We start from the raw sequence: 1099163 nt of genomic DNA, 5'->3' as shown, positions 1-1099163 counted from the left end.
TAAGAGGTGATTGGCAAATAGAAACAGGCGCACAACTGAGTAGACAGACGGCTGGCGGGTAAAGCCGCACTTACAAGCGGTCACACACACAGAGCTTATATATATATATACATGCATATGCATATACATATGTATGTATGTTACAAAGGGACTCATCGCCGCATCAGTTGATGGTACTAAACGAATGAAGATATACTTATTTATTTGTAGATGTGTTCGTGCTTGGTGATTGTGATGCGCTGATCTGTTGCACTGACGTTGCGATGGATGCGCAAACTCACTTTCACACGCGAATGCAAGCCACAAATGGCTACAACAAAAACAAAAAAACGTGTGGGATGGCGAGGGCAGTTGCGATTTAATAATCAACAGTATATACATACATACATACATTACTTGTATGTGTGTCTATTAGTAAGTGTATGTATCCACTATTCACATGGATATATTTTTGGTGTGTTTTGTTTATAATTCACTTACCCCACTGACACAAATCGCAGTACAAAGTAATCCAAAAATAATAACAACCATTGAAATTGCAATGGTTTGCAGCTGAAACGGTGTTGTTCCCAAATGAAGATGCAACCGATGTGAATAATTCGAATTTTGTTTTTGTTGATGTTGATGTTGCTGTTGTTGATCTTCTTCTTCTTGTTTACATTGCTGTTTTTGAGTCATCTTTGTTGCCATTGTTGGTTTTGTTTTTATAGCCATTGGTAGTGGGTATGTGGTAATATGTATGTGTGTTCGTGTGTATCCCAGCTACGGAGCGTGGAGCGTATACGTAATTTATTTTGAATGGTATTCACTTATCTACAACGACCAGAACAAGGAAAATGAGAAAAATAGTAAAGAAGTAAAACAAAAACATCTTATTTATGCATGCAAATTACAAATATGCTTCAATAAATAATTCCAATTGAGTTTTGAAAAAGCGTGAAACATTGTCTTAAAAATAGTAGGAGTTTAAAATTTGTCATATCATAGCAGAATCATTATATAGAATTATATATAATATTTTACAAATATAAAAACGAATTTTAATTAATTTTTAATTTTCTCTTTCATATGTAACATTATATTAGTAATTTTTAATATTCACCAATCAATGACTGTCCATATAAAATACTCTAGAAAATTATTCAAAAAAATTATTTTATTTTAGTTATTTTGTATATAAAATAAGTAAAGTAAAATAAGGAAGACCCTTGCAACTTGCAAGCATCAAAGCCGGCTAAATAGTTACCTTCAGGTGTCGGCAAAACTTCGTATTGAAAAATGTAGCGAAAGAATTCAATTCGAAGAAATCGTGAATGAATTCCAATTAAAGTTGGTATTTTATTAAATTTTATTATAGATCGTATACTTAATTAGTTTTATAACTAAATTTTAGTTTCCGTCAGCGAAACTTCTGTTGAAATCCACTTCAAATCTGACATAAACTTAGCTAAAGAAGCTAAATTTAATATATTCAGTTGATATGTCAACCGCAAATCAGAAGATTGCAATTGTTTATATTAGGGATATTAGATTATGACCAAGGTTTAGGCCAAGTCCAATCATGTTCAGCAGTACAACATTATTATAATAAAGTCTTTTAGAATAATAGAAAATATTGTATGGCATAACATCTAAAGTATATCCAATATTATACCTTCAATTAATTCTGATTATTCTGCTATCTTACATATTGACCGATACAAGTATGTACTGCATAAGGCCAACGGAAGTTTTAAAAGCTTTTTATTGAGTATATAGAATATGGTTATTGTATTGATCCGATTTATTCTTCTTTTGGCACTACTACATATTATAAACGCAATCAAATGCTCTCTAAGTTTCAACCATATATGTATTTATAAGGAATAAGGTCAATCGGAGATTTTAAAATTCTGATATTGCTTATATGTTGCTAGGACAAGCTTCCAGCAGCAAATAACGCCATATTTTGCCCGTTATTTTGGCATTTCTCTTCAGTAAGGCTTGCCATTTTATCATGAAAACACATACAATCCAACAAAGAGTCGAAATTATTAGCATTTACTACCGAAATTTGGAGTCAGTGGCCTCTACTTTATCGTCAGATGTTCGTGAATTGGGCCGAACAACAACTTGAAAATAATCCGAATTTGCATCGAAAAATCATCTTCAGAGATGCGGCTCATGTCTGGCCGAACGGCTTTGTCAATAAGCAAAATTGGCATTATTGGTCAGGCAGCAATCCACACTTACTCCATGAGTCACCATTGCATCCCGAAAAAATTACGATTTAGTGCGGTTTATAGGCCGGCGGCGTCATTGGGCCGTACTTCTCCCATGATGATCAAAACCGGCACGTTACTGTGAACGGTAATCGCTACCGCTCAATGATAACCAAATATTTTTGGGCTGAATTCAATGATATAGACTTGGACAATATGTGATTCCAACAGGGTGCCGCCACAAGCCATACAGCGAATGTCACAGTGTATTTATTGAAAACCAAGTTTAGTGAACGTGTTATCTCACGAAATGGCCCAATTAACTGATCGCCTCGCATACGATTTGACACCGTTAGACTATTTCCTGTGGGGTTAATTCAAGTCTATGGTCCATGTCAAGAAACCAGTGACGATTGATGAACTTCGTACGAATATCGAACATGAAATTACTGCAGTATCCGCTGATTTATGCTTGAAAACCGTCGAAAATTGGGTTCAGTGTCTTGACTTCTGTAAGCGTAGCTGAGGTGGCCATTGAAAAGAAATCAAGTTCCATACCTCATGGCATCGAATTTACTTTCACAGCAAATAAATATTTTCATTGATATCCCAACTTTTTTGTAGTGTTTTATTGAAAAACTTAAAGTACTTCCACCTACATACAATTTTGTTTGATTATCTTAGGTTTGCGTACTTTTCGGTAGTTGGCAACTCTATTTCTAATGTACCTTTAAGTTAAACAAGTAATAATTTTGTGAAAAGCTTTCTAAATTGCCTTGCAATTCAATAATACTTTGGCCAGTTTTATTTTTCAACGATTTCGTTAACGTTTTATATTTACTTGCAGTTTTATATACTTTTTTGCTTGCTCTTGTTAGATAATTTTAGACTCCCATACATACTTATTTCTCTTCTTAGAACTTGAAGTAAATAGATATCAGACAAACACTTTTTCCTGCTTATACATATAATATGATTGCATGTGTATATCGTCAACTAAAATGCAAAATAACTTAACATCACTTTTCATATGTTTTCAAGTGAAATAAAAACAATATACGTAATAGAAAGTTTATGATCCATATATGTTATATGATCTAGTTAGTCGTAAGCAATACAAAACTCAATTTCGAATTTTTTGATGATATGTTGTAACGATATAGAATATATCAAATTTTTCTTATCACTTCAGTATATGAATTAATGGAAAGTACCACACTTTTAAATCCACAGCCTTCTAAACAAATGAAATGCAACAAAGGGGAACAGAAAAAAATTGAAGTTGTACTAAGTTTTAATTAAAATATTTATAGAGATATAAAAAATATATTTCCATTACTCGTAGAACTAAAAATAAAATTTAATTGTTCTTCAAAAAAATTGTCTTTTACTTTTTTGCTATTAAAAAATCAACGATTTCTCAACAACTGTGCTCCTCAAACACGTTCTAATCAACCGGAATTAATATTAGATAAGCAACAGCCGTTAGTGAGCAACTATATAGCAAGGTACTATATTTATTAAAATTCTTAACACAGTTTTGATTGTTCTTGATGCTTTTTTGTTTCAATATTAATTAAGAATATTGTTTATGTTTAATAATTTAACACAAATTAATTGTAAACAGAAATGTTAAATATTTCACACTTTTTCTTTAATTTATAAGAAATCGGTATTTTTTATATTATTTTGAATACTTTTTACATTCTTAAAATCACTTAAATGCAAAAAAAAAGTTTTATCTTTACGCACTTTCCAATTAACACGCCTACACTTGATATTAACGCGACTATGTCAAAAGGGGGAGAATATGCGAATGCGCGTTTACACGTGCGACTCTGCCGCTAGTCGAGATGCGAAAGTTAAAAAAATCGTGCAAACAATTTTATTTTATACCTCGACCAAGTGTTCAAGCATTGCCGCGCCAAATGTACGTACAGCACCGAAGCGATGCGCTTTGAGCGATGAGTGCGCAAAATCCAAAATCCAAAAGGCATCATCGTCATCATCATCAACAGCAGCAGCAACAAGCTCAACAACAAACACAAAAGCACAGCAACAGCTGAAGCGCAACTAACAAGAGCCACAAAAGCAGAAGCTGCAAAATCAAAATCAAATTCAAATATAATAAAAAAAAAACACACAAAAAAAACTCCATTCAAAGCCAAAACCAAACGTGCTTAAAGAAGCATTCGCTAAAATCCGCTTTACGTTGCGGCCGCTGCGAATACTCTGCAACACAGTAGCAAGTATCACAGTGTCCATACACACACACACGCACTCACACTCAACAATAGCAGAGTAAACAAATGAAAAGCCACGAGCAATAACAAAAACATATGCAACTCATTTGAAATTAGCTCAGAATCCGCAATAGCCGCGCTCACTCACGTGGGACCTCAAACGGTGGCACTCACCCAATGCAGCGCATTCAATAGGCGCTAAAGTGCCTTGATGGCCCTATTTCGCTTGAGCACTTCGATGCGAATAATTTAATAGGATTTCAAATTTTGATGAGATCCATTATTGGAGGTTTTAGGAATTTTGCAATAAAATTGACAATAATGTTTAATTGTAATGAAATTTAAAAATTTTTGTTTAGATAATTGTATGGCTTGGGCGAAACGAAAGACTTAAGCAGCGAACTAGTTCAATGGGGAACACCAGATTTTTACAACCATACAAAGTTAGGCAATCATTAGTGCATATACAAGTGTTAAGTTAAGTTGAGCAATAATATAGTAACAATTAAAGATTTTGCATATAGACAAATCTTATTTTATCCAATACAAAATATTCAACCTAATACATATATGTAGATATATATTTACTTGTATATAAAACCAAACTTGTATCACAGCGACTTTTTTGACTAAAAGTGGTTTATAAAAATAAAAAAGAAATGCCCCAAGCAATTTATTCTGTTGTGTCTACTGTTGACGAAAAAAATTAAAAGTACGTGCGCTAAGAACAAACTCTTTAGCCGGTTAGCTCAATACTTGGTAACTCGTAAACCCGTTAATAATGAAACGCCCTTTCTACTTAAAACATTATTATAATAGATAATATTAATTTTTTATTTAAATTAAATAATCTTGTTTGTCTGAAAATATGTGTTATTGGTGAGAAAGCAACCCACACGTACTTCATGAGTCACCATTGCATCCTGAAAAAATTACGGTTTGGTAGGCCGGCGGCGCCATTGGGTCGTATTTTTTCTGTGATGATCAAGGCCGGCACGTTACTGTGAATGGGAATCGCTACATCTCAATGATAACCGAATATTTTTGGCCTGAATTGGATGATTTGGGCAACATATTGTTCCAACAGGACGGCGCCATAAGCCACACAGCGATTTTTTGAAAACCCAGTTTTGTGAACGTGTTATTTCACAAAATGACCCAGTCAATTGGCAGCCTCGGTTGGTTAGACGCCGTTAGATTTTTTCCTGTGGGGCTACGTCAAGTCTATATTGAAACCCATTATCTTAAGGTACAATTTCCAAGTCATTGTGAATGCCAGGCATTTCTCGGCAATCGCTCACTTTCAGTTGTAGTAGGCACCTTTCTCTAGGAATGGTATCGTCCGGTTTTAGAAGCTCACATTACAGGATGCTCTGCTGACCCTACCCAATACAGTGCCTTACATTGGAGTCATGGATAATCGGCTTTGCAAATTATTTGGTTGGTTCCCCAGATTTCTCATTTGATTTTTATGAATTAAGGGTTGTCATAATGGATCCATTTTTCAGCACCAGTCACGGTCTGATGCAAGAACGGCTTCTTTGTATTGCGTTCTTTCAGCATTTTTTACATGCAAACCGTCTTTCAACGTCTCTTGGCTTCAATTCATATGGCACCCGATATCCTTGCTTTGGAATGTATTGGATACATTAAAGATTTAAGAGACTCCCATAGCTTATGAAAAAGACGCAAAACGACAGTAGCTTTCCAACACATTTTCAGAATATTGGAAGAATGGAATAATAATAAACATTTTGGCAATGAATGATACGTGAATAAATTTATAGTGTCAATAGAAAAGATAGAAGTAAGCAACCACAGCTAACTTAAGTGTATTTGTTGTAAACCAACGTCTCATCATTCTTCGCGCATGGTCTGTACTCTGCCGAATCCACATTTCCCATTTTTAAAGGTGGGATCTTAATGATACGTGAACTATGTTAACCTCTACAATGTTACTTAGCTCTTTTTTGCCTAGAAGTAGAAGTTTTCTGGTCTCTCCACCATCAACACCACCCCATAGAAACTTTTTGATATATCTTGTGCTGTTTGTGTTCCAATACCTGGGGTGTTCCTCTAGGGTCCATTGAAGGAGCAGAATAGCTTCAAGCAGCTGTTAGATAAGAAGAAATAATGTTCTCTGCGATAAATTTTAACCCACCCCGATTTCTCAAAAATATTTTTTTTAGAATTTTTTTTTAATATAGAATCTATAAATGACACTACTTTAATTTTATTTAAAAATATTTATTTAAAGAAAGAAAGATCAGAATAAAATTTTTAAATATAAATATATAAAATTGTAAGAGGAAATTATTGGATGACATTGTAGACCTAAAAAAGATTTTTTGAAATTTGAAACTTGTCTTCAATCATCATAAATCATGAAAAATTTTTTAATCGTTATACACACTTTTATTGCATTTAGCAACTTCTCCAACGCACACTGACTAATTAAGAATGCGATATTAACAACCGGAAAACTGCAAGCATGCATCCATGCATCCAAGCGACTATTTTAATGCAGTAAAAATCACACAATTACAACACTTCTGAAATACTCTCTCAGCTGTAATATTGCAGTATTACAACGCAGCACGCAATCACGCTCAATTCTAGTTCACCTTCGAAGAGTTTTTCCATTCATATGCGCAGACGCTGAGAATCGCCATAAAATTACCGGAGTGCACAGCGCAGTTGCTGTGAGAAAATCCCTAAAATAGGAGTTTGCACAGAAATCGAATTAATTTCCACACGAATGCTGGTAAATACAAAATTCGGTGTAATACCAAGCTGTAATTCTGTCTGGTTAAGTGAGCATCGTCTAAAGTTGCGCTGATCACACGTACATACATACGAAGCCATGGGTTGTTGTTTACAATTTGAAAACTCGCGAAAAAAAGAACAAATGAAAGAAGATCATAAAAGTTTGATTTTCAGCAAAAGAAAAGATAAAAGGGTAAAGAAGTAAATAACAGTGAAATATTATACACACGTTCATATACTTTCATTCAATGTATGCGACTTACTAATTGCTAGCAGATAAACAACGCGAAATATTTGCCGGTATATGTGGTTAATATTGCTCTTAAAGAGAATAGAGCGTTATAAATTATTGTTTAATAATGGTTGATATTTGAAATTTTTTAAGCAATTTGAGATGGTATTAGATGACGGATAACCTTTCGGAGCTAAGCTCTCTCATCACTCAGTTTCGCTTAATTATAATAAAATCATACGGCCTTTTTATTAGTTTACGTATACTATTTAAGTCAATTTAGGCCCCCAAATCCCACCTAACTTTGTTAATTTATTCTGGTGTAATAAAAAATAAACCTAATGAACAAACTTTTTTGTTCATTGGCTATTCTAAAACGCGAACAAGGCAAAAGGTTTGAATGTATTTCGCATCGATCTTAAATTATTTTGAACTTGGGGAATCGGTAATAGTAAATTACGCGATTTTTTATGATTGAATGGAACGCGCAAACTATAGAGTAGTCTAAAAATATTTCTAATCAAGACTTTAACTTATTTTTTTTTATATTTATAATGAACTTTAATGAACTAAATATGTACCATTTTGGTCAACCACTTTTCGCCATTTTTTCGCTAGAGACATTGTTCTGTCAGGGTAAAACTTTTTTGGTTTCTCGGCGAAAAACTGCGACAAGTAATTTTCACAGGCTTCTCTTGAAGCCAACTTTACTCTATTAAGGGAGTTCTGCATTGACCAAAACAAATGGTAGTCCGATGGTGTAAGGTCACAGCTATATGGTGGATGCATCAAAACTTCCCAGCCAAGCTCACCCAGTTTTTGCCGAGTCATCAAAGATGTATATAGTCTAACATTGTCCTGAAGGATGATGAAGCTCTTTCTGTTGATCAGTTCTGGCCGTTTTTCTTTCGATTTGTTGCTTCAATCTCATCAGTTATTGACAGTAAAATGTATATAGAATCGATCGTTCGAACAGGCTGGAGCAGTTCATAGTGAATGATTCCTTTCCAATCCCGCCAAATACACAACATAACCTTTCGAGGTGTCAATCCTGGCTTTGCGACCATTTGTTGGGCTTCACCACGCTTGGACCGTAATCTTTTTTGCACATTATTGTCGTATTTGATCCACTTTTCGCATCCTGTTACCATTTGCTTCAGCGAAGAATAGCAGATGTAAATTCGGTCCATGAAATTTTTTACAGCCTTTTTTAAATGGTTCAAACCCGTTTGATGATGAATGTTAAGTTCTTTAGCGATGTCATAGCTGCTTATGTGACGGTCCTGGTCAATCTTTTCCATAATTTCATCGACTTTTTCAACAATAGGTTGACCAAAGCGAGGTGCATCTTTCACATCGAAATTTCCAGAATGGAAGCAAGCGGACCATCGTTGTGCTACGCGAACTGATACAGCATCGTCTTCACAATTATACAAAAATTTCAAAACATAGCGAATTTCTTCATAATTTTCAGTCATTTTCGAACACTTTTTTCAACTTCCCTGTAAGAAAATGGGAATAAATGAGTAAAAATATTAACTTACGCTTCTCGGTATTCGAAATCGTGAACAAAAATTCGCAAATGTGAACTACCTTACTTTTAATTAGCCTGCGCTGTTATAAGATAATTTTAATGCGAGGTCACAGTTAAAATTAAATATACGTAGCTTCAAAATACCTTTAAAAAATTGCAATTTCGATAAAAATCGTATAAAGCTTTAACTGCTGAGTTGTCTTACCCGCACTCTTCAATATTATAGCTGATGGAAAAGGGAACATTTTTTTACAATCCTAACAATTTAGTACCGTAAAATGTACATTAAGTAAAAAATAGATTTTTTGAAAAACGCCGACCGTTTAAATGTTGAACAGATTATTATCTTTTTATTTTTATTATAATTTGAAGAAATTGCGATGGTATTCAAAAGACTTAAGACACAAACTTTCTTTCTAATTTTATGTGAAGAAGTATTAAGGTTTGGCTGAGAGGAATACACTCTGAAATCGGAAGAATACAGACAGGTTTAATAGTTTAAGAGGTATATGTGATGGCATCAATAGTTACTGAGGCATGCACATTAATCTAGCAAAAAACCGATGTTACGCACACTATTCCCTTATGTGACCATCCGCTCAGGGATTACGGAAATTTTGAATGTATTAGGATAAATAATAATGGTAGACCAGCACTTAAAATCAGATTTAAAAAATTAAATGGAAATATAATTGATTTGAAATATTTCTTTATTATCATGTTCATACATACCTTATAGCATATAAATTATTTGTATGTCTAACCCACCTAAAATAAGAAACAACATTTAATTCCAAGCAAATTTCAGTAGGAAATAAGAAATTATAAGAAAATTAATAAGTTTTAAAGTCTTATTAACCACTTCCGCTTCACAACAAGTAAGCAGAAATTTTAATTACATTTAAACTAGCATTACATTATATTACAAAAATATGTACGAAGTTAGATATGGCACACATATATTTGCAAACAAATAAATATTATATTTTCCAGCACAAATTAGTTGTTCATATACTTGTAATGAAGTAATAAGGAGTTAATATGAAGTAATTAACAATTTAATTAAAACGGTTTTTTGCCAATTAAACAGTAAACAATAAAACGCTACCATTTATGGCAACACCATATTTGCAGCTACATTAATTCGCAGTACATAAAAGGTACGGTGTAAACTCTCACATTACAACACAACAACAATTCACGCCAGCACTGCTGACTACGCATGTTCAAGCCACTGTGCAGTAACAACAACGCAAGTTGTTACAACCATTAGATTAGTTCAAATAGCACGAAGCGTTGAGGTTATGTACACCAAAGCATACATTTAATTACATTCATCAAGGGCGTTTTGTCAAAACTTTAGAGCGGTTTATTTGACTTGCATTATCATTATTATTTATGGCTGTCTAAGGAGTTGCAAATTGCCAAAATGCGTGAAGTGTCTTTGGAAAATGCTCATCACTCAAAATGTTGATCATTCATTCTCTTGTTATTTATTATGGCGCACGTTTACACCCTCACACACAAGCATACCAAATTGGATTGTGGTTTGATGGTTAGTTGATGCCGTGAGAATTTCGTTAATGATTGTGAACATTGGCAGCGGCATATTTGGTTAACCCTTTGAAAGAATCTTACATTTTTAAGTGGAAATATAATGGTTTTCAACTTATTATGCACAAAACAGTAATGAATTTTTTAATAATCATATTTTCCTATAAACGGGGTGTGATTTTTGTAAATTAGATAAATAAATTATTAAGAATTGGGTCCATCAAATTAAATATTTTTCGAGTTATACGCGATCTCCTAAAGCGCTCCACTACTGCACTGTTTCCAGCACTCTCCTTGGATAGAACCTAAAAACGAAAATTCCCGACTGGAAAATGTTGTCCGTATAATGACATAGAGTCAAAAAAATTACAAAAGGCCTAATTTTTGAGAAAAGTTAAAATTTACTTAAAAATTTTAGTCGTTTTTGTCACACACAAACAAAATTCGATTTTTGATCAGATCCAGAAACTGGTAGATTCTATAGAGAACTATATATAGAATTTTCCGAAAAAATTTGATAGTGCTGAGATCATCGCAAAGAGGTCAGAACATGTCTTTTTCGAAAAAAAAAACGCTTGAATATAAACTGTTGTTGTTTTTGGAGGTATAGACTATGGATATATGCAAGGATAAAAAAATCGAATTTTTTGAAATTTCACACTAGGCATATCCCTTAAAAAAATACATCACACAAGAGATCATAATACAGTAAAAAGCGAGCGACCCATTGTTATGCTACACGAACTGATTCAGCATCGTCTCCGTGAACTTCACAAATTTCATTGCTGGTTTGTGTGGTATTCTTCCCTTTTTTATACAAAAATTTCAAAATATAGCGAATTTCTTAATTATTTTCATTCATTTTTGAACAGCTGTAATTTTTTGTCAACTTCACCGAATTTTATTTTTTGGTTAAATGAAGCTTAAAATTTCATCTTTCCAACACTATTTAGTTAACACAATGTGAAAGGTAGCAATGGAGATATACGACTGCAACTACATCCACTGACAAAATACGAAAAGACTTTTTCGACTATCCAATATAATCAAATTGCCAAATTTTATACGCAAAGATTCCATTTCTCCCAATATTTATTTAAAGGGTGATTTTTTTAAGAGCTTGATAACTTTTTTTTAAAAAAAAACGCATAAAATTTGCAAAATCTCATCGGTTCTTTATTTGAAACGTTAGATTGGTTCATGACATTTACTTTAATTTCATTTAAATGTTGACCGCGGCTGCGTCTTAGGTGGTCCATTCGGAAAGTCCAATTTTGGGCAACTTTTTCGAGCATTTCGGCCGGAATAGCCCGAATTTCTTCGGAAATGTTGTCTTCCAAAGCTGGAATAGTTGCTGGCTTATTTCTGTAGACTTTAGACTTGACGTAGCCCCACAAAAAATAGTCTAAAGGCGTTAAATCGCATGATCTTGGTGGCCAACTTACGGGTCCATTTCTTTGAGATGAATTGTTGTCCGAAGTTTTCCCTCAAAATGGCCATAGAATCGCGAGCTGTGTGGCATGTAGCGCCATCTTGTTGAAACCACATGTCAACCAAGTTCAGTTCTTCCATTTTTGGCAACAAAAAGTTTGTTAGCATCGAACGATAGCGATCGCCATTCACCGTAACGTTGCGTCCAACAGCATCTTTGAAAAAATACGGTCCAATGATTCCACCAGCGTACAAACCACACCAAACAGTGCATTTTTCGGGATGCATGGGCAGTTCTTGAACGGCTTCTGGTTGCTCTTCACCCCAAATGCGGCAATTTTGCTTATTTACGTAGCCATTCAACCAGAAATGAGCCTCATCGCTGAACAAAATTTGTCGATAAAAACACATTTCGAACCGAACACTGATTTTGGTAATAAAATTCAATGATTTGCAAGCGTTGCTCGTTAGTAAGTCTATTCATGATGAAATGTCAAAGCATACTGAGCATCTTTCTCTTTGACACCATGTCTGAAATCCACGTGATCTGTCCAAATACTAATGCATGAAAATCCTAACCTCAAAAAAATCCACCCGTTATATAGACAATAATACATATTATGCACGCATGTTCAAAACAGTAATTAAAGGTCAAGAAAAGGGTTAGTGTAGTAATTTTGCAAGTAAAAAATATATTAACAGATATTTACTGTTTTGAACATTCATTTTAGAAGATTATAGTTAATTAGCATCATCATAGTATTATCGAACAGTCATTGTAAGGGTTAAGCGGTCAAAAATTATTCAATAATTTTATAAAAATAAATTATATTTCTTTTTACAATGTAACCAATGCAAATATTATACGTTATCATCCCCAAGCTAGTACTTCTCTCTCTCTCTAGGTGTCATTATTAATTGTGCCGCGTGTGAAGGTCATTTGCATGTGATCATTCAAAAAAGGTGTTGAGTTGCTATAAAAAATGTAGAGATTTTTATCTATATTTTCTTTTTTAGTATTTACCACCTACGGTACGAGTAATTAATAAACTAAATTACGAATTCATTCTTCTACAAAAACACTATTCAATTGCTTATTATTCTTCTTGCGCCGCTTAGAATTTGATTACTACCGTGTGGCATTGTTTTATAATTTTTTTGTTGTGTAGTAAAACTATTAAAGCGCCATTAGCACTATAACAAGAAGTTCAAGTTAAATTAAAGACAAAAATTACGGCTAATGATGTTCAGATAGCAAGAAGAAGCAATTTATTATTATATATGTAGTTGAAGATGCGCGTGGTATTTCATTCATTAAATGCGCTTCTTAGAATGAAAACTTAAATTGTAGTATGTATGAGAACAGAAGAACAATTTGGTATAATATGAGTGTATGCGGAGGGCTATTATAATATTATTAAATATAATAAATTATATTAATTGTCAAAAATTAAGTCGGAATAAATTGTGAAGTAGTAAATATATTATTTTTAAATACATATTTTACTTTTTCTTCATAATCCGAGAATAAAAGTGTCTAAAATTTCAGTACATCCAAAAAATACACAAAAATTAATTAAAATAAATGCAAAAATAACTTCTAAGCAAAATAATAAAAACACTTAAAATTAGGTCTGCTTTTGAAGGTGAAACGGTTGAATTGAAGTCGTTGTACGCAAACTAACGTCAAATAACTGCAAAAATTATATATTGCTGGCCTTTCGTCAGTCAGCAATTGCAAATCAGCGCGGATGTACTTTGCTACAGCATAAATTTGTACCACTTGGATCCGCCATTGCAAGTCCATCTTCAGCTAAATTCTTATTTCTTGGTGCTTACACACACATATGTGCCACCACATACATGCTGGACTGTGTAAGGTTCTCCCTTCGTGTGAGCAACCATGCAAGAAACGGATGCAGCGCCTTCCACCCAGCGTCGCATAAGAGTTGCATTGCGCTTGCACAACGTCGGTGTGTGGCGGCGGTGGCAAACGGCACCATAGCTGCGACAAGTGGCGGATATACGCTTATATACATTCATTAATTTACATCAGTGTCTGCTGTAATTGTGGTAACTGCAGCAATTGTCGCCAGCGCCAAGCATATTGCCAATAAATTTTCGCATTACAATGATAGCAAGACTTCGGCGCGCACACATACACACGTACTCATACATTGTAATGTTTATGTAAATACTGCCACGCTGTGTCGTTGTTAATGAAAAATGCAGCAATCGTAGTTGTGGTAAGAAGAGCTTTAACAGCAACATTTCGCATTGCTACTGCTTAGCATATTCTGATCGCTGTTCAGTGATAAATAATTCAGAACTTACATGCATACGAGTACATATGTTTCTTTAACTCTTGCAGTGCCACACAAGCAGAAAGCGCTACTTTAAAGTGGCACTTATATTAAATACATATATATAATAGTGGGTGCCACTTTAGGATTTTCCATTCGAAATATGTAAAAGAAATAAAAAATTTTGTTTCAAAATTCCAAAAACAATCAAAGATTGGTTCAACCTTTTTTACATTCGTGTGAAGCTTAATCTCCTTATGTCAATTAGTGTAAGTTGGGCAGCCGTTTCTTTACAGCAGGAAGGGTTTGTCTGCCAATTTTCGTATAAAGAAATTTAACAACGCGTTTTCTTAAATGTTTGTGCTTTCGCCGGAATTACTATTACGAAACAGTTTCAGAAATGTTTTGGGAAGTCTAAAATATCGTGAACACAAATTTTTTTAGTTCCATCAAGCATTCAGTAAAGCTCGCGAAGTCATCAAAAATTGTCCTTATGCAAACATCCATCCACCTCTGTTAAAAATCTCTTCGGGATCGCCTCATCACAATTTTGTTAATGATTTGGTTATAAAGCGGAGCAATGCTAGACTCATGAAAATCTATCTTTTTTCTAAGTCCTGATCAAATTTGATCAGATGTAAGCATACAACTTTTTGATACATTGTCAAATGTGAAAGTTTTTCATACAAGAATTGATTCCGATCGTTCAGTTTGTATGGCAGCTATATGAAAATTCCATCTTTTCTAGCAGGGGTACATTTTAGTTTCCGACAAATTTGAGCAGGTTCTTGAAGAGAAAATTACGTTTGCAAAATTTCAAAACGATATCTGAATAATACCTAAAATATTTTTAAATGGCTAAAAGTCTTGCTTTTTTGTTATGACCCTTGACAGACAGGCGAACATTTCTAAATCGATAGGTATATATAGAAGAGGTAAATACATTTATATACATACTTTATAGGGTCACCGACGTTTCCTTATGGGTGTTACAAACTCCGTGGCAAACTTAATATACCCTGTTCAGGGTATAAATATATTTATGCCCTAAAAAAATTGTGAAAATTAATAAGAAGTGCTCTCTTAATCCTATTCCCCACCTTAAACAAGCCAGTCAAACCAATGAGCTATCAAAAAATGCCACTAAATTTTGGACTGCGATCTTCACGAAAAACCCCTTATACTCATATGCAATGTAACCAAGTAGCTGTGTTTCTGAGTAGCTATTATTACCACAAGCCAAATAATCTTTCGCATAAATAAAGTAGTGTCCAAGCAAAAGATTTCAATATCAAAACACTATGATTTAAAATTTTACTTCAAATATTTCTGTTAAAAATATTCATATTCGATACAAAATTATTTAATAAGTGACCGTCGTATTACATTTTATACATATTTAACTACATTTCTCGATTGCTTAATAAGTATGTGTAGAATCGTTAGAAATTATATAGTAGTCATTATTGTTGCCATTGCACTTGTTACTGTGACTGCTCAGGCATTCTTTAATTCACACAGTCTTAGAGTGGCATATTAATGGCTATAAGTGTTAGGGTGCACTTTATTTTTAATATTCAAATTCGGAAACATTATGTTATTTTTAATATTATATTAGGGCGTTATTATTTAATTTTTGCACCTTACTTATTGATATAGATATATGTTAACAAAATAGATATTTTTAATTATTAATAGTAAACTCTTATTTATATCAGCCAATAGCTCTATTGGCCTATAACGCTCTCGCTATGGCTTAGTTGGGCTCCGTGATAATAAAAATGCATTTTTTAATAATAATGAAATCGTCATACCAGGAGCAGGAAAAATACAGGTTTTGGTTATATATTAGCAAAATCCATTATCCAAGAATATTTTTACAAGTATTAAGGAGGTCATTATATTTGAGGAAATCCACGAGAAGTTGTAAGAAAACCCTTATGCTATGTATTTATCAAAGACTTTCAATTTTTTAGGGTTTCAATCAGCTATGGAGGTTGATTTTACGAATAGATATTGGGTAGTCGAAAAAATCGTTTCGTATTTAGTCAAGAGATGTCGTTGCAGTCGTATACCTCCAGTGCTACCAATCACCTTATGTCAAATTTGTTTATTTATTTATCAGTATAAATATAAAAAAAATAAATTGAATTTTGATTAGAAATACGAAAAGACTTTTTCGACTAGCCAATATTTAAAAATTGTTACTCTTACAGCGCGTGTTTTTGATGCTGCTAAAGATATATGTGCTTCTAATTCTATTATTTGTTTAATTTAAATTTAATAAAAACTATTTTCATTAGAACACCCCTATTGCAACTACATGTATGTATGTTCTATTTCGTTAGTTACAGCTCCATTTAATGCAAATTTGCACAATTAGCATGCAGCGCAAGAACAATGCATTAATGTACTTTAATAATTTGGTATTGAAAATTATTCCGAAAATTTGCACAACTTCCCTCTGACTTCGCTCCGTGTCAAATTGGCGTTGCGCTCTGTTAAATTTTCAACATCAACAACGCAGTCAAACAAAAAGTGAGAAAGAATTCAACATGATGATTGCATAGTTGCTCTTGTAAATGCAAAAATTTTAGTTTTTGTTTGTGCCTGAAGCACACACATTTGACATGATTCCATTAAATAAACATGTGAATTTGATTAGTTTTGACTTAGTTAAAGTGTGGCCAATATTGATGAGCATTTGCCTAATTATTTACATAATTCATATAATTTATCATTAAAAATTTTGCAAAGACTTTATAGTGTACTAAAAAGTTTTATTGCCTAATATTTTTGAGCATACTGTATCTTGGTGACATTATAAAATTGTTGTGACAAAATTTTGCTTTTGCTTTGTTCCTACTTTATGTGTTGTAACTTTAGATGTAATAGAATTAATTGCTTAATGGTTAGTAAAAAAAAACATATTTGTTAAATTTGAGGGCAGGAAAAAAATTTTAGTTTTTTTATGAATTAATTTGATATATTTAAACAAATACTTTCCAAAGCTTCATTTGAATTTTTTATTTTTTTTTTAATTTCTTAATATTAAATATTATATTAAAAGTTTTAAATTTGGATAAATAAAAATTATCTCTAAAGTATAAAAAAAAAATATCGGCAAACAACACTGATCTACAAATCTTTTGTATGTAGTAGCCGTATGACACGAAAAGGAGCTGCCTTTTTGCCGCTATGTCTGAATTTGATATCCCCGCACAACTAATACGACTGTGTAAATTGACGTTGAGCAATCCCAAAAGCTTCGTCAGTGTTGGGAAAGACCTCTCCGAGCCGTTCGATACCAAACGAGGTTTCAGACAAGGCGAACTGCGATTTCTTCAATCTATTGCTGGAGAAAATAATTCGAGCTGCGAAGCTGAATAGAGAAGGTTCAATCTTTATGAGGTCTTGTCATGTCAGTCTTTTGATGTCATTGGGATCTACAAGTTAGTTAGTTAGTTCTGCTTTCTCCAGACTGGATAAGTCAGCGAAGCAAATAAGTCTGGTATCGAACGAAATCAAGACGAAATATCTCCTGTCATCAAATAAACAGTCGTTGCACTCGCGACTTGGCTCGTAGATAATTTCGTCTATCTTGGAACCAGTATTAACACCAACAATAACGTAAGCCTCAAAATCCAACGCTTAATAACTCTTGTCAACAGGTGCTACTTCGGACTGAGTAGGCAAGTGAGAAGTAAATGCCAATTCACTCATCATCCCCATTTTGCTTTATGGCGCAGAGGCATAGACGATGACAACATCTGATGAGTTGGCGTTACGAGTTTTCAACAGAAAAGTTCTACGTAAGATTTGTGGTTCTTTGCGCATTAGCAACGGCGAAAATCGCCGTCGATGAAACGATGAGCTGGACGAAATATTCCGCTATCTAGGTCATGTCGTCCGAATGGATGAAAATACTCCAGTTCTGAGAGTATTCGACGCAGTGACCGCCGGGGAAAACAGTGGAAGAGGAAGACTATATAAAGTCAGGTTGTAAAAGAAAGGTAGTTGAGTTTTTACGGTTAAAAAATGCTTTATCTCGATTTCAAAAATCCTACAATCCCTATAGAAAAATTTAAATGGCACGGTACGGTAAGTACAAAGAAATCTGCAATTTTTGTATTAGCACCCTTTTCACATAACCTCAAAAATTCTGTAAAGAATGCCAATAACCGAGTTTTTGGTATATTATTATTTTACAAAAAATTATTTTCCTTAACAAAGTAGATGTAAACTTGTATTTTTATATCCCAAACTCGCTAAAATTGTTTCGATTAAAGTATTAATTTTTTCCTTAATTTGACCTAATATCCAGAAAGCACCCTAATATTCAATCTTCACTTCAAAATATCTTTTTTTAAGTCGATAGTCTCTTTATTTGATGAAATCTTTACTTTCTGACGGAATCAAAAAATATTCATTACCATAGTAAGTTTTCTCAGAAAATACAAAAAATATCCTAAACAGGATATATACAGATTAAGTTTGCCACCGAATACAAACTGAATAATCTACAACAAGTCCTTGTGTGGAACCTACTCCATTCTATCTTCGATGCAAACCGAAGTTACTTTTTTCTTGTTCTTCCTTTCATTTTAGTTGCCTTTACCAATCTAGATTCATTCTGCTATTATATTGGTTTGAAAAATTATCCAGCCAGGTCTATATGTAATTTGAATACAAATGCCTACTTCAATTACAATAAGTAAAATCTTTTTGCTAGAATCTCAAAGCCGATTCCATTCTAGCAGCAGTTATTTAAATTCATATGCAGCGCCATGTAACTTTAAAGTCAACCGCTGCCGCAACCAAAACCTCAATGAACTGCAATTGAGTTTTATCGTTATTTAAAAAATGCAACTATGACATCTGCGACAAACACACAATACACACACAAGCACATATATTTACACAACTCAAAGTAATCAAGTGCAGCGTATATAAAGAAACCACTTCGGAATCACAAAATCAGAGCACGCTAACAAAATGATAGTGTCCACAGCGGCGATAGTTGTCGTCAATTTTTATTGTTGTAAATTTGCAACTCTTCAACAGCTCTTGTCTGCAGCTATTTTGTTTTGCCGCGTGTTGTTGTTGTGTTTGCACTTGACAATTTGATGCAATTGAGCGGCAAGTTTGCGCGCATGCCACTCACTCGTTGCCATCGGCTAGTCGCGCCGATGACGTTGCACGCGTTATTGCACCACACTACATGCCAACAACCACAACAACAACGCTATCGACACTTGATAGGAATGCAGTAGTCATGTGCAGCTTGTTGCAACAGTGATTACTTCAGTCACCAGCAGATGCATCGCGTCGCATGCTGATCTGGTATAAATAAATATTTACATATAGTGTAGTGTACTGAATGCGGCTCGCCAGTTGACCCTGTGATTTAGTTCAGTTTTTCGCGCTTCGTTGCAAAAATTTCGATATGTAAATATGTATTTTTTCAATTTTATATTGTATCTTCCACCTGTCTTTCGGCAAGTTCCGACTTCTGCCAAACAGCGTGGCATTATATGTTATTCTATGTCCACAAATGATAAAATTTTAGCAGTATTTTTCGTTGGATGCAAAATGCTAGTTTGTTTCTTATAACCAACTTGACCTTAGGTAAAGTCGATTGTGTAAAATATTATAGATTTTTAGAGATATTTTTTCGATGAACTGCAAAATTCCCAAATCTCAATTAATGAAATTAATTTTAATTCAGACACACTTTGAAAAAGTCTATGCAGAAAATGTTTTAAAAATAGTTTTACTTTTCACAGTTTTTTATGTCCTATAGGTAGTTATAATGCTATTAAATAATCGAGATATATATTCATATCTTTTCAGTTAATTCATGTCAGATTTTACATTGTTGTTGTTTTTGTATAAAGAGAAAATATTCCCTAAATAATATTGAGGAATGTTATCTATTTCACAGAGCTTGGACAGGTCCAAATCGGCGTCAGGATTGATGACTTTGACTGTTTTTAGAGAGGATTCCGGTCTTTTGGTACGTGGCATTGATACGCTTCATACCAGAAACATTATCCAAAATATTTTGAGTTGATCCATAAGAGATGTTGAAATTCTCTACAATCGCCCTTATGCCGAAACGATGATTTTTCAATACTGTTTCTTTAATTTTTTAACAGAGGTGGATCGATGACTCTCAGGAGGCAAGTTTGCAATAACTTCACGATCTTCACTGAATGCTTTGTGCTCATCAAATAATTGTTTCGTGATAAACTACACTACCCAATACGTTACTGTAAGATTTTCATCGATTTTGTAGCCAAGATTCTATTGGAAATACAAAATTTCAAGCAAACATGTTGTATATTTTTTTCGTGGCAAACATCGTCTGACTAACTTTTCGCGTCGTTTACAATACATACATATATAAAAAAAATTATAAAAGGTGATCTATTTCGAGGTTTCGTACTTATTTAAAGAAAAAACACAAAAACTTCAGATTTAATGGGCAGTGTTTATATCATTCGAAAGCACATTCTTTGGCATTTATTTTTTGAAGATTATCTCCTTCAAATATTGGCCGCGACTAAGCTCAGGTGGCCCATCCGTTGAGTCGAATTTTCAAGGACTGGTTCGAGCATTTCGACTGGGAACTGGCGAATGACACAAGTGACATTTTGTTTCAAGACCCGAATCGAAGCGGCATTGTCCACCAGACTTTAAACTTTACATATCCCCACAGGAAAAACTCTAATATCACACGATTTTGGTGGCCAATCGACCGACCCAAAACGTGAAATTACCTTCACACCGAAGTGTTCTCTCAATAAATCCATTGACTGATGTGATGTGTGGGAAGTGAGACGGCCTTGTTGAAACCAAATGTTGTCAAGATCACGAGCTTCAATTTCAGTCATCAAATAGTCGGTCGTTATGATGCGTTAACGGTCAACGACCGATGATTCCACCGGCCCATAAATCACACCAAAACTTTGTGTTTTCTGGGGGAAATGGCAGCTCTTGATAATCTTCAGGGTGCTCTTCGTCTCATATGCGGCAATTTTACTTGTTTACTCATTGAACCAGAAAACGCTGAACAAAATTTTGATGGAAAACGTCGGATCTTCTTTGAACTTTTCAAGAACCCACAAAGCAAAACGATGTCGCTTTGAAACATCGAGCGACTTCAGTTCTTGCACAAGCTGTATTTTGTACGCTTTCAATTTAAGATCTCGACGTAAAATGCGCCAAAGCTCCTACGTTCGACACTCAACGGTCTTCGTTTTTTTATTTTAGTCTATGATATACATAATTATTTTATAGTATAACTTGTCTATACACATGCCCATATAATTTCATCAAAACTTCTAATTATATACTGTAACATATATCCATATACCATACATTAAAGTAATTTAAATACCTTGTGCAACAACCAACGTTTCGGAATAAAAATAAATGTCTCTCAAATGTCTTCACTATTTCTGAAGTAGATGTCAACATTTTTACTTAAATGATTGCAAGATTGACTTTATGACTCATGCGCTTCAACTACTTGCCGGCTACAATGTAAACATAATTCAAGTTTGAAGATGACACCGACATGAAGCGCAGCACAGTGTCTTGTTTTACGAATTCCAGGAAAAAAATTAGGTTTATGTTATGCATGATTTCGGAAAGTAAACTAATGTAAATGAATAGAAAGATTTGTGGTATAATAAATACATATTACACAAACATATGTTAAATAGAGTATAAGAGGTATATATATAATTATATTAAATTATAAGGTCCAAACTACCTTTTTGAAATCGAGTTTTAAATACTCAAGGGCTATCGTACTTACTTATCCAATTGAAATACATATATTTGTCTCTTCACAGTAACATTAACGGGAAAATCACATAAGCAAATTTGATGTAAGGCTAAAAGCACATAAATTTTACTAGTCAGTCTTATATATAGTATGTATATAGCTATCCCTTTTTGTTTTATTTCTGATAGCATGAATTTCAAAACCAAAATATGCATGAAAATACCCAACTGATAAAATATTATTATTTTTTTTAATTCCCAAAAATCGTGTTTTTTAAGATATAAGTGTGTCCCCTAACTCTAGACAGGCTTAAGCCTTTTTTCCATGCGAAAGTGTTCTTGTGTATCATATATATAAACAGCAATATACAGACATGGCTATATTGGCATAGCCCCTAAAAAAATTGTTTATAGTACTAACAAGAAAGGTACCATTGTGTGTAATTTCGGTGCAAAATCCAGATTTTAAGACTGTCTCCCTCGGAAGACAACTACAAAGCAACCAATACTATCACACTTGACATACACCATGTCTCAAGTTACCATTTATATTTATTTTACGCTTCCTTCACTGCTTTAATTTTTCATTATACATTTGGTTTGTCTATTATACTATTTGGACGTCTTTGCATGCAGTGTTTATTGCAGCACAATTGTTTCTTTTGTTTTTGTTGCTTTTTTTTTGCTTACAAACTGAGCTCTGAAGGAACTATGATGAATTGTTTTTTAATTAAAAAAAATCGTGGGAATTCGATAATTAATTGTTTACTTCTTTCAAAACAGTAAAAATGTATCTGTAAATATATAAGAAACCCATTAACAGATATGGCTGAATAAACACCATTCTTATAATATTAGGAAATTGGAACCCTTACTACAATTAAGGACAATTTTATATAAATGTACAGTATATAATATGTGTATATATGTACATATGTACATATATACATAAATATACTTTATATAATTGATTTTATTTTTTTTTAATTTATATATAAAATTTATTATGTTTTATTTACATTAACTAAGGATCTCACACTATCAAAATCCAGTAAGCAGTTTCCCAAAACCCCAAAAAATACCTCGGTTTTCTAATAGAAAAAATTAGTATTATCCACTCATTATTGTTCACTCATAGGCATTTTGAATTTGCCATTAATTAATAGCTATTTCATTATTTAACAATAACTTTCTTAATGAATTTATAAGTTGTATATAAAAGGATAGGCACATGCACACACATCTACATGCATACATATTGAATGTCCATGTTTACATATGTATTAGTTAATTCGAACATTTATCTAATGTCCAATAACATTTAAAATTCACATAATACCGAAATTTCGAACAAATAACACGAAGAAAAAATATTTTATTGACCACCCTGTGAATTTAACAGGGCGCTTACTATTCAAAGCACAAATATTTCCTAAGCGGCGACTAGCGGTTGAACAGACCACGTGAGCTCTATATGTGAATTTGTTCAGTTAAGCCAGCTAACAGTCGCTAGGTGACGCTGTATCGTCAAATAGTGCAACTATTTGCTACACTTAAAATATACGGTAAATTTGAATTTTAAATAGTTAAAAAGTATTTATCCAATTTTTATTTCAACAAATGGTGAAACATTCAAATATTTGTAAAATTTAAAAAAATATGAATATATATACACATTTCTAGTTTTCAAAGCTGGTTATTTTTTATATTCTTGCAACATGTTGCTACGGAGCACAATAGTTTTTTTCACCTAACGGCTATTTGTATCACCTCAAAATTATCGAGTTAGATAAAAGATGTTTTATTTATAAATGATCAGAGTGAAGAGATGAGTTAAAATCCGGTTGACGGTCTGTGTATGTGAGAACTTCGGTAAAAATTAAGATATCTTATTGAAACTTGGTACAAGTATTTCTTGGCAAAAAGCGTGGACGAGTTCGTAAATGGATGCAATCTTATCAAGTTGTCACCCAATTTTAAACAAAAAACGGAAAATTGCCTCTTTGTCTCGGGAGCATACTAAAGATGCATGACTCGTCACTTGTGATTACGAAATTAAAAAATTGAGGGTCACTTTCACACATTTTCTTTGCACACTTCCACTCACCGCAATTTCTGATCATCAGTGAGCACTTTTGGGACCATCTTGGCGCACACCTTGCGTATGTTCAAGTACTCCGTCACAATGTCTTGAACCACAGGTCTTGATAAATTTAACATCTGGGCAATTAAACGAATACTTAGTCGACGGTCTGGGTTTAAAACTTTGCGCACACGAGTCGCATTGTCGGTATTTGTCGAAGTCGCAGGTCTTCCTGCACGGTTTTCATCAGCGACCTCTTCTCGGCCCTCTAAAAAAACCTTGTACCACCGAAACACACCAATCCAGTCGGTGCGCGCACGCTCAGAAGTGCAGTCACGGCGGGACCGAATATGTGGACTCCAGTTGACTTTTGACAGAAAATATCCATCAATGTATAGGGTAGACAACTGAATTTCAGAGATAATCCTTTTTTGACAATAGTACTTCTGTGTATCAAAAATAGGTTGAATCGGGTCCATACTTCCCTGAGCCCCAATTTATTTAATACAAGTATATATGTTAGATTTTCGAATTTCCGGGTGACTTCATACCAAATATATCGATCAATATGTGGGTTATCTCAATGAAAATGGAGAGCGTGTGTTACACATAACAGTGTATCCTAAAATAAATAAAATTGGGCGAAAACTTGACCTAGTGCCCATTTAACAAATATCATGATAACGTCCGGATGACTTTACTCTACAAGATTGGCGATTGTATGTGAGGTACCCTATGTAGCATGTTAATAGTATGTCTTATTGGCAAAAAGTTGGGTCGATACTATCCCAACTTCCATATACTAAGAATAATAAAGTACCGTATGCCGAATATTTCGGTAAATGTATGGGTTATATAGAGTATATGTGTATACAAAATTGCTTGGATTGAGATTCTCTGGATGACATTTAACACTTTAGGGTATTTTCCTGGCTTTGGTTCTTGTGAGTTGCAAGAGTATAAAATGTTCGGTTGCACCTTCTCCTTAATTAATTTGTGTTAAACCCGCCAAACTATCCAAAAAATATTAAAGTCTTTCGCCATTGTGCGAGCAATACGGAAATTGGTTGCGCTTAACAATTTCGGTGCAGTTGATCGTTTCCCATCATACCAGAAGTGGTTTCCGTTTTCTCCGTTTTAAATCTCACTGCTGTTGGATCTTAGCAACTAGTTGGTATTTATGTAAGGAAGCGTTTAGCTATTGCTTTTTATTCTCTTATAAATTTAAAAAAGTTGATAACAGCAATTTCTTCCAGCAATAGAATAATTCTTTTATTATAAAAACTTCATGAACATTTATGAATGTTTCACTTGCCACAATATTTCAATTGCATGCCACAAAATTTCACTCTTTATTAAATGTTTTTTACATATTTCGTACTCTCTTACTAAACGACACTCTTAAACACGCTGTACACACATTTCTCCAGTATGCGTTATATTTAGTGCTGGTGCTGCTGTTGTTGTAGTTGTAGATAGGTATGCTGTTACCTCTGAACCATGACCCTTACCAACATAAATTGTATTGTTGCAATAAAGTTGTTGCATTGTTTTTATGTGACAATTATTTTGAAGGCTTCCTTGCAATATAACGGTAATAACAATAATAGAAGTGCAATGTCATACAACAAAATGTCAACGACTTATTGAATTAGTTTATTGGAAAGGCAAAGGTGTTAGAGGCGGGCGGGTTCTCTGAAGGGTAAGTAGTCAAAAAAGCATAATAGTTCTGATGACAGCAATAACAACAAAAAAGCAGCTGGCACCTAACTATTTATGCACGTATGTATGTATATCTGCATATCTGTTGTGAAGTTATCTTGGCGAAAGTGTTTGCTCAAATTTGACTTTTATTTATGACACTCTTATTTGAATTGTTTGTCAACAATGTGGAGATTTATCGCAGTGAAAGTAGATCAAAGCCTATATCTATGAGCCGATTCGCTTGCACTTTGGATTCATATATTATTTCAAGTGCACATACATATGTATGCATATATGAGTATTTATGGTGTCTCATAGGAAATTGTCAATGGAGTGAAGGATTAAATACCAATGGAAAAAATGTGGTTACATGGATATCCTCGGTTAAAAACTAACTTTTTTCAAAACTTTTTTTTTCTTCTATAAAAAATGAAATATTTTATTAGAATTTATTGTTGTTACGAACATACACTATTAACAAAGATATTCTGAAATTTTTGAACAAAAAATATTTTAAGCTCCGCCATTGCGACGCCATTTCCGGTGATCCCGGAAAAAAGATGCGCCTCAACCAATGATACTTTGGTACCAACCTTGAGATATTTGAAGAGACTTTCGGTTGAAACAGTTTTGGAACAGAGCTTTCTCTTTCTTCTTCTTTCTAAGGAAATGTACTATAATCTGCTAAAACATAAAAACATTCATCAAATATACGTCTGTGCAAGGTAAACAAGGTAAGTAGAAAACAGTCACATGTTGTTTCCACTAACTGGCAAGGCGGTTTGAACCTAGGACGCATAACGACATTTGACATTGTCACAAAGTTCAACGACTCAAAACACATAGCTACATACTTTTAAGATTATTTTAAATGACATTGTCTGATTATTATAATATTATTATTCCAATATATAGTTACATATAGATATATAAGGACATGTACATGTCCCTCCATCATTCTTGTTTCCGTTGTCTACGTGATATTTATAATTGCGGCTTTTCATTGTTTTGTAATTTCATTTTTAAAACATAAACAAACAACAGCAAAAAGAACGCTAAAAGTGGTCACAAAGAAACATATGTGTGAATGTAGATACTCCCACCACAGAAGCATATATGGTAAACTCGCGAGCATGCATTTATTTTCACCCACCCACACAATTGCTCGAGGAAACTGATTTAAATAATACGCGGCTGCGGTCAACTAGTCAAAACGAAAACCAACGAAAGAAAAATCATTACAAAGTGCAGAGTAGCGATTGTTCAGAGTGGTTGAAGCGGATTTCACAAGCAGCACTCTTCACTTTGTGTCTTCGCTGACACTCGAAATGAAGATTTGAAGTATCCATATTCTTCATGAACTCCGAGAGTGTCTGAATGTCAACAGCCAAAAATTGCATGGTCGCCTCCACAGCCGAAAGTAAGTATGTGTTTAGTAGTTAAAATTAGACTTGCCAAACTGATGGTATAAAGGTTGAACCTATATGGTAAGTATACTGGTTTTGAACTAGTACTTGAGCATAATGTTCGGAGATTCTAGCAATGCCTTTGAAAAAAAATATATGGTAAATTTCGTGAAGATATCTTGACAAATAAAAAAGATTTTAATACAAGAACTTTTGATCAGTCAGTTTGTATGACAACTATAAGCTATAGTTATCTGATATGGTTGGTTCTGAAAAAAGGACACGTGCAAGATTTCAGATCGATTTCTCAAAAACTGAAAAACTAGCTTGTGTATATATGGTACAGACGGAGAGATGGACAGATGAAAGACAGACAGATTAATTTTACATACTTTAAAATACTTAAAATCAAGGTTTAATTAAAGATCGACTTTTAATCTCATACCTCTTACTTATTTACTTTACAATTATAATATATTTTTTTTTATATTTTTATATTTTATTTATATATAATATATATTTTCGATTTTTAATATTTCTTACTAGCGTCACTTAGACCTTCAGAAACAATAATTTTTCGATTCAGAAGTAGCACATTTCACTACTGGGTCTTTATTCTACAAAAACTACCAGCTATTATATACATATACATACATATATGTATGAGCGCTAGCCATGTAATTTGTGAAACAAACCGCAAGCATTTAAATCAAAATGATAAAGCTGCCTACTTAAGCAAAGTTATTCACAGCAGCCGCAAAACGAAAAACAACTATGATAAGTGACACTGATGAAAGCGTCAAAAACAAAAGTTCAGGAAAACAAATTAATTCGAAGTCACCACATTTCAATTTTAAATTAAATGCATGAAAAGGATAATTTTTAATTTAATGTAGTATTAGTAACGTATCTAACAAAAAATCGTTTACTAAAATATATTTTTAATTATACAGATTGGTACACATCCTTAAAGGCAAGTTTTATAGGAAAACATAAAAATGTTTACTTTATTATTTTTTTAGGGGGTTACATAGGTTTACGGGTTTCAAAAATCGGTTTTTTTATTATCTTATTAAATTCTACAACACCTCTAGAACATTGTCCGATCAAGTTGATTGTCAAGTTGATTCGAGTAATACTTTCGGAGATATAGCCTTGAGAACTAGTGGGCTCGAGGATAGCTAGGCGAAGTGTGCCGTCTTTAAACACATTTTTCTCGCAACGAAGTTGGTTGGTAAGATTTCTCGAGAACTATTAAACCGATCTTCATGAAATTTTACACAGATCTTGGATATACAATTCTTAAAGGCTTGGACGAAGGATTTTTATTACAACTATTTGAAAATAAATATCGGCAAATTTTCACTGAAATTTTAATTTGTTGGTAAAAATGTCTGAAAAAACAAACTTTCAGTTTCTTTTTACCTTTGGCCAAGTTCTAACTTAAGGTTTTAACCAAAACTCGTACTTTTTCACTATAGATGATATTGTAAGGAGTTAACCTACCAACCCGGCCGCAATTTTTTTCCGAGGGCCACCGGAAATGATGTCGCAATGGCGGAGTTAAAATCTTTTTTTTCTCTTCTAATAAATTCTAATAAAATATTTTATTTTTTATATGAGAAAAAAATTTGAAAAAAACAGAAAAATCTTCCCCGCAGCTGGATAACTTTTTTCGGAAAAAAATTAAACACCGATTGTTGTAGGAGATTAAATTTGTAAATGTACCTTATTTGTATTTAATTTTGAAATGAAATGTCTTTTAAAAAACACAATCAACCCATTTTTTAAAACCCGCAAGTGTATATGACGCTATGACAAATTTCCACGATTATATTTTCACAAATATAAATTAAAAAAAAAACATTTTCAAAGTTTACAAAGCAAAAATTATATTAAATTAGTTTTCCAATTAGATCATACATGGCGTATGAGCAACTTTTAATTTCCTACTCAAAGCATAGCGGCCTAAGTTATACACTTAGCTTATATATTTATGATATGTGCACCGTTATCTATGGACACAAAAAACAACAGGCGAAAAAATTAATTTAAAAAGTCTAAACCACTTCGTTTCGAACGAGTTTTTTGTTCTTGCTGCTGCTTTCCACAGGCATATGCTTACCTGCAACTGAACATGTTGTGGTTGTTTATATGCTTTTACTTTGTCGCTGTTGTCTACCTCAATAATATGCATTATATGCACTGTTTTTATATATGCACTACGTTATAAACTTTGCTCAAAGCAAACTAAATATGGCGAAAACATCTACAATAGCGAAACACCCAAAACACAGCGCAATAATCACTTTAGCTCAAAATAACAAGAAGCGATAATAAACAACTAAATTACATACATAAATAGACACACAAGTATACATTAACGCAAATTAACTTTGCAGTTTTTAGAGTTTTACTCTTTCTTCTTTCTTATTGACGTAGACACCGCTTATGCGGTTATAGCCGAGTCTACAACAGCGTGCCAGTCGTTCTTCCTTTTCGCAGAGTTTTACTCCACCACTTAAAAATGCTGGGCTACTTTATCGACAATATTTAGAGGAAATTACGAGCTTGCAAAGCTTTTTTAATCTTCAAAAATATAGAGACATAGCCAATATTTAAAAAAAAATTTCAATCTCAATGAATTAGGAAAAAATTGACAATTTCCTTCAAAGTAAACTTTAAAAACAAAGGGAGGAAAGTCGGAGGAAAAATTATTATTTTTTCTTAACTATAGAATTTTGTACTTAAAAAGACATATTTTTCTCTTGTCACCTCAACTTTAATGACACCGCACACAGGACAAAAAACAACCATCGTTGCAAACTTAAGGGGTTACATGGGTTTCCTCGAGTAAAAAACTGACTTTTTTCAACAAAAAAACAAAAATATTTTAAACTCGGCCAATGCGATGCCATTTCCGATAACCCCTCGAAAAAGGATGCGCCCTTATTGGTGGGATAACTTCTTACAGTATCATCTAAGGTGAAAATATACGTTTTTTAGTTAAAACCTTAACTCAGAACTTGGACGAAGGAAAAAAAACTGAAAATTGGACTTTTGGCAGACATTTTTACAAAAAAATTAAAATTTCAGTGAAAATTTCGCGACATTCTTTTTTCAAATAGTTGAAATCGAAAAAAGTCCTTAGGCCAAGTCTTTAAGAACCGAATCTCAAAGAATTATGTAAAATTTCATGAAGATCGGTTGAGTACTTCTCGAGAAATCTTGCCATACGACTTCAAAAGCACAGTTTCCAGAAAAACGCTTTAAAGATGGCACACTTAGCCTAGCTAGCCTCGAACGCACAAGTTCGCAAGCTGTATCTCCGAAACTATTACTCGAATCAACTTCAAAATTTAGGAAAATTTTCTAGAGGTGAAAAAGAAACAAGAAGACATTTCTATGTAGGAACTTACAAAATAAATAAAAAACTTTTCTATGCAAACAACTGTATTTGGTTCCATCAGTTTTAATGTCACTTGTTATCTATAGTGGTCCGGTATTGACGATTCCGACAAATAAACAGTTTGTTAGAGAGAAAAAGATGTATGCAAATTTTCATATCGATATCAGACAGGCAGACTAATGTATGTCTGAGATCCCTAGCGTTTCCTTCTCGGTATTACAAGCTTAGTGGTAAACTTAATATACATTGTTCAGAGTAAAATAAAAAGTGTGGAATATGAGTTAATGCGCAGGAGTTCTAAAGGAATTTTGTTTCATGTCTAATGTGTTCAAGTGAAATCCATGAAAAGTCGTAAATAATGTAGTAAATTCAGTTAGAACGCACATGTGTGATTAACCATTCCTAATCTACCTACATTATTTGATAAGTCAGGCTCATTTATAAGTTATGCTCATTCTGTACTGCTTTGCAACAGTACAAATTTAATGCTTTTGAGAGTGTAGTAATCGTCTTATATCCATTTCTAAGGTTCGGTTATAGCTATAACATCTTCCAATCTAAGTTTATATACATTATCAAACGTGATAAGTAAACTTTACATTCAGCATCCCAAACAGAGGGCAGCAATTCCGATACAACTAATTCTGCCTGAAATACACTACATAGTTGGGCTCAACTTTAACATCGTTCTTTAAAATAGATTTTTCCAAGGAACAACTTTCTCTTATGAAACCAAGACCAAGATTTTGCTTACTCATTTGTAATTTATATTTACTTTTGCCCGCAATTGCTGCAGCACACACTCTCCATTCGAGTGATATACGGTGAACATAAATATGAGTTATTGCATTCAAGTTTATTAGTTCTGGAAAGCCAACGGCCGTGGCAACAATTGCACTGCGATAAATAAAATGCATTTCAAGTTAAATTAACAAAAGGCAAAGCTGCAATTAATTCTCTGCGCAGTATCCGAGTGCTGAATGCGACCACGAATAATTCTTAAAGAACGTGAGTTTTACGCGTATGTTAATGAGATGATTAAATACAAATTATGAAATTGGAACAGTAGGTAAGTTGGATTTACGATTTCACATATGTAAGCCGCATTCTTCTTTTTAATTTTATGTGTATTCATAATTTTTATGCATTCCCATATATCACGCTTATTTGACATGCACTATTTTTTGGTAAAATAACTTAATGCAATTTTTGGCATTTAAAGTTGCCTATATTCTTATATATTGTACATATGTATAAATATATACATATGTATATATATGTGTGTGCGCAGTATGTCAGTAAAGTCAAAAACCCGCACAGTTGACAACAAAACTCGCTAAGTTAACGACAACGTTAGGAAAGAGTAACATAAAAATCCCGCAACAACAATAGGACTAGACTAGTGCAGAATTATGACAGCAGCGCCTGTGGCAACATAATTTTCCAAGTGAAAAATAACTCTTGACAGAATTTATGAAAAAAGTATGCACCACATAATGAGAACAGGTGGCACTCACCGGGATGCTGCTACTGGTGAAAAATAGTCTAAACAAAAGCTGCATGCAAGATTTGATACTTAATATGGGTAATTAAAGTGTCTTTAATTCTCTTAGACAAATTTAAGTACGGATATGAAAATTTTGGTTTAGATTTGACTTATTAAAAAAGCATAAAAATTTTCAAAATACAGCTACTCTTCAAAAAAGTAGAAAAGAAACAAATTAGTATGGCATTAGAATTTGTTATTGGCAGAGTATTATTGGATATCAATTATATACTGGTTTTAGTATCAAATTATTCTTTCCTGTAATCAACATTCAAAATATTTTATTTCAAGTAGAGCATATATGGTATATGTACATATGTATGTGGCATATGCGGTGTAAAACTTTGCGGTTTTGGAGAGTCCAATTGTCAATTTTTATACTCTTGCAACATGTTGCTACAGATTTCTTCTATTTTCTTGGACTTGTTGAAACGGATTTCTACTTAAAGAAGACCCCCGGCAAGATTAAAGACATTGGAAGCACTTATTTCTATAATTTTAAATTTATAATACAGAAACAAATTACATTTTATGGAACTTAGATATCCCAGAAAATTTAAATATACGTCTTCCATCTTGAAATATCTGGTGTATTGAACCACAATATTAATAGTTTTATTACATTTTGCATTTCTTGTCCAAAGAAAATAAGTCGCGAATACATCGTTGACAGCCTTTTGGCCGCTTTTCTTTGTCGTGTCTTGAGTGTACGCTAGTTGGCAATAATAACTACTATCAACATCTGTGGACGAATATCGCAAACACCTATAAAAAAGTTAAGAACTCTGAAAGTTATAATACATGTAAAGTAAGTCTCACAGTTTGGAACCCTAAACAACAGAGTGCAAGTATCTTGAAATTTTGCCAATGTGCCAACGACAACACATGCAAATGAAGTATATTGGATTTACAACAAAATCGTAAAGAAAAACTGTCATTGTATCTTTATGTATATATTTTCATTAATAATTTCATATTTTGCTTTTGTCATTGCGAAATTTCTCATTCAAATAAGCGTTAAGCAACAGCTGAAGAGCTACCATTTTTGCTAAAATGGTTTATAATAATATTAATAACAATTTTTATATATCTTACGTGCAGACTTCAAATATTATACGACTCTTAGCTAGGCATGCACCGTATAATTGCATTCGGAAGGTCAGTCACGCATTTTTTTATTTAAGCGATGCCTGAATATACGCAAGTCGCCGAAGACTCAAGTTTAACTTAAAACAAAAAAAAAAACTTCGGTGCATTTTTTATTCAACAACATATGCATTGTGACAAAAAAATACCCGGAAATTTTTAATAAAACACAAAGTGTTTAATTATTCATCGATATTTATTTTGCTGCCTTCAAAGTACAAGTGATCCCCACCAGATGTAATACACTTATGCCAACGATTTTTCCAGTCCTAGAAATACTTTTCCTAAGCACTTTTTAGGATGACCTTCAGCTTCTTCAGCGAATTTTATCTCTTCAAACGACTGAAAACGGGTTCCATGGAGCGGCAATTTCAGTTTAAGAAAAGATCATACGGAGCCAATTCTGGGGGATATGGTGGTTGATCGTTGGTATTGATTGCGTTTTTGGACCAAAGAAACCTGTTTATGGTACTCTTTTTTTTTTTAATTCTATTTTTTCGGGACGAGTTGAGCAAGAATGCGTTTCGAACCGAAAATATCTATCAAAATCATTTCAACGGACTGCCGAGAGATGTCAAGCTCTTTTGGCATCTCTGAAACATTTGCCTGACGATTTTCAAACACTATATTTTAATATTTTCATAAGTTGAAAAGGTCGAAGGTCGTTCAGAACGAGGCATGTCTTCAAAGATCTTTCGACCGTCTTTGAAGGCTTTGATTGGAATGGCAGAGTAGTCTTAATATCATCTTGTTTCCAACTAAAAAATTTGAAGCATTTCATCAATTAATAAAACTAAACAGTTTTATTCGTACATACATAGTTAATACTTTATAGGAAAAATCGGCAGTTTACACAAAAATTTTAATTTTCAAAAATAGCCTTATGAAAATATTATAATTATAGCACATACACTGTTTTATAAGCTTTAACTTCAAGAAGATTAAGAAAAAACACAAACACAAATTATGAAGATTATAGAGAAAAAGAATACACGAACACAGCAAGATAATCAAAAATGCACTGCATTGTTTTCGGTTAATTGGTAATCAGATAAAGTTTAATTAGTTGCAGAAATATTTTTTTTTTGGTTTTTTATGTGGAGTAGTGAAACCTGTCATTGAGACCGAAGGAGCCTTAAATGGCTCTGAGAAATAAGCTTAATTACACCACCATAAAATTCAAAACGGGTTTCTTGGTTTTTCAAGTTGCTTCAATTACATGTAATGAATCACAAATGAGTGTGTACATACAAATATACTATGTGTGGTACGCACTCTTACATATTTGTTGCCCAGCGCTGACTGAGTAGTACATACATTAGACTCGCTCAAAGACTATTAGTAGAGCGGCATTTTATTTATAACACTTTGACAGTTTTGAAATAGGAAGTGTTTCATAAAACTAATAATTACGGGCTGGCGATTTGAGAAGGTAAATTGTGGATTCCATCCCCAAAGAACTACACGGGCTCGGCGGCCCAAAATTATTCTCATGAGGGCATTTTGCATGGACCCGAACAAATGATTGTCTGAAAAGGCAAGGTCTGGACTGTAAGTTGAGTGAGGCTTCCCAGCCCCAGTTTTCCAAATAATAATGGAAAATTATTACCTTGCGCCTAGTCACAAATTTCAGGCGCTTTTCGGCAATCGCTCGTCGCAATTTGATGAAATGTTTTCGAATCTCATAATACAACATTTGGTGATCTCACCAAATACAGAATATTACCTTATCGTCAAAGATATTTGACGTTTCGATTGATTAAATTTGTTGGCCAGGTTTCTCAGATGATTTTTAGTGTTCCGGCATATCATAATGGCTAAAGATTTTTGAACCAAGTAGTAGACCTACAACCCTTTATATAATATGAATTGTAGATAATCAGTTCATATTGCATAAAATAATACTGGGTTTCTCACTATATGGAAGTAAATTGCTGCCCTGGTGGGCCCTTTTGAGCATGTCAATAAGTTTGAAATGTTCAGTAAATATGTAAGGCGTTTAAAAATATTATATGTGCGAATATTGACCTTCATTTTGGCCATTGATTACTTTTTTCGCTTAACTTGAGCATTTCAGGCCGCACAACAATTACACAGCTTCCACACGTGCATGCGAAAACAATGCATTCAATACGCAAACGACTATACGAGTATGTCCTACAGATGCATACTAATAAAAATTTTGCAAGACAAAAACTCGTTTGCCCTTCAAGCGCAGAGTAGCACCACCGTCCATCTCGCAATAAAAGCTGTTGTAGGCATAAATCGAAACAGCTTTTTGTGATGTAAAGCAGACGTATGAAATGGTTTGTTCACACGCCAACGAAAAAACCTCATCGGTCAGTTCGACAAGTCGCCGCAGCGTGGACTTTATACATAAATATCAGCGCTTATACACATATAAATTGCACATATTGATGCCACTCGCTTAAGCATAAATACATATGCATAAATGTCTGAGTGGAGCATAAGTGATGCATACAAATATGCCGGTAGTTGAAGTGTGTTTTATTGACTGCCATTGATGCGAGCTGCATAAGAAATATATATTTATTTACCTACATATATTCATACATGTGTATATGTCATCCCACGATCAAAGGTTGCGGCAGATACGGTGCTCCTTTTAATGCAGCAAAGAGGTGCGTCATTGGACAGCAAGGTCATTGATTCAATTACACCTTTGAATTTTAATCTTTTTTGTTTTTAGTAAACTTTATATAATGTACATGTTTATTTTGACAATTTTTATTGCCAAATAATTGGGAGAAGTAAATAGTAAATACGAGTGCCTAAGAGAACCTACCGCACTGAAAGTATACAGTGTTAAAATGTTAAGTCACTTAATATTCCTGAATTAAGATACGAGATTGGTACCGGAAATAGTTGGCTTGGCATAAAAATAACAAGAAAGAAAGATGAAAACAAGTAAAAAGGAGATAAGTTAGGGCGCTGATAAACTTTGTCATTGTAATACGCAAAGCGAAACGAAAGAGACCATATGAAGTACGTGCAGTTGAACTTCCCTAACTCAAATCACCGTAATGCGCGAAAAAACTTCGACTGAAAGAGACTTCGAGTTATGGAAGAAAATTTATAGGAAATTTGACTTTTATTGCCAGTTAAAGAGTTCGAGTTATGGAAAACTTCGAGTTATAGAAGTTCGAGTTACGGAAGTTCAATTGTATATAAATGATTAGCGGGACGAGCTGAGTCGATTTAGCAAAGAAGTCTGTATAAAGTTTTGCACAATCCTTTTCTTCCCAAGAAACTGCTCATTTGTCCGAACCACCGATATCAGATCACTATAGGATATAGCTGTCATACAAACTGATAGATCCAAATCCAGTTTTTATATGGAAAACGTTTTTATTTGACAACATATATTCATGAAATTCGTCATAGATTATTTTCCAAGCCAAGACTAAAATCTCAGAACAAATTGTTTGGATAGGACTACTATAACATATAGCAGCCAGTCAAACTTACTAATCGAAATCCTATTCTTGTATTGAAAAATTTGTAGTTGACAAGATATCTCATCGAAATTTGGCAGCATAGTTTATTGCACAAGCCAACACTACAAATTCTGAACACATTGATCCGATCGGATCAAACTGACCGATTAGAAATGAAGATAAATGTCTTTTTATACAATTTTACGCTATAAGAATAGAATCTGCAAAGGTTATTACAGCTTCGGTGAAACCGAAGATAATGTTTTTTCAAGTTTTTTACTATCATATTATTATTTAAGTAAAACAAAAATATTTATATTATGGTCGATCGAACTTACGAAAATCAGTAAATTTTTCATATGGGGTTTCTAAATATCTCTATTAATCCCTTATATTCTTGGTACCATATCATAATAAAAAAAACTTTCTATTTTTGTTCCTAACCCAATTTTGCCAGCTTTTTGATTAAATATTCTCCACTAAGTTATTCTACGGTGGTAGGTGCAGACTTTTTCCATTTTCAAACTGTACTAAGAAGCCGAAATGCGACATGCCCCAAAGGTCGTTCGATATGGTCAATTATTTTCTGAGTCATGAAATATTAAACAATGAATTGTCCAAAATCTATTAAAAGCCTTTTTATATATCACTCTTTAGGACTAATTATGGGTGCCTCTGATGAAGGAAAATACAATTTTACAACTTACGCTCATGCAATACTTCTCAACTTGTACGAAGCATTTGATATATTAATATAACCCTTTATCTATGTCTCAAGAGTCTATCAACTGAGCCAAATTTTTGCATGTCAAACTCAGAAACCGCTGTCTTATCGGCATTATAAGGCTATCCATGAATGTGGGATTGAAATGTCATCTACCAACAAGTCAAGCAAGACGCGTTTCTTGTCCAAAATATCCACAAACATTATTCGAATGGACTCGCGAAAGTTGGCGGGCTCTTTTGCCATCTCTCTAACACTTGCCTGACGATTTTCAAGTACCAAACCCTTCACTTTCTTAATATTTTGAATCAGTTGAAGAGCTCGAAAGTCATCCAAAACGTGGTATATTTTCAATAATCTCTCGACCGTCTTTGAAGATTTTGTACCACTCGTAGGCATGTGTTTCTGAGCCTTAAACATTTTTCAACATATTACAAATACAAAAATTCAGACAAATTCTTAGTTTAATACATATTTTTATCCATTGTTAAAATTAATTAATTACTTAGGTGTACCGACTTAAGCAAAAAAAAATTGCTCTGAAGCCGTGAAACCCATGTAACCACTAAAAAATGTATAAAAACAAGTGTTTATTTAGACAGGAAGTTATTCAAAGATTTACATTTAGTGTTAAACTCTTCTGTATATTCTTTAAACGTTTGTTAAGTACAAGGTCTATTAAATTATCAACAAACTTTCCGTCTTTAAAAACCTAATATACATATGTACTTTATGTGCATATTAAGGTGGCAAATGTTTTGATTACTAATATGGACATTCCTGTGATAGGAGTAAAATCACAACAACCGAAAAAAAAAACAGAAAGAGTTATAAAATTGGTAATAAAATATAGCCAAACAGTATTTCATAAATTAGCTGGAAAAAACAAGTTGCGGTAAATTCCCACATAAACTTGAGTATACGAAGTGTTTGCATAAATTATGCTGTCGAAGTTCGAGAAAATTCGAAACGAGAAAGATTTCGGTTTTTTATACATAAACAAAGACCACATTATATATATATATATATGTATATAGAGGTCATAGACTTCTGTATAGGCTAAATCATTTACGAGATGAATATGTACATACATTTACACGTCTTTACCGGCCCATATAGACAAATCGTTTTTATATATGTATATACTATACTACACCTCATTGTGTGTATTCTTTTTAGCGGTCATCGATGACATTGCTCAAAGTCTAGCGGCACATCAATGTATAACACACTAATGCAGTTGTCAATCTCGACCACTCTAGTTCAAGGTCAGTTTTGGCTATTTTATGGCTATTGTCAGACATAGTGGCGACACGAATTGCCGACGAAAAAGGCATTTACTCATAAGATGAAAGACCAGCACATTCTCATATATACATATGTAAATGCAAGCTCAAACGCATAACATAATATTTACATACATATAAGTACATATATGCAGACGTGCTTACTAAGTTAGGGTGTAACCATTTCGCGTGCGCCTTTGTTGCTTCTTTTGTTACCTGTAATTGTCGACTACAAAGCGCAAGTTCGGCAATTAGACACCAACTGCACCTGATCGTTAACAGATGACGTGTTCATATGCATTACAACAATTACTCAGTTTGCCAGTTTGCGGCAGCACGATCTACGCATCCATCATAAGCCCCTATTTTGCTAATAGATTTGTCTGTACAAAGGCAACGATTGGTTTCGTTTATGCATACCCACGCGTTTCTGCGATCAGATAAAATACAACACTTGTCATTACATGTAATCAATTACCGAATACCCAGAAATAGCGACAGATGATAGGCAAGGATAAAGCTTAGCAATTAGTTTGCCATTGTTGTATAAGTTACGTACTTTGATGTATATATATATGTATACAAGTAGATAAATTCTTAAGTACCACTGTTTACTAGCCATCTGATAAAATTTGGGCCTGAAAGCGACAAATAAAGAAAAAAGTTGCAAGGAGCCAAATGTGGCGAATATCGTTTCGTCCGTCACAATCAAGCTAGAACGCGATGGCGTATAATCGTCGTAAAAAGTGAATGAATTTTATGTCTACAATTCCCGTCGCTTATTGCGAATTGCTTCACACAGACGCCTTAAAACTACCAAGTAGTACATATACCTTACTGACTATTTGACTCTGACTCTCGGAACGAATTCATGGTGAACCACATCTCAAGAAAACAATGAATATCATTTCGATTCTTGACCGATTTTTTTGATCTCGACTCATTTTTTGGACATCATTCGCTCGCTTCATCATTCGTTCCCTTAAAAGTTCCGACTTCATATACATGAGTCCACGTTTTGTCACCAGTATTGAATCGTTTGATGTAGCATAGCTTTTGCGATCTATACTCGACGTCGCTTTAACAAAAGATTCTAGTCTTCTAATTCGAGTCTAACATTGACATGCTTCACATCCAAAATTGTTGGGCGATCGATGTTTAGATCCGCTGCCAACTCTCTCATATTTTTCAATTTCCTCCACGTTATAGCCGACTCGCACGAGACAAGATTTTGATGACTTCACGACCTTCACTAAATAATTTGTTCTACTGAAATGCTTATGTTCGATTCCGTTGCCGTATTTCCGTTGGAAACACAAAATTTCAAGCAAACTATTTGATAAATTTTTTCCATGATATGAACTTTTTACGTCATTAACAGGTTACTTGGGTTTACGGGGTTCAAAAAACCGTTTTTTTTTATTAAATTCTACAACACCTCAGGAATATTGTCTTATATTTTCAAGTTAGTCCGAGTAATAGTTTCGGAGCTACAGCCTTTAGAACTTGTGCGCTCGAGGCAAGCTAGGCTAAGTGCGCCGTTTTTAAACACGTTTTTCTCGAAACTGTGTTTTTGAAGTCGGTTTGCAAGATTTGTCGAGAACTACTCAACCAATTTTCAAGAAATTCCACACAGGTCTTTGAGATACAATTCTTAAAGACTTTGAAGAATTATTTTTTTCCATTACAACTACGAGTATTTGGAAAAAAATTTCGTGAAATTTTCATTTTTTTTTGTAAAAATGTCAGCCAAAAATCCAATTTTCATTTTTTTCCTTCGTCCAAGTTCTGAGTTAAGCTTTTAACTAAAACATGTATTTTTTCACTTTAGATGACAACGCGGGCGTATCTTTTTTCCAAGGGGTCACAGGAAATGGCGTCGCAGAGGCAGAGTTTGAAATATTTTTTTCAAAAATTTCAGAATTTCTTTGTTAATAGTGTATGTTTGTAACAATAAACAATTCTAATAAAATATCTTACTTTTTATATGAAATTTATATAATTGTTGAAAAGTTTTTTACCGAGGAAACCCATGTAACCCTTAACAAAAGATTGTACCAAATTTAGAAAAAAACTGTGCCGATTTGTCGCGCGCAATTTAAATGGATCAGTCCGGATCAAATATATATAAAATATACAAGTAAGACTGTAGTTTTTTCATAAAGAATTACCAACAAAAATCACACTACAATCATCAAATAAATATGGATATCCACTTGGTGCTGATTTTGAGTCAAACTATTTTATTAAAAATTCAATGCTCTAATTATTCCATTACTTATGATGCCTACAACATCACCGTCCATGATTCCAATTTACAATATTTTGTTAAAAACAACGTGCACCTCGGTCGGTCGTAATTAACCGTGGTTAAGTAGGTGCGTCTCGAATTCGTAATAAATTGCCAATTCAAATGGTAGCAAGTGACAATAACCAGTGTCAAGCACGTGTCTACACTGATTATTCAACTGAACTTGGGCAAAATATATCCGCCTCAATATAATACTATTCAAGTTAAAAAATAAAGTGTAAACAACTGCGAAACCTTTTTACAGACACATGCATGCATTTTAATTAAACTTATGTTTACGAAAAAAATTCCAAAGGAAATTCGTAAAAACTCTATAGTTGAAATATGTAAATAAACAAAATATTTGTAAAGAAAATGATGACGAAATAATAATGACCACACCACTGTCAGGGGCTTGTAATAAATTGATTATTGTTACTTAATTCTAAATTCTAAGCTCCTCAGCTTGTAAGTTCAATAAACCAAGCCACGAAACTATGCATTAGGGTATGCTGATTTTTTATGATTCTTTGCTTAGCAACAACTTTGGTTTTATTTAATAGCTCTTATGTTCAAATTCTCATAATTTAGAGGAGATTCTCAGTTTTGGCATACATAAATGCAAGAATCCAAAATTAAGGTGCAGAATTGATCACAAACTGTAAAACAAATAAAAACCATGATTTTGACATCCGAGGGTGGTTCGTCAACGACTATAGACGATTCACATACAATTATCCGAGCTTTGCATGACAATTCATACGTTAACAACGGTGCGCGAAAAGATAATGACCGCTGTCTTACCGTGCTTCTTTCTAACAATAATGGTAATCTTTGATTGAAAAAGCGAAAAAAGAGATTCTTCCAATATTTTGCTTTGCATTGCCTCTATGTGAACGATGTCATACAAAAGCATACATCGAACTTATCTATCAAACCAAATTTCTGATGCAAAGCGAATCACAAGTTGTATATGAATCATTCCTTAACCTTATCACCTCACAACACTACTCGTATAGTATATGGCTGTAAACGACTACTGTAGATATTTCAGACGAATTGGGTGCGTAGTTGTGTTTTGACTACCTTTGGAAGAGGTCGTGTGGCAGTTTTAAAAAAATTGGAAAAAAACAATATCAGTCGGTGAGTCAATTCTAAAAATCGCTGGATGTGTATGGTGACTCCGCTCCTAATCTAAGTTGATGAATGATGCTTCTACACAAATTTACTTATAAAGTTGCTAATTTTTTAACCCTAAGTTGATGAATGATATTTGTTAACCTTTCCCTTCAGAGAAAAATCATATATTAGCAACTTTACGAGCAAATGGAATTTAATTTAGACCTACTGTTGCAGTTTAAGTTCAGTACATTGGATTTATGTCCGAGTTTTTTTTTCCTTTAGAAAATCATAAAAGTACTAATATATTCAATTTCAAAATACAGATAAAAATACTTGTATATAAAAATACATATATATGTACATATATTGTAAATATACTGTCATCAAATTGAAAGGTGAATTTTGTCCATTTTATTTCCTTTAAAATAATCTCCACTCGCTGCAATATACTTATGCCAACGAATTTTCCAGTCGTCATAGTACTTGGAAAAGTTCCGTCGTGACGACGTTCAGAGCCTTTTTCGATTCAGCTTTTATATTCTCAATTGCTTCAAAACGGTCCTCGGAGTGGTCATATGAATTTGCTGAATAGCCAGAAGTTACACGAGGGTAGATCAGACCACCCCATTCGACACGATATTAGTTAAAAATGTGGCGAAATGATCACGAATAACCAATGCAGTATGAGATGGTGCATTATCGCACTTCTTTGTTCAATAAATTCAGACATAGTAAAAATCGAAGAATTCACTTTTAGAGCCTCACAAAACGACGCGTATCTCAAATACTAATGAATATTTTGACGTGAAATTTAGCATAGATGTCACTAACAGTACTACCAACTTACAGAAAAAAATTCGAAAAACACGCGGAGTATAAATTAAAAACCTTTCAATTTAATCACAGGTATATATTTTAATGCCATTTGTGCATTAGTTTATATAAATACTTTTGTTCTATAATGTGGTTATATGCAATTTTTGGTTTCGCCTCTCAACTCTCTCCGTATTTTGAATAAGTTTTTTTAGTTCGGATATTAAGCGCCACCCTAATGTAAGTACCTGTTCACCTTAGAAATTTGCCTCGTCATTTTCTATAATTCTCTCCTTGAAATTGAAGAATTTTTCCGCTTAACCGCTTAAATTTATTATCACGTCTTTAGCACAGCCATAAACACACAGCGCTTAAGAATCAATATTTATTTAAAAGATTTTGTGTTGGAGGTGATGGAAATGCCGTTGCTTTAAGGTAAGCATAGCACTTTATTATGAATGAAAATGTTTGTTTAATAAAAAACTGGTTTTAAAAAAATATTAAAATGTTAAGCTCACATTCATTTTGCACACATATTAATTTGTGCTTTTTATGCATAAGATGTTTCAAATGAAATGATGGGGGGTTATCTAAGAAGTTATGTTATCTATTGATTATTTAAATTTTCTGCACAATAACGGTGTATAAGATAAAAATATTGCACTACATATTAAAATTAATATATTTTGATTATAATGAATATGTTGAAGTTTGTGTCTGAAACAGTAATTAATTTAATATGAAGAGGACTTCAGCCGAAAGTCATCGAATTTTGCTGGAAATGTATAGTTGGCTAGGCTTGGAAAACGAACAACGTTCTGGGCGACCAAAAAAGTGTAAAGATGAGGAACTGAAAGCAATATTCGATGAAGTAGAAGAGCTCGCAAAATATTTGGCCATTTCAACCCAGACCAGGCCAGACGAATATATATGTACATAAGCAAGAAAATTGGGTGTCATCTGAATTAAAGACTAGAAACGTTGAAAGACGATTTTGCTTTTCAGAAATGCTGCTGGAACCCAAAAAAAATAAGTTCTTTTTGTATCGAATTGAGACGTCTTCTTCCTTACTGGGGAAGACACCGCTTACGCGGTTATAGCCGAGTTTACAGCAGCGCGCCATTAGTTCTTCGCCATTTGGTGCCATTTGGAGATTCCAAGTGTAGCCAGGTCCTTCTTCACCTGGTCTCTCCATCGAAACGGAGGTCTTCCTCTTCCATTGCTCCCCCGCGGATACTGTGTCGAATACCCTCAGAGCTGGAGTATTTTTATCCATTTGAACGACAAAACCTAGCCAACGTAGCTGCTGCCTCTTAATTCGCTTAACTATTTCAATGTCATTATATAACTAGTACAGGTCATTCTTCCATCGAATGCGGTATTCACTCGAACGTCGACTCATCAGATTGTAATCATCCATACGCCGCACCATAGTACGACGTGGATGATGAATGACTTATAGAGTTTGGTCTTTATTCGTCGAGAGAAGGCTTTACTGCTCAGTTGTCTACTCAGTTCGAAGTAGCACCTATTCGTAAGAGTTATTATACGTTGGATTTCGAGTCTGACATTGTTGTTGGTGTTAATTCTGGTTCCAAGATAGACGAAATTATCTACGACTTCGAAATTATGACTGTCAACAGTCCCGTGGAACCCAAGTCGCGTGTGCGACGACTGATTGTTCGATAACAGGAGATATTTCATCTTGCTCTCGTTCACTTCCAGACCATTGTGAAGCCTGGCCGATTAACCAAATCAACGAAAAGCCGAATATCCATCAAGGTAATGCATCTGTATTTGGTGGGATCAGTGCAGAGTGCTGTGTTATGAACATCTATAATTAGAGGAAAATATTTATGGAGAGTGTTATCGACAACCACTCATCAAATTAAAGCGAGCGGTTGCGATTCCTGAAAACCGCGTTCCCACGACAGTCGAATCTGGTCAAGGACTGTGAACTCTGCGGAATTCTGCTGCTATAACAACAACAACAATAAGAACAACATTGCTGAACCGGCCGGTATTTGCGACCTGGTATGAGACAATAATTTTCCATCAATGACAACACTCAACTTTATGTTGAAAGACCGATTAAAAACTATGAAAACAGCAGCTGGGAAGTTTTTCTATACCTGCCTTACAGCCCAGACCTTGCACCCTCAGACTACAATTTATTCCGATGGATACAAAAGGATCTCAATGGAATGCGGTGCTCCTTATATCATGGTATCAAAAATTGACTCGATTCATTCTTAGCCGCCGAGACGGCACAGTTCTATTATATTTGAATGAAATACACAAATTGTCAAAATTATGGGAAAATGTTATAGTAATGGCCAATACTTTGCATAATACTATTATAGATGTTTTTCTTAATTAAACGTTCAAATTTTGACGAATAAAAACAGGAATATAGATATAGCATATTCACCAATATTTTTAATTTAACATAGGTATGAATATATAAGTTTGTATAATTTATTTAACATTACAATACCCATACATTTACACATGTACATGTATAAATCACCATCAATAAAATTCTTTGGAAACGGGTCTTCCCAATTTTAACTTTCTATCTCTTTTCTTTAACCATCTACGATTTCACAATTAGCATAATATAAGAATATGTATGAATATAAACGTAAAACTCTTTTATCCACAATTTCTTTGCTTTAACCAACTAACGACTGAAGATCTTCATTGCTTACATTTATCAAAATGTATATACATACATATGTACATATATTACACTGTCTGTATATAAGTGGCTCTACAAAATTCTTAGACTCTTCATTATCTTTATGAAATATGCATACAAATTTGCCATATCATTTGATGTTACCTGTTGCAAGGATTTCAGATTGTAGTCGTGAGCATTTGTAAAAATCGAGAATATATTTAAATCACTTCCAGACTCTTCTGGCTCGTAGCGACATTTCGCTTTCACATTTATTAATTTAGTCACCTCGCCAAATAGCTGTACCAGCTCGACTTGTACCCAATAGATGCCACGATTAAAATATAGCGGTATCGTTTCCATTCTAACCGTACCGTTCTCCACATAGTAAAAGCCGCGTGTAAACGGACACGAATTGATGAAGGTACTCTGCAGTATCGTTTCGTTCTTATACTCCTCCTTAGTGAAATTATGCATCATTTCCATGATTTTGCAAAAGTCCAAGTTTTTGTGTTTGAATATGTTCACCGATTTCTCACCCACATTTGTGCCGATTTTTCGTATGAATGTGTTGAAAAGTATTTTCCCCGGGAATGATTGTAGCGCTGTGATATTATAATAGACGCCGATATTATTTTCCACACGATATGAAACTTGCAGAGCGTTCGGCACAAACGAATGCGAATAGAACTCTTCAAATTGTAGAAAAGTCTAAAAAATTGTCTACAAGTCTTAACTGTGGTTATATATATTTATTGATTGCGTAACTGCTTACAGAAGTGACACCAAAACTTTTGCCAGTCCATGAGTTAGCTGTGAAAAGCGTCATCAAAGTAAATTCCCACAAATATTGCATTTTACTGGTCAATAATATCACATCTTTTTTGCTATTCAGAAAAGTCCACATATTGATTGTTTTAGTATTTTTTAACTCATTATACCTCGATTTTATGTTATAATCTATCTGATCTAGCAATTAATGGGTATACATACAATATACACTCGCTTTCGCGAACAAACATAAAAATATTTCAAAATATTTTGGACAATTAATTATCTTATTAATGTCTTCGACACCTCTGGAATATTGCCCTAAATTTTCAAGTTGATTCGAGTAATAGTTTCGGAAATACAGTCTTGAGAACTTGTGCGCACGAGGCTAGCTAGGCTTTCTCGAAACTGTGTTTTCGAAGTCTTTTTTCACATATCACGCCGCCTTTAAACCCGTTTTTCTCGAAACTGTGTTTTTGAAGTCTTTTTTTACATATCACGAGGTATATCGTGGAGTGTATAAACAAATTTTTTCGGAATTTTTCGATGACATCTGTCGGAGAAATGTCTGGGTGATTGAGATGCGGTTTTTCACTGGCGGACACGATTTCTCATGTTTAGATCATCTGAAACACAAAAACCCAAGTGTTCTTTGAGAAAAACGCGTTTAAAGAGCGTTCCGAACGTCGAGCAGTATTTTTTTGGATGTTTTCCGAAACCTTCCAATGGTAACTGTCGCCAAATTTTCACTGAAAATTTAATTTTTTTGTAAAAATGTCTGGCAAAAATCCAATTTTCAGTTTTTTTTTTTCCTTCGTCCAATTTCAAAGTTAAGATTTAAATAAGACAGGATTTTTTTACCCGAGGAAACCCATGTAATCCCTTAATGGGTGTAGAAAAAAATTTCTGGAGATCAGTTCCGCACGGCAAGAAGCATGTTCATGTTTGGAAACAAAAGGAAATTGGAGAGGTCCAAAGAATATATGTGATGGAACGGTCAGCAATTCGTAGCCTAATTCGGCCACGTTATCTTCCATAGAATCCGTTTCGATGCTCCTGGTTGTGGCGGATCAAATACCGTTGCCACATTTTGAAACTCGTTAAACAATTTTTTGACAATCGAAAAACGAAAATTGAGACATTAATCTATATTGAAAGAGAAAAGTCACCGAAAATAATACTAAAAACGAATTTTGGACCACTGCCCTATATTGAAAGATAAATATCGCCGAATATAATATAGTATAAAAACGAAAACTGGATCAATGTCCCATATTGATTTTTTATTTTTCTAAAATCCGCACTGCTAATACTAAACTACGAGTTAGATTCGAAGTAAACTTTGATAGTAATCATGAAAGTAAATTTGCAATGAAACAGACCTATACTTATTGGAACAAATATGGAAGAACATTACAACAAAATATAGTGTTTTAAAAGTAATATTTTGACTGATCCCATAAAACTATCATGAAGCGGAATAAAAACGAAATCATTTAACTGGAGATCAATAAATGGCAAAGAGTTTTGGGTCCTACAAGTTCAACTTTATGAGGTCCAAAATTACTTTGAAAATGTCATGACAGAAATTATAAAATTTATATAGTCATAAATAATATTATATAATAAAACAAATAGAAATATATTTAGAAATATAGGACAGAATGCAAGAAATAGAAATAGAAATTAAGAAGTTTTCTGGTTTGAAATATTTTTTATATCTCAACATGTTGATATTTTCGTTTTATTAAACATATGTTGCATAAGAAATGATTTAAATATTTTACTGCAACAATATAGTTTTGATATATAATAAATATCGATTCCATATATCTGGCATATACTGTGAATATATATTTGCATATGTAAACGATGCTTATTTCTATCATTTATTATATACATACTATGTTTTTCTACAGTATGCTCGTATTCAAAACTGAGAGTAAAATTTAGGTATCACACTTTCGCTTTTTTTAATTATTTTACATTCGTGTTGTTAAATGAGATGTTTAAGCCATGATAGTAATTAACTAAAGTCTAATTGCACGCTAGTCAAAATAATTTTATGACTACATTATTATGTTTATAATAACTAATAATTTAACTACTTATTGTCCAGTTGTAACTGTGGAGTATTTGGAAATAAAACAAAAACAACATTCATAAATATGAACGGTGTAATCTCCGCTACTATTGATCAAATTTTGATTTTTTTTTACTATTATAGGCTTATTTTGAGAAAAATTAATTTCCAATAATTAATCACACGAATTGTAATCCCAGTTGGCAAATATTCTTACATTTAGTGTGTGCTACCCAAATGATTTGAAATCTGTAGTAATATGATTATATTACAAAGAGTTAATGATTATGAGTTAAAATGTTTAAGAATCAATTTTATAATATTTCACATAAAAAAAATATAATTGTAACCGGTAATAACCGATTTGAAGCACACAAAATTATGTATTTTTTTTTATAAATTTCGAAAATTCCCATTTTTTTAATTCACATAACTACAAACAGCTTTTAAGCTTCAAGCTCATCTTCATGGAGCGAGAAGGTTAATGACCGAAAATGAATAAAATACATATACGTGTATAACTTATCGTAAACAAAGGAAACTATTTATAAACATACCCAACTTAAGTCAAAAACGTCTAACTATAGTATATAAAATATAGCTTTTAAAGAAAAAAATTAATTGTTAAAAGTTGTAGATTTCAGATCTAGTAAAATATATATTAAAATAAAATAAATATTTTTCCCAAAAAATTAAAAATCTTACGGGAATTTCGAAATCCAATGACGATCAATCAAGAGTAATGTAAAACCAGTAAATACCATATCACCACTTTGTATCTGCTGGCAGTATTGAAAGTAAACACACATCGATTTCACTAGAAACGTAATAGGATCATATGTTTATCTACATACTTACATATATTCACTTAACAGTACCAGGCAAGTGTTATCAGAAATCATTAAGAAATTATTTAACCTACTCTATACAGCCATCGACATCGATTATTTTTTCATGCAAATTGATAGGAGCAAACAATAGGGCACAAATAAAATCTGCATCGTCAAGTGGTGACTCAAGTTGCCTTGCACGTCCATTAGCTAATCTTGAGGTAAGAATCGCATGATTGCACTGTGACAACAAAATCAATCATATAAAAAACCAAATAGGCATTGATACTCAATAAATGTACACCAACAATATATGTATGTATACAGACGTGATTATACAAACATATGACTACAGAAGACAGCAAACTTTTGTTTACTAAAGTAATTCATGGCACTCTTAATCAAACTCATAAAGCTAACACCTTGAAATCCATGAACAATTTTAATTAAATGAGACAAAGCAAGGCATGCAAACTGAGCAATTCATTCAAATATAGAGTTGTAGATTTAATATTAATTTCATACACATTTAATATAGAAACTCATAAACAAACATATTAGCAGTACTAATTAGCTTTTCTTTAATTAAACTTAATATTTCTGTTGATCAATATTTTTTTTTTTTGTATATTCAGCAAAAATCAGGTATATATTGGGTAGTCGAAAAAGTCTTTTCGTATTTTGTCAATAGATGTCGTTGCAGTCATATATCTCAGGTGCTACCAATCACATTGTGTCATATACATATGTATATATGTGTATATGTATATTTATAAACTATAATAATATATATAGTTAAGAACTCATATTGGTGAATAGATATGAGCTCTTAACCTAAACAAATTTACCAAATCCATTAAAATCAAGCGAAAATATAAATATTTTTAACTTTTTTAGAGCGTTTGTTCTGTCAACAAAAATGCATATAAAATTTTATCCGACACTAATAAAACAAGTAAGGAAGGGCTAAGTTCAGGTGCAACCGAACATTTTATACTCTTCCAACTTCCAAGAATCAAAGCCAGAGAAATATTTAAGGTGTAAAGCGTCAACCAGAGGATCGAAATCTAAACAATTTTATATACTATATACACTAACTGACCCCGCAAGCGTTGTCCTGCGTGATATTATGTGTTTTGAGATGAAAAGAAAGATTAATTTATATTGCGTTGAAAATCATTTATTTGCGATTTTTCTACATTTTTTTTCTGTTGCGGTGCGTAAATCTGCAGAGAAGATGGTTTTCCAACTCGTGAACGCGCCACGTATATTGGCCGTGTGAAAAACATAGCATTTCCAGATTTATGCCACACACTTCTAGCGACTATTCTTGTGTCCTCTTGATTGTCATCGCAAATGCAATTTTCCTTGGAAACTGAATACGTTTGAACTGAAATGTCAAATCGTTGGAATTCAAAGAATATCGTAGAATCAAGTATTCTGCCCTTTTGTATTATATAGCTACGTCACAATCAGTCGGGTTCCCTTACACGATTTCGGCACATGAAGGTGACATTGTATTTATTTTGAAAATTATTTATTTATTCTTCCAAATCAATTGCATCCCTTCAAAGTAATCCCCTCCCGATGCAATGCACTTATGTATGCCAACGGATTTTCCAATCTTCGAAACACTGGTTGTAGTCACTTTCCGGGATGCCCTTCAGTTCCGACTTCGCTGCGGCTTGAATCTCCTCTACCGTATAAAAACGGTGTCCCCGGAGCGGTCTTTTGAGCTTGGTGAACAGCCAGAAGTCGCACGGCACCAGATCAGGTGAATACGTTGGTTGCGGAACGATATAGGTTGAGTTTTTCGCGAAATGATCACGAATTACAAGGGGAGGGGATGGGATGATGCATTATCGTGGTGTAAAAACCAAGAATTGTCTTTCCACAATTCCGGCCATTTTAGGCGGATAGCGTTACGCAAACGAATCGAAGAAAACAATCAACATGACCTTGATTTTTGAGCGACTTTGGCGCTTTTTTTTTGGTCTCGGCTCTCTTTTGGCACGATATTCGCTCGATTGATCGGCTCTTTCGGGGTCGTAAGCATAGATCCAAGTCTCATCGCCAGTTATAATGCATTTTATGACACCCTGGTAGTCGGAAAGCATCATTTCACACACTTCAACGCGACGCCTTTTTTCCAAAAAATTCAATGTTTTCGGTACCAGTCGAGATTTGACGCGACATCCTTCAAAATGGTATTGGCTGAGCCTTTTGATATGCCAACTTCATCAGCAAGGTCTCTAATTGTTAATCGACGGTTTTTCAACACCAAATCTTTGATTTGTTGAACGTGAGCTTCGTCGGTTGAGGTTGATGGTCGCCCTGGACGCTCTTCGTCTTCGACACGTTCACGGCAGACTTGAAACTCACTATACCACTTGTAAACATTTTTTTTAGACATAGCTTTATCACCAAAGGCTTTCTGCACTATCCTCAACGTATCCGCAGCAGAAAATTGATTCCGTAAACAAAATTTAATGCAAATTCTTTGCTCCTTATTGGCACACATTGCAGACACAAGGATTAACATGCCACATACTAAAAATCTAATCATATAGAATAAATTCATCCGGATGTTCGAGAATCCTGACATTAGTTATATAAGGGCTAGGTCAAGTTTTTGCACAAAAACACACTGCTATGAGTAAAACACTCTCTCTAATTTTTATTAAAATAACTCATATATTGGCCGATATATCCATGGGTTTATAATCCAGAAGTTCGAAAATCGTTTTGCTATTGTCAGATTGTTAGAGGGTGAGGCCAAGCCCACTTTTTCAAAAAATTTCCCACAGGTGCCACTTGCTACTGCGATGCTCTGTACGAATTTACAGCTTTATATCTTAATTTAGTGCTTAGAAATGGTCCGTATATGTTTTCGGTTAATGGCACTTTGTGGGCGTGACAGTGGTCCGATTGCGTTCATCTGCGAACTCGTAAATTTTTTGTACTAAGGAACCCACATACCAAGTTTCAACGAGATATCTCAATTTTTACTCAAGTTACAGCTTGCACGGATGGACGGACAGACAGTCAAACGGAATTCAACTTTTTTGGCCATCCTGATACTTTTTATATATAATATATAAACCTATATCTAAAAAACAAAACTATTACACTCTGTAGCAACAGGTTGCAAGAATATAAAAAAGTAAAAGTTGTTGAAAAATATCCTTTTTTCTGAGTAAAAAGTGAGGAATTTAATTTCTCTCTACAGCAGTCAGGAGGTTAAAAAATGATATATGTATAATCATGTTCCCGTTCGGTTTCAATTGGAAATCGGTGAATTGATCTAACTTAAGAGATTTCTTACTCGTTTCTTAAGTAATCATTAATAAAGATTTCATCTTCCTCCTTTCACTTTTCCTAATAATAAAAGGGACAGCGCATTGCACGTTTTTAAATGTTTCGAATAAAATTGTACAATAAGTTATTTTAGTTGTAAAAATTTAAATTGTGGCCCGGGAAATGGCAAGACATTGTGTAGAAATTGTATGCTGGTTGAATTACATTTTCTATAAAAATATGTTGTATACGAGTTATAGCTCATATTGTGAGTTTTTGCACATTGGAGTTTTATTTTTACCCTTTTCCTATTAATGTTTATATTTTTTGGTCGAAAATAGAGATTTATTTATTTTAATTTGGGTGCGCCATAACTTGCGGATATTACTTTGTAATCGAGCTAATCCACTTTAAAAAAAGTCCAGTGAAATTGTTTCGCAGACATGAACAAAGGGCGCGGTATGTCAACTTATGAGCTTAGCCGTACATCAGTACTCACTTCCATGCACATATGTATACATAATTTTATTTGCGTATGTATATGTATATAATGATGTATGCATGTTGCTGACCGACTGACCAAAATTCATTGAGCCTCTTCAACGATCACCGCAATATTATACGACACACATACAAAGGACTACTTAAAAACTTGTACTTGCTGCCAAATATCGCGTACATTACTGTATTTAACTGTAATTACATACATATATATGTATGTGTATGTATGTATGTATATGTGCAACATCTCAAACACCTGCATTTATATGCGTAAAATCTACTACTGATCTGGCCAATACATATTTACATATGTTTATATATCCGTTTAAAAGTATACATACGTGCATATATGTAATGTCCATTATAATGGGTCTGGTTTTGCATTTCTTGTTGACTCTTCTTCTTCTGCTGTCTACAATACTGATTTAACAGTAAAATGCAGTTAACAATTTATTTTAATATGTATGTACATACATACATTGTGAATGTGGATATACTTCTTCAGCATTTGCTTATAAACTTGGGTGTAGTGCAATTTGTTTATAGTTTTTATTTATATTGTTGGATTTACATTTGTTTATTTTATCAGCAGTTTGGTACTAAACGACTGTGCCTTTTTCACTTTTGCTTTTCATATGTCATTTGAGGCATAACGACAATTTAAATTTTGTTTTTTCGGCCGAAAATCCATCGCACCATCAATATCGTCCATCGAAATGTCCGAAACGTTCGATGGTGTAATTTATAGGTAGATACGTGTATATTATTTGGTTATACCAAGTAGTTGGCGGTCATTAACGATACCCTTTCTGTAATATCTGCGCATATAAAAGCCTGATAGCCACTGCAGTCGGCACACAGTCAGTTGTGAATTGAACCACTGAGGCAACCAAAAATTGCAGTTCAACGGATTTAACCACATTTGAAGAAGAAGAAGTGAATCACAAGTGCTTAAAATGAAATTCCTCGCTTTGGTATGTTACAATCAGTGATAGAGAGTTGAGTAAAAAAAATTAAAAAAGTGAAGAAAAATAAGAAAAGTGTAAATTTTTTAAACTTTTTGAGTGAAAATATCAAATGCTTATTTACGCGAGTAAAATAATGTTGAATCTTGAATTTAGCAGCATGTGCAAAAAAAGACTCTAGTTGTTAGTATTAAATTGTATAAGAAGAAAGGCTGAAAGGCACAGATTAAACGAATTTTGAGCCGAACTGGAGAATTCCAAGTTAGAGTTTTTATCACACTTTATTTTAATATTGAAGAAAAATAATTTTGAATAATTTGGATAATTTTTAACATCACATATAAATAACAGATACAGCCGTACAACTTAACCTTACCTAAATAATAGATACTTGTAATCAGTCAGTGTTATTAATTTTTGTGACAAGAAATTAACTAATATCCGGGAAGGCTGAAAGGAACTGATATAATTAAGTAATAGAAATATTCTTTGCTTTAATCTTTTTTTTTTCAAATATGGGAGAATAGCATTTTATATGTTGGAAAATACGGAAAATATATTCAAGCTTAAGAGGTTACATGGGTTTCCTCGTGTAAAAAACACCAAACATTTTTTGTCATATAAAAAATGAAATATTTTATTAGAATTTTTTATGCTTACAAACATACACTATTAATGAAGAAGTTCTGAAATTTTTGGAAAAAAATATATTTTAAACACGGCCATTGTATACGTGTTCTAGTTAAAAAACCGAAAATTGGATTTTTGGCAGACATTTTTACCAGATTTCAAATAGTTTTAATCGAAAAAATCCTTCATCCCCGTCTTTAATAATTGAATTTCAAAGTCCTTTGAAAAATTTCATAAAGATCGGTTGAATAGTTCTCATGAAATCTAACCAACCGACTTCAAAAACACAGTTTCGAGAAAAACACGTTTAAAGACGGCGCACTTAGCCTAGCTAGCCTCGAGCGCACAAGTTCTCAAGGCTGTATCTCCGAAACTATTACTCAGATCAACTTGAAAATTTAGGACAATATTCTAGATGTGTTATAGAATTTAATAAAATAATATAAATAATTCGATTTTTTGAAATTTGTAAACCCCTGTAACCCCCTAACCACTTTTCAAACACAAAACTCTGTCGTCATTACAGTTTTAACGAAATTTATTTTAATTATTTGCTCAGATAAGCCAAACGACTTTCAGGTTTTTAAGAACTAATATTTAATTGGTATTTAATTACATACATAATTGTTGCGATTTTTAGTCGAAAACTGATACTTTTCTGAAATTTAATTATTGTTCAATGCATAAAATCATAAATGAGAATAATAATTCTTTTTTTTTTTTTGAATTCATATCGTTATAACTCCGCACCAAAGCAAGAACTGTTCCAAGATTTACTTTTTCGGCATTGCTTCCGAATTGATATTTCTATAGATACGATGTAATTGTATAAAATATTACTCTTTATAGACCGGTGAAGGCGGGGCACTTGAAATCTCGCCATCTCGTGGGTCTTTTCAAATCCACCACAAAAGTTTTTCCAGGATTCTCGCCTTGTCCTGTGCACCAATATCTTGTAGTCCCTTAAGAGATCTGTATATTCGTTTCAACTGTTCTGGCTTTCTGCTAGCTTGACCTAGTTGAAGCAGTCTCGTATTTTGCGTCTGCAAGACCCAAGCTCCTTGTTCCACCTCGGTGGCTTCGTTTTGTTCTCTTTATGTGAGTTGTATACGCAAGATCTAAGTCTCTTGCTTAATAGTAACTGCCTAAAGAGATCCCACCTTTTATTCCTGGGATTTCTCTTAAGCTCGTTCCTGATACTTGTTTCCGAACTAATGGAGAAGAAGATGTATCTATGGTCAGAGCACGACGGTGTGCCTAGCACCAATGCATTTCTACTTGGGTATAATGTTATGGAAGTGGGTCCTATGTAGGTAAATTGAGTTGAATAGAGACTCACCTCGATGACTGATGTCGGGGTTGTCCCAACCGTATGATGGGCGTTAGCATCGGCGCCCACCTCCAACGCCAACATCTTTCTGCTGGATGTAGCGACCAGCTTTGGAGCTCTGCCGTTGGCACCGCGGAGCCATGTAGCATATAGCAGGATGCAAGGAGTAGAGACTCATCCTTGGTACCCGCCACTGCCACAACCGTCAGATCATCTGTGAAAGACTGAAGTCAATATGGAGAAATAGACTTTTATTCACCAGTATCGCTGATCATACCTTGCTAATCATATTCGGGGTATATATCGCTTAATTTTGTGGCTTCGGTCCAGCGACCTCGTTACCCGTAATCTATGGTTCTTGGGCTAAAACCACGTCGTAGCCGCCCTTCTCTAAATTGAAAAGAAGCTCAGCAGAAGCGATCTTACTCTTGTGAAAATTCACTTCGAGTATCTTCAGCTTTTGGTTTTGAATCATCAGGCTGCTGACTGGGTTCTTTCTCCACCTCCACCTCCTATAGGACAAGTGAAGTAGGCATGATCTCTTTTAAGCACCATCTCCAGCGTATTTCTATTGCCGTCCACACATTTGGATTTCGCATTTTTCTAATTATTAATTTTTCTGATTAAATTTAATTTTTCCGAAACAACTAAGGATTTTTGAAGGGTATTTTGAGAAAGTTTAAATAATTTTCGTTAGTTTATTCCTTATTTTAGCAATAGAAGTATTTCAATAATTCTGGAGATGTTAAATTAATTTTTAAATGATCAGAAAATGTTAAATAAATTAATTTGGAACAATAGTGCAAATCTTTAAAAACAAATTTTAATAATAAATTAAAAATTTTATTTTTTATTACAATTTTATTGTTGGTAAGTTTTTAATGCTAACCAAAAAAAAATTTCTTTTTTTATGAATTTTAGACATTGTTCGTGTGCTTGCTGATGGTTGCGCTGGTAGCAGCCGCACCCGCCGAAGAATCCCTACCAGGTGATATTTACGAGCAGGATGAGCAAGGGCGGCAAAACTTCTTCAAACTGAAGAAGATCAAGAAGCTGCTTTTGGGTTAACCAAAAAACATTTACATACATACATATATGCAGATATATGTGGCATGTGCTTAAATTCTTATATTAGTTTTTATCACTCGAATGTGTTCATAGTTATTTTTACAATTGGTTTTTTTTTTTATTATAATTTGTTGAATTTGTTTAGCAACTAATTTTCATACTCAGACGCTGTTAAAGACCGCATAAGCTCATCTTTTTATTTGTACAACATAAGGAAATTATTTTTGTAAATATCCCACACACATACAACTATAGTTCTGTAAATATTGATTTTCAATAAATATAACAAAAATGGAAAAAAAACAAATTTTGACAAACAATTAAAGTGAAGGTGTTAAATTCAAGTCAAAAAGCGCTTAAGCGGATATTTGGATATTCGTGCGAAACAGGTTTGTTAAGAATAAAACTTTTCGATTTTAATGGGTTTACATAAAATTTGTTGGGCGTACGAATTTTGGTGGGAAAAAATTTACATAAATTTTATTTTTACTTTTTGTGTTTACAAAAATATTTATGTAAATGGATTGTTTGTAAAATTCGTTTATAACAGAGTTTAAGCAGTTTAACAGTAAAATTTTGGTAAAGAATGCCACATAGAATATTTTTATAAACCAGTTTTAAGTTTACTTTGATAATAGTGAAGGGAAGATTTGCAGAATGCTAGAAGCGAATGGGCAAACATTTACATTTCTCTTCGAATTTTAATTAATGGGTTTCTGCATAAATTTCACCGCGCTTTAACCTTTTGTTTGGTACATTAATAGCTTTCTTATTCTAAATTCTATCGGTTATTCCAGAATATCACCTTCTATGGCTACGCGTGCGCGTTTGAAAATAAAATTTTAATAAATTATATTTTTTTTAGTTTTTATTTTGTAATAAAATTTGGAATTTTATATCAAGTAAAGGTCAGCAGGCAAGGTCAAGCAAGCGCTTGAGTACCTTTTTGAATTTTTTTATTTGAGACAAAAGAACTGCTTTCCGTTGATTTGGTTAAAAGCTTGAAGTTCTAACTCAGAAATAAGATTAAAAAAAGAATAAAAGACATGTACATACATACATATTATACGAGTATATGTAAATACAGCAATACATTGTTGTGGTGTAGACTATTTTCGAACCAAATGGATTTGGTTTGCAAGTAAATATGCCCGGCTACATGGTATACCAACAGTTTGTCTTTGGTGATAGAAATTTATAAAGTTAGCAAAAAATCTATGTAAGTACATGAAGCACATAGTACATACATACACATGCACATAATTAAATATATTATATATAGTTAATGGAAACGCATTTAAATATTTACACTTTAGTAATAAAAGTAATTTATTAACATATTTTTTTCATCTTAAACATATTATTAGAGTATTGGAAGTTATGAGTTGATATTTTCTTATATACTTTCTTGCTTAGTGTTAACATAAATTTTAAAATAAACGACGTGAAAATACGTCGCTTATGGGTTTAGTATGGCGGAAGTTTTCTGAATAACGGTAATGTGATGATGCGGCATGTCGCTGGAATTAACCCAAGAACAACAATTTCTTAAGCAATTTCAACTTCAGTAGAATGCTCTTATCATCAGTGGCTTCGATAGTGTCGTGAGCACCCTCAATACCTTCGGGAATGGCTTCCTCTACGGGCACGGCGCTAACAGCCATGAAGAGCGCGCAACAAACAAAGATAGCCTAAATGTGTTGGAGTACAAGCGAAAAAATATTTATTAGAAATCGTCAAAATTTGTAGATACTTATTTTTCCTTGTATTTTTTTTTGTATTTTTTAAAGACTATTTTTTATATCCAAAATTTTTTTTTTTAATGTTTTTGTATCAATTTTTTTTTTATTGTTTTTAATATCTAAAATTATTGTAATTTTTTTATGTTTTTTACATCTATTTTTTTTTAATTAAATTTTTTTTTTTTAATAAAATCATATTTTCATCATAACACGTAAATTTAACTTGTACTTTAATTTTTACAATATCATTAATTTTGCACGCACCAAAAGCAGGAATTTCATCTTGTAATAGTTTTTTATCGAATGTCTTTAACTCGAAACCGCGTAGGTCCAATGGTAAACTTTAACTGATATTCAGTTTAAACTTAGTACTACTATTTATACCTAGTCTAGTTGAGTACGCTGCCGGCGTTGACTGCTGACAGCGACGCTGCTGCGGCTGACACAGCGAGCAGCGCAAAAATCTGCGGCACCCACCCTAGCAATGAATGTGCGGTATACACAAACATATGCATGTTTATATGTACAAAAATCCATTTATGTACATGTGTATGTAAGCAAATGATGCGCGTACTATTTTCATTGATTTAAATCATATTGGGGGTGCCATTAGTTTTTTAACACATTTTTGAGCATTTTGTTGCGACTTTTTCACCTGTTCTTTTAACTCTTCCGCTGTCTTGGTTGACGCTTTCCGTTTAACAAATGTTTATTTAAGTGACAGTTAGTACTCGGCAGCGACGATTCCAATACATCTTTGTATTTGATTATTGTCTCTAGTCTAAACATTTTTTTACACAACGAACTAATTCTTTTGTGTTTTATTTCACGGTTAAGTCACGTATGCACACGCGCTACATATATTTTCATATACATACATACATACAAATATATGCATGTAAACTTATCGCCAAAAAAATATCAAAATTTAATTTATTTGCATATTAGCATCTTGGCAGAGATATTTAACTTTGAAATTTATGAACATAAATAAAGCCATCAAATTCATTTTGAAAAATCATTCTTTACCTCTACACACCATAATTCGCTCACATTTTGAGGACATTTTTTTAAGTGTTATCAAACTTATTAGTTAAAAAAGACAACAATATTCTAAGCAGAAGTAGAAGTCAAAGATGATTTAAGAATATTTTTAAGGCACAATAACTTACGGGATAAAGAAACGGGTTATTTCTTAGCGTTGTCATAAATTCTTTTATAAAGTTTATAATGCATGCAAGGAGGACAAATTCGCAGACAAAATGCCAGGTGATGAGAGAAAAAGAAGCGTTCGTCACATCGAGCCATAAAAACTGTTCGTGAACACATTCGCGGAAATTCTCTGAGAAAACAGAAAACTATGTCAAGCGATATACTAACCAGACCAATGTTAAGACATTTTTGAGATAAACTCCACATGAAAAGCTACTGATGGACAACTGGTCACCTTCTGACACCACGCTTGAAGCAAATTGGGCTCAACAGATGCAAGCAGCAGAGAAGCAGCGAAGGTCAGCGTCCATGAAAGTAAAGTGAAAGGCAAGTTAGGTTAGTTTAAGTTAAGTGAGGTTAAAAAATCGGATCTCACATGGAGAGCTTAGAACGCCGGTTCGTTTTGATACCAAAAACTCCTAAACAATTCATCAAAAGATCCTCATAAATCGAAAAAAGCGCTTAAATCCTATCAACTAATGTCTAATGTCAGTTTCGGCTATGTCTAATAGTTCGCCGAATTTATGACTACAGAGATTTCTCACCCACAGTCTTAAAAAAGCTGGACAGTGAAGTCTAGATGTTTCCACCTCACCGTCTGAAATATAACTTTGACAACTTGCGACAAACAAGTTTTTTAGCCTTGCCGCATGAAAACCTTTGAGGCAATGTTCTGTAGGACCTCCTACGATTGCCGTAAGATGCACTTTGGTAAGACCATGTAGTTCAGTAGATCTCCTGCATTCTGCTCTAGGTCAAAAGGATCTCGCAATCACACAGAAGCTGGTCGCCGACCAACGCCTGCGATGTTCATTCGTTCAGTACTAGAACCGCAGATGAAAATGTACATCTAACTCTTTACCACTATGATGTGACCCGGGCAAGGGTGATCTGTCTTGCTAGTTCAACAACTTTGCAGTTACCATCCACCAGTTACCAGTCTGATGACAAAGTGCATTGATGCTATTTCATATGAGGACAGACACTCTTTGACTAACTTTGAGCGCACAGTTAGAGAACCCAGCGCTAGTATTGCCAACTGCTGTCGAAGTGAATGCTTACCTCCCTGAAAGAGACTGCACTTGGGAACAGTATGTTTACGACTACCTTAATTGGAATCGTTTTTACATGCAAAACACTACTGTGGTCCGGTAGTCTAAGCTACTTTGAGCTCCTTACAGAAAACTACCCCTCTAACCAACGGTTTCTCATATTTGCATTTTTTCTTCAAAAACTAAAGAAATATTTCTAATATTCATAGTTGATTTCAATATATTATACATACATATGTACATATGTAAGTATGAGATAAAAGACCAAAAAATTCACATATCAATCAATTTTCAAACTTCTTCATAAATTCATAGGTGTAATGTAAATGCGAAATTTACATAATTACATAAAAAAAAATTAAGTATTCCAACTGAAAAGGCACTGATCTCAAGCAGGTAACTGTGTGCATACATATCTAACACATTCCACACATAATTATGTCACTTGATTTCACTCTTCAAGCTTATTTGGTTATGTAACGTAGGTATGCCCCTATATACTTAAAATGTACTCTATATGTATACCTGTACATATAATAAAATGAATCGAAAGAGAATTATACCTTGGTTATTGAAATAAATATAAACAATTTCCGCACAGCAGTACGAGTAATTAGTAAGATCAGCGATGACATTGTTGATAATATTTCAGTTGCCATAGTATTTGCAGTCGACGGCGCTTCAGATTGTGAATTAAGTAATGGGCATTTATGTATTTAGTTCGCGAAACAATTCAAAAGGAAGCACGAAAAGCAATAAGAATGATCATTCACGCATTTTTGTATATGCTTACAAATCTTACTTCAACACACAAACCGATTCATCGATATAAACCACTATTAAAGTTAAAAAATAAAATGATAAGCATAATAAAACCGACAGGAAGCGATAGCCAGATTCACAGTACAGCTTTAAAAATTAAATGTATTTTCACGTAGCCACTATTTTAATACGAACTACATATGTATATCCATCTATTTACCATATACATTTGACGATCGTATAAAAATTAATGCATTAGGAGCTACTCTTTACCATTACTAGTACTTATCCATATATAAATATTGCACGCAAATATGCCAAGTCATTGTAGAAAATAAAAAAATACAATTACTTACCAAAACGGTGGAATGTAAGTAAATGTTAATTGATTGTGTGAAGAACATAGACACAGAGTTTGTAAGTAACAAAATCACACTTTTAAATCTAATATTATAGAATATATGCCGTTTTTTATCCAAATTCTTTCAAAAACACAATGCCATGGGAAATTCTTATTGAAGCTTATTTAAATCATTAACATATGATTTGACGACCATTTCCTGTCAAACAATCGATTTCCGAGTATTACATTGAATGTACCACACAGTACCACATACTGTTATAATGTTTACATATTATATATTTGATATAAAAGATAACTACAATGATATTACAAATACTGATTTGAAATATACCAGATCTTCCCTATAAAATGACAACTTCCAAATAAAATATATAAATAAATATTTTAATAAATATAACACTTTTCATTACCTTGAACGCTCTATTATAACTCTCCACATATTTAGATTCTTGACAATTCTTCAGTGTTTTTCAATGTGGAATGGCAACACTAGTGTAGTCCAGAGGAGAAAAGTAAAATCAGCATAAATCCAGAAAATTTTCTTTATTTTTCCAATTACAACAAAATTACCTCATTGCTAAATACTAAACGTTAAGCTGAAAAACTTAAAAAATTCTAAATAACCGTGTAAAAATGACTGGCTCGTTTAGTGTTAAAATAAAATCGAAGAACGGCCAATTCATTGTGAAGGACTTGACTGCTAAAACAACGATTGGGGAATTGAAAGCAAAAGTTTCACAATTAACTGAAGTGAAGGAACCACAATTGCACATACTCGCTGGTTTTCCACCTCGTCCATTAGATTTATCGCAAAATGCACATTCTATATCGACGATAGGAGTTAGCAGTGGTGAAACATTAATTGTCGAAGAGAAACCAGCAAATACAGCCGCTTATTGCTTAGAAGATGATGAAGCCCTTGCGCGTAGATTGCAAGCCGAAGAAGAGGAAGAGCAACTACGTCAAGTAGTTGCTGAAGCTACAAGGACAGAAGGTGCCAATGGTCCACAAGCACCCGTTGAACTACCTAGTGGTTCCAGCGGAAATTTTAATGGAATTTTACTCAAAAAGGTTGTACCGGCAGATAATTCTTGCCTTTTTACGAGCATACGTTTTGTGTTAAATGGCAAAATCGACAATGAAGGCAGTGAAATGATGCGACATATTATTGCTCAAGTTGTATCTGCTGACCCACAAGAATTTAATGACGCTGTTTTGGGCAAGTCAAATTCTGAATATTGCACATGGATACAAAAACCTGACTCGTGGGGAGGTGCAATTGAAGTTTCAATACTCTCCAACTATTATGGCATAGAGATCGACGTTGTAGATATACAAAATGCTATTATTAATCGTTTTGGTGAGGATAAAAATTATGGACTACGAGTCTTTCTACTTTTCGACGGTATACATTACGATCCCTTATACATGGAAACAGTAGGTGTAAGTAGTAAACTTTATACCGATCGACACATTTTATTTATTTAATATTTCATTAATTTAATTTCAGGGCGGTGCACCTGCTACAATATTTCCAATCGAAGAACTGGGAGTATATCATCAAGCGGAGCAGTTAGCCAACGAAGCAAAATCATCAAGACAATTTACCAATGTTGATAAATTTTCTCTGCGTTGCTTGCAGTGCGATGTAATGCTGGTTGGTCAAGTGCAGGCACAGCAACATGCTAAGTCGACCGGCCATACTAATTTTGGGGAAATTTAATACGCCGTAATATTTAGTTCGCTCTATTTCTTCGCTTTCTTCGTATTCGCCTATTACGTACTCACATCCTAAGACTTGCGATTCACAGATTGAATAAAATTATATAAGGGAGACCAGAGGCAAACGAAGGGTCGTCTGGTTTTCTTATCATTTTCACAAAATTGTCATCATAGCTGCGTTAGAACTTCACATCTCATGACATTACTTATTTTTTTTAAGAAATTTTTAATTTCTGGATATTTGTTAACCCAGTTTAAATCTGCAAAAAAATAATAATATTTTGAACGTTTTATATAACGTTCTATAGTAGCTTAGCTAATCCAAAAAGTAGCATAAATTGCTTCAAGCCAGAATTTTAAGTATATTTAAGATGTTTAAAAATAGTTTGAAATTAATAACAAATTACTCTGGTTTGCAAATATGTAATACCCAAATGTATTTATGCTTTATTTAACTAAAAATCGTTATTCTCCGCAGCATCAAATGGTTTTATCTTTTCATGATAATTCTTATTCATATATAGAGGTAGTGAGCTTAAAAAAAGGAATGCTATTCTGCCCAACTTCGCTATGGAGCAGGTGCCCATGGGGGAGTCATCGGTGCAGGATTTTGTAAATATGACATCACTACGGCGCTAACGGATAACATAAAAGACGAGAGCACCTGGACAAAGAAAGACAGACACTAGAAGCACAATCCTGCTGATTTAACCTTATATTTTATTACCTGTTTTGCGTCATCACTGACCCTTGAACTAGCAAAGCTAATACAAGAACAATATAGAGCGAACCAAGCACACCATTTAAGCTTCATCATCAGTCCACACATCGAGAATATCATGCCTAAAAAATAGAAACTTTGTTGCAATTGCCTATATGGTATATAAATACTGAAAGTAATACCCAATATATTCATATAATCAGGCATAAGATCTTCGCTGGAACTTCCCGCTTGACCTTGATTTTGTGGGGCCTTGTAGCGGTTGACCTTATCTTTACGGCGCGGATCCACTTGCATGCTCATTTTATCTTATTTATTAAAATTACTTCTTATTTTGTTACAAATAGGTTCATCAGTCGTACGTAAAGTGGTTGTCAAATAAAAGTCATAACTGAAGTGTCAGCAAAGACACAAACCGATTATTTAGGAGCAATGTAACAAATAGCTTACAATTAAAAAAAATTTGAAATTAAAAAATAACTATATAAATACGACTGAACTATTGAAAAGTGAACACAATCAAACATTTGTTGAGTTATTATATATATTAAATATATAATTATTAGTGTAACAATTTTTTTTTTGGAAAATTAACTTTATAAATTTTATTAACAAACGCAAGGCTGGTAGCCCTAGCAAATTGTGATTAAACAGCTGATTGTCTTATTTATAAATATATTTTTGCACCGGTTTCCACAAATATTTTAAATTAATTTGTGTATTTTTGACTTGATAAATTGATAATGGAGATTTTAAAGCAAGGCGCAGAAGGTCGTCTTTACCTTGGTGTATTTAAAGGGGAAAAGTGTTTAGTCAAAGAACGTTTCATTAAACATTACCGACATCCAGAATTGGACACACAGATTACAAGACAACGAATCAAAGCAGAGACAAAAGCGGCTAGTCGATGTCAAAACGCTGGAATATTAGCACCACGTATTTTGCATACTGATCTAAATGAACGAAAAATTTATATGGAATATTTTGGAGAAGCCATCACAGCCAAAGAATTAATTCAACGTGTTGTAGCTGATCATTCAGTGGAGACAGCGGAAATAGTTTTGAAAAATCTTTGCACACAAGTCGGTACAATAATTGGAAAATTACACGCAAATAATATAATACATGGCGACCTAACAACTTCGAATATACTTATCAATCCGAAAAGTGAAAATAAGGATTTTAAAGAGTACGACATTGTTTTTATTGATTTCGGATTAAGTCATTACAACCAAGGAGCGGAAGACAAAGGTGTCGATTTATATGTATTGGAAAGAGCGCTTCTGAGCACACACAGTGAGCAACCATATCTATTTGATTACATGCTCGAAGCTTACCGCAAAAAATGTGGCAAGGATGAAGGAACTATTGTTGCTAAATTCGAAGAAGTAAGGGCGCGCGGACGGAAACGTACTATGATTGGCTAACCAGATGTCTGAAAAGATTCATTTCATTTTTATTTTATTAATGATAAGCTTAATTGTGACTAGATCCTATTTTACACAACAAAATACAAAACATGGAGGATATTCGACTATTCTATCCGCTGTTGTCCGTTTTTTCCGTTGGGTAAAGAATTCTGTAAGTCATCGCGTAAGTTTTCAACTTTAATCTTTTTTATATACTTTCGAACTTTTTGTTGTTTTGAAAGCTTCTGATTTTTTATTGGCTCAACGCCTTCAGAGTCATCGTCCTTATACTGTTGATATGGATGTTCACGAATTTTTTTGATTGCATCCTCTATTTTCAAGCCAGCAATTCCCTGTTCTTCATAGTATAGGCGCAATTTAGCACAAAATTTGTCGTGTCCCCTTCTAAATGACTTCGTTTTCGTTGAAGGGTACTAGAGAATATTGAAAATTAAAATCAAATTTAAAAAATATAAATATAATTAAATTTACTCTTGCATCAATCGACCGCGCACATCTATCGTAAAAATTGTGAAGATGTTTGAGAAAAACCTCGTTTGGTTTGATATTTTCATCCAAACTAATTTGTAAAATTTCAATAACATATGGGAAGTTTCTGTTACCAGTTCCTTGACGCAGCATTGCACCCAAAATTTGTATGTTCATGCTGTAAGGTTATAAATGCAATATAAATGTTTATATCTCGATATTACTATAATTGCCTTACCGTATGCCGTTTTCTTTCATTTGTTGCAATAATTCTCGGGATTCCACTTCCGTTTGACATCCTAACGCTAACACACCATAGGTAATAATATCGGGCTCTAAACCGGCTGTCCGGATCATTGATATCACTTCTTTCGCTCCTTCGTAGTCGAAACGCATAGAACGTTTTTTTATTAGAATATTAAAAAAGTCAATGTCTGCTTTTAGACCAATTTTTCGCACGTACGTTAACAACTGCTTTTCGGCTGCATACGTTGGCGGTATGACCTCCAATAATGTTGTAAAAGTTTCAATATCAGGCGTAATTTTACATTCTTTCATAAGATTCAAAAAGCCCGACAAGCCACCCAAGAGTAAAAAACGTTCATGAGGACGGGAAACTTCCGCTAACGAAACCAGGCTGCCGAGATGAGGTCGTGCTGCCAACAGGTTAGGCATTTCTAACTGTTCTGCATTATTTTTAATTTCTATAACTTGGGATTGTTTATTCACATCTAGAGCGTTAGATGATGGTACTTCTTTAGGCAGTGATGTCTCTTTTTTTATAGATGTAGTCGTAGCTAGAAATTCTTCACGTTCTGCACATATTTGATGTAATACTTTTTCCATAGTATTCAAGTCACCGAATCCACAATCTCTCGCACAACGTAGAACAGTGTTGAAAGTGTAATAGTCGGGTTTAAGTTCATACTGCATCATTTTGTGCCAAGTAAGAAGACAATGACTATCGAAAAAGCAATTTCACAAATTGAAAAAATATATACAATCCTGTTTATAAAATGAGTTCTTACCGGAATCCATATTCTACATCGCTTGCGCAGGCTTGCAACAAGAAATTAAATGTTTCAACATTCAAAGGCAATTGTTTCTCCATTAACTCATCCGCAAGCAAATATGCCGTCTTTACGTCACCACATCGTCCAAAAGCTTTAATCATTGCATTATAATTTTTTACATTTGGTTCATAACCCTTCTCTATCATTATTTCACGTAATCTATTAGCCTGTTCAATACCGTAGACCGTAGATGGAGCATTCGCACAAGCATTAAAAAGTGACGTATACGTACCGCCTTTCACTTTTAATCCCCTTTGACGCATTTTAGTAAATAAATTAAATGCTTTACGCGTGTAACCAGCCTTTGCACATCCGCTTATTAGTAAATTATATATATATGCATCAGGTTTGGCGCGATCTTGCTTTAACATTTGTACCTCGAGTACCGCAATTGCATCTTTTAGCCGTTTCTCGGCGAGATGGGATTTTATAAGCCGTGCGTAATCAATTGTTCGCAATGTTCTGCTTTTAGGATTATTTGTATATTCATCTTCCATAACATCTCCAGCATCTTCTTTGATCTCAGTTGTTTGATTGTTACCAAATATATCAGCATCGTTCAACTTTTCCACAAAATGGTCTATATGTCTATTTAGATTATCTTCTTTCGACGAATTCTCATTTCGAAATGGCTCATGATCTGGAAGAGTCTGTTGTTCCTTGTTAGCTTGTCGTTGTTCTTCCAAACCGGCATCTTTATCATATGTTTTAATATGCAGTTTACGGACACACTTTGACTCTTCAAACAAACTGTAAATACTGTATTTTAATTTAAGGCACTCATTGTGACGAAATTCCTGCGACACCTTATTGCTCGTATACCATAAATGACGCAAAGCTCCAACCCGGAGCAAACGAATGGCCATTTTATTTATTTCAAAGTATCTGTGTTATATTTATATAAACTCTTTCAAATTGCATGCTGTTTTATTCATTACTGATTAGAGTGGCCATGTTACTTCTAAAATTAGTTGCTCAAGCTATTCGATCTTATTATCAATAAAAAAAAACATTTAAAATATGTTTAGAACTTTACTATCATCATTGATGCACTCGATTTAATGTATTCCTGAATTCAATATTTTATTAATTTTTTCACAAAACTTTAAATTTTTCCCAACAAGGCGCATAAAATTTTTTTGAAATGCGCCATGAATTGATAACGTCAGAGTTGCCAATCCTATATGTATCTCAGCTGTACTGTATCAACTGTTTTCTGTTTGTTTTCATTGTCAATTCCGCATTAATTGTTTTTATTTGTGAATGTCGTTTGGTGACTCACACATGTAATAATTTTCAACCAGAAGTTTGATTAACTTAAATATGTTTAACAATTTATTTGGCAAAAAACCAACTGTTAAAGAACAGCAAAGGGAAAATGACAAAAACCTACGAAAGGCCAATCGGGACATAGAGCGTGAGCGCCGAAAACTAGAAGAGGAGGAACGTAAACTGCAGCAAGAAATAAAAAAGGCTGCGGCACAAGGCAATAATGATGTATGCCGCATATTGGCGAAACAACTTGTGGAAATAAGGAAACAAAAGGCTCGAACATTTGCAGCTACCAGTAAAATTACATCAATTGGTTATCAAAATAAAAATATAGGAACAAATATAGTACTAGCTGATGCAATGGGAACCACTGCCAAAACAATGGGTGATATGAACAAAGTGATGCGGCCGGAAAGTATTGCTGCAAACATTCGAGATTTCCAAAAAGCAAATATGCATATGGAAATGACAGATGAGATGATAAACGATACGTTAGATGATATGCTGAACGAGTCGGGTGACGAAGAAGAAAGTGATGCCATTGTTAATAAGGTTTTGGATGAAATTGGTATTGAAATATCAGGTAAAATGGCGAACATTCCGTCCACCGGCTCTGGAGATTTGGAAAAAAGTGCACGTAGCGAAAAGGATATTGAAGCTCAATTGGCTAAATTGCGCTCCACTTAGTTGTCTCTGTAACACTATACAATAAGTTAGTTTTTATAAATGTAACCCTTATGATCATGTGAATTTTAAATAAAATGCTATTACTTAAGATATACATATTTTACATATAACACAATCGAGTAACAATATTTAAATTTCACATAAATGCATTAACTTTATAGTCTAGCCGACATACCACCGGCAGCGACAATCGATTCGCCTGTAATATAAGAAGCGTCATCAGAAACTAAAAATGATACTATTCCACCCATTTCTTCTGGGGTACCCAGACGTCCCATCGGTATATTTGAGATTGCTGCGTTATTAGCCGATTCAGTTTCGTGCAGCTAATGAGAAAAATATTTATGTTACTTCTTTTTACACTTACTTTACATTCCTCATACATACCGCACTTGAGAATTTGGTTTTAATAATTCCTGGTGCCAAGCAATTTACTCGAATTCCTTCAGAAGCCAACTCTTTGGATGCAGCTTTAGTTAAACCAATTAAAGCTGTCTTACTAACGGAGTAAGCACCTAGCAACTATAAAAAATTCTTATTTCATATCTTAATTATTAGAAACAAATAAAACATATATATTTATGTACATACATTGAAAGCATCGTAGCCCGCTATGGAAGACACAAAAACTATATTGGAACCTTGTTCCTTTCGTAAATAAGGCAATGCCTCTTTTGCAAGTAAATAAGAAGATTTAACATTGACGTCGAATATTTTATCCCAGACGCTTTCCTCGCATTCCAACACACCACCCACCACTGGATTTGTAGCGGCATTAGATACCAAAATATTTAATTTTCCGTAAGTACGTATTGTTTCCTCAAATAGTCGTTTCCTATCTTGTGTTTCTCCCACATGACATTTTAAACCAGTAACTTTAAGATTTAGCTTTCGTAAACGGTCAACCGCATTTTCAACATTTCGCTCCTTACGGCTACTGATTACCACAGCCGCACCATCCTCGGCCAACCGTTTAGCAATTGCAAATCCAATTCTAGTAAAGGTAATATTGTAGACAGTTTTGCCTAGTAACAAAGGCATTATTTATCATCAACTTACCCATCCGTAGAAGCTGTAACAATTGCTACCTTTCCTTCTAAACGTTTCATATTTTTCTCTGTTGCTGTATGAATTCCACTACTTGATAAGCGTTTATGACAAATATTTAAAGTTACACCAGGTACATTAGCTAGTTGAAAAATATTTGCATTTAACCTTTAATCAATGAGATTGAACTTTAAACATTATGCACATTCACTTACCTCCGGCGTAAACACTTTTTGCTTTTGTTACAAGTTGTCGTCTGATATGGAACATTTTTTTAGATTCGGATATCCTTTAAACAGAACCTCACAGGCGATAAAAGTTAGAGCGGATTAAGCTCCTTATTAAATCACGACCCGTGAAATGTTGAATTAATAAATAATACACATACATGTATTTTGATTTCCAGAAGAATTAACACCGGTTTCTTAACCCTTAAAAGTTAATACTTCCGAATTCATTCATTTCATATTATTCATTAGGCAAATTTCGTTATTATAGGCCTTTGTTGAAACCAATACAGCATTTATTATTTAAAAATTAAATAATCAACTCAGCTAAGTGTTGTTTATCTAAATACACCTAATATATTTATTAAATGCTTGCTAATCTTTTAATTCAACTAAAAGATAAACAAAATCCAAATAAGGACTAGCGTTGACGTAACAAAGTAATCGTTGTGATAAGATTTTTTGTATTCGATAAAAGAAACACATATCTATCAACCGGCATCGCAACAAACTACAAAATAAATTTAATCCACAGATTTGTGTTTCGTCCAAATATTGCTCAATTTAAGTGCAAATATATCAAAAAGCATAAGTCAGCTACATTTTTATTTATATTTTCTTAATCTTGAGAACTTCGTCTATCCCTACATACCCATTCGAAATCTAAGCCATTATTTAGATATGTATAAGAGTGCAAGAATCATCTCAGCTAAATATTGTTTATATGATCGATCGAAACTGGATTAAATAACTAATATAAGACTAATAAGAATCCTCAATTTACAAAAGCAAAAGCCCTTTCCGTTATTAGTACATTTGAACTACTTTAATAAAAATGTAAATATATCTTTAATAATATTTTCTTATATCAAGTTCCCGCCAAAAATTTGAAGTGATTGATTTGAATTTAAACTAACTAATCTAGACTGCCCTTGTTTATTTAAAAAGCAGTTGTTTTTACATTAAAAAAATCACATCGTTTAATATTTATTAAAAGAGAACATTGTGATGTCGTACTTTGTTATAAAAGTTGTATTTTTTTTTATAAATATTCTCCATTCCATGGAAATAATGGTGGAGATTTTTGATTTTGAGCGCCTAGCAACGAGACGTTTGCTGCTTGCCCATACAATGCTCAAAATAGCTAGTCAATATGGAGCGAATTCAACAAGGTCTATTTGGATGAAGGCATGTACATAAATATTGGTATTATATGTATTACAATGTCGTTCGTTTAATTAAAATACGTATATTTTAGGCTCGTAGGCAAATGTTTTGGGAAGTCGATTGCCAGGTGAATTCCGATGCATTTTTTAAAAGCAACTTCCGAATGAAGCGCCAATCATTCAATAAATTGTGTATAATGTTGAAAGGCTTGGAGAGGAAAAACACTAACTACCGAAAGTCCATTCAATTAGAAAAACGTATTGCAATTGCTGTATATGCTTTAGGGTCTTCTGCCGATTACCGTACAATTGGAAATATGTTTGGAATTGGCAAAAGCTCTGTTTGCACCATTCTAATTGAGTTCTGTCGTGAAGTTTGGCGATGTTTATGGCCTTTGTATTTGAATAAATTCCCAATGAACGAAATTCAATTGCGGGAGTATTTAAGTGGTTTTGAGTCATTGGGTTTTCCTCAAGTGTTAGGAGCTATCGGTAAGAAGTTCAACTCTTTACAATTGATTTATTTTTAATTTTTATGTTTAAGATGGATGTCACATAGAAGTTCGTCCAACAACAGAAGATGCTATGGATTACTATAATGATAAGGGCTGGTATTCCACAGTTCTTCTGGCTTTAGTTGATGCAAGGTAAGTTTGTTTATGAAACTCGTTCGAACTCCTAGCGTATTTCTTTAATATTATAGATGTCGCTTTATATACATCAACGTTGGCAATCCAGGCAGTTGTAATGATTCTTCAATATTTGAGAGTTCATCTTTAAAATGCCAGTTGGTTCAATCTAGCTTATTTAAAGACGTGAGTAGGCAAATATCGTCAGTTAATGTTCCAGTCGTTCTGTTGGGTGACTCTGCGTTCAAACTTGATGAACATTTGATGAAACCATACCCATTTCGCAAAAACCAACCATTGAATGAAAAAAAATATAACAATGCACTCTCGAAATGCCATAGAGTCGTCGAGACAGCTTTCGATCATTTAAAGGCAAGGTTTAGGCGGGTTGGCAAAGGCTTTGAAAGCCACATGGCCAACACAAAAGCTGTCATTAAAGCGTGCTGTGTATTGCACAACTTTTTGAATGAAGAGAATGATGAAGTTAATGTAAGGTGGATTGCAGCACAACAAATCGAAAACCAAACTCGGCAGTTGCCAGAAAACGAACCTGACATTCCTGGAAATGTTAGCCCAAGGGCAGAGGAGATAAGACAAGCGTTCGTTTCATACTTCGGTAAATAGTTGCATTCACCTTTGAAATATTTTTACACCTCTACATCTGTATATATTTGTAGTTTTATAATACTATGGCTTACGAGTAAACTACACATAAAAGCGCTCAAAAAAATTATACATAAAATGAAAAATGCTTATAAAAAATAACATAAAACAGTCTTTAAGACTAATTTTGGCGGCGAAGGAAGTCGATGAAAGCATCCTTCATCTCGCTAATGTCTTTGGCATATTTTTCTAAAATAAGTAGCCGTTTTTCATCGGTCTCCTTCATCGCCTGAGTCGCCTTCAAAAAATCCTTCCTCATTTCCTCCATTACTGACACTGCTGTTTTCTTTTTAATTTTTCTAGCGTCTCTGGATGAGGGGAGATTGGAAGGGTCGGAAGACGATGCGGCAGGACTTCGAGGAGCGAATGGATTCGAAGATGCGAATGGATCCGGAGATTCGGTTGGACTCGGTGGTTCGCCAAGACTCGAAAGTGACGATTCTGCTTCGTTTTTAACCTCTACATGAAATGACCCTATTTCGTCAGTATCCACTGAAAATAAACATACATATAAAAGACAATAAACAAAATCACTGAGAAATATTCCATAAAACGCCGTTTCATTGAATTCTGCCGCAAAAAAACCATAACAACAACCACGGTAGAAAGGAATTCGACGCGAACAGCTAAAAATGTGTTTTTTACTTGGGGTATTATTTGTTTTCTTTATTTCTTTTGTTTCCTTAATAAAATATGTAGATAAGGTAACATTGGTTATTTGTTAGAGTGAGAACAAAAATAATTTGAACAAAAGTCAAATATTGAATTAAATTTTTTTTGCATTATTTAATATAAAATAAATGTGTGGAACCGAATTAGTATAGTGTAAGAGGATATAAAAGTCGAAAATACAAGTGTTAACTTCATTATAAATCGAAGAAACGTGCATTTTAAATAGTAAAATTGTTTGAACATTAAATGCAAATATCTCAAAAATCATAAGTTAGCGGGAGCTATATACTTATATGTTCTTAATCTGGAGAACATCATTTATCAGTACATAACCTTTTTAACTGCGATCGAACTAATTTTTGTTATATTTGTTTAAAATATACGGCGAATTATGGACTACAACAATATAATTACAACTTACCCATAATGCTGTCCTCGACAAGCTCGTCGGAGCAAAAGCTCTTGTAGCCACCTATCGCTTGGTGGACCGCAGCAAAATGCTTCCAAACCGAAGACGAGCCACCAAATGCACCAACTTTCCGTTTCTCTTGCCTAAAAATATACAACAAATAATATTTAATATAAAATTTTACTTCTTAACTAATGACCTACTTATATTTGTTAGTAAAATTATGCATTTTAATTTTTATTTCTGTGGCCGTATAATTGTGGCCAAATGTGTTCATTTCTCTGGACATCTCTTCGTAAATGTGGCTATTCTTTCTAGTTGATTGAAGTTTTGGCATTTTTTCTTTCCACAACTGTATTAGATCGGTTTCAGCAGCCTCGTTCCACACTACCCGCTTTTTTTTCATAACAATATCTCCACTTGCCATTTTCACTTTTGCAAAATAATTGCATTAAATTTTTTTCACTTTATTTGTTTGTTTAGTTTTTTGCACTTTTAAGCTTTAAACACATAGGCAATTGCACTACAAACCACGAATGATAGAATTCTATCAATCTTGACTACAAACGTAGCAACAGCGTCTTGAATTTTGAAGACGGCAGCGACGTATCAAACAGCTGATCTACACAATTTAGTTGTTGCCGTACTAACGCTACAAATATACGGTTAAGAACTTGGTTTCAAGTTGATCACACAAACTACTTGTCAAAATTTATTTAAATGCGTAGCCGTGACGTAAGCTACAAACAACTTGATAATCAATAATAGTTTCAATATGTTGTGGTCATGGAAATCACATCTAATTCCTAAAGGCACATTCATATAAAACTTTCTTCGCTGTTTTTCTTACAGATTTCGGAGCTGAGTGTTGTCATTTCATGTTTTGGTTAGAAACTAACCAAGGCTACTACTTTCGGTGAAGTTTACCAGACTAGGCAATAAAAAAATCTTTTTTCAACACGTTGTCGATAAAGTTAGCGCTTAACCAGACATTTAGATAACGGCTCTGATTTTGACATCGTTAACGTAAATACGATATGACAGTTACTTGCGTTGACGTAAACAAAGTAATCGCTGTGATGAGTTATTTTTGTATGTGATAGGAAAAACACATATCTATCAAACGCCATCGCGACAAACAGCATTAAAAATCTATCCACGGATTTAACTTTATTCCAATATTATTGTTTTGTTCATAAATATTTGTGCATGGTTGTGTAGAGACAACGCAAACGTAATTAATTTTGAAATATATCATTGAAGTACAACATAAATAAAATAACAAAGTCATGTAACACAAGCAAATTTCCTTTTCCCATAGGAAGGATCTAATATCTGCAACCAACATATTTCGTAAAAATATTATTTAAGGCAGCCTTCAACATGAATTCCAACATTCCAAAACTGTTTGCAACATCAAGCAAAATTCAAATTAAGCAACATGTGCCCATTGGCTCAATTAGGAAGGGTCCTCACGCTATAGAACGCAGTTTAGTTCCAGACGAAGTTGTTATTAAGCGTAGATTCGGTAATTCTAATTACTTACTAAGTATAGTGATATTTAAAAATGCTATGAGATCTTGACGCGAACTTAAATGAGACAAGGTGTTAGCTTGCACAAATGACGCACCAATCAACTTACCAGGATAATTTGGGGCAATATGGAAAATTTTCTTGTCGAAGAACTACAATCAACATGCAACTGGTATAATAAAGTGAGTATAAACTAGAAAGAAAGGTGCGGTATAATATTTTTCTCCAAAGTATTAAGGTAAGTTTTTAAAAATAATTTAATAATTTTTCAGAGTGTGCAGTATTGGTGTCTAAAAGTATTGAAATCTTAGTGTTTTGAAAGTTAGTGCAGAATGTAAAAAAATGAAAAAATTAACACTACATAGATAATTTTGTTAATTCAAAGATTGAAACATTTGTGAGAATCGCACTCACTGCCTCATAGTAAGTGAAAAGGCAAGGATAGGACGATCTACTGTTAATAATACTACGTATATTTACTTTTTTTTTTTCAAATAAATAAATTTATTTTCTAGCCTTTAGAAACAGCCTTATACTACAATCAACAAACCATAAATACTCCCTGCAACAATTGCAAAGCAACACAAACAACAATCAACATTCCATGAACTCAGACAATTTGGAAATTGATATCTTCTGGCATATGCGGATTACAACAATCAACTCAAACCTATTAGACGATGTAAATAAAAATAAGACTTCATATTCAATAACTTAATACGTGATAGAAATTTAAAGTTAATTACTTTTTAATCGAAATTTGAACGTCTCGTTTGAATTCACTTTAACGTTTGAAAGATGATCTTTAAATAGTGACTGGAGACTTAAATTTTAATCTTTTTAACAAAACTTTACAAAGTTCTTTCTTATTCTAATCTTAATATATAATCTTGTTTTAAAATTTGAATTAAAAATATTTCGTTGAGTAACAATTAAATGATTTGAATCGTAAAAAATACCATTATAATTATTCAACAAAAAGCTGAAAGCTGCGATGAAAAATTGTTGATATATAAATCAAATTTATTTTTATAAATCACTAATAGTGACATTAACCGTATTCACAGGTGAAGGTTCAAAGCCTTTGTTTCAAAGAGATGATATCGTGGTGAATCCGGATAGTGCTATAAATATCGCAGAAGATAAAAGCGGAAAGCAAATTCAAACTGAAAGTAGAAACAGCACAGAGGATATTTCAAAACGATGGCGAAAAGAGCGCCACATTTCGACTGTAAGTGAAATATTTGCATATGCTGATATTTAAATACAAACCACAATTTTTAATTAATATCAATTTACCAAGGATTCCAGTAGTCCAGAGCGTTATCGAAAATATCAAAACAACCAAAAGAAAGAAAGTGAAATCGAACCTAGCGATAAAACCATTCGACGTACGAAAACGACGAAACCTATTAGTGATGACAAATATGCAGCTCGGCGTAACGCATCACCATCACCAAATCATCGTCGAAAAACCCCTGAAAAAATTCCATATTTTGTAGACCAAGTAAGGGAGCGAGACAGAATTCGTCGTAAATATGGATCGACAAGAAATAAATCGCCTCCAGCATCATCCAAATTTCGACGCAGGCGTAGTATTTCAAGGTCACGCTCAAGATCTCACTCTCGAGATTCATTGAAAACTAAACAACGTTCACCAGCTCGTCGCACTAATTATCGTCGCCGGTCAATTTCAGTGGATCGTGAATGGGGTGGCAATAGTAAACGCGAACGGGAAAGAGAAAAATCACGCGCAGATAAGGATTTGCATGGGTCACCGAGGCACTATCAACATAGATCAGATGATCGTACCAAAAATGTGCGCAGATCCCGAAGTTCTCGTACACATTCAAGATCACGCACTCGTTCACGTGAACGTTCGTCGCGCATAGGTACGCAAAATAGCGAACGCCACAAATATCGTTATAATGAGAATGAAGAACAGAATGGGAATGGCGAAAGAAATCTGTCACAACCGCAAATCATAACCATACCCGTGCCGGTTCCAGCGGATTTTATAAATTATGGTTATGTAAGTTAATTATAGTTAAGTTGTATAATATATACATGACATCTTCCTAATAGCTATAACAGCTTAGTTTTTTGCAACAACAATACAGTAATTTGTTCATATCAGTAAATAATGTTCGTAATAATTAAGATTTTTTTCGTTTATGCAGCCAACCTGGCCAACTCCAACGCAGTGGGCACCACAGTCATCACGCTATGGTACTCCCACTTATCCTATGCCTGCCTTCGTGCCTGCTGTTTTACCACCATTGCGGCACCCAATGCCACCTTATGGATTACCTCCACAACAAATACGTTACGGCGGACCTGGATATAGATTACCTGCACAATATGGTGCAACACGCCCTTGGCGACCCAATTTTCGATCAAAAAATACATAAATTATGGGTAATACACGTAGATTAAATTTGGATACTATATAGATATATCAAGCGTAAGAATTATGTGATTTTACTCTTTGTATTTATTGTACCACATTTGGTAGTTGCAGTTAAAATTTAATAACTTCTGGTGTGTAATTGCATACAAATAGAATTAAATTTCTCAATTTGTATTTTTCGATCGAAAGTGAAACTCATTATTAAAAAAAAATATTTTTCGCATTCGTAATAAAATATTATAATTTTTCGATTGGAAGTACAAAAAAACAAGTAAATTTAAAAATACACTAACTTTTGTATTTGATTTTCTTTTATTTACAAATATATATATTTATTATTATTTGACATTGTTTTCAATCTTTTGATGAAAAATACAGAATTATGCAAATATAAAATAAAATAATAAATAAAATATGTAGAGAACAGCATATTTGATATTTTGATTTGAAAAATATTAAATAAATACACTAGTACAGGAGGAGTTATATCTTACTACAAAGTTTCTTATAAGAAATTAAATATTTAAAATGAGAACATTAATTGAATGGTAGGAAGTCACAAAATGTTTCGATTTATTTTGCAATGCAACGATATATATTCCTTCCAAAGTTATACACAAGATCTGTAAAAATACGTTCAAAAATAATATCATTTAGATCCAGTTCAAAAATTTAGTGCACTACAGTATAAACACATACGGAACATACATATGTTAAAAGGAAGATTTGTCACCGTTATTAGTGTTTGCTATTTGTTTTAAATATAACTAATTATTTTTTTTTTGTTAAAACCTGACCTTGAAGCTTATAATGTCTATAACATTACTTTCACTTTCTATTACACTTAATAATTTTATTCACTTGCATATATATATGCATGCATGAAACTCTTCTAACCCCCGGTTGTAAATATATTACAATACTTATTTCGATTTTTCTATCTTACGTCTTAAATTCACTTCGAATTTTAAACTTTTCTACAAAACTAGCGCTTCTGTTTTTGTCTAAGTTATATATATGTATATATATATATATATCTTTGTTAACGTTAATTAAAAAATTAAACTGTTGCGTTGGTATTCACTTTTGATTTCACTTAACATTGGTTTTCGTACGTTTGTTTTAAAAGCCTTCATACCAGATCAACTCGTGGTCGAAACTGTAAGCGCAGAGGAGGATCTCTAAAACGCCAACGCGTCACATACACAAACTTTAGCGTATGATCTTTGCCCAACAATTCTTCATTGCACAGTATGTCGATCTAAAAATTGAGAAATTTTTGAACAAATCAATATTTTTCTTAAATATACATAAAATTAATACGCTTTGATAATTTTTTTTTCTTTTTTTAACAGTTTTTTGCAAAAACAATTACCTCTCGATATTTGTCAATGCCATTTAAAATTTTCTTGGCAACCAATTTTTTTAAATGCGTTATAGTCGCTTGTGAGCTGCAGCGTATAAAACGTCGTTGCAAATTTTTAAAATTATTGCTCATACATTCGAGGCTTACGTTCACCTGCTCGTCTAGACGATGGAAATCAGATTCTGCATGTGCTTCGAGCATTTTCTCATCGTCATCGTGATTTTGCGGCATATCTTTGGGGCAGGGAATGTTTCGACTTTTATAAAAATCTCGTTCTCTTCTCATTTCATCTACATTACAAATGACAAAATTTTATTTGATAGCAATTTCATTCCCTTTTCAATTGTTTAGAAATCTCACCTTCTTGCAGATTTGGTACCAACTTATAAACGATATCCTGCATGGTTCGATCAAAGCTGATGTACTGCAGTGGGTGTGACTGATGGATGACCATGTCGCAAGTGGGACAGGTTTTCTTTTCTTCCAAATGTTTTACCAAACAACTCTTACAAACTATAATTATGAAATATAATTTATATAAGCTATATTTATATATATGTATATATATTGGATAATGTATTACTAACATGTATGTAGACACTCAGTGACGGTTGTGGCATCAATAAAGTAACCACCGCAGATCTTGCACGTTATGTGCGGATTTATGGTCTTAAGCTTAACACGACGTTCCATGGTTTCTTTTAATCTTTTCTGCAGTATATAGATCGCAGGAATACTGCAGAACTTCAGTAAACATTGCACTTGTACCCCAAATCCGCAAAGCAGTACAAATTACTAGAAGCTAATTGGGATAGCCTTTTGTGACAATAATACTCAGTATTGCATGTAATGTTTTGGATCAGTTAAGTTCTGCAAGTTCACAAATATAATATACGCTGCTAAATTTATCTTGCTACACAACGGCAAACACTTCCAATTCACCTTGGGTATATTTGAAAGATTTTGATAGTCTAATTCATATCCGCTTTAAACATGTTTTATTTATCATTTGCATTATAAGACGAATATAACTACAAACCGAACATTGAAAAATATAAACACTGATTATGTTATTAGTAAAAACAAAGAAATTAAACAATTACGCGAAACCGAAAAATTGACACGAACACGGGTTTTTATAATATTTTTTTATTGAAGTAATGAAATATATGATGAGGCGAATTGGAGGTTGGCAGTACTGGCTGTCAACTTGCATTTTTGTTTATTCTTTAACAAGTCCATAACTACGTGTTTACAACACAACTCAACACATTGCAAATGTGATTTCGTTCGCATTTATTATTGTTAACAATATTAATTAATTCGTTGTTTAATTGATAGAGTTTTAGTTAGTGGAAAAGATTCTCACAATAGTAATTTCAAAGCATCGTGTTGTTTTATAAATTACTTCATAGCATTTTATATAAAAATTAAACCGATCTGGCAGGGCAGAATTTCTAATTGTATCAGCTGGACAATCAACAGTCGTGTGAATTTATAAAAAGTTATATATTGCAAATTTTTCGAGAACTTAGATTTGTGTTTATATTCATTATATTTGTGAAAGGTATAGTTTTTTGGCAAAAATAAGAGTGTTCTATTTTAATAGTACATATTTTATTCATTTCGTTTTTGTTCTAAAGAAGTTGTGCATTTCATCGATTATTTACCGGCCCACATAGCAACATTTTGTTGAAAGCAATATATAGTATATACATATGTGTGTGTAGGACTGAGTTGTTAAAACTTGAACAGGGTATATTAAGTTTGCCATGGTCGGAAAACGTCGAAAACCTATAATGTATATATGTACATGATCAGCTAAAGAGCTAAGCCAGAGAACTTAAAGCATATGCTTTTATGCTTTAAGTTCTCTGGCTGAGCTGACTATGTTACTCTGTACATATGCAAACTTGTCCATAGTTTAATATCATAAATTTTGCTCATGTCCTTTTCTCACCAAGAAAATATTCATTTGTCGGAACCGCCGATATAGGGCGACTATAGCATAAAGATGTCAAACAAACTGACCTGTCACACTGAAGTTCTTATTGGGAAAACTTTTTTATTTGACGAAATTTATCACGGATTATTGTCGAAGGCAACCTATAATCTCCAAAGGAATTGTTCATATCGGAGAACTATAACAAACAAATACATAGCTGTCATATAAACTGGCCAATCAAGTTCAAGTCCCTGTATGAAAACCTTTTTTTATTTGGGAAAGTATTTTCACGAACTTAGCTTTTTTTCAAAGCAAAAGTTATAAGCTACAAAGAAGTTGTTCAAATCTGACTATAAGTATAACGAAATAAGTTTATATGTATATGTATGCATATATTAAATATGGAATACCCATTAGTCAATGAGGGGGTTTTTAGAAAGAAAATCAAGTCTCTAAAGCTACGCAGTCTATAAACCTATGTACATCCATATGCACATACGAACACACTCAGCATATAATTATGCAGAGTAAAATAAAAGTAAATTTTTAATAATTATTGACGTAGAAAAACTTCAATGCCGCGATAATATTACAATTATTTGATTTAAGCTTGTATTTTTGTATACTTATGAATGTACTTATTATGGACAAAATCAAGTAACTTTCATTCTTTACAGGGCCATTGCCTTCTGTTTGATATAAAGGTAACACGCAAACGCACAAAACGGCTACAACATACATACTTACATATGGATGTATAACAACTGCAGTAGTACGAGTAATACGTTGCAAAAAGTAGAAAAACTTGTATTTGCTTAAAAATCTAACAAGTGTTGTTTTTTCCTTTCACGTCCCCGACCCCAACAAAATCCTCTCACTACAATCTAAATTGTATGGTATTTCCGAACACACATACAAGCGTCATCAGTTTCTGATTTTTACTTGTAATTTTAATCTATCGGTGTTCGGACACAGTGGCGAATTCAGTAAAACAGTGTATCAACATGGTCGGTCGAGTACTGGTCTACGGTGGCAAAGGCGCTTTGGGCTCTGCCTGTGTTTCCCACTTCAAATCAAACAACTACGTGCGTATCAAGCGCTTTTAGTACTTTTCCTTTAAGAACATGAGTCAAAATGAAATAAATATTTTACTTGCAGTGGGTTGGTAGTATTGATCTCAGCGTGAATGAAGAAGCGGACGCAAGCATCGTGTTACCCCGTGAACTTAGTTGGGAGCAACAAGAGGCTGAAGTGTTAACAAAAGTCGGCGATGCTTTAAACGATGAAAAATTGGATGCTGTAATTTGTGTTGCAGGCGGCTGGGCGGGTGGTAATACCTCCAAGGGTGAGTAATCTTATACAAAAATTTCTTACATCCTTTGTTACATATATGTATGTTAATTTTTATTTTACTTAGATTTGGCCAAAAATGCTGATTTAATGTGGCGCCAAAGTGTTTGGACGTCAAGTATTTCGGCTGCTGTCGCTTCCAAATATCTAAAAGATGGCGGCTTATTAACACTCACCGGCGCTCAACCAGCGTTACAAGGCACATCCGGCATGATTGGTTATGGTATGGCCAAGGCTGCAGTCCATCAGCTAACGCGTTCACTGGCTGGGAAAAATTCTGGTTTACCCACTGATGCCATTGCAGTTGCAATATTGCCAGTTACTTTGGATACACCAATGAATCGCAAATGGATGCCAAAGGCAGATTTTGGTTCATGGACACCTTTAGCTGAAGTTGCAGAGTAAGTCATATGACTCAAGCTTAAGATATTTTATAACAAATGTTTTTGTTATTGTGAATTACAGACTTTTCCATAAATGGACTCAAGGCAAGGAGCGACCAAACTCTGGAGCCCTAGTACAATTAATCACTAAGGATGGTGTTACACATTTGGTAGAAGCTAACTAAATATTGGCATGCATTATGGGAAACCGTCAAAATCCGACTCGTGAACGTTAGGGAAATAAGAATATGATACAAACGTACATATATATATATATATTTATTGATTAACAGATTGCAAGTTATAGAAAATAATAAAAATGAATTCCAAAAGTTTGAATTTCAAGTTGATATACATATTCACCAACTCGCTTACAAATATGTCTACATTAAATGTTTAAAATATATTGTGTTGTATATACATACATACATATTGAAAGATGTGCGGATGTTTCTTTTTTGTGAAGGGAAGTAAAATTATGTAGAGATACTGAAAGTTCAATCATGTTTGATAACCTATTACCATTTGCTTTCTATAAACAAGTCGATCTGCCAAATTTGTAGGCTACGGAACTAAATATGTATATGTGTGTGTTTATAACTTTATAAAGTATCAATAAGATCAAATTGTATTAACACAACACATTTATAGAGTAGTTATAACAATAATGAATGCTTGAGTACCAAAAGCAAATGAAAGAAGAGAAAGGAAGTATATAAAATATTTTAGTTTTTTCGATGTTATGAATGTTAAATATTTGTATTTTACATAAACCTGAATATAAATAAATACTTAGGGATATACGAAGGACAGCCCAAATATAAAAATGCCTAAAGAAGTCTAACAAAGAAATATTAAAATATTTAAAAAATCAGGATTTCTTATACAAGCACTTTTATGTTCCACTCATATTGATTTAGAAAATTTTTTTATTTTATTATAAATATTAATTCTATATGATGGATTTATAAAAAAAAATTTGCTTATTATATTCTTGATTTAAATCTTCAGTGTGCAACCGGCATTATTCGAAGGAATTATTTCCATATTACCGATCTGGCAACGCTTAAGCACAAAGCAAACGTGAGCTCTATCCAAAAAATAAATTTGTAGAAGTTTGAGGAAAAGGATTAATATTTTGCAGACAAAAGTTTCTTTGTTTTGCTAGTCGAATATAGTTAGAGCAAAGTGTAGTGATACAAAGGATCAAGGGCACGATATTCACTTTAAAATCAGCATCGTCTTACTAAGCATCTCGTGTAAAGGGCCACTCTAAATTTTTGCTTTAACAATGAATAAACGAAATAATGTGAGTATAATGACTAAATTATTAATAATACAATCGCATTTCGAGTTATTTGTATACTAATTATTTGTGTGATTACAGATTCGTTTACCCCCTGAAGTAAATCGTCTGCTATACGTGCGAAATTTGCCTTATAAAATCACATCGGATGAAATGTATGATATTTTTGGCAAATTTGGAGCCATAAGACAAATTAGAGTGTAAGTGTATCAATCATTTTTGTATAAAACCAAATTGCACATTGTTAATTATGGGTTTTTCAGTGGTAACACACCTGAGACGAGAGGAACGGCCTTTGTTGTCTACGAAGATATTTTTGACGCGAAGAACGCTTGCGACCATTTATCTGGATTTAATGTCTGTAATCGTTATCTTGTTGTCCTGTACTACCAATCTAATAAGGCATTTAAGCGGCTCGATGTGGATAAAAAACAGGAAGAACTTAACAACATAAAATCAAAATATAATCTAAAGACTCCAGAGGCGCCTTAGGTCCAGTCTTTCATGAGCTTGTGGGAGGGAACTGCGTTAATCTTAATATTTCAAATCGTCTTAACATTTTTGATTTAAATTGTAAATCTCTTACATTGGTTTCGTCAAAATGTGAACATTAATTTATGATTTAAATATTATTTTTTTTGCTTTGATAGAAATTATATATTTTATTACATTGTTTATTATTATTTTAAAACTGATGTGGCATAACTCATAGATATCATATTAAGCCCATCAAAACTTTTTAATATCCTTTGCTTCACAATATCATCAGAAATCATCATCATTCATAAAAATCATACTAATTGATTCCAAACATCATCATAACATCATTATAATAACAAGCAATAAATGTAAAATCGAATTATACGGTCTTATTAATATAGCATACATATTGACATCGGATACGTTATTGTAGGGTGACGATAAACGTCTCATAAACCGAAGCTAAAGTTTGTACACATATTTTTATATATGTACAGTCAGATTATAAGGATAAATGACCAGTTAACTATTTTCCATTTTTATATATATTTTTTTACGTGTTTGTCGGTATATGTACGATATATAGTTCTGAGAATAATTGTTTACCAATGCTTTAAATGCCTTTCACTATTAAGGTTCAAATTTAAGTTCATACTAGTATGGCAACCACGAATCATGTTATTGGGGAAATTCATTGACAGATCAAGCATTCTCAGACTGATTTAATATTGTTCATAGATTGTAAATAAATGTAAAATAAGGGATAATAACAAATTGCAATGAGTAACGAAGCTCAATGCTGTATAAATGCGCTTTGTCGAATTTGTTTGGAACAGTTGCAGGATGGGAATACGTACGATCTATTTGCTATCCCTGGATTAGCCAAAAAGTTATGTGTTTGTACATCGCTATCGGTGGAGCTTCACGATGGATTTCCACGGAATATATGTGGAGTATGTTATACCCGTTTAAATGACATGCAAGATTTTTTAAAAATGTGTGTGGAGTCCGTAGCAAAGTTTCAGGAAATGGTAGCAAAAAATTTAATTAAAGATCAAGCTATTGCTTTGGCTGTATTGGAAACGGGTGACGTAGATACACAAAATGCGGCTGTTGAGGATGATGAGCCTACAGACTTTGATCCACTCTTAAATCATAAATTAGAAATTATAGACAATGCAGAGGATGTTTTTAAAATGTTGGAAAACGTTGACAAAGAAGTTATTGATAATGTGGTTAATATTAAGCCCGAAGTTTCTGTTAATGATATAAGTATACCTGACGAAAAGAATGTAAACAGTGATAATTCCGATTTTCATGATAATGATGATTCTGATTATGAACCGTTTAACGACGAATGTGGTGATGAAAGTGATGATGAAAAACCGTTGGCTGCACGTTTACGCAAGTCTCGAAGGTCCAAAAGAGCACTAAGGGGTGAAAATATAATCGATGATGGACTTGAAGCAGATGATTACGAGGCGCCTATTAAAAAGAAAAAGATTAAACGAAAACGCCTGCCTCGAGTGGAAGGTGACGACTCATCCGCCAATACTATAGAGTGCCACATTTGTCAAAAAAGGTTTAGAAAACCAGAAAGATATGAAGAGCATATGCGACATCACAATGATAAGTTACCCCACCAATGTACAGTTGAATCATGTTCGAAAGGATTTACTACAGCTAATGGTCTCCGTCTGCATATGGAACATTGTCACGCTGAAACATGTGAAAGTTTTCCATGTCCCGAAGAAGGTTGTGGTCGCACGTTTCCTCGGACACGTTTACTTAATTGGCATTTGCGCAAGGTGCATAAAATAGCGAAAGAGTTGCGGGAAGCCAAATGTTATACCTGTAATCAATGTGATAAAATCTTTCGTTGCCCGATGGCGCTCAAAAAACATATGTATAAACATGATGGCAAGGAGCTGCCGTTCCCTTGTAACATATGTGGTAAACGTTTCGTAATCAATAGTGCACTTAAAGATCATCTTATGAGGCATGCCGGAATTAAAAACTACGTTTGCCCTTACTGTGGTGTTGGAAAAACTACGCGACAAGAATGGAACACTCACATAAACACACACACTCAGGAAAAAAAATTCAATTGTCCACAGTGTGCATATGCGTCACACAATAAACAAAATTTGCGAATGCATGTGAAAATTGTGCACGAAAAGATCAAGGATTACGCTTGTCAGTATTGTGGCAAGACATTTGGTAAGTCCAACGCTTGTAAAATGCATGAAATGACACATACCGGTGAGAAGCGTTGTGAGTGCAAAGTATGTGGAAAACGGTTTCTTTATGCCAAAGCTTTGACAAAACATCTTAAAACACATGAGAAGCGTGTATTACGAGCCATTGAAGTGTACCGTAAAAGACAAATAGAAAACGGCTTTATGCCGGCGGATGCGCCTGATATACCTATTCCCGAATTGCTTTCTACGGAATCACACACACAAGAGGCTCACCAAAAAGTAGCTGAAGAAATATTAAAAGTTTGTGCAGAATCTACCGCTACAATACCGAAAAATCCTCGACGTGTTGAACGCGTCGACATATCGGAGTTGGCAGGCACTGCTGTAAACCCCATACCATCTGTCGCTGTACCATCGTGGTCGCCACAAATCAATTTTATGATGAAAGAAGGTCCTTACATTTGTCCGGATTGTGGTCAAGGCTTCAATGGTCAGGGAAATCTGAAACGGCATCATCGAATTGTACACGAAGGTGTTAAAGATTTTGCCTGTCGTTTCTGTCACAAACGTTTTGCAAAAGCACAAACACTCAAACATCATGAAATGACCCACACCGGCGAAAAGCCACATGAGTGTACCAGTTGTGGAAAGCGTTTCATACAGTATGTGGCATTGAAGCGACACATGAAAATTCATATGAGTAAACCACCGCCTGTCATACCCTCAAGCGTATACGAGGCCCGTGAGGAGTTAGAGATGCAGGAGCGTGAAAAGTTGGAAACCAAACGTAAAAAGCTGGAAGCACGTGCTGCTATTGCCGAACTTGCCCGCGAACAACTTAATGAAATGGTAGTACAAGAACCCGAGGAAAAAATGCCGCTGCAACCAGATTCAGAGAAACCACAAGTACTGAATGAAATTCAAGAATTTATAAAAATCGATCCTACATCGGAACTAGAAACGCAAAGGTCAATTAATTCACACATTAGCGATTTCACGCATACGGAAATAAGCAGCAAGGATTCGTGAGCGAAAAGTTTGACGATTTGGAAGGACCTGAGACTACATTGCCTTTTCATAGCATTCGTATACTCATATACTTAGGTATATATGGAACCAATGTTATATGCTTTCCCTGTGAAAGCTTATCGCCGATTTGAGTGGTCATTAAGAACAAGAATCGAGTTTCGTTACAATTTGTTTTTATAATTGAGTTAATTCAATTTTGCATATTAATTTATGTGTTTTCAAGCAAAGTTAAGGGCATTAAAAGCATTTCATTTTTTTTTACGAATCTTAAAAATTTAATACATCATTAAATGCATATGTGCTACGCAATAAAGATTCGTAAAGGACTATACATTTTTATGTATTCGAAATAATGGCGTTTGTTTATTTACTTAAATGCAAATAAATATATTTATAATTTGTTTTGAATTTGCAAAAAAAAAATAAAAATAAAAAACCATGTTGAAAATATTTATCACAGTGCGTTATGATAATTTTTAATAGATTATGCAATAAAGAAACGGCTCGTTGGGATGATAACACAAAATTATAGAAAAAGAAAAAAAACGTTAACTACGGTTTCAGCTTTAATACCTTTCACAAATAAGTAAAGTTTATGTGGCAGCTTTTTATGCAATATGTAAAATATTTTAGATTTCATATGGATATCTCTAAAACTGAGGCGTTAGTTTGTATGTACGGACAGACGGACTTGGCTAAATCGGCTCGTCATTCTAATAATTTTTGTTCAGGTTATAAATATGCAACTAAGGAATGTGAAGCATCCGTATTAAGTCTAGTATAGCATAAAGCAACTGAACAATGCTTGGTTGTAGTACAATTTGTTTTCTATACTAATTTTTACTTAAAAAGTCTCTATGTCAATGATTCACTCCATTGGAAGACCTACTTATTTCAATTCTTTATACTATAGCAATAATACGATTCCACGCGACTACTGCAATTAATTTTTATTTTTTAATACCAATTTTCAAAACGTTTTATCGCCTTCATCCAATGCGCCATACGTTCTCTAATCGCCAATTGATACTGCGTGCGTGGTTCGAAAGTGCGTTCGATTTGACGAAGTTTGTGTAGATCGCCAAAACTATTCCATAGACCCATATTGTATCCAGCCATATAGGTCGCACCCAAAATACTGGATTCAATTGAGGTTGCGCGCTCAACCTGTAGCCCTGTAGCATCTGCTAAAAGTTGACAAATAAAGTCATTACGTGATACACCGCCATCGACTCTGAAGTGGCAAGTGACAGCCCACAAAAAGAGAAAGAAGCATGAATTTATAAGAAATGGTTAAATATTATGTCTGTTTACCTCAGAAGTTTCAAAGTGAATTTGGTTTCCGCTTTAACAGTTTCACATAATTGTACGGTGCGGAAAACAATACTCTCCAATATGGCACGCACCAAATGCGCACGCGTCGTAGATAGTGTAATGCCAATAAACCCCGTTGCCGCTCTTGGATTATTTATGGGAGGCTGGAAAAACAACCATTATTTATATTTATACATATATATTTAACAATAAGTCAACGCTCACGCCCAAACCGCTGAAGGCAGGTATAAAATAAACACCATTCGTATCTGGAACTGTGTGAGCAATATCTGAAGTTTCCATCGGATCGTTAAAGAGACCACATTGCTTTGCCCATTCTATCACAGTGCCGATGTCATTTGATGCACCCTCAACGCAGTAAACAGTGCGTGCTTTTTCTAGCGCGTCTTTGAATTGCCAAGCGACCAACGGATACAAACCCATAACGGAGGCATGACACGTACTTCCAGTGATTAGATTGAGAAAGGCGCCTGTGCCCAATGTTGTCTTGACTTCGCCACGTTCAAAACATTGTGAGCCCCACATGGCGGCCGTTTGATCACTGATGGAGGCGCTTATTGATACGCTGGAGTTATGCCATTCGGGTCCTAAGGCATTTGGATGTATGTTGCCGAAATCTTTATAGTCATTGTCCACAACTTTAGGAAGTAACGCAAACTGAAACATGATAATATCATTTATTAGAATAAAATCCTTATCATATCCATTTGGTTCGAAACCATATTACATAACTAACAAAAGTATTGACTTCCTCGATTAGTTTGAGAAAGTTTGAGAGAATATAGCTATGTATATATTAATATTATATCAAAAATCACCTCGATTCCGGAGAGAAACTTCGCAAGCGGCGTCCAGCAAAGCGTAAATGGATCAAATAAACCCGTGGCGGTTGCAGAAGTTATATCGCTGATATGTTCAATATTTGTTTGTAAGCCATTACCCGATCTACATAGGACAAAACCAAATTGAAGAAAAAAATATTGGTTGAATTTATGTTTCTCTAACCGCAATTTATAGAGTATCCAGGAGTCCAATAGTTCTACTCGTGCTTCTTTTCGACGCAGTGCTTCCTGTAGGCGTTTGTTGGTCTGTACCTCATGTAGAAGTCTTGTTGTGACCTAAACGAGATATAAAACATGTCATAAATGTTAAGTTTAGCTCAAACTGAAGTCAAGTAGTTTTTGTGATTTATAAATATGGTAACAACAAAAGTTAGACTGGTTTAAATATTTAAGGTGTTTCGGAAACTTGAATGGTTTACTTTGTTGTTGAGCTTGTACTGACAGAAAACATCGCTGAAGTAATTAGGAGGAATACTGTCGAGATGACAATCCCACGACGGTTAAAAATCGACATCTGTTCCAGTGACGTAGACCCGACAGTCGTCGGAGAGTTGCTAATTTCCATCGGTTTCATGAATCATTATTCATAACGAATATAAAGACTATGTCAGTAAAAGAGCTCGAAGCTTTCTAAAAAGATCTCTCATGCAAATGTAGAACTAAGTGACCTCTTCTAGGTATTGTTACACATATATTTAATAAATAAGCTTAGCTTGTTTATCACTGGTTTAAATATGTAATCAACCTCCCAAGAGAAAAATTCAGGCTACTTGTCGCCTTCCACACTTGTCATTGTAAGCTCAAGAAACACTTATTTAACATGGTCCTAGCTTCTTGTGCGAATTTTTGGTTCTGCGACATGGAGCCTGAAACACCAGCACACCTGCTAATCGACTGTAGGCGCAGGATAACGGCCCTTGGATCCATGTTTCCAAATAGGGATCACATCACCTCAATAGCATCTAATAGTATATTGGAGTTTATCAATTTGCTGGGGCTAGTTCTACGTTGTGACTTAGGAGAAGGCACAATAGACCCTCTAGGTCATGGTGCAATCCTCATTTACTTATCTAACCTAATCTAAAGACACTGGTTTATTTACCTGTGAATTCATCATTTTCAAAACGCTCGCCGCCAAAAATCGATTGCTTCGTGTAATCAAATAGAGTGCATAGGAAACGGTATTTAATGTCTTAACTATAAGTCCAGCATTCCATTGATCCACCAAAGCATTTGCGCGCAAATCCTTCCACGTAATGAAGTTACTATAGTACTCCTGAGTCTCATGATTCCAAGTAAGGAATGTGCAGCGTTGTGTCGATAAGCCAAAAGAATTAATGTCGGAGGGCGTTAAATGGGCTTCTATGTAGTTCAAGTAATCAAAGAAAATGTGTATTATTATTTTTTTGTAATCATAAGAATAATGATAATAATTTACAATGACTCTATTTAATAGTATTACAAGAATTTTTAATTCATCGAATTTTTTTTTACCAAATGAACATTACCGTCTAACGGTGGAGTCGCTTAGGTATCTACTGTAATACCATGTTCAGACTGAAAATTTAAAGGAATTGGATTACATTTAAGTCCTTCACTAATCAGCCAGTTCTCACTGCCGTTGGAAAGATGAAAAAAACATTATTTACCATAGTTAAAGATGTAAACTTTTATTTTAATTTTCGATACTCTGAAAGGGTTGAATCGAACAACTCGTACAAGTCATCTATACTGACATAATCAAGAAGAGAGAGCTAACTTTTTTCACAAGAGAGTGAAGTGAGAAGTGACGAACCGAAGACAGTTATTGACATAGGTGTCGGGTAAACAGTTCGTCTGGCCAAACACATCGGAAACCGTTGTCCGTGGAATAAAATACAATAAAGCATACATAACTATGACTAAATGCGCCCTTCTCCTGAATAGTTAGGCACTGAACTTGCTCAACGTATATTGGGCTTGAGTTCTACAACACCACTAGAATATTATTATTATATATTATTCGGAGATACAGCCTTGAGTACTTGTGCGCTCGAGACTAGCTAGGCTAAGTGCGATGTCTTCAATCGCGTTTTTTTCGAAACTATGTGTTTGAAGTCGGTTGGCAAGATTTCTCGAGAACTACTCAACCGATCTTCGTGAAATTTTATACAGGTCTTTGAGATACAGTTCTTAGAGACTTGGATGAAGGATTCGATTACAACTATTTGAAAGAAATGTCGCGAAATTTTCACTGAAATTATAATTATTTCAAAAAATGTCTGCCAAAAATCCAATTTTCAGTTTTTTTTCTTCATCCAAGTTCTAAGTTAAGGTTTTAACTAAAACACGTACTTTTTTACTCTAGATGATCCTGGAAAGAGTTATCCTGCTAACGCGTGCGGATCTTTTTTCCGAGGAGTTACCGAAAATGACGCGCAATGGCCGGGTTTAAAATATTGTTTTCCAAAAATTTCAGAATTTCTATTTTAAGAGTGTATGTTTTTAGCAATAAAAACTTCTAATAAAATATTTAATTTTTTATATGAGAAAAAAATGTTTGAAAAAACGTTTTTTTTATTCAAGGAAACCCATGTAACCCCTTAAGTGATCAACGTGACAGTCAGGTTACTCTTGCCATACATATGTACATACATACTTATATACTGATAGATCGAGACCATTAAAAATATTTGTTTTCACCCCTTTATGCTACAAAAAACATTTGTGAAGGCTTCTTGCAGTCGAAGTTAACGTTTTTCTTGTTTTTCATTTGCATATAAAATGTATGTACATACATATGTATGTATGACTTTTTCTAGATGAATAATATTCATTATATACTTGTACATATGTATATATTTACCATTAACGAAATTCAAATTTGAAAGCTTCACTTACGTCTCACTGCATTGTTAATTACCGCGACGATCTTTGCCCACAGCGCCTCCGGTTCGATTTCGAAGTAGCCCGGTTGAGGGTTCAACAAATCAACCTACATACGTACATATGTATGATATACAAACGTAGTTAAACAGTTTCAACATGTGCACAAGTGTTTGTTATTTTAAAAGCCTAATGCATTGTTTATATACATACATACATACCCTTTCAGTGGCGGTGCCCAGAACCTCACAGTTGTCATTTGTAATAAAACAGCGCACCGTTGTGGTGCCCACATCCAAAGTCGCTATATGAACCATATTAAGCGATCAAAAACAAACTATTTTCATGACACGTTCAAATCGTGGATTTTGCGCGATTCTAATAAAGAATGCTAAAATAATGGCAGCTATATTGGTGGATATTGTCTTAATCGACTGCCTTGGACTTAGTTGATAGTGTAGATATGTATTTGATTGCATTTATAAACACACAACCTTACGTATATGCATGTACATACAAATACCGCTTCGCGTGTATAATTTTGTTGCTGTATCACTTATCTGCTTTGTTGCTTATCAAGTTTTTTTCGAGTCACCCAAGTTGTTATGCGAGCAGTTCTGCTTCAATAAAATTAAAAATTTTACTTGCACTATATACATATGTATATGCAATTATATACACATATGTATATATGCATGTACATATGTTTTTCTTTAATTTATATTAAACAATTAAGAATGCAATCAGCTAAAGCCTTTGTTCAGACTGCAATTAACGTTTAATTCCTGCACTTTGTGTAAATAAACTTGAAATTGACGCTCCAGTGAGTAAACAATGCCACGCGCTGAAGACGCAACTGCTACTAAAGTGGGGAGAAAATGCCAATGAGACTTTACCCCTGTGGAGTTTTTGTGAATGGGCGGGCTGTGAGCGCTGTTGTTGTGCCGCTGAGAGCGGCGCGTTGAGCGAGTGGCCGGTGTGCTTGAATCAATTTTTTTGTTTCCTTTTATAACTGTATGCACACAAGTGCATGCATCTCGATTCCCGCCAAACAATTTGCAAGTGCATTACCTTTATACGCTACAAGCTGCCTTGAAAACTCAATTATGAAGTTAGCATAGATTACAAAATTTTAATTTAAAACACATGCTCGATTGTCATAGAGCTCTCTCGCTGAAATTCACACAACTGTACATACATATATACACATGTATGTAATATAATATGTAATAGTATAATGTAATAAATTGGATTAAGAGCGATACGTTCTGAAAAATTTTGGGTAACCTTAAATCCGTAGTCGATCTCCCGAAGTGCCTCTGAAGAAAGGTGTCTGGCGGTGAGCACGATTTTTCTGCTTAAAATTATTTCAAATTCAAAAAAAATATACATTACAATCGATGAATACAGATAATATTCGAAGGAGTCAAAATTTTTATTTTGGAAGCCGCTTTGCTTCCCAAAAAATGCGTTTTTTGTGAAAAAATGTAAATTGCTTGAAAGTCTGAAATTATTATCAAAACTTATTACCTGACAAATATAACTCAGACGGTGTTAATTTCAAGTTAATCGATTAAGCCAGTTTGGAGAAGTTTTCCTCATCGACTCTGAAAACATTGTTGCGTTTACGTTTTGGAAGCCGATTACAGACCGAGTTTTTACAAATACGCTACTATCTTCGAAACTACAGGTTTTGTCCGGAAAGTAACAGGACTAGTCGATTTAAAAATATATATATTGAACCAATCGTTACAATTCTTTAAAAACTTTCAAAATAGGCTCCGTCTGCGTCGAAGCAGCGCTGCCAGCGCGATTGCCAAGCATTCTCCGGAATCTCCTTTTTTTGCTGCTTGGATCTCCTTTTATAGGCCTTTTTGGAAAAAAAGTCCGGGGCTACATCTGGACTGTAGGGCGGCTGTGGAAGCGTTGGGATCTTAGCTAGCTGTTCACAAGAAAGGCGGCGTGAGCCGGGGCGTTGTCGTGGTGCAACTTCCAATCGGCTGCGATATCTTGTCGGACCCGATTGACCAATCGTTTGACTCTTGAGTACTTCCACGTAAAACTTTGTACTTTGTGTTGATGGTTTGTCAAGGAGAAACAAATTCATGGTGGACGACGCCTTTGATCTTAAAAAAGACAATGTGTATCGTTTTCATTTTGGATTTTCTCATTCTTTCGGTCCTCATCAGCGAACTCTTTCCGGCCCTCCAAAAAGGCCTGATGCCACCTAAACACTCCACTTCTTGCTAAAGCAACATCTGGGTAAGCCTGCTTGATCATAGCAAACGTCACTGTCGCAGATTTACCGAGTTTCACAGAGAACTCTGCAGGTGCTCGGAAACAACTGACCAACTGCTCGTTGGTTAGCTAGGAACGTCCTCTACCGAATTTAGCCGGTGCGCGTATGTTCCAAAGTACTACTGTGATCAAATTGAAAGGTGAATTTTGTACATCTCCTTCAAAGTATCTCCTCCCGCTGCAATACACTTATGCCAACGAATTTTCCAGTTATCATAGCATTTGGAAAAACCCTCCGTCGTGATGGCCATCGAGACTTCTTCGATTCAGCATTTATATCCTTAATTGAGTCAAAACGGTGTCCTCGGTCTTTGAGTTGCTGAACAGCCGGAAGTCACAAGTCACAAGTGGAATTTAAAATTGTGCAATATGAAAAGTAGGGGCTTTAGTGCTTAGTTATGGCACTTTGTAGGGTTTCCTTTAATGGCGTTTTGTAGGCGTGGCAATGGTCCGATTACGCCCATCTACGAACTCCGCTTTACTTTTTTTCAAGGAACATGTGTACCAAGTTTCATCAAGATACCTTAATTTTTACTTACGTTACAGCTTGCACGGACGGACAGGCAGACAGTCACACGAATTTCAACTCCTCTCGTCATCCTGATCGTTTATATATATATATATATAGTATATATAACCCCTTATCTATCTCGTTTAGTTTTAAGTGATACGTACAACCGTTAGGTGAACAAAACACTGCAGAAACATGGAATATTTTTTTATTTGTAAGGGGTATTACAGCTTCGGTGTAACCGAACTTAACAGGTGTTCTTGTTTTAAGTTAAATGTAGAGTAAAATTGAAATTGAGATTGTAGCAGTGTATGAGTACAAAATTCACCATTTAGCTCTTTGAACGTTAGTTCAACTCGTTCCATTTTAGATTATCTTATTGTTGTTGCGGCAGTGTGAAATAAAGTTCAGTCGTGATGACAGTTATTGACAGGTTGCGATTCTGAATCCGTTATGTTTATAAACGATTTTCTTACTTTTTTCCTATGAAATATTCCATGATGAATAAAATGCCTTTCAGTTTTACGGTTTAAGATTTTATATTTTACTTTACTTAAGAGCATACACATATACAACTATATCTATTATATATCTACATATATATGTTTTGTGTCATATTCATTTATATGCTACTTTTAAGTATTCATGTATGGATAAGTGTTTGTATTGAATATTTAGTTGCATGCTACAAAATTTAACGGTATTGAGAATGCAAAAATATTGTCTGAAATTAAATAATTGTCGAACTATAAGCGAGAGTCTTTAGATAATTCATTAATATGCTCTGATTGAAAAAACATACACATAAATAACAAAATTTGTTCGGTTTTTAAAATCCAAATTCGAGTATCTTTTAAGTTTCGGAAAAAAACTAATAATGTTGTTGTTGAAACTATCATTGCTTATTAAAAATTTATTTTTGAAAATTCTGAGGTTATACTATATGTTGAAAAAAAAAGAATTACACGGATTATTCGGATTTTTAGCAGATTTAAGCGTTTGACATAACTGTATTTAAATTATTTATTTTTTAGTATTTTTCTTCAATTTTAAGCAGAAAGAAATATAAATTCTCATGGAAAAAAATTTGAAATACTATTTTTATTAAAAAAAAAAAATTAATTGAAATTAAATTTTTATTAATTTATTCTGAAATCAGAGCTTCCTTCAAACCAATTTAAAAACGTTTGGCATTATTCCACATTGACATAGTATGTAATGGTATGTTTTTGTTTGTTTTTGGGCGTAGTTATAGATAGATTATGTATGTATGTATGTTATACAATATTTATATATTTCAAATATGTATGTTTTAGCAAATGTTTAATGTTTTTTTTTTACTTTAAATTCGGATAGTATATAGTATATGTATTTAAGTAGATTATGTACGTGTATGTAGTATTGCATGTATACAAAAGTAAACAATTAGGAACAATTACAATCATATTTATGACAGGACGTGAAAATATTTCTATTATCTTAGTCGCTTAATTTGCAAGTAAATGTTCCAAAAAGTTCATACTTTTATGGTTGCTGCGTAGACATATGTATGTATGTATGTAATTAGTGTTTTATTTACGATTTTCAAATTGTAATTATATTTAAATATACATATTAAATATGAATATTTATTGATTGTTCAATTTTTTTTATATTTTTTTTTTTGTTTTCTTTCAATATTTTCAAATCAGTGTTTTGTTACTAATATGTAGTTATGCATTTATAGGCTGCGTTGCGTACTCAGCCTTGTTGTGTGTTTTTGTTTTTGCTTTTCTAGTATATTGATATTATATATTGTATACAACATAGAAGAAACTAAATAAAAAACTTATTTTTTTACTTGTCTAATGAGTGGCTACAAACATACATTTTTCATATACACTAAGATTTTCATTCAGTTTTTATGCATTCGTAATAATACATGAAATAAATACCTTTAATATAAGAGTATGTACTTAAAATTGAAAATTTCCCTATACGCTTGAATTTTTGTTTAAGGTTTTGTTTCACTTTGCTTGCATTTTTCACTTATAATTCATAAATTTTTTATGGTTTGTCTTCAAATAATCCTATCATTTGAGTTATAATTAATTTGTTGTTTTTTTTTTATTTTACTTATCCGTTAAGTTAAAATCACCCGAGATATATACGCGAACGCGACCAAATTCCGCGATGAATTTGGCTTAGGTACATACGAAATCACGATTATTTGCGTTTTATTTTATTTTATATTATATTAATTTCCATTTAAGTTAAGTATTAGTAGTTGTTGGTTGTTGTTGATTTGTTTGCTTTTGTTACTATTTTTGGTACATTTAATTTTTAATACTTTTTTCTGGATGTTTTCCCATCAGCATCATTAGCGCTATTACGTTTGAGACAACCCTGTTTAGCAGTGTGATTATGTTCAGGTTTATGCCAGACTTTGTTGTTTTTGTTTTGTTTTCTTATTGTAAAATTCGAAATTATAGTTGTTTTTTGTATTGTGGTGCTTATTATGCACATTCTATTGTCATTAAAATTAAATGCCCAAAAATTTCGTTTTGTCTTGCAAAGTGCGTGCTCTGTCAAAGGCGGCAAGTGACAGTTGAATTTAATGAAGATTTTAAATTTAATGTAGATTTTAAGCGAGTATAAGAATTCTAGGATAGAGATTTTTGTAATTTGTCTTTAATAGTAACCAAAGTGAGCCGGCACAAAAACATAATACAAACTAGTAGTCACGCTGAAGACAACAGTCATAAATGTAAGCTTGGCTTCAGTTCAAAACTAAGCTTTACAAACATACCTATACTAAAAGCAAATTTGGCACTCATACATTTCAATTTGTGACCACCACTACAAAAATAGCTCATTTATAATGCTTTTGACTTTTGAAGTACTTAATACGGTGGAAGAAATCAACAATTAAACACAAAATTCCTCCTCTCACAAAGCACGACTTAATTTTTGTCTTAATTTCTGAAATATTAGTATTTTTATATTATTTTTAGTAGTCATTTACTTATATTGAGATCCGGGGGCGGAGATCTTTAAATATCAGTTTAGCAGTTTTTAACGCGACGACGAACGACATTTTATACCGACCGATTGTTTTTTACCGCACGACAACGAGTATTTTTTATAGTTACGCGACTTATTTGATTAGACCTATTTCTATATTCCCCCATTGAACGTTACTATTTATTAGTTATTATATTACCACATATTCAGTTTAATGTTATTTGTTCTGTTTTTCAACACTATTTTACAATTAAGTTTATTGTACTCATAAAAAAATAAATATATATATATTTTTAAGTTTGTTTGCAGTTTTTCATATGCATTTTTAAGTTTTCAGTTAATATCTTCACAAAATTCTAATTACTAAAAGTCTTCAAAGTATTCTTTACAATTTTTTTAGGTAGGCTAGATGTGTTAAAATTTTAGAATTACTTACTTTTGATAAAAAAAAATCTAAACAAATTAGAAAGTTAACAAAATTCAAAAAAAATAAAATAAAATAATTATTATAAAAAATTACAAGAAGAAAAAAATAGCAAATCAAATTTTGTGTATATGAACACAGTTATTTCATAGAAATTAGCTGTAATTTGCCGTTAAACCTTTATTACTTATAGTAAACGAAAGAATAATAAATAAAAAATTGTATTACTGGCTTCAATTGTATATTTCAGTATTAATAAATTCACTAAATAAACTAAAATATTTTTATAATAATACTATTGCCATTATAAAATTAAGTTTTTTTTTTAAGTTATACAATTCTATTGTTTACATACATTTTATTTGAATGCGCACCGTTATTTAAGTCTTATAGAACCGATTGACCGCTAAAACCGATATACGACCGAATCAACGACGAGTTGGGAGTATGCACGTACATACCCCATGGACGAAGAGTTAATAACCGAGCGAACTATATAACGAACGAACGACGATTAAAACGCGAAACGCGAAACCGATAAAACCCGAAACGCGCGCGACTATTGTTCTAATACGAATGAAAGGGTTTGAAAGGCATGTGTGAAAAATGATAGCAAGCAAAAAATAAACTCAGATACCACATGTAAACATACATAAAGGGATGGAATGAAAGAAAGAAGAAATCAAAATCTCAATCGCTCAACGTTGCTTTTGGAAAAAATTATAAAAAAAAAATTATTAAAAAAAAATATAAAAATAAAAATTATAAAAAAAAAATAATAAAACAGATATAATAATTAATTTAGTATGCTAATAATCCAACAGCTTTCATAAAAATAATTACAATTATATGTAAAAAACTTAAAAACATAAGAAATATTAACGAGTATGCAGGACAACGCACTCAAGATTATTAAAAATAATTTTTAAAATGATTTCGAGTCCTGTTAACGTTTTTGATTCAAGTTATTCAAGAAAATAATGCTCTTTAACGCTCATTCTGGGTGCACGTATGTCGAAACTCGAAACCGGTGCAACACACACCTACATAATGGAACAAATACTTCGTATGTTGATAAGTTTTATAGTTTAAAAACGAAAATTACTAGAAACAAAGCATAAATGCGTTAAAAATTTGTCTTTAATGTGAGAATATATAATTAATTTCAGTCTTCTGGTCGATAATTAGTAGAAAAAAGCTAATAATAATAATAAATTCAGTAAAAAATAATTAAAAAAAATAAATAAATAATAAAAAAAAAATTAATAAAAAAAATAATAATAATAAAAAATAAATAAAAGTAAATAAAACAAAATATAAAAAATTTAAATCAAATAAAAATGAGCAATAAGCTATTTAAGCATATGTACGTATGTATATTTCGCATGAATTTTTCACAAATGACTTTACCCTTTCATTCAGTACTTTATTTAGTAATTATATAATAATTAAGTATATCACGACAGTGTTTTGTATACGCGACGCGACGACACGATGACCCGAACAAACGAACGGATGTTTGCTTTTTTATTATTATGTACGTATTTTCAAGTCGATCAAAAAATTGACCGAAATATTAATAAATAAATTATTTTCCCTACAATTTTCAAAGATTTTAAGCTACGAAAACCCTACGCAATGTGAAATTAGCAGAGTAGTGAATAAAAAATATACAAAATAATATTATAAATAGCATATGTTTTAGTAAATTTTAGCGCGTATTACTAAATGGTTTGTGCCTATTTATAAGGTTGTTGTTCAAAGCAGAATCAAGTACATACGTTAATAACTAAATTAAAATTTCCACACAACTTTTAACATTGAATTCTATTTTCTTTCCTATAATAATATAAGTTTACGATTCAATGTTTCGTTGGATTTAAATGTTTTTTTAGTAAGCTCGTACTTAAAATTTTGTTTTTTATCTAATATTATATAAGTATGTATGTTTAATAGATATATTTTATGCTTATGTTAGTAAATGTTAGTTTTCATACGCAGTTATTTATGCTCACAAATATATATTTTATTTTTCAATAAAAATTTTCTGCTTTTTTATTATTAGTATGATTGTGTAGGATTTGTGTTAAGGTTGAGGAAAAGTTTTGAATGAAAAATTTTTGCCTTCTAATGTGTTTTTGTTTTCTTTTTACTTTTCTTCAAGTTTAAACCTCTTACATTTGCTGCTTTTCAATTTACGATCTCAAACGCATTTATTATTGAAATACCTTTTTATGTTTCTTTTTTTTGCGTAATGGTTGTTAGCATCATATAATTTTTAATAAAGGGTTTGTGTACTGTTAAAATAGTACCACAATATCGCAACTTTCACATATATGTACATATATATAAGAGAAAGAGGACTTACGACTGACAAAAATTTTAAACCATCTATAGTTGTTGCATAACAAGCAAACGCTTTTATAAATTCTTCTCTTTCCACATTGCCTGGTGCGATACCGTAGGCAATGTTGTTCTCACCAATAAGCCGATACCGTTTCCTCTTTTGTAGTTTTTCTCCCCAACTCCATTTCATTTGCTGACTTTGTCCCCAGTACCTATTTGTTTGGCTACCCTTGTGTGTCTTGTACCATTTGGTAGCTTCTTTTGTGTTTTCTATACCCCTGCTTCCGTTTCAAGCAATTCCCCCAATGTCTAGTACATATCTGCTCTTTAAATGTTGTACATAGCGCCCAGACGCTCGGAAAGATTTGGCGGGAATTGATCGACGAAACGACGCCAATTATCTTCACCCACCTGGGTTTTGAAGCCATGTAATATCTGTAAAAACAAAAAGCATATAAAAAAACGTAAAAAATTTGGTTTAAGTGTTTTTTATATTTATGTGCATTGTCCGTTATTTCTACCAAGTTGATTTTTTTTGCAAACGCCCTCGAAGCTTCAGCTTTTGTCTTAAAATAAAGCTCCAACGTAAACAAGCTCTATATTTTCAGTTTAAACTGTGACATGTAATAACAAAGGATTTTTTGATATTTTGCATTAAGTCTTAATAATTTTACCACAAAACAATTCCATTAAAAGTTACAAGCAATTAATGTTCTGAGCATTCATGCAAGTGCTTTGCACATTATATGTTGCTCATACGACGTGGTGTACTATATGAGTACAACACATTCGATGAATAACTTTAACTTCATATTCTTTTGTGTAGAGCGGGAATTTGGTATTCGAATTTATTGTTTTGGGTATAGATAACAAAATTTTGTTTATAGTATTCTAATTTATTTTTTTGAAGATAACAAAATTTATTGCAAACGACCGAAAAAGTCCCCGCTATTTAGATGATAGTAAAATCATTTAGACACAATTTAAATTGAATTGAAAACCTTTTTACGTTGGATCCTTTTTTAAGGTAAACACTGAAACATCATTCAGTGTTTGGTAAACAAAAAATCAGCACCTTAGCGTGCACGTATAACAACAACAGTTACCTTTTGTATCATTTGATGCAAGTCTTGTGGCGGATTCACCCATGAAGCCACTGCATCGCAGAAGAATATAAAATCTGGCACTACGCCACCAGGATTTACGGTAATCATGTGACACATTCCACGAAATGCTGAATCCTTCTCATCATTATCTCTTATATGACGCAGAGATGTACACCTGTGTGTGAATAGATAGATAATGAATATGCAATTATTTTAATTTAACTACCAGCAATACAGCCATAAATAGCAATGTTTTTTTTTTTTGTATAGAAACGTTAAACGAAAAAACACTTACGCTTTTCTTGGCAAATCATAATTAAGTACAAAATGTAAATATTTTATATTACATGAAAAATTATACATATGTATGTAAATGCAAGGTGTGGTGGATTATTTTGCTTGATTATTTTACTTGTTTGAAAAAAAGAGCAACTGGATTTTAAATTTTTTAGTGGGAATGGGGAAGAGTTCAAGTTAAAGTTGTAGGGAGATTGATTTTCGAGGGTCGGTGGTTGAATTAAAAATCGTATAACATATAGAAATCATATATAAAGTGTTACACACCACTGTCGTACAAATTCTGGCAAATAAGGAGCCACTTCAACTGGGCACACATAACCTAGACGACCGATTGTTATTGCTAAAAAACAGAAAAAACAGAAATAAATGAAAATCATAAATTATATTACATATGCGTTTAACAATTATACAAATAAGTTACATAAATCTTTGTTTTTAAATCAATATTAATACAGGTGTTAATTAAATTTATAAATATAAACTTTGCTATTCAACTGAAACCATCAACGCTTAAAGAATGCAATGTATGTATTGCAATGACTGCTAAGTTACACATATATATGTATGTATGTATATACATTTCTGAAGAGAATTATAAATTAGTTACATGTATCATAAGACAAATGAACTTAATAAAAAACGAAATAACACCATGTGACAGACACTTGAGATTTAGATAACTGAGTGCAATCGATATAGATACATACATAGTTGTAAACAATTCGTTCAACAAAATAAGTTAAATAAAGCTAAATACTTCTTAGATGTTCGGCAGTATACATTTTTTTTTTTTTTGGTTCGGACCGAAACGAAATGCAGTGCATAATTTCGTGAACTAGCTGACGTTTGCATTGAAGTGTGATGAATAGGCAACATTCGAAATAAATGATCTAACTTACAGCCCTGAATAAATTTTTTATGGAATTACTAAATTTTGTTTGTGTTGTAGCAATAAAATGTGTTTACGGCGCTTAATCGCATAAAAATCCGCTTGTTCAGGTTTTGATAAATACGACTGCATTGAGGCAGTAAAATACGACTATGAAATAAGATTCAGCATAACTGTGTATATTGAGAAATAGCGATTTTTATACTTCAACTTTCAGTTTCAGACTTCCTTAACTATAGTGAAATTAAAACGTGCAACTGTTCCCAAACTATGTGTGAAGAGCGCAGTGCTTTTATGTATTAGTTGTAGTATATACGGACATGGAACAGCCATGCACTCACAAATGTTATTAGAGCAGATAGTTACAGTTGAATTGAGGCGTATACAAATTTTGCGTTCAACAATATCAATAGTTGTAGATATATTTTCCGACTTATCAATGACATACCTGTATTTTCGAGCAGCGTTTTTGGTGTATTTGGTCTATTTATAATCACGAACAGTTCGTTTAGTACGAGGTGTATGTACTGTCGCGTTTCCTCACCTAGTATTCATTAATTGCAGTTATGTGAATGCAGTTAATATAAAAGAATTCGCAATTTGAACAAACCTAGTTTCATGCATATTTCACCAATTGCCCAGGTGGCATTATTACATACGGAAATGTAATCAGGATTTAGATTTTGACCCAAAATCGGAAAGAATTCCGACATGAATGGATGCACATGCTGAAAACAGGCTTTAGTCAAGTCGCCCAATAATGCAAACGATGATTGCCGCACCTAAAGAACGAAAAAAAAAAAATATGAAGTGATACAATGCATATATCTACAAATATGGAGTAGAAATGTTTGTAATACTTACTTCTGGCAACACATCTTGCATACATTGATAGAGCAATTGCATTATATTGCTTTTGACGACTAAAGATTCAATATGTCCATCTAAACCCTCAGCCAAACCTGACAGCAAATCTAATGCAACAATCATGCGCTCCTTATCTGGATGCTCGAAACCAGGATTTGTTTTACAAGCCTATAATATATAAATTAATTTTTGTTTTACTCATATATTTATAAGCTTTAACTCACCATATCCTGATTCAGTGTTTGTTCTATCAACGATATGCAACGTTGGTAAACTGGATCGCAATAAGGTAAGAATCCAGACTGCAATGCGGTAGCGATACTTGACAAACACTCCAATAGGGGAAACAGATCTTTATCATCATCCTTGAGTAAGTTCCACTTTTCAATTAATGGTGGCATCAAAATGTCAATATATTGTGGTTTATTCAGATGGTGGCCCACCGAATCGGCTAACGTGCCAACTGCATCATATAGAATAAGCAAGTTTTTATGCTGATATTTCGAAAAAGCGAACACTAGCGTTTTCAATATATATTCTAAATATGGCACCAGTTCAGTACAAGCCTCTTCTTCAAGTGTGGCGAATGCAGAGCAGGCTGCCTCTTGTACACGCTTATTGGAATCTAATATACGCTTAAGCAATTCTTCCATTAATGGTTTTAAATATTGATCATGTGGCTGATTTACAACCCAATTAGCATATCGTGATAGTGTCCAACAAGTGATGGATCGAACTAGCGCTTTTTTATCTGATAAACAACTAATCAAATAAGGTATCAGTTCGGGCAGATGTTGTATCATTCCTTGCATGCAGCCTTCGGCAATTGCGCCTAATGCCAATACACCGCTCTCCTTGATAACCCATTCCTGATGAAACAGAGTATCCTTGAGAATAGGCAAAACAATGGGTAAACATTCTTCGCGGAAGACATTTGCTAGTACGTCTAATGCGGCTGCACTACATTTTCGTAAATTCCATTCAGAGAGGGAACTATCGTCATCTAGCACGTCGTCTTCGTCATCTTCATCTACACCTGTTTCGCCGGATTTGATTGTATGCGTACGAGATTTATGGAATCTGGGACGTATGTCCTCCTCTCTATCGGGCACCATATCATCCTCTTCAACATTTCCTTTTAATAGGATGATATCAATTTCTGAATAACGCATTCCATGTACCAATACAGGTGCTAGTTGTCCCAAATATGGCGCCAACACTTCTTTGCAAATATTCTGTTCAGCAAGAGATAACCAGAATTCCGAGGCTTCTAGGGCTACACCTTCATCTGAGTCTTGAGTACGCATTAACATATACTACAAATAGAAGATATAAAATAATATTAATAAATATACACATATTTAAAAAGACACAAATGCAGGGCAAAGATTTGTTCTAAATTGTTTTTATATCAAAAACTATTAGAAAACATTTTACAATTTTTGGCAATTATTTATTCACTCACCTCTATAATTTGTGGCATATGCGGCAACAAACGATCCATGCGCACTTCCAACAACATAACCAATCCGTGACATACATTCTTTCTTACCTCGTGATCCTCATCAGAAGATAGGTTAAATAAACTTTCAATGAATGTGTCTATATGGAGCATCAAAGCTTGTGATCGATTAACAATAAATTGATTTATACAAGCTATGGCATGTGAGCGAATCTTTGGGCTATTGTGGCTGAAATATTGCAGAAATTTCGGTATCATAACGTTTAATGGCCGATTGAGTGCTGCCGAATCAAGTATTTCAGCCGAGTCTTCGCATATTTTCTGTAACGCACTGAAAGCACCTTCACATACATTGTAATCTTGTGAATCTAGCATTTCGCATAGGGAGGGTAGTAATTGAGGCCAATTTTGAAGACCGCCATTACTGGCGATAGTCGTAATTAATATACCAACAGTAGCACGTATTAGCGGTGAGGGATCGCCAATAGCTTGTAAACATTCGTGCTTTATGTACTCGACAATCTCTGGCTGCAAGTTATTTCCATGCATTCGTATATTATTTTTCAATATTAGACCGCTAAGAGAGCGAGTTGGCTCCTCTTCCGTTTTGAGTTTTGTCAGTACAAAGATAAGATAATTGTTGAAATCGGGATACTGATTTAATTCCTCCAGTTTCTGTGAATTAAAATGTCACATAAAGAATGTAGTGTGTATTAATTTTTATACAAAAATTATTCTTGATAATTTTTAAGTTTATATACAAATATTCCTATAACAGACTTTGTAGCTTACCAGTTGAACAGCCATTTGAGTGGCTGTGTCCGGAGACTGAGACTGTTTAAGGATTGTAATTATTTGCTGTAAACCTTCGGCTTGCGGTTCCCACGTCATCTTGTCTTGCTTTGTTTTCTTGTAAGGGGTGAAATACCTGTAAGAATTAAAGTTTTGTAATGAATAAAATTAAAGGTTCGCTAAAGGGTGCGCGCTGGTGTCATGCGCGTATCAGGTAAGGGCAGACACGGGTGCGACCACTTGGCAGACGAAATATACACTCCTATTTTATATCGTATATATATAATCTTGTGCAAAATTTTTACAATATGTAGTAATAATTTGCGACCTGTGTAAATTATTTCGACCGATAAAAAAAACGGAATACTGAAACCTTCGTTTGGCATTCGATGTATTATTCACCGTTTTTAACAGATTTTCGCACGCTAGTTTGTGTCTGGAAGTAACCTTTTTTATTTTAGCAAATATCGACAACGTACCTCTGATAAAAGCACTAAAAATAGATTACACTTATTTGTCTTTAATTTGGCGACTTTTCAAACTGAAAAATACTTTTTTTCCGCAATTAAAATATTCTTTAACTAACTTTTCTCTTTTTTCCTTCTTGTCTAGTATAATTTTTTCAGGGAACAAAAAAACTTAAAATGAAGTTTCAACTTTCGTGACCTGAGTCGCGATCTCTTTCTAGCTTATGACTTAATAACAGGTGTGTGAACGGGTCAGCGTGAGGTTGCGCGAATTTATAAGGGGTGCCAACGTCATATTCATTGAGACCAATTAACATTATTGCCAGCACAAAAACGTGTAAAATTTAATCGTAACAATAAAAAGTTTATAAAAATTAATGTGAAGATATTATTGTATGATGATTAAGATTGCAGTTTGCCATTTTCGTCTTAGTTTTTTCACCATACAAATAGGTCTTTATTCTAGTTGCAATGGTATATTTTCGCGATTTTCAATAAATTTGAAAATCTAATAATTTTCAGTACTCGATATCAAAAAGTTCATCGTAAAAATAATCACGATTAATTAATAAATTTTATATTCTATTCCATTTCGATCAGAACAACGGCCGCATATCAGAACTGACCGTCGATAGAGTTTGAGTATTTCTAAAATATCGATAATCGCGATAAATTACTAGCAATACTATTTAAAACGCCGGCAAGTTACTAAAATTGGTGGGAATGTGTATTTTCTGGTTTTTGTTAGATTTCGGTATAAATTAAGTTGAAAACGTTTTGTTCAGTTATTTTATTTAAAATTGATAAATAATATGTCCGATGATGAGGACATCCAGTATGTTAAAAGGCAGCGCACACTGCACTACGGTTCTCTGGAAGAAGTAGAGAGAAAGCGCCAGACAGCTGCTGTAGCAGGGGCATGCTCCACTGCCACTGCATCCACTTCAAGTGGTGTTGCGGTTACCAATCAACTCGAAGATATCGAATCTGACGAAGATTATGAGGAGGTGAAAAAACCAACGGCGCCAACATTACCCCCGACTTCTGGTGCTTTAGCTAATAAGATCGATGACGACTATTTTGACTTGGAAACAGAAGTAGCGAAAGACAAAGAAGCGCTGCTAAAAGAATTTGAACGCAAAAAACGTGCACGTCAAATAAACGTTTCCACCGATGATGCAGAAATAAAAGCTAATTTGCGACAGTTAAATGAACCGATATGCTACTTTGGGGAGGGTCCAGCAGAAAGACGGCGCCGTTTAAAAGAGTTATTAGCTAGCTTAGGGGAAAATGCGATTAAGCAAAAGCAAACCGAAGAGGAAGAGCGAAAACAACTTCAGAAAGAACAAGAAACAACATGGTACCACGAAGGACCGGAAGCTTTGCGCGTGGCAAGAATATGGATTGCAGATTACTCCTTACCAAGAGCAAAAACACGTCTAGAACATGCGCGATCTCTACTAGATGTACCAAGCGCAACACGCGCTGGCCGATTAGTAGAGCTTCAAAAGCGCTTACATGCCTTAGCACCGCAATGCAGTCAAGTGGGAGATACGCGTCCAGTAAGTGGAGTAGCGTTTAGCGAAGACTCTAAATTGATTATGACATCGTCATGGTCCGGTTTGTGCAAAGTGTGGACAGTACCAGATTGTAAGCTACTGTTAACACTGCGAGGTCATGCAAGTTATGTTGGTGGTGTAGCATTCCGACCAGGCGTGACGCAAGATGATAAAAATGTTGTAGCAATGGCTTCTGGTGGTCATGATGGAGCAGTGAAGTTGTGGGGCTTTAATTCGGAAGAATCTTTAGCTGATATAACTGGGCATATGCCACATAGAGTTTCCAAATTAGGGTTTCATCCATCTGGTCGTTTTCTAGCAACAGCCTGTTATGACTCCTCTTGGCGCCTATGGGACTTGGAACAAAAAACTGAAGTCCTGCATCAAGAGGGGCATGCCAAAGCAGTTCATAGCCTTAGCTTTCAAATCGATGGCAGTGTCATCGTGACTGGTGGACTTGACGCATTTGGACGTGTATGGGATCTAAGAACAGGTTTGTTTTTATTTTATTTTTGTTTATTATTATTTTGGTAAAACAGCATGTTTGTTTTTTTCATGCAGGCCGTTGCGTAATGTTTCTAGAAGGTCATCTGGGCTCTATTTTTGGCGTTGATTTCTCACCAAATGGATTTCATATTGCTACTGGTTCACAGGACAATACTTGCAAAATTTGGGACTTACGTCGTCGACAGCCAGTTTATACGATTCCTGCACATACAAACCTAATTTCAGATGTAAAATACCAGCGAGATGGTGGCAGTTTTCTGGTTACATCCTCTTATGATTGCACTACAAAAATTTGGTCCAATAAAACTTGGCAGCCATTAAAAACATTATTGGGACATGACGGCAAAATAATGGCTGTGGACATCTCACCCGACTCGCAACATATTGTAACGGCGTCTTTCGATCGTACCTTCAAAGTGTGGGCATCGGAGAGCTGATGCTAAAAGCAAACTTTCTTTTTTTGCTTTATGACATTTTGGTATTGTTTTTAGGTTATGAAAAAAAGCTACATACTTCATTTTCGTACTGTTGAATATAATAACGTTAACACTGTTAGATTACTCAATTTTTTTGTTAGCTTGCTTTGCGAGTAGCAAGTGCATTTCGTGTAACTTTTTATTCGATGACAATAGACCAAATAACATTTTATCGAAGACTGTTGTATTATTTGAGAAAAAAGCTGTGTGCATGGAAAACGTAATTCGCAAAAAAATCTTTAGTTAATAAAGATAACATAACTACGTTAAGAACGCTTTTAAACGCGTATATTGATGAAAATGAAAAATGTATGTAATTAATAAGAAAATAAAACTGGTTTGTTATGCATTTATATAATTGTGAACTTGATTGAGGGTGGAATGGGGTGAACTAAGTTACTCATAGAGAATATTGGATTGCAACGTTACTTTCGATAATAGTTCATGCGGATTTCGTAAAAAAATAAAAATTTAATAAAATATTTCCTTTTTTATATGAGAAAAAATGTTTGAAGAAACCTTTTTATTTTTCTTTCACAAAAATAATATATTAAACTTCCACTTAATTTATTTATTATTATTTTTTTTTTACTTTATTTTTATTTTCAACTTACATTTAAAATTATGTGTATATGGTATATGTATGTGTATATGTATATTCAATTGTAACTAAAATTTAACTACCACAGATAGGTTGCATTACATTAAAATTTTATACATTTAATATTACTAAATAGAAATTAACGTATGAAATAAAATATAGTTTAGGTATGTATAGGAGTAGTTCTATGTGTATGTATGTTTTGTGTTATGCAATAATAGTTGCTAACTTATACGAGTGCTTAACTGAATGCACTGCCTCGACTAATACAGCAGTCTGCAGTCGATATATGTATGTATGTATAATACATAGCACAATAAGCAAATATGCACATAAACATATATGTATATATGTACATATGTATGAATGTAGTTACTTTTAACTTTTTTAAATTTTATTTCCTGAAAATTTTAATTGAGCGCGTACAATATTATATCGAAGCGCATACATACATACATATATTTGTTCACATAGTACATACATATGTATAAGGAGTATGAAAATTTTCATGCCACTTAATATGTTTGCAAAGTATATGCACTACAAATTAATTTAAATTTACACATACATACATACATACATATGTACATATGTTTGTGTACTTTGCTTGCATTTTTCTTTTGCTGTAATATTTTTCAATTTTTTTTTATTAGATTCCATTTTGTGTTTAGCAACATGCCCACATTCATACATATGCATGTGTGTATTGTATTAATGTATAAATATTTCTTTTTGTTTTTTTCTTTAAAAAATATTTTTAGTCTATAACTGAGATTTATTTTGTTAAAATGTTGACATATTAATAAGTGTTCACTATATGGTACGCAGTTACATACATACATACATTTTCTAACATTTAAATTTGAAAATGCAAGCAGCATTTTTTTAAATATAAATTTACAAATTGTGTTGCACACATACATGTACATACATACATACATACATGAGAATTAAAGTCACAATATTTTTTTATAATTATAAAAATAAAATAAATTTTTATGTTTTTATATACGCGCAAATACCTACTTATTTTTTTTAATTTCTCTGCCGTCTCTATGTATGTACATATGTATGTATAAATATGTATATTTTAATATTTTTTAAATTTTTGTTTTCACATTTCATTCATGCCTAGCCACACATGCCAATCCTGGTGCATGTCATTAGTATCCAATCGTCGCGCTCTCTTTTGTTTTTGTTTTTGTTTTTATTTTTATTTTTATTCTGATTTTTGTTTTTATTATTTCTCTTTTCATTGTTTTTGCTGTCTATAACTAAACTGTCATTAACTAAACTTTAACTAAACTAACCAATAAATCAACTATCAACAATAAATGCAAAACCGCATTCCTTCGTCGTCAAATTCTCGCAAAGCATATGACAGACACACATACACACACACATGCAGCTTTGCATTTCTCGAGCGCCTTTGTTTTGGCCACATTGTGCGTCGTCATGTTCACGTTACTTAGAATATATTCTCATCCAGTTGCTCAACTCTTTTTCTATATTTTTAACTGAATACCGTTTTGAAACTTTTTGTTTGTGTGAAACAAGCCTATTAAGACACTTATTCAAATGTTTTTTTTTTTTTATATTTTGTATTTTGTTCTTCAGCTACATATGTATGTCCGCACTCCTTTGGATGGCAGTGCTGCTCAGACGCTCGTATCGGGTGCCACCATTGACTTTTTGCACTCCGTCTCTGCGGCTGTTTGTTTGCCATGCGGCTCACTGCCGTCCTCGGGCGTTATGTCGATGCGATGCGCCTTGCTCCACACCACCAGATCCATTATGAATGCCAGGAACATTATGCCGGCGGTAATACCTAGTGAGAAAAAAAAAATGTTAATTCATTTATTTTATTTGAGAATAAGCAAATTGAATTTGACTTGCGATAAATACTAAAAACATTTTAGAGTACATTGTGACAAAAAAGTGCCCGGCCAATGTAAATGAAACGCAAAATATTTAATTATTCATCAATATTTATTTTTTCGCTTTCAAAGTAATCCCCACCAGCTGCCAAACACTCTTTATGCCAACGATTTTTCCAGTCCTCGAAACACTTTTTATAAGGTTTTTTTAGGATGGGCAGCAGCTCCTTCATTGAATTTTGTTTTATCTCTTCGATCGATTGAAAACGAGTTCCATTCCGATGATTGTTGACTAGTTTGCATATCAAATTCATAAACCGATGTCTCTTCGCACGTTATAATGCTCTCCATGAATGTGGGATCGGAATTCGGCCGATCGTTATATCCAAAGAGACTTATTTACGGTACTCTTTTTGAAAAAAAATTAAGCTTTATCGAAACGAGTCGAGCAAGAACGCGTTCCATACCCAAAATATCCATCGAAATCATTCGAACGGACTCGCGAGAGATGTCGAGCTCTCTAACACATGTATGAAGATTTTCAGGCACCATATCCTTTACTTTTTTAATATTTTAATCAGTTGAGATTCGTCCAGAACGAGGCATGTCTTCAACGATCTCTCGATCGTCTTTGAAGGCATTGTACCACTTGTAGGCTTGTGTTTTTGATAAAACTGAATCACCGAAAGCCTTTTTCAACATTCGCAACGATTCCGAGCACGAAATTGGGTTCGAAATAAAAAAATCGAGCCAAATTCTTTGTTCGATATATTTATCCACTGTAAAAATCGCAACGCACTGCTGAGGTGTACATACTTAAGCAGCAGTTGTAAACAAACTGGTTGACAGATCGCGCTCATATTTGGCATAGTAATTAAGGATAATTAAGGATAATGAAAATGATAGGACTTCATTTTTTGTAAAATAATTTACCCGGCGAATTTAATAACAATTTTCAGGTGCTTTTTTGTCAAAATATATATTCTTACCGAGGAAATAGTGCCTAAACGTGTCTGAATCGTACAGCGAGCAGGCTCCATGCTTGCCGCACACCGTTTTCCAGAGGAGACACGCCGAATCGACCACCGCGCCATAAATAATTGGACAAGGAACATTACCGAATAATCCAATCGCCGACTGTATGATGCCCATAGCCATGGCTTTGTCTGTAATTATGTATGAAAATATAATTCGTAAGCATTAGATTTTAATAAAGAATATTGTGATATAATTAATATGATCGAAAATATTTGTTAAGATGACATTGCACGACTTGTAACCTGAATTTCAATTTCCAATAAATATATTTTAGGATTTATAACTAGTAGGCATTACAAGTACTCGCGGTGCTGAATATTTTAATACTTAACCTCACATCTATATAGTTAACATTTTTTATCAAATACGTCTTAGATGGTCTCCTAAAAGTCAAATTAATTTTTTTCTTCTAAATCCCTAATTTTTAATAATTTTGACCTATATATAGTTCTTTTTTTAGAATCGATTTTGAATAATATTTTTGTTAAATATTCAAAGGGTTCTAAGCAAGCCAATTCTCCGTGCTGAAATATTATAAAATATGGACAAAATTGTATTTTTAATTACATTAGACTCGATATAGAAATTGGGGTTTCGAAAAACAGATGCAAAGATCTCCATTCTGTATATTGGTATCTCCGGCATTCCTTATTGGATGATATTTGATCGAATAGACCACGTCCAGCAAGAAAATCTAGCTGAGAGTGTACACGAAGACCGCGAGGAGTCGATTCGGCGCCGTTCGTAGCAACTTGGACTGACTTATAGAACGGCTTGGCGTCGAGATCTTAAATTGGAAGCGTACAAAATACAGCTTGTACAAAAACTGAATCCGCTCGACCTTCCCAAGCGTCATCGCTTCGTTCTATGGGCTCTTGAAAAGTTCCAAGAAGGTCTGAAGTTTTCGGGCCAAATTTTGTTCAGCTCAAATGTTCAAAGGCAAAATAGCCACATTTTGGACAAAGAGTAACCTGAAAAGAATCAAGAGCTGCCATTTCATTCAGAAAAAATAACGGTTTAGTGAGGATTGTAGGCCGGTGGAATCATCGGTCCATATTTCTTCAAAAATGATGCCGGTGAGAACGTAACCGTCAATGGCGACCGTTATCGCGCCATGATAACCGACTATTTGATGCCTGAAATTGAAGCTCGTGATCTCGGTGACATTTGGTTTCAACAAGACGGCGCCACTTCCTACGCATTGCATCAAGCAAAGTATTTTTTGAGAGAACACTTCGGAGAGCAAAAATTCCACGTTTTGGGCCGGTCGATCGTGTGATATTACACCGTAAGACTTTTTTTGTGGGATTATGTAAAGTCTAAAGCCTAGGCGGACAGTCCGATCCAGTCCAGTATAGTTACCAGTCGACTCGTTTGAGTCGTCGAAGATTGGACTCAAGGGATGGACCATCTTAGAATTCAAAAAATCCCCATTAAATTTAAAGTTTCTGTGTTTTTTTCTTTAAAAAAGGTGGAAACCTCGAAATGGATCACCCTTTGAAAGTATAAAAAATATGCGCTCTCTAAATTCATTTTCGAAATAATACAAAATATTTTAAACTAAATTACTAAATATTTACAACAATTTTTTTTTGCTTTCTTCTCACTTACCATTTGGATGTGTGCAACGCATCACCAACAACATGCTGCCCACCTCCGATGTCGAATGCATAAACACACAAACGGCGAATATGATGATGAAGAATATGAAATTCTTACAGTTATTAGCGCAATATCCGCCGGTCGCTTGGTTCTTAAAAGCTGCAAGAACAGATAAACACGCGCACGCAACAGAAAGTTGGTTGGGTGGGGTAGAAAGAAGAGAAAAGAAGAAAAATGGGGTAGGTTATGACAGTGACTCGAGGAAATGGGTAAAAAATAATTAATGTATATGAGAAAAAATGAAATAAAATGCAATAATTAATAAATGAAAATGACAAAGCCATGCAAATGAATGGCTCCAAATATATGGCATATTATATATAGAGTAAATAGATAGTATATACCACACATATATATATATATATTCTTTATAATGAGTAATAAAATATGTAAGACTGATGAATGTATGGAGGGTATAAAAAAATAATAATAATACCATTTTTTGCAAATGAAGTTACTAAAACAAATTTCAATAAGGATCTAGCATCAATACCTTACGAAGAGGTGTTAATAAGTTACCTCAAAGTGGTATGAGTACCCAATAATTTTATAAACTTTTAAAAATTCACTTGTAAAATTTTTAACGGTACTGATTAAAAACTTCGGAAAAATTTTATTTTCCTGTAGTTGCAGTACGTGGGCTGCTATTTATTTGTTGGTATTATACACTTCTTGCGTCTATCCTGCACCAGTTGCTTGATTTATTTTTCCAATAGAACTCACAACTTTTATTTAAACAATACATACAAGGTTTGTCCGTAAAGGACTGAGTCGATTTAAAAAAATGTATTGAACCAATCGTTACAATTCTTCAAAAACTTTCTAAATAGGCTCCTTCTGTATCGATACAGCATTGCCAGTGCGATTTCCAAGCAATGAAGGCCACACGGAAGGCATTCTCCGGAATAGCCTTCGATCCCCTCTGTCGTCTCAAAATGCTTGCCTTCATTGGCCTTTTCAGGCAAGGAAACAAAAAAAAACCGGGGGCCACAGTGGACTGTAGGGCGTCTTCGAAAGCGTTGGGATGCTGGCCTTTGTTAGGAAGCTGTTCACAAGAAAAACGGTGAGAGCCGGGGTGCAATTTCCAATCGGCTGCGATGTCTTGTCGGACCCGATTGACCCTTCGTTTGAGTCTCTCAACGACTTCCTTGTAAAACTTGGCGTTGACGGTTTGACCAGAAAGAACAAATTCATGGTGGACGATATCTTTGTTGGCAAAAAAGACAATGAGCATCGTTTTCACTTTGAATATGCTTATTCTTTTCTTTTTTAAACGAGGAGACTCGTTAAGATCCATGACTCGTCACCTGGGATTACGTTATTCAAAAATTGGGGGTCACTTTCACACGTGTTCAAATTTTCTTGGCACACTTCCACTCGCCGCTTCGGTTTGCACTACTTACAGAAATACGTTGTGCAAAAATGTTTATCCTGACTAACCAGCCGCTCGTTCATTAGCTACGAACGCCCTCTACCGAATCCAATCGATGCGCGCATACTCCAAAGTACAGTCGCGGCGGAAGAAAATCAGTCCTATTACTTTCCGGACAAACCCTTTATGTTCGAAGCCTGTAGTTATGCCTTGGCCAGTAATCTATGCCACATTTCATGAATATAACATGCCTAATAAAAAACTGTAAAGCTTTAATCGCGTAAGCGTATTTCCAACCAAATTTGGTTTACGGAATCTTTGCGAATGTTGGAAAATGCTTACGATGTTTCAGCTTTATCAAAAACACGAGCTTACGGGCGCTAAAAAGCTTTCTAAGACGGTCGAGACATCATTGAAGACTACCTTAAACACCTTCAACTGTTGAAAATCTTAAAAAAGTGAAGTGCTTGAAAATCGCCAGACGAGTGTTAGAGAGATGGCAAGAGGTCGACATGATTACATTAATATTATTTTTTCATCATTTGTAAAATCGAAAATCTTGATGAAAAATAACTTTAAGATTTCTAACCTCAAGTGTTCGTACTTCTATGTGCTTTACCATTTGGGTTTGAAAATCAAAGTTTATTTTTAATAAATGTAACTATATATCAATACAGTTTAGCTCTTTTTGCCTTATTCACTTAATTACTTTTAGTTATTGTTTTTCAGTTAGAAATAGGTCACTCTCTTCATTTGAGCTTTTATAAATCTTACTACAATTTTTGGATTACGTGAAAAATATTTTAGACATTTTGATTAAAATATTTGAAATTAAAAAATTAAAATCCCGGCATACTATAGGATATAACCAATTAGTTATACTAATGGAAATATTACTCCAGAAAGGCATATATTTTTTTTAATTTATCACATATTGATTTGATTCTTAATAAAAAATGAAAGTTCTTATGATTTATATGAATGAAAAGCTAATTTGGTTGCCTGTGGTGAAATTTGAGTTTTGGTAAAATGTTACGTATACGCATGGCGCACATGCTTTGAGCGCATATGGAAATTGTGAGTACGAGTAAATAGATGTGTATGTATCTGTGTGTGTGTGTGTATGAGTGTACGTGTAAATAACGCTTTCAAACTTACAATCTGGAATGCATGTACAGTTACTGAATAAGGTGCCGTTATCAGTCAATGCTGACGCTGCACAACCCGCATGACAGGTGGAGATATATATACGACCATCCATGCCGCAAATGGGGGCGTAATTGCCCGTATCACAGGAACAATTGAGGTCACATGCTGGTTCGATCATGGCAGGACTGTAAATGCAAATGAGTTCGGAATAAAATATGTATGCACTTATATATTATATATTAAATATATTTTAAATAAATTAAATACATTATATATTACTTACGAATCACTCGTAGCACTCTTGTAACCAGCAAAATCGGTCATGCTACATCCCACAAACATCAGCACAACCATGCCGGCTGAGTAGAACAGCGCTGTAAACGCAATCCAAGCGGCTACGGAACGTGCCGACGGCTTCAACTTCAAAATGACCAAACCGGATATTACAATGCCCACACCCATGACGAGTATGCCACAAAAGGCGGCAATCATGCTGGCATCATAGGTGGTTAAACGGAACTGCGTTTCGAGGTATTTCGGTAGAAAAGTATAGAGTCCAGCGATTGGCAAGAGATGGAAGACACACGAAGCAGTGCGGAACATCAAAATGTCATTTTTCAGTTGACGTCTTACGGTCTTTGGAAAATCTTTGACAATACAAATAATAAATCAACATTTTAACACTTAAGATTTTCAAAGAATTTTTTACAAGGAAGTTATCAAACCTCTCAATTTCGGCTTCTCATCCACCTCCACTGCGGCTGCCGCCTCATCACCGCCATCCGCTTTAGCCTCGCCGGCATTGGGGTTTCGTTTGCCGCGCAACTGTTTTGGGAATGAGAACATGGCAAAGGATGACAGCAACATTAGAGTGCCTATACCAACTGGCCCCAGCCACCAGGCACCAATCCAACGTGGATCGCTTGCATCGAAGCCGGGATTGGAGAAATTCACATACCAGCGTGTACAAAATGAACCCACAATGAAACCGGATGCGGGTCCCAAAATGCGTACACCTATTGTTATGGCCATATACATGGGTGACTGTTTACTTGCCACATTATCATCTATGTAGGGTATGCCTAGTGTGGCTACTGCCGTCTGTCCAATGCCAGAGCTCAAAAGACTAGCGAAGAATATGCACAATACAATAACGGTGATTTTTGAGTGTGATGCTTGTTCCAGTTTTTGATCCTCATCGCATTCTATAAAAAAGGTAAATATGGTTAAATATCGGAAAAATTTAAGAAAGTATAAGACTTCCTAGTCAAATAAAGGACCGAAATAAGTGATAATAGAGGGACTGAAGGTTGTATCCGAAACAACTTGAAAACGACAAAATCTGTAAAATCTGAAAAATTTATTCAGAGAATGTACGGGATCCGATATCGGCGGATCTCACAAATGAGCACCGTCTTGGGGGAAAAAAGGTGTGCGAAATTTCAGATCGATATCTCAAAAACTGAAAGACTAGTTCGCTTGTATACAGAAGGACTGAATGGATGAAAACACTCCAGCTCCGACAGTTTTTGACGCAATACCCTCCGAGGAAAGTAGAGGAAGAGGAAGACCTCCACTCCGTTGAAAAAAACATGTGGAGAAGGATCTGACTACACTTGGACTATACTGAATAGCGAAGAGCAAGAACGATTGACGCGCTGTTGTAAACTCAACTATAACCGCGTAAATGGTGACTACGCCAATAAAGAAGAAGAAGAATGTCTTAAAACCCAAAAACTTTTGTGAGACACACCACAAATTGAGGAAAGCCCATTTCTGCACCTAATTTTCACACCTTTTCGTTGCTCTTAAGTACAAATATATTTTATAGTGAACTTACCTGAGTTGGAATTCGTTGAGTTCTGTCCCGGTATGCACAGATTCATTTCGTGTGAGCCCGGCACATTGGCCAACAATGCACTGAGACCACCTTCCAATGCGTTCGCACTTGTCACATTTATTGTGTCATTCATTCCATGCAGTCCATAACTGGCGTGCAGCATTTGACCATGTAAGGCGCGCATTGCCGCATTACCACCATTGCCGCCGTTACTGAGCGTATCAAGTGATTGCATCAGTTGTTTGCCAAATATAAAATGCGGCAATGAGCAAGCGAAAGCTGCAATGGAGAATAATACCATGCCGCAAGCGATCCAACGTGGGCGATGACCACGTCCTGCGAAGTAGGTTAACAACATAGCGGTACTAATTTGACCCATCTCACTGGCGCTTAGTAGAAAACCCGTCGTTTTCGATTTGATCTGAAATAGTTTCTCGATGGTAGTGATCACCGACACGAAATATGTCATATACATGCCCTGTAAAATGTAGGCGAGCAAAAAGACCACCATGAAGACATTAGTCGAGGCAAAGTTACGCGCCCATTTCGGTCGACAGCCGAATAAACCGCAGCCGGGAGCTTGTCGATCGCCATTACTCAACTCGGAATCTGTATCCGATTCATCCGGTTCACGCGTTCGTGTATTTTTTTGTGCATATAAGCCGGTAAGTGGATCTTGTTCATCATACTTGTCTGGTACGCCCAAGCCGATACCATTCTTGCCGTTCATTAGCGAACCATTATTGTTGCCCTGATGATTAACCGGATAATGTAACAGTCCGTTTTTGAGGTTATTAATTTGTTCGGCATCTTTCCATTCGTTGTTATTACTGGTCGATGTGGTGTATAGTACAGTGGTGGGATCACCTAGTGTTTCATTCGCCTCTTGTCCCGCTAGACTGCCGTCTTCCGCTCCATTAATACTTGCTGTGCAAACTAAGCTGTTGTCTGTCAAGCCAGCGTTGCCATTACCATTGTTTAGTGCAGCACTGTTACCATTACCGTTCGACAGTAGTGGGGTCCAAGCTTGCGTAGAATCACGTCGTGTACCATTCTGATAACCATTAGTGCCATTTGCATTGCCGTGACCATTGTGTAATGGTGTGCCGTTCAAACTAGCATCGCCATTGCTGCCATTCTGTTTGTAGGGTGTACCAGCTGGACTTGAAGCTGTGCTTGACTTTATCTGGCGTTGTGGAGACTGAAAATTGAGCATTTGTGGATTTGCCGCGGCATCGACGTCGCTGGCATTTGTCGAGGGATTCATATTTTGTTGTGGCTGTCGGTGTTGGTAGTTGGGGTAGGTTGTAGGTAATGTAGGAGTTTGTTGGGGTTGGTGTGATGTAGCTGGGATATTTTTGTTGGGGGAAGGGTTGGGAATCAATATGGTTGAAAGTGGGATTTTTATGTTTCAAATTTAATTATTCTATGAGATTTCTACTAAATATTCATCCATTTTCGATATCTGCTTTTGATATATTGTTATTGTATAATAGCTGATAACACTGAAGTTCTCCGATTAGAGCTTCTTAATTTATTTTTGTATTGTTTTGTATAGAGTTTTATGCGTTTGTTGTCTTGTTGGTGTCTTAACGAAGACACTGGCAGCTTATTTTCAAACGGTTTTACGAATTATTTTCAATATTTTGTAGCTTGAACGAGGTAGTTTTGAAGTTGAAGGTTGTAAAGTTTGCAGCTTCTGTTTTTTATATGGCAGTGTCTGGAAATAGAAGAAATTGAAGGAATTGGATTATTACACTTTTAAAAAATAATACATAATTTATTTTAAAGGAAAAGGAAAATTGAGTTTAAAGTCTTTAATGATCCTTTTACTGCAAGTGTCAAGTCAAATATGTTTTCAAAGTACAGTGGGAAAGCACCAAAACTGAAGTGTTGTCATCCTAATACTTTAAAGATTTTTTTCACCCAGAAAGCTAATGATAAAGTCTTAATGATCCTTCTACTGTAAGTATCAAAAAGTATGTTTTCAAAGAACAGTGTGAAAACACCAAACCAGAGGTTTTGTTATCATAGAATTTAAGGATTTTTTTCACTCAGAAAGGCTAATGATAAATCCACCTTATAGATGACTGATATTTCTAGACCACTTATTTGGGAAGTATGTTCGCCTCTTGTATTGGTGTAACAATTGTTTCAAGTAGAACTTCTAAAATTCACATGTTTTTGAATGATTTTTTGAATTAAGGAGTGGTTAAGAAATCTTAAGGCGTTACATGGGTTTACGGGTTTCAAAAAGTCGAGTTTTTGATTGTCTTATTAAATTCTACAACATCTCTAAAATATTGTTCTAAATTTTCAAGTCGTTCCGAGTAATAGTTTCGGAGATACAGCTTTGAAAACTTGTGTGCTCGAGGTTAGCTAGGCTAACTGTGCCGTCTTTAAACTCGTTTTTCTCGACACTGTGTTTTTGAAATCGGCTTGCAAGATTTCTCGAGAACTACTCAACCGTTCTTTATGATACTTTACACAGGCCTTTGAGATACAATTCCTAGAGACTTGGACGAAGGATTCGATTACAATTATTTGAAAAAAAAGGCGAAATTTTAATTTTTTTGTAAAAATGTCTGAAAAAAAAACATTTTTTAGTTTCTTTTTTCCTTCGTCCAAGTTTTAAGTTAAAGTTCTAACTAAAACACGTACTTTTTCACTTTAGATGATCTTGTAAAGAGTTATCCTGCCAACCAGGACGCATTTGCTTTCTAGGGATCACCGGAAATGGCGTCGTGATGACCGAGCTTAAAATATTTTTTTCCAAAAATTATGAATTTCTTTGTTAATAATGTATGTTTGTAAAAATAAAAAATTAAAACAACCGCAACTAATCTCAAGTTATTTAGTTGCTAATCGCCATTTTTTTTATATTATGTATTGCTATTATATTTGGTATACAGAAAATTATATCTTGTTATACATACATATGTATATCAAAATTAGCGAGAACTCAAGGCCAGGTTCTAAAAGTATTTTGCGAATTTTGAAAAAACATTTTAATTTTTAATTTTGTCTTATTTTTTTATTTATTTTTACGAAAGTTTCCAGTGGAATCTTAATAAAAGTTTTTGTAATACAAAGCAATGGCCTGTCACAGAAGCAATAATATAACAGTTGTTGGAAACTTTAGAAAAAAAAATTATCATAACTTTTATATAAAGAATTTATTGCCTTTGTCACTTTAAGAACCACCCTCACACATACACATATTAAGCAATAATTACGTCGTTAAATAATGCAGTCAAATACACTAACTTCTTGCCAAATTGCGTTACAGTTATGTATAAAGGTATATGTATAGAGATAGTAGAGTCATAAGCTACGCAGCAGGTGAGGCAACTGAACAATTTGAAGGTTAATAGATAACAACAGACAATTTAAAATCGCAAACACACATACACAAACAAAACCGGGTAAGTTCTGCATACGTGTATGTATGTATGTATTTCACGTGCTAGACTTATTTTCAGTGAGATGCACTTTCGTTTTCAATTAAACTATTTATTATTTAATATTCTTCATTTTCGCTATCTTTATTGCACATTTGATATCAGCATGTCATAACGTTTTGATTATGTACAGTTATCATTACGTACTCACTTTCCATACAACACTGACCTTGAAATTTCACAAACTATTTTTAAAACGATTTTTTGTTGTATTTATTTGTCGTTTCTATGCGTATTTTCTGCGTATGCGTGCCAAATACACCCGCAAAAATAATTAGGTTGCTTTGCGTGTAGTCACACGCAGCGAAAGTAGGTAATTGGGTGACGGGAATTGTTATCAACAGCGTTTTTTTAATGCCGATAAGAATTATCACAATAACAAATGTTAAGTTGTTCACTAGCGTTTTTTGGCAATATTTATTGCATTATTGCTGCACAAATTATACGTCCACTGACGGCGAAGGCCGGATTTTGACTAAATTTTATGAAAAATTTACCGAAAAAATGCACCAACGCAATCGCGCTGGAGAAGCAGTAGAAGAATTGCCATATAACATTTTGACATTATTTTTCATATTTACACACTTACATATATACATATAAAAAAGCGATATAATTATATATGAGTGTGCATTTGCTTATGTGTGCATGGATTTTTTATCAGTGCAGTGCAGCCATTTTAGGCCACAGTCGCAGTCGCAGCCAGTGTCAATATTGATACAGCTTGCAAAAAACGACATACAAGATTGGCTAGTAAACAATAAAAAAGTTGATTTCTTATACACACACACATATATATACCATATATAATATATTTAAGTATATTTGTTTAATTTTTACGGCTGTATGTGTATCACAAATAATTTATACCGACATATACACAAACATATTTCTATATATGTACATACATAAGTATATTTCATTGTAGTTATTTATAAGCGTGAGTTTCCGAAATGAATTCAATGTCAGGGCAAAAAGCTGCGACCGCCGCGTGACGTGAACATCGCTTTCGCAATTTGTTTTCGGTTTTTGGCGTTTTTTTTGAATAGTTAATTAGCGAGAAGAAAACAATTATTTTAGATTGCTTTGATAAATTTTAATAAATTAAATTAAGCAGTAGTTTGTTTGTCGAATTCTGCTGTGTTGCTTAAAATAATTGGAGGCATAGCAGCTTATAAATAATAATTTTTATTTCCAGCTTGCAAATTTTCAAATATAATTACTTTTTTTTGGTAATAATTTACAGCTTTGTGCATGTCCGTCTTATTTTTTTCCTAAAAGACTGGTAAAGACATAACCTTAATTTAGTTAATTTTTTTTTATACAAATTAGGGAAAAGCTCTAATTGACTCAATTAAAGTAGTGAAGTGATTATTAGTAAAATTTGATTTTTCGGACGAAAGTTTCTAATTGACTTCATTTGAGGTTTTCCAATTATCTTATTATGTACTTTAATTTGTAATGGTAACAAGTTGTAATTAAAAGTTAAAGGGTTATTTATTAGCTAAATATCTACACTAATGATAAAAAATGTCAATTGATTCAATTAATGGTCCAAAAATTGTTAATTGACTCAATTAAGGATGGAAAAATTGCGAGTTAAGGAACTATCAATTTATTAAATAAAATTTTGAAATGATAAAAAGTTGTTAATTGACTCAATTAATGATGGAATTTGGTCAGTTTGTTAATTGACTCAATTAAGTATGGAAAAATCGCAAATTAAAGGGCTATAAATTAGTTAAATAAAATTGTTAATTGCCTCAATTAACTGTCGAAAAATTGTTAATTTAGTAAATTAAGTATGGAAAATTTTTTAACTGACTCTTTTAAGAAATTGTCAGTTAGCTAAATTTCTACACTAATTCATATTGAAAAAAGTCATAATTCAATCAACTGAAAATATGTTAATTAGCTATTTGTACTCATTAGTACGTATAAAGAAAAAAATGCCAACTGAAACAATTGAGGTTGTTTTGGAAATGCACATAAGGATTTTATTTAGCAAAAATAAGGAGTTAAATAAATTAGTTAAATAACTCAATTAATGTTGGAAGATTGTTAATTGACTAAATTAAGTATGGAAAACTTCTCAATTGACTCAATCAATAATTTGTCAATTAGCTAATTCTGTACACTAATACATATTGGAAAAAATGCAAAATTGACTCAATTAAGGATATGTTAATTAACTATTAGTGTTCATTAGCATGTAAAATGTTACTAATTGGCACAATTGAGATTGTTTCCGAAATGGCTATAATGGTTTTAGTTAGCAAAAATAATAAGATATAGAATGAGTATTGGGTCGTTATGGGATGATTTTTGGTTTATAGAACCAACCGTTTTCCGTAAATGGCCAAATTAAAGGGCTAAAAATTAGTTAAATATTTACACTAATGAGAAAAATTGTTAATTGACTCAATTAAGAATTGATCAGTTAGCTTAATCTCTACACTAATACTAACAACAATAATTGGAAATAATTCATAATTGACTCAATTAAGGATATTGCTTCGTTAGAGGATGTTTTCGAGTTCATAGAACCAAACCGTTCTCTATCCATGTGTTTAGCGATAATTGTCACGGAACAATTCTGCTACTGCTACCAACTAACATTTACTTATATTCCACAATGTGGTGCATATATGAAAATGTGCAGAAAAAATGTTGGACCGTAATTGCTGGCAAAAATATGGCCAGATACTTATTTACTGAGTTTTATGCCTGTGTATGTTATTACTGATAATTTATTTTTCGTTATCAAAGGTCGGCATGCATACATACATAATACATATATGCAATATATATATGTAAGTATGACATCCATATTTACTACGCTTGGTTTAATGGTGTTGCACTTTTTATGGCTTGGAAAAAATCTGCTTTCATATATACCGAAATTTATATATGTTTGTACACAAGAATGTGACTTTTGCGCAACATATTAATTATGGCACGTTTCATATTCGAAATGTACTGAAAATGTACTCAATCTTGCACTGGTTTGCATTTTAGCACAATTATTGCGTAAATAAGATTTTGTTATCAATTTTTGCAGCGACCACATGGTCACTTATTATTATTATTAAGATTTGTCATTTTATAGAATGAAACATGAAAATTGGCGGTACAAAACATTTCTAGCAATCACTGTTATTTTTCAGATTGCGAATTTGATGTAATTGTATAAACAATTGCAGAGAGTGATTCAATTAAAGCTGCGAATTGGAAAGGGAAAATTACGCAAATGTGACAATTTGCAGATAAATACACATTAAAGTAAACAAAATTACTGCCACCATTCTAATTAATTTAATTGCTAATTTTGTTTTCATATATATTTCATAGCAAAGATTTTGTTGTTTTTTCCAATACAACACTTTCACAATTGTCAATTATTAGGCAATTTGTAGGCAATTAAAATAATTTCGTTCAAGGTTGAATTAAATTTGAAACTTCGTTTATTTCATGAAAAATAGTACGATTTTTATTTACAAAATTGGATGAACACAGCTGTTTTTTGAATTAGAAATTTAGATGTTAAAATGACAAAATAAATAAATATTATAAAATATGGAATAATCGTAATTTTTTCGAATTTTTTCAACGCAAAATTCGTTATTCGTTTTTTGGTGTTTTCGTCGATTTTTTAAAGAAACACTGAAAACTTAGAGATGTTTTTGAGAAAACCGATCTTTGCCAAGCGAAAATTACCAATTTAGAACGATGTAATACAAAATAATGGATGTACCGGTATGAAGTGAGCGTTAAAAGATATGTGTGTTAGTAGGGAATATTTGTTGTGAACGAGTCCTATTCTGAGATAACCTCATAGCTGATTTGTGAAGAAAAATGTGTGAGGTTTGCTTTCTGACATCATAGAATTGTGATAAAGTTGTGAGCATTTGAGCTTTTGAATTTACGTCAGTCAGTGAGGTAAACCTCACATACTTACTTCATAAAACTTAGTGAGAATTGTGATTTTTGTGAAATCTTGAAATCCAATGCAGAATCACTCTTACGAACAGGTGTTACTTTGGACTGAGTAGGCAAGATCAAATTCTACAAGTCCTGCTTTATGGCGGATGGTAGCATGGACAATAACATCATCTTATGAGCTGGCCTTTGTGTGTTCGAGAGAAAAGTTTTGCGCAAAGTTTATGGTCCGGATCAACTTGAAAATAGGAAAATATTCTAGAGGTGTTGTAGAATTTAATAAAATCATGAAAAAACTCGACTCGTGGACTCGTAAGCCCATGTAACCGCTTAAATGGCTGTTTAGTTGGAGTCGTTCCACTATGGAAGAATTACGGATTCTCAATCTTTGAGTTTAAAATAATTAGATGTTCAGCTATATTGTTGAATATCTCTGGTATAAAATCCTTTAAGATATAGCCAGATAGCGCCAGCCTTTCCAGCAGACAACACTACCGGGTTGTGCTATTGCGAATTGGTTCGAGATATCTGAGTGAAAATCATGCTACTTATGGAAATGATTGTTCTTTTGATTTTATTTTCTTCCGGTTTATCCGAAATATCAAAAATAAAGCAATGCTTGATGCGATTGTGGATACATCAGTGTCTGTATAAAGATGAAACAACTCAATACAAAGCAATGTTGTTCCGAAAAGTAGTAAGAATTTGAGAAAATCGGCGCTTAAGTAAAACACCGCAAGGCAATCGAAGTGAATGCGGAAAAAAACATAAAAAATAAAAGACTAAAGACGAACTTGGGAGAGTAATAGAAAAAGCGAAAATGAGAGAAGAAGGCTATGGGTATTTGGTCATAGTTGGCAGTGACGAGTAAAGTTCCTTGACATTCTGCGCTGATGCAACAACAGCAGCGTCAAGCTGCAGTGAGAACAACAATAGCAAAGGTGAAGTTTTGCATACAATCACATACATACATACATATATACATACTTACATATATGCGGTCGTACATACATACATACATAGACACAACCACACACATGCAATAATACATATTTATAAACACACAAACGAAGAGTTGCGCAGAAGATGCGCTTGCAGCACAGCTGCAAGTATGAGACGCCGCTGTTTGTTCGTGTTGTAGTTGTTGTTGCTTTGGTGAATTTTGAATTTTGCGACGGTAGTTTGGTCATAATTCGTATTTCTTCAACGCTGTTTACAGGCCAAGTTTAGCGCTTTTCGCAAGCACACATGCAACGTCGCGCACAAAGCGAGACAATAGCCGCGACCACAGCAAACCCAACAACAATACATAGTTACATACATATATATGTATATAGTATTAGCGACAACAAACATAAAGCGCTGCTGATTGTCTGCTGCAGCAACTAGCCGGCGTTCTTCAACCTGTGCGTCTGTTGCTACGTAGCAACATGCCGGCCGCTGGTAATGATGATGTCGTTGGCTTTGTTGTTGCTTTTGTTATTTTTGTTTTGTTTTTTTTTGCCTGTTCGGCCAGAGATCATTCACTTTGCGGCGATTCCACACGCTTTTGTTCTACACAGATTTGTCTTGGCCGCAGAATAACCACAACAATAACAATAAAAACAAAGCATTGACTGTAGCCAATAGGTCGAGCAGAGGATGCAGCAATACACACATTCAAATACATACAAACATGTGATCGTTGCAACAGCACGCATGCGTGCAAATTTAGCCTCACTCTTACGTATCTACACCTGATCGCACACACATACATACACATATGTATTGGTTTTGCTTTTGATGGCAAATTTTGAATGTGTTGTGTTGCTGTTGTTGTTGACGTCGCCGTTGCTGCATCCACTTTCAATGCTAACTTCATTTCGTTGTCGCTGCTGCTGCAGTCGCTGTTCGCCGAGCTTTGCGTTCGTGTTGTTCTTATTGTTGTTTATTTTGCTGTTGCTTTTCTTATTATTTGTGTTGTTGTTTTTGTTCTTATTGTTGCTTTTTGGTTTTACGTTTTTTTTTTGCTGCAGCTAAGCACATTGAACTCGATAAGTGGTTGATGGTGTCTGTATTGGTTTCTCTTCGTCCGGCGATGACGATTCGTTTGTTTGCTTGCCCTTTCATTCTTTTGCTTATAGGCAGGTAGTCGACGGTTTGATGGCATTTCCTTTGCAAAAGCAAAAAGTTCGTGCAAATTGCATAACTCTATACATTCTGCGGTTAGTGTTTTGATTGGTGTTGCTTTTCAGAATGACCCAGGAAATATGTATGCATATATCCCTACTTATATATGTACATAGGTATTTTCATTAACTACTTATGCACATATATACATACGAGTATATGCATTTGTATACTACATACATATGTATGTCTGTGAAAAATTATGCTAAATTCATATTTCAACAAAATAATGCAATAATTTTTATGTCACTAAAAAATTTTGTTTAAGAAGATATTCGAGCATGACTGCTACATAAATACATAGTTCCCACTGTAAAGTTCGACATTTATGTTTAACATTTTCAAAGACTTTTGATCGATTGAACAAAGGTATAAGAGAATTTATAACGGGTGATTTTTTTGAGGTTAGGATTTTCATGCATTAGTATTTGACAGATCACGTGGGATTTCAGACATGGTGTCAAAGAGAAAGATGCTCAGTATGCTTTGACATTTCATCATGAATAGACTTACTAACGAGCAACGCTTGCAAATCATTGAATTTTATTACCAAAATCAGTGTTCGGTTCGAAATGTGTTTATCGACAAATTTTGTTCAGCGATGAGGCTCATTTCTGGTTGAACGTTACGGTGAATGGCGATCGCTATCGTTCGATGCTAACAAACTTTTTGTTGCCAAAAACCGGCCGAAATGCTCGAAAAAGTTGCCCAAAATTGGACAAAAAGTAAATGTCATGAACCAATCTAACGTTTCAAATAAAGAACCGATGAGATTTTGCAAATTTTATGCGTTTTTTTTTAAAAAAAAGTTATCAAGCTCTTAAAAAATCACCCTCTAGTTAAAAGAAATTGGAATATGCAACACTACTTTGGTTATAGCCACTATAAAGATTTTGTTTGAACACCCTGTCATTAAATTATGCAAAGAGATTTAAATATAGCGCTTAAGATATAATTTCGAAACTTCTAATTCCTTAATTTTATTTTCAAAAAATCGATTTTTTTTTAATTTTATTTTTTAATGTACATAAATTTAAGAATATACAAAGATTTCAGTGAAATTTTCGAAGTTACAGGCAAATTTGAAAAGGCGTTTGAAAGTGCTTGGTAGTACAAAGCCAAATTTTTCTCAAAATGGTGTTTTCAAAGTTGGTGATCAACATTACTCGAAAACCGTTAAACTAATTAGTCTCAAATTTTAACACGACCTTCTTAAATACATCGAATAATTTTTTCAACGATACTATTTTTTTATAAGCAATTTAAGGTCGAAATTTTGGTCAAAACTCGATTTTTCAAAAAAATTTATTTTGCTTATCTCTTCGATTAGCTTTACTAGCTTAGACATTATTTTAACGAACTCTGTTTAATTTTTTTAATTTCAGAGGATCCAGTTCAAAGATATAGTGGTCACCGCAAAACGTCTGTTTTGAGAGGAGCTGCCGGTGATCAGCTGTAGTTTCTTTCCAAATAAATATTTTTACTAATTCTATATCTTGAAATACAGTTAAAAGATACCATAATATGTCTACAAATTTTTGAATCAATAAATTTAAAAGTTTTTCAAAAAAAATGTGGAAAATTCGCTTTTTCGGTGTTTTAACTGTACATTCGTATAATCGCTTAAAATTATTATTAGTATTTTTACAATATGCAGTCAACTGTTTATGATTGAAATTATATTAACACCAAACTGTCAAACTTTGTATATATCAATGATCAAACATGAATCGGACTGGTCCATCTATAAATCGATAAATATTTATTTTCTATTGGTGCAATAAGACCTGAATCTTTTGCAAAAACGATGTCGTGTGCAGGTCGCAAAAAAAGCTTGACAATGTAGCTGTGGAACCTACACTCATCAAACGCATCACTGGTGAGGAGACGTGGGTTTGTGAATATTTTTATCGAAACTGATCAATAATCTAGCGAATGGCGTTTCAAAAAATAAGTGACTAAACAGGTCAAAAAAAGCTTGACAATGTAGCTGAGGAACCTACACATATTAAACGCATCACTGGTGAGAAGACGTGGGTTTGTGAATACGACGTCGAAACTGATTAATAATCTAGCGAATGGCGTTTCAAAAAATAAGCGAAACCGAAAAAACCAAAATTCGTTGAAGGCACTAAAGGCCATCTCAGCCAAGGCTTATAACAAGTGTGTGAAAAATTGGATTAAGCGTTGACATAAAACGAGCCTATCCAATCGGATTGCTCTCGTATATTGTTTTCAAACTCATTACGTATTCCTTGTAAGCTGTGGTAAGTCAGTTTGGAAAGACATAGGCGAAGAATAGTGTTCAAAAATGTTCGTTTAAAAACCCAAAGATTGGAACATTTTCCGTGTTTGCCGATAGACTGATAAAATGATTCTTACAAATTTTCACAAATAAAAACTCGAGTGGCTGCCGGTTGAAATTTTTGAAAAAGATAAGGAAACGAAGTAAAATAACTTAAAACAGTATTTTAAAATTAACAAACATTTTAAGCTGTTTGGTAACAAATATCAATCGTTAACGATACAAAAAGCTAAAAATTTCAATTAGGAAATTTTTAAAAATAATTTCTTTTTTCATTCTTCATATAGCATTTATGTATTACTTATTTTGTAAGTTGAGTTGATTAGACACTTGTTTGTTAAATTGACTAACTAACTACACATACATATAATACTTACTACATCAAGCAAAAAAAGAATATAAAACATATTCATAAAAATACACATATGTATGTATGTATGTGTAAAAATTGCCAGTCACTTATTAAGTACCGGCGATTTCTTCGCTGGGCACAGCTAAATTTGCCCATACTACAAGTATTTCACTATATGTGTATGTGCGTGTATGCGTGAACTCAATTTTCGCTACAATTCACAAATTCAATGTGAAGGTCAAAGTCAGCGGCAGTGACCAAGCGACTGAAATTAAAGCTAAAATAAACACTCAAATGGCGGCATTCATTTAAACATTCACTATATGCCAGTATTTATTTATATATATTTGCATGTGTTTATGTATAAATATTTTTATTGTTTAGTTTATTATAGCTTTTGTATATATGTATGTATGTATGCAACAAGTTTAAGATGGTGGCGTGTCGAGAGCGAATATTAAAGTCAATGAAAACTAAACGGTAGAAAAAAGTAATAGCAAAAGTGGAATTTGAATGTGGCGGGGGGAGCGACGTTTAAATGGATAAAAAGTGAACTCGGTTGGAGAGAAAGTAAATTGAATTGAATTGAATTGAATTTGTTATTAAGATTTAGTACGTATAAAGATGGGATAAGGAGTTAATTGAGTAAATTACATAATTGAATACAATTATATGAGTTAATCGAGTATTTAATCTTTCAATAAAAAAATTGTAGTTTTTGATATTAGGTATAATTCTTATAGAAATTTCCGAGAACCAATTAATCGAGTCAGTTATAAAATTTAATACAATTAAATAAGTTAATCGAGTATTTAGCAATACAATTATGTAAAAGAAAAATTTAAAAGTGTTTGATATTAAGTATAATTCTTATAGAAATTCCGAGAACCCATTAATTGAGTCAATTTTATAATTGAATACAATTAAATAAGTTAATCGAGTTTTTAATAATTCATTTAATATATAAAAAAAATGTTAAAAGTGTTTCTTCTTAAGTATAATTCTTATAGAAATTTTCATTAATTGAGTCAATTATATAATTGAATAAAACTATATGATTCATTTAGCAATACAAGTAAAAAAATAAAAAATAAATAAAAAATAAAAATGAGGTGTAATTTTTATAGAAATTTCCGTGAACCTATTAATTGAGTTAATTATGTAATTGAAAACAATTAACTGAGTTGATCAAGTATTTAGCAATTCAAGTATGGAAAAGAAAATTTGAAAAGTGGTTAAAATTAAGTATAATTCTTTTAGAAATTTGAATCAATTCATTAACTGAGTTAATTACATGCGAGTTAATGAAGTTCAACTACAAAATTGGGAAAATGATTGAAATTCAGTGTAATTATTATAGGCATTAATTGAGTCAGTTATTAAATTGAATATGACCATACAATATGATCACTAAATTCACTCAATCAAATCACTGCTCACAACTCCTTAGTTACTTTTTAAAAGGCCTTTTAATATGATTTGATGTGCACATATCCTTAATTAAATGATTGCTTACAACTCTATAAATATGAGAAACACTGCTAATTGGCTTAATTAAGAAGCAACATAACATATTTAAGAAAAATCACTAAAGGGATGAAGTGGATTTACTTGCAAATTAGAAAATTTCGCGAAAAAAATTCCACCTAAAAGTGGTATAAACGATTTTTTTTAATCTAAATTATTACTCCTTCTGTAATAAAATCAAATAAAGCCTGACAAACAATTCAGAACATCACAAAACGTTTATCCGCAGGCTAATTCATCGAATAAGCAGAAAAGTGAAATGTTGCAGTCACTGCACTATGCACTTGAAATACATTAGTATGATCTCAAAGTGTAAAATAAAAACAAAAACCGGCTATTGCTAAGCTATAAGAAAGCATATACAATGGCGTACAATGGTAATAGTGGTCAAGACTGTTAGCAACATCAACAGCATAATCGATGCTACACGGCAGACGAGCTTGACAATTTTGCTTTCAATGTTATGCATTTGATGTTGTATCATTTGGTTGTTATTGTTATTGCAAAAGTCTGGACTGGACCAGACCAGATCACACAGCAAAGCCGGCCAAGTCCAATAGTCCAATCGATAGCGAAGTGAAATTGCAGCTTGCTCTTGTGGGGGAGGGGGGAACATTTAGAGGCGGCAGTGAAGAGCGTCCAAACAGGTAGTGAAGAGCGATTGTAGAAAGAGGAAATAGCAACAATAGCAAAAACAGCAAAAACAGCAACAAACTATAAGGAAACGAGTGCATTTGTAATTTCGCAATAGTTGCGCTTGCGCAATAGACATACATATGCACATAAGTATATACTACTAGCTGGTAAACTAGCAGTAAGAGTAACCTGAAAAAACGGCAAAAGTAATGAATATAACAGCAGTATGAAACTACAATAATATGACTGCCAATATCTGTTAAGCAATCGACTGAGAGCCACCGGTTGCCGCTTGCCATTACACATGCAATGCTGTATTGGCTGTATACAAGTACGTACATTCATAGGTGTATATATGTTTGTAGGAACTTATGAATAAGTATGTAAACAATGAATTGTGCTATTAAAACTTAGTATCTCTGCTTCACAGAAATGTGTATTATACAATTTTTATTTGATACTGCCATAAACAATTTATGATGTATGTAGGTATGCTTCAGCTTCCAAGAATGGGTTTTATTCGGTGGGGGATATGGGGATGGGAGACATCCATCTGTAACAGGCGGATACAATGGATTTTCTAGGGCTCATCCTGAATATGAAGCTTTCATAGACGCCGAATATCAAAAAGTGAGCAAAAAAAAGCATCGATTGCCATATACTGCTGTAGACATGGTAAAAGGTAGGACCTCTAACCGAAAGTGGTGCTCTGGCCTACGACAGTTAAGCCCATTATGTTTTATGGAGTTTTTAAGTGGTGTAGGGCTGTAGAAAATACCACACTTGCAAAGAAACTCGTGAGCGTTCAACGGGCGATGCTCATCAGCATATGTGGTGCAGTAAGGTCCACTCCAATCATGCCACACACCATCTTGTACAAAGTGCCCATAGATATCGTCGGAAGGTGTATGGCTGCGAAAGTTGTTATCAGACTCAGAGAACCTGATAATCTCTTTATATATGTACTTTGACTTCATACAGGTTCACTTGGATCATGGAGTCGACAAACCGAACTTTGGCGGCTCCTTCTCGTCGCCATATACCGACGAGGGAGTTGCTGGTGGGAAGAAGCCGTTGGAGGAGAGGGACTTCTTTACGGATGGGTCAAAACTTAGGGGAAAAGTTGGTGGACGAGTTTATTGTCAGGAACTGTCTATCTTCACTCTTCCAGACTATTGCAGTGTCTTTCAAGCTCCAGAGTGTAGCCTCCTTCAGAGAAGTGACCATTCACTAAGATAGCAGAGCGGCGATACTAGCCTTGAACCCCTTAACAGTTCGTTAGGGGTTGGTCAAGGAGTGCCTAACGTCTCTGGCATCGTGTGTCTTTTAGATAAGACTGGTATGGGCGCCAGGCCTTAGCAAGGAAAGGCACCTAGAACCGCTATCAGTAAAATGGCGGCGGGTCGGTGCTCCCGTATCATCTTGTTTTCTACTACTAGATAGCTGGGCTTCGCGGAAGCTTGGCTATCGCAAAAGTATTCTGGCCCAATATCGATCATAAGATATCCAGTGATCATTTTGCCCTCAATAAGGCTAGTCTCCTCTTAGTACATTGGCTACAAAGCGTTTTTCCAATTTATAAGTTCTAACACAGGAGCTCTTCTTTTCTATAGCTTCACAAAGGACTATACATATATAGCAGTCCCCGTGCGAGCTTTGATCAGCCATCTAACCTAACCCAACCGACTTTTTTCGGAGGTGGTATTTTTGACAACTGCTACTTGATTTAGATTCAGTTTAGTACTACTTACATATAATTATTTAGATCTACTACGGAGCAACGGTTGCAAATCGAGCAAATTTATTAATTCGAGTAACCATGGATCGGTGTCCACGTTACATGCAGTGAATAATGTGCGTCTTCTAAGTGGAGCAGAGTATAGAAAAATACCCAAATGAGTCCATACGCCAATTGGAGGGGTGCCCTTCCACTTTATGCCAGATTTTGTAGAAGGATATTGAAGCTAACCGACCATCAAGCGCGTCACACGTTCCATTAAGGCCAACGGGCCCGATTTTTAAAATAACCTTTTGATGTGCGTATTACCTGGCGTTCTCGCCTACGTTCTACGATTGAGGACTTGGAAGAGAATAGTCGGCAATAACGATTGGTGACAAACTGACAATTTGCTGCAAAAGCGATTAAAAATTGGGTCCATCAGCTGGAATTTACCCGAGTCAGTGCTGGTGATCACTTGTCCGAAATAATTTTTGAAACATAATGACAAACATTATATTATGTGCGTTTAATTTCTTTTTGAAAATATGCCAAAACAAATCTCTCTTTAAGTTAAGAAGCCTTTGGTTCCACGCCGAAAAGCTATTTTCTCAAAAAATCTTCAAAGAAAGAGCAACAAAAAAAATATATATGGTATATGCAAATGTATGCTGTTTCTTCGAAATTTTTATTTATGTAAACTCGATGGGCCAATATCCGCTTTACGACTTGCGTCATTTGGGCTAGGTGCCCTATTAAATTTTATTTGCGACTTCCTGCATACAAAGTAGTTGCGTCGAATGAAATGTTTGGAAAAACATGCTCCAAAAGCTAAATGTAAATTATTTTTAAATATTCGTACATACGAACTCTTTAAGTAAAAAACTGTGTCCAGACGGTTGTATTGAATGCTTTCTGATAGAAAATGGAGTACAATACAATGCGATGCCTTTGCCCTGCAGAGAGAAATTTAGTATTAAGTATTATCCATTAATTTTCGTTGTGGGTATGCTACTATTGAAACTAATATGCATATAAACGATAGGTGTCAAAATGTTATTTCCTTAATAACCACGCAAAAGTTCCACAATTGAAAATATTTTTAGAAAATAACTACTAACAAAAATAATATTTAAAATTTTGTATCTATATTTATAAAAAAAAATCTATTTACGGCAATTTCTTCACAGGGTTTACACTTGTAGTATGTTGTGTACTTGAGCTAATATTGACTCAAATATGATTCGTCATCGACTTAAAGTTGAAAAAAATGCGTGTACAGTTATGGATTGTGTTAAGTATACGCGAAAGTTACTCCATTGTCTCGTTGTTACAGTTGCTGTTGAATCGAATTCACTTCACTGGACTGCATCAGTGACACCTTTTTTATCTTGTTGCCTTTTAGCTCTTCCTTATTTGTACTTGTGGGTACATTTTTTGTTTACTTCTGCGCTGTTTTTCGTAAATTTTAATGTCGTTTCCGAATTTCAGTACATTTGCAATGGATTTCGTCGCGAATTGACATGAAATTATATTGTATTTACTTAACATAAATTCGAATTTGTTGTGTGTACTCGCATATTTGCAAAGGCAGAAAGAGAGTGGTAACAAATTGAAAAGTTAAACAGACTATATGAAGTGCAACTAACGGTTTCGTATTTTTAATTTTTTCTTTTTCTTGTTTTTTTGTTTTTAAGAAAGGAATACAAAATATCTTGAGCAAAGAAAGAGAAATTGAAGTACGAAAATTTTAGCTGAATTTGAAATATATTTCTTCGTTGGTTGATATTATTGTAAATATCACAAGCTAAGATTTTTGAAGTAGTTCATAATATTTTTTATGTTTTATAAACTGTTTTTTTTTGGTAGATGTGCAGCTTTTGTAATCTAAAATGTTATTGCAATTGCTGGATCTTCGTTTGATTAACTGTTTAGGTTATGTTGAGGGTAGCCTTCGTAAGAACAGAGCCAATTCTGATACAATAAATAAAAAATAAAGGATTTTTACATTGGTTCCTGTTGTAGCGGGTATCCCGTTTGGACGAAGGGTAATTATTATCAACATCAGCTAATGAGAGGCCCAGGAAACGTGCTGTTTCGACGGGACATGCAAAGAGGTAGTTGGAGCCATGCGGGGACTCATTGTAAAATTGGGTTCGATTCTTCACAAGCAGAAGTTTAACCTATTGGAGTAAACAGAACGAAGTCGATCAAGGGTTACTCTAGATTCGTAAGGTAACTCGAGTTATTTTCAGTTGATATTTTTCTACTACTTGCGAAGCCGGTTTCCTGCTATATGGTAGAGAGGAGAGGATTCTGTAAATATTAGTTTCTTCGAAACTACGTGCGTATACGATTTGAAGCACCGTCAAACCAAAAATCTATTTGGAGTTGACTGTTGAAAGCTGCTATTATAGAAAGGTTGTATAAAATTTAAGATTTCTACTCTACATACATAAGGGTCGACTAACCTAAATTCTTTATGAAAAGAGATATCTAAAAAGAAAGTATGATGACTCAGCAGTGTGAGTGTAAAATATTAACTAGAAATTAAAGGAACAAGCTTCGATAGCTGCCAGGAACCGTTAGTGGTATTCATTAGTTGTCAACAAATCACCTAACGAACTAAAAATTCTACTTTCTTTTACAAATTTCACATTTTATTAGCAAATTATTATTATCTTTATTTACACAATTCAAAAAATACGCATTATTCGTCATATGGTCGCAATTCGCTGACTTTTATTGCCAAATTCTTCCATGTTGTTCTCCAAAATTCTATATATAGATATATGTTTGCCTGTATACAAGTGAACTTATTTTTAACGCAAATACAAGCCATTTTCTTTCACGCCAATCTTAAGTACTTGCACAAGCACACAATGCCCAATACTTGTACGCAAATATGTATATATTATATAGTATACATATGTGTGAGTGAGTGTCTATTTGCATAAAAAATTGTTAATAACTGGTACATTTACGATGTCTAATGATTTTGGCAAAGCTTAACGCCAAGTAGTTGGCGTAGCTTAAAAACCAAATTCTAAGGAATCGGCGTTTGATAATTTTTCTCGATATTTTACAATGCAAAGACTACAAACTACACATTCATTCAATTATAAGTTGAAAGCAATGAACCCAAGAAAGTTTGTGTACCGTAGTATATCCAAAAATACATACATATTCACATACGTTTAAGTATGTCGGTAAATATTGCCAAAATGCGACCACATCGGTGGCAATAACAACTGCTATTCAGCAACTTCTTTTATACGCCCACCTTGATTTCGTGTTCAATGCTCACTGTGGTCCTTAGCAAATCCGCGTGGCTGCGTGCAGAGAAATAATTCTTTTGTTCGTTGGCACATTTATGTGATAATTACTTCTATAAATATTTTTAAGTTTAATAAATAGTTGCCGCTGATGTCATTCTGAAATTGGAGTGCTGATGGTTTGATGATTGGATATAACGGGTGATTCAAGTAGAAATACTTTTTTCAACAGATTTTTTTCTACAGAGTCATGTCGAGCTGTCATGTTAATTTTGTTCAGTTTCATCATGGAGAGACTTAAGCCTGAACAACGTTTACAAATCGTTCGACTTTATTACGAAAATTCACGTTCTGTAAAGAATGTGCTTCGCTCAAATTATGGCCAACATAATAGGCCTACTGAGCGTTATATTCGCAACACCATCACCCATTTTGAGACTCAGCATTCATTATTGGGTAATATTCGACCGAATGAACCACATCAAGCACGAAGTAAAGAAAATATAGCAGCCATAGCTGAGAGTGTACGCGAAGACCGGAGAGTTGATTCAGCGCCGTTCGCAGTAACTCGGACTAACGTATGGAACGACTTGGCGTACTTTACAGCGAGATCTTAAATTGAAAGCCTGCAAAATACACCGCTCGACTTTTCCAAACGACATCGCTTCTCTATGGGTTCTTGAAATGATCCAAAAAGATTCGACGTTTTCGAGCATAATTTTGTTCAGTGATGAGAGCCATTTTTGGCTTATGAGTATGTAAATAAACAAAATTGTCGCTTTTGGGAAGAAGAGTATTCTGAGAAGATTCAAGAGCAGCCGTTTCATCCAGAAAAAAAACGGTTTATGTGGGTTGTGGGCCGGTGGAATCGTCGGTTCCTATTTCTTTAAAACTGATGCCCGTGAGAACGTAACCGTCATTAGCGATCTTTATCGCACCTTGATAACCGATTATTTGATGCCTGTAATTGAAGTTCGGGATCTTGGCGATATTTGATGTTAACAAGACAGCGCCACTTCTCACACATCGCATCAATCGATGGATTCATTGAGGGAACACTTCGGTGAGCAGATAATTTCATGTTTTGGCCTGGCCGATTGGCCACCAAAATCAAGCGTGACATCACGCCGTTGGACTTTTTTCTGTTGGGATCTTCAAAGTCGGTGTGCCATTCGCTAGTTATCAGTGTTTTATGGAGTCATTTGGACTCAATGGATGGACCATCTGAGACGTAGCCGCGGCCAACATTTGAAAGAGATAATCTTCAAAAAATAAATCCGAAAGAATGTTTTTTCAAATGATGACTTATGACAGTTTCAATAAATTATGTAATGTACGAGTATGAATTTGTTTCTTCGATTCACAAGTCTCAAGATTGCGCCAATCAAATTGTCTTCAGGAAATTTTAAAGTGGTGGATAAATATTCTTTCATTTAATATTTGAAATAAATCGACTGGAAAGATTGTCCAGCATTTCTAAACCGTTTTTAGAAGAAGTATTTCGGCGGAGGTGGTCTTATAGTAAACTTTGTGTGCCGTGCGTTAAGTTCCGTGTGCACTGAAACTGTTGGCCCATAAAAATATCGTTGAAAATCTAGACCTACGGAGTAATTAGTTCCTCTTTCTTCAATAATCGCTGGGTATTTTTGGTGCATATATAAATTATAATATTTAAACAAAAAATTTACAAATTTTATATGAAAATGTCGAAAAGACGTAGATAAGGCAGATAAAGTTCTGCTTGTAACCCACAGATTTTGAAATTTATTTCACAAAAAATAAGTTTTCTCCACAAATATATATTTTCAAGCAATATTTCTCTGTGTATCAGTAAAATAAATTATGTACTGCATGTAAAAAAATGAAATGAGCATAGTACCATTCGCAAATATAATTTGAAAAACACTTCAGAAGTCAAGTGTACCACATATAATAATGCGCAGTATGTACATTTGAAAATTTATTACCCCACATGTCTTGTTTGTTTTGACTTCGTTTTTGACAAAACATGTGGGTAGAAATAATGATAGTAATTTGCATGCGTGTGGCTTTACAAAAATAAAGAGAAATAAAAAAGTTTTCGTAACAATAAAACTTTGGGCGTTTATAGTTTCGGGTCATACGAAATTATATAACTTGAGGAATTCAAAAGTGAATACGACGATCAAAGATTGTTTCAAAAAATAATCAACATTTTTAATTACGGTGGTAAGAAAAAAATCCGTTTAACTATAGAAAGCTCAGAAAGATTTTGATCTAAATAACCCAGAATAAGCCTATATTGTTTGTTCGACTTAAAATATGAAAATAATCGGAATCTGTAAAGCTTCGTGTCTTTATTGACACAGAAACAATGACCTAGAAGGATGCGCGTGCATTAAATAACCCAATTATGTGGTGTAACAATATTCTATAAATCATAGCAATACTATTTTTATGAGATTTCTTAACTTGTGATGGTGTAAAGATAATGTCAAGATAGAATTGCTTGCTACAGCTTGCAACGAATGTATTTTAATTGTATGAATTTATGTTTTAATTGAACGCCTTTAAGCCTGTGTGCCGAGATCTAGGTCGCTATTAATAAAAATATATGTACATAGCATATGTATTTAAATAAATATTTTCGAAATTTAGTGCTGTAAATATTGAGACAGATTTATTGCTGAGTAAAACTTTTAAAGCTATGAAGTTGAAAAGATTCCAAGGGTATGGAAAAGATTGAAAATGGATCGTTGGAAGATCTTGTGGTTATATCAGTAACTAGAAGTTATCAGAAATACATACTTTGCAAAGTAGAAAAATCATTAATATAAAAGTAGTAAAGCAAGGGTATACTAACTTGAACAATACACTTCGCTGATGAATAAAAAAGGTTTTTTGCGAAAAAATAATTGAAAATTCGGCTTACTAACTCTAAGTATTTGAGCAACAATATTAATAACTGAGACACCTAGGGTTACCATCATTTTATATATGGAATAAATGTACTAATTTTCTTTACATAAACTGTTATAATGGGTGATCCATTCGGGGTAGAGGTACATTTTTCAATAGTCTTGTTTTTTAAGATCTGACGTGAGTCATGTCAAACTGTCATGTTATTCTTGCTCTGTAATGTTTGGCATTTCATCATGGAAAGACTTACATCAGAACATTTGACAAATCGTTTAATTCATTCATTATTGGATAATATTCGACTGAATAGACTACGTCCAGTACGCAGTGAAGAAAATATTACAGCTGCTGAGAGCGTACACGAAACCGTGGCGAGTCGATCCGGCATTTTACATCGAGATCTTAAATTGAAAGCTTACAAAATACAGCTTATGCAAAAACTGAAGCCGCTCGACCTTCCCAAGCGACTTCTCTTCGCTCTATGTGCTCTTGACAAGTTCCATTTCTGGCTCAATGGGTATGTAAACAAGCAAAATATCCGCATTTGGGACCAAGAAAAAATCACGGTTTGGCGTGGTTTGATGTGTCACGTCTCAATCATTGCATTTATTGAGAGAACACTTCGGTAGGAAGATAATTTTACGTTTTTTGCCGGTCGATAGGCTACTTAGATCGTGTGATATCACACCGTTAGACTTTTTCCTGTGGAGATATGTAAAGTCTAAAGTCTATGCGGACCATCACGCTTCGATTCAGTCCTTGGAGCAAAACATTACGTGTGTCATTGCCAGTTACTAGTCGAAATATTTGAACGAGTCATCGAAAATTGTACTCAACGGATGAACCAACTGAGACGTAGCCGCGGCCAACATTTGAAAAAGATAATAAATGTGAGTTCTTTCGAAGGATGATAATTATTCCTCATTAAGTTTGAGGTTTTTGTGTTTCTTCCTTAAAAAATTAGGCAACCTCGAAATGGATCAACCTTTACTTTTTGGCGTTTTTGGATTTCAAGTAATTTTAAGTAAAAAAATCTCCCTCATCAGCCTTTTTCGGTGATCCTCCAGGAGTTAGGTTGCGGTACTAACCGAAAGCAAAATTTTTCAAAATGACTTGCCGATTAGTAAAGTACATTATTTCGAATTATTTATCAAATAAAATGACTCTTCAGACTTACAAGTGACCACGAAAAATGCTCGCACTTGGGCAACGAATATATTTGAATACATTGTTTGGATCTATTTATCTCATTTGTCAAATTTTGTTCAATTTATATGTTGATGGATTTCTTTTATGGTTTCAAATAGAAAATATTGATTCGCGACGTAAGTATGTTCTCTTTCCAAGCTTACTTTCAAGACATTGGTATAAAGCTCAGGTTTTTTCGAATAGTTCGATTTTAGTCGGAAAATTCCCGTTGCAAGCTGGCTGGTTTTCGGAGTTTGCGGGGAATCCATATATGAATATGGTAAGATTGAGACATTTACAACAGATTAGGAATCAGTCAGCCCCAGAGGCGGATGCAGAAACAGTTATTTCCCCCCTTTGAACCCGCCACTGGTCAGTTCGTAAAATAGAGGATACTTAAGTGTCTTCTCTCTCATGAAGTAATACGTAGTCCAGTGGTACCGTAGGTGAGACATGAGATGGGAGTAGGTTAGGTTTAGCGGATTAAAGTTCCGCAGTCCGGTTTTCGATGCTTGCTCCTACTATCAAAAAATTGGTGTCATATGTACTATATTTAATACATACAACACTACATATGCGCCTATGTACTTTACGATCTAACTTTAAATGCATTGCTTGTCTTCGAAATTTTTTAATTGTTGGTTAATTTTAATATGCAATGCGTTACACTAATGTTTGAAAGGAATTGCGTGACATTTAATAAGTTTCCACGAAATTTCATACTTTTTTGGATATGTCCGGCGCACGCATGCATGCATGTAGTGCGCTAAACACGCACCGAATATTGTATGCGCTTACGTCAAAACATATGTAAGAGTGTGTGCATTTCCAAAAATCATAATTAAAACTTTAAGTCTGAATACAAATCAATGAATAATGAATGGGTTTTTAAACGATAAGCAAGTTTGTTGTCAGTTCGTATGTATGTATGCATACTTATTGTAATAACTGTAAACTTGCAAGTGTGTTTTGAATTGCAATAATGTAGCGACACACACACAAACACATATCGGAATATGCACGTGCTTGCTGCTACGAATTGGAGTTATGCATTTTTAATAAACTGTCCGGCAGACACACGAGTACATATATACATATATGTACGTATATATTGTAATACCACAAGAAACAATATAAATAGAAAAGTGTAAGAAATAAAAAAAAATGTTTTTGAAAAATGACTCATTACTCACCTTTTTCCGTTTTGCGTGTTTCCGTCGGTTTTCCTTGGGTAAGTTTATTTTTAGTTTAGTTCAACTAAATGCAGGCGTCGTGAAGTAGTATGGAGTTTCTGTTGTAAGTAGATATATATTTATGTGTGTGTAGTTTTTGTTGTTTTTTTATGAGATTATGTTCAACACGCCATCAATGCGAAATTGCGGTTCTGAAAAATAGAGGAAAACGGTATTTTTTTTATTAAAAAAAAAATATTAATAAAAAAAATATATTTTTTAAATATTTGTATTCAATTTTGCATGATTTTTTTTTTTATTTTTTATTGAAAAAAGTTTTTTACATTTTTTATAAACATTTTCATATATTTAGTTATGCATTTTACATTCACATAAAATATTTACATAACTCTAACAGTCTGTCGAATGTCATAAAAGAGAGTAAGGAGTAAATCCTATAAGCTTAAAAGCACATATACATATGTACATATGTTTATATAAGAACATATTTATGTAAATACATCTATATTGAGCATATAATACATTTAAATATGTAGCGCTTTATGCCTGCATTCTCTTGCCTGCCCACATTTGCATTTTCAATTCACGCTGTTGTCGAGTGAGTTGTTTTCCAGTTGTCGTTGCGCTGCGCTGTTGGGTTGTGGGGTTACGAGTGCGTCCGACAATTAAGCAATAATGCGATTATAAAGCAACAGCCAGCCGCATATTCCGACAAAACTGGGTCATGTTCTGTCTTCGTTCTTTGTGCCTTCTTCCGCTTTTAATTCGTTGGAGTATGAGAACTTACACAAATTGTTAAAGACATTTACATATACATATGAGGCATGATGTATATATGGCTATGTATATAAATGATATATTTATATGATTCTTTACGAGTATTACATATGTACGTTTGGTCATCTCGTGGTTTTGCGAATATTTTGTAACTGCCTGTTCCCTTCTTAAAATAATCATACTTCTTTAATCACGAAACCGCTTTGAAGAGGAAAGGAGAAAGCAGTCAAGGAAAAATATTTGAAGATCAACGGATATATACATAAATTTGAGCCTGTAGATTCTGTGGATAGGAGACTTTATTATATCAACAGGGACGGGCTGGTAGCAGTTAGCTCCTGTTGCAGTTGGAAGATATCTAGCTAAGGTCAGACTTTTTATCTATATACTTGTATTCGTACTCCTCTATAGCCAGTATTCAGATCGGGAGTTTTACTCCCGAGAAGAACTAGAATAAAGTTAACACCACTCGTAGGGACCTTAAATAGCCAGGTCTCGAACTGAGCTTACAGATACCTGATCCCCTTCGTAAAAATATAGCATTATTTGCAAAGCGGTGGCTGTGACCAAGCCCACATTCTTTCAACTACACTCTTGGGTACAGTATATGAACTGAAAAAATTAAGACAAGAATATAAAAAAATTAAAGGAGTTTATTTTCAGAAAGGCAACAACAACAGCAGCATCCGGAATCAAACTCTATTGCCAAAGTATGGCTACATAGCGGAGAGGGTCTGCTAGGGAATGCTCTATTTTTAAGGTCGATGATCCAACGAGAAAAGACAAGAAGGTGCGTCGTGCTGCCTACCTTCTGAGAAGCTAGTAGCTACAACCGCCAATTAATATGGAGCTTACAACTGAGTTCTAATAGTCCAATGATTGGCGATCATGTTTCTATCCAACTTTAAGCTTGAACCACCACCAGCGGCAGCCAAAAGATAGAGGTGCGTTGAAGTCGTCGTCCAAGAGGCCGTAGACAAAAGTGACATCCGCTAAATTATTTGCTGATGTGGCCCAGAACCGCATTATCACTGGTGGGCTGGATGAGAGAGATGCCAACCGTAAAAATTCACAATGGGAATGGATATAAGCTGTGCTGAAAAACATGGCGCTAGAAATGTCATCTAGCAATACGGGTCCGCTACCGACATGCACAGATATCGGCTGGTACCGAAGTATACCACGGAGCCAGGCTGGTAGAGGTGCCGGGAAAGACATACCGTCCATAACAGGGCAATAGCCCTTCAGCTCATTTGGGCCAAGAAGCCAAATCTCCAAATCGAGAAGTGAACATGGGTTAGATTTGTGAGTTTAGGCTGAAAAAGTCATTGCTCAAATATAAATTGTATTTCTAAACATAATTTATTAAGTTGGCAACGAATTTTGTAACACCCAGAAGGAAACGTGGGCGACGCTATGAATATATATACATACTCGTATATATGTATATATGGCGTTTTTTCTTCTCTTTTTTGTTTTCGATGCTTAGCTTAGATAAATAAGAACGAAGTACTTAATAAATTGGAGGATGGAGCCGTGTGTAAAAGCTCACCCAAATGAGGGAATCGCTATTCACTTTGGAGTGGCCAGAAATGATTCTTTTGCATATGGCTCGGACAGCCCACGACTTCCGGTCTTTGACCAAGTATGCTCTGGGTAGCCCAAAAACATTCGATTAAAGGCAGGGTTTTGGAACTCGCCATGTAAATGAAAGGACTCGACTATAACCAATAAAGAAGAGTCTTAAGAGCAATTGTCTTTTAAATGTCGCTTCTTCTAAGTGGAGTAAAGCCTAGAATATAAAATATTGAGAATACTATATAGCTATTTTATAACTTTTATAGCTAACGGGTGATCCAAGTGAAGGTACTTGTTTCAATCTCGGCGACGTTTGGTTTCAACAAGACGACGCCACTTCCCACATATGGCACCATTTATTGAGAAAACACTTCGGTGAGCAGATAATTTCACGTTTTGGGTTGGTCGATTGGCACCAAGACCGCGTGATGTCACACTATAGATCTTTTCCTGTGGGGATATGTAAAGTCTAAAGTCTATGCGCACAATCCCGTTTCTATTCAAGCCTTGAAGCAAAACATCACGCGTGTCATTCGCCAGTGACCAGATGAAATGCTCGAAAGAGTCATCGATAACTGAACCCAACGGATGGATCATCTGAGATCCAGCCGCGGCCAACAATTAAAAGAAGTAATCTTCAAAAAATAAATGCCAAATAACATTCTTTCCAATGATAACAAACATATTCACCATTAGTTTTGAAGTTTCTGTGTTTTTTCTTTAAAAAAGTCGGGAATCTCGAAATTTATCACCCTTTATAACTGAAACTTATAATCAGCTTGCATATTTCTCAATATGTAATTGGTGCAGTGCGACCTTAACATCATTGCAAATATTAAAAAATAAATTGCTAACAATTACAGATGTGCGTGAATCCGAAATAAATTTATATAAACACACACACATATGCTGCCACACATGTGTAAATTATGCTTGTATGCAGCGATTCAGACACATTTTGATTAAACAAAAGCGGCCTATACGGGAACACCGCTCACGCAATTTCATTATGTCGGTATCGGCTGATTGTTGATTGCAGTCTCTATTGTTGGAACAGCAACGGCAGCAGCAATGTCTATATTTATTGACTTCAATATTCGCAAATATAGACTTTTTATTAAATATTATTTTCTACATACATATGTACATATGTATTGTTTAGTATATGCTGGTGCATTGCATGCATTTCCAAACGCTGCAATTATTCGCATAGTCGGGCCTAAAAGCGCGTCGATATGAAAACGGTTTTGTTTTCCATGCTCTGCCACCGCCCTCGCAGTGTGCAAGCATTGACTATCTATTACGGTTGCGCCCATGTATGTAAGTATGTATGTATATATAAATATATATATACTGTTATATATACTTGTGTATGATATATCTACTAGTATATGCAACTGCAAGTCGGTCATTTATATCTGCTTGCGTGTTGCCATGCCGGCGTGCGTGTGTATGTGCGGTGCGCTTTTGCGCAATTGCGATACAAAATTATCAAAGGCCTTGAGCCAAAAAGGAGTGCATGACTTGCAAGCGCTAGTGTAACGCAACAAAAAAACAAACTGAATTAAAGAAAATATATTGGCGCATTTGTATATTTGTATTTATGTATAGATATATATGCACCCGCTTAGGTCTATTTTGCTATAAACAATAAATATAAAATTTCTGAAAATAAATATAACTTGTTTTTTTTGCAATTGAAGCGTTTTCTATAATTAAATTATTGTTTGTTCGCTTTTTTTGGCAATAAACTGGGCCAAATTTCGTGAAGATACTAATTTTGTCGTATAGATCTTTCCTACAAGGACCTGCTTTGATCGGTCAGTTTGTATGACAGTTAATGCTATAGCGGTCCAATCTTTCTTTGAAGATTACACCAATGTCTCTGACAGCTATCCATGCCAAATTTTGTAAAAATATCTTGTCTAATCAAAAAGTTTTTTATACAAGGGATTCACTTTGAATGATCATATAAGCTATAGTGATCCTATCTGAAATTTTGTGAAGTTGTTTTGGCCTTACAAGAACGCCTTCCAGCCTTTGGCAGCACTTAAGTCACTATTGGCTTACTTTAGTCCCAAGTGAGTTAGAAAGCGTTGTATTTGGAGTTAAGAGAACTCTCAATTATTGTGATCTCCTGATACCTCTGTTGTATTAGAAAGGTAATACTAGTCGATATTGTAGCCCTGTATATACACGACCTTTAATGAAGAGATTATCGGATTCTCTTTTTAGCTTCAAACTATTACTCTTAGTGAATACCATAAGCTTTAAAAAAGGATATCATAACGAAATTATGTTAATGCATAACCTCGATACAATATATTTTTAGCGAGGTTTTTTGAAAATGAGGGAGCTTAACCACAAACATTTTGAATTCCAAAATATTTTGATTCTAGTATGTATATTAAACCCTATTTCCTTGAGGATGCAAAATTTTCTTTCTAAAAAATATGTTATTATAATCCAAATCGAAATATTTAGTCCAGGTTTCGTTTTCCTCATACTGAATAGGTGGTAATGGGCTTATATTTGTAGACAACCACTTAAGGGTGCTGGATCAGTCTAAAGACTTGAAAAAGTCCCTAGCTTGAAAATTTATTTTGGAAGTAAGGAAAAAGAAATCGAATATATAACTTTAAAGTCTTATCAAAAGTTGATATAAAAAATATTTCCTTCTGAAACTCTGCTAGAAGTGAGGAATTGTTTATAAACATATTTTTTAGAGGACTTCGATGGCCTATGGAAAATGGTAGAAGCTTGTAGTTTCAGAAAGTAAAGAAAAATTAAAATTTATCAACAGAAAAATGACTTTTCGCAAAATGGCGCGATTTTTAAAAGATATAAATTTTTGGTGGAGAAATGAGCAATAAATTATTTATGAAAAAATTGCAATAATACGAAAAAATGCTTCCGTAGTTTACTAGATAGAAGGTACAGTCAAAATTTCAAAATAATACTATAGGTTTCGAGTACCACGACAGTCGGATCTACGTAACCGGAACGGACTCGGATTTTTAATACGGCCAAGGTCTGTCAACTTGACACAGTTTTTACGCTACAACACCAACATCAACGGTACCATCGTTTTCCGATTTGAAAAATGAGTGTTGTAAGAAGTTATAGCAGTTGGAATTTATCATAATTATATTAATTGGCTGGTGATTTTAGGACCATAAAGAATACTTTAAGTAAAAAAATTTAAATTTTTTGAAATTATTATGCTGGTCTTATTTCTTAATTTAGTCAATCATGAGAGTTCTAGAGTGACTAGTTTAAGATATCTATTGATTTTTATATCTTAAGGGGTTGCATGGGTGTATGGGTTTCAAAACATCGATTTTTTATTGTCTAATTAAATTCTATGATACAACGCTTCTAGAATATTGTCCTAAATTTTCAAGTTGATCTGAGTAATAGTTTCGGAGATACAGCCTTAGGAACTTATGCGCTCGAGGCTAGATATACTAAGTGCGCCGTGTTTAAACTCGTTTTTCTCGAACATGTGCTTTTGAAGTCGGTTGGAAAGATTTCTCGAGAACTAAGATATCTATTGATTTTTTTTTTCAACCGATTTTCATGAATTTTTATACAGGTCTTTGTGATATAATTCTTAAAGACTGAGATGAAGCACTTTTTTCGTTTACAACTATTTGAAAAAAAAAAAATGTCGCTAATTTTTCACTGAAATTTTCATTTTTTGAAAAAATATCTGCAAAAATACAATTTTCAATTTTTCTTCCTTCGTCCAAGTTCTAAGTTAAGGTTTTAACTAAAACACGCATTTTTTCACTTTTCCTGTAAGGAGTTATACTGCCAACGCGGGCGCATCTTTTTTCCGAGAGGTCACCGAAAATGGCGTCGCAATGGCCGAGTTTAAAATATTTGTTTCCAAAAATTTCAGATATTCTTTGTTAATAGTGTATGTTTGTAATTATAAAAACTTATAATCAAATATTTAATTTTTTATATGAGAAAATTTTTATTTAAAAAAGGCTGTTTTTTACCCGAGGAAACCCTTAACTCAGTCAAGCATGAGAGTTTACGATATTATATTCCGACTAGATTAAAAAATTGATTGATTTTTATATCTTATATCGTCTATTTAAATAATTGTATTATTTTTTTTTTATTTTGACAATTTGACAATCTTATTGAACTGTCTAATATTTACAACTACTTTTCTATTTTAATTGGCGAGAATTTTACACTCCACTTTGCCATATAAACACTTTGAACGCTTTGATTCAATGCTCATGACACATACATATCTTATTTTCACACTTTTAACTCTGTATCATAACGGTTAACATGCACTTCCACAGCTTGCTTTATTATTTTTTTTATTTAATACTTTTTTTCTGGGTATTTCAAAGGGCATCCTGGCCATAAGACAAATTTTGAAAGAACTAAAAAAGTATAGGATTACAAAAAAATTCCAATAATCCTATAATTTAGACAATTGCAATAGCTGATATGTATTTTTAATAATTTTAATTGCATGCTGTGGGTCCACAATCTCATAAAAAAATGAAATTAAAAGAATCGTATTTTCATGCATCAAATTTCCGATAAAACTGAAAGTTAAACTGCTTTATATGCTACAGTTACAATATATACATACATTGTATGTGTGTACGTGTGTCTGTGCGGCGCGCCGTTTTAATTTTCAAACTTCGAAGTTGAATAATAAATTATGTGCAAATAAATCAAATAGTTGTCTGACGATAATAAAACCACTTCACATGCAATATGACCACTAGCAACAACAACAACAGTAACAGTAACAGCAACAACACCGATCAGGGTTACTCACACACTGTACGACAATAAAATGCAGCAGCAACAGAAACTGTGTGCCCGGCTGGCTGCTTGGCCTGCCTGCGTCAATTTAAGCGAAGATAAATGAGAACAACTTAAAAATGGCAAACGACACATGCAATTGCATTGAGATAGGTCACTCACACGACGCGGCACAAACACAAGCGCACGCACACCCAACCATATGCATTTGACTGCACATGCAATGCAGGCACATATATGTGTGTGTGTGCCTTTTTTATATATACGGGTGTGTGCTTTTTTGTACATAAGTATGAGTGTTTGTAGCTATATAAATATGTGTGCGCAAAGCAATATTGACAAACAGGAGCAGGGGTGCAACTGCAATGCGACACTTGCCAGCGGTGGTGCTCTTTGCCATGCGGAGCATGCGAATAATGGAAGTTGTGAGCAAAATAAACATAGCATATGTATGTGTGTATGTGTATGTATGCACATATATTGCATAGCGAGTGCATAATGAGAGGGAGAGTGTCGAAGTTGGGCAAAGAGCTTGCATTTGCAAAGTCATGCGGCTGTTGGCGGTGGTTGAAATAGCAGCTAACTTCTTATTATTTTTTACACAGCAGCTAGCTTGCAGACAAAAAAAAAAAATCGGTAGCGTTAATTGTTATAAATTGTTGACTGCTTGGCGTAAATAATATATATATGTATGTACATATATATCAATAAATGTGCATATGTATATGAGCCTTAATACAAAAAAATTAAGTCTAACCGCCTTCTCATGCACCGCATGCAATTCACTTTTACACTCAATCAAAAACAAAAAACCAAAAAAATAAACCGCACTTCAAATATCACGTATACGCCCCCACCAACCCACTCATGCGCTAGCAAGTGCCGTCGCCAGTCGCCTGCATTGCTAGACGCGCCTCCTCATTCGCAGCGCAGCCTCAATTTCATTTTCATTTCACTCTCAATTGCAGCTGGTTTGCACACAAGCATGCACACCGCCGCTGCCACTCCGCCAAACTGCACTGCGGCGAACAGCTTTTTAAGAGCATGTGCTCGTGCGCATGCACTTTGCAAACATATACACTCACATATTTAGTGGTATATACTTGCATATTGTCTGTATATGCTTTTGCATAGGTAGATATTACCCTCTGCCGTTTTTCGCTATTTGCTTGCTTAGTGCACGCTGTGAGTTTTGGCGAGCGTTGCAAACTTATTCAGTGCTACTAGAAGAGCCAGCTGAGCAGAGAGTGCATTTTCGCATTAACAAAGCGTCTTTAGTTGAGTTACAGCAGCTCACTTGCAGCTAGTTAGTTGTTCAAAGAGTAAGTATAAAAATGTGCAGATGTGTTTATACTCATATATAGATATATACCTACGTATATATGTATGTATGTATATATCTACACGTTTATAAGCAAAGCGTTGCGCGCGTGTATGCATGCACTTTGTGACCATTAAGTAATAAATGCACTATAAAAATGCTAAACGTTTTAAGGCTTAATTTTCACATGCATATTTGTAAACAAAGTCAGCGTAAGTATAATTTTAATCAATTTCATTGTTGGTAGACACATTTCTAAAAGTAAATATTGCATTTTAATCGCTTTAAGGGACCTTTGTGTTCAATTAGCTGTTGGAATTCAACTATAAATATACAACTGGTTCTAAATATCGGCTGATATTTGTCATTTATAGAGATAATATTATATATGTGTGTACTTATTAGCTTCTTCTTCTTCTTTACTGGCGTAGACACTGCTTACGCGATTATAGCCGAGTGAGCAACAGCGCGCCAGTTGTTTCTTCTTTTCGCTACGTGGCGCCAATTGGATATTCCAAGCGAAGCCAGGTCCTTCTCCACTTGGTTCTTCCAACGGAGTGGAGGTCTTCCTCTTCCTCTGCTTCCCCCGGCGGGTACTGCGTCGAATACTTTCAGAGCTGGAGTGTTTTATTCCATTCGGACAACATGATCTAGCCAACGTAGCCGCTGTCTTTTAATTCTCTGAGCTACGAGTATGTCAATGTCGTCGTATATCCCATACAACTCATCGTTCCATCGAATGCGACATTCGCCGTGACCAACGCGCAAAGGACCATAAATCTTTCGCAGAACTTTTCTCTCGAAAACTCGCAACGTCGACTTATCAGTTATTGTCATCGTCCAAGCCTTTGCACCAAATAGCAAGACGGGAATATGGAGTGACTTATAGAGTTTGGTTTTTCTTCGTCGAGGGACTTTACTTCTCAATTGTCTACTCAGTCCGAAGTAGCGCCTGTTGGCAAGAGGCCAACTTACATATGTATATGACTTCGCAGCAAAAAGCTTAGCAACAATAATTGGGATTAACAAATTTTCTTGAGAACGTTTAATGAAAGCCAAAAATATTAACGTAAACAGCCAAAAAATAAAAAAAATGTTTTGAAGAATTAGTTGCGGTTAAAATACAAATATTTTTTTACTTTAACAAAAATTGTCGTTTACAGCATTATCTTCCCCAGTTTTTAGTTTGGGAAATACATACAAATATTTTTTAAGGTATATAAAATTTACACACCATATTTTTGGTGAAAAATAATTGTTTAACTCAAAATCACAAATTTACATTACAGAATTATGGCACGTTCATATAATTGAAACAATTTCACATATCAATATTTCACAATAATTACACTTTCAATATACTTTTTCAAGAGAATGATATCAGCCTTTCAGTCGACTATATACATACTTATAAATATATATGTACATATGTAAATTTAAAAAACAAATTTTTATTTAGAATATTGCCTTCCCAACGTGCCTTTTCGCACGTTATATTTATCAAGCTCAACGAATTGTGCCAGGAAGCGTTACATTATAGTCAGAAACCCGATCCGCTCATCGCTTTAAGCAAAAATTACCTGTTCCAGTTACATGAATCATTACTTTTTAAATGCTTTAAAGCTCATTTAGGGGTTGAAATGCATAATATTGGCATATACATACCTATGAGAGCGTTGACACATTTATGCTACTTTGTGACTAGGCCAACATTTTTCATAATGCACCCTTTTCAGCGCAGCAATTTTATGTGCTACATATGGTACTTATGTACTATATGTGTGTATGTAAATAGTGCTGGCACATACCGAGCTCAAAATTGTAAAGAAAAGGAGTTTGCTGCTTAATGCTTAAGCAACATAACGGGAAGGTGCCAGTAGGCAAGGCAAATTGCTTTCATTTTCATTACGCTACAAAAAACCATGCAAAGTACTTTTAAAGGCAGTCAAACGAAAAGTAATTTAAGAAAGTGCTTTTCAGTTTTGGATATTTAAACCATAAGTCGTTTATAATTTGAAAACACTGTGGTAATGTAAAGTTAAAAAAAAAATGTATTACAATACACAGCCATATAGAGCGGCTGTGGAAGCATTGGGATGTCGGCCTTGGTTAGGTAGCTGTTCACAAGAAAGGCGGTGTGAGCCTATGACCTGGAAGTTATGACTGTTAACAGTGACCACCCCCTGCATGTAAAATTTAGAATTTAACCGTGGTAAAGTATGCCTGTCATAAGAGGCGACTAAATCCATATGCACTATATCCTTCTTTCTGGGCTTGCCTTGAAATGTCAGCATAGTCTATATTAGAAATAGTGTTATAATACTCAGCTTGGAATGATATTATAGACTTTATATGAAATTTCTAATATGTAACCAGTCATTGAGATGTGGGCGTTTAACTGGTAGTAGCAAAAGCTACAAGGTTTTGCCAGAGCCTTTAACCTGGTACCAGGAGCAGCAGTTAGCCCTTAGAGTTTACACCAATCTGTTCATTGCGTTTAGCCCTTTGTGGAGATTCATGGTGGCTGTGGTTGAAACCTAAAGGCAAAGTACGGCAGAAGTTTTAGATCGGTCTCGTACCCGAACAAGGTGGTAAAGGTGTCCCTATCCACCTAAACCGATTGGAATCAAAAATACGTGTAAAATGCATTTATAGTTTGGGGCGCTGATCAACGCATTGTATTGATCTAATTGCCTCAAAGAAAGCACCGTGTGGTTAGGCCGTCGCGGCAGGTACTCACGTAAATCACAACGATTGTTGTCAACAGTGATGTGGGAGCCAAGTTGCGAATGTGGCGACTGTTTGTATGATGACAGAAGATATTTCGTCTTGCCCTCGTTCACTACCAGACTCATTTGCTTTGCTTACTTATCCAGTCTGGAGAAAGTAGAACTAACGGCGCGGTTGTTGAGGCCAATGACATCAATAACATCGGCATACATCAGCATAGCAGCTTTATACTCTTATAGAAGATTGTACCTTCTCTATTCAGATCTTCAGCACGAATTATTTTCTCCAGGAGTAAATTGAAGAAGTAGCACGATAGAGAGTCGCCTTGTCCGAAACCTCGTTTAGTATCGAACGGCTCGGCGAGGTCCTCCCGATGTTGACGGAGCTTTTGGTATTGCTCAACGTTAGATTACACAGCCCTATTAGTTTTGCGGGGATATAGCTAATTATCACCCTCTTTTTAGTGTATAGTTAATATGCCAAAGCACGAACTAGTCGATGAAAAGTCAGTTTCCTAAAAACTAATAGTTTTCAAGATATTACATATCGGTAGTACTACTCAAAAGCCAAGAAATCATAAAATTTGCCAGCCATAGGAGTTAGTAAGGGTATATGTGACCTGGTCTACGGAAAGGGGGCTTAGGTGTCAAAATCAAAACGACGAAACGAGTTGTTTATTTTTAACAGCTGTTTCCCAGAAAACTAGTCTTCGCACGTTAGCTCCCTTTTCGTAGACCAGGTCACTTATAAAGGTTCTTAACACATCCTTACTCTCCTACAGCAGTTAAGACTACGAAACAAATAAATTCAAATAATCAAAATATCGAGTTGTATGCTACGATTATACTTCAAAATATAAGTAACTGTAAAAATAACTACATACTAATTTATAAATATTTGTGCGCATGCGCAAATAACACTAGTGTGCTAGCTGGCATGCATCGTCATCGCCGTATGACATAATTAGTGAAAGTGAAATTAACTGAATGGCGACGACGTTAGCAACAAATACAACAACATAACTAGTACAACTATTTTCATTGGCTATGCCAGCGATTGACCATCACGACGCCAACACCAGCTTGTCGTAGCGCCATCAAACGCCTTAAGCATAGCCAAACACCAGTCTCATAAGGTTGCTTTTTGGTGTTGTTTGCTTAATACATATTTTATACGAGTCGGTATGCCAACGCGATGCTAATAATGAACAGTAAACCATATACAATTTGTATTAGCCACATACTGTAAATATTAGCAGGCACGTGTGTAGAAAGGTTTTCATTTAAGCTTCCTGGCGCAGCGCAATGAGCTTTAGCTTCTCAAAGAGGAATTGGAAATATTTTGATAATTTAGATATTTTTAATAGCAAAATAAATGAATAAAATGAGTTTTAAATTTTTGATTTTTTTTTTTAATTTTTTTTTTTTAATTTTCAATGAGATCATTTTATCGATATAAGTATGTATAATCACATATGTATAAAAACTTCTTCCAAAAAAATGTTTAAGTTCCATTTATTCATGCCACACTGTTTCGATTTGCTATTCAAACACTTATTTGCCTTTTGTTTTTGTTTTTTTATTGGCAATTTTTTTCATTTTTTCTCTTTGCAACGGCATTCACATTCATCAATGGATGCAACACGACAGTTGATTTGTTGCACAGTTGTTGAATAATTTGTTAGTCTTGTTGTTGCTATTGCAATGTCTATATCAGCGGCAACATTGCAGATCAATGCCATCGCCGTCAGCAACAGCTACAGCAGCAATCGCGGCAAAATCAATTCACTACACAACAACAACACAAATGCATACAAATAAATGTTTGCATTTTGTTTTTCGTTTTGTTGTTGTAATAGTCGCTGTTGGTTGCCGTTTATTCATGGTATGTAGTTGTTGTTGTGTCGTATGTGTTTTATCAAAAATGCCAAATGAAATGGAAATGAAATTCCGAATGAAAACGAAACTGAAAATAATGATTGCAAAATACACCGGCACTCAGCTATACTCCTATGTATATATGTACATACATGTACATTAGGGTGATTCAAAAAAATTTTTTTTTTTTTTTTTCAATTGGTACTCGCAAAAATAGGTTCCTAGACACCTCTAAGAAAGCCTCTCCAAATATGAGATTTTAATTGTAACGGGAAGGTCCTCCGCCTAACGGTTTCTATTTTTTCTTATCAGATAGAAAAATTTATATCTCGCTTCCAACTACTTGAAAAAAATATCTTGTTAATTAGGTTTTGTAGTATTGAATGCTCTAAAATATGGTCTCTTAAGATTTTTTCGTAAACCCAACCGTTTAAAAGATATTAACGGTTGAAATTTGACTATTTTTGGAAAAATTCTTTATTTCTTATTAATTTTATAACTCACTGAAAAAAAATTATTATGAATGATGAAACTCATAGTTTTGTAGGAAATTTACTGCTCTATAAAATTGGTCTACTGTAATTTTTCGATAAAGTTAAGCGTTTACGAGATATTCATCGTCAAAAATCAGTGCATATTAGGGTGGATCAAAAAAAATAAATTTTTTTTTCGTTTGGTACTCTGAAAAATAGGTTCCTAAGCACCTCTAAGTTAGCCTCTCCAAAAACCTATTCGTAATAATTTTTTTTCATTGAGTTATAAAATTATTAAGAAATAAAAAATTTTCCCAAAAATCATCAAATTTTAACTGTTAATATCTTTTAAAACGGTTGGGTTTACGAAAAAATCATAAGAGACCATATTTTAGAGCATTCAATTTCCTACAAAACCTAATTAACAAGATATTTTTTCAAGTAGTTGGAAGCGAGATATAAATTTTTCTATCTGATAATAAGAAAAAATAGAAAACCGTTAGGCGGAGGACCTTCCCGTTACAATTAAAATCTCATATTTGGAGAGGCTTTCTTAGAGGTGTCTAGGAACCTATTTTTGCGAGTATCAATTGAAAAAAAAATAAAAAATTTTTTTGAATCACCCTAATGTACATCTTTACATATGTACATATATACATACATTGGCATCCACGAGTGTAAAACGAAGAAAAAATAACAGCTAGATAAACAAACGGCTGTGCTTGGCAGCGAATGCACTACGATTGTAATATGCATACAATAACAACAAACAACGTGGCGAATGCATTAATTGCATTAGGGTGGCATAAAATATATTGAATTCATTAAAAGTAAGCTTTTTATAATAATAAACGATGGTGAACGAATTAATATTAAGAAATTTATAATTTTCACGGATTTTCCGGGAAATAGGAGTATTTTTAAACAGACAACAGTTGCAGCATCTGATCAAATTTGAACCGACAATTTTTTTAAGAGTATTTTTAAACTGATGAAAATAATGTTATACCAGCTGATCAAATTTGAACCGGATTGATCCATTTAAATTGGGCTTCGACAAATTTTTTTTTATAGGAGTATTGTTAAACCAATGAAAATAATGTTAAGCCATCTGATCAAATTTGACCCGGATTGATTTTTGTTTTTATTTTAATTTTTTTGCTTAAATTGGTACAATCTGTTTTATGTTCGTGTGACTTTTGATTTCCATCTGTCATTATTTCAATTATTTTATGTTTGACAGCAGTTTGCTTACGACGCGAAAGTTTTGATTTTTATTATTGAGAAAAATATGACAACGAATTTGCTTGAGTTTTTGTGTTTCCTTTGAAATCACGGCTACAGAGTCGTTGAAACTATTCAAAAAGTGTTTTGGAGAATCACAAACAAAATTATTTGAATGGCACGAAGCATTCAGTGAAGATCGTGAAGTTGTCGAGAACTTGTCGCATGCGAGTCGTTCACTTACCTCTTTTAACGAAATAATGACGATAACATTGGAAAAGTTAAAGAAACAGCGCTTGCAAAAAATCGTATATTTGGCATTACAAAGCCATTATCAAAGGATCTCAAAAACTTTTTTTTTATTGATTCAAGATATTATGGTTAATGTTTTGGTTTAATGCTTTGGGCATGAAGCATACCAATGCTACCAAAAGATCTGAGTCTCTTGCAAAAACGGCGTCGAGTAAAGGTCGCAAAAGAGATACTTAATAACGTAGCTGAGGCTCCTATATTCATCGAGCCCCTCACTACCTATCACCAGACTAGGTTTTATATAAATGACGTCGTAACCGAAGAAATCGCAATGCATTAAAGGCACTGAACACCATCCTCACAGAGATTTATTACAAGCGTTGGCATGCTTGTATTGGCTGTGAAACTAATTTGAAGGGCTTTATGAAAATTCGAATAACGTGAGAAAAGTAGATTAGCTTGAATATATTAAAGATTTGTATAAAAATACGTCAAGATATTTAGTTTTCTTGTCAGATGGGTCAAATTGGTTCAGACAGTATTTATTTCTTAAATTTTCATCTCAACATTTGTGTCTTGGTCAAGTGCGATTTGTCTAAAAGAGCAGCATAAAGTAAAGTTTTAGGATCCATCCTAGTGTACGTATACGCAACATGTGTAAGTATTTGTATTAGTATGTACATATGTACATATAATACATTAAAATTATGTGTAGGCTCATGTGAGACCTTTTTGATGCACTAATGCAGGGAAGCTAGCCGCAGTAGCCGCCTTACAAGTATACTCGTGTTGTTTGTAAGGTGCTGTATAAACATCACTGTGTGGGTGCATACTTTGCTGCTGTTACTGTTGTTGTCGTGCTGTGGCGCTTGCTTGTTGTTGACATAAGTAATGGGGTCAAAAGCAAATACGAGGCAACACTGAATATTTTAATACAAAAATGTCTGAAGTATATACATAAGTACAAGGTAGAACAACATATACTATTTACATAGAATTAAGTATACATACATATTTGTAAACAGTGTTTAAATCTATATTTTTTACAACAATAATAATTTTAATAAAATTTTGCATGGGATTTTTTTAAGGAATGACTTAAAAGGGGAGCATATACAAATTGTGGTACAAAACTTTCAAAGGTCAAGAGATCGTTCAAGACATGCCTCGTTCTGGACAATCTTCGACCTCTTCAACTGATGAAAATATTAAAAAGAGGAAAGACATGGTGCTAGAAAATCGTCAGGCAAATATTGGAGTGGTTGCAAGAGAGCTTGACATCTCAAGCGAGAGTTCGTTCGAATGATTTTGGTGGATATTTTGGTTATGAAACGCGTTTTTGCTTGACTCGCCCCGATAAAGCCGAATTTTTCTCAAGAAGAGTACGATTGTGATCAATGCGCAATGAATACCATCGATCAACCACTGTATTCACCAGATTTGGTTCCTTATGATATCAATGGTTTCGACATACGTCCAGATCTTTAAAAAGAAAATAACGTGTAATTACATACATACAGACATAAGTATATGGACAGTCAGACGGATAAGGCTAAACTGACTCAGCTTGTTAAGCTGATTTAAATATCAAATCCAAGTTTGAAATCTAATTTGATTTGACGCTACACAAAAAGATTATCACTAGACTCCAACCCTCTCCGAAGAGATATTTTTATATGAACATTTTTCGTATCGTATCAGCTTGCCAGTAGGCGTCCATTGTTTTTTAAGAGTGAACGACTATAAGTGAGGAGTTTTGGCTCTCAAAACCATAATTAGAACAATCTTTATCTTTAAATGCTGCAACTTTGAAATCTTGCAGTTTGGGAGCAACATTTTTTTATTCACGTGCACTGATAGCCCTTATCGTTTTTCTCGTTTGTACATACATTTATATGTATATATATATTATATTGTATATACATATATGTGTGCATATTTCAAAATCGAAATATGTATATTTACTAACAAAAATGCGCCTTAGCTTTCAAAACTAAGTATGCGTTGCCTGTAGATTGTTGTTGCTACAGCGGCGACCGTTAAATTTAATTGCTGTTGTTGTTATTAGTTTCGAACGAGTTGACGCGCCTCATTTAAATAATTTTTTATTTTATTTTATTTTTTTTTATTGCTTTTAATTATGTCTGGTGGCGGCTGTGTAAGTTGCACATACTGCACTCAGGCATACATATGTATGTACGTACGTACGTATATGAAATGCTTACATATACTTACATACTGACACATTTAATGCACATACATGTATGTATGTATGTATGTATGTGCAGCTATCTTTGAGCTACTTATTTTGCAATTGTGTTATCAGTTGAATTATAAACTTGTTTACAAATGCTGTTCAACATGTCGCAACTTTATTACGAGTCTTCGCATTTTTTGAACGAGTTTTTATTGCACATTTGCCTTGTTGCTGTTGTTGGCGTTGTTGGCGTTGTCTACTCAGCACACACATCTCTGGTGGATTTGCTGTAAAGATTGCCATCTTCGTTCGTTGTTGTTGTGCACTAAGTGATGTTCTCGCATTCTGATCTTTTTATTTAGTTTTTATTGCAAGTCGGCCGGCAAGTCGGTCGGCCGCAGTTGTGCACACCCTATATGCTTGCTGATGTATGTATGCAAGTATGATTTGTTCATATATGTACATACTTACTTGTCTAATACTAAGTTTTGCTGATTATGTAATTTTCTTAGAACACAAGTACATATATGTATGTAAGTAAATGCAGTTGTTCGAAGTAATGCCATGCTGCTTGGCGATTAAAATATTTTATTTGCTAGAGAGACAATACATTGTATGTACTTATGTATGCTCACATTGAATGCCAAATATCGTAATCTAACATTTATAAATTTACAGAAGATTAAATTTATGAAATAAAGTCTACTCATATTGAAATGAAACCTGATTTTTGACCATGATCAAATTTGACTCGGACTAGTCGTCTTAAACTGCCGGCGCAAACTGGTTAGCTTAGGCTAGGTTAAAAATCTCATCGGACAACCGCCTGTACGTTGGGGTACCTAAAACACCTCCTATGATTCATCATACAACCTATCATAACTTTGTTGAAACGACTAATGCCAGTTTATAGCCGAAACTGGTCCCTTAGTTTTTTTAAGATGTGACTACCGTGAGTTTTCAACCTCAGTCTTACAATGGAGGAGAAAGTGTTTGAATGCTTCCACCTTGCACTCTTAAAAACAACCTTGCCAACTTACGTCCGACAAGATGTTTAGCCTTACCGCGTGCCTATGGGACAATGTCCAGTAAAAACCGCTACGATTACCGCACGACGAATTTTGAGTTCGCACGTGAGGTCCATTGGTACAGTGCTAGAACGCAAGATGAGAATGGAGATCCAACTGGTACACATTCCGATGTGAGCGGAGTCAGAGAATGCTCCTTTGGCGGACTCATTGGCTTTGCAGTTACCGACGATTCAGTTATGACCGGACATCCATTTAGTCTGATGGCGAAGTATTTTAATGTGATTTCTAGTGAGTAAAGACATTTCTAGACTAGCTTTGACTGAACAAAATTTTCCATAGATTGGAACAAAATTTTTTATGTTCGTGTGAAGTTTGAGCTCCATATGTTAATAAGTGTTACCACACAAATTTTTACCATGAAAAAATTGAACACAGAGTTGTTGAAAATGTTCAATTTTGCGGAGTCTTCTTAGCTACGAACACAAGTATTCGAGTTGCGCAGAGCATTCAGTGAAGGTCGAGAAGTCTTCGATAACTTGCCTCATGCGAGTTTTCTATCATCCTCTGTTAATGACGATAACATCGAAAAGGTTAAGGACACAGTACTTCAAAACTGTCGTGTTGGCATCGAAGAGATAGCAGAGGATCTTAACATCTTTTACGGATCGCCTCAACACATTTTGGTTAAGGTTTTGGGTATGAAGGTAGACGCTTGTACCAAAAAATCTGCATTCTTTGCAAAATCGACTTCGAGTAGTGGTCGCAAAGCGATAATCACAACGTTGCTGAGAATCCTACATTCCTCAAACGCATCTTTACTGGTGACGAGATGTGATTTTATGCATATAACGTCGAAACTGTTCAAAAATCCAGCGAATAGCGCTTCAAAAAACGAGTCGAAACCGAAAAAAAAAACAAAATTTGTAAAATGTAGTTGATGCAGTCCGGGGCAAATTTGATCACATGTGGTACAACATTTGTCGCAGAGAAACTTCTAATGCGCTTCAAAAATGAGTCGAAACTAAAAAAAAACAAAATTTGTAAAATGTAGTTTATGTAGTCCGGGTCAAATTTGATCACATGTGACATAACATTTATCCTAGTGAAACTTCTGATACGCTTCAAAAATGAGTCGAAAACGAAAAAAATTTTGCAAAATAAAGTTAATGCAGTCCGGGTCAATTTTGATCACATGTGGTACAACATTTGTCGTAGCGAAACTTCTGATGCGCTTCAAAAATGAGTCGAAACTGAAAAAACCAAAATTTGTAAAATGTAGTTTATGCAGTCCGGGTCAAATTTGATCACATGTAGTATAACATTTATCGTATCGAATCTTTTGATGTTTTGATGATTCTTTGGGCTTTATGCGCATCAAAAACAAAATACATTCTATTATATAACGCAAACTAACTGCAGCGACTCAAAAGAGAACACATTAAGTAACTAAACTCTATTTTACCTAAGTCACTAACTAAAACCGCAAAGCAGATTACACAACTGCCTCACAAGTACTTGAAGCCTATTATATATTATATAGCAGTAGCAATTATGCATGTAAACTGACAGGAACTAGATCTGTGTGTCAGTTGCAATACAAATATTACTACTTGCCACAAACATGCCTACAGACATGCCACTTGATACTCCTACATGAGTGCCTACAATTTACAGACACATACATACATACACAACCGACGGCATGTGTATGTATGCGTAATTCATACTCGTGTAAGGCAATTTTTCATTTGACACATCGTTAACAATTGGTGGCAAATTGCTGACAATTGCATGCGGCTCCAGTGCGGAAAATCTAGTTTAGTAGAATAATTTGTATTGCGCTGCACTTACACACATATAAATACATATATATGCATATATGCATGTACATAAAGCTTGCCTACACTTTCAATTGTTGCACTGTGCGGTGATTGAGCGTGTGTCTGTGAGGGTGCGTGTGCGTGTGTGCCAATGGCAGTGGCACTAGTGACGCACTTGCAACATTTTCAACATTTGTCACATTTGCAACATTTTGCGTTGGTGTGTTGCTGCAGTTCGTCTAGCTGAGGAGTAGAGTATTATGTCAATTGCTGTTGTTTGTATGCTGTGGCACATAAATAAATTGAAACGTGGCAGGTTGGCTCACAATTCATCTCAAGTGATGGACGGCTGAATTGATTATAATGAATGTGAGAATGACAGCCGACAATTGAGCAAGTGAGTGAGTGATTGAGTGAAATACATCTGTGTGTGTGTATGTACATGTGTGTGATAGGCATGTACAGATGTGTGCAAACAAAGCTAATGAAATTGAAAATGGAATTGAGAATGAAAAGTGATGAAAATTGAAATTAGAATAAATGATGGAATATAATAAATTAATGCATAGATACTCACACATATGTATGTACGTATGTAGGTGAGTTAATGAATGATAGACAGCTAGAATAAGTGACTTGCGCGGCATGTTGATGCGATGCATGTGCGCCTTTGTTAAGAAGGCAAAAATCTCGGCATACAAATGTTTATGTGGAGGTCCTGATAAGTCAGTACTAATGGTTTTTTCAATAAGAAGGCTACAAAAAACGGTTTTGGATATCAATGAAATTCTTTATTCCTGTGGAAGTACATTCGAATTATGTATGGAACTCGATATCTTGTGCATGGCCACCAAGGGCACGCTTGCAGAAGTCCAGACGCTGAACCCAATTTTCGACGGTTTTCAAGCATAAAGCGGCCGATACCGCTGCAATTTCCCGTTCGATATTCGTATGAAGTCCGTCTAACATCGCTGGCTAGTTGGCATAGACCATAGGCTTGACGTAGCCCCACAGAAAATAGACTAACGGCGTCAAATCGCACGACCGAGCCACCAATTGACTGGACCTTTTCGTGAGATAACACATTCACTAAATTTAGTTTTTTATAGATCAATTGTGACATTCGCTGGTGGTTTGGGGCGCCTTTATGTTGGAACCACAATCCAATACCGGCAAAAATATTCAGTCATCCTATTCGCAGTAACGTGCCGGTTTTGATCATCACCGCCGATCCATAAACAGCACCAAACCGTAATTTTTCGGGTTGCAATGGTGACTCGTGGAGTACGTGTGGATTGCTGTCTGACCAATAACGATCATTTTCCTTACTGACGAAGCCACTCAGCCAGCACTGAGGCTCATCGCTGAGGATGATTTTTGGATAAAAACTCGGATAATTTTCAAGTTTTTGCTCCGCCCAATACACGAATATACGACGATTCTGGTGATTAAGTGGCCAAGATCTTTTGGCAAAATTACGTAGATGCCCAACGCTTGAGAACGACGTCTGAGAGACTGCTTGCGGTTTCAATTTTTTTCACTAGACATATAATTGTTGATCTGATAGGATGATTATGGCGACCATAAATTGGTTTTAGCGCTCTTAAAGATGAGGTGGCCACGCATGATGATTCACTGTGGGCAAAAATCTTACTGGCATCGTTGGAATACCGAAAGGAAACCCATTTTGAAAGATCATTTGTGCCTAAGAAAAGTGAAAGCGCGATTGGTTCGCTCAATATTTTCGAAAAACACCTTCGCTTAACATATGTGGGGCAATGCTTTCCAACTATCAGGATGTCATGAAACGTATTATTACTGGCGATGATTCTTGTATCTATGCTTTCGACCCAGGAACAGACGATCAATTGGCCGAAGAAGACACGTCAAATCAGGTAAAAAATCTAGGTTATGTTACGCGATTATAGCCGAGTTAACAGCAAGGCTATCGTTTTGTTTTCATTGGTACTGTTTTTACGTGGTGGGTCCTATACCCTGCGAAGGGAAGGTTTCGCCTTCTCACTTTAGCTCGCCTTCAAACAAATGTTCTTAGGCTACCCAGAGGATACTAGGTCAAAGATCGGAAGTCGTAAGCTGCTTGAGTAATATGTAAAAGAATCGTTTCTGGCCACTCCCAAGTGAATGGCGATCAGAAAACTTTCCTCACTTACGTGAACTTCTACACATGACTCCATCCTCCAAAAAACATTAGCACAAGTACCACCAAGGAGAATTACTTTGAGCGGTATGACATAGATTTTGAAGAATAAATTAAGAATTTTTAAAATTATGAACAAAGTTTTAATATTTTTTTTACTACTTTTAGCACTTATAATAGTTACTATACAAAGGTTTTAGAGTCTCTGTCGTCACCTTCTGCGGTTTCCTTAAAACCAAGAAGAGGCTCTACCATACTCTAAAGTATTTAGGTTTAATTGCTCATCAAGGGTGTTTTTTTGGCTGAATAATGCTTTTATCCAATTTCATCTATCATATAATAACCGTTTAAACTCTTCAGGTTTATAAACAAGTATTTTCAGACACAGATAGTGCAACTGAATTTCTTGACACGATCTATGAAGCATCTCTGCCTTAAATATAGCTGGTTGCAAGTCGAAGCCATGGTACTAGAACTATCTGTCTTCTATTCGTCATAATTGGCAATAACTTACAATTTTTGTTGTGAGTAGTTAGGTTTTAAATCCGTCTTACAACCACTATCAAATATGGTCGCTTCAAAATATTCCGAAGGCCAACAAACTGTCCTCGTATTTACATAACTCTGGTTTATAACATCATTTTCTATGTATATATGTTTATCGAGTGTTGGTAATTACCTTATTTGCATAAAAAACACTTCATCACTATTGGTGTTTTTATTATCATTGTTGTAGTTATGTGGCACAATTGTTATTAATTTAACTGAAATATAATAAAAGAAAACAGTGATTAGTTTCAATTGGTATTGCATAATAGAAGCTGAGTACTTATGTAAGATAAGCTTTTGTATAAAATTTTTAAATATTTAGGTCATTCTGGTATAGATGAAGAGAACAAAAATATAATAGTAAGCCATTCTGAAAATGAAACTATTTTTGAAAGACAAAGTGTTCGAAGAAGATTTCAGAAAAAATATTTAATATGAGACAAGGGTTGATTTGTTTTTGTATGAGAGCAAAAGTTATAGTGTTAAAAGATTTTATGATCATCTGGGGTTACTCCACAAGTCACTTCTTCAATTAAATATAAGTATATTAAATTATAAAATTATATATATACCAGAAAAAAGGCGAAAAAATGGAGCATTTATTTTTAAACGTCTTGCACTTGCTTGCAACACTGCAATATTTATGTAAACGCCTTCACCGGACAAGCATAAAATAGATGAGCTGTCTGAGTGTGGGGAAAAACTGGGTCAACAAATTTTAAAAATAGAAAATTACTGTTGGCACGAGCCTAAAGCCATTTACAAGGCAATTTAAATATTTTGGTGGAATAAAAACACAAATTAATTAAGAAAATGCATGAAAAGGTGTGCAGGTGAAAGTTTGTTTTGGACGTGAAATTTAGCTGTGAAACGCAAGGACACCATAAATTCTTATACCTTGTACCGTTTTATTATAGAACTGTTTTGAAACTCGAAAGAATAACTTGAAAAGGATTATTCGTAAAAAATTCGATTCATAAAAACTCATTTTAAAATCAATATTTTTTCTTTCATAAAACGACTTTTCTCTTAAGTAAGAAACTTTACATGTAAAGCATAAAATTGACAAGAATGAAGTATAATTTAGAAGAGATTAACAGACGTGTATATTAGAATACTAGGAGTTACTTTAGCAGACAGAAATGGAAAAATTTCATTCGCTTTCTGCACTTGGAATCTCTAATTTTTTTTAAGGATTTTAAAAACTTTTCTACTTTCCTAAATTTCTATCATGCTATGGTATCTTGGATGATCTTGTTGTGGTTTAACAGCTGAATTTCGTACCGCTTATATTGTACATATAGCCTCGAATGTCGTGAGAACGTGTTGACATTTCGTTCACAAAAGTCGGGTGCCTCGTTTTCGGTTGCTTTCCGAACCATAACGTAGTTACGGAAGAATGGGGGTGTCCTTAACCCATTTTGTATACATATATCTGTATGTTTATAATAATCTTGCATATATGTAAATGAGATATTATCATGATTCTGTTATGAAGGAATATGCATTCATTTCAGCCGACTGAGGATGTACTTTGCATCGGAAACTTTTGAAAGATTACACGGAATCGGAGCGGCAACAATAACTGCGGCACTGGCGCAATGCGTCACGCTTCATTTGCTTACCATTACTATGCATATAATGGGTTTTCCAATAGGGATGATATGATCTCTTATGATACGATTTCTAAGTGTCGTTTCGGCCATATTTAATGTGTAAAGATTTGGTCTCAATAATTGCGACTGTCTCAAAACACAATATGACGTATTTGATAAATGATTTCGGCTCACTCAAGAACTGAAACCATTGGACCACCGTAAACGCAGTGAATTTACTGATTTTGTCTAGGAACAGTTTTGAAAACGACAACGATGGTTTCAAGAAAATCATCTTCTCTGATGAGACTCACTTTCACCTAAGTGGTGCGGTAAATAAACAAAACTGCATATTCTGACGCAAAGAAGATCCACAAATTATTCATGAACAATCATTTCATTCACCTACAAGTAAATTTCCAGTTTAGTCTGGTGGAAACATCGGTCCGTACTTCTTTCGAAATGAAGCTGGTGACATCGTTACTGTTATCGGATAGCGGTATAGATCGATTTTAACCACCCTTTTATGACCGACATTGGCAGAAGTTGATCTTGATAACATCTGTTTCCAACATGACGGTGCTACGTACCACACAGCACGTGAAACAACGGTATTATTGCGAGAAAAGTTTGGAGCTTCGATTATTTCAAGAAATTGTGGCATTGAATGGCCTTTAAAAAGTTGTGTTTTAACACTATTGAACTACTTCTTATGGAGTTATTTAAAAGCCTTCAGCTTTCTTGACATACGACTATATTTAGTGGAAAAAGTACTCGAAAATTGGGTTCAAGTGTTGCTGAAGATCGGAATTTTTTGATTTCAAGATGTTCTCAAGAATTGGGACTGTCTCAAACCGCAAACTGACAAATTTTGAGAAAGGATTTCGGCTTGCATCCGTATAAAATGGTTTCCACTCAAAAATTAAAGCCATTGGACCACCACAAACGTCCTGATTTTACCTTGGAAGAACTTGATTTTCGCTCCTGCAAAAGAAATCGTGGCGGCCATTTGAAAGATGTTACATTCAGAACTTGATTGTATCGATTGAAAATCCGATTTTTTTTTTAAGAAATCATATATCTTTTATTGTAACACCCTGTATTTGCATATAAGCCTGTATGTACTAGCTGTGTGAGCAATATTGCAACGTTTGCAGTGAATTTTAATATGATTTTTTTCTTTGCTGTAATGTAATGGCAGACAAGAGTTTCACCCACAACAAAGCAAGGCGCGTACCAATCACCGGCAACGGTTAATATACATACATATGTATGTACGTATACATTGAGTTTTTTCTGCTGTGTCATTGTTGCTGTTGCACATAATAGACAGGGAATGAATGAATGAATGGATGGTTGTTTTACTATTGATTTCGCGATTGTACGCTCCTATTTGTTTATTGTTTTTGTTTTTGCTTTTCGTCTTTTATTTTGCGAAAAAAACTCTTGTACGCGGCTATCCATTGACAGCCGCAGCGTTTTGCCGACAAATTTATTGCCTTTTATTCGACTAAAATTCTCTCGCTTGCTACCCCCTGTCAGTCAGCCGCCCCTTGGCGGCACGCTTCACTTTCTATTTTATAGCAAAACAAGCGGCGGCGGCGGCAACAATTGCTGCAATGCACCCCAGTTACGGTGGGTATGTGCAACAATACATCAGCAACAATAACATCAATCGTGGCTGCAGCGTTGTTGCAGTTTTCGTTTGCATCTGTAGTATTTGTATGTATGTATGTGTATAAATGAGTGTGTGTAGGTGTCATGCGGCAAAATGTAGCAACATGCAATGCATTTTTGTGAATGCTTGACTTTTGCTTTTACTATTTAAGTTGCGAGTTTTTCATGTGACCTCCAACATTGTGGGAGGTCGTGAACATCTGTAAATGAAAGAAATACAAGCACAATAACAATGATAGCAATGAGTATGGTAATTAAAAGCATTAAAGGCTTTACAGCACAATCGTGAGTATTTTGAAGTTTGTATAGAAGTGCTTATGTCTCAAATGTGTTCGGAGTTTAACCGTTGTCATTAATGCGGTATAATTGTATAATTCTTTCATAAATTATTAAAAGTGATTATCAAAAGGAAAGACATATAAAAATTACTACCTTTGTATTGCAAAAATTATCCGACAATATTTTGAGGACGTAACATTAAGACTATAGCACCAAAACTAGGACATTGTGCTAAAACTAACGAATATTAGTTTTGATGAGAAGCTGATGGATTTCCAGGCACAATAGGCATAAAACCAAATTGTGCTTCGAAAATATCATCCGATCAAATTTGATCCGGATTGGACTAATTTTTTCCTAGATTATTGCAAGCCTTTTTTTTTAATTTTAAATTTTGATCTTAATATGTTAAAAGTGCGTGACGGAATTGTTGATAATATTACAAAAGTGTTCTGGGGAGTATACAAGGTGTGTTCCAAAGTAAACAGGATTAAAAAAAAACAAAACAAATGGGTTTTTCGGCAAAATCAATAGATTTATTTTATTCAAAATAGTCTTCTTCTGCTTCATTACAGCTTTTTGCACATTGGCCGGTATGGACGCCAGTATGCAGGTGCAAGCTTTTTGAATGGCCTCTACGTCTGCATCCTTTTTTTCATGGGCAAATGCATTTTTCCGAAAAGGAAGAAGTCGCACAGGAAGAAGGAAGAAGTCGTAAGCCGAAATGTTCGGTCAAAGTGCGATAAATCGATGTTTTGGAGATGCTCAATTCCATTTCCATGAATTTTAATGATGATTCCGGCTGATTTTTGACGAATTCAGGCACAGTTTCGATGGAATTTTCCGGTGATCATGGATTTTGATTGGCCCACATGTTGATCGTCCTCACGACCACTTTACACGGGTTTCAAAGAATCGATTTTTTTGTTGTCTTATTAAATTCTATTATTCTCTAGAATATTGTCTGAAATTTTCAAGTTGATCCGAGTAATAATTTCGGAGATACACTCTTGAGAACTTGGGCGCTAGAGACTAGCTAAGCTAAGTGCGCAGTCTTTAAACGCATTTTTCTCGAAACTGTGTTTTTGGAAATTTTACACAGATCTTTGAAATACAATTCTTAAAACGAAAAAGTTAAAGAAACAGTCGTGTTTGCATCAGAGGAATAGCAGAGGGTCTCAACATCTTAGGTATTAAGCGTGTAAAAGCTAGATTCGTGCCAAGTGATCTGAATTATTTTTTGCGAAGCTATTCGTAAAAATAGGCCGGAATTATGGGCCGAAAAGTCTCGGTTTTTGCACCACGATAATATACCGTGCAAAGTGCATTGATTCTTCGTGAGCTTTTCGCCAAATTTTCAACAAATATCATGCCGCGACCACCGTATTCACCTGATTTAGGTCCGTATGACTTTTGGCTACTCAATGAACTCAAACAACTGCTCCAGAGTAACCATTTTGAGTTAATTGAAGACATTATTGCTGTTATGGGGGATTACTTTGAGGGAGACGACATAAATTTTGAAGAATAAATTAAGAATTTTAAAGTTATGAACAAAGTCTTACTATTTTTTGCCCATAGCAGCACCTAGATTTAAATATGGTTACTTTAAAGCAATTTATATCACAAACAAACTTGAAAGAACCATCGATCGACCACTGTATTAACCGGTTTTGGCTCGATGTAATTTTTTCTTGTTTCCCGGACTGAAATTGCTGCTCGTTTTTAGTCGATCGAAGTGAAAACAAAATTCGATGAAGGAGATAAAGGCCAATCCAAAAAATGCTTATGAAAAGTGTTTCGAGGACTGGAGAACTTAATTTAGAAAAATTTTGATATACGGCTGCCACCTATCAAAAAAAAGTAATTTGAATATTTATATTAACGCCTTATTTTTCGAACAGTATTCGCACATATTTTAGAATTAGCTCTTCAATAGACATTTAATACTTTGATCTAGTACCAAATTTTATTGCTGAATTAAGTATGCAATTAAATTTAAGCATGTTGCTTAGTCAAAACAAAAATGCATGCAAGAAATTGTTTATGACACGGTGTTCGTTATTATTACAATCACCACTCGTAGCTAAACCTTGGACCAACACATTCTACAGCGCATCGGATGTCTATAAATATTTTGTGGTATAGACACCACACCACAGACTGTAGTTTGTGACTTCATGCACAACGAACATTCACTTTCAAACTCAGCGAAGCATGCTAAAAAATCAAAACAAACGCTAAAATGCATTTAATGCGACGCTATTGTTTCTTGTTGTTATTATTATTATTGTTGTTAATTTCATTATTGTATTGAATCATAGTGAATGTTGATAAATTTTTGAGTAACACTGCCGTTGCATTCACAAATTGTAAAAATTTTTCGAGGCACACATACAAACATATGTACATATGCACTTAGACATATGATTTTATTTGAATACATGTATGTATGTACATATAATATACTATATATACTATACTCGTAATAGTATACAAGCTGTTTTTATACCCTGAACTGGGTATACGAGTATTAATTTTGGCATGACGGAAAAGTGCTACGGTACATTCTCCGAAGAAATTGTTCAGATCGAATTACTATATCATATAGCTGCCATACAAACTGACCGTTGAAAATAAAGTTGTTGTATTGAAAACTTTTTAATTTCTCAAATTATTTTCACGAAATGCAAATGGTCGAATTGATCCATCGATTAAAACCAAGACCTTTCATGGAAGTTCCAAGATCCTTGGTGTCTACAGACCAATAGAAGTATTATAACCATCACTCTCAATACAGTCTAGAATTAGACATCGCCAGCGGGTTCGGAGGTTGAACCCGTAAAAAACGGATCTGCTCTGGTTTACAAAAAGGACAAAACTCCGACAGGGGAAATGCACGAATATTCCACGAAAAGATGCGGCGACTAGTAAAAGGTTGCAAGACCGGAGCATCCTCTTGTAGAAGCCGCAGAGGTGATCTAGTGACTGATGCCCAGGGCATACTAAAATGGAGACTCCCTTCGATAAATTGGACACAACTCTCTCTCAAGGACCGCACCAAGTACCTTGGAGTAGTTTTGGACAGCAAACTGCTGTGGAAGCACAACGTGAAAGAAAGAGTGACAAAAACCAGCAATGCTTTATATGCGTGTAGACAGATGCTCGGCACAACCCGGGAGCTGGAAGAAGGTTTCAAGTCAACAAAGAAAAATTGGGCTTGTTAGCTATGCGCAACTTTCTCAACATCTATACGGATGGCTCAAAAATGGACGATCCAGTTGGTGCTGGAAAACACTGTCCAGAGTTAGGCATAAGGCAACCTGTTAAGTTGCCGGACCACTGCAGTATATTTCCAGGTGAGGTCTCGGCTATTGCGAAAGCCGCTGGCAGCTACTGAAGTATCTTGGAAAGCAGTGCAGCAGTGGTAAGTGTTGCCAGAGGCAAGCAACTTCACTTCTACTGGGTGGCAGGCCACAAAGACATCGAGAGCAATGAAATAGTGGACGCGATTGCCAAGATTGGCGTACAATTAACACCCAAAAACGTGATCAACATTGGGAAACCAATGCATAGTTTATACGACGATCTGGACAGAAGCATGGTCAAGAAATTCAAAGCCCGATGGATCGAGCTACCTGGATGCAAGACTGCAAAAGTTATGTGCAAAACTGTAGATTGGAAGCACACAAAATTCCTATTGGCGCTCGATAGGAGAAACTGTAGGAACACAATCGGAATACTATGTATGTCTCTGGTGGCAACACACGCCCGCAGAATAGATCTGACAGATCCAAAAGACTGTAGGAAATGTCTAGAGCAAGGCACCAGCGAAGCAATGGAGCATCTCTTTAGCATTTGTTTCGCATTGGTAAGACTACGCTGTAAGCATCTGGCATCCCCACGGTATGATGCACTGGATAGTGAGGCCGCAGAGTCGGTTAAAATTCGCGTCAAGCATAAGCATCCTAATAGATGACAATTTTTCCTGAGCATAGTAACTTTGGTATCACAAGGGACCAAAACTAGTCTATGAGTGGCTTATTGGCCTACCAGATTAACCTAACCTAACCTTTTATGGAAACAACTTTTATTTGTCAAGTTAACTTCATGAAATTTGGCTTGGCTTATTGTCCAAGACTATGCTTCAGTCTGCGAATATATTGTGTAAATCGGACTACTATAGCGTATAGCTGCCATGCATATCGATCTATTAAAATCAAGTTATGGATCTTCATAAAGGAATATCTTCCTTATAACGAAACTTTTGTTCTAGTGGTATAAGAGATGTGCCTGTGAAGGGTATTTTAAGGCAACGAAATTAACATTATTTTGTTTTTGTAATTTGCTAAAATATATTTGGTAGTCGAATAAGTCTTTTCGTATTTTCAATATGATTATGAGCTAGAAATAACTGGCAACTAACTTTTTTGCATTTTGATTAGCGCTACGGAGAGGCACAACCACGAAACCATACATACATATGTATGTATATATTTTAATAATACAAGCATACATTTATATGTATTAGCATGTTGCTGCGCGCCAAAATGTTGCTGCCAGCGTGTGTGCTGTGCGCATTGCAAGTATTATTTCATTAGTGAATGCACTCTTACGCGCTTGGCAAATAGGCACTTTGCCTCGCTTTGCGATGCGCCTGCTTACAACAACGCGTAGACCAGCTATTCTGTGCAGCATCTGCAACGGCAACGGCTCGCGGCTTGCACCAACGCATTGCAAAACGCCAAACATGTTTGCTTTAACGCAATACACACACACACACACATGTATATACCATATGTGTTTATGAGGTTGTAGGTGAAAATACATACATACACAGATTCCTTGCTGTTACTGCTGTTGTTGCTCTTGCTGTGATGGTACCAATGCACTGCAAACTGGTTTATCCAGTTTGTGAATGCTTTGCATTCTTCTTACAGCATCCATTAAATAAAAAGTAAAAACTACAAAAAAAAACACGAAACACAAAACAAAGAACAACAGCAACAACCATAAGTGTAGAAAAACGCAACACTGCAACAACTGTGCGGCAATTGTATCTGGCTGATGATGATGATAGTAATAATGATGGTGCTGTGCACTGCCGTGCCGTGGCGAGCTGCCTGCCTCTCTTTTCGCATTGGAGCAATGGGCAATTTTCTAGAGACATAAATTTTGCCTTTCAAGTTCAAGTTGAAATGACTGTGCGCTGCCGCGCTGCATAACGCATCGTGTTGCACAGTCAGCATCAATTGTTTGTTGCTATTACTTTATTTGCTATTGTTGTTGTTGGTGTTGTACAAGCATACAGCAAGTCAGTGCCTGCTCAACACATTCCAGCTTGTGTTACATGAGCTTTGCATGGCGTTGAGTTGAGCGTGCAGGCGGCATGGCGTGGCATGGTGTGGCATAGTGAGGCTTGGCATGCAGGTATTGGCTGTTGCAGCTGCATTTAGCCGCATCTTGTTGCCACTATTGCGAAAAACAGCATCAACAGAAATGACAACAAAAACAACCACGGCAACAACAACACTAACAACAGAAATATCAACAACAACAACAACAAGACGATCAACAAGCAAGATCAGCAACAGCAGCGTTGACGGTGATGACGACGGCACCACCAACCGCTTTCAAGGTGCATGCAACATTCACTTTCTATCGCCCCTGTGATTCTATCTATTCAAGTTTATATGCTTGCTGCACGATTTTTATTCTTTCACCTTTTATTGCCCGGCAATGGGAAATTTCTAGAATAATTCTTGGTAAAACCTGTAATAATGGTATTACTAAGCCAATTTACGAGTTCTTCCACGGAATTCTAGATTGGCTAGAATGGTGTGTTGATTACTTTCCTTTACTCTGCCAAAGTGTAGTGTGGCATCATGGCAATTCCCGAGACATGTTTACATGCATGCACAGACACATTTATATACATATTTCTTTGTTGTAAATAATATGGTTTGTCATAATCGTTTGCGATGAGTCGCGCAGCAGCATGTGATGTGACCACTGATGGGTAATTTGAAGAATTATTTTCACAATAAAAATATTTCGTATATATTTATAAGCTATATATGCAGAGAGGTATGCTTTTGTGAGGATCTGCTGTCCGTAAATGAACGTTATTATGTAAATTTGACTTGGCATGTGCAAAGTAAGGAGGATACATACAATATGTACAAAGGTAGAATTTGGTGTTGATCGGTTAATTTGAATGATAGCTATATGCTATAGTGGTCTGATCTGAATAATTTGTTCGGATATTGTAACGCTACGTTGGATTTATGATCTATGCCGAATTTCGTGATGATATAGTGTCAAATAAAAAAGCTTTCCATATAAGAATTTGATTTTGATCGAGCAGTTTATAAGGCAGCTTTATCCTATAGTAGTCCGATTTCGACGGTTCCAAAAAATTAGTAGCTTCTTGTGGAAGAAACAACGTGTACACAATTTCGGATCGATGTCTCGAAATCTGAAAGACTGGTTGACATATAAACATACAAACAGAAGAAAATATCAAATTCGACTCAGCTCGTCACTCAGATATTTTATATAAAGTATATAGTATATCAAGACCGGAGCATACTCTTGTAGAACCCCCAGAAGTGATGCAGTGACTGATGCCCAGAGCATACTCAAATTATGGAGAGAACTCTTCTCCAGCCTGCTGAATGAAAGAGAAATCATAACACCAGGAGATGGTGAACCTGATTCACCAATCGACGACGATGAAGCAGAGGTTCCTTTGCCCGACCAAGAAGAGGTTCGAATAGCAATTATTCGCCTGAAGAATAACAAAGCGGCGGGAGTCATTGCATTGCCGGACGAGCTATTCCAATAGGGCGGCAAAGAACTGATAAGGAGTACGCATCAGCTTCCATGTAGAATATATCGGACGAAAACATGCCCAACGATTGAAATTTATGTAAGTGTGCTCTGCCTAATGCATAAAAAGGCTGCGCAAACTACCGTCGGATTGGCATCCTCAACATCGCATATAAGGTGCTATCGAGCGTATTGTGTGAAAGATTCAAGCTCAATGTCAACAAAGTGATTGGCACACAACACCTCTTCGTCACTCTTCCACCGATAGCACGAAAAGGAACTGGCTCTATGCCACTATGTCTGAATTTTCTATCCCCGCAAAGTTAATACGGCTGTGTAAGCTGTCGTTGGGCAACCCAAAAGCTTCGTCGGGATCGGAAAGGCCCACTCCGAGCCGTTCGATACCAAGCGAGGTTTCATACAAGGAGACTCTGTCACCTACATTCTTCTATAAGAGTGTACAGCTGCTGGCGTACGCCGACGATATTGATATCATTGGTCTCAACAACCGTTCCGTTAGTTCTGCTTTCTCCAAACTGGATAAAGAAACGAAGCGTATGGGTTTGATTGTGATGAAGAGAACAGGACGAAATATCTCCTTTCATCAAACAAACAGTCGTCGAACTCACGACTTGGCTCCCACGTCACTGTTGGCAGTCATAACTTCGAAGGCGTAGATAATTTGGTCTATCTTGGAACCAGTATAAACACCACCAACAATGTCAGCCTGGAAATTCAACGCAGGATAACTCTTGCCAACAGGTGCTGCTTCGGACTGAGAAGGTGATTGAGAAGTAAAGTCCTCATCCGACGAACAAAGACCAAACTCGGCGTTACGAGTTTTCGAGAGAAAAGTTTTGCGAAAGATTTAAGGTACTTTGCGCGTCCACAACGGCGAATATCGCATTCGATGGAACCAAACCAATCCAAACCTTATTGATAGAATGGTTAGTTTTTTAATCTGCAGACTATTTGATCTTCAATGACTTTTTTCTTTGAATCGTTAATGAAAATTTTATTTGACCTTATATGATCAAAGTTTGTCATAAGCCGCGTATAGCTTTCGACAACAATAACCATAAAACAATTAAATATTTAAAAAATTACATAAAAAACATTAAAGAAAGTGCTAAAATTCTTTGCTAATCATTTATGACTTAATACCTCTATAATATACAAATATATTTCCATAAGCGCGTAAAACCAAAAGTCCCGCATCCACAGCTCCACACGCACATGGCTTTGGTGTGGTCGCTCTTTAGGCGCTGCACTTACACAGAAAAGCCATTTCGTTACACCATATTCTTGGCTTAACAGCACTTTTATAGCTACACACTTTTATATTTATTATTGTTGTAAATTTTGCAGACGACCAACAGATGCGTTTGGAAATTTTTGCGCCGAGAGCGAAACGCAGACAATACACTGTCGGCGAACTACAACTACTATACAACTAAGCACAACAACAACTATGATGCCTGTTTTTCTTTTAATTCGCCATAAGAATGCCGCTGCAGCAGGGCTTTCGGGATCAGTGGTCCGGCAAAAGAAGATTTATCGTCGGCAAAGATGAACTGCAGTTGTTGCAGGCAACAACACGCAAATGGCGAAATAAAATATCTGCAGTGCTTTACAACAATAACAATAATTGAAATTAAATACTAACATCGTGTACTTAGGGCCGAGCATGAATATGCCGGCGAGCAACGAAACTGGGTTAAGAGGAGGAGGAAACTGCATTAAGAGGCGGCAGACGGGTGTAATATCTACCATACATATGTACTATACATATGGTGAAGTAACGCAGCGTGTAAAAATATACAAATGCATTGAAAATGCATATGTATGTGTGTGTGTATTACTTTTCTGTCTCAATGTCAAAGCCGTCGTGTTATTGAACCAATTTCACGTTGATAGCAAGGGCCGTTAGTGGGGTGCTGTGCGCGGCCCAATGATGATTGTGATGATCATAATTGTGATGATGACTATGGTCATGGTGTGGCTGTTGCTGTTGCGCCTCATTTTGTTGTTGTAACAGTGTTGCATTTAACGAAGGACACAGACGGCGTATACACACAGTTACAAACATGTATTATATGTAAGCAAAAGTATATATCCGTATTTCAAACATACGCCACACGAAAATAAACAACGATATTTAATACAATAAAGCAGCGCAGCAGCGATAACAACGACACTAGTAACAGCAATACCAACAGCAACAACACGAGCGCTAACAATAACAATCAAGCAGTTTGTAACGCTGAGCAAATGTATGCAGCCATATATGCAAACATACTATACACATATGCATGTAGACAATTGTAACTGCTTATATGTATGTATGTACATATGTCTTTATATATAGTATATATTGTACACATGCCAACAGTCACCAGTAGCCAGGGTGGAGGCGTCCAATTGGCAGCCTGACTCAGTGACAGATTTTTCTTATGCCCTCTATATCAACAACCCACACATACTTTTGTGTAAATGCCGATATATATACATATATTCACATGTATGTGTGCCCATCGCCCTGCATCTTTCATTGACATTGAAATATCTTCTTTCAATTTACGCTAATGGATCACTTGGAGCGTGCACAGTTGGTTGTCAACGTTGTTGTCAGATTGAATTGACAGCCCGGGAATGTTATTTGAGTGGTGAAGTAGCTAAAGTAGGAGCAGCAGAAAATTCCCTTAAGTAAAATGCATACACATACATATGTATAGTGATGATTAATTCCAATCAATATACTAGACTATATCTATTCATATACACACATACATACATAAGTATGCATATATGTATATGTAAATATGTTTATAGAAAATAGGTGTGTTTTTCATGTGGGTGTGTAAAGCTATAATATTCTTCTTTTTCTATAAAGCTATAATGTTACTCTAGGCATATTATATGTATGCAAAATATTTTTATGACACCAAATATATCCATACAAGTGTACATATATGTATATAAGGTCTAGTAAGCTAAGCCAAAAATTTTTATTTTTTTCTTAAATATCGTAAAATTATGTTATCACTCGAAATAACGAAATATCGTATTAAGTTTGAACTCTATACTCTTATTGGTAGTCGAAAAAGTTTTTTCGTATTTCTAATCAAACTTCAACATATTTTTTTATATTTATATTAATAAACATAAAAACAAATATGTACCATTTTGGTCGACCACTTTTTGTCATTTTTTCGCTAGAGACATTTTCCATCAGTGTAAATCGAAATTCAAAATTTCCAGAACGGAAGCGAGCAATTCATTGTTGTGCTACCCGAAATGGTGCAGCATCGTCTCCATTTCTTCACAAATTTCATTGGTGGCTGACGTTTTTTTTTATACAAAAATTTCAAAAAAAAAAACGAATTTTTTCATTATTTTCACTAATTTTTGAACAGCTGTAACTTTTTTTCAACTTCCTCGTTCAATACCTTCCTTCCATTTGAGCTTCCAGACATGGCGACTCACTATCTTGAGACTTTTTTGTATGTAGGGGAGTGATTCGAAAAGGCATTTTTTATAACGTCAGGTAATCTTTCTGGGTTTACTACTCCATTTAAAACATTAAAAAAAAGAATTTCAATTCATAAAAGCAGGCAGGCACACCAAATTATTATATTAATTTCTTTCATTAAAAAAAATGACAGAGTTGCCACCTTTTAATTTTTATATTATTATATATTTGGTAATTAGATGTTTAACGAATTATGTTAAATTTTCCATTTAAAGAAAATTTGATAGATAGATAGATTTGATAGATAGTTGCCACCTTTTTATTTTTTTGTAATTAGAAACTATTTATGTCAATTATTAAATTTTTATTTTAATAGTTTTGAAATTATTATGTTAATTTCTTTCATTTAAATTTGACAGAGTTGCCATCTTTTTATTATGTAAAATTATTTCATTTAAAAAAGTTGACAGAGTTGCCACTTTTTAATTTTTTTTTGTAACTAGAATTTTTACGATTTCTACAAGCACAACAATTTATTATGGTAATTTCTTTTATGTAAAAAAAAATTGACAGAGTTGCCACCTTTGTATTTTTACTTTTTGTAATTAGAATTTTTACAGACACACCAATTTATTATGGTAATTTATTTTATTTAAAAAAAAGTTGACAGAGTTGCCACATTTTTTTTTAATTAAAATTTAAAAAAATTTCTGTGATAAATATAAACATTTAAATGATTCCGAGAGCGCAAAGCGTTTAAAAAATGAATCATTCTTCTATTACTGCAATAGTGTTTTACAAACTTAGCATTAACATAATTGATCTGTTTTATAAAAGATTTTATTAGAGATTTGCACAAAATAGTAAGCTTTATCTTATCCACACTTGATTTCAGCATTTTTTCCCAAGCCATTTGTAAATTGCTTATTGCTTTCATTCTCAAAGCATAATTATAAGATAACACTGCTTGAGATTTAATATTATTATTTTTTTTTTAAGCCGTAAGCCCTGGCAGCTAGTGCTTCTTACTCTGTAAGATAATAATTGTATTATTATTTTTCTTTTAATAAATAAATAAATAAATAAATATTTTTTTATTATTATTGTTGTCTTAGAACTAGTTCCCACTATTGAGTAATAATTCTACTATTTCAAAGAAATACCATGTATTCAAAGTTTGTTGATGAGGGCCTAAGGTCACGGTGTATTCCTAGTGTAATAATCAAGTTTGCTGATCTTAAAGCCAATTAGTTTCTCTCAGTTAGTTTGCCTCAGCAGCTTGAGGCTTAGATACAACATTTTGAATTGATGATGAACTTGCATCTAGCGGCAAAAAACATTCCTGAAGTAATTTCGAGACATGGTACCGATTTAACAGTTCTTGGCCGGAAAACAAATCTGGGTCCGTTCCGGTTACTTAGACTGACTGTCGTGGGAACGGCATTATCCGACACCACTCCCCTCAATTTTAGAGCTTAATGTTAATTATATTTACCAAACAACCTAAGGGATCCCAAATTCATTGTAGCTTTTAACTATGTCATACCTGAAACTATATCTTATCAGGCGTCTTCCATATATTATTTGAAATCCCAAACTTATTTTTGACTTCCAACAGGTATTTACAGTATTTTGTAGTTCGCACTTACATACATATACAAATCCAATATAATATATAGACGTTCATTTTCATTCAACTCATTTTAACTTTACTAGCCTCTTTTTGTTTATTTTTAGCCGTTGCCTAAAGTTTGAAATATGCACAAATGAACAGCATCACAAAAATCTCACAACTTTCCACAAAATAACCAAACAAATACAAATAATAAGTAACAAAAACACTTGAGCATATTTACGTATGTGTGTATGCTGTCGTGTCCATGCCGTTGCTTGTAAATATGTAAAGCAAGTATTCAACAAATAATGGTGTAAAAAAGCGTTTAGCAAATCGCAGTAATAAAAATTCGCTCAAAGTCAAGTTCAATTCAAAGTCAACAATGCGGAGCCTAATTTACGACCATAAATAACAAATAAACAACACAAAGTGCTGGCAAATACATACTTATATTCAAATATGCATACATACATATATTCAGCTAAGCAAAGCCATGTAAACATCAACCAACAACAAAGTCACATCTCCACCTCTCTACGGATATACCAAACTCAAGTGAGCGCTTTGGTTTAAAGCCATTTGATCGTCTCAGCTTATAGGATGAAAGTAAGCCATTTTACGCTGCTAATGCCGGCGAGTTAAACTCCGCCTTCGATAAAAAGTGTTTTTATTATTGCATTTAAAAAGCATATTTTTATTTTATTTCAGTTGTATATGTCAAATCGCTCGTTGCCATGGCGTAGCAATGTTCCTTCGCAGAAACTTATTTACATAAAAATTTCGAAATGTGTGTGAATATACCCAAATTTACTGCAGAAATTGAACCGATAAATAAGCTAATTAACATATAGTTGTCTAATTTGCTTAAACAATATTTTTTTTTGCTATTTCTTATCATTACTATGGACGGTGAACTCCAGATCTCATTTAGCGAGCGACTTTCTTTTGAGGCTAATTTTAAAGTGTGTTTGATTTCAAATACTTTTCATCCAAGAGTAATTTTATTTGAAAAAAATCGTTCAACTCAATATGGTACTATGTTGTCTGATTTGCATCGAAATTTCTTCTTGAACTCGAGTTTATAAGTAATTTTAGTGTTTAATACTAAACACTACTGGTAAACATGGATTTAACTATACTAATTTTTTCTTTAAGTCGTCTCCATAGAAAATATATAATAAAAGCAACCACATTCGTTGCGAAATGAGACAAAATTTGACCTCCACAAAAGCTCTTTAACATTTCAGAGTTTCTTAAACACTACTATGAGAACATTTGGTTATTCACTACAAAAACTGTAAGATGAGTTTATACAATGTTTAGTTTAATAAATTTTAAGCGTAACTAAGTAATAAAGCAACAAGGTTATCGTGAGTACAGCTTTGGAGCTTTCGTAGGAACTTCCGAGCGTTCACCTCACTAGTATGGTTAGTCGGTTTCTCATAACGGCTATAACACATCCTGTATATAAGATTGGCTTTCAAAACTTTATTGGAATAGAAAGCTCACTAAAATATATATGTTTATTGAGCTTTAGAGCTTTAGGACTCCACTAATAAAAAGTCTGGAAAAGTGCTATGTATATAGAAATTGCGTTCAATAAAAGAAGAGTCGGAAAAAATTCCTCTTAGCTATATCTCCCGCGCAGGTGTCGCCAGAGCAATTGGAGTTGTTTGGGCAATGGGTGTCGCTGCTTACAATGTCATGAACTTAGACTGGCTCCTGTCAGAGTCACTACATTGCAGGCAGCCGCCTCTTTGCGAAAGTTGACGTATTTTCCCAATCATCCCTTATGTCGGACTGTTTTATATGCATCTTCAGAAGTAGATGCTACTGGTAATGAGGTAACTGGCGGTAGGTATGAAACGCTAGGAGTATAGAGCGCTGGCTGCTACCATCGGCGGGCACAGCGATCGTAAAAGCTGTCTCGCTAGCGGCCACACCTTTACTGTAACGAGTGAAGGTTGCGATATTTGTAGTGCTACTGCCAAACCAGCCTTTCAGCGTACGGGTGCCACAGTCCATGAAGAACTCGGACCAAAAAAGCGCTGTGAGCATATAGCCGAAAAGCGAAGAAAAGCTGTGCAGGCGACCGAGAATTCCAAGCAAGACAAGCAAGGATGATTTGAAGGCAAAACCGAGTTACAAGGCGGTGGTAGAAATGTGCAACTCGACTCGAAATCAAGTTCAGTCTGAACTAAAAAGAAGTCCTTGGCAGCTTGGCTAGGGAGGAGGTGAAGAACGGTTGGTGTAATTGGTGTAATACCTTGGATCCAGCGTATGCTAATCGCATTGAGGACCACATCGCTGGAAGCGGACAGCGTTAAATGGAGAATGAACCAAAGCTTAAGTAACCACACCTCGGACGTGCCAACTAGCGACTGGAGAGTGCTAAGTTTGGCGGAATTCATCAACGAAGATAGAGGCCAAAGCTATATCCTCCAGATCAATAAGATAAAGGTGATGCTCATTGTTTCTATGTTCCTGGTTTGGTGCATCGTGAATTTATTACCCAGAGACAGGCGGTTAATAATAAGTTCTAAAACGCAATGATTTCAGAGAAGTACTTGTGACAATGTATAGCTGTCTTACAAAGTTCTGAAAAAATCAGTTCTTGTATAGAAAAGTTTGTATTTGGCAAGATGTCTTCACGAATTTTGATATACAAATATTGTCCAACAAAACAACGAAGTATTCAGATGGCTTTACCAAATAGTTTTCAGATTTAATTATACATAAAGTTGTCTAAGGTATTACATTTTATACCATTTTATTACAAAAATAGATGATTTTCAAAAGCAACTACTATAATTTTGCAAATTTAGAGCAAATCACTAAAAATCCTCAACAATTTCCTACAGGGTATATTGATATACATTTACAGCTACACGCGCATGTGCAATAAAAAATCATGCAACGTCAAAACTTACGGCTCCGTTGCACTGAATTTGCATATCACCTACTTGTCACAATTCAACTGACCGCAATTTACCATATGCACTACCATTTCGCCTACACCAGAGAAGTCGGTGCCTTGCTTTGGACAGTCACCGCTCAAACACGCTAACAAACTACGTACATTTGTGTGCGCCAACAACTTGTTTAACATATCGCAATAAAAAGTGCACTTATACAAATGTATGTATGTATGCATAAAATTTCACAGCGGTCACATGGCTAAAAGCAAAAACAACAAAAAAAACATTACAGCTGACAACACAAAAATATATATTAGCAACAAAAGCAATTGGCAGCGCAAATAAATAAATAAGCAGTGTAATGCAATAGCAACAAAATGAAAACTACATCATAATGAAAGTGAAATGCGCCGCGTTGCATGCCACATGGCGCGAAATTTGGTATTCCCCAGCGCCAGACGACGACGGCTTAGCTAAGCGCCGGAGCTGAGCGCAGTCAGTCAGGTAGCTAAGCAACTACTCGGCTTACTGGCTTGTAACAACAACAAAAACAACAAGCAATGCAAAACAAAACAACAACAAAAATTTACTTTTACAGTGGTTTAACGTTTGGAAACAAACAAATATAAAAACAACAAAAACAATACTTACAACAACAACAACAACTGTGGTAACAACAACAATAGTAGTAATAACAACAAAAACAACAACCATAACTTTTTACGGCGCTTTATCGTTTCGGAACAAATTTAAAATACAACAACAACAACAGCAACACTGCAGTCAGGTGTTTACATACGAAGAGAATGTCTGGGGAAATGCCACGCGTATATGCAACATTTTTGCTGTAGTTGTTAGATTGTTGTGATGGTGTGTGATGTGCAGTGGCATGTTGCAGCGGCAACACCTACAACATCATAGCCACTATATGTGGCATTTGGTAGGCCATCGGCGATGACGTTGCAAGAAAAATGTCTAATGAGCGCTTGCGGTGAGCTGCTGTTAACTACAACAACATAATGCAAGTGTTGCGGCTTGGAGGCGTATAAATGATTTGGCTTTAATGTACCCATGCTGCATTGTTATTGTTGTTGTTGTGCAATAGCAAAATACTTAGCGTCGTTCGCTTTTGTCTACGATTTTGTTTAACAAATTCAGCAATTTAACTGTTGCTGTTGTTGTTGCTGTTGCCGTTGCCGTTGCGACTCAATGAATTCGTTGTTGGTTTACTTGTTTTGCTGTTGTTGTTATTGCACCAGCACAATGCTTAATGGCGCTAGTAAATTGTGATATGTTGTTGTTGTTTATTTTTGCATTTTTTGCATTTTTTGCAATTTGTTGTCAGTTTTCTGCCATTGAAAGTTAGTTAATGTAAATAACATTAAATTTCTTTGCATTGAAAGTAATACACTTGGTTCACTTAGTTGAGGTTAAGCACGAACTTTGAACTTTTTGATTGGCATTCGCGTTTTTTCTTTGTGGTGTTAACGGTGACTATTTACGTGTGAGTGGGAGATTTTTAAGCGGTTCTTTGAAAGTAATTGTTTGCAAAGCTTTCTTGTGCCATTATTCAAGCATCATAGCTAGGTAGGAGTGCAGCCCTATGGGGCTCAATCAGCACTTGATGTGGCATTTTGATACACTATTCGAAAAACCTTCTTAAGCATCATGAGAGACATTTGTTTTTGGGATTTAGTTTACTAATATATTTTTTGTAATATATTTCAGTGGCAGGAAAAGGTAGCGAATAAAATATTCCCTTCCACGACAAACCATTCTACATAACCGTAATAGTTCTGAATTTTATTCGACTAAGATTTAACAACTCAACAGCATTTCTCCAATTATTTGGGAAAAATACACAACGCAATAATAACAGCAACAACAAAAGTAGAAAATAATTGCATAAGTTCGTTTTAACTTCTGAAAATGTTATTCAAAAGCGGTTCGGTCAGATATGGAAGCTCTTTTCTTGTTCCAACACTTTAGGATACTTCTTTATAACAGTTACAAGTCCTTCGGTTCTAGTACCGTATTAGTAATATCGTATAGTCGAAAAAGTCTTTTCTTATTTTGTTATAAATATAAAAAACAAGTTGAAGTTTAATTAGAAATACGAAAAGACTTTTTAGACTACCCAATATTTTACTTTTAGCTGCTCGCTTGAAATCGCCAAGGTTAACAACTTCTTCTACTTCAACTTATAACGTTTCCAAAAACAGCTTATTTAAAGAGGTACTAAGTCCAAGATCAAGAAAATGTTAAATAATAACCATCACAAAGAATGACTAATTCTCATGGAGCTACTAACTGAGCTCCATCTGGTACGAGTATCGCAAAGAACCAAACTAGCCTATGTGTGGCTCATTGGTTTAACAGATTAACCTAATCTAACCTATTAACCTATAACACCATATCAGTGCGACCTTTGCGCTGGATTTCAAAGCTTGGACTATTCAAGGTGTGTTCAAACAATTAAAGGAACTTCTCAAATTTGATTTTTGGGATAGATTTTTGCTAATTCAGCGTTTTTTATTTAATGTGTAAAAAGATAGTTCTTTAAGGTTTGCTTTTTTTGGAAATAGGAAGCCATGACTGGCGAAAATAGAAGTTGGGAGGTTTTTGGCCAAGAATTTACGAATAAGCAACGAAGTGTGAGCTTTTAGTAGACGAAAATCGTCAAAACACGTCTAACTTAAGCGGCTGCCACAGCCATCGTAAGCATTGAATTTTTGAAGATAATTCTAAACTAAAAAAACCTTTCTCACAACCAAACACCGGGAGATTCTTTTACGTATGGCTCAAGCAGCTCACGACTTCCGGTTTTAGGCCAAGTATCTTCTGGGTAGCCAAAGAATATTCGTTAGAAGTGATGGGTTTAGGACATCACCGCCGTCCAAGAAGTGCGATGGATGGGACAAGGACAAGTAGGGCCTTATGGACTATATAAACGATTCGTAGTGGGAGAGATTCGCGCCCCCGCCTAGACGGAATAGAAGGATGGTGTGACCAAAATCATGCTTGGCAACTTTAACGCCTGAGTGAGCAAAGAAGGTACATTCGGTACAACGGTCGGTAAATTCAGCCTCCACTATGAGGTATTCCCAGGTTTAGGCTGAACGACTTCGTCAGGACCCGAGATTTCTGCATAAGGAAATTCATCAAGCTACTTAGCTTCCTCCGGATCGAAAAGCCACCAACCAGATCGATCACGTTGTTGTTATAGACGGAAGACTCCAGTGTTAAGAAAAAGTTGTGATTATTAAGGAAACTTAAATTAATTAATGGAAAAATTCTAAGAATTTTGAATGAATACCGAATAAACGAATAACTGAAAACGACAAAACTAATTTATAATTGAAATCGATAAAAAAAATCGTTAAATATCGATTTGAATTTAAGCGTCCCAAACAGCACCTTCACGATAAATATAACCACGGTACTCTACCACTGATAAGAAATCGGTAGATAGCTTACTTCCGTTATGTTATTTAAATAATTACAAGCAAACACACTTAAGCATCCTTGAGATGGTGCTTCCCATTGCAAGTTATCATTATTTCAACAATATTAAAGATAATGTGAATCCCAAATTAATGCAACTTCGATTGCCAATACACCGTTGAGATCGTATAAAAACCAGCGTCGCGGCGCAGTCATCATCAATCAGTTAAACACTTCGATATCGATCGATTTCAATAACTCAAGAATAGCGTTTTTACTAAAATTATCTAAAATGGCAAATAAGTGCATTTTCCTATTCGTTTGGTTGTGCAGCATTGCACTGATCGCTGCCTTGCCGCTACAAGAGGACTCAAAAGTACCACAAGAAGGACAACCACCAGTGTTGGCCCGTCACGTGCGTTCGCCTGATGGCGGCAGCGTTGGTGTCGACGTGAATCAGGACAGTGCCTCGGCTCATTACAATCAAAACATCTACACCAGCGATGATGGCAATTTTAAGGTGGACGCTGCTGCACAAGCCAGTCACAATTTTCATACCAATGACAACTCCTACAGCGGTGCAATATCTGGCTCATTTAGTTGGTAAATTGATGTGTGGAAAAGTTGGCAAATTGTAAAAGGATTTTATGAGCAATTAAAATGTAATAAATGTGCAAAATATGTTTATGGCTTTTATTACATATTTATATTACTTTATCTATATTATCATGACTGACTTATATAAAGTTGTCAAGTGTACCATTACGTATGAGTAACATTTACTACATACAAGGTGTCGGAGAGAGTGAGTCTGATAGAACTATAAAAGCTAGAAATTTTTTTATTAACATACAGATTTTATAACACTGTAATATTGAGTAGAGAGGAGGTTAAGAACGGCCGGACACACTTCGCCACTCGAAACTGGTGTAATGCCTCGGATCCAGCGTTAGTTGGATGAGGAACTTACCGCTGGAAAGAGGCAACATTCGACGGAGAGCGAACCGAAGGCGCCCTCGAAAAAGGAGAAATGCAAAGACGTAGCCGGGAAGGTAGACTTTAGGCGTGTGGACAAACCGACGACGTCCGAGGCAGTGGCGGCAGCCAATGAGATTGCGAAACGGCATTTGACCGTTGCCCTCAGAGACCGCAGTAACCCGCTGGGACAAGTGTCACAGTGGAAAATAGTGGAAATGAAGTTATTGGAAGCCCTCTTCTCAAAAATAGACGCCAAACCGAGCATATCCATGCCGTCATTTGAATTCAGAATGGCTTAGCGGAGTCAAAATCTTAAAATGTAACGACGACCCGACGATAACGATAATGGAAGCAATCAGAACGCTTCCAAACCTGTGGGAAGGAGCAGTATTCCATCGGTGCCCAAGCGTACGGAAATCCTCTTACCGGAAGTCAACGGAAAGGGTTCAGACGCTCGCTTCGCAGTGCATAGAAGCTTTAAGTACAACTACAACTCCTCAGCGGAACGTCTACTGGCTGCAGGAGAGTTTACATAGAAAACCTTCGGGCATAGCTCGGTGGGTAGTGGCGGTTGGGGAACCACCGACTACATGATCCATGAATACATGAAGGTTCAGAGTACACATAAAAAAAGATGGCGGGCGTAAAGGTATGTTTGCTACACGCAACACTCTTAACATCTATACGGATGGCTCGAGAATGGACGATGGAGTTGGTGCTGGAATATACTGCCCAGAGTTAGGCATAAGGCAACATTTTTTGTTGCGGGACCACTGCAGTATATTTCAAGCCGAGGTCTTTGCTACTGCGAAAGTCGCGGAGCTGGGCTCTAATGCACCTGCAGCCAAATCCAGAGGCAGCGTCTACGTCGACAGCCAAGCAGCAATCAAGGCAGCAACCTCGTATCTCAAATCGGCCAGAAGTGTCTTGTGAAGCAGGGCAGCAGTGGAAAGTATTACCAGAAGTCACAATAAATACAACATTCATTCGATAATCACTTAATCACTTCACAAGTCGAGTTACAACAACACACATACCACAAATATGACGAAAAACTCGGCGAAACCTCCAGACGAGTGATTTTTGTGTTACAAATAAATTAAAATTTTTTAAATATTTTTCATCACCTTATTACATATATTCATAACTATTTAAATACTGTTATATACAGATTACACACTTTTTAAACATTAACTCCTGAGCAGATAATTTAAAAGCCACTGGAATAATTCCACGGATCTTTTTTATGACTGTTGATTCGCCGTTCCGGTCTCCGTGTTACTTGTTTTATACCACTGTGGTGGTATACCAACTGGCCGGTGCCATTTTAACTTCGGATCTATGGTGGGTTTTGCAGCCAACGCCATGCCAACAAATAAAGTGAAGAGTAGCCAGAAAATTTTTAAATCCATGGCTTCTCGTTTGTGTTTCTCGGCAAACTGTGCGACTTAGCGAAATGAACTGTGCAAATTGTGTTCGTTTGTCGTCTTTTATAGTCCCGAAGCAATGCTTTGGTACTCTACTACTCTGCTGATAAGGTGTCTGGGAATACCCACGAGACCTTATTTATTGCGAATGCGGTACTTTAAATGTTGTATTTCACTGTTTAATTTAGGAAACATAAAGCAAATGGTTGGGTGTATATAAATATACGTAAGTATATATGTATGTATGTATGCATATAAAAAAATACATATTCGTTGTACCTAAATATAAGGTGGGATTCACCATAGCATTTTTTTGTTAAACAAATTCCACTTTTGGTATGATGTGTACTCAGATTTTATAACAGATGTTTTCCAGTCTTAAAATGTTTTGATAGTGTGTAGTTCAAAGATTTCGTATTGTGCGTGTTTTAAAGGCAAGTTCTTTCTTTAAACTCAAATTAATTATTATTTTTTTACTTAAAAATATTTTTAATATAAAATTTTAGAATTTCGCAACTAAGCAGACATAAAAATATTGCCTACAATTGGGCGTATTTTTTTTATCAAAGACACTTACCTTTTACTGTGATTTTGAAATGAGTTACTCGTATATCTTAAATTTTCGTTGAATTAATAAACACAACTAATGCGATAGCCTAAAAAGAGAAGAAGAAGAATTGTGATTTCAGAAAATACTGAGAAAATTGTTTTAAAATTTTAATTTTAATATTTTAGAAATACACAGCAAAACGTTTGAAAAAAAAATTATATAGTTTTCGAGCTGCACCCCATCTACAACGGGTTAGGAAGATCCTACACTGTTACAGTGATTGCGGCCTTTCCCGTGGTTGAAATTGAAAGTAAAAAATTCTCTACCAGCAGATATTAACCATATATTGATTTGATTTTTGACCAAGAAATAGGACGTCTCGGCTTGCCTGACTCTATTTCTTATCAAAGCAAAAAACTAGTCATTGTATGAAGAACCATACACAAAATATGCAGAACTTGTAGATAGATAGAAAATAATTAATGTTTTGCACTGTAACCTATCGTCTATTTTGTCTTCTCTTGTATCAGAGAGAGAACATATGATCACAAAGGTCCAACACTCAGAACAATTTCAGGAGCTTTCTGGGCGCGATGGAGGTAATGTGATCTCTGTTCACTTAGAGGGACCCAAGGGCTTCGAACCGGCTTCTACAATATGCTGGGCAATCTATAATCAGCTGTTCTGTAGTTTCCGGTTCCATGTCGCGAACCCGGCAGTTTGCGCAAGAGACTATGCCCATGTTGGATAAGTGTTTCTTGAGCCTGCAGTGCCCAGTAGTATAGGAGACTGAATTTGTCTCGAGCAGGTTGATCATGTCTCTAAACCTTGCTAGGTTGTAACCTCCCAATATTAACTTGGCGTGGGGCATTCCTGTTGCCTCTTGCCATTGCCGTTCTCTCCCCACTCTCTGCTCCTCATTAGTGGTGTAGGACCGTAAGATTGAGTCTAATGTGAAGCTTGGAAATTTGACCTCTTTAGACATCTCTTACTCACTGCCACCAAGTGTTAGGGGTCTCAAGCCCGGAAGAAATATTCGCTTTGGGACGATTGTTATCTTTTACGGGTTGCAGAACTCATAGCATTCGGTTGGTTTGCCTCCTTGTAAGCACTCACATCATTTAAATAATGTAGTTTGGTTATAAATTGGTTATCTCTGTCCGCGATAGCTCAAAATTACTATGATTTTAGATTTTATAAAATAAAATTTATTTTTTAATTGTAAAACCTGATCCTTCATAAAAGATTTTGCCATATAAGTATGTATATTTGTGTAAACATTTTTGCAATTTATCAACCACACCTCTTTAAAGTCCCAAGCACGCACATAAACACGCATGTATTTTTGTTTTTATTGCAAGAAATCTTACATGCTCCAATTTAGCGATAATAAAAAGTCTCAGATAATCTCTATGCCAGCCGCCTTCGGCCGCTACATAAAAGCCTACGCATTATCTGCTTATAATTTATAAAACATAAAATAAATAAATGACTAAATCACAACAACTATATATTGTACAAGTATACATATATATATGTATATGTATGTATATTGGAAGAATATGTAGTGTGTCTGAGAAAAAAGTAGTTCAAATAAGTTCGTTGACCTAAACAAAATCAAAGCAAATTCGAGCATATTAACTAAAAGTTGTTGCTTTTCCTTTACTTTTGTTTTGTACATATATTCTATTTTATATTTTTTTTACTTCGCTTCCTTATATTTTTTTATGCGTGTGCTATTATATATTTCCACGCACTTGTAGCTTTCATCGCTATTGTTTTTGTTGTACGATTTTGTGATTTTGATTTTAGTTTTATTTTAGATACGCAAACGATTTATATTTTCATTTTTGATAACGAAATAGCGGCGACTAACACACTAACACGTGTATACTTATATATATATTTATAATTTATTAATAAGTGCGTATGGGACGGCTAATGTGCGTATAAATATTTTAGCTATCAATGTATGATGTCATAGATAACCATACGATGGGGAAGCCATTCGCCTTAATAAATAGCAACAAAATTATTTAACACGAGACGAAACTCCCACGCTCCCAATCAGTGCTAGTTGGTAACAACGTGTGTATACGGTATACTATATGGTATATTATGCGTTATATTACATTGTATATTTTATGAGAGAGACTTAAACAAAAATATGTCAAGCTTTTATTACTCGTATAACACCTTTTTCATACATGTAACCTTAAAATTTATATGGAAAATTCAAATACCTAGTTTTGGAATTTTTTGTTTTCATCTTGAACACTCTCTTTTTTTATAAAATATTCTTAAGGAAACCTTTTTTTGGGTTAAAATCGAAAATATCATAAAATTTCAATCAAATTTCCGCAAAACGAAATAACAGACTTTTTAAAGAATCAAGACTTAAGTTTGTTGAAATATCTACTTCCTGTGGACTTACAAAATTCATACATTGTTTTGATAAAATTTTTCAGCAAATGTAAAAAAATGTCAAGACTTTCTTGCTTTGAAAACGTAGAGTAAACGATTGCTATGTATATCTTAGAATGTTAGAGTTGCCACATTTAAAATTCAAAAGTGTGCCTAGAATGGATTTATTATGAAAATGTGAAATGAGGAAGAATTTAGGAAAAGCGAGGGAGCAGTTGCACCTATTTTCCAAAACAATTTTTTGTTTTACAGAGTTTAGAACCTACATATAATATCCTACATAATTTTTTTTTTCAAAAAGAGTACCATAAACAGGTCTCTTTGGACACGCTTGATCGTGCGAATTGCGATCCCACATTGATGGAGAGCATTATAGCTGCAGATGGTAGAAGGGTTTGTGAGTTTGAGCTGCAAACAAGTCAACAAAAATCGGAAAAAAGGAGCCGAAACAAAAAAAAATCAAGGAGATGCTCATTGCTTTCTTGATATTCATGGTTTGGTGCTTCATGAATTTGTTCCGTAGGAGGGTCAATAAGGAGTTTTATTTAGCCATATTGAGGCGTTTGCGTGAGAACATCCGTCAGAAAGTACTGGGATTGTGGAAGAACAATTCAAGGATTTTACATGAAGATAATGCACCATGGCATCGAGCCGTGATTGTGAACGAATTTATATCCGAAAACACAATGAATATCATCGATCAACCACCGTATTCACCAGATATGGCTCAGTGTGATTTCTTCTTGTTTCCCAAACTGAAGTGGCCGCTCCGTGGAACCCATTATCAGTAGATCGAAGAGCCAAATTTTTAAACTTTTAAGCTTTGCTTTTCAGTTTAAGCTCTGAGAGCTGTTACCTAGAATTCCAAAAGCAAGATTTCACCAAAGATGTCAAATTCTATTTAGATTTCTTGTGGCCTTTACTCATTCTATAGCGTATGACGTCACAATAGCGCAATTTTGTTTCTGTTTTTCTTGTATATGAATAAATTTTCAATGTTGTAATTTTCATGAACGATTTGAATCAAAATGACTGTGAAATAGTTCCAATTTTGTTTTTTTGTTTCCAATCCTCAACTTGGAATTTCGAAGAACAGACATTTTCATAAATATATATTTCCCTTATTAGTTGAAAGATGTCTTCAAATATGAATATTATACTTTTTAGGGAAATAATTTACGAATTTTTTCGTTTCAAAACTGTTTAGGAATTTTAGCTCAAAAACAGCTGAGCCATTTTACCTGAAGGCGAATGCAGATTGCAATCAAAAGCCTGTTAACTAGCACTAAAGTGATGAATCTGCGCAACAATGTAGCAAAAGTGAAAATGACCCGGAGGGCCCTACTTTTGTTTATCAAAATCAATGCGATATTAATCTCAATACATACTTTAGATATATTCATGAATATCTGTGGTGCGAGTTTCCTTCACAGCCGGCGTAAAGTGCTCGCGATATTATCGGATGCGACACACGTGTGAACCATTAGGAAACACCCAGCCAGGTCTTTTCACTTTTCGGCATGAATGTCGCATTGTTGTTACATTTGAATGTCTCTTACATGCACACATACAGACATACATACATAGAGGCATATGAGTACTAGTTACACATGGCCACCGCAGCAATAGAAAGTGTCGAATAACAAAAAATGAGTTGGCCAATTGCTCGCATGGTTCGTTAGGTGTACATATGTATGTACAGATGTGGGTATATATGCATGTGTATGTGTGTGTGTGTGACTGTGCGCTATAGGGTATAAGCAATTGAAGTGATGATCACTTGAACTCGTATGCATAAGCAATGACAGTGTATCGAATAGCTAAAAAAGCCCGCACGCACAACAACAAATCACGCAGACAAATGTGAAATGAAAACAAAAAAAAAGCAAAAAAAACGACAAAAAAAGACACAGTAACAGAAGCATAAAAAAATCAACGGTGGCGACGAATAATATACGCACGCAAGTGACGAATAACTTCAATTCATGCCGGTTTGCCATTATCAATCGGTACTTTCTAATTTGCAATCACTTTACGCCTTAACAACATGCACAAAGCACAAAAACAACAAAACAAAATTTAGAGATTAGATGTGTTTGTAATAATTTATCGAAAATTACATATGTATATTTTTAGAGGTGTATAGCAAAACTTTCGTTGAACGCTAAACCTAAAGGTACAGAGTGAAGTGGTTGTACTCTGCTCGCACTTCTATAATATGAAAAGTATATAATTTATTTTTAGAAACCAATATGCTAGGTGTAAATAAAAAAAAGTTCATTCAAAGTGTAGGGTTGCCAACACCTTTTTAAAATTAAAAATTGATAAAAAGTGGAAATATGTAAGTCGTTTTATAAACATGTAATTATTTATATTTCCGACCAGTGTTGCCATATTTTTGTAATTAAAAATTATTAATTAGTAATTAAAATATTTTTTTAGCTTATTATTCATGTAGAGTTGATAAGTATTTTTGTATATAGGTAATTATTTCCGGCCAGTGTTGCCATATTTTTATTTTCTAAATAAAAAATATTAAAATGTAACTAAAATATTTTTTAATTTTTTAGTTGATAAGTATGCTAAGCAAAAAACAGAGTTGCCATCCGCCCTGTTGCACACCTTTACCGTATGAAAATATTTATGTATACATATGTACTGAAGCAGTAAGAAATATCAAGAAAGTAAATAAATTTGCTTGGAATAGAATGTTATTTACGTTAATTAGATAATTTCATACAAAACTACTTTTTGTAGGGTTGCCAACTGCTATTTTTTTACTAAGGCTGATGAAAATATCTTTATATGTACTCATTATACATATTAGTGTTGAACAATATTTAAACATCAGACCAGGACCATTGAAGATTCTGAAACTGTACGAAATATCAAAAAGTAAATTATTTTGGAACCCAATATGCCCTGTGTTAATAAAAAAGTTCATTCGAAGTAACTGTTTGTAGGGTTGCCTTCTACTATTTTTTTATTCAGGCTGTGTGAAATATGTTTCAACTCATTATTCAAATAAATGTTGAAAAACTTTTAAAAATGTTTGGGACCAGAGTTGCCACCTTGTATTTTTTCTAATTAAAAATTGTTAATTAGTGACTAAAATATATGAGTTTATTGTTCGTGCACGAGTTGATAAGTAATGTAACAAAAAATAGAGTTGCCACTTGACATTTAAACACAATTTTACAGAATAAAAAATTTCGAAAGCTTTAGAAAAGAAAAGAGAATTAATTAGTAACAGATAGTTCATTACAGGACTTTCTGTCGAACTAAATGGACTTCGTCTGGCAAGAGAGCTATTTATGCTTATCTATGTATATATTTCTCCGAGAATGACTTGAATCGTCAAAAAAGAAAAAATAAAAATTTTCATAATTTTTGCTTGCGCGAAAGGAAAAAGTCGGTAAAACTCATTTTGTATCACATAATTTAACAAAGAAATAGGTGAACTATAGGAATCCAGGTCAGCATCTACCGTGAAGAGCTTAGGCGAGTATTAACTTTACATTGTGATCATGATTACCTAGTTATTTATTACATTTTTCAGATGATACCAAAGATATATAACGGTTAGGTTAGATCGTAGGGTTGATCCCAACCGATGGATCTTATTTGGACTGATGTTTGTCCATTGTCTTACCTTTAAACTCCAAAAATTGTTCATAGATCGACGGAGAGTTACTACGTTAAGGCTGGTAGTATTAATTTCAGTCACCTCGAAAGGTTCGCTGAACGTGTGTCTATCGAGATGTTCCAGCCTCATTCAACGAGAAAGTGACAAGATGATTCCACTTCTCCTCCCTACAAACTGCTTTGGTGAAGAGCGTCTTACAAAATATTTAGCCGCACCGCGTGTGAACCTATGTCAGTCTTGTTCAGTCAGAGCACCTACAATTGCGAATTTGACTTTGCTAAGAGCAAGTAACTCAATGATTACACCATTCACAACATTTTTGAAAGTGGTCCTCAGCTGTCTCCATAAATATAATGATTTATGGAAAATGAAACCAATTTCACCATCAAAGGTAATCATTTCCATATATCAATATTTGTACTTAAAAGACAATTACAAGTAAATACAAGTAAATATATTTACACGACTGACTAATTCACTGACTGACTAAATTCCGAGTGAATTAAAGTAGAATTCCACGACTGTATATTAGCGTGCGTGTTTCTCTTTACCTCTATTGAAACCCGAAAAAATGTCTACATACATACATTACTGTAATTGTTATTCTTCTATTTATAAATGTGTATATATGTACATATTTCTGCATATATTTCTATTTATGTATATGTGTGTATCAATGTATGTGTACGTGCGCACTCCAAGTCAAGTTCAAGGACTGCCAATTAAATAAAATACGCAGCAACAATTGCAAACTAAGAATTGACGAAGCCAGAGCCAAACAAGAGAGCACATGGCATGTGGTGCTAAAAGTGGTTGTGGAGTGCGGTGTGGTGCGGCCACCAGGCGGGCTGGTGAGCTACGAACAAAGGTGAAAAGCAACAAAATCGATAATCGTAATATAATAACAACCTCGAAACTAATTATTAGTAATAAAGCAATACAAAATACTAAAATAATAAATAAATAGAATTAATGAACTCGTAGAAAGAGAAATAGATTTGTTCTTATCTGATATGCACGTACATATGTACATATGTTTCGATTTATTTGAAAATAAGTTAATATGGAAAATTTTAGTTATGAACCCAAAGGTTATCACATTTTTCTCTATTTTTTATAAATATTAATAAGCTGTTCTTCCAGAGAACAAGGAGCCAACCCTTTTTATGCCAAAAGTACTATTTTTATACGTTTTTATAATTGTGTTGGTTTTATAAAATGTTTGCTGCATTAAATCGCATATTTTTTTTTAAACAATACCATTTTCAATAAGATTAGAACTACCCTAGTATGCATTAAGTTGTATCGTATTTTGATAAATTCTTTAAAAAATGTGTGCTCTTTAAATGTTTAGATTAATTTTTTTTAGGAATAATACTACTTTTATTAATTTTAGAACCACCCTAGTATGTATTAAGATGTATTGCTATTTGATAAATTCCTTAAAAATGCCGGATCTATTATATGGTAAGAGTTTTTTACGGGTAATAACATATTTAATAATATTAGAACCACCCTAGCATGTATTAAGATGCTTGTAATTTTACATATTTATTAAAAAACGTGAGCTCTATTATATAGGAAGACTTTTTTCGAATAGCTATTTTAATATTATTAGAACCACCCTAGTATGTATTAAAATATATTAATATCTGACAAATTCCGTAAAAAATTCATGATCTATTATATGGCTCGACTTTTTTTTCGGGTAATAACATATTTAGTAATATTAGAACCACCCTAGCATGTACTAAGATGCATTGTAATTTGACATGTTTCTTAAAAAAACGTGAGCTCTATTATATAGGAAGACTTTTTTCGAATAATAGCTATTTTAATATTTTTAGAACCACCCTAGTATTTATTTAGCTATTTTTTAGTTTGATAAATTTCTTTAAAAAACTGTGTTCTATTATATAGCAAAGCTTTTTTACGAATAGTACCATTTTTTAATAATATTAGAACCACCCTAGTATATTTTATTAAATATTGTGATTTGATTAATTCGTTGTCGAACTGCTGTCGATAAAGCTGAATAAATTTACATAATAATATGTGTAGATAGGGTAGCAATTACATATTTGAGGTTTTAGTTCTTGACAACATTATTTACAACATTAGGGTGTAACATTTTCAATTATATTTGTTTCCTTCGTTATAGAGTTAAATCCAAATCAGAAAAAACGAGATTATTGGGAATTATTTTTGAAAGTCGCAAGTGGAAAGAAATAATTAATAGAATTAAGGAAACAAATAATTAATATAATTAAAAAAAGAATATTAAAATTAAAAAATAATTATTTAATTTAAATTATTATTCTAGTACAAAAATATATCTAATTTTCAAAAATACCACACTTCAAAAATAATAAATAAATAAAAAATTATTTAAGAATAATACTTAAAATAAAATACTCTTAATGAAAAAATTCGCTAGTTTTCCATCACTCATACGCAGTGGTGCTCCCCCTTTAGAAATTTCATATTTCATAGACTCAACTAATTTCAATTGAAAATCTAAACTATTACAGCCAAATTCGTTTTCAATTGAGCTCTACAGGGTGCGTCGAAAGCAAAATTGTGGCAACCTGTTCTTTTGATTCCACACACATTTCAAATGCTTCTTGTAAATATATGTACATACATAAGTACGAGTACGTACTACATACGAACGCGACCAGCACAAACACGTTATATAAGTCTAGGCAAAAAGCGAAAATCTTTAGAAGAAGCGCACAAAGAAAACGACAAAGCAAACCATTAATTTTGGTATAACTGAAAATAAACGTCAAAGTAAACAACAAAAAAGAGAAAACAGTCAAAATCAGTACGAAAAAGAATAGTGAATAGGTATAATGAAAGCAAAACTTTGGACAATACATGTAAACATGTTAATAGATATGTATGTGAGGCCACAGATTTCACATACTTTTGCTTAGAAGCTTCACTTTAGAACCAAGTAGCACGCATATAACTCATTCTTTAAACCCAGAAACACACACACTTACATCATATGCCAAATATCGATAGTCGTAAATGAGCCAACGAGTCAAGTTCACATTTCGCCAGTCACGCATGTCCCCCTGAGACGCTATGCACGTGTCTATTCTTCTACATAATTCATATATGTATATAAATATAATACATATACCAATATGCATATATACATATGTATAAGTTAACCAAATGATGAACTAGTGATCTGTCAAATAGATACGTATAATAGATAGATGAAAGCAAAATGTCGCTGCGAAGAACTTGCTAACTGTTGGTTTTGACAATTTTGTTGTCATGCCTAAAAGCTCATTTTCGGCTGGGTTGAAAAGCAACAACTGCAGGCAACTGAAAAAATGCTGTTCGTTACAAATACGTAGGCAAATATTTGGTCGACTAACATTTACGAATGTACACCTAAATAATCATAACGAATTTCGAGAGTTTTGTGTGACAAATATAAATATATGTACATACACTTGTATAGTAGCCAATATATATGTGTATGTGTGCACTATAAGCGTCAAGTAGTTCTTAATTCAGCGCTAGAAACACGTTTCTCGAAAATTGAATGCCCACTGCCAGTGTTTTAGATGATTGGGCACAATCAGCAAGCCGTTGTTGTTGTTTTAATGGTAGATAAAGTAGATATATGTGGATATAAATAGTTACATGCATATGGTTAGTAAGTTTGTATGTTAATTAAACGTTAGTGTTGCCAGAGACGTAGAATTTTATTTGTCGTTATACGGAAAAAAAATTTTGGAAATGAAATTTTGGTCAACATTGGCGTAATAAAATTATAAAATTACAAAAATGCAGAAATAACAAAAACAACAACAAAAAATATGGTTTGCTAAATATCTTGTTGTGAGTGTTCAACCAGACTCTCAGTGAGGAGCTCCATCAAAGTCATCTGCATACGCAGTCACATGTAAATAAAGGAAAACGCAAAAGGCAGACGAGTTGGCGCGCTCGGGCGTAGCCAGGAACACAATTACCCGCAGTTTTCCTAGATCCATACAGCTCATTAAGGGTTGAGGAACGCCATATTTTTGGCATACTATCAACAAGGAATTTCGGTTTGTTATGATGGTGAACAGTTCTAAAAGCTTTTACTTTTAGGTCTCTACAGAGCGAACTTAGTACCATTGTTAGAGTCATTACGTTGACCTAAGCTCCCACCTTCAGAAAATTGGTAGACCACAATGCAGAGCATGTGCGGAAGATGATGGTACACAGGAAAATTATCTTTGAATGACCAGCTTTCAGGTGAGACTGAGGTAAAAAAAAATCAGCTGTTGGATAAGGCTTCACTGGTTACCACTCGGGAGCACAATGGGTATAATGATGGCCTAAGTGATGTCGCTTGAGGTCTGGCGCTTCTGAACCGCCCTTTTCAACCAACCAACCAACCATAATATAGTTTAGATGGTATATACTTTTTAGCCTAAATTCATAGTAGTTGCTGGCTTATTGCTAATAAGTCTGATTAAAATTTGAAAAAATAAAAGAAGATTTGTGGAAATGATGATAAACCAAAAGCTTGTCAGAAGCAAAAATAATTGGAAATTTTATTCGAAATTCAATTCGAATTTAGCTTTAACATAACATTTACAAATATATATAGTATTTGTCAATTTTCGCCTCATTTTATATATTTTTTCTATGCTCAATTCCATAAGCGCGGAAACAATGGCAAATACTTCATTCGAGCATTACGAACAAAGACATCAAAAACAATTTTGAAAAAAAAAAAAATAGAATTATATAATTTGTCACTTCCTTTGAATAGCTATCATTGTATGTACACATGTACATACCATGTGTCCCAGTCAAAATAAAAATAAAAGTGAAAGAATTGCTTACAAAGAACCTTTGCTAAAGAAAATTACAACGATTCTAGAATTCGAAATAGCCTTAGAGAACAAAACAAAAAACCAGTTTTTATGGCTATGTTACTGCTTAAAATTCTTTCCTGAGTCAAGGCGGCTAGTCCCAAAAAGTCTAGCGAAGAAAAACAAATAACGCAAATATTCGGAGTAAACAAAACATTGGCGAATGGCTTTAATACGCATATAGCATGCCAAATTGTATATGTATATGTATATGTATATGTAGAATGTATATTTTATATTATTTTTATATACATATACATATGCATATATTTAAATGCTAATTTCAAACAATTTCGTTTAAGTTTCTGAGAAATTGAGTTATTTAAATAAAAGAACTTGTGCATATACCAGTCATAGGATGAACCGATGGATATGTAAATAACAAACTTATATAAAAATGTAAAAATTAAGAGTTTCATTTTTTTTGTTTTTAAATAAATAATCAAAGAAATAAAAAAAATATATATTAAAAAAAATTAAAATTTATAATTTATTTTTATGATTTTCTCCTATATATAAATAACAGGGTGAACCGATTGAGATGAAAATAGAAAAAAATCATGTTAAAAAAAAATAATAATCAATATATATCATAATTTGATATTTCTATAAAGCAAAATAAATAAGTCATATTAAAATAAATAAATAAATAAAATTAAATAAAAAATGTTTAAATTTTTAAGTTTTTTTTATAATTTTTTTCTTCATAATGGAGAAACCTAAGGAAATGAAAATAAAACCGTTTCCTGTAAGAAATAAATTAAAAATCAGAGGGATTAAATATTTTTATAAGTTAAAATAAAATCAAAATATTAAAACAAAATTAAACTTTGAAAAATATTTTAAAAAAATTTTGAATTTTTCTAATATTATTATATTTTTTCAGCATATAAATAAATAAAAAACTTAAGAAGTAAATCAAAAAAGAAATAAAATTAAAATAAAATAGTTTGATTATTTTTTTAGGATATTTTTATAAGTAAACTATTAACCTATGGAGATGAGAATAAAAAAAGTTTTATTAGAAATAAATTTAAAATCAGATAGTTTAAATATAATACAAATATTTAAAAAAATTTAAATTGTTGAAATATCAATTTATTTTTTATTTTTTTCTGCAAATAACTAAATAAAAAACTTAAGAAATAAATCAAAAATCAAAAAAAAAATTAAAAAAAAAATTGTTTATTTTTGTTGTTGTTTTTTTCTAATTTTTTTATAAGTAAAATATGAACCTATAGAGATGTAAATAAAAATCTTTTACATAAATAAGAAATAAATTAAAAATCAGAGAGTTTAAATATTTTGAGAAATTAATATAAAATAAAAATGTTAAAAAAATAAAAAATTACTAATTTTTTTATTTTTTCAGCAAATAAAGAAATAATAAACTTAAAAAATAAATCAAAAGTCAGACAAATAAATTTATTTGAATATTTTTTTTAAAGATTTTTTATAAAAAAATATATTTTACTATTTTGAACCACCCTAGTGCTCCTAATCGTTCATATGTACACACATGTCTCGCTGATTGAAAAAAAAACCAAAACTTGTTTCTAAGAATTCGCAAAAAATGCTTTTTGCGTAGTATAATTTTTCAAATACATACAGATGAATGAATATTTCATTTTCAACCTTGTCTGCTATTATTTTTGCTTAACCTTAATTGCGTTTCTTTGCTTTTTTAGCACTTTGCTTTTTCCGCCACATGATTCAACCGAAAACTTTAATTTTTCTTTTACACGCGAAAGAATTTTTTCATAAGAATCTTAAACTCTCCATAAAACTTGAAAAATATTGGCCCAATTGAAATTACTGACATTAAGTCAGCTAAAGTGACGTCATAAAAATTTGTCAATTTTTTTAGAGATGTTAAAATTAAAAATTTAGCGAAAATGTTCGAACCTAAATAAAGAATATAATAAAATTATTTTCTTCCCTTACTACATTTGCTGAATTTAAAATTTATTTTTACTAGATATTAAAACCATAATTTAAAAAATTTTCGGATATTTTTTTTTTATGTTTGAGAACCAAATAATTATGCGAGAGAGTAGAGCTTTCGAGTTTAAACTTTCATACAATAGTTTTCTCATGGGCAAATGGTAACTAGATCTTGCAATAAACGAGAACCTGCAACTTCAAAACAAAAACCAAAAAAAGAACATGTTGGCATACAAAAACAACAGAAAACACGTTAGCATACTTAATTACTAGTAACTTGGCCCTTTTTAATAGAAACACGCAACAACAAAATATATAGGTAGTATACATGTACATATGTATGTATGTATAACATGTATGTATGTATAACAACTCAAAAACCCTTCAGCCGCCGCACTTCAAAACTGGACATGAAAAAAATGCTAGATTCTCTATGAGCACAAGTATGTGCTTTAGTTTTTTGGTTTGTGACCATCAAAGAGTCACTTAAAACTGAAAGTTGGCCTAAAAACACAGTTAACTAAAAACTCTGCGCCAACTAACACACACTCACAAGAATAAAAATAAACAAACACAAGCTTAATATATTATATACACACTTCCATACAAACATACATGCATATAAATTAATTGTGCATTGTTGTTGTTGTGCCTATGAGCATAGATATTTTAATCGTGCACTTCGCAGTCGACAAAACATTTTTGACAAGCCACCGACGAATAGCGAAACCGAAATACACTCGCAACCGAATGATAATGGCTGCGGCGGCGCAGAGCTTCATACAAATTGAAACGATAAACAGGCGGTAGATGAACGCGCTGACTTATAATGGCGTTTACTAATGTATGTGAGTGTGTACAATGTGTGTATAAGACCATCACGAGGCTGCTTGCCACTTCTCTTTGCCTGTCCACACTGTCTCTGCCGTTTAATCATTCAATGTTTAAAGAGAAGCTTCCAAAATGTAAATGTTTGTGTTTTTTTGTCTATTTTGTTTTTTGGTTTTCGATTGCGTGTCGGCCTAAGCCAAGAAGACAAGCTTCGTTGTGCACAACGGCGGTGGGAGGCAGTGGGTGAGGAATATTTGTGCGGGACAAACAACAACACATTTTGAATATAGTACACATACTTATATATACAAAGTTCATTTTATTAAATTTTGCATTTCAAAAATATTTGAATAGTGAAAAAATTTAGACTTATTGGTGGTAGTATCGGAAAAATTTAAAAATTGATGTAAATACGGTCAAGAAATAATTAGCTAGAAGCAAGAGGTTAATTTAAAAATTAAATTTCGTATTAAAAAAATTAAAAAATATTTTGTATGGTAGTTACGAAATGAAATTCGGTTTTTTTTTAAGAACTTTAACAACTAATTAACGAAAATATAGATGAAATATTTTAATCTTAATGAATTTGATACATTTCCAATTCGGATGGTTACTGGAGATGAAAAGTGAGACAGTGAGCCACTTACGATAAAGTCAAGCGAAAACGATCTCGGTCAAATTGCGTGGTGTCGGTAAAGAGGTTAGTCAAGTCAGTGTTGACGGTAAAGAAAGTTTGGTGGTGGCAGGGATTGGCTAGAAATCAACTACTATGAGCTGTTCCCCTACGGCCAAACCATTGATTCGGATCTAGACTATCAATAATTGACCAATAAGCCAGGAATTGTGTAGCATCTGTAGTTAGTCTCCAACCACCGATAGGGACTCATCAGAAGATCCGCAAGTGTGGTTGGGTGCATCTACGTTATAGTTTAAAACAGTTAGCATATATTGTATGAATCATCAGTCATGTTCGTCTGTCTGTGAACGATCAAAATTGGGAGAAAGATACTTGTATACCCTTTTATGCTATTAGAAACACACCTGTTGAGGATAGTTTCGGTGTAGCCGATATTAAAGTTTTTTCTTTTTTTTATAAAAATATTTAAGCAAATTTCTATCGAAAATAAATATAATTGAATTCGAGCTTCTAAAAAAAGTTTTTTGACCTAACTTTCAGTTGCACGCTTGCATAATTATTTTTTTATTTTTTATTTCAAGTTAGGTGGCAATACTGTAAAGTGATTTTTTGTAAATAATCTTACAAATAATAAAAATAATACTTTGTTTTGAATTCTTTTATTTTTACTTAATAATAATTTATTTAGTATTAATAATCATTTTGAATTTTGAAAAATATGGCAGCATCCTTGCAAGTTGACTTATGCATGTTCAAGTCTCATTAGGTGCATTGTTTTGTTTTTCGAAAACTCTTGACCAACTTACTCCAAAAGACGTTTTTGAAATAGAGTTGCCAACTCTGCATAATTTGAATTTTAATTGACCGAGATGTGTTTTTTGGGTATAGATAATATTATTTGTTATTTTATTGTTATTTTTTTTTTGAAATATATTATTTATTTTAATAATATGGCAACTTTTTAAATTCTTTCTATAAGCAATTATATAATAAAAAATACACGATACTCTTACAAATTATTAAAATATAACCTTGATTTGACAGCTTTTATGTTATTAATTATTTATTAAGTTTAAATAATCATTTTGAATTTTGAAAAATATGGCAGCACTCTTATAAGTTAAATATAAATGCAAGTTTCATTAGGTGTATTTTTGTTTGGTGTTTTGAAAAATTTTAACTAACTTATTTAAAAAAATTTTACTTACTCCAAAAGACTTTTTAAAAATAGAGTTGCCAACTCCGCATAATTTGAATTTTAATTTACTGAGATATGTGTTTTGAGTTAAGATAAGAGTATTATTTTTTTCTTTTTTTCTGAAGTATATTATATATTTGAATAATATGGCCAAGTTTTTAATTCTATCTATAAAAAATGTTATAATGTAAGATCCGATTTCAAATCTCTCTGGCTATGTTGCAAAATTCTATTAATTATTCAGCAACAATATTTCGATCTCGAAATAACAGAAATTTGATTTGAGTGGTCGTAAAGCTTTAATGCTATATCCTTAAGCTGTGTGTGCCTTAAAGATGTTGCCCTTTCGTAAAACTCGAATATGAGAAACTACGTTCTCAGTGTGAAAATTATAGCGAACGAAGCATTAATTATTACAAATATAGTAAAAATTATAGCAACTATGAAAATAATTATAGCAGCTAAAGTAACAGTTATGGCAACTGTGGAAATAATTATAGAAACTACAGCAACAGTTATGGCAACTGTGGAAATAATTATAGCAAATATTTCGAAGAACAGTTTTTCACAACTCTACTAAAAATTCAGTGGCGTATTGGACCTATAAATTTACACCAAGTACCTCCAATCAAAAATTACACAAAATTACTTAAATAATAACCAATAAAAGCATGCATATGTCTATGTATATATAGACGCCTACCCCCATACAAAAATATGTAAGTATGTACGTGTCTTCAAATGCATGCGCATAGATCGGAATGTTCATACGAACCTAACAGCCATTAACATTTTTGGAAGTGAACGAAAATGCAAGTCGATTAACTGGTTAGTTGCTGCGCAATACACCCACATACAAAGAAATACCTATGCATACATAAGTATGTGCATGCAGGTGGAAAGCCACTAATTTAACAGTAAACAAAATTTATGAACACCTACATAAATATTCAATAAAATAACACCTACAAGCTTGACAAGCTCATATAAATACCGCAATACATACATAGACACACACACTTATCGATGTATTCAAATATGTATATGTTCATATATTCATGTATACATATGTATGTATGTATGTGTGTGTGCAGCCGGTGTACTGCAATAACCGCAAGTGTTTGTCTGGCGACTGACTTTAAAAGCGCTAAACTCGCTTTATAACTGTTAAGCTGCAGTCAACTCGGGGTCATTCGGTGCAATATGGCTTGGCTCTTCGCGTACTTGAATAGCGAATTTTTGTTCAACATTATTTTTATTATTGTGGCACCGTTGTCTCGGCATCGCATTAAGCCTTGACCTCATATAATCGTGCACGACGAGATTTTTTGGATTTTTTTCTTCTTTTTTGTTTGTAAATATGAAAAGAAAAAATTTATTTTTTGGTAAGCTGATTAGTCTGCGACAAATAAAAATATTTTTTTTGGTTTTCTTAAATTTTTACTTATTTCTAATAAGCTTGTGGGTGTTCAGGAGTGGCAGTAAGTATGTTAAGGGCGCTGTAACGATGGAAGCTCTGTACGTTGTAAAAATAGTTGCATACATACATACATACATGCATAAAGCCAAGTAGAGCTTAAGCAATTTTTTCAAATTTTTTTTTGCGGTTGCTTTCTTTATTTTTAGATTTATTCTATAATCAATTTTAATTTCCGTCGTCGGCTTGAATTTTAGAAAATTTGTAATATATGTTTTTAATATTTTTAAAATTTTTGAAAAATGTTTATAAAACTTTTATTATTTTTTTTTAATATTTAATTTTTTTTTTTAACTTTTTAATTAAAATTTTTTTTTTTTAACTTATTAATATATATTTTTTTTGATATTTTTTTCAATTTTTAATGTTTTTAAAATTTTTGAAGAATTTTTATTATTTTTGTAGCGTTATCAAATTTTTGAAACCAAATTATTCCGCTTTAGATTTTTTGAACTTGTTATGCTCAACTCAAAATGTATTCACATAAATTTAAGAAATAAATAAGTGCGTGCTTGTTTATTTGTCAAACCATTCACGTAGTGACTATTCTTCTGTCGCCTCTTTCTTTTTCTCCAGTCACTTTCTTCTATGTATTTAACACGAATTTATTCATACATACACACACATGCGTAAATAAATACCAGATATATAGCATAACTGCCATTGAGGGGAATTTGAAATGTACTAGCGAGTAAATGAATTATTCCAAAGTGAAATTGCTACGCTTTACTGTCTCATAGCTCATCACACTGTTTATTAAGCCCATTATTTTACATGTCTTCTGTGTCCAACCACATTGTCAATTGCTTCACTTTTATTTTTGGACGCCAATTGAATTGTGCTCTATTTTTTCTTTACTAATTATTCTGTGCACGTGTGCTCACTTATGTATATATGTACATACATACATATACATATATGTATATATACATATATACGCCCATCCGCACTATTTAACATTTGACTTTACCTCACAACGCTTACCAGACATACATATGTACATAAATTTAAAGGGTAACGCAGGCAGTCTGGTAAACTTGCTATTTTGTTTCAAATTTTGCTTTTTTTTTACTAAAAATTACATATATTGCTATTTTTTAAAATCAATTTGAACATTAGTAATGCTAATTTTTGCAAACTGCTCTTCTTCAAATCTTAAATTATGGATTTTAACATATTTATGAAGAATAATGTTGATAGTTGCCACTCTCTGAAGAGACACATCGTGAAGTGATCAAGTGCTTCGCTGGTAATTCATACGACGTGGTGCACTGAAATCTATACTCAATAATACATTATTGTAAAAGAAAAAAAGTTGATTCCCACAATATGCTTATACATAATATATACATAATAATAATCTAATATTTTCTTTTCTTGTTTTAGCAGAATAGTAGATATTACTGCGTATGTCTTCATTATACGCTGATGAGTTACGGGTTTCAAAAAATTTAATTCTTTATTATCTTATTGAATTCTACAACATCTCTAGAATATTATCCTAAATTTTCAAATTGATTAGAGTAATTGTTTCGGAGATACAGCCTTGAAAACTTGTGCGCTCGAGGCTAGCTAGGCTAAGTGTGCCGTTTTTAACACGTTTTTATTGAAACTGTGTTTTTGGAGTTGGTTGGCAAAATTTCTCGAAAACTACTCAACCGATCTTATTGAAATTTTTCATAGGTCTTTGTGATAAAATTCTTAATGACTTGGATGAAGGATTTTTTTCGGCTACAACTATTTGAAAAAAAAAAATGTTAAAATATCTGCCAAAAATCCAATTTTCAGTTTTTTTCCTTCGTCCAAGGCCTAAGTTAAGGTTTTAATTGATGATATTGTAAGGAGTTATCTTGCCAACGCGGTATCCTTTTCCGAAGGGTCATCGGAAATAGCGTTGCGAATTTAAATGTAGGCAACATTTTAGGAAAATCGCTGATTTTAATCTGGATGACATCACTAGAAGAAACAAAATTTGCTTAGTAACACGATTCCGATTTGAACAAACATGAATGATGCAAACTGCTTTTTGGATATGTGATTTTGTAGAAGAAATAAAAAACAAAAGTTTCCTCTAATAAATATTTTTGTTTCGTTAGCTGTATGTCATGTAGCGCCGTTCTGTTGGCACCAAACTTCATCCTCACCAACATCCCCCAATTCAGGTACGGAGAAAACCATTAATCATCGACCAATGTTCTCCATAGATTGTAACACTATGCGCGAAATAATAACATGTTTAAAGAAGTTTGGACCAGTGATTTTCTCTGAATAGAGAGCACGCCAAACAGAGTGACTTTTTGAAGATGGAACGGGGCTCGTTTTCATTGGAGGGGTTTTTTTTGCCTTTTTTTACCTATCGAGTCCCAGCGCAAGTTCCTGGGGAGGCATGATTCGCTTTCTTACTTCAGCTCGTCTGGAAACGAATGTTTTTTGGCTACTCAGATTATGCTTGGTACACGACCGGATGTCGTGAGCTGCTTGAGTCATAAGTAAACGAATCATTTCTGCTCATTTCCAAGTGAATGGCGCTCAGAGAACCTTCCTCACTTGCGTGAACACACATGGATAACCGCGTAAGCGGTGTCCACGCTAATCGAAAAGCAGAAGAAAAAGTGGGTTTCAATGAAAACTTGTGGATAGTTAGCTCTCAAAACACGATAATTTTGTATATTATCGTACCCATTCTACCAAAAGTAAGCATCATCGCTGAAGAAAACCACTTTTAACTATATTTCTTATATGCAACCGTTTTCTATAATCTTTCTAATCAATCTTTTAAGATTACATACATATAAATAATATATTTATATTTTCCTATCTGTCTTGCCAACTGATGTGAAGGCAAGTGTTTCTTCAACCCTTTCAAATGTCCATATTTTTCACCAACTTTTAGTGGTAGCCGGTTGAGAACTAAACATATGCCTCATCTTACAGAAAAATTTCTTAGATTTGTAACCCAACTCTCACTTTGAAGCAACCTTTTAGAAATTTTTGAAAATAGCTTGTGGAGACTGAAGAAGTTTTCTATAGGGAAAAACAAGAAAAAAACATTTTTTTCAAATTTTAGAGTTTTAAAATATGCAAAGCACATAAAGTCGAGCAGTTTGAGAATATCACAAAAAGTAAAAAAAAATTGTATTTAAAATTAAGAAGTTATGTCAAAAATGACATCCACATATAAATAGTTTCTCAATTGGTGAAGTGGCAGAATAAACTCTCTTGTGATACATTATAGAGTTTGTGGAAAAAATTGACTTAATCAGTAACTTAAAAGCTGATTCCCCTATGACATTAATGGAAAGTTTGTACTGAAATTTTATTCCAAAAAAATATCAAAATAAATAATAATATTGCAAGTGAAACGCTTGCCAAAACGAAAGTAATAAGAAGAATATAAACAAAATAGAACAATAAGGAGTACTTATACACTGTACTCACAATATGACCCAAATATTATTCAAAATTTCAACTGGTACTTGATAATGGGTATGTGAATTGTTAAAAAAACCACATAAAATAATAAAAAAAATGCGTGAGTTTCAAAAGATGTTAAATAAGTGAATAGGGGTTTCGCTTAAAGAAGAGAAATAATTGCGCACGAAAATGTAAATATGCAATTATGAAGTCGCAAAGTAAGAATTGCGCCCTTTGGCAAGATTTTGGAACGTCTTTATTGTAAGAAAACACTTGAGTGCTTATTTTCAGTTCTTTTTTTACAATAAATCGCTTTGAGCCTTTCAATTTTTATTAATTTTTTTTTGCTCTACTTGTTGCTGCATCCTCCTACCTTTCAACCAAATAGTCTTCTGGCACAAATTTACACTTTCTTTTGAGTTGAAGTGCAGACATACATATGTACATATAATTAAACGAGTACAAACATACCTAAATACTTGTCATTACATTTCATGAATTCTTAATGTATATTCAATGTTGGCCGTGTTCCCTTCAAGCTCTATGCTCAACGCATAAGCGAAGAAGCCCACAAAATACACACGTACGAAATCAATGCCTGCTTCTTTCTTGCCAATTATGCACGAGTGTCTGTATGTATGTATGTGGTACCTATGTATACCTTTGCAAAATTTCAATTTCTCTCAATTAAATTAAAACTGTACCTTCTTTACCGTTCTTAAGTACACGTGTTGACCCGAAATGATTGTATTTTTGAGAGTTCGAAAAAAGTGTCGCTTTTTCGTTTACTTCGTACGCTTTGTGATTTCACTTTCACCCAAAATAATCGAGCCTCATCGCTTGTAAAGGTGGACCGCCGGTTGGTCGGTGGTTCGGGCACCGCAGGCTCGTTGGCCGTTGTGCTCATTCCGATGTAAATCTCTTAACAAATTAGTGGGTTGCAGCCTCGATCAACGTACTACAAGATGCCGTTTGTTTTGTTTCGCCGTTTTTTCCGTTTCAATTTTTTGGAAAGTGTCACTTTTTTGGGGCACATGTAGTAAATATTGTGTATGCACGTGATAAAGTTGTTGATGCTGAAAGAGCACCTACATAATATGTATGTAAGTATAATGTGTGTGTAAGTAGCTGCAGGCATATGCACAGTAAATATGTGTGTTCGTTTGTGTAATGATGTCTTTAGTACTTTTCGAAATACTTTCGCAACTTTGTATGCAAAATCAGGTCAATGGAGGATTTGACTGTTTTTTATTGCATTTTTGCGCAATTTTTTGAGAATTTCATAAAGTTGAAATAAAATAAAATGGTGGCACACAAATATTTACTTATGTATATTTATTAAGATTGTATATAGGTTACAGAAACGCAACTTCACAGTGTTGTAAGTATGAACTTCATCTTCGAGCTAGCTACTTAGCAATTAATAAGCTGTTTCTGAATAATAATGAATTTCGATATCATCTAGCATATTTCTTGGCATGAAAGTGGAACTGGTTATCTAATTAGACAATTTTAAAAATAAAAAATACACGATACTCAACCTTCCAATTCAGCGCTCTGAGTGTATTACTGTTTAAAAAACACTTCGTTACAGTAATTTGTTATAATATCAATTAGTATCAAAATATCAGTTGCTGACTTCGGAAATCTGTGAAACTAGCTGTGGTTGAGTTACTAAAGCTATGAGGAGTAGTCATCCTTTAGGATGCTTGCGGTTGACGCGAATTTCAACAGACTCTGTGGCCTCACTATTGATACCACTTCCAGTGTATCATACTGGGGACCCCAGATGCTTACAGTGTACTCTTGTTAATGCAAGACAAGTACGCAAGAGAGGTCTGGTCCCTTGCTTTAGACATTTCCTGCAGTCTTCTCAATTTGTTAGCCACATTCTGCGGTAGTATGGTGCTACCAGATGTGGACCAGTTAGTATTTCGATCATGTTCCTTCAGTCTTTTCAACCGAGTGACTATAGCAATTTTTTGTACTTCCGATCTACGGGTTTTCACATGACTTTTGCAGTTTTGCACCAAGGTAGTCGTTCCAAACTATTTCATTACAATTTTATATTTCATCTAAGACTTCCAAGTATAATTTGGAAACCTTACTGAGACTTATTGGCACACATATTGTAAATGGAAATCCTCGCTTTGAGGTAATGTTCTGGTTGAAAAACGATATGTCAGGTAATTATTTTCCTAACTTACAACCTACGAGAGAGTTTTCTGGACCTAGTACCCTAATACCCTAAGGAATAGTATAATTATTTAACTCGGTGATTTTAACCTTAACTTGCACTGGTTTTCGAAAATGGTTGGAGACATTTCAACATATACAAGTATTGCCATTGTGCCAGAATTTGAATATTTATTTGAAATTGAAAGTTATTGGGCGACGAACAAAATGAGTCCCTTACTACTCTTCTAGAGCGAAATTAGTCTCTTTCGTACACTTTAAGAGTTTCAATAATTAAATATAAGGAACATACACCATTCTTGGACAAATTGTTTCTTAATCAGAGTACCGAGCATATATTTAAGATATCTCAAAAAGTTTTTGAGTTATAACCTTCCAAAGTGTAGCCGCTCAGTTCAATCAGCTCTATAGGTTTATCTTTAGACAAATAATCCGATCATTCCGAATTGCTTCTGCTTGTTCCGTATATAATTCTCCATACACTGACCTATTCGTTTTTTAACCTGATCAAATCGAACGATTGAAAAGTGTTTACTAGGTTTTTGTGTCGTTTATTGTGTATTATATAGAGAGCGGTCTCCAGTAGCAGCAGCTAATGAGTGCCTTTTACTTAAAAATATAAATATTTAGAAATAAACAATTCACAATAATTATCTTTAGAGAGCTAACTAGGTATTTTTTACAATCCGGATTCTTAGCTTAATTAATAATAAAATTTTTTAATGTCTAGCTTAGTAAAAAAACACTTCCCCTCTCCCCAAAATAATTTTGTATTGCCAATATTTACTATTTTTTATATCAAAAACGAATATTTTTTATATCAAAAATGAATATTATTTTACTTACACAGATTCGTAAATAAATGCAGCAGTTTTTTATTCGAGAAAAATTATAGTCCAATTGATTTTTATTCACATTTATGCTGTTTTGGATTGGTTTATTTTAATATTTTTTTTTAATTTGTTGTTATTTAATTGCACCAGAACTTTATTATTTCACTTGTTTTATGTTGATTTTATTATAATTTTTATACGATATTTCCTTGAAATTAGCGATATTTACGATGCTAATGACATTTATACGGGTAAAGCGTTGCCAGGTGCTTGAATGTGTACTAAAATCTATAAGGATAAAAAAATTATGCATATTAAGGTTGTTAACTATTTTTTTTTAATAAGAGTTCAAGTGAAGTAATATGTTTTTTTACAAAAAAAAAGTTTTTGTAGTTTACGAAAAGGGCGTAGAAAATAATTTTTCATTTCAACTTTTATAAAGAAAAAATTTTATTTTTATCTAAAATTTTATGTGAAAAATATTATTATATTTTTTGTCGTCGTTTAAAATAAAAGGGCGAAAAAATAATTTTTTTCACATAAGCTTTTATGAAATGTTTTATTTTGTTTTCATTTCAACTTTTAAGAAAAAATATATTATTTTTTAATTTAAATTTTTAAGAAATATTTTATATTGCTTTAATTGCTTATGAAAAAAAGTTTTTTATTTTTTAAATTAAACTTTTATGATATTTTTTATAATTTTTTTTCCTTTCCTAATTTTTCATCGTGGTTTAAGAAAAACGTTAGAAAATTTTTTTTCTATAAACTTTTATGTAAAAAAAAGTTTTAATTAAAACTTTTATAAAAAATTATATATTTTTAAAATTATATTTAAATAGTTTTTTTATTTCAACTTTAATAAAATTTGCTTTAATTTAGACTTTTACCTAAAAAATATATTATTTTTTAATATAAACTTTTATAAAAATTTTTATTTTTTTCTAATTTAAGCTTTTCTGAAGAAAGATATTATTTCTTTATTTAAAATTGTTTGAAAATAATACGATTTTTAATTTAAATTTTATATTTTGTTATAATTTAAATTTGTATGAAAAAATATTTTTTTTATTTTTTATTGTAGTTTAGGAGAAATGTTATAACACAAAGGTAAGGTAAAGGGTCTTCATTTTTAATTTTTTCCCCAATTTCAGTCTTAAAAAAATTTGTTCATTTAGCATTGTTAAATTTTTTATTTAATTTCCTAAATATTATTACACAATATTTTAAGGTTTTCTTCATTTATAAATATTATGATAAAATATTTTAAACACAATAATCAAAGTCAATATTTTTGCACATATTTCTTTCATAATTTTATTTAGCTTGAAACGACGCAAAATTTCCGCGACTCCGCATTGCAATTTCAATATAATTTTCCACAACTCAAAACTGTTTCAATATTTGTGGTTTTTCTTACGCATGTCTTCAACACGTTTTCGGGGTTACAAACATTATCACGCACCGGTGTTGTTTGCTTTTTTTTTTTAATACGCTTCCAGCTTTGTGTATATCACTTTATTTTCTTTGATTATTTTGCTTCAATTTTTCCAAACAACTTGTCGCACAACGTCAGAAATTTAAAAATAGCATTTAAAAACATAAAAAATGAATAGCCATTCGGTATACAAACCGAAAAATAATGGCAGCAAAATGCAAAATGCGCGAAACAAAAATAACAACGAACGCTAAGAACTTTAAAAGCGAACACATGCGCAAGTGTTGAGAAATTTTATGGAATTTATATACATACATATGTGTGTGAAGATGTGTTTTTGTTTGTATTACAAATATTTTTATGTTTTTTTACATTTAAACGTGCTTGCGAAATTAAAAAAAGTAAGATAAAGAAAGCATAAAAGTATTATAATTACAAAAAATAGCACCGCATTGGTGGATAAACAAAGCATTTGTAAATTTTTCGCCGATCGGGATGACTAATCAAAAAAAATAAGCACAGATAAGCGCAGATAAACAAATGAACGAAGGTAAAAAGATAAAAAAGTGAAAAATTTGAATATTTTGAATATTTTACAGTTGTGGGTTTAATAAAATTAATCAGTAATTAAACAAATTAAGGCATATGTTTCGAAAATTGAAATTATAACGCATTTCAACCCTGCAAAAAAGCACTAAATTAACCGTTTTTGGAAAAAGTGATTTTTAGTAAAAAACTTTTACGATTCGAAGCACCTTTAGCAGTCAAATAAATATTTCTTAGTCTTAAGACTGATTTTTTGGAACTCAAAACAGAAAGATTTTGAAAACTTTTATTTTCGAAAAGTCTCAAAAACATATTTCCTTTAAAATCGGTTTCAAAAAAATTTCAATTTATTAAAAAAAAACAAAAAGAAATTATTAGTCCGGGAAAAAATTTTTGGAAAGAAATAATTTTTTTCTAATAATTTCAAAATCTTTGTTTTTTTTAACAAGCAACACAACTTACAATTTTTCGAAAATATTTATTTTTCTACAACACTGCAGCTTAAGGAAATATGTTTTTTTTAATAAGTTTTAAAAAAATGTATTTTCCAAAACAAAACATTTTTTTTAATATTTTTAAAAACTTTATTTTTTAACGAACAACACAATGTTTTATATTTCAAAAATTAATTAATTTCTGTTTCCTTAAATTTTTTTCGAAAAATTTAGTTTTATTTAAAAAATTAATTAAAGATATTTTTTTTTTTAATTATCAAACAAAATATTTTTTTAATACTTTCAAAAACTTTGTTTTCCCACAAGCACCAACAACAACCACCGAAAATATTTATTTTTCAACAACACTCCAGCTTAAAAACAAAATATGTTATAAAAATTTATTTTCCAAAAAAATATTTTTTCAAAAACTTTATTTTTCAGCGAACAACATAACGTACAATATTTTGAAAATTAATAAATATTTTCTTAAAATTTTTTTTTAATTTTCGTTTTACTATAAAAAAAAATTGTTTTAAAATAAGTTTTTAAAATTTTTATTTTCAAAAAAATATTTGTTGTTTTTTAACTTTCAAAAACTATATTTTTTAACGCTCAACACAACGTACATTATTTCGAAAATATTTACTTTTCAACAACACTTCAGCTTTGTAAGAAGCACTGACACCACACACCACTATACTTCACTGGCTTTACCGCTGTATGTAGAACTCGAACTCAAACTCGAAATCAAACTCAAAACTGTCAAATAAATTGTGTATGAGAAGTCGAAAGACCGCTAAACGTATGGATATTTTTAACTGAATTTCGGGGGATCCGCACTGCAATGCTGCTCGCGATTGAATAATTGCGAATTGTATTTGCGACCAATATTAAATATGCGAAATGCGAAAAACGAGCGGAGCGGAGCAATGCAGAGTGGAGCAGCGTCGTGTAGCGTCAACATTAACTGGCTAACTGGCAGACAGACGGGCCGCACAGCGGACAGAACAGGCCCCACAGCGACGATGACGACGACCGAGGTGATTATAATGGTGGTGATGATGATGATGATGATGTTGGAGGCGCAACGTAACACGACGATGGCAACCAAATGCGAATACGGAATACGAGTACGAAATATGCATACCTCCAAACATATGTACATTTGTACGGGATGTATGTAATTTTTAAGAGCTTGAATTTTTGGTTTTTGAGTTTTGAGTTGGACTTCCCCAAAAAATGTCTCTTAACTGTGTACTCCCGAATGTAAAAAAAAGCAAAAACCAAAAAAATTTAGGAAAGTTATGTGTGTTGTTAAAACAACAAAAGCAACAACGAAATTGTGTTAATACGAATTACAAAAGCGCCCGAAATTTGGTAGACTGGAGAGCGAGAAAAATTTTGTTAACAACAATTTTTTCAATATTCTCGAAAATACTGAGTTTTTAAGACCAGAAATAAATAAAACTAATAATTTATGTAAATTGCCGAATTGTGTCTGCCAAAAAGGTTAATTACACACATACATACAGACATAATTATAACCTTTGTGGCCAGTTGTCTGGCCGACACTTGCCGGCACTTTCTACGCTCTTCTTTAGACTTTTTGCTTTTAGAATTGCACATTGCTCTCTGCGCTCTCTCTTGATTAATGCCTGCTTTTTATACTCTTCATTTGAACGAGAATTTGTGCTGCCGAAACAAACTGAGCAACGCTGCGCAAATAAAAGTAACAACAGCGGCTCTCACCGGCAACAGTTGCTATCAGAACAATGAAGTTGTTCTCCATAGGGGCTGTGGATGGGCAGTAATTAATTATGCTCTCAGATTTAATGCGAGCCAGCACAAAAACAAGTGAATTTTTATTAAAAAAAAATCGGAGTGGGAAGAACTGTTTTTATATTTACAGAAATTTTGTTTTTATAAAGAAGATCTTATTTAACAGCACACAATGTTCTGAAACATTCTCAACTAGTCCAGAATAATTTTTTCTGTTTCTTTAACGCCATTAACGGCGTTTGAAGTAACAGTCCTAGGTCAAATATAACCCAGAGCGCTTCCGAGAGTTAGGAACGGTATAGGTTGTTGTTCGGAAATGATGTTAGTTTGCCCAGAGCATTACAGATTGCCTTAAAATTTCTGTTGAAGTGCCAGTCCTTTATTAGATTTAAATCCTGTTGGATACGCACCACTTACATAGCCGGCTATACATATATATTTATCATCTTAATTCTCTCACAATTTAATAATTTACGATGGTCGGTAGAAATAGAACGGAAACCAAGTATTAACAACTTTTTTTGTTGTCTTTGAATATATTTATAACTTCTCTGAAGTGCAGCTTCTTTCAAGGCAATAAGCAGTCACTTGGATAGCAGATGGCTGTATAGACCTTGAGCTCGCTGACTGTGAGCTCAATGATAATTAAGCAGTGGAGGACCTAGCATCAAACTACTTCCTTATTAGATTTCTCTGTGCTTCTGCTCAGAATTGTTGGAATTTATAAAGCCAATGAAGTTGCAAGAAAGGTCACGCTTACCGAAATCCCTACAAGTTGGAAACGAGCTAGTCTTCGCCTGCCTTCGTGCGATCTGCCGTTTGATCTATGTGGCTCACTCGAGCTCAGCGTAGAACTTAAGTGGTCTATTGAACGATTTGCTCTTAGCAAGGTCCACATCATCGCAATGATAGGTATTCTAACTAGCAGCAAGTTGCAGGGTGGAACATTAAGCGGGAACATTAAACATTTTGAATTGAAGCCGAGAGTCATTCCTTCAAAAAATTTGTGTCATGCTCAAGGTGCTATGTCCACATGCAAAGGATTTTTTTAACTATACCTAGCACCTCTACATCATAACGAAGAGGTATCCGAGTACGATTATTCGTGGCTTGACAAATATCAATCTTTTTACCTAACCGAAGCTATTAGAAATATAATTAAGGTCAGGTAATCATTTCAACAAGATTTAATGTTTTGAATTTTTAGACTCGCATGGAAAGTATAGTCCTTCAAAAGTAACTTTAGGCTTTCATATGTGAAACCAAACCCAAAACATAAAGGCAGATTAAGTCACGAACAATCATTTTCTTCAGAAATTATAATAGAGCCTTCAGATCTACTAATTACTAGCACTTCATTTATCAAAAAATATTAAAATTCTCGCAAAATCCAACATTTCAAATATAAGAAAGCAAACGCAAAGATTTGCCCACAGAACCGCTTCTTCTCTTGTTAGAATAAACTAGGCGAGATACTACATCGGGACGTGTCATAGCTGAGTTCTGAGCAGCAGTTGAGGCAATTTCGTTGGGAGTGAGAGTTTTTGAAGAGCGTTAAAATGCGAGCTAGCGAGTCTCCCGAGCGCCGCTTGCAAATAAGAGCGAAATTTAATGTTTTTATGTAAATATGTTTATATGTGAGTATGTTTGTTTGAAAAAAAATACTGATACGGTTTTATATACTGAAATTGTAATAGACACATATTTACAAAGCGACTGTATGTGTGTGTGTTGTGTGTTTATATGTGTAGCGAAACGAAAATGAAAATAGGGAGCACAGCGTTTTATTTTATCTTTACTTTCTTAGAGAGCCTACATAAGTTCGAATGTACAATGTAGGTATGTATATAAGTATGTGAGCATATGTGTTTGAGTATTTATAACTGTATTCGTTTGTTTGCTATCTTGTGTATGTGTTTAAGGTTGTCTGCCTTTCGAAAAGTCAGCGTTGACTGTGTGTGTATGTGTGTTCGTGTATACATATGTATATAAGTGATTGTGTGTGTTTTGTTATTCTATATTTTTCACTTTTATCTTTAATGGTTTGCATTTAATATTTTTAATTAAAAATATTTTTTTTTCGAATTTTTTTTATTTAATTTGTGTTTTTTTGCACAAAAAAATTATATTAAAATGTTTTACGATTTATAAATTATATAAAACATTTATATTTTTTAGAAATAAAAAATAAAAAAAAATTTAATTTAATTTAATTTAATTTTTACCGGACATTTGTCGAAAAATAATAAAAATTTTGGAAAATTCATTTCAATTTTTTTCAATATTTTTAGTGTTAGCTAGATGCATGAGTTGCTCGCTTCTTGGTTGTTGCCGTATGGCTTGCTTATCTTATAAGTGTGTTTATGTTTGTTTGTATGTGCATATGTATGTCAGATTTTACGAAGTGATTAAATATAAAAAAATTTCACTCAAACAAATCTTGAAATGTGTATAAACAATACTTTAAATACACATGTGACTTAACATAATGTTAGAACATTATTTTTAATTATTTTTTAATTAAAAAAATAGTTTTCAATACAAATTTTTTTATAATTATGAAAAAATAGTTTCCAATATAAAACTTAATTTTTTTGTAATTAAAAAAAAATAGTTTTCAATACAAAAATGTATTATTATTTTTTTTTTTAATTTATATATTTTTCAAAACATTTTTTTTTTGTAATTTTAAAGAAAAGGTTGTTCAATTAAATTAATGCTCAATTAAATTATATTTTTTTGTTGTTATTTTGAAGAAATTAATTTTCGTATCGACTTGTTAAATTTTCACTCGTGGAGAGTTTCGAAATTTTTGTTTTCAAATATGGCACCCGCACTATACATATATACACATTTATATGCATGTACTTAGGTATATAATATAAAAAAATTTAAATATTTTTCGAAGCCCGTCTTTATTGACGTTTGACACTTGGCAAGTCCACAAGTCACAGTTAAACCAACAACGCAGCGACTCGGTTTAAAAACGGCGCCACGCGTACGCACATACCGGTTAACTAACTAATTAAACTAACAAATTTATTTAGCTCTAGGCAAATTAATCACATTATACTCGTCGTAATCTTGTTGTTGTTGTCTGTGTGGCCGCCGCTCACGTTCACACATCACATCCGCAGTGTTTGGCGTTGGCGTCTACGAAGTCTGTCCTCTATTTTTTTTTTGTTTTTTTTTTCGTTTTCGTTGCTGCTGTGTCGTGGTCACACGCTCAATCAATCAACAATCAACAATTTATTCACACGGCTCTAGAGTGGACGCGGCCAAACGCGTTCGCAGGCGAATCGAAACTGAAAACGAAATTTTTAAAATAACTTCAAATGTACGAAAAATACGCAATACATATGTACAAAAGCGCATATGTATCGTTGTATGTGCGCGCGAGCCGTGAATGAGCCTACAGATATGCCACACAGTTGTATTGCCATGCATGGGAGTGCGAATGCATGTTTGTGTGTGTGTGCAACGGAAATGCGTGAGTTGGCGTGAGCATGGCGGAGAGTGCAACGCTCCTACAGGTCGAAGGTGCATGGACGCTGCGCGCATTCAAGCGCTCTCTTACCAAAACGCTGAGCGCCGCGGAGTGCATTGAGAGTGCGAAGGAATATTGTGTTTTATTTTTAATTTATATTTTTACTATGTTTATATATATGAAAGTGTGTGTGTGTATGAAAAGCGCAAATGCAGTTGTGTGTGCAGGTAGCAGTGTGCCAACTAACAGAAAAAAGTCATTAAAACAAAACATAAATAAAGAAGAGCACTGAAGAAGTCAAACAAAAATATCCAAAAAGTAAATATTGCATGCATGTCTGTTTGTATGTATGCATGTGTGTGTGTACATGGCTGTATATGCGGGTAGATACAAGCTGTAATGCATTATGACAGTTCATTGTACACACGGGTATCTTGTAGAGCCAGGGAAAATGAGCATATGCTGGGTTCAACGGCGCATTTACACACAAATTATTAACTAAATGTTGCTTATTTTTTCAATCACCAACTTTATTTAATTGCAAATAATATTTATAATTCTATATAAAAATGAAACATTTGTTATGCTCCCCAGCCTTACTTTTGCCCAAATAGAATATATAAAATAAGCATATAAATACATTGTAAGTAACATATTTCAAAACTAATGATAATATACCATATGTATTAAACTACATACTATACGCTCTCGATTTTACGCGCTCTCTCTCTTTTCTTATTCTCCCATTTTGTACAACTTATTTGTTTATCAAATTGTTTCTCTGCTGAATTGTTTATTCAAAATATATGTTGAATTATGCTCTTTGCAATATAAATAATTCTCTCTCTCTCGCTCTCTTTCTCTAGGCGCTGATAACAACCGCACGAAGCATTTATGAACGTGCATTGTCTTGTTATCGCTGGCTCCACTGTATCCTATGGTTCCTTTCAATACAATTATACGAATCTCAGTTACATCTTTAATCCACTATTAGCACCTCAATTTCTATTATATACTCGTAGTCCTGTCGCCACGTCCGTTTTTACGATGATGCATTTTATATGTTTTTGAATTATTTTTATTTTGAGTAGGATATATTCAATTGAGCACAAAGTTTGTTACACCCAGAAGAAAAATAATTCATATTTATATAAATGATCAGCGCGTTAGAACAGAGTCGATTTAGCTATGCCCGTCTGTTTGAGAACTAGCCCCTCACGTACTCTTCTTCGCAAGAAGTTGCTCATTTCTTGAAAACGCCGATATCGGACCATTACAGGATATAGCTGCCATACACAAGCTATTTGTAAAAAGAGGCCGGAATTATGGGCCGACACTCAAACTTTCATACAATATTGTGGCGCAATCACAGTATACACCAGATTTAGCTCCGTCTGACTTCTGGCTATTCAGCTAAATCAATAGAAGGACATTAAACGTGAATCGTTACGCACATTGAAGGCTATTCCGAAAATTGACTGAAACATCTGTTTCGAGGAGTGGAAAAAGCGTTGGCACATATGTACATATGTATGTATTGAGGTCAAGGGAGATTACTTTGAGGGGGACGACACAGATTTTAAAGGATAAGCTAAGTATTTTAGAATTATGTCTTACTATTTTTTGCTGCATAAAATTCTCAAATTGAACAATTACAACTGAAACAAATTTTTGAGGGGGATTGCCACCTGCTTACAATAATAAGAAGAATAAAATTTTTGTAAAAAACCAGTCAATGCATTATGATTATTTTATTAAAGTGGTTAAGATCACTTTAAAAGTTGAAAATTTAAAACTGAATTTAAAAGTGTTGCCACCTGTTCAAAAAACACAAAAACAAATATTAAAACAAATGTAATATGTAACGTGAAAATCAAAAAAATTGCATAAACGATTTTTGTCAAAAAGGTGGCAATTCAAATATTTTCAAAAGAGTTGCCACCCGTTCAAAAAAGCACAAAATAATTTTAAAGCAAATGTAATATTTTAACGTGAACATTAAAATAAAAATAAGTTGCATAAACGATTTTTGTTAGAATGTTGCCACCTGTTTATAATACATTGAAAAATTCTTAATTGAGTATCAATATAAAAAGTTCCGTATATGATTTTTGCAGCAAATATTTTTTAGCACAGTTGCCACCTGTTTTGAAACACAAAGTGAACAAAAATGGAAAGTGATTGTTATATTGTATAAGTACATACATACATATTTATAATAACAATATCTTTTAATCACTTAATATGTTAATTCTAAAAGAATTGTCCTAAAACCCGCTGTACAGGATAAAGGAGAAAAAATGTCAATGTAATTGTGTCACTAAGAAATTTTAAAACACACGAATAATGCCGACTACTCTCATATACACATATACAGACATACAAGTATAGATTTATAAAATCAAAATTACAACTGTGTTTATTTTGAGTTTTTCGAAGCTAAGTTCATGCTGAATTTATTTTAAATCAGTTAGAAATGTATTTTATAATCATTCATTATCACTTTTTACAAATATACTACATGTATACATACATTTAATTTATAAAACTAATAATCACTTGTATAGATATGATGACAACGTGTATTATAATCTTGAAAAATGTTGTTGGCTTCACTGTGCGTTCCTTCCAAAATGTGCATCTTTATTTGACCCTCTACTGCGAAAGGTCCCCGGTAGAGTAAACAAAACAGTTTTTGCTGATCGACAGGAGAATCCTCAAGAAAATAGAAATCGCCATTGGGTTCCTGCTCTTGTCCAATTGGAATAGCGGTAGTCAAAGCGATGGCGCAGCAAAATGTCAAAAGCAATATAATTTTATTGCACATTTTTTGTCAAATAATTGGTTGGATTTGCTCCTGAAGACTATTTCCACTGGTTCAATTATTTTGTACTGATTCAAAAATTCTTCTTTACGAATTTGGTCTATCAGTGTTTATGAAAAATATTTTGTTTATTAATTTTTATTGAGAATTTTTTGCATCTCTAATCACTGAATGACGTTTTTTTTATTAAATTCACATATTTTTGCTAGATAATAAAGTCGTTGCATGTATGTATGTTTACAGTGAATTCACAGAAATTGATATTAAATAAAAAAAAAACAAAGAAATTCTTAAGAATTTCTTCTATATTTCTATTCCTTATCCATTAATGTTTACTATTAAGTTTAATTTAATTTATTCGTGCTTTACATTTAATTTTACTTAATTAAAGGAAAGCCAAAAATAAATTTTATTGCTAAACAATATTTTTCCATATAATGTGTTTCCAATAAAAAAATATTTCGAAACTAGAAGCCTTAGTAAGACATCAGGACCTTAGAGAGGAACAGCTTGGTGGCAGATCCAGACTATACATATGTATATGTATGGTGGATTTATAAGAATCTCCCAACCAACCTCTCGGACTTCTCCGGTGAGTCATCGATGTATTTGGCCTGCTGTTGTCCTGATGGCACACAATTCCTCTTCCCTTGACCAAAGCTGGCCACTTGTGGGCGATTGCCAGCTCTGTCAATGCAACTGCTAACAGTATCGGTCTGAATTAAGAGTTGAGCCGGTGGGAAAGCAGCAAATACGCGTAGTTGATGATTCACTGCCAATTCCTTCAAACACAGCAAAATCTCATTGCATGGCAATTGTGGTTTGACCACCGTTTGGGCCTGTGCACCCCATTTAGACCCGATTGTTTTCGCTTCTCGTAAGTGTGGTACTTTCATCACCACCTTGCTTTCGAAATGAATCGATTCTGTCGGGACTCAGCAGCTATTCACACATGAAAATTTGGTCCATGAGGTGCTTGCGCGTTAACTCGTGTTGCATCCAAACATCGAGCTTTTGTTTTGTATCCAGCCTTATATAAATGGTTTCAGACTATTTTTGTGCAATGTTTTAGCAATAGATAATAGCGTTTACATTACTCGACTCGACTCGACGATTTTCATTATTTCATCGATATTTTCGAAAATTGCTTTCCAAAGCGAGTTGCATTCTTGATATCAAAATCACAGGAACGGAATCGACGAATTTGAGATTGCGGGGGATTGACTCTCAGAGTATTAGGACCATAAACAGTATTTATATGTAACATGCATTGTTTCGGTTTTCGAGTTTTCGAAAAAAAACTGACTTTTCGCTGATGTCCATCTTCAAAGTGTGCTCAAACAATGCTGAGTCAAGCAATCATAAAACTGTCTGGGAAGTTTTTTCAATACGAAGTTTTATCTTTCTAATACCCTAATAGTGTATCACGATCGTTCTTATACAAGTTAGATTACTAAAGCCTTCCTTTGGTAAAATAATGTCTTTAGAAATTATCAATTCAAGGGCTGCTACCTGAGAAAGAAGTCGAATTCACATATTCCATATTTAATCTTCTTCGACACAAATTCTCAAATATTAGCCACCAGCCGGTCTCTAGGGGGAGGTTGCCAGAAGTGGAGAAGAATTCAGGAAACCTGAGCCGTAACCACTTAAATATCTCTCCGGATATACCTTTACTTTTAAAAGTCTACAACAACAACAATGTCATCTAATATTTCTATTCAACGGATGTGGCATCACAATCGTTCAACTCGATTTACTGTCGGGTATATGGAATATCGTCTTAATTTTCTATTATTATTTATTTCGATATTAGTATGAAAGAATGTGTCCGAATGTATTTGTATATATTTCATTTCATTCAAGGTTAATCAAAACTTCAGACAACAAATAAACCACAACTGAACGTCCAGAATATACTTGCCTACATCCATGCATATGTATGTACGTTAGGTTTGGGTGCACTTGCGTATGTATGTATGTACATTATTATATGGTACATATGTGCGTATGTAAGTGTTTGAAAAAGGTGAATAAGTATGCAGACAAGGCCTGGACATTTGTTGATTTGTTCGTCAACAATTGAAAGATGATATAAAATTCGCTATCAAATTTGCTCAAAAATAAATACGTCAGTGCATACAGATATGTATGTATGTACATACATATGTATACATAAAAATATACATGTTAATGTTATGAATTCAATTGAGCCGACATTGACATTGGAAAGCGACCGTACTGAAATATTCTTTGACAAGTGAGAAGTGTCAGTTATTTTGAATGAACTTGAAACTGATTTTATTATGTAAGCATATATTATTAATATATTAAGGTGTTATTAACAAAATATAATGAAGTTTTATAGTCAATACAGACAAATTATAAAGGACGCTGAAAATAAATATAATATCTATTTTCTATATCATAGCCAGACAGCTGAAAATAAGAATAGTGTTCCCGGTATTGTTACTGTAACAGCCAATCACTCGTTATCATGGCATTGTCACATGGATGCAAAAAAATACTCGATGTACAATGTTTGTCCGAAAAGTAATAGGACTGATTTTCTTCCTCCGCGACTGTGCGAGCGCACATCGACTGTATTCGGTAGAGGGTGTTCCTAGCCAACGAACAAGCTGCCTGTCTCCGAGCACCTGGAGAGTTAGGACAAACATTTTCGCTTGACGCGTTTCTGTGAGTGGTGAAAGCCGAAGTTGCAGCGTTCGTTAGAGCAGAGGTACGCGGTTGAATTCTGTGTGAAACTCGGTAAATCTGCGACAGAGATTTTTGGCATCAAAGGCATCGTTTCTCCTGGACAAACCGTCGCCAAGTTTTACGAAGAAGTTCTCAAGAGACTCAAGCGAAGGGTTAAGAAATCATTCATTGCTAATTTACAATGGTAATAGAATACTATAGTAATGAAAATTCGTCTTGCAGGAAGTACCAATACTGAATGCTTTTTAAACTATGTGCTGTACAAAATAGTCATGGGCCAGTGAAAGAGGAGGGTGGGTGATCAGGTACAATTCATGATTGGAATACTCACTGATCACAGTCAGGTGGCGGAATAGGACTGACAGAGCAAGAAGACTACAGCAAAAAGTTAATAGCAAGGCAAGGATAATCTCTTGTGCACTTGTCCCACATTGACAAGGCTACGTTTTAAGCATTTGAGGACCTAACTCTATGATAAACAAAAAGAGATAATTTTAGCAAGATCACAGAGTCTGTGAAATTCGTGTTGAGCGCAGGCATCCTAAAGGATGATTACTCCTCAAGGAACTCATGTTGGAACTACACCTGGAATAGAAAAGAACCAATGCTGGTCACCGCGTGTCTCTTTAGCATACTAGACTGACCTTAATATACACTGTTCAGCGTATAGATAAGGTTAGGTTAGATGGCTGATCTAGAGAGATCGTACGTGGACTCTGTGTTCGAACTTATAAATTATCAAAACGCTTAGAAGCCAATACAAATTTGCACAGGCGTTTAACATCCAATTCCGTCAGTTCGGTGGGATGTCTCAAGGTATGCGCCGCTCCCAAGTGTTTAAGTCTCCTCCAAACGCGGGGCAATCAAGAAGAACGTGTTGAGTCCTTTCGGCTCATTTTTCATTCCCAGCCTTACAGAATGGGTCCCATTCTACGGATAGCGGTTCTAGGGTGCCTTTCCTTGCTAGCTCTTCAGCTTTATAACTGCGATTCTACTGTGGCCTGGCACCCATACCAGTCTCAGTCTCACAAAGGCACTCGATGCTATTAATATTGAGTTTAGATTGCTGCCTTAATGCCTGCAACCTCGGCTTGGAAAACACTGCAATAGTTAAGAAGCCTGAAGCTAGAATTGATAGAGAGCTCCACTCCACCAACCTTCCCCCCAAGCTTTGACCCATGCGTACAGAATCTCACTGCTCCTCTTATCCAACGGTTCTTCGCACCCATAACTCCCTAGCTGGTATATGGGTATAGAAGGAGTCTGGCGGCTCGGTTCGGTTCGGTTTGACGACTGCATGATCCAAATGATCCGACATGAAGTCAAAGTGTATGAAGACTGCTCTTTTAGGTACCCAGATTCTCTGAGTCCGTTAGTAACTTTCGCAGCCAAACATCTTCCGACGATGTCCAAGGGTACTATGTGCAAAATGACGTTGAGTGCCATGGTTGAAGTGGGCCTTAGTACACCACACATGCTGATGAGCGCCGCCCGTTGAGCGTTTTCGAGTTTCTTTGCAAGTGTGGTCTTTTAAGTCTTCTTTATAGCCCTCTTCCACATAAAGACTCCATAGAACATAATGGGCTTGATTATGGTACAGTAGAGCCAGAGGACCACTATTGGTGGGAGACCCCACCTTTTGCCAATGGCTAGTCTGCAGCAGTAAAAGGCTATCGACGCCTTTTTTGCTATCGGAACTATTATTCTGATTCGATAAATTCCTCATTATTTCTGATAAAATCCTGCTGAATATTTTCTAATCTTACTACTAATAAACTGAACACAACTGTTGCACGTATGTATGTATGCCCGCCCATGTCTATGTAGAGCGTATAACGAGTGCTTTTCCCCGAAGAAACCGAATCTCGCCCAGACAACCAGTGTAGGTTTTGGTAGCAATCAAGCAAATACAAGGTGACAGAATAAATATGTTTCAAGGTCTCCGCCGTTGGTTGTTTTGTCTAATAATGCCCTTGATTTCGCTTATTTCATTTTATTGCTATTATTGTTATTCCCTGTTTGAAACTTTTTGTTTTTGTTTTTTTTTGGTTTTTGATCGAAAATGTAGACACAAATATTATCTAACACGAGTGCATTATGTTGTTGTATGCAAAGAAACCCACGGCTAGAGTGACAGGAAGAAAGGGAGCAGCATCCACAACAAACCACATACACACACACACAAACAAACAAACAAAAACAAACTTTTGGGTACAAATCGAGTAGCATATGAGGAGGAGAGCAGATCCGCGCGGCAGAGCGGTGGGGACATCTATCTGCACGAGCAGCCGCCGCAACAGACAGTACACGAACACACATACGCACACACTGATTGGTTGTTGTTGTTGCACATAGAACGCTTCGTAGACAGTTGTGTAGACAGTATTGTGCTGTTGTATTATTCTGATTGCTTTCGCTTACTTGTTCCAGCAACCTTTTCAACCTATCCTATCTTTGTGGGGGGCTGGCAGCAACTTGTTCTTGTTGTTGTGCCGGCAAAACTTGTCTGCCAAACAAATAAAGGTGTACGCATTAAATCGAAACACGCGCAGACACTCACCACCACACCAAATTCATCTCACGAGGCAAAAGGACATTAGAAAAAAAATCTTGTTTGGGTTGATAATAGGAGAACAATAAGCTTAGCGCCAACGTTGGCAAAAGCTCACATTGCTTCGCTAGTGTGCGTGTGTGTGTGTGTCTTTGATTGTGACGTAAGATGTGTGGCGGTGCGAATAAAAACAGATACATACATATATACATATGTATATGTTTGAGTGTGCAAATTGTGAGAAGCTTGCGGCAGCCTCGACCTTGGCTTCGTTTGCCCAAAAATCAAACAAAAACTTTTGCAAAAATTGAAAAAAGCTTCATAAGAATTCTATTTCGATGAAACTGTTTCGTTGTTTATGTTTTTTGTTTTGAAACTTCCTCCTTACCTTCGCGCTTGCGTGCTCTAAATGCATACATACGCGTACATAGAAGATGTCTGGTTCTAAGCAATCTCTATTATGCCTGATTTCATTTGTGTTCACAGATTTTTTCATACACTCACAACATGCTGCACGAGAGTATTTTAGTTTAGTTCACACAACGGTTGTTGGTTAAAAAATGTTGACTTCGGTTGCAACGCAGCTCACATTTGTAGTATATACAGCCGGACTGGACCATTCCCAGGACAGTCGGGCCATAACGGACCCAGATTTTTTATCCAGTCAAGGACTGTCAACTCGGCGGAGTTCTGTAACTAAATCGACCCAGCTCGTCGCTTTCATCATTTGTGTATGCATTTGACAGGATCTCCGACAATTAGGTGTTACAAACTTTTTGGAAACTTAAATATCCTATTCAGGCTTATCCAGTAACTCAGTAGATTTGGTAAAAATCTAATATTTTTCCACCCCAGCTACCCAATGTCTCTTGGAGCATTCCAGCGTCTCAGCATCATCCGCGCATGCGCTCTGCATTCCTTCGAACCATCTTAAGTGTAGGTGTCTTACGATAACCTATACAATATTTTTGAGTTCTCTTTTGCCTAGAAGAAGAGGCCAAAGTAACTTTGTGGTATGCGCTGTTTTGTTAGTGTTCCATAGCCTGAAGTGTTCTTCCAGGATTTATTGTTTCAAACAAACCTTGAAAGAACTGAATGGTCTGGGACCCCTTAAGGTAATTCTGCATATGAATTACTTCAAAAGAAATTGTTCCTTTTTATCCCTTTTATACTTCGAGGATTATATAGTTTTCGCTGTTGAAACTATGGATCACAACACTATTACATTCTTCTAATCATGAGTTGGCTAACCGTGACGATTTTGTTATACTGCGCTTGATTATGTATTGGCCGCACATCGAAGATAACCTCTAGAGTCTCTTTTGGTATATTACTTTTCATAGCACCTATGATCCCCGGCAATCATAATTTAATTTTCTTCTTCTTTATTGGAGTGGACACCGCTTACGCAGTTTTAGCAGAGTTTCCAACAGCTCGCCAGTCGTTCTTCGAAGTGTAGCCAGCTCCTTCTCCAACTGGTCTTTCCAATGGAGTGGGGGTCTTCATCTTTCTCTGAGCTGGAGTGTTTTCATCCGTTCGGACAAAATGACCTAGCCAGCGTAGCTGCTGTCTCTTAATTCGCTGAACTATTTCATTGTCGTCGTATATCTTATACAGCTTATCGTTCCATCAGTTGCATTTGCCAACGCGCAAAGGACTATAAATCTTTTGCGGAAACTTATAACAGGACGGCGATAATGAGTGATTTGTAGAGTTTGGCCTTTTTTTTGTCGAGAGAAAGCTTTAATTCTTAATAGCCTACTGCACCTGTTGACTATTAGACTTCCGTAGGTGGAAAATTGAACCACGCACGTCACTCCCCTGATTTCTAGTGAATATTTCATTTCTCATAAGCCACTAGTTTCAAACAAAATTTCAAAAGCTCTCTTTTCATGTCTCGAAAATGTTGGAAAGCGAAAATGCCAGGCTTTTTCAGTACCAAATATAATGTGGAATGGACACACTAACCTTGGTGGGTCCGAAGCCCATCTAAAACTTTTGCCGTACTTTGGGTCCCGCACCCGGTTGCAATGCAATTTCACATTCAACTGACAAAGTCTCAGTTCTTCCCGCATTCGAGTTTAAACCACAACCACCACGATACTCACCGAGGGATAAGTCTCTGGTCAGATCTCTTAGCCGAAACTGCTACCAGATGAGCTTCCATCCTGCTGTGGACTGGTGACCAGAGGTTGGCCTCATAGGCACATTACATACACACACTATTCACATAAGAAGCTAACCTTCATTCTAAATTAAACGCCTTCGCCGCCTAAACAATTCACACGCAAACGACCCCAACTTTTCGGCATTTCGACTATTGGAGAACACACCGCTAACAGCTAAACATAACTGTGCATAAGACAGTCATAGCGTAATTTGATAAGAAAATTTTCTTCAGATTCAAAACTATTAAACCGCATTATGAACATAGGTGTAAAAATTATTTTATGAACATTTGGAACGCCTTAATAACACCCGAGCTCAGCAAACTAAGGGCTACAGCTTTGGCGAGTTGTTGATTGTTCTTAGGTTAGCTTTGAATACCGACAGGAGAAGAAGATTCGGCTTAAAGGGGCTGTAAAAAACTTATGAATCTTCGGTGATAATTCTCCGTAAACTTTAAGTTCTATATTTCAGGTACCAAGATCAGATATATTAATGAAACTATACGTCTTACATATAGGATAGTTTGGTACTAACCACTTGTGAAATTTGCTTGGAATGAATAACGATTTCATACAACATAGTTCCTACAATCCGCACACTTTGCATTGTTATAAACCGCTATCGTAATTGAGGTTAAGTTCCATCCGAACATGACGCTTCCTTATTTAACAATATTAGTGAGTGTTCCTGTTTTCATATTGGTCCAAACTTTATGGCATTTAAATTGTCTTTAAAACTGGGTAAACAAATTTATACACGCCATACATAAATGTGTATATTTGTGTGCAAAAATATCTCATATCTTGTCCATATGTCTGACGAAAAACCAGTAGCCACATCAACATATAATAATATTTATGCGTTTTCCTTAATTTGTACCCCATTCTACGAAGTTCTGCGCTGTACCTCTGCACGCCAACGTGTTTGGTCCCTCTGCGATTTAACTGATGATGATGTGATTATAATGGTCCATTACCACCTACCAAGTTATGAGTTTATGTGTTCATTTTGTTAGTTTTGACCAAAAGTGATTGGCTTTTTATGATATTCTAAACACTCGCAAGCCGCCTTGAGCTTGAACTAAAGTTTCTTTATGCTTGCAAGTAATTTATTATGTTTGCACCGTTTTGGCGTTAATTGTGCACCCTAATAAATTTTGGGTTGGTCGGCGAGTTAAGAATCTTTTTGGATATAAATAAATATGTATGCAGAGTTTTTGGTTATATTTACACGATTGAAGATATTTTGGACGACTTTTTGAACTTTTTGTGTCATTAAATAATGGCGGGATTATGTCATCATTCTTTGGCGCACATGGTGAATTTTTTACTGACTTCTAGGAATATTTCATAAAATTCTACATTTCTGTTTAGATACATAATGATGAAATCCTAGTAATAGTTATTAACCTTTTTCTATTTGGGGCCAGCTGGAAAACCATACCTTGCGACAGTAATACCATAGAACATATAAAAGTAAAATTTGATTCGACGAGTCAGAACTTTGAGAGCCAAAATACTCACGAATGATGTTCCAGATTAAATTTTCTTCTCTAAACTAAGTACATACCTAAAATTTTATATACTTTAATGTAGATCCCATGTCTATCTGGTATCCATAACCAAAAGAACTCGATTTTTTATCGGGCCAGGACAGTCAACTCGGCAGAATGTTTCAAAGTTTTATGGGATAATGTTTTTGCCGCTGAAACAACAACAGCATGAACTAGCAAAAGGCAATGAAAATTGTGTATTGGGCATCTGCTATTCCACCTATACACCAAATCTCCCCAAAACTCGGATTAGTCTGAGATTTTTGTATTAATTTCTGTCTACGACCTTATGAGAAATAAAAGAAAACAGACCAAGGATGATTTTTATGAACATTTGGAACACATCCATACCTCCTGAGCTAAGAACATTAACGACCACAGCTTTTGTGTAAGGTTCACGGTCTAAGTTCTTAGGTTAGCTGTAAATACCCAATAAGCAGTCCATGACCAAACGCGACAGGAGAAGCGGGCTCGACTTGAAGGTCCTGCAAAAAATATATGAATATGCGGAGATAAGGTGAATAGCTGCCGCCTCAAAAAAGCATCCAAAACCCCTAAAAGGTTCCCTCGAATACCTACCTATGCGAGAAACACAACAGAGTAACACGGGACTCTAAATCGAAAGCAGTTACACAAAAGTTCCCAAATAATTTCAGCCGGGGTTACAGATGGTGAATAGTGTACGACCTCCAAAACGTGGATTAACTGTGAATAAGAATTAAGCAGCCTCCGACCAAGAGCACAGCACTGACAGCAAACTATGACAGCAAGCAACGAACGAACCACGATTTTGACATACAATTTGGAAACTTTGGATGTGTGCTGACGACTGTGGCGTTCTGTTGCCTCTCTATGCCATCTTGTACAAATAGTTGTCATGGTAATGTTACACACCTCCAACATCCCGTTTAAACTATGACAGGTCTTTAAGTACGTTTGAAGCTACGTTTTCATTAGATTGGTGGCAAAGAAAACCACAGGGACCGAAAACGTAATTGTGGAATCAAGCGCAGATAGCGGTTTGAAGCGAAATCCTTCCAACATAAATAAGGAAAACAACAAAAGCAACATAGGTTTGCTACAAACGGACGGCGAATTACATGGCTTTAGAAGGGAAAACAAGATTCTGCGCTTGCAACTCTTCATATGTCCCATAATATCAATATCGTGATGAACTCTTATATTGTACCTACAGAAATAAAGTCGAATAAAGCCTCTATAACCGTTCTTTAAGATACAACCCGCAGAAAAATAGACTCTTCGAAAGGAAAATATAAATTTATTACAAATTAAAGTTGACTCCTTCAAAATATTAGTGAGTAGTTCATTTGATTGCACATTTTAGGCAATTAAACAGATAATTTCGAAACAGAGTTATTTGTGGGCTTCCCATTGATTTGTGGCAGCGGCATAACAAGGCCAAATCGATTGCCGACCAAACCACTTTCAAAGAAACCCAATCAACTTTGTCAACTTGTGTCGGTAGCCGAAACATATTCATATGTCCAACCAAATTTACATATTCAATAAAGCCCAGCAGGAACAAGCAAATCGAGCAGAGAGCAATATTCAAGATATGTACTGATGTCTTGCAGTTCTGGCTACTTCTAGTTCGGAGGCAAGCTGAGTGTATCGATAGTATTTCTTGAGAATTGCGTTGTCTCATTCAATAGTTTCTGTTACGGAAGAACTGTGTTAAATGAGCTCTCACTTCCCTGCAGGGTCGCGAAACATATGTAAATATATGAGTATGACGTTAATGTTGTACGTTGCACACTAACTTAGAAATGGACGCACACCGACTCTAAGGCCACATACGGTCGACAAACTTTGAAATTAATTTGAAAACCGCACATGCTCTCGGTGCGTATTTTTCGATTTTTTTCAATATGCCACATTTATATATGGTATATATGTATGTAGGTATATACATATATACATGTATTTCCACTTCAGCTTTCAGCAAAAGGTACTCAATCTTTTGGTTTTGTTTTATTCAGTCTTATTTGACTTTATTGAATATAACATATATTTTTTTAATTTAATCAAAGCATTTGGACGTGTTGATTGGTCAAAGTGATGGAGTGTATTGTCGACTCGAATGGCTTCTTAGCTTGGTTAGCTTTCAGACGAACGTACGCTTGTCAATTGCCAGACGGTGTGCTGTGTGCCGCTGTCACTTAATGCGTTGCACAGTAGGATTAAAAAATAAAAAAAGTGTTTAGGAAATTAGGTGGAGGATAGAGGTATAGCAAAGTTAAGGTGTTAGATGGTAACTGATAACCGATTATTTGAGATATCGGGATCTCAATTTTTTTGGGAAAGTCTTAATTGCACTCCACCGTCTTTATACTGTCTTGAATTTTTGTTATATATAGTGGCAAAAAAGTATAAGGAGATTGTAAATAAAACGCAAAATATTGAATATTTATTTTGTCGCCTTCAAAGTAATCCCCAGCAGATATTATACACTAATGCCAACGATTTTTCCCGTCCTCGAAACACCCTTTTGGGATGGCCTTCAACTTCTTCATCGAATTCTGTTTTATCTCTTCGTTCGCTTGAAAACGAGGTCCACGGAGTAGCAATTTCAGTTTGGAGAACAACAAAAAATCACACGGAGCCAAATCTGGTGGTTGATCAATGGTACTAGTTACATTTTCGGCTTTAAAATCGGTCACAATCGTACTTTTTTTGCAAAATATTCAGCTTTATCAGGACGAGACGAGGAAGAACGCGTTTCATAACCAAAATATTTATCAAAATCATTCCAAAATCAGATATCGAGCTCTCCTGCTATATCTCTACTACTTGCTTGACGATTTCCAAGCACTAAATTCTTCACTTTTTTAATATTTTCATCAGTTTTTTTACTCAACATAGTTCATACACTGATTAACAGGACTCGTCAACTTTTCGCTACTATTTTTATACTTTGGTTTTGTTCACCTAACGGTTGCTTGTTTCACCAAAACCTAATCAAAATACATGTATGGAAATAAATATTTAAATTTCCGTCCGTACGTCTGTCCGTCTGTGCAGAACTTGAGAACAGGAAATAGTCGCTGGAGGACATATCTGGAGAATACGGTGGATTCAGAAGCAATTCGAGACCCGACTCATAGATTTTTGCCTTTATTCCGCATCCGCGCATCCTTAAATACGGATGCCATAACACAATGCCAGGCGACTGTTGCGTTTTTCCTCGCTGTGGAGCGGGTTCATCGTGTGCAGTATACTCGGATGACTGTCGATTGGTTCCATGTTCCATCCATTTTCACATATCGAAGCAAACATTCGGATTTATTACGCTTGAACATCTTCAAACACTGTTCCGATTCATCAACTCATCGTGTTTTTGATCAAAAGGGAATTCGCGCGGCCCCCACTTTGTACAGAGCTTTCTCATACCCAACTATTCATGAATGATATGATGTACACGTTCAGTTCATATTTTTAGAGTGCCTGCTATCTAGAACTACTTCACTTTACGGTCATCCAAAATTATTTTGTGGACTTTTTTGATGTTTTCGTCGGCAACAACCTCTTTTGGGCGTCGACTGCGTTCACCGTCTTCGCTGGTGATTTCACCACGTCTAAACTTAGAATATCAATCTTTGATGCTTGATTTTTAGAGTCAATTTTTGCCGAAACTGTAGTTTTTCCCTTCAAAATTTTACTATTATATCAACACAAGAAATTCCTTTATCAAATTTGCTTCTCTCAAAATGATATAATTCACAAACTAATGATCCGATCTGATTCTGCCACGAAATCCAACGTAGAATAACCCTTCGCAACAGGTGCTAGAATTCACTCATCATCTCAGTGGCTACATTGGCTAGGTCATGTCGTTCGAATGGACGAAAACGCTCCAACTCTGAAAGTATTAAATGCAGTAACTGCCGGGGGAAGAAGAGGAAGACCTCCACTGCTTTAAAAAGACTAGGAGAAGAAAATTAAGATTTTGCTTCAGAAAAGTGTTCTCTATATCGAGTTTAGAAGCGGATTGACCGTGTCAGAGAAAAATTCGGTGATAAATTGGTCTACTCTATAACAAATCGTGTATTTTTTCATTATTTAGAATCAAAATGTCCCACTGTACACAAATTAGTTTTGCGTGATAGAATTTCCATAGGCGAGTTTCGACCACGTCGTCTTAAAATATTAGCCATTAGAATTTTTCACAGAAATTAAAGCATGAAAAATTACCACAAACTCAATTTCGTGCAACGCAACCAGTTACTCGTTATAAATAACTGTTGCAATGCAATTTTCGGTTTCCATATCAGCGGTTCGATATTGCAATTTTCGCTTTCGGGTGCGGCTCATTTTAGTGGCAAATTTTGAATGTGTAAAGGAGATTAGAACGGCGTTTACATACGTTTTAATGATAATATATATTGGCAATTTTCATTTCAAATTGCAATCAATTGCATAAACAAAATCGGTAATGAATGCAACAATTGCTCAAACGAACGAACACTCGGAAATGATTGGATGTTGTTCTCGGTATTGCCAAAATTTTTTTAAATTTTTCGCTTTTCCCACATTTTGAAAATACAAATTTGAGACCTTTTTACAGATCATGAGTCGTGTCAAGATGTCATGTCATTTTTGTTCAGTATTGTTTGGCATCTCATCATGTTCTGTAAAGAATGTGTTTCTCATCGCTAAACTTATGGTCAACAGAATCGGCCTACTGAGCGTACTATTCGAAACACCATCACCCATCTCGAGTCTCAGCATTCATTATTGGATAATATTCGACCAAATAGACTCAGTCCAGCACGCAGTGAAGAACACATTGCAGCCGTAGCTGAGAGTGCACACAAGGATCGTGGGGAGTCGATTCGTCGCCGTTCGCAGCAATTCAGACGACTGTGTATAGAACAACTTGGCGCATTTAACATTGAGATCTTAAATTCAAACAGCTGGTGCAAGAACTGAAGCGGCTCGAGATTCCCAAGCGACATCGTTTCGCACTATGGGCTCTTGAAGAGTTCCAAGAAGATCTGACGTGTTTGAACAAAAATTTGTTTAGCGATGAGGTCCATTTTTGCTTCAATGGGTACGCCTGAGATACAGCCACGTCCAACATTTGAAAAAATAAATGTGAAGGAATGTTCTTTCGAATGATAATAAATAGTCCGCATTAAGTTTTAAGTTTCTGTTTTTTTTTTTTTTTTTTTAAAGTAGGGAACCTCGAAATTTTTATTACTTTAGTTTAAAACGTGTTGCACGATCTCATATTTGAACTTCAAACTATCAAAAGTTCTGAATCTTTTGAAGAAAAGACGTCGAAAACAGGTCTCAAAAGAGGTAATTGAGAACATAGCTGTGGACCCTACAGTTATCAAAAGCTTCATTACTGTTGAAAGTGGATTTATGGATATGATGCCAAAAGAAAGAAATCTCCCTTCTTTTTCTTTGGCACTACATCGTGGGTTAGTCTGGGTCAAGACCACGAAACTTCGGTAGTTTCCTCTATACCTTGCGAGGTCACCCAAGTTATACTTCCCAAACGCAGACAGGTCGTTATGCACTTGGTCATTCCATTGAATGCGTGGGTACCCTTGTTTTCGTTGTCTATGGGTATCGAATCGAAGAAGCTTTTCGCTGAGGCATCATCTTCCAGAGCATTCGGTGAATTTTTAAGTGCTTAACTACAATCCATGTCGCTGTAGAGCTCATACAGTTCGTGGTTCTATCTTCATCGATATTCAACGCTCACGCAGACGGTCCAAATATCTAGCAGTTCTCTCGAATGTTCCTAGTGCTTCTTGATCTCCAGTTGAATTTATGCTGGTTCCAGATATTTTGTCTTACCCTCGTTCACCACAAGACCAACTTCTTTCGCTTCTCTTCCTACATATGCTTGAAAAGACTGCGCTGACGGCTTTGTTACTAAACCCTACGATGTCAATATCTGTAAGGCTCGGAGTGGTCTTTTCCTATTTTTACGGTGCTGATTGTTGTACTCAACATCATTCTGTATAGCCGTACGAGTTTTTCAGGGATATCAAATTTAGACATATTGTCGAACAGGCATCTCCTGTCCAAAGAGGTACAAATCTTTCAAAAACAGTCGAGCGATTGTTGAAAACATACCTCGTACTGGACGACCTTCGACCTCTTCAACTAAGGAAAATATCAATAAAGTAAAGGATTTGGTGGTTGAAAATCATCTGGCAAGCGTTAGAGATATGGTAAGAGAGCTCGGCATCTCACACGGGTCCGTTCGAATGATTTTGCTGGATATTTTGGATATAAAACGGGGTCTTGCTCGACTCGATAAAACTGATTTTTTTTTTCAAAGAAAGTTCCGTAAACAGGTCATTTTGGTCATGCTTGATCGTGCGAATTCCAATCCCCATTCATGGAGAGCATTATAACTGTCGATGAGACATACAATGTTTACAACAAACAAGTAAACAATCAATGGAATTGAAAGAAAAAAGAGCCGAAACCAAAGCCGCTCAAAAATTAAGGTATGCTTACCTGCTGAGGTATATACCTCACTAATCGTATATACCAAAGGACAGTTTAAGGTTCTTAACTCATAAAGCTGATCAATCGCTGAAACTGAATTATTATCATGCGTGCAATTCTTTAACTGATCTTTTACGAATTTTCTTTGTGTTACCAATTGAATAGCAATCTTTCTGAATGAATTAAAACGCATAAAACTAATTGATAATACGATAATGGCTAATAGCCTTGTAATCATGCAATTTATAATTCTTTAATTTGAATTTACAAAGCAGCTTTGTGCCATCTCAAAGCAAAATTATGCACAAAACGAATTTTAAGCGAAAATCCCAGAGCTGCTACACACACACCTATAAATATATGTGTGTATATAGATATACATTCATACATAATTCATTTTTAATTTCAGAACTGTCCCAAATTTCGGCAACATGCAACGCAGCCAGCGCGTCACACCGCAACGAAACGCTCGAGACCTGCAATATTTTGATGCTTTTGCCTTTGGCGCTCCCCACCTGCATTACAAAAATGCCTGTAAGATCCAAAAGGGCACATCACTGGCCCTAGCTGCTGATAAATTACGCTGTTGTCTCGCATTCGTTTTGTAATTGTGCGTCACAACAAAATGAGCAACTCAAAGGCCAGCAAGACACGACTAACCGAAACTTACCTGATTTTCGAATAAAAAGAAGAAAACCAAATGCAATAAAAAGCGGACAGAAGTCGCAGCTACGAATGCCAAAGTAACATTTGCACAACCAAATGCGTCATAATTCACGAATTGCTTGCACAAAGTGCACGGGGCAGGGGTGCTGAGCACTTTTAGGCGGCTCCAAGGTGATGCCTGCATCATTCAGCGTTTAAGCCCGACGATACAGTATCTTTATTAAAAATGAGTTTCGAAAAAAGTACCGCAAATACTGAAATGGATATCGCAGCGGTGCAGGGGAAAGCGTAAATAAACAACAAAAACAAACGAAAAACAACAACAATACATGCGAGAGCGTTACGAGAAATTAAGAAAGCAATCAGAAATCTGCAAACATGGCACAGGGCATTATGAAAAACGCCAAAAGGCAGGCCAACAAGCTAATGAATTCCAAAGCCGAAACCTCGAAAACAAAAAAAAAAACAAAAAAAACCGAATGAAACATAAAACAACGAATCAGCTGAATGCGAATTGCGAGCGAAACAACCAAAAAACAGACGCTGGCACCAACCCGCACCCACGCTGCGGCATGAGGGTCGCTGCAGCTTGCTGCATAAATTGTGAGAATTTCTTACTATTCTTATTGCTGTTGTTGTTGTCATTGTCATTGTTGTAACTGCGTTTATGCGTGCGTTTGCCGGCTCGTTAACAAATGTTTCGCCACTAAAAAGTGTTATTGACCCTTAAACCGTTAGTGTTGGGACAGCTTGCACTGCGCGCACACACTGTGGGCACACAGGGGTGAGGGCGCGCGATCAAGATACTACTCATGCCATAAGTAGTTACGTACATATGTATATATATACATATGTATGTATGTATGTGGTGTAGTGAAGCGAATTGCAGCGGGACGGTGGTGTGGTGACAGAAGCACATCAAAGAATTATGGCTTGACAACAAACAACACCAACACGCACATACACACCAATACACTCAATTTGAAAGTGTGCGCTTGCAACTGTAGGCGGTGCAGGCGGATATAGGTTTTTATATCCCGCAGTGGAACATATATTAAAAGGGCCAGAGGACATTGACGTCCACTCGCATCACAATCGTTGCATCAGAGACGCCACACCGCAAACGCACATACATATACACAAGTGCAAACACACACATACATACGTATATGTATGAGCTTTCTTGTTTGGCTTTTGACCAGCGCTTGCACACGCTTGTCCCTTGAGTGTTGCTGGTAATCGGAAGCGTTGCACGCGAGTGTTGCAGCATGGCATATCCATCACCGGCGACGTTGATGGTGTTATTGCCTAGCTGCCCTGGGTTATATGCAATGCATACATATCTACACACACTTGCAAACATTTATGCTTTTGATATATGAGCATATGCAGCTTGCAGTTATTGTCCTATCAAGCTTGTCTTGACTTCTCGAATTTTAGTTTTTTTCGCAATCTTGCAGCTTTTCAAGTTCTTTGACCAATCTTTTTTGGAAAGAGATGAGCAAGATGAGATGAAGAGGTTAATAGCTTCTGTTGCTTGTAATTATATATATTTGAGGATTTAATTGAATATTATTTCGCGCAACACAAGTATAATAGTATTGTTCATATAACGGTTGTTTGTAACATCTAAAAATAACGGAGGATGATAGGAGGAGTTGAATTTTGTGTGACCGCCTGTCCGTGTAAGCTGTACACATCTATTTCGCAAATCACTAAAACTATATTAACCAAAGTTCAGTGCCTTCTGCGCCAGTGTGAAAATGGGGAAAATCAAGTGAAAACCCCGCTTTCTTCCAGAGATACATTGGTTATGTTAAAAACCACTAAAAGAGCAATAACTCATTGAAAAAATTGTCGAAAGCACTATATTTTCGGTGTCGAACGGTTTCAAATCGGGTTTTTCAGATATGGAATATGTAGACCCCACGGTTTGTGTGGCTTTTAACGAAAATATCGCCCTATATGTGAGATCTATCAATGAAATATCGGGTCAGTACTCCCCTAGTCCCCTTATGGATTTCTAATATAAAAATTTTGAAACTTCCTTTACTTTTACGCTGCACATATCGGTGAATATATGAATCACCTTAGTTGTGTTCAGAGAGTGCCTCTTTCTGATAACAGTATATCCTTGTACTCTTATGTATACCTTATACTACTATGAGCAAAAAATAGTAAAACTCACGAAGAATCAATGCAGTATGTGACGGTGCCTTATTGTAGTGCAAAAATCAAGAGTTGTCAGCTTATAATTATGGTCTCTTTTTATGTATAGCTTCACGAAAATAACGAATAACACTCAAATATTATTCCTTGTTGACAGTTTGGCCGGACGGAAAGAATTTGTAGTTCGCCATACCTCGGTAATCGAAGAAAACTGTTATCAAAACCTTTATTTTTGAACTGCGTTGAAGTGTTTTTTTCGGCTTCGGCTCACCCTTACCACCATATTAGGCCAACGTCTGTACATAAGCATAGATCGAAGACTCGTCGCCAGTAATATGGTCGATTAAATCGTTTTATATCGATCTTGGACATTTGTGTCAACATTAACCCAACAAAATATTTGTAGAGATCAACTGAAAATGTCACTTTTTGTGCCGAATTCTCGACATTTGCGGAAAATTTTGCTTGTCTTTTTTAATTCCATGAAAAGTGCGGCTGAGGACTAATACTATTACTCTACTATTACCATTTATATGATTTCTATTAGATATTAAAAAAAATATAGAATTTTTGTAAAGCAACTTGTGTTAGTTTACAAAAAAATGGATTCTAAAGCATTTCGTGTGTTAATTAAGCATTGCTTTTTGAGGGAACAAGAAAACACTTTTGGACCGTTTTTATATAATAAAGCCTTAAATTTACAAAAAAAAAACGGCGGAAGCAAAGTTGTAGACCTAATAATACGTATCAAGAGTGATTTTGGAACCAATCGTGCTTTCCCTTCTCTTAGGCCCAAATGATCTTTCAAAATGGTTTTCACTGATCTTTCCGATATTCGAACGATGCCAGTAAGATCTCTAACTTTTAATCGTCGATTCTCAAGAACCAATTCCTTTATTTTATTGACGTGTTGATCATGAATTGATGCTGATGAGCGTCCTGGACGTGATTCGTCAACGCATTATAGACCCTCTTTGAAAACAATTATCAACGAAGGCTTTTTCCAAGATTCGGAACGTTACGCACACAAAATTTAATAGAAATTCTTTGTTGAATAATTTCACTCATTGTAAAAGTCGCCGAATGCACTTTATGTAATTCAGAAAGCCAAGCCAAGCCTTAGGAACCACTTATAAGACGATTTAAGTAAAATCAAGTCCCCTAAAATATTATATATTTATAAATATACAAAGTAGTTGAAAAGTCTTGTCATTCAATTTTCTCAGTTTTCTCAATTCGTAAACTCTCAAAACGTTAGGGTTTACTTGACCGACCGTTCATACGAGAATCTTAGTCATCGGTTGGCCAGGAGGCAGCACCCGCCACAAATAATGGTTTGGGCCGCTGTTACCGCAGATGGGCGCTCTCCAATTGTTTTCATCGAGCCTGGCGTCAAAGTAAATGCGACATATTATCGGGAAAGTGTTCTGGAGGCTGCTTTGAAGCCGTGGGCAAACAAACATTTCGGTCGTAAACCATGGACGTTTCAACCAGACTCAGCACCGTGAACCAAGAATGGCTGAAAAACAACGTTCCGAACTTCATTACGACCACACAATGGCTCTCGAATTCACCAGATGCGAATGCAATGGATTATTCTCTCTGGGCGATTTTGGAGAGCAAGGTCCGAAGTAAAAAATACAGCAGTCTCGAAAGGCTGAAGAAAGCCGTTGTCCGTGAGTAGGCCAAAATAAGGGCAAGTCACTTTTGTGCAGCTTGTGATTCGTTTTTTGACCGCCTCAAGGTCATAGTTAAAGCAAAAGGTTGTCATATCGAGCAAAAGTGAATTGGAACATTTTGTACTTTAAAATAAATAAAAATAATTTTCCAAACCGAATTTATGGCTTTTTTAATTGGTTACACTTCGAGTGCCCTGTATTTAGTCTCCTTAACATGGGTTATTTGGATGTATCGTATAGGGTTATATTGTATTAGGAGCTTAAAGTCGGCACTATGTTATACTCGACAGCTTCTACAAATTAAAAATATTTCGGTAATATTTTACACCAGTACAACAACAACGCATAAATACATTAGTAAGATTTTCCAATCTGTTATAAAACGAAAAAATTGTTTAGGTTTTGGTTCCAAGATGTGGAGCAAAATAATAAATACACTGTAATATTAACGCGCGATCAGGCCATTTAGTTATCAGATGAGCAAAGAAATGCCATAAAAGGTCTATGTCATAAAGTAAAATTGCATGAAACTCCCCAAACTAGTAGTAATCTGTAATAAACAGACTATGTTAGTGCCTCTAAAAGTTCTCAAAACTTTTGAAAAGGATTCAAGGGAACTTCGAAATTAATTTCTTTTAAAATTTTTCAGTGATGTCACAATCAAAACTCTGAAGACTCAATATTCCTACAGGGTATAATAATGGACTCTCACAAATAAGGACACAACTTTATTTTATGGGTAAATAAAGAAATTTTGTACGAGATTTTTCATAAAACGACTTGGCGGCGAAACAAGTTATGAGAAACCAACTGAAAGTGCATAAAACATGCCATACATTTATACTTACTAACTGTCATGTGAAAAAACTATTAAAAATCCACTAACGAAACTCAAAGAGGCAACGCAAAAAATTATTAAACGATGGGTGTAATAAGAATTTAAACTTAATAACATACTCGGAGGCATCAATAATGCCGAAATTGTGGTAATGAGACTCGGTTATTTTTTACAACAACGGTACTGGCACCTTAACTGCCGCTTCCATCATCATTCCACATTGTCATGGTTGTTTTTCCAAAATCCACACACACACATGCACATAGGCTCAGTGCCAGGCAAGTAGCCTCAAGTCATATGTGAAGGGAATATAGTATGCTGGCGCACTTGCCTCGTACGAGTCTGGAGTGTTTAAAAGGACCGGCGCGCACGCGCGTTAATATTACAAATTATTTGGTTGGCTGCAACTGAATCAAGGCAGTTATAACAAAGTATATGCCCGTTATTATGTATCCCTTGCAAAGATACAAATTTGTGATAATAAAAATGCATATTTTTCATAACGCGTGGACATCACGACATGCATAGCCGCCCAAAAAGTATGTAGGGCGCGCTGGGCATGCTGATGCACAGTGGGTTGTTTACCAATTTTCTTGGACTAAAAAAATATTTTTTCATAAAAGATTTGTACACCATTTTCTCCTGGTACTTATTTATTTTTTTTTCTATAAATATTTTTGAATTGAATTGGGAAAATTATTTCTTAATTAAATTGGAATCACACATATGATCTGAAGATCTCGGCGATGAACGACCCGTTGATTATGTTTTGACTAAGTCTAGATAGTCTGATCAACCCACTGTAAGTAGTTCGCTTGTCGAGTTATTTATTAAATATTCATAAGCTACAATATTTTTTACTCACTTCGAATTACGAAAATCATGCTGTCAGGTTAGAGTTTTCGTAATTAATATGTTCGGAGCAGGTTTTATACAAAAGTTTCGCTACATACATAAATATTTTGGCTGCATTAATTTGTGTAATTATGCTTGTAATATATCTGCATAGGCATAAGCACATGCATATATTTCGGAGTATATTAGGGGTAGGACATAAACATTGTGTGATTTTTTAAAGTTATCATCTACGTGTAACTGGCGGATAAATCAGTATAAAAATCCAATTTCGTTCGGTTTTTAAATCGATTGCGACATTCGCTATGTCTATACTTGTGCCGCTGTCCTGTTGGAACCATATGTTGTCCAGGTTCATATCATCCAATTTGGGCCAAAAATATTCGGTTATCATTGAGCGGTAGCGATTCCCATTCACTGACTCCGAATTTCGGTAGTAAATTTTAATAATTTCGACTTGTTATAGGATCGTATATCTTTCCATGATGAAATAGCAAACCTCACGGAAGAGAAAATTGAAAAGAGCGAGAAAAATATGACGTCATTTGTTGTCCCTATCGGCCTACTTTTATAGCGTCCTTTTGAAAAATCCCTATATATGGTATATGCTACTGTTCAGAAAACCAGTCAAGGTCACATTCATAAAGTTATTAAACCAAAAATATACTGAAAACAAGGGATTATCCTTCGGCACGGCTATTGTCACATGACAAATATCTTCAGATCAATTCTGACTCGGACTGGTACAATGAATTCACGATGTCTACTTTCATTCCCTAGAACATTCATAGTCGAGAAATCATTGTACCAGTTCGAGTCAGAATTGATCAGAAGTCATTTGTTATCACGAATTATTTGAGTGGCATTCAATGAAGGTCCTGAAGGCATCGAATACTTTCCGGCAATGGTGATAACTTATAAACAGTTACAGAAAAATTAAAGAAGCAGCGCTTGTGGAACAACTCAATACATTTTGGATAATGTTTTGGATATGAAGCGTGTCAAGGCTAGACTCGTACCAAAAGACCTGAATATTTTGCAAAAACACCATCGAGTAAACGTCGCAAAAGAAATGCTTGGCAACGTAGCTGATGATCCTAGGTTCATAAAAGTCGTGTTACTGCGTGGATTTACAAACATTAAAGCGGATTAGTCAAATTAGGCTCCCTATGTCTCTTTCTGTTCTCGAAAATATCCGAAAAATCTGTTTGGGAAAACATGGCATGAGTCCATTAAGACCATTAATATAACTCATTGCAGGCACTGAAGGCTATCACAGCCGAGGCTTATGGCAAGTGAATCAAGTAGGTGTATTACATATATTTATCAAGTTGAATAAAACCTGTTTAACATTCTTCGAAGCCAAGCAAAACAAACCTCATTGGAGCCGTACTTTTAATAAATATACTAGCCATACCCCTAATATATAACGGGCGATCCAAGTAGAGGTAACCTTTACAAATCGTTCAACTTTATTAGGAAAGTTAACGTTTTATAAAGAATCTCTTTCGCGCGGTTCGCAGCAACTCGGACTGACGTATGGAACGATTCATTTTACGTCGAGATCTTAAATTGAAAGCATACAAAATACAGCACGCCGCTCGATCTTCTCAAGCGACATCGCTTCCAAGAAGATACGACGTTTTCGAGAAAATTTTTGTTTACCGATGAGACCCATTTTTGGCTCAATAGGTATGTAAACAAACGAAGTTGCCGCATTTGGGACGAAGAGCAACCGGAAGAGATTCAAGAGCTGCCATTTCATCCAGAAAAATTACGTTTTGTTGTGGTTTGTGAGCGGGTGGAACCATTGGTCTATATTTCTTCAAAACTGATGTCGGTGAGAACGTAATTGTCAATGGCGACCATTATCGCGCCATGATAACCCGCTATTTGATGCCTGAACTTTAAGCACGTGATCTCGGTAAAACTTGGTTTCACAAGACAGCGCCACTTCCCATACATCGCAACAATCAATGGATTTGTTGAGAGAACACTTCAGTGAGCAGATAACTTGATGCTTTGGTCCGGTCGACTGGCCACTAAGATCGTATGAAATAAGACTGTTAGACTTTTTACTGTGAGGATATGTAAAGTCTAAAGTCTTTGCGGACAATCTCGCTTCGATTCAGGTCTTGGAGCAAACCATTACGCGTGCCATTCGACAGTTACCAGTCGAAATGCTCGGACGAGTCATCGAGAATTGGACTCAACGGTTGGTCATCTGACACGTAGCCGCGACTAACACTTGAAAGAGATAATCTTCAAAAAATAAATGCCAAAGAATGTTATTTCGAATGATAATACGGATTTCAAATTAAATTTGAAGTTTCTGTATTTTTTCTTTAAAAAAGTAGACCACCTCGAAAGGGATCACCCTTCACATATTATATAAATATAAGACATATGTATGTAGGTATTTGCATGCAAATATTTTTGTTGTTATGAAGTTTCTGTAAATTATTTAAGATTACAGTTTTTAACTGGATCCAATTTCCTTTAATTTCATTTACTGCACGAGTTTAAATGGCAGTTAGCCCCAGTAATAGCCGCCAATAAGTATTATTACAATCAGTTTGATAGTTACAGCTTCGGTTAAAGCCTGTAGCTGGCTTACTCTATAAATATTGAAAGTGATTTAAGATTGCAAGAATTGATGTAAAGTGGACTCATTTTGGCCAACAACTAAGAACGTTAAACTATTTACATTTAAATCACGTATTTTTTGTAAAATATTGATTTCAAAAATATAGCTGTAATTAAATTTAAATGGTTGTGCAACATTTTCATTTTCCACTTAATTCGCAGAAAAATTCGTAATTTTCACATTCATAGTTATTTCATCACTTCTCGCCTATTATTTGTTGTAATTTATGCTTCAGTTGCTTACAATTTCATAAATGCTGATTTTTAGTTTTTATATTTAGACTTTGCATAGACAAGCAAAATAGTGAATTTCATTGTTATTGCATTGCAGCTTTACCATTGAACTTGACTGATTGGAGTTTCAATAAAAAGTAATTCATAAATAAATTGCGAAAGTCGATTTTCACACGATACTTTCTTGTGTTACGTAAGGGTTACCAATAATATTTATTTACGCACATGTCATGAGTCAACATTTTTGGCGTTCGATATACACAAGTTGGTGGGACAATATCAGAACGCGTTTGAATTGTAGGCAATAAAAGTCATATATTTAGAACTCTCCAAGTAATGCTTTGCTGAAAAGAATTTTCTAAGCTGCTATTGTTGTTGTAACAGGCATCTAATCCCCGTTAGGGTGATAAGCATTGGATAATTTTGTCATTGATGTCACCCAAAGGTAGGCCCAGGAAACGAGCTGTTTCGACGGTGTTGGACCAAAGGGAGATGGGTGTCAGATGTATGGAGTTAGCCGGGCAAGCAAAGTGGTGGCTAGTGTCATGGGGGACTCATTGCACACTGGGCATATGTTTTATATATCACGTATTCTGGATAAGTAGGAGTTTAACCTGCTAATTAAATTCCAGAACGAATCAAGCATTACTCTCGTTTCTCGCACAACTCAAGCTATTCGTCTGCATTAAGTGGTGGTTTGACTCCAAGTCACGCCATTCAGTGAAAGGGCGTCGGTGAAGGTGTTAATGCAAATACTGTGAATGGCGGTCAGTGATTGTCTGAAGTTAGTTGCGTACGAACTGGGTCGGCGTATTATTTTAAGTCATCGACGTAGTTTAAATGGCAGTTGCTCTAATAGGCGGTTCCGCCCAGCAAGTGACTCAGTTTGATTTCTGCAAAAGCACCCCAGCTGGGAACTGCTAGGAGAGGAGTACATTTTGCTCTTTAACTGTGAAAGCATACGGGCAAAGTGCAAAGTGTTGCAGGTGATTTTCGAAACTAAGACATTAAGAGGAATCTTGTTGCAGTGTTCTAACGTGATTGCAGCTTCCTCGATGTGTTTCACTGTATCCATGCTACTATATTGGAGCGGCGTAGCTAAGGACCGGCCTGCCGATTGCCTTTTATTTTGCCAACATTGTTTCTTTGTCTTTTCGATCGAGATAATTATGGGCAGAGTTCTGATGCGAGAGTTAGCAGAGGTCGCCAGGTTATGCATATTTATCAGACCACCACTAGCATTGGTAATATCGGGCGAGCTATGACAGATGCTCATAATTTTGCTAGAAGCTTCGTTATTCATTCTGTTTTATTCCCGAGGTCCTCCAAGAGTCAAAGAATCAAGGAAATTACAAAATCTTCAAAATTAATCATCGATTATTAACGTAAATGTACTTTCTTCTGTAAATATACTTTTTGTTTTTTTTTTTGGTTACACATCAACTTATTTTTCTATTTTTTATTACTATTACCGATGTCTAGTACAAAGATATTATATATTTGATAGCTGTTAGCTCAAAGTACCCACAAAATATGTCAAAACCTTACACTACCCCTTTTTTGGATCTAGCGTAAAGTGTGCTAGGCACAATTTCTAAAACCCTCTAAGCCAGGGTTGTGAATTTGCAAATTTAAAACTTTTTTATTTTATACTTTAATGTGGGGCTTATACCGACTCCCCGTTTGTGAAATTTGGACGATGGGAGTGGTATCGCCCACTTTTTGGTAAAATCTCATATCTTGGGACCCCACCGTCCGAAAAAAATTAGTACGAAGCACTCTTTCTTATTGCTATGTCACAGTACGAAAATGGAAGAAATCGGACAACAACCACGCCTACTTTCCATGTAGCACAATTCTAAATTCTACTTAATTCTTACACTTTCCAGTACAGAAATCAAGCAGCAATTAATACAACGAGATAAAACTTTGCACGGTCCTTTGCATGGTCCTTTAGACCAAAAATTGTTTAAGTCCAATAAAAACTTGCCAAGCCCCTAGGTACCGAATTTTTGGACCCCAGTACTTATAGCTGACTTTTTATCGAAAATATTGGTCAATGTGTGAGATATATAATTAAAATTCAGGCATAATCCTTTTATGACAATGCTATGTGTGTATGTCAAAAAAGTCAAAAATGTGTTAAATCGGGCTTTGAAATCATTATTTTGTTCAAAAAGTTGCTATTTGGACACCCTCTAAGATAAAACCCAAAAATTGGCGCTATTTTGAAAGTTGTCCCACATGTATAGCATTATATTATATATATCCATATATTTACATATCTATACGTATGTATGTGCTCTTGTATATCATATATGTACAATGTGAGTGCCAGAATGTGAAAATTCAATTGCGAATTGCAAATCGCTTGTACATTTCAATCGGCTACAATTTTTTCGCATAATTATCGTGTAATAAAACAAAAATCTTTGTATGTCTGTATGTGTGTGCTGAACACTTAAATCACTCATGTAGCTCTCAGACAAATGGCTGAACTGAAATACAGATTATTTGTAAATGCGGACCGCTGGTCAAAATTTACGAAAATTTGTGGATATTTTATATACATACTAAACATACATACATACAAGCATACAGGCGATAGTCAATATAAAGAACTTTTTAAGTGTTAGCCATATTATTTTCCAAAAAAAACTTTATAGAAAATAACAGGGGTTTTATTGGAAATTGATTTTTGTCTTATTCAAACGATTTAGGAAGTAATCTCAGGAGGTTATGGTATGAGGGTTCCATTCCCCGTAAACAGTAACATTCAATCCTAAATGTTTTGCAAACACGGTACCACATTTTGCTTCTTCACTGTACAGCTTCTTGCATTGTATTTTTTTTATTCACTTTAGGACAAAGTAAAATCTAAATGGGTTTCGATTTCTGCATAAATTGTTTCACGGAAAAAATAACTAGTTCATTTCGAATTTGCGTCGTTGCGGATTAATTCTAATGGAGGCAAAATGTTTGCAAACCAAATTTTGTTTAGACGATCGAATGATTTTCCATTAAATCTAATGGAAACAAAATACATATATTTGGTTTGATATGGTGATTGAAAAAATTGGATTGTGGTACACATACATTTCCGGCAAAACAAAATTTGTGGTTTGAAAGAGAAAACCTAGAATGCTGAAAAGTACATACATATATGTATACAGTTATGTTTGTAAGATAACTGTAAATTAATTAAAGATAGTGTTTCAAACTCGATTCTGCAGGTAACTCAAGAGGCACACTTAACAGCAGCAGACAAAAACACCTTTAAACTTTAAAGGCAACCCATGGAGTTGATTAGACGTTCACTTTAAAAGCCTCTAACTCAAAAAATATTTGAGCTATCGATTTACAATTTTAGTATGTTACTTTTAAAAGTATACTGTATTGAAAAGATAAAAATCAAGTTTTTTTAATTTCACACTAAGTATGCTTCTTAAGGAACAGAATCACTGCCTCGCCATAGAACAGTAAAGAGATATATTTAAAAAAAAAAATGAAAATCGCTTAAGAGGTTACATGGGTTTACGGGTTTCAAAAAATCATTTTTTTATTGGCTTATTAAATTTTACTCCACCTCTACAATATTTTCCTAAATTCCTGATCCGGGTGATAGTTTCGAAGATGCAGCTTTGAGAACTTGTGCGCTCGAGGCTAAAAAGACTAAGTGCGTCGTCTTTAAACGTGTTTTTCTCGAAACTGTTTTTTTGAGAACGGAGATTTCTCGAAAACTACTCAATCGAACTTTATGACACAGGTCTTCAAGATACAATTTTTAAAGACTTGGACGAAGGATTTATTTTTTCAATTACAACAAAATAAAAAAAATGCCGCCAAATGTATCCGAAAATTAATTTTTTTTGTAAAAATGTCTGTCAAAAATCCTATTTTTAGTTTTTTTCCTTCGTCCAAGTTCTAAGTTAAGATTTTAACTAAAAAAACTATTTTTTCACTTAAAAAGTCCTGTTCCTAAGAAAATATTTAATTTTTATATGAGAAAAAATAATTGAAAAAAAAAATTTAACTGAAATGAAACTGAAATGTTTTTTCCCCTAGGAAACTCATGTAACCCCTTCAGGAGAAAAAACTGCCATTATGTTCTTCAAAATTGCCAGTCCTTTGGAAAAAGTTAAATTGCAAAGTTGTTTTTAATAAAGAGATCTACAGCTTTTGTGTGAACACGTATCACACATAACCTCGAAATTTATGTGAAAAATTCAATTAACCACAGTTTTTTATTTCATACAAAAAATTTTACTCTGTCACGAAATTTGCATTAAATTAATCTTTTTTATATCCGAAATATACTGTATTTTTTTAATTTTTGCTTAATATCGAAAAAAACGAACTTAATTTCTAATCGAATCATCACATCACAATATCTGCTTTCTTAAAAAATCGGTGAGCTTCTTCTTCGTTGAAATTTCTTCTATCTGATGATAAAATGCAATTAAACCACTAAACGATTCAAAAGTGTTATTATTTTTCAGGAAATTAAGATATACCGTTATTAACTTTTAAAATTTTAGCACAACACTACCCTGCTTCATCTCAACCGCAGACCGTTCATAAATTAATTTCCATTTTTTGTGCCTTTACAATCCTTTACTAATGAAAATTTTCAAAAATATCGACTCATATCTAGAAAGAAAATTTTTATAAAAAAAAAATATTTCCTGTTTTTAGAAATAATACAAGCAGCAAGTCAATGTCCCTGCTACCGCACACAGAGTCGTAAAAATAAAAATATAAATATTTATTTACATACATGCATACATTGTAAGAATTTATGGTGTCATTTTATTCATAAAAGTCTAATATTTCAAAAATTCCGCCATTAAATACTGTGAAAATATGAATTTCCTATAAACTTTATTTAGTTCAAATGACGCACGTATCCGCAAGCGGTCACTATCAAAAATTTCTAGCCTTATGGATAAGTAATAGAAGCAAAATATGCAGGCAATAATAAAATTAATAAAACGCTGGCGACCCAATACGCTCTATTGCATATTGATTTGATTGTATGCTTATTGCTTAAGAACTTGAATGCGTTTAAGTCACGTTCTAAGTGCATTGCATTGCATTGCCATGAATTTCTTAGAATAACCGAAAAAAACACTTTGCCGCACCAACACTGGCGCTCTTACATGGCAGCAATTGCCGTTGGCATTCTAATCAACGCGTTGACCAATTGATATATAATACACACATATAGTATGTGTATGTATATGTGTGTGCAAGTAAGACCATCAGCAGACTAGGAAACCATTTACGCATTCGCACCAGGAAATGCGACGCGTGTATTTATCTAATTTTGTCCATTGGTGCGCAATGGATAGGGCGATTGATTGGATCGTCATAATCAATGCGCAAGCAGACTCAAGCATTCGTACAAACATGCATATGTATATGTGCATGTGGACAAACTTTTATGGACTAATTGTGCGCGCAAGCTTTTCCGCTATGTAAAATGATTTGTGGTGTTAGGAAAGACTAAAAGGAAGGGTCAATTTAATTGATTATATGTACATACATATGTATGTGTGTATAAACAAGTACCATGCATATTTAAATATCAAGCAAGAGCTCTTGGCGGATTTCTTTATTCATATTGGTTTGTATGCAGCGCCGTAGAGAGAAAATCGAGACCCGGTGATGATTGTGGAGAAAAAAATCAGCATAAAATTGTGGAGAAGTCCTAGTCCGGAAGAAATTGTCTCTGGTCTGTCACCTCTCTTTTTTCATTGTTTGCATGTGTTAAATGATCACTGAACACATCAAGAATGAACAACACTTTTCTAAATACACAATTTTTTAAACATACATATGTATACACAACTTTACCACCACCATTTAATCTATGTCTATCTAATGTCTATCTGTATCTTATTTTACATATAGTATGTATTTCAATGTACGTAAGCCCTTCTTGCTTTAATTTATACATATCTGTTAACAATTATGCGAATAAGTGACACAAGGAAAACTGGGTCAAAAAAATTAGGTCAAATCTTTTAATGCCAATTTACATTTGTAATTCATTGTAGTATTTTTCTACCTGCTGCTTCAGAAATTATTGCAATTTCCGTATGTCATATCGTTGCGGATGCGGACAGCATTTCTCAAACAATATTGAGAATGTTGCCGATAATCTTTGGTTAAATAAAAATCCTTTAGTTTACACAGTCCAAGCTGCCGTATCAGTTTTTACTCTTAGTCATATTGGTACGAGCATTTTGCTACTTTTACCTTTCGCGTTAAGCCATACCAATATACATATTACCACATCCGGTTTATAATTCGGATGGAACCGGATATGCTAACAAATTTTTAAATTCTCATATTTTTGTAAATGCAAAGAAATGTCCAATTTTAGAAAAAAATCAAGTAGAGAATACATACGCTTAAACACCTAAAAAATATGTATATGAGTTAGAACTTTGTAAATCTAGATTTTAATTTAGAGCTGGTACCTGCAACATACGAGTATAATCAACTCCAATAGTCCCAACGCGCATTTCGCCTTTCCAATTGGTTTTACAAAGGCCTGCAGACATTCTTGACATTTCTCTCAACTTTGCATGAAGTAGCAAAATGGCGGATATGCCACATATTTCCGTGCAGACCGGCGAATATTATTTCAATCAATAAGTTATAACAAACAACACTCGCACAGGCCTCATTAATATTTTTACTACTTCCGGTATACATTTGATATACAGAAATATTGCACTTTATATTAAATACTAATTGAATTTACTATATATTTTTCTACCACACAAATTCTACTTCACAAAACTTTCCACTTGAAAAAACCAACACCAACTGAGATAAGTGTTGCAAATTTGAATATGATATAAAAAACAAGGCCTACTTAGCCTGCAAGGTATGAGTGGAATTTGAAAATAATTGTAATTAAGACCTCCCTGTATTAAGTAACGTCTGTATGTGAATTTGGATGTGTTGCTAATGGAAAATTAATGTAGTGTCTTTTTGCGCTAAATTTGGCGTCTCGCGCGGTTAAAACTTTTCAAATATACTATGTTTACTTATTAAATTATAAAGCAGTTTGTTGTAATGATAAGTGTGTGCCTAAACTACGAAATGTGTATAAATTTAATTTGTGTTATAAAAAGTTGAAAAATTTTGTGCAATTGGACCAATGGTATAAGGATATCAAGAGGATAAGGATTTTCAACGCAACAGACGCAGATCGGATATACACACATATATCATCTTTAAGCGAGGTATGTTACCTATATTTATTATATATAACGAGTCCCTCCAGTGGGCAATAGATTACAATTGTATGTCGTGTATATACATATCAGTGCATATAACCCCATTTTTTATTATTGTACTCAAGGCTTTTTCCTACTTTTTTAAACCCTGGACAGTGTGCCATGAAACCTTCTAAACCCAGCAGAAAGCGTCGAAAATATATTTAAAAAGAATCAGAGTGATTAGCTGTATAAATTTAGAAATGTGCGTCGGGCCGTCTGTCTGTATATACGTCCTTCAGGCTTTGAACTATCGCTCTGAAACTTTGCAGACGTCCTTTTCTCAATACGAAGCTGTTAAAAGAGAATCGGTGCCGCCTGTGCCATACCACTATAGCATATAATACAAGCTGACCGATCAAAAGCTAGTCCTTGTATAAAAAATAACTTTTTCCATAGAAATATATCTGCACAAAATTTGGGAAAGCATATTTCCAGAGGCAACGCCACAATCTCCGAATAATTTTTTCAGATCGGACCGCTACAGCATATAGCTGCCATATAAAATCGCTAATCAAAATCAACCTTTTTTTTGGACATTTTTTTTAAATGTGAAATGTATTCACACGAAATTATCGTTTTGTTTTAGTACTTTATATAAGAACGTTTACTATAAATAAAATAATTCGTATTCTTATTAAGATTCCTACTTTTAACACATATGTACATACACGGTTTGCCTCAATGTCAAGTACTCCGTGTATATATTTATGAACAAATTAATCTATACACCTACATACATTCCAACTGCAATGAAAATTAAAAGAACTTTTTAAGTTAGATTTTTATATTGAATCTTAATTTATTAAGTTACTACATGTCCAGTTTTACACATCACCACAGAACTCCAGTCCTTATTAAGCTGTTGTTTAGCTAAGTGCCACAGAAACTGCGAAAACGATTTTTTAGTAGAATTACAATAAATAGGATACCAACGGCCACGGTAAAGACTTGGATGTTGACAACTTTCGAATCTAATACTGATTTCAACACATTATGGAAGGTTTGACTGCGCATTTCATTACTGCAGCAATCATCCATCTTATACTGTTGTCTATCTGCATCCGTTCACGTTCAGGAATTTCCTTAAAGTTGCTTTAATAATACGCCAAAAGTTGCTTTAAGAATTCGGATGCACTTTGTTGACTATAAGTAGTTTATACATGAAAAGGAAATTCCGCCAAAAATTCTTTAAAAAATTAATATGCTAGAAAAACAAAGAAATTTATTAAACGACACAAATCCAGCTGTGAAATCTAAATTGACAGTTACATCAGCTGACTGATTCGTGACACTTCAACACGTAACGAGACGGTGCGTTACGTTTTGCAGGGTGAACCATGTGTCTTAATTGTGAATATAGAAGAAAAATTCTTTATTTTTTAAGTAAAAATTTTAATGTTTTACATCAAATCCAAAACACCGTTTTTTGTCAATGATATAATAAAAAACAAAATGTGATTCCTAAACCTCTAACATTTTTGGCGAGTTTCTTCGCTTCCTAATGATAGGGAAGAATCGATGCACTTAAGTACGACTCCATTTGTAAAAAAAGCTCTACCCTAAAACAAATGTTTTTTATTTTTAGTTTTACTTAATGACACAAACATTGTAGAGTAAAGTTCCAGAATTTTTATCCTACACTCTAACTCGTCAAGTTAGGTCACCTCCAGTAACAATCGCCAATGAGTTAACAAAATAATTTTGTGATGTCTCACAAACCAACAATCTAATTTGCAGTAAAATATACCAAAGCACACATACTTTTCACAATTAAACTATTTATTTGTTTTTCTAGTTTTGTGTGGTCGAAAATCTATTTAATTTTAAAAATACATTTCTATTCTTCATCCTCGAAATCCTTTGGATTCTTACGAGACAAGTGGTGGTGCTCACGTTCCGTCAGATCGTAGATAAGATATCCAACAATGAAGGCTGAAAAAGAATTTAAGCAATATTAAAGTAACTTCCATACCAACTGGTAGTAAGGTCTCAAAACTTACGTGGTGCCACGATGAAGATATTAGAGCGGATGCGGTTGAAAATGTTAGGCAGACCTTTGCTAATCGCTCCAGCAAATGCACGCTGTTCAAATGGCGACAGCTTATAGGTGACAATACCGTGCACCTTGGCCAAGTTGCCGAAATGGGCTCCAAGCAGGGACGAGGTGATACGCATTTTGTTTGGCTGCTATGTACTTCTACACTGGAATTACAAAGTAACTATTTGATGAACTTCTTATATTTGCATTATGTCAGCAAGCTAAGAGATGCACAATTATTTGTATAAATATGCAAATTGTAATAATGAACATTTTGCAAAAGATTTTTTTCTATTCGCTGTACGATTTGGGTTATGTAATTTTTTTGGTTTGCTACCAAAGTTCCTGTCAGCACCGGGCACTTATGAGCGTTTGCGTTGATTTTACCCAAAATTTGCATATTTATAGCATTATGCTCTATATTGTAATTGCACATTATTTTTGGAAAATTCGCACACCAAATGTTTTATTACCTCGATCAAAGAAAAACACAAAAAATTAGGTGCCTTCAATTGGCTCGACAATCTGCTGCAACACGATGAACAAAAACACACTCGAGGAACGAAACACTTTACAAGCGAGATTTTCAGTGTTGCAAATTCTTGTTGAATTTCGCCCCTGTGCGGTTGAAAATGTAATATACATATATGTTTGTAAAGAATTAAAACTGATAAAAAGTTAAAATAAATTTATTAATCATAATTTGGAGTGTGTTTTAGATTATTATAATAAATAGTAAGAGTATATCCAAAATGTTTTAATTTTTTTATCGCTTTTGAGCAGTACATGTCAAAAAGTGTTTTGCTAATTTTAGCAACACTGTTTCAAAGCAATAAATAAATAAAATATGATTCCTAATTCACATTTTATAATTTGTTTAACAAAGAAAATATAAACATTAAGTTTAAATTAAAGGAGTTGTAGTTCATTTCGGTTTAGTAGAATTGTTATATTGTGAAAAGTGCTTACGAAAATCCACAAGTGGTCTTTTTATAATTTATTAAAGTGATTTTGAATTGTTGTGTGTTTACTGGAATTAAAAGTTGTTAGTGAGTATTTTTGAATGATTTCATATATTTATTTACGAGTATGTATGCATTTTTGGGTGCTGTTTACATATATATCTCAAATTTCTTTCTTTATAAATTATTTTTCCCTGAAAGTGTCTAGTCAAAATTTAGGGTTAGGAATGTGCATTCCATAGTGCAACGGTATTATACAGTTACAAAAATATCAGTTATAATGTTATTTACTCAGTATAAAATATATTTCTATGGTTCAGTTGGCTATAATGTTAAAAAATAAACAACAGCTGCTCCGGATATAAGTTTTGAGAAACTAAGTAGGTAGTAGTTTCCGGGAGAATATGTATTTGTGTGCCATTTATGTGCGTACGTACATACATGCATATATAGACTCTCTAAAGCCAACAATAAATTGTGAATGTGGTTTGAAAAACTAAAAAATACGAATTTTTAATTACCTCGCAATCCAAGCATTAACTGTATAACTAGATTATGTTTCTAAATTGAAAATTAAAATAATTATTAAAGATTTAATATGAAAAATGAAAATGTGAAAGGCTACAATAAATATTCTTTGTGGAACGTTTCAGACTGTTAAAATAACAACAAATCAGCAAAAATTTAACCAAAAATAGCAGCTTGTGTTTGCTATTGTCGTTCGGTGTAAATTATTTGGACTAAAAAAATTATCTATATTTTTTAAAATTATTTGAAAAAGCACGTTGCCATCAAATGAAAATGATCTTTAATAATTTAATTTAAAATATGCTAAAAATGAGATTTCCTTCTTATCAGTTAATTAAATTTTTGTAATGTTTGTTGACCGTTTTAAAAATCACTGTTCAGGAAAGTGTGTAATAGCATTTCCGTATCATTCTTTATAATTATACATATATGCATATGTGTACATACATACATACATACTTATGTGTATGTGGGTAAAGTACCAGCAGCGAGTCGATAGATTTTCGAAAACAAATTTTATCACGTACTGTGTACCAATTAAAAACCACATTTAACTAACTCTAAATTAATTTTCTATGAAATTTAATAATGAAGCCACTATTTTGCCAACAACTTCATGAGCAATTCTTTGACTCATCAAAGTCTGATGCAAACTGAGTTGATAAGGCAGGTGAAGAAATAGCCAAACCTTTGTGATATAAATGAATGAAATACCCATCGGAATGCACGTACTAATATTACAACAAGAGCAACAACAAAATATTCTTAGAAAACATTTATTTTTCAGATAAAAATGACATGTGTAAAAATTGTAGAATCTTCGTGTTTGGCCTTTTGGCACAATAACGCTCTATATACAAATACATATATGTACATATGTTTGTATTTATGTACGTATATATAAAGTGGAAGTTTTTGTTGAATGCCTTCATGCAATTAAGTACAAATGAGTGAAACTTATAAATATATACATACATATGCAACAATGCACGTATGTATTTAAGTGTGAATATGTGTGTGTATTTTTTGCTGACTTAGTGACTAGTTTTGCAGGCAAAGGCATAGCTAAATGTTGTATTGGTGAACGTTGGATGAGACCTTATGGACGTTTACATATATAAAGTATATAATCGGTTTATCTACAGAGTTAGTTACATACATATTCTATATGTACATAGACATAATATATAAATACTTGTGTTTGCTTATATAAAACGCTGGCTTAAAAATATTATTTGGTATTTATATATGCTAATTGCTAAATAATACTACAATGTTCTTATAAAATTATCTGTGTATGTGTGCGTATGCATGTTCGTTTGGATTGTGTCAAAAGCAGTAGACAAATGTCCAGTAGAGCGCATTGAAGGCCAAAAACATAACCGGAAATAGGAAACGTGAACGCCGATCGATCCACATGGCGATCTCTTGTGGTGTCATTGTTGTAAATGTTGTATGATCAGGATTCGCTTCCTTCTCCTTATCGTTCATGCTGTACGTTCCAGTTTTATCGATATTAATGACATGATCCGTACCGTTGCTATTGCGCTCACTCGTCACGGATGCAGTGTCTGCGCACTCGGTGGTGATAATCGGCAGGTTCTGAAAATAGTTGTATAATTTACCGATGCTTTTCAATCGTTACTACTTCGTTGCTTTAACTTACATGTACAGTTAGGTGATTGTTGTAACCCGGATTGGAATTACCCTTCAATACGCTTTCCGTGCTGGATGTTATATTATCGAGACTGGAGCAAGAGCGCGTGCGCGACAGATTATTCTTGTTTATATCGCGTCTGGTTGGACGCGGTGTTAGTGAGGCCTTCACTATGTATTTGCTATTCACTTTCTTCAATTCAACATTCTCTTTGCGTCGCCAAATCGTATTGACGAAGGCAAATTCCACCAAACTGCCGAAGATGAAGAATGTGCAGCCGAGAAACCAAATTTCAGATACTTTTATGTAACTCACTTTGGGTAAGGTTTTCGTTTGGGATGACGATAACGTAATGAATGATAACATAGTGCTGGTACCTGCAAGATAATAGAAGAAAGTGAAATTTTGTTGTTGTAGATGATGTTGGGGGAGATGATAGCTGATTTTTAGAGAAATTTTAAGTTTAAAATATTTGGTCTGTACTTTTAGCTTCATAGTCTAACGTTCTTTTACTTGGCTCCTAAATGTAGGCAATATTTTCGAAAACTAATTTTCGGTCAAAATATTGATTTTGTAGGTAATAATATTTGGAGAGCTGTAAACCTTTATATTCATAGATCAAATTTATTTTCTGTGACGCCCAAAGGTAGGCAACAATTTTTTACTAGATTTTCTGCCAAAATTTTAATCTTGTGATTTGTGATTTTTCGCTAATGTATTTTTTTTTGTAATTAAATTTCAATAATTAATAAAAGTTAAAACCGGCTTTAGCTTTTTAGATTATCTTTTTTTTCTGGACTCCTAAATGTAGGCAACACTTTCGAAAAAAAAAATCCGTTTAAAATGTATCTTAGCAATAATGATATATGAAGAGAATTTTATAAGGTCTGAACCTTCACTACATAGTTCAACTTTCTTCTCATTGGCGCCTAAAGGTAGGCAACTCTTTTTTTTTAATTCATTTATATACAAAATTTTAATAAATATTTTGTTTTACTTACCTAACATAATACGAGGAGGAGATTGGTCGGCCTGCAACCAAAATGAAACCCACGAAATTGCAACGATCATCATTGAGGGCAAGAAATAGTCCAGCAAATAGAAACCGGTTTCACGGCTAAGATGTACCGTAAAACTGAGAGAACTATAATTGCCAACTGCAAACATAATAGAGAATAATAATAAAAATTACATGTGATTACATTGTGATTACATAATGAATATCGTAAACATAATCTTATTAACAATCGGTGGGATTTCAATAACCCGATTTTAACTGAAGCTTTAAAGAACCAACAAGACTCCACTCACCGAACGATCCATGTCGCAAATTAATACCATCCGAGTTGACAATCGTTTCGTTATACCAAAAGCCTTGCATATTATATTCGGTTAGGTGCATTTCGGGATCGAACGAAATCGGCGAATATGGTTCCCATTTGAGCACCATTTCCGTTTTGTTGTACATCCCTGCAAAAATACATATATTTCATGCTCATTTACGCTCAAAGAAGCTACTCGATCTGTCTCTCTTCAACTTACAACTCTCCAACACAGTCGAACAGAATTGCTCGTCGAAGGGAAACTTCTTGAAGTTCATGTAGCAGTAGAGCGTTGCCTGCAAGCGCTGCGAAATAACGACTCGTCCTTCGGGCGATATCGAGGTCAAGACATCTTTCTCATCCGTACCCAAAATGCTGGAGTCACGTTCGTTGGCGAAGAAGATGTGCGGCAGCCACAGACGTTCGCTCAAGTGCTTCTGTCCGATGATATTGTCGTGTCGCTTCAACTCTTTGTAAGACAGACGACTGTCGTTGAAGCTTAGCTGCAGCAACGCGTGCATTTTGAATTGTAACAAGTCGGAATTTAGATTTTGCAAAAAGTACACGTAGATACGCGCCTTAACGGTAACGGGCAAACGTTCACCATTCATGCCATATTCTATAATTATGTACAGTTATTTATTTATTTTTCAATTTTTATGAAAATTTTTCTTTGAAAACTCACCGATTGGCCGTTCTAGGCGATCATAACGGCATACATGCGTTAACCGCTGTATTAGTTGTGTTTGTTGTAAGTTTGTAGCGTTCGAGATGGGCGGGCAGTCTTCCTCCACTTCAGCAGCTTGCGACGCTCTAAAGAAGAACAAGAAGGAAAGATATTTTTATTAATTTATTATAAGCGGATCTTGATGATTCAGAGAAGGGATAATGTAAGCTAATAACTAACAGTTTTTTTTGCTATGTTATGTATCTATATCAAGAAGTTAACACATTTTCGCTAATATTTTGGGTATGAAACGTGTGGCTAGACTCATACCAAAATACCCGAAGCTTTTGCAAAAACGAGTACAATTGGAAGTCACAAAAAAAGCTTGACAACGTAGTTGGGGGCCCTATATTCATATAACCCATCATTACTGGGTTCGTGATGTGAGTTTATGAATATGACGTCGAAGCTGTTCAACAATTCAATTTATGATCTGGACATAAAATGCGTCATATCGATCCATAAGTCATTCCGAGTTACGGCGAACGACGCCGAATCGACTCTCCACGGTCTTTTTTATACTCTCGCAACAAAGTTGCTAAGGAGAGTATTATAGTTTTATTCACATAACGGTTGTTTGTAAGTCCTAAAACTAAAAGAGTCAGATATAGGGTTATATATACCAAAGTGATCAGGGTGACGAGTAGAGTTGAAATCCGGATGTCTGTCTGTCCGTCCGTCCGTCCGTGCAAGCTGTAACTTGAGTAAAAATTGAGATATCATGATGAAACTTGGTACACGTATTTCTTGGCCCCATAAGATGTTCGAAGTTCGAAGATGGGCAAAATCGGCCCACTGCCACGCCCACAAAATGGCGTAAACCGAAAACCTATAAAGTGTCATAACTAAGCCATAAATAAAGATATTAAAGTGAAATTTGGCACAAAGGATCGCATTAGGGAGGGGCATATTTGGACGTAATTTTTTTGGAAAAGTGGGCGTGGCCCCGCCCCCTACTAAGTTTTTTGTACATATCTCGGAAACTACTATAGCTATGTCAACCAAACTCTATAGAGTCGTTTCTTTTAGGCATTTCCATATACAGTTCAAAAATGGAAGAAATCGGATAATAACCACGCCCACCTCCCATACAAAGGTTATGTTGAAAATCACTAAAAGTGCGTTAACCGACTAACAAAAAACGCCAGAAACACTAAATTTTACGGAAGAAATGGCAGAAGGAAGCTGCACCCAGACTTTTTTTAAAAATTGAAAATGGGCGTGGTGTCGCCCACTTATGGACCAAAAACCATATCTCAGGAACTACTCGACCGATTTCAATGAAATTCGGTATATAATATTTTCTTAACACCCTGATGACATGTACGAAATATGGGTGAAATCGGTTCACAACCACGCCTTCTTCCAATATAACGCTATTTTGAATTCCATCTGATGCCTTCTCTGTATAATATATGCATTAGGAACCAATGATGATAGCGGAATAAAACTTTACACAAATACGGTATTTGAGCTGAGGTATCCCTTGTGGAAAAATTGTCGTGATCGGACTATAACTTTTCAAGGTCCCTGATATCGAACACGAAGAACTCAGTGCCTAACCTAACCTAATTTTTCACCGAAAATATCGGTAAATCTCTCAGAATTTAATTTTAATTAATTTTACAGCAAAATAAAAAAATATGTAAATGACGGATAATGAAATCTCGATTATCACTTTATCATGCGAGAGTATAAAATGTTCGGTGACACTCGAACTTAGCTCTTCTTCTGTTTTTACTGAGCCTTAATTTTGTGGCAAACTCCGAAACACTGTTCAGTGTATAAAAATAAATAAATGCCACAAGTGAGATACTTTTGCCTTTGCACCGGCAATCCTTTGGTAAGCAACACAACAACAGCTGTTCTCATTCTTATTTCCGTATAGAAAATTAATTTTCTTCAAAGTTTGCACTATTTTTTAATTAAGCATCTTCTTATATAACATATACATATGTACGCATGTATGTAAGTGTATGTGTGTTGCCTATTCTAATAAAAGTGCCGCCAATGAGTAAACAAACCGCCATAGAATATTTGTAAGTATGTAAGTGTGTATGTGTGTGTGTACACAGTTGATTACGAAAGCATTTAAAAAGTTTAAAAAAACTGAATTTTTGTTATTTTTCAAAGAAAACACACAATGACAGTAATGAGCTTCGGAAATCCAATAGTAAATAATTGCGAGATGCTTATGCACAAATTAATGGAAAATATTTATACAAAACGTTGTGTTGCATATTGCGCAAACAATGAGCAGCGATAAGTGCTTAGCTGACAAAATACTTCGCTTTTATAACACGCGGCAGCAGAATATAGGGCTATAGCCGAAATAATTAAAAATACTTTTTTTATTTATTTATTTATTTGCTATCTTTATTTTTCTTTAAATAAATGTGACTGTAAAACTAAAAATAATTAAAATTGTCCTTTCAGGCAGCGAAGGTTAGCAAAATATTATTTAATTTTCCAGCGGTTAAGAAAACAAGAGGGATTAAGCCTCAAAAGTTGCACAAATAATTTTTTATATGCATTATATTTTTGTTGTTGTTATGGTTTTTATACTCTTGCAACATGTTGCTACAGGGTATAATAGTCATAACTGGAAACAGCTGACGATTGTACGTATCACCTGAAACTAAGCGAGATGCATAGATATGGGGTGACGAGACTAGTTGAAACCCTGGTGATTGTCTGTCTATCCGTCCGTCCGTGCAAGCTGTAACTTGACTATATGTATCTCTTATCTCGTACCACTGCCACGGCCACAAAACGCCATTAACAGAAAATCAATAAAATGCTACATAGGCTACTATATATATTTCTGGCCTAAACAACACTAAGTTGCCAGGGGCAATCTGACATTTCCATTGGAAAGTTTGACATTTTTTAGCATAACATCACTCAGAACGTTTTGTCATTTAATCGTGAATTGATTTATTTACAGGGAATTAAAAAATTCATCTCGGCCAAAAAATGGAATTAACTCGTGAACATTTTCGTGCGATCATTTTTCACAACTTTCGACGTGGATTATCACGACAAGAGTGCATCGATGAACTAAAATCTTTGTACGGCTATGAAGCACCATCCTATAGCACTGTGAAAAACTGGTACAACGAATTCAATCGTGGCCGACGCTCGCTCAAAGACGAATTCCGTGAAGGTCGTCCAAAAACAGCCGTTGTGCCAGAAAATATCGATGCCGTACGTGAACTGATAATGCGAGACCGTCATGTAACATACCTTCAGATAGAGACATGCCTATGCATTTCTCCCACCAGCAGACAGCGATATTGCATGAACACCTGGCCGTAAAAAAGGTTTGTTCTCGTTGGATCCCGCACAATTTGACAATCGCTCAAAAGAAGGCTCGTGTGGATTGGTGTAAAGAAATGCAGAAAAAAACGATTGCGGTGCTTCAAAAGACGTTTATAAGATCGTCACAGGTGACGAATCATGAATCTATGCGTATGAGCCCGAAACAAAACAGCAATCGACCGTGTGGGTCTTCCAAGACGAGCCAAATCTAACGAAAAAAAACAAAAAAAACATTTTCGTTGATAAATATTCCTATTTTCATTATTAGGCCAGAAATATATATAGCAGCCCTCGTATAACGGTTTATGCTTAGAATGAATAAAATCGGGTGAAAGCTCGCCCTAGACTCCATATATCCATAGTTCTTGTTTGTGTTATGCAAAATTTGTTTGTTTGCTTGGATTTCCTCAGCTTTATGACATTTTTAAACTCATCTTAAGTCTACGTAGGTATATACTATTTCTTCAATAAAATGCAAATTCAAGTAATTATGAATATAGCGTATATACCAACAAGTGCACGTATGTAGATATGTATATCTGTATGTTTGTACATATGTTTATTTGCTTTTTGGCGCGTATTTTCTATTTGCACATTTCAATAAATATTTGCACAGCACGACATTTGTCAACTGAACTCAAACAACGGTAAGTTCGTCACGGTTGATCTCTTTTATATCAGCGAAATTGACACTTCTTATTAACGCACCATGCAATTTGCATATGAAAACATTTTATGGGTAGAACATGTTGTTTACCGTTGCATATTTGCGAAACTTTGCAAGCGAACCCAATAAATGCCCGCTTATGCACATAGAAGTGTGCTCTGAATATTTTAAAAGCTCTCCATTATGAGCAAAAGGCAGATTTAAAAAATGCTTCGAATAGTTCCACTTTAACTTTGACTAAGGTGTGGTAATTGTGTTTGGCTTGGAAGAAAAAAAAACAAAATTCATAAATTTAAAAAAGTATGGCAACCGTAGCTGAGAGTGTACACGAAGACTGTGGATAGTCGATTCGGTGTCGTTCGCACACATCGCATCAATCAATGGTTTTATTAACACTTCGGTGAGCAAATAATTTCACGTTTTAGGCCGGTCGATTGCCCACCAAGATCGTGTAATGCCACACCGTTAGACTTCTTCTTGTGGCGATATGTAACGTCTAAAGTCTATGCGGACAATTCCTCTTCGGTTCAGGCCTTGGGGCAAAACATCACGCGTGTCATTAGCCAGTTACCAGTCGAAATGCTTGAACGAGTCATCGATAATTGAACTCAACAGATGGACATCTAAGACGTAGCTGCGACCAACATTTGAAAGGGATAGTCTTGAAAAAGTAAATGCCAAAGAATCTCCTTTCAAATAATAATAAATATTCCCCATTAAATTTTAAGTTTCTGTATCTGTATGGGAGCCTCGAAATGGATTAACCTTTAGAAGGAGCCGCTCATTTATTGGAATCGCTGATATTGGAGAACTATATAAAGTAGGATAAAGCCGCCAAACAAATTGAGCGACCAAAATCAAAATAAACATCTTTTTTTGCCATTTTGTGCTTTAAAAAATGCCCCTATGAAGAGTATTGTAGCTCTTTTGCAGCCGAAGTTAATGTTTCTTTCTTTTTTAATTTATAATATTTTACTATTATTGATTTTTACCAAAAAAAACAGGATTCACTTAATTTTTTTTACATTTTTCATTTTCACATCACAAAAAACTTGCTTTTTCATTTTTTTTATTCTCAAATTCTTAATTTACAAATGTCAATTATCTGTGCAATTGAGATTCATAGACTTTGAATAAACCCATGACCTAACCTAACTATTTATTTTACCGCCTTCATGTCTATTTTAGGTATAAACAAACAAAGTGAACGTCATATTACTTCCAACCTAAGTACACTAGTCAATTGCAATCGCTGCCTCACTACCGCTATACTCTCACACATGCTAATACTAGCACAAATTACAGAAACAAATATGTGTGATGTAAAATTATCATATCATATCTAAAATGCGTGCACTAATAGTGCTTAATATCCTCATCAATTGTTAGTAATTGCTTTAAGCTTCTTAACATTAGTGCATATTTATACCCAACGCAACAAAAAATCTATAAATTACAACAGCAATAGAAAATTACACAGAATATAATATATTAATGAGTTTTTAGAAAACAAGCTTTTTTTAATCCGATATCAACACTGCCAGTCAACTACCGGTTAAATTGCAATAGCGGTACCCGAGATTTTTGTTAAAGTTTGTTTGAGATTTCTTTTTATTTTCCTAATTCTTTGCAGTTTCGGTAGTCCTGAGTTAACTCCAATTAGACTTCTATAGTCGCTTCTTGCAATGAAGCCACAAGGTTTTTAACGGTATAAGTTTACAATTAGCATTCTAATCCATTGAATTGCATCACTGTGACTCCGCTTATTTCGAATAATATTTTGCTGTCAGATCTGTCTGTTGATCTAACTATTATATAAATAATTTTATAAAATACTTTACACTACTTTACGAGGTGTGTTCAAAAAGTATCGCGAATTTTGAATTTTTTGTGGCGTTATGTTGGTACTCATGTCTCTCACTTATGCCGACAAGCTCGGCCATTTTGAATGTTCATTTAATTGTTGACAGCTGCTTTGCTCGCACGTGTTTTGGATCGTTTTCGATTTTTACCTATAAAAAAATATTGCACCACGATTACGCCCCTGCTCACACATCGTTGCTTGTGCACGACTTTTTGGCCAAAAACAACACACTAATGATGCCGCAGCCACCGTAGTCCCCAGATCTGGCCTGTGACTTTTTCATATTCATGAATAAATAAATAATTTTTGAAAAAACACAAAATTCGCGATACTTTTTGAATACACCTCGTATATAGTTATATAAATGCCTTGTTATCGGATTTCCTATTAAAAGTAAAATAAACCAATGATTAAATGATTAATTGATATTATTAGAGAAGTTATGTACTTAGAAATCACATGGTGCTACTTTTTGGAACAATCACATTGAAAGCATTAGAATTTTAAGGTCGCAATGCTCAGTGAATTATACACACTTAAGTCGAAATCTCATCAACTTCAAGATAACTGCTATTATATACTCTTAGAATTATTAAATCGTTATCATTGTCAGATTTGAAATGCAAATTCTGAAATTTCATTTCATTACGGGATTACGTTGGTTTTAATGGCCGAAAAAATGCCTATTTTGACCAAGTTTTTTTTCATATAATAAATGAATTAATTTATTACAACTTTTGAGCATATCAAAGAGAACCATTTGAATAATGATATGTGATTTTTTTATAAAAAAAACTTTTAGAAATTCAGCCATTGGCAGCTAGCTCCTGGACGCGCCGTCCAAAAAGGTCTCTTCGCGGTAGTCACACGAAGTATTCAACAAAAAATAAAAAAGTCAAATTTCATTGGCCAGTAGTAGTTGAGTATAGGTCGTCATTGATCGAAGGATTTGAAAAAAAAATTAATTTTTGTCAAAGTTGCAAGCAAAACAGTATGATTTAAGGTCTAATTTTTACCACAAATTGCTTTGAATAAATTAGTTACGAGCTTATCCTATTTAGAAGAACAGCGAATAAGATCGCTTCACTAGTTTCTAAAAAATCGTGACCACTTACTTTGAAAACGATGTATCGAGAAAGAAGATAATAGTTTTTTTGCACTGCGACCTATGGTCCATTGTGAAGTGGCCGACCGATCTAGCCTGACGAACCGCTCTACGGTTATTATGCTAAAACTAAAGCAATTCAACAATAGACCAGATCTTCTAGTGCTTTGTAAAGGTTTATTGATGAAAAAAAGTTACTAAAAACTGTAATATTTTTAATAATGATTTTTTATTTGAATCATATTTTACTGACGGCTTCTATATTATTCAGGCGAGGGGAAGATCTGATCTATGATTGCATTCAAGTATACTTGAACATGTTTTCATGCAATTTTGGAAAGAGAATTCACGCACAGACACATTCTATAGCATAAAGTCTGCTGAAATAACGAAAATTATTATTGATGAACTGGTCTCATAATATCTTGTAAATTTACTGATATATACGGTAGAAACCCAACCGGAAGTTTAAAAAGCATATTTTAATTATATGGCGTGTAGGGATAGTATTGATCCGATTTTATCATTTTTTGGCAATGCGAAATGTTTATGATTTTTATTAAGAAACCTCACAGTTTGACCACAAAACTTAAGCATCAAAGGGAATATTCTAGGATTTGAAGTAGAACCTTCCACTTCTTAATTAAAAAGCACACCCTTTCTCATAATAAAAAAAAATTTATAAACTCCAATAAAGATAATTTGAGCTCCAGATCGACTATAATTTAATTATATATATTTTAAAATTGTTTTTTTTTTTTTTAGCTTGTCGTTAGCAGTGAAAGTTAAAGCAGTGAGCGCATTCTGTTTTGTCCAAACTATAAAACAAACACGATTTTCAATTGAATATGCCATAATTAGCGCAATTTTGAACACAATTCTAATATTTGTATTGTTATTTCCAAAAATTATTTTAGCCACATCAGCCTTTCTGATGCCTTGAGCTTTACTAATAAAATTTAATACACAGAAAGGTTCATACACACTACACCTTGCACTTTAACATTTTGATAAATTAATTTATTTCGCGCAAATACAACACCCACTACGCGCTATTTGGCCGCATACAAGTTCCAATAACGAAAAATACAAGTTTTACACGCGCGTAAAAAAAATCAAAAACATAAATAAGAAACATGTGTGTAAAAACTGCATTTTACAACTTCACTTAACGCATTTTTGACGCACTTTCGATTTTTTCGCCGTCGCAAGCGTTCATTTGAGGTTAACTCGACCTTCAACTAACGAGTAGCGGCGTCTCGCTAATGTTTGTTGGTACACGCCAGTGCGTATGAGTGACAATTTGCCGCTAGTACAAGCTTTCAATAGAGATTTCATTATCAATTTACATGTAGGCATGTGTGTACATATAAGTACCGGTTTCTAACGCAGTCAGCATGTTAGCAGACAACAGAAAAAGTACAAAAAATGAAACAAAAACAAAAACATGTTACATGAGTTCACACAGTCAGCTGAGTAAATACATACATTACTGTTTGTGCACCTATATTTTTATTGTTTTTATTTTCTATTTATTTTTGCTGTTCTATTTTATTTCATTTTTTTTTTCATTTTATACTTTTTTATATTTTCATTTGTTTTTGCGCAAACGCATTCGTTTTAGCAAATATAAAATAGCAGCGCGTCACAAATTCTAGTTCAAGGCGCTGCGAATCTCGTTAGCAGCATACGGACGTAACATTATCGGTAATTAGGCGTGTTTTGTCGAACTAAACAAAAGTTGCTTGCAATATTTTTAAATGCACTCAAAAGTATTTTTGAAAAAAAATAAAAAATAAACCGTAAACAATTTCGATAAAAAAGTAACATGAAAAATAGGAAAACAAATTCGCAGACAACGCTTATTACTTTATGAGTAATTTTTACGTAGAAACAAGCGTTCACGCTTTGCAGATAAACTTACGTTGACGATAGCTGTGTGGTGGTGAAAATAAAGCTGAGCAGCAGCACTTTGGTCACGATGTGAAAGTGTATATTCCGCATGTTGTGTGTGTTTGTTGTTGTTGCTCTGTTGAATTTTTTCAATCAAAATTTTTCTACTAATTTTTTATTTTTGTTTGTTGTTGTTATCTTGTTCAATTTTTTCTACAAATTTGTTTGTTGTTGTTGCTTTGCTTAATTTTTTAAACGAATTTTTTTCTAGTATTTTTTAAATTATTATTATTTTTTAATTAATTTTGTTGATTAATTTTAATAGTTACAATTAATTTTTTAACTTTATTATATTTTAAAATTTCTTTTTAGTTTTTAATTAATTTTGTTTCTTAATTTTAAAAATTTTCTATTAATTTTTGTTTGTTGTTGTTGCATTTCTGAATTTTTTCAATTTAATTTTTCGACAATTTTTTTAAATTAATATTATTTATAAATTTTTTAAATTAATTTTGGTAATTAATTTTTGAATTGTAATTTTTTTAGTTTTCTTATGTTTTTGAAAACTAGTATTTTTTAAATTTTTTGAATTAATTTTGTTTATTAGTTAATTAATTGATTACAATTAATATTTTTTTAATTAACTTAATTTCTTTAACTATTTTTTTATTTTTTTTTTATTAATTTGGTTAACAATTTTATTTTATTTTCGTTGTTTTATTGACTGAATTAAATAGAAAAGTAATCTTTTTCTAATTATTTGTAAATTTTCAATTAATTTTCTTATTTAAATATTTTATAATAATTATTATTTTTAATTAATCAAGCTTTTTCGAATTTTTATTAAAATAATTTTTTAAATTTAATTTTGTTTTTAATTTTTTAATTATAATTTCTATAATTATACTTTTTTCGTTAATTATTAATTTTTTTAATTAAATTTTGTTTTTAATTTTTTAATCACTATTTCTGTATTTAAACTTTTTTAGTTTATTACATATATTTTTTTAATTTTTTTTTAAATATTTTTTAATCAAAATATAATTTTTTAATAATTTTTTATCTATTTATATTTGTCAAATGCACTAAACAACTTCGCAAAATTTTCGCCGCAGTTTCTTTCCACGCCGCCGACCTAACCGTATAGGCGTTTTGAACGCTTATTACGTTTCAAGTTCAATATCTCACTTATGCTTTGAACAGGTGTAAAATATGTTTATTTGTATATGTCGTTTTGTAGCAATAAAAATCCTTCTATTATATACACTTATGCTTGCGTATGTGTGTGTGTTTCACCGGCTCACACACAAAAATCAAATTGCTGCAGCAATCGATTCCTCCTAGCAATAGCTAGCAATTGCAGCCGCTATGCTAACGGACAAACTCACTGCCGAAACGATCGAGTTTTGAGTTATTTAATTTTCGTATTTTCGAGTTGAGCAACGCATGCACCCGTTTTCGTGTCTACTCGTGTGTTTGTGCCGCAACCGCTATTTTTTAACGTCTTTTCGCTACGGTAACCGACTTCTATTTGAACTGGAGCGTTGCTTGGTAGCGCTTGAAATACCGATCTACCGAGTAGCAATGTTGGTAGCATGAAATAATATTAAAAAAACAAACCAAAAATAAAAACAAATACAAGCAATGATCACACACTGAGACACGTATGTGTATATGTCGCACTCCATATTGCTGTATTTACCGTTTTTTTATTGTTTTAAGATACTCTCACTTACTGATAAGGTGACAGATACCATACATTGTATATTTGTATGTGTGTATGTAGGTATGTACTTAGGTGCTCAAGTACAGGTGTGAGATGATGTTCTCAAATATATTTCTTTCATGATGCGGCTTGACGTATGCATATACCTTTTACGACATGCGGTAGGAAATGTTAGAGATCTAGTTAAGTTTGTGAAAAGATCTTTCTCTTTTCACTCCACACTTTTATCTCACTAGTTCAGACCAATATGTATGTATACATTTGGCGGTTCTCTAAGCTGAAAGCATTCAAACCCAAATCTCCACGGCAGACTTTGCCAAGCCTCCACGTATATTTTTCGCATAAAAGCTTCTCTCATAAATACTATTTTTTGGTAAATTTGAAGTTGTCATAATTGTTAAAAGACACTCCGTTTTTGTCTTGAAAAATAGAGATGCAGAGCAAACTCAAAAGGTTGACGATTTCGTGTTGCTTAGGATTGACTGATATTTCTGTGTTGTTTAGTTGAAAACATTGAAAATTCTCTCATCGTGACGAAAACAGCGGTGAGTCATAATGCTGAGGACCTCACAATTCCGTCTCAGTTTAAAAAAGTATCATATCATCGTTTTCCATGAGAAGTTTATTCGAAAAACTAAACTTAAATGTCTTCGATCGGAAATATAATATTCCCTATAATATTATTGTGGCTATTTAGACCCGGTTTAGTTGTCAAGGTAAAAGTTAGTTGTTATTGAAATCATCTAACTGCAGAAAACATGCAGTTTTAATAGGGTTGGTCCATGGGAGTGCTAGATGAGCGGGATTTAACTCGAGCTCTTCGTCTACAATACAAATAGGTGGTGGCAAGTAGGAGATTCACTAAGATGGAGTCGGTGAAGACGTCAATAGCATCACTGTGAATGGTGTTCAGTGCTTATCGTAAGTCCACTACGTCCATAATCTGATATGAATAATCACTTGATTCTCGTGGGATGCCATTTCGCTCTAAGCAGAGTAATTTTTACGAAAGTATTCTAACAGAAACGGCTTAGGGAGAATTTCTAGATTAATCCTCTGATCGTACGGATATAGTGTTCTTTGAAGCTTTTTCGTCTGCATTCGTAGCTTAAGACTCGCCGGCAAATTGTCTCTATTGTAAGTTGTCAACAACGTTTTGTCTTTTTCTCTGGTGCTCTCTATACTAATTTGTAATCACCGGTGTCGCTTGCGATGTGAAAGAGTAAAAGCTGTGGAATGTTACTCTCAAAATTTTAGGGTTGTTAAGAGTAGGAATTTTAATGTCATCGATTGTGATATTAAGATTCAGTACTCCTTCGTCTAGTTTGTATATATGGTCGCTTAGCAGAAAAGATGTGTGAAAATTGTTCAATTCCATGGCCTCTCGTCATTATCGGCTTCATGATCGTTCCTATTGGCTGCGATATTTTAAAGTTTTTCCAGTATTAAAAAAAAGTTTAAAAAAATATTAGGCAAGCAAACAAATATACTTGCATCCATACATATATTTTTTCACCATCTAAACTCTCTTTTATAATATAATGTTTTTGAAACATTGTCGGCAAAGGCGTAAAAATTCAATAATACATATATATCAAAGATAACATTTTTTCTTATTTTCAATATTTGTTTTTCATTATTATCAACCAATCGCCTGACGTCTGACTAAATAGACAATATTTAGTTTGATTCGCATGGATAAACCCTTTTCTTTTAATAAATTAAAATAATTAATATGGAATTAATTTTTGGAAAAGTAGCGGGGAGCGAAAGTATAGATATGTAAGTACATAGGTATGAACGTGTGTGTATAAAGTTTCGAAGACATTCGCGAAATACTTCAATTTCTCACTATTCAACTACTATAATACTATTTTCTGAGTTTTGGAAAGAAAACTTTAAACAAAATTTTATTTGGTAGTTGTTGATGGAGCTTTCTTCCCTCCGAAGCTACATTTCAATGCGAAGTACGAGTATGCCTTGATTTCCCAAGATTTCCGGGTCTACAAAAAAAAATATATACATACATACAAATAGTATAGCGCACATTTAATACAATCTTTCATCTAACGGCGAAATGCTACCTAGCAGAATCAAAACGGTCATTCAACAGTTATATATATACTTATTTATGTATAGGAATGTCATATCTAGCTATTTCGGGTATTTTGCAAATGCTCTTCATAACTAAAATAAATATTTAATCAAATATCGTTTTAATTAAATTTAAGCTCAAGCGGCTCTATTGCACAATACATGGGGAAAGCCATGAACTCATTTATATTACGAGGACGTGCGATATGACAGTGGATTTTTGAGTTTATTGCGGAATAATTTCAAATGCAACACTGTTACTGTTTTAAATCGTTTTATTATTGCAGATCATCTTATTAAATAATAATAAAAAAAATAAAAATAAATTGCATTTCTTCTTCTCTACTGGCGTAGACACCGTTTACGCGGTTATAGCTGAGTTTACAACATCATCTTCCTTTTCGTTGTTTGGCGACAATTGGAGATTCCAAATTTCCAAAAGCAAATTTGAAGTCTATGAAGAGATGTTGTGTGTCGATCCTCTTTTCACGGGTATTTTTGAAGATGTCTAAAACCACATTGATAAGGTCCAATCACTTTGGTTGGATGGTGAGCTTTAATCTTTCACACAATACGCTCTATAGAATCTGATATGAGATGTTGAGGTGGCTTATCCCACGGTAGTTGGTGCAGATTGGGGGTCTCTCTCTTTGTGGATTAGGCAGAGCACGCTTAAATTTCACTCATCTGGCATGGATTCGTCCGACCACATTCTACAAAGAAGCTGATGCATGCCTTATCAGTTCTTCGCTGCTGTATTTGAATAACTCGGCCGGCAATCCAGACGCGTAATGGCTATTCGAACTTCTTCATGGTCCAGCAATGGAATCGGTTTCACTATCTCCTGGTGTTTTGCTCTCACTGCCCTTCAACAGGCAGTAGAAGTGTTCCCTCCACAATTTCAGTGTGGCTTTCATATCATCATCATTTACTATCACCTCTGAGGGTTCAGTCACTAGATCATCTCTATGGATTCTACAAAAGTAAGTTCCGGCCTTGAAACTTTCTGTTAGTCGCCACATCTTTTCGTAGAATTTTCGAGCATTTTCGGAAGACGGAGCCATGTGTAGAAGTTCACGTAAGTGAGGAAAATCTTCTGAGCTACATTCACTTGGGAGTGGCCAGAAACGATTCTTTTTCATACGGCTCAAGCAGTTTACGACGGTCTTGAACCAAATACCGTCTGAGTTGCAAAAAAACATCCGTTTGAAGACGAGCTAATGTGAAAAGGCGAACCATTCCTTCCCAGGGTTGTGCGCCGGGTTTGGGTCCCGCCACGTAAAGAACACCGCCAATGAAAAGAAACAAATCATTAGAAACCAGAAAATATTTGTAGGGACTTGAAAATATTTTTATGGAAGGTTGCCACCTCTATACAATTTTAAATTTTTTAATATTGATAATATGTATGAAAAATGGCAATAATGAGATTAAATTAGAATACTTAATAATATTTCCGGCTGATTTTTTTTTCAGAAGCATTGCCACCTTTTTACTATTATCTTATATAATTCAATTGATTAAAAACATATATAATATGATAAGGGCATCAAAGTCAACAGGCTTAAGACAGATTTTTATACCAGATATTTGTGGTGTTGCCACCTAAGGTCCTTGTATAGAAAAAAATTTTTGATAAGAAATCTTCATGACATTTGGCTTGTATTATTGTCCGAGCCAACAAGGATTATTGTCCGATTTTTCAGTTCGGACCGCTATAGCATATAGCTGTCATAAAAACTCATTGATCAAAATTAAGTTCTTTTATGGAAACTTTGATTTTTTTATGTTATTCGTGCAGGGTATACTTCCTTCGTTGTAATCGCAATTAAAGTTTTTTTTTGTTTTTGTGTTCCTTCCATATGAGTTTAGTAGAGCCACAGTAACTATCCACAAAAATCTCTTTATAATATTTCGCTCGTGACTCGAAAATACCAATTTTGTACGTCATTTAATATAAGTAGGTCATTTAATTAGACAAAAATTTAATCAGATTAATTTGAATTAATTTTAATTAGCTAATATTTACAAAATTTAATTGGAAAATTTAATTAAATATATTAATGACATTGTCATTTTTGGTGATGGATCGCAGCGCTCTCAAGTAAGACGCAACATCATATCTCACAGCCAAATCATAATATGTAAATTTTTTATCTTTTTTTGCACCTAAGTACAGCACAAATATTTATACTTCCCATATAATAACACCAAAAGTTGCAACGGGACATAAGAAAGTTCGCTCTCCATGAGCTTACTCCTTCTGATTACGTATACGCCCAAGCATATCTCCAAAGACCATATCTTTGCGCATTGTCAATACACATATCTACATATGTATTTACAACAAAAAACATGTATAAAAATTTGCTTGTTGTTTTTAATTTTTAGCGACACGTTTTGCGAACGTTTTTCTCCAGCCCACATACCAAATTAGGCAAGCAATAACAACAAGGTGGCGCGCATTCAATTAGCCCAACGCCAATGCTATGCGTATTATATGCTTATAATCACTATTGTTGTAGTTAGTTGAAAAGTGAATGGCGGTTAGGCAGAATAATGAATATGAAATGCATGTCAGACCTTAAGGCATTATCTAGCTGCAGAAGTAAAAATTGCCAATATCAGTTTATTGCTCCTTAGTGTCATCGCTGCGAAACAATAATCGACCGGCTACAACAGCAATAAACATTTTTTATATGCAAATTAAATACAAAGGTATATGTGAGTGTGTATGTATGTATATACTATGTGTTTGTATTTATGTATTTGAAATTATGTTTATCAAAGTTGCATGAACTCAACCGCACGGTAGCTGGTGACGGAAATTGAGCAAAAACTAACATTGTAGGTGTAAACATTTAATCATTTTATTTCTATTTCCACAATTACTATCTTTTTTATTATAATTATAATTATGAATTCATAGCTTAACTCATATTTTATTTATTAAATAATATATGATATAAGTAGACTCTGTTGTTGCTTTTGTTGCTATGAGTGAGGAGTGAGTCTGAAGGTTTTAATTAAAAATTTATCATCGCAAATTATTTGAAAACAGATTAAGTAAAAAACTGAAAAGTGATGATAATGAAATTGTGGATGTTTCATAGTGGATATGTGCATATATACATATATGTACATATATGTGAATATCTTTTCGTGAACGTGCAGCGCCAGATATGAAAGCTGGTTGATAAGTCACCCATATTTTGAAGAGATGAGACAACTTTTTGTAAAAAAACAAAAAAGAAAAAAAAACATTAACTTCGGCACCACTGAAGCTATAATACCCTTCACAGGTGCACTATAATAAAGTTGATTTGGATAGGTCGGTTTGTATGACAGCTAAGTACTGATCTGTATAATTTGTATGGAGATTGTAGTGCAGGTCTTGATGCTAATCTATGCCAAATTCCGCAAAGTTACCTTGTTAAACTTGGAATTGAGTTTGATTAGACAGTTTGTACGACAGCTATAAGCTATAGTGGTCAGAACGAAATAATATGTTCTGCTGCCTCAGCGCAGAAGCCATTCACGAAAAAATCGACCATATCCAGACTCCGCAAAATGTACAGTATATAAGAATTATCACAAAAAAAAAATAAGATTCTACAGGTCAATATGCGATAGCAATTCAACCACCGCTAAGTGGCTACCCCCAAGAAGTAACATCAACATTATAGGTAAATGCAATAGCAACAGTTTCGTTTGTAACAGATGTAACCTCACAATAATTAGCTGTTACTTGACGCCAAGCGACAACATCAATAAAGAGATGGAGGGTCCTAGAAGACTATACTGGCAGTGATCATCAGTATATACATATCTGTCATGATAGACAACGAAACAAACGCCACACAGGAAAGGAACACAGGAACACGAAAATGGAAAGTTTCAAATTTAAACGCTACGAAATTAATTTCGGAAATGGACGAACAGACCCTGCTTAGTAGCTCTCCCAAAACTTTCAGAAAAATCATAGATAAAAAAATAGTTATGAAGAAACTCGGAGCTCGGATCCAACGCTGACAAAATGAATGACATCGTAAACTCACTCTTTCCCACGTACGAAAAAAGAGTCAGTGACACAGAACAGACTATAAAACTTTCAAAAATCCCCAGTTCACCCTCGAGGAACTGCAATTAATCGCTGGCAAGGTCAAAACTAACAAATCGCCCAGTCCAGACGGAATTCCAACAGAAATACTTGAAACAATCGCAGTAGAACGACCCGCAGTACTTTTAGACATGTACAACGGCCGCTTCGTAGCTGGAATATTTTCTGAAATTTGGAAGAAACAAGGAGTTGTCCTAATCGGCAAGTGAAAAGGGGATTCCAGCCCACATTGCCCACTACGCATGCTCAACACAGCGGAAAATCTCTCTAAAAGACTACTAACCTAAACTGAAAGCGGCTATCAATGAAGCTGACGGACTTTCCTCCAGACAGCACGGTTTTAGACCCGGAAGGTCAACCCTAAGCGCTATCCGAAGCGTTATTGAAAGTGTAGAAGTCGAACAACGTGGCACCTACGTACAAGCGAATAGTTCCCTTGGAGACTTTAGACGTTCGAAACACTTTCAATAACGCGAGATGGGCAGACATGATCGACGCTTTAGAAAAAAATTCAATGCTGTGGAGCGGTGCTATCTTAGTGTCGGCAAACAGCTTTATCAGACTAAAGAGGGATCACGACAAATAGAAGTTATGACAGGAGCACCACAAGGGTTAATTTTAGGCTAAGATCTGTAAAACATTAGTTATGACGGAATCGCCTATGCAGAAGACATAGCATCAGTAATCACAGCGCGAGTCCGTAGGAAGCCCGAAGAAAGCTGAATCAGATCATTCAGTGAATTAGGCAACACTAACATTGTCGTGCGATCATTTTTCACAACTTTCGACGTGGATTATCACGACAAGAGTGCATCGATGAACTAAAATCTTTGTATGGCTATGAAGCACCATCCTATAGCACTGTGAAAAACTGGTACAACGAATTCAATCGTGGCCGACGCTCGCTCAAAGACGAATTCCGTGAAGGTCGTCCAAAAACAGCCGTTGTGCCAGAAAACATCGATGCCGTGCGTAAACTGATAATGCAAGACCGTCATGTAACATACCTTCAGATAGAGGCATGCCTATGCATTGCTCCCACCAGGCACCTGAACACCTGGCCGTAAAAAAGGTTTGTTCTCGTTGGATCCCGCACAATTTGACAATCGGTCAAAAAAAACTGGTGTGGATTGGTGTAAAGAAATGCTGAAAAAATACGATCGCGGCGCTTCAAAAGACGTTTATAAGATCGTCACAGGTGACGAATCATGGATCTATGCGTATGAGCCCGAAACAAAACAGCAATCGACCGTGTGGGTCTTCCAAGACGAGCCAAATCCAACGAAAAAAAAACATTTTCGTTGATAAATATTCCTATTTTCATTATTAGGCCAGAAATATATATAGCAGCCCACGTATGACGGAATACTAAAACTTGAAATGCCAGAAAAATCGTGAGTCCGTAGGAAGCCCGAAGAAAGCTGAATCAGATCATTCAGTGAATTATATCAAAAACCATATACATATGAGTATAGTTCAATATAATTGTTGCCAAGGATATAAAATATATAAAAATATTATAAATTTTTAACTTTTTCTTAATTCCATAATCTACCACTATTTATAGTTGGCGGCGTCTGAATTTGCAAATTTCTTTTATTTAGACAGCCAACTAACCAAACCAAATAATACGTAGCATTTTTCAATGAGCAGTAGGCTTATCACAAAGCCGGTCGTCTGCTGCCTGTTCTTCTTTAATAATCTTGAATTTACTTTTTCTAAGCGTGCAGCTTATCGCTTTACAGATATACACTTTCCTGCTTAAGACGCACACAAATTCTGTGCTCAATTTAATTAAGGCCGCATCAGTCCTTTCGCCTTCACCTTTCCCATCCACGCTCCAGATTTTCGAATATTTTGTATTTCTTGTCGCACATTATCTAATTTGCCGTTTCCCATTTGGTTTTTATTTATTTTTTACGCCAGTAATATGTATTTATTTATACGAGTATGTACGTATTACTTATACTGCAGCGTCTGTTTGTTTGCACGAGATACATACGGTTCCGTAGAGTTCCGTTCCTTTGGGGCGTGAGTCACACAAACAAATTTATCTAACCTGACAGCTTCTATGCTTTTGAAAATCTCACGTTTCAACTGTAATAAACTCAAACGTTTTCTTTCATAATTTGCACGGCAAACTGTTGAATGACACAAATGAATTAAGATAAAAAATATTATTCTTATCAACTTTAAATATTTGTTGTACTTACTTTTAACAGTTTTGCGGTATTTAGTCAGTCAATTGTTTCAAAAAAACATGGGCCTGAAAACATCTCTCTAGATGTGTATGTATGTATGTTGTGTCTGTATGTTTGAAATAACTTTTAGCTGAGACTTTTTCAAAATAACAACTTTCCGCTCTCTCGACAGTAAGCAAAAATTTGGTGCTAGAATTTTAAGATAGCAGCGCAAAAACACAAAGATGCTCCAGCGAGATAATACCAGAAAACTACAGATGGCAGGCTATTATAATATTTTGTTCCTTTATGCTCTCTAAACATCTTTTATCTCTTGTATTGTGTCTAATGTTTGCTAGGTTGTTGGTGGATCTCATCAGTATTTGTGGTGCACTACAAACCACACTGTGGCCCTCAATGCCTCGTTGTACCATATATATCACATATGGACATAGCCGAAAGGTGTAAGGCCGCGAAAGCTGCTCTCTGACTGCGAGAAGCTGGGTGCTTAAATGACTGCGAGCTTGGACACTCGAAATTCTCGGATACTTTGATTTCACTACAAAATACGGATTCGCTAGTTCTCGATGAATGAAGTGGAGCTTGCGGCGATGTTTAGTAGAGGTGTACATTGCCGAGAACTATTCTTGAATTGTAGTTGTGGAATTTCTGCAGTGATTTTCAAGCGGAAGTGGCTGCCATAAAGATGGCAGTAGAGCCACTGCTCGGGTGAATATACTGCTTCAGAGTGTGGCTATCTACTCTACATTTTAGTCTCAAAAGTTGCAGAATGAGAAACGTTACGAGCTCCGTTGGCTTCTTAGAGTTCCCTAATAGATAGTTGGGCCTCTGGCTAACTCAGAAAAGGTTGGTCTACTACTTGCAACTGTGTATTACCAAGGCTCTTCCGGCCTATGGTAAATTTTAAGAGGTCGAGTGACCTCTTTACCCTCAGCGAAGTTCACCTCTCAATAGTTGTAGCAGTTTTAAGTGGACACTGTCCGATCGGGTTTCATGCGGTAAGATTGACAATTTTACTGGAAGCCAATTGCATCAGCAGTTTGGAAGAAGATGAGTTAGAATCATCTCAACACTTCCTTCTCCAATTTTCCGTCTTTGCCTTATTTATGCAAGTGTTTTTGATTAGTAAAAATTATTTAAAAAGGGTCGAGAACACGTTGACGATGAACCACGTCCAGGACGGCCGTGATGATCAACACATTAATAGAATAAAAAAATTGGTGCTTTAAATCGAGGATTACGATCAGAGATCTTACTGGCATCATGAAATATCGGAAGAATCAGTGAAAATATTTTGAAAGCTCATTTGGGCCTAAGAAAAGTGAAAACACGATTGGTTCCAAAATCACACAATTTTTTCGAAAACCGGGGTGGTGATAATGTCTCTGAAACAATGCTTTCGACTAGGATGTCATGAAACGTATTATTACTGGCGTTGAGCCTTGGATCTATGCTTACAATTCGAAAACATACGATCAATCGACCAAAAATTGGGGCAAAGGTGAGCCGAAGCCGAAAAACACGCTAAAACAGGTCAAAAATCAAGGTTATGTTGACAGTTTACTTCAATTATCGAAGTGTGGTGCACTCCGAATTTTTTCCGTTCGGCCAAACTGTCAACAAGTTTTTGCACCAGGATAATGCAACGTCGCATACTGCACTGATCATTCGTGAGTTTTTCGTCAAATTTTCAACTAATATCATGACGCAACCACCACATTCGCCTGATTTAACTCCATGTGACTTTTGGCTATTCAGCAAACTGAAACTACCGCTTCGGAGAAGCCGTTTTCGAGTCAATTGAAAACATTAAACGTGAATCGCTACGCGCATTGAAGGATTCCGGAAATTGACCCTAGCAACTGTTTCGAAGATTGGAAAAAAGTTGACATAAATGTATTGGGGTTAAAGAGGGTTACTTTGAGAGGGACAACTTGGATTTAGAAGAATAAATTAAAAATTTTAAAACTATGAACAAAGTCTTACTAATTTGTGCTCATAGTGATAGAGATTAAAATCAGATTTTTATGAAAAAAGTTCAATTAATAAAAATTCTTTACATGTGTGCGACATGTACTATATATTAGTTCCCATTATTTCCATGAGTTTAAGTAAATACCGTTAATATACGCATTAGAAAAATCCCAAGGTATCAATCTTAATTCAAGCAATTAAGTTTAGACAGTCAATTAAAGTTATTGCTAATTAAATATTAGAACACTTCAATTGGGTAAGTGTGCCGTTTGAAGTGGGAGGAACTGATTAACAAATCGGATATAAAAAGTTTATGTGTATGTTTGAAAATATTTAGACTCCTATCATTTATAACAACTGATAAGCCTAATTTCTACGTCACCATAGCATTTTAAAGTGCAAATATGCCAATGGAAATTATTGAAATTACTGTTTATTGTATGCTCAATAACATTCATCAATCATAAACATCAAAAATCTGAGGAATTCAATTAGTAATCCATCGTTATAAAATTGTTTATACTCTCATTAACAAATAAATATTTATGTTTGTTTATAATTATTAGAGTCGTTACAGAGATATTAAAATTTTCTTTTTGGAGGGGTTCAGAATTTTCAAGCCAACAAGGCCCTTAAAACTTATATAACTGTAACCTGTGGCTCTGGCTGCATAAATCTTCGCATTCGAAGAAATCAAATAGAGTGCAAGTGTTTGATAGTTAACGGTTATGATTTTTACAACTGCAAGTTGAGAGTTGCTGCAAGATGAATTGCTTGTAATTAATATTACTCTTGCCTCATCATTACCGGATTTTGAGCAGTTGGTAGTTCCATTGTCCTCTTGCGTGTGTTCAGTGAGCGCTGTCAATATTTATGTGACCGCAATACTCTGCTTACATAGTTTAACCCGAAAGAGTATTTTAAGCTCGTTGGCCGGTATGGCCGCCATTATGCCGGTGCAAGCCTTTTGAATGGCCTCTACGTCGGCATAAAGCTTTCCTTTCATGAACAAATGCATTTTTCCGAAAAGGAAGAAGTGGCACGGTGCCATAGCAGGTGAATACGGGGAGTGGTTAATGGTTAAATGTGATTTTTGGTCAAATAATCGTCCTTCGAATGATTGATTCGCAATTTTTGGTCGTCAGTCAATTTGTGTGGAACAAACTCTGCACACACCTTTCGTAAGCCCAAATGTTCTGTCAAAATGCGATAAATCGATGTTTTGAAGATGTTCAATTCCATTTCTATGAATTTTAATTATGATGTCGGCTGATTTTTGATGAAATCACGCACAGTTTTGATGGAATTTCCGGTGATCACGGATTTGGTTGACCCACATGTTGATCGTCATTTATGTGCTCATGACCAATTTGAAAACGTTGAAACCACTCGTGCACTCTGCTACGGGAACTATCACCATAAGCTTGTTTCATCAATTGAAACGTTTCGGTAAAAGTTTTACCAATTTTAAAACAAAATTTAATGTTGGCTCTTTGTTCGAAGCTCATTTTCGCACCGATAACACAAACATACTGACACTTAAAACACAATAACTTCACTTCCAGTCAATGAAATTTCATGAAATTCGCACTCGAAAATCGATAAGGATAACAGATTCTAACGCAATGGCCGGCATATAGATGGCGGCACCAGGGGGCGCTAGATTCAAAAAGTCCTGTTTACTATGGAATGCACCTTGTATACGGTTCCATTGATGTCCCAATCTGACGATAGGTCACTTGACGATCTTGCAATATCATTTTGTGCACAGCATCAATATTTTCCAGAACAAAAACTGATTTTGAACGACTTCAACGAATTTTCTTGGAGTGACCTACCTCTATCGAATTCACCATATCATACTGGTCCTAGATGGAGATTCATCGCCAAAAATTAAATTAATTTAATCGATGTACTGTTGTTGAGTTAATCCACGTCAAAAGTTGTAAAAATTAATCACGTGTTCGCTATTTAATTCCATTTCTTCACTAAGATGAATATTTTAAGTTACTGTTAACAATACAAATAGCGCTCGCATGTCAAAACCTGCTGAGTATGTATAACAACAAAAATGTCAGATTTTACGATAAAGTTGTCAAATCCCGCAATACAAGGTCAACCTACGTATTTTTTAGTAAGATAAACAAAAGAGGTTCCAGAATTTATTTACAAACTTTAAAATTGTATTTTGAGACCACTAACGTCACAGCCATATAACTGAAAGTGGACCATATTTTTTTACACCTTAATTAATCATCATTTTAATGCCTCTTAACCATTTATGTGAATATGTTCTAAATATACAATATTTATGTGCGGAGATAACACCTACATACGTAAGCAAGCTCTAGGATTTAATATGCCCGATGTCATACGTAATGGTAGCCGACCCAAGAGGTACACAATCGGATAGTCTCATAGATACTAAGCACACACAATAAGTAGGAGTACACAGTACTACAAATCATTGGTAAACAATAATGTTGTTGGTTTTTTTTTATTCTGCATATTGCAATTCTAGTTTCTAGATTTCTGGCGTAGGTGCAAACCTACGCACATAGAGTTTATGTATATCGAGTAATTAATGTCAATATTTGTTTAAAACTATCATACATGAATAAAGGAAATTCATTAGCGAGCGCTGTGTTTATTAATACCAAACATTTGTTGTTGTTAATAAAAGAAAAATACTCCCAAATATACAGGGGGGTTCGTAGATGCTCCATTGTCCGTCTACTTGTTTGATGAGCTATTCAAATATGGCAGCGAAGAACTGATAAGGAGCATGTATCAGCTTCTTTGTAAAATATAGACGGATGAAAGTATATCCGACGATTGGCACATATTTAAGTGTGTTCTGCCCAATCCACGAAACCCCCCCGATTACCGTGGGATAAGCCTCTTTAATACCACATAATATCGAGCGTAGTGTGTAAAAGACTGAAGCCCACAAAAGCTCCAAAGCTCCGTCAGGATCGGGAAGGACTTCTACGAGCCGTTTGCTGTAAATCCAGCGAGGTTTCAGACCAGGAGACTCCCTATCGTGTGACTTCTTCAATCTATTGCTGGAGAAGGTTCGATCTTCTATAAGAATGTACAACTGCTGAACAACCGCACTGTGAGTTCTGTTTTCTCTAGACTGGATAAGGAAGCGAAACGAATGGGTCTGGTTTTGAACGAGGACAAGAAGAAATATCACAGTCATAGCATTCGAGTCGTGGCTCGCACGTCACAGTCATAACCTGGTCAGTCAGTCTTGAAATTCAACGCAGTATAACTCTTGCCAAAAGATGACACTTTGGACTGAGTAGGCAACTGAAAAGTCCTCTTTCGATGAACAAAGACCAAACTTTATAAGTCCTTCATCATTCCCGTTCTGCTATATGGTGCAGAGGCGTGAATAATGACATCATCTGATGAGTCCGCCTTAGGAGTGTTCGAGAGAAAGGGAAGTAATAGTAGTAGTAGCAGACGATGGAACGATGGGCGGTACGAGGTCATGTTGTTCGGATGGAGGAGAACACAGTAGCTTTGAAGTTTTAGTTTAAGGGCCCGGCGGTGGAAACAGAGGAAGATCTCCACACCGCTGGAGAGATGATTAGGATCTAAGGGAAGCATTTATCCGGTTCAATCCATTTTTAACACACAGACATACTATTGTTAGAAAAGTATTCTCTCTAAATTTCATTTATATTCCGATATTTTCAGTCAAAAGACAACTATAGGTTATTAAGGCGCTAGGCGCATCGACACTTCAGTTTAAGCGTAACAATATTTTTCATATTTTGTTGTTGTTTATACTTTGCATGTTGTCCATATTTGTCGTGTTAATTACACAAATTCTACGTTTGCATTAAAAACAATAATGCTGTGGCGTAAGCATCCGGCATGTGTACTCACTACCACCTCAGCGCTTCTTTATTCTGTGGTCTAAATTTAGATTCACCTTTCACTGTTTTAACGCCTAATTACTTTATAACTCCGCGTGTGTTTGTATGTGTGTGCAAATAAGCTAGGTATACAGAGAAGGATTAACGGGAATGGACGTCATGAATTTTCACTAAAGCGGTTGCATGTGATACAGTGTCTTTAATTAAATTGTTTCGTGCGCTCAGGGCGGATATGTTTAGCACGTGCGAAAAGATTATGTAGAATATATGGTGGATCGTGCAAAAGAGTTATAAAAATAGTAGAGTTCAATGAGGGGATGGTAAGGATATTTTTTATTTATATTAAGTAAATAAAATTTACATTCCGTCGAAGTTCAACAGACAAGGTGTGTTCCAAAGTAAACAGGACTTTTTGAATCTAGCGCCCCTGGTGGCGCCATCTATATGTCGACTGGTGCGTTAGAATCTGCTATCTTTATCGATTGTCCAGTGAGAATTTCATGACATTTCATCGATTGGAAGTGAAGTTATTGCGTTTTAAGTGTCAGTATGTTTGTGTTATCGGTGCGAAAATGAGCTTCGAACAAAGAGTCAACATTAAATTTTGTTTTAAAATTGGTAAAACTTTTACCGAAACGTTTCAATTGATGAAACAAGTTTATGGCGATGATTGCCTATCCCGTAGCAGAGTGCACGAGTGGTTTCAACGTTTTCAAAGTGGTCGTGAGGACATAAATGACGATCAACATGTGGGCCAATCAAAATCCGTGATCACCGGAAGTTCCATCGAAACTGTGCGTGAATTCAACAAAAATCAGCCGAAATTATCATTGAAATTCATGGAAATGGAATTGAACATCTCCAAAACATCGATTTATCGCATTTTGACCGAACATTTGGGCTTGCGAAAGGGGTGTGCACGGCTTGGTCCACACAAATTGACTGACGACTAAAAACTGCTCAGAATCAAACATTCGAAGGACGATTATGACCAAAAATCACATTTTAACCATTAACCACTCCCCGTATTCAGCTGATTTCAAACGATGCACTCAGTCTTAAAACTTTCAGCTCGGAAGACAGTTTCTTCCACTCATTTGAACGATGGAAAACGTCGACTCAGTACGTGATCGTTACGCCCTGGAGACTGCTTGCTATTTTCGGCGCATTTTTGTTGACTCAAATAATGCTGCGATAAAGCCTCAGCACTCGGCGTTACTGTGTCGCGTGTCTGCGGCACTTTATTGCACTCGGTCAGCACCCCTAGGGCTTTATAAAAGTACATACATACAATTAGTAATAAATGTTAAAATAAATTGTGACTGCTTGGTATGTATTATATTTATTCTATATAGCTCTATTTTATAGCATCTCCTAAGCAACCAGATTATCAAGTGAAAGTGCGACTAATTTTTATCTTTATTACTCAAAGTATGGACGTAGTATTGAAGTAAATCCCTGAAATAAACGATGTATGTATGTAAATATTTATGTAATTGTACATTTAATATGTATATATTCAAGGGTTTTCTGCCTTTTAAAGTAACAGCTGATAACATCACACTGATAGAAGTAAGTGAAAGTGTTTTTGGGGGTACAGAAGGCTTGAGTATATATGTAACTTTTTTTTCTTATTGTTTATGGAAGCTAACACAGACATACTTGTGGATATTTGTCTATATATCTATATTTACCACTATTTCAATATTTTTATTTGTTTAACACTTAGAACTAATACCAACATTGAAATATTATTCACTATGAAATTTGAAATTAGCGCTAACTAAGTACAATAATTATTGTTTATAATATATTCTATATATATAAATGATTTCAACAACAACAAATTTCAATAGACATTGAAGTGTTGTCTGCGAAGATAAAGTGAGTCAGGTAATGAAGGAAGTGTATATAAGTATGTGCTGTTGAATACAATTGATAAAAGTTTACTTGATTAAAAAATCCAAACAAAAGAATGAGAAAATTTAATATTTAGTACACGGTTTATATGAAATCATGTGAATCACTGCTATATTCTTGCATCGATTTCGCAGCTAAATATATTTTCAAAACTACTCGCCGATTACTCGTATCACATGTGTAGAACTGTTTAAGCAATGAGTTCCTAAAGTAAATAAGTATGCATTTTTTTTTGTATTTAATAGTTGGAAGCATTGAAAGCCGGAGTGCGGGACTTAATCTGCTAAACCTAACCCATTTCCATCTCATGTCTCTCCCACGGGACCACTGGATACTGTATTACTGCATGGCAGAATAGAAAACATTTAGTCTCCTCTATTGTTCGGACTGACTGACGCCTAACCTGTTTTAAATGTCTCAATCTTATCATAATTAGAGCTGCCGCTTCGCTGACAGCTTTCCTTTTGACATAGGACTCGCACATAAGTACAGTCAAATTTTCCACCGAGAGACTACCTGCATGAGTGGCTTTCAGCTTTTCCTTATACTTGAAAACTGAGGGCAATGATAGGGTACGTGTTCAGAGAATTCAATACACTCTGTACACACCGGACAATATGAACATGAAAAAAGTCATTACGATATTTGTATAGGCAGGTTCTAAAGCACCCATAACCACTGAATATTTGGGTCAGGTGGAAATCCAGGTTGTCTATCCATGAATGTATTTATGTCCGGAATCAGTCTGTGAATCCACCATCCATTGGATGAAATGTGCCACCATTGCTGCCACATTGTAATTCTTTTGATTCTCTCCTTTCGTTTTGCTGCTGTAGACGTCTCTGATAAGCTGTGAATTCGTCACCCTGGATGTCAATAGTCGCCATACGGGCTAGTATCTCAGCATCGTCGTTTGATATGGTTCGGAAAGTACTTATCACGCGTATTGCAGAAAGCCTATGCACTGCATTAATTGTTGTCTAGCATATGGCTGTATCCATATAGGAGCCGCATACAGTATAACTGATCCCATTATCTTAGCTATTAAAAATCGTCGGCGATAACGCACACAGCCTTTATTTCCCATTGCATCTCACATTCTTCTATGTTTCAAGATTTATGGCAGCAAACCATCGGCCCAAACCATTTAAGCAGACATTGCATTTGATCTGAAGATCATCCAGATGCTAGGCCATTGCTACCATTGTAAAAGACCTGTTTCTTGCGACTATAACAATGGATAAAGAACAGCGAGTTGTCGACAAATATTGTGTTTCCAATGGAGTCTCGTTAAATATGATGCCAAAGTGTTTTGGATACACTTCCACTTTTTTACCGCATTCGAGTCGTTCATCCACTTCGGCTCGTCGTTAGCTTCAAAATAATTAAAGAATCAGTGCTTGATCTCAATCAAGTATGAACCGTGCTAGACTTTTCGCAAAGGACATGAACCTTTTACCACAACGACGTCGAAAAGAGGTTGCAAAAAAGATAATGGATAACATATGGAGCTGAGGATTCTATCATACATTCATTTACTCGTGGTTTTATGGTTATCTCTCTAAGAGCCGAGGCCGAATAAATCAAAATTCGCTAAATGCATTGAAGGCCATACCAGCCGAAGCTTATAACAAGTGTATGAAAAATTGGATTAAGTGTTGACATGTTTTCATTGGAAGAAAAGGAGTATGTTTTGAAGGCGATAACAAAGATTTGTATTAAAATCTTATATTAAGACTTGCCGATCTAAATGGGATTAGATCTCCGAAATTACAGCTCTTGGCCGGATAAAATCCGGGTCAATTCCGGTACCGCAGTTGTGGGAATAAAATACCACCCTGCGAAAGGACGATCCCCGGAGCGTTGGACAGTCAATCAGACAACGCTACTTGAACACATCGAAAAATCTACGCTCCCTCCAGGACTGAATAGGAGGACTATGAACTACCTAAGCGGTCGTCAATCATCCGTACTATTTCGAGGTAAAACCTCAAAGCTGAGAAGAATTAAACAAGGGGTCCCGCAGGGTGGGGTCTTCTATCGGTTACTGTTTAACTTCAAGACAAAGAAACGTTGTGGCAACATGCAAGGCAATCGGCCGGCCGGTCCTTAACTACGCCACACAGTGAAGCTGCGATCATGTCAGAACACTGCACTCCGGACTTCGACGGGATGCCTCTTAATGTCAGCCATCGAACAGCTGCATAGTGAGGCCAGTATGCTCCCACTTAAGAAGCATAATAAACTCCATTCCTGCAGACACCTGCTTGGAGCGAAACCGCCTCCTGGGAGTATTAAGAGATTCTTCCTCAGACCTTCCTCCAGACTTCGGACGCAACTAACTTCAGACATGCACTGTCCGCCATTCACAGTACAGCCATTAACACCTTCACCGACTCCCTCTCAGTGAGTGGCGTACTTGGGGTCAAACCACCACCCGCCGCGAAAAACGAGAGTGACCCTTGCACAGCTTCGTTCTGCATACTGTAGCAGGTTAAACTCCTACTTATCCAGAATGGACCCAGACATATCAAACATATGTCTAGTGTGCAATGAGTCCCTGCATGACACTAGGCACCCTATGCCCTGCTAACGCTACACATCTGACACCGCTCTCCTCTTGGTCCAATCCCGTCGAAACAATGCGTTTCCTGACCCTACCGTTGGATGACGTCGACGGAAACTTATCTAACTCTTATCATCGTAATGGAGAATAGGTACCAGTTACAAAAACAACAACTTATATTAACATACATTAAAGTACTGTCAGTTTGTTGTCAGTGCGGATTAAATTTGATCAGATCTTATGCTATGTATATTCTCAATGTCAAGCACAAATCTATCCACATTTCCTTCGGGGCATATTTTTCAATTAAAAATAAATTTCCCATTAAAATAATTTATTTTGTTATCTCGAGTACTTATTCATATTGAAGACAGTATGGAGAGTAGCTATGATTGGCATAAACTATAATTATCACAACTCATTTCATTGTTAAGATCAAAAAATAAGTCTAATTTTAACAATCGGGATATAATTACACAATAAATGATCAAGTTTTATGAGAATAATAGAGTGGGTCCTAATCACATTCCACTTTAAGAGTCTTAGACTTGAGTGATGTCTGGTAAAAATATCATCGAACATTTGTTAAAAGAGAAGAAAGAGAGAAACGTTATTTAGGATATACATATGTACATATTGGTTAGGTTATGATCGAAGGAATACGATTTTGTAAATAATTCGATTTTTAAGCCAATCTGAAGAGTAAATTTTTCCACAAAAAACGATCGAGAATCCGTCAATTTATCGTTGTTTTACTTAGGGTCTTCGATCTTATCTGTATTTATTTATTGAGCTTAGGCTAATCAAATGAATATTTCTTACCGCCAGACATCTTTTTCTGGAGGTTCTTCTAGATACGAGATTGAAAAATTTTACAAATTGAATGACCTCTTACTGAATTTGAAAATGTAATTATTTTTATTTTTTTTTATTAAATAATATGTCTCTTTAAAAAAATTCACAAAAAACCGCATCCAAAAATCCATAAAAAACAAACCAGAAAATCTTATTTAATAGTGCATGAAGCTTGTTTTAAGATTCTTTATTATATGTATTATTTCATTTTTTTTTTCTTATTTTTTAAATATTTTTATTTCTGTTTGATGAAAATAATGAAGAAACATTTTTTTTGTTTTTTAACTGCAGAAAAGGATTCGAAAAGAAAATTTGCATTATCACTTTTTCTTAAGCGCCAACAATGTGGTTGTCGGTCATACATGTGTCGCCAATTAGTTTTTATTTTGTTTTTGTTTTTACATCAGTCAACATACTACATTTTCCCAGACGCTCTCTCGACATACTCGTTCAACTGCCTTGTCACTGAATCATCACAAACTGGAGTTACTGCTCCGCATGAATTGTTGTTGTTGTCGTTTTTTCTTATAATTGGTATTTTACTTCGCCACTCTGTTAATCTTCCGCCGCTTTTACAGTCGATATGCTGGATGATGATGACGCCAACGTCGTACTACTGTTATTATTCGATTGTGGCGAATCAAGGTAGATCTTAAGCGCACGCTCACGACGCGGTGAGTAAAGCGACGTGGACATGCAGCCCAAACGATCGAGGCGTAACTTTTCACGGGTGCTCAGTTCACGACGCTCCTCGGTTGTGGGCTCTTTGGGTGCTTTGGTGACATCTCTGTAGGGGCGTAGAGGGTATAGTTTAGTTTAGTGGAATACAAATAATTTTTTTAAATAAATTAACAGGGACCAACAATGTTGGAGACCTCATTAGATATAACAAATACATATATGATATGATAAATGATCAGCGTGACGCGCTGAGTTGATATGCCTTGAATTTCTCTCTCAGTTTTTGAGTTATCGCTCTGAAATTTTGCACACATGCTTTTCTTCCCAATAAGTTTATCATTTGTCGGAACCACCGTTATCGGACCACTGCAACATATAGCTACCATACAAACTGAACTATTAAAATGGAGCTCTTGTATGAAAAACTTTTTTATTTGACGCGCTATCTTTACGAAATTTGACAAGGGTTATTGTACAAGACAACGCTACATTCTGCGAACGAATTGTTCAGATCGGACAACTATAGCATATAGCTGCCATACACATTGACCGCTGCAAATCAAATTTTTAATGGAAAACTGCTATTTGTGAAGGTTGTTATGGCTTCGGTGCTACCGAAGTTAACTTTTTTTGTTTTAATTATATTTCGTGTTAGTTTGTAGCAACAATAACATACAGCTTTGTAAAAAAATCATTTAAGTAACATCTTAGTGACTTTTAATTAAAAATATTGCCTACATTTAGGCGCACACAGTAAGAATATTTAGTAAAAGCAAAACTTACTTGTAAAAGTAGACATTTCCGCTGACTGTTGACGTTAATGGATATTTATTTAATGTGGCCGGTATTGAGAACCAACTAAGCGTGCTGTTGATACTTAAAAGAGAAATGTTTGTGCACGGAAAAGAACCGTTTATCTAGAGAATAAAAAATATAAATTCGCTTAGACAAAGTTGACAAAATGTAATTTAAAATATAGCTATGAAAACGATGTTATTTACCTTACTATAGGCTATATGCTCTTGCGGTATGTCGGTAATTTTCGCCAACTCTGCTCTAATTTCACTTTCCTCTGCAATAACAACAAATTTAAAATAATTTAGCACTCAAACTCTTTACACATCATTGCAACACTCACTTTCTAGTGTAACTTCCTGGAATTTATCCAATTGCAATTTGTCCGCATGCCAACGCCGCACGAAAATCGTTAGACTATCTGCGGGCACCTGAGGACTAACACCAGCTTCACACTCTTGCACTAGGAACTGTTCGTGGAACACACACAAATTAGTAATTAAACATTTTTTGTATCTTTTAAGTAGCTTTGCATACCTCCGCGCCCGCCATTGAGCGCAAATCTGTACCCAACGTTTCATCATCGCTCATAATTTCAATGGGATTGCGGCCACCCTTCAACCACAAACGACAGTTGTTTAGATTAAGCGTTTTATATTTGGCGTCAATGCGATGCAGTTTCGCTATCAGCTCTTTCTTTGCCTCGGCGACCGTCATGCTGGCCTTGCACACCCATTCACATATGCAGGGCAATTTGCCAGTATCGTTGTCCAACTCTGACAGCCGCATAAATGAGATCTTCGCCTTGTCTTCGTCCGGCTGCAGCACTTTCCCCAGCTCAACGCTCAACGTTTCACCCATACACACGAAGAGCACTGTCGACATCAGGTCAATGACTTCGTATTTGTGCTGTAACTTAAAATAGTTGGATGGTACACCGATTAGCGATTCAACATGTCGCGTGAATGTTGACATTTTCATGCGTGGATCCACAATGATTTTATATGAATGTGTTGGCTTGCGCGCCAACTCCTCGTTCGGATCGTTGGTACTGCTACTGTGAATTCGGGGCGAAATTGTCATGAGATCCACGGCATTGATTTTCTCCGCATAGAAGAATTGTGGCGTATTACTGCGTGACAACGAGGCAGTTTCCATTGTATGGTCGGGTGCCATTTGGAAGAGATCGTGTATGCGTTTCAACGAGTTCGCTTTATTGTACGCATCATCTTCGGGGCTGGAGAGATAAGGCGAATGACTGGTCGACGAGATTTGACTATCGCCACCGTAACGATTGTGCAATGATTCGACCAACGTGCGATCGCCATCACTTAAACTGCTATCTTCCGAATGGGATTCCTGCCCAGCGGCGCCGGCGGCGACGCCAGGTAATAATGGTGATTCGCGCGCACAGCTCTTTTGTGAAAGATTTGATGTGCTATCACTGTTGGATGGACTTAGTGTATGCAGGACATTTGCATTCATTTGCACGGCGTCGACAACGTCTGCGCTGACCTTTTGGTTTGCGAGAGTTGAAAGAGATAGTAATTTATCTTAAAGTTTTTATTATAAAATGCTGAAATTACTTTACCTCAATTGTGGGCGTTTCCAGCGCGGGTATATCCAATATTTCCAACGTACTCGCATCCGTATTCGGTACATTTAGGTAAATATATGTTAAACCTCTAAACTGCTCTTGCGCGATCTCTTGCAGATCTTCCTGCGTTATGACCTGCCGTTGCATGCCCTCGGCTGTGTCGTTCTCTGATGACGCTGTGTCCAGCGCAACAAATGCATCAGTCTTCACTGTGGCCAATAGCAATTGGTTCTCATTTAGGTTAAGGCGTACGGCAATCGAATGTAACAAAGCGGCGTTCGCTTCCCTTGACGGCGCATATACCAGATGTGGTCCGTCCAATTGCATTTTCGCCACATTAACTATGTACACGTTCCATGTGACGCCACCCGGTTTGTAAATCTCAAATTCTTGGCCTTCTTCTCTGGTTTCTAGCAAAAATTCCAATGGTCCGTCGGTTTGTTGACGCAATTCGCTGAGCGTTGGATCGCTGATGTGCTCCAACGATTGACAAATCTGTTCACCCATGTCATTGTAAACAACTAGACGACAACGTGATAGCGGTGCGAATTTCTCCACATTCAACATCTGATAGGCGGACTCCAGCACGGATTTTATATGAAAACTACTGACATAGGCGCGTGCGGATTTTATCTTTTTCAATTCTGGATTGTAGAAACTGACTCGCGGTTTGATCAGCTCTTGTACGGACAAGTCGGAGACGACAACACCGTGACGTCCGGAGCTGCGCGGTACACGTGTCTCCTCTTCCTGATGCAATTTCGGCAAGAGCTGATTGATATGTTCGGGGAATTCGTTGCTTTTGGTCGCGTGTTCATTGCGTTGTGCATCTATTTGACGGTACATCAGCATATATGCATTGGTGCTTGAGCTGTAAACACTGGAGTAGTAGGCGCGACTGGAACCGCCACCAAATGACTTCTCAATATCCTCCTCAGTAATCTATAAAAATGGGGTTATGTATTTATGTATTAGCAAACAATTAAGAAGATGCTAAGCACAGCAAAAATTCTTAATTTCTATATTTATACCCTACACTATACCCCACATAGTATATACTTATATAAGCGATCTGTGAGAACAGCTGAGTCAATTTAGCCATATTCGTCTGTCCGTATATACGCCAACTAATCCCTTAGATTTTGTGATATCGATCCGAAACTTTGCACACCTCTTTTTCTTATCAAGAAACTACATATTTGTCGAAATCGTCGATATTGGACCACTATAGCATATAGCTGCCATACAAACTGAACGATCAAAATCAGCTCCAATCCTGCATTTTCGAGAGCGTTTCGAAAAACTTTCTCTGACACGCAGTTCTTAATATTTAGTTCACTTTTCCTATTAATACGTGGCAACTCTATTCTATATATGAAAACACTTTTCGACAGCTGACAGCTTTATTAAAAAATATTTCCGTTAAAACTTCGACAAAGTACCTGAAAACTTAAGGGAATGACGAGTAAAAGTCTTAAAGTCAACATAAGCGTTTCTGGCGTTTCCTAAGTTAACCGAAAGTAACGCTTTCTCCCTTATTTACATTTAGAAATACATATATTCGAGCGCACTCACCGGCGAAACAGATTGATCATTGAAACAGTACCACCCATTGTTATCGAATTCCTTAATGTACGCGTAGTAATGACCGCCCGAAGCGCTGCCCGAATGTATCATTATAGCGAATAGCTCATATAAATAGGGGCCATTGTCATGTTTGATACGTTGTTCAACACTAGCATTGCTACTATTTATACGATGATCAGTGCTGGTGCTCATATCGATGCCCTCATCATCGTCATTCATATCATTTTCATGCTGACTAGAGCTGGCAGTGGTGGCCGTGCCGCTGCAGCATAAATCTTCCTCCATAGCCGAGCCGCTGTCGGTCGTGCTGCAATCATCGTTGGTCGAAGTTGCGCTGTTCGGTATGAAACTATTGGTTGCGATATTGCCTGCGGTGTTGCTAGTGCTGGCGGCGTTTGTGGAAGTGCTAGGAACAGGACTCTCCAGATCGGCCGGATTAATGAAGCTATTCAAGTTCAACATTTGCGGGAAAGTGACTCTGAAAATAGAATGTAAATATATAAGAAAGGTGTCTACTTATTACACTCATGTCTTAAATCACTTACTTGTCATTCAATTTGATGCGATGCATGGTCTGATAGTCAAAATCAAAGCGTTTCAGATGCAGCGTCAATATGTAAGGAAAGTTCTTAAACTTCAAACCTTTGTGTGCGTCACATTTCTTGTTGCATTTCTCGCAAAAATATTGATTATTCCCGTCCAGTGTTTCGGGTTGTACAAAAGCACGTAAGGCCTCCTCGATGCTGCCATAGGCAACGGTACTGCCGAATGGGCGCACTGGCAGCGGTATATCGAGAAAGGTGTCGGCGCGTGTCTTCTCCGTATTGCACTCCAAACATTTGACATAATCAAGCATTTTGCCTTCATACAAACTGGCGATCAAATTCATTTGTTTGGTATTCTTGAATTTATGCTCCAACGCATCGAACATAACACGACACAATTCCTGTATGTCATGCTGTTGCCACGCCTCGGTTGAGTCCCAACCAAAGCTACGCGTCAAGTCTGTCGTCTCTACGGCGGATTTCTTTGATGTCTGCAAATTGAGGAAGAGTTTCTGCAATTGATAGGGTATATTTTTGGCTTCGCTGTCATTATCGAACTCCCAGCGATAAAGTGCATTGCGAAATTCCGGCGTCATGAAGAGTGCCTGCAGCAAACTGTTCAAATAGCAAGTCATAGCTTGATTTACCAAACCCACATAGCCGTTGGCGCCGCCTGCGCCGCCGCCACCGCTACTCATTGTCGACATTGTGCTGCCGCTTGTTGCAGCTGTGGTATTGGTTACAGCCGAAGTGGATATGGGTTGCAGTTTCTTGCCTAAACGCGTGAAATCGCGGTCAAGTGTCATCTGTTGATACATTTCACCTTCGGTTAGTGGTCCATATTTGGGACTACGTGGTGAGGTGTTGCGTAATTTCAACAAGCCGTCACCACCGAAAGGTTCCGTCTCGGTGGGACTAGCCGAAGCGCCCAATGCCAAATCATCATCGGATAAAAATTCTGTATCGGAGAGTGGACTCAATTTCAATGTATACAGTGGCAATGACTCTTCGGCAACGGTGGACGAAACGTCGTCACTACCAACCACATCGCTCATCACATTATTTTTCAATAAATTCTCGTTGTGTTTGTTGTTGTCGTCAGACATAATGTCAATATTTACGTTGCTGTTGTTGTTGTTACCGCTATGTTCGTTGTTAACAACTTCGCTGTGTCCATTCATTGTACCGTTGGTTGTGCTGTTGCTATCGGTGCTGCTAGTGGCATCAATACCGTTTGTTACAGGTGGAGGTGTGTTAACTTCAATACTAAGTGCATCGACGGCAGAAGCTTTAACTTTGTTTGAAGCTTTGACTTTGCTTGAAGCTTTCACTGCTTTGGAAGCTTTTACTGCGCTTGCAGCTTCGTCTGTGCTTGAAGCTTTGGCTTTGTTTGAAACTTTCACTGATTTGGAAGCTTTTACTGCGATTGCAGCTTCGTCTGTGCTTAAAGCTTCGGCTGTACTTGAAACTTTAACTCCGTTTGAATCTTTAACTGCGTTGGAAGCTTTGTCTATGCTTGAAGCCACGTCTGTGCTTGAAGCTTCCACACTTGATGCTTTGGCTTCGCTTGAAGCTTTTACTACGATTGCAGCCTCGTCTGTGCCTGAAGCTTCGGCTGTACTTGAAGCTTCGGCTGCACTTGAAGCTTCGGCTGTACTTGAAACTTTAACTCCGTTTGAATCTTTAACTGCGTTTGAAGCTTTGTCTGTGCTTAAATCTTCGGCTGTGCTTGAAGCTTCTGCTGTGCTTGAGGCTTTAACTGCGTTAGAATCTTTAACTGCGTTGGAAGCTTTTTCTGTGCTTGAAGCTTTCTCTGCGTTGGCAGCTTTGTCTGCGTTTGATGCTTTACTTGTTTTTGTTGTTTTAACTGTGCTCTTTTTCGGCGACGTCGTTCCTGTGGACCCGTTGGTCTTTGAAATGCATTTCTTTTTACTCAATGGTTTAGTGAAATCGAAGCGTTTCTGCACATCACCATCCCAGACGTCTGGTGGCAGCAATACAAGTACATTTTTCTCTTGCGCCGAAAAACCGGGCGCAGCGAAAAGCAGCTCGTTCTTACGAGCATTCAAATGTAGCTGCAATGGAGGGTAAATATTAATTTCAGATAAACATAACCTAAAATTATAATCTTACCAGTGGACTCTCTGTTTCATTGGGCTGTAGTAACAAATCATACGCCTCGTAAGGATACTGTGTACTTATATTACGAAACACCTTTTCGATTGTGTACTGTGAACGCACAACAATATTTATTTTCTTTTGCTCCGAGCCGGGTGTAAGATCATGCACTACACATTGTGTGCTCTGCTCTTGATCCAATTGGACCATGTCGCTGCAATCGCTGAAATCTGCAAAAAATAAAGACAAATGAAATTTTTTTATTGGAGAATATAGATATTGGCAGCTTAGCACTAATTCTATACTCTTGTAGAATATGATTTCTTGCCATCGTACTTTAAAACAAATTGGTTGATGACACCGCTAAGAAAGGCTCTCCTTCTAAGGGAAGTTCTCCTAACTTTTGCTAGGTTTCTATTTTTTTTTCTTATTATCAGATAGAAAAATTCATATCTCGCTTCCAACCATTGGGTATTTCAATAGGGACGCTACAAAAGTAGACCAGTAGGGACAGCAATCGACATTATTTCCCGCTCTTTTGACATTTCTCTTCAGCAAGGTTTGCCATTTCATCATGGAAAGATATACGATCCAACAACGAGTTGAAATTATTAAAATTTACTACCGAAATTCGGAGTCAGTGGTCTCAACTTTAAGAGCGCTACATGAAATTTATGACCGTCATAATCGTCCTGTCAGATCAACAAATGCGGGAGATTTGATTCCACAAGCACAGTACAAAATGTTCCCGTGCCAGTGAGACAAAGAAGTGCCCGTACCGCAAGCCGAGAACATTGATGCCGCTAGAGCATCAATTGAGGAAGACTCAAGTCAGTCTCTCACACGTCGTTCTCAAGCTTTGGGCCTCTCTGTAACGTCGTTGTGACAAATTTTGGGAAAAGATCTTAGCCTCCGTGGGATAAGTCTCCTCAATATCGCATATAAGGTTCTATCGACCGTATTTTGATTAAAGTCCACCGTTAACCAACTGATTGGAACGCAGTGAGGCTTTAGGCCTGGAAAATCAACAACCGACCAGATATTCACCATGCGCCAAATCTTGGAAAAAACCGGCGAAAAGAGAGTCGACATACACCACCTCTTCGTCGATTTCAAAGCTGCTTTTGACAGCACGAAAAGGAGCTACCTTTATGCCGCGATGTATGAATTTGGTATCCCTGCAAAACTAATACAGCTATGTAAACTGACGTTGAGCAATACCGAAAGCTCCGTCAGGATCGGAAAGTGCCTCTACGAGCCGTTCGATACCAAACGAGGTTTCATACTAGGAGATTCCCTCCCCTGCAGTCTTCTATAAGAGCGTACAGCTCCTAGCGTATGCCGATGTTATTGATATCATTGGCCTTATCACTCGCACCGTTAGTTCTGCTTTCTCCAGACTGGATAAGGAAGCAAAGCAAATGGGTCTGGCAGTGAATGAGGGCAAGACGAAATATCTCCTGTCTTCAAATAAACAGTCGTCGCACTTAGCTCTCACGTCACTGTTGACCGTCATTACTTCGAAATTGTAGATAATTTCGTCTATCTTGGAACCAGCTTAAACAGCAACAACAATGTCAGCCTGAAATCCAACGCAGAATAACTCTTGCCAAAAGATGCTACTTTGGAGTAAGTAGGCAATTGAGATGTAAAATCCTGATGAGTTCACGTTAGGAGTTTTCGAAAGAAATGTTCTGCGGAAAATGTATGGTCTTTTGCGCGTTGGCCATGTTGATATGAGATATACGACGCGAGCCGAATCGAGTTACAGAATAGGGCCCCAGGTGGAGAAGGACCTGACTTCGCTTGGAATTTCCAATTGGCGTCACGGTTGCGAAAAGAAGAAACGACACGCTGTTGTTTACTCCGCTATTGGTGGATCATGAAATGCAAATGTTGAAGTACAATGAGATTTTCTTCTGACACAATGTTTCTCATATGTACATATGTATGTATGTATAAACTCAAAAATATATTTTCCGCGTACTTTATATGTATTTATGTATATACATACATATGTATATAAATATGTAAATCGCTGAAACGCATCCGACTTTTGCATGTTTTTGCAAATTCATTGAAATTCGTTGAAGTACGAACGCGCAAAAGTGGGCGGATAATTACAAAGGCAATGTAAAGCAAAGAAGTGTGGCAGCAACAGTTGCTACAACGAGTGGCCGAATAATGGCAACAGCATGACTTCGAACAAATGTGGTTGAAGAAAACAAAAGCAAAAACAAAACATAAAAGAAAATAAGGAAAATTAAAAGAAAATGGGGGGAAAAAATATAAATTGAAAATAAAAATAAAATAAAGTAAACTAAAATAAAAAATAAAATAAAAAATTGAGGAAAAAAATAAAACTGGTGGAAAAAAAATTAAGCAAAAAAAAAAAAATTGAGTAAAAAAAAATTAAAACAAAAAACTTAAAACAAATACAACAAAAACACACCTAGTGCGTGCAAACTGGCAGTCAACGGTAAAAGCACACCGCCGAATTACTGCGAGAAAGGCAAAGAAATTAGCCGCAAAACAAAAAAAAAAAAAAACAGGAAATAAAATCGCGATATCGAATCGCGTCGCACCCGCTGTAGGTCGAGGTAAAATTTTTGGCCATAAGCCAAATGAGGAAAATTTCGGCAACGAACCAAATAGAAGCGAGCATGGCAAATGAAGAAATTACCGCAATACTACAAAGGCGAAACACCTCACGTGGCGACAAACGACCTCACTCGTATCTATGTAACAATCGAAACTAAATAGGTGAATATATTTGTATGTATGTTTATGAATATACTTTTGATGCCACACATATACATACATACATATGGATATGTTTTTATTTTATTTATTTTTTTAAGAATTTCGTCAGCAATCCTTAATACAAATGTAAGTTGTAATGATTTGCTTTCCATTAGCTGTTCTTACGTCTTGCTGCTGACTTTTTTCGAAGGCTGCACTCACGTGTACAAACAAACAAGCACACACACATACAACCAAAGATATATTTTTGTATGGATATACATACATACATACATACATATGGGGTACATTTGCTGAGCGACTCAAGTGCCGGGTGCACGTTGTGATTGCTATATACGTTTGTATGTATGTATGTACATATAAACATATATAACAGTTGTAACTACAACTTGCGTAGGCATTTCTTCACACTTTCATCTTTGACTTTTCGCTTTTTTGCTTTACTGACTCATACATATATATGTACATAACATATAATACATATGTATATGCCTCCAAGAACTCACTCTTGTTGTTGCAACAAGATGAATAATACATTTTGGTATTTGACAGATCACGTGGGATTTCAGACATGGTGTCAAAGAGAAAGATGCTCAGTATGCTTTGACATTTCATCATGAATAGACTTACTAACGAGCAACGCTTGCAAATCATTGAATTTTATTACCAAAATCAGTGTTCCGTAATCCGCTTTTTTATCGACAAATTTTGTTCAGCGATGAGGCTCATTTCTGGTTGAATGGCTACGTAAATAAGCAAAATTGCCGCATTTGGGGTGAAAAGCAACCAGAAGCCGTTCAAGAACTGCCCATGCATCCCGAAAAATGCACTGTTTGGTGTGGTTTGTACGCTGGTGGAATCATTGGACCGTATTTTTTCAAAGATGCTGTTGGACGCAACGTTACGGTGAATGGCGATCGCTATCGTTCGATGCTAACAAACTTTTTTGTTGCCAAAAATGGAAGAACTGAACTTGGTTGACATGTGGTTTCAACAAGATGGCGCTACATGCCACACAGCTCGCGATTCTATGGCCATTTTGAGGGAAAACTTCGGACAACAATTCATCTCAAGAAATGGACCCGTAAGTTGGCCACCAAGATCATGCGATTTAACGCCTTTAGACTATTTTTTGTGGGGCTACGTCAAGTCTAAAGTCTACAGAAATAAGCCAGCAACTATTCCAGCTTTGGAAGACAACATTTCCGAAGAAATTCGGGCTATTCCGGCCGAAAATGCTCGAAAAAGTTGCCCAAAATTGGACTTTCCGAATGGACCACCTAAGACGCAGTCGCGGTCAACATTTAAATGAAATTATCTTCAAAAGTAAATGTCATGAACCAATCTAACGTTTCAAATAAAGAACCGATGAGATTTTGCAAATTTTATGCGTTTTTTTTTTAAAAAAAAGTTATCAAGCTCTTAAAAAATCACCCTTTACATACATATATATATATGTACATAACATATAATACATAGGTATATGCCTCCAAGAACTCACTCTTGTTGTTGCAACAAGATGAATAATACATTTTGGTATTTTTCGTTTAACAAATTGTAGACGTTTTGCGACCTTCTGCATTTAAACGAATTCGAATTATTCTCCATTTGCGCCAATTTACTAGTACATAGTACAAACATATGTATGTACATATATGCAAGTAAAAGACTGCATTTTGTGTTTTTTTGCAAAATTTTATTATATTTTATACGTTATATTATTTTATATGTTTTCGTATTCGATTTAAAGTGCTTTCAGCTCGATTTTATTATACTTATTAATATACATTTACCTACAGACACATACATATTCACATGTATGCTTATATCTGCATATATACATATGTACATATACATATATATAATAATATTTTGATCATAAGTCCATCAATAACTTCATGTAGACGCTCTTACATGCAGATTTATGCCAATGGCATCAGCAGTATTCCTTTGTTTACGCTCCAAGCGCATTTGGCGTTGTACGAAAATTTCCCGGCATGCAGACAGCCGAGATTTCGAGAAAGAAAATGCATACGCCATACGTAATGTGAATTATGGATGTTACATACTTGTGCTTCTCACTTATCACGGAAAAGTTTTCGGAAAAATTTATTTATTTTTTTAATGCTTTCCATTTTAGCGTCAATACAAGTAACTTCCTCTAAAAAATTACTCGAAAAATTGGTACAAAAACATACATATGTATGTCATGTATATATCTATGAATGAAAGTTTCAATTTGAGTTCAAAATCCGCCCACAGAAGCCACAACCAAGTTACAACTGTTACGTAGGTTACCATAGAAAATTCTGACCTTGGATGCGTTTAGTGTTGAAGGCGCCATCTGATCCTAAGCACACTCAGGATGCTTAGATGTGTGATATATTAGTTTTGTATAGTATTTTGAACATTTTTTCTCGATGAAGGTCACACAGTCAAAGTCTCAATGCTGTGCGTGATAAAATTGAATGACATCATCATATAAAATACCGTTATATTGAGGCATCCTTGGCTATGAGAATGATGAAATTTACTTTGACTGGATTCCAACGATTTAAAAATCAATCAAAATGAGGCTTAACTATTTTGAGGAAAAGTTGGAAACATTAGATTACGAAATGTTGTATATAAATTTTGTCCACAATTGGTTCAAAAAATTGATCATAAAAAGATATTTTTTAAACCCTGAACAGAAATTTCCAATTTTATCATTTACTGATTGCTGAGCATCTTAACATCATTCATGGATCGATTCAAAAAAATTCCGTTATTTTTTTTGGGTATGAAGAGTTTTAATGCAATTAGACTCGTACCAAATACCTGAACTTTTTGCAAAAACGACGTCGAGCAAAGGCCACAAAAGTAATGACAGACAACGCATCATGATGAGTTGTTTTGTTACCAGTCCTAGTCATATCTGCTACATAATACTAGGAAGTACTCGCGGTATATGGAGCCATGTATAGATGTTCACGCAAGTGAGGAAAGTTCGCTGAGCGCTATTTACTTGCGAGTGGCCAGAAACGAATCTTTTACATATGGCTCAAGCAGCTTACTACTTCCGGTCTTAGACCAAGTATCCTCTGGGTAGACAAAATACATAAGTTTGAAGGCGAGCTAAAGTGAGAAGATAAAAAATCACTTTCCAGAGTTGAGAGCTCGGTTTGGGACGGTAAAAAAACACCTCAACCCCAATGAAAAGATCAAATCGGATCGGATTGGACGTCAAATTCCCTTTTTAAAAACCAAAAAACAGCTGGTTTGATGACGAGTGCCGTGTAGCACTGGAAAAACAACAGACTGCCTACGTAGCAACGTTACATTCGACCACAATGCGTGCGGGATGGGATAGATACCGAGAGCCGAAGAAGGAAGCGAAACGCATTCGCAGATAAAAAAGAGAGAGGCCGAAATGCGCCAGTACGAAGAGCTTCACAAGCTGTCCGACAGAGGTAATGTTCAATAATGCCGATAGGGGTAATACTACGAAAAGATGTGACGACTAACAGAAGATTTCAAGACCGGATCATACGTTTGTAGAACAACCATATGGGATCTAATGACTACTCGTAATATCCACAGCGTACTGAAATTATTGAGGGAACATTTCTTCAACCTGCTAAATGGCAGTGAAAGCATACCACCAGGAGATGGTTAATCCGATTCACCAATCGATGACGATGGATCAGACGTTCCATTGTACGACCACGAAGACGTTCGAATAGCAATTACCCGTCTGAAGAATAGCAATGCAAAGGGGGCCGCTATTCAAATACGGTGACGAAGAACTGATTAAGAGCATGCCTCAGCTTTTTTGTAGAATATGGTCGGACAAAAGAATGCCCGACGATTGGAATTTAAGTGTACTCTGCCCAATCCACAAACAGGAAAACCCCACAATCTGCGTCACCGTGGGATAAGCCTCCTCATATAAGGTTCTATCGAGTGTACTGTGTGAAAGATTGAAGTCCACCGTCAACAAACTGATTGGACCTCATTGTGGCTTCTGGCTTGGAAAATCTACAATCGACCAGATTTTTACCATGCGCCAAATGTACGAAAAGACCCGTGAAAAGAAGATCGACACACACTTCGTCGATTTCATAGCCGTCTTCGACAGTATGAAAAAGAACTGCTTCTATGCAGCTATGTCTAAACTTGGTATCACAGCAAAGCTAATACGGCTGTGTTAGCTGACGTTGAGCAACACCAAAAGCTCCATCAGGATCGGGAAGGACTTTTCCGAGCCGTTCGATACCATGCTTGGTTTCAGACAAGGATACTCCCTATGGTGTGATTTTTTCAAACAACAATCTTCTTTTAGAGTGTACAGCTGCTGGCGTACCATGATATTGATATCAATGACCTCAACAACCGCGTCGTTTAGTTCTGTTTTCTCCAACTGGATGAGGAAGAGTAGCGTATGTGTCTGGTTGTTAACGAGGGCTAGGCGAAATATCTCACTCGCTACTTGGCTCCCACGTCACTATTGACAGTCATAATTTCGAAGTCGTTTTTGTCCGTTGGAAAGACCAGGTGGCGAAGCATCGGAGTACACTTGAAATCTCCAATGGGTGCCAAACAGCGAATAGGAAGAACGGCTGGGGTGCTATTGTAAACTCGACTTTAATAAAGTTTAAAAAGGAAACTTTCGAATCTTCGACCATGAAAATTATGCTACTAATAGTCCGTATGACAGATTCTAGCACCAGCAATATGCAGTTTATGAAGAATTTAACCTTATTCTGCTTGTTAGATTGGGGAGCCACATGCACAAAGCACACAAAAAGTCTTAATTACAAACACACATACAACGAATGTTGCACATAAATCTTTGCGCAATGATTTTTACAAGTTTGAAAATGTCACATGACCAGCGTAAATTAAATGTATACAGCCGCAAGAGGACATAAATGAGTGGCAGGCCAACTTTTGAAGGACGTGTGGGTGTGTACTTGCGTTTTTCAGTTTTTTTTTGCTGTTTTTTGCTGTTTTTGTTAGACAAGTGGTTAGCAACATTGAATGCGAATACATACATACAAATATCTATATGTAAATATAAATGTAATTTATATGCGAGTAAGTGTGTATATAAGTATATATGAAAATATATACGAAAGTGTTGCAATATAAGAGGCTACAAGTGGGACTTTACATACTCACACACTCATACACACACAGACACATACTCGTGTAATTTGTTCAGTGAGCACTGCAGTGGCAAGAATTAATGTGTTGACGATGTGCTAAGTGGCATGCTCCGCTACCGTTAGCTGGCTAATCAATGCCGCTTGGGGGCCGGGCCGGCCAGGACGATAATCTACCCATAGACACTCATTTACGTAAGTACGCCAGCCATAGCATATGCGGTACGTAACGGTGACGGTGACGGTGACTGTGGTCATGGTAGGTGGTCGCTGGCGCCGACGAACTATGCAACACCCAAAACTTAAATTGCGCCACATACGAACACTATTCAGAAATGCGGAACGGCGACAAATTTATAGCCCAAAGGGTGTCTGCGCTTGTGGTGTGGCCTTGAAGCTAAATTAATATTTTTACATATTGATTTTTGGGTATATTGAGTTATTATGCATTTTCTGATCCTTACAAAGTTACATAAAAAAATTTCGTTTTATAACATTTTTCTTCTTCTTCTTTATTGAATAATAATTTTTAAGTTTTAATAATTTCAGCAATTTCTGCAAGAAAATTCCAAATGTTCGCGCGAAAACTTAAAAAATCATTTGAATTGTGGAAAAGAATATTGAAATTAATTTGAAATCTGCCCACTTTGTCTAATTGAATGACGAATATAAACAAATGAGTCCTCACATGTGTGCGTTTGTATTTTTAGAAACGGAAAAAGTATTTTATTATACCTGATGGGCGGGCAGTGGAATAGTTTTGCTAAAATGTTGTTGTATATCGTCATATTGTTTTTATTTGCATACATATGTACACCAGTTTGTATGTATTTAGGTATGTGAATAGTTGTTGAAAGACGTGAAACTTTTGATATTATTAGCTGAGTCATGATATAAAAAAAAAACAAATTTGGTCCAAAAATAGTGCTTAATTAAAAGTGGTCATTGTAAAATTATGTGTTTACTGCTTTAACTAATAATGTGTTTTGAAAATTATGGGTAAAGGCGAGCATTTATTCTCATCGATCCGATTGCTCATAACAACCGTGCCGTTACTTCTGCTTTCTCCAGATTGGGCAAAGAAGCGAAGCAAATGGGTCTGGAAGTGAACAAGGGCAAGACGAAATATCTCCTGTCAGCAACCAAACAGTCGTTGCATTCGCGACTTGGCTTCTACGTCATTGTTGACATTCATAGCTTCGAAGTCGTAGATAATTTCGTCTATCTAGGAACCAGCATTAACAACAACAATAAAGTCGTCCTCGAAATTCAACGCAGAATAACTCTTGCCAATAGGCGCTACTTGGGAGTGAGTAGGCAATTGAGAAGTAAACTCCTCTCTCGACGAACCAAAACCAAACTCTGTAAGTCACTCATCATCCCCGTCCTTCAATATAGTGCAGAGGCATGAACGATGACAACACCGGATGAGTTGACGTTACGAGTTTTCGTGTCCGTTCCGGTTACGTAGACCCGACTGTCGTGGGAATGGAACATGGTCTAGGTGAACGTAAAAGTGGTTAAAAGTGCTGATTTTGACGTGGAAGACGAAGAACCACCCATGACAGCCAAAAAGGTTTGAAAGTTAGGTACTGGAAGTATTACTAGATGAAGATTGTTGCCAAACTCAAGAAGAACTCACAGCATCTTTAGTACTCATCCATGCAGCCACTTCTAAATATTTATACGCAGGCGGATACATTCAAAACCAAGGAAATTGGGCTGTCATACGGATTAAAGCCAAGACCCGTTGAATGACGATATTGCAAGTCCGAAATGCTGTTTGAACACTACAAAAAAGTAGTCATTTATGCTTCGGAATGTGACTGGTAATGGATCAATTACGATAACCTCAAATGCAAAATATCATATATGTATAATATATGTGAAACCTGACCGACCTGCCAAATCAACGACAAAGCCTAATATTCTGTAATGCTCCGTATTTGATGGGATCAGAAGGGCGTGTTGTATGCACTGTTTGGTGTGGTTTGTACGCTGGTGGAATCATTGGACCGTATTTTTTCAAAGATGCTGTTGGACGCATGCCACACAGCTCGCGATTCTATGGCCATTTTGAGGGAAAACTTCGGACAACAATTCATCTCAAGAAATGGACCCGTAAGTTGGCCACCAAGATCATGCGATTTTGGACCACCTAAGACGCAGCCGCGGTCAACATTTAAATGAAATTATCTTCAAAAAGTAAATGTCATGAACCAATCTAACGTTTCAAATAAAGAACCGATGAGATTTTGCGTTTTTATGCGTTTTTTTTTTTAAAAAAGTTATCAAGCTCTTAAAAAATCACCCTTTATTATCAGCTTCTAAAACCGGCTGAAATCATTAATCAGGAACGCTACCGACCAGCACATCAAATTAAAGCGAATGATTGCCGAAAAATTCCCGGAATTCGTGACTAGTTACAAGGCAATAATTTTGCATCAAAGCAACTCTCAGCACTCCCTTTAAATGGCGCTGGGAAGTTCGGCTCACCCGCCTTATAGCCATTGCCCCTTCTCACCAACCATTTGTTCTTGTTGATGCAGCAGGTTTTCATAGGAATACGGTTCACAACAGCATAGGGTATCAAAAATTGCCTTGATTCGTTCTTCGCCGCCAAGACAGCGTATTTAGATATTCTGCAACATCTTGTTTTGTTCACCTAATGGTTGTTTGTATCACCTAAAACCAGTCTAGGATTATATATATATAAATGATCAGGATGAAGATACGAGTTGAAATCGGAGTGACTGCCTGTCTGTCCATCCCTCACTCCATCCGTCCGTCTGTGTAAGCGATAACTTCAGTAAAAACTAAGATATCTTGAGGGAACTTGGTACATGTACATGCGAGTTCGCAGACCAGCGTAATTGGATCTAGACCAGAAACAGGTTATCAATCGGCCGACTATCATAGCAAAGGTGAGCCGAAGCCAAAAATTAACGTCGAAGCAGGCCAAAAATCAAGGTTATGTTAATAGTTTTCCATGATTATCGATCGTGTGATGTATTCCGAATTCCTTCCGGCCAAACTGTGTACAAGGAATACTATTTGAGGGTTATGCGGCGTTTGCGTGAAGCTATTCGTCAAAGAAGGCCGGAATTATGGACCGACAACTTTTGGTTTTTGCACCTTAAAAATATTCCGTCGCATACTGCATTGATTCTTCGTGAGTTTATCGCCAAATTTTCAATTAATATCTTGCCCGCAAACTCAAACGACCGCTCCGGGGAAACAGTTTTGAGTCAACTTAAGATACTAAACGTGAATCGCTGCGCTTTACCGGAAATTAACTTAAACAACCGTTTCGAGAATTGGAAAAAACGTTGGCACAAGTGTATTGGCGCTAAGAGAGGTTTACTTCGAGGGGCACGACATAGATTTTGAAGAATAACTTAAGGATTTTAAAATTATGAACAAAGTCTTACTATTTTTTGCTCATAGTAGTATAATACAAAATATGACGAAAACTTATTGACTGTTATTGAAGTACAGACGAAAAAAAACCTTATTTTTTAAGCGAATTTGAACGATAGAGTTTCAAGAAAGACATCTGCATAAACATTTGGGCAAATGTTTGCATGTTTTTTTTTTTAGACAAAAGCTGCTAAAAATAATGACGCCCAAGAAAGTTATTTTTACAAGCACGCCAAAGCGAAGCATGCAATGATCAATGCAAATTTGGCAGAGTAAAAAAGCAAAACAAAAAAAACGCTGATTTAAATGCTAAAAATAAAACAGCAGCGCGATGTAAGAAACTTTCGGAACAACTGCTTCTGGCGCTAAATGTATTTTAGCTTTTATAATCCACAAACAAATTATAAACGTATGTATATTAATGATAGTTGCTGCAAGGGAAGACACGTGGGAAAGAAATGTGGTTGAAAGGGCGCTCGAAGCGTTAGTTAATATTATGAGGCTGCCAATTTTATATATTGTATGTATACACATACATACATATATTGACAAATGTTTACCCGCATACATATAGAAAGCTTTGTCAAGTGGTGGCCGCGTTAAAATCGGACCCTAACAATCTGAAAACTCTCGAACATGGTCAGTCACACTCGTGCATTTCCATATTTCTAGCCTTCATATGACATAGTACATATTATAAATACTAAAACTTAAATATATCATTCGGTTAGTGGGTTGCGCGTGTGAACACAAATATCTTTGTACTTTGCGGCCGGCAACTTTTATGAGCAAATTTTGTTTAGGCGATTTCAAAATTTTCGAAATTGAAATTTTTTGATTTCATTTCTAAACTAAGTACTAACACATTTTTTTTTGTTAGAAAACATTGCTTTAAAGCAAATAGAGAGCACAGTCCCACAGTCTGTACCACTCAAAAATAATCAGAAAAGACGTTTATAAGTTTCGAAGCAGAAAATTTCGAAAATTCGCAACTCATAAATAAATCACACACACACACAGCAGAACATGAATACGCTGGGGCTTAAAAGCCAAATGTTTTATTTTATTTATTTTTTATGATCATTTCACGACACCGCTCAACGCCGCCGTGCTGTGGCGACACAATTTCACCAACGGGAGCACACATTTTCATGCTATTTTTAAAAGCAGATATTTTATGAATATTTTCATGCACCACACACACACACACGCATACGAATATTTGAAATAAAATTTTTTATATTTAATTAAAGGCTACTTTTTCGATTGGTTAGCGCTTGCATGAATATAATATATGCAAATATTATAAAAAAACCACAAGTGTTTTCGAGAGTTCAAAAAAATATCTTTAACCAAAAAAATTCAACGTAAATAAATTCGCAAGCCAATATAAATTTTCAGTGATTACGAAAGAGACGCATCTGCAGTTGCAGCTATGTACTTCGATTGCATGCATTTATTGCTCAAACTCACTTTTAAAAACTCGCACACAATATTTTGTTGAATATCCGCAGAAACGTTTTTCATGCACTTTCTATGCAGGTGGTAGCACTAATATTTTGTATTAAATTTATTTATATATTTTTTTAATTTTTTTTATGTTTGTTTAGCACATAAAATTACGTGCACACTACTGTTACGCCTTTTTGCCGTAGCGCCGCCGCGTCGCGTTGTTGTTTTTGTTGCGCAAAAGCAAAAGAAAAGCATTCACACACACACGCGCACACTTTCACATATTTTAAACGGCGCCAATCGTTTGTTGCCGCAAAGCCATTCGCACGGACCGAGCTTCGAAACCGAAATGTGCCGAATTTTTGAATTTTCTAATCTGAAAAATTTTCGAACCATTTCATCCGTAGTTGTTCGAGGGAGATACTGCGCCACTTTCCATTCGCTCATTTTTATACAAAGAAATGGCGAACATGGACAGCTGTGTGCGCATAAATAAGTCAACTTTTGAGAATATTGAATTTCTTTTTAAATTAAATACAGTTTTTTTTCAAAAATATTTACATAGAAAGTGCCCTCTTCTATATCACATATGGTCACAAAGGTCCAGCACTCTGAACAATTCCAGGAGCTTGCTGGGAGCGTTTGGCGGTGATGTGATTCCTGTCCACGTAGATAGATCCAGGGGCCTTGACCCTTAACTTATTGTTTTTGGTTCATTAAAACATTGAATCTAAAAATTCCTGTCCGCCTGTCTGACTGTATACTCTTATGCGCGAACTAATCCCTCAGTTTTTGAAATATCAATCTTCAATTTTGCACATTTTTTTCTTCCCAAGAAGCTTCTCATTTTTCGGAACCGTCGATATCGGATCAAATAGCTTTTATACAAACTGACGGGTGAAAAGGGAGTCCTTGTATGCAAAATTGTTTTATTTGACAAGATATCTTTACGAAAATTGACATAGAATCTGGCCCAAAGCAAGACTAGTATCTTCAAACATATTGCTCAGATCGGACCACTATATTGTATAACCCTCATGAGAACTGCCCGATGGAAATCAGATCCTCGTATGGAAACCTTTTTTATTTGACGAGATATCTTTTCGAAATTCGACATAAATTATTGGCCAAGATAACGCTACAATCTACAAACATATTGTTCAGATCGGGTCATTATAGCATATAGTTGCCCTACAAACATACTGATCATCTTGATTCTTCTATAGAGAACTTTTTTATTTGACCAGATATCTGCACGAAGTTAACTTTTTTTCTTAATATTTAACATAGTTTAAGTTTCATTATTGTATCAAATACATGATTAACTATTTTTATACAAATAACCTCAAAAATCTCAAAATTCAGATAACTCAAATTTGCTTCCTGTAGACACATTTCTATGAACACAACTGTATTTGCACAGTATTTATAAATGTATGCATGCACCAAATGTTCGAGACTTTGCTCAAGAAATATACAAATAATTGCGCTCGATTTACAGCGTGAGCAATTGCGCTCTCCAATAGTTTTTCCTATACTAAACTTCTTTTCCGACAGCAAAATTTTCAATTAATGTCGTATGTTTATATTTTTGTGTGAATGGCGTTTTTCTTTCCTAATGCTCGATGATTTGCTGAACCATCACTTCATATTATCGTCAAAAAGTATTTTCAGCAGACGTCTATGTTTCGGGCGGCTGAGTTTGGCAAATGACGACGCTTGATGTCCGTATTCGCCAGCAAAAACTGGGCATGCAATAATGAATCTTAAAATACTGTGCATTTTTTGAATTTGAACACAATTTTTCAGTATTAAAAATTTAGTGAACTAACCACTAACCGGTGTAATGAAATAAAAAAATAAATATACTAGAATATAATATGCTACAAATGTATGGTAAAGCAATTTATACTTTGTCACACTGTAACCCAGCAAAGTACACTCATCGAGAACACTGTGCAGTGTTTTTAAATTGCAATTTTCTTTCGAATTTTCAACACAGATGGATGCTTTCGTTGTCTAATGAGTAAGCATTGCAGCATATTCTATTGGTCAGAATGAACATTTTATGCAAAATTACCACTTAATTGATACGACGTCCACTTCGGGCAATGAAACTAAATAGAAAAGCAGGTGTCTTCAATCGGAATAGGTTTCTTCATATGCCTGCAAACACTTCGCCCATTTATTTTAGTATTTTTGAATGGGTTTAAAAATAAAAATTTGCCGCTTTTACATTGCACTGTAGATATTAGATAATGACGTCGCAACGGAAGAGATGCCTGATGAATGGAAGACATTAAACTGTTTGTCAATCATTGATATAATATATTATTAATTGATGAACCGGATGTTAATATTCAAAACATACAAAAATTCCTTCAAAATTAATAAGGTAAATATTGCGAGTTTATATCCACAGATGCCAAATTTAAACGTTGTTGTTGGTAAATCAAAAGCATTTGTTAATCTTCAAATACTTTAGAGAGAAAGTTTCTGTTGGGTGATAGTACATGGCTGGTTAAAAGGCCTGGTCCATTCCGGTTCCATAAACCTGACTGTCGTGGGAATGGACCTTTAATGACTTCTATACATTTGCAAGTCTAAAAAAACGCATTTTTTCATGAATCTTTCTGTTTTGGCATTTTATTTAATAATAATTCAAATAAAAATGATACACATTTACAGAATTAATGTACTTTAATAATCTATGATGAAACCTTTTTGGTTCTCTTGATCCTCAGAATTCCAGGAGGGCTTCCAAAGAGAGCTTAAATTTATCTCAAATCTATTAAAAAAAAAAATAAAATATAATAACAATAGATCAATATGGACAATGTTGTTGTTGTAACGGCAGAATTCTCCCGGGTTGACAGTCCTTGACCGGATAAAAAATCCGGGTCCGTTCCGGTTACTTAGACTGTCGTGAGACCAAATACTTTGAATAAACAAACATAAAAAACTCATACGCATACGGCTTATGATCGAAGGCCTACACAAATTTTGATTTTTCATAAATGGCAGCTTCCCAAACAATGTCTTTTTTGTGAAAAATTTACACTTCAGATAAGCCACTCTGAAGCAGAAATTAATATCAAAAATCTTATTCTTTCGGTCATTAACCCACTAAGAAGGCCGCGTAAAAATTTTAAACCGATTGGTGCAGCCGTTTAGTAGCAATTTTCCGTAAGTTGAGACGTTGACAGGTGTCTGCAATTTTTTATTTAATATAAAATTAATTTAAACAACAAAAAAATGCACAATCAAAACAAGAGGTCATTCCCACACAAGTTGAGTGACAGCCGTGTCCCTGTATATATTAAGTAATTTTAAGACAACCCATTAACAACATTTAAATGTGCAGACAAAAATTGCAAAAAAAAATTAAATTTTTTATACTACATTGATATATGTACATACATACATATATGTATATGAATGCAGATACATACGCACATTTCTATGGTTAAGTGAATATTTATGAGCATAAAGAATGCCTTGTGCAACTTGTGCGAAATTAAATCGATTTTTTTAAGAAAATTAAAAATGTCGCCTTTAAGCTCATACTTTATTATTATTTTATTGTTCACAGATAAATAATTATTTAAATACTTTCTGGCTTTTTTACAGGACAACGCTGCACCTGTTCGCCATAAATGTCATTATTCCATCAAAAATATTTATGTATTATTCAATGTCATTGTTTGAACGGGTAAGTCGGTTAAATACTTATCTGATATGCAAAATTAAATGAACAAAGGTTTTCAAAGTACATACATACATATAGATATTTATATACCTCAAAATTTTAATGTTGTAGGAAATTATCTGAACTGATGAACTCCTACCAGAATTATTCGAAGTAAAATGAAATTATGACGGATTTGTTGAACGAATATCACAAAAATGTTGTCTTGACCACACCAAACGTTAACTTCGGCTGCATCGAAGCCATAAATCCCTTCACAGGTACATAAGGGTATAAAAAGACGATTATTTTAATGTTGAACAGTCTGTTTGTATGACAGGTTCTATGTCTACGGTTCTTGATCCTCCTCCGTTAAGTTGTTGAGAGCAGCTTTTGAGACTTTAAATTTTGCTAAAACATTAATCTCATGTCTGATCAGTGTGCCATTTGTAAAAGCAACGATTTTCGGCTTAATAAAATAAAAGTCTGCCAGTTGGCTCTCAAAATATGGCTACCTGCCAATGTCTTGTCCTTTCGATAACTAGGCATTGCTAATTTGAAGTGACTCTTCGTTTTCATGATATGCTTTCCTTTCCCTACTAGAACATAATTAAATTAAAGATGTTGCTTAATGGATTACATTTTTGCGCTGTTGGACCACTTTGCACGCACCGTACGCACTTAATACATGCATGAAGTATTACATCAGGGACGCTCCCATGTACCAAAAATAGCACTTATAGTTGTAAACATGACGTACAAACTTATCTAGATACGTGCAAACATACATACATACATAATGTTATAATCTCACAACTGTTTTGGCTTAGATGTAGCACGGAAATGTAGACGATTGCGTTTGTTTTTAGCAAGTAACAAAGCGCGAAACACAAACTGAAGTGCATATGCATTGCCATTATAAAGCAAAAAAGATCAACATTGCTCTAACCATCATGCGTTTATAAAAATACACTCGCTGCATTGAAGGTTTTTGACCTGTTCGATAGAGTGTGTGTATATGTTTACACAATGCTTACGCACGACAACATCCATACATACAACATTATGTACATACATATATGTATATAAGAAATGTATCTGTGGGAATTTTATGAGAGGATTAAGCCAAATTTACATTAATTATCGAAAATACATAATTTTTTTTTGTAGTTTAGAGTCTGTAAGCCAACGATAAAAAATAATACAACCTTACAACATCATACATATTTTTAAGTGCATATATTTTCTTGGCAGTTTTAGTTTAACTAAAATGCTCATCCACGCCTTTTGGCACACGCTTATACTTGCGCATATATTTTAAAATTAATTTATTCACTTTTATCTGCGGATAGTAACAGCTGATTTATTTGCTCTGTGTAATAACTGCATATTGGCGCCTATGGGCATTAATATAATATTCCACGAACGCGCTAGTATTTAATTAGCCAATACATTAAACTATAATTGGAGTAAATAGTAACAAATAAAATGGAATATATTATATATGCTTGTCACTTAAGCTGGTGTCACTGGTGATATTAAGTAATAAAACGTGTAAAAGGGAAGCAGTATTGATATATGTACGTATTTAGCAAAACGTGTAAGAATTATAGAAAATGGATTGGCCATTTTTTTTTAAATTATTAAAATGAAATATATGTACATGCCTTGAACAGCTCTTCAACTGTCATAGAAAGTGATCGATAATCAGTGGCGTAGCTGGGGAGGGCGAAGGGGGCCGTCGCCCCGAGCGCAACGTCTTGGGGGCGGCAAAACAATCTTCGCTGTTTTTTAATATTCAGAAAAATACTTCAACAAATTTTTTTACAAAATTTATTTTGCAAATTGTGTCAAAAGTGTACAAGATATAGGGCGAAAATGGGTTTTTTCTATGGCTTTTAATAAGATGTCTTGTAAATTTACTATCAATTTCCTCAAAAACCGTATTGTGAGAATTTTGAAACTTCAGAATTTGCGTGGCTTCTAGGTCCTAAATTTTATATACTTAATATCGAAGATATTTTGTAAAAATTCACTTTTGTTCGAACCACCTCATGAAACTGGCTTCTAGTTCCTAAATTTTATATACTTAATATCGAAGATATTTTGTAAAAATTCACTTTTGTTCGAACCACCTCATGAAACTTGTAGGTAGGTAGATAAAGGGGGCGGCAGAACATCCTTGGCCCCGGGCGCCCGAAGTTGTTGCTACGCCACTGTCGATAATAATCAAGTCATTATGAAAAACTTTTTTATTTGCCGATTCTCCAAGGCAACAATACAATCTCCGAAGAAATTGTTCAGATCGGTTTATTTCTATGTACTTATCTGCCATACAAACTGTTCGATCAAAAACAACTTCTTATAAGAACCCTTGTAAAGGATATTTTAAATAATATAAATGCATAACAATTATAGGGGAATTACAAAATAAGGTTTCTGATTATCACTTTAATGGCAATATTTTTTCACTGTAATTGAATAACAAGAAATTGACTGCTGAAGAGCGGTAGATACATATTTATGGGCTAGATCTGCACTTTCAAAACCTCATAAAGCAGAAAATTTTAAATAATTAATAAGCTTGGTTGCGGTTTATATATCAAGATACACCGGTAAATTTATCGCGTTCTTATGATTTACCTAGCTCAAAGTAATACACTGGGAAACTCAAATCTGGTTGGATTGACATTACTTATACAACTTTAGAACGTTACTTATTTCACAATAAGGTCAAAACCAATATGTTAATATTGTAATAATTTCGAGGTAAATAAGCGAATTAGATTATTAGTTGTGATTTATATACATAGCTTAATACCGCTATGACTACTTTAGCTGTATTGCTGTTTAATTGGAATTGTTTTCTCTTTGTGTTAAAAACTTTTATGAATATCACAAAGTTTTTTATTTGTAAATATGTACATATGTGCATATGCATTCAGTGAAGTATGTTTATTGAGTTCAGTAGCATAATTTATTTAACCATTACCTTGGTAGCTACATACCTCACAGGTCAATAAATAAGTTATATGAATTTTCGTTTACTCGTATCTTTTCACTTCGGTCACTTTCTACGTTCACGAATAACTAATGTTCACTTTGCGGAATGGATTTTAATAACCATAACATTATATTAACGAATATTTTTTCGGGTGTCTATGTTAACAAATTTTCGGCCTGCATACAACACTCAAGGTAGCAATACGTTGGTTTTCATGAAAATACATTCTCCGAATTATTTTCTCCAACAAACAAAATTTTCAACTTCTCTAATATTTTCGACTAATTTCTTTTTAGCTGTTTCTTCTTCCACACCAGGTGTTGTCGGCCAGTGGAATTTATTTGTTTTCTTTCATAATGTAATGGCATGAAGATGGCGCTGTAATCTACAAAAGTTTACTAACTTTTTATCGCGAATATTATGTCCCTGCAATAATATATTTTAACAATAACAATAAGCACCAAAAATTTTCGAATATAATGCTTTGGTTACTTTTAATGTAATGCTACAAATATATTTATATAGAAATCTAAAAGGAAATCTGTGATCTAGCCACCCAGTTTCCTCAGTTTCGACACAAGATCGAGGACGGGTTTCACAGTGAATGTTAAAAGTATTCCAAACAAGTATGAACACTTCATAGGTTTACAATTTTTATGTCAGCTTTTAATGGAAATGTAAATATATTATTAACTACAATTGTGCAATTACTATACAATATTTGTATGGTGCCGTTCCGTATAATTTGTTCAAATTTGTACATACATATACTCAAACATAAAATGTATTAATTAAAAACCTCATTCATCTCTTTTTGCTTATAACTTTTATCGTCCAATGTTTTCTTTTATTTTTAACACATCTCCGATCACACCCCTCTTTTTAAATCATATTGCTTATCTGGTTCTCTCATCCACTCATATATGTATTTAGGTACGTGTAAGTGTTCTCTACCAGAAAGAGATACAATATCTTTTACTTATACATCAAAGCGAACAGGTTGCTTGTGCCTTACACATCCCTTTATGTTTAACCATTTTCTAATCTATTTAAATTTTTGTTTGCTGTAAAAATATCTTTCAAAAAATCAAATCAGTTTCTCGAACGCGCCCGGCTTTATCAGCGGAATGTCGTTATAACGAAACGGAATGTGTGAGAAACGTCAATTTGATCTGGAACATTCTAGAATACGTGAAACAATCCCTCTATAAATAGGAGTGTCGGTTGGCGAATGAGCGCATTAATAAAAGAACATTTGAAAACGAAACATCTTATTGCTGTTATAGCAGGAAGAAGTGAAGAGGAGTGAAATTAAGTGAAAAATTATACAAGAAATCGTATTGTAAATCTAGTTAACATTTTATTATTTGCTTACAAGTTTTCGGAATTATTTAAAATTTGAAGTGCAGAAAATTGAATAAAAAGCAACGTAAATAGTGAAACTGAAGGTAAATACACGTATTTGTAAAAAAAAAACTTGTATTTAAATGGTGTACGAGACAAAGAAAATGTAAAGGTCAATAATCGGGCAAATCTTATTGGAGCGGTCAACTTGTTTATTTGGATTGTAAGCGATTTCCTTATAAATTAATAATCTGAGGGCGTTATGGGATTTTTCTTGAATTATCGATGAAATCACTTACGACAAATTTGGAATTGTGCCCCTCCAACGCGTCAGCAACCCACAAGTAATTTTTTTTTCTTATTGGTAATGGCGGTATGTTTGTTAAAGCAGGACAGACTATGTTAAAATAACCGTGCAAATGTACTAGAAACTTGTGGATATTGTAATAGGAAACAGTTGGCAAAAATTTTGTTTCATTCATGCAAACGTGACCGTCTATTAGTTTTCAAAAGGGAATGCTTAAAAACGAAATTCTAGAAAATTCTTAATTGCATATGTAATTGGGTAAAGAATTAGCAACTTTTTGGGTGCTGTCGTAAAAAATTGCGTATAAATAGTAATTTTCTCGTATGCCATATAAACAAGTATAATTACATTAATATAATGTATTAAAGAAGTATAATCAAAGTAACAAATTTGTTTTTATTTTGCAGTTTTCAAACCAACACGAAAAATAGTTTCTATTCATTTCCAACAAAATGGGTAAAGATTTCTATAAAATTCTTGGCATCAACAAAAGTGCCAATGACGATGAAATTAAAAAGGCTTATCGGAAACTGGCGTTAAAATATCATCCGGACAAAAATAAGACACCTCAAGCAGAAGAGCGTTTCAAGGAGATTGCGGAGGCATATGAAGTGCTTTCAGATAAGAAGAAACGTGACATATACGACCAATACGGTGAAGAAGGCTTGAAAGGCGGTGTGCCTGGTGGTCCCAACGAACAGGGTGGTGGCAACTACAGCTATCAATTCCACGGTGACCCACGTGCCACTTTCGCACAGTTCTTTGGTTCGTCAGATCCATTTGGCATTTTCTTCAGTTCAAGCGATCCCAGTCGTATGTTTGGAGACTCACAGAATATATTTATGTCCGGTGGCAATGACGATGATATCTACACGCAAATGGGCGGTGGTGGTGGTGCTTTCCGTTCACAATCATTCAATGCACAACCAAATCGTAAACGACAAATACAAGATCCACCAATTGAACACGATTTATATGTGTCGCTGGAGGAAGTCGACAAAGGTTGTGTAAAGAAAATGAAGATTTCACGTATGTCAATGGCGACCGGTCAACCGCGCAAGGAAGAGAAAGTACTGAACATCACGGTGAAACCCGGTTGGAAGGCTGGCACAAAGATTACCTTCCAAAAAGAAGGCGACCAAACGCCCGGAAAGGTGCCGGCTGATATTATTTTCATAATACGCGACAAACCACACCAGCTGTTCAAACGTGAGGGCAGTGATATCAAATATAATGCACGCGTTAGCTTAAAAGAGGCGCTGTGTGGCACAGTAGTGAAAGTGCCAACGTTGCAAGGTGATCGGATAACATTGAATTCAGTGGGAGAAGTAATTAAGCCAAACACAGTGAAACGTATACCTGGCAAAGGATTGCCCTTCCCCAAAGAACCAACAAGACGAGGAGACCTCTTAGTGGCGTTTGATATTAAATTCCCCGACAGCCTGCCGCCTGCAACAAGAGAACTGCTAGCAGATGTATTACCAAACTAAGACCGGGGGATGGATGGGATATGAGGCACTGCGCAATTGGGCTGTGCTCAGCGCCAATAAGTTGTCCTTAGTTATATATTAAGTTGGGCGGGTGTCCCAGGGGGAATTATGAATGGGTTGAAATTTGTGTACACATTGTTGTGCAGCACTTGTAATTGAGGAAAGAAACTGGAATTCATACATTGTCAGTTTATACTATTTAGGTTATATTAAATTAGTTAAACAATGTTTATTTTAATTTCTCCCTGTTGCTATTAGATATACACAAGTTAGCAAGAGCTAGTAATATTTGTATATTAGAATTATTAATAATTAGTTGTAAGATTAATTTAAACAAAAGGCAAAACATTGTATAGCAAACAAATATGAAACATGTCTTAAAAATCACGACATTGTGTAAGATTTGTACATACATTCAAAGTTTGTAAACAACATTGAACCACCGCACCTCCAGCCCACAAATTGATAGCGGTCGGCTTTAGTTAATGGCTGGAGGTGTTGTGACGTCACGTTTTGTAACACAATAAGCATCAGCATGCTAATGAAAACATTGATAATGGAAAAAATATACCTGGAGACTGATGAAGAAAATAAATCTTTCGAAAATTAAAACAAATTTTAAATAGCGCGTTTTTTCTTTACTTAACTGATTTGCAATAAGTAATTGCTTTGTAAAATTTTTGTCTTGTGAAATATTTGTTTTGTGTAAAGTTTGTTACAAGTGCAACATTAGCTTGGTTTAAAAAAATTTACATATCCTGTGACTCGGTCTTCATGGTTTAGGTAAAAAAGTGCGAAGAGCGAAAACGATGTACGTTTTAGTACATACATATGCGCATTTGTGTACGTATGTGTGCAAGCATGTTTTTTTTTTTTATAGATGTTTCACTATACTTGAAAGAACTAGTATAAATATTGCTAACAGTGTTTTATTTGTTTACCTTTTGCCGCTTTCTAAATCAGTTTTAACAAATTGACTTTACTTCCATTTTTCGGCTGACTTATTTGTATTAATCCATAAAGTATTGCAATAAATTCAACTAAATAAATGAAAATGTATTTATTAACAAAAAATGTTGTTTGTTTTTGTCAATTGTTTGATATTGGTGTTGTTGTAGCGGCAGAAAACTTACGCCAAACATATTTGTGGAATGGTATTGAGTTGTCAACACTTGGCTGTATAGATATTCGGCTGTTCCGTGTTTCTAGGTTTGATTGTCGTTGGAATGTGTAGTACGACGACTCATCTTCGACCTTCAGCGTATTTGTTTTTTGTGGGTTATTGATTTCTTTTTAGAAAACTTTTTTATTTGACAACAAATCTTCAAACAATTTGGTATGCATTATCTTCCACGATAACACTACAACCACTGCCACGCAAACTGAACGCTCAAAATCAAGTTCTTGTATGGAAAACTTTTTTGTTTAACAAGATAATTAAACGAAATTTGGCATACATTATTATTTAAGTCAATGCTATAATTTCTGAAGAAATTTTTCAAATCGAACTACTATAGCATATAGCTGCCATACAAACTGACGTATCAAAATTTAATTCCTGTATAGAGAACTTTTTTATTTGGCAACAAATCTTTATAAAATTTGGCATGGATTATCTTCCAAGACAACGCTACAATCTCCAATCAAATTGTTCTGATTGCACCACTATAATATATATGTAGCTGTCATACAAACTGAACGATAAAAATCAAGTTCTTGTATGGAAAACTTTTTTAATTGACGAGGTATCTTCTCAAAATTTGACATTTGTTTCTGCCTAAAGTAGAGCTATACTATTTGAAGACATTTTCTAGATCGGAGCACTGTAGCATATTGCTGCCATACAAACTAACTGATCTAAATGAAGTTCCTGTAAGGCCGTTCCTACAAAACCAGGTTTTTGTAAACGGAAGGGAACCCGATTTTTATCCCGCCGAGAACTGTCAACTCGTCAGCTTTCTGCCGCTACAACAATAACAAGTTCTTGTATGGAGAACTGCTTTACTGCTTTATTTGTGAGTTTTGTCTTAATTCTAGGTTATTGTTTGTTGTTTTGCGTTGCTTGTTTGTTAAATCTAGATTTTTTTTATATGGAATGTCATTGATTACCGCATACTTGCCTTTGCGATTACGTAACCCGTACTCCATACCACCAATGCCAGCGAATTTTAAATGAAACAGCAGATTTTTTTTTTACATTTCTTCAGTGAAATTTGCAAATTAACTTTGCGTTTTTATTTTTATTTCCAGTGTATTTGATCATTTTTCGAAATTTTTTGTTGTTGCAAACAATTTCATATTCGTACTTGAATTCTGTGTGTGTGTGTGTAGGCGTGTTTTTCCTGTAATTTGTGTATGCGTGTGTGTGTTTTGCTGTTGACATTCGCATTTTGTCATTTTTTATTATTTTTCGTGTTTTCTCATTTAGTTTTGTTTTCAACATGCTTTCGTTTTCAAATTTAAATTCAATAAACTGTTGTTTGTTTGCGTGTTTTTGTGTGAGTGCATGCGTGTGTGTGTGTGTTTGCTTTTGCATTTCAAATACTTAATTAAACAGTTTCAATTATTTAATACATTTATTTGCTCGGTAATCATTCATTTCGTTTCAATTGATTTACAACTATAATATTTGTTTTTGTTTTTTTCACATTTGTTTTGTTTTTAATTTCATAAAATTCAATTATTTTTTACTTTTTACTTATTTTTGTTTTTTGTTTTTTTTTTGCGATTTCTGTTTTTTCGGTTTTTGTTGTTGCTTGTTTAGTTGAATTTACCTTCATTTGTTTATTTATTTATTTAGTTTAATAGTTCAATATGTATATAAACGAAATGCAATTGCGAATTGCACTTTTGTTTTTGTTTTTTGTTTAAAAATCAATCAATTTATTAAAATACATTAATTGTGTGTGTATGTGTGTGTGTGTTACTTAAAAGTAGAAATCAATTAACCATTTACTTAAAGCTTAAATACATATACAATATGTGTACATACAGCTGTATATGCATGTACTTATGTAATATATAAATCATTATGTATGCTTGTCTGTCGTTTATCGACCGGCTGCGCGAGTTATCGATTTGCTTAACGGCGTTTATAAGAAAAAACATTTTTCTTTTTGTAAAAATAAAAAAGTTCGACTACACAAAACAACATATGCTTCTATGTATGTATGTATGTATGTATGTAGGTGTGTGTATGTACTACGCAACAATTTATTGTTCTTCTGCTATGTTGTTGTTGTTGTTGTATTAATATTGTATGTAAGTATGTATGTATGCACTTAGGTATATATAAGTAATGTATAAATTACGCTTTGGTTTATTCGCTTTTGTTTTTTTCTTTTTGTTGTTGTTATTTTTATTTTTTTAATAAATGTTCTATGTTATTGTATGTATGTATATTTGTTGATAAACTTTTGATTTCGATAACTGAAGGCATTCAATTCACATAAACTATATGTATGCATGTGTTGTATGGGTGTATGGGTGTATGTGTGTTTGTGACACACAAAATTATCATTAAAACAATTTCACTAGATTTCGCATTCATACGTCGTTACCTTGTGTTTATTTTTTGTGTATAACGGCATGTATGTAACTGCGCTTATTTATTATATAATTTATTTATTTGTTTTAAATTTTTATTTATTTGCTTGTTTGTATGTATTTGTAATGGTGTTTCGTATATTGAAATTGCACTAGAATCGGTAATCGCTTCAATTTGATTTATTATTGTTTAGTAATTATTTGTTTTTTGTTTTTGTATTTGCTACTTTGTATGTGTGTATGTAATGTATTGCCTCTGCTATGCCACTGTGCCTCCCTCAATACTCTCCCTCACCATCCCTCTCTCTTTTTCTCCTTTAAACTTGCTCCCTCCCTCTCTCTCCCGCTCACTAATACTTTCGGTTTGCTAAAATTTAATTTAATTTAATTTTTTTCTGTTTGCTGTTTTCTGTACGCTTATGTTTCACCAGACATACTTATTAACGGTACTTGTTTTGGTATTTTTTTCTAAGTTTTGTGACGTGTATTTAAACGTTATTTAAAAACGAGTCTTCATTGTTCGTCATTTGCCTGATTTTGGTTTTTGTTGTTTTTTCTTTTATTTTGTTTTTGTAATTCACCTTAAAAATGCTACATTTAACAGTAATTAGTTGCATTAATTTATTTCGTATGTTTCCGTGTGTGTTTGGTTGTTGTTGTAATGATTAAATATTTGTTTTTGCTTTGCGTAATCATATTTCTGTCATGTGATCTCTCTGCTTCCAGTTGAAATGAGTAAATAATTCAAGAACCGTTTCATTGTCCTACGTGCAAATTGTGAGGTTAGTTTTGTGGTAGCTTAGGTCATTTTTGCTAGCTTCTAACATTTTTTTTTAACAATTTTTCTAGGAAGTTCAAACTTCGCGCTCGGAACTTGAAGCCAGGAAAAAATTGCTAAACCCGTAAGTGAAAAAAGTTGGCACACAACTTCTCTTGGCTCGGCACCAATTTCTTATTTTCTCCATTAACAGCTAATCTGAGAGCCAATATTGTAAAAAAATACACTCTGCAGTCTTTAGAAACTTTAACTGTGATCTCTTCAGCTCTCCTTTGGACTAATGTAGCTGAATTGATAGCTTTACAAATAAAACCATCAGAATATCCTTATCCTTCATTAAGTAGAGATGAGAGTTGAGCTTATTATAGTCCTTTAATTAAGATAGGCTTTTAATTCAGTAATTCAGATAAATTTCGCTATACTCACTATGAAGTGGTGGTGGCGAAATATTCTAACGAGCACTATCCAACAACTGGATTCAAGCTTTCCGATCATGGCAGCCTTTTCTATGCTTAATTGGAAGCTGGAAATGTGCTACTCCAAAGCGCATTCTCCTTCCGCGCGGTACCCAATCATTCTGATACTAGAACGGCGATACTAGTATTGAGCTCTCTGACTGACTGTTCGCTCAACACCAGTGGAGAGATTTTTCGGTTGCTCATCTCTGGCGTCAAGTTAAGTAATTCATATTTAGACTGGTTTGGGTGTCTGGCAAAAGCGCATAGAACTTGCTGTGGATTGAGAATGAATAGGAGCCTTACGGGCTACTTCCGTTTAACTATTGAATGGTTGAGCCTCAAGCGAGTTCAACAAGTGCTAGTCAGATATCAGCAATTGTGAGATCGCAAGGTACCTGCGGCCCAGGTCTCCCATAAGAGTGGGCCCTTTGCCCTTAGTGAAGTTCACCTTTCATAAGTTATATGAGTTCTGATTGGACACTGGCCGATTGGGATTCATGCGTTAAGATTGAACATTTTTCAGGATGTCGGTTGCATACGCTGTCTGGAATAGGATGAGATAGAATCATAACAACACTTCCTGTACGTCAAGGTTCAAATACCGCAGATCTCACGTATTTAGACATCCCAGTGGTAATAGAACTCAAGTACCTTAGCAGATTTTTGACATGTTCAAGGCACTTTGTTGAGAATTAATAACCTCTAATAGGAGTTCTTTCTGGGGCTTCACGGTAGACTGTACTTAACATTTCAAAAGTGATCCCTACCATCTTGGGAGATCAAACTGGTCTCAAATGCCCACATGAGATCATGAGACTGGTTTCAACTGCTGACTTGCGACGAAAAAACAGTTGAAAAATTGCAGCTTTACTTTTAATATCGGAAAAGTTTAGTCCGCAGGGTTGTGTGGAATAAATAATGAACGTAGACAATATTCGCACAATTTCCGATAAAATTGTTTGCTCCGTTCAGTTATAACTACAGACCAGAGCTTATTCCGAAAATGGTTTAGTTTTTTCGGCAAAATAAACAGGGTATACCGAAGCGTTACAAGTATTATTGTTGGAATTTTGAGATATCGATTTAGAAAAGTACTTCTCACTATCTGTGGTATTGGTTCTAGTATAATTAATAGAGAGACCATTGGTTTTTTTATAAAACTCTTTGAAGCAAAATTTCAGGGTAACGGTCGATTTTTGATAACAGATGTACAAAGTGAAAAGTGGATAGGAATATGAAGCTTGTTTTTAGTATCAGGAGTCCAAAATTGTTAGAGGCTAGGAACAAATAGTCTTGAACTATTGTAGACAACTGAATCTGGAGCAGTGTTATATAGTTAGAGATTCAGTCGGCTCCTTTTGGCTTCAAAATTCGACGATTGGTTTGTCTAGGTTTGGTTCGACGACAATAAGAAACGTTTTTTTTAATTGAATTCAAATTTGATCTCACGAAATAAGTACTCGTTTTATGGTAACTCCTCAAATACTTTTGAACTGCATTTTCATAGAAATTCATTTATGAATCAAATCGCTTTGACATTCTGAGAGCAAATTTTGTTAGCAACCCCTGATCCTGAGCGTAGTTCATCTATTGGCAAAATAGCGGCCTATTCGACATAGAATTCCTAGCTTTCTTTTGAGCAACCTTGTTGGTAAGTGACATATTAAAGATTTTTTGTTTCTAAGGCTCACTTTGACGACCATTTCTTCTCTGTTTACAGCTTGCTGAAAATATCATTCACATCTGCTTTACCTAACTATGATTTTGGTTATTGTTTCTCTCAAAAAAACATTTATGTATCCAATAGTTGTTAAGATGGTTTGATCCAATGCTCCAATTACCTTTATGTCAGTTCTTGTTAGGAACCCCTGATCCAGAGCGTAGTTCATCTTTTGGCAAAATAGCGGCCTATTTGATGCGAAATTGCTAGTTTTTTAAGCAGCCTTCTTGGTAAGAGAAATTTTAAAAATTTTCCCTTTCTAAGATTCACTTTTACCTTGATCCAGAGCTCAGATCACCTTAATGTACGCTTTTGGCAATATATCTTCATATTAGTTGTCGAAAATTCCAGTTTTTTGTTTTCTTTTAGTAAAACTTCGTAGTTTTTGCCATTATTTCATGATTTTTCTTCCTAACTAAGGCTTATCTTCCATGCCTGCTTCTGCTCTGTTTACTTATTTCATGCTTTCCCGCAATTATCAAACGTATTTTTTTATCACTTGCTGCGCCTAAATGCATACCACAAAAACTGCAAAAATCACCGTAGGACACGTAAAAAATGAGAAAAATGAGGAATCTCAGCAAATTCGTAAATTCGGAAAGTGTTTTGTATGTAAATATGTAAGACCTTTCTGCATGTAACAGTTACTCGTTGAGAGTAGCGAGTAGACAGCGTGTAGACTAATGTTGCAAGTTGCATTATTGTTTAAATTTCGTTTGTTTACGCTTTGTTTTTTTTTTTTTTTGTAAAAAATGAAACCAAATAAATTCAAGTGTTGACGTTTAATAATTTTCCATTTCATACGTTAGTGGTCTTTTCAATTTACTAATTTTTATTCGTTTTGCCTTAAACTTTTATTTTAATTTTTTTGTGTTTGTTTTTGCTATAATTTTACTGCTTTCAGTACACACACAACTTTGCAGCATTTAATGTCTATTGTTTGTTCTTGTCTTTGTTTTTGTTGCTGATTTCGAAATTCAATTTCTTTCAAGTTACAGTTTTGGGTGTGTCTATATTTCTATTTACGCGTGTATGTATGTGTGTGGGTATTTTTGATTTTTTTTGTTTCTTTTAAACTTGGGTTTAGGATGTGGAATCTCAAATTTCCTTGGTTTTCGTTTGCTTTGCTTTACTTCAACAGTTGAACGTCAATAGTTTTGGGTTTTTAATTATGCTTTTCATTAATTTTTTAATTTTTCAATTAAATTTTTTAATTAATTTTTTAATTTTTCATTAATTTTTTTTTAATTTTTATTTTTCATTAATTTTTTTTTTTAATTTTTATTTTTTAATTTTTCTATTATTTTTTTAATTTTTCAATTAATTTCTTTCATTTTAATTTTTATTTCTTTAATTTTTGCTACTCACTGCCTTTGTATGTGTGTTTGTTGTTGGCGTATCAGGCTCGTTAGCATTTTATTTGAAATCTTTTATCAATTTTTTCTAACTTCAGCTGTGTGTCTCTTTAAGTGTGTGTGTGTGTGTGTCTGTATCTTGCAACTTTTTTCCGTTAATTTAACATTTTCCTAATTTCATTTGCCGTTATGAATGCTCTAACGCTATTTTTTTGTTAATTCATTTAATTTTTCGTGCTGCGAAAACTTTTTACCGTTATTTATTGTTACTCACATTGAGTTTACAGCTTTTTATAGCGTGTTTGTGTGTGTATGTGTCAGTTTGTTAATTGAGTTTAATTAAATGAAACGTTTGCTCTTATAAACATTTAATAAAAAAAATGTTGAACTTTTTTCTATAATTTTAAATGTTTTTTTGTTTTTGTTTTTGTTTAAAACTTAATATCGAAAACATTTGTTAAGCGTGATTTTCTGTCGCGTGCTCTACTTTCATCATTATTTTCTCCCTTTTTTTGTTGTAGTAAATTTATTAATTTTTTTTAATAGTGTCTATGCATTGTAATTTAATTAAATTTGTTAGTTACATATTAATTAATTAATTTGATTTAATTAAAAACGTTTTCCTTTTCGAAATTTCACTAATCTTTTGTTTTTCTTTTTATGCTTCTTCTTCTTTTTTTTGCTGCCTCCTTATTAATTTATTTAATTAATTAATATATATGTATGCATCATGAAGAATCGCATATCTCACTGCTATACTGTTCTATAATTTTAGTTTTTTTTTTCAGTTTTCGTGTCTTAACTCTTTTGTTTTCAGTTTTCTTAAGCATAAATTTCATATTTTTTTTAACTTAAGTGATTTACTTATGTAATTATGATTTCAGTTTTTTTAGTTTGCCTTAAATTACTAAAATTTCACAACATGTGAATTTGCATATATTTTCTAAATTAATTTTTTTTTTAATTTCAATCATGATTTTTGGTCTTTCCTTTTTGTCTATATTTTTTGTGTCTATTTTTGGTTAATGTTTTTTTGCATATTCTGCTTTTGAGCGTTATGCTTTCTGCGGTCTTGTTCGTTTGTTGCCTTTGTAATTAGCTGTTTGTTTGCATTATTTGTATGTTTTGAGTTATGTCATTTTTCAGTTAATACTGTCATTTCGCGCTTTAAGGCCAACATTTTGTGTTTTCGAGTGACTTTTTGTCATACAATCAATTTAATGCAAAGTGTTCTTTATACCGAGACGGCTATGTGGACAACTTCGTTTTGGTTCGTGAACTTTTGAAGTCACTGTATCATAAGTAATGATATTGCTATTAATTTACAATATTGTTCAAGAAATTTGTTTAACTTTAGTAGACATTTTCGAAGTGAACATACATTAAAAACATTTCCAAAACTTATTTAATTAATTTTAAAGTTGAATTTTTTTGATTCGAAAACGTTTAGAAACTTAAAAAAATATACTTTTTGTGCATTAAACTTGTCTTACAGACTAAATATAACGCATTCATGCTTGACTTCATATTTGCTACGAATTAATTGTTCATTTTCGAAAATTTGAAAATTTGAAAAATTTAATAATTTTGGGAATTTAAATTTTTTTTTCGAAATTTCAGTTAAAAGTTTTCACTAAGAAAATCTGATTATCTTCATCTTGCGGGATACGTCTGAATATTTTAGCTGATGTTTTACAATTTTCGAACCCAAAACTAAGTTTTTGAAAATGCAAAAATCGGTAAAATGGTTCATACGTACAAGATAAATCTCCTTTAATGTAGCTTGATTTTCTTTCATAACTGATCTGGCTTTATTTTGGTATAAGCGCTCGGCTTTAGAAGAATCCAGATCAGTTGAAAAATAGCTGAATTATCAATTCTCGAAAGCTTAAACCCATTCTTTGATAAATAGTAATACAACATGCCAGAAAACCATATAACCAGGCATAAGTACGGCTTCAAGGAATTCGGTTAGTATTGAGACGAAGAAATGAAGAACGGAATTGGGTTTATACTTTTTGATGCAACTTTTTCGAGATTATCTCTCTTTATACAAAACCCCTCCAAAATTTTTGAGTTTTTTGCAGTTTTTCGGGAGAAAGTTGCTTTTCTTAAAGTTTTCAACATTTTTTTTTAAATACACAAAGTGTAAAGTGCTTTTAAAGTTGCTTTAAAATTCCAAACTTTTTTAAAATTTCCAAATTTTTTTTTTCGAATATTTGATTTTTTTTCGAATATTTTCGAAAATGAACTTTTTTCAAATGCACAAAGCATAAGGTCCTTAAAAAATCTTTAAAACTTCCAACTTTAATTTTTAAATTTCAAATTTTTTCACGAATATGTATATTCGAAAACAAACTTTTTTTAAAATACATAAAGATTAATGTATGTATATTTGAAATATCTTTAAATCTCCAAACTTCTTTCAAAGTTCAAAATTTTATCTTCGAAACAAATTTTTTTAAATACACAAAGTTAATATGTTTTTAAAATATCTTTAAAACCCCAAATTACGTTTTCGAATTTCAAAAAAATTTTCGAATATTTTCTAAAACAAACTTTTTATAAAATACACAAAGTATAATGTGTTTTTAAAATATTTTTAAAACTGCTAACTTTTTAAAATTTCAAAATTTTTTTCGAATATTTTCGAAAATATTTTTTTTTAAACAAAACAAAATGTGTTTAAACAATTTTAAAACTCTAAACTTTTATCAAATTTCAAAATTTTATTTTCGAATATTTTCGCAAACGAATTTTTCTTCAAATTTCAAAAGTTTTTTCGAAAATACTCGAATACACAAAGTTTCTTAAAATTCGTAATTTTTTCAACTTTCGAAGTTTATTCAACTTTAAAAGAATTATTTTCGAATATTTTGCGTTTTTTGTCCACATCTTCGTCTCGGTTTCAGCAATTACAATATGTTAGAGTCAGTACATAGTACAATAGTAGTTATCGCTTGTGTTAATTTTGCGTTACAATCTTTGTGTGTGTTTTCAATTTCTAATCAGATTTCGGCTTTTTGTTCTAGTTGCTAAATTAGTTCACATTCGGTTTGTATGTTTTGTTTTCAGCTTTAATGTTTTTCTAGTTGATATATAGACTGTGTATTTTTGCATATTTGTGGGTTACGTTTTGTGTTCGAAATTGAAATTTTTGTTCATATTTTCAATTTTGTTCATTTGTTCTTGTCTTGCTTTATTTGTTCGCATCGTCTTTGCGCGTTGTCGACTGTGCATCGCCTAAATTAATCATGTCTCGTGGTTTCCACACCGGGGACCCTACAATTAAATGAAAGAAAAGAAAAGAATATGGAAATCATATGAAAAAAATGCTTTTGAAATTTTTTGATTTTGTATTTGCATTAATTTTTTTGTGTTTTTTATTTTTTTTTGGTTCGCTTTGAGCGTTTTTAAACGATTGTCGATTTTTTTCTTTATTTGTATGTATGTATTTATGTAAAATATAACTTACAGAGCATAAAAGTAAATTTTTGTAATTTTTTTTTGGTTTTTATTTTGGCAGGGAGATGAACGAGTACGAGTACGAGAGAGTGGTAGAGAGGTGATAGTACTTAGATTTCGGCCAATTGTTATATAAATAGTTTATGAGCAGTGAAATTCGCAAAAGATAAAATCAAATAAAAAAATCGCTTATAATACACATATAGTTTAGTTTCAGTTTTAGCTATTCAAGCATATCATTTTTAGTGCATGCAGTTTATTTATATTTTTTAGAATTTTTTTGAATGAAGTTTTTATTTATTTTTCAGTGAAATAAATTCAGGTGTTATATAAATGATTATTTTTTGTGAATCGAGATATATGATATTGTCATTTTTGATTTAAAGTTTCCAACAATATGCAATCGAGTTGAATATTTTCTGGTTTTTACACTCGTGTGCAATATTAATGCACTTTTTTGAATGAAAAATCAAAGAAAATTGTTTACTAAATATACTTTGAATCGTAAATCGTTTCGAAAATTTACTAAGAATTTGGTTTACAGTTTCAAAACTCAACTCGATTTCATTATATTGTCTTGTTTGCTGTCTCAAGCTATAAATGTTAAACTTTTGACAACATCCAAGTGGAATAAAAATTTATTTTTTTTTTAATTTTCTCTTGGGTAAAATGTTGACATCGCTTGCCTGTGCGCCTTACGCATTTTCAATGTACGTTTTCTTAATAATTTGTGTAAGAACAAGTTATTTACAGTGTCTTCATATACTACAAATTACAGCCAATTTTTTTCGTAAAATTTTTTATGCCAACATTTTCCATAAGTTGTTTTTTTTTTCTTAAATACTTTTGTAAAATAACTGAAATAAAAAATGACAAATTTTAATGTAAATTAATTTTCAATAATTTGTTTGAGGTTATGGTTCATGAAAATTGAATAAAATACAAGTAAGAAATGAAGCTGTCAGTTAGAATTGTTGTGACAAAAAGATTGTCAGAAATGAAGCTGTCAGTCAGGATTGTTCTGACAAAAAGACTGTCAGAAATGAAACTGTCATCCAGGGTTGTTGTGCCAGTCTTTTGGAGAGTTTTTTTTTTACATCTAAAGCAACTTTCAAAACTGATTGTGCTGCAAAAGTAGTGCCAATATAGAAAAGTTTTCATCACCAAAAATAATCAACTTTACATTTCTTGACCAACTCTGAAATATTGTCATCTTTTCGTCAGTAATGTTATGACAGTTTTTTGACAGCTAAAGTAACCTGTAGTGGTGGTTTCTCCCTCCTGCGATCCATACCTGCTAAAGTTCGGCGAAAGTAGTTTCAATATAAGAATGTTTTCGATGCCAAAAGCACTCGTGTTCACATTTTTGAAACGATCTGCCGCAGCATAGTGTTTCAAAACTGCTAGAACTGGAAAACTGATTAAAAATTTGGTGCTGCATATTTTCTGGCATTTTTTTTGGCATGGCTCACCGCAATACCCATTTTCATAGAAGATTTGTAATTTTAGGTTTTAAGAAGATCAATTCAATATTTTTTATTAGTATTTTACCGCGTCAAAGTAGGAAGGGTTGGTAATAAAACATTATATTAGATTACATTAGATAAGTAAATGAGGATTGCACCGCGATCTAGGATCTTTTGAGCCTTCTCCTAAGTCACAACGCCTCAACCAGCCCAGCAAATTGATAAATTCCAATATACTGCTAGGTGCTATTGAGTCGCTCAGATTCCTATTTGACAACATGGATCTAAGGGCCTTTTTCTTGCGCCTACAGACTGCTGTGCAACCGATTAGTAGGTGTTCTGGAGTTTCAGGCTCATTTCACAGCAATTCGCGCAAGAAGTTAGGCCCATGTTGAATAAATGGTTCTTGAGCTTACAATGGCCAGTATAGATGGCGACAAGTAGCCAGGGGTTTCCCTTGTTAGGTATGCCTAGGTGTTGTTCCCAATGCTTCGCATTATCCCCTGCTTAATCATTGCTCATTTATGGTGTGAGGACCAACCGCAATGCAAGGTTCCGGTCCTACCCTGTTGGTGGATGTTGCGGATAGGGAAGGATCGTTCATTCTCGGCTATACATTTGTGACCTGGCAAAACATTAGTCCTAAACTATGTAAAATTCTCAACAGAGCTTCCGCTATGAATATTGTATGAGCAACAGTTTGCCAATGAACATATCAGGAGGAGGGTCGTGAAGTAGAAGTGTAGTGTGAACTATATAACTAAAAGTTTTTCTTTGGAATAAATATTGTTAAATACCGCATTTCAGTAATCATGTCGGAGCTCTCGATAATATTACCTAATTTTATGTTCAATTATAGTTTTCTTCAACGCCTTTTCTGGGCCAGATAAGAATAAAAAAGGTTGTTTGAAGAAGGGTTTACCAAATCAATTCAAGTTAAGGGTAATGAAGTAGAGGTCGTTCGAAGAATTGGTTGCCAAATTAGCACAAGATAAGGCTAAGGAACTAGAACTATCTAACTAAGCATTTTTTCGGCCGTGAAGAGTCAGTTCGAAACAAATTTAATGGCAATAAATTTCTCTAAATGAAGTTAACATATTTTTAAACAAATTTTGGGAGCCTTTCCAATAAAGTTTTTTACACTGAAAAAAATATTTTTGTCAATAGTAGGTATTTAAGATCTGTCAGCAGATTTTAGTAATTATCTTGAACAAATTCGTAAAATGTTTAATATGGTTTAACTTAAGAAACTGTCAACAAAATATTAGTAATTTAAAAAAAAATTGCGTTTTTTATGGAAGATCTCAATTAAAAACCTCAAAGAAAGATTGTATAAAATTTTGAAATTATTTTTTATTTTAATTTTTACTATTTTTTATGAAAATTATGAAAATGTTAACGCAAAATGTGTTGATCATTTTATGGCATGAAATATTGTTAGCATAAAACCATAGTCCAAACACAAAAAAAAATTCAAATTTAAAACATTTAGATTTCGTTCATTTTTAAAAAGTTTTTGTTATTTTTCAGTAAGGTTTAGTGAATGAATATTTTTATTTACAAGTGGTGGCGAACAATAAATTGGAATATTGAAGGTTTTAAGCTTTTAAATGAAATTATAAATGCGCAGAAATCTAGCATTTATTTTTCGACTTTTTTTATTTTCAAATATTTTTAGTTACGTGGTATTTAGAAACGAGCGGGGTGTGTTAACCATAAGACATAATAATTATGGACGTTACATTTGAATGGAAAAAACAAAGATTTTGCTTTTCGAGTGTTTGTTGTTGTTGTTTTTTGAACACTGCGCTTTGCTGCATATTCGAATTTTCTTAGACTTCTGGAAAAATGCAAATTTCGAACAAATAAGGAAGAAAAAGTGCACGACAGTCGAAACTCGATAGCTCTGGATTGACGATCGACAAATTTTCAACTACAATCGATAAATTTTTCTTAACAATCGATACATTTTTATTAACAATCAATAATTTTTTAACAATCGATAAATTTTTATTAACAATCGATAAATTTTTATTAACAATCGACAAATTTTAAATGTTTGCAAATAACCAAGTCATATTTGTATTTTGCATTTTAGCCTCACTTATCGAGTTTTGACTGTAGCGTTACTTTGGTTTAATTGCTGTGCATTGTTAGTGGATTTTTGCTGGAGTTAATTGCATAAATAACTGCGAAAATATTAAATACTGGACTTGTTGTTGTGCAGGAGCTACACTTTTTGTTTTTGCTTTTGTGTGTGTTCATTTTTTGCATGTATTTGTACATACATATATGTATGCCTGTGTGTGTGTGTTAAACTTGCATTTTTCGCTGAATTTTCGCAATTTTCGCAATTACCGCTATTTGCTGACTTATTCGTACAAGCGATGCCAACTAACGTTAATTTGAATTCAATTTAATTTCATTTAATTTAATTAGTTGTAGGTCTTTATATAAGAATTTAAATGAGTAGCTTGTCAGATTTATGCACTACGAAAGTTGTTTAAGTTAAATTTTATATTTACACAATTTTAATCACATTCCTTTTAATTTATTGAATATTAAGGTAAATATCATAATATTTATTAAAAAATATATGTAAATATATAAGTATATTTATTTCATTTAAATTTAAATACACACGAATAATATCACAAAATGATGCACTAATAGTTTCTTTTTTATTTTTGATTTTTTTTTTCTGTTAAAACTTCAACTCATAATAATAGTTTTCAGAATATCTGAAAAAAACTCTGCTTTCGCTACAATTACTTTTACATATTATAATGTAAATTTGTAAATTGAATATAATTTGTTACAACAATTAAATTTTCTCAGTGTACTGTAGGTAAAATCACCTGCGCACTGAACTTATTTTTTAATAAAAACTATGATTGCTTTGGACCACACGAAAATACTACAAATTTGAGAAAATATTTTGTTAAAATAATTGGTATTTAATAATGCGAGTTAATACTATTTTTGCAAAATATATTTTTCAAAATTATTTTTCCAAAAAATATTTGAAATACTTATATATTTTTTTGGAAAATTAGAAATATCTGCGCGTAATTATATATTTTTTGGAAAATTAGTTTTAAATTATTCTTCTTCTTAAATTGAATTTTAATTTAAAAAAATACATTTTGAGGTCTTACTTAAATTTGAAATTTCGAAATAGTTTTTAAGACTGCTTTTTAATAATAATTGGTTAACAATTTGTCTAAAAAAAGGCAAATTTACGAATTATTAAAAATTCTAATTAGAGAAAAAAATTATATATTAAACAAGTTTATAGAAAGCTTTTTAATTGAAAATTACTGTCAAATTGATTGGAAATTTATTAATTGACTAAGTTAAATGAACACCTTCTCTTCAAAACATGTGCTTAGCAGTCACTAATTAATACAGTTAAAATTCCTAATTGACTACATTAAGAAGATATTTAAATGTCTTTGAAGCATTTGGTTTAAATAAAACAAGTTTTTGGTGAGCTTTTTAATTGAGTCAATTAAAAATTTGCCTGTAAATTTACTAATCGACAAAATTACTGTCAAATTGACTGGCAATTTACTAATTGACTAAATTAAATAAACATCTTCTCTTTAAAACATGTGCTTCGGGAGTAGTCACTAATTAGTATAGTTAAAATTGCTAATTGATTAAATTAAGAACATATTTGAATGTGTTTGAAGCATTTGGTTTAAATAAAGTCTTAGTTAAGTCAGTTAAAAGATTATATACAATTTTTAGTTATGGTAAATTACTAAACTAAATGACTTAATAGTTTAGTGTCTGCCTCATACATAAAGCATGTTTTACTAGAGCTCCTCAATTAAAAATTTTCAGGTCAGGTCATGTTTTTAATTGTCTAGATTAAGTGCATATCTAAACCCCTAGAAAAGGCACCTTAATTTAGACAATTAGAAAACAGTTTTTAATAATTTTATTGAACAAATTTAAGCGTTTTTATGTTTCAAGCAGCTTCTTAATTTAGTCAATTAACAACTGTTGCAACTAATTGGTGTATTCAAAGTTGCCAACATTAAGAATATAGCTGAAAGTTTTCAAATAATTTTTGATTGCACCTTATTTTTGTTAACTAATAAACAGTTTTTAATAAATATTGAAAGGAAAAGTGAATTTCTGTTTCAAACAGCTTCTTAATTTAGTCAATTAATAAATTATATCAGCTAATTAGTATAGTTAGGTTGGTAAATGACAACACTGAAGAGATATCTGACGGCCATCATAGTCAAATGGCACCTTAATTTAGTCAATTAATATACAGTTTTTATTAATTACTTGAAGAATCGTTATAATGTACAAAATTAAGCGAATTTTGGTTTCAAACTGTTTTTTAATTTAGTCAATTAACAAATTATCTCAACTAATTAGTATAGTTAGGTTGATAAATGACAACACTGAAGAGATATTTGATCGTCGTCAAAGTATGTGTTTTAGATGGCATCTTAATTAAGTCAATTAATAAACAGTTTTTAATAATTATTTTAATTGAGTCAATTAGTAAATTGTTTCAACTAAATAGCATAGTTAAGTAGCTAAATACTACCCAGTGATTTTATTTAAATAATTCTAGCAAAAATGTAGTTCACGCTTAATTTAATAAAAACTTGTGAAGTTTTTAGTTTGAAATTCAACAAATATTAATTATTACTTAATATTATACCAGATTTTACCGGTTCTTAAGGGGCTGATTGACTTTTTATGCGAGGCTTCTTAAGTCAGAAATATTATGTAAATATTTTTTGGTATTAACTGTTGGCAAGTGAACGCCATTAGATCAAATTTTCAAATACATTCATCGAACAAAAATTTATTAAATAAAGACAAGTTATTATTGACTAAAATAAGTTTTGATTACTTAATTATTTATATTATAATTATAACTCTCCCAAATTTGTAATATTTTCGCGTTGTTATAAAATTTTGTTAAAACTACCAATTGGCACCAATTTTTTCACTAAAGTATTCAATAAGAAGTCACTTTTATTTGATATTAATGTTTCGTAATTCTTCAATCACTACATATCCCCAATAGAAAGAATATATATCATATATATATATATATATATATATATTTACATCATCTATCGAAGAGTGTTATAAGGATAAAATTGGTACTACTAACCACTTTATGTTCACCAAAATGTATAACTAAGATTTCCAATTTACCCTAAATTTTCTTTTTCTTTTATAGAAAATTGATCTTTTCGCACTTTCAACCAATTTTTAGCACTTCAGTGTAGTTAAAGTGCTTAAAAAATTATTTCTAATAGTTTTGCGTGTTAAGATTTCAATTACGAAAATTTTTACTTACCTTAGCAGCATATCGAAATAACTAAGTATGAGTAAAAAATATCGATAATTAATTAATGATTATTTGTGACACAAATAAAATTGAATTACTGGTAGTCAATACACTTACTTAGTTATGTATTGTAAGTATGTACGTAGCGCCACCGCAAAGCAAGTTCAATTTGTGCAAAATCAGTGGAAATAAATATATTTTTATATTTGTTGACGTTTTTCTTTCTTTCTTTCGCTTTCTTCGGTGATAGGTTAATACCGGAGCTTTTGAAATTTTGTTCCTGTGTTTTTTTGAAGATATTTTCGAGCATTCATAACCATTTTTTTACTGTTTCCGTTTTCCTGTGTTTCTTGAAGATATTTTCGAAAATGTTTTTTGAAGATATTTTCGAAATAGTTTCGAGCATTCATAACTTTGTTTTACCGTTTCCCTTTTCCTGTGTTTTTTTGAAGACATTTTCGAAATTGTTTCGCGTATAAATTTTTTACCGATTTCTTTTTCCTGTGTTTTTGTAGACATTTTCGAAATTGTTTCGAGCATTCATAACTTTGTTTTACCGTCCGTTTCCTTTTTCCTGTGTTTTTGTGAAGATATTTTCGAAATTATTTCGAGCATTCATAACTTTGCTTAACCGCTTCCGTTTTCCTGTGTTTTTGTGAAGATATTTTCGAAATTGTTTCGAGCATTCATAACTTTGTTTTTACCGATTCCGTGTGTTGTTGTGTGGCATGTTTGAGCAGTGGTTTTTAGGTGTCTTTATTTTTGTTTGTTTGCTTTAGCTCTTTGGTTTAGTTTTTCCTTAGTTTTAGCTGTTTTGATTTAATATTTTTATTTTTTTTATTTCTATATTTATATTTATGTTTCCTTTATTGTTTGTGTGCTGCAATTGCGTGATTTTGATTTATTTTTCATTTAACACTTACTGTTGTATTTGTTTTTGCATTCCATTTTGTTTTGATTATTCTCATTTTGATTTCGCAAACTCGAACAACATTCGAAACATTTATTGTTATTTCAAAAATGCACTATAGACTAGAGGTTGGACTTGGGTTTGGATTTCTCGGAACATATACATACATATGGTACACATAAGTACATATATATATGTAAAATTCGTCGTATCTATATATGTATGTTTGTATGTGTGCATTTTGAGACTCTTTGTTTGAGCTGTTCTACGTTGTATCTTGAGATCGTTGAGATTTCGGAACTGTCGTCTGTTATTTGTATTTTTACTCTTACTTATTTCATAGGTATGTATGTATGTTTGTAAACATCAAATATTGTTTTCTGCTCGATTTTACGTATACTTGTAATTATTTGCTATTTTTAACTATTATTTACTTATTTCTATATAAATGTATATATATTTTTTGCTATTGCATGAAATATGTACGTATGTATGTCTTTATGTATGTATGTATGTATTCTCTTAAGTATGTTTTTTTTAATATTTGAATTTCTGTTTTTATTTATTTCGTTTATATGTACTGCTTCTGCTATCTTTTACCATAGTTGTTTTCTTCTTGTTCTTGTTGTTGTGGTATAACTAAATGTTAATTTTGATTTTATTGCTGTGAAGCCTTTTGGATTATTTGATTTTTTGTTTTGCATATTTAATATTTGATTTTTGTTTTATTTTACTTTTGATTTGTGGCATTTGTTTATCCATTTTTATTTCAATTTACAGTTTTCCTTTAAGAAATTTTCGATGTGTGTTAATATAAAATAAAAAAAAAATTAAAAAAAAAATAAAAAAAAAATACTTTTGTGTCATTGTTTAAGTATGGTTTTCATTTAGTTCATATATACATACAAATATGGAATATGACGTCCCTCTAATACTAAATTGAGAATTATTGGCTATTAGTTAACCGAACCCCAAAACAATAGGAACCACTCATATTGAGACAAAATGTGTGTTTTGGTTATAAAACGTCTATAAAATGGTTATAATAAGGGTATATTGGACAGCGGAAGATTAAATTTTTATTGTTTCGGAAATATAAGAGTATTTCTCAGAATTTTTTAACTTAGTATAAACGATTTTGAAAACTTTTGACGCATTTTGCCGAAATGCTGTTTTCAGATCCGATGAAGAGACTTTCTCCGAAATTGCTGGACTTATCGACTTAAATTTTTTCCACGAACTGCTTATGAATTAAGTCTAGCAATGCTTTCGTGACAAGAAAGTTTTTTCAATAACAACATTTATCTCATAAAATTTGCTCCACCTTAATGTAGTTTAAACACCTATTGGATCTCTTGAAACAACTTATTTCAAAATTTTTCAAAGACGTTGTTGAAAATACGGTATTGGATACCATAACTGGTCAGGTCAAAGTTCTTTTTTCTTCAAAGAAACATTCGGGATTCAAATATAGAAACAGTCAAACATTAGGTATCGGTTTTGAGTACGGTTTTTTTAAGTGTCTCGATTTTGGAGTTGGATTGTTAAAATACAATTCTTCATAGATTTAAGTTTAAAATCGATTGTGATTTTTTCTAAACCTAATTTTAAATGAACATTTCAAATACATTTGGAGTTAAGGGCTTCTAAAGTCGCTTCCTCGAAGCAGCATTTTTCGAACATGCTTTGGAGATATTACTCCGAAACAAATGATCTGATAATTTTTAAATTTCTGCCGCTTCCTCTGTATATAATTCAGCATACAATGATTTAACAGTTTTATGATCTGATCAAAAATCTTACTTTAATAGGTCTAAATCATTCAAAAGTTTGTACAAATTTCAAATTTTTGATTCAAACTTTTTTTAAAAACCGTCATCTTGAAAATTTTTGATTTTTTTCGAACATAGGTCATTGTAAATTTATAAAGGTAAGAAACCGCGAAATGAATCAGCCTTTACAATATCTTCTAGTGAGAATTTTTTTAGGTTTTATTCACGCAGAAGGCCGTCATTACTGCAAAAGTGGAGAATCTATGCTTTAACGCCGAAAAATATAAAAAAATTTCCTCCGAACCGTTTATCGTGTATTCCTAAAATATGTAGAAAATATTGATATATTAATTTTGGTAATAATTTGGGAATTCCAATTCCGGTTTTGAAAAACTTAACGGTTTTAATATAATTCCTTCTAATACTAATATTTTGGCTTTAGTGTTGTTGCTAAAATATATCTTTCACATATTAGGGACGCCCTATTGTATATATGTATGTATGTATTAAAACACTGAAAACTTAATATTTTTTAACATAGTCTTATAACAGTCTCGGGTTGTGAAAAAATTATTGAAATTGAAAAAAAAAAAATAATTAATTAAAAAAAATATATTATAAAAAATAATTAATTAAACAAAAATTAATATAAAAAATAAAAAAAGTAATTAATTAAAATAAAATAAATTAATTAAGAATTTAAAAATTAATTAAAAAAATTAAATAATTAATTTCAAACAAAAAAATTTAATTAAGCCCAAATTAATTAATTAAATAAAATTGAATATAAAAAAAAAATAAATGATTAATTTCAAAAAAAAAAATTAATTAAAAAATAAATTAATTAAAATTAAATAAATTAATTAAATTTAAATTAAAAAAAAAATTAATTAAATAAAAATTGTAATATAAACAAATAAGTATTTTTTAATATTTGAAGCTTATGCAATTTTTCTGCTCAAAATATTTAAAATATATGCATACCTTTAGTCTCTCGCTTGTAGTTGTATATTTTGTGTATAAATTTTGATTAAAATTGCTGCTTTCTGCATTGCTATTAGTACAAGTAATATTAGTTGCTAGATATTCATTGATTTTCTGCCTTTGACTAACTACATAACAGACGCTAATTGCCTCATCCAACCATTGTGTCCTGATAGTTCAATTTCTTACATCGCCCAAAAACTGCTTTGTTATCTTACTGCTATTTAAATTTTTGATATTCATTTTAATGATTTTTGATTTTTAAACTTATTTTAGTAGCTAATTTTTTACTTTTATTGGTTTTAATTTTACATTTTTTTAATTTTTTATAATTTTTTTAAATTTAGTTTTTAATTTTCTTTAATTTAATAATTTTTTTTGCTTTAATTTAATATTTTTTATTTAATTTTAATTTTTGTTTTAATTTGATAAATTTTTTTATTCACTTTTTTTTGTTTTAATTTAATTGGAAGTACATCGACATAGTCTTGTAATTTTTTTTACTTAACTACAGATATTTGATTTCTCTCAAACCCATACCATATACATACATACATCTATGCATTTTGCATGTCTGCTTGTTTTTTATTTATTTACTTGTCTTTTTTTATTTTGCCTTTTCAGCTGTTTGTCATGCATTTTTGGCGCATGCGCGCATATTCTAAACCTGTCTTCGCTTTTATATCTACTTTTCAGTTGTGCACATTGTCTAAATATAGAATACTGTGCCTTGGCTTAAATGCTACACCCATGCACGTTTGTTTGTTGTGCATGAGAACACTTATAAACACATATATATGAACATTTATACGTGTGCTGCGAATTGAACGCTTATATAGGAAACTATTAATTTCTTTTTTAATTTTCTAACTACAATTGTTAACATTGCCACTAAAATATGAACAGCATACATACATATTTATATGTACATAAGACGATTTTGTGTGTTTCTAATACCATTTGTTTTTTTTTTATTTAGTTATTATCTTAACTAATTAATTTTTTTAAATTAATTATTTTAATTAATTAATTTGTTGATTCATTAATTTTTTTAATTAATTAATATTTTTAAAAATAATTAATTTTTTATTTAACTAATTTTTTATTTTTTATTAATTCTTAATTTTTTTTATTAATAATAATTATTATTTTTATTTAATTTATATTTTTAATTAATAGTAATATTATTATTTTTTAATTTTTTGGTTTTTTTTATTTAATTATTTATTTTTTATAAATAATAATTAATATTTTTTTTTTTTTTTTTAATTTTTATCTTAACCTATGAGTAACTTTGCCTGTTTTCATTTTCACTCATTGTTTGACGCATGTCCTTTGGTCCACTTGCTAGCTACTTAAGTTTGCATTTTTTTATTAGTGTTGCTGTTTTTGATACATATTTACGGCTTCTGTGCTACTTTTTTGCACAATTTGGGTATAGTGTACTTTTTGTTGTTGTTGTTTCTGTCCTTTTTTCTTTTTTTCGTATCTTAGTGTCCTTAATTTGCGAGTATGTCCTTGTATTCGTTGCCACAACTTTCAAGTTTCATTTCCTTGTGTGTTTATATAGTTCTGTGTATCTCTCTCTATCTTGTTGCTATAGTTTTTTGACTGACTGTAGTCGTTTAGTGTTTATATATGTAAGTAGATTTGTCGCGCGAGGTTTTACTTTCAAATGTCAAATCCTTTTAAATAATTGTTGACATCTTCGTTAAAACAGTTATGCCATATGCCATTTCCATTAGTGTGTTTTGACCTTTAGTTCATCATGAGATCTTCGTTATTGATGATCGTATATTCTCTTTTTATTCAAGTTCTTCTTTCAGCTATTTTTTTAACCTTTTTTTCTTATTTTTACACCATTTATTATCCTTCTGCTAATATTTAAATATTCAATATCCTTGATTTTTTATTTTGTTGATTTTTACTGTTATTCGTGTTCTCAAGAATTTGTTTTTTTTTCAACTTAATTTTCGCATAAATTTGTATATGTACATTTGTATAGTATAATTTCTGTTCGATTAACTAAAAATCAATCCCTTTTTTTTCATAGTTGCCTTACGTCTCTGGAAATTCCTGATTGTTGTACACTTTTTTTTATGAGTAAACGTTTTGAGTAAATTTATTTATAGACACTAGTTTTACTTTAAAACTGCAAGGACAGGTTTGTTAACATCAAAGTTTCTTTGGGTTCTCATGATTTTCCTTAACATATGCGAATCGGTTTCTTTAAGTATATGCTAGCAACTCGGTATATACAGTTATTATTATTTATTTCGCGTTTCTTAATACTTTCTTACCTCTTCTATATTTTACTCTATCGTTTTTTAATCTTCATATACTTAATTATATATACATACTCGTATGTCAAAAAAATTTGATGCCTATCGTCATGCATTTTTCAGTTAAAATTCATATCAAATAAGGTACAGTTATGTAAAATAACCTGAATTTCTTCCTTTGACTCTATACTTTGATCGTATATTTTCGATATTTTTATTTCCATTCAAAACCCTAAATTGTAAATTCAGTTTATATGAAAATAGGCTAGAGAGTCGATCAATTTATACTCGTAGATACTTCTTTTTTAATATGGCTTGTTCTTCGATCCATTCTAATCACTTATGCATGCTTCTTAGACCACACCACTCTTATTGTGGGTACCACGTAACTTTGTGGAAACGAGGAACAACTGGGGCTCTGTGTTGTATTCGAAATCTTTTGTTGGGCTTTAAGCTGGCTACGGCTCAAGGAAACAGATTAGCATAGATGTAAGTTTTAAGTAGATTTTCTCATTTTCTAATATCGAAATTTCAATCATTTTCATTCGACTAATTTCCTTTCCGGAACAATTTATGTTAAAATAATTGAGTTATAAATGTATGGAATGCCCAACCCCCGCTTCAAGAGCTGCCATTTCGTCCAGAAAAAAATTGGTGGAATCATTGGTCCCTATTTCTTCAAAACTAATGCCGATAACCAACTATTTGATGCTTGAAATTGAAGCACTTGATCTCGGCGACATTTGCTTTCAACAAGACAGCGTCTCTTTCCAAACATCTCATCAATCAATGGTTTATTGAGAGAACACTTCGATGAACAGATAATTTCGCGTTTAGAACCGGTCGATTGGCTACCCAGAGCAAATGATATCACATCGTTAGACTTTTTCCTGTAGGAATATGTAAAGAGTAATGTCTATACGGACAATCCCGTTTCGTTGAAATGCTCGAATGAGTCAGCAAAAATTGGACTCAATGGATGGACCATTTGAACGTAGCCGCGACCAATATTTGAAAGAGATAATCTTCAAAAAGTAAAAGCCAAAAAATGTTCTTTCGAATGCTTATAAACATTCCCAATTAAATTTGAAGTTTCTTTGATTTTTCTTTAAAACTTTTCTTGAGATATTATCGGCTCTTTACTCTAAGAATTCCGATTCGAAATTGTCTGAATTAATTAAAAATACTTTGAAAATTTCCAAAAAACAACTCCAGCTGGGGTTAGGATATTCACAGAATGGTTTCTTGGTAAGAATAATGTATAAAACAGTCTTAGCTGCAGTTTGAATTTGTAGCTCCGATTCGCCTTCGTCGTATACTCTCTTACAATGACCCCAGACAATGAACCGCTATGATACGTATAAACAGAATTAAGAAAAAGTGTTCTGCGGTTTATAGCTTTAGAGGCTTGTATAGCCGTAATTCGAGAAATGCAGCTAAAGGGATAGTAACATAACGACATTGTAGATCCGATAGCTTTGAAAAACGTGATTTTCATGACGAATGTCGGCTAAGCATTTGCTAGAAGCCTTAGCTACCTCATTGTTTTTGCACTGTATGCCTCTTATAAGAGAGCTTTATTATCGGATATACTAAATTTTATAACTTCAGGATACTACGGAATAGGGATGATTATAATTCACGAGACCTTTATATTGGGATAAACTCAATTTTTTCGAAGTTTTGTAATTTTTATTTAAGTATAACTTCAGGATACTCCGGAATAGAGACGATTCTTACTCTTTATAAAGGGATATACTAAGCTTTTTTGAAATATTATTTCAAGGTACCCCAGCAAGATCGATATGGTACCCACGTTGCTTAGTTTCTATTGCTTAAGCTTATTTTGCCAGCGTCAATGGTATGTATAGTATATAGATAGAAATTTTTGACTTCCAAGGGTGGTGTGGTTACAAAGCTTCGTTTAGAACAGACTTGCAATTATTAAAAAGAAAAATATTCACTCGTATTATGTTTTTGAGAATATCCAAATAAAATACGGTATGACTTTGTAATTAAGAAAAGAGTTCTAACCTCAAAATTTAAACACGTGTAGTGGAAGACACATGAGATCGACTTTTGTGAATCAAAGTTTTATAAGACAATTTTTACGCGTTTGTTGTTGTTATTTTTATTGGGTTACTACTAAATTTACGGTATTATCCCTGTACAGTGTACAATGTACTGTTATTTACAATATAAGCTTTTGTTATTGTAATACCTAACTGTTCTACGGCCAATGTACAGATTTTCGCTTGAATTTTGTAAATGTAATTTCGGTTACTTAACCGTTAAATATATCTACACATACAAACTAATTACGTATTGACAAAAAACAGATGTATATATTCATATTCTTTCAGCAGTAGTACTACAACAACATAAATTCTCAGCACTTTGATGCCTTTATATTTTTGATTTCAAATTTTTGTTTTACCTCGAAGTAAACAAATTTGTAAAAAATTAATTAAATCAGATTTTGGTATACAAGATATACATACGTATGAATATAAGTATGTATTAGTGATGAAAATTCAAATGAAAAATTAAACCTTGCAACCTACAAGCTAATCCTTATGTCTAAACTCTGAAGGACATTCACAAATACGAAAATGTACATATACATTTATATAAATTGTTGTTGCTTTTGCTTTTGTTTTTGTTTCAAAAATCCCTGTGTCGAACAACAATAGCGTTTTTGCATACACATATACAAATATATATGTGTGTATATATGGTCCATGTAAATTGTCAGTTGAGGATCTTTGGATGGCAACGAGTTTACTTTGCGTACGTTTTTTTGTTTCTGTTATACCGACTAACGGGATTTTTGGGTAGTTTAATATATGGTATGTTGTAATTAGAGGGCGATGTTTTTGATTTTCAGTTTTGATTATGCTTGCGACTTCGCGTTCCCCGCTTAAACATGTATCTCATAGTAGTCATGACAGTCCACACAACCGCTCGCCTCGCTGGCGCCCGCCGCCACTGCGGCGTCGGGATCAAAGCTAGCCGCACAAATCATGCCCGACGCCGTGGCCGTCGGTGGCTGCACGACGCCGCGTGGTGTCTTCTTCCGCGTACGACTCTGCCGTACGCGGGCCTTATGCTAGGAGGGACGCTTCTGATACAAACAGTCAATGCATGTTGTGTACTCGGGTGCCGACGAGCTCAGCTGATAGGCCGACGACATGTGTTCGTGTGGACATTGCGGTTCGTGCGCGTACATGAAGGCAGCTGGCGGTGCTGCTGTCGCAATGGTTTCCTGTGGCGGCGGCATTTGATAGTGCTGACCCGTATGTGGATCGTAAGCGCAGTGCGCAAATGCATTTTCAGCTGATTGCGAACGCAGTGGTCCTGCGCTGGCGCCCATGGTGTTTATTGTGTAAATACGTTCGGGTGATACGCCATAACGGTAGGAGCTGCTTGTAGTGCTTTCGCGCGATGTGGAACGCTCCAAAGATTTACTTAGACGACGCGTGCTTGTGTTGGTGCCGATATCGCGTGGCATATGTGTTGTTGTAGCGGCCGATATATAATGATCGCTACATGTTTGATTATCATAAATAGGATAATATTGGTAGTAGGCTTCTTGTGCGGCCAGCGCAGCGGCGCGTTGTCCCGTCTCAAAGCTGCCGTGCGCCGATTGACTGCGTTTGCGGCTGCTGCGTTCCGGCGAACGCGATTCGAAACTGCCGCGTGGCGATTTGAGCGATGAACGTGGTATATCGAGATTCGGTTCGGAGCTGCGACTGTCGAAGCTGCTGCGCGGTGAATGACGCTGACACAGACTGGCACCGGCGCGATCGGGCGACAGGTGTTCGATGCTGTCGCGCGGTGATATATGCGGCGAAAGCGATTCGACGCTACAGTCATGTGAGGGTGTCAGCTTCTTGAGGCAGCTGCGGTCTGGACTTTTCGATTTACTGGGGCTAGGTGGTGGTTTCAGTATGCCGCCAGCGGGACTGGCAGGCCGTTTCAGTATACCACTACCTTCAGAGCTGCGACGTGGACTGGGTGTGCGGCGTCCGCTGGACAAGCGGTCGGCTGAAGAGTCGCGACTTGAGCTAACGCTAAGACGTTTACCCTGATCACTGACACTGGTGCGTGGTGACTTTATCTTAATTATGCGTACCGGTGAACTACCTTGTGACTTGGAGCGGTCGGGTGAAATGTATATGCTTTGACGTGGCGATTTTGTGGTCTTTGGTTTGGCGCCAGTGCTGGCAATGCTACTACTACTGCCACTACTCGATTTTTGTGCTTTCTCTGAAGACTTCGATTTGAAAACTTTATCGACCTTCTTGTCGATGATCACATGATGTTTGGCCAACGTTCTGGCATCTTCCGATTCATCTTCGGATTTTTCCGAAGTGCCCGTCGTGGTGCCAGTACTATCGGACTCTGTAGCCGGCCGTGGTGGTGACTCTATTTCGGCCACTACGGTTTGCTGTGTATTCTCCACGACTGTTTGCGGTTCCGGCGACAAGCTCGAATCATTTTGTTGTTGATCTTGCGCGTCCATTTGTAGATCCTGTGATTCGAGCGCCTGCTCTTTCAGGTTGGCCATATAGGCGGCGATGTCGTATGTGGTGTCGCTGAGCTGCTCATGCTCGAGATCACTCAAATGCTTGTCGACAACATGTGTGTGCGAAGCAGCGCTAGCACCGTTACTACTACTACCGCTGCCACTGCCACTGCTGCTGACACTGGCTTGACGACTACTTGACGTTTTTTTGGAAGACTCTTTTGCTGAATGATGCACAACCGATACTTGCTGAGCGGCGGTCAGCTGACTTAACTCATTGGCGAAAATCTCAATTACTTCGATATCTGCTTTGGGCGATTGTCGTGGTGACAAGCGTTTTGGCGTTGCCACACAATGTAAATTATGATTATTACCGTTACCACTGCCAGTGCTGGCATCACTAACTCTACTTGTTAAACCACTAGTGGTGCCAGTAACGTTATTGGTTGTATATATTACTCTACCAATACTATTACTACTACTACCTAAACTTAAGTTAAAAGCTGCTGCTACGGATGCAGCTTGCAACTCTGATTCCAATATGTAATCCATTTCTTCCTGCTGTTGCTGTCTCATCTGCCGTTCGTCGACATCGTCCTCCTCGTCCTCCTCCTCTTGCTCTACCATCTGCTCGTCCATCTCCCGTACCTCTATGCCCATCTCTTCGATCATAAACATCATTTGATCGGTGGCCTCCATTGCTGCGGACAATGAGCTCACTGTCACTGTGCCAGCGGCATCCATGTACTCTGCTTGAGGGGAAGACGATAGTTCGTTTGTTATTGAGTTAGTCTTACCTAAATCTTTCATGAGAACTGGCTGATAACTCGATGGCGGATGAGATGATTGTATCAAACGCGCTTGACTACCAGTGCTGCCAACCGAGAGGGTTGATGTGGTGCTGCATGGTCAATTGTGTTCGAATATAACGTGTTGGGATAGTTGGTTTCAAACGGTTGGTGATGGTGGTGGTGTTCGTGATGGTTGTTGGTTGTGGTGGTAGTATTGTTGTTGGTGATGATCAGGTTTTTGAGGCGGACATTTATGAAGCGCATAGTTAACGAAGCGATTATCGCAAAATTAGAAAAATGGGAAGAAATAGAACAAAATATATCATCGATTAGCTTTCAATAACACATATGCGTGTATGTAGTGGTTGATTTTAAGTAGGGTAGCTAAGAGTATGTCGGAAATCAATGTGTTTAGTTGCAAATAAAAGTGTGTACTATGAAGATTTGGTTAAAATTAATCGGTTTATAATTTATTTTTAAGATAAACTATACTTTCGATAACCATAAGCCGAATAGTGTATAATTACAGGTGTCAAAACTATTATAGATCACTGTTTCGTGCTGGGTGATAAATGTGGAGAATGGATTACTCTTCAGATAATTGACATAAATAACATATAGAGCACAGAGATAATATTTTTGTGTGTCTTCTCTATTCTTTTTGTAAATTTTGGTTTCCAGAGCTTTCTATTTTAGTCTCTATGCAATCTTTGCAAATAAACTTGAAATGAACTAGTGAGAGGACCAGAATGCATAGTCTTTAACGGTTTGTCGCTCTCTGAAGAGGATATGTGTAAAGAGAGTTTTCTAACTGCTTGATTTCTCTCTTCCTGTAGGTATCTTTATTTACTACAGCTTTCTGTTTTAGTCTCTCAACAGATAAAGTCGAAATGAACTAGTGCGAATACCAGAACGCACAGTCTATATCGATTCGTCGATTTCTGAAGAGGATATGTGAAAGAAAACTGCTACTTTTAGTTGCTAGAGCTCTGTTTTTCAGTCTCCCGACAACGGAAATCGGAATAAAAAAGAGAGAAGCTCACAACGAATAGTTATTGTTAGCATCTAAGTATACCGATGCGCCGATTTCTGAAGAACCTACATATGTGAAAAGAGAGTTTTCATCCCGCGTGCCTTTTCTATTTTTATATGGAATTTGTTTTTAGCCTCCAAACTCTTTCCTGTCTTCTCTCTTCTTGTAAGGAATTTTAGTTGTTACAGCTGTTAGGCATTTCTATAGTCTATAACGATTTTTAGGGTCCTTGAGCACATTTAAGGAGGAGAGGCTTCATAGATCCTCGTGGGTTGGTCAGGGTACGATTTGGAAACTTCATTACCAAGCGTTCTCAATTCTATAGAAATTCCGTCGGCTCTAATATATTGTTTCCTTCGTTATTCGGTGTCGGTTTTACTTTACTGGAATAGTATATAAAATTGAAAAAAAAAGTCCAGGAGGCCCACATCGGACTATAGGGCCCGACCCGATTGACCTTTCGTTTGAGCCCCTTGAGGACTTCCACGCTAAACTTGGCGTTCACGATTTGTCCAGGAGGAACAAATTCATGGTCATCAGCGACCTCTTCTCGGCCCTCCAAAAAGGCCTGGTGCCACCGAAACCCACCACTTCTTGCTAAAGAAACATCTGGGGGAGCCTGCTTGATCATATAAAACGTCTCTGCCGCGAAACGCGTCGCGCGAAAATGTTTGTCCTGACTCTCCAGGCAACTGACCAGCCGAATCCAGTCGGTGCGCGCTTGCTCCGAAGTACAGTCGGAAGAAAATCAGTCTTATTACTTTCCGGGCACACCCTATAAAGACTGGTAACACCCTAAATCAGAATAGCTTTTGCCCTAGAACATTGAGCCGCCCTCTCGATGACTCAAAAAGAAAATTGAATGTTATCTATCGAGGGAGGCTGAACTAGTCTCGTCCGAGACAAATTATTGATATCATATGTAACACTTTGGTTGGTTGAAAGGGCGGTCTTGAGAATCCCTACCATCTTGAGACATCTGTAGGATCAGTATATTTCTTTGGTTCACACTTACTTTAGATCTGAATGCTAAAGAACAAAAAAATTAGTAAGGTGTTTAGGGGATACGAAGTTTTGAGACATACATAGTTGTTATGAGGAATGGTTGCCAATATTTAGTTTTGACTTTCACAAAAAATCACAATTTCATTATTTTATATAAGAGGTTTTAAGAAATACATAAAAATAATAAAAAAAAAAATTCCACAAAAATTAAAAAAAATTTCACATGAAACAAATGAGTTCCAAAAGGATCGCTAATGCCAAATACTGACTTTGCTATGCATAGAATATAGTAAGAACGAAGACATGATCAAACTAAAAGTTAACTAAAATATTTCTATATACCTCAATGTCAAGTGATTGGGTGTACGACCCAGCGTAGCTTTCGCTTTGATTGTGCCCTGCTGGGAGTCCTCTTCGCCTTCGGATTTAGTGCCCGGATCCATGCGTTCAATATCGCTCTGATGCATTTGCTGATGATGATGATGCATCTGTTGTTGTTGATGGTGTTGCATATGCTTTTGATGTTGTTGCTGCTGCTGCTGCTGTGGGTCTATGGAGGAGGACATTAGTTCTATGCAGTTTGTGAAAGTGAAAATTCAAATTGAAATTCGAAACGGTAGAGTATTTTGCGGTAAAGATAGTATACGAAGATTTTTGTTGTCAAATCGGTGAGAGAAAGATATAAAAACAACAGAAAAAAATAATAGAGAAGCAGAGAAAGCAGGTTGTAAATTTTGTTTAGCGAATAAATGCGATTGTTAGAGAGTACAGAGAGTGGAGAGGAGTGTACTAACTTTTTTTTAAATTTTTTTTTAAATTATGTTTTGTTAATATTTGTAAAGTATTTTTTTGTATTTTTTCAAATTATTATTTATTAATATTTTTTGAGTTTTTTTATATTTTTTTAATTAAAAAAAATATTGATTTTTAATTTTATTTTTTGTATTTTTTTTTCTATTTTTATCATTAATAATTTTTAAAATAAATATTTTTTTTGTAATTTTTTAATTGTTAAATTTTTTAAAATTTTTTTATATTTTTATTTTTAATTTGTTTTTTAATTTCCCAAACTTTAAGTCTTCTTGCTTTTATAAAAAAAAATTAATACACCTTTCTCCGCAAGATTATTTATAAGCGAAAATTTGGCTGCAGCTATAAAACTGTGTTTAGATCCGAAAGTACGTACAACTTTTTATAAAAATTGCCGGAAAATCTCTGTAATACCTGTAGCATCGCCCACAGTCTTGCTGCGTCCACGGAAACCACTCGGTTGTAGTTGTTGTTGCTGATGCTGATGATGCAGCATGGGCACATCGTCGGCCTCTTGGCTGCCCGATAGATTATCATAGTCGATATTGCCGGCCGAATGACGCTGCGAACCGGACTTCTTCTTGGGCTTACCCAATGTCTGCGAGCCTTGTATGATTGTTATCTGCAAAAAACAACAAAAATTAGCATAAAATGCGCTTAAAAATAGAATTTTAAGCAAATATCTATTTGCTTCAGTTCCAAGACCTGTTGCTTTGGTCGCTCGAGCGTTTGCGAACTGCCCGAACCGCCACCCTGCGATGAGATGCCCGATACCGAACCGCTACTGCCGAAACCCTTCATCGGTATGGACATGTTGCGTACACTTTCGCGTATGATTTGTCGTATAGTCTTGAGGAATGCATTACGAAAATCGGCCGTGCTGTTCGAGAGTACGTACACTTTCTCGGAGCGGCGTTGTAGTTGCGAGCGTAAATGTATCAATTCCCATAGGAAGTGTGAGTCCATATCTTTGGCGGAAGAGGCACGTACCTGTACCTCGGTGACGGGTATGAGCACTTGATAGCGTATGATTTCCACTTCGTTAGGTGCGTTTTTACTCGAAACACCCTGTAAATTGTATTTGAAAGTGACTTAGTGTATTTAAATGTAGTTGAAATGAGGCTGAGTTGCTTACCATAAGTTTCTTCTTTTGACGCAAACGTTCTTTGCAAAGGAACACAACCGCTGATTTAAAAACGAAGCACATGGCGTGCAACTCCAGACCCTTCTTAATTTTACCAAGAAAATCGGATATATTAAGCCACTCAACGCCGCCATAATAAAGCAGATCACCTGTATCGAGGAACGAATGATCTTGATATTGGATAATAATTCTTGGATAGATTAAGTGATGTTTTTGTTGTGGTGAAAATATGAAATATAGTTATAGTAAAAGATTTTTGTATTAGCATGTAATGCTGCTAGATCTATGAATGCCTCATTGGCCATATAGTGTTGCCGCGTTATGTAACTGGCGAATCAAGTCATTGGAAAGATTTAACCATGTCTAGCACAATTTATTGAGAATATATATAAGCAAGATCTTGAAAAAAATTCTAAGTTAATAAATTTAGCGCCAATTTTTTTTTATTAGAGTCTAGAGAAAAATAAAATCACAAGAACTTTCCAATTCTTTCGAAATTTACTTTAAAATAGGTCAACTTTAATATTAATTTCCGGTATCATTCCACAAAAAGTAAGAAACATGCTGTAGGGTATATCCGAAACTCGTCTAGAAGGTTGGTAAGCTACAGCGTTATACCAAATTCTTGGAACCATTCTAAAAGTTTTTCCTTCGTGTTTGAAACCAAACTAGTTTTGTGTCGAAAGAATTTGGTACAGTTGGACTCATCTGATGTTTCTGAAGGTTCTGAGTTATACTTGTAACATTAGTTTCTTAAAAACTTCTGATATTTGAAACAACAGACAAAATTCAGATAGGTTAGATGGCTGATCTAGAGATATTCCACGTGAACTGCTACATGCAGTCTTTGTGAAGCTATAGAAAAGATTTTCGACTAATAAATTAGCAAAACGCCTAGTAGCCAATATAAATTTGGACAGGCGATTAATTTCCATTCCCGCCAGCTCGGTGGGAAGTCTTAAAGTATGCGCTCCCAAGAGTCACCTTTCATCTTTCAAACACGGGACAGTACAAAAGGAACTGTTGAACCGCCTTATCTTGTTCCATACAGTTTCTGCAGATGGCGTCTGGTAAGATTCCCATCCTTACAGCATGGACGCCAATAGGGCAATGGGCTGCTAAAAGCCTCACAACCAGGGAGAGGCTAACCTTACTGAGGCCAAAGAGATAACTAGATCTTTTGCGATCGATTTTGGGCCAAAAGACATTCACGATAGTGCATGTATCGATCGTGACCCACGAAATTCGGATTATCGAACATGTTAGTCTGGAAAATAATTTTGCCTGGAGCCATATTTGAAGGAGGAAGGTTTTTAGTTTTATTATTCAAAATTGTAAAAACTTATGATATTTGAAACAATAAGCTTATAGACGAAATCCAGAAATTCAAACAAGATAGTACTATATATTGTACAAGAAACTTTTTTCTCTCTGTCAAAACGTGTAGTCAGATCCGATCGCTAGCGCTAGCTCGTTTAGAAGATTAAACGCAGTCAGTCAGTAGCCTCTTGAAATTTCTTTCCCTAAACAGTGAAATCAGAGTTTGAACTCGTCTAAATTTTGTCGAAGAGCTTGAATTTCGTATAACTTTTCTAGACCTGATCCAGGCTTAAGTAACGTGGAACGTTTCTTAGTTCAATTCAGACTAATTGACGGGTGAGCGTGCTTCTCCGCAGAGAAGGCCATTACTGTCGAGACTTTTTTGAAGGAAAAAAAGAAAGGTTGATATTAAAATCCATGAAAATATAGGATTTTGGTCAGTCGGGGTTAAATTTGTTCAGATGGTATGACATGAAATCTTATCTTCGATGTTTGCAGCAGTTATTTCCGCTAGTATATAGTTAGAGTTGGAAGTATAGGAAAGATTCTGCCTGGAAGGTAGCTACTCTGATATTGTTGTGTTGTGTGTGAGAAGGTGTGGATATAATTTAAGATAACTTCCATAATTTTTCGGATAGAACTCAATTCTCTATACTTGACAACGCATCAAATATTATACTTCCACTAAAAAGTGGCTAAATACTTAAAGAAATTTAGTTCAAGGCTTTTGTGCTTCACATTTATCTATTTCATTTTAAACTTCGCTCATTGAAGCCACCACTTTTTAATGCAAATTTTGTTTCACTCAATCGAGTTGGCATTCACAGTCCATTGAAGCATTACATGCTATTAATATATATATATATATATATATATTACAAAAGAGAGCTATGTATATATATGCAGTTATGCACTTTTGGTGAACTCACCTGGACTCAAATCGATGGGCTGCTTGCATGACTTCTGATGTTGTCGGAATAAATGATCGAATATAGCACCATATTCCTCGTGGATTCGTTGCATTTCATTGATATGCTCGGCTACCTTCTCCATGCCCTTGAGTGCCTCTGAAAAGCAAAGGTAAAAAGCAAAAATTAATATAAATATATATAAATAAGTGCAACAAATCACAGTCGATAAGCCAAGAAATGAAATCATGAGCACATTTCGAACATAAAAAGATTTACATTATTAAGGTAATGATATTAATTATGTTGAAAATTTCAAGTGGGCAGCCATATACATATATGTATGGGAATATGAAGGCTATTGCATGGCTGTGGTACTTACCGCACAAGTGCAAGTGTTCATCGGCTCGCGAATCGGTTAAATTGCGCAACTGTTGCAGCAGCAGTGGGTACTTGAGGATGCGCTGTATCGGCTTGATTAAGTACGATTCCAATGTGCTACTGTGCTGCTGTTTCGGATTGCGTGCGGCAAGGAATTCCTGTAGTGCGTGATTACCTTCATCTGTAAAAAAAAGCGAAAAAAGTGACGAACGAGGAGATGCAATGGTTTAATAAATACTAATTAATATTATACTTGAATGCAGGTTATATAATTATTACATAATTTGTATTTTTATTGAAATGACTCTTTACACTTCATAATTATAGAATATTGAATTGATTCTCATCCGCACGACAGTCGGGTCTTCGTGACCGACTTTTAAGCGTGTAAAGACTGTCAACTCGGCAGCATTCTTCAAATATATTTCAGCTATATTTTTTGCTGTTAAGACAACAACATTGAATTGATTATTGTCCATCCTATTTCAATCCGCGAGCGACCTTCAAGTAAAAGAAATAGGTAATCCGCATATGCAGGGCATTTGCAGAGTGGTTCCAGCTGTCTTAGCAAGGAGTCCATCCTGAGGTTCCATATATGTATATGAACCACAGATAGATACCTGCCGGCAGCCCCGAGCTACTCTGATCTCAACACTCTCACTCATTCGAGAGATAAAGGTATTCCTGTCCGAAAAGTAGCTCCGGAATAGAGTAATTTCCGGTCAAACAAGTTTCTCCAATCGTTCAATCACCCGATCCCATATTAGGTAGACAAAAGCCTGCTTGAAGTCAACAAAAATGCTAAGAACATACTTAGTATATGAGTTCAGCACTTTGAACATACTGACATCCAGGCATCATCTTCACTAAACCCTTTCCTGAACCCATACTACCTATACCACCATATACCCCGCGTTAGCTCCAGAAGCCGTTCCACCATAATCCTTTTCAGCACTTTTTCAAGTATTGGAAGAAGAATGATGCCGCGATAAGAACGAGCATCGCTCCTGATTTTATGAGGTGACTTCAGGAGGGGAACAAGCCTAGCTAAAGTATCCCTCACACATGCACTAAACGTAAATGGTCTCCAGGTATTCCGGAATGAACTTCCACAAACTTTTGCACATCTCTCCGCTCAAACTATCCAAACTTGAGGATCGTTAAGACCTAACTAGGCCAAAGGCGCACCCCAACTCCCCATCATCTAATGGAGGGACTGGTACCTCTCGTGCTTGAGGTGTCGATACTTTACCGATCAGCACACTTTTCTTAATAGCAGTTAAGAAGTATTCTAGGATTCGCAATTTGCCGCTTAAAAGCTCGTATAGTTAGAAAATTATGGGCTTTTCAAAGTAACTAATTTTGAAAGAATATTCGATTATTATTACAGAGAAAGGTTTTGCGGAAGATTTATTGCCGGGGGAAGCAGAGGAAGAGGAATACCTTCACCCCTAGGAAAGACAGGTGGAGAAGGACCTGACTATAATTGGAATCTCCATTTGGTGGCAATCAGAGGTAAGGAAGAATGACTGGCGCGCTCTTGTAAACTCGGCTATAACCACGTAACCGCCAATAAAGAAGAAGAAAAAGTGCAATTTTCGCAAAATTTTTGTAAAATGGATGAAAACACTCCAGATATCCGAGGGAAGTAGATGAAGAGGAAATAACTCTGTGCTCAAAAGTCCAACCGTATTTCTACATAAGTACAGTGAAACAAAGAAAGAATGCGAAAAGCCTCAAAGCTTTCACTCCATATACTTTCAATTATATTCGGCCTCAACTTTGAAGCGCTTTTACATACACTCACTTCTGCATTTGATATAACTGTGAATATTCCATCCCCCCGCAACAATAATTTACATATGTTTGTATGCGAATATGTATAATGAATGTTTAATGAGCACTCGTCTTCTCGTTCAAGTGATTTTAACGAATTACTCAAATGATTATCCAGCAACTCAATATTTAACTTTTTGATTGCGTAAAGTAGACAACAATTTTTCCGCTTTGATGAATTTCATTAGAATGTTAATTTTTGTTGATGAAACTTCTTTGTTGAAGTACGCAGTACTCCATGTGTTTGTGTGTGTATGTATATTTGTAAGTACCCCACGTCTGTTGTTGCGTACTCATTACACGGCTTAATTACTTTGTATGCGCGCCTGCAAGTATGCTTGACTTTTCGCTGATCATTATACAAGTGTGCTTATTAATTAATTAATATATATATATGTATATTTTATATTTTTTTCTTGCTTTTGTATTTTAGCTCGTTTTCCACAGAAGGATTTACACTCTCTTTGTTTTGTGTGTGTTTCGCAACTTTATAATGAAAAAAATTTCTAGTGGAGTTAAGGACATCTTGGTAGCTATGGCTACGATATTTTTTAAATTCCGTGATAATACCCACAAACGGCACGGGAAAATATAAACCATATTAATTAAGCATTCTTAATTTTAAAGACACTGTTTTTTTAATCCGACGCACTTTGTGGCATAACGACTAGTACTTGTTTTAGATAAATGTATATGTTTTAGAGAAATTTAACTTTCAGTAACATTAATCGGCTTCGGTTTTGGTTTTACCCAATTTAAATGGTTTTTAAAATTTTGAGGAAGACTCAAATCAGTCTCTCACACGTCCTTTTCTAGCGTTGGATATCTCTGTGACGTCGTTGTGGCGAATTTTGCAAAAAGATCTTAGCCTACAGCCTTACAGGAACAAATTGACACAAGATCTGAAGCCGCTTGACCACCAGAATCGTCGTATGTTCGTGAATTGTGTTGAGCAACAACTTGAAAATGGTCCGGATTTTCATCAAAGAATCATCTTCAGCGATGAGGCTCATTTCTGGCTGAATGGCTTCGTCAATAAGTGGAATATGCATTATTGGTCAGGCAGAAATCTACACCTATTCCATGAGTCACCATTGCATCCTGAAAAAATTTTAGACTATTGGACTATAAGGCGGCTAAGGTAAAACTTCCCAGGCCCAACTTTCTGTATAGGTTTCAACCGGTCTTACCACATGAAACCATGTCCATTCTTAACTTATGATTTCTTGCGTTTAAAGTTGCCATTTTGGATCACAATTCGATGTAAAAACGACTGCTTTACGTAGCGTCCAAGTAAAATTTCTGACATGCGAAATCGTTCCCCAACACTTCTTGTCTTTAATTCATAAGCAGAAGAAGAAGTCATACGCTTGGCAACAATCATTAATAAGTAATGCTTCTAGTTTTTCAGCTTCAATATTTTTGTCGTTAGGAAAGGTTCTTGGCCTTCTCGGCTAATACTACCACGCTTGAATCGTGAAAACCATTTTTGGTGCATCCGCTCAGCTGGAGCATGTTCATCATAAACTTCAACCAAAATATTTTGATTTTTGTTTAGGATTTTCTTAATATGAAAGTAATGGCGAAAAACTCCCGGCAAAATATTTTGCAGACAAACATATTTAAGGTGGAAAATTGTGGTTTTTCAGGTTAAAACTGAGTGACTCATTTTGAAAAAAGGCACCAGGATGCAAGTTTTTTAAGGCATGTTCGGAATATTTTAACAATACGCATGAAGAATATAGTTATAGATCCGATATCAATATATATTAGAATAAAACTTCTTTGAAAAAAATATAGTTGTCCATTTCGAAGTAACTGCTGCTGACTATAGTTATGAGGATTGTAAAAATAATTATAGAAGTGCGTATTGGAAAAATCGAAATTAGAATTAAATATGTATATATGTATATATATGCTATGAATGATAACATTTTTCGTGCCAATTTTTGAGCTCAAGGCATACACAGCCAAGTAATTTTCCCAACCGTTGTATACATTTTTATGGACACGCAGGGCGTATGAGCAATATTAATACAAGACACACAAAACTATTTAGCAAATAATTTAATTTATCCCGTGCTACATACCTTAAAGAGTAAATAAATTAAAATCACACTTCATTTTATGGCGCAAATTTAAAACCGTTACTGCTTACGCCACTTCCGCAAGCACTAATTGCACTCAATGTGCTGACGACACAAGCGAAAGAAGCGCAGAAAACAGAAAAACCAGCAACGACATGGAATGACAGTTTTATGGCGCATAAGTAAACAAAATAAATTTCAATTGAGAAAAATCTGGAATGCGAAGTTGCAATTTAATTTACACAAAAAGACTGACCTCATTTAAAAGCGAGCGAAATAAAAATCGCACAAAACGCTGAAAGTGTGCTGAAGGCAAACATAATAAAAAGCTGTCACATGTCACGACGGCCGCGAAGATACCACAGCAACAATTGCAACAACAACAAGCAATATATATGCGTACGCATGCTGGCAGTGGTGGGTGGTGGAGTGGAGGTGTGATGTAGGCATGTGTCATTCACATTTCATTTGGCGTTGGCCAGCAAACATCAAAGTTACGCGTGTTGCCGAAAGTGGTTGGAGGGGCGCGTTGTACTCAAAGGCATGTCACTACATGTGTATGTGTGTGTACGCGGGTGTATGTAAATTGCTTTATGCTGTGTACAGCAATCTTTTTTACACGTCATCAGGCTGACAACTCAGCACCTCATGCCGCGCGGCGCTGTGTAACGTACCTACCAAATCTGACAAGTGACAGCGAATGAGTGTAACAACAAATCAAAAGTTGAATATGCAAATGATGGAGTGCGTGCGATGTTTCGTGGGTGCAGTATTGCTTGCTGCCTCAGGCCTCAGTTAGCAAATTATCATATCGCGCCAAAAGGAAAGAAGTGTACAAATAAACTACAAACGTGTGAAATATGTTTTGTTAATTATGACATTTGAAAGCACATCGTTTCAAGTTTTTTTGCTTGTATTTGTTTTAGGATGCAAACTCTGCAGTTCCTAACGGGTGTTTCTCTCTCTCAAATTATGCGTATTTAAGGGCAATCAAATGTATAGCAAAGTCAAAAATGAAACAACTGTCAGTTGTCAAGCATTTTTGCTTATCAGACTCTGACAACTTGCTTTTGCTTTTGAATTAAGGTAATTAGTAGCCCTCCTGTATCCAAGTTTGCAGTGTTAAGTTTTCCGTTGCTGTTTTGTTGGCTTGCAGTGAGATTTTTTTATATTAAAAATTTTATTCCTGGCTCACAGACAAACGTAACAAATGCTCATTTGTCGATACTGCCAATATCGGGCTATTATAATATGTAGCTGCCGTACAAACTAAGCGTTTAAAAATAAGTTTTTGTATTAAAAACTTTTTTATTTGAGAATATATCTTAACAAAAGTTGGCTCAGAACATTATCTAAGAGAAAGTCATAATTCCCCAACAAAATGTTTAGATCGCACCATTATAGCATATAGCTGCCATACAAAGTTAACGTTCAAAATAAAGTCCGTGTATGGAAAAGATTTTTATTTGACAAGATATCTTCACAAAATTTGGTGCAGATTGTTGTTGAAGGGAACGATATAATCTCCCCAAAAGTTGTTCAGATTGGACCACTATAGCATATAGCTGCCATACAAAGTTAACGTTCAAAATTAAGTTTTTGTATAGAAAACTTTTTTATTTGACATTATATCTTCACAAAATTTAGTACAGACAGTTGTTCAAGGCAACGATACAATCTCACCACAAATTGTTCAGATTGGACCACTATAGCATATAGCTGCCATACAAACCAAACGGTCAAAATAAAGTCCTTGTAAGGAAAACTTTTTAATTTGAGAATGTATCTTTACAAAACTTGGCACAGATTATTATCCAAAACAACGTCACAATCATCCAAGAAATTATTCAGATCGAAGCACTATAGCATATAGCTAACATACAAGTTAATGTTCAAAATTAAGTTTTTGTAAGGCAAACTGCGATTTGAAAAGGTAACTTCACGAAATATCTGTAAGTATTCGATCAAATATTATCCTAGATTGGAGTTTACTTGGTTTAGGTTATATTCGCTGTTACGGAATATAAAAAGAAGCTTCACACTTGAACACCTGGTCCTTTGTGATGTTCAAAGCTCCTAGATAGATACTACGAGACCATCAGATCAACGAAGCGTTTTGAGCCAACCACAGATGTTTTAAGGTGGCTAATATCAATCCCAGCAAAGTCACTAAGTCCGCTAAGGGTATGCTCACTTTACAAAAACAGCTACTATCTTGCCAAGAAGATTACATTTCGATTTTCTCTAGACCAAAGTTTTAGCCGCTTCACATACATATATGTATGCCTACTGAAGAGTGTCTAGACATGATTCCTATAACTGAGGCGTGATAGACCATGATAGCAGCAAGTAGTTCAGAGGACTTCTTACAGGCGCATAAGTTCTGGTTGTTGACCTGCGGTTACTTGACTCACACGTCAGGTTCATATATCGAGCGGAGATCGGAGTATAAACTTGTTCTCAATCCGTTGAATTTTGTAGAAAGCCTTTGCTTAATCTTCACTGTAAAAAATTTCCCTCCTATTTCACCGATTTTGGTTTAATCAATTTTGTTTCCTCAATAAGTCGAGCGATATCTCTGGACATGTTCTGCATCCTTAGATAGTTAGGTTCAGGTCTGCGCTATTAGTTGCATTTATATAGCTTCAAGCGTTAAAATCGCAGCGGAGTTCTGCACAGCTCTTTGTAAGCTTCTTCATGGTCTTCACACATGTCATACTTTGGCAGTCACTGTTAACGAGTCCGTCCACTTGGTGAACCACAATTCTAGTGGCCTGACGTTCTACTTTTTTCTCAATTTTTCACGATATTTCTTATTTTCAAAATATAGGTTAAAGTAAACAGAAATTAATTCTTGAGATTTATATTTAGAATGTTCCGATTTCGGTCTATAAAGCACAGTTTTAAATGCTGTTTCACTTAGTATAAAGTTCAGACTATGAAATGGTCAAATATGAACCTCTCAAATCAAGCTCCTAGATCTTCTGGCAGACTACTATTGATGTGCGGTATTTTTGATAGAACACATTTCCTCTCTTGTTATCTAAATCTGTCCGATTGCTGCTTTTGAACAGTTCCATTGTTGACAGTACAGTTCTGAATTAAGATTTTGGGCGTAGGAGAACAACTCATAGTAGTTGATTCACCATCGATTCCACCAAATACATAGAAAAATTTTCCTAACTGTCAACTGTGTCTTAGCGACTGTTTGTTTAGCAAAAAATGGAGTCAGGCTTAAAGAGTTCTTGTCTAAATTATTTATACTATTAACGAGAGAGAGGAGCTTGTCACTATGATCACACTGAGGAACGGAAATAAAGATCGAGAAGTTACTTTTTTAATACCTCAAAAATATATACTTAACATATGTTCTGATTTAACTTTTAATTTCCAGATTCATTAATTTCTCTTCAATTATTTTAAGTTCTTTGAATGCCCTATCACTGCAATATCAGCAAATGCCCACAAACATATTGTGTCATTGTGCTGCTAAATTGCGGTTTCACAGCGCAAAACAAAGCACACCACCTTATTGTAGGCAAATAAACATTAATTACATTAATTAATTAAATAAATTACATAAATTAGTGTGTTCAGTAGACACGAAGACAAGCAGCAAGAATGTTAAAGCTGAATGCAACAAGCATATACTTTTATGGAATAAAATGTGCGTTAAAGTCATTGTACAACATCAATATTTGTATGTATATATGTATGTGTGATGTGTGTTTGTGTGCGCGCAAATAAATGTACTGCGCATGAAATAAACATTTATTTAAACACCAGAAAATCTCATAAGAAATGGCATGACCATTTGAGCATTGCGCCATTTAAACTGTCCATATGTGAGCACATACTCGTATTAGGGTGTCCGTAGCAAACATTCGCTGAAGTGTCTCTCCTTGCTATAAAAACCAGGATCCAACGTAAACCAATTATTTATTTTTAGTTTAAATCGTGGCTTAATCTTATTTTTGTGCTCTTGTATGCAACCTATCATTTTTTTATTTTTTCCACTAGAAAAGTGAACATAGAACTTTAAGGGCTCGAAATTCTAATACAAAATTTTCCTCTCTACAAAAAAGGTTTGGATGATTTTTTCACAAAACTACTCCTATAGATGTTATACGCTTTTAAATTTATACATCAAGTGTACTGAACATGTATACAGTACACCATGCCGTATGAGCAACACAAATTTTTGAGACACTTGTATGAATGCTCATTGCAATGATGCATAGCTTTAACTGCGTATAACTTTTAAAGAAATTTTTTTATGAAACAACTTGAATAGACCTTTTTTGTAGAACAGGAATTTTTATTTAAGAAATTTTTATTAAAATATTACTTTTTCATACTCATATATTTGAACAGCTGTTATAGTAAGGCTTATTTGTAAAAAAATTTCTTGAATTTTTTGAAATATTTTTTGGTTGGTGCTCGAAGATGGAAGTTCGAAAACCGCATTTTCGGCATATGTATTTTACTATTTTACCATAGAAAAGGTAAAAATGCAGTTCAAGTCGGGGCAAAACTATGAGATGTTTACGGAGAGGTTAAGTTGACTGAAAGCTAATATCTAAAGTGGTTGTGCAAAATTTCGATCTTGAGAATGCGTCACGTGCCGGAAGAACTCTTGAAGCCGTGATAAGTAAAATAATGTTATTGGCTGCTGAAAAGCTGAAGATCGTCAAATAACAACTCGAGGGATTGCTGAAAGATTAAATCTGTCTAACGCGACCATTCAAAAGCACATTAATTTGGAAGCTTGACGTATGAGTTCCTCATGTTTTTATAGAACAAAATTCGCTTCGTGGTGTTAATGACTGTGATTTGCTTATCAAACGTCAAAGAAGTAATCAATTTTTTGAAGCGCCTTGTTACTGACGATGAAAAAGGATTGCTTAGAATAATGTAAGGTGCTATAGATTATAGTCTAAGCCGGATGAATTAGCTCAAATTGCTTCGAAGGCCGATAGTCACCATGAAAAGGTTATGTTGTCTGTTTGGTGGTATATCAAAGGGATCGTTTATTTTGAGTTTTTGCTCAACAATACCGCCATTAATTCTCAAGTGTTTTGTGCTTAGCTGGATAAATTGAGTGATGAAGTCTAACAGAAGAGGCCAGAACGATCAAATGAAAAGGTGTAGTCGTCCCCTCAATATAACAATAGCGTATAATTTTTTTTGGGTTTTGAGAAAATCGAGTTTAAAGTTTTTGTCAAATCAGATGTCTATACACTTATTGAAGGAAATTTTTGAACATGAAATTATACACCATTTTTTCTAATGACATTTTGACCCACTTTGTGGAAGTAGAATTTGACGAAATTTTGACCAGACATAGAATCAATGATGGAGATTCTAAATATGCAATAAAAAAATAATGGCGTATCAGCACATACGCTATTGTTATATTGAGGGGACGTAGTGTTCCACCAGGATAATGTGAGATTTCATACAAGTTTGATGACTCACCAAAAGCAATTGTAGTTTGAATGGAATGTGCTACCACACTCACTATATTTTTCAGACTTGACACCGCCGGACTGATGTTTGTTTGAGTCTATACACAATTTCTTGAATGGGCGAACCTTCACCTAAAATCAAGACGCCAAAACCCCTTGGTTTTTACCTGCAAAGATCAACAATTTTAGGAGCGTGGAATCAATCTCTTGCCCGAAAGATGGCAAAAGGTATTGGATCAATAATAATATGCTTATATATAGTATATATATTTAATTTAGAATATAATTTGATAAATAGTTTCCCAAAATAAAAAAGACGAAATTACCTAGTGAATGATACTATATGGGAATGGATATATGATTTAGGCGATGTTTAAATTGAAAAGTAAAAGCTTGTTTACCACGAACTTCAATTAGCGTTCGAAAATGAAAAAAAAACATTTCGGAAAACAACGAACACCCTAGTATAATTGTATATATATGCATGTGCGTTCTATGTACTAGGCCGGCAATCATTCTTAGCGCCCGAATGACATACTTTAGTGCAATTGCAGGAAGAAAATGCAAAAGTTTGCGTAGTGAACCACTGACTTGTGCAATTAAATGAAGTTGCCCATTAAAATAAATTAATGTGTGGTGGCAATTTTGTGCTGCAACGAAACGCAGCCGAAAAACGACCAGCACCACAACAAACAAAACAGGCATGTCAAATACTTATGTATGCATGTATGTGCTTGTGTATTATTGCACATTGTTCACAAAACCAAATGCATTTCATAAGACACTCAAACCACATATGTCACATATACATACGTACATGTTTATCCCACATACACATACACATGTATATATGTATATCCACTACAAACATACACATGTATATATATACACATGTTAACATAGTTTATCATGCAGCCACATGTTGGCGCATAACAAATTGTCAGTGAAAGCATGTTGTAAATATTTTGTAATTGTCTTACAATTACATCGAAGTGGCACTTAAAAATGTAAATACACACGATGCATTGTTTCGGCATGAATTTATGGCGCCCACTTACACTTACATACACACACACGCAGCACAACAATTAAAGTGCTTGCGTGCTGGTGGCTTACAGTGCATTTAATACTTCGTGGGGTCTGCAGTGCGTATGAGTAATATTGAAATGCACTCGCCGGCAAGCAGCAAATGCTAAGAGCTTCAACTGCTTACAAATGCAGTGGCTTTCTTGTTATAAAGTTCACTTAAATAACCGAACGGGTTGGTTTGGTTTAATTTCACAAATGCCAAACACATTCGAAATATTTAAAGCTATTTAAAGGCATTTTAAATTATGTGCTCGTCTTAAGTGGTGGGGAGTTTATAGATGAATGTTGAAGATTATATTAAAAGCACATAAAGATTTTAATTTTAGTGCGCTTATTACTTAGCGATCAATTGCTTAAAGTATTTAGCGATTTTTTTACATATCATACTTTTATTGATGAATGTTTATCGGCACACATCTATTTTTCAATTCATTAATGAAAATGAAATTAAAAAATATGACATATGAAAAAAATGTAGTAATAAAAGTAATAGCTCGAGAAGTAAATGCGATTTCCTTAAGGTTGAACCGAAATATGTTATGCTTCACAAATACCAAAAATTCCTTAGAAGAATTCGGCCAGTTGTATGGCACATATACATATACACTAAAGCGTTTCGATTTTAATAATTTCTTCGGAGATTTCATCGTTACCTTTCACAATAATTCACGCCGAATTTCTCGGAGATATCTCGTCAAATGAAAAAGTTTTACATACAAACACTGGATTTTGAACGTTTAGTTTGTATGGCAGCTATATGCTGTAGTAAGCCTATCTGAACAATTTCTTCGTATATTACATTATTATCTTAGAAAATGATCTGTGCCAACTTTTGTGAAGATAGATTGTCAAATGTAAAAGTTTTCCATACAAGAACTTGATTTCGATCGTTCAGTTTGTATGGCAGCCATATGTTGTAGTGGTCCGATGTCGCCTGTTCCGACAAATTAGCAGTTTTTTTAGGAGAAAATGACGTGTGCAAATTTTCAGATCAATATCTAAAAAACTGATGAGCTTTTTCAGGTTCTATCAGACAGACGCACATGACTAAATCGACTCAGCTTGTCATGCTGTTGATTTATACCATAACTAACCATTAAATTGAGCTGTAGGATTCTAATTTGGCACAGTGGATCGCAGTAGCAAGATGCACCTGGGGCAAAAAATTTTGAAAAAAGTAGGCATGACCCCGCTCTTTAATATGTTTAATGTAAATATCTCTTAAGCCACTTAAGCTAGAACAACTAAATTCGCTCAGCACAAATACTATAAAAACTCCTATCTATGGTGTGAATACGGACGAAATCGGTTGAAAACACCGTTCATTCAAAATATAACGGTACTGTTCAAAGCTAACGGGCGGACCATATAAAATTTTTAATTTAAAAAGTCAATAAAAAAAAACGGCTTGATATTTTTCAAAGGTCTAACATTTATTTAAAAGGTTTTTTTATGAAATTTATTTGTGGAAAACAATTTCGGACAAATGACGACCACGGCTGAGTTTACAGTAGCTTATCCGATCCACCCAATTTGGGAGTACTTTTTGGATGGTTTCAGGCCTTATGGCAGCTACAGCAGCTTGAATCTCGTACTTTAGAGCTTGAATTGTTTCTGGATGGTTGGCGTAACATTTATCTTTAACAGCTCCACACAGAAAATAGTCCAACGGAGTTAAATCGCAGCTTCTGAGAGGCCAATTCACATCACTTCTTTTGCTGATTATGCGATTTTCGAAGATAGGGCGTAAAAGATTGAGTGTAGCGTTTGCTGTATGGCACATAGAGCCGTCCTGCTGGAACCAAATGTTGTCCAAGTCTTCCTCTTCAATTTGCTCGAAATTCGGTTAACATTACGCGATATCGCTCACTATTGATGGTTACGGTTCCTTCTTCATTTTCGAAGAAAAATGGGCCGATGACCAGACCTAAATCCGCACCATACAGTGATTCGTGCTGGGTGCATTGGCTTCTCGACGATTACGTGCGGGTTTTCTGTGCCCCAAATGCGACAATTCTGCTTGTTAACGTAACCATCGAGGTGGAAATGAGCCTCGTCCGAAAAGATAATTTTTCGGTAAAATTGACCATCCTCGGTCAAACGATCTTCTGCCTAATCTGCGAACTGTAGAATAGTGAATAGCGACCCTTTTCGTAAATTTTAGACTTTTTACTGAATATCTGTCACTTTCCGAATGGTATTGGACGTTTCCAATGTCGAAATATAGATAATTCAAATTTTAAACGTTAGATGGCCCGCCCTGTATTAAAAGCGTGATGAAATAATAACTAAATTACTCAAAAAATTGCCGCCGGAAAGGTATGATAAGGCTTTATAGGGACAATCAGACAATGGGCGTTGCACCGCCTACTTTTTTAGTGAAATCACATATCTCGAGATCCGACCAAACGATTTTGACAAAATTGGACAACAACCACGCCTACTTCCCATATAGCGCAGTTTGAAATTCCACTTGCCTCGGGATACAACTTTCCACGAATAATGTCTTCGGGTTGTGTCACCTTATGACCAATATTTGTTTAAATCCAATAGAAACTTAGATGACTTTTGATCGAAAATATCGGTCAATGTGTGAGATATATAATTGAAATTAAGGGATAATCCTTTTCTTCTCTTTTAATAGTATGTCTGTGTGTCAAAAATATATTGAATTGGGCTAACACTTCCTTTAGTCCTCATATACTCAATATAAAGATTTTCGAACTTCCCGGAGACTTTGTACCACTTATATCGGCCAATGTGGGAGTTATCACAATGAAAATAAGAAGGTGTGTTGTATTTATAACAGTGTATTTTTGTGCCTAATAAATAAATTTGAGCGAAAACTTGGCCTAGCTCCTATATGTATAACAAATATCAGTATTTTCGAACATCCGACTGACTTTATTCTATATGATTGATTTTACACCTTAAAGTATTTCCCTGGCTTTCATTCGTATAAAATTTTCGGTTGCATCCGAACTTAGCCCTCTTTACTTGATTTCAGTTGAAATTTCTCACGTCAACGTCTGTTTTTTAAACAGTTAGTCAAGTCAGTTCAATTCGAAACCCAATTCATGCATTTTTGCTTCAGTTTACCATCCATTGTGTCATCGTTGAGTTTATGGTCACTTTCTGTTGAGCTTTCGTTTCGCTGATACTTTTAGAATGCTAACAATCCCCAGCTACCTTATTTTATGGTTATACTTATGTGTTTTTCTTCATGTTTTCTACCTATTTTGATGTTAAATACATTAATCAAGCATCTTTGGTGCTTCCAAGACCTCTTTGGATTTTGCAAATCCATTACGAATATTTGTTTCGCCTGAGACAGAATCCTATATCATACATTCAGTCATTTTTTGGCAAAAAAATAAATTTTGTTCAGCAAAAAATTGTGTTTAATTAACAGAAATTTTCTCTCTTTTTATCTTATGCTATATTACTTAGTGACTTCCCACATAAGAATTATACAAACTTTTTTGTCTATCTGTTACATAAGTCGAGTATGTAGACTCATTTAGAAGCAATCGTATGTTGTAAGTGAACTCTGGCAGCGCTTTAAAACAAAGTGTCATTTGAATTTAAAAATCTCGTCTAACCGAATGTCAGCACATGTGTTTAGTTAAACTCCAAACTAACTTTCGACATTTTATGTCCACATTTAAATGTGAAATTGAAATGTTCTCCCTCAGCTGGCACAAAGAAGGGCTAAAACAACAAAGCGACGGTTGTCACGGCAGACCTACGGTGGCATACCCAAAGCACATTTCTACAACAGATATGTTACACATATGTAGAAAAACTACTACATATGCATGTGTGTGTTTGTGAGCGCAAAACTTTCATAGTTACTAGACTGCCTGATGCAGTGCCGTTAGCAGTCTAATCCTCATTCTGCCACAAATGGGGCAAATAGTAGAGGTAAATGCTAGCAACAGTGTTTAACGATTTTGCTTATAATTTTACGGTAGTTCCATGAGTTGTTGTCTGATAGCTGTTGTATGTATATATTGTATATGTAGCCTGTGTGAATACATACATAGATGTGTTTCCTCTGCTAACCAATTTGATGTGTTTTCTTGTAAACTAATCGCAATTCGATTTTGTTTTTCACATAATGGAATCTTCAGTCTGTTGCAATAAACAAGTGATTTAGCAACTACTGTGCCATAAGTGTCCGGGAAAAAATTTTGAAAGTTTTGAAAAACAAGTGTTGATGTTTTTACTTTCGTTCACAAATGAAATGTTTCTATTTAAGAATTTTATATACCAACTTCAGGGTATAAAGGGTGATTTTTTAAGAGCTTGATAACTTTTTTTTTAAAAAAAAACGCATAAAATTTGCAAAATCTCATCGGTTCTTTATTTGAAACGTTAGATTGGTTCATGACATTTACTTTTTGAAGATAATTTCATTTAAATGTTGACCGCGGCTGCGTCTTAGGTGGTCCATTCGGAAAGTCCAATTTTGGGCAACTTTTTCGAGCATTTCGGCCGGAATAGCCCGAATTTCTTCGGAAATGTTGTCTTCCAAAGCTGGAATAGTTGCTGGCTTATTTCTGTAGACTTTAGACTTGACGTAGCCCCACAAAAAATAGTCTAAAGGCGTTAAATCGCATGATCTTGGTGGCCAACTTACGGGTCCATTTCTTGAGATGAATTGTTGTCCGAAGTTTTCCCTCAAAATGGCCATAGAATCGCGAGCTGTGTGGCATGTAGCGCCATCTTGTTGAAACCACATGTCAACCAAGTTCAGTTCTTCCATTTTTGGCAACAAAAAGTTTGTTAGCATCGAACGATAGCGATCGCCATTCACCGTAACGTTGCGTCCAACAGCATCTTTGAAAAAATACGGTCCAATGATTCCACCAGCGTACAAACCACACCAAACAGTGCATTTTTCGGGATGCATGGGCAGTTCTTGAACGGCTTCTGGTTGCTCTTCACCCCAAATGCGGCAATTTTGCTTATTTACGTAGCCATTCAACCAGAAATGAGCCTCATCGCTGAACAAAATTTGTCCGAAAAAAAAAAACAAACCGAACACTGATTTTGGTAATAAAATTCAATGATTTGCAAGCGTTGCTCGTTAGTAAGTCTATTCATGATGAAATGTCAAAGCATACTGAGCATCTTTCTCTTTGACACCATGTCTGAAATCCCACGTGATCTGTCAAATACTAATGCATGAAAATCCTAACCTCAAAAAAATCACCCGTTACAAATATCTGGTTATCTCAGGTTTAGGTATACCTAACTGAAACTTCTCTGAAAATTAGTAAAATAACACAACCGATACTAAATTTTGGATCTATAAGCTGAGGCTCAAAGGTCGAGTTAAACAACTTAAAATGCTCTTCTGGAATTAAAAGTAGGACTGTTTTTACATTGACGGGCCCAAAATAAAATTTCTTCTTCAATCGATGACGATGGGGCAGACGTTAAATTGCCAGACCATGAAGAAGTTCGAATAGCAATTACCCGCTGAAGAACAACAAAACGGTGGCGAATAATTAAAAAGTAATAAATTTCTTTGTAGAATATGGTCGGACGAGAACATGTCCGATGATTAGAATTTATGTGTGCTCTACTTTGGAAACATTTTTATGAACTTTTGGAACAGAAAGAAGCTAGAATACAATTCAAGTGTTATACTCAGTCCTTTTCGTAGAGTGCAGCTGAACATCGCTTGAGTAGGAAACCAATAAGCGCGGCAAAGAGGCTTACCAAAAAATTTAAGGCCTAATAACAGGAAATTACTTTCTAATAGCCAACACTGTTATGAATAATAAAATTTCGATAATAATACACAGTCTTTACAAATATCGTACAGTTTACCACTATTACTTTGGATATATACATATTTCAAACAAATTACTTTAATATATAATATAATGGAATTCAAAGTTATACTTACTTGGATGCAAAACCTTCTGTGCCTTGCTGTGACTAGCACAAAATGATGAGTATAGCTTGAAATGGTTGACGTAGTACAAGAAAGCCGAACCGATCGCAAAGAGCACATTCTGTAAATGAATAAAAGGAAAAAAATGGTTTTAATACAAATTTTTGTACAATTAAAGAAAGTTTGATAAGTAGAGTCTACAATAATCATACGAGGATTGGAATCAGTACTGCATAGTTGAAATTATTTATTGATTTGAAAGTGGTTTCAAGATTTGGTTGTGTTTAGAAGACGGCTTAAAGCTATATTTGAAATTTTGGTATGGGATAACTCGGTAAAGACTGGTTAACTGGTTAAGAAACTTGGTATACCAAAAAATTGGAAGTAATTTTCTACAATTGTTAAAATTGGAGTTAGGTTGTTGTTAGCCAATGTCGCGCCAGTTTCTGGTGACATTATTAAAACATCTCATTTTAAGAATCATAAACCATGAAGAAGTTTCATTAACTTGAAGATTTTCTACTTTTAAAGAAATCTAACAAAATGGAATAAAATTTTCTGAGAAAAAATTTTTTTTGACATTCCAAATTATTATGGATTACTTAACGATTACTACGATTACTTAAGTACTACTTTTGAAAAACATGAAGTATAGATAAAGAACATTTCAATAACTTGATCATTTTCTACTCTTGAAAAACTGGATCAAGGAAATTTTTTAAGCAAAATATTTCATTAATATTATTTGGATTACTTAACGATTACTTTAGTACTATTTTGAATTACTACATCAATGAATGTCAGCTGGAGCTCAGGCAGAGTTATTGATTTACCTTTATCTAATATATCTCAATTGAAAATTAACTCAATTGAAGCAAAAAAGACATGTCTTTAGCTTTGCAGCTTTAAAACTGAAAGAGTAATTAAGTACACCGAGAATTACTGATACACAAATATACACACACATATGGATATAACCTCGTTTCAGTCCATCAAACTCGCTACCTTTAAAGTAATTATGATGCAGCTGCATATAGAGTATATAATAGTAATGAAATATATATATACATACATACATACATACATACATACACTATATATATATAAAGCTAAACACATATAGACTACACCGTTGCTTAGCTTAGCTCGCCATTCATTCCTATGCATTTTGTTTCAACTCCATGCAACTGTCGTTCCAAATTGCAACAAAAGACTATAAAACAAAAAGGAGTAAATTAAATCCCCACACAGAAATGGAAAATACAAAAAAAAAAGGAAAGAAAAAACTGACGGCAGCATCAAAAACAAAAAATTAGACAGCTTCATAGACGACAGACGACAGAAGTGGAAGTGAAACGACGGTGAAAGCTTTAGCTGCAGCAAAACCATTCAACTGTCTTGATTGCAGTTTTTCAGCGCGCCGTTGCACCAGCCACCTCTCCCTACGAACACTTTCGCGACCGAGCCACCACACCGAGCACCAGCCATAATGATGTCATTAATGCGAATTTAATTAAACTGAAACCTTTTGTTCCGTGACGTAACGAAAGAGATAGAACAAACAAATGCATACCTGAATAGCGCAAGAAGACACCTGAGGAGTGAAGTTGTCACGTGACGACATATTAAGCACAACGCTCAAACGTTCATACATGTGGTTAAAAGAACGCATATATGTCTACTAGTTATACATATATATTGATATACATATGTACATACAAGCAGTTGTGTTCGTATTGCACTTCTATGTATTAAAGGTTTTTTAAGTTTATGCTTTGGTCTTCTCTTGGTGAGTTGGTAGTTAAGAGTTGTAACTAAGTTTTATATGATGTATCTTAAATTTATGGCATTTCCATTAAATTGTGTGCGATTATTTTCACATAAGACGGTTAAGATTTAAAAATTTTCATGAATTTCGAAATAAAATTATGTAGTATGAAAAGGTTTTGTTCGTTACAAAGGAATTTTCGTTGCTGCATGTTGACTCTCTTGCCTGATGTTTCCTTAATCTAATATGCTTTAAGCCAATCCGAATAGGACTTAAAAACGTTTTGCCCGGACAACATTACCATTTTGTTTTGCAGATCTTTACTACTTCAAGTGAACCTTAACCTCCTATTTAAGGATGGCATTATCTCTTCTGGAATTAAAGAAATTCAGTGCTAAGCCGTCGGCTCGAAGCCGTCGAAATGAATTAGTGCAGCAATCGCCAGAACTCGCGCTAAACTTGTCGTACTCGTGGGACGTTTCCCGAGCATCTTTTAAAAAGAGGCTTTTGCAATAAATCCTCCAACACAACTATGGCAATGACCGTACAATTGGCGATAGTCAGACGGCACTCAAAGCGAACTAATCTTACGAGATTCGATCGCTACTCGTTCAGGAGTGCAAAGAATGGCTAAACAGCTTGTCAGTCTACCAACGTGTTATCTGAATCGGGAGACGAACTTACCCGCCCTGCACCGGCTTCTAGATAGCGGGAGGCTTACAAAAGAGCAGTATGGAGGAGTCCAACATGATGTAGAGACGCACCGCTATGAAAGGCATCGGTCGATAGGCGGAGCTAAGGACTGGAAAATATGTAGCTAGAGGCATGTGTAAGGCCTCGATTTTCAAATACGAGGAAACACTGTTTACGGTCGATTGGCAAAATTAAGAATTTTCCAACAGATTAGACGTCCGCCAGTCCGCACAATAGAGGAGACTTAAATGTCCTATCCCTCTCACAAAGTAATACATAATCGGTGGCTCCGTGGAAGGGTCTTGAAGTGGAAGTAGGTTAAGTTTAGTGTATTAAAGCTCCGCATTTCGAAAAAAAAAAACAAAAAAAAAGAAATTAAAAAAAGCGTCAGCCAAAGGTGTTACTGGGAGATTGTAGCCTCGCATAAACTGCCTTAGCAAAAAATTCTCTGCAAGCTCAGAAAGCACATATTCAACATTGGTGTAGCTGCTAATGCAAACTGCTGGTAATGCGACTTGGAAGCAGAAATTCCTGGTGTTCCGGAGGAAACAAAGCATATATCTGGATACAGAGCATAGTGTCGCATTGGCACCTAGCAAGATTTATCAGAAGACCTGTATAAGTCCTTGTGTATAAAGAGAGGGCAGAATGGCCCACAGGTCAAGGCAATTTAATTATTACATTACCTGGACTTTACGATGATATCGATACTATTTCCATGCTTCTGTGATTTTTTTGGCACCAAGTGAGAATCAGAATATTTTTTCTTATGATTTTTTCTTTGCCTCTGCTTTTTTCTATAGAGTCTGACTAGTAGCTTGCCACTTTCTTTTTATATGTTTCTTATTATTTTCTTAGAAACGCAGCATTTGAAAATATTTAAGCAAAAAATCTGACCTCGTTTCTAAAGAAACTGATGATGAAAAATTCAGGTGCCTGGTTATTATAATCGTGACTCTCCAGATGAATTAATGACTATGCATCCGAATATATGTATACAGATTTGAAGATTCTTATGGGTAGATGAGAAAAAGGTGGCCAAGAATGTAGTAAGGCTCATAGGGAAAACATAATTGTAATTTTTTCTTTCTAGTAAATGTTATTTGGTATAAATACTTTTCCTAATATTTTGAGACTCTCCTCAGTAAATTGCTATTATGTAGTCTGTGAGAAAGAAAAATATGCTAATTTTGTATCATATCATCATTGATAAAACTTAAACTAAGATATAAAAAAAAAACATTCTAAGGAAACCAGCTGTGTTTGTGTTAGAAGGTAAATAGTAGATAAAGGATATTTCGTTTCGTTCGTGATTAGCGCTGTACTTGCAGGAAACCCACCCGCCACTAACCCATATCTAATTCTGCCGAACAAAAAAATTCGTTATCACAACCTTAAACTCCTAAAATTTTACACCAAACTCAACTTAAAAAGGGTAAACCATAACTTATAGCATACCTTTAGGAGCTAGGAGCGGCATCATAAAACATTTTCTTATCAAACCAAAACAAATACCGACGCCTTTGAGCTAAAAAGCAATGAGCGAAGCAAATGAAATTTGTACACGGTAAACATTGTTGCAATATGAATAAAAGTGAGTATATAAATAGGTGTGTGTTGCATGGCACGAGTTGATTGTTGTGCGCGTTGAGTAGCAAATTAAACTCAATATTTGCTTAAAACAAATTTGTATAGCAACAACAACAACAGCAGCTAGACTTTGTGTAATTTATTAGCAAACAGCTAAGAGCAGACAATAGAAGAATTATAGCGCTATAAGCCAAACAAATAACGCAATCAAGTGAAGCCATTCTCTGTGGTCGTAACAAATACATAAATCGGAAAAAGATTGCGTCGTCCATTTGAGTGTCAAGAAAGTGTGAGAGAGCGAAAATACCACTAGCACTGGTGCTGGCACAAGGATATTGTTAGTTTCTATGGTATTTACATACAAGGAAATGTGATTTTACGAGGGTGGTTTCATAGGTTGTGGAATAAAAAAAAGGGTTACTTTGTGGAAAGAAATATCTTTTGTTTGAAGAATGAGATTTTGGGTATTTTACATATTTATTTTCTAGTTAGTGATCTAATTTTTTCCTTCCATCGCATCGTCATCGAAATGCTTTCAGTTTTGTTTTAATTGTAGAGAGTCCAATTACAAAACATTGTTAGTATTTTTTTCGATATATGAAAGTATAATCTTCTCGTTACAATGCCCTGACTAGTTCTCCTAAATTATAGAGCTTTTTCCTTCAAATAAAGAACAATTTACAATATATAATTTTATGCTATTTCTTCTGTTTAAATACAACCTTTTTCGGAGAGAATCATATTTTCCAAAAAAATCGATTCTTTAAAGCTAATCAGTAGTCGATCTTGGGTTCTAATTGATTATAATTAAGTATTCCTAATTTAAATGAACTCGGAAGTGAAAGTGTCTTGAAAAATGCAACAATCAAGGTGTTTTGGAAATACTGTGTGGATATTCTTTTGTTCCTATAGCGGAAAGATGAAGGTTCAAGGGGATTTTGAGGTTATCAAGCTCATTAATTTCAGTGACGAACGAAAAACTCTCGGGATTTAATAAAATATGCGTACCTTGAAAATGTTGGACCCAAAATAAACTCCACAAATTGCATACTTGAAAGTGCGCTTTGCTTCCTAACCCTACTTTTTGGATCTTTTCGTTTACATTTGTTGAGAGAATCTTTAGGAAGGACTTTAAGTACATTCAAAAGGCCCACTTTCTGCGCGAATATGTGATCTTTAGACCATTGTTTTGATTTTTTAGTAGTCTTTCAGGTAGTATGCGGACCCATATAGCATTCACGATTCTGGAAGCATCACAAAAACCAAATTGAAATTGTTAAGTAGTTAAAATGTAGCTTTGTTACTTCGAGTTACCCATGACATATGACATTTACAAGCTCAGTAGAGTTATCTACAGTAAGGCTCAACAGCTGTCAATCGCTTTTGTAATGACGTAGCTTGTCAAAAATGAACAGATCTCTTCACAAGTGACAGTCTCGCTTATAATGATCTTTAAACTTTTGCGGATCTTTAGTGGCGCTTTTTGTTTTATTTCAAATGTATGTCTTGAGTTTTGCGATACAAGAAGGGCGTTGGAAATTTTAAGAATGCTCCGCTGGCGGATTTTGAACCCTTGACTCTTCCCTTGGTAGTAAAATACTAGGCTGTATAAAGAACTTAAAAAAATTCACTTTTTACTCTATAGCCGAATATATCGTATTTGGACCATTCTTGGATTAGTATTAATCTTTCTGAAATTATGAGGATACCGATTGCAGCTTTGGTTCTGAAAACATTGTCAAAAGTCCATTGAAAATGACAAATAGTTGTATTCTTGTTTTGTTACTTCCAGGTGCTAATACCATATATGATTCATATTGGCCAAAAGTCCATTGAGATTGACAAGTAGTTGGACTTTAGTTAGTTAGACTTCCAGGTGCTAATGTCTTATAAGATTCATCTGCTATCTCACTCAATGGCTGTTAAACGCTTAAGAATGTAATAACAGAGACTGTCAAAAATTTACAGAACCACTGCACAGATGACAGCTGATGGAAGTAGTCTTTCATATGTGAACTTTAAACTCTGTCGAATTTTCGATGGGACCCTTTATTTAAGAGACATTTCATGAGTTTTCCGAAACAAGTGTTGCAGGTACATTTGTTTTAGCATACTCCTTTGAACCTCTGACTCTTCTCTTAGTAACCAGACACTCAACTTGAACTCGACCATATAAAGAACTAAGCCCATTACTGAGCTGCCAAATATCTTCAATCCTCCTCGAATGGATCTTTCGCTAGTAGTCACACACTCAACTCGCAAGACATGGCTCTTTACAAAACTAGATACACTACTGAGCTCTCTAACCACCCTCGTCAGTGTTATGGCTATTTCTCTGGTATGTCTGCGACTACACTCCACTTCCACTTCCGCGCTTGTTTGCTTAGCAGCAGCCGAACAAAGCCGAAGCAACAGAGCTAACACGGTCAAACAAGTTGGTACAACAATTTAAATATCCTTTGGTGTTTAGTGTGGAAAATGCGTGATTGCCAACCGCCACTGCGAGTATTTCTGCTACAACGATAACAACAACAACGCAGTGCCTCGGTCCACTAGCGCTCCACACTTCAGCATCTTTGTTGATGTGTGTGTCTGGTGCTGCGCAACGGGATTTATAACGGCTGCTTCTAAGTACTAACTGTGCTTTTTTATGTATTTGCTGTTTGCTTTCTCTACATTTTATGAGTATTTCGTTACAACTTCTGCTGTTCTCTGCTTCTTCGTGTGCTTTTTTGTAATTATTTACGGCGCTTTAGCTTTTAGTTCGAGTGGGTGTGTGTCAGTGTGAGTGTGCTTCCTTGAAGTTTCTATTTGGTATTGCAATTGTTGTTGTTATTGTGTTTAAATTGGAAAATTTTTACGATTTCCGCTCCTTTATTCATTTGCATTCCGCCTTTCTTTGCTTTGCTTATTTTTTTGTTGCTTTGTTTTTTTCTTTGTTTTGTTGCTTTGCGCTTTTTCTGCATGGAACAAAATTTATTATCGTTTCTAATGAAATGTCAGTGCGGAAACATGGAAGTACAAGGAAGTGAACATGGCAGTGGCGCGGGTGCAATTGTGTCCAAGAAAAACAGTTGCAGCGAGACATTTAGACATTCGCCAGTTGGCGTTACGCTAATAGGCAAATCTACGAGCTGCCTCTCCTCTGTCCAGGTAGCAAAGTCATGGCGGTCCTGCGTGTAATCAATGAGGTGAATCGCTGCTTGAAAACAAGTTAAGCAAAGATTACAATAAATGTGGAAAAGTTGCATGAAAAATGTTTTCCCAGACAACAAACATAACGGAAAGCCATACTTCTTTGAGCAGCCAAGCAGTTTGTATTGTGTTCATAAACTGTGGCATGAGTGCTTGCAGTTTCTTTTGCAATTGCAAGAATGCTTGCCTATTGGAAAAATAAATATTCATATACAGAAATGTAGAACTTGAGACTTATTGCTGAGTAAGCGCATATAATTCCGTTATTTAGTTGTGTCTGTGTACTGTTAACCAGTTTAGTAATGTTAAACGAAAGCTCAATAGTGAGGCAATAGGGGGGCGGTTAGTGATTTTAAATGCAACACTGTTCATTTCAACTTCCTTTTATTCAAATTTTAAATCAAAATATGAGCTAGGCGACTGCCACTGATCACGATTTTCTTTAAAACATTTTTCTAAGCGATGAATATCACTATTTCATAATGGGATAGGTTTATAAATAAAATGTTTACACTCGAAGCCTTAGTGTGCTCAATGGACAGAGGGAATCATTGGTCAATATTTCTTCAAAAATGAAACCGGCCATAACTATACTGCCAATGGGCAACACTATAGAGCATGGTTGATGACTTTTTCGTTTCGGAACTGGACAATGTTGATGTAAATGACCATTGGTTCCAACAACACGGCCGTAAAGTCAAGGAAACAATTAATTTATTGAAGGAAACTGTTGTTGAGCGTACTATCTCGAGTCGTGGGGCTCCTCCAATAACATGCTATTTAACACAGGTTATGACATGGCCTCAAAGATCCTGAAATTTAACATCGCTGGACTATTTTTTGCGGTGTTATGTGAAGTCGCTTGTCTACGCAGATAAGCCCGAGTATATTGATGCCTTGGAAGATAATATTCAGCGCATTATTGACACAACTGTTACAATTGCTTGGCAAGAACTTAGCCATTGACATCATCGAAATCATTTTGAAACATAATGGCAAACTGTTAATTTTATGAGCGAAAGATTAACAACCACATCAGCACACACATAGCGGGAAAGTTTTTCTCTGAGTACAAATGCCTGCAAGAGTGGACACTCTAGCATTCCCACACTTTGATTTCACTACAAAATATTTGGACTTCGAGATTCGAGGGAAGGGAAGGACTCGCTTGATGACAGGGACGCTGTGCTTTTTGCAGATGAATCAATGCCTGACTTGAAGGGTTGGTAGAAGAGTATACGCACGGAAACTAACTGCAAACTTCAATTTCAGGCTGTCTGTCTATTGCAGTGCGGAAGTATCTTCAATTAAGTAGCAGTAAATCTACTGCTCTGGAGCACAGCATCCTTCAGAGTAGTAACTAGCCACTCTGGTAGTACGATCGCTATATTAACAGTATGTTCGTGACTAGTGTGGTTATTTCTAGACTCCTTATCTTTGACATCGACTTACTGCTTAAACTGATACTGACTCGCGAGAGATCTCTCTAACACAATCACCATATTCTCGAATATTGTATTTTCAACGGTTGAAGGGTTTGAAAGTCGTCCAGAACGAGGCATATCTTTAACGATCTCTTGACAGTCCTTTAATGCTTCTTGCTACTCGTAGGCTTGTATTTATGATAAAACGGAATCACCGTAAGCCTTTTCCAACATTCGCAACGATTCCAACTACGAAATGTGGATAGAAATACAAAATTGATATTTTTCTCTGTATCAAGGTTCATTTGAACCAATAAATTCAATATTAGTTCTTTCGGCTCACTCTAATATATAGAGCGTACTTCAATGGAGATTACACGAGTGCTAAGAGCTTGGAGAGGATCTCACCATAAATTATAAAATGAAACACTTTACGTGGCCTTGACAATGGCTGATGAATTTGGGTATGTTTTATAGCCTGTCCAAAGACAACTTCATAGTCTGAAGTATCCTTTCAGCAGTTCAGCAGGCAGTTCATTTAAGCTTTACCTCAGCCGAGACTTAAAGCAAGGATATTTTAGGATGATATAGAAACTAACTATTATTTGCTAATACCTTGGCTCTTATGAAACAAAGGCAACAGCAAATCATTACAAGATTCTTGAATTCGTTTTCATTATGTTTACTTGTTAAGAGTTTAGATAATTTGGTTTCAGTGCAAAAAATGAGAGAAGTGCTTAAGTACATATCGCTCATTTGCTGCAAGACCGGCATAAATCAAAAAACGTGATTTTTGAGTTAATGCTGCAGAATTGTTCGTTATATCATTCTTCATGTTGAGTGAAAAATTAATATGAAATACCTTTTATATGCTCCGCTTGAGAAGAGTGTAAGGTTGGAGTCAGTTGAAAACTTTAAACGCGTTTTCTGAAAAATCGATTTTTTTGACTTATGCCGGTCTTGCAGCAAATGAGCGATATATCTTTTTTTTATAAAGTCTATTATATATCAGTAACTATTCCTCTTATAAATTCTCCAGTTTAAGTTCTAAGAAGTATATACCAACATTACCAACTTAAGCTTGTATTATTTACTTACCCGGAACTGACTAGAATGCTCGAAATTATGAAAGTCTGGCTCCAATTCCAACGCTTCTTCGAGATTCTGCAAAAATTGTCTTTGGAATGTGACAATTTCGTGAATGTTACCAAAGAGTGCATTAATTTCGGCATTCGATAGGAATGTTTCGCGTTTCATCGGTTCCAAATAGTGCTCCAATAGATTGTTTAAGTGCTGTAACATAGAATACAATGATATCAGAATCATAAAATATTAACAGAAATTAAAGAATACTGAATATAGAGAAAATGAAGAAAATTTTAAAAAATATTTATATATATGTAATTATAAATCTGGGTAATTTGTAAACTGTATTCCGCAATTGATGACGATGCAGCAGACGTGCCAGTGCCCGCCCAAGAAGAAGTTCAAATAGCTATTACCCGTCAGAAGAACAACAAAGTTGTGGAGGCGAATGGATTGCCGGCGGATTTATTCAAATTCGGTGGCGAAGAACGAGCATGCATCAGTTTTTTTTTTTTCTAAGAAAGTAGACTTCACAATCTGCGCCAACTACCGTGGGTTAAGCCTACTCAACATCGCATATAAGTTTCTATCGAATCGGTTCTATTGTGGGAAAGATTAAAGCCCACCGTCAATAAACTGATTGGATGTTATCAGTGTAGCTTCAGGCCTGGAGAATCAACAACTGAGCAGATATTCACCATTCGCCAAGATCCGTGAAAAGAGGATCGACAAAGCTGCTTTTGACAGCACGAAAAGGAGCTGCATTAGTTACACCAATTGACTTTGAGCAATACCAAAAGCTGCATCAAGATCGGGTAGGACCCCTCCGAGTCGTCCGATACCAAACGTGGTTTCAGGAGGGGCATGGACGATGACTTCATCTGATGGGTCGGCCTAAGGTGTGTTAGAGGGAAAAGTTTTGCGGAAGATATAGGGTCCTTTGCGTATTGGCAACGTTGAATCCTGCAGTCGGTGTACGCCAGAATTTGATGACTTTAAGTAGTAGAATTTAGCTTGTATTCAAAAGTATATTCGGTCTCGATGAGATCGAATCGTTTTTTTTTTGGAAAATGAGAAACCAAAAAACTTGAATATTTGAATTTTTCACATATAATTTGAGGTTATGTGAAAAAAGTGGAAATACCAAAGTCATAGATTTTTCATTATCTTAACTTTCTTTCTACAGGACTCGTAGTTTTGCCGTAAATGAAGACCATTTGTTGTAGCTCTAAAAAATTAAATCTATATCATTCTTTTTCCTGATCTCGTATCAAGTGCCAAGATAGCTTTTGCCTTGAAAAGTCTAAGGTCGGAAGAAAGAGAAAAGTTTCGAATCCATGTGTTTTAAGTAATTGGTCCAAAATTCTTTTTCTAACAAAACAAAAAAAAAAAAAAACAAAAAGAGCGTCGTGGAGTCTGATAAACCAACCAGGAAATAATGCTCTTACCAGCACATAGCCGAAACCAAGCCACTTAACAAAAACGGCATATTTATGCGATGCCAAGCACGTATAGTCCGAAGGTGGCTGTGACCCAAATCGTTAATGTAACAAACCACCCGAAGCAATGAAAAATTATGAACTTTACAAATATTTTAATTAAAATTAGAATAAGCCGAAAAATAAGGCGCGACGGAGAGAGAGGGAGGACGGAGGAGTTGAGTTGCGACAAGAAGTGAGTGTGGTGAAACGGAAGTACAAAACGGCAATCGAATCAGAAAAAAGAGGACACTACTACGCCTGCGGACATTCGCTATCAAAAGGCAACGGACGGAAGCCGTAAGGAAAGTTGCACACTTGAGAGAGAGAGAGAGAGATACGAACGTGTGGGCGTCTGCACATTTCCAATAAATGTGGCGATGTTTGGTGTTTTCCGCTCAAATAGTACGCAAAATTAAAACTGGAAATAAAGGCGTATATCTATATAACGGTGCATGCTAATACAGCGTGAAAACTTTGAAACAATAGTGGTTCGGTAAATAAAAGTTTGAATTAGAGATTGCCGGCGAACATGCCACGCCACGCCGCGCAGCATGCCGTTAGTGGCGGCGGCGGGTATCATCGTGTGGTCCACGCTTTGTGACTCGTGCGGTTGCGGCAAAAGTTGATGCCACCAACAACGCTACCAATTAGTGGCGTTTGGCGTTTGCTGTTTGCACTTTTGGCATCGCCATATAAATTCTGCCAAGTTGCGCAAAACTTCCTCAAACTCATTAAAACGCTGCCGCCGACTGTCGGCGCTGGCAGCGGAAAATTACGAATACCTTGAGAAATACGCGCTCTATTTATAAAAATAGATTAAGGAAATGCTTCTTACATATATAAAAATATGTATGTTTGTATGTTTGTATATATGTACATATGTGTGCTTTATGTATTGGCGTGAAAAGTTGGTGATAAAAATTACCGACAAATCCAGGTGTACTACGCCATGCTCTCGTGTGTGCTCTATTTTTTGTCTGTTTTCACCATTGTTTCACTTTTTTTTGCTTTTGTTGTTGGTTGTAGCTGATAGTCATAATTTTTTAGCCGCTGCATTATTTATGCGCTACTTTTATTCGAGTTACGAACTTGACTTAATAATCAACAATGCGGTACTTTTAAGGAATCCTCTCTTTGTTCTCTCTTTTCTTTCTTCCCTTTCTCACTTTCTGCATATTGACAATGTTGTCTTATTTCCTTTATGTAATAATTATTTTACTTGAATAGTTGAAGCATTTTTTTCCACTTTTGCTCGGCAAGCAGACGAATTTTTTTTCACATAAGGGATTTGCGAGTTTATTTCGAAAACAGTGGTATTCAAAATATGTACAGTGTTTATCAATAAGATTTATTTGCAAAAAGCGAAGAACTGATAAGGAACAAACATCAGCTTGTTTGCAGAATATAGTCGAACTAAAGCATGTCCGACGATTGAAATTTATGTAAGTGTGCTCTGTCCAATCCATAACAAAGGAGACCGGACAATCTGCGCCATATACCGTGGGATAAGCCTCATCAACATCGCATATAAAGTTCTATCGAATCGGCGCTATTGTGGGAAAGATTTAAGGCCACCATCAGCATACTGTTTGGACCTAACCAGTGTGGTTTTAGGCCTGGAAAATCATCAACTGACCAGATATTTGCCATGTGTTAAATCTTGGAAAAGACCCGTAAAACGAGGATTGACACACCACCTTTTCGTTCATTTCAAAGCTGCGTTCGATAGCACGAAAAAAGCTGTCTTTATGCCTATGTCTGAATTTGGTATATCCGCAAAACTAATGCGGCTGTGAGCAATACTAAAAGCTCCGTCAGGATCGAGAAGGACCTGTCCGAGTCGTTCGATATGAAACCAGGTTTCAGACAAGGCGGCTCCTATCATACGATAGAAGGTACAAGCTTCTACAAGAGTGTACGCCCGATTGGACAAAGAAGCGAAGCAAATGGGTCCGGTAGTAAACGAAAGGAAGATGAAATATTTCCTGTCATCAAAGAAATAGTTGTCGCACTCGCGACTTGTCTCTCACGTCCCTGTTGACAGTCATAACATCGAAGTCGCAGATAATTTCGTCTTTCTTGGAACCAGCAATAACCTCAACACCAATGTCAGCCTGGAAATCCAACGCAGAATAACTCTTGCCGACAGGAAATTGTAGTAGCAATTGTGGGTACTTCTACCGCTTTCGACGAACAAAGAATACATTTTAAAAGTCACTTATCATTCCCGTCGTATTATGTGGTGCAGAGGCATGGACGATGCAAAAATCTGATGAGTCGGCGTTACGAGATTTCGAGAAAAAGGTTCGGAGGAAGATTTATTCCGCATTGGCAATGGCGAATACCCAGTCGATAGAACCATGAGCTGTACGAGCTATACGACACATTGACATAGTTCAGCGAATTAAAAGATAGCGGCTACGTTGGCTAGGTTATGTAGTCCGAATGGATGAAAACTCTCTAGCTCTGAAGGAATTTGACACAGTACCCGCTGGGGGAATCAGAGGAAGAACTTCACTCCGTTGGAAAGAATACGTAAAGTACTTGGCTACACTTGGTGTCTCCAGTGGGCGCGAAACAGCGAAAAAGAGAACGGTTGGTGTGCTGTTGTAAGCTCGGCTATAACAGCGTAAGCGGTGTCTTCACCAATAGAGAACAAGATGAAATGCTGTTTTATTATAGTTGTATTCGAGAAATAAATGAAAGCCACTCGCATTAAATCGCTAATAAACGCGTTCCGTCATATTTCGCGCTTGTCCGCACTTCGTATAAGCACTTAGTGACTGCCTTGGTTCGGTTTTAACTCATAAGAACTTGTATTATCGCGCTAATCTTGCTGCCTCGTCTTCCCCCTCGGCTTGATTTTACATAATTTACAAATTAAAATTTTAATTATTATTATCTCATTGTTTGCTTATCGGCTTTGAGCTGGCGGCTCTAATGAGCACAAAGCAATGTTGCGTGCCAAACCCCCAGCCACTCCAACTGTCCCCTCTTCATCGTCGCTCCACTTCTCCACTGCTCTATCACTACTAGCCGTCACTACAACGAAAACTTCTTTGCAACACTACAAAATGTAGCTTAACTACCGTTATTTCACGACTACACGTAGTAAGAGTGTTGTATTGTTGCTTTTGCTGGCTGTGGCAAGTTCGACTCGTCAGTCGACTGTTTCGTTTATTCGTTTGCATATTCATTGCGAAAATCTTAATGAAATTAGCATAAAATTAACGCCTCATCGTTATCTGCAATTCAAAAGCGTTAATTTGGCATTGAGCATTGCAAAGCACCGCGAGCGCTATTCTTCTTCTTTTTTTGTTATGCTTCTTTTGCTGTTTCTCCCTATTTGCGTAAAACTTTTCCACCATTTTGCCATTATTGCTTAATCACAATGCGGCATGACCTTAAAATTTACATTCCCTTCGTGACACCCCAAAAATGTGTGCTCCTGTATTAAGTGCGGGTGTCAGAAAATGTCACTTCCACGTCAAACTGCTGTCAGTCAAATAGTATTTGGAGTTACGGTACATGTGACTGTATATTTAAGCATGAAGTGCCACATCTGCTCTTAGCTGTTTTTGCACCTGTGCTACCTACATATAAGTACCTAAGCCTCTTCAGTAACTTCTCGTCTCTTCAGCAACTTCTCTCCTCTTCAGCAACTTCTCTCTGCTTCTCCGCCGCCACTCACGCAATCGCTTAGTGAAACACTTCAAACCCAATTGACTCCATTCATTGGCTCGTTTGCTCAAAGTCTTGGCTTCATTATAAAACGCCACTCATTCGTACATTATAAGCTTGGTAAGACTTTTTCTTTGCCGCGGCCCACTTAAGGCGAAAAGTAATTAATTTTAAGATGATTTGCTGCATAATGGCTGATATTTGACGTGAATGTGTCTGTGTGTGTAAGTGTAGTGTGGTTTTTTAGTTCTACGTCGGTGTATAGCTTAGATGATATCATTGGCTTTCTATGAAGTGAATTGCTCGTGACTTTAGATAATACTTAGTGTACTCGTGTAATCAATAATATCTGCTTCAGCGTTTCGACAAGTTTTGTGTACTTGTCTTACGTAGTTTGGCTTTGAGTTGTTAGAATTATACTTATTCATTGAAAAGCCTCAAGTAAAAGACTCAGGACTGCCAGGAAAGCATAGAAAACTTTTCAGTTAAGATACTCTGAAACCATTGAGAAAGGAAAAGGTGACTTTTCAGTTAAGAGCTTTACAAAAATCGTTGATGTAAATATGTTTCCTGATCTTTACAGTCCATTTAAGGAAGAAGCTATGGAATTACCGTAAATCAAGGAAGCGATCAAACCCCGTGTTCGAGAAATGGGGTAATTTACATATTCGACCGTTTGGATACACTGTTTAATAAGTTGGGTTAATCTGGTAGGCCACTAAGCCACGCATAGACCAGTTTTGGTTCTTTCCGATACCAGATGGAGTTCAGTTGCTAGGTCCAAGAGGAGTAGTCACCCTTTAGGATGCCTGCGTCTGATACGACTTTTAACACTCTGCGGCCTCACTATCGATACCTCCTCCAGTGTATCAATGCGGGACAAGTGCATCTTCTTAATCTGTCAGCCCCATTCTGTCAGTGACCAGTTAGTATTCTCATCATGTTCTACAGTCTCTTCTATCGAGTGCGAATAGAAATTTTGTGTACTTCTGATGGGAGGTTCTCTAAGTTTAGCCTATCAATTCTGAGTTTTTTCTGGGATTCGCAAATGCTGCGTTTGTTAAAAATAGAGAAAGGCTAAAAGTAGCTCCTGATATGGATTCGATCAATATTCATATCACAATCTTCACATGCGAACTACAAATGAGGAACAATCTGAGAAAAATTTATGTGTCAGTCACAGTTCATCCTCATCATCCTAAAGGATTTTAAGGAATGTTGATGAGAGGAAATACTCAACTGAGTGTTTATATGAGTCCGTTTCTGTGGACTTCTTTCTTGTGGACTATCGCGGTTATATTATGCCATATCGTGAGGTCGATCTTTGACTAAAGGTAACACACGATCTCACTTCGACAGTTGTGAACGCTGGTTCTTTGTGATTTCCAAAATTCACCAAACACTTATTGAAGGACAAAGTGCTCTGAGTCGACTGCTAATTTACTAGGGTGGACAATATGAATCAGAGCCACTTCGCCGAAAGTTCAACCTGGACAGTTGTTAAAAAAGTGATTAGATGAATCTACCTCACTTTTTTCAAAACAGCATTTTCTTCCTTTTGGAACTAAATACACATTTATTTCGGACAGTAGGGTATATAAAAGAATTCGAAGTCGACCTAGGCTAACTGAAATTAATTGGAAGATTTCATTTCTTCTCGACGAAGAACGACTATTCTTCGCGTAATAGTTACGAATACTTTTGATCGGCTTTTGGTGAGCTTAATGTGTTTTCTTCTTCGAGGATTCATAATGCTTCACTTTGCGCCTCAAAACTACACATGCTCCGACATTCAAATACCAGGCTTTCTGCTCATTTCGGAATGAATTTCGAAATTTATTTAAATTTAACAAAAATCATATCAGGGAGATTATGAAATAAATAATATCACTTTTTATATGACACATAAGATTTTATACTAAGAATACCATAATCTTCAGTAAATGCCACTTACCTTAACATAAGTACGCTCCGTGTCGACCAACTCCAAAATGACCTTGCGCAATTTCTCAGCATCGGTGAGCTGACGTGACGGTGTCAGTGCGGCATTCGAGACTGACGATGTGACAGAACCGGTCGGGCTGGATTTACGGGTTTCCTGAGGTGAACGACAAAATCCGGTAACCTTCAATCAAGCGTTTCCATCGACACAAACAAAGTCAACGATGATGACGATGGAAGTAGGTTGATTGATGTTTTTTTGTTTTTGTATTTTTGAATTTTTATTTCAATTAAATTTTTGTTTGTGCGTTTTCGTTTTTGCATTGGTCAATCAATTTAGTAATTTTAATTTTTTTTGTTTAATTTAATTTATGATTTTCGGTTATAATTTTGAGAGTATTTTTGGTAGTGATGTTTGTTAGTTGTTTGGTTGGTTTGTTATAGTTGTAGTAGTAATAGTAGTAAGTAGTGTTGTTGTAGTTGTTTTGGTACATTTATTAATTGTTATAAATTTTCATTATATTATTAATTGTTGTTATTGTTGTTCATTATATTGTAAAACGTGGTGTTTGCAAACAATTCATTTAATTTGGATTCAAATACAAGATGATATAAAAAAGTAGATGAAGAAAGAAAGAAAATTGTGAAGTTAGCAAAAATGTGAGTGGTGTAAATCTGTGCAAATAATTTTCGTTATTAAAAAAGGGGGTGGAGCAAGTGGCGAATTGTAAAAAAAGTCTGACTGACTGCATGGGTGGGCGGGTGTTTTTTGTTGGAGCGGTTGGCAGCTAATTTAACAACAAAAGTCAAATGGCTGGTGCTTAATTAATTAATTATGATTTAGAGACGAAAAAGCGACATACATACATTCATGTGTACAGGTTTTTTTGGTGTTGTTGGTGCGATTTGTGTGAGTTAGTTACCATTAATATCGAATGAAATATGGAAAATGATTAAATACATACAATAAGTCGTATATACTTGTATATACATACTTGATTAAATATATATATTGCTTTAAATAAATAAAATTTATTCAAATTTATGTAAAGTTATTTATATATATATTACCATATATAATATGAGGTTTATTAGGGTGTAGTCTTTTCTCCCTTGTCTCGTTTCAAGCTGAGCTTAACTGTCAACTATATACATAAGTATATCTGACTTTACATTGTTTTAACTGTCATTAATATATGTATATAGGAAATACTTCTAATACAATATGTAATAAAAAGTCGCATGCGATTAATTTGTCCAGGCAACAGACTCCAGTTCCAGTCCAGTCTAATAATGGTTAAAAGGAAGAGAGAGATTTCAGATTTTTGAAGAAAATTATCCAATATCCTTTTCTTAATAGTGTCGAGCCAAACCGTCAAGTGATTTTTATTCACTAATGCTTGACATTTCACTATGGGAAAACTTATGCCTGAACAACGTTTACAAATAGTGCAACTTTATACGAAAATTAATGTTCTGTAGGGAATGTGTTTCGAATCCTTCGCCCAAATTATGGTCAACAGAACCGTGGAGTTCGCAGCAACGCGGACTGACGTTATCGCGTTATGAAAACCGACTATTTGATGCCTAAAATTGAAGCTCGTGATCTCGGCGACATTTGGTTTCAACAAGACGGCGCCACTTCCCACACATCGCATCAATCAATAGATTTATTAAGAGAACGCTTCGATGAGCAGATAATTTCACGTTTTGGGTCGGCTATGTTGGCTGTTTGGTAGACAATGTAAAGATTTCACTCCAAGTACAATCTCCCAATATTAATAGGAAGGTCCTAAAATTTTCAATTTCCTATTTTTTCTTATCATTGGAATACAAAAGTCATACCTTAGTATCTCCTATTTGAAAAAGTATCTTTATCTAATATGTTCAGAACCAAATTTTGATCCACCCCATTATGTGTGAGAGTATAGTGAAAGCTATAAAGTAAAAGCTTAGTGATTTGGGAGCAATAATAATAACTCCCGCCAGATGACATCAAGAATTTAAAGAAATACTTTTCGATAAAAGCTTTCAGTGAAAGTTCTTGAAGTGAAAGCTCATGAAAAGCTCAGAGTTTTTAGGGAAAAGTAAAAACCTTCTTTTGCAATATGATATCAAGAATCCTATCAATAAAAAAGGTTTTCTGAAAAAAGCTTTAAATGTAAGCTCAGTATTTTGGAGGGAACCAATAAGAACCATCTGTTACCAGACGACATCAAAAAAAAAAATGTTTTCCGAAAAAAGCTTTCAGCATAAGCTCACATAGTGAGAGCTCAGTGTTTTGTGGGAAAAATTGTCAACAAAGTCTATTGAGAGTTTTATAAAGCGATTGACTCACAAAGCTCTAAAGTGAAAGCTCTAAAGTAAAATCTCATTGTTTTGAGAGCAATATTAATCAAAATTTAAAGAAATATTTTTCGACAAAAGCTTTCAGTGTAAGTTCGGTATTTTGGGGAAAGCAATATGAAGCGTGTACCAATAAAAAAACGATTTTCTAATAAAAGCTTTCAGTGAAAGCTCAGTATTTTCTGTGCAAACTTGTCATTAAGGTCTCACCTTTCCTCCTCTAATATCATGAAGCTCATCACTTACAGTGAAGTAGAGGAATAGCTTGCCTTAGGGGCAAAGTGCAACTTCAGGTGTGTGTAACTAAATTATTAAAATCATTACAATCATAATGCAATTGCAATGATTTGCTTGTAAATATATATACACTACACGTATAACAGTGACTATAGACCCTTACATGTCGGTAGCTAAAGCTCTAGACTCCGCCGCAATGCAACTCTGCTCGACATTAAAGTGCTTTCTTGCCATGACATTTCCAATTCAGTTTGCGGTTTCGTTGGGCTCTCACGCTCCGCTCCGCACGAAGCCGGAAGCAAGCGCTGGTTGACAATCGCTTGGTCGACAGTGTAAATGGAAGGTGTTTAATACGCATTTTTGCGGTTAGAGGGAGCGCTCCTGCATTGGCGACAATAGTTGGGGAGCAACAGCATGCGAAGACGAAGTGCATTTGACACTGACAGTTGATGCCTGCCAGGATGGCTGGAGGTTAGGAGCAACAACATACATGAGCCATGCGGCATACGCTCAAGACAGGTCGACAGTTTGACGTTTGGGGCTTACTGGTTGCATTGTGTGTGTGGCATACTTGTAGCACTGACTGTAGTTTTTGCTTACTACTGCTACACAGTGCTGTTGTTGCGATTGTCGTTGTCGTTTGTTGTTGTCGTTTGTTGTTGCCTTAACAACACATTACAAGGCTGTCACTTTACAAGCCACCTTCTTCTACTTAGACGCACATACATACCTACACATAACTTTGTGCCTCGTTTGCCGCAACATCCTTCGCTTCCATGGCTTCCTTCGCTGATTTTGGCATAATAACACACGTACGACATACAACAACAAAAGCAAAGCAGCTTCGGTTTTTTGTCAGTCAACATTTATGCGAGCGCGCACAATTTCCTGCTCGAGTGCGATGTGGAATGCATTCATTGTGGTCCACAATCATTCGCATGGCTCGTATGTACGACACACATGCCACATGCCTCGCGCCGTTTGTTTGCGCTCCACTGTCTCTTGGCATTTTTCCTTTTACGCTTTTTCATTATGTAAATGATTTGCGCGCTTTGTTTCTGCTGCTTTGGCGGCATTCATTTGCATAAGCTGCCGCTGGAGCTTCCTCCGTTTCCTCCGTTCCGCCGCGCGCCAACAACAAGCCGCCCTTACGCTGCGGTGCGATTGCCATCCTGCCGCTGCTGTGGCGCGTAAGTGACAGCGGTAGCTTGTTTGGCGGTGGCGTCGGCGTCGGTAATAGTGTGCCGCTGCCTGGCTCATTGCGGTCTCTGTCTGCCGCGGGTTCACACCGAAAAAGCTGGCGCTTAAATTTCACAAATGGATTTGACAAAAAAGTATGTTTATACTCGTATATACATATATATATATATGTCTGTTTGTATTTTCGCTTGTCTAATCGTGTTGGCGCTGGGTCTCCTTGGTACACTTGCTTGTAAACCTCAACTTGAGATTAGAGTATCCACTTTAGGTAGTAGGCTCTTCTGCTTTTCTTTAGTCTTTAGTTTATATTTTTCTTTATCTAACCGTTAGAGGTGCTGCCACATGGCATATATGATATTTTACGATTGTATGTATCTCGGTTTATCGGCTTTATTCTTCCACTTGAGCTTTATGCGTGTGTGTGTGTGTGTGTGTGTGTAAATATTATGTGTGCAAGGTTCACCTATTTAGTAAAGTGTCATTAAAGGAAGTGGACTCTTCGCTGGCTGTCAGTACTTTTATGTAGTCCTTGATAAATGCATAAATTTACACTGAAAAAAATTAGTTGAATTTTTGAAAGGTATGTATTTTGATAACCCACAGATAATCTAAGGAACTCGAGGTGTTTCTTGAGCAACTAGAAAAGATCCATAGAACTAAATAATAAGCCGGAAAGGATCCATAGAACTAGATTAGTTGAAAATTCTAGTGCGTATCGGCAGATAATCTAAGGAGCTCGGGGTGCATATTGATAAACCAGAAATGATCCATAGAACTAAATCATAAACCAGAAAGGATCCATAGAACTGGATTAGTTGGAAATCCTAGTGCGGATCCCGAGGTCTAAGGAGCTCAACGTGTTTTTTAATAAACCTGAAATGATCCATAGAACTAAATCATAAACCTGAAAGAATCCATAGAACTAAATCAATTGGAAATTCCAGTGCGAATCCGCAGATAATCAAAGGATGTAAGAGGGGTGTTTCTTGATAAACCAGAACTAGATTAGTGCCAGAGGGATTGAAATTATATCAAAATAAATTTCTCTTTGTTATTACGGCGGAGACACCTCTAATTAATTCCAACTCATACCTTAAAATATGGGATCTATTTATAGAAGAAAGATTCTAGCGAAGTGGTGTTTGAATTTTAGCTTCAGAACCCGAGCGTATAGAGTTGACCACCTTAGATCTTATGAAAGACCGAAAGCTCTTAGCCAGAAGTCAAAAATAAGTTTTTGAGGTTATGTTCTGACTTAAAGACATCAAACTATGGACTACTTTTATGAACAAATTTGATTCGAAAGATCGAAAATATGTATGTATATGAATGGATATATGACAGGTTTTTGTGCTTGGAAACTTGTTAAGCAAACTTCTTTCGGAAATTCGACTTTGCTTCCGAACCTAAAAACTTTGTCGACGATAATATTACCACAAAAAGAACTCGAGTAGATCTCTATTATGAACAAATATGGATGGCAGGATCGAAAATATATAGACAAATCTGTATATGACAGACCGTAAACCGAATCGGCTATGATAATTTATAAATTCTATTGAAAGCTTGAAATGCTTGATTCTTATGCCCGAAAGTTGCTAACTTATAAGTATATCTCTTCCAGCGTTCCCAGAGTATAGTCTCCCGAGATCGCTCAAAGCGCAAAGTTGTTGCAGAAAACTCAACTCAATTCTTATTATCACCGCCAACTCGTAAAAATTCCTGCACCGTGTATGCACACCTAAGCCACCGATGATAAAAGCACTTTCAGGAAGGTTTCATTTTACCATTCAGCATAACAAAGAGCATTTGGTGGCTTTCTTTGTTGCCATTCAGCTCAGCCGCTCACCTCTACGCTCCTGCTACGCTACTTACGAGCAGATTCATTTGTTCACCTTTCATGCGTTTTTTCACTGTTTTTTTCAGTTGTTTTTTTCTTTGCGTTGTTTTTGTATTTTATATTTTGAAATTTCTCACAGCTACATTGTTGTTGGCAGTCAAGCTGCATAGCTTATGTTGTACACTTTTATCCTTGATTCTATTTTAAAGGATTGATGCTCGAGCACACTATAAGTGAGCGAGTGAGTGAGTGAATAGCGAGTAAGTGAGCCAAATTTAAATTGTGCGATAGTGTGGTTACGTGGCGCAAAAGGTCCTTGAGGTACCTACAGTACGCAGGCGAGGTCCTTGTGAGTGGAACACACACAAAAAAAAAAAAACAAAAAAAAATTGGTAAAGCTTAACTCGCTTTGCGTAGCCGCTGACGCCGCACGCCCTGCCATCTGTCCCTGTCTCTCGCTCTTTCTCTGGGGGTATGTAAGATGGCGTGTGCGTTTTGATGAGCGCGTGCATCGGTCTGTTTGTATAGCCTTTTGACATTTCGTTGACGTTGTGGCAAATTTAGTGGCACTTTTGTAAATTTATTTCACCCGCTTACTGGCCTGTGGAAATGGCTGCAGCAACGTGGCTGCGTGGCTGGCTGGCAATCCTATTCTTGTTATTATTTCATTATGGCTTTGAATGGATAGGCGACTTTTTTTTGGTCCATATATTCTTAGCAGCTATTGAAGAGAAGCGCATTTCTTTATTTGCTTTTTTTTATGGCGCTGGCGCTGGCGCTGTTTGACGAACGGCTGCTTGAAGTAAGAGTAGCATTTTGGTTGCGCTTGAGTATTAAAAATACAAATGTCCTTTCGTGTGCGCAGCGAAGGATATCTTAGCTGCTGTGGCCTTTGCACTTAAGCCTCTCTGTTCTATTCCCACTGTGTAAACGTAAGTGTGCTTAATTGTGTGAACTGCGTCGTAAAATGTTAAAGTGTATTGTCATTAGTTGGCTAAGGAGGCGACATGAATGGTGTGCTGGCAACAAAGGTGAACTTAATTTTTAATTTCATGCATTCATAATAAAAGAAAAATAGTTATTTTTAGTTATTTTCAAGGTGTTGTACATATACCGCATTTTCGTTGCCTTGGCTAATCAACTTGAGATCTCATAAATAATTTAGTTAGAAAGGGACGGCCTGTGGTGGGAATGTCAATAGTTTTAGTTTGAACCTAATCTTAAGAGTGAGAATTTTCTAACTCCTAGCGTTAAGTTAATGTTAGGTTAGTTGGCGAGCCTAAACGCACTGTTAATGAGTTCAAGACTAATATTGCCGCTCTGCTATCTGAATGGATGGTAACTACTCTGAAGAAGGCTACACTCCGGAGCAGTAAATCTACCGCTGCCTTTATGGTTGTAACCTCTGCTTGGAAGACACTGTAGAATTTGAAGCTGGAGTTGACAGCTTTGACCCATCCGTAAAGAGGCTCACTGCTTCTCTCCTCCAACTCTTAGCGTTATCTTAGGAAAATTTGTCGCTTTCGAACTGTTTAAGAAGCTATGCCTTCTGTTGCAGATTCCACTGTGCGAAGTTGCTGCTGTGAGATATCAGAGGACAGCGCTCTGTGAAGATCACGTGATATGACATAATTCTATGTTACTATATAACCGTTAGACCCTGGCCCTGTCTAGGTTGCGAGGTACAAGCTAATTGTCATCGGTAGCAATGAGCGGGAGACCTATGAAATGTGCTACTTCGCCGGAGTCGAACCATAGCGAAAAAGGGTGTTAGATGAGTTGCTTTCACGCAGGACATAAACTTGTTATGTTGAGGTCGATAATGGGGATCAGTAGGAATTTACTTTCTAATACGGTATGCGGTACGAAGTTGGACAAGAATCACTCTGAATTCCCAAGGCAACTCCAGCTCATCTTCTGCTACTGGTGCTGGTTTGAATACGGGCTCTCCTTTCACTGCGAGGAAATCACTGAAGGGGTTAATAACTCCACTGTTAGTGACGTTCAGTGTTTGTCGGAAGTCCGTTGCCTCCTCAGACTGATCGATAAGGTTTATTGCACACCAACGTCGATATAATCAAAGAAGGTTTTCTTAGTGCTTCTGGGCTCTGCTTCAAGCATGCAAGAATAGTGCCTGTAGAAGCAACTCAGAAACTGGCAGGATAGAAATTTGTTGTGCTGACAGGTCTAAAACTTCTTCTTCTGTGTTCTACTACCGGCCGATTGCCTTGTTGTCAAAAAAAGAATGTTTGCATTTTTTCTTGATGCTGTCAGCCAGCGACTTTATTGCAGCTCTGTACTATGGCAATAAACTGTGTCGTATACGAAGAGATAGAGTACAGGTTGACGAGAGTAACACCAAACAAAAGGGATGTGGTTAGATTTTGTATGTAATCTATTGTCAAGTCGTGAATATAGTCGCTAGGGATTTAGTAGTGGAAAATATTAGGCTTTTAGAGGAAAAAATGTCGGTGAGATAGTCGTTTGCAGAATCCAGAAGTAAGATAATTTTTTCGCTTTTTATTTCCTCTCAGCCTAAATGTAGGCAAGACTTCTCATTTAAATCTTACTGATTTTAAACTTAAACAATAACTACGTTTGGGGATAAAATTTGTGAAGTGTCGTTGGGAAGAGATGGAGTAAACATTGGGGTACATACTTAGATTTGCCATAAGTTCTGTTACAAAGTTTAAAATGCATGCAGCGGGAACAAATTCGCCGAAAAAAGTGCCATTCGCTTTTTAATGTAATTTGTATGCTGTATCTACTCATGTATTTAATCAGTTCAGGGTTCGCTTTCGCTTATTAAAAATGGAGTGGGGAGCTAAAAAAACCATAATTGCGATGAATACTTAACATAAGTGTGGAAAATGCTCGAATGGAATTTAAGAGCTTGTCAAAAAGCTAAATATTTCCAAAATTTAATATTTCGAGAGTATTTATATCTGCAATATTGACAGCTTTCTTCAAAAGTCTACAGTTGAAGACTGAAAACTAAGTGGTCCTCCTCGCTTGGTACGTACCAATTCAGGCATAAAAACCTTTTACGAACTCATTCGCAAAAATGCAGTTAAGAAAAGAAAGTTATGTCAAGGGAAGTGGATGGAGTGGCCAGATCATTGTCAAGACTTAGTCGAGATGATTTTAACAAGCCTGACAACTCGTTTAAAGCAAATTAGGCTCAAGAGATGCAAGTGATATCTTTAGTGGCATGAGGTCAATGGCCATGAAAGTATCCCTTTCAGAGGTGAAAATATTTTGAGGAAGCTTTTATAAGCAAAACGACAAAAGCTTTCAGAGCCTCAAAAAACGTGACTCTGCGAGTACAAAGTGGTTACCAACCAGCTGCTGTAATAGTTGGATGAGGAGTCTCCTGCGTTACAACTCTTCACTTCTGTTAAAAAAATGGGTTTAAAACAGGATGTTTTGGAAGGCGTGGTAAAGCAAATCAGCAATACTTTTTTCGATGGAGAGCATTGCTCTTCCAGCAAGATTCTGTTCCAGCACAAAAGTTGAAAAACTAACCAGTAGTGGCTTAAAAGCGACATGTCTGGTTTCATAGCTGCAGATGATTGCCCGTCTGGAAGTTAAGACTTCAAAGCATTGGACTACAGTTTGTCATTAGGGTTGGAAAAAATGAGTTCTAGAAAATCGCATATGAGTTTGGTGAGTCTCAATAAATCTTTCTTTCGAGCAGAGTCTTACAATACCAATAGTAAGTGTGTGTGCTGCTATTGTTCAATGGCCGTATCGTTCGAAGGCTTGTGTGAGACCAAAAGATGAAAATTTTGAATAAACCAGAACTTGTAACAGAACTTATGGCAAGACAAAATATATTACTAAAATGTGATTTTAAGTGTAAAACTTTCTAAATATAAGTATTGAATATGCATTGCTGATAGTAAAAATAGGTTAACGTATTTATATGGAACTTAGTATACTATATATTGAAGAAGCTCACATAGACATTTATATCAAGAAATTAATGATATGATGTTAAGTAAAATAAAGCGTGAAAAGTCAACATACTGTGCTCGTGAACATTTAGAGAATGTTTGCAAACTTAAACAACACAGAAGAATGCAACAACAAAATAAAAGACAATTTGAATGTTTATGCAATTCTCACCCAGTTTTGGAATACTTAAAGACAATTTCGCACATACTAGGACCCACCAAATGAACGTGTGAACCCATGAGTATATACAGGGACACATACATACATATGCACATATGCCACATACATATAAACACATTAACGCAATAGCAAGCGGCGCTCCCACACACACACACATGCCAGAATGCCCGCAAATGCTAAGTTATGGAGCAACTTGCAGATTAATTTTATTATTTTTTACTCGATTCTGTTTCTCGTTTTAAAACTCTCAAGTTTTACGTGCAATTTGCCGGCACATGTGCGTCTACAGCAACAACAAGAACAACAACGCCAGCCACCACAATAATAGCAACAACCGCTATAAACGCAGTTGAAAGTTCATTCTGCTGGCAATCGGCAACAACTTTATGCTTCACAGACTCGGTGTGTGGGCGCTTGGAGCTTGCAGTTGGTCACATGTTTATGTACATATGTACATACATATGTATATGATAGATATGAGTGTGTCTGTTTTGGTGTTTTTATGAGCATGGCTGTGGGTGTGAGTGTGTATGTGTGTGTGTATATGAGAGATCGTTAGCCTTACACGTACCTGCTCTGCGGTCTTGAGAAGATTCTCAATTTCGAAACTGCTTGTACGTGAGGTCGGCTTGGTGGCGGCAGCGACCATTTGTGCTGGTGTCGGTTCAACGGATGATGGTGCCGGTGAGCTTTCGGCCTCAGGTGAATATAAATCTTTACCGGTGCCATCTGCAAAGGGAGAATGTACACAAATAAATGAGCATAATGAAGAGATATATCTAGATAAATATGTATATAGCAACCACATGTACGCACACAAACGCATATATATGTATATACATGCCTTTGTGTGCGTGTGTGTTGAGTGCGGGTGGTGCCAAATGGACTTTGGAGTTGAAAGCAAGTGGTTGCCCAAAGTGCAGATCTTCGCATGCCTCTATATATGTGTGTATTTTTAGCATTATACATTGGTTTTATATACACACATACATATATGGTTTGTGCTTGTATTTGCAGTTTGGCAAATCTGGCATTGTCGGTCAACGCCTGTGTGCCATGTGTGTGCTGAAAAGTTTTTTTAAATCTCCACAAATCATGAAAATACTACTTAACTCAACTCAACGTAACTTAACTTAACTTCACATAATAAATAAAACTTTATAGAGCCGTTAACTTGCCGCACGGGATTTGTTAAATATACTACTTAAAGCGAAGTTTTTAGTATCAAAACGATTATTTCGTATATTAACGGTACATATATTTCTGCTGTTGTTGTTGTTTTATTGGAAAGCAAGTTAATTTTTCTGATACCTATGACCTTCGACTTCCTCAATTGAAGAAAATATTGAAATGTGAAAGATATGGTGCTTGAAAATCGTCAGGCAAGTGTCAAAAAGATGGTAAGAGAACTCGACATTTTAACTCGTGAGTCCGTTCGATTAATTTTGGTGGATATATTGGGTATAAAACGCGTTCTTGCTCGGCTCGTCTCGATAAAACCAAATTTTTTTCAAAAAGAGTACCGTAAACAGGTACCTTTGGACATGCTTAATCATGTAAATTCCGATCCCAAATCAATAAACATCGAAATGGAGGGAAAAAACGAGCCTGAAACCAAAAAAAAAACACTCAAAAATCAGTTAATGCTCAGTTTGTCGATACTAGTGGTTTGGAGCGTCTCGAATTTGTTCCAGAGGGACTGAATGTCAATAAAGAGTTATATTTGGTGATATGGAGGGATTTGCATGATAATATCCCTCGAAAATGTCCGGTATTGTGGATGAACAATTCATAGATTTCAAATTATGATAATGCACTATCGCATTGAGCCATGACTGTGGCCGAATTTAAAGCCAAAACGCAATGAATTCCATTGATCAACCACCGTGTGCTTCAGATTTGGCATCATGCGATTTGTTTTTGCTTCTCGAACTGAAATTGCCGCTCAGGGAAACTCGTTTTCAGTCGATTGACGAGATACAGCGAAATTCGCTGAGGAAGCTAGAGACCATCTCAAAAAGTGCTTATGAAAAGTATTTCGAGTACTGGACTTCGTTGGCATAAGTACAAGGGCTGCTATATATATTTCTGGCCTAGGCAACACTAAGTGTTGCCAGGTGCAATCTGACATTTCCATTGGAAAGTTTGACATTTTTTAGCATAACATCACTCAGAACGTTTTGTCATTTAATCGAGAATTGTTTTATTTACAGGGAATTAAAAAATTCATCTCGGCCACAAATGGAATTAACTCGTGAACATTTCCGTGCGATCATTTTTCACAACTTTCGACGGGCATTATCACGACAAGAGTGCATCGATGAACTAAAATCTTTGTATGGCTATGAAGCACCATCCTATAGCAAACTGGTACAACGAATTCAATCGTGGCCGACGCTCGCTCAAAGACGAATTCCGTGAAGGTCGTCCAAAAACAGCCGTTGTGCCAGAAAACATCGATGCCGTACGTGAACTGATAATGCAAGACCGTCATGTAACATACCTTCAGATAGAGGCATGCCTATGCGTTTCTCCCACCAGCATACATTCGATATTGCATGAACACCTGGCCGTAAAAAAGGTTTGTTCTCGTTGGATCCCGCACAATTTGACAATCGCTCAAAAAAGGCTCGTGTGGATTGGTGTAAAGAAATGCTGAAAAAATACGATCGCGGTGCTTCAAAAGACGTTTATAAGATCGTCACAGGTGACGAATCATGGATCTATGCGTATGAGCCCGAAACAAAACAGCAATCGACCGTGTGGGTCTTCCAAGACGAGCCAAATCCAACGAAAGTTGTTCGTGGAAGAAGCACTTCGAAGCAAATGGTCGCCTGTTTCTTCGACAAAACTGGTCATGTGGCGACTGTTCCGCTTGAGCAACGTAGGACGGTCAATTCTGAGTGGTACACCACCATTTGTTTGCCTGAAGTCTTCGGAGAAATTCGAAAAACGAACAAGAGAAGACGAATCATTGTGCACCATGACAATGCGTGCTCTCACACATCGGCTCAAACCAGCGCCTTTTTGACCGGCCAAAACGTCGAATTGATGGGTCATCCGCCGTACAGCCCTGACTTGGCACCCAATGACTTCTTTTTATTCCCACACATCAAGAAAATAATGCGTGGTCAACGATTTTCGTCGCCAGAAGATGCTGTTGAAGCATTCAAAAACCATGTTTTGGAGGTGTCTCAATCGGAGTGGAAAAAGTGCTTCGAAAATTGGTTTGAGCGCATGCAAAAGTGTATAAATCTTGATGGAGAATATTTTGAAAAACAATAAAACCATTTTCGTTGATAAATATTCCTATTTTCATTATTAGGCCAGAAATATATATAGCAGCCCTCGTATTTACATCTGGTGTGGATTACTTTGAAGGCGACAAAGTAAATATTTATGAATTAAATAAATTTATAATTAAATATTTTTTGCATTTTATTTACAATTTCCGCTTTAATTTCTTGTCACAATTTATTGCAATATTTTATTACATTTTTACATAATTACTTAAGCTGAGCTTAAGTATGGAGAATTTCTGAGTTGTATTTTTTTCATTAAATGCATCTTCACCATGCGCACCTATGCCGTAATCATCACCGCTTGAAAACAGTAATTAGTTTTGCCTCATATATATTTTGCACGCACACAAACACACATGCGCGTGCAGCATTGTAATTACTTTAAAAGTGCGCCGGGTAACCTGCGTGTGCAACTTTCATTCCTCCCAAAGCTGGCACTGGCTTCCTTTTATTTTATTTTCTATTTTATTATTTCTCTACACATTGCATTCTTCACTTTTTTGCCTTTCTTCTGCTTCACAGCTACTCGAGCAGCTTCCTTAAACGTACATATGTGCCTGCCACCGCTGCTGCAGTGCATTATTTGACAGTCTTCGAGGCGTCGGTTTCGCCCGGCGGCGCATTGCCCATATGCCAATGTGCTTTTAGGTGCCGAACTACCCGCCACTTGCTAGTGCATTTTTAGTGCTCCGCAGTTAGTTGCATGTCAGTTGGCGCTTAATGCCGCTTATACAGTTAAGATAAATGCCACATTTCGCCACGCTTAATGATGCCACACACCAACTACTAACTCTTCGCCGACTTGCAACAACTTTAGAGTTGCAACGTCATTGCAGCACGCAGGAAGAAGCAGGAAAACCTACTCTCTCTAGTTCAAAAAATAGAAAAAATAGCATATGCTCAATTCGTGTGTGTATGTGTGCTCTTATGTGTTGCAAACACATCTGGTTAGATGGAAGAATTTGTTTCCCGCTGAATTTGTTGCATTCTTGCATGCGTGTAAATAAGTGCACCGCATCCAACTTGGCGTTATTTGAAATTTACGCTCATTGCTGTGTTACTTATTTAGCATGAATGTTGTAATTTTAGGTATTTTTCATTTTTACGTGAGAAACTCCCGTAAATAACGGTGTTAATTTGGAGAAGTTTGTCAGTGAATTGTTGGTGGAAAAGGCATTTCAAGCAATTTTTTGCGGTTTTCGTTTTATCTCTTCGATCGACTGAAAAAGAGTTCCCCAGAGCGGCAATTTCAGTTCGGGGAGCAAAAAAAAAAATCACACGCAGCCAAATCTGGTGAAAATGATAGTTAATCGATAGTAGTCATTGCATTTTTGGCTTTAAATTCGGTCACAGTCGCATTCTTTTTCGAGAGCTCTATCAGGATGAGTCGAGCAAGAACTCGATTCATGCCTGAAATATCCACCAAAATCATTCGAACGAACTCTCGAGTCAAAATATCGAGTTCTTTTGCCATCTCTCTAACACTTGCTTGACGCTTTTCATGCACCACATTCTTCATGTTTTTAATATCTTCTTCAATTGAGGAAGTCGAACGTTGTCCAGAAAGAGGAATTTCTTCAACGATCTCTCGACTGTCTTTGTTTCCAACATCGCAAGGATTCCGCACACCTAATTCGGTTAGAATTACAAAATTTGAGACAATTTCTTTGTTCGATAATTTTAGTCATTGTTAAAATCGAAACACACCACTGAGGTGTACCGAATCAAGCAACTGTTGTAAACGAACTGGTTAACAGATCGCACTCATGTTTGGCATAGTAAAGAAGAACAGTCCCATCATCATAACAAAACACATTTTTTGGAAATATCATGTACCCAGTGAATTTAAATTACAAATTTCGGGTACGTTTTTATCAAAAAGTAAAATGTAACAGTTTTCCATATAAAAACTCGATATTCAGTTTGTATGTCAGCTTTATCAAATACTGGCCAATATCGGCAGTTTCGACAAATGCACAGCTTCCAGCTTTTTCCCCAAGGTTGTGTGCGAAATTTCAGATCAATATATCAAGAAGTGAGGTACTAGTTCAGTTTCATATATATTGGGTTGTCAAAAAAGTCTTGCGGTATTTTCGCTAGTTGGCGCTGAAAGCGCGTAGTTCTAGTTTTATTCGTCGCATCGGGTCATGATATACCTTTTTGGAAAGCTCATTTCACGCGCTAACACGTGTTTGATTGATTGTTTCTTTTAAGTCGTTCGTGAGTTATAGCGTCGCAAACATGGAGCAAAATAAAGAGAAAATACGGCATATTTTACAGTACTACGATAAAGGCAAAAATGCATCTCCTGCCGCCAATAAAATTAGTGCAGTTTATGGACCCGATACAGATTCCAATTCCACCGCACAACGATGGTTTCAACGCTTTCGTTCTGGTGTAGAGGTGGTCGAAGATGCGCCACGCACCGGAAGGCTTGTAGACGAAAATTGCGATTAAATCGCTGAATTGTTCGAAAGAGACCGGCATAGTAGCAGCCGTAGCATCCGTCAAGAGCTGGGCATGAGTCATCAAAAATTCATTTAAATTTCAATAAAAAAAAATTAAATTCAATAAAAATACCGCAAGACTTTTTTGACAACCCAATAGAAACTGCACTGTCACCCTGATCGTTTTTATATACATTTTATGGGGACTCCGAATATTTCTTGGTGATCTTAATAAATTTGTAGCAAAATTAATATATTCTTTTCAGGGTGTCAAAAGTCTGAAAATTGCATAATACGACACAAAAATTCCAATTCTTAATTATAACGGGTGATTTTTTTGAGGTTAGGATTTTCATGCATTAGTATTTGACAGATCACGTGGGATTTCAGACATGGTGTCAAAGAGAAAGATGCTCAGTATGCTTTGAAATTTCATCATGAATAGACTTACTAACGAGCAACGCTTGCAAATCATTGAATTTTATTACCAAAATCAGTGTTCGGTTCGAAATGTGTTTATCGACAAATTTTGTTCAGCGATGAGGCTCATTTCTGGTTGAATGGCTACGTAAATAAGCAAAATTGCCGCATTTGGGGTGAAGAGCAACCAGAAGCCGTTCAAGAACTGCCCATGCATCCCGAAAAATGCACTGTTTTGGTGTGGTTTGTACGCTGGTGGAATCATTGGACCGTATTTTTTCAAAGATGCTGTTGGACGCAACGTTACGGTGAATGGCGATCGCTATCGTTCGATGCTAACAAACTTTTTGTTGCCAAAAATGGAAGAACTGAACTTGGTTGACATGTGGTTTCAACAAGATGGCGCTACATGCCACACAGCTCGCGATTCTATGGCCATTTTGAGGGAAAACTTCGGACAACAATTCATCTCAAGAAATGGACCCGTAAGTTGGCCACCAAGATCATGCGATTTAACGCCTTTAGACTATTTTTTGTGGGGCTACGTCAAGTCTAAAGTCTACAGAAATAAGCCAGCAACTATTCCAGCTTTGGAAGACAACATTTCCGAAGAAATTCGGGCTATTCCGGCCGAAATGCTCGAAAAAGTTGCCCAAAATTGGACTTTCCGAATGGACCACCTAAGACGCAGCCGCGGTCAACATTTAAATGAAATTATCTTCAAAAAGTAAATGTCATGAACCAATCTAACGTTTCAAATAAAGAACCGATGAGATTTCGCAAATTTTATGCGTTTTTTTTTTTAAAAAGTTATCAAGCTCTTAAAAAATCACCCTTTACTTCTCTCATAAAAATCAGTCAGCATTTCGGATATGCCTTTGTTTACATGGAATTCTACATTTCTAAAAACAATTAGTATTTAGGTGGATATTTATTGGAATAATTGCCAAAAATGTTAATCTCGGCTCAAAAATGTTCATTTATTTGAAATCTCGGATTTATCAATAGAATAATGTAGAAAAGATAGAAATGACAGAAGGTAAAACCTTGAAAACTGAGCTATAAATTCGAAAATACTTTCACTTTATCAGCGCTAAAATTGTTGTGTTCAATTTCTGGGTCTCATTAAAGTTAGATTGGCAAAGAGTTGAAGTTGGATTAAGCTTTGTGAACATATGAGCCTTGCATCAGCTCGAAGAGCGTTGTTCAGTCAAATGAACTCAGGGGACTCAAAAGAGGAAGAGTGCGGTTCTTGCACTTCAGCTCAGCAGGGTGCGTGGCTCTTTCGCATCCATGATGGAAATCTTTTCGAAGTACAATTGCCATAATTGTTTGGAAGATTACGAGTTAGAATTGTATTTAATACTAGCTTTGACCATTTGGCCCTCATAACTATAACTATCCAAGTGAAATTACTAGCTTCATAGCAAATGGGTTTTAAGTTCTTAGTTAGTAAATGAAGTTTCAAACTATTTTCCGAAGTTTCTTGGAAACTGAAAGGGCTGGTAGAAGTATGATTTCTCGATCAAGAATTTGAGTTATAAAAATCTTGGTTCCCCACAGCAATGGATGGTCCACTCGCGCTAAAGGAACCAAAGAAAAACTTCTTTTGATCACATCCATTGCGTTCGGAGTAACTCTTTAGCAAGCCAGATTAGTATATACAAACTTTCTTCAGTGACACAGGTCTTGTGATAATCTGGGACTATGTATGAACTAATATTTCACCGAATTTAGTATTAAGGTAATTGAAGTTTCGCTATATACTATATATATAAATAACTCAAGCACAAGCTGATTTATTATAATGAGAAGCTAAATTATGTGTTTCTACATGGCGTATGTGTGGTATATTTCATAGAGAACTATCTGATGCCACATGGCGTATGAGCAACATAGAACTTTAGAACTTTCAATGAAAGAGTTTGTTAAAGATATTTTGCTTTCATAGTGAATTCTTACGCCACGTGGCATTAGATAGTTCTCTATGAAATATACCACACTCTCGATATTTAGCTAGTTTAACGGTAAATTTCTTCATATCATTAATTTATTGCAATTTTAATATTTATATTTTTATGTCATCGTTAATAGGGTGAACATAATTGTTTCTATTGGCCCTGGTAAACTTGTAATAAACTTGTAAATTATTTGAATTTTGAAAAGTGATATTTGCTATTGCTGATTTTTTCTTTTGTCTGAGTTGTGTATTAGGAAATAGTTTTAAATAATATTTTTAAATAAAAATTAAAAATAAAAAACTCAGTGTTTGACTAAAATGCATTAGTCCTTTATTCTTCTATAAATGGTTGACCAATTGATTATTCAATTTTCAGCTTTTAGAAAAACCTTAAGCTTTTTATTCACGCTTCCAAACTACTATTTGCTTTTCAAAAATTTACGCGCACCAACTATTTACTACGCTTGCTTCGCCAATCGCGTTCGCTAATCAAATATTGATTTTTGAATTATCAAATAGCGTGTATATACATAAAACATACATACATATGTATGTACATATGTATTGGTGATTCCACTTTGACCAACAGTTCGCTGAAATTTTAATGAATACATTTTCGCAATTTCAGCGAATTACTGCTGGACTTAACACAATCAAGGAGCATAACGCCACCCCTCTTAGCCTGCAGCCAGCCAGCCACTCAGTCAAGCAGCTGCAGCGAAAAGCGCGCACAGCTTTCACGGCGTTGCCAGCTGATGCAGCGCTAACCGAATTTACTGCCGCGCTGCTATTTGATGTCTGCTGCACGAAAGCACATTGCTGGCTATAAGTTTTTGTTTCGGTGTGTGCGTGTTTATGTTTGTGTTTGTTAGTATGTATATGTGTGTGTGTGTTTGCGAGCGCGCGTCATTTTATTGCAACTTCATTGCACTTTGACAGTTGACATATTTTTAATCTATTTATGCAAGCAGCAAGCGAATAAGCCACGTCACTACAGTTGCGGCAACATAGCACGCATAAGCTAAGCAAACACACAGACAAGCACACAGCTATTTATGTAAGAGTTTGCTTGGGCGTTTCATAAATATTTTTATGGCGAGTTTTTGTAGCTATGTGTCTATATACATATATGTACATATATTTATGCATCAATGTTTGTATATTTGTACTTACTCCAACCTGGCGCCGGCACGATTAAACCGGATATCATCTCCTCGCTCATTACGGGCGGATCCGATGGTGGCGGTGGACAAACCAATGAATCAATCATGTCATCAGTGACGCGCATAATGCCAACTAGATCTGGTGGCTCAGTGCGTGATGAGCTGAAAAATTGCAAAAATTGCAGAGTATTAAAAAAAAGAGGAAATGGCGACTTTAAAAGAGTTTAATATGCGGCGGTAGATATTTTTTTATATAGAGAGCGATAGAGTATATATGTATATAAGCGATTGAGTTGATGGATGTTAGATGGGCGAGAATGGTACTTGATGTGTTGGAGAGGCATGGAGTTAATAATATATGATTAGTTGTAGTGATTTTCTTTGGGTAGATATTTATAAATATTTTCCAAAGCGTGAGTTACTCATACGCCTTGCATTACCATCAAAGTGTCTAGTGAGTGCAGCGTCGGTAGTACAGAGCGTATGAGTGATATACAGAAGTAAGTTTTTTTTAACCAATGCTAGAACAGTGAGTAGTACATAGCGTATGAGTAACATACATTTGTTATGCGAATGTGAAATTACTCATACGCTTCGCAGTACCATAGCAGCATTGCCTGGAGTAAAGGTGGTTACACATGGCGTATGAGTAACATACATTTTCGGATGTTTACACTTTAAAAGTGCAATAAATATAATGCTAATAGGTCAGGGCGTATAAGTAACAACAATTTGATACTCGAATTTAATATCACTCATACGCGGTGTGTCTCCTAAAGTAAAAAGTTATGAGGTCGTATATATTAAAATGCGCTTGTAAACGATACAGATAACATTTTTTTTTTTTGAATTTAGAGATAAGTCCGTATGTACAGGAAAACAGAAGTATACAATAAATAATATAAAAATATGAATATAATAGTAAAAATAAATGAACAAAATAATAATTATATTCATTGCGCATTACTCAATTCAAATTAATCTTTTAAAGTTAATCTAAAGTACAAACGATTATTTTTAACTACACAAGCAGAACTATTTTTATATGTTCCGTAAAATTTTCGGCATGTGGTGATGAATCCCATTCTTAATGATCTAGCCAAAGGGCCTACTTTTTAAATCCAACATTTTTCTAAATTAGAACAGTTTAGAAATTGTAATTTTCTAAATATATTCTGAATATGTATTAATTAATATTTTATTATTTTTTATTCGAAATATATTAATGAATATTTTATTTTAGAAAATTATTTACATCAAATTACTTGTTTAATTTTTCGTAAAAATTGCTGACTGAAATAAAAAACTACGATTTCAGTAGATTAAAGTGTTTGTTGTATAGATTTTAAAGCAACTGAGTTTTTTAATTCATAAGCTTGACATTTTAAGCTCAACAGTGAAATAAATAATTATTTTAAATAATTTTCGAAGAATTTTTGTATACATAAATTTAACAGGGCAAATAGATTTATAAATTTTAACTGAAAAAAATTCAAATAAAATTAATTAATTAATTTTAAAATTTTAATAGAAAAAAATCGAATATGAACAAATATTTGTCCCATTAATTTAAACGTTTCAGAGTTTAAACTGAGCATGTTTCAATTATGACATTATTAAATTATAATATGATGAATATACATATGTATGTATGTATAAAATATTTATTATTCGTCTCTACCACTGCCGAACCCACATAACCGTGGCAATCCTGATTTACTTTTAGAAAATAAATAGAATTATTTTTTTTTTACTCGTAGTTGTTTTATTAACAATGAATTCTGGTTTATACTTCAATCGGTTCATATTTTTATTATAAGCTTACTATATTTGTAAATATATATTTTTTATATAAGACTTTTGAATATTACACTTTGGAACTTTATGCTGACGTTTATATTTGCTATAAAACAAACAACTATAACGGAATGTCGGAATTTATGAAAAAATCAACTTTGTAACTCAATTGCCTTGTGCCACTGTGTCGGTTACAATTAATATAAGTACAAAAAGTAAGTTAAATTAAAAAGCAAAGCGTCAACTGAAGTTATGCACAAAAACTTAAAATACAATTTCAGATTGCAAATGCTTCAATTAGGTTTGTTGCGGCCAATAAATTACTTTTGAATACTGGCACAAAAAAGAACAGAAAAAGAGCAAACGGACAAAAATGTATAGCTGGAAAAAGCAGTAGCTCATTTCCATTCTGAAATAGTTTTCTTGTTCAATTTGCATTCATATTTTGCAGCATATTAATTTTTTTTTGCATATCATGTACTTTAATTATAACGCCAGCGAGTGATTTACTGAGAAAAAGTACACAAGCTTTTTGGTGTAATAAAAACAGTAATCCATTGGCTTTAACGCGGCGAGCTTATATGTGTGTAATTAGTTAACAAATTCAGGCGAAATTAAAGAAAAAAGTCATAAAGAGAAAGTGGGGTGTTATAAAATGTGTTGGAAATATTAATTTCTGTACCGCTGTAGTCGCTTTAATTTTTATATGAAGCTAGGGGTGGCTAGCGTTAATGCTGAGTTTGTACTGAAAGGCTTTGTGACCTTGAGCATTGTGGTTTCATGTGACCTGATTTAGAGTTTTCTATTTTTGTTTTTGTAATTTTTGTTTTTTTAAATCGCGAATTTGACATATTTTATAAAAGTTTGTGAAAGTTTATGGAAGAACACTATATTCTATGCGAAAGCTAAACTTTCCCCACATTTCAAGCAAAGTTAAAAATTTTTCTACTTTCTTGTACCTACTTATTGCATCTATTACTGGCGTAAACTTTTGACCCTTCCCACCCTGAAGGCACATTAAATGCCGTACACCTACTTAACAGTTGTCAATATCCTATTTATATAAAGTTTGTCAATGTGTGAGTGATTGACTTATATGTTTGTGAAGTTGCTGTTTGCATTGTAGTAAAGCTGTGCCACTTTAGAGAAAAAAAACTGGGTTAATTAATAAAAAATATACACATACATATACATATATGTATGTAAAATTATTTTAAAACTTCATTGATTTAGCTGAAGAGTTCAATTCGTAGGTGTATTAGGAGGTTATGATATATTAAGGTCCCCGCTATTTTCCAAGTTGATTTTTGTTGTTGCTTATCCACCCAAAATTTCAGGTTTTCAGTTGAAATTATCAAATTATCTAGCGTAAAAAAGCTCTTTGGTTTCAATTTAAACAGAGCCTACATAGTTTTACTTCTCGCGAGTCGCGTCACTATATTTTTTTAACGTTTACATTCCTTTGTTTGTATTTCTTAGCCAAAAAAAAGCACAAACATGAACAAATTATAGTCTAATAATGATCTGAATTCTAATTCTAATAGTAGTCTGAATAACTTTTTCCTCAAACCACTCCTTTGAAAGTTTACTTCAATACGTCAAGGGTACTGGGCAGTCGTATACATGCAGTATAAATTTTGTGTTGCTTATACGACAAGGTGTACCCTTATATATGTACATACGTATATTCTGGCGGATTCAGAAAAAAGCAAAAATCAACTTCAAATCCAACTGACACCCTAATGACACATATTACTGTAAATTATGCACTGCTGTTGTTATAAATACCCTCAAGCACTACCAACTTGACACATATTCGCTGAGTTATTGTTAGGGAAAGCACTGACTCACAACTTCAAGAATTACAAGAATTGATAAAAGTTGTTTTTAAAAAAGTAAGGTTAAAGTTTGCATAAGTTAATTGAGAAGGAGATGAAACAAATAGAGCGCAAAATATATGTCATTAAGAGAATGGCGTGACTTTTGTGTAAAGAGTTCACTTTTTTCACTAGAAAATGAAGAAAAATCTTTTGCCACATCTTAGCCGTAACAATTTCAACATGACACAGATATACATATGTAAGAATAATCAATTATGTGATAAAGAAAAAGAAATAACTGGTCAAATCTTAATAAACTGTTGGTCATATTTTACAATGAAAATTATTTTTTAAACTAAAAAAAAAACTGTATAAGTTACTTCATTGTTAACCGTGGCATGTTGCAAAATGTCTTGAACACTGAAATTTTTTATATGCATATGTGTATAAATGATTTATTAAACATCTTCTATATAATGTACAAAAATAAAATATTTAATTTTTTAGTCAAATTGAAGATTTATTTGAAAATACAAATAGGTGGCAACCTTAAAAAACTTGTATTCAGCGAAACTGTTATATTTGTTTCGAAATTTCAAACAGGTGGCAACCTTAAAATAATTTAAAATATATTCTGCGAAACTGTTAAAATTTCTTTGATTTGAAATCGAAATGGTACGCTTATTTTATTAATTTTATAAAATTACAAAATTTCAAACATGTGGCAACCTTTAAAAAATTGAAAATATATTTTTCGAAATTGTTACAATTTCTATGATTTGAAATCGAAATGGTACGCTTATTTTATTATTTTTATAAAATTTCAAAATTTCAAACATGTGGCAACCTTAAAAAATTTGAAAATATATGCTCCGGAACTGTTAAAACAGTTTTGATTTGGAATCGAAATGGCACATTTATTTTATTAATTTTATAAAATCCAAAAATTCAAGCAGGTGGCAATCTTGTACAAGAAAATAAGTGTAACTTCGTAGTTTTTTAATTTTTGATATTGATGTTTTTAATTAAAGTTATTGAGTCTCCCTCGCTCATACACTTCTGCTGCACCGCTATTATAAGACCAATTCTGTTCTACGGTGCAGTACAGGTGTACGACCTTCTACCTACCGAAAACCAATGGAAAGGGTTCATAGGCTTGCTGCGCTCTGCGTAACGGCGGCCTTGAAAACAGCTCCAACGGCGGCCCTTGAACTAGCACTAAACCTGCATCCTAAAGACCTCTTCGCTGAAAACTGCGCAGCAAAATCGGCGGGGCGACTACTGGGTGCAGTAGAATTTACATATAGAAATTTCGGTCATAGCTCGGGGGGTAATGGTGGTTGGACAAACACTGACTACATGACACCACTTTTCAACTTTGAAAAAAGGTTTAAAGTAAACTTAGAAAAATATGGCTAGTATAAAGTTATGTTAGCTACCCGCAACACTCTTAACATCTATACGGATGGCTCGAAAATGAACGAATGGTGCGGGAATAGGCATAAGGCCTTTTAAGTTGCCGGACCTCTGCAATATAGTTCAAGCTGAAGTCTTTGCTATTGCGATAGCAGTGGAGTTGGCTTCTTCTTTATCTACAGGCAATTCCAGAGTCAACATATTTGTAGGTAGTAACCTCTAATCGCATATCGACCAGAATTGTCTTGCGAAGCATGGCAGTAGTTAAAAGTATTGCCAAAAGTAAGGAACTTCACTTCTTCTGGGTGTCAAGCCACAAAGACCTCGTTTGCAATGAAATAGTAGACGAGATTGCCAAGAATGCAGTACGGCTAACACCCGAAAATGTGATCAACATTGGAAAAACTACGCATTGTCTCTACGACGATCTGGACAAAAGCATGGTAAAGAAAATCAAAACCTGATGAAGCGAGCTATCTGGGTGCAAAACTACACATGTGCAAAACAGTGTTCACAAAATTCCTATTGGCACTCGATAGAAGAAACTGTACGAATATGTTCAAAATATTAACTAATCACTGTCTCGTGCCGATACACCCGCAGTATGGGGCTGATAAATGTCTAGAGCAAGGGACCAAGGAAACAATGGAGCATTTCTTGTGCACTTGTCCCACATTGGCAAGATTACACTGTATACATCTGGGGTCCCCACGGTACGGTCCCAATGACATAAAAAAATCTTTAATTAAGTATATCCAACTACAATTATACAACCATTCATGGAATTGAAATTCAACATTTGGATTGAGGAGAACGCAACATCCTAATTTTCCAACTACTCGATTAACAATCAATTTCTAATTTTTCATATAACAGTTATGTGAATTATGGTAAACAGCAGCAATCGGCAGCAGCATCAACTACAAGATAAGTGAATCAAAAAAGTAAAAATAATAATGCTCAAATCGTAAGTGCGTCAAACCATATCAAAACTCGACAAATATTTATTGCCACCACATGTGATGCTGCTCAGGATAGAGATGACATTTGCAACGAGTATCACAATATAGAGAGTGTGCAATTGACATTAATAAAACCTGCTGATGAGTAAATATTGAAATAAGAAGCTAATAGTTGTATAACCTTTACCCGATTCATATTTCGCGAAAATTAATCATATTTTAAATCTCTAAACCCGCTCCAAAATATGCACAATTTTTCAAGGGCTTCTCATTAATTATCGAGTCTCGATAATCGAAAGTGCTCACAAGCCCATCGCTAATATTTTTATTTGTTCATTGCGCTGACAGCTGCGTTGGCCGCTTATGCCAGTACAATTAGGTGTTATGTGAATAATATTGTGTCCTGGCGTTGCACGCGTTGGTCACGTGGCAAAACAAATGCTCGCAATGAACAATGCTAAACTGCAGCACTAGAGTAGATAGAGTAGCGTAATGCGTAAATACAAAATTTACATCAAAAATTGCCAACGTTGGCGGTGGCGGTGGCGGCCGAAACGAAAGCAAATAACACAATGCAATTGTCGAAATGAAATTGCCGCACAGTGGGGTGAGTTCAAGTAATTCGTGATCAAAATTATTTCTAGTGATTGAATAGTTTTTGATAGGCTGCTGAGCTGAAGTTGTGATATGTAATTTTTTAGTCTGCAAATTCGTTTTTTTATTTCATTAGAACTTTCCCAAGAATTCTTTATACTCTAAAGACCTCTTTGTACGTTTCCTTTCTTCATGATATCCGTTAATAATTAGTTGATATGTGCATCTTAGCTCAACTCTGACTGAGAGATGGGTGTCTACATTTCTTCGGCTTTGAATTGATGCAAATTTTGGAACAATTCATATCTGGACTTCATCTCAGTGGCCTAGACCAAACTTCGGGCAGAAAGTTTCACACCCTTAGTAGTTGATTATTGGTCATTTAAAAGCTTGTTAAGTTCAATTGTCGAGCCAGAAATGCTAGATTTAGGATAACCGCGAACCCAACTTATATAACGAAATCAGCCTGCGATATATTCTAGAATGAAATGTTTATCTAATTCAAATAAACTAAAAATTAATTAAATAGTTTTCTTCTCGTTTCGAACAGATACCTATTATATTTCATTACAGATCATCAGAATCCTTTTATACTCATTTCTGTGCTTTACAACTTCCTTGTGGCTCTTCTACTTTTTGCAACGTATCTCGGGAAAAATTATCCAATTAGCTGTCTAACTTGGTTCTAGATTTTTTTTATAAATATTTCTCGTTTGTAGCGCTTGAAGACACAACATTCATTATTGGATAATAAGAGTGATTTTTTAAGAGCTTGATAACTTTTTTAAAAAAAATGCATAAAATTTGCAAAATCTCATCGGTTCTTTATTTGAAACGTTAGATTGGTTCATGACATTTACTTTTTAAAGATAATTTCATTTAAATGTTGACCGCGGCTGCGTCTTAGGTGGTCCATTCGGAAAGTCCAATTTTGGGCAACTTTTTCGAGCATTTCGGCCGGAATAGCCCGAATTTCTTCGGAAATGTTGTCTTCCAAAGCTGGAATAGTTGCTGGCTTATTTCTGTAGACTTTAGACTTGACGTAGCCCCACAAAAAATAGTCTAAAGGCGTTAAATCGCATGATCTTGGTGGCCAACTTACGGGTCCATTTCTTGAGATGAATTGTTGTCCGAAGTTTTCCCTCAAAATGGCCATAGAATCGCGAGCTGTGTGGCATGTAGCGCCATCTTGTTGAAACCACATGTCAACCAAGTTCAGTTCTTCCATTTTTGGCAACAAAAAGTTTGTTAGCATCGAACGATAGCGATCGCCATTCACCGTAACGTTGCGTCCAACAGCATCTTTGAAAAAATACGGTCCAATGATTCCACCAGCGTACAAACCACACCAAACAGTGCATTTTTCGGGATGCATGGGCAGTTCTTGAACGGCTTCTGGTTGCTCTTCACCCCAAATGCGGCAATTTTGCTTATTTACGTAGCCATTCAACCAGAAATGAGCCTCATCGCTGAACAAAATTTGTCGATAAACACATTTCGAACCGAACACTGATTTTGGTAATAAAATTCAATGATTTGCAAGCGTTGCTCGTTAGTAAGTATATTCATGATGAAATGTCAAAGCATACTGAGCATCTTTCTCTTTGACACCATGTCTGAAATCCCACGTGATCTGTCAAATACTAATGCATGAAAATCCTAACCTCAAAAAAATCACCCGTTATAAGACCGCACTGAGGAAAATATAGCAGCTTTAGCTGAGAGTGTACACGAATATCGTCGAGAGTCGATTCGGCGCTGTTCGCAACAACAAGATGCAGCTTGTGCCAGAACTAAAGCCGCTGGACCTTCGCTTTATGGGCTCTTGAAAACTTCCAAGAAGATCCGACTTTTTCAAGCCACATTTTGTTCAGCGATGAGGTCTATTTCTGGCTCAATGCGCATGTAAACAAGCAAGTTCGCCTCAATTGGGGCAAAGACCACACTGAAGAGATTCAAGAGGTGCCATTTCATCCAGAAGAAACAGCGTTTTGGTGTAGTTTTTGGGCCGGTGGAATCATCGGTTCATATTTCTTCAAAAGCGATGCCGTTGATAACGTCAATGGCGGCCGTTATCACAACATGATAACCCACTATTTGATGCCTGTAATTGAAGCTCATGGTCTCGGCGATATTTGATTCCAACAAAACAGCGCCACTTCCCGCACATCGCGTCAATCAATGGATTTATTGATAGAGCACGTCGGTGAGTAGACAATTTCACGTTTTGGGTCGGTCGATTAGCCACCAAGATCGTGTGATATCACACCGGTAGACTCTTTGCTTAGGGAATGTGTAAAGTCTAAAGTTTATATGGATAACCCCGCTTCGATTGAGGCCTTGGAGCAAACATCTCGTGTGTCATACACTAGTTAGCAATCGAAATGCTTGAGTGAGTCAATGAAAATTGGACTAAATGGATCTGAAAGAGATAATCTTCAAGAAAAACTTAAGTTTCTACTACTAAATAACTTTCTTCGACCGTTGATGCCAAATAAGTAGACTTGATACCGATTTTGCTCATTCAAGTACTTCTAAGATAGGCGATCTCACCTTGTGTAGATTCATAAACAAATATCTATAGAAGTTTTAAAACTAACTACATATATTCCAATTGTGGAATATAGAATTTATAGAGAACTCGTTAAAATGCACATTAATCAGCTACCCTCATTCAAGGCTGCCAGTCTGTTTGCTTTTACCGCTTAATATGAATTTTTAGTATATCCAAAACTACGGTGCATAGGTAGTAGGGCGTACTCTTTCGCCCACAAACTCATTCCCGGGCGTTTCCTGTCATTGAATTTTGATATGTTTTATGCGGCCACGATGTTGCACGCGGGATTTCAGCGTCGACGTAATCAACTCATTATGGCAATGGTCCGCTTTATGCAAAACCGCAGTTTGCAATATTCAACACTTAATTTTCCCATCCGCTGCCGTGCATTGTGTGTGTGTTTGTGTTTTTGACATCAATGGGGTCACAGCGACACATTTGCAGCTACATCTGTGGGTGTGTGTGTAGCTGTGTGCATTGGAATTTTGTTTGGAAAGTGGCGCGATTTGCGGCTTTTCATATGCACCTCTGCCGTTGGCACTAACCGAAGCTGATAATTACACTGATGTCTATTGCATTGACATTTATGGCAGAAATGAAAATGAAAATAAAAATCAGCCATTTTATTTTTGTGTAATCGTAAAAGGCGTATACTCACGCAGGAGTTATGAAATAGAGTCATGAAATTGTAAAGCGAACTGTTATTAAGGTAAATAAATTACGTGCTGCAGTTTTCAAATTGAAAAGTTTGGAAAAACTAGTCTTACATTGTCACATAGCGAACTTTTCCTCATTTTGTCCTGAGAAGTCACTTGGGAAGGCAAAAAGATCTTTATTTTCATTTTGTTCGGTCAGTTTATATGCCAGTTATATGATATAGTGGTCGATCTGAATAATTTGTTCGGAGATTTGAGCGTAAACCTAAAAACTTGTCTATGGGTAATGTTTTGAAGATATCTTTTTGAAATAAAAAAATCCATGCAAGAACTCATAATTTTTCTACCAATTTATCAATCGGTAAATCCTGAGACTGCAAGTCAAGGATTGTCAGGTGGTGTACATCGTTCGACCGATTATCACATATGGCAAAAGCCTCACAGACTTCGGCAAGACCTCAATTATTGAATTTGCAAAAACTCGCCTGAATCTGCGGGTGGAGTGCCATGCACATATGTCCGACGATGGCACTGGAAGTCAGGCTGGATCTCATACCGCGTCACCTAGTAATCGGTCAGGTTGCCGAACATATACTGCTCCCAATGACAGCATAAGGGTTTGGCAGATGTAAAGTAATCTCTTCCCAGCGTATGAAAGACTTAAGTGGCGAAATACTGCTGGCTTTTGTTCGAACGGACAGCATTACCACAAGTGTAAAATTCTCTAAGAAGTTAAAGGTTACCCTCAACAGTAAGGCCGAATCGGTCGATTCTGCTCTCGAGCTACTGATTAAGGACAGTAAAATCAAATAATAAGGCGACGGCTCGAAAACATCGAAGGGAATTGGCGCAGGAGTCGCAGGACCACGTACTAAACTCTCTATTCCTATGGGTAGCTTTTGAGCATATTCCACGCAGTGGTCTTTCCCATAAGTCGATGCGTAGAGTTAAACATCCAACTAATATCGCAATGAACGTATAGATATACTCAGCAACAGTCAAACGGTACTAAAAGCGATCACGATACCAAATGAAGCCGCTATTGGTGCAAGAGTGAATAGAACGTCTGAACAGTCTATCAGATCGTAACCAGCTGCGCCTTATACGGGTGCCCGGTCACAAAGGTATAGTCATGAATGAACTGGCTGATGAGCTCGCCCGCTCCAAGCCATCCATCAACATGGTAGAACCCGAACCGTTCATTGCGGTTGGTTCCCATACCATAAAGAAGCTGCTCCGCAAGGATGAAGAAGTGGTTACTCAAACTCAAACTCAACTCAAAAGGTTTAAATATATAATCAACCTCTCAAAGGAAAAATTCAGGCTACTTGCGCCTCCTACACTGGCCATTGGAAGCGCAAGAATTCCTTATATGTATAACATGGGCTTGACTTCTTGTGCGAATTGACCGTTCTGCGACATGGAGCTTGAAAATTCAGAATACTAATTGACTGTACTGAAGTCTGTATGCGTAGGTTAAAGGCTTTTGGATTCATGTTTCCAAATAGGGATCACTTTCCTCAATAGCACCCACCAGTATATTGGAATTTATTAATATGCTGGGGTTAAGTGAGTCGTTGCGACTTAGGAAAGGGCACAATAGACCTCAGGTCGTGGTGCAATCCTCATCTGTTTATCTAGTTTAATCTAAACAGTTTATATGATAGCTATAAGATATTGTGATCCGTTTCCAGCCATTTAGGCAATTGTACGCTTTCTTGACTAAAAAGCGGGGGAAAAATTTCAGAGCGGTATCTCAAAAATTAAGAGCCTTGTTGGAGCCAAGGTGTACGTATACCCAAGAACCTATCCTATCAGATATATTTTTATTTTGGTGTTTCCAGTTGATTTTATGGCGAATATTGGTTGGTGTCTGAGATATTTTCATAAAACCAAGAAGACATCTTTACCTGATAATAATATCTTGAGGACCTAAAGATTCACAGATAAATCCTTGTTTTATTAATTCCCCTGGACACCATTTTCCTATCTTTTTAAACTTCCGCTAGCTTTTAAAACGAACTGTTTGGTTCATATCATGGATATGTGGTTCTTTGCTGAAATATGTGAAATCCACCCCATATATACCCTCTATTCTATATACTAGATATACCGTTATAACCATGTTGGATTGGGTTATACACACATCCGGCAAAATATTGGCTCCTCAGAAGTACTAATTTCCAAAAATTTTGCAAATATTTTATGTGGTTTCTTCAAAGCGTCACTTTAGGGTAATATTCAACTGCAACTTATATCAATTAGTTACTAACTCGCTCACATAAAACCGCTAATGACCGAAAGAATTTCTCAATAGACTCACCCGACGACGCATATGGCATCGGTTAATCTCAATTTCCACGATTTGTAATATTTCGTTTAATTACCCCAGATACTTCAAGCGAATATTAGCAAAAACTAATCGCTATAATATTTTGTAGCTCAGCACTTAAATACACATACATAACGGCACTTAACCTTGCCAAATGCGTGTATTGGTTGCTCATTAATTTATAGTTCGCCCAAATTTCGACATTCCTTTCATCGCCGTCTTCGCAACTTGGCGCTCCTATGAGAACGGCATACTTAAGAAATCGCATGCACAATTAATAAGAATTTCATGAGTTCCACCCACACATATACACTTACGAACATACACACACATACATTCCGGGTCATACACAACACACCCTCAAGTCGAAAGCGTGGAACTTATTAATCAATGGCAACTAGAAAACACTTAAGTGACTCGCAAGTAGCAACCCAATTACACATAGTTCGGGCACAAGGGAGCAATAAAAGCTGAGCAACGGTAATTGTGGGACTTAGCAACTCATAACTCGTATGAGTTTGGGGTATAAAAAGTCCATAGTGAATTGTAGCGAACATGCCCACAAGTGGATGTGTTTGGAATTGTTCAACAGGCGCACGAACATGTGGTGGCACTTGAGGCGGTTTGTATGTGAAAAATACGAGAGAGCACGGAAATACTTGTTGTGTGATAAGTTGCTAATAATTTTCAATCGCTACGGATATGTATTATGGCATTTTTCTAGTGATTATTTTGGCATTGAAAAAAATATGGATTTATAAACGTTTGCAAATGGAAAATGAATATCAGTTTGTAAGTCTTCAATATAACATATTTCAGAGTGGTGAAACGAACAGCAACTGGCATAACTCGCATAAACTGGTATAATGTAATTATGTACCGTATATAATTACTAATAATAGAACAGGCATTGTAACATTTTAATGTCATATTAACTTAGTATTCTGTGTTAAAATCTGCTGGTCAATGGAGTAGGGCTTAAACGAAGTAATCAGAGCTTCTAAGAAAGTATACAACTCGTTTAAGGTAAGGATTTAATAATCCTTTTCTAAAGGCAGGGAATACTTCTTTCTACAAAGAGGTTTGACACTAAACTCTTGTCATAAGTTTTCTTTTTTGAATTCTCAGCCTTCGACATCTCCATTCGATACGAGTAGCCACAGCTATTTCAAATGACAAAAGATTCAATTAACCGATCAAAGACGATCTGAACTGGATCTGGATTTAGATTAGACTTTAGATTTGGATTAGATCGGACTTTTATCCGAGAACCTTTTTTATGTTCGTGCGAAGTTGTATCTCCATATGCCAATAAGTGTATGTTCGGCAGTTGTTTGTTTATGACACGAAGGATTTGTTTGGCGATTTTCACCATGAAAAAAATGTATTAACGAAATCGACAATAGTTTTGGACAGTTTAGTTTATCACGAGCACCAGCTTTTGAGACGTATAAAGCAATCAGTAAAAGTCGGAAGTCAACGAAAGCATTGCACAGGCGAGTCATCCATCCACCGCTGTTAATGACCACAATATCGAAAAAGTTAAGCAAACAATGCTTGAAAATTCTCATGTTGGCAACGGAAAGATATTAGAGGATCTCAATATCTGCTAGCACCAATCGTACCAAAACAACTGAATATTTTGTTAAAACACGTCGATAGAGCTCGCAAAAGACCAACAATCTAACCAATAGGGCCCTAAAACTGAGCCGAAATCGATAAAAATAAAATTTGCTGAAGACTGAGAGCTGTCATAACCGAAGCTGTAAACAAAAATGTGGAAAATTGGTTGAAGAGTTGGCATGTTTTTGCTGGTTAGGGAGGCCAGAAGAAGAAGGGAGACTATTTTGAAGGCGGTAAAAATGTTAGTAATAAAAAACATACAAATTTAGTCTTTTTGTCAGTCCGGGTTAAATTTGATCACATAATTTACGAGCGGAAATGATCAACGAACTGAAATTAATCTGTTATATTGACGATATGCCACCATTGACGCAGTTTATTCTTTTCATTCATAATCTCGATCCCAAAATAGATTTACTACTGTGAACAAAAAATAAGGCAAATTTGTTTATAAATTGTAAACTCTTTATTTGTTATTTGAAATCAATCTCATCACCTTCAAAGTAATCTCAGTCAGAATATGATTGCGGAACGAAATGAGTTGAGAGTTTGGTCAAAAAGTAGCCAGGAGCCCATACAGTATGGCATGCTAAATTATCGTGATAAAGGAACCAAGAGTTGTTCGCCCATAATTCCAGCTGTTTCAGTCGCAAACGACGCATTACGCTCCAATCATAATCGTTGTTGACAGTTTCTTCTCACGGAATGAATTCGTAGTCCTTAATACCACGGTAATCCATGCATTTTAGCTTTTGATCACATGGGATAGATACCGAGAAGTGAAGAGGGAAACGAGATGCATTTACAGATAAAAATAGAGAGAGGTCGAAATGCTTGAATACGAAGAGCTTGACTAGCTGGCCGACAAGGATAATGCATGAAAATTCTATGAAAATATGCGGCGACTAACAGAAGGTTTCAAGACTGTAGCATGCTCTTGTAGCACGAGCAGAGGTGATCTGGGGACTGATGCCTAGATCTTATTGAAATTATGGAAGAATTCTCCAGCTTGCTGACTGGCAGTGAAAGCGTAACAATAGAAGATAGTGATCCCGATTCTCCAATTGATGACAATGGACCAGACATTCCCATTATCCGTCCATGAAGACGTTCGAATAGCAACTACCCGTCTAAGAACAACAAACCGGCGGGGACCGGTGTGTTGCCGTACGAGCTATTGAAATACGGCGGCGAATAAGGGATCTGGAACATGCATTAGCTTCTTTGTAGATTAAGGTCGGACGAAAGCATGCTCGACGATTGAAATTTTAGTGTCTTCTGCCTAATCCACAAAAAGAGAGATTCCACAATCTGCGGCAACTACCGTGAGATAAGCCACTTCAAAATCGCTTATAAGGTTCTATGAAGCGTTCTGTGTGAAGGACTTAAGCCCATCGTCAACAAACTGATTGGACCTTATCAGTATGACTTAGGGACTTGAAAATCAAAAACTGACCAGATATTCACTATGTGGCAAGCCTTGGAAAAGACCCGTGAAAAGAGAATCGACGCACACCACCACTCACGAAAAAGAGCTGTCTGTGTGCTGTTATGTCTGAATTTGGTATCTGCGCAAAAATAGTACGTGTTAATACGTGCTGTATAAACTGACGTTCAGCAATATCAAAAGCTCCGTCAGGATCGGAAAAAGACCTCTCTGACCCGTGTCTATGCCTTAGCGGTGTCTACACCAATAAAGAAGTAGAAGTAGGTGCGATCTTTCTGTGTAATTCTAACTATCGACAACTCTAATATATATTATTTAGTCTTAAGAAATATATAACGAATTTCTTTCATGCTACCAAAAGACCACCAATGTTTTCCAAATCGATTCATATGCGTGGCTAGAAAATTTATTTTATTTGTGCGTTGTTATATTATTGTTGTTGCATACAGCTGTTACACTGCTTTTCTACTGCAAATGCACGTGGTGTACAGTTGCAGCTCAAAGTGTCTGCAACTGTTTATCTTCTCGCAATCTCAGAAATCCGCAAAGAGTTTGTGCTGTGATTGAATGCAGCCACATGTGTTGGGCATACACACATAAATCTATATATGTATATATATACTCTATGCCACATAATACAATATTATTACTAACGGTGCATTGAGCAACATTGTGAGAGTTATAGCTTGCCTTGTTGCCGTTGCTATTTCGATTGCAATTGTTTAGTGCCTGATTGTCTTGTAAGTGTCTATGCGCTGAAGGCAGGCGTTCCCAAACCAAAAAAATAAAGAAAAAATAGAAAAAAAGCACAAATTTATGAACAGATAAGCAAGTCGGAGGCAAAAGTAAACGGAAATTTTCGCAATGATAAACTATGTCGCTTGTTGCTTAGCTGACAGGCTTCTTGTGTGTAGAGTCTCTAGACTGTGATGTGAGTCTCCTCTCCACTCTGGTAAATGCTTTTCTGCTGACATTGGTGAAATTGCAGTTGCAATTGAATTGCGACATTTGTCTCACTTTTACATCGAACCATTATTTTGTTTGTTTCTCGGTTGGTTGTTTGTTGTTGTTGTCGTTGTGCGCATAGTTGCCATCTGCTTGCATTTGTGTGTGATTGGGAGCAGCAGCTATTGTTTGTTAGTTTTTTAGCGGAAATTTCCTTTACTTCCTTGACATTGATGTATTGACTGGTGTGACACCACTTCTATTTATATATATTGGTAGGTAGAAAATGGTATATGTGTATATATATATATGTATATGGGTATTCCGTTTCTATTTTGGAATTCATTTATTACAAGACAATGCTGTAATCAATATTAGTGTAGTTGACATTTGAAATTACATGATAAAAGATAGCAGCTAAATCTATTTCGGAAGCGAGCTAGGCTACTTAGAATACAAAAAGTCTAGGTTGAAGGTACTAGTAACTTGCATCAGACTGCATATGTTACTTCTAGTACCAATAAATTGACTCACAAAGTTCATTATTTTACTTAAAAGTAGTCTATGCCCTTATCTAATTGCTTTTTAAGACCGTTAGATGAAGACTAAACTGGTTATGGGCGCCCCATAACTCGATTTTTCAATTCCAGTCAGAGCGACGTACTGTCAGGCACCTAAAATGAAACCAGTAAGTTGTAATCTCAGAAATTTTAGTTAGAACACGATTTTTAGGGGTCTCTTTGAATAACATGGACATGTCCGTGACACTGGTTTATCTGTTAGATGTTAGGAGGGGTTTTTTAGGTAATTTAGTTATCCCAATATTCCCTGACATCGATCAAAGTGGTAGAAATTATATAGTAACTCCTAATAGTGCAAATGGTTTCAAGTGTTAAATTGCGATCAAACATTTGTTCGGATGTAAACAGTTTTTGGCATTAAGAATTCCAGATTGGAAAAAAGACTGTGCAACTGAATTAGGATGAAGTAAAAACCATATTATAAAAGAGTTTGTGACTAATACATATACTCTCGTTCCTAATTTCAATAGGTTTTAAGGGATAAAAACGCAACGAATTCAATGGGATGAGGTCAGGATTCATAATTAATAGATGATTTGAAAGCTAAGGTAGGTTTTTCCAGAAAAAAAGACAAATAAGTATGAGTGTGATAGAGAGTCTCATCGGAATCGCAAAGCTGACGAGCTGGTAAGAAGAGGCAGCCTAGCTCTACTATCAGTAGAACGGGTCGGTACTCGGCTTTTTTCTTGCGTGAGCTCGGTCATCGCTGGGCTACCTTCTGCAATTGTAATATCACAATATCTTTCTTATCCAAGAACGCAAGAGGTCTAGGCTCGGTAAGCTCTTTGCTTTCAGTAGGGCTATTTTCATACTAGTTGCGGTGGTTCTAACTAATCATTGCTCTTTTAGCGTTCATGCTGTAAATTTTAGAGTTTTACCAGATGCCAACAGTAGAAACTATTTGGAAGAAGATTGAGTGTGCCGTCTTTCCAAGTTCTTCCTATGGGAGCTTACACTTTCAATTATCCCACTGAGCTGGTGGGAATAATAATTAGGAGCCTAAGCAGATTTGTATTGGTCGCAAGGGGCTTTGGTTTTGTCTAATTTTGAGATCAAACATAGAGATCCTTTTTTTTTAGCTTCACAAAATACTAAGTATAGCTGCTCAAGTGCGTTTCCCATCATAAGGAACAGCCATCGAACCTTAATTAGCCCAACTACCCAACTGTGCGTGCTGGGTATAAAAACCTGAACATGATATGTTAAATTTGCCACGAAGTTTGTGACATCCAAAAGAAAACGTTAGAGGCCCTATAAAACATATATACAAACGATCAGCGTGACGAGCTGAGTCGATTTAGTCATGTCCGTCTCCTTGTTCGTTCGTCTGTTTATACTCGAACTAGTCTCTCAGTTTTTGAGTTATCAAACTAAAAATTTGCACCAGTCTTTTTCTCATCAAGAAGTTGCTCTTTTGTTGGAACAGCCAATATTGGACTCCTATAGCATATAGCTACCATACAAACTGAACGATCGTGCTTTTGTGGTAAACTTTTTCAGTTTAGAAGATATTGTCACCAAATTTTGCATAGGTTATTATCTAAGGCAACGATGCAATCTCCGAAGAAATTGATGAGATCGAGTCACTATAGCATATTGCTACCACACAAAGTGATTGATGAAAGGTTGTTGTAAGGCATTTTTTCTATTATATTTTTGGTGGAATTGAAGTTAATGTTTTTGCTTGTTTTTTATGTAAATAAGTTACGATTAGCTCGGATTTTGGACAAAATTCCGGGCTTCACTTAACATAATGTTAGAAATTTTTATTGGAAAATGGCTTGAATTGCTTCAAAAAATTTCCATTTCATTAATTATATATTAGATAAAAAAATCGGAGTTATATAGCAATTGGAAATACACCCTATATGAACATTGTATTTCTATGGCTACGTATCGTCACCTTATATGCACAACAACGTATCATCAAAATAATCGAAATTGAGTTTTTAATGCTTATTCACTACACATATTATATATATATAGCATAAAATTTTGAGCTTCTGCTGTCAGATATAACCAATATATAACCAATACATAACCAATATATAACCAAAACTCAAATTTTTTTCAATATTGGTGGTTTCTATTATACCGTTTTTTGCATAAAATTTTCGGCTTGCGCTGACAGATATAACCAATATATAACCAATACATAACCAATATATAACCATTTTATAACCAATATATAACCATTTTATAACCAATATATAACCATTTTATAACCAAAACTCAAATTTTGTTTCAATATGAGTGGTTTCCATTACATCGTTTTTCCTTCGCCTGTAAACTTGTGAAGAATGATGTTACGTTATTTTACATTTTAGGTGCCGATATAGAGAAAACACAAAATCAACAGCTTCATAAAGGAACTGTTAGTAAATAAATTTTATGTCAACGTGGAAGACACAAGACAGCTGTAGCACGCTAGATGGCAGCAAGGAAAAGGTGCACCACTCTCTTGTTAACAATTACCCACATATATATGTACATATGTATATTAAAGGATATACATATATGTTCATATGAATATAAATATGTTCCATAAATATATGAGCACATCTGGTGTCTTTTTGAACTTACCGCATCATCATGCATAGTGATTGCTCCTCTTGCAGCACACTCTCCAAATACATCATATCCAAGTCGGATACAATTGCAGCGTTGATCACCATTATTTCGTCTCCCTTGATAATACCTGAAACGAAAATGCATAAAAATATGAATACAATTGAAGTATACTACAGCGAATGAAAGGAAATCAGTATGGAAATGTAACACCAACACACATACACACATGAATACACAATAGTAGAGAATAGAATTGAATAGAATGGCTTGGAATAAACTGCATTGTGTTTGCAGCCAAGTAGAAGAGGACAGTTTGACAGCTAGTGGAGTAGGTACTTACCAAAAGGTAGCTGCTGTCAGCGTGTGAGTAAAAATTATGGCACGAGCAATGAAATTCAATAACAAAAAAATCAAACTAAGCAATACTTCCGCTTACGTGCATGTGTGTGCTTGCATATATATGTGTAAAATATTTATGGTTGTACTGATTTCGTCTTGATACGCATTGTCTGCCAAAGAATACCCTTTTATATGTATGTAGAGCAGCGCAAGGCTCATAAATGTTTGTATATGTGTATGTGTGTATGAGCATATTTGAATTCCACTTGTTCTATGCGGCATTGTATTACGACACTGTTACAATTGTACACCCATATACACACATGCATATATGCTCGCACACTTGCGCCGCTGATAAGAGCGACTCAGCGCCTGGCAGAACATCTTGTAAGTGGTTGCACACAGCGGGAAGACAAAGAAAGGCAAACGCCTTAAACAGCTTACTATTGCTACAACGCTTTGTTATTGTTATTGCTATTGTTGTTGCTATTCAAACGGAAATGCAAAGAAGCATGAAAAGGTGTAAAATTTGTATTGTATTGCATTCGATATGTGTGTGTATGGGTATGTGTGTGTGCGTGTGAACATGGTGTAACCAGCCGGAAAATGGAAATACAAAGCCAAACTGAAGCTTTCTTGTACTTTTATTGCATTGTTATTGTAATGTGTTTGTTGTAGGTTTGCATAGTTTTTGAATTGCGTTTAAGCGGAACTTTAAATTGCTTTTTATACACTAAACTTCTTAAGATAATGCAATGTGATCCTTGTGCCAAATTTAGTTACAAAAATTTAATTGCAAATTTCAAAATATTTTTGAGAGAATAATTCCGTTAGTTTGGGAAAAAAGTATAATTTCGTGAAGACAATGTTAGTAAAGTAATTATTTTTATTGTTGTCGTATGTGCTGCAGCTTTAAGACGGATCCACGAGGTCACATTCTATTTCAACCAGGATATTCAAAACAAACAGTTAAATATACCGGGTGATCCAAGAAAAGGTAATTTTTTTTAAAAGCTCAATTTATGGTCAACATCATCGGCTTTCTGAGCGTACTATTCGCAACACCATCAACCATCCTGAGATTCAGCATTTATTACTGGATAATATTCAACCAAATAGACTACGTTCCAGCACGCAGTGAAGAAAATATAGCAGCCGTAACCGAGAGTGTACACGAAGTGCATGGAGAGTCGGCGCCTCTCACAGCAACTCGAACTGACGTATGGCAAGACTTGGCGTATTTAACGTCGAGATCTTAAGTTTAAAGCGTGATAAATGCCGTGGAAGAACTGAAGCCATCTGACTTTTTCAAAAGTTCGAAGAAGATCCGACTTTTTCTAGCCAAATTTTATTCAGCGATAAGGCGCTTTGCTGGCTCAATGCGTATGTAAACAAACAAAAGTGACCTCACCAAAGTCGTATGATATAACCAGTCACCAGTAACCAGTCAGTCAGTAACCAGTAACCAGTCAGGAATCGAAAGTTATTGAAAATTGGATCAGAAGATGGACCATCTGTAATGTAGTCGCGGCCAACAATTAAAATAGATAACTTTCAACAAATGATTACCGAAGAATGTGCTTTTGAATGATATTAAAAATTACAAATTAAATTCGAAGTTTCTGTGTATTTTGCTCTAAAAAAGTAATGAATCTCGAAATGGCTTACCCTTTATTATTTTCGTAAATACTACAAGTATATTGTATTTAGCAGCCAAATCTAAAATTATCTATTTACTTCGAATTTAGTTCTTCGGTGTCTTTTGCATTTTTAGTTTGCTTCTGTAATTTTTACTTATGTTTGGTAGTTTATCTTAGTTGGATCGCACTAATAATTACCGAGTATCAGAGGTGTATGTCTAGGAAAATTAAAGACTAAAACGGGATAAATTCGAAATGCTACCGTGAAAAGTATAAATCCTTGAAGAATTGTAAAGAAGATTGAACCAGTTACTAGTTTTGTGATCGACTGTATCAACGGCGAAATCAACATATTCACCGAGGACAGACGTGGAATATAGCTTCAAACTAAGTCACTTCAATACAGTCTTTCAGACCGAAATTATTGGCATAACAGAAAGCCAAGGTGGGATTTTCTCAAACCAGCCTTTTAGTAAACAAAGAAGCAACAATTAATGTTACCCCCAGCTGCAGGAATGCAATATATCTAAGTTGCTCCTGTCCATGTGGCTTCTTCAAGGTTGTTTGAAGCAAGGAATCCTAAAGAAACGCCTCAGGTCTTGCAGCACAAGGCATACTTTAAAGTAATTTTAGGGTTGTGTTGATCGTAAAAAGACCAAAAAACTTCTACCTCCAGGCTAAAGGAATCTTAATAATATTTTAGGGGTTACCACAGGGTACCTGTCTTTAAAGTCACACCTTCCCAAATTGGAAAAGTGGATGAAACGGAATGTAAACCATGCGCAGATGGTGATAAGGTGCTGTAACATTATCTTTGCGAACGCGGAGCCTTCTAACAGCTGAGGAGTCACATACTACACTGCTATCAATGTACCAACTGAAGAGACATTGGGCAGCTGGGGTCGAAAAAGATCAGGTGTTTCACTAAATCTACTGAATTATAGCGCTTAATTTGGTTGAACCAACCCACCAAAGCATTTTCATAATATGTTATGGAATCAGTATATAATATTGAACTCAAACTTCCTAATTTTATTGAAGTTTAAGAATTGAACTTTTTTAATCATACAATTTGATGGACTAAAGGGCTTATTAATATATTTATATTATTTTACTAACTTTCATTGACTACATTTTTCAAACAGGTGGCAACGCAGATAAAACAGGGTATGTTCATAAATGTACTTAAAAAATAAAACCATATCATGTTAATAACATTTGGAAAAATTAGTTCTGATACTAGAGCGAATGATACTATAGAGAGTGTAGAGCTTTGAGTTGGGTCTTACTATATATACGCATAATCGGCAGTTGTATGTTTGGGTTTAAACAGAAACTTTCCGAAAAAAATTATAACAAATAATTTATAGCAAAAAAAATAATATGAGAAAAATTATTCTTAACAGTTTTAAGAGACAATTTTACAGCAGCAATTTTACTGCCAAAAATTATAGCAGAAATTTAATAAAAAAAAGTTATCGTAAGCATTCATTAATAAAAATTTCATGAGAAAAATTTTATCAAAAAATTTATAGCAAAAATTTTATAGAAAAAATTTAATAACCAAAAATTTTATAGAAACAATTTTATAACAAAAATTTTATAGCAAAAATTTTAAAAAACAATTAAAATTTGTCGTCAAAAATTATAGCAGAAATTTAATAAAAAAAAGTTATCGTAAGCATTCATTAATAAAAATTTCATGAGAAAAATTTTATAGAAAAAGTTTTAAAGCAAAAAATTTATAACAAACATTTTATAGAAAAAATTTAATAACCAAAATTGTATAGAAACCATTTTATAACAAAAATTTTATAGAGAAAATGTTATAACCCAAATTTTATAGAAAAAAATGTCTAGCCAAATTAAAAAAAAGCAATTTTATAGCAACAACTTTGGCGTCAAAAATTATAGCAGAAATTTAATAAGAAAAAATTTTAGTAAACATTCATTAATAAAAATTGCATGTGAAGTTTATAGCAAACATTTTATAGGAAACTTTTAGTAAACATTCATTAATAAAAATCGCATGTGAAATTTGTAGCCAAAAATTTTGTAGAAAAAAATTATAGCAAAAATTTATAGCAAAAATTTTATAGCAAAAAATTTATAGAAAAAAATTTAAAGCAAAAATTGCATTTAATTATATGGCGTTCAAAAGCGAAAACTTTATGTTCAAATTACTTAAATTTTTTCTCTGCTCTACTATATGCATACAAATGTATGTACTCGTATGTATGTTGTTTTTAAAGGTGCTGTATAACCATATATGTACATATGTACTTAGGTATTTTTAACAAAATTTTACGTAACTAAATACCCAACAATGGCTAAAAATTTATAAAACTGTCGGTTGATGGATAGCCTTGTTGATTGGCTTACAATGTAAGAACAAGAGGTATTATTGCGTAACAATTTCCGTATCATTACATTTATTTCTCTTAAAGGAATGTTATACAATGTATGTCACCAATCCACATCAGGGGAGATATTTTTCCTGCATTATACAATATTATATAATAATTTATTTTCCAACAAACTTCATAGAAAATTAAATTTTTTAAGACGATTTGCTTGTGTCAAAAGCGAGCTTTTGTTTGGCTGCATGTTTTGCAATTTTTGTCCAAATATGGCTGTCAACTGTACATACATACATACATATACATGGCTACCGTTATCTATGCAAATGTATTTACGCAAAAATAAATATAGAAATCTGTGTGTGTATGTCTTTGCATTGAATTTTATAGTTTCCGGCTTCAATGCATTGTTTTTGTCTTTTTCATTTACCTTTTTTTGTTTTTTGTTATATTTTCATAGCTGAATAGTTTGTCTTTTGAGTGATTCGCCAACGAGCACTTTTCTGACACACATAAATACACTTGAGTGATTTGTAAGCAGCAGCGCCACTAGAGAAACTGCATTCATTCAAACACGCTTTTCATGCTCTAAGAGGCTTAGCTGTTGCTTGCAAATGAATTTACATTATTTTTAAAGGCATGACGGTATGCTGCGCACCCACACACACACAGCCACACGCATGTCATTTACATGTTTGTGCATGTATTGCTGTGTGTGAGTAAATATTTTTTAATACTTAAATCCCACAAAGTATGCGCGCGTGTGTGTGCAGATTTGCGGTGCGCGCTGTGCTTTTGTCGGCGAAAGCGAAACAACAACAAAAGCGAAATATAAGAAAAGTATAAAGAATAAACACGCGACAGGATGTCAAATAAAAATCTTGAAATTTAATGTGGAAAGTGAAAATTGCTTTCGTCAACTCTTACAGTCGCTCAACGTTTGTCATCGCTTCGCTCGCATGTTTGTTTTATATTTTCAGATTTTTTTGCGTTCTTCTCTCCGCGCAACTTCAGTCTGGCACTGCATTCGCTCGCACCTGTTTTACAGCTACTTCAGTTGTGTGGCATTTAAATTTAGGGTGCATATTTAAAATTTTGACGAGTCGTCAAAAAGGAAGCCAAACAGTCTCCACCAGGTGTTTGTATGCATGTGTATGTTTATATACATGGGTGTGTGTGTTTATGTAAGCGTATGGAGTTGAAGTATAATGAAAGTATGTTTGACATACCAAAAGATGTTCATTTTATGGGAACACGAAGGAACAAAGTAAAGTAAGCAAGCGCAGCTAAATACTCTCTCTTATGTATAACGGCACATAAAAGCGCTTTTACAAACGTACATGCTATGGGTGAGCATAAAACTGTCTGTCATCTGTGAAAACACTTAGGTTTAAGTGCAATACTTTCATCTACATACGTCTATATAAGAAGCTTTCTACTTTTATGTAGTGCTTATGGGTCGGTTCTCTCTGCGTACCCTCTCTAAAATTGACAATATGTCAAATTTTATGAAAGCCATTCTTTTACGGGTTACTTGTATGATTAACATGTGTTGACGTATGTAAGCAAGCGGACGCAAGAGAGCTGTTGCTTTCAATTTTTTTGCTACTCTTTCGCCTTAAATGACAAGCATGACTTGTAATAATTGATAAAAGAAGGATAAAAAATAGCTTTAGGGACAGCGAAGCGAAGTTTACCGTATGAAGGGTATTTTTAGGTGGCAAAATTTGGTGTACACCGAAATTCATTTGTTTAGAAATAACTTTAATACAAAAGAGTTTAAAAGAAAAATTATAGCAAACATTTTATAGCAAAAAATTTGTAGCAAAAATGTTGTTACAAAAAATTATAGCAAACATTTTATAGCAAATAATTTGTAGCAAAAATATTGTTAAAAAAATTATAGCAAACATTTTATAGAAAAAAATTATAGGAGACAAATTGTTGTAAGAATTTTTTAAAAATAATTTCATAGCAATTACATATTTTGTAGCAAAGAAAAATTGTAAAAAAAAATGTATAGCAAAAATCTAAAGGAGAAAAATTATTGAAAATTTTTCTTAGAAAAAAATGATAGCAAACACCTTACCGCAAAAACAGTTACAATTATAGCAAACATTTTATAGGAAAAAATTATAATAGAAAAATTATTGCATACATTTTTTTGAAACAATTTTATACCAATAATTTTGTAGATAAAAAACGAAAACATTTTATAAGAAGCATGTATAAGAAAAAAAAATATTTTATAGGACAAATTTTATAGGAGAAATTTTATTACATAGGAAAAATTTTATAACAAACATTTCATAGAATGATATTAATAGTTTAGTGTTTAGTATTTAAAAATTTGTAAAATAAACTAAATATTTGAATGAGATATTTTTATAGGGTTATCAAGTGCTTAAAAGTTTCTATATACATATGTAGTTATTAAGTAAAATAAAAACGTTAAAAATATAATAGAGTTGCCACATATTTATAAAAATGTTAAGTGATTTTTACAAATTTGTCCTCTACAGAAGTATTTAATTTGGGTTGCCATATAAAATAAAAAATATATAATATAAAAAATAAGAAACTATAAGATTTTTAATGAAATTACATTTTCAGCTAATAGAGAAGACATAGATAAAAAGGCAAAATATTAAATATTGTAAAAACCTTAAACTTTACATTTATTCCTTTTTCTGTTCTCTGCATGATTTTTAGTTTTATCTTTACTTTTTAAATGTAAATTACACTAAAAAAATTCTCTTGAATTTCTTCAGCAAAAACGAAAGGTATTGCCACACTACTGCATGGTATCACAGCAGGAAGCCTGATAGCATTGTTTTACAGCAGCCATAATGCGTCAGCTGCTCTCCATGCCACTCAATACTGCTGAACTCAGCACTGATCCGCGCTTTACAGCCCTCGCATGCTTCACACCACTTCACAGCGCACACTTCACTTCACTGCATACGCTTCATTTTTCGGTCCACAAGTGCAACCACTCAGCATGTTTGTATGTTTGGGGTTTTCAGGTATGACATAACTGTCACAATGGCCTGTATTCCATGGCATTTACATATGTGTACCGGTATGTACATACATATATAAAAAAGCTTCTTCATGTTAATAGCATTTGGATAAGTAAGTTGTGATACTACAGCGAATGGTACTAAGGGGGATGTAGAGCTTTGATTTGAAGGAGAATTTAAATTTTACTATTTAGAAATTGTTTTTTTTTTTTAGAATTTAAACTTTAATAAATAATGAATAAAGTGAAAAAAGAAGACAGATTTCAATATTTTGTATATAAGTTTAAATTTTTTTATCCTTGCATAATTTGCATATTTTCCTCATTTATAAAAAAAATGTATAAAATTTTTTCGTTTTTATTTATTGTAAAAAATTATAGGAAAAAAATTTATAGGAAAAAATTATAGGAAAAAATTTATAGAAACAACTATATAGCATTTTACATTAAAAAAATGATCAAAAAAATTATATACACATGTAGCCAAACTTTTATAGCAAAAAGTTCAAATAATATTTAAAATTAATTTTTGATATGAAATTTATATAATTTATAGATGAAAAATTAAAGAATAAACACAATTTTATAGCAACATTTTTGTTATAAAAATATCAAAGCAAATTTTATAATTATAGCAACAGTTTTATAGATAAACTTTTATATCAAGAACTTTGCGGAGATAAGTAAGAAAAGGCTAAGTGCGGGTAAAAATGTTAATTTCATACTCTTTCAACTTGCAAGAATTAATGCCAGGGTAATACTTGTAAGTATATAAGACTTGCTAGCTGTATATATGTAGTCGTATGCAAGTTTTCACTCAATTTTATGCATTCTAAGCATATAATTCATACATTGGTCACTATATGCGATATAAAGTTCGAAAACCTTTACATTAGGTACATATTTATAGGGTCCAAGAGAAGTACTGACCCGATTGAACCCATTTTTGATACACAGAAATACTTTAACCAAGAATGGTTTCTCTTCTAATCTGAATTACATATCTCATATATTGACCAAAAGTCAACTATAGGTACTGGAGTTCAAATATACGGTACCTAGGGGCTTGACAGTCATCTTTCGATTTGAACAATTTTTGATCATAAGGTAGCATGTTCTAAGGGAACTATTCGTGTAAAGTTGCATCCCGTTAAACCCAGAAATTTTTGCCAAAAAATTATAGCAAACATTTTATAGGAAAAAATTATAGCAAACATTTTTATGAAAAATTGTTATAACAACTTTATCGCAAAAAAATTTAGAGAAGAATTTTAAGGGAGAAATTAGTTAAATTACTTTGCGTATTTAATGGTTAGTGTTTAAGAGCGAAAACTTTATTTGAAAATTAGTTAAAAATTGTCTAGCTTAACTATACTATACATATTCCTTGATAATATATATATTTTTAAATTCAATTCCATTATTTTGTAATATAATTCCTTTTTCTCACGAAATATTTGGGTCACTGCTATTTGATAGCTGGGTTGAGTTTCTCGTACATCAACTTGAACATTTTCGACATTTTATGTTGCATGGAGATATAATAAAGTGTGCACTTCGCGCAGTTTTTATTTTTTTCCGTGAACAACAACATATATGGTAAATGGGTGTGCGGCGAACGTTCCACTTGTTCAACAGTGCGTATGAGTTACCATAAATTGCTCATAAGCAAGGCTGTCTCAGGCACATTGTGGTCACGTGATATACACATAAAGTAGTACATCATACGCAGCACTGATTCTTGCAGCTTCTTCGTGGCGGTTGAAGTAGCACAAAGACACCCACACACTCACACATATGTGAACATATACACACACATACTTTCGCGTACGCCGCCGTCTCAATTGTGGCTATCAACTTGCCACCTTTAAACTTCAGCTGTCACACTTTCAACCTCCGCACAGTGCAGCTCACCGGTGCGTATAAGTAACCGGCGATGCTTTTGTGCTGCGCGCACCTACTTCCTGCGGCTGACAACGTTGCCACTTAAGCGACTACAATAAAGTAGTGTTTTTTCCAGCTTTGCATTGTATGTAAATGCATATATTTATTCATCATTCTTTTTCGCCGTTGCTTTTTGTTTCAACAAATATTTCATACCTTATTTAAATGTAGGTATGTGTGCAAGTGTGTGTGTGTGTGTGCGCCCACTTGCTACTTAGTCTGCGTCTTAACTCCGCTTAGTTGTCGCTTGCCATCCGGCGTAGCGTGTGAAAGTATCTGTAGTGACACCGTTGGCGGCGCCTGAGGTGCCAACTGGAGATTTTCATTTGAATAATCGTCTTAGTGCTATGCAGGCAGCGGCGTGGCATTTGCATTCGTAAGCGGGTGAGCAGCAGGTGAGTGCAGTGGCACGGCGGCGACAATGATGAAAAACGGCACTCAGAATATTCTAAAGCACGAGTTCATACATTGTCTGTTTAAATACTTCTGCTTATACGTAAATATGTTTGTATGTGTGTGTGAGTACTTTAAGTGATGTCGACAGCGCTTTAAAAATTACGCTCTACAATGAAGTTTCTCTTGCAAGAAATTTTGATTGAAAACTTAAAATAAAATTCATATAAAAAATTGAAAAGAAACATACTTCAGTCTAAAGAGAATCTATTTTAGAAATTAAAGAGATTTTAGAAGACATAACATGTTTTGATCATCATGGCAAAATAATTTTATTTTCATTTTAGGAGTTAACGTTACCTTACGAAGTTAAGGTAAGGAAGGATTTTTCAACTTTTTTTTGATTATTTTTTTATTTTCTTCAAGACATTTATGTTAGTATCATAAATAATCCATAAGTTGAGTTGAAAAGTAGGCAGAGTACGTAATTTTTTACTATAAAACTTTTACCATAAACGTTTCTTTAGAAAATGTTTGTTAATAAAGTATCGTTATAATTTTTGTCCTATAAAATTTGCTATAATTTTTGTCCTATAAAATTTTTTTCTGCATTTTTTCTAAAAATTGTCTGCTATAATTTTGATGAGATAATTTCCATACCATAAAATAAAATGTTAGCAATAATGCTTTCCTAGAATTTGTCTGCTATAATTTTGTTGCAATAACTTCTATAAAATCTCAAAATATTATTTTCGAAATAATTGTTTGGATTACTTGTGAATTTTCTTCAAGGCATTTGTATTAGAATCACATATTGACTGCTATAATAATTTCCATATAAAACTTTTGTTATACAAGTTTTGCTATATTTGTTTGTTATAAAATATTTACAATAATTCTTTTTCTATAAAATGTTTGCTATATTTTTCCCCATAAAATGTGTGCTATAATTTTGTTGTGATAGAATCATCATAGAATGTTTTTTCGAAACATTCGCTAATAACAGCAGGCATTTTGGTATGAACCTCTGTTTCTATAGATGGAGGCTCATATTCTTATTATACTATATGTAAGCGATTTTCGGAGTTTATTTTTGCACAACAAATAATTCGTTTTCGTTCTTTGATGACATTGATGACCATTTTTTGACCATTTTGACCATTTCATTAAAGAAAGACTTTTCATTTAATGCATCACCGAACCGATCGATACCAAATGAGGTTTCAGACAAGGCGACTTCCTATGGTGCGACTTCTTCAATCAGCTGTTGTAGAAAATAAGGCAGAACTTAATCGAGCTGGTACAATCTTCTATAAGAGTGTACAGCTGCTGGCGTAAGCCGATGATATTGATATCATTGGCCTCAACACCCACGCCATTACATTACTTCTTATTTTTCTACACACTGGATAAGGAAGCAAAGCTAATGGTGGTGAATGAAATACGACATGTTAACAGCCATAACTTTGAAGTCGTAGATAAATTCGTTTATCTTGGAACCAGTGTTAACCCACTTAACAATGTCAGCCTGTAAATCCAATGCAGAATAACTCTTGCCTACAGGTGCTATTTCAGAGTAAGTAGGCAATTGAGAAGTAAAGTCCTCTCTCGACGAACAAAAACCAAACTTTATAAGTCACTCATTATTCCCGTCCTGCTATATGGTGCAGAGGCTTGGACGATGACACCAACTGATGAGTCGACGTTGCGAGTTTTCGAGAGAAAGGTTCTGCGAAAGAATTATGGTTCTTTGAGCGTTGGCCACGGCGAATATCGCATTCGATGGAACGCTGTATGAGATATACGACGACATTGACGTAGAATTAAAAGACAGCGGCTACGCTGGCTAGGTCAAGTCGAGCGTATGGACGAAAACACTCACGCTCTGAAAGTATTCGACGCAGTACCCTCCGGGGTAGGTAGAGAAAGAGGAACACCTCCACTCCGTTGGAAGGATCACGTGGAGAAGGTCAAGAGTTATAAACTCGGCCATATCTTGATGAATTTTGTGAGAAAATTTCGGCTTGAATCCATATAAAATTGTTCTCCTTCAAAAACTGAAGCCAGTGGATCATAAAAAAAATTCACAAATTATTTATGAACAAATTGACAGTTTGGTATAGTTTTTGGTCTTGTGGAATCGTCGGTTCGTACTTCTTTCGAATTCAAGCTGGTGATATCGTTATTGTCAATGGAGAGCAGTATAGATTGAAGATAACCAACGTTTTAATGGACGCAATTGGAAGAAGTTGATATTGACAACATTCCATTCCAACAGGACGGGGTTATGTGTAATTGGTCTTTAGCAATAAGCCAGATTCACTTCAGGCTATGAAAGTCAATATTGAACCTGCTGTTCATGACATACGACTTGATATAGTGGAAAAAATACTCAAAAATTGAGTTCGTCGAATTCGTTCCAACAAAAGAAGTCATGAGGGATAATTGAATGGTATTTGGTTCAGAACTTTGTATTGTCCTTTCTCCACAAGAATCTGCTGATATCGAAACACGACAGCATATAGCAGACATACCAATTGTTCAGTCAAAATCAAGTCCTTATATGGGCAACTTCTTTACTTAATGAGACATATTCGCGAAATTTAGAGTGAATAAACAAAGAAGTAAAGCAATAATGCAATCCTCGAAGAAATTGTTCTGATCGGTTTACTATAGCATATATTTGCCATAAAAACTGCCTGATCAAACTCAAGTTCGTATATGGAAAATTTTTTTACTTAACGAGAATCTTCACGACATTTTGCAAGGATTATTGTCCGAACAAACGGTACAATTTTTAAAGAATATTCTGATCAGATCATTATAGCATATATCTGCCTTACACCGATTGAAATCATAATTTAGAACTTTTTATGTTCTTTATGATATGAAGATGGCACCTGCGAAGGATATTATAGCTGCGATATAACTGAAGTTAACGTTTTTTCTAGTTTTTTGTAATTTATATATTTTTGCTGTAAAATAATTATATTTATTACACGAACGAAGTCAATAGTCAATATCATTGCAAATACAATGATCTTCTATAAACGTGAGCTTATGTAACGGCATATGCATGTGGCGCTGAATAAATTCTATATCGAATTGGCATATATCAGTGGAATGCCATGTGACAATAGTAATCAAGTGAAGTCAGCAAAAAACGGGCAGACGAAAAAGCCAAACTGAATGCAAATAGAAAGCAAATGCGCCTGTAAACGAGACTTGTTTGCGAGAAAGCACGAAAGAGCGAAGAGAGCGGGAGAGAAGGGTGGGGGCAGCGGTGTACTGAGCGGAGCAAGTCAAACGAATGACAATAAATTGCCGTAACGGGAAAGGCAAAAAACCAATTGTTAGTGAACTATTGGGAAATTAAACGAGAAAAACGAGAGAAAAACATAACAGTAAACGGTATGCATGAAAAATCAGAGGCGCTTTTGAGTGTATGTGTGCGTGTGTGGAGCGAGCAGTGTTGCATAAAAACTCAATGCACGCATCAGATCTCGCTCAAAAAGCAAACAAACCAAACAACTCGGCTGGAATTTCATTTGTATTTGCGTGTGTGTGTGAGTGCGAGCGTTTCACTGCGTATTTGTGAGTGTTTGAGTGTGTGTGCGTTGTGTGTGTGTTGCGTGTGTGCTTTGAAACCGAAACGAATACTGAAATAGCAGAGGTTATATCAAAGCGCACACGACGACGCATACTTGCCACAGCTAACGGTACAACGGCTGCAGCAGCGGCTAACTGGCGTTGGTTGTCGCGGCAACACACAACCTTGGCTCGCCTGAGCAACGACGACAACCGAGTATTTGCGTTTCTACACGTTTCACTTGTTTGTCTGTTTACCGAAGGGCCACTCCGACATGCAAAGCAACGCCGTTGCCGCAGCATGCGTGCCTGCCAGCCAGCGTGTGTGTGTGTGTGTGTGTATGTTGGTTTGCTGGAGTGCGTGTCGAGTTGTTGACAACAACGTATGTTGCATGTTAAGTGACACGTTGTGATGTGATGCAAGATGATGCAATTGCAGCTGGAGAGTGAAGCATGGTATACCTTTGGCAAAAGGCCAGCCACACACACACACACTCACACAAACAAATGTCAGCGCCCGAGAGGCAACCAGGCCACAGTTGTGTAATGTGGTTTGTATGTATGTACATATATGCCTATGAGTTGGTGTTCTAAAATATGTGCCTGCGTGTTGGCAAGGTGATTATTGCTCGAGATTGCGTATACGCACTGCGGTACCCATTGCAATTACATACCAATACGTTGCATATAACCCTGCCCGTTGTTGTTGTTATTGTTATTGTTGTACTCTTGATGACAATTGCTTGTATCTTGCGTCTATTGTCCGTGGGCTTAAAAAATTGATACATTGTTGCACACAACGCAAGGCAAGGCAAGGCAAACTAGGCCGCCACTGACACATTGACACATAAACTTGCAAATTTGCAACTTCTAAAGTCATGCCTCAGCCGTTATCCGCACGGCTATGAATTCTTAAGCACGTTGCTGTGTGTGTGTTTGTCAGTGTGTTCGTGTTTATTTAGCATCTGTTATTGCAAGATCAGTGTTGCATTTGCATACGGTTTAAACGCTTTGCCTACGACTAACAGCAATCACATGGAAATATGGCCCGAAGCAAGTGAGTTGCAAGTGCAATAATATTTAAATATTTTTAAAGTAGTTTTCTGCAATTCCCCTTAAGTTTATTGAAAATCAAAATATTTATTTAAATAGCAATTGCAATTGGTTTCTGTATTATTTGAGTGTGTCTTATGAATTTCGGCTGATTTTGAAGGCTCTTCTTCACATAAAGTTAGTTTGATTGTAATTTTAATTAAAAACTGACTTGAATTTTAAAATAATATAAAATATTTGTTTGTTGGAATTATTATATGTTATATATAAATGCTGTATGCCAACCTTAAGGGACATAGATACAACTTAAGTGATAGTGGATTGCAAAAAAACTGGTTGACAACAACTGGGAAAGCAAAATATACAAAAAGAAGTAAAAAAAAGTTAGCTTCGCTTGCAGCAAATCTATAATCTTCTCCTACACAAGTGCATTTTTTATGTCTTAGAAGGTTAGAGGAAAATCTTTGTCTTAGTTTTGATAGGTGAGTTTGAATTGCTTAAGATAATTATTTATGTCAAGTTGCGTGAAGATATCTCGTCGAAAGTAAAAGTTTTCTATACAAGCGTTTGCTACCGATCGTTCAGTTGGTACGACAGCTATATGCTATACTAGTCCGATATGTACATATGTATTATAAATTAATTATTATGAAATAAATATGAAATATAAGTATCTTCCAGGAATAAATCCAAAACTTTTTCAGTCACAGTAGTGAAAGAATATGTTTTAAGTTTTTTTTTTAAATCAGATGGCAACGCCACAAAGTAACATCTTTTGTAAGTACATTGCATTAAACAGGTTTTTTTTATATGAGAAAAAGAAACAAAATATTTGTATTGGAAATGTTGTAATAAATTTTCAAATTAGGTGGCAACGTCCAATGGCACTTTTTTCGTAAAAACAATGTCGTATATAGTTCTATTTTTATAAGAATAGAAAGAAAATAAAATTATTAATATAATGTGCTCTTTTTTCAAAACAGGTGGCAACGTCAAAACTACATATTTGTGCAAAAATTTGTTTTATATTGCTCACTCTTTCTAGGAATACAACGAAAACAAAACTTTTTAATTCCACATATTGAAATTTTTTTTTCAAATCGGGTGGCAACCTCACAAAGAAATATTGTTTGTAAATACTTCCCCTTAAACAGTTATTTTTCATATGTAGAAAAATGAAACAAAATATTTATGCTCAAAATGTTGTAATAATTTTTTTTTAATTAGGTGGCAACATCCAAATGGCATATTTTTGTAAAAACGTTGTCCCATATAGTTGTTTTTATAAGAGTAGAAAGAAAAGAAAATTAATAATATAATGTGTTATTTTTTCAAAACTGGTGGCAACATCAAAATGGAATATGTTTGCAAAAACTTTATTTTATATTGCTCACTCCTTTTATGCAAGCAAACAAAACTTTGTTACACAAAATATTCCAACTTGTTTTTAAATCGGGTGGCAACGTCACCAAGCCATGCTTTTTACAAAACTGCCATTCGACAACACCCACTTTATAAAAATATTGCATTTTTATAAACTAAGATTTATTTAAAATATTTATTCAAAAAATGTGGCAACCCTATTCAAATAGTTAAATTGCTTCTTTAAGCTAAAGCTGTTGCTTTTTTTTTTTAATATTTTTGTCTTGACATATCTCATGCTCTGAAAACATCGTTAACATTTTCCTGCTGTTGTTTTGTTTTCTCCAATATATTTGACTTATTTTAAACCCACATTATTCCAGATAACCTCAAAATAAGAATAAGCAGAAAGTTCTAACTATGGGCTACTCATACTACCTCCAAGCGTTTCGATAGCTTCGTTCATCGGAGAAGGGAGTGTAAATCAATGAGCAAGTTGTGGACAATATCTATTATTTTCATAATTTTTCTCTAAACCTTAGTTTTTAAAACTGGTAACGATGGTGATCTTAGTAATCTTAGACAATGTAACGTAATCCCTATAGCTTCATAGATAATAGTATACCTTCTCGAGCAAATTAAGATAAAGAAATGTTTTTTTAGAAGTCTGGCCTTTTGCGAGTATCTTGAAACTTGAAATGTACAGATTTTACTATCAGAGTTCCTAGAATAGGCGTTATCCATATAGACTTGCTTATAAGTTTGATTAGATAGCTGCCATTTGATACAAAAATTTCAAGATATATGTAATTTTGTAAGCGAAAATATATTTTTAATAAAGCCTGAGGGAGAGGAACTCGATTCCGTTTTGATTACTCCAAGAATAAATTGTCAAAGAGAGAGATTTGAGAGCTTTAGACTGTTCTAACATCTTATTTGAGGCTAAATAGTTGTTCTCAAAGCTCTGAGAGATACTGAGAGCAATGCTGAATAATTTCCAGGGAACTCACCTGAAGCCTAACTGCCCACTACCCAATTACCGTATATGTCTACCATATACTCACCGCATAAAACTTATATCTTCAGAGTAGTCAAAGTTGTTGAAATTAATTATACAAAATCTTATATGTTAACTAATTAATTTGAGACTTAAAAAATTAGCTACAAAGAATATTATAGAGGGGAATGCAAACGAAGAAAAATTACCTTTCTGCAGTAAAACTTTGCGCTTTATAAAAAAAACCAAGGAAATTGAATATGGCAACAAAAAGCGCAGTAATATTAACAGTGTCAGTGTGGAGCGTCATTTTTTGTCGCGCAGAATGTTAAGGGATTAGCGGAATTATGCGAAAATAGTGAAAGGGTGAAGTGCCAACAACAGGCAAGCGTTAAACCCGCTAAAGTGATACGTGCAACGCTTGCAACACTCATTGGCACTCGCTCATTATCTGAATATTTATGCTGCTTACATCAGTTGTTGCTTACTGTCATTGCTGTTGTTGCTGTTTTTGCTGCTAGCGCATGTTTAACGGTGCAGCGATGGAATGCAGTGAATATAGCAGGGAATCTGCTTGCAACAACGTGTCAGCTGAAGACATCATTAAAGATGACAAATTAATTAGAAAAGTTTCAGCGTCAGCAATATCAAATCACCTTCCCACAAGGATTCCCCCTATGTACTTACATACATACATATTCATACAAATTGTTACACATAAAGAAGAAGAAGATCTGTCTATCTATGTAGCGGCGAAAACAGGAGGGAATTTAAAAAAATGACAAAGAACATGTGATTTGTTTATAATTTTTGCTGCTGTAGGCGTTACTTTGAGGCCTTTGAAGTTAATTAATGAACCCTTTGGTGAGCTTTTTAGGGGACTGGGCATTAGTTGAATGTAGTTGCCGGATATTCGTATGTAAAACACAGAAGGCAAAGAGAAAGGTTACTATATATTAGATCTGATAAAAATAAATTTTATTTTTCGAGTAGATGGTTTTAGTGATGTCTCGTGTTGTACAAGTGCGATCGGTTTACGCTAAATAATATTAGAAAGACAAGATTTTGTACTAAAAAGCCTCCTAGTCCGTTTCGTGATTGATTGGCTCAGTATTGTTTGAGCTTTGGAAAGGAATCATCACTACAAGCTACTCCAGCCTGGTCGAAAGTTAAATTCTACATTTTACTGTCAACAACTGATGAGATTGGAGCAAGCAATCGAGAAAACGACCAGGACAAACATTTCTTTCGCTTCGGTCAATGCAGAACTCCCTTAATGGAGTAAAGTTGGCTTCAAGAGAAGCCAGTGAAAATTACTTGGCGTAGTTTTTCGCCGAGAAACCAGAAAAGTTTCACACTGATGGTATAATGTCTTTAGAGGAAAAATGGCAATAAGTGGTCGACCAAAATGGTACCTATTTGATTCATTAAAGTTTATTATAAATGCACATAAAAAAAAGGTTGAAGTTTGATTAGAAATATGATGTACTACTCTATACTACTCCCGGGCATCAGGAAGGCAGGTAAAGTTTCTAGATTGGTAGGACTTTCTGTAATATTTGCAGCAGAGAAGCGATTAAAAGCTACTGTTTTATTTTATCTAACTATTATTTCTTAGTAGCAGCTGTAAAAGAAGCAGTTTTTAGTCATTTTGTAGGGTTTTTGTTTGCATATCTTGAGAAAAATTATCAGACTAATTTATATGTATATGTTTTATGTCGTCAGAACGAATAGACTACAGGGTCCGGCACTCGAAGTATAACCAATTAAAAAGGCAATAAAATCGGTTTAGGAAAATTATTTTTAATTATTTTAAAGTACAAAATGCGTGAAAATAATCATAAATTCAAGACCAATTAATTTTTGCTCGATATGACCACCTTTTGCTTAAGCTATGGCCTTGAGACGGTCAAAAAACGAATCGCAAGCTGCCCGAATGTGATTTGCCGGTATTTTGGCCCACTCACGGACAATGGATTTCTTTAGCATCTCGAGACTGTTGTATTTTTTACTGCGGACCTTGCTCTCCAAAATGGTTCAGAGAGAATAATCCACTGGATTCGCATCTGGTGAATTCGAACTTCATTACGAGAGCCATTGTGTGGTCGTAATGAAGTTCGAAACGTTGTTTTACAGCCATTCTTGGTTCACTCTCTACTATGAACATAAAGCCTACCGAATTTAAAGAAAAAAATTATATTTTGCCTTGAAAGTTTTTGATTAAAAATTAAGATTTTTTTCGATATTAGGTCAGTGTAATGAGAAAAAATAAATAACATAATAATAATAAAAATTAAAATAAATAAAAATCACAAAAACGCGATTTTTCTGACTTGCAAGTGTAATGGATTAACTTTTACTAGATCTTCCTGATAGGGAATTTTAATTTAATTTTTTTTCGTAGCACATTTCATTTGCAGCCAAATCACTTTGCCCTTTTGGCGCGCGCGGATAATTTCACTGAAAAATCACAAAATTTATGAAATTCGCATTTTCGATAAGCGCAGCGCGACTTTTGCAGGTGAAATACGTAAATTGCATTTTCCGTTGATGTGAAATTAAATTAAAAACTTTATCGCGTTGTTATTTATTGCGCGCAATTTTTTCTTGCTTAATTTTCGTACTTTTTTCTGTCTTATCGCACATCACACTGTCAATTAACAAGTAGGCTGTCAGTGCGAAACACGCACTCACACACAAAGAGAGAACGAAATTTGGTGCGCGCAGCGAGGGGAGGGGCGTTGAGAAGCAATCGTATTATGCCTAAATACTTTTGTGCCGGTCGACTGAGTGAAGGGCCGCAGCAAGCAAATGCTGTTAAACGCAATTACGTGAGCAGTCGTGTGTGTGTGAGTGCGTATTCGGCGCTGAGGTGGGCATATGGAGTGCGCATGTGTGTGTGCGTGTATGTGTGTGCTGGTGGGCTTTTTCGAGTCCCTGAGTGTTATTCGTGTACTACAATGCAGCCTACACTCGCTTGTGTGAATGCATGTATGCGTGTGTGTATGTGTATACAAGTATTAGTGTCTACGTAAGTGGTAGCATGGAGGCAATGGCTGCAGCAGCAATGGCGCCGTAACAAAGTTGCCGATACAATTAAGGCACGTTTAAGCGCTGCGGCCGATGCCGAGGCCGAGCCTGCCTGCTGGGAGGCAGCAAGCAGCAAGCAAGATTTTTATTCCGACAGCAGCCGAAAACAACGCAATCGATATCGCAGCGCTGTTGATTGCTATGCTATGGGTGGGGAGGGAGAGTGGGCTGGCTGGCAGGCAGACGATCGCTGTTGCAAGGCGCAATGTTGAAAGTGGCAGCATTTTCCAGGTGATAATCTGATTATTGCCTTGCATCATTTTCATTTTCGCATTTCAACGCAACTCAGCGCCTCAGCACAACGCAGCAGTCCGACGCTGAGAGACTCGTTACAACATTCTTTCACCTGTGTGGCTATATGTTTGTAAGTGTGTGTGTGCGTCCAACGTCTGACAGCTTACTTTAACCGTTAGCAGGCGCATGTAAGCGTGTGTAGCGCCTGAAGTGTATCACGAGTATGCCACTTTGGTTGCCTAACAGTGTCTACTTACAGCGGATGCCTTACAGCTGCGTCATACAGACACACACACACACACAGATATAAAAAAGACACACAGCGTTGCATGCAACATGTGCAAGGCACAAGAAAATCTGACAAGCCGTACACGCTCAGCGAAGCGCTCACAATATCATCAGCCGCAATTTTGTAGTTTTCCCCTACCACTGCCTCAACAACAACAACAACCAACAGCAACTGCATCGGCACCACCGTTACTGCTGTCAAGCGCCTACAGCATTAGCGCTTTACAGGCGTGAAGTCGCCGTAGCGTCTGTGCATGCTGAAGTCCAGCTCACAGTCGCTCGGACGATTTGTTTTTGCTGTTGCTGTGAATTTTTCGCAATATTGCGGGGGTATGCCAGTGTAGCGTGTACGATTTTCAATTAAATTACGTATACGCCCGGTTGGCCGGCAGACTGGCTGGCTGTCCACTTGCACACTGCTCCTCGTCACTCTCTGTCTCTGTCCCTCTTTCTCTCTTTCTCATTTCTCCGCTCTCATTGCCGGGCAGTTGCAATTGCTGCGCCGCAACATCAAGCGGTGTCGGTCGTATAACTTTGTTATCGTGCAATTAATTTGCCGATTTTTAATTTTGTACAGTTGTTGTTGCTGCTGTCGCTGCTGCTGTTGCCACTGTGGTTGTTGTAGCGCGTAATTTTTATGTCGGACAAGTCATGATGGGCAACAGTGTAAACAAGCTGGAGCAACCAAAATCATTGCTCTACGTCAGGCAGGCAGCAGGAGATACAGGCATATCAATATGTGAGGACGATTGGATATATCAGTGGGTTTTGCGGCGGCTTCGCTGGCACTTAGTGGATCCCAAAAATTTAAAAATTAAATAAAAAATAATAATATCAAAACTATCAAATTGAAAAGTTCTTCGACTATTTTCCTTACTGCACCAGTATAAGCCATAACGAATAATCCGAGGTATTTGCTTTTTAGCTTGGAATGTCATGGTAGAATCTCTCATGCAAAGTCCAAAGATATCATTATCATCTCCGTTCAATTACTAATACGTGATAGGTTAGGTAAGGTTAGACTAAGAGGTCGATCATATTGAGGATCCCACTTGGATAGCTTAGAACAACGGTCCGTTGTGTTACCGAAAACTCCTATATATTTAATTGATCATAAAGACCCTGATGAATCTACTAAGCACTTTGAGCCTATAACAAATTTCTTGAAGCGGCTAATGTTAGTTATGTGTCCTGGTTCGTCAGAAGTATGACTGCCAAAATGCGTCAATCTACTCCTACCTTAATAGCAGCCACGACACTATAAGAAAAGTATACGAGTACCACAGAGAAAACAATAAAGCGGTCTGTTAGGCTATAGCCAAGTTTGACAAACTGCTCCTTATAGCAATCTTCGCCATGCTCCGTAAAATGACATTAAATGCTATTATTAGAGTAGTCCACAATGCTTCGGAGATGTCGATGAGTGCTTATCTTTGGACACATGCAGTGTAGTCTGTGTGAGCGTCCACTACCAGATGAATACACAATAAAACATTATCGTCTTGACTACGCCTTCGTAGAGCCAAATACCACCTTTGATCAGAGACTCTACTCTTCCCTACATCTATTTGGCTTCCATGAAAGCTTTTTGTCCAGGATAAGCCCTAGGTTTTCACCTATCAAAATGTTGACGGCGTGAGCCTCCGAATGAGGAGAGAGAGACTTCTGGGGAGACTTCTATATTGCAGCGGGAGGGTACAAGTATTACTTTGAAGAAGATGAAATGGGCAAAATTCACCTTTCAATCACATACAGTATCACAGTAGTATGTCTTCTGGCGAAGAACACCATTTCAATTTTACTTGGATTAGTCATCAATCGCCTTTGTTGTCAGAGTTGAATGTCACTTCGAGCGAATTAGGTTAGCTCATGGAATATATAATATAGTATTTCCGAAATTTGCTGGGCGACTACATAAACTACTATCAGTGAGCTTTAGGACGAAGCCTGTGTTCTAAAATATATTCCTTTTTTCATTGCTACTGCCGGCAAAGCGAGGAAAAGACTACCAAAGCTTCGTTGAAGTAAGTCTTGTCTGAAGTTAATCTTCCTAATGGAGATTAGTTAGCAGTAGGAAATGAGGAAATCTCAGATATTATCAAAATGGCCTAATGAGGACACTCCACTCAATAAAGTCAATAAACTGCTCTTGACTTTTAGTAGAACTGGTAAGATTTAATCCCTGCAAAGCGAACTCGAAATGAAGACTGTGTGTTATAATGTAATAACATATCTAGAGAAGCTGTAATCTAATGGTATATAGTATCTCAAAATTTTCAAAAAAATGCTGTTTCTTAAGTTGAAATATCTGAGTTCTGAATTTTTATTTGGCCAAGGCTTAGCAGCGATAACAGTCATGTACTAAAACGTTGGAGTACATCAAGATCTTTAACCACTGAGCTTATTGAGTTTCGATAAAGAAGTTAGCTCTCGTTGGTACTAGTTGTCGAGGAAATAGGACAAAAAATATTGAAAGTTTGCTTTAATGGTCAACTGAAGGCACTGAAGGCAGTTGCTTTACACATTTGATCGATTGAAGAGTAAATTAAGTAAAAAGGAGAAGGGAATAAATTAAATAGAACCTTCATTTTAAAATAGGCTTCACCTTGTTTTTGCTTAATGTTTCTAGAAAAGTATTTTTTTTTTTAGATCAAAGCTAGGAAGAAACCACATATATGGTTGGTATGTGTTTTTTTTCATTTTCGAAGCATGAAGTCTAGATCAATTCCCTCTTTTTTTGATATTCAATTACTCAATATTTTATAAGTCATCTGAGAAGTACACTTTGGTGCTCTACTGAGCAAATGAAATAGTAAAGCTGCGCCAAAAAGTATGGACTGAAGTGTGCTAGAGTAGAAAATAGAAAACGTATGTCTAGAACTCGCTTATATGAATTCCTGTCAATCTATTGACACTAACTTTAGTCTATTTAAAAATATTGAATTGAGTATTGGGTTGGCACTATTTAGCAGATTTCGATAAACTACATTTGTAGTTTGGAAATTAAGAGAGTCCCCGCAGTTTTCTAAAACTCTTATCATTCTCATATAACAGTTATTTTCTAATTTTCGAGCCACTTAGAAGCAGTTGATTACTGGAAGCGACATTCCCATTAAATTATTGGGGTAAAAATATTCAAAAAACTCACGTACTCCTCAAACTACCCTCGTATATTAATGTGATTGCAAACACATCAATGTAAGTGCTAACGCTGCCACTTTTAATCATGTGCGAAAATAACGGTACTGCTACGGCAATTTCGCCGACTAATACAGCAAGTACAGCGCTACATGACATTAATTCAATTTCCCTTTAATGAACAATAAAAAAACCTGTAATTTTTACCGAACACATGCACACTTATGCAGCACTGGGATCGAGCTACACACACACTGAGCGGGACCCACGCAGCTTTACGCGTGTGTATTGGGTATTGTTAATTTCGCCTGCGCGTAATTTAATTTGCATTTTATCTTCTCAACTGCGTCATGCGCGCCTTTTCATTTAAATTTTTCGTATTTAACATGTTTTAATATTTTTCGTTTTTATTTCTTGTGCTTTAATTACTCTTACTTTAATGTACTTACCGTTCTGCATGGCAACACTCTTGTCCTCCACTCGGCTGACATAGCAGCAGAGTTCATCCTGCCGTTCGGCATTCTCGATCAGTTCCGCCTCGACAGAGAAGCCCCACATTTGCTCGAGTGTGGTGCGATGTAATTCCACTTGATAGAGTATCTTCATGCAGACCTCGACGAATTCGTGATTATGCAACTGTGCGGCGGCGGAGTAAGCAGAAGAAAAAGAAATGAGAAATTAAGATATAAATTAGTTATGTCGTTGGAATGAGTAGCGGGTAGATATATAAACAATCAGGGGGAAAAAATTTTACACTTTTATTTTTACTTTATATTGATATGAAGAAATATTGGATATTTTTATATGGTATATCCGTGATATTTATATGCATATAGTTCGGGAGCGTAAAAATTCTGTGACATTATGATTGCTGTCAAAAATTTTTTTTTTTTGAATCCCCACATGATAGCAGATATTTAATTCTCATCAAGGTGTGCGACTTCGATTAAATCATGCGCCGAAATGTAGACTGTTACTGTAGTTGGTTTTAAAAACTGCTAATTTTTTAAGGAATTAAGGAAGTTTTCCCGAAAATTGGAGACCATTTAAATAGACCCGATAACTTATGAAGGAGTGAGCAAAAGGAAAGGACGTTGGAGATGGCGTAAATTCGAAATTTCGGCATAAAATCTCAATGGCGTTAAACATGATTCGTTTTATAAGTGAAGTTCTAACGCCTTTTGAAATTATTAATAGTAAACTACTTTCTTCTTCCAAACCTTAAATGATTCTAATATGGATGAACTAATGAGAATTTTATATAGTTGACAGTGTAAGAACCAGCCTGTAATACCTAAGATCTTCCGATGAATTCACCAAAGTTTGACGATGCTTTCTTAATAATAAAGAATTGTAGTATCGGGAAAGCTAAAGGTTTCGAGACAATAATGAATTGCTGCATAAAGTAGAGAGGTATTCTGGACTTTAAGAGCTTACTTAGATTTTCCAAGGGCTCCTTCAATTAACTCATAACGAACAACTCAACCTGCCGAGTACCGTTAGAACTCAAGTACAATTTCATTAACCCCCAATTTATATAAAAGTAGCCAAGATTGTAAATTACCTGACTGCCACTAAGCCGATCGAAAACAATCTATACATTCCGAGACAACATTGTAGAAAGATAAAAAACTAAAAGAGTTGAGTTCTGACTAAAAAGTTCGCGCCTTGTCTAAAATAAAGTTATTTCTGAATAGATTCATCATGAAAACGTTCAGATGGCTTATCGGTTTAATAAGGAGACTCTGCGGAAAATTATTGGTCCTGTGACCTTATAGCGGAAACTAGAGGAACGACAATTTCGTAGAAACGAAAAACGTCACCTTTGTCCATCTGAAGTTGGGTTTCTTGAATGATCTGATGCTGGGAGAGGTGAGTACGTAGAATACTAAAGAGAAAATATATTCAATAGACTTATAAATTACATTTGTATTGTTAACATCACTTGAGATGAACTGACAAGTCTTTTTGATCGGTAGTTCTGAAAGTATTGAAAGCAGTTTCAGCAGGTGGTTACAATGGACTTACATATGTACAATGGCCTCCGTAGAGCTTAACTTTAGGCTACCGGATCACAGTAGCTTTTTTCAGGCAGAAGTGGCTGCTACTCGTATAGAGGTAGCAGTAGATGTACTGTGCAGCCTCTTTGGGTGTCCAGTCATAGTGGAATCGTTGGTAAATGAAAAGTCGCTGAGTTGGTAAGAGGAGGCATTTGCATTGCACTCATCAGAGTAGGACGGCCAAAAATCTTTTCGATAGGAATATGATGTGGAAACGCTCACGTACTATGTTCTATATTTTCCAGTCTTTTCAAGACGGACGTTGAAACATCCTTGCAGTCTTATCTTCGACATTTAGGAGGCATGGCCGAAACTGCCATTAGGCGCTTTAAAAAATGTGTGAGAGGCTCAAAGCGCTGAGTCGATTTAGGAGGGCCTTATCACCAACTATGTAGGAGTTTTAGGTACGAAGAGGGACTGGCTTTCCAGGCTGTCCAAATGAGAACCTCGTTACCCTAACCTAACCTCACTCAAACCAATTTTGGAAATGTAGTTTTGAGTAAGAAAGTGTTTAAAAACAAACTGCTGGCGCTGAGCGGCTACACTTTGGAATTTTGTACCTGAAAAATCATTTGAGATATCGATTTAAAATTTTTGAATGCTATTTTTAAGGATATAATTCATCGAAGTATGAAAGGAAAACGATTTCTGAAAATTTTGTGTTAGGCAAGTCGCTAAATTTTATATAAAAATTTTTAGCCTACAGTGTCACACACCATTTTCTTCTAAAAAAATATTGAATTTTCTATTTTCAGCCTATAACATAGTGAAGTCTATAACAGTGTTTTAAGAAATTGGAAAATAGCTTTTATTCATTGAGAAAGAAGAAAAAAGAGTCAATTCCAATGGAAGAAATATAAACTACTTGTATTTTTATCTCCCGTTCAAAGCAACCAGGAATTTTATGAATTTTTTGTTGGCCGTACAAGAGTCTTCACTGGTAAATTACTCTACATTAGCATAAATAAATATTACATTCTGAAGGAAATTATGATGCAGCAGAGAATAGAAACAAATAAGCTTTAATTCGGAAATATAAATAACAATAAAGAAGTAATGAAAGTATAAATGTGTTTGCATAAATAAAATAACTTTGGTTTCGAGTAAGAGAAAAGCAAAGGTAAAATTGCAATAATAAGCACACACATGTAAATATAAGAAAACTCACATATGTATGACATTCACGTATGTATATATACTTTTACATTATAATAAAGACCATAAAATGTAAACACAGTGTCATTGAACTGACTTTGGCCACAAGACAAGCATTGCAATCAAAACACTTACATACATGCTAGGTACACACACCCTAGCATACATATGTGTGTATGACTGTAAAAGGATTGCCAATTATAGTTGCTTACATACATCATATAAATATGTTTTCATATTTGCTTTTTTCGATTTTCCTTTGTTTTTTTCTTATAATTTATGCATTTCTCCGCACTTGCCGCTTGCCTCGGCTATGCTGATCATTTGACCATGGGTATTTATAGCAATATGCGCAAGTACATATATATATAAGTGTGTGTGTAGGTAGTGGCCGATGTTTGCCTTTACCCTCCTCATAACTCATTAAATATGATTGATTGCCGGCTAGACACACACGCATGCAAAATGCTGAGATGATAATATGGCAATCAGTATGGTAAACAAATAAACATATGCAGACCAGGTAAGCATATTATAGATATGCTGATGGTATATGCTTTTGTATGCGTGTGTGTCGCCTAGTGCATGACACTTGCTCTTTGCTGGCGCACACCTGAGTCACTGAGTCTTAACCAGTCACTATCTAAGCGATTTGTGGTAATTGGGTAGACATTTATATTTATATACCTTAATATGGTTTTGCTTACATGTATGTATGTATATATATAAATATTATATATATGGATATATATTAAGATAGTACACAGACAAGCTTTTAAGTTGAAATTGCAAATGAGGCAAAAATATTGAGATATATGACATTGTCTATTAGTGGAGCTAATAATATGAAGGTAAAATGCTGCGCATTTTCAACGAAAAAGTAAAAACAAGAAAAAAATCGTTAACTTGGGCTGCATCGAATCCACAATACCCTGCACATATACATTTTTCATAACATAAGAGATTACAAAAAGGTCTTTATCTTCATTTTTATTGCTCAGTTTGTATGGCTATATGCTATGGTGGCCCGATTTAAACAATTTTTTCGCAGATTGTAGCGTTACTATTGAAAACAATTTGTGCCAAATTTCATGAAGATATCTTGGAAGGTAAAAAAGTTTTCCTTACAAGGACATGGCTTAGATTCCTCAGTTTGTATGGCAGCTATATGTTATAGTGGTTCGATTTGAACAAGTTATTCGAAAATTGTAGATTTGTGTTTGGCAATAATCCTCGCCAAATTTCATGAAGATATCTTGGAAGGTAAAACAGTTTTACACAGAAGGACCTGATTTAGATCGCTTAGTTCGTATGGCAGCTACCCTTTATAGAGGTCCAATTACGGCTATTTGGACAAATGAGCAGCGAGGTGGTGAGAAAAGAACGTGTGTGAAATTTCAGCTGGATATATCGAAAACTGAGAGACAAGTTCGTTCACAAACACAGAAGAACTTGGCTAAATGGACTTAGCTCAGCACGCTTATTATATTTATGTACATATTATGTATATATATATATATGTATATACTATATTTTATAATGAATCTAGTTATACTTTCGACTTTGAATAACTGAGCATTTCCAATTTTTTTCATCTACAAATTTGGTGTGCGACTTTGCTAATAAGCGCCTGGATGTAGGCAACGTTTCTTAATGTGAAATTAAAATAAAAGAAATTTATTACAATTCATGCGATATTAATTACGTACGTCAGATTATTAAAATTGTATAAAGGACGCATATTTATTATGCTCCGAATGAAGTGACCTCAATTACCTTTAACATATTTAAAGTAAATTGCCTGATATTTGTAAGGATATTACTTATTGCTGTCTCAAACTGCTTTTTTCTTCAAACAAAAACATACACATAATTGTGAATACATAGCAACCATTGAAAATTAATTTATTATACCCAAAGTGCTTTTAATGTAAATGTGGTAAGTGTCTATGCTAATATCAGCCCGCATGTAGGCAACGTTTTTTAATATAAGTTAAAACCAATAAACTTTGACTAAATTTCGTGTTCTTAATAGTTGGTTATGTGCCTCTGAAATCAATTGCCAGAATTCTACTGAAAAATTGTCTGCTACAGACTATCTTAAGGCTAAAATCACAGTGGATTTAAGCTTTTTATTGTCTCTAAAACTACGTGCTTAATATTTAAACAAAGTTAAAGCACAGACAACGTAGATCTTTTCAGTGCAAATACAAAGTGCTCTACTCTATTATATTTATTGAGTCTACTGACCATCATCTAAATTAAATAACTTTTATCTCTTTCTGCGAAATTTGGTTTAGTAATTTTTAAATAACACTACCTTTATTTGACACTTTTCTAACATTACTGAAGGAATTGCAAATTTTACGCAACTAAATGAAAGTCTATTCACATATTTATCTACAAATTTATTTATTTCTTTTCTAAAGTCTAAATAATAAACTGCAGTGTGAAATCTCGTTTCAGCTTTCAAAAGCTTGTATCAGTGAAAAAAGAAGGCCGTAGAAACGGAAAACTAAAAACTGTTTGCAATTTCCAATCGATTGCTAGTGTGTCACTAAAAAGTTGCCAATTTAATAACATCAAATACACTACTCGCTCCTGCCTTTAAATCCAATTAAAAACTATTGAAAGTTGTTTGTAGTTTTTGTGAGCTTTAAATATCATGTAAAAACTTTGTCGATGAAAATAAATGTGTACTTTGTGCTCGGGCAATTAAAGCTTGTTAAGTTTAGCGTTTGAAAGCGAATCCATTGAAGGTAACAAGTGACCAGTGTTTGGTGATAAAAACTTTCACAGAAGAGTATTTATTTTTGGTGAGCTTAGCATGGTGTTTATTGCTGAATGAGTGTCTATAAAAAGTTTGTATTGTTTAAAATCAATAGTTAGGGGGTTTTTCCCATTAAAAGGGTTACTTAAACATATTCAGAGTGAAATTCGTAGTTATAATCAAATAAACTTCTAAAAGGGTCTAAGGGTCTCACAAGCCTTAGAGCTCTACATTGTTCTATCTGTCTCAATCAGATCTGATCACAGGCGGATGGCTAGAAAATGGACGATGGAGTTGTTGTGAGGCTATACTGTCCAGGTTAGACATAATGAAAATCCAAAGATTAATAGATATTACGCAATATGCAAAATATGTGCACCAGTAATCTAAAGATATTCTCTTCTTTTCTATGAAGAAATTATGACAGACATTAAACTCTCTTAAAGCAAGCCGTTAACTCTCCATAATATGAAATTGCTGTACTGCAAACACACATTAAATATATTTTTTTAATTTACTAAAATCACACTTAAATATCACGGAATGCCATTAAAGTTACCCCTTGTGGCAAGCAGAGTCCGATATGCCATGCTAGCTACTCAACCGGGAGACAGTCAAAACAAGCCAGTAGCCACGCTTACTCGTGCATTCGTCGGCGTCAATGACTTCTCTAGTTAAACAGCCAACCTCACATTTCCACACACATATATATAAATATATGAATATTGTATATATATATATTTTGCTACCTGCCACATTGCAACTACTACCTGCACGAGTGGCAGACGAACTTTCACTCACTAAAAAATGCCCAGTACTCGAAACTCTTTAAATCGCCATCACTTGTCCTTATCGTGGCACTTCACCTTAAAGTGATTAAACTTCGAGCTCGATGGATAAACGTTGGTGGCGCCACACTTAATTTTACCGCACTTAACCTCTTGATAAGCTCTTAACTGTGAAGAAAATAATAAAATGAACGTTGCAACAACAACAACCACATGACTCCCTAAGTCAACTTCGTCAGCCGTTGCAAGTCTAAAGCGGCACAAACTGTTAGAAATGGTTGGAGAGACCAGAAGCGAGAACCACAAGAGCAATTGGCTTTAGAAAACGGTGAAGTAGGCTTTTGCTAAGCACAAAAACACACACACACATAGAAAATATATATGAAGGAGCACCCGTCTATAGTGGAGTTGCATTCGCAATAAGGCTTGCGAAGGTAATACTTTTAGTCTATAAAGCTCTATGTGGCATGCAAACAGCAAGAGAGAGTGAAAAGAAAGCGAACAGCACGTTGCCGTCCGATAAACAGCTATGTATTGAGTAGCGGCAACTAGCGCAAATTGAATAGAAAATATATACTAAATGCGCTTCGTTTTAAGCAGTGACGCATTTATTATAAAAAAGGAAACAACTCTGATGCCTGGCAACTATTGGTTTTGCTATGAACTTAAGTGCAGTGCAAACGGCTCACTTTCTTCATACTTTATAATAAAATAATGTTATTATATAAATACAATATAGGAGGCACGCCACAGTTTGACACAATTAATTCTCAGCCGTTCAACTCTACTTAATCGCACTTCATCATGTTTGTTGTTGCACCCGAATTGGTGCGTAAGTATTTAGTTTTGCCATAAATTCTGTTACAAAGTATAGAATGCAGACAGCGTGGAGGGAAACGCAGAAAAAGTGCCGTTATTTGAATTTTAAGATTATGAACATTTTGATTATATCGATCTGTTCAACATTGTCAAGAGTTCTATGTGAATATCTCCATATGAAAACCTTCGTTAGGTGTGATCGTCTTCTGACAACGCAATTGAAGCAAATTAGGCCTAACCGAGGCAAGCAGTTACTGCAGTAGATATGAAATTCTTCTGTTTTTGGATGAAAATATTCACTGTTGAAATTATTTATTATACCCAAAATGCTTTTAAAGTAAATGTGGTAAGTGTCTATGCTAACATAAGCCTGGATGTAGGCAACATTTTTATACAATCGCAACAAAGTTGCTAAAGAGAGTTATTTATATTTTGTTCAACATAATACGGTTGGTTTTGTAAGTCCTAACACTAAAAGCGTCAGAATATAGGGTTATATATACGCAAGTGATCAGGGTGACGAGTAGAGTTGAAATCCGGATGTCCTGTCTGTCCCGTCCGCAGTCCGTGTCCGTCCGTCCGTCCGTGCACTGTGCAAGCTTGAGACTTGATAAAAATTGAGGATATCATGATGAATTTTTGTACAACACCGTATTTCTTGGGCTCCATAAGAAGGTTAAGAGTTCGAAGATGGGCAAAATCGGCCCACTGCCAACGCACCCATGGCGGAAACCGAAGTCCCTTATAGAAGTGTCATAATAATAACTAAGCCAATAAATAAAGATATTAAAGTGAAATTTGGCACGAAGGATCGCAATTAGGGAGGGGCTATTTGGAACCTAATCTTTTTGGAAAAGGTGGGCTCGTGGCCCCGCCCCCGTACTAAGAAGTTTTTTTGTGTACATGTCACGTGAACCTACTATGAGGCTATGTCACTCTACAGAGTCGTTTTTCCTTCAGGTAATTTCCATATACATGTTCAAAAAATGGTAAGAAATCGGATGAAAATCCACGCCCCCCATCCCATACAAAGGTTTATGTTGAAAATCACTAAAAGTGCGTTAGACCGACTAACAAAAAACGTCCAGAAACACTACAAAATTTTGACGGAAGAAATTGCTGTCAGCAAGGAATGCGAAGCTTGCACGCAGGTCTTTTTTTAAAGAAATTGAAAATGGGCCGTGGCGTCGGCCCACTTATGGACCAAAAAAACCCATATCTCAGGAAGTACTCGACCGATTCTCATGAAAATTTGGTATTTAATATTTTCTTAACTACCCTGATAATATGTACGGAAATATGGGTCGAAATCTGTTTCACAACCACACGCCTTTCCTTCCGCTATATAACGCTTATTTTGAATTCCATCCTATTCCCTTCTCTGTATAATACCAATATATACATTATGAAACCTAAAATAAACAATAATGTAATTGACGATAATGAAATCTCGATGTATCACTTTATCATGCGAAAGTATAAAAATGTTCGTGACACGCCTAACTTAGACCCCTTCCTTTACTTTGTTTAATATGAAATAGAACTAAGAAAGTTTTAGGCAATGGTATACTTCCTTGTATACATGTGGTTTTGTTGGGAGCCCTTTTGTAAATGTCTTGTTATACATTTCATCACTTCTGCGACACAGAGTTACAACTAAGGCAAAAGTGTATCAAAAATCTCACAGGTCATTGGAAAAACACCATAATACTTTTTGCATTTTTATTCGAATCGCATATATGGTGATGAATCATGCCCTATCAGAAGTAGACCATGTAAAGATTGCTTTCAACGAGTGGCGGTGATTATGATTTTGATGTGAGAAATGAAGAACGTCATGTAAGACCATCACCGAAAAAAGTTTGAAGACGCTGAACTGAAAGTAACATTGGATATACAGAATGTATCTCTTCTTGAGTCAAAAGCAAATAGCACCATGTCAAAAGATTGCGTAACAACAATTTCAGAACCCGTTTGTAAGCTATGGGAAAGTGATTTTCAAATGTGAGGAAAATGGGTTGCCACATGAATTGAATGAAATATACAAAATGATTTTTGCTTCAAACAGTTTCGACAGTTTTGCATCGAATTTTTCAATGTGGCGAGGAAAAAATAATATTAAAATTTTAAAATGCATTCAACACCGAAGTAAAAATCATGTGCTAATAAACACGAAAACCATCAACTCGACATCGGGAAAAAAGAACAATGTCGATTTCAGTGAAAAGTACAATGCTCTGCGTTTGGTTGTAGGATCAGAAGGGCGTGTTATATACATTGGGCCTCGAATCTATAGTGCTAATCGTCTACAGGCAACAAATGCATCAATTTGAGCCATGCATTGACCGGAAAACGGCCAGAATAGGCCATAGACTTGGCTGAGCAAAGCATTGTCGATTTCTACCACAGAAGTCGAAAAGTAGGTGTCTGATTAATTTGTTTTGCCAAAAGAAGATATTTTTTGTCTTGTTATCAACAAATTCGCCAGAAAGGTGGTCAAAAGGTGTAAAAAGCACATATTCAATAACTTTCAATAATGGTGAATGTTATGTAAGTATTCTTAATCAAGAGAGAATAACAAGGTATAGAGCATTAACAAAATTATTCAAGTTTCAGCTAATTTTAAACTTAATCAACCCATAAACCTCTTTTGAAAACACGGACGTTTATCACGCTTTAACGCTATTAATTTAGGGGGTTTGGCAGAAACATGCTGTTTCCAACGTGATTCGACCATAGGACATCATGAACATGGGGTGTCCAAATGCGCAGGGTTAGCCTGGGCATTGCAAAGAGGTGAGGTTAGAGTTAAGTCGGCGACTCGTTGCATGGTTGATATGTATGTCGGGTTTTCGATTTCTAGAATCCCAATTAGGAGTTTAAACCTGCTACCGTATACCAGAACGAAGCTACGCCAAGGTCACTGTCGTTTTTCGCGATAAAACTCCAACTCATCTTCTGCAATGAAGTAGGGGTTTGACGGCTAAGTACTCAGCCAATAACTGGGAGAGATTCGTTTGAAGTGTTTATGGCTTGCCACTAAGATAAATGGCGGTTCAGGGCATCTCTAATCGAATTGAGTTTTGCGGACCGATGTCTGGTTGGCGTATTGTTTAATGTCGGCGAACCGTAGTTTGAGGAAGGATCTCTTGAGGGTTCCTAGAAGGCTGATCCGCCCTTCAAGGCATATAATTGCTAGATGATTTCTCTACCGAAAACATCCCAGCGCAAAACTGCTTGAAGGGGAGTTTTATTATGCACCTTAACTGGGGAACTGTGTAGATATTGCGAGATTCCATCGCCCGATGTCATTATCGTGCAATCATCAGCATTTGAGGTGATAGAAATTCCGTCTAGTGATTGAGGGAGCTTCAAATGTAAAACATGTCAACGCACGGGGAGAGGAAAGCACCATTCCGCAATCCCAGCTTATGCTTACATTCTTCTCTCAATTTAAATAGAGTGTCTAACTCGAAATTTTTTACTTATTGTCCTAGATGCAGTGTGCTTACCGGCGGATGACCTCGACGACTACTCATCTGAACTTTACGATACCCTATCCGGGAATACATACGTTAACCATTACAACAACAACAAAAGATGGTCAAAATTTGAAATTAGGGTTTTCTCAAACACCCAAGAAAACACGTTGAAGGTAGAGCATGACTACAAAATCATAAACGTAAATTTCCGTGGAGGCTTTTGTAACTCTTGCAGATTTAGTTGCAAAGCAGCAGCTAATTTCTAGTTAAGTCATCAAAGCTTCGAAATTTACATGATTAGCGCAACTTTCAAATATAATTAGCCAAACTTAATTTCGCGTAACTCCAACTCCTAACTCACCGAAGCGGCAGTCGCCGAAATCTAGTCACACACTGTAGCGCGCGAATAAAGAAGCTCTGTAATAAGCCATATTGCGGCAAACACAACAATTGGGCGTGTCACATAGTGCGAACAAGCAAGTCACTACCGCCAGGTTTGCTTCTGGTTGTTGTGTTGTTGTTGCTGCACACACTAACCGGAAATATGTTGGTGTTTGGCAGCGTCATTGTGTGTTTCCACGTTCGCCACAATCTCCCAAGGCGCCAAAAACATGCACATTAATCACACTGTGTTGCATGTCGCCAGGTGTTCAAATGTGTGTGTTTCCGAATGTACGTTTGTATGAGTGTGTGTAGTGCTTAGTACATCACTAATTATGCTGCAGTTGTTGCAAGCGTCGGTGTTGCGCGCCCTTTCACTGTTGCAACCACAAAACCGGTTGTGCCTTTCTATGGATGGGTGTGTGTGTGTGTTTCCGTGGCATAAATGATGCGGTTCAACATCGTACTGCTAATAACAACATATTAGGCGTTGAAAATTTAATTGATCAACACATAATGCTGCCATTGTTGTTGAGAAAAAAAAATTAATTTTACTATACCTTTGTATGAACATATGCCAGTAGCTTAGGTTGTAAATATTATATCCGTCTTAAGTCATTTTTTCAAACCCAGTACGTAAATTTTTCACATGAACCTTACTGTGAATTTCGATAACATTCATCCTATAGTATAACTGCTATAGAGTTGGGTTTATGAGTTTGACACGAAAAGTCAACTGCTAGTAGACGAGGAAAGGAAAAAACGAGCTAAAATCGAAAAAAACACGCCAAAGCTGCTCAAAAATCAAATTGATGCTCATTGTTTTTTCCATATCCGTGGTTTGGTGCGCCATGAATTTCTTCCGGTCAGAGAGACGGTCAATAAAGAGTACTATTTAATAGTATTGAGGCGTCTGCGTGAGAATTCCGCATTTTTAAAGTAAGTGTAAGTTCGAATTATTTTTCACTGAGGCGTCTGCGTGAGAATTCCGCATTTTTTAAGTAAGTGTAAGTTCGAATTATTTTTCACTTAAAATAACTTTAATTTTGTACCCGTACTCCATGTAATTTACATTTCATATGTTGCCATGCAACTTCAAACCATTTAAACCACAATTATTCCCTGCCACAAATTTTACGCCCAAAAATTTCAGGTTATGTAAATCTCAAACCTCAATGAATTCACAATTTTACAATCATACGAGCGCTCACTCACTCTACTACAATATATAACTGCATATGTTCAATGTAATCGTTACTCTGTTTTGGTGTGTATGTATAAGTATAAGCCTTCAATAAGCTTTAAATTGCGTGATTATAAAATAGGCATTATATGGTGTTTCATTTAAATGCAAATGTAAATACCGACCACGAATGAAACCATACGATTGCGATAATTTAACATTAAATGCAAAATTTGCAATGATGAAGACTATACATCAGGGAAGTAATATATAACAAATACCATATATGTATGCAATATACTCGTATATGGAAGCATTTAAAGGGTAATGACAGTAATTAAGCTTAGCATTTAAAGGCGTGAATATGAGAAGCTATAGATAGATACAAGGCAAACTATTCTTACTCCTATTATTGCCAATAATTCAAGGAAAATTATATGTAGCTATAAATATAGCAGTTGAATATTTTCGGAAAATTAGACTACACAACAAATTTGAAGGACAAATTTGGGGCTAATGTACTCCGAATCGTTAAAAATTGGTTGAATTGATATTCCAGTGAAATTTGTTCTCCATTTTAACCATGAAAAAATAATTAAGAGCTAGTTTCCATGAAATTTTGCCTTTTCAATGGAATCATGCCTGCAGAGTCATTAAAACTATTAGCGAAATGTTTTACGTAGTCTATTTTATCACGTACGCAAGTATTTGGATGACACAAAGCATTTAATAAGCTCATGAAATTATCGACAACTTGCTGCACACGAGTCGTACATGCACCTCTGTTCATATGATGAAACCGAAAAAGCTTGAAAATTGTTTACTTGGCATCAGAAGGATGGCAATCCCAATATTTCTTATGGATGAGATGGCAGAGGATTTTAACATCTCTTATGGATCAACTCAACATTTTCGTTAATATTTTGGGTATTAATCAAGTTAATGCCGAACTTGTACAAAGAAAAAACCCACGTTAAGTACAGGTCCCAATAGAGATAATTGAGAACATATCTGAGAATACAACATGCATTAAATGTTTCATTAGTCATGACCAGACGTGGGTTTTTGAATGTGATGACGAAACTATACAACAAGTTGGTGAATGAGGCTCTAAAAATGCGCCAAAATCGAAGAAAATAAAATTTACTACAGGTACTGAAGGCTATCCCAGTCGATGCTGATAACAAATGTAGATAAAATAGGATGCTTTTATTACCTGAGAAGTAAAATTTGAGGGCGGTAATAAAATATGTGTGTTAATAAAGGTGAAAATGTAGTTTTTTTTTTGTCAGTCCGGTTCAAATTTGACCAAATGCTATTGGCAAATATACATTGGTAAATTTTAGGGCCTAGAAAATATGTGTAAGTATACAACCTTCTTTCACAGCCAAAAACAGTTTTTTATTTTTTTTTTTACTATTTACATATTTATTACTATAACTTTCGATCATTAACGTTTTGCAACTAAATAATCATTTAATTTTACTTAATGCTGTGGTTATAAAAGTAGCAATGTTAATTTGACTGTGGTTTAATGTTAATAGCATTTCATAAAGTATTTTATGAAGTAGAGGACTTGAACCTGAAAATACACACGCTTTGGTTACACAGGAGGTTGGCCATGCACCATCAAAAGCGCTCCAAAACTTTCAGCTGGGACTTGTGACATTGATTGCAGGAAACATACAGACACATATGCATACATATATTCTGTATATACTTATGTACTAAATATATATACTCAAATATGTATATATGTATGTTGGAGTGCTAATGAGGCAGCCATATGCATCGATGACCTCTGTGAGCAATAACATTATGACTAACATTCATGTGTGCATACTTATATACTTTTGAAGCTGTCCGTTATTTTCCAATTGGATGGTTGGAAACGCCCCTTTTCTTCTAAAAAATAGCTCTTTATACAATTTAAAGTTTGCCTTACTTATTTTATTTTACTTTTCCCCTACATTTTAATTGAGATTTTTTAACTTTTGCATTAAAGTTTTTATTTCCAAAGAAATTGAACCTAATTCCTTAAGAGTTTGATATTCTGATAAAATAGTTGCCGCTTTATGTAAATAAAAAGTCGTAATCAATTATTCATATGGTACACCATGTCGGATGAGAAACACAAAATCTCTACTCTATTCCTAAAGTACACCATGCCGTATGAGTAACGCGAAGTCTGTACTCTGTTCATATGGAACACCATGTCGTATGAGTAACACTGAATCTGCACTCTATTCCTATACATAGTACGCCATGCCGTAAGATGATTACCTTGGAATTTTTACACTATTCCTATAGTACACCATGTCGTATGAGTTACACATAATCTGTAATTCACTTGTATGAATGCTTAGGTCATTTGCTATATGTATGTAACTTTAACTTTTAGGAAACTTTTAGGAAAATGTTTTTATGAAGAAAGCAATAAGATCATTTTTATATAGCGGAAAATTTTGTAATAGAATATTACTTTTTCAGAGCTGCAGATTTACTTGCGTAATGCAAAATATCAAAAAATTCCATTTTATCTAGATGGCAACAGGAATATGCGGTAAGCACGGTTTAATTGCAAATAAGAAGCTCATTTGCAAAAACAAGCATTCAACTTGGGAAATAACGCACGCCCTAAAGCACATACATATCTACATACACTACATACCTGCAAGTCCTTCAAAGTATTGAAATCATATGCTGTTAATGTGCACTTATTTCTGATTTATTGTATTTAATAGACACAATTGTTATGCAAGTATATATTCGTATGTTTCTTTGTATATATGTATGTGCGCGGGCGTATGCAAAAATTTTCCACTTTTTTGTGTGTGCATTTTGCCCGCTTTTTGTTATCTTTCTTTAACTCAACTGTGCCGTCACATGCCACTCTCAAATGTCAATGACTTTCGACAGAGCTGGCAACATTGGCGACGACATTGTGGCATGCCATATTCACATAAAGGCTTTAATGAAATTGTTAATTGCAAACTTTTGCTCCGAGGGCAGCTGCCAGCTGGCAGTCATCAGGCAGCAAGCAGCAAGCAACGAGCGGCAGTCAGCAGTTAAAAGGGTGAATGAACACATGCCGCTGGCAGGGCGCGAGGAACGGGTTAAAACAATATGTCTCTATATATGGATGAATGTATGTGGGTTGGTGCTGCTGCTCACATGTCTCATTGCACATTGGCAACTGTCAACTAGTGGTGAAGGCAGTGGCAAGATATGGTTGCTATGCCATCACCGCTCAATTATTTCAACACATTGAACCTGACTTGTGGGCGACCGCGCGCTACCCCGCCCCCGTCCAAGTGAGTGAGTGAGAGTGGACGTATTGGTGACAATATTAGCAGCAGCAACAATGATGGTGGCTCACTTTAATTGTGGCACACACACACATGCACATATTTATAGGGGTATATAAATATAGACATATGCTGAGCCACCCTGGAGACCATTAAATAGACAAGTATGCATTTAAAGCAAAAGTTGACCACAAAAGTTTGAATTGCATGCACATGTTGGCACACACACTCATACAAATGTGTGCTATCGTTCCTATTTTGTTTGTACTTGTTGTAGTTAGAACTATATACATCCGCAGCCACTTCCTTCTGGTTGTGCTGTTTCTTGTTTTTAGTTGTTTGCCTCATTGTTTGCCATTAAAAGTAGTTATTTGATAATGTTGACGATAAAGTCGCCGTTATCGTCGTCGTCGTCGCCGTCACTGGCTTGGCTTCTATGGTTATTTCTGGTCAATAGTTTTTATTTGTATGCGGTTGCTTTTTGTCTCATTCGTGGCATTGTGTCGGTACTCGAAGTGAAGTTGTTGGCTTCAATGTTATTGTTCTTGAAAGCGTTGCGAAAAGTTGTTTTTGTAAACAACAAACTAGCAAATGTTTACTTTGTGATTATGCCGTATGGTTACCAGGAGGGTTGTCATACAAGGAATTCCTTGCGTCAAATTGACTTGTTGATGACCGCCGGTTGATGGGTTCAATGTGCCATGAATTTGCATATTTTTGTGCTGAACTTTAATATCGACAACGAAGTTTTGAAAATTTTTGAACGGATAATGATAATTAGGCATTCCGAAAACGCAATCCCGAAAATTCGGTATTGAATAAATTTACATGAATTTGTAACAGAAACATGATTTTATCACTACACGCACAATTAGTCTTATTTCCGACATTTTGGAATCCCGAAATTGTGACCCCGAAAAATCGGTATTTATTGAATTCACATGAATTTATAACATAAACATGATTTTATCACTGCACATATAATTAGTTTTATTTCCGAATTTTCGGGATCCCGAAATCCCCATGCCGAAAAATTGGTATTTATTAAATTCGCAGGAGTTTGAATTAGAAACATGATTACATCACTGCACACAAAATTAGTTTTATTTCATATTTTACTATCAAGTCTTATTGACACGTTCATACTTTTTGGAGTAATAATGTGATTACATCTGCAGCACTAAGTATGCAACCCTTCTCCCAAAAAGAGAAATCAGGATTTGTAAATTTCTGCTGTGTTTCACATCGTTTATGGTATTTTAAAACTTTAAAATTGAATACTGAAATATCGGGATCCCGAAATCACAATCCCGAAAAATCGGTATTTATTAAGTTCATGTGAATTTATAACAGAAATGTTATTGCACACAGAATTAGGTTATGAATTTTTCAAAGCTTTAAAACTGATTACGATATTTCGGGATCCCGAGACCTCAGTTCCGAAATATAGGGGTTTATCCAAATTATATCCATACATTTTTAAAATAAACGTGATTTTAAATCACCATACACAATACACGTATGCCAGGTTTTATTAGCAAATCTTATATTTTTAGGTAACAATATGAATGCTTTTTGAGTACTGAGCTTTGAAACCCTGATCCAAAAAGAACAAATTTGAATTTACATTATGAGCAGAATTTCAATATCAATTATGACGTTTTCAAAATATAAAAACTGTTTCTGATATTTCTGGATCCCGATATTGCAATTCTAGTCCTGAAAAGTCGGAGAAGCGGTCAGTTATAGTCACTAGAAGTAAATTTGGGGTCGAAGACTATATCTTTAATTATGAGTTGAACTGAAGGATCGGGATACTAATAATTTTAGGGTCGGGTTGTAAATCAAGAATGTATGATAGCAGTCTTTTGAATAACAAAGGAGTTATTATATTTTATGTTGATAAACTCATCTCAGCTAACAAAAAGCCGGGATTGAATAATAATTATTAAAAGTTGAGTCAGATTAAAAATTACCGTCGAAGATTTGACTTGGGGAGCCAATTGAATATCAAGCGGTGTTATTTGAAGATATTAAAATATTTATGAATACCTAAAATTTAGGCTCCCGAAATTTAAATCCCGATATTAGAGTACATTAAAAAATTACTGTTGGTGATAAAATATTAGAATAATTACAAATGCCGAAGATTTCGGGATCCCGAAATTTAAATACCGAAAATTGGGTTCATTAAAAACTCTCTTGGTGACACAAAACCAATAAAATTTTAAGTGTTTGTAATACAATAAATGACCTGGTGTCTAAATAGGTGATGAAAGAAACAGCAGGGACGGCAATAGGGAAATGGCCTGTTAAAACCCCCACAACTAGAGAGAGCCTAGGAAAGAGATCACTAAATCTCTTGCGATCGATCTTGGGCCAAAAGATTTTTGCGACAGCCATGTACCGATGGTAGCCCACCGCGAGGCACAGCTATTTAGTAGTGGAACACAAGAGAATGCGGGAGCACTGACCCGCTCCGATTCTACTGATAGCGGTTCTATGTGACTTATCTTGCCAGCTCATCAGCTTTACAACTGCCGACGATCCACCGTGGCCTCGTACCCATAACGGTCTTATCACACAGAGACTTGATGTTATTGCTAACGAGGTTAGGCACTCCTAGACCAACCCTGAACGCACTTGTAATGAGCTGCAGCTTCGGCTTGGAAAACACTGCAATTGTGAGGAAGTCTGAAGCTGCAGTTGACAGAGAACTCCTGACAGTAATGCCCATAAGAAACATGGAAAATCAAGGGTAAACACTTAATACCTACGAGTTCTTCATAAATATCACAACAGTTTGAACTCGAGTTTATAGCAAACCATGGAACTATCATTTTTCGGGATATCGTTTTTGGAAGCTATATCTTCTGTAAGCGAGTTTTAATATTAAACCCTTTGCTAATATAGATACATATATATATAAAAGTTAATAATCCGTTTTCTTTTTGGCTTCCAAAATATTTTTTCTCAACATCTGCTATACGTCATGTCGTGTCCTTCAATGACCTCACAACGACCCATTATAACTTCTCTCACTATTTTCGCCTTCACAATCCCGTACGGCTTTATACATTAAATATTATGGTATTTTTGTTTTTGCGTTTACGTTTTCTACTTACGTAATTTTCAATCAAATCATTGCGATGTGGCACAAAGTAGTTGTGATCCTCCATGTCACGTCGCTTCTTCACACGTACGAAATGCTCCATCGGATTGAGATTGCGACGAGCACATGCGCTGGCCAAAAATTCCTCCACCGACATGGCGTCACGTAGATAAACCGTGGCATAAGCATTATCAGGCATGGCAACTTTGAAGGTTTTTTCCGGTTCGTCACGTGAATTCATCTGAAAGGCGAGCAAAAAAGAGAAACACGAAAAAAATCAGTGAAATATGAAAAAAATTCATATTTGTGAAAAATTGTACGAAAATCGTAGGAGAAACGGTAAGTACGAGAGCAGCTTATGTGCATATATGCTTAATAATACATATGCACACACTTACGTTATTACTTGGCTGCAGGAGTTGCTTTAAAGTTTCAGAAGTGTTCAATATAGAAATTAAAGTCGCAGGCGAATGTGAGGAGGTATGAGATGTAAAGGAAAATGAGGAAACTATTTACTTTGCCTTATAAATTTCATATTCTTCTGACCAAAATCGCTAAGTAAGTGCATGAAAATGTTTTAAAAATTTTCTGAATATTCTCTAAAGAATATTTGCAACAAATCAGCCGCATCTGCACTCCAATATAACTCTCCATTGATTTACTTGCATTTATAACTGAGTAAAGAGTGTTGTATAGATAGTAAGCTTTGTCTCAAAATATTCTTATTTGCAACATTTAAATACCACGTAAACTCGTTTAATACCTTTATTGATATGAGGCATGTCAGAATACATAAATAAAAATATTATATGGATAAAAAAAAATATTTAACAAAATTGTTAAAAAATATCGATAAAAATTCAACAAAGAGCCATGTCAACAAATTGATTTACTTTGTGATGAAATCAACATTCGGTGGGTCTTTCAGACTGCTGTGGGGGGCAGTATTGCCATTTTTAAAGTGAAAATTCGTCGCGTTCGTGCTCCATTTAGCCGTGGCAGGATTGTTGTTTTCAATCCATTTGCAACTACAAGCCAAATGCACGTGCGAACAGTGCTCCGGATGGCTGCCATAAATATTTGCATGCTTAAATGCAAATAAATATATACATTTTTATAAATATACATATATACACATACTTATAGAGAGACCCCTCAGGAATTTTTTAAAATCTTAGAATATAAAATAAAATATATATAATTATATATTTTATTCCAGTTTCCAACTTAAACACGGTTGCGGAATCATTGAATATGTTGCAGAAGTATTTCAGGAAGTCTATTCTATAACGAACAAACATATTTTGAGTGGCAGTGCTTGGAAACCGTCGTGTTGGCTTCAGATATATGGCAGAGGGTCACAACACCGCTTATAGCTCGATTAAACCTATTTTAGATAATGTTTTGTGCTAGGCTCGTCTCGATACAACTGAATCTTTTACAAAACGTTCATCGAATAGAGTTTGAAAAAGAAATGCCTCACAATGTAGCTGAGGACCCTATGGAACACTCATCACTCACATCATTTCTAGTGATGAGGAATGGAATCTATATGAGGATATGAAAGTGGCCTTAAAGCTGTATAACAATCAGCGAATTCCCACTTTTCGATAGGTGGCAACTCTTCCATGTCATATCGAAAAGTGAAGACATTTCTTAAGGCCTTTTTCATGTCATTTTCACCTTTCTCCTCCAAGTTATTTCGCAAAAGAAAGCTCGAGTTCACAGAGCAATTTTTTGTGAGATTCCAAAACTAATCTGGCTAAAATAGTGGATATGCGGAAACGGTGGCGCTTTGGAAACAAGCATTGAGTTTTTTTATAGATAATTGTATGAATTAAAAATTTCGTCTAATGTAACTATTTGGTACAACTCGCTTTTTCATTGAAATTCGCGAAAAACTAATTTGACTTTTGTTCTTGAGTACTTTTCAACCACACATATGGGCACTTTAGTCTTATTTTCTGTCTAATTTGACCGGACTACAAGTTCAATTATTCGTAGCCTGTGAATTGAACCTCTTAACTAAAAGTATTCTTTAAATTCCTTAATTTCAAAGCTTTCCAGTTCTTAGAGGGTATTTTAGGTATGTGCTTTTGGTTTGGCGGTAAACCAATGCTGTCAACTGAGTAAATAAATCAGATATGTTTATTTACATGCATATGTACACACATATATGTAAATACGCGCACAGTGACCATAAAGGTGTACAAATAATATATTTTTGGAAACGAATATTTTCTGGGTAAAAAGTAAACTCGTTTAGTGCTCGGAGCATTAGCCAAATGGCTGTTCAAAACTAAAAAAGTATGAAGTTCAAGTTTTTTTGGGAAATTTATAACTTAAATATATTTTGAAAAGTGATGCCATCCGCATTAAAATTTGATTCAAATAACAAAAAAATTTAAAATAAACAAATTATTTGAGAATGCGTATAAGGCTAACGAGGTTTAAGAAGGCTACCACTAAACATTATCTTAGTAGTACACAAATTTTTATCAAAATTCATTAGTTTCATAAAGTTTTATATTATTGTTATCAAATAACCTATTAAGGCTCAGTAAATGGAACATTTGTTGAAAAAGGTTGCCACCTATTTAAAATTTAATTGAAATAGTTAATGAAATGCATAAAATATTAGAAGATGTTGAGCCTCAGAAAGTGGGAAAATTTTGAAAAAAAGGTTGCCATCTGATTGTGGAAATATTTTTGAAAAAGATTGCCATCAGCTTAAAATTTTAATGAAAAGTATAAAATATTACAAAATTTTAGGCCTCAGAAAGTGGAAAAATTAGTAAATAAGATTGCCATATGTTTAAAATGTTAATTGAAAGTAGCCAATGAAATGTATTAATTATTACAAATTTTAGGTTTCAGAAAGTGAAAAAATTATTGAAAAATATTGCCATCTGAAAGTGGAAAAAATCAAAAAAAAGTTGCCACCTATAAAAAATTATAATTCAAAGTAACTTATGAAATTAATGAAATATTAAAAAATTGTATGCCTCATAAAGTGGAAAAAATTCTGAAAAATGTTACCAACTGAAAGTGGAAAAATTTTTAAAAAGGTTGCCACTTATTTAAAATTAGAATTGAAAGTGTCTAATGAAATGAATTAAATATTACAAAATTCGTATAAAATTAACATTATTGTTTTCAATATTTGCTATAAAATCGTTTGAAGAAATATATTACTAATTTAAACTTTAAACAATTTAATAAATAAAAGTTTTTTATAATAAAAATTAAACTAAAAAATATTTTTGAAGTAAATAGTGCACTAATACATATTTTAAATATTATGTTTAATACACAATAAAATCTTGAATACTTTTGCTACACACTGTACTGGGTAGTAGCTCCCATACGCTGAGTGTCCCTAAAAGTTCCGCAAATATTTTTATTTAATTTTATTTAAAAAATGTCGATATGCAAAAACACTTCACAGCATGTTAAAAGCCTGCAATTCAATGTAGCAGCAGCCTACAGCTTGAAACGTGAAATAATGTTTAATTAAATATTTATTGAAGGTGTTAAAGTTATACAATATCAAAGTGCCGAACAAGCACTAAACGAGCCGCGCGAAAAACGCTATTAAATGTGGCAAGTTTTTTAAACACGTTTGGCTTACAAAGCTTCCGTATATATACTTGTATGTGCATGTGTGCGTGACTGTATAAATTTATTTAAATAACGGTTTTTGCATTAATTTGTTACAAACGCGGCGTAAGTTGAAGTGAAAACTTCATAAACGCGGAAAAGTGCTCACGATGACGAGCGTTCAACTCGTTAGGCTGTTCAGTGCGAATGATTGTATTTAAGTTTCGAAGATATTTTTTTTTTAATTTTTGGTAAATTTGTATAGATTTTGAAAAAATTGTGGATATTTTTGCCATGGGACAAGGACCAGGTTTGATTACTTTTTAGTTTTAGAATTTCTTAGAAGGTTAAAATCAGTGAAACGCTCAAGAAAGTCGTATCTCGATTGGTCGGGGGATGTGTTAACAAAATACGATAGCAGTGCTTCGAAACACGTCTATGATAACTTGATAGGTGATGAATTGTAGATTTATGCGAATGAGTTAGAAAGTAAACATCAGTCAAGGCAGGCTGTCAAGTTCAGATAAACTGAATCCAAAAAAAAGATGTTCACGCAGGAAGCACTTCCAAGCAAATGGTTACCTGTTTCTTTAGAAACATTGGACAAGTTGCAATCATACCCTTAGAACAACGAAGAACAGTAAATTTTGAGTGGTATAAAACCATACAACAACAGTTGTCCTTGAAGAAATCATGAAAACCCACCCGCCGAAGACGGATCACTCTTCACCATGACAATTCTACTGAAACAACTGCATTTTTGAGCACTTAAAGCACCGGTTTGATGGATCGATCATCATATGGGCTTGACTTGTCACCGAATGACTTCTTTTTATTCCCATACTTAAAAAATAAACTAGGAGTTCAACATTTTTCGACACCTAAAGCGGCGGTTGAAGCGTTGTTTTGGAGATGCCTCAATTATAGTGGAAAAGAGCTTCGAGAATTGGTTCAAAAGCATGCAAAAGTGTACAGATTTTAATGGAGAATATCGCGAAAAGCAATAATGCGATTTTCGTGGATTATTAATTTTTGTTTTCGAATCCGAAAATATGAAAGGCAAGACTCGCATAAGTTGTTATACTTTTGAGCAAGCTTTTGAAAGCATCTCTGCCAAAACTAAGTATCTTGAGCGCGGAACTAGTATATGTTGGCTGTAAAATTTTAGAAAAGCTAGAGGAATAAGTATACTATATTTCTGACTAGAAAAAGGCTCCTCATAAATCAATCACAGCCAATAAACCAGTTTTAAACTATTGAAATTTTAACTCTGCGGGCTCACAATGCGAGAGATGGGAAAAGGAGAAGTCCAACCAAAAATTCAACTGCTGAGTTTATATAAGCAAAAAAATATGTATTATAAAAATTCAACAGTTCTCACTTCAATTGTTTCTTAACGATTTAAAAACTTGTGTAAAAACAAAGACCAAATCATAACAAATGTGTCATATCTTGCCAATTAATGTCATAATTAATACTGATTACCGTAATTATGGCTGCCAGTGAAAATTATAAAAACTCGAATGTGTAAACAGTGCAAACAATCATACATATTCATATTTTTATTTATTTTCTAGGCACATACATACTCGTACATTAAGTCATTAATAAATTACAGCTGCAATGCTTTGTTTTAATTACGCTTTTGCTTTATTAATTTTTTGCAACCGAATCCATCACTTCATTTTCAATTTTTTCGTAAATTTTTTAAATAACATAAATATTTTAGTAATTTTTTTCTCCAATTGTACTCGTTATTTAACTCCAACAATATAAATATAAGCTATTTGGTGCATTCAGCTTTTGTGTACGCTATCAAATGCCACACATAACGGTCACGCAAATTATAAAATATTAATTTGTGTAATTAAGCTGTATTTGGAGGCATTACAATGCAGGTGTACTATATACATATGTGTGTGTTTTATATTACCTATTAGCAGTTTTTTTTATATAGATGCACTTTTTTGGTATTTTATAGCAGAAAGAATATAAAAAAGACGCTTCAGATTTGATATGACTGAGTTATTAAAGTTAATTAAAATCTGCGCCATGACACCCGTGAGTGTTTTGTTGATTAATTACTTTGAATTATGGTAAAATAACAAGTCTTGAACAAAAACATAATTTTTTTTAATTATTGTGTCTAAAAAGTGCTTAAGCTTTATTAATTGTTTGTTATTAAATTTAGTAAAAAATTTTACGCAATAGCAAAATGTTTCACTTGAAAATTAAATTCGCTTGATTATTATTTGTATAGTGATCACTTAAGTACTTGGAGAAAGAGAAGGAGTTATTGATATTCATATTCAGTATTGTGATATGCAATATTTAAATGAAAACAAGAAACAACTTCAGCTACCAGAAAGCAAGAATACCCTTCACAGGTGCCTTTCTTACAACATGAAAGGGAATGAAAAGACCCTTGACTTGATTTTGAATGATCAGTTTGAATGACAGCTATATGCTATAGTAATCCTAACTGCAGATACCTTTCGAAGAAGAAAATATAAAGGGATGAATTTTTTGTAAAATGAACATATTTTTGAAGATAAATATTTATATGTATGTATATATTTTACTTCTTCCAATTCCAATCGTTGCCTTTGAAGCTAAGCTATGTCGAATTTCGTGAAAATATCTTGCCAAATAAAAAAGTTTTCCTGAAGATTTTTCCAAGAACATCATTTTGATTGGTCAACATGTATGGTAGCTATACTCGTACCTTATAGTAGTCCAATTTAAACAATATCTTCGGAGATTGTGCCATTATCATGAGCAATAATCTTTGCAAAATTTTGTGAAAACATCACATCAAATAAAATAGTTTTCCATACAAGAACTTTATTTGGAACGATTTTTTTGTATGACACCTATAAACTTTAGTGGTGCCATATCGGCGGTCCTATCAAAAAAGCTGCTTCTTGGGTAGATACGTATGTGTGTCAAATTTCAAGATGATATCTACGGGAACTGTATATATATAGACAGTGTGTATACCGACAATAAGACATACGTTGTCTCCGACGTTTCCTTCTGGGTGTTACAAATGCCTTGGTAAACTTAATATTCCCTGTTCAGGGTATAAAAAATAAAATAATAATAATTTACATAAAAATATTAAATTTTTACAAAACATTTATCTTAGAAAAAATCCAGCTTCGAGATTGTTTCACCAATTTTTTTCTTCTAGAATCGATATGATTATATATAAAACGTTTTGAAAGCTACGCTGAATGTTCTCTTGTGCACTTGTCCTGCATTGGCAAGACTACGCTGTAAGCTTCTGGGGTTCTTACTGTATAATACTATGAAGGAGGTATCGATAACGAGGTCACAGAATCTGTTAAAATTCCCGTCAAGCGCAGGCATCATTGTAGACCTAGCAATTGAACTCTATCTGATATCGCAAAGGACTAAAACTGGTCTATGGTGGCTTATTGGTCTACCAGATTAAGCTAACCTAACCTACCCTGCATGGATTTCATATTTTATGAGACATTTTGTAGATCAGAAATATTTTTATGAAAAAGTACAAGAAGGGAAGAATTATTTTTCCCGAGTTCATACCAAGTTCTTACACATTGGTAGTGATCAAGGGTTTTTGACCAACGAAAATTTTAACTTATAGGTTATGTAATTTAAGGCTCAGATTTGAACATCGATACTTTATAGGATTAGTGATCAAAACAAATAAAATTTTTTCCATTGTCATGGAGAATATTTTTGAGAAAATTAAACAATTTTCTATAACCAACTTCACATACCATACATATTATATTGTCTATTGGTGGTTTTATTTTGCGTTTTTTGAACGATTTTACCATAGAGGTATTTGAGGTTATGTGAAAAAAGTTTACATACAGCACATATTGTGCGTTTTATTGCCTATAATATTGCCATAAAACATTTGTCTATGGGACACGCAGTTTTGACGGAAGTCGAGATAAACTATAACTAAGCCTTCAAACTTTTTTTGCGCCCTCCCCTTCCTTTTCCTGACCTCAGAACGCCAATAAATTATCTTTTTGTCAAAGTTTGTTATTTTATGTTTCGTTTTCGATCGTTTTCAATTTACTATGAATTAATTTTTGTAAGGCTGGGGAATCGCATAAAGATTCTATCAAATATAACGAGATATCAGCAAAACTGTAAGAAAATGAGTTCGCTGATGATGATAAAAAGGAAGGCAGAAAATAATGTGAGCATATATAACAAACCAACCCTAGAGCATGTTATGAAATAAATGTAATTAAAGACAATAAATTGTAGAATAAAAAAAATGACTTCATTAACAAATTGCCCTCCGATACATACTCATACATTTTTCTACCTCTTAATCAAACTTTAAATTCCATGGTGGTCAAATATCGTTAAATAATTTATTACAAATAATAAAACTTTAACATGCAACCAATTAATAAAGCGAAACCTTTACCCTTTCTGCTTAAGAAACATTAATTTGAAGCACATGTAACTGCAGTAAGCATACAATTTAGAAATTCGTGGCACTTGAGTGAAGAATGTCTGTGGTTTTTTCGATAATTGTAAGGCGAATGAATTGCAAAGTTTACCCAACCCTCCTTAGTTTGTGGTATCATTTTATTAAGATTAATTACAAGCTATCGTATATTATTAATGCTTTGGCGCCTTAAAGCATGCTTATCAGGAAAAACATGCTCAACATGATATATAGTGGCTATATACATATATAAACAGCTATATATGTATGTATTATAGACAAATTGTTGTTTTTATTCTCAACTAATGACTTTTGCCCGCTTGGCATTTGATGAGGGATGGATACTCAGCTGACCGCTCATTATTATCGTGTTAAATAGATAGCATCGGTTTGTTGCTGTGCTTTCTTTGAAATTTCATGTTACTAATAGTAATGGTATTACTGCAACAAAATTAGTTGGGTGAAGGGGATATTTTTGAGAAAATGTATTGTTGCTATGTTTAATGACCAAAAACTCGAATTGAATGTAATATTAGGTTGTCAAATATCCCTTCGGTCCGAGCTCGACCCATTTTTGAAACGGATGGTGATTGGCGACGAAAAATAGATCACATACGATAATATCAAGCGAAAACGGTCGTGGTCGAAGGCCGGTGAATAGTCCCAAACAGTGGCCAAGCTGGAATTGAAGGGCAGGAAAGTTTTGCTGTGTATTTGGTGGGATTGGAAGGGAATCATCCACTATGAGCTGCTCCCATTTGGCCAGACGCTTAATTCTACCATCTACTGCGAACAACGGGGCCGCTTAAAGCAGGCGATTGACCAGAAGCGTGCAGAATGGGCTAACTAGAAGGGTGTAGTGTTCCACCAGGACAACGCCAGACCACACACATCGTTGATGACTCGTCAGAGGCTACGGGATCTCAGATGGAAGGTTTAATCGCATCCACCATATAGTCCGGACATAGCGCCAAGTGATTACCATCTGTTCCTGTCCATGGCGGACGCTCTTGTTGGTGTAAAGTTGAACTCGAAATAGGCTTTTGAAAAGTGACTGTCCGAGTTCTTCGCACATAAGGAGGGGGGCTTCTACGAGGAGGGTATTATGAAGTTGCCGTTGCAGATTATTGAACGAAATAGGGCATATTTCAACTAAATCTGATCACTGTAACACTTTTTATAAAGCAATGAATAAGGAGCAGAAAAGTGGAAAAGATATTTGACAATTACATATTAGTATGGGAGCTAAGGCAATATTGATCTGATTCATTCCATTTTTGGCATAGAGACAGATTCAGAGATGCAGTAGAACCCTAGATCGACTATAACTTCCTAACATACCTATGTTTAAAAATTCATTCGAACATTCATTAAATGTCCTTAACCAGCCTTAATGTGTGAAAGCTTTTGCAGCTTCTTCCGCAAGCCAAAAATTCCACCAGCAAGTGCGGCATTTATCGTGTTCAAGCCAGAAAAACTTACTAGCTTTGTTTTTTAATTTTTTTGTCATATTTGTAATTTTTGTCATTTTTATCGACATTTAAGTAAATAAATATGTCTCCCATTTCCATGCGAGCGAAATCAGCGAACCGAGACAAGGTGTTGACCAACTGCCGCGCCGCCTGAGCCATTCTTCAATTGTGCAAATATTATGTTATTGTGCACCTGCAATTACACTCTCAACTGTAACGGGCTGCAGCTGCTAAAGAACGGTAATTTTGCGAACAGTTAGCTATCGTTCAGCTGGCTGCCGATAAACTGCCGGCCTGCGAGCCGCACACACATACATACACATGGCAGCGAACACAGTTGTTGAACTCGAAAATTTCGTGTGCTCATAAAGCAATTAACCCACATATACACACACATGAGCATAACACACATATGAGTATAACCATAACACACATACAACACACACACTCTTGGGCAATCAATATGACAATGTGTGGCAGCGGAGAGGTCGCTGGGCCAGCTATTGTGCATTGGCCTGCATGAATTGATATGGCAGCATGCAACAAATTTGCTTATACGCTCATGCAGAGCGGACGGCGGTTGGTCCTTTGGGCAGGACAATGCGGGCACCGAAAATTGCCCGTTCATTTGTGCACTCGAAACTTCGCAAAAAACCGTTGTAAGGGAAATATGTGTTTTAATGGGCGTTAATATGTACATTTATAGGTGCGGCACATGACAGCGTGTCTGAGTGTGTGTGTGAGTGTTTGCATATGCACTCGCCTAGCATTACAATAATTTGCCGTTGTTACTCCAAGCGCAGCAAAAAAGCAAACAAAAACAAGAAAAGGATATTTACACCAGCAGACAAGTGTTTGCGAATCGGTGCAGGTGTTTGGCATAAACAATAACAATAACAACTCCAATTATCAGGTAGTCGAATGGTAACACGCAATTTACAGGTCACTGACTGTCTACAATTTGGGGCGTCAGCGAATGCATTCATATTTAATTCGGAAATAAAATTAAGTTTTTTGAACTTTCAGCAGAAGATTTCAGTGCAAGCATGATTTAAGCAACGAAGCCAGTCACACTTATTGACTGTGGAGGCAGAAAAAGTGGGTCGTAATCTCTTTTTTATCTTCAAGCTGAGATACTGGGTATTGAAAACTGTAAACAAACAACATATGATGAATGCTAAATACCTTGCTGGAGTTAGACCCTTAACGAATCTCATGTAAAGTTCTATATTTCGTGTAATAGGTTTGCCATGTGATCAAATTTGACTCGGACTGACATAACAAAAGTACATTTTCACGTACTTTAATAAAGTTTTTTATAACGCCATTAAAATAGGCTTCTGGGTCAATACAAGTCTGCCGATACATAGCCTTTATTTACAGACACTTGTTCTGTGTAAGCCTCGGTTGGGATGACATTCAGTGCTATTCGTGAAATTTGAACAGTTTCGTCCTGCTCGTAGTTATAACTCCACGTCTTGTCACCATTAATAATGCGTTCGATCACTGTAGGGTCCTCAGCTACATAGCGGTATTTTTACCATGAGTAAAGCAAAGACACTTGTCTTATAGTAGTATTGAGTTGATCCATGAGTGATATTCAGATTCTCTGCGATCTCTTTGATTTAAAGCACTGTTCTTTAACTTTTTTTTGGTATCGTCATTAGCAGAAATGAATGGATTACTCACATGAGGCCGAGTTTCAATGGAGCAATGGTTCAAAGGCTTATTTTTATTACCAACTGAAAAGTCATGATTCATTATTTATTATTACGGAAAATCTGTTCTAATATGTATTACAGATCTTAGGCGATGGAGAGGCAAGGAGCTCATCAAAAGTATCCTGCAATAAATCGATTGTGTCATTGGTTGTATGGCATGTAGCACCGTCTTGTTGCAACCAAAGGTCGCCTACGTCGACATCCATCAATTCAGGCATGAGAAAGTTACTAATCAAAGTGATAGAGCGTTGTCCATTGACCGGCACCCTGAACAGGGTATATTAACTTTGTCACGAAGTTTGTAACACCCAGAAGGACGTCGGAGACCCTATAAAGTATATATATAAATGATCAGTGCGTTGAACTGAGTCGATTTAGCCATGTCCGTCTGACTGTCTCTCTGTCTGTCCGTCTGTCTGTATATATAAGATATCGTTTTGAAATTTTGCAAACATCATTTTCTCTTCAAGAAGCTGTTCATTTGTCAGTGCCGCCGATATCAGACCAGCATAACATATAGCTGCCATACAAACTGAACTATCGGAATCAAGTTGTTGTAAGGAAAACTTTTGCATTTGACAATGTATCTTCCCAAAAGTTGGCATAGATTATTTTTATGGCAAAAAAGTAATCACCTGTGAAGGGTATATTAGCTTCGGTGCAGCCGAAGTTAACGTTTTTTCTTGTTTTGAAGAAATATTGTGCAACGATTATCTCTGCCCATAGCACACACCAAACAGCGACTTTTTGAGGATTTCAAGTTAACTAAACTCAACTCAACTCAACTCAATTCAACTGCACTCAACTCAACTTAAGGAGTTATACGGGTTTACGGGTTTGGGAAAAAATCGGCTTACTTTATTTCTCTAGAATACTGTTCTAAATTTTCAAGTTGATCCGAGTAATAGTTTCGGATATACAGCCTTGAGAACTTGTTCGCTCAAGGTTAGCTAGGCTAAGCAAGTGCGTCGTCTTTAAACGCGTTTTTCTCGAAACCGTGTTGTTAAAGTCGGTTGGTAAAATTTCTCGAAAACTACTCAACCATAAAATTCATGAAATTTTACACAGGCGTTTGAGAAACAATTTTTAAAAACTTGGACAAAGGATTAGTTTTTCGATTACAACTATTTGGAAAAAAATGTCTCGAAACTTTCATTGAAATTTTAATTTTTTTATAGAAATGTCTGCCAAAAATCCTATTTTTAGTCTTTTTTCCTTCGTCTCATTTCTAAGTTAAGAATTTAACTACAACTCGTATATTTTCACTTTAGATGATCCCGTAAGGAGTTATCATGCCAACGCGTTTTTTCCCGGGATCACTGGAAATGGCTTCGCAATGGGCGAGTTAAAGATATTTTCTTTCAAAAATTTCAGAATTTCTTTGTCAATATTGTATGTTTGTAACAATAAAAAATTCTAATAAAATACTTAATTTTTTATGTGAGAAAAATATGTTTGGAAAAGGTTGTTTTTTATCCGAGGAAACCCATGTAACTTGTAGATTATCATCACTCCAAAATGCAACAAGTTTGTTTATTAGCATATCTATTCAACCAAAAGTGAGCTTTATCGCTTAATAGAACTTTCGGTAATCTGTGGCCAAATCGTTTTGAGCCCATTCACCAAACCTACGACGCGCTTGGTTGTCTCCGGCTTAAATTTTTGCACGGGTTAGATTTTGAGGGCTCGCAAACTGACAACCCCTCCGCAAAATCTTTCATAAAGTGAATGGATAGAAAACTCCAATTGTTATGCGTGATGGCGGTTAGACTTATTCGGCACTTCTTCTACTCCACAGCAGCAATAGTGTCTTCGGTGCTCCGGGGATGGGTATTATTCATTAGAGAAAACTTGCGAACTATAGTTGCTGCAATTATTAACCAGCTGAGGCTGATTATGTTGACCGAATATCGGACGCAACAAAGCATTATTTTGGAAATAACTATGGTCTCATTGAAAACTACTCGTCTAAAACAAACTCGGGGTGAAACCGATCAATTTGAAAAATAAGTGGTTGTGATCTCAAAGTTGCTTGTCGAGGGCTTCGAATTGGTTTTGTGTTCACTAAACCTGGCCTGCAGTGCCTTTTTCTGTTTCCAGTGCTCCAGAGAATATTTTCCACATAAACATAAACATAAACATTAAGACAATGAGGAAGTAATCACTGAGACTTAGGCCTAGTTTGAAACCAAATTAAGATCGTACAAAAAAAAAACATGGTCGAAAGTTAAAAGATTGCTATAATCGATGTATCTAGTTGAACAGCGATTCTGATAGTAATAATAAACTAGAGATTTGCAAAAAAAAAAACAACAAAGGAGTCATAGTAAGAACCTAAAATGAGCTGATAGTTCGTTTTAGACTGTATTCTAATAGATTTTCTAACATAGAATAGGGAACAAATTAGAGATTTTAGATTAAGTCGAGGGCTTAAACTAACATATGGGATCAATATATGAAAATATAAAATAATTCTCATCAATTTCGAGATTTTTGTTGAAATGAAGTGTCTTATAAAGTCATTTATGAGCACAGGATCCAAATGAAATTACAAAGCATTGCCTTTAAGGTAGCTGGCAGTCTATTTTGTTCTTCATACATTGATGAATGCAAATAATTTCTGCAAACCTCGTGGGAAATCGCTTTAAGTTTGAGCTTATGTTGTTGTTGTTGAACAAAATATGAGCGAAAAATAGCATAAAAATGAACGAATTTGTAATTATAGGCACTAAAGTCCCCTCCATTAAAAAAAAAAAATTTGTTCGTGAACAAAAATATTACCGTTATTTATTTACTAAGCCGAATAGTAAATTACACGCAATTTCACTGTGTCGACGTTTTGAATGACTAAAACACGAATAAAAATCTGTTGTTGTTGTGGTTGTTGTTATTGTGGCTGTCATGTTGAAAGTAACGGAAAACATGCAAACTGTCACATGAATAAATTTGCGCAAATAATATGCTGTGGCACTTAGCAAACACTTGCAACAAATGTGCGCTGCGGCAGAAAACCAATATTAGGCACGAAAGTCATTTGGGCGACTGTTGCCACACTCAAAAATGCGCAAATCACACGAGCAAATGAGGTGAGCACACACACACACGACTACATACGAACAAGGCACGAAGGCCATAAAAGCGCACAAATAAATACAAATAACATTTACATGCCACACAATTGAAGTTCGCGATGTGTGTGGCGCGTGGTATGGCATGTGGCATGCAACAATTAACAATACATGTGAAATGTGCGCATTTGTGTGTGAATAAATTGATGAAAAGTGTTTGCTGATTTACAGCGCTGCCAACACACACTCGCAATTACAGTTAATATCTCCATGTGTGCGTGGGTGTGTGTGTGTGATGTGGCGCGGAAAATGGGTGATTGAATGGCTCAACGTGCTTATCGGCAATTTGTGGCAATTTACCGTATACAAAGCCTGTCATTTGGCCGCGCAAATAAAACAAAACGAAATGGAATGCGATGCGATGCCAAGCGATACTGTGCTATGTCATGCCATCATATGTCATGCCATGCTATGTCCTCCTCTGCTTTGCGCTGAAATTCAATCGAATGCGCTGCCGGCGTCGGGCGTGTTCGTTTCGCAACTTATGCAAATTCGTTAATAAACGAAAATCTATTTATTTACCATTTGCCACAGTCAACCAAGGCTTTTATTACCGTTATAATCGCAGTGTTGCGCCAGCTTACTCGCTTTAGCACACACACGGCCATTATTTGTGGCATTTTTTGGTGTTTTCGGTGGCATTAAATATTAAATTTGTTGCATGTGGCAATTGCTACGCCCTCTGTCGGCGATTTATGGCGCGGCTTACACATGCCTTTGACACCCGATTCACTCAGCGTGTAATTTTCTGGGCGGTCACTTTAAAACGTTTACAAAAATGTAAATAACAGTGAATGTAAAACAATTCATATGTTCTACTTATTGTTGTTGTACGTTTAAACAGCTGAAAATTTTTCAAATATGTAGATAAGGCCATTTAAAAACTGAACAGTGGAAGGAGCTTGTTGCGATCACGAATATACACATTTTAACATCAATAATTGGAATTGGAAAATTTGCCATTTCATCAGGGAAAAATATACGATCCCACAACGAGTCAAAATTATTTAAATTTACTATCGAAATTCGAAGTCAGCAGCCTTAACTTTAAAAGCGCTACGTCCAATTTTTGGTCGTCATAATCGTCCCTTCAGATCAAAAATTGAGCGTCTAGTGAAAAAATTTGAATCCACAGGCGTAGTATATACAAAGTATTCCCGTGCCAGTGAGACAAAGAAGTGCCCATAGAGTCGAGAATATTGCTGTCGCTAGCGTTTCAGTTAAGGAAGACCCAAATCAGTCTCTCACACATACATAGTTCTCAAGCGTTGGCACCTGCGTGCCGTCGTTGTGGTGAATTTTGCGAAAAGATCTTGTCTTACATTTCTACAAGATCAAATGTACGTGAGAACTTATTATCGCTTATCCACCAGAATTGTTCGGCTGATCCTTGAACGGATCCAGATTCAAAATGAAAATCAAGATTTTCATCTGAATCAAGACTCATTCTGGTCATATTCGTCAATAAGCAAGATATGCGCTATTGGTCAGGAAGCAATCCACACATCATGTGAGTCACCATTGCATCTCGAAACAAGTAAGGAAGGGCTAAGTTCGAGTGTCACCGAACATTCTATACTCTCGCATGATAAAGTGATAATCGAGATGTCATTATCCGCCATTTACATATTTTTTTTATTTTGCTGTAAAATTAATTAGATTAGTAGTTCCAGAGATATGGTTTTTGGGCCATAAGTGAGCGACGCCACGCCCATTTTTAATTTAAAAAAAAAGCCTGGGTGCAGCTTCCTTCTCCCATTTCTTCCGTAAAATTTAGTGTTTCTGACGTTTTTTGTTAGTCGGTTAACGCACTTTTAGAGATTTTCAACATAACCTTTGTATGGGAGGTGGGCGTGGTTATTATCCGATTTCTTCCATTTTTGAACTGTATATGGAAATGCCTGAAGGAAACGACTCTATAGAGTTTGGTTGACATAGCTATAGAAGTTTCCGAGATATGTACAAAAAACTTAGGGGCGGGGCCACGGCTACTTTTCCAAAAAAATAACGACCAAATATGCCCCTCCCTAATGCGATCCTTTGTGCCAAATTTTACTTTAATATCTTTATTTATGGCTAGTTAAACTTTATAGGTTTTCGGTTTCGCCATTTTGTGGGCGTGACAGTGGGGTCGATTTTGCCCATCTTCGAACTTAACCTTCTTATGGAGTCAGAAATACGTGTACTAAGTTTTCATCATAATATCTCAATTTTTCCGACGGACGGACAGCTTGCACGGACGGACGGAAGACGGACGGACAAAAGACATCCGGATTTCAACTCTACTCGTCACCTGATCACTTTGGTATATATAACCTTATATCTGACTCTTTTAGTTTTAGGACTTTATGTGAACAAAACAACCGAGAGTTTGATGTAAATTAACAACAAGTTGTACGAGGTTGTTCAATAAGCTTTGTCATTCGATAAGAGAGGGCATTGCTACTACATTTTGTTCGTACCCCATTCATCTGAACGTATTTAGTGTCGCCGTGTCATAGATTTTTTTTTTCAAATGGAAAAAATTGAATATCGTGCTGTGATAAAATTCTTATTTTCGTGTAGCACCAACAGAAATTCACGAACGAATGTTAAAAGTGTATAATGACCGTTCACCTATAATTAGAACAGTTGAAAGATGGGTTGCTGAATTTAAATATCCAAAAAACGCATGAACACCAGAAATCATAGTCAAAATGTGTGCACAATGGGTGCCGCACTCGCCATGATCCCGAATAAAAACAAGAAGCTAAGGAGTGCTGTGAATCTGGTTGTTCGGCTTCGAGACCGAGAATCGGCCAAGAAGGTCATGGCATCCGTTTTTTGGGATGTGAAAGGAATTTTGTTTATGGATTACTTGCAAAGTGGTGAAATAATTTTGAATATTATTGCAAACTTTTGGACTAGTTGAAGGAAAAAATTCGTGAAAAAAGAACTGGTTTGAAGAAGAAAATAATAATTTTTCATCAGGACAACGCACCGTGTCACAAGAGCTTAAATCCATGAATTAAAGTTCGAAATGTTAAAGGATACGCCACATTCACTAAATTTGGGTACCAACGACTTTCATTTGTTTCCAGAACTCAAAAAATTGATGCGTGGCAAGCGTTTTCCATTAAATGAAGACGTCTTAACGGCTGTTGAAGCGTATTTTGCAGAGCTTCCGCGTATTCTCACTTCAGGGATGGGATCCACAGATTGGCGGATTGTTGAAGCAAGTATATTAAGGTTCAGGGAGATTATACTCAATAATGAAGTGTGTTTTGAATCTTAAAATTGTGTTTTTCTTATCAAACAACAAAACATATTGAACAACCTGGTATGTGGAAATAAAACTTACCCGAGGCCAATTTTAGATGAAAATATGTCTGAATTCCTTTCAACTAATAACAGGTCATTTAAAAAGTCCCCGGACAGTAATTTTATTTATAGGATCCTTAGTTAGCTCTAACCTTCAAAAGATGCGTGTATAAATTTGAAGTGGAATTTCTCGTTATGACAAATTATTCACTTTAGAAGGGAAAAAATACAATCGAGATAGCAGGCAATATTTTCTAAGAATGTATATTGTCAGTGTTGTCATCTATGATGTTTAGTAAACCGGCTGAAGTAGCCTTACGCAAAGTAGAATCATTTTATTGTATTCAATGCAAGCATAGCATGAGTTACATTCTTGTAGCCCTTCGCAAGAAGGCATTTAGGAGATATCTCAGATATTAAATCAAAGAACATAACTGCTGAACATATGTAATTTTCAGGTGTTATCGCCAAAAAAGAGGATTCTAAGAACGTTCTTTTTCCACATGAAAAAATAGCCTGAATATTTTTCATACGAAATTGCGCAAATTTTAGTAATATTCAAACATTTATTATAACTACAAAAACAACCAAAAGCTTAACAATTTTGAAAGTGAAAATCGATCAAACCATTCAAATTACCAAAAATGTTACGTCGATTTTTAAATTTCTACACTCCATCAGTCTATCAGTCTTCTACAAATAAATTGTTAAATAAACAAGAAATTTTACCGAAGTGGAAGCAAGAAAATATGCATTTATGGCCATTTATTTCGATTTATCAAACTGCACTAAATATTTGTATTTGCTCGTGTTTTAAAGGCAAATATACACATAAGTTTGTGTATATTTATTTAGCTCTAACTACTCTGGCATGCAAAATATGAAGGAATGATTTTTCGAATGTGTGTCTCGTATATAGCTTAAACAAATACTACATATGTATAAGTATGTATAACATGCGTGTATATTTGAAAATTTTAGTGAGCAACTTCATAAAGAATTTTATAAGCACTTTATTCAGCTAACATTCGCTACAGCTGAATGAGTGCTGAAAGCTGGAAGGCCTGAAAATATTAAAGTACAATATATGAAAATTTTTTGTACGCACAGTATTGAGGAAAATTAACAAAACAAAAAATATATATATAAAACTATATATATATATATATTGCTTCAAAAATATCATGATACAAATAATTACAATATTTAACTTTCCAGATTCATTCCCAGGGGATAGACTGTTCAGAAGCGGCCATTACTGAATATTACCAGCAGAGATCAAAGTGTTCAGATGAGCTGTAGGGAAAGCCGTGTAGCTAGCCTCTTATTCATAAAAAGGCACCTCTCGAGTTAAAATCTACGTGAACAGCCAAGCAGCAATTAAAGCAGTAACCTTGCATGGCATATCCGTCAGAATTTTCTTGGAAAGCAGGGCAGCAGTGGAGAGTGTCGTCGGAAACAACCGACTACATTTCTACTATTTTCCAGGTCACAAAAGCATGGATGGTAATGAGACAAGGGACGAGATTGCAAAGAGTCGTGTACGGCTGTCATCCGATAACGCGACCGACATTGGTAATTCCATGCATTGTCTTTACCACGATCTGGAAAAGAGCTTTCGATGGAATTTCTAGTTGATCGCAAGACTGCAAAAGTCATGTTAAAAGCAGCAAATCAAAAAGTGTCATTCTTGATAGAAAAGACTGTAAGAACTTGATTGGAATATACACTGATCTGAATCTGCATTATAAAGCTGATAGAGCGAGATAATTGCAGGAAATGTCAAGAGCAAAGCATCAGGAGAACAATGGAGCAACTCTCGTGCAATTGTCTCACAAATCCTCGCTTAAGTCATTTGAGGCCGCCAACAAAGTAAGGCCTAGGCAGGTTCTAGGAAAGTAGTAATAACATCTTTTGAAAACTATCCCACTAGTGGAAGAATGTAAGAAAATTTCCCTGTTACTTTTACTTTTACTTGTATATCAAACCTATACGTGCTATGTTATGTAGAGAGAGAGAGAGAGTGTGTGTTGCTCCGAATCCACAAAAGACCTACAGAACGGTGCTCAAGATTCGAAACACTTTGACTTCTGCATAAGAGGCAATTTGAGAGGTCGTATGCCGCAAATAGTAGAGCATAGGTGAGCTTAAAGCAATTATTCGTTAGACATTTTTATCACTTTGAGATGTGAGCATAAAGAACACAACATCTGTAATGATCATAAAAGGCGGTCACTTAATTCTTGCTATTTGTGTGGAAAAATTACTCAAAATAATTATAAGAATCCCAATCAACCGAAATCAGTAAAAAGGGTATAAAAGAACATTATCTTAATTTCGATCGATTGATGCATGGCGGTTAAAGGCTATAGTTGTCCAACCAGAACAATTTCTCGAGAGATTTTGGCGGTACCTTGGTTAGTAATCCATGCCAAATTTCAAGATGATATTTTGTCAAACCAACAACTTTTCCCTACAAGGACTTTATTTTGGTAGAACAGTTTGTATGACAGCTATACGCTATAGTGCTGTGATCTGAATAATTTCTTCGGATATTATGGTGATACCTGAGATAATAATCTTTGCCAAATTAGAGGACGATGACTAGTCAAATAAAAAATTTTTCCATAGAAAAACTTAAGTTTAATTGGCCAGTTTGTAGGGCAGCTACATGTTAAAGTGCTCCGATCTGAACAATTTCTTCACGGATTATAGCGATGGCTTAGATAATAATCTGTACCAAATTTCATGCAGATAGCTATTCAAATAAAAAGTTTTTCATACAAGGACTAGAGCTGGATCGGACAATTTATATGACAGCTATATGCTTTAGTGGTCCTCTACCGTCGATTCTGATAAAAAAAGTAGCTTCTTAAGGATAAAAAGGTGCGTGGATATTCCCGGATTGATGTCTGAAAAAGTACGGGACTAGTTCGCGTTTGTACAGACGGACCGACAGACAGACGAAGTAAATCGACTCAGTACGTCACGTTGAACATTAAAATATATGCTATATAGGGTCTCCAATGTTTCTTACTGTATGCTATAAACTTCATATATCCTTTTCAGTGTATAAATATTTTAAATATAAGGAGATGGTTTTTCTTTCAACAAATGTTTCACCCTGTATATGAAAAAGTAGCTTAAGAATCCCTCGAAATATTTTTTGGCTTTTGAAAAATGTATAGCTGCTAAAATTTTGCACAACACTTTACAATTTATAATATCTGTGTGCATTTGTAGATACATATGTATGCACTTTTATATATATGTATGTATGCTAGAAAGTCTAAAAATTGCAACAGCTTCCAGCTTTGCTAGCAACAAGCAAACGTTTAGAGAACATACATACATAGAAATTTAAGAGTATAGCGTCTAACTGTGCGCTTAGTCAGCCACACAGCCAACGAGTAGATTTTATTGCAATCAATCGTATCGATTACGCTCACATGTGGCTGTGTGTCTGTTTGTCTGTTTGGCTGTGTGCCGGAGTGCTTGTGGGAGTGTTTGATTTTTGGCTTGCTTTTCGGTTGTAATAAATACACATATAAACACATATACAAGCATGTGGTATCCTGCAGCAATTGCACGCACACATACACACACATGTATATTGAACTTGCCCGCCTCGTGTGTTCGGCCTTATGGTTTATTGCTTGCCTAGGCAATGCTCACCGTCTAACTGGCAGAGGTTTGCTGCACTGCTGGCTTGTTGCATGTGCGTGGGTGTGTGTGTTTATTTGCTGAAATATGCATACGCATGAATGCATAAATTTTCAATTTTGCAACTCCAGCGCTTTTAATTGAAATATAAATGCTGAATGTTTTAATGTTACTTATTCCATTTCACTGCATAAAAGCCAATTATATTTGACCCACATTTAATAGCTGCATTACAGTTGGCTATTTTTATGACACACTACATACATATAAATACACATATGTCTACATATAAGTACCAGCAATTGCCGTTTAGTGTTGGCTATTTTTTAATGGAGTAAGAAATGTTGCAAATAAAAATTTAATGTCGTACACATACACTCACAAACACACATACACCCAAAAATACACACACCCACATATGTAGCAGACTGATTACAAAAAAAAAATCGCCTAATAACCGTTATTTATTAGTATATCATTTGAAAGCAACTCTTTCTTGTCTCAAATTTGCCATACACCATTCACCGTTATGTTAGCGGAAGCGCAATATTTGTCTAACGGTACGTTTATTTCGTTACCATATCGTCGCACGTGTGTTGTTATTAGCGCAAATTTGCGTTTTTGTTGGCAGGAAATAACGGCGCAAATTGCTTTAGCGTGTTGTTGTTGTTGGCAAAAGCGAGGCGCAAAAAGTGTTTTGTTGTGAAAAATGGCAGCCAATTTCCGTTAACAATTCCCCGCGGGCGCAACCAAATGTCTTATGCTGTTAGATAAGAAAAGCTTCTTTTCGGTTGCAGCCATAACTTTATTAAAAGCTGGAGAACCCTTTGCCACTTGGCACTTTTCATCCTTCTCAACCGCCCTTTTATCGCTCATCACGTAAAAAAGCATTTTCACATTCATTAAACAAATGGGTATTTGACAGAAGATGAAGGGATGTGTGTGCGTGCTTTTGAACCTTCGAGTAGCTAATAGGCGTACTTTTCTTCACATAATATAGTCGTTACATGTGTTTTCAGATATAGAAAGGAGAGAGAGAGTGAGCAAGAGCAAGTAAGATAGCTAGAAATGTAGTTAGAGTGTTGGCACTGTTGCGTAAGTCATGGGTTTGACACTATGCAACATTCTTAGCGAAGACACATACCAAATCGCATGGAAAATGCGATTACAAATAGGCCGCTTGTTGGAAGGCCGGTTTAAAACTATTTTCAAAATAGTAACAGAAGAAGTTTTCCTCATTTGCTTTATAGCCCAAACTATCCGCTTAGGAGTGATATGTATTTCGTTCGATACCAAAGGACCTCTCTGGAATACGGTGCACATTAGAATAGGATCTTAAAAAATGGTATGATTTATTCGTGGTTACCAAGCAGCTCTTTTAGGATATAGTCCAGAAAAATTAATCCAAAGTTCCAATGGCGAATTCTACATATTCCCCAAAGGTTTAAAAGGTGAAATAGGACAGGACCTGGTTTCTACTGTTGTCATTCACCCTCAGAGGGTGGCTTCACATGCAATGACTACGATTCAGTCTTTCAGGTCGAAATTGTTAGTATGTACTAGTGAAGATTCCTAGTGGGCTTGTGCTTCAGCCAGCTAGATAATAAACCTTTTAGTGGACAGTCAAGCGACATTTAATGTTATCCGTAGCTGCTTTAAGTTATCCCTAGCTCACTAAGTCTCAGATACGGTAGGCAAGGCAATGAATCGACGATAAGTAGGTAACTCATATAATATTATCTAGGTACCCAATTATATAGGAATAGCAGGAAACGAAAAGGCAGATGAGTTGGCTCGTTCGGGAGTAGCTGAAAACAAAATTTCCCTAAGCTGCCACAGACCAATCAGCTTCTTCATATATTGTCTGAAGCAATGGACCGTAGATGAACATACCAGGACTTGGAACATTAGCAATACAGGGTAAACCATAAAGTATTTTGAGGTGGTGTTGATGGCGGCCAGACCAAAAAGCCTGTACCTCCATGCTAAAGAGCTTCAGGGCATCCACCCTTAAGACCTTAGCATTAGTAAATTGGAAAATTGGATTCCACGGAATGCAGAATAACCGCGGACGACGATGAGACGCTGGAACGTTATCTTTGCGAATTCCAAGCCTTCAGCTGGCTGAGACGGCATATCTTCCACGACTTCCAATGCTCTCACTGAAGAGATATTGAACATTGGACGGGAAAAGAATTAGTTTTCTTACCAAATCCATTGAGTTGCTTTATAAGGCATAATTTGATTACCAACAGCCTTCTGCGGTTTGGCGCTCCGCCTATTACTTTTTTAATCCACCAACCAAGTATTTTTAATAAATTTTGAAACCATCTACAACAAGAGAGATACCCAAAAACTCATTTATTGCAAAACATTCACTGCTGTCCGCTAATAGACCTCCCTTACTGGATTTGTTTGCTAACGCTCAACTTTGGATTTAAGTGTGGCATCTCTACAGCTTAAAAGCTTCACAGAGCTGTACAAGAAAACCAAAGCAGTCACAAGCGAGTCATAAAAATCTTTGCTGCATATTTTTTTCAGCGCACGCTTTATGGTGGCACCTTACTTTGGCACTCCAGTTAGTTTTTGTTTCTGTGTTTTTGGGTGATTTTTTTTTTGTTTTTCTGTAAAATTCCGCACTTTTTATAAACAACAGTTAAAGTCAAATAGGCATATGCCCATTTTATGGACTGTGCTTTTATGACTTTTACCTTTTTGCCTTTATTTCAAAGGCTTGCCTGCTAAATTGCCTCGTCTTACCAGCATTTAACTGTGTTTACGGCTTGTGAGACTCGGGCGAAATGATTTTTGTTTTCTGCTTTTTTTATGGTTTCTGTTTTATTTTTTTGTTTTTTGCTAGAAAGTTTGCAGTCGTTATCAAAATTCAGCTGCTAAACACTGCGAGGCTTTTGTATTTGGGTGCACATATAGTATGTACATATAAACATTTATATGTATACTATATATATAAATTTATATGCTTGCTTATATACTTTCCTTTGCGTAAATACTTTATAGTATTACCAACAAACAAATAAACAAACAAAAAAGGCACAGCTTTAATCAGCGCCATCTTTTATTTCAAGCAAATAGACATGAATCACTCGCTTAACCTGCCATTAGATTACGCATAGCGGCATCTTACTGTCTTTATCTCCGCCTTTGCACTCGAAAATCTGTTTTTCTGCGTTTGCTTCATCTCACCCGGCGGTTTGATCGAATTATCTTTTTCTTAGTCAGTGAGCAGTTAAAGTGCTTCAAGTGCTGTGTGAGCAGCACCAACGAGGTGCAGCAAATTTGAGGTTAGGTTAGGTGAGCAGCAGTTGTTGTTATTTTGCTGTTGCTGTTCTTCTTATAAGTGAGCGTTTGATATGCCATGAAGCTGTTTGAAAGCGAAATAAATCTACAATTAATGGAGTTTTTGAAGTGAAATGTGCAAAGCTTTAAGCCACACGCTTTGAACTTTCACTTTTTAAAAGTTTTCGCTTGTTTATGTGTTTTTAAGATACTCACATAGCCAAGCAGTTTTAGAAATGTGTTTAAATTGGTTTTTGAAGTTTATACATTTTTTGTTTTGAATAATATTTAATGCGTGCAATTTATTGCTTTAAGGTTAAGGACTTCAATTTATCTTCGAATGCAGCACTTCAAACGACAACTGATGATCAACACGTTAATAGAATGAAGGAATTGGCGCTTGAGAATTGTGGGTTAACAGTCAGAGATTTTACTGGCATCGTTGGATTTTCGAAAAAAAATTTTTAAATTCTTACTTTTAAGAATTCTAATAAATAATAAAAAATTATAAAAAAAAAAAAAAAATTAGTAAAAATATCTACTGTGTTTTTGTAAGGCTCTTAAAAAATACCGAAAGGTTATAAAGCCGCCAGAGCGTATGAGTAATGTTCGAACATTGCTTTTCATTACTTTCATTACTGCCTTTATAATCAAAAGGCTATTCGTTTATTACTCATACAGCCTTATTATGAAATATTTTTAATTATCAATAATTTTTTATGAAGAGCTGCCACTTATTTGAATTTTTTTATTTTAAGTCACTGGAAACATACATGCACTACAACAATTATGGTTAGAGGTTCAAGAAGGTTTACAGTTGTGGTTATTTTTAAGTAATGTTGCCATATTTTTAAATTTTTTCATGTAATTATCAAATGAAGTTTTAACCCACGATATTGTAAGCAACTGCTGTCAAATAGGAGAAAAGTAATTGAGATTATATGACGTAGTAATCACTTTTTAGCAGAGTTGCCACCTATTTAAAAAATATTTAATCACCACTTTTTTTCACTGATTGATATATTAAACTACTGGTGACAAATAAAAGAAATTGAGTTCCTCACTTTTTAGCAGAGTTGCCACCTATTTAAAAAAATTTGAACCAGAAATTATTGGACTCGATTGATATATTAAACTACTGGTGACAAATAAAAGAAATGGAGTTACTCACTTTTTAGCAGAGATGCCACTTATTTAAAAAAATGTTGAATTAACATTTTTTAATGATTGATACATATGTACGTATGTATATTAAACAACTGGTGACACAAAAAAATTGATTAAATCAAAAAATCGTTGTCACATTATATTATATTCGTCAAAAGTTGCCACCTCTTTAGAAACCCTAATTTGGATTGGCATAAAGATGAGCAAAAAGTGCACTCTAACCTAATCTCAGGTTAAATACATTAAAACATTAGTAAAAAAACAGGAAATACGGAACATCGAGGGAGGCTAAGTTAAACCATTTTGATTTTATTTGTTGAAAAGAGTTGCCAATGTCTTCAAAATTTGAATACACTTAATTAATAATATTAAGTATTTGTTACAAACTGGTTATGCGATAAGAAAAGTTTGAAAGCGCTTACGTTTGAACATATTTTTTAAGGAGTTGCTTGCTACTCATTTAAAAAATGTTAAAAATTGCAAAAAACAAAAAATAGGAAAAAAACTTTAGTCAAAATAATTAACATATTTAAAACTTCAAAATGCAACTCATCAAAAATTCACTATTTCAACAAATTGTTGAGGTCAAATCAGAAACTGCATATTACACCCACCTCCAAAAAGTTCATGGCAAATAAAGCAAAGAGGCATCACTCTTGACCAACAGCAACGCTGAATGACCCGTACGACACGAGCGACCCGCAGGCCGCCCAAAGCATGCGGATATTTGCAATAAAATGAAACAATAAAATAGTTTAGTAAACTTATATGAATGTTTGTGCGGACTCTGACTGCCAAGTGGTTGACCAGCCGGCGAGCATGAGAGCGTGTGTGTGCGGAAAAGTTGCTTGATTTATTTCAATGCTGAAAGTTCGCTGGAACTATTTTAAATTGTTACCTGCATATAATAAAGTGCTTGAGCATTTATATGCGACTAACTGCTCGCTGGTGTGTGTTTGTGTGTGCGGGTGCGGGTGCGGGTGCAAAGGACCGAGCGCACCGTGCGGACAGTTGTGCGGCGGCTTAACTCAGCTTAATTGCAATGTTTGTTATCAATGTAAGTACACACTTTGCATATTCTCATGACATTAAGCCACACACACACGCACACAGACATATATTTGAACGGACATCTACTACAATGCGAAATAAAAAGTCTGCCGTGCGCTTTGCTGCTGCTGTTGGGTTTTAAGCGATTACAAGCCTTGCACACAATTCCATTAAGTGCGACTGTCTCGTGTATGAGTGTGTGTGCAGATAAGTGTGTGTGGCGCTGTCAGAAGTTGGAGCCTGGGATTGCGCTCCGGTCAACAGGTACAATTGTAAAGGTGATTAAATGTTGCTCTTTATGCCTTCTATGTTGGAGTGGATATGACAAATTACAAGCAGTCCAGTTGTAAGTAAAAGTTATCAAACTAAGTAGTAGGTGTGTGTGCGTGCGGGTGCATGAGTGTGAGTGCGAGTAAGTGTGTAAATCCGTACTCTCTGATGAATTAAGCGGTTTTTGTTGCGAAAACTTCTATGAATTGCTTGCAGTTTAAAGGTGGCGTGCACATGAGGGTAGATAAATGAAAAATCAGAGACAGGACTTGAATATTTAAGCAAATGACTGATATAGGGGCGTGTTTGAAATTGGTAGAAGCAAATAAAACTATTTAAAGTCCAATAATACTCGTATTATGTCGATGTTTCCTTATGAGTGTTATAAGCTTTGTGGTTAATTTAAAACACCTTGCACAGGGTATACAAATATTTAACCGAAATAATTTTTAATCATTGAGTTACATACCTTAAGTTTCAAATATGTACTTTATAAACTTAATTTAACAAAAAATTAAAAAAGGTGGCAACACTGATACAAACTATTATTAACTTTTGGCGTTGTCTATACATGTTGATTTCAAAATAATAGAGCAATATTTAATTTTTTTCATTTTAGTTTTTTAATTTGTTAAACAGGTGGCAACTCTACTGTAAATTATTTTATTTCAAGTACGCTTATGATCTTTGGTTACTTATAATATAATACGGGAATTTAGATATTTGCATCAATTTAGGCAATTATATTTGAAGCTTGAAATAAGTGGCAACACTCCTAAAAATATTTTTAGTAGCCTTCGTTAATGTTATTTGTTTACCTGGTATCAACATTCGTTAGTATTGTCAAAATGATTAATCTTGTAAAAAGTTAAACAGGTGGTAACTCTTCTCGGATTTATTTTAAACAATATGCCCTATTGAAATTGTTAAGTTCCAACTAAACTTGAAAGGCTTAAACTTTTTTTGTTCTACATAATTCTGTAAAAAATGTAAGCAGATGGCAAGTCATTTACGAATTAATATCAACAGTGTCTCAGTATATAAAAGTTTTAGCTTAATTTTAAACCTTCAAGCCGTTTCTTGTAAATCATCCTTGTTTTACACTGAATAACCCGGATGACATATTCAGATCAGAACAGTTTTCGATACGATGGCACTACGGATGCCAACGGATACTTGCTAAGTTGGTAGGGCTGTCCTTAATCAATACACCAAATAGGAGCACGATCTGTCAACCAGTTTGCTTACAGCAGCTCTTAAGTCGGTACACCTCGGTGGTGCGCAGCTATTTTTTCAATGAATGAAAATATCAAAAAAAGAATTTGTCTCCAATTTTGTATTACTAACCAAATTTTGTGTCTGTTATCGTTGCAAATGTTGGATGAGGCTTGCGGTGATGCAGTTATATCAAAAACACAAGTCTACGAAAAGGTACAAAGACGGTCGAGAGGTCGTTGAAGACATACCTCGTACTGAACCTTCGACCTCTTCAACTGATGAAAATATTAAAGAAGTGAAATAAATAAGGGTTGAAAATCATAAGGCAAGGGTTAGAGATATGGCAAGAGAGCACAGAGAGCAAGATCTTTGGCAAGCCCGTTTGAATGATTTTGGTGGATATTTTGAGAACGATATTGGTGAATTTTTTCCAAAAAGAGTACCATGAACTGGTGGCTTACGGCATGCTTGATCGTGCGTATTCCGGTCCCACATTCATGGAAAGCATTATAACTGCCAATAAGACTTGGGCTTATGACTTTGACATGCAAAAAAGTCAACAGACATCGGAATGGAGGGAAAAATAGGAACCGAAACCAAATAAACCACTCCAAAGCCGCTGAAAAATCCGTGTGATGCTCTTTGCTTTTTTCGATATTCGTGGTTGGGTGTATCATGAGTTTGTTCCGGAGGGACAGTGGGTCAATAAAGGTTTCTATTTGGCCGTATTAAGGCGTTTGCGTGAGAACCTCTGCCGCAAACGGGTCGCATAGAGTCACGACTGTGATCGCATTTAAAACCAAAAATGAAATGAATACCATCGATTAACAACCCTTTTCACCAGATTTGGCTCCGTGTGATTTTTTATTGTTCCCCAAACTGAAATTGTCACTTCTGGAACACGTTTTCAGCCAATCGAAGAGTTGAAGCAGTAAAAAGTGCTTATAAAAAGTGTTTCGTGGATTGGAAGATTGGTTGATATGAATGTATTACATCTGTTGGGGATTGTATTGAAGGTAACAAAATAAATATTGATGAATAATTTAATATTTTGCATTTAATTTACAAAATCCGGAAGCTTTTTTGTCGCAATGGATATTGCTGTTCTCCAACGTAAAACGAAAGGCGAGCTGTAACTTAATTAGTGCCTCCTCCATTTTCAGTTTAAGCAACTTTAAGAGTTTATTATATTGCTTGATTGTTGTCTGTATAATTTTGTGTTTTGTATAGACATATTAGCAGCGTAAGTTTATCTGATATTTTCTGTCATAGTATTGGACCTCAGTTATGCATACTAACTCGCCCTCAAAATCAAAACAGCTCAAAACATAAAAAAATTAACTTCTCAGCCAGTATAAAAAAAAACAAAAACTAGTCCAGATGTGCATGTTCTATGGCTCGGAGTGTGCAGAAAAAAATGCAAAAATTACGCGGTTTTCCGTTAACTGTAAAAACAATATTTTCACCTTCCTGGTATGACATGAATTTTCCACATCAAACGTTCTGCAACCAAGAGATACTAAATAGAAATTTCCAAAAATCAGAATTTAATTTAGAAATTCATTAAAACGCGAAGGCAATAAAAACTAAAAGAGAAACTGGAATAATAGCAGTAAAGCGGAATTTTCCGCCCACACACACTTACATACATACGCAACAATTATGCAAAATAAAACGCGCTGTTTTTTCAGCTGACACTGTGCGCAATGACTGCGCGCCAAGCAGCGTAAAAATTATAAAATGTCATAGACACATCCATGCGCACACAGAATCACACCACCACACACATACTAGAAACATAAATGCAAAATAACAAACACATATGCATACTCACGCACACACACGCAGTTATTTGTTTACTTTTATTACAAAGTGACCGCGTTGCTATCACGCTACTACATAAATCTAACACACTGACATTTTTATTAGTTGTTGCAGTAGTAGTAGTATTGTTGAGCAGGTTGATAATTCAACGCTTGCCGTTACAACGGATAATCATATTTAAAAACAATAAAAGTTTTCCAATTAAGTCCTGCTGAAATGGTATTTATTTGCATTTCTTTTTTGGACATCTGTTTTTGCTAACCCAGTGTGTGTGTGTGAGTGTGTGAGTACGTAAGTGTGGGTGTGGGTAGATAAAGTTTTTTATTGTGTTTCGTGGCGATTTTCACTTAATTTTTACCTTTTTGGTTTTGAAACGTTTTCATTTGTGTTGATGACTGATAATACATGAATTTTGGAGCAGCTCGTTATACGGATACTCAAGGTAGTGTTGCTGCTTAACTTCAACGCATTTCATTTGCATTGTATATTTAGAGTGGAATGCTGCTTAGGGGGTTTTATGTTTGCTTGAATGTGTTTGAACTCGAAATATTTTATTCATGAGCGGTGCTGCCACCTGTTTCGTAACTTTATGTAAAATGTTCACATACGTATTAAAATAAAGATAACCACCTGAATTTTGGCACACAAAAATTAAAACCACATTTCTGAATAGTTGTGCTGAACAGAGTTGCCAGCTGTTTTAATTTTTTTCAATAAAAAAACTGATTACGCATATTTTAACATGAGCGTAACCGAATAATATTTTGGTTGTATGTATATATTTCAAAACAGAGTTGCCACATATTTGAAAAAATTGGAAAATATTTCAAATAAAAGGTATGCAACTGCAGACGATGATGCTTATTTTCCAAAATAAAATTTTCGTTGTATATACATATGTATTTTTAACAGCATTGCCACCTGTTTGAAAAAATTGGAATATATTTCAAATAAAAGGTATGCAACTGCAGACGATATTGCTTACTTTACAAAATAATATTTTCGCTGTATATATTTTTAACAGAGTTGCCACCTGTTCGAAAAAAAATTGAAAAGATTTTAAATTAAAGGTTACCAACTGCAGATGATGAAGCTAACGTTAAAAAAAATTTCTGGGCAGTGTTGCCACCTGTTTAAAATTTTTGTTTACATTAAATTAAACATTTTTATTTAAAGGTGTTATAGAAAAAGGATATTAAACAAACCGTTTCAAAAGTATTCCGCTGAAATAAATAAAAAAAAATGTTGCCACCTGTTTAAAATTTTTGTTTACATTAAATTAAACATTTTTATTTAAAGGTGTTATAGAAAAAGGATATTAAACAAACCGTTTCAAAAGTATTCCGCTGAAATAAATAAAAAAAAATGTTGCCACCTGTTTGAAAAATTGCTTGACAGAAAATTAGTTGAAAAACTGAACATCAGAAGATATGTTTATTTGAAACAACATAGCACGAATTTTTGTCCAAGTAAGACTCAGCGACTTCGGATCAATCCCACGTACGAACCTAACCTAACAACATTGGTCTACATGAAATATTTATTGAAAATTCGGCGTTTGACACTAATTATTTATACCACTTCTAAAAAATTAATTATAACAAAAAGAACTTCTTTTTTTTAATAAAAAAATATATAATTTTCAAAAATCCCTCTTGTTGCTGACTAACACTATAGCAAATTTCACTGTTGTCCACTAACCGTGACATTTTTACCAAAACTTATTGAAATTTAATTGAATTAAATACTATTATTTAAGTGTTGCTATTATATTATTATGCACAATTACTTTATCTAATTTAATTCGTTAATTCTGTTTTAATTGAAAAAAGCTCAATAATAATTACTCATTCTTTAGTTAGAATAGTATTTCGGAAACGATTAATTTAAGCTTGTAGAGCAGTGTTAAAATACAATGAAATACCAAATTTTATTTCAGATTCAAATAATTGTTTGATACGTGCACCTATACACGTATGTATGTATATACACGTAAGCACATACATGTACTAAAGCAACGCTCGCCATAAAAGCTAATAACACAGCAACTTCATTAGTAACGCAGCTAATATTGGCTAACGCATACACCCTACAATTACGCAAACACATTCATTTACATACATATACGTATATATGTATATGAACATTTTATTAAATTTTCCGCGCATACCATGGAACGGAATTTATACCGTTAACACTAATATGCGAAAGTTTATGATTTTGTGTTCCGCTAATTAAATCGGCTGTACACACGCGCAACGCCAACAAATGCACTCCAAATTGTGTTAGTTCACAAATACAGACATACACACATACACATATACATACATGTTAATACACGCTTACATGGCCTAGCAGCTGTTTTATTTGGCGCTGCATAAATTTGCCTTGTTACAGATAAAGAGTGACACTTATAAACTGAAATATGCAAATTACCTACGTGCAACGCGAAATTGTTAACCCAAAATGCCAAAATGGCAGACTAATGCATACACAAATCAACCCTTATGTTTGTCGGATTGTGCAGTTAGTTGTGCGCGCTTTTGTTTTGGTAACGAAAATTCAATGAAGAGCTCTATAGAAATCTATTTATTTGGGTTTTGAAACTAAAAATGGCAAATAGTAAGCCTAAATGTTGCATGAATAGTGATGAGCATTTATTTAAACATCATTTTATTAATCGAAACTTAGGTTGCGTATACGCCCCGGCGTACAATATGAACTACGACTATTTGTATGCGCAGGATAACCATTTTGGCATTTAGTAGCACGTGCTTAAACTGACTAATTTGAATGGCAGTTGGCATAAATAAATACAATAATTATAGTAAGGCGTATTTATGTATGTATGTGCTTAACTCAATGGCAAAAAGTTAGGCAGAAAATCACTAAGCGGATTGCTGCTGTCTTTTCTTTGTACTATGCTAGGCACAAGCTTTAAGTAAGCATACTAAATACTAACGGGTGATTTTTTTGAGGTTAGGATTTTCATGCATTAGTATTTGACAGATCACGTGGGATTTCAGACATGGTGTCAAAGAGAAAGATGCTCAGTATGCTTTGACATTTCATCATGAATAGACTTACTAACGAGCAACGCTTGCAAATCATTGAATTTTATTACCAAAAATCAGTGTTCGGTTCGAAATGTGTTTATCGACAAATTTTGTTCAGCGATGAGGCTCATTTCTGGTTGAATGGCTACGTAAATAAGCAAAAATTGGCCGCATTTGGGGTGAAGAGCAACCAGAAGCCGTTCAAGAACTGCCCATGCATGCATCGCGAAAAATGCACTGTTTGGTGTGGTTTGTACGCTGGTGGAATCATTGGACCGTATTTTTTCAAAGATGCTGTTGGACGCAACGTTACGGTGAATGGCGATCGCTATCGTTCGATGCTAACAAACTTTTTGTTGCCAAAAATGGAAGAACTGAACTTGGTTGACATGTGGTTTCAACAAGATGGCGCTACATGCCACACAGCTCGCGATTCTATGGCCATTTTGAGGGAAAACTTCGGACAACAATTCATCTCAAGAAATGGACCCGTAAGTTGGCCACCAAGATCATGCGATTTAACGCCTTTAGACTATTTTTTGTGGGGCTACGTCAAGTCTAAAGTCTACAGAAATAAGCCAGCAACTATTCCAGCTTTGGAAGACAACATTTCCGAAGAAATTCGGGCTATTCCGGCCGAAATGCTCGAAAAAGTTGCCCAAAATTGGACTTTCCGAATGGACCACCTAAGACGCAGCCGCGGTCAACATTTAAATGAAATTATCTTCAAAAAGTAAATGTCATGAACCAATCTAACGTTTCAAATAAAGAACCGATGAGATTTTGCAAATTTTATGCGTTTTTTTTTTTTAAAAAGTTATCAAGCTCTTAAAAAATCACCCTTTACATAGGATTTAAATAAGCTTAGTAGGCACACGATTGGGCAAAAAATTTCCCTTTTGTTCGCATAATAGTATATATTTATCTATATAATACAGATATACATATATAAATATATCTACGTATGCTACTACCATATTCAATTAAGCGCTTTTTATTTAGCAAATGACAGGTCGCAAGTCATTCATTGTAACTAAATTTAATTACAGGAACACGTGTTCTATGCTGAATAGTATAAGTAATGAAAGCACCTCTAGGAATGCATATGGGAAGGAAGAAATGTAAATATATAAAAGCAGTAAGAGTAGTTTAAGGGGTTACATGGGCTAACGGGTTTCAAAAAATCGATTTTTTTTGCCTTATTAAATTCTATAACATCTCTATAATATTGTCCTACACTTTCAAGCTGATCCGAGTAATAGTTTCGGTGATACAGGCTTGAGAACTTATGCGCTCGAGGCTAGCTAGGCTTCGTGTGGCGTTTTTAAACGTGTTTTTCTCGAAAATATGCGTTTGAAGTTGGCTGGCAAGATTTCTCGAGAACTATTCAAGCGATCTTCATGAAATATAGCACAGACCTTTGAGATAGAATTCCCGGACGATGCTTTTTTTTTGTTTACAACTATTTGAGAAAAAGAATGTCTCAACATTTTCACTGAAACTTTAATTTTTTTTGTAAAAATGTGGGTCAAAAATCTAATTCTCAGTTTTTTCTCTTCGTTTTAAGTTAAGGTTTTAACTAAAACACGTATTTTTCCACTTTAGATGACTTTGTAAGCAGTTATCCGGCCAACGCGGTGGCTTCTTCTTTCCGAGGAATCGCCGGCGTTTTAATGGACGAGTTTAAAATATTTTTTTTCAAAAATTTCAGAATTTCCTTGTAGTATGTGTATGTTTGTAAAAATTAAAAATTCTAATAAAATATTTCGTTTTTTATATGAGAAAAAAATTGTCGAAAAAAGGCTGTTTTTGACCCGAGGAACCCATGTAACTCAGTACGGACTTGCACGTGTACCTCTGCAAAAGTTATTAATTCATAAAACTCTAAAATAGATTCGCAGCCATCTCCTCTTATAAAGTACTATTTTATCGGCATTTGAAATTTATAGTTTTCAGACTATCAAAGCAGAAGAACATCTCACAATAAAAGTTAGATATTTCAACAAAAATATTTCTACAAAGAGTTGAAATTAATGTCAACTTTGCTTCTGGTTGGAACGAAAGCAGTATAGTTAGCGAATCTATATTTTTCAGAACTCTTTTAATTAATACGCTGATCAAATTACCTCTTTTTCATTATAATCGGCACATTATTTCACTTACTTAATCATTGAACAATATACAATTTATAATAAATTTATTATATTTGCACTCACCTGCATTGAACGTCGACTGGAGCCGCTATTCGAGCGCGAGAGCATCGGTGGTCGACGTTTGGTGGCACCACGTCCGGCCAATAAATTATTCAGCAAAGATGGCGAACGAGCACATATGAATGCATGAAATGAGGATACAGTGAAGACGCCCAATTTATTCAAAGTGTTCTTAGTTGGCCGTGAGACGTGTGTGAGCAAGGACTGAAAGGAAAGAAATTTTATTTTCGTAATTAATATACAGAAATCCAAAAAAATATGATAATTCTGGCACTTGTGCTGCGTTAATATTAATGTGTGCTTAGAATAATAATTTTATTTGTATGAGTTAGCGTTTTTCCGTTTGGAATTCTGAAATTTTTTGCTGAAAGCTGTGTTCCTTTGGTTACTTGAATAGATGAACCTACATCCATCCATTAGTATATAACTAAATTTCCAGTCATCCGTGGACCTGTTTTTCCAAGAGTTTTCTCTTGACAAACTTTCAAATTCGTACAGTGACCCAATGAACATTTTTGGTAGTGTATTCCAATTTCGAACTTCCAACAACAAATATATTAAATAATACACGAAGAAATTGATAATAATGGCTTTATACACATCAGTATCCTTAGAGTATAGTATTTTTCTTAAAAAGAAAAGGTGAACCCCGACAGGCGGAAAGTACAGCGTTTGGTTCTGCTCTCAAAGCCAAAGAAACCACCAAAAGAAACTTCATCGTACTGACTTCTGTGTATGCTCAACATAATGGGTAAAGTGCACGATAATATAATAGGAAATCGCTTGGAGTTAGTAATCCAGAAAGCTGGCGGATAATCAGAGAGACAATATGGCTTTATAAGAAAGAGAGAAGTCGTCAATACTGCAATATATGCAGTAAGTGACAAAAGATGGAAAGGTGGCACAAAAACGTACTGCCCGCTGATTTTCCTGCATGTCAAGAATGCGTTCAGCAATGCATAATAGGCACACTTAACCAAAGCCCTGGAAGAAATACGCGTCTTGAATACCTCAAAAACATTATAACGAGATATTTTAAAAAGAGAAGGCTGATTTTGAATACGGACGAAGGCACGAGGAACTACTCTATCTTAAGTGGAGTGCCCCAAGGCTCAGTATTAAACCCACTATAATGGTTAACGGGGTGTTAAGAAGACAGCAACCAATAGATTTGAAACTAAAACATATGCGGACAATCTTACGGTGGTTAAACAATTAGTTGACCTAAGAAGACGTGTGAGTCTGGAATTGGCGAACCACAAAACAGAAGTTTTACTTATAAGCACAAGTTATGTGGAACAACGAATAGAGCTCACCATATGGGTGTGCCAGATTACTTCACAGCCGCAGTTGAAGTATCTGGGAGTAATATTGGATTCCAAATTAGAACTTAAGGAACACCTGGTGTATATTGCGTGCGTTTCAGTCGGCGATTTGTAACAGCAAAAGCAATGAGTTCCGTAATATCTTATGCACCACCAGTATAGATACAGGCAATGAATATAATAGCTTATGCTAAACTAATAATTGCAGTGCACAGGCTTTCTACAATTCGAGTAATAAGTATTTTTCGGACTATTTCAACCGACTGGCTAATAGTGTGACACGCAGTGACATCCATTGAGATGAATTAAAGCTATCAGCGCCTAAACCAGTATCGGCAAAGACAGAGCGGAGGTACAAGAGCATCAAAATATCACAGCAGTGGTGGTATTCCTCATCCAAAGGGCGCTTGACGTACAAACTTATACCGGACATCCACTTGTAATAGAGACGACACGGGCACGTGAATTTCCATCTGATCCAAATATTTAGTGGTCATGGCTGCCTTAGAAGCTACCTTTATAGCTTTCACAATGAAATTAGTCTGAGCTGTCCAACGTGTACAGAGTATATAGACTGTGAAGATAGACTGTGAAGATGTATTATTTTATTGCCTTCGCTTTCCAGATACATGAAGAAAAGTTAAAATCACACTCGGTGGTAGTTTTACGGTCGACAATTTAACGACACTCATGTGCCAGTCGACTAAGAAATTGAAAGCTGTTAGCCAAACGTCAGCATTCATAATGAAAAAACTGAAACTTTTTTAACAGATTAGGTATCCGTCGGTTTACATAATGGAGGAGACTTAAATGTCCTGTCCCTCCCACGAAGTTATACTTTGCCGCTGGTTACGTGGGAGAGTCTTGAGTTGGGAGTAGGTTAGGTTTAGCAGATAAAAGTTCCGGACTTCGTCTTTCGATGCTTCCCCCTACTATAACAAATCAAAAAAAGACGATCTGAACGTCTCTCATAGATTGACTCAACACACTTTCATCAATGTTTCGGGTATCCTGGGTTTTGATATTAGACACGTACAAAAAACACTTCATCCGACGTCTCATTCTAGCACTACTGGAACTACGAAAACACGAAACGAGGGTTATCGCTTCGCCACTGCATTCAACAAATTTTTTTCAGATCACCCTCGCTTCGGAATGTTTAGGTCATATGCAAAATTTTCAACTGAGTAAATCGGCTATGTAAGAAATTTCCAAAAATTAATTAAAACTAAAATAATTTTCAGAAGCTTAAAAATTTAATAACGAAATTATTAATTTACGAAATTTCAGTAAATGCAAACAAATGCCTGATATATATTTCTCAACTCCCAATCCACCCATAAGTAAACAAATTGCGGTTTAGTTGAAGTAAACCTATTAACATATTATGGATTGGCACATAACGGCAGAAGAATGTTGATGGAATGATAACACAATCTAATTAATAAAAAAAAAACAAATTAGATACACTTCGGCATATGTATTTAACGCGTCGCACCAAAGAATGCAGCAGCGTGCACAAAGCAAGCGTTGCAAGCGGCGCTTGCCGACTCGAGAGCTGTCGCCGACTTTGTAGACAGCGACTTATTTACATAAGCTTACACATGCACACACACAGATAAGTGCAAAGAGATGCAAAGAGATGTATTTAAATATGAATTCATAACACGTGTGCATAAATATATATGCATGTGTGTGTGTGTGTGTGCACCCTTTCATGGCAACTTAAAAACGAAGTGTAAGGCAAATATCCCGCGGGAGAAGCACTTCATGCCACAACAGCTGCAGCGGCAGCAGGTGAATGCGGGGTGACAGGCAGCGGCAGCTGAAGTAAGCGGCTTTCTCACAGCTTATGAGGGGGACACACTGCATGTATCTCCCCCTGCCCGCATGCGCTTTGCAACTCCACACGGCTGTAGTGGCGCTGTCTGCTGTCTGTCGTCTGTCTGTGCGCCTAATTGTATGCAACGTACGGCGATGATATGTGAGTTTGTGCATATAACTTGATGTATGAGTGTGTGTTGCTGAGCTGGTGCATGTGTGTGTGTGTGCGCCTGTTTGTTTGTTTGACTGTTAATAATAAATCATGCCGCCTTCATGACTGTCATTTAGCTGCATATTGTTGCTGTTATAATGCCGTCCTCACATATACATACATATGTATATGTGTATGTGGTTATGGGTGTCTGAGTTGTTTTATTATTGCGCCGTTTATCCTGCTTGTTATCCTCACACGTACACTAACACACACACGCAGGCAGTTAGCAAGCGTGCAATCTAAAAAGGCAATCGTTGCCACACCAGCCACAAATGCCTTTACATTTCCTATGAATAGCTGAGTGGAGTTGAGTGCAAAGTTGAGCGCATAGACTCCTGACTCTTGACTAACTGTTTATCTGTCTGTCTTACTTTAGTACCCACCACTTCACTACTCTCCACCATCACTCCCCCAACCTATCATCTCTCTGAGCGCCCACATTATGAATGTGCGAAAATATTCTGTTTTTTCAAAACGTAAGCAACAACAACAAGAAAGCCAACAAGTCACGGCAGCTGCATTAGTTGGCTTGAATGGCGGGTTGAATGCTTGAATGAAAGATTGCAGCTGCCGGCTGATGTTTGCTGATATATTACGCGCTACTAAGCTCTGTGTAAGTCCTTGCCGCCATATTTTTTTTACTTGAGATCACTGTCGGCACACAGCTCTACATTGCTGGCACCAAAATTGTTTTTTTTTTTTTTGTTTTTTTGCACACTTTTCGCACATATTTTATGGCTGTGTACCTCGGTCTCACAATTTGATCTATACTTTCGCATGTGACTGATTATGTGCCGTGTTGTTGTTCTTGTGTGTGCATATTTTATTGCCTCTCGCCATTGCTGGCGCGTGATTTTCATAAAATAAATTTTCGCTTTTCCCGTAAGCGCGTTTGCTCTCGGCATATCATTATGGATAATCATAACTTACTATTGTGCTGCTGCCAACTTAAATGGCCAAACTTATTGTTGTCTTTATGGCACATATAACGGTCACATTTGTTAGAAAACATGGCCAACACCTGCAGGAATGTGAAAAATATAGTTGCAGGCATAGAGCGTTTTTAGAGATATTTTGCTCTAAAAAATGTAACAAAAAATCTTCGGACTTCAAATAGTACTCGGTGGGACATTGATGAGGCTTACTTTTGGCTTAGTTGCTTGGATATTTTTAAAAATTCTCGAAAATTCGTTCGGCAGCCTCACATTATCAAAATAAATAACAAAAGAAGGTGGAGAGCAAATCATTTTATAGTTTTAGCATTATCTCTTTAAAATTTCGATGTATGTACGTATGGTTAGACGTTGCCTATCTTCAGGCGCAGTTTGTTTTGATCTCAGCTTTTCAACCGAAGTCTGTCGCCAGCAAGAAAGTAGGTTTGCCATAAAATAAAACAGGAAAGACTAACAACAAAAAAACAATATTTAAAATATGTTTAACTTGATTTTGATCACTCAGTTTATATGGCAGCTATATGCTATAGTGATCCGATCTGAAAATTTTTCTCAGATGTTTTAGTGTTGCCTTACAAAATAACCCATTCCAAATTTCGTGAAAATATCTCGCCAAATAAAAAAGTTATCTATACAAAGACTTAATTCTGATCGTTCAGTTTGTATGGCAGTTATATGATATGGTAGTCCGATCTAAAACAGTTTCTCGCATATTGTAGCATTTTCTTGGAAAATAATCTATGCAAAATTTTTTGAAGAAGGTCCAATATTTTCGGTTGCCACAAATGAGTAGCTTCTTGATGAGAAAAGAACGTGTGCAAAAATTCGGATCGATAGCTCTAAAACTGAGGGCTAATTCGTCTATATACAAATAGATGGATAAACAAATATGGTGGACTTGACTCAGCTCAACTCGCTGATCATTTATATATTATATAAATATCTAAAGGGTCTCCGACGTTTGTTTTCGTATATTACAAACTCGTTTTTTGAAAAGAGATTTTTGAGATTTTTATTTAGTCAAAGCAAGGTATATACCAAGCGAGTTGACGAGTTGAGACAAATGAGGTAACAATGAACAACCTTTTTTTTTTGAATATATGCCTCCAATTATCAAGTGGCTTCTTCGGAACATCGGTTTATTCAGAGTATAAGTTTGACGTGGAATATTAATTTGAAAATTATTTTTATACTAAAACTAAACTAAATGATTTTTCAGACAGGGAGACCTTCTGAGTGGAGCAAAGCAACTCAGCCATCTATAGTAGGTACAATATTATATGAGACTGCTGGGTTTTGCTGATAATATCAGTATAATAAACCTAAACAGCCATAGCGCTATAGGATCTTATTCCTTAACATTAATTTTATAGAATTCGGATAATAGGGATTAGTGATAAAATATAAAAAGGCGACATAATGCCAGCTATAGCATCGAAGTTTTATTTACTTCGAAACGAACACGAAGTCTGGAAACAATCTCAGAATCAATTTCGACAAATGTCCGTATGATTTATTAGAAATGTATACAATGAACTTATTTTATTGGGCTATGTTTGTGGTGTTCGAAATAGCATCTATTTATTACAAACTTAGCTTGAAAAAGCCTTCAAAATGGAAAGAAAGCTTCGATAGATATTAATATCAGCAGGAATATCCAAGAAGAAAGGTCGAAAAGATCAAGCGGCGAAAAACTCTTTCAATTGGAAATACGACACAGAATGATTTGAGCTTTGTTCTCAATGAAGCATCAGGAGATTTATAAGACAGACGAAACGAAATAAACCAACCAAGTTTGGGTAGTTGAGCGGTGAGACGTAAGCTATACATAAAAGGATATCTCCAAAGAGTTTGAAATAATAGTGATTTGAAAACGAAAGGACGCGGTTATATAAAATGCTACTAATGACCTCTGAAAGCGAATATAAGCCGAAAACCGACTCTGTGGAACTGACATGAACAACTTTTTGATAAAAAAGAATTTGTCTTTTCATGGCATAAGAGATTAGGGACAGTCATAATTTTCAAAAATTCAAAAAATGTTTTTGAGTGGTACAATTTATTCAAAGAAGGTTGAGAACGGATTGACGACGACTACTTCCAAGACGGCCGCCAACATCAACTTATGAATAACAAAATATAGGAATTGGTGTTTGAGTATTGACGATTAACAGTCAGATATCAGTTAAAATATAGGAAGGATCAGTGAAAACCATTTTTAAAGGCAATTTGGGCCTAAGAAAAGTCAAAGCACGATTAGTTCCAAAAGCACTAATTTTTCGAAAAACAGCGTTAAGTTAACGTCTGTGAAACAATGGTTTCCAACTACCAGAAAGTCTTCAAATGCATTATTACCGTCGATTAGTCTTGGATCTATGCTTGCGACCCGGAAAAAGACGATCAGTCAGCCGAATATCGTGGCATAGGTTAGTCGAAGCCGAAAAACCACGTTGAAGTAGGTCAAAAATCGAGGTTACATATGTTTACAGTTATCTTCGATTATCTAGGTGTAGTGCTCTCCGAGTTTCTTCCGACTAATCACACTCTCAACAAGTAATATCTATAAAAAAGGCCTACATTATGGGCCGACCACTCTTGGTTTTTGCTCCACGATAATGCATCATCGCATACTGTATTGATTCTTAGTGATTTTTTCGCCAATTTTTCAATCAATATCGTGCCTCAACCACCGCCTAATTTAGCTCCGTTTGACTTTTGGCTATTTAGCGAACTCAAACGACCGCTCCGGGGAAACCGTTTATAGTCAGTTGGAGACTTTAAACGCGAATCGGTACGCGCATGGAATGCTATTCCGGAAATTGATTTTAATTTTTTAAGCCAGAACTGCAAATTCAAGGAATGATGGAAATATATCAAGAAGATGAGCAACGAATGAAAGATGAACATAAAATACTTAAAGACCATTTTAAACGCGGGTGATGGAAATAATCTGAAAGCGCTCGACAAACTATTATTTATTACTTTTCAAAAGGAATGTACTTCATAGAACTAACCGCTGAAGAACCGGTGTCGGCACGCGTAGACAATCTCTGTCTCCTCTTAAATAACTAAAGTACTTCTTTAAAATCATATCTATATCTTAACGAGTATCGTTCTCCTCTTTTTCTTTCACTTTCTACCCGCTACTCAGCCTAACATACAAACTTTGAGAATTCACTTGTATAAATATATAAAAGATGTGTGTGTTTGTTTGTACTTACTTTTGGATTTGGCAATTCGCCGCTCTGCAGCGACGCCATGTAGCAACGCAAGCGGAACTGTTCGCAATGTAGACGCTCCAAATTCTCTTCCCATTGTAGGATTTGTGTTTGTATTTGATGGCGCGTATCCTGGTCGGTGACAACGGATTGCTGCAGCTCAGCCATGTGCTTCAGCTTGTGATCCTGCGGAATAGAAAATGGCGAATAGCAAATAGTGACAAATCAGTTGAAATCGAAAAGTTGCAAATTTCAAGCAAAAAAGTTGAAAAAATATTAGACTCTTGTACATACATACATACATACATAGACAAAATCTCAGCTCTGCATGTGTGTGCGTTATTTTTTGCAATAAAATTCGGATTTTATGCGCAACGATAGCGCTGAAAAGTGCAATAGGTCAGTTGGTTTTGTTGTTTTTACAGCAGGCTAACGCTGACTGCACAATTTTCAGTCGCTGACACGTAAAAAACAAAAACTGCATTTTATGTGCAGTCATTCAAGCTCAGCAGGTGTGAAATTTTTCAATCCAAGTTTTTCTTACTCTCACTCAGTTTTTGTTACTATTTTTTGTTTTTTTTTGTTTTTCGTCCTTCGCACATGTCTATTCAGATAATGGTTTCGTACAACATAATGCATTCTCGCAGCAGTTGCGTGTTTGTAGCGGTTGTTGATTTTAATCACGCGCCTTAATGTAGGCAATATATTTTGCATATGAATGTATGTGGTTTGTAATTATTCCTCGTGCAGAATTCTCGACTATATAACCTGAGCATTCCTGCGAAGCTGAGACTGTTTTTGGAATGAAGCTTCTGAGCTTTTCACAGTGTGTCATAAATAATATTAAATATTTCTATAAGATCCCTTACTTTACTCACTTCTTCAGCAAAACTGACCTTAGATGAACTAGTTCTTCATAGAAGTTGATTCGTGAAATTGGCTAGTTATTTTTATTTGGAGCCGTTATTCCCATCCAATAAGGGACAGTAACCAAACCAAACCGATTAAATCCTTATTATGCTCAGCTGCTCATTTCACATACATATGTGTTCATTCACTTAGAGGCAAAGTTGCATTACTGGCCTTGAGCTCGCTACTAACAGTGCGCTCAAGATTAGTCAAAGAGTGTTTTACTTCTTTAACAGTAACATCAGGACTTTGTCATGGCTTGTTTGGATGTCGATTACCAGCGGAATCGCTGAAAACAGCAAAACTGAAAGCTAGACAGAGAGGTCCTTCTAACCTCAGTTCCATGAGGTCATACCGAGTCGCTACTTCGTTGTCTTCTTGTGAGTTAGCGTTGGATCTCACCTCCCGTGAACTTGGCAAACACTAGCCCACAACCAAACTTTGTGAAGCTGCAAGATTCTTCTAACCCAAAGTGGAATCCTCAGCTTGCTCTAAGTAAGGTTAATCTCCGAATTCCATCAGATCAGATCGAGTCGGTACGCCGCCGTTTTTTTGCGGTCTAGTGTTGGGTCTCACCTCCTGTTGGCAAATACTGTTCAATAAACCAAAACTTTTGAAACTGTAAGATTATTCTAAACCAAAGTGAAACCCAAAGGTGTCCGCTAAACTGCTTGCTCTTAGCAAGGTTCACCTCTGGCCATGGTAACAGTTCATATTCGAAACTGTTCAACAGACTCACATGTGGCAAGGTAACATATATTATTAGAAGCCAATTGCCAAAGCCAAGCCGCCTTACCTTACTTCTGGCAAGCACAAAAAGGACTACCATTCACAGTTGTCAAAGTGCGATTCTGCGTTAGCTTTGATGCGAAGAGAATCCTTCTGAGCTGACCTAACCTAACCAAGGTACTAAATGGTTTATGCCATGTTCCGCCGATCATATTTTTAGATAACGGATATACTATATGTCCGCCTTCGTTTCTAAGCGAAAACCAGGTGGTTAAGGACGTCGTTTCAGGTTACCGTGTCGGATATAAAATATGCAGGTTAAAAGCTTAAATAAGTAGTCCAAGACAACTGGTTCCTATTTTGATACAACATTTTTCGTGACCTGACTTTGGAGAGCCTTAACCGAAAGCCAAACCACACACACGGTTAACTTTTATAGAGAGATGCTCTTGGCTGTCATATTACGTGGAGACATATCCTACGAAATGTAGTGCAATCTCAAACCAAAATTATAAGATTGGCTCTGACAGATTCCCAAAAGAGTCTGATTCCCAGATGGGTTCCCATAAATTGGTTTGATAAATCTTGTTTAAAGTTTGTTCTATAAAAAATTTTAAATAAAGGAAACCGATGCACAGTTTTCACAATGCTCATCTGTACTGTATTAACCCAAAGACCTTATTGGTCGAAAATGCGATCTTTTTCGAAGCTGCTCCAGTTAAGCCGTTAAGCATTTTGTGTCACATAAGAGCGATCAGATTATGCCATCTGGCGGTAAGATCACAGTATAATTTAACAGTTTCTGAAGCGAATAGTTTATGGTGAAAATAAGTGGGTAACTAGTACCAATCTCTAGCAAAATTGTTTGTGGTCAAATCGCGGTGAGTTGGTGTTTGGAAAGATTAGCAGGAAATCGTCTGCTATGAGCAGACAGCCAAACTTCTAATGCGAGCCTATACTGTCACTTACTTATTTACTGATGGAAGCATTTGTCCAAACTAGCCAGCTTTGGCTAACAGGGGAGGAATTATGTTCCATCAAGACAACACCAGACCACACACAACGATAGTCACTCGACAGAAGTTCCGGGAGATTATAGTCTCTTGAAAAGTTCAAAGCAGATCTCACGTTTTTGAGCCAAATTTTGTTCAACGAAGAGGGCCATTTCTGGCTCAATTGATAAGTAAATGAGCAAAATTGCCGCATTTGGGACGAAAAACAACCTGAAGAGATTCAAGAGCTGCCATTTTATTCAGTAAAAGATGGTTTGTGGATCGGTGGAATCATTGGTCCATATTTTTTCAAAAATGGCGACCACCATAACCGACTATATGATGCTGGAACTGAAACTCGTGATCTCGGCATTTCCCACTCATCACACCAATCAATACGTTTATTGGGAGAACACTTCGCTGAGCAGATAATTTCAGGTTTTGAAGTTTGTGGAATATCACGCCGTTGGATTTTTTTCCTATGCATATATGTAAAGTCTAAGGTCTATGCGGAGAATATCGCTTCCATTCAGGCCATGGAGCAAAGCAGCACGCGTGTCATTCGCCAGTTACCAGTCGAAACGCTCAAACGAGTCATCGAAAATTGGACTCCACGGATGGATTTAGAAGAGGTAATCTACAAAAAATATGTGCCAAAGAATGTGCTTTCGAATGATAACAAACATTCCCCATTAAATTTGAATTTTCTGGGGTTTTTCTTCAAAATAATATATAAAATATATCCCTTACTAAATTTCATTCGAAAAATGTATGAGGTTATGTCCGCAACTAACAAGAAAACAATTCCAAGAATTGTTTGAATTAGTGCTGCCAAGTTAGCTTTACAAAATTCACACTAACCAAGAGCTTGACCACAACTATCAATCATAATTATGATTACAAAGGCGACAGATGTGCCAACATACAAGTTGCAAACGGCTTCTGAGAAGGTCGATTTGTCTATAAATTGCGCAAAATTAGGAGAATATATAACATGTAAGTGCTTTATGAGAGCATGGTACATATACATATTTATATATGGTATGGGCGAAATATGATTTTCTGAGCGAAATTTGATTTTCATAGACATTATTTAAAGCAATTTCGGATGGCTGAGTTCAAAAGTTTGCTGCACGACTCCTTCAAATATGACCAACTCTCAGGAACGAGTTTGTGAGATAATATGAGGAAAACAGGGGTACACGCTCTCAAGAGGGCTATACAGAAAAAGTACAAAGAACAAAGCAATGCAGAAAAGAAAAATCCACACATATGCAAAACGCACACACATATAAAATTATGAAATGGGAGTCAAGTGTTTAGAGTAGATCGGGGCGCTTGCCTAAAGTTGTTGCGAACAAGCAACCGCAAAAAGTATACCGCAAAAGCGACAAACTTGAGAGAAGCAAAAGAAAAAATACAATACTAATAACAAAAAAATGGTAAATACATATATGTATATAAAAAGTGCAAACAAAAAATGAGTAACGGCGGCAACGGATGTGGCAGGTCGCATTGCAATTGTCGGCCAAAGAGACAGTTGTGGCAGTTACTTGGTAAGCATGTGGCACTTGTGAGCAAATGCGAAAAGCAACAAACAGGAAAACAATAGCAACAACAAGTATACTACACAAGAAAAACAAAACCGAAGTAGTTAGTTAGTCACACAACAAACGCAATCGTAAAGGGAATTATTTAAGCTTTTGTGTTTTGCATTTAAACGTTTGGTAATTTCTCCGAAGGGAAATAAATGCCAGGCGGAGGCACCACCGACATCACAGGCAACATGTGTGTGGATGAGTGAGTATGTATGAGTTTGATACTCATATATGCAACCAAAGTCACAAGGAACACTAGAGAGAGAGAGAGTTAGGAGTAGAATGAGGGAAAGTAGGGAAAGGGATACAGGGAGAGCGTGTGATATAGAGGGCATATGATGCTGAGGCAAGCTGTGAGCGGCAAATTGTGGATAAAACAACTTGGCGTGTGTGCCTCGTTGGCGTAATGACAAAAACAAGGCAAAGTTTTCGCACAAAAACAACTACAAAGTTCCGTGACTTTCATCGCAGTGGCAACACATGCATAGCACTTTGGGGACCTGCACTCATACACGCGCGCTCGTGCTTGTGTGTTTTTTTAAGTACTTGCGAGATATTCGTAACTTTTTTGAGTGGCAACAACAACAAAAAAACGAACATTATTAAACTTCGGTGAGGTTCAATTTGTGGTTTAATATTAATATTGTATTTTTGGTAAATATTAACATTCACCCGTCTCACCGCCAACAGTCTTGCTCGGCACTCGAGGAAAATTCAGAAAATGACAATAACAATTATGAATTTTGTTAAGTTAGTTTAATTTTTTATATTCAGAAAATATATTAAAATTACAAAGTTTAAGCTTGCTTAACGGTATATAAGCAAGCATGAACGAGCTGAGAAGGAATGGAAGGTTGCAACATACGAAAGAGACATTTCTGGCCACGACCGCTTAGCACTTTTGAAGTCTGTATGAAGCGATGTATGTTAAAGTAACAACTTCGGTCTGACAGCACCATCAATATTGGGTGAGATCATGAAGTTTTTGGAGTCTCCAGCCATTTGAGATGTGAAAACCGATCAAACTGATCTAGACCCTAGATCCTGCTGAGTGGTGTATAGCTCGAACTCACTTAAATGCGGCCGCTAGTGGTCCGACATAATGGGTTTATAATAGGAACTCTACCCCCACCGAGTCGAATTTATTCAAGATTTACTGCCGAAATTCGAAATTCAGCGGCCTCAACTTTAAGAGCTCTACGTCCAATTTATTTATATGTCGTAATCGTTCTATCAGATCAACAACTCAGCGTCTAGTGGGAAAAATTGAATCCACAGGCACAGTACAAAACGCTACCGTATCGAGAATATTAGTGCCGCTAGCGCATCAATAAAGGAAGACCCAAATCAGTCTCTCACATGTCGTTCACAAGCGTTAGGCATCTCTGTGACGTCGTTGTGGTGAACTTTGCGAAAAGATCTTGGCCTACATCCTTCAAGATCAAATTAACATAGAACTGAATTCGCTTGACCATCAGAATCGTCGTTAGTTCGTTAATTAAGCTGAGCAATAACTTGACAATGATCCGAATGATCGAATAATCATATTCAGCCATGAGGCTCATTTCTGGCTGAATGGCGTAGTCAATAGGCAAAATATGTGTTATTGATTAGGCAGCAATGCATACGAATTCCATGAGTCGCCATTACATCCCGAAAAACTTACGGTTTGGTGCGGTTTATGGGCCGCCAGCGTCATTGGACCGTACTTCTTCCATGATGATCAATGATAACCGAATATTTTTGATCCGAATTGGATGATATGGACTTGGTTCCAACAGGACGGCGCCACAAGCCACACAGCGAATGTCAAAATCGATTTATTGAAAACCAAGTTTGGTGAACGTGTTGTTCCACGAAATAGCCCCGTCAATTGGTCGCCTCGGTCGTTCGATTTGACGCCGTTAGAATTTTTCCTGTGTCTATGATTTATGCCAACAATGAAGAGTGGAGAAGCACCAGCCAGTACCCTATTTAGTATTATTGAGCCATATGAGCCGTAGAAACTGTTTATTTCTTGAAAACTGCGTAAGCTGCTATGTATGCATAAGATGGTGTGAAACTTGGCTAATGTCGATATTCGAACCAACTCGAAAATACTATAATGACAGTTAGATTAGGTGGGATGGTCAATTCCCCAAAAATTCGGGTTACCACACTTGCGCTGCTAAATATAGTACTTTTTGAACCCAATAAGAATTGCTGTAGTGGATATCAGTTATTGGCAAAACGTCTTGAACTTATCAGACATCTGTTTAGATGCTTTATTATTATTTCGCTAAGTACATATATCAAGGGAAGTTCTAACAGTGTAAGATTCGAGGTTTTGATTTGTGAAAGGAGGGACATTTGAAAATAAAGTTTTTGGACGATTCTATCTTATCCTTGCTATAGAAAAGTGTACATCTTAACTATAGGAAAGTGAATGCAGAACTCATTAAAACCTGGGGCCAGAAGGACTATGCGATTGAATCGTTATGAGTATCCGACCAATATTTGCCGAGTTTGCCTGAGACCAATCATCCATTAGTGAACCTGAAGAAACCAGTGGACTCCTACACGTTCACATTCTTCGGCTAGTGAAACTGAAGTACCTGAACTACCAAGCTCATCAGCCGTGCAATTTCGTGTGACCGGGCAATCAATCTAATAATGAAGCAATTTGATACTAGAGATAAGGAGTATAGACCCAAATCAATCTAATGATGCTCTATGTAACTCGATGCGAGCGAGTCGTCCAAACATTCCTTCACTAGACTATATTGGTATTGCTCTATTGGTCAGCGAGCTCAAGGCTAATATCACCGTTCCGCTATCAAAGTTGATAGTCAGTACTCTAAAAGAGAATCAAATATATAGTTCCGGACAATATACTCCTCCACCAATTCACCCCGCAAGTCTGATGGAGCCATAAAAAAATTCACCGCCTCCCTTTTCCAGTGACTCCTTCCCTCCCATCCCTTCATGACAGTGACAGTAACAGAGAACGATGGTATTAACCATGACAGCTTTAATTTTATTGCTCGCTTTAGAGAACTGTCAAAACAAAATTGAAAACTTCAAAAATGTAAAAACAGATATCTATGGGAACGCACTTTTCCAAACAAGAGAAACCGTTTTTGAGATCTCCCTGCATTTTTGGTATAAATGAGCTCATTAGCGAGTGAACGAAGTTAACGATTAAAGTACCAGTGAGTTGACTAACACCAATACCCAAATATATTTATCAACATATACTGCTGTTATTATGTCTAAACTTCACTTAAGCTCCCAATATGTATTTCTTCAACACAGTGTTGCAATGACCAAATGTCATGATGCCGCTTACTGTGATGTTGACGTTAATGGACGACAACGCGTTCTGGCTGACAAGCACAGTAATGATAAAAATATATAACTTCCGCCTGCAGTTGCAGAAGCTATTAGCGGCTGACTATGAGCTGCTAACTGTCTACTTCCCCTCAGTCACATTCTTTTCAGCTTTTCCTGTTGCTTCGGCTGCTACTTATGCGCTCTGACGATTGTCATAATGACATGAAGCTGTTGTTGACACTTCGCTGCGCTCTCGGCGCATAGTTGTTTTTGTGGCTTGGCAAATAGTTGTGAAATAGCGGTAGGAAGTTGTAAATCTATGTGTGTGTGAGTGTGCTATTTGATGGCCACAAATGCATTTTTCTAGACACACTTTTCCCGCACTGACGTTTCTAAGTTCACTGTGCTAGCAGTCAGTTGATTGCTATTACAAATACATCTGTATGTACATGTGTATTTGTGTGTCTTAAGGCTTCATGGAGTTCGTCTTTGAAGAATGTGGAATGTTGGCATAAGTCACTTCTAGTTTCGCTTCTAAGTTTTGCAATGTAAGACAACTTTTTGAACTTAACGGTTTTCTTCTTTTATTTGGCACATATTTCTATGGAGTGGCCACTATGTTGGCGATGTTAGTTGCAGGAAAATTTTTAATTAGGACCTCTTAAGGTTTTCTCTACGAACGTAGAAACCAAAACTTGTATTTGAAAAGTTGCAACGTAGTTTTAGTTTCAAAATTTAAATTAACATTTTCATATCTTTGAGGAGTTTTAGCATTTTTTCTTATGAAAATAGTAAGTTTTTCATATATCTGAAGCAGCGGCTGCTTTTCCTGCTTTTTATAAAATTTGTAAAAAAAAGTTGAGTATTCATCTTGAATATATTGATTTAATACCAATAATTGTGAAGGGTTTAGGTGTTCCTTTTTGGATAACTGACTCTCGCATCCCTCTTTTTATATGAAAAATTTATATAAAACTCTTATATTTTGAAGAATTAATTAAGGCTTTTGAATCAGCGATAAGTTTCTTATTCAAGACAGTTTTACTTGATAAATATTTAGAGTTTGTTGGTTGCCGGAACTCTACTGGCTCGTAACGCCTTGACCCAAGCACTTTCTATCAGTCAAGTTTAGCACCACTAGGTGCGCGACTTCCATATATAGGAGCGATGCGCCCAAATGTAGGCAACGTTCTATCAGTTAATTTTAGAATGCTTAGGTTGACGTCTTCGATATATATGAGCGATGCTCCTAAATTTAGACAATGTTTTAGCTATTATCAAAATAAAGGAATTTTGTAAATCTCAAGAAAAATGAATTGAAATTTTACTAGTTATTTCTCAGGTTAAAGAATCTTAGAAATGCGAGAGAATATACTCGTATTACCAGTGATCTTCATGGTTAACTAGTTTAAAAACTCAGCAACTCAGATTGCACTGAAGCTAGAATACCCTTAATAAGTAAAGAAGTTTCCATATAAGAAATTGATTGTGATAGTTCACTTTATATTACAGCTATATGATATAGTGGTCTGATCTGGAAAACTTCTTCGGATGTATAGTTTTGCCTTAGACAATAAGCTAGGTTAGGTTAGGTTAGGTAAATAGGCTGAAATTCGTGGGACTACGAATAATTCAACTGGACTACTAGAGACAATTGTTTCAGTGAAGAAAAAGTTGTCTAGTGTCCACCTTATTTAGCCTTAAGTATCGAGTAAACGACGACAGGAGAATACCTACTCGTCCCATCCTAATATAATTTGGGTATAGACAAAATTCTATGCCAAATTTCGTGAAGATATCTCGTCAATTAAAGAAGTTTTCCAAACAAAGATTTCATTTTGATGGTTTAGTTTATATAACAACTATATGTTATATCTGTCCCATATTGGAGGTTCCTACAAATGAGTAGATTTTGGGGAGAGGATGTATTTCATTGCGATATTTCAAAGTTTGAGTTTGCATATATATAAGCAGATGGACAGACCGAGATGGCTAATCTCTTGAAGTTGATCATATATATGTTTTAGAACAATTGTGCAAAGGGACTATAAATCTTCATATTTAGAGCTTGGATAAAAGTCTGGAAAGATTCTGAAACAAAACTGAGACAAGTAATCTCTACTCTTGGATATATCAAACATTTACACCTGAGGTTATTAATTAAGTTTAAATAAGCGTTATAAAAAAGCCTAAGCTAAAGCTGAAACGCCTTCGTCGATCTATGAGGATCTGGTGGTTCACTTTTAGGAGTTCATGAAATACACAAAGGACGAATATCTGTTCCAGTATGAATCACCGATTTTGGATCAACGCTATAAACTAAACAAATATAAGAGAAAAATATAGAAAGAGCATTATTTTAGAAAAGAGAATCTGTGATCATGGACACGAAATCCACCTAAGAATTAATACAGAATTAGTTTTTGCCTGTTTTAAGAGAAGAAGCTTACCATAACACCTTATCTTATGCAGCCTGGAAACGACTTTGCCATCAGAAGATAAATGGAACAAAAAATCCGTCAACCCTTTATCAACAAATAATGCCATGGAAGTCAAAGCATCAAATATGACAGCAAGGAACGCTTGGCCTTGGTCCTTTAGCAAAACCTTCCGTAAATGCTCTAGAGGCAGTCTCTCCAACATTTTTAAACTCGACCGAACTATACCCAAGTACTGACTTATTTCCTGAAGCAACCACTAACTTCTACTGTATTTTCGTACGAACACATAATCATCTTCGGAATTGAAAGCGATTCCATTCTCCACCATGGCACACATAATCCAGAGATAGTGCGATTTACCGCTTGGCTTACTTACATATAGCTACGAAGAATGCCAACAGCTTCAGGTAGGCATATATTACCGTACCGTGAGTGAGTGAGTGGGCGCGGCAGGAGAGGCAGGAAATAGGAATTACATAAATTGAAAGCATCAAAATAATTGGAGCGTAAAAACCAGAGCAACTGCCGCAAAAGCGTTAAACAGGTTGCCACACTGCCTAGCTTAACGGCATGTGTAACTGTAAAATGCCAGCCAAGCTTGGCAGGGAGCCGGCAGCGAGGTTGAGTACAGCGAGCGTCATATACTCGTATGACGGTGAAATTATATGAAAAGGAAAGTAGCAGAAGAGGCGCTTACAATTGCACATTGTAGACTCTGTTATAAAAAAAAAAAAATACGAAAAAAAGCTCCGCATGTGCTGTTGACTACCGAATTTGTATGCTCACATTACAGTTGGTATCCACTAATATAGTGCAGCTGTCTAAAAACAAAACAAAAAAAGGAAAAATGGAATATGTCTTCTACTTTTTTCGCATGTGTTTTGATTTGTTGCCTTCTACTCATCAGCATAATGATTGCTGCACAAGCAAAGGTTCTTCACAATTACAACTGACACACAAAGAGGAAAGTGAAATTATAAAAAAATGTTAAACCAAGAAAAATAAAATAAACCCCAAATGATACAAAAAATATTACAAAATAGTTTTATATTTTATTCTTGCTTCTTTTTTTTTTGAAAATTAAAAGAATGTTAGAATGGACACAGAAGATTTAAATGTGTCAAAAGTTGGCGCGCTCTTCAGCCTGCTCGCATATTTGGTGTATAAAGGGTTGGTGGTGGGGTAGAAGATTTCATATATTTTAAGTAAAATCTATATTTTTCATTTATGTGAGTTTTTACTAACAATCTGCAGCAACTATTATCTTAAAACAATATTAAAAATTACAGTTTTTAAAAAGTTATTGAAAGTCGTTGCCTACATGCAGGCGCTTTGTTAAATTTAGTAAAGTTACCTATCACCTATCAAGCGAGTTCGAAAGTTTAAATCCTATGCTGACATCAGTAAAGCCGAAAATAATTTCTGCGGTGGGATAAAGTTGCATAAATATTGTGCTGGAATATTCTTGACTTATGCTTAAAATCTTAAGTCTAAAAACATAAAATCTTAACTCTCTAAAGACAGAATTTCAATGAGAAAATGGTGCGATTTGTGCGAATTTCAAAAATCGAATTTTTGATTAGGAAACTTGAAGTTCATCCGAAAAATTGTTTCGGAGATATAAGCGCACTGATTGATTTGAAATTTTCAAACGACCTTCATCGAAATATTTGCCCGATAATGATGAAAAATGTAAGTCCTCCTCACTGCAAGCAGCTTTTTTCGAAAGTTCTCCAGGATATTTTACTGTACAATCCGTCTCGTTCCGAAAAATTAACTAAAAATACGTTTTTTGTACCGGCAGATGCATGCAACCCCTTACAAAAGAACTCACCAAAATATCACAAATGTTACACCCTGTGTAATGTGGACATTCTTCGCGCTCATGTTTGAGTTAACAATTTTGTTGGCGACAAAAGTAAGTAACCAACTCGCGCACAACAATTCATCAACCAAAGTGGTGGCGGAGATTAAGAGTTGAACAAAGGCGTAAAGCGTTAAGTGCAGATGTCAGAAATTCTACTTCGTTTGAAGTTGTTCTTCCATACTTAGAAGCGTGCAAGAGAATGCAATTATTTTTAGTACTCATACTTAAAATTAATTGTTTGACTTCTGGTTAAAATGGAATGGTGGACATTTTATATTTTTTCTTGACAGAAAGCAAGTAATTACATTAGAAATGATTATAAGAACTTTTATTTTTATATTACCGAGTGTCTAGCTGAGCAGAAGTGTTATACGAGTATATATTGATAAATTAATTGTTCAAAATTCTCATAGAAAAGTATATACAATTCACTTGAGCCATATACTACATATATTACAGAATATTTTTGCATAGAAAACTAGAAGGCGATAATATTTAATATCAAATCGGTAGTTCTCTATCCTGCCCCCAGTATATTGGTTTAAATGAAAAACTAAACTGAACTGACTGCTGCAGGTAACGTACTTCTGAGCGATATACATAGCTGTTCCACAAGTTCACTCGTACGAATTGCAGCGTTCAAAAAGTGTTGCCTACATTTAAGCGCAAAAAAGGAGAACTGAAGATCAGCTATATAAATATAGACTTATGATTAGATTATGAAAGAAAAAAATAGTTTTTAAAGAAAAAATAATAAAAAAATATTTCCTAAAGGAAAAAAAATAAAATATTTTTAAAGGAAAAACTAAATTCGAAATTTATAAAGGAGCAAAAGATACTATGAGATGTTTTCCAACAGCTATAAAAGAAGATGGACTTCAAAATAATTTTAAAAATTGATTGTGAAAACTCACTTTCTGTGCCACAAACTTACATTTATAGTTTTACCACTAGATTGTCATCAGGGATGGCGTACACTGCTGGCTGTATGAGTGGTTAATAAAGAAAACTGTCATATTTCGAGGCTGTACAATCGTGAAGAGGAATTTCTAGGGAAGATCACTTTGTATCTATGCAACACAAAGCACGAAATTCTGTCTAACTAAGCTTCTACCTGTAGCCATAGCTGAAAGGCGCTTGGCGGCAAAGGTTACTATTAGACTTAGGGAATCTGCTTAAATGTGGGACCTCGGCCAGAGACAAACTGAAAATTCTTACTACCTCGATGACATCCCTTATAACCTAGACTACTGCGATGCAGAACCTTCTCTTTCCGATTCCTTCACAGCGTACATATCGAGAAGGACTTGTGGGCCGGGCGAACACCTAAGGGAGTGATTGTAATGAGCTTTGGTATGGATGCATCGAACTTAAAAGGCGGAGTAGATGGTGGGATCTTTTGTCGAGAGCTCTCCATCAACTTCAGTTTCAGGCTATCAAACTATTGTAGCGTTTTTCAAACGGAGGTGGCTGCTTAAAAGGTAACAGTAGATGTATTGATCCGAAACCGAGCTGCTATGCTATATCTTATTGCGTTCTGGTGTTGGACCTCAGTGAACACACTAAGCGCTGGTCGACAACGAATGCCGCAATGTGTACTGACTGGACTCTCTAAGAGGTTTATAAACGGTGAGTCTAAGCAATCTGTTGGACGTTCTTTGCCAAAGGTGCTTGGAGGACAGTAAAGTGGAATCTTCTTGTCGTTTCCCCCTAATTTGGCCGGATTTCGCCAGACCGAGATTAAAATACCTAGGTAGACACCCCTTGGTTTAACTTACCGAAGTACAAAGGACTGATATTAGCCGTTTTAATAGATTTGTAGTAAGCTCTAACCGCTTCGCCGACCAATGAGGATCTGATGATCCACTCTTAGAAGTTAATGGGTAACACAAAGGACGAATATCCGTTCAAGTATGAACTATCGATTTTGGATCAATGCTATAAACTGACCTAATGTGAGAGAAAAATACAGAAAGAGCACCATTTTACAAGAGAGAATTTACGCCATGTCCACTTAAGAGTCAAAGTCAATTTAGTTTTTGCCCGAACACAATGCATTCTTTCCATTTTAAGAGAAAAGAGAGCTTAAGTACCACAAAACCTTCTTTTATGCAGAAAATGACTCGTAAGAAGCTTGGCTCCAATACCACCAATTACTCTTCTTCAAGAATAAAAATAAACCACCCAAAAACAACAAACAACTCTAATTAATTTTAAATGCAGACAACATTAAATATTCATCATTCCAATATTATTGCGCAATGATTTCATTAAAGCCTCACTTGGCCGAACTTATGCGCGAGCGTTTATTTTCAGATTTCATTACCATTGTGCCAATTGTAGTACCGTTATAATTGTTGTGAGTTCGGGTGATGCTCTCAATAGCAGGAGCCGCAAAATAACGGTAAACTATTGGAAAAATGCAGTTTGTTGTTTTTTCTCGACAAAGTTGCTGCCGCGAAAGTTTACCATGTCCGCGCATAGTTTGTTGTTGTTGTTGGCGGCGTAAAATTGTGTGGTCATGAACTATGCCGCGCTTTGCTTATTGCCTTTCATAACTTGCGAAAAATCGTGGTTTTTTAATGCTTACGCCATTGCGGAGTAACGAAAGCAGCAACAGCAACAAACAGCTGGTGGCGTATTTTTGCTGTTTCCATTGCTCGTGTTGCTGTTGTTGTTGCTGCAACTGGTTGATGTCGCCACAAAGCGTAAAATAAGCATAAAATGCTTTAATTAGCCACTGACTTTCTACATTTCATGTTGTTGTAGTTGTTGTTAGCGCAAGCTTTCGTCGCTACGCTTTTCATCTTTTTGTTTGTGCTTTCAGTGTACAGTTTTTTTTTTTTTAATTTTTTCATGTTTTTCATGTTTTTTGTTTTATGTTTTTGCAGTTTTTTTATATTTGTTTTTGTTGTTTCTTTTGTTGTTGCCATTTTGTTGCTTTTGACGTTGGCGAACTTTTTGCCAAAGCTGTGGCATGAACGAAAATTTTAATTACCACTCGAAAGGAAGTCGCGAGGCCAATGAAAACCGAAAGAAAATTGCAAATAAAAACAAAAAAAGCGAAACGAACTAAAAACAAAAACAAGAAAATGCAGAAAAATGGTCCGTGAAAAGTCAACGTCGCAGCTGCAATGGCATGCCGGCAGCGCCTGTCAGCAGCGCCGCCGAATTCGAACGATTTCCAACGAACGCAAATGAAGTTTACAGCGTCTAACTTTTTCCAAGAACACTTACATATAAATTGGTAGAAGGCAGAGGGGGAGTGGGTGCTGAAATAGTTCCACGTAGCGCTCATTGTAATGCCTTGACAGAGTTCTATTTAAATTTTCGCCATTCTTCGTGTCTGCGTTTTATTATTTTATTAGTTGTAATAGTTGCTTTGATTCTTTTTTCTTTCCATTTTTTCGTTGACTTCTGTTTTTTTTTTGTTTTTAATTAAGTTTTTACATTTCGATTGCTTTGGTAACTAATAATACGTGCTTGAAGTTTGATTGCATCATTTTGCATTCTCCAACGGCAATTGTGGCAAAGAAATGCATTTTTGTACTAATTAGTTTGTGGCATAATCTTGAGAAAATCAGGAGAAGTGGTTCTCAAAAAAAAAAAAAAATCCAATTTGACATTGAAGTTTGACAAAATAGTTATGTAATAAAAAAACTTTACTATTATAGTTCAAACATAGCTAGAAGGCTTTGTAAAAACGCAGAAAAAATAGAATTAGTGAGTGACTTTAGATAATAATCAGAAAAAATCTAAGTAGAAAGAAGGTTGTTGTGAAGTTATTGGTGATTGCCTATCCCGTAGCAGAGTGCAACGTTTTCAAAGTGGTCGTGTGGATATAAATGACGATCAACATGTGGGCCAATCAAAATCCGTGATCACCGGAAATTCCATCGAAACTGTGCGTGAATTCATCAAAAATCAACCGAAATCATCATTGAAATTCATGGAAATGGAATTGAACATCTCCAAAACATCGATTTATCGCATTTTTACCAAACATTTGGCTTACGAAAGGCGTGTGCACGGTTTATTCCGCACAAATTGACAGACGACCAAAAATTGCTCAGAATCCAACATTCGCAGGACGATTATTTGACCAAAAATCACATTTTAACCATTAACCACTCCACATATTCACCTGATTTGGCACCGTGCGACTTCTTCCTTTACGGAAAAATGCATTTGTCCATGAAAGAAAAGCGTTATGCAGACGTAGAGGCCATTCAAAAGGCTTGCACCGGCATACTGGCGGCCATACCGGTCAACAAGCTAAAACACTCGTTCGACATGCTTTTGGACCATGCAAAAAGCTGTAATGAGGCAGAAGGAGACTACTTTTAATAAAATAAATTGATTTTGCCGAAAAAAAACCATTAGTTCTGTATTATTATTGAAATAACCGATAGCCGAAATTGACGTTTGCAGTAAACGTAAACAAGAAAAAATCGTTTCGTGATCGATTAACGGTTCCTTGATTTTTATTATTTATCGAACAATCGATAGAAAGGAATTTAAGCTTATTATTTTTTAATTGAAGTCGTTGTTGAACTAGTCTGAAGAAGTCTGAAGTCCTTTGTGTTAAATTGAATACAAAATTTGAAATTCGATTTCTGAGGTTTCACTTTTTTAAATATGGAACTGTTTTAATAACTTCTTTGGAGGCACTTTATTAAGGCCTAGAATTCGCTGGAAACACATCTTCAGTTACTTGAGGCCACACAAGTGACATACGGTTCATTCTTATAATTTTTGAGTTGACAGTTAACCTCAGGAGCCAATTGGAAGCGAAATTTGAAATAAAATATTTGCCGAAAATGGCTCAGTTTCATGCTTAAGTATATTTATGTTGAGTCTGAAAACTGACTGAAAAACCATATTTTCATCACGGTGGTAGCTTTACGAAGAATAAAGAGGTAAAGGTCTGAAAAAAATTATAAAAGATAATGAATAAACAATATTACTCTTCACTATTGGATCGTTTCGATGTCGAGCTCGGAGTTAAGCGAATTTTGGGCTTATCAATCCATATATTACTTTATCATTAACAATATTTTCCAGTTCATACAAAATTTCAGCTGATATTAGTCTACAAACAACTTTTGTATGAAATTATTTAAATAAAGCGATGATGTAGTACTTCAAATCAAACTTATGAAATTAGAGGATGAAATATTGTGTGATCCTGAGTACACGAGTCTGGTATAGTAAATTTCAATGACAATCTGCGCATTCTAACATTTTAATACTAGTTAATATTAACATAAACGTTAATTATTGTTAACTGAAGGATCTGTTAGAAATACAACTCCCCTAAACTGACCCAAACCATTCAGCTTCTTAAAGGCTCGTTTGATACAATTGACCTCAGAAGCACACATATGATCTTTAAACGCCAACAAAGTTACTTCACAGTGGTGTTGATAATGGACAGAACAAAAAGCTTCTCCTGCTACACAAAAGGAAACTTAGTAATATAGTAACGGTCATTACAGGACAACTACCCTTAAGATCCCATCGTTAGAAAATTGGAAAAGTTGATTATTCTGAAAAATAGAAATGATTCCCAGTTGCTGTTTTTTTTACCAAATTCACTGAGTTACTGAATAAAGCCTAATTTGGTTAGCAGCTTGAAGCACAATGGGACCACTGATGTTCCAAATCCGGCCGCCTGCAGTATGGCGCTCCAACCAACCAACATTCACTGATATAGTATATAATTAAAATATGCGATTATTTAGAACAACGTTTACAAATCGTTCAACTTTATTACGAAAATTCGCGTTCTATAAATAACGTTTCTTATGGTCAATATGTATATAATCGGCCTACTGAGTGTACTATTCGCAACAGCATCATACGTCTTGAGACCAAGCGCTATAAACTCTTGAAAAGTGCTAAGAAGATCCGACGTTTTCGAACTAAATTTTATTTAGCGATGAGCCACATATCTGGCTCAATGACTATGCAAACAAGCAAGATTCGCCGACTTGAGACGAGGAGCAACTTAAAGAGATTCTAGAGCTGCCATTGTATCCAGTAAAAACAACGATTTGGTGTAGTTTGTGGGACGGTGGAAGCAGATAATTTCACGTTTTGGGCCGGTTGATTGGCCACCAAGATCATGTGATATCACACAGTTAGACTTTTTCCTGTGGAGATACATATGTAAAATCTGAGATCTATTCGGACTATTTTGCTTCGATTCAGGTCTTGGAGAAGAGCATCGCGTGTGTCATTCTCCAAATACCACTCTCCAAAAAATAATTGCCAAAAAATGTTCTTTGGAATGATAATAAACATTCTCCATTAAATTTGAAGTTTTTGAGTTTTTTCTTCGAAAAAGTAGTTGGGTAGCCAAAAGTCATCCATTTGAAGGTGAGCTAAAGTTCGCCAGGGGTTTGGTTTGGGTTCCCCCACCTACAAAAAGGCCTTTATTGAAAAAGAAATATCTGCACCTATGCAGATTATGCATGATATTTCTATGCAGCTATGAAAAGTAGTGCGTTCGAAAACAAATTTTCAGAATTAAAAAAAAAATTCTCAAACTTTACGCGATGAAATTGTCAACTGTCAGCTTTCACTTGTCAACAGTGACTTGTAGTAAGCTTACGAAGTGTTAAAATTAGCTTTTGGGAAATTTAGAAATTTATTTTTTTTAGGTATTAACATAACCCTTTCGACAAGGTTGCCTCGCTTTCAAAATTTATTATAACAAAAATATTTAAAAAATTTTATATTGTTGAAAGGTCTTGAAAAGCTAAAGTCTGTCTTGCCAATTTGGACTTAGTTCAAATAGTGCTAAGCGCGTAATAGTGAAGTGATTATGCATTTTTGGTGACAAACATTTTCTAAGCTTTCTTTTACGATTAAAATTAAATAGCAGCTAACCATAAAGTATAACTGCAAAATTGTTATCACACTTTTTAATGTTTAAAGCAATTAAAATCGGAATTAAAGCTTTACAGTGCAAAGCACAAAAGCCGTGCAGTCATTAGTCGAGTGATAGTTGCGGGCAAAATACACGCACACATCCACACATATAAGGAGTAAGCGCATATATATTTTCTATCAAATTGCGCACTCATTTCATGCCTTGTAATATGTACAAGAACGTGTGTGTGTGGGGGAAGCGCTTGAAATTCATTGAACTTGCTAGGCTGACGGCCTGCCAGGCACTTGTTATGCGCTCGCTGCCAACGCGAACGACCAACAGCACCACAACTTTCCACCAACTACATGTAATAGGGAGTGTAATAGTGCCCATAAACACACACACGCACACGCTGAGCGGTGCCACACAAAGTCCAACGCACTGGCAGCAGGCTGTAGTACTGGTTAGGCACGCGATTTCATGTATTTTTTGGTTTTGCTTTGCGTAGAGTCTTACAATGGGAACACAAATTGAATTTTGATAGTTCGTTCAGTGGCAGGATATTCGCACAAGCTGCGGGCTGAGTATCACCAACACACATAATATCTGAGTGTGTGTGTGTGTGTGTGAGCATTGTCGTTGATATGGAGGCCAATGACGTGGACACGCCAGCGGCGCGCACAATTCACAATGAAATGAGGAAATGGACGCCTTGACACAAGGCGGATGAGTAATCAAAAACAACAACAGAAAAGTAAAGTAAAGTAGCAGCAACAACAATGTACGAGTGGTGAAAGCAGCAGTTAAGTGGCGGAGAATAGAGTGGTTCCGATTTTGTAATAGCAGGAAGTGTATAAATCTGTGCAGACAGATGTTCGAATATGTTATTTTGTAGGCTCAGGCGATTAAATCTGCACCATATGTTCTTATATATGTGTGTGTGTATGAGGGCTTTGATGGAATTTATTTTTATGGTTACAAATCATCAGAGATGGACGCAGTCATTCTAAAATATAAGTGCGTAAGGAAACTGACAGCTGTTGGTATGTGTGTATGTGTGTGGGAGGGTTGCTTGTCTACATTCTCCAGAATTTTAAATTATAATATGTTTGTGCCATGGCTTAAGTGAGCTTGTGTTGGTATGCAAATACGGAATTGTAATGGTAAATAGTTGCATAATTAAATGCCTCTCATTAGAGTACTAGAATTTTTATTCTTGCAGCTTAGTTGCGGAGTACAAAAATATATACATACATATATGTAAATGTAGATCATAAATAGGGATATATAGATATGTTGTAAGTGGTTAAGTTAGGCATTTTTATATCTAGTTTAAACGTAAGCTTAAAAAAATTATTTTAAAAACTTCTTTCAAACCTCATAAGATTAAAATGTCAACTGTCAGCTGTCACTTGTCAGCAGTGCAGTCATAATTTCATGAAATTTCAAAAATATATTTTTAGCAAAATTTTTTAAGCTGTTTGTTTACTTATATTCTAAGCATTATAACAAATTTTTCGCCAGGGTTGCCACATAAAAAAATTATTAGTACAAAGAAATTTAAAATATGGCATCTTATTCAATGTCTTGGCATAAGTTTGGTATGCCAAAAATATTTAAAAACTTTATTTCAAACTTCATAAAATTAAAAGGGCAACTGTCAGCTGTCACTTGTCAACCGTAACAGTTCTTACTTCTAAAAATCTTAAAAAAAAATGGAAAAATTTTCTAAAGCGGTGTACATATTTTGTTTAAGATTTAACATTAAGTTTTCGTCAGGGTTGCCAGATAGGAAATATTCGTTATTGTCAGGGTTGCCAGATATGAAATATTTATTTTAAACCAAAAAACTAAAACAATTCAAAATGCAGAAGCCCTAACTTATGTTATATTTCCAAAAAAGCTCCTTTCAAACTTCATGTGATTAAATTGTCATTTGTCACTTGTCAGCCGTGACTGCTCATATTAATAAAAATTTTGAAAAATAATGTTTACGAAAGTTAAAGTTTTCTTAAGTCGTGTATGTTTAAATTGTTTGAAGATTAGCGTAACTTATTGACCAGGGTTGCCATACTTTTAAAAATTTTAAAATCAAAAAAACCTAAATAATATTTTACAACATATCCTTATGCATTTTTGTGCACAATTTGCATTGATTAGCTTGACTTATTCAACAGGGTTGCCAGATTTGACAATTTTATTTTGCCATATGATTAAATGAAAACTATTTTTTTAATGATATTGATAACACAGTAATGGATAAGCGGTATAGGATATTTATTTGTATAGGAATTTTTAAAGATTTGGCATAACTTTTTCCAGGGTTGCCAAGATTTTTGGTGCAAAAATATTTCAAAAATGTTATTCTGTGCAAAAGCATCGAAAAGTTGAGATGTTAATAAAAATAAAATAAAATTTATTACAAATAGAGTTGCCATATAGTTTTAATTAGTGCAAAATATTATCTTCTGATGATAACAGATGAAATGTTAATATAAATAGAATAAATGGGTTGCATTTACATAAAACTACGCTGTTATCTGTGAGTAAACTGAGCTTACGCTGGAGAGCTAGGTTGCCACCTATTGTTTTTTAATTTTTTTTATTAAAAATATTGTTTAACCTTGAAAAGTTTGGAAATTCTATCATATTAGAAAAAATAACCAAAATTTGCTTAGAGTTGCCAACTTATTGCGCAAATATTTTTTTTGCTAGAATAAAGATTTTAGTTGTGAATATAACTAAAACTTGTTTACTGGCTATTTTTAAAATAGTTGAATTAATATTTATGTTAACGAAAATATATACTTTAGGGTATATTTAATACATAACACCCGATTTGTCAAAATCTTGTTCGAGAATTTTGGAAATATGCCGAACTTGTTTTGAAATTGACCATAACTGATACTGACAGTAAAAAAACGGTACCTTCTTAGGTTTTAAAAATTATTATTTTTAGTTATGACACAAAAGGGTTGCCATTTATTATTAATATTTAGGTTATGTTTACTTAAATTATAGCTAATTATAATTTTCGCAAAAACGAAAAATGGCATATAATTATCTTTATATACATATTTTTGCTCAGGGTTGCCAATATATATTTTTCTAATTTTTTTTTTTAATTTTTTAATTTAATGACAGTGAATCACACGAAGAGCTTAATACTAAAAGTTTAAAAGCTTTGAGTTACTACACTCACTTTAGTCAAGAATAATTTTCATATTGATATAGGGTTGCCACTTATTGCAAAATATAATTTTTTTCTTAAAATATTAAGAATTGAATTAAAGTTTTTTTTGTGGAAAAACACGTCGAAAATTTAGTTTCAGAGCTGCCTGCTTTTTTTAAATGAAATATTGACTCATTTTAAGGACAAAATGAAACTGAAAGAAAACATTTTCAAAATTGACGATCAAGCCTTTTCGGTATTCAACCAAGAGCTGCGCAAGCATCTAGACCCAAGCTCACCAACTACTTTTACCAAAATTAGTCCACAAATATACACACATATATACAAATATAATTTTGAACCAGTTACTCATACACACATATATGTATATATGTAAATATATATAAAGACACATAACTATATACAAATGTTTATGTAAATACGCACAGCACATTTGCCACTGTAATCATACACTTATACACACTTGTATCCGCAAGTAATTTGTGCGTTTATAGTCGTCATGTATTGTTAGCAATGAAATATGGGTCGAGTGTCATATTAAAACGCAACTGTGGCAAGTGAGCCAACAGGGAGTTGAGAATCACAGTGAACAGTCTATGACAAACGACTGTAATGGCGCATATGCGCGCGTGTGTGTGTGTGTGTGAGTGCGTGTGGGATGGTAAGGGCTATAAGCGCAGAATTGTTGTATATTAAATGTGTGCATAGCTAGAGACGTATGTTTGTATGTGCGCCTGTTGACAGCAGCTGAATGCGTTGAAGTCAGTTGTTAGCAGTTGAAAATGTGAAAAAATCTCTCTGCAAAAGTGAAATTTTCTTCACTTAAAAATTTCTGCGAATTTTACGTAATTGTGGTAACTGAAGTATGCATATTTCTATTTCTTACGCAATTTTAAGCATTGAAAACTATTCTCTTAAAATATGATTGACAAATCATGAAGCAGAAATATGCAAATTTTTTCGAAGAGCTCTTATGCATTTATTTGCTTCTTAAATATTGGATATTACTATATTAAATTCTGTTGTATTATGAGCAAGGAAATCTCTCATATTTATTTAGTTATATTTTATATTTACTTTGGGTACTTTTTTCCTTATTTTGTGTAGCACAGATAATATGTTTATTGAATTTAAAGACTTTCCCAAGCATTTTCATTCCAAATTGATTCACTAATAAGTCTTTAAATGAAATATTACGATGAATCCGCTCCAAAGCTTGAAAATACGCAACAGTCGATTGTTAAAGTGTTATGGCATCTGCTTTTTGGCCTAATTTTTATTGACTACCTTGAAAAAGGAAGGACCATAATAGCGACTTTTTCATAGCGTTACTGAACCGTTTGAAAGACGAGATTGCCAAAAAATGGCCGCATTTGAAGAAAATGAAAATCCTGTTTCACCAAGACATTGCACCGTGCCACAAGTCAGTGAAAGTATGACAAAAATCCATGAATTCGGCTTCGAATTGCTTGCGGATTCCGCGTTTTCCGCAGATCTGACCTCCAGTGACTACTTCCCGTACTCAAATCTCCATAAAATGATCGCTAAGAATAAATTTTCGTCGAATAAAGAAGTGATTGCCAAAACTGAGGCCCATTTTGAAGCAAAGAACAAATCGTACTACAACAAGTAAGGAAGGGCTAACCTTAACCTTTAGATGTAAAACGTCAATCAGAGGATGGAAATCCAAGCAATTTTGTCTACATTGTTACTTGGATTTCATTACATACAATCAGCAATCTTATGGAGTAAAGCCAGCCAAATGCTAGAAAACCCTGATATTAGTTACATGAAGTCTAGGCGAGTTTTCTCTTGATTTCATTCATTCAAAGCACAAATATGCACCGTTATGAGAAAAAGGGATGGTGCGGTGGGGATAGACTGAATATCAACCATTCGTCCCGTTTACGAGACGCAGGTCCCTGCCTGGCTCAAGATGGTGAAATATCTTGGTCTCGCTTTGGATTCCACTCTGCAGTGAAAGCAACATGTTGACCAGACAATGCACCGTGTCAAAGCTCGAGTGGTCTGCAATATACTAGCTAGTAAATCCTGGAGCTGAAAGCCACGGATTGTCAGGCGGTTGTACACCATAATCGTGCAACCGATAATTTCGCATGGAGCGGTGACTTGGGCCTCGACAGCATTGCAGACTTCCAAAGGACTTCAACTATCGAAGCTGCAATGACTCGATTGCATCTACGTATCTAGATGCGCACAAGCCCGATGACAGTACTTGAAGCCAACTAACGCCACTTCACCAAGTAATCAGTCACCGTCTCACTTAGTAATCAGTCAGGTAGCCAAACACATACTGCTTCAAATGCAATCCGAAAGGTTTGGCAGTAAGGTAGTCTCTTTCCAGCGTATGAATGACTTATGAGGCGAAATATCATTGGCTCTTCTCTCAAGTGACAGCAAAAGCAAAAGAGTAAACTTCATTAGGAAGTTCAAGGTTTTACTTAACAGCAAGGCTAAATGGAATGAATCCGCTTTTGAACTACTGCTTAGAGATAGTCCAATCAAGTGGGACACCGACGGATGGAAAACGTCGCAGAGAATGATTGCAGGACTCGCAGGACCACGAACCAAACTATCCATACCTATGGGAAGTTTTCCGGGCATATTGCAAGCAAAGGTCTTTGCTATAAATCGGTGCGTAGAGATAAACCTCTAACGCAGCAATCGCAACGTATCGTATAGTCATAATCAGCGACAGTCAAGAGTTACTAAAAGCGATTTCTACATACGAGAACAAATCGCTATTGGTGCAGGAATGTATAGAACGGCTCAACAGTGTATCAAATCGTAACACAAAGGTATAGCAGGGAATGAACTGGCTGAAGAACTCGCCCGCTACGCAGCATTCACCTACATGGTATGACTCAACCTTTTATTACGGTTAGTTCCCATATCATAAAGGAGAGCTAGTCTGAAAGGATGAAAGTGTAGGCAAGAAGAGCTATTGACAACAGGTTCCTTGCCATGCATCATTCCAAGTTGCTAATGGGAGGTTACAATCACAGCAGATTTAAATATGTAATCAACCTTTCAAAGGACAACTCAGGCTACTTGTCGCATTTTTCACCGACCAATGTAAGCTCAAGAAGCATTTATATAACAAGAGCTTGGCTTCTTATAAAATTATCGGTTCTGCGACTGGGAGCTTTAAACTCCAGAACGCCCGGCCAATTGGCTGCTGGGGCTAAGTGAGTCATTGTGACTTAGAAGAGGGCGGTGCAATCCTCATTTATTTACCTATCTTTCTGTCTACGTCACTAATAATAGAACCTGCTTTTAGAGCTCCTTCCATTATCTTCCCACTCTTTGTTTCCAATTTTATTTCAAAAAATTCCTTTTGAGAATTCAATTTACGGTAAAATGTGTGAAAAATATAACGGATCAGTAATTGGATTTTATTTAAACTCACCTTCATTAAATTTATTTGAGAAATGAAATTTAAAATTGGCTTACCGAAACCTTTGTATAACAGCCATAGTTAAGTTGACAAATATATGAGCACCGAAATGCAAATTTGAAAAGTGAAACAAAGAGAAAGTTGAAAAAGTGACACCACACCGGTGGTGCTGGCTTCTGGCAGCAGCAACTAAATAATCAATTCACATATGCACAGGAAGTTTTAATTTTTCATACCACCGACGGCATTTTCACACGGTATTGCCATGAATGCAGAATTGTGCAAAAAAAAAATCGAAAAAGTAAAAAAAAAAATACGAAAATCAACTTTACGAAGTTCGCATGAAAAAGAAATGCTAATAGCGATGCAAATGAAACGAAAAAAATAAAACAAGAAATGAAAGAAATAAAACAATGTCCCCAAAGAGTGCTGATTGAGATGGCAAAGAGCTGAATTGGCGATGGGCTTAGCATAAAATTGAAAACAAATGGGTTTTTTTTCTGGGCTCGGCATAAATATTGCACAAAGTCATAAATGCCACATACGAGCAGCTAGCTTGAATGCATAGTTTGTAGCTTTGGTGTCCGGAGCTGCTTGGTCTAATAAAGAGTTGTTCGTTAGTATGACACGGGTTAGTGGTTTGCGAAAGTTTGACACTCGTTAGCTTCGCTGTTTCAAGATTCAATGTTAGTTAAAAGTATAGCTTAGTGTTTGATTGTGTTGTAGCATTATAGCTGTCAGGTATTAATAAGATCTAAGTAAAAAGATAAAAAAAGAAAATAATGTTAAATCTTTAATTTTGCAATTTTGGGAAAAAAATTTAAAAAATTTGAACATCAATTATAGGTTGAAAAATATTTTTCGGAGTCTTTCGGAGTGTTACTTATTTGCAGTTTTACAAAAAACTTATCTCATATACATACATATGTTTACGAACACAATTGAGCTTTTTTAAAACAGTTCAGAATATTTCGGAGTAACATACATACATATGTATCTTTTAAAGTTTTGCATAAATTTAAATGTAATATATATTTGCAACTATTATCACACTTTGAAAAATACAATTCGGAGTCTTTCGGACTAACATATATTTAAATTTTAGCAAAAATGCAGCCGTATATACAACCACATCTTGTAAAAAAATAATTCGGAGTCTTTCGGAGTAATATATTTTTGCGTTTTTACCAACACAGCTATATCCCTGCCGAGCTTTTTCCAATCTAGACAGGATTGGCTACGGTGCGACTTCAGTTCAGGAAACATGAGGAGGTCCTATATTGACCTAAATACATATTTCCTCCGATGACGTTACAAAGGTGCTTTTCTACCAGCGCGATCTTCGAAATCTCGAATTATTATAAATATTATATTCAAAAGAAAAGAGAGTCTAATAGCACTAGTTCCGAAATGACATACTCGGTGACTACTTGCCGACTAGTCGCCTAATTCTATGCGTTTCTAAGTTTTTCACACTCACGTATACATATTGCATTTATGGTCGATAAATCTTGCATGGCAAATATTCATGTGAATGGCAGAGTGATGTGAGCAACTCAACTGATTGGGTCACTCGACGGCACCAATGGCTTTGCACATACAAACATATAAATCTTACATTGACAGTTATGCTGCGACGACAGAAGGACAATATCAACGCACACACTGCCACACATACAAACGCACGTCTATTGTATTTCTATCATGTGACCACATGACGGCACATGAAACTCAACTCGGCAAAAGTAACTCAAGTCGAAAGCAAAGTTGGAGAGAGTGAAGCTAGAGTCCGAAGGCTGAGAAGTGGGTAAATAAGTATGAATATATGTATGTATGTATCATATGTGTGAGCTTATATACATACATATGTGTATGCACGTTTATTTATGTGCCAATTTGGTTGCTCGTGTGTGTAGCTTTGTAATTGCAATTTGTGATTTGTTTTCTTGGTAGAAAATTTACGTTGCCTTTCGGTCATCCGCTGAGGGCAAACGCATGACGCACACACATACAACAACAACAGTACATATAACAGCAAAACAAAACTATAAATAGAAATCCCTGTAGTAATTTTAAAATACGATTTTGTGCACCAACCAAGCTTGGGAATAATTTGTAGCATACTTTGTGGCGCAACTGGAGAAATGTGTACGGCAGACGGGAGCAAGGCAAACGGGCAGTCGGTGGCACAAATCACATTGGGTAATCAAATACAATATGTAAATGATGACTGGCAACAAATTTACGCACTTACACGCACACACACACATACATAAGCAGCGTTGTGTGCGTGTGTGCGCGTGCATGTGAGTGGCAATTGTGTGACCAATTGGATTGTGCCAATAACAGTAAAAAACAATGTTATGCTTAGCTTGTAAGTGTTTGGCGCTAACAAGGCAGCTAGAGCAACTTAAAATACAGCTTTGTTGTTTTTGTAGCGGACTCTATGCTTGTTTTTTCGTCTAACTGCTGATTAAACCAAGTTCATGAACGCTTGTGGACAGCAAATTACGCTCATAAATTCTGCCACAGCTGTGCATGTTATTACGCAAACGAGCTACGCTGTCAGCAAGTGCTTTGGACATTCGTTGCAGCTTGTCAGATAACTGTATTACTGCAAGCGCATTCGTTGGCTTTATGTTCCGTCGGTTTTCTTGCGATCTCTCGTTATTTTATGCGCTCATTTTAACTCTTTCGTTTTAATTTGCTAACTTTTGGCTATGTATATATTTGCATTAGGGTGGGTCAAAACTCAATCAAAGAATTAATGAGTTTATACAGAAAAAAACTTGAAAAAATATAATTTCGGCTGCACCGAAGCTATTATACCCTGCACAGGTGCATTTCAATTGCACGAAAGGGTATACAAAATTCTTTATAATGAATTTCATCGATCTGTTTGTATGGCAGCTTTATGCTATAATCATCCAATTTAAACCGTATCTTCAGAGATTATGGCAATATCTGAGATAGTCATTTATACTAAATTTTGTGTCTATACCTTCTCAAATAAAAAAGTTTTCATATAAGAACTTGATTTTCTTCGATCACTTTGCATGACAGCTATACGCTATAGTAGTCTGTTCTAAACAATTTTTTCAGAGGTTGTACCGTTGCTTTCGAAAATAATGTGTACCAAATTTCACGAAGATATCTCAACAAATCAAAAAGATTTTCATACAAGGACTTGAGTTGGATGGGACATTTTGTATGACAGCTATAAGCAAAAGCTGTCCAATATGGATGATTCCGACAAATGAGCAGCTTCTTTGGAAAAAAATTACGTATGCGAAATTTTAGTTTGGTATCTCCAAAACTAAGAGACTAGTTCACTTCCATACAGACAGATGGGCATGGCTATATCGACCCCTTTCAACATTTTCTGATCTTTTATAGACGTATTTTATTGGGTATCCCATGTTTCCTTCTGAGAGTTCCAAGTGCCATGGCAAACTTAATATAGCCAGTTTAGGGTAAAAAATATGGATAAAACTATACAAATTTTCTACATTGTGGATTCTTGCAGAGCATAAAATATTTTAAAAAACTCTATCTCAGTGTGATTTCTATAAAAAACTTCGTGAATATAAAATCTCTGTATATAAGTTCTTTTTAACCTATGAATTCATTTCATTTGCTTTTGGCTCACCCTAATGTATATATTATATATATATGTATATATTCTCCTATAGCATACAAGTATATGTAAATATGTATATCCATAGATACCCACTGACAATAGTGTTCTGAGTATTAACTAATATCGTTACAACGCTTGAGTTTCTCGTGCATTTAACTGCAAGTTGATTATGACAAGGCGACAGCTGTATAACGGAATTAATGTCGGTCCATAATTTTGCAGAAATTTGCAGCATTAAAAGCACTTCAGTTCAAGCGGTAGTTGTTTAATGATTTTTAAAATTTGAAATGCAATGCAAAGTTATATTAAATGATGATCCGAAGGAAAGCATATCAAAGACTCTCTTCGGCAGTAGATTAAAGCTTTAAAGATTTATAAAGAAATATTCAAAGTCAAACATTCTAAATCGGCAGTGACTGTAATTTCGTTTAACCTTCCGAAATATCTTTATAACTTGAGTATGTAACAACTGGCTCTGATCTTCACCCCTTACTAACGAAGGTATTCTGAAATGGGAAATGAATCACGTGAACATACCTACACCTATGCGGGAAATTAGTTATGCACAAGAGACCAATATACGAGTTCAGTAAGTTTTAGTTATAGTTGCCGTCAATCTTCTATAATTACTTAAAAAAATTATTTTTTACAAAAATAGAGTCAAATTTGAAGGAAAAGAATCAAGGTCAAGTCAATAGAAATTAAAGGGACTAGGACGGCAACTATATACATACAAAAGAGAAGGTAGTAGCAGAATGTATTGTCACAAGTATATTGTAGATACTCTCAAATATGTTTGAGAGAAATTAATTTCATGTTTAAAACATTGAAAAATAACTAAACTTTTTGGAGAAGGATAGAATTCCAGTTAGCTATTAATATGTATGTAGCTCTTAGCATGTATGCATGTACACAATAATTTCTCTTTTGACTTAGCATAGCTTCCATTTTTGGTTAAATTTTCTGATATAAAATCAATATTGATCACTTACCGATTCAATGGCTTTCTCCAAGCGGAAAATCTCTTCTTGTAGCAAATGTAAAGTGCCAGTTTTGCCACGGTGTCGTGCAAATGCCGCAGCGCAGGCGCTGTGAATACTGTTTACCCAGTTTTCTAATTCAACCTGGAATTGGAAATAATGTATATCAATAATAAAATTTAGCTTAATTTACTTTAATCAAGTTTAATAGAGTTAGCACTTTTTAAATGTGTCAAGGCTGAATAGACACTAAAGTTCCTAAAGAACCGTCATATACTCTTTCAAGAATTGTGTTTTCATAATATATCGGGATTTTAGATTATATCACACACAGAAATACTCTGAATGCCGCCGATATAATATTCTCTTTTACAGTAAAAATATATTAAAGGACACGAATAGGACTCAGCAACTCATTTCAAAGCAGCAAACGCTCGCGTTGAGATTTGTGGAAAGCAGAATAACCGATAAAATAGTTCAAAGAAAGTCGTGACTATTAGAAAAACGTGGTGTTTATGTCTGTTAAACTCATTCCCTAGATCATTATGTTGACGAATATTTGAATGAAAACTCCATTGCTGTTTATGCTTTAATACGAAGAAATCCTCAGTCAAAGGTCATCGTAGTTGGTGGAAGTTTAAGGTAAACATGCTCTAACTGAACAAACGTGCTACAAGTGAGTTGTTCGGTTTGAAAGTGGTTGTTTTCTTCTTGGAAGATGAAGAACGTTCTGAGGTATTTATCCAGAATCCATCCCGACACATCACATACATATGTAAATGCAACGAGTCCTCACCACCGCTTTGCATACCCAGCTAACCCAACACATCTGATACCCCTCCCTCTATGGTCCGACCCTGTCCCGGTGACGTTTCCTTGGCCTATTGTTGGATGACCTCGATGACAAAACTTATCTAAACCTTACCACCCTAACGGAGATAGAATAACCGTTACAAAAATAACGTTCTGGGGTGATCGAAAAAGTTTGATTGTGAGGAACCGGAAGCCTTAATCGATGAATATTGTTCCAAATTCGCCGCATCCTTGGGAGTCACTCAAGCAGCAATTCCGAAGTGGTTCAAGGCAATTGAATACATTTAAAAGGAAGCAAATGTGGTGCCACACAAATTGAAGCCGAGCGACGTTGAAAGACGATTTTTAATCTCAAAAATGTTGCTTCAATTCTACAAAAGGAATTCCTTTCGGCAACAAAATGTGACTGGTAATAAGAAGTGGATCCAATAGAACAACCTAAACGCAAAAAATTATATCTTACGATCTGGCCAAACAGCCAAATCAACGGAAAAAGCGAAATACCATGATGACAAGGTGGAAAAGAGAAAAGTGGGATGTATTTTGAGATTTTGAAACCAGGTAAAACCATTAATGGTAGACTATCGAAAAGAACTCATCAAAAAGAAGAGCGCGTTTTCCAGAAAAACATCTGAAATTCACAACTATATGCAAGCCAATTATTTTCCGCCATGGTGAAGGCGAATCCCCAATCGATGACTATATTGCCATTACCCTACCATGAAGAACTACCCGTCTTTAGAACAACAAAGCGGCGGGGGCCAATGGATTGCCGGCCGAGCTTTTCAAACACGGCGGTGAAGAGCTGATAAGGAGCATAAATCAGCTTCTTTGTATATATATTGAATATAGTCGGACAAAAGCCAATCCACAATACCAAGCAAGACCAAAAGTTCCGTCAGGTTCGGGAAGAACCTTTCCGAGTCGTTCGATACCAAAAGAGGTTTTAGACAAGGCGATTGCCTATCTTACGACTTCTTCAATCTACTACTCACACTCCAGCTCTGGGAGTATTCGAAGCAGGACCCGCAGGGGGAATCAGAGGTAAAGGAAGACCTCCATTCTGTTGGAAAGAGCAGGTGGAGAAGGACCTGGCTACATCGAAAAGGTAGAACGACTCTTGCGCTGTTGTAAACTCGTCTATAACAAATAAAGAAGAGGAAACATGTTGAAGACAAATAAAAACCAGGAGCATAATAGCAAGAAAATTCACTTCGTCATATTCAGTCGCACTCTCCTTCTAGTCAGAGAAAAGTCATAGCAAATAGCGTTGGATGTAACTGACTAATTCGACTGAAAAGTTGAGACTTTTCAAATATTTTCGTTGCTAAGCAACGTTTTCAAGCCATGCAACCTAATTAGAAAACATCGATTTTGTAGATTTTCGAATTTTTTTTGCCAACTGCTACTTTAAAACATTCTCAATGCAGCATTGAGGCCCTCAGGTATGTAACTACAATAACAAATGCGCATAAGCGCTCGTACATTTAACAAATACACATACATTCATACATGGGTGTAAACCTACAAGCAGCTAAATCGGTATAAATCAGCGCGCATATGTCAAGGCAATGAATAGAAAAGTTGTTTGCGCTGTGCGAATAGCTGCCGGCGGCAGCAAAGACAAAAAACCGCCTCCATAAAGGGCAGCTGGTAAGAATGGCGGGCAGGCGGGGAGTGTGTAGCATAGAAGTTCATTGCTCGCGGTCATTTTCGGTTTTGTTAGTTCAATTTTATGCGCTTACATTTCAATGCCCAACACAGGCGCACATGGTTTCAGGATATTTACATAACGCACACACAAACACACAAATACATGTGTATTGGTATGCGTCACGTGTGCGTTTGCTTCTAAGGTGCGCGCTGCATTTTAAAGTGAGTTGCCATGCGGTCGGTGGGTGGAACGCTCGGCGGTCGTCCACTTAATTTTACACGCAACTGAAAAATGACCTCTCCGAAGCGATGACGGCGCCTTAGAAATCATAAACACGGCCTTACGGGACGCATGTGGACCTCGCTGCATAATCGGCACTGGCAAATATGACATGTGTATGTGTGTGTGTGTGCTGTACGCCACAATTAGATGCTCGTCCGCACTCTAATTCTCACGGTATGTTGTATGTGTGACTGTGTGTGTTGTAAGCTTAAAGCGAGCTTTTCACACTGCTTGCGCAGTAAGCATTAATTATGAGTGTGGCCATCGCCTACAGACAGTAAACTTGCACAAGCACATACATACACAAACAAACTTATATACACAAACAAACAAAATCACACACACACAAACGAACAATATCACATACACGCAACCAAACTCAAACACATACATCCTCTCCCACACACATACACTTACCCACACTCGAACGCATATCAACTTATCCTTGCTCACAATCGCGCTCACAGCGCTGCTTTGGTGCATCGGTGCATTATTAAGCGCCTCTAAAATGTCCTTGCTGAACGCACTTCATACAGAGAGAAGTCTCGGAAAAACAAGAAAAAAACCAACTCAAAATGGCACCACAAACAAATTCTGCAATGAATATCCACTCGCTGCATTTAAGCTGCTTGTGTCCATGTGTGTGCGGTGTGGCAGGCGCTATGTCCATGTAGACGCTTGGAGCCGTGCTTTTAAGTAGTCGAAAATTCATGTGCACTGCCCGGGGCATTTCCATTGTGCACTCCGCTGCATGCTAAAGACTTCGGAAGAGTGTTTTCTTCTAATTTTGCTTTTCTCTCGCTGTTGTTGTTGCAATTTTTTGGCAATTTAACATGACTTACTTTTAAGGCCGTCGGTAATTTGCAGGCATGTGTGGCGCAGAGCTTGGTTTAAATATTTTGGACCAACGGAACACCGATTATATGATCATAGATTAATGATAATTATGCATTCAACGCAAGGTTATACAGAGAATACGAAGAATTGAGGCTCTATCCACATAATCCATTTGAAAGATGATGGCTAAACTCAAGAAGCCATGTATAACAATGCATAAATCCGATCTAGTACTTAGTTCAAGCCAGATTAAATTGATAAAAAACGACAAAAAATGATTGGATAAAAAATTTGCATGAAGTCATCAAAAACTTCCTCTTCTGCTAACGATAATATTGAAAAAGTGAAAGAAGCTGTGCTTGGAAACCATCATACTGGTATCAGAGACATAGCAGACGACCTTAACAGCTTATGGATCGGTGCTATATATCACTGTACAGCTTTAGCAAAAGACTTGTATCGACGAAGAGTAGAGTTGGTAAAAGAGATGCTTGACTACGTAGCTGAGGATTCTAAGTCCCTCAAGCGCTCCATTGCTGGTGACGAGACGTACGCTTATGGATGTGACTATGAAACTACCCAACAATCCAGAGAATGGTGCTTTAAAAAATGAACCGAAATCCATAAAGCACACAATAGTTTTTGTAGTTGAGACGTAAAACAGGTGAACGGAAGATGGGAATGAGCGTAGCTCTGGCTCCAAGTGCCTGTTTCGACGACGATAAAAATTTATTTTTTATTAAAATACCTGAAAATGGACGAAATGTCAACTCGCGGATGACAGCAATTAATTTGATAATTTGAGAGCCTTGTTTGAAATGTTTAGATTTAAAGTAAGAAATTCTACTTATCTTCAAATATCTCAAGCTTATCGCAAGTTCTCACAATAATTATCGCAAATGTAAGCTTTTTCTCTGTTTGGCTTAGTAATATTGAAATAAATCATTAAATTAACAACTGAATAGAATTTATGAATATAAGCGTTTTAACACTTAATATTTTTTTAAGATTTTGAAAAAATTTAAAACAGGTGGCAACCTTCTTTTTTTATTTCTTTTAATCAATGAAATTGGTAAGCTTTAGAATAAAAACAAAAAACTATAAAATATTAAAAAAAAAAAAATTAGTAGGTGGCAATCTTTCACAACAGTTTTTGCCATGTGAAATAGTTCTAAATTTTTACCATGGACGTTTTATATTATTTAAAATATTTAAAACAGATGGCAACCGTCATTTTTTTAACAATAAAAACATTAAACTGTACAACAAAAACCAAAAATATAAAATAATAAAAAAAAATAAAATGGTAATAGGTGGCAACCTTTCCCAAACAATTTTAGCTTCACGAAAGACTTCTAAATTTTAAGCATGGAAGATTTTATACCTTTAAAAATATATATTAAAAAAAACTGTTACTTCAACATTTTCAAACGAATGGCAACTTTCCAATATATTTTTTTATATTTTAAACAATATGAAAATGAAACCATAAAGAATTTAATAATAAATAATAATAATAATAATAATAAATTTTATAAAAAAATTTCAATAATAAGCTTTTTTTAAAACAGATGGCAACCTTTCACTAAAAAAATTAACGTGCTCTTTAAAATCGGTTAGTTAAATTTGTAAAACTTTTTTATATTTTAAGTTTTATTATTTAAATTTTTTTAAATAGGTGGCAACCTTTCCAAATTTTATTTTTGCTCTTTTCTACATACATTACGAATATTAAGCCGTAAAATTAAACAAATAATAGTAAAATTTATAAAATTTTTAAATATATGGCAACCACCGACAAATCTAAGTTACACATTTTTTTAAAGCGATTTACTCTTTTCTAGGTCTTTTAGATTTAATTATTTAAAAATTTTAATCTAGGTGGAAATTTTTTATTAATTTTTTTGTTATTAAGACAAATTCTAAATTTTTGCAGTAAATCAAAAATTATAAAATTAGTCATACAGGGGCAACTTTCCGGGATATTTTATTATATTTTAACAATATAAAAATTGAATCATAAAAAATTTAAGAATAAATTTAATAAAACATTGTTAATAATAAATATTAATTTAAAATAGATGGCAACCTTCCACAAAAAAAATTTAGCGCGCATTTTAAGACCGCATAGTTAAGTTTTTAAGGGTTTTTTTATCTATAACATTTTATTATTTAAAATTTTTCAAACAAGTGGCAACCTTTTAAAATTTAATTTTAGCTCTTTTACACATCATGAATTAAAAATTTAAACAAAAATATAATAAAAACTACAAAATTTTGAAACAGATGGTAACCACGAACAGAGCTTTTTATTATTAAAAATTTTATTAATTCAAAATTATTCAAACAAGTGGCAACCTTTTAAAATTTAATTTTAGCTCTTTCACACATCGCGAATATTGAGCCGTAAAATTAAAAAGAAATATTAACATGTATAAAATTTTGAAATATGTGGCAACCTCCAACAAAAAATCCAAACTGCACGCTTATAAAACCGCATGAATTTCTAAGTATTTTTTTGACTTTTTAAATTTTATTATTTCAACATTTAAATACTGGTGCAACCTTCTAATATATTTCTAACGACACTAATATTAAGCAAAACAACAAAAGAGAATAATAATATCAGACAAAAATATTTAGCTTTTTAATATGGTAGCACTGTGTTTGCAATGTACACGCTTGAAGCAATTTATGCCACAAAATACAAACTAATATTTAGATGAGAGTAAACTATTGAAATTTTAATAGTTGAAAAATAAATATTTTTTAACATTGCTTTAAAGTTTCATATGAACTCACGCTTTATTCTGCATATGAATGTATAAATGTATAGAAATTCTATTAAAATAAATGTTTATTGCCTTGCCTCGGCTGGAAATCAAATAAATTTGTGAATAAATAAATTTACCTATACATGCACAAATATACATATATATGTGTGTGTTTGTGCATATTAAAGCTCACCTACGCCTCTAAGCAGCGCAGCCGAGAGCGAAATGCATATCAAAATACCGACGTGTTTATGTTTACACAAGTCCATGTATGTGTGTGTGCTTCAAGTGCATTTGTGTGTGTACGAGTATTTGCGTGTGTATGCTTTAAATGTATTATTCGTTTGTAAATGGAGAAAATCGCAATATTGGCAAATACTAAAAAATGCACGAACCAGATTTGACTATGTTCGGTGCATAAACGTCGCTGAAAGCGCTCAAATTTAGCTTGAATTTTTCGATTTGGCTTCTGCAACTTCTTTGCTTCTTGCCTGCTATTATGAAATATTCACTATTTTCTGTTCTCTATTTTATTCTATTTTTATTTTTTTTATTTGATTTGATTTCATTTTTATTTGTGCGCAAATCTGTAATGGAAATTTAATTCAAGTCATGTGATGATTTCACTACTTTGCTGGCATGTAGAGATTTCGGTTTACTCGCACTGCGTATGCATTTGTTGCTGCTTTTGCCGCTTGTTCGTAGGTGAACTTGTTCGCAGGGTCATAAGGCAGTTAGGCAAGTACGTGCCGCTCGTGACTCCGAAACTAAAATGCTGGCAAATATTGGCGCAAAGAATAGAGATATCCATATTAAATAACACTATGCAACTGAATTGAGAATGGAGCGCTTTGAAAGTGTGCACTTGCGCCGCTTGCCGAAAATTTTACTTTAAATTTGGTAATTTTTTAATATTTTTGTGACGCAGATTTGTGTAGAGAATAAAGTTTGTGTGAACTTATTTTATAAATTTTATTTTAGATACGCACGAATTAGTGAAAAGTAGAGTGGCATATCTAGAAGAGATTAGAGCCTAACGACAGCCTTACCGCACAGTGTAGAATGGACACACTCACCATGTTGGTAGGGTTCGAGGTCCGTCTAAAACCTCTGTCGTACTTTGGGTCCGGTACCCGGTTGCAATGCAACTCCACATTGAGTGATCAAAAGACTTTGCCCGCATTTGGGTATTAAACCACAACCACCACGAAACTCTCCGAGGCGCCAGTCCGCCTGAACAGGTTGGAGCGAACTCCAAGGTCTTCTTCTCCCCGTGGTACCAGAATTAAGTCTCCGGTCAGACCTTGTAGCAAAAACTACTACCATTTGCGCTTCCTTACTGCTCTGTACTGGTGAACAGGGGTTAGATCCCATACTCATGCTCATTCCACGCACCCACAAATCACACTTTACCTAACCTTACATTTCAGCCAATTGTCTTCGCCGCCTAAATAACTTATCCGAAAACCTTTCGCCATTCCGACTGTTGGAGATCATACAGCTGACTTCTAGCCGTCTATTTGTATTCCCCCAAGGTTCCTCCTATCCAAGTACATTGGACATTCTGCAATAACATGTACCCAATCGTCATAGCGTGCCTACACACACTTTCAGATGTTTCCTATAGATTTATGCTATGCAAGAATGCGTTCAAAGGGCGATGGCCAGTAATCACGAAGCCCGAACTCAAACAGAATCTGAAGTCGGGGTTTTCTTTCACAAATCTGACATCTTGAATGTACTCGTAAGTCCCTCAACCGTTACGGCTATTATCACAATGGTTTCGTCATTTATTCCTAACCCTTCTTAACTCTAAAAGCCTCCTGCTTCCTAAATATCCTTCCCTCTCCACATCATCGTAATAAAGTCAATCATACACTTAAGCTCCTCCTTATCCTGAATGTAACAGCTCGTTGTATAACAAACTACGATATGCAGTCCTTTGTGAGATCATAAAAATAAAACTCCTGTATCCAATACAGCTTTGGCGTATAATCACTATTCTCACCAGCTCCGCGGACGCCGTCAGGGACTTCAACAACAAGAGAAAAGAGAACCATCCTAAATGATGGCCAAGTGCTCACTGGATTTCTTATGATCGATCTTAGGCCAAACGGATCTTGCGACAGCGCACGAACCTGCTGAGCTATCCAGCAGTAGTATGACCTGACCCGTTCCTATTCTACTGGTAGGGTGCTTTTCCTTGCTAACTCGGCAAATGGCATTGAGTCTTATCACGAAATGACTCCATGCCATTAATATCGAGGTAAAGTATTCATTAACCTCTCTTGTATTCATCTGGAATAATAATAAATATTTTGTTTTATCGAGTTTTGTTGGTCCTTCTAGAGATGAGCTATGGTATCTAGGGAATCCAAAGATTCACATAAAATTCTTTATATTTTTCATATGTTTTTTTTTTTTACAAGTGAACCAATTTAGCTTAGTCTTAGATGGCTCTTTGCAGAGCATGATAGATTAATCAAGTTGTCAAAAAGTTTCAATGCATGTTTACAATGAAAATCGTCTGGAGTCTGCACTAAGAGAATTCCGTTTACCCGTGTTTTTCTCTATCCGTCTTCCACCCTTTTTTTGTATGGTTCAGGTTTTTTGGATTGCCAGAAATGTTTTAAAAATCATTTGTAGAAAAATAGAAATAGATCAAAGTAAGCCATAATAGACTGCTTCGTGAACATACATGAAAATTCTTCAAGAAATATATATATCTTTGACTGAGGGACATTCTAAGGTACGGTTTTAGGCCTCCGAAAAAATATTTTGGAAATATCTCGAAAAGGGGTATAAATGGCCCGTTTATAAGGAGGCTACTGAATGAAAATACCATGGAGAAATATCTGGTCTCTATAATTTTTTTAAAGAATCACCTAATACAGCATTATTTTAGAACAACCTCAGTTTTTAGTCAATAAATTAGGAATATGTGGTGTGCGACTTTGCTAAAGTATGATTTCTCTACCGTATTGATCCTAAAGGTAGGCAACGTTGTTCTGCTTTCCTTTATTTATTGTTTATTTACAACTATTCTGTTTGAGTGGATAACAATAGGATAGTATGACTTAAAAAACTAAACTTTCGTGCAAATATAAAAGAGAATAAAGAAACCGAAATATTCCTAAACGAGTGTGTGAAATACGCCGTATCAATTACTTCAGTAAAAGAAAATTTGATGTATTTTCTTTTAGCAAGACTACAGCGTAATCTACCTAACACCACAAGCCAGAGCTACACTATTTGATTTCATTTACTTTAAGTTTTATATCTTGCTCAAACAGCTTTAATACAGCAACGCATATGTATAGATGCAAGAGTATATGACTGATTGAGCTAGATGATAGCACAGCCATTGATAATACTGATAGTGAAAGCAATATCTCTAATGGATAATACTGCTCGACGCGTGTCTTATTTATTGGGTTTCCTTCTGCACAGTTGTAGGTTTGTATGCTGTCTACGGATAGAAGCAAGTATGCTCGTTGATATATACACACTTATGTATATATTCATGTATGTATAGGTATGTGTATGCATGTATTCACTCCCTTTTAATGCACTCACCTGACATGGCGCCTGGAATAGATACGCATCACCGAATGCTGTACTCAAACAGAATATATAATCACGTTTGGGATGCTCCGGTATTGGTTGCATAATCGCACCATCAACAATAATTAAATGCTTTGGTGCCGCTTCAACGCTACGACCCTCACGTGAATCGCACGGATAGAAGAGTAGTGTGGTGCCTTTGAGGCAAACCCAATAGCCTTTCCAGCCTCGTTTGCGTGCCAATTCGATTTGATGCTTTTTGCGGAGTAGCCATTTTTTCACCGATAAGAAACTGAAATTTACAAAAAAATTTACATTTACATTTAGAGACTTAATTTTAAATGTGGATATTATTAAAGTGAAATGTATTTTTTGGTTTTAAATTATTGTAAAATTGACTAGTATACATTCAGGCGGAAGCAAAATGAGGGAAGACTATTTTCTAAGCTAAGCGTAATTATGTTAAATGATATTATTGATTTTATTATTAGTTGGAACATTTTTTTAGTATCTGCCAATCATATTTATTTGTGTGTGACTGCTTTTATAGCGAGAAGTGAATCATTAGTCTGAATTTGGGTTTAGAACACTCATTCAACAAAGTAGTTAAGCGAAGACACATACCCTAATTACAATAATTTGTTGCATAAAACAAGTTTTAGTTTTGTTAAACAAAATATTTTTAAATCTTCTTACTGTTATACTATATTTATTTAACCTTTCTTTTTATGCGTTTCTTCCACATTTTAATCATACTTGTATTTAGCATATTACTCACCCGGCTTTGCGTACAGCACCAGTACAGTTGAATGAGGAAGCAGCAGTTCCAGTTGCCTTTGCTTTATATGGTGACGCCATGACACTTTCGCCATCATCTTCATCAGATACGGCTGTAGTTAAGCTCATTCGATCATCATCAGATATCTGTTAAATGAAAAACAAAAATACAGAAATGAATGGATCTGTTGAGCAGTAATAAAAGAATTTCGAATAAATAAGAATTTTGTTCCTTTTCGTAATGCTTCAAAATAAGGAAAATTTCTCCAAAAAGGGATTAACTGATTGGTCTGAAAATTTCACACAATTCTTTTTGGATATATTTAGTAAGAGGCGAAAGATTTATCCGATAACCGAAACTGACTTTTCAAGGCGGTTTCTTTTCCTCGCTTTTAAGGTTGGAAGGACCAAGAGGAGAAGAACCTGGCTTCGCTTGGAATATCAATTGACGTAGAGGAATGAAGAAACGACTGGAGCGCTGTTGTTAACTCGGCTATAATTGCGTAAGTGGTGTCTACGCCAGTAAAGAAGAAGAAAAAGAGAAGCTAAATGGAAGATTCCTTCAATGGAGAAGGAGGGAAAACAATCGTATATACAGCGAAAATGGTGTTGATGATATCAAAGATAGTTCTTTCCACAATCAGTGAGACTATGGAAAGAACTCTACAAATGTTGATGCTTTTTATGAGTAGAACAAATATATAAGAATTTAATCTTCCCTCACTCAGTAGTACAACAATTTTTCTGTCCATTACGGCATACTACTTAAGGGTTGAAATCAAATTTATCAAACTGAATGTGATCTATGGTCATATGATCTTAATACCTTTCTTTCTATACGCCTACCAAATTCAGCCAGGAACTTGCATGTAGAAGTACTAAGTATAAAATCTGTGGAGTTCTATTGAATAACCATGGGAGGATGCTGAAAGAAACTATATAAACTCATAGCCAGTCCGCCTTATTGGCTTTGTCGGTACCACAGCTTGGTTCCAGCATCGCCAGTAACTGCAGGAAAGCTGTTAGCTCTTTCAAAGGTCCACTCCACTACTCCATAATTTGGGTTACCTGTCACAGAAACAATTTCGGGAACGAAAAGGTAGATGGGTTCTCAAAAACTAGAGCCTCTTTTGGCGAAACCAAGACGGACTCAATCTCAATATATCTCCCGTTGGAGAAAAATAGAGCCTTAATTAATAGCTCATAGCAGATGGAACTAAATAACAATTTGCAAGACAAAGCGTATATGGCCATATATGGCTCAAATATGACAGGAATAGACCCAAGTAAGTGTAAAAATAGTAAATGTGTACAGACTTACGGCAAATATGTATAACGGGGCGCTGGCCTTTGGAGGGCATGCGTTAAAAATTGGCTTTACGAAAATATTTGCCGCAGAAGAGAATACGGAAACGGGTTTCTGCTTTCTCTGTAAATGTTCAGTTCTATCATTAACACAGTGCACAAATCTTGGAACACAACAGACATGTAAACTTTTAAGGATATCCACAAGAGGCATAACGGACTTAAGTAATTTCATTGAAAAAAATATTGCATGAAAATGGCGCAGCCAGCGTAAATTAAGCTCGCTGTGGGAGAATTTCTATATAACTAACTTCGTGTATATATTTGTCAGATAATGATAGAAGGATACAATTTTTTTACAAAAAAAATAAAAATTTGAGGAAAGTTGCCATACTGTCAAAAATCTAAATTTTGACTAGGAATTCATCATAGTAATAACATTTTTTTGGGGGTTTCCGCAGTAGATATAATTTTAAGGAAAAATCTTCTTCGTTGTTAGGCAATAATTTTTCGAATGTCCTGGTAGAGATCAACTACGCGATCAGCGCTATCAAAAATATTTCAAAATAGGTCACCGATTCTTAAACTGCATTAAATTTCGTAAATTTGCATTATTTTCATTTATTTATTAAATTAAACGTCTTTTGAAAAAAAAACATCCCAAAAAAGCGTTTTCTGACTTCCAAATATACACACAGCAGCATATATTTAAATTCAATTCTATTGAAATTAATTTAATAAAAAATCATAAACAGAAAGTTATTAGTTTTAGAAATATTAATTAATTCAATAAACATGAATAAAGCCACATTAAAACTGTAATTGCATTAAATACTCTCGCATGCCATTTTCACCAGCAGTTTATTTACATAACCAAATGAGTATGCAATAAAAACGAGTGATATCAGACTAACAAAACGTCAGTGACATTTATTGATGCTTGTGGTTGCGCAGTAAAATTCACTAATTATAAAACAGATGGGTGATAAATTGAATTTAATTATGCTGCACAGTGCTATGGCGATCATGGCGAGCAGACGACGAATGCAATATGAGGTGAAATTAGTTGAGCTGCAATAACAACAAAAAGCGCTATGAGTTAACTTTCAACGCGTTGTTGGTATAACATTTCGAAATTTTCATTAGCTCATGCAGTCGGATATGTGCATGCAAAGGCTTAACGCCCACTCAACCAGGCAGCTACTCAGTGTTGGGTTACGTATACGCCATAGCGCACGCATGTGAGTCGCGGCATAGAAAGAGCGAGTGCGTGAAGTAGCTTTTGAGCTTGCAGGCGTGTGTGTGTGAGTATTTAGAAGTAGTGAAAAAACTGACTAACAACGCTGACGTAATTTGTTGTTTTTTTATTTTTTTTATTTTGTATTTTTTGCTAATAAAAAGTTGAAATCACCAGCTACTCATTCGTATTTCATCAACTGCAACTTTCGTTTCTTTTTCAAGTGGATTTTCTTTGTGTGTGAATTTTTTATGACTTTTGCTAGCTTAGGACAATTGAGCATTGAGCTGCAAATAAAGTAGACCTTTCTAATGTTGACATTAAGTTTTTTGTTGGTGTTGTTTTTATTTGCTTTAGGAATTAAGTGTAAAAGTTCAAATGAAAAATGCTTTAAAAGGATTGGGTAAATTACACATGACTATTATGTAATAGATTATTTCTTTGCAAGTGTGATTTTTCAACACTTTATTGATTGAACAGGTATTAGGACAAGAAGGAACCCTTTCAAGGAGCTCCTATCAACAAATATTGTCTTGTTTAGACAATTGCGTCGCGGTTTCTAGAAATTGATTTCACCTGCTGTAGACTGACCAGTCATATCGACATCGATTTTTTTTTTTTTTGAATTTTTAACCAATTATAACAAAATACTCACTTATTCAGTTGAAATTTGAATCCCTCGAGTATTTTTATCAGAACATTGTCATCTCCAAATATGGGCACGGTCGGTTGAAATTTAAGCCTACCTCCCATATAACGGGTTTCATTTTTAGATGCTGGCACTCACAAATTTTAAGTTATCAGCCCGAAATTAAGTGACACAATAATTTTTAGGTACTCTTCTAATGTGCTCAAAGAATAGGCGTGGTCTGCTGAGAATTACGCCCACTTGCCACAGTATACGTAAATGACTTGCTTATTATCTGATTTTTATGACACTTTGAATAATCGATTTACGATTCCGTAAAGTAGTTCTAAACTATTGAAAACCAACAGTCATTTATAGCAACATAGTTTTTTGGACCAAGAGATTCGATTGATTAATCTTTTCAAATCTTGTGAAATTTAAATCCCTCGAGTATTTTTACCTTAACATCGTCGTGTCCAAAAATGGGCACGATCGGTTGAAATTTACGCCTACCGCCCATATAACGGTTTTAATTTTTAGGTGCTAGTAATTACAGTTTTTAAATTATTGGAATGAAATTCAGTGTTACAACAGATATTGTAAACCTTATTAATGTGTCCAAAAATGGGCATGGTCTGATGAGAATTACGCCCACCTTCCTTGTAACTGCTTTTTTGTTTTATTTCTTTTTAAGTACTGACAAATATATACATATATATCGTTATTGGACTGAAATTCAGTTTCTAAACACATTTTTTTTCATCACTTTACTGTGTCCGAAAATGGGCATGGTATGTTGAAAACTTAACCCGTGCGCCATATAACGGTTATATTTTTATCAGAACCCTGCCGTAAAAAAAGCTTAGATAGTCGGCTGCAACTTGGTTCATACAAATATTTTTGGGACCAAGAAGCGGTGTCTAGACATAGAGGCGGATGAATGCATATTACGAGTACACACTACAACCATATAACGGTTCTTCCTTGCGAAATCTAGTAATCACATATAAGACGCAACTGCATTAAATTCTAATGTTAAAAACAACAACACAATAATTCTCAAGCACCAGAAAGTCATCTTAACCATCCAATGAATACAAAAATTTTCTCCGCTCCTAAAGGTATGCTTCACTCGCTGACTTAAACAGTTTAATTTGGCTTGTTCGCTGTCTGATTTTGACGCCACTTGTTTTCATAGCGTTATGTCTGGCAATTTAAAAAGCAGAAATACAGCGAATTGCTCATAAAACATATCGCTTGCAAATAACGAATATACATCCCTTCCATCTTCTACAAAATAAAAGTAGACGCATGAAAATTTGCGAATTTGCACTGGCCGTAAAGCAGAGTGTCAAAGTTTGCGCGCTGCTCACGGCAAATCAAATTTAATTTAACTTTATAGCCATTTTCGAACTTTAGCTCGCTGGCTGCGCCCATTAATGCTGAGCCGACTGCCAACATGAGTCAAGTTCAGTTTGAGCTGAGTTGAGACGAGTTGATTGCATTTAACTTTTCATAATCAGGTGCTGCGTTCGCGTCAACCACCCTCCCCCCGCCGCAGCACAACAGCTGCCTTACGCGTACTCCCACTCACTGCAGCGCTCCTTGAGTGTCTGCTGTCATCATGCCGCCAAGCGGTTGTTGTTGTTGTTGTTGTTGTTGGCAGAGCTCCTTTGTGCAGAGAGCTGACTTCAGCAAACCTTTCAACACGATTGCTGTGCGTGAAGTCGCCATTTTATATGCTTTTATTCCTTATAACTTGCCTGACGACAGCGCTTCGCGCGCGCGGTGCTTCCGCACCCTTTTGCAATTTCTCTCAAGTCATCAACTTTGCGCAAATGTCATTGTTACCGGTGTAATTGCAATTGTTACGAAAATAGTGTGCGCGTGCAGCGACGCAGCAAACAGCGGCAGCTGACAAACAGATAAGGAGAGGGAGAGAGCGAGTGAGTCGGGTTGGCAGGCAGGCAGTTAACGGCCGTCACAGGCACACATACAAATATAACACACCTGACATTTACCTTTATATATTCACTCCACCTCTGCCAACCCTCCCTCCCGCTGGTTTTCCCGTTCCAGTTGCTGATTTCGTTGCGAATTCGAGTAACGAGCAGAAATCCTTTTCATGTGCTCCAACTTCCGTTTCCGCTAGTTTACTACCAACGCCAACCCCGCCTCCTACCTTGCCGCTGCTGTCAGTCAGCGCCTTTACCACCAGCGCTTCCTGTGCCAAGCTACTTGCGCTGGCACATAACTATTACATAAGAACAACAACAATAACGACAACAACTATAAAGCCTTTGAGTTAGGCTTATGTTATGGCAAAGTTTTGGCTATTCGTGGGGCGGAAAGGTAGTGCGCTCGGTAGGGGGGAAGGTAGTACGTGTGGTACCTGGAAATGTGATCGCACTTCTGTGAGCGTTTTGAAGTCTCGTAATGAGTTCCAAAGTTGGCAAAAAAAGTAAAGCAAAAACAATAAAAAAAAAACATAAAAAAGCATAAAGCAAAGCAAATATTATTGCAGAGTTGATTTAAAATTTAGCGAATTTTCAGCAAACAAAAATATTTTGGCGAGCAGTCAAAGAAATATTTGGCTGTACCTAATAAGCAATACTTTTTGACTAAGACATGACTTTAAAGCGCCTTTTCTCCATATATTTGGTTGTCAATATATAGCGCTACAGAGCTCGTATCTGGCAATACTATACATCTTTGAAAGGTCTTGACATAACCTACAAAACGACTCTATGCATGATTAATTTGGATATTGCGTTCAACAGTTATAAACGCGTAAACATGGAGGTCACTAACGTCGAAATTCGCGCTATTTTAAAGTTGTCCTTCGTTAAACGTTAGAGAAACGTTCCGTGAGATTAATGTTGTTGTGGGGGATAGTACTCCATCACTTCGAACTGCGGAGGGATGGTTTCGATGATTCAGAGCGGATGAAAACTACACCATGGATAAGCCAGCCGGCGGAAGACCTTTGATGACGAAGGCCGGTGAATCGTTTCAAACAGTGGCCAAGCCGGGATTGACGGCCAGGAAGATTTTGCTGTATGTTTGGTGGATTTGGAAGGTAATCATCCACTATGTGCTGCTCCCACATGGCTAGATACTTAACTCTACCATCTACTGCGAACAACTGGACCGCTTGAAGCAGGCGATCGACCAGAAGCGTCCAGAATTGGCCAACAGGAAGGGTGTAGTGTTCCATCAGGATAACGCCGGACCACACACTTCGTTGATGACTCGTCAGAAGCTACGGGAGCTCGGATGGGAGGTTTTATCGCATCCACCATATAGCCCGGACATAGCGCCAAGTGATTACCACCTGTTCCTGTCCATGGCGAACGCTCTTGTTGGTGTAAAGTTGAACTCAAAAGAGGCTTGTGAAAAGTGGCTGTCCGAGTTCTTCGCAAATGAAAAGTCGGGGGATATTATGAAGTTGCCGTCTAGATGAAAACAGATTATCGAGCGGAACGGCATATATTTGAAGTAAATTCGATCACTGTAACATTTTTTATAAAGAGAAAAACATTTAAGTTCATAATAAAAAGGATAAAACATATTTTGAAACTTCGGCAACCACCATTACCGTCACCGTGTATGCAGATAATTGTAAGATATTGATGTCAGGCAATGGATTTGCCGGTAAGTTTTCAAAAGCAAACAATTATCTCACCCATCTTTCTCGCTTTTTTTCTGCAAGTAGCCTAAACCTTTCTCACGCTAAAACCAGTGCTACCACATTCACGAATTGGAGAAAGGAATATAGATTGAATCTGAATATAACATTCGATAGCATTAAAAATCCGATTGTACACAACCCTAAGATCAAAGGCGTTACGCTTGGCACTCTGTGCTCATTCACTTCGCATATGATCATGGATATTGGAAAAGTAAAGAACGGCAACCAAACTCTTAAGTCGATAGCCGGCAGCACCCGTGGGAGAGGTCAAAGTAAGCGTGGTAGCAATATACGAGGCAATCCGGTCCGACCGTTTGGTTGTAAACTATGTAGTATTGATTTGGTCACCAGAATGTGGTGAAATGAAGACGAAGAAGCTGCAGAAATGTTAAAACTCTGCTTTCCGCATTTTTAAATGCCACTTAAAGTCTCCTGACCACCTACGTAGAGAGGATTGCAAGCACTTCAGCAGACGAAGGATTGCTTCAAGCTGAGCTAGGAGCATCTGAAGGTCTTTCCCTGATTACGACGACCACATTACGGACGCAACAAAGGCATCGACCGCCATTCACAAGGGTACCCTAAGCATCTTCACTGACTACCTATCAATAAGTAGCGTACTTTGAGTTAAACAACCACCTATAGCAGGCGAAGAGCTAGGGTGCCCACCGTATTCACCTGATTTAGTTCCGTGTAACTTCAAGCTATTCAGAAAACTGCAACGAACGCTACCGGGAAACCGTTTTGAGTTGATTGAAGACATTAAACGTGAATTGCTACGCGCATTGAAGGCTATTTCGGAATTTGAATTGAACAACTGTCTAGAGGATTGGAAAAAACCTTGACACAAGTGCATTGGGCAACCTCATTATTCTCCTAAAATTTCTAGGAATTTTCCTATTCAAAATTCTCGGATTTTTTTTTTTGCTGCAAATGTCAACGACGTCTAAAAATTTCCAGGAGGAAATGCAGAAAAATCTACGGCAGCATCTCTCGTACACCACCAATCTACTTCAAAATGTGTAAATAAAACTTTCGTCTAGAAAAACTAAAGCAAACAATGCTTTCTTACATTTAATTACAACCCTGAAGCACATGTAACTGTAAACGCTACAATCTTCCATAAATTTTAAATACACAACTGCTCAGTGTGTATTATTTTTCAAAGCTGTTTCGGTTGCCAATGCCACCGGCTGTTACATACTCCGGTGTGGCTGCTGAAACTTTTCTCATGCAAACTATGCGAAAACTTTGAGGAAACTTTTTTCGCCTATAAAAGTTGGCAAAGCCATATTTTTTTTAAACAAATATTGTACTTGCCCCTCCATTTCGTTAACAAAGCAGAATTAATTTTAACACTTTTTTATGACTTCTCGCCGCGCGTATGTACCGCATACACATTTGCCACCACTTAATAGCCGAGCTGGAGCCTGCTTTGGTGAAATAATTTGACCAAAAATTTCCACGCTGTCTGAACAAGCGGTTAAGATCGCGGTGTCCCCGAGGTCAGCACTTCGCGACAATGGCGATGATATTTTGCATTTTTCATACCATCACGAGGCTGTGCTGTTACTGTGTTGTAGTTGTTGTGTGTTGGGAAAATAGGGTTTTGCATTCTACTTTGTTCGGTGCTTTCTTCGCAGCAACTCGTATTGTTAACTGTCTGTCGCTCGCATTGCCCTCGTTGGTGCTTCACTGGTATGTGGGTTTATAGGGACAACGAATAACACTTGGGTTGCAGAGTGGAAAGAGAGAAGAGAAGTGGAATAATAAATGGAAACGATTTGCATAATTCTGGATGTGTGGCAAGGTGGTGCTTACTAACCCCCGTTTTCGCAAGAGGAGTGCTTTTTTCTTCAAATCTACATGGAAGACACATTTTTTTTGCATTTTTCTAAGTTTCTATGTATTTGTAACGTATGTTAAATGAGTTTTGTTGTAATTGGTATTTAATTGATGCTTAAGTTTAAAGTTTTGCCCGTCAACGTAAGTACCGTAAGGTTTTGTGAGTTCGAGGTAGAGGTACAGTTTAGTAAAAGAAGTGATTATATCTTAAAACAAGTAAGGAAGCGCTAAGTTCGGGTGCAACCGTACATTTTATACTTTTGCAACTTGCAAGATTCAAAGCCAGGGAAATTCCTTCAGGTGCTGGTAAAACTCTATATTTAAATATAAGAAGATTTTAGTAAAGTATTAGGAACCAAGTTTAGACATGAAAAATTTAATACCTATGGGACTGTAAGCCTGGACTCTCTTGGAATCCTCGCACACTCGAGGGAAGCATGGGAGGGAAGCATGGGAGAGAAGCACTCGCTGGAGGAGAGTGCCGGTGAGCTTTATTATGGATGTATCAAAGGGCGCGGAGAGGGTTGTTAGAGGAGAACACTGTCGGAAACTATCCATCAGGTCCAATTTTTAGCTTCTACATAAATGCAGTGCCTTCCAACCAGAAGTAGCTGCCATGAAGGTAGCAGAAGATCTCTGCTCCGAGCGATGACTATCCACTCTGATAATGGGGTAAAGATATTAGATTTGAGTTCGATGATTGTGCGATCAAGAAAAAAGAGGTGATGTCTCCTTATCGTTAGCAACGAGGTACTACCTTAGTGGACTGCTTTTAGTACCATACCACAGCAGTTTTGCAAGAAACTGTAAAGGTGATGAACTTGTTAGGCTCAGTCTCAATAAATGTGGAATAGGAACGAGTGAGAGGTCCATTGGCTTGCTATGGTTTTCTACTGAATTGTTGGACCTCAGACCAGCTCAGAAATCTTGGACAATTGCTAGCAACTGTGCAGTCTTAATCAGTTTCTAGACTGAAGTAAATCGTAAGAGATATAGTGATCTATTCGCCCTCGGCAAAGTCTAACCTTCAATAGTTGTAGAAGTTCTAACTGTATAATAAGCATTCGGGATTCATGCGATAAGACTAGACATTTCACTGGATGCTATCTTGTGCAAGAACTGAAGACGTTCTAGTTTCCAAGTGACATCGCTTTGCTTTATGGGCTCTTGAAAAGTTCCAAGATGATCTGACGTCTTCGAGCCAAATTTTGTTCAGCGATGTGCAAGCAAAATTGCAGCATTTGGGACGAAGAGCAACCTGAAGAGATTCAATAGCTGCTATGTCATTCAGAAAAAAAACAGGTTGGTATGGTTTGTGGGCTGGAGGAATCTTTGGTCCATATTTCTTCAAAAATGAAGCAGGTGAGAACGCAACCGTCAATGACGACCGATAACAGACGCGCTTTGATAACAGACTATTTGATATCTCAAATTGAAGGTCGTGATCTCGACGACATTTGGTTTCAAAAAGACGGCATCACTTCCCACACTTTTATTGTTTACCTACCCAAGACTAGAGTGTGATTCTGTCTATAGCGGACCAGAGCGGCGAATGCTGATACTCCTATCCAAGGAATCCCTCGCTCCGCTCAGGGTCGCAAAGGAGGCCTTGAGTTTCAAATGGGTGGTACTCACGATAGAAGCCAGGGCGGACTGACTCGTTGAAACTAGTGGGATCGGCCCAAAAAGGACGAGGAGACTTAAATAGATATAAGGGATCATAATAAATTGACTGGTTAAAGGTCTCTTAAAGGATCAAAGGAAATCGAGAATGTTACCAGAACATGCTATACTCGTATTTTCATTATCGTCAGGACTTGAGCATTAGAAGTGCTTTAAGAATGGAGAAAATGATATAAATTATTTAAAATTTGAAAATAGGCGGCAACTTTATTCAAAATAAAGTTTAAGTATCTATACCACAATTTATCTAAACAGAAAACCACAAAAATTTCCATGTACAGGACTAAAATTTGTTACTAAAATGACACAATTATTTCATGGAATTATTATTATTTTTTCCTACACCATATATCAATTGCCTTTCTACTTTAGCTGTCATTTCCATTTCGATTCATGCCATCGCCAATCTATTTAAAGTCAATCGCCAGCATCAGGACTACACAAATTGAAATTGAATACAAATTTGCACAGCGCTGCGATAAAGAGAAGCCGCGAGCGCAGACATTTGCAGCAAACGCCGTCACACACACACACACGCACACACACTCTTACAAAGGCGGAGGAGCATTGCCCCATAAATTTCTAGCGTCGAATTTTTAATAACAATGCGCAACAAAACGTTATTAGGACATCAGGCGAGTCCTGGCGCCCAACGCCGAATGCCCATGGGAATGAGCGATAATCCAAAGGCACACACACACAAACATATAGTCATGCAAACGAGGAGACACAAAGTTTGCTTAGAAATCAACGAAATGGACAGCGCTGGCAGCCATATAGACAGTTGGACAGACATCGAGATAATAGCAACATTCAGTCGAGCAGAGAAATTGTTTGTGCAACGACAGACGGACATACACATACATAGAGAACATACAGCAGCAGATAGATATTTGGCGAGGCCAGTTGGTCGCACCGACATTTGCATGGACAGACGTAAAAGTGAATTGTAATCACGTAGTTAATGCCGCTCGTTGGTCGGCGGTTGCCCCAGACATCGCTGGTAATGAGTGCAAAATGAAATTTCTACAGTGGTGCTGTCGTAACCCAGTAAGCAAAAAGTGTTGAGGCTGTGATGGCAAGATATTGGCAATATATTCAAATATCAAGCTTCTTCTTTTTTTTGACGTAGGCACCGTTTACGCGATTATAGCCGAGTTAACAACAGCGCGCCAATCGTTCCTCATTTTCGCTGTTTGGCGCCAATTAGAGATTCCAAGTGTAGCCAGATCCTTCTCTACCTGGTCTTGCCAACGAAGTGAAGGTCTCCCCCTCTGCTTCGAATACTTTCAGAGCTGTAGTGTTTTCATACATTCGGACGACATGACTCAGCAGGCGTAGCCGCCTTGTCTGAAACCCCGTTTGGTATCGAACGACTCAGAGAGGTCAGTATATAGCTGTCATATAAACTGACCGGTCAAAATGAAGCTCTTTACGGAATCTTTTGTGTTTGTGAAGGCTTTTGGAGCAACTGAAATTTCCGTTTTGGTTTTTTTTTTAATTCTTTGAGGAACCGACAAAACCACGTCAAAGTCGATGAAAGTCAAGGCTATGTCATCGTAATCACTATGAATTCTTTTCACAGGGTCTAACGATCAATAAGGAATATTACTGCGTTGCTTTGAAGAGTATACAAGAAGCCATTCGTAAACGACCAGATTAGTGGTAAAGAATGCACGAGAATCATCGTTCAGCCGTAGTATTCGACATATATGGCTCGCTGTAACTTTTACCTGTCTTCGAGACTGAAAAATTTGCTTCCTTTGAAGTTTTTAAAAGTCAATCGCTGAAGGTATCCTAACCGAGGCTTACAACAAGTGTTTGGAAAAGTGAACTAATTGTTGGTATGCTTGTACTGGCTCAAAAGAAGTCTGCTTTGTAGGTGATAATAAAGATTTATATGGAAATATGTAAAAATGATTTTTATTTTCAACAATTCGGATCAAACTTGATGAGATGGTATATACATCTTCGATCCAAATGTGTATGTTAGAGTTCCAAATGCGCCCTTTTCCGTTTAAAGCAGTCTAGAAAGCTGGTTCCATAGGGGGACCTAGTTGGCTAAGGTAGTAACAGACTCAACTAGGGTCTGCCAATAAAACGATTCTCTTCTTCATACTTTGTACAAAATATAACTTTTTTGACCAGCTGGTTCCACTACCGATTCTGATATTCAAATATAATCTTTGTGAGCGCTATAGGGTAGATTGCGTACCAGATAGTTTCACTATCGGTATTCGGAAACAATGTTGCAAACAACAGAAGTTGGGCACGATATGAAAATGACTTTCTACATACATCCTCTTTAATTTTTGGATATTTAGTATTATGAAGAAGAAAGATAAATGAATAAGAAGGAAAGATCTTAGACTTCAGACAAATTTTAGACCACACTTCGGAGAAAACTCACAAATGATCGTAACATCTCTACCAGGTATTTTGTTTGAAATTTCTGTTTCTCAGGCTAAACCAAGAAAAAGGCAATACTGTGCTGTTAAATGGAGGCGTTTCGGTGCAATTATTGCGATTTTCGCACACCATTTAGCACATACATCCTTTATAAAACAGCATTCAAGCAGAAATGATACATGTAATGTGGTCTTCTCGTGCTTTGAAAAGAAAATGATCACAATGGAGTATGCATTTGAACACCTAGACAACTTTGGTGGTGACTGCTGTGCAGTCACAATATCTAAATTGGAGAATCTACCTACCCAACAATCTGCTACTGCTGACAAATATATTCTCAGAATGTCAAAATAAAAGGACCTACTGATCTTAGGGTCTGGTATATACCACAATGTAATCTCACAATGTAGAGATTAAAGGATAGAGAGACCTATGATCGGCTCCTGCAACAAAATGTTTACTCAAGATTAATTTTTGTGCAAATAATGATCGAAAAAAAATTTAGTTAACGAAGATCAAGCGTTTCATTACCGAAAACTGAAATTTTCAACATTCTGGAGGACATGAAATTAAAAATAAATTAATGATAAATTCGTGTTGAAGTTTCGTGCAAAGAGGTTATCAGTTATATGCACTTCAATTCCGGAGTCCACATAAAAAAAAAAATAATTAAAATTATTGAAGAGAACATAAGATGAAAAACATTTAAAAATAATAAAAAATAAATATTTATAATTAATAACATTTTTTTTATTTTATGTAGGTTTTAACCTTAAAAAAATTTTTTTTTAGCAAAAAAAAAATGTCAAATTCATTTACCAGAATTTAATAGCTCACTAACTGCTGTGCCTCTGATGACCACTACAAAGGAAGTTAATACGATATAATTGTGCAGACATTGACATGAACTACAGTTATGCATTTATCGCATATGTGTTTGTATGTATATTACCGCACTAACCACAATTTTATAAATTCACTACAATTGTACTTTCAATTGAGCTTTGATATGTCTTTGAAAAGCTTTCGAGAAATTTTGCTTTGAACAGCTTGTAGAAACATATGTAAACATACATATACATATGTACATATGTGCTATATACATGTGAGCGTATTTATGTGTGTATGCTTGTCGGCATTTCACTTGGCAATCACGATTTGTGACAAACCTATAACATGCTTGACTTCTCTGAAAAATCAATTATCAGCAATGTCCTTTCGTTTCTCAGTTGTCCTACAATGACAAAGCATGCAGCGTATTTGTTGTTGTGCTGGTACATATATACATTTATATATACATATGTCTACTATTCATGTCTTTATTTACAGCATGATTATCGGTCTGTCGTTTCGATTATTCACATGCTGTTGTTTTGTATTTGATGGAATTTAATCTTGTTTAATTATGTTAAATGTCATGTGCTGACTAAAGATGGTTTTTTTTTTGTTGTTGCCGGCATTCACTGCCAATAAAAACAATTATATTTGACAACCACAGTGATATGTGAGTGAGTATGCAATCCAGGCGGAGGTGATCCGTTATAATTTATTACGATTGTTAATAAAATATTTTTTGCAATTAACTGAAATATAATTTAATACCGAATTCAAAGGTTAAATCAAATGTTAAATCAAAGATTAATTAAACAATTTAGCCTCAACTGCACCCTCTGAACGTTATTGACGGTATGACCGTTTTTGCCATTGCCTACTTTGCTAGTTAGACTAATTGCCACCGTTTCCCAATTGGAACAGGACTTACGAGGATTACGTGAGTTATGCTGTCAGATCGTTCGTAACACTCCCCCCGGTATATCCTACCGTAACCGTGTACCGAATTAATCACATCTAGAATGGCTATTTTGGCGGCAGTTCTCTCAAAGATGCCACAGGCAGTCTTCAGAGGGGCGCTTCTGACCTTTCCATCATCACTCTTTCGTACTGGGATCACTTTGCCTTTAGGCCAGCAGTTCCGTGGGTTACTAGGATCTACTATGTATGTCATATTACCGACTTCGATTGTCTTTACATCTGTAAACCATTTATTTCGCTTGCTTATGGTGGGTAAGTACTCCACTATCCAACGTCTCCAGAAGGCACTTGCTAGTTGCTGCGATATTTGCCAGTTACGACGCAATAAAATGTTCTCAGTAACTGGTTCCGCGATTGTTTTAACTACACTGGACCTACCAAACAGGAGTGGTTAGGGGTGTGTGCTTCTTCCTCTTCGTGGTCGATGGGGATATAAGTAAATGGCCGAGAGTTAACCGTCATTTCCGCTTCCATTAAGACTGCAGGAGTCTCTCAATAGAATTGAATTATCTCATTCACCACTGTTTTCAAATTTCCATGATGATAATTAACATGGAAGTGCTTAATGATAATGTACGTAATATGATGATTTGAGGGCAATAATATAACACTTGATCTTGTCGCCTTGTTATCTTAACTCGACCATTTATTCTCAAAACATCGTGATCATCCAGTTAAGGTGATAGCTTCAGAATATTGCTGGATTTGTCAACTGGCTTTCCGGCTTATAAAGATGCGATAGAGTCTCCGAAGTTGTCGTGTTGAGCCTTTCTGCTAAGGTAACATTCCGCGTTACGAAGATCTTCAGTAGTTGGTCCATTACCAACAGGTTGATTATCTCGAATAATACTTAGCCAGACCCGAACATAATACATTGTGATAGCTGTTGCACGAAGTAGACGGTTCATAGTTGAAAATTGCAATGGTTCTGGTACTACCTGATGCTGTTTTGAGGTTGGGTGATGAAAGTCAGTAAACTGTGGTCACAGTTCTTCAGTTGCAATACATTGCAGTTCGTCAGACATAAGCCACTTGTCAGGCGAGAAGTATAAGAATGATGGTTCTTTAAACCACAGACTGCCGTTAGAAAAGTCTGAATAACCGTTCCATTTGGTTGCTTCATCGGAAACGTTTTTCTCAGATGGAACCTATCTTAGCCACTTGACAAATTGGTAATCAGGGATTGGAACATCCCAGTCACATCAAAGCTTCCTATACCTCTTGCAGGATAACTTTGGTATATATTACGTAAAAACTGATGAGTTCAAGAGGATTGTAAATAGTCAAGACCAAGCTCAAAACCTCGCGCTAAGTAGGCTGCCTTTGATGAAGAAATATAGTATGTCAGAATCTCTATACTTAGCGGACATGCGAAATGGTCACTAGACGTAATCCACCACAAGCCTAAGTCCTTTTCAGTACGTAGTTCACGGCCAAGATCGGGAGATAGCTCATCGAGCGGATCCTCATTTAGAGCAATCTTTAATTTAATAGCTTCTTCTTCGGTATCCACACTTACCAACATATCGTCTGCATAGTGATTTTCGGTAATGCACTTTGAAGCAAGAGGAAATTTCACTTGAAAATCTTAAAAACTTTAATGCTTTTTCTCCAGCTTTAACATAAATAACTTCAGCAGTCTTTCTTCAAGTGAGCTCCTCCAGTCAGCTACTAAACATAACTGCTTATCTACGTCTCCGAGTGCCGGGGCTTCTCAATTTGAGCAGCGAGAATGGTAACACAACGAAAAATCCAACAACAACTGCTTGCAAAATGTCAACAACTTCAAAGTCCAGCGGCAGCATCAGTCACAATATCACATTAAAGCACTACCCACCACCCCACATCCCCCGGTCATCCGCACAGCGTGATCTCTGTTGGCTAACAAGCTTTTCAGCGCTTTTTTCCACATTGTTTGAGATTCGCCGAATCGTCATCGTCGTCGCCGTCGCTCCCGCCGCGTGCTCTCGACTCGGCTATCCGCTATGAATTGTAATTTGCTGGCATGCCAATTATCATTAGCGTCTAAATTGTAACCTAAAATGTGTAAACGAAATTTCAACTGTGGAATGAAATGGAAAATTGGCGCACTAATGTCTGGCATTTCGTTGGCGCGTTCATTGTTCGCTGATTTTCTTGCTTTGTTCAATTGAATTGAATGTGATAGTTAGGCGAAAAGATGTGCGTACCGAGATACCATATAACACCATACAACTGTAGGTATGTATGTATGTGTATGGGTGCTCACAGAGTGATTATAGTGAATGGAAAATTTTGACATTGTGCTTAAAAGGTTGTTGGGCGCTTTGCTTCAGCTGAAGTTTTCCAAATATATGGCATTAAAATAATGTCGGATAAGTTGAAAAAGGTGTGTGGCAAGCGGATGTTTAAGTTGTTCTCTTTGAAATACAGGGTACTCATATGTTTTGTTTTGGTTTAAAAAATTCCAAAAAAAAAATTTATTCCAGACGGCAAAATTTCTATTGTTTTATGGAATAAAATTTTAATGGAGTGACGGCTCAGGTTGAGATGTCAGTAGCGTCTGCTCCATTTGTAATACTCAAATGAAGGGATATAAAAGCATCAGGGACCCTAAAGGATATGCCAAAAAATCTTAAAGCTTCTTCATTTGAGTTTGCTTAATAGCCAGAAGTCATACGGAGCTAAATCAGGCGAATACCATGGTTGCCGCAACATTTTGGTTGAAAATTTCGCAAAAACTCACGAAGAATCAATGCAATATGCGAGGGTGCATTATCCACAGTAATTTTTGAGATATCAAGCTCAAATTTTGCACCCAAACTTTTTTTTATCAAAAAAGATGTTTATTCTTAGGAACCATCGATACTGGCTTACTATAGCATATAGCTGCCATACAAACTGATCTGTCGAACTCAAGACCTTGTACGGAAAACTTTTATATTTGAAAAGATATCATCACGAAATTTAGCATAGATAATTCGCTTCCAAAGTAACGCTACAATATATGAAAAAAATTTCTTGATCCGATCAATATAGCATATAGCTGCCATACAAAATGACCGATTAAAATCAATTTCTTGTATGAAAAACCTTTTTATTTGAGAAGGCTTAGTCACGAAATTTTGCAAACATTACTCCCTCAGATATTGCTGTAATCTCCGAAGATATTATTTGAATCGGACGACTATAGCATATAGCTGCCATACAAACTGTTTGATCAAAATTAAGTTCTTGTAAGGAAAACTTTTTATTTATAAAGATAAAATCACCAAATTTGGTACAAGTCATTATCTCAAACATCGCCATAATCTACGAAAGTATGGTTCAAATCGAACGATTATAGCTTATAGCTGCCATACAAGCTCACCGTTTGAAATGAAGCTATTGTATGGAAAATTTTGAATTATGAAGGGTATTATAGCTTTAGTACAGCCAAAGTTAACGTTTATTCATGTTTTAATCATAATTTTATTAAGTTGCCACCTTTTCGCGTATTTACTTTGTATTTATTACACGGTTTACTGCCACAGTATATAGCTTTATTTAATACTATTTGCTATTTGTATAATATTAAAGTAAATATGTGTAATAAATGCAAATATAAATGTGATTGCATATTTCAAAGTTGTAAATTCAAACATTGTGGCCATAAAGATCTGCGGCAAATTTAGTTTCTCATTCAGATTATATTGCCAATGAAATATACGCGTATCAAATGCGCCTCCATAAACTCTGAACTACAACACAAATTACTCTTTCCCGCTCTATCTGTCTAATAATAAATTAAATTTTCGGAAATTTGCACTTAAATTAGTTTTCATTTCCGCTTTTTTTTCCTAATTTTGATTTAGTGCAACATTTTCAGCGCGTTCGCGCTTTGAAAGGGACTTAAATGCAGCACAATTTTAATGGAGTTTATTGAAATAAACTTTTAGTTGTTTATAATTGCCAAAATAATGAATGAAATGCTATACTAAATAGCTTATAAATAACGGTATTATAATTATGTTTGCAGTAAATATTTATATAATAGTTGAGCGTAATGAAAATGCGGCGTGTAAGTCCGTGGAAATTAATATATAACCACTTATGGACTTAACTATAAAACTACAACGTCCAGTGATACTAGAAGTGGGTAAAATAAGTAAAATTTTCAATTTATGAAATAAATATTGCCATCAACATTTAAAGTTAAAAAAAAGCTTATTTTATTCACCAGTTATTAAGTGTGGCATAAGTTCAGTTAGTCATTATATCTGAATCTATAACCTTCAGGCAGTGTTAAACTGGAGCAAAAATTGTATAAGACTGAATATCAAAAAGCTGGAATATAAACTTTTGCGTATGGAAACAGACCCAGAAATTAGCAGCTGTAGTATAATCAGTATGAAGAATTAGTTAGCTCATAGCCTATCATATTTTCAGTTATGAAAACGTGCTACAGCTGAGGGTATAATGCTTGACAAACGTGAAAAATTTGATCACTTCTTGATCTAAAGCACGACTTCGATAGCTATGAGCAATGCTCTTAAAGGCAGGCAACGTTCTAGCTATTATAAAAATAAAGAAAATTTGTAATGAATTTAACTTTTTTTTAGTCATTTCTCGGGATAGTGATTCTTAAAAACATATTTAGATAATACCAGTGAGCTTCATGATTAACTAGCTAAAAATCTTAGGAAGTCATATTGCACAGAAGCTACTTGGACTGCTAGAGACAATTGTCCAAGTGAAGGAGAATATCTCTAGTGTCCTCCTTACTTTCCTCACTGCAACTTTGACAAGCCGGGTCCTCTAAAATCTTTAACCTGACAATGTGGATATCAATACGGCCAGTAGTTCCATGGACCTTTTGTGTTTCACTTGCTGATCAATGCTTACTGAGTTTGCGCGAAGTCCATAGATCGCCGATTAGACGACGACTGGGAACCACTCTAATGGCATTTGGGAAGTAAAGAAATATGAAATCTTAATGCATGAACTCCAACCGTTGAAAATTGGAAAGCCCATTGTCTAAGAAATGTATGGTTTTATAACGCGATAAACTACCTATATATGTATGTACATATATCTAAGTAACATATTTTATAGTAAATAAAATTCAATCAGTCTTACTCTAATTAATGCCTAGGTGAGAGTTTAGGATACTCAGTTATGGACCCAGGTTAGGAGGGGTTAGGTAAAAAAACTAATATTCACAAAGCCAAAAATGTTTCCACTTGGACTGCTAAGCATGGATCTAAACCACCGTCGCATATACGCAAAGTGCCCTGAACCAGTCACAAGCTCATAGAGGTGGGTAATATCAATTCCAGCCAAAACATACAGTTTGTAACGAGTGATCCAAGTAGAGCCACTTTTTCAATAGCCTCTTTTTGACAGACCTTCCCAGGTGATATCGCTTCGCTCTATGAGTTCTTGAAAAGTTTCATGAAGATCAAATGTTTTCGAGCCAAATTTCGTTCGACGATTAGGCTCATTTCTGGCTCAATGGGTATGTAGACAAGAAATATTGCCACATTTAGGACGAAGAGAAACCGAAAGAGATTCAAGGGCTGCCATTTTATTCAGAAAAAACAACGGTTTGGTGTGGTTTGTGGGTCTGTTTGAATCATCGGTCCATATTTCTTAAAAAACAATGCCGAAGAGAACGTAACCGACAGTGGCAACCGTTATCGCGAAAACCAACTATTTGATGACTGAAATCAAAGCTTGTTGGTTTCAACAAGACGACGCCACTTCTCACATATCACATCAATCAATTGATTTATTGAGAGAACGCTTCGGTAAAAGGATAATTTCACATTTTGGGCCGGTCAATTGGCCACCAAGATCGTGTGATATTATACTGATAGACTTTTACCTGAGGGGATATGTAAAGTTTCAAGTCTATGCCTACAATACCGCTTCAATTCAGGTCTTGGAACAAAACATATTTTAGGTTTCCTTCAGGGCTCGAAAGATTTCATTACAGTGATAGTTGCTAAACAACGATTAGCGAAATCAAAAGATAATTAAATATTCATAAAACTAGTGCTAGAATGCAAGTGACCAACGGAGCATCGATTTGTTCATCGTTGTTGGGAAGGATAAGGATCTCTGAGTCTCATGAGGAAAGCGTGTCCTTTTAAACGACTACCTCTGCTTTGCAGTTTCCAGCGATACTACTATGAACATATTCAAATCCGTATGATAACGAAGTAACTTGATGCTATTGGTAGTAAGGTTAGACACTGCCTGACTTTAAACTTTGACCGCATTGTCAGCGAGCTCTAAGTCAGTGCCGTGAATGTATAGCTCTATGAATGATGCTGTTCCTCAAAACAGTTCATCTGCTGCTACCTTAATGGCAACCACTTTTGCTTGAAAAATGTGAAATTATAGTGGGTAGCCTCAGGCTAAACTTAACGGAACGTTTCCAACAGATAACTCCTAAGCGGAATGTAGATAATGAAAGAATATTATTCGATCAATCTACCAAATTCAACAATCAAATTCATAATAGTAATACTTTACACTTTCTAATGTTGAGACAATTTGGAATTATATAGAATATGGTTTAAGGGAAAATATAATATTTCCAGTATGCAAAGTAGCAATATTTCTTCTAAATTTTCTAAATTTCTCACGCCTAAAAGATAATTATGGTAAGATGTTGGAAAAAGTTTTAAAGTCGCAAATCAGTTGAACTTACTAAGAAACTCAAAGGCAACAACATGCACCATCTTGCAACTTTCTTACTTTTTAACACTAGTGTACTCAGTACTCTCTAATGACTTGAAGAAGACGTATTCTAACTTTGTACGCATAATTATGTGAGTGTTGAAAAAATAAAGGAGTGGAAGTGGGTACTTAAAACATTTTAAAACTTTTCTATTCAACACTTTGTCCTCTTCTTCTTCTTCTTACTCTTTCTCTAGCATTTCTGAAAATTTAGACCGTTAAGTTTTTCGCTCCTAACTCACTTGACGCTTTAATCACCGTGAAATACCCTCAAACTGGATTTTATCTGTGTCTCTCGCTTCGACCGTTACGAAAGCAACGGCCATTGTTTTAGCATCAGCAGCAGCCGCGCTCAATTAAATACAAATTATCACACAATGGGGATGTTTTGCGAAACAGTTCGCAAAATAAAGAGTGACAGTGGCAAAAACAAAAACATATATTTATAATTTTGTTAATTTTTGAGAGATGCTGAAGGGAATGCCATTTGGGTGAGTGCCTAAAAATGTAATGCCGCACACGAAAGATCAACGGGATTAAGTGAGCTTAATCTTTACAAACAAAAAATAATGCTACTTTTTTTTTATTTTGGGGTTATTTATTTCATCAAACATATGTAAAGACTGTGTATAACAAATTCTGCAAAGTTATAACAAAACAAGAAAAATAATGTTCAGTTGCAATGAAGCTTTATACGTAAATACATTTAATACCCTTGACATGTGCATTTCTTAGTTTGTATGGCAGCTATAATTTATAGCGGTCCGATTTGAACGACTTCTCTGGAGAATGTAGATTTACTTTGCCAAATTTCGAGAAGAGATCTTGTGAAATAAAAAAGTTGTCCATACAAGGACTTGAATTTGAACGGGTAGTTCGTATGACAGCTAAGTATATGTGGTCCTATATCGGCGGTTCTGACTATTAAGCAACATTTTGGTAAGTTCTATTTAGAAAGCTTCAACTTTTTGTTAAAGAAATTAACTAAAATAAGATATGTTTTGAAGCCAAAAGCTCTTTGGAGTTACAAAAGCTCGGGTTGTAAAGGCTAAAATTGTGACTCCAAAGAGCCAAGAGCTTTCGACAGAAGCTTTCACAGATCCAGAGAGCTTTCGTTAAAAGCATACATTACCTCTATTTTGAACCTAAAGGATATCATATAAGAGAAACATTGAAGTCAACTAAAATGAAATATATTTTGAAGCTGAAAGCTCTTTGGATCTGTGAAAGCTTCTGTCGAAAGCTCTTTGAAACTAAGAAAGCTCGTTGGGAAGGTTAAAATATTGACACCGAAGAGAAAAGAGCTTTCGACAAAAGCTTTCACAGATCCGAAGAGCTTTCGGTAAAAGCTTACATGAGCTCTATTCTGAACCTAAAGAATATCATATTAAAAAAATAGTGGCTTAATGGCAAAATCTGATACCTAAATGGATTAATCAATTATTTCATAATGGATGATGAGTACTCTCCCTCGCGAATGTGGTACACCCATAACGGCATTTTATATGTTTCCCTAAAAATTCCACTACTGCCTCGTAACTATTCGAGAAATGTCTGAAAAATGTAGTACCATACTTTCTAATTTGTTTTCAAAAAGCTTTCAAGCATGAAAGTTTGTCAAGTAACTTTCCGAAAACCGAATTAAACTGCATTTTTTGCTTGCAATATGAAGAAACAAAAGAAGTCGGTGATTTGTAACTTAAAGACAAAGCACAAGAGTATAGACTGGGGACCAAACCACATACCTTAACCGGTTTTATGCAAGAAAAAAAGAATATTTTGATGAAATGTAAACAAGTTAACTTTGTTTTCTTTTTACGATTACTTCGTTGTTACGAATATGTAGCGGAATTCACATGACAGCAAAGCGTTTCTGCGCTTGAAGCGGCAAAGGTGCACATCCTCGGTAAGTTGAAGAAAAGTAAATTTATTGTCTGCTTTCGAGCCTTTATAAATTGATACAAGCAGCTATGCTTATAAATGTCTGTATATATTTACCGTTACATTCATATCTTGTCCACAACATGTTCCGCCGTCGTTTATCAAACAATTTGCCTTTGCCGGCTAAACTTAATTCAACTTTTTCTCGTCGCACTCGCTGCTTAAGCTCAGAGCTTATCAACCTTTGCGTGTAGACAATTTGTCTTTTCCGAATGAAAATGCATACGTGAGTTTATAAACATACAAATATGTATGAATTTTGAGGAGTAGTGTTTACTAATAAATAGCGTTGTGTCGGAGAGCCCGTTTAGGATACGTGCAAATTTCTCTTCGGTGTTCCGACTGCCAGCGAATATAAACTCACCAGCGAAACACACAAGCAGACATTCAGACACACATATACATTGTCATATATGTTCATATATATACATACATATGTATGTAGATGTTGTTTTGGCTGTTTACTCAGTTGCTTTTATTTATTTGTTTGTTTTTGGCAACAACCAAACGATAATTTTTAGCTGTCACTTAGCTGCTCCGCTTTGGCAGACGCTCTAACAAATTGCTGGATGTGAACTTTGTTTATGTGTTGTAGGCATATATGCATGTATACATGTAAGTAGGTGACTTCGTGGGCGTCTGAAATTCGGGAAATATATGGGTTGTTGTCTTGCGGTTGAAGTTGTCGGAAGGTGTTAGCTAATTGCTACCATATAAATTATTTTTGACGCACAGAGTTCAATAAGGTGTTCATTGGGGGCGTGATTAAGTATTACGTAGAATAAGATCGCGCGTGCATGGTTTAACTGATATAAATACAGAGAACGTGACTAAATTTAGAACTTCTGCAACCATTGAAAGGTGGACTTTGCTGAGAGCGAAAAGGTTCCCAAGACATCTAACGATTTACCTTAGTAAAGAAAGATTTGCGACTGCACAGCACCTGGTAGTTGCCCAAATTTGATGAGGTGGTCTGAGGCCCAACAGTCCAGTGGTGAACCACAAAAATTCAATAAGTACGGTCTATTCCGCAGTTATTAAAACTAAAGTATCGGTTCTGGTAAGCTAATCAGCTTTACAGTTTCCTGCATACTGCAGCGATCAGGCACTCAAACAAGTCTAATCATAAAATAACTCGTTGCTAGAGATATGCCCTTTCACCAGTCTTGTACGCAAAGTCAACGGACTCAAGACTGATATCGCTTTCGGAACAGATAGTCACCATTGTCAAGGACTTAGGCAGCAACCACCGCTTGGAAGCCGACGTTAGAAACAAAGGTTTCATACTAAACATACTCCTCAGACAGTTTTGTGATTAACTGACTCTATATTGTTTCAGTACATGTCAAAAAGGAACACCAGCACAAAAAATATGCCATATTTTACAGTTTTCATTCGATAAATTCCAAAGTTATTATTTATGGTGTCAATGCTGTAGCAGTTAGTTACACGTTATTTTGGTTTTCGTTCCGATAATTTTGATATTAAAGATGCACCCACTCTGGAAGGCCAATTTTAGAAAACATTCATAAAATAATAGAAATTATCAAGTCCGATTGTCACTTAAACACGGATGGCTAGGAGATGAGGAGCTAAACTTTCCGCGAAAAGTTGTCTGAAGCCAGAATTTGCCAGCCAATAGGTGAGGAATTGTGTTCCATCAGACAACGTGAGGCCGCAGAGATCGGTAGTGACTCGCCGGCAGCTGCTGTAGCTTGGTTGAAAAGTTCTTAAGCATCGAATTTATAGTCCGGACCTGACATCAACTAGTTGTTTCAAGAATCCGCTTCAAGAAGAGCTTGTGAATACCGACTGCTCCGGTTGTTATAAATAGGGCCTTAAAACCATTAGATAAATCCTTGCTTCAATGAGAGCGCAGTAAGTAGAGGAAGATTCGTTAATAACCCCAATTCATTGAAGATAATAGATATTCTTGGTACTGGAACTATACAGCGAGTTATACGATAGTACAATGAAGTCACTTCTGACGTATAGAGTACTAAACATAGGAAACTTTAAGTATTCTAAAGTCTTCATCGGAAGGTTTGAGCCCAAGAAAATGTAAGCAATAAAGTTGAATTATTTTTCGAAGCGATTAGAAGGACTTTTTCCAAATATTAGTAGATCCAAAGGTTATTTGCATGATGAGTTTGTTCACTGTAGAATTAAAAATGACATGATTCTATCATCGGATCATAAAACGCTCCCACATTCAGTTTCATATTTAGCCAGCGAAAGTTTTCTCGTACTAAACCATTAGAAGGATTGTTATTAAAAAATTTGGAGGATATCACGAAAACTTTCATAAGATGGAACAACGTTAGGGTAAATGGAGATAAATGGAACAAAGTTTCTTTCATAATATATTTTCTTCGTCTGACTTCGCATGTCCAATACATTTGTCATGCATTTTCTGACATAGAAAGTGTTTTTGACGAGGGGCGTGTATGCTTCAGAACGAACACATATTTATATCCGCCAAAAAACGTTTCTAAACCTTTATTTCCAGAACTATTTGAAAACCATCTGAGAATTTTAGATTTTAATATTTCAAGACTACTTAAGACACAACTGACTGCCAGATTTTGCTGATATTGTTAGGGTTCTATTCAGAAATACTGGAACACTTATTATTTTCATTCGGAAAACCAGGAATGAGTATCCGAAAGATTTATAGAGTATTAAAAAAACTCATGACTTTTTGAGAGCCATGAGTTTACATTTTTTACATAGGTGCTATTGCATCCCCCAATAGATCACTTCGACCAAAAATTCTAAACTCACTAGAACTTCAAATGCACTCTTGCAATAAAAACGTCTCTCACCTACATTACGGTGATGTCCAATTTGGAGAGCAATCAAAACAAAAAGGCATTAGCACTGCAAATTGATTTTGGTAGAGGTTAAGAACGAATAAATATTGCAGAGGCCCCTTAAAACCCAAACAACAAAGCTGCATAAAGTAGCGGAGAGAGAGAGAGAGCGAGAGTGAAAAGTAGTACGAAGCGGCAAAATCAACACAAATATTCGCACACAAAATGAAAGCATTTTCATGTTGCAAGCGGCAAAAGTAAATAAACAGCTGCAATAATGGAAAGTACGGTGAGCTCCGCACAGTGCGCCAACGGAAGAATCAACAGCCGCAGTTGCGGTGGAGTTTTGGGAGCAGCATTCGAGTCTAAAGCGACTAAGGAGTACATAGTTTTGCCATCATCAATCCTTGTCTGGTTGCGAAAATTGAGACTGCATGCTGCAAAGCGAAATCCACTGATTCACACAATTCGGAGTAACGGTACTTTCGTAAATCTGGCTTTGCGCAACCGCTTTCAGCACCCTTAGTCCACACTCAAACGCAGCTTTAGCACACAATTTGATTGTTGCATCATCTGTATGTATGTCTGTGTGTTGTTGCAACATTGCTTTGCGTGTTTTTGTTGTACTTAGCACTGCCAACTTTGCTTGGTGTTGATTATAATGGCGTTTGCACCGAAATGCCATTGTTTGTGTTTTTGTTGTGGTGACATCGTTAGCATGTACATGTATGTATGTAAGTGTGTGAGTGTGTGCAACATTGCTACGCATTTCTGGTAACCGCAAAAGTAGCAGCAAAATGTACAGCAATAACAATATTCCGATGAGTTAACAACTAAATCTAACAACAATAATGTGGTCAAACAGAAACAACAACAGCAATAGCAAACTATACAAATTTATACAAAGGAAATTGACCGATGCTCTGACTGCATGATTGCAAACATACGGAGACAAACAACAACAAAAATTACAACAACAGCTTAAACAACAACAACAAATCGAAAATTTTAATTTAACAACAAAACACAATGAAAGCAGAGAAATTATCAATAAAAAATTACAACAACAACAATAAATATTACAACAAAAACAACAAAAATTAAAATTAAACGAAAGTACAAAAACAACAAACCCCATTAACAGCACAAAAAATTTTAAAAATATAAAAAGTCACAACAACAATAAAAAATACAACAAAATAAATTAAAATAACAGCATAAAAGCAACAACAACCGAAATTACAACAGAAATAAAAATAACAAAAAATAAATAAACCAACAACAACAAAAAAATCACAAAAATAATAAACAACAACAACAACTTTCTAAAGTGAGCAGACGCACAAACTACAAAAGTTTGCCATTTGAAGTGACTTTGCATCACACTGCTCTTGTCACACACATACACACACTACTACCAATAAAAATGCTTGCGGTGATTGTCGTATTCCACATTAAATTCAAGAGACTTGTTATCACAATCGTTTTGTGGTGACTGACTTTAATGCCTTTTTGCCAAAGTAATTGATAAGTGAGTCGGCGCTGGGCGAGGAGCCAGCGGGCGGCACATTGCAGCTTGTGGCATGCAACTTTACTGAATGGCATGTATGGCTTTTACATCTCCACACATGTATATATGTATACATAATATATTTGTGTGTGTGCAAGTATTTATTGGCAAATCGGCCATTTCGAATTTGCTAAGTAAACTCCATTCAATGACCATTAACCCTTTAGTACACGAATTCATTTTCAATGCAGCTTATTTATTCTTGATTTCAGTTTCGGTTGCTACTCGGATGGATATGCAATCCATTTTTAGTTGGAGTGTGAGTAGAAGAGAGTCAACATTTCTTTTGATTCTTTTTTATTCAAAGGTGCTACAAAGGACCTTCAAAGCGGTTATGCTTAGTTAAAATACTGCTGAAGCTTCTAACTTTTCAATTACGCTTTTATAGTTCACTATTATTTGAGACAGCTAGCTAAGCATTTTCTCTTTTCCTTATACTTTATACTTTATAATATTAATAATAATATATAATAATAAAGATAATTGTAGAGATAATTTTGTTAAAAAACAAATTATATGAATTTGAGTCCATGAACGGCCTCTGATGGGGTAAATCCAATAAATTAGTTAGAGTAGCCAGCTTTAGATTAGATGCTATATTTTTTCCGCTCTTTTGACATTTCTCTTCAGTAAGGTTTGCCATTTTATCATGGAAAAGATATACGATCCAACAACGAGTCGAAATTATTAAAATTTACTACCGGAATTCGGAGTCAGCGGCTTCAACTTTAAGAGCGCTAAGCCCAATTTTTGGTCGTGAAAATCGTCCTGTCAGATCAACATTTAGTGGAAAAATTTGAATCCAGAGGCAGAGTACAAAATGTTCCCGTGCCAATGAGATAAAGAAGTGCCTGCAATGTCGGGAAATATTGCTGCCACTGACGCATTAATTGAGGAAGACTCAAATCAGTATCTCACACGTCGTTCTCAAACGTTGGGCATCTCTGTGACGTAATTGTGGCGAATTTTGACGCAAGAACTGAAGCCGATTGACCACCCGAATCGTCATATACTCGTGAATTGGGTTGAGCAACAACTTGAAAATGATCTGGATTTTCATCGAAAAATTATCTTCAGCGATGAGGCTCATTTTTGGCTGAATGTGTTCGTCAATATGCAAAATATGCGTTATTCGTTAGGCAGAAAATCACACATACTCCATGAGTCATCATCGCATCCCAAAAAAAATTAAGGTTTGGTGCGGTTTATGGACCGGTGGCGTCATTGGGCTGTACTTCTTCCGTGATGATCAAGACCGGCCCATTACTGTGAATGAGAATCACTCGCGGCATATCTTCCAAAACATTTTCTTCCTGTCTAAAATTTCGCAGCCAGAAGTTCGGATACCGCAAGCCATAAAATACTTCGTTACTTAGTAGTGATCGATCTTTAAATATCCAAACGTGATAAATTTTAACCAAGAAATTAAAAAAAAGATATGTACTGTGTTTCCACATTAGTGACCATGATTATGTGTCATGTAACCTTGGTTGTGCAAATATGTATGATTTCTTTGTCAAATAATCGTCATTTGAGGGAAGTGTTGATTTTCTACTTTCAGTCCAAGAATTCGGAGCCCGCTATTTCAATATTTACGACCGTCCGTGTGAAGAAAGACCGAAGACTTTAGAAGACGGTGATTGTGAGACCCTCATCGATGAGCTTCCATGTCGAACGCAAGCAGAGCTTGCTTCAGCATTGCGAGTCACTGCCTAGCCATTTCAGAGCGACTACATGCGCTGGAAATAATTCAGAAACAAGGTACTTGGGTTCCTTATGACCTCAATACGTGGAGAGGCACGAGAAAGTGATTTTTCTACATAAGAACACTCGGGCTCACGTCACCAAACCCGTTAAATCCTACCTGAGATTAAGGGCTCTGAGAAGTCCTACCCCACACGCTATACGAGTATTCCACAGGTATTGCACCATTCGATTATTATTTGTTCCCTTCAATGGCAGAAGGTCTGGATCGGAAGCAGCTCCACTCACAGGACGACATCGAAAAATAACTTGATTCTGGTATAGCAATACAAGATGGACAGTTTTACCATAATAGTATACGAGGGAGTCAGCGCACTTCTAGTAGTCTTGAAAGTTGATGTCATATGATTAAGCTTATGAACAGGATTCAAACGGAAATTTTTTTAAATTTTCCGGCTAAATTAGGTAGGTTAGGTTGGATAGCTGATCTTGAGAAATCGGACATGAACTCGGTGCTCGAACTTATAAATTAGCAAAATGCTTAATAGTCAATAAAAATTTGGCTCGGGCTTTAATTTCCACTTCCGCAAGTTCGGTGGGATGTCCGAAGGTACGCGCTCTCAAGTGTTTAAGTCTTGCCATCCCAAACGCGATACAGTCAAGAAGGAAGAGTTGAGTTTGTTTCCTCCTCATCTTCTTCCAACACAAATTCTGCAGATGGATTCTGATAAAATCCCCAGCCTTACAGCATGGAACAATGGTCTGTTAAAAGCCCCATAACTAGGGAGATTAGCCTTATTGAGGGCAAAGAGATCACGAGATCTTTTTCGAATACAAGAGGATACGGGCCACCGCCAACTCCCATTCTACTGACTGTGGTTCTAGGGTGTTTTTTCTTGCTAGGTCATCAGCTTCTTGCGATTCCGCTGTGGCCTGGCACCCATATCAGTCACAAAGACCCTCCGTGCTATTGATAGCGAAGTTAGGCACTCCTTGACTAACCCTGAATGCACTGTTGATAGGTTCAAGGTAAGTTTTGTCGCCCTACTGTCTGAGTGGATGATCACTTCTTTGACGGAGGCTGCAGTCACAAGCAGTAAATCTACTGGATAACAGAAAATGTTCGCGACTAAGTATGCTACGATTACATTGCTAAAAAAATATTTACGAAATTTTCATTTCAAAATGAATTTCTTTAAAATACCAGATTAATCCCTCTATAACAACAACGACTTATTTTTGCAACCGCTGATTTTTTTTAATTAAAAACTCAAGTAAATATTCCCCTCCACCCTTGATTAGCCCAACGAAGCTCGACCACAACTAATGAACCAACGTAAAATCCGCACCGCTTTGCACCCTTTCATTAACTAAAGACAACAAGAAATAACATTTCTCAAAGCTTCAATGTACATAGTTTAAGTGTGTAGAGCTTCACCTTTACTAATCCTAATTAACTTTCTTGTTTGCTTTTTAATCCATTATGCCACCGGAAAATTCCGGCATTTGACAGCAGCTGAAAAGCAACGACACCGAGACTTACCGAGTCGCACAGCGTCGTCTTCCAACTTGCCACTTGCCAAAATAAGGTGTCTCTGACAGTTTGAGTCTTACAAAATGCTGGTCAACAACAAGGACATAACCTTTCGCACACCACAACAACAACAGCAACGTCAACATGGTTACATATTTTGACTTCTTAACAATATTTTTGTTGTGTAAGCGTGTCCGAAATTGTACTTAATTATCCTAAAAGCAGATCTAATGCAATGCAAAAACTTTCTTCACCGCCACCGCCTCCCTCACAGCCAACGGTTTATTTTTGGCACAAATCGCCGCTGTTGTCCGCAGCTGCAACCTCATTGTGAACGCCATGCCCTCATTCATTCGTTCGTGTGTCTGTTTGACTGTTCGACCGTTTGCTTGTTCCTACGTCAGTCCGCCCGTACATTTGTTCTTTCGTGCGTCCTATTCGTTTGTCCCTTCCTCCGTTTGCTTGTCCCTTCGTCTATCTGCTCATCCGTTAGCCTCTGTGGCCTTTGTGTGACACAAAGCTGCCCGAAGTTGAACAAGCTACACCCAATTGTCCGTCCGACAGTCGGTCCGTTAGTCGCTTAGTGTTGAGTGTTGCTTGCTAACTCATTTTTCAGCTGCCTTTTCAGCTAAATTACCGTGCGCAACAACAACAGCAACCACACAGCTCTAGTATAATCCATTGGGTGCTTAGTAAATATTATGACCAACGCTTTTGCTGTGGCTTCCTCGCCAGCAGAGCTAACTGTTTTCGCTGGCTACTTGTAATGTCACCCTTCATGACTTCGAAAAAGAGCTTCGTGTGTGCGCGTGTGGCTTGTCGCTTCTGCTTGACAACACAACAAAATCACGTGCAATGACAAAATGTAACAAGAAATTTTTCCAAAATCGCTGCTCATCACACACACACACACCGGTGGCATGTTGTGTTCTATTCAAGCGACTTAACGACATTCTTGGAGTTCTTTGCAAATCAAGCACAGCTCGCTGCTATTGAGGCAAGCGATGACTTTGAAAAAGTAGCATGCAGAAAAAGAAAAAAAAAGAAAATGCAAAAAACTGTTGGACTTCGTTTGCACCGGAGCAATAATACCCCTCACAGTTGTATTTTTTATAGCTGATAGGGTATACAAATCTCTTTTCCTTGATTTTGATTGGTCAGTTTGCATCGCAGCTATACGCTATAGTGCTCCGATCTGAATATTTTTTTCGGAGAATGTAGCGTTACCCGAGATATTAATCTCAGTCAAATTACGAGACGATCACTTTTCAAATAAAAAAGTTGTCCATACAAGAACTTGAGTTTACACGATGAGTTTGTATGGCAGCTATATGTTAAAGTCATCCGATCTGAACAATTTCTTCACAGATTATGGCGATGACTTAGATTATAGTTTATATCGAATTTCGTGCAGATAGCTAGTCAAATAAAAAAGTTTTCCATACAAGGTCTTGAGTTGGATCTGACAATTTATATGACAGCTATATGCTGCAGTGATCCGATAACGACGACTCCGACTAATAAGCAGCTTTTTGGAGAAAAAAAGACGTTTGAAAAATTGCAGAGCGATATCTCAAAAATTAGGACAGTAGTTCGCTTATATACAGAAAGGCAGTCGGAAAGAGAAACAAACGGACGGATTTGGCTATATTGATTCAGATCGTTACGCTTGTCATTTACGATACAAATACATATATACATATATTATAGGGTCTCCTTCTGTTTCGTTCTGGGTGTAAAAAATATCGTTTCAAATTTAATATACCCTGTTCAGGGTATAAAAACATCCAAAAACTTCACAAAAAAATTTCAAAAATCCTCGCTGTCATTCGTTGGTCATTCACTAAAGCGTTTTGTGGCAAGCTGCTGCATAAACAAAAAATTAACAACAAAGACAAAACACTGATACAAGCTCTGGCTGCAAAGTTAATTGAGCTAAAATTTATCCTATAGTTCGGCTGGAGGTCAGTCGCTCGTTGGGTCGCACTGTCACTTCGTCATTCTGTTCATGGTCTTGTGCCTGCCTGGTCTGCACGTTGTCACAGTGTTTATTTGTGTGTCTATGTGTTCTCGGTTTCTCGCTTGACCCATCCTTCACGTTCATTATGCTTTGTGGCATCCTTTTTGTGTTTTGTCGTCTTATTTATTTTATTTAAATATTCCCTTTTTTTGGTTGCTTTTCGGGTCACTTTGTATTTTCTTTTCTCATATTGCAAAGTAATTGTAATTAAAGAAATTACATACACAATTGCCATGTTTTCATATAAATATACTCTCATATAGTAAGTAATGGCGGCATTATTTATACTAATCATCTGGAATATTTGACTGCATTTGCGGAATAACACTATATTGCTAGCTTTCCTTTTAATCAAAAATGTACTAAATTTTAGCTTAAAACATGATACATATATTAGGAGCTGGATTGAGGAAAGCTTATAGGGACCGCAAAAAATACTATCACATATTCCCCGTATCGAGAATGTAGGCAAGTGTAGAAGTTCCGCAAGTGAGAAAAGCTTTCAGAGCGACTAGGAACGTTTATTTTACATTTGGCTCGAACAGGTCCCAACCTCCGGTCTCAAACTAAGTATGCTCTGGGTAGCCAAGGAACATCCGTTTAAAGGCGAACTAAAGTGAAAAGACGAAACATCTTTCCCCAGGGTTGTGCGCTGGGTTTGGGACCCGTCACATAAAAAGAAAACTCCAACAATGAAAAGATCAAAACAGCCTCGGATGAGATACCCCATCTTTTGATGATAACCACTGCAAAAGTATTAAGGATCCAACGCGAATAACTTTTGTCAACAGGTAGTACTTCGGACTGAGTAGGCAATTGAGAAGAAAAGTTCTCTCTCGTCGAACAAAGGCTAAACTTTACAAGTCACTCATCATCTCAGTTCTGCTATATGGCGCAGAGTCATGGACGATGGCAACATCTGAGGAGCCAGCGTTACGGATTTTCAAGAAAAAGGTTCTGCGGAAGATTTATGGTTCTTTGCGCATTGACAACGACGAATACGGCAGTTGATGGAACGATGATCTGTATGAAATATACGATGACATTGATATAGTTCAGCGAATTAAGAGACAGCGGCTACCCTGGCTAGGTCATGTCGTCTGTATGGATGAAAAAACTCCAACTCTGAAAGTATTCGACGGAGTACTCGCCATGTGAAGCAGAGGAAGAGGAAGACCTCCATGTTCTTGGAAAGACCGGGTGGAAAAAGACCTGTCTACACTTGCAATCTCCAATTGGTGCCAAACAGCGAAAATGATTCACGACTGGAGCGCTGTTGTAAGCCCGGCTATAAACGCGTTAACGGTGTCGACGCCAATAAAGCAAAAGAAAAATACCTTAATACATGGTTTCTCAAATGCACGTCATAGAACCATACGAGTATAGCTAAAGATCCAATATCCTGCTAAAATTATAGAGTACGGTTTACTACAGTGTGTTTTTAGGACCGCGAATGCGTTGATCGAAGCAGAATGAGCGAAAAGAGTCTGTTGAAGGGACCATGCTTCGGAGATTTTATAGTATGCTCATCCGGTTTCGCAGTATTTTTTTACTCTCTTACTCAGTCGAAGAAAAGTCAACCGACGGCGGCATATCTTATTAAAAAGTTTCGTACTATTACAGGCTAAGCATGTCATGTTAATCCGCCCAGAGGCTATCTTGTTACGATCTATAATACGCCAGTGTTTTCTCCTGAAATGCCCTGTGGCAGATCGAAATTACATGTTATGGTCTAAATAACTTAAAGACTGAAGCCTGACAATTCCGGAACGTTGGTGAGTCAAATTGTTCCCTTTTTATATTGAAATACCAGAGTGTTTTTCATTTTCGACACTCATCATTTTTTTGGGACCAGTCAATCTAGACTTTCCGAAACATCTCAGCACTTACCTAACTTAAGACTCCTATAACATACTTGTTCCATAGTTTACCTCACGATCGACTCGTGGCCTATATGTAGATAGCTCTCTACTTGGCTAATCACAGTAAGCAGTTTGAAAGCACTGACAGTCCTTCACTTTAACCAGCAGACTTAAGTTCAAAATAGTTCGGACTTGCTTTGAACTAGAAGCTCATAAAAATTTCGAAAGCAATCTGTACTACTTATGACATTTTTGGACTGTAAATCGCAATTCTGGCCTACGGGTTTGCAAATGGGCAGTTGGTCTAAAAATACTATTATTTTGCTTCTGAGACAGTGGTAGGACGCACTTTTGACAGTGAAAATCGTTCGTTTTTCAACTTCCGTCCTACGACTTTCAAGGGCCGAGCTGAACAGAACATTACAAAATTCGAAAAATCCCGTGAAATTTGAATCTTATGAAAAATCTTGCCGGTGTCTACGTTATTAAAGATGAGTAAGAAAAATCTTACTGGCTCATGGTATAGTATACTTGGAAGGGATTTTCTACAAGTATGTTCGAAGCCAAGCTAGGAACTACCCACACAAAATTAAAATATCTAATACTGAACCCGATCCTTGGGAATTTTGATTCACTTTAGCAATAGAAAAAAATAAAAATTGCTGGAGAAAATGTTATTAGGCAATAAGCTACACAAAAATTAGTAGGCAACAAATGTATTTAAAGAGGTTTTCATACTAATTTACTCCCATATTCTCCACCCCATAAATATGTCTTTTCTTCATAAACAATTTTTCCTTTAACCCCCTGTGTCATTTTCCTAATGCTTGCAGTACCGCCCTTCTAATTATTCCAATTTGTCTTAACTTCTTTGTTACGCCTTTTTTGTTTGGACACTTTTTTCCAACTTTTTCTTACTTTTAAAACAAAAACAAAGTCGCCTTACAGCTCCGAACAGCAGCGGTTGAACACTGTGCGCGGGTGAGTAATGTTGGTCATCGTTGCCGCAGTGAACTACAAAAGCACTGAGTGTCGTAATATACTGTTGCTCATTAATTCATTTAGCTAACATTATGTATTTGGGATGCTGAAGCAACAAAGGCAAACAAAAAGTGATAATAATAAAGCGAAATGCAAGAAAATTAAGCAAAATAAAAAAAAAAGCAATACACGCTCCAACCACCCGCACACTCTCAACTGAAAGCTTTCTCTCGCGCAAGGCGGCCTTTACGGTTGTCGGTACTCGGTACTCGGTCTCGCATTGTCATTTTCGTAATGAAAAAGATTGACTCGCACAATAAGCTTTAATATGAGGGTCACACACCACCTTTGGCCCAGTTATGAACTCAAGTACAATGCTTGCAAAAAAAAGCAAAAACGCCAGAAAAAAGCGAGCAAGGTTGCTAATCCTTTGGCAGCGTCGTTTTTACCGTAAAATGTGATTTCTTTTCCGATGCACAACACCCGCTGTGTGCCAGCGCCCTGCCTTTACAGTGGGGGGTTGGTAGGGCTACGATGTTACATGCGCAATTTCATAAGCTTCGTGGAATAGTTATTATATTAGAGAATTATTTAATTCCATCTTAACTTACTTAGTCAGTTAGTGCTTTGTTCGTGGTGGATGTAATAAACGAGTTAGTATAAAATTATGTAATTTACTGCGACATAAAGTTAATATATGCTTTTAAGGGGTAAAATATTTTAATTAAATCTTCTGTCTACGAAAGGTTGGAGATTATTAGTAGATAAGGCTGAAAATAGGTATCTTAACTGGTCTTTACAGCAGCTAAATCTTTAAAAAAATACCTTGAATTATATCAAAATCTTTCTTAAAAACATACTTTGATATTTTACCAAAATTGTGTTACTAACATACAAACCATCTACGGTTCGAACCCCAATAAAGAGCAGCGAAAGGATTTTTCACATACCTGCAACGAAAAGATAAAGATAAGTTAATTAGATGAGTTTATTTTATAAGAAAACAAAATTGAATTTTCAAATTTTGTTTTAAAATAACCGCGGCAGCCGAAGATAGCAAACTTCAGCTATTTTTATGAATAAAAGCCGGGGAAATATGTCCAAGTATCTCACATAAATATCGCAATATGCATACATACATATGTAAGTCAATCTGAATAACGAAAATCATTACTTACTACTGTGGGCGAAAAATAGTAAGACTTTTTAATTTAAAGGGCGATTACTTTGAGGGGGATGCCATAGATTTTGAAGAATAAATTAAAAATTTGAAAACCATGAACAAAGTCTTACTATTTTATGCTCATAATAGTAAATATTTGATTTAAGGATACTAAGGGAGGTCGAAACTATATCCAGCTACTTCAGGTGTTAGAGAAAATTAAGCTCGAGCAAATATTTCACTCAACTTAATCAGCATGAATTAAGCAGCACTTGTGAACTTGCGAAAACCTTCTGATCCAGAATGGAATATAGAATGTTTATGGAACTACCAGCTCTTCGTCAGCTTCATATGCCCACAATGACAGATGATAGATGGCTCAATTGAACACTCAATCATGCGGAGAGGCTAAAGATTTTTGACGACGTAACTTGTAAAAGTTGGAAACATCTAGATACTTTCTCTTCAACTGTTCCGCTTTCGCCAGACTAAGGTTGAAGCATCTCGGCTGCCATACTTACTTCGAACTTTGCGAATAAGCTGAAGTAAATATCAAGAAGCATGCATCAGCTTCTTTGTAAAATATGGTCGGACGAATGACGACGATTGGAATTTAAGTGTGTTCTGCCGCCAAATTCATCAAAAAGAGAGACCACACAATCTGCGCCAACTACCGTGGGATAAGCCTCCTCAACATCGTATATAAGGTTCTTTCGAGCGAATTGAGGAAAAGATTAAAGCCCACCATCAATAAAGTGATTGGATGACGGATGTCTGAATTTGGTATCCCAGCAAAACTAAAACGGCTATGTAAACTGACGTTGAGAAATACCAAAAGCTCCGTCAGGATCAGGAAAGACCTCTCCGAGCCGTTGATACCAAACGCTTTCAGACAAGACGACCCCCTATTCGAGCTGCTGATCTGAATACAGAAGGTATAATCTTCATTAACACCAACAATAACGTAAGCCTTGGTAAATGGGTCTAGTTGTAAACGAGGACAAAACGAAATATTTCCTGTCATTAAACAAACAGTCGTCGCACTCGCGACTTGGATCCCACGTCACTGTTGGCAGTCATAACTTCGAAGTCGTGAATAATTTCGTCTATCTAGGAACCAGCATTAACACCAACAAATAACTCGATATCCAACGCAGAATAGGTCTTGCCAACAAATTCTATTCAGACTGAGCAGGCAATTGAGAAGTTAATTCCAAAGCCTATAACTCATTCATAATCTCCGTCTTGCTATATGGTGCAAAGACATGGACGATACATAATAATATCATCTGATAAGTAATAACATCTGACAAGTCGACATTACGAGTTTTCGAGAGAAAGGTTCTGCGAAAGATTTATGGTTCTTTGCGCATTGGCCACGGCAAATTTCTCACTCGATGGAATCATGAGCTGTATGGGATATATGACGATATTCACATAGTTCAGCGAATTAAGAGACAATGGCTACACTGGCAAGGTCTTGTCATCCGAAGGGATGAAAACACTCAAGCCCTGAATATATTCGACATAGTGCCCACCGGGGGAAGCAGAGGTAGAGAAAGACCTCCATTTTTATTGAGATACCAGGTGGAGAAGGACCTGGCTTTACTATAACCACGTAAGCGGTGTCTGTGCTTATGAAGTGTGATTCCATTTGAAACACAAAATTTGAAGTAGATACTTTCTTCCATTTCTTCCATGGTCAAAATCGTCAGACAAACTTATCGCGTCGTAAGAAAGCAGTTGCCACGCACACGCTAGTTGAAAGTGTTACTAAATATACTAAATATACTTTCAACTACTCTATATTAGCAAAATACATAGACTCTACCGTGCCATATTGCACACCTTTGCCATCACTGTCTGTCAGCACTACCACCTACCGCTTAATCAAATATTGGCAATGTTGAAAGCAAGCAGAAGACCAACACCCTGTCATTACTTGACAGCTTGGCTGTCTACGCTCTCCCCATGGGGCAGACGAGCGCTGAATATCCAATTATTTCTATTGGCTATAATTCTGATATGTTAAATATTGTAAAATTAAAATTCCCAGTATTCCCGGTGCTTACACATGCCGACACCAGCAAGCTTGCATAACATAACACCGACATATGCGGGCATATGTAAGCACGCAGCGCCACGTCAAGTCATCGATCCCCGAGCGAGTTGACAGGCAACACGAAGTTGACAACAAGTCCAACTGACAGCTGGACAGACAGCGAGCATGGCGTGATCATTAAGGGAGTGAGAGGTGTGGAAGGTGAAGAGCAAACAGTGTTGCAAGCAGATGAGTGACCGGGCGACGGCACACATAGTAATGGCCACACTATGATAGACAGAGAGATAGACCGAGAGTCGGACAGGCTAAGAATGAGGTGAATAAATGAACTGTCTGTCGCGTGTACGCACATGCAATATGCCACGCGAGCGTTCGCAGGACGTGCATTCGTTTATTATTACCGAAGTGTTGTGGCAAAGGGAAAGAACAAACATCAATATCTGCCAACAATTCAATTATGAAAGTGTAGCAAATTGGATGCGGATGTCTGCCTGTTGGGCATGCACGACTAGAAGGTGGCGAGCAAGAGGACAAGCGTAAACAAAGAGTTTCTTGCTTCAGTGTTTTCTTAGCGTCTTTTTTACTTTCGAGCTACGAAAGCAAACACGAATTAAGGAAGTGCTGAAGATGCTGGAGGTTCTCACATACATATTCAAGCAGCTGGAGGCGGGCAAAGCAAAGGGACGTGTCAGCAGGATGTGTCTCGCAGTTGAGTTGCGCCTTGGCTTACACACGTTGCACCAAATACGCTTATAATTCAATCAATCAAAGCGTTAACCGTAGCTGAATTCCATTTTATTTTATTTCATTTGGCTCTCGGAGCACCGCAGGCGTAATAAGCAATTTATTGTAAACCGAACTGCGAAGAAACTGATTGGGCGACACAAAAAGTGTGCAACGCCTTTGCAGAACCCTTTCGCTTGCATAGGCGAGTCCATTGCTGGTCGTCCGCTTCGACAGCTTAGTAACGTTTTCTGTTTCTGCTTTCGTGCGGAGGAGAATTGGGCGCTCTTTGTGGGACACTATTAATCAATTTAATATGCAAGCAATTACGCTCGTGTGTATATAGATGTCTCTTCAACTTTTTTTCCGTTTACTCTCTCTCCTCTATGCGCCCTGCGGCTACACGTCAAGAGAACGGCAATCTGTCAAGAGCGTGGCAGAAATGGAGTGAAGCACAGTCCTTTTATGTTTTCAAGGCAGAAAAAGAAAAACGGTAGAGCTTAAGTTGTAAATGAATTAATGCATATTTTTCAGAATCACATTTTATTATTTTAACTTTCATTTTTCCAACGCTATGTGGGCTTCTTGTCTGAAAACCCTTCCTCCGTTGAAACCCGCTTTTGATTTATTTCTAGGTCGCTGATTTTTAACGTCGCCATGGCATTGCGCAATCAGCCGTCTTCCGACTAGCGTCAATAAATTAATTAATTAGCTAATGCCATGCACATAAATTTCCATTAAAACTGATTAATTTAGCTGTGTTTGTATTTGTTTTTGCTCACTTTGAGGTTAGGTTAAGGTTGCTGCCGCAATTAGCGGTTCATTGAAGTGAGAGTTCAAGCTTGTGCTTCAAATTAGTTTTTGTAGAGTTTTAAACCTTTTTTTCTAAATATAATTCTGATTCCTGGCATCTAAAAAGTCTAGAGTTTTTTTTTATAAAACGTTTTTAAAAACGGTTTCAACATAAGTTACTCTAACTAAACGATGCTCGTTTTTTACCCCTTTTGAACTAAGTACGAGTAGCGGCAGTTGAAATTGGTTTTTGGTGTGATAATTTTGGCTATCAGTCGTGAGAACTTCCAATATTGCCAAAACCGTTATAAGTCCACGAGTTTTGCGTCTCTGGAAAGGTGGCTTGTTCAGCGCTTCGTTTCGCTATGCTCTGAGAATCACTCCAACGGTGGCTCTTCAATTAGTATTTAATCTGCCGTCTATAGATCTCTTCGCCGAAGACAGCGAATAAATCGGCGGAACCAGAACTGAGGCTGGAGAATTTGCATATAGAACTTTCGCACATATTCCAGAGGATGGTTTTAACTAGCTACATGATCCAAATTTTCAATTGGAGTTTTTGAGTAACGTTAGAAAGTTAGGCAGGCACCGACTACGTGATCAAATTTTTCAATTGAAAAAAAAAAAGATGTTGAGTAAGCTTAGAAAGAGATGATTAGCCTAATGGTTCGACAGTTGACCGCACAGTAAAAATGCGAAAATGCTCGAAAATGGAGGACGGAGTTGGTGCGAACGTCTTTTATGTTGCCTTTATTGCTACTGGGTACCAGGTCACAAAAGCATCGATGACAATGATTAATAGAGTTTGGTAAGTATGGTGTACCGTTTTGATCTGAAAACAAACACAAGGAAGTAAGGTCCGTAGCACCCACTAACAACTCGTGTCAAGCGCTGGCATCCTGCAGAATGACTACTTCTCATGAACTACGAAACGGCAGTCCTTCTGCCACTGCCAAAGACCACATCCGAACTATGCATGACTCATTACAAGATAGTCCTAACCTAGCTTAGTATTCCCTTGATATTCAGCTTTTCTAGTTTCATTCGCTTCGTTCTTTAATTAAAGTGATAAGGGTTGGACAGTACCACGTGGCTTGATAAGCTTCCGCAACTTTTCAAAACTACGTACCTATATTTATGATCGTAATTTACATACCCGGAACATATCCGCATTTGTGTTTGAGCATGTTTACGCAACTAGGATGCAGTCTCAAAACTATTTAGAGAATTTTTATGCTGTCATATTAACATATACAATTTCTGGATGTCTCGGCTTGGTTGAAGTCTCTGCTAAAATCAAGTGGTTCACAACCAACTAAGTCAAATGATAGTTAGTTCGAGTCAGTTGATAGTTTTGTGGTACAGAGGTCAAGCAAAATCAAGTAAATAATGACATGACTGATTCGTAGTGAGAAAAACCCATCCACAACTGAATAATACACTTTCTTTGTTAAATTTTTGACTACAATCCCAACTTCTCGTATGAATATGTATATATATAAAAATTGCTGAGAAAATGTTTGCGATATAATTTTAAAAAGAGCTCAAGCCATTTGAGTGAAATTTCAAAGAAATCTAAGGACATATTCGGACAAAATCTTTATATATGTACCAGAGCTTTTACGGCTTATTATTTTCAATAAAAGCAAAGACAATGCTCATAATTTGTGGAACTGTCCACAGCATCGTTGGCTTGAGGATATATTTAGATCTCTTATTAAAAGAAGTAAACAAATTTTCCGATCATAAAGACATCTTATAAATAGCGTTGGAACCAAAATATATGCGGAATGTTTGGTAATTTGGATTTATAGACTTACATGGGGTACAATATGTTAAATTTAATGATATAGTGTAACAAAAAAATATCGGAAAAGGTAACTTAATTCTCCGGATAAATGATATTTCAAAAACAAATCACCAACTGATATTCAGTTTAAAAAAAACACTAGACTACGAGTGGTACAAGGCCTTCTAAGATGGTCGAGAGATTGTTAAAGACATGCTTCGTTCTGTACGGCCTTCGACCTGTTCAACCGTTAAAAATAATACAAAAGTAAAGGCAACGGTGCTTGAAAATCGTTAGGCAAGTGCTAGAGAGATGGCAAGAGAGCTCGACACCTCGCGCGAGTTCGTTCAAATAATTTTGGTGAATATTTTGAGTATAACACGCGAAGAGAGGAGCCGTCCCGATGAAGCTGAACCTTTTTCAAAAAGAGTACCGTAAACAGATCTCTTTGGATACGCTTGATTGTGCGAACTACGATCCCACATTCACGGAGAGCATTATAATTGCCGCTGAGACATGGGTTGATGAGTTTGACATGCAAACAAGTTATTAATTATCAAAATGAATGGGAAAAAGAGAGCCGAAAAAAAACACGCCAAAGGCGTTCAAAATCTTTCGATATTCGGGGATTGGTGCATCATGAATTTATTCTGGAAGAACAGACAGTCTATAAGAAGTTTTATTTGGCCGTGTTGAGGAGTTTGCGTAAGAACAATGGCCAGACTTGTGGAAGAACAATTCATGGATTTCACACGATGCTAGTGACAGAATGTAAAGCCAAAAACGCAATGAATACCATTGATCAATTATCGAATTCGCCAGATTTTTCTGCGTGTTAATTTTTCTTGTTCCCGAAACTGAAATTGGCGCTCCGTGGGACCCGTTTTTAGTCGATTGACGAGATAAAACAAAATTCGGTGATGGAGCTGAAGGGCATCCTAAAGAGTGCTTATGAAAAGTTTTTCAGCGGAAAAATCGTTGTCATTAGTGTAATACATCTGCTGAGGATTACTTTAAAGGCGACAAAATAAATTTTTATGAGTAATAAATATTATGCGTTGTCGTACTTTTTTGCCACAATGTAAATATATATGTACATATCTTTGGGCATAAATTGTTCTCAACTGTATTTTGTTTGCCAAAATAAAAGGCGTGGGTTATCAAAATTTATTGTATTTTAATCGATGCTTAAGCTTTTTCAACGATTACATCTCCAACACGTTTAACAAATTTACGCCACCCAAATGACTGCAATATATTTCAATGAAATATTGCGCGTAGACAAACAGAAGAGCAGAAGGCATAAAAAATATATGCCACTTTGCAGCATAAATAAACAAAAAACAAACTATGTGGCAACATTAAACATTTACTGGATTTTGAAAAGCTGCAAGCAATCCATGAATTATATACATATAAGTATGATATATAAATATATATATTTATCTTATATATGTATGTATATTCTGCAACTGAATGAGAATCACGCTATAAATACCGGAAAATATTGCAAAAGTAAATAATGGCCTTTTATTTCTATGTGCTTGTAGCGGTGGCTTGAAATTAATATTTCGAATACTTATCACTACAATAAAAACAAACACGAAGCGACGCGCCATTTTCAGGGCATTAACGGACGATTTAACTTCTCAGACCATGGCAGGGCAAATATTTACAAATTTATGCCCGAAATTACGCTCACTTCGCTGCTGAAAATCGCTGCTCTTTGCGCTTCTTCTTCTTATTCTGCTTTCCTTTGTTATTTTGAAAAATCGCTTACTTGATGTTTGTTGTAATATACGAAATTTATGCGCCGTCGCTTGAGCGTTTCGGTAGCGATTGCCCTGCGGCCATTTCGATAATTACATAGACCGTTATATTTAGACACGGCAAATGTAAATCAGTGAAATCTGAGCCGCAATTTGTCAAAGTACAACAACACGCGCTTGTGTTGGCAAAGCTGGTGGATTGCATTTATGAGTGTGGTGTTGTTAGTTGTCTTCTCTGATTGAGTAGTGCGATAAAAATAACTTCCGTTTCGATATGTGGGTGGTTGTGATGAAAAGGTGGCAAGAAGTGTCAACACAGGAAGATGAAATATTTTAAGAAGTGGTAGACACTGACGTCAGAGGTGACAGCTGGGAAGATTGCTGATGGAAGCTGGCTTTTTCTTTCGCAATTATAAGGATTAGTTTGTATTCAGAGGGAATTGAAGCCAAAAATAACTTTGTTGTACCGGCGATATTATCATTTCCAGAGATGGATCTCCTTTCCACAGAAATTCAAAATGGACGCTGCTAGGCGTATTTCCAAACATTAGGAATGGATATACAACATGGATATACCCCAACAGGGGTTATGCTCGAAAATTCGCCGAGAAAATGTGGCGGCTAACCAAAGGTGTCAAGACCGGAGCATACTCTTGTAGAACTCCCAACGGTAATCTGGTGACAAAAGCCCAGAGCATACTAAAATTATGGAGGAAACACTTCTCCAGCTTTCTGAATGGCAGTGAAAGTACAACGCCAGGCGAAGGCAAACCCGAATCCCCAATCGATGACAACGGAGCAGACGGCCGAGCTATTCAAACACGGCGGCGAAGAACTGATAAGGAGCATGCATCAGTTTCTTTGTACAATATGATCGGACGAAAGCATGTCCGATGATTGGAATTTAAGTGTGCTCTGCCCAATCCACAAAAAGGGAGACCCAACGATCTGCCAACTACAGTGGGATAAGCAACCTTAATATCGTATATAAGATTCTATCGTGCGTGTAGAGTGAAAGGTTAAAGCCCACCGTCTACAAACTGTTTGAGATCTTATCAGCGTGGCTTTATCCTGGAAAATCAACAACTTACCCGATATTCACTATGTGCCATATCTTGAAAGAGACCCGAGAAAAGAGAATCGACACTCACCACCTTTTCGTCGATTTCAAAGCTGTTTGTGGCAGCACGAAAAAGAGCTACCTTTTTGTCGCGATGTCTGAATTTGGTATCCCCGCAAAACTATTACCGCTGTGTAAACTGACGTTGAGCAACAATAAAAGCTCTATCAGAATCGGGGAGGCCTTCTCCATGCCGTTCGATATCAAACGAGGCTTCAGACAAGGTGACTCCCTATCGTTCGACTTTTTCAATCTACTTTTGGATAAAATAATTCGAGCTTAATAGAGAAGATACAATTTTTATCAGCTTTTATATCCTGCAGAGGCATGTATGATGACAACACCTGTTGAGTCGGAGTTAAGAGCTTTCAAGAGAAAAGTTCTGCGGTTGATTTATGGTCCTCCGTATCGATGAGAATACTCCAGCCCTGATAATATTCGATGCAGTACCCCCCGGAGGTAGCAGAGGAAGAGGAAGACCTGCCTCTGTTAGATCTGCTCTGCAACAGACGAGAAAGCATAATTTATTTGAGATTATGAACGGATCGGACGGAAAAAGACCGATCAAAATCAAATTGTTGTATGGAAACGTTTTTATTTATGAATGGTAAAAAGTGGTGATCAAAAGACTTTTGTTGTTTTTTTTTTACAAGATATCTTTGCGAAAATAGCAAGGAAAATTGTCAACGCCACCATATCCGAAAAATTCGGAATTCGCTTTGGATAATAATTAGCTAAGTTCTAGGTTTAGTCAATTTATGACTGTGAGAATCTCATTTTCTCTTCAAGGTTAGTAGATTGATGGATTGAAGAACTCAGAGAAGACGAAACGTCTTCCTTACAATACTATGCTTTCATATAAACTTAAAGATATAAGGAACTCAAAATCGAAAAATTTTATTGCATTATCAATGTTCAATTTCCCATAAAAAAAAAAAAATCAATTGTAACCCAATAGCGGTTTTTTCTAGATTTCGTTAAGCGAGCGGAATGGAACAGTACGAGGGAAACCCCAAAAAAGCAGAGTTGAAATAAAGAAATTCACCCAAAAAGGCATTGTCCAGCTGAGTTCAGCCTCACTGTTAGATAAAGGGATTGGATGCCACAGTGTTCTATTAGCCAAGCGAGTGCTTACATACAACCTTACGTAACCGTATCGTATAACTAACGGTGCAGCTTTTCTTTGTAGCCTCTATAGATACAGAGCAATGCGAGTATATTTACAGCAATTACAAGCGCAATCGGCACAAAACAACAATAAGAACAACAACTATGCGGACTCGCTAGCGCAAAATCGGCTTTTCAAAGAAATTTTGTCTACTACAACTGAGCTTGCATGCCGCAGCCCCTCGCGCCACTTTTATAGTCGGCGAGTATGTACTGATCGCAGGAATTTCGGTGCGCTAGAGAAGCGCTTACAACGCAACTGAATTGGGGCGCAGTATTAGACGAGACCAAAGCGAGGCAATAGAAGGAAGGGGAGCGGGAAGCGGGCAGGGCGAATGGCAGAAGATTGCGTAAAAAATCACCGCAGCATTGGCAGCAGAAATCCAGCTTAACGTTGCTTACAAAGTGTGCAATCCATTGACCGGAAGCAATAAACACTACATACATGATTGTTGTGCAATCTGCAGTCGGTCGGCCTCTTACGTAGCTGTTTGCTGCTACTGCTGCTGTTGTTGTTATTGCTGTTGTTGTGATGACTGCTGGTGCAATCAATGCCGCTCTGTTTTGCCGCGATTTTTTCGTTGTCTTATTTTATCTGTTTTGTGTTAGTTGTTGTTGTTGGCTATTGATATTGGCTAGCAATGCTGCCAATCAAACTGTTATTCTACTTTCACGGTTGGTGGAGTATGCGATGATGCACTTTTTTCCTTTTTTTTCGCCGCGCTTCATGCAACAGCGCAGCTCTTACTCTTCTTGTTCGCGTTTCAGCTCGCGAATTAGCTATCAAGTTGCCTTTCAGTTTCACTTTTTAATTAGCGCGTGCTCTGGTTTATTTGAAGTGACTGACACAAGTGTTCATCGGAGTACCAGCTGCATGTGTGTGTGTGAAGGACTCTGTGAATGTGTGTCATTGAAAATATATTTCTTTTCAAACTGGATATGTTCAAAGGCGTACGGAGCGGCTGGAAGTTGCCTGCATATGGCAGGCTTCTTTTGACATTGATAGAGTGGAAGAGTGCAAAGGAACAAGCACCGAAACTACTTTTTATAAAAAATTAATTTATTGATATTTGAAAAAAGTTGTGAAAAAATAATTTTGGAAAGAAAAGTTTTAAAAAGGTTTTAAAAAAAAAGTTGAACAAATTTTGAAAGAAAAAGTTTAAAAATTTTGAAAAAAAGTTAAAGAAACGTTAAAAAAAAGATTTGAAAAAAATTTGAAAAAAAATTTGAAAAAAAAATATTGATTAAAAAAGTTAAAAAAAGTACAAAAAAAAGTTTTGTAAAAAGTTTTGAAATAATATTTTGAAAAACGTTTTGAAAAAAATCTTTAATAAAAAAATTTTTAAAAGAGTTAAGAAGGTGTTTTGAAAAAAAAGTTTTGAAAACAGGTTTTGAAAAAAGATAAATAAACGTTAAAAAAAAGATTTGAAAAAAATTTGAAAAACGTTTTGAAAAAAATCTTGAATAAAACAGTTTTGAAAAAAAGTTTCGAAAAAAAGTTCCAAAAAACAAGTTTTGGGACAAGTTTTGAAAAAATGGTTTTGGAAAGAAAAGTTTAAAAACGTTTTGAAATAAAAAAAAACTTGAAATGAAAAAAATCTTAAATAAAAAATTTTTTAAAAGAGTTAAAAAGGCGTTTTGAAAAAAAGTTTTGCAAACAAGTTTTGAAAAAAAAGTTAAAGAAACGTTTAAAAAAAGATTTGAAAAAGAAAAATTGAAAAACGTTTTGAAAAAATCTTGAATAAAAAAGTTTTGAAAACAAGTTTTGAAAAAAGTTTTGAAAATAAGTTTTAAATAAAAAGTTTAAATAAAAGGTTTTGAAAAAAAGTTTTGAAACAATTTTTTATGAAGATTTTCTTCGAAAACTAAATGCTACTAACATTTCCTTATTTACACGGTCCAAAACCTGGTTCTTTTATTTATACAAATGTATGTACATATTTGCAAATTGGAAATGTTCAAAGGCGTACGGAGCGGCTGGAAGTTGCATAGAGCCAGTTTCTTTTGACATTGATGCAGTCAAAGAACATTCTGTGAATGTGAACAAGCAGAGAACGCTCTTTGTGTGAAAAACATGTTTCTTGGCTTTGAAAAAAACTTTGATATTTTTTTTGAAAACTGAATGCACTTCTCCCATAGATGGTTCAAAATCGCCGGTTTTTGCTTATACAAATCTAAAATTCAAATTGATCTTTTGTCATAAGCAATTAAAGGGTTATATCCACTTTTGAATTTCAAAAAATCTGCTGAGCCGATCCAATGACAATTTCTGAATAACCCTTTCAGATATATTTATAAACTTATTTATAGGAATAATATTTCTTTTGGCTTTTTTATTTCGAATAATTTTCAGCAGCAAAATCTTCCTCACCAACAAACATCTGTCTTCGGAGGTCCTCCAGGAGATGGCAAAAGAGATGACAATGTACATACAATCCGGATCAAATATGATCAGATGCTATTCTTTACTAAACAATGAAGCTGGAGCTTCAATAGTACCTCCAGCAATATGCTATTATAATCTCGTATTTTACCCACCTATATTTTTAGTAATCTTTAACAACAACAAAAATATTCTATTTAAATTCGTCTGCTTATCGAAAAGTTCTTACAGCCATGTAAATTTTTATTGGCCAATAAAATTTTATTTGCATTACACGAACATTCTGCATACCGAAGCATGTTTTGTTTTTATTTACTATATGTCAAGTGTTTGTGTGTGCGTGAGCATATGAATTCCTTATGCAATAAGCAATACTTAATAAACAAATATTTTCATAAAACATTTGTTTGCATTTAATTTGCATTTCGTACTTGTTCTCACCAAAGGAGCATGCATTTAAAATGCTCACCCTCTACATACATACATATATGTACATGGAGATAGACAGAATCACATGCATGCAGGCTAATCCTCGCTGTTGTCCTTATAATCGAAACATGCTAGAAATTACTTATATCCCTGTGAGGAGCATATTCCTTGAAGTAAAAATGCAAATAAATGCATTGAGCATGCAACACGCCATCACTTTGATGCCAACGAAGCACAATTTCTGGTGAACGTGGTGTAGTCATATATTTATGAAGCATATTTTGTGGACTATTATTCTTTATTCACGAACTAAAGTGGTATTATATGAAATATTTGAATAACTCTGAGGTGGTGGTGAAATTTGAAAGAGTTTTCCTTATATGACTGGTTGCAGGCTAGTAACAAATTCATGATTAATTATATTTGAGAGAGAATACATACATTTTTGAGAATTGAAAATCGGAAAAATGAGGATACATATTAACTTCGCCCGCAAAAGAAGCTATAATCTGCTTTATAGGTGAAATTCTTTCAGTAAAAAGGGTAAAAAAGATACTTTTCGTGATTTTCATGGGTCAGTTTGTATGAGAGCTATATGCTATAGTAACTCGATCCGAATAATTTCTTAGAAGACTGTAGCAGTGACTTGGGCAAAAATCCACGCGAAGTTCCGGGAAGACATCTTGTCAAATGAAGAAGTTTTCCATACTAAGTTTTGATTTTGATAGGTCAGTTTGTATGACAGCTATACGCTATAGTATTCTGATCTGAAGAATTTTTTCGGAGATTATAGCAGTGACTTTGAAAATAATCCACGCCAAATTTTAAAAAGATATCTGGTTAAAGAAAAAAATTTTCTATTGCTAAAATGGACTAGTTCAGAAGCAGCCCATAACTACTCCGAAACTAGTTCAAATTGGACGAGTATAATAAAAACAATTTTTCGTTTAACTGCAACGTTGTAAATTCCTTGAAAAATGCTTCAAAATTTTTTTTCTAAATGGACTAGTCCGGAACCAGTGCGAAAATTTATTTAAAATTGGCACGAAATGTTTGAGTTTTAATTAAAATATATTTTTTCAAAGCATAACACAAGCACAGTACAGATTATAACCCAAACCGTAGTAAGCTTTCAGTGTAAGGATACCCGTAACAATAATGTACTTATGAATATACTGAGTTATGAATGTATGTAGGTAAACACCTTAAATTTATACCAATCAACTTTGCAATGTCTTTTTACAAAAAAAACTTTTTTTTACACTTTTGAAAAAAAAAACAAAAGACTAGTCCACAACTAGTTACAAAAAGATGTATGCGGCAAATCAATTTTATAATGTGTTTCTAAACAAAAAAAAAAATATTTTACCAAAAATTTCCAAAAGGCAATAAATAAAAGTGGACTAGTTCCCAACTAGTTACAAAACTATGAGTCAGCACTACAGTCAAAACAACTAACATCAAACCACTTTAACGAACAAATTCAAACTTTCCTTTAACTAAAACCAACTCCGCAGCGCACTTGGACCACAAGCACATACATTCATACACGCAGATACATATACACACACAACTTAATAATTTTGTGCCAATATCCACTATCATATATGCATATGTACCCACAACTTTAGCTCATACTTAGTATTCAATACGAAATTGTTTCGCTACGGAATGTTAGCGTATGAAGAGAAGCCCCGCTTACGCTGCGCTTACTGCTCCCGAAAATACCATATAAACAACAACAAGAGCGGCAACAAAAAAAGGGAAAGAGTTGCTGGCTGCTGTTGAAAATTTTGAATGCTGCGCTGTTATGTAAACCGAAAAAATTCATATCTAGAAAATTCAATATGCAGATGTGCTTGCCACAGACGTGTCTCTGTTGAAAACGAAATATGCAAAAACACATAAATACACACACGCGCATACATGTGCTGCGGTAGCTGTTGTATGAGGAGCTATAACGTTGCATTTGCAAATGGAGGCGGGAAAAAGCTCTAAATTTCTACAATGGCATTATGGAAATGTCGGGCAAAAGCCACAACGCGAGAGAATTTGTGAGCGATCAGATACGCCCGTACACTTACAACTAACTACAAGGCTACACTCAACCACACTTACACACATATCTACATATAACGGGTGATTTTTTTGAGGTTAGGATTTTCATGCATTAGTATTTGACAGATCACGTGGGATTTTAGACATGGTGTCAAAGAGAAAGATGCTCAGTATGCTTTGACATTTCATCATGGATAGACTTACTAACGAGCAACGCTTGCAAATCATTGAATTTTATTACCAAAATCAGTGTTCGGTTCGAAATGTGTTTCGCGCTTTACGTCCGACAAATTTTGTTCAGCGATGAGGCTCATTTCTGGTTGAATGGCTACGTAAATAAGCAAAATTGCCGCATTTGGGGTGAAGAGCAACCAGAAGCCGTTCAAGAACTGCCCATGCATCCCGAAAAATGCACTGTTTGGTGTGGTTTGTACGCTGGTGGAATCATTGGACCGTATTTTTTCAAAGATGCTGTTGGACGCAACGTTACGGTGAATGGCGATCGCTATCGTTCGATGCTAACAAACTTTTTGTTGCCAAAAATGGAAGAACTGAACTTGGTTGACATGTGGTTTCAACAAGATGGCGCTACATGCCACACAGCTCGCGATTCTATGGCCATTTTGAGGGAAAACTTCGGACAACAATTCATCTCAAGAAATGGACCCGTAAGTTGGCCACCAAGATCATGCGATTTAACGCCTTTAGACTATTTTTTGTGGGGCTACGTCAAGTCTAAAGTCTACAGAAATAAGCCAGCAACTATTCCAGCTTTGGAAGACAACATTTCCGAAGAAATTCGGGCTATTCCGGCCGAAATGCTCGAAAAAGTTGCCCAAAATTGGACTTTCCGAATGGACCACCTAAGACGCAGCCGCGGTCAACATTTAAATGAAATTATCTTCAAAAAGTAAATGTCATGAACCAATCTAACGTTTCAAATAAAGAACCGATGAGATTTTGCAAATTTTATGCGTTTTTTTTTTAAAAAAAGTTATCAGGCTCTTAAAAAATCACCCTTTACATATGTGTTCAAGTGTATGTGTTTGAAGCTGCACGTGGGCAATGCCAAAAGACCACATCAGACGAAATGGGAAATAGCTGTGAATATATGCATGCGCATTTATATATGGTACGTGTTCGGTATATACATATGTATGTATGTATATGTGTATTGATGTATAAATTGTGAATGTTTGAAAAGGCTACGCTTAAGTGGCACGTTTGCGGTCGCTCTGAAGCGCGAATAAATCGCGGCAGCTCTAAAAAAAAACAAAAAACAGAAAATGATTTAGTGGCATGGCAAAAAGTGGCGAAAAATCTAAAAACCAATCAAGCTCTGTGTAGCTTTAAATATGAGGGTGGCACTTTTTTTTGAAAATAAAGGATAGAATTTTTACAAGAGCATAATTTTTTTGAAGGTCTGTTTCGAAAATTTTGAATGAATATTTTTTAAATTATTTTAAAGTTAAATTTTTAAATTAATATTTTTTATAGTTGGATTTAAAAAAATTGTCAATTTGAAATTGTTTGAAGTGATTAAATTTTCGGAAATTAGCTGCCATGCAAACTGACTCATCAAAAATAAAAACATATACTTATATTTTTATACAATTTTATGTTCTGAGAAACGCACTTGTGGGGTGTATCAAAAAAGACGAAATTATTTTTATTTTTTTCTTAAATTTTTCGTGTGAAAATTTTTTCAAAAATTTTTTGAAAGTTTTTTGGAAGGTAAAACTTAATTATGTACATAACCTTAAAAAAATTAAATTTTTCTCAAAAACTTATAATCAGTCTAGTCTAAAACTACTTAAAAATGGAGTAGTTCGAACTTTATATTGGGAACTACTTTTAAACTGAAAATCGTATAATCAGATCAATCTGTAACTAGTTCAAAATGGACTAGTTCAAATCGGGAATTCTTTTTAAAAGAAATTTATTATTATTTTTCTGAAAATCTTATAATAAACCTAATCCGTAACTAGTTCAAAATGGACTAGTTCAAAATGTACTAGTTCAATTTTTATATTGGGAACTCCTTTTAAAATGTTATATTATTCTTTTCTGAAAATCTTCTTTTTAGTCTAGTCTGAAACTAGTTCAAAATGGCGTGGTTCGAATTCTAGATTAAGAACTACTTTTAAAAGATATCGATTCTATTTCAGAAAATTCTTAATATAGAGTTGAGTAGCTGAAAACTTGTCGTTTCATTATGTGAATCTAGAAAATTATATGTTGTCTTAGATTTACTAAACGGCAGAGAAAAAAATTATAATAAATAAAACTCCCATAAAGCACCCAAAGTCTTTTTGCTGACTTTTCATTCTCTCTTAAAAGCGTTTCTTCTGCCAGAATATTTATGAATTAGATGCGAGATGTACACTTCACTACAGAATATATATATATTTTTTAATTTTACTGAGTTTATTATCTAAATGGAGCGCGTTTCTAAAGAGATGAATAGCATTATGAAAGCCAATTGTGTATAGCTTTGGGTCAGCACTGAACTGCCCAGTGATAGCATTACCGAAACTACATAAATACATATATGTAAATACATTAACATACATAAAAATAAATGTAAGAGAGCTCGAGCATAGGCTTTGCTCACATCAACTTCATTGCTAACAATACAGTTAGTATTTTTCTTAAGAAATTCATTTCTTGGTTAGTGTGAGAAAACGGAGAGATCTCGTCTATTTGGGAAGTACGAATGTACGTGAGCTTGACTTTACTTAACATTTAAAATTCTCTTTTGTAAAATTACGTATGAACCACCCTAAAATTTAAAAACACAAGCTATTTCGAAAACTGGTTTGCTGCGAAATTTTCCATTTCGTGGAAACACCAACTCAAAAGACTTTGGAACTATAGCACATTTCCACCACAGAATTTTCGAAATGAGTTACCAGCAAATTTACATATGACCACCGCATCCATCTACTCCAATCCGTTTTAATAATTGTGATTAATAAAAGAAGACGAAAAATTAAACCCATTAAGACCGATGCTGACCTTGCAAAGTTCATGAGATTTCATTCTCGATAAAAATTTCGCATGAAAAGTGCTGAGAGCACGAAAGTGATTCCAAAATGTGAAGTTTTCTTTGGTGCAACTTTACAATTTCACTCTATTAATATTTTTAAAGGCTCTGACGGCTATCCCAAAAGAGGCTTATCATTATGGCATATGTATATATTCGCCAGTTACCAGTTGAAATGCTCGAACGAGTGATTGAAAATTGGAATCAATGGATGGACCATCTAAGATGTAGCCGCGGCCAACATTTCAAAAATTTAATTTTCAAAAAATAAATGCCAAAGAATGTATTTAGAATTATAATAAACATTCCCAAATAAATGTAAAGCTTCTACTCTTTAAAAAGGTATTCCCTACTTTTCCCTCTCGAAATGGATCCCCTTATATAATAAAACCTGCAGAATCTAAAACGCTTCTCCTAAACTAACTCAGCAGTGAAAAATCGCGTGTTAAAATCATGTGGTGAATTTAGCGAAAAGATATGAAATTTTCTTGTTTTGACAAATTTACTGTCTGCCGGCTCTCTGTATGGCAAAAAATGTATCAAATTCCAGCGATATTTATGGGTGGATGCATGTCTATATATTTTGGTCTGTACAGGCATTTAGGAAACTGTGAGCTGCGCCAACAATTCACACAACATTTCAATAGAAATTTCACCAAGGACTGATTGCGGACTTCCGATTGTCAGTTGCTATTGTTGCAACAATTATTTATTATTTTTGTTGCTGCAAAATGTTGCATATTGCGCGGCAAACTTGCGCTTAGCTGTCACTGGCATTGGCAGCGTTCGACGTTGTTTGGCAAAATCGAATGGGTTTTGGACAGCACGCCAAAAAATAAGAGAGAAATGAAAAAAAGAGTACACCAAAAAAGGAGAAAAAAGTAAACAAAAAGTAGAAAAAGGTGCAGCAAAAAATAAAAAAAAATAAACATGTTAACTTCGGTTGCACCTAAACAAAATACCGTTAATATCCACGAAAATCCAAAAATTTTTGGAAAATATTCCTTGTAAAATTTCGTGAAAATATTTTCTCAAATCAAAAATTTCAGATCAACCTCACAAAAATTGAGAAACTGGTTGTTATTTATACAGATGGACAGACGGTGTTGCTAAATCGTCTTACATACCATATCGTCACCTAAAATGCAAAATAACGTAACATTACTTTTCATAAGTTTACAGACGAAGGAAAAACGATTTAATAAAAACCCCACTAATATTGAAAAAAATTTGAGTTTTGGTTATAAAATGGTTATAATATTGGTTATGCATTGGTTATATTTGTCAGCCCAAGCCGAAAATTTGATGCGAAAAATTTTATAATAGAAATCCCACTAATATTGAAAAAAATTTGAGCTTTGGTTATAAAATGGTTATAATATTGGTTATGTATTACTTATATATTGTTATATTTGTCAGCGGAAGCCGAAAATTTTATGCGAAAAACGATATAATAGAAACCACTAATATTGAAAAAACAATAAAAATTGTGATTTGGTTATAATATTGGTTATGTATTACTTATATATTGGTTATATTTGTCAGCGGAAGCCGAAAATTTTATGCGAAAAACGATATAATAGAAACCACTAATATTGAAAAAAATTTGAGTTTTGGTTATAAAATGGTTATATTATTGGTTATATATCGGTTATAAATTGGTTATATCTCTCAGCGGAAGCCAAAATGTTTATGCTAAATATATCTAATGTGTTGTAGTGAATCGTAAGCAATAAAAAACTCAATTTCGAATTTTTTGATGATACGTTGTTTTGCAATTTAGGTGACAATATATGTATACGTTGTAGGATCTCTGACGTTACCTTATGGGTGCTACAAGCTTCATGGCAAGTTTAATATATTCCGGCCAGGGTATAAAAAACCAGCAAAGAATTCAAAAAAACATTTTTCGATTTTCTCTTTTTTTCTCGATTTTCGTAATTTTTTGGCACTTCTTCGATTTTCTTTTATACTCGATTTTCAATTTTTTTTTCCGGATTTTTCAATTTTTTTCTCGATTTCCAAATTTTTTCTCGATTTTTTCGTTTTCTATTTTTCCCTCGATCTTGTTTGGTTTGGTCACCGTGCGCCGCCAAATTGGACTAACAAAAGTTGGAGCGGAAATGTATGCTCAGACACTGCTATGTTATAAAACCCAACTTACATACATATATGTATATGTGTATGTGTTCGCATATATTGCGCCGAATTTATCTACAGTGAGTTCGTGCGCTGCCACAGCAGGTGGCAGCTATTGTTGTGCTGCCAAAAAACTTCGTGGCTGCTGTCCGATAAACTTTTCCTTTATTGAAGTTGGCAACTTTGTCGTTCGGCACGAAGCTCACACACACACACACACGCATACGTAACTATTAACGGTTATGCTGTAACCGCTGCGCTGGGCGCCGTGGGTGCCATCGTTCGACATTTAGAAATTAAGTGCATATGTGTGGGTGTGTGTGTGTGTCCTAACTTAATTTTTGAACGAAATTAGCTGTTGAGTGTCGCCAAAAACCTGGCGCTGGAAAATGGATGTGTCCCCAAATTGAAAAATTGTTAACTAGCTGCGGACAGTTGACAAAAGGCGACGCCATGTTGCTGCTTGTTATGACATTTTATTGGCTTTGGTGGCAACTCGTGGGTATAGTGAGTGAGTGTTGTTGCTGATTGTTTGCGAACTGTTGCCACTGTTGTGATGAAGGTGACTGGGAAAATCCACAGCAAATGGAGCGAAATACATTTTGGAGGCAAAGATTTGTTGAAATTTTTTAGGTTAATTTTTGGGTAGTCAACACACTTAGTTAACTCCAAACACACACATACACATTTTCTCTAAAAAAAAAAAAACTCGCGTTGTTTCCCGCACTCTCCCACAAATAACCTCGAAATTATGCAGGAAGTTAATGCCGCTATCGAAATTGTGTTGCCGTCGCCACATTTGCAAATCAGCGGATATTATGTAATATTTTCATTTCCGTTTCCGTGCAATTCAAAGTTTCAAATATGACTGCAGCGCAATAAAGTTTTGTGTTTCTTTTTGTTTTTGTTGTGGGCGTGTTTACACAAACGAACTTTCAAACTCTTGCAATTGCTTACGCTCCCTTCCTCACTCTCCTTCTCATGCGCTCTGCAGTTTATACTCGCTGCCGCTTCCGCTCTCTGCACAGCTTGACGTGCAACGGAAGCGTTCAACAGTCAGCGAAATAATGAAGCTTCAAAGTAAATAATGCATCGCATTGCATTGAACCGAACTGATTGGCGGCGTTTGGTTTGGACTTGAAGCGGAAGTGGCCGCCAACGGTGTCAGCGCTGCAGTGGCTGATGTATAGAGCTGCGGCTTGCAAGGCTCTTGGGTGGCCGCGGTGGCGGAAAGTTTTAGAAAGTGCTGGCACATTTATGCCTTTGACCGCAATCAGTGTTGCCAGAGCGAGGAAAAAATTTCGTATATAAAAATTGATTTGTGGCAGCTGTTGGAGGAACCATTAAATGCTTATAAAAATCAAATTTCATTTGAGTTTCTCGGCCCGGATTCTTCAATGGAAAAAGGGTTGAATTGTTTTGTTTTGATTCGGTGATATCCTCAATGCATCAGAACCGTCTTGTTGTTATCAATGAGTTAGCAGAAGAGCACAACATCCCAAATGGGTCGATCCAACACATTTTGGTTAATGTTTGTTCTGTTTGCAGTCGGGTACACCTCAGCTGGGTGCCGAGGCATAGAGGCTCTGGCAGCAGGCAGCAGGAATACGCCACGCCAAACCTCTACTGCGAGCTTATAACTATGCTAGGTACAGAGATATGATCGACCTCTCCCAAGACAAATTCCGTCTCCATGTCGCATTCTAAACAGGCCACTGCAGGCTGAGAAAGCATTTGCCCAACTTGGGCATAGTATTTTGCATAAACTGCCAGTTTTACGACATGGAACCGGAAATTCCAGAACACCTGATTCTAGATTGCCTAGCAATTTTGTAGAACCAGGCTCAAGGCCCTAGCTACTTTAATAGGGTTTCTTAGCACGCAGTTTTTCTTTCTAATTATGGTAAATAATTTAAAAAATATTTTTATTCTTAAATTTTGGAATTTTTTTTTTATTAAAATAATACTTATTGTGGCTAATGAAAATAAAAATTGAACATAAAGGGTGCTTGGTGATACTCAAAAATAAGTTATTTACCCGTTAAAACTCAAGTTGATCGTTCCAACTTACTGTGTAGCCGACATCTGAAGTTATACGACGACTTAGCTATGATAGAGCGTAAGAGTTGGATAGAGAGAGGTAGAAGTTTTAAGACCTGAATAGGTGTATGAAGTATAAACTTATTCTCGCTCCTTGAAAAAAATTTCATCAAAATACTATATAAGTATAATATATGTAGTATTTCATCACTATTTTGCCATGATGTTAAGAAACATTTGATATCCCGCAAAATATAATATATATAAATATAAATGATCAGCTTGACGAGTCGTTTACTCACGTTCGTCTGGCTACCCGTATATACGTGAATTAGTACCATAGTTTTTGAGATATCGATTTGAAATCTTATACGCCACTGTAGCATATAGCTGCCCTCCACTGACCCATTGTGATCATGTGCTTCTATGAAAAACTTTTTCATTTGACAACATATATTCACGAAATTTGGCATGCGTTATTTAATTTTGTGTAAGAAGACAGACATTGAAGATTTTGTAAACCGATCTATGAGTATTTTGATTGTGTTGATGTCTAGTTCTATTTGATTTCAATGGACTATTAACTCATTCAGAGAACTTTTCCTTTGGCAGAAAGCCAAATACAGTAGACAATAATGAACGACGTGAACATTGAGGAGTAAAATGATGTTGAGGACGATGAGAATGTATTGAAAGAATTGTCAGATGGCGAATCTTCAGATCAATACATTGCTGGGGATGAAGAAGAAAGTATTGCTGAAGCTGATATAAGAAGAACAAAACGGTTTGTGTACTTTTCAAAGGATAAGGACATTGAGTGGTCAACAGATCAGACTGCAACCAATAGCACTACAGCCAGAACAGAAAATATGATTTGACGACACCCCGGGGTTGCAGTATATGCAACAAGGAATATGAAATATAAAAAAATCAGTGGACAGGTGCTTTACACCGCAAATAAAAAAATATTTTAGAATTCATCAACATCGAGGCCGCTAAATTTTTATTGGAGAGTATTTAACCAATGGATGAAATACAATTGGCAAGATTTTTAGCCAGTCTGATTTTAGGAGGTACCATGATATACACAATTACAGACCATATCGATTGCACGAAGAAAGCCTTCGCAGTATTTGAGCTGAAGTCTATTGTTGACTAATATTTCGTGCTGTAATGTCACTTACTTTATGTCTTTGGAAATAAGTCGTGTGCTGAGGTTCGTTAACAGAGACAATAGCAGAGCTTATACGAGTAAAATGTACGCTAAACTTTCAACAATCAGGGACTTATACGCGAAATGGGTAGCTGACTTACCTCAACTATTTGTTCCGTATGAAAATGTAACAATCGTTGAGCGTTTAATTCCTTTAAGAGGCAGATGCCCTTTCTTAATTTACATGCCAAGTAAATACGAGATAAAGGCATGGATAGCTGCGGATATGCGTGAAAAATTTTGTCTAAATTTTCAAATATATTTGGAAAAAAACTCAGCAGCTGATCAACCGCAGCGAAAACCAAGCCAAGCGGTAGTGTTAGATCTAGTGGGTCCGAAGGACGGAATATAACGACAGATAGATATTTTTCAACTCTAGATGTGCCACTACTTTTACTGAATGATAATGTGACATTGGTGGCACTGTGAGAGGTATTAAGCGCTTTTCGCCAGTTTGTAGCTTTAGTCAGATGTTGAGACGATTTTCAGTAGTAAGCAGTTGTTTTTTCTTCGATGGACAAGTCAGCATTGTTCAATATATTGATAAAAAGTATAAAATGGCTACTGTATTGAGCGCTTTACATTATACAATAACATTATTGGAGTATTGGACATTGGAGTAGACACAATTGACCAATTCATAGAAACATATACGTGCAAGAGACAATGTAATCGTTGGCCACTACTACGCTTCCTCGAATACAATGGATCTCTCTTCACTTTCTATCAACAAAACAGAAGGGTTAAGCAGTTTGATAGCAATAATTTTCATACCTTCAGAAGACAAATATACTTCTGAACTCAAAGCACTTCAAGAAAGATGAAAAAAAATATTAAAACCTTGTCAGCTATAAATTATGCCATTGGCAATAATTCAAAATTACTCAAAAGAACTTTGTTTTTGTTGTCTATTGTAATAAAAAACATAAGTATTAAATCACTTAGTCTTAGCTTTGCCTCTTACAGCGATGCAGAATTGTATATTTGTATTACAGGTACAAGCACATACAAATATATGCTTACACCTGATACTCCCACACATCGCCATTACCTTTCCAGTTGACTTAGGAGACAATAAAGCAAAGCCAGCGAGTTGTTTCGTCAGCGCAACTTAAATTGATGAAGATAAATTGCGCACTATCGCAGATAACACCGCAGTGTAAGACAAAATATGAAACTACGCGCACATACACGCTTATATAAAAAGACACCTTAGCGCTCACGCGACACACATAAGTATATTTAGTGTCTACATATGTATGTGTGCGGGTGTGGCTTGCGGCTTTTGCAGTTGAGTGAGAGCTTGTCATATACGCATAATGACCGCCACTTATCTAAAGCACAGAAGGACTTAAGATTATATAAGAATTATGCGTTAAACACATACATATGTACATATCTTCATATATATGTATACCTATATGATAAATATTTAGAAGTATGTTTAAATTTATACGGTATACATATGTGTGGATGTTTGTTTGAAATAACATGATTACTTTTATGGTTTTGTTTACCTCCAAGTTGTTTGCTTACACTTTTTATGAAAATGTGTATGTTTGTATGCCTGTGTGCGTGTGTTTCGCAAGTTTTCCATTTTATTAAAAAATTTTGTATACTTTTTCATATTTTGTAGACCTTTTTGTATTTTTGTGCTCAATTACACTCTTATACTTCCTGTCTTTTAAAAGCGTGTATGTTTGCTCATTCCAAAAATTGTAAACAATTCTGGCGTTTTCGCCTCATTACGGCCTCTGTAAGACGCTCGCCTATCTGCTGTAGAATTTTACTCCTCGCTTGTGTGCTAAGTATATCTGCGCTGGTGTTTAACGATTTCGAGGCATTTACAGCCAAAAAAGTAATAATCTCGTTAAATTAAGTACGCTTCATTTGTTTAGTAAAAAATACAAAAAAAAATGCAGGAAGCGATTACATTGTGAGACCGTGATTTTCATGTACCAGGAGGTACCTTATTTTTCTATTTTCCGCTATAAATTGCAAGGATTTTACAGAAAAATATGTAAATAACTGCTTTTTGCATATTATTATTGCTTTTTGTTTCAAAAATATTACAATATACAGCATTTTATTCAAACCAAAATTAAGGACGTTAAAATGTCCTTTGAAAATTTTTTATCCTTGAACAATTTCCGAAAGCATTTTTTACATAAGCACCTTTCTATAGAATAATTTTGTACTTTTTTGCATTTCCAGGACATAAAAATTAAAATTTTCAAAGGATAATTATTATATCCTTTCTTATTATTGACAAGAATTTTTTTTCTGTTAATTTTTTTTCGATAAAATATTCTCATACAACGTTTATACAGTTTTCGAGTTTCAAGGACATAGAGCACTTTATTTTTAAAAGGACATAAATATCCTTTTTTCACGAAACAAGTTATTTTTGTTATTTTCAAGTACTACTAAATGTTCTTTTACTCAAATTTTGCAAAGAAATAATATGATATTAATTCTGTCTTAATGAAACATTGTTTATATTGATTAAAACAAAATTTTGTGTTTGTCCTTTCTTAATTTTGAAATAAAAAAAATTATTTTCTATTAATAGTTGTTTTCTGAATTGCTAAATAAATGTATATTCTTTTAAGTGAAAGTCCGAATCTTTAATTTTTCCATGGATTGCATGAAAGCATTTATATGTATGTATTTTCAATATGTTAGAAGATTGAAGTAGTGCTTAGTAAAATAAATGAATAATAAAAGAAGGCAATGGAGATTTCCTCCATAAACGTTTTTTCTGTTTTTTTTTTTTTGTCAAATGAAGAACGTCCAGGGTGTCCAAAAAGTTTCAAGATGAGGAACTGGAAGCATTACCCGATGAAGATTGTTTCCAAAAAAAAAACAAACTCGCTTAAAAGCTACTGAATTCATTCAAAAGCAAAGAAATAGAAGCCAAGAGACTTTGTAAGACGATTTCAGTAGTCTAATTGAACTCAACCTTACGGTGGAATAGGCACGTGAATTTAACACTCTCCCAAGCCACCAAGGCACTAATGATATGCAGACGCCTCACCGGCAGATTCTGGGCTACAAGCTAAGTATCATTAGATGGCTGTATATCATAATCGTAATGCCTACAGCTCACACCGCTGCATCTAGTGATCAAACAGGTAGCGAAACATACAATGGTGCTCATGACGTTTTGGCAAAGGGAGGATAATGTCGTCTCAACAAATCTTCCAAGCGAGGGTGTTACAAACTGCTTTACAAAGAAGTTCAGAGTAACTCTCGGCAGTAAGACGGAGTGGAAGTAAAACGCTCGACCTACTACGGCGGGGAAGCAACCAGCGTATGGCTATACTTAGGGATAGTCAAGCGGCACTAAAGGCGATCTCAGCCTATGAGATAAATTAATATTATTAGATTAAATCGCTTTTAGTGGAGGAGTGTATAGCGAAACTAAACTGCCAATCAGTTTGCAATCGTGTACACCTAATCTGGATGCCGTGGCATAAATGGGTAGTCGATAATGAGCTGGCCGATGAACTAGCGCTCTCTGCGGCAGAGTCCAGCATGATGGGGCCAGAACCATGAATAGCAGTGGAGTCCCACACTATAGAGGAATTGCTCCGCACACGGCATTGGTAGCAGGCAGCAAGAAATCGCCATGTCAAGCTACTTCTGAGAGGGTACAACCTTGCAAGGTTTAAGGAAATGATAAATCGTCCTCGAGATAAATTCCGCCTCCTTGTCGTGCTCTAACAAGACACTGCAGGTTCAGGAAGCACTTGTCTAACATGAGCATAGTCTCTTGCCGGTTTCGCGACATGGAACAGGAAACTCCAAAACACCTTATTCTGGATTGCCAGAAAATTTGTAGGAGCAGGCTCAAGGCCCTAGGTTCCATCTACGTGATATTCAAATTTTGTGTAGCCTTTAAATTTTCCTAAGAATATTTTGGGAGAAAATAAATCGAAGAAAATTGTTAGTCCTTAGCCTGTTCACTGAACTTTCGGAAAGTTCTTCCGTTAGATTCAACGATGCTCAAGAGATGGGCAGCAGTGTCGCTGATTTGGCTGAAGACGGTGCAAAATGATTTTTTCCTCCCTTTCATTTATGAAATATATGAAAAACAATCTTACAATCTTGGTCAGTACTCTTATTTGCATACATCATATAATGATTATTTAGATATATATATATAAATAGATATACGTTTTTCTAGACTTCATTTCGTTCAATCACCGTTATCTTAAGAGTATTGCTCATCATTATGCTCGTTGAAAAAAAAATATTCAAATTAATGTCGAAAAATTTCTAGGTAATTTATTTCATCCTTGAATGCTGCCAACCCACACTGCAATTAACATATATACATTTGTATGTATAGGTGTCTTCATGCCTAATATGCGACAATTTACGGCACTGGCAAATCAATAGCAAAAGGAAAGCGGAGAATTGCTGCCTGCGATGTCACACTTTCGTCGCCGCCGCCTCATGCTATTATTATTTGCATTTATTGATTTTATGGAGACAAGTCGGCATAATGTCTTTGATATATTTTAAGAACTTGTCTTTGTATGAAAACACACACATGCATGCGCGCATTTATGTCACTGTGAATTGCTTTGCGTCACAAATGATGTCATTTGTCTTCCGTTTTTATTAATGTAAATTTCACTACACAAACACTCACACGCACACAGCAAAGCCGCATCATTTTAATTTACCAACAAATTCGCCGTTATACCCGCAAGTGTACGTGTGTGTAAGTATGTGAGAGAGCTTTTAAGCTTCGAATTCTCTTTGATACACACAGTGGGTTCGATTGTCACACGCAGGTGTTAGGCGTTGATTACACGTTGATGCCAGCGGCACACATTCGCACACACACGCCAGCGGTTATCCGCAGGTATGAAAGCGTGTGACAGACAACGTGATCGCTGGAAGGCCGACTGGCAGGGAGAGTAGGTTAAGACAAATGTTTAAGAGCGCTTTTGTAAAGTGAAGAATGTACCGCAGTTAGAGTTATTTGTAAAAGTGACAGCTGACAAGCGCCTTAAAGCAGACTACATTTGTGGTGAGAGGAACAACAGGCAGCTTGTTTGTGTATAGAGTTTTGAAATTAATCGCGCTGTCATTTATATTTTTAGCATTAAGTTATTTTTAATATGTTTGATACAAATAGCTTTTGTTTTGGGACATAAATAATTTTTTAACTAAAATAAAAAGTTAAGTTTGGCTACACTAAAACTATAATAATACCTTGCACAAGTGCATGTATTTGAGCATAAAAGGATCTTTAAATTGATTTTGATCGTTCTGTTTGTATGGCAGCTATATGCTTTAGTGGCTCGATCTGAAAAATTTCTTCGGAGATAGCACCATTCTTTTATTGAATAATCTATGCCAAACTTCGTGAGAATATCTTGTCAAATAAAAAAGTTCTCCATACAAGACCTTGATTTTCATCGTTCAGTTTGTATGGCAGCTATATGCTATAGTGGTCCAATATCGGCAGTTCTAACGCACGAGCAGCTCATTGGAGAGAAAGGCACATATGCAAAATTTCAGATCTATATCTCAAAAAGTGTGGAAATAAAATGTGTAGAACTACGGAACAGTACACCATGGCGTATACGTAACATAGCTTTCGAATCAAGTGAGTAAAATGCTTTTAGATTGATCTAAACTAAAGTTACATACATAAAGAAAATTCACACTTTAAAGACACCCGAGAAATTATCTGGGAGTGAATGACCTTAGAGTCTTTGCTAGTGAAAACAGGTTTCTTTTGAGATAAATGGAAATTTTATAAGGTATGATTGTGTGATCTGCTCTTAGAGTTTTTTCTAAATTTATACGTTTGCGTGGAAAATAGAAATAAGTGAAAATATTTTTCATTTTTTTAAAAAGCTAGAATAAGATAGATATAAAAGTATATTTGAAAAAAAATAAAATTGTGACCAGGGCGTATACGTAATATTCGAGGCCCACTATATTCAGTAACAATAAGGGATTATATTTGTTCTTCGATGATCACTTTTAGTTTAGAAGTAGAAAACGAAGAATTATTTATTTCTCCAACAGTAAAAATGTTGCTTTTTCTCTACACTCCCACCTTAAGCAAATGTGCGCTCGCGCTTCCTGAATACCAGCTTAAATGTGGGAATAGTTTTTGGAGTTTTGTGAAAAAGCGAGAAGAATCTCTGAATAGTGTTTATATGAATGGCGAAAACTAAAGTTATTTATAAATCAATAACGACTGAATCGATTTGACGAACTCTTATTTGCTGAATTCCTTTCTGCTATTAAATAGCCATTTTGAAACTTCATGCAGCGGGATACGCTAAAAAGCAATAAAATTGGATGCCATTGAAGCCAGCAGACATTGTTGGACGATTTTGCATCTCAAAAATGCTGCTTCAACGCTATAAAAAAAACTCGTTTTGCAATGGATTGTAAATGTTAATAAATAATTATCCATTATGGAAACCCCAAATGCAAAAAATCATATGTGAAACCTGGGCAACCACCCAAATACGTAGTAAAGCCGAACATTCTGTAATCCTCTGTATTCGAAGGGATCAGATGAGTGCGCTGTATTATCAGCCGGGTAAAATCATTAATGGGGAACTCTAGCAACAGCAACTTATCAAATACTTAGACTTAGAAATACTTATCAATACTTAGAAGGCGATTGCCGAAAAACGATTGGAATTGGCGACTAGACAAGAGGCTATAATTTGCCAACATGACAACGCTTGGCCTCATGTTGCATACCCGATTAATAATCAGTAGGTCAGGCTGTTTTATGAGCTCTTAAATTCGGGTGTAAATTACTCATCAAAGTGAAGAGAACGATGAGCAAAAATCAACTGGAATTCATAGATTTTTACGAGTCAATAATATTCCGTCATCAAAATGCTCGACTGGATAAAAACTATTTTCAACACACCGGATGAGAGGTATTGCCTCACATGCCTTATAGTTCAGACCTTGCCTGTTCTAACTACATATTTTTGGTCGATGCAGAACACCTTAACTGGAAGCACGGTTCCCATCAGAACTGGGTATCAAAGGATGGATGAAACCTGAATTGCTGAAAATAAGGTAAATTCATTTAACTTGAACTGAAAAATACTTTGAGTAATGTCAATACTATATTTTTAAACGTTCAAATTTTGAATACAAAAGAACAACACGAATATAGTCCAAAAGATCCTTCCTTAAGCATTCTAGTGAATAGTTTAGACTAAAAAAGAGTTGCCATATTTTTTATATTAGGAATAGCAAAATTTGGTGGATGATCAAACTTTTACTTCGACAAATTATATATTTTGTTGTATGTATACATATACATGTGTATAGTATGTATTACCGCATAATTATTTCTTGAGCTATGAAAATATTATTTCACTTGTTATTTGCCTCAAGCAATAAGTGTTACAGTACAGTAGATTTGTACCATTACTTCATATGCAAATAGCAACAAATCAAAAATCATTACTAATTCAATGAGGCATATGAACAGGGTTAACATACACATATACACTCATGCATTCTGAATAAATTCGTTTTTGAGTTAAACGAAAAGCTCAAATACGTCAATGAAGAAGGAGGAAGAGGGTTTATATATAATAATGGCGTCAATAAGTAATAATCGAATTATTTTGAATTTAAAATGAGCAACGACGAAATTCAAATGCGTCTTCAAAGCAATTTGAATGGTTGGAAAAATACGGAGGTGTCATAACTATGAATAATAAAGTGCTGTGTTGAATATTTAACAAAGGCGAATTTGTGTGTAAGGAAATGTTATAGAAAATGTCACATTCTATAAATAAATATATATATAAATATAAATAATATGTGGTGATATGTAAATAGTATTAAATCAAGAGGGAGTTTGCACACAAACATATAGGGAACTGAAAACAAATTTTGGACAAGCTGAGCGGGAAATGTACTTGCAGATAATTAACACGCCTTCAAAGGCTGTTGGCATCAACAAGGCTTCTACAAAAATATTTCTCAACATTTTCTTGTCACTCCATACAACTTCTGATTGAGTAACGGTACTTTCAATACATTTAAATTTCTTTATAAACTCAAGTGTGACTGCATTAAAGCCTTTTATCTGCGCTCCTTCATCCCACGCACTCAAAAATAATTAAATTCCCAGCGATTAATATCCGTTCTTCAAAGTCTTTTCATTTCCCAAATCCAAATCACTTATACTTGTATTCCAATATTTTACTTGCATTTTTTTTCTAAGTTCACTCCCAAATTATCTGCTTTGTTCGACATAATTACTTTTTAAATTTCATATTAACATAGCTCGTGGCAGGTGAGTCGCGGAAGTGCTTTACAGCTGTCAAACAAATTAAGCCACATTCAGCAGTTCGCTTCGCTTTGATTTACGGCAATTTTATTGCTCCCATTTGATTGCGAAATTGACGAAAATACATACATACAGTATATAGGAGTCTATATACATACACATACTACGTTGAGCGTGTGGATTGGCAGCGGAGCAGTCGTTTGTTGTCGAGAAAAATGAACGAATCGAATTGTCAACGGAAGTCGTCTACAATTTAATGAATATGCATTAGGGTGTGTACACATTTCGAGTTGTATGAAAATAATGAAAATATATGATATTGATATCTTTAAGTTTCGAACAATTATGTATAAATGCATTATTTTTGCGCGCTTGATGTAGTGAACTTAAGTGGAACTTAAGTGGAACTTAAGTTGAACGTAAGTTTTGCATAAGTCGGGTTAATTTTTTTACTTCATTAAAGTGATATTTTAATGCGGCTGATTTTAAAATCGACTCAATTTGGTATTTATTGAAGTGCAGTAAATTTAACTTAAGTTTTTCAGAAGCAACAGTTAAGTGTAGCTTAAGTATGCAATTCCAAAAATAGAATTATCGTTTTTCAGTAATAAAGATGCTTAAAGCGAGGTTAAGTTTGGCTTAAGTTGTTGCTTAAGGACATATATTTTCTGTTGTGAAAGTATGCTAATTCATTATGAATAGTATTAACTAAAAATTACTGGAGTTTATTTTAAGTCTTGCATAAATTTGAAGTTAGGGGAAACGCTGTAACCTGATATTTGCTTAAGACGAGGTTAAGTTTGGCTTAAGTTTTTGCTTAAGGATATATATTTTCTGCCGTGAAAGCTTGATAATTCATTACGAATAATACTAAATGCAAATTATTGAAGTTCATCTTAAGTTTTGCATAAGTATAAGTTAAGTATGAATTAAGTATTCAGCTTTATAAGACAAAAATCGGGTTAAAGTTAATAAGGTAAAGAAATATTCACACATTTTTCTTTCCAAAAACTTTACTTAAGTTTTGCTTAAGTACACATAAAATTTAACATAGCACTTACAAAAATAATATTAGAATATTCTTATTACAAGATTATGGAAAAATTAGATTTTTTACTCTACTGGGTTTGACTTAAGTTTTTACTTAAGTATATATATTTTCGGAGGATGAAAGCTTGTTAATTCATTATGAAGAGTATGAAATGCAAAATATTTAAGTTTATCTTAAGTTTTGCATAAGTATAAGGTAAGTATTGCTTAAGTATTCAACTCTATAAAACAAGATTACCGTCTCAAAGTTGAAAAGGTATAGAAATATTTACACATTTTTCTTTACAGATTTCATTATTTATTTAACTTAAGTTTTGCTTAAGTACAAACCAAGTTTAGCTTAACTTTTCACTTGAAAAAATAATATAAGAATATTCCGTTAAAAAAATTGTGGAAAAAACCGATTTTTTGTCAATACATACTTAAGTATAACTTAAGTTTTTCGTAAGTATGCGTTAAATTTTAGTTAAGTCTTATTACATTTCATTTCAGTTTTAAACAATTTTAATTTTTTTGCTTACTGTTTAGCAAAAAATACTTCAGTTGAGCTTAAGTATCATCTAAGTTCGGTTTAAAATAAGCTTAAGTGTTTAGTTCGGTTATGGAATCTAGCGGATCCAAAATGTTTTCAAAATGAATAGCTTATTTTTAAATTACATTGAATTTTTTATTTATCTTTTAAAAACCAAAATATATTATCTTAGAAAAAAATTGAGAAAACTGCATTTTTTGACTTGCAAGTTTACTGTATATAATCCCTTAAAATAGAATTCAAAACTTAAGTAAAGTTTTTTTTCTCACGCAAGCCGACCTACACTAATGCCATAAAATCATAAATAGAGCCTGTCGTACCGCAAACGCACTTTACTTTCATCTCTGCTTGCCAGGCTCCTCCATATGAATTTGTCTGTGTGTGTTTGTGTGAGTATATGCGCTTGTATTTTATTGCATGTCTTGTCGTTGCCACTTCCCTTCCGAATTTACTGTCGCTACAATAATAAATGTCAGACAGCGGTCGAAGTCTTCGCCTTTTATAAGCAAACAATCTGCGCGTGTGTATGTGTGTGTATGTGAATGTGTTTTGCTGACCGTCGTTCGCATATTGAGCAGCCGCTTCGCTTTGTTCTACATATTTATTTGTTTTCGCTTGCTTACAGCGGAGCTTTATTTCTGTTTACTTAACGGTTGTGGTTTCCGCTTCGATTTTCACAATTTTCAATACTCAAGCCAATGCTTTTAATTGCCTCAGCGCATTAATATATTTACTTTGGCATTGCAACCAATTATATTTTATATGCTGAGATACACAAACACATACACACCAATATATACATATATGTTTGTATGTATTTAATGTGGCTAAAAGTTGTTGCGGTGGTTCAGTTATGTAAATAACGGGAAGAAAGTAAAGTAATTTGGTTTGGATGTTCTACTTTGCCGTCTATCTCACTAGCTGTTTGAGTATTAAAGGCGTTAAAGTGTTTAATCAAAATCACAGTAAGACGAAAGAAATGTTCTCTTAGGAAAATTATGTGTTCTTGAAGTTTATTTCAAACACAGAAAACAACAGTAAAGAGAGCTATAGTTCAACTTTCTTCATCTTAAAAATTTGGTGACTTCAGTTTTCATAGAGTTTGCTGCAAAGACCTCTCTGCAGGCAATTCCAGAGTCAACATCAACATAGCTAAGCAGCAATCAAGCCACCAACCTCGTATCACAAATAGCCCAGACGTGTCTTGGGAAGCAGAGAAGCCAATAGCAAGCAACTTTACTTAGTACTGGGTGACAGGCCACAAAGGCATCGGAGGCACTCAATTAGTGGACGAGATTGCTAAGAATGGTGAACGGCTAACATCTGAAAACGTGATCAGCATTGTGAAACCCATGTATAGTCTATCCAAGACTTCGCATTGGCAAGACTTCGCTGTAACCGGAGCTACGGTATGCAAAACTGTAAAGGAATGTGCAAAACGGTAGATCAGAAGTACACAAGCTTCCTATTGGCACTCGATAGAAGAGACTAAAGGTACATGATTGGATTACTAACTGGTCACTGTATGGTGGCGACACACGCGCGCAGGATAAGGCTGACAGAACGATAAAACTGCAGGCAATGTCTTGAGCAGGGCATCAGAAAAACAATGGAGCATCTCTTGTGCATTTATTGTAGGTGTCTACTTTGGCATCTCATCTGTTCATAGGAGCTATATCACCATGTCCTGAAAGCGGCACTACTCAGAACAGAAGTTTTCTGTAACTGAAAGGAACCAATCTGTATCGTGTTTAGTGGTCTGTCTGACGTAAGGCGCTATAAAAACCGAATTTGAAAAGACACCACCTCCCACCTGATTGTCTAGTGGCTGCTATTAAGGCAGCAATAGACATATTGCTTCGAAGTGCAGACGCTTTCAGGATATACACTTCGACAGCTGAGTGAAATATCAGCGTTGAGCTTGTTCAGGGTCTGCTCAGAGTTGGTCAATTAGTGTCGGTCGTCACTAAGAAACTTCTTCATCTGCTTCGCAGTTCGGGTGTTTGGTTACAGCGAAATTTACAAAAAAATAAGAGGCGCTTCCCACTTCCACTGTCACCGTTGCTTTCCTGAGTTTTAGCACTGTACTTACAGACCTCGCGTGAGCTTAGCAGGCGTTGGTCGATGGCTAACTCCTGTGTGACGACGAAATCTGTTTGGCCTAGTATTAAACGTAGGAGATGCACTGAACTACTTGCCTTTAGCAAGGTTCATCTTTACGCCATTCGCATTTGATTGGATATTAACCACTGGCATCCATGCGGTAAGGCTAAATATCTTATCGGTCGCAAATCATTAAAGGTGTATGGAGGAAGGTGAGATAAATACAACTCGGCACTCCATGATCGAACTTTTGGAAGACTGAGGTTGATAAATCTCGGCAATCGTCCGTTCGGCGAATCCGACGAGAGATAGCCTATATTGTTATGAACCAACTTAAGAAGTTCTTGCTAGGCTCAAAGTGCTTTGTCGAGAGTTTTATGAGTGTCTTTATGATTATTATACTCGTTTAGGAGCTTTAGCTATAATAACTAGCAAAAACTTACCCTCAAATAGTATATCGAAACATATATAGAAACATATATACTCTTCATAAATTGTAGAAAAACTCACCTGAAAGAGATAAAAAAAATAAATAATTAGATATCTAATATATATAATTTAGTCAATTATTGTTTGAAATAGTAAAATAATCTTCTTTATTTTTTGAGTTCTCGATCATGTCAAATTCAACGACAATTCAACGAAAATGCTTGTCATTTCAATTGTACTGCAATTTATGAATCTGAATTCAAGTTGGCAACTCAGTCAAGTGAGTTAAGTTGGCAACACAGTTCAAGAATCATAGTCAAATTCAATTGCTTGTCAATCAAGGTGGTGTGAAATGTCAAAACAATAGAAATTGACAGCATATTGACGCTACAATAATTTTCTTTTCCGACACAGAAGAAACGTATGACGACGAAATTGTTTGATTGTCAATTTAACAGCACTGAATTTGACATAATGTTAACCGCATATTAGGTTGATACTCTGTAATAAATATTCAAGGTACATTTGAGCATATATTTAGCAGCTTTTGAGGCATATTTTGAGGGACATTCATCGAACAGCCTTATGGTCTGGGTATTTTATTCTATGAGTTATAAGTAAAGTGGTTCAAATATGTACTAAATGAAAGTAAGTCGACGTTTGGGAGGATTTTGGATTCCAGTCGCACTTACTAGATGGATTTTTAGTCTGAATAAATTTTTTTGTGTAAATATTGGAGTATATTTGTATGCACACTAAGTAAGGTTTATTAAGTTTTCCTCAAAGTATTTAAGACCCTGAGGGAATCGTCGGAGATGGGAGTATATCGTCACTAAAAATGCAAAATAACGTAATATCGCCTTTCATAAGCTTACAGGTGGATAAAAAACGATATAATAGAAAACACTCAAATCGAAACAAAATTTGAGTTTTGGTTATAAAATGTTTATATATTAGTCATAAATTGGTTATATCTGAAAATTTTATGTTACATATGTAATAAGATGTAGTGAATCGTAAGCAATAAAAAACTCAATTTCGATTGTTTTATGATACGTAGTTTTGCATTTCAGTTGACGATATATGGATCATTCCATCCAAAATTTACATTTTTTTCGAATAAAATGTTTTTTTTTGTGTGTTTTGAGGCAAAATATTGGAGACGTATTTTTATTTCAGCATGAACAGCTTGGTGAGCTGAGTCATTTTAGCCATGTCCATCAGGCTGCCTGAAGATACCTGAATTAGTCCGTTAGTTTTTGAGTTACCGATCCGAAATTTTGCACACATCATTTTCCTTCCAAGAAGTAGAATATTTATTAGAATCGCTGATATCGGACAACTACACGATATAGCTGCCATACAAATTAACTCTATCAAATCAAGTCCTTCTATGGAAAACTTTTTCATTTTAAGAGATATCTTCACGAAATTTGGCACTGATTATCTTCTACAGTAATGGTATTATTTACAAATATATGATTAAGATCGGACAACTATAGCTTAAAGTTTCCATACAAACCGACCGTTAGAAATCAAGTTCTTATATGGGAAACTTTTTTGTTTGACGAAATATCTTCAAGAAAATTGGCATGGATTATTTCCCAAAGCAATGTTATAATTTACGAAAATATCGCTCAGATCGAACCACTATAGCATATAGCTGCCATACAAACTGAGCAATTAAACTTGAGTTCTTATATGGAAAACTATTTTATTTTACAAGGCATCGTCTCGTAATTTGGCAAGAATTATTATCTTTTGTCATGCTACAATATCTAAAAAAAATTGTTCAGATCAGATCATTTTAACATATAGCTGTCATACAAACTGACCGATCAAAAACAAGTTCTTGAATGGGATTTAAATATTGGCTTGCTTCTGTATATGCAAACATTTAAGAAAATAAATAGAAAAATTATCCGAAATATTTCAAGAATGTTCGAAAGTTTGTAGAATATTATTTTTAAATCTCCACAACAAAAAACGCCAAGCAATTTTCAAGCACTCCAGAAATAATTGTGTCGCTTTAAGGCGTCAATGGCCATTATGTGTCACATTGCATGACAGCAAGCGTTCGATATACAATTTCACTATTATTACGATGGCGTTTTTGCTTCGTCTCATTTTTCATTATTCTTTTGAACACACCCATTTCCCATGCATTCGAAATATTTCTAAAGACATTTGAAACAATTCGAAATGCACATTGTATTTGGCCGCGGCGACGCGCCAACAGCCGCCAACCATCAGTTTCAATTTGAAAGGCAGCCAAAGCCAAAGCCAGCGGCAACGCCAACGTCACAGCGCACAGTACAGCGCGGCGCATCCACGACATCAGCATAAGCGTTAGCGACAGCGTCGAGCGTAATCGTTATTGTGGTTTCCGGTGGCCTCAGCGCGTTTGTGGCGCGCACTCTCTTCGACCGCACGAACGTCAGTGCAGCTGTTGTTGTTGTTGTTGCGTAGCGAATACATTCACTTTGACGTCGAGCGAAACAAAAGTGTGCAATTTTCTTTGGAAAATGGCGGAAAAGCATAGAATTGCATTGCAACAACGACTGCCGTGTCGTGCCGTGCCGCGCCGCACCGCATGACACAATTGCGCCGCTACAAGGATGCTGTGTGATTTTCGTACGCGTTTATTGCTGCTGCTGTTGTTGTGCTGGCTTGAAGTTGCTCCGGCTGTCGTTGTTGTAGTACAGCTTCTGCTCTTGAGATGCTGCAAACCATAAATCTTGGCTGAAATGTTTTAAATTTTAGCCGCACAGCGGGCTGAGGTTAAGCGACTGGGCGGTAGGCGCGCACACACACACACACATACATAAGCAATACATCATTGCATATACAAGCGCGCGCTTGTATGTGTTGCTGTGTTACGAGCTCATGCCCCAAAGCGGGTGTGGTTGCACTTAACTTTCCAAATTGCCCTCACTTGGCCTCTTTGGCCGCGTCGTCGTCGACGCGCCTGTATGTATGCGCTGACTGATGGGCAGAAGTAGAAATTTGAGAACGCGTTACTCATCCATTTGTTGTGTGTATATATATGTATATATGTATGTGTTTATTGCTGTACTTTGTGCTGAATCCGATCGCTTTGGCGCAATGTTGCCAAAAGTCATTAGAGCACAACCACATTCACAGCGCTTATGCTGTCACCCACTTATTTATGTATGTGAGTGTTCGCGCGTGTGTGTATGTGTGTGTGGCGCTATTTGTACAATAAATATTTACACACATATATGTGTGAATGTGCGCTTAATAGTTGCTCGAAAAACTTGAAATTTCATAAAACGCCTGCTTGGCGTGTGAAACATATGCTGGTAAGTGCGCCTAGAAGTAGGCAAAGCTTGTAATATAAGAAGTTTGCCGAAACGCGCCGTCCACTCTCCGCCTCTTTCTCTCTCACTTTTTCTCTTTATTTCCCATTATCTTACAGTTATCCTTCCCTTTCGCTATGGACAGTTGGCGCTTCGTTGGCTTGTGGCCGTTTTGTTCAATTTTCGGCTCTTCTCCGTTCCTCCACCAACCGTCGTCTTTCTAGTGTGTACAATTTCTCTGTCTGTGTTTTAGCCACTCGCAGGATTTATGTTGCATTTAACTGTGATTATTTTGATTAGTTTTGCGGCCAAATTTTGGCAACGCTCACAGTCTGTGATGGCCATAACTTATCGCCGTTTATTTAATTCGAGTTGAAGTTCGTTGCTGGATTATTGTTTTTTTTTTTGTGGTGGATTTAGAGTTTGGAGCACAAGAATTTGGAAACAAAATTTTGGTGCAGTTATACATAGCAATACATACAATTTAAAAATTTATTTTAAGATGATTTTAATTCAAATTTATAACTGGCAATAGAACTCCATAAAAAAGCCACGTAAGATTTTATGGGGTCTGTGATAAACACTGCACAACATATATGAACCATAAACTCGAGTTTAGTACAAAGTTTTGAGTTTATCCTTCAACACTACTTTCAAACATCCAGCTTAACCTACAAGAAATGAATTTTCTTGGACTTTTCTTAAACACCACTTTTTGTGTTTATGAAAATACAACTTTGCTTTGGAGAGCTTAACGTCATTGCTGAAATCTTAGCTGCAACGGTGTTGACAGTTTGTATCTACAGTTTATTATGTAAAATGTTTGATTATCTTTTCAATGATCGTAAACACCACTTTCTTCAAGAAATGACACACAGTTTGACTGTTTTGAGATGTTAATAATTATATTCAGAGTTGCTTAAGCAGTTTCATGAGAAGTTTAAGTTGAGTTTACCACAAACTCGAGTTTAAGTATGTATAAGCTCGAGTTTTGTTCTCCATTTGAATTTAGTCTCTCATTAAATACAGTTAAGCTTCACAAAAACTCGTGTTAAGTTTGACAAAAACTCAAATTGAGTTTCTCATAGACTCGAGTTAAGTTTTCTAAAAACTCGACTTAAGTTTTCCCTAAACTCGAGTAAAGTTTTCTATGAAATTGTGTTAAGTCTTTCATAAAATCGAGTTGAGCCTCTCGTAAACTCGAGTTAAGTTTTCCATAAACTCCAGTAAAGTTTGACATAAACTGAAGTTGAGTTTCTCATAAGCTAGAACTGAGTTTTCCATGAAATTGAGTTAAGCATCTCCTTAAATAAAGTTTAGATTTCCATAAAGTCGAGTTAAATTTTCCATAAACTCGAGTTCAATTTTTCCTGGCCAAGCTGGAATTAACGGTCAATAAAATTGTGCTATATGTTTTGTATGGAGTGGAAGGAATAATCTACTATAAGCCGCTACTCTGCGCCCCAAAATTTTAATTCAAATCGGTGCTGAAAACTATTGAACCGTCTGAATAAATTAAGCGCCCAAGCGCTCAGCTTTGAACAATACGTCAGCTATTTTATGCTGTTAGACAGATTGACACCAGACCACACAACTCGATAGTGACTCTCTAGAAATTCAACGTGCTTGGTTGGGAGCTTTTTGCTCTTCGGATAAGATATTCTATCAGTGTTGTATTATGAGATTATCCCGAAAATGAAATAGGTTGGATTAGGTTAGATGGCTGATCACACAACATGACGGTGGAATATACATACATATGTACCTAGATTGTTATTTACAGTCTTTTGTCTAGCTAGATGAGAAACTGCTGCGATTAGATATTTTACTTGGATGTCTAAAAGTATGAAATTTAGATGTTTTTGCCTTGATCTGACAAAGGCGGAATATTTATTGAGGAAAGTTGTATTGAGTTCTTCAAAACAGCTAAAACGTTCAATCTCACCGTATGAACCCATATCGAACAGTCTCCAATTAGAGCTCCTAACACCATTGAAAGGTGGACTTTAATGGAAATGATGAGTTCATTAAACCCCTTACGATTTACCCTGTTGCCAGAAGGAACTTTTCACTGCACAGTTGCTAGTAGTTGATCAACGCTTGCTGATCTGGACTGAGGTCCAACAATCCAGTAGTAAAAAGTAAGAAACTAATGAAACATAAGAAGTTAACTGATCTCCTTCCTGTTCCCATTCCGTAGTTATTAAAACTGTCTTACCAGTCCGACAAGCTCATCAGCCTTGATGTTTCCTGCAATATTGCTATAGTCAGGCACCCAAACGAGTATAGTCATGTAGTAACTCTATGCTAGAAAAAAGAAGTGTGGACATTCCTTCACTATGCCTGAGCGCACAGTCAGACCTTTTAAGGTTAATATCGCTGCTTCACTATCGGAGTGGATATTCATTACTCTAAATGAGGCTGCGTTCCGGAGCAGTAGATATACTGCTTCCTACGTTCATGGCATCCACTTCCGCTTGGTAGACGTTGCAGTCGCCAGGAAACCGGTAGTTTCGGAACTGATGGATAGTTTCGGAAATTGTACTCCTACATTAACCCTCCCCGCAAGCTTTGATCCATTCTTAAAAAAGACCTTATCTGCAGCAAGTCTTTCCCTGATCTGCCTCCCTTAAAGATGAGTGAACAGAGAAACTACCGCCAGCGCTAGGCTCGAGGAATTGATTATTCAATTATTTTGGAATTAAATCAAGGATTCCAGAGTAACCACACTCACAGTTATCTAAGTACCCAGATCCTCTGTTAGACTCATGATAATTATTTCTTTCCATTTTTCATAACTCTTGTCAACAGGTTGTACTTTGGACTGAGTATGCAATTGCGAATTAAAGTTCTCTGTCGACAAACAAAAACCAAACTCTATAAGTCGTTCATCATCGCAGTCCTGTTATATGGTGCAGAGGCATGGACGTTGACAACAGTTGATGAGTCGACGTTGAGAATTTTCGAGAGAAAAGTTCTGCGAAAGATTTATGGTCCTTTGCGCGTTGGCCACGGCGATTATCGCATTCGGTGGAACGATGAGCTATATGAGATATACGACGACAATGACATAGTTCAGTGAATTAAGAGACAGCCGCTGCGCTGACTGGGTCATGTCGTCCGAATAGAAGAAAAGGCTTCAGCTCTGAAAATATTTGACATAGTACCGAGGGAAGCAGAGAAAGAGGACGACCTTCACTCCATTGGAAGGACCGGATGGAGAAGGATCTTTCTTCACTTGGAATCTCCAATTGGCGCCAAACAGCGCTGCTTTAAACACGGCTATAAACGCGTAAGCGGTGTTTATGCTAAAAAAGAAGAAGAATACCTAACTTTTTCAATGTATAACAAAATTGGTCTCCAACTAAGAAGGTCGCTTTGACTCACTAAAAGAATGATCTAAAAATGCGAATTTTTAATGACGCTATGACAAATTTGGTTAATACAGCCGATGCCTAATTTCACAAATTACATATTTGAATTAATACAAATAACAGTAATCCAATGGGGTTATTAAAAAAAATCGGAAAATAGAATCATAACAAATGGGAGCTGCATAATCCATAAAATCACATGCATTACATAAAAATCCAGCGAATCAACAAACAAAAGATATATGGTAAGACGACTCGCTTGCAAATACATACACACAAGCACACACATACACATCCATATAGATGAATAGTTGCCACCACTTATATAAACGACTGTAGCTTGTTAAAAATGCTGCCTGAAATCCCTGCAACCGCACATCATGCACACACACACACAAACACGAAATTATACAAGCGGAACATTGAACGGCAGCGCTAGAAAAATAGAGCCCCAAACGCCAGCGGCAATGGCAGCAACATTCCCAAATGCGTCGGCATAGCGGAAATACGCTAAAATATGAATAAAAGCAATGTGACAACAATAAATGTCGCATGCGATTTTTTTTTGTTTTCGGTATATTTTCCCTTTATTGCACACTTTACCATACACCGTTATTGTTGCTGCTCATGCGTTTGCCATTTTAATTTTTTTTCTGTTTTTGTTGCTTTACTTAAGCTTTGTTTTTGTGAATTTGCTTCAGTGTTTTATGCTGTGCGCTGCTGTTGCGGCCTGTCATGTCATTTCATGGATTAAGTAATTTCTATGCGAATTATAATGGCGTTGGCAAGCACAAACACTAACACATATACACACTCGTATTTTTTATGTGTGTGTGTGTACATATTTCCTTGCCCATTGTAAGTATGTATCTATAGATATTATAGCGCTTTTTTCAATTACAGCTGCTGTGTTTATATATGAGCACATTAGGGTGTTACTGATGTTAAAAAAAATCTTTAAAATGATGAAAAATCAACTACTGAAATTATACTAAACAATATATTTGAAGATACTTCATAAAAATTTTGATGCCGATTTGGAAGCGTGAAGGTAGACCAAACTTTAAACGCGCTGTGCCACACCCTAACATATTCCAATCGAAATCAAAATTTATTCGCAACATATTTTTGTTCATTGCATTTCTATTCGAAGAAAAAATTAAAAAAAAATACAAAAAAATATTTTTAAAATTTCCAAGTACCACCCTAATGTACATATGTACACAAAAATACAGTATGTAGTGATTAATGCCGCTGTATTCGTATTTTAAGCCAAACGGCGGAATATTTGTATGCAAAAATGCTATTTGATTCATGGAGTTAACACAAAAGACCCAATGTTACACCATAGAGTATAAATTTCCAGCATTTTGGAGGACAAAGGCTTGGATTTGGCATTTAATGCGACTTGCAATTATTTATGTTTATTATCTTTTAGTCGATCACGCTTGATACTCGAGAGCATTGTGGGTGGCGTTGTGGTGTTTGATTTTTCACAGAAAATGTTTGCATAAAACAACAATAACAACAAGAGATATATTGTAATTGGTAATTGAGAATATGCAAATATTGTCACTGTAGTACTTGTTGTTCTTATTACCGTTGGTACGCGCTGAGAAATTAAATTGTTAATATTATAAGAGTTAGTGAAAGGAAGATATAAAAATTTTAATAGGAGTTTAGTTGGAGGAATTATAGATACAAAATTTCAAAAAAATATCGATATACTCCAATTTATCGATACAAAGTTTTGCATAGAACAATATTTATAGATTTTTTCCGATAAAAAATTATAAAAATGTCGATTAAAATTATCGATTATTTTATGCTTATATTTATCGAAATTAAAACTATCGATATAATGTTTGAAGCTATCTTATATTCAAATATCTATTAAAATGTATCGATTAATTTAGTTTAAACTTATCGAAATAAAAAATTATCAATTAAAATGATCGATTATTTTATTCTTATACATTTATCAAAATAAAAGAAATAAAATTTATCGACATAATATTTGCAGCTGCCGAATATTAAAATATCTATTAAAATCTGCCGATAAATTTAATTTAAATTATCGATAAATTTGTAACAATTACCAAATATTGGCAATAAAATTAATCGATTAATTTAATTTTTATGTATTTATCGAAATAAAAAGTATCAATATGATATTTTCAGCTACCGAATATTAAAAAATTATCTATTAAAATTTATCGATTGATATAATTTGAACTTATCGAAATACAAATTATCGATATGGGTTTTAGCAATTGATGTGATATTTTTTATTCCTTAATCGAATTAAAAAACTCTATAAAAAACGATAAATAAAAATGACCGATAAATTTAATTCTTATATTATATCAAAATAAAAAGTATCGATATAATATTTGTAGTTGCCGTATATTAAAATGTCTAATAAAATGTATAATTTAATTTAACTTAAAATGATCAAAATACAGCGTAAAAATCGTTATTGTCTATAATAAATATCGATTAGGTAAATTTTTATATATTTATCGATATCGATATGATATTTGCACTTAACGAAACAAATTATGGAATTGTTCTAAAAATTTAAAAGAAATGTCTTAAATTTGTATGTACATAAATATATGTAAGTATTATAACAAAAAAAGGTAATAACCAAAATATCGAAATCGATTGTGAAATATATGTCTATCGATAAAAAATTTCAAAGCAAAAGTTATTAATAATTATAAAATTTAAGTTTCGTGAACAACTCTACTTCCAAAATTTAATTTTTTTGCATTTTCGATAAGGTGGCAACGTCACGCGGTTATACTTTCTTCAAATAGCGCTTATTTGAAGCTTCAAGTAGCTGTTCTTTGATACATAAAAATATAATATACTCATATTAATAGTATTTTGTACATGCTTAAAAAAATTATGGAGGTGGCAACCTCAAATTAGTTTTTCTAATGTGACCAATTTTTGTAATATCAAAATATTTAACTTTAGTTATACGTATATTAAAACTTTAATTTAAGGGTTTTAATTTTTTAAAATTTGAAATTAGGTGGCAACCCTGTAAACATATTTTTGCGTAAAATTTTACCCAAAACCCTTTTTTACACCAATATTATAATATTTTTTAAATTTATGTCTAAATCTTTTTAAATTAGAAAAATGTGGCAACCCTTTTCAATTTGATTTCTATAAACTTACCTTTCGCAGAAACATTTCGTTGCATTGCTTGGCGGTGCTGCGCCAATGTCTGTGTCGATAACGCGAATTGCCCAACTTCAGCGTGCCATGCAACTCTGCCGCCTCCTCGACGATACGTTTGATGCACTGATAGCGCAGTCGATTACAACGGTAAATCGGTTTCAATGCCATCGTGCCCTGTTCGGGCTCTGATTCGGCACCGGAACGCACCTGTTCCTCGTCGTCGTCCACCCACGCGCTCAACACACCCTCAACGAAATTGTACAGCATCTGGATGTTGGCCTTCATCGGCGCCGAACCGGACGGAACTTGTTCAGTTTTGATTAGTTTACGATTTTGACAGACTTCGCGTAGTAAATTCTCACCGAAATGGACCGTTTTGTGACGACGTCGACGCGAATTTAACGATGCCGCCGATGCGGACTTCATAAGCTTACCGTTGGTGCCATTCAAATGTGACATACCGTTACCGTTGCGACCGTTATAGTAGTGGCGACCATTGGCCGCATGCGTGATGTGTAGCGATGAAGGCGGCAGCGGGGGTTGCGAGCTTGACAATATGGTATGCGTTGCCATACCGGTAGTCAGCATAGGACCGCTCCCCACCGCGCCCATTGCGTCCTGTTGCCATAAGGCGGCAGCTGAGTCACCACGTTGCAACGTATTCGGCTGAGAGTTGCTGCGATATTGCATGCCCGGATGACGGGGCATTTGTGGTGATGGCGTCTCCGGCGCCGGTTCGATGTCGTCGAGCGTTGTCGGCGGCTGAGCGAGTGTGGTGCGCAGTCGATTGAAATCCGCTGCGCTGCGGGGCAGTGAGTTGCATTTGGCGGCATTGAAGCATTTACGATTCTGGCAGGTGAGTAACGGCGCACACGAGCGACACTCGTGGCAAATGACGAGACGTCGCTGTGGTGCCGATTGGAATTGTTGCATCTGTTGTTGTTGTTGCTGTTGTGACGTAGGAGGCGGTGGTGGTGGCGGCGTTGGTGTGTCATCCGACGTTATGTGTGCAGGCACTGTGTGCATTTGTGCGCGCGCCACTTGTTGATGACGTGCGAGGTTGATCGTTGACGCCGATGTGGTCACTGTTGTCATGCCGGCGCCGCGTTCTATTGTTTGACATTCGAGGAAACGGCAGTGGGGATCAGTGCAAATGGGGAGCAAACGACAGGCGGGATCATTGCAAGGCGATGGCGAACGCGGCGCACGTTCGGCCGATGACGATTTGCGTTTAAGGCCGCCGTTGTGATGACCGGACATGTCCGAAACGGTGGCCGAACGTTGTGTCTGATGGCGACGCGAACGTTCACGCTTCGATTCGCGTACAGTAGAGCTGGTGGCGGCAGTGGTCATAGCGCTCTCCTTGGGAGGCAACATTATATCCTTGGCATCCTTAGGCACATACTGATAACGCTCCTTGTGCGGTTTGGCATACAAACGCTCTAATTGGCTTTGCGCTGCGGCCGAGGTGGTGGGCGCAGTCACAACTTCACTAGCGGAATGTCGCAGCTTACGTTCGCGCGAACGTTCATGTGATCGCCGCTCGCGTTCTGCACATATAGGCTGTTGTTGGTGTAGCTGTGACTGCAGCGGCGGTACGGCCGGCTTGTGATGCAACTCGACGAATGGCTGACGTCGGTCCATCGTCGGCACCTGTTGCATTGGCGGTGGCTTGCCTAACGATTGCAGCCTATTCAGCGGATACGCAATCCAATCGAGCATCTCTTCCTCGCTGCGATCACTATGACCCAACGAGTGCCGCTTGCGCGCCGCCTGTTGTGCGACAGTGGCATCTTCCTGCGAGTGCGAACGTTGCGTATCACCGCTGCCATTGCGTCGATGATGCGCGCGACGCGTTTTCGGCGGTGGCGCTTCCTCGCGCGCCGAGCTGCGCGATGACGTCTGCAATTTCGTTAGCCACTCAACAATGTCGGTTTTGAGCAACGAAAACTCGCTATGTTGAGCAGAGCTTTGTCTGGATAATGGCTTCTTCAACAGTTCAGCCAGCTCCTCTTTCAGCGCCTTGGCATAGGAAGCAGCGCTCGTCTTCGATTCGGTTGGCCGTTCGACCATGGAACGTTTGCGTGGCAAATGCTCTAAGAGCCAATCGGGCACCTCATCCTTCATTACAGTAATCTCACTAGGACCAGAGGACGTACGCACCGGCCCTCTCTGACGCGCCAACCACTCGATGGTCTCTTCGCGCACCGCGCCGCTTTCAGCTGAACGTGCTGAATGTCTCTGTTGCGCTTTACGATCAAACCATTCCAATTCCTCAGGTGCGCGCGTTGTGCTCTTCGAGACCGGCACCTCCTCAGCGCTCTTCTGACGACGCGGTGGCAACTGCGGTTTGCCGCTCTCCACGCCATGACGGTGCACATGATGCTGATGCACATGACCGTGCCCATGCGCGCGATAAACCTGCGGGAGCGCTCCTGCTGCTGTTGACGCCACAGCCGAAGCTTGCCGTGGTGGTGGCTCCGGTGGTAAGCGCACCGAACCTTTGCGCTTGATCACTTTTTGTTCGATGGTGTCCTCATCACGTGCGCGCACACGCCGCGTGATCTCAAAAATATCGCCATTGATTTGGTGATAGAACTTCTCCACTTCCACGCCGCGGTCGAATTCCTCCTTTATGTGACGCACGTGCGTTTGCGATTTTATGCGCGATGGTGGACGTGGCGGCAACTCAGGCTCCTTCTCATCATCGCCGTCACCATCCGAATCGGCAGAGCCGAGCAGCGCGCCTGAGCCGCCACCATCAATGACGCCGCCCATCGAGTGCACGGCTGAGGCGCTGGGTCGTTGTTGTAATTGTTGGTGTTGTTGTTGTGGCGCTAATTGCAGCTGCTTTTCCTGCTGCTGCAAGAGGCGATCCAATGAGCCGTGATGTGTCTTGAGCGCCGGGTCCAGCTGACCCAATTGTGCCTGTTCCAGCGACTGCATTCGGCACTGCGCATTACAAATGCAGACGCCGCGTTTTTTGCTGCTGCCAAAACGGAAAAGACTACTCGCTAGCTGTGACACACCATCACCGAGTACACCGCCGCCACCGCCACCACCGCTGCCGCCAGCGGTTACATCCCTTCCCGAGGCCGTTGTTGCCGATGTCAAACGCGCGGACTGTGAAACTGGCGTTATGTCGACTATCACGCAACAGCAATGCAACGAGAAGGACTTCTTATCGCTGCCACTGCCGCTAACAGAATTGTTGTTATCGCTTTCGCTGTTATGTGAGGCGGCCAGAATGAGCGGCTATTCAGCACAGGCGACGCACAGGCGGCTCGACGTCGAATGCTGTGTTGTGCCCCGCGTATGTCCAGCGATGTCCAGCGGCGTAGTGTAGTCTTGTGCGTTTCTATGTATGGTTGTCGTATGGCAGCGCGTTCACCAAGCGCTACTGAACGTGTATGCTTGCGTGCGTTTATTTGCACCGCGCGACTGTGTTGGGTGTTTGTGTGCGTGCGCCGCTGGGTTTGCGGTAACGCGGTATGGGTTACGGTTGCTTTACAGTTGAATTTGCTGTCGCGCCACCTTAAACGGCAGAGCGCTGCAGCTATTGTTGGTTGGGCGGAGGCGCTGGTTATTGGTGCGTTGGCGTGGTAGTGTAACGGCAATGACGCGCGGTTGATTTGTGCTTGTTGTGCGGGCGTTGGCGTTACGCGCGCGTGTGCGCAGGCTTCAATCGAGTTGTGGAATTGGTGTGTTAGGTGTGCGTTAAGGCTGCGTCCTTGCCGTTGGGGTGGGTGGTAAGCTTTGCTTGCTTGGCACGAAATGTCTACACTCCTGCGATTGCTGGCTTTGCTTATTTTTCTAATAGGTTTTTTGTTTGGCAATTTGTGGCGCGTTTGTGGTGCAACCAAAAACATGCCAATGTGCGTTGTGTCCTACAGCTGTAAACGTTTACGTTGCAGCCATTGCCAGCTTGTGCGCTTAAGTTAGTTATTTTCTAAATACTTTTTGTTCTTGTGCTTTTTAAGTTATTTACCTTCAATCCTTAAATGAAGTATGAATTTTCTTTATTTGTTACTTTGTATTGCCTACATTTAGGGTTTATGCAATTTACTCTAAAAAGCTCTTTGCAGCGCTTTCTCTGCTAGCACCATGTGCGCTTATTTATTTATAATTAAATATAGTTATATATGTTTTTATTATGTAATAATATCAATCTCTTTAACTACTTAATCGCACTAGTGTTAACTGAAAAACTGTGTATGCGCGTCAAGCTTGCGTTCCGCCGTCGTCGCTCATTGAGCGCAGCGTCGCTACGCGGCAAATCGTCACGCTACTTTCAGCTGATATGATGGCACGTTGTCCGCTAACAGCGCGCTTTTGACGACGTGGTAGCGCTGACTCAAAAGTTGTGCGCGCGTGCTCGGCGTTGCAGCGCGCTCGTTAATCAATGCAAATTAAAGGCGTTCGTAGGAAAAAAAATTAAATGTGTATTTTTGAAGCAAAGCCACAAAATCACTACGCTTATTTTTCGTATTTTTGATTTCATGAATTTATAATATATTTTTGTTGTTATTATTATTATTTTTTAAACACTTTGTTTTAGCACCTTTTTGTATTTGAATTTTTTATTAATTAATTTAATTTTTTTTTTAATTTTTTTTACTATTTTTTTGCTATATTTTGCACCTGCGCGTCGGCTATATTTAACTACTTATATAATATAATTTTTTCTAACACTTATTTAAACGTTTTTGTAAATTATTTCCGCTATTTTCGCTCACTTTCGCTGTTGCCATTATAATGGTTCAGCGCTGTCGTCGTTTTTTTGCATTTCTAAATAAATATTTATTTATATATTTATTGACTATTTGCATAATATTTGCATAATTATACGTTAATAAGTTAACTGTAATATTTTAACACTTAATAGACACCAATAAGAACGCTTTTGCTATTTTATTGAATTATTTCTTTCTCGCTAGTTTTGATTACCGTTAGTTTTTTAATTGCCATTTATAGCTAAATGAATTATTAAAACACAAAACAACGCTTTGACTATGCAGTTTATTATTTTTAACACACTTAACGCTTACTAAATAAATATTTGTTTTATTTTTCACTAAAATATACCGTTAAATCGTTGCTAATTTAAATTGCAGTCACACGCAGTTCTCGTGGCCATTGCTGTATTCCATGTGAAGCACCTTGCCGTTATACTCCGATATATTTACTATATTTTTACACTTTCGCACATATTTGCATAAATTTCATTGCCTTTTCGTAATGGTGAATATTTTCAATCACTTTGCATGTCAGCCCACCATTTTCGCTTCACGATTTTGCACTAACTACATTTCGTAAAATTTTGATTAACTGTATGTAGTGCCATATTCGCACTAGTACACGTTATTTCATTTATTATTTATTATGTGTGTGTGTCTTACACTTCGCTGGTCGCATATTTGAAAGCTTCAAATTGTTCAAAATACCAAACTGTAGTTGAAGAGAGGAAATTCTGGCTTAATACGCAAAGCAAATGAGCACGTTTAGTTGCGTGCAGCAGCATCGTGTTCAATAAACAACAACAACAAAGGCGCATCATTTAATAGTTTAGGCTAGAAGCTGTCAAAGTAGTTATGAAAGTCAATTAAACCTAACCAAATCCGATATGAAGTCCATAAGTGTAGTAGAAGGTAAAGATTTAAGCGCAGCCAACTTTAGGCTAACCAGATTTACTTGTAAGAAACCACCAACCTAGTCTACCTTTACGATAATCAAATTTATTTCCATAAAACTACCAACATAGCCTAACTTCAGGCTAACTAAATTTATTTATAAGAAACTACTAACTTAGCCTATCTTTAGGCCAACCAAATTTACTCCTGAAAAACGACCAAACGTAGCTTATCATTAGGCTAACCCAATTTACTTTCATGAAACTACCAAAATTTGATAACCTAAAGATAGGCAAGGTTATCAAATTTTCATCTATGAGACCCAAATTCCATGTGAATACAAGTAAATATTAAATCTCACACCATATTACGGCTAAAGATAAAAATGCGAGCATTTAAAATAATACATATTTACAAAACCTTAAAAAAGCATATTTTAAGGCATATTCTATGATATCAATTTACTAATCATCAGAATTTGCCACATTGCTTTGCTATAAATTTCGTTTTTAGTTCCATTACTTTAGCAATAAATTGCCTAGATCAAATTATAGGCAACACATAACTAATAAAATTTAACTAAGAGCCTTGGAAGAGTTCTAATTGAATATGCAAAATACTTCACGAATAGTTGACCAACTTTTTTTAATGGAAATGTAGTCGAGTTTGTTCAATTCAACCTAATAACCAAAATTTTAAACAAATATTCAGCAAAGAAGTCAATAGAGGAGTACCCGACCTGGTACATTGATGACGCCACTAAAATTATAACCATATGAGTTTCTGTTAGCGCTAACCTTCAAGAGGTTTGTGTGTAAATTTGACAGCTGTCGGCTCATTAGTTTGTGAGTTATTTCATTTTGAGTGAAGCCACTTTTTTTTTTGTGAAAATATGGATATAAATTAATTAGGTTTGTAAATAAAATATTGCTTTTTGAAGAGGAAAAATACAGTTGAAACGAAAACTTAGCTTGATGAAGGGTTTCTAGACACTGAACCAGCAAAATCAAACATCGTGGATTAGAAGGCTAATTTTAGACGAGGTAAAATGATCACCGAATACGGTGAACGCTATGAACGGCTAAAGAGGTTGTTATCGTCGAAATAATCACAAAAGTCTACAAAATCATTTTCAATGACCGTAACGAGAAGTAGTTTAAGATAACAGGCAATATGATATCCTAATCAACTGAATGTTTACATCATATCATTTACGAATATTTGGGTATGTGAAAGCTCCATGCAAAGTGGCTTCCGGGTGAGTACACTTTTGACCATAAAAAGGAGTTGATGATGATTCGGTGCAGTGTTTGAAGATGATAAATGGCAATAAACCTGACTTTTCACCACGATATGTGAAAATGGATTCAACTTGTCTCCATCATTTCACTACGAAATCCAAGTAGACTGCACAAGGAGAGCCCGCTCCAAAGCGTAGTAAAACGAAACAGTTGGCTGACAACGCTATAACGTCTGTATTTTGGAATGCATATAGAACAATGTTTATGGGTTATCTTAAAAAGGAAGGTCTATCAAATGTGACGATTGGACCACTTGAAGGACAAAATCGCTACAAAATGGTCGCATTTGAAAGAAAGTGCACTTTCACCATGACAATGCACCGTGTCTCAAGTTAGTGAAAACGATGGCAAATCTATAAATTCAACTTCGAATTGCTTCCGCGTCCACCGAATTGATCAAATCTGGCTCACAGCGATTATTTCCAGTTCTCAGATCTCAAGAGCATGCTCGCTGGGAAAAACTGTTTGTGGAATGAAAATGTGATCGCCGAAATTGAGGCATATTTTGATGCAAAGGACAAATTGTAGTACGAAAATGGTGTCGTGTGCTTGTAGGGCCGCTATAATCAATGTATAACCCCTGAAGGAAATTATGTTGAATAAAAAAACAACAATATGTTTTAGTATGCTAGACCGCGAACTTTTCAATTGGCCTGTTTCAGTTTGTATTCAGAGTTGCCGAACATGGCCGGCCGAATAATCCAAAGAAATAAGAAAGAGCTCAAAACTAAATAATATCACAAATATATGTATATAATAAATACATGTAATATAATCGAGAAAGTTTTATAATCGTTAGTGACTACAATTTCATAAGAAAAAACATTTTTTACCGAAATCCTCAGAGAAATTGGTAGAAATCACAAACCAGAAAATCGCGTTTTAGGTAGTCTTTATCAGCACCAATAAATTTTTTTGACCGCCAGAACATCAAGTTGCTGTTTCAACAACCGTAAAGGCTTGCTGTGGAAAACATTGATTGAAGTGTTATTCTCAATTTCGTAATTTTAAATGCCAGCATTTTGCTTTTCAGCACTGTTGTCGAATAACAAGCAACAACCCTCTCCTATATCACATATCGTCACAAGGGTCGTCTGAATAATTACAGGAGCTTGCTGGGCGCAATAGAGGTGATGTGATTCCTGTCCATGCAAATGGATCCTAGGGAATTGAGTTCATATCGGTACAAGCTACTTTTTTAACAGTAGGGACGAAAGTTGTATGCTAGCAGTCACGCCTTGAGTATCTAATTTCTACAAGAAGTAGGTTTGGAAAGGCTTTTATCAATAGTAGGATTTAGAAAAGAGTTTTTAAAAACAGATTTATGGAGTGATAGTAGAAAAACTAAAGCTATTGCTAGCATAATGTATGCTAAAATGAGCAGGAGTGTGAGAAATCGTGTAAGGATGGTATTATCAACCAAAAATCCGCCACATAATCACTACTTTTTGGCAATTCGTTCAAAAAGCAATACAAAATTCCAATTTTGAACGAAATGCCACTGGCAGCCGAAAGCACTAACATTCAATTAAAAATAGCACCGATCAATTTGAACTAAATCCGTTATAGGAAACCTTAAGTATGTAGGGATATTTAAGACTGTGAAAGTTTACAAGCCTACACACTGGTTTCTTCGAATTTAATAGCTTAAACTTAAAAATCTTAAAAACAGTAAATGACATGCATGTGTGTCAGCGGATGGCATTCAAATTTGTGCGAGCACGCGTGAAAAAAACTGCACATACGCAGGAAGGAAAAAAGTTCAAATTGCACGAGCGGAGATATACGGAAAATACCAAACAATATGCACAAGCACATATACATACATACACACTCGCTTGTATTTTCATTTTATATATCGCTTTCGCATGCAACTAGCCCAAGCCAACAAGCCAACAACGCTGAAAGCAACAAACACGCCCGTGCGCCTGTGTGTATGCTTGTTTGCTTGGTTGCCGATATGAAACGGTGAAGGACATCCGCTGCGAGGCCTTATAACACATTCTTTGCATGCGTGCAATAGCTGGCGAAAAGCTACAAACAACAACAACGCAACACACACCCATGTATGCTATAATTTCAACGCATGTGTGTGTGTGAGTGCGCACTGTAAAGTGTACAGCATGTTAAAAAAGTGATAATAAAAGGTGGAAAAGCGCAAAAAAAAACAGCTAAAAAATGAGGAAAAATTTAAATAAAAAGGCAACAAAAAAAAAAACAATAAAAATTAAATGCAAAAAAATTGAAGGCGAAAACCTTCTCTACTTTGCATTTACGTTTTTGGCGCAAGGACATCGTCAATGATTGTCGAAGTTGTTGTTGTTTGTGCTGCCAGTTGATGGTCGTCGCTGTCGGTTGCCTCACACACCAACACACTCACATTTATATCATAACTTATCTGTGTGCGTGTGTGTGTGTGCTTTCGGTTTGGCTGCCGAACAGCGACTAGGCGTTGGTGGCGCTGCCGGTGCGCCGTTGGGGCGTTGTTGTTGTGGGCTGTGCATTGTTGCAAATTTAGTGCTGCGAAAAGGAAGTGGAAAAAGGAAGCAAGCCTTGTTTGCAAACAAACAAATAAATGCCCACTGACATATTGCTAATACAAATGCACATTGCGTTCGTTCTCATATATGAGGAAATGTGTGCGCACACCCACACACACAAATAAGCAAACTAGCATTCAGCGTTAGAATTTATGTATATATATTATTAAAGCCACTATATGGTTGTCAATTCAAACATATACTGAGATATAACGGTTAAGCGCTGACAACTAGCACAAACTACACACACATACATGTACACATGTACATTTGTATCTCATATAAATCACAAAATGCCAGCAATTAATGACAAATAAGTTAGCAGCAAGTCGGTTTACATTCAGCAATCACTCAACTTGAATTAATGACCGATCAGTTGCTAGGAAAAATATGAAGTTACAAATATTTATGTTTGCCAGGCGATGAAAATATTGAAATATATTGCCAGTTGGACATTTTGAACACGAGAAAAAAGTTTAGTCTTTTTAAAGAAATATTTCAATACTTTTTCTGTTTGAGCTTGAGGACTATCGGATCATTAGTTTGTGATTTATACCATTTTGAGTGAAGCAACTTTTGCTGTTTTGAAAAAAAAAATGTATAAAAAAGAATTTCTGGTGTAGATAAAATGTTGCTTTTTTAAGGGGAAAAATACAGTTGAAGCAAAAACTTGGCTTAGTGAGGAGTTTCTGAACACTGCTCCAAAAAAATCAATCATCAAGGATGCTGAGTTTAGACATGGTGAAATGAGCACCGAAGACGGTGAACTCAGTGGATGCCCAAAAGAGGTTGTTACCGATGAAAACATCAAAAAAGTCCACAAAATAATTTTGGATGACCTTAAAAAGAAGTTGTTCCAGATAGCAGGCACTCTAAAGATATTAACTGAACATGTATATCATATAATGCAGAAATATTTGATTTCAAGAAAGCTCTGTGCCATCTGGGTGCCGCGAAAGCTCACTTTTAACCCAAAACAACGATGAGTTGATAATTCGGAACAGTGTTTGGGGATCTTCAAGCGTAACAGACCCCAGTTTTTGCATTGTTATGTGACAACGGATAAAACTTGCTTCCACCTTTTCACTCTGAAGTACAAACGACAGTCATTCCAGTGGACTGTACACCAAGAATCCGCTACAAAGCGTAGAAAAACACAACAGTCAGCTGGCAAGCTTATGGCATATGTATTTTGGGATGCGCATAGAATAATTTTCTTTGACTAGTTTGGAAAAGGGATGGCCTATAAACAGCGAATATTCCGTTATTGGAACATCTGAAGGACAAAATAGCCCAAAAACGGCCGCTTTTGAAGAAAAGAAAGTGCTGTTTCATCTAGAGAATAACCGTGTCAGAAGTCAGTGATGACAAAAATCCATGAATAGGGCTTCGAATTGGTCCCACTGTATTGATCAGATCTGGCCCTTGTGACTATATTCTGTTCTGAGAACTCAAAGCATTACTCCTGGCAAGAAATTTTCATCGAATGAAGAGGTGACCACGGAAACTGAAGCCTATTTTGGAGCAATGGCGAAATCGTACTGTTAAAAAGTTATCGAAATGTTAGAGGGTCACTATAATCAGTGTATCACCCTTGAAAGGACCTATATTCAATAAAAAAAATGATTTTTGCCAAAAATTTTTTTTTTACTATGTACTAAGTACTTTTCTACTGATCTATTATAATAGTTATTTTATATCGACTTAATATTGTAACCAAACTTCTGGCAGGTTGAAGTACACAGCGTCAGTCCTAAAGAAGGTCCTCTCAAAAGTAAAACTCTCTTTATGAAAACTTTATTATACTTGCATTTGATTTTGAGAGGTATAGCCAAATTTAACTTGTTTTAATTCTTTTATTAATTATCTTTTTAATTATTTTCATTCAGCTAAGTTTCTCTTCATTAATCCAACTTTACTCATTTCCTTCATTTCACTCAAATTTATTAAATTAATTAATGAAGTTGCATTCATATTATTCATTTGAATTTAATTTACTTCAATTTCTTTTGTTTCCATTATATGCAATTCAGCTTTATTTAATTAAACTTATGTATTTTAATTAAGTTGAGTTCGCTAAATTTGCTTTGCATCTATTACTTAATAAAATATATCACATGATTTCTTGTCAATTAGGTTTCAATTACTTTAGCTTAATCAATTATCTTTAAAACAACAGCATAAAAATCTTCTCTATGTCTCAATTAAATTTTGTATTAGTTAGTTTGTTTTATTATATTTATTAATTTTTATTTATCCTTTCGGCTTTATTTCATAATTATATAACTATAATCATAACCAATATTTTAATTTGTGTAATTTATTGGTTGTTCAAGATTTTGAAAAATCTGACATGATATCTTCACAAAATCTACAATCCCTGAATAAATCGATCTTTATATTGGAAAAAATTAGTAATACTTTATAATTTAATGTCAGTGACATCTGTGCCAAATGTCAAAATCAAAATAATCATTAGTGTTTAGTATATGCTTGTCTTTCTGAAGTACATAAAGTGGATTGGTCAATTTTAACGATGAGTGAAGTTATTCAACAAAGAAGTTCTATTAAATTTTGTGTGGGCGATCAAATTTTTGTTGGTGAAATGTTCAAAATTTTGGAAAAGTCCTTCAGTGACAGTTATTTGACGCGAGCAACTGTATTTTATTGTTACATTTCATTCAAAGCGGGTCGAAAATGCGTTGACCATGAGCATCAACTAAAGACCAGCAAGTCAATAAGATAATGGAATTGGTGCTTGAGAATCGCCTAGAGTGCGAGATTTTTGTGGCGCCGTAGGAATATCGAAAGGATCAGTTAAAACTAGTATTTTGGAAGAATATTCAAGTCTAAGAAAAGTGAAAGCACAATTGATTCCAAAATCATAACATTTTTTCGCAAAACCAAGTCACGTTTATGTCTGTGAAACAATGTTTTCCGATTACCAGGAGTCATGAAACGTATTAATGCTGGCGATGAGTTTTGGAACTATGCTTACGATCCGGAAACAATCGGCGGAATATCGTGACACAGCTGAGCCAAAGCCGAAAAAACCACGTCAAAAGTTTACGTTGACAGTTTTCTGCGATTTTCGAGGTGTGGTGCATTCCGAATTGCTTCCGACTGGAATTTTCAACAAGAAATGCTATTTGAGTGTTATGCCTCATTTAATTATTTAAATTTTCTTAATTTTTAATTAATTATTTAGGTTCGGTTTTAGTAAAAAATTATATAATTTTTAGTTGTACTTTATTTTATTGTTGTTTGTTGAAGTACTAATAAAGTGTTATAATTATGTTAACTAATTTTTTTAGTTGTTGTTATATATTATTAATTAGTTATAGTTTAACATTAATATATTTTATTTTTATTTAATGAAGCATTTATAAAGTATTTAATTAAATATTTAAAATTTAATTAATTTTTTTTTAATTAATTAGGTAAAATTTTGGTTACACTACATAATTTTAATTAAATATATTTTTATTTGTTTAAATGGGTAAATTTTTAATTAATTAATTTGTTTTTTTTAGTAAAAAATTATACTCATTAATTTTTGTTTTATACAATTATTTGTTTACTTAACTTTTAATTAAATATTATTTTAATTAATTAAATTTAGTTTCTTACGGTTTAATCTGTTTGCAGTATTTATGAAATCTTGGATTTCCTTTGTTTTATTTTATATTGGAATATTTTACACCTTTAGTTATTTTTAAGTTTTGAAAAATTTCACTTTCTTCTTAGAACTGGCTGTCCAATTTTTATGAAAAAAAAAAAACACAATACGCAAACTCATTACCAAAATCTATTCCTTACGCACCACAAAAACAATAATTTATAATATTTGTATTTTTTCACTGAAGGCCTAGCCAGAAAAACTTCAAAAACCGCCAAAACACCTCAGACAAATATTTATTTAAAATCCTCAAAACCCGCGCTCAATCCATGTTTTGAATATTTTAAGCAGCTTTCAATCAAAATTATAAACTTTTCGCATAGCAAAACTGTCCATTAACGGTAAACAAGCTATAAATTCATGCCACCAACTTCGTCAACCAACGAATTCTAATCAAATTGTAGTACTTTGATGCAACGTGTGTGCATAATAAAAAACAACAACAACAGCAACAACTACCGAAAAAGCAGCATTGAAATCCATAACCAATACAAGCATAGATAAATCCACGAAATTGCACAAATACACAAGCACTGACACACATACGAAACACAGCGGCAGTCAAGCGTTGCAAAAATGCAAATGTGTGCGAGTGTGTGTGTGTGCATGTAGATATAATCGCATATGCACGACATGAAAACATGAAGGCTGTGACGTTTATAATATCCTTGTATGCATGACGTAGCTGATGACGCTGCTGCCGCTCGACCAGCAAGGATGGAAGCAGCATGCAATTGCAGCTGCAGCAAAGGTTGCCGTTTGCCGTTGCAGCAGCAAGGTGGCTAGGCTTTGTTGTGCGTTGCTGATTTTTTTTTTTTGTTTTTCAGTTTTTTTGTTGCTTTATGTACTTTTTGTTGTTTGCAGGTTTTTTTGTTCTTGTTACTATTGTAATTGGTTTTTGGGCTGAAAAATATCTCTTTGATGACTGGAAAGATTCATTTTATTTTGGGCGAAAAGCAAAGTGAAAGTCGTAAAATTTTGTAGTTTTATTTATAAATTGTGTTTTGTTGAGCCTCTTTTGAGCTTCTTTCCTAAAGATTGCTATTATTATTGCATTCGCACGGTTAATAATGTTTTTGTTATGTTTTTTTGGTTGAATTTGATTTTTGATAAAATAATAAAATTTTTGAACACATTACTTCCTTTTTGTATTAAATTTGTAATAATTAATATTTTCGTGGAGCGATTTGTTTTTAATTTTATTTAATGAAAACCTATGAGAAAGCTCATAGTTAAAGAAACCTTATCTTTATCAGCTTTTGTTTAAAAAAAAATTTTAAAGTGATTAAAAGCTTTCGGAACATACTGCTGAAGCCTTCAAATACAATATAATTGTTGTAGTAACATACTTATTTTTCACTTCCGAATTTTGAGGTATAAAATAGTTTCCAAAAAAAAATTTCGAAAAAAACTTTCGAAACAAAGTTCAAAAAAAATTTCGAAAATAAATGTTCGAAAAAACATATTCGATAAAAAAACATAATTAAAAAAAAATTTAACAAATTTTCGAAATCTTTTTTTTTATAAATTTTCGAATTTTTTTTTAACACATTAACCGCTTTTCATATTAGTTTTCAATTATTGCTATTTTTGCATTGAGAAAATTTTTTGTTAAATTTAATTTTAAGCAAACTTTTTCAAACTTTTGTTAAATATTTGTTTATAAAGTAATTCAAAATTATACTGAAATGATCAAATATTAATTTTTGAGCAAAGTATTAATATTTTATTTATTGAGTGGCATTATTATGAGACATTTATTTCAGCACAATAATATTTTTTTAATATTTTTCTTCATTTTAATTTATTTTCAATAGTTTTTTCTTTCAGCAAAATATTTGGAGATTCAAATCTTATTTTTAGATATATTTTCAGAAGAATAAGCGCTGAACTTTCATTAGCAGGCCTTACTTATTTTTCTAAACTCGAGAATTTTTTCGGAAGAAAGATAAAACTATTTTTCGTAATATTCTGATACATTTCAAGGCTTATTAAAGCGGTTGTTTTCGCACGAAAAGTTTGATTGAAGACAAAACTTATTTCGATTTATTAAATTTTGCAAAATATTGTTCATAAAATCAAGTTTTTATATTCATGAATCAAGAAGAAAGCTATATAAATTTGGATTCAATATTTTTACACTAAATTTTGTTCGTTTTTTACTCAAAATTCCTTCTCCAAGACTTTAAGGCCAAATTTTATTGAAGGCAAATCAAATTTTGATATTTTTAAATTATTTTATAAAATTTTAAATATTTTTATAAATTCACTTTTATATTTAAAGTCAAAAACTTGTATACTTTTTTCCATTTATTTACTTAAAGTCGTTCTTTTCAAAGCTTAAGGCGGTCAAATTTGACCAAATTTTATTGAAGGTGCAACGAATTTTTATTTTTTTTATTTTTTTTCTTATAAAATATGCAATTTATTTGATATCTCCTTTGTACTTAAAAAAACAAAAATATTTATATTGGCGTCCACAATTTTTTCTCACAAAATGTTTTCTTCTATCAATGCTTAACGCAGTTAGTTTTGGCCAAATTTTAGCGAAGGCAAAAACCATTTCGATTAATAATTTTTATTTTTATAAAATAAAAATATTATTTTCAAGTAAAAAAAAGATTTTAACTTTCAAATAATATTTTTTTTCCAATTCTCAAAAAAATTATAAAAATATGATTCCAAATTTTTTTCACCAAATTTTTTTCGATTTTCAAAAAAACTAATCAAATTTAATTCAATATTTTTATCACAAAATTTTTTCATTTCTCAGAAAAAAATATTAAAATTTTATACAAACTTTTTCAGTAAAATTTTTAAAAATTCTCAAAATTTGTTTTCAAACACTTTTCACTAAATTTTTTTTTGACGTTCACTAAAATTTTCGCAAGAAAACAACGTAAACGCTAACAATTTTGCTACCACAAACAACAAATCCAGCCAGTGTCTGATTTAACCTTTCGAAAATCCCAGAAACACTCCATATCCCCCCACTATTTTAGTTTTATATCGGCATTCGACTGCTTTTCCTTGCACAAAGTGTTATTTTTCATTATTTTCCATTATTATATTTTATTTTCACGATTTTCTACAAAACATTTTCCACAACAACAAATTCCACACCAGCAAAACTTTCGCTTATTTTCGCACCTCACACATTAAGACTTATTTATATTTTATTTTCGAAAATAGCGCGGCTAAATGTATGCAACAAAGCAACAACAAGCACACCAAATATTAAACAAACGGCAGTCAGAGCGGCAAGAACGAGCTCACATACACATATTTATATGTGTGCGCCTCTTGCAATAAACACACGCGCAAAATGATTGTCACAAACACATACACATATGCATATATGTTTATATCTGTGTTTTTCTGGCTTGCGCTTCACGTGTGCTCGCTAGCGCCTAAATGTAGGCAAATGGCATAAAAGTGTGTTATAAGTTGCTTGTTGTGTGCGCGGCCGCAGTCGCCGCTGCTCCTATTTCGCAAGCACAAACATACATACACATGCCAGCAACCGTTGTGCCGTTATTCGCAAAAAGTGTTTGTCTTCATATGGCTCCTTAACAAATGCGCGCATACACACATGCACACTTGTATGGCCCAACACATATGCATGTCTGTTTGTGTGTGTTATTTATGTTAAGTGCGTTTGCGTTGTTGTTTGCTGCTGTTTTCTCGCTTTTATTGTGATTTTTCGTCTTGCTGCCTTTTCGCCCAGCTGAAATGCAGTGCACCACCCCCTCGCCGCCACTCGCTACTCGTGCCCTACTCACGGCTTGCTTGCCTGTCAGCCTAGCACCCTTGTTGTTGTTGTTATTGTTGTTTTTTTTAGTTTTGCAGCATATAAGGCGTTCCTGCACAAGCACGCCAGCAGCGTACAAGCACACACACATGCATATACACTAACACATTTACACATATGCCAATGTATATGTGTGTGTGCCCGTATTTTTGCTGCTGCTCGCTTCTTTATCTTGTTTTGTTGCTTCTGCTTTAATTCTTATTCGCATTACAATTTACTGTGCCACGCTTGCTGCGGGCGTTGCGTTGTTGTTGTTTTTCAAATCACCATTTATTTTTCTCGTTTTTTTCCAGCAATTTGTTATTTTTGTTGTTGTTGCTAGTATTTCCAGCGAGTGTTTTTCTTCTCGTTATATTTCACGCCTGCCTGCCGCTCGGTTTTGCCCGTTTTATTTGCCTCAAATTCGCCTAGTTCGTGTTTACTTCTTCCTTTTTACGCTTTTCGGTTTTATTTTTTATTTTTTACTTTTTACTTTTTACTCTTTTCCCTTAAAATTTTTTCTTTTACTCTTTCGCTTCTCGCTTTATATTTTTTACTTTTGTTTTTATTGTTGTTTTCTTTATTTTTGTTTTTGTTTTGGCATTTCTATTTGCTGGCTGCTTTAGCAATGCCTTGTTGTTGTTGCTTTTATTTTCTTTATTACTGTGTTACTGTTGCTACTCCCCCCGTCGGCCCACAGCAGCGCTCCCGCGACGCAACTTTCCTGCTTCTTCTTCTTCTTCTTACACTTTTCGCTGGCTTCCTTGCCACCTTTTAATCCATCAATACGCCCCCGTTATAACTGCGTTATTTCACTGGTATTTATTTTTTTTTTGCTTTTTTGCACTCACACATACATGCATACACACACAGTTCGATTTCATTTGCTATTTTTTTGCCGTTTTTTTTTGATGCTGCGGGATTTCTTGCTCGCTGCCTTTAATTCGAAAAAAATTGTTTTGCAATTGACGTAGCTGCGACTGAAGTTATAACGGTAATTGCTAGCGCTGCCGCTGCTTTGCTGCTGCTGCTCGGCGCTTGCACTTTGTTTGTCAATATTTCCGTAGCGAATTTCTAACGGTTTTTCTCATAGACAACTAAATGTCAAATTGTTTTTGTAATGAAAATTTTGTTGTTATTAAATTTTTGTTGTAATTATTATTTTTTTTATAATTCACTACACTCGCGTGCACTTTTTCGCTGACAATAATATATTTTTCTCTATAATTTTGCTGCTTTTGCCAGCTTATCGTAATTTTCTGGCAACACTACACCAACAAAACACCAACCTTTTGATTTTGTTGCACACTTGTAAACATTTATTTCCATATTTTCTAACGACGACACATGTAAATTCACGGAATTTCGCACATCCCTGCACTTGCCACCGATTTATATTACATTTTTCTACTATATATATACAGATATATATATGTATATAGATATATAGCGTGATATATAGAGCGATGTATATATTTCACAGGAATTTCATGTTGTTGCTTTTGATTGCTATGTGTTTGCTTGCTTGTTGTATGCGCGTTCGGTACGCGCGTGTATGTGTTGTGCGTGTATATGTGTGTGCGTGTATGTGGGTAAATTTGATTTTTTTCACAGCGCGCGAATAGCTTCACTGATTGCTAGCTTCTGCTCTAAAACGTACACAGCACCCGACGACGTTCTCGTTATGACTGATTTTCACCACATGCATTCAAGCAAAACTCTGCTGCTCTGCTGCTCCTTTAGCAGCGCCTTAGCAGCGCGAACGGGCCACAGCATAGCACAGTCGTGCGCTGTGCTTCGCTTGCTCTCCACGCAGCCTGCGAAATCGGCGCATCCTAGCATCCATGCTCCATGGCAGCAGCAGTGTCGTTACTGTGCATGGTGCTTCGTGTGCATACTCGCTCGTTGGCAATTGGACACTTCGTTTTTAGTCGGCGTAATTCGTTGTAGCAGCTACATACAAGCACCTAGACATGCAAATGCTTTTAGCGACACTTCGTGAAAGCTGCTGTGCTTTCGTTGCGAATTTGCAACTTCGTAAGCGCTTCGTAGCTGCCGCTTGATTTTTAATTTCCGCGAAATCTGTACAGCAGACAAGTGTTATAAAGAGTAAAAAAAACAGATAATTTCTAAAAAGCTTGCGTGTCGTGAGTGCGTTGGAGAGCGCACAGTCTCCTCTACGCCACTCATTTATAACAGTTTTTCTGGCAAGCACGAAAGAGCGCGCTCTCATGTTGAAAGTAGTGAGAATATTATAATACTTTACACTCTTTGTTACCCAATCTCTTCCATCTTTTGCAATATTTTACACTCTTTTTTACTCAACCTCTCTTCAACTTGTTTAATACTCCACTCTCTTCTGCTCAATCCTTGCTCCCTTTTATGGTTTATTTACGTAAGCGTGTAAGCTCCGGGCATTGTAAACTTTCACGTCACGCGCCACTCTGCTGCTCTCCCTTTAGTTGGCCTTGCTCTGAGTTGCGTTTTCGCTTTTGTTTTCTATGCCTATTCAAGAATGAAAAGCCTTTGGGCGTGTTTGTAAATTTTGCGTGCTTTTACTCGTCACTTTGTGCTTGTGCTCTCTTCGTGCTGCTCTCGTTCAACGTAAAAGCTCGCTGTTGCCACAGTATGTCAAGTGAAAGTGAATTTGTGAAAGGTGAAAATATATGTTGGTTTGGTATTTGTTGTTGTTGGTCATGTTATTGCTGTTGTTTTTGTTGATGTTGTTGATGCTGCATTACCTACAAACACAGTTTTGTATGTATGTATGTGGAGCGTGATGTTGGTATGCATATAAGCTTTCGTATGAAATAACGTTGCTGAGCGGAGCTGGTGCTGCTGACATTTTTGGGCCCAAATGTTCACAATTTTTTTTGGTACTATCTTTTATATCTCAGAATGAAGGAAGAGAAAATTTTACCAAGTAAAGGCTGCTTCATTATTATGGGCTTTCGAACAAGGAAATTTCAACTATAGATGGTAAAAAACTACCTAAAAGTCACGCATCATTCTGAGACTACATGGCGTATGAGTAACATTTAGACAAATTGAAATTACCATACATACCATGTTCTGGCAAAATTATATTTTTTATATGACAGATATTCTATTAACAAAATCACTTCGTCATAGATAAAACTTATGCAAATGCTTAAATTTCGGGATACCGAAGAAAATATTTTTCGTTTTCGGGATTTCAAAAAATAATTTATAAATCTGGTACGAAAATTTCTCGAAGCCAAAAAAGAAATCAAATACTCGAAAAAAAAAAATTTGGAAATTTTCGGGATCCCGGTAAAAGTCTATTTCCGTTTCGGTATTTCGAAATATTATTTATCCATTACGGACCCAAAAAATCTAATTTAAATCTAGAGATTTTTTTTGGAATTTTCGGTATGTTCAAATATAATTTTAAAATCTGGTATGCATATTTCTCGAACCCAAAAAAGAAATTAAATTATCGAAAAAAATTGTTGGAAATTTCGGGATCCGAAAGACATCGTTTTCGGGCTTTCGAAAAGTACTTTGGAAATCAGATACGAAAATTCTGCGAACTTAAAAGAGGCATTAAAATCTCGAAATTTCGGTATCCCTAAGGAAATATTTTTAGTTTTCGGGATAAAAATCTTTTGGAAATCTGGTACGAAAATTTCTCGAATCTAACAGAAAAGTTTAAATCTCGAAAGATTTTGGGATTACGAAGAATGTACTTTACGTTGTCGGGATTCCAAAAACTACTTTAGCAATCAGGTAAGAAAAATTCTCGAACCCAAGCAAGAAATTAAATTATCGAAAAAAATTTTAGAAATTTCGGGATCCCGAAATAAATCTACTTCGTTTTCAGGATTTCGAAAAATAATGTGAAAATCCTGTTAAAAAGTTGTAGCGAAATTAAAGTAGACAATGAAAATTTGAAATTTTTTTTGAATATTTCGGGATCGCGAAGGAAATATGTAGTATTTGTAGTTTTCGTCATGCTGAAAAAAAATTTGAAACTCGGCTAGGAAAATTTCTTGCACCCAATTGAGAAATTTAAATCTCTAAGAATTTTTTGTGGAAATTTTGGGATCTTAGAAAAAATATTTTTAGCCTTTGGAATCCCGTAAAAAAATTTTGTAAAGCTAGTAAAAAAATTTATCGATCATAAAAAAGAAATTTAAATTTTGAAAGTTTTTTTCAGGAAATTTCGGGATCCCGAAGAAAATATTTTTGGACTTCGGGATTCCGCAAAATAATTAGGAAATTTCATTCCAAAATTTCGCGAAGTCAAGAGAAATTTTATTACTTTTTGGAAATTTCGGGATTTCGAGAACTTTAATATGACATAATCTGCTGTTTCAAATAAACAAATGCATATCTGTATGAATTTGCAGCTTATTATAGCAAAATAAATAAAAAAATCCAGCGCTTTTTATTACAGGTATCAGCTAGTTTTTCATGCCCAATTTTACAATGTGCTAATTTAAGCAAAAAAAATTCCCGAAATTCGTAAATAAATTAGCTAAAAAATTATTAGAGATGTATACATGTGCATATATCAGTGCACATAACAAAAGATGTCCATAGCAATCAGACTATGTCTAACTAAGTAAGTTTGCCTTGTGTCCTTGCGCCACATTCTGCGCCGCTGGGAATTTAAGCGAGAAATTTCAAACACTTTGTTTGTGCGCAAGAAAATATGCTGCTGACAGAATATACGCTGTGACTATTTACATTGAAATACTCTGAGGAAATTATTCAACTGTCAATCGAAGGTTTTACTGTGAGTCAAAATTTTGAGATTATTGAACACAGAATTGTCAATTGTAAGGAAAAGACGATGAAGTAGATATCATTGAGTAGACTAATGGGTTTTATTGGGTATACTAATAGGTATTATTAGGTATATTAATGGGTATACTAGTTGGTATTATTATTGTATATACTAATAGGTAATATTGGGTTTACTACTGGGTACCCAATAGGTATACTATTATTGAGCAAATATATTCTTCCGCCTTTACCACACTTTAATATTTCGAAAAATGTACCATCAGTGAGCAGTTTCGCGCCTATTTTCATAAAAACTATGTAATCGTCGCTTTTAATTTGACGTTAGTAACTTATAAACCTCAGTTATTGGTTATTGCCGTTAGCGTCGAAGTTTCAACTCTCTTGCGGTATGTTCTTGAATGTAATGTTGATGTAACTGAAAACGCAATTCATTGCAGCAATTGGTTTCCGCGCTAAAAAGTAGACTTAGAAAAAATTCAACCGCGAAATGCCATTCAAAGCGAGAAAACAGAAATGTAATTTGCAACAACAACAACAGCCGTAGCTGCGACCGCGCCGCCGTTATGGGAAACACTAGTGAGCCTTCACAACTTCCTTTTTTGCTACTGTTTCCGTTATGTCAATTTCAGTTCCTGTGCAGGGAAAAAATTGGCAATACGAGTGACAGAAAATGCATTTAAGTTTAAAGCTTTTGCTGGGATGTTTAACTTATTTTCATTATAGCTAAGAGTTGGATAAGTAAACATTTACGAATATAGTAATGAAAAATATTTTTCATTCTTTAATTTAAGTTTATTTTAAGCCGAAAAATTTTTCGGGATCCCGAAGAAAATCTATTTCGCTTTCGGGATTCCGAAAATACTTTGGAAACCCGGTATGCACATTTTTCAAACATAAAAAAACTTAAATCTTGAAAGATTTTTTAGAAAATTTTGGGATTCCGAAGAATATATGTACATTACGTTGTCGGGATTCCAAAAACTACTTTAGAAACCAAGTACGAAAATTTCTCGAACCCAAAAAAGAAATTAAATTATCGAAAACAAACTTTGGAAATTTCGGGATCCCGAAGGAAATCAATTTCGTTTTCGGGATTTCGAAAGATACTTTAAAAATTCTGTTAGGAAGTTGTAGCGAACTTAAAATAGACATTGAAAATTTTAACATTTCTTTGAATATTTTGGTATCGCGAAGGAAATATGTATTAAGCCGAAAAGTCATCCTTACTGCCAGGCACCTTTTGTCAGAGGTTCGTTTAGAAATCGTTTAAAGATCGGTTCAAATGAATCCAAACTTTTTCAAAAATAATCGCCGATTATGAAAGTGCATTAAATGTACATATTTTTATTTATTCATTAAATATTTTCTGGTTAAAAGTGGTGGTTATACTACTTTTTTGATACTAAAAGTTTTTAATTGTTTGATTTGAGATCATTTTAACCACTTAAAACCTGAAAATTTTGCCTTTTAGGGAGCTTGAATAATCCGGGGCGAAAATATGATGTTATTTCTAGCTGTCGCAATTTAGATTCGAAAACATGGGCCATAGTGCATACATTAGCGTGTCCATGACATTCGGGTATATTTAACCGAAACGTAACTAATATGTACCCAATAAAGAACCATAAATTCACCAGCATTTTTAAGAGTGTTGCTAAAGCATCTAACACTACTACAACTACAACAAAAAAGTACATTCGGTAACATTATGGTATACTTAACCGAAACATAACCGATATGTACCCGATCAAATATCACGAATTCAGCGGTATTGTATTATTACTACCAGCTGCAACATAGATTCGAGTTAAACTTTGAGAAAATGGATCACAGTGCGTACTTTACGTTAGCATGTCCATGATATTCGGGTATAGTTAACCGAAACATAACGGATATGTACCCGATCAAGAATTATCAATTCAGCAGCATTTTTTAAGACTACTGCGGGAGTAGTTAACACTACTAAACTACAACCGTGCCACGACATTTTGGTATTCATAACCGAAACATAACGGATATGTACCCTATCAGCAGCATTTTGAAAATCGTTTCGGGAGTAGCTAATACTGCTATAATTACAATGAAAAAGTGCATTCAGGTCTACTTAACTGAAACATAACGGATATGTATGCTTCTCAAGAACTTCATTTCCAAAATAATAAAAACAATATATTTTCAAATTACAACAGCTGCAACAACAAGCTAATTCACTAAGCGAAAGTTTGAGTTGTAGCGGACCCTTAATATACTTAGCACATAACAGTTAACAAATGCTTAATTTTCATTCAATATCGAAGAGTATGTAAGGTAACCGTAGACACAACCAACCACACACCAATTTCGAAAATGAACCGCAAAGCCAAAAATTAATCACACAGCCGAAAAGTAAAATATAATTAGTTTGTAACGACTACTTATTGCTTACGCATCTATGTATGTATGTTTGTGTGTTGCCACATTCCAATTGCAGAAAAAGTAAAATAACAACAACAAACTACACTATTTTCATACACACATACATATATATTGCATTACACCGCCAACCAAACGCTGGTGCGCCCCACCATTGTATGCCGTTGCACTTTAATCAAAGCTGAGTATTTATCCGCACACACACACACACACCCCCTCACACAAGCCGCACATTATGTGAATTTTATTCGTTTCCCGCATAGTGTTTGTAAATTCGATTATTTGCACAGCATCGACGATGCGTGCCACACCTTGTTTCCTGCGAAGGCTTACAACTCAATATGCATATGTCTGTATATATGTATGCCTATAAGTGTGCATACACACACTTTCATGTCTACAAGCAACAACTGATAATGTCAGGTGGGGCATTGCGAATTTAACGGTACTATGCCGAAGTCAACATATGCCTATGCGAATGCAAAAGCGGCGCAACTTCAAGTGCTCGACACTTTCAAATTTGTTGCATACGCACAGAGGAGCGTTGATGTTTTCGAAACCCCAGTCAGCGCCTCATAGCGCTAAGTGGGACTAAGCCCCTAATAGCAATCGAATAAATTGCATTTGTTGCTGCAAATCTAATGAATTAGCGCGAAAACCAATGAAGCATTGTGAGTGTGCGCAATACAATAAAACCACTGCCTCAGCTACCACTTGAAGCGTAGTTGGTATGGAGCAAGGTTGCGAACTAGGTTGCGGGAGAATTCTAATGTATTATGTTATCTGTTGCTTTTTCGAATAATTTAAATGGCAGTAAAATATGGTCTGACAATAAAATAAGAATTTGGAAGCAGTATAAAAATGTATAGACTGCGATTGAGTAAAGCCAAAATACGTGACACGCATATGAAGGTTCGAAGATCAGCTAAGGCATACACCTAGACAAGTTGTAAACCACACAAAGTAAAATTACAAATTTTGACAGATAAAAGTGATCTGAAATAATAAGAAAGGGTCTGATAACTAATATTTAACGTAAAAGAGTCTTGAATGCGTTATGAAATTGCCTACAACTCTCTTTTTGGAAGACCCTATACAATGAGCTCTTTGTAATCTGTGTAATCCCTATTGCTTTCTATCAATCACGAGAGCCTTTGAACAAGAAAACTAATCTTTTTTTGTTACAATTCGAGTACTATTTACTAACAAAAAATATTTATTAATAAGCTAAAATGAAATCTAAGAACTTTTAGATTCGAAAAAAACAGAAAAAAGGAAGAAGGGAGGTAGAAAGCCCCGAAGTATAGCAATAAGCCAACAGCAGATAATTTCTTCTCAATAAACAAATTAAAAATCTGAGCTGAAACGCTCTCAAATAACGAAAATTATTCGCTAATAGTAATTCAAAAAAAGTGAAGACTCTTTAAGTATAAAATAGAAATAGTTAGGCCTAGAAAGTAATATAGCAATGAAACGACCATGAAATTGGAGTTCAAATGTGAGCTGTTCCTTAGGTTCATATATTTTGAAGAAATCGCAGCTTTTAACAGCTCAAATCGATGAAGAAATTAACCCAAACTGGTGCCAAGAGAGAGTATGGCAAATGCGTATTTGGGTCACCAATCTGTCATACGCTAATGTGACGTCATAGTTTTGATAAAAAATATATCTAGAAGAAATTCTACAAAAAGAGCTTACTTGAGGGATTATATCTTTCTCTGAATTTCAATAAAATCGTGTTTTTATATATCGAATTTACGGTACAGCTCAAGCTCAAGCCTACGAACGGAACAAAGCCTTCAAAGAGGGCCGAGAGATCGTTGAAGACATGCCTCGTTTTGGACGATCTTCCACCTCTTCAACTGATGAAAATATTAAAATAGTGAAGGATATGGTGCTTGAAAATCGTCAGGCAAGTGTTAGAGAGATAGCAAGAGAGCTCGACATCTCGCGCGAGTTTGTTCAAATGACTTTGGTGGATATTTCGGGTATGAAATGTGTTCTTGCTCGACTCATCCTGATAAAGCTGAATTTTTTTTCCAAACAGAACACCGTAAACAGATATATTTGGACACACTTGATCGTACGATCCCAAATTCATCATCGGATGGAATCCTTTTCCAGTCAATCAAAGAGATAAAAAAAAATCGCTGAAGAAGCTGAAGGTCATCCCAAAAATTGCTTACGAAATTTTTTATGTTTCGAGGACCGGAAAAATAGTTGACATAACTGTAATACATTTAGTGGAGATAAATAAAACTTCAAACGAGGTTTTTCCGAAATGCTGTTTTCAGAGGCGGTAAGGAAGCTTCACCGAAATAGCTGGTCGTATATACCTGTAATTTATACACGTCCTTCTTAGTAATATTTGTCAGGTAATGATGGAAGAGTTCGAATTTTGACAACAATTTCGATTTTTCATAAAAATTTTGTCACTTTTGTGAAGATGCGCTTTGCCAAAAATAAAATCTTTGACTAATCCCTCGATCACCAGCTGTATTCATCTCTAGTAATAATAATTTTTTGTGATTTTTGGACTTGAGGCAATTTTAAGCGATAAAATTCGGCTCACCGCCAGACACATTTTCTCGGAGGTAACGCTGGGAACCGTCTACGAAATGAAGGTAGACCAAATTTTTCAAAATCATTCGATATATTAACTCTTTAGAGATATTATGATAGCACCTTTTTAAAGGACTTATGATTTCATCTTTAAAGGCCGGGCAATAGTGATTGATTACCCAAAAACGCAAATAAAATTCAAGTTGATCAACAGAACTGCTGTTATAAATCGGAAACTACTTTGTTAAGACTAGCCGTCATATACAACAAATTGTCTATATAAACACCTAAAGAGCGTTATTAAAAAATTCTGCGTAAATCGCTGGCATTATTATATACATATATATGTTATATATTGTATATAGAAATATGTATGTGTGCCTGTGTTCGATTGCAACATCGCTTGGTCGGCAGCTTCTGCTGCTCTTTTGTATGAGCATACTCGTATACGCACACACACACATACATATATAGAACTTGCAATGCAAGCGACGCAGCTATAGACACCACTACAAGCGGTCAAGGCCACTGGATCTACAACGCATATACACAAATATATTGCATTTGTAAGTAAATGTGTGTGCGTGCAGCAATGATTATATGCACTAAAGAATAAATATGAATTAATTTGTAATTATTATTTGGAATTGAGAAGTGAGAAGCTGGTATACTTATAAAAAAGTGTGATTTGCATAATTTTTTGCAAGAAAAATTACGAAAAAATATTGCAAAAATCAAAACGCATATCTAGCATTACACATATATATAAATATGTATGTAAAATATCATATGTAAGTTTGTATGTGTGCTCAATAAGCTTATGACGTCAGCGAGAAGCTGCAAAATCTGTCCAAATTTCTACTTCTTTATTGCCTACACATATCTACATACATATATACAAGCATTATATTTGCTTAGCAAGTGGTTGGCGGCCATAAGTGAGTGGAAGCGTGCAACTTGCGCGCTCGTGCGCTCTCTCACTCTCTCTTGCCTGCCTCTTGTTGTCTGCGGCCAGTGAAGAGTTGGTAAAAAGAGCGCAGTTTTCGTGATTTAATTTCGTATGGCCTAATATTGTCAACAGTGTACGTCTATTTGTAATTAACTAGGTAAGTATGTGTGTGTGTTCAAATCAGTGCCAGCGCCTATAGGTATGCTAGCAAATCAGTGTATGCGCCCATAGGTATGCTTGTAAATACTTGAAGCAATTGTGTGTGTCTTTAGGTTGCAATGAATTTTTATTTAATTATGCTGACCGAGATTACAACTGTATTATTATTAAATTATTGCCGCTACCCAGTAGGAAAAATTAAGTGGAAATGTTTATGGATGTTAGAGAATGCTTAAAAAGATTTATTTTATTGAGGAATGATGAATGTGATGGTATTTTTTGTATAGTGAGTGATACATAGCTATCACTATATAAGTATAACTGTTTTATGGAGATTTTTGTTTTGTAAGATATTTATTAATTTTTTAAAATATTATTTTTTAATTAATTTTTGTTTTTTAAATAATTTTTTTTAATTATTTTTTTTTTAACTATTTTCTTTCTTAATAAATTTTGTCTAAGTAATTTTCATAACAAAAAAAATTTTAATTTAAAAAAAGTATGTTAATTTGTCAATGTAAACAAACTACAATTTTTTTAAGGAACTTTTTTTTAGTAATATATTTTAATATTTTAATTAATTTCTTGTAATAATATTTTTTCATAATGGTTTTTTTTTAATAATTTTTATCAAAGAATTTTTTTTAATAAATTTTTTTTTTTTAATTTCTACTTTTAATAAAATTTTTATAAGTGAAAGTATATTCATTTGTCACTGTAAACAAACTCCAATTTTTTTGCAGTACTGTAACAATTATGTAACAATTCCGTTGTTGCATGAGATTGCATTTGGTGTGTGTCTTTGCTAAACTAATTTATGTCAGCCCACATGTAGGCAACGATTTCCAAATAACTAAATTTTAGGCTTTATTTCGAGCAATATTGAAGGAATACTGGCTAAAAGATAGAGACAAAGTTATTAGGCTATTGCTAGTGGTACATTTTCTCTACAGAACAGATATACAAGATTTCGTACCATCGTATCGGACTATAAAATATTTCTTTACTAAAGATTTTTTCTATATTTTTACAATGTTTAAAAAGCTGCATAATTTTGCATGAAATTTCCTTTCAAGAAAATTTCAAAAAAAAAACAAAAAAAAAATTATTGTTTGTGCAGATCCGAACTTTCCTTAGCTCAGCTTAGGCACCAATTTTTTTGAATACATGAAAAAATTTAAACAAAAAAAATATTTTCTGAAATCTGCTGTACCCTGCCAGTCAATAGCTGGACACCATTAACTTTTTATACTGAAATCTCAATAACATGCCAAAGTATTAGCCTTCGGCACAAGTTCATATTGAATTGTTGGCACACAATAATAACTGTACCGTTTCTTTTTTTGTTTTTGTTATTTTTTTCCCAGAAAATGGACAAACATGTCGTAAAAAAAATTTCTAGGTCAAAGCTTTTTCATTACTTAAGGCACAGAGATGAGCTAAATCGAGACGTATGCTGTGCCAGTGTGGGTATGTGGGTGACACAGGCGTAATATATTAATGCTCGGGTGAAAACAATTAAATTAGTGGGTTAGACGACATTGCTTGTGCTCAACCTACGGGCCGTAAGAAAACATACTTTCGCCAGCAGCTGGCGGTAATAAAAGGGTGTTTGCTGACGTCTGAGAGTGTGAAGAGAGGCAACTGGTTGATTTGTGGATTGAGATTGCATGCAGACATATTTAGGATATGTTATTAATAACGGTTTATACGCGTGACGTATGTGAGATTATTTGTTGGCACAGCTGATTGATAATCGTAAGGAAATGCAAATACCGTTATATACATATATACATATGTATAGTATTTGCAAAAATTAAATATATGCGAGCAGCTTGGGTATTCTAAAAATTGATGGCAGCTGCTGTCACAGGCCATATGACAGACCGTTAGAAGGTCAGCCGCAACTTGTTGTTGTATTAAAAATTATTTATTTTGTTTTCAATTTTTGCGAAGTATTTTTTATCATTTTTGAAACAAAAAAATGCTGATTTCAAAGAGTAAGCGAAGCAGGAATCTCTTACGCATGAAAATGCCGCTCCTTAGCGCTCTCGCGTTATAAGAGCAACCTTCAACACACGATTTATGTTTATTTATACGAAGTTTGTTGTGATTTGTAGGCGCGGCAAAGCCAGCAACAATGCAGTAGGGCGCCAAAATCAGTCACTTCGAATTGTAAAGCATAAATGCGGACCAGCTGTTGTTGCTGTACATATATAACGAGAGGTTTTTTGCTTTGCTAAACTGACGAGTAAGCAATAGCGAGTGATTAATTGCACGATTTAAGGCAACAATTATGAGCAGCAAGCGGTGAGGAGAGCAAATAAATTTAAATTGAGAGACAGGGAAGGAAAGAGTGAGAGATATAAAGAGTCAGAGAGCGTAAAGTAGTTTATAAGCATTTAGGAGAGCTTTAGCGCGCTATTAGCTATTGGCAGCCGAGGCAGAAATCACGAGCTGCTGTCCGTGTAAGGTTCGAACGCACGTCAGCAGGCTCCTGCAACCGCAACGGAGGTCACAAGCATACTGCCTTTGTTCGCATTGTGGTCGCACTGGCTGTCATACACTAAGCGCTGGCTGGTAGTAGGCCAATAGGCCAGCCAGCCGATCGTCTTCGAAATTTGATGTGTTTTCGACCCGCCAACTATACAGCCAGCCAAGCGCGCTGGCATGTGTTCGCCAGCGCTTTGTGTTTTGCAATTTTTTTCCCTCTGCTTTTGATAAATGCTTTGGAATTTGGCAGCTATTTTCGCTGCTGGTGCGGTTACTTTTTTGTTTGTTTTGTTGTTGTGTATGTCTGTCGTGTGCAGCGTTGGTGCTGGCTTCATAACAAATCTGCGAAAGCTTTAGCTTTAAGTTCAGTGTTTGTGCGCTTGAAAGCTTCGCGGCAGGCGCACCCTACAGTCACATTTTTTTTCTCATATCTTTCTTGTTTTCCTCTCATGCTGCTGCCATGCCACATTATTTTTGGCTGTGTGTCGCTTTCGGCTTGCTCTAATAAAGCTATTATATTTGACTGTCGGGTATTTTTAATGTTGACATACTTTCAGGCGCTTTGTTCATTATCAATTACGAAATTACCTCATAACAATCAGGCAGCGTTTGTTTTTTTTTTCCTTTATAACACACACATACATACAAACATATATGGATAGTCACACGCGATGCTTTCATTTGCTGTCTGCCTTTGTTGTTGGCTGCTGCCGTTGCCTACCACAACGAGGCATACTGTTGGGCGCGCTACCCAGTTATTCGCTGAGTTGTGGCCGCAAGGCACAGCCGTAAGCCACCAAACACTAGTAGCTGTTCGCTTGCGCAAATTTGCGAAACATAACACCCATCAAGTGAAAGTGTTATACCTTCGAAAAAAAAAAAATACTAAACAGCGCACACCACATTGCTTTTCCCCTAATGCTCGTCTTGCATGCATTAAAGGTTGTAGGAACTACGTAATGCTTACACTTGGACTGCGCTCTCTTCGTGGTGAATAAACATAAAAATGCACAATATTTTTAAACAATATTCTACAGCACTAAAAACTCGCGCTCTTCTTCAGCATATTATGGAAACATTTTCTAACCACGAGTTAGAGTTGAGCTCTTTGCTTTCGTTATAAAATTTAAAGGGAGTCATCAAGCAAATAATTACAATTTAAAGAGCGCATTTTAGAGCTTTTTAGGTTAGCTATACAAATTTGTAACATAAGCGTTCAGGTAAAACCATAATTTACCGGAGTATTTAGTAGCGCTATACAGTTAGTGCCAGTTATGTGCATGAAATTTTTATGGTGTCATAATAATAAAAATTTGACTGCTTCTAGCACTTAAATATTTAGTTGACTAACATTAAAATGATGAAGAACGACTTTGCTAGAAAGCACTACTTATTTTGATAATGCGGCAACGCATTATAATAGAATTTAGACCTCCTATATAGCATTGTGTTCGGTGTGTGTCTTTGCTAAGATAATTTGTGAGAGCCTAGATGTAGGCATCTATTTTTAAAATACTAGTTTTAATCGATATTTAGACCAATAAATCAGGAGGTAAGTTAAGAGGTACTGTTCTAACCCAGTCAATATGCAGGATTTTACTGTCCATACAATTTCATCCTTTCTCCTCCTGTATAGCATTATTGTTGGAATGTGTTTTTACTAGAATAATTTTTGTGAGCCTAGATATTGGAAAATATGACTAAAAACTTTAATTTTAAGCAATATTTGGACCCATGAAGCAAGGATAAAGAGTTTTTCCTGTAGTTTATCATTATGGTTGGTGTGTGTCTTTGCTAAGATTATTTGTGAGAGCCTAGATGTAGGCAACTATGTCTAAAATAATAAATTTTCAGAGGAATTTGCAACAATATTGAAAGATTAAAGAGCTAGAACAAGCAATAATCAGGCTTCTACACATAATTGGCCGTAAAATTTATGTGAGCATAGATATTGGAAAGTACATATAACTAAACTTAAATTTCAAGCAACACTTGGAACAATAGAGTAAGAGTAAATAGTTGGAACAACCAATATTCCAGATTCAATATATAGCGGTTCATACAAGTTCTTCCTCTCTCCTCCTGTATAGCAGTATGTGCGGTGTGCGTCTTCGCTAATATAATTTATGTGAGCCTAAATGGTGGTTCTAAAATATTAAATTTTAACCGGGATTTGCAAAAATAATGCAAGAGCTGGAAAATGTGGAGAAAACTTTATTCAGGATTCCACTCATAATTTATACAATCAATACAATTTCTTCCTTTCTCCTCATATATAGCATTATTGTTGGTGTGTGTCCCAGCTAAAATTTTGTGAGCCTAGATGTAGGCCTTAATTACTAAAATATTAAATTTTATGCAAGATTTGAAATAAGATTGCGAAAGCAAAGAGTTGAAACAAGCAATGTTAAGAATTCTACACAAAAATGCCTACGAAATTTCTTCTGTTCATAAAAATTTTTGCTTTATAATTTCATTATTTAGAAATGTTTATAAACATATTATTTTTCTACAGAGGATTATATGTTATTAAAGTTGCAATAGCAGAGATTTGGACTCTTTTATAATAAGGTAATATAAATACGCGGATTTTATTTGCTCAGAGAAGAAATATGTAGCAAATTTATTTAAAAATTCTATAGTAACTCTGCAGTCGTTATATGGAAAAAAGGCAGTTCAAGACAGTTAACAGAAACTTGAAATTAGTAATCAAGTTCAGAGCCTTCTTTGCCTCCTTTTACTAGTAAATTGGCTCCATGCATCCAAATTCAACAATTGGAAAAAGCGGCTTTTGATATGACTTGCTATGACGCCATAATTTTAAGCCTTTGTGCAAAAACTTAAACCTCAAGTATATATATACAATATATTTTTAATTTTCATAAATAATCACATTTTTGGCATACTTAAAGGAGCGCAGTCATCTTACAAGTGCTTCAAAACTGAACTTCAAAAGGTATAACCTCGAAATTTTGCTCCGCTCAACTTTCACTTTCATCCTACACAAGGTAACCAAGTAGCCTTTATTCAAGCAATTGAAGCAAATATTCCACGCGCAAGAGTAAAATGAAGCTTCATAATACAATTTGTTAGATTTGTAAAATGAAATGAAATTGATGTCAAAAAGATGGAAAAACTAATAAAAGGAAAAATGGCTGAAGTAAACGGCGAAGAATCAGCATCCGCCAACAGCACGCAGCATTAACTGCGGTCAGGTGGTGCAAGGTAGAGCTGAAGGAATGCCCTTCGACATAAAAAAAACACAACAATTCACACGCCAATCCAACACTAACAAACCTACAGATATATATGCACACAAAAACACACATTACAGGTTCACTGCGTACAGCGGAGTCGCGCACCTTTTACCTTCGCCTTCGTACTCGCTTCTGCCCACCACGTTGCTCGCAGCACATCCATCTGTCTAAGCGTGTAGACAGCCAGCGCTTTTTCACTTAAACGCCTCGAGGACCTCTACGCACACCTCTTTGTAGCTGGCAGCTGTACAGACCCCCTGCGTTGTGTGGCTGCGAGCGAGCGCCGAACTCCGCTTCAAGCTCCGGCGCGAGCGTTTAGTTTGTTTGCTTTTCGCATTTTTGCACTTTTCGTCGATTTTTGCGTTTCGCCCAATCGACTAAATGACTTGTTAAGTGATTTAGCAACTTTCTTTTGCCTCGTTGCCCTTACAAGGCACACACACACACACACATTTTCTTTTTTGGGGAGCTCGCCTCATTTGAGTGCTGCGTCTTCATTCTTTTCATTTTCAGCATTTGCTCATTCAAATTTCTTGCTTTTGTGCACTTTCTTATCTTTTTGCCAAATACTTGCATCTTGTTTTAAATGAATTTGTACAAAAGCAAATTTGTTGTTGACGTTATCGCACTGTTTCTCTCAAATTAGTTTAGCATAATAAGCATTTCCAGTTCAGTTTTTACTTCGCGCATTTTTTTTGTATTTTATTTCTTTAATTTGCGCAGAAAGTTTCAGTATGTACCGTTAGGTAATAATTAAAATGAGTTTAGTTTGAATTTAATATTTGAGGAAACTTTCACTTGCTTCGGCGGTGGAAGGTATGTATCTGAGGCCAATATTGAAATATTGCATTTATGTATCAATTTTATTGAAATGATTTTTTATACTAATGAGAAATTCTTTTAAAAAGTTTTTTCGAATAAAACAGTTTTTAAAACACATTTAGTTTTAATCGTATTTTTTTTAAATTAAATTAAGTGTAAACAAGTGGCAACGCTTTTCAAAAAAAACTTTCCACTATAAACTTTTTAAAAGCATCTTTTCAATGATTTCCATAACATGATAATTTCAACTCAATTAAATTGAAATTTGTAAAAAGATGGCAACCTTGAAAATCACATTTTATTTAATTGTATATTTTTAAGCTAATTAAATTGTGAACAGGTGACAATGCTTCTTAACAATTACTTGCAATTTAATTAAATTTAAATTTGCGAAAAGGCGGCAACCTTAAAATCACATTTTATTTAATTGTATTTTTTTAACTTATTTAAATTTTAATCATGTGGCAACGCTTTTCGAAAAATATTTACTGAAACTGCTTTCAGATCAATCACAGTGATGCCCATATCGTAATATTTGCAACTTAAATAAAATGAAATTTGTGAATAGATGGCAACATTTTTAAAAATATTTGCGACAACAAATTTGTTTGAAACATTTCCTTTAAATTTGATTTAAATTTATTCTAATTTCATATATTTATATTTAAACTTCATTAAATTGTAAACAGGTGGCAACACTTCTCAAAGAGTATCAGCATTTTTTGACTCAAAATCAAAAAAAAAATCAAGATATTGTACATTCTTAATTAATTTTTTTTCTCAATTCATTAAACTATAAACAGGTGGCAACGCTGCAGAAAAAAATATTTTCGTCTACAAACTCTTTAAGGACCCTTTAGAATGGAGTACACGTCGCAAAATTTCACTTAAGCCCTTTCAACTTGTTTAAATTGTAATTTGTAAATAGATGGCAACATTTTCAAAAATTGTTTCGACTTTTAATCCTTTTGAAAAAAATTCCATTTAATTCAGTTTTTTTCAATTAATTTTTTTTTTGATCAAATTGTAAACTCTACTCAAGATCTTTGTAAAACATTTTAGACTTACATTTTATGTTATTTTATTTTTTCAACTTCTTTTAATTGACAACGGGTGGTAACGCTTTCCAAAAAAATTTTTTTTACTATAGTTTCTTTATGCTTTTTTTAAGTTATACCCACGTAATATTTCACCAAAAATGCAACTGAATTCTACTGAATTTATAAACAATTGGCAACTTTCTCAAAACATGATTTTGATTCAAATCTTTTTTAAACATATAACTTTGAAGCCTTCATCGTAATTTTACGCTTGTTTTTTGAACAACATTAAATTGGAAACAGGTAGCAACCCTTTATAAAATATTATATACAAGTAGCAACTCTCTTAAAACATTGTTTCGAATCGAATCTTTTCAAAACATTTCACTTTGATGCCTTTATCGTAGTATAACAGCTTTTTTCTTCAACAATATTAAACTGCAAACAGGTGGCAACCCTTTTATAAAAATATTGCTCATTACTAGCCTCCTGAAATTTAACCGAAATTTACACCCATATTAAAATATTTCATTTGTTTTAAACATTTATACAAATTTTTGAAAGAAGTGGCAACCCGCAACAAATAATATTTTAAACTATAAGCTTTGTCGGTTCATTTCAATTTGTATCCAAATACTACTAATTTTTCTTCTATTAAAGTCTGCTGTAGTTGGCCATTTTTTGTCCTCGAACTGTATACGGTAATCTTCCTAAGAATTTTGTTACTTTTGACCTAGCGTCGCGCTCTAAAGGGGTTTTCAATAGGGCACTACAAACGTTCATCGATAAGGATAGCAAACGATGCCATATTTTTTCCCGGTCTTTTGACCTTTCTCTTCAGTAAGATTTGTCAATTCATCATAGAAACATATACGACGAGTCGAAATTATTAAAATTTACTACCGAAATACGGGCCAGTGGACTGGTGTTTATCAGTGCTATGGTGAATTAACTCCATGTCGAAGATCACTACCAAAAGAATTTTGTGAAGGTCGTCTAAAATTAGTTGTTGATTCGGGGACTATTGATGCTTTGCACAAACTGATATTGCCAGATCATCATGTCAGCTTTCGTAATACTGAGGCAACCATAGGCATTAGTGGCACCAACACCATGAACATTTGACAGCAAGAAAAATTTTTAACGTTGGATCCCCTACAGTTTGCAAATCGTTCAAAACACGAAGACTGGTCGAAAGAAATGTTAAAAAAAAGATTAAAGATCCTTGCAATGAAATATATCCCTAATTGTAGGCAAATAAATTGTCAATAGTATTTCTCACATAGTGCAATTTACCTATGTATTGCCTACATTTAGGATGATGTGTATGATATTCAATTAGAAAATAGAATTTAAATCAAATTACAGTCAAATTTGAAACAAATTAGAGAATTGAAAACTAAAGAGTATTTGTTTTGTATTTGAATTATAGACAGGTAGATATAGTATAGGGATGCCTACATTTGGGATGTGCTGCCTACATTTAGGATGCATTGCTTACACTGTGGATTAGGATTAATAGCTATCGAATAAGTGAATAAAAATTTCCATCACCAACATTTATTTCAATACTTTTCGACCAACCTTGAATTGGTTTCAAATTCTGGCGAACAAAATCGTAAATATTGGCGAAAGTAATGTGGAAGACACATAAATACATACAGATACACATGTATATGTGTGGAAATAAAATGCAACTGTGTGTGTTTGTAGACAAATTTAATTTCGTCTAGACGTCGCAGTACTTAAGTATGCACACATGTACAAAAAACACACACACACACATACAGTAATATAATACATAAATGCTTAGCCGCTCAATGAGTGATTATATCGGATATTTTATATAAAATGCGAAATAAAATAAAAACAAAATTTAATGCAGATGAACGGAAAATATTTATGACTACAAGATGAATGCCATTTCGTCAACTGATATTTGCATTTATTGTTATAATACAAGGCCGCATCAGCATTTCTCAATATTTGTAGATATCGACAAGCGCCTGCTAGCGCGGCAGTCTGTGGCTCATTACGCACCGTTATCTGCGCACACATATCAATTTGCTGCGCTGCGCCAATAAACGAGTTCACAGCGACTTAGCAAGCGATTCGCTGCAATTTTCATGATTTGATTTTGATACAGCCAAGCGCTGAGCACAGGACACCAACGCTCTCAATGCTAAACTGTCAAGCGTACATTTGGCTGAAATGCCAGCGGACATTGCGAAATCAAACCGCTTGTTTGGTGTAGATACATATACACACAAATACATTTACAGTTACTTTGAAAAGTGCAATATGTCTAAGTTATGCATACAATTTCCTGTGTGGGTTCAATGTAGGCGAGCAGCCGCTTTGGCCTCAACTTGTGAAGTCTTCATCGTTTCCTTGTAAGACAAACAGACAGGCTGTAGAAGCTGTCATCTGCTGTTGGTTTTCCGTGCACTTGGGACCACAAGTCGCTGTCAGTGAATCGTCAAGCAAACTTCTGCTTGACTAATTGCAATCACTCGCCACATGTTGCATTGTCGACGAGCAAAGGCTTGATTGACAGCCGATGTATCGAATAACCAATAGCACATTGTTCGAGGATTTATTGTCAACTGCATAAAATGTATGTAAATTTACAGCTAGAGGTTGTAGAAAGAGTTTTAACATTTATTTGCATTGAAAAGGCAGCAAAAGATCAATAGCGCAGAGAGGTCTTTCTCTTAAAAACTTTTGAGTAAAAATAATTTTGAAAATTTTACAAAAAATGCAATTTATGTATTAAAAATCCTTATAAACAAACACATCCCTAATTGTAGCCAAATAAATTGTCAATAGCAGTTCACACTTTGCGCCATTTTTTGTATGTCTTGCCTACATTTAGGATGATGTGTACGAGATTCATTTAGAAAAGATACTAAGCATGGTCGATTTTCAAATCAAATGGCCGCCATAAATGAAAATATTTGATTTAGATATCAAGCTAAAGAGTATTTGAATTGTCTTTGTATTTTGAACAGATAAATAGAGTATAGAGATGCCTACATTTAGGATGTGTTATCTACACTTCAGATGTTTTGCCTACATTTAGGATTATATTTATAGAATTCGATTAGATATTAACAAATTTTAGGATGAGCTAGGGAAAAATATCGCATGAAGTTAATAGCATGATGTCCAAATACAAAATAACATTCGTTTGATAATTTAGGAGAGTTTTCTGGTTGGAAGTACAACTTTTCTTTATGGTTAAGTTAAAAAGTTTATTCTGTGACTCGCTCCAATAAAAATGCCACTTAGGCAGCTGCTTAAAATGCCGGTCCTTTGTGATACCTACAATTCCGATATATTGATTAAAAATGCCCTTTTAATTCAATGAAGCACTTTGAGCCTACAACTGATGTGTTTAGAGAACAAATATCTATTTCGTGTATATCTTCTGGTTCGTCGGGAGTATGACTGCCGATATGCTTCAAGCTCAGTCAGCTGAATAATAGGGAAGAAAGTGTTAATGTTCCAACCTTTCATTACTTCATTCAGCTTGGAAAATTTGCGTCCGATAATATTTTCAACCTAACCGCCTGGATGCCTATGGATCTTTACGATTTCGAAAGGATGAATCTTGCCAGGAACAAATAGTTTAGTTGGATATCATGTACTCTACCCGAGGCCAGAAGGATATCGCAGTCATGGAGGAGCTGATCATCTAATAAGCTCAAGCAAGGTTCTAAGGTCCAATGCTAGAACGCAGCAGAATAACGGGCACCCGCCTCGCTTTTTTCTGATGTAAATGGGACAAAGATGCCGCCTCTTGCGAGTTCTTCAGCTTTGTTTTTTCATCAATTCCACTATCGCCAGGCAGCCAAAAGAGCCTGGTACTGAAATAAATTGATTCTAATAATAGTGAGGAGAGACTCTCCTTGACTAACCTTCAGTGCATTCTAGACAAGTTCAACGCTAGTATTACCCTCCCTTGTGCTTCACCTATTTTTAAATTTCTAAGTGGGATTTCAAATTTCAAAACAAAGCTTTTCTTAGCTATATAATTACCAAAAATATTTCAACAAAATCACCGTCTTTCAGTTGAAAACATGAACTACAAAGCTGTAAATATAAGACACTACACAAATCTTCACAAAATACTAACGCCAAATATTTGTACAGACCTTCCATGTATCCAACAATATGTACCTATGTAAGTCTCAATATCGCTCTGTTAGCACACAAAACCGTTAGTCGATACGTTCAATTAAAACTTGAGCAAACAAATGAGGAAAAACTTGAGAGCAATATAATTTACAAAGTGTAAGTGTTGCTCTAACAAATCCGCTGCAACAAGCGACAAGTAAATAAATATATTAACAAACATTTGTAGACACACAGGACAACAGAGAGTTGCTTCTGTAGAAATGGTGGCCAACGAAACACCTACCATATAGCTACATAGCACGACTCCAGACTATTGAGATAGCACAAAAACGCTCGATTTAGTAACAAAGAAAAAAAAACTACAAAACAACAAAACAATAACTGACGGTACGCGCTCAGCGCGTGTTTGAGGTGTTGTGCGGCGCCGAAGGACATTGTGGCAACGCTGTAGCGTAGTGAAGCAAAGTAAACTGGACGCAAAGCAAAGAAAGTAAAGAAGTGTTAATAATAATTTAGTGTTGCATTGTTTAAGCGCGTTGCATTGTGTCCGGCCACAGCAGTAACAACAAAAACCAAAAAGACAGTAAATAAATAATGAAAATATAGGGAAAGACAAGCGACCAATACACGCGCAATGCACACAACCATCCACCCACACACACACACATATACTTTTGTAGATACAATTAGAGAAGAAACTAGTTGGAAATAACTGTAAGAAGTGCAGAGGCAGCGGAAAAACCCTGCTAAGTTCTGCAAACAAAACTAAAAATAAAAGTAGTCGATAAATAAAAAATTGGTGTGAAAATAATAAGAGAAAATAACGGTTTGTAAAATGCAAATAAAGAGTGTTGCGTGGCAACAAAGGCGTGAAATAATGCTTGCAACAATAAAATATTGTGGAGAGCATATTTAGTAGATAAGTTACACGGGAGCTCACATACATACAACCATACATATATATACTTATAGACTAAGTTGATTTTTATCTACAAGTGCAACATGTTGCATAAGGATAATATACTATTGTTCCATAAATCAAAAGGCTATAGTCCGCTTTTCAAATAGATCTTTTATTACCGATAATTATGGGTAGGGTTTAGCATCGGAATCAAACGACACTCGGCAATTATAAAATATAGTTCAAACACATATTTTTTTATTAATAAGGTTAAAATTGGTCTAATCAAGCAGTTTTAATACTAAAATTTTGGCAGGAATATGGAAGACCATATATTTCTGAGCAAAAGTATATGAATTCTTCACATATTACTGAAACGATCTCAAATATATTTGAAGTATCACATGACCTCAACCTCCCTCGTATATGCCATCTGAACAAATTTGATTTGGACTGGACTGGCAGTGGTTAGCCATTGGAGGTCATTAGGTTTGTCCAGCGATTTTTGCCGCTGAAAAAATTTAACAAGACATTTGCTTGCGATTTGTGCTTCCCATAAAATTATGGAAATTCCGCAGAAGGTTTGGAGAGACCACTTTACGATGAACCCCAGTATTTGAGTGGCGTACAACATACTGTGAAGGTCAAGAAGTCAATGAAAACGTGCCTCATGAGCGTCATCCATTCACGCACCTCTATTAATGAGGATAACATCGAAAGAATGAAAGAAGTGCTTGAAAATAATCGTGTTTGCAACAAAGAGCAGAGAATCTCAACTTCTTTTACAGATCGACCCAACGTATTTTGGTTAATTTTTTGGATATGGAGTGTGTCATGGCTAAGCTTGTACCTAAAGACCTGAAACTGAATGAAAACGTGCCTCATGAGCGTCATCCATTCACACACCTCTGTTAATGAGGATAACATGGAAAATCTTAAAGAAACAGTGCTTGAAAATAAGCGTGTTGGTATCTGCAGAAAGTCTCAACTAGTCTAACTGATCAACTCAACATATTTTGGTTAATTTTTTGGATATGGAGTGTGTCATGGCTAAGCTTGTACCTAAAGACCTGAAACTCTTGCAGAAATCACGTCGCTGAAAGACTGAAAAAAAGATACTTGATTACGTAGCTGAGGTGTCCACGGTTATAAAACGCAACAGGAATGGTGACGAGACATGGATATTCGTGGATAAATTCGATTCTGATTTTGAAGCTGCCCAACAAACTAGCGAACACTGCTCCAAAACTGAGTCAGAAGCAAAATTCACTGAAGGCTATCACAGTCGTTTTTTATAACAACTGTTTAATAATAAAGATGTGTACAAAAATATATGAAAATTAAGCGTTTTTTTTTTTGTCAGTCCGGTTTAGTTTTGATCACTTGTCATTTTGACTAAAGACTTCTAGTAATAATGTTGTAGTAGTGGCAGTAAATTTTTCCCAATTAATAGTGAAGAATACTACCGAGTTGACAGTCTGCTGGATAAAAATCAGTAAACGACTTGCTCACCAGAATTAGATTTTTAAGCATGACAACCTGGGTTGACAAGGGATATCACCTACTCTCTAGGAAGTGAATAGAGTAAAATTGATAAAAAGTCGTGCGGATATTTAAAAAAATTCAGGTTATATATTCATTCTTTTGGCCGCAAACTGCACCACCGTTCGTATGTAGACATATCTTACTTATTTCTGATTTGAAAATATTTCAATTATGTATTTTAAACTAAAGAAAGTGCCGATAAATACTAGTATTTCGCCATTAAAACGATTAAAAGTCATTCATTTCAATACTTTGAATTGCAGTGCTGTAATAATTATAATTCCAACCCCAGAATATTGTTAAAAGACAATAGACAGTATTATTCATACAAATATTTTTTGAGTTCATTAATATAAGCGATGGAAATAAACTAAATAAAATTCACAAAGAATCTGTCACTTATTACGAGGGTATATGCTGAGGGCAACAGCGCAGCATTATTTATCCGAAAGCATTTATTTAATTGATTTTATATACAAAAGATTAGAGCACTATTACATGCTTGCTAACAGAAATTCCAAAAATTTATAAAATTTACTTTTATATGCATGAGTCTGTACTGTGCAATGTTTAGAAAAAAAGAAAAATTTGTATCCAAGAGATGGCGTTAGTAATCCGTCTCATGTCTCATATTTTATGTGCTTATCATCAATATCAATAAATCATGTTTTATTAGTGCGATCGGTACAGTACATAGCCTTACAAAGACAGCTTTGACACTAAAATCTTCTCAGATAGTTCTGTGATTAGTTGACTCAGTGCTACTTGAACACGCGCCAAGGGAAGACACCAGTAAAGAGTAAGAATGAAAAGTATTAAATCTAAAATGGTCGTTGTCGAATTGTGTTGAGTGAATTAACTGCATGAGCTGCTCCCTTACGAACAAACTCTTAATTCGGACCTGTTCTGTCCATCATTGGACAGTCTGAAGTAAGCGATCGCCCAGAAGCAGCCAGCTTTAGTCAATACAAGTGGTTTAGTGTTCCACCAGACCAAGGTCAGGTCACACACATCGATAGTTACTCGCCAGAAGACCCAACCAAATGAGATTCTTATGCATCGAATTTATAATCCGGACCTGTAACTAACCTGTTACTGTTAGGAGCGAATGGTTTTTGTGCTGAAAACTTCTTTCCAAGAGCTCGTGAAAATCAACCAACCAGTTGTTTGACCGACGACTTTTACGAGAGTGGCATTATGAAATCAACTTCAAAATGGCTAGAAGTTATCTGGCAAACAGGTGCATATTTGGCATGAAAGACTTCATTCTAACTATGGAAAATATAACCTATAATATAATGAAAAACATATTACCTTTTACTATACAATACGAGTATATAGTAGTTACTATACAATAAAGTAGACAAAAGTGTTTCATACTGGATCTTCGATTCTTAAGAGCGCCGTTGGGTTATCAAGATAAATAATATATTTACAGAGCTTTACGGAGCCACGTCTTCAGCTGAGACAAAAACCTAAGATCAATCAGGTGATGTGTCCTCGCTATTTCTGCCTTCCGCTCATTGAAATAAATTACGATATCAAACAGTGCTTAGAATTTACTTCAATGATATAGACTGGGAGAATAAAATCGCTCAATTTGCACTTAGTGCAACTAATGCTTCAATGTTTCATGGTTTTGACGGCTTTCTAGTGAAGGACGATGTCGAACAAAGGTGAAATGCACCATTTGTAAGTACGAAAAAATATTTCAGAGAATATATAATAAATCAAGCTGTTGCTAGAATAGTACGTATATAGCCTCTTTAATAATTTAGAATTCAGTGTTGAGACTAATCATAAGCTTATATTTACAAGTTTTACCGGCGGATATGTAAATAGTCATTATCACCGTTGACAAATAATACGAAACTTCCGAAAACAATGTGAATCGAAAATAATTAACAGCTATAGTTATATCACCTAAAATGCAAAGGAACGTAGCATCACTTTTCATAAATTTACAGGTGAAGAAGAAACGGTGTATTGAAAACCAATAATTAAAACAAAATTTGAGTTTTGGTTATAAAATGGTTATATATTGGTTATGTATTGGTTATACATTGGTTATATATTGGTTATAAATTGATTATATCTGTCAGCGGAAGCTGAAAACTTTATGCTACATATATTTAATATGATGTAGAGAATTGTAACTCAATTTCGATTTTTGATGATGTGATAGGTTGTTTTGCATTTTAGGTGAAGATATACATATATACTTATATATTGTACTTACCTTTAATTAAGATAAAAAATATGTATAGGCAGGAATATAATCAAGAATTTAAAGCTCACTCTTATTGCACTTACCTAGAAAGAGAGAAGGAATACGAAAGATATTATTGTAGTAATTAGCTTTCAACACAATATTCATTTATAGACATAAAATTAATTATTTAGAAATTTACTGCAAAAAAAATAAATAATAAAAATATTATCTTCAAATAATTGACAACAATGCTTTGAAATGATTCCTTTAAAGTGCAGCGAATTACATAGAATAAATCTGTGTTCTACCCGTAACCACCGCTTTGGTCTACATCCATCCTAACAGCCTCCATTTTTGTATAATATCAAACATTTTCACACCTATACCATTATTACCCACATCAACCAAAAATTGTTGAACTTCCATTCAACATGATTGAATATAAAACTATATGCAATTTCCGATATCCCTCTGCGCAAGACAGTCTTCTATTAGTAAACTATCGAAAGAATAAAAAGTAAACCAAACTCAAGTCTACTCAGCTCAACTCAACTCGACTTAAATTTGAAACATTAATTTCCCAGGAGTACGTTAAAACACATACCAAGCAACCAAGAAAAGAAGTGCAACCACAGAGAGCGTAAAAGTAGATGAAGCAGACCAAGAAGAAGAAGAAGAGCTGTAGTGACTTATAGAAACTATTAGATAGCTCTATACCGAAACTTTTGTTGTAAGTTTCGAAAACTAATTGATATGTATATTTACTTAGATGTTTATTTGGCATTCCCGTTAGGGGAGTTCAGGCTACAAAAATTTAAAATCAAGACAAAGAAACAACAACAGGAATCGTAAAGTTGGCAACAGAAAAGGCTAACGCTCGTTGCAGCCGGCACACATATGTGAATTTCGCATACAACTTGACAACAGCTTGGGCTTGTAATGCATGTATATTGAATAAATAATTGAATGGAAATGTTTTTGATTGAATTCCAATGAAAATATAAATTTTATTGTGTGTGTGTGTGTGTCTAACCACAAGTTGAGCAAATTTATGACCAAAGAGGAAGAAGAAGTTTCAAATTTCGGCTTAATTTTGCTCGATTCAATGAAAAAGATAAATGTATTTGGAATATTTATAACTCCTCTTCCAACGACATTTTTAATATAGAATTATTTTCAGGAATTAAAACATATTTTTCAAAAGTAAATAAAACAACAAAAACGAGGCATTAGAGAAAATAAGTCGTAAGTAAAATATTTCATTAACAGAATTTAGGTGAGTGCCTTTGCTAAAATTTTAGATAATGCGCCTGTATGTAGGCAATAGTTATTTTGTTAAGGGAGCATTCAAGTCTAAAAAAAAATATTAAAAAATATAAAACAACAAAAACGTGCCGTTGAAAAAAACATATGTAGGCACAAATTTTCATCAAGGTATGTGTCTTTGCTAAATTTTTAGAATAAGTTCCTGAATGTAGGCAATAGTTATTAATTTAAGGGAGTATTCTAGTCCAAAAAATTTTTTTTCTACATATTCTTAAAGCTCATCTATTCAAGAATATGTCCGCAAGAGGATTCTAAATATTTTTGGAAATATAAGTATTTTACTGACCTAGCACAACAAGATCCCCATTAACTACCTTTTTGTCGATTTTAAAGTCGCCTTTAACAGCACGAAAAAGAGCTGTCACTATGTCTTAATTTGGTATCCCCGCAAAGTTTATTTCAAAACCGCCTTCGACAGCAGACAGCACGAAAGGAAACTGATATCCCCACAAGGCTAATACGCCTGTGTTAGCTGACGCCGAGCAACACCAAAAGCGCCGTCAGGATCGAGAAGGGCCTCTTGGAGTCATTCGATACCAATCGCGGTTTCACACAATGCCACTCCTGAATTCAATTTATTTCTGGAGATATTAATATGAGCTGCAGAGCTAAGCAGAGAAGCTACGATTTTCTATCTGCAGCTGTAGGCATATACCAATGATATTGACATCATTGGCTTCAAGAACCATGTCGTTAACTCCGCTTTCTCCAGACTGGATAAGGAAGCAAAGCTGTTGAGTCTGGTTGTGAATAAGGACAAGACTAAATACCTCATGTTATCAAGCAAGCTGTCATCGCATTCTCGACTTGGCACTGTTGATAGTCATAACTTTAAAGTCCCAAATAATTTCGTTTATCTTGGAACCACGAGAGCGAAGAGATTAGGTGAAATAGGCTGTACTACCAACTGGCGCGCTCTGGTTAACTCGAATACAACAGCATACGCGGTGTCTACGAAAGTAAAGAAGAAAAATAATAGGTTCGAAGGAAGCTTTCGAATCGCAAAACAACGTAGTCGTTCACGCCTTCAATATTAATTTCAATTTTTATTAAAGATCGTTCGCTTCACAAACAAACAAACCACAAACCTGTGCCATCTTCGGAATATAGAATTAACCGTTAAGATAAACACGTCATGCAAATTGACAACAAACGGTGCTTTGAATAACCAATCACAACTGAAAGAGCGGCCAAGTAGCGAGTACTGCAATGTAAAAATGCAGTTATATAACTCCACACATACACACAAATGGGCTGACAGAGTTACAAGCAAATTGTGGCAATCAACTAACGGTAAAATCAAATAAGACAGCCATTAACTACATGAAGAGTGTGCTGATATCCTGCTGCATACTGATGACAACGCTCCACGCCACGGCGAAACTAATGTAAGGCAGTAATGCAGCCGACAGGAAGGCTACGAACGTTAAATGGGTAACTGTATATCAAAGTGCCGGGTTCGGAAAATTTCAAATTCAACACGTTGCACAAAATACTTTGTTGCATTCAATTGACATGCACGGCATAGGACTAACTGTAAAACTATGTTGCAACATGGTATAATGATGTAAATTACATTATTTATTCGAGAGAATTATAATATAATACCATACATATATAACCGTAAAATATGGGTTAAAGGCGGAAGAGAGAAGTGCAATAATAATTCTGTAATTTTAGTTTTTTTTTTAATTCGGTAGCACTAAAGGTGATCGGCTTTATCTTTCCATGCCGCAATGTCTGAATTTAGTATCCTATCAAACGACATTGAGCGCTACCATCAGCTCCATCAGAAGAGAAAGGGACTTGTCCAAGCCGTTCGTTAAGAAAAGTGATTTCAAACAAGGCGGCAAAATATTGAGCAATTTCTTTATTCTAATACTGGAGAGAATAACTGCAGACCTTAACCTTACCGGCGTTATATTTTTCAAGAGTCATTAATTATTGCTCTATGCTGACGATATCGACATTTGTAATTGGTCGCGGCCGCAGGACCAAGTACTATATGCAGAACTCTCAAGCTTACAAAGAGAAGCAAAGCAGATCGCTTTTATGAAAACGTAAAACAATTTACAATATAGATGCTCTACAAGGTGAGAAATGCTTATGAAAACGATACCAACAGGGATGTCACTTAATCAGCTTAGAAAGTCGGTCGTTTTTAATACTTAAAAACTTCTACGTAATAGATCTTGAGACCTTTGCAAATCAACAAAGCTCCTCGAGTCCATAAAAAATTTGTTTTGCCGATCTCAGCCGAAGATAGGCTGCTGAGCTTCTACGGCTGTAAAATCGAAAGAAATTCGAAGAAGATTCTACAGCAATCCTTAAACATAGAAAAATTATCAATTTAAGAGACTTCTAAAAATCAAGCAACGCACTAGACATTGCTTTATAATAATGAACACTGACCATAATAGCATTTCTGTGTTTTATTCTTTTTGTATATGATATTTTTCAGTAAGAATTTAGCCACGTTGGAAACCAGTAAGAAACTAGCCATGTTGGGCACCAGTAAGAAATAAGCCATGTTGAGAACCAGTAAGAAATTAGCCGTGTTGAGAACCATATTCTATGTATAGGCAATAATTTTGCCGAACGTGACCATCTGTATACATTTCTAGACAACTTCGAGAAGGCAATAGAAGCCTTAACAATAATGTCCAATATAAATTCGTAAGCCTAAAAACTGCCTCTTGCAAAATCACAACTGTGTTCATGTTGAGGCTGGATTTGGTGCAATAAGAGATAGTTCATATTCTTATAGCAGATACTTAATCGGTCGTATCGAATATCTGAATATGGATGTTCATATGATTATCTTTTAAAGTCTTACTTGTACCGTCATAGTACTTGAGAGTCTACGTGATTATAAGACAGCGCTATAATTTGTAATAAGAAAACTAACATTGCTTTTGTTAATCACGTAACCTAAGGTTGCTTGTAAAATAGTACTTCTGGACTTACTTAGAGTTGATATGATATTTCAACCTAGCCTAAACTACTTTTAATTCTTTATAAAATATGTATATGAAGCTCAACATCATGCAAACTCCTATAAATGTTCCTGAACAAGTAAGGCTGCCAAATCTCAACCTCACATTATTATGTTTGTAGCACTTTCTTCAGTATAGTATACAATTATGTAAAGTGTTTATATTTATAACAGATGCTACATATATTCATACATACACATCCGTGCACCAAGCGCCGCCTTAAACCATTTCAATACAAAAACCAGGATAACCGCTTTTCCAATTTGGCAGGTACTGGCGTCTTACCTAAACGCTTTATTTATCATTTTCATACACAAAGCCTAGACATACATACATATCCATACATATTTCCCTACCGCTTATATCTGAAGTGAAAGAAATGCGAATTGCGCCGAAAAGTATGCAAAAATATTACAAATGCTTTTCGTTTGGTAGGAAATCGTTATCATTTATTGGATGAAGTGAATTGGCAAATGCAGACACTTTTTATATTCCTTTTATATTCATATGCTCGTTTACCTATTCTACCACGTTTAACCACGTGCAGCTTTTATGCCTGAGCCCTGCGCGTCGGAATATTTGACACCCTAATCCTATTATTTGCGCGCAAAATTGATTTCGACAATGCAATGAACATAAATTATATATTTACGGTACTTGTGGGCCAGCGCATGCAAATAACAGGGTGACACTTAACTATTTTTTTATAATAAAGGTTTTATTATTATTTATTTTATTTTTTATTATGGAAGCAAGAGGTCTCTATTTTAAAATATTTATATAAATATAAATTTTGCCGCTGATATCAAAATGCAAGAAAAGTAATAGTTTTAATCCAAGTAGAGGTACTTTTTTTTAATAATTTTTTTTTAAGTTCACGCGTGAGTCATGTCCAGCTGTCATGTTATTTTTGTTCAACTGAGCTTACTATTCGCAACACCATCACCTATCCTGAGAGCCAGCGTTCATTATTGGACAATATTCGACCGAATAGACCACGTTCACCACGCAGTGAAGATAATATTGAAGTCTACACCGAGGCTATGGAGAGTCGATTCAGCGCCCTTCACAGCAACTCGGACTAAGGTATGGATTGACTTGGCGCATTTTGCGTTGAGATCTTAAATTAATAGTACAAAATATAGCTTGCGTAAGAACTGAAGGCGCTCGACCTTCTCAAACGACAACGATTTCCTCTATGAGCTCCTGAAAATTTCCAAGAAGCTCCTACGTTTTCGAGCCAAATATTGAAATTTGTCTAGCTCATCGTGTAAGCAAAATTGTTGCATTTGGGACGAGGCACTGAAGAGATTCAAAAGCTGCCATTTCATACCGAAAAAACAGCGGTTTGGTTTGGTGTGTGAGCCGGTGGAATCATCGGTCCATATTTCTTCAAAAATGATGCCGGTAAGAACATGGCTGTAATTTTCGACCTTTATCACGTCATAATATCCGACTCCTGAAATTGAAGCTCGTGATTTGTTTTCAATTAGATGGCGGCTCTGTCCACACATCGCATCAGTCAACTGATTTCTCGAGAGAACACTTCGGTGAGCGGATAATTTTACGTTTTGAGCTGGTCGATTGGCCACCAATATGATGTGATATCAACGCGTTAGGCGTTTTTCTGTGCAGATCGATGGGCATCCACTGCGTTCACCGTCTTCGGTGCTCATTTCACCACGTATCAACTTAGTTTACCAATCCTTGATGGATGATTTTTCTAGGGAAGTGCCGGAAACTCGTTATGAAGCCAAGTTTTTTTTGCAGCTCTCTTACTTCGAAAAGCTCTTTTAATAAATCTGCTAATACAAGCTTATTTAACATAAGTCCTAAGACATGTTCTGAGGCTCATAGCCATAAAATCTGATCTACACAAGTACTTAAATAGAAATTCTATGAGTTGACAAAAAAAAATGTATTTCAGTTAGCGCACGTTACCATTTTTATATATATTTTTAACTCATTTCGTACCCTTTTCCTTTCCACGTTTTAATTGAAATTTAAAGGCTACCAAAAGCGTTGAACGACAAAGGTGCGAAGTGTTGGTGGCAATGTGGTGTCGATGTGGTGAAAGCTGATTGGTTACTTATGCTTACGCCTGCTTTTTGTTAATAACCTTTTTCGCCGCCTAAAAAAAGGTCAAAGTTAATACTTTGTTATGTTAATCCGTTTTCAGGCGAATATTCTCACGCACACAAACGCATGCATACATACATACAGGCATATGTGTGTGATAAAGGGGAAAGTTCACAAATCACATATGCTGAGCTGCAACACAAACTTACATATACCCATAACGATGTAACGGTTTATCTGTAACGATGTACATATATGTGTGTGTGTGAGTGTTGACAGCACTTATAAGCACGTGTTATATGGTATAGTAGCAGTAATGTGTTTTTAATGTGTGTGTGCGCACAAGTAAATACATTGGCGACAAATAATAAATGTTACATGAAATATTTATTTATCAATTGAGCTATGTGTAAAGAAAAAATGTATTTTTTCCTAAAAGTAGGCTCTCCTATTATGTGCTTGTATGTAGAAAGTTGTAAGTGAGGTTACATAGTTAGTTTTTTACCTGTAAGTATATTTATAATAGAAGTTATTTTTAGTTTAGTAATTTTTTTTAATGAAAAGTTATTCATGTACATTTGGGAGAGTGTTTGCGTGTTGATTGTGGCAAAGAAAATTCCAATTTCAGTATTATTGCGGCAGAGATGGAGGCAATCTTTACATAATGTTCAATTTGGGTATTTATAGGCCACTAAGGTATTTATAGACAAATTCGAATTTGTGTTTGTAATTTATTTATTTATCTCAAACAAAGTGAATCCTAAAACGGTATGAAGTATATCAATTAAAGAATGACAATAAAATACTTGCTCTTTGGAATTGAACAGCAGCTAGGTTCACGAAATATTGCTACCATGGAAGATAACGAGCCAAAACTAAGTTTTCGTATTGACATATTGCCGAGTGAGTGTACGAGATATCTCAGATGGCAGGCATCTCAAAATACTGCGTGATTTATGTAGCATAAAATATTAGACATGACTTCGAACACCAAGTGTAAGCCTGAGACAGTGTTTGATGCTGCTTCAAGACTTGCCCATTGGCCATAAAGCTGGTGGTCAGGAAATGATCTACGGCAACTAGCTGACTTAGTGGTGTGATCGAATGTCAAATTCCAGAAACTCATTTGGCTAAGCTAGAGTACCATTTTGACTAAATTAGGATACCATTTGTCTAGGTCAGGATCCCAGTTTGGCAAAAAAAAAGTTTAGTTTACCATAACAACGCAGCCGCTGATTCGAACAAAGTCGAATTCTTGTCTTAATCTTTTTTTTTTTTCGAAACGTGAAAAAGTCACCTGCCGGATAAAAATTTCAGTCAAAGAAGGACGTTATCGTCGTCATGGAGATCTATGATATGATATCTGATCTCCAGGAAACATCTTTTCAAGACGATTTGAAGTAGTGTGAGCATCGATGGGTAAGGCGTAGCAGGCTAAAAGCAGAGCAATAAATCACAATTTGTTTAAAATTTTCGGTTTTCTAAGGGGAACTACGCGTTGAAGGGTTTCAAATTGCTAATAAATATTATGGAATATAGAAATTATGATTTTTTTCTTTATCAGAAATATATATATGTCGAGGAGCGACTACTTTTACGGGCATTTCTGATAGAACTCGGCACTCCAAGCCATTCGATGTCGTCGTGCCTCTAAGCAATTGTTCACTAAATGATTTTTGAAGGGATTGATGTTGTGATCTCTAGCCAATCACAAAATATATTACTTAGCATGTTTGCGAAAGGACTTCTTTAAAATTACGATAAACTTTAGATTCATCTGCAATTAATAATGTAAATTATGGAATGAGAATCTGGAAAAATCGATTAAAACCGAGCAATAATGTCAAATAATATTCAGTAGAGCTTTAGAAACTTTAGTCCTTGCTAATCACATTTGAACTTGCGGAGCAGATTTAATATTAGCGGCTTACTACCTGCCGGAATGGAACCATTTATAGAGGTTAACGGATGTGAGGAAAGCTCTCTGAGCTCCATTCACTTGGTAGTGGCCAGAAACAATTATTTTACACATGGCTCAAGCAGCTCACGACGACTTAGACTAAGTATGATCTGAAAAACATCCTTTTGAAGCCGAGCTAAAGTGAGACGAATTATCTCTACCTAGGCTTTAGGATTCACCACGTAAAAATAACAACCCAATGAAAAGGACAATAAAGCCTCGGAAGCCCTATAATCGCGTAAGCGATGTCTACGACTATAAAGGTTACTGCCAGTCAGTGTCAAGAAGGCACATTTTGGCATTTCACAGTGAAGGGAGAGTCAAGGTGGGATAGCATTTCCATATAGCCAATTGATGAGGTTAGGTTGGGTCGTAGAGTTGATTTAAACGTCAATGCATCTCACTTGGATTAATATGTGTCCTTTTCCTTACCCAAAAACTCATTAGAATGCATCACCACCGAGGACAGTGACAGTGATAATGTTTATTCAGAGCACGTATTGCAGAGATATTGAATTTGCTTATCGGAAGTAGTTCAGAGGACTACTTACGGTTCACTTTGGGTCTGAAAGATTTTGTAGTCGCACAAATTCCCAACTTTTAATAGGGTTACCAAAAGGCGTGATTTCTTCCCGAAATATAGAGAGACTCCTATAGAGAGACTTACTTTCCTCCATTTTCTTTGATAAAGGTTTTGCTATGAGAAAATTTCAGTGTTCTTCGTTAGAATGTATTAACCAAGCGATCTAAGTAATGTGATCTGCCTACTTAGCTAACTGCACACATTGTACATAATTTCCGAGAGAACTCTAAAGCCCTTACTTGCGAGTATTAGGATTAAACACAATCGCTTCTCAATTGAATTTAGATATTAGCAAGAGCAACATTTGAATCATATTTGTACATATGGTACACACATACATACATACATATATACATACTTGCAGGAAAGGCTGTTAGAGTTAGACAATACGTGAGGGCACCAATCGAGGTTACAATTGCACAAATCTCCTCAAATTGATATATTTGTCGCAGCGTCACGTCCTCACCACGGCTGATAGATAACTTTTATCAACAACAATTCATTACGACAACACGATTAGCTTACCTGTATGGGTATGAGTGTGAGTGTAGATATGTGTATGTATGTATGTATGTATGGGTGTGTGTATGTGTGCACTTAATTGTGCACATATTGAGATATTTCGCTCCAATAATTTGTGCCGTGTCTCTTGTAGGGCTCTCTGCACCCTCACTACTCACAAGCATGTGCTTATATATGTGTGCATTGCAGTTGTATGTATGTGTGACAATGACGTTTATATAAATTCGTAGCTTATTACGTTAAGTTCTGTGACATGAATTGCCTACTTCACTTCTAATGAAATAATTTGGCATCCGTTGCAAATTTCCACTTTAATTTGCATTGAATTTCGTAGGGAAATTGGTTATCGTCAGCCAAAACTGACTTTACAGACAACTACAGCAACAACAGCAACAACAATATCAATGATATTTATTAGAAAATTTGTCATGCAATTTCAATCGCATTGCAGTTGCAGAAGGGATTTCCATGGCACACGAGCAACACACCTATGTTTGTATGTGTTTGTATACATGTGTGTATGTCTATGTGTTTGCATTTGACTGCAGTTGGATTTACCTGGCTGGCTGCAAAGTGCAAGATTGGGGCTCTCGCATTTGCCCCAATGCTAAATTGCTTCTGTGCAATCTGGCAACATTTTGTCATAATTAATTGTGCAATTAATTAAAAATCTCATTTGGCAACTGCAACTTTTGCAGCGGAGCTCTGAATGACTCAAGTGTGACTTTAAAAGTCATTTGGCTTTGGAGAATTAGTTAAAATGCTGAATTACCGTTAGGTTTCGGTACTTTAGTAATGAAAATGGCGCTTTTGAAGTTTTATTTCAAATTGTGTGACAATTAAATATTGGCTCTTAAGCTAATTGCAAATTAGGCAATAAATGCTGCTGTAATCAGGCTAAGAATTTGCGAAGTAATTACAGAAATTGAACAAAAGAGGTACTATTTTTATACTAGTTTCTTCCTATTCGACACACATTGTGACACAAAATCCATCGAAAACGGCCTGAATTGTGGAAGAACACTTAATGGATGTCACAAGATTGCATCGAGCCAGGATTGTGACTGAAGTCAAAAATGGAATTAGTACCATCGACTAACCGTCGCATTTCAACAGATTTGGCTCCATGTGATGTTTTCTAGTTCCCCAAACTGAAATTACTGCTCTGTAGAACCCGTTATCAGTCCATTGAAGAGACAAAACAAAATTCGTTGTAGAAGCTGAAGATCATCCTAAGAAGCATGCCTGAGCACCAGGTGGTAGACCGGGGCCTTGAGTAGAAGCTATTATCAACTTGCTTCTAAATATTGAATGATAATCAACAACAATTAAGGTCAAATTCTGATAAGTTTTACAGATTCGAAGAGACGCCGAATAAAGCGCACTAAAGACCTTATTGGACCAAATAAGTCCATCGTCTATTGCACGCAAAAAATGCAGCTGTGCCCATCCACTTTATGGAACATTCTGTGGAAGAATCTTGGTTTGCAGGCTTACAAAATCCAATTCGTGCGAGAATTGAAGTCGAACCACCGGCACGCATGTTGCAATCAATGGGGTCAACCGAGATGGCTACCGATCCTGATTTTCACAATACAAATCTTGTTCAGCGATGGAGCTTACGTTTGGTTGAATGGATACGCTAATAAACAAAATTGTCACATTTAAAGTGGAATAATCGTCAAGCCATGTTTGAGACACACTATACATATCCTCAAAAAGTCATAATTTTATTAGTTAAGTCGACCATAATGTTATAGGGGTTAAGATTAATGAGTTTTTCGTGCCTGAACTGGTGGATATTGCTGTGGACGATCTTTAGTTCCAACAGAACGGAACTACATGCCCTACAGCGGACGAAACAATCAATTTATTGAATAAACTTTGGAAACTAGCTTTTGCCTTTTGCGCAGACGGCTAATTGATTAACGAAAGGCTCGCTTAACTATCAGCTCTTAAACTCGCTTGTGTTCTTCATTTTATATTTGTTCTAGTGATCTAAATTTATCAGAATTCAACATTTATCAGAGCACACAACCAAATATAGCCGGGACAACAACCCGAAAAATTAACCACAGCAAAATTTACAGTGTGGATAACAACCCGCAGAGTTTCATTGCAGTTTCACTCGATTTAAATTTCATTCAATTGATATAGTAGAATCTGGTGTACTGGTATGAAATGTGAAAAATTGATTAATTGACTTCTGTTCGAAAAGGCTATTGTGTCTGCAGATAACACCGGAATGAGAGCATCTCATGATTCTTAGAGCATAAACTGATTCTTAGTAAAAGCTGGATAGTCTCACCGTGTAAAAATCAGTATGTTTTCGATACTTTCTTTCGACAACTCTATAATTTCTTTAGTTCTGGTTATTTATTAGTTTATAACGGGTGATTTTTTTTGAGGTTAGGATTTTCATGCATTAGTATTTGACAGATCACGTGGGATTTCAGACATGGTGTCAAAGAGAAAGATGCTCAGTATGCTTTGACATTTCATCATGAATAGACTTACTAACGAGCAACGCTTGCAAATCATTGAATTTTATTACCAAAATCAGTGTTCGGTTCGAAATGTGTTTTATCGAAAAATTTTGTTCAGCGATGAGGCTCATTTCTGGTTGAATGGCTACGTAAATAAGCAAAATTGCCGCATTTGGGGTGAAGAGCAACCAGAAGCCGTTCAAGAACTGCCCATGCATCCCGAAAAATGCACTGTTTGGTGTGGTTTTGTACGCTGGTGGAATCATTGGACCGTATTTTTTTCAAAGATGCTGTTGGACGCAACGTTACGGTGAATGGCGATCGCTATCGTTCGATGCTAACAAACTTTTTGTTGCCAAAAATGGAAGAACTGAACTTGGGTTGACATGTGGTTTTCAACAAGATGGCGCTACAATGCCACACAGCTCGCGATTCTATGGCCATTTTTGAGGGAAAACTTCGGACAACAATTCATCTCAAGAAATGGACCCGTAAGTTGGCCACCAAGATCATGCGATTTAACGCCTTTAGACTATTTTTTGTGGGGCTACGTCAAGTCTAAAGTCTACAGAAATAAGCCAGCAACTATTCCAGCTTTGGAAGACAACATTTCCGAAGAAATTCGGGCTATTCCGGCCGAAATGCTCGAAAAAGTTGCCCAAAATTGGACTTTCCGAATGGACCACCTAAGACGCAGCCGCGGTCAACATTTAAATGAAATTATCTTCAAAAAGTAAATGTCATGAACCAATCTAACGTTTCAAATAAAGAACCGATGAGATTTTGCAAATTTTATGCGTTTTTTTTTAAAAAAAAAGTTATCAAGCTCTTAAAAAAATCACCCTTTATTTCAAGTTATTCCCAAATGAAATAAATCAAAACCTTAACACTGTCCATCTCATTTCCAACTGAGCAACTAAACGCCATACATACTCATTAAGTAATAACAAGTTCAGAATAAAGACGCAATCTAAACAAAACAAATCAAATAAATTTCCAAAAAATTCCAAACTTCAAAGTTTATTTTTCATCATGGCTTCCTAAACTCTTGCACCCGTTTTATGCATTTAATTCAAACGGAAGTTTGGAGTATGTATATTCAGTAATCGCGTTATTTGGTTAGGTTGAGAAAGAAAGCAACATTTTGGGGTAGTGTTCGGCCTATGTTAAGTAGGTGAGTTGCGAATAGTAGTATATAAGCCCCGTCCAAGAGTTGCAGAAGAGGAGGGCTTGGCTCAAAACACCGCATGACCACAATGAACTTCCAGCGAAGAGTCGAAAAGATGCCGTCTTTAAACAAGCATCCACAACCCGCATAGAGGTTGCACCAAGGGAGACAACAAAGCGACGAGGGAACAATACAGCGATCAGCATCAAATACGCACAAACAAATACGAAAACCCTGGCGGATCGCCCATTTAAATCGAAGCCATTAAGATTCTGTTTAAAAACCCGGAACGGATTAGTTTGACAAATGGCTGGTGAGGATAGTGATATCTTACTGAAATGGCTGGCGGGCTAATACTGTTCTCACCTCTGGGTCATTAAAATTCTCGCAGATCTTCAAAAACGGTCATAATTATTTGGCCGTATATATTCAGTTGAGCCGAGCTCTTGATTCGTGTACGAACCTAGCTCTGACCATAAGCTCCCATAAGCACTTTTGTCAACCTTCGCGTGGCCTACTTGCTTGCATAGACGACCAACAACATCTGAAAGAAAAGAACCTTAAAAGAAAGAACCACAAAATAAAGACGGCCAAGACGAGGAATGTGGGAGCATCTTCCGTAGAAGCAGTAGGATACTTAGATCTCCTATACTCACTATCATTCTAAAACAAGCGGACAAAACTGAAGAAAAGATAGCCTCAAGAGAAATTCCGGCCACACAAGCACCATCAGAAAAATAAGGAGAAGGGCAGAGCACCCCTATTGCTACCATAGTAGGACCTGGAAGATCACCGAAACAATAGTGCCTTACCCAAATGAGACGGGCAGAAGAGGAATCCCTAGAGAAGTTTAAGAGCAACAAGTAGGCGACGAAAGCAGAATTCGATAAAATCTAAGGCATTATAATATCGCTTTGTATGGTCTTCTAAAGTATACTATACATACATACATATATGCCCCATGACACCGATTCCTTAAGAAATTAATAGAAATTTCGCTTGCGAATCGCTGATTTTATATGCTAATAATGATTTCCATGTTAGTTGTGTATTTGACAAATATGCTTGTCAATAATAACACACACACACCAAAACAATCAAATCGCACACACTCACCCATGTATGCCAGTATATATAAAGTAAATGCCGCTGCACTTAAAATTCAATTGTCGCACTATTTTGTGTTCAACTAATTGCAATTGTGCAAGTATGCGTGTGTGCGCAAATGTGTGATTGTGTGCGCTCTATCGTTATTAACTAGTATTTGCTTTGCGTGCATTGTTTACTGAGCGCAGCGATAAAACGTGACCGTTTTCAAATAAATATGGTATGTGCAATATACAGTTAGATAGCCGTGCTATTATAATTTACAACGCCAAATAGCCTTTTAAGCACACGCAAGAACAACCGTTGCAGTGTCAACTACTACAAAAACACAACACGACACAGAAACTCAGCTCTTTTGGTTTTAATGTTTACATTAACATCACAACATTGGCATTAAAGTTGAGTTTGCTCATGGAATTATAAATATTACGTGCTGTAGCCGAGCAGAAACTCCGATGGCGTATCGCCCAGATGTAGGCTACACTTATTGCAACCAACCGAAGTATGAAGTAGTTAAGCAAATAAATCGAGTGCCATGGAGTATGTGAAATGCATTCAAATGGAATAGTAATTGAGCAAAGTGAAGACGTCAGTGCAAATATAATTAAATTAAAAATAATATTGAGGGAAAATAATTTAATTTAGTTAAACAGAAATATAATAAAATTTATGCAACAGAAGATAATTCATCTCAAAGCACTAATAAATATAAAACTTTAGTATTTAACAATAAGAAAGGGTTGTGATCGCGTGTAGTCGACTATTTGATACCACGAAATCACTAAATTGATAATATTAGAATTATGGGGAAGGTAGGGACTGATTTCATAAACGTTTTTCAAAATAAAAATATGGTTGAAAACATTTATCCACTCGATTTCATGAATATACCTTCTATACTGACTGCGTTATATGCCATAAAGTATGTTATTATAACGAAATCATTATACATATATGCTGGATGGGAATCATGGTCTTTTTGAACCAATTTCAGATAATTTCCGCATTGAGCTTTAGTAACAATAGATCCAAATAAACAAGCATAATTGCCACATTTGGAACGAAGAGCAACCTAAAAAGATTCAAGAGCTACTATCTCATCCCGAACTGGTGGCATTATCGATCCATATTTTGTCAAAAATGATGCCGATGAGAACGTAACCGTGAATGGCGACCGTTATCGCGCCGTGATCACTGATCATTTGATGCCTGAAATTGAAGCTCGTGATCTCGGCGACATTTGGTTTCAACCAGGCAGCACACATCGCATCAATCAATGGATTTATTGAGAAAACTCTTCAATGAGCAGATAATTTGACGTTTTGGGCCGTTCGATTGGCCAACAAGATCATGTGATATCATAACGTTAGACTTTTTCCTGTTGGGATATGAAAAGTCGACGGTCAATCCCTTTACGATTCAAGCCTTGGAGAAAGACATCACGTACATTATTCACCAGTTACTAGTCGAAATGTCCCGAAGAAGTCACCGAAAATTGGCTTAAATGGCCGGACCATCTGAGATATATCCGGGGCTAACATTGATATAGATAATTAAAAAAAAATGAATGCCAAGGAATGTTCTTTCAAATGATAATAAACAGTCCACATAAAATTTGATGCTTCTGTGTTTTTTCTAAAAAAAAAAGTAGGGAAACTTGAAATGGACCACCCTTTATTAACTGAAGCGAGCTATTAGCGAAAAGTTTTACACCACCCACCTTGCCGTCCGGATCTAGCCATTTCTTACTTCTCGTCAATGCAGAGCGCCCTCACTGGAAAACTATTGATACCAGAACAGGGTATCAAAAGTTGGCTTGATTAATTTTGATCGCCAAGTTGAAGCAGTTTTATTGAGATAGAATCCACAAACTAGGAAAATGTTACATCTTCAAACAGGCAATACTTTGAAAAATCTATTCTTTTTCTTTTTCTTTGACACTAAAATTGCGGGTCATTCTGGGCCGAGAACACAAAACTTGCCTTTATCTTTTGCGAGGTTACGCCAGTTGTACATCTCAAGTCCAGGGTCGCTCTACACTTGATTCTTCCATTGGTTTAATGGACATCCTTACTTCCGTTGTTGGACCTCGCATCGCCGGAGCTTTTCGCTGGAGGTCATACACTTTGTGGTTTCATATTCTTCGATATTCATCGCTCACGGCTCCAAAGATTTTGCAGTTATTCAGGCTCCGAACACATATATACACATTATAGAATCTAATAGTTGGGAAATATTTAGAAGCTTGTAGAGCGTATTTTTATTCGTCGAGAGAGGATCCGCCTCTCAATTGCCTACCGATCACAAAGTAGCAATCATTGGCAAGACTTATTCTGCGCTTGATTTCCAGTCTCAGATTTTTGTGGAGTTTATGCTGGTTCCGCTGTCTTTTATCAGAGGCTTTTGTTTAGTTTTCATTGGGTGCGGTTTTTACGTGACGGGTCTTAAATCCAGCGCACAACCTTGTGAAGGGATGGTTCGCTTTCTCACTTCAGCTCGCCTTCAAATAAATGTTCTTTGATTATACAGAGGATACTTGGTCTAAGAATTTTCCTCACTTGCGTGAGCTTCTACACATGACTCCATCTTTCTAAAAGACAGAGGCTACGCTGGCTAATGTTATGGCGTCCGAATGAAGGAATACTCTCCAGCTTTAAGGGTATTGGATGTAGTACATATTGAGGGAAGCAGAGAAAGAGGAAAATCTCCACTCCGTTGGATAGACCAGGTGGAGAAAAATCTGCCTCTACTTGGCGCCACATTGCGGAAAGAAGGAACGACTGAAGAAGTATGTAGGTTCCATTATAGACCAAGTTCATAACTTTGAAATCGACAAAAAGGCGATGGGTGTCGGCTTCTTTGTCAAGGGTTTTCACCAGGATTTTTCGTATGGTAAAACCTGGTCTGTGGTGGATTTGCTGGTCTAAAGCCACACTGTACTGTCGAAAGAAGATTATGTGCAAAGTTAAGAAGGTGAATATTGCTTTATTAAAGTACAACAACAGCTCGAAGTAGATGCAATTCTAATTACTATAATCTGGTATGATTGCACATATTCATTGCACCTAATCACAAATCCCATTAGAGTGCTCTTGGTTAGAAACTATCTCATACCGCTACTGAATATTAAACTATTTCGCAGCTTCAAAATGCTTAATAAAAAAGGGACTATAATTATTTATTGACTGCAATTTGCGTCAATTTTCGTAAAATAGTAAAATAATAAAATTTTGAAACAAGTGTTTGTACACAATATCTTTCAAAAACCTCGCTGGTTTGCTCTTTACCTCTTTTTGTGCATATCGACTTAATAAATCCCGCTTTATGGCACAACAAAAAGAACGAAACCTAAAAAGGGTACTTGAAGCAATATTAAAAATGGCATTCTTGAAAGTGTCAGCGCCAGAAATTGTAGCCACTACCGCATGCCGCCGCCGCCTTTCGCCGCTCCTCTGCCACCTCCACCACCAAACGCCTGGCTTTCGTGGCTCTATCCTTTCGATTTAATACAATTTTCTATAATAACGCTTTGTCGTGGCACGTCGGGGACAACAACGCCGTAAAGTTCGTTCAATTTTAATACATTTCACTATTTATAGCCGCCAAACTGTGTCGGCGATATTTTGTCATAATAAAAATTTGTGTAATCCTTTGACACAGCACACGGAAGGCAGTGGACGCGCGACCAGCCGAGCCAGCAGACTTGTATTAAATTTGTTGTTGTTTGTTTACAATTTGCCAAACATACCAACGAACACAGATATTACTAGTTGTATATGTGTGAGTGTGGTATATTTGTATGTGCCTGTGTGTATGTATGTGACTGTGTGTACGTTTGTGTGTTTGAGCGTGTGTTCATGTGTAAGTGCCAACGAGTTTCGACTTTTTACATTTATTTTGTGGCTTTCAGTTGAAGTTATTATTACAGCACATACAAACATTCACCGTTATTTGTGTGTTTCATAGTGTTTACATGCTTATTTACGCACAAACACATGGAAATATGTATATTTGTTGCCTTACTTTGAAGACAAAGCAATAAAAGTGTGCGGCGGGTTTTCGGCTAAGCGGCATATTGACAAGCCAAACGCTGTAAATTGTTTTTTAATGTTGTTGTTCTTTCGTTTTTATTAAGTAGATCCGCAGTTTAAGTGGCCGAAGGATAGTTGTGCGTTTATAACTGGGCTTGTGTGAGAGTGTGTGTGTAATAAAACATAATTCCCATAATGGCTAGTGGTCGCTTTTATTTGTCATCCTTTGGCTCATTGGCCTTATATTGAGTATATTGAGCCGTTATAACTGTATTATTAAACGCTGTGGCTCTGTTTGAACAGTAAAGTGATTAAGATTTTTGAGCCAATTTAATTTTATTCATGTGTCGGCATAATAATTAGGCTGGTTTTAAGAAATTTATGGCTCATTGGCTGGCTTAACTCGAAGAGTGAGATTTTAATTAACTCTTTACAAATCTTAAATATCAAGGACGAAGGTAAACACATGTATGACCTTATAAGCCTAAATTGTCATTGCTTATAGAACGATTTTGAGGAAAACATTCTATATAATAGTTGGATTGGATTTTCTCAGCGACAAATCTAATAATACAATATTTGGGTTTACTTCGGAAAAAAAAGGTTTTGATAAACGAAACAATTTCCTGACAACGATATACCATCCTGAACTTCTGTCATTAACTGATTTGTGGTTTGGGATAGGAAGTTGGGATTAGGTTCTTCAAAAGGACAGCGTTCCAAACCGGCCTGACAGATGGTTCAAGACGAGATGGAATGACATGCTGGATCGCTAAGGTCATGTGCAAGAGCCCCGATGAAAAACACGCAAGCTTTTTTACTCACACGGTCTCGAAAGGACTGCAGGACAGTTGTTGGTCTAATGACAGGTCACCACCTAAAGGCATGGCATACGTCCGGTTGTGTATATGTAACGACAATACATGTAGAAAGTGCAGTGAAGTAGACAGGAGAGACGCTGGAACACTTCCTATAAATTGATCAAAATTAGAAATGTATGAAGTCGCTTTGAAGATTTCTAAAAATCGTTGACATGCTGTATGACGAATAGTTTAGCTAAAATTGAACTGTACCTTCATATGACATTACTAAGGTTGAGTAGGTCTTTGTCTGGCGTGACAGTCGGCTTCTATAACCTAACTTAACTTAATATGTTTAGTTTTTTTTTAATGTCAGAAAAACCAATAATAAGTTGTGGAGTCCACGGCGAGAGCACTTTTTTGTTAGACACCCAGGGAGTTGAGATCTCAACGGGTGAATTTCAAAATTTTTATATCAAAACTTCGGGGGATATTGTTCAAATATGTACCTTTGATATGATATATTATATTTTTCAAACGTAAGATTGCTTATATTAAAAAATGTCGTAAAAATGCCGATTTTTTTACTTCTGAAATCCATCTAACCCCTTTAAAAAAGCTAGGGTAATACAAGTCTAGTAATGACCAAGAAGGATATTTATTTATTTTTATTGTAACGAACTTTTATTTGAGAAAGACATGTACAATATAATTATGCGAAGTATTTCCCATCTAAGGCTTTAAAATTGTCTCATATCTCTGGAAATTTGTGGATTCCCTTTTATAAGAAACGCTAATAATAAATGCGTAGGTTTACAGTTTGTTGAATACTAGATGAAGTTGTTCCAAAAGTGTGCATAGAATATTTGATGTCTCGATGACTAAAAAGAGATAGATAGCATCCTTCAAAAATGTAGAGGAAGGATATTTGTTTCATAAGATATTCAGGGTGAATTCGGACAATGCACCAAAAACTCGAAAAAGCTTTTTTTCATTCACTGAACTACTCGGCAAAGCTGACGGCAATGCCACTCGAGTTCCACAAAAAACGTTAAATTTGTGCACCTTTCAGCTCAACAAATTACTTATTTCATCCGGCGAATAATAGTGTCAATATTTGTTGTATTAATCAACTTGATTTGATTGATATTATTGGTTAGCCAGCAATGTTTTATTAAATACACCACACACATACAATGTGAATATACAAACACACTTGCAATTCGCGTGAGCACAAGCGAGCGCAGCTGTTGGCCATTAGTGGTATTTGCGGTGGCAAATGATAATAATGATCGCGGTGGCATTGCTGTTGGCATTGGTGATGCCACCGCAAACACACACACACACAAACACATACGAGTTATATACAGTTATAACAGCTGTGTGCTCAAGTTACATACAAGCAAGCTCATTATGCAACTGCATTGCAAGCGCAAGTCCAGCTACGAACTCATTCGATTGCCAGTTTATATACATATATACACATATATATGTGCGGTTGTGTGTGTTTGTGTGGCACGCTTTTGTGCCGCTTGCAATAAAATTAGCGTAATTAGAGTAGCAATTTGAGTGGCGCTCTCATTGCCGCTAATAATTTGTATGCGCATATAAATTGTATGCAAAAAGTGTTGCAACTTACCTTGTGCGCCTAAAAATATGCTACGGGCATAATACTCAGTCTAATGCCAAAATTAAACACACACACACATGCATCCTTGGCGCATACAAAGGTATACATGTATATGTGTGTGTGTGTGCGTTCATTTTGCGGTTTATTTGTTGCTTTTGTTTTTGTTGGCTTGCGTCATGACAGGCGCAGTGAAACGAATGCAGAATTACTAGTTTTCCATTGTAATATTAGTAGCTGCTTAAGTTTCATGTTCTCGCGTCAGTGGAAAAGTTTTTATGCACACACACATATGCAAACAAAAGCCCAAAAACACACACATACACATGCACATATGCATTTAAAGGAAAAAAGATACCGTTACGTGTGTAAACACTAGCAACTTTGCATTTATAATTAAAATGAAGGTAACGCGGCAAGTTCCATATACACACACATACTCACGCACAGAGTTACCGTTACGTATGCGTATCAGTTAACTACAAAAGCAAAGCGCAAAACAATAGCACAATGGCGCTGCCGCTGGCAGCATGGAATAAATGCAAAGTATTCAGTCGGTGCTAAGAAAGGCATTTCAAGCTTAAAGCATACTAACTTTTGCATGTTCTCGCTTTGCTTTGCGTTTTGGCTTTGCTGCTTTTGCTTTCGCCTTGATTTTTATTAGCTGCGTATACACACACACACACATGCATGTAGAACATTTGCATTAACATGATTGGAAATAAACAAGAATTTGTTGTTGTTTTTACGGCAGCAACATCAAAGTCGGCATTTACCAGGTGGTTGTGAAGCTTAGCTTATACATGTAAGTAGTAAGTTAAACATCACTGTATTGTACGTTTGAATGTGTAGACTATTTTTTCAATCAAGTTCAAGGTATTTTGCTTTGAAAAAGAAAACAAAATTGGCTCATAAAAAAAAATCAGCATTTCTTATTTATATGTGATATGATTTTTAATTAGAAATGCTTGAGGTGATGTGCTTTGTGGTGATTTGATGTTACATATAGCGATGTGATGTGATAGAAAGCGATGTGACGTAATTGATTTGTTATAATATAATACAATCGATTTGATATCTTGTCGCTTGATGTGTTATAACGAAATTATGACTATAACATGGGTATGATGTGATTTACTTTGAGGTGATGTCGACTTTAGCGATGTGATGTATTAAGATATTTTCTAATGCGATCGATTAAAAGTAATGTAAGGAAAATAATGTGATCATGTGATGTGTCGTTAAAGAGGTGATGTCATATGATGTTTTGTTCGGTATTTTCAGGCTTATAATATAAGAAATACCCGTAAAATTATGACTAACATGGGTATGATGTGATTTACTTTGAGGTGATATCGACTTTAGCGATGTGATGTATTAATATATTTTCTAATGCGAACGATTAAAAGTAATGTAAGTAAAATAATGTGATCATGTGATGTGTCGTTAAAGAGGTGATGTCATATGATGTTTTGTTCGCTATTGTCCGGCTTATAATATAAGAAATTGCCGTGCAATATGATAGACTTTGATTTGATATTATAATTACTTTAATAATAACAAAATAACATCACATGATGTGGTATTATAGATACAATATGTAGAGAATATGTGATTTTATACAATATTAAGTAATAATGTGGAAGTTTTGATAAAAATCATTTGCGAGGGTTTGAGTTGCGTTTTCTCAATATTGTGATGTGATATATGTCATATTATATAATTTTTTTGTCTTATGCCTGATAGGATATTTTTGGGCCTAGCGCTGTTGTGTAACGATGCGATGTGACAAACTTGCGATTTATTAGTTATGCCTGATATGTGCATTGGTATATTTGCTGTTATGCGATCATAAGATGTGATTTTGAGAGAAAATGCCGCGAAGTAAGACAAAATTATAACATATAATATGCTGCGAAGACAAATATATGATGTGAGATGCTATGATTGATGTTATTTAGTGATTAAAATTAATGTTAAACTTTAAAGAAAAAGCATCATCTTTGACGATGGCGATGTAATGTCGGCAATGCATTATGACAATGTAACGTGTTACAATGAGATCAATCATTAGGTTAGTTAAAATTAAATTATATACTGTGATGGTCTACTATTTGAAAGAATTTGAAAATGATGTGCTAATACTAAGCGACAATAGACAGGAGAATACGGCGTTTGGTATGATATTATGATGTGATTTTGAAATATATAATATGAAATATGTGACGGTTGTTGAATTTATAGAGATGATGGTGATCCGGTGTGAAGTGATGAGGTCGGAAATGGTAAAATATGATATTGTGATAGTATAAAATAGTCAAGTGAAGTGAAGAAACACAATTTTGACATGATTTTATCAACAAACTTTGATAGAATGTAAATGATGTGATGAACACGGAATGTGAAATTAAAGATTGAGGCAATGTCATGCGATGTGATTATTATGATTAGGTGAGAAGTAGTAATAGTTAAAGTGATATAGTGTTATAGTATGCAGTTTGATATGATGATATATTATTACAGATGTAGATTATATAAATAGTCAAAGAGGATGCAATTATTGAAAGCGATCCTAGATTGCAATCCAAGGATAAGGGAATTATATGAAAATTCCGAAATTATACGTTTTAATATACTGCAAGGACAAATATATGATGTGACATGCTACGATTGATGTGATCTTATTAACTGATTAAAAATAATTTAAATTTTATTAGAAAAGTATCACATGCTTTGACGTTGTGATATAACTTGTGACGAGATCTCATATAAGACGATATGTTATTATGACGCGATGACAAATATTATATGGCGAGAACTCATGTGATAATGTGACATAAGTCAAAGTGATGTAACATATTCAATATGCTCTGATTGGCTGACATGTGCAATGTGATTTGTGATACGGAAAGGTTTTATATGATACTAAGATAGTTTTTTGGATAATATCATATGATATGTAAGGAATCGATTTGTTGTGGTCCGATTAGGAAGAAGCGTATCATAGCAAATCTGCATCGTAATACAGTATAGTATATACGTTTGTAAAGGCGGCTCACTTTTTTTTTTAAATTAATAGTGAAAAATGGTTAAATAAAACAATATTTTATTTTATGGTTGCCGCCTGTCAAAACTATTCAGAAAATGTATTTCCCACGTTAAATGATCGAATTAAACAAAATTTTAATTTTAAAACAAAAATTTTAACACATATTTTAGAAATTGTTTTTTTATTTTAGGGTTGCCGCCTGTCAAAACTATTCAGTATGTGCGAGCAAAAAATCTGAAATGTATTTCCATCGTTGAATGTTCGAATTAATGTTTTCGAAAACATATATAATATTTTTTTTTCTCAAACATAACAAATCTGGTTGCCATTTATCTTCAAAACTCAAATCTAAGAATTATATTTTCAACAGAGTTACCATATTTTTAATAAAACATTTTTTTCGAAACCTTAAAATTTAACTGGTACATAAAGTAATGAGGTAAAAAAAAAATATATATAATAGGAACTAATAAAAAATTAATAACGATTTGACTTTTGTGTACTAGAGTTGCCATTTGACTAAATAATTAAAATTAAATATATGGAAATTTTAAGTATTGAATTTTTCAATGAAATCTAATAGAATTTAAATTTTTTTCACCCAAAATTTTTAATAGGGTTGTCAACGGAAAATTTTTTTCTTAGAAAAAGACATCTTTTGAACTATAGGCTTAAAAAGGGTTATTTTAAAAAAATTAAAAAAATTAAACATATTAGAGACAAGTTGAATAGAGTTGCCATTTCACTAAATAACTAAATTGAATCGATGGAAATTGAAAGAATATTTCAATGAAATCTAAAAGCATCTACACTGAAGAGAATATTTAAAAGGGTTGCCATCCGAAAAAATTACATTCTTAGTAAAAGACTTTTGTTTTTTAGATTATAGGCTTAAAAATATTTTAATATAAAATTTTTATTTATGCTAAATAGGGTTGCCATTTAACTGATAGCTGAAGTTAACACTATGGAAATTGTGAGTACTAATTTTTTCAACGAAAGTCTTTGTTATTGTGATTCATAAGCATTTCAAATGCTTACACTAAGAATTTTGAATAGGGTTGCCAACATAAAAAAATATTTCAATAGAACATATGTACATATGTATGTATATCATAGGCTTAAAAACAATTTCATTTATGAAGTTTATACAGGATACACATCAGTTCAAGGTAACTACCAATTTAATATTTCAAGAGTTTTGCAGGCTCTTAAGACAGATAAAGATTTTACTAAAAAAAATAAATTTTTTTAATTAGTAAAATACGATATATCTAACTCTATAATACTCCTACTGTTATTAGTCAATTAAAATTAACCAAAACAATATACCCTTTCATCAATGTTTCTGAAAACGATGTGTGCGGATTTAGGTTAGGTAGACACACACACTTTTTTCTAAGTTTTGTAACCACTCAAATGCTTTCAAAAAGCGAAGACTCCAACCACAGCCAACATAATTAGCTTTTATCAAAAGCTTAGAAATCATATGTATTAATAAGCTTTCAAAGTTTTCCAACAAACTCAGGAGCTTACTAAATGCAATGCAATTCTTCAATCAAATAACGCGAACAAATTGAGAATAACAGTCTTAAACCATACATTTTACAGCAAACAACAACGAGCAGGTTCTCTAACAGGATGTGTTACAGGCGAAAGCTTTTCACCACATTGCAGTGGCAGCCTTCAACAACAGAGCAAGCAGTAAATGAGCAAAATAAGCTGCAAAGCCATTGGAAATTGGAATCTCGTTTAACGGCGCTGGAAATGTGTCAAATTGCCACACAAAAGTTGCTCTCTTTCTCATTGACGCTCTGCCATATCGTGGCTTTTCCAGCCTAAAATGGCACAGCTGGGCATAACTTGCCCAATTGTGGCGTCGTCATGCTCAGTAGGAGATTGCTGCTCACAGCGATTGCAACAAATTCGAGCAGCGTTCCGGCTGTGACATTGCGCCAACGTTAAGCGAGCAAAAAGTGTTGACAATGGAATTTTGGGTTAAGTAGGCGAAAGAGGGTTGCAAGCGCAAAGCGAAAAACTTTTGCTGCCAAGTAGCGCCGAGCGTCGAAATTATTATTTGCTTACAATTTGTAAGTTTGCACTGAGTTTCGCAGCAAGCAAATAATGTTAGTTAAATGCATACAAATAAGTTTCAAAGTATAACCGGATATATACATACATATGTATATACCAAAAAGTATATACATACATATATAGCCAAACTAAAATTGATATGTGGTTGCATTGCAAATTACCGTTAAACATTTTATAGCCCTTGTTAAAACTTTTAGTGCACATATATGTATGTCTGCGTATATATATACCGCTGCAAGTCATATTAAGTATCGGTTTTGAGTTCACAACAACAAACTCTTAAGCTGCTTAATTTCAGCGCAATGCAAGCAAGCGACTGCTGTCCGTCCGTCCGTCCACCCCAACCAATATGCTACAAAATTCGTTTGTATTGAGCACGAGTAGCTTTGGCTTTAGCACTATAGTCTAAATGGATTAATAGTAGACACTAATTGGCTACCAGATTGAACACACTGCGAACGGACCTGTGTGTATGTGTGTGTGTGTGAGTCGATGCGTTTATACTTAGCAAAGCAGACACACAAAGCGACTTAAGTTTGGCAGCAGCAAGTGGAGCAGCATGTTTACATGTGTATATATTTACATCTTTATTGCCTATACATATGCCGTAGTACGTTGAGCTGCGTCTACATTTTACATACAAATTATTAAAATATTGATGTGGTTTAATTTTGTTGTAATTTGATAGCCGACTAACAGAATTTAGTTTCATGTTTATGAGTAGACATGTACAGCATATGTATATATGACAATGATTTGAGCCGGAAACTTGTTAATGGATGTTCATGTGTTATATGCAATTCTATTTAGTTATATAATAAACGTAGATACGTTACTGTGTAATTTGCAGAAAATATAAATCTACAGACATATGCGTTGCATAGCAAATATGGAATAAAGACCGGAACTTCTTATAGCATAAATGTTATAAAAGACCATAATTTTGTATTGGATAGGCAAGTTTGTATGACAGCTACATGTTATAGTGGTCTGAACTAAACTATTTTTTGGCAGGTTATAGCACCATTTTAGATAATAATCTGTGGAATTTTTCGTGAATATATGTCGACCAATAAGAAAGTTTTCCATACATGGACTGGGTTTTGATCGGTCAGTTTGTATGACAGCTATATGCTATAGTGGTCCAATTTCAAAAATTTCCTTTGAGAATATAGCTTCGCTTTGGCCATTAATCTGTACTAAATTTCATGAAGATATCTCATCAAATAAACAAGTTTTCCATACAAGGATCGGATTTTGATCGGTCAGTTTGTATGGCAGCTATATGCTATAGTGGTCCGATATCTGTGTTTTCGACAACTGAGCAACACTTTGATACAAAAATATTAACTGCCGAGTATCATAGCGATATCTCAAAAACTGAGCAAGTGGTGCAGGTATATACAAACAGAGGGACATGGCTAAATCGACACAGATCGTCACGCTGATCATTTATAAATATATTACATAGGGTCCCGGCGTGTACTTCCAGCGTTAAAAACTTCGTGAAAGACGTAATATACCCTTTACCGTGTATAAAAATGCACGAACAAAACTCTCATACAAAATGTAGTACTGGTCGTCAGTGCGTATACGTAACTTGAAAATGATAAATTTGTTATTCAATTTTTAAAGCGTTCGGTTAAGATAAAAAGACGCAGAATGAGCAACAATTAAATGTATATTAGTAGTGTCTTACTAAAAACACATACTATTAGGGTGGTCTTTTCTTTTACGGTAATACAAATTTACAATAAGGAGGTACGGAGAAAAAAATATTCAAACTTTTACAAGAAAGCATAAAGGTCAAACTAATTGCAAACTAAGAATATTGGGATTTTTATGAATTTTATAAGAGAATTTAATTGAAATTTTGCGCAAAAACGCAAAAATCTCTCTTTAAGGCTTCAAGATTAACCAATTCACACACTCTATAAGCATTGTTTGAAAATATTTGTAAATATTTTATCATTTGACCGCAATTATTTAAAGAATATATATTATATTGGCACTAGATCGTTGTAATAACTTCTGCAATCAGAATACAACAAATTGCTCTTCGCTTGTGTACAATATGGTTTTCGAAAAAGAGCTAAACAGCACTAGTACCACGATTTCAGCCACACTTTGGTCTACAAGTGACCATTAGCTTGACTATTACAACTCAGCTCAAATGGACTACTTGACTAAGTTGGACGGCAATTTTGCTTCCAAAATAAACCTTACTGAGAGAAGTCACTGTCATGTTCACAGTTCTGTTAGAAAGTAACGAGAGAGTGACAGTAGAGTTTTCAGCTATTGGGTGTTGTCCATTCAACAGCATTTCTGTCGAGAATTAAGGAATGAGCTTGGTCTATTATTGGCTTCACAATTCATGGCAGGAAAATTTGATTACCTTGTCACTATCTAAGTCTGTCAGGTCAAGTAAACGCTCGGAGTTGTGGAAAGCATGTTATTTCGACAAAGCCTACTAGTAATAAAAATAAAATAATTTTCTATTATACAGACGTCTTGCCATTGTCATGCTACTAGGAGCAAAAAACCAGTTTACTTGCAATTTTGTGTCACAGAAATCAACACAATCGTTGAAAATATTTAAGGAGTCTTTTAGAAAGCCTTCTCTGTCACATAAGTCAATATTTGAGTGGCACAAAGTATTCAGTGAAGGTCTTGAAGTCATCAAAAAGTGGCTTCATTTCATGCGAGTTGTCCAAAAACGTCTGCTAATGACGATGCTATCCAAGAGGTTAAAGAGGTTAAAGAAACAGTGCTTGAACATCATGGTCTTGACTTCAAAGATAAAAGAAAGTATCTAAGTATCAATTCTACGTCGGCTCAACACATTTTGGTTAATGTTTTGTCTAATGCTTCTGTTAATGTTTCCTTTAATGTTTTCGTTATGAAGCTGGTGAAAGTTAGAATCTCATTGAAAGACCTTTCTTTTGCAAAACTTTCTAAAACCCTTAACACATTTTAGAACCAAAAAATATTTATTCTCAAAAATTATAAAAAAAAAACGCTTGCGCTCACAAGGTTCACTGGTCACATGAGTAAGCGTGCGAGCTCAGCTCTGCGCACGCGGTGCAACTACTTAAGCAGCTGCGAAAAGTCAACACAGGAAAAATTAAATTTTAATTGGGCACAACGCGTCGAAAAATTGCTCGCCAGGAAAGAAAGGCGAACTAGATGCAAAAACAAAAAAAAAAAAACGCACGAAAATGAAGAAGGACTAAAGGCAAAGTGACTGCTCAACACTTTTAAACGTGTCAAAGTGGGAAGTCGACGGAAACTCTACACGACACACACACACACATATATGCATATATGAACGCAGTTGTGGTAAAAGTAGTAATTTATAAGTGTATGTGGCCGTGTGAGGCTGTGTATGTGTGTTTGTGGAAATCGTTGCGCTATTTAATGTCAAAATATGTCAGAGTGCAACTACAACTGCAGCAAAATAACAATAAACACACATACATACATATATTTAACTAAATCTTTACTTGCTTATGTGTTGTTGTACAAGTATAACGTAGGAGGAGCACAACATCTTACAACAACAACAAGAACGCGGCAAACTTCAAGTTGCTTAACGAGCATATGGGCTAAAGAGCAAAAGAGAGTAATGGCAAAAGTGGCAGTTGTGACAAACAATACCGAACAATGCCACACATGCATATAATAACAACAACAAGAACAACAGCAGCAACAGTGACAAGCGCATAATATACTACAACAATGGCGAGTGTAGTGTCTGTCTGTCTGTATTATTGCACACCTCATCAAGTACTCGCACTAAGAAAGTGCACACTGCATACCAGGCAACAATAACAACAATGGGCGCAACAATAAAGAGGACAACGGAGGAGGCGAGCACATGTATTGCGCCTGGAAGTATGCAAGGATATTTGTCGTTTTTATATATTTTTTGTTGTCGTCACATAAAGCGTAGAGTGTGTGGTTGCTTGAAGTCGAGCTAATTGCGGACATTGTTGCCGTTATACAACCGACTGTTTGACTTATTTAGTTTTCTTTTGCTCGCATGTGAAGTTTGTTGTTGCTTTTGTTGTATATAATTTTTCATTTGTCACCTTTTTTCTACTTTTTTATAGCGTATTTACGAGTCAGTTTGAAAGTGATATTCGGACAAATGAGAGTAATTAACAATTTGACTTATTTTTGGTGGATATAACGATTTTTTATGAAAAAGCACAATGAAGGGTTGCCACCTTTTAAAAAATATTTTATAAAAAGGCAAAGAAATACTGCGTACGAAATTGATAATGTATAAAAAAGTTTTTTTTTGTAAGTTAATAACGTTATAGAGTTGCCACCTGTTCAATATATTTAGTAAAAACTTTTATAAGATAAAGGAACACTGCAGATGGGTATCAATTTGATTATGTTTAAGAAAGCATTATTTTCAGACAAAAAAAAGGAAAACAGTTGAAGGGTTGCCACCTTAAAAAATTTTTTTTAAGACAATAAAATATTGGATTCGAAGGCGACAATGCGCAAATTTTTTCTTTTTGTAAGTTCAAAAAGTTATAGAGTTGCCACCTGCACAAAATGTTTAGTAAAAAAAAATTGTAAGATAAAGGAATACTGCAGATGGGTGTCACTTTGATTATGTGTAAGCAATCATTATTTTTAGATATATAAAATAAAAGAGTTGCCACCTGCTCAATATGTTTAGTAAAAAATTTTATAAGACAAAGAAAAAATGCATATTGGTTACACGTTGTTACCTTTTAAAAAAGTTTCTTTTTGTACAAAAAATTACAGCGTTGCCACCTGTTTGAAGTTTTAATTACAAGATTTATAAGACAAAAATACACTATATATGGGCATGGTATTGATAATGTTTAAGGAAGCAGCCACGTGAAAAAATTTTCAATAAGGTTGCCACCTGCTTGAATTTTTTTAAATAAGTTCAAAATAATCAAAATAGTGCAATAAATGTCCCAAAAAAAATTGCAAAAATTCTCCAGTTAAAAATATTTCTGAAGAGAGTTGCCACCTGTTAACATTCTTAAGTTCAATGAATGGGTATATACACCTTTTCCAGTAAAACATATAAAAATCATCGAATAGTAAATATTTGGAACAAATTTAGACTGATTAATTCGGGTTTTATTTTGAATTGCTTGACCATATTTTTAGATCGATTGAACCTTTTTTTGAGCTTTTTCAAAAGCACAGGATCTTTCGGTACTATTCGGTACACTTTTTCGAATATTTTCGATACTCTGTGACTTTAGGTTCCAAGCCAATTTCACTTTTCGCCTTTCTGAGACAAATTCAGGATCGGGAAAGGAAGTGGAGAACAAAGAATATCGTAAAATATACAGAACGTTTAAATAATAGTAACAGAAAGTTTTCTGAAAAAGTGGTAAAAGCAACGTTTAATATTTTTAGGTTAAGGCTCTAATAGCAGCAGACTTTGCGGCGAAGGCTGTTGGGCTTTTCACGGATGGATCGCAGTTGAGACGAAGGTGGAGTCTTCGGTCCAGAGCTCTCCATCAACTCTAGTTTTCGGTTACTACAGAATTCCTTACCACAATTTCATGCGATTGGAACCGAGTCAGTATGCCAAAGTTTTTCTTCCGATGTTCGCTTCATCTATAGACCTCCAGTGACTTTGGCAGGCGCTGGTAAATAACTAGGATCTCTGCATTTCTCCTTCTGAACTAGAGTGAACCGTAAAAGTTGGATATACTACTTTTTCTTGATAAGCCAATTTTGCCATAATTGTAGGTGTTTTGACCGGACACTGTCCCATAACTCTATCGGATGCTCTTTGGAATAATCTTGTAGCTTTTTCTTTTATTGCTCGGGATTTGTCAGACTGAGATTGAAATAACATTTACCGCTTCAAAAGACGTGTGGCAAACTTAAAACCTCTCTCGATCTATGAGTATCTGTTGTTCCACTCTTAGAATGGTCACATCTTGACCGGAAGTATACTCTGATAAGTTGCGGTTACGCATACCCGACTATCATGAGCACATATGAAGTTGTTTTGGTGTCTTTCTAGAATAGATTTAGTTTAACACCACCCTGCAACTAGTTACAATTTGACCCATTAAAAGCTGAACTTTCGTTTTTTTAATTTTATCTTATTTTTTTATCTTTTTTTTTTAATTTTGCCTCTATTTTTTCATGAATACGAAGTCAAACATATCTGGCATGCAACGCCTGCACTAGTACGGCCACTAACTGTCAGCACAGCTGCATGTCGAAATACTAATTTAACCCCTTAATAACTCGAATATTTATAGAGGCAAATGTTTCGGGCGCACAGCTTTGCGACTGCAGCGAACTTTCGGCACACTATGCTCCAAATAACTTTCTCCTTGTGTGACCTTCTCGGCGGGTAAACGCATTTTCGCGCACAGCAACTTGTAAATTTATATATTTATAGCTGCATTCAGGCGTGCACATGAGTGTAGATGACAAAAAAAGTAACAACAACAAGTGTAAATGCAAAATTCACAGCTCGCAGCAAGCAGGTCGCAGCGCACATCCTTTGAGTTCGCATAAGCCAGTTGTAGAGACTGCCACACACACTCACACACACACATGTATATATTTGCATATGTATGGCATTAGTGTATGTGCGCCAGGCATTTTATATTCATTCAAGTCTTCACTGGCTTTTTGCATTCGCATGATTTATTGCATTTGCTTTATTAATGACATTTTCATTGCCATTTTGCGCTGCGACGAAGAACTACAAGGGACATGTACTGGAGTGTCATAGTTGAATTGGAAATGAAATTGGAATTGAATGCGCCTGGAGTGTCGATAGAATTTTGCTGTTTGTTAATGCCTATGTACACATGTATGGGTGCATGAAAGTATATTTTTGCCTATATATGTATATGTATGTATGAATGAGCGGCTGTGTAAGCAGTATTGGCTGGCTTCGGTATTTTGTATGCATCTAAAGGAATTCGCATGAATATTATGCGCACATAGGCAACCAAACAGATGTATCAAAATATGGTTTCAGCCGTCTAAGTGTGTGCGTATGCATGAGTATTGGTATGTAGCTAAGCAGCGCTTTTGGTAGTGCCAGTTACAGTAATTTGGTTGAAGGAATGTATGCGTTGAAAGGTATGTATGCATATCCATTAGGGTGTTCTTTATTTAAAAATTGTTTTTTTTTTTACAGTCGCCACCTGAAACTTCAATGTTTGCCTTGAAAAATTATGCAACGTAAACAAGTTTTTTAAACCCTGAACAGCAGCTGCTTACGTTTCGGAACATATGTGGCTGCCATATAAACTGAACAATTGGAAACAAGTGCTTGTATGAACAACTTTTTCTTTTGAAAAGATATCCTCACGAAATTTGGCTTGGGTGAGTTTTTAAGGCAGTAACGCAGTCCATGAAGAAAATTTTCAGATCGAGTCACTATAACATATAGCTACCATACAAACTGAACGATTGGAATCAAGCGCTTGTGTGAACAACTTTTTCTTGTGAGGAGATATCTTCTTGAAATTCGGCTTGGATTATTGTCTAAAGCAATTATGCAATATCCGAAGAAATTGTTCAGATCGGATCACTATAGTATATAGCTGCCATACAAACTGAACGATTGGAATAAAGTGCTTGTATGGACAACTTTTTTTTCTGAGAAGATATCTTCACCAAATTTGGCTTGAGTAATTTTCTAAGACAATAGCGAAATATCTGAAGAAATTGTTCAGATCGCATCACTATAACATATAGCTGCCATACAAATTGACCGATCAAAGCTGTTGTAAGCAATAAATGTATTCGAGAGGGGTATTATAGCTTTGTTGCTACCGAAGTTTACATTTTGTTCGCTTTATTTTTACTTTTCGCCGTGCCTAAATTATTTTATTCTTACCAAGTATTTAACACAAGATTTTTAAATGGTTTGCATTACATTCTTTACCTCTAAGAAAAATAAACCTACTTGAAACTCGAAAATAGCATATTCTTATTCAAAATTTTCCGTTTTACAAAAAAGGTCTTAATAGTTTTTTCCATAAAAATATGCCTTAAAAAGTTACACGCAGTTAAAGCTATGCATCAAATGGAATGAGCCTTCATACAAGTGCCTCACATATTTTGTGTTACTCATACGACATGGTGTACCTTATAACTACCCTACCCCAAAACTGAAACTTCAGCGTTTGTCTGCAAACAAGAAACCACTTGGTATAGAAATACCACCTTAACGTAAATATATACCTATGTATGTTTGTAAGCATGTGTATGTATGTATGTATTGTATGTGTTTGTATGCATGTAAGTATATAGTGTGTGTAGGACGTTGATTGCATTTAGAAATGCTTTAAATGTCATTTCGGCAGTTAGTGCCATACAACTAATGGCATAATGTAGCACTAACAGTTATAAAATATATTTTATCACTAAATTTTCTCTGAGCACGAATGAATATGCCGTTACTTTTCATTCGATTGTGGGATTATTTGCATATAATTTTTTATGCCGTTTTTGGATAATGTGTTAACAAGAACCTCACTTACATTTAGATGAAATATGCTTGTTTGAGCATTTGGTTTAAAAGAAAGTCAAATATAATATTATGAGACTAGATTTAAGAACGATTACATTATGTTATTAAATCTCGAGGATTACTTAAACTGCAAGATACACGAGCTGTGTCCAACTTTAAGCAAAATAAACGATTATAATTGGATTCTCACCTTTTTCTTTATTGTATTGCGATAGATTGCTTGAGTAATATGTAGCTTTCAACGATAATTACGCTAGGATTAACAGTCACACGAAAAATGGATCACATACGACAAAATCAAGCGAAAACGGTCGTGGTCGAAGGCCGGTGCATCGTCCCAAACAGTGGCCAAGTCGGGATTGACAGCCAAGAAGGTTTTGCTGTGTGTTTGGTGGGATTGGAAGGGAATCATCTACTATGAGCTGCTTTCATATGGCCAGACGCTTAATTCTACCGTCTACTGCGTATACCTGCACCGCTTGAAGCAGGCGATCGACCAGTAGCGTCCAGAATTGGCCAACAGGAAGGCTGTAGTGTTCCACCAGGACCACACACTTCGTTGATGACTCGTCAGAAGCTACGGGTGCTCGGATGGGAGGTTTTATTGCATCCATCATATAGACCGGACATAGCGCCAAGTGGTTACCATCTGTTCTTGTTCACGCAAACACGCTTGTTGGTGTAAAGTTGAACTCAAAGAGGCTTGTGAAAAGTGGCTGTCCGAGTTCTTCGCAAATAAAGAGAGGGACTTCTATGAGGGGGGTATTATGAAGTTGCTGTCTAGATGGAAATAGATTATCGAACGAAACGGAGTATATTCGAACTAAATCCGATCACCGTAACACTTTTTATACAGCCTTGAATAAAGAGTAAAAAAGCGGAAGGGAGCTATGTGTCAACCGAATATTATTAAAGATCAATGAGCTGCAAGGTGAACATGACTCTACTGAAATTTATATCAAAGTCTGCGTTGGTTTATCTTTTTCTGCAACTGCAACTGTTTATTTTTCTTAGCAGCGAATACTACGAATTCACATTTTGGCCAAACCATCTAATCAATACCTCGAGCGCCGCAAATGCGTGATCGTTGGTAAACCAACAAACGAAGTAGAAACAACCAGAACCACTAAGTTGTAAGCCAGCCAAAATGGTACGAAAACAAACAAGGTTTTTCTCGCTTGGCGCTCGCATAAACACAGAAGTCAACGCAGTTGGAATTGTTCATAAAACAACAGTTACATGATGCCGCCTACGGCTGATGGCCAAAATAAAAACAACGCGCACTGTGGGTGGTAATATTTAGACGTCTAAAAGTCACAAAGCGTGAGCAAAAACTGCTGGCAACGTTACAAGCGCGGCTGAATGGGGAGTCAGAGCGGAGAAATGGCAAATAAACTAAATTTTTTTTAACAAAGCAAAATGCAAGAAAAATATTATAATAAATAAATAAGCGAATGAGAAGAAAAAGGTATACAGAAAACTGGGAAATGATGGCATAAATAATAAGAAAGTTAAAAAATTTTACTTTACGCCAGAAAATCTAACAAAATACGTCAAATGAAATATATATGTAAATACATATGCATATTTTATATAACGGTAAAAAGTGGCAAGCTAAATTTAGCCAAATTTTTTATGTGTAAAATGTGAAATACAAACGTAATTGCGCTGCCAACTGAGCTGGCAAGCCAATTGCTGTATTTATTTGAAGTTGAGCGAGAGCCACGTGGCGTATGAGCAACATTTGCGGCCCCAAATAAAATGCGCTGAATCACGTTTTTTAAGCTCTCGAATTTGTATTGTGTAACATATGTGCGATTTAAAAATATTTTTTAGTGAAACATGTTGTGAGTAGGAGCAAAAAGGTCTCTTGTATATATGTAGGTACTATAAACACAGATAATCTCTGCATAAATACTCTCACATACATATGTTTATATGTAAGCGAACTTTTCATCAAAATTTCAGTCATTGTTTTAGCATTTCAACAGAATTGTCATTATCAGCTGTTTAATCTTTGTGACAGCCCATCAGCCACGCATGGAAGCAAGAAATTAATGAGTTTTTAAAATGTTAATCACAAGATAGATAATGTGGCATTGTCGAGCGTTAAGTAAAAAGTTTTCAGCATAATTTGAGTTGAATTGAGGGTAAAAGCTGTGAGTGAAAGCTGACAATGTTACATATTTAATTGTATGGAAATAGACTTACATACGTACATATAAAACATACATACATTTATAACATATACATAAATACATATTTACATATGTACATACATACACCCAAATACATAGATCAAACGATTTTATCAACAACAACAACTTCTCTATGCCGGAAGTTTAATTAAAAAATCGAAATTTAACATTTTAGTTGGCGTAAATCGCTCGGCTGCAACGAAATTGTGTTACGTCACAAAATTACGTCACAAATTATAGTGGGCAGAGTGCAACCATAATCAATGGCTGACCAATTTCTATTTTTTGGGCTTGTTTGATATACAATTTTATAAATAAAAAAGTTTAAGAGTTGCCACCTATTTGCAATTTGTAAATAAGAACTGGATAAAAAAAGAAAGCACGTGAAGATATAAATTGTATTACACTATAGAGCTTTAAAAGGGTATACAGTTGGGTATATATTTTTAGAGTTGCCAGCTGATTAGAAATATAAAATTACCAGAAATTGGTTTTATTTAGATAATAACTTATAATTAGAAATACACTCAATTAATTTATGAAGTTTTGTTATTAAAATGCGTTTGAGGAAGGTTGCCACTTATTAACAAATTATTATTTTTAATATGAAAATGGAGATATGTAAAAACTAATCAAACTAATTTTGAAATAATAAAAAAAAATTCAAGGGTTGCCACCTAATTAAGGGCCTACAGCAGAATATATTTGCTTAGAGTTGCCAGCTGTTTAAAAATTAAAATTTACCACACTTTGGTTTTATCATTTTATTATAATATTAGAATTATGCCTAAGTGGTTTATGAAGTTTTGTAATTAAAATTTTTTTGAGGAGGGTTGCCACTTGTTAAAAAATTATATGTTTTAATTACTAAAACATGAAGATATGTAAAAACTAATCAAACTAATTAAAAAAAAATCATAAAATCAAGGGTTGCCACCTAATTGAATGTTGATATGAAGATGTGCCATAATGAAAAAATTTCTATATTATAAGGCATGTATACATACTATGCATATGTATATGTACATATATACATATATCAGACTGTAGAGCTTTTAAAAGGAGTAAAGTTGAAAAAATTTTTAAGGAAGTTGCCAACTGATTGTAATTTTAAATTTACCATAATTTGTTTTTTCAAGTTATTGTTATAGTGGTATTGAACCAAAGAGGTTCTACTATTGAGTTACTTTTGAAAAATGTTGCCACTTGTTTATAAGATATATTTTTTAAAGCCATAAAAAAAATGCAAATACATACATATGTAATTTGAGTGTCACACCCAAAAAAGCTTCAAATAGATTTTTATTGGTGACATTTTTATGGAGCGTTACCACCTGTTTTAAAGAAGTTTTTTATTTAAAAACTTTTATTTAAAAATTTTGAAATAAATTAAATCTTAATACAAAAGAAACACTACGGTATGCACACACATGTATCAAAGTAAAAAAATGGCATAAATTTTGATATACATATCTAATATTACGTTTATATTTTTGTAGGAGTTGCCAGCTTTTCCAGAATTTAGTTCAATGAAGCTATTATTGAATAGCGAATATGCTAAATGGGTTTATGAACTTTTATAGTAAAAATATTTTTGAAAAAGGTTGCCACCTGTTTATAGTTTTTTTTTGGAAATTCATATTAGATCAAAAATATGTAACTTGAATATCAAACTAGAGAGACTTTGAGTGAATATATTTTTGCAGAGAGTTGCCACCTGTTTTAAAAAATAATTAATTTAAATTCAACGACTCCAGGCAACCAAATGGAGACATATTATTTTACAAAGCCAAAATTTGAGATTTAATATTCATTTGCGTTGGCACTCATGACTAATTCTGCGCCTAATTATGCTAATAAAAATTTAATTACTTTCATTACTCAACTTTATTACACTGTGCCTACCACTGGTGGTCACACCCAGAAAACATTTCACACGAATATATTTAAAGTATATAAATGTACATACCATATAGAAAGTAAATTTTATAATTTTGACAACGCATTCATTTTACATACCTGAAAGAGAAGAAAAAAAATGTTTTAGTTAGCAAATAAGTACCTAGGAGTATTTATAATTTTTCTTATATTATTTACATATGAAATTTTGTGACTTTTGAACTAAATTAAGATTTTAAAGAGGAGCTTAAGGGTCGACCGTTGAAATGTATTTGAAAAAATAATTTTTATTTTTTTTTTAAATGATATGAGACGGTGTTATCGATATCAAATCCTTTACTAATAGTAGGGAAATATCGAAATGAACTTCATACTTAATTTTATATTATTGAACTGAACTCTTAAAGCTTTCGTCAAAAGTTTGCAAAGAAATGTTTAAAAGCAGCTGCATTACCATTGACCATTACATTAATAATCATTAAGTAATTACTCTTTAATATTATTTTAAATTTCCATAATTTTAACTACTTCGTTGCATAAGCGCTTAAAGCGTTTAATGGCGATTCTTTTAAAGTAGCATTACCATTAATCATTACTTTAGTAATTATTATGTAATTACATGTTGTATTACTCTTTGATATTTTCAATTTTAATAACTAACAATTAAAGCATTTAGCTTGTAACATATTTGACATCCATAGTCCACCAGAAGTAGTCGTAAACAACTAATTTCCTTTGTAATCATTACAATTAACAAATACTGATTAATATATTTTTTGAATTTTTTCATCTAATTATCTAAGTTTCTTGTTACACTTTCAATGGTATTCAAATTGTAAGGTAATTGGTAATTAATAAATTAATCACGTTTCGAAAAATGCAAATCCGTAAAAATTTATAAGAGATTTTTAAAAATGGAATCATAATAATTAACAATCATTAAAAACTAGAATTAATGGTAATTATATAAAATTTTGATTTTTTAAAATATAATCATTAGATTATTCGGTAATCATTACAGTTAATAATCATAAAAATGTGTAAATAGTGGTAAATAATCAATAAATCTAATTTTTCCAAACGGAACCATTATAATCGGCAATAATTACAATTCTAATTAGAGATTTTATAAAATAGAATCATTACAATTAGTAATTATTGAACATTGGAATTAACAGTAATTCATAAAAAATCTTGACTTCTGAAAATGTAGTCATTACAATTAGCAATAATCAAATGTAGAATTTATGTTCATAAATATGTATATACATAAATAATATAAATACATAAAATAATCAGGTTTTTATTAAATCATTACAATTAATTGGTAATCATTTCAACTAACAACTACTAAAAATTATAATTGACGGTAATTATTAAAAAAAAAGAGTATTTTAAAAATGGAATCATTACAAATATTAGATAATCATTACAATTAGCAACAATTAAAAGTAGTATTTATGGTAATTAATCAAAAAAATATAAATTTTGTTAAAGGAATTCATAGCAACTAATCGGTAATCGTTACAAATGAAAACTAGTAAAAGGAATAATTACTGCTAATTAATAAAAATAAGAGAATTTTTAAAATGTAATCATTACAAATAATAAGTAATCATTACAATTAGCAATAATTTGTAAGCAAATGTGAACTAACCACAAAATCTGATTTTTATCAGATCATTACAATTAATCGGTAATCATTACAATTGAAAACTAATAAAAAGTGTACTTAATGGTAATTAATCAAAAAATAAATTAAAAATAATGGTAATCATTACACTTAGCAACTACTAAAAATGGTAAAATAAAAATGGAGTAATTAAAAATAATCGGTAATCATTACCATTACTAACCACTAAAAATTGTTTTGACGATTAATCTTAAAATAGATGTAAAATTGGTTAAGTAAAAAATCAAAATAAATACTATTTTGAAATATAAAATATTGGCACTTTTGATAGCATTTACAGTTATAACCTTTACTAGTTATTAATTGACAAATTTAATCAAATCAAATCAAATCAACACAACAACAATCTGCAAACTACAACAATTATCAAAATTCTCCCACTGTCACTTCCTTTATTGGTTACGTTACGCTTCCCTTTTATTACTATGGTTTCTTGTTTTTTTTTTTCTTTCCTATCTTATCTCACGTGGCATTCATGCAAGATTTTTTATATGCGCCACACTATGCGGTCAATTGATTTTTATATTATATTTAGAATTGAATTTTTACGAGTGCACTAAAGCGCATGCAACACTTTTTACACAACACTAAAACACTCACACATGAGCAGGTGAGTGTGTGTGTGTACATTTACATATGCTTTACATTTGCTGGCACGTGTGGCAGCTGCTGCTGCAGATAAGCCCGCATGTTGCGTTCTTTTTCTTATTTTGCCACCGACCGCCCCCTCTCAGCTCTCTATCGCTCGCCTCCTCACCTAGTTCAAGTTCTTACTAATTTGCGTAAGTCAAGTGGCATGCAACGTGGCTGTGCGGCAAATTATAATTTCACCTTTCAATTAAAGCAACTTTAGCAATGAGTTTTTTTTTTTTCATTTCCTCTCTTACCTCACTTCAGGCGCTGTCAGCTGCGAGGTTAATGCAGTTGCGTTGTTGTTGTTGTTGTTGCCACACTTATTCAATATAATCTTCTTGTTTTTGCTTTCAATTCATTGCTAGTTTTGCATGTTGTTGTTGTTGTGTTTTCATTTAAATAATTGCCAGTTTCAAGGTTATGCAACGCACGCAAGGCGTTTTTCAACCTTTCGCTTGCAAAAATTTATTGAAGTATTTTAATTAGCTTTTATCTTTATTTTAGTAATTCCGGTATAATTGACGCTTTATTTGAATTCAATGCCGATTTTCAGCTTGTTTTCACAAATATATTCGTAAAAAATTTTTTTTAAACACCAATATTTTTACCGTTATAAACGTAAATTGAAAACGATATTATATTTTTTAATTGACACTGAAGTTATGTCTTTCGTCTAATATTTTTCTCCTTGTAGGCACAGTAACTGTAATTCACTTGTATCCTAAATGTAGGCAACATTTTCTGTTTCCATCAAATTAGTGAGCCAAAAAATGTAAGACATGTGAAGCTACATTTCAGCTTGAATAGTCTCTTTATTTAACAAATTCAAAATTCGCCTAAAGGTAGGCAACATTTCAGTATTTGCCTAAATGTAGGCAACATTTGCCTTGTCAGTCAAATAAGTGACCAAATATACTTCTTGACCGGTAACGTTGCATTTCTCTTGATTATTAATGCTTTTTTTCTTGATTATTAATACCAAAATCAGAATTCGCCCAAAAGTAGGCAACATTTCATAATTTGCCTAAATGTAGGCAACATTTCCATTTTTGGTCAAATAAGTGACCAAATATATTTCTTGACTGATAAAATTGTATTATTTTTAAAAAAATTCGTTTTGATTTTTAATACCAAATTCAGAATTCGCCCGAAGGTAGGCAACAGTTCAGAGAAGTAGGCAATAATACTTTCTGCTGTCAAATTAGTGACTAATTTGTATATTTATTCACTGAAAACGTTGCATTCTTTCCAAAGGATTTTTTTTTTTCTTTTTCAAACCAAATTCAGAATTCGCCGAAATCTAGGCAACATTTTATTTAGCAAAAACAATTGCATTTTTATTCAAAATTGTGTTCTGATATTTTTTATTTAAAATTTTTTATTTTAAAAGACTAAAAAAAAAACATTCTTATGCACAGCTTTAGGCACTGGCATCCACTAACCGCCTAAATGTAGGCAACGTTTTATTTTTCCACACAAACTATTAACCAAAATGCGAAAGGAACACAGCAGCTATTCATAAGAAAGCATTATATACCGGAAACATAGCATTTTTATGCAAAAATACGCGTTAAGTTCATTTCTTTATTCAGAGAAATACGAAAAACACATTCTTATCCTCACAATATGTAAATTCCTACTCAAATTGCACGGCATGCTAAGAAAAAATCAGCCGCCGAAATCGCGGCAAGCCTTGGCGCAACTACCCGCCCGTTGTTGCTGCTGTTGTTGCTTCTATTATTTTAATATACCCTTGAGCTTAAGCATTGCACGAGCACACAGCACTATCGCCAAGTGCCGCGATGGTATCTGCATGGAAACCAATAAATAAAGATTAATATCTACATATCTACAGCGCCACATACGAGTACGTTCGTATGTTGGTGGTAACGTGGGCGGCACATGAGTTTCGCCGAGTCAAGGTTAAGCACTGCAACCGAATTGATATGACATGTTCGGCGAGTATATAATGGGCAATGTGCTCTTCAGTTTTCTTTATATGTGTGTTGTATTTTATTTAATTCAATTTTTATAGCGCATTTGTCAGAAATAACTGCATAGGTGGTGACAGTTTATATGAATAGTACATCGATCAGTAGGACTAAACTAAAATCGAAATTATACGGAGTATATAGTTTTTGTATTCACGGAGTTTTATATTCAGTGACTGCTTGAATACAATATTCATATTCGACGACATTACTGCTTTTCTCTGTGGAGCAGTGACCTTTTGATTAAGCAAGCGCTGCGGTTTTGTTCGCTACGAAGGATCCGTTGACAGCCGACTTTTAGTTGATGACTATGACATTATAATTATTTTGATTTCATGACAGAAACTCCTTTCTGGGTTCAGTGATACTGAACTCGATCATAACGTCCTGAATTGGCAAAGGTTAAAGCCACATGATCATAGCCAGACCGACCGAATCCTACCATAAATTATTTACCGGTCTTTTGAAAAGTCTTTGACCTGACAAATAGCGCTACTAGAATTAAATCAATGTTGGCCCTAAACTTCAAGAGACACGTGTATAAAACTGGCAGCTAATGGATTATTAGTTTGTGAATTATTTCATTTTGTGAAGCAACATTTGATTTCGAAAAAATGGAAATTTGCGTGTTTATAAAATACTGGTATTGAAAAGAAAAATATAGTTACAGCAATCACTTGGCTTGATGACTATTCTCAGCACACTGCTTCAGGAAAATCTACTATCAGTTTTTGCTTTGCTAAGATCATACGTGGTGAAATGAACTACGAAATCAGTGAATGCAGAGGATGCCCAAACTAAGTTCTTACTGAAGACAACATCAAAGAAGTCCACAAAATATTTTGGTATGGCCATAAAGAGAAATTGTTCGAGATAGCAGGCATTCTACAGATATCAATTGAGTAGTACATCACATCATTTACGAATATTTGTTTATGAGAAATCTCTGTTCAAAGTGAGTGCCACTCGAGCTCACTTTTGACCCAAAAAAACGGCGAGTTGATGTTTCAGAGTAGCGTTTGGAGATGTTGAAGCGTAATAAATTCGATCTTTTGCGTCCATATGTGACCATAGATGTTACATGATTCCATAATTTCTCCCCGAAGTTCAATGGACAGTCATTCGAGTGCACTGTATTTAATGAAACCGCCTCAAAGCGTGGAAAAACTCAACAGATGGGTAGCAAGGTTATGGCGTCTGAATTTTTGGAGGGGCATAGAATAATTATTTTTGACTGTCTTTAAAAATGAAAGAAAAAGCGACTATTACACAATGTTATTGGCTCACTTAAAAGACGACATCGTTGAAAAATGGCCGCATTTGAAGTAAAAGAAAGTGCTGCTTCACCAAGCGAATGTACCGTGTGACAAGTCAGTGAAAACGATTGCAAAAATTCATGAACTGGGCTTCTCTCTGCTTTCGTATCGACCGTATTCTACAGAGCTGGCCTCCAGTAACTCTTTTCTGTTCTCTGATCTCAAAGGAATGCTCGCTGGGAAAAACTGTTTATGGAATGAAGAGGTGAGGATCGAAACTGAGTCACTTTTTGAAGGAAAAGACAAATCGTACTATAAAAATAGTATCAAAAAATTAGAGTATCGTCCTAATCAGTGAACTACCCTTAAAGTGATTCTTTTTTAATTTGACGATATACGAGTATCTGCTTGAAGTTTGACTCAGGTTATCGCCCAAGGCACCGCTACAATCACCGAACAAATTTCTCAGAATCAGACCACTGTAACATATAGCTGCAATACATTTGTATTCAACAAGCCCTCTTAACCCTTGTGTTGCCACCCAAAAAAAATCACACTGTCTGCCGCCCAGGGTACCCGGGTACCCGTACGCAAATTCGTGCGTATAAGTGCGTTATACGTAAAAGTAATTAAGTGCATTCTATCAGGATCTATGTATTGACATCTTAGAAAGATATTTTATTACTATATAAATTATGTACAGACACCTTCATAGTCCTAAATCAGGAATAAAACGCGCGCTGCTATAACGTAAATTTCTCGTTTCTCGAAAGGCAATTGCGTGGAATTCGAGTGCTGGAGAAACAGGTCACTCTCTGAATTGCTTTGTACTTCAGGAACGTTCGAGAATCCCGTGAAACGAATATAAGCTGTATACTTCAGTTTCCGTCGTTGACTTGAAGAAGCCAGGCGTATCGCTACAGCCACCAGTCCTATCGATATTCGTAGTTATTTATTTATTGCAATAATATTGACAAAAGTTTGTGAAGTGATAAGTAAAGATAATTGTATTTTATTGATATACCTCAGATAAATAAAAGGATCGATAGGTTTTTAATTTTATCGAAAATTGAATGCGAAAAATATGAAAACAATATTTCCGATGAGTATGGGCAATATATGGTAATGTAAAACGTATTTTCGTGTATTCTCGCATATACTTTTATATATTCCAAAGAAAAACAAAGCTCTAATACCATAATACTTGTACGATGCACTATGATTATGAAATTTCTGATGCAGCTCACAAAAAACCAGAAACGATTTTGTTTTATAATCAAACAAAAGCTGGCGTTGACATCGTGGGTCAAATATGTTCGAGGTACTCCCCCCAACGGCGAACGTGTAGATGGCCGCTGGCTTTCTTTTTCAACATCCTCGACATTGCAGGTGTAGCTGCTTATGTCATCTACTATGAGAATAACAGCATGCTTCGCAAGAAAACAAACATACGAAGACTTTTCCTTCGACAATTGTCAGAAGAATAAGCAACGCCGATGATCGAAGAGCAAGCCCCGAATCAGTAAATAATGCGAAAGCACTCTACCAAAATCGCAGTCGAAAGTTTCTTTGAAAGGCCAATTTCTGGGTGGTACCCAGAAATGATCAACGTTGAGACGCTACTGGGAGAAGAGCTGTTATTGGATCTTTTTATATTTGTAACAAGCAGCCTATTCGCAAACGACGAAAGACACGGAAATCCTGCATTGAGTGCGATAAGCCCGTATGCGATCAGCTTTCGGTGAACATTTCTAAATGTTTACATTGCAATGAGTAATTTTTAATTTTTCTACGTTTTTTAATTAATTCTTAAAATTTAGTTATTAAAATTTACTTGCTCAAATTATCACTTATATTTCACTGTGCAAAAAGCAAAAAAAATCATTAATTTTTTTATAACTTCATGTCGCAAAACAAAATTATTATTATTATTATATACAGTATATTTTATCAATAAATATTTAAAAATTAACATAATTTGTTATAGTTATCATACAGATACTTATTTACTCCTTTTAGATGTAAAATAAGATTATAATCATAATGTATTACACGAAATGCGCCGAATTTCTGTCGGGGTACCCGGGTACCCGGGTGGCTGAGACGTGTTTCAATTTTCAAATGTAATATTTCTGAAGTTAGAAAAAAATTTGAGCTATTTATAATGCTCAATTCGCTAGATAATCGGTTAAACCATGGGGATCCAAGAGGATTTTAGCCTATCCTTTTTAGAAAAAATATTATTCAACAAAATACACCCCGGTGGGTACCCGGGTACCCGGGTGGCAACACCAGGGTTAATGAAATTTGGCATAAGTAATGGAATAAGGTTTCGCTATAATTTCCTATTTATTGTTTAGATCGAAACACTTCAAGCTACCATACTAGCTGACAGATCGAAATCAAGCTCCTGACTTTATAACCGTTTGTACCAAAAGAAATGCTACTGTTATGGGTTTTGTAGCTGCTATGTAACAGTTAATTTCGATATTTTTGTTGTTGCTTTTTTTTGCTTAATTTTCGCCAAATTTATTTCCCTAATTTTCGCTTGAAAATTAAGCCCCTTGGCATGCTATTATTTAGATATCAATATAAATGTGTTAAAGTTAATAACATTTCAATTGAAAATATATTCCCGTTATGCCAGAAAAAAACTGTTAGCTTTTGAAATGTATTCTCCTGCGAAATATTTCATTTCATTTAATTTAGCAGCCAAAGCGATAATTTCAATAACCCCCGACTGTGGCGGGTGCACAGGTGAATCAGCGCGCACTTTCATATGCACAAACAGCCAACGCACGCAGCATGCATTCGTATACATATGTGTATGTACGTGTGTGCTGTTGGTCCACTCCGCGTGCGTCTGTGTGCGTAGCAAGTAATGAATATTCAGCATTGCTGTGTGTTGTCTGCAATATTCGTTGTTCGTTGTTGCTGTTCCATCATTGTTGGCAATTGCTGATGCTCGCATAAATTATGGGCACAACAGCAACAAAAACAACAACGAAACAGGCAGTATTAATATAAACAAAACGAGGAAGAAATATTATATAATAACAACAAAAAAATGTAGAAAATAAGAATGAAAGAGTAACATGGCTTGTGGCCTCGCATTCATAACTCGCACACACATATATATTGGCACAAACATACACGCCCGCAGTCACAGCTTCTTTTTCAGGTGCTGCACCCACACCCACACATACACACACACACACGCATACAAACTAGTTAGAAAGTTGTGCGGGCCAGCCAGCAACGAAACCGCAACGCCGTGGCGCCAGCCGCCAGTCGCCGTGACAACAACAGCAACAATTGCAACAATGGCAACAAAACATTTGCTGAATGCGAGCATGTTAGTTGCATAACAAATTGTTTGTTTATGTGCAGCGCAGCGAGCGAGCACTGTAGATAATGCATGGCGCCTGGCAGAACAGAAAAAATACAACAACAACAACATTAAAAAAACAATGTCGAGTCGGCTTTGGCGCAAACTAATGTTGCAGGCAACTCTACTAATGCGGTCTCGTGTTTATTTATTATTTTAACATTTTTTAGCATTTTATATTGGTAGGGATGTGAGTGTGTATGTGTGCATTAGGGTTCACTTATTTACAAATTTGATGTTTTTATAAACAGAATGAAGTATAATAAGTTTCCATGATGCTTTTAACAGCCAAAAAAGAACACCTAAAGGAAAACATAACGCTATAGCATATAGCTGCCATACAAACTGAATGATCTGAACTTAGTTCTTGTAGGAAAAAATTTTTTGTGTGATGAAATATCTTGAAAATATTTTGTATGGATTATTTTTCAAGGCAATGCTATAATATGCCTAGAAAATTTTTAGATCGGACTACTATAGCGAATAAGTGCCATACAAACTGAACGATCGGAATTCAATTCTTGTATGGAAAACTTTTTTATTTGGGGAGATATCTTCAAGAAATTTGGCAAGGGATATTTCCTGAAGCAAGGCTAGAATATTCTAAGAATTTGTTTTATATCGAACTACCATAGCATATAGCTGTCATATAAACTGAACGATTTTGAACGAATTTGTATAGAAAATTCTTTTATTTCATCAGATATCTTCACGAAATTTGGTACGAATTATTCTCCAAATCAACGCTATGATATTTAAAAAAAATGTTTAGATCGGACCACTATAGCATATAGCTGTCATACAAACCGAACGATCAAATTCATGCCTTTGTATGGCAAACTTTTTTATTTGATCAGATATCTTCATGAAATTTCGCACAGCTTATTTTCCAAGGCATCGCTTTAATCTCTGAACATATTTTTCAGATCGGTCTACTATATCATATAGCTGTCATACAAACTGACTGATTAAAATTAAGTTATGTTAAAGAAATTGCTTCATTTGTGAGGAGAATTCATGCTGCGGTGAAACTGAAGTTAACACTTTTTAAAGTTTTTGTTTATTATTTCAAGCGCCTGCTAAATTTTCAGTATTTGCTCTAACTACGTAAACTAGGATTTTCTAATATTTTGCATACAATTTTTTTCTCAAAAAAAAAATAAACCTGCAACTTTGAAAATATCACAGTCTAATACTAAATTTACTACTCTACAAAAAAGTTTTAAATTTTTTTTTTATACAGCTACTCCTTTAGAAGTTATACGCTGTTGAAGTTAGGCATCAACTTCACTGATTACATACAGTACACCATGTCGTATGAGCAACATACATTCTAAAATTCACTTGTACCAAAGCTCAGTATACTTAATTTATAATTTTAACAGCAAATAACTTTGAAAGCAGTGGTTTTATGGAAAAAATAATTCGAATTTTTTGTATAACGGTAATTTTTGTGCTACAATTTAATTTTTTAAATTGTGGATTTGCTTGTTTAATGTAATATATGAAAAAATGTCATCTTAAATTTCCAAAAAATATATAATTTAATATTCTAAACTGAAAATAAAGAGCTTGTATACAATTTATAATATTTTACAAAAGCACACCCTAACACAATACACCCTAATACACATTTATACATGCATACATACAAACATAATTACATCGCCTGTTTATGTACACTCATATCGAGCGTCGTTTTTTCTAAATAAAATTTCCGCTATTTGCTGGTGTTTAGCGGTTAATTATGCATGTTGGCGTTTGCGCAGCATCACACACACACAAACAACTATACATTTACAAATAGCCTGTGTTACAAATGAAATTGTTTTTTATTAATGATAAAAAATTGCTACAACAACAAATTCCTACGCCGCTTTAACACCATTTTGTGGTTGCTTGCATGCAACATTTAGTCTAATTAATTCTAAGCCGATTAAAATGGCTGCTGGAGTGACGCCCAACTTTGTGTCTATAAGTGCACACTGGCAACTTAGAAGTGACTTGGAAGCAGGTAGCGTTGTTATACGTTTTGTTACATACAGTATATGTATTTCTAAGATAGTACAAGATTATCATTAAAAAAATGTATTACAAAGATATTAGTTCCACTAGCATTGAATGCTAGCCCTGTATGAATACATACAACTTCTTTTGAATTAATGTACTTGCTTTAATACTAAGTTACATAGACCGTGGGGTAGCCTCAACTACTTGGATATATGTTAATCAGATGTTTCAAGTAAATAGAAAAATTAGCATGAATGATTTTTTTTATTTTAATAAACTCATCTGTCAGTTTTTGAGCTATCGATATGGTGTCTACATACAAATTGACCAAGCCAAATCAAGTCCTTGTACGGAAATGTTTCTTATTTGAAAATATATCTTCATGAAATTTGGCATGAAGTATTGTCCAAATCAACGCTACCATCTCCGCAAAAATTACTTTAATAGTATTACTATAGCATATAGCTGCCATACAAACTGAACGATCTGAATCTAGTTCTTATATGGAAAACTTTTTCATTTGTTGAGATATCTCCACAAAAATTGGAACAGGATATAAGTAAAGGCAGTGGTATAGTCTCCCAAGAAATTGTTTAGATCGGACCACTATATCGTATAGCTGTCATACAAACTGACCGATTAAAATCCAAGACCATGAACCTTTTATACTTGCTATGCTACAAAAATTGTACCTGTAGAGCATATTATAAAAGTTATAAAAGCCGTTCGACGAAGTAAATGTTTTTTCTTCTTTAATTATTACTTTAATTTAGCCGTCATTTGCTTTTGGTGTTGATCATATTTCAGAAAGTGTGAGTTTAAGCTAACTTGTTGGATATAGTTGGTAAAATTCTACTTTCTAGTCAAAACTGTTATAGAAATTTATTTGGTAAGCATTTAGTATATACATAGTTATATGAGTCCAGACAAAGCATCATTAAGAAATTTGGTCAATCATACGCCACGTGGCACCAAAATTGTGTTTATTTATATATTGATGTTCGGCTCATATTAACACTTTTTAAAGAAGTTCAGGTGAAAATTAGTGACAAATGAATGCCAACTATCATATTTATGCCTTTTGCAGTAAAATTACAAAAAAAACATTAAAAATCAATTTTCGGTTTTGTATGAAAAATAAATAAAAAAGATAAAAATAAATAATGACTTTTTAATTTTTATATTCTCAAAGTTAAACTATTCAAGAATTTGTTACTCATACGCGCTGCAGCACCGAAAGAAAATATAACCATACGTAACGAATCCTTCGATGATGGATCACACATTGTAAATAGTTTTAAGTACAATCGACAAATAAGCAAAGACATTTACCATTATCCTTCCTAGTTGAAACGTAATGAAGGCAGCGACAAGTTTAAAATTAAAAAAATCCATCAAATTTTCTGCTCTAAAGTTTACATTTCGTTTATACAACACCAAAAATATTATTTTCATTACATTTTAATCATCAAAAATGTGTACACCAAGACTAGGCGTATAAAAAAGCTGTAAAAAGTGAAACACACCGCACACTAGAAAATTCCATCACTCATACGCCCTGTCGCACCCAACTGAAATCATGCAAACGCATACGTGCAGCGCAGCTATCTTCAAAATTAACACATTTTAAACAATTTAAAAAGTAAACGTGCCTTCACACTATGAAATTTATCACTTTCAAGCCCGGCACCAACACCCCCGCACGACTAATTGCCAGCAGGCAAATGCATCAAATTGCATAAAAGCGCATAATATGTAAAGCAAAAATGGAGTACTTCCGCAAATCTAAATGCACATGTCTTTGCGCCATCCCAAGGGCCCACACAAAGCGCACACACACACAAACACATACAGTCAGCACTTTGAAGCACCGCACAGCATATGGCGTGGACTCGCTGCGGCTTTTGCTTTTGCTCCGCCGTTGGTGCGAAATTTCGGTAAATTTTGAGTTAGGCACACGTTGCTTAGTGCAAGTCTACCAAGAATGTCTAGCACACACATATACATATGTATAGTGCCGTTAGTGCATGCAAGTTGGGTAAGGCAAAAGTTACGCATGAGCGGCCTTGCATATACTAATACATATGAGCGAGTGTGTGTGCGTTTTGGGTGCTTCTATGTGCTTGTTAATTTGTCGGCACTCAAAAGTTTGTTACTCGCTGGAAATTCAGATTAACCCGCAACGCAGTAAATAAGCTAGTGTGGTGAAACTTATGCGCCAATGCACACACACGTATGTATGTGTGTGTATGTGTAAGTGCTGTGCTTTTAGTTAAAATAACGTGTCAAGTAATAGTAATTTAAATATTATTTCTGTTATGGAAAGTTAATTCGTGCAGAAAAATTATATATTGGTTAGAATGCGGTGACAGTTGTTAAAAATTGTCGGCGGAAAGTATTGAAAAAATATTTAATTTAATAATAATATTTAATTTTAATAAATAAGTAATCAGTCAGCATTTCTATCTGGACTTTGGATCAGCGAAATCAGCCGTTGAAAAGTAGTTTTCTAAGTTCGAACGAACCTAAACGGTCACCGTCGATTGCTCTTATCGACGTAAACATCAAAACAGTTCCCAACATAATTTCAAATGCCCGTAAAGTGAAGTCGTTCGAGATATCTGAGATCTTACAGATATCATAAGAACATATTGGATATATTGTGAATGAATTATTGGGTATGCGAAAGCTCTGTGCAATATGGATGCCGGGGCAGCTGACTTTTATCCAAAAATAACGACAATTTTATCACTCGGAGCAGTGTTTGAAGCTCCCGAATCGTAATAAAACAGAATTTTTAGCATCCATATACGACAATGGCTAAAACATGGTTTCATCATGTCATACTGGAATCCAACTGTCAGCCAGCCAAGTAAACTTCATATGATGAGCCGCTCCAAAACGTGGAACAGACGCAAAAGCAGGCAATATTAAGACATCAGTATTCTGGGATGCACGTGGCATAATATTCATCGACTATTATTAGAAGGAAAAAACATCCAGCGACTATTACATGACGTTATTGGAACGTAAAAAAAAAATAAAATCGTGAAACAACAACCCCTTCTGAAAATGAGGAAAGTGCTCAAGACAATATACAGTGTCACAAATCAATAAACACGATGACAAAATTTCATTAACTACGTTTCGAATTGCTTCCGCTTCCCTATCTGACCCCATATGACTATTTCATGTCTTCAGACCTCAAGAGAGTGCTCGCTGGAAAGAAATTTAGCACCAATGAAGAGGTAATCGCCGAAACTGAGGCTTATTTGTAGGCATAATGTGAATGATTTATAAAAATGGCATTGAAAAATTCGTTGACCGCTGTAATTATTATATCGCTGTCAAAGATAACTAAAGTGAATAATAAAATTATATTATTAAAAAAAAAATTATGTTAGCCTACGAACTTTTCAACCTACCTGAAAATACCCCTAAAAAAATTGATGAGATATCGATAAGCAAAATATGCGTCACTGGTCAGACAGCAATCCACATATACTCCATGAGTCACCATTACATCCCGAAAAAATTCCGGTATGGTGCGGTTTATGGGCCGGCGAGGTCAATGGTCCGTACTTCAGCCGTGATGATCAATACCGGCACGTTACTGTGAATAGGAATCGCTGCAGCTCAATAATAACCTAATATTTTTGGCCCGAATTGGAATAATATGGACTTAGACAATGTGTGGTTTCAACAGAATGGTGACACAAGCCACACTGCGAATGTCACAATCGAATTATTGAATGCCAAGTTTGGTGAACGTGTTATCTAACGAAATGGCACAGACAATTGACCGCCTCGGTCGTGAGATTTGACGCCTTTAGAATATTTACTGTGGGGCTACGTCAAGTCTATGGTCTGTTTCAACAAGCCAACGACGACTGATGAACTTCGTAGGAATATTGAACGTGAAATTGGTGCACTATCGGCCCATTAATGCTTGAAAACCGTCGAATATTGGGTTCAGCGTGTGAACTTCTGCAAACGTGCTCGTGGTGGCCATGCAAAAGAAATCGATATACAATGGCATCGAATGTACTTTCACAGAAATAGAATAGAATTTCATTGATATCCCAAACCGTTTATATTTTATTAAAAAAAAACTTTTTTAGCGCTTTTATAAGAAAATCATTTATATAAGTGATCCGCCTGATGAGCTGAATTGATTTAGCCATAAATCTGTCTGCATATACGCAAACTAGTATCTCAGCTTAAGAGTTATCGATTTGCAATTTTACATACGACCTTTTCTTACCAAGAAGCTGTTCCATCATAGGAATCGTCGATATCAGGTCACTATAGCATATGGCTACCATATAAACTGAAAGATCAAAACCCAGTCTTTATATGGAAAACTTTTTTTCATGATGAGATATCTTCACTAAATTTGGCATGGATTATTATACAAAGCAAAGCTATATTCTCCAAAGAAAATGTTCAGATTAGTTCACTATAACATATAGCTGTCATACAAACTGAATAATCAAAGTCAAGTTTTTATATGGAAAACTTTTTTATTTGGCGTGATTTCATCACGAAATTTGACGTATATTTTTCTTTTAGACAATGCTAGAACATCCGAAGAAAATTTCCAGATCGAACCACTATAGCAAATGGTTGTCATACAAACTAATAGAACAAATTGAAGCTCTTGTAAGAAAACGTCTTTAATTGTAAAGAGTATTCCAGCTTCTGTGGTATTTATGTTAATATATATTCTTGTTTTCAATAACAAAATGGTAGGAGGCTTTTTAAGAGATATCGATTCAAACCCAAAAAAAGTTTTGCAAGCATCTTTAATAGCGAGCGACAAACAATCAATTCGTAAATGCATTAAAAATTGAGAAAATGCTTTCCGCATAACTTGATTTAAACAGCAATTTATTATTTACATAGAAAAAAGTATTATTTTCCTAAAACTATGCTTTTTAATCGCAATTTCAGTTCATTAAGTATTGAAAGAAGGCATTTAAGCTAACACTTAGTCAATAAAAAGTAACTGCATTTACTTTAAATTGCATTTTAAAAGTAGAACAAAGTAGTACACAGTTCAAGCAGCAGCCACACGCTTTACAAAGAATATACACAATAACACAATTCTTTTAAATCACCGTTACTTGCTGTCTTAAAGCGCAAAACAGGCAAGAAAAGAAATCTTTAATAAACACAAACAACATTTAAACAATTAGTTAAAAAACAGTTACCTCATCTCTTTGCCAGGCACTTTGTATTGTATGCAATTTTATAGAAGAATCAGCTAAGCGTGAGACTAGCTAACTATGCGCTGCTGTGTGTATATGTGTGCGTGTAAGCACATGTACGAGTATATGTGTGTGAGTAACAGCTACTAAACGAACACTTTGACACAAACACTATATAAAATCAGTAACGCAGCGCACATAACGGTACATAGCACAACACGTTTGTGAATTTTTTTTCTATTTTTTTGCTTTTTGCTGCATACTTTTAGGCGTAAAAAGTGACGCTGGCTTATTAGGCTTGGCGAGTGTGGCAACTTTGGGTCACCTCAACACAATATTCGGTTGATTAGCGCACTATTATTGTTTTTGTTTTAGAAGATGTGTTGTTGTAGATTTTTTTGTTTTGGGTGTTGTTGTTGCTGTTTTAGCTGTTGTTGTCACTATTACCATTTGTTTTATGCACATTGCCACATTTTCATTTCACTGCTTTTTGCTTTGTTGTTGTTGCTGTAAATACGCGCGCTTTATGGCCTCAAGCGCTCAAAAAAACGCTGACACAAATTGGTGCGCCCCTAAACAACGGGCGAAGCGCCAGTGAATGCCTTCAAATACACGCACACAAACACATATATAAGTGTATTGCAAAGATTTACACTTTACAGATTTTTGTTGTTGTTGTTTTCTTTTTACCAGATTTGTGAGCACTCTTAGCACTTGTCTGCTATTTCTTCTAACTTTCTAAGCCATAAAACACTTTTATTATCGTTTCAATAATTGAATTTTTAATTCGTATTCCATTGTTGACTTGCGGCTTGAGGCTTGAAGCTCAATGGTTGATGCAACAAAAACACGGGCACGTCAAAAAAGAAACGCTGCTGCGAAGACGCACACAAAAAGCCACATGCAATTTTACAAGATAATAAAAATTTTTCAGTTACAAAATGACCGCATGAATGCTGATACCACACTAGGCCACAAATTAAGCGCGACAAGGCGACTGCCGGAGAGTCGGCTCGCCGCGTTCGCGCCTCTCCGCGCGCAGCATCATTCAAGCTTTTCCAATCACATGATGTTTGTGAGATGAGCATGAAAAGCTCGGACGCGGCGCTGGAAAATGTGGCGCTCAGTGAAAAAGCATTTTTGGAGTGCGGAAAGGCAAGTATGTAATGGTAAATGTATATGCTCTCACTGTAACGGTACTTTGAGTGTTTTTTTTTTTCATAAAACTAATATATATTTTGAATAATTTTCTACCAACATTAAAGCTGCCTTTTTCCTCATAAGAAACGCTCATTTCTTGCAGTCGCGCTCAACAACTTTCCACTGAGCTTACATTTTACGTGTGAGCACAATTTTGACAACTGAGCACACGCTTGACAACTGCGCAGGAGCTGATGCACGCTGCTCACGTTGTCCTCGTCAGTTTTGCTGAGCCAATTTGACAGTTAGTGGTCTTAGCAGGTCACCTATCGCTTTATAGTAGGCACTCTGCAGTCCAGCTGTCGGCGTTATTGCATGTTTTATGGTCCTCTATTCAATTTATGCTCTCTCTGTACAACTTATGCTCACTAGTAAGTGTCACTGCTTTTGTTGCTTAAATCGCGTATGCATTTCTAAATTTGCGTATTGACACACGACTCTCTCACTCATGCTGTATTTCTCTCTCACACTCTATTCCCATTTCCCACATTTCCCAGATGCTCAGTTGCGAGCTTTGTATGTCAGTGTAACAATGGAAGCCTAGCGAGCACACCTCCAATGAACACGAAAATTGTAGAACAGCTCACGAAAAAAGTTTATGATTCTAAAAACTTCTAAGAAATTGCGATTTTCTTTTATTCCAGCTTCGCCTCCGCCTAAAATTTGACCATCCTTACTTATCGCTTACTACTTTTAGTTAATCTCAACCCAAAAATTTCACAAAACTGACCTCAAAATTATTATTTTTTGACAATGGACTAGTGCTCACCCAAAGTAAGTGATATGGCACCACTCATTTTTGTCCAAATTCTAATTTAAACCGCCATTCCACTCGCCAGCTTATAGTAAAACTGTGTTTGTGCACATTCCAGAAGCGTGCAATTAAGAGCGTCGCGTCGTAGTTGACTACTGAGCATTGAACTGCGCTGCAAAACACACGTACGCGTATACACATACACACATACATTTACATGCAGTTGATTGGTTTGGCTTGGTTGGCTTACACTGCAGTGCATTGCTTGGCCAAAGTAGTTGGCCTTAAAATGCCGTTGCCAAAATATCGTTAGATGCAGTTATTGCTTTCACTACTCTCAATTGCACGGGAAAATTGTAGTTATTTCGCTATTGTTGTTGTTAGCAGTTGGGTCTATAATATTTGTGTCTCGCATTTTATTTGAATTTAATTTGCAAAAGAGTACGCGCGGCAGGGAAGAGCTAACAGTGTGCCGCTGACAACGTAATCAAATACATTTCTTATTGCTTGTGCGCTAATAGGGTTGCCAGATCTACAAACAAAATGAATTTTTGAAATTCGTTGTGCAGTTTAGATCTGGCATTTGAGAAAGAGAAGCAAAATTCGAACATTATGAAAAAATATTATAATAAAAATATTATAAAATATTCTCAGAATTTATTTATTTTTGTGGTTTTGTATTTTCGATTTCGCAGAATTTTTTAACCCTCAGAAGGGTTTTATTATTAACTAATATACATATACTATATTTATGTATATATATTTCTTTCTATACAGCATTTTATAGCTTAAACTAGTCTCTATTTAAGTATGGTTTTATATTACTTTAATTAACTAATTTTTTTACCCAAAAGTTTTGTTCAAAGTTCCAAAACATCGCCCAAAAAACACTCAATAAATAGTTAATAAATTCAGAATGACAACTCTATGTTAAGTGTAACTTGTTGAAGAGAATATGGGTTATAATTGAATAATTGCACTGATGAGAAGGCAATTTGACAGTTTTTTGGTGATGGCTCCTAAAGTTAGGCAACATTTAGGGTATTTGCGCATAAAGGTAGGCAATATTTTGGGTATTTGCGCTTAAAGGTAGGCAATATTTTTCAAGCGAGTAAGAAAAGTGTCGTATAGATATCACAAAAAAGTAACGCCGATAGGTAGAGACTAATATACTTTTTACATACGAGTAAGGTCTGATAAAAATATACGTACATAGCACTTATATAAAAATAAAAATTTTATTATAAAAATTATCCGATTTTTGTCAAATATTCACCGATGTCTTCGACAACTTGTTAATATTGTTAAAGCAATTTCATAACGCCTTCCTTATAGAAAAGCTTTGAACCCTTTGGCAAAATGCTGATATCGGCGATTTCCAGAAGCTTTTCTTAAAGCAAATTTTTCAGCAGTAGATTTATTCACTATAGACGGGAACAGAGCTTCTATCGACAAACTGTATTAGGGCCATAAACACTACGCACATATTCAGTTTCACCTTTATCACAGTCTCTGAAATCTGGCATATTTTCTTTTTGCAGGTGTCTATCTTTGATGCAGAGTCAAACAATCACAAAAATGTCTGAAAAGTTTTTTTGTAAGAAAGCTAATTCCTTTGAACACCAGCTAGCGTAACCCTACTGTCTCTGTACAGTGCGAGTTACATTTTACTAAAGCTATGACCCTGAACCTGATAATTTCGGTGCCCTGGAGACTATTTAGAATATGAAATTACATCCAAAAAAATAATCGAAATGTTATAGTAGTTAAAGTCTCTTAGGTCGTACAGTTGATCCAAAATCAAGGGATCTCACTGGGACAGATATGTGTATTCTGTGTTAACCATAACACTCCTAAAAGTGAATCACCCTAAATCGGTGAAGACTTTTTAGCTTAACACATATTGGTTAAGTTGGGTAAAGTCAATCTCAACAACTTCACCAGGTTCGCAGGAACTGTACCTAGCGAGAAGTTTCTTGCTCATTCCTGCGAATCCTGGGCTATAAAGGAGAAAGCCTTATACTTTCTTCGAATATAACGTTCTACTATCCTTTAAAAAATATTGCACAATAGTTTCACCAGGAAATTTCTAAAATTAAAGACTGATTATCATGAAGAATAAACCGTATTTTATGCTCCCAAAAACTTTCAACTTAAAAGCATTCCTAAATATTATTAAATTTGGAAACTATTTTTTCGTATAACAAACAACATTTTGTAACTGAGAGCACCTAGCAAATATTTTAGAAATACTTTTTCACTTTAAAAATACCCTCCTAGTTGCGATATCGCACCTCTTGGTCAGATACTAGCATCTATTTGTCGGAATTGACTAATTTTATATTCATCAGTTCATATACCGATTTTTTATGTCAGTTTATATGTATACATACATATGTACTCCGAGATTTCCAGGCATGAAGGTTCCTTCATAACAGTATACAGAGTTTTGAGCTAATTTAATATCGTATATTGGGCTAAACAATCACTTGGTGTTATCCATTAAACTGAGATTCAGAAGTGTTCATTTTTTAAATTACCATGAAGCTGAGATTCAAATTAGTTCAACTCTTATAAAAATTTGTGATTTTCCCCAATTTTTTCAGTTTATCTTCCGCAAAATATTACTAAATGATAGATTGAACGAAATTAAGGAATTTTTATAGTTAATTGCCATCTCTCTTAGGGGTGAGCTCTTTGATATTCTAATAGTTAAAAAATAAGATAGGCGGAAATGTATCAAAATGATTGGCTTTTAATAACATAAGCATGGCAATCAGAAATTGGCAAGGAAAAATGTGAAAAGTCGCATAAAATAATACAGAATTATATTAAAGCCTCTCAGTCCCAAACAACAACCTCACACTGTAAGAGCATCTCAACCAGCCAACTTAACATGCCAAATAAACAACTCCTTCAAAATTACTGTTGTTGTTGCTTTAGTAAAAAAACAACACAAATCTAAACTTTTTATTCTGCAGTTATTGCTTTTCCACTCGAATAGTTTTGTTTTGCTTTGGTCTTACCTACAGTTTTGGTGCGCATAAATATTGAAAGACCGCAAGCAAGAAATTTTTGCTGCAAAAAAGTTAATCGAGTTCTTAAATGCTGTCATGTGGGTGTCATAGCTTTAATAGGAGCAGAGTGGAATGTATAAAGCCTACACACATGTCGCTACGGGAGACATGGGTATGTTTTGGCTCACATAGCAAACTAACTGTATATTTTATGGCATGTGTGCGTGCAAGTTGTGCTGTTTTTGGCAACAACCCTTTGCAACAATTCGCTTCATTTTACAATTTTATTTCCGCTGTTCACTTTTTCTACACCCAAATAGGTAGAAGCAAGCAATAAAAATGTCTGCCTACGAAATGAAAACAATTGTAGGAATATTATAATGGCTGTTTGGCGAGAGTTTGAAAGAATAGGTTTTTTTTACCGGAAATGTTGATTTCTTACTGGAGTTTTCTTTTCGAACTCGGTTGGTCACAATATAGAGTATGACTTATAGTGGTCTCGGAAATAGATTTTTTAAAATATAACTAATTTTTTAGTTGCAGAGCTCCTCCGAAACTACATCATGCAGTCAGAATCACAGCATGAAGTGAGCTTTTTTGGTACCTTTCTATACCCTTTACCATACATCTTATTAAAAATTTTGAGGGGACGTTTAGTATCCGAATTAAATTACTATAATATTAAAATTTTTCAAGGTTAATTTAGGTTAGGTTAGATTAATAACTTTTCGCCAAGGACCACAGTATATTTAAGAAGTTGCCATAAGTACCGATAAAACTGCCAGAACATTGTCAGCTTTTCCTAAGATAAAAGCCCAACAATTCTTCCTCTGTTCAAACAGCAGCCGCTGATAACTGCTTTTAACTACAGGCGACGGCTTAAAGTCTAGACAAAATTATTAAAATTATCGGTAGTTTGATCCAAATGCTTCAACTTTGTTGTCAAACAAATTGCTTAGGTTTTTATCTGAAAAAAGTTTCGTGAGCAATTACAATATCAATTCCAATTCTGGACTTAGGTTAGGTTAGGTTAAACTGGTAAGCCAATAAACCACGCATAGACCAGTGTTAGTCCTTTGTGATACCAGATAGAGTTCAGTTCAGGCCATGAGGACCTTTACAGACTCTGAAATCTCACTATCGATACCTTCTCCAGTCTATCATATCGTAGAGACGCCAGATGCTTATGGCGTAGTCTTGCAAATGTGAGACAAGGGCGCAAGAGATGCTCCATTGTTTCCTCGGTGCCCAGCTCTAGACATTTTCTACAGTCTTCTCGATCTATTAGCCCCATCCTATGGGCGTGTATCGTCAAGCTCCGAATCGAACCTGGATGACTTGAATATATGTAGTACAAAGAGCTTTGAAGAACTTATATTTAAAAGTTGTAAAGAAATAAATCGATTGATGGAATAAATAGGTTTGACAGTTTGAAGCTCGGATCAGGTTAAAGCGTTTATTGCAGTGAAACCAAATTGAAAGATCCTGCTAGCATCACCAGCACAAGGAAGACTGATTTAAAGGTGACACCCACATGATCTTATACTCAACTCGGAGATTACTTGAGTTTCAGTAAAATATTATCTGAGAACATTTAAAGAAGGTATATGAGAATGGTAGGAAGACATGTGAGTTTTTTCTCATTGTTTAATGAAATTCCAGAGACAATTTTTTTATAGAGCTTGATTATGGTCAACATATCAGTTCACGAATATTTCTTAGGAACCAGTATCCTCTGGTAGCCAAAGAACATCGAGTTTGAATGCGAGATCGTAAGTAAAGTAAAAAATATACGCTAATGAAAAAGAAACAACAGCCTCGACAAAAGGGGATCGCCCTATGACAATATGATAATGACGTTGAGCGCTATCATCAGCTTTGCCGACAGGTAGCTCTCCGAGCCATTCGATAAACAAAAAGGTTTCTCGACGACCACCAAACTGAACCCGATATCATTATTCCGTACTACTTATATATGGTGCAGAGGTAGTGGATATGAACAACGATAAGCCGACGTTACCAGACGAGGGTTCAATGTAGTGAAAGTTTTCGTCAGCTACGGCTTATATATTAACAACGTGGTCAGTCACGAGTTGTATGAGATATGCGACGACATTGACATAGTTCAACGAATTAAAAAACAGGGGGCTTCCTTTTCAAAATTAAATTAACACTGAATAAGACTACACAAGTATATCATGCAGTACGGTACAGAAGCATGGTTTTGTCTGCGTAAGAGAAAGAGAATATCCGATTCGATGAAATGATGAACTGTACGAGCTCATCGGTGATCTCGACATAGTGCGGCGCATAAAAATCAGTGACTGCGCTGGCCATGTTGCAGAAATGATAGAGCGCACGCAACTCGCAAAACTTACGGTTTGGTGCTCCTGTTAGATGACCTAAAATCATATGAAGAGATCAAGTGCATGCACACTTAGTGAAATTTGAAACCTTCGACTGGTGCCGTCGTCGTGCGCAATGTTGATGCCAATGACGGAGACTTATCGACGCGGCAAAGACCGACAGTCACTACACCAAAAGACGTGATGAACTTAAAAATCCATATGACCTGCCAAATCTGATTACTATAGATATTGTATACCATAGTGTATCTTTGTACTTTGCGCCAATATAAATTTATTTGAATAAATTAGCCGCTACAACCCTCAAGAAGGACACTCATTAGTAATAAATATTTTCACATATATCCAAAATGTATACAGACATACATACATACATACGTACGTTATGTATATATAAGAATACAAAAGTAAACACTGGCGAAAAGTAAGTGGCACTGCAGTTGGTTTGTCTTCCACAAATATAAAAGATGTTGCAAAATTATACTGCAGAAACGCAAGGTGTCTTTGTAATATGAGGGCTTTGGTGTTGACCAAAGGAAAGTACGATAAAATATACAATGTTCTGGTTTTTAATTGCACTGACAAGGATCTAAAGGAACAAAAACAAGAAGCTGACACTAAAATTGGCAGCAAAATGAGGATGCAAGGGTAAAGAGAAGAAAAAGTGACCACTGTAACTTCACACTAAAAATTTTCTTCTACACATAAAGAAAGTCGGTAGGTAGGTCTTTGAGTTCAAATAAAAAAAAAAATTGATAGCGATGGTTACGCAAAAAAGCTATCGACACAGAAATCGTGTCACCAAACCATGGACGGAAGTGAAGACTTTAAGTTTAACTTAAAAAAAGTTTTACGAAAACAATGAATTTAAAGCGACAGTTGAGGGCATGAGGTTTAATCTCAAATTCAACTACTTTTTTCGCCGCTGTTGCGAATAATACGAATAATCGTGGTTCATTCATTGTGGTCGAGTCTCTTACTTGGGCTTTCGAAAACAGAGGATATTTTCTTTCATATAAGGCTACCCATGAAACCCGTTTGGCCGATCGACCCGCGTGTTACTATTTTGGAACTGATCAACTGAATCATCTCTGCATTCACCTGCTTGGAACAGAATCGCCTCCTAGAAGCATCAAGAGGTCATTCCTCCACTACATAAGTCGACAACATCAAACAATACACCGACCAGACTTCGGATGCAACTAACTTCCGACAAGCTCAGATCGCCATTCACAGTGAAGTCATCAGCACCTTTACCGACTCCCTCTCGGTCTCTCGATGAATGGTGTACTTGAAGTCAAACCATTACCCACTGCAAGCAAAGAGCTCGAGTTTTTGCGAGAAACGAGAGTGACCCTTGCGCAGCTTCCTTCTGTATACTGTAGCATGAAAAACTTATCCAGAATAGACCTCGACATATCCAATATAGGTTCAGCGTGCAATGTGTACTCGCATTACACTGGCCACCTCTTTATATGACCTGCTACCTCTACTCATCTGACACCCTTCCCCTTTGGTCCGAACCCGTCGAAACAGCACGATCTCTGATCCTACCGTTTGATGATGCCGACGAAAACTTATCTAATCCTTACCATCCTAACGAGGACTAGGTACCTGTTACAGCAACAAGAGTTGTGGAACTGACATAACAATAACTCTATTTAGTTCCCTGGTTACAACTTTTTTAGGTCTGAATTATAGGTGGATCAATAAGTTGGCAGCTTAAACTGGTCCTTCCAAGAATATATTTTCCGTCTCATTTTAAAGTCTTGCAGATTCCCTCTGCTGCCGCCAAACAACCCAAAACGCTAACAACAGTCAACTCGGCAAGCTGTCAGCTCAAAATCTCCCAAAACCAACTTAAGCGTTTTTGCATTTTAACACTCGAACACCAAAGCTGTTTCAAAGTATTTCCGATATTCATGTGGTTATTCGCATATTTAATTAATACTCTCGACAAGCATATGAAAATGCATTCATGTGTGCAACGGTAAATCTGTCGTTCGTGTTTTTATTGTGATTGTGTTTGTTAAGTCTACCTCCGGACATCGTCAATTTGCCAGTAAATTTGTTTCACTTTCGTTAACATTGCCATAGATGCAAATGAAGACACACACTGTTAAGCATTACATAAACAGTCCGTCAGGAGGGAAGTAAGGAAGCAAGGGTGCTGCATGTTGTCTCAAACTCCCAGATGCTACGAGTAAGTCGAATAAATTTCTGTATTTCTACTACAGCCAGTTGTTGTTGCTTACTATGAACAGAGCTTTGTAATGAATGCTTGGTTGGTCTGGTCTGTAGGTCAGTTTTCAGCTGAGGAGTGAATTGATTCGTCATATTGTTTTAATTCGTAATTATTGTAACCACATAACTGTTGGCTGAAAGTTGAAAAAATGTATGTTTGTTCGGACATACTGGTTGGTTAAAACGAATAAGGATGCGTTCAAGCAAAGGAAGCACAAATTCAATCAGGAAGCACCGGATGTAAATGAATATGAGAACCATAGTATAAACATGTATTTCGAAGAAGCGAGTTTTGTTTTGTTTTAAAGGATTTCGAGTAAGACAAAATGTGATAGAAAAAATATGATAGAGAAGCGAGTGAGATAGAAATATAATACGGGATAGATTTATACAGGAAGTGAGAAAAAATGGGACATAAATACCAATTTAACAAGGTCGGAAAGAAAGAGACCGAGACCGAGACAAGAAGTATATTGGATTATAATGATACTTAAAAGAATCTGGCACAGATAGAGAGAAAATAATCTTGTTTTTCGAAGATCCGAATTTTGCATTGATTTAACTGATATTAAAGGAGAGAGTGAGATAGAGATATGTTACTGGTGAAAAGTATACACTAAGCAAGAGAAAAAGAGACATAAATATCTACACTGCTTGGAGATAAAAGAACGAGAGGAATATCTAAGGGACTAGAATAATACACAGCGAGAGAAAGAGATAGAATATTTACTGAAATACTCGTATGCTGTCAAGTTGAGGAATATAGAATAGATAGGAAGAAAATATTCATGATTTTGCATATCCGAACTTAGCATAGATTTAATTGATCTGTACAGAAAGAGTGAGATAGAAATATGATACAGAATAGACATACAAACATATATATGAGGAGAAGGAAAATGAGATATAAATATGTACAGTGGTCGGATGGACTGAAAACGAGTGGAATATTTAAAGGTCTATTAGTCTACCTATGTGTTGGAGAAAAAGAAAGAAATAACAGAGGTTTTCTTAAGGACAAGCAATCTTAAATAACAGAAGTCAAGGAGACGTATATTCCTCCTCAAAAAGTTTCTTATTTGTTGGAACCTCAGTATAGGATCACTATATGATATAGCTGCCAAACGAACTGATCGAACAAAATCAAGTTCTTGTAGGGAAAACCTTTTTGTTTACGAAGATATTTTCACAAAATTTCCAATGGAGGATTGTGAAAGATAACGTTATCGGATCACTATAGCATTTAGCTGTCTTACAAATTTACTCATCGGAATCAACATAGAAATATTTTTTCCTTGTTAAGTGCAGCCGGTGGATAAAGGGAAATATCTAGGGCTCATCGTGGATAAAAAGTTTTCATGGAAACTGAATATCGAAGCTGTGGTGCCTCACAGAAAGTGGTCCTCTGACTTTACGAAACCGTAGTCAAGCCTCAAAGATGCTTGAGTTCTATTGAGTTTTTATGTGGTGAAGGGCTCGAGATAAGATCACACTTGCAACGAACTCGAGAACGTTCAACGGTCGGCACTCATCAGCATATGTACATAGGACCACTCCGACCATGGGACTCAACGCCAACTTGCACATATTGCATGTAGACATCGTTCGAAAGTGTTTGGCTTCGAAAGTTGCAATCAGCCTCAGAGGTTCCTAAAAGAACACGTGTCTGAACACGCGGAAATCTTTTACTTCATACCGGATCACTTGGATCATAGTGTCGCCAAATCGAGTTCAGCCTCCCTTCCTTCAGAGAAGTGACCATCCACTCAGATAGAAGAGTTGCGTTACTAGCCTTGAACTCATTGACAGTGCGTTCAGAGTTGGTCAAGGAGTGCCTAACCTCACTATCAATAGCATCGAGTGTGATAAGGCTGGTATACATGCCAGGCTACAGCGGATTTGCAGGAAATTGTAAAAGTAATAATATAGCACGGAAAGGTACCCTAGAACTGCTAACAGTTAATGAATATGGCATATGCACTTGTGTTCTATTACTAGATAGCTGCGGAAGCTTTGCGGAAGCTAGCTGATAAATCGTATATATTATATATGAATATGCGGTATCTCGACTAGACTATAAGTAACTCTAGTAGATGAACGCAATTCCGATATATGGTCCAGGGTATTTACGAGTACGTACAGAAAACGAAAATCATTAAAAAAGTGTCAAAAAAATTCAAAACGCTTTAAACACAAAAAAATATACATATGTACATACATACATATTTACACTTATAAGTAAATTCAGCCACAGCCTTATACATCCAGTTGCTGCAGAAGCACGTTTGATGAAAATAAAATCCTAACTGCCAACAGTTGAATGAGTCTAAAATGAAGTAAGACATGCTGCAGCATAAATTCCAAACACACAAACATGCATATGTATATATGTATGTGTGTGAAAAAAACTCAACAACAACAATAAACATCGATGTGAAGGTAAAAAGTAGGAAAAAACTGCAGCAGCAACGATAAAATATTCATAGTGATTGCAGTTCGCTAACGCCAAAGCTGTCGCCTGTGTCTCACACACATACACATACAGCACTACACGCACACAAACATAGTATATAAACACACAAATAGTATATGGTATATGCAAGTAAACAAATATTCATCTCTGCATATATGCATAGGTATGTAGGCAAACATGCAGACTTGCTGCAAACAAACACACACCAGCAAGTATTTGTCGCTGTGTGCCTCTGTGTGTGTGTGTTTGGTTCTTTTAATAAATTACAACTAGGTCAGTCAGCAAAAGTATGCTGACGGGGCGCGGCGGGGCGCCGAAGTGAGCGCTACTAGCCGTTGCTAGTTGCTGCTAAATGCACTGAGGGAAGTCTACAAACAATAACACCAACAACTACAATTATTGCTGCAAACACACATATACATATACACACACACGTACTAGGTACAGCGAAATGCTCTGTATATTGAGGGAAAATTACAAATATTCGAGATTTAAGTAAAATTTGAAACGTCCAAGCTCTGGCTGCGCTGTGAAAGTCCTTTTTAAACACAAAATGTAGTGAATGGCGGAACATTTTTAAATTTTGTGTGAAACTGAGAAGGAGATTTGCTGTTATGAATTGTTTGGTTTTCGTCAGTGAATTTGTTTTTTTGTAATGAGTAGCTCATTTACTTCGTATAATTTGTATTATTTTTGCTGGCGAACCCAACCACGAAGCATAAAAAGGCCTTGAAAAAAAAAAACAAGAAAAACATTATCAGGAAAAAAATGTTTATATATACCCTTTACAAGTGCGTTTTATAACATAAAAGAGATAAAAAACATAGCATAGAAGAGTGTCAAAGACGGTCGAGAGCTCGTTGAAGACAGGCTTTGTTCAAGACGACCTTCGACTAGTGAAAGAAAATATTAAAAAAGTGAATGATATGGTGCCTGAAATCGTCAGACAAGTGTTAGAAAGATGGCAAGACAGCTCAACATCTCTCGCGAGTTCGTTTGAATGATTCTGTTTGATATTATGAGTGTGTAAAGCATTCTTGTTCTCGACTCGTTCCGATAGAGCTGAATTTCTTTCGAAAAGAGTACCATAAACAGGTCTTTTTGAACATTCTTGGTCAAGCGAATTCCTATCCCACATTCATGGGAGCATTAGAGCTGCTGATGAGACATGGATTCATGAGTTTAACATGCAAACAAGTTAACAATCGTCGGAATGGAGGGGAAAAAACGAGCTGAAACCAAAAAATCACGTCAAAGGCGCTCAAAAATCAAAGTGATGCTCATTGTTTTTGTGGTGGTTTGGTGCATCATGGATTAGTTCCGGAGGGACAGAAGTTATATGTGGCAGTTATGAGGCGTTTACCTGATAACATCCCTCGAAAACGGCTGGAATTGGTGGAGAGCAATTCATGGATTTTACTCAAAAATAACGCATCATCGCATTGAGCCACGATTGCGACCGAATTTTAAGTCAAAAACGCAATAAAAACCGTCGAAATTCAACAGAATTGGCTTCGTGTGGTTTTTCTTGTTCCCCAAACTGAAACTGCCGATCCGTGGAACCCGTTAACAGTCACTCAAAGAGATAATACTAAATTCGCTGAAGGAGCTGAAGGACTTCCCAAAAAGTGCTTATGAAAAGTTTTTTCGAGGACTGGAAATATTATTGGTATGAGTGTATTACATATAGTCGAGATTAGTTAGAAGGCGGCCAAATTAATATTGAAGAATAATTAAATATTTGCTTTTTATTTACAACTTCCAGTTACTTTTTTGTCACCTTGTCCAGTGTATAACAAATCGTTCATATGTAGCACGGTTAGCTAAAAGAGGATAATACTATCTGATATGGTAATTATCCAATCTGTTTCTGGCATCTGTTTGGTGGTTAGATACATATTCGACCATATAATCCAGGTGTATGCGAACTAAACTTTGAACTTTCGCTCATTCAGCCCGCAAATTATACTTTAAGGAAAGCAGAAACCTGCAGACTCCTAATGCAAACCTTTCTTTGTAATATTATACTCTTCCCTTGATTCGTCAATGGTCTAGGGTCTTTGGTTGTCAATGCCCGAATATTCAATAAGAGGTACCCACAATACCAGCATACTTTTAATAAATTTTAAATAAATTGATCCAACATTGGAAACATTAAACTTAAACTGGAATTTGAACTAAAATTAAGAGGTCGAAATTTTGATAGAAAAATAACAACTCTTAAGATGAAATGTCAACACAACGTTCGATTCCCTGACAACAGCATTGACCGGGAGTTTATCCGATCAAGGCTAGTTATTTCAGCAATTCAAACCTACTGCGATCGATAAGTAGAAAACAGTACAAAACTTATTCTTACTTTCGAAGTTCTAAAGTTCTGAATTCTAGTTGTGTCGATTGAGATCGCAAGATACGGACAAATACCAAACCAGTAGATTTCAGAGACTTTTCTGGATTAACGGATACTTAAGACATCAAGCCAAAGAGGTTTCGCGATAGACCTTCACTTCCCACTGTATATTATTAGGAAAAAAACTAGAAGTAAGCCTTTTCTGGTCCCAAAAACTACTACTTAAGATGAACCTCAGTATATATTTGTCGGTAAAGTCCCTTGACCGCATCACAAAGCCTGTGGCTTGTTTTCTACACCCATTATTTCGTCTGTATAACTGAGGATATGTGATCTAAGGTAATTTAGCATTAATTTCATAAACTTTGGTCAGTCGAAAAGAAAGTGTTGTAATAGCTATAGCTTGATATCTTCCAAGCAACTTCGACAGATGACATCCAAAAAGTTGTCTTCTCTCACCTCATGAACATTCATCGCATAGAACCACTTTTAACTTGGAAAAATAAAACTAAAACTGAAATCCGTCAAAACTTTTTTGGTTAACCAACGGTACAACCTTGCAACCACACATGTACTGACAATTGACCAGATCGCCTGGATAATTAAATGTATCAGGTCTGAGGTATATCAACTTAAGTTTTACAAAATTTTGACAAAGCAAATAAAAGGGATGTAATAACTTCAGCTCGATTTATACGAAATCATGTTAAATACTGGGATCCGGAATATTTTCTGGTCTTACCCAAGGACGTTAATCGAATAGAATTATGACTTCTAGGGAAAGGAACTAGGCAGAGGACGTAAACGTACGGTGTGTGTTTAACATGGGTACCTGCTGATGATAGTCTCACCCCACGGCGCTCAAAAGCACAGCGGATCAAATCAATGCGTTGATCAGCGCCCTGAAAATAGCAGGCGTTTCAGTACCAACTGGAAGTGGGGAATGGACACACTAACAACTTTGGTAGCGTTCGAGATCCATCTAAAACCTTTGCCGTACTTTGGGTCCGGCACCCGATTCAACTCCACAATTAACTGATAAAGAGTCAGTTCTTCCCGCTTTCGCGCTTTAGCAACAACCAATGCGATACTCGCCAACGGGCCAGTCCGCATGAGCAGGTTGAAGCGAGCTCCAAGGACTCCTGCTCCCTGTGGTATCATAATTAAGTATCCAGTGTGACCACGTAACCGAAACTACTAGCAATTGAGTACCATACTGCTCTGGACTGCTGGCAAAGGACGTAAAGTCCGTCAAATCTTTGTCGATTTACAATGCCTAGAAGGAACTTCCGACCACCTATTGTCCATCGATCAGTGTGGAACAAACTCACGCCAGCTTAGCGATTCACAAGAAGACATTGGTACTCAAACTTATTGGCAATTTGAAGATATTATGAAAATATTCGCAGTTTTCTGGCATTCGGTTAGCCTTAACAAGCTTATCTTAACCAATCTCATTTGCTCAAAGATCTCAAGACTTGCATTGTTACCTTGCAATTGGGGTGAATACTCACTATACTACTGAGGAAGAGAATCCTTGCTACTGCTTGGAAATTACGATCTTGAGTCTAGTCTGGCAGTTTCAAACTAGAAATCATTGAGATTACCCCCCAATGGACTCCCCTATAAACATTCCGCCCGATTTTTGACCCATCCGTAAAAAATAACTGCCAATAACTCACAAGAAATATCAATACAAAACAATCCTTGAAAAAACAGCGACCACAATCGACAAATCGTGCCAATTTTATCAAAAGTGCCTTAATTAGAAGCAACACCACAATGATTTACACTTCAAGGAGAAGCTGATTATCATTAAGTATGTATATTTTCAATGTACATATATATAGATATATATACATACACATACTAATATATGTATGTAATGATTGTAAGGCAAACACAAGAAATTAACAAGTTATGCCACATTAAGCCGACAAATGAGCTTTTTGCCACAAAATGTAGCAAAACAAACACACAAAATGCGCCAACAATAACAACAAGCGAGCAGAAAAATTATAACAATAAATCAAAATACTGACAAACTTGCGAAATTCATTCACCAAAACAATGCGCGCCCGCATGTAAATATGTAAGCGCCTTTTGATTTATTGCCAACACGAAGTACGAAGACGAGCATGTCGCGAACATTCGGCGCACTTCCAAACGCTATGCCTTCCAGTTGACTTCCAGCGGCTGACGAGCACAGCCTAACATCAGGACAACAGCGACATTAAAAAGCTTTTCCGTGCCGACTTTGGCGTGTGACAGCTTTTATGGCGAAACTTTTGCGTTTTTTACGTTTTTCTTTTTGTTGGTATTTGCTGAAATTTGTCACACACTTACTTTCAGTGCACCTTTGACAGCTGAAATGCCTTGACCGGTAACAGGTCGAGGCCACAGCCGTACTACAAGTAGAATACTCTCGCTTGTCGCTTGTCAGCGCTGCTGCATTCGTAATTAATTGTGTTTGCGAATAATTTTACACTTTTCATAATTTATTAGCTCATTAAACTGGTGGATAAATGACTAAGACTTTGTTGACATAGTTGTGTCGCTGATTTTTTGCCATTTTTTAACGCTGGAAATGGCTTTCAGTGATTATCTGAGAATGGAGGCTTGTTTATTGAAGATGAGTTAATTTGTGTTGCTTTATTTGTTTTTAACAGAGAGAGTGAAAATGGAGGATAATTGTTTTGAGTAACTAACAATCTATCAGTACGTAACCAAGTGCATATTATCTGGGTGCCCGGTCACAAAGGTAAAGTCGGGAATGAACTGGCTGATGAGCTCGCCCGCTCCGCAGCATCCACTAAAATGGTAGGGCCCGAATCCTTCATTGCGGTGGGTCCGCAAGTAAGAAGATCGGCTTTGCAAGTAAGAACGAGTAGGCAGAGGGAGATATTGGCAACAACTCCAAGGCATGCGCCACGGCAAGTTACTAATAAGGGGTTACTACATACAACCTCAGCAGTTTAGATATGCAATCAATCTCTCAAGGAAACTCAGGCTACTTGACGCATTTTACACTGGGCAATGTAAGCTCAGGAAGCACTTATGTAACATGAGCCTAGTTTTTTGTGTAAATTGCCGGTTCTGCGACAGGGAGCCTGAAACCACCTGCTAATTGACTGCGTAGCAGACTGCAGACGGAAGATTCATGTTTCCAAATGTGAATCACATCGCCCAACTAGCACTTAGGAGTATATTGGAATTCATTAATAAGCTGTGGCTAATCAGAAGTTTCTATATTCGCTATTTCATCTGGATGTCGAAAAGTATGAAATCCGAGGTGTTTTTGCCTTGGTTTGTCAAAAGCAGGATATTTGACAAGGAAGTATTCATCAAAAAAGCATATGAAACTGGCACCCAGCAGCAGAATGACGATCAGACAATCATAACTACTACAACCATTGAAAGGTGGTCCTTGCTGAGAGCTCCATAGACCTCTTTCGGTTTACCCTGGGCCAGAAGGACCTTACGACTGCACACCTGCTAGTATATAGTTGAATAAAACGTGCTGACTTGGTTCGAGACTGAATAGTTCCATAGTGAAGCACAAGAAGGCTACAGCGCTCCTATTCGTTCCCATATTGAGACGTAAGTACCTGTCTTAGTAAACGTTCCCATATTGAAAGGAAAGTACCTGTCTTAGCAAGCTCATCAGCCCTACAGTTTCCTGCAATACAGCCAAACCATTTCGAATCATAAAATTACTTGGCGCTAGAGATATGGAGTTTAGATAGCCCTTCATTAGTCTTGAGCACACAGTTAACGAACTAAAGGAAGATATCGCTGCCCTACAATCGGTGGGCATACACCACTTCAAAGAAGGCTGTGCTGCTCTATGAGAGCCACTTTTGCCTTGAAGTCGCTGCAGCCTAAAGGTGGAGCTGATGGAAAGTTTCCGACAGTGTACTCCACCCTAACCTACCCTACAAACTATGATCCATGCGTAAAGAAGCTCACTGCCTCTCACCTCTAGTGAGTCCTTTCCTCCTATGTCTTCCTCGCAGGTATGTGAGCAAAGAAACGCCGCCAGGGCTAGGCTTAGCGCTCCGGTAATGTAATCAAAGTGTCAGAGGGCAGCTGCAATGACCATTTACCTTGCGGCTATGTCTACCAGTGCTATCTGCAACAAGGCGTTAAGCGCCATAGTTAGTGTGGTTTCTAGAGGTAGAAGTTGTAGATCCCTTATTGTATTAAAGTGCGAGATCTATCCGGCTAAATAGAAACGACTGTCGCAGGTTGTGGCAAACTTAAATGATTTCATCAGACTTTTCAGCTTTGAGTTTGATAATCGACATAATTCTACAAAAGTGATTTCAGATGCAATGTTTCATTCAGAACCAATTTTGCTGGTAGTTTGTAAAGCACCTAAGTTCACAGGTCATCGGTGAAATTTTTAAAGTTTTTTTTGCAAATAAGCCGATTTTTAAAGGCATGTGTTTACTTCTTTGGACTCAGAAAGCACATCGAGGACTTCGTCAACTCGTTTCTCATATTGAAAGTTAAATTTTGTACTCACCTCAGATGATGTCAAGTAGCACATGCGCGAGTCGGTGCTGTCGATAGAAGCCTGTTGTACAATGCCATAACGTGAATCACGGTCACTCAAATAATCTGAACGTAAACTATCTTGACGTATGAATTCAGCGCTGCGGAAAAGAAATATAAAACGGTTGATTAGTTAATTAATTTCTAAAATTTAGGGATGATACTATGATTTTTATTGGAATCAGTCCATAATAATTTCTAATTTCTACAAAAAATCCTTTTCAAGACAATATATTTCAATATAACGACGACATAACCTGACTTTTCATCAAATCTCGTTACAGATTCAAACTGTTTACAAAATTTCAAAATCTCTCTCTATCTCCCTCCCTCTCTCAGAATAGCTTAATAATTTCTCTCAATACTTTTCCAAAACTAATTGATAATTTTCAAATAATCTCTCCTACTTTTCTACTACCGAACCAAATTAACTCACCGTTGCTCAAGCGAATCAGCGCGTGCACTTTTATAACCCGAATCATTGAGACTACTATCTTGACGCAATGATGGTAACGAGTCCCATGGTGAACGTTTATGACCCGAACCGGTAGTCTGTTGTGACATTAAGCCCTGACCAGAGCCCGAACCAATTGTGGAGCTGCCTGAACGCCAGCCATCCGAGTGACGAAACCATTGAGCACGTGCCGATTCACCAATGCACGAGGCGCAACGTGATGTTGAAAAGCTACAAAATTGACGAAACAGACATTATAAATATTACAACATCAGTAAACGGAATATTTTAAGAAAATTTCAATAATGACACTCACCTCGTATTGTGATCGGAGAGATAGCCACGATCGCGCTCACGCTCGCGTTCTCTTTCGCGTATGAGTTCATTGCGATCGCTATAGTAACCGTCACGCTCGCGATCGCGCTCTTTGTCGCGCAGCGTAGACAAGGGGCGATGCGGTGGCAATGGCAATGTCGAGGACTTGGCGCTGGCTGTTTTTGGAAGAAATTAGAAAATTCGTAACGGTTAATTTTTAAAGTCGGTAATGAGGATAAAGTGGTAAGAAATTAGTTAGCAGAAATTATGTGCAATACTAAGTAACGGTATTGGTTTATTCGTTCAAAATAATGGATCATTCCAAAACGAGTAAGGTTTCATCTATTGGGTCAATAGCTTGGGAATTGTTCAAGTGTTCGTGGGAAGCACTAGGAAGCGTTTACTTTTATTAGTTTAGGTAGTCGTTCAAAGCATTGCATAATAGTGTTTTTTTAATACTTTATGTTTAAAACTTTCATGTTCAAAATTTTTAAAAATATTTAATTTTTAATATTCAAAAATTTTAAAAAATATTTATTTTTTAATATTCAAGTATTTATTTTTTTTTCTTTTCATTTTTTTTTTATAAATTTGAGTTAACCAATGTATCTAAATTTTGCTTATATTTACTAAATATATATTTTGTGACGTATGTATGTATGTTTATATGTAGGTATGGATGCTACTTACGCCTACGCATTGGATATGGACTGCGCTGTGTTGATCCAGGCAGGCTTTCGGCGAGTTCTTTACATATTTTTTGATTTTGGCAAACAGTTATCGATTATCGATTGATGTGAAATGGTTATTTCGATTTTTTTTCAATTTTCGAATATTTTTTTTGTTTGGGTTGGTGCGTGGAAATATAATGAAATAATGAAAAATGCGATATGAGCGTTTTGGCTGAGTAATTACATATAGAATAGAAAATTATATAAACATTTAGATTGAAGAAAGTTCAGTAATTCAGTTGAATCGTGCTTAGAAATTAAAATCAAGACTTATTTAGAAAAAAATATATAAAAAAAAGTATTCTCAAAATCCTTAAACAGACTTTTTAATAATTTGTATTGATAATAATTTGGACTGATCACAGATATTTTTTCCTTATATTAGGTTAGGTTAAGTTAATCTGGTAGGACAATAAGCCACGCATAGACCAGTTTAGTCCAGATGGAGTTCAGTTGTAAAGTCCAAGAGGAGCAGTCATCATTTAGGAAGAGGTCTCACTATCTGTTTCCTCGATTGTATTTTAAATATAAAAATCCAGAATCTATCTATCTCATTTGAGATTATTGCTCACCATCAACCGAATACGGTAAAGTGTACAATTCAACCGTTTGCATTATTCGCTGTATTTGGATAACATTGCCAAATTTTTCCGAATGAATTCTAAGAATATTTCAAGAACTAATACTACAATGTCTACTACGTGAAGACCAAAATTCATGAATTACTGTTTTCGACCTCAGTTTTACCTTGAAAAGAACTGTCGAGTCCTTTTCCCTGGGACAAAAAAATATAGTTCGAGCTATTCATTGAGAAACTCACTGTCTTTCCTCGTTATTAACGGACAGTCAAGAAGTGTTCTGTATTTACTCGAATCCATCTCGAATCTGTCTTGCCTTATGCAAGGGCGGACCAGTTACAGTCAGCGACTTCAGTGCTAACAGGACAACATAACTCTGTAAAAGAGAATGTATTTCGAAGCCCCGGAGCTACCGTTTGATGAATGGTGACCAACACTAACAAATGTCGGTCTTACGAGTCGTCGCGGAAAAGAGGAAACCAGGAGTTACTAAATTAGTTCGAGGGCACAAATTAGTCATAGCTGTCTCCTACGAGCGGACGTCGACTAGGGAATGGGTATCACTGCTGTTAATGTCGTGATTCCAGCTGCTGTTGGGGTGGCTTGGTAATGATATTACAGGCAGACATCATACACTTAACGGATCCTCTTATCATAGACTTAATTGTATGCAACATCAGAAAGCGTTTAATGGGGGCATACAACAGCCTGGAGACAGGTACAAAACACTTGGGAGAGAAATCGAATCCAAAACGCAATATGGAATATGGAGGTATATATAAGGCGGTGGTCGGTAACCGGCTCGAGATCAACCTAAAGAAATGTGAGGTTAAACGGTTGGCTTGGAAGAGGGAGAAAGTGAAAAAGGGCAAGGCACATTTCGCCACACGCAACTGGTGTAGCGCCACAGATGCAGAGTATTCAAACGCGTTAAAAGGCATATCGATGAATGAAGTCAGTGTTCGACTTCGAGGGTGCGTAGCGGAGAACCTAGACGTCAAGCACGCGGAAGACGGTCCCACAACTTCTAAAGTAGCAGCGGCAGCAAGATTAAACCAATATCTGATCGTGGCGCTCATTGACCGCAGTAAACTACCGGCGCAGATGTCACAGGAGTGGTGGAAAATAGTGAAGATCAAGCTATTAGAAGACTTTTACTCGAGCGTGGGGTCTGTAATAAACGCACCCGTGGAGTCATTTAGTGGAACAGGATAGTTTAATGGCGTCAAGCTCTTTCAATTCAAGAATAACCCGTCACTGACATGTGTAGAAAGCTGCCAAAACCCTTCCGAACTTGTGGGAAAACGCGAAACTGCAGATGATGGACGACAGCAATATTCCATCGGTGCCTAAAGTGAGATCGCGTGGTAGACTCAGAACATGCGCGGCGGCTACTACAATGACAGAATCCGGACGTGCCGACTGGCTACTGGCGGAATCTGTGAAAGAAGATACAGGCTAACATTACCTCCTCCAGATCGATAAAAAGTAAGACGACATTCATTCCAAATCAGACTTAGATCAGTTGGTATATGCAAAGTCTAAGAACCGTTTGGAAGCAGCATATTGAACCATATAGTGGTCGATTAATTCACAAACGGATTGAGGATACCGAAACTTTCTTCCTCTTTCATTCACTTCCTTACAAGCAATATTATGAGATTGCTCTTACGGTTACGACTTTCGGTAATTAATAGGTATGCCACAGGGTTACTTCCCTGTGAAGTTCCAGCTGAAAGCTTTTTATCATAAGCTTTTTGAAAGCTTTTTGTCACAATCTTTCTAAGAACGACATTCGACTTTTTGCATTTACTAGCACTGCGTACATCATGTCTAATTTCATTCTCTCGTCTTCATCAACTTTTATTAAAGCGCTAAATGAAAGCTCTTCTTTAATTATTCTTAAAAATCAGACAAACTACAATAACCGATTCGTCAACATTTAATATTTTTGTTTAGTCTCTAATTAATGGCAGCTTTCGCTTACACTTCTCTGCCTCTGGCAATTAAACATTTAACTGGTCCAACAATTCTAAACAAAAAAGTGAAAAGAAAAACATTTGCTAAAATGTCTGTCGATTTTAATTAACCCTACTTTTATCCAATTAAGCAGCTGTGACCAACCTAGATCTGGCAGTCTTACCCAACTTCGAGGTCGAGCTCATCGAAAACACTCGCCACAAAAAACTTTGCCATTACAACTGAACGCATACATACGCTAAATATGTGTACAGGTATTTTAACCGTTATATTGCGATGTATGTACGGCTGGACATCGACATGTATTAGTAGATATATAGGAATAGTTATGCACAGGTTGGTATGAGCCAAGCAATGAATGTTCATCGAAAGCTTTGTGGGTAAACTGCTAGCTCGGGAGTATGTATGTGTGGCGGACCAAGCGGGAGGGAGGGGTTGCTACAAATTGCGCTATTTTCACTACTAAATATACGTATGTAAGTATGAAAATTTGTAATTATTTTTTGGGTTATAAAAGCTTGCTACTACTTAAAGCTGCAAAAAGTACTTAAATATAAAATTTATAAAAAATATTTATTTGAAACGCTACCAACTAAACGCTATCACTAACAAGACCAAATGAGCGAAATGAAAACGAAAAATAAATCTCAAAAATAAATAAACTACAACACTTAGTAGAAGTAAATAAATAGTTGGTGCTGCTTGCGGTGGCGCCGCAACGCTTAGCTTACCCAGATTCTCCATGCTTTGCGAGAGCAAAGCTTCAAATGTATGCAAGCTGTACGACTCGGCGTCCATGCCTTTGGCTAAGGTGTTGCGCAAATGCATTTCATATTCGAGCAGTAGACGCGATGTGGGGCTGCCGGGTGTGGGTGTGACATTTGGCGCCTGGTGATGATGTGAATGGCGACCGCCGCCGACGCCGCCCCCACCGCCACCGCCGGCATTGCGTTGCCCATACGATTGATCCTGATCGGAATTGCCGTTACTGGAGCTGGGCGTGGTGGCGTAGCATTGATTGTCGAACATGACGTTGTCGGAGGGTGGCGAACCCTCAATGCAGCTGCGTTCGCGTTCCAATTCCAAATAGAGATTACGTTGCGGATAGCCGCGACCGATTTCATGTGATGATCTATCCGTGGGTATGGTGGAAGTGGAAATAAAAAAACGATAAAAATATATTAATGACAAAATTCACTTGATTATATGTGTGTTATATGAATAAAATGTAAGTGAGGGAGATCAAAGATCGCTGATGTATTGCGTGAGACAATTCTTCTCCTTCGATAGCTTACAAAATTGCTTAAACGATTTGCAACTTGATCGCCTATGTGCCTCGAACATGCCTAGAATGGAAGTCCGCGATCTCATACCGGTTAGACGGGACCGTTCCCACAGTCGGAACTAGGTAACCGGAACGGACCTAGATTTTTATCCGTCCAAGAATTAAAAATTTAGTCGCCTTTGTAGACTGAAAATGCCTAGCACGCAGTTTATCGTAACCACAGTCTTCGATCTCGTACCGGTTATACCGGAGAGTTCCCATGAAACTCGGGCTCAAGTAACCGGAACGGACCCGGATTTTAACCGACCAAGGATTGACAACTCGGCAGCGTGCTTCGAAATTACTTCAGTACAACAACAAACCCGTACTGGACCCTTCAGTGAAGGCGAGCAGGTTATAATTCTTATGAAATATTAGGCACGAGAAAACTGTGGGCGTGACAGATGCCGAGTTCATGCGGAAAACAAGAGCAATCCTGAGACTACTTCTTAACAGATTTCGATTTCGACACCAGAGTTCAAAAATCGTCGAAACAATGAACTTTATGCGGGCGAATCTGTTACTAAGGGTGTGAAGATTGGCTTTTCGGCTGGAAAGCCATGGGGATAACCTTTTAATAGGCATTGTGTAATTTATAAAGGCAAAAGTTGTCAGAAAGCTCTACAATGCCGGCTCAGGGTGATACGAGCGATAGTTTGAGAGATGTCTTCGAAAAGTTACAATTCGTAAAGCTTTATGACCTTGGTCTATCTTTTTCAATATATTCCATTTATCTGAAGCATGCGTAAACCATGACAGACACAGACGTTAAGCAATACGGGATTCGGGAAGGAACTCTTCTGTGGAAGATTTAGGATCCTTTGCGCATTGGCAATGGCGACTACCGCCGTACGAGATATACTATATACCGACTTTGCCATAGTTCAGGGAATTAAGAGACAGCGGCTAGATGACGAAAGTACTCCAGCTCCGCAAGTATTCGACGCAGTACCCACCGGCGGTGGCAGAGAAAGAGGAAGACCTCCACTCCGTTGGAAAGACCAGATGGAGAATGATCTGTTAAAGTGGAATGCAACCGTCAACAGCTCATCAATTTGAAGCCAGCGATTGCGAAAAAACACTAAGAGTTCCGACTAGACACGAGGTAAAAGTTCCATCGTCCCACCTCTCGATCTCAGGTTGTAAGACCGGTTAAAACCTATTTGAAAAAACCGCGGCTGGGAAGTTATGCCTCACCCGCCTTATAGCCCAGACTTTACCACTTCTGACTTTTATTTGTCCCAGTCGATGCAGAACTCCCTCTCTGATATACATATATGTATTTCAAATCAGAACAAGGTACGAAAAATTGTTTTGATTTTTAGCCTGCAAAGTCGGGGTCAACATTTGAAAGAGCTAATCTTCAAAAAAAAAAGGCTAAAGAATGTTCTTTAGAATGTTCACATTTCCTAACAATTGGCGGTCGTAATTTGCGACCAAAATTAGCAGCTTCATTCTCAAATAACAAATATTTTGCACAAACACCTTCGAGGCCAACAGGTTGTTATGAACTTTGTTTAGTGTTTCACTGTTAATACATACACACACTACCTTTGGCGCACGGTAGAGAGGACCTTCATTAACTAGACAAAATCTCAGTAATTGTTTTTTTTTATTATTGTTCCTCTTTAACACAGCGCTTCTCCACAAATACCGCCATAGCCGAAAACAACCAAAATTAAGCGGTCCAAACTGAGCCGCAACACTTTAACACCACGTTAATTACGCGCTTAAATTTCCGTCTATGCTCAGCCACCGCCGTTGTTGCCACATATCGGCGCGAACACGTTGAAAGGCTAAGTCGCCAATTTACACTAAAAATGTTGCGGAACATTTTGGCGGTGCGGACCGGCTTAAGCGGCGTAACACAACAACTTAACAGCCGCTAAATAGTGTTGGTGACTGTTATTGTTATTGTTAGTTGCGGGTACTGTTGTTGTCTTGTTTTGGTTAGTCGCTTGCTTTACCTTTGCTTTGGTCTTGGCCTGGCCATTATGCTATTTGTCACATTAAGTTGCAAGTAAAGCGATTTTTTCATTCCTACATTGAGGTATTTTGCTTTTGTTTTTGCATTTATTGCAGCGTATTTATTTGGTTTCATTTACCAATTCTATTTTGTGCTGAACCGCTTCTATTTTTTATACCCCAAATAGAGTATATTAAGTTGACATTGGAATTTATAAGGGAACAAGTCGTTTACTTTTTGAGATAACAAGCTGAAAGTTTTCATATATCTGTTTCTTTCTATGAAGCTGCTTATTTGTGAGAACCGACCATATCGGATCACTATAGCATATAGCTGCCATACAAACTGAACGATCCAAATTAAGAAATTAAGTCCTTGTACGGGAAACTTTTTTAGTGGTCGAGATATCTTCACAAAACTTGGCATGGATTATTATATGAAGTAACGGTGCAATATCCCAAGAAATTGTTTAGATCGGACCACTGTAACTTATAGCTGTCATACAAACTGAACAATAAAAACCAAGTCCTTGTAGGGTAAACTTTTTTATTAGACAAGATATCTTAACGAAATTTAGCATGGATTATTATATAAAGTAACGTTGTAATATCCCAAGAAATTATTTAGATCGGATCACTATAGCATATAGCTGCCATACAAATTGAAGGCTCAAAATGAAGTCCTTGTACGGAAAACTTTTTTATTTGATGAGTTATCTTCACAAAACTTTCAAAAGAATATAAGCCAGGGCAGCTATGTACTCTCCCGAGAAATTGTTCAGATCGGATCACTATAGCATATAGCTGCCATACAAACTGAACGGTCAAAATTAAGAAAAACATATTTTTATAACTTTTTATACCATAAGAAATGCACCTGTGCAGGGTATTATAGCTTCAGTGTTAAAATAATTTACTATTTTATTTATTTTTGTTGTGTTTTTTATCCACTAATTTCCCTATAAATTTATTTGCTGTGACTTTCGTGTTTAAACCTGTCCCCCACATACAACCACCAAAACAAAAACCACTCGCACTTACCTTGATCCCGAGAATCTCGACGACTGACTGCTCACTCGCCCCATAGTGTTGTTGTTGTTCATTATGTGATGCATGCCACCACCGCCGGGTCCGCCCGGTACCATGCCCATACCAACGCCCATGCCGCCACCATGTTGATGCATATGTTGTGGCCCCAGTGTGTTGGCCACATTGGCATTATAGTAATTATAACGGCGCCGTCCCATCTCCGGCGATGTAACGGGACTCTCAGTGCTGGGCATTGGCTTGAGCATACGTTTCAGGGTGCTCGTGTCGACATTCATATCCTCGGTGCTCTTGGTCTTGCGTCTAGTGTTGTTGTTGATTATGTTGTGCTGGTGCTGGTGCATGTCATGTGCGCGTGCATCACGTGTCTGCAACGATAACACATACCGTTATTGCATGTAATCTAATGCACAAGCATTTATTGGAGATTTTTTTTCATATAAATATTTGTACATACATAAATACATAGTCATACATATAGAATACATATAGTTATACATAGAAGTGCAAATGTCACCTAGCGTAGCATAAAACTTATAACGGTGTTATTGTTGTTGTCGTTGATTTAATTGATGAGTGAGTTGGGAGGCGGCGACAAATCAGTAATCGCAATCACGAAATTACGCAAAATCTGCCAAAGTGGGTGGCCAGCCGGTGTCAGCGTGCAGTGGCTGCTTTGAATTCGAAACACCAGCAACCACGTGTTCGGCAGGTGTGTGCGCTCGTGTGGCTAGAACACGCAGCCTGTGTACGGTTACGGTCACTCATATGTAGCGGACTCCTGGTAATCTGTTGCATTCGTATTAGCCGTTTGCGTGTCACCAAACATTTGTCTGTACACCTGAGCCTGTCGCCTACTAAGCAAGCCCTACGAATTGCCAGCGGTGCCACACATTTAATCTACGCAGACAATATATTTGCTGTTATGGCATGAATGTCGCCTTAATTTCGTGGGACGAGCGTAATTTGCTTAAAAGCGACGAAACATGCAACCCAAGCAGAAACAAGTTAACGAAAAAGGGATAAATTTAGACTATATCTAATTTGATGAAGTTCAGAACAGTTCCAGAAGTACTTATACTACATCTAACTTGATGAAGTTTAGACCAGTTCGAGAAGAACTAGCTCTTCTTGAGACCACAAGTGGCTCAGAAAGGAAATTGGCTTCGATTTCGGGTTGTTGGAATAAAGAAAGGAAGGTTCTCTGAGCGCCATTCACTTGGGAGTAGCCTGAATCAATTACTTTACATATGTCTCATGACTTTCGCTCTGAGACCAAGTATCCTCTGGTTAGCCAAAAACAAGGCAACCTAAAGTGAGAAGAAGAATCATCCCACCCCAAGGTTGTGCGCTGGGTTTCGGACCGTCACGTAAAAAAAAACCGGAAGGAAAAGAACACTAGTGCTCCTAAAAAAAATTCGGTTCAGTACCACAGAAACTAACTCTTTCTTAGACACCAAGCCCTTGCAGAAAAAAAATTGTCAAAAGGTTTAAGTTCACACCAGAACCATTTTGATTAAATTCGGACCAGTTTTAGAGCAACCAGTTTTAAAAGCGCAAGTGGCTAAAAACCGCTTAAATGGTTTCGGTGCAGGCAGTTTTTGATATTCTTACAAAATTCCTTTTTTGAGGATCATTCCTCAAAGACTGTTGGGAGATACCGGCATGTAAATTTTATCGGAAGATCCCAAAATGCACGATATTACAAGAATTTTTTTTATCCCTGGGACTACTATATGTACCTCGAAAACTGTAAGTCCTTCTATACTTCCTTATAACAAATCGATGTATAGTATATGGGCATATTTAGAGTGAGTTAGTGAAAATAAAGAAAAGAATTAATGGATTTATTGAGAGAACACTTCGGTGAGCAGATAGTTTCACATTTTGGGACGGTCTATTGGTCATCAAGATCGTGTGATCTCACACCGTTAGACTCTTTTCTGTGCGGATGTGTAAAGTCTAAAATCTATGTGGACAATTCCTCTTCGATTCAGATCTTGGAGCTGGAACGAGTCATCGAAAATTGGACTCAACGGATGGAACATCTAAGAAGTCGCCGCGGCCAACGTCTCGAAAAATAAATGCCAAAATATGTTCTTTCAAATGATAGTAAACATTCTCCATTTAATTTCGAAGTTACTGTGGTTTTTCTGTAAAAAGTAAGGAATCTCGAAATGGATTACCATTTATAAGGTCTAGTAAAAAGGATCAATTATTTTCCCAAAGGATAACTTTAGTAATCTGTATCTGCCGTTTCACCAAGTTGTTGCGTTAGAAAGACATTATTTCATACTGAAACAACTTCTCTGGTATCTTTTTGATTTCTGGACTCAGAACTGTCAGAGCAAGAGTCAAAAACAGACACCAACAAAAAGAAAATAGGCCATATTTAACATCTTTTCTTTGATAACGCAGCCCAAACGGTTGAAAATGAGAATAGTTTTCATCGAATCGATCCATTTTTGAAGCGGTTGATTATTCTTGATAAAAATTAAATCAACGTCTAATGAAAAAGGCTCGAATTGAATCATGGTGGACCGTCAGAAACCATGGTCAAGCTAAGATTGGCGGTCAAGAAAGGTTTGTTATATGTTTGGTGTAATTAGGAGCGAATCATCTAGTCTGCGTTCCTCCTCAGCGGTCGAACTCTTAATCGGGACCTACACTGTCAACAATTAGACCCATGGAAGCAAACGCCCAGAAGCCGAAAAATTTTGGCAATTGGAAAGGAATTGTCTTCCATCAATTAAACACCGGATCATACTAATGATATACGAGTAGTAACTCGTCAGAAGCTTCTGAAGCTCGATTGGAATATTCTTCAGCATCCACTTTATAGTTCGAAACTAGCAGCAATTGATTACTGCCTGTGCTGTGCGTGATGAATGATTTTCAGCTGCAAAGCGTGTGAAAATCGACTGTTCCATTTAATTAGGGATTATTAACCTACCTTAAAAATTTACATTGAGTTATCGAACAAAACGGTGCCGATCTAAATCGGATTATTCGAACTTTGTTGAATATAATCTTAACTTTAATGCAAAAATAATGATTTTTTTAGTAGATCAATTATATAACAGCATACTTATGAAAAATCACTCAATAAATTTCTTCGAAACACTCTTATAACTAAATCTAAGCTTTAGCTTAAAATCTCGATGAAAATCAAAATTCGAATTATATTCACTCACCATTTCATCGACGTAGTCTTTAGTGCGTGTGCCAGTAGATTTGGTGGATGTGCCAACATTCTGATGTAATGGTCCACCAACTTGTGTGCCTTCATTCTTCGAAACATCCATATCTTGTTGACCGCCAATGAGTCCATCGTCTGGACCCACCTGTGAGCCAACATGATTTTGTGAGCATAAATCATTTGTGCCTGTGGCAACGCCGGACACCATAACACTGGGTGTGCCCGTGTTAACGCCTGCATTTGCAGCGGCAATATTCGGATCCTGTGACTTGACTTGGCGACCCAAAGTGTCTATAAAGAAGAAATTTGTATTCGTATTAAAAGCTGAGAAAATAATGGCAACTTTAAACCTAGCAACAAAAACTACCAACCACCTGTGGCACCTCTATATAAATAAGTTACTATGCTATAATACTCTCTGAAAGCTTATTAGCACAGTTAGTTTAGTTCAGTACCATTGCAGCTTTGCATTTACTATAATACAGCTGTGTTAGTGCGCATGCGCAAAATGAAAGCACCCGCAGCAAGCCAATGCTTGTGGTTTTGATTTTGTGTTAGCTTTCCAGAGCTTTATTTGGGCGAACATAAAAAAGCTCTGCTGGCATGTCGGTGCGTATATATGTATATCATATTTGTATGTACATAATTACATGTGTAATAAATTTACTTAGAATTGAGGAACTTTTGAAATTAGATTGTTTTAAGGACTATTTTTGAGAATAACAATTCCTAGTCGGGATTCACATGGGCTGAAGATCAGAGAACTATACATGGTTCCGCAAATTCATTATTCAGAATCATTTGTCTTTAGCGAGAAGTTGGCTAAAAAAGCTACCCTAAAGAAGGTATTGTTTATGAAAGGAATAACAGTCCTGACATAGATGGCGCTACAAAATATTTGGGTAAGATCCCTGTCAAGTTAGCTCACTAAAAAGACGTTTGATGATTCGGAGCAGTGTTTTGAGATGTTCAAGTTCAATAACTCCAAGCTTTTGCATCGATAAGTGACACAAAATTAAACATGGCTCTATCATTTCACTCCGGAGTCCAAGCGGCAGTCATCCGAGTGGTCTGCACAAGATGAACCCGCTCCGAAGCATGGAAAAATAACAGTCAACTGGCAGAGGTTATGGCGTTTTTGGAATGCACATGGAATACTTTTTATTGACTACCTTGAAAAGAGACACTAATACATAGGGTTATTGGAACATTTGAAGGACGAGATAAACGAAAAACGCCCATGATTGAAGACAATGAAAGTATTCTTTTACCAAGGTAATGCACCTTGCCACAAATCAGTGAAAATGATGGCAAAAACCCATGAATTGGGCTTCGAATTACTTCCGCATTCACCGTGTTCTGCAGATCTGCCATCCAGTGACTATTTTCCGTCCTGTAATCTAAAGGAATGCTTTCTGGGAAGAAAGATTTGTCGAATTAAGAGGTAAACGCCGAAAATGAGGCCTATTTTGAAGGAAAGATACTACAAAAATTGAATCAAAAAGTCGGAGGTTCGCTGTAATAAGTGTATCATCCTTTAAAGGGAAAAGGTAAATAAATTTTGCCAAAAAAATGTGTTTTACGATGGACAATTTTCAGCTCTGGGGAATTCAGAGAATTACAGAGCTACGTAAACTTATTTAGTTCATAAAATGTTACCCTGACGAAGTAAAAGTTCTTGGGAACATACAAAATCGGGATCGTTTTACTTAAGTAGACCAGAATATCTGGTGAATGGTCGAAAGCTGGAACATATTATTGTGAAACTCTAATTATTAGTGCGTATTAGAGCATGAAAGATCTTCAAGAGTGTATTATTGGCACTTTCACCAAGCCTACCCAAGTATTAGCTGTTGGATAAGCAGATCCATCCCAGCTGCAATTGGAAAGTGCAAAAAATGATTTCTCGTTCTCGTCTATTCTCTGACAATTCGGAGTTGATCCGATTGTAAGTTCCGGAGTTATGAGAGTATCTGTAAGAACTTTTTAACTCATTTTAAAACTTTAAAAGCTTTTTTGTCGAAGGCTGTTTCCAGAGTCGATGAAGAAACGGGAACGGAAAATGGAAGACCGATTGACTTGAATTTTTTTTTGGATAATTCGTAGATATATTTGTCAGTTAATGAGAATGTAATAAGAGTTTTGATAAAATTCAAAATTTTGATTGGTTCTTCGATCATTTCCTATATTATTGTTTAGTAATAATAATTAATTTGGTTTTGGGAATAATTTTAAGCTGAAAATTTTTTCTTACCGCCAAACACTTTTATCCGGAGGTTTTCTAGATAGCGACTCTGGAAACAAGGGAATCGAAAATGTTTCAAATAAATTTTCAAAAAAAAAATCTATATCTCAAAGCACTCATTTTTTCTGGCTTGCAAGTGGATACAACCCTCTTAAGTCCAAACGTTTTGTGCCAACACAAGGGTATTTATTATACTTAGTAGTTTCACATTGGACTGATGTTTCTACTGTCCTACTACGAACCCCTGAAACCTAATCTAAGATTTCTGTTCACTATTTTTTCACAGTGCCTTACTTTCGGTAAGCTCTTATGTAATGCTATCAAAACTTATATAATATGTATAAATATATAAATAACTATGTACCCACATGGTAAATAGCGACTTTTCAATCGGTTTCTCGCATACATACTCGTATAATACATATGTATATTATGTTATTATGCACTTACCCTGTCCGCCAACTGCATTCATAGATTGTGTGCCTACACCGCCACTGCCGGCTACATTATCATACAATGATGTGCTGCTGGTGGCGTTCGCCATCACCTTCTGTTGTCCACCGACATCGACATCGGTTATGCGAGAGCCTACGGAGCGTGGCAAAGTGGATGAACCTGCAAAATGTGAATGAGGTGTGATGAGATTGCGATGGCGAAGTATGTATTGTATGTATGTATGTATGTATGCATGTATATGTATGTATGTAAATATGTATGAAGGCATGAACAGGCGTTTGACAGTATTTGTTTTGTTTTTGGATTGCGTTGGAATGGTTGGGTGGTTGGTAGCAATAAGTGGTAAGTGGAAGCGGTGGGTCAGTGAGTGATAAGTGGTGTGCGTGTGTGTATGTGTGTGCGCGCATAAGTGTCCAAGGGTTTTATTGGATTTTAGACGGATATTGGTTTGGTAGAATAAAGTGGTATGAAAGTAGAAAAGTAAATAAAAGATAGGCGATAATAGTGTTATGTAGGCAGAGCGTTGTTGTTCGGTGTATGTATGTATATGTGTGTGTTTTATACCACATAACTACTTTATATACGTATATAACTTTATGTACCAGCCACGACATTGTAATTGACAAAATCTGTGTAAGAGTCTGCATGTGTGTGTGTGTGTACATTGTATTCATTTCCTCTGCGCAAAGCTTTATAAGTCACTGTAATCTTTTTTAGCCGATTTCCGGTAGCGCCCCGTTAGTTACGCTTTAAATGACCCACAATTCAATTACTTATGCTGTGTAATAATTCAAAATCAAATTTATGTTTCTTACTTGGAAAACGTTGTAGCTCAAGATTTGGAGTAGGAGTAAAACAATATAATTTTTAAGTGTTATTGAAAATATTAAAATTGTGTATGTAGTGGTAAAATATATAAGAACGTACGAATGTATGTGTGTATTTGTAAAAACAAAAAAAATCGGCTTAATAATAACAAATGTTATAATAAAAATATATATAGTAAAATATAAAAAAGTTTTAAATATACAATTTAATACATTAAAATATGTTTAAAAATTTAAAAATGAAAACAGAAAATATTGGAAATTTAAATTTACATATTAAAAAAAAATTGAAAAAAAAATTTAATTAAAAAAAACAAATTTAATATAAAGTAATTTTTAAGATAAAAAAAAGATAAAAATTTGAAAAAGTTTATATTGTTAAATATTTTTTTTTCCAAATTTCAAAAAAATTACGTATAAATTTATAATCTTTTCTTTTGAAGTTTTGAAAACTTTATTTTTTTTTAGAAAAACTATATTTTTTTCGCACAAAATTATTTTATTAGTAACCAACCATAATATTTTGTAATAAAACTATTTACTGTTAGTTGAAATTCTTTAAACAGGAATGTCAAAAAAATTACTACAACATACTTTTCAGTCTAAGTAATAAAAAAAATTAATTTAAAATTAAAAAAAATGTCAAATTATTTAACAATTATTTTTTCAAGTTTTAGATAAATTACGTTTTATTTAATTAATTTTTTTTTTTAATTTGGAATAATTTAACTATTTTAAAAAAGCGAGAAAAAAAATTAAATAAAAAATAGTTTATCATCAAAATTGCTATATTTCATTATATTTATTTTATTATTATTAGTTGTTTTTTTTAATGAAATCATTCTTTATTTTGTTATTATTAATTTTTGATAAAATATTATTTTTAGGATTTTTGAGAAATGATATAAGAAGTTTTAAAAATATTACGTAATATTGTATGATTTTTTTTTTAAGTTGGAAAAAATATTTTTAAGGAAATTTTTTAAGAATTTATTTTTTTAGAAAAATATTTTTTTGTAGACAATTTTATGCCAGCAAAAAACATATTTTTAAATAAATTTTGTTTCATATTAAAAACAAATAAATTAACAAGTAAGTAGAAATAAATTATTAATTTATATAAACTTGTACAAAAACACACAAAAAAAACGAAAAAAAAATTTCATCATTACATTTTGTTATCATATTTTGTTTACTTCATTATATTTATCTTAATATTTTCATTTTTTTTTTATAAAATAATTCATTTTTTTTTTTTTTTTGGAATTTTATTTTTGTTTTTTAAAAAATTTTATAGGATTTTTTTCGAAGTTTGGAAAAAATAAATTTGTTATTTTTCTTCAATAAAAATGAATTGAATATTTGTTTTTGTTGACAATTACTTTATAACCAACCAAAAAACTAAAACTTTTATTTAAGACTTTTTTGATATAAGAAACAAACGATTAACAAATACAAATAAAGTTTTTATTTATATAAAGATTTGTACAACATATAAATAAAGGTGAAAAAATTATTAAATAAAATTTAATGATAAAATATTTTTTTACTTCTTTATATTTATTTTAATGATTTCAGTCGGTATTTATAAACGAATTCTTTATGTAATTTATTTTTGAACAAAGTTTTATCGCTTTTAGGAAATGATAAAAAATATTTGGAAAAACAATTTTTTATGCAACCAAAAAAAAATTTATTTAATTAGTTTTTAATTTAATAAATAAAATTAATTTAATAAATAACAATTTTCGTTTAAAAAACAAATAAATTAAGAATTAAGTTAAAAAATAAAGTATTTTTTTATATATATATTTTATATTACATATTTTAATATATCATATAAATTAAATCGAAAAAAATATTTTGTCATTAAATTATTTTTCCTTCATTATGTTTATTTTATTATTTTCAGCTGTCGTTTATAAAATAATTTTTTTACGTAAAACTTATAATCTTTTAACAAAATTTTATTTTTATCTTGTTTGGAAAATGATAAAAAATTGTAAGTCCCTTAATTTTTTATATAAACTAATATTTTTTAACGCAAAAATTAAAGAAAAATCCTTTGTTTATGTCGGATAATAGTTTATTTCTTACTTATATGAATAAATATATAAAAGAAAATAAATAATAAAAAAAAATAATTATAAAAATCAAAAACTATTGCTTTGCTCACATTTACAAACTAAAAAACAAAAATAACAAAAGTTAAATACATTTGGCTTTAAAAAAAATATTAACAGCTTCCAATTTATAGAATCAATTATAGGTCCTAAGTAAGAAATTAAAAAAAAAAAATTTGTCAGAAAATTAATTATTGTAATGAAATCCTATTTATTATGATATATTTATAATTTTGAGAATGAATAAATACTTATACTGAACTACTTACTGAAGAATATTTCAAAAGGAATGAAAGCTAGGAGGCCGCAATTCGGCAAAATCATTCTAAGCGATGAAGCATATTTTCACCTTGGTGGTTAAAAATTGCTGATTTTAGGATTCTGAGGTGATTATCGTAAAACAACTGCAACTGCAACCCTAGAGTTTTTTTGGGCTGGAGCCATAACTGAACCATACTTATTTGAAAATGAGGCTAGTCAAGCAGTGTTTGCTACTGTTGATCGATATCGCGACATGTTAACCCAGTTCTTTTTATCGAAATTGGATGATATTGATGTGGGCAATATGTGATTTCAGACGGTGTCCGTGAAACATTTCAATTACTGCATGAGACATTTCCACGTCCTATACTACCTGGTTTTGGGTATTAGAATTGGCCCCTTAGATTGTCTGACTCAACACCATTCGATTTCTTTTTATGAGGTTAAATAAAATTACAACAAGCACACGAGCACGCGTGCTTTTAAGAAGGAATTTTATCATTGTATCAATGATATCAGCCTCATTTATGCAAAAAATTTTGAAAGAAATATGCAAAGCCGTGGAGGCCATTTGACTGTCTCAGTTCTTTTATCAGCCATTTTGAGCAATAGACTTCCAAAAATAAGCAGGAACATGACCAGTTATCTCACTTTTATTGACAATCGTATGAAAGAACGTATCATTTCTTTATAGCTGCTGTTGTTTTATAGATATTACGTCGAATCTGTGCAACAATGCGAATGGCGCTCTAAAAATGATCTGTAACTGAAAAAACCATAACTCGCTGAAGGCTCTAAAGCCATACCAGCCGCGGTTTATGACAAGTGTATGGAGGATTTGCTAGGTAGGCATATTTGTATTTGCTCGGAAGGTTAATTTGAAGACCATTAGTTACAAAAATGGGAATTGCACCGCAACTTAAGGTTCATTCTGCCCACTTTGAAGACCATATCAACAATTTTTATTGAAATACTTGAAAATGTTTCTTTTTTTTGGTAAATCTGGTTTAAATATGGCTCCACATGGTATGTATCCCCATTATTTTAAGGTATTACAAAGAACAGGTACTTGGAAAAATAAGTATTAAATTCCTCAAGCTACAACTTTCAGTACTATGAAAACAAAATTAGCAATGAATTAAAAAAAAAAAATAAATAAATAATGTAATTCATAATGCTGTAAAAATATGTTTCTTTATAAATTTGTGGGTCATTTAAAGTGACACGATATAAATTTTTGTGCCATGTGTTTTATCTCTAATCGTGTCTGTGGCTGCATGCAATAATAGTTGTATATCAAATTTCGCTAGGCATATTTAACAAATCCAACATTTTTTCTGTATTTTTTACTTTCTTTTTTGTTTTTGTTTTCGTACAACTCTAAAGCGTACTGAGTTAGTTAATTGATTAGTTGCATATAGTTCTAAAGTGGAGAGTAGAGTAGAGTGGGGAGGTAGTTTAGTGGTAGTGGGGGTAGTTGTGGATCCTCACCTCGTACACGTGGATCGGTCCGTAGGCGTGCGTATTGTTCGGCCGACATACAGGTGCATTGCGGTTCGCTGCGTACGCGCGACGGCGAGGCCGGTGTGCTCAACGGCTTTCGCTTGGCCTTGATCTTTCCCTTGCCGGGCGGGTCCAATTTCAGCGAGTAACTCGACGAGGCCTTTCGTGAAAATTTGAAAGAAGGCGACTGTAAAACGTCGCACTATCATTAGGTTAGTTGGTTGGGAGTTACAAGGTTCTGTGTGTGCGGTTTGTTATTTTCGTACTTTCTTTTCTCTTTTTTTGTTTTTTTTTTTTTTTTTTTGGTTTAATTTACTGTTTTTATGTTTCTTTTTAGAATTTATTTTAGTATTTATTTTAAAATATAAATTTATCAATGCTTTCAAATTTTTTCTGTTTTTTTTTTTTCAAAATTATTTACGGTTTCAATGCGAGGTACACTTGGTGTTGCCACATAGTTGAGATTTTGCAAAAAATTTCAAAAAGCTTTACTTAATAAATTTCGAGGCCTCTAAGTAATCGTGAAAATCATTTGCTTGACCGAATCTGTTTCATTGTGTGCGTGTTAGTGTGTTCGTTGGACTGTTGGAGCGCTTTCGCAACCGTTTGCGGCCGCTCAAAAATGTATCCTTCTTTGTGCTTATTTCAAAAATATGCTCACATTAAAATAGAAATCAAAATATTACTTCGGAATTAAGAAAACAAATGGATTATCTGCACAAAATCACGACGTGAAACACACAATTTTTACGCTTTTGCATTGTAATTGAAAGAGTATAAAAACACAGTGAGTGAGAGAGAGAGAGAGAGCAAATATTCGTACAAAGACAGCGAGAGTGGGGGTTATAGTTTGCGAGAGCGAAAAAGAGAGGGATAGAGAACGAACGACGAAAACGAGCGATATTTAGAGTTTAGTAAAAAATTCCAAGTGAAAAGTGTTGAAAATTTTCAGATTTTTATTATTTTCGGGAAGGAGTGTCTGTGTACCAAGCGTTCATAAGTGGCGTACAAATGCATTTGCATGGAAGAATATTATATAAATAATCTTGTTTTTGTTGTTTGTAAATTTGTTGCTTTGTTTTGCTTGTTGTTTCATCTTTTTCGCATTTTCATAGTCATTTCTTTGAGTAGCCGAAGCGCCTACATTTGTGTTAGAAATATTAGTACGCATTTCAGTGCGTGTGTGTTAGTATATGTGTGGTTAGGTGTGTCGGCGCTTTAAGGATACGCTGTGTTGGGTGTGTTTTTATAACGGCAAATATTTTATATTGTGCATTAACATGTGTGTGTTTTGTGTAGATTTATTGTATTTATGTGAGATTTACTTTATTTTTAATGCAACTACTTATACTTTTTCAAGTAACGAAAGTTGAGGTATATAATACCATCTGATCGAATTTGACCCGGACTGATGCATATAAACCTAAACAAAAAAAAATTCTAACGGGTGATCCAAGTAGAGATACTTTTTTCAGTACCTTTTTGGACAAATTGCGCGTGAATCGTGTCAAGCTGTCATGTTATTCTAGTTCAGTATTGTTCGGCATTTCATCATGGAAAGGCTTTCGCCTGAACAACGATTACAACGAACGAATATTCGTTCTGTAAAAGATGTGTTCCGAGCGCTTCGCGCAACTTATGATCAACATAATCGGGCTTTTGACCGTACTATTTGCAACACCATCACCCATCTTGAGACCCAGCAATCATTATTGGATAATATATATTTGATCGAATAAACCACGTCCAGCATATAGCGAAGAAATATAACAGCCGTAGCTGAGAGTGTACACGAAGATCGTGGAGTGTCGATTCGGCGCCGTTCGAGGCCTCGTGACAAACTTAGAATATCCTAAATAAGGTATAAAAACCGAGTTTGCTTGAAATTTTGCATTTCGGAATCTCGACCACGAAGTCGTTGAAAATGTTTCAGAAGTGTTTCGAAGAGTCCACCTTAACACAAACACTGTTAGTTCAAGTCCCAAAGCAATCGAAAACTGGACTCATGAGAGTCCATTTATCTATGTTAGTGGCCTTCACATCGAACAGTTAAAAAAACAAACAGCCATCGATCTAAGCGATACATTTTGGTTAATTTTTAAGACTATAAAGCTTGTCGAGAACCAAAAGATTTTAGCCTTTTTCAAAAATGACGTGGCGAAGAGGTGAAAAGAGCTTCTTGACAATGTGGCTATGGCTCATAATTCATCAAACGCATCACCGCTGGTGACAAGTCATGGGTTTATGAAGAGAACTATCCAACAATCGAAAGGCGCTACAAAAATGAGCCGAAACCGAAAAAACCAATAATCGTCTATGGCTCTGAGGGCCATCCCAGTTGAGGCTAATATCAACTCTGTGGAAAATTGGATTAATTGTCGACATGTTAATAGTGACTCAAAAAGAGCCCATTTTGTAGGTGATAATAGAGGCATTAACATTTTGAAAATATATATTTTTTTTGGCAGTCCGAGTCAAATTAGATCAGCTAGTAGAAATTACTTCAGTATTTGCTAAGAAGTTTAGCCTATAAATATGCTTCTTAATTACACTGGATACTCAAAATATCTGCATATACATATGTGCACCTATTCGAAACTATACAAAAAATATCTAATTTTTCGACTGCTTTGGTCGATAAAATACTGTTAAATTGTGTTACTAAGAACTTTTCAAGAACAACTTGGAGCATAACGCAGCTGAAGCGATATCTTAGACCTTAGCTACTATGTTATATGTTTTTTGCTAACTATTGGTTTTCTAAACAAAAATAAATTCGTAAATGTGCATTTCTTAGTTGAAACATTCGTGAAGCTTCCTTCCAACTAAAAGTCAACATTATTTTAGTGTACTTTTTTGGAGTGCTAATAGAATATAGACAGTATTATATTACTGTTAGTGCAATAAGTAACCCTAAAAATTATTTTTTAACGCTTATATAAAGTTTTGAACTAACTATTTGCTTATATATTTGAATAAATTTTTTGGTAGAAATTTTTTTGCATTTAAATGCAATTTCTAGTTGAAACCCGCACTAGCGTATGTTAGCAAAGTTAACCGACATATAAGTAATATGTGCGTTTCTGGATATATGTAATATAGAAACCCGAATTAAGCTTATTTTGATAATTATATGAGCGAAACGCAGTATTATTATTATTATCTAAACTATTTTCTAAACCATTTTTTTTAAGTTTAAGTTATAATTTTTCAAACTGTGTTTTTTTTTATCGATTTTTAAATTTAATTTTTTTTAATAATTTATTATTTGCTGTCCTGAATTTAAATTTTTATAACTATTTTGTTTCTTGCTTGAAATTTAAATTTTCTTGTTTTAAATTTTAATTTTAAAACTATTTTTTTTATTGTTTTAAAATTTAAACAATTTTTTTACTTTAAATTCAAACTTTTTGTTTAAATTTATATTTTAAAATAATTTTTTTATTATTATAAACTACATTTTAATTTTTTTGTATTTTAAATTTCGATTTTTTGTCAAAATTTAAATTTTAAATTTATTTTTTTTTATTATGTTAAATTTTAATTTAATTTTTTTACTTTATATTTAAACAAAAAATTTCAATTTAAAAACTATTTTTTTATATTTTAAATTTTAAATTAATATTTTTTCTTTGAAGTAAAATGTTTTGTTTAAGTTTAAATTTATATATTTTTTTAACACAAATTTAAATTTATATTTCTTTTAACATAAATTTTAATTAAAAATTTTTTTTTGGTTTGTGTTTAATATAAATTTTTAAATTTTTTCTTCATATATACCATATACTAAATATAAACCTTGCACTACATTAAATTTTTATAACTCACTTAAAAATAATTATTTCCTACTAACTACCTTCTTTCCAATTTATTCAGAACCTCACAAAATGTTTTTCCTTTTTGTTTTTGTTTTTGCTTCTATTTTTAAATTAATTGCATTGTTTTGTAATTAAATAAGTATTCTAAATTCACTTGACTAACCCAACCTCATTGATATAGCTATTTTCAAACACTAATTTTTTGCTATTGCCTACATTTTGGCTCCAAAGTAATAATATAGAACGCCCTTAAATTTAATATTCTTATATATATTTATAACAACATCGATGTTTCTAAGCAGACCTAATAATTTATTGCATATTTAAGTATGAAATAGATAGCTAAAGCCTCATTGATACGCCATTTTTATTCATTTTAACCTTTGCTGTTGCCTACATGCGGGCTGAAACGCTTTAGCGAGTAAATTCTACGCATTTTCCCTTTGCGTTACATTCACAATAACTATTTCAGTGTTCAATTTAGATTATCTGTAATGTCAGATAGTTTAATTGAGGAAGGATTATAGGATGTTTTTGGACTTATTTCAATCTTTAAGATATTTTTTTTTTAATTTTATAGGTTGGAAAAATCAATGCTATTTGAGTCTGGGGTGTTTCAACTTTCAACAAAAATTTTTGAAAATACTTTAAAAACGGTGCTTTTATAATTCTATTGAGCTGATATTGCCTTACATAAGACCATTGGGGAAGTTGCATCGACTGCGCATTGACAACTTTGTTTTTTAAAACAATTTTTTAGGTTTTGCAGTTTGGTAAAAGTCAATCACATATTCGAAATACGGAATGTTTTGTCGGTAAAAAGAAAACAAATTTACTGAAACTACTATGAAAGAGATCATAAAAGTCTTGGAAAATATTGCTCTAACTAGTTTTTGTCAATAAAATTTTTGGCTGAAAAATGTGCAATACTTTACTTTCCTATAAAGCAAGTAAAGTGGAATATGACGTTTAGTTCTGTGAAAGGATATGACGTTTTCTCATATGAACTTCTCGTTTTTTTCTAGCCAAATACCAGCCAAAAAACTCTTAATATAAAATTGTATGAGAATAAAATATATTATATCAGCCAAAAGGTATGCTAAAGCTCAATGTTCTAACTTAAGTATAGCTCTAATTACGTGAAAAATGGTCAAGAGGGGTCAAGAGAGGACCTTGAACACCGTTAGGGCGGCCAGTTAATTCATTTTTTCTTAAATATTGGAATATGATATACTTTTGATTTACACTTACAATGTGAACATTGATGTATCCAAGCAATCAGTCATGTCATAGAAAACACACAACACCAGACCTATTTCACAAATAAACTTTTCACATAACCTACATACCTACATACATATGTATAATTTTAAGGAAGCACCTTTTTCTCTGCAGTAACTTTGTTAGTTATTGTTTACTGTTGTTAATTGATTCAGAAAATATTTAGTTACAGTTATCTACAACCCACCTATGTGACTATTTTGGAAGCTTAAATTTTTGATCTATTATCTTATCTATAGACTTTCTTATTTGAAGTTGATACTTTCAACAATATTTCACTTTTATCCTAACCTCAACTAACCGCTTATGAAAATATATTTTTTTATGTTAGTATATGACTTGTTTTTTGAATATTTTGAATTTTTAAATTCACTGTGATTTTTGATCTACAAATAAATAGTTTCGTTCTTAAATTTCTTTTACAAAAATATATGTATGCTTTTCTGTTTCATGTTATGTTAACTTTGCTTTCATTCCTGAATGTTTCGGAGTAACTCTCTTATTATTCCTAACGCTTGTTTTCTCTAGCTTTTTCTTAGAAATCTGGTCTCTTGCAATTTACGTTAGCTTACAGGTATGTTCATGTATATGTAGAATGTATATATTGAAAGTCATGACAACTATAAGTATTTATATATATGTATGTATGTCTATGAGTTATTAAATTTTTGTAAGTAGTAACTTTTTCCTTAATTCATATGTTGATTTTTTGAAGAAATATCTTTCAGAAAAATCTGAAATTTATATGTGCAGTACCGGATTAGCCGCAGTAAGAGCAATAATTATTATTTTTAGTCATTCATAGATTTTTGTTCGAGAAAAAAACTGTTTTGGTAATATGCATATAGTGGGTGATACAAGTATGTACTTTTTTCGATAGCCCCTTTTTGACAGATCACACGTGAGTTGTGTTAAATTGTCAGGTTATTTTTGTTCTGTATTGTTTGGCATTTCATCATCGAAAAACTAACGCCTTCATACGTAAATCGCTCGGACTCAGACTTGGGGCATTTACGACGCCCCATGACATTCCCTAGCGACATCGTTTCGCTCTATGGGATCTTCAAAAGTTCCAAGAAGAACCGACGTTTTTGAGCCAAATTTTGTTCAGCAATGAGGCTAATTTCTGGCTTAAGTGGTATATAAACGGGGAGACGAAGAACAACCTGAAGAGAGATAATAAATATTACTTTTAAAAAGTAGAGAACCTCGAAATGGATCCCGTTTTATATACATATAAAAGATCTTATATTCACGTTTTACTTATTTTCAATATTAATTCCCGTGATTGAGATAATTTTATAAATTTTATTTTAATGATCCAAGGTGTTCAAAATTTGTTTCAGAAGAAAGCAAATATCTCTGAAGCAACTTCAGAAGTCGATTAAACATGGAGACCGTAATCAGAAAAATAGGTTATGACTCCTTTTAATGACTACACAGAAAACTTCTTGAAACTTTGACATTATATATGATTCGTGGAGAGTAGATTTAATATAATTTTACGAAAGCTTTGAAAAGTTTGGAATACAGTCCAGAAAAATTTTTAAAATATTTGAAATATTACAGTGTGGTATAGACGAAATCGGATACAAAAGCCTTTGTGAACAACTTCCCGTTAAATTTTTCAGCAATGGTAAGGAGTTAAAGATTTAGTCTAGTTTTGTCGTATTGTAATTGTTTCGGGTCAAGCTTGGTGTTATTTGACTTCTTTGGTTAGTGAGTAGAGTAATTTTTATTGGTTTGAAGATGCAAGGCATTGAACGGCTATAAAAGATAATTTCTGTGGATCTGCTATCTGCTAAGTATATTCAGAAAGTTATCGTTCAGACGACTTGGTCGGAGATTTTCGTAATACTCAGCTATGATTTGTACTCTGTTTACATCAGTAATGCTCATTGTTTTGTAACTCACCAACTGGGGATTCGACCGCCAACTCAAGGAGATATCTAAAGCTTTTTTTAGAGAGCTTGCAAATTAACAAATCCTGTTGGATATTGGAGAAACTGAAACTATAAAAATCTTATAACTTCCATATGATCGTAAGTATACGTAATTTTCGATAGAGCAAACGGGGTGCTTTTATGGTTTTTCAAATCCCGTTGGATCAGATATACTAGAAAAAAGCTTGGCTGCTTTCATATGTTCTTAAAATGCTCTTGATTTATAAAACGAAGTACCCACACGTATTTCTTTTAATCCTGGCGGATACTCAAAAAACTGTTAGTACCGAAAAAAGCTCGAAAGCTTTCTTAGAAAGTTCTTGATATAGAAAATAAAGTACTTTCACGGTTTTTTTTAATCCCAATGAATACTCGAAAGATTTTTATTGCAGTAAAAAGCTCGCAAGCTTCCATATGTCCTTAAAAAGTTCTTGACATAGAAAACGAAATATTTTTACGGCTTTTTTTAATTCTAATGGATACTCGAAAAAAAGTTAGTGCTGAAAAAAGCTTGCAAGCTTCTATACGATCATAGTTAGCTTCCGTGTGAAAACCCAATTAATTTTACATTTTTTTTTAATTCTAATAAATACTCGAAAAAACTCGCAACCTTCCAAAGGATCGTGAGTGGTTCACCGTAAACAAAAAAACGAAGTAGTTTTAAGGCTTTTCTAGTTCTGATGTCCCAAAAAAAGCTTAGAAGCTTTTGGTAGTAAAAACCAAAGTACTCTTACTAAGCTTATCCGGCACTGCATAGACCTATTTACATATATACCTACATGTTTGTCATGAAAATAAATACTTATTTTATGTTTAACTGTAATTGTTGTTATTGTGTTGGTGTTGAAATTGCTGTTTGGTGTTCTGTTGATTTGATTTATTGTAACAAAAGCTTTGAATGCTAAGCTTTTTCATTTTAAAGCATTTGATAATTATTTATTTATTTATATTTTTATTTAAGTATGTACTGTTATATGTTAACTTTTTAATTTGTCATTTAGTTAGTTGTTGTTGTTATTATGTAATATTATATTTAACAAAACCGCCAGTGCTTTTTGGTTGCTTGTTTGTATTCAAAAAAGCGGAAGGGAATTATTATGATTAGAATAGGTGTGTGTGTGACAACACACATTGAGTGAATCGAGCGACTGACTGGCAGCAACAGCCGAACCTCAGGGCTCGTCATCGGGCATAGGATGTATGGGATAGGAGAGGGTGTTGTAGTAAAGGATGCGTGCGATTGTTTTAAATCGTTTTGCATTTTTCTTTTGCATTTCATTGCACAATGCATTGTAGCGGCGACGGAAGGGAGTTTTTGTTTTACGAAAAAATAATTAATTTCATGCCGAAAAATTGCAAAAATAAGTTTTGCAATTATAGTTAATTTTTTGTATTTTTTTTAATATTTTTAAATTGTTTTTCAAAATTTTTAAAATTTTTTAAAATTTTTTTCAGTTTTTTTTTTAATATTTTGAATAAAAAAATTTTTTTTTTTCCAATTTTTTTTGTTAGTACACCAACGCGTTACCGTAAAATGCAAACGATTGTTGAAAAGTGTTAAGTTATATAATAGATATGTGAGAAATATATATATAAATAAAATTATGTATATATATATATATTTATTTATTACATATATAAATTAAAGTTTATATACATTATATATTGCATCAAAGTTGTTATTGTACGAACAAATAGATATATTAGTAGAAAAAAGGTTTATATTCATATATATAGAGCGCAAGAGCGAGTAAGGTGAGTGAACGAGTTGGGGGCGAGAGCGAGTGAGTGAGCGTGATTGTGAGGCACGAGTGAAACGAATTTTGGGTAAAAAATGTTTGGTGAATTTTTTTTTTCAGCGTAAAGTAAATGAATATGAATGAGGATTAAAATTTTTTGTTTCGGTTCATTTCAATGTACGAAAATGATGAAAGGAGAAGAGAAAAAAGAATGAAAGAATACAATATAAATATAAATAATTTAGTGTTGATTCATTTTCGAAAAAATTTTTATTTACAAAGAACAAAACAGACTGTTATTTACATATAATATAATACAATCATATTTTATATTGTTAATCGGCTTCAACATAACGTGAGTGAAGGTGTGAGAAGTTATTATTGGCAGCAATAAATATAGTATTTTTGAATAATGGTGTAAACACATACAAAGTACGAAAGACTAAAATACAAATGTGACAATGAAAAAATATTGACGATTGAAAAGAGAAAAGAACACTAAGTGGATGGGTACAATACATAGAAGTCGAAATGTACGTATCTGGCGAGCTGGATGTACGAAAAAGGAGGGGCAAAGAGACAATGGAGCGCTACTGAGAGGCAACAGGTGAGTGCAATTTAGAATAAAGTGCAGTTGAGGGCGGTGGTTATCATTTATTTTTTGAAATACTACTACGATGAAAATTTTATATTCGAAAATTTCGAAATTTATAGATCTACATTAAATTTTTTTACGTACGTTAGGTACTGCACATCGGAAAAAAATTTACATTCGAAAAATTCGACATTTAGAAGGTACTGAATACTCGAAAAAAATTATATTCGAAAATTTCGAAATTCATAATTTTTCATATGTGTCAGGGGTACTGAGTACTCGAAAAAAATTATATTCGAAAATTTCGATATTCAAAATTTTTTTACATGTAGTGGGAAATACTCGAAAAAAATATATTTTCGAAAATTTCGAAATTCAAAATTGTTTCATATGTATGAGGTTGGTGCTGAATACACGATAGAAAAGTACAAAAATTTGGAAGTTCAGAATTTTTTACATGTATTGGAAAGGTATTGAATACTTGAAAAACTTTATGTACGAGATTTTCGAAATTCTGAATTTGTTCATACTATGTACAAGGGATGTACCGAACATTAGATAAAAATTTACGAAGACTTCGAAATTCAGAATTTGTTTCTTGTATAAAAAAAGATCCAGAATTTTCGAAAAAAATTATATTCGAAATTCAGATTTTTCTATACGCACTTCAGAAGTACTGAATACTGAAAAAAATTTGAATTCAGTAATTTTGAAAGTTAGTTTTTTTATATGCATTAGAGAGGTACTGACTAAAAAGTTATGTTCGAAAATTTCGAAATTTAAAATATTTTGTATTTAGATTAGGGATGTACTCACGAAAAGAAAATTATACTCGAAAATTTCGAAATTCAGATTTTCTTATAAATACGTGTTTGGGAAATAATGAATATTCAAAAAAAAGTTTTTCCGGTAATTTTGAAAGACAGATTTTTTATATGTATTAGGGAGGTACTGAAACTAGAAAAAAGTTATATTCGAAAATTTCGAAATTCAGCATTTTTTGTATTTGTATTAGGGAATTACTGAAAGCACGAAAAAAATACATACAAAATTTCGAAATACAGAATTTTTCCATGTGCATTAAGGAGGTACTGAATTCGCAAAAAGAAAATTATACTCGAAAATTTCGAAATTCAGAATTTTTATAGGGGAGATACTGAATATTAAAGAAATTATCTGCTAAATTTTCCACATTCAGAAATTTTTGAGCAATTAAAGTGGTTTTGAAAATTGTTCGAAGACGCTGTCCGAGCGATTAACAAAAATCTAACCAAAATATATGAAAAAGCTATCATCTTTAAAATATAACTCACTTTTTAGTGAACCTTCATTTCAACTAAAACCAATAAATGCCACGACCTCGCGCTCTTGATCACTTCGAAAGAGTGCTTACTATAGCTTATGTTTAAATGGGGTGTATGAAACAGTTGGAGATCAAGTAATTAACATGCCAGATTACTAGTTAATACAACAAAGGAACTGAAGACATGGTAATGATATTAGAAAATTAAGCACAAAGAAAGATAACAGTATTTTACTAATGTGTATACTAAACCGCAATGACACAGTTCCTTTTCATGGTAGGTTCAAAAAGGTTGAGTGATGGAACATTTTCGCATAGGTGAAAAAACAAACTCAGGTATGATTACCGAAAAACAAAAATACGATTACACAGAAAAGGAAAATTTACAACAAAAGTGGAGACAAAGCGAAAGTTAAGTTACATGGAGTTATACTAACGTATTTCTTTACAATGTAAGATACCTGAAAATGTTGAAAATAAAAGAAAAAATACACATATAATGATTAATCAAGTTATGACAAAGCGTTGATTAATTAATTATGCATATATAAGTGGCGTGATCTTTAATGGCGCTCAGTTTATTTGGCTTATTAAAAATCAATCGCTTTATTATGGGAGGTAAATATTCAAATGAGTTTAGCAAAAACTGTGGAATATAACACCGGCTTAAAGTGAGATTCTATTAAAATAAACTGTAATTCTAGCCAAAACTTTATCAAGCATTAGTTATGGAGCTTGTTTTTGTGCAGAACTCGAGGAGAGATGGAGAGTTTTTTGGAGATTCTTTCATCTAGCTCTGGGTATTGACTTTAAAATTGAAAGATGGAGCGGCAAGGAGGTTAACTTGAAATTACTTATTCCCTAGAAGACTTAGCATCGCTCAAAAGGAACTGTTAGAACTTTACCTCAATATTTTACAGCAATGCTAGAACATAACCATAACTATTTTTATTTTGCAGAAGATTGAAAACTTTTGAAAAAAATATTAAATTTTTTTATTCCGCAGAAGGTTGAGAATCTCTTAAGAAGCAATGTCAGGATTTAATCTCTATTTTTTTATTCCACTGAAAATCGAGAATCGAGAAAGAAGTAGTGTTAGAACTTAACCTCAATTTTTTTATTCCGCAGAAGGCTGAGAACCTCTCAAGAAGCAACATTGCATGACTTAACCTCCTTTTTTTTATTCCGCAGAAAGTCATCAATTTTTCAGGAAGCAATGTTAGAACTTCACCTAATTTTGTTTATGCTGCAGAAGTTGTAGACCCTCTTAAGAGGAACTTTTCGGACATAGTCTCGAATTTCGATCGTTTTATATACCGAGAAATTAAGCATTTCTCAAAAATAAATGTGAGAATTTGAGAGATTCAAAGGTGGTCGGAAAGGTATCAATTATCTTACTAGTAAGAGAAATAAAATTCATGGTCGAAGAACCTTCGGGTGTTACAACTTCGGTTCTTGAGTTCTGGTATGTGGTCGAACAAATTATGACAAAAAAAGGGAATGAGGCGGAGCTCCTATGATAAATCGTGATTCAGAGGCGAGAACAAGAAAAATTAATTGATAATTGAATCACAAGTCCTGGCAACTTTGAAAATTATACAGTCTAACAAAAAATTAGTTGAAATTGGAATAATTTTCAAAGGGCCTTCTAAGAAGAATTACACAAATTGAGCAAAGCAGCGAGATTGAGCTACATTCAACGGAGTTTCATCTGAAAATCTCAACTCAAATATATTAAAGACACCGCGGTGCCCCTCTCCAACAACATAACCTACATATAAGCGAACCCACAAATTAAGCTCCGTCTATTATTAACTGTCATCAATTAATTTGTATTTGCACATAACTATCTCAACTAGCGGCGATGAACTCCACAGTATTGCTAATTACAATGCAGAAAGCAGCGCTAATGAATCCATAGTTATATGAACATATTGAAAATGTGGCAATGCTCTAAACTAAATCGATGAGTAAGGAATGCATGAAAGGATACGGCAATATAGTACATAGCTACGGCATGAGATACATATGATTTTAGTTAGTACTTAAGCAAATAAACATATACATATATACGCATGTATTTATGTACTACGCATATATATATATATACTGAATACATATATGTAAATACTTCAAAGAAATGACAATGATTCAATGAACAACTCAAGATTACGAGTAACAACCACTTAGCCATTATAGATATTATGGTAGGATTATATAAGTTCATATATATATTTGTTAAGTTAATTAAAATTCAGCTAATTCTGCAATTTCTAATCAATGCTGTTTGATTTTTAGCAAAACAAAATGAGTTTATAATCTTCCAATTCACACAATCACGTCTCGATTAATAAAGTCTCAATCACAACTGATCAAACATAACTGCTTTCGCAACGCTCAACTGCAAGGCAGCGTTTCACAAATTTTGCATTGATTTTGTTAATTTAGTGTTTAGTTTTGGTTTTTAAATTTTGCTTTAGCTTTAAAACTACTTTTTTGATTTTATTTAATTATTTTTTTTGATTTTTGGTTTTTCGATTTTGCACTGAACCTTGTCGGACACACGTAAAAGCAAAGCAAACATCATCAGCATTTCGGACTGTTGCTGCCGTCGCCAAGCTGCATAAGCACGCATACATATTTTTACTTGCTATATATGTACAGTCGAACGAAAAGTAATGGTACGAGTGAAATTTTTAATTAAGAAAATATTTTTGTTTCATTTACACTTGTGGCTTAAAATAAAATAAGAAATAAATATTGAAAAAAAAAATATTTTACGTTCTATCACAAACTCGAGTTTAAGTTTTGGAGTTTATAGAAAAAAGTTACATACCATGAAGTATTTATGGAATTAGTTTCCTATCTATATCAACTTTTTTTAATAAACTCCATTTCTGTTTATCTTGGAATATTAAACACTAAAATGAGCAATTAACTCGAGTTTAAGGTTTCATCTTAATGGAAAAGTAACAAGCAACAATAATGTTTTCAATAAATGAATTATATGTCAATAAACTCAAAAAGTGGTATTTGGATCGAGTTAAAGATGAAAATTTCTTTGGTAAACTCCATGCTTGTAAGAGGTTATGGATTCTAAGCCCCAATATGGGCGGAATTTATGTTATTCAGTTTGTGAAAAACTGTTAAGAGTTCCTCAAAAGTTTTCATTTGCGCAACAAGAAGTGGTGTTTATACCGAATTATTGGAAACATTTGTTTTAGTAAACTCCATAAGTGTTCTAGACACAGAAACGGACGAAAAAATCGTGTTTAGATATCAAACCTTAAAACAAATTTTATAATTTGAAAAGTATTAATACTAAAACTTTTATTTGATGAACTCCATTCTATTGCACCCGTTAATGTTAAACACTAGTATGTAAAATTAACATGAGTTTAAGGTTTTAAGCAACCATTATATCACAGATAACAGGGTTGTATAAACACAATTAATTGGTATTTGGAACGATTTAAGGGGAAAACTTTATTTAATAAACTCCTTGCTTTTGAGAAGTTTTGAGTTCTAAACTCCAATATGGATGGAATTTAAGTTTCTGAGTTTACAAAAATTTGTTAAGAGTTCCTTCATAACTCAGGAGTTTTATGTATGCAGAAAAAGTTTGCGAAATCAGCGTCGATAAGCACCAAAAAGTGGTGTTTAAACCGAGTTAAAAGAAAGCTTCGCATCAATGAACTTCAGGATTATATACAGAGTGTTCAATGCTAAAGCACAAATTTGGACAATAAGCTCGAGTTGAAGATTTTGAGTTTATAAAAATTGGCTGAAAGTCATCATGGATGATCTACGCAACCCAGGAGCAAGCAGTTTTTAAATATGAGAATAGTTTTTTCTTTCAAAATAAGATTGTAAACACAAATCTAAACGCAAAAAAAATAATGATTAAATCGGGTTAAAGGAGATACTTAATTTAATTAACTCCATATTTATAAGTAATGTTTTATGGTAAACCCTAATATGGACAGACAATAAACTTGAGTTTGAAGTACTGAGCTTATGTTAGACTGGATAGAGCGGTTTTTGGGGGTATTTGAAAAGAAGAAGTCTGAAGTTTTCAATTCTATCAAAAATTGTCTCCGCCAAAACAGTATTATATGGACTTAAACACCAAAATTTGATGTATAACTCGAGTCAAAGACAAAGTTTTACTTTTCTAACTCTATACTTGACCACAATATACTAATTTTTAAACTTGATAAGAGTATTGAGGAAGCCCTGACAGCAAAAGTTTTCAATGACATTGACTATTAATTCTAAAAAACGAGAATATATATCTATAAACAACAAAATGGGGTTCAAATCGAATTGAATGATTAATTTTAATTTGATAACTCAAGTTTGTGATAAAACAAAACATGACCATTACTTTTCGTACAAACTCGTCTACATATAAATAATTCTCTGTGTATTTGAGCACGTGCTTATGCAAAATGACTCAAATAATCTCGTATGCATTTTGACATACAAACAGTTCGCTTTTGTTGCATTTGTTGGCCTTGCTAATCCGCATGAGAATACTTACACAACATTCTCGGAATTGCTTTGCATCAATGGGTGAAGTGAAATTGAGACCCCATGTATCATTGGTCATCGGATCCTTCCAGTAAACAAAGCATTCTGATGCTTGACCAATGCGTGTGCCTGGAAGAAAGTGAGAGGGATATTTAGGATATCAAATAAATATATTATGAAAATATATGTATAGTCACTTGAAATGCAAAGTAACGTAACATCACTTTCCATAAGTTTACAAATGAAGGAAGAACGATAAAATAAAAACTACGCATATTGAAACAAAATTTGCGTTTTGGTTATGAAATGGTTATATAGTGGATATATTCGATTCATCACTATGGATGAGACTTGGGTCTATTACCATGTTCCTTAATCAAAACAAGAGGCTAAAGAGTGGCGTGAACCTGGTTGTTCGGCTTCGAAACAAGTTCGTGTCCGAAAATCGGCCAAGAAGGTTAAGGCATCAGTTTTGAATGATGCGAGAGGAATTTTGTTGTGATTTACTTGCAATCTGGTAAAAACAATTAATTCTGCATATTAATGCAAACTTTTGGATCAGTTGAAGGAACAAATTCGCGAGAAAAGACCCGGTTTGTAGAAGAAAAATATCCTTTTCATCAGGAAAATTGGCTAAAGTCCATGAAGTAAAGTTCGAATTGTTGGGGTATTCACCGTATTTACCGGATTTGGCCCCCAGCGATTTCCACTTGTTTCCAGAACTCAGAAAATGTATGCGTGGCAAACGTTTTTCATCAAATGAAGAGGTCATAACGGCTGTTGAAGCATATTTTGCAGACCTTCCGGATTCTCACTTCAGGGATGGGATCCATAGATTAGATGATCATTAATGCAAGTGTATTAATGTTCAAGGATATTATACTGAATAATAAAGTGTACTTGAATCATAAAATTGTGTTATTGAGCAACCTGTTAGTTACCTTCATAATGAGAAGAAAGTACATGGTTCTCTGATGAAACTAATAACGGTATATGATCAATGCGAAAGCGATCATGGAGAAAGTCCGCGGATTTTATATCCCACCCGCCTATAGTTTATGAAGAACCTTGCCAGAGTGTTGATTCTGCTCTAACTTTATTTCAACTGTATCGCTTCAATGGTAAGTAACTATTATGGGGATCTATCTTGACTTTGCCAATTCAAGCAACTATGAATCGGTGCTGTGGAGCAGAGTATGGAAGAAGATCCAAATGAGTCCACCCAGATTGCGAAGAAAAATTGAAGCTGAGCTCACTCACTTAACAGAAGAATTTTAGCTTTCAGGCTTACAAAATTCAACTCATGTAAGGATTGAAGCTGAACAACCATTAAGGGCGATGCACTTTCGGTAAATGGACCCTCAACGAAATGGCCACCAAGACCGATTTTCACAACAAAATTTTAAACCGCAATGAAGCTCACATTTGGTGGAATGGGTACGTTAATAAATTAAGTTGTCGCATTTGAATACATCTTTAAAAAGTCACTGTTTGATGTGCTCTATGGAAGGAGGAAACCATCGATTCATACTTGTATGTCCCCAAAAGTAAGCCGGTCATAGTGTTACAGTCGAATTTTTCTCGAAAAAGTTTTTGAAACTTGTGTTGTTGTTTGCTAAAATAAGGCCTTGGGTTTGCCATATATATGTAATGGCATCTGATATCAATTCCGACGGCCAACTGCGGCTCGATTCTCTCAGACAACTAAGACAGTTAGCATCCTACAAAGTTTTAAGTCTAACCACATGGCCGTCTATTGGGCAAAAATCAATAAGAGTTCGGTTTCAATCCGATGTAATCGGAACAAATCTACTTTCCCTTATGAATTCAACGGCCTTTGGCATTTTCGTTATGCCCAGAGACATCTAGTTGAATGAAATATCTTGATGCTATCGGTAATGAGAACATACACTTCTTGAAAAACTTTGCGTGCACACTGAGAAAGCTAGGATTGTAGCTCTGCTGTCGAAGTAAATACACACTTCTCTTAAAAAGGTTGCTACCACAATGGCAGCCACAACTTCTTGAAAAATGTTACAGTGGTCTGGTAGCCTAAAACTGTGCTCGAAGGAGAACTTCTTACAAATAACTGCAGATAACTGATAGGCAAGTCTAGAGATAGACCAAAAATATCAAACCTGCTCTACTACAACATACAAATAAATGGCGAGTTTGCATTATTTCTGCTATTTTAAAAGAATTTTTATAATTTTAGAATCAATTTTTTACTCACCTGGCTGCACAAGTCGTACGTCCAATATTTTGTCCACCTGACTATTGTATGCCGTTATATGAAATACGCATTCTGGTGAATCCTGGATGCAGGTTATATTAACAGGAACCAAATCTTCAGATACTTGCTGCCATTTAACGGTACCGGCACCGCTAGCCGAAACATGAAATACCTCAGCCCACAACCTGAATGAACTGGCGCAGGTTAACCATATTCATTGAATATTATTGCAAGCGATATTGTATATAAGCATTAAGATTTACGGATATATATTTATCATTTAAATATGCATATTCAGACAGTTGTTGTTGTTGTGTAAGTAGGAAGTACATATTTGGAAAAATGTTTGTTGTTTTTGCAATTTTCACACAAATATACAAAAAATGCGAAAACCAAGCACGAAAAGTACGTAAGGAAGACAGGACGTTGTTGTTGTTTATTGTAGTAGTTGTTGTAAGTTTGTTGGATTTGTAAATTTTGCATATTTATTTCGATTGTTTGTTGATTTTTTGACAATTATTCCACATTTTCAAATTTGTATGTAAATATTTTGTTGCAAAATTGTAAGCAGAGATTCAAGGCGAAAAATTATTTTGTGTAAATAACAATTTGAAGCAAAAATATTAATTTTCGTATTTTTAATAGTACAAAAAAAATAATTTTTTTTTATTTACATTAAAATGTTTTCGAATTTTAAATAAATATTTTTGTTTAATAGATATTTTTTTTAATATTTTTTTTTTTTCAAATAAATATATTTTTTTCAAATAAATGTAATTTTTTTAAATAAATTTCATTATTTTTTAATAAACACATTTGTTGTTATTTTTGGTTGCAATTTGTTTGTTTGTTGGTTTGTTGTTGTTGTCGATTGTTGGTGTTGATTAGTTGGTTGTGGAGAGCGGTGGACGTTGGTAGAGAATAGAGGAGACCACAGGAAAAATAAACCGGCGAAAAGGAAAGAGATAAAAGAAAGAAGGAAAATATACAAAGAAATTAATTTTGGCTTTACAATTGTTGTCATTTTTTTTTTTTTACGAAAAAGTAAAAAATTATATAACAAAATTCGAAGAATTCTTAACAATTATGTTTGTTGTAAATGTATTGGTGAAATTAAATAGTTTATTTACCTTAATAAATGTCCGTCACGTCGACGTGATGTCTGCCATGGTGAGTCCTCGTAACGGTACGCCTTGCGCATCAATGGCGCACAGGAGCAGCTCAACTTGTTACCCATGGCGCAGCTGGCACAACCACCCTGACCTCCAGCAGCTGCAATAAAGTTGTTGTTGTTATTTTTTTAATAATATTTAACAAAACACTTTAAAATATGAGTTTAATAATTTTTAAATTTTTGTGACACCCTGTGTTTGTTTTATACTTTATAATTTCTTACAATAACTGAACATTTCTTTATAGTTTTTGTAATATTCATAAATTTAACGTTTTGTTTTGATACCTACCTTTACCTGAGGCACCCCGATGTCACCACATTCCGCTTACATCTGCCTGTGAAAGCGCTTGACCGCGATTTAAGGACTGCGAACGTTGGTTGTGACGATGAGCGTGATAACGACTACCGCGCTGTAAAGAGCAAATGTCAAAATTTAGTAAATCATAGTCTATTTTGAATAATTTTATAGAGAGAGTAACAGAAAATGATTTTTTGTGTAGGATCAAGCTCTTTTTCAATACATACCAACTCTTTCATAGAGTTTAAAACTATATAAATCGTTTCTTGATTTAAATATATAATTATGTTCCAAATTTTTAAGCGATTTAACAAATAACTATCGAAATTCATTTTTCAAAAGTGAAATCTGTACAGAGGATACCTATCCATACAATAAAATCGTTTTAAACCATCACTATCATATGATCAAATTTGACCCAGACTGGTCCTTATAAACTTATCGCAAACCGAATCGATAAAAAAAATTGTTGTTTCATTCAGCCCGAATGTGATCAGATGATAACGGATGGTACACGTTGAGGTACTTTTTTCAATAGCCGTTTTTTGACAGATCACGTGTGAGACGTGTTAAGCTGTCATGCAATTTTTGTTCATTATTGTTTGGGATTCCATATTGGAAAGACTTACGCCTTAACATCGTTTACAAATCGTTCAACTTAATTACGAAATCGAAAATTACCACTCGCAGCAACTCGGACTGACGTATGGAATGACTTTTACGTCAAGGTCTTAAATTGAACCGGTACAATATCGGCCCTCCAAGCGACATCGCTTGGCTTTATGGGCTCTTGAAAAGTTCAAAGTAACTCCGACGTTTTCGAGCCAAATTTTGTTCAACGATCAGGCCCATATCTCATTTAATGGGTATTTAAACAGCGACTTCGCGTTCCGATAATTTTAATTTCAAAGACATACCATGTTCTGGAAGGCCAATGTTCCGAAATATCGATCAAATAATGAAAGTTGTCAAGTTCGACCATCATGTAAGCACCGTTTCATGTCACACGAGTTAATGCAATCGATCCATTTTTGATACGGATCGTTACTGGTAATAACAAAAGGGGTCCGTATTACGAGAACGTTAGCGAAAAACGTACGTGGTTCAGTCGGGGTGAGCAGCCGTAAGGTTAAACTGGGATTTATCATCAGATTTGAGGAATTGACAATGAATCAGATATTATGAGCAAATACTCAACGGCCAAACTTTTAATTCGGGCCTGTCAACAATTGGACCGTGCGAAGGAAACAATCCCAAAATTCCAAAACAAAATTTGTCAACTGTGACCAGTATGAGAAGAATTGTATTCTATCAGGAAATTGCTAGACTACTCGTCTCGATAGGACTCGTCAGCAGCTTCATGAGGTGGGTTGAGAGGTTTTTATGCAACCGGTCCGGATCTGGCACCAAGCGATTACTAACAGTTCATGGCTAGAGCGAATGATTTTCTGGTGAAAACATTGTCTCAAGAAAATCTTATGAAAATTTATTGCCCCATCTACCTTACGACAACAAGTTATCAAACAAACCGTGACTTGATTTGACTTAAAAGCAGATCATTCTAACTATACCAAATATAATTTTAAATCTAATGAATAAAATGCTTTTAACCTTACTAGACCTATTATAATGAAAAAATGAAAGACCACAAAAATGTCAGAGATATAATACTTTGCGAAAAGCAAATATATATCACAGCTCCACAGGTCTGGTTACATTATTCTCGCTTCCCAAGTGAGATCGTTTCAGGAAACGCCAGCGTTAAGCAAAAAATTTATGACTATAATCAACCAAATTCTGTAAAATTTTGGTCATCGTTCTCTACATCAGAAATATATTGTTCAAGTTTCTGTAGAGACCCAAAACCGTTAAGAAATTCGTATAACGTCTTTCGATAGCTCGATAAATACCTAACGAATTAAAGTTCTGTGGTCTTCCGTTTTTTCTCTGAAAGCATGATGTTTACTTGCGCGGTTAAAGCGCTTATTAAGAGGAATAAGAGTGTGATTGCTACATAAACGCTATTTTATTTCACCAAGAGTACTTTGACATTTTGGTTGCATTTTTCCCCCTCTTCTTTCTTCTTAAGTACATCACAAAAAATGATAAACACACTCTCCATCTTTATAAAAGAACTTTAAGGATATTAATAGTGGACAATGTAGGTGTATTAGTAACTACATAGTAGTGTATATAAATATAACGGAATTGAAGGAGATGCATTAAAAAAGGTAATGACAAAAAACGAGTTGAAAGCGCGCAAGGAAATAGTTAATTTATATAACAATGAAAGCTGCAGCATTTCTAACATTTCTGGTAACAATGAAAAATTACAACGACAACAACGACGACGACGTCGACGACAGGCACTTAAGCTAACAAATGACAAACCTATTTACACAGGCTTCTCATGCTCGCACAGAAAACGGGAATACAAAGGAGAACTTGCAGAGAAAAACTGCTCTCACTGCTGGCACATAATGGTTAGGGAAAAATAAAACGGTTAAAGGATGAAAAATCATTGCGCTAATGCTTGAACTTCCTTTACATTTAAATTTTTTTTAGTTCTTTAAATATATTTAGTTGGAGTAGTTGGTAACTTCATTTCAGTTTGCTGTTTACTAAGTTGTACATGAACTATTGCTAATACATAGGGTTTTCCAATAAGAGTGGTTGCTTATGAATAATTTAGGTATTTTCTTCTTCTGGAAATTACAGGTTTTGTTTTATCTATCGCACCACTCAGATGAAAATGAGCCTCATCGGAGAAGATAATTTTCTTAAAAAATGTTCAAATTGTTCCAAAGCAAAATCAACAAATTCACGACGTTTACGATGGCCTGATGGCTTCAGTTCTTGAGTAAGAACAATTTTAGACGGATGCAAGCCAAAATCCTTTCCCAAAATCCGATAGGTTGTGGTTTGAGACAGTCCCAATTCTTCAGAACCTTTTGGAATCGGCAAACTGCGGTCATCAGCAACACTTGCCTGAAAGACAGCAATATCTTCATGGAGAGATTCTTTGTCTTATTGGCACTGGAACATTATGTAAAGAAAAAGTACACTCGCAGCGAGTTGAAAATTTCAAGACAGACAAAATTTGACTGCAACTTCGAAATTCTAAGATAGTTATGAACCGAGACCAAATAATTCTTTAACTAATCCAGATATATGTATATCTAGTGCGGCCTTATCGTCATCAGAACCTTGGACAGTCGATTTTCACTTATCTAAGTGGGTTTCGATGTTCTTACTTGCTGTGGAGGTTTTCACATCCTAAAAATTTTTCAGACCCCGAAACAAGTAATAATCCGAAAGTTATAAGTTTAGAGAATATGGTTGGTGTAGCAGCACATACCATTCATTCTGCAAAAGCTCTTGGCAAACCTTCAAACTTGTATGGGTTCTAGCATTATCCTAGTGGAATACTGCATCCTTTCTTTTGAACAATTCTGTCCTCTTCTGTATGAGTGCATTACTCAATTTTTCCAGCTCATTAGCTCACTTCAGTATTAATCGTGGTATTATCGGGCAAATCTCTATATAAACTATCCCTTTAAACAAGATCGATAGTGCCTTTTTAGTGAACGTGAGTTCAGCTTTCATGATTAAACATCCCAAAATGACTGATTCAGACTGATCGACTTCACTGGGGCCCGAAATATGGATATCCCTAGTACTAGATTTCAGAGTAGAAAAATTTATCAAGCTACCTGGTTGTCTCCTGTTCAAAAAGCCACCAACCAAATCGATCATATTGTGATAGAAGGAAAACACGTCTCCAGTGTTTTAGATGTGCGCACTCTCCCAGGTCCTAACATTGACTCGAATATATATCTCGTTGCAGCCAAGATACGTAACCGCCACTGTGCATGACGAAAAGAGACCTAACTCTCTAAGTCTCTTATTATTCCCGTCCTGCGTGCAGCGGCACGGACGATGACAACATCAGATGAGTCCATGTTACGAGTTTTGGAGAGATATGTTCTGCGTAAGATTTATGGTCCTTTGTGCATTGGCAACGGCAAATATCGCAGTCGATGCAACGCTATACGAGATATACGACGACACTGACATCTGTACTTCAGCGAATTAAGATACTGCGGCTAAGCTTGCTAGGTCACTTCGTCCGAATGGAAGAAAACACTCTAGCTCTGAAAATATTCGACGTAGTACCCGTCTGGGAAAGTAGAGGAAGACCTCCACTCCGTTGGAAAGACCAGGTGGAATCTCCAATTGGCGCCAAACAGCGAAGAGAGCGAACGACGTGCGCGCTGTTGTAAACTCGGCTATAACCGCGTAAGCGGTGTCTACGCCAATTAAGAAGAACAAGTTGGCAAAACTAATCCAATGACATTTATTCCATTATATCAATTTTCTGGTATTGCAATTGAACTAGCACTATTTATCAAATATTTTGAATGCGATTAGGGTCACATATGATATGCTGATGGAAACGTCAGATGGCGCCTGAGGTTATCGCAGTTGTCAAAAGTCAGAATATGTAAAGAGAAGCCCTGATTTCGTACTCTACGGAAAATTTTAATCAGATATAATATTTCAAAAAAGATTTAGGAGATCTGAATAGGAAAAGCGTCCAAAAAGCTCATTACAGTTAGATGCAAATATAAATATTCGAGAAATAATAAAGAAGAAAATTTTAAATAATTTTCTAAAAACAAGATACTAGGTTCTCATGATTGACTAATATTTTATATTCCTTTCGATACAATAGGGTTATAACTAATATGTTTATAGCTTTTTCTAATATAAAATAAAGCTACCAAAAATTAAATCCCGTTAAATAAGATTTTCACATTCAATTAGCCGGCACCACAACTGTAATTGTCTTAATGCCAAAATTCAGCACTCAAAGTAATCTCTCACAAAAGAAATTAGTTACCAGGCCAAAGACAATAACAAACTTTACAAAGTTTAAAAAAGCACAGACACAGTGTCATGTGTGGTGCAAGTTTTCAATACCAAATGCTTACTTGAGCGTGAGATGTGTGTGCAGCAGCGCCACACTTACCAACAATAAATTATTTTCTTTGTTTAATCTCTTGAACTTATGGTGGCAATTTATAACATTAGAAGGAAAGTTCCAAACGCGGCAACCACATTATTCTTACTTTGTCAGCTGAAACAAAGACGCCAACGGATAGAATAATATAATCACTGTAGCATAGAGAGGGAACGATTAAGAGCGAGAGAGGGAAAGAGAGAGGTCCCAAGGAAGGGTGAAAGAGTGAGCTAGGGTGAAAGGGCGTAGGGTGAGCGCATGCATTCGAGAAGATTATCGATTCTATTTTCAATGTTTTTGCAGCGTTTTAAAAAGTTTATCCTAAGTGCAGTCAACGCTTCAACAGCGCTAGTTGTGAAAACAATACTAACAACAGCAGCAGCAACAACAACAACAGCAAACAATTAAACCGCAACTAAAGTGTCAACTTCAATCAAGTAGTTTGGAAAGCTTAGCAGATGCGCACAAAAACAACATTACCGAGAGTATTATGAGGGACTAAAAAGCAGCAGTGGACTGGGCGGGGCGAAGACGCACGGAAAAGTCATCAAGACATTTTATAACGGGTGATTTTTTTTGAGGTTAGGATTTTCATGCATTAGTATTTGACAGATCACGTGGGATTTCAGGACATGGTGTCAAAGGGAAAGATGCTTCAGTATGCTTTGACATTTCATCATGAATAGACTTACTAACGAGCAACGCTTGCAAATCATTGAATTTTATTACCAAAATCAGTGTTCGGTTTTTTTTTTTTTTCGGACAAATTTTGTTCAGCTCATTTCTGGTTGAATGGCTACGTAAATAAGCAAAATTGCCGCATTTGGGGTGAAGAGCAACCAGAAGCCGTTCAAGAACTGCCCATGCATCCCGAAAAATGCACTGTTTGGTGTGGTTTGTACGCTGGTGGAATCATTGGACCGTATTTTTTCAAAGATGCTGTTGGACGCAACGTTACGGTGAATGGCGATCGCTATCGTTCGATGCTAAACAAACTTTTTGTTGCCAAAAATGGAAGAACTGAACTTGGTTGACATGGTGGTTTCAACAAGATGGCGCTACATGCCACACAGCTCGCGATTCTAGGGCCATTTTGAGGGAAAACTTCGGACAACAATTCATCTCAAGAAATGGACCCGTAAGTTGGCCACCAGATCATGCGATTTAACGCCTTTAGACTATTTTTTGTGGGGCTACGTCAAGTCTAAAGTCTACAGAAATAAGCCAGCAACTATTCCAGCTTTGGAAGACAACATTTCCGAAGAAATTCGGGCTATTCCGGCCGAAATGCTCGAAAAAGTTGCCCAAAATTGGACTTTCCGAATGGACCACCTAAGACGCAGCCGCGGTCAACATTTTAATTGAAATTATCTTCAAAAAGTAAATGTCATGAACCAATCTAACGTTTCAAATAAAGAACCGATGAGATTTTGCAAATTTTATGCGTTTTTTTTTTTTTAAAAAAGTTATCAAGCTCTTAAAAAATCACCCTTTATAAGCTCCTACCAATTGTGTTAAAATGGATGAACTCGAATAAAAACTTCACTCATTTCCCGTATAGCCGAAAAATACGCCAGAGGTATTAAATTTTACTCCCGAGATGGAATGAGAGAACTCTAAAAGAACTGGGGTCAATATTGGACCATAGGCGTGGCACCGCCCACTTGTAGGTAAAATTTTATATCTCAGAACCTGCTCGTGCGATTTCAACCAAATTCGGAATGTAGTATTCTTATAACACAGTTTTCAAAAATTATCCAAATCGGGTCAGAACTACTCAAGCCCTTATGTACCGAATATGTTGCTAACAGTTGACTTTAGACCTCAAATATCGGACACTGTGTGAGATATAATAATATGTCGGTGTGTTAGAAACTGATTTTATAGGGTTCAATACTTTCCTTAGCCTCCAAATACCTAATATAAAGATTTTCGAACTTCCAAATGACTTTATGCCGCATATATCCCACAATATGTGAGTTATCTCAATAAAAATGAGAAATAATTACAATGTATCTTTGTACCTTAAGTGGATAAAATCAGGTAAAGCTTTGTCTAGCTCCTATATAACTGATATCAGAGTTTCCGAAATCAGGTTGACTTTTACTCCATGCGATGGGTAATTGTATGTGAAGAACCTTGTATGTAACTCTGGGAACATTTGTTAGTCTCTGACATTATAGTTGTATGTAGTCTTTGTTAAAATAATTAAATCAAATCAATATTCCAATCTAGTAGTTATAATGATTTCTGTTATTCTAACAAGTTTTACGCCGAATATATCAGTCAGTGCGTATTATTTATATATAAAATTGCTTAAAAAGTTTAACTAAATGAAGATGACGAAGAACAAAAAGAGAACAAAATCTAAAATCAAAATAGCAATTTATTACAAAAACCATAAAAAATTTAATTTAATTTGTTTTCTATCGAATAATCGATTTTGTTGGCAATAAAAAACGGTTTCTATAATAAACAAGTCTCCAGCGTACAATTAACTGAACTCTTTAAGTACTTCTCTAAGATTTATAGCAAATTGCAATAAGATTATGTTACACTGGACACCAATTTCCAATAATAGAAAATTAGAAATTAAAATCGCGCAGGTGAAAACTAAATTAGAATGACTACCAATGCCATTTTGATTAAAATAAAGTCATATTTATAATTTGGCAAGTCATTAGAGACGCACGTGCAACAAAATCAACGGTGAACTGACTCGCAGCCACTCAAAAATAACAACAAACGCAGAACTAAAATCGATATTGGGCTTTAGAGTAGTATACATGTGTATGTGCACGTATTTATGAATGTATTTGTGTGCTTATGTATACATTTTAAGCGCACTTCATTGAATTCCAAAAAAAAAAACATCATAATAACCGCAAAATCTAATAAAATGCGGCGCGACAAATGTCCTACCCCAGTTCGAATGCAACACAAAGCAAGGTATACATACACACACATATAATACACATAAATATATACATATGTATATATATTTAAGTAGATATGTATGCACGTATTTGCACCCCGAAAATTGTTGTTGTTAACATCTGAAGTTGGAAAATTCGCCGTGTGTGACGTACACATCAATAAAAGCGAATATGCATGAAAATGGAAATGAAAATTCTCTCGACAGTATTTTTCTCGGAATTTTACACACACACACACAAACACAACCGCACACCAGCATATGGACGAAAGCATTGAAATACAAACACGAAAGGATGCCACCCTTTGTTGGCTATTTTTAGCAACGCAGCGAAGTCACAGCAGAGCGCTGCGAGCTTGACAAGCAACAGTGGCTGCAGAGGAAGAAAATACGAAAATGCTAAAACGCAATAAACGCATGTAACAAGCGGCAGGATATCAAAGGATATACAGCATGTCTTCAGAGATGCAACTAACGGGTATCTTTATTTACATAACACTAACTGTGTGTGTGAATATACTAAGTGTAAACACTATATGTAGACATATGAAGATTTATAGTATATGTAAATATGGAAGTTTCTGCAATAAATTCAAAAAAATTGTTTTGGTTAACAGCCACCTGGCAATGCTTAATATATTTATATATGTAATATTTTCAACTTCCAGGCATACCAGTAGTATTTTTACTTGCTTTAGCGTCATGAAAGCATTTCCATTTACGGTTTTCTCTTTTCATATAATTTTAATAATAATCATTTATTTTATTTTTTAAGGAGGTCTGCCAGTGGTTGAGAAATTAAAAAAAAAATTAAAAATTTCTTTATTCGTAATAAAATAGTTTAGATATTCAAAAATATCTCCCTTAAAGGATTTTGCAAAATTCAAATTATTTCCGAAGTCATAGCCGTGTTTGGTCGCGACAACAGCCTAATTTGGTTAATGTTGTGGGAATAAAGCGCGTCATTTCTACTCGTACACTTGCACCAAAATATCTGAACCTTTTGCAAAAACACCGTCGCATAGAGTGCTTGTTTACATAGTTGAGGACTCTATATTCATCAAAAGCATCATTACTGATGGCAGGATCTGAGTTTATGAAAAGTTCGTCAAATCCGTCCAAAAATCTATCAAAAGGTGCTTCAAGAATGAGCTGATATCGTAAAACTCAAAATTCACAGAAGTCACTGAAGACCATACCTCCCAAGGTTAAACGCTAGCATACAGGAGAATATAAAGGTTATTAAAAATACGTGCAAAAGAAGTTTTATTGCCAGTCCGGGTCAAATTTGATCGGGTGATATGAAAAGTTTAAGAAAACTTTAGAAAAAATATTTGTAAGGTTTGGTTCCAATTCGTCAAAGAAAAATGTTAACATAACCTTGGTTTTTGACTTGCTTTGACGTTTTTCGGCTTCGGCTCACCTTTGGCATAATATTCAACCGATTATAAAATAGGCATTGTCCCGCCCACTAAGAGGTGTGATGTACACATTCATACATATAAACCAAATTCGCTTAAGACAAATCTTTAAAGAACCCCTATCGAGAGTGTGAAAATAAGCATATAACGGTGCTGTTAAAAACTACTAATATCGCGACAAATCAATAAGCTAAAACTTCAGAGACATTAAATTTTCCCATCGAGATACTATTAGTTAGCTTTATAAAAGCAAGCGTCTAAATAAAACAATGGACCTGGCGCCGTCCTCTTTTATGAAAAATCACATGTCTCGCAACCTGTTCGACCCATTTCAAAAAGGGTCGGCGGATGATATTATTTTAACATTTCTATGACACAATGTGAAAAAGGGCGAAATCGGGCGACAACAACGCCTACTTTCTATATAGCACAATTTTAAATTCATTTTGATTCTTCTTCTTTGTAGTATATAAATCAAGAAATAATTAATATAACGGAATACAAGTTTGCAATAATAATTCCTTTAGAGTATGTCATCTTATGACCAATAATTTTCCAAATTGACCCAAAATTGCTCAAGCGTTTAGATATCGAATATGGGAACCCCAGTGCAAAGGTTGACTTTTTACAGAAAATATCGCTCAATGTGTGAGATATGTATTTGAAATTCCGAAAAAACTCTTCCCTGATAATAGTAAGTTTGTGTGACAAAAATGTGTTGAATCGGGCCAATACTTCCCTTAGCCCCCATATACCTAACATAAAGTTTTTTTAACTTCTTGGCTTTATAAAGCATATTTTGGCAATAAGGTTAGTTGTCTTAATAAAATTGAGATGACGTATTTTACTATTAACAATGTATCTTTGTACCTCAGAAAGATAAAATCGGGCGAAAACTTGACCTAGCTCCCATATAACTAATATCAGGATTTTCGAACATTACACGCTGACTTTACTCCATTTTAGGTGAGAAACTTAACTGAACGCTAATACCAAAAATATGTGAAATTGATCTACGAATTACCCAAATTCCTATGTAGTACTTGAAAGAAAATGATTTTCGTTACTCTAACAAACCTTATGCGAAATATGTCGGTCAGTGTATGAGGTATATGTTTATATTAGGTTATCAAATATCTCCCTTCCGCCTTTTTGTCTTTTGAATTTCGCGGCTATGTATAAAGCGCTACAGAGTTCGTATCTGGCAATACTATACATACATCTTTGGAAGGTCTTGACATAACCTACAAAATGATGCTATGCATGATTAGTTTGGATATTGCGTTCAAGAGTTATAGACGTGTAAACATGGAGTTCACTAACGCCGAAATTCGCGTTATCTTAAAGTTTTCCTTTGTTAAAGGCAAATCCGCTAGAGAAACGTTCCGTGAGATTATGGTGTTTTGGGGGATGGTACTCTATCACTTCGAACTGAGGATAAACCAGCCGGCGGAAGACCTGTGATGACGAATACTCATCAAATCACGGAGAACATCGGGTTAGACCGGCATGTGGCATCTCGTGACCTTGTCCAGAAGTTGGGAGTTAGTCGCCAAACCATTTTAAACCGTCTGCAGAAGGCCAGTTACACAAAAAAGTTTGATGTTTAGGTACCGCATGATTTGACACAAAAAAACCTTCTGGACCGAATCAACGCCTGCGATATGCTGCTGAAGCGGAACGAACTCGACCCATTTTTGAAGCGAATGGTGACTGGCAAAGAAAAATGGATCATATACGACAATATCAAGTGAAAACCTAGCTTTGATTTTTGCAAATTGCAAGAGTACAAAAGGTTCAGTTGAACCCAAACTTTGCACTGTTTACTTGTTTCTTTATCTGCTTAAGTATGATATGCTTTGTTAGTGTTAGCGAATATTTCAGTTATAGGTAAAGCGAAGATACCCGCATATGGTCAGTTAACAAACACTACAGTTACGTAATTTGCATCTCTTCTTTGCACAAAAACAAAAGTACAGGAATGTGCAGCAATACAGCCGTTACCTAATCAGCAACTACATAGTTGATAATTTAGTAAGTCGCGTTTTGTGACTTATGTTTCCAGCTTTCTAAGGTTTTTGACTTCATAAACTCGCAACTCTAATTTCATTTGTTGCCAACCAGCAGACCATGGCATGTGAGTAAATAAACTCTGCACAATATATACGTACATATATATAGGTATATATGGCAGTTATGAACTCTTGCGTTTGGTAATTTGCAGAAGAGATTACAAATGTTGAGAAAAAGACATGCACTTACATACATATAAAAATATTGGATTATATGCCAACAAATTCAAAGAAATATGATCACATATTATACTCGTAAATGATAAAACCTTTGATTTCAACAATTTTCAATACTATATCAGAAAAATATTTCTTATTGCAAAATCGAACTTTTTGTATAAAAATTTTTCCAGCAAAACACAAATAAACAAAAATACATAAATTCTCATGACGACAGAAATAGTTTAGGGCGCCCTAACTAAGGTGTCGACATAGCAATTATGCTCAGACATTGTTTTTGTATGTGTCTATCCTATATATTTATGCATGTAAATACGTAATTTATTAGCTGCGTCTTATTTTCCATGAAAAGCGTTCGCTACTGGGACGACTGGGTGACTTGGTGATTTCTAATAATAATTTATACGACTGATGTGAAATCTAGACGCGGGTCCAGAAAGCTATTTGTGTAGCCTATTAGCCTGTTGGCATCTGTGTGGCGGGAAACATGTGAGTAAACAAAATGTTTATGGCCAAAAACAATATGAGAAACATTGTGCAAGTCTTCGGTAATGCGAAGCATAAATTGATGGATTTGGGTGAACGACCAAAAATATGTCGATATATTTGTATGATATTTAGTTCGTATGGAATTTTCAACAAAACAGAGGTAATTATGAAATGCTGAAACTAAAAACAAAAAGGAAGATATACAAACTATCGCAATTTGATATTTTTTTGGAAATAATTTCTTTAGAATGAAATTTTTTTAGTTCTAAATTCGTTCTTATAGATAAATGGAGAAGCTTATGCCCACAAATGTTGAGATTAAAAGGATTACAACGTTTTTTGAGAGATAAATGTGTACGAAAAAATTAAGTCAAGGATTATTACCAAACTTTTTTATTTTCTAAAAACAAACATTTCAATAAAAACACACACAAAGTTTCTCTGATCAGCAAAACATATTTGGTATGTAGGTAGGGGAAGTATATACTCTCTAATTAAAGCCAGTTAGTGTCTTTTATGCTCCTAAAACATTCAAAACACGATGCTGGCATTTATGCATGTAATTCAAAGCCCACTTTGATAAGCAACGAACAAAAATCGATTCAGAAAAACGAACGATAAGGAGATTAGAATAGGTAAAACCATCTGTGAAGTCTTTTCAGGGCCGCAGAGAGAAATCCAGGGCCTGTGGATGATTGTAGAAAATTTTGGGAGAAAAACGAAGCTGTCTAAGAACTCCAGATCTTGTATTATCTTCTCTCCACCACTTCCTTCCCTCTCCTTTAGCAAGTAATATAAAAGGTCAACCTTAAGATGGTTCAAAAGTAGATTATGGTGTGGGGGCCAGAATTTATTGTTCGGAGCTGGATATCAGGCGACCACTCAAGCTTTTGGAATACTGCAGTATCTTCCAGACGACAGTTTTTGCATTCAGGAAAGCAAACAGTGGAGATGGCTAACAACACGGGAAACAACAGAAAAAAGATAAATATTGCGTTGGTAGTCTGATGGCAATCTAGGCAATAATCTCACATCGAATTACGTCAGAGAATGTCCTTAGAAGCAGGGAGGTCAGTTATGGCGGCTGTGAAATAGCTGATGAGATTGCCAAAGTGCCTATTGAACAAGTACATTCCATACGGGAGTCAATAAAATGATATACAATGAAAGTTTTGTAAGGATTAACAAGCTAATCAGAGCGAGATGGATAACCTTAAGTATACGAAGGATCCTCAAGATCTTATGTAAGATCCCCATAAGAAAACTTGCACGGTTTTTACTCACACCGTCAGAAAAGACTGCCGGCGTCACATGCAAGCCGGATAGGCAAAAATAAGCAAAATACGCGCAGAAAATACAGAGAAGTAAACATGAGAGAGACGCTGGAACACCTCCTATTCTTTTGCCCAACACTAACTAAACGTTTGCAAAAAGCGTTGTCGTCCTGTATGATGAACACTTTACTTCAAATTAAGCAGAACCTCCATCTAGTTTTATTAAGGACCAGTAGGTCTGTGTAGGACGTGATAGCTTAACCTAACCTAACCTAAAATCGCTGCTCGGACGACAATATTAAAATTCGCCAAACTCAAATAGAGTTTCAGTCACTATTACTACTCAGAAGTCCTATTAGAACAGGCCTTGCCTCATGCGAGTCGTCTCTATACCTTTATTGATGTCGATAGCATCGATAAGGTAATTAAGTCCCGTGTTGGACTTGTACTAAAAGAGCTAACGAGGTCGAGTAGAAATCGAAAAATATATGCTTGACAACGTCGTTGGAAATCCTACATTCATAAAACGCATCATATACTGACGAGACATGGATTTATGAATACGCCGTCGAGACTGTTCAACAATCTACCGAATGGCGCACAAAATGTTAATTGAAAAGGACAAAATTCGCTACAGCACTGACGGCCATCCCGACGCCAGCCGAAGCTGATAAAAAGTCTTTAAAAAATTGGATTAAGCTTTGGCATCCTTGCATTGGCATTAATTTTGACGGGTCGATAACAAAGATTTGTTTTAAAATATATGAACATCTAGTTTCTGTTTGTCAGTCTGTTTGTGATCAATTTGTTCAGATGGAATAATGATGATATTAAATAAAAGAAAAATAATGAACCTAATAATTCAAATTAATATATTTTTTATTGTTTTGGTTGCATATACTCACAGAAGCACTCTAATAAATTGACAGCTGATTTACAGCAGATCAAAATTTACAAAGCTTGATTTTCACAAATAAAAAAAAAAATATTTTTTTTTATAAGATTGTATAAGATACGTATATATGTATATACTCATAAACAACTTTTTATATTACACAAAAAACGAATAAATATAAATTTCCACGCTCAAACAAAAATAACAAATAAATAAACGCTATTTGCACTTCACACCCGACTCGCTTTGACGGATGCAAAAAATTGGCTATTTCGCACTTGTTGCAGCTAGACGCTAATTTTTTGTTTGCACCATATTTATTTTTAATATTTTTTCACAACACATGTGCACACACATACACACAAATATGTATAAGTTTGGCAACGAATCATATTCGTCACTTTCACAACTCACAAATGCAATGAAATCACTTTTGAATCAAGAGCCCACACTATGCGCAGCTTCCGAAAATAAACGTAAATTATGCTGTGACAAAAACAACAGATGCACAAAAAATCAACGGATGCAACAAAAACACAGCGTGAACTACGCGATAACGTCAGCTGGTTGCGGCGGCCAAGCTATTACCGCTAAAACGATGAAAAACGCGCGACACGCGACGTGCAACTGAAGCTGCCACACAAAATCTTGTCGGCGCGCTGAATGGGACCGGCCGGCCCACTCGAGAAGGTGTGAGTACGAGTACGAGTATGCAAATGTGACTAGAACTGTTGTGTGGTCGTGTCGTGAGGTCTCTTAGTGATAATGCAGCGCTGCTGTAGTCGTCACAGATGCAAGGTGTTCGTTCATTGCCGCTCATTGCTACGAACATTTCAATTCACAGCTGAGTAGCGCCCACACCTGCACAGCGCTGCGCTGCGCTCTCGTTCAACACTTCGCGCCGCTGTTAGCGCACTCTATGCGCCTAGTCAAGTGCTTGTTGCTGCTTTTGGCTTAAGAACTGCTTCGTTTTTAACTGATTGCCCAAGATCGCAGAGAGCGCGCTCTCTGGCGCCGTTACTCTGCATATGGTTGTAGCTTTTGTGTTGCGATAAAAGCAATTAAAGAAGTCTGAGTGATTCGTATTTGGATTAATATTTTGTCTTGTGTATTGCATTTATAGTACCGTTAGAATTTATTTAGGGCCCGCATGCACATGGCATTGCAGTCACCCGGTCTGCCCACGCTCCTTTGCTATTTTTAACATATTCTCAGCGGCTTTTGAGTTGTTTGCTTGAAGTGCTTTTTTATGGCCCTCAGGAAATAGAAAATAATTCAATTTGGTTGAGGAAGAAAGAATTGAATTTCAGAAAATATATCTTTTTGATAATTTTGTCTTTTTAATTGATGTTAACTTATGGAATACAATTTTTAAAATGATTTGCTGCTGTCTTTGGTTTCTCTTATTCCATTACGTACAACCTTAGCTATCCAGTAGGAAATAATTGATGGTTAATATCAAAATAAGTGTTTTTTCATAATTTATCAGTTAAAATTGTATATTATCTCCTACGTTAGACTATCTTCTTAAAACAACAAGAAGATCCGAAGTTTTCGGGCCAAATTTTGGTCCGCATTGCCGCATTTGGGATGAAGAGCAATCTGAAGAGATTCAACAGCTGTCATTTCATCCAGAAAAAATCACCAATTCATATTTCTTCAATAACGATGCCGGTGAGAACGGCTATTTGATGCCTGAAATTGAAGCTCGTAATCTTGGCGACATTAGGTCTTAACAAGACGGTGCCACTTCCATACATCGCATCAATCAATAGATATATTGAGCAGATAATTTCACGTGACAATTGGCTACCAAGGTCGTGTGATGTCACACTATTAAGAATTTGACCTCTGGGTCGTTGCAGACAATTTGGATGCGATTCTGGTCTTGGAGCAAGACATCACGCGTTCTATTCTCTAATTACCAGTGGAAAGCTCGAACGAGTCATCGAAAATTGGACTCAACGGCTGGACCATCTGAGGCGAAGCCGCGGCCAACATTTGAAAGAGACAATCTTCAAAAGATACATGCCAAAAAATGTTCTTTCGAATGAAAATAAACACTCGCCATTAAATTTGAAGTTTCTGTGTTTTTTCTTTAAAAAAGTAGGGAACCTCGAAAGATCTCCATTTATAAAATATTCGAAATAATTATTTTAAGATGTGCCCGGTACCATACATGAAAATTTATTTCAATACTTTTTCTTTTGGTCTTTTCTACCTAATATATCATCATTTTCTGGCAGCATCTGCATTCCAGAACTCTATCGCCCCAGTATTATTGCTGATGAAAACCCACATCGCCTAATTAGGATTTTATCGATAAATTTTCATGAGGCAGGAATGAAATTACATGGTCTACAAACAAAAATTCCAAATAATGTCTATGAAGCTTAGAAAAGTCTTCAGTAAAAGTTTCCATTCAAAACAGGTTAACCAACTGGCCATCCGTGTTCCGAGACAGCAACTTAACAGTTGGCATTATTGAGGGTAAACGTCATCTTTGTAGCGCTTGGACTATATAGCGCAATTTAAGTTATTTTTTAGTGTTAATTAATACAGGGTGTCCCAAAATTAAGGAAAGATTTCCATTTATTACCAGTAATATAGTTGCCACCAAGAAACAAGTTGTCGCAATCGTTACTGAGTTCTGGGACTCGTTTAACTAGTGTCGATCATACAGGGCTATCACCGCAGATCAGCTTTTGGAACGAATTCATATTTCTGAGAGTATTTGACGTAGTACTCGCGGGGAAAGCAGAGGAAGACCTCTACTCCGTTAGAAAGACCAGGTGGAGAAGAACGGGCTACACTTGGAATCTTCAATTGGCGCCATACAGTGAAAAGAAAGAACGACTGGCGCTTTTGTAAACTCTGCTATAACAGCGAGAGCGATGTCCACTCCAATAAAGAAAAAGAAGAAGAAAATGAAATATTACATTAGATGGCATGGCTATGATGGCTGACACATGATGTCCGGATCAAAAAATCTGAAAATATCTCTATAAAGACTGCAGGTGGTAAACTCCACGACAGCTACAGTTAACTAGTAAATAAGCTGGAGTATAGTTAAAAAGCAATTTCTGACAAACTTTACAGCTAATCGCATAGCTTTCTGCATCCCAAAAGTATGACCAGAATGCTTTGTTTTAAATTTCATTCCCATTACTCAATAAATATAATCAAATTTTCGTCCACCCGTCAAGGCTAACTGTCAGATTATTGGCGACAAAAAGTGTTTGAAACTTCTTCTAGCATTTTAATCACCGTTATAAATTTGACAACCGCTGACTTTCGGCTGTCAACGAATTTGTTGAAAAATGCGCTATGAAATCTTAAGGTGAAGCAACAGTGGCGCAAGATGACTTAAGATGGAGCCGTGTTGGCAGCCATCTTTAATTACAAGACAACGAGCACCGAACCAAGCGACGAACTGCCGTGATACTTATGTGCATGCTACAACAATAGCAACAATTACAATAACAAGTGGAAGAAAAGTGAAAAATTACACAACTGCAGCAGGATACGAGGCCAAGGCACATAACGAAGCAACGGACAAGGCACGTGTGCGACGAGAGTTTACGCCTAACTACGACACACACACATACACGTACGCACAGTGATAAGCACTTTGTGTAGTTAGGTGTGTTGCCATAAAAGCGGTGGCATGGCATGGCAGCAAAGTGCGGTAGTAAAATGTCAGTTTAATGTCACGAACTGCCAACTTGAAGCGGAGCAAGCGGCACTTCAATGTTTTGGCGCGGTGTGGAGCGGGGCGCTGCCAACTTAATGCCAACGTGTAAGGGCGGCCAAACTAGCAGCGCAACGGAACAAGGGAATAACCTTGCGCCGCTGGCGAAAAGTCGACAAGGCTAGCGCTGGTTGGTGAGTATGGGCGACTTTAGAAGGATGTGTGTGTGTGTAGATATATATATGTATGTATATATATGTATATGTATTTGGCGAACTAGTAAATTGCGGCGCAGTTAAATGCTGAAGTGCAAAAAGCTCCAAACGCAAAGAGAATATGATGACTGGAGCGTGGCGCGGCCATCAATGCAACGGCCACGGCTACGGCTATGGCTGCGGCAAACCGGGTAAGCCACGGCGATGTCGTGTGCGAGGCAGCTGTGAAATGGAGTGAAGTGGATTGTGTCATGAATAAAATATAATTTCATAGAGTGAGTGCGCATTTTATGCCCTGTCTCCAACGCTGCCTCCGCCGTTGCCTACGCGGCTGCCATTGCCATTCTTCGTGTGACACATCAAGCGAAAGGAAGTTGATAAGCAATGTGGACACAAACACACACACAAATGTGTATGTGTGAATGTAAGTCTAAGTGTATGTTTGTATATATATATGTATGTACGTTTGTATGTGTATAAAGAGCGCTGCAGAGCTCAGGGCTGCTGTCAAATGAGCTGGTGAATTGAGACCTGAAAGCTGACAAAATGCGCTACAGGCGATGATGAACAACATCACGCCTCAATGCGATGCAAACACACAAGAACACACACACACACTCCAATATAAGTATAAACTTTCTCGAAAGTGCAGATATGTGTGTGTGTGTGTTTGCGCGTCTGTTTAAAAGCTCGAGTGGAAAAAGGCCAAGCAATTTGTCTTAAGTGCCAATTTTTGATCCAGCTTCGCGTCAAGCACAACAACAGCAATAACGGCGATAAGTGAAAGTATGCAATAAATGTGTAAGTACGTGCACATATACGCTAGATCCCTCCCTCTCTCTCTCTCTGTATGTGTGAATGACTGACGCTAGTGAAAGGGTTGTTGGGCTTCAGCGCCATTTGTTAGCTTTATTGGCGATAATTTTCGTGCGTGGGCGAAGGTCTCGTTATCCTAGAAAGCTGCAGGAATGTACCACGTATGCACGCACGTGTGTGTATGCACCGTTATGTACTTAAGTATGCATAAATATGTGCTTGAGCAACTTAATAGAAATGCTAAAAGTGAAGTTTATTGGCGCAAGCCATCGAAATGAAGTTTAAATATTCACTACATGCACACATGCGCAGAAGTATGTGAAGAAATTAAGAAAATTAGTTTGTAGCAAGCTGAAAGTAGTAAATCAAAAAAAAATATAAAACAAAGATTGAGATGGTATAAGCATTTAGACCTACTTTAAAACAGCACAATCGATTCTGACGAAGTTTGAAGGGCATGCTGCAGTAGTGGATAGTAAGAATAACGGGTGTTCGCAGAATAGAACAGTAGTAGTAAATAATTTTTGAAAACAAAACAATCGTGGTATATTGAAACCGAACGGAAACGAAAGATAAAATAACAAGCATTAAGGAGAAAAGAATTTATGAAGGATCTGAGGTCGGGAAAAGAAAGGAGAGGGGCGTTGTTGAGTTTGTAAGGGTTGAAAACGGTTTAGCTGGATAATCCTGCAAAACTACGGATCCTATAGAAAGTTACATGGCAATGTTGTAGGCAATGAAACGATCTACAACTTTTGTAAGATACATTTATTCAGACATTTTGGAGCTCAAAATTTATGTGAAAAATTCAAATAATCCAGTTCTTTAACAATTTTGGTGTAGCTCGAAATTTTGGATTTTTTCAAAATGTGACTAGGTTATAAGATTGCTGAAATCTCTTCTTTTTGGTGGTATGAAAAATATATGATAGATGTCGAGAAGCTACAATAACAACAGAAAGCCGAGCATACTCTTGTAGAGCCCCCAAAGGTGATCTAGTAACCGATGCCTAGAGCATACTTAAGTTATGGAGGGAACACTTCTCCACCCTACTGAATGGCAGTGATGGCGTAACACCAGGAGATGCCGGACCCGATGTGAAAGGAAAAAGCCACCGAAGATGACAAGGCCTGGCTTCACTTGGAATCACCAATTGGCACCAAACAGCAAAAAGGAAGAATGACTGGCTCGCTGCTGTAAGCTCGGCTATAACCAAGTAAGCGGAGTCTATGCCTATAAAGAAAAGGATTGTTGAAATAATTTTATCTTTCATCGCCAGTGACAATTCGATACAAAACTGGTTTTCTTCTGTGCCTTTGAAGCAAAATTTCAAAGGTGTTTTTTCGGTTTTCCATTTGTCTTTCATTCAATTCAAGTAGCACCCCTTTTCCACACCGTTAGATGTTTCCCATAGCATGCAAACGATCTGAATTTTTTTACTTTTCACAAAAAATGTCATCTTCATACAATATATATAGATTGCAATTCGGGGTCTTCAAACTTTTTTGAAACTATCCTACATACTGCTTCTGATAGAGCATGATCACCAAGTATTCGATGCGACTTTGCAGCACTTTTCTTCAAATAGAAGCCAGAAATTATTGCTTTCCGGCAATCATTCCCGGTACAGAAGTTGACTTTTAAAACACAATGAAAAAATATGATCTTGCTTGTTCAATGACTTTAAGGTTATTGAATATGTTGGACAGATGTCCTGCCATCCAAACAGAAAAAATATTAAGGCTCGTTCACAACAAATGTCTGTATCTTAGTACTCACTTTTTACCAGCATACCTAAACCTAACCTCCCAAACTTTGCCTCATTCCTCCTTGAAGTAGGTAATTTCTTCATTAAATATAGTAAACTCAAACTGAATATGCTGTAAAACCAGATGCTAAGCTTATCCACTCTCTATCTCTCTTCTCACACATCCAGTACGTTTAGTTTGCTTTAGCTTATAGGGTTCATTCCGCTCAGTAATACTAATAAGGCCACGAAAGGATCAAGCGCATACAATTTATTGGGGACAGGTAAATATAAGAGTGCAGTTTAATTAAATGAAAAATATGAAAACGAAGTAAAGTTCAAAAGCATTTTACACAACTGCAACACAAGCATGCTGAGGCATGAGTAACTGCATTTGCAACGTTTAATTTTAAATCTCACTCCACAATCTGTGCGCCATAGTAAATCTCAATTCAACCACAAAATGTTTTACAAATGAAATGCAATTTTTTATAACCTCAACGCGAATGGAAATATGAAATCAGATGCACATACAGACACACCTACAAAGATGTGTGTAGAGAGTACGACTGCATTGAGAGTCTGTGTGGCGCACACCGTGTAGCGGTTCGGTGTACTTTGACCCAGTTTCGTTCATTTTAAATCTTTTGCCTTTGTGCACTTCACTTTTTATGCGACTCTTTTCCGCCCAAAACCTAGCTAGCTGTTAGCTCCGCGCGTGCCGCGGCGTTAGCGGGAGTGGGTGCTGCAACAAACCGCCAAAGCCACAAAAGGTACGAAAGAAATATCAACTTTCGGAAAATACTACTACATGTGTACATGTGTGTCTGTAGGTGTGTTTGTGCGGAGCTACAAAACTTTTATTGCTATATTTGTGTCGAAATGATTGCGCTACATTCGGAAGGAGCGCATTATTCAGGGAATGCTGCCCCTGCACAATTCGCGAAACAACAACAAGACTTGTTCGAATCACAAGTAACAAAAAGCAAGAAAAAAATCGTAAACTTCGGCTGCATCGAAGCTGGAATACCCTTAACAAAAAAGAAATTCCCATGCAAAGACTAAATTTTGATCAAACAGTTTGTATGACAACTATATACTATAGTGATCCGATCTGAATAATTCTCTCGGGTATTATGGCATTGCCTTGGATAATAATTCATGCGAAATTGTATGAAGATATATCGTCAACTAAAAAAGTTTTCTTTACAATGCCTTTATTTTGATTGATAACTTTATATGACAGCTACATGCAATAGTGGTCCGATCTAAACAGTTTCTTGGGAAACCATACCGTTACTTTGAACAATAATCCATGTCAAGTCTCGTGAAGATATCTCGAGAAATAAAAAAGTGTTCCATACAGGAGCTTTATTTTCAACGTTCAGTTTGTATGGCAGCTATATGCTATAGTAATCTGATTTCAACAATTTCTTTAAATATTGCACCATTGTTATAGAAAATAATTTACGCCAAATTTCGTGCATATATCTCGTCAAATGAAAAAGTTTTCCATACAAGGGCGTTCAGTTTGTATGTCAGCTATATGCTGCAGTGATTCTATATCGGTGATTTGGACATGGGAGCAGCTTGTCCAAGAGAAAAGGTTATGCGCAAAATTTCAGTTCGATATCTCAAAAACTGTGTGCCTAGTTCGTCTCCTTCGTTTTCTTACTAATTTCGTGGCAAGCTTAATATACTCTGTTCAGGGTATAAAAATAGCAATAATTTTCAGCGCAACTAGTGCTTGCAACCGATGTGATTTACCCCGCTGCATATAATGAAATTATGGCGCAACCATTTGCTTGCCATTTTTACACGATTTCGCTCCATTTAATTGCAAACTGTAAAATGGCGTGTCTTCATTATGTCGCTGTAATTGAAAGCTTCTTTCATATTTATAGTTATAGTTTGAGTAACAAAAAAGCATCTTGTACAGAAAGTTTTGTAATAAACTTTGGTATAGAGCTAGAAGTAAATCGAATATAGAAATATTTATAGGTATATAACCAAGGGAAAAACTGCAGATTCGGTATATGTATTTATATAAATAATTTTTTATTGAGCAAAAAGTTAGACTGTCCTTTAGAAATCTCTTTTTTATGTTTTGAGTTTACAGCTATGAAACCTTCGATACAAATAGAGTGTCTGAATCATATGAAACATACTATATAAAACGCCTAGCTCGTAAAACTGTAGAAACCTGGCCTCTCGTTAGCCTTAGACACAAGAGTTTCCCGCCGTCTCTTATGCTTGTTTCATTACATTTTGCCTGATGTTTTATAAACCAAAAAAGTTGGATCCAGGTTCGTACTAAAATGTTTAACGTATTTCGATTTCCAAAAAGGATTATCGTTAAGAAAACATAGCAAAAATCACGTGCCTCTCTGTGCGCTTGCCGTTTCATAAGTTCATAAATGAACAAGACCTGCATTGCTTTAATGGTGATTTTAATGAAGTTAATAGCAAATAGTTGCAGAAAACTAAATAGTTATAAAGAGATGGTGGAAGTCTTTCAAAGCTATATTTCTTCACGTTTAGTTATAGTTTCCGGAATCTGGAGACAATAACGTAATATATAACGTATCCAATATGATTTCATGTTAAGAAATTGCAATGCCTTTGCTACTGCGATTCCCTGTGCCAAAATGGAGTTTTATAACCTGATTTAGTGATTCGTTTATAAGTTTTCGGTTAATGGCGCTTTAAGGGCATGGCAGTTGGACGATAAAGCTTATCTACGAACTCGTACTTTTGTTTTTTCAAGGAACGCGCGTACCAAGTTTCATTAAGAGATCTCAATTTTTAATCAAGTTACAGCTTGCATGTACGGACGGATGGATGGACAGACAGACAGTCTCCCGATTTCGGCTCGTCTCGTCATTCTGATCATTTATATATATATCCCTATATCTATCAAATCACCCGCTTAGCTGAAGCAAATATACTCTAAAATAGTTTCCAAAGATGACTACAGTATATTGCCAGTTATTTCCAAATAAAGTCAATTATTGTATAAATTGCTGTCACTTCATTAAATACGAAATTTGATCTAAAAATTTCGAAGACTAGCATTTCACTTCACTTAATTTGATTGCCAATAATCTGCTTGTGCCTGCAATAATCTTCTCTCTTTTCATGCGATAACTGCTTTAATATTCCTTTTGTATCTCATCATCGCAGTCACACATATATTTTTTGTCGACTTTAACAAACCGTAAGTAATGTTTTATCCTTTGCAATTCTTTCGACACAATCAGCATTGCATTTCGCCAAATATCCGAGTGTTATTAGCTGTGACACTCACAGATTCAGGTGTCGTGTCGCCGGCAATGCATCTTTGTTGTCTTTGCTCTTTTGGCTCCGCCCTACACCTGCTTTCGAGTTGCTTTGCTACAATTTCAGCTGACATCCTTCCTATAAAGCTCTGAAAGTTACATTTGCAATTGCTTGTTTGAATTACCGTTATGCGGTGCTATGTAGCGCTGCTGTTGTGTCGTGTTTCTTTGCTAGTTCGCAACTTGTGCAGTCGCAGTCTCGTATGCTGTCGTTGCAGATTAGTTTTTGTGCAATGTGTCGTCCTTTTTGACACATCCATTTGGGAAGTTGCATTTACATGCATAAAATATGTTGTCTTCGGCAAACTAACTGCCATACATTTCATTATGTCCAATGCGTTGAGCAACAGTTTTATGGTAGTACAACATGCAATTACTATTGATGAATGTGAAAAGAGTTTTTTCTCTGAGTAAGATCTCGTAAAGCAGTAAACCACTGAAAAATTTAATGGAATTGTAGAAAAGTCAGCGAAATCAGTTCTTTCTTAAAGTAATGGGACTATAGTAGATGGCATAGCATTTGCCAATGTGGCCAACAATGTGCTTTTTTGTGAAAGAAAGGGAGATATCAAGGGTGGTCCAAGCAGATGTACTTTTCTCAATAGGACGAAGAGCAACCTAAAGAGATTCAAAAGCTGCCGGCTTTCATCTAGAAAAAATCAACGGTTTGGTGTGGATTGTGGCTCGGTGGAATCATCGGTTCATATTTCTTTAAAATGATGCCGGTGAGATCGTAACCGTTGAGGTCAACTATCGACCGAACTGATAACCAACTATTTCATGCCTGAAATTGAAGCTCGTGATCTCGGCGACATTTGGTTTCAACAAGACTCCGCCACTTCTCACACATCGCATCGATCAATGGAATCATTGAAAGAACACTTCGGTGAGCAGATAGTTTCACGTTTTGGGCCGGTCGTTTGGCCATTAAGATCATATAATATCACACCGTTAGACTTTTTCCTGTGAGAATATGCAAAGTCTAAAGTTTATTCGGACAATCCCGCCTTGGAGCAAAATATCACGTGTATCATTCGCCAGTTACCAGTCGAAATACTCGAATGAATCATCGTAAATTGGACTCAACGATGGACCATCTGAGAAGTAGCTGCGACAATATTTGAAAGCAATAGTCTTGAAAAAATAAATGCCAATGAATGTTCTTTCGAATGACAATAAACATTCCCTATTAAATTTGAAATTTCTCTGATTTTTCTTTAAAAAAGTAGGGAACCTTTACATAAATATAATAAACTTAGTCTTGTCCGTGTGATTTGAACCAATTCAGTTCGCGAATGAATTCACAGAAATTCCCTAAGAAAAGATAAAATTATGCGAAGGGAAATGAACAAATCAACCAGATCAATGTAAGGACTTATCCGACATGATCGAAAAAAGAAAGCATACCGTCGGTAAATTGGTCATCTTCTGACAACGCGCATAAAGCAAATTAGGTTCAACAGATATAAGCGGCTCTTCAGTGGCATGCGTTGAACGGCCGTGAAAGTATCCTTAACAGATTAATAATTTTCTTTGTCGAATAAGTTTTTTAAACAGCACGACAAAATCTACACAACAACTTCCGGAATTGTAAGAAATTGTATTCCAAGGGTTCAACGTGATCACCAGCCAGCTGATGTAATGGTTTGGTGGAGAGTCTCCGCTAAAGGCGTTATACCGCCTCACTTCTGTGAAGACGCGTTGAAACTGGAGGAAAAGTGTACCAGCAGTATGTTTTAGAAGGCGTGGTACCACCAGTTAAGCAATACTGTCTGCTTCCGAGAACATTGTACCTTCCAGCAAAAATCTGCTGCAGCACATAACCCGTCCAGCAATAGCTTAAAATCACTATTCCTGGTTTTGTTACTGCAGATGATTAGTCATCTGGAAGTGCAGATCTGAATCCTTTGAACTACACTTTGTGATCAGAGTTGGCGACCGGATTTGTCTAATATCCAACAGCTCGAAAATTGCAATAAAAACTATGCTCTTGATGAATAAAGGAGATCCATTAAACTTTGTGTGTGGAATTAAATTTATAGTGCCAAAACGTTGAGAAAGTTGGAAAAAGGCTTGGGTGATAATTGTTGGTCGCGAACAAGTGTGTTTTATTGATAAAAATAATTGAAAAACATCCAAGAACCCGTTAACGACGAACCACGTCCAGGACGATAATTAACATTAACTGATGATCCATACATCAATAAAAAAAAAGAATTGGTGTTTGAGAACGGACGATTAACAGTCAGAGATCTTACTGGCATCGTTGCAATATCGGAAGGATCAGTGAAAACTAGTTTGAAAGATCATTTGGGCCTAAGAAAAGTGAAAGCAATGTTTTCCAACTATCAGGATGTCATGAAACGTATTATTACTGGCAACGAGTCTTAGATCTATGCTTTCGAAATGCCATGCCAAAGCAGGTCAAAATTTAAGGCTATGTTGACAGTTTTCTCGATTATCGATGTGTGGTGCACTCCGAGTGCTTCAGACCGGCCAAACTATCAACAAGGAATGCCATTTCAATGTTATAGGTCGCTTGCGCGAAGCTATTCGTAAAAAGAGGCCGGAATAATGAGTCGAAAACTACCGTCCTTCGCCTGACTAAACTCCGTATGACTTCTGCCTTTTCAGCAAACTCAAACGACCGCTTCGAGAAACCGTTTTGAGTCAACTGAAGACATTAAATTGAAATTGAGTTTAACAACTGTTTCGAGGATTGGAAAAAATGTTGGAATTTTGGAGTTAGAAGTCCGGAATCACTGCAGCAGTGGAGGAACTTCTTTCTTAGCGCCGTCAAAGATCTCGGAAAACTGAAAAGATATTTATTTTTTTTTAATTTCACTTAGTATTGCTAAAATGTATGTGTATGAAAATACCCTTGAAGTTTTTCACACCGAAGAGAAAGCACAAGGTTTTCAGTGAATTTGGTTTGTAGAGGTGTGACTGTATTTTCAATTTATAATCATATTTCACCACATTATATGACTTCCGGTTTTTAATTGTAGCATTCTCATAACGCATTTTGAGTAAAAGAAAAATGGATCAGCCTAAAAGCATGCTACAGTACAGTAAAATCTATCAAATTAAATATTCCAAAAATGCCATTTTAATATTTAAAACAATTTTTCTTGAAATTCGCTCAATTATATACGCAAAATTCTTAACACATTTCATTATTGCTTATATGCTCCTATAACTTGATTTACCTCTACGTGACCCCAACCGTCCGCATTCATTTTCGCGGCTGCTTCGACACTTTCTTTAGCGCCCATCTTGTTGTTATATTAGCTTTGCTTACGCACTGAAGATTACACTAAGGTGCGAGCCTTGTAGATTTTGTCAAATATAGTCTTTGGAAGTTGTTCACGAATTTTTTAATTTTTTTTTTGGAATTTGGTTAGTTTTGAAGATTTATATACGCAATTGGAGACGCCGAACTGCTTGAGAAACGATATGTTAAGCTTTCAAAATAGAATTTGTTAAACCACTCAAAGAAATGCTGCGTAGGCTTTGTTTACTATTATATTATTTGGGTTTATGCCACTCCTTTTGCACTCTTCACACGTCAAAAACAATTCAAAATTGCTGCGAACGTGTGTCACTTGGCCGTTTGTGCTGCGAAATGCAAGAATCTTGCCGTTTTTTGTAATTCTTTTTCAGCTGTGTGTGTGTGCGTGTGTCGCAGGTGCAGCTCGCTTTGTCACTTTGTCCTACTCAGCTGTCAGATTTTGTTTATTTTGATACCATTTTCGCTTACAGTTATATCTGTGGCGTGCGTGTGTATGTGTGAAATTATTCATTCACTTTAAGTGTTCCACATTGATGCTGCTTCTTCGTTAAATTTTCATTTTAATTTTCGTTTTAGTTGGAAAACGCTGACGCTGCTCCAGCAACTTTCTCTTTCGCTGCTCCACGTGCGCTCTTTAATGTGGCGCGCTCTTTTGCCTCGTTGTGTGTGTGTTAGTGTTGCTGCTTGTCGTATTGTTGCTCTTTAGGGTTTTCGTTAAGTTTCTTTGATTGTTAAATTTGTTGTTGCTTTCGCTGCTGCTGCGCTATTTTCCAGCGCGACTGCGACAGCTGAAGATTTTTGGGTGTTTTCAATGTTTTGTAATTTGGTTCTTACGATTTTCGATTTGTTTATGATTTTTTGAGGGAGTTTCGGTTCGAATTTTTTTGTTTTCTCAAAACATCTACAATTTCAAAACTTTTTTGAACTAAAAAATTAAATTTTTTAAATTTTTTACGCTTCGAAAACTAATTTTTTGCTCTCAAAACTTATTTTTTTGTTTCCAAAAATTTTTTTTTTGCTCTCAAAACTTATTTATTTACTCTCAAACATTACTTTTTTGCTCACAAAATTTTTTTCTCAATGCTCCACTTTACAAATACTCGGTATATCTTCTTTTCGTGCTTCTTTCAGATTTTGTTTGTAACTTTTAGACAACACACTTGTCAAATTCTTGCCTGAAATTTCACTTTTCACCAACTCTTTTATTTGCTGCTTGTCTCGCACGCGTTTCCACTCTTCGATTATCACTTTCTAACTAAAATAATGCTTTCTTTTTGTCGCTTGCACCGAAAGACTTCTGTAACGAGAAAAGTCAAGCACACACAACCAGACCAATACGCAACACTGTTGTATGCCGTTACACGAAAATACGACGAATGCGAAAACTTTAACGACTGCCTTTGAATAATATATATACGCAGCTATTTTTTACACTTCTGCACGTCTTTCGATTTATTTTCACATATTATATGCAATTTTCACTGCGTAAAATTCGAAAATATTAGCTGCGCCACGAAGTATGCAAATATTTTGCGTTTAAAAGAGGTAAGTGTGCTTTAGAGTTGTATTTTTAGCATACCAACAGGCGTATACAGCTGGCCAAAGCGTGGAAAATGTTTCGAAAATTATTGTGCGAGCAAAAATTTTGAAGAATACACGAAGTAAACAGTTTACGATTTAGGTTAGCCTACTTTTTGGCCTTTAATTAATATTTGTAGTATACTTTGGGGCGCTTTTCATAAAGTAGACACTTTTTGTTGAACATTAGTCAAAATTTATGTGCTTTTTTAGTAACTGCAGCATACTTTAAGGCGCACACGTAGACATTTCACGAAATTAGCACTTTCTTCAACATCCTTAGTCTACTTTTAGGCGTAACACAGTATTTTGCAGCAAATTTGCGCCCAGCCCTACAAAAATACACAGCTCACACAATTTTCTTTTACAACGAACTTCTTTTAAAAGGCAACAAAAGCAATTTTCTCACAATTCTCACTTGTTTTTGTTAAAATTAACAACTTTTACGCGCTTCCAACACACTTTTCTATTATTGTATGCACTTTTATTATACAACTACTCACTTTCTGCACAATAGCGCTGAGAAGTATGCAATAATATGTGTTTTTTTTTCTTGTGTCTTTTATCTGCTGTATAATTCCACGTAGCTAGCAGCAGCTCTCTACTCCCGCTAGTAAGCACGACGGCTATACGACAAATGCGCACGTTGAGCGTTTCAACGAACGTTAAAGCAGATTCGGCGGATGCGGCCACCACTTTTACTTGCACACACACACACTCAGACACAAATACACGGACGCGCTCAGCAGCTCATCGTCTGACAGTCAGCATCCCTGTAGCGCGCACACATGCTTATGCATGGATAACTGTTAAATTTTACACCGATGTTGTGATACTTTCGCTGCTGCACTGTTGCTGCTGCTGACGACGACAACGACAACGACGACGACGTCAGCTGTGCGCTGTTAATGTCGGCGCACAGTTGGGGAGGATTTACTGCTGTTGGCGCAGTCGGAGGTTGGTGTGTTGTATTTTGCTGCTGGTGATAATAATGATGATTACAATGGTGCGGATCGATACAACAATGTGACGCAGTGCATGTAGCGAAGTGTTGTGTGTTGGATTTAAGAGTATATTTTGTTTTCGCGTTTTATCCAATGATGTTTTGGAATGTTTTTGTTTTTAAAATTGTTTTATTTTTTAAATTAATTTTTTTTTTTTAATTTTTTAAGTTTTGTTCTCTTTTCTTTTTTAATATTTAGTTTTATTTTTTTTTAATTTTTTTATTTCTTTGCTGATGCTGTGAAATGAATTTGTTTGAAAAAAAGTATTTATTAAAAATTTTCTTAATTATTGTTTTTTTGTGGAACTTTTATGTCTTTATATTTTATGTTTTATATTTTTTATTATTTTGTTGATTAAAATTTTTAATTTTTTATTTTTTGCAGTAATGATGATGATCCAGAGTTATTTAAAAAAAATATTTTTATATTTCTTGTTTTGCTAAGGAATTTTTCAATTTTATTTTTAATTCGTTATTTAATTTTGTTTAAAAAAAATCGAATTATTAAAAATTTGTTTGTTTTTTTATTATTATTTTTTTGTGGTATTTTATATTCAGTTTTATTTTTATTATTTTCTTTTATTATATACCATATTTTCCTTTGTTAATTTTCAAAATAATAATAATAGCTTTTTATAATTTTTTTTTATAAAATTTATGTATTTTTTAATAACGTTTACTGTTTTTTTAGTTTTTATGTTAAGTTATTATTTAGTTATTATTATTTTTTTAGTTTAATATTATTTTTGGTTTTATTTTATTTTCTTCAGTTTTTTGTTTAATAAAATTTAGTATTTTTTTTATTTATTTATTGTTATTTATTATTTACATTATTGTTATTTTTGTTCAATGATGTTTTGAAATGATTTTATTTAAAAAATATATATATTTAAGAAGAATTAGAATTTTTAATAAAAAAAATTATTTTTATTTACATATCATTTATTATTTTCACTGATGCTTTGAAATTATTATATTGAAGAGAAAATTTTTTATTCAAATTTTATTTTTATTTATTTTTTTGTTTTTATTTTTTACTGAATTTTAATTTTCCTTTATTTTTTTTTTGTACGATCTACTTATTATTCTTCACCCTTGCTGTTAAATCGTCAATATTTTAATTGTTTGCCATTTATGTATGTAACTATTTTTGTTTTTAAATTTTTTTCTTTAAATAAGTTTTTAGTTTTAATTATTTCGTATTTAATAAATTTCTTTTCCCACTTTTTTTGTTGTTTTTGACTTTTGCAAAATTCTTGTATTTTTTTTAATTTTATTTACTTAAATATTTTTATTAATTTAATAATTTTTGAATTGTTTCAAATACAATTATACATTATTTAGTTTTTACCTTGTTCTTATTTTATTAAATTTTTTTTATATCTCATTCTTATTTTTTCATCTTTTTAGTCATACTTTGGACTGATTTTGTTTAAGAAATTTTTCCTGTAATAAAATTTAATATTTTTTAATATTTTTTTTTTAATTTTTTAAATCTACTACTTGTTGTTTCGACTGTTTTCGCAAAATTTGTAGCATTTTTATTTTTGCTTAACTGTTTTTGTGCTTAATAATGTATTTTTATTTTTATTATTATATTTATATTTATTTTGTCTTAATTTTGTTTTATTTATACTATATTTTTTATTTCAATAATATTGATTTAGTATTATTTTATATTTTATTTATTTTTTTTAGGTCAATGATTAGGTGTATATGTATATATTTTTCTAAATATTTTAATAATTTTTGTCTTTGTTTTTGTTTTGATTTTGCTATATATTTTTATAATATTTTAATAATATTTTTTATAATTTCTATAGCTGTTTATTTATGTCTTTGTTTTCATTTTAATTTTAGTCTTTATTATTATTATTTTTCATTATTATTGTTTGTGCCACCACGTTTGTCAGCGCTTGCTCCAAACCACTTGCCAAGGAAATGTCAAAACTGAACGAAACTTCAGCGCGCTGCAAGAGCGCAATTCCGCGCTCCCCTGCAGTTATAGGAGCTACTTCGAAAATTGCCAATTTTTTCCTTTTAACACAAATTGCACAAGCGTTTTTCATATATATTTTCACTTTTCTTGCAAAAATAGATTTTTCATTAAACTAATTTCGTATTTACCCGCAGCACTGCACGTCTCCCTCACTGATTGCGTGCACCAGCTCTTTGCGTCCTGTGCGTGGTGCTGTGGCATGAGAGCATCGGCGTAGAAGTTGCATAAATCACCACACCTTAATTTGCCTTTTTAATTAAAAGCGAAAATCGCTAACAAACACACACACGCGCACAGAAATGAAAGCAAATTTCTTGTTAAAAAGTTTATTTTGCAAAATCTGGTACACTGCTTTGTTGTTGTTTACTTTTTATTTAATAAATTACAGCCTCCGCTAATATTGACTGCCAAACGAACACACACACACACTACACACCTTGCAGCATCCAGGCGAGTTGTTGCGTTGCCACTTTTTCTTTAAATTTGATTAAACTTCACTTTTGTTAAAATTTTCTGCTTTAAAATTTGACTTTTCCACACTTTTCACTTTAATTAACCTAGAAATTTGTATGTATGTATGTATATTTATTTACTATATAACTGTGTATATGCCTTGCTCTCTATATTTGACAGCTCAGCTTTCGCCTAGTAGCATAACAACACCGCTACACAACCGAAGCCTTCGAAGTTTTGAAATTGTTTGACCGCAGCTCCAACTCTGGCTGGTGCTTGGTCCAGCTGCTGTTCGGCGAATTCGCCGCGCTTATGCGAAAAATCGAATGCTTTTGCAACACGCTCCGAAAACTAAGAAATTACAAAAACAAATGCAAAAAACAACAACAAAAAGTAAATAAGGAGAATTTTGTTTAAGCAACTCTCACTCGCTAAATACACTTGGCACACGCACACCAGCGCAGCGCAGCGCTGTGTGTTTACATTTTTGTTGTGGCGAGTGCACTCAATTCGCTGCCGTTGTTGTTGCTGTTGCTGCTCGATTGTAATGGATGCCATGACTTGCACGTCAAGCTGCGGCGCAGCCACAACACAGCCTCAGCATTCCCGTAGCTGCTCCATAAATATTTTCCTTTGTTGTTGTTGCTGTTATTATTTTTTTCTTTCGTTTTGCGCGCATGTGTTTATATGCACCTGTATGCATGCCATGCGTAAGCCTGTATGTGTGTGCGTGTGTATGTTTTATTTCATTTATTTTTTTGCTGTGCGCCCTGTAAGCGGGCGTTGTGGCATTGTTGTTGTGCTAGTTTGTTATTTTAACGTCGCTGCCGTTAGTTTCGCGCACTCACACACACACACACACATGTGGAAAACACTTTTCCCACAGCTTTTTGCACATTTCTCTGGTGAAAGTTGTTCGCTATTAACACTGTCACTTGTCATTTTTTGCCTTTGTTGTTGTTGTTTTTTCTTGTTTTTTGTAATTTTTTGTTATTGTTGATTTTGTTGTTGCTTGCAAAATTTCTGTTGTGAAAGTAAAGCTGCCTGCTGGCAAGCAAAGGAACACTAAGCGCACACACACTCTTGCATTTTTGATGTGGCTCGCTCTATGTCGGCTGCTTTTACCGTTAGCATCCCGTTTTTATTAGCACTTTTCGTTTGCACGTTTCGTCGCTTTTATTTTTCTATTTTCTATTTTTTCCCCATTACTTTCAAGTTGGTATCTATTGTCTTTCGTATCACATATGTATGCACATGTATGTATGTATGAAGAAATATATGCATGTATGTGTGTTTATGTGTAAATGTGTGTTTTATGCCTGTGTGGTGGGGCTTTTAGCCGTCTATAATGATTTTTCAAATTAATGTAGGGCAGCAGTTATTATAACTGCATTTGAGTTGTTGTTGTTGTTTTTGTTGTAGCGCTTCAGTGAAGGTGTTAATTTGATCGAGTTCGAGCCTGCCATGACTTTTGCATTACATTCATTGATTTTGCTTAATTTGCCATTGATTTTTTTTTCGCTTTTGATTAAATTGACGGTTGGTCAGGGTCATTAAGTAGATAGAGACACACATGCATATAGAGAAAGGTCTTTGTTTCTTCATAGAAATGCACTTTCACTTCTTAAGATTGGATTTTTGGAATAAATATATTGATTGCTTTATACTCGATTTTATATATTATAATTAAATGGAGAATTTTAAAAGTTTACAATTTGCACCATTTGTGCTCTCGCACCACAGCCTACATTTAGGAGCAATATAAAATATTTCTATCAAATTTCTGTAGAAAAAAGTTGTTCGGCTGCAGTGCAGTTGGCAAAATTTCTAGTTCACAAGAAGCCACTTAATTTTCAGAATTCAAGTTTGTGAAGCATACATTTAGGAGCACTATAATTTGTGTTTAATTTTTCCATGCTTTGGTTATCTACTATATTAAATTTTACTTTTCGAATAATATAGAACTTTATAGCTGTGTGAGCCATGTATCAATTTCATTCTCATGCAATAGCATACATTTAGGAGCAATGTACATTTTTTGACATTTTTTCTTACAATTCCTTGCGGTCTAGATTACAATTCTACAATCGTTTGATACTTTCTGCTCAAGTTTCTGTGAAAGACTGCTAAATATGTCAATAAGGTAAAAAATTTAAAACTGAAAAGTGCTCAATAATTAAAAAGAAATATTTGTGAAGCATACCTTCAGGAGCTCTTTATAGATTACAGCTCAATTGAAAAGTCCCCGGCCTACTAATTCATTCTATTAGCGCCATCTAGTAACTTTTCAATTGACCTGTTAAGTTTCAGTTTTTCATTGAAAATATTTAATTGTCAAACGTACGATTGCTGAAGCATACATTTTGGGCATCCTACCAAATAATTACTTTACGAATTCATTATCTTCTATTTTTGAGTTTTTTTGACTTTAAGTGATACTGTTTATATAAGCTGTTGATTTTGTGCAATTAAGATTTTCGACAATTATAATCCAAGCTAAAACTTAAAATAACTACTTTTTTAAAGTTCGAGATCACATCAATCAAATCACATTTAAAAACAAAAAAACCTTGAAAAGAAGAATTAAGAATTTTCTGTAGCCCGACGTAAACCTTAATGCTTATCACAAGCTAACTAAACTAGCGCAACGTTTTGTATGTATGTATGTATTATGTTGGAGTAGTATAAATCATGCTGATATAAGCTCACTATTTAGACGAGTAACTATTTGACTACGCAGAAGGGCCATGCACCAGCAGTTGATTTATGGCTCGGTGTATGCTAACGCAATTTGCGTGCAAACAGGAGCAACAATAAAATCGCGAACATCATGTAGATATATGCTATATGGTATATAAATAAATATGCTTTGAGAGACACACGAATACTATACATCATATCTGCAAAGGAGTATAGATATTAGGGTTGCTCGATTGCTTATTGTGAAGTGAAAGTAAAACAACACAAAGAGGATAATGTTAAAGTTTTGCTCAAGCGAGATTAATAAAAATTCAGAAACATTTTTTAAACTTTGAAATAGTAGGTAAAGGTCTAGATGCTTTTTAAACAAAAGATTTAATATAAATTAAGCTACAATACATATACGGCCTATGTGTCACATACTGTTTTGTTTTAACAAACTAGAAGACAGGCAGCGAAAGCATGACTATGCTTTTTTGTGCTGTATTTGTCTTACTTTCCATCAGTATTTTTCTAAATTTAGACAATATTTCCATTTACTTTTGAAGCAAATAGCAAAATGTTGCCTACAACTAGGCGCTTTATTTTATATATTTATTCCTTAATGTTTGTAACTACTTTTATCAAATATATATATAAAATATATGACAAAATGTAAATATACTACCTTCTTTTGTGCCTTTGAATTGCCTTTGTCGATCTTTAGCTTAAATATATGCAATATTTGGTTCAAATCGACATTTAAAAGCAAAATATTGCCTACAACTAGGCGATTTCCTAATATTCTCATAGTTTTAGCCAGGACGCACACATAATGTGCTGAAATACTGATAAGAGATAACTAAGTAAATAATGAGAAAGGGTAGGAATTAGTAATTTTGCATACAAACGAAGTTATCAATAAAAAATACAGTTTTTGAACAATTGTTGACCAGATTTATAATATTTTTAATCTATAAAACGTAATTATGCTTTCTTCTTTTCTGATTTTGATTTACTTTTGTCGAGCTTCAGCCTAAACGTAGGCAATATTTGGTTTAAATCGGCATTTTGAAGAAAATATTGCCTACAACTGGGTGCTTTACTTAAGATTCTCATAATTTTAACCAAGACGCACACCTAATGGACGGAAATACAGATAAGAAATAACTAAGTAGATTATAAAAAGGGTAAGAATCGTTTATTACGAGTACAAACGTTGTTAACAAAAAGAAAACCATTTTTGAACGATTTTTGACAAGGTTTATGATATTTTTCATGTATAACATTTTTTTGAAGGTAATTATCATATTAAGTGAGAATTATTTCAATTAAAAAGTTGTAAAACATAACGAGAATCTTAACATCTCTTAAGGATCGATTCAACACATTTTGGTTAATATTTTGGCTATGTAGCATATCAATATAGACGAGGTAGAGAAGAAGTAAAGATGTTTGACAACATAGTTGAAGACTCTACATTCATTAAACGCATCATTACTGGTGATAAGACGTGGGTTTATTAATTCGAATTCGAGAGTCTCCAACAATTTAGCAAGAGTACGTCAAAAATGAGGCAAAACCGAAATTCGCCGGGGACACTGAAGGTCATCTCAGCCGAGGCTTATAGCTGTCAGGTATAGCTATTCGATCAAAAGAAGCCCATTTGAAGGTAATTATAAAGATTTGTATTAAAACACGTAAAAAGTAAATTCTTGTTAGTTTAGATTAAATTTGATCGGGTTTTATAAGAATAATATTGCCTACAATCAAGCGCTTAATAAATTGATTGTTGTAAGCCTAAACGCACGCAGTAGTGTATATGTAAAAGATTGAGTAGTCTTTTCGTATTTTGTTAATAGATGTCGTTGGAGAAGGTGAGATTTTAAGCTTAATTCAACCAAAAAAAATTAAATTCGAGGAAGTTAAAAAAAAATACAGCTGATCAAAAATGAGTGAAAATAATAAAGAAATTTGCTATGTTTTGAAACAATTATATAAAAAAGGGAAGAATGGCACGCAAGCCACCAATGAAGTTTACGGAGACCATGCTGTCTCAGTTCGTGTAGCACAACAACCATTGTTCGCTTTCGTTCTGGAAATTTCGATATGAAAGATGAACTCTCACTCTGGTCGATCTATCGTTGAAAAGTCGATGAAATTATGGAAAAGATTTACCAGAACCGTCACATAAGCAGCCATGACATGGCTAAGGAACTTTGGTTGAATAAGTAGAGGAAGGGGAATACCTCCACTCCGTAGGAAATACCAGGTGGAGAAAGACTGGCGGCACTTGGTATTTCGTATTACTGGCTAGATATTGAGCTATTCATCATAACAAATTACTAAAATAATCACTATACCACATGGAGGAATAAAAAGGAAGCTCTAAGTATGGCAACCACATGAGTTAATGCATAAAATCCTGCAACTAAATCGATATAGTTCTAATACAAGTAGTCGCTGTTGATGGAAAGTAGATCACTTATGATCGACTACTTATTATGATCACTGTGGCTATGGCAAGATTGACGACCAGGAAAGTTTTAATATGGGTTTGGTGACATTTGTGAGGAATCTTCTAGTATGCTTCCCCATGGCCACACTCCTAATTTTGACCTGTCTTATCAACAATTGGACAGTCTGTAGGAAACAAATACCCAGAAGCGGCCAGGTTAGCACAATAGGAGAAGAATTGTGTTCTATCCGGATAACGCCAAAGGATCTTAACAAACAAATAATAATCAGACTTATTTGCAGTTTAAAATTATAAAATTATAAGCCATGACATCGCTAAGGAACTTTGGTCGAATAACATCTGCAATTCTTCGCTGAAACGAATTGAAATCGAACCATTTCTAAAGCGAATGGTAACAGGCGAAAAATGCATCAAATACGACAATAATGTGCGAAAAAGTTCATGGTCTAAGCGTGGTGAAGCTCAAAAAATGGTCACAAAGCCAGGATTGACGCCTCGCAAGGTTATACTCAGTGTTTGGTGGGATTGGAAAGGAATCAGCCACTATGAGCTGCTTCTGCCAGGTTGAACGATTGATTTTACATTTTACTATCATCAACTGATGAGATTGAAGTAAGCAATTGAAAAAAAATAGCCAGAATTGATCAACAGAAAGGACTTCGTCTTTCATCAGAACAACGCTAGACCACACACATCATGACTCGGCAAAAACTGGGAGAGCTTGGCTGGAAAATTTTGATGCATCCACCATATAGCCCTGACTTTGCAGCATCGGACTACCATTTGTTATGGTCAATGCAGAACTCTCTTAATGGAGTAAAGTTGGCTTCAAGAGAAGCCTGTGAAAATTAGTTGACGCAGTTTTTCGCCGAGAAATCAGAAAAGTTGTACAGTGAGGGAATAATGTCTTTAGTGGAAAAATGGAAACAAGTAGTCGACCAAAATGGTACATATCTAGTTCGTTTAAGTTCATTATAAATATAGAAAAAATAAGTTAAATTTAAGTTTAGAAATATAAAAAGACTTTTTCGACTACCCAATATTATATTTAGAGATAATGACTTCCATTAAAAAATGCAAAGATGAGTTATTAGAATAATCTTCAAGTCAAATTTTTTAAGAAGAATCAGGTCTGTGGTGTTGAACTAATGCTTCAGGTCAAATATAGTTAGATTGAATACCAATATGTCATTTATATTACTAAATTGTCATTATTTCTTCATTCTTAAAATTTTGAAGAAAATTCTCCACCAAATTTTTTTATTTACAAACTTAGTACCAGTAAAAAGTACCAGGAAAATAAAATTCCAAAATTTTACAAAAAAAATTCACATGGACCCCCCTAAAACGGCATATTTACCAACACTAATAAGCTCGCATATATTTACTTAGCAGAGCGCAGTGCTCGTTAGATGCCCGCCTTTGTTGTATGGGTGGTGTAAGCGCACTTTATGAGAGAGTCGTAACATGCCAGCAAAGGGAAATTAAGGCAAATAGAAAATGTCAAATAATGCCATGCGACTTACAGCTTGACATACATACAAATACCAGCACGAAAAAGCACAGACACACACATACATACATGCTAACAGCAGCACTTTAAAGCGAAAGTTGGGATATGAAGAAAATTGCGCACAGCTGCAGCTTGCACAGCATCCCAACTGACAGCTGCCAGAGAGGGTGAGAGAGTGCGAGCAGCACGTGCGCATGCGCCACAAGTGTCAAAGCCACATTTTTACTGTCAAATTCTCTTTTAACAGCCAATAAAGAGCAGATGCTTTCGTCAAGTTCCACTGACAGCGCCAACGTCAACGTCAACGAAAACGCGCAACGTGCTGCCTACTTAACGCTATACGTGGGGGGTTGACGTGGCACACGGGGCGGTGGAGGGTGGTTTTGACGTGTACATTGACACAAAATGAAGTTACTCGGCGAGCGCGTTTGATTTCATATGACTTTTGGCAAAAGTGGCGAGTGGCGTAAAAGAAACAATAAAATAGCAAGAAATTTAAACGCCGTTAAGTAGCTTAAAGTTGATAGCAAGTAACGGTGTTTTATTGCAGCAATATCAAGGCATATAAGGAATAGTAAAATTAACTTTCATGCGATTTTTGATAACACCGAAAGCCGCTTGCACGAATTTAAATGCGCAATGCGCGACTACAACAACAACAAAGCAATGTTTTACTTTAATTTAAGCTTTTATAAAATTTTCTCCAACAACAACAACAACTCAAATCTTTGACTTTATTTTTCTAATTTAAATTTTCTCCTACAAAAACAACAACAACTTCCATTTTATACTTAAATTTTATCCTTTCTTACAATATTTTGCCCAACAACACCAACAACAGTGTTGGTTTACTTTAATTTTGGCTTTTATAAAATTTTCTCCAAGAATAACAACAACACCTCCAATTTTTAACTTTAATTTTAGCTTTTCTCACATTTTTTCTAGCAGCAACAACAACAACAACTCCAATGTTTTACTTCAAATTTATTTTTCCCAAAATTTTCTCCATCAACAACAACAACTCCAATGTTTTACTTTAATTTTAGCTTTTGAATAATTTTTTCCAACAACAACAACTCCTATGTTTTACTTTAATTTCAACTCCAATTTTTTTTAATTTTTGCATTACTAACATTTTCCCCAACAACAACAACAACATCAATGTTTTACTTTAATTTTAGCTTTTCTATCATTTTCCGCCATCAATCCTTCCTTTTGCGTGCGTTTCCTCTCTCGCACTCGCTTCGGTGCGGTGTGGTCGTGTTTTTCTTTCACTATTCCTTCACTGGCAGGCATTTTGCTATTTACCCCATTTTATCGTTACAAGGACATGCTCTGCATGCATTCTTGCACTCAAAGCCTTTACAATGCTGCCTGCATTGCACGGTACATACACCTACATATGTATATGTCGTATATGCGTGCGTGTGTGTATGTGTGTGTGGCGAAATGAACTTTGATGCGACCACACCTGCCTCACATTAGCTACATACATAACAATAACAACAGTTATAATATGAACAACAACAGCGCTGATGCTGGCACACATAACGGTACATATACATTCACATACATACATACATATACATATGTAAGCTAGATTTTTTATCCGCTTATATATACCAGTGTGTGCATTTAGGGATGCTGCTGTTCCCGAGCAACTTCCAGCTCTTTCGATTTACGACCACACGTACACATACCTAGACATATTTATACATTTATATATATACATACGCATACAAAAATACATATATACACATATATGTAAATATGTATATGCTCAAATGCACCTGCAGCCGCAGCCACCAAATGAAGAGTTAGGGATAAAAGTGGGCTGCCATTTAACAAAATTAAATAGCATGAAAGCAACAATAACTATCTGTGGTTGACATATTTATATACACACATATACATATATGCGTTTGTGTGCGTAAATATACAAATATTTATTTGTAAGTTTAATTTTAATCGGTTTGCAGCAGAAAATGCTGATCTGGCAGCTTCATTTGCAGCTTTTCAATTAAGTTCGGCTCTTTTTGTACTTCAACAATATTTTGTATTTGTTTTTGTTAAATATCCTCAGCACTCTTAGCAAAATACATTCACTAAGATCGTAATTTGTGTGGTCTGAAAATGAAGTGCGAATTTTCGCTTAATTACTCATTGTGGTCTTGGGCACTCGTCCAGTGAAAAGCAAGGTAAAAATTGAAATTTAGAGAAAATTTAACGGTAAGTGTGCGGAAGAAAAATTCCAACACCAATAATCACACATCAAACAGTTTAATATTGGCGTTAAGCTGATGGAGAGATTACAGTAAGTGACGATAACTGTCAAAAAATTAGACAAAGGGCGTCGCACCGCCCAAGTTTTGCGGAAATCCTATATCACAAAATTTATTTGACTGCGGATTACTTCCCATATACGTTGGTTTATATATCGTATGTTATACATACTCAGAACGTTTTGAGATTGGAACTCTATTAGTGTTATTTACAGTAACTTAAAATATTCATTTTGGTAAAAAAATGGAAATAAATCGCGAACTTCGGCTCGAACTCGGTCAAAAAATGTAAATCTACTCAACTTGCACTCCTTTTCTCTGAAAGCACTCGTCAGGAACTCGGTATAATGGAATTGTGGGACGGCATTTCAAACTCCTTACGTACAGCTGCAAACGAAACTATTGGTTTTCAGAAAATCCCCAAAAAAAATTTGGTACGACGAGGAGTGTCGTGTCGCAGTGGAGCGAAAGGAGACTACCTACCTCGCAACGTTACAATCGACCACAACATGTGAGAGATGGGATAGATACCGAGAGTTGAAGAGAGTAGCGAGACGCATTTGCAGACAGAAAAAGAGAGAGGTCGAAATGCATGAGTATGAAGACTTTGACAAGCTGGCCGACAGGGTTAATGCTCGAAAAGAATGCAGAAGGTTTCAAGACCGGATCATACTCTTATAGAACCTCCAGAGGTGATCTAGTAACCGTTGCCCAAAGCATACTAAAATTATGGAGGGAATACTTCTCCAGCTTGCTGAAAGGCAGTGAAAGCATAACGCTAGGAGAAGGCGAACGACGATTTCCCAATCGATGACGATGGAACAGACGCTATATTGCCCAATCATGAAGAAGTTCAAATAGCAATTACCCGTCTGAAGAACAACAAAGCGGCGGCAACCGATGGATTGACGGCCGAGCTATTCAAACACGGCGGCGAAGAACCGGTCTTGGTTGAATATGGTCGGACGAAAGCATGCCCAACGATTGGAATTTAAGTGTATTCTGCTCAATCCACAAAAAGCGGGACCCCACAATCTTCGCCAACTATCGTCGGATAAGCATCCTCAACATCGCGTATAAGGTGTAGAGGCATGGACGATGAGATCATCTGAAAAAGGCCTTTGGAGTGCTCGAGAGAAAGGTTTTGCGGAAGATTTATGGTATTTTGCGCATTGGCAACAGCGAATACTGCAGTCAATGAAACGATAAGCTGTGCGAGATATATGTATGGCGGCATTCACATAGTTCAGCGAATCAAGAAACAGCTGCTGTAGCTAGTGGATGGAAGAGAATACTACAGCTTTGAAGGTTTTCGATTTAGTACACGCCGGTGGAAGCAGAGGAAGGGGAATAACTCCACTCCCTAGAAAATACCTGGTGGAGAAGACCTGGACCAACTGGCTAGATATTGAGCTATTTATCATAACAGTGACATGATCACCATACTACTTGGAGGAAAAAAAGAAAGCTCGGAGTATGGGAACCAAACGAGTTAACGCACAAAATCTGTAACGAACTGTAACGAAATCTAGTTCTAATAGTACAAGTAGCTGCTGTTGATGGAAAGTGGACACTTATGACCACATCAAGCGAAAGCGGTCGTGGTTGAAACGGTGGCTATGACAAGATTAACGACCAAGGAAGTTTTAGTATGGGTTTGTTGACATTTGTAAGGAATCTTCTAGTATAAATCATTCCCCACGGCCAAACTCTTAATTCTGACCTGTCTTTTCAACAATTGCACCGTCTGAAGAAATAAAATCCCCAGAAGCCGTCATCTCAGGCCAATAGAAGAAGAATTGTGTTCTATCCGAACAACGCCATACCACACACATCAGTAGTGACTTGCTGGAAGCTCCAAAAACTTCGTTGGAAGGTTCTTATGCAGCCACCTTGTAGTTCCTGACGGCAAGTGATTTTTACCAGTTCCTGACTATGGCCAATAAATTTGCTGGTAAAAAATAAGCCTCTAGAAAGAGTTGTGAAAATCGAGTGTCGTAGGAACCATTTTTTCTAAGGGATAATATATTTTTCCCATTGGACCTAAGCAAATGAATTATAATCAGACATATTTACAGCGAGAAATTATAGTAAAGTGAATTTATACTCTGACAAACATATTAAAGGGGGATGTTCTTGAGTTTTTGCAGATTGAAAAGTACAACTAATATTAAAACAACAAATGGAAAAGATTTTGCTAATTCTTTCTAGCCACCTTGCTTGACATATCCAACGTGCTAATAATGTAATTTATGAATATCTTGACCTTTTCTTTGATCAGCTAGCTGGAATGACTTATATATCATAGCAGTACGAGCGTTTTGCCTACAAGAACTTGGTTAATCATTTTGTAAGGCAACCATATTCCAGAGTGATCCGCAATCCGCGTCTCTGAGAGCAGCAACTTCTTGAGAAGAAAAAAACGTGCACGAAAACAGGATGAAAAATTGGGGGTAGTTGTAGTCAAGACAATCGGACGTATCTCCAAGGAACTCTAAACATTTATGTATACTTACTCAATGTTGGAGGATAGAGCCATGTGTGGAAGTCTCTGAGCTCCATTCACTTGGGATTGCCCAGAAACGATTCCTTTTCATACGGCTCAAGCAGCTCACGACTCGCGGTCTTAGACCAAGTATTATCTGGGTAGCCAAAAATATCCGTTTGAAGGCGAGCTAAAGTAAAAAGGTGAAACATCCCTCCCCAAGGCTTTGCATTGGGTTTAGGACACGCTACGTAAAAACGCCTATGAAAACGGCTGTAACGATGTCTACCGCAAGAAGAAGAATAACGTCGAAGACATTTCCTTTTGGATGTTATGTTTGATACCTACTTATAAATATATGTGAATATATAACGGGTTTATATTTTCATGATAAAAGTGCATTTGGTGGTCTGGCATTGCCAGATAAAGGGCAACCGGTCTCTGATAAGATTTTGAATTTCAGAAAATTTTTTTGCGAGTAGCAACAACAAATATAAATCTGATAAATGGTAGTGTTTGGCACTGAACACATTTATCTAAATTTATCTAAATTTAGCGAAAATAAAACTTACGGTAATACATCACTAATGTACTGCTCTAATACAAAAAGTTATATATTTTAAAAACAAAAAAATCATTTTTATTTCTGACCACAAATAAATGCATTTTTTCCAATTTTTGTAATTAGACGCCCTAATCCCATGCACGCATTTAACGCACACTTTATCGCGACAGCTGAGTGGCAAGCACACGCTTACAACGCAGCGGCGGTTAAGCGCCTTCACGTTATGCATCGCTTAATCCGATGTAAGGAAGTGGAAATGGTAGTGAAAACTCGGGAAAAAGCTGGCTTTTTAGTGCATCGCTGATTTTGACGTAATAGCAAGGCGAGTCATTACGTCAGTACGTCGGCTATCGGCAGTCGGCAGTCGCAGTCGAGTGGCGAACGCATACGCAGTGCATGCCGTGAATAGTAACGCGGGTGGCGGGCGGTGGCTGACGACTGTAACTCACACGAGAGCTGATTACACTAATGACATTTGCCATTTGAAAACGTCATCACGCAGCAAAAACAACAAGTCAAAGTAGCAAAGGTGGCTGTAAGCTGCCAAAAAAATGTGTGCGATTACATGGGATGTTGGTGGGTGGTGGGAGTATGTGTTTAGCAGCTCTTTTAAGTTGAGTTATATGTATTAGAGGTGTAAGCTGCTTCAGGCCACAAAGTGCAAGCTGAATATTAAATTGGAGTTTTTCTTATGGTTATTGGCTAAAATGGATATATTTATAGAAGATAAGGGGGATGAACTGGGTCGATTTAGCCATGTCCGTCTGTCTATACATAGGCGAAAAGACTATCGGTTTTTTAGATATCGTCATGAAAATGTGTACATGTCCTTTTCTTCGCAAGAAGTGTCTCATTTACCGGAACCGTCGATATTGGACCCTTTTAGGGTATAGCTGCCATACAAATTGACCGATCGCAATCAAGTTCTTGTATAGAAAACTTTTTTATTTGACAATAAATCTTCACAAAATTTGGCAAACATTAATACCTAGGACAGTGCTATAATCTCCGAACAAATTGTTTAAATCCGAGAACTATATCACATAGCTGCCATATAAACTGGTCAATCTAAATCAAATTTTTGTTCAGAGAGCTTTCATATTTTATAAGAAATGTTCACAAAATTTGGCATGGATTATTATCGAAGACAGCGCTTTAATCTCCCAAAAAATGTTCCATATCGGACAACTATATCACATAGCTGCCATACAAACTGATCGACGCAAATCTAATTTAGGTACAGAAAACTTTATGTTTTGAAAAGATATCTTCACGAAATTTGGCATGAATTATTATCCAAAGCAACACTACATTCTCTGTAAAAATTGCTTAAGTCGGACCTCTAAAAGATATAGCTGTCATACAAACTAATCGGTCAAAATCAAGTCCTTGTATGAAAAATTTTCCTATTTCGCAAGATATCTTCACGGAATTTTCCATAGATTATTATCTTAGGCATCGTCACAATCTCCGAATATATTGTTCAGATCGGAGCGCTATAGCATAATGCTGTCCTACAAAGTCATCGATAAAAATCAAGTCCTTGTATGGAATAATGTTTTATTTGACAAGATATCTACACGAAACTCGGTATAAATCACCATCCAAAGCAGCAATAAATTCTTCAAAGAAATTGTTCAGATCGGCTTACTATAGCATATAGTTGCCATACAAACTGATCGAACAAAATCCAGAAAAATACCACTTTATAACCTTTATAGTTCCATAGTACAAGGCAATGCATCTCTGTTGGTTACTATAGCTTCGGTGAGTCGAAGTCAATGTTTTCTCTCTATTTTTTATATTATCAACCTCCAACATTAACCGTTATTTACCGCAAATCAGCGCTCTGCTCATCGACACTTGATACTTCGCGCTTTCACTTGTAATCAAAGATTATGTTAAAGGCAAAACGCTGCTGTCGCAACGCCCACGCCAAGCGAACGCTCACGCATGCTAATGTTTTTCTAAGTACACAGAGGCAGCCGAATGCACAAGCTTGCCACACCTACACGCGATGCAGCGGGGACGGGGAGGTTGTTGGTTGCACCGAAAATGATGCGAAAATTCAGTCAAAAGAATGGAGCAGCAGTGGGCGTACAGATGATGATGAAATGAGCAAGCGATTACATGCCCGTGCAAACACACACACAAACATATATATATGCACGTGTAGTAGTATGTTGCATTGCTGCACTGCTCAGCTGTCGCTGCAGATAAGCGCAACCACTACAAACAACATTTGCAACACACAAGCAGGAACACTTTTTTCGTTGTTGTTTTTCTTGTTGTAGCTAACATTGGTTGGCTGGTTGGCGTGCATTGGATTTCTTTGTGCTTGCGTGGACGTTTTTGGCGCTGCTTGGCAGCCACTTTTTCTGCCTTTCACCAGTTTGCGGCTCGGTTGCACGGCGTGTTCACGACAGCACAGCGAACTCGAGGGTCTCGCAAGTTCTCGCTTTTTGCTGCTGAATTTCGTTGCTGGCATCCGGACATCCGGACATGTATGCACACAGACACACACCCGTGCATAGGGGTAATCACATGCATACGCGTGTAGGTGTAAAGGTGCTGGACTCGTCGTGCGCTAGAAAACATTTGTGTTAATGTAAACAAAGGCACTACCAGCAAGAGTCACTGTGAGTTTGTGTGTGTGTGAATGTGTGTGAAATATCAGCTGGTTTACTAATGATAATTGACATACAAACGCAAAGGGCTTGGAATACTGGAGAGGTGTCTTGCTAGCATTGGTTCACCGTAAGGTCTTTTAATATTAGAGATCCAATATGTAGAAGAGAGAAAATAATTCCACTCTTTAAGTTGTTAAAGAGAAGTTAAGGAATGTGTTTCATTGTAGGTGTCAAGAAGATGAAGCATATTGAAGGGTGGCCTGAAAATATGGTGTCATAAGGAAGCCGAAGGTGCACATTTGATTTTTCTAAGAAAATATAAGTTTTTCGAGGAATAGCCTCTACGGCTCATCCTGCATAGGAAGCTTTCAAAAAGCCGAATATCGAAAAGAGAGCAAAAAAGACATCGATGGTAGATGGTACTGCTGTAGAGAAGCCATTGGAAAAAGTTGCGGCCTCTCAGCGGTACCACTTTCTGACTCTACGACACCATAGTCAAGCCCGTTATGTTCTATAGATTCTTTATGTGATGGAGCGCTCTATAAAAGACCACACTTGCAAAGAAACTCGAGAGCGTTCAACGGTTGGCGCTCATAAGCATATGTGGTGCACTAAGGTTCACTCTAAACATGTAATTAAAGCTATCTTGCACATGGGCTCGTAGACATCGTCGAAAGGTATATAGCTGCGAAAGTTGCTATCAGACTCAAGGAATCTGGGTTCCTAAAAAAGCACGTGAATGAACTCTCGGAAATCCTCCCCCACTCTGACTTCACACCGGATCACTTGGATTATGGAGTCGCCAAACTGAACTTTGACGGCTCTTCTCTGCCCATATACCGGTGAAAGACTTGTGGTTGGGAAGAAGCCGTTGGAAGAGAGGGGCAATGAGCTTATTTACGGATGGGTCCAAAGCTTGAGAGGAAGATTAGTCGAGAAGTTCACTGTCTGGAGCTCTCTATCAACTACAGCTTGTGACTTCCTGCCTATTGCAGTGTTTTCCAAGCCGAGGTTGCAGCCATTAAGGGAGCAATAGATTTACAGTTCCGGAGTAAAGCCTTCTTCAGAGAAGTGACCATCCACTCAGGACGACAATAGTAGCCTTGAACTCATTAACAGTGCGATAAGGTTTGGTCAAGATTTATGGTCCTTTGCGCGTTGGCCACGGCGAATATCGCATTCGACGGAACGATGAGCGACATTAACTTAGTTCAGCGAATTTAAAGATAGCTGCTACTCTGGCTAGGTCATGTTGTCCGACTGGACGAAAACACTCCAGCTCTGAAAGTATTCGATGCAGGACCCGCCGGGGGAAGCAAAGGAAGAGGAAGACTTCCACTCCGTTGGAAGGGCCAGGCCACAGCGGAATCACAAGCAATTGTAAAACTGTTCAGGTAGCAAGGAAAAACACCCTATATGGGCTTCACGGGAGTTTGATCAGCTCTGGGTCCTCATCGGTGCCAAATCCTTTGACCCAAGACCGATCAAAACAGATCTAGTGATCTTTGTGCTCTCAGTAAGGCTAGTCATTCCCTAGTAGTGGTGGTTTTAACAGGCCATAGCCGAGGTGGAAACAACTCAACACTTCCTTCTTGACTGTTTCGCGTTTGAGAGATCGAGACTTAAACACGGGAGCCCATACCTTCTGACATCCCACTGAACTGGCTGGAATAAAAATAAACGCATGTGCAAATTTGTATTGGGTGCTGCGCTTTGCTAATTTATAAGTTAGAACACAGGAGTTTTTCTTTTCTATGGCTTCATAAAGGATTACATATAGCAGTCCACATGCGATCTCTCTAGATCAGCCATCTAACCTTAAATAACCTGTGTGTGGAATACGAGGTTTGACAATTAAGTAATGAGACTGATTTTATTGCCGCGCTTGTGGTAAATCTGTGACCTGGCGGTTCTTGGCACCCCATATTGGGAGTATAATCATTTAACCTATAGCTTGTTTTTACAAGGTGCATTCCAAAGTAAACAGGACTTTTTGAATTCAGCGCCCCCTGGTAGCGCCATCTATATATCGACTGATGCGTTAGAATCTGCTATCTTTATTAATTGTCCAGTGAGAATTTCATGACATTTCATTGATTGGAAGTGAAGTTATTGCGTTTTAAGTGTCAGTATGTTTGTGTTATCGGTGCGAAAATGAGCTTCGAACAAAGAGCCAACATTAAATTTTGTTTTAAAATTGATAAAACTTTTACCGAAACATTTCAATTGATAAAACAAGTTTATGGCGATGATTTCCTATCCCGTAGCACGAGTGGTTTCAACGTTTTAAAAATGGTCGTGAGGATATAAATGACGATCAACAACCAAAAACCGCCGAAATCACCATGGAAATTCATGGAAATGTAATTGAGCATCTCCAAAACATCGATTTATAGCATTTTGACCGAACATTTGAGCTTACGAAAGGTATATGCACGGTTTGTTCCGCACAAATTGACTGACGACCAGAAATTGCTCTCATCGATCGATGCTTGTGTCCGATTATTTGACCTATAATCACATTTTAACCATTAACCACTCCCCGTATTCACCTGATATGGCACCGTGCGACTTCTTCCTTTTCGGAAAAATGCATTTGCCAATGAAAGGAAAGCGTTATGGAGACGTAAAGACCATTCAAAAGGTTTGCACCGGCATACTGGCGGCCATACTGGCCAACGAGCTAAGACACTCGTTCGACATGCTTTTGGATCGTGCAAAAAGCTGCATTGAGAAGGAGACTATTTTGAATTAAATAAATTGATTTTTGCGAAAAAACCATTTGAAACCATTTTTTTTAAGTCCTATTTACTTTGGAACGCACCTTGTATTTATCTTTTCTTTACTTTGCATTCGAAATAGAAGCCCAATTGATTTTAGAACAGAAAAAATGTTAAAACGTGTCTCATATAGGAGTAGATAATACTTACTTCAGAATTTAATATATTATATTTTAGTAAACAATTTTATAGACTTTGAGTGAATAATGAATGGGAAATTTGGAAGTGAGTAGTAATAACTCAGCCATTTCGAATGAAATTCCAAAAATTCGCTGATTATTCTAATGAGTCTCAATGTATTTCTTTCAAAATAACTATAGTTTTCTTACTAAATTTTCTTATTTCTCGCCCAACAACTATTACTCGCCATTGGCGCACCCAATGCATAGAAAAAATACTCCCTGCATAAATAATGCCTAAACCCAGAGTGCTCTTCGGCTGCAGCAAACCATGAAAAACCCACAAACAAAACAGAAAAAAACGCGTTAAGGAAAAATCGTAGAAAACAACAAGTGCGAAATCCAAAAGCTCTCACACAAAGCTCCCTGGCTAGTTGTTGACGATGCCTCGGATCAGAGGCGACAGCGCTGTGCATTGAATGCAGTGCTTACGACGACAAATTGTTTTGCTTGCAGATTATTTTTAGGGCATCAAGAGGGTGTGGTTCAAAGCCGGAGCTTCTACGAGCGTTACATAGAGAAAGCTAACGCAAACAACGAAAAGATAGAGGAAAACAAATGATGAACACAGAAAGAGCAGACACAGCAGCGCAAGAAGCACCCCAACACGCAGAACATGAATGACACAATTTACACACATGCATAAGTATAAGTGGTGCTAGATGACGTATGAAATGTGTGTATCTATGTGCATGCAACAGTTAGTGGCGTTTGCAAGTTATAGTACAACAACAAGTAAATACACTAACATCAAAACAACAAAAGTCAAATAATGCTTTCTACGCTTAAAATTTCTTTAGATACTTTGCATGCTGAATTTTTGAAATTTTTTTATTTAAATTATCTTCCTTTAAGCTTGAAGTGGTGTGTTGTCTCCTGCGAAATCATGTGTTGGTCACATGCGTTTCCTTTGCATACTAAAACTCATACAACTAGATGTGTATACGCATAGAAGTGCGTCATAAATATTGCAGTCGCAAGAAAAGCTTTAAGGGCGGCTGAATTTTATGAATGAAAAGCTCTGAGGAGTGGCTGGCGAGCTTTTGAGAGCAACGCATATTTTTGCCTTTTTTTGAGCAGGTATGACGTAAATGCCAAGAGTTTGAAAGCTTAAAAGCTTGAAAGCTCTTGCGCCCAGTAAGCGCTTTCGCACAGTTTGCTTTTAATTCGTTGAACTAACAAAATTAATAGTACAGTTTTAAAAAGCCCTTTTGTGTAAAAAGCTTTAAGCTCGCACATATAAACAGGAGAACAAAATACAGGGTGACCACATTTTATGTAACGACAGCAAGTTTATTTTCATTTTGTATACACAACAGTCATTTGATATTACTTAAATTGTATTTACAGCTTTAAAAGCTTTCTAGTACGAAAAGCGGTCAGTCAATTTTATACCCTTTCCAAGACAAACTAGAAATTTCTAAACAAACGAAACCACAAAAGAACACCAAAATTTCGTGAAAATAGGTTAGGTCGATGAATCTCACTTGAACAGATATTCGGCCTTTGTATCGCCCACAAATTCCTAAAGGTGATCACCGGATCCTCATAGATCGGCGAAGCGCTTTGAGCTTACACAAATTCATTAAGGCGGTTATTATCACTCACATCAACTTAGCTAAGTACACCAAAGGTATGTCTATCGAGATATTTATATCTTAGTCTGGCAAAAACCGTGCCCTATTGCACAGTGTCTAGCCGGAACCTCTACAATTGCAGAGAGATTGACTTCGCCAAGATCATGTTCTGGCTGTTGATGCAAAAAGTCATCGGAAAACCGACTGATCGGAAGAAACTGGGGAAATGGTGTCCGCCCTGGCAAACTCATCGACCTTGCAGTTTCCAATGATTCCGCACTGCAACTGCACTTCGGAGCAGTACATCTACTGCCAGACATCTCCGTTTGAGAGACGCTACTGTGTTATGGTAGTCTAAAACTAGAGTTTAGAGAGAGCCCCCGAGACACAACAGAAGACTCCTCCACTTGGTCCCTCTTAAATTCGAACCAACAATAAAAAAGCTTACAGATGTATGAGCTGAGAGGAAATCGCCAGGAGGAAGTTCGTCGATGCAGGGATCTAGTGTAAGGAAGCATTCTAAAGAATGTAATGGAGCCTTTCAGTGTGTCCCTGATATGTTCCCCTTTTTTTTGCTGTTTTTGTTGTAATGGTTTTGTAATCTTCGCTTGTGTGGTAAGTTTCAGGTTGGTTGTCATCGATGTCATCTAGCAATATGCCCAGAAAGGTGCTATTTCCATGGGGTCGGACTATAAGGAGGTAAGTGTTAGATGAGTGAGATTTGCAGGGCATGCAAAGAGATGATTAGAGTCATGCGGGGACTCGTTACATGTCCGAGGCACCTCATATACCCGTCTACCCTAAGTCCAATAGCAGCCTTCACCGCCATGTTCCTACCAGCTATTTCTACAGGTGCAACGTGTAGAATGGCACTGAATGCCATTATGAGAGTTGTCTTTAGTGCACCAAAAATAAGAAAGTCTTCCATACAAGAATATGCTTTTTTTTGGTCGGTTTGTATGATAACTATACGCTATAGTGGCCTGATATCGCAGGGTTCCGAGAAATGTGCAGCTTCTTGGGGTGAAAAAGAGGTGTGAAAATTTTCGGATCCGTTCGGATGGTTCAGAGTTTGTACCCAACCCTCAAAAATTTAATGCCGTTGAATCAGCGTCTCAATTACACTAGTCGAGTTGGAGGTACACTCAAGCAGAAATTTGAAGCAACCAACAAAATAGACAATAAAAGAGTCGATAAAAGCTTTGTTATATATAAATAGTATATACAAGGAATACATATGTATGTCGGTATGCATTTTGAGGCAAAATTATTCTAATATCGCTTGCGCATATTCAATTTACATAATAATTGCTTGAAGAAAAAACATTTGGCTCTATTATCTCTCCGAAATCCTTTTCTGCGCAAAGGCTTGTTATCTTCAGACAGCAAAGAAAAATAAAAGAAATTTCCTTTTCACGTCATGTTTACACAAATAAGTGGCCGAAGTCAAAAACGCAAACCGTTAAAGCATTTACCGATGGCGACGCGACGCGCCACAAAATTTTATGCAAGCAAAGTTTTGCTTGTTATAATATATTTATATAGAGGCACCATTGTAATGGGTATATATATCCTATGAACAACATATATAATATATATGCTATGCATATATATATGTATACATTTACGTATACATATGTAAGTACTTGTGTCTATGCTTCAAATTCTTGCGGCTAAGCCTTCGCCATTTCGCCTAACTTGGCGCAAACCCTTTTGTCTCGTGGCATCAGCGAATATTTTTACATAACATTTTGCTTACTTGGGACCCATAAATGATATTTATGCGGGAATTTTAAAAATTTCCTAGAAATTGGTATTAAAATACAGCGAAAGTGAGTAAATCTCACCCAGCTTTCACTTAGTGGGCGTATCTAACCTAAATGCGGTTGGCACATAGACACGCAGCTGCCAGTTGGCAGTCGCAAGCCTTGAGATTTTTTGCAATTTATTGTATGTTTCTTTAGTTTTATTATAATAACTTACTTTCAATGCCTTGCAGAAAATCGCTATATATAAAGTCCAAGCATTATTGCGCGCTTACCTGCAATAGACAAGAGCAAAAGGAAAAGGCGCACTTAGCAAAGGATGACAAAAACAAAAGTGTTACATACATATACTCTAATATACAAGCATACTTTAAAAAAGTTGTACGTGGTGGTGTCGGAAATCCTATCTTGACCTTTTCCTGACACACTTACTGACTCTTCGCGCTTTCTCTTTGGCGGCGAGCATTTCACTTTTTTATCTTTTACTCACCAACACGCGTAAATTTTGCTAATGTTACACCCGATACTAATTAAACTTTTAATTGCTTTTATAAATCGGTGTGTTTGCCTTACAGCTCAGTGAACTGCGAATTTAGAATTGCTGTAGCACTCTCTCTGCTCAGTTGAGTGAGTGTTGCGCGGAGTGCGTTCAAAGTTGGATTGAATTGCGCTAATAGAGAAACATATGTATGTATGTATATGGATGTTATGTACACATAAATATATAAGCACTTAACGGAAAAAATGTCGGCTTTTAATTGACATTAAAAAAAAACAAAATTTTTCAGTTGTTCATTTCAGGCTTTGGTTTTTTTCTAATTTTGTAATCCCAAAATCTTAAAGTGGGAAACCATTTTTAATCACAGATTTTTTTGCAAAAAGGAAAACAAATTTAATTTCATTATAGGATTATTTTTTTTTCAACCGGTGGCACATTTTACATTTACATTTTCCATTTGTGATCCAAATTAAAAATTTTAATTTTCAACCCTAACCTATAAAATTCGTACTTTAAACAAGAAAAAACCAATATTAGAAACTGGAAAAAGATCGCCTAAGTATGAATTTTCGGTCATAAAAAATGCCTTCAACAATACGGAGAAGATATAAAGACACAGAACAAACATAACTACCATTAAAATATTCCCCTTTGCAAAATAATCGTAAAAATAATTTATTTCCTTGAACAATTTAGTGCACTAAAAGTTAAGTAGATTTTGCTTTAAATGTGCGAAAGTATTTGCGCCCACAAAAGCCATAATTAGACCAATGTGAAACAAAAAACAACTTCAATTTCCGATTTACCCTAGCAATGCTTACATCTGTTTAGAAAACAACTTGCCGACAACAACAACTTCAAGTAAACGTAAATTAGCTCTTAGCAGCAACAAAAAACTACACAGAACACACAAAGCTGAGCAAGACAGCGCAACTTCAAGGGACGAACCATGCGATGGGCAGCATTGTCCTGTGTTTAGTTTGATTAATGACTTGATTGCTGCCACAATACGTTTTGTTGTTGGCTGACAGCGACCACCTGGCTGTTTTGTACTTTGCACTGCGAGCCGGAGCTGTTAAGTGCCCGATATTTAGGGTAATCATTTCGGGGCGACAGAGCGGTGCACATTTAGCAAACTCACCAAGAGTAAGGTGTGTAAGTATGTATGTTTGTGATCGTATTGCTACACAGGTAAGCGCCATGTTGCGGTTCTTGTCAGCGCTGTTGGTGTTTTTGTTTTACACTTAAGTTGATTAGCTTTAATCATGTTTAGCATTAAATCACCACATTAATTTGATTTACAAGTTTACCTCGTCACTCTTCATTGTTGATACACACAGTGAATTCTCAAAAATAACACTTCGTCATCATCGCAAGGGACCGTAATGTCAATTAGGTGATAAAGTGCGAATATTATGTGCACAAAGCATGTACGGAACAATATGCATTTAACGTTACTTATAAATTTCTATGAATGTTGGAAATGTTAAATATTTTACCTAAAAATAGATGTAAGTAATAAATAGAAGGAAGGATTAGTTAAGCGTTGTAGCTTACTTTCAAAAATGCTTTTGTGTAACAAAGTTCAACCAGAAATGTATGTACCTGTTTAGTTTTTTGAAAATTTCGCTACTCGTGCATGTGTGTGTGTATCCGGTAACTATTTCCGTCGCAAAACAGCAGTGCCCCAAATTAACTCTTATCTTATCTTGGTACATTAAACTATAAGTATTTGAAATTAGATAACACTTAGATTGTTAAAAGCTACCGCCATTTAAACATTATAACATACCGAATTCGTAGCTTATTGCAACGCTTTTTAGCTAAAACATAAAAGTTTCAGCTTCCTAGCTACTTAAGTTTTCCCTTGTATTCTTTTTTATATGCAAAGCATATCAAATATTGTGCTTATTCACACCGTTTTTAGTTACACTTACTTTAAATGTTAAAAAAGCCTTTTAAATAACATAATTTCTGAAAATTTTTAACAAATATCACGATTTTTAAAAAATTTCTTTCAACTCTGAAAATGCGCTAACGCCAATTAGACCAGCTGATCGGAAACGGAGTTACACAGGGTTGCGTTTTTGCTGTGGAAATATTTTAATTTTCGACATACAGTTTTGAAGCCATTGGAATAATGTTAGACAAGTTGCATAACTTTTCATTCTAGTAAATTATTTCAGTTTAGAATCATTTTCAGCAACAAAGTATTGTATTTGAACCTTTCTTGTTGTATAATGTGTTATAAGAAGGTAGATACAATAATTTCTAGCTATCTCTATAAAACGTTGTTTGTGCTCTACATATTTCTAATTGGAATCCGAATAAAATGTAACGAATTAGGCACAGAATGCTTCATCTGCAAAGCATATTCTGAGATTAATAGATATTGCAACTACTCAATATGTATATGATACAACTAACTTGTTTAATTATCTAGAAGTTTTTTTATTCCATTTCTTTAACCGATACAGATTTTTTGCTAAAAACGACACTAATATTATAAAACCTGATTTCAACGCTTCATTTCGAATTAACAGTAGAGCCACCCTGCATTGTATATTAATTTCCCAAATCTCCATGCACCCTGTTCCAATATGCCGCTGTCAAAATTAAATTCTGACAATTGTTTTCATTTGAGCGGCTCGAAGCATTTTAAACCATTCCATTTATATTTACTGATTGTAATATTATTTGTATTATTAAGCAATAAAGAAATTACCGATTGGAAATGGAAGAAGATATTGTGCAATATTTATTGAAAGATAATGTCGCTGTGAACACAGGGCCCAACGCCAAAGGTGAAAACCTAATATTGCATACTTCGAGAAAATTATGAAAAATCTTTTTTTATTTCCACAGAGTTTTTTCTAGATCAAGCAGAGAATGAATTTAATAATGGAAATCTGATGAATTCGGTATTTTATCAAGTGCGTGCATTATATCAAGCCTCTGAGGAACGCTACTTTCAAATTGAGGCGAAACTTAAATGTGAGCTGGGCGACAACAAACCCACATTGGCGGAGAAGCTATGTAGTGAAATGAATGAGTGGGAAAAAGAAGATTTGAAAAGGTGGATATAACTATATTAAATAGCATATTATATTAATCTATGAACTTTATTAATTTTTGTAGCAATGCCTTCATGCAGTATGTGGTGAAAAAACAAAGTAACGGGAAGCAAAGTGATCACAATGAGAAATCGCAGAACACAACGTGCAATTTTTTACAAAATGTAATAGAGCCCTTGAAGGGCGTGCAGAAAATAGAGGAAATTTGTCAAGAATTGCCAAAAGGTTGTTGAATAATTTTAATAAGATAAATTAAGAATAATTTAATAGCATTTGAAAATATCATGTCAACATTTAGAGTGGACAATATTGCAATTGTGTAAAGGGCCGCGCACGGAGACCACATATTCGGTGTATCCACAAATTCATGAATTGGACGCCAGCATATATCTAACAGTACTGAAGCATGTACGTAGTGCTGAATATCCCTCACCGATTTGCCTGCGCTTTAGTGGACCAGAGCAAAAGGAGCTTTTTCGTAAATACGCCAATATTGCAAAACAATTCAGGCAATGCATTAATGTTGATCCCAAAGAATACAACACCAAAGAATCGAAAAAATTGTATTGGGATATGCTGTCAGAATTGGATCAGTATATTGCGGTAATCAAACACAACACACATCTATATTTTAGCGCTTTTTACTAAATGCATAAATATTTTTTTTGTTTGCAGCAAGTGCTGAAAGAGTTGAAGAATTTCTTTTTCCCTTGGAGTTTCCTCTTTACCGGCCAACCGTACATAAGACCTTCGCCGGAAGCCAACGCGCTAATGACTCAGCAAAAGAAAGCATTCGCCAGTGTCGATGACTTTTGCAACGAGTACCGTTGGGCGGTGCAAGAACGCGTGCTGCTCTCCTTGACCGCCATGAATGTCGATGCGCTGTCTGAACTGGAAATTCATGCAATTTGCGGTTTGCTCACCAGCAGCGTACGCGAAAAGAGCAACGCTGCTAAATTACTACTGAAGTTGCAAACTGCCCGTAAGCAATTATACTAAGCGTTTTAGTTAATTTTTAACCTTTTTCTTATTTTTTGATTTGATTTCCCAAACAGCAGCAGGCGCTGAAGGTAATGTTGAAGGCGACGGCAATGGTGCAACAACAGGTCCCTCCACTCATCACTATCCGGTCATATTAATTGTGGATGAGGTGTGTATGTGTGCGCCAAAAAAAAAACTTACTTGTAAATTAAGCGTTTTAACGTAATCTATTTGCTGTCGCTTACAGCGTCTTGATCATTTCTTTTGGGAGGAAATAAATACTCAACAAGAATTTTGCCGAGTCAATTCTCTACAATGTCTCTGGCGTCTACATTGTCTCTATGGCGAGCGCATGCATCGCGGTTATTTACCCGTCAACATTGTCGACGGTGCTTGCCTGCTGAATCCCGGTACGTTTTTGCTCTCCACCACGAATTAATTACGGTATTAATTTTAATTACTTATTCTTCCTCTTTATGCCATCTTCAACTCCACGGGGCACAACAATTGACTGGCTTAATGTCTTTTGTAGATAACAATTTGCCAAAAACCGAGACGCGCATGCGCTCCTTTTTCGAGTATTGGCTACCGCATTGGCAGCGGAAAGTCGGACAGAAGCCAACACAGGATGAACTGCTTAAGGACTTCTTTAAGCGCAGTTGTTATGTGTAAGCATTTTGTTGTTGTTGCTAATTATGTTGCACGTTTACTTTACAGTTTAATGTACACAAAGAGGTTAATCGACTTTTTAGGTTATAATTTGGTAGTCTCTTGAACTTTAGTCCCTCAAGCTAATTAACGTTAAATGTTTTTGTTGTTGTAATGTTCATTGTAGAGTATATAGCAAGCTTTTAATTTGACAGCTATACACTAGGAATATGTGACACCGATCGTAATAGCTTTGTTTACCTAACGGTTGTTGGTAACAGTATTTTATATAGAAATGAAGGTACATAGATGAACATAGATATTTAAATTTTCGTCACTAATTTTGCAAAATATTTATAGTTCTCAAAAAACAAATTCGGACATAACCCCATTTTGGATCGCTTTGGCTTATTAGACCTCTACCCATTGAACAAGTCCCTCAGTTTTTGAGATCGATCTGTAATTTTGCATACGTCATTCTCTCCTTATAAGAGTGTTCATTGATTGGAACTGAAGATATCGGATTACTATAGCATATAGCTGTCATACAAACTGATTGATCAAAATGAAGTTTTCGTATGAAAAACTTGTTTATAGGAGAAGAGATCGGCACGAAATTTAGTGTAAATTATTATCCAACGAAAGACTATAATCGCCGCATAACTTTTTATACAACGGACCGCTATAGAATATGGCTTTGTATGGCATGATTGATCGATCAAAATCAGGTTCTTATGTGGAAACCTTTTTATTTGTTAAGATATCTTCACGAGATTTGACATGAATTACTATTCAAGACAACGCTACTACAATCTATGAAGAAATGGTTTAAATCGGAACACTAAAAGAAATTGCTGCCATACAAACTAATCGATTAAAGTCATGTCCTTGTATGGGAAACTTTCTTATTTGTTGAGATATCTTTACCAAATGTGGCATGAATCATTATCGCAGGCATCGCCACAATCTCCGTAGATATTGTTCAGATCGGACCACTATAACGTATAGCTGTCATACAAATTTGCGACCAAAATCGAGATAAATATTTTTTATACCCTTCGGTTGTGTATGAAATGCACCTGTGAAGGATATTAGAGCTTCGAAGTAACCTCTTTTTCTTGTTGTTTTACTACTATTGATTAATTTTTGCACTTTGTGGAACTTCGCTACAACAAAATTGCCAAATTTTTACGCCAGCCACTAACATTTAAATTAAAAAATTCCATTTGCTGTTTTTTGCATCAAAATTCAATTAGACTAATTACACCCCGCCACTTTCTTTTCCCTTTATATGGTTGTGTGTAGGTACGCTGGCCACGGCTCCGGCTTGCAATACATCAATGGCAAATATATCGCCCGTCAACAAATGGATTGTGTGGTGTTCCTTTTCGGTTGTGACTCGTCACGTTTGCATTCAAATGGCCTCTACAGCGAATTGGTGGGTTCGCATTTATATTACCACGCTGCCAAGTGGTGAGTATAACGTAGTATGGCGATGTTCAGAGAAATAGTTGAGACCGTGCGGGTTTAATTAAACCTTAAACTTTTGTACGAGTACACACAACAACAACAGCTATGACTAAGTTGTTTTGCAATTGGTGTGTTTTTGGACCGTTTTTGTATGCTTAGACATACATATGTACATATATATTTCCTGCTTTGCAGCCCCACTTTGGTTGGCACGCTGATGCCTGGCTTGGACGCCAATATGGATGGCGTTGCCACGGAAATTCTTAGCCGCTGGATAACGCCCAAATCGAGCAGCGTCTACGCTTGGCAGTGCATCGAACGCAGCAGCTGGCTCAAGGAAGGTGTAATCAAGCGTAAGCATACTCGAATTTTGAAGACACTGCCACAGTTTATATGAAAATAAAATCATTTCAGCTTATAAAAGTGATCTGCCCACCGTCGCTGACACGCCACCCTATCAGCAAGGCAGCCTGTGCGCTATTTTGGCGCGCATACATCAGCGCCGCTACGAAACCCGCCACTACAACACCGTGCCGTACGTGTGTCGTGGTTTACCAGTCTGGAATTGCGATGTTCAACCGTTACCTGACTAGCTGGTTTATGTATATATGTAAATTGTGTTTGCGTTTGCCTTGCGCACTCCCTGTCATATTTAAGCCGCATGTTGTATATGTATAAGTTTGTATTTAACACAGTTTTAGTAAGTTGTATGTAAAATTGTTAGCTTTTTGGCACTAATTAGGGGATTTTAGTTAAAGTTGCATGTGTGTTAAATTATTTGAAGCGCACACGTTAGTTACTTAAGCCTCGACATGTTAATTAGGAATAGCTTTAGGTGTTTAAATATAATAAAAGAGTTTTACATAAGCTTAGATTATATGCGGGTTTGTGTTTTTTGATTTTCTCTTAGTTTTTCAAGAAAAATCACTACACGCGATCATAAGACGGGGCTGCCAGATCGAGAAGACTGCAGGTAATGTCTAAAGCAAAGCAAAAGGAAAACAATGGAGCATCTCTTGTGCACTTGTCCCGCATTAGCAAGACTACGCTGCAAGCATCTGGGGTCCACACGGTATGATACACTCCAAGAGGTATTGATAGTTGGGTCACAAAGTCTTTTAAAATACGCGTCAAGCGCAAGCATCCTGTAGGATGACTCCTCTTCATGGACCTCCTGATTTGATTGAATTTGTTGGTGCTAAAGCACCTGGGCTTGGCGGGAGTAAGCTTCCGAACCAAGGTCCTCAATCTGTCGCTGACCATTCTTCAAATACCTGATGTGTGGAGTAGACTCACTGCAGAAACTTGGGAAAACACGGCAAGAAAGGGAAGTTTTATCGACCGACAACTCTCCTTTCCCCAATGGTGAAGCTACTTGAGACCATGCTACTTCCGACGTTCACTCACCACCTGATTCGAACAGACCACCACCATGGTTTTCGCGAAGTGCACAGCACCACCACAGCAGTTAGCGTCATAAATGCCTAGATAGTTTATGGCCTTAATCCAAAGCCGAGCTGTGAGAGGACGATCCTCGTAGCGTTGGACTCGTTAAAATCTTTTGGCACGATATTGACGACGGACAATTAAATCGATGACTCAAAAATAACCGGCTCTCTCTTCGACCTTTCGCGCTTCTTCTTTGGAAGGAACTTAACACTCTCTCTCACTAAACCCACAGCGACCAGTTTCACGAATTGCATGAAGGAGTATAGAATAGAGCTTACGGTAACAGTCAGTGACGTTAAAATTGCGACTGTAAATAATCCTAACATTTTAGTTGTAACATTCGAAACCCTGAGCTCCTTCACTTCTCACAATATCGCGATAACTGGTAAAGTACAGAACCACAACAAAATCCTCAAGTTGCTAGAGGGCAGCTCATAGGGAAAAGACAAAGAAACGTTGTTGGCAACATACAAGGCCATCATTCGGGATGTATTAAAGTACGCCGTACCGATATGGTCGCTTGGATGTGGTGGGAGGTAGACGAAGAAGCTTCAGACGTGTCAAAACACTACGCTGCGGGCTATAACTGGATGCCTCTTGAAGTCTCCGGTCAAAAAGTGACACAGCTAGGCCCGCATGCTTCCAATAAAGAACATAACAAATTCCTTTACAAGCACTTTTTGCTGAGATAGTTTTGAAGAAACTATCTCTACAGTCTTCTGTTTAAATCGGAGTCTCCTCTTAGGAACATCAAGAGGTCTTTCGATTATTACGTCGACGACATCAAATAGTACGCCGACCACACTTCCGACGCAACTCACTTCGACCACGCACTGACCGCCATTCACAGTGGAGCTATTAAAACCTTCACCGACTCACTTTCAGTTATTGTCGTACTTGATGTCAAAGCACCACCCATTGCAGACGAAAAACTTGATTCCCCGCAAGAACTCAGAGTGATCCCTGCGGAACTTAGTTTTGGATACTGTCACAAGTTAAATTCCTGCTTATCCAGAATCCACCCCGACATATCAAATATATCTCCAGCAGGCAACAAGTCGCGCATCGCTTCAACGACTTCATTGAATGCCCAGCAGTCATCTCACACTACTCATTCTATAAACCGATCCCGTCGTAACAGCATGTTTCTAGAACTACTGTTAGATTACTTCGAAGACAACCAACCAAGCGGGGATTAGATAACCGTTAAAAAAATAACTGAAGAGCTGAGTCGATTTAGCCATGCCCATCTGCAGGTATAGAGGCGAACTGGTCCATCAGTTTTTGAAACATCACTCCGGAATTTTACTCACGTCTTCAAGAAGTTAGTAATTTATCGGACTGTGGACCAATATAGCATATAGCTGTTATATAAACTGAACGATTAGAATCAATTTAACGATCTGTTTATACCCTTTGCTGTTATAAAAAATGCAACCGCGAAGGTTATTATATCTTCGTTGCAGCCTTCGTTAATGTTTTCTTCTTATTTTCACTTATCCATTTTCCGTAAACTCACTTCTATTTACCAACCAACTTTGGCATTTCCCAAAATTTACACACAAAGAGTGTTCAGCAGCACAAATGACCACGATTATAGCGAGCTTTAAAAGGAGTGAAGTGCAATACCTCCTCTCTCACTTGCATAGTGTGGTCCTTTTGCCTTTTAATGCGCTTGACAGAGTTTGTCAATAGTCTTTAGACGCCTTTATAAATCACTTCCGGTTTGTGGTCGGCAACATGCTGGCACTTTTATGCTGCGCTTGCAGCTTGAGTTAGCGGTATATTTTCTTTTTTTAAACTGTTTTAACGGTTTTTGCTTTCGTTGATTTTGTTTTTTCCACATTGTTTTTGTTTTCATCTAGATTGTTTGTCAACTGGCAGCAAATGGCGTGTAAACGACATTTAAGCCAATGTTTATGCCGCCGATTTACAAGATTTTGCAAAAAGCATCAACAGCGGAGAGCTTTTATGGCTTTATTGTGGCGTTTAACTTTTTAAAGTTCTTCAATTAATCAGTGATTAAGTTGGAGGTTTGAATAAATTTGTTTGCAAGTGAAGATATCGCTATTGGCCTCAATCGAAAGGCAAGGTTTCAAAGCTAAACTGCTTACCTGGATGTAATAGGGATATTGAAACGTATTTCAAGAGAAAGAAGTTCAAATCGAAGTTCAAAGTTCAAAAACTTTGAGTCAAAATTTTCGTTTTAATATCTACCTAATTTAGTCAATGTAGAGCGCTGTTCCTGCGAAAATCTACTTATTTATTGCTACGAACTACCTGAATTATGGATAACCTTTAATATAAAACGACCGAGAATATTTAAGAAGAGTTTCCACAAGAATGTCATGACTGTGTTATGACAGATCGTTTTCAGTTTCGGTGATTAGCTGTTCATTCGACGAAATTTCTTCCCATTGGACATTCTTTTGAGATCTGAGAACAGAAAAAAGTCGCTGGGCATCAGATCTGGAGATTATGGTGGAAGTGGAAGCAATTCGAAGCACAATTTACTGATTTTTTCCATGACTTTGTCACGGTGCATTGTCCTAGCGAAAGAACACTATTTTTCCGTCGTCAGAACCGGAAAAGATTAATAAATATTACATGATCAAATTTGACCCGGACTGGTAAGTTTTGTGTTTTTAATAGAATCACGGCCGTAGTATCTTTGAAAATGTCGTAGAAAATTTTTGAAAAGTTTACTTTATCACGAACATAAGTATTTGAGGGGTGCAAAGTATCAAGTGAAGGTCGGGAAGTCATCGAATATTTGTCTCATAAAAGTCGTGTGTTGAAAATAGTATTAAAGAAACGGTACTTGAAAATCATTAAAATACTTCAAAGGTAGCTTTTTTTAGTCCGGGTCAATTTATTTATTTATTTATTTATCAGATGCAAATTTCATTTGTTTTTATTAAAACCATATTTTCAACGCAAATATTTCCTCGAACAGTGTAAAAATTTTCAAAAGGATTTTTTCAGTACGGGTCAATTTTGATCAGATGCAAGTTTTATTTATTTTTTTCATTAAAACTATATTTCCGACACAAATATTTCCTAAAATAATATACAATTTTTTAAACGATTGTCAGTGGATATATGGTAGTTTTTTCAGTACGGGTCAATTTTGATCAGATGCAAATTTTAATTTTTTTCATTAAAAACATATTTCAAACGCAAATGTTTCGCAGAATAGTGTAAAAATATTGAAAAGGATTGTCAGAGACACAATGGGATTTATAACTCAAGCATTCAAAAAATTGAAACAGTTTGTTCTTTGTATTCAGCACACACACAAAAGCATGTCCTTAAAGCAGCACCCTTAAATTAAAGAATAAATGATGATAAGCAATTCTGTAATGTAATGCCAATTCAATTCGCCTTATTAGTTAAGTTAGATCCAATACTGATTTGTTTGTATGCCTCTACTCACTGCCATCAGTCATTTCTAATAAATAAACACATCACTCATACGCCCTGACCAACAAAACAAGTTTTCCCTTACTTTTCTACGCATCAGCCGCATTGCATACGCCATATTTCTAGGCACTAACTTACATTTACCGCTGATACATGAGTACATATTTATTAATAACACAAGTTAGACGAAACTTTTTATGGCCGCACTCGGGCAAATGTAAGCAAATGCGAGAGCTCGCATTAAAAGCGGAAAATTGCACAAAATGAAATGGTAAACTTTTCGCTTTTCACAGTTATGAGTATACGCTTCAAACTTTGATTTCACTTGAAGGTGTATGTATGTGTGTGCGTATGCGCGTCCACTCACTCATTCTCATTTCTATAACGGTCGTACTTTTCAATTTCACTTTTCTTTTCGTTTTTTTTTTTATTTTTTTGCTCATTCACATCAACAGCTTCACTTTTTTTCTGGTTCACAGCACCCTTGGCTTGTCATAGAATGGGGTCATTTGAGTTGAGTTACACTTGGAAATGTTATTATTTTGAGAGAGTTTTACTCACTTTCGAATTGAAATTGATTTGCAATGAGTTTTTGGTTGAGAGTTTTGCTGAAGAGCACTTTCAGAGATATAAAATTCATTGTTTCAGTCAAGGAGCTGGAATTATGGCACAATTTTGCTTTAAATTAAATCTTCTCATGTGAATATGCTACTGCACTGCTTTAATATTGAAGCATTTCTCAGATTTAATCCGCTGAAACGAGCATTCTTGATTATCACGCCACTTGGCTGATGACTTGCTTGATGAATAATCTATGATTTAATAGTTGCGCTGGGCTTTAATGGCGAGCAAATATCAACAGTTAATATGAAGTGCTCATTAAGCTTATAAATGGGTCTTAGGAATACGTGCATAAGCATATAGAGTACATATGTACATAATTGTATATGTATGTATGTATGTACATATATGTATATATATTTGTATATAACTGCAATAAAGAAGCCTTAAGTGCTCCATATGGAATTTACTACGGCTTGCTTCTAAAATGCACAGCTTCACGGAAGGCTGAATCACAGGTAAACAACAAAAACAAGCGCCACAACAAAACAAAATGCAGAGACTAGCAAAGCGTAGCGTAGTAACAATAAATCTCAATAAACATATAATAATTGCTGTTCCGCAGCATGGCGTTGAAAAATTAACGCAGCTGAAGAAATGTGTCACCGTAGCCCTGTAGGAAATCGACCTCTGTGAAAATCATGTATTTTTGCATAATAATTTATAATAATAAAAAAGAAATAACAAAATTTTAAGCAATAATGCCTCTAGTGGAAAAATCGAAAAAAGTGGTCGACCAAAATACGAGGTTTGACAATTAAGTAATGAGACTGATTTTATTGCCGTGCTTGTGGTAAACCTGTGACCAGTGAAGGTGAAAGCGATGATTGTTGCTTTTTTCATAGCCGTGGAATCGTCCGCAAAGAATTCGTTCTACCGGTGAAAACTGTGAATCACGTCTACTATTGCCAAGTACTCGAAAGATTGCGAAACTGGATCCTTCATCACCACAACGCGCCGTGCCACACCGCCCTCTGCGTGTCTCAGTATTTGGCCTCTAAAGGGATCGCCGTGTTGCAACAGCCGCCTTATTCGCCCGACATGTCACCCTGTGACTTTTTTCTGTTTCCTAAAGCAAAATCGGTGGTCAAAGGAACCCATTTTGAGTCGATTACGGACATCCAGGCGGCCATGACGAGGGTACTCGCGGACATCCCAGTCGAAGCGTTCCAGAAATGTTACGATGCATGGAAAACGTTGGAATCGCTGTGTAGCTGCCCAAAGGGACTACTTTGAAGGGATGGCAGAGTTGTAGAATAATTTTCAAATATACGGTTTTTATGGAATCAGACTCACTACTTAATTGTCATACTTCGTAGTACATATTTGGTTCATTAAAGTTCATTATAAATATAAAAAAAATAATTTTAAGTTTGATTAAAAATACGAAAAGACTTATTCGACTACTCAATATTATCATAAAAGGGTATAACGAGATCTTTATTCTGATGGCTTGTATTGGTATATGCTATGATAGTCTGATCTGAATAATTTGTTTCGAAATGGTAGCACTACCACGGATAATAACCCATGCCAAATTTTGTGAAGATGTCTTGTCATATGAAAGAGGTATTCAAACAAGAACTTGATTGTGATCGATCAGTTTGTATGCAAGATATATTCTATGGTAGTCCGTTATCATATGCTCCTGTACTAACTGCCAATAGACTTTAATCTAAATAAATCAGACTATATTCTTCCACGGCTGGACTTCAATAGGGACTCCCAGGTGAGAATTCCTGGATACCCAGGTTTAGTAGGGAGAAGAGTACTACTTCAAACCATACAAACGGGTCCAAAATGTACTGTGGAGTTTGATATCTTTCTATCTTACTGTCCATCGAACTTAGCTAGCATCTTTTCAGCGGAAATACTGGGCATAGAGAAGGCCTGTGAAGCTCTATTGAACAACTACAGAAGAAATCCTGGCCTTAGGAACATTTTCGGTAACGAAAAGCAGACGAACTGGCTAAGTCAAGAGCTTCTCTAAACGAAACCGAAACAGAGACAAAACCTTATACGCTAGAAGCAATCAAGAGGGAGCTTAATGCGCATTTTGAACAAAGAGCGCAGAATGGATGGAGATCTACAACCAAATGCAGGATAAGAAAGCAGATATAGCAACATGTGTTAACAATGGGAATGTCCCATAACAACTAGTGCCGTTGCTGTAAACTAGAAGGAGGCAAAGAAACGGTTTATCACTTTCTCTGTGAGTGCTCAGATATATCACAAATCAGACAAAGAAGTTTTGGAATCCATCAGATACCAAACCTAAAATGTATGTATATCTAAAAAAAGCATAATGGAAATACATAAGTAGTTTCATTGACGGCACCAAATGGTTTGAACACCACCACGGAACGTGATATCAAGATAAGGTGTCACGATAGGCATCAAAATGGTGCTACTAGCACTAATTGAGCCCGAAGGTCAACCCTCTTAATTACCTATCTTCCGATATCAGCGGTTTCTACAAACGAGCAGCTTCTTGGGGATAAAAGAATGTGTACAAAATTTCAGATCTTAAGATCTGAGGGTCTAGACCGGGTTTTCAAAGAGTGTATTCCTATAGACTATAACCCACTTAACTTATGAAAACCGGTTGGACTGTCGGGAGAATAAATTTGAAGTCGGCTTTTGATGGTTTTTGACTTTCAGCATTTATTCAGCTTAAAATAATATTAGCTGAATTATGCGCTGAATGCATAACCTACTGGAAAGCGTTGAAAGCAGTTTCGGATTTAATTTAATTATACAAAATTTGTGACCTTATTAAAAATACCTAAAATATTCTCATTCATTTTTTCGCTTTGTTATAATCTAGCCACTATCTCCGTACATTTTACAAATTTATATACTATATTTTTATTAATAGTTGCTTCGTTTCATCCCTGTTGGGCCATAAAAGTCTGTTTACGTTTATCGAGTTGCGTAATTCTTTGTTTATTAAAACTGCATAACGTTAGCTGGTTGGCGGTTGTGAGAGTCAGGTGCACAGCTGCGTTGCGTTCGCTCACTTGACGTTGTATGAGCTATGACTTCATTACGCTTAAAGTAACATTTATGCGCAAGAAGTAGTTTCAGTTATATTAAGCTATGTTTTAGCTTAAAATGTAATCTAAAGGAAAATTACATAAATTTTAGAAGAATATAACAGAATATGTATCAAGCGCCTGAATGTAGGCAATATTGTAATATTATATAGTTTTAAACTTTAAAATAAGTTGGCACAAACGAAATGTTGCCTACATTTATGATGTTACGAGTATTACTAATAAGTCATTTAACAAAATGGAAAAACTTGGAAACTAAAAAGCACTTAGAGGCATTAATAATAATACGAAACAAGTAAAGATGGATTAGTTTAGAGTTTTAAAAGGACTAGTTTAGAGTTTGAAAGATCAAAGCCAGAAAATGGTTTCAGACCTTAGCAGGTCTTTATGTTATAAGAAAAGAACAAGAAAAACAATATTTATATATTCGAATGTCACTATTAGATTCTGCATCCAACCTAAGCTCAAAGTCATATAGTCATTTGGTTTGATTTTATTCATATCCAGACATAGTAGTTAAAGACTCATAATTTCATTAAAATATCACACACATTGGCCCAAAAAACTATTTAAAATCACCTAGAAGTCATCAGAATATTAGGTTTACCGCGTACAGGACTAGTATACCCTGATATTAAGACATGTATACATGGGTTATACATTGCTCGATATAAACGATAAGAGTCAATTAGAAGTTCGAAGCTTTATATTTGATATATAGGGGCTGATACAAGAGCTCTTTATTATCAGGAAAATTTACTCTCTGAATTTCATTAATACCATATAACTCAGTGTTTTATCGATATATTCGGTATTATTCATAGAGAAGTAATGAGGTTTCTGGGAGCTTCAAAATTTATGGTCCGATGTCAACCCTTTTTGGTTAAGAGTTGACATACTTTCAAGATACTACTTTCAAAAAATCAGATGTAATTAATATATACTGGGAGTGGACATGCCAATATTAAAATGTTGTTAGTCGATATTGTTCCCGATTAGTTTCTGAAACATAAAATTTAATCTAAAAGTAGGTGGTGGCACGCCTACTGTCACATTTTTGCATTGAGTCCAATTTTTCATACCATAACTGTGTGAAATTTAATCCTTCTGAGGTTTTATTTGATGAGTTATCGCACTTATAGTATTTTACAATGGTTGGGGAAAAGACATGCTCATCATCTCATTTCTTCTATTTTTACAGTGCACATGGAGGGGCTAGAAATACTTGTTCTTAGCAAATTTGTTAGGTTAACCGATAGTTGTTTGTCAGGTATACATTATATGCCCTATTCAAGCCCAGAGTAATATTCATAAATACAATAAAGAAGTCATTATTACGTGTAATTGTATGCTATGTTTTCATTTTAAAGACTGTACCTATACTTATTGGTTAATGATTGAGTTACCAAACAAGAAACGTTGCCTACCTTTAGGATGTTAATAATAATAATGAAAGGAAATTGTAGAGCAATTAATACTGAGACTGCGAAATATGGCAATGAGTTAAGGTAGTTTTTAAAATTTTCATAAAAGATTTTTCAATAGGGACGCTACAAAAGTAGAACAATAGGGACAGCAAACAACGCCATATTTTCCGCGCTCTTTTGACATTTCCCTTTAGTAAGATTTGCTATTTCATCGCGGAAAGATATGCGATCCAACAACGAGTCAAAATTATTAAAATTTACTACCGAAATTCGGTAAGAGTCAGTGGCCTAAACTTTGCGGGCGCTACATCCAATTTATGGTCATCATAATCGTTCTGTTAGATCAACAATTGAGCGTCTGGTATCCACGGATATAGTACAAAATATTCCCGTGCCAGTGAAGCAAAGAAGTGCCCATAGTGTCGAGCATATTGCTGCCGCTAGCGCATCAATTGAGGAAGACTCAAATCAGTCTCTCACACGTCGTCTCAAGCGTTGGGCATCTCTGAGTTGGCGCTGTGACGAATTTTGCAAAAATATCTTAGCCCACATCCTTCAAGATCAAATTGACGCAAAAACTGAAGCCGCTTGACTAACAAAATCGTCGTAAGTTCGTGAATTGGGGTGAGCAAAAACTTGAAAATGTTCCGGATTTTCATCGAAAAATCATCTTCTGCGATGAGGTTCATTTCTGGCTGAATAGCTTCGTCGATAAGCAAAATATGCGTCACTGGTCAGACAGCAATCCACATATACTCTATGAGTCACCATTACATCCCGAAAATATTCCGATATGGTGCGGTTTATGGGCCGGCGAGGTCATTGGTCCGTACTTCTTTCGTGATGATCAATACCGGCACGTTACTGTGAATGGGAATCGCTACCGCTCAATGATAACCGAAAATTTTTGGCCCGAATTGGATGATGTGGACTTGGACAATATGTCGTTCAATAGGACGTCGCCACAAGCCACGTAGCGAATGTCACAATCGATTTATTGAAAACCAAGTTTGGTCAACGTGCTATCTAACGAAATGGCCCAGTCAATTGGCCGCCTGATTCGTGCGATTTGATGCCCTTAGACTATTTACTGCGGGGCTATGTCAATTCTGTGCCAACAACCCAGCGACGATTGATGAACTTCGTATGAAAATCGAACGCGAAATTGCAGAAGTATCGGCCGATTTATGGTTAAAAACCATGAAAGGAGCTTTACATTTTCAAGATTGAGTCAGCAATGGTGAATAAATAATGATTATATAATGGTCATCTCTTATAGCGTAGATCAAAATGAGAGCGATAAATGTCACATTCTTTGACCACATGTGATTACATCTCCCGCAGCATGCGCTCGAAGCCATGAACTGTCCAGCATATAGTTAATACTTGTATAAAAAGATTCAGATGTATTTATCTGAGGCAAATTAGCGCACACGAGCAAGAAGATTATAAACGCAGATAATAAATTTATTGCATGCAGCTACAGTTCACAGCATGTCGCCGCACACATGCATACATACACATCTGCATACTCGTGCATATGTATGCTCCTCTTCAACAGCAGCTGCGGCAAACATTCCGCGCGCGCTCAAACGCAAATGAATTAAGCGACTAATGAACGTGGGAAATGGGGCATTTGTATTTGCCGTCAATACACTAATGCCTTGGCATCTGTATCCTTGTGCTTTATTACATTTTCCGACACTTGCAGCCACCCTACCTTCCTTCCGCCCGAACATGCTCCTTCGTGCTGGTGGCTTGTCGCATTTGCGACTCTTAAAGCTCCTTACAAATTTGCACAGTTAATGCGACACGAGCAGAACACAATTAATGAATGAAACAAAGCGCATGTATTTATGCATGTACTGTTGTTTTCGTTGTTGCTATTGTTGCTGTTGTTACATTTGCTTTTCTAGGCTGCCGCTGCTGCTGTTGTTGAAGTGATAACGCCGTCGTTGTTAGTGTAATGTGATTAACTGTACTGCGTTGTATGCAAATTTATGGCACTCCATTTTAAGTACGTCTATATGCATTAATTTCAGCGAACTTATGTATGTGTGTGTATGTATAGAGAGGTGCGAGTGTAATAACGTAGTCATGCTCATGAATGAATTAATTAAATTTAACTTCACTAAGTTAACAATGATACACTCGCGGAGGCGTATATGTTTATACATAGTATATGAGTGTGGATATATATTTATGCCTAAGGCTGTATTTAATTTATGCATGTGGGGATGAGCGCAGGGCTTAAGTAGTAATTTTTAAATTTCAAAATACACCTTAAGTTCCAACACGATATTTTTTTTGCAGAAAAATTTGTTTTGCACCTCATAGACTCTTTTGCCTCTCCCTAGGGTGGTGCGTTTCGTTTGAGATCCGCCACGTAAAAAAACACTACCAATAAAAAGAAGAAAACAGCCTTGGATGGGAGACTATTAAACTCGGCTGTAACCGCGTAGGCGGGGTCTACGCCAATAAAGAAGAAGACTATTTCGAAGTAAAATTGTTCCTATGGTATATTTCTTTCCTACAAAGGTTAAGGTTCGAAAAATATATACAACTTTTCTTAAAAAGACATACTTATTAAACTAACCCCTGAGCACTTCTCCGTTTCTTCACTTTTGGATACAAAAAATAGCCGAGTTTGATGAATTATGCACTGGATTACGTAGGTTGTCTTTTATATTTTGGGATTTGGCAACCCTAGCGTTGCAATCTGGCAACTCACAACTTTATCGTAAAGTTTTAAATTTTTTATGTTATACATACTGAGAACGTTTTGTCTTACGGTCGCTACTTGTGTTGCTTACAGTAACTTCAAATATTCTACTCGGCCAAAAAATGGCAAACATTTTCGTGAGATTATTTTTTAAAACTTTAGACTGGGATTAACTCATCAAGAGTGCATCGATGCACTTAATTCAGTTTTTCGCTATGAAGCTTCAGTATTTATGGATGATAAGGTGAATAAAGTCAAGGTCGTAGAACCCTCCGTGTTGGTTTTCATGAAGCTCGTTCAAATCCTATTGTTGTTCCTGAAACTTTCTTGATTTTGCCAGATCGTCATTTGAACTATTGTGAGATAAAGCCAACTATAGATAGAGCATACATTGAATATTGCATAGACATTTGATTGTAAAAAAATTGTTTCATGTTGGATCCCACACAATTTGAAGATCGCTCATAAACAAGCTCGTGTCGATTGGTCGGGAGAAATGTTAAAAATAATACTATAGCGGTGCTTCGAAACATGTCTGTGAAATCGTGAGAGAGGATGAAAAGTGTATTTACGCTTATACGTCTGAAAGTAAACAGCAGTCGACTACATGGGTGTTTCAAGATGAACCTAATCCTACAAAAGTTATTCGTACCTTAAACACTTCCAGGCAAATTATTGCCTGTTTTTGTAGGAAATGTGGCCATTTTGAAACCATACTAATAGAGCAATGCAGACAAGTAAATTCTGAGTGATACGCAACCATCTGTTTGCAAATTGTCTTTCAGGAAAACAGGAAAACCAACCACTGAAAATGGATCCCTCTTCACCACGACAATGAAAGCTCTCACACATCGACTGAAACAAATACATTTTTGACCACTCCAAACATCGATTTGATGAGTCATCCTCCGTATACTTAGTTCTGACTTGACACCGAATGACTTTTTTTTATTCCCGTTTATAAAAAAATATATAGATTTTAATAGAAAAAATTTGAAAAAAACAATAAATCGATTTTCGAAGATTAAAATTTGTTTTTTTGTATCTAATCCCAAAATATACATATGGGATACATAATGTTGTCCAAGTCTTTCTCTTCAATTTGCTTGAAGAAAAATTTGGTTCGGTTCGCGCTCACCATTGATGGTTACGCTGTTCTTCTTCATTTTCGAAGAAATATGGGCCAATGATTCCACCAGACCAAAATCCGCACCATACAGTAATTCGTGCTGGGTGCATTGGCTTCTCGACGATTACGTGCGGTTTTTTTGTGCCCCAAATGCGACAATTATGCTGTTAACGTAACCGTCGAGGTGAAAATGAGCCTCGTCTGAAAAGATGATTTTCGGTAAAATCGGTCAAACGATCTTCTGCCCAATCTGCAAACTGTGGAATAGTGAATAGCGACCCATTTCGTAAATTTTATACTTTTTACTGAATATCTGTCACTTTCCGAATGGTATCTGACATTTCCAATGTCGAAATATAGATAACACAAATCAATGTGTCGCTTTTGACAGAAAAAATATAGAATTAGTAATAAAATGGATTTCGAATAGAAAATACATAACAAAACTTTAACTTCCCTTTTTACCAACGGAATAATAGAAGTCTTTAGGGGAGCTAAAGTTTCGTACTTTATTTTAAATTCCGAATGCAGATATCTCAAAACTGACTAAGTATTCTCTAAATTCTTTTTATAAAACTTCAATTAACATTTTCCAAACTTTACTGAAACTAGTTTACATAATACTTATAAAGTCACCTAACCGGCATCTACTCAGCTTTAAATTATACTTTTTTAACCAAAACGTCACTTTAACGCCAAGTTTCACAGGGAAAAAAATCTCTAACAGGTACTGTTAGAATGCCTTTGTGGATTTTCAAATTTATGCCGCACGTTTAAGTTCACTTTTTGCGATAAATTCACCGACCCACAGGAATTCCACTGCACACAAATGCAAAATTCATGCCGGCATATTCTCAACTTTTTAACGGTAATTTGAAAATGTTAACGCTCTCAGCGTAGAGTTTGTGACATGCTATATTTTATTAAATCTCTCTCGTTTCCTTCCGTTCTGTTCGCTGTATACCTTTACTAACACACACACAGATATACCATATATAACGATATACTCCCACGTGGTGAAGGTAGTGAAGGAGGAAATCATGGAGTCTTGCGAAAATATTCATTTCTGTAAATCAGTGCAGTAAAATGGCAAACGGAAAATCCAAATTTAATAGCCATTATCAGTTGATTTTATTACGCTTGAATCTCAATCATATTTCACGAAGGCGACCGCCCAAGACAATTTCTGCTACACACATATATACATATGTATATAGATTGGTACGTTATAAATCTCGCACACGAACTTCGCATTGCGCTTTTGAGCACTCATACCTCGCAACTTGAGTAAATATGTATGTTTGTGTGCACTTATGTAACCGTTAAATGGACCACGAAGTGGCAGCGTTAAAGTCCTATTACACTACGGTGATTTGTGACGAATGTAGACACGCATACATACCTACATGCATATGTACAAGCCCCCATGGAATAAGGAAAAGTAAAGAAGGTGAGGTTCAAGGCAGTATGTCATACTGGTCGTCATGGAATGATATTATCGGTCAAAAGGCAGGGAACAATCGCGAGATTCTACCGATAGGAAAGGAGAAGAGGTCCAAACCTCATATTTTAGCGCTCAAAAGCTAAGAAAGATATTTCGGGTTCAGCCGATAGACGACAGGTTAGATTATCAACAGGCTCTAGGTGCATCGGAAAAGAAGTGAGTGGAGGCTCATTATGGGGTAGAAGTCAATTAGGTTCAGTTGGACGAAAAAAGTCAGTATTGGGACGTATCGTCAACTTTAGTCGCGCTGTTTGAAGAGTATTGAGGCGATTACGAGGGTCAAACATCCTTTTAATTAACCTGGAGCATAAAAAGGAGACCTCACCAACCTCTTGCTATACCTGGGATGACACAAAACCGACTCCGTCTTAGTCCACACGTCGTAGCTAAGGAGTTATGGTATTTCTGGGACAAAGACATCGAGTCACAAGTTGCTGGCCGCCAAGAGTACGGGCAGTAGGCCAGAAATGACCCAAAAGTCTTTCGTTGGCTCCATTAGGGAGCAGCGCCGGAAAACTCCAGTTCAAGCCATCTTTGCCGAAAAGGTCTCTGACAGACTACTGGCTCGTATGTGAACTGTAGATACACTGCCGTAGGAACATTAATACTAGAAATGAGTAGTTGTTGAGTAACTTTTTTATTCTATAGATAAAGTAACGAAGAGCTTCTTATTGCATCAGCGTGAACTTCAAACCTTTGTGACTGCGATTAGACATGAAAGTCTTGATCTCACTTTTCGGTTCGGAAGGTTCGTAAAGACCATTCCTTCCGGGATCATAGGTATTTCAGTTAGAGCTTGAACGAAGTACTTTTATCTAGAGCCTTAAAAAAATTTTTAGAAAAAAATAGGAAACCGGAAGCTTCGATCAGTTTTCCGTTCGCATCAGGTCAGGATGCAATGTTAAGGACAAGGGGCTATGTCCATCTATATACACGCGAACTAGTCCCTTAGTTTTTCAGATATCTATCTGAAGATTTTTACATCCTTTTTTCTCAAGAAACGTTGAAGACGCTGAAACACGTTCTATGCTTCTGTCCATCATAGATATTTAGAAGCTTCGCAGTGCAAGGGAATAGATGAGGTATCAAAACTAGATATCAAGTCGTGCTTAAAGGTCACAGAAAGTGCTGACGTCCTGGATGACATAAACTGCAGCTCAAACTAAACTAAACCTCCATCTGACATTACTTCGGACCAATAGGTCTGTGTATGGCATGGCAGCCGGCCAATACAACCTAACCTAACCTACTGTCCGACGCTGAAATCGTCTAACAAATTATTTAGATCGGGCCACTATAGCATATATTTATTTCGATAATATTCGGCGCAAGTTCTTTGACTCACTTTTCTAACTCTCTGTCCTGCCCGGTGTTATCTGTATACTCGTATATAGTCTTATGCATGGTATGTAGATAATATATATGATAATACGAATGCGGGCTTGTTAGTGATGCTGGTCTACTTCTGAGTGCTCGTAAAGAACAAGTTTGGCAGCAATGCGACAGCTCTACACTCACACTCACGCACATCTAGGCACCCACACAACTCAAACTATTAATACAAATCCGCAACCCAGAAAAGTTTTATGACACTTTCCTCTTCTTTTTTGGTGCATTCCTTTTGCTCTTCTTCTACTTTTTTCACATTACCACGAAAGAGCTGAATAATAGTTTCTTTTCTTTTTCGTTTTTAACCAGCCTCGACGGCACAACTCATTCGTTTTACTCAATTGCCATTTCACCGCACTTTTTCCCCATATTTACATGCATCCCTGTCTTCCCCGCATGTGTGTGTGTAGTAGGAGCAGCAGGCGCACAGCATTTCCATCGCCCGAGTACGCAGCCGACTGCGCTTGGTTTAACGCCATTGTGAACGCCTCGGTGATTCGGAGTGCCATCCGATGTTCTTCCTTTTTTCTCTTTTTTTTCATTTTCTTTTTCCCTTCAGTGCCATTTAAAAGTCGGCATTTTTTATGCCGAGTATCTATTAGCGGCACTGTCCCGCCGCGTTGTTGCAACTGCAACTATGAACGACTGGCGGTTGGCTTTCGCGCCCACTTTTGGCGCTCGCTTATGCTCGCTTGTAGTGCTGAAATAAAAATTCGCACAAAAAAAAGTTCGGAAATTCTGAAATTGCTGTAAATGGACGAAAATGGCAAATTGTCGATAAATTGTATTGCTGCGAGCACAGTGGGCTGCGGCAAAGCTGTGCCGTTAAAGCGCACTTACTCATGTATGTGCATACTATATAAACATACATACATATGTATATAGATTTATGCGAATTCGCTACCGCGTTGCTTCTCTGAGTGTTGTGTGGCCTGCTACTCGGCCTCAATCTGCCGTGATTGCATTGTTGATTTGTATGCGCATGTTGCAGCCACACTTAACGTTTGTGTACCGTTATAAAGGTTACCAACCTTGTTTTAATATTTATATGTTATAAAGCAGCCTTTTGGAGATTTTTCGAAAATTGTATAACTTTACTTTTTCTGTATTATTAATACAAATATGAAATACAGTAACTTAAAATATTCATCTCAGCAACAGTGCATTGATGAACTTTATTCGATTTTTGCCATGAAGCTCCGTCAATAAATAATGTCGATGGTATGGTGAATTTAACCGAGGTCATAGATCACTCCAAGACGAATTTCGGGTAGTTCTTCCAAAATAAATTGTTGTTCCGTGACTTTACTGTGAGATAGAGACAAGTAATGGCTGATCCAAGCAGATGTAATTTTGTATATTTTTTTGTTCAGTTTTATCTTGCACTTCATCGTGGAAGAAAATATAGCTTGTACACGAAGACCCTGGAGAGTCGATTCGGCGCCGTTCGCAGCAACTCGGACTGACGTGTGGAATGCTCATTTTACGTCGAAATTGTGAGAACTGAAGCCGTTCAAGTTTCCCAATATTCACTTCACTCTATGTGATCTTGAAAAGTTCCAAGAATATTCAATGTTTTCGAGCCAAGTTTTGTTCATTTGTAACACTGAGCACATTTCTGAGCGAGCTGCCATTTCATCCAAAAAAACACGAAGATCATGTAAAATCACCCCGTTAAACATTTTCCTCTGGGGATATGTGAAGTCTAAAGTCTATGCGTACAATCTCGTTTCGATTCAATCCTTGAAGCAAAACATCACGCTTGTCATTCGCCAGTTACCAATCGAAATGCTCGAACGGTTCATCGAAAATTAGACTCAAAGGGTGGACCATCTAAGACGTAGCCGTCGCCAACATTTGAAAGAGATAATCTTCAAAAAATAAATGCGAAAGAATATTCTTTCGAATTATTAAATTAAATTTGAAGTTTCTGTGTTTTTTCTTTAAAAATGTAGGGAACCTTGAAGTGGATATAATTCATCTATAAAAATATAATTCAATGTTTTTCGGCAAATGAAGCATCCTCAAATACTAACTCTCCTCCAAGTGGCTGAGACATTTTCTTTTTGGGAAATTTGTTACTGATATTCACGCGAAACCTCAAATTTATTTGTCGAGTAACCATCTTTGTTAGAGAATAGTTTCCTATATGAGCTTAGAGTTTGTTTCAACCGAATTGAAACCTCTGATGCTACAATAACCCAATTTTCAAACTTTGCAAATATTCCAAAAATCACGACTGCACAACCAACGCGCTGGCAACTCTGTCCACATATTTGTAGTGTGAAATAGATAACTTTTTAGCGGCTGCAGTGAAATCTTCTGTGTCTGTGTGTTAAAATACAAAATCGATATTGCCACTTTGAGAATTTAAGATGGCATGTTGTTAGTATTATTGCCTTTCAATCAGTCCACTGACACTATTTCTTCGAGAGCTACGCTGTTTCAAGCTAATAACGCCACTGCGACATTTAATATGTGGCGTCAAGTATAAAATTACGTATGAGTATGTGTTTGTAAAGTAGCTGATTTCGCAAGCTTTGAAATGTGATCTACAAAAGTATGTCTGCGGTATATCTCAATAAGTGCAAATGTTGAATATTGACTTTTGCTCCATTGGACGCATTATTGATGTTAAATTTTAGTGAGAGTACAGATTTTTTGCTTAAGCGGTGATATTGAAGGTTATGCGCTGTGTGTGAAGCAGGTTTCCAGCAGATGGGGGACCATGTAACTTTGCTAGTCAAGCAATTAAGTCTATATAATACAAATTCCGAGACGTTCAGATATCAAAGGCAGGTAGATCGAATAGTATCTTAAATTTAACATTTTTTTGTTGGGAAAAAACCAGTATTTTTATGAAAGTTGTATAATGGAAGGCTTCAAGCCAAACATTGATGTCGAAATCAGTGCTATGCCTTCAGAAATGCTTGAAATGTCTAAATAATATTCAATCGGCCCAATTAAATTAAACATTTGTTGAAAGGTATATTAAGTTGGCAATACCCATAAGGAATGGTCGGAGATCTTATAAAGTGTACAAATAAATATCTTTTTCCTGTCTGTCTCTTTGTCTGTATATACGGGATCTGTGTCTCAGTTTTGAGATATCCATCTAAAATTTTGCAGACGTCATTTTCTTTCAAAGAAGCTACTTATTTGTTGAAACCATCGATATTGAACCATTATGGAATATAGCTGTCATACAAACTGAACGATCAAAATAAAGTCTTTGTATGGTAAACTTTTTTAATTGACAAGATATCATCACGAAAATTGGTTTTAATAATTATCTAAGGATGCTCTACAACCTCCGTAGAAATTTTTCAGATCAGATCATTAAGTCATATAGCTGCCATATAAACTGCACGACCAAAATATAGTCTATTTATGAAAAACGTTTTTATTTCTTAGGATATCTTCACGAAAATTGGTTTAAATTATTACTCAAAGAACTAAAATTTGTTTAAATCATTATCCAAGGAAACACTACATTCTCCGAAAAAATGTTCCAGATATGAACCCTATATCGTATAGCTCTCATACAAACTGAACAATCGAAATAAATTCTTTGTATGGGAAACTTTTTCCACTGTAAAGATATCATCATGAAAAATAGCTTAAATTATTATCCAAGGAAGCACTACATTCTCCGAAAAAAACATTTCAGATCGGACCACTATATCGTATAGCTGCCATATAAACTGATCGGTCAATATAAAGTCTTTGTATGGGAAACTTTTTTATTTCTTAAGATATCTTCACGAAATTTGACAAAGATTATTATCGAGAATATTGATATGTTTTTCAAAAATATTGTTGAGATCGAAACACTATGTGATATAGCTGGACGATGAAATAAAGCTGACGAGCTTTTAATAACCCCTTCTGCTGTAAGAAATGCAGTTGTGAAGGGTATTATAACTAAATTAACGGTTTTCTGGTTTTTTAGTTACTTAACGATGACTAGTTGACATACCCTGTATATATATGAGCGTGCTTAGCAGATTTATCTAAATTGTTTACTAAAATTTTTCCATATTCTATAACTGCATTTGACAGTCAATTTGACTTACCTTTCTGTTGCTATTGTTGTTGTTTTATATTTCCGCTGCCGTTGGTTTTAGAATAGTTGTAGTTTTTGTTTTTGTTACATTTAATTAAATAAAGTCGACACAAAGTAACTTAAATGTACACAGACTCAAACGCAGTATATATAACTAACTTATACTGAGGTTAGGTTGAAATACATACATATATAATACTGCCGAATTTAAAAATGTTCTACGTTAGTATTTCGTTATTTATTGTCTCAATTTTACAACCGCGTTTTTTTTAAATAATTTTACATTTTCTATTTTTTGCTGCGCTCACACACGCCACTGTATTTTCATTGCATTTGTATGTATATTTTTACGGCAGACTGTACTAAAATATTATTTTAACGCGCGAAAAACCGGCTATGAATATACCGTTATATTGGCTGCATATCTCTGTGTTGGCGTTTGGCGCTGCTTCGTTTATTGCTTTATTTTTCGGTTTAAGTTTTTATGTTCAGTTCGTTTTTTTTTTTTAATTTTTGTGTTGTTTTTTTATTATTTTTACTTTGTCGTTTGCGTGTTGCTTACTCGCCTTAACAGCCTCATGTTTTTTACAAGAGTGCTCAACGCTTGTTATTTTAGCAGATTTTCGCTACGAATGTGTATGTATGTGTGAGCCTTGTTGTATTGCAGTTGTTGTTCTTTTTTTCAGTTGCACGTATTTTGTCGCTTTTGTAAATTTTAATTTATTGCACCAATTTTCTTTAGTTGCCTTTCGAAGTATTAATTAAATTATTTGCGAGCGAAATTTGTCGAAACACCTACCTCTTATATACATATGTATATATTTGTATATGGATCCTTTAAACACTCAACGAACTTGTTAAACTGTAAAAAATGGAGAAGAAAATGGTTTCATTACTTACGCAGATTTTAACTGGAATTTATTAGAAGCTAGTTAGTCTTATGAGAAATACATAAATTAATACTATTGTTGGCCACAAACGAAAATATTCTCAGTATTGTACAATATATATGCAGAAAGCTTTGTTAATAACGGGTGATCTGAGTAAAGCTACTTTTATCAATAGCCAAGACATACAAAAGTTGCCATTTTATCTAGAAAAAATAATGGTGTGGTGGATTTGTAGGCCGATGGCATCATCGGTCCATATTTCTTCAGAAATTATCTCGGTGAGAACGTAACCGTCAATATCGCCTGTTATCGCGCCTTGATAACCGACTATTTGATGCCTGAAATTGAAGCTCATGATCTCGGCGACTTTTGATTTCAACAAGACGCCGCGGCGCCACTTCCCACAAATCTTGTCAATCAATGGATTTTTTGAGAGAACATTTCGGTGAGCAGATAATTTCACGTGTTGAGTTGGTCGATTGGCCACCAAGATCGTGTGATATCACATCGTTAGACGAGTGTCATTCCCCATTTAGCAGTCGAAATGCTCGAACGAGTCATCGAAAGTTGGACTCAACGGATGAACCATCTGAGACGTAACCGCGTCAAACATTTGAAAGAAATAATCTTACAAAAATAAATGCTAAAAAATCTTCTTTCCGAAACTGACATTGGTTGCCTCAACAAAATGTGATCGGCTTAAAGCGCTTTGTCGTTTCATGATCAATTTTAAAGGAGTTCAAATTGACAAGTTTTCTGGTGAGGTTAAAACATTTCAAAACTTTTGTCTTGACTGTCCGGATTTCGTAAAAGTGAGGTTGAAATATTTTGAAGGTCATATTTTCGGACAACCGTTGAATCGAATTGCTACAATTGAAACTAATCATCTTAACATATTTATGGTAGACTCTATATGATTTGCTGATATATGAAGGTCTCTTTATCTATACCCAATAATTTTTGACGTATCAAAGTATAGAGATTTAAACTGTCCAAGTGGGATCCCCTTAAGTCCTGCACCAACCTAAGGGTAATAGTGTTGTCTGTCATACATGAGAGATTTTTAAATGAAGTTGAAAACTTTGTTGCTTAAACTAATCCTACAGTAGGCTTTCTTGTTGATGCATAATTAGTATATCAGGCTTAGGTCTCTGAGATGACAATTACCACTTTTCTGGATTTAAAAAAATTTTCAAAACGGAATAAAGATTCGTAAATAAAATAAATAAACATAATGTTGTTCTCTCTCTTCCTCGCTCTCTCTTCCTCACTCTCTCTATCTTACTCCCCTAGTCTCATTGTACGAGGTATGACAATTAAGTAATGAGACTGATTCCATAAAAACCGTACATTTGAAAATTATTCTACAACTCTGCGATCGAATAAGGCGGCTGTTGCAACACGGCGATCCCTTTAGAGGCCAAATACTGGGACACGCTGAGGGCGGTGTGTTGACTCGTTTTCGCAATCTTTCGAGTACTTGGCAATAGTAGACTTGATTCACAGTTTTCCCCGGTGGAACGAATTCTTTGTGGACGATTCCACGGCTATCAAAAAAGGCAATAATCATCGTTTTCACCTTCGACTTGCTCATGCGAGCTTTTTCGGGCGAAGGGCGCGCGGAAACAACCATTGTGAGCTTGGGCACGACTAAAAGAACTATCACCATACACTCTTACAGTTTTAGCGTACGTTTCCGAAGCTCTTTCGCCCAATTTGGCTTAAAATTTTATCCCGACGCGTTGCTCTTGACTTCGTATTTCCATTTTCGTGACGAGCACTGCAAACACACGTCTACTCAACTTGACGCTGCAGGCGAACTAAACAAGCTAGAGCTATGGTACATAAATCAATGTAGAGGAGAAGGATGCCGGAAAAAGAGAAAGGGAATTTAACAGGTCACAGGTTTACCACAAGCAGGCCAATAAAATCAGTCTCATTACTTAATTGCCAAACCTCGTATGTGATGATTTGAACTCTAACATTTCAATTTCATTAAAAGGTTGCTACTCGTGAATGTATCTCGTATTAAACGCGACCACACATTAAAAATATTGCCACTCAAAAGCATTTAATTTTTTAAGCAATTTCTCTTATATTTCATAGAAAGGAATGAGATATGTTTAACTGTGGTAGCAAGCCCAGTTGGCAAATAAATATTTATTACACACCAGGCGATATCAATAAAAAGTATGACATATAAATATGGTTATACACGCATGCAAGGGTAATAAATGTGGATGGAAGTTAAAAAATTACACCGTTATTTGATGGCACTTCACCGGTGATTATATGAGCGTACGTTTGCATACCTTTTTATATACTTCTTCAATAATTTTCCCTTCTATTTACTGTTTTAACAAAGCTAAACAAGAATCAGTGAGTCCTTGATATTCCTTGTGATAGTTGACATTTAAGCTTACCTACTACTAGAAATTACTGTTTAGGTCAATGAGTAAATTCTAATAGAAATTCAGTATGCTGTCTTACTTACTTTAATTTACACTCACGAAATCAGCTTGTAGTTGCTAAATGTTCAAATTTTGGCGAGGGCATATGCCATTAACAGAAACCCTTCTTGCCACTTAGTTAAGCCAAATGCTTCCACACACTACTTGTATTCCTTCCATAAGTAAAGGCGTACATATACGCGTTACCGATGGGGGAATTGTTTACATAACACACAACAATCTGCTAATATGCAGTTGCGTAATTCGACATATGCGATTACAACAACAAATGTAATAAACCGAATTCTCCAACCGCATTACACCGAGTGAACTTGTGGTTAATGTCGATCTTCATTCAGAGAACGCATTCACATTCGCCAACAACACAAGTTCATACACTTACGTGTGTTATATGTGTGTATTGACATACATATGCATATGTATATATGTATATTTTATGTGTACACTTGTAACGAAATGCCAAATAGACAAAGCCACAAGGGACACTTAAATGTTAAGAGGTCTAATTTGCATATATTTATTTGTGAGCGTGTGCATGTGTACGTATTTATACTGTTGTATGTACATATGTATGTACATGAGGAATCATTGAGGCAATAACACCAATTTCTGGGTCAGTAGGAATATGGCAAAGTGTGCTTAATGAAATTGTTGTATACGAGTTGCCAGTGTTATGAGTTAATTGATAAGATGAGTAAGTCGCCGCTTTGTCGCTCCTAAGGTGTAAGGATTTAATATAGAAATGTTTGAGTAAATATATTTGAGCACATAAGTGTATAATTTTCATGATGCTACTTATACACATACACATTTATCTTATTTTAGTTTGGCAATTCGAAGAAAATAAGAATGAGAAGGCGTCACACCATACTCTTCGCTTTCACCAGTAAAATCTGCATATTGACTAATCGATAGGTAGGACATACCGATTATTGATTTTTTGTTTTGTCGAAATGACATTTTATTACATATTAACAAACCTGAAAAGGATGCTGAGCTCAATTGTTTTCATCTATTTGAACGACAAGACCTAGCCAGCGTCGCCGCTGTCTCTGGATTCGCTGATTCAATGTTGTCGAATATTTATCTTATACAGCTCATCATTTCCATCGAATGCGGTATTTGCCATTGCCAATGCACAAAGGACTCTGCAATGTTCGCAGAACTTCTCTCTTGAAAACTCGTAATGCCGACTCATCAGATATTGTCATCGTCCATGCCTCAGTACAATAAGTACTGAGTTCATTGAATATTGCATATTTTCATACATCAACTGCGATATTTACAGCCAAACTCACAGTATGATTTTTATATAAGACTGCGTTACAAAACACTGCCAATATTTAATGACTTTAAAGCGGCTTTCCATCATTTCCATTATCCCCCAAAATTGCTTCACTTCCAAGAAAAATTTGCGCCACTTAAAAACATATAAATATACATTAGTGCCTAAGCTTGAATGCTCCACAAATTTAGTATGCTTAGCTTTTTATACTTTTTACTCACAACTTGCGGCTTTAAGTCGATTACGCTTCTATCTGCTAAAAGAAAGAAAGCGACAGTCGCCACTGTTTGAGTACACTTTGGCTACGCAATTGCTAAGGGACTGAAAAATGTATAAATGTATAGCTGTGTGCTAGTTAGAATTTGACATGCTCATACATATATTTGAAAAGCTGTATGCAAATGCTTTGAATTAATTTATTCTCCGACGGATTTTGTCATACATGGCGTATACGCAACATTTATCTCGACAATTTACACCAGTTTCACTTTGTAAATAGAAACGAATATAAATATTAATGTATAAATATGTATCCATGTGTGTACATATATAAGGTAATTTATATATTTTCATAAAAATTTTACTTTATGACATAAAGATGTGTACAGACATATATTATTTTTTATTTATTTGGGAGAAATGGCTCGACTGGATTTCTCTTATTATAAGTTAGCCACGAAGTAGGTTTGCACCTAGAAGGAAGCTTTTGTTATATTTCATTCGAATATCTGAAAACTGGCGAACAAATTTTTATGATTCAAAATAAGTTTGTCTTAAAAATTCTTGGATCGAAACCGGTTTTAGACCCTTAGACTCTTAGGCAGAAGATTTGTGTAACATTTCTCGCATACGCGATTTTTTCGTTTTTTTTTTTCTCTTTAAATCAACCCTTCATATTTGCATGCATCAACCATCAGTTTTTTTCGATACCAGGAAGCATATTTCAAAGTCCGCCAACAACAACTTTGACTTTGCGAATAAAAATATCAGCACGAAATTTGCATATTACATGAGAGCAAGCAAAGCAATTTATTTCATGACAGCTTGGCTGGTGGAGTCATGATGGATATAAATGAAGACATGAATGCAAACTGGTGTAGATAGCGAGTTTTATAGCTTTATTTCGATTATACTTAGGGAAATATATATATTATATTTTTTTTTCTTTATAATGTAAATACAGTGGTATAAGGCAGGTTAAATTTAAAGTGTTATAAATAAAAAAAAAATTACAAAAATAGAACAAATTACAAAAGTAGAAAAAAATTAAAAAAAAAGATATTTTGAAAATATTTTGAATACAATACTTTTAAATAATTAACTTTTGAAATTTTCGGAAAATATATTTTAAATGAGTCTAATTTAATAAACAAAATCACAAAAATATAAAAAAATTATTAAAACAACAAAAACAACAATTTAGAAATATTTTGAAGAAAATACTTTTAAATAAACAACTTTTGAAATTATCTGAAAAATAAATTTTAAATGTTTCCAATTTAAAAAAAAAATTACAAAAATATAAAAAAATATTAAAACAACAATAACAAAAGTTTAGAAATATTTTGAAAAAGAATTAAAATTATAAATTTTTGAAATTATCTGAAAAATAAATTTTAAATGATTCTAATTAGAAAAAAATTACAAAAATATAAAAAAATATTAAAACAACAATAACAAAAGCTTGGAAATATTTTGAAAAAAAAATTTGAATAATAAATTTTTGAAATTATCTGAAAAATAAATTTTAAATGATTCTAATTAGAAAAAAATTACAAAAATATAAAATAATATTAAACCAACATAAAGAAAAGTGTGAAAATATTTTGAAAAAAAAAAAAAATTTAAATGCTTAACTGCTGAAATTCTCTGAAAAATATAACCACATAATTTCAACAAATTTTTTTTATTATTTTTGCGACTTTTTAATATAATATGTAACATTCTTCTAACAAATATGTCTGAAAATTCGTTCAAAAACTGCATTTTTCAACAAAAAACTTCAAGCTCACCTTAAAGCACCTTACAATTTATCTTATGTGCTTAATAACTATACATACATATGCAAAAATATAAGCATATATCGGTGTATAAGCTCAAATGTGAACTTCGCAGGTGCGTCTGACTTTTCTTTTGACTGTTCCACAAGTTCAACAAGGCGTTAAATCATCAGATATGAACAGAAGCGTGTTTTGTTGCCTTTGTGTTTGTGGCTGAAGCTTTGCAAAGCGCGTTCAGATACCGTACACATGTTGGACGTGTTGATTTATGAGATAAAAGAGATTACATACACATACATACATATTAGACATTGTAACATATTTAAACTTTCTTTTATCCTTCTGCTTTTTTATAATACACCAAGGGGTACTTTAAAAGTGTGTAGCTACTTTTGGTATAGTCAGCTTAAGTATGTGCTAAAAGCTTTTTGCAGAAGGTTAAGTACTTTATTGTAGGAGGGGAAAAGATATATATACATATTCATAGCTCAAATACTAAAGGTGAGCCAAATTCGTAACATTTTTATTTTTTAGGCTGACAACATATTTTACTTGCATTGAAGGTCAAACCACTCTCGATTTACCCATGGGCGAAATGTTTGGCATAAAACAAAACAATTTTTGTTAAAGCACATGCAACATAACCTCAATATTTATATAAATGTTGACAAAATTACACCCTTCCCAAAAAATTATTTCTCGTTCACACAAAATTCAATGGCCCAGTGGCTACTAGTTTCACAACATTCACATTTCGCCGCATTCAGTGGCGCTTGTCGCAGAATTTTAACCGCATAATTTCGCTGGAAACTTCAGAGTCAGCAGCCGGCGTAATTATGCAACCGCATTGCTGCTCATTGTGTGGCACGATTTTCAATTTCGTACGAAAAGCAAATATTAATTACACTGGTCATTCGCATTCTAAACACCAAAATAGACAGCTGTCAACGCTTGCAACACGTTTGTTGCACGTAGCACGTAGTAAACAAATTGGGCCAACCAAAATGAGGAGGACCAAAAAATTAAAATTTAATTGCCGTTGAATTTGTGGGGATTAGAGTGGCACTAAATTGAAAAGGTCACGCGGGTCTCGCTTTATTTATACGTAAATTTGTAAGTAATTGGTAAACAAATAACTTTTAGAGCGGTTATTATATATAAACTCTTGCTCACCTAGTGTCATTAAAATATCCCAAATAGTTACCGATATGTACGGTACAAAGTCAACCGTAGAGCTTCAAAGAATTTTGCAACCGTTTTTAGAGAAATTTTTCATATTAACACGTTGACGGACACTTGCGTCTATAGCCGTCAAAGCGAAGTTCACTATGTGGCATGACGGCGACAGCCGTCTAAAACGAAACGGTCGTTTACAGACACTGCGGCGTCAAGTGTCAATTTTCGAACTTTACTTGTTCCTACTGTCCGTCAATGTGTTAAGTATATTGGGATTCTAAGAAGATCTGACGATATCAGTTATCCTCAACGCATGGCATTCAATTAAATAAAAAACATGAAGGAGGGAGCCATGTGTAGAAAGAAGTTCACGCAAGTGAAGAAAGTGTTCTGAGCGCCATACACTTGAGAGCGGCCAGAAACGGTTCTTTACATATGGTAGAGGAGGCGAATCATCCTTCTTCAGGATTATGTGTTGGGTTTGGGACCCGCCACGTAAAAAAACACCTCCAATGAAAAGATCAAAACAGCCTCGATTAAGAGACCCCTTTCTCCCCTTGAAATATGATACGGATTACGATTTAGCCATGCTGCTGGAATGTTCGGTCTGAAGGTGACGTCGGCTCGCAAAAGTAAAAGCTGATATCACCATCGCCCAAAGAGTGCGTCTGAGACGAATAGGTCCTTGTGACATTTACTACAGTGGACATAAAAAGGAGCGCAAATTCGGTGTGAGTTTCGTGGTGGGAGTAAGACTCCGTCGACTAGTGGAGTGGATGAACGTGTAGCCACAATCCGCATCAAAGCGAAGTGCTTCAACATATTGTTGATTTGTGCCCACGCCGAAGGAAGAGAAGGATGATGCGACCAAAGATATCTTCTATGGGCGCTTGGAGTGCACTTTTGAGAGTTGCCGGCACGACGTCAAACAACAGGGTGCACAAAAAAGGTATCTTTGGCCCAACTCTGTAAACTGTATATTAAAGATGTTAAGGAAGGGAGATCTTTGGTTGAAATTGCTCCAGGTTCGTTCTCCTACAAAGGGGTTGTGTCACGGCTATTACCCAATTATTGAACCAATACATCCTGGCATTACCGATTTTCTCCATTTTTAAAGTGCAAGTGCAAGGAATGTTAAAAATGGTCGAGTAGTTGAGGGATATAAGATTTTACCAATTGTTTAACACCCTGATAGCCCGATGTTTTCGCTTATAAACGACAAATTAAAGATGTCTAAAAAAAGTTTAAGGTTTTTTCTAAAAATTGGTGGTAACACGTCCATTAATTAAATTTTAGATATAATATTATATGACACAACATTTATTAACTTAAACTTGAAATATGTAAATCCCATATAATTCTTTTAATTAATTTTAATTCGGACACATTAAATTTTAAACGGCAATACAGGTGAATTGCCATTAACTCACATATAGTCGTCGATAACGCGGCATATTTGTCAAAATGGCCAGCATAACTGCGCATTGCTCCCAAATAGCGTCGGCCAAACAAATAAATCGGCCTACTATCGACCGAACCACTGGCCCATATGCTGTTGGCTTGTCGAAACGATAAGCCCAGCGGCAATCGTGTGAGTGTGTGTGTAGATACGCTTGACTGGATGGGTCACAGTGCGGCACTCAACTGCATATTTGCCGATATTGCGGCAATTGGGTGGCTACTGCGGCATTAAATATGTATATGTGCATAATATATATCGTTGTGTGTACAGACTGTGGTGGCTTCGCCATATTCCGGCTGCCTGAAGTGGTTCCACCACACTCGCTGCATTTGAATGTATGCATGGACCTCGCCTAAATATTAAAGGACCGTGCCAATAGTGTTAAGTGCTTGTATGCCTATTAGTTATAACGGGTTTGCTGCACATTTGCCATTGCTTCCTCGACACTGTATGTGGCACAACAATATTGGCACCAGCAGTACATTTATCATGGCAATTATCCAATATTGTTAACACACGCTCTTATTTATTTAGGCATCTGTTACAGTGTTTGTGGTTATGAATATGTAATTAGCGGACATGATGTCTAAGAAACAGCAGCACAACAACAACCAAGTACAGGATGAGAATTTGGATGTGATTTGGAAATCAAAATTTATTTATATGTTTAAGGAGCAAGTAAAGGTGCAATAGGCCAAAGGTGGTAGAGATTATATTGATTTATTTATTTTTGAATAAGAGTTCAGTTCGGGTGCATTTCGGAAGTTTCAGTCATAAGGCACATGGGAGACCTCCATTTCTTCCAAGTATTGTACCAAACCATATTCTACTAAGCATATGTCTCCACCAAATTCAATCTAACTTTCTTATTATGTATTTGTTAATTATATATAAGGTATATTGCAAAAACATAAATACTAACGCTCAGTTTATTCGAACTATAGAGATATATGTAATCTTTTTATAAACATTTTGAAGAAGGTTTACGCATAAATATTAAAAAAACTATGTAAGCTAAGCTTCCATTTTCTATTCTTAATCTATAATTGAGTTTAGCTCAGGCATTATATCACAGTTAGGCGTTTTGTCGCAGTTTTTACCATTTATGAAACTATAACATCTGATCAAATTTGACCCGGACTGGTCGGTCGGTCGGAAATTTAATTCACTGAAGGCCATCTCAGCCATGGTTTGTATTAAAATATCTGAAAATATAAATTTTTGTTCAGTCCATAATCATTAGTATGGCCAAATTTATGTGAAAATTGTACTTGATCTGAAAACTCAGAAAAGTAAAGCAAATCTTCGTGGCGGTTATCGGACTGAGATCAGAATTTCGAGCAGAAGACCTTTTGACTGGACGCTGTTCATATAAATCAAGAGTAGCTATTTACAACTCTGACTTAAAGAAAGCCAAGATAGGAATCTGGGTGCTCTAGGTTTAAGCGCATTCTAGCGAAAAATCCAACTCTACTGATGTATTTAAGAAATGGTGTTAGAGAAGTGACCGTGAGCAGTGAGTAGTTAAATCTATACCAACGTTCATTCTCCTTTGAACCATTCCGCTGAAGACGTGATACTGGGCGAGCTTCGAAAGAATTGTACAGCCTTCCTGGATTTTCTGGAAAAACGGTATTTCACTTGGGCATTGAATTCGTTCAAGCCTTTTAAGCACACATCCCTCAATGGGATCATATCGGCGCATCTGCAGCGTACGGTCAAGACGACATGCAGCTGGCTACGCCTAGGAGACTGGTTAAAGTGAAATTTACGGATTTCAAGCCTAATCGCATAACCTCGTTTCTGTTGAAAACGTTCGAGGGACTCATGGACTAGTGCATTTGGAGTAGAATACCGAGGAGTAAACTTGTTAATGGCCGAGCAGGCTTAAAGCAAAGGCAGTTCAGTCGACACTGCTCCGCACGCAGTGGTGTCATGGCTGGAGTGAACTCTTATGAACAAGAAACTTGCGGGAAGTATCTATGTACCTTGAAATCTTGTCTTCAACATTGTGCGGCCTTAGGCGGGTATTAAAGCACTTGAAAATTTTGAAGAAGACTTAAACAAACATCTCACATATAGTCTTCTTGGGTACAGAATTGTCGTCCAATGGTATCCAGAACTTTCGAAAGTTCACGTCTTCAAACAGTTGATATTGTGACACCCCTGGGTTTATCCTTGGTAGAAAGCCTGAAGGCCAAATATTGACGGAGAGGAACACAGAAATTGCCTGATTGTTGATGTTGAGGGTCTATAGATAAAAGGTAAAGACTATCATTAAAGGTGTTATTTTGGTTCTACGAAATGTATTCGTCTGCCGAAAGTCACGCAAAAAGATTACACTTTCTAAGAAGCTTGAACGAGTCAAAAAATGGCCCCCTCGGCATCTCCGCTGCTCTGTGGACCATACCAACAGCAGCTTGTGTACATTGTCGATAATCTGAGAACTCTGGTGGTCCTCTCATTCAAATATATCGGTTTGCCTTCGCTGAATTTCAAAACACATTACACTTGGCTAACTTTTCTCCCAACTGCAAGTTTCACTTAATTTCACATTATTTTCTGCTCTACTAAAAAAATCTCAGCTGCAAACTTTTCTACCAAATACTTTTGCATCACTCTTTTCCTTTCGCCAACATTCGCCATTCATTCGCACATTTATGACACATTTTATGGCAACACAATCGCAATTTGAACAACCAGCCGCTTTTGTTCGCGCGCCCAACTTGTTTACCAGCTTTTCAGGCTGCCATCACATCCAATTACAAGCGTTTTCCACCGAAATCCTCCTGACACGCGCTTCGTCCAACCTTTAATTTGATTCGCTTCTGTTTTTAGCATTTTCGCACTGCATCGACAAAATGAAGTTACCAGCAGCTGCAGGCGGCAAATTACTGCTGAATCTTACATGCCACTGAGCACAGAGTTTAGTTGCTGTTTTATACTGCTCTCGCTCCACACTTACTCTACTACTTTCTGTGTATGTAATTGTGTTGTGTGCTTTATTGTGTTTCCTTTTTTTCGTAAACTTTCGCCAAAGTATATACTTGGGCGCGCTAAAATGCCAGCTTTCGCCAAATCAGTGCTGCTTCTTCTGCTACTTGCTAGGTGTACAATAGAGTCTTCAGCGCAGAGTGACACGCTGAGATTCTGATTTGTTCGAGCAAAGCTTTAAAGTCTGGATAATTAAGTTATATATGTAGTATAAAGTTCTTGAAAAGCGAAAAACGAAAGAAGTGTCGTTTTAATTTATAGCAAACAGCTCGGAGCGTCGAGTTGAGTAGCAAGTGGTGGAGCATGAAGCAGAAGAGTGAGCTGTAAGCAGAACATATTCGAGTTACTTTCGTCCAATAGACAAACTAGGTTATTAATTTTGCCTTCTGCTGGGGCTTCAGAGTAAATATTTAACAGTTTCACACGAAAATATTTATTGCTTGGATATACAGTCAAACTTCCATAATTCTAACTGCCATAACACGAAGTTCACCATAACTCGAAGTTCTATAAATTGAAGTTTTTCATAACTCGAACTCGAATAGAAGTAATATTTCTTAGAATTTCCTTCCATAACTCGAAGTCTCTCTCACTCGAAGTGCTCTGTAGATTATGGTGATTCGATTTAGGGAAGTTCAACTGTATATGGATATTATTTCTTATATACGAGTATATCGAGTCTGATACACAACTACCTGCTTTCCCAAAAAAACCCAAAAAATCACTTTGGCACTTAAAGCGCCAATCAAGACGCCGGCAATCAACTGCCAGCAAAAGGTGGGGAGGGTCAGTATTGCCGTAGCTTGTAAGCGTGAGTATATAAAAAGCGTCTTATTTTTCATGACTGATTTTTGACGACTTTATTCTGTTTAACTTTCGCAATTTTTATTAGTCTTCTGTTTTATAGTTGCGCGTTTGTTTGAGTTGCTTACGGCCAGTCTTACAGCCATAATTTTTTACTGTTATTGCTGCGCGTATTTATGAGCTGGAACAGTTTGCTGTATTGTTTGCTTTGTAACGCGTTGTTGTTGGGCAGGCAGGGAGAATGAAAAATGTACTTTTTGTATTAAATTTGCGAGCGCTTCATTTAAATTATGAATTTTGTAAAAGTTGGAAGTATTTTTAATATTGTTGAAGCGCGTGGATTAAGCAGATTTATGCAGCACTTTTGAATGGCAGAAATGCAGAATAAAACGTAAAAGGGAAAAACTAGGTTTGAAGAAGCATATTCTTTCAGTTTATTGTAGGTAAATATTTGAGTGTATAACTGTTGTTTGATTGATTTATGCGATACTTGGTTTGACTAAGCTCTCAACCAAATTACCGTAATGTACACATCGCTTAACTTGCTTGAGTTGAACACTGCTGATGATGCTGAGGTACTTCTGTTCTTATGAATATCCTTCAACTGGGATTCTCTTATATTAAAAGAGCTTCCAACAATAAAAAAAAAACTAAAAGATGAAATCGAAGATTGTTTATTTCCAGTAAGGTTTTATTATACTCGGACATTTTAAAAAATAGTTAATTGGCGGAAGGGCTACTATTGCAACAACTACACCAACAAAAACAAAAATTAAAGATTTTCTCGCGTTTCATTTCTTTTTAATTTTTTATAATTATGCATATTTTAGAATGTGTGGAAATTAAAAAAAAAAATCCAACAATAATAAAACTGTTGTACAACAACAAAATCAAAAATGAAAGATTTTTTCGCGTTTCAGTTCTTTTGAATTCACTAAGTTTTTCCCATGTTTAAAAAGTATGGAAAATTTACAAAAATTTTACAACAACAATAAAAATTGTTGCACAACAACAAAATCAAATATGAAAGCAAAAACAGTCTCCTTTTCTTTTTAATTTTTTGAATTGACGCATATGCTTAGAATGTAAGAAAATTTACAATGAATTTACAACAACAACAAAAATTATAGTACAATAACAATAAAAAATTGTTGTACAACGACAAAAGCAAAAAAAAGCTTGTTTCACGTCTTAATTTCTTTTTAATTTTCTGATTTAGAATGTATGTGAAATTTTAAAACAACAACAATTTTTATTTGTAAATTTATTTATTTTTAGGAAAGAAATGCTTTAAATTGTCACAATAAAAACATAAGAAAGTAGTAATAAAATTTTTAAAATTACATTACTATTTTTCATACCATTAAAATGGCTTTAGAACATGTGGCAACTCTCATACAAAATACTATTTCAATTTTTATCATTATTATTTATATTGAAACATTTACATAAGAAAAAAATATTTTTTAATTTTTCAAAAAAAAAATAATAATAGGTGGCAATATGGCTATTATAATTAAATGATTAATTATAATTAATTATTTTTGCAACTAAGTGGCAACATTTCTATAATTTCGAAAACTTTTTAATACTACTTTAAAGTTTGTGTGAAAAACAGCTTTCATAATTAACTGGCAACGCTTTAAGTTTCCTGGTTTATTTTTAATAACTTTTAAAAATAGGTGGCAACTATAATAAGTCTAGTATTGTAAAATATTTTAATATACCAAATTTTAATAATTTTCAATAAATTTTAAAAATTTATTTTTTATAAGGTGGCAACACTATTGAAAAAATCTAATAAGAGTAGTGTTATAAAAAACTATATTGTATACAAAAGCCTTAATCATTTAAAAAAAATTTTTAATTCTATTTCTATAAGGTGGCAACACTATTCAACAAAAAGAATATTGTTAAGAATATTTTTGAATAGACTAATATTTTCAAATAACCATGCTTCTTTAATTTCAAAAGTAGTGGCCTACCTTTTAGAAAATTACTTTTGCTTAAATTGTTGCAACAATAATCGGCAGCATTAAAAATTACAAATAAATCCGCTTTATGCCTGCACCTCTGCTCATATATTTCTACCACACAAATTGCAGCATTTAATCTCGTTGCAGATTACCGATGCAGTCAAGCATGAGAAGCAGCAAAAGTATGGCACAACGCAAATTACAACAACAAAAGAGATATGATATCAAGTATATGTTACTCATACGCACCGTCGAGCAAAGTAGATTAGGCAATTCAAAGGCCTTTAAACGTAGCGAACAACCAGTTACGAGTAGACATACATATAAACCAGCATCAGTGTATGTTGCTCAAATGATTCAATTACGCCAATTCTTGGAAGAAATTACGGGTTTTGGTGTGCGCTGTCTTTGCTTTCAACGAAAATATGCTGGCAGATAGCAACTAAGTAGATATACGCCAGTGATTGTAGTGCATACCAATATGTTGTGCTATCGACTAGCAATCGAAAATAGCATTTATGTGTATATGTGTGTGTGTGTAATTGTGTGCAAAATAAAAGCCAGGTAATAGTATTGAATTTCAATGCTTTCTGGAGCAGAAAATTTGTATGGATTTTCAAGCAGCTCCTTGCTACCACATAACAATCCATTCACATTTCTTGCATTCAAGCGAATATATTGCAACATTTTACAATTTTTCACACACACAGCAAACTTATATACAATGTACAGATATGCTCAATTGTCAGAAGTTGCAGGTTTGCGTCGCCTGTAAGTACAAAGTGGATATAAGTGTGCATGTATGTGCCATATATTGGTAGGTTTGTGCGTATGCCCCCCTGTGGTTAAGAATTTTTTCATAAAAATTTTTCATCCAGGCGCTCAGCAACTTGCAGCTGTTGCTACTGTATTCTGTGAAAAGACTGTATTCTCATTCACATTTAAGGTATGGCAAATACATGTGAAAAGATAGCAACAACGTAAAAATTTCGTAGCAGAGCAAATCTTTTTAACCAAAAAATGCCTTTACATTCACCAAATATACGAAACACACATACAACACATACATATATACAAACGTGCATATATATGTATATGCGTAAATATGTTTACGCACAGTCGTATGTCTTTAACTGCGCATGTGTGTGCGTATTTTATTCCTTTTGTGGCCGCACACACATATGTATTCATATGGGCGTACAGTGCGTATACGTAACTTTTGCTGTTGGCTTGTAACCAAATCGAATTTACTGCCTTTAATTTTCATATGTATGCATATAAATATGCATGTGTGTTCGTATAGATGTACATATGTGTGTGTTATTTCGAAAACAAAATCAACAAAATTTTCACAAACAAAGTTTTTTACTTCAAGCTGGCGTATTTACGCAGGCAACTGTATGTGTGGGTGTTTATTGAGAAGAATGTGGATAAATGCTTGTATATATATACATATATATATACAAATATATATGAGCTTACAAGTGTGTACATATATGCCTGCATGTTGGTAACAGTTTGGTATATTGTTGTGCCTTGACGCTTTTTTGTGTCTCTCCTCGGTGCGTCTGCTGAAAAAGTTAAGCATCGAGCTTTAGCTGCTGCTGATTCTGCTCACCTAGTAAAAGTGAATTTCGAAAAAATGCTCATGCAACACTTGAGAAACAAACAAAGATATAACAACAATTTCATGAAAGCTTTTTAATGGTTGTGTGTGGTAAATTGTTTGTGTGCCAAGTAAATGTGGGTCATACGATTTTCTATAGGCGGCAATGTTGCTGTCAGGAGGCTGCAATTTGAAGAAGTAAATATACACACCACGTGTATTCAGAGGTGCCGAAAATGCTAAAAAATAATTTATATAAATATGTTGTATACATATAAAAAAAAAATAAATTTTTTCTGACTGAATTGAAGTCCAAGTTGATAAAAATTATGAAAAAGTGGTTTTGAGCCTATGCCTGGTTATAGCATTAAGGTAACTCAGCATTTGAGGATATTTTTAAGATTTGCAGGCTACGCGATATAATTTTATATATATATACAACTCGATAATCGAAGAAAACTGTCAACATAATTTTCATTTTTGATATGCTTTGATGTGGTTTTTTCGGCTTCGGTTCACCTTTGCCACGATATTCGGCCAATTGAGTGCCTGTTTCCGGGTCACAATCATATATACCTGACTCATCGCCAGTAATAATACGTTTTATGACAACTTGGTAGTCGGAAATCATATATGATTTCACTTTTTTGATCTCTTAAAATGGTTTTCACTGATCCCTCAGATATTTCAACAATGCCAGTAAGATCTCTGACTGTTAATCGTCGATTTTCAAGCACCAGCGACAAACAATCATCAACGAAGACCTTGTCCAACATTGTGAACGTTTGGCAACAGAAATATGAATCCAGTTAAGAATTTTTTTCTTGAATAATTTTATTTTATTTTTATTTTTTTTTACTTTAAACAACTTAGTCTCCAATTCTGTCACAAAATATTGAATTATTTCTCATATGTATGCAGCAAATTTATATAAAATAATTTTTAGCATTTTCATCACCTCTGAGTACACGTGGTGTGTGTATTCACTGAAAATGGCAGACTCATGACAGCAACATTGCTGCCTATGCAAAAACGTATGACTCCCATTTACTTGGCACATAAGCAATCTACCACACACAACCTTAAAAAGCTGTCATGAAATTGTTGTTATATCTTTTTTTGTTTCTCAAGTGCTGCATGAGCATTTTTTCGAAATTCACTTTTACTAGGTGAGCAGAATCAGCAGGAGCTGAAGCTCGATGCGTAACTTTTTCAACAGAAAGACAAACGTATACTATACTCATACACTGTGATGTGATGCTTGGCTCAGATGTCACTGAAAGTCATACCAATCCAGAAAAAAATTTCAATGGGTTGAACTTCATGCAGAATTTAAATTAAAAGTCTTACTACATTTTGCCCACAGTAGTAAAATGTCTGACTTTCAGTAATAGATGGCATTCGTTATAAAAGGTTTAGTGATTCAGTGGATTTAACTCTGTCATTTTGTTCTTTAAGGGGTCCGAAGAGTCAGAATTTTCAAAAAATATCTTTTGAGAAAAACATCTTTTTTTTGAATATCTTTTTTTTTTTGAAAATTTTCAGTCAAATATCTTAAAAATGTTCTCTGGTATTTTGAAGTAAAACCAAAAAATGCTTTTCGAGTTATTCTGGTTCGAGGCGGGCACGTTCGTGGAAGACTGCAAATGAGTTTTTCTCAAAACTAAATTTTAGGAATAGATGACTCGAAGAGTTAGGTAGATTTCAAAGAAATTTATTCAACTCTTTGAAGCATGTGTTTAGTTTAAATATTTTATAAATAATTTGCTGTTGGGTTTTTCATATAAAAATTTTCTTGAGAGGCTAGCTTATCTCTTAATGGAAACTAAGTTTGCTTATCTGGATTAGTGATAGTCACCGTTGGAGCTACGTTTGGAGCTATATCAACACAAATAGCCCTTACTTTTGAAACTAATATTTATTTTTCAAATTTCTTTCAAATCAAGTGGAAATATGTGTCTAAGACTCAAAAAATATACACCTTGCTGTATTTCGTGCAAATTTCAAAACAATACTCGTGTGTAACTGCATAAATGATTGATGAAAAACTCACCTACTAAATTTAATGATTTTCAAAATTCCTTAATTGCCCCACCTCCAACTGAAGCATGAGCGCTTTGACTCCAAATATTACTCACGCAAATATTTCCGCTTTCTTAATTTCAGGACATTCTTCGCATTTACAAATCTCAAACAAAGTTTAGCAAAGCAACAGTTAGCGAAACAGAAGACACATTACTGCATTTCAACAAATTAGACAAATTTCTGCTAATGGCGCGCATAGAATTTCAATTTAGCAAAAGGGAATGTCATAATTTATTTGCGCCTTATTGCTTGGCTCATGCCAGCGGGAGTGGAAAGGACCTCCACAACCGCTGTAACACGCAGCGTAAAGTAGTGGAATGCAAGTCTGTTTATGGATGAGTATGTACATATATATGTGTGTATAGGTGTGTGTATGTGTGTGTAGTGCCGTTAAGCAAGCAAATGACTCGCTGCAAATCAACAAACAAGCCATGTTAAATGTGATGAAGCGAAGTGAAAGCAAATAGTGACAAGTTGCCGTTGCAAATGGAAGCGGAATGAAAAGAAATGTTACGAAATGTCAATTCGCAATGGCATTAAATGAATTTGGAAAAAGTTTAGGGAATGTCATCTAAAATGCGAGTTTATGCTATTTACATTTTTGCGAGGAAAACGTTAGTGTACGCGGAGTATTTCGACTATTCATAAAGTGTTTGCTAGACGCTCGTTGAGACACCAAGCCGAGTATTTTTAATAAGCTCTGTAAATAAATGTAACTTGGGAAGGCTTTTGAACTATGCTCCAAAGGAGCCTAGGCGTGGAAATAGTAGGCGAAAAATAAAAAAAATCCGTGCTGCAGCGACTAATATAGGAATTTCTATTTGCCTGGAACTTTGCAGAAAGAACTAAGTGTTAATCCTTTTAAAGAAGAAAACGTTGTCTCTTTGGATTCATCGTATGCTTAAACTTTTATTTGTTTTGCCGATTCTGAGTATTTTATGCTGGGAACCTCTGTATTTTTGAAAAGCCAAACCGAGAATTTTCGAACAGACATACCGCCGTCTTGTCGGTATGATACTAGATCAAATCTGACTCGGATATACTCGTTTATATATTTATATAATTTTCATATATTTTAACATAAATGTTTATTATCGCCTTCAAAGTAGGCTCTTGATAACGCGTATGCCATTTTTCTATATACTTGTTATTATTAAGTCTCGCCTGGGTTTAGTTCAACTCTAAACAAGATGCAAATCATTGACGTTGTAAGAAACGCTCTCTGGTGCATTGTAGGGGTACTAACATTTTTCTTGTTTTCAGAAGAGAACAACACGCTAAGATTCTACGTTTTTTGTCGGCAGTTCAACCACTATTTTGAAAATATTTTTTCTATTATATTTTTAACACATTTAGCCCCGAAGGCATATAGAAACTATGCTGCTCCCGACACCACTCAATTTTTATATATCTGTATACTTTTTAGCAATAGTCATAAATTATATTAAAATCAATGAAATTTTTACTATATTATTGGTGTAATTATTTATTACGTTCGAAAGCTAAAAGTTCGCCCTTTCAACAAAACTTGTGTGTGATTTATCGAATCCTATAAATGCATTAACATTTCAATTACAATTCATTACAATTTAAAACACAGTTTATCATATGATATTGCACTTAATATATTTATGCACTCGATATTCATTACAAACATTTCACTTTGTGCTGTAAATCAACTCTGCAAATTAAAGAAAAATAATAATTTCAGCAGTCCGGATAATAACAGCGCGCCACCTACAATGCGACACAAAGGAAACAGCACAGTTACAGACACAAATGTACGCAATGCTACATGACTTCCGTTACAGTAATTAATACACGAGCATGTATGCATGCGTTTATCGTTACTCACATGCAATATTTATTGCTCTGGGCATTTTCATTTCATGATTTTTTCACTCTCTGCAATTGCCGCGTCTTCATGTGCATTTTTATTTATTAATTACCGAGTCGTCCATGGCATTTATCCCGTTTGTTTTCATTACATCCATTATTCCGTTGGCTTTTTTCACACTGTCCACTTTTCGTCCTTAACAACTGTCACACAACTTTCACCGCCGGCCGCACAAAGTGTTGAAGTGCGAATATTTGTGTGGAGAGCTGCTCTATTTCACACTTACATATATATAGGTGTCTACATATTTGTGTGTGTGTGTGTGTCGCCTTCCGGCGCTCTGATTAAGTTTATAATTGCAATTATGGTCAAATTAAATGCGATCTACTCTTGAAATTATTCACTTTTGCAGCTCTGGCTGTCTGTCTGCGGACTCATTACAGACTTTAACGTAATGAATGGATTTACGAATGGCGCAAATATTCAGAAATGATGTCCGTTTAATAATAATTAATACCGAATACTGGTGGGGAGCAAAAAATCGCATACAAATGTATAAGGATTGTGCGATTTAATAGCTATAGAATGGAACCACGTTAACATTGGGACCACCGCAGCTATACCTATAATACCCATCACAAATAAAATGACTGTTTCCATACAAGCACTTGATTTTGATCGTTAAGTTTGTTTGACAGCTCTGTGCTCTAGTGGTCCGATATCCACGTGCACGAGTCGAGCCCAGCGCTAGCATGCTTGCTTTTGGAGTAAACTTTGAAGCCGATAGTAAAGATTTGTATAAAAATACGTGAAAATAATGTTTTTTGCTTTTTTGTCAGTTCGGCTCAAATTTGATCAATTGATATATTTTTATTTCAAAATGATGAGAAGGGCTTGGCTTAAACGTCTAATGCGCCCAATGAACCTCCAGCGTAGAGGAGAACAGATGGCGTCTTTAAATAAAAGGGCTGATGAGGGCAACATTCTATCAGCACAGTAGGTAGGATTGATATCTTACCGAAATGGCTGGCTAGCCGGTACAGTTTTCACCTCCGTATCGTTAAAGCATTGCATTTCCCAAATGAGAAGGACAGAAGAGGAATCCTTATAAAAATTTAAGGGTATCGTGCAAATTATGAAGACGCTAATGGCGAAACAAAAGAAATCTCAAAGAGGTTAAGATCAAAGGGATCAAAGAGGCACACAAGTCCACCCTTCAAGAATCTGCAACTTTGGCTTGCAGTTGAGAACTCCTTATTAAACAATGTGCGTTCCAAAGTAAACAGGAATCTAGCGCTCCCTGGTGGCGCCATCTATATGTCTACTGGTGCGTTATAATCAACTATCTTTATAGATTGTCCGATTCATGACATTTCAGTGTCAGTATGGTTGTGTTGTCGGTGCGAACAAAGAGCCAACATTCAATTTTAATTTAAAATTGGTAAAACTTTTACCGAAACATTACAATTGATGAAACAAGTTTATGGCGATGATTGGCCATCGCGTAGAAGAGAGCAGGAGTGGTTTCAACGTTTTCAAACTGGTCATGAGACCAAAAATGACGATCTACATGTGAGCCAATTAAAATCCGTGATCACCGGAAATTCCATCGAAACTGTACGTGAATTCATCAAAAATCAGCCGAAATCGTCATTGAAATTCATGGAAATGAAATTGGACATCTCCAAAACATCGATTTGTCGCACTTTGACCGAACATTTCGCCTTACGAAGGGTATGTGCACGGTTTGTTCCGCACAAATTGACTGGCGACCAAAATTTGTTAAGAATCCAAGATTCGATTCGACGCTTGTGACCGATTATTTGCCCAAAAATCACATTTTAACCATTAACCACTCCCCGTATTCACCTGATATGGCGCCATGAGACTTCTTTCTTTTCGGAAGAATGCATTTGCTCATAAAAGGAAAACGTTATGCGTAAACGTTGAGTTCAATCAAAAGGCTTGCGCAGGCATACTGGCGGCCATACCGGCCAACGAGCTGAAACACTCGTTCGACGTGCTTTTGGACCATGCAAAAAGCTGTTCCGAAGCAGAAGGAGACTATTTTGAATAAAATAAATTGATTTTGCCGAAAAAAAAAACATTTTTTTCTGGTTTTTTTTTAAGTCCTGTTTACTTAGGAACACACCTTGTAATTATTTATTTCCTGCTAATTTTTGGACTTAAGCGGTCATTAAGTAGTTATATCAATTTATATTTTTCACTAACCTACTTATTCCAATCAGTACTAATCACTTGCTTGATAAATTCCTACAATAATTTCCCAAATTTGTTCTTATCTATTTCCATGATAACTGCCACCATTGTATATACAATAAATATGTAGGCATAGAGTATAATGCACAGGCATAGTTTTGTGCGTCCTTGCCGCTGGCGTAATATTCAGTTTATCTGCCTTTTCCGGACATTGCCCACACAGCAGTGGTGAACACCACACACATACCTATATACATATATATAGCTTGGCATATGTGTATTTGTGTACATATGGGAATTACCACGCCGCCAGTGCTGACGCTGCACAAACAATCAACAACAGTAAACACTCGAAAACTGTTGAGGCTTGGCAATTCGCATGCCGTTATGTGTATTTGCTCAAGGGCGAATGGAAATTAATTTGTGATGTGTTTTTGCCCCAAAACAATGCAGTCGATAAAGAATGTGCTGCGGTGTTTGAACAACGTGCAAATTGTTACTCCAACGGAAGCCACAAATCGAACGATTTTTTAGTCGCCCATCCACAAATATGGTATAAGTGCAAGTGTAACTGTACTTGTATGCATATATATAAATTTGACACAATAAAATTGTATATGTAAGTTTGTGTGTGTGTTGTATATAAATTTTTTATATTTTCAATATTTACATACATTTTCCAATATTCATGGTCAAGCGGCAAAAAAGTGATTGAAATGGAAATGGTTGAACACACACAAAAAAAGAAGTAACTCGTACAAAATCCACATTGGCAAAAATTGTGTGCCGACATTTTAATCCTTTTACGTGTTAACACTCAGTGACATGGGCTGCCGACACACATACTTACACACCAATACAGCGCATTAACGGTGACGAGCAGTGATGTTGTCTAAAATGCCCCAAAGCTGTCCGCTTAATAGTGTAGATAACTCTATAAGCACACACATACTCATGCATACATTCACACATACATACACTTGGGGGAATAATCAAATTATAAAAATCAGTGTTAACAACATTTCAGCAACAGCTTTGCTCACAGGAAAAAATAAACAGAAAGAGTGAGACCTTGTAGAGAAAGGGTGTCATGTTTTTTGTAAGGCATTGAAAATGGATGAGGTGTTACAAAGTTCGCTTGTAATATTATATATTAAAAGAGATTATAGTTATAACTTGGAAGGAATAATATAATATCAAGAGATAGATTCTACAACATCTCAAGAATATTGTTCTAAATTTTCAAGTGGAGCTGAGAAACAGTGTGCCGCCTTTAAAATCTTTTTTCTCGAAACTAATGTTGTTTCAGTCGGTTGGCAAGATTTCTTAGGAACTATACAGATCTTTGGGTCATAATTCTTAAAGACTTGGAGAAAGAATTTTTACGATTACAACTAATTCGAAAGAAAAATGTCGCGAAAATTTCACTGAAATTTTAATTAAAAAAAAAGTCTGCTGAAAATCCAATTTTTTCCTTCGTCCAAGTTCTAAAAATTTCAGAATTTATATGTTAATAGTATATGTTTGCAACAATAAAAAATTATAATAAAATATTTCATTTTTATATGAGAAAAAAATTTTGAAAAAAATATTTTTTTTACCCGAGCAAATCCATGTAACCCCTAATGAATTTATGAGGATCTGTTATTGGTTATTATTACAATCTTGCATCACTGTAACAATGTACGATTTTCCTTATATATATTTTTGTCGACAAAACTTTTTACATTTTACAAAATATGTGAAGAAAATTCCTTTTCATATCCCTTTTTATGCTCCGGCAACATGTTGCTACTGTGGGCAAAAAATAGTAAGACGTTTTAAATTGGTGACATCTATGCCAAATGTCACTGCAAAATAATTATGTCTAAGGTGACCTTTTACCGTAAATATCGTGCAATGTGTTAGATATATAATTGAAATTCAGAGGGAATCCTTCTCTGAAAATAGTAACTCCGTATGCCAGAAATGGGTTGAATCCGGTCAAAATTACTCTTAGCTCCCATATACCTAATAAACAGATTTTTGAACTTTTGAGTGACTTTATACCACATATATCGGCCAATATGTGAGTTATCTCATTGCAAAAAAGAGAGTGTGTTTTCCTTATAACAGTGCATCCTTGTGTATAGAATGAATAAAATTGGGTGAAAACTAGGTTCCATATATAGTAACTAACTACTCTTATGTACCTGAGGGTATTACCTCAACTTAAATCCTTGCAAGTTGCAGGAATTTGAAATATTCGCTTACACCCGTATTTAGCCCTGCCTTATTCGTTAGATAATTTCTATATTATTTTATCATATTATTTTACGCAATGATTAAAATAACATCTTTGGTTCTGTTTTACGTGAAAAGTTGCTTTTTTCTATAATTTTCTGCCACCGAAATTTTGTAGAAATAATTCTGTTTCAATTTTTTTCTCACTAATTTTTTTCCTTCTATGATTATGTTTGAAAAATCTTAATTTTCCTTTCTCCACCAACTATCCACCAACTCTTAACCCTCTATAACGTATGGTAGACCACAGGCAACAAACCGTTTCACCTTTCTAAATTCTACTCGTAGTAATTTTTTTCGTCTTGTCAAGCAATGTAGAATGTAGTCTACACTCCATTCCTCTAATCAAGCATAAGCAAAACAAACTAAGTGCCGTTACTTTTTTCCAATGAAGCTTTTTCTTCAGTGAAAGTCGGGCACTGGCCTCAATGTGCGGAAAAAAAATCCGATGCAAAATCCCGAAATGTGCCGCGTTCACTCACACGGTGTGTGAAAAGTGCGGGTTAGCTTTATGCTATACCAAAAACAATAATTGTTTCAAGAACTTTCATTTGTCCTAAAGGATTTCCATTTTACTCATAATTTTGCCCACTTTCTTTATCACTGTTACTCATTGTTTCCTGTAAGCTGTACACTCCCTTTTTTTGTGTTATATGTGTTATAAATAAAAAGTAAAAAAAAAATAATAATTTCTGTATATTTTTCCCATAAAACTAACCGATTCCACTAAAAACTAGTTAAATTTCTTAGCGGGCTATATGAATACCCAAATTCTGGCGTTTGCATATATTCATTTAGATTGTCGACACGTTGCAACGTGTTGGCAGTTATAGCACACGCAAGCACACCTACTAATCCGTCACAATATATCCGTTTAAACCAAAACAACAAAAATAGCACTCGAGCGCCACGTACAAGCTACGCTTGACTTTATCCGCCGTTGTTGTTATCTCGCGAGTTGAGTTGTTGTCACACGCTTGTATCAGGCACATGCTCGCACACACACTGATGACCTGGGGAGTTTATTTTTGTTGTGCGTGCTTTGAAGCATTTATTTTGTGCCTAAAGTGTTGTGGAGCTTTTCTGTACTTTTTTGGAAATAAGTTGAAAGAAGAATATTCAAAAAGATTTTATAACAGTGGAATTTTCTGTTTGAAAATGAGAAAATTATTACAACTGCCGAATTTTGGAGTCTGTATTTTGTAGAATTGGTATGCAGAGAGGAACTCATGCAGAATGAGACTGGATTTAAAGTTAATTTATGATATTCAAAATATATATATTGTATAGGCTTTACGCTCCCAGCAATGCTCTTCGAATTGATGCCTAGTGTGGGAATACCTAACAACTTTAAACTATATTTTTGCCTACATTTAGGAGCGTAGTTATCACACTCTACCGAGGACATACACCTCATTTATAAGACTGAGCAAGTTGTATGCTTTAAATGAAGCACGATTAAAAATATGAGAAACATTCTTGAAAATAAGTTTAATATTTATCGCTTATCTATACCTTTGCTCTATTGTGATTGTCGTTGTTAAACACTTACCAAAGGTTTATGACAACAACGTCGAAATTGATCAACAATGGCAATCCAAGAACGAGTCGAATTCGAAAAAAAGAAGTAAAGTATATGAAAAATTTGTGTAATAGCCATCGCTTTCTTGGATTACTATTAAGTGGGTGACCATAGTTTCGTGTCACAGGGTCAAACGATGGCTTTTGGGTGTCTACGTGTGGAAATTCCTTGTAAACAAGCTGATTTGTGGGTAGAAAACTCATAAATTTTCCACCGCGATAATGTGCTGTCATATTCCGCCATGATTGTGGCTCTCTTTTTGGCAAAAGACGAGAAAAGAGTGATCGCTTAGCCATCGTATTTGCCAGATTTGACTCTCTATTACATTTCTATTTCCGAAACTGAAACCTCGTCTTGAGTCCATTTAAGTCATTAAAACTGAAGACCCTGAAGACCAACCTAGGCGAGACTTCGAGGAATGCGTCTTGAGTCCATTGAGGGTATTAAAAGTCATTTTCTGAAGACACTTAAGGCCATCTCAGCCGAGAATTATAACAAGTTTATCGATAATTGGATTAAGCATAAACAGGCTTTTAATAACTCCGTCTAAAATTTTATCAGATGGTACTTTGGAAATAATAACTACCACCCTAAATAATACCCCATAAAATAATGAGAAGAAACTTTATCGAGAAAGTATACTCATTTCCGATTTAAAGTGTACGAATTCCATTCTAGAGAAATAGGTCATAACTCAAAATTGATAAATTCCGGGAACTGAAGTGACAAAATTTGTAGATGTGAATAAATTTAGGAACGATGAACCTTCTAGCCGTACCTGCTTTAAAAACTAGTGTTTTGAGTTTCTGGTACACAAAAATGAAAATGGTAGCACGATCGAAGTTGAGAGAGTTAAAATGCTCCAGAAAAAAAATATGTTACGAAAACTTTAGTACGGTTTTGGAAATGGGAGATTTTTACTCTTCTTCTTTACTGATATGGACACCACTTACGAGCTTACGAGGTTATAGCCAAGTTAGCAACAGGACCCCAGTCGTTTCTTTCCCTTTCCATCCAGACAACATAACCTAACCAGGGCAGCCGCTGTCTCTCGAACACTTCCAAGACTCATCAGATGATATTATTGTCCATGCCTCCGCACCATATAGCAGGACAGATATGATGAGGAAATTGTCGAGTTTGGTCTTTGTTCGTCGAGAGAGGTAGTTACTTGTTAATTGTTCACTCAGTCCGAAATAGCACCTGTTGGCAAGAGTGATTCTGCGTTATATTTCAAGGCTGATTATTGGTGTTTATGCTGGTTCACTTGAAAGCAAATGAGAGATCCAACTTAATTATATTTAGAATATGATATTTTAAAATTTTATAACCACTGGGGTTTCAACAGGAAATGACTAAAATTCTGTTCTTTGATCCCACAACTAAGTTAGTTTCCTGTAAATTTATTAAACCCTAAAAATCTGTGAATACATACATATATTGTGACCTTCTATAAATAGAATGGAATCTCTACTGACTACTGACTACTTAATACTATTGTGTGCATGGCTGAAGACTATAACACATTTTTGCATGGAAAAATTTCCATTTGTATTTAATTTAGTGCTAGAAACATTCCAAAACCCAAAATTGAGCAAACTCAGGCCAAAATGTGCTGCGAATGCCAACAATTCCCTTGCATTTTAATAGTAAAGTTGTACTTTTTGCTAAATACCCGCTATGCGTTGGTTCCCAAATAATTGTGGTTTACGGTACGAACATTTTCTATTCCATGCGCCAGCACATATTTTGTTTGAATACAAAAATACACCAGAAAAATAATATATTTTATAGCTCTGGGCTGTCATCTACTCATTTCCCTTTTTCCACTATTTACTTTATCTATAATTTCCATCTCGAGTGCGCACACTTCACACAATCTCCGTATAAGCTGCTTCGTGTTGTGTGTCGCCACCCGCTACCAATCCACTACAGCAGGCCTCGTAACACTGCTTACGTAACGGTGTAACTGTAATGGTCGTTTGAGCCGCTGGGCGGGGCAGGTCGACATTTAACTGTACTGTATATGTTTATAAGTTTGAATGGGATTCTTTTTCGTTCATCTTTTGTTGTCACTGATTTGCTGGTTATGTGCGCTCTCCTTTCACTCCGCTGTTCGTCTTACACTATTTTCATTTCATTTATTTTCGTTAGTTTTCATTTTGTCGAGGTGTCTTTTTGCGTACAGATTTAGTTGCCGGCATTCGATCATTTGATACGTACGAGCAATCTTATTACCAACCTGCCCTGTCTATTTCGTTGAAAAAAAGCGAAAATTATTGGCAGCAGGCAGCTGGCGTCTCCAGTAGCAAAGCAATGGAAGTTTGTCATTGTTTTCTATGGAGTGAAATACTGCGCGTTTGCTTGGTGTTTGTGCAGAGTTGCCACCTTTGAGTTTTACAGTCGATACAGACTTTTCTCTTTCCAAAATTTTCCTTAAATCATGTGAATTTCTTGTAGCTAAAAATTGTTATGAAAATTAGTAAAAAGTTTTGAAAGAAACGGTTTTTTTTTGACATAAATACTTAGCGAGGACTCATACCTTTTACAGTAAGAGGTGTGGCACCTCAGTTTAATACGAATTTGCGCCTAATTGTAGGCAACGTTGGCTATGTATGTTGCAATTGTTGTTTTCAGCGGGTGCAATCAACATGTTCCTCAAAATAAGACTGAAATAATGTAAAATGTAAACACCTAGAATTTTATATGTATAGTATATATCAATAAGAGATTCAGATTTTTGTGCTCAACAATTGGAAGTACAGTTTTTCTAAAGCGAAACTGAAATGTTGCCTACATTTCGGCTGAGATAATGAATATGGTTCAAACTAACTAAAACTTACTAACTAAAAGAATTATGCAAATCATATTCTGTTATTGCTTTCAGAAAACATCTCATTTTTATCAAAAATATTTCTTTTTTTTTCATTTAAGTCATATGTGTTGGCAACTCTGCGTCAGTTACACAAGCTGCTTTGCTTCTTTGAATGCGTGGCATTAGCAGATTACAAGTACACGTAAACAAAAATAGAATTTCGCAATTTCTCTTATTTTCCTACTGAAATGAAAGTAAAGCTTTGAAGTCTCATTTCACATCGCGCTAACGCTTTGATAGGCACTTTGTTATCTATGTACTTCTTCAAACACCAGCAAGAGAAAACAGACGGCATTGTTCTGAAATTTATATTTCATTTTCAAAGATGAAATACATTGAATACATCGTATAAATAAAGGGTGATTTTTTAAGAGCTTGATAACTTTTTTTTAAAAAAAAACGCATAAAATTTGCAAAATCTCATCGGTTCTTTATTTGAAACGTTAGATTGGTTCATGACATTTACTTTTTGAAGATAATTTCATTTAAATGTTGACCGCGGCTGCGTCTTAGGTGGTCCATTCGGAAAGTCCAATTTTGGGCAACTTTTTCGAGCATTTCGGCCGGAATAGCCCGAATTTCTTCGGAAATGTTGTCTTCCAAAGCTGGAATAGTTGCTGGCTTATTTCTGTAGACTTTAGACTTGACGTAGCCCCACAAAAAAATAGTCTAAAGGCGTTAAATCGCATGATCTTGGTGGCCAACTTACGGGTCCATTTCTTGAGATGAATTGTTGTCCGAAGTTTTCCCTCAAAATGGCCATAGAATCGCGAGCTGTGTGGCATGTAGCGCCATCTTGTTGAAACCACATGTCAACCAAGTTCAGTTCTTCCATTTTTGGCAACAAAAAGTTTGTTAGCATCGAACGATAGCGATCGCCATTCACCGTAACGTTGCGTCCAACAGCATCTTTGAAAAAAATACGGTCCAATGATTCCACCAGCGTACAAACCACACCAAACAGTGCATTTTTCGGGATGCATGGGCAGTTCTTGAACGGCTTCTGGTTGCTCTTCACCCCAAATGCGGCAATTTTGCTTATTTACGTAGCCATTCAACCAGAAATGAGCCTCATCGCTGAACAAAATTTAATTTAATAAATCGGACGTAAAGCGCGAAACACATTTCGAACCGAACACTGATTTTGGTAATAAAATTCAATGATTTGCAAGCGTTGCTCGTTAGTAAGTCTATTCATGATGAAATGTCAAAGCATACTGAGCATCTTTCTCTTTGACACCATGTCTGAAATCCCACGTGATCTGTCAAATACTAATGCATGAAAATCCTAACCTCAAAAAAATCACCCGTTATATGTAAGTTATAAGTGTATATGCATACATATGTGAAAATTTAATTTATATGTTACTTTTACCGCTTAAGTGGTGTCTGCGCCATTAAAGGAGAAGAAGAAATGTACAGATTGGATGAAAAAATGTGTTATTTTTTCCTCAAGTTTCACAAAACTCTTTCAAATTTTCTAACAACCAATCATGTAATTTAAGCAAATACGAAGTTTATAAAAAATAATCGCGAATTTTGAATTTCGTCTTCGATTTTTGCTTATTTCAAAAAATTAATCAAAGGATCTGTATACAATTTTTTATGAATACTTTGTTCGACTGTTGACTGTGGCATAGTGTGAATCTGACTTGAACAAAAGCAACGTCTATTGGTGATACAAGATGTTCTCCGAGCGTCGACAAGATCCGCCGGAATACGTCAAAAAAGCACGAAACATTATTGAAGTGAAGAAAATAGTATTGGCCAAACGTCGAATCCCAATTTAAAAAAAAAATGTTGCTAAGTACATATATAATGTGAAGTTTGTGCTAAAATTGTTCACTTTAGGCCAAAGCCAGCCTCTCGTTGACATTTCTCAGGAGATGTTGGACTCAGTCCACAACGATCCAGGCATGCTCCAGAGGATCTTAACTGGTCAACGAATCATGGCTTTATGGTTATGACGAGATAACCAATGCTTAATCATCCCAATAAAAGCTGCCGCATGAGCCAAGACCGAAAAAATAGCGCTGCGTTAGGTCAAATGGGAAGGTTTTGCTAACAGGGATTTGTGGGAGCACAAAAATCGACCTGTGCAGCAGCATGTCCTTGCTCAAGCACCATTGCTTTGAAGGGAGTAAAATAGATATTCATGAATAAATAAACACTTTCTTAAAATATACAAAATTTTTGAACAAACCTCGTGCTGAATGACATGATAAAGGAATTTAATAACATTTAAGGGTTTTCGGGTAAAAAACGGCTTTTTTCAGCATTTTTTTTTCTGATAAAAAATTATATTTTTTTAGAATTTCACCTGTACTAATAACAAAAAAATTCTGAAATTTTTGGAAAAAAATATTTTGAACTCGGCTATTACGACACCATTTCCGGTGACCCCTCCGAACAAAGATGTGGCCACGATGGCAGGACTCTTTACAGGAGCATCTTAAGTGAAAAAATAAGTATTTTAGTTGAAACCCTCAAACTTGGACGAAGGAAAATAAAAATAACTGGAAATTAGGTTTTTGGGAACAATTTTTCAAAAAAATGAAAATTTCAGTGAAAATTTCGCGACATTTTTTTTTAAATGGTCGTCTTTAAGAATTGTATCTCAAAGACAGTTTCGGAAAAAACGCGTTTAAAGACGGCACACTTAGCCTAGCCAGCCTCAAGCGCACAAGTTCTCAAGGCTATATCCTCGGATCAACTAGAAAATATAGTTTTGTTTTTAATTTCCAAAATTCGCCATTTTTTAGGCTCTTACACCAGCATTCAAACAGTACAGGATATGCAGGGAAGGAGACTGAGACTTAACGGTACAAATATTTTTGTAAATTTTTATAAAGTCTACTTACCCTAGAACTAGCCAACTTTAAGCGTCCTCTACTTGCATAGTATTTGTTTTAGTGATGAACAACTGTACGAATATGTTACGTATACGACATGTTGACTTTCTAGCGAATTTCTGCGGCAGTTTTGTTAATTACATGTACGTGCATATTGATGGTTTTCACTTTTTAAACAAATATTGAACTCTTCGCACTTTTTAGTAAATATTTGTAATTTTTTTAATACAAATATTTTTAATTTTTTTTTTAATATTTTTAATTTTTTTAAAATATTTTTTTAATTTTTTTTTTCATATTTTTTTAAATATTTTTTTAACTGCTTGCAATGAACATGCAAGTGTCCTATTAATTATTATTCATAATTTTCACATCAGAACTGCAGTGCTGGCAGAAAGTGGAAAAAAAATAACACTTATCAGTTATAAGCCATAAATTCAGATAAAATCATCAAATATTTTTTTTTTTAAATTTTCGCGCACACACGCCAAAACAAGCAACAAAAAATCACAGTTTTCTCTATGTACACACACACACATGCGCTATTTTAGCACACAAACACGCCCCGTTTTTGTTGTTGGCTTTGTGTGTAAACAATGTGCACGCTCATGTTTGCTTGCGCAGCACCAAATTATCGATGGGCTGGTGTTAGTTACACATTGCCGGAAGGATGAGCACAATTTTAGGCGCCTAATGACCGCAATGTTGACTTGTGTGCGAGCATGCGATGAGCAGGCACATGAAAATAATAAATTTTACAACGGTAAATACACACTGATTTAAAGGCTAAAAATAGATTTATATATACATTAGAGTGAGTGGCTGCTGTTGCGGGAGCAAGAGTCTGTAGAGTTCATAAAACAGCAGCTTTCGAAATTAATCACTTTAAACAAATAACATTGTGATTTTGAGGTGAAGTATTACAAATATTTGCAGTTTTTCCAGGTCACGAATTCAGTAGAAATATTATAATAGAATTCAAATGAAATTTCAAATCGCTTAAGCCAAGCTTTGATAGTTTTTAATAATGTGTTTGAGCATGTGTTTCTCTTAGTATGCATGTGTGTATATAATTTTGTATTTCAGATATTGCAATTAACGGTTTATATAACAAAAATGTTTCTTAATTTTGGGATTATATTTCTAATTAACGCATAAGGCAAAGGTCTATGTTGGAAAAAAATTGGCTTTCAAGAACAGATGTATGAGTTTTTAATTATGAAAATTATTTTTTTAAGTTTTTCATGAAAAATCAAAAATTTTTTAAAAAGATTTTCCGTACTCTAAGCTAACAGCTCAGTTAAAAGTACCCGGCCTGAGACATAAAAGGAGGTACTATTTATTAAAACATATGATTCTCAGTTAGCCCTAATCTTTATGAGGCGCGTGTATGATTTTAACTTTTATTATTGTGAAAAACTGGTTAAAAAGGAATTTCGCGTGTTGATACTGTATTGCTTTTTGAAGAAAAAAAACATTTTTTGATGACAAATTTTCGGACATTGCCCGAAGGAAAATCAGCCATTAAGGCAAAGTTTCGACGTGGACACCCAAAAGCGGTTGTTACCGACGAAAACATCAAAAAAGTTCACAAAACAATTTTGAATGGCCGCTGAGTGAAGTTGTTCGAGATAGCAGGCATTCTAAAAATATTAACTGAATGTGTACATCATATCATTTAAGAATATCTGAACTCAGCGACTAAGTATTTGGATCGTTTGAAAAACAAAATCGGCGAAAAATACCACATTTCAGTGAAAACGATGGCAAAACTCCTTGAATTGGGCCTTGAATTGCTGTCTCATCCACCGCATTCTTAGATCTGGCCTTCGGTGACTATGTACTGTTCTCAAATCTCAAAAGAATACTCGCTGTGAAGAAGCTTTCGTCGAATGAAGAGGTGATCGCCAAAAATAAAGCTTATTTTGAAAAAAGACAAATCGTACTACAAGAATGATATCGAAAAATTGGGTCGCTATAATCAGTAGCCTTGGTAGCAAAATATGTTGAGTAAAATTAATATGTTAAGTGATGTGCTTACTTGGTTTCATTACTACATTTTGCTTCGTGTGGGGGATATTTGCAATTAAGTGAAGATAGTTAACTCAAAAGGGACTTATTTGATTCAAATTCAACTAAACGGACTAAATTTAATATATTGAGTATGTGAGAGAAAATCAAGTATTACATAAGATTACGAGTTTAGGTCAAGTTCTTGACTAATTTTAAAATTTTAAAATAAGGAGAAAAGCCGGAAATCGGTATATCGAGTGTAATGCGTCTAAACGAAGCTCTATTCTGATGATGTTAACCTTTTTCATTGCTTAGGTATACTTGAGAACATATTTTGAAGCAATTTTATAAATACACTACTCAGACACTGCCCGATATTTTCTTTATAAAGTCTGCTAAGATGTTGTTGTAGCACCAGAAAAAATTTTCTGAAGTAATTTTGAGGCCTTGTGCTGAGTTGGCAGTCCTTAGCAGGATAAAAATAAAGGACCATTCTAGTTATTTAGACTTAACTGTCATGGAGGGTAAATTTACAAAGACCATTATTTGTTATAGGTGAGATCTGGTGTGATTCATGAAAAGTAGGCATTGTTTTAGTCCAATTTCACCAATTTTAGCACTGTTATATTGAAATGTCAGGGAAATGTTAATTATTGACTTTGCTTGAAATTGGTCTGGTAGTTCCGGATTTATATGATTTTAGCTAAAGGTAGGCGGTGCCACACCCTGTGTTCAATTTTGATACCGTCGCCTGTAAAGTTCTCGTGTATCATCTCAGCTGTGAAATTGTTAAATGTCTCTGTGACATTTAGTTATTAATTTATGGTATTGCTCTTTTAATATCGTTTAACAAAACCGTTATATGGGGAGTGGGCGGGGCTATCAGCCAATTACACTTAATTTCACACTGTCGCAAGTGGGGTTTAAAGTATTCGTCGCGTGCAAATTTGGGTGAATAGCTTGTGATATATACATATATGTGACCCGGATAAGGGGCAGACACGCCCACATTTAAATAAAATTATGCCTATTGGATTATAAACTCGTTAAAAAAATTTCTTAATTTTCATATATGAATAGTTATTGCTAAATGGATCGGAACACAAAATATAATAAATTCGTTAGTTTCATATGTTTTTGTCTTTGTAAAAGAACGCATATGCAGTTTGAGTAATGCACATGAAAAATCAACCGAAAAATTTATAATAATTTAATATGTCACAATTATTCAAATTACACTTTAAAGTGTGAATAATAAATTTTTTTGTTCAATGAAAATTACACTTCAATAGTTTTTTATTTTTATTACATTTCATTTACACATATGTCAAGCGCACAGTCCTTTGTAGCCTTTGTCTAACGAAAATTATTATATTTTTTATTTTTCTCCCAGCGCATCTGCCGCAAGTGGCGCCTTTGTGCTACTGTATACTGTGTTTTGTTTTTGTTGTTGGTTTTTGTTTTTCATAAACCTTTTTTGTTTAAGTGACACACTGATTAAGCATCAAATAACGATTTGTTCCAGCCTATTTAACAGCAATGACCTTGGGGCCTTAGCACACTCAAACACAACAACAAAAAACGGCGATTATTTATAAACACATATGCGCGCACATATCGGCAAGGTGCCACGCCCTAGAAGCTTGATGATATAGGCAGAAAAGAGATTTTGTTATATTTTTTTTTGTTTTAATTCATAAGGTGGTGATTATTAAAAATTATTTTCAATTAATTAAATTATTTTTCGGAAATTTTCAAATTTAATTTTGCAAAATTAAGACTAACTTTTTTTTTTTAATTAGTTTCGACAATCTAACATCTTTTTTAATTTTAATTTTTTTGATTCATTTTTTTTTTAATTTTCTTTGAAAATATTTTTAATTTATTTTTTTAAATTTTAAATATTACTTTTAGTTACTCTCGCACATGTTCTAATATAATTTTGCAAAATTAAGATAATTTATTTAATTTTTTAGTTTTTTTAAATTAGTTTTATAACATTTTTCAATTTTTTTTGTTAAATTTTTTTTTAGTTTTAATTTAATTTTTTTAATTTTTAAATTAAAATTTTTTTTTTATTTTTTATTTAAAACTTTTTTCAATTTTAAAATTTTTTTTTCAATTTTAAAAACTTTTAATTTAATCAATTTGTTAATTTTTTCATTTTCTTAATATTTTGTGTATTTTTTTTTTTATTTTTTTGATATTTATTTATTACTTTCAGTCTCTCACACATTTTTGCTTATTAAAACTTCCACACATTCCACAAATTACCTTGCAAAGCTTAAATTTTCAAATATCAACTGTCACACCTGGTTTCCGTCAACACTTTTTTGGCAGTTAAAGCATTTACTGTTATAGAGCGCGAACACACAAACAGTTAGACGCACTCAATTTCACAAATATTTTTCGTATTTCCGCACACTTTTGCCGCCTTCCTGTGATATTTTGTCGCTTTCTAGTATTTCCGTTATACACAAATAAATTTAGTAAAATTTTTGTTGTTGTTTTTTTATATAATTTTATTTTTTTTAATTTTTTATATTCACACTAAAAACATCCCCGCGGGGAGGAGCGCGCTTACTTTTGGTCGACCAAATTCGTTATATCGAGATCCACTGACAGCTCCCGTGCGAAGTCAAACTACAACTGCCACATGCCACACATCTCGGCGATGCTCAGCCACATGGTTGCCGCGATTCAGCGCCAACAACTTGCATCCATTGCTATGACAAACCGTACACGGCCAGCAACACAATGGATGTAGTAGTAAACACAACAACAACAATAACAATAATAACAACAAAAGTAGACAGTAGCAAAAACAACAAAAAGCCATAGGAAAAACAGCAAGAAGAAACAATAAAAAACAACAACTACAAAAACAATAATAATAGTACAACAACAACAATAACAACAACAATGAGTAACTTCCAGCAAAGCATGGCCACGGCCTTACTTCTTTGGCGCGCGCAACGCTCCTCAAGCGTTTTACTGGCCCTCGGTAATCCCCCTACACGCCGCACCTTCATCATATACGGAAGGTCTGAGCGCCCTCTCTCGCTTTGTGCTATTACTTAGCGCACTGTTGTATGCTTTGAGGCGGTAATATGCTGCGCTGGTCGGCATTGTTAACACATATACACCGACACACACACATGCATATAAAAATATCCCGTTTGGACTGCTCAATGGCAAGAGAGCTTGTGGAAATGTTGCAAACCTAAATTTAGTCGACAATAAGCAATGTATCACAAAAAAAAACAAAGCAACAACAACAACAATAGCAACAAAAACAATAACAACGCTAACGGTAATGGCCACTGTAACGGCGTTTCGAACGGTTTAGCCTCGTATATCCCTTTAGGATGCTTAGCTGAGCGAAAGTCCTCGCGCTGGCGCTCACAGCGCGCGCTGTGGCAGCAACCTTGTGCTTTTACGGTTTCTCAGTTAGCCTTCTTGCGTATGCACACAAACAAAATTACAGTCACAACTATATATATATATGTATATATATATGTATGTTTGTAGCTATTGTTGTTGTTATTACAATTTCCTTAGTCCTCTTTGTGTTGCCAGTTTTATTTTGCCGCCTTTTATTATTGTTATTGTACGCACACATACATATAACATATAGCTGCAGACCTACATACACATATACGAAGACTTGCGTATGTGTGTGTAAAGGGTTCTGCGTTGCCATAGTTTATTGGCATCTCTGGCGCGCTATTTGTACTGCCAACTGAATTCGATTGCACGTGACTTTATTAAGCTTCCTTATCAGTAGCTGAGAGCTGCAAACGAAATTGGTGAGCAATTGATGCTGAGAGCATTTGTGAATGGTGAGCATTGTAAGGGACATGCGCATAATGCAAATTCATTCAAATGTTGTACGAAAGTTGATAAGGAAACTCAGTTACTGTTGCCGCAACATGTTTTCAAATTATGAAAGTTGATCAACATTATGAATGTTGCTCATATCAAAATTATGAATGTTGCTCAACATGTTGAAATTTTGCTGTATGCACTACGGATCAACTTTGTTTTTGGGCTTTACATGCAAGTAAAGCAGTTTGATTCGGATGATGGAATTTTAAGTGTGTTTCGGGCTAATTGAACTCCAGCAACATGTTGCACAGAAAATAGAAAGTTTGTTCAGACGAGGTATTTGCTTTATTTTTATATGACGGAAAGCAATCCGGTGATGACATATTAACATAGTTTAAAAATAGAAACAATAGCAAGACTTTCAGGCCTAAGTGGAGAGTTTTATTGAATAGATTCTTAAAATTTAAACTTCGATGGACTGTAACTGTTAAAATTTTTAATTTTTGCACTCCTTGCTCCAAGAAAGATAGGCTTCTGATTTTTGAGTTTAGATCTGCGCCCGTTCCTCTTGAACAACCTGCCAAAAATGCGGTTTAAAAGACATGCTGTCTAGAATGCAATGGACGCCCAAAAGAGGTTGTTACTGAGAAAACTACAAAACAGTCAATAAAATTATTTTGGATGACCTTAAAGTGAAGTTGTTCGAGATAGCAGCCACCCTTAGCCATCAACTGGATCTGTATATCATATAACTCACGAAAAATTATGGAATGAGAAACCGACTATTATGTCAGGTTATTGAATCGTTTGAAAAACAAGATCGTCGAAAAATGACTAGATTTGAGAAAAAATTGCTGTTTCAACAGGACAATTCACCGTGTCACAAATCAGTGTAAACGATGGCAAAAATCTATGAAGTGGGCTGCAAATTGCTTCCGCATCTAACGTTTTCACCACATCTATCCTACGGCGACTATCTGCTGTTCTTAGATAATAAAGGAACGCTCGGTGGAAAGAGATTTTCGTTGAATGAAAAGATGGTCGTCAAAACCGAAGCATATTTTGAAGCAAACGGTATCGAAAAGTTGGACGGTCGCTTTAATCCGCGTATTACTCTTGAAGAAAACTATGCTAAATAAAAAAATAAAAGAATTTTGCCAAAAAAATAAAAAACGTGAACTTTTCAAATGAAATGTTAATTATTAAAAGAAAAAGGGAAATTTTGTAAAAATTAGCGATTTATTTCTCCACGTTGCCTCCTTTAACTCGACACACTTAACCCAGCAACGGTCCATCCTTGGTTATCTCATTCGAACAACGTTTCTGCCCAGCAAAAATTTACAACCGCATCGGCCCTAAAATTCAATATATGTGTTATGGTTTTCCGTTTAATTAGATATTTGCTATAGATTATATATTGTTAATCGCCAAAAATCAGTGTTGATGATCTTTACTGTCGCAAGATTAGTCTTCGCCTTCTTTGGAATCGGTTTGTAGAGTACTTCGCGAGTTCTTCCATTCTTTCACTTTTTCCACTGTTTTTTTGTCTCGGATGTGCCAACAGATCAGTAGATTATGTTGATTCATTCTAACCGTCTAAGAAAGGTTATTTCGTGATAATAAATTTCACTTGCGATAGTGGCGCTATCGCTCAGTGAAGCTGCGAACTTATCAGATCGGCCTCGTTTATCTGATTATCTTGTCATTAGCCGCCTGCTTATATCAACACATGCATGCGTAAACAACTTAATTATAATTAAGATATTGACATAAACACTTCTCTATCTGTAATCTGCTACTTATGAATAAGTAAGCGTTCACTTAACCAAACTGACTTCTATCAGCCTACAAATATTTTTAGTTTGATGATTTCTAGGCCCTTACATTTAATTTTGATTATGTCTATAACGTACTTAATGAAAAGCTTAGGATTGCTGCACTAAGGAAGATTTTTGTTGTTCTTCTTCTATTGCATCTTTTCGCGTAACATTCGTTTATCCTTTGCAAAATTTTACGCGACATTAAACTAAGTCTATATTCTTTGTTTATTTATGTTTTATGATATTCTTGCTCAGGATATAATTTATTTGTATATTTATGAGAACATAATTCATATTATGACAATTGGGGACCGCATCACACCGGTTATTCTCTTTTAAATCCTCAATTGTCTCGGATTTATCTGTGTAGCCAAGCGACTTAACATAACCAAACGTTAACATAATCTCACAAAAACAAGAAAACCAAAAAATAGCGAGCGGTGTTAAATTACACAATCTTTTAGGTCACGCCACAGGTCAGCGATGCGGGATAATGAACTCACATAAACTTTCCTTCACTAAACCGATTGTTTCCTTGACTGTGTGGCATGTTAGAACCAGTAAGTCTTGTTGGAAGCAGAGATCGTCCACATCAACACACTCTAATGCGCGAAAAGATCATTAATCAAGGCTCCAAAGTATTTCCCAATGATTCCAACATTATGGCTGGCTTCATTTTTGAAAATATATGGATTAATGATTTTCTCTGCCCATAGAGCACCGCATACAATGACTTTTTGACGGAGTAACAGTGTCTCAATAATGGCTTGTGGATTATAATCACACCAAATACGAGAATTTTGTGGACTAAAGTGCCCATTTAACCAAAAATATGTTTCAGTGCTGAACAACTTTTGCGAGATCAGTGTTTACTCCACTCCATATTTCTATCCGAGGTCCGATCGATAGTCAGCCGAGTGGACTGCACGCGATGAATCCGCTCCAAAGCGTGAAAAACGCAGCAGTCGACTGGCGAGCTCACGGTGCCTGTACTTCGAGACGCGCATGGAAAACTACTACTTTGAAACTTTACTTTAAAACAGACTACTTTGAAAAAGGAGGGATTTTTAAGAGCGACTTTTGCATTGCATTATTGCACATTATAGAAGTTCGTAATCGCCGAGAAACAGCCGCATGTGAAGAAAAAGCATTTTCTAAAAATGTCATTGTCAGAAGTCAATGAAAACGATATTAAAAATCCAAGAATTAAGCCTCGCATTGCTACCGCGTCCACCGTATTTTCCAGTCGAGTATTTCCTGTTTTCAAAAGTATGCTCGCTGGAAAGAAACTTTCATCGAATGGAGAGGTGATAGTCGAAATTGAGGCGTATTTTGAAGGAAAGTACGAAACATTATACGTAGTATCTGGGAGTTGGGGTAGTATCGACTCTATTTTATCTATGTATTAACAATTATCATGCTACAAGCTAAAGAAGTGTTCCCTGGTTTTCATTAGGGTACCTTACATACAATCACCCATCACATGGAGTAAAGACATCCAGCTGTTCGAAAACCCTGTTATTAGTTATATGGGAGTAAAACAGACTACAGATTCCTTGCTCGGACTCAGCACTATATAATTTTTTTAGCGGAAGTGCTTAATCTGACAAATTACGAATAAACAAAACATAACGAAAAGTCGACAAAACTTAGCATAAGCCATAGCTGTGTCTTCAAATCCCCATCTGCAATACAAAGAGACAAGCGCCATTTCTATTTCTCCCAATATAACAATTAGTAAAAACTTCAGCACATAGCGGAAATATTTTATATGTTGCCATCATTTCTATTGCGACAAAATGTAACTATTCCATACAAGACTCATGTAGGCAACTAAATAATTACATAACAACAACAGTAATAAAGAGACAAAAGCTGTAAAAGTTGCCAATGCAATGCCACAACTAACTGAACACCCAACAGCCCAAATTGTACACAAAGCGACCCACCTCACCAACACATGCTTCCGCGCGCCACCCACACCCACACGCGCACTTCTAAAACCGCAACTGCAGTGAACAAATATCCGCTCGAGTGGCTCGCGGCCAGCAGTGGCCCGCACACAAAAGCCTGCATGGATATAGCACATTATAACGGTACTGGTGCTGGTAGTTGTAGTTGTGTGGTGGTGGCAAACAAAGGCGCAGAAAAGCGAGAATCAGCCGCATTGGCAACACTGGCGCTATCTGTGCGAGCGGGCAACTCGTTCTTTATTTGCGGTAACGCTCCAACAAACACACATACACTCGAGTTGTCTTTGCAGGTATGTGTGTCACCTAATTGCTCGGCCTGTCGAAAATTATAGAGCTAACTGTATTTGGGACCAGTTTAGGCTGTGCGATCCACCAGTGGTGGTGGTGGCGCTGGTGTGGGGCTGTTTGTCGAGGGCATTGTAAGTCCTTAACCTTTACGGTTAGCCTTAACCCTTTTGAAATCTTCTTAGTTTCCTGTTTGCCTCTCTGAACGCAAGTTGAACTACTTTGGCATCCTTTTTTTACCGTTACACAACTTTTCTTTTTACCGTTTTTTTAGCTTTCATTTACCTTTTTCCTTGTTTACTTGCACTGCTTTCGCTGTGATTGCGGAGATTATCGCTTTGTTACCTGCCATCAGCTCGCACCCGGAGCTTTTGTTTGTATGTTTGCAATTGTTTTTGTATTTGTGGTGCTGCACGCAATTTTAATCTGTCCGTCTGTATGTATGTGCTTTAATGCGCACTTGTGGTTTAACGGTGTGTGTTCGTTTGTTTGTATGTATATAGAGATAATACTTAAGTCTTTATTGTATTTCCGAAAGCTGCTTGGGTTTAGAAGACAATCAGCGGGAGAAATTGTAAAATGGGGTTGTAAAATCTATTTTAAATTGGTTTCTGGGGGTTAGAGTGTGATGGTTTAGTATATATTTTCGGATTTCTAATTTATTTTGTTTTGAAATTTAATATAATTTGGCGTTTTTGTCTTATTTTTCGTTTTAATACAATGTGATCAAATTTGACCCGGACTGATCTATTAAAACTGCTTGCGCATGACGACGATAGAGTGGCTTATGTGTTGGATTGTACAATAGTTGAACCAAGAACAGTTTTCTGCTACATCTAGCCAGTTTTTTAAGCTGGATCAAGCGTAACATCGACATAACTAAATTTTTTACCTTTATAATGCAAGTTCCACAGTTCCACGACTCCTTTTTTCCAATAGGAATTCGATCTGTGACAGTTTGACTATATTAGCTGGGCCCATATTTAAAACTCAGACTAAATTTTCCCAGAGTTTATTTTAAAAAATCGAGGTGAAGCTTTATTCTAGATATGAATGAATGAACGGCAATGTGGGTCATAAGGTTTCCTATTTCGTGATTATTAATAAGACCTTGCCTGGTACCGTCATCTTGCCCGGTAACGATGTTTTTCGACGGAAATTGGTGATATAGGTAGCCATCCTGAGCCAAGAAGAATAGGAATAAGCTCGGTACAACTTTGTTAACCTGGAGAAAGAGAGAGAGAGTTAAAAAGTTAGATCAAATGCAAATATTTTTCAACATAGGTTAGGTTAAGTGGACGATCCTAAGAGGGATCTCACTTAGACAGCTTAGAACGTCGGTCCGTTGTGGTATCTATAACTGCTATATACAGGATTTTGAGTTACTTTTGAGATTGACAAAGCACTTTGAGCTTATCACAAATTTGTTGAGACGACTAGTATCACTTTCTGGTGGTCGAACGAGTAGAGCCTGTTAGCATTCCAGTGCTGGCAAGACCATAGACATCTAACTAGGTTCTTCTCCGTTGTCGAAGTGAATGATCACCACCCTAAAAGAAGATGCACTTCGTAGCAGTACTTCTACCATCACCTTGATAGCCGACACTTCTGCCTGAAAAAGACTACAGTGGTTCGGTAACCTAAATCAAAGTTTGATGGATAGATCCTTACAGAAAACTCCCATCCAAACTTCCTTCTTAGCTTCGATCCATCCGTGAAAAGGTTCACAGCGCTTTTCACCAACAGAGAATTTCTCCGACCGCTTAGAACAAATAAAAGAAAAATACTTCCAGAAAAGTATGTCCTTGGCAGACTTGATCATAAGTCTAAAAAGTCTGGCTAAGCATATTGGACTATTGCCTCCTAGAATTTATTCCTGGTGGCTGCTTCTCTGCGCACCTACAAACGAGGAACATGTGGACTAGGTTAAAGAAGAGGTGCAGTGAGTTTTTATACGGATGGATAGAAATTTAGTGTAAATGTTAGATGTGTAGTTCTCTAAGGAGCTCTGTCACAGTGGAAAGGCTGGAAACTGCCAAGGCGATGAGCTAGTAACAGGGCTAAGTCTTTCTAACGATGCTGGTCTCCATTATCCTCGTATGTTCTAGCGCTGAACCTGGGAACCGTTTGACTCAGAATATAATACATGTAATCACTTGAAAATTTCGTCTATCTGGGAACCAGCAGTATTTAACGCAGTACCTGCCGAAGGAAGCAGAGGAAGATCTCCACTACGTTAGAAAGACCAGGAGAGGGACTTCGTTACACTTGGTTAGACTTGGAATCTCCAATTGGCGCTAAACAGCGAAAAGGAACGACTACCACACTGCTGTAGGTTGAAAGATCTCGACCGGACAGGACATGAAGATGAGGTGAGGGGAGAACATCCAGGTTCTTTCTCCTTAAATATTCGGCTTTGACAAAACTGAGTTATTTTCAGGCTCAAAGCGCTTAATCAATTTATAATCTATGTATCTAGGAAGAAGTTTCTACTATAATTCTCATTAGGCAATAGCGGTCTCAGAAGCTCTATGAAATACTTCTTGTCATTATTAATCTTTGCTTTCACTTGCTATTTGAGTTCCGGCATATTTCCTCAAAGTCTTTGGTTCGTGCTCGCTAAAGGATATAACAGTAGTCAACTTAAGCATTATATAAACATACATAATCATATACTTTCATGAATTATACGCAAGTTGTTCATCCAAGATCCACACGCCTACTCGAATATGGATTTTTTACCACCAATGCTTCCTTCCGCTTACAAATTTGTATGTAAATTTTTACATAGTATACACTGGCAAGCAACCACAGTGGCAGCCTTGCCAAAATTTTTGCGTGCTAATTAAAAAAAAGAGCAATAATAACAATAAAATGAGGATAAAATAAAGCATAATCCACAAATGCTGAGCCCGCGTGACCCCATTCGTTGCGGCGAACAAATTAAGGAACAAGGCCCGAATGGGCGGCGGCTGCAGCAAGAAAACGACAAACGCATAATGCCAACCACAACAACAGCAACAACAACAATAACAATAAAAAACTACTCAAAATGCGTTAAAAACGGCAACGAAGCGATAGAGAAAGAAAGCGAAGTGAAAGCACACAAACAACCGCCAAACAACAACAAAAAAGTATGTGAACGGAAATGAAAAGGGCAGGGGCAAATTAAAATATTGTCTATGTAGCATGAATGACGGCGCAAGCAGGCGAACTCAGCCAGCAGCCAGCAGGCAGCGGCTGCCAAGTGTGTCATGCAACCAACAAACGTTTGACTTGAATTACGGTGTGAACAGCAAACAGGATGAAAACAACAAAAAAAAAAGTTGCAAAAGAGCAAAAAAAAAAATTGAAAATAAAATCAGCACAGAAAGGCAACGCAATGAGGACGCAGCCAGCTCGAGTAAACTTGCCGAGTTGGCGTGTAAGCACGAGCTGCAAGTGGGCGCGTCTGCGCTGTGGCATGGGCATGAGTATGAAAGCCAAAAGTTAAAAGAGCATAGAGCCATGACTGCACATTTGACACGACACAGAAACGCATTGTGCAAAATGTCGATAATGACGACTACCACACACGCACACACACATACATGTGTATGCAAAGCGGCACATATACGGGCACATAAATATCATATGCATATTACTTTGCTCTGTCGCTGCGGAGGACAATGTGCAGAGTCGTTGTGTAACGGCATTATATGCTGGTATGCAGAAATTCTAATTAAAGTAAGAATATATTAAAATGCAAAGCTCGTAAGTAAGAAGTAGTGCAATTACGGAATAGTGGTCTAATATTGGTGCCAGCGTTTTTGTGCACTCGTTGACAATTATTGGCCGAAAAAGTACCGGGTCCATTCCGAATCGATTGTCGTTGTTCAAAAAAGCTTATCTTGATCAACTGCTTTACTATTTCGTCACACTCTTTCTTTCACTTCGTCGGTCCATTGTACATCCGATATCCAGTCTGAACCGGCTGAGAATACCGGATTTTAAAATATGTGAGATTTTCCTACACTATATTAGATGTCAGATTTGTCTAAAAAAAAGTTTATATTAAGAAAATGTATCCAACAGATCAACCGATCTCCTACAAATATTCTATTTCTTCCATCCTATATGATACTACCTATTTCTGACACGGAAAGTACTCGAAAGTTAGAGTCAAATCTTTACCCAGAACTTCTATGCCTTATCTTTAATATCCTTATACACTTATACAAAAGTTCCTAAGCATTTCATTCGCAAAAAAAATTGAATAAAGATAACCGTCTCACACGATTGAAATGAATCGGCGAATGAATTTTTCAAGTTTCGGAATAAAAAGAAGCCGCGCGGTACCGAACCTTGATAATACGGTGGGGCAACAGTTTAGAGCCTTCATCTTATTCTTTATTTGCGTAGACACCACTTACGCGGTTATAGCCGAGTTTACAACAGCACGCCAGTCCATCTTCCTTTTCGCTGTTTGGCGCCAATTGGAAATTCAAAGTATAGACAGATCCTTCTCTACTACCAGATCCACTACCAGACTCATTTGCTTCGCTTATTTATCCGGTCAACTGTTGTAGAAGATTGTACCTTTTCTATGTAGATCTGCGGCTCGAATTATTTTCTTCAGATGTAGATGGAAGATATCGGACGGCTCGGAGAGGTCTTTCCCGATTCTAAATGCCAGTCATCGAGCATGCTTTCGTTCAACCAAATTCTTCAAAGAAGCTGATGCATACTACTTATCAATTCTTCGCGGCCGTATTTGAATAGCTGGGCCGGCAATACAATAAAATTTTTTTATTCGCATAATTGAGCCATTTGCTGGCAATCTGACGTCGGGCCGCTCGACACAGTAGAGTCATGTGATCGTTTTGATCATGTCCAGGTATTCGATGTAGAATAAACCTTGTAAAACCCAAACGAAACTTTGGCCGCTACCTTTCCAACCGACGGCGATGAAAGGACGCAGAAACCCCTTCGAATTGTGTTTATATAACGTAAAACTTTGCTAAGGAGTGATCCTGTGGAGGTTCTTGTCTGTGAGTGAAGTAAGAAACCGGAAACCTATCGCGTCAACTCTTTCTTCTTAACAAATCTTTTACGCGGTCTATGAAGAGATCTTCTATCGCAACTTTCTCTTTCACTTTCAATATGTGATTGTAGATTTTTCTTACGTTATCCTCCAGTTTAACCAGTTTCGAGACACTGAGGCGTTGTTCATTAAAAAACCGAGTGCGAACTCGTGGAAAATTGTTATCTCAATTTTTAGCAGGCACATTCGAAGAGCCTTCAATCGTATTTGTATTTCTCTGAGGGAATTTCCTTTTTAAAGCTGTAATCGACTCAACGACTAGCTACGAATTCTTTTTATAAAATTGTCTTAAACCCTCACAACCGTTCCAGGCGCTATCAAAACCAAATTATGAGTCCGATTCGGTTAAATTTTGACAGTGGTCTTTGCGAATGTATTATACGACATTAAATTCCGCTTGAAATATTGGCATGATTAGGCGATGAGGTTAAGCACTTATCAGTCGTATGCCGCAAGATAATCAGTAAGCTCTTAGGAAGATGACGGAGAAATAAAGACTCGCTAACTCTATTTCCATTGACTCTTTTATGAGAACTCCAGCTTGAAACCCCATGGATCTCATATCCAGTCCGCTAAGTGGGTTTGAAATAAATCGTCTAAGCAAATTTGCGAATAGACAAAGGCTCGTTATAGATACATGTGGGTTTTATGTCATTTTGAAGGAGTTTTTGGCATCACAAAAGATTTGCTTCTTAATGTTATTTAACGTAAGCCAACATAACCTACCAAGGAGGAGAAAGATTCTACTTCAAATAAGTTACTCCATAATATATGCTTTCCGAGCTTTCCTCGTAGATTTCTTTCGCCCAGATTTTGCCATTTATCTGCCGAAGCGCAATAATTCAATAATTTCAGCTAAACTATCTGCACTTCAACAATTTCCCCTACAATAACTGCCAAAAAGAAGCCAAAGCTTGTGGCAAAAAGTTGCTCAGTAAAATGCGACTATCTTTCAGCTCTTTATCCGCAGATGTCATTTACCCCTCAACATGCTAATAAATTAACTCTAGCCAAAAACTAATCGCCAGTCAACGCTCCCTCTGCTGGCTGCTAAGAACTTAACTTACAAATTTGATTGTTGTTGTAGTGGATATTGCAATAAATTGTGCGGACAACAACTGCTAACGGCTGCAACTGCGACTCTTAAAGACATAAAGCAGAGTTTTATTTCAATTTCTTTGACAAAACTTTGCTGCGGCGACCGCTGTGGCAACTAAGTATGTTTGCGGCAGACAAAGACGGGCTTAGACTGCAGGGTTATAAAAGCTGCCAGTTGGAGCCAGTAAGATACAGAGAGACATATGTGTGTATGTCTGTCTGTCTTGAAGCAAAAGACAAATTTTAACTTCAAATATAAACTGTTGATGGTGCTAAAATGCGTGCGGCGACGGGGAGCGAGAGAGAGAAAGGGTGAGTGAAAGTACATTGTTGTAGAGAAAGCGTAATGTACAGTTAATAAATGCTTGTGGATGCCACAAATTTGCTGAAAAAGTTACCACAAAAAAAAAAAAAAACAAGTCAAAGCTATAATACCCGTTACAAGTAAAAGAGTTTCCATGCAAGAACTTGATTTTGGTGGACAGTTTGTATGGCAGCTATATGTTAGAGTGGTCCAATCTGAACAGTTTTTTCAGAGATTGTACCGTTAGCTTAAACACTAACCTACACCAAATTTTGTGCAGATATCTCGTCAAAGTAAAAATATTTTCATACAAAGCCTTGCTTTTGATCGTTCAGTTTGTATGGCAGCTATATGAGATAGTGCTCCGATCTGAATTATTTCTTCGCGTATTATACTGTTGTCTTGAGCAATACTCGGAGCCAAATTTCATGAACATATCTTGTCAAGCAAAACAGTTTTCCATACAAAGACTAGCCTCTGATCGTCCAGTTTGTATGGCAGCTATATCCAATAGTGGTCCGATCTGAACCATTTCTTTGAAGATTACACCATTGCCTCAGGCAATACTCAGTAACTAATTTCGTGAAGATATCTTCTCAAATAAAGAAGTTTTCCGTACAAGATCTCGCTTTTGTTCGTTCAGTTTGTATGGCAGCTATATGCTATAGTGATCCGATATCGGTGGTTGCGATATATGAGCAACTTCTTCGTGGGAAGAGAATATGTGCCAAATTTCAGATAGACATCTCGAAAACTAAGGGACTAATTCGCGTATACATCGACTGGGGGACTGATAGACAGACACGGCTAAATGGACTCAGCTTGTAGCGCTGATCATTTCCGACATTTGCTTTTGGTTGTTACAATGAGTTGAGGGTATAAAAATTAACTCCCGAAGTTATTACAGCAAGTTTTTGTGGTGTGTGTGTGTGCGTATAATGAGAACTTGGTTGGTCAGCGTGGCAGCTGTCGCGCGTCTGGTAGCTTCACACACACTCACACACACATGTCCGTGCAAATAAACTTGACAGAAATTCATTGCAAAATAAACTGTATAGCAATGCGTGCAAAAAGGAAGAAGAAGAATGCAAGATACAACTAACTTTACACACACATATATATATACTCTGTCACACACATACAATCAAGCGCACATTTCTTGTATATTGTTATGAGCTGCACATTATTATTACATATTAGATATTTTACTATGATTTTTTCTACTAAATTACTGTGTTCCGTTGTATGGGCGTGTGTGTGTATGCGTGCATGCGCTTGTGCGCCTATAAACGCGCAATAAAATATGCGCCAGCTGTCCTCACAACATTTCGCTTCGTTTGCATTGTTCGTAACCACAGCGGCCTCGCAATTTGTCAACGGAACTCGCTGCTATTATTTTTATCATATTTCTCGTTTTTCTCTGCTTTTTTCGCTATTTTTTTCTATGAATTTTTTCTATTTTTTTCTTCTATTTTTCCTTTTTACCTATTCTCTTTGCTGGTTGTCGCGTTTTAGTGTCGCTTTTGTTGTGAATTTGTTGTTGCACGTGTACATTATGCTTTATGACCGCCAGCATCAAGGATTACACTTTTTTACTGCCTACTTTGCTGGTTGACCTGCTTTTCATAGCGATTTATTTATCTATTTTCACAGTTATTCTCTCTATTTTGTTCTATTTTGCCTTAAATCATTCTACATATTTAAGTTCCAGTCAAGTAATAATAAAATGCAACTTTTGCTTATCTTGTCGCAACTTAAAGGAATAGGGGATGTGGATGTTCATAAATATTCACAGTTGTATTTATATTGCATAACTATATGTGCGTTTGTTTGTTTTTAATAATTTATATGACCTCTAAGAGTAAATAAATAATATTTAGACATAATTGTAGAAAAATTATAGGCTAGATGATACCGTTAGATGTCTTAAAACTTTTATGAAAGAAGAAATATTACACATACATATACGTAATATTATATCCTAACCTCAAAAAAATCACCCGTTATATGTATTAACGCCTAAGAGGTACTCGCCTCTACTTGACAACATCTGATCAAAATTGACTAGGATTAGTCCACTTAAACTAAGCCCAAAAACCGAAGTTTGAAAACTGAGTGCGAAAACCGAAGTTCGAAAACTGAAGTTCGAAAACAGAAATTCGAAAACCTAAATTCGAAATCCGAAAACCGAAGTTCGAAAACTGAAATTTGAAAACTGAAGTTCGAAAACCGAAATTCAAAAACCGAAGTTCGAAAACCGAAGTTCGAAAACCGAAGTTCGAAAACTGAAGTTTGAAAACTGAAGTTCGAAAACCGAAATTCGAAAACTGAAGTTCGAAAACCGAAGGTAGAAACCCAAATCGAATAAAATGAGTGCTATTTTTTACCACTTTTATTATGTTTGTGTGAAATTTGTTGTCCAAATGTCAGTTAATGTTTGTTTAGAAGTGGCTTAACACTTTCAGTGAAGGTTGTGAAGTCATCGAAAACTCCAGCTCTGTTACTGCCGTTGACATCGAAAAATTGGAGACAGCACAGGATTTCTTCACTATTTTGACTCGACACATTTTGATTAATTCTTTAGGTATGAAGCTAGCAATATTGTGTGACTGACTTTTTGGGGAATGTGATCGCCCAGCTAACTTAATCGCCAAAATTGACGTCTTGTGGTGCGAAACCGAAAAAAAATCCGCTTCAACGAATACGTCTGTGTATATCGAAGACATTAAAATTGAGCGAAGTTAAAACGTATTGAAGCCATTGAAGGCCGTCCCATTATAACCTGTGCAAGGATTGCATTTTGACTCAGAGGTAGTCTTTTTGAAAACGATAATAAATATTTGTATTAAAATACGCCAAGGCGTCGTCTTTTTTCGTAGAAAGGAGTATATTAATTCTTGGTTAATTACAAAATATTAACAGCTTTTATGTTCAGAAAGACTTTGTACTCAGAGAAAGAAAACAAATGGCTCACTTGCAATACGACAATATCAAGGAAAAACACTAATTTTTAAATACCAAAGAGCCGGCGCAAAGTGTGTGCTTAGCCATGATTGACGGTCAAGAAGGTTTTGCTATGTGCTTGGTTGGGTTTGCAGGGAATCATCTAGTATGAACTGACCCACTAGGGGCATTTATTTTATGAAGATTATCCCTTTCAAATTTTGGCCGCGGCTTCGTCTAAGATATCCTATCCATTTGGTTCAATTTTCGATGTCTCTTTCAAGGATTTTTGACTGGAAACTGACGAATGACATGCGTGATGTTTTACTCCAAAACTGAATCGAAAAGGAATTGTTCACATAGCCTTTACAATTTACATATCTCCACAGGAAAAAAGTCTAACGGTGTGATCAAGGTGGCCAATCAAATGGCCCAAATCGTGAAATAACCTGCTCACCGAAGTGTTCTTAGAATAAGTCCATTGATTGATGTGATGTGTGGGAAGAAGCGCTGCCTTGTTAAAACAAATATTACTGATCACTAGCTACATTTCCAGCCATCAAATAGTCTGTTATCGAGGTGAGATAACGGTCTTCATTGACGGCATCATTTTTGAAGAAATATGGACCGATAATTCCACCAACCACAAACCACACCAAAACATTGTTTTTCTAGATGAAATGAAAGCTGTTTTTAAGTTGTTCTTTGTCCAAAATGTTACAATTTTCCATGTTTACATACCCATTGAGACAGAGGTGGTCCCACTGCCGAACAAAATTTGGCTCGAAAACGTCAGATCTCTTGTTGAACTGCTTCAATTCTTGAACATGCAGTATTTGTACGCTTTTAATTAGGTTACATACGATATCCGAGTTTGCGCTGAATCGACTCTCTTCCAAAAATGACATGACAGCTTGACAGGTCTCATGCGTGATCTGTCAAAAAAGCTATTGAAAAGGTACCTCTATTTGGATCACCCATTATATTTCAAATTTTAGCAGGATACCTATGATAGTGTCCGGGTGCCATCGTTGACTTGCTGACTCGACTATTTCCCCATGACGGCGGATTGAACAGAAATATATTTTTGGCAGATAGTTATCATAATTAATATTTTGAGACCCTAATTCGATAAGCCAGTGACCTAACTCCTTAAAACCATTTTTATTTTATTTATTGAATCGTAAATATTAAAAAAGCGGCGACTCATGAAAGTACACGTTATAGCTACTTCCATGACAGCCTTTATACCTTTACTTGTTTCCATAGCTTACATATTTATGTATACATATGTATGTACATATGTCTCAACTCTTCGTTGTTTTCAGAACTCTCTTACATATGCTCAAACTCGTACTTTTCTGCTTTGTTTTTGTCATGTCTAACACTCCTGTCTATTCTTGTATTGCCACGTCATCAATTTTATTTCTCTGATTTTTTTTGTTTTCCTGCAATTGGTGCTATCAATGCCTATTTAAATAAACTTTGTTACGTTTACTTACATTCAGCATGCTTGAATGCCTGAGCGCTTGATTGCTTGATTGCCACAGCATATTACATTTTCACTTGTGCACTTATTTTCAAATTCGCTTTGGCGCTATGTCTAGCTCCAAGAATCGTGTCATTTCGTGTTTTTGTGTTGTCTTACTTGGCACACTCTTACTATTGACATTGTCCACTCACATCTCACTTTGTTGCCTTTGCACATATTCTCAACTTGTGCAAGCAGGTTAACCTTAAGTGGCAGTTATGTGCAGACACGTGTTCACTTTAAAAATGCATGCACACACTCGGACAGACATTTGTAAATTTTTAGGGATGTACAAGTGTAATAGGGCCTGCAGGGCAGCTAAGAAGGTTTAGAACAGCGAAACTAAATATAAACGGTGTAAAAACTTTCATCGTCGTCCTTACCCTTCAAAGTAATATAAATAGCACTGAGAAGTTCTTTTTAACATCTTCCAATTTTTCTTATATATATGTAGACAGAAAACCTCTACTTGTGTATCGGTTTTTTAATCGAATTCTACCTCTCCCTTTTCATCCTCCACTAACCTCAGGTCTTTAATGCGACCTTTACATTGAGTAGTCTCCTTATGTGGCCCAACACTTATATCTCCTGATAATTTGTAGTATCCAGATCTTATGTTCTCTCAAGCTTTGTAAAAAGTCCCCTTTCTATCCTCTTATATCTTCTATTGATCCTTTGCCGTTCATTGGGACATCGTTTCTGGAGTACTGCAATGTTTCCAATCAATCTGTATCGGCCTTATCGCTTAGCCTGTAGTTTCCCTTATTCTTACTTCTTGTTGTTTCTCATTGCCATCTTTATGATACAGGGTCCTTGGAATCATTTTATTCCCAAACAACCTAACATAACATATGCTTACTCAACCTAACCTATCTTAACCTGTCTTACCCTAACCTAACTTCACACAAGCTGATATAAGATATTATTCTGTTTTTATTCCACTGCTAAGTGTTTCCTACTGGGTACCATGAGTTTAAATGTTTAACTAGTACCTATGTATGTAAATGCAGGTAAACGTTTTACTCGAAAATCCCCTTTGCTTGTCTAGGGCCGCTGTTGATTACTTTTACAATACTTGCTACCTTGTCCAGCCTCTCTGACAAATTGAAACTGTAAAATTAAGTAAAAGCTTTTATGACTCTTAAAATTTGTTAATTTAGTTTCGGTTTAGTTTTAAATTTTGAAACGTTTTGTTTAGATACATGTTGCGAAGCAAAAAAGTCGCAGCAACATGTTGATAAACTCTTGGAATGTTCATTGATGAACGTTTATACTAAAAATTTATAAGCATCGAGCTATAAAAGTACTATTTTTTAAATTTAAATTTTGTATAGACACATGTTGCAAAGCAAAATTTTAAGCAGCATGTTGATAAAGCCTAGGAAAGTTTACCAGGGTATATTTTTATGGAAATTTTATGACTATTGAGCTATAAGAAATAGTATTAAAAAATTTTTTTTTTTTTGCTTAGACACATGTTGCCAAGCTAGAAGTCTCAGCAACTTGTTGATAAAGTGTTGGAATGTTCATTGGTGAACTTTTATATTGAAAATTCATGGGAGTTGAGCTATAAAAGTATTATTTTTTAAATTTAAATTTGCTTAGACACATGTTGGGAAGCAAAATTTTAAGTAGCATGTTGATAAAGCGAAGGAATGTTTATTATTGTATATTTCTATGACAATTTTTTGATAGCTAAACCACAAGAAATTTTATTTAAAAAAATCTATTTTGTTTAAACACATGTTGCTAAGCAAAAAAGGTTAGAAAATTGTTGATAAAAGTTCCAAGGAACATTTTTATTGTAATTGTATTATAGTTGAGCTAAAGCTTATAAAAGTTTTATTATAAATTTTTCAAAATGTTTATACTTAGACACATGTTGCGAAGCAATGTGTGTATGAAACATGTTGATGAGGGTAACGTATGTTTGTTGGCGAAAATTTCCATTGCAGTTTTATGACAACTCAATTGTTACTAAATTTTCTTTTGTTTAGAAACATGCTGTGTAGCTAAACGTTTCAGCAACATGTTGATAAAGTGTATAAATGTTTGCCACTTTTTATGGAAATTTTATGACAGTTGACACATAAAATTTATTATTTACAACCATCTCCAATATTTCTTAGAAAATTTCATAAAATGTGTATTAAAACTGAAATTTTGCTTTCAACCAAATTAACTCACTTTTCTTGCCACAAATTCGAAAAATTTTCAAACTTAATTTTTGCTGCTTTCAAAATTAATTTAAAAACTGCAAACTAACTAATAACTAATTTAATTAATTAAATTAGATTACAACAACAATGACTCAAGCAACTCATAATCGCACTTCCATTCGGCTTAACTCTTCTATAAATTCTTGGCACCGTCTTTGTCCTGTCATACTTGCCATACTGGCTTCGGCGGCTTAAGCTTTGTTGACTGGCCACTTTATGAGTAACTGTAAGTAAGTGTGCATTTGAAAATGAACTTTTAATGAAATTCATGACTTCGAGCAACGAGCGAATAGTTTCTCGTTGAGCGAAAAAAATCCAAAAACTTTCCAAGCAGCGCTGATGACAAGCATTTCACTAAACTTGTGCCACTTTCTTCGATTATTTTTCATAAAGCAAATTGTAGAAAATGGAGAATTTTCATATTTTTACTTCTTGGGCAAGTGACTGCAAGTGTGTGTGTGTGTGTGTGTGTGAAGGGTTGTCCATGACAACGAAGCAGGATTAACGACAGTTAAAAAGTTGCTTGCGAAATCATTAAATGGAATGTGTCTAATGCACCAAAGGCAAGCTATAATTAGAATTATTTGTATGTGTATTACTGTAATGTATAGGTGAGCACAAAAGATAGTAAATAACAGTATTAAATGCATGAAAAAACGATATGACTTAAACTGATTATTTTCGAAATGAACTTTAGGAAGTATTACGTTAGAAATCGTCGTTTGCTAGAATCTTATACAGAGAAAGAATTTCAACAAACTAATGACTACGGGGCGCCAGGGAACAAATATTTGTTAATTTCACCTGTAGTAATACAATCAACTCTCGTAATTAAGCAGAGTAGCATTGTTATATCAAATATTTCAATTTCTTCATCACACTGCATTAATCCTGCACTTTCTGTCATAATCCTTAAAATGGAATAATAGTTTACGAAATTTTGAGCGACAAATTGTTGTTGCCAAAATCTTGACACGCACCAATTTTATGCACTCAACACATTTGACAAAATATCCTCTTCAAAGCCACAAAATCCTAAAAATATATTTTAAGGCAGTTATGGCTTATGGATTCTTCGTTTATTTTTAGAAATTTCACACATTCTAAAAGTTGGCGTTCGCATTAATTTCCGGACATGTCACATACACCATGCACCCACACATGCACGTTCATTGCCAACAGCTATGAATGCAACGACAACTGTCATCTTTGTCACTTTTGTGTTGCACTGATTATACTTGTTGTTTGCATTGTAATTCACACGCACACACACACATGTACATACGCACAAACAGACATATGTTTTGCCTGAGTTGGCACACCTACTATAAGGAGCACATTTATGATGGTAGGAACACACACACATACGCATGGCACACACACACACGCCTGACACCCTCACAGCCACGCTGGGGTCCCGAGAATCTTGTATGGGATGCCCTACATGACTGACATTTGAGTTGTTGCCCCATTTTTCCGTGAACGACAAACGTATGGCAGCTCACACACACACACCTACACACCTACATATGTATGGTTGACATAACTTTATTCAGTTCGCTTATGAGCTCTACTTTGGCATTTGTTCGCTACAATATATGTCATTCCATTTTACTTTTCCGCTTTCGTTTATTTACAAACAATGCGCAGCACACGCCCTGAAGTGCTGGAAATTTCGCTAAACTTTTATTACTACTTCAAATGATGATGTTGCACACTACTTTCTTGGCTCTCTTATTTATGGCATTTCTTTAAATTCATGCCGGGTCATTCTTACTTTACTTTCTGTATTTATTTAGACTCTCATATATTTGCTCTTCATAAATTGCTTTATTCGCAAAATATTTGTAACTCAAGTGAGCAATGTCGGTATTGACTCGAAGTTGGGCGGTTGAACTTTTCGAATTAGTGAGTGGAGAATGCATAGGCGTGTGCCCTTTGCTGCAGCTGGAACTGAGTGGAACTTTGCTGCACATTAAAATGCCTCTTTTACTTTTTCGACGATTGAAAATGTTGAGAAACTCAATTTGAAAGTCAAGGAAGAGCAGCTAAGCTTTATACTCAGAATTCCAATAAGAAGAAAATTACCATATATATATGTGTATATATTCAAAAGACCACTGATACCAGAAAAATATCGTTTCCCCAAAATAGGTTGAGATTATCGTCTAACTGTGTCTCATAATAAGAGAGAATGATTGATTTCGGCTGTACTGGAGCCGAACAACCTTCATAAGTGATTTCTTAAAGCAACTACTATTTAAATAAAGGAATCCGAAGAAGTAACTGCCCAACGGTTTACATATAACCAAAGCATTTTTCTAGCTCTAATGCTTTAACGTGGGTAGCTATGTGATAAAAAAGTCCAAAAATTAAGGTAAAATTATCTTATTTCTAGTAAAGTAGCAAAAACGTGGTTTGATGAGGAGCTTCCGTGCAAAGACAGTGCACTGTGTCACAAGTCAATGAAAACGATGCCAAAAATCCATGAATTGAGCTTCGCACTACTACCACATTCAGCATATTGTCCAGATCTGGTCCCCAGCAACTATTTCCTGTTCTCAGATCTCAAAAGAACGCTCGCTGTGAATAAGTTTTTTGTCCAAAGAAGAGGTGTTCGCATAATTGAAGCTTATTTTGCAGCAAAATCGTACAAATCGTACTACCAAAGTGGTATCGAAAATTTTGAGGGTCGCTATAATCAGTGTACCACCCTTGAAGGGAAATATGTTGTATAAAAAAATAAATTTTCCTAAAAAAAATGTGTTTTACTGCGGTAGGCCGTAACTTTTTTACTGGCCTGTTAGGTATATACTATATCCTTCTGGGTATTACATTCGTGCCAAACTTAATTAAGTCTGTTCAGGATTAATAACGTATTGGAACCATGCAACTAAAGGTTTAAGTGAACGTTACTCCAAATTGCTGCAAACTCTCTAGAAAAGTGGTAAAATGTGCTTTCATATAAATTATTTACCAAAATTGTTTAACACAATACTCCAGATTGGATTTTTTTACGTTTACTGACTTGTGCTGTCTATAGATCTAAGAAGCTTTTAAGATCTGTCGGAATCGCTTTGTTTTATTATACTACTCGAATTAGGTATAACCAAATATCCTTAAGAAGAACTTCGTCCAAATTTTTAGTTCAAATATAGTTTTCTACAAAGGCTTTAAACGACCTTAGGCATAATTTTTCGAGATACTAAGGTTTACCCTCTTCACTTCTAACAGAGGATCATCTAGTTTTATCGAAAGTACTTAGTCTTATAAGTATTCATGAACTTCTGTATAAGATAACAACATATTTATTAGCCTGAGTAGAAAGTTAGTATCTGAAACTGAAATACGGGATCTCTCTAATGTTAGACATTTATAATGATATTGTCACCGAATTTGATCTTTAAGCAGCTAAATATTTGTATGACTTAAATTTAAAACATCAAAAACGCTAAATAAATTTTCTTGACCGATCTCACTGAAGAGTCCGTTTGCAGTAGTGACAAACAACGTTTAAGTATTGATAGATTTTTCGTGGGTTGGAATTGAATAAAGTATAAGTTTTTCCTTTTTTCAGTGTATAAATGGGCTATTAGACTATTGTTAGAAAATATATACTTTATCACCTAACCACTTCACAAAAAGAAAATATTCGAATTTCAGAATTCTGAGAAGGAATATTCAAAAGGCAAATAGCTCATTAGCTTAGACTTCTATAGATCAAGAACAAAGTTGATGATATTGGCAAATCTCTATCACAAAGCTTCTCGACTTGTACGTAATTATTAAAACCAAAATGATCGGTGAAATCCAAGGGGACAACTTCAAATATTCAAATTTCTATAATTTATTCTTTTGATAAGAAAATATATCGAAATAAAGTAGCCTGAGTGACCATATGCTTACAAACTGTTACTGTTCAATGTTCGAAACACACTCCAGATAATATATTATTCTGATTAAAATTATAGCCAGACTAACCAAAAAATCAATATTCAATTTGAATGAATTAAACAAGCCTCGGCTGCGAAGTCCAACAAATTTTGGTTTATCGGAGCGCCATCTCTTAGATTATTGGACAGTTTCGACGTCATAATGCATCTGATGAATGTAAGGCCTTTAGCTATGGTATGTGGTCAAGTATGTATTTTGCGACGAGAGGGATACGCTTCATACCCAAAACATTAACCAATAATTACAATGTAATGAATCAACCCATGAAAAACGTTGAGATCCTCTGCTATATCTTCGATGTTCGCGCAACGATTTTCGGGCACTGGTTCTTTAAATTTTTTGATGATATCGTTATTAACAGAGGTGGATGGACGACTCGTAAGGCTCGAGGCAAGTTTTTCATGACTTCACGACCTTCACTCTTAAGTAAAAGTTTGAAAAAGCTTCTTTTCTCATTTAAGGTGTATACATATGTCCACCGTAAGTCGTTATGTTTTGGGTACCAGGTTTAACTGACAAATTTCTGTGATTTGCCTCTCTAATAATGGATAGATAATCTTCCTTCTCAATCTTATTTTTTCTGCCTTCAAAACCTAGGACTTTATATATAGTTTACCACCTCAACTATTATATATTCAAAGTACTATTACTAACCTGGCATATTATTATTTTCCTAACCCCATTGGCATTCTACAAACCTTATTACATGTTTATAATCTGCATAAATACTAGATATTTGTATGTATGTATATACAAGTATTATATAATATAAATCTTTGTGTAGCAATAATCCTACTTATTGTTATTGCAGCCACTGTTGTTGCCTGTTAAGTTATTGCTTTTTTAATATCGCCATGACAGTTGCATTATTACATTTCCAGCGCGTTCGACACATGGACGTACCCCAATTGAAGCATTCTTGCTATTTGTATGCTATGCAGTTGCCAAGGTAGGAATGTTTATCCATGCGCATGCGTATATTTATGTACAGTGAACGGCTGTTTAGACACATTGAAGCCATAATGCAGTAGGTCAACTATACATACGAAGGTTGTTTAAGTATATATTATAAATACAAGTAGGAAAACTACTGATGCGGTATTCAAAGGAGGTTCCTTAATGTGTTGTATCATATACGAGGAAGCTTTTACATAGAAGATCTTCGAAAGTTAGACGATCCGCAATTTGTATAAGCAAATCTCTTGAGATATGTAAGAGTCCATTCTGTTCGGAGGTGAATTTGGTTTGAAAGTGATAAAATGATATTTTTCTTGATTAATGCTCTTAGATTTGGACTTAAAAATCTTAAAAGGTCTCTTAGTGAGGATCTTTGAAGTCTTCTTATCGAATGATCGAAGAATTTTGTATTACTACAGCTAAACGAAATTTTTATACGAAATATTGTTTGAGGTAGCGGTACAATACTTGAAGAAATTATTCAAATCGGACCACTATACCATATAGCTGTCATATAAGTCACACGTTCAAAATTAAGGTATTGTTAAGACAACATTTTTATTTGTGGAGATATCTTCACCAAATTTGTCCTATATTACTTTCTAATGCAACTGTAGAAATTTCGAAAAAATCGTTCGAATCGGAGCACTATATCATATAGCTGTCATACAAACTGACCAATCAAAATTAAATTATTGTATGGTATCTTTTGTATATGGGAAGGGTATTTTGCGAAATTAACGAATTTTCTTGATTTTTAAACTACAACAACAATACCGTTATCCGAATTACCACTATTTTTGAAATTTTCCACTCGACTACCTTGCGCTGACTCTACTACTCTACTCGCCACACTTTATTGTCTATTTATAATCAAAAGTTGCATTGCATTTTGCAACACTGGTTTGCAATGCATACTCAATTTAAATCATAGATACTCCTTAATATATGTTTTCTTATGTTTATTCGGGCGAATACTTTTATTGGTTTTTGTTTTTGCTTGAGCGCATCGCACAGCGGTTGCCTGCAACTCCACATATGCCAGCAACATCCCATATACATGTGTGTATGAGTGTGTTTTTTACGCGAAAACGTGCAAGATATGCACTCGTATTTTATATTTTAGCAATTTTTGCCAAGTATGCCGTTGCCAACTATGTGACCTGATTTCTCGCTCTGCGATTCCATTTATTTGTGTTTCCATTTTGTTTGGCGTGCATTCATTCACATATATATGCATGTGTGTGAGTGTGTAAGTGGATGCATGGAAAAATGCTCGCCAGTTGTATATTAAGTTCATACAGGAATGCCACGAAGATGGCGCAGCGCAAAGGATTATGGCTCTGACAACAACAACAACAGCACAGCAGCCACATTAAAGCGGCTCACAAGGAGCACAACTGCACGGAGTTGTATGCAAAGATGCTGGCATGTGGTTGTGTGCCGGTGTGTGTGTGTGTGTGGAATATTTTAAATTTAAAAATGCAAATTGAAAATTAGTTGCTTCGCGGAGCCGAGTGCTCTTTACATGTGTCCTCAGTTTGTTGCTGAATAATTCGCTAAAGGGGACTTAATTACCATTCGGAGTAACTGGTCGGATAAGGATTGCGGTTGCCCACAGACCGGCAGGATGGCAGGAAATTAAGTAAAGTGAAACACAGTGAGTGCAAAAAGTGCTGCTGTCATTTAGAGAGTGGTTATGAGTTTTTAAATTGGTATAAAATGCGAATGAAGAAAGCGCCTCGTCACCTAAAATACAAAATAACGTAACATCACTTTTCATAAGTTTACAGGCGAAGGAAAAGCTATATAATAGAAATCTCTAATATTGAAACGAAATATGAGTTTTGGTTATCATACATGCATAGTTTTCGTTATAAAATGGTTATATATTGGTTATAATAACTGATAACGATTTTCAATTGTCATCAAATGGAGGATCTCTCACGCAATGATCTTTTCATTGGAGGGTTTCCTTTTTGTGACAGGTCCCTAACCCATCGCAGGAGGGCGAGACGTTTCGCTTTCTCAGAGAACTTTTCTTACTTGCGTGAACTTCTACACGTGACTCCATTCTCTTCAGCTCAGACATTACAATGAAATGATTAAAATGGTTGCCTGAGATTTTCACCCTACATATGGGATTTAACAGAGTTTTATGGAACACAAACTACCAATCTAAAATCATTGAATTCTGTTGAAAAAACTTTCTTAGAAATTTTAGCTTGAATTCGGTAACCGACTTTCAATCCAATTTAGCAGAATTGCAATAATTTTTGTTTTCCTTGAGCCCTTAGGTTAGGTTAAAGGATCTTCCTTGGATAACTGAGAACACCGGATCGTTGTGATGCCCAAAATTCCTAAGTGATGATCATAAAGACTATCATATGTACATCAAGTAAGCACTCTGAGCCTATCACAAATTTATCGAGGAAGCTAATTTCAATATCAGATATCTCTCCTGGTTCACATAAAGTGTGACTGTCGAGATGTTTCCACCTCAGCATTGTAAAAGCTGGACAGTGGACGATAAAGTGCTTGGTTTCCAGCTCACTTTTCTCCTTGCAAGTTGGCCAATTTTCGTCCGACAAAAATGTTAGCTTCGCATGAATGGCTGTTGGACAATAATCATTAAGAACTTCTAAAATTGCTGTAAGATAAATATTTTTAAGAGCAGTTCAGCTGATTTTCTGCGTTCTGTTCTAGGCTAAAGCGAACTCGCAGTCGCACAGGAACCGGTCAATTACCAATGCCTGCTAAGCTCATGCGAGATCTATAGAAATATAATTCAGACTAGAGTATCTCTTACTGCGAGTTCATTGGCTTTGAAGTTTCTTGCGATTCCATATTGGGCAGGATCCCAAACAAGTCTGATAATAAAGTAATTTAATGTCATTGGTAGTGGGGTCAGACACTCCTAGATGACCTTTTGGCTCACAAAGATCGAGCTCAACACTAGTATCATTGCTAATCTAAAACTTACCGATCTAAACGAGGTTAGATCTCCAAAAGAACAGCCCCTGTCCAGATAAAATCCTGGTCAATTACAGTAACGTAAAACCGGCTGTGGTGGGAATTGAGTTGAATATCGTCGCTCTTCTGCCGGAGTAAATGTTTACCTCTCTGAAAGCGAGTGAGCTCTGGAGCAATACATTTAGGTACTAATACCTTAACGGCAGCCTTGAAAACCCTTACCTGATGCTACATGTAGGCCAACTTGCGTGATAAAGTATTAAATGTGCAACAAAGTTTCCACTGTTTGTCAATAAATGGCTCCATCAGTTATTGGAGATCGATTTTGATGTATTCAAAGCGAGATGAACTTAGCCTAGATATTCTAAAGTTACAGCGGTTCCACATTAATGATTTTGTTAATGTGTCATATAATTCTGGTTGTGCGAATATTGGAGACGTCACTCAATGAGGACCCGTGTCGTACTTCAATAGGATTCATCGCTTCAAAGACAGTGATTTCGATAATAACGACTGTGCAAGTGAAGAAAGGCTAAATAACTTTAAAGGCTGTGAATTGGAGACGTTGCTCAATGAGGATCCGTGTTAAAGGAAAGAAGAGCTTGCTTCAGCACCTAGAGTCACCCGCCAAGCCATTTCAAAGAAACTACATGCGCTGAGATTGATTCAGTAACAAATAATCATTATGATTTGAAATCACGAGACGTAGAGTAACGCCTTTTCAGCTGTGAACAATTGCTCCTACAAGAAAAAATTATGGGATTTTTTCATTGAATCGTAACGGGTGATGAAAAGTGCATCCATCAAAGCAATCCTAAGAAAATAAAGTCGTAAAGACTGCCCGGTCATGCTTCAACATCGTCGACTCGGTCAAATATTGACGCTGTGAAAGCTATTCCGTGTATTTGGTGGAATCGGGCCGGCGTTATTTATTCTGCGCTTCTAAAACCAAACGATACCAAAAGTAAGGAACGGTATCGACTTCAATTGAAATCAATAACAGAAGAGACACGAAAAAATGATTCTGATGCATGACTCGGCCTCACGTTGCCTAATCCGTTAAAACTTAAACCAGAAGTAGCTCCACTCACCAGACGATACCGAACATTGACTTTGCCTGAAAGATGGGGAAAAGTTCTGACTAGCGATAGGCGATACTTCCAATAATTCATTTGTAACCGCTTCTTGACAATAAAATTGCATTTTTAGCGAGAACTGAATCACATTTTGAATTTGAACAAGAAATGTTTGACCTTCTCTAACATAAACCATACATCTAATAACTTCTACTCCTCCTCAGTGACTATTCAGTTGTAATGCAAATAAATGTATTTTCACAAATTAGATTCCAAGGAACTTTTCCAAAGCAACTGTAAGCTGAAATAAATTACAAAGCGCAGAGCTTTGCGAAATGGCGGCCAACGGATAAGGCAAAAGCTGCAGAATGATAAGTGGAGGCGAAATGAAATAAAATAAAATTTTCTTAAAGCCGCGACCGAACTGCTGCAGCAGTCACAGATGCATCCGTCAACGGATACTGCATGTCACGAGCAAACCCACACACACACACACACACACACACACACCCACAGCTACAAACAAACGCGTTCACATTGAGCTGTAGAGATGATGGGGTAAATGGCATTCCTGGCATATTTATAGGCTGCACGGAGCGCCTGACATAGCATGAGCAGTTATGCGATGCAACAACAACAACAAAATTACAAGCAAAAGCAGAAAGCATGCATCCAGACTGGCATTTCTTTGGAGTGGAGTAAAAGGAAGTTGCGCCGCACCGCTGCAACAACACTAAAACCCCGATGAGTGGTTGCAAAAGTGAAAACTACTCACATAAAATGGCGGAAGAGTGTTGAGTGTTCGCTTTGAAGATTCGGAAAACGCCTGCAATGGGCTTTAAAAGTAAGAAAACACTTAGTTTTCACGAATCTTTTGCGTATGTTTGTGTGTTTACCGGCATTTTTGTTGTAGACAGCAATGCGAATGCACTTTACCACTTCGCCCACGCCGAAAAACTTTCGTTGAGTACTTAGTTTTAGCACTATGTAAGTTGTTGTAAATGAAGTTTGGAGTAAAAACATTTTAAGACGGTTTAAGAATGTACTCATAAAAAATACATTTACAATTCTTATAAGAACTTTTACGGGCGGTGTGAAAATGAACGAAATCGGACCATGAACCCACTCACTTCCCATATAGAACGGTAACGTCCATTTTTTGGGGAAATTACCATTTTCAATCAAATTTCGTACGTGACACTATTTCGGTTGCACCCGAAGAACTTAGCCCTTTCTTACTCACTTTTATTCAAAATAGTTTTCTTCAAGGGTACATAGGCTGCTATATATATTTCTGGACTAGGCAACATTGCCAGGTGCAATCTGACATTTCCATTGGAAAGTTTAACATTTTTTAGCATAACATCACTCAGATCGTTTTGTCATTTAATCGTGAATTGTTTTATTTACAGGGAATTAAAAAATTAATCTCGGCCAAAAAACTGTTATAACGAATTCAATCGTGGCCGACGCTCGCTCAAAGGCGAATTCCGTGAAGGTCGTCCAAAAACAGCCGTTGTGCCAGAAAACATCGATGCCATACGTGAACTGATAATGCAAGAAAGTCATGTAATATACCTTCAGATAGAGGCCTGCCTATGCATTTCTCCCACCAGCATACATTCGATTGGCCGTAAAAAAGGTTTGTTCTCGTTGGATCCCGCACAATTTGACAATCGCTCAAAAAAAGGCTCGTGTGGATTGGTGTAAAGAAATGCTGAAAAAATACGATCGCGGTGCTTCACGTTTATAAGATTCATAGATCTATGCGTATGAGCCCGAAACAAAACAGCAATCGACCGTGTGGGTCTTCCAAGACGAGCCAAATCCAACGAAAAAAAAAAAACATTTTCGTTGATAAATATTCCTATTTTCATTCTTAGGCCAGAAATATATATAGCAGCCCTCGTATGCAATTATTAGAGCGACCCTCTTACCTTTCGATGCCTTTTTGTAGTACAATTCATGTTTTGCTTCAAAATGGACCTCAATTTCGGTGATCACCTGTTCATTCGACGAAAATTTCTTCCCAGCGAACATTGTTTTGAGATCTGAGAATATAAAATAGTCGCTGAGGGCCAGATCTACGGTGGATGCAGAAGCAATTAAATTTCTTTTTCTTAAAATGCGGCCGTTTTAAGTCGATTTCTTCGTTCAAATGGTCCAGTAACACTATGAATAGTCGCTGTTGACGGTCCTTTCCTATTCAAGTTAGGCAATAAAAATTATTCCTATGCGCTTCTCAAAATACAGACGCCGCAATCTTGCCAACCGACTGTTGCTTTTTCAGCGTTTTAGAGCGGATTTATTGTGTGTAGTTCACTCGAATGACTATCGATTGGACTTTGGAGTGAAATGATGGAACCATGTTTCATCCGCTGTAATACATCATCATAATCTACAAACATCGAATCATCATTGTTTTGGGCCAAAGGTGAGTTCGCATGGCACCTACTCAATACGATCAGCAAATTGCTAAAGCCAAAAGCAATTATGCTCTTTTTTTTCCTCATATTTATGTTTTGAAAGCCAGTTAGTAAATACTGAATATTTCTAATATTTATTTCTGCATGATATAATTTCTGTACCGCCAGAAATCCATACTTTCTTACGCAATTCAGTTCCAGTTTAAATTTTCTATAATCTTAATAAGATTCTTATAAATCGTGGTTTTATCAGTCACCATTCAACTGTCCACGTCTTCCCCATCTTTGTATTTTGGCAGACATGTTTATAAAAAAATTAAGATTTCAGTGAAAAATTCGCGACATTTTTATTTGTTCAAATAATTGCTGTCAAAAAAATTCAAGTCTTTAAAAATTGTATCTCAAAGGCCTGTGTAAAATTTTATGAAAATCGGTGGGGTAGTACTCGAGAAATCTTGGCAACCGACTTCAAAAACGCAGTTTCGAAAACTAGAAATTGTTGAATTTAATAAGACAATAAAAAAATCGATTTTTTGAAACCCATGTAACCCCTTAACCTACTTAACTTACTGATGACTGCCAACCAGCTATTGAGAAAACGGCCCTAAGTAGTAGAAAATAGACACTGAAGATTTATTGAAGTTATTGGGTTTGCTATTCAAGCTAGGGAGAGTAATAAAAATTTTAGCGCCACTGGATTTTATAATATAAAAAATCATGGTGAGAGAAAGCTCGGTGTCACCGAACATTTTATACTCTCGCATGATAAAATGATAATCGATATTTCATTATCCGTCATTTACATATTTTTTATTTTGCTGTAAAATTAATTAGAATTAAATTCTGAGAGATTTACCGATATTTTCGGTAAAAAATTAGGTTAGGTTAGGTTAGGCACTGAGTTCTTCGTGTTCGATATCAGTGACCTTGAAAAGTTATAGTCCGATCACGACAATTTTTCCACAAGGGATACCTCAGCTCAAATTCCGTATTTGTGTAAAGTTTTATTCCGCTATCATCATTGGTTCCTAATGTATATATTATACAGAGAAGGCATCAGATGGAATTCAAAATAGCGTTATATTGGAAGAAGGCGTGGTTGTGAACCGATTTCGTCCATATTTCGTACATATCATCAGGGTGTTAAGAAAATATTATATACCGAATTTCATTGAAATCGGTAGAGTAGTTCCTGAGATATGGTTTTTGGTCCATAAGTGGGCGACGCCACGCCCATTTTCAATTTTTAAAAAAAGTCTGGGTTCAGCTTCCTTCTGCTATTTCTTACGTAAAATTTAGTGTTTCTGACGTTTTTTGTTAGTCGGTTAACGCACTTTTAGTGATTTTCAACACAACTTTTGTATGGGAGGTGGGCGTGGTTATTATCCGATTTCTTCCATTTTTGAACTGTATATGGAAATGCCTGAAGGAAATGACTCTATAGAGTTTGGTTGACATAGCTATAGTAGTTTCCGAGATATGTACAAAAAACTTTTTAGGGGGCGGGGCCACGCCCACTTTTCCAAAAAATTACGTCCAAATATGCCCCTCTCTAATGCGATCCTTTGTGCCAAATTTCACTTTAATATCTTTATTTATGGCTTAGTTATGACACTTTATAGGTTTTCGGTTTCCGCCATTTTGTGGGCGTGGCAGTGGCCGAACCCATCTTCGAACTTAACCTTCTTATGGAGCCAAGAAATACGTGTACCAAGTTTCATCACGATATCTCAATTTTTACTCAAGTTACAGCTTGCACGGACGGACGGACGGACGGACAGACAGACATCCGGATTTCAACTCTACTCGTCACCCTGATCACTTTGGTATACATAACCCTATATCTGACTCTTTTAGTTTTAGGACTTACAAACAACCGTTATGTGAACAAAACTATAATACTCTCTTTAGCAACTTTGTTGCGAGAGTATAAAAAAAGCCTGGAAGAAATGTTGGTTCATAGAGTGAATAAAAAATATTTTCGAAATAAAATCGCATGTTCCTTCAAATAATTTAAGCATTAATATAAGATGAGAAGCAGATGAAGTCGGTTATATTTAAATTTACTGTGGTTGGGTAATGTATAATATTTGTACTTTTTATGTGGTTACTAAAAAATCTAAACTGATAACACCATTTATTTGATGAATTGTCAACAATAGAAGGGATAGATGCCTTCTTACATTCTACTACCACAATTGAGGAATATGCATATATTTAAAAGATATAAAAATTAAGAGAAAGTGAGATCAAAAAACTGAAAAATAAAGCATTTAATGGCAAAACACCTAGCAGGAAGCGGAAGTACGAAATGGGTGTTCTGTAGAAATGTTGATATAAGTGAAAGAGCAACCTTTATACAGTTCAAAGACAGCTTGTACAACAACTTAAGCCGCTCGACCTTTCCAAGCGACATCGCTCGCTCTATGGGCTCTTGAAAAGTTCCAAGAAGATCCAACGCTTTCGTGTCAAATTTTATTCAAAAGCTGCCATTTTAACCTCTACTTGGATCATCCGTTATATTCTTCGAACATTTTCATTTACCGAATTAGAAATACGAAAGCTGAATATAAAATTACTTGAATTTAAATATATAATTTGTTGCTTTTGCATCCGCCATCATATAAACGAATTCACCAAAGGCTTTGGTACCTTCTGTGGTGTTTTTCAAATTTCCACACCACAGACAGAAACCTCCGAATTTTACCGACTTATTTGTTCGGATGTTGTTCAATATCCTTCCTTCACTTTCAACACTCACTATAAATATATAAATATTTTTGCACTTTTACATACATAACCGTACAATGCTACCAACAATTTTAAGACTTCGAAAAGTGTGGTAAAGTGTAGCAACTCTAGTGTTAAGAGTCTCACTTGAAGTTGTTTTCAAATAGTTGCGATTTTCTCCACGAATATTTTTCAAGTTTTCACACATATGTACACATGTTCATGGCGTTGTTAGTGTAATGAAAGCCCAACATAAATATGTTAGCCTCCAAGCTTCTGTATATGAAGGTAAGTGTATTTTCCGCAAATCCTTGTTCCGCACTTACTACTATTCAGTCGTAAAAATGTTCATTCAAGCTTTTAAGTATTTCATAAAAGTTTAAGTGCATGTTGACAAATACTTCTCCGCTGGCAAAAAGGCGTTCACATGTTTATTCAAAGACACATAGATACAAAGTATTTATTTGGAAATATATTTTCCGCTGGGCAAATCATAACAGTATATTTTAAAAGATTTTAATTGAAAAAGAAAATTATTTGGAAAATGTTGAGCTCGGTATGGGTCAAACGACTAATTGAAACTAAAGTTTTCTGTTTAGTTCTTCAGGCCAAGAACTGTCAACTCAGCAGAATTCTGCCACTACAACAACAAACGCTTCCAATTTGTAAATTCTTTTAAATTTCCGTTAGATAAAAGTTTCGAGGCTCACATAACCAAAATACTCACTTTTATGAATTGAAACGTCTTCAACTACATATGATATTGGGTTTGGTACTACAAAATCTCTTCTTTTTAGAATAGATGATTTTAGTAATCTGTATCTCACGTTGCATTGGTCCAATTGGGTTATGCTATCTGGAGTTAGAAAGACTTTGTACTAAAGTCTCTCAGCTCGATATATGATTATGGGTACCAGACGAGTTCACTCCAAAAAAAACTTGATAAGCCCAATTTCGATTTGTGAATTCGGTAAAATCGTCAATCGTATTATTGGCGGAATTGCGGTAAGCCGACGAAGTTAGTAGACGAGCCGGAATTGACGGTTAGGAAGGTTTTTCTAGGTGGGATTGGCAAAAAAATCATTTAATACACATATGAGCTGATGGCCTCGACGGTCTGAAGCAAGCAATCGCTCGAAAGCTTAACGCAAATAACGAGAGAAATTAAGTTCCAACAGGACAATGTCTGGTCACATACTTCGATAGTGACTTATCCAAAGATTTAGGACGAACTTTTTCATTAATCTTATAATCCGGCCCTCGAACCGATTGACGACCTATTAATGACGACGCTGTTTTTAGAAAAAATTGTGTGGTTTTGGAACCAATCGTGCTTTCACTTTTCTTGGGGTCAAATGAATCAAAATGATTTTCGCTGATCCCTCCGATATTCCAACGATGCATGGAAATTCTCTAACTCTTAATAACCCATGTGATATTTGACTCAGATATCACTGATATTCAAATTAACAATACATATATCCATTTCATAAATTAAATTGGAGACTTCACTGAAATTGAGTTTAAAGATCCCATGAGATAGTGATCATACGTTCGGTCAAGTTATGACTACTTGCTCAATTAGGTACTCATCACATATTCAACTGAGATTTGATTCATTACGAGTTAGGTGGTGATCGCATGATTAATTTGTGAACACATGATGAAACAGATTTTGATTAGATTACAAATCATTTAGAGATCACATGATCAAAATAATCATGTGTCCGATTTTGATTAACTGATCAATCAGATAGTGATCATATGAACATATAACTGGTAATGGTCATGAAAACATTTGAAATATGATGAAATCATGGTCAAGAAATCATTTGATTATGATGAAATGATCAATTATTTGCTAATCATATGATCAATCATATTTTTATAATCTGATGAGTTAGTTACAAACGCCAGTAAAGAAGTAAAAGATGAGTGGGTTAGAGATCACATGATCAGCAAGGTTGTCATTAAATGCTCAATCATGTTATCATCGGATGATCTCACACAAGCCAATTCAGTGCTCGTATAGTTAATAAACCTGATTATGATTATATGATGTGTTGGTAGTGATCACGTGATAAATTTGCTGACATTAGTGGGAGATCACATTATAAACGGGGCGTGACGAAATAATCAATCATTTAGTAAACATGTGATCATAGAAGTACTGATATCATATTAAGTGAGCAGTTAGCAGATGAGTGTTGTAATTATAATATATCGTAAGTTCAATTCCAAGATGAATACAATAACTCTGCATATACTTAGTCGTGCCATAAGTTCTGTTACAAGTTCATGCCCTTGTAAAAATTAAATTATATGGACTTTTTTAAGAAAGTTGGTTATATTTGAGAGGGATACTCTCATAGTGTAGTCCAATAGATTCTAATTTGGACTTGCCGATGGCTAAACTGCTGCTGCTATTAAAGCAGTAATATTGCTTTTAAGCCAATGTTGTCTGGTTTTTGCCTGCGACAGAACTGACAGATCCTCAGCTGCATTCATCGAAGAGAATATTGTTTAAATGCTTTACCATGCTTTATTAAACATTCTGCTAGTACACTTTTGCCCAGTTTTAACCCTTTTTCACAAAAGTGAAGAGCTGTCACGTCTGTACAGCGGATCTCTCGCTAAAATATTACGGAGACTGGATTGTGACCCTTGGAATAACATTTTTAGTGTCTTTGGAAGTTTTTGCATAGATTTTGTCGTTTTGAAGCCTCTTCAGCAGTGAACATTTTTTTTTTAATTTGTTCGCGATTTACGCATTGTAAGCTTTGTAACAAAATTTATGGCAGGACTAAGTACATCGTAAGTACCATTAAAATATTTTACCGTTATGCTTTGTACCATAAAATTTATTATAAAAATATTTTTTATATATTATTTGTGTAAATATATACTTACAACTAAATACATAATGTAATGCAGCATGTATTTTCGAGGTAGTAGGTTGTACAGTTTTCCCTAAAATCTAAGTACTCTTAAAAATGGCATTGTGATTGTACATTTAATTGCATGCAAATGCTTGCTTCATTGAGCTTAAGTAAATATTATATAATATATACGTTTACACTAAAGAAAAAACTAGGTCGATAGTAATTTATAGTATATGATACCTGAAGGATACTTAAAATAAATAATCATTTTATAATTTTTTTGCATAAAAATGTCTTTTGAACTAAGCATTAATGTTCACTTAATTTATATATATGTATATATATTTGTATGTATATGTGTGTGTAAAAATGTAGTAGTTCTTCAAGTTTGTACTAAGCATTCTTCAGCCAAGGAGCCATTCAATTGGTCCAAGCAAATACTTCAAAATGGCGGCGAACGGTGGTAAATTAAAGCGCACTGCAACGGCGAGCAACTTAAACGGAGAAATGTTGAGGTAATTCTTTGTCCTTCTATTGCATTCCCACGGCCACTGCCCATCTGTCACTCTCACGTGGCTGCATCCTCGCACTGGCTCTTATCGTCATTAGATATTGGCGCCGACTCAGCACTCGCAGTTGATTCCTGTACAAATGACCGGCGGGAGGGGAAAGAAATTTAATTAAAATACGTTTTTGTTGTTGTTTTAAATGGGTTTTCTGTCGCCGCTGCACTCACCTGCCGCATCGGACAATCGGCAAAGAAATGCGCTTCGGATTTGCATATATGACAGCGCTTGGGTTGCGGTTCCTGCGGGCACATCGAGGCAATGTGATTAGCAAATTTACCGCAATTATAGCAGCGTACGCGTCGTCGCTTCTTCGTGCGCGGTCGAAAGGTGCTGCCCGTGCAGTCGAGTCCTTTGCTGCCGCTCACACGTGTCGCCTCCAGGCCGCGCTCGGTTAGTTGGCACTCGAATTCGACTTCCTCTTGCTCGCCCAGCGACCGAAAGCCGGACATTTGTATGACACTCTGTGACAGTTGACGTGGAGTCGTTATGTAAATGGTAATGAAAAGAAATGGCATTGAAAGATAAATGTGTGGAAGCGTGGAGGTATTGAGATAATTTACCTGATGCACAAACACTTCCTGTCCGCCATCGTGTGGTGTAATGAAGCCCCAACCTTTGGCCACATTGAACCACTTGCACTTGCCATAACGCGTACAACCCGTTTCTATCAGATTGGAATCTGAAAGATAAATGTAGAAGAATGCTTTAGAATATATGCAGAAAAGTATTAAAGTATTAAAATTCATGGGTAGAAAAGTAATCTTTGAGATGCTTTTCACTGAGTTTGAAGATCTCTTAATTCAAGTGTCTAACATTTTTCGGATTTGGAAAGGGTTATTGGGAACTTTGGCGATCCTAAATATCAAATAACCTCCTCAATAATTAGATTAGAAAATCAGACTTCAGTAACGAAGAAAAATTTAAAATACACTAATAACTAACAACCCGGAGAATATTCTCAAAAAGTCGGAACAGTCTAGGAACAAATTGGAATACTTATACTTAGAGCCATTATCCAATGATTTTTGGAAGTCAGCCATCTATTTGTTATAAACAACTTAGTCCTAGAATTGACATATTTAAGAGAAGGCTTGGTTACAGTGCCTTCACACATAATTGAAAAGTCGAGTCTTCAACATGACATTGTTCAATTATCGAATATTGCTTTATAAAATAGCATCTCGAAGTTGACCTCAGAATCATTATTCGCATTTCGGAACTTAGGTTGATAAACGAGGAATGCATCGCGACCTTAAATCTATTATACCCTCTCCTAAATACCAAAATCTTACCTAAATGCTGGGGATAATGATAGAGTCTAATATATTGCTGGGTGCTAGCGAAGCTATGTGATCCCTATTTGACAAAATGGATCCAATGGCATTCAGTTCAATTCATAACTTGCTCAAATATCTCCGAGATCGGAGATAAGCATCTTTCATATTATTTTCTAATGATTTATTGATAACTCAATTCATCTCAGAAGGGAGAAGTCTACTTTATGAGAGCAGTTAGTTTTCTTCGAAACAAATATTCAATAGCTCCAGAGCAGAGTAGACTAGATACTGAAAAAATTGTATAAGACTTCAAAAGGCCTACGATATTCGGTTATCCGTAAAAAACATCAAAATTGTTTCTGGGCAGCGGATATCAAGAGTCTCATGAACTTTCCAACCAACCATGAATATTTACCGCCTCTGATATTCATCATATTTGGTTTGTATTTCGAGATAAAATCCCTTTTTTGCCGGAAAGAGCATATGAAACTGGTACTGGTAATTTATACCGGCGTTGGGTAATGAACTAGGGTTTTTTTTTGTAGCGGTACTATTGGTTTATTAAGCATAGTTATAATGATCAAATTTAGGTTAAATATATACCCTTCTATTCAGTAATTTGTTGCCATTTTGAAGCTAATTGGTAGGTGCTTAGCGGCAAAGGCACCTGTCAGACTTAGGTAAGAATGAACATACTTTAATTCTACACTACTTTGATTTCACTCAATACAATCTAGATCCCTGCATCCCGAAATCATGTCCTGGTAGTTCCTTTTCTGTTCACAAACCTACGAAAGATTTGATGGTGAAGTGAAGCTGTGAAGGAAGAAATTCTGTGAGGTTTTTCAGAGATGGATCGAAGTTAAGAGGAACGGTATATTGTTGGTGGAGCCTTCTGTAGGAAACTCTTCATCAATTCTAGTTTCAGACTGCCAGACCACTATAGCGTCGTTTAGGCAGATGTGGCTGTCATCAAGGCGGCAGTAGATGTTGTGCTTCGAAGTGCAGCTTCCTTCAAAGAGGTATGCACTTCATTCCGATAGCCAAGCGGCCCTTCTGCCTTTGAGCTCGTTGATTGGACACTCAGGAGTGGATGAGTTCATTAGCTAGAGCATTAAGCTTGCTTTCCTTCAGCTAATTACTCTCGATCTGCTACAAAGAATAAATATAATACTTATACATATTTATAGATATGAATCTAGATATATAGTATGTATACCCATAACATCAAAAAAAAACGCATAAAATTTATGAAGATAATTTCATTTAAATGTTGCCGCGGCTGCGTCTTAGGTCCATAAAAGTCCAATTTTTGCAACTTTTTCGAGCATTTCGGCCGGAATAGCCCGAATTTCTTCGGAAATGTTGTCTTCCAAAGCTGGAATAGTTGCTGGCTTATTTCTGTAGACTTTAGACTTGACGTAGCCCCACAAAAAATAGTCTAAAGGCGTTAAATCGCATGATCTTGGTGGCCAACTTACGGGTCCATTTCTTGAGATGAATTGTTGTCCGAAGTTTTCCCTCAAAATGGCCATAGAATCGCGAGCTGTGTGGCATGTAGCGCCATCTTGTTGAAACCACATGTCAACCAAGTTCAGTTCTTCCATTTTTGGCAACAAAAAGTTTGTTAGCATCGAACGATAGCGATCGCCATTCACCGTAACGTTGCGTCCAACAGCATCTTTGAAAAAATACGGTCCAATGATTCCACCAGCGTACAAACCACACCAAACAGTGCATTTTTCGGGATGCATGGGCAGTTCTTGAACGGCTTCTGGTTGCTCTTCACCCCAAATGCGGCAATTTTGCTTATTTACGTAGCCATTCAACCAGAAATGAGCCTCATCGCTGAACAAAACACGCGCGCGAAACACATTTCGAACCGAACACTGATTTTGGTAATAAAATTCAATGATTTGCAAGCGTTGCTCGTTAGTAAGTCTATTCATGATGAAATGTCAAAGCATACTGAGCATCTTTTTGACACCTAATCCCACGTGATCTGTCAAATACTAATGCATGAGTTAGTATGTATACCCAAAACGCATTATCAGAACAAAACTGTAGAATAATTAAAACTACAATAGAAGAAATTTGTAATTATATTTCATCAAATAAGGAGCTACAATACAGGTAGCTGAGTATCCTATTATGTAGATATAAGTATATGACAACAATAACAACAATAAAGCGAAATGAAATATGCCAAAGGCGCTGCTTATTTGCTTGTTTGTGTACGTGGACGAAGACGAGTGTTATCCTTGCACATTTTTCTCCTTTGTTATTCCACTGTCGGCTACCTGACATCTCAGCATTGATCTAACTGACATTATGCGTTGAATAGAACACGTTTAGCAAGGAGAAAGAATCCTTGCTGCTGTTTACTCCGTCTTGCAACATTCCATATTCACATAAAGCAGAGAGAATGTTTGGAATTTCAGTTGCTTTGGTTTAGTTAGGGAAATGTTTTGGATTCGTAAGCTTTGATTTTACATATTAAGAGCAAGTTTTCAGCTGCCAACCGGTTTGAAGGCAACAAACGCTTTCGAAAGGGTGGAAATTGGGCAAATAGATAGAGCTGTTGCAATAGAAATGCTCTACTTAAATCAAATAAAGCAGTTTCTTATTTTTTTACGGATTTATTAATTTTGATTTGCTCATTTGTTGTTGGTATGGAGGCCAGTTTTTCTAGATTATGATTGAAAGATATAAACCATCATCATATCATCTAATACATAAAAAATCAGTATAGGTTGTAGTTATATGGGAACAATACGATCTTTTGTGGTGATGCAAAACTGAAGAAAGAAACCTATGAGAGAGCAAAGCATTGAGATTGAGAATGAGATGAAAAGTTCTTGCCACAACTTTGCTTCCGCCGTTTTCCAATAGATATCTCTAGGGTCAAGCACTGGTCGATTAAATCGTTTTATATCGTTCCAGTCCAAACACTGGAAGGATTGTTGAAAAATACGTACACGAACCCGTAATCATTAGCTATGGATTTAATGCTCTAAAAATTTATACGGCAGGCGTATACAAAAAATAAAATCAAATCAAACGAACTACCTGGGTGCAGAGCTGAAATTGTCATGTGAAAACGGTAGATTGGAAGTACACAAAATTCCTATCGGCATCCTTAAGCGATAGAAGAGACTGCAGGATCATGATCAGAATACTTACTGGTTACTGTCTGGTGAAAACACACGCCCGTAGAATGATACTGATAGTTCGAGAAGATTGGAGAAAATGTTTACAGTGAGACACCAGGGAAACAATTGAGCATCTCTTGTGCACTTGTCCCGCATTGGCAAGACCACGCTGTAAGCATCTGTGGAACCCATGGTACGATACACTGGATGAGGCATTGATAGTGAGGCCAAAGAGTATCTTAAAATCCGCGTCAAGTGCAGAATGACTACTCCTCATGGACCTAGTAACTCAACTCCAACTGGTATCGCAAAGGGCCAATACTGGTCTATGCGTGGCGCATTGGTCTACACACTAACCTAACCCAACCTAAACTTTACACGATTTTAAGAAAATAAAATAGTAATTTTTGAAAAAAGTCTTCGTAAATATTGGTCTAACTCTGATTTTGACTCAGAACAGGCCTACCCTTTCAGGATTTTATGATTTACTTATTGAGGTGATCTTACAGTAAAAACCTCCAAAAATTATTAAAAGAAATCTTGAGAACCCCAAGCTTCTGATCACGAATATCTTCGCATCTAAGTCCTTCAGACAATCTGAACTGATTTAGTACTTGTGTTTCCTTATATAATATATCATAAAATCACCGAAAATGGCTTCATTAATGAAATGGATATTCATGAAGTAAGGCCGGAAGATCAAAAATGAGAATTTCTGATCTCAAAACAAATTGTTGTCAGTCTTAATGTTGCACAATTAGACATTGGTTTGCTATTACAGTATATAAAACTATTTGAAGGACAGTTGCAGAAATCTGTGTTCATTTAAAATAAGGGAGAGCTAACCTGTTCTGGGAAGAAGTTCAATACATAAAGAATATTGCAACCAAAATCAAGACCCCGTTGGAATGGTAAGGTTCAATTTGGAGAGAGGGGTGTCAAATGTGTATGCGTAGGATGTATATCATACACTCGCCAATTCCCACAACAGTCGGTTCTTCGTCACGGAATTGACCCTAAATTTATCCAGCCAAGGGCTGTACTTTCATAGATCTAACCTCGTTTGGATCGGTAAGTTTGTGAAGGAAGTTCCTATTTTTGTTTGCCTAGTCGAATTCCATCTGCAGAAACATCTGGAATGAGCCTTTTGGAGTCATATTAAAAAACTTAGATGGGTTAAGTTACAAGTCTCAACTGATGAGATCTCTAAAACTAAATATCATTTGGTCACAATCGAACTGATAGACTATTTTTTCTAGATTGTTATATATATTTTTTTTTCGTGTGAAGTTTGATCTCCATAGCATCGATAAAGTTAAAGAATCAGAGCTTGAGAATCATCGTGTTGACATCAAAGATATACATACCATAGGATCTCAACATCGCTCATGAATAAGCTCAACACATTTTGGTTAATGTTTTGGATATGAAGTGGATCAATGCTAGACTTGTACCATTATACTTGAATCTTTTGCAAAACTGACGATAAGTAGAGATCGCAACACACATCGTAACACAGATGCTTGACAACGTAGCTGAGGAAATCTCTATAAATACTGCTGACGAGACGTGGTTTACGAGTATGACGTTGAACGTGTACAACAAACTAGTCAATGGTGATACCAAAGTGATCTGAAACCGAAAAGAAAGAAAGTTCGGCGGAAACACTGAAGATCGATCTTCCCAGCCGAGGCTAACAAGTGAATGAAAATTGGATTAAGCATTAACATGCTCTCATTTCCACAGCCTGTTTTTATATATTCGTTAAGAAATATATTAAAAAAAGTCCGGATTAAATTTGATGATATGATATAGTTCTCCAGATTCATGATATTTTTACTTAAACTGCAGCTGAAGTATCTGGAACTTAGGGCTAAGCAAACAAATTTTCTATCGAGAATGATGGTCAATAGAGGTTGAATGCGTTCCAGCCTTTAATAGCAAAAGCGATGGCTGCCCATGATATTATATGCAGCACCAAGATGAATTCAGGTGCTTACTTAAACTTGTTTATAAGAATATTATCAAACATGAAGTGCCTTAGTTTTTATACAGTTGCTACAAGAACTAACCTGAACCACAATAACATATCCCCGAAACTTATATTTGGACCTTAGTTTCCTCCTTTTATCTAAACATATAAACCTGTTAACTCCAAGGAACCGAAACATTCCTAATTTTTAATATGTAAATTTCGAAACCCCAAGGGTGTATTTACTGCCCCTCATTAACTTTTTCGAATTATGCGTAATATAATATTTTACTGTCTGTGACAAAAGCAAGAGTCCGTACATTTGCTCATATCAGTACAATCAATCTGTTATCTGTTAGTGCTTTGTCTGCTATTTGTTTAAGTATATACTGTACGTAAGTATATATGTATGTGTCTACAAACATATACGCGCACAATAAATACTAATTTTTATGAATGAAAACTTTGGACAAGCCACATACATTATTCGGACATATTTTTGCTTGCTATGTACGGTAAATATCATATTTCAAAGTTGAAGTATAAAAATAGTTGTACACACATACAGACGGACATACAAACACACATATACGCAGTCAAAGTTATTTCAAATGACATTCATTGAGGGAAAACCTATAAATATATTTATGTGAATTTCTTAAATAAATATATGTATGTATGTATGTGTGCTTACATGTATGTGTTTTTGTACATTTGTGTGCATTTTCGTATGCATATGTGTATATTTGTATGTTGGTATCCCTATCTTATCTACTAACCCACATAAAGGGCGGGTGAACGACTCCACAATTTGGGCGCCTTATTTCTTTCTGACTTAAAAATAATCACACACCACAAGTACTCATACTTTTTAAAAGAGTCATTCAAAAATGGGAATTTTATTTTTGTTCTTGTTGTTTTGCTTTTGTTGTGGTGCTACAATTCAATTGTAAAGTGAAGTATTCACACGCTCTTTGCGTGAATGCTTATTGGATTCTTTATTCTTCTCTATGTATTTGTTATACCCTCAATACAGCATATAAAGTAGCTCATGTCTAAGATATCGTTCCGAAATTTTGTATACATGATTTTCTCTTTAAAAAAACTACTCAATTGTCGAAACTGGCGATATAGGTTGACTACAGCATATAGCTGCCATATAAACTCACCGAACAACATCAAGTTCTTGTATGGAAAACTTTTTTATTTGAAAGTATATCTTTACGCAATTTGGTGTCTGTTATTATGTAAGACAGCGCTACAATTTCCGAACAAATTGTTGAGATCGGACCACTTTAAGATATAGCTGCCATACAAAGGGAACGATCAAAATCAATTCCTTGCAAGGGAAACTTGTTTATTTGACGAGATATCTTCACCAAATGTGACACGGATTATTATCAAAGTTATCGCTACAATATTCAATGAAATTGTTCAGATCAGACAACTATAACATATAGCTGCTATACAAAATTTAGTATTTTTATACTCCGAACAGGGCTTATTAAGTCGTTCAGTATTTGAGGTATCGATCTGAAATTTTGCATACATTCTTTTCGTCGCAAGAGGCTATTCAAGTGTAGAAATCGCCGATATCGGATTACTATAGCATATAGCTGCCATACAAACTGACCGTTCAAAATCAAGTTCTTCTATGAACAGCTTTTTTATTTAACAAGATATTTTAACGAAATTTTGTACCAATTATTTCCCAAGGGAACCTTACAATTTCCGAACATATTGTTCAGATCAGGCCACTATAGCATATAGCTGCCATACAAATTTACTGTTGAAAATCATCATAAAAATATTTTTCTTATATTATGTACTTGTGGATGTGCACCTGTAAAGGGTATTATAGCTACGGTGTAGCCGAAAATAACGTTGAATAATTTTTCTACATTATTCATATCCAAGTCTGGCAATTTCCCACTCCTTCGCGCTGCGTCGATTTCATAATTGTCAGCAGTCATTTAATATACGCACTTCTTTCGCTGTGAATATTTGACTGCATGTGTATGTATTTATAGATATGTCCTTTAAGTACGTACTACAAACAAACATTCATATAAATATTTAAAGGACTACGAATTTCTCAGCGGGTGTTGCAATCATGTATGTTTTCTTCATTTCCTTTTACATTTATATCCGCCATGGCAACGCTTACTTTTTGCTTGCTCAGCGGTTAATTATAAGCAATTCATCGCTATATTTATTTTGAATTATGTGGTGAAGATATCACTTTACATTACTTTAAGCATTCATTGCCATACACTCGCCAAAAACTTTAAGTATTTTCCATACACATACAAACATACATACATTCAAATTAGTCTAACAGCTCTGCTAACTCACTTTCCTTTCCCATACAACTTGAAATCTTACAAGAAACCTGAATTGTCTTGCAACTTCATATTCTCCTAAGCATACATAAATACATATTTATATCCTTACAAATATCCTTATATATATATATATATATCCTTACAAATATCCTTGAGAGCATGAAACCGGTTGGCTGCTCGCAGTGCATCTGCTGTAAATCCTTCTGTAATGTAAATTTACATAAATATAAGTTTTAATTGTCTTCTTTTTTTTGGGCTGCTGGTAACTATGACGTTACACGTATCTAAGTATGTGTGTATTCCTCATTTGCATGAATTCACTCTGATTATGCATGCAACCGCTTTAATTATGGAAGCGTAAAATTTTTAAGCCATTTCCACATTTCTTAAGACGATCTGCAGTTGGAAGTGAGAGAAAAATATTTTACTTAGCGTCTACGACTACTGGAATTCTTTTTACAATCCATTTTTCGAGCCTATTCGGCTCTGGTGCACTAAGCTTCGGAATGTGTTCGTTTTTAGACTAACTTTCTTCTAAATAACTGGCAATTACAGTTTTTGTTACCAGATTGGGTCCACTCTTTCTTTTTTATAAACCGCTGACAAAAATTTCGAAGTCCTCGGAGGTGTTATATTTCTGCTATATTCCCAACCATCATTTAATCAGAAAAAATTATTAGTAGACGAAAATAAATGACCGTGGACTCCCGAGCTCCCACAATAATTTTTTAATTGAATTTAAGTGCATATCTGTTCCTGAGCACGAAATAATGTTGTCTGCCACCAACGGATCGGTCTACAAACTTTCTTAGCCCACATATACTCAATATAATATTTTTCGTCCTACTTCTTTCTCTTTATAGCCGAGTTAACGGCGACCGCGCCAGTCGTTTTTACTTATCGCTATTTGGCGCCAATTAGATATTGCAAGTGTAGCCAAGTCCTTCTCCATCTGGTCTTTCCAATGGAGTGGAAGTCTTCCTCTTCCTCTGCTTTCCCCGGTGGGTACTGCTTCGAATACTTTCAGAGCTGGAGTGTTTTCCTCCAATTGGACGACATGACCCAGCTAGTATAATCGTTGTCTCATAATTCGCTGAATTATATCAATGCCGTCGTATATCTCATACAGCTTATTGTTCCATCGACTGCTAATGCGCAAACGACCATAAACATTCCGCAGAACCTTTCTCCCGAAAACTCATAATACCGACTCATCAGATATTGACATCGTCCATACTTCTGCACCATATGTATAGCAAGTCGGGGATGATGAGTGACTTGTGGAGTTTGGTCTTTGTTCTTTGAGCGAGGACTTGCTCATTCAAATGTAGTGCCTGTTGGCAACAGTTATTCTGCGCTGGACTTCGAGGCTGACATTGTTGTTGCTGTGAATATTGGTTCTTATGACTCTCTACAGTGACGTGGGAACCAAGCCGCGACAGCGACAACGTTTTGTTTGATGACAGGAGTTATTTGGTCCTGCCCTCGTTCACTAGCAGACTCATTTGCTTCGCTTCCTTATCCAGTCTGAAGAATCGGCGCGGTTGTTGTGGTCAAAGATATCGATGTCATCGGCTGCTACGTACAGTTCACTCCCTTTCGGCAGGCTCTCGAAGTGTTCCCTCCATAATTTTAATATGCCCTGGTCAACGGACACTGGATCACCTCTGCGGGTTCGACCTCATCGTTGACTTTATAGTGCACATATTGGTTAGACGAAATTGTGTGATATCCGGTTATACCTCACTCCGAAAGCAAGTGCGAGAATAATACCCAGAAGGAAATGTCGGAGACACGATAAACATGCTGGGTCGGTTTACCTATGTCCCGTCTTTATAAAAACAAACTAGTTCCACAATTTTTGAGATATCGTCCTGAGTTTTTTATACGCCCTTTTTCGCCAAGAAGCAGCTAAATTGATAGTAAAATATTATAGGGTAAAGCTGCGGGTCCTAACTAACTGTCAACACATGTGAGCTCTATGTGCGCTACGATTAATGGCAAACAAAGAAAGTGAAGTGACGTAGGCATTTTGGAACAATTCCTCCACCTCTGTCCGGTTTTATCTAGAACTCGACTTAGATAACTAGAAGCTATGCAGTCCAAAGATGCAGTACCAGAGTTATATGTATAACAAGCCTCTATTAAACTTCGTAAAAAGTGTTGACAAACGAAACTTCAACTGGTATTAAATGGATCCTCCATCTGTTGATACAAGGAACCTATACTTGCTTATGAAAAATAATTCGATCAACAAATGCTGATCGATCTGGGATCTGTATACGAATACTGGATCTTGATACGTACGCATCATTTCGATTATCTCAAAACTATAAAACTTTGAATAGCCCTTCCTAGAACTAGGGCTTATGATTAGATCGTTAAATTCATAGGTGCACCATATGCTTGTATATAAGCATTTATGGGCAAGGGAGGTGGATACTATAAATTGCATGTGGTGCTAATTGCAGCTTCAACCCTCACCCCCTAAAATGCAGTTGAACTGGAAAACCACCCGATGTGCTTATATACGAACAATCAAATGCATAAATGTTGGTTTGATCAAAATAATGCAACAGAGGGTTGAAGTTGGCAAATTTTTATAATAATACTGCGAGTGTTTTAACTTCATTTTTTCAGCCATGTACATGTAACACATACATACAGACATATATACACACACTCTCACTTCAATTCGGTGCCAATAAAAAACGAATTGATATTATTGCGAAAATCGAATTTGCTTACGGCTGGTTGGCCAAACGAAATCACAGTTAATGGCTAACCAATAAAAACGCTGGGGAACTATTAACTGGTTTTTTGTTTTTGTTTTTTACCTCGCATTTTTTATCATTTATAACAAGTAAGTGTGAGTAAAGACAAAAAGTGTTATTGTATTTGATGTAGAAATGTTATTCACCTTTGTTTTTGTTGTCAACAGGCGGCGACGTATCGCTTTGCTCAGCATGCTGCTGTTGTTGTGCCATTTTTTCTTGTGGCTTTCTTCGTCTATTAAGATTATTATTATTATTTGGTTTTGTTGATGCAGCTGCAGTTGTGCTGCCTGCTGTATTGGTTGTGTTTGTGCTGGTGTTGTTATTAGTGATGCTGGTGTTGTTGTTGTTGATAGTAGTTTGGCTATTAGCGCTGGTTGTTTGTTGCATACTGAGGTACTTTAGTAAGTTTTATGCGTTTGTTTTTGTGTTGAATTCATGTGGATTTCTCATATTTAACGGCATATATGACTAGATTTGCATCACAGAATGTTCTTTTTGTTTTTTTTGTTTTGAAATATTAAAGTGTTTTTATTCTGTTTTTTTTGAGATAAAACTAAATGTTTTTATTTTTTTGCTGCTGGAATAATTTTGAAAAAAAAAATTATTATTTTGAAAACAAAAATTTAATTATTTTGAGAAAAAAATTTCAAGTTCAAAACTGTTTTAAATGTTTTTGTATTATAAATAAAAATTTTTATTCTTCTTTCAATATTAGAAAATTAAATATTTTTTTTTAATTTATTTTTTTAGTTTTATAAAATTTACTTTTATTATTTTTTCAATATTATAAAATTATGTATTTATATTAATTTTTTTTCAATACTTTAAAATTAAATATTTATTTTATTTTATATCGTTTAATATTGTATAAAAAACACTTGTTTGAATATTTTTAATACATTTCAATTCTTTTTATATGAAAAATATTAAAATATTTATTTTTTCGTAAAATTAATTTTTTAATATTAAAAATAAAAACTTTCAGTAGTTTTTTAAATATATTTTAGTTAAATTTTATTTTAATTTTTTTTTTTAATATTATATAATTTTTTTATATATTTTTTTGTTTTTATTTATTTTTTTTAAAAATAGATGTTTAATTTTTTTTAAATATTAAAAAGAAAAATTCCGTATAAATATTTTTAAAATTTTTTAATTATTTTTGCTAAACAATTTAACGTTAAATTTTTATGTCAATAATTTTTACTAATTTTGCTTCATTTCAAGTTCTTTGCAAGAGAAAAACATTAAAATATATTTTTCTTAAATTTTATAAAGAAAATATTTATTTTTTAGAATTAAAAAAAAAATATTTTTGAAGATTTTGCATTAATTTATTATATTATTGTTTATTTTTCAAAATGTATCATTATAAAGCTTTTTTAAACTGATTTCAGACCGTTTAAAACGCTTTTTCAATATTAGAAAATTATTATTATTTTTTAAAATAATTTTGTATTCAGTTTAAATTTTTTGTTTTGTAATTGAGTTAAATATTGCACATTTTTTATATAAAAAAAATTTAAAAAAATCCGTCAAAATTTTATTTTAATTTTTATATGAATATTTTTTTTTTAATATTTTTTTTTTTTTAAATTTATTTATTTTTGTTTTATGTTATTTTGATTTATTTTATTTTATTTTATTTTATTTAATTTTATTTTATTCTCTTTTATTTTTTTTTTATTTTATTTTATTTTATTCTCTTTTATTTTTTAATTTTGTTTTTATTTTATATAATATTTTTAACTCAATTAAGTTCTTAATAAGCAGACGAACATTGAAATGATTATTTTTAATCATTAAAATAAATTTTAATGCTCTTCAAACCTGTTAATTTTAGTTTCAATATATTTTAATACATTTTTTTTATTATTTCGACAGTATTCTAAATATAAAAAAGTTAATAAATTTTAAAATATTTTTTCATATTTTTTATTGTTTTTTAAATGTTCAAAAAATTTAATAAATTTCAAAATATTTATTGATATTTTTTACGTTTGCTTCGACAGTTTTTTAAATGTGTATAAATTCCTTTTATTATTTTTTTTAATTTTTTGTATAACTCTTTCTTTAATTTTTCTTCGAAAATAATCAAAAATAATTATAAACTAATTTTCGAACTAGAATTTTATTTTCAATCAATTAAAGTTATTATTTAATTTTCGAACTCATATTTTTTATTCTTTTTGCAATCCGTTTGTTTTTTATCACTTCGTTCGAGGCATTTACTTGTTTCATCAATTCGGTGATCGTCTGCACTCCACTTGGCCACTGCGCTGACTCTACTTATTAAATAGTTGTTGTTTGTTGTTGCTATTTCTTTCTTTTTATCAATGACTAAGAAATCCGGTTTCCGCCTAGTTTCAACGACACACCGACACGACGGACAAACACTTCAAAACTGACGCATGGTCGCGTTGTACGATTTCCAGGAAGCCCGAAAATTTTTATTCAAACATCGCGCCGTTTACATGCGCTCCGATACGCAAGTGGTAGAACAAGAACGACAACAGCAACAACAACCTTTTCAAATAACTCCAAATTAAATAGCTAAGCCAAGCGAAAACGTCACTACAATAACAAAAAACGCCGAAAAAATGTTGAAAGAAAGAGCGTAGCAATAGCAATAAAAACAACAAAACCAAAACGCAATAATGACGAACTATGATGACGCTTACTCCACGACTGACGATTGACTAGAAAATGCCAAACTAGAAAATCCCAATAAAATGCCTTGTAGAAATGTGTGTGTGTGTGTTGGTAGTGGTGCTTGCTGCCATCAAATACGCTGTGTGTCGTCGCTGTCACACACACACATACATACATATAAATGACGGCGTGGAGTAGCCGAAATTTGAAAACACTAACAACAAGCAATATCAAATAGAATTCCAAATCAACATTTGGCTATGCGGTCCCAAGTACTCGTCGTCCTATGCTTCGATTAGCACAATTACTTGTATGTGTGCGTGTGTGTGTGCGTGTGTAGTATGCATGTGGGCATGTAGTAGGTATGAAGGTGAGCGCGTTGATATCGCTGCCGCTGTTGGCGTCGACAGCGCAAAATCACAAATACAACAATACATATCTAACACAGATACCATATATGTTTGTATATATGCATGTATGTGTGTGTAGATTTGTATTTATGAAACTACGCAGCTCGGCTATGGACTTACAAAATATACCAACACTCACACAAACATTTTAGTAATCTTTCCGCTAGATATTCGCCCAGCGCTCAACATTGCCGACACATAATCGCACACACTAACATCCAGAAGTGCACACACACACACTCACACAGCTACAGCGAGCGATCGCTCATACAGATTTGCCTCGAATTCGCTGTGCGTGCATTTATCTACGTCGCAGCCAACGAAGCGAGGCGAAATCAACATGCTAGTTCGTATAAATATGTGTGTAGGTGTGTTGGTGTGTACTTTTGTAATAGATTTTCGGCTAGGTCGCTGTGGCGTTACGAACGTGCCTGGCATGCATGCATCTCTAAGTCAACCCCTATATGACGTTAGCCTTGCTATGATTTATCTAAGCTAGACGTTAATTTGTCTACGCGCTTGCAGTAGTTTGTTGATGTAGCTATTTAGTGGCTGTCAGGGAGGGTAGCAGAGTGAGAGAGAGTGAGCGAAAGGAAGAGAGTGATGAAGGCTTGGTGTGTGCCATCAGCCACAGAATTTTGCTGAGTAAGCAACAAGACAAGGTGTAATTTTCTATTTTCATGGTGTCTGCCTTTGGGGTTTCCAATTGCGATGAAATGGAAAGTTACACCTTTCTTGCAGTTGATTGAAATGTGGTCATTGGTATAAAGGGAAAAACTTACTCATCATAATCATCGGCATCATATCCTCGTTGAGATTTGATGACTTAAGTACGTACAGAATTGATATATGTACATACATTTTTATATACAGCGGTTCGTAAAGTTCTGGTGTGATTTGGAGACTTCTGGCAGTTCCTTTAACCACTTTTCATCATAAACCAGCTAGTCCAAGGTAGTACATAAGTACTCGCCTTTGAAACAGTTTCTACAGCTTAAGTACAAATATGGTATTTGACAAAAAAGACCTTCATGGTAATCCCCACCATGTTCTCGAAACATTTTTCATAAGCACTTTTCGGCATGGCCTAATGGCCTTTGTTTTATCAACTGAAAACGGCTTCTCCGGAACGGCAATTAAAGACTGCTCAACAAGAAAAAATCATCACACAGAGCCAAATCTAGTATATACGGTGGTTGATCGATAGTATTCATTGCGTTATTGGCTTTAAATTCGACTACTACTTTTGAGCAAGAACGAGTTTCATACCCAAAATATGCACAAAAATCATTCAAACGGACTCGCGAGGGATATCAAGCTCTCTGGTCATCTCTCTAATACTTGCCTGACGATTTTCAAGCAAGCATATGTTGCACTTTTTAATATTTTTATCAGTTGAAGAGGTCGACGAATAACTTCAAATTATTATTGTGGGAATAAGTAGTTTAATGGTGGTAAATCGCAACTTTTTGGAGGAAATGTCACAATTTCCTGAAATTATTCGATTGTTGCACCTGCTGTGTGGCACGTAACGTCGTCTTGTTGAAATCAGATGTTGTCAGGACCAATTTCTTCCATTTGCGAACAGACAAATTTAGTTGTTATTCTATACCGCTCTTCATTGACAGTAACGGTGCCACCAGCTTCATTTTAAAAGAAGTAGACCAAAAACCACACCAAACTGTTAATTTATGTGAACATATTGGTTGTTCATTACCGGTATGCCGCTATATCTTAATTTGGTATCCCCGCAAAACTAATACGGCTGTGTAAACTGACATAAAGCGATACCAAAAGCTTCGTCAGGATCGGAAAGGACCTCTCCGAGCCGTTCAATACCAATCGAGGTTACAGAAAAGGCGACTCCATATCGTGTAACTTGTTCAATATATTCCTGGAGAAAATAATTCGAGCTGCAGATCTGAACAGAGAAGTTACAACCTTCTACAATCTCCAATGACATCGATGTCATTGGCCTTAACAACCGCGTCGTTAGTTTCTTTCTCCTGGTTGGACAAGAAGCGAAATCATCTTCTGTCATCCAACAAACAGTCGTCGCACTCGAGACTTGGTTCCCACGCCGCTGTTAATAGTAAATTTCGTCTATCTTGGTACGAACATTAACACCGAAAACAACGTCAGCCTCCAAATCCAGCGCAAAATAACTCTTGCCAACAAGTGCTATTTCGGACTCGACGAACAAAGACCAAATTTTACAAGTCACTCATCATCCCCGTACTGCTATATGGTGCAGAGGCGTGGACGATGGCAACATCTGATGAGTCGGCGTTACGAGTTTTCGAGAGAAAGGTTCTGCGGAAAATTTATGGTCCTTTGCGTGTTGATGATCAATAAGGCTTTTGAGATCGAAACTCTACAACGAAGTGGCAGCTTGTTGAGACTTTCAAGCTAACCGTTTTCATATTTAACTGTACAAAAGTGCAGAGAGAAATTCCCAATAGCAGTTTATATAAATTGTTAATAGCAGCAGCATTAAACTCTACCAATGAGAACCTAAGCCTCTATTGGAAACCTTGATTCGGTTTCATTCAAATAAGTTCCAAAGCTTTTAATTTATATAAGGATGGGACTATAATTTAATCAATTAGCCTTCCTCAAAAGCTAAACGATTAAAGTACTACATTAAAAAAAAGGAATTAACAGGAAAGGTTTTTTAATTGTTACCTTTGTATATTGTTAGTCTAAAACTTGCAAGTGTTGCTTCAAGGCTTGTCATTTTGCAAGAGAGTGGGAAAGCTCTTTGAGGCAGGGTTACATAGTTCTGACTTGGTTCATTACATATGTATATATGTATGTATATATGTATGTGTGTATCAAGAAAAGTGTTGTACCGCTGTCTCAGTGTGGAATATGTGTCGTTGAAATGCTTTAGTGCTTCTTAGCTGATCAAGTTGATGAACCTAGGTATGTTTATGGGGAGAAGACAAGTCATAAAAGAACCACAAAATCTTATTTATAGCTCTACTTCGGTGGTATTTTTCTAAATATATATAAATACATATGTATGTACGTCTTCTCACGGAAACCGAATTAAGATAATGCATAATTTATACAATCAGACTTACATACACACATAAATACTTATTAACAAGTATGCTAGGGTGGTTACCAACGGTTAAAGTTAAATTATTTTAAAGCATGTACATATACTATATACATATGTATGTATAATACCTACGAGGGGTAAATAAAATGCGTATTCTGTGAACTTTCGAACCGATGTTTTAAATGCTCAAAAATGCAGTCGTTTCAGTCGATGTGTGAGAGCTCGCATTCTCGCGGTGAAGATTTATTTATTTTCCTTTAATTGGCGATAGTGTACGGCTCAAAATTTACTGCTCTGCGTTGTTCTAGTAGTATGATTGCGATATATCCTGTTGTTCCAAAAGAACAGGCAACCATTTGTTTGGAAGTACTTCATGCATGAACAACTTTGTTGAATTTGGCTCATCTTGAAACACCCACATAGTCGACTGATCTTTACTTTCGGGCACATATACGTAAATCCACGTTTTCAGAATTTAGACGGATGTTTTTTGGTTACCCAAAAAAAAACTTGGTCTAAGACCGGAAGTCGTGAAAGTAAATGGCACTTAGAGAAATTTTCTCACCCTGAACTTCTAGACATGACTCCATCCTCCTAGGATTAGCAAATCCCGGCAAAAAAAACAACCTACGTATGTATGTATGTACATATATTTTGTGGTCTCCGACGTTTCCTGCTTTCCTGTTGTATGAGGCTTCGTGACAAATTTAAAGTATCCTATTATGGGCGTAAAAATAGGAACTGAAAAGCGCTTGACCTACCTCTTAGTTGGAAGAAGTTTTTTTTTTTTAATTCGCAACCAACCAATTTTTTGGAGTATAAAATATTCAGTTTTTTGGTCCACCCTATTCCTATCACGCACACAAGCATTTACATACATACACATAATTTAAGTAGCACACTTCCAGAGAACAATTTCCCCGAATTCATTTAATTAAGTCACTTAATCTAATAAGAAATGCATACAGACATACATATGTACATACCTATATGCATACATATGTATATACAGACATGTTATGTTCATAAATACATACGTATTTATAATATAATCGTTTCTGCCACTTAATACATGCTCCGTTTTAGTTTTTTTGGATTATGAATGCAAGTTGCAACACACCGAAATGCCAAGAATTTATTTCAGGTGAATTGATGCGCAGAGGAATGTCACCAGCGCCATCATCTTCACACGTCTTTTAGCTGTAAATTACCAATGACAACAATAATGCCAGCGTTAAAGGTCCAAGAGAAGCAACATGAGGCAAATTAAAAACAAAGACGTAACAGCGATGTAAAGCACACACACTCACACAAACAAAGAACATAGAGCCTCTAAAACACACACACACACACACGAATTCCATAACAAAACCATAAATTGTGCAATTAGCGGGAGAGAAAAACAAAAATACAAAATACAAAAACAAAAAAACAACCATTTTAAACTATGTCATTCCCACCAACGCTGGCTGGCTGGCTGTATGCGTGTGCGGCGTGGCGCTGAATCCAAAACGACTCTTCCGTCAAGCATTAAAGCATTTTTCGAGTATTTCTCGAGTGCGCGCGACTTTCCATTCACCATTCACATAAATATTTTACACAATCGCTCATTCTATGCATATTCTAAACAAACCGCCGCACAAAATGGAATGCGAGGAAAAATTTTTGTTAACAACAACAACATTTATGTGTATATAAGAGTATATACTATAAAAGCTTGTTGTTTTTATTGCTTTTTTAAATTTTCGTCGTCTTTTATTTTTGATTTTTTTGTTGTTGTTATGTTGAATTTTATGCTGTTTGTTTACGTCGATAAGCGCCAACACCATGAATGACGACGCACGGTGAACGGTGAAACGTAGCGCGCAATTGTTGTGCCAGCGTGCGAGGGGGTGCTCCAAAAGTGGCGGCGTGCGGCGGCTAGCTAGTTGTGGAGATTAAATTATTTGTGCTTTTCGATTGTTGTTCTTGTTGTGTTTCGGTTGTCAATGAATAAGCATGAAAAGTTGAACGCCAGCGAGTATACCAACAACAAATAAGGTCAGAAACATTGAAGAAACTGCTCTATTAGTTGTTGTTAAGACTGTGTTGTTGTGCTTTAGATTGCTGGAAGCAGCCATCCAGTCAACGGTTGACAAATAGAGAGATACGAGACTCATGCATAGACACAAATAGAAATTTATATAAATATATATATGTTTGTATATATGTATATTGTTTTATATACATACATATGTATATACATACATGTATTTTAACTTTTTCTTAATACATGCATGTATATACATATGTATGCATGTATTTAGCTAAGAATGTGCGCTGGGCAAACAGTTAATACGAAGTGCTGTGATTCATTTACGGATGTTGTAGCTGAATTCTATGAATTTTCATTACTAAATTTTAGTCTGTCGAATTACAATAAGCGTGCAGCTGTGGCGCACATTCCTCAGTTTGCTTATCATGCAAACATATTTACAAACTTATGTCGAAAAGTGTGTATGTATGTATGTATCTAAAGTATGCAAGGTATGCGAGAGCACTTGAGGCCATGAGTGATATAAATCCCGAAAATATTGCATTGGAGACAGAATTTCTATTTCTGATAAATATTTTCTTATTAATATTTCAATTTTTGAGGTTTTTGCAATCCGATCAAATTTAACCCGGACTAACAAGAAAAGTTAAATTTGAAGTACTACTGTGCCCAAAAAAGGAGAAATTTGGAGAATTTTTTTTTAGGTTGGTAGTACTGTCGGTCATATTTATGTCAAATTTCATGTCAAAATATTCATTAGTGTTTGAGATACGTGTCGTTTTGTGAGCTGCTTAAAGTGAGTTTTTCGTTTTTTGCGATGTCGAAATTTGTTGAGCAAAGAATTTGCATTAAATTTTGTTTACGGAATCAATTTTCTGCTGCCGATACGTTGAGGATGGTGCAGAAAGCCTTTGGTGATGAGGCTATGTCTAAAAAAAATGTTTACAAGTGGTATAGTGAGTTCCAAGCCGGCCGTGAACGTGTCGAAGACGAAGAGCGCCCAGGGCGACGATCAACTTCAACCGACGAATCAAAGATTTGGTGTTGAAAAACCGTCGATTAACAATTAGAGACCTTGATGATGAAGTTGGCATATCGAAAGGCTCAGCCAATACCATTTTGAAGGATGTTTTGGGCCTCAAGCGCGTCAAATCTCGACTGGTACCGAAAATATTGAATTTTTTGCAAAAAAGCGTCGCGTTGCAGTGTATTAAACGATGCTTTCCGACTACCAGGGTGTCATGAAATGCATTATAACTGGCGATGAGACTTGGATCTATGCTTACGACCCCGAAATAACCGATCAATCGAGGGAATATCGGGCCAAAAGAGAGCCGAGACCAAAAAAATCGCGCCAAAGTCGCTCAAATATCAGGGTCATGTTGACTGTTTTCTTCGATTATCGTGGTGTTGTGCATTATGAATTCCTTCCAACCGGTCAAACAGTCAACAAGGAATATTATTTGAACGTTATGTGTCGTTTGCGTAACGCTATCCACCTAAAAAGGCCGGAATTGTGGAAAGACAATTCTTGGTTTTACACCACGATAATGTACCATCCCATACTGCCCTCGTGATCATTTCGCTAAAAACTCAACCAATATCGTTCCGCAACTACCGTATTCGCCTGATCTGGCGCCTTGCGACTTCTGGCTGTTCACCAAGCTCAAAAGACCGCACCGGGGACACCGTTTTTATACGATAGAAGAGATTCAAGCCGCAGCGAAGACGGAACTGAAGGCCATCCCGGAAAGTGACTACAACCAGTGTTTCGAAGATTGGAAAATCCGTTGGCATAAGTGCATTGCATCGGGAGGGGATTACTTTGAAGGGGATGAAATTGATTTGGAAGAATAAATAAAGAGTTTTCAAAATAAATACAATGTCAACTTATTTTTTGGGCACAGGTAGTATATTAATTTAAAACTATATTATCGCCTTCAAAACAGGCTTCTTAGCCATTACAATCATACCAATGCTTTAGTATGTACATACATATGTTACTTGTTGTAGGCCTCGACTGAGACGGTCTTCAGTGCCTGCTTCGTATATCTCATACAGTTCCATCGAATGCGATATTCACCATTGCCAATGCGCAAAAGACCATTAATCTTCCGAGGAACCTTTCTCTCCAATCTTGTATGTCGACTCATGACATGTTGTCATCAAATAAGTCGATTTTCAAAATGGTATTGTATTTGATGAGGCCGAAATTGGCCACAATCTCGTATATGTATATCCGAAAAAATACTCTACTTGAAGCCATTTTCCGATTTGTGAAATACTTGGTTTGATATGAACTCAACTAATTTTTTTCATACTGCTATTACTTGTTATACAAAAAATCGAGGTAACTCTCTAAGAATCCCAGTTCTCCAGTGCTGTATTTTACTTTTATACCAGATTAGAAAAATCCCGAAAACAAGCAACGGGATTATCAACTCGAATGTACTGCATAGCCGAAACTTGAGACATTAATTGTACGCTCGTCAAATATTGCTTGAACTTCTTCGGCATGTGAAGTAGTTAAAATTGTTTAGCGGCTAAACATGCAACAAAGAACACATTCAAAATGGTTGGGCATAAAATGAAAATGTTGTTACGCTTTTTATTAACAACTTAATGGCATTTTTTATGCATTTTTAAGTGCTCCAGAGTAAAAATGCTCGATATACTCTTTTCAAAAGCACATGACCGACAAAGCTTGCCAGCACATAAACACAAATATTTGTATATGCTTGGTGCACTGTTCAGCACTTTATCGTATATGCAGACACATAAAATTAATTATGCTAAATTTATAATATTACTCTGGAAATCTTATTTTATTATGGCATTTAATTTTATTGTGGCGCAGCGTTTAATCTTCGATTGGATCTCAATAATCACATTAGAAAGTATAATTACATATGTACATATATATAGATTGTGGTATGCCACAATCGCAATCGGAGTAACTTTCACAAGACCACCCAAGCCAAGAGTGAGATAGAGAAAAGCAATTCAGGGAGAACCTCAACCTACTTTTTTGATTGAAAAAACACAGAAACATCAAAAGAACATATGTATTTTCGGATTGATTTTTTGAAGATTATCTCTTTCAAATGTTGGCCGCGGATACTGCTAAATTTTTGATGACTCAGTCAAGCATTTCGACTGGTAACTAGCAAATAGCTCCAAGGCCTAAACCGAAGTGAAACTGTCCGCATAGACTTTAGATATCCTCACAGAAAAAAGGCGAACGGTGTAATATCATACCATCTTGATGACCAATCGACCGGCCCAAAACGTGAAATTCTCTGCTTAGCGAAGTGTTCAATAAATCCATCGATTGATCCGAAATGTGTAAAGTGGCGTCATTCTGTTGAAACCAAATATCGCCGAGATCACGATCTTCAATTTCATGCGCGATAAGGTTTCGAACTCCCCGACCAAACCCAAAAAAAATTAAGCATTACTCTGATCTTTGTACGCCGTTGACTTAGTGGTTAAAAGGAAGCCGAATATCAAGGTTCGAAACGATACTCGGTGTGGGATCATCCACCGACAGAGTGATCGAAGTTTATAGACAAAGTGTGCTTAGGTTCGATTAGGCCGTAAGTTTGATCCTATCGATGAATCTCAGCCGGCCAGCTGTGAACTCTGATTCTTAATGATACCCAAAAACTTCTAAAAATGGTTCACTTGATCTTCATAGATGTGTAAAAAATTTTGAGTTTACCACAAAGTTGTTAAGGCCGTTAATGGTCACTCCATCAATTCTTTAGGTTCGCTGACGATGTGCCTACCATGGTATTTAAATCCCATTATGGCAAAAACCAGGCAGTAAACAAAAAAGTGACAAGATCTATCATATGCAAAAAACCATTGATGAATCCCCTTAATTAAACAAAAACACCGAAGACACCGCTGCCGTCTGCAGTTGGCGGATACATTAAAATATCTAGTGCTCATCCTGGATTAGAAGCTTTCATGGAAGACGAATATCGAAGAAAGAGTAAAAAAAAGTCATCGATTGGCGTATATTTCTGTAGAGGAGTAAGGTGGCGTCACTCACCAAAAGTGGTCCTCTCTCTATCTTGCACATAGTACATGACTGTGAAAGGTGTATGACTTCGAAAGGGGCTATCAGACTCCGATAATCTGGGTTCCTAAAAAACACGTGTCTGAAAACTCGAAAATCATCACAACTTTGATTTTGTACCAAATCCCTTGGGCCATGTTGTCACCAAACCGAACTCTGAGGGTTCCTTTCTGCCCATATACCGGTGAGGGAGTTATGGGTATTAAAAAGCCGTTGGAGAAGAAGAACAGTGAACTTCTTTACGGAAGGGTCAAAGCTGGGGGGAAGGTTGGTGGAGGGATTTACTGCCAAGAGCTCTTTACCAACTCCACCTTCAGACTTCCTGACTATTGCAGTGTCTTCCAAGCCGAGATTGCAGCCATTAAGGTAGCAGTAGATTTAATGGTCCGTATAGCAGCCGCCTATAGAGAAGTGGCCATCCAATCAGATAGCAGAGCGGCGATACTGCATTTGAGCTCATTAACTGGGCATTCAGGATTGGATCGATATGTCTTTATGATAAGACAACAAACCTTTTGGCCCAAGATCGATCGTAAGAGTACTAGTGATCTATTTACCCTCACTAAGGATAGCCTCTCCCTAGTCGTGGGGCTTTTAACATGCCATTGCCCAAATGGCGTCTACGCTGTAAAGTTTGGAATCTTACCAGACGCCATCTGCAAAAACTGTATGGAAGAAGATGAGGTGGAAACAACTCAACACTTCTTTCTTCACTGTCACGCTTTTGGGAGGACAAGACTTAAACACTAGGGAGCGCATGGTCTGATATATTGGGCTATGCATTTTCTCAGTTGTCCAAGCTTAAAATGAAACTCTGTCGTGCGAACCATAAGCCAAGGCTTAGCATCGTCTGATTCTAGCAGCTATCTGATTATATGGCTTTTATCTAGTAGATATTAAATTAATGCATGCTCATTAAAGTGAGGAATAAGAAAACTACACAGAAAATTGGAAAAAGAAGCCATAAAGTGCCTACATTCATTAAAAAAAGAAGGAGATAATCTTAGCTCGTGGTTCTCACGCTTTGTAAAAACCAATCATCCATTTTTTTTTTGTGAATTTTTGATTGGTAGTTTAGTGGACGACTCACTCAACGCCGATTCGCTGTTCGAAGTTTGGGTAATAAACAAAAAACTAATTCACACTCACCGAGGTCTCTAGCGAACGCATAAAAAACGACCAATCCACTGTTCAAATTAATGCACGAGATATAAAAAAGTGTGTGCCATAAAAAAATCACATTTTTCCCATCCCTGATCTTATGCAAAATGCAGCCGATGCTCACCCTAAACGAACACCCCTCGGTGGTTCACTAAAACCTGATGCAAAACAGCCCTTGTCCGCTAATCGTCACCATGCAGGCGTTGCAGTGCTTTCCGACACGAGACACGAGTTCACCGACATCACCATATACACAAAACACATTCACACACACACACATTGTATCGTGTGGACTCGTATATGAATGTGCGAGTATTATTTCTAATGTTGCAAGCAAATTTTGGCAATTCTTGTTGCCTAAGTTGCACTTTGACCGGAACTAGAAACTACCCTAGCTCACTAAATAAATATATGTATGTATGTATATGGTTTTATGTATTTATATTGTTTATGATTTTATTCGAAAAATGAGTGAAAGTCGCCCGTCGTACGCCACGCGTCAACAAACAACCAAATGGGGTGGGGCGATGGTTTTCCTAACATCCCGTTGTACGCTTTTCAGCCGTTATCGATGGGCTGTCAATTATTTATAATGGCAACCAAAATGCTATTTCCTATTTTTATTATGTGTAAAATTTCTTTTACATTTTCTATTGCATTATATTATATGGTGGTACATACATACATATATTCCATATCGAAAATATACCTAACGGTTTTTGGTAGTTTCTACTATTATTCGGAAATATATTTTCAGATTTTTTATTACAAAAAAGTTATAAAACACATTTCTAGCTAACTTCGGATATAATAAGTATAAGTGAACCGCATCAGGGTTACGATTTCATTAAGGAGCTGAAAACTATGGCACTCACCTTATTTAATTCATCTTAGAGCGCCTTTTCATAAGAGAAATTTTAAATTGTTTCATTATATTGTCTCAGACTACTAATTTAGATCCTTTGCATAGCGTTTGAATAGTTCTCCAATAATACGACGTTGTCGAAAATTCGTTCGTTGACAAGAAGGTTATGAAATTTAATACAATATCTATAGCCTATTTAGAACTAAGCTTATAAGTTCGTCCATAAAAGTCATATTACCTCCACTCGAACACCTGAAAAGACATATTATAAAATGTCACCAATATTAATAGTATATATAAAACGATGCATTTCGAGGTTCCCAATTTTTTTTAAAGAAAAAATGCAAAAACTTCAAATTTAAAGGGGAATATTTCTTATCATTCGAAAGAAAATTCTTTAGCATTTATTTTTTGAAGATTATATATTTCAAATGTTGGCATCTCAGATGGTCCATCCATTTAGTCAAATTTGCGATGACTCGTTCGATCATTTCGACTAGAAACTGGCGAATGACACGCGTAATGGTTTGCTTCAAGGCCTGAAAAATTCTATCGGTGTGATATCACACGATCTTGGTGGCCGAAGCAAGAAATTATCACTCACTTTGCTCTCAATAAATCAATTGATTGATGCGATATGTGGTGCAGTCTTTTTGAAACCAAATGCCGCTGAGATCACGAGCTTCCATTTTATGCATCAAATAGTAGAATATCATGGCGCGATAATGGTCGCCATTGACGGTAACGTTCTCACTGGCATCATTTTTGAAGAAATATGAACCGATGATTTCACCGACCGACAAATCACACCAAACTATTATTTTTAGTCTGATAACCATTCTTACCTCATCTAAAAAATATAACCTTATGTGAAAGTCTTTTTAGAGTCTTCAACTGTGTCAAAGCGGTTTCCACTTAGTCGTTTGAGTTTGCCAAATAGCCAGAAGTCACACGGAACTAATTCAGCCGAATGAAGTGGTTGCCGCACAATATTGACTGAAAGTTTGGCCAAAAACTTACGAAAAATCGATCCAGTATGCGATGGTGCAAAACCCAAAGTTGTTGGCTCATAGTTCCGGCATCATTTTACGAATTGTTTCGTAGATATAAAGCATAACACTCAAAAATAATTCCATGCTGACAGTTTGGCTGGGCGGAAGGAATTCGGTATTCAGAATTCTCAAGCACAAATTTCTTTATTTTATTGACGTGTTGATCATCAGCTGATGTTGATGACTGTCCTGGACGTGGTTCGACGATACGTTCGAAGCGTTATCGATCTCTTTGAATAATTTGTAACAATCAGAAACATTCATTGGGCCAAGTATGTTATTTCAAACAACGCGAAACCATTCAGGTAAAATTTCATCAGTGAATGTTGATTCATAAAGTTGCCTTCAAATAATTTAAATAAATTTGGGGACCAGTGGTCTCAACGAGGCAACGGGGTAATATCGCATTGCGATTAAAACTATTGACTTTGTGTATCGATGTTTTCATAGATGTCTAATGTCCACAAGATGTAGTATTGACTGGTCGGTCCGGTCTCCGGATTTCATTCCGCTTGATTACTTTTTGTGGGGCTATTTTAAAGCAGAGATTACGACAGCAATCTACGCACCGTTAGCGAGCTCAAAGCAAATATTCATACCAAAATTCATACTTTAACGAGCTAACGAAACAAATAAATTATGGTATGGTAGTGGATCTCAGCAACATCGATCCATTTCGAGAGCGGATGGTTAATGTTAATAAAATCTATGTATTTCACTTTCGACAACGTCAAGTGAGATCGAAAGCGAAACGGTCGAATCGCGTTGACTAAACGATGGCTTAGTTAGGACTGATTATCGGGAAAGTTTTGCTGTGTGTTTGGTGGGATTGACAGAGAGGAGCCTACAAATATGTAGCTGATTCGTCACCGCCAAACTCTCAATTCAGATGTGTACTGCCAATAGTAAAACCGTCTGAAGGATGCAATCGTGCAGTAGCGGCCAACTTTAGTCCAAAGCAATTTAATTGTGTTCCATCAGGACAACCTCAAGGCACATACACCGATAGTAACTCACCAGAAGCTCCGGAAACTTGGTTGAGCGGTTCTTATAAATACTTTTGATTAAGGCCAAATCAGGAAATCTCATAAACCTTCAAATACATATTTCTAAACTACTCAAACAAGGATCTGTAAGTCTTAAATATGTGAAATGGAAATGGAAAAGTGTTTTAAGCAACTTTGTCACCGTTATGCGCGCTAATATGCTAAGCTGCATATGTTCTCCATAACACGCTCGATCGCACTTTCTATATATGTATACATTTGCATATGCGCAAGGGCGGACAGCATTTTCACAATTCAAATGAAGCGCGTCAATGCATTTGTTACGATTTGTTTGTCCCTCCTGTCGATACGCATTAATTGCCACTTCGCTGAGCCGCCACAATGCCAGCGTCAATCAAATGTCAATCAAAACGACTGGACAACCTTAAGGACACTTACTAAGCACACCAACGTGGGTACAACCCACCAGGGACATGTGTCAACAGATTTCCTGTGGCGATTGGACGGACAACCGGTGGGCCGACGCTGACAGACACATGCAAATTTTCCAGCTTTTTACCCCAGATTTTTTATTAGATGCTTTTCCGCTTTGCAAATCACAGCAAAATAATCAAATACGAGGAGTTTTTTTTATTGTTTTTGCGTTGACAATCACGGACTTTGTTGCATTTGCGCTTTGTTGCATAAATACGCGATTAGTGCAACACAGATTCCATGGAAGTGGTGCTGCATGCTGCTGCTAATTGAAATGCACATGCGACAAACACATACACATACACACTTATATACACTTATACATATGCATACATGTTTGCCAGGAAGCCAAAGATATTCAACCTTTATGAAGTACTAATAACAACAACAACGCGCATTTACCGAGGTCACAGCAGCCGATCAACACGGGCACCAGTCCGAAATGCATCTGGGCACACGTCTACCATCAGCGCAGCCTGCAACAACAATAGCACACATTGTCCACTTTCCCCTCACAAATTATCATGTTGCCTACTTCCGCTTTGCTCCTCGGTTGCACTCGTTTTTGCATTCAAAGCGGATTAAGTCGATCGCTCTGCCGCGCCGCGCTGCGCTCGTTCGTTCCCGCTGTCATATAGTTCTGCGTCGTTGCGATCCCTCCGCTGGACAATGGATTCACACAGCCACGCAGCGCGCTATCCCGTCGTATGCATATTGCACCCTCGGCTGGCCATTGTTGGGCCGTCGTAATCCCGTCGCAATTATCGCTGCTGGCGCATACCCCAAAATATTGTAATTAAAGTCTGAAAATTCGGCTCTTTCACTGTTTATCGCTGCATTTTTGATGCGCTCTACTTTTAATGGCCTACATCGTTTTCAATAAATCACGATAAAAAAGGTGCGCACAAATACGATCGGTAAAAAAATGTGTTTGCTCGTTTGCAGCGATCAAGGCACATGGCGCGAGCTCTGGTTCGGTCTTTTTTCGTATTGTTTGCATCTTTTGTTGGTCAACACAAGCTGACCCCGCGATAACCTTTCACAGAAGTGTGCCGATACTTACCGTTCAAATATTGTTAAAAAACGATACATTATGAAAACATATGCTTCATGAATGTATATGTAAGTATATATACAAATTAATACATATAGAAAATCCCTTTTGAATGCGGAGACTGAGGTAAAAGTTTAACTTTTAAGTAGTGTTCGATCGATATATGGAACTTGTAGTGATATACACTCGTGGCCACACAAACCTTACCATATTTATTTATGTATTTATTTTTTTTTTAATATTGAAACACGAATTTTAGTCTGTGAATTATTTTAAAAAGAATAAAATCAGATAATATAATTAAGTTTACTTATGCTTATAAAAGCATATAAAAAAAAAAAATTGAAGAAAATCACGAACGAACGAAAAAGTCCGAAAAAAATTTAAAAAAAAGTATAATGGTAAGGTTTACGTAGCCACGAGTGCAGAAATTAGTATTTATACCCTGAACAGTGCATGTTAAGTACCTAGAAGTAAACCTCGAATACAACGACTATTACATAGCGTTATTGGACCATTTAAAGGACAAAATTGACCGCATCTGAAAGAAAAGAAAATGCTGTTTCAGCAAGACAATGTACAGTGCCACAAGTCAGTGAAAATAATGGCAAATATCAAAGAATTGGACTTCGAATATGCACCATTTTCTCCAGCTCTGGCGCCAGCGTCTATTTTCTGTTCTTAGATCTTAAAAAAATACTCCCTGGTAAGAATTTTTTTCGAATGAAGAAGTGATCGCCGAAACTGAAGCCTGTTTTGAAGCAAAGGACAAATCGTACTACAAAAATCGTATCAAATACATATGATTATTGATGGAAGGGCCAGCAGAAATTTTGATTTTTGACAAAATATACGCGAACTAGTTAGTTATTCAGATGTTTAGATATCGATCTGAAATTTTGCATACATCCCTTTATTGTATATTATTCATTTATCGAAACCGTCGATATCGAATTCACTAAACATATAGCTGCCATACAAACTGAACAAGTGCTTGTATGGTAAACTTCTTCATTTTACTGGGTATCTTCACGAAATTTTGAGTGGGTTTTTGTGCAAGTAAGGCACCTCACAAGCTGAAGTTTTTCTACTGTTCCATTTATGATGGTCGCCGGCGATTTGCTGAAAAAAATTGACAAACGTAGCTACCGAGTAATTACCTATGCAGACGATGTTGCATTCCGTGCGTCGTACCGTGTACGAGTTGACTTAAAGTTATCTCATCGTCGTAACTAATAGGGCGGCCGGAAGTGGTCTCGTCATTCACCCAAATAAAACTTATATGGTTTCATTAACTACGAGACAAAAGATCTCGGAGGCACCACTGCCGCGGATGGAAAGCATCTGGCAAACTGCGGATAATGTTTAGGTCTCGTCCTAGACAGGAAGCCTTCATGAAAACATAATATTGAAGGGAGAGGAAAGTAGGCATTAATTGCTTTGTACTGCAGAGGAGCTATTGGCAAAAGGTGAGGTCTCTCACCGAAAGTAGAAATCTGGCTGTACGATACCTTAGCTAAACCCAGTGAATTTTATGGGGTCTTTGTATGGTGAAGAGACCTAGAAAAGATCATATTTGCAAAGAGGCTCGAAAGCATTCAATGAGCAGCGCTTATCAGCTTGTGTGATGCCCTAAGGATCAATCTAACCATGGCATATTTTTAATGTCATTTTACATGTAATGCCCATAGATATCGGCAGAAGGTGTATGACCGCAAAATTTGTCCTCATTTCTCTGCCCACATACCAGCGAAAGTGCTATGAATGCGCATAATCCGTTAAAGGAAAGTGAGGTAAAGTGAACGTATTTATGGATGGCTCAAGGCTTGGGAGAAAGATTGGTGAAGGGGTATAATGTCTGAAATTCTGTATAAATTATAAATTTCAGATCCAGACTTTTTCAATGCCTAGGTTGCTGCCTTTAAGGTAGCGGTAGAGTTACTGCTCCGGAGTGCAGCCTCCTGCAGTAAAGTGACTATCCACTCTGTTAGCAGAGCGGTAATACTATCCTTGAGCTTTTAAACCGTGCATTTAAGGCTGGTTAAAAAATGCGTAAACTTGTTATCAATGGCAGCCAGTTAGTTTGTTATAAGACTAGTATGAGAGCCATGAGGCAACTCTAAAGCGGATGAGCTGGCAAGGAAGGGTATCCTAGCACCGCTATCAGCAGAACGGGAACTGGTCGGTGCTTCCTTTTCTTTGTATGTTCTACAACTGGATAGCTGGGCTTCGCCGGAACTTGGCTAGTGCTAAGTTACCATCAGTTCATGAATTTTCGCAAAATGCTGGACGACCAAGATCGATCGAAAGCGATTCAGCGAGCTCTTTGCCATCGGTAAGGCTGTCCTTTCCCCAGTTGCGAGGGCTCTAACAGACAATCGCTCTATCAGCGTTCACGTTGTATAGTTGAGAACCTTATCCGAAGCCAACTACAGTAGCTGTATCGTAGAATACGAGGTGGAATCATCTCAGCACTTCCTTGTTGATTGCCCCGCGTTTGCGAAGCTTAATCACTAAGGAGCCCACACCGAAATGATGGGAATAGAAGGAAAGAGCTTTGCTGACTTCATCACGCATGATGCATCACAAAGCACAGCATATGGTAGGCCAAGTGCCATCAGTCCTAACCTAAAGTGAGCTTGTTTAAAGCAATGGCTGCCATACAAACAGACCGATCCAAGTTCTTATAATGAATATGACCTAAACGGTAGCTCCGAAATTAACATGGTTTTTGATTTTAATATAAATACAAAAACGAAATTTTAACCTGAGGCGGCATCTGGCGGCGAATAGTTCAATTTTTAATTTGAGAAGCCGCCGTTAGATGGCAATTGTGTTGCATGGAATTGCCAGTAGATGGACGAACAGCCGAGCTCTATTGCAGTGCCTAAAAATAGGCAACAATTTTCGTTGCAGAAAATGCTCAACTTCTGTTTGCCAAGAAGAATGAATTTTCTAAGGGATACTAAGGGCTCTCGAGAAGGAGAACGACTTCGAAATTTTGGAAATACCGCTAGTTCTTGCGTGAGAGTGGTCTACTAATAACGTCTTCCTTCAAATAAACACAGTTTTTAGTATTTATATAAGAGTATTAAAGTGTGTATCTTTATTTTCTATGGCTACACATAATGTATGATTTACCGTGTCTTTTCGCATAATATTTGACTAACTTATAAATATGAAATATATTAAAAACTTTTATGCAAGCATATCAAATCAATGACAATAAACTACGAACAAAATTTTATAGCATGAAAAATAAATTTGAAACAATTTTTTTAAGTGTATACTTTCCCATAAACATACAACTATTGTTTATATATGTATGTGTGTATAATATAAAAGAGTTACACTTACATATTAATGTTCAATTAACAGGATTTTAAAGGTCTCAAAAATTATTGATAGCTCGGGTATAAGTATATGTATGTACAAATTACGAACAAATATTTTTCGTTTACAGACGAAGGTATTTTTCTTTTTTGTTTTTTTGTATCGAGAAAATGTTTAAGCACCAACAACAAATTACTTCGTCAATATATAGGTATAATACTATGTATTTATATTACTACTAGTTTGGTTTGCTCTAATAATTTATTTATTTCTTTTTCGGAAAAAGAAAAACTTATGCTGTTTAATAAATATTTTAACAAAAAGTGTTGCCAATATCGAGTTATGCTTATTATATGTAAATGAGCTCGGTTATGGAAACCAATAAGTACTTGCTTTTTGCTTTTGTTTTTGTATATTAGTGATTATGTATATATGTATGTACTATATATATGTATCTAAGCTACAGTTATTGTATTTTTATGCGCAATGCTTGTTGCCTTTATAAAAATATCAAAATCGTATATTAGCCTTAATCTTTTGCTGCGCTGTGTTATTTGTTATTGTAATGACTAAGCTATTTCCCTTTTGACATTTGTATAGATGTATTTGTGAGTAAGTTGAGTCTTATTCTTATTTCTTGCTTGCCTTTGAGTATATTTGTAGTCTGAAGTTATCTTTTTTTTCAATAATTTCTCATTTTTACTTTTTAGCCTATATGTAGTTTTTAGGAGCTTGAGTCTTCTTAAATTTAAGAAATGTTTTTTTTTTATATTTTTACATATTCAAACGCTTGATTTCCCTTTTGTGTTTATATTTCTTTATTACAAGAAATTGTTCACTTCTTACTGCGATTCAAACACCCGTTAGCTGCCTTTTATTGTAATTTTTTTTTTTACTATATTAACCCTTAGTGCCTACAGACTAGTTATGTGTAAGTACTTTTGTATATACATATGTATATAGTCCTTTAAATACTAATATTTTATATAAAACTACATCTATATGTTTTTCGTGGTTTTGTATATAGGAATAAGTAGCGTCAAACATACATAATGATGTTTGGAAAGTTGTTGCTCAACATTTCCATGACATGTGTATATACATATGTACTCTACTTTAGCAACATGTTACACAAACTTTTGATTAGAAATAAAGAAATTGTTATGTTAGCAACATGTTGTTCAATATTTTTGTAGTTTGTATGATACATACTCATGTTTAGCAACATGCTGCCAAAACTTTTATGGCAATGTTGTAAAAAACATTCAATTTGACAACGTTTTTGCGATTTGTTTGATATATTCGCATGTTTAGCAACATGTTTTGCTTGAAATTATATAAAAAATTTGATTTAACCCAAATGTTGCTCAACATTTTTGTGACTTTTTTTATACATATCAAGCTAAGCAACATGTTGCATAAACATTTGAGTAAAAAATTTCTATTTTTTTTGTTTTCGCAACATGTTGCTTAACATTTTTGTGTCTTGAATGTATACTTATCAAGCTCAGCAACATGTAGCATAAACTTTTGACTAGATATACAGAAATTGTGATATAAGCAACATGTTGCTAAATATTTTTGTATTTTTTTTGATACATTCACGTATTTAGCAACATATTGCCAAAACTTTTATTGAGATGTTGTACAAAATACTGATTTTAACGGCATTTTTGTGATTTGCTTGATACATATTCATGTTTAGCAACATGTTGCAAAAGCTTTTCCTTGAAATAGTGTCACATATTTGATTTAAGTCACATGTTGCTCAACATTTTCGTGACTTGTTTTATACTTATCAACCTTAGCAACATGTTGCATAAGCATTTGAGTAAAATATTTAAAATTTTTAGTTTAGAAACATGTTGCATAAACTTTTGAATAAAATTTTATAAAAATTTTTATTTTAGCAGCATGTTGCTTAAAATTTTTTGGTTGTTATTTATACATGCTTTTGCTTAGCAACATGTTGCTCAAACTTATGCTTCGAAATTTTGTAAAAAATTTTTTGTTTTAACAACATGTTGTTTATAATTTTTTGAATATTATATATACCAACTCAATTTCAGCAACATGTTGCAGCAAACTTTACGTTGAAATGTAGGCAATTTTAATCTTAACGTGTTTTCAGCAATTTTGTGACATATATAAAAACATATTCGTGTTCAGCAACATGTTGCAAGTAATTTTGCTTAGAAAAATTGTTAATTTTTTAACTGCAGTAGGAATTGAGTGTTAAATAAATCTGAGAGGTAAAATGTTTTATTACATATTATTGAATTTTAGTTTTTTTCTTAAAAATTTAGCTAGGATGACGCAGAAACTGTATTTAAAAAAAAATTCGAAATTTCGAAATTTTTATTTTTTTTTATTTTTGTGAATTCTATGAATTTTTAGATAAATTTAGTTCCAAATATAGAAAAATTTAGAAATAATTTACTAATTCAATGAAATCTAGTGAAAATTAGTCAGGATTATTTACATAGATATACATACATATTATAAGTAAATTATGTATATACAAAGTTATATAATATTTTATAAGGCTTCATTTTTCATAGCAGAAGCATATTTACTTATAACTAATATATATTATTTACTATTAGTTCTTTGTCTTTATTTATTTTATATATTTTTTCTTTACTTACGTCACTAAAAGCAGTCATTGTTTCTCCTTAAATGTTATAATTCGTAAGATATTGGAAATTTACAAATTACTTTATTTTATATACAAAAATTTAGTTAAAAGTTTACACGCAATAAATATTTTTTAATTAAAATTTGAAACCTAAAAAGAACCTAATGTTTCAAAAAAAAAAAATAAAAGTTAAAATTAAATATAAAGGTGAGGAAAGAAATTCTCAAAATTTATAAAAATCGACTTATGTGGTTATTAAAAAATTATAAATATTTCTTTGTTGTTGCCTAATAAGTTGAAATGGATTTTTTAAATTTTTTTCTCAAAAATTTTTGGAATAGTATTTCTCATTATTAAAAAGTTAGGTGGACCTTTTCAAAATCTATAAAATTTGAGATAAGCTTTTATGCGTGATTTTGTATATATTTTTTTTAAATGGTTATTAAAAAATTAAAAAAAAAAATAAACTTAAAATTAAAATTAAAATCAAGAGAAAGTACGAAGTTCTCAAAATTTATAATAACTTACTTATTCGGTTTTTAATTTTTTTTTTAATTACTTAAAATTTTAAACAAATTTGTGCTAAATTCAATGTTCTTCTTTCATTTTTTGGAATAATATTTTTTATTATTGGAAAATTAGGCGGACCCTTTCAAAATTTACAAAAGTTGAGTTAAGCATTTATGCGTGATTTTGCATAAATTTACTGATTTCTGATGAAAATTTAATATTTAAAATTAAAAATGAAATGAATTTAAAATGAAAAATGTAAATGAGAAATTCTCATAATTTATAAAAAGCAACTTATGCGGTTCATAATACCTAAAATCTCATATGCACACTTTATTTTGTTGTTATTAAATTATACCGAATGGACTTTTATAATATTGGAAATCTTTTTTAATCACACTTTTCTCATTTTTATATAAATTTGTTGAATTTATACAAAAAACTACTGCCTAATTTGTTTAGTTTTGAATGATTTTCAATGAAGTTTTGAGATATTTTTGAGATTTTCGAGATTGAATCGTTTACCAAAAACAACCCTTTCTATGACAAATACTAGAAAAAATCTTGATAACAAATAATGCCATGTCTATTTTCAGCCTACTTTGAATTATAAAAAAAAAGAAATAGGTATAATAAAATTTAAATATTAACACAAAAAGCTAACCGTCCAAACAAAAACAAAGAAAGAACACAAAAAAAAAATAAAGTAGCAAATAAAATACCAACAAATTTCCATCTGTAGCAAAATTATTTATTTTTATTGTAAAAATCATAGTTCCAGCGCAATTCTCTTTACATAATCGCACACACATATGTATAAACAATGCACAACAACACACATAATTCTGTAAATGTTGAAATTTAGTCTCCGTAAAATATTAAAAATAAATTATTAAAAAAATTAGCGTTTATAAATTAATAGATTCACTTGCATTTATGCACATATACAAACTACAAGCTTTGTCTGTATGTATATGTCAAAGGTGTACAGTTAGTTTGCAATGTAATTTTGCACAGTTTAATGCGAATTGGTGTTGCTGATCTTACAGTGACTTTTACCAACTATTTAGTACAGTTATTTAGATTTCATAGCTTACGCTCTACTACTACTACACACACACACTCGCTCATGCGCATAATAACATTTTTGATTTCACTAAAAAGTTCACATTAAATTTGCTTACTTCTTTTGTATATATATTTATATAAATGTATGTATGTATGTGTATGCATTATTGGAAGCTATATATGTATGTGTTTCCAATAGTTATTGCTTAGCGCTTAAATAGTTACTTAAACTAATCAGCCTCATAGTGTAAGCTTAAATTTATTTATTTTAGTTTATAGAATTTTTTGTTGCTATTTTTAAATATTTTTTTATAGCAAAAATTTTCCTTTTTGAATATATTTTATTTATTTTTTTGTTCTTGTTTTTTATAGAAAAAAAATATTTTTTGAATATTTTTTATGGGAAAAAAATTATTTTTTGGATATTTTTTATGGAAAAAAATTATTTTTGGAATATTATTTCATATATTTTTGTCCTGGTTTCTTATGGGAAAAAATTTTTTGAACCATTATTTATTCATTTAATTAATTTTTTCGTGTTTTTAAAAATATAAAAGATTTTTCAATAATTTTAATTTTTCACATATTTGAATTGGATAATTTTGTAATGTTTGAAAGTAATTTTTTAAGGAGCTTTTAGAGATTTATACCTCTATATTGAAAAAAATTAAATATTTTTATACAACTCCTTTCATTATTCAAACATTTTAGTTTTTGAAATTCATTTTTTATTAAAAAATTTTATATTTTTGATTAATTTCAAGCGTTCGTATTAAGAAAAATTTAGAAATATGTTTTGGTTGTTTTTACTGTTTTTTTTTTTTTTAATAATTCGAAATATGAAGTATAAAATTTCTGAGTAAAAGTGTTTGTTTTTTGTTTCTTTTCAAAAGCAATTCTTAAGGAAAAAATTCTAGAGTTTCAAATTACGGTGTAAAAAAATTTGGTTTTTTTCTTTCATAAAAATATAAATAAAAAAAAAATCATAAAAAGATAAATACAAAAAATAACTTTCCTTTCCCATAATTTTCAGAATTAATCAAAATTAATAATTAATTATAATATTAAAAGTTGTCTTTACTCAAGAGCAAATAATATCTTCAGTTTTACATATGTTGTTGAAAATGTTTTATGAAAAATATTTATTTTGTTATTTTTAGATATTTTTTATTCTGATTGCTGATTATATCAAAAATCGTCATGAAATAAAATTTTCATAAACCTTACAAAAACCTCCGAAAAATATAATGTTTCAAGTTTATTTGGCCTAATTTATATTAAACGATCCTTACCACTTAATGTAACTCAGTTGAAAATGTTGGTATTAAAAAAATGACAATTGAAAATTCCTTCTTGCCAAAAAACATTCGGAAGTTCAACGAAGCATGTTTACTTGACATGGGCTTTTGATTGATTTTTTAATGGAAATAATATATTATAAACTGGACTTCAACATGATTTTAATTCCAATGAATATACTGTTCAGGTTTTGAATTTACGCAGCAAAATTCAGTTAAAAATATGTATGTTCCAAGTTTGAATATAAATTCGTGAATTTGAAAAATATAATAATTTATAGGTCCTCTTAGGTCGAGCCAAAATATTAATAAATAACCAGAACCACTGATTAAGAACATTCTGCTGGTTCAACAATAAATTAAAAATTTTTTTTAAGAAACACTTGAGTGTGATTGGATCCTTAGCATTTCAGACTCTTCATTGTCAAAGCAATTACTGTTGAGCTCTCGAAATCCCTCAAGACAAAGCATTTATTAGACACTATTTTCTTGGAGCACAGTTATCTTTTATATGAGTCTTAACTAATATAGCCCCAGTTAAAATAGAAAATAATAGATTTCAAAGTCTCCTGCCTTCGCAAATGTCATAAGAAATCGAAAGCATTTAAATCACCAATATGAGAGTGGATTTTCTTCAGTTAGCAGAAAAATTGGAAAACTCAATTGCACTGGAAAAGTTTACGAATTATCGATTTTATATAATCGATTTTTAGTATCGATATTTTTTTTTATAAATTTTTATGCCAGACATTGCGCAAATTTTCATGCAATATGGGAAACTTTTAGTAGATTTTTTAAAATTATCGATATTTATTATGGAAATTTATGTTATCGATTTTAACATTAATCCAATTTTTTTTTGAAAATTTGTCTCTTTTTCGTTATAGATTTGTTGATTTTCACAATTTATAAATATCACGTCATTGATTTTTTATATCAATATTTTGAGTTATCCACTTTTTCTGTTATCGATATTCATGATGGAATTTTTGTTATCCGTTTTTGCATTTAGTTCCACAATTTCGAAAAGTCTAAGATTTTTCATAATTGATTTTTGGATTTTGAATCCAAAAATCATGTTATCGATTAATATTGATATTTTTATTATCGACTTTTTCATAATTTTTCCGTTATCGATTTTTATTATGGATTTTTTTTATTAGTTGCTGTATTTATTGCAAAAATTTCGAAAAGTTAACGTTTTTTTGGATTTTGGAAATTGTTTCGAATTATCGATATTTTTTTGTTATAAATTTTTTCACTATTTTGCGCATTTTCCCAAATTATATAGAATACAGATCATTGTATTTTAACCAATCACTATTGACTTTTATGATATCGATAGTTTTCAAGTTATCGGCTTTTGTATATCATTTTCTGAATTTTGGAAAACTATCGATTTTTTTAAGTTGTTTTTTTGGAATTAGTTTGCTCAAATTCAAAATTTTGTCTATAGAAAACAATTCGTGATTTTTTCAACAATCGATTTTTGTGTTATCGATTCTCAAATGGCTCTTCCCAAAAGTAGATCTAGAAAAAAAATTGTAATAACTAAAATTTGTCCAAAACTTGTCCCACTGCTTAGATCTGCAAAATAATGTCGCCTTCAATTCAATCGAAAATCATCAATCGCACCAGAAAAGAAACAAAAACAAACAATTTTTTTTTTTAGAATTTGGAAAATAGTATTTTTGATACTTTCTCTTGTATTTGTAGTATGTTTTCAAAAGTTTTGGTATAAGTAAGGGTTTTTATGCATGTATGTATATATGTGTATGTATGTATGTATATGCTCTAAGCCAAACATTTCTATCAGTGTTCCACTATACACGCACACTTGAAGCTTAAATATAAAACGATTCACTATATAATAATTAAATGTATCAGTACATATTTCAATATTAATTAATTGATAGCATTACATATACATATGTTTGTATGTAAGTTTTAACAGTAATAATATTAAATATCTCGCTTACATTCTCATTACAGCTATAAACACTTGGGCTCAGTTATGTTTTTTGGAAAAATATTCAATTCAAGATTTTCATATTTTTCACATTTTACTTTGTTTCGTTTTTTTTTTCTACTTCTTCTTCGTCATTTTTCATTTTGTTTATAATAATATAATATAATAAAATTTTACAAATAGAAACAGTTCAAAAAGCACCGATCTTCAGCTAAGTTTTGCTAACGTGATCACGTCTGCACGCGTCGCACGTGGCATATGGTTTTTATATACATGTTTGTGTGTGTATGTTTTCTGTGTATATGTGTATTTGTGTGTCTGTGTTCACTACAACTATTGGCTTATGTCTAAATATTTCGTATAAAGTTTTGCTTAGAGACTTACTGCTTACTTCTACTTGGTATTACAGTGTTCTATGTACATATGTATGTGTGTGTGGTATTTTGCTATACTGTTGTATCATATTTTACATATTTACTTATGCTCATTTATTTATATTAAAGTAAAGTCTAAGTTTATGCAATGCGCTTACTAATTAACTAAACTTTTTTGCTTGCTTATGAGCTTTAGAAAAGACAAACCTCGAAAAAATTTTACTACAGGAAATTATAAATTAAAATTTTCTGTTAAGTAGTAATATTTTTCTTGAAATGGTTCTTCATTAATTTAGCAATGTTCTTCATCAGCTGACTGAGTCCATATTTGTGCATGATTGATAGTGCAAAATAAGCCTCAAAAGTGTGATTCCAATGCGGCATGTGTGCAACTTTCACTAAATTGCAAAGAGCTTTTACTGATTTTCGATGTTTTCACTTGCTAAATTTTTCTAATTTTGTAGCTATCGGAAATTTATTAAAACAGATTGCAAAATATTTCGCAAGATGTGAAAAAACTTTAACAAATTTTCCAAAAATGTAATCGATTTTTGGAAGCTTTCATTTTTTTAATTCTCTTAATTTGCAGCTATCTCAAAATTGTTGGAATAGTTTATAAGAACAATTTCACAAAATTTTAAAAAGCTTTCCAAAATTGCAAAGAGCTTTCACTAATTTTTGGAAGCTTTCATTTCTTCAATTCCTTTAATTTGTAGCAAAAATTATTACAACAGGTTTTAAAAAATTTCACAAAATTAGAAACAACTTTTAAAAAATTGCAAAGAGCTTTCACTGATTTTGATTTCATCGTAAAGTCATTACAACTTTCTATCAATATACATATGTACACTAAAAACTTTCACGTATGTTATAACAGTTTTCAAAAGAGGTTTAACTAAATTTAAGAAATATTTTTACTGTATTGTGGAAAAATTTATAAAACCTTTCATCGGATTGCAACAAATTTCACAAGATTTAAAAAAGCTTTCACTAAATTGTAAAAAGCTTTTACAAAAAAACAAAAGCTTTCAGTGGTTAAAATTTTTACATTGTAACTATCCAAAATTACAACAAATTCCAAGCAGGATTCGTAAAAGTGTTCATTTAAATTATAAAAGCTTCCAAAAAAAGTAGAAAACCCTTTCGAATATTTAAAAAAAAAATTTATTACATTGTGATTTGTAAAATTTTAAAACTTTTAATACAAGCATTTACAAAAGTCTATTGGACTATCATATAATTTCATTTGAATATGTCAAAAATTTATGATTTTAAAAATTTTAACGCAAGCTTTCACAAAAATCTCTTAAGTCATGTATTTTTTCTTAGTTGTTACTGAAACTAGAAGCTTTAAACAAAATTTAAAATTATTCATAAAATATCATAATGAGCTTTCACAAAAATCTATAGAGCTTTCATGTAATTTTTTTAAGCTGTTACTAAAATTAGAAACTTTAAACAAAATCTAAAAAATTTTGTAAAATGTCATCATGAGCTTTCACAAAAGCCTCTTAAGCTTTCATGTAATTTTTTTATTCTGTTACTAAATTAGAAACTTTGAATAAAATATAAAAAATTTTGTAAAATATCATAGTGAGCTTTCACAAAAACCTATAGAGCTTTCATATAAACTTTTCCTACAAATCGAAATGTTATCGGCAAAGCCCAAACAATTTTAGTGCAGCTCAAAATGCTTTCATTCATGTCAGTAGAGCTTACATGCACGCATTAAAACTTTGAAGCTTTTACTAATTTTTTCAAAATAACTCAATGCTGTTGTAACTTTTTCACTTATCAATTTACTAACACAAAGTTTGCCAAAGTTCAGCATGATACCGCAAAACACGCAGTTCTAAATCAAAATAAGGCAACTTGTTTTCTCCAACAGTTCTCCGCTTTCGCTAGCATACTTATTTAAATTTGTTCAGTTAATATTAATTTAGTACAATGCTGATTTTAAATGCAATTTGCAATAGTGCTTAGCCAAAAGTTTAAATTTAGAAATATACTATATAGATTTGTTACTTCTTTTGCTGTTATTTTGATATTTAAAAACTATGAAGATGCATAATCTGCCACGTATAAAACTCGCGGTTACTTATATACACCACTTTCGGTTCACATAAAGAAGTTTTGAATATTTTTGAATTTTGTTTCAACTTTTTTTTTTAACAAAAAATATTTTGTGCAAAATAATTGGCTGCCAATTTTGAGAACTTTTCAAGAAATGAAAATTTTTTTATTTCAACTACAACTCGAACTCTAAAATGCACCCGAAACTCATTGAGTAAAGCGAGTGACTTTGAACTTGAGTTAAATAATTTTTTTATGATTAAATGTATATTTTAACTAATTGCTTGTAATTATTTATAGCTACATAGACCAATCAATAAAATCACTAATTAATTAAAATGACGTTGTCGACTATTAAATTAATAATACCATTAAAGTTTTAGTTTTTCATCTTAGCTCAGTTGTATTACGTGTAAAAGCGCTCATCTCCGACAAAGCGAAAATGAAAGCGCGCCATTTAACAAAAGCGCCACGAAATGAGCTTTCACATTTTCATATTGCACTGTTGTTTGTTTCTTGGTTTTGTGAGACATTCCAGCTCAGAGCTGCCACAGCGACGGCAGCGCTTTTGAGTAAAATCGACGAGTGATAATACCATTTACACTCATTGCAATTGAGCGCCTAACTCAATTGCTAAGCAAACCGCTACGTGTTCGCCCGCGCACCTCAACCGCAACTTTTCAGCTTGATTTTAGTTACTGTTTTTGTTTTTGCTAGCACTTCAACGGGCGCCCACCGCGCTCTACGTGCACTCGATGATCATCGGCTGACTGGATTCGATCACCGAGGGACGCGACTCCTGATTCTGCGCATGCTGATGCGCTGCCGCTGCATGAGCCGCCGCCGCTGCAGCTGCGGCCGCGGCATGGGCTGCTGCTGCGGCAGCATGCGCGTGCGAGACGCTCATGTACGCGTCGTTTGGCGCAACACCGGGTGGGGAGTTGACCGCGCCAGCGCCACTGCCGTTGGCGGCGCCCGGTGGTAGTAAATGCATTTGCTGTTTGAGGCTGGCCTTCAGTGGATGTGCTTGCTGCTGTTGTTGCTGCAGCAGCTGTTGTTGCTGTTGCTGCAGATGTTGTTGCTGCTGCTGTTGTAGGCTGTGGTGGTGTTGTTGTTGTTGCGCGGTTGAGCCAAGCAACATGCTTGCGGCGGCGTTGGGATTCGTCGTTGTGCCGGACAAATGTTGGGCCGCCGCCGCTGCCGCGTGCTGTTGCAACATGGCAGCATGTTGTTGCTGCAGATGCGCGTGTGTTTGCTGTTGTTGGGTTTGTTGTTGATGTAGCGGATTGATTGAAATCAGACGTGGCGATGTCGGGCGAACGGCAGCGTTGGCGTGGCTGCCTGCGCCGTTGCTGCTGGGTGGCAGATGACGCAGATGTGGATGCATTTGTTGTTGCATATGTTCGAAGGCTTCGCGCGAGTCGGGCTCAGGCACGTATTTATCTGTTTTCAGGAAGAAATGTAGAAGTTTTGAATTAATATTTGCTTGACCAGCAATAGCGCGCTTTCAACGCAAACTTACCTAAACACTCTGAGGTAGCCGCCGCGGCCATGGCCAGCTCCTCCTCCAGATCGTTGGGTTTACAGCTCGTTGTTTTCCAGTGGGTGCGTAGGCCGGATGCGCTTATGTATTTCTTGTCACATCCCTGACAGACGTAGGGCCGATCGTTGGTGTGCAGACGCTTGTGGAGCTTCAGATGCACGAACTGTGTGAACTTCTGTGGGCACAGATCGCAAGCGTACGGCTTTTGACCGCTGTGCAAACGCAGATGGGTCTTCAAGTTCGACGTCGACGAGAAACGCTTTTTGCAGATGTCGCACTGATGTGGCTTTTCACCGGTATGCACCAAATGATGCTTCTGCAAATGCGCGAGCTGTGTGAAACTCTTCGTGCAGACATTGCATTTGAATGGCCGCTCGCCGGAATGTGTGCGCAGATGCACTTTGAGATTGCTCAACTGGCCGAAGGTCTTACAACACACATTACACTCATAGTGCATTTTGCCGTCTTTCTTCTTCAGTGGATATGGCAGTGAACGGTAGCCGCGCGCCGCCAACGAGTTCGGGCTGAGTGGACTGCCGCTGCGCGGACACGAATTGCCATCGGGACTCAGGCTGCTGGGCGGTGAAATGCGCAACGGTTTCATTAGCATCTGTGAGCTGGACTGCAACAGGTGCAGATTGGGTGTGGAGCCACTGGACCCGTCCCATTGACGTTCGAAGGGTGAGTGCGAGCTATGTGGCGGCGAGTGGAAGGTGGATGTGGGCATATGTGAGAGTGGATGACCGCCACCTGGCGCACCACCATTCACGCTGCCGCTGGAATAAGGCGAGTACGCGGAGTATGGCGGCGTTTGATGGCCATCCGAGACGAAGGCGCTGTGTGCAACATGCGCTGGCGAGAATTTCACATCATGGCCGGGTGCTGGCGGTGGCGAACAGTCGTCCTTCATACTGCCACGGGACGATGCAATTAGCATTTCAGTGTCATGCAGCGCTGCTGCATGCATATCGGGTGCCTGTGCTAAGTTAGAGCTCGAGTCCGGACTTACTGCATTGCCATAACGGTGTGATTTCTTATAGGAGTAAGCCATCTCTGTGGGTGATGAAGGTGGCGGTGTGGCCGCGTTGGCTTGGCGGCAAGCTGCCGCCGCAGCAGCTGCGGCCTCCAATCGGTGCTGACCCGTCAATATGGTTTCGAGTATGCTGGATGAGGGTGGCGTGAAGCGCATGTAGGCCACACCAGCCGCCGATGCAGATTGTGTGGCTGTGGGTGGTAGTGGTGGCGGTGTGCTGGTCTCAGCTTCATAGTATGCCTTGTTCAGTGGCACAATAGTACGCGTCGCATGACCGTTGCTATTATTAAGGCTACGATCCACCATGATGACGGTGCTCGAAGCGTGTTGTTGTTGCGTCGTTGAACCAGGCAAATGGTCCACATCCATCGCTTCATCGTCCAGCTGTGTTGAGGATGTACAAGCGGGCGTGGCCTCATTGGCCGCCAACAAATCATCTTCGCTGGATGTGGCACCAACTGTGGGCAGTTCGTCACTCGTATTCTGTTTGCTATTATTTGTATTGTTTAGGTGGCACATGGCCTCAGTCTTAATGGCGCATTTGCTATTCTTGAATTCATACTTGAGCGGCATTTTCACCTTGAACTTGCGATACTCATTCTTATCTCCACCACCAACGCAATCCATAGCGCCGGCAGCGGACGAGACCACAGCGGGCGTTACTTGTGTGACTGTGGCACAGTTGCTGTTAACAGTCGCATTGCTGTTACTGTTCGCCGCAGCGGCTGCCGCGGCCACAGCTGCAGCAACGGCCGTCTTCTGCGGATGCGTGATGACAGTCTCTTTTGGCGCAATGGCTTTCTTCGAACAGTCCAATACATAGTTGTGCTCACTCTCGCTATCGCTCGAGTCCTCGGGTGGCGTCAGCCCATCCTCGTGATATTCGTTGCTATGATAGCCCTCATCGGAGCGTACCGAACGCACGCTCCCATCATTCGGCGTCAGCTGATGTTCGTAGTGTGTGTCTTTGTGTGGCAACGGCGAACCCGCCACATCCTTTGCCTCCTTCAGGCCACACTCGCTGCTCGCCGGCGAGCGTTCGCGCACAATTACCGACGCGCTCGGCTCCTGCTTCAGATGCAACACCGTCTGATGTTGTTGTTGCTGTTGCATTTGTTGGTGGTGGTGTTGCAGGTGTGTGGCGGGTAGTTGTTGCGTCGAAAGTTGATGTGCGCCCGACCGCTGCGTGGACTGCGCATGCTGTATGTGTGGCAGTCCGACCAAATGCTGTGGCATATGACTGGCGTTGGCGTCACGGCAACTGGGTGGCGATGGACTGGGCGTGATGGAGCGTCGACTAACGGTGGTCGCATTGCCCGCCACCACTGCCGGTAATGGTGGTATTGGCAGCCCCATCACATAGGTGATGTGATTGTATGCCACTTCGGGTGGTATCTCAGGCGCTGGCATGCAGTACGGTGAATTCGAACGCAATTTCGCTTTATGGCTCAGCAGCAATGTGCTCGTTGCTGGGGCATTACTCGTGACATCTTCATCTTCGGCATCGGCCTCCGCTTCTTCATCATCGTCCACAGCCTGTTTGCATGCACCAAAAATCGTGCGCTCCGGATCGACATCGTAGCCCAGCCGTCGTGCGAAATCCTTACAATACCACACCATCAACTCTTCGTTGGGCATTATGTCACGTGTGGTGTAGAAATAGATGTTCTCCTGATGTTGACAGGCCACCAAATTCATCACCGACAAACTGTAGGCGGAGGCGACGTAACGCATCCAATTCGCTTGCGCACGATCCGAGCCGTCCAGATAGTAGAAGTAATCATCTTTGAAGATCTGTTGGCGAAATGCGTCAATCATGTGAGGGGAAGAGAGGAAAACGAAAAGAAATGGGGGAAGTTTGGTTAGCTTATGGGATATAGCCAAAAATATATTGTCAACAAGTTAAGTTAGTTGAGTAAGAAAAACAACAACAAAAAATATATAGTGAAAACTGGTGCAAAACACTTATTTGCCGGCATATAAGCCACAGTGTTGTGCACCATTTTGCCGGTTTCGGAAAAATTTCGACACAAAAGTTCAGAGTTCAGTCTACAAAGTTGCGTTAGAGTTCGCTTTCAATGGAAAAAAAATTGAAATGATGTAAATTGATTACAATATATACAAAAAGAGTGTACAACGACAACAACATTGGAAAATTACACATATAAAAAAATATATTTATAGTTATATATAGCGAAACACCAATTCATAAAAGACCAATAACAGGCAGTTTTAATAAATAAAAATTAAAAGTAAATAAATTTACTTATAAAAATTAAAATAATATTAATAGAATAACTGTAAATTAGTATAGGTTTCAATATTTTAAGCATTAAAAAGCTGAGTTTGCGCCTGAAGGTATGCTAAAGTGCGGTAGAAAGTTGACTATAGAAGTGCTTTGAAAGCAAACTTTAAATTAGTGAAAATTTGGATATTTTTTAAAATTTTTTACTCGAAAATTTTAAAATTTTAACAATTTTTTTTTATTATATTTTCATTTTAAATTTTGCTAAAATAAAAAATTTATTAATTTGTTTTATAAAATTTGTTTAAAATATTTTTTACTCATAAATTTATTAGATCTCAACAATTTTTTTTAACAATTTAAAATTTTGCAAAAAAATTTTTTTCCTCAAAAATTTACTAAATTGTTACCAACATTTTTTTTCATATTTTTTTTTTAATTTTGAAAAAATAAGTTTTCACTCATAAAATTACAAATTATAAAAATTATCTTAAAAAAATAACTTAGCATACACTCAGGCTGCATGAACTCAAAAATATAAAGTTAAAATATTAAAATCAAAATAATACTGTTATTAGAGAATCTCAAAGAGGGAAAGAGAGAGAGAGATAGAGCGATAACTATATATAAATATAGAGAGAGATAGAGCGAAAGAGCGACAGTGAGCAAGAGTGTAGAACGTCGAAAGTAGTTGTACTTAACGTTTAAGAGTTAGCGGTAAAAAAGGTTGTTAAAAAGCATAAAATAGTACCTTAATGTTCCCGTAGGTTATGTGGCGTGTTTCCTGCACCTGATTATTTCGAATTTTTGTAATTTTATTTTTTCATTTTTCAAATGCGTATGCGTTTTAGAATTTCGTTTTATTTTGGTTCGATTTTTAGGTTATGTCGAATTTGTAGATGATTGGTAGAGTTGTTGTTATTTGATTTTTGTTTGTTAAGTTGGTGATGGTAATTTTGGTGGTAGGAATATATTTATAAATATATATATGTACATGAAATAAAATGGAAAAAGTTTGGTTTTGGTTAACGGTTAGAAATTTTTAATTTTTATACAAATTATAGTTCTTTTGATAATATAAGTAAGCATATTGAAAATTATAGAAGTCAAGATAAGTTAATTTATAGTGTGGCATGATGGATGGTTTGATGGCTTGATGAATTGGTAGTAAGTTAAAAATGGTTTCTGGAATGTTGGCTTGAGTTTGCAATGGTTTTATGGTTGGTTTGATGAATTTTAGGTTAAGTAAATAATAATACATTTTGAAAAAAACTGAATATGCTTTGCCTATAAAGCTTGAAAATTTTTTGCGCGCTTAAAAGTATGCAACAAAATCAGCGTATTGTTAGATATGAAATCGATTGGGTGATTTTAACAAAAAAAAATAATAATATTTGGAAAAATATTAGATCATAAAAATATTTTGAAGTAATAAGAGACCATTGTAATTCTTTAATTATGATTAATAATTAAAAAAATGGAAATTAAATTAAAAAAAAATTAAATTAAATAAAAAAATTAATGAAAAATTGTATTAAAAATAATTTTTTTTGTTTTTATTTATTAATTAAAATTAATTAAGTTAATTAAATTAATTAATTTTTCCAAAAATATTTTTTTTAAGTATTAAAATTTTTTTTATATTTAAATTTTATTGATTAAATACAAAAAATTTAAAAAAAATTAAAATTAATTATAAATTAACTTAATTAATTAAACTATTGATTACTTCAAAATATTTTTGTAAGGTAAAATTAGTGAAAAATTTAAAATAAATAAGTTAATTAAAGAAAATAATTTTTTATCTAAATATTATTAATTTTTTAATTTTATAAAAATTATAATTTAAATAACAATTTTCATTTAATTTTTTTTATAAAAATAATTAATCAAATTAATAAAATTAACAAAAATATTTTATTCGAAAATATTTAAATTTATCTTTTTAATATGATGCTTTGAGTTACTGAAATGCTTTGAGTGACCTATAAAAGTGCTGATGAGCCTGCTTTCTGTTGCATTAGAGTTGTTGTTCTATTATTATTTTTATTGTTTTTGTGCTTACCCGCCAAAAATAGCGCGCCTTATTCGTATCGTTGGGATAGTTCGGAGTTGGAACGCCTTCAAAAGGACCAAAACGTGTGCCGCGCGGTATCACACCAGTGCTCCAAACTCCTTCAGTCTGCAAAGGCAACAAAAACAATACAAAATTTTAATTTCAAATCAATAACAACAACATTAGTGGTATAAGAAGTAGATGTCCGCCCTCTTACCTTAACATTTGGCGTTGAGAAAACCATCGAGGGTTTCAGTGTTAGGCTGCGTGGCAGCGTGCGATCGGCCCGATTCGCTATGCCACGCTCACATTGCACATCGGGCACTATGTAAACGGCCAGCCGTTCGAAGTCCTCCTCGCGCATGCGCGTCACATCGTAGTCCTGTGTGCCGTCGGGTGAGGGACTGCGCGCGCTGCGCATTGGCGCTGTCGTCGCAGTGCAGGCGGCCGTAGATGTCGTGGCGGTGGGCAGCGGCGGCACTATAGCGGGACTTAGTGTACGATGTGACAACGTCGGCGTCGACGTCGTCGCTGTGGACATTGTGCGATTGTTGGCTGGCTGTTGTTGTTGCTGTTGTGATTGTGTGTTGACGGTGGTGTTCATGTTGTTGTTAGTGTTGTTGTTGCTAATACGACTAATGCTAGTACTACTGTTGTTGCAATGCTTTCTGCTAGTGTGTGCTGCTGATTGTTGCGCTAGTTGCACGTTCATTGTGTGTGTTTTTGTTTTACTTTTTGATTGATTTTGTTTGCTGCAGTTTCCTATAAGATTTTTTGAATTTTCGTACAAAATTCAATGTTTACCGTTTTACTTATGTTGTAGACGAAGTGTGTGTACATGTATAATTATAGTTTTTTGGTTAGTTATACAGGAGGTTGCAGTTCCCGCGTTAGTCCGTTGCGTAATGACTTTTTATAAAGAAAATTTCCTGAAAATAGAGAAAAAAGTTAAAATTATTTAAATTTTTCGAAAGTAATTATTAAAAAAAAATATTATTAAAAACACATACAGAAAAAAAAAATTTTATAACCCACAATCATTAATAAAATTTTTGAACAAAATGTTTTCTAAGATATATTATATCAAAGAATTTCCTATAATTTTTATAGTAAAATGTTTTAAAAAATTTGCCATAATTTTTTTATAGCAAAGTATTTAAAAAAATTCCATACTTTTTTATAGCAAACAGTTTCAAAAAATATTTTATAGTGAATCATTTGGCACACTATTTTTATAGCAACTTATTTTAAACAATGTATACAATGATATTTCGTATTAAAGCGTTTTTCATTGCAAAATATTTTTTTTATTTGCCATAATTTTTTATAGTAATATAATATTGTAAATATATTTTTTATTCTTCCATTTTAATACTCAATCAAGGGAAAAACAAATTTCATACCCTAATTTCGCTAAAAAATCCAACTAACGCTATAAAATCGTGCACATTCACACACACGTCTGTCTAAGGTTAAAGTTGAAGGCCTCAGATGCATATCTGACTATGTGCTTATGTATGCAATTGTGTGTGTTTGCGTGAAAATTCCGCAGCAGTGTGCCCGATAACCTTAAACTTGAACTACAACAGCACAAGCCGAGAACTAATGACCTTTAGACGTAGTAAAAATAAATTTCACCATGAATTTGCTTTCTCTCTTTTGAGTCTCTTTCCACTTGCCATGAACTCTGCTTCTTCTTGCTTTGGTCAATAAAATATTAATTTTATATTATAATTGTATTAACAGCCAAGGTTAGAGCGTTCGTTTGCAAATTTATTTGCATGTGTGGGCAATGCATTACTTCACTCACACACACATACACATACACTAACGTTCACACTCTTTCTGCCAAGCACTTGCCCTTTTCGTCGCGCTCATGCAAAGCGTGTTTGCCGCCGCTGCCCACTCGAGCGCCACTACCCAATTACCTACTTATTGGCACATGTGTATGTGTTGAAGTGTGTTTGTTGTTTATTAGGTTGGGGGTGTGCACGGACACTGGCATATGCACATGTGTTTGTTGAAGGGTTTGAGCGCGCAAACAATGCAAAAAAGTGTTAAATGCCAAGGCTTTATTTGCATGCCAGTGCAAAATATGTAAATATGTATTTTTATGTGTGTGTATATATACTTGTGTATAGTCTAAATAATGCTCAGTCGGTATTTGTAGTGACGACAGTCGCAAAGTTTCGCTGCTGCATTTTCACTTTTACTTTAGCTGCCGTCACTGGCCCTGCTGGCGTAATGCTTCATTATTGCTGGCTTGTTGAATTCGATTTTTTCCGATCGGAAAAAGGAAAATATTTATTGACTACCCCAAGTACGTACTTATATGCATATCCGTGTGTGTATGTATATGTGACTAATATTTATGAATTTATATGTATGTGTAGATGCAGGAATGCAGTCGTGCTAGCAGATGCCGTTAGATTAATGGGCTACATTTATGAGATAACAATAAATTTTATGGCAAAATTATTTACAAAATTAATCAATGTAACTATAATACTTTATAGTAATGTATACACATTATTTGCTTCTGAAAGACCCTTCAATAATAAAATTTTATAGTATATTTTTATAGCAATATATTAATAACCAAAATTAAAAGATTGATAATTAATAATTTACATTAAATTAAAACGGGACAAAGTAAATCTTACTTTTTAGTATTTTGAAGTAATATATAACTTTTTTTCAAAAATTTTTATAGCATAATATGGAAAATTTCTAAATTGTTTGCAAGCTATAAAGTTATAATGAAAAGTTTGTTCCATTTTCTGCTTCAAAAATAAATTTAAAAAAATTATAGCAAAATTATGGCAAAATTTTTATTGCCATAAAGTTATAAAACAACTTTTCTTTTTTTCTTCGAAATCGAATTGAAAAATTTTGTTTTCAAAAAGAATTCAAAAAACTTTTTTGGAAAAATTATGGTAAAATATATAACAAGGCTTTATAAAATGCATTTTTTATGTTTCGTTTTCCCTACTATTAAGCAAAATATTTAAAGAAGGTATATAAGAAATATGCGATTAACATAGATATTTTGAAACCCCTTTTTTTGCTTTTTGGTAAATTTTTGCTATTTTAAGTTATTGATAATATACCAAAAAAATTTATAGCAAATATATAATAAAAAAGTATGCCATAATAATATATTCCTGGTTCTGTAGTGTATTTGTCACTTGCAGATTTTGTAGAAATTGTGAATAATATTTTATAGTATAATATTTTGAATAATATTTTATAGCAGAATATTTTCAATAAACATTTAAAGCAAAATAAATTGTTTAATACAATATTTTATAGAAAAATAGTTTCAATAATTTGTATAATAAAATGTGTTCTATAATATTTTATGGCAAAATATTTTAAAGCAAAACTACTATTTTTATACTATATACTATTTTTTTTATCAAATAATTTATATATTTTTATAGTAAAATCTTTGCCATAATATTTTATGGCGATATATTAAAGAAAACCTCTGCATAATGTGACATAATTTTGGCTGTTTTCAGCTGGTGAATTAGAAATGATTATAGCAAAGATTAAAAAAAATTATAGCAAAAAATATATAAAAAAATTTTCCCATAAAAATCTATCCATATATATAATCTTTGTATATTTATTTGATTTTTCACAGTTTTTTATATATTTGTAGATTTTGTTTAAATTTAATAATGTACCTTTACTTTAAAATTTATTTCCAATCTTTTCCCTCTGTAAAAGCCCCATTAACTGTCAATTAACAAATCAATATGCCACGCACAAATTGTTCACATTTAATGCATTTTGTGCACCCCTTTGACAATTCTATCGCCTCTCCAGCATTGCGTTAAGACATCGCGCTCCCATTGTCTCGCCTTATTGGCGACTATTAATAAATAGAATATGTATTTGAGCAGAGCAGCACAATCACCCATATATTAACATACATATTCATATATTCTCACACATACATGCACACACATTGATTGCATTATAAATAAATTTGCATACAGCACAAAAGCCTTGACGCATTATACAAACAGTTCCGCGTATAAGCAACACTTCTCTGTACGTGTATGTGTGCAAATTCTTCACCCTTCTTACTTTGCAAAACACACTTTCTCTTCTCTTTCTTTATTAACTCAACCTTATCTTATCGCAGGCTTTAAATTTATATGAATCAATGAGTTCGTGTGCATGTATATATAAATATGCACCCACACACTAACAAAATATATTATTTCAATCGCTCTGCGTATGTATGTGTGCGCGTAATTTGCACGTGTGCGTATTTGTCCATGACCATGTGAGCGCAACCAATTTACGTCTGTTGCATTCTTTGACGTCGCTAATTTTATTTATACACATTATATGCAAATGGATGGATGTGTGTGTATACGAGTGAGTGCAAATACAAACAATTTTACATATATAATATTTTCAGTGCCTTTTTAAATGCAAAGGGTGATTGAGCGTATGTAAAGCGATGAGTAAAAGTATGTTTAATATGTAATTTACTCATTGAGTGACTTTCCTCAAAATATATTATCGAGCAGCATTATTTTCGAACAAAACTAGTATTTGTATTCATAATATATTATTTTACGACGTCATTTGCCACCAATTACCATTTCTAGCCACAACAATTGTACATTTTCCCATTACAATCCCTTAATATTAACTCAAAAACCACTCAATTGCTTGACTAATCATTATGCACTTTTGAGTAACTTTTTTTTGGCTCTCGTTCTTTACCTTTGCATTTTTCAATGCCAACCTCATCACTTGTGAGAAAAGAAGCACTCAATTTCAATTCCACTCAAATGCTTCCGTTTGACACTCAAGTACTGCACGACCCTCCAGCTGTCAAGTGCAACTTGTGCAATATATTTGGTAACCTCGTTAGAGGTTACGTACTTGATTTTGCTGCACAAATGTCCTCTACAGGCAATATATAACCGGAGTGCATGTATATGTGGTGGGGTGTCTTCTTTTGCTCTATACATACACACATACATTAGTGAGTTGTAAATTGCCTTGAATGCGTGTGCTTGCGAGATTTTTCACTGCAAAATGGTGGCGGTGAAGGTGAAATTAAATGACGCATTGAATTGGATAAATCACAAAAAGAAAATTGCTTAAAAGTGAAAGTCAATGAGAAATACCGAAGGTTGTATTTTTTTGATTCGTTTTTTTTTTTTTTAATTTTCATAACTTTCTTAGTATAATATAATTATTTTTTTATAATTATAATTTTTTGAAAAATTTTCATATTTTTTAATAATACTTTTTTTTTAATTATATTTAATTTTTTATTAATTATTTTTAACGTTTACTCATTTTTTTAATTTTAAATAAAATTTTGGAATGTTATTCTTATTTTTTTTGATATGTATTTTTAATTTTTTAGTATTTATTTTTAATTTTAATATATTTTTTTTTAATAATATTTAAGAGTTTTACTTAGAATTATTTTAATATTTAAAATTTTTTTATTCAATATAATATTAATTTAAATTTTTAATATTATTTATTTATTTTTAAATTTATTTTTTTTTTTTTTTATTAATTCTTTTAATTTTTGTTAATTTTTTGTTTAATATTATTGCGTTATTTTTAATAATTAAATCATTTTTTCACTTAATATTATGTTAACATTCTTGATGTATTATTTTGAAATTTTTATTAATTTCTTTTTAATTTTTAATTATTATTTTTTTATATTTAATTAATATTATAATATTTTTTTTAAATTATCTTAAGTTTTTTTGCTGACTTTTTTTAATTTTATTAAATTAAATGTATTTAATTTAAATAATTATTTTTAATTTTAAAATTTTTTTAAATTATATATAATATTTTTTTAATATTAAATCAATATTTTCGATAAATTAATTTGTAATTTTGCATTAATTTTTTTAACAAATTTTCAATTAAGAATTTTTCAGTTTTTTAAATCTGCTATCCTAAATTTTTAAAGTTTTTTATTTAACGTTTCTATTATTATTATAATTTAATATATTTCTCTTGACTTACACATTTTTATATAATATTAAATTAATAACTTTTCTAATCAACTTTTTACTTTTAATTTTAATAAAATTATTTAATTTTTTATATTTATTTTTAATTATGCGCCGTTGTCCTAAAAATATTTTCGAAAATTTCGAAATTTTATATATAAAACTAATTTTTATAAATTATTAATATTTTTTTTTAATTATTAATGCGTATTAATTAGTAATTTTATGGTCGGATCACGCTTCTGTAATGATTAAATTTTAATTAATTTTTAATATTTTTTTTCTAATTTTTATTAATTATTTATATTTATTTTTATTAATTATACATTTTTAATTATTACTATTTTTTCAATTATTTTAACCAAATTTATAAGTCTAAACACATTTTTGCTTACCATACGCCTACAGCCACTCATATCCATCAGACCCTACACGACGTATGAGTAACCTTTTCCATATGAATTCAAGCAGAAGTGCATATGGCGTGCCGTAAATTAACACACACAGCTGCTTTTCGCTTTAATTTATTTGTTTTTGTTTTTTATAAAAATTCTCACATATATATGCGTGTGTATTTGTACTACAAAATATATATTTTTTATTTAATTTTATTTCTTCTTTGAAGTTTTTCTTACAAAAAATATGTGTAAAATGTAAAATTTTCACTTTCATGCGAATATTTGTAGGCAACAAATTGACTTTTGAATTTGTCTTTTTGCATTTGCCACTGAGCAGGCGACTGTTGCTGTGAAAAATTCTTAATTTTCATATATTTGTGTGCCACTACAATTTTTCAAGTCATACAAACTTGCGAACTCGCACTCAATATGCACTCAATTTACAATTTTTTCGCCTTAGAATCGCTCAGTGTGTTTGTTGTATACATATTTTTGTAAGTTGCTAATTTTGCTATACTTTTACTATATTTGAACATTTACTTTGATTTGCATGCGCGCTTGCCGCCGCTGGCGCTTGGAACTCGTACGTTTTGCTTCAAGGCTGCGCCGGAAAATAATTTCACTTTTACTAGAAAATGTGCAAAAAAGAAACGCTTTACGCTACAAATTCGCTACAGCATGTCGGCATTTATACTATTTGCTGTTTATTTTTAAACTGAAGGGTTGCGCCGCAAACATACAAACACACAAATCTACTGCTTGGACATTTCCGATGCGAACGTGTGTTGGCGTGCGCCGAAAATTTTGCGCTTTGCAATTTTTCTAAAACTAATTTTCACTATTTTGCACGCAATTGTTGCAGAATTTAAAGAATTTCTTTACACTTTGTACTTGTTCAGCTTGTTTTTGCACTTTTTTGGAATTAAATTTAATTTTTATTGATTAACTGCAGCGCTCTGGCACTTTAGCACGGCAGCAGTATGCAACACAAGTCAACAGTATACAGTTATTGCAATGCAGATAATCTTATTAAAATTTTCAGTTTCGTATTTCACACACACTCAACAAGTATTAAAGTAGAAAATTTTAATATTATTTTACAATATTTTTTTTAGTAAAATTTTTAGTAATTTTGTTGCTTGTTCTCTACATCTTGCGCTCTTGCAGCTCGACGTTGACATGCGAGTCTGCATTCAAAAAATGCACTAAAATGTATGTGTAGGCGCTGAGCAGCCAATAGTCGAGCTGTAAGAGCGTTCAAGCGTTGGCGCGTCTGCCGAGCGCGAGCATTGTCGAGCTGTCAAAGTGAGTAGAATATTGCCTCCATATCTACTGCTGGCAGAAAACGAGAAAACGGCCAAAAACAACAACAACTTAAGGACAACAAGCGGCTAAAACTGCTAGCATTGCTTAAAATTATATATTTTTGACTCGTTTTTATTGTTGTTAAATATGAAATTCAACAAATTGCTTGCGACTCAAATGAAATGCTCAGTGAACTCACAAAAATTCTATGCATTTGTATGTAGGTTTGTGTGCGGCTGCAAATGCGGAAGTGTTGTTGTGCACAAATGCAGTTGCAGCTGCCATCCACTACTGACCCATTTTTCTAGTCACCAACACATAGATAGGGCACACGCAGACGAGCGCGCAAAGCTTTTGAGCACCCTTAAATTGCATTGCACTCAAGCGTCAAATGAGTCGGCCAAGCGCTCTCAGCGCACACGAAATACAAAATGAGCAACACATATGCATTTTTATGAGTGCTTATGTGTGCTTGAGTGTTTGTGAGTGTTTATGTGTTTTTGAGTATTTAAGTGTGTTTGAGACTTTGAGTGCTTGTTTGAGTGACTCACTCAGTTCTTATCAAATAGGGGGTTGTTGTGCATTCGATTGCCAAGGTAGCGCTCGTAGTGACCGTCAACTGCCAGCTGCAGCGCTTGGCTGCCCAAAAGCCAGAAAGCTTTCGTTAGACCGCCAAAAAGCTCTGGACTCGCCATGGTCGATGTAGCATGGCGGCAACCAGCACTCAACGGTTACTGCGGCATTTGTGCACACAATTTCGAAACTGTTGTGGAAGGCACTGGCGTGCTTGTCATACACTTGGCAAGCAGTCGGCGCCAAACGATAGACACACACTCATATACAAACACATGTTAGGTCTCCACTGCCCGCTTGCCGCTGCACTTAATGTCTTTATAAGCTATAAGGATTTCCTTAATATTTTTGCACTTTCGCTCTCACACACTCTTGTATGTTCGTTTGTATTTTTCGCATATATGCATATATGTATGTATTAATGTATGAATTAGCTTATTGTAAATAGCAAAGGGCGCGCTGCTTTCGTCGCACAGGTTGCTTAGCAGGTATTAATTTTGCTTGTGCTGCTATTTCCGCTTCTTCTTGTGTGTCTATGTTTAGCGTTGTTGTTATTGTAATTACTAATTTTAGCAAAGCGCCGTCTACCCACCAAATCTGCTGCATTTTGGTGCACTTTTTTTGCGCTAAACTGTAGCTGCTATAATTGGTTTGCATTTTGGTGTATTTTTAGGTTAGTTCGGGCGCGCAATTTAATCGAAAAGGGTTTAAAAATACAGTAAATGTAAATATGTGTATGTGTGTGAGTAATTGTATGCTGAATAAGTTGTGTCTGTAGCATTGGCATGCCTTAGTTTCATGACTGTGACTAAATGTAAAAAGACAGTTGTTTACAAGCATCTTTCATCACAAGACGAATGTTGTGTTTTTGTTATTGTTCATTTTTATAGCCGGTTTGCCGCAGTGTTTTTGCCAATTTCGCTTTTATACAATTACATAATTATTATTTTGTATTCTTCGCTATGTTTATGTACGCCTCACAGTACATTTTCGCTAAAAAAGTGAAACTCTTGAATATAATTTGCTTCCTTGTTGCTTAGATGCGTGTGCAATGTTGCTGGGGTGGTGTATATGTTGCTAAACATGCAAGATGAGAAGAATGCTTTTGTTTTGAGATATTTATTCATTTTATTTGCTAAAAATACTATACTCGGTATGTAAATAAGGTTTTTATTTGAAATATAGTCCCTAGCAACATGTTGCATACGACATGCATACATATGATAATGTTGCAGCGCAACATAAATGCATAAAATTATGCAAGCGTGTAATATATAAAAGTTTATATTGCATAATATAAAATTTTTAGTAGAAATTGTTGAGTTTTGACCAAAAAAAAAAATAAAAAAATTGAAAAAAAAATTATTTTAAAAAGTTTTACAAATATCAGCTAATAATCAAACATTTTTGATTCAATATTTAACATTTATAATACAAAATTTAATAAATAAAAGTTTAACAAATAAAAATGTAGTAAATAATAGTCTAAGCCTAAAACACATCTTTTTGCAATTTCAAATTTTTTTTTTTTAATTTTAAAAAGTTTTTTTTTTTATCCTAACTATCTTTTGAAGTTTGTTTGAAGCTCTAACAATTAATTTTTGAAAATTTCGAAAATATTTCTTTATCCAAAAATTTTTTTAATCCAAAAAAATATTTTTGACATTTTTTTAAGAAAAAAATATAAAAAAAATTTCAATATCTAGCAAATAGTGTAAAAAATTGTAAAAATAATTAAAAAAAAATTATAGAAAATTAAAAATATTGCATTATTCAATAATGTATTTTAAAATAGTTTTAATTAAAAAAAGCTTAATTTTTGGAATTTTTTTAATGATAATACATAAAAAGATTTTTGTTAAAGTTTTTCTGAATTTTCTAGAAACAAAATTTACTTTTCCAATACCTGATTAAATTGATAAATATTTTAGAAAAATCTTGTGATAATTTAAAATATTTTTTCTAATTTTTTTAATTCAAATATTTAAAAAAAATGTTATTTTATATAATTGAGAGACTTTTCTAAAGAAACATTTTTGCTTTATGATTATTTTGTGCTATACTAGAGAATAATTTTCAATTTTTACAAAAAAAAAATTTACAAAAATTAAAAATTAAATATTTTCTAACAAAAATTAAAAATTAACTTTTTTTTTTTTTTTAAATAAAACAAATTTTTTATTTTTTTGTACCCACCTTAGTTTTTTTTAATATAGGTGATATTTTCATTAAAGCTTTTGTTCAGCTTTTAATTTTAGTTTTATTTTTTAATATTTTATTAATATTTGGTTTTATATCCAGTGCGCCACTGTACTTTTAAAGTTGATGTCTATAGTTTGTTATGTAATAGCACTAATGCTTTGGTTTTTTATTCAAAAAATGTTTTCCCAAAAAATGCACTTTTTTATTATAAGTGTGTCTATATATATAATATATAAAAAAAGTTTTCTTCTTGGTTTACTGTGTGCAAATAAATGGCAGTGTATTTTTACAAGGCAGTTTGCGTAATTGGAAAACTTTATACTGTTATTTTTTTTTAAGATTATTTCTTCCATCGCTTTAGTATTTTTTGATATAAAAATAATATTCACTTTAAGTGTTTTATGTTTTTAATGTATTCAATTAATTTTTTTATTATCGTTTTTTACTAAATGTTTTTATGTAATTGTTTTCTGATTCAAAAAACTCATTTATTACAAAATATTTTAGAGTTTTTTAGATTTTTATTTTTAGGTATATTTTTCGAAATAATTTTTTATATTATTTCAAAATTTTTTATTATTATTTCATGTTTACAAGAACACATCCGTTTTAAATATTTCAAGATTTTTTGATTTTTTTCAAGTAATTTTCTTTTTAAATTGTCATTTAAATTTTTTCAAAATTTTTTTTTATGATTTTTTTTTAATTTTTTTTCATCAAAAGTTTGTATGTAAAACTTTTTTGATTAGAGGAACACGTCCGTTTTTTAATATTTTAAAGTTTTTTGAATTTTTTTAAAGTATTTTTTTCGAAATTTTTATTTAAATTTTTTTCGAATCTTTTTTTAAATTTTTTTAAATACAAATTTTTTATAAAATTTTTATGCTTTTTTACTATTCAGCAGAACACATCCGTGACAAAAAAAGTCTCATAATTCAGTTTTTAAAAAAATATTGGTGCATTTCTGTTCCCTGTTCTCAATTATTCTGCCGCTTTTGCTTTCAACTTTGAAATTTGCATATCACTTTCTTCCCCCACGCTGACGTGCTGATACTTTATTTCTCGTGGCACAAAAATGAAAAGAAAATTATCTTGTGAAAGTGTTATTCGATACCGCAAACGTAGGATTTTTACTTTTACTCGAATCCAACCAATCCTATGCTCTTTCTTTGACCGCTAACCGCTACCGCGCGCCATACAAAAATTTCGAAACATAACCGAGCACCAGCAATGACATTCTAAAGTGCAGAAATGCGAAGAACTGCGAACGTATCCGCGGCACACAGTGCGACACAAACACAAGATCAGCGGCTACGTGGCAGCAAAATGCAACGCTGAGTGCAGCATGCAGTGGGATGCGGGATGCGACACGAGGGAGACAAAAGCACATAAATATATACATAAGTATAGAGGTATGTATGTATGTATATATAAAAGAGTGACTGAGTGATCCAATGAGGGCGGCGGCGAAGGGTGTGAGCAATTGTTGTCTTCTATACATAAGTATAGATTCATATACATATATATAGTAATATATACATACAACTATAAATGTCATAAACACTGATGTTTCAGTAATTATGTAAGGATATATATGAGTGCGCACATTAATATTTCTGTGAGGAGAGCGCCGCCTCGAAGCCATTCAGCTTATTTGTATTTGCAGGAGACGGAAGCGTTTAGTGCAACAGGGTACAAGTGTAGCGCCAGTAAACACTCACCAGTTGCGGTGAGCCAATTGCTGCGGTAATTTGGCGCTGATGAGCTGTTATGCTGAGCGCTGAGTGTGATGGCATACTAACTAGCTAGAAGTAACAAGCAGCCATAATAAATGTGGCGGGGAAAGGCATGCCGAAATATTTACTTATTAATAATTGCAACACACATCAAACCACACTCACACATATAAACATAAAAGAAGAAAAAGCACATTGTTACACTTGTCTATATATTTTTATAGCTTCCTTGTGTCCTTGCTTATGTCAAATATACACGCCAGCTACGCAATCAGTTGGCATTTTAATATGAGTTTCTGAAAAATTCGCGGGCGCGCTCGTTACGCGCTAAGGGTCGCTGTGGCATATGTTCGCTATCACAACGAGGAAGTGAAAATTCTAATGAACTGAAAATAAAATAAACAAATAGTGAAATATTGAGTAAAATATTAAGCGTATGCACGAATGCAAAGAAAAGGAAGAGCGAAAAGCGATTGAAAAACGAAAAGCCATTCGCTTTTAATAACGCAATAAAAATGTTGTAAAAACAAGTGTGCTTGTTATGTTGAAAGGTGACCAGAAATAAACTTTAAAACTTTTTTTAAAAAAAATTTTCATTAAACTTTTATAACAAAAATGTTAGAAATTTCAAAATTTTTTGAAAATTAAAAATTAAACGAATTTTAATCAAAAATAATTTTGAATTTTTGTTTTTGGAAAAATTTTAAATAAATAAAGAAAAAAATATATATATATTTAATAATTAAAAAATATTAGTCTTAAATAAATAATTATTAAAAAATAATAAAAGAAGAATTATTTTTTTAATAAAAAAATGAAAAAAAATTACAAAAAAAAAAAATAAAAAATTTCAAAACAAAAAAAAATAAATTTTTTGATAAAAAATATAAAATAAAAAGTAAAAAAAAATAATATTAAAAAAATTACTAAAATATGAATTTTTTAAGAAAAAAAACCTAATAAAAACTTATTTAAAAAATATTTTAAAGTATTTTAAATAAATAAATATTATAATAAAAATTGTTTAACATAAACATTTATATAAAAACTTTTATATTACCAATAAATTAAAAAAAATAATAATTAATTATGCATCTGGCCACCTTGCCGCCACTGCTATACAAGTTGAATTACGGCGCATCGTCGGATTGCTCATCCGCACTCGGCGCTTAGACCGGTAGCGCATAAAAGTTCTATTTTGCAAAGCGCAATGAAAAATATAAAAATTCACACACACTTGCTCATACATACATTTTTAGTGCATCAGCCAATGCACATTTGTTTGCTTTTTTGTTGGCGCGCTCGCTACGGCGTTAGCCGGTAAAAAGCGCTTCGCGTCTAATCGCAAAATTGCATTTGAAGGACATTCGCTGACGCCGTTGCGAAAGCACTCGAACAACAACGCTGTGCACACAGAGCACAAAACACACACATGTACATATACAAAGAAATTGAAATGCTGGCGACGCGCGTTGCACGCCAGCAGATGCTAATAAAATCTAACGTTGTGGAGGCGGGTGTCAGACAGACAGCGGTGGCAAGGGTGATGACAACAAATATTTGCGTTCGCTCGCCGCGAAGCGACTCGGGCTGAGATGCGGAAAAGCGTTTTTGTTTTTTTGCTGCCGCTGCTGGCGGCTTTTAGAAAATTGAGAAAGCAAACGAGCGATTGAAGTGCGGTGCGACGGGGTATACCTAGTGTGGTGGTGGGGGGTAGGGCGTGTCAAATATTATTAAATGCACTACAAAAGCAACAATAACAAAAAAATAATATTTGTATGCGCTCAACTCAATTAGCTGTTAGAATATATTTACGTGAATGTAAGCATGTAAATATGTGTGTATGTTTATGTGCGTTAGCGCTGCTCTCTAGCTGTCAGTACGTATGAGTGTTTAGTGCGAATATTTATTTTTGTTTTTGTTTGCAATTTTTGTGTCGACATTCAACTTGAACTGCGGTGAGCACTGTGGCCGAGTGTTGGTCATCGCCGCATGCCACAGAAAAGGCGCGTGTGTGTGCGTGCATTTTTATAAATTTCGTAAATTTTGTTGTTGTTGTCAGTGTTCATCTTCAAATACGCAGTTGTATTAAATGCTGCGTTGCGATACAATTGGCGAGAATTTTTGCTTTAGAAAACATATGCTCTTCTATATATTTTTTTGTATGAAAATTAATTGATTCGTTGTTTTGCTTTTTCGCTGTACATGCAACAAGTGCATGCAGCATACACATGCTGCAATGTCGAAAGTATGCAATTATTTCCCGATTTATTTTCTTGTTTTTTGCCATTTGATTTTTTATTTGCATAGGACGACCTTCAGTTGTGCGGCGCTGCCACCTCGTTGGTAAAATGTATATGCCATTTGTTGGTTTCCTATGTTTTTATGACTGTGTGTGTGTGTTTGTCTGCGTTTATGTGGCTTTCAGTTAAATGCTTTTGAGCATAAACGCCGTGTTTATAAATAAATTAAGTAATTTACTTGTTTATTTAGACGAGGGAATGAGAAAAGTTGGAAAATATTTTACGAGGGAAAGTGAAATAAATAAAATTTTAATAAAAATTAAAGAAAAAAAAAATTTAAAAAAAAAATTATATAAAATTAGGAGCAAAAATATATAAAATTATGAATAAAATTTTATGAAAATTTGTTTTTTTAAAAATTCTCATATAAATGACAATTTATTTTAAATTTTATGAAATTTTAATTTTTCTAATTTTCTTATGTAGCGAATGATTTTCTAGCGAACTTCTTATGGAATAAACTACTTTCTCAATGAGTTAAGAAAAAAAAAATTGGATTTGAAAACATAGCTCAATTTACAAGGTGTGCAGAAACTTAAATTAAAAAATAATATTTCAAAAATTACCAGAATTTTTTTAAACAGCTTTAGAAAAATCATCTATGTATAAACAGTGTTTTCAAATTTGCAAACATTTTGAAAAAAAACCAAAAGTCTTTTGAAAAGTAAAATTTGAAAAAGTTTTCAAAAATAAATTATTAAAAAAAATTAGAAAAAGTTTTGAAAATAATTTCCAAAATGTTTTTTAAATGGAATTTTGAAAATAAATTTGAAAAAGTTTTTGAACAGTAATTTTTCAAAAATGTTGAAACGTCGCAGTTCTCTATAACTCGAGCTGTTAAATTGCCAATAGAAGTCAAATTTCATATAAAAATCTTTTCTTAACTTGAAGTTCTTTTTGTGGACTATGGTGATATGAGTTAAAGATTCGAAAAATAAACTTAAAAGTACAATTCAGAAAAAAATTTGGAAAAAAATAAAATTTGATAGTTAAAAAATTTTAAAAATAAAATTTGTAAAAATTTTATCCAAAAGTTAAATTAGAAATTAATTTAAAAAAATGTATAAAAGTAAAATTTGAAAAAAAAAATTAATTCAATCGATGAAACTTTGAGAAACTTAATTTTTAAATTAATTAAAAATAAATAAAATAAAATTCTTATCGAAAACATAAAGCAGAAATGTAGTTTTCTTAAATTGTTTATTTTTTATTTATAATTATTGAATACTTTGTATAATATATTTTCTCTGCAATGCCATATGGACACATTTCCGTCTAACTATATTTCAATTGCAGGCACTGCAATCAAGCCTGTTGTTAAATTTACATATTTACAAGTCTATACAAGTACTTTCATACGATAGTTGTTGCTTGAGTGCATTACATTTTGAATTTGTTGAACTTTCATTATCAGTTCAAGGCCAACTAAGTACACATGTACAGATATTAGCAACTATTTGCCTGGTGTGATATACAAACACAAATATTTGTACTGGGAAATTTTTCTGAAAACTCATGCAATTATTTGAGAGCTTTTAAATAAAATGTAGGCACAAAATTGCTTAAAAATAATAATTGTTTAAGTTGAAGTGCGAATTTCTATGAATTTTTTGGAAAAACTTAAGACTTAAAAATATGTCTAAAATATTTACGACTATATTTTACAACATTCAAAATTTTTAATTCCATTGAAATTTTTTCACACGAACTCCCTCCGAATATACCAACCCTAACGTTATGCCACATCTCTCACTCAATGCAACATACAAGTAGTGTCACTGTGCCATTTTATGTGTGACATTCGCTAATGTCAATGCCGATGTTAACGACTTACAAGCACACACACATATACAGTGATAAACACATTTAAAAAACTAAGGCAAATCAGAAAGCACAACGGTACATATGTTTGCTTGCTTATCGCCGCTTATCAGCACTCGCGCCGTTCAAGTGCGCTGTGTACTAGCTTAAGTGTGAGCACTAGCTCGGAGCACACTTACATACATGCAAGCACTTGTAACCATATCAGCAACATTAACAAGTCAATATAATTTAGATAATTTCGTACACACACAGGCATACAAACATGTATAGGTGCGTACTGTTTATACATATAAATGTTTATGTATGTGTGTGTGCAGCAAGATGAGCGCTCATTTCTATAAATATTAACGCTTTTCGTAGTTGCGGTATGAGGAAGCGTTTGTGCGTTGCGTATCTTATCAGCTATTTAGCTAAGCGCTATGAAAATATTGCAATTCTCCCACTTGGTAAATTTTATAGCTTTTTATATGTGCATTTAAGGTTTGTTGGCTTGTTGGTTAGCTCTTTTATGATTCAGGAAATAGAAAACTTGACGCTTTGCAAGTTTTTAATTAAATATATGCAGTGATTTGTATATTTAAAATTATTGAATTAAAATCAAAAATTAAAATTGTAATTAAGTAATTAATAAAATTAAAAAAAAAAATAAACTAATTAAATTAAAAATAAAACTAAAAAAAATTAAAATTAAATAAAAATTTTAAATTTAATAAAAAAAAATAAATTTTCATTAATTAATTTAATTTAAAAAATCTTAATTTTTAAAATGTTCAAAAAATCTATCTCTTATTAATTGAAAACAAAAAATTAAAATAAAAAAATTTAATTAATTCTTCGAATAAAAAAAAAAAACAAAAAATTAATTTAATTTATAAAAATTAAAAAATTTCAATTTTAATTTTATTTATAATAGTTAATTTAAAAAAATTAATTTAGAAAAAAAAAATTTAGTGGAAATTAAAAAAAATTAAATTGTAATTAATTATTAAAATTAAATTAAAAAAATAATTAATTACTAAAAAACCTAAAATTTTTATTTTAATAAAAAAAATAAATTTTAATTAATTAGTTTTATTCAAACAATTTAAATTTTTTAATTGTTTATAAAATTGGTCTCTTATTAATTTAAAGCAAAAAAAAAGAAAATTATTTAATAAAAATTTAAAATTTAATTAAAAAACTAAATCAAAAAAATATCTTTAAATTTTAAATTTAATTTAAAATAATTTTAATTTTAATTAATTTAATAAAAAAAATAAATTTTTAATTGTTTATAAAATTTATCTCTTATTAATTTAAAAGAAAAAAAATAATAACTTAATTAAAATTTAAAAAAAATTAATTAATAAAACTAAAAAAAAAATTAAAATTTAAAAAGTTAAATTCAATTTGGTTTGCAATAAATAAGATTAATGTATATAATTAAAAAATTCTTGAGCAAATTTAATTTGATTTTAAAAACAATTAATTAAAAACAATTTTTTTTGCGGCTTATTCTTTGTGTTTTTACATATTTTTATATTATGCTTATGATGCGTATACGCCATGGTGAAGTACGATAAAACGAATGTAGTGCAAGTAATATGCATTTTTGAGACAAAGTAGCATTTAAATAATTTTACCAGGCAAATTATATCGCTTCAAATTATAAAGTGTGCTGCTAATATTTTCAGACCAAAAATACATATTTTTATTAAAATTATTTGCTTTTCATACCAACGAAATACTCATTATAGCAAGCATTTTTTGCCTTAGAATTCGAATATGCTGACTAAAAATTATTTGATAGGGCGTATGTGAAAAAAAAATCAGATTTGGCCAATACCAAAGCAAAATATTATATTTAAATGTCTGAAATTTAAAATTACGCTACATAAATATATGTAAAATGTGTACAAAAAGCGTTTTCGCCGAACCAATTACGCTTAAATTTGCAAAAATTTTCGTACGCGCCGCTTAGAGCCCGAAGATAAGCAAATAAATTCGTATTGCAGTTGCTGTTTTTATTTCTCGTACATTCATATGTTATTGTTGTTGTTTATTTCTAAAATTGTTTTCCGTAAATAACAAAGCAAGTGCAAGTGCAGCCGCACAACGACTGCGTAACAACAAAAAAGTGGCAGAAAATAACAACAATTAGATATAAAGATGTGTTGCACAAGCAATGGCTGTGCATATATATATGCAATTATGTATATTTTTTGTGCTGTGGGGGCATATGTTAAGCGAATTTGCATATCTTGAGTTTTGTTGGTTTATGTTGTTGTTTATATGTAACGAAATATATATGTATATATTTGCTCTATAGTAAAACGCTTTGCACGCTTACTCAGCTTGACCGACTGACCGACTACGCGCTGCTGACAAATGGACAGACCAACAGACATTACTTTTCTTGCATTACTCACACATAAATACATAAATATATATTTACTCTAAAAACGATGTGTAAATGCAACTAAATAACTGAAAAACACCGCTTTTTGTCGACAATTTTGTGGACTGGGATATGTCAGTTTTGTTGTTGCCATGCGCTGCGGCAGTAAACCGCAAACGTAAGTGCGACAACAATAACCGCAATAACAAAAATGCAAATGCACACACACACTTAGACACATCAATTGCGCTATTTTGCATGCCAATGTCCACCGCCCGCCCATTCGCTCATCTTCTCACTTTCCGCCTTTAATGACTTGTTGACTGCGCTTGTTGCTTTTGTTGTTGTTGTTATATTCCTTTGTTTTCTATACATTTTTTTCTTATGATAATTCAAATGCGCTTTGCTGTTGTTGTTGTTGCTGGCTTTTTGTCGCCACCGTTTGGCGTGCATTGTGCGTTTTATTGCAACCAGGAAGCGTTCGAGCGCGCAAATGCAAATAATTAATTGAAATAAAAATAAAATAAAAATGCGAAGTAGGCAAGCGCTGCGGTGCGGGTGTGTGTGCTGTGGCAGTTGTACAATTTTATACAACATATATGCGAATTTATGTGCGCTTTTGCATCTGTTCGCATATTTATATATTGTGAATTGGGTTGCATTTTTACAAATTGCTCGGAATACACTTGTTGCTGGTGCAAGTCCGCATGCATATAAACAAATATGAAAAAATTTTGCTAAGCTAACGCTGGGCTAGTGCAGTTGCTGCACGCAGGGAAATGGCATTGAAGTTGCGTAGAATTATATAAACATACTTCTCAACGACGTGTGTATGATAATGTGTATGTAGATATATTTTATATTTAACTATTATACATTATATAGCCATAATAATATTTATAATAGTCGCATATTAAACTTAGCTTAATACCTTAATACTCTGCATCACTTTTTTGAAAGCTTACCTGAAATTAGAAAGAAAATTTATTGTTAATATAATTTTTGCAAAAAATTTTAAAAATTATTTTATTTTCTCATAATAAGTATTAAAATAAATATTTCATCGATCCCGAAATTTCGGGACTACTAAGTAAAAATTTCGGGATTCCGAAAATGTTGGTTGCTATTTGCGTTTGCTTTTTACATTAGTAATAAATATTTCGTAGATCCCGAAATTTCGGGACTGCTTAGTAAAAATTTCGGGATTCCGAAAAATATTTATTCCATTTTATTTAAATAAACTTACTGAAATTTGTAAGACGAATTTTAAGATTTAATGAAAAGCTAATTTCGGATTCCCGTTTGTTTTGCAGGTTTAAAACTAAAACATTTCATTCATTAAACAAACAAAATACACACACACACAAAAATTAAAAAAATTTTGATAATAAAAAAATATTTTAAATTACATATGATGCACAGTGTAATCAAAGTACAATTTGCTAGACAATTAAATATTTTTTTATTTACTTCAAAAAAACCACAAAATTTAGAAACACTCACATATGGCAAGCTTTAACCCGCTTGCTGTCCATACATTAGTCTACTACTATCATATACCCTATCTAGTATGCATGTATGTATTTATGTATGTATGTATATATGTATCTGTATTACATATTTACTTATGCAGTTTTTCATAATAAACACTCGAAAGAAAAAGCAAATGTAAAAATGCATTTAGTGTAGCTTTTATTGCATTTGGCCTTGACGGTTCGTTATCAATTTCGCATATTTACAAACGTCAACAGCGGCAGCGGCAAAAGCGGCGACGACAACGGAGACAGCGGCAGAGTTAGCGATAGAAAACAGCAACTATACGCGGAATGTGCATAATATGTCGGTGTTGTAGGGGGCTAATTGCGAAAAGGTAATGTAAGTTCAGAAATTGAAGGGAAATTTTATTGAAAATGTAGGGGATTGTGAAAACATCAAGGAAAAAATTTATAAAAATAAAAATAATTTATAAAAAAAATATAACTTTTGTGGAGTAAAATTAATAATTAAAAATATTTTTTTATTATAATTTTAATAATTAAAAATAATTTTTTATAAATTTGTTTGACTAATTTAAATTTTTTTTTATTAATTTATATAACAAATATTTATTTTTCTGAACTAACTTTTTTTTATATTCCGAAATATATATTTTTATAAATTTCAAAGTTTCTTTTTAATTTAAAAAATATATTTTTGTATAATTTAAAAAAATTATGTATATTTTTTTAATTTATATTTAATAACTTTGCTTTACAAAAACAACAATAAAGTAGAATTTTGGATTTCAAGAGGAAAAAATATTTCCATACGTAACCACTTTAGCACGAAAATGGTCCACATTGAGTACTAGTCCATGGCAGTAGTTTAATTTAATTTAAGTGTTTTTATTATAATAAGCAAAAAATTGCGTTTGTTATGAATGTACATCCATATATAGAGAGATTTAGATATTTGTGCTTGAATTTATTTACAATTGTTGGTAGATAAAATATAATGAAAAGAGAGAGAGATACTCGTAACATATGTGAGTAACAAATATATTTCCAAGGGCGTTTGCAGCCATATTAGTAGACTTGAAGGGAGTTTGTACTATATTGGATTTTCCATAACTTAGAAAAAAATATTTTTTATTTTTCTAATTGAAATTATTTTTTAATTAAAATTTTTTTAATTTATAATTTTTTTCCAATAAAAAGCTCATATTTCAGCAGTCATTGTTCTATGCAATTATTACTTTTTCATATTTTTAAGACAATGCTAAATATAACTTTGCCGGATGTTAGCGTGTGCTTTCCAGCTTGTGATCGATGATGATGCGGTAATTATTATACAAGTCTCATAAAAAAATTGCATAACTGCGATTAATAAGACAGTAAGTGGCAGCTGATGATGCGCAAGCGTCCGAACAGAAAGTGTGTTTTATTAAAAAAAATTAAAATTTATTATACGCATACGTCAATATGAGCAATATTAGCAAGAAGACTTGTTGAGTACTTAATAGCAGCAACGCCTACTATTTTTTATTTTTGTTGCTTAGTAAATACAACTCGCGTTTAAATATTAAGCAATGCGGAAGAAATGAAAGTAAATATTGTTTATATAATTATTGCCTTTTTGTTGGGATCTGTAGAAGCTGTAAGCAATATTTGCGCTTTGAAGGAAGTTGAGGGTGTTTACATATGCGCATTTATGAAGAATAGCATATACATATGTACATATGTATGTATGTATGTATGTACATATGTATGTATGTATGTAAGTATATGTCCATGCATGCAAATAAAACAGAGCGGAAATGCTTAAGCTTCATTTGAATTATTGACATAAAAACTAAAAAAATATTATACCAAAATCCCGATCCCGATTACTATGTTGAAATTTCTGGATCCCGAAATTTCGGGATACAATCTAATTTTTTCTTGTTACACTTTACGTTATTGAAATAAATTATACCGAAACTGCGATCCCGATTCATATGTTGCAATTTAGGGATCCCGAAATTTCGGGATTAATTTTTATATCTTGCAGCTTACATTTTATTCATTAATTGCCGTTACTTTTTAATACCTGTTAAAAATTCAATTCAAAAATAATTTTCAAACTCTGCCTATATAAGCTGAATATAAATGGCCCGATTAAAATTACAAAAAAACTTATAAAAAAATTTTAGTCTCCAAATTCACAAAACCGTTATTTATCATCATTTTCGCTTTTAATCTCCATTTTAAACGTAATTTACCGCATTTTTTTAAGCAAACGCTTTCACTTGCCGCGCTTTGATTTGTGCGCAACCAGCTGCCGCCTACATTTCTGCTCATCCGTTTGTGCATGGATACACATATCCATATATGTATACATATACACATTTTTTACACAATATGCATTTGTGTGTATGCTGATTCGATAATTTGCAAGCACTTATGTATGTTTGTAGGCAACTAAATGTCTGATTGCCGACAACTCAAGGTCGCACGACAACAGCTGGATATTTTAATTGATTGTTAGCAATTGTTGTTGTTGCTTTTACCTTTTTTTATATTTTGATGATTTGAATTTTTTGTATTGATTTTGCATGCAATTTGCAAAGCTTGCAGTCAGGTGTAGCTGTGTTTGTATTTGTGTAATGGCAATAAAAATGTGCATGTTTTTTATATAATTGTTTTTTGTTGGTTTGTATTGTTGTACCGTTTTTGTCGTTTTCGTGACTTTCGCTTGCAAGTTTCATTCTTAACAAGCTGTTTTCGTGCATTTGTAAAAAAATAATAAATTGGGTATGATAAAAAATGTGGGAAGAAAAAAGAATAATGACGAGGAAAAATTATAAAAAATTGAAATAATTAAAAAAATAGTAAAAATTAAGTGAAAAAAATTAAAAAATATAAATAATTTGAAAAAAATTATAAAATTTAGAAAATAATAAAAAGTTTATATAAGAAAAATAATAATTAAGAAAGCCTTGAAAAAAGTTACATTAAAAAAATTAAGAAATAATTAAGAAAAAAATTATGAACTAAAAAAATGAAAAAAGTTGTATAAAACCTTTGAAACATTTTTCAGTAATTCATATTTTTATAGATATTATAAAAATTAGGAAAAAATTAAAAAAATAAATTATTCATTGGATTTTTCTATTAATATCTTTAAATGAAAAAAACATTTCATATTTTTTTTTATTTATTTTTTTAGAGTTACTTTTCTATTTATTTTTGTAATAATTTTTAATTTTTATAATTTTTATAAATTTTTTTGTAATTAAATTTAACGTTTTTTAATAAAAAAAAACTTTTATAAACTAATTTTTAGTTTTTTGTAATTTTTTAATTAGTTAATTTTTTTAATTTTATTTAAAAAAAATTTATATTTTTTAATTTATTTTAATCCAAATATTCTATATTGTCATTTTTTTATTTTTTCATTATCAACAAATTTCGCATTTTCACCAATCCATTTTTTTAAATTTTTTCCAAACAAAAAAACTTATTAAAATATACAAAAGTGTCTCATAACCACCACACTGCCTCATTTATACATCTTCCACATCGCACTTACCACCCACCAACACTTATTCATACAAAAACCTCACATACATACGCACACACTCCCTCGCCGCTCTAACAGTACTTACTTGCACTCGCCCATTTGGCGATGTCATTGACTGCAACACTTTTACTGTTACTCAACTTATTTTTGCGCACACACCTGCCAACGTGCACAACAACCGGCTGACACACCCACTCACACCGTTTTAGCACAAATGTTATTGCATATAACAACCCCGCTGTGCACATAACCTCAACACCAGCACAAACACACTCATACACACATATTTACTCAATGGCCAAGTGCATTGTTGGCGTTTTGCGGTTACGTTGCACTTTAACCTTGAAAATTACTTTTTCACGCTGTGCAGCAGATCTATTTTTCTTTGTTGGCCTCCTTCAGCAGGCGACGATTGCTGCCTCGGCGACGGCACATGCGCACACCACATGCAGAGCGGAAGAGCGACAGCGAACAGCCAAAGAGCAATGGCTGCAACAAAGTGGGCGTAGTATGAGTAAATAGACTTGTATGCGTTGCAAAGTCTGCAATCGCATGTCCTTAGCTGCATAATTGCTCTGCAAGAAATACTACGTGGCGTATGAGTAACCTCTAAAATGTATGCACATGTGTGTATGCATATATGTGTATATGTGTGTGTGACGGCGCTGCAGTACTAACAGTGGCATTCATAATATCTTTCGACTTGCCGTTGGCTAGTTAGCACTGCTTGACTTTGGCGTCAGCGATGATGGAATGGATGTTTGCGTCATTAACATTAAGGGTTGCAGTTGAACGTCGCTTGCACTGCTCGTGTGTCTTGTGCGTTGTTCGTGTTGTTGCTTTGGTGATGATGATGGCATAGCCATTGGCATAGGTTATGTCAATGCCCTTCTTAAGTGCGCATACATATGTACATATGCAGGTTTTTATGTTTGTATGTATGCATAAGAAAGTTTGTATGTGGAGATTTTCGCTTATATTTGAGTGTGTGTGTTGGTCAGAAAAACTTTCGCTTGCGGTTTGCAATATGCCATTTAATATGACAAGTTTACTTATGTGCCATCACACATGCATAGGCACATATGCACACCTATTTATGAGTATAATGCAAATAATTTATGCTGCTTAAAAGGTTATGAGCTCACAAATGTGCCCGTATTTGCTAATGTGTTATATTGGTGGGTGTCGAAGTGCATTTTCGGTCACTTTGTAAATTAGTTTTAGTAAGTTGCGGATAAGCGCAGACATATTGAAATATAATGGTGAGTTATACACTGATACAAATAGAAATGTTTATTGATTTTCATTAGAACTAAGCTTTCTCCAAAATAGTTAAATATTTTTTTTATCTTTTTTTCCTTCAGAATTGGCTAAAAAAATTTAAATTTACATTTTTATATTTATTTTGATTTGTATCAATTTTTAAAATTTATTAATTTTTATTTAAAATTTGAAGTTTATATTTTTTAAATTGTCTAATATTTTGTTGTTGAAAGTGGGTAAAAACAAAAATTTATTTTATAATTTTATACTTTGGTTTTAATTTAATTTAATTTTCCATTTTAATTTTGTTTTAATGTATATTCTGTAATATATAATTTTGAATAAAAAATTTAATTTGGTTTTAATTAAATTAAATTTTTTTATCCTAATTTCGTTTTAATTTTTTTTATGTTTTTTTATATTTTTTTATATTTCTTTTTAATTTTTTTTTTAATTTTGCATAAAAATTTATAGTTTGGGTGAAACGTTTAATGTTTTAATTAAAATCATTTTTAATTTAAATTTTTATCAACTAATTTTATTCTTAATTTTTTTTAAATTTAATTAATTTTTTTGATTTTTTTTTAATTTTAAGAATTTTTTTAAAATTTAATTTTTTAAATTTTAATAATTTTTTTTTTTAATTTTATTAATTTTTTTTTTTTTAATTTTTATATATAATTTTTTTTAATTTTTAAATTTTATTAATTTTTCTTTAATTTTAATATTTTTTTTTGTTTTATTAATTTTTTTTAAATAATATTTTTAAGCATTTCCATACATATCTGGCTTTATTTGCGAAAATTCTCATTCAAAGCAAATATTAAACTCATAAACTCAGCAATAGGCTCCGTTAAACCAAAATGTTTGCAATGCAAGCTATAAGATATCAGCGGATTATAACAATAACAAATTATTGCAGTAAAACTGCAAATTGCAATTATTTCTTTGTGTTGCTGTTTTTGTTGCATTTCTAATCAGCTTATTGAAGCAGCGCTGTTATCAGTGGTTCTCGCGCTATCAGCTCAGGCGCTAATGCTGAATATATATACTCAAGTATATACAGTATAATTTCATATAACATTTTTGTTGCTTTATAGCGCCTTTTCAAACCTTTTCAAGCCTTTTCAAGCCCTTTATTGCCTCTATAATTTTTACTTTTCGTTCTATAATTTTTTTGTTGCCTTCTTATTGTTGTTGTGTAAGTGCAAATGCATTCTTATCTTTTTCAAGTGTATTTGCCGTTTACTGGCTTTTTCATAACTGTTTTATTGCATTACAAAATAGCCGAAGTTGTGCGTCAGCTGCTGCATTCGCGTTGCACTCGCCCTTTTGCTAATTCTATTGCGCAGTGAAAGTTGTATTGCAAAGTACTTTCGTTGAATGCAGTTTTTCGTGTTATCACTAATTATATTGCTATTGTTTGTCTGGCTTTTATTTGCATTTTTTCTCAGTAAACAATAACTGTTACTTAATTGTTATTTACTCGGCTGAGTGTTAGTGTAACCTTGAATTCATTGTAAGTTCACTTGTATGCCGCTTTTGTGGAGATTTGTAAATAACAATTTATTTCTAACTATTTTCTGCTATATATTTAAATTACGTTGAAAAATTCTATATTTAATAGTTTCAAATGAAATTTGAGCAAGAAGAATTAAGAAATTTGAGAAAATATATATTATATTGATATTTTTGGAATAATATAAGTTGAAAAATTATTTAGAAAATGGCGGAAGTAGCTAAGACACATACCAATACGTGGAATATGTCTCTGATATTTCAAAATTGTTTTGGAAAGTAGTTAAGATGCTCTTACAACCCACCTCACCCTAATAAAGAAAAATGTCTATTTGAGATATCATTTAGGCAATATATGTATCAAAGACTGATTTTTCAGCGCTTACGTACTTTAGCTAAGACACCTACCACTCTGTGGTGTATGTCTCTAATATTTGCGGTATGAAGCACATTTTTATTAAAAATTCTGCCTATTTTTGAACAGAAAATTGTAATTAAACAATGTTTATATAGTTTGAATGTCAAAAAAATTCTAAATAAAATAATTTGCATATCCATGGAGGTGAATTCCGTAAGCAAAACTCAATCAAAATTGTTTTCGAAATTTTTAGTTAAGCTTTCAGAAGCATTCTACTAAAGGGAAATACCTAATTAGGACAACATTAACTCAAACTAGGTATAAAATGTACAATTTTTCTTGCCATCACAAATTTTAGCTAAAACATCTACCCTTTCTTCCATTTTAATGATAGGTGTCTCGACTACTTTTTCTCTGAAGCTAAGTTTTCATAAAAAAATCGTTTTTTTTAGAACAGAAAGTTGTAGTCTTGCAAAATTTGTATGCTCGAATACCAATAATTTTAAGCAAAAAAAAATTCGAAGTTCACTAATAGGGAACACGGTATCATTTTAAGCATGTCAAAGTTGTTTGCTGAAATTTCAGAAAGTCTGAAAGCGTCTAAAATGACTATAAGCTTAATAAATATATAAACGTTTTTTTGAAATTTGCTTTTTTGAGCCCTCCCTTATATAAACCCTTACATATATAGCCAGCCAGCGAGTTCAATCAACTCCATGCTGAAAATATTGATATCAATAATAATTGATTTTTCCATTATGCAAAGCCAAACAGTCAACAGCCAAAGTCACTACAAGCATGCATACGTCTCTTCCTAACTACGCTTTCGCACCAAGCCGACGATGTCAATATCCTTTAGCATAGTATTTTGCCTGCCACAGCCTACAACACCACTAATCCTGGTCACAGCAGACACAAACACACGCACACAAACAACAAATACCCACAAACAAAACTGTGTCTGCGAAATGGGTGAATAAGCCTACCACAACAGCAGTAGCAGTGGTAACAGCAGCAATGTGGCAGCATGGCAATCACGACCTACGACAACTTGAACAACATTTCGCAGGCACAACGACAACAACAACACGCCGAAAGCAGTGCAAAGAGCCGCCAACGACAGTAAAAGCAACAATGTCAGACAAATGGTAAAAGCGTGCACGCGAGCGGGGTGTGCGACGGTGAGCGGCAAGTGGCAAACGGCTGGGTCTATTGCAGACATAAAGGCGAACGACCCTTTTCAGTGATGGCAATGCACTCGGTGCGGCCCTTTTTAGCCAGTCAGCCGGTCGGCAGACTACAGCAGTATATATACATATATATACATATATATATTTATAGGGGGTAAATGTATTTATGCAAGTCATGTAACTGTTTCTAGAAAGAAATTATGCAACAATAGCCTGAAAAAATTACAAGGATAACGGCATATACATATGTATGACTGTGCACTCCACCCGTCTAGTCGCACCCATTTTAATGTCAATAACAAGCTAAAGAAAAGATTGAGCCACATTTCACAGGTGAATGTGGAGTTTATGAGGAAGTTAAGGAGTTCAGGCGTAAATATGTGGGTGTGGATGGAGTTGTTAAGGTTATGCTGTTGGGTGTGTGTCTTGGCTAAAAGTAATGAATGAAATTATTAAGCAGTAGTAGGACTTAAAAATGCTTATGTTTCATATATGATTAAATATGGAATATTTTTTATTGATATGATTGAGATGTTTTTTTTACAAATTTAGACAAAAAATTTGTGTTGTGGAATTTCTGAAATAGTAAAAATATTAGCTGATAATTTAAATAAATATCATTTCCTTGTAATTCTTTTAATGAAATAAATATTTAAAAACTATTAAAAATATGTGTTAAAAAAATTTTGAAAAAAAATTAAAAAAGTTTAAAAAAAAATATTGAAAAAAAATTAAAAACAAAAATTTGAAAACAACTGAAAACAAAATTTTGGAAACAAATTTGAAAACGAAATTTAGAAAGAAATTAAAAGGTTTCTGACTAACTTTTGATTATTTTTATAATATTGAATCATTTTATTTAATATTGTATATATGAGTAACTTTTTTAGCAAAATTTCGAAATATTTTTGTTTTTTTGACTAATTTTTGAAATATTGAAATGTTTAGCTCAAATATATATTAAATTTTATTTATTTGATATTATTTGTGTTAGAAAAAGATTTAAAAAAAAATACTTTTTTTTATCCAAAAAATTTCAAATATAAATATTTTTTAAAAAGTCTTTTTTTTTGTGTTTTTAGAATTTTTTTGTTCAATATAGTAAAAAAATTAACTTATTTTACAAAAATTATTTAAAAAAATTCCAACTTTTAAAAACAATCTTATTCTGCATAACATCTGAACCCGAATGTCTTTTAAAAAATATCATTTCCCAAAATAATATATATTCCCCACCACCAACAATCGTCTGACATTCAAATATGACCAACGCATAGCTTGAAAAAGACTCCACCATAAGCCACCTTCCTAACAGTCAAGCGTCTACATGTTATCCTTGTCCGCATAACCAGACCCTCCTTGGCCTCGCACAACCATTTCATGTTGCTTTAGCATCGCTTTTCGCTTTTATATCACATAAACGTGGCTCAAGCTCGGCGTTCAATGACCTGCCGTATTTTCAACATCGTTCTTTTTTTGCGTTTTGCGTTTTGTTTTTGTGCAAGTACGGTCGTCGGCTTTTCCGGCAGCCGCCTTGCGCCACCAGCAATCCAGTCCAGCACCAGCCAATACATATGCATATGGTATGTATGTATGTTTGTGTATCCAGCCGTCTGGACTTCAGCATTCACTTGAAACTTTATTGTGCAGGATTGCTGTCGCTGCGGCGCTGCCTGCCGTGGCGGCTGTCGTCGGTATACACACCCAATATGGAAAGCGAAACAGGATTCATCGTACGCAAGTATAAAAGCGAATAAACTTTAGTTGTTGTACTACATATAGGCAGTTGTTGTGATTCATTACCACCACTGCAGGGGGCTTTGAAGCTGCTTTGTGCGCGCATTGTGCGCTTTGCAGAAGCTGAAGTTTTTGCTGCATTTGTTGGAGTTGTTGTTGTTGTCGTGTTGATTGGTGGTGCAAGGTCCTGCCGACTGGCTGACAGTTGAAACGGAGCTTAGCACGAGCATTGAGTGGATTGTCTGTCTGTTTGACGGTTGACGGAGTTGCCAATGTGTTGGAAAATAAAAGGGAGGATTTTGCTTCGGTAAAAATTGCATTTGAAGTAAGACATTGTTGGAGATATTGCTTTGTTTTTCAAAACATGTTGTGTTTGTAAGCCCTAAAGCTAATAATTAGATTAATTCCTTACACGCCGAAATGTATGCTACACTTTTCATGCTTGGAATTTTTTTTATATAAGAAACTGGAGTTTTGACAGGTTTTGTGTTGGTCGTTTTTTTATTTTGAAATTCTTTTTACATAATTTAAAAAAGTTTTCGAATCCAAAAATTAATTTTATAAATTGTAAAAAATTATTATATTTTTTTTTTCATTTTGAAATACTTCTCTCTATAAAATATTTTTTAGTAGTATTTTGAAATTAAAAATTAATTACATAAATTTAAAAAAATTATATAATTTTTGTTTTTAATTTTGGAATACTTTTTTATATTTTTTTTTATCGGTTTTTATTAGTAATTTTGTTAAGTAAAAAAAAAGTTTCATTAAATTAATTTAAAAAAAAATAAATGCAAAATTTTGTTATTCAATATTTTTTAAATACTTTTTTCATATTTTTCTTTAATTTTTCAAAAACCTTTTACCAAAATATTTTACTAATTTTTTTGAAATCAATTTATTTCAATAATACAATTTAATTCTTTAGAAAGTTTGCCATGTAGCTTTATTCTGTTTCCCACTATTCAGAACAACATAGGCACCACCACTGCTATTACAGTAGCCCGTTTCCATACCGGACCCACTCACTTAGTCATTCATTGCCATTTGTCTTGCCAATCCGTGCCATTTCCACACCGTTCCGCCACTCTGTTGGCATTGCGAAATGCAAGCACACGCAAATTGGGGTGCACAATCACTTAGGATTGGTCTTGACTTGTTTGGCTATTGGTGGTCACAGCCACCATGCGACACCACTTGCAGCGCGCTGCAGCAACCACCAAGTCACTACCATCACCAACACACCACCACACTGGCTGCACCACATGCAACACCACTTGATGACGCCTTGTGCGCTTATTTCGCACAACAGACCGCCAATGTAAGCGCTGCTCGTCGGTGACGGCTCATTCGGGGTGGCTACATGCCTTACACGTTGCTGGCTTGTGTTGTTGACATCGTCTGTGTGCGAAGGCAATGTCTGCAAAAGCGACAGTGCGCTTTTTGTTGTCTGTCAGCGACGTCAACGGCGCTGCAACGGCGACGCAACAGCGGGCAAGGACCTCACTGTCGTCGTGTCTACGATTGCGCGCACACGAACACACACACACACAGTATGCAGCGGTTCGTGCTCGTGCGTGTGCTTGTGTTCGTAAAGTTTCACTTTTAATTTTTTTCAGCCATTCAAAAAGCGCTCGGCATAAACGGCAGCCAGCTAGCAGCTAGGGTCGCTCGAAATGTGCATCGTCGTGTGTTCGTGAAAGGACAAGCGGTGCATTGGCCCTGGGTACGGTCGATAAGCATTGCCAGCATGCTGGTATTGCTCTGCTGTTGCCTTTGCTCTGTGCCCGCATATGACTGTCGGAGCACGGAGCAACCAACAACAAGTGCACAGCACAGAAAGCTACGTGTATGTGTGTGTGTTGGTGCGCCCGGCTGTTTGGTGTAGTCATCGGTTGTTGTGTCTTTCGACTGGCAGTTCGTTGAACTTTTGCTAAGCCACCGCTCGCTGCCATTACCACCGCTGGCGCTACCAAACGTTAAAGGATAATAACAACAAAGGCGTATAATGCTCCGGCTTGTGGCAGCATAGACAACCGGACCTACACCAAAATGCCGCCAGCGCGACCCAATGTGTCGGCAGTACCAGACCAGTATAACAGCGTTTGGGTTGTCGTCGTCACCGAAAACGTTTTGTGTTTATTGTTGTTGTCGGTTTTTTCGTGTTATTTATTCGCCGCCGTCAGTATTGGTTTATTTGGTTCTATGGAAATTATTATTTTTTTTTTTTTGGGATTTTCATCGTTGATTTTCGGCGTGGGTAGTATTGTGGTTTTTAATTTCGTCTAGCTGCTGCTCGTTTGTGTCTACTTTTATGCGAAGCTTTGCCTTTTTAATGCTATTTTATTGCTATAGGTGAGATTGTGATGAAATTGAAAACAAAATTTTTGATGTTGATGCTTTTTTTTAAGTTTTTTTTTGCAAACTGTAGATAATTTTAACTATAAGGCTTTGTGTGGACAAGTATTTGTATAAGATTAAGGTATGATAGACCATCTTGATTGCATTGGGTTCAAAATTTTTTTTTTTTTTGAGCCAATATATACTATCTAATGGATTATTTGGCAGTTCAGTCAAATTTACTATATGATCAAATCTGACCCGGACTCACTTTTTTAAATTTTCTATCTCATCACAACTGGTTTAGTACAGTAAATGTACAATCTTCAATGTTTTCATACTGATTTCATATATAGTAATTTTAGACCAGAACGTCACCTAGCGGATATTGAAACATTTAATTGTCGAGCTGTTAACAATTTTCGAAGTTATTTCGAGCTTTATGAGGACTATTGAATATAGTATGAAAGTATTTTTAAGGTAGAAAAATCACAAATTCGGTTTGTAACATAACCTAACCTCAAATATTTTTTCTTTTAATTTTTGTATATTGAGGTTACGCCACCTCAAATATTTTTCAGATTTCTTATTTTGATCATAAAAACGAACAATAAGTTAAAAAATGTTTTTGAAGCATGTTAAGTGACAAAAAGTATCAAAATTATGTTTACAGAAAATCTAACCTCTAAATTTTTGCTCTTAAATTTTCTTGATAATTAAATTATGAAATAAACGATTTTTTTTATTAAAATATTTTCAAGATCGAAACCAAAAAAGATTTTCAAATAAATTGAAAATCAATTAAAAAAATTACAAAATTAAGTAAAAAAATTAGAAAAAATTAAAAAAATTTTAGTTACTAAGAATTAAAAAAAGATAAATAACAAAAAATAATAAAATTAAAAGAAAAATAAAAAAATTTGTAAAAATTTAAAAAATAATGATAATTAAAAATTAAAAAAATTCTAAAATTTGAAAAAATCAAAAGTATGCTAAAAAAAATTTTAAAATACTTTATGTATAGTAAAAAAGTATCTAATAGGTGTGAAATCATTTTATATTAATTTTCTGGTAATTTATAATATTTATTAAGTTTTTTAAATATTAGAAAAGTTTTAGAATTAATTTAATATATTTTACCTTTAAGACTTCGAGTGATGGCTCAAATTTTGTCTAAATTTTTATTTTTTTATGATTGTTGTTGTTGTTTTTTCTTAATTATATTAATTAATCAATTAATTAATTTAATTATTTTTTCACTTATAATTATCAGTCTTGTGTTCTCACTTAATTTACATACTTTTTACAGTAGTATTTCACAAAAACAATTTTTTTTTATAAAAAAAACATAGCGTAACCGTTAAATAATGAAAACTTATGCTACACATGCAATTATTTATAGTCTTTATACAAATGTTACATATTTTTTATATTATTTAATATTTGTGTATATTTCTATGCACAAAAAATACAGCATAAATGCTTGTGGTTGCCACAGTTTACATTTATTGTTAATTAATAATTAATTTTTTTATATTTTTTGTTTAAGTTTTTATTTTTAGTTTTTACTTTAATTCTAGTTTGAGATTTTTAATTAATTTTATTTAGTAATTTTTATTTAATTATGTTTTAATTTTATTTTTGGTTTTAATTTTTATTTTAAATATTTATTTTTTTTTAGTTATTTTGCTTTTTAATTCTTATTAATATTATTCTCTTAGCTGCTTTTTTTGTATATATCTGTTCGGCTTTTTCGCTCACTTTTATATTTTTAAGCGTGACTTGAAAAAGTTGACGAACGCAAATATATTTCGAAAATATAACGGATAACGTCGTATCAATTTGTTGCTGATGAATGAACACATTGCGTGGTATCTGCTGCTGCTGCTGCGACAACGGCGGCGGCAATTGCTTCTATACTATATATGTACGTATGTATGTAGTTGGCGAGTAATTCAGCTGGTTGCTTGGCGATAGCGTCAAGTTTGCTAAACTTATAATTTGTTTGTAAAATTTTAAAAATTATTACTGCAATTTTAGTTTTTTTGAATTAATTTAATTTTAATTAATATTTTTATTTTTTTTTTAATTTTTACAATTTCTTTAATTTTTTACAATTTTTTTTTTTTAATTTTTAAAAATTTTTGTAATTTTTATAAATTTTCTTTTTAATTTTTAATATTATTTTTTTATTTTTTATGATTTTTTTTAATATTTCCACACAGTTTCTGCGCTCAACATATATGCGCGCACATAAACACACCGTTTATGACAATATGTATGGCCTTAGTACGAATATACTCGATTTTTTTTGACTAAACGCTTGCTGTGACTTAGAATTAAGCTAAGGTTTTAATTTATTTACGGCTTTTTCACACTTCAATAGTATTACTATTTATATTTATTATACAGAATAGCGCAACACAACAAAATACAGAATATAAAAATTTTCAAATTCAGTCTCAAAGAGATTTCAGCGTTTTCAGTCTCAGTGGCCACCAGACATGACCTGCCTTACGCGTTAACATCCCGGTATAGGACTAAAAATTCATTCGCTGCGGCAATCAAGTGAAACCAACAGCGACACGATGTGCAGCGAAAAGCAGCAAAACAACAACAACAACAGCAAAACAACATGAATGTGGCAAGCACCAGAACAGGCACAAGAACAAGCACAAGAGGGCGAGTAAGCGATGTGAAAACAGTTAGCAGCGCACGGCACATAGCAGAGTAGGCAGGAGCAGGCGCACAATAAGCGCAAACACACTCACACACATACCTGTACAACTGCCGCATATGAGCGCTGTTACTGGAAACCGCTGCACGGCGCTGTAAAGTATGCAACGCATATTTCGTTTCGCCTTGTTCCGATTACATGCGCTGTGTTGTTGTTGCTTTGGTGGCTGCTACGCCTAAAATTATGCACGAATTTTACTTTTTAACAAAATACAACATACAAATATTTTGGTGTGCGCTTTAAGGCGAAGCGAAAAAAGAATATGATTTCGAGGGGTTGTAAATTTTGCAGCGCACAAACAATGTCTGTGTGCATTGTTTTTGTTGTTTATGAGCGCGCTGTTAGTCGCCTGTTGTAATTTTGGCAATGGCACTTTGGAAATATAACGCTTGTTGACTTAGGGCCAAACAATCGGCCACATACCAGACCTGCTACAAGCGCTACCACATTGTCGAACTGACTACCAATAACTGTTCAACACACACACATGCACAAATAAACACGTATAATTGTTTATTTGTGCGCTTATGTTGCTAGTTGAGGCAGTCCCAGACACCCTTCAGGCATGTCTGCTTGAGTTTGGTCAGGGTGCATACATTTAGGCGCTGGCGAATTTTTTTTCAGCTTTATTTGTTTTTGAATGGATTTTCGTGTGCTTCGTATTTAATAATATATACGGCTGCTGACTGGCAAAATGTTGCGCACTGGTATGAGCGCTGATTATTTGCTGGCGGTATTGTTGTTGGTACTGCATGCTAGCGGTGAATGGCCTTTACGGCGCTTATGACGTAAGTTTATGTTGAATTTTAGAAAAAATTATGTAAAAAATGTTGGAAAAGGTAATAAAGAATTTTTTGGTGGCACTTTGCTAACCTTTGAAATTCAAAAATATCTTTTGTGTGCTGTTTAGACTTGATAATATGTGAGGGTTTGCATATTTTGAGGCGCATTGATTTCAGTTTTTTTATAAAATGTAAAACTGCGCTGTGTTGATGCTTTCGTTACCGTTTTCGATATACTTGTGTCTAAAAACTGCGATTTTCGCAAAATATAGCATACATTTAGGAGTCATGTGAGTATGAGCAGGCTAATAATACAAAAAGTAGTTAATTCTCGGAAAAAGTATTGAAATTCTTATTTCTCTGGGCCCAAATATACGCTGTTAGCAGTATAATTTAAAAATCTTAGAATTATTAGCCTACTTTCAGGCGCTGAAAAATTAAAAAATGTTCGCTTGCTGTTGCACTATGTCTATTTTAAGAATACTAAATTCAGTTACGTGTTTCAAGAGTTAAAATTATTCATGTCAATAACAATATTGCCTACATTTAGGCGAATTTGCTTTTTAAGTCAAAAAATGTCTATGAATTATATTAAGTTACATTTAGTAAGCAGAATAAATAATTTAGTTAATGGAAAAATAAATTAGAAAAGATATAAAAAATAAAAATTATTTTAAGAAGCTTAAAATTGTATCCTTCAGGCTTTTTAACTGCTTGTCGCTGTTGTTGCAACATTAAATAAAATATGTAAGAATAAAAATAAATTAAACTCAATCGCCATTGCGACGACAGCTTATACACACATATGTATATACCCACATGTAACTCCCCACAACTCTACCAACACTAACAACAACATGTGTACAACAATGTCTGCACTTTCAACTTTGTTGCTGTTTGTTGCAACTCCACTCGGAGTATGAGTTGCAGCGCTCGGGTAGTAACGAACGTCCTTGGGTGTGAATGAACTGTGGAGTCGTTAGCTGCAACAACAAAAGCAAAAGCAAGGAAAAAAGAATGCACGTTTGCAATTGTATGGAAGGCGATGACACTGGCCGCAACGGCAACGTGGCTGAAAAATGCAAATAAACAAAGTTGCGAAGTAGAAGCGAAAGCGTCTGCAAAATTACAATCACTCCTTGAAGGAGGGTGCGGAGGAAGGAATAACGGTGGAATATAATATGAGTACAAAGAAAAACTCGCTGGCAGGCAGACAGGACAGACAGGTGGCGGAGATATGAAGATTTGTGGATGGAAGGGCTTTTACGAAGGCGGTTGGGGTTGTGCTGTAGGGGTAATTGAATGCTGGTGCCGTTATTGATAGGGATATTTTCGATAAATAATACATTTTTTTATTTGCAATTTACATTAATGTACGAATTCAGGTATAAATTAGGACTAGTTTGCATAAGCAAATGTATTCATTAGAAATATATGAGTAAAATTATAATAATTTTATTTACAACTAATTGTAATTTTAATAGTAATTGTAATGGTAATTGTAATGGTAATGGTAATTATAGTCGCAATAATAGTAATGTAACGGTAGTTATATTTTAATTTTGAGTTGCAGTTCTAAATGTAATGGTAATGTAATTGTAATTAAATTACTTAAAATTGTAATCATTAAACTCTTTACCAAAAAAATTAGTTTAAAATATTTTATATTTAAAAAAAATTACAATATTATTGTAATGGTAATTATAATTGTAATTCTAGTAATAATTATTAAAAATGGTAATCGTTATTACATTTAAATTTTGTAATGTTGTTATATAAGTAATTGTAATGGTAATTAAATGGCTGTAATTATGAAACTTTTTACTATGAAAATTTATTTAAATTATTTTACATTAAAAAAATTTCAGCAATAGTGTAATGGTAATTATAATTGTAATTGTAGTAATATAAGTGTGTAACCATAATAGTAACTATATTGGAATCTTGAGTTTCATTTTTAATTGAAAAAGTAATTTTAATTTTAATTGTAATGGTAATGGTAATTGTAATTGTAAATGTAATGATAATTGTACTTATACATTTTTTTCTTTAAAATTAATTGTGTTGTCATATATGTATGTGGTTTTTGTAACGTATTACAACAACATATTTTACCGCTACTCATAGCCACTTAAACCATAAAATTAACGCATATACTTCATTATGACATCACCGAGGGTGGCCAGTGACCGGCCGCACTTGGCATATTCCATAACCGTTATGCGACACGACGCGCTCTTCTGCTGACACAAATAAGTGTCATGCAACTTTCGAAATGCAACATGAAAATGAACTTAATGCCTGCATACGCACACATACATATACAGCTCAAAGCATGAAAGCCTATAAAATGCAAAAAAAGGGAGGCACAACCGCACATGCGCGACCGGCACAAGTCATTTGTCAAAGAGATTGCGCGTGCGCGGCGCGTTGATAGTGCTGTTGGCGTCGCTCTGACCCGGAGATATTGCGCGTTGGATACATACTTGTGGCTGCGGCAATGTTGCACATCCGTTCGCTTTCTATTACAATACATATACACATGTTGTTCAAAAGTTCTTGCTACTATAGTTGTTGCATTTTTTTTTTTGTGTTTCTTTTTTTATTTTTTGTTGTTGCGACTCACATTCGAACGGTAAACTCCATATAAATCAACTTAATCATTGCATTTAGCATGCGTGGCACGTATGCGGCGCAGCAAACGTAAGTAAATTTATTTGACTAAGTAAAATAAAAATGAAATGCATATACCGTTATTCACGGCAAATGCATTAATGTGCCTGAGGTGCGTAAGTATTTAGCTAAGCGGGTGCCATTTGATTGACAAACTTTGAGGTGCGTTGGCAGCTGTGTGTGTGTGTGCGTGGCGGTCAGTCAATCAATTCTAGGAAATCAGAAATTTATAAATGACAATTTTGTGCTAAAATGGCACTGTATGCATGTACCCGAGTTCTTTTATATACATATGCACATATCTATTTATATCTTTATATATATGTATATACTATTGTTAGTCCCGAATTTTCGGGATTGAAAAAAATTTACTAGAAGTGAATGTAGATATATTGATGTTAATAAACGCGATTTGCACCAATCCCGATTTCAGTAATCCCGATCATAAAAATTTCGGGATTAAAAAAAATATTTTATTTCAAAATTTATAAAAAGACAAATAAAAAAACAAAAGATTTACAAATCCCGAACTCAGAATCCCGAAATTTTCGGGATTGAGAAGAATTTTCTTAATGGTAAAAACGCAAAAATATATAGTACATACATATATGGATATCTATGTATATAACAAAAACAGCGAAAACTTCAGTGTTTGAAAACATCAATCGCCTCCGGCATTGCTGCAACTGTACTCACTTTTGTACACACTTAGATATGTATACATATCTATACATGCCCATATATGTATGTACATATGTATGTATGCTTCTTATGTATACCCATACATAAATAACTAAATTAGCCATAATAACCCACACCTGCATATGAGTATTCCAGCGATCAACGGTGTCAATTGCGGCTGTCACTCATTTCGTATGCAAGACAGGTTGATGGACTGTTGACTGCCACTTGCTGCTGTTGTGGTTTAAAAAATAGTGTGTACGCACTTTTGATGGACATGCATGCCAAGCGGACGATGAGTGTTAGATGGATGTAGAACGCCGCCAAGAATTTATGCAAATTTTAGTTTGACACAAAATATTAGGTGTATATATGCATGTTGCAGCTCTCCATTAAAGAGGAAAGTTAAAAAGAAAAGTAATTATTATTTAAAAAGGAGGGGTTCAAGGAAGGAGTGTTTGATAAGTGAATTTTTTCAATCTAAATATATTAATAAAAAATTAAAAAAAAAAAATAAAATATTTTTAAATACAATTTAATTGTAAAAGTAATGGTAATGGTCATGGTAATGGTATTTGAAATGATAATAGCAGTAATGGTAAGAGATAGTTAGTTTGAAATAATTAATGTAATGGTAATTGTAATAATTAAAAATTAAAAAATATATATTTTTTTTGATATATATTTAATTGTAGTTCTCCATTGTAATTAAAATTGTAATGGTAATGGTCATGGTAATTGATACAGTAATTTAAAATGTTATGATAATTATATTATTAAATTATTTATTAAATAAAAATATTTAAAATATTTTGTATTTAAGTACTAATTTCAATAATAATGGTAATTATATTTGGAATTGTACTGGTAATGGTAACTATATTTGAATATGTTGTGCTATATATGTATTTGCGTTGTAGTTCTCATTGTAATAGTAATGGTAATTATAATTGTAATGGTAATTATAATGTAATCTTAATTGTAATAATTTTTATTTTCATTTAAAAAGCAATAACTTCTAATGATTAATCAATTAAAAGATATATTTAATTAGAAAATAATCATTAGCTTGGCGAATCAACACAAGTGCTTCCTGACTACAATAAAACCAACAAAACCGCCATTCAAAACTTTGCTGTGCTAATTTTGTGCTCTTTCATAACAACCAATACGCTCTTTTTCGCTCTCTTTTGTCAAATACTTGCAATTCGCTGCAATTTTAATCGCACTAGTTCTTTTTGTGCTCCCGCTTTTTAGCTCAAAGTCACAGTCAATGCACAAAGAGTCCATGGTTAATGCCATGACATTCATGCCACATGCAATTGCATTACAAAAAACAACAACAACAAGCAAGCGCACACACGCAAAAGCCGAACGTAGCAACAACAAAAATGCCTGTCATGAGTAGTAAATCTTGCAGCTTTATGAGTAGAGTAGTACGCATTTAACGCGCATGCGCGCAGACTCTTACTCATGCATTGCAAATGCATTACTTTGATGCCGCAAACTAACAACTCATTAAAAAATACTGCAAAAATGCGATTACTCTTACGCATGCGCAAAACAACGCGCTCTTTTGTACACTCTTTCTCGCTCTTGATGCTCTTATACATTGTGTGTTAACTGTTTCGCTGCCTATTGGCTGGCCGTGCGCTGTAGGCCGTTGGCTGTCGCACGACGACCACCACTGCCGCCGCCGCGTTGGTCTCATTGCGCTTGAGTAGGTCGGTCATTGAACTGGCGAACTTGTTTCTCACCATCATTGCCAGTGTCAGTTGTTGTTACACCGCTTTTTCTTCTTGTTGTTGTTGCGGCTATTGTTGGCGCGCTCAATTCTTTGCTCGCTGCGCTGGCTCGCACGCCCGCTTGCTTTCTTTTCTACAACATTGCTGTTTTCAGTTGTTCGTATACTTTTTTTGCTTTTATTGTATCGCTTCATGCAGCTTTTTGCTCGGCGCTTGTGCGCTCTTCTACGCTATGCTTTGAAAGCTTATGCTCAAATGCCCTCGTACATAACATAGTTATGCATATTGATACGTGCCACGAAGGCTGCTGGGTATCAGTTGCAAAGGACACAGCCAGTTGGCAACATCAGCGGCGCAGTTGCAGCAAAAGTGTTGGTGTTGTAGGAAATAAACTTGAAGGAGGAGCATATTTTTAACGGAAGTTTAACTTTAATTGTTGTATTTTTTATTTTGTTATTTTTTTGTAATGAAAACATTCTGAACTCACTCGTTGTTTCAAGTACGTGCGGCAGTGGACTCACTTGCCGGCGAGGCATTAAAGCGTAACGCAACGGCACACTCACCTGCCAATAAAATATTATATAGGAAGTGCACTTGTTGCATGTTAATGCCAATGCAAGTGTTGAAATTAAATAAAAATAATAATAATTTATGCCGTTTTTTCTCGGTGGCCTTAGTTATACACATCTATATATATGAAAGCAAGAAAAAGCATTAACTTCGGTTGCATTGAAGCTAGAATATACTTCACAAATTGAAAACTTTTCATACAATATCAATTTTGTGCATTCAGTTTGTATGATAGCTATATGCTATAGTAGTCCGATCTGAACAATTTCTTCAGACATTGTGCCGACGGTTTTGGTAATAAGTTATGCCAAATTTGGTGGCGTTATCTTGTCAAACAAAAAAGTTTTCCTTACAAGGACGGCAATTTAAGCGACCAGTGTGTATGGCAGCTGTATACATATGTTATTGTGATCCGATCGGAAAAATTTCTTCAAATGTTATATCGTTGATTTCATCAATGAACTGTGCCCAATTCCATGAAGCTATCTCGCAACTTAACTTAACTGAGCTTAACTTAACTTAACTTAACTTAACTTAACTTAACTTAACTTAACTTAACTTAACTTAACTTAACTAAACTAAACTAAACTTAACTTAACTTAACTTAACTTAACTTAACTTAACTTAACTTAACTTAACTTAACCTACTTAACTTAACTTAGCTTAACTTAACTTAACCTAACTTAACTTAGCTTAACTTAACTTAACTTAACTTAACATAATATAGCTTAACATAAATTAACATAACATGAATAGCATAATATTAGGATAAATACTTACTCGTCAGCCAATATAGAAAACCGTAATTTTACATAGCGTAGTATGGCATAACTTAACTTAACAAGCCATCACATAATATAACTTAACATAATTTGTCATAATATCTGAGATTGTAATATATTTTAGCATAACATGACACATAAAATAGGTTATGCTAAGATAACTTAACATAACATAGCATAACATAACTTAACATATAAAAATAACATAATGGGACGTCAAATTAAACCAAAACTCTATTTCCGCCGACAAAGTTCCAAAAATAGCAACAACCACACAACAAATTGGACAAAAATCTACAACAACTTAAACCGATCAGAGAATATGCTTAACGCATTACAGTTGGCCAAGTCCTCTGCACACTAGCCCCTGAAAGGTCATTGGCCGGTTTCGTGTACCTGTTATACTAAATTCTATATGATTACACACACACACATGCATTTGATGCACTTGTACAGCTTGCCTGTTTTTCTTTCGGCGTTTTTATTATCTTTTTTTTGTACTTTTTTGTTGCTGTATTTTTTATTTTCCTGCACTGCCGTGGGGCCACTGTTGCATGTGCATTGTACCGTAAGGTGTCTGCTGCCGCCGATGAAAATATTGAATTTCAACAATGTATAGAAGCAGCATTAAATATCAAATAGGCAAATGAAACAAAACAAACAGTAAAATAACAGCGCACACAAAATAATGAGGGGAGCAACATTGAGCCGACGAATGTTGAATGTCATAGAATTGCGCAGATGAGTGTGTTGAGTGCGTGCGTGTGTGCGAGTGTCAGGTATAGGGTGCACTGCGTGTTGTGGGGGAACTATAAAAGCGAATTTTGTATTGAAGTTATCGTATGTCATTAGTTAAATAACAATGGACAAATGTGTTGCAAGCAAACATAGCGGTAATTATTTTTGATTATGTGCTCGCATTGTCATTTAATGTGTATTTATGCTGTTGTTGGGAGTTGATGAGTGTCGGTGGTGTTTGCTGTGTTTGGGAAAAAAAAGAATGTACGATAATGGTGGAGATGAGACGGCGATTTTTTGGTATATTGAGAAAACAAATAAACGATATTTTTAACTACAGATATTGTTTTTATTTATAACATTACTGGGTTTTTTATAATTTTCATTGAGTTATATAATGATATTATTATGCAGAGTAACGATTTGTTTTTAACACTGAAGCACAGAATATTTGTTTAAATAGCTAAATAAGCATATTTTATTAACCAAATGCAAGAAATAAATATTTGAAAAGCTTAAAAAAAATTTAAAATTTTCTTAATTATCGATTTTTTTTAATTTTTAAGAATAATTAATTTTGTGCTGTGTATACATACTTTTTTAATTAATTATAAATTAAAAATTAATTAAATTAATTTTGATTATCAATTTAATTAATTAAGTAAATTTACTTAAAATTTTTAATTTTTTTTAATTAATAGAATTTCTATAAAAATCAAATTAATAAAACTGATTTGATTAAAAATTCATACAAAACATAAAAATTTTAATTAATTAATAATTTAATCAATCATTATTGATTTAATCATTCTAATTGTCTGTTGCAAAATTTGTATTAAAGTTGTTAGTTTGAATTTACTTAAATTAATAAATAATTATAATTAATATATTAAATTAATAATTAATTAAAATTAATTAAAATTAATTTAATTAATATTTTTTTTTATTCAAATCCTTTTTAAATAAAAAATTCATCACTTTAACATAACTTTTACGATAAAAAATTAAAAAATTAAAAAAAAATTAATAACAAATTAAATGAATCTAATTTTAATAATACTTTTTTCCAAATCTTGAATTCAGTATTATATTTGCACAACTTATATGCTCATGCTGATTTTTCTATTTTTTGTTAAGTAGTAGAATTTTTACAAAAACAAAATTAAAAAAACAATTATTTACTCTGCAATAGAATTTCTTAATAAAAAACCAACAACAATAAATAAAATAAATAACTTATGCAACAAAAATTAACGATGTCAATAAAATTCTTATCATACAAAAAAAAAAAGCATCACGATTTCAATAAAACTGTTACGAAAACAAAAATATAATATATGCAATATTAATAAGCAGCCACGCCATTACGCAATATCCGCTTTGAGCACACGCCAGCGATTAAAAGTTCATGTCAAAATTATAAGTATGTGTGTATTTTGCATTTTTGTTGGCATTAAATTTAATGCTTAAGTGCTTATTAACTTTTGCTATTTAATTACAATTCGGCGCTTTTGGCTTGCCAATTGTTGTTGTTGCTTTTTTGCGAACGAAACTAAACTGCTTATTAAATTTATATCCTGTTATTGTGATGAAGTGACATTTCAGAGCTGAGATAAAAAAAGATACATTTATGTATATATATATATATATATTTTGTCCATGGGAATATTATATACATATATGCTCTTTCCAGAGACGTGACTTTATGCGTTTGTAGATATGGCAAAAATCTCTAAAAAATTAAAAGAAATACAGTCACAGCTTAGCATATGTATGCTTCAGCTCACCGAATTATAATGAAGTCTCATTGAATATGTAAAACCAAAAATATTTTTTTTTTTAATTCTGGTAATTACTTTTATAAGTTATTCTAATACTTATAGTATATTTTATAATTTATTTTTTTTAATTTTTATTTTTTAAGATTTTTTTATATTAATCTTCATATTCACACCTTTCTCCTGCCTATAAAGTAGTCATAAATTGCCAAGCCAACCATAATTTGTAAGAAAAAGTGTTGCGCCTATTTCAACACGCACACACCACCTCAACAATTTGACAAGCACACATACACACATGTGCATACAAACACAAATAGAAACAAAAATTCATGCAACGAGTTAGTTGCTAGCAGTTATTGCCACTAAGAATGTATGTTTGTATATACAATTGAATATTGGTAAGTGTATGTATATATTGTATGTTTGTATATACGTTTCTAAATATGTTTATGTATGTATATGTCTTTGTTTATGTGCATATTTACGGCCGTGCAACAGTTGAACGCCCTTTTCATGGCAAGTGATTCCAAACGACGCGTCATTTCCCTCAACTCATTCCACTCCTGCTCTCCTGCACTGCCGCCTGCAGCCTTATCGCGCCGTTTCATTTGCAGCTAATGCTTCTAACCACAAATGCGCTGTGCTGCCACTCAATGCCATTGACTGCCGCTGCCGCAGTCAACAGCCAACTTGCCAGCCACCTAACTATCTAGATGGACTGGCTGCATGCCTGCCTGCCAGCCGCCTGATTCTGCCGCTTGTAGCTGGTCTAACTAACGACTGATGCGCCTAGAGATCGGCGCGCATGTGGCAGGATGGTTGTTGCAACGTGCTGCTAGAACTAGCTATCTAGCAGCAGCAGCAGAACAGCCTGTGAACTGGTTTCATTTTCATGTTGGCATCTTCTCTAATGCCAGGCGGCGCAGCAAACGCTGGAAAATAGAGGCAACGATGCATGCATGCGGCGGTATGTATGTATGTGCAACAATAAGAACAACGCAAGGCGATCGAGACATTAGCTGCTTTGTGGCTTGGAAAGTGACTTGGCTATTGACACTGGGCAATCGGTTGCACACGTTGGTGTGGCAGCTGTTTGTGGCAGGTTGCAAGTGTGTGTGTGTGTGCGTGTGCTTATAAATATAGCTAGCGACTTGGTTGGGTTCAACAAGTGGCCGTTTAAAGTGAAGGGGAATAACTACAAGAACAAAAACAACAACAAAAAGCTACAAAAACAACAACAAAACAGCATTCATCACAAATATTATGGCAGAAGGGGGCAGTTGCAACATGTTGAAAGGTAGCAAAGACCTTCCCATAAGATTCACTTTTTGCTGACAAGCTTGCGCTGTTGTTGTGCTGGTTGTTGTTTTTGTTGTTTTTGCGCTTCCTTCTAATTCCTGGCCGGCCGAGCGCATTGCACTGCATTCGTGCTGCAGCAGTCAGCTACCTTCGCTTTGTTGATGTTTTCGTTGTTGTTTTTGTTTTAGGCTTTGTTTTCATTACTCGTTTATATTGACTGCTTGTTGTTGTTGTTTTGCTTATTTATGTTTGTTGTGGCTTTTCATTTCATTTCATCGCCTCGTCCGTTCGTTGATCTCTAACGTGCAACGTTCAGCTGGCAACGTGCAACAAATTGTGGAATATTTCAAACGAAAACGAAAACTTATGGCCCAACAACAGCAAAAACAACACCAACAACCAGTAATGGCTTGAAAGGTTGTTGCAGGCGCTGCGCCGAGAACGAAAGCAAGAATGCCACATTTCTTCGTGCAGCAATGCTTGTGGCAGCCAGCGCACGTTGACAGCAGATTTTCGGGATCGTTGCCACTTGCTGGCACCAACACACCGGCATTTCGATATGTGTATTGCCGCCTGACAAAGGCTGTACTTTGCTGCCACACACTTGATCACCGCGCTGCCTCAGCGGCGACCTGCCCCTCTGGCGGCGCGTTCGGTTTGGCGTTGCTTTATTCGGGGTAAATGCACTCTGGACGAAATGTGAATGAACGGCGTGCACGTGAAAGAGGTCTAGAAAGCACACAAACACACACACGCATAGGCTTTGATACGTTTGTATGTGTTCATGTTGCATGTGGCAAGGATGCTCAGGCGGCAATGTGCTGGTCGTGGATCATGCTGCTGTTATTGCCGGCAAATGTGTGCATTTTATTGTTTTTATTTTTGTTGTTGCAGGCAGCGGTGTTCGCTTTCATTGTATAATTATGTGAGTGCTGCGTTTAAGTGCTTGTTGTTGTTGTTGTTGCTTGCATTATGATTACTTTGTTCTTAGGTTGGCTCATATTTGCAGTATTTGCCTTGCTGCCACAACCTACAACAAATGCACAACACAAACATACACAAAGATGGATTACAAAGGTGGGTGCTTGTTGTTGTAAGCGCTATACGCTCACTTATTAGTTGCTAAAATGTGCAATTTACGTTTGGATAATTGCAATAAGCGCACAATCGGTTTGAAAAGTACAAAAGTGCAAGAAAATCTAGCGAGTGTCATATGCGCCAAGAACGAGTTTGTTGCTTAAGTCTTTCGTTATTTTCCTTTACAAAGCGCGCTTGAGAGGCTGCAGGCGGCAGGAATTTTTTGATTACCACAATGTATGTGTATATATATGTGTGCAAGGAAAATGGTATAAATGACAGCATTAATAGCTTGATATGTGAAATAATTTGTAGATAATCTGCTTTGTGGCAAAGGCTTGACTTTCATGCTGGGAAATTGTTTGCTGCATGCGGCTGGTGCTGCGTTAATGACTTCAAAAGCCAGGAAATTGGTTTCTAAGCGCTTAAAAATTGTTTTCTGGTATGTACTTTTTTAATTAGAATTTTTTAAGTGATTAAATCTACTGGCACCTGGCTCAAGTGAATGACTTGTGTTTTTATTTTTTTCAAAGCAGGTGCTTTCAGTGAGTGAGAAGCGGAGTAAATTGGCCTTTTGATGAAGAATTTGATATTTTATGAACGTTTCCGTTCAATTTGTTTTTAATTACAAAGCTTGGTTGTCAAAAATTATGTGTCATAAAAATGACAAAGAAAAGTTTTGTTGAAAATTTTCTACAAAAAAATTTTAAGATATCAAAAAGTATGACAAATGTTGTCAAACGCGGCATAAAAATGACAAAAGAGACTTTATAAGTTAAAGTATGAATAAAACTACATAGAAATTAATTAATATGTTTTTTTTTGTCAAAATTTATGTAAAAATATTTCCTATATGTTATAAAAACACAAAGAAAATTTTTGTTTAATTTTTAAAAAAAATTTTAAATATACATAAGATATACATATATTTGTGAGTTCATAAATATTTTCTCCGGTAAAAATGCTTTTCTTTTATTACAAATTTGCAAAAATTTATTTTTATTTATAAAAAAAGAACTCAAGCTAAAAACAAAATAAAAAAATTATGTAAACTTTTACAAACTTTTTTTCTTAAAAAAATACAATTTATGGTACCACTTCTGTATCAATTGACACTTCTAACGAGGCGCAACACCCTGAAGTAAAATGTGTGCGTTAAAAATAAACAAAAAAGCTAATAATTAGTATATATGAACGTTTACTCCACATACTCCACACCTAAGCTAATAGCAATGGCCGAAAATGAGTTTGGTAAAAAAAAAAAAATGTCACCAACATTAATTAAGCAGAAGACACAAATGTGCTATGGCAATAAAGCCCGCGCAATAATATGAAACACAATAGTCGACCGAAAGTCATTGAACTTGGCACTAAAGCAAATATACACATGTGAACTCATATATATAAGCACATACACACAAACACATGCCTATATGTACACACATCTAAGCAAAAAGCCATGCCTACCCATTGTTCTTTTTGGACTTAATCACACCTCCCAACGCGCGCGTTGACAATACTAACCGTAACAACAAGCACAATAGCAACAACAACAAGTATAGCGACAGCAGCAACGCCAACACCGGCTTGATTAGTAAATTAACTTTTTTGCGCTTTTTGTTTTGCTTGGCGTATTCTACTTTTTCCACATGGCACGGCGAATTGCGAGCATTTGCATGAAATAAACGCACACTTCCTTTGACTTCATTTACATAAATTAGCAGAATGTGTGTTTTAGTGAATAAAAATTAGAAAAAAATTATATATTTAAAATAAATAAATATACATATATATACTTTAATCTATGGCTTTTTAAGCGTAGCAAAATTCAACTTTTTGCTACGTTTTGCCATTTGTGATCATAAAGATGTGCCTATCAGAAATTGCGTATTACATTTTGACCTTCAGTAAACCGTTATATATATTTTTATTTGTATACTGCTAGATTTTTGTTTATTAGAATGGAAATTGTATAATAAGAAATATGAGATTTTGAGTGAGTTGACTGCACATATAACAAGAAAAAAACACTAATTAATGGTTTTACAGAACTCTGCTTGAAGAAATATGTTGAGATATTGATTTTTATCAAAAAGAAAAATGTTGAGTTAAGCAATTTTTACAGAAATGTTTAATATAATGTTTTAAAATTTAATTATTAATTAGCAAACAATATTTTTTTTTCAAAAAATTTAATTTTGACTTAAGCACTTTTTTCACAAATTTATAGCATTTTGTTGTAAAAGTGTTCTTTAAATACCTTTTGGTTAATATGTTGAAAATATATGATTTTTTTCGAAAAATTAAATATTGAGTTACGTTCTTTTTCTGAAAAATGTTCAGTAAAATGACGTAAAAGTGTTATCTATATACCCTGTATTTAATATATTAATAAAACAAATCAAATTTTTCAAAAAATGATATTTTGAGTTATGAAATTTTACCGAAAAATAATGAAATAATTGGTCAGAGGTGCGTGTTTTGATCAAAATATAGTGTTTTTGAAAAAACTATTGAACTTTACCAGTCAGACAATAGTAATTTTTTCATATAGAAAATTTATTTATTTAAAGTTAATTAATTTTTTATTTATTTTTATTGGTGTAGAAGTAGTTTTAAATATAATTTCGTTTACTTTTAACATTACTTATTGTTCTTAATTTTTTCGTGCGGATTAAGTTTTATTAATTAAAATATTTTTAATTAGTTTTTATCAATTTATTTTTAGTTATTTTGAGTTTTATTTCTTAATTTTTTATATTAAATCTTTATGTATTTTATTTTCCCTTTCTCATTTAGTTCAATTTAAATTCTTAAATAGTGAAATTAATTTTTGTTTAATTATTTTAATTTATTTCTAAATTTCTTTAATTTTTAATTAGTTTGACTAAATTTTTTTAATTATCTTTATTAATTTCATAATTTTTTTTAACTTATTTTATTTTTATTTAGCTTTTTTATATATAATTTTTTTAATTAGTTAAACAAATTTATTTTATTTATAACATTTTACTTTATTTATTAAATAGCTTTTTTTTCTCAAACCAAATATATTTTTTTGACAAGCATATTTTATGTTTTACTTTAAATACATTCCTTTGTTATTTTATTTAACTTTATTTTATTTCTCTATTTTTTTACTCTTATTCTTACTTTGCTTTCAACAATTTCGTCCCACTGTACAATTCCCAGTCAGTTATACGCTTTAGACATCTAACCCGACTATGATTATTCATAATCTACATATAAGTGTATGTATATCAAAAAAAAAAATTAAAACAACAAGAACAACAACAAAAATTAAGCATTCACCTATTTACATAACACGACCTTGAAATTGAAAATGAAATTCGAAGTGAAATGTAAACAATAAATTGAATGTCGTTGCAAAATAAAAGCCTCGCCAATTTATTGCTTAGATCGCAACAACAACAGCAACAATGAGAGTACAAAAGGCAACAGTGATGTGAAACATTAATGTAATTAACGGAATTAACGAAAGCGAATGCATTTAAAACACACAGCTTTTAAACGGGCATTATGGACTGCCGTTGCTGCGGTGTGCTGAAGTAGAAATGATTGTGAAAACAACAACAAAAATCAAAAATATAAAAAATAAAATAAAAAGTTAGAAATAAAAAGCAAATAAATGAGAAAAATCTGCCCCACTCGAATACAGTTAGCCAGATTTGTATTTTTTTGTAAATATGAGCGCGCATTTTAGCAGCTGAAAGTATTTGTTGTTGCAATATGATGTTCTTACCATATAATTTATTGTACACATTCAATTTATTGCGCAAATTAATTTATTGTGCAATGTTAATGTGAGCAATTGATGGCAAAAAATGGCGTGAGTTTTTTCACTTATTTTGATTTCTAAGCGATTTTGAGCTTTCATTGGAATATTTTGTATGTATGTGCGTATGTATAGCTATTGGGGATGTGTGGGTGTGTTTGTAGGGGTATATGTGTGTGCTTGTGTGTGAGTTAGCATCTACGTCAGCAGGCATTGTATGCAAAATTTCAATTTCAGTTTCAATTTCATCTTCTGTCAGCCGTTATTTGCTAGCTGAAATGCTTGTATGTATATACTTGTATCTGTATATGCAGGTGTGCTGTTACACAGTTTGAAAGTGGCTGTTAAAGAATTTAGCAGTGTGGTAAGGAAATCATTTGAAGTGGAGATTTGTTGAAAAAATGTTAATTTTGTGCTAAAAGTAAGAAAATTTTGCCAAAAAATTATTGAAAAAATAATTTTTAATGTTTGAAAAAAAAAAATAAAAAAAAATTTTGTAAAAAAAAAATTGTAAAAAAAAATAAACATATTCATCACTTGAATTAAAAAAAATGTATAAAATAAACTGTTAAGTGAACATCTATAAAAAGTTCAAAAATTTTTTTAAGAAATATTTTTCTACAATAAAAAAAAAATTATTAAAAAAATATTTATTTTTTAAAATTTTTAAATTTGAGCTTCTCTAACAAAAAAATATGATGAGACAACACTTCTCCTAATAACGCTCTTTATATAATATTTTCACACAGAAACTTGAAAATATTGACATTTGTTTGTTTAAAACTGTTTGTTTGCACAATTACTATGAAAAATCTAACGATTCACGCTACGTCACATGCCAGCACTCGTACAAGCTGACACACACCCACACATTATCTTTGAAATGAAGCTAGACGCTACATATTTACACCTGTGTACTTATATATCTAAGCACCTTTAAGCTGTTGACAGCAGCATTTTCATTTCAACTAATTTTTTATTGTTATATAGTATATGCATATGTACTACTGTTCACCGCTCACCCCTTGCTTAGCGTCACAAGCTTTATACCCTGCTTTTGGGCTTATATCATACTTGGCTAGAGCAGCAGCTACTGCGTTTTAGCGCTTCTAACCCATACAAGCTTGTAAATATAATTGTATCTGACGCTTCTTAAATGTCTATATATAATTGTTTGTGTGTGTGTGTTTGTATATTTGTTTATTGCTTGTCACGTTTGCTGTTTGGAGTCATTCAAAGTCAAAGTCAAGGTTTTCAAATGCTTACAAAGAGACTGTGGGTATTTTCTAGTGACGGTGAGTGAGTCGTGTATTTATAAAAAAAATATTAGATTTTTTGCGTTTCTTTTGGTATTTGTTTCCCTAAGTTTTTTAATTTATGGTGTATTGTTTTAAATATATTTTTTGCTAATCTTTGTGACTTAAGTTAATAGTTTTATTAATTAAAAATTAAAAACTATTTTTAAACTATATTATATCCATTAATGAAGTATATAACCTTTTTAAGTTTTTTATTACATAATTTATTCTTTTTTTTTAATTTTTTTCATATCATGTTTTTTTACTTTTATTTAAAAAAAATTTTATTTTAATTATTCTTAATTTTTATTTCCTAATTATTTTTTTCTGTTTCTTAATTAATAGTTTTTTAATTTGTTTGCAAGTTATTTTTATTAATTTTTTTATTTTTTTTATTTTACTAATTTTTTTACATTTTTATTATAATTTATTTTGTATTTTGTAAATTTCGTTTCACAGCTGTCTTATCTAGGAATAATTTTAATTTAATTTTTTATTCTAATAAGTTTGTATTTCGTTAATTAAAAAAAAATATTTAAGAATTTAAAATTAAAAACAAAAATATTTATATGTTAATTTTTTAAGAAATTTTAATTTTTTATTTTATTTTAATTTTTTTTAAATTATTTTTAATTTTTCTAATTTTCTCTTAATTTTTTAAAACTTTTTTTTGGATTGCTTTAATTTTTTTTTTTAATTTTTTTAATACAATTTTTTAATTAAACTATTTTCCTGTAAATATGTTTTGTTATTATTTTGCCTTGCCTATGTCTTTTAGTGACTTGTTGGTTATTGAGCTCAGCGCAACAACACAGTTTTCTAGTGAAATGTAGCAGATTTGAACATAAACACATGCATATATATTAAGATACAAAACAACAAGCAAAAAAAAGCAGAAGAAAAAAATATACAAAAAGCAACAAAAATATATATATTAAGCATTTTTTGTTGGCGCCGCCAAACTGGTTTGTGTGGTAATCACCATTTTTGCACGTAAAACAACAATGTGCATGCTCATTTATATATTGTGTGTAAAGAAAAATTATAAACAAATCTAGCAACAACAAAAACGAGTGCAAACTTGCACAACAAATTTGTAGAAATGAAAGAGTCTTCTGTTTATTATTTCTATTTTGCTAGTATAAAAATAAAAATGGGTCATTGATGACTAATTATTTGAATTTGCTTAAATTTTTTTTTTTTAATTGTTCAAATAATAATATTTTTAGCAGCAGCTCAGTGAGTCAAGCGCATGGCCATTCGAGTGGTAGCAGTTAATTGATTACTAGAAACAAGTTATTTTAAGAAATTTTTCAGAAAAAAGTATTTATTAATATATAAACAGTCGAAATATTTTCAACAAAGTCAAAAAAGTACATTAACAGCTTGCAATGTTCATATAACAGCGCCGTAAATACTTAACAGCGTTGCTAATATCGCTAACATAACACTATGTAAAGACTGCTGTATATAAAAAAAAAGGCAGATGAATAGGCTATTATTTAACAAACCTTTACGATTTAAGCTAGTATTAAGAAAATATATAAATTTATCAGGAAATCTGCTGTTAAAGTCGTGAATTACGTAATATCTAAGCCCTCAAATTAGCTTTAGAATTTACAACTCGCCTCTCAAGGGCATAAACAAGGGCTTTAATGAAGAGGCTATAAAATTTCAACAGCGTGGTTGCTATATTGTTTTTTTTTCAACGCTTTATAATTTTCTAAAGCTTCTTCAATGCTTGATTAGTTAGTTATTTTATAGTAGCCAATTTCCTCTATAGATTAATTTTTTTTTTCATTTTGTTTAGTTTTCGAAAGAATTACATAATAAATTACTAATTTGCGATAAACAAAATAAATTATAGGAAAAAATGTTAACACCTTCTAATGAAGTTACACACTAATGAATGACACAACAATAGAAATATATTGTGTCTGTATGATTGCTGTAGTAATCAATCATTTGAGCGCTACAATTGAGCAGTCGACAACAGCAAATGAAGGGAATGAAGCGCCAAAGCGTTAAATTCATAACGAAAGGCCTAAACTAGTAAGGAAAAAGCTTAAAAGAGGCTAAGTCGAGTTAAGCGATAAGAAAATTTAATACGTTAAAAAATTAGAAATAATTAATAAGTAAATTAATAAAAATTTTTTTCCTAATTAAAATTATTTCTAAGCGGAAAAATTAATTAAAATTAATTATTTCTAAGTGGAAAAATTAATTATCTCTAAGTGGAAAATAAATAAATAAATTTAAAATTAATTTTAAAAAATTAATTAATTAAGACTTATAATTATTTAATTAGAAAAATTAATTAAAATTAAATATTAAATTAATTAATTAAAATATTTTTGTGATAAAAAATTATTTTTTAGTAGAAAACAAAAATAAAATCAAAATTAAAAACCTGTTTAACGGATTTTGGTTAAACAATTTTTCAAAAAAGGTGGTTTCTAAGATGGTGGTTACAAGTATATCGCCTGCTTAAAAGCTATTTACAAAATTGTACTAAAAAAAATATTTCAGTTGATTTTCAAAACATGTTTTTTACTACTCTGCCAATATCAACCGCAGAAATTTTAAATATGAGCAAAAAATGGTTCTCAACTCATTAAGTAAGAACAGAATTGAATGCTAGGCATTCAAAGCAATCAAAATTTTTTATAAAAAATTAAAATAACTAACCGCTTTTGTTAATTTCTTTAATGCGCTGTTTAATTTGTGTACGCTTCAGTTTCTTTACAAAGCTCGAACGCTTAAATGCCTATCAACTTCTGTCCTGTAAGTATTGGATGAAGTTCGTAGCTCAAGTCTTTTGTGTTGCTGAAAGACAGCTATATTTCCTCCGTTTCTCAAAAATAATCTCAAAATGCTACCAGATTTTATAAATAACGTCATAATATCTTCAAAACACCGTAGCTGTAAACGCTGTGCTCACTTAGCCGGCACTTTTCAGCTTGCCACGTTACATAATACGGCTAGTCAAGCACATTTTGTGAGCTATTAAGCTCTTGAAATTAATAATTTAATAGCTAAGCTGACAGCAGTTTATAAATTACGACAAAAAGTCACTTTTATTTTCGAAAAAGCGTTAAAGACATAATTATTTATATACTTATATACATGTACATACATATATTTCCTACATTGTTGCGCCGCTGACGTATGACAACACAAACGCTGTTGTACAACACTTAAAACTTCTTGTTGATATTAAATTACAATTTCATGTGCTTTTTTGCTAATTTATTTTTGTGATTTGTTGGTGCTTTTGCGTGCTTTGTACGATGAGCTCATGCGGTTTTAGGCGATTTGCTGTAGGAAAGTGAGGTAGAGCGTATGCTTGCAGGTAAATTTTTAGAGGAAATGTGTTGATAAATTAGTTTTTTATATAAAATGTTTCTAATAAAAGAGGGTTTAGTAAAAATCTCGTTATAATTTTATTTTTAAATTTAATTTTTTTTTTGTACATTTTTTTATAAATTTTCATGTTTTTTAATAATTTTATAAAAAATTTTCGAAAAAAAACTTTTACTAGTGAATTATAGCTTTATAAAATGTTTTTTGGAATATGTTATTATAAATAATAACTTAAACTTTATATTTTTTGCTAAATTGTTAAATTTTCATCCTTACTTATCCACTGTTAGTCTTTTCGTAAATAACCTTAAAATAATAACTTTTTTCTACAGCTCAAATTATAAAACCTCACTTTTTACCTTTATCATATTTTAATTACAAAAACAATATAAAAATATTGCTGCCCTCAACACCTAATCAAGCATTCAATCAATCATAACCATGAGCATTACAATATTGTCGCCATTTAACACTTTGAAGTTCGTGTCCAAAGTCTTCAGTTTCTTCCGTCATTTCGTCTAGCAAGCCATGAAATGTATATAGCAGCACATAATAATGTATTTATGTATGTACACATACACTGACATCGCTGAAATTAAATTTTAAGAATCCCCGCTTTGACATTTACGGTGGCAACAATTAGCATTATTATTTATGAGGTGCTTATTATGTAATTGATTTGATTAATTTAATGAAATTTTAATGTGCTATGAACTGTCGAGGATATATAAATATAAAGACTAAGCTGAATTCTGTTTCATATTCCACGGATTGATTAAGAAATTCGCTTCAGGAAATTAAGCGTAAATTGAAATTAAATTAAATGTTTTGAAGTCAAGTGTGGTATGAAGAGCAGATCAAATCTATGAGATGCCAACGATGCCACAAACTCAATAGCAGTGTTGTTAAGCGAGTAAATGAATAAAGTAATTGAATTGGAGAGCATTATAATAAAAATTAGTGGAAGTTATGTGTTCAATTGTGGGAAGATATTATATAATTATATTATTAATTTTTATAAAATTACTTAATACTATTGTTTTCAAAATTTTTTTTCGATTATCGAAATATTTTTTTATTTTTCAAAATAATGTGTTTTTTTAATTTTATTGATTTTTTTTTTAATTTCTCTTTATTTAAATTTTTGTCTTTTTAAATAAAATTTTTTTCCAAATAAAGTTTTTTAATTTTTCAAAAATATCAACATTTTATCTAAATTTTTTTTTTAACCAATTTACCTTATTTTCACAGAAATAAATAATTTTGAATCTAAAAATATTTTTTTAATTTTTTGGTTTCTTAATTTTTTTAAATTAATTTGATTAATTTTTTTAATTAATTACCTCAAAAAACTAATGAAAATTATTGGCTAATCAAATTTATTTACTTCTCGTACTTTCTTTCGACCTATTCTCTCGCTAACATACTCTCTCATTTCTTGAAGAGAATATGCTAATAAACAAATAAACTTTATCGCACCCAGTTCTGTGCCATGGAAATTTCTAGAGGCTATCTCTAGAAATTTTGAAAACAGGAGCACTGTCTACATGTTTTTATAATGATGTAAGTCGACTTCAAAAAAAAAAAAAAATAATTGTTTTATTTTAATATATTTTAAAAGTTTCTTCATTCTAAAAATTAAATTTTTTTAAGAAAATAAAATAAAATATTTTTAAGCCAAATTCATAGAATCTGTTTAAATGATTTATTGTGACAATTTGGGCTTGGGAATAAAAAAAAATATTTTAAATTAAAAAAAAAAATATTTTCAATTAATAAAAATGTATTTTTATTTAATTTTTTAAGCAACTGTTTTAACAAAAAAAAATTAATTTTTTAAATAAAAAAGGAATTTGCGTACGAAAGAAAGTTAAAAAAAAATTTAATATTAAAAATGAAATTAAAAAAAAATATATTAAATATAAAATATATTAAATTTTTTTTTTTGGAAAAAAATATTTTTTTTTTGAAAAATTTGTAAAATTTACTTAGATGAGTATTTTAACATCACCACTATTTTCGAGTTTTAAATTAAAAACAAAAAAATATTATAAAATATTAATTCTGTTCAAAAAAAATTGTAATAGAGAAAAAATGTGGGCCAAAAAATAATTTTTTAATAAAAAACAATTGTAAATTTTACTAAATTTGTTTTTTTTTAATCAATTGCCACTTACCATATATCAATTTAGCACGTTGTAATCCTCTTCATAATACTCCAGCCATAATGCAAGTAATCCAAAAATATCACTGATGTACATGTGTGTGTGCGGGTAATCCATTAACTTAAACGAACTCCAATTAAAATCGTCAGCAATCCAACAGCGGCAATTAGCATGCAACACAATTATTGGATGAATGCTTGGGTATGTGTGTGTGCACTTATATTTTCCAGTGTATTTTTAACTCACTTGTATTTGTTGTCGTGTTCTGGCTAATTTTTGCGCAGTAAACCAAGTTGTTATTGTATTTCATTGATTGTTGCACTTACACTGTTAAGTTTATTGTTGTATTTTTGCGTAATTTATCTTTTCACACTTTGTTGTTGTTGTTTTTTATAGATTCGTAATTATATTTTTTTGCAAACACTTTTGGTTTTCCTTTACAATTTGCTTGCCACGAAATTCACTTAAATGCTGCTTAACTTATGCGTTTAAACCAATAAATGCAGTCTTATGGGTTAACAATTAACAAAGAATTAACGCTATTTAACTAAATTTGCTACGTAGAATATGTGATTCTTAGAATTATTTTAATTTTTTTTTGTAAATTATTTATAATTTTTCTTTAATTAATTGTAACTTTTCCTTATTTATTTATAATTTAGTTTAATTACTCATAATTTGTTTTAATTATTTATAAATTTTATTAATTATTTATAATTTTTCCTTAATTTCTTGCAATTTTTGTCACTAGAACATTTTTTGTTGTATAAATTTTTTTTTATTTTACATAATTTTTATAAATTGCTTTGCTTTTTGTTGTATAACATATCTTGTTGCTGCTGTTGTTTTCTCACAATTCAAACACCAGTTCACAAATTACATTTTTTCAGTTAAATTTGCACTTTTCCGTTTGTGAAATCTATTTTTTGCATATTTTTCTTGTTTTTATTTGCTAATTTGTTGTATTTGCTTGTTTGTTGTTGTAAATTTTCCAACCTTTCCAAGCAACTATTCTAACCAAACTAAGTTGCTTATTGCCAACACTTTTCTTTCAACACTCAGCAATTTGTCTTCTTATTCTTTTGCTGCTTCTTCTAATTCTTCTTCTTGTTATTGCTTTTCCACAACAAAACCGCATAGCCAGTATTCTAACACAGTCTTTATCATATACTTTGTACTGCCACTGGCTGATTGTAACTCTAACTCTAAACGGCAATTGGCTTGATCTGGTTGGTTGGTTAGCACATCGGCTAAGTGTTAGACTCGCATCCAGAAAAATGCTTACGAAACCGTGTCTCGATCGTATTGTTGCTTGCGGAAAACTGAATCACGGATGAGTCGCAGCGCCACATCAATGTCATGGGCACACTTGTGAACGTACTAAGCGCACGCACACACACGCTCACCAAAACACTACAAACGGCATTAAAAACCGCTCAGAATAAAAGACACACACACACGTATGCATGGAGATAGTATGACAAAGCTGAGCTCGAGTTCGAGTAGAAATTCTGAGCGCTCGCCAGCCAGCCAGCCAGTGGTAGTCGGTGGCACCTGAAAGCCGATATCAGTAGATAGTTAGACTTTTACGCGCGACGAACGCGCTCAGCGACCGACAGCGCTTCTCGCTTATAAGGCACACACGCACACGTATGCACATACACCTACAATTGGCCGCAAAGAAAATTCTGATAAACTCATAAGCAATACTCGCGGCCATGACAGTGACAGTGGTCAGAGATACAGCGATAGCTTTGCTCGTGTGTTTGTATGTGTGTCTGTAAACAGCTTCATTCGCTCGAACACGCTCGTTTTATGGCATTCTAAGTGCTCGTAACTCAACGAAAGCGGCAGCCGCAGCCGTAATTCATCATCCATCACAAGCAGCCACTGTCTGTGTGTGTGTATGTTTGTGTTGGCGCTCAGCACTTGAGTTGCCTATGCCTATATGTAAGCCACTTGGCTCTTTCTCCGATATCGAGGAAGATTTGCGGATCTCTTTTGATTGCCTTTTACCTGCACATTCGTTGTCAAATGCCCGTAGACAAGACGAAAGAGAAATTCTACGAAGAACATGCGCGCTCATAACGCTCTTTTACACCATACACACCTATAGGTGTGCACACAGGTGGCTTAGAATCTACCACAGAAATAAAACAAACAACAACAATGCTTGCTAACTCGCTTACATGCTTCATGCTTGGCTGAGCGCGCGCGCAACCGATGTGGCCAACCGAAAATCTCACTCAAAGTAAAGGTTCTAAGTAAAGACAAACACACAGATACACAAAAAAAACACTCCTACATACTTACACACTCACATACACTTTCACGTCGTCACTCACGATCAGTAGCGCTCAGTGTAAATGTGTAGAATTTGCTTTTACCTGTGCCTGCCAGACGTGTTCTAAGAAGCGCACACGCTTACATACCTTCAATTTGCCACTCACAGTTCAAATTGAGCGTGAGAGCGTAAAATTACAGAATTCATAGCTGTGATTGGCTGTTGGGCTATCTGTGGCGAATCGGAATTCCCGTTTGCCGTTCGCCATTCTCGCCCATATGCGCGCATTTATATTGTATATACATATGTATGTACACATATGACAAGTCTGACGTTCATTCCCAATTCCCGAAACTCTATTCCTATTGTCACCAGGTCGTGTTGCTTTTGTTGTTGTCATTATTGTCGCCTCTGACGTGTGCGGATCAGTTGTGATAGCACTCGTCGAGTTGGCGCGTCACTTAACTGCAGTTAGACTATTGACTAATGATTAGTAGCTTTCAGCGCTAACCATTGCCGGGCTTTACGCGCCTTCGTTTTTAACGATCTCTTGAAGCTTGATAGTGATTTAGATGCATGTTTTTGTTTCCTTTTGTTAATAAAATGTATCCTTCGAGCAACTTTTACTTCTTATCGCATTCCCATCAGAACAAATGTTGACCACATCTGATCAAATTTGAACCGGACTGACGAAAAATACAAGTTCAAAATAAGCTTCTTAGCCAAAACAAGCATATCAACGAGTTATTCATTTTTCCAGAGACTTGTTATAAAACTCAGCTAAGGTCGTCATCAATGTCTTCGGCGAATTTTTGTATTTTGGCATCGGTTCATTGCCATTGACCAGATTTTTAATAAATTCGTCAGAGGTAACGATGCTCTTGAAGAATGTAGGTTCCTCATGTCAAGTATCTATCCTTCGATCTCTACTCGACGTCTGGTCTTTTGGTACGAGTCATTTACACATTTATTACCTTTACATTAGCCAAAACATTATGATCCTCTTCTATGTATTTCTCTTATGCCAACATGACGATCTTTAAGCATTTTTTAACTTTTTCGATGTTATCGTCATTAAAAGAAGTGGATAGCAGCTCATAAGAGGCAGGTTTTTGTTGACTTCATGACTTCTGCTGAATGCTTTAAGCCACTCAAATATTTGTGCTCGTATTAAAGTAGGCTTCCCAAGACACTTTTGCAGGATTTTCAATGAATCCGTGGCTGTTGTTCTATTAGAAACACAAAATGTTAAGCTTATATTTTTAATAATATTATTAATAATAATATAATATATATAATTATTTATTTCGTCTTAAAAATCGGCAGACAAACTTTTTGCATCATAAAGAAACAGCTTTCAAAAAACATTACTCCAATTAACATAATTTTTGACCTTCAGTGTCATGAAATTTTAAAAACCCCACGAAAATTGCCGATTACTAAAAAAAACAATGATTTTTATTAAGATATTCTACTATTGGTCATATAGAGATATTCATATATCGAGATCAGTATATTTAGTATAGGAAGCTAAAGTGGTTATGTATCGATTGAGAACATTATTAGTTCCAAATTATCCTTAGTGGGAAAAATATTTGTTTCTGATGACTATGAGATATATAGGCGTTGTACAGAGAGCCTTTGATTTCGTTTATCTTCACAAATTGTTAGGTTACCTTGTCATATTGGGTATTTGAAAAAGTCTTTTCGTATTTCTAATCAAACTCCAACTAATTTTTTTATATTTATACTAATAAATAAATGAACAAATATGTACTCGTAAGCGTTGTATAGAAAGACACGCTTCTCGTATGATAGTGGTTATATTCCTGGTTTGCTTATGACCCATAAATGTTGGGTTCTCTAATAAATTGTTGGGTTACCTTAGCACATAATGAATAGATCATGCAAATAAGCTAAAAACATGCCTATCGTCTCGCGTTTGTATAGAGTGGTAGAGTCTGTATTTTTTTGATTTGGTTTTCATTTATAGTTCATTTAACGGGTGGCGGCTCCGTTGACTGCTATGTTGGACCTCAAACCAATTCCGTAAGCCTTGGTCTACTATCCGTAGCTGTGCCTCAGCTCCTGGCCAAAAACTAAATCTTGGAAGGTCTAGGGAACTCTTCGATTCCATTAAAAGCCACCTTTCAATGATTTTCAGAGTTCTAAGTATACATACATTGCCCGACCGGCATTCATGCAGTACGATTTAATATCGTGCTAGAGTATACCTATCGTCTTGCTTAGAGTTAAATCTGTCATCTCAACATTTTCCTCTCGAATTTCCCGCGTTTGCCCTGCGGAAATAGAATTAAATATCTAAACAGATTTGTGTTAGGTTCAGAACGTTTTTGACGAAAGCTGGATCCAACTACAGGAGTGTTTTTTTCTTTGGCTTTACAAAGCACTGCAAACGAAACTAAGTGTTTCTATAAAAGATTGAAATCTATAAAAGTTACCTGAGTCAAATATATAGACAACTTTATACACATTATAGACGATACACATTTCTGGCTTAACAGATAGGAAAATAAGCAAATATTTTTATTTGAGGTGCAGCCTTCAAGAGCAACTCTATGATATCGTGCACTCAGACCAAATGACTATCTTTGGTTGCAGTAAAATTAGCACTCCATCATCACTTTGGACATCCGAATCATATGAAGATTATATCAAAAAATAGACCTGTCAGTTGGCAAACTTGAACCCTGTTATACAGAATACTTTTTGTGAGGGTTGGTTTAGTAAAGTTTATTGAATATGCTTATAATAAGCACCCTTTCACTCATCTTTTGGAATAAATGTGTGTTTCGTAAATTTAAAATTTTGGAAAAATATGGCCCTCCAATTAGCATAGCTTCTTAGACGATGTTCTAGTGGCCACATACCAACTGTTTCCTTTACAAAATACCTTAACATTTTTAATTTTTTTTCATTAGAAATAATTCATTTGACATTTACACTTCCGAAAGCAGGATGCATCAGTGGTTTACTATGGCAAATTCTGCCAAATATTCTTGATCAACTGTTGTTGTACATATGTACTTTTAAGAATCAACCAAAAATTAATAGCAGGAATTATATCTGAGCGCAACTCATTGAAGAATAGCATTCATTGCTCCATTACTCTCGACTTTACCAACTTTCATTTGCCAATTCTTTCGCAAAAAAAGTAAATAAATAAATAAAAGTAAAGAAATTTAGAACAATTCTGTAAATCGAGCATAACTAAAGAAATATTTAGACTACTATTTTTGGCACTTTAATCACTTTCATTGAAAGCCATGCTCAAGCGGCAAAAATTTGAGCGCGAATAGAAGCAGCATTAAATGGCATAAATGATAAATTGTCTATAAAAAGTGTTAAATGATTATGAAAAGAGGCACGGCAAGGAGGCAAGAAGTGCGCGGTAGCAAAAGAAATGTAAGCACACCGCTTCGCGCGAGTTCGTTGGCCGCAAATTAAGCTGGCACTTGCTGACCAGCCGACTATTTGCCTGACGGACTGACGCGCTGTGTACTTCGTGGGCAGCTACGTGGTTTGGTGAGTATTAGGCCGCATGCGATACAAACAAACATCGTGACGGAAACGATATGGCCACATGGCTTTCATAGTTAGCCAACGACGCTTAACGAAGCTCTGCACAAGCTTAAACACATTAGCGGGCAGACATGTCTTCCACGCACCGCTCGCGGTCGTGTGATGGACGATGTGAAAGGTAAGCAAGAACTCAGCGTTGGTACAAGTTCGTGTAGTGGCGCCCAGTGTAGCCTTCGGGAAACATATGTATGTACACACATAGTTGGTTTAATGGGTGAGCACATTTAAACTGGCCTTTGTACGCTTCGTGGGGAAGCGCACATCATTCATGTAAAAATAGGCGCTAATAGTGTTTATGGCTGCCATCAATATTTGCTCAAACAGATGTGCTTTTATAAACATGCATACAAACATACATGCATACATATTATAGGTATGAGCGCTGTAATTAACTGGAGAAATAGAAAAATTAGCTGCCTGATTTTGTAAGTTCTTTGAAGTATTGTTTAATTTGCGGTTGGTTGGGAGCCACACAGGCCATTTGTATACTTTGCAACGCTGTTTTATGACTTTACATTACTATTGATATTTATATTTCTCGTTAGCGTTCTTTTATAAAATATTTCAAACTACTCTATTGGTAAATATATTAGAAAAAAAAGCAAAAGAAATCTGAAAGAGACCTATAGATGGTAAGGAAGTATAAGAAAGCACCAACTTCCCAGATATTCTTTTTTATTTTTGATTTTCAATTCAGTGATTTGAAAGAAGAAGAAGAGTCAATTGCAATAAAATAACTCAACTGAAGGTTTCTATATTCCTAAAGTCATGACTTCAGTGACAGGTTTTTTGAAGCTCAGGTAGTCCTCGTTAAATTAGCGGTAGATTTATTGCTCCGAAATCCAGACTTCTTCAGAGATGTGACTAAACCATTCTGATAGCAGGCCGGCGATATTAGCCTGGAGCTCACTAACCATGTATTCAGGGCTGTCAAAATAAGGCAACGAGTCCCTTTGTTATAAGACTATAGGTAGGTGCCATGACACTGGGAAATCGCAACTGTAAGGCTGAAGAGCTGCCAAAGAAAGGCACCCTAATCCAGCTTTGAGTTGCATGAGAACGGGTCAGAACGGACTCTTCTCATTTTTTCTACTATTGAATAGCTGAGCTTTGCGGAAACATGGCCAGCGGTGGGCTACCAAGTAGCGGTAGTTGTGATGTTGCAAGATCCTGTTGGCCTAATGTCGGTCGTAAGAGATACAGTGAGTCCTTTTATTTCTTAGTGAGGTTAGCCTCTTCCTAGTTTTACGGGTTATAACAGGCCATTGTCCTAAAATTGAAAAACTTACGGGATGCCGGCTCTAGAAGCTACGGTTGATTGCCAGCATTTGCGAGATTAAGGTTTAAACACTTGGTAGCTTGCACTTGAAGAGATCCTACCGAGTTGGTGGGAATAAATACTAAACACATGAGCAAATTTTTATTTACTACAAGGCGCTTTGGTGACTTCTAAGTTCGAATATAGGAACTATATTTCTATAGCTTCGTAAAAGACTGTATGTATATAGTAATTTAAGAGCGATACATGGATAAAGCAATAAACCAAGGCTAAACTAAGATATCCTACTACATGCCGGAAAGATCTCAGAGCCTCTTAAGTTCTGGTAGTTGACCAGTGCATTCCAAGACAGGTTCTTAGGTCAAACACTAGGAGCAGAGCGGTGTACCGACTCGTTATCAATCTGAAGAAATTGTAGTAAAGGTGCCCTCTCTGGCAAGCTTATCGGCTTTTCAGTTTCCAGCGATTCCGCTAGTACCAGGCGCCCATAGAAGTTATACTAGTTGTAAAGTAGCTGGATGCTACTGATAAAGAAGTATTGACTAGTCTTAAGCGCACAGTTAGCGACTTCAAAGTCAGTATTGTTACCCTGATATCGAATTGAATGTACTCAAGAAGTTGAATCGAGAGCAGAAGGTTTCGCGATGCCGTGGTCTAATTTGTAATGGACACAATCGAAGTAGCGGCGGATTTTAGAATGTGTCTGCTTTAGATGGATTATGCAGCCAGCTTTCTTGAGTATAGCAAGAGCCTTCGCCGCGAAATGCTACATTCAGAACGTCCTTAGAACATCACAGATGCGTCTTTTTCAAACGTTTACGCTGCTTAGCGATTGTGATTTTTCAGAGTGTTCTCCTCCAGACAACTACACCAACGAACATTGACTTAGCGTCGGTTTTATAGAGCTCGAACCCCAATTTAGGTGTCTTTTCTATCTGCACAGTAATTTTCTGTACTTAGCAGTAAGGAATATGTCAAATATATAGTTATCGAGACTAAATGTGGTCCTCTTCTATACCAAAATGACGTAAGCACAACCTACAATGGCCTACTCTTCCTTAAATTGATTCTTAAAGTTAAAGCCTTCAACTTTGTTTCCAATAAGATATTGTATAGGTATACATAGACTAAATTTTAGGCCAAAAGGAAGTCATTATATTACCAGAAATCATCAGTTCTAGAGTTCTAAGATCACGCCCTCAGAACCTATGTAAGCTTAAATCGGTATAATTTCATATATGCGCTAAGAAACACAAAAATAATTTTATATTAGTTCATTAGCTTTGTCAGCGGCAAGCTTTGAGGTGATTGAGGTCAGATATTTTCGGTGGTGGTTATTGCTCCAATCCAATAAAATTAATGTTAACGGGAGGAAGAAACTGAAGTTCCTTCGATACGAAATTGATATACGATACGATATTCACTCTTTGAAATATAATAAGGTATCTTAAACTCTTTTAGACAAAAATTTCCAATTATTTGAAACAAAATATATGAAAATATCTCTGCTCTCATTAAACTAGCCTCAACGCTATTAACCATATTTACATTTCTTTCTTAACTTCCAAAATTTAAAAATTATTATGTTTGTACGCACACATTATTGTTTTTTCAATGCTTCTTAGAGCATGTATGAGATCATCATAAGCCATGCCGAAAACCAAGCACAAACTCCGCATATACATACCCGTACATACACCTAATCCTCATGCTGTCTTTGCAGAAACGCCTTTTAATTCTTCGAAATGTAAATAGCTGGCTAATATGAGTATGAGTAGCTGGTGCGAGTAAAATTCATGGTGCGCTTGCGCAAAGTTCAAGGTTAGACATATAACTTTTGGTAGCAGTCATCAGCATCGACATTAGCACAAGCACGCCTAATGTCTTACAACAACAAGCAAACAAAAAAAAAAAAACAGAAAACTTCAAATCTTATTTAACGTTAGCAGATTCTATGGTATTTACTTAAAGTAATTATATCTTTCTTTCTTTCCTTCGCGATGATTTATTAGACTTTTTCTAGCTTAGTGTCAAATGTTTAACCAGTCTTTGTCTTTACTGTAGTTGTAGCTGGCTTTGTTGGACAATTAATTTTTCGATTTGTTAACAAGTTTTTTCGGCATTTTTCTGATTTTTTTTTTTTGAAATAAACCTCGCATTCAGATATGTTTCTTTGGCAGCATTATATGATTTAATGTAGTCAAAACGGTGGGTAAACAGAGGATAAGTACTTGTATTCGTCAATATGAACTATCATAATTACAAAAACGTAACATAAATATGGTAAAGTAGAGAGACTGCTGAGAAAATAGTACTATATTAAAATACTTATGACTTATTATTGTTTAAGTTTCTTATACTAAATTGGCTCTTAGTTTGTTGAAATTTTTATGAAAAAGGACTTGAATATTTTGAAGAACCTTTTAAAGAAAATGAGGCGCTGATCTACTTTTGACCGTAAAGATTACACTTTCCTTTTAGTAAAAATATTTATAAAAGTATGTCTTGAACACTTAGGCTACGCACTCTTCAAAAATGTGTACCGATCTGATCGGTCTATATATACCTACCTATCAAATTAAGAGTGCACCGTATTTTAGTAAATTACTTTACACACCGCCGCTCAAAAACATGTAATGAGACTGCACAGTAGGCAAAGAACTTCACGCACTTCGATGTGAGCTTACAACAACACCAGTAGAGATTTTACACGCATGCTCATTTATTATTACATTTGTTGGCTTTTATTATATTATTTTACTCGGGAGTTCGTTGACTTCTGAAATTTCGTGCGCATGTATGTATGTGTGTGTGGTGCTTTCGTTCTTAACTTAAAATTTTTGGCTTTGCTTTTACTCCGTAGAACTCTTCAGTTGTTTCTTTTCCGATGCGTGTGTGTGCGTGCGTGCGCTTCTTTCTTCAGTGCCAGCCACTCTCTTCATGACTTTTCGTTTTCTTAATTTCGCTTCGCCTGCTCTTTAGGCCATATTATTTCGTGTAATGACCAAAGTTCTTTTTGTACTATTTACTTGACTTCTTTACAATCTTTACTTTTATATTTTTGTTTTTATTTTCTTTTCTTTTTTTTTGTGATTGTAACATTCTGCGGCGCACTCGCTGTTTTGTAAGTTCGTTTTCATTGCGGAGTTCATCGACCGTGCCGAGTCTTTCTGACAGCGGCGGCGGCGACTGTCAGCCAGCAATTAACCAACTGCAACAAAATAGTAATTTAACGCTGCCAAGTGAGAGGCCGAAGGCGAAAGAAAATCAGTTTTGTAAATTATGTGCGCTCGTGTGCTTACTGCGCGCTGGCGGTGCTGCGTTGTGCTGATGAGTGTAAGTAGGGTTAAAGGGGGAGAGCTTAAGAATAATATTTGTTTTTTTTATGAATGAAAATTTTAAAATAATTTCATAATATGTATGGCGCTTCAAAAAAATTGCTCGATAAGCTTTTTAAACATTTTTAATATTCATATTCATAATTTATAAAAGACTTAAGAAACGAACCCGTCTAGAATTGAAGATTTAAAAGTACATGTAAAACAATGGATATTGTTCGAAAAGAAGAAATCGCAGCTTGTCCTGAATCTGCAGTAACATGAAACTCACGATCAGAACTTTATGGCGGAAAACTCATTTATTCAAAGTTTTTATTGCTCTTAATCTTTGTAGTTTCAACTGATGTGACGTGGAGATGCTTCCTCACAACTTGTAAAAACTCTTAATGGAGTTTTGACTTTGGATTTCATTCAGACTAAGATTTCAGAATTGAAGCTATTTGAATTTGGTTCAGCTTTGGTTGGACACTTATACAATGTCCTTTCCCTCGGCTTCTTAAAAGGACTTACAAAAGAGTTATCCTTGTTACCATTGAAGGCGACTAACTTCTGGGAGTTGGATAGCGCCTCTCAGTAAAAACCTAACCGACATATACAAAGATTATAAAACAAACGAAATGGATGCAGAAAAATCCGACAGACCCTGGATGAGTCCGCAGGGCAACGATATTTATTTCGCCGAAAGGCAAGGGAAAAAGCTCCCTTTGAAAATGCGGATACCTCCTGCAAGGCATAGTAAGTTAGTCAGCAGAAGAAAAAGAAGAATATTGTGTGAGTAGGTAGAGATGAGACGGAGATGGAGTCGGCAGCACCAGTGGAGGACCTTCTAGTTTTGTTCAAGGAGGGTTAAGTGACCTTAAGTGGCATTAAATGTCGCGGTAAAAAGCAGACCTCGTCGCCAGATCGCTATCTATTCTATTTTGATGACTACTGTAAAAATTTAAACTAAAACGGGCTCCTAATCGAAAATTGTGGCTACGGAGAATAAAGTGCAAAAGCCAGAACGTGTAAATGGCAGTCTGTCAATTTAAGCTGTCATAGAAAGTTATATTTTGCAAGAAATATTGAGGCTGATAAAGTTATGGCGCGGTTCCTGCTATGTTTTTGCTCTCATGGAGCAAACAGATGTACACTAGGGACCAAGAAAAAGACATTAGAGTGGATTTCACTCGGTTGATATCTGCTTGGAAGTAAATTAATACTGAACTATCGGCCACTAAGGTAGTCACAACCGTTTTCTCAGATTCATTAGTGTGTTAAGATCACCAACCTAAGCAAACATCCTTTCGGAAAAAAATATCCCATTTGGTGATGCTCCGTCTACATTGTGGCCAAAATTATCGAACTAGTATCAATACCCCATCTATCTTATTGCCAAATTCGTCCTAGACCAACTTCTTCTTGTAGTCAAACTTTACAGCAGATATTTGGCCTTATGGAGCCCACTTATGTAGCAGAGTTTCAGAAAGTTTATTGTTTAAACGAGTTAGAGAGTTGAAGTAACGGGTTTGTCCGGAAAGTAATAGGACTGATTGTCTTCAGTCTGTACTTCAGAGTGTGCGCTCACCGACTGGATTCAGTAGTGGGCGTTCCTAGCTAATGAACGAGCGAGGTCAGTTGTCTCCGAGCACTTGGAGAGTCAGATGTTAAATTTTGTGTGAAACTCGGCAAATCTGCAACAGAGACGTTTGATATGATCAAACAGGCTTACCCAGTGTTGCTTTAGAACTTCGAAGTGATACATCATCGTTTTCGGGTTCCTCAAATTTTTTAAAAGATATTTTCTACTACAATTGTTTATTCTTTTACTAAAACCTAATAGTTTTTATTGAACTCCGTGCCTTACTTATCTATAACCAAGTTGAGAGCTTAGTTACCGCCATCTTCACATTCAACAATCAAACGGCCTTCTCTTCCTCAGTTTGTCTACACAAATTGCATTTGCCCTACCAACCTACTCAATCGGGTACGTTGTCGTGCCGCCACATGTCCAATAAACGACAACTGCACACACACACACACACTGCAATGCAATCGTGTATGAAGCCATCAACAACACCTCATCACTGCCACCAATGTGGTCTTCCTGCACACAACAAAGACAACACCAACTACAACAATGCGTTAGTTTTATTGCAGAAAATTGCTGGCTGCACATGACGGCGGAGGAGCAACGCGCCAACAACTCGTGATGCATTTCAATTAGTGACCGCTCGTGAGCACAAATCCAACTATGAACAATCCATCAAGCGCTATGAAATGCAACTCTGTGCCCTTTGCTTTGGAAATAACAGAAAATTCAGTGCTTCTAATGCTAAGAAACTAAGTGGCCGCAGATATAACTACACACATACATACAAACATACTCATTCGAATAGAACTTCGTGTATATGCTATGTATATACTGACATATATATTTCAACCATCGGACTAGCGAAGTTTCAACCGAAAGCCTTAAATGGAAATAAGACATAAAATGCAGCTTAAAATAGGGAATGAAGTTTGGGTTACAACAAAACATAAAAAAATAAAATAAAATGCAATGAAATAGAAAATTGAAAAACAAAAAAATGTGTTGTTCTAATTCTAAGCTGCCACATATGCAGTTAGCATGTTGTTATGTATTTGTTGCTGTTGCCTGGCTACTCCATAGAACTAAATTTACTATTTTATGCATGCATGTTAATGTGAATGTGTGCGTGTGTGTGTGTTGTGGCCGTAAAAATAAATGCTTATCATTGGGTTGTGATCGGCACTGCAATTGCACTTAATATGCAACGCGTTGCACACAGCAAAGTTGTAAAGTGAAGCAAAACAAAAATGCATATAATAAGGTTAGACAAAAAGAGCACGCTGCAGCGGAGGAGGAGGACTGCGGTCGGTGGTCAGGCACTGCAAAAAAATTATAGTAAAATTTCTTTTTTTCTTATTGGAAATTGAGAATGGTTTTGGCTTGAAAATAAACGAAGTTCTAAAGCTTACAAAAATTACTGTTAATTAAATTCATTGTTTTCTGTCCAAAAATTAATGTTTTTGAAAATTAAAATTTAATATTAAAATTAAAAATTAAAATTACCCATGTGGCAAAATCAGTCATTTTACTGAAAACAAAATTAAAAAAGTAACCAAGTGGCAACACCAAATTTTTATTTTCAATGTATTTTTCGTTGAAAAGGCGTTCGTTTCATTTCAAAATGTGTGAAAATTAAAACTAAAAAATAAAATTAAAATTACTCAGGTGGCAACGCCAATTTTTGTCGCAGTATTTTTTCCTTAAAATTGCATTTGCTCTTTCTATTTTAATTTTAAATATTTTTTTAATTTTCAAGCAGTTCTTTTACATTACTTTGGGAAAGGTGGCAACCACGTGTTAAGCTAAATTTAAGTTTGTTTTGAGAAAGTATTTAATGTTTTAAGCTAATTCTTCAAAATAAGTAAAATATTCAATAAATTTAATTTAATTTTGAATTTATTAATCATCTAACTTAATTTAATAGGGTTGCCATTTATCTGCAAAAAAAATATTTACTAAATCGGCTTTTGAGGTATTCTGAAGTAATCTAATTTTTTGCAAATTATTTCTAAGCCCTCCATCAAACCAGATTTTTTACAGAGTTGCCATACTTTTAAATAAAAAAAATTATGCAAGTATTTATGAATATATGTAAGTATTAGTCAATCAAGGATGTTTTGACTTTCGAATTTAAATTAGAAAAAGTGTTTAGTTGATAGGGTTGCCATATATTTTAACTTTGCAGGAAGTTGCCAGCTATCAAGAAACACGACAAATTTTAAATTAATAAGACATTGTAATACGATTTGTTCTAATATAGGAAAACAACAATATTTATTTAATATAGAAAAAGAACAAAGCTTAAAATTAATAGGATTTCTAGGATTGCCACCATTAAATACTTATTATTTCCCTTGTTAATGCGAAAAGGGAGTTAATTCTTAAAATATTAATGGTTATATCCTTCTAAAAGTATTTATTTGTTAATCGATTTCTAATAGAGTTGCCACTTATAAAAAAAATTTAAAATAAAACTAATTCAATAAGTTTACTACAATTAAACAGAGAAAGGGGATACTGCTTACGGTTAGCATAAAACTGTATAGCTCAAAATAACAAACTTTAAACAATGTTGCCACATTTACAGAAAATTCTTCTGTAAGCTATCACTTTGTATTAAAACACAAATTGCGAAAAGTTATTTAAGCTGAAAGGTGCTTGAACGAATTATAGAAAAAATATTTATAGGGTTGCCATCTCCTTGCAAATTCAATTTTAATTTTTTTTTTAATTTGTTACCGGAAAACTTGATAGCATTTAAAACCAAAATGTTTTTGATAGCTTCATTCAAAATTTATTTTCTTCTAAATTTTTGTAACAGTTTTCATATAAATTTTCACAAAATATTGAAATGTTTCATAATATTTTTTCAGTGCATTCCCTGCTCCCAATTCCACTGGGAATATCGCAATCGTTGCACAAAAGAGTTCTCAACAGGATGTTGCTGTTCAAGTTGGCATAATAATTTTCGAAAATTATGTTGCAACAACAAAAGCTATGACTAACTGCACGCCAATTCCGCTAGCATAGCAGAGTTTGGCTAATTGTATGTGGGAACTGCATGGAACTTACAAAATAATTCAAATACGCTGCTCCCGTTGCTATTCTAGGCTGTAAGCTCTAAGCCAAACAGCCAGTCAGCCATCCAGTCCGCCAGTTGCGTTGCTGAGCGTGTACGCGCAATGGTTTGACCTACTTATGTAATGCCATGCATGGCGTTGGGTTCAGGCGGTGTGGAGGCAAATCCGCATGCCCGTGTGATTTAAAAAGATAAATTGGCTGTAGGCGATGCTTAAATCGGCAGCGCAAGCAGATCACTTGTTCGCCAATTATAACACATTCAAATGAATATTTAGCATATTTATATGTAAGTATATACCATATCACATAGTGTATATACTCGTATATACACTTTTTCTGTAGTATGTATTAGAGATAGTATTAGTAGAATAAAGAGTTTTTCAATTTTTTTATTAACAAATCATTTTTATATAAAATCTCAGTTTTTTATCACATGCTAGAAATGTTACTCTGGCTTACAGGCGACAAAGGTTATTGATTTTTGATAATTTTTTCTTTCATTACTTTCCAATTACTTACCATATTTGCCCACACTACGTAGAGTATTGAACTCTGTTATAAATATTCTTCTACATACTTCTTTTCATACTCTCTTCTAGCAACATGTGAGCTTTCAATTGGTTGTTTATGTGACCTAATGACACTTCCCACTCAGTGTCTACTTATTACTGATTAGTTGTTGTTAATTTAATTCCTGATAATTTGTAATTGATTTGTGTGGTTTTCATCGGTTACGAGTAATTACTACAAAATTCAAGAAGTAGTGAATTTCGCATTGTAATTCTTGTGATTTCAATTTAAGGCTTGAATAGAATGGGAGTATACTGAAATTAACTTATTCAAATTCGTGTGCGAAGTAATTTGCCGGCCTAGACCGATTTGAAATTCAAAATTATAAGCGTCTCTTTCTCAACTTTTGGTTAGAAAATAATTATAGTTATGCAAATATTTTAGATTCTAACATTACAAAAAGTACCATTTTAGTGAAGAATCATTTTTCAATCTAGAGCTCTTGGACGTTTTTTTAATGTTGTAAAAACTCAAGGCAGTAAACCTTTTCAAGTGCTGCCACTTTGCTTTCGCTTTCTAACTCCCTGTTTAGTTCTACGACATAGATATTGTATATGTTACTATGTCTCAGTTGATGTTTATAAGATCTTTAGAGCCAAACACACGATCGAAACTTGTTTTTTTTTAAGATCTCAGCGACTCTTTTCTCTTTCGTAGGCTCAAAAATTGCTGACAGGGAATGTTTTTGCTCTAGTAAAAAAGTTAAGATGCAAATACATTCATAATTCGCAGACATCGAAGCTTCAAGCTATCAATTGAATATCGAAATCGTTAAAAACTTTATAACATATAAAATATTTTCTATACATAGACGAAAAAGAAAGCTATACTTTAATAAAAAAATATTTTTTTAATAAAAGTCCACAGACGTTTTAGTTCTTGTGGTGCGACAGGTAGGCTGAAAAGTTCGTAGCCTGATCTTTAGATGGCTCGCATGATACGCACTAAATCCATAAAATTTTTATTAAGGTTTTTTTTACAATTTTTAGTAGTTGAGTAAGTTTTTATGGTTAAAAAGATACGTGTTCAAATTTGACTACTACTTATTATTAGTTTATGAGATATAGCATTTTGTGTGAAGCAACATAGTTCACAAAAAATTAATATAAAGGAATTTCCGGTGTTAATAAAACATTGCTTTTTGTAAAAAAAATACTGCTGAAGCCAAATTTTGGCTGCATGGATATTAATTCAACTCTGCACCTGAATCTACCTAAGTTAAAGTCTAAGTTTGAACGAGGTGAAATAAGCACCGAGTGCGAAGGAATATAGTGGACACTCCAAAGAGACTGTTCCTGACGAGAAAGAACATTCCAAATATTCCCCAAACTAATTTTGAATGACCATAAAGTGAAGTTGTTCGAAATGGCTAAGCCTTTAAATATATCAAAGGAAATTATTGGATATATCGCGAATGAATATTTGGGTTTGGGAAGGCGATGTGCAAAGTGGGTGCTGAGCAATTCATCAAAAACCAAAACGAATTTGTGATGCTGAGGAGTGTTTGAAGCTTTTCAATCGTAGAAAAACCGAAACTTTTCGCCGATATGTGACAATGGGTTGGAACATGGTTCCATCATTTCACACTTTTAGCTTATTTTAAAGGCAAAAATAATTGTATTATAAAAATTATATTGAAAAACTTTAAGATGCCCATATTGAATAATAAAATCCAATTTAGCCAAGAAAAAAATTGTTTTAACTAAGGATTTTGATGTTACCCGTCCGAATCATTTTTTTAATTATTCTTTATTTTCCAGAGATTTTCCATGGCTAATGATATAATAAAAAATATATAGCTTATAAATCTAAAAGGGCAGCTAATCTATATAAATAAAAATGAATCGCTAAAATGTATGTACGCTCATCACATTCATACGACTGAACCAAATTTGATAATTCTTTTTTTAAATGTTCGTTGAGGTTTCAGGATGGTTTATGCGGAGAAAAAACTCGAAAAATTGCCGGAAAACCCCTAAAAACGGCCCTTTTCTTTTTCCCATAGAACGAATGAATATTTGTTTATTAGCAACCGCTAAGGGAACGACTGAACCAATCTTGATGAAATTTGCAGAGAATGTTCTGCGTGGATTGGGGAAGGTTTAGAAATAAAAAAACCTATATGCTTTTCTTGAGGAAAAGTCGGAAAATTGGACAATACCAAAAAGTTAATTTTTTCCATACAAATTTTTTCATTCAATTTTTTTGTTTTGTTTTTGAATTATTTAAATCGTTCAAATTTGGCGTTTGCTTCAAAAATTGTTGAAAATTATTCAGTGAAAATGTTTTTCACACAAAGTGATCAATTACAGATTGAAATTTTTTGCGATGCCATGAAGAGGTCGCGCTAATATCGGTCGGCGTTCTTTTTGGCATCAACATACATTAGCAGTCCAAGGCACATGTACGAGTACTCCCAGAATGCGATGCCATATGTGCGGTATTATGCATCGTGGTCAATCAGCAAGCGATCGTCGCGATGTCAAAGCAAGACTTTTCAAGCAACAGCTTCGATGGACTTTATCTTGAAGCAACATATAGTTATATGGTGCAGTCAGTTGCTAGATGTATTCTGTTGAGTGGCAAAGTGGCAAAAGAGAGGTTTGCCGCACGCACACATTATTCTTTGGATGGTGGTTACACCAGATCAAATTGATGAAATTCCGAGTATTTAATTATGCGGAAATTCCTGATGCAAAGAAAGAAGATCCAGTATTATACAAGTGATGAAAACCAATAAGGTTCATGGAACTTGCGGACACCACAATCCCACTTCGATTTGTGTGTAAATGCACGAAACAGTATCCACGTGCTTTTCTTTTGGAAATGATGGATATCCACTGTATCGGCGTCGCTCACCAGACGACAATGGCGTGAGTTAGAGGCGTGAATATCGAAGTTGACAACACATATATCGTACTATATTCACCATCATTGTCTAATTCACATTCAAAACTCATATCAATGTTGAGTATTGCAGTTTGGTGTAATCGATAAAATACGTTTGTAAGTACGTCACCAAAGGAAGCAACATGGCGGTTATTGGTCTTGAACGATACGGTCGATACGTGAACTGCAATAAAGCGCTTTGTAGGATATTTAGTTTTGCAATTCATGAACGTTTTCCGACTGTTGTGCATCTAGCAGTGAATTTGGAGAATGGCCAAATAGTGTATTTCAACCCAGAGAATACAATACAGCTGGTGAAAACACCGCCAGCAACAAAATTAACATTGACGAGTTTCTGCTCAACTTTCGTCAGTGATCCGTTTGAACATTGCTCTATTCGGAAATATCTTGATATTGTACATTGAAAGCATCGTCGAAGAAATACTTACGCAGAAAGCAAGGCCAACCAGTAGATGAACATCCAGGTGTGTTATCAACTAATACATTAGAAGAATTTACACAATCCACCCGAAAAATGACGATTTCTACCTTCGGTTGCTATTGATTAATGTACGTGGTTCAACTTTATTTGAGTCATTGCGTACTGTGAATGATATGGTGTATGCAACTTTTTGAAAGCAAGCCAGCAATTACAATTGCTGGAAAATGATAATCACTGGAATGCAAATGAAGTTCGCACACTTTTCGCGATAATCATTTTGACATATCAGCTTCAAATCCGCGTCTATTATGGTATACGAACAAAAATGACATTGCCGAAGACATTTTACATCGTCTTCACTAAAAATTGGAAAGGGATCAATTTCGGTTGATACTTCCGATGGTTTGATTCACGAAAGATGAACTAATCACGAATGTGTATCCGAATATTGGCCAAATTATCGTTACTGCGATTCTTTAAGTGTACGCGCAATGTTAGCTGCCAAAAATACCGATGTTGTTGACTTAAACTGGAAAATTCAAAGTCAAATTCCAGGATGCTTGCGCTCATACAAATCGATCGATCGTCTTGACAATGAATACGATGCCGTGAATTATCCATTGGAATTTCTAAATTCTTTGGAGAGGATTGGTATGCCACCGCATTATTTTCGTCTCAAAGTTGGATCTGTCGTTATTATGTTTCACAATCTTCATGCGCCGAAACTGTGTATGGAATCCGACTGATTGTGACGCACAAGGGGCAGAATGCTTGATTCTACGAATTTGTTTGAGTTCTCACAATTTGCCATTTTCAGTTCAAACGGATTCCGTTTCCAGTAAAAATAGCATTTTGAGATGACAATCATCATTACACAAGGATAGTCGCTAGAAATGTATGGCATAAATTTGGAACTGCTATGTTTTTTGCACGGCCAAAAATACGTGTCGTGCTCACGAGTTGGAAAACTATCTTCCTCTGTACATTTACGCACCGGAACAGAAACCAAAAAATGTTGTTTATCAAGCTGCGTTGCATTGAAAAAAAAAGAAATGATAAATTTAACTTTCTCTTCATTTCAAAACACATATACAATTTTACGCAGGACAACGCTGCGGGGTCAGCTAGTAGTTTATATTGAAGATTGGAAAATAATAAATATAATATGACAGAAGTGCAGCTAAATTGTTCTCCTGAGCTAATAAAGCTTCATAAAAAAGAATAAGCTAGAACTGGAACTACAATGGTTTTACATAACTTGTGCCTCTACCAGCAAGGTATTATCTGCAGAATCTGATATGAATCGTTCAAAAATTATTAGTCAACTAGGTACAGACATTCCATGAAAAGAGATGATATATCGTAATGAAGGTTCTCAACTGTTAATAAATACTTTCCACTATACTAAACATCGTACTGTCATCACCATACTTCACGGCAATATTTAAATCCTGACCTGGTACATAGCAGTTTTCCAAATAGTTTGTAATGTCGAGTAGGAAACGTCGGAGACCCCATAATTCTATATACATTTAAATGATCAGCGTGGCGAGCTCAGTTTTTGAGATATTGATCTGTAATTTTTCACAGTTTTTCTCCCAAGCAACTGTTCATTCATCGGAACCCTATAGCATAAGCTGCCAAACCCACTGAACCGTCAAAGTTAACTCTTTTCTTTGATATTCTTCTTTTATTGACGAAGACACCGCATACGCGGTTTATATACGATTTTACAACAGCGCGTCAGTCCGATCTTCCTTTTCGCTTTTCTCTCAGAGCTGGAGTGTTTTCATCCATTCAGATGACATGATCTAGCCAACGCAGCCGCTGTCTCTCAAATCGCTGAACTATATCAATTGCGTCGTATATGTCGTACAGCTCATCGTTCCATCAAAGGCGATATTCGCCGTTGCCAATGTGCAAAAGATCATAAATCTTCCTCAGAGCCTTTCTCTACAAATAAAATCGAGGAATGCTATTGTGTTGCGAAATCTTAGCCAGCTAAAAATCTGGTTTCGTTCCGATTACGTTTTGACCCCACTAACTGCGGTTGATTTTGAGTGCCGCTGAATTCTTATTCTAAGATTGTGAAGAAATTTTTACATACTTTATAACCAAGAACCACTAGAACAAACCCGTCTGTTTTATTTTGAGATAGCGAATGATGCTCAAAGTTTTTTGGTGAAGCTCTAAGTAGCTTTTAATCCTAGTAAGTTTGAGTATCGACCATTTCTTCTTCTTTGTAGTTCGTTTGGTTGTCACCTCATAGTTACAACTTCAACAAGATTGTTCAAATTATATGTTAAAGCTGCTGAAGGACAGCTTTCCACATAATTTTATTATTGCTACTGGGTCTGAAATTAATTATTGATTAGCTGAAGCTACTAGAAGTTATATTCGATAATATATATTATATATACCTGTGTTTTTTTTCAACATTATTTTCCTAATATTCTTCACTTTATACTTTAAAGGCTGACTATGAATTGAAATTCATATAAAAAATCAAAGAAATTATACACAAAAAAATGAGAAACATCTCCTTCACTAAGCATCTCAATTCAGATTTTTAATGCCATTTCCAAAATATTTAACCATTTTGGCAGCCTATTGAGAACCATTTCGAATTTCGAGTTCGCTGCTTAAGTCTTCTATTTCCCTGCAAAATTCAGTAAAGATATGGTGCCAACCTTTTTAACCGAGGCAAAAATTTCAGCACAACCAAACCTATAAATATGTATATGCGAAGACATAAATATATACACATATATACATATACATACATATACGTTTATCTGCTTGCGCGCTTTTTTGGCTGCAGGCGTGAAGCGTTCCATTTTCTATTTGCACATCTCTTTAAGCATCGATCACAATTAGATTATGAACGGGTAATTGTGTGTGGCAGCGCTGACGACGACGACCACGAAGCACAGCACTCGACGCTGTTCGACTTGAGTTGACTATTTGTGCCATTTGGACAGACACTTCGTCATTTTGCCACTTGCGCACATCGGCTACCGCATATTACATGTCAAATGTTTGTGTTGTTGGAGGATGGAGTCATGTGTAGAAGTTCACGCAAGTGAGGAAAGTTCTCTGATCGCCATTCACTTGGGAGTGGCCAGAAACGATTCTTTTGCATATGACTCAAGCAGCTCACGACTTCGGTCTTTGACCAAGTATCCTCTGGGTAGCCTAAGAACATCCGTTTGAAGGCGAGCTAACGTGAGAAGGCGAAACATCCCCTGCATAGGGTTGTGCGCTGGGTTTGGGACCCGCCACGTAAAAAAAAACACCCCCAATGAAAAGGAACAACAAGCCTCGGATGAGTGACCCCCCTTTTGATGACGACCATGGCAAACGAAAGAAGGACTACGAATTGAGGGCATGCACCTGGAATGTCCGGTCCCTTAATTGGGAAGGTGCCGCTGCCCAGCTGGTTGATGTCCTCGTGAAAATAAAGGCTGACATCACCGCCGTCCAAGAAATGCGATGGACGGGACAAGGACAGAGACAAGTAGGTCCTTGTGACATTTACTACAGTGGCCATATAAAGGAGCGCAAGTTTGGTGTTGGATTCGTGGTGGGAGAGAGACTCCGTCGCCATTCACTGCGGTGAATGAACGTCTAGCCACAATCCGCATCAAAGCGAGGTTCTTCAACATATCGCTGATTTGCGCCCACGCCCCGACGGAAGAGAAGGACGATGTGACCAAAGATGCCTTTTATGAGTGCTTGGAGCGCACTTATGAGAGATGCCCCCGCCACGATGTCAAAATCGTGCTTGGCGACTTTAACGCCAGGGTGGGCAAAGAAGGTATCTTTGGCACTACGGTCGGTAAATTCAGCCTCCACGACGAAACATCCCCAAATGGCTGATCGACTTCGCCGGGGCCCGAAATATGGTTATCTGTAGTACTAGATTCCAGCATAAGAAGATACATCAAGCTACCTGGCTGTCTCCGGATCGAAAAACCACCAACCAGATCGATCATGTTGTGATAGACGGAAGACACGTCTCCAGTGTTTTAGATGTGCGTGCGCTCCGAGGTCCTAACATCGACTCGGACCACTATATTGTTGCAGCCAAAATTCGCACCCGCCTCTGTGCAGCAAAAAACGCACGCCAACAAACACAAGGAAGGTTCGACGTCGAGAAGCTGCAATCACAACAGACAGCCGAACGTTTTTCTACTTCGGCTTGCACTCCTGCTCTCTGAGAGCACTCATTCAACAATTCGGTATAAGGGAACTGTGGGACGGCATTTCAAAACTCCTTGCGTACAGCTGCAACCGAAACCATTGGTTTTCGGAAAGTGCAAGGGAACAGCTGGTATGACGAGGAGTGCCGTGTCGCAGCGGAGAGAAAACAGGCTGCCTACCTCGGCAACGTTACGATCGACCACAACACGTGCGGGATGGGATAGATACCGAGAGTTGAAGAGGGAAGCGAGACGCATTTGCAGACAGAAGAAGAAAGAGGCCGAAATGCGTGAGTACAAACAGCTTGATAAGCTGGCCGACAGGGGTAATGCCTCGAAAATTCTACGAAAATATGCGGCGGCTTACAGAAGGTTCAAGACCGGAGCATACTCTTGTAGAACCCCCAAAGGTGATCTAGTTACCGATGCCCAGAGCACACTTAAAATATGGAGGGAACACTTCTCCAGCCTGCTGAATGGCAGTGAAAGCACAACACCGGGAGAAGGCGAACCCGATTCCCCAATCGATGACGATGGAGCAGACGTTCCATTACCCGACCATGAAGAAGTTCGAATAGCAATCACCCGCCTGAAGAACAACAAAGCGGCAGGGGCCGATGGATTGCCGGCCGAGCTATTCAAACACGGCGGCGAAGAACTGATAAGGAGCATGCATCAGCTTCTTTGTAAAATATGGTCGGACGAAAGCATGCCCAACGACTGGAATTTAAGTGTGCTATGCCCAATCCATAAAAAGGGAGACCCCACAATCTGCGGCAACTACCGAGGGATAAGCCTCCTCAACATCGCATATAAGGTTCTATCGAGCGTACAGTGTGAAAGATTAAAGCCCACCGTCAACAAACTGATTGGACCTTATCAGTGTGGCTTTAGACCTGGCAAATCATCGACCGGATATTCATCATGCGCTAAATCTTGAAAAAGACCCGTGAAAGGAGAATCGACACACATCACCTCTTCGTCGATTTCAAAGCTGATTTCGACAGCACGAAAAGGAGCTGCCTTTATGCCGCGATGGCTGAATTTGTTATCCCCGCAAAACTAATACGGCTGTGTAAACTGACGTTGAGCAACACCAAAACTCCTTCAGGATCGGTAAGAACTTCTCCGAGCCGTTCGATAACAAAAGAAGAGTCAGACAAGGCGACTCCCTATCGTGCGACTTTTTCAATCTGCTTGCTGGAGAAAATAGTTCGAGCTGCAGAAACTTAATCGAGCAGGTACAATCTTCTGTAAAAGTGTGCAGCTGCTGACGTATGCTGATGATATCATCGGCCTCAACACCCGCGCTGTTAGTACTGCTTTCTCCAGGCTGGACAAGGAAGCAAAGCTAATGGGTCTGGCAGTGAACGAGGGCAAGACGAAATATCTCCTGTCATCAAACAAACAGTCGTCGCACTCGCGACTTGGCACTCACGTCACTGTTGACAGTCATAACTTTGAAGTTGTAGATAATTTCGTCTATCTTGGAACCAGCGTAAACACCACCAACAATGTCAGCCTAGAAATCCAACGCAGGATAACTCTTGCCAACAGGTGCTACTTCGGACTGAGTAGGCAATTGAGAAGCAAAGTCCTCTCTCGACAGACAAAAACCAAACTCTCTCATAATTCCCGTCCTGCTATATGGTGCAGAGGCTTGGACGATGTCAACAGCGGATGAGTCGACGTTGCGAGTTTTCGAGAGAAAAATTCTGCGAAAGATTTATGGTCCTTTGCGCGTTGGCCACGGCGAATATCGCATTCGATGGAACGATGAGCTGTACGAGATATACGACGACATTGACATAGTTCAGCGAATTAAAAGACAGCGGCTACGCTGGCTAGGTCATGTTGTCCGGATGGATGAAAACACTCCAGCTCTGAAAGTATTCGACGCAGTACCCGCCGGGGGAAGCAGAGGAAGAGGAAGACCTCCACTCCGTTGGAAGGACCAAGTGGAGAAGGACCTGGCTTCGCTTGGAATATCCAATTGGCGCCACGTAGCGAAAAGAAGAAACGACTGGCGCGCGGTTGTTAACTCGGCTATAATCGCGTAAGCGGTGTCTACGCCAATTAAGAAGAAGAAGTTTGTGTTGTTGTTGTTGTTGCTAATATTTTGCGATTGTTGCTCTGCCGAGTCTTTGTTGTTGATTTCTTGTTGCTGTTTACTGTAATGTGTTGTTATTTTTGTTTTTTATGTTTCTATGTTGTTTTTGTTTTTGTTGTTGCTACTGCCATCCATGCTAATTGTGTGATGCTGTACCGCCGCAGGTGCTGATGTTCAATTTCGGCTACTAGTCTTGCGTATGCGCATTGTTGTCGTTGTTGTTGTTACTTTTATGACCAAAAATGAAGACATATTTTTGCTTGCGGCAAAGCATCACTTGCTTGTTCTATGCTGGTCAAGTACGCTCATTATTCTTATTCAGCAAGTGTAGTTGGTTGCAATGATTTTTTTTCTAGTTTTTTACTTTTTTTATTTCTATTTTTAAATTTTTCCTATTTTTAAACTTTTGTTGTCTATTGGAACTTTCTTCGCCGCCGAGGGATAACGTGAATAAGTGACTTTGTACAGAATCGATTACTGGCGGTTTACCACAGTTTTGACAGCACTACTCAGCGCCCGCTTTCAGCGTTTGCGCCTAAAACACAATAACAACAACAAAACCAGTAAGATTGTTCTGTTAAAAATAACAGTAGCTCTTCAACGTTCAATTATTGGCGAAGTGATTTCTGATACACAAGAGCTTAAGATTATATACTAAGAATTTTTGGGGTTCATATATATACGTATGTATTACTGTACATATGTTTGTATATGTATATATATGTTTATTTTTCAGCATATTTTGCTCACATGTGACAATAGAATTCCAATTGAAAAGAGAAATTTGTTTTTGGTCTCCAGCATCTTGGCTGCTTCTTATATACATATATTCATACACATCCACATAGATGATACATAATTTGTTTGCCAATCATCTCACATGCTCATCTGCATAAACGCTCTGTCATAGGCTTTTAGCAGCATTCGCACGAGATTTGCTCAAACGTCTAAAACTAGTACACACGATAATTGAAAATGCAAATCGGCTGCTGGGTGCTTGACTTGCCATGACATGGTTAGGCAATTTGGTACTGACGCAGTTTCGGTGAATTTTCGCTAAAAAAAATTAAAAAAAAAATTACAGTAACCAGATAATGAAAATTAGAATAAATAAAAACAACAACTAAACTGTCTCATCAGCTGCTGACGTTGCTCAAATTACTTGCCAATAATATAAAGGCGCTCATTTTGTGAGATTTGTTATTATTTATTTGCTTTGGCGAGAAATTTTCCTTTCTAAAGTTCACTAAACTTTTCAGAGACCATGAAATGATGATTCAGTTGTGGGAAGAAAGTGCCAGTTGAGTATTTTCTTTGCAAATGTTATTGAACTCGTATGGCTTCTGCGTATAAATGTTGATTTTGGACTATAGATGCTTACAATTTAATTTTGGAAAAGTCTAGAAAATAATTAAATTTCTGACTACTTAAATACTAGATTATCTAGAATCGAAAAAATGTAGTTAATGAATTATAGTTCTATATTTTTAATTAGGACACACATTTCCAGCTCCAGCTTTTCGTTTAATACTAAGTGGTTGTAAATTTGTTTTTTAATGTATCAAAATGGCTCTTCTTTTCCTACATTATCTGAAAACTGATCCATATTATTGTGGATATTTTCTTACTAAATATTCATTCTGAAAACTTGTCATCTTATGTGCCATATTTCTTGATAATTTATTATTTAATTAATTCACTCTCCAGAATAGTCATAATTTTGATAAAAACTATGTCTTTCACTAGCTAATATATCAAATATTGTGCCGATGAACGCTCCTTTCCTTTCTCAATTAAAAAAAAATACTCTGAAGTAGATGTTTCACGCTCCAATGATAAACTATAGAATATATGAGTGTTAGGGTACTTCATTGTGTCAGAGTAGTCCAAGCGAAGCAATTCTGATGCAAAAGCGATTTTTTCATTAAAAAAAAGGATATTTTTTAAACTATAATTCAAAGTTTCTACAAGTTCGAGTTGTAGTAAAACTTTCAAAATTTTCATATATTCTCATTGTCACTAAATTGCTTTTCTTTTGAGCTTCAAGGGCAGAATAAGAAGAATATGATGATCAGTCTCCTCAGTGCATTGTCATGAAGAAACCCTCATCGCTACTGGCAAAAAGATAGATGGAAGATTACCTCACAACCTTCTACGGTAAATTTTTCAGTAGTAAGCTCATCCTCCATACAGAGGATTATGTTAATGCTAGACCCGGAGAATAAAAATGTATGCGTCAGAACTAAGCTCAAGCTAACCGCTTTTGGATGATTTTTTCCTTCAGAGGGTCCTATCAAAAATTGGAATTGTTTGAGTAGGATTTAAGAGTTTGGCCATTGACATTCGGTCGATGAGTTTTGCATTAATTCTTGTGATACCAATAAATCGACCTTTTCTAACATCCAGTTTCATCTAAATAGTTCCAAACGGAAATAGAATCTAGCACTAGCTGCTAGAAGGATTCACGAAAAGTCACGTCTGGAACTTGGGTCTCTCAGTGGTCTGGAAATCGTAGCCTATGTTATACAAACGAATGGCAATCACCTCTTTTTGACATCAGTCCTACAATGACTGTTTAACCGCAATACAAATAGAGTAAAGAATATTTTACGTGGAAAACATTTTTAATCGTACCCGTAGCGATAAGTTTCGGAGGACAACGCTAAGGCCTGTGCATGTAGGTACTAAATTAAAGACAATAAATTTAAAATAATAATTCAATTTGTTGTTGCGTTTTTGTCTTTTTCTTCTTCTGCAATTTAAGTTGGTTGGTTTGAGCTTTGCTGAATGAAAACTTGCATCGATGCCGTCACAGTAACTAACGTCACCGTTAACATATTACAAGCATTGTTGTTGGCTAGCCAATAGCAATATAGCCGAAGCTGTTGTCGTCGTCGTTGTCTTTGTCGTCGTCGTCGTCATCAGCATGAACTTCACGATCATTGCCATTGCCAACGTCACAGCGCTCACCCGTTCGGTTCGGCACTAGGTAAGTAGTTCAATAGCCGTGAGTAACCTCAAGCGCAACAACAACTTCCACAACCAACAACACACATACACATACACTCAGTTAAAGATAACCAGTGCTTTTGTGGACTAAGTCGCGAGGTAGTCTACCGAGGTGACAAGATCAGTCATCAGTTCAGTGACGAAGTCAAGTTCAAGAAACGTAAGAAGAAGTTGGCAATAAGAAATGATAAGCTCAGTTAATTTAAATCAGACGTAAAATTAGGTAATATTTTAATTTGGTGTGCGGACGCTTTGTGTGTGAAGTTAGCGAATAGTGAGAAAGACATTTCGAAGTAAGGTTTTATATACGAAATTTTTGTAGATCATCTCTTCAAATTATCTTCGAAGTAAATCTTCTTCTTCATGGAAAGTAGTTACCATTTTCAAAATGGTGTATATTCTAGATCATATTGATACATATTATTGTCGAAAATCGTTCTTGAAGAGATACTTCGTTAGACAATGTGCTCGTAGTAACACTGATCGGCTATAAACAAATCGTGTTTTGTAACAGAAGTCAATCTCGTATGGGTTAGGACTAACAAAATTCAAAAAATACTTGATGCAATGTGTGTATTCAAATTATAATTCAAATTATTCTTCTAGAAGAGTTGCCACCTGTTTAAAATTTTGAATGTAATAAAATTGTTAACATAAAACAACTATTACAGTACAAGTATTGAAAGTTTAAAGTCGTAATGTTAAAAATAATTGAAGATATAGGGTTGCTACCTGTTAAAAAATTTTAATAAAAAAATTACAAAATTAATAAAATAGTTGCAATATAACAGTGAAATATCGTAGTTTTTCCAGACGATTTTAAGGAAGCGGTTTTTGGAGTAGACGTTGCCAAATGTTTAAAAATGTTATTGTAAGAATATAATGTGTGCAATATGTGAAACAAAGTAAAGAGAGTTTGGCAAACTTGCGCTGAAAACTAGTTTAATAAGAGAGGCTTTATTAGCATTAAGTTAAAAAATTGTGGTAATTTTCGACATATGTATGTATTTTAAGCTTGAAGTTGCCACCTGCCAAAATTCTTTTAATCAAGTAAAATTATAAAAGTAGTACTAAAATTGCAATATGGTAATTAAAATATACATTTTTTTCACAGTTCGTTTGGATAAGGTTGCCAGATGCTAGGAAATTTTACTATAAGAAAATAACTACTACAATATTTGCATACATATGTATGTATGTCAAACTAAACAAAGTTTAAGAAGTTTACACTTAATAATATTACATCTATTTTACGTTGGGGTTGCCACCTGTTAGAATCAAATAAATTTGTAATAGTGAGCGAATAGCTGCAATATGGTAATCAAATTAAATATATAGGTTATTTAAACACTTTTCCGAAGTTATTTTTGGGGAAGACGTTGCCAGATGTTTAAAAATTTTACGGTGAGAATATAATAATTATTACATTATATATAATTACAACTATGTATAATATAGTTAATAAAGGTTTAGAGGCTTATGAAAAAAAAACTATGGAAAGGGTTGCCACCTGTAGAAAAATTATTGACTAAATTAAATTTAATAAATAAATGAAACATTGGAAATTAAAAATCAAATTTGAAAGACTTCAGTGGCGCTGCTGTAGCAGGTGTTTATGAGTAGAGTTGCCAGATGTCGAAAAATTTAATATTGTTAACCACAGGTGCTCTATTGCTACTTATACTAGAAAATTTAAGATTTTTCGAGATTTTTAATTTAAAAAAATTTTTATTTTAAATTTCAGGTTGCCACCTGTAGATAAATTTTTGTCCCAACGAACTTTTATAAATACATACATATGTAGACATTGGATAAAAAATTAAGATTTAAGTGGAGATTCTGCAGGCATTATTTCTGTGTAGAGTTGCCACATGTTCGACAATTTTATTAATTTAAAAAATTTTAAATGTTAATATTTTAAATTTTATTTTTATATATCTTTTATTTTTCGATTATGTGTGATTCTTGCTTCTCTTTTATGAGATAGTTTTATCTTCTCCACTACATTATTTATTGCCTTTTTTACGAGTATTAAATCAATGTGCGCTCACTCGACTCCAACAACTTCGTTTTGTAGCGAATCTTGTTGTCATTGTTGTCGACTGACAACAACAACGCTGGTAAACAGCGGCGACCTATAAGTGTGAATACCGTTAAGAAAAAACAACCACGCTCGCTGCTAGAACGGCGCAGAAATGAAATGCGCAAAGTAATAGAAATAATAGTCTTAAAAAATAATAAAAAATTAGAAAAGTAATTTTTCTTCCTTATTTTATTTTATTTATTTCTCACTTTTACATATAGTATTCAACAATAAGTTCTTATATATCCATAAATACCGACTAATTATTTGCTATTGTCTTAGCAACTGCTGATATTCATTATGAAAGCTGAAGACATTGTGTTATAAAATTTGTAGAACAACATTTTCATAGCATTAAACAGTTTGTGCTGAAATAACGGTAGTTGACTAATCGAATTGAAGTTATTGGACACTTTTATTGTCCGCGTCGTGGCTTCCAGTCACAAGTTCATAGTGTTGCGGCCCTGACTTCGCTTGGATATTTACATAAATTGTTATAAAACAAATACGAAGCATAAATTATGTTGGTCGTTTGACTTTTCTTTGTGCTTTTGTCATTGTTTTTGTTTTAGTTTTTAGTTTTTTTCTATATCATTCTATTTTAACTGCTCATCGCACTGAATGGCACACAGCTTTATTGTGTTAAGAACGCGTGCTTTGGTGTTGCTGTTGTTGCAGCTTTTGTCCCGTGCCAGTGGCGGAGTCAGTGCTAATGTCAGTTCGTTGAACTTCATGCAATTAATTAATCAACTCGCCTGGAATGAGCCAACTAAAGACCTTTGTGTTACTGTTTGTGTGATATCTTAGGCAATATATGTAGTTCCATGAGTAAAGTTTCATGTATTTTTGAGCTGAAATATATTAAAAAATTATTATAAAATTAAATTTGAAAATTAATGTTTTTAATTAAGAAGTTTAGTGTCATTTAAATTTAACTGCATTTATTAAATTAAAAATTAATTACTAATTAAACGCAAGATGAAGTTATTAAACAATTTTATTTTTTTTTTTGTAATGTTTTTAATTAAATTATTTAAATTTTCTCAGTTAAATAATTAATTTAAATTAAAAAAAGTTTATAATTTTTTTTATTTTTTTATTTTTAATTTTTGCTCAATACATAATTGATTATTGTTTTTTATAAACATTAAGTAATTAGCAAATAAAAATAAAATTATATCAATTTGATTAATTTTTTTTAATTAACGCACTAATAATAATTTAATTAAATTTTCAATAATTATTAAATATACATATGTAATTGTAAACAAAATATTAAATTAAAAATAATTAATTCATAAAATTATAATTAATTAAAAATTATTAATTAAATAAAAATACTTAATTATTAATTCTAAAAATAAAAATTAAATTAGTTTAGAAAAACTAGTTAAAAAAATTAAATTATATTAAACATGTTTTAATAAAAAAATAATTTTAATTAAAAACTGTTGTTTATTAAAAAATAAACTATTTCTTATTTTTCCAAGAATCTCTTGAGTATTTAAGCCACATATGATGTTATTAAAAGTACTTACATAAGTATATGTGTACAAGTGCATAATTAAAAATGTAATAAAATGATTAAACAAATTAACTAAAGCTCGAAAAAATATTAAAAAATTGAATTAATTAATTAATTAAAAAAAATTATAATTAATTAATTTTATTAAAAAATTATAATTAATTAAAATTAATTTTTTTATTTCATTTAAACTTTAGTTTAATTTAATATTATTATATAACTAATTGTTTTTCTTTTCATCTTTTATTTACTTAATTTATAAAAAATTTAATTAAATAATTTTCATTTAAAAAATTAACAAATTCAAAAACAATATTATTTTTAGCATAAAGTGCTTAAGTAACAAACAAAATTATTAATTATCAATCAGCAGCATTACACTTATGTAATTAACTAATTAATTAAATTTAATTTTTTAATAGTAAATTTTTTATATAATTTTTCCAATTGATATATTATTTTTTGTTATTAAAAAATTAACTAAAGAATCTGTAATAAATTATTAATAACATAAATTTCATTCATTGCAAACAAAAAATTAAAAAAAATTGCAATCTATAATTTTTCTCCCGTAAAATTTTTCGAATATGCATATATGTATATGTATGTGACACCGCCAGCATCACTTGTTGACTCCAAACCCACTTCTTTTAAAAACATACATATGTACATACAAACACACACATTGGTGTACTCGTGTATGCACGCCTTCGTCACTTGCTATCATCCATTATTCCATTAGATATTTAACGTACCACTGCCACTTGGCATCCATTGCTGTCTTGGCCAAAGCCATTGCCACTTGCCACTTTGCCATTCTTGGCATTCACTTTGATGGCTTGATTGAAAAATTAGGTTAGGGGCAACGAACTTTGTCGCTCTATGTGTTGACAGCACAGTCGCAGTTACAGCAAAATTGACAAAGAACCACAGCCAGCCGCGGTAACAGTCAGAGACACAGCGGCAGCGATAGTTGGTAGAACAGCAAAGTGTTGATTTGTGTTTAGATTTGCACAAATGCGCTGATCGAATGTTCTTACTGTTGTCGTTATTGTTGTTGGTGTCGTGATGCTGTCGGCGTTTCTAATGCCAATGCTATGGAGGATATCAGATATATGATATCTAGCCGTGTGGGTATGTTTTTATAGAATTTTTAAAATTTAGTAAAAATTTAGTTTTAAAGATTTAGTTGAGTACAGTCAAGAAAAATAATTTAAAATTGTATTGCTAGAAGTTAATTTATTTTTATGCATTTCATATGCAAATGCTTTAAATTTTTGGAGTGTTATGTACTCGTATAATGGGTTTCAAGGCAAAAGTAGCGATTATACATTTTATCGATAACAACTATTATTGAAAAAGCATCTAATCTATTAAAGAAATCTAACTTATTTCTTTTGATAAGATGGATATCGATAATTATCGATTGTAATTTGTATCGATAGCGATAATAATCGATTCAGAATATTCAATTAATTTTTATTTAACGAACATTTCGCAATATAGAAAATCGATATTGTTGGTAATCATTCGCGATTATTATCTTTATCGATAACAATCATTAACGATTAAGAAAGTCAAAGGAAAATTAAATTATTCGAAAAAAAATTCGAAATTTGAAATACCGATAATTATCGTTTGTGATTTTTAGTTTTTATCGATAACGATTATTATTGAATAAGAAAATCAAATCAAAATCATTCGAAAGGAAATAAACTAGAAAATCAATACTGTCAACTAATTTTCACAGTTATTATTTTTAGCGATAGCGATCATTATCGATTAGAAAGTCAAATAAATTTTTATTCGTTCTTGATTTTTATCGATAACGATCATTATCGATTAATAAAATACATTTTTTTTATTTAGAGGAACATAAAGAAATTTAGGATATCGTAATGCCCCTTGACATGTTTACTAGAATCCACCTGGTACAAGAGTTACCAACGGAACAATATTCACATTCAAAACACTCATCGAAGATCTCCTCGACATCTAATTTCGACAGAATGCTTAAAAACTAAACTGATCGCGAACAGAAGTAACGTTAAAGACCAGTCGAACCCTTAGACTTCGAAGAAGAAACCTACCATAAGATGATTCCAATATTCTGTAATTGAAGCGATATTTAACTTTCTTAAATTGATCGAGGAATAAGAATGATTTCGAAGATTGTCCGCAGAATGTCTATGAATATCAAAAGTTGTCATCCACAAGACTTTCGATACAGAATAACGCATTTTTAGTGGTGTTTGGAGGTGAAAATGATTTACTATCAGATATATAACAGGTACATTAACTGCTTACCTGCAGATAGAGTCTGCAGACATACTTCGGCCTTTTTTCAAGTGTGCTTCTTCTATTTCCTCGTCAAATTTACTACACTAATATTTATATGTATGCTTAAAATTTGGAACTATACCTAAAGAGGCCTATATACAAGTATTTATATACAATACATAAACTCATCTGCCTGCTCATTCTCATAAATGGGTGGAAGAAACTCGTGACCACGCTGAACTTTGCAGCGATCTGTGTAGCAATCTAATTATGTCGCCATAAAAAATTGTTTGCGCGCGAGCTCATTTAAATTTCTAGGAAAAAGGTTTCTGCAAAATATAATAAGTAAGATTTAGGAAAAGAGCGCGAACGGGGGTATAAACAACTATATTCAAGCGAACAAGCAACAGCCGCTAGTAACCGCATGCCAAAACTAATATTGAAGACGGCGTGGAGAAAAAACAAACAGCAGCTTGAACTTTTGTTCGCATTTTTGCAACACAGCAACAACGTTAGGCAAACAAACACACACACACACACGTATATAGTAGTAGTTGAAATATAGTGTGTATATAAATGCTTGCTGAAACTAACAACTCATAGAGAAACAGCCTTCAAAGTGCTGCACAGACAGACATACACACATTTTGTAGCTAGAGAACTAGTTGCTACTTGCAGCATTGAATTTTCGCGAGCGCCCGCTGAGCGTTGCAACAAAATGAGCAACTAGAAACAGCCGAGTACGAAGCGAAAATGCAACAGTGATTCTACGATTTTATTTTTATGCTCATGTAATAGAAAATTTGTATTGAAAAGTATTAGAAATGGAGTTAATTCATCAGCAATGAGAACCGATTGACTGTTTTGAGCTGTGATTGTATAAGCTAAGTAGGCAAAAGATTTTATTTTGCTAGTTAAGAGAAGCAATTTGTTTTTCAACTGCTTGAAAATAATAGCTAAAGAACTTACATGTTTTTTTTTAGTATCTGATCAAATTTGAACCGGACTGAAAAATTTAAAACCAATCTGTATTATTGCCTTCAAAAAATGGCCCCTTCGATAATAAAAACATGCGAGCGATTCATCTAATTTTCCATATACTTTTTTACGGAATCCTATCCCACACTGGAAGTTTTCAGTGACTGGGATGACCTTCAGTGCATTCAGAAAATTTTTGTTTTTTGGTTGCGGTTAATTTTTGGAGAGTCATTCTCCAGATTATTCCACAGTTTGGACATCATATTCATAAACCAGGTCTTGGCACCAGTAACTATGTACTATATTTGATGAATGTAAACTCTTTAGCTTGTTGTCAAGCGATGCGATTCATACCCAAAATGTCAACCAAAATTATTGTATTTGTATTCCTAATAAAGGAGGCTCCCTAGCATCCTTCTGCAGCATTTTAAACGCTCTGGTAGCCATGATTATATTAAAACAGGGCATTTCAGCAATGATTTGGCTTGCGTGTGCAAACTTTAAATTGGCCAGTCTGGATCAAATTTGATCAAATGGCTGGCTTTATAATTTTTTCAGGATCGAGAAATATTTCTTTTTTTATTCAAAGCGTTATCTTATAGTTTTTTAATTTAAATAATTAAAATCAAGGATTCCAAGCAAAAAATTGAGTTTACTAATTTTTAATAAACATTTCTTAAAATATGATACTGAAGATAGCAAGGAAAACTGTTTGTTACAGAGCATTTGATGGTATGGCGTATCAAGTTGAAAAGAAATTGGCTCATTGGCTTGCTTTAGGATGGTAGAAGTGTTCGAAAACCTTCATTAATATTCAAAGGAACTACCTCGATGAAAGTAAAACCATTATTTTATACAATTAAACCTTGGAACGTCTTAGAGTCAGTTATACTTTGGGTTCGGTTCGATATGACAAACAATGGCTATTTCAAAAGCGAGATAAGGAATTTCTAAACTACGTTAGCAGTACTATAAACACTTTATAGATTTAGTTAGTTCATTGAAATGGGTATCGCAAAATTAACACAAGATTAGTATTAAATACAGGGTGTTCCAAATTTAATACAAGACTTAATTTGCCGTCACTTATGTAGTAAAGTGTTGACAGTCTTAAAAGAAAACCAAATCGACAGCTGATAGTTTGGTTTAGTGAAAAGGGAGCGTTACACGATAGGACAACGTGTCTTCGATATTCAATTTAATTTTTTTTTTCAGCAATATATCAAAAATAATGAAAGCTTAGCGGCAGCTTTTCAAAAATTTCATACAAAATATGGTCAGATTAGCGTTTTGACTTCGCTAAATGTGAATTGAATTTGAAGAATTTATATGAGCTTTCTCAGCAGTCTCATTCGAGTAATATTAAGAATTATTTGCAATATATCATAGAACTTCATAGAACTCACTTATGGTACTTATAAAGCCATGGCATTTTCTAGAGTATAGTTTAGTAGTTTTACACATTTAGAGAGTATTTATTCTTATTTTTGTTTGCTTCTCGAATTCGTAGTTTCATCCTATCTTGATTCTAGCAAGCGTTGCGACTGCCTTCTGGGGTGAAGCTCACACTTAGCTTTTGGAGTAAATTCATTTTCAATTGATATTCTTTTTGTCTTAAAAGGAGGAAAAGGAGGCTTAGTATATCTACTTGAAAGATGCTGATCCTGTTCATGTGACGGATTTAGGAGATGCTGTGGGTCCATAGTTCCACACCGTTGCGGTTTATTCGGTATAGATGTAAACATCATTGCCTCTATTTGCTAAGATTTTCTTTAATTTTATATAATTCCACTTGCTTTTTTTATCGAAGTGATGATTACCAAGTGTTCTTGAGATGGATACCATATTTATATGAGGTCTTCTAACTAATAATATTTGACGACTTCTTTCTAACAAAATATATGAATTATTTTTTTCCAAGTTGAACAGTGGTCTGTTAAGGTCAAATTTTCAAAAGAGTTGGATTATTTTTCTAAAGATGGCTTATAGTCTACAAAAATTTAGCCAACGGCCAAATCTTGATCATCTTAGGAACTTCTCTCAGTTTTTCGGCACGGGACTGTCAGTAAATTATCTCTTAATCCTTCTACCTCCCTTTCGGTGTATGTGAAGATTGGATATAATGGACTTAAAATATTTTGTCTTTGGAGGAGTTCGTCATCTTATTATCATTTCAGATGGTAATATCTTTACTCGTTCCTAAGTTATTATATTTAGATAATTCTTCAGAACATCGATTTACGTATAAGCTGAAATATGATACATCCCTATTTCGATTTCGATTCGGCAATCTGCGAATGTGTCTCAGAAACCCAAAATAAACGTCGGAGACCCTTTAGAGTGTATATACATATAAATGAGCAGCGTGACTAACTGACCCGAGCGGACGAGCAATCTGTCGTTATAAAGGTATCGAGCTGAAGTTTTGCTTTCTTCCTTTTTTTCCAAAACCCTGCTCATTTTTCGGAACGAAATCGCGTCACTATAACAAATAGCAGCCATACAAACTGATCGTTCAAAATCAGGATCTTCTTTGTACAAATTTTTAATTTGCCGAGATATCTTCATCCATTTCAACTTACTACCTATTTTTTCAGCCTTTATTATTATTAATATAAATCTCCTTGAGGCATATTTCATTTTATAAATATATTTCCTTAAATTTTACTAAAACTGAAGACACTAGGCAGCAATATGTTTTAACAAAGTCTACCTACAGACACACCATATAGATATACGAGTATGCACTCTCTCACGCTTCATTTTTCAGCTGAGTTGTTAGTTGTGTCGACTGCAAAACCGAATGTGAAATGAAAAGAAAAATTTCGAATGTGTGTTAAGCCAATGACCGATACCGACTGTAGAAGCCGAGCGTGTGTTTTAAGCCAAAAGAAAGAACAGTTGCCAAGAATAGTCGACGTAGCCGCTTAATCAAAAGCTAGTCCAGCGCACGAAGAGGAAGAGTCGTACGCTTTGAGCTGAGTTGGAGCTCGGTAAGCTTGCTGAGCTGCGCTTCATGTAAGTCGGAGTCGGAGTGGGTGGGTGCGCGAGCATGCGCGCATGAGTTGCGAGTTTCAGTGAGCTCGCATTTACAAATGAACAATTTTATGTATATATGTATGTGTGTATGTATGTGAATAAATTAAGTATTTGAAATCTTTGTAAGGCGGGTGAATGTTGTTCGTCTTTGTGTGTGCTAGTGTTATTGGTAATAAAGCGTACAACAGCGCGTCTAACGGTTAATTGTGCTATGACGCCTGACTACTAAGTAACTAGCTGCTGTTAATGTTATTATTATGACTTGACATAAATTACTCGCTTCGCTATGTTATTCAATACTTTTACTTTAATTGTGGGTTTTCTAGGAATTGATTGTTAGAAAATTTTAGTTTTTAAGAAATTTTATTTAAAAAAAAATATCTATAATAATATGAAAAGTCATACAAAGGAGATCACGGAAGCTTTAAGCCTTAAAGAATGTCTACTTTTTTTTAACATATTGTAGATATACAGCTTATTAATATTGTCTTCCAGTTAAATAAATCTTCCTTTTCCGTTCCTCCATAAATATATAATAACCACATTTTTCATATACGAGTATAGTACCCGTATATCGCCGATTTCGTACTCGTTTTCAGTTGTTTTTTAACTTATCGAGACACCAAATTTCTTTTTCTGGTACAGTCTGGCAAGGAAAAGGCAAATTAGGTCAGTTCTGTAGCTGATAGCCTTTGAATACACAGAATAGTGCAAGTTGTATTACTTTTTCTCAATGTTTCTATCTTTTATAAAAAAATCTCTGGTTGATATGATTCAGATCACATCTCGACTCAGATTTATTCTTTTAACAAGAACTTTACAACCCTTCGTGATATTTACTGGTTTTAGAAAGTCTATATGTATATTCATATTGCAGGAATTTATTACTACAGATAACCATATTTTAGGCCCCGGCGAATCCTCAGCCTCAACCCATTTGGGACGGTTTCATCGTGGAGGCTGAATTTATTTCATCATGGAAGCTAAAATTGAAGAAGAAGATTATATAGATATTGTGGGCCGGATAATAAAAATCGGCAATATTTTGAGAAGTTTGTGGACCAATGTTTCCCTATCTTCGAAAATTCCACAGAATTATTTTCTCCCAAGTTACCTTAACCTTTCCACGAACCCGTTTGCTGTTTCCGAACCACAAGTAAAACAGCGTTGGTAGGCATTGTGGCCATCGAATTGAAATATGCTTCAATATTCTTAGATTGGCTAGTCATTTTTTTAAGCTCGTGTGAAGCCTGACCTCCATAAGTCAATTAGTATGTGTTTGTCATCTGTTTGCTTCTGAAGCGGACACTTTTTCTACCGATTTTTACTATGAAAAAAAAAATAACAACAAGTTAGCTTCAATTTGAAAAATTTCAATAGAATGATGGCCACGGAATGATTGAACATTTGGAAGAAGTATTTTGAGAAGTCTACTTTAACACGAACACAAGTATTTAGGTGACACAAAGCATTCAGTAAAGGCCTCGAAGTCATCGAAAACTTTCTTCATGTCAGTCGTCCAACCACCTCCGTCACATCCGAACACAGCGAGAATCTGAAAGAAACAGTCGATAAGCGTCATGTTGGCATCAGAAAGATAGTAACTCTCAACATCTGTTGTGGATCAACTCAACACATTTTGGTTAAGGTTTACGTTAAGAAGCGTGTCAATGCTAAATGTGTATCTAAAATACCCGAATCATTTGCAAAAACTACGTGGAGAAGAGGTCGCAAAAGTGATATTTGACAACAGGTGCCCTGAGAACCATTAAATGCATCACCATATGTGAATTTATGAATAAGTTGTCGAAGCTGTGGAATAAGTCAGTGAATGGCGCTTCAAAAAAAAAAAGAGGAGGAACCAAGTTAAAATCGGTCAGATATCAAATTATTGCGCTTTGTTTTATTTTTTGAATTTCGTAGGGTAGTTCACAATAAATCCATTCCACAGGGTCAAACGGACAATACAGAGTATCATTTTACCGTTTTGAAGCATTTACGAGAATGAGTTGACCTCAAACGTTGTAATCAGTGGGCATAAAATCCATGCATTTTTCACCACAATAATGCTACGTCACGTTAAAGCACGATGGTGCCTGGCTTTTTGATCAGACACGATACGAGAACTTAGTTATCGTATTCGCCTGGTTTGTCTCCCTGTGGCTATGTCCTGTTTTCGAAACTGAAAAAATCTAATTAGGAGAGCATGCCGTGAGTCCATTGAAGCCATTAACAGACACTCGGCGAGGGCACTGAACGACATCACAGCCAAGGCTTACAGCAGGTGTATAGGAAACTGTATTGATTGTTGGCATGCTTGTATTGGCTCAAAAGAAGCCTGTTTTGAAAACTTAAATAAAGCATTAAAAATGTCGTTTTTTCTTAGTCCGGTTTATTTTTGATCATATGGCAAAATGGTCTGACATGAAGATTTCTTTGTATAAGAGACTGTATTTTCCTCTTCTTATAAGATTTACCTAGGCATCTCTTTTGAAAACAACAATAATATAATATAAAGAGCTCATTCAAACCTTAAATGCAAGCAGATGAAACCAATGAATCCATTATAGTTTAAACTTACCCCATTAGCTAATCACAGCACGCTTCAACAGCATTTACTTTGGGTCATATTTGATTTTCAAAATTCGCAAGAGTTTGAATTGCAGTATCGGAGAGAATAAAAAGCGGAGAACTTCTTTACTTTCAAAACGTGTTGTCTGACCTTTCTCCATTATTACTATTTTCCTTACTGCATTTGTGTTCACATAGATAAAGGACGAACTCATAAAAAATAAAGGTTGCTTGCATTTGGCTAAAAGTCAGTCTAAATGAAAGCATGTACCTTA

The 1099163-nt window shown here is 35.1% G+C and overlaps 30 protein-coding genes across 62 annotated transcripts in view; 11 read left to right on the top strand and 19 right to left on the bottom strand.

Moving 5' to 3' along the window:
* The window catches only part of LOC105232914 (uncharacterized), a 72442-nt gene extending 9819 nt beyond the window's left edge, over positions 1-62623 (bottom strand). The window contains exons 1-2 of one of the 3 annotated variants that reach the window (XM_049458350.1): positions 62325-62623; positions 481-813 (exon numbers count right to left, since the gene is read on the bottom strand). In XM_049458350.1, the coding sequence (XP_049314307.1) occupies positions 481-714 (234 nt within the window). In that variant the 5' untranslated portion in view covers positions 715-813; positions 62325-62623. The other 2 variants (XM_049458348.1, XM_049458349.1) reach the window with 2 other exon arrangements.
* On the bottom strand, positions 45688-56421 carry LOC115066645 (uncharacterized). The gene is made up of 4 exons (XM_049457775.1): positions 56410-56421; positions 56142-56356; positions 46501-46612; positions 45688-46436 (listed from the first exon to the last, which is right to left on the bottom strand). The coding sequence occupies exons 1-4, from the start codon at positions 56419-56421 to the stop codon at positions 45819-45821; spliced, it is 957 nt and encodes a 318-aa protein (XP_049313732.1). The 3' UTR covers positions 45688-45818.
* Positions 58564-59355, bottom strand: LOC105232911 (uncharacterized). The gene is made up of 2 exons (XM_011214808.4): positions 59207-59355; positions 58564-58891 (listed from the first exon to the last, which is right to left on the bottom strand). The coding sequence occupies exons 1-2, from the start codon at positions 59222-59224 to the stop codon at positions 58727-58729; spliced, it is 183 nt and encodes a 60-aa protein (XP_011213110.1). The 5' UTR covers positions 59225-59355; the 3' UTR covers positions 58564-58726.
* A 176-nt stretch (positions 62624-62799) lies between the features above and the next one.
* LOC105232909 (ubiquitin thioesterase OTU1) lies at positions 62800-64493 on the top strand. Its single transcript, XM_011214806.4, has 2 exons — positions 62800-63775; positions 63843-64493. Exons 1-2 carry the CDS (start codon positions 62966-62968, stop codon positions 64053-64055), a joined length of 1023 nt encoding a protein of 340 aa, XP_011213108.1. The 5' UTR covers positions 62800-62965; the 3' UTR covers positions 64056-64493.
* On the bottom strand, positions 64462-65179 carry LOC105232910 (protein Asterix). The gene is made up of 3 exons (XM_011214807.4): positions 64958-65179; positions 64782-64897; positions 64462-64718 (listed from the first exon to the last, which is right to left on the bottom strand). The coding sequence occupies exons 1-3, from the start codon at positions 65076-65078 to the stop codon at positions 64623-64625; spliced, it is 333 nt and encodes a 110-aa protein (XP_011213109.1). The 5' UTR covers positions 65079-65179; the 3' UTR covers positions 64462-64622.
* A 232-nt stretch (positions 65180-65411) lies between these two features.
* On the top strand, positions 65412-66317 carry LOC105232907 (EKC/KEOPS complex subunit TP53RK). Its single transcript, XM_011214804.4, has one exon. It carries the CDS (start codon positions 65519-65521, stop codon positions 66200-66202), a length of 684 nt encoding a protein of 227 aa, XP_011213106.2. The 5' UTR covers positions 65412-65518; the 3' UTR covers positions 66203-66317.
* LOC105232908 (pentatricopeptide repeat-containing protein 1, mitochondrial) lies at positions 66195-68821 on the bottom strand. The gene is made up of 4 exons (XM_011214805.4): positions 67702-68821; positions 66912-67634; positions 66677-66851; positions 66195-66618 (listed from the first exon to the last, which is right to left on the bottom strand). The coding sequence occupies exons 1-4, from the start codon at positions 68610-68612 to the stop codon at positions 66310-66312; spliced, it is 2118 nt and encodes a 705-aa protein (XP_011213107.2). The 5' UTR covers positions 68613-68821; the 3' UTR covers positions 66195-66309.
* Positions 68822-68967: 146 nt separating this feature from the next.
* LOC105232905 (charged multivesicular body protein 2b-B) lies at positions 68968-69795 on the top strand. The gene has a single exon (XM_011214802.4). The coding sequence runs from the start codon at positions 69070-69072 to the stop codon at positions 69703-69705; it is 636 nt and encodes a 211-aa protein (XP_011213104.1). The 5' UTR covers positions 68968-69069; the 3' UTR covers positions 69706-69795.
* Positions 69790-71282, bottom strand: LOC105232906 (dehydrogenase/reductase SDR family member 4). The gene is made up of 5 exons (XM_011214803.4): positions 70968-71282; positions 70765-70894; positions 70297-70699; positions 70093-70227; positions 69790-70031 (listed from the first exon to the last, which is right to left on the bottom strand). Exons 1-5 carry the CDS (start codon positions 71020-71022, stop codon positions 69861-69863), a joined length of 894 nt encoding a protein of 297 aa, XP_011213105.2. The 5' UTR covers positions 71023-71282; the 3' UTR covers positions 69790-69860.
* A 2092-nt stretch (positions 71283-73374) lies between these two features.
* On the bottom strand, positions 73375-75141 carry LOC105232903 (uncharacterized). The gene is made up of 3 exons (XM_011214797.3): positions 74722-75141; positions 74531-74661; positions 73375-73929 (listed from the first exon to the last, which is right to left on the bottom strand). Exons 1-3 carry the CDS (start codon positions 74943-74945, stop codon positions 73559-73561), a joined length of 726 nt encoding a protein of 241 aa, XP_011213099.2. The 5' UTR covers positions 74946-75141; the 3' UTR covers positions 73375-73558.
* Positions 75142-75503: 362 nt separating this feature from the next.
* LOC105232904 (female-specific protein transformer) lies at positions 75504-78890 on the top strand. 3 transcript variants are annotated; one of them, XM_011214798.4, is made up of 5 exons: positions 75504-75752; positions 75840-76046; positions 77119-77282; positions 77355-78083; positions 78232-78890. In XM_011214798.4, exons 2-5 carry the CDS (start codon positions 75902-75904, stop codon positions 78460-78462), a joined length of 1269 nt encoding a protein of 422 aa, XP_011213100.2. In that variant the 5' UTR covers positions 75504-75752; positions 75840-75901; the 3' UTR covers positions 78463-78890. The 3 variants fall into 3 exon arrangements, with proteins under 3 accessions (XP_011213100.2, XP_049314300.1, XP_049314301.1); XM_049458343.1 differs by having other exon boundaries at positions 75504-75780; XM_049458344.1 differs by lacking the exon at positions 75504-75752 and adding an exon at positions 76567-77055 and having other exon boundaries at positions 75840-76233; positions 78232-78662.
* LOC105232902 (polycomb group RING finger protein 3) lies at positions 78755-80996 on the bottom strand. Its single transcript, XM_011214795.4, has 5 exons — positions 80770-80996; positions 80415-80697; positions 80188-80340; positions 79837-80117; positions 78755-79722 (listed from the first exon to the last, which is right to left on the bottom strand). The coding sequence occupies exons 2-5, from the start codon at positions 80518-80520 to the stop codon at positions 79594-79596; spliced, it is 669 nt and encodes a 222-aa protein (XP_011213097.1). The 5' UTR covers positions 80521-80697; positions 80770-80996; the 3' UTR covers positions 78755-79593.
* Positions 80997-81270: 274 nt separating this feature from the next.
* LOC105232900 (dihydropteridine reductase) lies at positions 81271-83934 on the top strand. Of its 4 annotated transcripts, none has more exons than XM_019992715.3 (6): positions 81271-81394; positions 82450-82550; positions 82748-82857; positions 82931-83117; positions 83190-83523; positions 83588-83934. In XM_019992715.3, exons 2-6 carry the CDS (start codon positions 82526-82528, stop codon positions 83688-83690), a joined length of 759 nt encoding a protein of 252 aa, XP_019848274.2. In that variant the 5' UTR covers positions 81271-81394; positions 82450-82525; the 3' UTR covers positions 83691-83934. The 4 variants fall into 4 exon arrangements, with proteins under 4 accessions (XP_019848274.2, XP_011213095.2, XP_049314303.1 ...); XM_011214793.4 differs by having other exon boundaries at positions 81287-81394; positions 82450-82476; XM_049458346.1 differs by lacking the exon at positions 82450-82550 and having other exon boundaries at positions 81376-81394.
* A 617-nt stretch (positions 83935-84551) lies between these two features.
* LOC105232899 (splicing factor 3B subunit 6) lies at positions 84552-85451 on the top strand. Its single transcript, XM_011214790.4, has 3 exons — positions 84552-84814; positions 84893-85011; positions 85075-85451. The coding sequence occupies exons 1-3, from the start codon at positions 84797-84799 to the stop codon at positions 85301-85303; spliced, it is 366 nt and encodes a 121-aa protein (XP_011213092.1). The 5' UTR covers positions 84552-84796; the 3' UTR covers positions 85304-85451.
* A 194-nt stretch (positions 85452-85645) lies between these two features.
* On the top strand, positions 85646-88971 carry LOC105232898 (zinc finger protein 136). The gene has a single exon (XM_011214789.4). The coding sequence runs from the start codon at positions 86071-86073 to the stop codon at positions 88519-88521; it is 2451 nt and encodes an 816-aa protein (XP_011213091.2). The 5' UTR covers positions 85646-86070; the 3' UTR covers positions 88522-88971.
* A 481-nt stretch (positions 88972-89452) lies between these two features.
* LOC105232913 (putative glycerol kinase 5) lies at positions 89453-94455 on the bottom strand. Its single transcript, XM_049458342.1, has 9 exons — positions 94355-94455; positions 93785-94180; positions 93579-93672; positions 91801-92060; positions 90862-90974; positions 90675-90801; positions 90061-90513; positions 89836-89999; positions 89453-89755 (listed from the first exon to the last, which is right to left on the bottom strand). The coding sequence occupies exons 2-9, from the start codon at positions 93878-93880 to the stop codon at positions 89479-89481; spliced, it is 1584 nt and encodes a 527-aa protein (XP_049314299.1). The 5' UTR covers positions 93881-94180; positions 94355-94455; the 3' UTR covers positions 89453-89478.
* Positions 94456-101859: 7404 nt separating this feature from the next.
* Positions 101860-108250, bottom strand: LOC105232897 (transportin-1). The gene is made up of 10 exons (XM_011214788.4): positions 108041-108250; positions 107562-107697; positions 106773-107444; positions 105532-106623; positions 105305-105475; positions 105051-105222; positions 104889-104984; positions 103816-103891; positions 103252-103426; positions 101860-102580 (listed from the first exon to the last, which is right to left on the bottom strand). Exons 2-10 carry the CDS (start codon positions 107658-107660, stop codon positions 102473-102475), a joined length of 2661 nt encoding a protein of 886 aa, XP_011213090.1. The 5' UTR covers positions 107661-107697; positions 108041-108250; the 3' UTR covers positions 101860-102472.
* A 448-nt stretch (positions 108251-108698) lies between these two features.
* Positions 108699-110928, top strand: LOC105232896 (U4/U6 small nuclear ribonucleoprotein Prp4). Its single transcript, XM_011214787.4, has 2 exons — positions 108699-110080; positions 110149-110928. Exons 1-2 carry the CDS (start codon positions 108841-108843, stop codon positions 110529-110531), a joined length of 1623 nt encoding a protein of 540 aa, XP_011213089.2. The 5' UTR covers positions 108699-108840; the 3' UTR covers positions 110532-110928.
* Positions 110929-112797: 1869 nt separating this feature from the next.
* LOC105232895 (solute carrier organic anion transporter family member 74D) lies at positions 112798-223346 on the bottom strand. Of its 6 annotated transcripts, none has more exons than XM_049459401.1 (12): positions 223104-223346; positions 215851-216118; positions 192373-192451; positions 167690-167774; positions 144770-144960; positions 120110-121829; positions 118995-119474; positions 118553-118916; positions 118279-118454; positions 115698-115847; positions 114038-114214; positions 112798-112999 (listed from the first exon to the last, which is right to left on the bottom strand). In XM_049459401.1, the coding sequence occupies exons 6-12, from the start codon at positions 121374-121376 to the stop codon at positions 112830-112832; spliced, it is 2784 nt and encodes a 927-aa protein (XP_049315358.1). In that variant the 5' UTR covers positions 121377-121829; positions 144770-144960; positions 167690-167774; positions 192373-192451; positions 215851-216118; positions 223104-223346; the 3' UTR covers positions 112798-112829. The 6 variants fall into 6 exon arrangements, with proteins under 6 accessions (XP_049315358.1, XP_049315357.1, XP_049315359.1 ...); XM_049459400.1 differs by lacking the exon at positions 223104-223346 and adding an exon at positions 218885-220141; XM_049459402.1 differs by lacking the exon at positions 223104-223346 and adding an exon at positions 218905-220141.
* On the top strand, positions 189595-190073 carry LOC105233527 (uncharacterized). Its single transcript, XM_011215639.4, has one exon. It carries the CDS (start codon positions 189683-189685, stop codon positions 189995-189997), a length of 315 nt encoding a protein of 104 aa, XP_011213941.2. The 5' UTR covers positions 189595-189682; the 3' UTR covers positions 189998-190073.
* A 35632-nt stretch (positions 223347-258978) lies between the features above and the next one.
* Positions 258979-259480, bottom strand: LOC105233526 (uncharacterized). The gene has a single exon (XM_011215638.4). It carries the CDS (start codon positions 259248-259250, stop codon positions 259083-259085), a length of 168 nt encoding a protein of 55 aa, XP_011213940.1. The 5' UTR covers positions 259251-259480; the 3' UTR covers positions 258979-259082.
* A 490-nt stretch (positions 259481-259970) lies between these two features.
* LOC105233525 (cytochrome b-c1 complex subunit 8) lies at positions 259971-260873 on the bottom strand. Of its 2 annotated transcripts, none has more exons than XM_011215635.4 (3): positions 260724-260873; positions 260213-260414; positions 259971-260144 (listed from the first exon to the last, which is right to left on the bottom strand). In XM_011215635.4, exons 2-3 carry the CDS (start codon positions 260385-260387, stop codon positions 260050-260052), a joined length of 270 nt encoding a protein of 89 aa, XP_011213937.1. In that variant the 5' UTR covers positions 260388-260414; positions 260724-260873; the 3' UTR covers positions 259971-260049. The 2 variants fall into 2 exon arrangements, with proteins under 2 accessions (XP_011213937.1, XP_011213939.1); XM_011215637.4 differs by having other exon boundaries at positions 260213-260409; positions 260724-260838.
* Positions 260874-262500: 1627 nt separating this feature from the next.
* Positions 262501-274772, bottom strand: LOC105233524 (pH-sensitive chloride channel 2). 2 transcript variants are annotated; one of them, XM_049458001.1, is made up of 8 exons: positions 274718-274772; positions 274328-274472; positions 265405-265532; positions 264940-265338; positions 264709-264867; positions 264399-264554; positions 263407-263774; positions 262501-263342 (listed from the first exon to the last, which is right to left on the bottom strand). In XM_049458001.1, the coding sequence occupies exons 2-8, from the start codon at positions 274405-274407 to the stop codon at positions 263070-263072; spliced, it is 1563 nt and encodes a 520-aa protein (XP_049313958.1). In that variant the 5' UTR covers positions 274408-274472; positions 274718-274772; the 3' UTR covers positions 262501-263069. The 2 variants fall into 2 exon arrangements, with proteins under 2 accessions (XP_049313958.1, XP_049313957.1); XM_049458000.1 differs by lacking the exon at positions 274718-274772 and having other exon boundaries at positions 274328-274509.
* Positions 274773-295791: 21019 nt separating this feature from the next.
* On the bottom strand, positions 295792-322741 carry LOC105233522 (ubiquitin carboxyl-terminal hydrolase 47). Of its 4 annotated transcripts, XM_049457996.1 has the most exons (11): positions 315769-316114; positions 302981-303195; positions 302487-302922; positions 300848-302450; positions 300291-300780; positions 298710-299657; positions 297656-298633; positions 297462-297588; positions 297325-297395; positions 297107-297240; positions 295792-296429 (listed from the first exon to the last, which is right to left on the bottom strand). In XM_049457996.1, the coding sequence occupies exons 2-11, from the start codon at positions 303173-303175 to the stop codon at positions 296198-296200; spliced, it is 5214 nt and encodes a 1737-aa protein (XP_049313953.1). In that variant the 5' UTR covers positions 303176-303195; positions 315769-316114; the 3' UTR covers positions 295792-296197. The 4 variants fall into 4 exon arrangements, with proteins under 4 accessions (XP_049313953.1, XP_049313952.1, XP_049313951.1 ...); XM_049457995.1 differs by lacking the exon at positions 315769-316114 and adding an exon at positions 322444-322741 and having other exon boundaries at positions 300848-302922; XM_049457994.1 differs by lacking the exon at positions 315769-316114 and adding an exon at positions 322428-322726 and having other exon boundaries at positions 300848-302922.
* Positions 322742-323670: 929 nt separating this feature from the next.
* LOC105233521 (dnaJ protein homolog 1) lies at positions 323671-326310 on the top strand. 2 transcript variants are annotated; one of them, NM_001319787.1, is given in 2 exon segments: positions 323671-323887; positions 324498-326191. In NM_001319787.1, a coding segment is annotated over 1 exon segment (1038 nt). In that variant the 5' UTR covers positions 323671-323887; positions 324498-324542; the 3' UTR covers positions 325581-326191.
* Positions 326311-333838: 7528 nt separating this feature from the next.
* LOC105233520 (protein still life, isoforms C/SIF type 2) lies at positions 333839-660152 on the bottom strand. Of its 6 annotated transcripts, none has more exons than XM_049457988.1 (23): positions 658478-660146; positions 641247-646697; positions 559308-559453; positions 558542-558821; positions 548618-548749; positions 518653-518835; positions 511119-511319; positions 475688-475915; positions 457066-457252; positions 433181-433295; positions 413878-414029; positions 405147-405304; positions 394829-394999; positions 387725-387919; positions 377969-378077; positions 361570-361749; positions 361209-361346; positions 358951-359129; positions 358521-358883; positions 358230-358437; positions 357348-357576; positions 354662-355077; positions 333839-336719 (listed from the first exon to the last, which is right to left on the bottom strand). In XM_049457988.1, the coding sequence occupies exons 2-23, from the start codon at positions 644193-644195 to the stop codon at positions 336637-336639; spliced, it is 7002 nt and encodes a 2333-aa protein (XP_049313945.1). In that variant the 5' UTR covers positions 644196-646697; positions 658478-660146; the 3' UTR covers positions 333839-336636. The 6 variants fall into 6 exon arrangements, with proteins under 6 accessions (XP_049313945.1, XP_049313946.1, XP_049313947.1 ...); XM_049457989.1 differs by having other exon boundaries at positions 354974-355077; positions 658478-660144; XM_049457990.1 differs by having other exon boundaries at positions 354974-355077; positions 358951-359108; positions 658478-660144.
* Positions 595912-878613, bottom strand: LOC105234071 (protein still life, isoform SIF type 1). 5 transcript variants are annotated; one of them, XM_049457998.1, is made up of 16 exons: positions 877789-878613; positions 796956-797076; positions 796623-796764; positions 795493-795686; positions 793270-793388; positions 789164-789187; positions 778036-778234; positions 773328-773492; positions 770628-770923; positions 767428-767801; positions 763829-764229; positions 760499-760555; positions 759810-759984; positions 759476-759724; positions 759011-759140; positions 595912-595996 (listed from the first exon to the last, which is right to left on the bottom strand). In XM_049457998.1, exons 3-16 carry the CDS (start codon positions 796727-796729, stop codon positions 595949-595951), a joined length of 2538 nt encoding a protein of 845 aa, XP_049313955.1. In that variant the 5' UTR covers positions 796730-796764; positions 796956-797076; positions 877789-878613; the 3' UTR covers positions 595912-595948. The 5 variants fall into 5 exon arrangements, 3 of the variants coding, with proteins under 3 accessions (XP_049313955.1, XP_049313954.1, XP_049313956.1); XM_049457997.1 differs by lacking the exon at positions 595912-595996 and adding an exon at positions 685440-685555; XM_049457999.1 differs by lacking the exons at positions 595912-595996; positions 759011-759140; positions 759476-759724; ... (6 more) ...; positions 778036-778234; positions 789164-789187 and adding an exon at positions 785714-786354.
* LOC105234066 (uncharacterized) lies at positions 853452-857866 on the top strand. 2 transcript variants are annotated; one of them, XM_011216291.4, is made up of 11 exons: positions 853452-853623; positions 853685-853895; positions 853958-854118; positions 854192-854496; positions 854569-854875; positions 854952-855043; positions 855122-855284; positions 855407-855542; positions 856828-856995; positions 857188-857345; positions 857407-857866. In XM_011216291.4, exons 1-11 carry the CDS (start codon positions 853554-853556, stop codon positions 857583-857585), a joined length of 1950 nt encoding a protein of 649 aa, XP_011214593.2. In that variant the 5' UTR covers positions 853452-853553; the 3' UTR covers positions 857586-857866. The 2 variants fall into 2 exon arrangements, with proteins under 2 accessions (XP_011214593.2, XP_011214592.2); XM_011216290.4 differs by having other exon boundaries at positions 853454-853623; positions 854949-855043.
* A 71674-nt stretch (positions 878614-950287) lies between the features above and the next one.
* Positions 950288-965068, bottom strand: LOC105234067 (protein lin-28 homolog). Its single transcript, XM_011216292.4, has 5 exons — positions 964596-965068; positions 962507-962940; positions 951401-951519; positions 951008-951301; positions 950288-950914 (listed from the first exon to the last, which is right to left on the bottom strand). The coding sequence occupies exons 2-5, from the start codon at positions 962748-962750 to the stop codon at positions 950840-950842; spliced, it is 732 nt and encodes a 243-aa protein (XP_011214594.2). The 5' UTR covers positions 962751-962940; positions 964596-965068; the 3' UTR covers positions 950288-950839.
* Positions 965069-991996: 26928 nt separating this feature from the next.
* Positions 991997-1059420, bottom strand: LOC105234068 (zinc finger protein rotund). Of its 5 annotated transcripts, none has more exons than XM_049459407.1 (6): positions 1058045-1059420; positions 1000582-1001293; positions 1000374-1000490; positions 999060-999098; positions 995010-997857; positions 991997-994930 (listed from the first exon to the last, which is right to left on the bottom strand). In XM_049459407.1, exons 2-6 carry the CDS (start codon positions 1001074-1001076, stop codon positions 994230-994232), a joined length of 4200 nt encoding a protein of 1399 aa, XP_049315364.1. In that variant the 5' UTR covers positions 1001077-1001293; positions 1058045-1059420; the 3' UTR covers positions 991997-994229. The 5 variants fall into 5 exon arrangements, with proteins under 5 accessions (XP_049315364.1, XP_049315366.1, XP_049315363.1 ...); XM_049459409.1 differs by lacking the exon at positions 1058045-1059420 and adding an exon at positions 1010854-1011189; XM_049459406.1 differs by lacking the exon at positions 1058045-1059420 and adding an exon at positions 1006777-1008588.
* Positions 1059421-1099163: the final 39743 nt, after the last annotated feature.

This window comes from Bactrocera dorsalis, chromosome 5 (assembly GCF_023373825.1).
Source record: "Bactrocera dorsalis isolate Fly_Bdor chromosome 5, ASM2337382v1, whole genome shotgun sequence".
NCBI lineage: Eukaryota > Metazoa > Arthropoda > Insecta > Diptera > Tephritidae > Bactrocera > Bactrocera dorsalis.
Note: the sequence above shows the minus strand (reverse complement) of the source record. Positions and strands in the feature narration are given on the sequence as shown.

Bases quoted from the DNA above. Each gene is read 5' to 3' on its own strand.
- LOC105232908 (XM_011214805.4), bottom strand. From the start codon at position 68,612: ATGGCCATTCGTTTGCTCCGGGTTGGAGCTTTGCGTCATTTATGGTAT. The intron at 67,635-67,701 runs GTAAGAACTCAT...CTTTTTCGATAG, and splicing joins GATGTAGAATATGGATTCCG to TCATTGTCTTCTTACTTGGC. The intron at 66,619-66,676 runs GTAAATTTAATT...AATATTCTCTAG, and splicing joins CGCGGTCGATTGATGCAAGA to TACCCTTCAACGAAAACGAA.
- LOC105232904 (XM_011214798.4), top strand. From the start codon at position 75,902: ATGAATTCCAACATTCCAAAACTGTTTGCAACATCAAGCAAAATTCAA. The intron at 77,283-77,354 runs GTAAGTGAAATA...CAATTTACCAAG, and splicing joins AAGAGCGCCACATTTCGACT to GATTCCAGTAGTCCAGAGCG. The intron at 78,084-78,231 runs GTAAGTTAATTA...TCGTTTATGCAG, and splicing joins ATTTTATAAATTATGGTTAT to CCAACCTGGCCAACTCCAAC.
- LOC105233520 (XM_049457987.1), bottom strand. From the start codon at position 644,195: ATGCAGTCGCTGGAACAGGCACAATTGGGTCAGCTGGACCCGGCGCTC. The intron at 405,305-413,877 runs GTAAGTACAAAT...CTCCCTTTGCAG, and splicing joins CGTGCCGGCGCCAGGTTGGA to ATGGCACCGGTAAAGATTTA. The intron at 395,000-405,146 runs GTACGTGTAAGG...GCTTGATTGAAG, and splicing joins TTCTCAAGACCGCAGAGCAG to GTTACCGGATTTTGTCGTTC.
- LOC105234066 (XM_011216290.4), top strand. From the start codon at position 853,554: ATGGAAGAAGATATTGTGCAATATTTATTGAAAGATAATGTCGCTGTG. The intron at 854,119-854,191 runs GTTGTTGAATAA...GTCAACATTTAG, and splicing joins TTGTCAAGAATTGCCAAAAG to AGTGGACAATATTGCAATTG. The intron at 854,497-854,568 runs GTAATCAAACAC...TTTTGTTTGCAG, and splicing joins AATTGGATCAGTATATTGCG to CAAGTGCTGAAAGAGTTGAA.
- LOC105232895 (XM_049459401.1), bottom strand. From the start codon at position 121,376: ATGAATCCCTCGACAAATGCCAGCGACGTCGATGCCGCGGCAAATCCA. The intron at 118,917-118,994 runs GTTTGATAACTT...GTATTGTCAAAG, and splicing joins TGAGAAGCCGAAATTGAGAG to ATTTTCCAAAGACCGTAAGA. The intron at 113,000-114,037 runs GTAAGAATATAT...TTTTCTCACTAG, and splicing joins GTTTAGGCACTATTTCCTCG to GTATTACCGCCGGCATAATG.
- LOC105232899 (XM_011214790.4), top strand. The intron at 85,012-85,074 runs GTAAGTGTATCA...TGGGTTTTTCAG, and splicing joins GCCATAAGACAAATTAGAGT to TGGTAACACACCTGAGACGA.
- LOC105233524 (XM_049458001.1), bottom strand. From the start codon at position 274,407: ATGCGGAATATACACTTTCACATCGTGACCAAAGTGCTGCTGCTCAGC. The intron at 264,555-264,708 runs GTGAGTGGAGTC...TTATGTTTGCAG, and splicing joins TTTGCGACATGGATCGTTCG to TTGGCAATTATAGTTCTCTC. The intron at 263,343-263,406 runs GTAAGTTAAAGC...AACTATTTTCAG, and splicing joins ACAATCACCTAACTGTACAT to AACCTGCCGATTATCACCAC.
- LOC105233521 (XM_011215628.4), top strand. From the start codon at position 324,543: ATGGGTAAAGATTTCTATAAAATTCTTGGCATCAACAAAAGTGCCAAT.
- LOC105232896 (XM_011214787.4), top strand. From the start codon at position 108,841: ATGTCCGATGATGAGGACATCCAGTATGTTAAAAGGCAGCGCACACTG. The intron at 110,081-110,148 runs GTTTGTTTTTAT...TTTTTCATGCAG, and splicing joins TGTATGGGATCTAAGAACAG to GCCGTTGCGTAATGTTTCTA.
- LOC105233526 (XM_011215638.4), bottom strand. From the start codon at position 259,250: ATGGATGATTGCTGCAGTAATGAAATGCGCAGTCAAACCTTCCATAAT.
- LOC105232900 (XM_019992715.3), top strand. From the start codon at position 82,526: ATGTATAACAACTGCAGTAGTACGA. The intron at 82,551-82,747 runs GTAATACGTTGC...GTTCGGACACAG, and splicing joins TAACAACTGCAGTAGTACGA to TGGCGAATTCAGTAAAACAG. The intron at 83,118-83,189 runs GTGAGTAATCTT...TATTTTACTTAG, and splicing joins GGGTGGTAATACCTCCAAGG to ATTTGGCCAAAAATGCTGAT.
- LOC105232902 (XM_011214795.4), bottom strand. From the start codon at position 80,520: ATGGAACGTCGTGTTAAGCTTAAGACCATAAATCCGCACATAACGTGC. The intron at 80,341-80,414 runs GTTAGTAATACA...TCATAATTATAG, and splicing joins CACTGAGTGTCTACATACAT to TTTGTAAGAGTTGTTTGGTA. The intron at 80,118-80,187 runs GTGAGATTTCTA...TTTGTAATGTAG, and splicing joins GGTACCAAATCTGCAAGAAG to ATGAAATGAGAAGAGAACGA.
- LOC105232907 (XM_011214804.4), top strand. From the start codon at position 65,519: ATGGAGATTTTAAAGCAAGGCGCAGAAGGTCGTCTTTACCTTGGTGTA.
- LOC115066645 (XM_049457775.1), bottom strand. The intron at 46,613-56,141 runs GTGAGTCTCTAT...TTTTCTGAATAG, and splicing joins CCCCGACATCAGTCATCGAG to CAAAAAAGATGTGATATTAT. The intron at 46,437-46,500 runs GTAAGCAGTTAC...ACAATTTTTTAG, and splicing joins AAAGTTTTGGTGTCACTTCT to ACTTTTCTACAATTTGAAGA.
- LOC105232909 (XM_011214806.4), top strand. From the start codon at position 62,966: ATGACTGGCTCGTTTAGTGTTAAAATAAAATCGAAGAACGGCCAATTC. The intron at 63,776-63,842 runs GTAAGTAGTAAA...ATTTAATTTCAG, and splicing joins TATACATGGAAACAGTAGGT to GGCGGTGCACCTGCTACAAT.
- LOC105233522 (XM_049457995.1), bottom strand. From the start codon at position 303,175: ATGGTCCAATTGGATCAAGAGCAGAGCACACAATGTGTAGTGCATGAT. The intron at 302,923-302,980 runs GTAAGATTATAA...CCTCCATTGCAG, and splicing joins ATGAAACAGAGAGTCCACTG to CTACATTTGAATGCTCGTAA. The intron at 296,430-297,106 runs GTAAGTTTTGCT...ACGCCCCTACAG, and splicing joins GGAAATGTCTACTTTTACAA to AGATGTCACCAAAGCACCCA.
- LOC105232906 (XM_011214803.4), bottom strand. From the start codon at position 71,022: ATGTTCCATATCAGACGACAACTTGTAACAAAAGCAAAAAGTGTTTAC. The intron at 70,895-70,967 runs GTAAGTGAATGT...TTTTTCAACTAG, and splicing joins AAAAAGTGTTTACGCCGGAG to CTAATGTACCTGGTGTAACT. The intron at 70,032-70,092 runs GTATGTATGAGG...TTTTCTCATTAG, and splicing joins AAACCAAATTCTCAAGTGCG to CTGCACGAAACTGAATCGGC.
- LOC105232910 (XM_011214807.4), bottom strand. From the start codon at position 65,078: ATGAGCATGCAAGTGGATCCGCGCCGTAAAGATAAGGTCAACCGCTAC. The intron at 64,898-64,957 runs GTATTACTTTCA...TCTATTTTTTAG, and splicing joins TGATTATATGAATATATTGG to GCATGATATTCTCGATGTGT. The intron at 64,719-64,781 runs GTAATAAAATAT...TTCTTTGTCCAG, and splicing joins TCAGTGATGACGCAAAACAG to GTGCTCTCGTCTTTTATGTT.
- LOC105234068 (XM_049459407.1), bottom strand. From the start codon at position 1,001,076: ATGAACGTGCAACTAGCGCAACAATCAGCAGCACACACTAGCAGAAAG. The intron at 997,858-999,059 runs GTACTATTTTAT...TTTCGCCAACAG, and splicing joins TAACCTACGGGAACATTAAG to ATCTTCAAAGATGATTACTT. The intron at 994,931-995,009 runs GTAAGTTTGCGT...TCCTGAAAACAG, and splicing joins GGCTACCTCAGAGTGTTTAG to ATAAATACGTGCCTGAGCCC.
- LOC105232898 (XM_011214789.4), top strand. From the start codon at position 86,071: ATGAGTAACGAAGCTCAATGCTGTATAAATGCGCTTTGTCGAATTTGT.
- LOC105232903 (XM_011214797.3), bottom strand. From the start codon at position 74,945: ATGGCAAGTGGAGATATTGTTATGAAAAAAAAGCGGGTAGTGTGGAAC. The intron at 74,662-74,721 runs GTAGGTCATTAG...GTATATTTTTAG, and splicing joins AATTTTACTAACAAATATAA to GCAAGAGAAACGGAAAGTTG. The intron at 73,930-74,530 runs GTAAGTTGTAAT...GTTTATTTTCAG, and splicing joins TGTCGAGGACAGCATTATGG to TGGATACTGACGAAATAGGG.
- LOC105234067 (XM_011216292.4), bottom strand. From the start codon at position 962,750: ATGCAACAAACAACCAGCGCTAATAGCCAAACTACTATCAACAACAAC. The intron at 951,520-962,506 runs GTGAATAACATT...TTTATCTTTCAG, and splicing joins TGTTGACAACAAAAACAAAG to ATTCCAATCTGATAGAAACG. The intron at 951,302-951,400 runs GTAAATTATCTC...CAACTGTCACAG, and splicing joins AGGAAGTGTTTGTGCATCAG to AGTGTCATACAAATGTCCGG.
- LOC105232905 (XM_011214802.4), top strand. From the start codon at position 69,070: ATGTTTAACAATTTATTTGGCAAAAAACCAACTGTTAAAGAACAGCAA.
- LOC105234071 (XM_049457997.1), bottom strand. From the start codon at position 796,729: ATGGGTAACAAGTTGAGCTGCTCCTGTGCGCCATTGATGCGCAAGGCG. The intron at 760,556-763,828 runs GTAAGCTAAGCG...AAATATGTAAAG, and splicing joins GCAAAGCATGGAGAATCTGG to AACTCGCCGAAAGCCTGCCT. The intron at 759,141-759,475 runs GTGAGTTAATTT...TCTTTTCCGCAG, and splicing joins GCTGATTCGCTTGAGCAACG to CGCTGAATTCATACGTCAAG.
- LOC105233527 (XM_011215639.4), top strand. From the start codon at position 189,683: ATGGCAAATAAGTGCATTTTCCTATTCGTTTGGTTGTGCAGCATTGCA.
- LOC105232913 (XM_049458342.1), bottom strand. From the start codon at position 93,880: ATGGTTCATATAGCGACTTTGGATGTGGGCACCACAACGGTGCGCTGT. The intron at 92,061-93,578 runs GTAAGTGAAGCT...TGAACTACATAG, and splicing joins AATTAACAATGCAGTGAGAC to AAGCCCATTTAACGCCCTCC. The intron at 90,514-90,674 runs GTGATTTTTGAT...ATCATGTTTCAG, and splicing joins AGTTTCTCTCCGGAATCGAG to TTTGCGTTACTTCCTAAAGT.
- LOC105232897 (XM_011214788.4), bottom strand. From the start codon at position 107,660: ATGACGTGGGAACCGCAAGCCGAAGGTTTACAGCAAATAATTACAATC. The intron at 104,985-105,050 runs GTTTGTTCAAAT...AATGAATACTAG, and splicing joins TGAAATATGCATGAAACTAG to GTGAGGAAACGCGACAGTAC. The intron at 103,427-103,815 runs GTGTGTAACACT...ATTCACACACAG, and splicing joins CCAGAATTTGTACGACAGTG to GTGTACATCTCTGCGTCATA.
- LOC105233525 (XM_011215635.4), bottom strand. From the start codon at position 260,387: ATGCGTATCACCTCGTCCCTGCTTGGAGCCCATTTCGGCAACTTGGCC. The intron at 260,145-260,212 runs GTAAGTTTTGAG...ATTCTTTTTCAG, and splicing joins TATCTTCATCGTGGCACCAC to CCTTCATTGTTGGATATCTT.